We start from the raw sequence: 1,153,433 nt of genomic DNA on the forward strand, positions 1-1,153,433 counted from the left end.
ATGTGAGACTATGGTTTTTACACAAAGAGAGGTTCTTCAAAAGTGCTTCCTGGCCAGCAGTATCCTAGCATCACCATCTGGGAATTTGTTACAAATTCAAATTCTCAGATCCACTCCAGACTAAGAGAATTTGAAAACCACTTATAATATTTTCCTATTGTGGCAGTAAAAGTTTACCATAAATTTGGCATCTTTAATCAACACAGATTTAGTGTCTCAGTCTCTGACGGTCAGAAACACAGGTAGAGGGGCTGGGGATGTGGCTCAAGCAGTAGCGCGCTCACCTGGCATGTGTGCGGCCCGGGTTCGATCCTCAGCACCACATACAAACAAAGATGTTGTGTCCGCCAAAAACTAAAAAATAAACATAAATATTTAAAAAAAAAAAAAGAAAGAAACACAGGTAGACTTGACTGGATCCTCTTCTTAACATCTCACAAGGCTGAAATCAAGGTGTTGATACATGTTCATGTTTCCTTATGAAGGCTCCACTTCCATTCTTATTCATGATGTTTACCAACTGTGGTTCCTGGTGGTTGTAAGACTGAGATCCCCTTTCCTTGCTGGCTTTCAGCCAGAATACACTCAGCTCTCAGAGGCTGCTGCTTTCCTTTTCATGCTTTCTCTGTCACCCCTTTACCAGCTGCCTTCCAATTCCAATCTCTCTGCCTTCCCCTTCTGCCTCACATGTCTGGCATCCAATTCTGCTTTATCTCTATTATTCCCTATTCTTCCCATAGCCAAGAAAATATTATGCTTTTTAAAGTCTCAGTTTGATTATGTTGGGTCCACCAAGACAGTACAGGGTAATTTCCCTGTTTAAGATCTGCAGTGTGCCATTTACCATAGTAATGTAACGTATTCATAAGTATAACAGAAGGAGTCAAGGTCATGGGGTGGGCAAAATTTTGTCTACATGACATAACTCATCACAGGGTCTTGTCTTGATTTTGTCAAAGCCCTGTCTTGCACTAGCTGGTTTAGCCTTACAGCCAATATCCCATGCTTACCACACAGGACCAAAGGTGGCTTGGGGAAACGGAACACAAGACCTGCCCTTTCTCAACCAGGAAGTAGGGCCACATTTCCCATGAGCTCCGTGTATATTAGGCACTTGCTGATGATATGCCCCTCTTCTAATCTAACATTCCTTTATATTTATCCCTTCCTCTCCACTTCCCTGAAGAAGGGACTGGCTCCTAGGCTTTTTTTTTAATTTCTGTCTATATCTCTATCTCTTTCTCATGATTCAGAGTTCCCAAGCTATAATTTGAATAAGCCTAAGGGTCAGGATTCTCTCTAGAAGTAGTAGACCATATCATAAGAGCATACACTCTGAAGTCAAGACAATTTAGGTTCAAATTGTATGATCCTGAGCAACTTTCTTAACTCTTTTATGCTTGTTTCCCCATTTGTATATGTGAGGTAATCATATGAAAACCTCATTAACTAGCATTTCATTACTTAGAGAAGGAGCAATATGGTTCACATTTTCCAGGCTTGAGTCTTGAATGCTAAACAAATTTAGAAATTGTTCTTCCTCTCCTTTTCACAATAAATCTGTTTTCAGGCATCTTGTTATGCAAAATCTTCAGCAGCACCCCAGCCTGATACATGTCTTATGACTAGGATGATAATTGTGTAGACAACATTGCAATGAAGAAAATCCATCACTTCTACAATTATCCATTGATTTTTCAGAACAAATCCATTAATAATATAAGGTTATTGCCCTCCTTGTTTTACAAGTGATGAAACTGAAGCTCAAGTCACTTAGTCAACCTTGAAAGTGAGGAGATGGGTGAATCCCCTCCACACCTGTCTGATAATGACAGGTGTTATTAGTTATCAATGTTTTCTGAAATGAGCCTTTCATATAATAAAGCCTCATGGAATTCACTGACAGTGGTGCTCAGTGTTGGTGACGAGCGAGATTCACGAAGAGGTTCTGAAGCCGAAGCCTTTAGAGAGAAAGAGGGTCGTGCAGCCCTCCTCAGCAACTAGGAAGCACCCCTGACAACTGGTTACAAACGAGCAACAGGAGGAAGAGCGGTAACTCAGGAGGTATTATGGTTTAGATATGAGGTATCCCCTAAGAGCTCACAGTGTGAGACAATGCAAGGTCTGGGAAGAAAAATGATTGTGTTATAGCCTTAAACTATTCAGTAAATTAATCCCTGATGGGATGAACTTAGGGTATAACTGGAGGCAGGTGGGGTATGGCTGAAGGAAGGAGTTCATTTGGGGCATGGCTATGGGGGGGTCTATATTTTGAATCAGGTGCTTTCAGTCTCTCCCTCTGCTTTCTTATCATCATGTGAGCTGCTTCCCTGTGCCACACTTTTCCACCACACTTTTCCACACTTTTAGCCTCACCTTGAGCCTAGAGGATTCTAACTGCCATTCTATGGATAACACCTCAGACACCGAAGAGCCCTCAAATAAACTTTTCCTCCTCTACAGCTGTTCTGCTCAAGTCCTTTAGTCACAGTAGCAAACAAAAAAGCTGTCAGGAGGGCAGACAGAGGACTCCAAAGACATTTTCCAGGAGGTTTGAAAGTGGAATGTCTTCAGGGAATGATACATGGCATTACCACATGTGGCATTTGGGAGCGTTCTTTGGGGTACTTGACCTCAGCAGCTTTTACTTGTCAGGACACTGTCCAAGAAAAGAAGGCACTTGGATCGTGGTTGCTAATAGGGGAGCTCATTTCACTCTGACTTGTCCTTTTGAATGTTTTATCTTTGTTATTATAGGAGACTGGCATCCTGGCTACCCCTCTTCCTTATCACCAGACAGTGAGTCTGAAATTATCAAAAACATTACCAAGTGGGCTGTGTTATCACCTTTTATGGATTCACAATTTGATACTTTCCAAGAAGAAAGTCTTCTGAAAGATTGAATGAATTCTAAGAGTTTTCTCTTGTGCTTGTAGAACTGTGATGTATGGGAGAAAGCAACTGTGTTGAGTTTTGTTATCCACAATCCTTGTTTTTTGCTCTTTCATTTTGCTAAGTCTATATTCTAAGTCTCCCTCTGCAGTAAAATAGGATTTTTTTTTCAATCCAAACCAATAAGAAAAAAAGTTACCTGCTTTCTGCAGATTTTGTGTGTGTGTGTGTGTGTGTGTGTGTGTGTACAAAACAGACTGCATTCATTGTATAGATGTGTAGTATGAAATTGAGACTATGTATCATTCCCTTCTTAGAAAGATGAGGGCTGGCATTACTGCACACTTGATTTATTCTCTTGCCTTCCTGGTTGAATAAATTTGTCCCACATACAGGAGTGTAAAGCTGGGCCTAATTGGTGCTTTGCTGTTTCCCCTAGACATAGAGTCAAATATACTTAAATTTTGGAAAATAGTAATATTAATAAAAATAACTGACATTTTTCAGAAACACTGGAATGCTTTCTATCTACTAAATTAAGTAAGACTCATAAAAACCCCATAAAATATGTATCATCCTGATTTTTTCACAAGGAATCTTGGATTTAGGGCAAGTAATTTGGACAATATGATAGACCTGAAAAACTATAGGGCTTAAGTTCATACAAAAATAATATTTCATGTTACTGTGTTAGCTAGCTGTTGCTGAGTAACAGTTCATAGCAAAATCTTGGTAGTATACACCATGTGCAACAACTAGCATTAATTGCTTGATCTTGCATCAATGGTTTGATTGGGGGTTGACTGAACAGCTAGGTTTGGGTCCAACTGTATCTTAGATTCTGGTTTGCTCCATGTCTTTCTTTCTTTTTGAGCCAGTAATTATAAATGATTCTCATGACAGAAAGTAGTAGCATAGAGCGCAAGCCCAGCTAAGTAAGCACGTTCCCAGTGTCTACTCACATCATATTTTCTTGTGTTCCATTGTTCAATGTCAATGGCTCAGAGAATTATTCTTTTCTTATGGAAGTTAGGATAGGAAAGGAATGACTATTTACTGGGAAAAAAATCACCCAATCTATCTTAAAAACCTATAGATTTTCTTTGCCCTTTATACAATTAACAAATATTGAATGTACAACAGGATGACAGTCTCAGGAAATCAGCTTCATTGCATGTACTTATCATGGGGGCCACGTGCCCAATTGTCAGTTCTATGTACTAAGTATAGTTGCCTCTTTTCTTTGCTCTAGAGAATGCCTGACCTTTCTTTTTTCTACTCTTTTGTTCTTATTAGAACTCTGGAAGCAAAGATCAATAGGTGAATCTGGAAGACTATGGCTATGATTGCTAACCTGGAATAGAATAATTTTTTTTCCATTTTTATGTAATTTTAACTAGCCCAGGGCTTTGATGAGGAAATGTTTCTAATACAAAGTCTAGTACATATGGCAGAAAGCAATCAAGTATACTCAAAATAGCAGGACAGACACATTCCTTCTAGAAACAGCAGATTGTGAGGATTATACCAGCTCATGCACTGCAGCCAGGGAAGCTACTTATCTTTCTCTGCTCAATAGCTTAACATAGAGTTAAAGCTAAGATGCTCCTCAGAGGCTCTTCAATGGGAATCTTTGATATCAATATCCTGTGATTAGCAGTAGAGATTTTGTGGCCCACTTCTGCTCCTACTTTGGCTTTTGTTAATGTGGGAGTAACACAAATGGTGAAAAGATTATGGGGTAGAGACAGAGGAACTGGTTTTAGTCCCAACTATATTAAAGAAAGCATGACTAGGGAAAGTAGCACTCAAAGTTCTATGACTAAGTCTTCACCTTTGACAAATTCATCCTGTGTAAATTTTCATGCTTTTTTTGCTATTGAATGTTACCTGTGCCTTAAGAAATGACTAAGAAGATTTGTCCCCAAGGGAACAAATTAAGTTGAGTGATTTGTTCTTATTCTTTCAATTTTATATTTATAGGACCTCTGTAACCTTTAGGACTCAAGCTATGACTAATGCTGCTCCTTAGGCTCATAGACGGCTTGAAGGTTTTTGTTGTTGTTGTTGTTTGGGAATATTGCTCATTTTTGCTTGAATTATGCTAGCTTAGTGTTTCTGTTGCAGTTATGCCAGCGTTTTTGGTTCTCATTCCAGGATTTTCTGAGTATCAGTTTTGCGAAGTTATGTATCTGGAAATCTCTAAAAGACTTGGTATCTTCCTTGACCCACCATGTTGTGTATACTAGTATGCCCATGTTAATGGACATTCTCTATACAACCCCACCATGTCCTTTCCACCCTCATGTTAAAATGATGACTGGTTACTCAACTTTCCCAAGGATCTCCTTGTTCATTGTCACTATTATGCCACCCATTATTCCATCAGAGTTTGAAGAAGATTCTTAGGGAACTTCCCTAGAAACTTGTGATAACCCTCATAAATACTGGGCCCAAATCACTGAGATAGGGTCTGACCTGAGTGGGGATGAAAATACATGCCAGTGTGTGCAGGAAGCACCTGGCATCTTTATCCTGCCACAGCATGAGAAGGTGTGCTGCCCAGCAGCAGAATTCTGTGCCTGTTAGAGCTGCTCTGTGGAAGCTGTTAGTGTGAATGGGAAATGTGTAAAGTGTTTTTAGGTTTTTGGAGGATAGGCAGTATGTTAGTGCCAACTATTGTTGTTGTAAAGGAAACCAAATCTAAATCAGTCTGAAAAGTTGGATTGCTGTGCTTAGTTTATTTAAAACGTGGCATTTCAAAGAGTTAAAATACCAGCACACTGTGTCTTCACCTTCTTCTTTTTTTTCCTTCCCCCTAAAGCAATTCGGTTGGGTATTTTTGCCTAAAGATTTAGCTATAGGAGGGCCAGTGAAGAAGGATTTGGCTATTAGTGCTTATTGAGATAGACCTTCTTTGTGGTGCTAACTCTAGTAGAAATAATCATCTACACTGATTTATAAAAATGGAATTGAACAGAGACATTGATTTAAAGGAATAGAGGGCTGGGGATGTGGCTCAAGCGGTAGCGTGCTCTCCTGGCATGTGTGCGGCCCGGGTTCGATCCTCAGCACCACATACAAACAAAGATGTTGTGTCCGCTGAAAACTAAAATAAATAAATAAATAAATATTTTTTTTAAAAAAAGGAATAGAATAACCATGAACAGTTTGATTTATGGGGGAATTAAGGCAAATGATTTAGATCCAGTTTTGGGAATCTAAGATTGCCTGACCAGTGGTTACATTTCAAAATACATCCAGCAATTTCTTGACAAGAAAGAGACCCCTGATAGAATGAATACTTTATTATACAGTATGGCCAGGGCCACATTTAGTGCTTGATATGTGAGAGCCTGCTGCGTGCCTGTCAGTGAAACTTGGGCACTTGAGAGTGAAATAAATAACCTTATCAGATACTAATTTTATGGGACAAGAATGTAAATGCAGTGACTAATCAGAAAATATGTAAATAGCTACAAGCTCATTTTCAGAGTCCTTTGCAATGAATTTGCAAGATATCTTTGCTGTTTAAGAGAATGAAACCCTGTTGTCCCAAGCAGTTGATAACCTCAGTAGTCACTTATGAAGAAAACATTCAGTCTTTGTTAATGACATGGGGTCCTGCAATTTGGTGATAATAATGGATTTACTTTGCTTCACGGTAGTCTTGGTTGGTCCCCTCCAGACTGACTTCACTGTCCCTTCTTCATTTCTCACACTCAGGATTCATTGATCATAATGTGTATCATGCTGAGGCTTCATTGCTCCCTGGTTTGACTCTCTACCTTAACACCATAAGTTATATAATGGGAAGATCTAAGACTTTCCCAGAAAGCAGATAGGACTGTGGACTAAACGCTGGGTAAATGAAACAGTCCAGTGACAATTGGGTCCCTAAAGTTGGTCTAATGTGCACAGATGCTCAAGACACTTCCATTTTTCAATCTGATTCCAACATTCCACCTCCTACCACACTGGTTCTGGTTTCCTTATCTCTTACTGACAAGACTGGATCAAACACATAATCTTCAAATGTGTTGAAGTTTCAATGATTTGTTCATTTGGAACCCCTGCAGGAATAGTTTAACTTCCAAGACCATTATTTCTAACTGATAATGTGTGTTTCCGTAGGGAGCATGACTTCGGCAACTTCACCTATCATTTTAAAATGGGACCCCAAAAGTTTGGAAATCCGGACACTAACAGTGGAAAGGCTGCTGGAGCCATTGGTTACACAGGTAAGGGATGCTTTTCAATACTCGCTACATGTTTAGGGTTCTATTGTGATTCCATCATAATCATCCAAAGAAGTGAAAAATCCTTAAAAGACAATAAATCATGCTATAATACTGATTACTGAATATATATTATTTCCCGAACCTGTCTCATTACTCTATATATGATTTGAAGTGGCTTTTAAAAGCTATTTGTATGATTTTTGAAATTAAGTTGATGAGATAATTGAAGAGGGAAGGCCTTGGTGAAGGGGGCCCTCATTTGCTGTAATGAATTCAAAGTCTAAATAAACCATCCCTTGCTCAATTTCAAACACCAATGCACAGGTAGGAAAAACGATTGACTATTTAAGAGCAGTATTTATTGAATTACTTTTCTTTCAGTTCACAAGGCACAATTCATCTTGTTGGATGATGCGTTCCATTTTTGTGTTGTCACATTTGTTACATTTCTACAAAATGACTGTCAACAGGGAAAAAAAAATCCTCAGGATTTTAAGTTTTGAAAATTAATTTTTTTGTGTGTCTTGTTTTCTTCTATGTTAAGTCTGAGATTGTTGAAATATGAAAATTTATACTTTTTATGCTACATTTTTAGACAATTATTATAACAAATTAAGTTAGAGGCTATTTCTATTGGTTTTAGCTGTTGTAACAAATTATCATAAAGTTAATGGCTTGAAGCAATGAGAATTTATTGTATGGTGGCCTTAGAGGTCAAAAGTTCTAGAGTCAAGGTTTGGGCAGGGCTGTATTCTTTCTGGAGGTTATAGCAGAAAACCATTTCTTTGCCTTTTACAGTTCCCAGAAACCGGTGGCTTTCTTTGGCCTCTTGCTCCATATTCAAAGAGAGTAATATACAGCATCTTCAAATTTCTTTCTTTCTCTGACCTCTGCTTTTTTTCTCATATCTGCTCTTTGACAGTGACCCTCTGGCCTTCTTCCACACAGGATTCTGTTATTATGCTAGAAAAATCTCCTCATCTCAAGATCCTTAACTTAGTCACTTCTGAAAAGCCCCTTTTGCCATTTAAGGCAACTTGTGTACAGTTTCCAAGGATTAGAACATGGATATTTGAGGGTGACCACTATTTAGCCTGCCACAGTCTGTCTACAGGCCCCCCAAAACTTATATTTCTTCCCATGAGGAAAAAATATTCAGTAGATACCCAAGTCCCCCAAAGTCTCGATCCATTATAGCATCAAGTCCAAAATCTCACCTAATTTCAATATGAAAGTCTTTCTGACCTGAAATTAGCTATAGGTAAGAATCTGTTTGTTATCTATCCTTGATCAAAGTTCCTCTTTGTGCCTGTGAAAGTACAGAGCAAATTATATGCTCCCAAAGTGAAGTGGTGGGACAGATTAAAGATAGCAGTTACCAATGTTTCATTTCAAAAAGGAATAAAGTGCAAGGGAAAAAAGTTATCAGTCTCAAGAAATTTAGAAATCCACCTGGACAGTTTTAAAGGCCTGTGAATAACCCTGTATCCTCAGGAGCTGGGTCTGTAACCTCGGTATCACTTCTTTTTCATAAAGGGCTGCACAGGTTATCACTCATCCCTTACAGGTGGAATTTGGGGAGCCTAACCTTTTTAAATTTGACTCTTTTCCTTTCTATTTCCATCCACATTGACAGTGTTTCTACTGATAATCCCAAGAACTCTGTGATTTTCTCATGTGTATCTGAAATTTGTTCCATGAGAAAATAGTCTGTTTCACAGATCTTTCTTGGATAATTCCATCTCCATTTTTTCCCATTATTGAAATGGCTTAGGGAGTTCTTGAATCACATGCCTGATCTCTTCACAGAAGCCTCTATATGACTGAATGCTCTGAGCTTTTTATCCTTACAAGGCACTAGCAGAACATTATTCAGTCATGCGATTGGCTTTCTTTCCAAGCATGTTTTCCTGAAAGTGAGTCTTCTAATTTTAGTGTCTTCTGCAATCTTTGCAGAGTGAGAATTTTCCCAATCATCAAGTCCTGATTCCTTTGAGCTTAACAATTCTCCCTTCTGTTTACCTCTTTTCTCTTACATTTTGCTTTAAGCAGTAAGAAAAAAGGCCACTCCTTCAACACTTTGCCTAGAAATATCCTCAGCTAAACATCTAAGTTCATCACTTAAAATTCTATTTTCTTGACTTTGGAGGAACCAATTCAGCTGAGCCTTCTGCCACTATTTAATAAAGATTTCCTTTCTTCTAATTTCTGATAACATGTTCCTTATTTCCTTCTGAGTCCTCACCAATGTCTCTTTTAATGTCCATATTTCTACCAATCTGTTTATGATAATTTAAGTATTCTCCAAGATGACAAAGGTTTTCTGTACTGAGCTCCTCACTTTCTTCTAAGCTCTCACAAGCCAAGCATTTAACATCCATGTTTTTTAAAACAATCTGGGGAAATCTAGAATTTTTCTATCATGCTTTTCAAAATTCTTCTAGCCTTTGCCCCTTACTAATACAACAGCTCCCTTCTACTAAAATACCTAAAATAGTATTTATTACCATGAGATTCCCACTTTCTAGCTTCAAAAATATTTTACTTTCTAATTGCTGCTATAACAAGTTATCATTGTTTTATTTAGCAGCTGAAAACAATATAAATTTATTATCTCATAGTTCCAAGAGTGAGAAGTCTCCCCCAATTAAGGCTTTTGTAGGGCTGTATTCCTTAAGGAGGCTCTACAGAATCATCTAGTTTTTGCTGTTTTCTGTGCCTGGAAACCACCTGCATCCTTTTTGCAGCACCTTCCTCCTTCTTCGTCCATCTCCTTCCTCCACAGAGCCAGCTGCACAGCACCCCTAGATGATTCTCTCTCTCTCTCTCTCTCTCTGACTTCAGCTTCTATTGTCAGACTTCCTTCTCTGACTCTTCACTGTCTCTCTCTTATGAAGACCTTGAGATAACATTGGGCCCACCCAGGTATTCCAGTGTACTCTCACTATCTTTACACTTTAATCACTTCTGTAAAGTCCCTTTTGCAGATTAAGGTAATACACTAATAGTTTCAGGGCTTAGATGTGGACATCTTCATATTTTAAATGGTGAAATATTTCATTACATTAATGCATATTTTCCATTTGGTTATGATTCTTGTTAGCTCTATAAAAATTTCTCTAAGGGGTTTGGGGTATTATGTAGCTCAGTGGTAGAATACTTGCCGAGTATGCTGAAGGCCCAGGTTTGATCCCTAGCATTGCAAAAACAAACAAACAAACAAACAAATGCTCCACATAAACAGAAACAATAATTTCTTTAAGAAATACTAATACCAATAGGTTCTTGTTTGGTAATATATTGGCTGCCTACTCTGATTATGGTTTGTTGACCAGGCTAATCCATGGATTCTTTATTAGTGCATAGCACTAAGCATAAGATTGAGGAAAAGCACTTCAAAAATGTTTAACAATCTGACAAAGTAATTTTGTATGTTAAATTTAAAAATAAAATTTTTGAAGTTGGATTTTTTTTCTATTTTACAAAATTTTAAGTATTCCCTTTGTTATATTTCAAAAGCTTTGATTTATAAGATTTTAGAATTATAAGAATACAATCTTTCATCATGGATTGTTTGTGAAAGTCTAGTTTAGGAGATATTTTGGAGTTAGCAACTATCTGATGTGAAATATACTTTCATGAGAACAGCTGAAAACTGAGAGTAGCCTTTTCTTAGTCTCTAAATTTCCCTTTCAGAGTACATGTAAATTTATATCAGAGAGGTTGAAGTAACAAGTGTGTGGCATAAAGCAAATGTTGAGTAAGGGTGGTTTTCATATTTTTCTATTTTAATAGAAGCAACATATGTACTATATATTTAGGCTCATACTAGTCATAAGCCAATACTCGATAAGTATGATACAGTGTTATACTACCATTAATTTCTTAAGTTTTATATATTTATATTTTTCTTTTAAATTTGGCCTATCAAAACAATCACACATATATGATTACAATTAAAATTTGTTGACATTCCCATGTATCTCTTAGTCCAAGTATCTAAAGTTCTTTGGTCAGATAAAAACAGTGTATTATTTTTTTCAAAGTAATAAAAGTACATGAATAATTCATATTTGTTCACTTTTGTTCAATTAATATGGTAGAATGCTTAAAACTGTTGAGTTTTACAGTGAGTTATCTTGGCAACTACTCTTAGCATCCCTTCAGTGTCTCCTAATAGCTATATGTTTTATTGTACCTATTGTTCCTGTCTTGATTTTAAAAAATCTTCCACAAGTGTGATTTTTGTGATGGAAGCTTTACATGGTATTATTTCCCTGTAATATTATGGCTGTGTTATCAAAACAGATCACTCCCTACCCTGGATTGAAATCTTAATGTTAGGACTGATGTGACTTAATTCTTGGAGGACATGACTAAGAAAAAAAAGAGAAAGAGATGTGGAAATATTAGATTTACACTCCATAAATAATATCTAAAGCAAAATGTGGAACTGAAAGAAAAAAAATTATATCAAAGCCATTTGTATCAAACACATTCACTCCACTGTCTGAATTGAAGAACAATTCATAGCAGTATATAGCAACATAGTGTGCCCTTAGCTATCCCAGTTTCTAGTAAGGATGGCTAAGAAATGAAATAAAAAGTGGAAGTGTTCATAGTGAAAGTCATCTGCTGTGATAAGAAAAAAATGGCATAAGGAAATTACTATTATGTATATTTAAAATATTCAACAAAATTTTACCTCACTTCAAAGTGTATGAGGATTACACATTTATCTTTGTATGCTCACATGGCTAAATTCCTTTTGGAGAAATTTTGCATTATTGAATTCATGAAATTGCAAATGAGAAGGAATTCATTCTAGGAAATTTAGTCCTTGAAAAAGATACCCAAACATTTTAATAAATTGAAAAAAATAAGGATTTTTAATGTATCATATTTTTATAATAAGTTGTACTGTGGAACCAGTATTATTAGGTAGCTTCCTGAGAAAATGTTTTTAAAAATTAGAAAATTTAGTAGCCCTCTTAGATAACTCTTAGAACCAAAGGGAAATTACAAATGATATGTAAGTTACTGAAAAGGAGCATTGCTTCTTTACAAAATATACACACCCAGTAAAATCTATGATCAATAGAGTATTTTATCTTTAAATGCCTTTGCTATTAAAAACAGATAGAAGTAAATACTCCTTTTAAGAAATTAGAAGACTAATAGTGGGCCTGGTGCACACCTGTAATCCCAATGGCTGGGGAGGCTGAAGCAGGAGAATGGTCAGTTCAAAGCCAGTCTCAGAAACTTAGTGAGGCCCTAAGAAACTCAGAAAGACCCTATCTCAAAATAAAAACCATTTAAAAAGAGCTGGGGATATGGCTCAGTAGTTATGCATCCCTGGGTTCAATCCCAATACCAAAAATAAACAAATAATTAAATAGTAACCAAAAATAATAGTGAAAGAAATTAGGAAAACAGTAAACAATAAAAACTGGATTCACTATAATATAAAACAAAAGCAAACAGGATTGGATGAATTTTCAAAGTTGATTCTTCTTTAAATGGCCAATGAAAACTTTTCAAAACATGAATTATGGAAAATGTATAGCAAAAGAAGATATAAAATTTTGATGAGAAAGAAGCAATAAGCCCAGGAACAAGAGAGACACAAAGAAACACTGTAGAACGTTACATGTTATCTACATTGATGAAATATGCACACCCAAAGGAAGGAGTGAGTTCTTAAAAAATTAAATTACCCAAAGGTTTACAAGAGCAAATGGGAAACTCAAATAAGGCCATATAAATATTGGTAAGCTGTATAAAGATATGTTGTTTTAAAAAGATTTGGGACAGGTGGACACATAGCTGAATATTATCAGACATTTAAAAGAATGGATAAGTTCAATGTTATTAAAACTGTTTAACCACAGAAAAATATGAAGAACTCACAATACATTTTTTGACAATTACAATTTTAATGTTAAAATTTGAGATACTTTAAAAATCTTTTTCTTTAATGGACAATGATGATTCTATCTCATTTCTAAGTTTAAATGTAAAATAAAGTACATAAAATATTGATAACTAGCTCAGAACAGGATATCAAAGGATCAATATATTTGTAACAAAATAAGATTATAAAAGAATATATTGGTGGCCTATGATATGTCACAATTAAAAATTGTTCAAGATATCAACTGATTATACCATCAGATACTAAAAAAGCCAGCTAATAGAATTTTATAGTAATTTCTAATAAAAAAACTCTTAAGAATATAAATTAATTACAGCAGTGCTTTACCACTGAGTTACATCTACAATTTCTAAAATGTTTTTATTATGAGACATGGTCTCATTACATTGTCAAGGTTGATCTCAAACTTGTGATCCTATTACATCACTCTCGAGAAAGAATCACTGGGATTACAGGCATGTAAAATATAGATAATAATTTATAACTCATAAGATTACTTAAGGGTTAAATGAGACTGAGCTCCAAAAGGCCATAGAAATTCTTAACACCATGCTTACAGTGATCCAGGTTTGCTCTTATTACTAAATTCTTCACTACTTGATAGTAATGGCTTTCTACTTACTAGAACATGGTTCCATGCCTAATATTCATTTTGATATTTTCTTTGGAATAAAAAGTTTAATGGGGATTTATAAAATGAATAATTTACTTATTAGAGTTAATCAAAGACAATGAAAAGCAGAAACCTCTAAAGATATTGAGAATTTAACCTTTATCATTAGTAACCTAATGAAGCACAGGTGAACACAGTGGGACAAAATAGAATTTGCTGGAATTTTCTCCCATATTTCTATATAGAAAGGTGAATCTACCACTAAGAAATAACACTAAGGATCTGCTAAAATAATCTGATTGATATTTAATGAACTGCCCTAAATTGGCCTGATAGGAAAGAAACCTCCTGAGAGGAGGAACTCTCTTTAATCATTTCCAATCTTATTTTGAGTGACGTCTGTGGATGCCCCTGTGAAGTTAGACCCTGGTGAATTCCACAGTTGAACCTTTTAAAATTATACTTAAAAAGTTAATAATGATCTCAAATGCTTAATGAGTAGAAATTTGTGCACTTTCGAATTTTTAAATTTAGTTTTATAATTTAAAAGAGTACTTGATTTTTCCTTTCTTTCTTTACTGATTTGTTATAAAAGGAGTTATCTTTTTGTGACTCCCAATAATACTTAATTCCCTTGGTGTTTTTAAAATCAGGAAAACTGGAGGTTTATATTTAAAATCAGGAGATATAGAACTAAAGAGTGATTCCAGAAATAAGTGAAATGAAATGAAAGAACTTCTAAGATCTGACCAGTTTTCCTTGCCTTTTTGTTAACCCTTTATGATTGACAAAACATAACATTTTAGGTAGAAATTTGCCAAAACAATCAAAGTTTATGATGATTTTTTATTGTTCCCTTTTCCCATCTATCCAGAAAATATTGAGAAGCACCTTAATTCATGGTTTATTCATGAGATTCAATGATTAATACATTTGGGTGGTTTCCATGGTAACACAATAATGTACTGTCCCCCATTTTTATTTACTTAACTATTCATACTAGTTTCCATTTTCATTTTCAGATATTTTTCTTGCTTATAAGAGTTTCATCTTATCTGGGTTTACCCAGGGGCACACATTAAGTTGCTGAGGTTGGCTTTGAATTTAGAATCCTCCTGCCTCAGCCTCCAGAGTCATTGGAATTACAGGCATGTGCCACCACTCCCAGAATCTTATGTGTATTTAAAAGAATTTGGCGGGGAGGGGGTGAATGCACCATCTCAATACCATAAGTCCCTTTAGAACTTCCCTCTTAAATACACACACACACACACACACACACACACACACACACGCACACACATATGTATGCATGTGCTGGGTATGATGATGTATGCCTGTAATCCCAGCAGCAAGACCCGGTCTCAAAAAATAAAAAGGGCTGGAGATGTGGCTCTGTGGTTAAGTGCCCTTAGGTTCAATCAATCCCTAGTACCAATAAATGTGTATATATATATATATATATATATATATATATATATACATACACACACACACACACACACACACACACACACAAATTTTTTTCACACACATATATTAATAATAGGGTTTGAATACAGCTAATTTACCTTAACGCATGTTATTGTTTAATTGAAAAACTTAAATTTTATACTGTTTTACTTATGTTTTTATCTCTTAATATGAACATTTCTTAATTTGCTGTTTTCACAGAAGAGACATATACCTCAAGTAGTTATTATATTAAACATATTTCTTCAAATTGAGGTCATGTGGTAGATCATTTGGCAGTTATTGTTTGCCACTTCTGAAATAGGAGTTTAATCAACTGGTATGTAGTCTGGAGTTAGATTAATTTCTGTTTGGGGATTATGCTCGGTGTTTTAATGTCTGCCACCAGATGGGAGTGATGCTCTGTCTGTTATATGGCCAGCTGTGTTGGCCATGTTTTGAAACTTGATTAATGTACAGAGCCCTTTTAAACAGAAGGAAAAAGAAGTCCCAAATCTCAAAATGGGCTAACGCTAGTGTCAGCGTGGCACTATGTAAAGTACCTATGCTTAGCCATAAATAATTTTACAACATAAGTACAAAAAACAAAAGAGAACTTCAATTTGATGGATGATATGGTTTTGCTGGATGAAATCATTGCATGTGACCTTTGTGGGTGGCGACTGCACAAGTAAAAAGCCTTTCCTGTTTGGCACATGCACACCACTCTGAGCCATGTGACACATCACTTCTCTCCCCACCTTATTTAGGACCAACTACTACAAATCACATCTGTGGAGTACACCGTGGTCCAGGCAACACATGCCTTTCCTCTTTTCTTATTATCCCAGGAAACCAAAGTGGAGGATTTAAGCATTAAGATGGGCTAGGAACTAACTTCCTTTAATAATGACACAACTAACTTCAGTATTTACTTTCAAAACTTCCTAGTTTAAATACACTATTTCATTAGTGCAAATAAAATAAATTCCACTTCTTAGAAGATAAATGTCTCAAGTACTGTGAAATGAGTGTGTTCTGTATATATTTATATTCTGAAAATAATCAACTACTCAGTTTATTATTTTCCTGATTTTAATTTTGGAAAGAGTTTTGAGTTTTCATCTTTACTTTCTTAAGGTCCAGCTCACCTCTTCTACTTTCTCCTATAAGTAACACTGTGGGGATCGCTGAGGGGTTTAGTCCAAGATGTTGCACTGTCTTTCCTACATTGTCTTCGTTGGATTCTTGTCGGTACTTCAAAGTCCTCACTGCTCTTGCCTCCGGAGGGGGAGGAGATCCTCTCCAAGAAAGTGCAGCTGACCTCAAATAATTCAGAACCAAATGAAGAGAAGAGGATGCTGATGCTTCTTGTGTAGCTGCTAAGTGCCTCCTGTCATCCTAGGTACTTCCAGCAGTTTTCAATAACTCCTTGCTTCAATGTAATACTGTCAATATTATTTTCTTAGAGGTGGAAAAAGAGAAATTTAGATCATATAACAAAACTTCTAGGTTGAGTTAGGTGGAGTTTCTCTGAATCTCTTAAGGGAAGCACAGACTGAAAATAATGAAATCTCTAGTACATCCACCACAGAGAATGTGTAGAGTGAAAAGGGAAGAGAGGATGAAATAAATTAACGGTGAGAAGGAAACAACTCACTATATTAAATAGCTAGAGGAAAAAGAAGCAAAAGAGGAAAAGCATGGATTCCTACAGTGAAGGTGTGGTACCTTTTCTTGTTTCTATCACCTAATTCTGGTTCCAACCTGCTGTTTGCTGACACGCATACATGGCTTAAACAAGTTCCACAGTCCAAGGAAAAAAGTTAAGCTAAAGACACATTTTCCTTATTAAATGGCTAATGCATATGTATACTCCAGCTTAGCAATAACTCTTTTATCTGGTTAGCAGAAAAATCAGACCTGAACTGTTTTCCTTCTTGTGTATTTTTCATTTCAGTGAATACTTAGCCACCATTTTCAATAAAAAAATGGAATTTAAAATTAAGTTTATAAATGAAAGTCATGTCAGAGAAGAATAATGGTATTTTTATGTGCTTGAAATAAGATAATTAGTGAAATCTTATGCATACTAATTCAAAAATTTCAAGGAACAAATTGAGGGAGGTTAGGTAGCAAAATTGTTCCTAACAATATTGGACAGTATAGAAATCTTATCTGAACAAGAGACCAAAAAATCCATTATACCAAGCATGAGAATGCCTAGCAAGTGACAGAATTACTTTTACTCAGGAAGCCCTCAACTGGCAAAGTAATTAAAGCTTGTCTGATACCTGAGCTGAAGGATAGGGGCATGTCAACATACCTACCTTCAGTTTCTGTCCTCCCGTAGAAAGAAGAAAAGGTAAGCTTTGTTTCCACATAATTAAGGAGGGAAGGCCAGTGAAAGCAATGGGAAATCTAACCAGAAATTTTTCTTTCATTCTGAAAACAAAACTCTCAGTCATTCCTCTGACATGGATACCATGGCTTGGGCATCACTGTGATGGGGTTTCTTTCATACCCCAGTGTCTAGGCCTTCTGTCTTTGCTTTACCATGTGTCTCTGCATAGGCTTTACATGTTCATGTTGTTCAGTGTTTAGAATTGGTAAATTCTTATTTTCTTTCTGCTGCCTTTTCTCCACCAGTGATTCTACCCATCCTCGTGGCTTTTCATATCATAAGTATGCAGACAACACTGAACTATACATCTTCAGTTCACTGAGATGATTCCTATTCTCACCTCTAAGGATTCTTCTTAGTTCTTATATTCTCAGAGCTGCTTACCTGTCTCCAACTCTGCTGCTGAAGTGCTGGGCCCCAAGCTCTCTCTCATTATGACCAATATAGTCATTTCTCAAATAATCCACCAGTCCTGCTTCTGTTGCCTGCCTGTGTATTCTCTATACAGTAACCTGAATAGTCACTGAATACAATGCATAATTTGGTCATATCATTCCTGTGTATAGGAACCTACAATTGACTGTATTTTTAGGATAGAATGAAATCTCCTGTTTCTTAATTTGCATCCTAACAATTGTCCAATGCTGGTTGGCCTTCAGTCTCCATGTTCAGGCCACAGAGTCCTTTCAAGTTTTTGAGCAGTGCAAATGTTGCTCCCTTTGCATGGGCTAACTCCACTCTTCTGTTGCCTGGACTGACCGACCCCCTTACATTTTTCAGCTTTTATGGATCATTTCCCTGGTTTCACAGAGAATGTTCCTGATAAATAATAAAAAATAAATAAATAAAACAATATAACACATGACTTCTGCTGCAACTCATGTATGCTTTACTATTACTTTCAGAGATCTTACCACCATTTGTAATTCTCTTGTGGTTTTGTGTGTATTTTCTCTGACTTCTACAGTAGATGAGAAGCTCCATGAGGATGAGGAAAGTGTCAGTCTAGTTCATGTATTTATCTCCAGTATCTTACACATGGAATATATTTGTTAATAGTTGTTTAATTATTAAACCCTTTCTTTAAAAAGTTGCAATGTGTGTATTTTCTTTTGCCTGCCTCATTATTCTAAAACTAGTTAGTAGTTAAGAGTAATTATATGTTGCAGTATTTGTTTTATGAAGATGTTGACAATTTTAGCGATTGTTTGTTGTGGGATTTCAAGGACAAAAATATTCATTAGCTTTTAAGAATATATATCAGCGTTTTAATACCCAGTGGCCACACTAAGCAAGTACATTTTGTTTTCATATATTTAAATCTGTAATCTTTTATCTTCATAAAAAAGGCACAGGCAACGATACATGTTGGCGAGGATGTGGTGAGAAAGGTACACTCATACATTGTTGGTGGGACTGCAAATTGGTATGACCACTTTGGAAAGCAGTATATAGATTCCTCAGGAAACTTGGAATGGAGCCACCATTTGAACCAGCTGTCCCACTCCTTGGTTTATACCCAAAGGACTTAAAATCAGCATACTACAGAAATGCAGCCACATCAATGTTGATAGCAGCTTAATGCACAATAGCTAAACTATGGAACCAACCTAGGTGTCCTTCAATAGATAAGTGGATAAAGAAAATGTAGTATATATATTCAATGGGATATTACTCAGTTTTAAAGAAGAATGAAATTATGGCATTTGCCAGTAAATGGATGGAGTTAGAGAATATCATGCTAAGCCAAATAAGCCAATCCCCCAAAACCAAAGGCCTAATGTTTCCTCTAATATATGGGTACTAATTCACAGTAAGGCAGGGGGTGGGGCACTAGAAAGAATAGAGTTATCTTAGATTAGGTAGAAGGAAGTGAAGAGAGGGGATGGGGATAGGAAGAATAGTAGAATGAAACAGATATTATTATTTTATGTATATATGTGACGGCATGACCTGTGTGATTCTACAACATGTACACTCAGAAAAAATGAGAAATTATGTCTCATCTATGTATGATACATCAAAGTGCATAAATACATTCTACTGTTATGTATAACTAATTAGAACAATTTTTTAAAAAAGGCATAGAATGCATATATATTCTATAGATATTCCATACATATATGTGTAACCCATAGAAAAATCAATGTGTTTCACATTCAATACATACATATTCTCTGTGTGTGTTTGTGTGTTGTGTGTATATATTTATGTAGAGAAAATTAATGCATCTTTTCACATTGATTCTAAATAATCTATGTTTTCTTTATGAAAAATAACCTTGCTGACCCTCCTATTTAGTGGAAGCTTCCTTCTCAATGAGTACTAATCAAAGGCATTTATGGGCCTTAAATACAATGTTGGGCAAAATAATCTTTGTCAAAGATTTTTAAAACATTATGAACTTCCTTTTATCCAACCTGGCATCTGAATACAGGTAACAGACATAGCAATTATCACTTCTGTGGCACTTAGTTGTGTATTCAAATAAATCTTCCCCTGACTACTTCTTGGCCCTAGTTGCAATATTTCACAAATTAAAGTTCAATAGTCTCAGGTAAATTTGAATATCAGACAAATAACAAATTATTGTGTATTATAATTGTGTCCCATGCAATATTTGGACCATATTTATACAAAAAAATTATTGTGTCAACTCTGAAAACACAGTTGCTTTTATTGCTAATTTGTAAGTTCTAGATAGTGCTGAATTTTGTGTTTCAAGAGATTTTTTTTATAGCAATGTGAGAAAGAAGACATGGAGATATTGTTAGTCTTGGTTTTTCCAGAATAATTTTTTGAACAATTTAAGTTCAAATTCTTCTACAAGGTCTTTCCTCATTTGTATTTCTTCTTTTCTCTCTCTCTTTTGCCATCTGCCTTTATTCCTACTCTCAATCCTAAAAGTACTTCTCTTAATCTCTGTAACTCTGTGGTGTCTCATTTTACATGTTCTTGGGAATTCTCTGCTCTTCACTTGCCATACGCTGGCTAGCACCTGTGCATCCTTTAGTTCTTAGATGCTGCTTTCTTTAGCTTTTCTGACACCCAGGTAACTGGGCTAGTTTTCCACTTTACTCCCAGGGTGTCCTGCAGTTCCCCTTTCAGGTATCATCCCACATGATTTAATTCTTGGCATTAAGTGCATGCTGTGTGTCTTTAAGTATGTATGCATGTTTATGTTGTATTTCTGACTCATAAGACCACAAATTCCATGCTCTGAATATCCTTCTGTTGGCATGGCAATATAATGACGATTTAATAAATTTCGGTTGAGTGACTTAAATGATGAATATTTTTGCTGACACAATAAGTGCCCTCCTCTGGAGAAATGGGACTCCGTCTTGCTCTCAGTCTTATTGTCTCTCTTCACCAAGGTAGGACTCCAAGCACAGGAGGACTAGCATGCAGTTTTCTGGAACCACTTAATTGCAATTATTTATTAGATTATACTATCTTTGAAAAGTGTATTTTTAAAACAATTATTTTTATCGTTGTAGATGGACAGCATGCCTTTATTTTATTTGTTTTTTTATGTGGTGCTGAGGATCCAACCCAGTGTCTCACACATGCTAGGCAAGTGTTCTGCCACTGAGCTACAGTCACAGTCCTAAAAAGTGTTTTTTTTTTTTTTTTTTTTTTTTTAATTAATGGGACTGGGGAAATATCATTTTTACTGGTCAATTTTTTTACTAGTAATTTTGTGCTTTATGATGCCAACAGTGTTGGTAATTGTTGCCATATTATTTCTTAGGCTTAAAAAAAAGAAAGGGAGAATGGAAAATATGCTTGATTTTTAAAAGATCTCCCGTAGCATGTTAATTAAGTTTAAAAATGAAAAAATGTTTAAATTACTTGAATATGATGTTATTACAAAATATAGCTATTTTTGTAAATGTGCTATGGAGCCCTATGGTAATGGCTGAGATGGTAATTTTGTTCTAAACTGCCGTTTTCAATGGCTTATTTAACACGAATTCCCAATTTACACTGTTGACTGAAACTTCTCAAGCTTGTTTTCATCCCCTAGGGAATTTTGTATAGAGAGGAGACAAAAAATCCTGTTAACTGACTTACTCAAGCATGGAAAAAATGATTTTCCCCCAACTATTAAAAATTTTGGAATATTTTGGTGATTTGCTCAGTTCTAAATGGTTTCCAAAGTTTATTCTTCACATGGGCATCTTTCCCAGGAAGGACAGGCAGTGTGATTTAATAAAGTGTCTAAAAATTTAACATAGGTAAACATTATAAAATATTAAAATATTAATTGAGGAACATTTTTTTAATTCAGCGTGGCTCATGTTGTATCACTTTGGTAGACTGTTATTAAAAGAATGCCAATTTTATTTTCTTTTGAAAACTACTCTTTATCAATAGGTAGACAGTTTGTTAATAGAATTTATGGCTGACTTTATGTCATGGGATTCCCTTTACTATTTTAATTTGCATTATTTGTTCCATTCTATTCATTGTCAGCTTTTCACTATTCTGTCATGTACTCAGAAGCCATGGAATCTGGTTATTGTAGTTTGTATATGCTTCCTGGAATTTTCATGACTGTTCAGAAAGTCATAGATATTCAACCACACTAATCTGGGTAATGCTTGATAATGCTGAGATAGATTTTTCTGATATCACTTTAAATTTTTTACATAGAATCTGAGATAGGTTGCAAGGTGGCTAATTGACGTGTCTGCCAAGATCAGAGTGGAGAGGAGTAACTTCTACAGTAAAAAAATCCAAAGAAGAATAAGGTTAATTTTGTAAAAAGCTTTTTACTGTAGTTTTACCTGGTCTGAATGCTGTGGCAGAAACCAGGGAACTGGTTACATACCCGTTTATTCTTTGTGTTCAGAGCTTCACTACTTTCCCCAACTTTACCTGCACGTAGATGCAGACATTGAGCATGAGAGATGCATATTCCTCCCAGTCCCAGCCCAGGAAAGCCTCTTAAGTGTCCCCATTGGCTTTTGACTTTTTAAGGCTTCACGCAGATGAAGATAGTGCCAAAACCACATGTTGAAGCTGGTAGAGACTAAAGATGAAAGAAGTTTGGAAACCTGAACCCTGAGCTGAGAGTACCCACTTCAGACAGAGGGTCTAAATATGAAACAGGAAGGGACATCAAAGTTTTGATTATGTTCAAAATGCTGTAGGTCCTTAAACCACTGAAATTTTGAGTATACTTGTTGCAGCAGCAACTACCATTGCTCCTCTAACTTCTTTATTATTATAACGTAGATCGGAATAACAGTCTCTTATAGAAGGTCAAAATATATTTTTCACTTATGTAAAAGTCCAAAGTAGATTAACGAGGGGGTAGGTTGCTGCTTTCCTCAAACTAGCTCAGGGGTTCAGGGATCCACTGTGTTGCTTATACATCTTGCCATCAACCATTCTCTGGGATTCATGCTGATCTTTGTGGTTTTTAGTCACTCCTCACCACCATACTCATGTCTCAAATCATCAGAGGTGGAAAAAAAATGCAGGTGTGTCCTTTTCTTCAAAGAGTAAAATCTAGATATTAGACTTATCCTTTCTAATCCCATCTCATTGGCAAGCACAAAGTCACATAGCTAAGCCTTGCTGCAATAAAGGCATCAACGTCATGGTTCTATTACTTAAAAGGAGGAAAGACATAATGGGTATTGTGGGAAGACTAGCCATCTCTGTGGCACACATTATTGAAATGAATTTTTGGTGCATATCTGAGGACCTACCACCTGAGGACCAATGGAATCAAACTTTTCTATTTTGGCCTCTTAAGCATGAGACACCTTCTCTCAGCCAACAGTACCTCACTACCTTGATTTTATGACGCTTCAGTTTAGATCTTTTTCAATGGATTGAGATCATCTTTGAACCAGTTGTGGTTATGCATGGAAAGCCAACGTCACCACAAACTTTGGAACTCTTTCTCAAAGTGCATGTGTGGGGAATGAATTTCCCTGGACATACTTACAACCTATAAAAATGTATTATTCTTATGGTCTCCCTTTATAGGTTTATCTGTCTCCTGAAACTAGCTGAGCCACTTTGACATGACCTGAGGACAGGAATTATTTATTGACAATGAAATCAATGTCACATTTACTTTTTTTTTCTGTGAAGGATATTTGTTAATTTTATGTAATTCCTAATTTTCCCAAATAGAAGAAATACAAAATTGCTATCTCTCAGAATTAAAGCTTTAGTTTTGTCCTTTGACCACCTTATATTTAGACTTCCTAAATTCAAATGACAAAGGAAGGATTCACTTAATTCTTTCCTTCTACAGATGTTTGTAAAGGAACTGAAAGTGATTAAATGATCAGAAATTTAAGGCCAATAGCAAGAAAATGGTACACAGAGGATGGAGGTGGACTTCTGTTTAGGACTTAGATTTAGAGCAGAAAGAGGTTTCAGGGATACCTTTTTTTTAGTGTTCCCTGATACTTTAGTTTAAAATTGAAATTTTAAATATTTTGTCTGAGTAGTGGTAAATTGGAACTATAACTCAATTTTTGGAAAAAGTACCGGTATTAGAGTCTGTGTGATGTCTCTATTCCTACTTCCCATTCATGTTTAGCCAAGTTTGTTCTTCTCCATGTAACCCCCTTTCCTGTCCACAGACACCTCTTATACTCAGTGTATTTCAGGACTTCTTCTGCAGGATTGCATGCTTTACTGCAACTCAGGTCTGGGTGAACAATGATGCTCCAACTTTCCCAAAAGAACAAGCCTCCCTCTTTATAGTCAGTGTTCAGTAAATAACCATGAGAAGATGTGGTAGCATTCAGTGGGTCTGTCTATGGAGATTAATTTCTTCAGAAATGTAGTTGTGTAGACAGGGTGAGGAACTGAGAACAAAGCAAGGCCCATGCATTGGAGATATCCTAAACCAGGGCTTGGAAAGTCCTTGGGAGGTGCTCTACAGAAGAAGCTAAACATAAGAACATTTTGGTCTTAGTTTTGATTCCCTGCTAATAAACAAATGATCTTTAGGAAATTACTCTGGGCTTTTTTTTTTTTTTTTTTAATACTTATTGACTTCCTTGATGAGACAAAACCTGTTCCTTTAAAATGCCTTAGATCTAAGCTTCCATAAATGTGAGCAGCTTTAGAGACTGAGCCAACATATTCTAGAATTTGTGTGGCTTTGTCAGCCCCATGATTAATATCCTACTCCTGAATTCTGGTATTTAAATTTTTGCTTCCGGAATTCTCTGTCTCTTAATTCCAGTTGAGGAAAATCAATGATAAATACTATTACTATCTATTACCAACAGAAGCTGCAAACGTCTGATGCCCCCTTCTCTTGGGTGCCACTAATTCTCTCCTAAAACAGGCAGAGATAGACAAGTTATGTCTTTGTGCAGCCTGATTTGCACTGGAGACATCCGGATGTTCGGTTCTGTGATTCTGACACACAATGAGAATGTGTTAATTCAAACAATGTGATAATTCTTCAGATTTCTAGGAAACAAAAATCAACTAAAAACAACAGAATGTTCAGTAATCAAACTAGAAGTTTCCTTCTGCATTGTGTGGTCAAATCAAAAAGCTGCTGTGATGTGCAGGTTGGGTGATTCACAGAGTAAAACCTATACCACTCATCCTCAGACTTGATTCTCAAGGTCATTATTTCTAATGATGAAGCAACCAAATTGAAAAAGAAAAGAAATTAGACAGCAATTTCAAATGATAGGCCTGTGAGAAGAAGAAATCAAGATTAATGAGATTCTACAAAAGCAGAGTGTCTTAAATTTAAGACTTGTCAGGGGACATCAGAACATATTAGAAAAACAAGACAAAGTTAGCAGTTAGCAAAGAGGAAGTAAAAGAAGTTAATAAAAGTTTTGTGAAGAATTGTAATGTTTGAGAATAGCAATAAATTTCTTATATTTTGCCTTTTCCTGATTTTTTTTTTCCATTAAACATTTATTTGGGGTTCTTTTTGAAAAAAAAAAAATTCCTCCAATATAAACTCATGCATTGGGTGAACCTATAAATGAGGGTAGTTCAGGTTTTTTCTCCTTGGAAATCCGAATGATGATTGTTATAGTAGACTGCATTGTGTTCTTGTCTCCTGTGCTTTTGGATGAGAAAATTGCAGAAAAAAACAGTAAAAGTATAACAAACTCCAAAAAGTATAGCAAACTCCATTAGAAGTGAAAGGAGGGGGCGGGAAAGACACTCTAGAGAGAGAGTGGGTCTTCTCAGAGGACAGAGTGACAATGGTGGGTCTTCTCAGAGGACACAGTGACAATGTGCTTCTTTTTTCCCCAATTTTATTGGGGGGTCTTAGGGAAGTTTCCAGAGTCCTGTCCAGGCATCACTTTTAACCTTTTTTTTTTTTTTTTAGAGAGAGAGAGAGAATTTTTTTTTTAATATTTATCTTTTAGTTTTCGGTGGGGTGGACACAACAACTTTAGTTTGTTATTTTTATGTGGTGCTGAGGATGGAACCCAGCGCCCCAAGCATGCCAGGAGAGCTTGCTACTGCTAGAGCCACATCCCCAGCCCCACCTTTAAACTTTTGATAGAGAGTAGAACTGCCTCAAATTTTCAAGTCCCTGCTGAAACCTGGTCTTACCCACAGGTACCCAAGCAAAACCCATGGTGGGGTGCAGATTTTACTATTATAATAACATGCTAAAGATCTAAAGGCAACTCTAGGCCCTTGGCCTTTGCTTATTTATAATCTGTAGTCCTTGCTTTTACTTATCCTGTCTTCCTGAGTCCTGGAATCTTTGTTCTGTATAAAGCTCTTTAAAGACCCCTTCAGGGTAACTTGTGTTTTTGTCATTAGGGAGGAGTCTTAAATTCCTTTGGTTTGAGAGAATAGCTTAGAGGACAGCAGGTTGTTTGTCAGGAATGTTGATTTACCAAATTGACTTAAGACAGGGTAGGGCCAGAATGGGCATAGATAAATTACTTTTTTTTTTAATAAGAATACACGTAGCTAGTGGGGGGGGGCACTCTGTTCCCTTAATTTCACTTCCTCCTGTGTTAGCTCCTTATCAATGACAACACCCTAAATTAAAATTCAGTCATGAAAAATGAAAAAAAAATCAAAAGCCACTATCTCTTTCTAGCTAAGTAGTTTATGACTCACCCATTTTTGACCCATTGTGTTTTGTGGAGTCTGATTACTACAAAGGAATTCTCTAATGCATGACCTGAAGGATGTCTTGCTAATGAAGAGGGTTTTCTGTGATAACAATTTTATTTTAATTCATTTTATTTAATTCTTAATGTGTAGAGAAGGCTGTATGTGATATTAGGGAATTTGCATTGAGAAGGCCTTACTTTAAGCAAAGTTGCTACAGGAAGTTTGCTTCTCTCTCTCCCTCCCCTCACCTCTCCCCCTTCCCCTTTCCACCCTCCCTCCCTCTCTTTTCTCTCTCCTAACTGGTCATCTTTGGAAGTGTTTATCAATGTAATTGTCTCCTTTAAACTCTATTAAATTCTAATATTGTTTGTGTAGTGCTTTCATCATAATGAAATCACTGTGTCCCCTTAGGTTCAGGTTTGCACAGCAAATTAAGCACAAAATAAGCAAGACCACCTGGATTAGGATTCCAAAGACAGTTTTCCTTGTCATATTATCAAACTCTTTGGCTGAAAGTTGGGAACCCCCAAATGAAAATGCTCTTCTACAGAAACCTGTAGAGATGCAGGAATGGATTGGGACCTTAAATTTGGAGGTTTTATTTTTTTTTTTTTCCCCTTTGATCAGAAAGGATCCTCAAGAAGGAATCTGAGGGAATGAAAAACCAGCCTCTTCCTCAGAGCAGAGCCTGTCCAAGGAAGGGACATGACCTTTGTCCTTGGAAAAACCCACAGAGCACTCCTTGGCACATAAACTGCTGAGTTGTTTATCTACAAATAACAGGAGAGATCTGCTGCGCCAGGTGTCCCTGACTCAGTCAGGCTAGGTGAGGACCCATAGCAGCCCCCTAGCAGCCACCAATCAGCATTAGACAGGGAAATACCTGGGATGCCAGATGACCCCCCAGTAGTTTATGGTGATTGATAACATATTGGGAAACCATGTAGTTCAGCACGTACACCCCTCTTGGCTTAAACCAATCAGTTCAAATGAATACCCCCTTCGTACTGACCAATCACCCCTGCCCAACTTGATCCCTCCAGTGAATGTGCTAATCATGTTTTATTCAAGTTGTTATTTGATTTTCCCGTGGTGTGTGATGATTTGCTAAGAGATGCTATGATGTATGTGAAGTCCCTGCCCTCTCCAAAGAATGTATAAAAATGCTGCAAACCCTGGGTTCCAGGCCTCTCATCATCACCAGTTGCTGTGTGTGTGTGCGCGCGGAGGACTGAGCTAGCTCGCAATAAACACCTCTTTGCTGCTTACATCGATCTTGGGTCTCTGGTGGTCTTTGGGGGTCCTGAATTCGAGCATAACAGGAAGAAGCAAAGACTCCTAAAAACTGAAAAGGTCACTTCCATTTCTTTACTATGCAAACCCTAAAGCAGAGTTTCTTGTTCTTAGTTTTTCCCCATACAAACCACGTAGAAAACAAATAGGTCTAACTTTGTCTAGATTTTGTATGTGGATTTTAAGTTAAAGTAACCGTATTCTATAAATCTGATGATATACACACTGGAGTAGCTCAGAATGTACAAACTCTAGTAGTTCATGACGTAGTCTTTCTTAGGCCTTCACAAATGTTTTGGCTTTTGTGTGCTCCTGGGAGATCATTAAGGCAAGAACATTTGACATTTTCTTTTTTCTTCCCACCCCACCGTGTGTCTTTGTATTCATGTTAAGAGAGTCAGATAGACATGTTATTTCAAATGAATTTCCAATACTTTGCTTTTTCCTGGAGGGTCCCAACCCCCACCTGTCATTGAGCATTTATTTGGAATTCTTTTGAATAAACAGTCCTCCAATTTAAACTCACTGGGAGCCTGTTGAATTATTTGTTCTTAAATAAATGAGAATCTGTAGGTCTTTACATAACGTCATTTGGCAGGAATGGTTTACATCCAAACCTTTATGTTGGGAAGGTATCTAAAAAGTAAATTCTCAGAATGGAATTATAGTTCACCATTCCATGTCCTATTATTCTTTGACATGAAAATGAATTATGCCTTTGTATGTTAATAGTCAGTTATTTTATTGCTAACTGTTCATGTAGAAGTATAATCAATCTTTGCACACTGAGCGGTTCCTGGATATTGTGCTATTTCTAGAAGACATTTATTAATATATTCACGTTTGTACAGCAAATTAGGCACATCCATGAAAACTATAGAAAAGGATGATTAAGCTTTAATGCAAAATTTGTAGTATTTTAATTAACTATATATTATTCTATATACCAACTAAAATCCATAACAGTAAAATCCTGAACATTTTTCTCTTTTCTGTCATTTTGAAAAATCATGGAATCTCCTTTCATGTTTTTGTCTAGCAGGTGGACTTTGGATAGTTTAGTGATTTTAAGATATTTGAACATCAGTGCGTTAGATAATTTGTTTCTTTCACATGTTTTCAAATTGTTAGTTTTCTGAATGTTTACCACCTTTTCTGCTTACACATCTACAACACTGAATAAAAGTATAACATTTCTTATTGTTATTGAAAGCTCCAACCTTGTCCCTAATGCCAATTCAATAACAAGGACATGGTTTTGAGAAAAAGGAAAAAAAGAAGGTTTATTAAGTAAAGAGGAGGCACAGAGAACTTTTGTCCCAGAAGCTATGATTCTGCCCATTAGGGGGATCAGAGGGTTTTTTTTTTTTTTAATGAATTCAAGGCCACATTCCAGGTGTGCCCTGACTTTGGGGGGGGGGTGTCCCAGGGGTGCTCTGATGGGGTGTTGGAATTCACTTGTTATTTTGGGAGATGGTTACTTCCTAGATTTTCTGGTGCCATCTCTTTACTCGGGTGGGTGCATGCTCAAGGACAGATAACTAGGCCTAAGATGGGGGAACAAAGATAAATAACCCTGTCTCCCTAATCCTGTTAGGGAAGGAGAGAAAAAGAAGAAAGGGGGGGAAATGTCCCTTTTAAAATCAGCCTCAGAGCTCTAAGGACTATATTCAAAAGGCGAAGTGCACCACTATTACATTATTAATGTTCAGTATACTTTTGAATCCAGGTTTTTGGGAATGAGGATTTGCTCCTTGAATATTCCTTTCTTCTGTCAACATAATGTCCTACTTAACTTTGCTCATAAAGGAAATGTACCTCTCAGACACTAGTAAGCCAGTATTTATATAATGCTTCCCACAATTTCACCTTCTAGTACAAAAGATAAAGACAAAAAAGATGTCTATTGAAAATGAATGGCACATTATTACCAAGTTAAGTGACAAAAAACTACCTGCTATTTCAGATTATAGATGCATCAACAATCTACAGATTATAGGTTTATTTTTTAATGTACAGCATAGCATTGTAAAAGGTTTTATCAGATCAGTGAAGCTGAAAGTTCCCAGTGAAGTAGAAGAGGGGGTGTGGAAGAGTTAATCATGAGGACTAGATCACAGAATGAGAAAAGGACAGATGCAGAATCTGCAACTTCCACCCTCAAATTGCCAATCCTAGGACACCAAGTGAAAAGGGTGTGTGGTTGTGTGGTACCAGGTATGGTGACCTTGCAGGAAAGACCTTAAGATCTACTGACAGATCCTGATCACATTAGGAGGTTTTGAACTGTTTAACAATTTCAACTTTATTTGGTGTTGCCCTTTTGGGAACTATTTTAAGCATGGGATAATAAGACCAGAACTTACTTTTTTTTTTTTTTAATTCTTAAAAATGCCTTTTTAATTGGCAGATAATATTTGCACATATTTCTGGACTACAGAATGATAAATTAATGCATATGTACAATGTATGATGATCAGATCAGAGAGATTAGTTTTTTCCAAATTCATAAACAATGATCCTTTCTATGCAGTGGGTGAAAGGCGAGTGGAGTGATTCACCTGAGATTCTGTTGGGGGAGGAGGGTGCCCGAAGGGGAAGAAAAGGAGAGGAAGAGAGCAGAAAGGGAGAGGAAGAGAGCAGAAAGAAGAAGAGAGCAGCAGAAGAGAGCAGAGACCATGAGCTTAAGAAGGGTGGATTGGCGACTTGGTGGGTGCTGATTGGCAGGGTGACTTGGGACTAGATCACAGAATGAAGAAAGGACAGATGCAGGATTTGCAAGCAGACACTGTATCCCACAGGGATTGGTGGAGAAAGCTTTTGATTCTGGTGCCCTTTGGAGAGGAGGGGGAGGGGTAAGGGATTACATGATGTTCTTCTTGCCAGGTGAAACTTCAGTGAGGAGAACCTCCCCACCCCCCCATGGGGGAAATAAAACCAAAAGGCAAGGTCTCCCACACACCTAACAGTGGGGACCTTCTAACTTTTTTATTCCAGTTTCATAAAACATAAAATAATTTGTGTTAATTACAGTCAGAATTGATTCTGAATTGATTCCTTCTATCAAACTGTATTTTGGTAGCCATTCTCAGACCTCCCTCTATTCCCCTTCCTGATAACCTTCCTAGCAGCTGGCGATCACTCTCTCCACTAGTGATCACTGTTCTCTCTACTTCTATAAAACCAGCTTTTTTGACTTCCACATGTAGGTGAGAACATGTGGTAACTGTATTCCTAGTTTATTTCACTTAACAAAATGTCCTTTAATTCCACCCATGTTTTTGCAAATGATATGATTTTATTCCTTTTTGTGGCTGAATAATATTCTCTTCGTGTGTGTGTGTGTGTGTGTGTGTGTGTGTGTACTTTTCTTTAATTCATTCATCCATGAATGGGTATCTTGGATGATTCCATTTTTGAGCTACTGTGAATAGGACTGCAATGAATATAGAAGTTCAGGCATGTCTCTCATATACTTACTTAATTTTCTTTTTATGTTTAGCCAGTAATGGGATAGTTGGGTCATATGGACATTCTGTTTTAATTTTTTGAGGATCCCCCATCCTGTTTTCCATGATGGCTACAGTAACTTACATTTCCATCCACAGTACATAAGTGTTTCCCTTTCTGTGTATCCTCAATATCCTTTGTTATCTTTTTCCTTATTGATTATAGCCATGCTAACAGGGCCAAGTGATGTCTTACGGTGGTTTTGATTTACATTACCGTGATGATGAGTGATGGCTAGCACTTGTACTCAGGTACTGGTTGGTCATTTGTATATCTTTTGAAATGTGTATTTAGATCTTTTTTTTTAAATTTTTAAATCAGATTGTAATTTTTCCTGATAAGTATTTTGAGCTGCTTATATATTATGGATATTGATCTCCTGTTGGAGGGATTTTATGAACATTTCTCCTATTTTTTAGGTTGTTTCTTTGTGCTGTTGAATTTTTCATAATGCAAGCTCATTTGTTTAATATTATCCCATTTGCTTTTATTATCTGTTGTTTTGGGGATTTTCCCCCTAAATAATTGTCTATAGTGATATCTTAAAATGTTTCCCTTATGTTTTTTCCTACTATTTATTTATTTATTATTTATTTTATTTTCTAGTAGTTCTTATTTAGATGTCAGCCTATTTTAAACTGATATTTTTGAATTGTTATGCTCGAATTCAGGACCCCCAAAGACCACCAGAGACCCAAGATCGATGTAAGCAGCAAAGAGGTGTTTATTGCGAGCTAGCTCGGTCCTCCGCACGCACACACAGCAACTGGTGATGCTGAGAGGCCCCGAGCCCAGGGTTTGTAGCATTTTTATACATTCTTTGGAGAGGGCAGGGACTTCACATACATCAAAGCAAATCATCACACACCGCGGGAAAATCAAATAACAACTCTAAAACATGATTAGCACATTCACTGGAGGGAACAAGTTGGGTAGGGGTGATTGGTCAGTACAAAAGGGGTATTCATTTGAACTGATTGGTTTAAGCCAAGAGGGGTGTATGTGCTGAACTACATGGTTTCCCAACATGTTATCAATCACCATAAACTACTGGGAGGGTCATCTAGCATCCCAGGTATTTCCCTGTCTCATGCTGATTGGTGGCTGCTAGGGGGCTGCTATGGGTCCCCACCTACCCTGACTGAGTCAGGGACACCTGGAGCAGCAGATTTCTCCTGTAGATAAACAACTTAGCAGGGTGGGAATGTGCCTAGGAGTGCTCTGTGGGTTTTTCCAAGGACAAAGGCCATGTCCCTTCCTTGGACAGCTTTCCTCTGAGATAGAGGCTGGTTTTTCAGAATATAGTGACAAATATGTATGTTTTTGTCACCTTGGTTGAAGATCAATTGAATGCAGATGTGTGGATTTATTTATGAGTTCTCTGTTGCATTCATCTGTGTATCAATTTTTCTATGCCAGTACCATGCAGTTTCAGTCATAATAGCTTAGTAGTATATTTTAAGGTCGAGTATTGCAATGTCTCCTGCTCTGTTCCTTCTGTTCAAGGTTGTTTTAGCTTGGGGGGGGGTCTTTTGTCCATTCCATGTGAATTTTATGATGATTATTTTGTTTCTGTAAAGGATGCCATTGGCATTTTGATGATGATTGCATTGAATATGTACATCTTGTAGGTTTTCTTTTAATTTTTTTAATTTTTTTTAAGTTATTTGAAAAGACCTGTCTTTAGGGACAGAAATTCTTTTATTTGCTTGCTCTAATCTGTAGTTGAAGTGCTAGGTGGGGCACTTTTCACTTTTCAAAGGCTATGTTGGCCTTTGCAGGACCTGGGTGGGTAGAGCTGCTCAGCCCAGCTGATTCCCAGGGCTGGAAGTGGGTGTGTAGGAATGACTGCTTCCAGGGCCAAGGAGGAATGCACTCTCAACATGGCTTTGTGTAGCAGAAGCTTGGGTAAAGGAAGTCACAATGGGGCTAAATGTTTTCTCTGGGATAGTGCAGTAATATGTATTCCCTGGAAACTCTCCAAACTAGGTTCAGGGTATGTGGGCTGCAGGCTTCTGAAGAGCAAACAATTAGATTTCATTGGCATTAGGGGGACTACTGAGGGGCCTGTCTCTTACTCATTTCTGCTGTTAATTCCCTTTGGGTTCAAGTTTGATCTCAAATAGGGAGATGGATGTAAATGCTGTTACTTTAACACCTTTTTCACCCTCAGTACTGATGATTGAGCCCAGAGGCACTGTACCACTGAGTTACGTCCCTACCCCTTTTTATTTTTTATTTATTTTTAATTTTTATTTTTTTCAGGTATGTTTTTATTTTATTTTATTTTTTATTTTTTTTATTGGTTTCTCAAAACATTACAATGATCTTGACATATCATATATCATACATTTGATTCAAATAGGGTATGAATTCTTATTTTTACCACGTGTACAGATTGCAGGATCACATTGGTTATACATCTATGTAAAGTTGCCCATTGTGACCTTTAACAGGTATCCTTCTGCCTCACCCTCCCTAGTAGCTGGAATTACAGTGACTACCACTGTGCCCAGGTTGATCCCTTCTTTATAAGGCCATTCTTGGTCTCTGTTCTTCTGCAAATCCCTACTGCAACTCCTATTGAAGTGTCCATCAAGCAATACAATGAAATCATAGCTATTGCTTCCTTGATTTGGTAGTGGGAAGCATAGGGGAACCTGTAGTCTTTCAGCTAACTGACATCACTCTCATGATAGTAATTGTTAAATGCATTAAATGAAAAATAACTTACGTGTTGGTATATGTATAGGATCAAATATCTGGTAGTTAAAACTATCAAATACAAATAGTTTAAGTTTCTTCTCACTGGTGACTTCTACAGTAAAACATCATTTTGGAAGAAAATAAAACTGATTTTTGAAGTTAGTTTGATCTCTTAATAGATTTAAAAATGCATGAATTAATAAATGAAGCCCTGTTTCAATATTCATGGCTTAATACTTTTGGTGCCTTATGTCTCCCACTTGTGCATTCCATAGTGGATTCTTTCCTGATCTCTATAATCTTAATTTGAAAATACTAATTTTTTTGGCTTAAACTGATACATCAACACAGTGGTTTTGGACAATTTGCATTTAGTTGATTGAAGCTGAGTTTTGTGACTAATTCTTTTGACTTTGGATCACGTATTTAGTTCTGTCTCTGTCATGTTCTGTTTACTTACACTTTGGAGGTTAATTCTGGTTTCAAGATGTTTCATTTTCATTTTTTTGCATTACTTTGTAATTCATATTTCCCTTTCTACCCTCAAAATCAAGACTGTAAACAAGTTTTCTCACATTTTTTGGCCAACATTTTAAGAGTCGTATCAATAGATAAAAAGCTGAAAATTAGAATATATGTAAATGAAATATACTTCTCTGCTCATACCCTGAAGAAGCAAGAACTTCTTTCTGCACAGACTGGGATGGCAAATGCTTGGGTTCAGTGAGCAAATGGAGAAGGTGCTTGCAGAGATGCAGCCTAATGGGTTGTTCTTAGGAAGAGCATGTTGTTTCTGGCCGAGGACCCTTCATCTACTATGTTAAAATGAAATAAGGATGAGGAAGTGAAATGGAGTGAAGGCCCACTGTGGGCCAAGGCTGAATCACAGAACAAGTATTTTTGGCTTGATTTAGTTCAGCATATCTTACATAAATGATAGCACAAAAGCATTCTGTGCCATCAGACAAGCCCCCACATTCATGTTTCTGAGCACTTTCCACCCTTAATACTCTTCCATCCATTTGTAGTCCTAATAATTTTTTTTTAAAGACAAACATTTCTGATCAATAAAGTACATTGTTCAAGTAGATAGATTGGTATGTATGTGTACATATGTATGTAACATGGAGGGAAAAAGAGAACGCAAACTTAGGAAGAATGCAGGAAACCAAGATTAATTTTTTTTAATGACCTTTATCTTTTTTAAAAGGAATGGGTTTTCTACTTCTTAAGTGCCAGAAGAAACACTGAGAACACATGAGATAATGCCTGGAACCTCTTAGTGCTTGGCACATAGTAAATGCTTAATGTATTTTTTGCTACTACTTTGAGAAGAAATGCCATATTATTTCTAGTCTAAACTTGGGATAAATGCAATCTGAAAGCAATATAGGAGTCACTAAGATTTTGCAGTTCTGAGTCTTGGCTTTCTGTCCTACATGCTGAGAGATAGAATCTCACATTGCATGCATATCTCCTGTGCCATAGGGGATTCTGTTATCTGAAGCTAAAATGCTTTCTTTTTGTAGGCAAACTAAGAGAATGTGTACACACAGTGAAAGATAAACAAGCACAAGGCTGGCAAATTAATTCACAACTCAAAAGAGCAAATTCAATTTTCTCCATGTACACATTTAGGAACTAAACAAATACCTGTTTTCTATAATGAAAAGTTCTTTTAAAAAGTATGTTCTGCAAGGTGATGGGCAACCAAAGCCTCTTGGCCAAGCACATGTTCCTTAAAAATTAACAAAATTCCTAGTCCCCAGTTGGGTTCTTGAAAGGCATAATTATTCAACTATCACTAATGCACCCATTAGCCTTAGCACCATGGAAAGTCAATAGGAAACATATTTCTCTAGGAAATAAAAACAGAATTTTAGAAATCACTTACTCATGATCATTAACAATAATCACCAACATTAAAGCAAATATAATCAAGTGAAAAAGAATATGACTTGAAAAGTCGTTATTTTCTTAATTTAAATTTGTTCTAATAAACTTGTTATTTTTAAGGAAATATGGAGAAAAATAAAAATATCCTAATGAAAATTGAACTTTTTAGAAAATATGAAAAGGATATAATTATTCTAGGGGTTGTTTCTTTTTTCTATTTATTTTTTCATCATATAAATAAACATACATTTTAGAAAATCTGAAATATCCAAACAAAAATTCACAAAGCAGACAATAAAATTAAGATGATTACCTGAAATGTTGATTTATTCTAATATTTTCCTATACAAAATTTTACCATGACTGAGATAAAAAATTTAATATGTGCTCATGCCATTAAATATTCTTCCAAGTGAAGTACCATCTTGAATGTTATTGTATTGGATTTCTTTTTGAAGATTTTGCTTAATTTTTCATTGCTTAGATATTTACTGTTTTCCCAGTTTTTCTTTATTGTAGGACTATATTTTACTTATTTGTTTGTTTGTTTGTTTTGGTAGCAGGGATTGAACCTAGGGGCACTTAACCACAGAGCTACATCCCCAGGCCTTTTTAGATTTTATTTTGAGACAGGGTCTCTTAGTTGCTTGGGGTCTTGCTAAATTCCTGAGACCAGACTTGAACTTCCAATCCTCTTGCCTCAGCCTCCTGAACCACTGGGATTATTAGGTTTGTAGCACTGCATCTGGCTAATTATTATACTTGTTAACAACATATTGTATGTGTCGTGTTTGTTTGACTTTCCAATATAAGAATATACCTTATTATTCTTTCTTTGAATCCCTTAAAATAAATTTTTAAATAAAGCGTTTTCATTATCTTTTAAAAAATATAAACATGGATTTTCATGTATTTGAGTTGTTCAAAGTACAAAAGTAGATTTTAGATTTTAGCTCTTTAGGGAGAATCAAGTAAAATGTACTATATTTTTAAGACTATAAAAGGGAATGGGAAACAATGAAGTGTAGTGATTTTGTGCCTTAAAAAAAAGAAAAAAGAAAAATTCACCTTATCTAGAAAGAACTGTTTTGTTTCTTTTCCTCTGTGAATACAAAATAAGAAAACATTTTCTTCAATGACTTCTTTTAGCATCTAAGCACAGCAATACTGTTTGTGTGAATTTGTAAATAAATGAGTGACCATTCATCTTTTATAATAGAACACACTCATTTTTATCTTAATATTAGTTTTTCTTTCTCTTCGTGAATTTGTGTGTTTGTATGTGTGTGTGTGTGTGTGTGTGTGTGTGTGTGTTTGCTTCTGGCATTTCTTCTGAGTATCTAATTCCTTTTATGGTATATTCTTTGTGTGATTATATCCACTTTTATTATAATATATCTACTTTCTTGAAACTGACTTTTCTTGTGTTTTTGTATTTCATTTCCTAATAGTCCACATTTAATCTTTATGATTGTATTTTCCCCTTTTGGAAATATTATTCTATTTTGTGGCCTTAAGTGCTAATTCAGTCACCAACTATTGAACTTCAAACATGCATAGATCAGTTCTTAAATTTTAGTAGTTCCTAAACTTGAAGGAAATAACTCTAGGGGCTCATTTAAATGCAGGTTCAAGGGTATCATTTCCTGAATTTCGTGTTTGGTAAATCTGGGGTGATAATTATCAATTTGTAGTTTTAAAATCACCCATTGTGATCTGATGCATGGGCTTCCTGAATCACATTCAGACAAACTGTATATTCAGATAAATCTGACACCTTTACTTCCACTGTAGTCGGTAAAATGTCAGTGATTTGTATGGGAAGAGCTTCTCAAAGAAGTTATTGAGCTGGGCCTTGTGGGTCAAGTTTGGTTCGTTTGAGAGATGGCAACATTTCACATTAAAGAGAAATACAGGCTGAACTCCAAACCCCTCATCTTCTGTCTTTGTTGTGTGGCGCCCACTCTGCAACTTCCGTTTATGTGTGTCATGTTGACTCCTCTGTCTATTGTTGCCTAGTCCATGAATGCACCACTTTTTGAAGAACTCATAGGACAGAAAAGAATGGATAAGGCATTTCTAAGTGGCATGACCCTCGAGTCAATCATTGTGTAAATTAGAATCCCATATTGATAAACAGGGAATATTTTTATAAAGTACTGTCTAGTAAAAGCAGTCTCCTGTTTACTTTCAAGGTGGCAGATCAAAGATATAAAAAGGAAATGTCAATAAGAGAAGATTTAGGGTTGCTAATGCCACAAAAATACTTCAGTACATTCAGGTCAGGTTTTTCCTTGACATTTTTTTGTAATTGAGAGTCAAAACTTAAATTCAAGAAATGATCCTAAGGTTCTAAAAATACCTGGTTCTGAGAGTTATGTATGTTATTGTGTGTTTTTCACAGTTTCTGTATGTCATTTGCAGTTGAGTTTGAGTTCCATCTGGAGCATAGATGCATTTATCAACTAACTTTTGCTACTGCTGTTTGGGATAATTCTAGTTGTTGGCAGAATATATTAGCATTGGTTTTCTTATTTTTAAGTATCTGGAAAAGGACAGTACTTGTATATTTAAAAATAACAGCTGGGATATTGTTAGTGAATTCTTTTTAGTTGTATGTATGTGGATTAGTTGAATAATGAGCTCCTTTATGTGATAGAAAACATGAAAAAACAATAAATGTCATGAATTTAAGTATCCAAACTGAACTGATTTATTTACAATTTACTTTTAGCTGAAGAAAAACAAGAGAAATAGTTGTCCCGTGTTCTAACAGAAGGCATTGTCTAATGGAGAGAACTGGAGGTGTGTAATTAGTATTGATTCCAACTGTAAGAAACCAATATCACCTAGTTTTATGGCTAAGGATAATGCATATTTCTTCTTAAAATATTAATGGACTTAGGATTCTGGTTAAGAGAGTGGAGAAACCCTCTAGGTAATGTTAAAATAGGGCACTTGTTCTTCTCTTAAGAAAAGATCTATGCTGACATTGACTGAAAAACTATTTGTGGCTTTGCAATTATGCCATTGCTCTGTAGTTTATAAAAACAAACAAAAAAATACATGGCTTTAACTGACTGCTGATATATATATATATATATAGAGAGAGAGAGAGAGAGAGAGAGAAGAGAGAGAGAGAGAGAGAGAGAGCGAGAGAGAGCGAGAGAGAGAAAGAGAAGAATGCAGTTTTTTTTTTTTTTTAATATCTTTAGTTTGTTTATTCGCCACATGTGAGGTGAATGCTCTACCATTGAGGCACAACCCCAGCCCGAGAATGCAGTTTTAACTGAATAAAATTTTGTCATCAAATTATTTTTAAGCCTTGAATATTTCTTCTTTTTTTACCAAAAATATTCATTTACATTATGAAAAACAAAAATGCTTCTTGGATTTCATTGATAAGGAAACTACATATAAAACAGGAAGCTTGGATAACCTCTGTTTCATCATGCAATCTTTGGGACCTAGAACAAAATTAGCATGTAGTAGCTACTCAATAAAAATTCTTAAATGAATATTTATGATGTTATCTTTATAGGGATATAAAAATGCCAGTGCTTTTTGTGTAACTAAATGTAACTTTTATTTTATCTCCTTATTCTTTTGGGAAGAAAAATACATATTCTTAATGAATTCTAGGTTCACCCTAGATCCCACTGAAGTTCTAAGTAAGTTTTCAGGGGTTTATGTTATGACTAGGTATTGGGTTTGCCAATCTTGCCTTCAAGGTTATTTGTTCATGAGGGCTTCCTAGGACATGCCCATTGACCCAGCTAGTACCCAGCCCTCTGGGCATGCAGGTAGATCTCTGCTTTTTTAGCCTTTTGGCTTTTATTTCTCATTGAGCAGCTGATCAATGAAGCGCCTTTTCCTGCATCAAAATTCTGGAAATGACTAAAAATATATGTTAAATAAATAAATCAGAGAGATATCTAGCTGAGGTTAAAAAATCTTGGAATCTTTTGGTGGGATCAAGAACTGGTGGAAAATCCTCAAAAGATGGTACTGATATGATGAGGGAAACTATAGTTCAGGACCTCTGTGGGCACCTGCAGTGGTAGCTCAGGCCAGGGGCAGCAAGAACCCATTCTCAGGAGCAGGAAACCAATTCATACTCCAATTCTCACACCCCTCCTGGGACCCAGCATGCTCATTGTGGTTTTCTGTCTAGTTGAGAGCAATTATGGGAGCTTAACTTCAGGGGGTCGGGATGGTATCCAGGGTGGTTTTCATGGAGTCCGGTGAGAACACAACACACGCAGGCATATGGTGTGACCCTCTAATCCCAGGTGACTGGCTCTTGAAGTGATCCCCAGCTGCTGCTATTGTTGAATACTCCATCCAGATGATAGCTTGGGTCTTTGCCCAACAAGTGGTGCACACAAACATATATAGCAGACAGTCTAAAAGGGGATCTCAGTTGTAAATATGAATATGTATTCAATAATATACAAACATTTGAGCAAAATCAAACTGTACAGAAAAACAACAAACTCAGAGCTGCCTTGGAATAGAAAGGACTCATCCCGAGATATCAGAAACTCTGAAAAACTTTTTAAATATATCAGCTACTTAGATTTATGTCATCTTGGAGATCTTGCTTGGGTCCCTAGAGCTTTGCTCAAAGAAGAGAGTACAGGTTCCTCTCTGGTTTCTCCTTTATTAACGTACAATCATTTCCTCATCCCCAGAGGTGAAGAGTGTCCCCCCACCAGGTTTTCCAAAGACAGTCTGCATTTATACTTGTTTTCCAGGTGCAGTCATTCTTAGTGTCACTTTTCAATAGTAAATGATATTCTTACTCAAGGATTCTCTGGGAGACAGAGACAAGACCCAGGATCCTTTTTCTTAGGATCTGTGACTCTCCAAAACCCTACCTTCCTCCGGGCTGCAGAATTCTGTTTAGGGGATGGTTACACTTGGGATGGGTTGTCTTCTTCCTTAGACAGTCTGCCAAATCTCTTGTCCGTTCACAGAATCCTTTCCTGGGGCTCTCTTCTGCTTCCTGCTCATCCATCCCTAATCATGAGCAGTAGGTCCAGAAGGGCACAGGTTATCTAATTGGAGAAGAGATAAGTAAAGGAAAGATGGGTAATACGTCACACCACAAACATGAGGGTGCACACACACAATCCCACACTCATGCCTGCATGCACACAGTTTAATTTTCTTTTCTTTCTTTCTTTTTTTTGAATTCAGGGGCACTTAACCACTGAACCCCACCCCCGGCCCTTTGTTTGTATTTTATTTATTTAGAGACAGGATCTTGCTGAGTTACTTAGGGCTTCTCTAAGTTGCTGAGGCTGGCTTTGAACTCATGATCCTCCTGTCTCAGCCTTCCAAGCTGCTGGGATTATAGGCGTGCACCACCATACCCAGCCAGTTTCATATTCTAAACATGACCCCTCTTGGTCACTAATTCATATTGTGGCCTGTAGGAAACCTGCTCTGGGTCTTTGTGTCTTGATTTGAGAAGTATCAGAACTCAGATTTGTACTCTCCTGAGAAAACCTTCGAGGAACTCTGAAGATCAATTGGTTTAGCTTTCTACTATGCGTAGGCTTTCTTTCCAAATACAACTGCCTGGTGATTATCTAGCCACTCTTCCAACATGTTAAGGAGTAGAATAAAGGGAAGAGAGAAGAATAAAAATAATTTCTAAAAAATTAACATACAAGGTGTGTTTGGCAGGCAAGGAATGGATAAGAATCAGCCATCATCGAATGCTGTGAAAAATAAACTGTTGCTGAGTAACCAGATTATCTGGACATGGATAATAGGAGGATCTTATCCTCATGAAAGACAATAAAATGTTTTGTAGTTTATTGAGATGTAGATGAAAATGAAACAAAACAAAAACTTGGCCTAATACTTGACTCATAGTTCACAGTAAACGACTTTTTTTTTTTTTTTTTTAATTTATTGCTATGGTGGTGATTATGGGGCTGGGTGTTGAGGGTCTGGGAAGGAAACTGTCCACAGAAAACAAATTACCTATAGAAACACATAGTTGTTTCCAAAATCCAGTGTGGTATGGCCAGAGCTCTTCCATGGACTGCCATATTGAGGCACTTGGTGATCAGCTCCTGATGGTAACACTCCTATTTCAAGCATCATCATACTCTGTGGTAGAAAGTCTTGTGACTCTCATTTTTTTCCCTCCTTTGGACCCATTTTTATGATATGTCACATGTGACTCCCAGAACCATCAATCTTCCCATTTCCACCTTGCCTAAGCTGAAGATCCTCCTCTGACTGAAGTTCCTGGCTTCCGTTTCCTAGATAGCTTGCATCGTTGGAGACAGAACTGTGGCCTTCATGCTTTAGTGTCCTATTGAATAGCATTTCCAAATCCCTCGGAGAAAAGTAGATTTCTCTTAAGAAGGTCAAGAAGACCTTTAGGTCTTGAAAGTAGCCACTTGCCTTTATTCCCTACTATAAATGCAAAAGCTTTCCTTCCCCCCCAAGGCGAGATATAAACCATAATGGACAGCTCTTTAAAACCTGCAGAGCACCCCTCCTTGCCTGCTTCTGTAGTGCAGAGCTGCTACACTGTCTTCACTGGCCTGCCCTCCACCATGCAGGTTTTTATTTTTACTTTTGGTTCAGCTTTATTTATAGGTAGATACAGATATATAGCAGCCTATAATTGTGTGGCCTACTTTGCAGATAATTAAGACGCAGAAATGCATACATATAAAACAGATAATTTAGGAAGTGATTACTACCATAAAACAGTGTTTTTTGCCTCCCAGAGCATTCATTGTAATTTACTTTTAACAGTAGGTGGGAGGTGTTTTTAAAATATAGTTTAACTCTCGTTAAATGTTTGTTTTTATACCTAGAAAATAATGTATTGAAAAATATAATGAATTTTGTTTTCAGATGGGCCATACCTGGCTAGGAGATAGGACTTATGGTGTGTTTTAAGAAAAAGCCCCCAGGGGAGGGTGAGTTAGCTTCCCTCATTGATCTTTATTCTACCAACTCTCCCCTACCACGGCCCCCAAGTCCTTTGCTTCCCTTGATAGGTCGCATGGGACTCACACAATGACAATCATGAAAGACCTCCAGCTTTGAGATGTCTCTTCTGCCTCTGGTCCCAGCCTCCCTGCCCTTCATTGTGAAGCTACAAACCCGCCCTGCTGGAGCCCCTGTGCCCTCTCTGAGGTCCTCGGCCTGCCTCTCTTGTGGGTTTTATTTCTGCTCTAATACCACCAAGGTGAGTTAGGGTGAATATTTGCTGCACGGATGTCCTCTTATTTTCCTGATGTTTTAGTTCTTTCCATGCCCTACAGCCTGTTCCTCCCACTCCACGGCACAACGACCCACCCTGTTTTGGAGGTGCTTGGAGGAACAAGGCATTGAGAGAAGAGAGAGAGAACAGTGCATGTCCAAATCTTCTCATCCAAGGCAAGCTCCCTGTCAGGTAGTACGCTGTGACAAGAGGTCTGCTGCCTCTTCTCCCGGCCCCTCCTTCGTTACACAACTCCAGGCACCCCCACTCCTAGGCACATTTTACAGCTTTTGCTCCAGATCATTCTCTGTCTACACTAACTGTTAAACCTTGGAGATTTCTCCAGGTATCGTCTCAGGAACCGGAAATGTCTTGTAACAATCGGGAAAGGAGGATGAGCAGGAAGAATAGAAAAAAGTGCAATGCTAAATTCTTCCTTTAGAAATTTTGATTTTCTTCTTATTTTTGGACAGGTCCCATTTCCACTTGGTGGCTGCTCTTGTCATGAGAATTTATGGTTCTGGTGTCGTATTCAACTGCACAGCAATCGAAGGAAACAAAATCTCAGGGATTTAGAGATTTGTCCTCCCTTGGGATCATTTTCCTTCATGAATATTAACTCTATAGATCCAGCTAATTCCTTTACACTGAAGAGATGGGTTATTTGGATTCTATTTTTAGTTGGAGGCCAGTCAGCATGGACACTTGTGACTGCAGATGTTTCTGCTCCACCTGTGGCCCCCAGGAGGGCAGGGAACAATTTCAGTAATATATTGCATCTTATTTCCCACATGGAAAAGTGTTCACAGAAGTGTGTGTGTGTGTGTGTGTGTGTGTGTATGCATACATATATACAAAAAAGATTGGTTTGTGTACATAAGGTGAAGATGTCCTTGAATGCACCATGTGGTGACTCTAAGCTGCTGGGATGGGACCTTCTTTGTGTAGCCTGTGAACGTGATTTTTGGAATACCACTCGGCATCTCAGAGAACCTCACATAAGAATTTCATCAAGTACATTGTTACTGATTCAAAAGAGTACCTGGGCAACTTCATATTAGGACATTCTCGATATAAGTATTTTCTCTAAAAGTGCTTTCAGAAATGTGAAAACTCAACGTAAATGTGAAGTATCATTGCAGCAGCTGCATGGCCAGGGGGTCACTGTGAAACTCTGGGAAGAGGTGAACAGGTTTTTTGATCAGGGGAAATCTTTGCACTTGTTTCACACTCAGGCTTCTATCTGAATGGCTGTTCCAGGGCAGACCTGGGACCTCAGGCCCTGTGGGACTTCAGGGTGGCAACAGGAGACTGTAAGAATTAGAAAAGTTTTTTTTCTGTTGTTGTTGTTGTTTAAAAGCAAGTTTCATTTTCCTATCATCTATCACTGTGAATACTTTTATGTCAGGTTTTTATTTTTATTTTTTTTTTTAGATGTTATGATACTCTCCTGTCCCCTGACTAAAAATACAGTCCTTGGAGGCATTTTTTTTTTTTCTGAAGATTTTTCTACTTTTATGTAGCCTTCATTTCTTTTATTAGAGATACCTCTGGCCAAATCACATCATCAGAGCTGTTAAGAATACAGCTTTTGGTATCACGCTGACATGTCTTCAAATCCCAACTCTGCCACCTCTAAGCCCTGGATTTCTGTGCTAGTTACTAATCTTTCTCTCCTTTCCTGTGACAGGGGAGTGATGGCAGTAGTACAGATGACTTTGGGTTTTACAAGAGTTAAATGAGATAAATGCAAAGAGCAGAGTTTTTGATAAGTGTCCACACTTGTTATCCATGTATTATTAGGCAAAACGAAACGTGGAAACAGATCATTAGGGGCCTGTCAATCTCACATGTGCATCAAAATACTTTGCCTGAAATTTCTCCTGATTTCAGAAGAAATTTTTTCTTAACTTGATTTTTCCACTTAGCTTGATTTATGTACCATTTATATGCAGATGTGTTTTGCATGCCAAGGATCAGGCATACTATGTACAGGTAACATGAAATGTAGAAAGGGAAAATCAATGACTTCAGAGGGAAAAAGGTTTTATGGAGAATCTTATCCAGTATGACTGCATAATCAGTTCACTGGTTAATTGTCTTTCTATTTATTTGGGCTAAATGTTTATAGCTAAGAATTTGCATGAAAAATCTGAATCTAAATTGCTTTGGATTGAAGTAATCTGGTTACATTCTTGTGATGAGACTGAAGACGTAAAGTCCAAACAAAAGGCACTACAGCTTTCACAATTTCAAAAATGCTCACCAACCCCAAAACATAAATAAAACTTTAAAAATGTTCCAATGATCTGGAATTATAAATGAGTCATGATGTATATGGGAGAACATTTATATATGAAACTAGACTTGAACCCGCTTAAGGTTATATCTGAGACCAGTTAAATAGTTTTAAAAGGAGTTTATAAAGTTTCTGCTTTTTGCTTATTTTTGGTATAGGAAAAAATAGACACATATATGTGTGTTGTGATTTTTGACTTTTCATTTACATATTTATAAATTGTCTTAATGAACTTCCTGTGGATATGTATCTCAGTTGTATGTTGCAGAAAAGTAAACTTAGGGTTCACCAGTAAGAAATATTACCTTTCTTACTTGCAAAAATATAAATATTATATTATTCGTTTGTAACTACCACATAGTTTTCATTTCACTGCCTGCCTAGAACCATGCCCATCACTCTCACCTCAAGTAACTCTGGTATTATTGGTCTAGGGACCTCACCTTGAGCTACTACGAAGATTAGATGCACTCATCTCCTTAGATTATTTTTTTAATATTCATTTTTTAGTTTTAGGTGGACAAATATTTTATTTTTATGTGGTGTTGAGGATTGAACCAGTGCTGCCTGCAGGCTGGGCAAGCATTCTGCCACTGAGTCACAATCCCAACCCCTCCTTAGATTCTTTTTGAAAAGGCCATTTGGTTCTGCCCCATCTGGAAAATGTTTTTTTTTTTTTAAGTTATAGTTTTATGACCTAAACATGTAGAGATAATAACAATATACTTTGTCCTGCCTCTGTTTCTTTAAGGCGATTAGTCTTTGGGAGCCAAGACAAAATAATTTGAGATAACAGGTTAACATAAGCACTAAAACATGTACTAGCCTCTTTTGCCTAGCAGTGGTATTTGCATGGAATATAATAGTTCCCTAGTCATCATCACTCAGGAAATGGTATATGATGAGTTTGCATCATTTATAATCCTTAGAGGATCATTGGTACATATTAACCACAAGGATGATTTCTCCCAAGTTGCTAAGTGTCTTCGCTCACTAGAAGCCCTTCCTTTGCCATATCTCAGTTCTGCACATTTACTTCTGTCAATCCCAACCTGGTGGCTGAGCTTTGCAGTTGAAATGTTCTATACCTGGAGAGAGATCATACCATTTGGAGGTGCTATAGGTGCTGAGGAAGCACCTTGATGACACAGGCATGTAGAGGCTGAGCGGACCACTTATGTGGAGTGGTGGATTAAAGGACCAGACTCAGGATGGAAGAAGCGCTTTGAGTCTTTGTGTTGCCTGCACCAAACTTAAAGCCCTCTGTCTATGACAAGTGAAGGAGAAGGTGGCCACAGAGAAATGAAACGCATAGTCACAGAGGTGCATCTATCTTATCACACGTCTCCCTTATCACAAGGCTAACCTTTCCTATTCCAAACCACTCAAAGAGAGTGAGCATTCAGAATCTAGGAAATAACAATGCAGATGGGACTCAAAACAAAAAAGGCTGGAGCGAAGATACTCCCTGCACCTATGACCATGCACCTCAGGATAGGACTACCTCATGATGGTGGGTTTCCAGCATTTTTGGATGAATCTACTTATGGATATATGTAACCCAAATAAAAGCTTAGAAAATATCATTCGTGCATATTCTATACAGTGCTTTCCGATATTCTGTTTGTTCTTCCACCTTGATCTTCTCTAGTATAATTTATGCTATATAATTTTAAAAATAACATCTAATCTGAAATCATTGATTTTGCAACCCACTAATGGATCATAACTTGTAATTTGAAAAACTAGTTTATTTTCAATATACTTTAGTAGTTAAATAGAAATAATATAAATCAACAGTAACAATAGGGGTCTACTGAATTGCTTTTAAAGAAATTTGAGAGGTAATTTAGGTAAAGTGCTTAGAAATAATCTGACACACAATATGAAGTCATTTATTTTTAGATATTATTTTTATACATAAATCAAGACAGTTATTTGTGTAAAGATTTCAATACTGTATCAAGTTATTTGAAAATAAATATAAAATAAAAACATTAATAGAAACAGTTGTGACAAGTAAAATGATTTTTTTTTTTTTTGGATAAACAACCTGAAGGGATTTTGTCCATGATCAATTGGTACACATTTCCTTTTTATTATGTCAGTGACCAAGATTTAGGACTTACAAAAGTGTTGTTTAAAGACTTTGCTTTCCAATCATGAAATTCATATGGAAAAATAAAAGACCCAGAGTAGCAAAAGCAATTCTAAACAGGAAGTGTGAATCAGGCGGTATAGCGATACCAGATTTCAAACTATACTACAGAGCAATAGTAACAAAAACAGCATGGTACTGGTACCAAAACAGGCAGGTGGACCAATGGTACAGAATAGAGGACACAGAGACCAATCCACAAAGTTACAACTATCTTATATTTGATAAAGGGGCTAAAAGCATGCAATGGAGGAAGGATAGCATCTTCAACAAATGGTGTTGGGAAAACTGGAAATCCATATGCAATAAAATGAAACTGAACCCCCTCCTCTCACCATGCACAAAAGTTAACTCAAAGTGGATCAAGGACCTTGATATCAAATCAGAGACTCTGCGTCTGATAGAAGAAAAAGTTGGCTCCGATCTACATATAGTGGGGTCGGGCTCCAAATTCCTTAATAGGACACCCATAGCACAAGAGTTAATAGCAAGAATCAACAAATGGGACTTACTTAAACTAAAAAGTTTTTTCACAGCAAGAGAAACAATAAGAGAGGTAAATAAGGAGCCTACATCCTGGGAACAAATCTTTACTCCTCACACTTCAGATAAAACTCTAATATCCAGAGTATACAAAGAACTCAAAAAATTAGACAATAAGATAACAAATAACCCAATCAACCAATGGGCCAAGGACCTGAACAGACACTTCTCAGAGGAGGACATACAATCAATCAACAAGTACATGAAAAAATGCTCACCATCTCTAGCAGTCAGAGAAATGCAAATCAAAACCACCCTAAGATACCATCTCACTCCAGTAAGATTGGCAGCCATTATGAAGTCAAACAACAAGTGCTGGCGAGGATGTGGGGAAAAGGGTTCTCTTGTACATTGCTGGTGGGACTGCAAATTGGTGAGATTTCCCTGGAGATTCCTGGGAAAGCCGGGAATGGAACCATCATTTGATCCAGCTATTGCCCTTCTCGGACTATTCCCTGAAGACCTTAAAAGAGCATATTACAGGGATACTGCCACATCGATGTTCATAGCAGCACAATTCACAATAGCTAGACTGTGGAACCAACCCAGATGCCCTTCAATGGATGAATGGACTAAAAAAATGTGGCATCTATACACCATGGAGTATTACGCAGCACCAAAAAATGACAAAATCATGGAATTTGCAGGGAAATGGATGGCATTAGAGCAGATTATGCTTAGTGAAGCTAGCCAATCCCTAAAAAACAAATACCAAATGTCTTCTTTGATATAATGAGAGCAACTAAGAATAGAGCAGGGAGGAAGAGCAGGAAGAAAAGATTAACATTAAACAGAGACATGAGGTGGGAGGGAAAGGAAGAGAAAATGGGAATTGCATGGAAACGGAGGGAGACCCTCATTGTTATACTAATTACATATAAGAGGTTGTGAATGGAATAGGAAAATAAACAAGGTGAGAAATGAATTACAGTAGATGGGGTAGAGAGAGAAGGTGGGAGGGGAGTCGGGGGAAAGTAGAGGATAGGAAAGGTAGCAGAATACAACAGTTACTAGTATGGCATTATGTAAAAATGTGGATGTGTAACCGATGTGATTCTGCAATCTGTATTTGGGGTAAAAATGGGAGTTCATAACTCACTTGAAGCTAATGTATGCTAATGTATGAAATATGATATGTCAAGAGCTTTGTAAGGTTTTGAACAACCAATTAAAAAAAATAAATAAATAAAGACTTTGCTTTCCTTTTCCCTACTGAGCTGACTTCTTTCCTACCCTTTCTTCTGGACTCTGTGAACTTAACCTTCCTGACCAGCTCCCAGAACCTGGGGAGTATAAAATTAATGCTGGTGGGGGGAAGAGTGTAGTACTTTTAAAGGGTTTATTTGTCCTCCTTTGTTCAAAGTTTTCAGCCTTATACTGGTTATATTTCTCATATTCCTTGACCAATAGAATAATATTAATAGATATCTTAATATGAAATATTCCTATATTCTGTAATTAAATATACTTATTTCTGCTTATTTGCTATTTAAGGATACTACTTAATTAATTGTGCCAGAATTCCATTTGGAATTTTTAAAATTATATAAAGTAGATGACATATAATTTTAGATTCTTGAATTCATTTATTCTCCTAATAATTTATCTACCATTAAACAAATGTGAATAGAGTTTCTGGACTAATGGTGTAGATGTATCAGTCTCACCATGTAGCTTCTAATTAGCTCTAACCCTCACTGTTACTTGGCCATCAAGAAAATGTATACAGAATCCAGGACAAGTATCTTCATGATGCAGATGAGACATCTTCTCACATCTCCTTTAATTGAAAGGGAGGCTGGAAAATACACTCTGTGTTGGGTCACTAAATAACCACCTCAACTGTGGGTGCTACAATCTAAAAAAAGAAAAAAATGAATAAAGAATGGCAAGGAATTAGTTAAGTGGAGGGCACTGGGAATGAGAAGGCTCTTTAAGACAAGTTGCAGCCCAGAGAGAATACTGAGAAGCAAACAGGTGTTTTGTAAAGCAGTGTTGAAAATGCAAGGAGAGGGCATATACAGAGCACAGACCACCAAAGTATCCATCTGAGGGGGCCTAACCCAAGCTTCAAAAGAAAAGTAAGAGGTTTCCAATCTATGTGGAGATCTAAAGAATGAAGCCAGCCACCATTTGATTGTTGGAGAGCACAGGAAGCAGGAAATTCATAGTATATGGCATGAGAATGAGCATGGAGTGTCTTAAGAATCCTCAAGAATTTTGGTGTGTTAGGTGGACACATTGTGGGGTAAGTCATGACCAAAAAATGCATCTCTGAGCAGTAACCTGGAGGAAGACCATGCTTTACTCAATGCTAAGGAAATGTACTTAATTCAAAAAGAAAGATGTATCTATTCAGGGTTGGGTGAGGAGAGGGTTAAATACTATTCATTATTTTAGATCCATCTTGAGTTTAGCTGCCACACTTAAACCTAGAGCCAAAGGAAAAAAGTTATGATTAAATTAGAACTTCCTGATCAATCCTGTAGAGCTAATGTAAAGGTTTGCCATTCACCTTAATTTGATTTTCATAGAGACGAATTAGCTGCAAAATTATTTAAGTAATGACAATTGAGTTGCTACTCTTGTGTACACTCATTAACTGAACTAGGTACTGCTTATGTGCTGAGAAATAAACAACAAAAAATCATTTTCTGATGCCTATGAAATAATTTCTCAACATTACAGATTGCTCAAGAAATGAGAGAATGAAGTAAGAAACAGAAAAGAAGTATAGTTGCCATTAATCCAACCAACCAACTCAGAAGACTAGAATCTGAAAGTGGTACACGATATAACATCCAAGAATTGCATACAGGAAGATGTCCTCTCTTATTCTTCAGGCTTTTCGTATATCCTGGTTCTCTACAGTGTGTCCTTATGATAAGGGCATCCAAATTTGGAAAATACTGATCATCCCTGGATTCAAACCACAATACCACAAAAATGAAATGCGATTTAAAAAATACTTATCTGTCAATGTCTAGAGTGAGAAAGATCTAACAGATACTTAGAACTCACACTCAATCTAGGTAAACACCTAGAATGCCACTCCATTAATTTAATGTGAGGAACAGAATAGTTACACCCAATGGAAATGTACTTGTCAGCATAATCGGCTTATGTCGCTTTTTAGTCAAACTATAAAAGAAGCCAAATTGTAGTCAAACATCACTTTATTGATTTACTCAGAAAAATCACTGTAACGCAGACTAGAAACAGTTGTGTTAGCATGATCATCACATTCTGTGCTCACAGATTAGTTTATGTAAGAGTAAGGACGTTGCTTGGTCAGCTTGAAATCAAGATCGTTTAGGTGAATGAAATATAAGGACACCCTGCTGAGTGTGGTGCCCCTGGCTTGCTTCAGATCGCCCTGATAGTTTACTGTATTAAATTTTAGTTTAACTTTCAAAAAGTCATACTCATAAAAGTATTCCTTATTTCCAAGTTGTTAGGGGTACTGAAGCCTCTGGGGCTTATAAATATACAAAAGAGAATTTCGGTTGAGTACAAATACACTATTGAAGAATTGAACAGCAGCAAGAAACCGTAAGAAGTAATTTGGAATCACTTTTTTTGCACCTCAAGATAATTTTTCTTACTAGCTTTATTTTTATTTGTACTGGCCAGAGGCTATGCACTGACATTTATGAGGGCTGAATCCACTTTGTTTTGTTTTCTTTGAAATGCATTTTATCACTGGGCATATCACATGAAACTCACATAAATCTGGAATGGCAGTTGCCATCTTTATGGCTAAGAAAAAGGATTCAGAGTTGAGTGAGTAACTCTTATGATGAATATAACTAAAAATGCTGAAGAAATATGAAAGCATTTTTTCAATATATTATGATACAGAAAATAATAAAGGATCTCCAAATGCTGAAATTAAAGTGAAAATGGTCAGCTTGAATGGTAAATGCCGAATATAGATTTCCCCATTAGGGTCTCTGGCATGACCACATACAGCTTTTGTGGAAGAATGCACAACCTGGAGTAGAAAAGATATAAAGTCAAGGTTGTGCTTAGGATGGGGAGGTGAGCAGGAGACTATTCTTACAGACTGTGAGTACCAAGGGACAAGTCAACTAACTATCAGTAATCTCAATCCATAGGAAGTGAGAGCACATTGCCTTTGTCAACCCGAATCCAAGTGGGGGAATATATTTTCTTTGAAAATTTGAGTTGGGCTTCCATAGATTTGCAGCCAGAATTCATACTGTGTGAATAAACTCCAAATGGATAATTTAACATTGTCCCAGGTTGGTAGTGATATAAGCAATTGGCGGAAACAAGTTTTCTAGAAGGATGAGAAGCTTCATGTAAGGCCTTAAATAATTTCCACAGATATTTTTCAGGAAATAGGTGTTTAAGGCAAAAAATATCAATAGATACAGAGAGTGAGTGCTAATAAAACAAAGAGAAATACACAGGAGAACCACATCCATAAAATCTACGGATATTGGAATTATCAGAACAAAATAAAAGATAATTTTGTGCACTAAGTTTTGACAATTAAGAGAAGCTACAAAATGATAGCAATGAAAAGATATTAAAAATTAGGCATAGTTAAAATCAAACCAACTAGAACTTTTAGAATTAAACGAATATAAATGTATAAGATATATGCATATGTAAATCACTATACATCTGTAGTTTTTTAGATTAAAAATTCAACAAAGAAGAGGGAAATCTCCCCAAAAGTGGCATTGAGTTGTTTCTGATGAATTTTCTCAACTGGGAATAAACACTAGAAAAATACTAAGTGAGCAAAATCTTGAGGGGGTCAAGATTCTTGAAAGAAGAGAAATCAGAAGTTTGAATATTTTCCCACTACAAATCAATGACTGAGAAAAAGCTGAGAAAAGCTTTGGCAGGTTTATTGATCCAGGGGGACAAATATGAAGCTCAGGAACAAAAGGCCTGGAAGGCACCTGTTCCAGTTACTATTGCTGCATACAAATCACTCCAAATGCAGTGTTGTGAAACAAGAATTTCATTATATTCAGATATTTCATAGTCTGGGGGTTTAGTGAGGTCATAGCACCTAAGCATATATCAGAGGTGAATTGTCTCTGTTCCATGTGTTGTTAGGCCTCATATAGAAAGAATTAAAGTTTGGGGGTTAATATAATGCCTAAGGACTGGAATCATTTGGAGGAGTATTCATTCAATATATATTTGTCGGAATTGATACGGCTGTAAGTTGGAACTTTTCATCCCAAACAAGAGGTATGGTCTGTTTATTTGGTATCTCTGAATTGTCTTATTTGGGCTTCTTTACAACATGGTGGCTGGGTTTCAAGAGTGAAAATCTAATGGGGAAAAAAATGGTACAAACCATTTTTATGATCTCAAAAGCCACATGTGTGGATTTTCCATACTCTGTTGCTAAAACTGTCAAAGAGGCATGCTCAGGATTAAATAGACATAGATTTTTAGATCTATCTTTAAAAAATACAATCTGTCATGACACTTGGCTTTTACTTTGGATTCTGGAATGGCTGAAGCATGACACTTAGACTTCACAATAACTCAATCCCAGTAAACTCAGCTTATTCCCTGGATATATTCAAATGATTGGCCCCTACTATATTGTTCTTCTCATAGCAAAAATACTTTCTCTCTTGAAGAAACTTTCATTTGTAACATCCTGTATATGAAAAAGTTGCTAAACAATATTTGGGACTGAATAAATAATAATAAGGTAGGGAAGGAAGATTTACTGAAACAAAAATAAAAACATAACAAAAAAGTAGTAGGCATTGGAAGTTGTAGACATTGGAATTGTCAGAGATAGTAAAATACTGTAGGTCATAGGCAATTATGTCTTAATACTGTAGAAATTAAATGACAAGATAGAGAATTTCAGTAGAGACATAAAGCTATAATAAAGAATAAAATAGGGGCTGGAGGTAGATCTCAAAGACACTTGTCTAACATGTGTGAGACCCTGAACTTGATTCCCAGAGCTGCAAGATAAATAAATCAATATGTAAATTTATAAATATTGTAAATTATAAACAAAAAATAAATAAAACAGCAAATAAGATCTAAAAATATAAATAGGGAACTAAAGTTAATTCTGTCTTAATATTCAGAATAAAATAGAGACAAAGGGATTAAAAATACAGAAAAAGTTTGTTAGGATATAATCAAAAAAGTACCTAGGGTCCCTGAAGTAGGAAAGAAACAAAGAGACTAAAATCGATATTATGTTTTGAGGATTTAAAAAAACTGATGAAAGACATTAAGCCTCTGGTCCAAGAATTGCTCTTTCTTCATGTATTTCTTCACTAAAAATATTCAAGATCAAGGTAAAGAAAAAACTTAGCACTGAAAACTAAAGACACGTTGCCCTTTGAGGGATCAACATAGCGGAGATAGAAAAAAAAAATCAGTGACATAAATTAGTCAGAGAATTGAAAGAAAATAACTACTGTTTTATAGTTTTTATACCAGCAAAAATGTTACGCAAAAATAGAGTTAAAATAAAGGCATTTCTCTATAAATAAAACCTTAGTATTTGTCACCCCTAGACCAACACTGAAAGAAGTAACTAAGAATGTTTTTCATGCAGAAGGAAAACAATTTTACATGGATGAAGAGAAATGAAGAGGAGAATGCAGAGCAAAGAATAAATCTGCATATTGGCACAGATTAATTTGTAAAACTATAATAGTTATTTTGACATGAAATGTATAAAGAATCATCATATGTCACAGTAATGGTACACACACACTACACAGACACACACATGCAGCTCAATGGTATAAATAACAGTAAACAGAAGTAAATTATGTAAGATCCTTGTATTGTCCAGAATATGATAAAAGTAGCAACATGTTACTTTTATTCCTTTTTCTTTTTCCCCTTGTCCTGTTTTCTATTGTTTAATTATTTTTAGTCAATTTTCTCTATGTTAGTTTGTTAGTTACACATTCTTTCATTATTCTTTAAGTGAGCTCTTAGATACATTTGCAGTCTACTACATGGAACAAATAGGAAGATGTATATTATTAATGGCATAATAATTTCAACTTAAACTAAACTAAATATTTCAATTAGAAAACAAAATTTTTCAAACTTTATTTAAAAGAAAATATAAAAGCCAGGGCTGTGGTCGTGGCTCAGTGGTACAATGCTCACCTAGCATGCACGAGGCATTGAGTTCGATCCTCAGCACCACATAAATGTAAAAATAAAATATGTGTCCACTTAAAAAAAACTAAAAAAGTATATATATTTTAGTTTATATATATGTGTGTGTGTGTGTGTGTGTGTTTGTTTATGTGTGTGTGTATAGACCTATACATACATATATACATATATAAAAGCCCAGCGTGGTGGTTCACTCCTGTAATCACTGTGGCTCAGGAGGCTGAGGCAGGAGAATTGTGAGTTGAAAGCCAGCCTCAGCAAAAGCAAGGCCCTAAGCAACTCAATGAGACCCAGTCTCTAAATAAAATTCAAAATAGGGCTGGGGATGTGGCTCAAGAGTCTAGTGCCCTGAGTTCAATCCCTAGTACCAAAAAAAGAAAAGGAAAACATAATATGTTATTTATGAGTTGTAACTTCTTTATAAAGACACAAAGTTAGGACGAAGAGTATGAAAAAGACATTTTGTGCCATCCCTGGTATGAACTTGTGATAGTGAAAGTAAAGTCAAAATGTACAGATGCTGCTCTTGGGGAATGATGGGAAACAAAGAAATGGGTGATGCTAGAGGTGAACAGGGTACTTTTTTGTTGTTGGGGAAAATCTACATTAAGATTTTTATAGCATTTTGTTCTGAAGTTTATGGAAAATAGAGAAAATTTTAAAGAAATTGAGAGTGGTTGTCCAGATCCCTATAACTTAGGTTCATTCTATACATGTTGCTGCATTTATTTTTTCATATATCTACTAATTCATGTGTTTGTTATTTCATCAAATTCTTTTTATGAATTTCAAATTAAGTTGCAAAGTCAGTGAACACATTATACTTTGGTACTCACGGGAATAATTCAAAGGAGGAAAAAAATGTTTCATGGGTGTAAGGAAGAAGGGGACAGTTACTACAGTGATGCCCTCGAATAGTCAGGATGGGTTAGAATCATGTGAGAAAGCAAAAGTATTGATTAGCTGTGAGTAAGAGCTCAGACTCCTTTACTACAAGAGCAGTTCCTTGGAGCAAAATCAGACAGAGTACAAGGTTAGGATCAAGGACATGGTGGAGGGCTGTGATGGTGGGGTGAGTTCTCTTCTCATCCCTGCTGTTTCTCCATAAATGTTAAACAAGGTATAAGGAGATTATCAGCTGAGAGTAAAATTGCCAGAAACAAAAGTGGATATCTGATTGAGAATGTATGATGAAACCATTGAGATAAACAAGAACAGTATTTTAGTTTTTCTCCAAAGACTACTTGCAGTTTGTAGTTATGAATATTTTTGGATGGTATCTCAATGTGAATATTTTGGGAAAAACTTGAGGGCAGTGTTATTTTTTAGATATTATATTATTCATATAGTTTTCATATGCATATATGAATGTTTAATAAGTTTAATACTAATAACTTTCAGTGGGCATTATTCAAAAACATCAACGGAAGTCTCCTCTCCCCACACAGCAACCACAAACTTAAATGTTTTTTATAGTGCTGTCAAGTTGCTTAGCTAAATTTAGAAATGTTACACATAAAACTTCAATTTTGAGGGAGACATTAAATGGCTCTGAGTTAGGAAAACTATTTATAGCATTAATTTAAGCTAAATAAAGTTCAAAAGGAAAAACTGTTTGGACTCTCTAAAATGGGAAAAAAAAATGTATTATGAAAGGAAATATTCAACTTTCTGACAGTGGTTGCTTGGGCAGCATTATATTTGCAACTGAATCTCCAGCTCCAGTCTTCTCCAGAAATATTAAAGCAGATGCAATACATTTTAGAATAACTTTTTTAAGATTTTGAGTCAAGACAAGTAATGTTATATATTTTTCTTAGTCAACTCTTTGTCCTTAACTATATTCTATAAAACCCAACAGGTAAGCCTAATTTCTGTTTTTTTTTTTTTTTTAATATTTTTCAGTTGTAGTTGGACACAAAATCTTTATTTTACTTATTTTTATGTGGTGCTGAGGATGGAACCAGTGCCTCACACGTGCCAGGTGATCACTCTACCGCTGAGCCGTAACCCCAGCCCTGGCATTTCTGCTCTTACACACTGAGCAATTACTTCACATGTGCATAGAGAATGTCAGGGAGGTAACAAATGATAAGCCTCAAAGCATATCTTGTGATTCTGTTGGATAACAGGCTGCTTGAGTGCTATCTGTAAGTGATGGCTTTGGGGGGAAGACTGTTTTTCTGCTGTGTTAATTTAAATCAGTTATTGTTCTGAACTCTGTCACGTCCCCATGTAAAGAACCAAAAGGAATTTTATTAGAAAGTAGAGGACAAATGGCTTCTTTAAAACTCAATTTACCTTTAGGAACTTGTGAATTAACAGTGGTAGGGAGGCAAGAAAGAAACACACTCTCATTTACTCTGTAGTGAATTTCTATTGTGATTCATGGCAAACTCAAGAAATAAAGCACAGTGCATCTGTTGTTGTTAAAGGAAAATTACCCACTTTATATCAGCCGGAGGCAGCATCATTTAGCAGCATCTCCAGGGCCATATTAAACCAAGCCTTTCTTATTTCATTAGTAATTTTGGCAGAAAAGGAAACAAAAAGGATTTTACTCTTTTTACATTTTTTTACAATGGGAAAAGTACTAAGCACATTTAGACTTTTAACCACTGCTAATCTCCATTGTTTTATGCTTTGAAGGTTATGGATTCATTTACATTCATTTATAAGTACACTGATTTAGGACAGGGTTGTCATCTAGAACAGGATTTAGTATGCAGCTGCCGACCTGTATAATTTGAAGTAATCCTAGAACCAAATTTAAATCATTTAGAATCACCTTTTGTCAGAAGACTTTCCTTCTATAGTTTAAGTTTGGCAAGTCAATATGGTCTTTGAACTTAAAAGCTAGAGCAGGTTTCAAAAGAGCTTAGATTTCTCTTCAGAAGACACCCAACAGATTTTAATTTCTGTTTCTCTGAAGTTATAGGAGATCATAGATCTAAAAATTATAGAGTGGGATGGATCAAGTCTGAACCCTCATTTTATAAATGAAGAGATTTGTGGACAAACAGAACTGGCTTGCCTTAGGTCACATAGCCAGTTAGTAATCTTGTAATCATTTTTAAAAACAGAGGCATGTATTAGTATGAATCTTAACAAAATAAGTAGATGTGGCAAATTTTATTTGAATCCTAATCTTAAAATTCGGAATCAAAAATGCTAATTTGAGTGTGAAAATTGTTTTCTCACAGTTAACGATGTCACTCCTTGACAAACCTTGTAAAGACTGTCTGAAGTTGATCATTGCTCCTTTAAACTACCGTGCATTAAAAAGAGATTCAGTGATGAGCTCCATTTCTTATGTACTATACTCCCACATGTTCTGGGAACTCTTCTTGCCGTTTTGACACTCTGTCAACACAACCAGTTAAGTTCCTTGCAGTTTCCTGGCTATCAAGCATATGTAACTAGAAATTACATCTTCGAGTTGACTTTTCAAGTGTGTTGCGAAGAATATTCAGGTAATCTTTAGGTGCTTGATCTAAGAGCATGATCTCATTGCCAATCTCTTGGACTGGCCCTGTGGGTGATACCTATTTTGTGGCACGAAGACAAAGGTGCCAGGCATGCCTCATTCTCACACACACCTCTGTTTTTCCCAGAATATGCTCTTTACAAATTAATTCTTCGCATTGTTCTATGAATTTGCAAATTACACAGTACTCTCATGTTATTTTTGTCAAAACTCACCAAATGGATTTTCTGTAGAATCTTTGGCATACCAAGACAATGATATTTGCAATAGAGTATCCCAGATATAAGCAATAAGGGACTATACTCTAGAAAATTTAAGAACAATGACAACATCATTCAAAGTTGGTCTGGTTTTTGTGATTTTCATGTTAACACAACTCTAAACAGTTCTAGTGATAATATGTTGCTGTCTTAGAAATACCCACCCCCTTGCCTTGGAAATTTGAAAGAAATGCTATGGTTGATGTTGAGTTATGATAATACATATGTAAGGCTCTATGTTTTATATGGCAGATGACAGTTGGTTCATAGATAAGTATAAGATCTTAACAGTTTGGAATTGTTCCAGTTCCATTAGGATGAAATGTATGGCTCCTATGATACTCTATATTCCCACATTTAAATAATAAATAGGAAGTGAATAATGATAATATAGGTCCTATGAAGAAGAAGAATAAAATTGGAGTTACTACGATACTTTTATTGTATGTGGGCCTTGAAATTTTACTTGTCTGTAGAATTTAAAATGGCAACATTGTGAATCACAAGATGTAGTATTTTTATTTGGTAGGAGGAAATTTTAAAATGGTCATATATGCAATATAATTGGTACAAATGAGTGACTATTACATGGGTAACATATGGGGTAATTCTCTCCCCAAATATTAGTGAAATTATTTGCTCACTCATTTAACACATACATCTTTAGGAATAAGGTAGGAAATAAGAAATAGAGAGTTGCCAAACTGGCATGATTGCATATTTATGTGAATGTGTGTACATGGTGTGTATGTGGTGTTGAGATAAACATAGCTTATCCTACACTTTGGCCCTGATGAACATAGTCCCAGTAGTGGAGATAAGAAGCTAAGAACAGACTGGCTAAGCAGACTTCCCCAAAGGTATTTATCTGAATGATGTGGTAATGGACAGTTTTCAACTGGTCTGTCACATTTGCTGAGGACACATTTACTGCAGTTTATCAAAAGCTAGTAGAAAGTATCAGATGTATTTGATCTTCCTATGTGACTATATTGAATAGTGAACAGAATTTTTAGTAAACTGATAAATTCTCTGCACTTATTTGCAAAATGGCAAATTGGCTCAGTAATGTAAATAAGTTTGTACTAGAAAATATTCTATTGTCCAAAAAAAATAAAGAAAGTTACCTTTCCAATATGCCTGTAGGAAATAGGGCTGAGGTACTTCCTATAAGTTTTCCTCATGAAAATCACAATCAATAATGAATACAGTTATAAATCAAAGGGGATACTTTATATACTCATGAGCAGTGATGATCAAAAGTTAGGTTCTTCCGGTAGTTCTTCAAGGACCTTAGGTGACTTAGACTACTTTTCTGGTGAGAATATAAGAATATGAGATTATTAAAAATGAATATGTTGCTTTTGCTCTAGGGAATAGATTTTACACATCTATGATTTATAGGTATGGTAGTGTGGTGTAAGGGTATAGCAAATATCAACTTATAATTTTAAACAATATTATATTTACATCTATTTTAATTCAGAGCCAAAGGTCTGTATACAAAGATTTATGAAAAGATCCATAGACTATTTGGAATAAGACAGTATTTCCATATTGAACCAACTTTACAAAGTTATTTTTTAAATTTACTTATCAAAAGATTTTAATTTAGAAGACATCTCTAAAACAAAACAGAAACAACAACAACAACAAAACAAAACCGAAAAAAATTCCATATAAGACAATAGACAGATTCCCCAACAATACTCTTTGCCTTTTTTTTTTTTATTTGTGGGGGGAAGTCTTTCAAATTTTTATTTTTCCTTTTAAGTAGGCTAAAACAGTTTGATGCCTAAAAGACATGAAATATCTCCCAATCTAACTTTTGCACGTGTGCACACACACAATCCTAGAAACAAAGGAGGAAGAGGAAGATGCTGCCAACAGTTCACAAAATATTTAGTTTTCTCTTTATGCTGAAAAAGAAGGAAAGCTCGTTATACTTCCACAGGAGGAAAGCTTGGCTGAACCCAGGGACATGTTGTATTATTCAAATGTAATCAGTAACCAATTTACATCTATTTGCAATGGTAGCAATTAACTAATCTTGCTAGTAAGAAATTCAGTATAGCTAGTTATGAATGTAACATATCTGTCTATAAAGTAATTATCATAGTATTATAAGGTGGTATTAAACTCATCATAAATTTATTTTGAACTTTTAATAATAAAAATCTCATTTTTTTCCCCCATGACCTAAGGAAGGTTTAACCTCATATCATTTCTATGGCTGTTCTGTTCATCCATAACCATAGCCTAAGAGGGAAGGAGAGTTGGGTTGTGTAGACAATGGGGCTGCTGTAAGAGCTGGGGTTCACTATTCAGTTATATGAAACTGACCATTTCCATTCTTCTGGCCCAGTGTCAGGGGTGGGGGCTGCCCCCTGCTAAGTATGTAGGCACCCAGGCTGTTTGGCTGCCTTCCTTAGAATGGAAAATAAGGGTAGAGGAATTGGGATGTTGGGGACATGAAAAAGGTAGCAGGGTCTGTGAGATACCCAGATAGGATGCCAAGAATGTATTCATCTGAATGCCCCATGTTTGTTATAACCTTTATCTGGTGCCACTGTCCAGAGGACTGAGGGAAGAGAGGTGGTAGAGAGGGTTTCTGGCTTTGATTTAGGGAAGGCAGCCTCCCTTATCTCTGTTTGGTAGGCTGTCCCACTAATTGATTAGCTCTGCACCCTCAATCAGGTAGGATATTTTGCTGTCATATGAGAAATCTGATAGTACACAAGGAATATATACATACCTAGAAAATACTAGATGTACTTGTAGAGTTGTTAACTTTAGCTCTGCAGATAAATCTGTTTTCTATACTTTTTTCTAACTTTCCTAATCACATCAGTTTTTACTGGGACAAACTGCAGAGTGAATCAATAAATTTATTGAAGAAAAATAAAGGATAAGTTTCCATTTTTAGTCTTGAGTTCATGTCCTGATTGATATTAGTATTAATGATAACTGTGATTTACTGAGCTTGTTGTGTATTAATCAATTCATGTCACTAGTGAGAACACATTTGGTATGAAATAATGAGATGAGATGAGAAAATTTTGTGGTATAGTGCACTTAGGTCCCTGTCCAGGGTCACAAAAATAACAGATGTTGGCTCCAGGTCTCAGGTAGATCTGATACCAGGACTTCCTGTCCATACCACTGTGCTATATTGCTGTATCTGGATAACTATGTTCATTCATCCAAAGTTATCCTTACCGAAAGTCTCCCTGCACCCCAATGGGTAGTCTAACCTTCTTGCCAGTGTAGCTAGGTCATCTTATCACTGCAATATTTTTCATAGCCTATCTTTAGTCATTTATTAAATAATATATACTGAGCATCAGCATATGCCTATGCACAGGAGATATATTGGACAATCCCAACCCAGTCTATTTTGTGTCAAGGGCTGAGTGCAATATCACTATTCCTGTAATGGTAACAATCTGGATAGAACATATAGAAGGGGATGAAATCTAGATATGAGGAAATCAGGAAGGCATCTCAGAGAAGCCAATGACTTCTGAAAGATGAGCAAATATTTATTATTTAGTTCAGAGATATGTGGAAATAGTATAGTAAGTATAAGGTCTCTGGTGCCAAAATTGGAAGGGCATGTATCAGCCTGTTTAGTGCTGCTGTAACAGAAACCACAGACTGGGTACCTTATAAAGGCAAACTTATGATTCTGGAATTGGGAAGTCCAAGGGCATGATGCCAGCACCTGGTAAGGGCCTCTATGCTGCTCATAATATGGTGGAAGAGAATACAAGCACTCTGGTGGCAGAGAGCTTACTTTTATAATAAAGCCAAGCACAATAATGACATTCACTTGTTCACTAGGGTGGTATCTCATAAATTGGTCAACTCTAATAAATTATTCCATTTCCCAATACCATTACAGTGGCAATTAAATTTCTACATGAGTTTTGGAGCAGACTTTCAAACCATAGCAATAGGTAAGGAATACTGAAAAGTATTTTATTCTGCATAAGAGGCATGCCTATGGGAGCTGGGGCTATAGAACACAGCTCTGTTATTATTCCCTGTGGAACAAATTTGGATCCTACTCTCTTTTCCCAGGGCCTGCCTGTTTTCACATTTAAAATTATTAAAAAAATAAAAACATAAACTATATTCCTTGATGTAAAAATATATGAACTTCAGATATCAATGTTCTTAAGTAAAGGTTCATTAGAACACAGCCATACCCTTTTTTTCCTCCTATTTCTTTAAGGTTTCCTTTATGCTACACCAGGAAAGTTAAGTGGTTATAACAGGGATCATATCTAGTTGGTCTAGAAATTCTAAAACGTTTGATATCTGGCCTTTTACAGAAAAGGTTTGCTGGAAGCTTTTATTCTGAAAGGCAGAGGGGAAATTAAAAGAGTTTTAAGTCTCAAATTTCTTCACTTGGCTCTTCTTTAATTTTCCTCCTTTCACGTTTTCTCATCTGAACCATTGAGATGAAGAACCCAAAGAAGAACCATTTTTACCTATAATCATTTTGTTGTATCTTATTGCTTCTGGAATTTTGTAAGTAAGCGTTTATGACATTGTGGACCAGCCCTTTTTTAATGTAGAATTTGTCTAAAATGAGTGCTTTCCTGTTTGAGAGTGGGGATAGGAATCACAATTATCTGTATGTCCATTGTAGACCCTCATGTCCCCTGTACTTCTGAGTATAAACTGTGATATGAATTGTGAGGTTTACTGGTAAGTCTTGAAGTTGTGGTATCATTGTCTTTCCTCTCTCCAACTCCTTGGGCACACACATGGTGACAACACCACACTCACACACACACACACACACACACACACACACACACAGTCAGTCAGTCACAGAAAGCAGAGGTCGATGGGTGTCACTGGTCAAGGACATCTGTAGCTACCTTTAGAGAAGGCCCTCCATTCAGAGGAGGTAACAGTGAAACAAAAGCCGGGAAACAGATTGAGGACTATTGTGTCCAGACGCCTAGATTCTGAAACACTGAGGAAAATTCCAGAGAGCTTGTCAGAGCTCTACAGGGATAACTAGTCATCCTGCAATTTAGCAGAGAGGCTATTTTCTGCAGCAGTTGACAGGTGGATGAGTTCTAATCTGCATGTCTATTTTGAAACATTGCTTACCCAAGAAGTAAACATCTGGCTGGAAACACAGACAGGCAGTGGTTCAGAATCTATTGCTTGATATCAGTAGTTAAAAGATTATAGCTGATTATTAGCTGGTTTCAAACCTGAAGTAAGCCAGCTCTCATTAGTTAAAGAGATGGGTCATTCAGTTTCCTCCTATGTGTGTGTTAATACTTCTGAATATTGTCTCATTTTGCTTAACCCTTGGAAAATGAAATCCTCCCTATAAAATCCACTTATCAGCTTCTTGGTCTCAGTAAAACAGAAACTTAAGATGGGTGCCAGTGTTGATAGTTCCTGTAGTTTTTTACTGTTAGAATTTTAAATTAAGCTATTCTTCCAGAATTTTTTATCTGATGACTACAGATTAGATACATCTGCCAATCCTGCTGTGTTATGCTAATTTCAATTCTTATTCTTCAGAATTATTAAGCATGGAGTAATATTGAACTGAATATTTTATTGATATGAATGTGGACTAAATTTCTATTTAGAGTGAAGTTTTAGGTGTTCACAAACAATTTTTAAGGAGTTTGCATTAAAATCTCTCACATTCTGGTGACACAGGGAAGAATCCATGATTAATACTTTTATTAATATTCTGATGAATTAAAGAATACATGTAGGTACTTAATAATGATTTTATTCTACATTTATATGCATTTTAAAATTCATAAGTGATAGATTTTAGGTATTAGTATATTGATAATATTATTAATAATTAAAGTTATTAATATACTTTTGGCATGCACTTGGTAAAAGAAGATTTTTGTTTTAGATATATGTGTGCATGCCGGTATATACATAGGGACATATATATGTTAAATACACACATAAATACTGTATCCTTAGTGCTAAGCAACTAGAATATAATAGGCATTATATTAATCCAATATTTGTTGTATGAGTAAAAAACAGTTTTTGTTAAAATGTTAAGAACATTTTTTTTAATGCCAGAGACATTTCATTGTGTTATTTTTTTTAACTTTATGTGACTGTAGTGAAATTTCCCCTTTTATGGATTAAAAAAAATCATTTTGACTTTACCATCTACCACTGTGTGACTGATGACAAACTTTGGTGCATATTTTTAACTTGATCTTTCCAAATCTCAATGTTGAACACAGTAAATATCTTAGAGATGCTGGAAAATGGATATCTTGCACATGCTTTGGCTGTATTCACTTATGCTACTTTTAAAATCAGAGAATCATAGAAAGTAGAGTACTTTCTGTAGTGTTACCTCTACCCCTTGCAAGCTGGGCCCTGTACATTGTCTGTGTTTATACAGAGGTTGATGCAGCGTTATAAAAAGGGATTTTGATGCTCACAAATATTGAAAACTTCTCAATGAGGGGCAATCCTACATACCTCTGCCCTGGGATGTTTGTCAATGTATAGAGACATATTTGACTATCACCTCTGGATGAATACTATTGTCATCCAGAGCTTAGATATACTGCTACATATCCTGCAATGCTCTGGATAGTTCACCTCACTCCTCCCCTCAGACAGAATTATCTGGCTGATGATGTCAGTAGTGCTGAGGTTGAGAATACCTTGTTGAAGACCAGTGCCTGATTTTGCCAGTGGGGAAGATGTGTATAGTAAGAATATGGGAGATTTGTTTAAATCAAACAGTTTATTTCATGCCTGAGTAAAAGTCTTGAATTTCCTTACTTTACACTTTTTGTCCTTTAATTGAGGATCTATGTGAAATACCATTTTGGAAAGAAAAATAACATTAGCAAAGTATACATGTAAAAGAATAACATAGTGCTTTGGATATGCTTCATTTCAATACATATTTTTCATTATCCAGCATACTATCTGTAACAAAGATTAAGAAGATACTATCCTTGTTTGCCAAGAGCTATCCAGCTGGGAAGATTGAGAGATAAATAAATATGAATCAATAAGTAATGTCCTAAAATAGTCAAAGTGCTATATGAATGCCTACAAGGGAGGATATGATTAAATTTGGAGGGGGTCTGGGAGTAGTGTAAACTAAAGATAACATACATGAGACCCTGAAGGTGAAACAGGAGTTTGCCTGTTTACACAGACTAAAAGGAGAGAGCTTTTTTGGTTGAGGTAACATTATACCAAAAGGCACGGAAAGGTCAAAATTCTTAGTACATCCTCATAAAATTTTAGCATGAACAGGAGCTTGCTATCTTATGGTCCATTAATCCTACTACTGGATGTAGCTCCAAAGGAAATAGAATCAGTATATCAAAGAGATACCTGCACACACGTTTATTAAAGCACTATATACATAGTAACCAAGAAGTGGAATCAACCCAGGTGCCCATCAATAGATGGATAAAGAAACTGTGTTATATATATATATACACATATATATGCATTTGTGTGTGTGTGTATATATATATATATATATATATATATATATATATATATATATATATATATAAACTGTGTGTATACACACATACATGTGCACATGTGGAATATTATTCATCTGTTAAAAAAAATGAAATCCTGACATTTGCAGCAACATGAACGGAAGAGGAGCTTGTTATGTTAAGTGAAAAGCCAGGCACAGAAAGATAACTACCACCTGCTCTCACTTATGTATGCAAGCTAAAAAAAGTTGCTCACAGAAGAGAGTAGAATAGTGATCACTAGAGGATAGGAAGAGTAGGAGGTGAGAGATGGAGGGCATTGGATACCCAGCACTGAAATACTGTTAGACTGGAGGAATAGGTTCTAGTGTCCTGTTGCACAGTAGGGTAACTACTGTATATAGCAATTCATTACATATTCCATTGACAACTATAACGGCCGTGCATACAAAGAAATGATCAAGGGTGTAAGGAGCTAGAAATATACATTTTAAACATGTTTACACATTGTATACATGATTCTAATTATCACAGTGTACCTCATAGATATGTACAATTATTACATGTCAATTAAAAACTTAGTATAATCATATAAGCAGTTTGCTAATTAGAGATTATTTGAGGGCAAAAGATGAGATGAAAGATAAAAAATCTTTCACCACAGATTCCCACTCCTGTGCCATAGTGCTGGAGATTTCACTCTAGGAAATGAGTTCCATTTGGCTTAAAAATTGCCCTTTCTCTGCCATCCTCTCTAGAGAGAAACCATGTGTCCAGATACATTATGTCTCCAAAGGACCTTCAGGGTACAAAGCATGTCCAACTGCTTTTCTTTATGAGAATAAAACTGACTCACATGGTGATAGGGCAGAGTGGTACCAGCAGGGATATAAAAGAATAAGAGAATTCAGGACAGTGGGTAGGCTGTCAGGTCATGGCATGCCAATTCCTAGTTTGACATGGACTTTAAGTAATCACACTTGTGATATTTTTATGGCCAAACCTTTTGTAATATTAGAATTGTTTATTCTTATCTTATTTCTTTCAAGTTAGTTGACTATAAAGGATTAAGCACCTTTTATAACATGGTCCCTCAGCCACAAAATTTGGCTGCACAGAGCTTAACAGTCAAGGGCCACTTGGCTGAAATAGATCTTGAACATATGACCTTGGAGGAATTCATAATTTGAATCTTATAAAACAGGAATCAGAGCCATCATAAAAGGCCTTTTTGTGGATCAGACAAAGGTTCCCACTGGTCCACCATTTGGAAAAATATTGCTTTCTTCCTCTTGTAGAAACCCCAAAGCCAGGGCTACTGGCCATAGCTACTGGCTTGGTGAATGGTGGTGGACTGGATTTCAGACCCACTTGCACCCCTTCTACCAGCTGCCTTGGTGTAGACCACACACTGTATCATTGTACACATGGACCCTGAAAAGGGCACTCAAAGTGGCAAAATTCACGTTGTTGGTCAGTGATATGATCTTACAGTAATCACACACAGTGAGAGGAGGAGAATGGATATTTGTGTTTGTGTAGGTCTGTAAAGCTGTGCCCACTGTTATCTGTCACTTCACCTTACAACCAAGGTGGAAAACACCTGCAGAGTTGTAGTTCTAGTAAATTCCTCAGCCCTGGTCTGCACGACCATAGTCGCACACTATGTTGCCTTCAGGCTTAAGCATGGCCTTTACTGCTACCCAGAGGAATTCCTGTGTCTGCCATAAATATTCTATGTGTACTATCTGTATCTAATGCATTTCTAGCTTTAGCCACAGCACTTAAATGGGCACTCTTCTCTTCCCTCAGCTCTGTCTTTAAGGAGCACATGCCTTCTCTACACATATTCTCACCTGACATTTGTCTGTGTGGTTCTTTAGCACTGTCCTCCTCTTTACCACACCCATCCCCTCAGCTCATGGGAATGATATCTTGAATCCAGCTCTGCCTTTTGGTAGTTTATGGAGACTTGGGGCTCTGAGTATAGTTCTTTGCTTTGTCTCTGTGACATAGAATTCTAGAGACCTCACCCTGAACTTGATCCTGATCTTCTGTGAGTGTTCTTTCTTAAGGCATTTTGGGGTTTACTCTGTATATTAACATCCAACAAGGATTTAAGAGCACTCTATGGGCCAAGGCCTGGGCTGCTGTCCCTAAGATTAAACTCCCCTTCATATCTTGTGTAGTGCCTCAGAGCGAAGGAAGTAAGACGTTACATTAAAACTGAAGAAATCACATCACCAGGTTTGCTTTGATTTACTTAAATAAAAAAGTAACAATTAAATTATGAATTTTTCTCTGTGCCATTTTATAACAAATCTTTAGAAAATCAAACCACTAAGTATAATAGTAGCAGCCACTGTTTGTTGTTAGATCAAGTCATTCCCTAAGGAGTTAGATTATGCCCTTCTATCTCTTACAGCATTCTTATACAATGCATTATGCTCATTTCAACATTTCACTCTTGCCCCTGTGATTTGTATTGCTTTTATAAAAGCTGTAATAATATTTCCTACGTTGGACTGTACTTCCTTGAACCTGTCATATTGATTAGTCACACCCAGTAGGAAAGCAAAGACTTCAGTGTGACTGTTTTCCTCTTTAACAGGTTCATCATATTCATTGTTCTTTTTCTTTAATATTATGGCATATGCCTGAAATTCCAGGAGTCCAGGAGGCTAACGCAGAAGGATCATGAGTTCAAAGCCAGCCTCAGCAACTCAGGAAACTCCTAAGCAACTTGGCAAGACCCTGTCTCAAAATAACAAATAAAAAGGGCTGAGAATGTGGCTCAGTGGTTAAGTGCACCTAGGTTCAATCCCCAGGACCAAAAAAAGAAAAAAAAAAAGAAAAAAAGTAGAGCCATATTTTGTTTGTATTTCATTTGATTTCTCCTTTAATATTTTTGTATGTATTCTGGTTTCTCAGTTTTAATATCTTGTTCATCCATCTTAAATGTCTTAAACTTTCATTGTTTGCTTATATAAACAAACATTCAGCATGATTAAAAATTAAATAATATAAAATGCTTTAAGAGGTAAACAGTTCATAAAATTTTATAGACCTTCATACAGTACAATGAATTCAAAGTGTTATTTAAATTGAACCTTTGCATATTATAAATATTATAAGGTTAATTTTGGATAATTTTACAAAGAATAAGAACTCTTTATAAAATCATATTGCCTTTGTAAACACTTGTGATTGTGACCCACCTGTCATTTCAATGGCAACTACTGTAAATTAGTATTTATTGAATATGTCTTGATCAAAATATTTTTACTTCTAAAAACTGCTATTTGAGATCAGTTTTAATAAAAAGGGGGCTGGACAGGTTTAGAAATGATGGTGGTCTCCAGGCCAGAGGTAATAGTGTACTACTTAACATTGTACAAAATGATATTTCCCTTTTCCAAATTGAGTGAAGAGCTGCAGAGAGTCCTTGATATTCTTGACCTATTATAGTTTTAAATGTTCAGTCTGAGGATTTCCATTTCAATCAGGCAGCTAGAGTGGAATAAAATTGAAAAGTAAAATGAATTACATTTCCTTCATTGGTGGTCATATTTCAGAGCAGGAGCCTTTAATTAGCATATAGTCCAGTGAAGTGCCCTCGGTATCTTGAATCAAGAGGGCTTTCACCTTAGGGAAGGTGATGGCTCTTGCATTTAAATCTTGCTCAGGAGAGTTCTAATAGTTAATCAAGGGTCATTTTATCTGAAGATGATGAATGTAACAAAGGAACAAATTATAATCTGCCTCAAAGTTATTATGTAAAGAGACAGAAAAGGAAAAAAGGAAACAAATACTTGTTTAACAAATGCATAAGGAATATTGAGTACCTAAAATATTTATGCCAGGGACTAAGGGCAATGGGGGAGGTCATTGCACTTTACTGAAGCACATTATTCCTGTCAATAAAATGGGGATACCATGCCAGTCTTACAGCATTACTGTAGAGATTAATGTTAACATAATGAAGAAGTTGGCACTCAAAAAGGAAAAGATAGCTTTGGCTATTATTACAATTAATAATGATGAATAAAGGCTAAGGAGATTACATCTGTTTTGGTTAGGTAAAGATCTGTTGAAGGTTTTGGGTAGGTAAGATGACTACACTATTACAAAGGAAGCAAATGTGAGAATTGCTTACATAGGTAGAAATAGAAGCTGTTTGCAGTATTCCTAATAAGATATGATAATTGAAACTTGAATTAGGTTGGAAGTGGGGTGGTTTCAGAGTTGGATTGAATCAAGGAAGAAGAGAGATATTAAGGTCAGAGAATTCAAAGTTTTGTATCTATTTTTGTAGGACATAATAAGTTGGAAGGTCAGTAATGGCATCCATCAGCTGCTTACATTAGACTGGCCATTTCCCCCCAGGTTAGAGCTTGATGAAGAAGCAATTTTCTGTATTTTTTTTCTCTTGAATTCAGAAAAATCTGTGCATATCAAGAGAGATGATGCTTTCTGAGTCACCCCGAAGAACTGTTGGGAAGATAGTAGGAAGATGGTAGCCTGAAAGCTGCTGCCTGACTAATTCTAAGAAGTTTCTTCTAAAGCATTCGCTGACAGTCACCTTATCCTAGGAAGAAACAAAATATGACCTTCCTTAATAGCACTGTTGCTTTCTCCCCTGCTGTTATAGTCATTGCTTATCTTGCTTTATGTCTTAGAATGCTGTAATTCTAATATGCTTATACTAAATTACTGGCTCAAGCCATTTTGAGAAAATGCCAAGAACCTATTTTGGGGAATCTTGTTAGGGACATATATGAAGGACAGATTATTCTGTATTTTGGGAAACAATGTTATGCTGACTAATTTTGAGAGAAGCATTATGAATGGATGTGTTTTTCAGTAGAGGGTGTTTTGAATGGTGGGAGATACATTGTATTTGGTATGAACATTTTAGATTAAAAACTCTATTTAATTATCTCAATTTCTTTTAATAAGAGAAATATTTGCCCCCGAGAAATTTTGCACTGCCTATAAATTAACTTGAGCTACAACCCAGTCAGTTTTCAAATATGACAGCCTGCCCTTTGTGTATGTTTGTTTTTGTAGGTGGGTCTGTCTGTATGGGTATGCATATTATCACTTAGTAATGAACACATCTTTTGCTTTCTGAGAAATGTCTTAGGAATTTAAAAACCCACATCACTAGTTCCATTATTTTTTGTTTCATTTTTTTAGTTTAAGCTATTGTTTATTCATATTCTTTATAGGCTGAGTGTACCTTGAGGCATTTTTAGGAAAGGAATTGCCATTTTACATGAAACACAATCATATACACAGCTTGTAGCTAAATAGGAGGGAAAACAGATCTTGGGTTATTAGTAAAATGCTCTCATTCTCTCCTTTATATTTTATGAGCTCGACATAATTTCTAAAAGTTTGAAGTTTAAACAAAATAGACATTTAAGATAATTTGGGGGCTGGGTTTGTGGCTCAGGGGTAGAGTGCTTGCCTACCTAGCACATGTGAGTACTGGGTTAGATCCTCAGCACCACATAAAAATAAATAAATAAAATAAAGGTATTATGTCCATCTACAACTAAAGAATTAAAAAAGATACTTTTGACTGTGTGTAGCTGTAAAGTGAAGTGATAACTCTAGCTGACTTTTATCTCTGTTTGAAATGAGAAAATCTATGGGAATCTCTAAGTTGATGTTATTGATTTATTTCTTATTTCTTTGTCTGGTGGGCAATGAGAATAGACTGGAGACAAAGTGGCTCAAAGACTGCTGTTGATACTGCATTCACCTGCACAGTGTTGCCTCATCTCTTTTTGCAGTTTCTTTACTTGGATTTCAGGTACGCTGAAGGAGGAAAGAGTGTCAGGATCTTGTGCTATCCTCGGATTAAGAGAGCTCAAACTTCATTGGCCTAATTTCTCTTCTCTTCCACCCTTGAGGCAGAAGGAAAGAGGAATTGAGATAAAATAGATAAATACATAAGCAAAGGTACATAGATTTTCACAATTTTGCCTAATAATAGCAAAATGATTTCTCTTTCCTTTGTCATCTTTTCCCCTTATTTTCTTACAAATAAGAGGTAAAATGTATTATATGAAATACAGCAGAAATGAGAACAGGTTACCATAGAATTAACTTGATGGTTACAAACAGTGACTGGAAAACCTTTTCTGTAAAGGACCAGATCACAAATTAAACCACATAGTTTCTATTGCAACTGCTTAACTCTACTCTGATGTGGAAATAGCCATAGACAAAACAGGGGGGGGGGGGGAGAATGTGACCGTGTTCACACAAGATTAATTTATGGACTTCTGAATTTCAGGTAATTTTTCATGTGTAATGAGTTATTATTGATTTGATTTTTTAACCAAGTATTTCAATACGTTTCTTAACTCACATGCCATAAGAGTAAAGGATGAGCTGGATTTGACTCATGAGCTTTGTGACCCGCGGAATAAAAACAAGAACATGATTCTGTTCATGAAGCATTGATAATGACAGTAGCTATTATCATTTACTATACATAAGGCACTATGTCAGATGCTTTATCATCTGATTTAATGTGTATAACAATTCTACATTAGACATTATTAGCTTAATCATAATAGAACTAACTAAAGTTCTAGGGAGTTAAGGTACTTTTCCAGTATCACACTATTGGTAAGTCAAAGACTTGGGTTCAGCTGCTGTGAGGCACCAAAACCCTAGAAATACCTCATTGCTTTTGATTTCCATCTGTCATCTATAAAATGAAAATGCTATTCTTGGTGTCATTGGCATGCAGATTCAGTGAGGCCCATGTAATTCTGAAAGTTCTTCAGAGCTATGCAACTTTAGAAGATAGAGTACTATTAAGATGATTGATTTAGTGTATTTATTTCCCTCTAGCTTTAGCATCACAGACCCATTACTATTTTTATCTAATTTGGAGAGGAAAATAATCCTAACACACTGTGAGACTAGTTGTCAGGTGATAAATCAACATATCATAGAATATAGTTTAAGTTGATTATGTATTGGTAACAGGAGATATAACAAAGGAGAGTATAGATGGGCATGAATCAGGAAAAAGGTTTTGTCAAGAGAGGTACAAGCTAGCTTTTAAAGAATAAGATGGACTGGAGTTGGCTAAGGGCATTAACATGTATGTAAGAATCATAAATTTTTATCAATGAATTTCTACCATCAATACAAATAATTGAATTCATTTTCTTTCTGAAATTTAAATGAATTTGTATGCATGATCTCAAAGCTAATGTTTAAGACATACTGGATTAATTAAATATAGAACCAGAACTTAAGTTTTACCATATTTTTTTACAAGATGAAAATACACTGATTCTACTCAGGTTGATGATTCTATTTGAAATGCCTGGCAGTGTTCATCAACCAATCTGTAAGCAATAAGCATGTGAGTTCTTAGGAAAAAAATGAAGATAAGCAAAACAAAACAAAAACACTAATATCTAGCCTGCATTAAAAGGTCTCATTAGAGAAAAAAAAGAAAGAGATCTAAGAAATTAAACACATGAAATCCAAAATTTAAAAGTTAATAAAAGTTCGAAATATAACATCAAGAAAAGCTCTCAAAAAGTAAGAAAAAGAGAGAGAAAATAATAGAGAATTCAGGTAATCAGTGTAAGTACTAGAAATGCAAAGGAAGTATAATATTTTAGAGAAATAAGGATTTATATCTAAGAATGAGCACAGTACTCTTATCAGATATAATGTGATAAGAAAAAAATGAGAAAAAAAGAGAGCATGACATTTTCAAATCTGATACCACATTTAAAAAAGCAAATAGTTGATAAGATACATTCAGTATATATAAAAAAAAGCAAATTTGGAAACTGGGGAAAAAATTATGAGAATCAAACCAGAAGCTCCAGAATTCCCCTTATATGAATTCCAGAAATGGAAAAACATTAGGGAGAAACTGTTCAAAATAGTAGGAAAAGAAGTTGTATAGTAAAGAAGAACATGATTCATCTTGTTGAAATAAGTCACCGAGGAGAGAGAAGATGGCGGAAGGAAGCTAGGCCAGTGAGTCTGATCTCCTCACAACACAGAAAAGAGGCAGCAAGAAAAAGCAGAATTGAGAGATGGGTAATGAAATAAATGCCCTAGGACTCGATGTTACATAGTCTGAGATCCAGAGGCACTGAAAGATAGTTACCAGAGTATAAAACAAGCTCATGGTGCCTTCACTCTGAACCCGAACCAGTGGATGAGAAAGGGGGAGGGCACCAAAGAAGGAAAAGGGAGGGAGTGGACATTTTCTTAAGTCAACCCACTTAAAAACTCATGGAACTAACAGACAAAATTTAAAGCAAGAAGGTAAGAGAAGGTTCTTTAAAATAGTGCAAGTAGTTTAAGATCAAATCAGGAAAAGAAAGCTGAGCTGGAGGTCTAGAGCCAATTTATAGAGCCCTGAGCTGAGCAAATTAGCTTGGCATCTTCCCACACCCAGACAGCAGCAAATTAAAACAGAGGGAAGCCCCCTGCAGTAGGACCTTTTTAAGAATTTGGCCAGAAAAAAAATTTCTGGAAGCACCACATCCAGCTGAAAATCACTGAAACTGCTCCCAACGCCCCCCAAACAAGGAGAATGAACACGTTGGAGGGGATGTGTGCCAGAGAACTGCACATCTCGTCCTGCTCAGCCTCTGTGACCCAGGTGTCCACTTGCTTGCTCAACTCAGAAACAACAATGGAGTAGCTTTGGACCCAAAAAAAGGAAAAAAAAAAAAAAAAAGCAGATTCACCAGGCCCCAACCACTGATACTGGTGAGAGGCACCATAGGAAGCCTGGGGACAGTCCTCAGAATCAGGATCACTGTACCTGGATCACGGGGCTATACCAGAGGGAAGTTGCCTCATACTCAGTGCCACAGAGAAAAAGGGGAAATTGCCAGAGGCTACACAGCAGAAATTCTAATACCAGTCTTAATTGGTGGACAGCCTGAACCTTGATCACAACTGACAAGTGACAGGGCATTGTTTGGTTACTGGTGGGACCTTGCATCAGACTTCTTCGTAAGCAGAGGGAATGAATGCTTACCATTAATAACCGGGGGCATTGGAAACTAGAGTCCAGGTGAACCCCTGGAAACCCTTCACTATAGTACCTTTAGAGAGCAGTACCAGCAGGGAGAATACTTCTACACCATAGGACACCCATGGTAAACGCGTACATAAAGTTCCTATGCTCACAGACAGCCACCAAGATCTTCACTACTGTGAAAAGGGGAGCAGGTACCTGGTGACCAACAGCAATCACAGGGGCACTTTATAGCCTGCACTTGGTAGAAAAAGCCAACCCATGCACTCCATCCTCTGAGCAGTCAGGTAGGTGCAGGCCCCTGAGCTGACAAAGCAGAAGATGCTGGAAGGAGGCTCATAGCAACTAGAGGAATGTGCTCCTATGCCCCTGCAGCTCTGGAGAGGTCCAGACAAAGACTGATGGATATTTGCCAAATCTCCAAACCTCAGCGAAATCCAAATCAACATGTAACAAGAATTTTCTTCACCTGGACATGGCATACTATAAACAACTCTGATGAAAACTTTGATTGTATAAATAACTTGAACAATAATTGTGAACCCAAAAGCCACTTTAATGTTGTTCATCTAGTGGTATAAAGCATTAATTGGAATCAATCTGCCTATCTTTGTTTCACTAGCTTTAGTTTATACCTGCTTCTCTTACCCCTGTTTATCCCCTTGCATGATCTGCTACTACCACAAATAAAATCCATTCATCTATTCCTCATTTCTACGTTGGTATAAATTACCCTTTATAGCAGCACCCCACCTCATCTTTCTTTCTCTCTTTTTCCTTCTCCTATTTGCCCAATCTTTCCTCTTCCCTCCCTTTAGCCCAAACATAAGATTATAATAAGTGTACTAAAGGAATTTACTAAAGTTAATAACAACTTTTTTGACGTGTTCCAGAACTTTATTATAGCTTTTTACCTGAATTTGAGGAACTGCACAGAACAAATGCCACAAGTTTTTGTTCTTCTAGGGTTGAACAGAATGAGGTTTGACTCAGAAGCGATTATGGTGAATAGGGCTTAGTGGCATATCTTAAAGTGATGTTGATGTTGGGATCATCAAAGAACATACACTGAATTAAAATATCATCATCTGGGTATTCACCCAATCCAGGGCTCTTAAAAAGTTCACAAGGTAGTCCTTCAATTAGAAAAAGAAGTCAGAACCATACTAAAAAATGTGGAGCAGGTACATGGTGACCAACAGCATGGTAGATCTGCAAACAATATGAAAACGCTAGAGAAGAAACCACCTTAAACAGCCCATAATGCTTCAACAACAGATTTCATTGAAACCAAAGTGGAGGAAATGTCAGAAAAGGAATTTAGAACATTCATAGTTAAACAGTTCTATGAGCTAAAAGATGGTATAAGGAGTGAAATCAGAGAGAAAGTATAGGAAGTGAAAGGTCACTTCAATAAAAGGATAGAGATTCTGAAAAAATCAGTGGAGGGCTGGGGCTGTAGATTAGTGGCAGAACACTTGCCTAGCATGTGTGAGGTACTGTGTTCTGTCCTCATAACCATATAAAAATAAACAAATAAGATAAAAAAAATTTCAGTCCATCTACAATTACAGAATTTTTTTTTAAAAAAAGAATTAATGGAAATACTTGAAGTCAACAAATTGAATAAAAAAATCAAATTAAAAATTCAATGGAAAGCATCACCACTACAATAGACTTCTTTGAAGATAGATTTTTAGGACGTGAAGACAAAATATAAATCTTGAACATAAAGTTGACCAGACAAAAGGTATTAAGAGACAATGAACAGAATATTCAGGAAATATGTGATAACATGAAAAGGCTAAATTTAAGATTCATTGGTATAGATTAAAGCTCTGAAATATAAACTAAAGGAATGCATAATCTTTATGATGAAATATATCAGAAAATTTTCCAAGCCTCATGAATGAAATAGAAATTCAAAGGAGACATAGAGGTTTCCAAATATAAAAAATCACAACAGATCCAAGATACATTATTATAAAAATGTATAACACAGAGAATGACATTAGAATTTTAAAAACTACTTGAGAAAAATGACTGGGTCACACTTAGAAGTAAATTAATCTGGATCTCAATAGAATTTTCAACACAGATTGTAAAAGTGAGGAAGGCTTGGAATAATATATACCTAGCTCTGAAAGAAAGTGGATGCCAACCAAGAATACTATATCCAGCAAAATTAAGTTTCAGATTAGAAGATGAAATAAAAACCTTTCATGATAAACAAAAGCTAAGTGAATTCATAACTAGAAAGCATGCACTACTATACATACTCAATAAAATATTTCATAAAGAGGAATGAAAAAAATGAAAATCAGCAGAGGGAGGAGCTACATGAGAAGAATAGTCAATCAAAGGAGAATCAGATTCAATTTAAACACTAGAAGTAAATCAGAATAGCAGGGAATAAAAGTCATCTCTCAATAACAAAATTGAATATAAATAGTCTAAACTCTGATCAAAACACATAGGTTGACAGATTGGATTAAAAAACAAGACCCAACAATATGTTGTTTCCAAGAGACTTGCTTCATAGGCAAAGACAACCACAGCCTGAAGGTGAGAGGATGGATTTTGTAAACAAGTAGAAGCTACTTCTCTCATATCAGATAAAGTGTATTTCAAGCCAAAATTAATCAGAAGAGCATTTCATAATATTCATTATGAAAAGAAGGTCATTTCCTAATGTTAAGGGAATCATACAACAAGAAATAACAATCACAAATATTTATGCCCCAAACAATGAGGCATCTATGTACATCAAACAAACCCTTGTCAATTTTAAGAATCAAATAGACCACAACATAATAATACTGGATGACTTTAACATGTCTCTCTCCTGACTGGATAGATCATCCAAACAAAAACTAAGTAAAGATGCTACAGAACAAAAAATATAAATAATCATTTAGACTTAACAAACATATATAGAATATTTCAGAATAAAATGATACCAAATAAAAAATCTAGTTTTACATCTCAAGAACCTAGTAAAGAAGAATAAGCCAACACCAAAATCAGTAGAAGGTTGGAAATAATTGAGTCAGAGCTCAAATCAATGAAATTGCAATAAAAACAATTCAATTGTTCAACAAAACCAAAAGTTGTTATTTTGAAAGAATAAACAAAACTTATAAACCCCCAGCCAAGATAACCCAAAGAAAGAGGGGGGAAAACTCAAGCTATTAAAATCTGTGATGAAATAGGAATTATTGCCATAGACACTACTGAAATCCAAAAGATTATGAAACTATTTTGAAAATTTATATTTCAATAAGCTAGGAAATCTTGAAGAAATCAGCAACTTCTTAGAGACATATTACGTACCCAAATTGAACCAAGAGAATATAGAAACCTTAAACAGATCAGTTTCAAGTATTGAAATTAAAGAACCTATCAGAAGCATAACAACAAAGAAAAGCTGAGGACTAGATGGATTCTCAGCTCAGTTCTACCAGACCTTAAAAGAACTATGGCTGGGATTGTGACTCAGTAGTAGAGCACTTGCCTAGAGTGTGTGTGGCACTAGGTTTGATCCTCAGCATCACATAAAAATAAAGAAAGAAATAAAATAACCATATAAAAAAGAATAACTAATGCCAATCCTCTTCAAATTATTCCATTAAAGAGAAAAGGAGGGAACTCTTCTATACACATACTATGCAGCTAGTATTACTCAGATACCAAAACCAGACAAAGATGCATCAAAGAAAGAAAACTTCAGACCAATATCACTGAAGAATAAATATGCAAAAATTCTTAATAAAATGCTGGTACCGAAGCATGTATGGAGACCAATGGAATAGAATAGACAACAGAGATAAACCCATCTAAATACAGTTATTTCATACTAGACAAAGGCAACAAAAACGTATGTTGGAGAAAAGATAGCCTCTTCAACAAACAGTTCTGGGAAAACTGGAAATCCATATGTACTAGAATGAAATTTAATCCCTATCTCTCACCCTGCACAAAGCTCAAAGTGGATCAAAGACCTAGGAATTAGACCAGAAACCCTGATACTGCTAAAAGAAAACTGTAGGCCCAACATTCATAGTCTAGCTATTGTGAATTGTGCCTTTCCACAAAAGAACGGACAATGAAATTGTCCTGGATACATGTGTGTATCCCTGATAATAACTTGCTCTCCCAGGACTGAATTGTCAGATATATATATATAACTGTATACTATATATAAATATGTATTTTATATATATATATATATATATATATATATATATATATATATATATATATATATATCACATTATATATACATGTATATGTATACACAAACACACATAAAATGGAGTATTAGTTAGCTGTAAAGAGTGACTTTATAGCATCTGCTGCTAAATGGATGGGATTGGAGACTATCATGCTAAGTAAAATAAGTCAGTCTCAAAAATCAAAGGTCAAGAGTTTTCTCTGATATGTGGAAGCTAATCCAAACCAAGGTGGGAGCCATAAAAAAAAAAAATAGAAGACTAGTGGAGTAGACAAATGGGAAATGAAGAGAAGGGAGGAGGGATGAGATAGGGAAAGACAGAGGAATGAATCTGACATAACGTTTCTATGTACATATATGCATATACCACGGGGGAATCTCACCATCATGTACATCCATAAGACAGTAATGAAAACAAAATTCTAAGTAAATAGTGGAAAGATCAATAGAGTAGAGAAAGGGAATAGGAAATAGGAGGAAGGGAGGGGAAGGGAAAGAACTGGGGACTGAATTAGAACAAATTATATTCCATACTTTTATAATTATGTCAGAATGAATTCTATTGTCATGTATAACTAAAAAGAACAAATAAAAATAAATAAATTTTAAAAATTCACCATAAAGTAATAATAAGTGGAGATAGATATGTTTAATGAATTTAAACATTATTTAATATATTCATTATCAAAACATCCCATTATACCATCAGCATATACAATATTTATTGTTTTTTATACCAGTTAAAATAAATATAATTTATTTTAAAAAAGAAAAAAAATGAACTTGGTGAATATTCCACTAAATGAACTATCCACATTAATATCTGCTAGCATAGATACGTTTATGTGTATCATATCAGGAATATATAGAAGACCCTAGAGAGGGACCAGGTTACCTAGAAAGGTTCCAAAGTGAGAATTGCATTTGATGCTTTAATGCCAAAGATCTTGAATAATGATTTCAAAAATAAATTTAAACAGAATCCTATATTGAACCAGTTAACCAACACTGAAGATTAAAAAGAACAAGGACATTTTCAGGCAAATAAGACCCTTTGCCAGGAAGCTACCAGGGGATCAGCTCTGCCTGAATGAGGAAGTAAAAAAAAAAAAGAAAGAAAAGAAGGAAGGATAATGATCGCACATGGGAGGGGAAGATAGGACAAGAAGGGATTCCAAGGTTCAAGCAAAAGGGATCCTTAGGCTGAAGGCACCTGGCAGCCTTAGAGAGCTGCAGTTCCAAGTGAACCAGAGACCTGGAGCTCCCTGGATCCTGCTGGCACAGAGCATGGACTTGTTTAGATTATTTAACCAGTTGGTATGAAAATTGTGGTTTTTATCTGGGAATTTTACAGAGCTCTTGAAAGGTGTAGGAAGACTTAGCCAACACTTCAAAGAAAAGTAATCAAATTTTAAAACAGTGAAACAAGGAACTTCAGGGAAAAATAGGTGTACATGAAACATAAAAGCAAGCTACTTACATCAGAAAACATTAGGGTGGAGATGCAGCTCAGTAGAAGACTATTTGACTAGCATCAGGAAGATCTTGGTTCAGTCCTCATTGCTGAAGGAAAAAAAAAACATGAAGATAACATTGATGAAGACATGAGATGCTGAGTATGGATGTAGTAATAACTGCTGTAATATTGGAAGGAAGAAGACTGGGAATGAGAAAAGATCTATTATAATAGGAAGTGACATGGAACATCTAGAATTGAATAATTAAGTGACATATATATGCATATATAAGTATATATAGTATATATTATATAACATGGCAATGTGGATAGGAGTACCAGAAGAACAATGTTTTAGAAACTAGAGTCATTTCTATTTCTATGTGTATATGAATCCTGCAGAAGGAAAGGGAGAATCATACAAGAGATGAGGATTATTTTTGGTATAGCTTTTTGGCACTATTTAAATTTTAACTATGCAAGTATTTTGTTTTGATAACAGTATTATTAATTGGGAGATGAAACTATAGCAGCTGCCTTGGAAATAAGTCAACTTCCTGCTTATAACTCAAGCAGAGAATTTCTCTCAAGTCTTTTCCTGAGTTTTATTAGGTTTCTTTCAACTTTTGTCAGTGTACAGAGACAGTGAAAAGCTTGGCACTTCTTTTGCTGTCTTCTCCAGCCAACTTGTGGCACTGTGACCTCTGCATAGGTTTTCCTAGAGAAATGTGGTTTAGGCCATGTGGACAGGGTCTGGCTCTGCTAAGGGACACTCCTGGAAGGATTCCCAGGTGTCTACCACTTGACCAGATAATTGAAAGATTGTATTATTCTGGACTATCTAAGTAGTGTGGCATCTCTTATTCTATCATGGCTCTGACTCTAGGAATGAACCAACCACCATGGGTCAGTCACATGGTAGGAGAAAATTAGGAGTGGATGTTACTGAAGTATAACCCCAAAAAGACAGCCACAAAGCTAGTTCGAGTGTCCAAATTAGTGGGAAGGTAGGTATATAGGGCTGGCTGGCCAGGAAATAGGGCAACTTCAGAGGTTGTATGGGTCCTAGCAGCAGCAAAGCATGGAAAGTGAATATTTCTTCATGGCCTTAAATTAGAACCTGTTTTTCATTCAGAAATAGGTGCACTGTGAACTTCATGCAGAAGACGTCTATTATCTGACCTGGGACCAAAGTCCTCAAGATCTGAATCATGAAGTTCTGGATACATGTGTGTCTCCCTGATAGTAACTTTGCTCTCCCAGGACTGAATTATCAGGAATCTCACTTAGCTTAGTTTGATGCTTGTGGAGTACGTGTATTCACATGATTATTTTTTTCTTTTTTGTTAAAGAAAAGGCAGCAGATGTGAGGTCTGCCTGTAGTAAGTAATAGTATCTCTCTTACAGGTAACTGTGTGGTCTGTTTTATTTCCTAACACAATGTGTATTGCTTCTCAGATGAAATTAACAAGCATATTTATCAATGTATTTGACCTAGCTTCACTATGAAATGTTATCTTTTTTCTTGACAATAAAACCCAGTAGAGATTGGAGTGATTTTTTTCAGCACACTGTGTGAGAGACACAACATGCTCATCGTGAAATTTTAAACTATTAATAAATTAAATATTCATGAAATTAGTTCATTAATTATAAAAATATTAAATTTCTCCTGGGTCAGGTAACTGACAAGAATAAAAATATGACCAGGCAACACATTTTTCTATTTAGAATTCTTGTTCTGTTTATTCATTAATGTGATATAGAAAGAGAGCTCATATAATTCAGGCTGTGGCTTAAAGATTAGGCATCCAGCAATGAATGATAATAAATATTAGGCCCCACTACTAGAGGAAACATATCGCTTTCCCTATATAAAGTATTTTTGTTGGCTCTTCTTTGATTTATAAAATATAAAAAAGCAAGGTAATAGATACATATCTAAAGAATGACTATCAGTATTTTCAGTGGTTATATCAATGTTTGGCAAGGATTTTTGTCTGAAATTCTTGATGCATTGAGTATGAAAACTCAAAATGAACAGGAAATATTTACAATTTTCTCCTTCTTTGTTTTAAACTGTACATGAACTAAGCAAGGAAAGGCCAAATAGAATACCTGCATGTATTTTTATGAATGGATCATATTTCAATTCATATGGGATCCAAGAGGCTAATTTGTAATTTAATTTCGTATTGGCTGAGAAAAGTAGGGGAACACTATGTCAGGCATTAAGTTCAATATATGAAGTTTTCTGTCTGGTATTTTCTCTGGTTTTTGACTGAATACTTCTGCTCCACATGTCATGCCTGCTTTGCCTTACTTAATACATTACTTGCAAATAGAAATGATATAAGCTATAGTGAAATGCACATACTGATTTACTCCATATATTTTCCAGTAATATTACTTTAAAATAGGAACTAAATAATTTTGAGTGCTGCCATAACGTATCAAAACCTTATAAAATAGTAGATCTTTTATTCAATATTTTCAAATTTGGTGTTTATATCATAAAAGCCCTTATTATTATATGCTTTTATTGTTGTACTTTCTAGTTATGAAATTAATATCTTTGAACAAGGATATAAAGCAGTACCAGATTTGTTTTGGAGGTATTATGCAATGTAATGGGAGAATATTTTCTGTTTTTACTATAACACTATAAATACAGAGAAGATGAGCCCAGTTTTAACTAAATCAGACCAAAAAAATCAGGAATGAATGGAAAAGTGCTTATAATATTTTTTATTATTTCTTTATTTTTCAAATGAGTTTGCTGCAGCAGGTTTTTACATTTGAGTTACATTCAACTTTCTACAAAGTAAATTGCATATATATTTAGTAAGAATACATATTGCCATTTATTCATTCATTCAACTCATATTTTTAGAATATTCACTGTGGACCAATCTCTGAAAGGCATTTGGGCCTGTTATAATGAGCAAGGTAGTCACAGGCACATCATCAATAAGAAGGCAGAATGTATTTAATGAGCTTATTAATACTGAAATGATCAGCCAGAAGTGAAGGGGTGGGAGAGGCTGAATTCTATTGCCTGATGTGGAAGCCTTCATGGGAATTGTTTTGTTGAAGGGTGGGAGTGTGAAACAGAGATGATCAGACTCTCAAAATCGTGCATGGTGGTGGTACTCCACTGTAATCCAAGTGGCTCAGGAGGCTGAGGCAGGAGAATCACAAGTTCAAAGCCAGTCTCATCAATGGAGAGCCACTAAGCAACTCCTGAGACCCTGCCTCTAAATAACATGCAAAATAGGAGTGGAAATGTGACTGAGTGGTGCGGTGCCCCTGAGTTCAATCCCCAGTACTCCCCCTGCAAATAAATAAATAATTGAATGAATGAATGAATAAATAAATAAATAAATAAAAATTGTGCATGGAGTTAACATGAACAAGTGATTGGCTCAAGTGTTGACCTGGGGTCTAAAGTATTTAGTATTACATTAGAGTAAGGAAGCTTCTTCCCCCAGTTATCTCAACCAGCTGTATCAGCCTCCAGTAAAACTCATTGATCTCACAGGACCTCCAGTCTCAGAGACCTAACTCTTGCAAGTTTTGCTGTCCTCCCCTCTAAAGAGGCCTCTTTTCTTTCATTCTGTCTCAGAGAACACTGTACATTTCCTTCATCATGCTGATTAAGATTGATATTACAAGTTTATTGTGTTTTTTTTTGATACCTGTCTCCACCACTAATAAACTCCAATGTCATGAATAAGAGACAATGTCTGTTGTGTTTACCTGATATATTCATTGTCCTGCATACTGATTGTTCAGAGACATGGCAGTTTTCAGTGAACTCTTGTTACATTTTTGTTTGTTTTGAGGTCTCACACGTGCTAGGCAAGTCCTCTACAACTAAGATAAGCCCTCAACCTCTATTAAATAGTTGGTGATGACTAAAAAGTTAGTTGCTAAATATAACTAGACATCTTGTGACAGATAGTGATTATGTAGAGAGTTATGTTATTTTTGAATTATTATGTAATATTCCCCTTCAGGAACTTTAACATTTCTACAAAAGGAGAATTGCCTTTTATTTTTATTTTGAGAAAGAAAATGATATATTACTATAGCTGACCTTCAGTTTCCCAGAAGAATTGGCTCCAGAACCAATTGGTTCCAGTGGATGTGCAAATCCCTTCTATCAAATGTCATAGTATTTGTTCATAACATATGTATTTTCTCCTAGGATACTTTGAATCATTTCTATATTGCTTAAAACATCAAATACAATGTAAATGTTATGTAAATAGTTGTTATATTGTATTGTTTAGGGAATAGTGAGAAGAAAAATTAGTCTATATATTTTTCCACTGAGATGTAGTTTTCAAAGTATTATCAATCCTAGTTGGTGGAATTTGTATGTGCAGTACTTGTGGATACTGAGGATTGATTGTATAAGGGAGGTGAAGGTAATTTGATATGACAAAATGAGACAGCCAAAAGTCAAAATAGACAAATAGGATATTGTTATATTTCTAAAGGACCTTTCTTATTTTTTTTTTAATTTTGTTTTTCTATTTCCACCAGAAAACTTTTTTACCAAAGAAATAAGCAGTTATATAAGTGTCCTTCCTGCTCCCTGTAGACCTGCACAGGTCTCACTTTGTCTTTAACAAGTCCTATTGGTCTTAGAAAGATTAGATTGCTTTAAAAATGAAAATGAAAAAGATTCAGAGTAGGGGTCTCTTGAAACACTTTCTTCCTTCTTGTGGAGTTTTTCAGTTGCATTGTTTATCAAAAGCATTTGTAAACATAGACGACTTTCTTCCCATTGGCACCAGTGTAGTTGCAGAGATTTAAGGCATGAATTGATACCATGTTACTATTTTATTCTTGGTTTGAATGACAGATATATGTGAATGCTGTTAGTTTCCAGCATCAGCTTAAGTAGATGTTGTGCATGACTGCCACTACACTGAGGTGTCATTCAGTAAGGGCTAATTCTTCATGAGCTATCCCTGGTGTAACTCTGGTTTTATGCAGAAGTAGAGCCTGTTTATAACAGGTGATACTTGCACTGCTTATAAGGGGGATCAGTGCAGTTTCCAAGTCAATCATAATGGCAGCAACAAATGTTCATGAAACATGTTCCCTTTTATGGGTTGTGAAACTGAGTCATGTTGCTCATAGAGCACTTTGTGTGCAGGAGGTGAATACATATGAAGTCTAGCACTTCCAAGTGTCACACTTCCAAGAGTCACTGTCACAGGCTTGATATTTAGGACTAATCTTTTGACTCAGTTCTCCTGCCGCTTTTCTCCTGGTGCCCTCCTTTGTACTAAAGTTGAGGTGCAGGGCCATGAATGCTTGTTGAGGTCCTGCACAGCATGTCTTTTGCTGGCTGACTTTAGGAGGCCTGAATCCTATCTCCAGATCCCTCAGCTACTGCCCAGGTCTTGCTTCTAATGGAATGCTTGCTCTCATACATTATGTCATCAGCACACCTCCTAACCTGGAGCACCATTGGCAGCCTGGAATTCCTAAACCACCATTCCTAGCCTAGATTGCCCCTCTGAAGATTACTGATGTTGAAACCTGTGAAGTTCCAGCATGGAGCATCATGGTCATTCATGGTATGTGGCAGTGCCAACCTCATTCTCCATATGGCTTCTCGAGCCTCTTGTCTATTCTTTTATCAGTTAGTGCAAGGCTTTGTCTAGTGTGCCTGTTTATATTGTGACAAGCTTACCTGTTAGGGGAAAAACTATAAGAAAGGGAGCCTAGGGATCTAAAGTTTGTGTCATGGTTTGGTGCTCCAAACCATGTGTTCTTTGCTTCTTTGTATCAGTTGGCTGACTGGAGAATCCTCATGAAGATATAGGGACCATCTGCTTTTCTCTAGCTTTAAGGGGATGAAGTAGACTTACCCACAGTTACTGAGCATGTCTGGGTTCAATGCTATCCCTACTTTAAAGAGTGAGCCATGAGTAATTGGCTTAACTGTATACCACACCCTCTCAGCAGCACCCACTCTTTGGCCATTGTGTGACCCCTGGCTTTCTTCTGCTACATGACACACCATTATAGCACATCAGAGCTGGAAAGAGCTATGGAAAACCTTAGTCCAATGCTCTCATTGCATACGGTTTACCTTTTATAGAATTTAGGCTCAGAGAATTAGCTATATAATTTTGCATTGTAGCTAGAATTTGTGATTCCAGTTCCATGACGTTATATGTCGTTGGAATTTAGCATGCTGTAATGAATGCTCACGTTACATTACTTTTTTATAAGTTTATATCATGAAACAAAACATCTCTAAATTGTCAATCTATCTTGCTGTTCAGACATAAAGAATGACCATGCTAGGACTATGAAGCAGAAAGAATCAGATCTGGCTACGAGCCCTGGCTAATACTACTAACTTCTCTATGACTTTAAATAAGAATCTATCTGAGGTTACTTCCTTTGGCATAGGCTTTATTTCATTATTTAGGGTAGCTGTGTGGATTAATTGAGAGAAAACATAGTAAGTAACTGGAAAAAGAGCTGGTAGAAAGCAGGTGTTCCAAGAATGTACTTTCCAAGGGACAAGTGGTGAATATTCATTAACATTTTTCTAATATTCTAAATGAATAGTAAACATGTAAGAGTTGGCACTGGGTAGAGTCTGAGACAGCTTTTCTTTGGATCTAATAACTATACTTATTCATGAAACTAAAAAGTCTTTCCCAGATCTATCTATTGTCATCTCTTGTGCTTCCCCCCTACCCTAATATATCTTCACTGTTTTGTTCTTTTCTTAAATTGTCAGTGCGCTATTCTGAAATGCCTCCTCCTACCCACCTTAATGTCTTGAAGATGCTCTCCAGTTCTTTTCTACAAAATCTCTGTTGACCACAGATTTACTGTAGATCCTTTATTCACTTTTTTTCTTGTGCTACCTGGGAGATAGTCTATCACTCCAGGAGGAAGTAGTTAAACCACAGTTAGTGAATGAGGGGAGGTCATTGGTGTTGCTAGGGAAGTGTATGTGAATCCTGCTCTCTAGGCACCTGTCCATCATCCAGGGGACCTTGGACTCTGGGGCTCTCTAAGTACAGGAGTGTAAATTGTGCTGATTTGGACTAAGGTACAGAAACCATATAAAATTTAGCCATCAGTTTGCATTTCTCCAGGTAGAGACCTTTTCTAAAGCTGTATACATTCATAGAAGGCAAAGTTTTATTTTTTGGCTCTAGATTGTTATAACCTGTTTATTGGAAAATGTTTAGGTGAACTTTTGTTGAATTTCATGTTCAATTCTACACTACATGTTCTGTCTCTATGTATATACACATAGAGAATTTTAATGAATATATAGAGATAGATAATTTTAGATATGCATTTATATATTATATGTAAATGAAATGTACCAAATTATACAATGACTACTTACTTAAGTATACCTTAATGAATCATATATATAAATATAAATATATATATATATATATATACATATATATATATATATAATTGTATACATATATAATTGTAATACACTAATTAAAATAGAAATACTAATTTTAGAAGGGGGGTCAGTAGAGCAAGTGAATGCTGAGGAGGAGGAGGGGAGGGAAAGGAAAGGTATTAGGGAATGAGATTGATCAAATCATGCTATATGAATGTATGAAAATAGCATAATGAATCCCACTGCTATGTATAATTATAATATACCAAGGGAAAAAAATAAGAAAAGGTAAACAATGTTTATCTCTTTAAAGAGAAACTGATAAATAGAATGGTGGTTAGAACAAGAAGAAAAATGTAAGACTCCATGCCACATGTTATACTTTGAGTTTATAACTGTGGGTTAAAAAAAAAAATTCTTTGGCTATAAAAAGTGAGTCGGTTTTAAATAGTCTAATTAGGCAATCAGTTGTGTTGCTTATCTGCATTCACAAAGAGCAAATGGAAAACCGGAAGTGACTCCATGTTGCTTAATTAGTCCAATTAAACACCTGCCTAAGGCTTCCTGGCTTAGCAAAGCCCCCACTTCTTGAAATCACTAGTACATTGCTAAAAATATAACTTCAACATGAAAATTTTAATTTGAAAAGTTGTGAAACTATTTTCCACATTCTGTATGAAAAATTTAAAGGAAAAACTTTTGAATTTTGTTGCTTGCAGCAAAGAGATTAGTCTTTGCAATTAAGCTCATTTAATGGTACCGTAAGATATTCACTTTTGAAGCTAATAAAAATATGGTAGAAATTAGGTGGATATCTAAGGAAAATTTTGATCTGTGTTGAGAAATATCATAGAATAACTGAGTAAAATTATGAGCATTCCTGGATTCAACAGGATTCCTCATGAGTCCCAGAGTAGCTTCAGCTAAGCAATCTGAATTTCCTAGAAAGATCACAAATGGAGATTTCTAATATTCCTTTTTTTAACCTCTCTAAATTTTGACATGATAAAATTAATTGTTCAATTAATGTGGTCAGACTAATTTTAGTCTCTCTCAGTGGATAAATTTTAGATATTTGTGTATAAAATTCATGAACCAGAAGTCAAGAATTTTATTTAATTTGTGTATAAAATATGAGTTTGAAGTAACTTAGAAATAGTTTTTAAATTATACCTGAAAAAGATAATGCAGAATAAGTGACTTCGATAGTACACTGCTAACAATTGGCTAGTTTGGGGCTCAAGTTCAAATATTCTGACCCCATGTCCAGGACCTTTTCCCTGTCATGGTTATGGTTTTGTATTCAGTGTTGTTTTGGAGGGTATCCCTTTAGTTTCAAAGCTTAAGTGCTTTAAGTAAACTCTTATATGTAAACCCCACCACGTCCCTATGGGGTGTATATTATCAGTCCTCATTTTTCAAAATGGAATCTAAATCCCATATTTAGTTATTTCTAACACAGATGAGAAATTGTAGGCTCCAAAGCCTTTATTCTTTCCCCAATCCCAAACTACTTCCTTTTACTGACATTTCACTTTGCAGTATTGAAAACTTCAGTACAGCTCATCCAGGACCCATTCTACAATTTCAAAAAATGCTAATACCAGTTTTAAAGAGTAATAATATCCCGAATTAGAAAATGAGCTGCTTTCCTTTCTGTGAATTGTCCAAATAAAGATTCACAAGAAGAATCTTGACAAGCATAATTACAACCTGCTCATTCTCCCCTTTATTTCATCAACAATTCCCTAGAAGCTTCTGAGACATAATGCTTAAGGAACGCAGCTTGACAGTGTGGCTGTGCATTCAGGTGGAAAGCGGGTGTTCTCTCTGTAAAGATGACCCAGCGGTAAAATGTCAATGTGATCTTTTCTCAAGTCATTGGCATTTTACCAGCAGTTTGTAGTTTAATGGGAGAACAATAATGTACACTTACATATAAAAATAAGAAAATGTCAGTAGATGATGTAATTATTTCTTTGAAAAACAAGAGAGTCTTTTAAAACAGGGTATGTCATGCATAGTCTAATGAAATTTTGCAGCCACATCAGTTTTCCTGCCATAAAAACCCTTGCTTTGGTTTTAGAAATTTGTATGGGAATATGTACAAAGCACATAGGCGTTGACCATTATTATAAGGTAAATTATTTCAAGGTGATATGCTACATGTGTCAAATGAATTAAAGCCAGAATTATTGTTCTTTGATAGGGCTTTTTGACTTCTGACAGGCAAATTTCTCACTGCTTTCATGACTGAGAAATAGGGATAATACTTTCATTTTCTCATTCTCAAATACATACATGTAATTAGGCTTTTCTGAAAGTACTTAGTATTTAGAATTCTATTAAGGGAAGAGCACGGTGTCAATGTTAATCATGATTTATTTTGATTCTAAAGTAGAAACCAACAACAGAAACAACGAGATTTTAGTGGGATCTTCTGCCTTTTTGGAAGAGAATATATATATTTGTAAGATCTTAGTAGTGTGTGTGTGTGTGTGTGTGTGTGTATATATATATATATATATATGTATATATATATATATTATATTATATGTTAATATATCCTACATATATATATGTATATATATACACACACACACACATACACACACACACACACATATTGGTAGATTTTAGTAGTATTTTTATTAAATGTACCCACCTGTGTTTTCCAAACGTCATTTACTCTATATGAGATAGTAATGTGAGCACTATTCCAAAAAATTCTAAAGGATTACATATGACTTTTCATTTTAATATTAGTTCCAGATATATTTTCTTTTTTTCTGTTCCTTAAGAATCGAATCATCGTTAACAGAATTTCCAAAAGGTAGCTTGAAATTTGCTTTTTTATGTATTTATTTATTTATTTTTCTGTACTGGGAATTGAACTCGGGGCCCTGTATCATGAGGTGTTCTACCAGGGGTGCTTTAATACCAAGCTACACCCCTGACCTCTTCTATTTTTTTTTAATTGAGGCAGGATCTCCCTAAGATGCTGAGGCTGACCTTGAACCCATGATTCTCTTGCATCAGCCTCCTGAGTTGCTAAGATTATAGGCACATGCAACCATATCTGGCAAATTTTATATGTTAGTATACCCTACAAGATTTGAGGAAAAATGTCTTAGAAATATATGTCAGATGACGAAACATAAAACTCAAACTTAAGTTAGCATAGGTCATACACACACACACACACACACACACACACACAAGGAAATTAAAACATAGGATATATAGAAAGAAAGAGATAGGATAAATTTAATTCCTACCACAAAAAGTGAGAAAACAAATCACTTATGTTAGATTAGATAGGGTTTATATGTATGCTTTTTCTGGTAAAGAGTTTCTGTCAATAAATTTAAGACATTATATAAGAATAAGATGAATTAGTGGGGCACGGTGGCACACACACCTAGTCCTAGCAATTTGGGAGGTGGAGGCAGGAGGATTGTAAGTTCAAAACCAGCTTCAGCAAGTTAGCAAGGCCCAAAGCAACTTGGTGAGACCCTGTCTCCAAATAAAATAAAATAAAAGAAGTCTGGGAATATGGCATAGTGGTTAAGCACTTCTGGGTTCTATTCCTGATACCAGAAAAAAAAAAGTTTGTTATTTTCTATTTTGTTGTTATCTTAAGATTATCATGATTTAGGATAAAATTTTCTAGTCCATATTACAATTTGTTTTGTTTTTAAGGTTGTTGTTAGGTTTCTTTGTTTTGAACTTACTACTTTTTAAATTTGCCTCTACCCCAAACTCCACAAGATCAAACTATTGACCTTGGCAAAACAAATAAGAATAGACAGGGCCTGGAGATGAAGCAAATGAATTACTCACACTGCAACAAGTAAATTTCGTTGGTGCTTTAGGCTTGTTTATTAGAAATGTCATCCCTAGGACTCTGTATCACGTGCCATCTCTAGTTTTAAAAATATTGTCCATCTGTTTCTAAATAACTTTTCTGATTCTTCAAATTGATTAGTGCGTTTTTCTTTACTCAGTACTGAAATTGATTGACAACCTTACAAAGTTCCGTAGTGCAAGTCTAAGAGATAATGAAAGGTGTAGAAGCTTATGACCAACTGCTGACCTCTTTCTGCTAAAGGGTGGCTGTTCACTTACACCTGGGATTTTAACTTATCAATTGGGCCCAAAGAAAGTAAAATGTAAGATTCTTGTGACTCAAGAGAAATAGAAGATGCATGGTTGGCAGGGGGTTTTGTAAGGGTTTTAGTAGGGGGAAGTCTGGCTGATAATGAGATACATCTGGGCTGGAGGTACTAAGTGAAATATTCTGATATTGGGGATATCAAAGTATTTAGAAACAGGTCTTTTAGGTGTTCTTAAATTGAAAAATAAAGGAGGAAAAATAGTTATCCAATGAATTTACACTAACCCTGTTTGTTACCAAATGTGGTTTACTCTTTAAGACTTAAAGATTCAGATAAAATTCTCCCAGTCAGCAGAAATCAAACATACTCCCTTCTTAAATCATATAAGAAAGAATAGAACATGAATATCCACAAAGAAAACTTAAAATGCATCTTTATATACATAGTGGATTATATAGATAATGGTTATATTTACTTATATTTGTAGACTTACTGTATAATATCTATTTAATGTCACAGTTTACTAAGAGTATTGTATTAGCTTTCTGTTACTGGAATAAAATAAATCATAAGGAGAAAAGGTTTACTTTTGCTCCTATGTTTTGACGCAAAACAGTCCATGGTTGATTGGCCCCATTGCTTCTGGGCCTGTGGGGATGGAGCACTTCAAGGAGGGGAGCATGTGTTGGAGAAAGGTTGCTCACCTCCTGGCCAGCATGCAAAAGAGCTAAAGAGGAAGAGGGACAAAGTAAAGGGCCAGGTTCTGAGGATTTCTTTCAAAGTCCCCTAATGCCCCTAATGACCTCCCAGTAGGATCCACTTTTCCAACTTTATACCACCTCCCAATAATGTCATTCTAGGGTTGGAGTCTCCAACATATGGACCTTGGAGAACATTCAGGATTTAAACTATAGGAGGCATGCTGGTTCCTTGAAATTTAATATTTAATAATTCTTACATTCAGTATTTGGATATTTACCTTAAGAAAAAGAACTGCATTTTGACTTAAATAAATTTGTGATCTTTGTCTTTATATTGTAGAAAAGGAAAACGATTTTTTCTTTAAGAGAATTATTAAGTGACAATCAAGTTATTCTTAGGATGTTGAAGAGAATGGTGTCCCCAGAAGATATAAGAACAAGGGCTTGACTTTTAAAATTTTCCTTAGAAGGAAAGTGGAAACACACACCCATCAATTCATCTGGGGGAAAAAAAAATCTGTGCAAAAATTACTTATCAAGTGTTAAAATGGTACCCAGAACTCTACCTACAAAGTGTTTTAATAGAAATATTATAATAATAATCTGAAACAATAAAAAACAAAAAAGTTTGTACATGTTATACACACACAGGCACACACACATACATAAATGGAACGTGTTATTTTCCAAATGAGCACACATTCTTGAACCAATAATATACTACATACCTTATACAATATACATAAAATAGATGTTTAAAAAGAATTACATAAACTTTTAAAAACAATATCAGTTTATTACCTGTAAGCAATATACCCATGACTTAATATTTTCCTGCTATAATGGATCAGTCTCAAAATCTCAGAGTCTTAACAAAATAGAAGTTTTCTTCTTAGTACCTAATATCCAGATTGGTCTTTTATATTCATGGCTCATATTCCTCCAATAGAAAATTTAGGAACTAAGACCTGTTAGTCATTTTTTCATCATTGTAACCAAAAGACTGACCAGAACCACTTAGAGGAGAAAAAGGTTTTTTTTTGGTTCTGAGTTTCAGAGATTGATTCTATGGTCAGTAGGCTCCATTGCTCTGGACTAATTTGGTTATGGTAGCATATCACAGTGTGGAAGGGTCTGGTGGAGGAAATCTGCTCAGTTCATGGCAACTGGAAAAGAGAGAGAGAGAGAGAGAGAGAGAGAGAGAGAGAGAGAGAGAGAGAGAGAGATATCAAAGACAAAATATATATAATTTTCAAGGTCATGCCCCCAGTGGCCTACTTCTTCCAGCCATGTGGCACTTGCCTAGATTTACCGTCCAGTAATCCATTCAGATTATTAACCCATTAAATGAGCGAATACACTGATTAGGAAACATTTCTCATAATTTAATCATGGCACCTCTGAACAATCCTACATTGTTGCATGAGCTTTTGGGGGGATACTTCATAACCAAACCATTATAAGCCCCATCTAATCTGTGGCTTCATCCTCTTCCAGACCTGGCTTATAAGATTGCCAGCTTAAGGACAAAACATGGAGGATGGTCTTAATGGAACAATTTGAGAGGAGCACACATTCCTGATGCTCACATTCCATTGGCTAGAATTCATCTGTTGTCTAAATTAACTCCAAATAAGACTGGAAAATAAATCTTAACGTGGTACACAGAGGAAAAAAAAAATGGCTTTACTAGCACTCAGTAGTCTTCTCTGCTAACAATAATAGAAATAATAAAAAATCTTACTACTCACATTAAATAGATAGATAAATAAATAAATAAATGAAAATTTCTGGATTCTTACCTTTTTAAAGTTTTGCAGATCACATTTCTTTTATATTATCATTAGCAAATACATCTGTGAAACTGTCATGAGATCCTCTGTTAGTAATAATGGAACTAAATATAAATTTCAACTTCCAGCTATTATTAGTTTTTTTTTCTTTATATTTGACAAAGAATTTGAGTAGGGGGAGTGTCAGCTATGTATTTTCTTATGGTTAATATGTGCATGTTTTTAGTACTGTTTGCAAGTTTCGATTTCTTTGCAGGAGTCTTTTAACATTCCTCTTCTGTTTTGTGAAGGTGTGTGTATGTGTGTGTGTGTGTGTGTGTGTGTGTGTGTGTATGTATGTGAAAGAGAATGTATAAACCAGAACCAGATATTATAATCCTTAAACCCACTTCATCAGGTAATACATTAAAGTATACAGTCACCAATGCCAATTTTTAATTTTGGGGTCCTTACCCCTTCTTTCAACTTACCTTATCATATGGGATATTTGACCATCTGATGTTTTGATGGTGTGATGGTACTGGCGTAAGTCCTCATATGACTTATATAGTCATTTCTCTTTCTTATATTTTGATACAAAAACCACTCTAGAGCCCCTATGGTTTTCTCGCATTCCACTGATTGCCTTATAACTTCCCAAAGAGTACATGCTCCAGGCCTTGCAGTTCACAGACGGTAAAGAAGGAAAATATTGAACCCCTGCCCTTGCCAATCAAAGGCTGAAGTCAAAAGATGGTGAGTTTTAGGGCAATGGGAGTTTAGGTTCACTAAATTCATTAACTAACATAGTATTGATTAAAGAGTATTTACTGTTGAGTCTGGTTTCAGATGTGTTTCTACTTTTTCTTAGAAGAGCCTTAGTTTATTTTGTTTCATTTTATTAAATATAAAGTAGTGAATTTTTTTTTAATCAGTTTGAATCTTTTGTGGTGATTCTGCTGTAAACACACCTGTTTATTTAGATATGTTTAGGTACACAAATACAACGTTTTTTTTACAGTTGCTACAGTAATTTGTATAGAAACATGTACAGTTTGTAGCCTCGAAGCAATGGACTATAACATACAGACTAACAGGGACCACAGCTTTGGGTTGAGCTGTTTTGAAGTCAGTGCAAAACAGATACATCTTTATAATATCAAGTCTTCCTGTCCAAGAATGGGATGGTGTGTGTCTCCATTGCTCAGGTCATCCTTTATGTTTTTCACCAAGATATTGTCATTGTCCCCATACAACATTGGATTGTTGTGTTATGGTCATCTCTAGTAATATCAGCTCTTGGTTATTGTGTGTAACGTATTTAAAACTACATTTCTATAGTTAGTCACTGCTCCTCTATTAGATTTTGACTGTTTATCTAGTATTTAGCCTTCTTGTCCTTTGCTCTTAGAGTAATTCTAATTGTCTTTTAATCTTTTTTGTTTTCACATGTTCTTAGGAACCTTTTTTTAATTTTCCCTTCAGTTTCAGGGATTGTACACAGTGGCAATTTACCATTGAGCTACATCTCCAGCCCTTTCTAAAAAATTTTTATTTTGACATAGAGTGTTGCTAAATTGCTGAGGCTGGCCTTGAACTTGTGATCCTCTTGCCTCAGCCTCTCAAGTAACTGGGATTACAGGTGAGCACTACTGTGCCCGTTGAAAATCTTATTTTCTATGAGATATAATGTAATTTAATGTCAACTTTTCTAATAATTTGTATCTCTTCTTTTTTTTTTTCTTTTTCTTTTCTAACATATTGATTTTGTCTCCCAATAAAACACTGAAAAGCAGTGTGGAGTGTTGGCAATTATTTCCTTGTTCTAAACCCATGAAGGCATTAACCTTTTGGAGCCCTATCACCTTCTTTCCTTTCTTTTCTCTCTTCTCCCTTCATGCTCTTTCACCCATAAGTAATTAAGTTCTTTCACTCAAAGAAGTTTGAGTTGATTTTCTGTTTTAGAAGTAATCACGTTTTTCTTAGGAACTTCCTGGAGATGTTCCATGTTTATTTTCCCTCACATAACAGATACTTTACAGCGGCTTGTTATTAAGAAAATTACTTATACTATGCTTGATATAGAAATGCCACACAAGATAACAGAATAATTGAAGTGTGTTTGGCCCTACAGAAGAGAAGCCTGTGATATAGTCATTTGACTATTTTGGTAGCTTTGTTATCAGATTCTACTACTTTAAATTGTCAGTATGCCTGGAATTAACAGCTTCCTCCTCCCTCAAAAATATTTTTTCTAATTTGAGAAGTCAAAAAAATGATCCCCAAACTCAGAATTATGTATACCATGAGAATAAATCAGATATAACTAAAAATAGAGAGTATTTTCCTCTGATATAAAGTGTATAGCCTAAGTTGGGAGTTTAGATGACAGCTGCATTTGCATGGAGGGCTCATACACTTCTTTCCAGGTACGGGGGAGATGTGGGTCCTGGAACAGTAGCATGTTAATGTGTTAGACTAAATCCTCATTAAGGCGCACTCTCAGAAAAGCAACCTCTGAGACAAGCTTTGCCTTATAATGAACGATTGCTTCTCGTGGGTGGAACTGAATATACTACAGTGTGTTCCTCATTGCATACATATTTTACAGAAAAAAACCCCACATTATCTGACATTTTTATTTTAATGATTCTAGCTTTATTTATTGTTTTTTTCTAGTGCGTGTACTTAAATGTCCTTATAGAGTATTTATTTAATTCCATATATTTAGTTACTTAATAATCAAAAGAGAGCTGAATATGACGGCTCCCCAAACTGCAACAACCACTCCTTAAGTACTGGTTCTACCTGTATGCATCGCCTGAGTGTATATTTATTGAATGCTTTAGTTTTCTTTTGGTGTTATCTCTTTCCCTTTGAACTGACTGGACATTAATTGTGACTTTGACTAATGGCTTTGCTTGCTCTGGGCTTTGGAGTAAACATCAGAAGCTACAGCATTGGGAACTTTTCTGTGGACTGCCTTTCTTGATAACCTCCAAAAAAATCTTTACTCTGCTAACCAGGATAAATGTCAATGAAAATAAACCACAGAACCCACATTCTTTTGAGGCCGATTTAAAAAAAAATACAGCAGTAAACAAGACTGGCAACTTTTGCTGATCAGAAAATGGAGCAGATGTGTTCATTTTCTTTCCAAACTTCTCCCTGGTAAGGAATTAAAAGTTCAGAAATATATATATGTAAATATATATAAAAGGAGATAACAAGTTGTTTGAAAGATGCTAAAAGCTTTGTAAGCAAATTAAGTAGCTCTAGATTTAGTGCTAAAAGAAGTTTGGCAGTTGAGATGTGTGTTCAAATTATGATACTTGGAAAAAGAAGTGATAATAAATGCAAATCTAATTTGGATTCTGGAAACTTTAGCTGATTAACTAAAGATTGAGCCGAAATCATTTAATCCCCTCACATTAAATTTACCATTTTATTTTTATAAATTGAAATCAGAGATAGATACTCAAACTCAAAAGTCCTAGGGAAAAAATATATAAGCACTGGCCATTGACCCCTGATCATTTATGAATTGCTCATTCACCTCTTCCCAGAATTACATGGCTCAGGACAGGAGATTGCTTTTTCTTCCTTGGTGCTCGGAGATAGTTCCACGTGCGCTTTTGATTTCTTGCCTGCTTGAGGCTGGTTACTCCAAGAACCAGCATACTTGTCCATCTGTGGAAATGCAACCTTGAGACAACTAGAGATTTTGAGTTACTGGCCAGTTTCCACTTTCTACTTACTCACCTACTTTTAGTTTCTACGGGAAACAAATAAGGGCTACTTAATCTATATGCTAATCCATACAGTCCTACACTTTTGCTGATGAGGTTATGTGATGAGGCTATCTGATGTGCACTCATAGTTTAATAACTAAATCCCGTGATCTCGTAAACATGGAATATTAAGAAATTAGAAGATAATAGCACATGTTTCTCGACAGTTTTTTGCAGAGTAGTTTTACAGTTTCCCTTTTATATTTAAGGTGACGACACTTGTCAACACAAGCAACAAAGGCCCATCTGGTAAAAAGAAAGGGAGGTCAAAGAAAGCCCATGTACTGGCCGCATCTGTAGAGCAAGCTACTCAGAACTTCCTGGAAAAGGGTGAACAGATCGCTAAGGAGAGTCAAGATCTCAAAGAAGAGTTGGTGGCTGCTGTAGAGGATGTGCGCAAACAAGGTAGGCAGAATCTCGGTGATAAGAGGGATCATGTGGATTTTTTTCTTTGGGAACTGTGAATACACAAGAGCATAGTTTTATCTTTTCCCTCCATGTGTACACTTTCTATTTTCAATGTTGGCTGGAATTAGATGTGTACACAAAGACATTATGTTGTTGTTGTTGGTATAGTTTAGCACAGCTACAAATAGTCCCTGTCTGCTGTTTCTTCAGAATATTTTAATTGTTCTTCGTTGGTAGATGAACACAAACTCATTGTGAAATTCAGACTTTAAGGAGGAGGGTTAAAAGGCCTTATACTTGTAGAGTCACTAAAAAACCAGAATTTTAAGGATAATGAGTGAGAAGAATGTAGAGTGATATAAGATTATCGTTTTTCTGTATGATTTACGAATTTATACTTTCAGTTTACAGCTTTTCTCACACATCTAGTTAGTTATCATATTATATATTCAGCTTTTTAAATTTTTTATTTGTAGTAAAATAAACATAGTGTAAAATTTATCATCTTAACTATTTTTAAGTTTACAGTTCAATATGTTATATATATTCACATCTTGGAGAAACTAATCTCCAGAAGTTTTTCATCTTGCAAAACTGAAACTCGGTGTATATTAAAAAAGTTCCCATATCCCCTTTCCCCAAATTCCTGGAAACCAACACTCCACTTTTTTTTTTAATTCTATAAATTTGACTACTTCTGGTACCTCATAGAATTGGAATCCTACAGTGTAAATCTTTTTGTGTCTGGATTATTTCATTAGTGTAATATCTTTGAGGTCAATAGATGATGTGGAGTATGTCAGGATTGTCTTCCTTTTTATGGATGAATAATATTGCATTATATGTATGAACCACAATTTTTTTTTACCCACTTGTACATACATGGACCTTTGGGTTTGTTCAACTCTTTTGCTATGAACCTGAATATATAAATTTCTTTGATTCTCTTCTTTTAGTTTTCTTGAATATGTGCCCACAAGTGGTAGTGTTGGATCATATGGTAATTACATTTTAAGTCTGAAGAACCTTCATGCTCTTTTTCAAAATGGCTACACCACTGTATACTCCCATTAATAGCATAGAAGACCTCTGATTTCTGCCTTGTCTTTGCCAGCATTTGTTTTTCTTTTTATTTCTTTCTTTTTTTTTAATAGTCACCATCATAATTGGTGGGAAGTCATATTCCATTATGGATTTTATTTATATTTCCCTAACTATTAATCATGTTGAACATTTTTTTCATATGGTTGTGAACCATGTATTTTCTTAGGAGAAATGTCTCTTCAACAACTTTGCCTGTTTCTTAGGTTATTTGGTTTTGCTGTTATTATTCTTGTGTTATAGCAATTCCTTGTGGATTCTGGGTATTAACACCTTATCAGATATGGATTTACTCATATTTTCTTTATTCCATAGGTTGCCTTTTCAATCTACTTTATCACTTGAAATAGTTTTTAAATTTCTATACAGTCCTACATGGCATTGTTAGCTGAAAGTTCTAAGAACCCTGAAATCAGAATGGACACCTAATCTCCAGCTTGGCTTCCCTCTGCCTTTCTTATCTCCATGGACTCCATGCATATCTATCCAGTTGCATATTGCAGAAGTCTTGGTGTCATTCTTGTTGATTCCCTTTCCTTTCACAGATGGTCTATTATAAATTATCGTGCATTTCAACTCCCAAATATGTGTTTTTTAGACTACTTCATATCTTGTTTATTCAAAAATGCCATGTTTTACCTGTCGCAAGGACTTTCTGTGTGCTGTCTTCTTTCAAACAGTTAAGGATGAATCATTGTGCACAGTTCAAAGAGAACCTTCCCAGGCAAGTTTCCTCTGACAACCCTGTCATACTTTTCCATGAATCTTTTCATTGTTTTTGTCTTTTCAAAAGGTAATTAATCTCTTGTAAGATGACCTTGTTCCGTGCCACACTATAAATTAATAAAGAGACTCTTTCCCTTTTGCTGTTTGTTGATTTATAATGCTTAGCTCTCCTAAGATTTCATTAAATACTTGTTGAATGAATGAATAGATGGGAGGATGGCTGTTTTATTCCCATTCTTCTTGCAACCCTACTACTTTTTAAATTCACAACTGGATGTTTAGTACCCAGTATAACAATCTCTCTTCCACACCAACATCACCTGTTCTTCATGTTGTCATTTTCTTCCCCATTTTCTTCTTCTCCACAAAAGTTAATTTCATAAATTTAAATAGTTATTTTAATTTGAAATGTTAAATGTTCCATATTTCATCTACTGTGAACAGAATACATTTGTATATGTGTTTTGGCAATGTGAAAACTTCTAAGTTTTCAAGTGCATTTGAAAATTAGTATTCCTTATGAACTGCAGATGGGCAGCTGTTCATTTTCATGCATGTGGAACCCTGGATAGATATTTTGTTGTCCTTTTCTTTTGTTATTTTTTTATGTTGACTGACACAATAAAGTACACATACTTAAAATATATACTTTGTTGAGTCTTGACAACTGTATATACCTGTGAAATCATTACTGCAATCAGGATAGTGAACATATTCATAGCTGGGAGAGGGTGTTTGACTTTTCTCTCGCCTTGTTCTTAAAGCATTTTCTTTTTTGGTGATAAGTTTCCCCAGGTAGTTTTCTCAGGACCCTTGTAGGTTTTTCTTCTTTCTCTTCCAAGTTAATTTTCACACATTCTTCAGAAATTAACATTTTAGTTTTCTTGAAGCTTATATGAAATGGTGTTTTGTGGCTATAATAACCAAATAGTTCTCAACCAGACTAGAGTTATTAGAGTAAGGAATTTGTACAAATGCTAATTTGAGCAGCTTATAATTGTTGCTTTCCTAGAGAATTCTTCTCTGTATTATCCATTTCTTGCCACAGACAAATGAGGCTTCTGAAATGATGATTTTATATAACCCGTAGAAAGCTCAATTGCCATATATTCTCTTCTCTGAATAATGTCAAATTCAAGTATGCAAAATAGCAACTCTATTTTTGCCATCAGCCTTTAGAACTCTCTTTTCCTGTTTCTCTCACTCTCCGGAATCTCCTGTATACCTCAGGTGCTTATTTAAGGGGAGACCTGTCTCTTTTTCCTGATAGAAGGTCCTCAGTTTCCTGTTCAGTTCTGTGCACACATAGTCTCTCATTTCTTTATTTGCCTTCTCTTGTAATCTCCTTGGCCTCTCTGCCTACCTTTGCTCAGTCTTCCTGTTTGCCCGTTATGCATGTTACTCACATGTGAGAGCCTGAGCATGTTTTCAGAAGAGACTTAGGAAGGAAGGAACTTGAGGGGAGAGATGTGGACTAGGGCTGGGTATTTAGTTATCAGAAATGTTAGAACCTATTATCTTTCCTTCTACTCTAGAAATCTGTTTGCTAATATGGAAGATGATATTCAGAAATTATGGAAACATTTACATTTGGAAACATTAGCCTCCTTTAACCGTGCCTTCCTCAACATCCATTTATTTAATAAATAAATCATATTAGCTTGGAAGTTCAATCTATTAGTTTCATTTTAACTTTCCCATAATTTATGGGTTTTTTTTTTTTTTTGGTCATGTTGGGGATTGATTCCAGGGCCTCAAGCATGCTAGTCAGGTACACCACCCCCACCCAGCCTTGTTTATGCTTTTTTAAATGATCAATGAGTATTATTATTTTTTTAAAGTTTTAGCATGAGTAAATGCCAGAAGTTTAAATACTATATATGCCCATTTGCAGATGTTAAATATAGTGCCACTATTTTTGTTCTTTTGACATTTCACAACTCTCATGGTAATGCTTACAGTTTATCTAGCAACATTATATACAAAATTATCTACTAAACTTCATTATTAACGTACCTCACATGGTTAAATTCAATGTTGTATATCATTTAAAAAATACATAATCTCTCTTCAACGTAGGTGAGTGCCACATTCTTAAAAAGTGCCCAGTAGGAGTGGTGGATATGTTTTTATCCTCGAATATTCCAGAGGAAGATTTCCCGTGCTTTCAAGTTATATCTTTAAAATAGTCTTTTAGGAAGCCCATGCTAACATTTGCATTAAAAACTTTTAGCAAAATAGTTTTTTTTTCCAAAAGAAATATCATCGGATTCAAAGCTAGAACTCAGGAGGACATGGTGTATCTGTGTGCTTGCTTTATAATAAATAAAATAGTTGATATGTGTACACTAGCTTCCTGTTAAGTTTAGACTCCATCAGGATAGGAACAACAAGGTATGTGCACGTCTTTCCACAAGATCCTGTCACGGTGCTCTAGGACATGGCAGGAGATAGGAAGGAGACTTTATGGCCAAATCAAAAGAGTCTTGCAAACTCAGTTAATGTTCCATATCCTAATCTTACTTTGGTAAATAACTAGATGTTTAAGCTAAATCACTTAGCCACCTTCAGCTTCAGTTTCTCCATTTTTCAAATATAGATGGTTGCTATATAATCCCAGGATTATTTTTTACTGGTTCTTCTTAATTATACATACATTAGAATTCATTTTGACTGAATTAGAAAAGTGTGGAATATAATTTGTTCTAATTCAGTCCCCAATATTTCCCCCTTCCCTCTGTTCCTCCTTCACCCGATTCCTCTCTCTCTACTATTTTCTGCTATTTAGTTAGTAGTTAGTGTCTTGTGGATATGTATAATGGGGGAATTCACTATACAGTACACTGTTTTAGTCAGCTATTTCACTACTATGACTAAAAGGACCAGACCAGAAGAACTGTAGAAGAGGAAATGTTTATTTAGTGGCTCATGGTTTCAGAGGTCTTAGTCTATAGAAGGCTGGTTCCATTCACTGGGGCACAAGGTGAGGCAGAATATCATACCCTGAAGAGTGTGGCAGAGGGAAGCAGCTCACATGGTGATCAGAAGGCAGAGAGAGGGAGACCCCCCTCACCAGATACAAATCTATACCCCAAGCCACACCCCAACTCCCACCTCCTCCCACTTCAGTTACCACTCAGTTAATCCCTATCAGGGGATTAATTTACTGTTTGGGATAAGATTCTTATAATTCAATCACTTCTCCTCTGAATCTTCTTTCATTGTCTCATATGTGAGCTTTTGGGGGAAACCTCACATCCAAACCACAACACACACGATGTTTATATATGTACATATGAAAGTTATGTCAGGTTCATTCTACTGTTCTTCCCTTATTCTGTCCTTCCTCCTTCCCTCCCAATCTTCATCATCTAGTCTACTGATCTTTCTTTTATTTTGATGGAATCTCCTCTTTTCCTTTCTCTCTCTCTAGTTTTTTTAATACCTTATTTTGGACTAGCTTCTGCATATCACAGAAACGTTTGATCTTACTTTTGGGAACTGGCTTATTTCACTTAGTTTGATAATCACCAGTTCCATTCATTTACCATCAACTGCTCTAATTTCATTCTTATTTATGGCTGAGTAATATTACATTGTGTGGGGGAGGGGGAAGAGAAAGGGAGAGATTGATTTTCTTTATTCATTCATCTATTTGAAGGTCACCTAGGTTGATTTCATAAGTATGCTGATTTTAAATCTTTGGGGTATATATTGAGGAGTGGGATAGCTGGGTCCATATGGTCGTTCCATTCATAGTTTCTTGAGGAATCTCCATACTGCTTTTCAGAGTGATGCACTAATTTGCAGTCCTACCAACAATGTATGAGTGGATCTTTTCCCCCCACCTCCTCACCAACGCATATTATTACTTGTGTTCTTGATGATTGCCATTCTGACTGGAGTGAGATGAAATGTAGTTTAATTTGCATACCCCTAATTGCTAGAGATGCTGAATATTTTTTGATGTTGTCCAGTTGCATTACTTCTTTTGAGAAGTGTCTGTTTAGTTTTTTTGCTCATTTATTAATTGGGTAATTTTATTTTTTGATGTTAAGATTTTTGAATTATTTGAATATCCTGGATATTAATGCCCTACCTGAGGAATAAGTGACAAAGATATTTTCACATTCATAGGCTCTTTCTTCACACTCTTGTTTCCTTTGCTGTGATGTTTTTAATTTGATACCATCACACTTACTGACTTTTGGTTTTATTTCTTGTGCTTCAAGAGTCTTGTTAAAGAAGTCAATTTCTGTGCCTGTATGTTGGATTCTTGAGTCTATATTTTCTTCTAGCAGTTGCAGAATTTCTGGTATAATTCCTAAGTCTTTGATCCATTTGAGCTGAGTTTTGTGCAGGACGAGAGATAAGGTTTAATTTTGTTCTAGCACATATGGATTTCTAGTTTTCCCAGCAACATTTGATGAGAAGGCTATCTTATCTCCCACATATGTTTTTGGCACCTTTATCTAACATGAGATAACTATTTTATGAGTTTGTCTCTGGGTCTTCTATTCCATTGATCTTCATGCCTGTTTTGGTGCCAGTACCATGCTGTTTTTGTTATTATAGCTCTAGATTATTTAACTGATGGTACAAGGATTTTTAAAAACTGAAGCATGAGATATGTGCTATGTTACATTTATTAGTTATAATTTGTTGACTTAATCTACTATACCTCTCACAATAGCTTTCCCTCCTAATAGGGAGCTTTCCTGGTACATTCCAAGTAGGATTCTGACTGCATGTCTCAATGTGGCTTAGAGATTGTGGGCATTTTATGTAGTCTCAACACACTACGAGTGGATGGTTGTGTAACTATGGACCATGTATAGAAGAATATCCTGAAAATAAGGAATGCAAAAGATTTTTTGTGAAAACATCCTTTTCTATTGAACCTCTTGGCCAAAGGAAGCTTGGGACGGAGATACCAAATATTTTTGTGTTCACCATCAAGACTTTCCTGGACTAAAAACTCTTTATCTGCATTATGTACCAATCTAGGGGTTAGTGGATATTAGAATCACCTGAGAAATATTTAAAATCTTGGTGACCAGGCTTCATTCATCCTTATCAGTCACATCAGATTATCTGGTAGGACACAGGCAACAAGGTTTATGGCTCCTCTCATGATACCATTGCACAAACAATTTGAGAATAGACTTTTCTTCTGCATCCGATTCCCTATGGATGATTCATTGTCCTTGTTAGTCAGCAAGTGTTTCATAGTAGGCAGCAGATTACAGTCAATCATCCTATAAGGTGTCTGAGCTTATGTTTTAATTAAAGGGAAGTATATAAGAATTATATAGGAGAAGAAATCTGATATTCTATATTAAATATCACAGGTATATTCTATGATAAATAATATGATACTGAGACTGATGTTCTATAGGTGCTCAGGGATTATGAAAATCTATATTAGGCAGTCATATCTTTAGGACAGTTCAATATTTGAAGATTTCTGTTAAAAGAAAGATATATAGCTGAAGTTAATAAGAAGGAGGTGATATTTAAGCTGAGCACTGATTAAAAATTTGTGGAGATAAGCATTTCAAGTGATCTTCCAAGGAAAAGATGTAAGAATAATACTGAGATTTAAGAATGGGCAGAAAACCCCGATTTGATGGGAAGTTTTATATTCAAGTCCATTTTTTAAAAAAAAATAGGGTAAGATGATGGGAAGGGAGCAGATTGATTAAGTTCAGGTATAGACAACATGAGAGAAGGAACAATGGAAGAGAGGGAGAGAGAATGGAGTGGAGAAATAAGCTATATAACTAGTTGGTTGCTACCTATGTAAGTGATATTTTTAGAAAGATTAATATGGCACTTTCTGAAAAGCTGACTGAATCAGAGAAGGACTGGAATCAGACAGGTTACTCAGGTGTGATTACAACAGAAGTTGAAACAAAACAAAGCACACTAGTTTGATGATCCTGAATTGGGGTGGTGGTAATGGGAAGAAAAACTAACTAACTAATATTACAGTATTGCCAAATAAATAAATAAGAGATTTTCCAATTTATTGAAGGGAAGGCACATAAGTCAACATTTCTGTTTTTAGCCAAAGGCAACATGTTTGGGAAGCCTTAAGGGGTGACAGGAACAGAGGAGAGAGGACCGGTTTGATTTTAAACATTGATGAACGAGGAGGTCTGCCTAGCAGATGGTAATACTATCAGAATGGAACTTTGGTGACAGAGAAATTTGGAAGTCTTTGAAGTTGATAAATGCAGCTCTCAGAGGCAGAAATTCCTTTGAATATGTGCCAATAGATAAACAATAGAGAGATATAGGTGTAGTTTTGGAAGAAAGGCCAACAAATGATTAGAAAATTAAATTGAAATGAAATAGAAAGGGAAGTGTGCCCTACATGTGCCCAGAGAGCAAAGACAATACAGAATCCTGAAATCTTAGGGAACAGGATATTTTCTACAGGAAAATGGTGATCAATCTAAACTCGAGAATGTTGTAATTAAGCCAGATTCTTCTGAGGCCTTGGAAGATGAATAACGCAGAAGCACCTTGGATTTTGCTAGAAAGGTGTCATCAGTTACATTTAAAAGTATACTTTTAAGAGTGCAATAGTTAAAAAGAAGGAAGAGCTGCCAAGAGAACACACCAGATGGTGAAGGAATTGATGTAGGCAGGAAAGCTAACTAGTTCTTCCTTTGGTCATTTGTGCTACTTACTGCACATGCTTCTTTTTGCTCTTGTAGAGAGCCTGATACTCAAATGAGGGTCTCTGTGATGTTAGTTTGTGTACTTCTGAGCCTGGCACAACGTCTGCACATAGTGAATATCTGATACATGCTTTGGAAGATTGTTGAATAATGGAAGGAGAAAAATGGAAGAGTGATGGAGGGATATTAAGAGCAAACCAAGAGTATAACTGATTGCTTTTTTTTTCTATCTTAAATCAAAAATATTGACATGTCTGAAGAAACAGAGCCACAATTGTAGATACAAAGGGGATGTGCTCAGGACTGTTGCTTAAAATGGTAGCAAAGAGATGCTTCGTGATCTAGAAAACAAGCAGGGAGGAAAGATATCCCTAGCAAATGTTTTATAGAAAAGATGAGGGACAACGTAGATTGGATGAAACATCCTTGATTATTTTGAAAAAGACGGAGGTGATTTGGATGGACCATGGATATCTGCTCTTTGACCACTGTTGAAGATATTGTGTAATAGTTTTTGCCTTTTAATGGCATCTGTGTGAGTTTTTCATTTTTTTTTTTTGGTGGGGGTAGTAGGATTAAACTCAGGAGTGCTTTACCACTGAGCTATATTTCTAGTCCTTTTTGTTCTTTATTTTTAGCAACAGAGTCTTGCTAAGGTGCTGAGGCTAGCCTCAAACTTAGGATCTTCTTGCTTCAGCCTTCCAAGTTGGTGGAATTATAGGTGTGTGCTACCATGCCTGGCTTGCCATTTTATCATTGTATTTCTACCCCCTCTGAAGTCATGGACAAGTTGACTGTATTTTCTATTTTCATCTGACAGTTTGGCATTCTCTGATTGCCCATTCTCTGTCTAGGCATTGAAAAATCAAAACAATTAAGGTGTGGTCCTGACACTGAGACCTATCAGTCTAAGGTATAGACTGAGATTTATATGACCTTAAGCCAACCTAATTAGAATCTCATTGAGCAAAGTTACAAAGATGTGCATGTCTAAGAGGTGGTTTCTTCTCTGAGCTATTTTCTAAATCTGAGGGATGGCTAAGCCATACATTACTTACACAGTCTTTTCTTTGCCTGGTTTCACTAACCTCCAAGGTGAAGTCATAGAGTGATGTCAAATAGTTTTGTTATTTTTCCTCAATGTTTATTGAAATGCTGGTGACCATAGTTGAGTCAGAGAAGGAAACACTGAGAGTAATAGAGGAGGAGAGAAAGTGGTCTATCACATCTCTAAGAAGATGTAAACCTTGTCTCTTGATGACCTGGTGAATGTCTCCTGTTTCATTCCTGTTGGATCCAACAGAAACTTCAGTTGGTGACCAGTGTATGTACTCCTGAGCTGAGAGCCGGCCAAGGGCTATTAATCTGACCTGGAGGGTCCCACTGTCACAGCTACCCCTCCTCCTCCAGCTGCCTTCTAATTATTTAAAGCAACATCTTGAGGGAAGGGTTGGAATAGTGTCCCATCTCCCTCAGCACTTTCCATGAAGATCCGCATCTCAGAAGAGGCGAGGGGTATTTTCAGGATGCTGCTATTCCACTGTGTGTCCTTTTTGCTCAAATACACCTTGTTTTCTGCCTTTACTCTTTATACACTGAACATTTGTTTTTCCAATAGACAATAGGCTTCCATTTCTATGCTCTGTGCTGTCTCTTCTGAGTTAAATGGATGAATACTCTTGAATGGATGGTGCATTAACATATTCTGGTGGGCGCTACGATTGGTTGTGTTGAGATGGCACTTCCTTTATGACCAGAGGTACAGGTCTCCACTGAAAGCAAATCCTAGGGGAAGAAAAAAGTACTCAATTCTCTATGGGTCTTACTTCTTTGAGCCTGAACTTCATTGCGTATAGATCCACTAGTACTGAAAATGGTATTATTTAATCGCAGTTGTCTCTGGGTACCTTCAGGGAATTGGTTCCAGGACCCTTACAAAACTCCTTGGATGCACAAGTTCTGTATATAAAATGGCATAATATTGCATATAAAGACACATGTCTTCTTTCATTCTCTAAGTAATTTCTAGATGGCTTAGAATACCTAATAGGACATAAATGTTATGCAAATATTTATTGTACTGTATTGTTTAGTGAATAAGGACCAGACAAAAATGTCTGCATATGTTCTGTAAAGATGCATTTTTTTTCAAAGCTGAGGATACCTAATGCAGGAAAAGGTGTGGAAGTATAGGAACTAACCACGGTTAGTTGAATCTTCAGATACATAAACCACAAATACGGAGGGCCAATGCTAATATAATAAAATACACATGTAGAAGGTCCAAAAAGGACACACCTTGAGTTTAGAATAGTGGATGTCTCTTCAGTCCAGCAGTGCAACTGAGCTGGGTTATTGTGATGACACCTTCTCTTCTACTATAGAAGTAGTGCCTTTTATAAATGTTTCTCAGAGTACAGTTCACAGACCACCTAGTTCAGAGTCCTTGGAAAGAGAATGGGATATGTCTATAAAAATTCAAATTTGTGGGCGTAACCGTAAACCTAGATTCTGTACATCTTGAGTGACACTGGGATCTTTACTTTGAAATAGGACCTCAAGTGAATTTTATGCTTGCAAAGTTTGAGCATCACTAATAGCCTAAGTTTAATACATCTTTATGAATATAATCTTCAATTAGTTTCTTTTATTTTCTATCAAAAAAGATGCTATCAAGGCTGGGGGTGTGGCTCAGTGGTAGAGTGCAGGCTTCGCATTCACACAGGTTTCAGTTCAATGCCCAGAAGCTCCCCCCACCAATGCTGTGACATCAGAAGTTTAAAAAATGGATAATACAAAAGAACCAAGGAGTTAATATAATGACTATAAGATAAAAAGAGGTTTGATATGAAAATATCATGAAGATGCATAAATGTGAAAAAGCCATACACCTTAGGATTCATCTTAATACAAATTTTAACATTTACAGTAGCTTTAACTGTTGCACATGTTGTTAAGTAAAACATATTTGTATGCCAGTGTTTGCATTAGCTGAGGACCCAGGAGAATCTCAGTCAATGCAAAGCTCTGGTTTCCAGTGATTGGGAGATAACTGCACATTGTTCTTTCCCTTGACCCCTCTTTCTGGAACTCTTGGCTTTAGAAAATGCTATAATCTTTCAACAAGAATAATGGCAATGCTTTCTCCTGTTTATTGATTGCAACCACAGTTATAATACATTTGGCATATTTTGTCTCAAAATCATTGTTAGTCATTTGTAGTATTATTATCCATATTTCACATGATACTCATGCTGAAAGATCTCTATATCCAAAAATTGACCAAATAATTCAACCAATATTTTTTGAGTATTCGCTATGCATGGGTGCTATTTTCGGTGCTAAGAATGTAGAATAAATAAAAAAGACATTCCCTGCCTAGAGAAATATTACATGCTGCGATGAGGCAAACAAATAAGTTAAAAAAAAATTGTATGAGCTGATGATTTGGTCTATAGAAGTAGTTTGAAAATGAAACAAAAGATAAAATTGATAAGTTGAACTTAAAAACTTCTATTATGTGAAAGAAAATGCTGAGAAAATGAAGAGAAGCCATACACTGGGGGAAAAAATATCTGTCAGTTACAACACTGATGAAGTACTTGTACCCATAATGCAAAAAGTACTCTTAAAATTCAGCAATAAGAAAACAAACAATCCAATTTTAAGAAAATGGATGAACAACCTGAATAGACACCTTATCAAAGAGTACGTACAGATGGCACATAAGCATAGGAAACAATGTCATTATCTTTTGTGAGTGGGGAAATGCAAAATGAAACAGCAATGAGATTTCACTAGACATCTACCAGAATCACCAAAATATCTAAAGCTGTGGAAGTACGGGAACTCTTACTCATCTGAATGCAAGGTGATACAGCCACTTTGGAAGATAGAGTGTCAGGTTTTTCATAAAACTGAGCATGAAATTACTTTCTAACCCTGTAATTATAATGCTAGGTATTTACCTCATGATTTGAAAACCTTTTATTACCATGACTTACCTAACTCTGTTCCACTTTCTAAGTAAACATTTTTTATTTTACACTAATCTCTGATTTACACAAAATTTGGAAAGATAGTACAGAAAGTTCCCATATCCCTATGTCCACTTTTCCTGATTATTAGCAACTGCACTTTTTGATACATTTGTCATCATGAATGAGCCAGTTCTGCTAAGTTATTGAGATGAGTACTGTTGTAAGAAGAAAACACAATAACAAAACTTTAATATGCTAATATGCTTAGTAAAACTGGCAAGTGCAGTATAAATACCAAAGATTCTATTTCTTAAGCTGTCTGGTAATGAACAATATATCTGTATGAATAAAAATCAGAAATCTTGTTTCTAGGACTGTTTCTTTTCATACCCTTTATTGAGACCTAAACTTGTCAGTCTAAGGAAAGTTGCTATTGCCTTTCATGGAAAAAAAAATTAAATCGGTTTATAAGGATATATAAAACACAGGGAGAAAATTCATGAACAAGATAAAAGAAAATCAGGGTCAGAAACAAGGGAAGCTGAGAAAGTGACTGATTGATGTGCAGGCTCATTAGAACCCAGCTATCTGTGCTAACATGTCCATCCTGGGGGCACATCCACAGAGGAATATTATGGGGGCTGGAAGATGAGGCTTTGGCTTTGCAGTGGACTTAGGTTCAAATTTAAACCCTGTGATTTTCCTGGGGCCTGTGCAGTGTGACTTGGCAAATTACCCTCTCTGTGCCAGTGTTTTTGTGAGTTCAGTGGTTCAGAGGGCCCACTCATATATACATGCTCAGGATCTGAAGGTCTGATGACGGGATATGAGTAAGTGCTCAGTTAACAGACTTAGCATACTGCAATCTGGAGAAACCTGGTGGCCCTTGCCTTTCTCGTTATCATTATTGTCATATAATCATATTCTTGCTACAACTGAGCAACTAGGTTGGGCTCTCATGTAACAGATCACTCCTAACGTTTATGATAATAGGCTATTTTTAATTATAAAATAATATTTCAGGGAGATCACTAAGTCAATTCTGTTTCATTTCTAATTTCCTTAAAATATCTGATCTTAATCATGCATAAATAAAACATTCTGCACTACCATATAGAGATAAAGAAACTTGGTTTTCAAGCATTTCTCTCTAAGAGCTAAAGCTAAGTCTGTAATTCAATCAAAAATGCATTTGACAACAACATCTTGAATAACAACAGGATAAGATTTATAAGATGAAGCTAACACACTGATGCATCCCTAATTATGATGTATGTTGGTGCCTTGATGCAAACTAGGCAGTCTTCATTAGCTTTGGATCCCTCTGAAAGTGAGACTCAATGAGCATGCCTCTAAGTTGGACTCTGCTTTTAACAAGAAAATAAATGGGGCAAGGCAAAAAGCTCCTAAAATCATGCTGAATTTTGTTAAGTGCATGCTAATAAAAGGTCCCAAAGGACCAGCTCTTGGAAATGACATACAGGCAATATGGAAAAATAAGACTTTACAATAAATTATGTAGATGCCATCCCAGCATTGCAAGGCTAAGCAAAGATGACTTGAGTAGCTAATAATGGGCTTACTGGTGAAATAGAGAAGAAATAGGAAGATAGGATAGGTACAGAGCAAATTCCCTCTTTTAAAAAAAAATCCAGAAGCAGAATGTTGGACAATATGTGCCTATTTTTATGTTCTTTCAATTCAAGAGAAGTAAGAGCCACTTCTTCCAAAAGCTAATTTCTGCACTGGAGCCTTTGAATCCTTCCCTACCACCATTTGGAGGACTCTTTTTGAGTGCTCATCTTAGTCCTGAATTTTCAGTTTCTTCCTTACTACTGTAACAGTGCAAATGGCCTACAAACATGTTGTATGTGAAAACAAACAGAAAACCTTACCTAATAACAACCTTCCTCCAATTACCTCATTTTCTGCCTCTTTTAGACAAAACTTCTGAGGGAATAATCTATGTTTATTCAATTTTCTCCCCTATAGTCACTTAGTTTCTTTTCATTGTGCAATATTTTTTTTTTTTTTGCAAAACATGAGGAGTAACAAGAATAGCAATATCCAGACCCCTCTGCTTAAGAAATGAAATATCACGCATGCAGTAGAAGCTTCACTGCTTATCTACTGATGTCTATGTGCCTTTCCCTCCCCATTCCCACTGCCCAAACATGGTTAGGGAACAACAGCTCTGAATCTGTGTCTGCATTTACCCCATAATTTTATGTTAGAACTGTTCAAACATGTAACAGAGTTGAAAGAATTTTAGAGGTAATACCTGTTCCACCATCTAAATCTGCCATTAACATTGTGCTACACTTGCTATATCCCAAATCTATTTTCCATGAATATTTAAGAGAAATTTGCAACTTATGAATGGTCACTTTCTTACTGGTGAAATAGAGAAGAAATAGGAAGACAGGATAGGTCTTACTGTTCTGGACCTCAGATTCATTGCTCCATGGAACCTGCCCTGGTCTGAGTCATTGGGTTCAGCTGTTGGTCCTACCTGGACATTCTCTCTCTACATCTTTACACAGTCTTTCAAAAGCAGCAATGCAGTTGCTCTTCATCCTGTCCCCACTCCCTAGGATATCTCCTTTTCTTACCTTTTTAGGCTTCTACAATACCTCCTTTTCTTCCTCTCCTTTTCTGGTACCACATCTTATTGGAATTCTCAATATTGGAAAGTCCCAAGACTCTGTCCTGGGATTTCTTTTATTCTTTGCAACTCATCTCACTCTATACACCAAACATTGTAAAAATTTGAGATAAAATATTGCTCAAATATACCCTTCCTCTCCCCGCCCACCCCCCCAACTTCTGAAATGGGACTAATAAGCCACTTGTTTAAGGCAATAGCACTATACTCCATTTTCCCTTTTATTTTTCCCATCCAAAGTCATAAATTAATTTTATCAGCTCAATTCAAGATATATCTTAAGTCAATCCATTTTATGGCAGTATAGCATAGCCATTAAGAACATAGGTTAAGAAACTAAGGGGCCAGCTGGGCATGGTGGTGCATGTCTGTAATCAAGAGGCTGAGACAGGAGGATTGCAAGTTCAAAGCCAGCCTCAGCAATTTAGTGAGGCCCTAAGCAACTTCGTGAGACCCTGTCTCTAAATTAAAAAGTTAAATGAAAAGGACTGGGATGTGGCTCAGAGGTTAAGTACCCCTGAGTTCAATCCCCCAGTACCAAAAAAAAAAAAAAAAAAAAGAAAGAAAGAAAAGAAACTAAGTAGACTATATTTCTAAGTGGACTCCAAGTGGACTCTATCATTTACCAAATCAGTAGTATTGGACAAGTCATTTTATCTCCCACTGGCCTTTAATCTTATCTAACACAGGAATAGTAGTACCTATATTCCTATATTATAGAGTGGTGTTTATGCAGGCAAGCCACTTAAATCAGTGACTGAGACACAGGTTTAATGTATTTCCCCAAGTTTGTATGTTGGAAACTTCATCCCCAATGCAACAATGTTGACAGATGGAGCCTAATAAGAAGCGATTAATGCATGTACTGAGGGGTGGGGATAGTTACCTGGAGAGTGGACTTCTTCTAAAAGCAGGTTTGCCCCCACTGCTTTTCTGCCCTTTTATCTTTTGCCACAGGAAAATGCAGCTTCTAAGGAGACCCTAGGTAGGTTTGGCACTTTCCATAATGAATTTACTAGCTTCCAGAACTGTGAGAAATTTATTTACTTATGAATTACTCTATGATATTCTGTTATAGTGACTCAAAACAAATTAAGATGCAGTAAATATCATAATAATGCAAATTAAAGACACTTTCTTAGAAAGCCTTTTCTAGTCCCTCTACCCCCATAAAGAACAGGATGGGAACTGAGGGTGTAGTGTAGTGGTATAGCACTTGCCAGGTAGGCCCTGGTCTCAATCCCTAGCATGGCAGCAACAAGAGCAAAGATATAGGTACCTATTTAGGTATGCAGTCAGAGTTTTCTAGAAAAATACAACCAAAGGGTATGTATATGTATATATTAAAAGATTTAAGGAATTGATTCATATGATTTGGGGGACTGACAAATCCTAAATCTGTGGGGACGCTGGCAGCTGAAGAATCGTGTAGGAGTTAGTACTGCAATCGTTAATGTCTTCTTCACTGGCAAATTTCAGTCTTTTCTCTTGAGATTTTTCAACCGATTGGATGAGGCCCACTCACATTATCAAAGATAATCTCTTCTACTTAGTGTTAACTGTAGCTACAAAAAAACCTCGAGAGCAATAATAATTAGTGTTGATTAAATAACTGGGTGCTATTGTCTGGGTAAGTTGACACATTAAACATCATAATGGGTTATAGTTGTGAATCTTTGCAAATTAGGAATAATTATACATAACTAAGAGAACAGTTATTTCTCTTTTCTAAACCTCCACAGCACAATGAGCTGTTTGTTGCTCAGAACACTGCATTTAGAAATAGGTGCTTCTTGGTGCAAAATTCCTGTTGGAAAACGTTGACCTACAAAATATAGGATGTGGTGAGTAGATGCCAAGGAGGAAGGGGCTCCATACTTTCCGTGTGTGCTTCATGGCTGCAGGTGATACATTTTGCAAAAAGATACATATGTGACATGTGTAAGCCAGGTATTATGTGTTAGAACTCCTTTCTGTCAAGTAATAATGACAATCCTATCTCATCAATAAGGTTTTAAGAGTTAGATAAATGCCAGAATGAATTTGAGACAGCATAAAGCATTTTCAAACTGAGTATATGAAAACTCAATTGCTTGTAAAAGCAAAAACCTTTCTTTATGAAACTGGGAGTTAAACTGAAAAGCTACATAATTTAAATATATATTTAGAAAAATTTTTAATCAAACCTATGCTGTAGGTTCACTTTTTATCATTTTAATGTGATTATAAGGATTTAAAGAATTCTTGGCATGATTTATTTGAAGTTGTATGTTTAAAAGTATTTCTAGTTTCTCTTTCAGAGGACTTGTCACTGATGTACAGAAATGCCTTTGATTTATGGGTATTGATTTTATATCCTATTACTTTGCTGAATTTATTTATTATTTATAGAAGTTTTCTGATGGAAAATTTTGGATCCTCTAGGTATAGAATCATGTCGTCAGCAAATAGTGATGGTTTGAGTTCTTCTTTTTCTATCCATATCCCTTTAATGTCTTTCATCTGTCTGATTGCTCTGGCTAGAGTTTCAAGAACTATGTATGTTAAATAGAAGTGGTGAAAGAGGGCAACCCTGTCTTGTTCCAGTTTTTAGAGGGAATGCTTTCAATTTTTGTCCATTTAGAATGATGTTGGCCTTCGGGCTTAGCATAGATAGCTTTTACAATGTTGATATATGTTCCTGTTATCCATAGTTTTTCTAGTGTTTTGAACATGAAGGGGTGCTGTATTTTTTCCAATGCTTTTTCTGCATGTAGCGAGATGATCATATGATTCTTATCTTTAAGTCTATTGATGTGATGAATTACACTTATTGATTTCTGTATGTTGAACCAACCTTGCATCCCTGGGATGAACACACTTGATTGTGGCACACTGTCTTTTTGATATGTTTTTGTATTCAATTTTCCAGAATTTTATTGAGAATTTTTGGATCTGTGTTTGTTAGAGATATTGGTCTGAATTTTTCTTTTTTTGATGTGTCTTTGCCTGGTTTGGAATCAGAGTGATAGTGGCCTCATAGAATGAGTTTGGAAGTGTTTCCTCTTTTTCTATTTCACGAAATAGTTTGAGGAGTATTGGTATTAGTTCTTCTTTAAATGTCTTGTAGAATTCAGCTGTGTATCCATCTGGTCCTGAGCTTTTCTTGGTTGGTTTCTGATGGCATCTTCTATTTCATTGCTTTAAAATGATCTGCTTAACTTGTGTATATCATCCTGATTCAGTTTGGGCAAATAATATGATTCTAGAAATTTTTTAATGCCTTTGATACTTCCTATTTTATTGGAGTATAAATTTTCAAAAAAACTTCTAATTATCTTCTGTATTTCTATAGTGTCCATTGTGATATTTCCTTTTTATCATGGATGTTAGTAATTTGAGTTTTCTCTCTCCTCTTCATTAGCATCACTAAGGGTTTATTAATTTTATGTATTTTTTCAAGGAGCCAATTTTTTTGTTTTGTCAATTTTTTCAGTTGTTGCTTTTGTTTTAGATTCATTGATTTTAGCTCTGATTTTAATCATTTCCTGTCTTCTACTGCTTTTGGTGTTTATATATTCTTCTTTTCTAGGGCTTTGAGATGTAATATTAGGTCATTTATTAGTTGACTTTTTCTTCTTTTAAGGAATGAACTCCATGCAATGAACTTTCCTCTTAGTACTGCCTTCTTAGTGTCCCAGAGATTTTGATATTTTATTATCAGTATTCTCATTTACCTCTAAGAATTTTTTTAAATGCTTAGTTGTAGATTGACACAATACCTTTATTTTATGTATTTATATGGTGCTGAGGATGAACCCAGTGCCCCACGCATGCAAGGCAAGCACTCTACTGTACAACCCAGCCCTCTAAGAATTTTTTAATCTCCTCTTTTATGTCTTTTGCAACCCATTTTTCATTCAATAACATGTTATTTAGTCTCCAGGTATTGAATTAGCTTCTATTTTTTTATCTTATCATTGATTTCTAATTTCATTCCATTATGATCTGATAGAATGCAGGGTAGTATCTCTGCTTTTTTGTATTTGCTAAGAATTGCTTTGTGGCATAATGTGGTCTATTTTAGAAGAGAATTCACTCATTGATGGATGAAATATTCTATATATGTCTGTTAAGTCTAAATTATTGATTGTACTATTGAGCTGTATAGTTTCTTTGTTTAGCTTTTGTTTGAAAGATCTATCCAATGGTGAAAGAGATGTATTAAAGTCACCCAAAATTATTGTGTTGTGGTCTATTTGACCCTTGAACTTCTGAAAGAGAAACTAGGAAAACTATTCTATTTACAATAGCCTCAAAAAAAATTTAAATACGTGGGAATCAACTTAATGAAAGAGGTGAAAGACCTCTACAATGAAAAATACAGAATGCTAAAGAAAGAAAGTAAAGAGCACCTTAGAAGATGGCAAGATCTGCCTTGTTCTTGGATAGGCAGAAGTAATATTGTCAAAATGACCATACTATTAAAAGCACTATACAGATTTAATGCAATTACAATCAAAATCCTAATGACATTCCTCATAAAAATAGAAAAAGCAGTCATGAAATTCATCTGGAAAAATAAGAAACCCAGAATACGAAAGCAATCCTTAGCAGGAAGAGTGAAGCAGGTGGCATCACTATACTAGACCTTAAAGTATACTACAGAGCAATGGTAACAAAAATGGCATGGTATTGGTACCAAAACAGACTTGTGAACGAGTGGTATGAAACAGAAATAGAGGACGCAGAGACAGACCCTCATAAGTACAGTTGTCTCATATTAGACAAAGGTGCCAAAAATATATATTTGAGAAAAGATAGCCTCTTCAACAAATGGTTCCTGGAAAACTGGAAATCCTATGTAGCAAAATGAAATTAAATCTCTATCTTTCACCATGCACAAAACTCAACTCAAAGTGGATCAAGGACCTAGGAATTAGACCAGAGACCCTATGCCCAACAGAAGAAAAAGAAGTCCTAAATCTTCATCATGTTGGATTTGGCCCTGACTTCCTTAACAAGACTCCTAAAGAATAAGAAATAAAATCAAGAATCAATAAATGGGATGTATTCAAACTAAAAAGCTTCTTCTCAGCAAAAGAAACAATCAGTGAGGTGAATAGAGAGCCTCCAGAATGGGAGCAAATGTTTACCACATGCACATCAGATAGAGCACTATTCTCTAGGATAGATAAAGAACTCAAAAATCTTAACACCAAAAAAAACAAATAACCCAGTCAATAAATGGGCCAAGGAGCAGAACAGACACTTCTCAGAAGATGATATAAAATCAATCAATAAAAATATGAAAAAATGTTCCACATGTCTAGCAATTAGAGAAATGCAAATCAAACTACTCTAAGATTTCATCTCACTCCTGTCAGAATGGCAGTTATTATGAAGACAAACAACAATAAGTGTTGGCGAGGATGTGGGGAAAAAGGTATACTCATACATTGCTGGTGGGACTGCAAATTGGTGCAACCAATTTGGAAAGCAGTATGGAGATTTCTTGGAAAATTTGGAATGGAACCATCATTTGACCCAGCTATCTCTCTCTCCTCAATTTATACCCAAAGAACTTAAAAACAGCATACTACCGTGATCAGCCACATCAATGTTTATAGCAGCAGAATTCACAATAGCTAAATTGTGGAACCAACCTAGATGCCCTTCAGTGGATGAATGGATAAAGAAAATATAGTACACACACACACACACACACACACACACACACACACACACACAATGGAATATTACTCAGCAATCAAAGAGAATAAAATCATGGCATTTGCAGGTAAATGGATGGAGTTGGAGTGTATTACACTAAGCGATGTAAGCCGATCCCAAAAAAACCAAATGCTGAATATTTTCTCTGATATGTGGATGCTGATCCATAAAGGGGATGGATGTGGGGACCATGGGAGGAATGAAGGAACTTTAGATGGGGCAAAGGGGAGGGAGGGGAAGGGAGGGGCCATGGGGGTAGGAAAAAGGGTGGAATGTAATGGACAACATTACCCTAAGTACATGTATGGAGACACGAATGGTGTAATTCTACTTTGTGTACAACAAGAGACATGAAAAACTGTACTCTATATGTGTACTATGAATTATAATATATGGTACTGTCATGTATATAAAATTAGAATAAATAAATAAATTTTACAAAAAGGAAAAAAATGTTTCTGAAAACCCAATGATAGTTCAAATGTGATGCTACTATTAAGCCAATCTGGCATTCTGTTTTGAATTTCTAAAAATAATGCTAGTAGGTAAATACATAGTCAAAACAGTATTTTTCAGTGTTTTTGCCATTTCTATTCGTATTGTTATGCTGTTATGGATCCAATGAAATTTTATTGTAGTTTTTAAGCATAAAAGTATTTCATAGCATTGCCTTTTTTAAATCCCTTAAAGTGTGCACTATATGAGAATTGGCTGCAGTTTGCTGCTCCGTATTATAATTATATCATAGTTCTCTGATGCACATTCATAGGGGAGTATTTAAAGGGATAAAAGGTCAGAAGTATTAAATATTTACATTTATTAGAACCTAATCTTTTGGTATAGGCAGAAAGGAAAGAAGCTAATTGGTTTACTTCCAGTTGCAGGCTTTATGAACTTACTGCTTTGGTAATTTCTTAAATGTCACAATTAAAAATATTGACCTATTTCTCTATGGGCTTTCATTGAAATGGTAGCAGTCATCTATAATATTACCTAATAAATTTAAAATATGGTCTTTAAATAGAAATGTGGCTATTATAACTAATATTTCTCCTCTTAATGCCAAAAGCTCTAAATAACAAGTGATTACTCTTCTTGGTATGATAATCTCCTGAGCAGTCCAAAGTGCTTTGTTTTCCTTAACAGATGCAAAACAGGATGGCCTCACCATTAATTAAGCTGTGTTTATCTGAACAATCCTACTTTTATTTTTGGTTTTAATTTCTTATCCAAGAAACAAAACCTTCAAGTGTGATATATTCTAATATCTCTTTAAATTATATATTTTTGTCTTTTTTTTTTTAAAAAAAAAAGGAAGATGAAGGACAGTAGGGCTGTCCACATTAGGGATTATGCCTGGGGACCTGATGGAATCTTTAAGAGCTCTACTTTAGTGGAACAATCTCCATCTTCAGTTATTGGTTTAAAGAGATTAGTAAAATTCAGATTGCTACGTTAAGAAACTTACAAAGTGGGTGGTCGCCCAGAGTGTATCTCCATGAAATCAGAAGGATGAAGTATATCAAGCAGTTGGTAGTTTCCTGGAATTAGTAAATATTGGAAAACAAAACCTCCATAATAGCCCAGAATACCACATCCTCACTATTTACTGAGTGAATTGGGCTCTGGTCCACAGATGAAAATGGTGAATATTTATGGGCATCTGGATGTGCAGCTTGCAGCCTTTGAAAATGACTGGGAAAGTGAGTCCCTCACCTCCATGGAATGAGATGGCAAGATGCATGGGAGAAGTTCAACTGATGATTAAGGGACCAGTGACTGGATAGATGAACACTCTAGAGCTGTATAGGAAATTGGAAAAAAAAAATCAGGAGGTTTCTATCAGTGTCCAGTACTACCTTGAAGGATGGAGAAGGCTGGCTCCAAAGATGTGGATGAACTGATTTTTGCTCAGAAAGAACATTCTTTAAACATGTGCCCTGCAATTACAGCTCTGATGACTTTTAACTAGTAAAGAAGAAGGCTTGCATCACATTTGATTTCAGGAGCATTTGCTACCTTTTCATTGAAGTGAAATGTGGCAAAACCCTGGTGGCTTGCTGCAGGACACTATAACTTACCTCAGTATGTTGATGAGTATGTTGATAGACAAGGAGGAAGTTCTCATTCCTGGCATTAATGTGACCGTAGTCTTTGTGGCCCAGGAGGAGCAGGAGTTCTCTGACAACCTGGACTTTGATGTGGAGGAATTTGCCAGGGCTTAGGGATGGAGACCATCCTGTTCCACTCCAGGAATTTGTGATGGGCAAAAAACAGTGCCTGTGCCTCACTCCATGACGCTGAAAGCACGTTCTCTGTGTTGGCAGCCAAGAATGTGATTCTCAGGTAGTTCTTCATCAGTCTCCTGCAGAACATCACCCATGAATTTGTCAGCAAGTGGGTCACAGGCTACTTAAGTAATAATTTTGCTGGAATGCACATCCCAACAAGTTCCAGGTGTAGATGAGCCATGGTAGTAATCCCTGGGTATTGAACTTTGAGTACCCTGATTAGTGATGGGAAAAACATCATATAGGTTTTGGTGTTGAACTAGAATTGACCAGGAAAAGCAGCAATACCTCTGGGATTTTCATCTTTCAGAAAGCCAGGATAAGGAAGTCATGCTGTTGCCCATGGGTCAGCAGATTACTTCACATACTTCTAGAATGGAAAGTTCAACAGGCATAATTATGTAGAAAAATTCTGTTAATTTATAAAAAAAAAAAAAATCAGGGATTCTGCAAAGAATAATGATCTCTATAGATGATATCTATTTGGGAATAACAGGGCATTTCAATAAGAGTACGTGTGTCTTGGTAAACTACAAAGAGTTTTTGTGGATAGACAAAGTTTTCAAAGATAAAAACAAGAAAGGTTACATCAGGTATGTTGAAACAGTAATCATTGGTCTCAATGGTTAATTAGAAGAATGGTGTCAGTCTGCCAGGCATGGTGGGACATGCTTGTAATCCCAGTGGCTTGGGAGACTGGAGCCAGAGGATTGCAAAAGTCAAACTGGGCAACTTAGTGAGGCCCTAAGCAATTTAGCAAGACCTGCCTCTGAATAAAATGTGAAAAATGTCTGTCGCTCAGTGGTTGAGCACCCTTGGTTTCAATCCCTGGTAACCAAAAAAAAATAATAATAATAATAATAATAATAATAATAATGTCAGTGTGAAGATGAATATATAGTAGTTGAGGTTTAAGATTGCAGTGTCCTCTGTACAAAGTTAGAATCTGAAAGATTCTTTCGTGATTGTTCTCATTAGGCAATTGTGTAAGAACCTTTATTACCTGCCAACATTATTTTATTTTTATTATTATTATTTGATTAGGGTTGACACAGGTGATTCCATTTTGATTTGGATAGCTTTCATGTTTGTTTGACAAACCAAATTCCTGACTGCATACCTGTATGAGGCACCTCATCTGAAAACTATGAGGCCCAATTATCCTTGGAGCACTGTGTCGGAGCAGAAGAAACCATGCCCTCTTTCAACTTTGTTGGGAAATTGGAAAGTCGTCTCTCACCTTTTCCCTTTTGTTAGGTCATACACAGAGAACCAAGAACCAACAGCATGCTAGCCACCTTGTGGATGCAGTTTGAATGCTTAGTCCTGGAGCTTATGCGTGATCCTGAATGACAGCTGAATCAGCCCCTATTAGGTTCTCAGTCATGGTTACCTGCAGAACACAGCCAAAACCCAAAGTTCTGAAGAAGGTTCTGGATGTCACTGAATTGGAATAAACAGAGGAATTGATGCTTTCTGCTTCCCAATTCTGCCTTCTGTTTCAGGGCGAAACATACTTGGAATATTTATAAAGGGAATGAAGATAAAAATCAGGGGCTTCCTGTGCTATGAGTATACTACCTTTTCTGATCTCTTACTCTTCTCTGAGTTCTTTCCTTTTTTCAAGACCTTAGGCATGGCTGGTATTTCTCATCTTCTCTTTAGTATGATTCCTCAAAACATATCATAACTGGAATTGCTTTGTCTTCATATATGTTGCTAAGTAAAAAAGAATAATGAACCTGTTCAAAAGAAGAAGACAGACTGAATATGCTCAGCCCTGTGTTAGGTTTTGATTAATTAACTAGGACAGTTTGGCCCCTGAAAAAAACTTCTGTTCCCCTTGCAGAAACAAGATGAGCATTTTCAAGAAAAACACAGCTACATTTAAAGAGTTCTCTCTGGCTGTTTAATTTTAGCTTTGGGAAACCAATCATTACATTGTTCAGGAGTTATCATCTGAGGACAATGAGTAGATGTCATGATTTTTATGAGTTTTGTTTTCAGTTATGAGTCAAATATCCTTTGTACACAGTGTTCTGGAGATTAAACAACAAAGATAAAAGAAGTAATAAAAACAGTTTGAAGACAATTTATGCGCTTCTTCCAGTTTTTAGTCAGGACAGAGTCAATGCATCCTTTAATAATTTATATTTATATTTGTTTTATAATGTTCTTGATTAAAATAAATATAAGAACTAAACTAATTGAGAATCTTTCTTTTCTACACTTTTATATCTTTATGTCCAGCTTTTAAGAAAAGGATATAGGGGTAGGAAAGATGGTGGAAGGAATGGTCATCATTACCCTAGATACAAGTTTGAAGATACTAATGCTGTGTCTCTACTTTGTGCACAATCAGAGAGATGAAAAATTGTGTTCCGTTTGTGTTCTATGAATAGAAATGCATTCTGCTGTCATGTGTATCAAATTAGAACAAATAAATAAATTTTTAAAAAGAAAAAGATATATTCTTAAAGTGCAAGTATATGAGCTTAATACTGATGATCTTCAATCTAGTTCTAAGAAAGTTTAATTTTCTTTATCTCATGAGTTGATACCATTTTATGTTGCTTTTTAAATTCTGAAGCCAACATGTTTTAGAGGTACTATCAGGGATTGGAACAAACTTTGTTGAGATTAGTCATGAGTTAACTAGAACCTATCCCTGTAATTTGGGGTCTTACTCTGTTTTATATATACTTCAAATGTTTAGAAACCTGCTCTTCGACAGTTTTGTAATTAGCAGTGGGGATAATGATTCTATTCTCCTTTTTCTGCTTTCCTTCTTTATCAAACCTCTGCTCTAAGATTTTTAGTCTGTTTTTCTTCCTAATCTTCAATTTGCATTTCTCCATGGGAAAATGGAGTTATGAATTCCACCGTTATTCCAGGTGTAGAAGAAGAACAATGTTGCTATGTGTCTTTATTGTTTTGTTGGATAATTCAGCCTTATATTCATCTTGCACAGACCCTGGTATTTTTCTTTCATGCAGGAGCAATTGGTTTGAATTTATTATACACTTTGATCCCCAGCTTCTTTCTGTGTAGCTTTTTTTCCACCGCCTTTTCCATCTAGAAAATAACTGTTTTTGTGTTTATGAGTTGTATGTTTTTTTCACCTTGACTATCAATACTGTCTGTTTATATCCTATCTTTCTCTTTTTATTTCAAAGGGCATTGCAAGGTAAAAGGGTATGCATTAGAAGTACTAAACTATTTATTATTTTTATATAGTTTTCTAACATCTCTGCATAGCAACATCATTTTTCCATCTCTGTGGTACTCATCATCAAACTGAATATGATCTAATAATATCATCTATCAGTTTTATAATAAAGTCACAGCCACAGAATCATTACAATTTTTGATCTGAAGAGAAACTTGAAGGTCGCATTGTTTGATGACATTCTAATGATGAGGAATCTGACTCCTAGAAATTGCCTGTTAGATTCCACAACTCATTAGAGGAAGGGCAGGGTTAGAGCATGGGTTTTTAAGGATGGTAGTCTTTCTTTTCTATTGTTTAATATGAAGTAGTCAAATCAATATGAGTCAGGTTTTAAGTCTTTGCCTGCTGTGTAGTGTGTGGGATGCTTCAGGGGCAGGTATTAAGGCAGCAAACCACTCCATCCACTCCTCTCCCCTGGTGAGGAACAGAATAGGGAAATCCATCAAGGATGAGGTGGACTGAGGGCATCCTCCGGGGTACACATTCACACTGTTAGGTGACTATCTTCATGAGTCCACAGATAAGGGACAGAAGACCCTGTAACCTAATACTACTAATTCCTACTGTCCAGTGGGGAAATAAAAACTCAAATTTAATTAAAAATTGGCAGCAGAATTAATTAAACAGCTTAGAGTAAATTTTGGTTAGCAATATCTGTGAATTGCCTTTTATTTAATAATCAGGTTTTCATATTAAATAATATTATCTTCTAAATTTGAAGATAAAACTCAGTAATTTTATTTTACTTATTTTAGCAGTATTTTTTCCTATTATTTCAGTGACAGAGTTGCAGGTAATATACCATCAATCACATGTCATTCAACAATAAAATATATTGTATATACGTGGAAAGAATGACGACAACATATACATACACATAGGTTGAGATCCAGTAATGCAAAAATCTGGCCAAAATACTATGGAAAAACTGTGTATCACTAGCATTATTCAAACAACTCTCTACAGAATAAGCAGATAATGAGGCAGATAAAGAAATAGTGGTTTATGATTAAAATGCATCATAGGAGCTACTGATGATGTGTGGCAGGCCCTGCTCTGTAAAAAAAATAAATAAATAAAAAATAAAAAAAAAAATTCTCCCTCTGGGCATAGAAGTAAGCCACATTTTTCCCCTTCCTCTGCAGATGAGTGAGGCCACAAACATGATATACCATTTTCAACCTCAGCCTCCCAAACACTTCTACTTTCTCTCTTCCCTGTGAATGATGAAGAGAGTCTTGTGCAAGACAATGAGGCCCTAGGAGGGAGCCATTGAATGAAAAGAGCCAGAGAGGTTATGCAACCAGGGATCCTCATCCTCACACTTGTCCCTCATTACATTGTGCCAAAAGAGGGAAAGACACTTTCATTGTGTTAAGTTACTGAGGTTTGTGGGCTGGGATTGTGGCTCAGCCGTAGAGCGCTCGCCTAGCACGGGCGGGACCAGAGTTCTGTCCTCAGCACCACATAAAAATAAAGGCATTGTGTTGTGTCCATCTACACCTAAAAAATAAATAAGTAAGTAAAGTTACTGAGGTTTGGGGGAGTTTTTTCAACATATACCTGATGCACATTAAAATGAATGTTCATAAACTTACAGCTATGAGACACAAAGGCAGGGTCTGCATTCCTTCATGAGTTTGAGTCTTACCAGGAAAAAGCCTCCAGAGACCACTGGAATAGTCTTTGAAATGCAAAGTGGTACAGAAAGAGGAGGAAGAAGTTATTGGATAGGACAGCTCTTCCCTAGAACTTTAGGGAGTGACTCTAAATGTGTGTGTTCTGCTCTATTTGGTGTTTTGTTACTTGCATTTCTTACCTTTACTCTCCTCGCATTCCTCACATTGTAATTACTCTGACAATGGTGTTACTTGTGAACATTTAAATACACACACACACACACACACACACACACACACACACACTGCATGTAATAGGAACTTACGTTTTAAAACAAATGCATTTGGTACCTTATCCAGCCTTCCTGTCTTAAAAGTGCATTTCTTAAACTTCCTCTTCCCCCATGTAGGCTAAAACCAGAGAGTGCAAGCCTGAGCTGACCACTCAGTCTAAGGTAAAGGTATAAGAAACAGGTGTACAAAGCTTCACCAAGCCAGGAAGAGAGGTGGACCACAACCTGAGACAGTAACTGTGTAAGATTGTTTGGGATATAGTAGGCATATGTATTAGAGTAAAAAAAAAAAAAAAAAAAAAAAAAAAAAGTAGAAGTTCTGATAGTTCTCAGGAAAAATAATTGTAAAGTAAGGGACACAGGTATTTCATTACACTTCTACAAGATTTAGCAAATTTTTATCCTCAAAAATATTTGTGCACAAATTGGTTAAGCAGAAGTGAGGTAATATATGTTACCTTGTTTAATGCTCATTTCTTTTTTTTTTTAAGAGACAGAGAGAATTTTAATATTTATTTTTTAGTTTTTGGCGGACACAACATCTTTGTTTTGTATGTGGTGCTGAGGATCGAAGCCAGGTGAGCGCGCTACCGCTTGAGCCACATCCCCAGCCCTAATGCTCATTTCAATAAACATTTGTTGATCCTAGTCAACATGATCTATATGTACTTTTTTAATTGAAGAGAAAAAAAAACTGTTTCCTGTGCTTCACAGACATTTTCAGAGATAATGTCCCATATTCTTTTCTTTTTTTCCTGAAACAACCAAATTAGGCGTGTGCTCTGACTTCATGTTTTCAAATATTTCTTTGTTTAAGTGGTCTTTTAACTTTATTATACAGCAAAATTGCCTGGGAAGCTTGTTAAATATGAATTCTATATGACATTGAGTGAGATCTTTGTGTGTGTGTGTGTGTGTGTGTGTGTGTGTGTGAGAGAGAGAGAGAGAGAGAGAGAGAGAGAGAGAGAGAGAGAAAGGGAAAAAGGAAAGAAGGAAGGAAGACAGGGAGGGAGGGAGGGAGGAAGGAAGGAAGGAAGGAAGTAGTCAGGAGAGACAGATGCTTAAAGCTATTTAATGACTCCTAGACTGCTGTTCAGCAAGATCTCTTCGTACTCCCCAGAATGTCCAAGCTTTTCAAAATACATGCCCATCTCCCCTGCACTAAAGGTTGGTTTTAGCTGGGAATCATGTTTCTTTCTATAGGATTGTGGCAAAATCATTACAATATAGTTTTAAAGGCACCACCAGAAAGGAGAATTTCTACAGTGAGAGGTGACCTTTCCCTTTTCATAAGACCTCAACCCTATCTGACTCTAATCGTGTGTGTTCTGCTGTTTGGGTGTTTTGTTACTTACATTTTCTCACCTTTGCCCTCCTCGAATTCCTCAGATTGTAATTACTCTGAGAATGGTGTTACTTGTGAACATTTAAATATGTGTTCACGTGCGTGTGCACGTGTGCGAGCACGCACACACACACACACATTCACATACACATTGCATATAATAGGAACTTATGTTTTAAAACACATCCATTTGCGACCTTATCCAGCCTTCCTGTCTTAAAACAGGCCACAAGAGATATTCAATAACTACTTCCAGAATCAATGAGTCTTAATAGCATCTCATGACCAGAGCTGTCAATTAGAAAAAGAAGATATCGTTTCTTTATTTTGGGGATCAAAGTTTAGGAGAGAATGTCTCTTCGTAGTATTTACAGGAGTTATCCTCTGACACACAACATGCACACAGGCTCTCTCACATCACATAGCCAGTTAGAGCCCAACGCAGGCCTTTGAGAAAGGGTTGAGTGTTCTTAAAGTGTCTTTCTCAGAATACCTTTTTAATTTCCCCCACTGAAAAATATCCAAAACTTTCGCCTTAGGTTTGTCATGATCTTCTTGATTGTTACTGTGGTTTCACGTTGATACGGCACCATGTGGAAGGCACGTTTGATCTTGAAAAAAGGGAGGTTGTTTCACCCATAAACTTTCCTTGGGCCACCTGGCTAAGGACTGACATGTTCAATGCTGGACAGCTCTGCAGGCCACTGCTGCTTTTGTTGGCATTAAACGTTCCCTAAAATCCTTGGTATTTTTATCTTGTTTTAATATCAAAGGTCTTCACCCAGATCAAGTATTCAGACGCCCCTAGATTATGTTGCTATTTAAGATTCTTTTTAACAGTCCTTCCTAATTTAGCTATTCATAGAGATTAACTAGCGCCCAGCCTGCTCTTTGTGGCTTTGCAGTCATTACAGGTGACACTTGTTTTGCACTTATCCTTAAGCACTAGTTACATTTTGAACCACAGGTCTTGCAACATAAGCCTTTTAGAAGTTCTTTTTTAAAGGGTGAGTTGAGGAGTCTTTTTGAAGGAATTAAAGTGAACTGATCTTCTGGGTAATTAGTTGACTCACCAGGGAGGAGATCCATCCTTTGGTCCTATCCTTTGATCTGAAGTGGCTCTGTTCAACACAACTTTCTGCAATAGTGGAATGTTCGATACTGTGACATCTAGTATGTTATCCACAGATACATGTGCCAAACTTTTCTTGTGCTGAAGACCGTCTTTCGCTTTTTTTTTTCACTAGACGGGTACTAAAACTTTCTGAGTTTCAACCAGAGAGAACCAGAATGGGTTCACTACTTTGTTTTAGTTGAGTAGAATCTGCACTGCTGCAAGATTCTGAGCATCTTGGGTAGTGCACCAAGCTTTCCAAAGACTTCTGCCACAGCTTCTCCAGTGCTCCTTTGCAGTGTGGCTTGGCTGTTCCTTTCATCAAGAGGTGCAGTCTGTTTCTTCACTCCCTGATCTGGGCCTGCCTGAAGGCTTGCTTTGACCAACATTGTGGCAGAAGTGATACAGAGTGAGTTTTGCAAATAAGGCTTAATCAGCTTTGTAGCTTTTGCTGCTGCCCCGTAGTAATGCTGAACAGAGAGAACCAAGGCATGAGGATGCAACTTGAAAGACAAAATAGAAAGAAGAGTGTAGTCATCTTTATTGATTACAGCCTCCAGTTGACAGTAGTGTCAGTTGCTAAATGTGAGCAAGGCCCTGAGGACCTTCTTCACTTTCCAGATGAATGAGTCTGTATGGTAAGTTCAGAGTAACCATGACCTGTTCTCTTGGGGAAATAATGAATCCTTCTTGTTTTAAAGCAACTAAATTTGGGGTGGTGAGTTTTAGTTTGTTTGCTTGCTTGTTTTTGGTTTTAATGCAGCAAGAATTAATTATTTGACCCTTTTTCTAGTCATTGTGGATTGGGGTGGGGTCACATAGGAACATGACACTTCCTAGGTGATCATGTATGAATAGTATTGGTTAAGGCTTTGGGAAATGGTATTGAAAAGAAGGCCTGATTATGAGTAAACTAGACAATAAGACTGAACAGCAAACCCTATTTAATTTTTTGAATATCGATAACACAGGATTATTTGATTACTTTTTAAATGAGCCCCCAAAAGAATATTTAATTTGCATGAACTTTCTTGACCAATGTTGAGGAATTTCTGTGCCTTATTTTCTTCATTTTCACTCTAATTACCAGCAAAGGAATAGATTCCTAAGCTTTTGTTGTATGGGGAAATATTTCTTCTTAACTTGGACATTTGCAACTTTAGATTATGAATTATTCCTGTATTTCAAGTTGCATCAATGATGTCAGAAGTTGTGTGCATCAGCAGTGAGTATTTTAAAGCCATCCATTTATGATTGGACTGTGTCTTGAATGCTGTTGAACTCATCCAGTTGGAATACTGTCTGGAAAGCAGGCGATATAAGTAACAATGGTAACAGCTGCTGACAAATGGTAAGTGTGGGTTTTTCCTCAGTTGGAATAGTTGACAAGTCATGAATGAAGGTTGGAAAGAAACTCTGATGGAAAAGACTAAAACCCTGGATATTTTTGTTTTCTGTTTTAAAGATTCTACAGGTTTATGGTATTTAGGTTATATAGTACACACAACTGGTAGCAGTATTTATCAAGAGACTATGGTTAAGAGTGGACAAATAAAAAGAATCAAATAGTATTGGAACATACAAGGGGAATTTAAATAAATTCTAGCATTTAAAAAAATGAACACTGGGAGCCATTGAGATTCAGTAACTTTATGTTATTTTTTTTCATGTTTTGAAAAAAAAGAATTGACATTTGCTATTGTTCTTGTCTTTGTCCTCACCCTAAATCACTTGCCTGGTTGTTATATAGCACCTGGCTTCCACACCATCACCTCACCATCGGCTAAATGCCACTGTAGAATAGTACTAAGCCCTTTATTTCTTGTTGTGATTTTTATATTTGCTAGAGAAATTTTGCAAGTTCTCTTTTTAACTGTGAAGATTAAGAAGAACATGAATATTTGTCTCAAAATACTCTCACAGACTGAAAAGAAAATGAGCAAATTCATGTACCTGTCCACCTTGCTATTTACTCATTAACTATCACTTGGCTAAAGCCCTACAATTATAGTTTTCTCTTAGGAGCTGCAAATTTCAGAAACTAGTCCAAAAAAGTTTATTTGTAATGTAAAGAAAGGTATTCTGGCTAATGAAGACCAATAAACTTTCATGTACCTAGGATTTTAAAATATGGAATTCTCAAATAACTAATATTCATTGAGTTGTCTCCCACCACTGATATCTAATGGATAGATTACGTTACCCTGTCTCCTATTGACTGACTTGGAAGAACAGTCCTTGCTATCCTGTAGTCTCTTAAAAGGGTACAGACACTTTGTTCACACCAATTCGTGTCTTCTTACATATACTTTGGATAATGATGTCTATCACATTCCACTATCCTATACTTTATATACAACCAGAGATATGAAAAACTGTGCTGTATAAGTGTAATAAGAATTATAATGCATTCTGCTGTCATTTATTTTTTAAATCAATAAAAAATAAATAAAAATAAAAAACCTTCAAAAAAAGACACTTTGTTTATATATTTTTGAACTGAGTGACTAAAAAATTTTGCCAACTCATGAAGTTTTGATAATTAAAAAAATGAGTAGCTGGATTACAAAAGTAGAAAGGGATAAATATAGTTATTCTTGGCATGATGGTGTCTGGGCAGCACCAAAACAATTTCCATGGTAACTGGTACAACATATCTTTATGATAATGATGAAATTTTCCAAACTATATTGTTTTAGAAGCTATATGGAAATTCTAAGATAAATCAAACACATAATAGTCAGGGAAAACCCACTATATAAATCAAAATATGTAACTCAGACAATTAAGAGCCAGCAGAAGCATCAACAATTTAATTGGGAAAGAATCATTGCCAAATGAATCTGTGCATCCAAGAATTCAAATCTACATATCATAAAATAATTCTGAAATTCCTGCTGAATGCCTTATCTTTTACTGGTTTGTTAATCATATTTAAAAAAAAAGGGAAAACAAATTACATCATATTTCATAATGATATTATATATATAGTTTTAATTGGGGACAGATGGCTGTTCTTATATTCCTCAGATAATATATTTCCTGATTATGCATCCTAGGAGATAAAAGAATTAACTTAATTTTCAACCCTTTTAGTTATTTGAGCCAAAGCCACATGGAGTTTGTTAAAGAGCCTAGTCATGTTGGTGCAATTTTTAATTGTTTCTTTCTGAGGAGAGGAGAACATTTTCTGTGATTAGCCCTCTACAAATCATGAAACTGCTCCCTTGGAATTAACTCACTCCGTGATTTATGGAGGTTGGCCTGACTTGTGTACATGAGACCTACTTGAGCTCCAGCAGGGGTTAAGCATGTCTGTGCAGCCAGTGTCTCTGCTCTCTGTTCTCAGCTCTGTTTCTATTGCTGCTGCAGAGAATCCAGCCACATAGAAACCAGCTGAGGGGCAGAGTCCTCTTGGTTTAGAGTAGAGTACATGGAAATATAAAAGCAGAAGCTGTTTTCTAAAGAGCTGGGCCTCATGGGCCCCTAGCTGCAAAATGATATTAAGTGAAAGCAATCTGTCAACTACACAATGATTTCCCTTCTAGAAGACTAACCAATGTTTACTGAGCTTTAGCCTGTGCTAAGCACGTGTGTGTGTGTGTGTGTGTGTGTGTGTGGTGTCATTTGTATTCTCTGTTACATTATGAGTAAGATACTACCATTGTCTTTGATTTATAAAAGAGAAGCCTGGTACTTAGAGGAACAGTGGCTTACCAGGTCATAGGGTAATAATTACTAGGACAGGGATTCAGAGGCAGACCATGTGTGTGCTTCCCTCTCAGCCACTGCACTTTGTGTTCAGCTGTCACATTGCCCTTTCTCTTATCTCTGCAGAGCACTTGATGGGTGATCATAACATGTAGAATAAGACTCACATTCCTAAAACAAAATAAAAGAATCAGATCTTATTTTATTAGATGAATTCTAGGAGGCCAAACTGATTTTTCCCATTTAAGGGAGATAAAATATTATGCCCTCATTTGTAACCCAAACTACTTCTCCACATGAGTTGGTGGCAAGACAACAAAGACGTGGTTGATAGCTGTTTGCAAAGATGAAAAGTCCAAGTAGCTGAAGTTCACCATTTCAAATTATTTGCTTTTCGTGCATGTTTTTAGAGACAGGAATAGAAGGAAATGAATTCTATAAAAAATCAGGTAAACCAAATGACATGTGATTGCCTGGCCTGTCTGAATCAATCACCTGTCATCCTTCCTACTGTGTTCCTTTCCATCGCTTTCGCATTCCATTGTATCCTTAGGTGCTTTTTCTGCATGACTTCTATTTAATCTCCTCTTACAGCTTCTCATTTAATCTCTTAATGCAGCCATTACATTCCTAAATATTCTGATGTTGAAAGCTTTTTGAAATCTTGAGGAAAATACCCTACTTGGTCATGATGACTACATATTTATTTAAGGCTTCAGTACATTTTTCTTGTTATTATTTTATTTAAATGTATCCATGTTGATATGTTCCTTGCATCTCTCTTCCTTCCTTCCTTCTTCCCCGCCCCCTCTCTATCTATATATCTCTATTTCTATCTCTATCTCTCCCCTACATCAGAAGTAGGACGATTGTTTTTCTGCAAGGAGATAGAAGTAATTTAAAGTTTGCAAGCCAGCAGGGAAAATCAAGGTTATTATTTAGGTTCTTATAACACAATCATGTAAAAAGGTAAGAAATATTCTAGGCTTTCAGGCACTATAAACACAAGGGGACAACCAGGATTTGGCCCATGGGCCATAGTTTTCCAATCCCTGTCTTTTTTATTTTTGGGGTTTTTTTAAATTTGTTTTAATTAGTTACACATGACAGTACAATGACGTTGACATATCATACATTTGTCTTTTTTAAAAGAGAAAACTAACAGAAATGTCCTAGGTACTATACCCAAAAGACCTAAAAACAGCATACTACAGGGACACAGCCACATCAATGTTTATAGCAGCACAATTCACAATTAGCTAGACTGTGGAGCCAACCTAGATGCCCTTCTATGAATGAATGGATAAAAAAAAAGTGGCATTTATACACAATGGAATATTATTCAGCACTAAAAAATAACAAGATCATGGCATTTGCAGGGAAATGGATGGCATTAGAGCAGATTATGCTAAGTGAAGTTAGCCAATCCCCCCCCCCAAAAAAAAAACAAATGCTGAATGTCTTTTCTGATACAAGGGAGGTGACTCAAAATGGGGTAGGGAGGAAGAGCATGAGAAGAAAATTACCTCTAGATAGGGAAGAGAGGTGGGAGGGAAAGGAAGGGAGAATGGGAATTGCATGGAAGAGGGAAGGAGACCCCCTTCGTTTTACAGAATTCAGGTGTGACGATGTGAGGGAAAAAAGAAGTGGGTCACATTAGATTGGGTAGAGAGAAGTGATGGGAGGGGAGGGGAGGGGAAGGGGGGAATGGAAGGACAGCAGAATAAAATAGACATTATTATGGCTGTATGTATATAGGTGACTGTATGACCAATGTGATTCTGCAACCTGTACAATCAGAAAAATGATAAATTATGTCCCATCTGATTCAAATGTATGATATATCAAGATGGTTGTACTCTCATGTGTAACTAATTAAAACAAATAAAAAAAGAATAATGCAACTTTTCAAATATCTAAAAGGTTATTATTTGTAAAATAGAATTATTAAAATAGCATTTTCAAAATGGGTTGCATGCAATGTGAAATGCTATATTAGTATGAGTAAAAATAAATAAATAAATGGACATGCAATCAGAAATGTCCTAGGATCATTAGTGTATATCTCATTTACCAAAAGTAGCGTAAGACACGATTTTATGTATTTTACGTATGTGTCATATACATGTATTAATTATCATTAATAGTTTTTAAAACATAATTAATTTTTATTTTCATCATTTGGGAGATCAAAAAGTATCTAATCTAATAGCTGATTTATTTAAAAGCATCTGAACGAGAACTAAACAAACAATAAAAGGTAAAAATAAAAGCTTTCCACAGAAATCAAATTTAAGGAAACTCTTAAATTTGCAGATGTGTGCATAACTGACTATAATTTAAAAGATAATTATTTGTATGGAATATATAATTATATTGTTTTAAATATGTAACATAAATATGCATATATTATAATCCATGCATGTATGTATGTGTATGTATATAATAACAATTCTGAAATGGCTTCATTTCAGGGAGAAACAGCTATATAGTCTAAAATATACATCTCCAAACATACCTGACCCAGAGGAATCAGAAAGCCCAAATTAAAACAACTCAAACTCTGCATAAAAATCATAAAATGTTTTATTTGCTTTATTGTTTGTTCCACAATATTTCAATGGGAATCTAAAAATAATCAGAACTCTACCACCATTTTTTTTTTAACCTCCTCTATTTAGTTTTAATGGAAGAGACTTAGATTTCACATTTGTACATGGATTTTATGGTGCTAGAAATGAACTAATAAATTATTTATTGGTTTAGTAGTTTCACTGCTTGCCAAATTTCTAAATTTTCTCAGGATTTATTTACAACAATTCCCTATGTTTAACTGTCTATGTAAAATAAAGACTTACAAGCTACCTTTGAAAGAGGTTAGTCAAAGTTAAAATTCTACTGCCCTCCTTCCTGCAAGTATTCGCTCAACTCCAAGATTTTATTTACTTGTTTCACTTTGCAGAAGAGGACTTTTCTTCTCTGCCCCCACAATGCAGCTTGCTATAAGGCTGTCTTCCTTCTTGGGCATGGTGCCTAAATACTTAATTGTTCAATCTCTACATAGAAGTCGTTTTTGCCCAACAATGAAATGAAACTGCCTCCAGGGTAACAGGCAGCAGCTGTTGAAGGCATAAGCTCTACTACCCTGCAGTCTGGTGCTTGGCAAGAAAAATGACGCACATCCATTTCCAAGAAAGGGAAGTAATTGGTGGTCTCCAGCCAAGAGAATTTTTGATTTCTATAAACTTGGCATTTCCCCCACAATATTCTCACTTTGTCCCCATCACCTTTTCATAACATCCGTGTATTTTCTTCCCCCCTGATCTTGACTGGCTCTGTGTTTTTTGTCTTCTGCCTCCATCCTCCGTAGTTAATTCCCCTGATTGTCTGCCATTGTGCTCAGTAATTTTCAATTTGAAGTCAGCTGTCAACTAGAGTTTTCTCTTTAATATTAGAATTGATCTTGACATTTTCCGTCCCTCTGTGCACCCTGATGGAAGTTCTTCAGCATACTGAGAGAGAAATAGGAGCTCAGAGAAACTGGGGGTGGGGGCACTCTGGGCTGGAAACCCTCTGCCAAAGGGTAGCCAGGGACAGAGTCAGAGGCTCACAGAGCTTTCTAGTTAATTAGATCTGGTCACATGACCCTCATGACTCTGCCAATTGCAAGAAATAATTAGCCACACATTCCCAGGCTGGTGGCCTTCTGCTGGCATGTCCAGTTAACAGAGTGATGAAAACTGGGATCTCAATAGCAGGGCACCTTATAAGCTGTATCCTTTGCAGAAATCACTGTGAAACTTTCTCAATGTAAAATTCTCTCTCTTTGCTTTGCAGGGCTCTGGACTTCCTTTATTTTTTATTTTTTTGGAAAGAAAGAAAAATAAAATTGTCTTTATTCACAGATGACATGATCAAGTATTTATTTATTTGTTTGTTTGTTTTAATTAGTTACACATGACAGTACAATTGGTCTTGACATATCATACATTTGAATCAAATGGGGTATAATTTCTCATTTTTCTTAGGGTACAGGTTGCAGAATCTTTATAGGTGGCAACTCCTTACACACAATCACATGGCTTCCCTTCTATTAACCCAGGCAGGAGATCCTGACTGTGTAGAGTGTCTTGCCCTCTTCTCTCCTAAGCTTCGCTTCTGTCATAATTCTTATTTACACTTATTATATTTTGGTACCAGGGATTGAACCCAGGGGTGCTTAACTACTGGGCCAAGTCCCCAGTCCTTTTTATTTTTTTATTTTGAGACAGGGACTCAGTTGCTTAGACCTCATTAAGTTGCTGAGGCTTTAAACCTGTGACCCTTCTGCCTCAGCCTCAGAGCCGAAGGATTGCAAGTTTAGGACTAGCCTCAACAACTTAGGGAGACTCCATCTCAAAATAAAAAGGGTTAGGGATGTAACTCAGTGGTATAGTGCCCCTGGGTTCAATCCCCAGAAAAAAGAAAAAAAAATCCACTGTCCCTACAGTGCCTGTCTCCAGAACTTAATTCTCTAGACGTCCATCCCTCAATTCTTTCCCTTCCTTTCTTCCCTTGCCAACCAAGAACACATATTTATTATTATTTTTTTAAAAAGCTAGGTGACTTCGAACAACCACTAAAGGAAAATATAAAGATACAGCTATAAGAAAGAAAATAGAAGGACTGTGTTTTTAAAATCTGAGGAGATTGTGCAGTGAGCTTGAAAGAAAGAAAGAAGGGAGGGAGGGAGGGAAGGAAGGAAGGAAGGAAGGAAGGAAAGAAGGAAGGAAGGAAGGAAGGAAGGAAGGAAGGAAGGAAGGAAGGAAGGAAGGAAGGAAGGTCCTCACCTGCTCAGCTCATTACCTCTCTAGTTCCCTTGCCCACGTTCTTTCTTTCTTATTTTTTGAACTGTAGATAGAGATATACAGCACATCATAGTTGTGCCTTTGTTATAATGATCTGTCCTATGGGCAACACAGGAGAGAATGTTCTCTACCATGTAGTTTCTCTGTAATTTAACACGTTGCTATTTTATAGTTCTGGGCCCAAAAAACACCGACCACTTTCCAAGGTAAGAACCTGCATCTTGGCTTTCAGGCACACACACATGCAGACATGTACACACAAACACACAAACTGTTTATCTTAATACCTTTAGTGGAATTGACTCATTCTCTTAACTAGACTGTAAGGCTGGTTTCTTTCTTTCTTTTTATTTTATTACCTTCCTTATTACACATATAGAACACTATTTTTCGTATCTCTTTACATACAGTATGTTCATGCCAACTTATGCCATTATACATGTTCTCTTTTTTTTGCATTACAATTCTTAATACACATATACACCACCATTTTTCATATTTCTATTTGTATATAAGGTATGTTGGCCCCAAATTCAGATCTTAATACATGCTGGTTTCTTAACATGCATAGATCTATCACACTGAAATGCATATAGTTGTAACTAAATACTCTTGAAGTGTATACGGCATAATCCTTTCAACACTTGTTGGGCCTTCCTTTTGCCTTTAACAGCAACTTTTTGTCAAAAAGAAACATACCTATTTGGAAGTTAAAATAATGTTAAGCAACTGCATTTTCATTTCATGATTAAAGTGCAGATTCAGTTTTTCTTTTCTTCATATAGAAATAAGTGAATGTAATAGATGAGGATTCCCATGGACAGGAATGTCACTTAGCAATCAGCCTGCCTGCTGATGACAACAGCTTTGCATTTTACCTATCTCCTCCTCCCTTCTAGCAGTCATTTCTGAGGAAAAGACACTTTCCCCATGAAATTGGCTTTATGCAGGTAAATCTTTATGCTGGTGTTCCCCAGAATTGTCCCTGGTTGAACACTTACATATTCGAATGCCTCTCAGTTAAAGTTCATGTATCCTCTCTACCCCAAAGCTGTAGTGTCCCTGGGCACAGTTGTGACCATAGGAATTTTCTAGTGAAACTCATCTCCAGCTAATTAATCTAATCTCATAGTTTTAAGTGCCAGCTCTACCCTTGTGACTATTACATTTATATATTTTGCCTATTTTTCTCCCTAGAACTCTAGATTCACATATTCAACTATATATCAGGTAGTGCTGTTGACATGTCTATTAAACATCTCCAATTCCCAGATTTCTATTTTAACTCTCAAAACCTACTTCTGCTCATTTTCTGTAAATTCATTCTAATTTCTTAGGTCATATTTGAAATCATAGTCTACTCCCCGAATATTCCACATCCCCATTGTCTTCAAAATCTGGTGGCTTTATTTTCAAACATGTCCAGAGAGTATATATATCCTGTGATATGTATACAGTCTTCACATACTGGCACATTATGTAGCAATGAGAATGAACTATATATCTCTAAGGTAATAATATAGATGAATCTCACAAACATAATTTTGAAAGAAAGACATGACATATAATTAAATATTTCATGTATGGTTTTATTTATACAAAGTACAAAAACAGGCAAGACTAAACTGTGCTAGTAAAATTGAGTTTGCCCTTGGAGGTTAGTAACTAGAAGATATTATGGAAGAAATAGAAGGATATTTTATAGGTAAAAGCCATTTAAGTTATGTATGTATGATGTGCGCTGTTTTCTGAATATAATACCTCTATAAAAATAATATGGATATGCCCTGTTACCTGTCTGACCCAAAGGGCATCTTCTCTTGACCAGATCTTGGTAGCATCCTCCAACCTGGCTCCCTTCTGCCACCACTCCCCAATCCATGTGCAGCCAGAGTGATCTTTTCAGTATATAGCTCCCTTTATGCCACTTGTGTTCAGAAGCTTCCAATATTCCCCATCTTGTGAGAGTAAAATTTGAAGGTCTTGTGTGGCTCTGCTTGATCTGTGCTTTGGTCTTAATGTTTGGGTGTAATTTCTGTCCCCACTTTGCCACTGGACAAGAGCCACATTGCTGTGCTGTGCCTTGACACGGGCAACCTTTCAGTCTTCAGACATCCTTGTCCTGCTGTGACAAGCCTGGAATACTCTTTCCCTGTACCCACACAGGCTTTTTTCCCCAGAGTTGTTTTCCAGGCCAGGTCTTCCATGGCTGTTCTGTGCACCACCCCTGCATCCCCCAAAGGCTCCCTCCCCCACAGTAATAGTACCATATGACAAACCATATTTCTATTGTGTTTTATTATTATTGCATCTTTTCTAGAGAGCTTGATTCAGAAGGGCAGGAGTTTGGAGTGTTTGTTCACATGGTGCTGTCCTGTCTATGTTCTCAGTGTTCACAGTGATGCCTGGCACATAGTAGGACCTCAATAGGTATTTGTTTAATAAACAAAAGCTGTTGTGGAATAGGTACTCAATTTGGCCAGAACAGTACTTACTGGATCTTTTTATCTGATATTTCTAGCTTTAAATATATCTCAAAGAAAACACATTTAAAAATAGTTACTTTCATAGTAGTGTATATCTGGTCTTTTCAGTTGTCATATATGAATGAATACTTAACAGAAATGAGAACTCAGCTAAATGGTCCCAGTTAAATAGTGGAGAGATAGGTGATAAGAGGGATGCTTTCCATTCCACATTAGGAGTGTTTCCTCACATATTATACCAGGAACCACATCCCTACTGATTGGGCAATGTTGTATCCCTTTCTATTGAAATATGGCAGTGTTTGAAACAGTAGCAAGAGTTTCTGTAGGATTTATTACAGGTAAAACACAGATCAGCGTGCTAACATGAAATGATATTTAAACATAATATCAGAACAAAGAAAAATAGTTAAATACAGATTGCAATATTTTAAGTTATTAAAATTAACGAGGAAAGGGATATCCCTATAAGGATATAAGCTTTATTTCTGAACCTTGATACAGAGTCTCAGTTGACTTATTTTTTATCCAGAAGAAGAACTCTTTCAGAAAATTTTACACATATAATATAAAATGTAAGGTTAAGGGTTAAACCCACCCTACTTTAAGATTTACTACTTAAATATACTATTTACTTTAAGCAAATTAAATAAAAAAAGAATTGGGAGGGAGGGGCCATAAATGGACCAGACATTCCTAAGAGAAGCATAGGCAGAGGTGACATAAGGACCACACTTTAATTATAACAGTAATAGACTCTGCTCAGCTTCCTTGGAATATATTGAAAAATTCAGCTGAGATTTAACTGCTTACACGGGACTAGAATTTTCTAGAAGACTACCATCCTCTAGATGTTTAATCGTAGTGCTGATTAATGTGTCATTCAGTAACAATTTCTTATAACTACTCTTCAACCTGCCATTTTTTGCTTCTCCTCCCATTATCAAACACATTTGATTTCTCAGTATTCAATCCTACAACCTATGTTCAACAAATAAATTTAGTTTATTACTGCTTCTGGTCTATATCCACGTGGGAGTGTTGCTTTCTTCCTTTCTCATCCTTAAGTGCCCTTTTCACTCTTTTAAGACCTTGAATCACCTGCCATACCAACTCTTCAACATACTTGCCTCCCAGAGAAAACAGTTTCTCTGTTTATTGAAATCTCAGTTTGATTCTTTTATTTAAAAAGTATCCAATACTAGTCAGATGACCTACTTGAAACATACCTGAAATCATCTCATTTCAAAACAATCGCTTCCTTACTTATACATTCACTTGAATTTTATAATAAGTTATATTATTTCACAATGTGTTTTCATTTTCTTTTGTTTTATCAAAAGACAAAAGTACAGCAAATTAGGTCATAGTCCGAACTGACTTCTGTTTGCATTTCTTAAATCAGAGCAGCCTCCATTCCAGAAGATAGAATGAAAGCCCCCAAGAGGAGAGAACTGTGGGCTCAGTAGAGAAAAAGGAAACCAAACAGTAGGAACAATGAGATTTGTTAGCATTAAGAATTCAACAGGGTAGGGGGATCCAACATGGCGGCCGGCGAGGAAGCTGCACTTTCAATATCTCCACATTAACGGGATCAGAAACACCAATTAAAACAGCTACATTCTACCTACTGAGGATCTTCTAGCAAAATTCCGTTGAAAGGAGACCTGCCGAGAATTAGTAAGTTTATTAGACGTGACAGTTTGCCCCAGACAAGTGAAACTTGACTGGCAGCGCGGGCTCAGAGTCCAATCCCGCGGCCACCCGCCGCTTCTGCAAGCGGCAGGCGGCCCAGAGCAGCGCGGCAGAAGGGTCCCCGCCCAGCCAGCAGACAGCGCCCGCCATCCCGACTACCCTGGCGGCCCTGCTTTCGCTCGGCGAACAGCCACCCCACCCGGCTGGTTCTTAGCCACGCCGCTGCAGCCACCCGGCTTTACAAGCACCCCCGGCGGCCCTGCTCGGCGAGAAGGGTCCCCGCCCTGCCGGCAGACAGCTCCCGCCATTCCGCTCTTGTTCTGCAAGCAGCCACCCCGCCCGCTTGGTTCTTAGCCACGAGGCTGCAGCCGCCCGGCTTTACAAGCGCCCCCGGCGACCCTGCTCGGCGAGAAGGGTCCCCGCCCTGCCGGCAGACAGCTCCCGCCATTCCGCTCTTGTTCTGCAAGCAGCCACCCCGCCCGCTTGGTTCTTAGCCACGAGGCTGCAGCCGCCCGGCTTTACAAGCGCCCCCGGCGACCCTGCTCGGCAGAAGGGTCCCCGCCCTGCCGGCAGACAGCTCCCGCCATTCCGCTCTTGTTCTGCAAGCAGCCACCCCGCCCGCTTGGTTCTTAGCCACGAGGCTGCAGCCGCCCGGCTTTACAAGCGCCCCCGGCGACCCTGCTCGGCGAGAAGGGTCCCCGCCCTGCCGGCAGACAGCTCCCGCCATTCCGCTCTTGTTCTGCAAACAGCCACCCCGCCTGCTTGGTTCTTAGCCACGAGGCTGCAGCCGCCCGGCTTTACAAGCGCCCCTGGCGACCCTGCTCGGCGAGAAGGGTCCCTGCCCGGCCAACAGACAGTTTCCGCCATCCCGGCTACCCTGCCGGTCCCGCTCTTGCCCTGCAAACAGCCACCCCGCCCGCCTGGGTCTTAGACACGCGGCGGCAGCCGCCCGGCTTTACAAGCGCCCCCAGCGGCCCTGCTCATCGAGAAGGGTCCCTGCCCGGCCGGCAGACAGCTCCCACCATCCCGGCACTCCTGGCGGCCCGCCCGCTCTGCGAAGGGTTACCCCACCCGGCTCTTAGCCACGCGGGCGCCATCTGCTTGGCGCTGAGGGAGCCCCCGGCGGCCCAGCGCAGCCAGAAGGGTCCCCGCCTGGCCCGACAGAAGGCACGTGCCCTTCCGGCTCTGCTAACGGCCCTGCCCACCCAGGAAAGGGCTCCCCACCTTGAGAGGATGGGAAGGAAATCTAACCAAGCCTCTATGAATTAGCGAACTGGGATCTAAAACCAGAGATTATATCAGACCAGAGACAAGCCAGTTCCACCTCTCCCTTCGGTCACTCCTGCAAGGAGCCAGGGGCCCGCCATAGCAGAGAGGGGAAGTCACCAAAGATCGGCCAAAGAGATTCCTTCCCAGCGGACTCTAAATTAGCAGGAGCGGCGAGGGAGCCGGACGGAGCTGGCGGGAACCGTGGCAGCGGCACGGGAACCGGCGGGAGCTGAGGCGGCGCTGACGCAGGAGCCGGCGGGAGCCGCGCGGCGCGGGTCTCCCAGCTACAGCCCCCACCAGTGCTGACAACTGAGGTCTCTTGCACCAGATACGGGGGCGTGGCTACCAGAAGAAAGAAACGCGATCAGTATGAAAAGACAAGGAAAGAAAGGACCACAAGCAATGCAGGTCAACTCAACTTTAGAAGAGGTAATATCTGCAGCAGATGGAATGTCAGATAAAGAATTCAGGATATACATGCTTCAGATGATCTGGAGTCTCAAGGAAGACATTAGACAGCAAAATCAGACAATGAAAGACCACTTCGACCACTTCGACAATAAATTACACAAACAAATCCAAGAAGCAAAAGATCAATTATACAGGGAGATAGAGGTTATAAAAAACAAACAAACAGAAATCCTGGAAATGCAGGAAACAATAAACCAACTTAAAAACTCAATTGAGAATACTACCAGCAGAGTAGAACACTTAGAAGATAGAACATCAGACAATGAAGACAAAGTATTTCAACTGGAGAAGAACATAGACAGCTCAGCAAAGCTGTTAAGAAACCATGAGCAGAACATTCAAGAAATATGGGATAACATAAAGAGACCCAACTTAAGGGTCATGGGGATACAGGAAGGTATTGAGGTCCAAACCAAAGGAATGACCAATCTATTCAACGAAATAATACGAGAAAACTTCCCAGACTTGAAGAATGAGACAGAATCCCAAATCCTAGAAGCCTACAGGACGCCGAATGTGCAAAATCATAAGAGAGCCACACCTAGACACATTATAATGAAGATGCCCAACATACAGAATAAGGAGAGAATTTTAAAAGCTACAAGAGAAAGGAAGCAGATTACATTTAGGGGTAAACCAATCAGGATAACAGCAGATCTTTCAACACAGACTCTGAAAGCTAGAAGATCCTGGAATAACATATTTCAAACGTTGAAAGAAAAGGGGTTCCAACCAAGAATTGTGTATCCCGCGAAATTAAGCTTCAGGATGGAAGATGAAATTAAAACCTTCCATGATAAACAAAAGTTAAAAGAATTTGCAGCTAGAAAACCAGCTCTTCAAAACATCCTCGGCAAAATATTACAGGAAGAGGAAATGGAAAATATCAATGAAAACCAACAGCGGGAGGTAGTACAGTAAAGGTGGGGGGGAATAATCAAAGAGGAAAACAAACCATGTTTAGTAACATAAATAAACAAATATGGCTGGAAGAACAAACCATATCTCAATAATAACTCTAAATGTTAATGGCTTAAACTCACCAATTAAGAGACACAGGCTAGCAGAATGGATCACTAAACAAGACCCAACAATATGCTGCCTTCAGGAGACACATCTGATAGGAAAAGACATACATAGACTGAAGGTGAAAGGTTGGGAAAAATCATATCACTCATATGGACTTCGCAAACAAGCAGGAGTGTCCATACTCATTTCAAATAAAATAGATTTCAAGCCAAAGTTAATCAAAAGGGATGAAGAGGGACACTACATACTTCTCAAGGGAACCATACACCAACAAGACATAACAATCATAAATATATATGCCCCAAACAATGGTGCAGCTATGTTCATCAAACAAACTCTTCTCAAGTTCAAGAGTCTAATAGACCACCATACAATAATCATGGGAGACTTCAACACACCTCTCTCACCACTGGACAGATCTTCCAAACAAAAGTTGAATAAGGAAACTATAGAGCTCAATAACACAATTAATAACCTAGACTTAATTGACATATATAGAATATACCACCCAACATCAAGCAGTTACACTTTTTTCTCAGCAGCACATGGATCCTTCTCAAAAATAGATCATATATTATGTCACAGGGCAACTATTAGACAATATAAAGGAGTAGAGATAATACCATGCATATTATCTGATCATAATGGAATGAAATTGAAAATCAACAATAAAAGAAGTAAGGAAAAATCATGCATCACTTGGAGAATGAACAATAGGTTACTGAATGATCAATGGGTTATAGAAGACATCAAGGAGGAAATTAAAAAATTCTTAGAGATAAATGAAAACACAGACACAACATATCGGAATCTATGGGACACATTGAAAGCAGTTCTAAGAGGAAAATTTATTGCTTGGAGTTCATTCCTTAAAAAAAGAAAAAACCAACAAATAAATGATCTAATACTTCAACTCAAAATCCTAGAAAAAGAAGAGCAAAACAACAGCAAAAGAAGTAGAAGACAAGAAATAATTAAAATCAGAGCTGAAATTAATGAAATCGAAACGAAAGAAACAATTGAAAAAATTGACAAAACTAAAAGTTGGTTCTTTGAAAAAATAAATAAATTCGACAGACCCTTAGCCACGCTAACAAAGAGAAGAAGAGAGAGAACTCAAATTACCAGCATACGGGATGAAAAAGGCAATATCACAACAGACACTTCAGAAATACAGAAGATTATCAGAAATTATTTTGAATCCTTATACTCCAATAAAATAGAAGATAGTGAAGGCATCGATAAATTTCTTAAGTCATATGATTTGCCCAGATTGAGCCAGGAGGATATTGACAACCTAAACAGACCAATATCAATTGAGGAAATAGAAGATACCATCAAAAGACTACCAACTAAGAAAAGCCCAGGACCGGATGGGTATACAGCAGAGTTTTTCAAAACCTTTAAAGAGGAATTAACACCAATACTTTTCAAGCTATTTAAGGAAATAGAAAAAGAGGGAGAACTTCCAAATTCATTCTATGAGGCCAACATCACCCTGATTCCTAAACCAGACAAAGACACTTCAAAGAAAGAAAACTACAGACCAATATCTCTAATGAACCTAGATGCAAAAATCCTCAATAAACTTCTGGCGAACCGGATACAAAAACATATCAAAAAAATTGTGCACCATGATCAGGTAGGATTTATCCCTGGGATGCAAGGTTGGTTCAATATACGGAAATCAATAAATGTTATTCACCACATCAACAGGCTTAAAAATAAGAACCATATGGTCATCTCGATAGATGCGGAAAAAGCATTCGACAAAGTACAGCATCCCTTTATGTTCAAAACTCTAGAAAAACTAGGGATAACAGGAACATACCTCAACATTGTAAAAGCAATCTATGCTAAGCCTCAGGCTAGCATCATTCTGAATGGAGAAAAACTGAAGGCGTTCCCTCTAAAATCTGGAACAAGACAGGGATGCCCTCTCTCACCACTTCTGTTCAACATAGTTCTCGAATCACTGGCCAGAGCAATTAGACAGACGAAAGAAATTAAAGGCATAAAAATAGGAAAAGAAGAACTCAAATTATCACTATTTGCAGATGACATGATTCTATACCTAGCAGACCCAAAAGGGTCTACAAAGAAACTATTAGAGCTAATAAATGAATTCAGCAAAGTGGCAGGCTATAAGATCAACACGCATAAATCAAAGGCATTCCTGTATATCAGCAACAAATCCTCTGAAATGGAAATGAGGACAACCACCCCATTCACAATATCCTCAAAGAAAATAAAATACTTGGGAATCAACCTAACAAAAGAGGTGAAAGACTTATACAATGAAAACTACAGAACCCTAAAGAGAGAAATAGAAGAAGATCTTAGAAGATGGAAAAATATACCCTGTTCATGGATAGGTAGAAGTAACATCATCAAAATGGCGATATTACCAAAAGTTCTCTATAGGTTTAATGCAATGCCAATCAAAATCCCAACGGCATTTCTTGTAGAAATAGAGAAAGCAATCATGAAATTCATATGGAAAAATAAAAGACCCAGAATAGCAAAAACAATTCTAAGCAGGAAATGTGAATCAGGCGGTATAGCTATACCAGACTTCAAACTATACTACAGAGCAATAGTAACAAAAACAGCATGGTACTGGTACCAAAACAGGCAGGTGGACCAATGGTACAGAATAGAGGACACAGAAACCAATCCACAAAACTACAACTATCTTATATTTGATAAAGGGGCTAAAAGCATGAAATGGAAGAAGGATAGCATCTTCAACAAATGGTGTTGGGAAAACTGGAAATCCATATGCAACAAAATGAAACTGAATCCCTTTCTCTCGCCATGCACAAAAGTTAACTCAAAGTGGATCAAGGAACTTAATATCAAATCAGAGACATGGCGTCTGATAGAAGAAAAAGTTGGCTATGATCTACATACTGTGGGGTCGGGCTCCAAATTCCTCAATAGGACACCCATAGCACAACAGTTAATAACTAGAATCAACAAATGGGACTTACTAAAACTAAAAAGTTTTTTCTCAGCAAAAGAAACAATAAGAGAGGTGAATAGGGAGCCTACGTCCTGGGAACAAATCTTTACTCCTCACACTTCAGACAGAGCCCTAATATCCAGAATATACAAAGAACTAAAAAAATTAGACAATGAGATAACGAATAACCCAATCAACAAATGGGCCAAGGACCTGAACAGAAATTTCTCAGAGGAGGACATACAATCAATCAACAAGTATATGAAAAAATGCTCACCATCTCTAGCAGTCAGAGAAATGCAAATCAAAACCACCCTAAGATACCATCTCACTCCAGTAAGATTGGCAGCCATTAGGAAGTCAAACAGCAACAAGTGCTGGCGAGGATGTGGAGAAAAGGGTACTCTTGTACATTGCTGGTGGGACTGCAAATTGGTGCGGCCAATTTGGAAAGCAGTATGGAGATTTCTTGGAAAGCTCGGAATGGAACCACCATTTGATCCAGCTATTCCACTACTCGGTCTATTTCCTAAAGAACTAAAAAGAGCACACTATAGGGACACTGCTACATCCATGTTCATAGCAGCACAATTCACAATAGCAAGACTGTGGAACCAACCTAGATGCCCTTCAATAGACGAATGGATAAAAAAAATGTGGCATTTATACACAATGGAGTATTACTCTGCATTAAGAAACGACAAAATCATAGAATTTGGAGGGAAATGGATGGCATTAGAGCAGATTATGCTAAGTGAAGCTAGCCAATCCCTTAAAAACAAATGCCAAATGTCTTCTTTGATATAAGGAGAGTTACTAAGAACAGAGTAGGGAAGAAGAGCATGAGAAGAAGATTAACATTAAACAGGGATGAGAGGTGGGAGGGAAAGGGAGAGAGAAGGGAAATTGCATGTAAATGGAAGGAGACCCTCAGGGGTATACAAAATTACATACAAGAGGAAGTGAGGGGAAAGGAAGGAAAATATAAGGGGGAGAAATGAATTACAGTAGAGGGGGTAGAGAGAGAAGAGGGGAGGGGAGGGGGGAGGGGGGATAGCGGAGGATGGGAAAGGCAGCAGAATACAACAGACTCCAGAATGGCAATATGTAAATCAATGTGCAACTGATGTGATTCTGCAATCTGTATATGGGGTAAAAATGGGAGTTCATATCCCACTTGAATCAAAGTGTGAATTATGATATATCAAAAACTATGTAATGTTTTGAACAACCTACAATAAAAATTAATTAAAAAAAAAAAAAAAAAAAAAAAAAAGAATTCAACAGACACCATTATGGCAATATGCAAATCAGTGGATGTGTAACCGATATGATTCTGCAATCTGTATACGGGGTAAAAATGGGAGTTCATAACCCACTTGAATCAAAGTGTGAAATAGGATATGTCAAGAACTATGTAATGTTTTGAACAACCAACAATAAAAATTAAAAAAAAAAAAAAAAAAGAATTAAAGGGAGAGAGTTCCCTTGCCATGCTGATTAGGGTAGACTTGGAAACTCCAGTTTTTAGGAAAAACTGGTGTGTTTGGGGATCTGCTTCTTTAACGTTTCAGTTTGATTATGTGGAAGTTGTCTGGTCTATGCAGAATGAGTGCGGGGGCTTAGTCCAAAACAATGTCCTATAATTTTAACAGTTTTTATTATTTTTAAACTTTATCCAACTCACTATTTATCAGCTTATTGAAAAATAGGCAGTTTCTCTGATTCTTACATCACCAAGTAAACAGAGCCCTGTGAGTTAGGATGATTTTGTACATTCATGGGGAGAAGTGATAAAGAAAAATTTAAGTAGGTTGTTGTTTTATTCATAAAAGACAAAGAAAACAACTTGGCTAATTTAATTTATTTTTTGTGTTTAGTTTTTTTAGTTTTTATGGGCTCAAACCTGGGGCTTCACACATGCTAGGCAAATATTCTACCCCTGTGCTATATCCCTAGCCCAGTTGATTTTTTAAAACTATATTATTTATGTATTAAGTTTCCTGTTGCTGCTGCAACATATTACCACTAATTTAATGACTTAAACCTTGTAAATTTATAATTGTTCAATTTTGGAAGTTAGAAGTGCAAAATCAACCTCACATTGTATTGTCAAAATGTCAGCAGGCTGGTTCTTCATGGAGACTCTAGGAGAGAATTTGTTTCCTTTCCTTTTTCTGCTCTGGAAGCCACTGCATTTCTTGACTCCTGTCTCTTTATAATTGCATCTCTTCCATCTCTGCTGTGATCATCACATCTTCATTTTCTCTTTCTGATCTTCTTGCCTTTGTCTGAAAAGACTCTCATGATTACCTTAGGTCTGTCTGTGTAATACTGAAGTGTTTTCCTTGAGGAATCATAGTTTGACCATACCTTTGCTGTATAAAGTAACTTATTCACTGTTTCGGGGGATGAGGGTATGGACATCTTAGGGGGCCATGGTTTTGATTGTCCCACTCCCTACCAGTGCCAGTCCCACTCACTTGAAAAAATGTGCAAGAAGTTGCCCTGAGTATGTGCAGTGGAGACTTCTGGTCTGTGGATTTCATCTCTCATGTATATTACTACAGATGAGATCTGAGTACTTTGTTTTGTAACAAGGAGCTTGGGAGCTTTATCTTTTAGGCAATGGTGAACTATCAATGTGTTTGAGCTGTTGAAGAACTTGTTCAGTTCTATATTTAAATCAAAAAAGTAAATAACAGGTGGATGAGTGGAGGCTGGTTAAAGGTGAAACTTGAGAACTGAAAAGTCTAAATCAGAAAAGAGCAGCAATGGGATTATTGTAGTAAGAAAGACCTGTAAGAGACTTGTTTGTGGGGGCGTAAAAATATTGAGGATGCCTCTGAATTTTTTAGCTTAGGCAACAGTATAAGAAATGACAACATTAATGAATTTAAATATATTCAGCTACAGATACCAATGAAACATGTCTGTAACAGCCTGAAAATCAGAGGCTCACAGTCATCTTATAGAAAACACATTGCACTGAGATTTGCAAATATGTATTTTGGGCTTAATTGGAAAGTTGGAGGGATACCTCCTTCAGTGAGAGAACACCAAATAGAGGTTGCATACACAGGTACACGCACACACTTATGCACACATATGCACACATATACATATACACAACTTTCCAACCTTAGTACCAGGGGAAAATAGCATAAATAAAACGTCCAGGTTTTGCTGCTTTTTAAATACACACGTTGCTTACATTATAGTCCATGCATGGTCAAACTCATTGTATCACCTTGCTTCGCACACATGTTATGCTTGGTTTTAAAGAAAACACAACCTATAAGAAACACAAAGCCGTTGGGGGAAAATGAGTCTTCACAATACAAAGCAGAAGATAGCATTCTTGCTTTCAGAGAGTTTAAGGTCGAATGATGAGACAAACACGTAATGATGATAAAACATATCAGTTGTTAAAAATAGTAATAGTTAACATTTATTAAGGCTGTATCTTATGATTACAGCACTCTAGAGTCTTTTAATGTGCTAAATGGTTACTCCCACAGTCATCAATATGAGGCACATATCATATGTCAAGTGCATAACAGAGGAAAGGTTGACGGCTCATTTCTAGTTGAGAGTTGAATTGGAGTGAGTCACGGAAATGTTCATAGAGGAGCTAACCCTGGAAATGAGACTTCATGGATGGAGTTTTACAGGTCTATAAATGTGAAAGATATTTTAAGGAAAAACAACATTTGAAAAAGCTGAGAGATTGGAGAAGGCATAAAGTGTCATGGAATGATGAGTGTGCCAAATTTTAAAGTGCCAGAGGGAGAAGGACAACAGATGAGTCTTGTGAGGAACATGAAGGTCAAATCACAAAGGACATTGTAGCCATAGTGTAAGGAGTTTACTTCCTATCCTGTGGCTTAAGGGAAGACCTGGATAATTTTCAGCAGCACTATAAACTGACTATCTTTGCAAGTTAGCAGAACCTTAATTGGGCAGAGTGAAGGATGCATCCTGGAGTGGGAGACTTGGAGGGAATTTAGGAAGACAAGTTGTGACAGTGAAGGGTCTGTTTCAATAGTGCAGGTAAAACATGATGAGAATTGCATTTATAGGGTATTACTGTTGGTGAAGGAAAACACAAACATGGGGTACATTTTTTTTTTTAGTGGAATTAAGAGCATGATGAGTGGAAATAGGGAATAAGAGATATTTGGAAATAGAGACTGGTATCAGGGGCCACTCAGGGATAAGAGGCAGGTCTTCTGGGAAGACAGCATATTAATATTTGGATATATTGCATTTGTCAGACATCATTGACATCTATGTGGAGATGCAATAGGCAATCGGATATATGAGCCTGATGCTCAAACAATATTTGGATGAGACATGCAGATTTAGCAATCTGTGATGAATATGTAGAAATTGAACTTACTGGAGTAAATCAGTTAGGGAGAGGAAGTCATGTGAGAAGAGTAAAGGTCCAAAAAGAGCACTTGAGGGAATATTTACATTTGGAGAGTATGTCTGGAGAACATAAATGAGAATCATAGTGATTTCATAGTCAGCACTGCATCAGTAATAGCTGATATCATAATCGTAGATGCAATGTTGTAGGTAGAATTCGTAGACAGAACTAAGTAAAAGGTATAAATAGTTCCTTAGGGAACTGGAAAAGAGAAGTCTAAGCTAGGAGCTGTTTAAGTGCTGTCAGGAAAATTAGGAAGCAAAATGATGTCAGACAAACCAATGACGGGGAAAGACCCAAGGGAGGGAGGGGTCAGCAATGTCAAAGGATAAGCAAGATCAAGTGAAATAATGACTAAAAATAGCTCTTTGGCAATTAAGAAAGTAGTTGGTAATCTTTGTGAAAGTGACTTGATCATGGTGGTGAAGGTAAAAACGCCCCCAAAGTAGGTGTAGATCTAAGTGGGATCTGAAAACTGTAGACTAATGAATTCAGGCAAAATGATTGTTGGTTAATCAAATGGCCTTTTGAAACTAACTTTTTGAAACTAACTTCAGTATAATGTTAAAAAAAAATACAATGTGGTTCTGGCTTTTAAATGGAATTATGTAGGAGTCAGATTGTAAGGCTAAATAATTATTATTGGAACCAGAAAAAAAAATATTACTATCAATTGGCTACAAGTTGTATCTGTTTTGAGGCCTCCTATTATTTTTCTACTTCCAATTTTGAGTGAGATTGTCTGTTGTTCCAATCACAGCATGATGTCCTGAAAAGCCCCAGTATTGATCACTACCTAGACTTGTGTATGTATAATAAAACATGTTAACCATTTTAGTTAAGCCATGCATGTTAGAGCTAAATAATTATCTTTAACTGGGTATTCCTAAGAAGTAGAAATTATTAAATATTCTGAAGATCATTGAAAACACGGAGAATGGATTTTATCTAAGAGCCAATTGATTAAGCCTTTTATCTCTTTATTTTCTAAGAGCTTTCAGTCTTACTTTGAATTCACAACAGCCTGCTTCTGGCATACTTGAATTCGTGGTTTACAAAGTATGACCCACTGCACAGAGACAGAGTTAGGCCAACACAATCATTGATAGAATTGAAAAACTATTTAAATAATACTTTTAGCCTCTAACTTAATCTTGGGGTAAAGAAAAGGTCTTCAAAGATACAAAGGTTTTCATTGCATTTTGAGATGTTAACAGAGTAGAAGGTCATAGTTTGAGTTGTGGGGTAAATATGAATCTCATGATATCCCTGGGACCCTACAGCTAAATACACCTTCTTTTTGTCATTCCTCTTCCAAACATGCTTCCACTGATCCTTTTTAAACTCTCCTTTCCTGTTCCCAATTTCCAAATGTTTGTAAAGAAATGGGGCTTTTCTGGAGAACTATGAAGCAATAGTAATGTGGTAAGAGAATGCCTCTTTGATTCTGCTTGCATCTTCTCGTCTCCATTTCCAGAAGATAGGTAGTTCCTCCCGTGTGGTAGCTTCAGGGGGCCTTAACTCATGTTCTATGCAAACAAAGACTCCTTGAAGGAATCATGCTAGAATAAAAAGAAAGAGCACTACTTTTAAGAATGGAGGAAATAAAAAGAAGTGGAGGTAGTCTCTAAGACTGGGAAGCAGATGGAAGACTGTGTGACCCACAAAGACCAAATCTACAGCCATGCTCTAGTAGGATCACTAAAGGAAATGTCCTCTTGCAACACCCAAGAGGGTCCATAGTTCCAGCATTTAGAAAGATTCAAGCCCACATGCAGCAAGGGATCACATGTTACTTGGATAGAGATGTGACTACTCTCAACCTTATATTAGAGGTCATATGTCAGATATGTAATGACACCTACATTATCTGTAACACTGAGGAGGGGGTAGAGTGGCCTACTGAATTGCAAATGACTTTCTCAGAAGTCAGACTTCAATGAAATTACATAACATGACATTTTTATACAGTGCAGTTGTTGATGTAAATTTATACCAACTGTTAAAAAATCTTCCATTAGAAAGCATATATTTTGAGTTCCAATCAGGCCTGCCCTTTCTTAGCCCTGGGAATACAGCCTTTGAGGTGAAGGGCTTGTTTTCTATTGTCAGCTTTTATGCTGGGAGAAAGTTCTCCATGGTTTCTCACATTCCTGCGTGTCTTGTGAGCAGAGTTACTAAATGCCCTTTATGCAAGTTTGACTTTTCAAGGATATTTGTATAATAACAGCAGAGTTCTCCATAAAGGACTTGAGTTTTTGTATGTTCAGATTTCCTTTACTGTGCTATAGACCACTGTGGTAAAAGTATCCATTCATATCCCATCCTGTTGATCCACAAAAATGTTGTAGGCCAATTCTTTGCCTTACAATGTAGCATCTTATGTCCTTTAGAATTCTTGGAAACTTAAATTCTACTGGGAAAAAAATATACAAGTAAATAAGTAAATATAATGCAATATAATGATTATTGTTGTTAATGGCTAAAATACAATAAATTAATTTGCTCAGCATGGATGAATGCTAGCTTGAAAATTAAAAACAACAACAACAACAACATAAAATAGCTAACATATTGAGTGTTGTATATGGATCTATCTAAAATTTTCCTGTCATCTTTCATTACATTAGTATCACAATCGGTGTAGTGGATTTTATCATCATCTCCTAATAACTTGCATGAGGTCATATAGAACATCTCAGGGCCAGAGCCCAAATCCATGCCTGACTCAAGAACTTGTGCTTTTAACACTAGGCTGTGGAAGGATGTGACATCCTTGGCACAAAGCAGTTCTCATCAAGTTCATTCATAAAGGAATTCTCATAGAGTTCATTCAAGTTTATAGTGTTCACTTTTTCAAATAAAATGTGGCATCTCCCAATGCAATGAAGCTTATAATGAGGCCAGGTGGGGGAGGCAGTCATTCCAGGTGTGACGTGCTGAATGTAAAGAAGGCCTGTGCTGGTGTGTTCTTGTTCTGACTTCCCTGCCTGGCACAGATAGTTGCCACTCACTCTTTTCTTTTTTAAATTAAACCTGTGAAGTTTGAAAACAGTGGAAGTGTTCCAGACTGCGGGATAGCAATCATTGTTCAATATGGAACACTTAGTGGTTTTGCAACATTAGAAAATTTATCATTGCGCTCTTCAGATTCCTAGTCAATAACACACAATGATACTCATTACACTGTCGATTGTGAATATTCAAAAAAAATGACATTTGTATGAAAAACCAAAACCTTATCATGGGTAAAATGTGTATGAATATATTTTTGTTGTACCTGTATAGGACAATGTCTCATAATTTTTTTAGTCTTTTATTGCACCTTTGTTGATGACTTCTCTCTTCCTCTATTGCGTAGATTCTTTTGATTAGCAGAAATTAGTGGAACATCTTCTATTTGCTAAGCTGGGTAAATATTTTGTTAACCATAGAGACTTTGGGTAGTATGTGTCTTGAGTGTGGTCACAATCCAGGAAACATGGGCTAAATGGAATTTCTTTGATGAGCAGCATGGTGACATTGAAATGGAACGTCATGAACTCAAAAGAGGGACCTAGTGTGAGGAACTGTGAAGCATAGCAATACTGAACTTCTAGCAACCCAGTGTGTTATTTTACCATAGTTCCAGAGATTCTGATGGATGGCATGAGACTTGGGTTAGAGACAAAGGCCTTTATTGTTCATTGCATAGCCAGCAGTATGAGCCCTGTATTTGTGTAGGATCACCTTGCCTGAGTCACCTGGGTGTGAGACATTGGGGCTCAGGTGGAGTTACACATGCAGCGACACTGCAAACCCTGTTGAGGATCCCTGAGCTAAAAAAACCTGCGTCCTTTATGTTGAAGAGTAAACATGACTTTCTTTGCTTTTGAGAGAGACATTATTTTTATTATATGGAACAAAAAGCAAACCTGCCCTCTACCCTGTCTTCCTATTCATTACACAAACATTTTAGCAAGATAGTCTAAATAAAGAAATTAGTACCTCTGTTCACAGGATATGCAGAAAAGCAAGAAATTTGTACACATCCTCTCCCCACATCTAGATGAAAGGAAGGCATCTTAATGTAAAGTTTATACTCCGTTGAAATTTGGTCTTGGGCCAATATAAACTATAGTGTAGAAATCACAATATGTAATCATATTTTATCATTGCATAAAAGTTCCCTGATTCTTATTTCCAATTCTGTTCAGTAACCCCTATCCACACACACACTAATATACAATGCAATAAGAAATGGGACAGAAGAGGAAAAAAAATAAGACTTCAGAGTAAGGCAAATGAAAAAGTCATATGCAGTCATTTAGAATATTTTAGCATGCCCTTAGTCATCTCAAAGATTGGAATGCTTAACATAAGATTTAAATTCTTGGCAAATTTTAAGTGTACCGTACATTATCATTATGTATAGATAGCTTCTGGATCTCCAGAACTTAGATTGCATAACTGAAATTGAAAATGTACATTTAAGTAAGAATATATCCCATGGATAAGAGTAAGTATTATATGGGACCAAGGCATAATGGGTAGGATAAGTTGACCTTTTTAAAAACTTAAGTCTAGTACATCTCGTTGACTTCACCATTTTTCTTTTGGCGCTGTTTCAGTTGAACACTGTGGGAATGTAGATGTTATATGATGTTGTTTCACCTTTCTCTAATGGAACAGGCTGTGCTCATCCTTCATATTTGTGGAGCCCAGGGTAATGTTAAAACTGGGGAAATTATTTACCATGTGTCTAAATATTTTATGAATCAGGCTAACAAACCATTAATCAAAATATGTTCTACTCTCTATTCTTGACAAGCATGCTTTCATAGTACTGAAAAATATGTGCAATGCTGTACTAATTTTATGACAGAATGTCAGCAAAACTTCAGGGTCATCTAACTTTATGTGTTACTGTCCAGTCTTTTGTTCTGTGGATGCATAAGAAATAAAGTCAATTTATATAAACCATGAAATATTTTAAGGAATATTTATTTTTCTTGTTTTGATTTGAGCAAAATCACTGTTATAGTAAATAGTTTCTCATAATTTGTGTTCTGTTGAGAGTAACTGTATATAAAAATTTTTAAATATAATCATAAAGTACACAACATTTAAAAATGTTTTTTAAAAATTAGAATGAAGGTTGGGGTTACAAATAAGTAGTTGAGTTACATGCTTAGCATATATGAAGTGCTGGGTTTGATCCTTGGCACCCAAAATTATAAAAACAAACAAACAAACAAAAACGCCAACTAGTATACAAAATATAAGGCATTTCACAATTACGTGTTTGCAAAATTACTTTTTCTCTAAAATATTTTAAATTACCCTACAAAGATAAATATAAATATTAAAATTAAAATCGATTATTTATTTGTTTGTTGGGGGGGGGGATGTCAGGGATTGAATTCAAGGGCACCTGTCCACATTTCCAGCCCTATTTTATACTTTTATTCGAGATAGGATCTCACTGAGTTGCTTAGCACTTCACTTTTGCTGAGTCTGGCTTTGAACTCATGATCCTCATGCCTCAGCTTCCTAAACTGTTGGGATTACAGCTGTTGGGATCACTGCACCTGGAAAATCAATTATGTATAAATAAAACTGAAATTTTAATATTTTCATATTAAATTAAAACTCATTAAATTTGTTCATGGAAATAAACTTTTAATAATTATACTATTTGTGGCTTCCTAGTCACTAAAATAAAGAACTATGCTTTGCACAGATTACAGTGGAACATAGATATATACATGTAAACTAGTTTAAGAGTAGTGTGAATTGGTCAATATTATATGTATCTGCCTTTGTTACAATGGATATGAATATCATGATACTTTGTGTGGGACTCAGAAGCATAATCTGAAACAAAAGCAGCAAAAAACATAGATATTTAAAAAGCTGTGAAGAAATGCTTGTTTATACAGAATCTGTTTTGTTCATGCCATTTTAGAGACACATTAATCAGTCCTTTTAGTGCAATAAATGCTTCTCTTCAAGTGTCCTTGCCCCCAAGAGAAATACCTGTTTCTAACAACACAAAAGAGCTTTTAGCCTTGGACATAGTTACCCTTTTTTTGAGGACATAGGATAATATATCTAGAGAAGGTTCCTCCAGAGCCAATAAAGTCTTAGTCATAAGAGCATATATTTTAGATACAAGTTTCATTGTGCAGTGCTGGGGACACTGGATCCCAAAGGACAGAGATGTACATCTGTTCTTTAGTATGTTTATATTTTGCACATTCATGATATTTGGGGTACTTTCAAAGGTCCCTGACTGGGATCCTCTCAGCACTCTAGGGACAGAAGCAGACCTTATAAAACAGGGAGAAACTGAAGTATGTGTTTTTTTTTTTTTTTTTTTGAAACCTAAGAAAGTTTTGACATTATACTTTTTTCAATAATGATGTAAAAGTGATCTAAATTATGCCCTGTTTGGTGATAAATTTCTAGATAAATACCTCCCCCAACCTATAAAAACAATGAATAAATAAGAAAAAAGAAAGAAAGAAAAAAAAAAAACCAATCCTCACACTGAGCCCTAGCTTCCTGCCCCAAGGCAAGTAGACAACCAGATGGCCTTAAAGAGACAGGGAGACAGTGTGGCACCCATCAAAGCAAAATGCAGCCCACTGGAAAGGGGTAGACAGACTTGCTAGATGTGCTGTCCTTGGAAATTGCTGGTCTTTGGCAAGTTTGGGATTTCAAACCAAGTAAGTGAATCAAGCTGGGAAGGAAAAATACATACAACAGCCTCAATTAGATAATGAGAAGGGCTATGGTGGGATCAGAGTGGGTTACTAGGAATGCAAATGCAGAGATCCTCGCTTGATACGCTAGAAGACTATGTTCCTCCCAGGCTTTATTAAGCATTTCTGCCAATGCTTGGAGAACTGAGTGCTCTCTCCAGGAGCAGAGCAGTGGGAGAATGAGATGGATGTGATTCATGAAGCTCACCGTCTAGTTATGCATGTTAAATTGATCACTTTCAATGTGATTCCTGCAACCTTAGAAGAAGGGTCTCCTTCCTCTTCTACAAGTAGTTCTGTAGCCAAAATTTCCATTAGGGTTATTACATTATGACTTTAAAAGATAACCTTTGAAAACACAAACAATGTATCAAAAGTGTAAAGTACTGTCAGTATAAGTTATTAATGCCAGAGTGATATGAAATGATTTTCATTGTTGTTTGTATTGTACAAAATATTAGACAAAGCAGAATGTGAAAGTGCCTGGGAGCCTTCCAGCATAAATACACATGGAGGGTAGGATCTGAAGAAAAGCGTGGACATCAGCAAAAGGCTAATATCCTACGGTCACCATAAAGGAGACAGTACTGGTCTTATTTCTCTTGTTCAAATGGGATGCTTAGGTTTGCTTAGAATAAAGAGTGACTCAATTAGAAAGAAAAATTGCCTCTGTTTTTATTGTGTTCATATATTTATGTTTCTTGATTTATAAAAAGAATTCATGATAGATTAAACATTTTAAAAATTGAGTTAATTATATTCCAATTTCCCTATCTATAAAAATAATGGTTTATTATTAAATATTTTTAGGATTGGATTGTTTTCCCTGGGATTTACTGTATTAAATGAAATAGCTGTAATCATTTGTTCTTCTTTATATTTATGCCAGTTTTTACATGAAGGGTTTCTACATCTCCTCTTATTGATAATGTTTCCCTTCTTTTGATACATGTACTCTCGAATAGAAACATCTTTGCCATCAACTAGTTTGATGGTTCTCCAAGTGTGGTCCCAAGACCTGCAGCATCAGCCTAACCTGGGATCTTGGTAGGAATGCGTGTTCTCCATCCCATCATGGGTCTGGTGATCAGAACTCTGGTGGAAGTCCCAGCAATCTGAAATTAAACTAAACATCCAAGGAATTCTGAATCACTGGTCTAGATCAATTCAAGTCATAAGATTAGGAAATAATTTCAAAACATGATGGTACTAATCCCCTTGTCATTAAATCCATACTTTACTCCCACCCCTAAATATATTCAGCTGCATGTTAAGAACATGATTTTCACTTTCCTGCTGGGTTTCAGAACATTTCTTTACCTTATACATCTTGAAATTGATCATAACCATCCAATAGTATAAAAGTGTACATTTTCTCCTTTTAGTCAATTGGATTTTTTTTAACTTTGATTTAAAAATTTAAAACCTTTAAAATGCAAGATGATACATTGGAGTATAAGAGATTAATAGGATTTTTTTTTAAATGATGGATGGCTAAACTGAGACTTTAAACATGACTTGAAAGAACTCTGTATCACTAAATGAAGAGTGGACACACATTCAAATATCTATGAATGAAAGCCAATTTGGAAGTTTTTCAGGAATTCCTGGAAGATAGGGATTTTGCATTAATTAAGACTTTGAAGCTGTTAATCTAGACCAACAAGGACTTTTATAAAATAGATTCTGGGGGTTGCCCAGCATGTGGGAGACCCTGGGTTCAATCCCTAGTACTGCAAAATAAACAAACAAATATTTAAAGTGATTTCATTTGTTTTCACTCTCAAAGAATAAGAAAAAGAGTAAGCTCTGGCATTCAGTGAATCTCTTTCTAGGTGATGTGTGGAATTTTGGCATGTCAGCGTTAAAAACAGGTGAACAGATTTATTCTTAAAGACAAGAAGATGAGTTCCAGTCAGTTAGACAGTACATTTTCATTCTCTTTTCTTGCCTCCACCTCTGGTCACTTACAGTCCATATTTGCAGTCTAACTATTTCATGCTAGAGGAAGGAATGGACACTTTTCTAGGTGGCTCTTGCCTCTGATTTTGCCAAAGTAAATACAATGCTTTGAGTCTCGCTTTAAGTTACAATTCTTGTGTAAGTTCAAACTTTATTTTTTAACCTTGCCAGATTCACTTCCTCTTGTCTGATATATAGATATGTGTATCTAACTACTATATACATCTATACCTATATGTATATGTATATATATTTAAGTTTGTGTCTAAATACCTTAATCTCTTCATCTATGGGGCATTCCTTTAATCCCAAACACTAAACTTCATCCTGCACTATTGACCCTCTAAGGATTGATCTCCACAGCTGCAGATTAAGAAGAGAACTTACTGGCACAGTTTGAGAGTTTTTCCCCAAAAAGCTGCCCTTGACTTTTTGTCAAGAAAAGCATATAGAAATAACCCCTAACAGAGACATTGAGGAAGACCCTTATTTTGTACAGCCTGTCAAGAATGCTATAGAAATTTAAATCCCCTGCCATTTTGCTGCATATAACAAAGTTTCAGAGGTATAATACTGATACTTTACTGTAGCAAAGATTTGGAGATATTACTTAGGCTGATATATCTTTAGAGCAAATACTGAAGCTTAGAAAGACAATGTGTAAAAGAGCTGAGCTGTCACTGTAACTTTTAATTTTTTTTCTTAAAATTGTTTAGCATCGTTGAACTGAAAAGAGCCTCATATTCACCATCTTAATGTCACATTAGCATGTCCTTTTCAATCTATAAACTAAATTTCTTTCTCCACAGGGTAGTAATCATTATGAAAGTGTATTTTATTTCATATGTCATAAAGAAAGCAACATCTTAGGCATAGATGTAGGTCAGTAGCCATGGTAATGACTTCCTCTATGGAATAGCATAATGATGCCAGATTTTCTTAGAAGGGAAAAGTTCAGGGATGTGGAACTGAGTAATAAAGGAGAAGTAACCACCTGGTCTTAAATACCAAATGACCACTATGGCTTTTCAGATATTACACAGGGTTGTTTCCTATGGAACTTCGCATCCATATATGGGCTAAGCTCTGACTTACGGAAGTTTTCAGATTTTGTCTTTACTTTTTCTAATAAAGAGACGAAGAGAGAAGTCCTTAAGATGACAGGAATGGTGATTATAATCCAAATATGGAAAGTAAATGTACTTTAGTAAAATGATATTTCTAAGTATTTTGGAAATTTAGAGAACTAAAAATTTCCTGGAAACCTTGAATGTTATATTATGAAATAAAAGAGGACTGTGCTTCTTTTGGTGTTGAGTAGGTGCCAGACTTTTGCTAAATTGAAGGATATAATGGTCATTTCTCTTTTGGTGATTATAGTCCAACCAAGGACTTTCCCCACTGATGACCCTGAATCACAGAACTCTGGTCTTTACCTCTTTCCTAAAAACGAGGCAAGTGTCTTCCATTGTATTTAGTTATGTGCCCTCCCACCTCATATTCAATTGTGATGCTTTCTCGGGATGAAAGTTGGCTCCCTCTTTTGAATCTCATTGGCGATGAATTTTACCTGTGCTTGTCAGCATTTCAGTGAAATGTCTGCAGAATTGTTAAATGCATGAAATCATCTCGACCAATGGCTTCTCTCCTGTGGAAGACTGGCTGGTGTCTCTGGAAGTTTAGGGAAAGAGACCATCCTCAGATTACTGGCACTTGCAGAAAGAGACAGCAGCCAAGAAGGATGGGGGGCGGGGTTGGGGGGGAGGTTCTGTCTCTAGGAAGGCATATTGATGGGAGTCCACAAAATGACGCCTGAACTTTAGATGGTAGCAGAAGAGAGTGTTGAATAATCTATGAAGAAAAAGCACTGGGGTGGTATGTGATTACCTGGGGAACTTAGAAGATGAGTGCTAATTATTGTTTGGTAGTAATGTGATGCTGATCATCTGTTCTCTACATCTGGACAAAAAAAAAGTTCAAATCATTTAGGAATCATAGGAAGAGATTATACGGATGTATTTAAATTAACTGACCCTCGGAAATTTGAAAAATGCTTAGATGTTTCTTCCAAACTAATATATCAAAGGAGTTACAAAGATATTTTAATGCAAACATAACTTGAATCTGGCTGTGTGGTTTATTTATTTATTTTTATTTTTTTGTCACCCAAACAGAGGTAATAGTGGACAGCTTACGTACTAATTAAAAGCTCTTTAAAGAAATTAGAATGTACTTGAGAATGGTTTCCTTGAGTTTTAATTTATTAGAGAAAGTGAACTGTTTCAAAAAGGATGGGCAAATGCACTGGTTACTTCTTGTGTCCTACCTCATATTCTTCTGTCATTTTAGTGGCAGCCAGTTTCCCATAGATGTAACCTAATGACACCTGGTTTACCAGCATATAGCTTCTCTTGCTTTAGGCCTGGGACATTGCTGCAATGGATTAAAAAATAATTATTGTCATATAATAATAACGCAGAATAGTTGGTTTTATTGTAATATTTTCATACATGCTCATGACATAATTTGATCAAATTCAATCAACAGTTCCTTCCCTTTCACTCCCCTATCTCCTTCTCTAATTCACTTCTTCTAGACTACTGGTCTCCCTTTTATTTTCATGAAATCTTTTTTTTTTCCTGCTTTTTCTCTCTAGTTTTCACATAATTGAGAGAACATGACTATTGACTTTCTCAATCTGGTATATTTCAACTAACATATGCTCTCCAATTTCATCCATCTTTCTGAAAATTACATAATTTTGTTCTTTTTTAGGCCAAATAAAACTCCATTGTGTGTATGTACCACATTTTTCTTTCTCCATTCATCTGTTGACTGACACCTAGGATGGTTCTCATGATTTGGCTCTTGTGAGTTGTGCTACTATAAACATGGATATGCATGTATCACTATAGTATTCTGACTTTAATTCTTCCAGAGAAATACCAAGGGTTGGTAGAGATGAATCATGGGATAAGCCATCTCCACATTCTAAGTCTTGTGAAACCTTGAGGTCCAGGTTACTGATGTCCCTAACAAAATGCTGCTTCTTTCCTGCATGGCTAGACAATGATGAAGTACATTCTCCATGTTTCTCTACAGGTTCCCAGTAGTTGATACGTCCAAATCCACATTGTAGGAATCAGCTCGTAAACATAACAATGGATTGTTTTCCCTTTCACCACTTTTATTTTTTCTTTTCCTAGTTCTTCACTTTTCCTAGTTCTAAGAGGATTGTTTTCCTACACACAGTTTTTTTTCCTATTGGTATCATAAGTAGCTCTAGAAAGCAAACCCCTAGGGTGAGATTCTGAAATGGTGGCCATGAGATTGCACAAGTGTGTTGGGTCATCAGTGACACACAGCTGGCATCCAGGAGCATCCCATGTACTCTCATTGTCTTACATTGCACCTAGGGACTCACAGCACACTCTTAACATGTACTTGAGTCTTGAGTTTCAATTGGGATGAATACTTTTGGTTTCAAATCAGTGCTCTGACTTGTGGAGTAAAATCCATTTTGATAGGAAAAAAAAAAAAGCCATTGATTTCTCCTTCCAGGACAAGATAAATCAGAACTGTCTCCCAGGAGGAATTACATTAATTAGTGCCACCAGCAGAGATCTAAGGCACACAGGGGTTGTGGTCTGTATCCATCTTACCATTTATTTCATCTGTATCGCTCTTGAAACATCCAGAGATGATCCAACAGGGCCACCAAGTGTGACATTGTTAAGGATGCTGTCTTGGCTTCTTAACGATCCCCAGCAGGAGAACTGCCGGGCAGAACCCTACACTCTAGTGTGTGCCAATGCCTCTGTGGCAGGGACTTCTAGCCAAGACATGGAAATAACTATAGAAATGCAAGAAAACAAAGAAGGAAATGAAATGCAGTGGTAAGGGCTGAAGCACTGAAGACCTGCAATTAGCAAGAAGATCCTCCTCCCAAAACAAAACATTAAAAAAGAATAAAAATTCGAAAACTTTGAAAGCTAAAGAATTAAATCACTCTCAGAATTGTTATAGCTATTGGTAGGGTTTAATAAGATAGTTGATATAAAGTGCCAGAAATATGACTGGCACACAAAAGGGGCTCAATAAATACCAATTTTTATTTAAATCATTTTGATGAGTAATAATTAAATTGATCATCTTTCATAATAAATACCAATAAATATCATAGTGGATTCTGTTCTAAGAAAATCATATTCAGTAGTCAGAATTGTCATACATACATGGAAAATAGTTCACAGATTTCCTTAGGGGTCTATCTTCCAGGTACAAAGCATAAGTTATTGTAGCATCAGCACATTATCACACAAAGTGTTCTTTCCCCATTCATGAAATAGAGCTAGAGGAACTAATTTTGAAGACATAAAATGTTTTTTAAATTACTTTGGTCTGTATTTTTTATTTCCACTTTCTGTTCTTAATGTGCAAAAACAAGAAAAGTGGAATTATGATTTAATACCAGTTAAATGAGATGGAATGAGATAATAGCTTTGAAACATTTTGAGAAGTTAAAAGCTATATGAAAGTAAGTTCTGTATAAATTTAATATTACATATAATAATTGATAAAATGTATGCTTAATTGGTAACTGTGTTACTAGAGTGATATTTATTTGCACTGTTTTTTCATGAATACTTCTGCAGTGTGTATTTTGAATAGAATTTTCAAATAGTTAATCTATTTTGAATTGTCTCCCTAACATGTACTTTATTTTATATTCTTCATTTTTTTTTGCAATCCTGAAGACAGAGATAGAAAGAGAGAAAGAGAGAGAGGTGAAAAAGTGTGCTTAATAAATGGCTTAAACTATGATGTATTTCCATAAAGTTCAGTTTTAACAGCAAGAATAAGCATCAGGCAATTTGAGTAAAGATATATCTCTGTTTTACTACAAATCTGTATTCCAGGGAAAACACAATTAGACTAACTAAGAACTGTTCTTATTAGGAATATTTTACTTTATTATTTTTTAAATAATTTCTTTTTTAACACCTTTATTTTATTTTTTAAATTAATTTTTTATTATATGTGACAGTGGAATGCATTCTAATTCTTATTACACATATAGAACACAATTTTTCATGTCTCTGGTTGTATATGAAGTATATTTACACCAATTCGTGTCTTCATACATGTACTTTGGATAGTAATCGTCATCAGATTCCACCATTATTTTTAACCCCATTCCCCCTCCATTCTCCTCCCACCCCCTGCCCCATCTAGGGTTCATCTATTCCTCCCATGTTCCCTCTCCCTATCCCATTGTGAATCAGGCTCCTTATATCAAAGAAAACATTTGGCATTTGGTTTTTTGGGATTGGCTCACTTCACTTAGCATTATCTTCTCTTACTCCATCCATTTACCTGCAAATCCCTTGATTTTATTCTGTTTTATTGCTGAGTAATATTCCATTGTGTATATATGCCACATTTTCTTCATCCATTCATCTACTGAAGGGTATCTAGGTTGGTTCCACAGTTTAGCTGTTGTGAATTGTGCTGCTATAAACATTGATGTGGCTGTGTCCCTGAAGTATGCTGTTTTTAAGCCTTTGGGTATAGACCAAGGAGAGGGATAGCTGGGTCAAATGGTGGCTCTATTCCAAATTTTCAAAGAAATCTCCATACTGCTTTCCATATTGGCTGCATTAATTTACAGTCTAATCAGCAGTATATGAGTGTACCTTTTTCCCCACATCCTTGCCAACACTTATTGTTGTTTGTCTTAATAATAGCTGCCATTCTGACTGGAGTAAGATGAAATCTTAGAATAGTTTGATTTGCATTTCTCTAAATGCTAGCAATGATGAACATTTTTTTTCATATATTTGTTGATTGATTGTACATCATCTTCTGAGAAGTGTCTGTTCAGGTCGTTGGCCCATTTATTGATTGTGTTATTTTTTTTTCTTTTCAGAGTTTAGCTTTTTGAGTTCTTTATATACCCTAGAGATTAGTGCTCTATCTGATGTGTGAGGGGTAAAGATTTGCTGCCAATATGTAGGCTCTCTATTCACCTCACAGATTGTTTCTTTTGCTGAGAAGAAACTTTTTAGTTTGAACCCATCCCATTTATTGATTCTTGGTTTTAATTCTCGTGCTATAGGAGTCTTATTAGGGAAGTTGGGGCCTAATTCCACATGATGAAGATTAGGGCCTACTTTTTCTTCTATTAGATGTAGGATCTCTAGTTTTATTCCTAAGTCCTTGCTCCATTTTGAATTGAGTTCTGTGCATGGTGAGAGATAGGAGTTTAATTTAATTTTGTTGCATATGGATTTCCAGTTTTCCCAGCACCATTTGTTGAAGAGGCTATCTTTTCTTCAATGCATGTTCTTGGCACCTTTGTCTAATATAAGATAATTATAATTTTGTGGGTTAGTCTCTGTGTTCTCTATTCTGTACCATTGTTCTAACTGTCTGTTTTGGTGTCAATTCCATGCTGCTTTCATTACTATTGCTCTATAGTGTAGTTTAAGGTCTGGTATAGCGATGCCACCTGCTTCACTCTTCCTGCTAAGGATTACTTTAGCTATTCTGGGTCTCTTATTTTTCCAGATGAATTTAATGACTGCTTTTTCTATTTCTATGAAGAATGTCATTGGGATTTTGATCAGAATTGCATTAAATTTTGGTAGTATGGTCATTTTGATAATATTAATTCTGCCTATCCAAGAGCAAGGTAGATCTTTCCATCTTCTAAGATCTTCTTTGACTTCTTTCTTTAGAGTTCTATAATTTTCATTATATAGATCTTTCACTGCTTTCATTAAGTTGATTCCCAAGTATTTCATTTTTTTTTAGGCTATTGTAAATGGGGTAGTTTTCCTCGTTTCCTTTTCTAAGAATTTGTCACTGATATACAGAAATGCCTTTAACTTAGGGGTGGGTTAATTTTATATCCTCCTACTTTGCTGAATTCATTTACTAGTTCTAGAAGTTTTCTGGTGGAAATTTTAGTCTTCTAGGTATAGAATCATATCATCAGCAAATAATGCCAATTTGAGTTCTTCTTTTCCTGTGTGTATCCCCTTAATTTCTTTCATCTGTCTAATTGCTCTGGCCAGTGTTTCAAGAACTACGTTAAACAGAAGTGGTGAAAGAGGGCATCCCTGACTTGTTCCAGTTTTTAGAAGGAATGCCTTCAATTTTTCTCGTTTTAGAATGATGTTGGCCCGGGCTTAGCTTCAATAGTCTTTATGATGTTGAGATAAGTTCCTGTTATTCCTAATTCTTATAGTGTTTTGCGCATAAAGGGGTGTTGTGTTTTGTCAAATGCTTTTTCTGCATATATTGAGATGATTATTATCTTAAAGTCTATTGATATAGTGATTACATTTATTGATTTCCCTATGTTGAACCAATCTTGCATCCCTGGAATGAATCCCACTTGATCATGGTGCACAATCTTTTTGATATGTTTTTGTATTTGATTTGCTAGAATTTTATTGAGAATTTTTGCATCTATGTTCATTAGAGATATTGGTCTGAAGTTTTCTTTTATTCATGTGTCTTTGCCTGGTTTGGAATCAGGGTGATATTTGCCTCATAGAATGAGTTTGGAAGTGCTCCCACTTTTTCTTTTTCCTGAAATAAATTGGAGAGTATTGGTATTAGTTCTTCTTTAAATGTCTTGTAGAGCTTGGCTGTGTATCCACCTGGTCCTGGGCTTTTCTTGGTTGATAGACTTTTGATGGTGTCTTCTATTTTTTCACATGAAATTGATCTGTTTAACTTGTGTTTATCATCCTGATTCAATTTGGGCAAATTATATGACTCTAGATATTTGTTGATGCCTTTGATATTTTCTATTTTATTGGAGTACAGATATTCAAAATAATTTCTAATTATCTTCTTTGTTTCTGTAGTATCTGTTGTGATATTTCCTTTTTCATCACATATGTTAGTAATTCGAGTTTTCTCTGTTCTTCTCTTTGTTAGCATGGCTACAGGTCTGTGAATTTTATTTATTTTTTCAAAGAACAAGTTTTTGTTCTGTCAATGTTTTTGATTGTTTCTTTTGTTTCAATTTCATTGATTTCAGCTCTGATTTTAATTATTTCTTGTCTTCTGCTGCTTTTGGTGTTGATTTGTTCTTCTTTTTCTAGTGCTTTGAGATGTAATGTTAAGCCATTTATTTTTTGACTTTTTCTTCTTTCAAGGAATGAACTCCATGCAATGAACTTTCCTCTTAGAACTGCTTTCATAGTGTTCCAGAGATTTTGCTATATTTTATCTGTGTTCTCATTCACCTCTAAAAACTTTTTAATCTCCTCCTTGATATCTTCTGCAACCCATTGTTCATTTCGTGGCATATTATTTAGTCTCCATTTGTTGGAGTAACTTTTATTTCTTATTTTATCATTGATTTCTAGTTTCATTTCATTATGATCTGATAGAATGCAGGGTAGTATCTCTACTTTTTTTTTATATTTGCTAAGAGTTGCTTTGTGGCATAGTATATGGTCTATTTTAGAGAAGGATCTGGGACTGCTGAGAAGAAAGTGTATTTGCTTGTTGAAGGATGAAATATTCTATATATGTCAGTTAAGTCTAAGTTATTTATTTTATTATTGACTTCTATAGTTTCTTTGTTCAGGTTTTGTTTGGAAGATATATCTAGTGGTGAAAAAGTTGTTTTAAAGCTACCCAAAATTATTGTGTTATGGTCTATTTGACTTTTGAACTTAAGAAGAGTTTGTTTGATGAATGTAGACACTCCATTATTTGGGGCATATATTTTTATAATTGTCAAGTCTTGTTGGTGTATGGTTTCCTTGAGCAGTATGTAGTGTCCTTTTTTGTCCTTTTTGATTGACTTTAGTTTGAAGTCTACTTTATTTGATATGAGGATGGAAACCCCTGTTTGCTTCCGCAGTCCATGTGAGTGGTATGATTTTTCCCAACCTTTCACCTTCAGTCTGTGAATGTCTTTTTCTATGAGATGAGTCTCTTGGAGGCAGCATATTTTTGGGTCTTTTTTTTTTCTTTTGATCCAATCTGCTAGTGTATGCCTTTTGGTTTGTAAGTTTAGGCCATTAACATTCAGGGTTATTATTGAGACATGATTTATATTCCCAGCCATTTTTATTTTTAATTTTTTTGGTATTTAACATGACTTGGTTTGTCCTCTGATTAGATTTTCCTTTAGTGTAATCCCTCCCTCTGCTGATTTTCATCATTGTTTTTCATTTCCTCTTGGAATATTTTGCTGAGGATGTTCTGTAGTCTAGGCTTTCTAGTGTAAATTCTTTTAACTTTTGTTTATCATGGAAGGCTTTTATTTCATCATCAAATCTAAAGCTTAGTTTTGCTGGATATAAGATTCTTGGTTGGAATCCATTTTCTCTCAGAGATTGGTATACGTTGTTCCACAGTCTCCTGGCTTTGAGGCTGTGGGTTGAAAAATCTGCTGAAGATATGAATTGGTGTCCCCCAATATGTGATCTGATTCCTCTCTTTTTCAGTCTTTAAGATTCTATTCTTATTCTGTATGCTAGGCATTTTCATTATAATGTGCCTTGGTGTAGATCTGGGAAGAATGGAAGAAGGTGACCGGGATTCCTCCAACCTCTGCCCTGCCTTCTATCAGTTCCCTCTCTGTCTACAAATGATTTTGCCTTCCCTGAAATCCTGGGCAAACAGAGGGCACCAAGTGCACACTATGTTATCCCTCATCGTTTATGATTGAGGACCGTGTGACCAGCCTCTTGGGCTGCCTCTAGCTTTGCCCCATCTATAAGCTGAGTCCTTAGCTGAAAAATTAGTTGTCTTATGGCTGTTCTCTAATGCCCATCTCTTTACTCTGCTTGAAAGTTATGGAATCTTGGGGATAAAACCCTTGTTGAGCTTAGACCATGTTTTAATTTCTTATTTCCTGTGTGCCAAATATTATAGATGTGAGAAATGAGCTCACCTGCCCAAACCCATAAATTGGACTGGGTGACAGGAGGTGCAGCTGAAAGGACACTTGAAAGCTGATCTTGCAAGATCAGGTGTCTGGTGAACGGGTTCACCCAGAGCGGTTACAATCAGTATTTTATCCTCTAGTGCTCAAGGCCCTCCCCTGGTTCTTCATTGACTGAGTACTATGAGGTGCACAATTTTTCCGGATGCCACCTAGGTTTAACTGTCTCCTATTGGAGAAATGCCCTTTAGTTGTCTCCACCTCCCTTTTTGTTCTGTTGGGGTGGGAAGGCCTTCCTGGGGTGAGTGCAATTGGATACCTACACGGTTCTTACTATTTCTTAACAGAGATATTTTTATCTCTTTTGGTCAAGGGGCTGTTGAGGTGCATGAACTTTGAATCTGCGTCTCTGCAGGCTATTGTGCTGTGGTGGGCTTTAACTGTTGGCAATCACTCAGCTCTATTTCCCCTCTGGCTGTTTGTCTTTCATCCCTAGTAATTTTACATTTAAAGCTAAATGCTGTACTCTGAAAGTGGACCACCAGACATTCTATTTCTCACAGTAGATACTCCATAAAGGTCTGAATCAAACCAAATGCCAAGTCTTTTACTCATCTGTATCCTCCCCTGAGCATCTCAGAAACTCAGACATCCATTTTCTTAAAACAAAGCTCCTTTCCTGAGTTCTGCTTCTCTCCAAATCCCTCTGCTCCTGCCTACTGCCTTCTTGGTGTGGCTTGCTCCCCCCATCAACTCCCTGCCACCTCCCACCACCTCAACTCAACTCCCCAGGCCACATTCCTTTACTATTATTCAAATGAAAATTTCTCTCACTTCTATCCTGTAACAGCACATTTTTACACGAATATTTCTAGGTTCCCACATCCATTCTGCAAGACTTGAAATTCTTCCTTTCCTTGGGTTCCTTCTTTTTTCTTCTCTGCAGATCCATGATTTTATCCTCCGAGCTTCTTATCTATCCCTTTCCCACAAAGACTACTCACGGAACCCCTCTTTCATCATTCTCCGGCTTTTAGTTTTTTTAATGTTCAAAAGTGGTGTTCACACAGGGTTAAAATCAAGCATATGATATTTTTAGATTGTTTGCTAAATTAGCCTTTTGTCACACTCTGCGTTGTTGTGTAATAAAAAAATCATCAGACCTAATTTTAAGCATTTGTTTTCTGCTTCAGAATAATTTAGATTGTTCTGAGTAACTGAAAACATGCTCTATTAAACTTCATTTGACTTAATGCACCGTTAATTCTTCCCGGCTTACTGAATTTTTGATATTTTTCTCAGTGTTCAAACAATATATTAGTTCCTTGAAAGTTATTAAAGTTTCTTTTCAAAAAATGAATTAGAGTGCTTACGTTGAGTGAATAGTGATTACATTATACATTCAAAGAAGAAAAGTGCTGATGTATTTAAAATCTTTTATTGAAGTTACAGCTGTCCCATTTGGCTTTAAAAAGCACAATGCTATTATGTGAATGGTAAATACTAAGAGATTGTTCTGAGAAAGAGAAAGCTAAAAACGTTAGTAGAAAGTTATACTTTCCTAGTATTATAACTGAATTTCCTGTTCTTCTATGTCTGTAAAACATTACTTTCATATCAAAAGATTATAAATGGATAACCCAAACTTGCAAAATAACACCACTTTCAAATTTTTCAAGCAGCTGTTTGCTACCATCATCTCCATTATGGATTCACCATGGACTATGATATCAAGTTTGCCTTTGCAAAAATTACTTCATTTTCATGACACTTAACTTGTAAAACATAGTGTTTATAATTGCAGTGCAGATGGACGTGATTTAAAGTATTTCAGAACACTTACCCTATAGGGAATATGTCTACAAATTCTTTCTATGGCTTATAATGTCCTATATTACCAGATTTAGGTATTAGTTTCTAGCAGCTTTCTTCCAGATTATTTGGGATTTTCTACATTGGCTCCTAAATATGGCTTTCAGTATAGATAGTTTTTTATGCCTTCTCATTCTATATGTTTTTCCTTGCTTTATTGCACTGGCTAGGATTTCCTTGTTGATGGTGAACAGTATTGATGGGTAAAGTCATCCTGGCCTTGTTCCCAATGTTAGGAGAAAACCATTCAGTCTCTTTCCTTTAAGTAAGATGTTAGCTATAGTTTTTCTATAAGATCCTTATCAAGGATAGGAAATTCCCTTCTGTTGCCTATTTGCTGAGTCACTATAGCATGAAAATACTTTTTTTTTTTTTTGCATTTACTGCAATGATCACAGAACAAAGGAGGAAAAAAATGGTTTCATAAGAATTTCATGGTCAAGGTTATATTCTTTACACTAATAAATAAGAACCTCCCTACATGTACCTTCAGTTTTTTGGGAACAAGAAATTTCTTACATTTCTCCATATATATCATGCCCATATTTAGCAATGGTATCTAGAGAGAACGCTGTGGTAAGCCACCTTGATTTCCTATGAGGCTCCTACCTGGTTCATGTAGGAGCTTCTGAGACATTGTGACTGGGGTGACCAACAGTACCAGTTTGCCCACATCCAAGCGTTTTCCCAGAACACAATACATTTGGTTCTAAAAGTGGGAAAGTCCTGGACCAATCAAGATGACTTGGTCTTCCTAATCTTTAGAGCCCAACTCTTCTCTATCCAAAATCCCTTTTTACTTCTTTCTGCCACAGGTCCTGTTCCTGAGTGTACTTCTGCTTAGATTTCATGTCCTAATTTCTGCCCTGGCATCGGACTGAATTTATGGGTGCAAGGAGGGCAAAGGAGTATATAGGAAGTCAGTGAGAGAAGCAGCTGCATTCCTCCAGGGGGGATATGAGGGTGACAGGCCTAGGGCAGAAGAAGCCAGAAGGGCAGAGAAATAGACACAATCAGGATATACTTTAGAGATGAAGCTCATGCGTTTTACTGATGAATCACGTTGGTCGTGGGGGTCTGCTCAGTGTTGGGTTGAATAGCCGAGTGTCATCATTGACTGAAACAGGGATGGTAATGATGATCCACTGTGTCCTCAATTCCATATGGGAAGCATGGGTGGGGATTTCAAGTAGACATGAAGTTCTGGAACTCAGGAAAGATCTGTGTTGGTGGTAAGATTTGGGAGATGGCCATATGTAGGGTATGCTGAAGTCATAGGAGTAGATGAGTCCCGGGAACAGTTGTTCTGGAACTTGCTAGGGTTTTGAATTCTTCTGAGAATCCAATGAAAGTTAGGAACCTTCTTTTGTGATGAAAGCCCAGTCTGGTAGTATTTCTATCCTTATTTCCTAGGCTTACCAAAGTACTACAGCTTGGGTAGTTCTAAACAACAGAAATGTATTATTTCATGTTTCTGAAGGCTAGAAGTCTGCAGTCAGGGAGTCAGTGAGGGCTCCCCCTGAAACCTATACTGGGAGTCCCTCCTTGTCTCTCCCATCTTCTGCTGGAGCCTGACAGTCTTCACATTCCCTGGGTCAGAGCTGTAACGCTTCATTATTTATTTGCCTTTTTACTCTGTGCCTCTGTCCTCATCTGAAAAAGATGCCAGCCATATTTGACTTAGTGCCTGTGCTACTTTGATATGAACTTAACTAATTATATATGCAATACCTCTAATTTTAATAAGGTCACATTCTGAGCTACTAAGGGTTAAGATTTCAACATGACTTTTCTGAAACATAGTTAAACTCATAACAGTTTCATCCCTTTTTAAGGATGCAAAAACCCCTTAACATCCGACCTCCAAGGTTGTAACACTGGACTCAACAACAGTTGAAGGATGAGTGCAAGAAGAAATGATGGCAAAGAGGATGAGAAGAAATAGGAAAAGCAGAAGGATGTTTCTCCATTCAAGGAAGCCAAAGAAAAGTGTTCAAAGATGCGGGGAGAGCATGCAAGTGAAGCCCTGGCTAGAGCCACAGCATTGCTAATGAGACCAGCAAAGGCTCATCATTTTGGTCTTTACACATGCTGGGCAGTATTCTAAGGACTTTTTGTGTATTACGTTTTTAAATCCTCACAACAACTCTATTATCATCCCTGCTTTATCAACAAGGAAACTAGAGAGAAAAGTAGCTTTCTTATAATGAAAGATACAGTAGGCAAAAAGGTGTCACAAACCTAGCATATAACTTTTTAAATCACAATTTTCAGCTTCTCTCTTTTAACTTTGCCTCCCCATTCTTCCTCAAATCACTGACTTTTTTTTTTTTTTTTTTAACCAAATCACCTCATCTCTTTACCTCATTTCCCTGATTAATGAATTCGTTTTCTTGGTTACCCAAATCAGAAAATGTGGAGTGATGTCTTTCTCTTGCCCCTCCCTGCCTTTTTCCAAGGTGATCAGTGACCAGTGTCAATCTCCGTAAAATCTGTGATTGGTTCTGCATTGCTCATAGAATGAGAAGGCTGTCACCAGGCTCCTGCCTGCATTTCCAGCCTCATCTGTCAAACGTGCTCCTGGATGTACCATCCCCCTACAGGGATGCTATGACCATGTCAAGCTATGTGCTGTACCACACCCTTTCCCTTTGCTCTGTCTGCGGTGGGTTTTCCTTTTGGTGCCTGGTGACCTCTTCATATTTCACTACCCAACTAATGGGCACTTTCTCTCGTGAGATCTTTTATGAGGTCTGTGTGAATCACCAAAGGCAAAACCAAAATGGAGCAGATATGCTCTTTGCCTTCAATAGGTATTTGATTTTTATCAAGGTCAAGAGATGTGAAAGGAATAGGAGACAAAAGATAATTTAAATGAAGGGTAGAATGATAATGACAGAATATTCCTGGCCGCCCCCCCCCCCCCCCCGAAAAAAAAAATTGTTGAGTTTTAAAAATGAAAAACAAACCTTGCAGCTGGAGGGCCTCTTCATCCCCATTATATTACATCATCAGTGCAATTAACCCCCTCTCTCCAACAGGGAGCTTTGTCAAGGGAAGAGATAAAGAACTTCATGCTGCTCTGCTAAGATCCCACTTACCCTCTTGCATACTTGGCTTCAACTCTTAATTTACTCTTTTAAATAGCCTCATTAGCCTCAAGGTTATTTACATAGCTTTTAAACTGCTCCTAGGTATTTGTTTTTCTGAGTACCCTTTAGCTTAAAAATAATGGCTACAATAAAGCAGACTACAACAGAGAGTGAACTTTCTGTTTACTTTCATATTATTCATTTTTCATAATTTTGTAAACTGAATTATTCCATAATTTAGTATTACTGAACATAACATCTAAATATCAAAATTTGCATATCTGTTGTTTTTCAAGGATGGATGTTGTGGGCCAGGCCCTGTGGTGCATGCCTGTAATCCCAGTGGTTTGGGAGGCTGAAACAGAAGAAGCATGAGTTCAAAGCCAGCCTCAGCAAAAGTGAGGCGCCAAGCAACTCAGTGAAATCCTGTCTCTAAATAAAATACAAAACAGGGCTGGGGATGTGGCTCAGTGATTGAGTGCCCCTGAGTTCAATCCCCGGTACCAAACAAACAAACAAAAAGGATATTGTGAATGCTCCATAAAAGACAATATATATATATATATATATATATATATATATATATATATATATATACAGCAGAATGTATTACAACTCTTTATCACATATATAGAACTCAAATTTTCATGTCTCTGGTTGTATACATAGTATATTAACACCAATTTGTGTCCTCATACAATATACTTTGGATAATAATGATCCTCACATTTCATCATCATTTATAACCGCATGCCCCCTCCCTTTCCCTCCCACCCCTCATCCCCATCTAGAGGTCATCTAATTCTCCTATGTTCCCTCTCCCTATCCCACTGTGAACCAGCCTCCTTATTTCAGAGAAAACATTCAGCATTTGGTTTGGGGGGATTGGCTAACTTCACTTAGCATTATCTTCTCCAGTGCCATCCATTTACCTGAAAATATCATGCTTTTATTCTGTTTTATTGCTGAGTAAAATTCCATTGTGTATATATGGCACATGTTCTTTGTCCATTCATCTACTGAAGGGCATCTAGGTTGGTTCCACAGTTTAGCTATTGTGAATTATGTTGCTATAAACATTGGATGTGGCCCTATAGTATGCTGTTTTTAAGTCCTTTGGGTATAGACCGAGGAGAGGGATTACTAGGTCAAATGGTGGTTCCATTCCCAGTTTTCTAAGAAATCTCCATACTGCTTTCCATATTGGCTGCACCAATTTGCAGTCCCACCAGCAGTGTATGAATAAAAGACAGTGTTCTTTAAGTGATACTAAGGACTACTGAACACTGTAATATTGAAATTTTAGTTCCATTAGTGCTTTTAGCCAAATTATATTAAGAACTTTTTTGATTGTTTAATTTTTAGGTTCTGTTTATAATTTTGATGCATACTTTATGTCATATACGCAAACATTTATAATGTAATATATACATACACACATATATAGAAAGCGACAGATACATATATATGTATATGTATATGTATATATATATATATACACATATATATATGCATGTATATATATAATGTGAAGTAAACACAATAAATAACTAACTGCAAGTAAAGAGTACTATTTTTCTCTATCTATATTTATTCTCTACTCTCAGAACTGTACAGAACTTTCTATTGCTTCCTGAATGACATATACACTCTATTATGATTTATTGATTTATTTCCTTGTCTCTTCTACTCTTTGATGAACTTCTAGGCTATAGAACACCACTTGCATTTTTGCATATCTTTAGCACAGTGTTTGGTGAAGATATGCACTTGAAAAGCATAGATATTGGTATCTAGAGGTTGATCTGTGTTGTGAGTCTTGAAGATTATAGAGTAATAATGACAGTTTCCATTGAAGCTTGAAGATAATTTCCAATGGAAGAAAAAGCATTTCAAAAGTAAAGTGAAATGATTAAAATGCCACACAAAATTTTATGAGTCATTTATTATTGACAATAATGAAAGCTGGTATGATTAGTGGATTACTGTTTTATTATATTCTTTCTTTTATACGTATTGCCAATGTTAGCAAGTCTTTTCTTACTTCACTGGAAGATGTGTCTCATGTATTATTGCGTATGTTTTTCCTTTTACCTTTTCTCAGCGTATCTGAAATATTCATCCCAATGGACTCAAAGCACTCAAAGCAAAGTTTATTTCCAAAATGGACGTTCAGTTGCCAGGAAACACTATGATAATAATAAGTACTGGGACAGTAAGTGTCAGATGGAAGCTGCAGGTTTCCCACCTGAATGATGACATCTTGATCTGTGGAATATCTCCCACTTTAATCCCAATGGTTGAAGAAGTAGGGAATCCTCATTCCTGGCTTCCCTGGTTCAAAGTGAGGTGTCTATTTCTAATGTGTGTATGTATCAAGCTGCTCATATCGTGTCCACGAGGCCAAGAGAAAGACTGGATGGTCCAGAGTCTTAAAATCCCTTTCGGGGTCATGCCCCTATGACCCCAGGACCTCCCTAAAGGTCCTACTTCATAAAGGTTCCATCACCTTTAAATGAACCCACCTGGAGTCCAAGCCTTAGCATGGGTACCTTTGGGAGATACATATCCAAACTACATCAGTACTTTATGAACTCAAAAACTTAATCATAGCAATGGTTAAGTGAATTCTCAAAATAGTGATTTATTTTACTATTTTCACTAATTATTTCAGTTATAATTTATTCCACATAAAAGTGTATGTTCATTTTGCTGTGATCGCCATTCAGATGTTATACTTTGAAACAAAGTTTTTCCTGTCCTTTATTTCTAAAAGTTCCAGTCATACTAATGATAATTCTTTGTCAATTACCCTGGGGTTGATACTTGTTTCCAGGGTTTCTTCTTGATCAGTAATTAATTAAAGAAAATGTAGTTCAAGGGTCTAATATTATTACATTATTTCCTTGCATGTACTAGTATTTATGTTTATAAATACTATAGTCTTTATGTATTTATGTTTATAAATACTCTCTATGTCTGTGTTCCTCATAAAGCTATTGTGAATGAGCTCACTATGTGTCATTTTGTCAATTGGCTTCAGTGGACAATTTTTACTTGTTCAAATAAGCCTAAGGAAGAACTTCATTCCTGTGAGCAAATATGAATGTGTAGCTGTAGTATAAAAACCTTATAGTACAGTGCTGTGTCTTCATACTATTCCCTGAACCTTCTTTATCTATGACTTAAAGGGAAGTCATGTTAAATGGGTCAAGGGTCCAACAACTCGGGAGCCATTCTCTGAACCTTCTTCTCCCTCTCTCCTGATTTCCAGTCTGTCCCAGATCTGGTTCATTTTGCCTCAGAAACATCCCTCAAATCATTCTGCTTGTGTGCCCCTTCAGCACCTCCGTGTCTAAATGAGGTTGCTCTCTAGACCTGGGCAGTGGAACCCTCACTGGCTACCTACAGCCACTCTCACCCCTGTGCTCTTCTCCCTGTAGCAGAGGGCTGTTTCCATGGTACACCCTTCATTACCTAGCCTCCAGACGTAAAGCATGACAGGAGTCTCTCTGTCCTCCTAGAACAATAATAAAAACCTCTTGAGTGTGACCTATAAGACCATGTATGACCTTGTCTCCTGCTGGTCCCTTAAGCCACTTTCCAGCACCCTTTCCAGCATCATTCCCATTTGGATTATGATTACAGAAATCTCCCATGGTGGGTTCTCTCTAGCCAGGCGCCAGCCTTTTGCCACATCCAGTTTCATCCTCCTCATCATTTAGAGTGAGTAAAATGTGAGGACAACCACACCTGGGTCAGCCCCTCCTACCCTACCATCCTAGCAGTGCCCCTCTTGTCTCTGTTGCTACTGGTCTAATTTGCTCCAGCTCATGTGCTTATTGTCTGTATTCCTCAGTAGACGGTAAGGTCCAGGAGGGATTAAGTCACTTCTGTTCTTATTTATGATTTTATTATCTGGATGTAGAACACAGTTCAGAGAATAATAGGCAGTTGGTAAATATCTATTAAATCTTTGAATAATAACAAAAATGCTTTATATCTTTAAAATATTATGATCGTGAACCATATAAGAGACAGAATCGACCTGTCTTCATGGAGTATATGTAGATTATAACTCTTAGGCAACCAGAGAAACAGGTACAAACTTAACAGTTCATATTCATATTAAGTGGTCTAACTGCTGTTCTCTAGGATCAAATGTGACTCCGGAGAATTCCATCTTATAACTTTACATTCATTGTGTCTTCATTGCGATAGATATTGCCATGCCTCTGGGAATATTACCAGTTATAGAAAATGGTTTGAAAGAATTGAATGCCGTTTTCCCATGGCCTCACCCACCCACCTCGTTTCCAAAAGGCCACCAATTGCTCTGGGCAGATAACAACCCTACTACTTGGCTTTATATTTAGACTGACTTGTGGAGATTGGAGAAGTTTGTTTACCCCTAAGGATTAAATATAAAGACTTTCCAAGAAGCCAAAATAGTGCTAAATTCAGGAAGCTGGGTCTATTTAGGAAAGAAGACAGAAATCACACTTAAAAGAGGGAAAGGAAATGAGATAAGATCATGAAAGCATGTAGAGAGAAATGAAAGCAGGCACAGCCCAGTGTTTATCTTTCCCAGCAATCTACTGTGCTTCAACTTTCCAACATCTGAGAACCCAAATAATGGTGTCTATATCAGATCTCCCCTGGAGTCTGTTTTTGATGCTGATAAATGTTGTTTTCACAACCTGCCGCTGCCAGATATGGTTTCTCAGAATTACCCAGAGGCCAGGCACCATCCTCCTTTCTTCTTTTTTCCAATTTATTTTGCGGTTATCATGCCTCAAGCGTGGGTCACCCACTATAGTTGGAGATAACTTTTAGTAGCTACATAAATGAGTGCATTCATGGGCTGCCTTGGAGTCGTATGGTGATTTTCAAGAGCATCAACAATCAGTCTTAAGATGAGACAGCAGTTTGGGAACAATGAGAACACTGTTTTATATTTCCAGATTCCCTTTCTAGGAGTAAGCTCACTTATGCTTATGAGTCTGAAAACTACTGAAATTATTAATGTCCCCATTTTATTAGAATCTTGTTCACATAGCTGATATTGTCTTTTCAACTTATGTAAAAGTAAAAGTGGAAAGGATATTATGCAAGATATTTATTAAATATAGGATATTCCATAGAGTCAATTGAGATTGCACCTATATATCCCACATTTATAGCTACTATGGGTGTCAATAATCATTATGAAGCCTTGCAATGCCTTGGGACCCTGATTTACCTTCTAAATCATTAAAAACAGTTCACTCTACTTTTTTTTTAATACTATTTTTAGTTGTTGTTAGACACAACACAACCTTTATTTTATTAATTTATATGTCGTGCTGAGGATCGAACCCAGGGCCTTTCATGTGATAGGTGAACGCTTTACCACTGAGCCACAACCCCAGCCCTCGCTTTACTTTTTATAAGAAAAATAATTTATTTTCCAAATACCATGGTGTATGTTAATCCTTGAATTTTGTTTTATATTTTCTTGTTCTTGTATTTCTTGACCTTTGATATCACTGCCCAGCTACTTCTGGCTTTATGACTTGGCTACTTGCTTCACTTTTCTGTCCTTGATTTTCTTCCTTTATAAAGTGGAGATAATAATAATAGCTCTTTACATGAGTTAATCACTCAAAACCCTTAGAAGAGTGTTTTTTCCCCTTAATGAGAGTTAATATGTAGATATTATAATAATTACCATCATCACCACACTCATTTCTGTAGCACATATTAATGCATCCTATCTGGTGCACATTTACCTGGCAATGGGTGACATAGATGAACCTAACATAAATAGTTCTACTCTACAGGAGCTTGAAGCCTGGTGTCAGAGGCCCTGTATGAATTATGGGTTTGTTTGAGCCATCACTAGGCAGGATGGTTGCTTTTCTGGGAACTCCTGGGTGAAGTTCCCAGCTTGGAGAATACCCAGATGATGCTGACACCCTGCCTTAGTTCACAGGCCTAGATTCAAACACAGCTGTCCTAGAGGTGGGCGTAACCTGCTAAGCCCCAACTTATTTTCTCCATTTTCATCCTGTTCCTGAAGAAGCTCCCCACTGAATCCCATTGGGTTTTCCACCCATTGAAATAAAGCCTGCAGACTCCATTTTGGGGAATTAGACCCAGTCTCCATCAGAGCTGGTCTCCAGATCTCACATGTGCTATGCTAGTACTCAATAGATCCCACTTTTGCTTATTTTCATGTCTTATTTCTTAAATTTCTCATAATATTTCTAATCTGACTCCCCGCCCTCGCTTGGGGAAACTGAGTAAACGTCCCCCAGGTCATGACAGCCTAGTAAGCAAAAGCAGCTGATGAGCAAATAAAAAGTAAAGTGATAACTTAGGTAAATTGAATGAGTGGAATACCATCATTTTGAAAAACAAGAGAGGACTATTTCAGAGAGGGTGACCAAGGACCCCAAGCCTGAGATGGATTTGATAGATCATCTCAAGACCGAAAGAGAACTGATTATGACAAGAACAGACTGAGCAGAAGGATTCTTCACATAGAGAAAACGGGCTGAGCAAGAAGGTTCAAGGAGGAAAGCACTGACTGTGCTCTGGTGGACAGAATGAGGGTGTTGTGGATGGATAAGAGAGGGAGGGAGCACAAGGCAGAGTCAGATAAGTGATGTGGGGGAGGCAGTCACTCAGCATGTGAGTGATGAGGCTTGAAGTCCTAGATTACTCTGCCATGGTTAAACTTTTATTTTATGTATTGTTTGGTGCTGGGGGTGGAACCCCAGTTCTCACACGTGCTATGCTAGTACTCAAACACTGAACTACATCACCCACCCTTTTTATTTTAATTTTAGTTTTTTTTTTTTATTTTTTGGGGGGTGGGTAAATATTATTTTGAAACTGGGTCTTACTAAGTTGCACAGGCTGGCCTCCATCTTGCAATCCTCCTACCTCTGCCTCAGTGTAGCTGGGATAACAGGTTTGGGTCACTGTGCCAGATTTGTGGAAAGGTTCATTGGAGAAGAAATGGTAGTTCAGCAGCTGGGACTTTTTTTTAACAGTTTAAGTGAGAAACACAATGGCCCTCAATGGCGGCAGTGGTGTTCAAGGGAAATGAGAAAGAAAGGGAAAATAAAAGATGACTCTTAATTATCTGACCTGAACAACTGCAGGGATAATGGTGCTGTTATACTAAAAGGGAGAAGACAAGGTACGGAATGAGTTCGACATTTGTGCAAGGATGGAGAGGAGAATTCTGTTTGAGATTAAGATTATGCTGGCTCTATGGTATCTTTTAGTGGTGATACAGAAAACAGTTGGAAATATGAATATGGAATTTGGAGACAAGGTAGGAACTGTAGATGTAAATGTAGGAGATGTTGTACAGATAATATTTAAAGACATGGGGAAGACAGAGTTGATTTAGGAAAGCAATGTAGAAAGAAAGAAAAATGAACATGCTTAGAACCAGGCCCTGAGGATCTTTGACATTTAGAGGAAGACACAGGTACTCAAGTTTTCATTACTCAGGGTAAATGGGTATAATTTTATACATATCAGTATATCACCATATAGTATATTAATCCTATATAGTAGGCACTACCATCTACAAGGGATCTACAAGGGATAAGTTCTAAGACCCACAGTGGATTCTTGAAACTACAGAATTATACTCAACTCTATTTATATCAATTTTTTTTCTGTACATACATATCTATGATAAAGTTTAATTTATATTAGTCACAGTAAGAGATTAAAAACAATAATATAAAATAGAACTCTATAGCAATTTACTATAATAAAATTGCCAGCATCACTTCTCTCATACATCAGAACCATTGTTAGTCAAATAATGGTCACTTAAACATGAGCACTGCAGTGCCACCAGAGTTGATCTGTTGATCACAGTCACTACTAAGTGACTAATGGGCAAAGTAGCATATATTTTGTGGACACTCTGGGAAAAGGATGACTCACATTCCAGGTGGGAAAGCATGAGATTGAGATTTCATCACATTATTCGGAACAACATGCAATTTAAAACTTATGAATTATTTATTTATGAATTTTTCCAATTAATATTATTGGAATATAATTGACTGTGGGTAATCGATATCGCAGAAATAAAAATGTAGATAAGGGTGTGTATGATATGACATTATTATATGTTGTACTAGAAGAACTACAAATATTATTGGCCCTCTTTGCATTTTTGGAGAATGGTCTCTTGAACTCACTCCTCTAAAGTAAGAACCAACCTAGGTGCCTTCCAACAGATGAACGGATTAAGAAAATGTGGTATATATGCACAATGGAATACTACTCAAACATAAAGAAGAATGAAATTATGGCATTTGCTGGTAAATGGATGCAACTGGAGACTATCATGTCCCACAAACCAAAGGCCAAATGTTTTCTCTGATATGTGGATGCTGACAGACAATAAAGGGGATGGGGAATAGAAGTTCATTGGATTAGACAAAGGCGATGGAAGAGGTGGTTGGGGGGATGGGAATAGGAAAGACAGTAGAATGAATTGGAGATAACTTTCTATGTGCATATATGAATACATGACTAGTGAAACTCCTCATCATGTACAACTGTAAAAAGGTGATTCTAATTAGAATAAATTATACTCCATGTCAGAATACACTCTACTGACATGTATATCTAAAAAGAACAAATAAAAAGTAGAAAAGAAATAAACTTATTAAATATATTTGAGACATAAATCAGAGTATGTGTTAGCAAGTGAGAATAATTAAATAGTAAATATGCTGGTTCATACATTATATGAATATTTTGAATAATCAATACAAAGAAAAAAGAAAGGAAACACTAGTTTAACTCTTCAGATTCTATAGGTAACCAACTACATGATATATTTCTTCTTTTTTTTTAAGAGAGAGAGAGAATTTTTAAATATTTATTTTTTAGTTTTCGGTGGACACAACATCTTTATTTTATTTTTATGTGGTGCTGAGGATCGAACCCAGCACCCCGCGCATGCCAGGCGAGCGTGCCACCACTTGAGCCACATCCCCAGCCCAATATTTCTTCTTTTATGAGGACTATTTTGAAAGAGAAACTGATGAAAACTAAGGGGCACTTATGTCCCTAAGGAAACTTAATAATGATCGTATCAAATTATCTGGATTCAAAAAGTGAACTATGTATTGGCTCAGAGACAAGTTATGTTCTGGTAACTTGAGCGGGTGGCAGTGAAAGGGATCCGAGCAAATGAGGTTTGTCTTCAAGGAAAACAACAAAGTACTCATGGTCTAGCTATGACCTGGCTATGACAGCTATGACCACTACCGTCTTCATACCTCAGTGTCTTCTGGGATCCAGCACAGAATGGAGCTCAGAGTGTCACAACTCAGAACACCAAGGAACAGGAAAATATATGTCTGTGTATATTTAAGCATGTGCTTATCTGCGAGGAATATTAGACAAATGTCAGCTTCTTTCACTGCTTTCTGGCCTCCTTCATTATTTTCAACTAGAGCTCAGTCTACCGGCTCCTTTCTGAGTCCACAAGTATGATCACCTCTGAACACAATCATCAAGGAAAAAGAAAGGGTGTTTATTGGGGAAGATTTCCAATTTGGTTTGAAGAGTAGCATAATTCAATGAAAGGAGGTAATTAAGTTGCATCCAGACTCAGGCAGGCAATGAGGAGTCATTGAATTAGCATTACAGACCTTGTTCACTTTATTAAAATGTCCATGACCATGGCATAAGGCTACATGACAGTTTTCAAAGAAATGATATCTTTTTTGAGCATAGAAGAATGTCTGAAGTTTAGAATGCTGTAGTGTCTTTAAAATACTTAATGAAAACACAATTACTTACATAATAATTAGGTTGGAATTTATGTATATTTATATCTTGGGTGTGAATATATGAATTTTAAGTCTTATGCTTGAACAAGAGAAATAATACTTTACAAAAGCAAAGGAATAAAAAAACAAAAAGGATTTGTAAATGAGTGACATTGATCATCACACTGATACCACTGGTAATCCATTCTGCTTCCTCACATGTTGAAGTTTGAACATTAGAGAAGCATACCGCGAGGCAAGCATATGAGGCAGGATTTATTTAAAAGTAGTAATATAGACTTTTCCCGGGAGGGAGAAGGAGGCTACAGCTGGTATCCCAAAAAGTGATTTATAAATCCTAGACTTCTTTGTTCTCCTGCCTTCTTTCCCCTAATCTCTCTCCTTCCTAAGTAGATGACTAGACCCAGGTGGGATGGCCAAAAGATGAGAAGCAGATGGGCAAGGGAAAGGGCCAAATGGAATGATCCAGGCAGGCAGTAGCCCAGGAAGCATTAATTAACAACTTCTTAAACTCCCTGTGGGGAGGGACAATTACTGGGACAGGTTACCCAAGCAACAGGTTGGAGCAGGGGTGTATTATCTTGATAAGGGTAGAGGAAGGGCTCTGGAGACATTAACATTTCAATTTCTCAGGGGTGGTTTCCAAATTCCATGACCCAAATTGGCCTCTACTTTTGGATCCTACCTGGTTGCCTATCTACACTGACTGCCTGTCTTTAATTATTGCTTCAACACTATCACAGAGTCCTACCCAAATGAGTTATATGATAAATACTAAGAATGCTTTGCCAGATAGCCATAATTAGAGTTGCATCAAAGCAAGTTTATATCAATCTATTGCTTTATTTTCTGAAAACCAAACTGTATTTTTGTAATTTTTATCTAGTCCAACTAAAATTAGTTGGTTTTGTTTTTTAATCTTGAAAAAAAATCCCTTTTTAGTGGGGTCAAGGAGGGGTGTATGCCTGTAATCCCAGTGGCTCAGGAGGCTGAGGCAGGAGGATTGTGAATTCAAAGCCAGCCTCAGCAACTTATTGAGGCCCTAAGAAACTCAGTGAGACCCTGTCTCTAAATAAAATTTTTAAAAGGGCTGTAAATAAACCTCAAAAGGGCCAGGCCCAGTGGCACATGCCTATAATCCCAATCCCAGAGGCTAGGGAGGCTGAGGCAGAAGGATCAAGTGTTCAAAGCCAGCCTCATCCAAAGCAAGGCATTAAACAATTCAGTGAGAACCTGTCTCTAAATAAAATACAAAATAGAGCTGGGAATGTGGCCCAGTGGTCGAGTGTCCCTGAATCCAATCCCAAGTACCTGCTCTACCCCGAAAAAAGCCTTTTTGCATGCTTTTATTTCTTTGTTGCTCTCTTCCTAAATAATTGCTTTCTAATTGCATTATATAAATATATATAATAATAATAACTTATATGTGAAATTAAAATAAAGATATTAAAAGGCAATAACCTTTTGCATTAGTCTTTTTTATCAAAGATCATTGCATTGAATCATTTTTCTTTTCAAGTTGTATTAAGATAACCCAGTGTTCTCTTATTTTTAGTTTCTCATTTCTATATAGAAAACAATACTTTCAACATATTGCCAAATGCTATGTTTGCCAACTAAATGTAAAATGCAACATTTTGAAACATAACCATTAGGAATGTTATGGTATTTTATTTTTGCCCATTTATAAGCTACAGCAGTACAAAATAATGCAAATACAACTCAGAGTGGAGACCACATCTGTCATATTTACTGCTTGGCAGAAAATTACCTTTGTTGTTGAATGAATGTACAGAATTTACTTTTACTATACAAAGTGATATCTTAAAAGAGAAGGGGAGTTTAGCAGGCAAGAAAGAATACTGGAAAAACTATATTAAAGATCAGTTGTAAAGTAATGGAACTGCCTTTTAGGCAGCCAATAAAACAAAAAGGGAGGAATATCCTGAGAAGAAGGTGTGTGCTGTTGAAATATTTACTCAAGGAAATGCAAATGAGTCCATTGACAGAGCTTTTGGATGAAGAATATAATAATTGTCAACAGTTCTTTCAAAGCATGCTTCCTTTGCTAACAGCATCAGCATTTCCTGAGAACTCAGAACTTAGAAATGCAGATTCTCTGCCCCATTGCAGACCCACTGAAAGAGAAATCTGTTTTCACAAACCCTCCATGTGATTGCAACACTGGTTGGAACTGTCCAGATGAACTGCTCACACTGAATAGATTGAAGAATGATCAAAACCCTCCATCCGAATTGAGATTTTCCTTGGTGGACATACTGATGCACTTAAATGAAATGTGTAGGATCCCCCACCTACCTTTATAAATTCTTTAATAGATGTCAGTTTCTACTTAGGGACAAGAGTATCGAGATCTGATGACTTGGAAAGTAACACATATCCTTACTTCAATTTATCGCATCTGATAAGTGTAGGAGGAACATAGAGGGAAACTGTTTATTCCTTATGCCTGTTCCTATAACAAATCCTAGTGTTATCAGAGAACAGTCTGCTTCAAAACTGAGCACAGAGACCCCCACTTTGAACTCTGATTCTTACAGTCATGCCAGAAAGCTTGGTCAGACTTGTTCCTCAGAGTAACAGGGATGAGTTTATTTGAAGGGATAGGAAACAGGAAAAGAGGACACTCTCAAAGGAGAGAGTGAGTCCTCTCAGACAGAAGAAGGACAGTATGCCCCCTCTGCCCTCCAGTTTTATTGGGGGGTCAAAGGCAAGTTTGCAGAGCCCCATCCAGGTCTAGGACTTTTGGCTGACAGTAAAGGAACTGCGTGGAGTACCTCCAAGAAAGGACGGTGTGGTGCTCAGAGTTGGAGATGTTAAGAAAATTGAGTCCCCTCATTTTGCCTCAACTTCCTACCCCCTTAATCAGTTTATTACCCTTGAAATAGCCCTCAGTGAGCTTTCCTTGTGAGGGTCTTAAAGTTTTAGTTGTCCAGGGAGGGGTTCATTACAGTTTCAGTGGTAAGACAGGGTCCAGGACACCTAGTAGTGCTTGACAGGATCTTCATACAATATATATGTATTTTTCTTAAGAGGATGTCATTATGGCTGGGGGAGGTTTTAAAGTACCAAGTCCCCATCTTCCAGGAGCTTGTCTGTCAGAAAAGTTCTCCTGTAGTTTTCAATCGCCCTTCATTGTCTTTGCTCAGCCATTCATGGCTGATTAGTTACCTAATGTCCTGTTCACTTGCTCACTCACGTCTGTTTTTAAAAAGGGCACTTTATATTCCCTTTAGGGACGTTGGTAAACCTGTTGATCTAAGTGCATGTTGTGGTATAAGGGATTTAATTCCATTATTTAATGATCCCAGATTTTCATTAGGGTGTCTCCTTTAGTGCCTCTAGAAGGCAACATTTGACAAAAGGATTCCAGTGCAAGTAGTTTATTTAGGATATGATCCCAGGAAACACTGAAGGGTATCTGGAGAGGGCAGGGTATGAGCAATAGGTTGTGGGTGTGACTGGGAACCTGAGGGATGAAGTGTAAATAAAACGTGACTCAGAGTTATCCTGTGAGGGTCCAAGTGGTAGATGGGGTATTTAATCTCTGGTGTCAACTCTTTTCTGTCATTGATGATGGGCTGGTAGAAGGTGTAGATTTGGCATTGTTTCATTGCTACTTACGCTCTGAAATCCAGAAAAATCGCTGCACACGCAGAGCAAAGGGAAGTTCTGAGGGGGTATGGGTTAGTCTTGAGCAGCACCTGCTCCACAGTGAAAGTGGTGGAAAGCAAGTAGGTGGCAGGGAATTATAGGAAAACCAAAGTCAAAACAAATAAGAATCCTGGGGCTCCCAAAGGGAAACTTTGTCTGCTTGACAGTGTTACTCAGGTGTGATCCTGGCACTCATCATCCATGAGCATTTATTTAATGTTCACCTGCACTTGACATTGTGATCTACCCCAGGAAGATAATGAAAGCAACATGGCTCCTCGCCCGAGGTGTCTGACAAGCTGGTCTAGAAGCAGGAAGCAGAAAACCAAAGCTCCCAGCTTCCATTCAAAATGACAAATGCAGGTTGTAAAAAGAATGGCCCTGGTGTTTATGGAGGCTACAAATTAAATGCAACCTGCCTGGGTTTGATCCAATGCCCATTCTTATTACTCTGTTCTGACACTTCCTAGTGACTTACCCTGTGAATCTCCAAAGATATTTTATCATTCCGCACCTGCCAGATATCAAACCTGGAATAACAGACCTGGAAAAATCAACAAAGGATGTGTTATGAAATATTGAAATTATTAATTTGTAATAATTAAATAAAAGATTCTAGTAGGAGCTGGCTGGTCTTTGAATGCTTTTAATTACAAATGTGGCATATTGCCACTCCTCACCCTCACCCTTACCCTCTTTTATTCTATTCTCAATGCACGATTTCAGAAACCATAAATCACTGTATTTTTGATCCATATGAACTTAACAGGGCAAATTGCTATACTTGGCTTAATCACTTAATTTTAGAAAGAAAATCTAATTTTATTTCTCCTTATAAACAAAGCATGTCACCATAAATTAAGGTATTTTTTTAAGAGCTATTAAATTTGGGGGTTAGTTCTAAAACTGAAAAATATTGAAATCAATTTGGAAATAAGGATGATGTTTTCTTTTCCCCTTGAGGTATTTTGTGGTTATTTTTAAATTGATTTTCATGTGTCCTTCCCTTAAACTGACTCCAGTGTGGTCCTGTTTGCAGTCCTTTCATTTTAATGCTTTGCATCATTCAGCCTCTTATCTTGAACAGCCCCACATATCTTTTCAGACCCATCCATTTTCTTAATGTTTTTAGATAAACAAGGTATTTTTCTGTCTGAATTGCATTGCATAGCTTAAGAATAAACAAGTCCTTCCCACAACTTTGCCTTAATACAATTTGACTCCAAAATCACATCAGGAAATAGAATAACTCATTTGGGTAGTCTTCCAACTTTTCCTTAGAAGGGGTTGTTGCAAGGTAATTGGTAATTCAGCTATTTTCTCATGCCTCATCTCCAATTCCCACTGTCATTTCACTAGATGGATTCTTTTGTCCTCGGTGTTTATTCACTGAGAGTACACTTTTTTTGAAAATTATTTCCAGAGCAATTTCATGCATCTACTGTTCAATTAAAAAAAAAGTTTACATACCAATATTTCTTTTTATTTCTTCTTAACTAATTTTTGCCCTGTAATACATTGCAAATACTCCAATAAATTTCAAGTAGTTGATTAGAAATTTCTGCATTTCTCTAAGTTTTCTGTTTTGTTTGGTGAACATTTCCAGATTTCTTTGAGTAATCTTCTCAGGCATATGAAACCAAATTGTAGTTCACTTATTCCTTAAAAGATTTGTCTTTTTCTTAAGGTTTTGGCCCTAAAAGAAATGCCTGTAGTCAATTTCCTGCTAAGCTTTTCAGCTGGGTCATGGTACACAGAGCTCTGTGGTACATCCCCAACTTCAGTCTCACCAATTTGGCACTCTTCTAAAATGGACGGACTGCCTTGTCCATGTCCAAGTTCAGAGTGGAACAGACGTGGAAAGGAAGCATTCTCTGTTACCTAGAGGAAGTTGAAAGTGTTCCACAGCTATTATCTGAAATGACACATGATTAATTCCCCATGGTGAGTGTTCTGATTCAAGACTAAATTTGATGATTTTTTATAGACCATTGACTAATCTAGTACTGTTTATTTCCTGGCAGATATATCAAATTAACAAAGAGCTGTCTGTCTGAGCTTTTTTCCTCAAAGTCCACCTGAGCAAGTTATTTCCGTACAGTAGTTGAATTACAAATATGCTTCTACTCATAAATATTAGGCCATTTACATTTACATTGGCCTGGATTTTATCTTCCCTTCCTTTCCATCGCTTGACTGTTTTCTGGTGTGCAGTTTCTGGCCATTATCTTGATACAAATTGTTCAGTCATTGGTTGTGTCATGCTTTTTTTTGCTGGAAGAGACCTTGGGAGAGATGGAGCATCAGCCCTTTGTCTTCATGGGCATCCAAACAAAAGCGGGCCTGTCCCTGACTTCGTTTCAGCATTCAGTCACAGTACAGGCATTCCTGAAGCAATGAATATTAAGTGGGATGAGCATTTGTTGAAGGCTTCCTGTGTGGTACACAAGGCCTCATGGTGGTTATTCAAGAGTGCCAGTACCAGATGTGACCCTGTTGACAGTACATCCAGCCATCTCTCCATCGGCCGCTGTCTTCTTACTGTTCTTGTGTATTTTAAATCTTATTTGTCTTCTGTTGCTACTTATTAGAGTTATCTCTTTCTCTCCCTTTTATTTATTTTTACTTGTCTTGTTCTCAGGAAATGAAACTGATTTAAACGTTAGTTAACATTTCTGAGCCACAGAAAAGGTACATTTGTAAACATATTAATAGACATACAAACTAGAAAGCTCACCAAATACTAAGAGAAAGTACTGAGGGCATGTGTACATTTTCTTTCAGCATTCTATTTTGAGAATCTATTCAAAACTTTGATATTCCAGTCACCTGGAATCTGTTTAATCTGGTGCTATATTGGAAATATCATTTACTAAGTTGCAGTTTTCAAAACTTTTTGGAATCCAGTTCCATGGATCTCATGATAATTTTTATTGTGGCTGAAAATGAGGTTATATAAAAAATGTAGGCTGAATGTAGGCAGAATGGTCAAGCAAAAGTTTGTTCTCTAGGGCCATTTCTTTCACCTTCACCTTAGTCTACTGTTCCTCTTGCAAAATAGCCTAGGAAATCAATGCCTCTTTTTTTTTTTTTCCATTTTGCTATAGAAGAATCCCTACCTATGTCAGACTCCGCCTGATCAAAATTAATGCTGTCAGCACCCTTCTATTTTTTTCCTAGAGTGAATTTTAGTGGAAATGGCCATTAAAGAACTAATTTCAGTAATCATTACCTTTTCACACACTCTTCAGATACTTAAAAAGTGAGGGGTAAGAGAGGAAATTGCAACTTTCCCAGTAGATAGGTGGAGAAAATACTTCTAATAAGTGAGATTTGATTTTTTTGTTCTTTACGGCATGCACCCAGAAAAGCCAGTGTACTCATATTGGTGTGCACTATATCATGTTTTAATTTCCAAACAGAAACCAATAAAACAGCACAAACAGATAGATATTCCTTAAAAGAGCTCCATCTGTTTCTCTTTGTTAAACCGTACCATAGATCAGTCTTGCCATTAAGAATTTGTTTTTATTTCCTTTTACCATATATGGATCCATTCATAAATAATGCATATTAGAATTTCTTTAATGTTTTTATTAGTGGTATTATATTGGAAATATCATGTGCCAAGTTAATTACATGAATGAAGCTTGTTTATTTTTTTGTGACTACTTCTTATCAACTACATGAACCTCAATTATATGAAGCTTGTTCATTTTTTATGACTACTTTGTATTTTTCCAATGAATGCACAAATGAGTTATTTTCTTATTGTTGGACTTAAAAATGTTTCCAACATTTGCCAGAAACTCACAGCTGCAATCAACAATTCTTTGTGCACAACTCTTGTGGGCAAGTGTAAAAGTGTCTTGTGGATGTAAACCTAAAAAATAGAAATGTTAAATAACCTAATCATAAATAGGTGTAAATATTGAAAGCAATTATGAAACTCACTTTCCTAGGAAGGTGAGGGCAGGTTGTTCTTATTTTTTTTTTTTAATCTTAAAGCCTGAATAAAAATAAAGAAATATGGATTTGTTTTCTCATTTCATTAAGGAAACATTCTAACATGATTTTATACATATTTGCAATAGCAATGCAATTTGTAGTTAGAATCAGTCAGATAACATAGGCAGGGAAATAACCAAGTGTATCAGTCATTGTTCACTTAGCTTTGGAGTGACTATGAGAGTTCCCCAGCACCCTAAACTACCAGATAGTTGAAATTTCTTAGCTTAGCTTGCTTATGTGGGGTTTTAACAGCTCTCAAGCAGTAAATCCCTGCATGTCTACCTCCAACTGCTACAGAGCTGACTTAGGTCTTCCATGTCCAATTAGACGTAAGACCCTAAGGACCCTTGATGCTTTCTGTATTGCAGATCTGCCTGTCTTCATCTTTGATTCTCTTTTTTTGTCATTGACCGACATACTCCAGTGGACAGCAGTGAAACACTAACAATATAGAGGACTTGGCCCAGTATTATCAGAATAAACATTCATAATCAACCATATTAATAAACATCTTAGAATATCATTTTACCTAGTATTATTACCTATTGCTGAACTGGATATTTTTTAAAGTAATAAACCCTATATGAGAATTACAAATGTCTGAACAATAAAAGCAATGTCTCCTGCTTACCGCCCAGCATCACTTCTAATTGCTGCCATTGCTGATCTGCAGCTTTTCTAATTCTTGTCCCTTCTGCCTCCTGCCACTTCTGGCTCACTTCCTTGCCTTGCATGGCAAGAATGACTTTATCACACAGTTCCTGACAATCAGAGCATGACAGCCATTCAAGGCCCATTGGGTTTAGTCTTTGGAGCATCAGATCCTCTTGGCAGTATGTCCTTCTCCCTTGGCCCTCAGGGAGGGTACTTTTAATTTTTCTCATTAAGTTGGTTATATTTTAATCCTGACAATTTTGAGATCAGCAGTCACTGGAGAAGCATGAGATTCTGGAAGGCTGTTCCCTGGAAGACTAAAATTTTACTAAGAGTGAATTTTAGTTGGTACCTGTTCAAGCTCTTGTAGGGCCTCTTGGTTGAGTAGTTTTTCAGTGATCTAACAATCAATGTGGACATGCATAATACATAAAAAGATTCTGGGCCTGTAAGATCAAAAATCCAGGTGTTGGCAGGACCATGACCTTCTAAAACCTGTAGAGGAGAATTCTTCTTTCACATCTTCCCAGCTTCTGTTGATTTTTTTGGTGTTGCTGGACTTTCAGCTTCAGAACTTCACTCTGCCTCTGTGATCAAATAATGCACTTTGTCTGTCTGTCTGTACTCTTCTTCTCCTATAAGTCATACTGGTTCAGGGCTTATGACCTTATCTCAATTTCCTTACACATGCAAAGACACTTTTGAAGTAAAATCCTGCTCATACGTGTTGGAGAGTAGGACATTGATATATATTTAAGGGAGACACAGTTCGACTGATTTGAATTCAACCCACTGAATACTACTATTTGTCAATAGACTCCCAAGTAATAATGATGGAAAAGGGATATACATGAAAAAGAACTATGCGATTTTTTTTGGAGCAGGGGACACGGGCAGGGTAGCATGGTTGCCAGAGAAAACTTTCTTTTTTCTCTTTGGTCTTGAGCATCATATCTTACTTCCCAGTATCTGGCATATACTCTCACTTCATAATTTATTGTTAGAAAGGAGAAAGTTGTTTAAAAAAAATCAATGGTTGGAAATATAGTTTATAAATAGTTTTAGTCTACAGGGAAATAATGCAGCTTTCCAAAAGATATATACTTTTATTGATCAGACATTTGTAATTCCCATATAGGGTTTATTACTTTAAAAAAAATATCCAGTTCAGCAATAGGTAATAATACTATGTAAGATGATATTCTAACATGTTTATTAATATGGTTGATTATGAATGTTTATTTTGATAATACTGGGCCAAGTCCTCTATATTGTTGGTATTTCACTGCTGTCCACACCATTGAAAACAATGAAACAGAGATTGATTCCATTTAATAGTTATACTATAATCAGTAAGTGAATCACTACTATCAAAGATTTTAAATAAAAGAATTCATTAATATTAAAATTAAACTCATTGAACGGTTTGATATTTTATTGAGGATTTAAGGAAAGTTGCGGATTTAACAAAAGGGTTTCATGACTAACGAAACAATAACAAAAAGATTTCATAATATGGAATGACTAGAGTTGTGTGGGCTTGTTTTCCACATCTCCAGTGGAGAAACATTTTAGGTCAGAGGAGAGTTTGTTGATAACACGGAAGGAAGATTGTAGAGGGATGGTCGGTAGAGAAAGCAGAGCAGGAGCTTGGGGAGAGTGTTGTGAAAACTAGGTTTTTTGTTTTGTTTTGTGTTGTTTAATATAAGCTAAAACTTAACAGGCTTTGAGTAAATGATGAAGGAAGTGATAATTGCTCTTTACAGATCTTCATTCTCATGATTTGACTAACTTGGTGATTTTGATCCTGAACATAGAATGAATAGAAAGTAGAAAATAGAAAATAGACAAAAAAAAAAAAAAGAAAAAAAGAAAGAATGAAAGAAAAGAAGAACTCTTGGGTAAGGTCTTGAGTGAAATATTAATAGTTTTGATTATGATAGTGACTCTGGGATCAGATCAAATTAGTACACGAATCCCATTTGTATGAGAACACATAGTGAGACAGATCCTATGTATGTTGATAGGATAGGTTATGATTGATATTATGTGTAAGATTAGAATAAAGAGTAAAATATATTGATATTATCTGTAAGAATAAAGAGCAAATATATTAGCAAAAAACTACAAGTGTACTACTACTTTTGTTTTGTTGTCACCACTATTATATTTACTACTTAATACCATCTATTACTGTTTACTATGTGCTAGTCCCAGATGGGGCTGCCTTATGCATGCATATTACATCATTAATCTTTAAAAATTCTTTCTATTCTGAATACCAGTCCTTCTTTATGAAATATAAATTTTAATGGTTCCTTTAATAAATGTGTTTGGCATTAGCTATCTCATTTTTCTAGAATTGTCTTTATTTTGCTTTCATTTAAACTAAATTTTAGCTATGTGTAAAATTATGCTTTGCCAGATATTTTTACTCTCCATTAAGATATTCTCCCACTATCTTTTTGCTCCCATTTTGCCTTTGAGAAAGATGAGTCAGTATAGTGTGTCATTATGCTAAGTTAGTTTGTCTTTTCTTTTACCAAAGCTAAGATCCTTTTTTTGTTTGTTTTGGAATTCTTCAGTTTTTCTATAATGTCACCAGGTGTGGACTTCTTTTAATTTATTTGATTGGCATGTGTTGGGCTTCCTGAATGAGATTACTTATGCATTATTTTAAATAAGGGAAACTCACAGCAATTATCTAAAAAAAATGCCAGCTCTTTCCCATTCTATTTATCTTTTTTTTTTTTAAAAAAAAACGACAATTAGACTTATGTAAGAAAGCTTCTCTATATTCACTATATATGTCTTTTTCTTATTTTTTATTTTTGACTATTTTTATTCATTTTGGGTTAATTTCTTAAGCTGTCTTCTACCTCATAAATTTTCTTCTGAGTTGTATTCAATTTGTTCTCTTTTCCTTTCTTCAAGATTCAATTTCTATTATTTTAAAAGAAATTCTGTTTCATTCAGAGTATCATGCCAAAAGTTCATCTTGTCAAATTGTTTTCTAGTTCTAACAGTGCTTTTAAATATTCAGTTTATTTTTCTGTCCTATACTCCTATTATCTGAGGTTCTTCATTTAAAAAAAAAATTTAGTTGTAGATGGACATAATATCTTTGCTTTTTTTTTTTTTACTTATTTTTTATATGGTGTTGAGGATTGAACCCAGCGCCTCATACATGCTAGGCAAGCGCTTTACTACCAAGCTACAGCCCCAGTCCTGTTGGATGTTCTTCTGTTATTAAATCTGCCACTTCGTACATCTATAGAATTCTCTCTAATTCTAAACAGTAGTCTAATTTCTTATGAAGTTTGAGAGAGTCCCATTATTTCTTCCAGAATTTCTCTGCTCTGGATGCCCCATATTATTTAGGTAGCATGAAATTCTACAAACACATGAAGATGAAGATAGTCCTATATGATAAAGCCAAGTTGTATTATCAGTTTTAAGTGAAACAATGCAATAGTTCCTGTGGGCTGTCTCCCTTCCCCCCAGGATGAGGCAAGTTTCTTTACTATTTCCAAAGAACATTTTTTTTTCCCAGTTAATATTTTAGATGGCATAGCATGTCAAGAACTTAAATTTTATTTGGGGTGGGTAATGTTACAGTTATTTAATAGGATGATGACATTCTCCTGTCCCCTCTGTATCATTAAAACCCCAGCTAAGTTACTGGGATGGCTAATAACTCCAATGCTTCAGAATCACAGAATCTGCTTGCATTCTGATTTCAAGCTTGAAATTTCTCTTTCTTCACTTCTCCTCTCCCCTCCCCTCCCCACCCCTCCCCCCCTTCCTTTTCTCCCCTTCTTTCCTTACTTCCTTTCTTCCATCCATCCATCCATCCATCCATCCATATTAAGGATTTCCTTTTCATTTATAAGGATGTTTTCTGTGCTTCTCATGTATTTCCCGGTATTTTTAAATTTTTTTCTTGGTATTTAATCTCTCACATTCTTCCATTTAACCTTTAAAATAAATCTATGACAAGATGTAAGTTGTATTCATTTTACTGATGAGGCTTAGAAAGGTCAAATAACTTATGCCAGGTCAAACAAGGAAAAAATGTCAAAACTGAGACTTAGAAACTCAAGAAGTCAGAGCAGTACTTCTCCATTGATATTTTCTCAGAAGCAAAACACAATTATTTTAAAAGAATGTCTTACTAATAATTTTGTTTGCTTAATATTTTGGTAGTTGATTGTTAAATGCTACTAGAATTTTAACTTTTATCCTTAGTTTCCACATGTGAAAATTAATAAGCCTAAGAGTCAGAGTAAGCCACATTTTGAATAGAAAAGATCTATTAATGAAACTCAATTGTATGTTTAAAGAGGTGTGAATTTAAGATGATTAGTGAAAATCTGTCATATGATGAAATATTAGTTCTTTTTATCTGCTTCTTTTGGTTTATAATTAGTAGACATAACTATGCAAAATCCATGCAAACTAATCTATACAGATGATTATCTATTTCTCATTCTACTATAAGGTATGCTTACCTCTGAAGAACAGCATTTGATCTTTGCTTGAAGAATCAGCAGGTTTTTAAACATGTCTTCAGTCTTAATGAGGACATGTTAACTGGGACATCACAATAGAAATCATTACCCTTTATAGGCTAAAAGCAAAGTCACATGTTTTTGCTTGCTCTTGGACTACTGGCTTAGGAACATTCTAAAGTTCTCCTCAATTATGGGAAAGCAAAGGAGTTGAAATTGGTCACAATTTGATACTCACAGTATTATTAGTTGACCAGCTATGAGTCAAGACAAGTGTTTATGTGTCTGATTTTAGAGTAAAGAAACAGTTTTTTTCCTCTTTATTTTCTACTTTTTATAACACCTTACAATTTTATTTCAATAATGTTCAATTCCTTAAAATTATAGTTCAATAAGAACATCATTTTAGTATCTAGATTTTATTAAATATAGAAGTACACATTTCTGATTGTTGTTGTAACTGTATTTTTTGTTATTGTTTTTTATTATTTCAGTTGACATTTAACCATTTATTATTTTAGAAATGGTTTAAAGCACAAAGTCTGAAGCCAGGCTTTCTAGATTAAAATTATCATTTCTTTACCTAAAGTTTTTTAGCCTTTGACAAATTCATTAGCCTTTCAGTGACTAAGTCCCCTTATCTATAAAGTGGGAATAGTAAATACCAGCTAGAGTTTCTACAAAGATTAAATTAGTTGATGTAGTTCTTAGAACATTATCTGGAATAGGGCAAGTACTGTGTCAGAATTTGCTATTATGATTAGTATCATCACCACATCACCACCACTGGCATGTTATCATCATCATCATCATCATCATCATCATCATTATCATTCCATGAGTTCTAGGTATTTCTGACAGTATAACTTTAGCTCAGAGATCTTCCTTGTAGCAAAGGTACAAAAATGACAGACTTTTGATTGCTATCTTAGATCCGAATCCCAGGACTGAAGCTGACTAGCCGCTTCACCTTGGACGTATTAATGACATTTTATCAGCAAAGTCATATTTTCTTATTTTATCTTTAAAATGAAGCTAAATACTTTCTACTTTATTGTGAGATCATTTATGTAAATTACTTAACATTGTAACCATTGTTTTTGTTGTTATTATTATTATTATTATTACTACTTATAGAATTGGAAGGGGTCCTTGAGCTCATTATTCATTTGTTCTTTATGTTTGGAGAAGAAGGGAGATGTGCTAAAAATAACTATAAGTGATGAGATAGTATTGATTAAAATGGAAGAGATCCATACAAAGTAGGGTACAGATTTTGCATTGCTGCCATTTTGGGAGATTATCTCTAGCTACATGTGTTTAATCAAAATACTGGGTTTGGTGATTACCAAATTTAATTATAATGTGTAGTATATGAAGTTTGCTTAGCCTAAGACTAAATACTGAAATGTTTTTTAATCTATCAAAGCCTTAACTGAAGCATTTAAATAAGGTGCAGTTTGGTGGAAAGTTATACGTTTATACCTGAAAAGATTCTTCAACTTGGATTGTGTGTATGTAACCTGATCTCTTTTTGTATCTTAGTAAATCTTGGACTGGTGTGATAGAACGAGGGCCTCTCTTAAGAGTTTGAACTGGACCATGGTAGGCTGCCATTGTCCAGGTCAAGTGTGTTGTCCTGATTCTGAGTTCATGGCCCTGAACACTGAATAAAATTGGCTTAGAATTTTGCTTGTTAAACCCAGGTATCCCTCAGAAACATTTCAGTTCACTGTCTCTACAATATAAGTTCCCTACATCATCTCTAGCAATCAGAGAAATGCAAATCAAAAATAAGATATTATCTCACTCCAGTCAGAATGGCAGCTATTATGAAGACAAACAACAATAAGTATTAGAAAGGATGTGGGGGAAAAGGTACACTCATACATTGCTGGTGAGACTGCAAATTGGTGCAGCCAATTTGGAAAACAGTATGGAGATTCCTTGGAAATCTGGGAATGGAACCACCATTTGACTCAGCTATTCCTCTCCTCGAACTATACACAAAGGACTTAAAAACAGCATACTACAGGGACACAGCCATATCAATGTTTATAGCAGCACAATTCACAATAGCTAAACTGTGGAGCCAACCTAGATGTCCTTTGGTGGATGAATGGATAAAAAAAAAAAAATGTGGCATATATACACAATGGAATTTTACTCAGCATTAAAAACGAACAAAATCATGGCATTTGCAGGTAAATGGATGGCATTGGAGAAGATAATGCTAAGTGAAGTTAGCCAATCCCCAAAAAACAAAATGCCAAATGTTTTCTCTGATATAAGGAGGCTGACTCATAGTGGGGTAGGGAGGGGGAAGCATGGGAGGATTAGATTAATTCTAGATAGGGAAGAGGGGTGGGAGGGAAAGGGAGGAGGCAGGGGTTTAGCAAGGATGGTGGAATGTGATGGACATTATTATACAAAGTTCATGTATGAAGACTTGAATTGGGTGTCAGCGTACTTTATATATAAAAAGAGATATGAAAAACCGTGGTATATATGTGTATTAAGAATTGTAATGCAAAAAAAAAAAGTACATGTATAAAGGCATAAATTGGTGTGAACATACTTTTATATACAGAGATATGAAAAATTGTGCTCTATATGTATAATAAGAATTGTAAGGCATTCCATTGTTGTCGTGTACTTAAAAAGTAATAATAATAAAATCAATAAAGAAAAAGGAAAAAGAAGGTTTATTGCTTTGCTAGCAAAGGAGAAACACAGGGGACTCTTGCTCTGGAGGCTGTCATTCTGTCCATCAGGGAAAACAGAGGGCTTTTAAAGAAGCTATTCAAAAGCTACATTTTATGTGTGTCCTGGCAGGGCATCCCTGGTGCACCCTGATGGCATATTGAAGTTCTCTTGTTAATTTGGGAGATAGTCACTTCCTCCTTCTTCAGTTGACATCTCCTTCCTGTGGAAAACAGATAAATCAAGGTATTATCTTGTTCTCTGCCCCCAGGTTAGGGAGGGGGAGAGCATCTACAGGTTCTTTGGCTTCTCTTTTCCTTACTTAAACATACCTTAAACTTATTTTGGTGCAAGAAGCCACTTGTGCAGAGTACAAGTTTAAAACGAAATCCCCTTCCTTGTTCTACACAGTTTTCATACTTAGCAAAATCAGACAACTACCAGGAGTGCCCCAAGATAGTTGCTGCTAAGTCTTTTCAACTCAGTAATATAGAAGTTATCTGAGAATTAAAGAACCATGTGCATGTGGTGGAAGAATCCATGTTAACTTTTTAGTCCTCTTTATCGCATCATACATAATGGAACACTAACATCAGCATAACCAAAATATTATCTTCCTATGGACAGACCTACATGGGAAAGCAAATTATACTGCCAGTGTGAGCTTCTTAATTTGTAGTAACCAATTTATTTACCTAGAATCTGTGTACCTACATTCACTGGCAGTTGTATACAGTACAGTGTTCAAGTCCTTTATCACAGTTTTCTCACTGTAGGAGACACGGTTACCTTTTACTTAGCGGGTAGAAATGCTGTGAGACTGGCCAAGTAATGAGAACAGATCCTGTTGTTAATATACCAAAGAGTGTCCAAAGAGTCTGGGAGTACAGAGAAAATTTGTTCTACCTTTTTTTCAGTTTAATAATTGGACTTGCTTTAAATTTTGATGTACTTCATGAGAATAAAAGAAATCTGATAAAGACATTGAACATATTATTTGAAAATGAGCAGCATACTTTGAAAAACAATTGTGTTCTATGTTTCCTGACACTCTGGATACCTTATGTTATTTTGACTGAAGTAGAGGGTCACTTTTCACTAGGAGAGAAAAGCCTAAAATTCATTTGGCTTTTTGTAAACTTCTTGTTTTGATCCATCTTTCCATACTTTCCTCCAATTTCATGCAATTGGAAATTTTAGTCAAAAAACAAATAGGGCCCAGCCATGAGGAATCTTGGGCCCCTCAAGCCCACTTTTTATTTAAGTTTGATGTTGGAATTTCGAGGGGACTTGTATTCTCACTGCTGACTTAGACCAGCTCAATTGGGACTGAAGAATTAATTAACGATGAACATATTTTCCCTGGATATTCTCATGTATGCCTTTGTCCTTTGGCAGTCTCCCTGAGAATAGGGAGTGGGGAGTGGGCAGAGTGAAACTGATCCTGTCTCAGAGTCATGGCTAAGAGCTACCACTGGAGGGAAAAAGAATGAGAAAATTCTTAACTCTCTCTTTCTGCCTCTCATTTCCTTATATACCCATGTTTTGGTCACTCTTACCTATTATTATAGCTGACTATGCACCATACCCAACTTCCTAAGTACAGTTGTTCCTGACTTTTTCTTGAATTTTCAAATGTCTGCTCACTGGATATTTCTCTATAGATTTTCTGCATATGCTCCTTGTTCATCTTACAGAACCCATTAATTTGAAAGTAGAGAAGAACGATAACAGTATCTTGAATATCTAGGACTTAGCAAGAGCCTGATACCTAGGATGTGCTTAATAAATGCTTATGGAATGATTAAACAGATAAATGAAATGATATATGACTCTTTATATACTTTGCACACGAACACAAATATATAGAGATGATCACACCATCAGTCCTGCAAACTAAGGTGGCGTTTACAAGGCTACCAATTCCTTGTCCCTCGTCTCATAAATTTTCCTTACCTTTACACCACATGACACCCTGATGGGTCATTTTTACCCTTCAAGTTTGATTTTCATTCTTACTGTATATCACTCATTTTTAAAATGTACTTCTGAGTGGGAAGGAGAGAAACTTTTCTGGGATCTATCATTACCTTAGTGACAAGTTACTGATTGCAGGATTGAAAAAGCATTGATTAGCACATTTTAACTGTTTATCTTTATGGATTTAGGGTTTTGAATTACCATAAATCAATATTGTTCATTATGTGTTGCCAGGTCTGACATTCATTCATTATATATATATATATTATAAATGGTATAGTAATGTGAATGTAGATATTGTATCTTCTTTCAAACTTCTTTATATAAAAACAAGAATAGCAGTGACAGGGTCATCTCTTATCTATTTAGTTAAGAGGACTTGTGGTTATAATCCCATATGAAAAAACTGACATTTCATGGATGAATGGAAAATCAGTGGTAGGTCAGAAATTAAAGTGAAGACCATGCCACTTCAATCCTAGAATCTGTTAAGTCTAATTTTTTTCACCTACAAATCAATGAAGAAAAACAGTTTTCTCTATGTAGCATTTTAAAATATAGCTTAATTGAGCTGCAATTTTACAGCATGGTTGACCGTGTTCATTATACCAATTACTTGGAATTTTTTTGGTTTGTTTCTAATTTTGAAATTTGTGGTAGAATTTTCTCTCTTTAATCAACTTTTCTCATTATGGGAATTGTTCCTGTGTTTTGTTTAGCCAGCGTCTACTTTAGAAAAAGTTAGGTTGCCTTGTTATTTCACTGTATAGCGAATTCAAGGCTAGTTTATTTAGCTGAAGTTTGTAAAATGCAAATTATATGAGGTACTTTTTTGGTCCTCTCCGTGCACTTTTCTTTGCCTTTATATTTTAGTTGAGATGAAGTCAATGATGCATGGACTATTTAGTTTTACTAAAGCAAACTTTGAGCTTCCATAGTAACTTACAAATACATCCACATAAGCATAATACCAAGACATCCAAACTGATATAAAAAGTCTTCAATTATAGGAGGAAGTTCGCCACAGTTATGAATTTGTGGAACTCCATTAAAAACAAAATGTTTCCCCAAAAGTGAGGTAAACTTTAATAAATACAAAGCTCAGAGAAGAGACCCAGCTCTAGGAGTGACTTGTGATTATTTTAATTGTTTTCAAATGTGTTTGGAATCAGCTTTGTCCCTTCTAAAGAACTTTTAGAAGTTCTAAGGTGAAATTCTCAGGTGGAGAACTTTTATACTTACACTATTAGTTTTCAAAGATAGAGTAATAGCAAACCGATCACACTGATTGGAATGATGAGTCGGTAGGTATGTAGCATCTGGAAAACTAGGGGAAGTTTTCGTTCTTTTCTCTGTGTCATTGTGTCATTGTCCCTTTCATAATAAAAAAGCAGCAAATGTTCCCATAAAATAACTGATGAAAGTTCATTTTGACCTTTCCCTTCTCACTAAAGGACATTAAAAAAAAAAAAAAGTCAACGTCTACTCTATTGAAAAGGAGATTACATTTTTTTCTATGTGGTTCAGAAGATCATGTGAAAGACCAAATAGTTGAAGGAAAAAATTAACATTTTAAACTATCTCAAATTAGAAGGGTTTCCTGGGAAGATAGAAGGTTTTCTTTTTCAAAGGTCATGCCTGGATTTTGCAATTTGCTAGAGTTTGGGCTGCATAATGTCCTCCATTTTATTCTTAAATTTTGGAATTTGGGCATTAAATTTACCCCTTTCACTCTGCATTTCTTTGCACAGTATCTTAGTCAGTATGAGGAAATCAAGGTATCCTCTACATTTACATGTTGCCTGCCTCTGTCATTCAGTATTCGAAGCTAGCATTTTTAATGATTATATTTGCTTCTTTCATGTTGATGCAAGTTGTGGTATTGCATTTTGTTTTCCTTATCACATTATAAGGTTTTTGAAGTCACACTTCAACTACCAAGCACTATATCAGGCTACTGACATTTCAGTAAGTTTTGATTTGTGTCGTGGTTGTAGAATAGAGATACTGATCAATAGAAACCTTTATTGACTTAAGAATATAAATAAGTGCTTGCTTTTTATAGAGAGACTTGTCTTGATATATGGGATCATTGAAACTTTGGATCAATGTCAAAGTTAGATTACTGGATACTTATTTGCTTTACCAACTAATTTACAATAGGCTTTTAACAGATATTTGGTGTAGTGCATTGTACAGAAATACATTTATTGTATAATGAAATGTACATGCCCAGTGCCTTCTTTTCTCTTTATTTGACAATAATGTTAAGTGGAATTTTTTTCACTATTGGTCATCTATACTTCTTTTTCTCTTAACAGTTAGAACAACACTAATAAATGTTTCTGAGTTTATGGTCTTCTGTTGCATTTGAGCCCAAGACAGTAATCAACTTTTTATGGAATGTGGCTGTGGCTACATTTAACAGATCCTGGCAAAGGTCTCATGTGTGAAGTGTGCCATATTGCTGCTTGATTTTTTTTTTCCTGGTTACAACAATGTAAAATTATCCTGTACCCTCTCCTCCCAACCCAGAAAAAGGCTACAGCTGAAATAATTAAAATCCATACGCTTAATGATCTGTGCCTTCTGCAAGGTGGCACATTACTGTTTCTAATGATGTTTAATAGCTCATAACGTTCAATACACTTAATCATCACTTACTGACATTTGTTGTACTTTTGCATAGTGAACATATCTTGATAGGGGGAAAAATTGCACTGGAACAGATTCAATTATCAATCCTTGGTAAAGAACACTGGGCCTGACCAAATGAGAACACACATTTTATCTTTAGAGCTGCTCAAGCCACTGAAGCAGGGCTATAACAAGGCCATGTGGCTGTATCGGGATTTTGTTAGGTGAAGCAGTTTTGATTGACTGGTGTCACATTGTGCTTTACTGGTCTTATATCCACTACCAGATTGTGACCAGAGTCCCTGATTGGGATGTCAAGAGTCTGGGATGCTGGCTCCCATAGGCCACCTAACTCCTCCTATATGTTGTTGTCCACCAGAACTTCTGTGTCTTTATAGTTAAAAGAAGACTCAGTAGGTCTCATAGGGATCTGAAATTCTTTACTCTCAGGATCATTCCTGAGACAGACTTCTGAGATTCTGCACCTCAAAGAGTTCCTTGAAAAAAGGAAAAGGATAAAGAGAGGATAGAGCCTTCTACCCTTGATTGAATGACAACAGAACAGAAAACAGCTTTCTAATTTTATAGTATTTGCATGGTTTTCATGCAGTTTGTCTGATAGTTAACTAAGCAGAGAAATCATTCTTCTGAATACTGCACAGTTAGGCCAAATATTGTCTTCCTTTTTGGTGGCAAGACCTAAACTGTGCCTGGCACTACTATAGATGTTCAGGGCATGAAGTATCCACAGGAAGCCTCTTTTTTTAACACAAATTTTGTTTGAGAAAATACAGGGTTTTATTATCCCTGAGCCTCAGAGGAAAATTTTGATTGTGGATTGTTGACCTTTTCTTCAGTCATGGATTTCACCCCGGGGTGAAATGCATATGTGTGCCTACATTTTTATTGTTTCCAGAAAAAACAAACAAATAAACAAACAAAATCAATGTTTATAGTAGCACAATTCACAATAGCTAAACTGTGGAACCAACCTAGGTGCCCTTCAGTAGATGAATGAATAAAGAAAATGTAGAATGGAATATTACTCAATTATCAAAGAGAATAAAATCATGGCATTTTCAGGTAAATGGATGGAGTTGGAGAATATAATGCTAAGTAAAGTTAACGAATCCCCCCCAAATCAAATACCTTATGTTTTCTCTGATATAAGGATGCTGATTCATAGTGGTGTTGGGAGGGGGAGCATGGGAAGATTAGACGAACTCTAGATAGGGTAGAGGGTTGGAAGGGAAGGGACGGGGCATGGGGATAAAAAAGATGGTGGAATGAGATGGATATCATTACTCTAAGTACGTATATGAAGACATGAATGGTGTGAATATACTTTATATACAACCAGAGATATGAAAAATGGTGTTCTATATGTGTAATATGAATTGTAATGCATTTTGCTGTCATATATAGCAAATTAGAATAAAAATAAATAAATAATTTAAAAATATATTTAAAAAAACGTATGCTTAGGTATTATAACTCACTAATCTTGTTTTCTTCTCCAAAAACACATTTCAGTTTCTGCATTGCTGTTAAGATTCCATTTTTCAGAATCTTTTAAGATTTGTAGCTCAAGAAAAATATAGGTGGAAAAGCTTGTGAGTCAGACAAAGGTTATCACAAGAAGGGAAGAAACATAGCCAAGAGGATAGCAACTTTGGTCCTTTCACTTTCTTTAAGAATTCTGTAATAGGGAAAGAAACATCAAGTACATAAGCTGTCAGTACATGCTAGATGAGTAATGTAATTAAACAAAGAAGAAATGTTATTAGACAAATGAGACTTTACAAAATTGGACAAAGAAGATATGCAGTTGTAGATGTTGTAGGTTTAAAAAACAAATGCTGGTTAAAAATATAGGCCCAGAGAACTCTGCTGAAGATAGCTCATCAGATGTTCCTTGATGTTGTCCTTGCTTATAAGAACAGTAGGTGCTCTTTAAATTTTTAATTGTTTGTGTTTTTTAATCCTCATAAGAAACACATATTTATTTTATAATGATAATCCTGACAATGTGTACCACCAACCAAGGTGTGGGAGTTACATTCAAATTTCTCCCTTTCCTTGGCTTTCTGTGTTGTACTCTGCTTTTATTCTTTCTTTTTCACAACATTTTGTCTGTGGTTTCATCTTTCTTCTCTTTCATTTGATCATCTGGTTCCAAAGGACAAGTCCTCTGCCCGCCATTGCTAAAGGAGCGCAAAGAAAAGACAAGTTAAACCCTCCTCTGCATTTGGAACTATCAAACAACTCTGAGTTTCCTGTTTCTTCACCCTATTAGAACCCAGACATTCACCATCCCCTCTTTGTTCCTTCTCATAGTTTTCCAGGAATTCAATGGTCATGTATTTAAAGAGTGCTTATCCCTCTTGCAGGCTAATTCTTTAATGGGTGAACCAAATGGTGTAGATGCCATTTTGGTTTATGGTTTGCTCCCTACATGATTAGCCTGCTTCTCGGACTCTGTTCTCTGTAAACTACCCTTATTGTGTTGGGGAAGATAAAGGTGATAGAGGTTATAGTGGTATTAATAATACCTAAGCCTCCATTATGGGGAAGGCCTTGTGTTTAGTGCTTTGAATGCATCATCTTTAATTTCCTCTCAAATAGCAGTCTGTGAGACCATTTTTTGGACCCCCATTTTAGAGTTGAGGGACTGAAAAAAAAAAGGTTGAAAGGCACCAAGGTCACTTATTAAAAATAGATGGAATGGAGTCAGGGTCTGAACCCAGGTCTTTGTGACTTAAATTTATTGATTTCTTTCTAATTCATGAGTTAAAATATGTCAAGTGTTTAGAGCAACACTTATATAATAATCCTGTAATAAGTACGTACACGTCGACTATTGATTTTCCCCTCGGTCTCTTATTTGGTTGTGTTAGTTAGTTTTTCTTTCCCATGGTGTTGGTGGCTTGAGGAGAGCACAGGCTTTACCGTCCAGACAATTCTGAGTTAGGTCTATAATCAAGTCCTTGAGACTGAATATTAGGACACACAGAGAGGCAGATCTCTGTTACAGTTTCTTAACTGCTCCATTCCCACTCCTACAGGGTTATGCTAGTTCTCAGCTAAATAGTTCAGTATTATAGAAAAAGCAGTACTCTGGAAAGATAGTTCATTTCACCCTGATATATTTGCTTAACATTTGATAATATAGATTTCTGTTTTAATTCAGTAATTCTAAAACTATAAGGATATAAGGTACATTAAAGTCATAGCTGGTTTCAGATTGCCTTTCCTTTGGAATCTTTAAGGATATTCATTTGTATCTGCTTGAAATGAGCTTTTAGTTTTAATTTAAACTGAAAGAAATTACCTCCTATTTATCTTACAATAATATCAGACATTAACCTGCGTTTTCCACTTGCAGACTCCCATTTTATAATGTGGCTCTCTCTTGCACTCTCTCTCTCTCTTATGGACATCTACTGGACTGTTTGCAGGGGTGCTTGCTAAGGGCTCCAGGTTAGCTCCACCTAAGAGCTCTGTATTGACAGCCTATCAACTATTCACTTTGATGCAGTATTGCTAACCAAATGTTAGTTATGGTCAGCATCAGTATGAAGTGCCATTATATGATCCACTGTATGTAAATCTGAACTAGAAAATCCATTCAACTGGGCTTGGTTCCTCAAGTAATGCTAGCATCTTCACTTGCCATGAGGGAATGGGGCTGGTCTTTCCCATTGGAGAGCTACATTCTAGGAGGAGCTATCCCTACTTGAGTGGTCTACTATAGACTTTGGGGTCAACCATGTAGCTCCTTAGGTTCCTGTGCACAGTGCATCTCCTCTTCTCTTGAATAAGTAGATCTATTCTATTCCAATAGCATCTGACTTGCCCATTAATACTTTACACATGTTGGTATCGCTTAACCTGTGGGTATCCTCTTGGTGTCTCATTGGATTTGCCTTGGTGTGTAATGTTCTCTCAAGCTACACTGAGGAGCTTTATGTAAACCCATGAGAAAGGTAGGACAATTGGACTGAAAATACGTATCTCCTTAACATCAATCTCGACCTTAAGCTTTGGGTACACCACTAGGGCCATATGTCTTGAAAATCCACCATTTGGGCCAGTGTAAGAATTAAGTTTAAAGTTTTTCTGAAACTGCTATTGTGTATCAAGCTTTTTATTTCTTCCTGTGCATGAAGACTAAGCTGGATAGCAATATGATCATTGTAGATGATAGCCTGTTGGGAAAATCCTACAGTACAATATATTCTCTTATATGCCCACATACCTCAAGTATAAAAAGAATCACTGTAAGGGTTTAAATAACTGTGACACTAAGAGAATTGCATTATATTCTAACATGACTGTAAAGTGATTATTTTTTTTAATTTCCCCTTGTGTCTGAGGACACATTATAGGATGCACAGATTCTCAATGCTATCATTAGCTTTATTTAAATAAGCTAAGTTTTACTTAATAGGTGAGGTATAACATTTCAACTAAAATATTGAATATATTGTTTTACCCTAAATTAGATAGTGTCATATTAACTCTGTTCTTGAAGTTTATTGACACTTTTATATCCCTTTGTATATTTTGCTGTATGAAGCTTCATTTACATTTTCTTCCAGTCCTTCTTCCCCGGGTGGATATTTGCCCACTGATATAGTATCAGTCTCATCCCTAGTTAATTTATTGTCCTATTTCTTTTTCATTTCTGGGGTTTCTTTGTACCAATATCTATTTGACTCCTGTATTGTTATTATTCCTCATTAACTCCACCTTACCTTTTGGGTCCACATCAAATTGGTCCCCAAATTTATTGTTTATGTCACCAAGATCTCATTAACACCTCCTTCTTCCCCTTTGTGTCATGTTTCTATTTTCTGGTCCAGACCTTCATCGCTGCTGTCTCATACTATAGCCGCTTTTGCCCTGTTAACTGGATTCTCTGTGCTAGTCATGTTCTATCCAGTTTATTTTATGTAATATAACTAAAATAATCTTCCAAAAATGAAAGTCTATGAACATCACTTCCCTCTCGGCAGAAGACACTCCAAACCTTTTATGTGGTATTCCAGGCTCTATAACCTCACCCCCCCCCCAATTGCCTTCCTTATATTAGCTTCCACAGAGATGTGGTTCCCTAGTCAGTCTGGGGCCCCAAGTTTCAAAGCCTAGTGCATTGTTCATTTGCCTAGGATGCCCTTTTCACCTTTATGTTCCTAGTGAACACCTCTTTGATTGTTTTTTATATATATATATAATATATATATATGTATTTAGTTGTTGATGGACCTTTATTTTATTCATTTATTTATATGCAGTGCTGAGAATTGAACTCAGTGCCTCATACAAGTGAAACAAGTGCTCTACCACAGAGCCACAACTCCAGTTTTTGTAGATCATGAAATCCAACAGCTTCCTCCTCCCATTCTCATATTGAATAAATCAATCACTCATTCCTCCCTATTACCTACATTCTGAATTATGTCTGCTATGACAAACAATAATGGTATTCTGATTATGTGTTTGCAAATCTGTTTTCTCATGAGACTGTGAACTCTTGGAGACTTGGATGCTCCTAGCCATCTTTCAATCCCAGAGCAGAGTACAAAATATGACACTTGTTGATTTGGTTAAGTTCTCTCTAAATGTTCTCTATATTAAAGGACAAGTTTCCAGAAGATGGTTAGAAGTCTGGATCTTGGATTTCTATGTACTCTGTTCTTGTCTTATTATCTCAACTAAGACTACAGTCTTAAGGAAGGCAATATTTTAAGTCCTCTGTGGAGCAGTTGGCTAACCTCAACTAGTTTGCCTAAAAATTGCCAATGGTTTCAAGGGAAATTGAGAGAGTGGATGGGTAAGCTCAGGGCAATTTCATCTCTGCTATTAGAGAAATTGAATTAAATATCTGATTCTTAAAGTTTTACATTTCAGTATGAAATATACACCTTTTTTGTTGTAGTTGATAGTAGCTATCCATGTGTAACGATGGGCTTGACATAAAAGGGTCTCTGTTGTGTTGGAGGTAGCAGGAAGACCACCTGGTCATCAGAGTTTTGTAGTAAGAACAATAATAGTCTGTCCACAACCTTTAAGATTACCAGCCTTGAGGCCTCGTATATACCCACTCTCCTGTTCATGTTTGTCTTCCAGGTGAGACGATGCGGATCGCCTCCTCTGAGTTTGCTGATGACCCATGTTCATCGGTGAAGCGTGGCACAATGGTGAGGGCAGCAAGGGCTTTGCTATCAGCTGTAACACGCTTACTCATCCTGGCGGACATGGCGGATGTCATGAGACTTTTATCTCATCTGAAAATTGTACGTATATAGAGCTTAACAATTTCCTTTACGTGGGTGACCCTCTTGACCATGTGTGTTATAGCAATGAACTATGTTGGGCATAGATCCCTTGGTTCCTCATTCACATGGTATATCACCTCATTTTTCTAACAACAAAATTAAATTGAATAATATATCTAAGGCTTACTTAGATTGTTTTCTTTCTCTAAGAACAAACAAACAAAAATCCCCCCAAAACCAGAGTTTAAATTTCTGCTTGCTTCTTGGAGTATGTAAGGGTATATTCTTAGGTTATAGATCTTGGACTCAGTGCATCTGCTTTTATTCCGTCTCAGGATTCAGAATAGTGTTGGTCCATGTGGAAATGAGGCTATGGCCAGCTCTTCTGTGTAGCTGGCCAAATGATCACCTATGCCCACCTTAGAAAGGTCATGTGTTGAATATATTATTATCTATCCCAACTAGGTTCTTCTGAATATACATGGAATTTGAGACCTTTACGGTGTGGTAATATGTGCACCCCATCCACATGTGCTTGGCTTATAATGGCTCCTTTTAATTCTTTTAATTTGCTAATGGAAGGGGAATCCTGCCCTGGTCACAGGCTTTACTGGAACTAAGGCAATCTCCCCAGACCTTGACAGCTGGGCCTTTGTGTTCTCCTAGTTACTGAAAACAGTTTAATTGCAACCACGAAGATTTAACCCTTTGAACAAACTTGCTGAGCACAGTTGCTCTGCCAAGAGATGCCCTTTTCCATGTCCTAAGTGGATTTGGTTCCTGGACAGTTGGCACCAACCTTGGATTTATGAGATGGGTCTTTAGATGATGGGATGGGAAATGCAGGATCTTTTTTTATTTTATTTTTTTTTTAAATATTTTTATGGTTCAAAGGGGAACTAGTCATTGGCTGGCTTAGTCTCCCAGCCCTGGGATTACAGATTTTTCATGTTCCCTTTCAGCACATCTAAGTTTTATTGTCTTTGTCAATGAAGTGAAGCAGGTTATAAGGAGGAGATGAATGAGCTAGGAAGAGAATAATGAAGCCTGTTTTCCCCTCACCTTTCTCAAATCTGTTCAGGAGAAGGGAGCAAGAAATATCTTAAGTGTTAAATTAAATCATAAGTGTTGTCTGTCAAAAAATCTTGGGCAAGGTCTTTACTGGAATTTGCACTAATAAAAAGGCCAAGATTTTCAAGTCATGCATAAACTCCTCAGTATTTTGAAAAAATCTTAAACCCAAGACCTACAGCCCGATCTCCATAGTCAAAAACCATAAAGTGAACTATATGGTCTTTGTGGTTTTCCTGCAGGTTCCTGATGAGCAAGGGAATACCAAGCAGAACCTGTTTTGCATTCTCTTTCTTAGATTCTTCTCAGAGATTAGACCTTCAAAAGCCACAGATGGCTCTTACAAACTGGATGAGGTGAATGATTTGAGGAGACACTTTACCTACTTCAGAAGATATTGAGAGGCAGTTAAGCACTATGATTAGCAACATGACCACTGAAGTCAGACTAAGTGGTCTTCATTTTGATGTGGGTCCACTTTCCAGCTGTGTTGTGACCACCACATAACCTTTTTACTTCTCAAATACCTCATCTGGTAAATGGGGCTAATGGTGGTGTAACCTTCAGATCATTAAGAGATTTAGATGGGGGAAATTCCTAGGAAGCAGTTATCACAGAGTCTGGTACAAAACGAGTATTTGGGAAGTGGTGGCTCTGCATGGATTATAAGATCACTGGAACCACTTATAGTGCTGGCTGTCATTCTTCCAGCCCCACCTCTGATACATGCATCTGTTAGGTTACAAATAATTTTATTTTCAAGTGTGTGGGAGAAAAGGTTTTGTTTTCACCTTATAGCCTATTCAGTCTTTAAAGTCCATTTTCCCAGAAAGGTACTATTCAGTTATCCTAGGGACAGAGTAGGATTAAACCCAAAGAAGTTAATATTGCGTCCCATGTGTCATTGTTGGATATTCTGTGGAAGGTCCTTTTCAACAACCATTAGGGTGATAAAGGGCTAAATATTCTCCCTGATCTGTCCCCACAAGGAAAGTGCTTCTTAAATCTGAGCCTGTGATACCATGTGTGCACCAGTTGCTGCCTGCAGTCCTGCTCTACCCACCAGTTTGACCAGTGCTGACTGCTGATAATATCACAGCAACATGTAATATAGAGTCAATTGCATTCTCCTCTCCACACAGCAGATTAAGGGTAGCTTTTAAAAAAAAAAGGATTTAGCACAAAATCATGCAAAGGTCAACCCAGCAATATTAAGTAGTACTGTCAGACTGTCAGTAGTAAAATTAAAAATGATTGTAGACTAAATAATACATTTGTTCTACTTAGATTGCAGCCTCTGTAGCAAACAGCAGTGGTGGAATATTGCTATCTTGTGGAGCAAGCGAGGAACTACAGTTTCTGTTGCCATCTCTGCATTATGCAGGTTGTGGCCTCTGTCACTCTTTGGTATTCAGATCAGCCTGGGCTTCATCTCATGGAGCTATCATCCCACCTCCTAAAGATATTCTGTCAACAAAATCATTATAAAGGAACATAGTGCACAGTTCTGCTTAGTATCATACTGTTCTTTTCTGTAGAATCATACCCTCTCATTAAATATTAGAAGCCTCTATTTGTTTTTTTGACTTAGAATAAAGAACATATCATGTATCTTTACATGTTTTGATGAAGCAAATTAGTAACTGTCATATGAACCTTTATTAAGGTTTTTCCAGTGAACAGTAATTTCCTTTACCTTGTGAATGGTAAAATGTAGATGATGGGGACAAAGGGTCATGACTTTGATTTTCTGTTAGTTCAGATTGAGAAATGTCCTAAAAGTCATAAAACTTCCTGCCACATCAATTGGTATGTAACTATTTTACCTTTAACCATTACACATAGTATTTCATTTTTATATTCTAGGCCATATGCCAAATTTTTATTAGTGCTCTTTCTAGATATTAATTATTCACATATCTGAGTAACTTACAGGAACATATGTGAAATTTCTTTCTTATCATAAATGTACATCTATGTTTATCCATCAACAATTCACCAAGCAGATGGAGAATCATCAATTTATTTTTCTGTAACACTAATCTTCACCCTCGGACCTGCACCCCAACATGACATCATTGGCGCATTGAGTAGTCACTGGCATATGTCATTCAGCCTCTAAAAATGAGAAAGGTATTAGAGGTTCTACTCAAGTTACTTGGTTTTACAGTTTATAGGTCTTTACATTCTGCCCTCTTAGAGTTATATTTGGAAACCCAAATTCATGTGGCTGCTGAGGCTTTCTTCTCCCTTAACACAGAGAGATGTTAGTTGTCTCTATGATGTTCTTGTTCTATCATACAAGCATTTTTGGGGGCTTTAATATTGAATACTTTTTTAGGGTGTTAAACTAGCGCTTCATATGACTTCAAAAAGTTTTTGCTGCAGCTTTTGTTGTTTCAAATCCAGAAGGAGAGTGATGAAACAGTGGGTGACATATAGCTCCAAAGCCACACAGGGCTTTGACATGTAGCTTGACATATAGTTACTGTTTCGGTCATCTTTTGAGTCACTGTGACCAAAATACCTGACAAGAACAACTTGAAGAGTAAAGGTTTATTTTGGCTTACAGTTTGAGAGATTCAGTCCATGGTCAACTGACTCTATAGCTCAAGGTGAGATAGAATATCCTGGTGGAAGGGCTTGGAGGAAGAAAGCAGCTCAGGACATGGCAGCCAAGAAGGAAAGGGAGAGCTGTGCCCACCAAGGATAAAATATAAACCCAAAAGGCATACCTCCAATGACGAATTTCATCCAGTCACACCAGATCTGCACAGAGTCACTGCCCAGTTAATCCATGTCATTGGATTAATCCACCAATTAGATTACACCTCTCATAATCGAACTTTCTTTCATTGCATCACTTGTGGGGAATAACACATATGTAAACCCCAATTGCAGTTCCCCCACCCAGAAAGCCTCATATAATCTTTTGTCTATCAGACACTATTAAAATACTGAATTATAATCACTTTCATTGCTGAAGTTCCTGGTGAGTGATTCCCTAGCCCAACACCTGGTATATCCCACAATCAGTTGGCATTGTTAGTGTGTTGGGGTGATATGTGGCCCTTCACAATTTTAATGAAATTCTGCATTTCAATCAGTGATCATGAAGAGGGATATTTATTTGCCCTAGACACTGAATTAATGTAATCATATTATTTTGTCAGTTATTAGTATGAGTGATAGCATTACATATGAACACATCAAGACATGTATATGCCAGAGAAAATAGTCACCTTTTTTTCTGTCCTCAGGCCCTGGAATAATGTCATTCTTTAATATCACAGAATTTCTCTCTAGAAAATAGAATAACAAAATATAATACCATAACCACTTAGTCAATGTCTTGAAAGAGTCAGAATTGATTAGTGGCTATCAGAGGCCAAATCAAATTCTGTTTAGGGTCATTGATGATACAGGCCAATCTTACGATCACCAGTGCTTTTTATGATGTTAACATCAAATAGTCCTGCATAAAGCCCCAGTAACTTATTATTTCTCACTAGTCTTCCATTTATTCCTAAAGCTAGAATGTAGCTTGCCTGAAGAACAATTTGTATAAAATAGCCTTGTCTCTAATTATAAGTGTAAAAAATTACGACCCTACCTGGGGCTGTGGCTCAGTGGCAGAGCACTTGCCTAGTATGTGTGATGCATTGGGTTCAATCCTCAGCACCCTATTAAAAAAAAAAAGTAAAAAATTACGACCCTAGTTTCTTAGCATATTGTTTCTGTCAGCTCTACCATGGCATTAACTTCATACGCTAAACTGTTCACAATTCACTCAGTTTTTTTCAAGAAATACGTATTGGGTACTTGGTGTATGTGAAACATTGTGATATATGTGTAAAGATGACTTGGCAAGAGCTTTATATGGTAGTGGAAGAGACATTAAGAAAGTGCTATAGGAAAGACAGTAGAGTGTATCAGACATAACTTTCTTATGTTCATATATGAATATATGACCACTAACTCCAAATAATGTACAACTATCAAATGGGAAGTTATACTCCATGTATATATGATATTTCCAAATACATTCTATGGTCATGTGTAACTAAAAAGATCACATAAATTTTTTTTTTAAATGGGAAAAAAATGTAGCGTAATGTGTGTTGGAGATGTGTGAACATTGTGTGAACATTCTTACTCAGAAGACAAATATAGTTAGGATGCTTTCTTTTGTAAATAATTAAAAAAACCTAACTCAATCTGATTTTTTTAAAAGGGCATATATTTGCTCACCAAACTAAGAGTCCAGAGGCAATAGTTTCTGGTGAGTCTTGAATAAGATTTAAAGATGTGATAGAAAACCTGGGCACTGTGGCACATCCTTGAAATCCCAATAGTTTGGGAGGCTGAGGCAGGAGGATCACAAGTTTAAAGCCAGCCTCAGAACTTAGCAAGGGCCTAAGCAACTCAGCAAGACTCTGTCTCAAAATAAAATCATAATCCTAATCATAATAGTGATAGTAATAATAATAGGGCTGGAGATGTCGCTCAGTGGTTAAGCACTGCTGGGTTCAATCCCCAGTACCCTCCTTCCCCCGCCAAAAAAAAAAAAAAAAAAAAAATGTGGCAAAGACCAGTTTTCTATCTCCTTTTCCTTGCTGAAGGTGCTATTCTTGGTAGACCCTATTCATATGATCTAAAGCAGGTTGCCAACCATTCCGAAAGCTATTTGCTCCTAGACTAAGGATAATACGAAAGGGGAGATTTTCTTTCTTTTTAACTCAAACAAAAGTTCCACAGTGTTGTTAACCTTAATTGGCTTCTGAGTCATGTGAGTATCCAGATTATTTATTTAGAGAGAAAATGGCATATGCTGACTTTTTACCTTAGAACTTAGCTTCCCCAGGAACCCCAACCTGGAAATGTCAGCTCCATCAAATTGTATTGTTGGGCAATTCAGGAGGTATGATGTGGCTGGAAGAGAAAGACTGGGTCTCACTGAACTCAGTGAAATCTGCCTTTCACTGTGCAGACTCCTAAGTCTAAGTCTCAAACTGGAGCCTGATAATTAGAGGTGTCTGGAAAGAGTTGGCCCCATCAAGAGTTGGGGATGTATGATCCTGTCCAAAAATGAGAGTGAAGCCACACAGTAATTTGAACAGGGAACTTCAACATAAGTATTCTTAACCCTAATAGTAGAATGGAATAACAAGAGATCAGCTGTTAAAAAGTAGAGTCCTCTATGAGATGTCCTCTATCAGATAGGAGGACCAGCACTAGCCCTAGGGTTTAGATAGAGCACTCTTGAGAGTACCCACACCTACCAGGCTGAGAGTCAGATGTTGGAAGGCATGGCTGTGGGTCACTGGATGATGCAGAAGTCACTAGGCCTGCACACAGTCAAGTAGAACTTTTGTAAAGACGGATACTGCAGACCACCTGGAGCCTGGGAAGCTGCCCCTGCTATAGGAGCATTGAAACACAGAGGAAATGAGAGGAGACGCAACAAGATTGGACGGAGAGATCCGGCTTGTGGAGGGCCTTGGGATTGTGCTCTGTGTATTAAGGGCAGGCACTGAGTGGTGCTAAGCTTAAGAATCAGATTGTGATTTAGAAAAATTTTTGTTATCAGTGAGGAAAAGGAATTGAAGAGATATGATCCCAGGTTAAGATACTGTTGAAATTATCCTGTTTAGTTAATGATGAAAGGCTGAAGGAATGGTGATGTATGTCGTGACAAAGAGGCCAGTTTTAGAGATGGTAAGAAATAGTGAGGAAAATGTGGAGGCTGATTAGATAGGGCAAAGTTCTTAGTGAGTCTTCATCATTAGCAAATCTGTATAATCCTTTCCTAAAGTTCATCAGCTTTCTAAACCCAGCCTCTCTGGGGAATTGATGCAGCACAGGCCAGGAGGTAAAAGTAGGAGCTCTAGAGCAAACTACCTGAACTTCAAGCCAAGTGCCTGCACTTGTTGGCTGTGAGGTCTCTGGCAGTTTGAATCAGTCATGGTCCCATCTCTGTATTTGCACTGTGAAGTGGGACTGAGGGAATCATCAAAGAGCTGCTTTGAGAGACTGAATTAGATTTATGTAAACCACTTAGAACAATGTCTGGTACAGCCTAAGCACTTGATGACTCTGGCTGTTGTCATTTTTCTTGTACAAACTGAAAATAACTTTGGAAGTATATCACAAACTATATTATGGTTATGTGCTTTAAGAATAATGAAACTAGCATTTAATCAGTCTTGTTTTCTGATGACATTGTTTTACTCTTCATTTGTTAACAAGGAAAGAGAAAATTTAATCAAGAAGACTAACATCTTTAGGAGACAAAAAGATAAAGTGTGATAATGCTGAAGTATTAATGATCATATTACAGCATAGGACTAAATAAGCACCACAGTTACCTGTAAGGTCTTAAGTTCATGCTTCACTTGGCCAATTTCTATATCCAAGATAGATATTTTTAAAATTTATTTGTTTTACCAGACCCTAACAAGAAAATTATTTGTGACTTATTAAATAGTTTCACCATTGTCACTTAAAATTCAGTCCACTGCATATCAACAGGGGGACTCCGGAATGTGGTCAGTTTGTGTCAATAGAAATGATGATCATCGCAGCCATGATGTGAAGCTTGGGTGTGGGCACTGACTGTCCACTGAGGAATAGAGACTCACACAATGCAGGAGGGGTGGGATCTGACTTCTTAGCTCAACACTGTCCCCATGCCCATATGTCTGCCTGCCTTTGGAGAGGTGCTTCATGTAATTAATGAAAAATGAATTATCAGACTACTTTCTTTTATGTTAAATAAATAAGTGTAGTTTCAATGAGGAAAATTAAAGACTGATTTCCAAGATTCCATCTCAGGAAATCTGACACAGCTTTAGATCAAATAATAGTGGCATTGGGGCAGGCTTGCTTCAAATTGGAGATGGGGGTTCTTTTTTTTTTTTTTTAACAAACCACTGAGAAGACATTTAGGAATTTGAAGTGATGAGCTCTGAAAATAATATATAAACACAATAATCAAACAACCCACTTAATGTCTTTTCTAGAACTTTCAGTCTTTTCAGCTTTGTTTATGCACTGGCTGCAAATATGAAGGACAGGAACACCTAGTTCGACAGAGCTCTCACTTCAGTGTTCATCATCTGGACCACCTTGTGGGACAAGAATGGTTTCTGTAATGCCCAAGATCATCAGGGTACTTTGAATGGGGTGATATAACACAGCTGTTCCTCAGGTGTAACTTAACGTCTGCTTGCTGGAAACTGTTCCCCAACCCAAAACTAAGTGCCTCCTTTTCAAAGGACTTTGCCACTGACACTGTCATGCTTCCCGGAGCTAGTGTGACAGCCTGCCACCCGTGTCCTGTCTGCATGCCTGCAGCTTTCCTTTCACTTCTTCTGAGTCCCCCGCCATCTGAAAATATTCCAGGATACAAGAAAGCCTTGTGCTTGTCCCCATGACCAAAATACATGACAAGAACAACTTAGAGGAGGAAAAGTTTATTTAGGGTTTGTGGTTTTAGAGGTCTCAGTCTGAGGTCTGCTGACTTCATTGTTCTGGGCCTGAGGTGAGGCAGAACATCATGAATATCATGGTGGAAGGGCATGCAGAGGAAACTGCTCAGCTCAGGGCAGCTGGGAAGCAGAGAGAGAGAGAGAGAGAGAGAGAGAGAGAGAGAGAGAGAGAATATGAATGAGAATGTATATGCTCAAGAAGAGCCAGGGGGACAAGATGTAATCTCAAGGGCACACCCTCTCATCATCTACTTACTTTAACCACACCTTACCTACCTGCATTTACCAACTCGTATTCCATTCAAATTATTGATACATCAAATGAATTAATCCACTGATTATGTTATGGCTCTCAAAATCTAATCACCTCTGAACATTCCTGCATTATCGTTCATGTGAGCTTACTGAGCTTATCACCTTACATCCAAACCATCATTAGCTCCCTTCAGAATCTGAGTCTAAATCCAGACTGATGTGACCCCACAACCCTCTTCACAGAAATAGACTTGTAGTCTTCATGCTGGGACATAGACATGTATGTTTTGGATAAAATGTCTGTGTATTTTCTTCTGTAAGAGAACTACTCTTTGATCAACTGGCACCCTGAACTCCTGAACATCCAGTAAATATTTGAGAGCAACAGCCATCCAGAAAGAACCAAAGATCTTTGCCTGCATTCAAAAATTAAAACTTGATTTCTATATTAATTTTGAGTTGTTAAAAGTTCTTTTTCCCCCTCTCTCCCTCTCTCCACCATCCATTTTTATTTCTCATCTATCTATTAGTGGTTAGGGTATCCATAATCCAGACTTCGGTCTCATTTCTTGCATTTCTATAAAACCTTTTACATATTCTGACCATGATTCTCTATAAGAACTTTTGACGAGGTGAGCTCTCAAAAACTTCTAAATCCAAAAGACTATGAATACTTTTCCACAGGTAGATCCCATTGATGTTTTTTTTTTTCAAAAGCATTTCACTGAACTATAAATTTTATAATTATTATAAATGCACAATGGAATCTGTTCTTCGGGAAAAGCCAATGAGAAAATAAATTGCGTGTAACACAGCAACATAAATATTCAAAATTGGTCTGATTAGCAAATGGTAAAAAGCATATATACTTGTGCACACACACAAATCCAGGATTTAGCTCCCTCTGAGATAATTATTTTGCTCTTCTCTGGAACCATTTTTATGTCCTGAGAAAAGATTTACATCTCAAATAAGCAGCAGGAACAAGTTAACTGCCAAGAAACTGCTCTCAGTGATGCTGTTGATGGCCAAGTTAAGATGATTATAAATCTATTAGGAAGTAGGTTAACATTGATATGTTGTTCTCAAGATTTGAAGAATGAGATTCTTATTAAGTTATGAAAATGTTTTAAATGGGCCATATAGGCCATTTTGTACCATAAAATATAATTTGATATGCAAAACTAAAAAAATAACTCTTAACACACAATAGTCCTTTTCTGAGCTGTACTTCTTTATATTCCTTGAGCGTTATTAGGACTTGGAAATGACTAAAACTGAGGAGTTACACTATCATTTCATATTTTTATTGTTAGTAAGAAAATAAGGTAGAATTTTTAAAATAATGTAAAATGAGAATGTAAGTTTAATATTAGGTGTAGTTTAGACTCACCTCACCACCACTATTATTCTGAAGAACTTTCCTTTCTTCCTGCAACTCTTTTCTAGGTAACATATGGTACCTATTTGGCAAATTGAATGGTATTATCACATCTATGGGATAAAAAGACTTGCTGATATTCATTTTCACTCATTTATAGACACTCTTCCTTCACATAAGGACATCTGATAAGGAAGGTGGATAAGCCACTTTTGTGATTGTGTCAAGCCTAAACAAAGCAGCGACTCCAAAGTGAAGGCTTAAGTTTATTTATGACTTTTTTCAGTCATTTTAGTACTCATCTGTATTTCAAAATTGTCAAAGGATGATCTGTTTAGGCTGTTTTTTGATTTGCCCGAAACTATAGGAGCCGGTGTGAATTCTGCCCGGATACTCCCTGCATTCTCATTAATCTTTCCAAGCCGCTGTCTCTCCTTTTCCCTAACTGTCTCAGGAGCCTGCATGAGTTGGTGCCTCTCTACTGGTTCCCCTTCATGTTGAAGACCATTGTATTTTGCAAAAAAACATCTGTCTTGTGCTTTGTTTATTCAGGATTGTGTTCTCAGCTGTTTCCCCTGATAAAATTATTTCTACCACAATGCTACCTGACTGACAATAACCTTAGTAGATTAATTTACCACAGTGTCTTAATTTTCATTCTAATTGAGTTCATTGGTATTAAACAACCAGGGGGTTATGAATTATGGAAAATTTCATACCATATCAAAATTAAGATCATTTTGGAGGGCACAACACTTGAGTACCTCTCAAATACTCAAATCATTTACAGAAGGATTTTGGTGGAATTCGTAATTCAGGTCCATTACCACTCGTGAATGTTCAGTGACACAGTTTGGAGGAATTTGGAAGCACAGCACCTCATTAGTGCTGTGTGCTTGCTGTCATTCTGTCCATTCCCTGTCCACTCCGGTTGTTGGCGCCTTCAGGTGGCAACTGAACTTCAAATTTACTTGTTTCCATGGTGTGGTATTTCCCCTTTCTATCCCATGGCAGGGAGTAGACTCAGTTTAAAATTACAGTCCCTTTTGTCCGGGATTTATAAGTGTTGCCAGGATTGGTTGCAGATTTCATCTGTCCCAAATTTTCAGCAGCCCTGGGATTTATTACAGCTTTGTGGAACCATTTCCTACTGCGATCATTTCAAAATTTGTTTCAACATCCATATTTTTTCTTAAATATATTTTCCTTTTTATGCTATTTAAGATCAGAAGTCTTTATTTCTTATTAAAATTATTATTTAATAAAATACAATAAATTTAGGATTTTTGTTTGCTTTAAAGTTTCAAGAATTATTGTCCTTTGCGCTTTACATATCAAATATTCCATAAATCTCAAGTTTCTAATCAGTATAAGTGATCGTTAGAGGTACTTTCTCCTATTATTTTATTTAGAAGTTAATACCTATTCTTTTTTTTTCAAATTACCATTTATAATATGTTTAATATCGTTTGAATACTATACACTTATAAAATACTTTGTCTTTTATCACTTTAGGTGGAGGACGCTCTGGAAGCTGTCAAAAATGCTACAAATGAACAAGACCTTGCAAACCGCTTTAAAGAATTTGGGAAAGAAATGGTGAAACTAAACTATGTAGCAGCAAGAAGACAACAGGTGGGAAAGATTTTGGAAATGCTAGGGGAGAAAATGGGTGAGTTCTCATAACCTTGTAGTTTTATAGGCCTGAAAATGGATCAGTTACAACTGCTTGAAATCAAAGGCTCTAAGTACCTGGAATCACAAAGACTGCTTCTAGCTGGGGCATGTGTGAAATCACCTTGCCCTGCCCCCTAGATTCTCTGGCCCCTGTCTGTAAGTTTCCATTGAGGAGAACCATTTTGCCAGCCTCCCCCACTACTCTAACCTTCTGTCTTCATTTTCACATATTTATAATAATACTGTGCATACAAATATGCATATTGTATTCTGTTTTTTTTTCCACTTATTTATTGCCAATTTGTCCTGATAATTCTGAATATGAAATAAAATGTACTTACTTAAGGGTTATTTTGGCCCATAAAAGAGAACATGTAATTCCTGTAAGGTCATCTATCAGATGAGCAAATAGGAAGAGAACGCTAGGGATTCAGATACCCTTTACTTATGTTTTAAAGTTGGAAAAACATTTTCCCAGGGATACTCAACTGGCAGTCCTATGTGGCTTTCACCTTAACATTTCCCCAAATGATGCACTTTCTTGACAGTACTCTATAAAGATGAAAGTAAAGTGACTCCCCATTGTTATTGTTTTAACACCCAAAACGAAGAAAATAAATTTACTTTGGCTTATTATTTTCTATTGTCTAAACTCAATAATTGAGCTGCTGTTAGAGGTGGTTAAAAAAAACAGAGCCTTGTTCTGTTCTGAAAATGATAATGAAGCCACATTAAACCATTAACCAAAAATCAGAAGACTGGTTTCCATGTTTATAATTATAATTGAATATAAAGCAGCCAGAATCTGAGAAGACTGAAGTTCAGCTTTTCCATCTGCTGATAACTGTGGTCCATTCAATCTGCTTACCCCATCAGTGGCCCAGTTTTTGCAGTCTTTCAGCAAGATTTATTGAATACCTCTTATGGGGCCAGATACTATGCAAATGACTACAGAGCCAGTGAACAAGATAGACACAGGGCTGTCATTGGAGATTCAGTATAGGAAGAAACGGGCTTAAATAAGTCAGTATGTTAAAATGTAATGAGTGTTAATGATGAGAAAGATATAAGACTTTGTGGAAGCCAACAGAAGTGGACATAGCTTAGTGAGTTGGTAGGAGAGGTCAGTTTTTGGAGGACATACCAGATAAGTAGAGCCATGTCACAAGGAGGAGAAGGTGTTTCTTTTTTTAAAATTCAGTGGGGTTTTCTGTGAATCCAAGTTCTGTCGTGTATACTACCATGCAAACTTCATGCAAGATTCATGTTTTGCCCACACAGGAACTGAAGGACCCTCACTGTAGAGATGAGATGGCAGCTGCCCGTGGAGCTCTGAAGAAGAATGCCACAATGCTGTACACAGCCTCCCAAGCCTTTCTCCGCCACCCAGATGTTGCTGCCACAAGAGCCAACCGAGATTATGTCTTCAAACAAGTCCAGGAGGCCATTGCTGGCATCTCCAATGCTGCTCAAGCTACCTCGCCCACTGATGAAGCCAAAGGCCACACGGGTATCGGCGAGCTGGCTGCAGCTCTGAATGAGTTTGATGTAAGCATCTGGGTTGGATAATGTGCACAGAAGATGTGCATTTACACTGAAACACAAAATGTACTGGAGGTGAATGGGCACTACAATAGTGTATGTTTATTTTCCTCTCTTATAAACTTTTGACATGATAAACTACACAATGTATTCCTGTTATTAGGAACCTAAACTATTGTAGAGCCTAATTCACTTGTCTTTACAGAAACTAACAGCTATAACGATGTTTAAGAGGGCCTGATCCCTTTTAGGTAAAAGGGATACCCATCCGGCAATCATTCAGGTGATGATCTTTATTATTAAAGGGACACATGTTATAGGTAGCCTAAGTGTAGATGGTTTCTGCCTTGTGTTGGTGAAAACTGCCCTCACCACTGGGCATGATGGAGCATGTCTGTAATCCCAGCAGGTTAGGAGGCTGAGGCAGAAGGATTGCAAGTTCAAAGCCAGCCTCAGAAACTTAGTGAGGTCCTAAGCAATTTAGCAAGACCCTATCTCAAAATAAAAATATGTAAAACAGGCTGGGCACGTGGCTCAGTGGTTAAGCCCTCCTGGGTTCACTCTCTGGTACAAAAACAAAACAAAACAAAGAACCTGCCCTCACTTTCTTCACTTGAAACCAGTGACAAACTCACATGGATCCTACAGAGGAACCTGGTTTTCCTCAGAAGGGCCTGTGCCAATCTACAGAAGGCCCACCTTCTCTACCTTCTACTTTTGGTGGTATTCCCCCGGGGTAACCCATCGTAGGAGGGAAGCTCACTGGGCCATCTTCACGGCATGTGAGTGAGGTTGCACATCCTCAGCAACCAGAATGATAGCCCTTACCTGCCCAGGTCTAGGCATGTACCCATCTGTGAATTCATTTATCCTCGGTTCACTACGAATCTACATGAGTTGGGAAAGCTGCACAGATTTATAAATAATAATCAGTATCTACTTTCAAGGGTATATTTTTCTGCTGGGGAGATGAGGGAAGTAAAATGCATTGAACACCATTTAAGTGATGAAACAGAATTCATAGAATGAAAAATAGGTTTCTTAATGGCTATAGAGAAAGTTGATGAGCTTGCTTTTGGATAGGCTGACATAAATTTTTGGCAGTAAGTGACTAGTTGGCTGCTAAAAAAGAGGATCCAGAGCAGGCAAAACAATGATTGCTCACGGCCTGGAGATGGATGATATAATTGAGGAATAATTGTTTTACACTATATTCAGACAGTTCTCTGCGGTTTTCATAGAGATCTCTTCTTTCTCTTATTTGGTCAGAGTGTGTGTGTGTTTGTCTGTCTGTCTCAGACCATACACTATTTTTATAAGGCTTTTTGTAAGGATTAAATACAACAAATTTAAAGCATTTATTACACAAATCAGGAATTAATGTTAGGTAATTACCCTCACAACATTTCAACAGACAATTGTCAATCCATGAAAAACAGTAAGAAATTTAATATATTGGGGCTGGGGATGTGGCTCAAGCGGTAATGCACTCGCCTGGCATACGTGCAGCCCGGGTTCGATCCTCAGCACCACATACAAACAAAGATGTTGTGTCTGCTGAAAACTAAAAAATAAATATTAAAAAATTAAAAAAAAAAGAAATTTAATATAATGTTTATTTTTATATAGAATAAAAAACAAAAGATGGTAGATTTCTATAATGTAAAACAGAATGAGAAAAAAGATCTAGTCACAAAATGAATACTAAAAATTCTCTGTTGGCTTTATTATTTATTTAAATTTCCTTATTTATATTAGAAATAATTTTAATATTAGATAGGAAGTATCTAAAAAAGAAAAGCATAATACTTTCCTGATGGGTAGGTTTTACTCTTTGTTAAATAATATTGTGATCCAGGATAAGAAAACTGTTGTCCTTATCAATTTTTATAATGTTCAAGCAATTTTTTTTTAAAGAAGAGCATTTTCTACTTGATAAAATAATGATAAAATATTTTTTGGAGTGAAAAATGCATGGTTTTATATTTTCAAGAATAAACAATAAGGTCACGCACTCAGATATTAAAACATAATACTCACATATTCATGTTTTACTGTATTATTTTAAAAGTATGCATTAGAACAAAAAAAAAGACTTATCTGTCAAATGATATGAAATCACAATCTCAAATGCAAAAGTATTGTAAAAAATAAATTCTTTTAAAAATTAATTTAAGGATGAATAAAATATTTAGTTGTATTTTAGCACAATTGCATTATTATTGCCATAGTTTATTTTTTAATTGAATTATAAACAATAAAGCCTACAGGGGAGATAGTCACAGAATGGAAGGACAGCCAGACCTTACACTGCTGCCACCTTCTGTCCAAGAGGGTGATGACTTCAGCTCCCGTTTTCTGTCTGATTCCAGACCATTTTCATTAATCGTATTTTATCCCCAGTGAATTAAAAACTATAGTATTGCAAAGGCTTTAGAATCACAAAATCGAATTTGAAAATATCTGGGGAAAATCTTCTAGCCAAGTATGTTGACATATTGAACTTTCAACAGTTTTTATTTCTTATATATTTTTTTACTACAATGATATCTTTTCATTTTGGACAAAGAAGACTTCAGGAAGTTAGCACATGAATGTAACTATTAAAGGTGTAGTAATGACCCACTAATTAATTTTATTTTATTTTATGTTCTATATTAACTAATTTCATTATTATAGCATTAATAATATATACTAAGGTGCAGTTATATATTATTTTTTAAATTTTTTTTTACTGTAGATGGACACAGTATCTCCATTTTATTTATTTATTTTTATGTGGTGCTGAGGATCAAACCCAGTGTGTCACACATGAGAGGCAAGCATTCCACCACTGAGCCATATCCCTAGTCTCTGCAGTTATATATTATTTAAGTATATTAATTAATACCTTATTATCAAATATATATCGGTTCTCCAGCTATGTAAATTATAAAAAGCATTTCCTAATATTTAAACTAATTTTTCAAATATTAACAAAAATCAGTATGTGGCCCTGTCTCAATTTCAATTCAGAGACAATAATTCCATTTGATATTATTTTTCTAACAATTATCATTTAGCAAATGCAATATGGTTTCAGTATTTACTCAAAATATTATTGGATTTATAAAATACACAGTAATTAACCAGTAATTTATAAAATACCCAGCAATTCTGAGGTATGCAAACCTGGATTCCTTAATGTTTGAAAATCTCTCACTAAAAATAATATATCGCTTCTCTTTACTTTATGTAAAAACTACAAATTTCTTTTCTACAATTGCATGATGAATATTTTGGCTTTTTAAACTTCTCAGGATTGCTAACTTGAAATTGATTTAGAATTCACAGGCATCTGTCTTCAGTCCTTAATGCTATTTTCAGATTGTTTTAGTCAAGCCTTCTATTACTGTAACAAAACACCTGATATAATTGTCTTCAAAAGAGGGAAAGTTTATTTTAGCTTACAGTGTTGGAGGTTTCAGTCCATGGTCAGTGGGTCCTGTTGTTTTGGGGCCTGTGGTAAGGCAATATATCAGGGCAGGAGCACACAGTAGAGCAAGCTGGTCACCTTATGGTCACCAAGGGGTGAAAAAGAGGGAGAGGACGGTCTCAATATCCCCCTTCAACTACATGCTCCATATGACCAGAAGGCTTCCATCTGGGCCCCATCTCTCCAGAGTTTCACTGCACTGCAGTAGCACCTTTAGCACTGGGGACACTTATCCAGACCATACACAGGTATTAAAACCAATTGATATTCTACTGAGTAAAAACCTCCCACTTCCAGGGACTCACTCTTTCTGTCCATAACCCTTATGGGTATTTGGCTTATCAGTTTCTCAATGGGGTGACAATTGTCTAGGTACAATATATTTGAGATGCTAAAGTGAAAGTAACTTTAGAAGCATTAAATGTGTTTTCATAGTCCGCATCACTGGCATACCCTAAAGTTGAATTTCATATTATTAGCTGGGAAATGTGTCAGATCAAGTTGTATGGAGTGTTGAATTTTGTGGATGTGACTTAAAGTTTTATATTTGATTAGATCAAGGTAAGAATTAGTGTTTTACATTCACTTGTCTAAAACCATGGGGTTGATTTCTAACTGGGTAGTTACAATTTGGGCTCAATGCTCGGTGACTTTTCTTCTGGCACTGTTACCATACCGACATGAATAGTCAATATGGTGATTAATGCAGCAAGAGGATGAGGGGGGATAATGAGTGTTTTAACAATTTGAAATTGTCAAGACAGTCTCTAATGATACAACAGAAAAAAAAAGTAGAGTGATTGCTAATCAATGGAAAAATCATCCTCTTTGAAATCTGGCAACTTGAGGTAGTTAATTTTATCTCTGAAAGTATCTACTAAAGAATGCTGCACAGATTATTAAAAAAAAAGTAATGACTTCTCTGAAGTAAATCATATATATTATAATGTCAATTTTGACTGCCAGGAAACTTTCAAGATTGGGAGAGGGGAATATTAAAAGCAAGTCTTAGAGGATTTTCTTTTATTCAACAAAGGAGAATATTCTGTATCATATTTTGGAAACCTTTTTGTAGATAGATAAAGATTCTCTGGAAAAAAAATAAACATCAGCCATGGCCCTCTTTCTAAGCAATAACTGTAAACATAGAAATTGATTTCATGAAGCCTTTTTATAATCTAAAACTTTTCCCCTTTTTAAATTTATAGTTTTCTTTTAAATCAGACAATGAGCAATATCTCTCATTTCTCTAATAACTTTCTTCTTATGATTTTGCTTTTTGAATCTCCCACTAGCCCTGAGAATTTGATTGGGAATTTTCCTTTTCTTGCATTGTATGCCTATAGAAAAATGTTTTTCTAGAACCCAAAAAGAAAAGAAAGCATTGTTACTTTATTTACCATATTCTCACATTTTTACTTTTTCCCCTCCCTAACAGAGTTCTTTTTTAAAAATTTGTTCTTTTTACATATATATGACAGTAGAGTGTATGTTGATATATTATACATATGTGGAATATAACCTATTCTAATTAGGATCTCATTCTTGCAGTTGTACCTTATGTGGAGTTTCACTGGTCATGTATTCATACTTGAACACAGGAAAGTTATGTCTGATTCATTCTACTATCTTTTCTTTTCCAATTCCCCTCCCTACTCTTTATTCCTCTTTTTCTAATCCACTGAACTTGTATTCTTTACCCACCCCCACCCATTGTATGTCAACATCCACATATCATACAGAGCATTCGACCTTTGGTGTTTGGGATGGCTTATTTCACTTAGCATGATAGTCTCCAGATCTATCCATTTACCAGCAAATGCCATAATTTCATTCTTCTTTATGGCTGATTAATATTCCATTGTGTATTTATACCACATTTTCTTTATCCATTCATCTATTGAAGGAAACCTAGGTTGGTTACATAGTCTAGCTGTTGTCAGTTGAGCTGCTATAAACATTGATGTGGCTGCATTACTGCAGTATGCTGATTTTAAGTCCTTTGGGTATATGCCAATGAGTGGGATAATTGGGTCAAATGGTATTTCCATTCCAAGTTTCCTGGGGAATCTCCTTACTGCTTTCTAGAGTGTTCACACCAATTTGCATGCTACCAATAATGTATGAGTGAGTCTTTCTCCCCACATCCTCACCAACATTCATTGTCACTTGTATTCTTAATAATTGCCATTCTGGGGCTGAGGTTGTGGCTTAGCGGTAGAGCGCTCGCCTAGCATGTGTGAGGCCCTGGGTTTGATCCTCAGCACCATATAAAAATAAATAAAGATATTAAGTCCAACTACAACTAAAAAGTAAATATTAAATAATAATAATAATGATAATAATTGCTATTCTGAATGGAGTGGGATGGATTTTCAGTGTAGTTTAAATTTGCATTTCTCTAATTGTTAAGAGATGTTGAACATTTTTTCGCATATTTGGTGGCCATCTGTATTTCTTCTTCTGTGGAATACTTGATGCTATGAGGTAGATTCTATCCTTTGCTTCCATTTCTTGGCTGCCCACAGCCTCAGCACCTAAACTGCTCTGATACCCATACCCTGTGACACTGCTCAGTGATCTCTGAGGAACCCTGCTCAAGAAATGTGTGCCTTTCTTTCTTAGTTTTTAAATGCTCAACCTGGGGGATAGTATACTATTGTATAGACCATGGCCCCTCTTACTTTATGTCACTACTGATATCATCTGAAAGGTTTAAATATCTGCACTGGCTGTTCTCAAGTCACAAAGAGCTGAAATGTCACCTTGACATCCCAAGTTCACATAATTTGTCCTTTCTTTTTCTAATTTTTCCCACCTTCTTAGATTTTTCTTTCTGTTTTCTTTAAACTTTCTTTTCTGCTCCTGACTGAACTGTAATTCTCAGTGATGTGTCATTCACCAGGTGAAAGAGCTCAGATGGGAGCTTAAGCAGTGACGGGATCTGCATCACGGACTGTTAGAGACAAATACAAGCTGTGGCCGGCAAGGATCAGGGCCCTGAGCTGACTGAAATGATGAAAGGACCATCCTCTGAGGAGCTGTGACATGCTACGATAGTCACTGCCCAAAGGTTATCCCATCTGGGGGCTTCTCTCAGTGGACACAGACATTCACAGTCAAATTGAGAGACAGGCTTCGTGACGGCTCACTTTGCAGTAGCCCATTAGGGGATGTGCCCCTTAAAAGGACCTGGAGTACAGGTTCTGGACTCTGAGAGTATTCATAACACCAAGCTAGGGTTTAGAGATCTGGGATCAGAAGACTGCTTCAGTAGAGAATTGGAATACTGTATAAGTGAGTTAGGACAGAGACCCTCAGAGTGTGACCTCAGAGATATTTGCCAAAGGATTCTGAAGAAGGTATGGTTTTGCAAATAGTGAAATAGGCATTTCTTCTGTTGTTGCAGGACCAAAAGGATGCTCTCATGGAAGCTCTGGCCCCTCAAGGAATTCTGAACCAGAGTTCAGGGTGGCTCAGAGATTCTTAAAATGTTTTGTTTACTCCCGATCTCTGAAAAACAGGGAAGGGTGAATGCCTGTTTGGAAAAGGAGATTTCCACTACGCATTTTATTTAGTCCTTTTCCCAGCCCACCCCCCTTTGTCTTATTTTTTTTTCCTTTCATTTGCTAGGATAACAAACAGTTATTTATCAGGAGGCTCACCCAGGATTGTCTCTTTTGATATTCCATGAAGTCATTCTGCCAAGAGACATCTGAGATTCCCCATGTTAGGTTATGAAGATAACAAGTTTCATTTTAATTAAGTTATATTACATTAGAGTGAAGGTGGAGAAAGGACAGGAGAAGTCCTTATAAAGCAATATAAAACATATATTGATGGGAACAGGTAAGACGGAACTAAAGTATTTTAAAGCATTTGGTAAAATAGAGCACAGATGCATAAAATCAAAAGCCAGTAAGCAAATCCAGAGAACTATTTCTCAAACAAAGCGATTTTACATTCCTAGTTCAGGCACTAAAATACTTGAGCAGGCAGACTTTGGAATTTTCTGCCTGAGTTCATGCCACTATTAACTATTAACTTGTGTATAATTGTTATAAATGTCTGTATGACTTTAATGCTTCTATTAATAACCCATTGGTAATTACTGTGCTATATATTCATGAAAGGGTTCTCTTTGAATGGCCAGTAGAAGTATCCCAGGACACTGGGAAGAGTTCAGGACTTGAATTCAGGTGCCTAGCTATTACTGAGACCTCTCAAATATCCATGTGTGACAAGGGTTTGTTAAGATAATATCTCTAGGGCTTAAATTTTAGTATAAGGATTAGCCACAGGTTAGCTAAAACCATCCATTGAGAGTGTACATAGCACCAGATGAGATATAACAATGAAGGTATGCAAAGTATAAAGTTAGAAATGCTTAGCAAGCAGCTCTAGTTACTGCAATAACTAATGGCAGTTGTTCCAACTTACAATTGGCTGCTCTTGATTAAAAGGGTAAAATCAACAGGCTTTGAGGATTGAGCTTTTTATTTTCATATATTGCACCAGTAAACTTTAATTAATAAGACCAAACATTTTTAGATTTCTATTATGAAATTTTGAGAACTTATTTTGTTTTGTGGGAAATTTTTTATTTTATTTTTTGCATGATATATCTTGCTTGCATTGGTGGGTTTATTCCCTCTTATTTCATTTACATACCCAGCAGAATTATGAAATGCCTAGATATTTATGCAGATATCATTTAGTTTGAAAATTCCTTAACGAAGTTCTGCATGTAAAAATTTTCAAATTAACTTAATTAAGCTCCTGTTATATACAGAACATGTTCATTTTACTTCTTTAAAATTTTTTTAGATTCACATTTTTAAAAAGTGAAGAGAGAAGATTTCATCTGATAGAGCAGAGTATCAATAACTAGGGGTTAATGGGACCCAAGCAAATCTCAGCTGTTCGCCATATCTTTCCCCAGTGCAGTAGCTTCTGAATCTACCTGTTCTTTCTCACTCTGACCAATTGAACTCATTTTAATTATCTTTTTTAGTCCTATGTAGCTAGAAACAAGCAATGGTGTTATAGTATTCTTTATCATACACTGACATCTGGTGGCCAAATAGAACACTGAGAAACACTCCACTGGATTCCTCTATACTTTCAACACAGCGTGATTTTATATAAAAGTATACTTTGGGGCCCAAACCCCAAAGATATAAATAAAGATATCATGCAGCCATCCTTCAGGAAATGTTTAATCTTCTTATTTCAACTATGACAATGTTATGCAATGCAAGTCCTATTCCTTCTTATTTAAAAACGTTTTTAGGCCAGGACTGTTGCAAAGATAGGTGCAGATGCAGGTGAATTTGTAGGAAGAGAAGCACAAGGTAGGGTGGAGAGTTCAGGATGTTTCTGCTGGGTAGCAGTTGGGCCAAGTGCAGTAGTTTCTGAATCATTTACATTTCTATCCAGTTTTTAAATAATTGCTTCAAGGAAATAATCCCAGGACAATTTTATTTTCTCTCACACATTTCAATTGGCAAGTAAGGAGCTATGAAATCTGTTCATCAAATAACAGAATGAGACTTTAAACAGTGTTTTTTTATAATTGCAATTCAAATCCTTATTTGTTTACTTCCCTAATCAATGTTAAATCCAAATTATCACATTTTCAGCCTTATATTTTTGTAAGAGAGAAAATTAAGAATCTATATTTTCCCAGTATGATGAATTTTCTATTTTGAGAATATTGACAGATATTTTCAAATCTGAGTTCACATTTATTTAAAATAATTGACATTAAATAGTACCTTGAATATGGATATAGTTGATTATCATGTTCAAAATTGGCAATATGAGATGATCAGTAGAATTTTGATTGTCATTATTTTATTATCTGTACTTTAAAATTTGGGAATAAAATGAATTATTTTGTCAAATGAACTATTTACAGACAAACATATAATTTATTTTAATCTGTTTAGGTTTGTAGATTTACTTTCCTTTGTGATTTTTTTTTTAATGTTAGTAATGCCTATTTTTATTTAGCTCTCCAGGGTTATACCTTCTTCTTACTTGATTCCTATGTCACATTACTATGGATAAGATAAGTAGTTATTTAAATATTCAAAGATTTAGTTTGATTCAGTAGAGAAGTAAACACACACACACACACACACACATCCCTCCTGCCTTTCTCTCTAAAAATGCTCATTTAAATTTTTCTACAACTAAACTCTTTAACATACTCCCTGAACTTCTTTTTCAGCATCATATTATGACAGCATTCTGACAGCCTATTGAGTCTCTCTTCCATTTCTTGAAATGTTCTCTGATACTCTACTTCTTTCTGATTGTATAAGTTGAAGTTAGACAGTAGAGAAATCATCCCGGACAGGTGCATGAGTGTGATTGGCAGGAACCCGACATGACTGACAATATAATTACCTCCTGCGGGCTTTCCTGATTACTGTGGTCATCCTCGTGGACAGTGGAAGGGCACAGTGTAGGACCAAGAACAAGCTTGTGTTTGAATCTTACCATGTAATTCATCCTCTCTGGGCTTCTGTTTCTTTTATAAAATAGAGTAATAACATCGATTCCTTAGGATCATGATAAATTAATGGGATGGGCATTCATATGTGTCTAAGTTGTAGCTGCCCCTCATAAATTCTAGCTGTCTTTCTCTCTGGCTCCTTCTAATAGGTGTCAGCCAGACGTCTTTCATCCAAATTCAGTGTTGAAACTATTCCCTAGGAAAGGCTCAGGGAGCAGTTCCTGATTGAAACGGTAACCACTTTTACCCCGTTTGCTGGGTCATTTTTGTTCCTTTTGTCTCTGAACTAACATACTCCGCTTCTTAGTTATCTTAAATGGGTAAAATCAACATTCCGTTACAGATACACACCCATGTCTTGAAGTGTTCTTAAGCCCCAGGAGTGTGTGTTGATTCTCAATTAGATTTGAGAATTCTCACTGATTCACCAGCTTTCAATGAAGTGAAAGTAACCTTTAATTTCATGTTAAATGTCAAATTTCCTCTGGTTGGTGGCTCTGAAGATGGCTCAGGGTTTACATGGAAGAAGGAGGAATGACAGAAAGAGTCATAGGTAAAGGATGAAATGGTAATGTAGGTTGGTGTTCTTGTTGAATTCAGGAACCACGATGTAAAGAAATTTATTACTTTTAAACACAGTTCATTAGCAAGAGTGTTAATTAACACTTGTTTTAATGAGTTTAGGACAAAATTATAAGAAAAAAGAAGCCATTGTGAAAATGCAGTGTTAAATCCTACATTTGATCAATTCTCAGCTTTTCTAATTTAATCATCTGGAAAACTTCCAGGGTTAAGCTTCTCAATTATGATGTGGAACAAAGTTTCCTATTTCAGATTGAAGACAGATCTGCATTCGCTAGACTAGAACACACACATGTAAGTCAGAGGAAATTTTTGCCATCAGAATCATAGGTCACTAACCAAAGAATCACAGGCCACTAACACTAAAAAGCCCTGGTTATTATCTATTGCACATAACCCAGTTTGTGAATGTAGAAAGCAACTTTTAGAGAGGCACTTGGTTCAAGATCATAGAAGTAATTATTTTCAGAACCAACATAAGACTACAAGTTTTACCATTTCGGTAGCATTGTCAAAGAATGATGTGAAGGGTGCCATCTCCTCTTAGTCTCTATCAGCTGCCTAAAGACGCTCCCATATATGCCAGCTCAATAAAATGATGTGCTCACTATACAAAGGCAGCTTCAAGATGGGTGGTGAGCTGGATGAGGTGGACACAGTAATCCCTGTCACTCAGGACATTGAGACAGGAGGATCTCAAGTTCAAGACCAGATTGGCAAGTTAGCAAGACCTGTTTAAAATAAATAAATAAATAAAAGAGGGCTGGGAGTGTAGCTTGGTGGTAGAGTGCCCTTTCTCAGAAAAACAGGACAGGTAAGTGCTATCTCATTCCCCATAGTATTCTCTCCCAAGGCCATCCTGTGAAGGAGTTCAAGACCTAATGCTGTTTCTTTGCCAAGTTTGGCAGTTTCCCTATTTTATTAGATCCAGGAAAGACATTACTGGTGCATTCAAATGTTTAAAAATGCCTTGCTTTTATTATCTATGAACTTAATAAAGCTTCTTTTTAATTTTTTATTTAATTAGCTATACATGACTGTAAAATGCATTTATGCACTTTGATACATCACACGTAGATGGGGTATAATTTCTCATTTTTCTGATGGTACATATTGTAGAATTATATCCATCATGCAGTCATATATGTACATAACATAATAATGTCTGTTTCATTGTACTATCCTTCCTATCCCCATATCCCCTCCCATCCCTTCATTCTTCTCTACCTAATCTAAGGTGCCTCTATTCTTCCTTAGTGCCCCGCTGTTGTGAATTAGCATCTCCATATCAGATGAAACATTCTGCCTTTGGTTTTTTGGGATTGGCTTATTTTGCTTAGCATGATAGTCTCCAGCTTCATCCATTTACCAGCAAATGCCATAATTTCATTCTTCTTTAAAGCTGATTAATATTCCATTATGTATATGTACCACATTTTCTTTATCCATTCATCTATTGAAGGACACCTAGTTTGGTTCCATAGTTTAACTATTGTGAATTGAGCTGCTATAAACATTGATGTGGCCACGTCACTGTGGTATGCTGATTTTAAGTCCTTTGGGTATAAACTGAGGAGTGGGATACTGGGTCAAAGGGTGGTTTATTCCTAGTTTTCTGAGGAATCTCCATACTGGTTGAGATAGTGGTTGCACCAATTTGCAGTCCCACCAGCAGTGTATGAGTATACCCTTTTCTTCACATCTTTGCCAACATTTGTTTGTTGCCTGTATTCTTGATAATTGCCATTCTGACTAGCATGAGATGAAATCTTATTTTTAATTGCACTTCTCTAATTGCTAGAGATGTTGAACATTTTTTCATATAGTTTCATATTTGAAGATTATTAGTGCTTCTTAAGCTTGTTGTGGATACTTCAGGCTACCCTGGTGGTCATCTTGATGTTCTATACTTATCTTCTCTCGACATCTGTTTAAAAAGTTTTAAAATAAGCATTCACAATTCTGTAATATATTGTCTTAGCCCATTTGGACTGCTACCTAAGACTGGGTAATTTATAAGCAACAGAAATTTATTGTTCACAGTTCTGGTGGGTGAGGAGTTCACAATCAAGGTGCTGGCAGATTCATATCTCCTTTCAAGATGACACCTTCTTGACATATCAAAATATGACACGATGGGCAAAGGTGTTTCCTCAACCCTCTTTTTAAAGGCACTAATTTCATTCATGAGGTTGGAGGCCTCCTAACTTAATCACTTCCCAAAGGATATGCCCATTAATACTATTGTACCAGTCAGTTTTTTGACATGATGACAAAATGCTTGGGACAACTACCTTAGAAAGATAAAAGGTTCCCATTTAGTTAACAGTTTGGAAGTTCAAATTCCACATGATATTGCATGGCTCAGCAAGGGCTTCCTATTGATTTTTGTCACCTCCTGGCATAGATTGCAGTGGAAAGAGTGCATATGACAACAAGTTAGTAATTACATCCTGAACCAGGAGTAGAGAAGAAGAGGACAGGCAAGGCCAGGCTTGCTCCTTTTATAACAGCCTATTTATGAAAACTTGAAAGTATGGCTTGTGAACTGCCAAGGGGTCACATGCAAATTACCCTACACCCCTAATGATTTAAGGACCTCCTACTAGGCCCCTGTGCTAAAGCTATACAGTACCTTCTAACAGCACTAACCTGGAGACCAAGCCTTCAATGACAGTGGGGCTTTGAGGGACATAATTAAACAATTAAACTATATCCAAACCATAGCAACGCTAGCATTGGTTATTAGGTTCTAACATGAATTTTGAGTGACACAGACATTCACAGCATACATTAATTAATTAATTAATTTTTTTTACTATCAAAATAGGAAGTATAGGAGTTGGGGCTATAGCTCAGTGGCAGAGAGCTTGCCTAGCATGTGTGAGGGACTGGGTTTGATGCTTAGTGCCACATAAAAATAAAATAAAGGCATTCTGTCCACCTACAACTACAAATTTTTTTTTAAAAAAATAGAAAATATAGATCATTTCTTCCAAGAGAGGCTCATGCATGTTATTCAAGGGTCAAAACTAATTCTCAACTGGGGAACTTGAACCACAAAGATCCCTAAGCTACTTTCATGCCTGGCAAAGCAGATTTGAAAGGAAAATTAGAATCTTCTCTACCTCTATATTCAGTCTTCTATGTGATGTACTTGAGAACTATATCACTATAGAGATTTTATGCATCAATTAATTTAAATGATACCAAGGTGGTTTTTTTCCTCCAAATCCTACATTTTCCACAAAATATTCTGTGTTTGGCACAGTAGTTAAGTTGAGAAACATGACTGACAAGATATGTTTTCCACAGAACATTTTTTTTCCCCAAAGGCCTGTCAAAGATTTAAAGAAAGATGACATTTGTAAAGATCTGAAAGAGAGGAAGAACTCTTAGGGAAGAAAAGACAATGTACTTGATCTGCCACCAAACCCCAGAGAGTGACAGCCCTGTGGTTGGTGAATGCATACTGTTTTTTGCTTCCACAACCCCTCAAGTCTCTGTATCAGAATTACTTTTGAAATATGGAACAATAAATAATCCTAAAGTGATGCTAGGCAAAGGCAGACTTAATAAAATTCCTGGCATTTTAGAAAATTGTTTGTCCTGCAGTTAAGTAGATACAAAAAAAACACATTTGCAAAGAAATTGTCAGCCAACCTGCAAAGAAACACACTCACACACACACACACACACACACACACACACAAAATGTGTATGTACATCAAAGTATTTATGGTTTTTCTTTGGGTTGTGGTGACTGAGTATTTTCCTCTATTGTTTTACAGACTTTCATTAATAAATAAAAATAAAATAAATAATAAATAAAATTGATACCCTAGTACAGATATAAAAATTGCATGAATAATGTTTATATGTCCTTTATGTAGATTCACCTTTCATTAATATTTTATCTCAAATATTATGCTGTGTCACTTATGTTCTCTTTCTCAACCAACATTCATATATGCACTCTGCTTCATATGTGTGTGTGTGTGTGTGTGTGTGTGTGTGTATAGCATTTTAAAGACAGTGCACTATTTTATCCCCAGAAAAGAGGGAGAGAGTAGAGAGATCTTCGTATTCAATTCATTTATGAAGCTAATTTACTACTAAACCAATTTTCTGCTTCATATGTGTGTGTGTGTGTGTGTGTATATAATATTAGTCAATTACATATATATATATATATATATATATATATATATATATAGAGAGAGAGAGAGAGAGAGAGAGAGAGAGAGTTATATTGACTAACCCCTCAAAATGAACTCTGTGGTTTTAGATTTTTACAAAAAAAAATTAATAGTGTTCTGCAGATGGATTACAAACACTTGAAAAAATAAAAACTAGGTTAACTGCTTGTTATTTATTGTCCTGTTAAGTCGATTCCACTTTTTATTTATTGTTATATAATTTACAGTTTATATATAGACACCACTGTGTATAGATTAATTTTATGAGAATATTTGCCACATATTATGAAATAGTCACCCCTTAGTGACCACATTAAAGGTTCCATGAAGGGAATAAAGTAAAATCAGAACTCAGAGGGATGTCTTTGTGCTACAATGGGCTGGAGGAAAAGTAGCAGGATCCTTTGTAATTCCTTAGCAGTTTTCTATCTCTATAACATATTTAATCAAGCCCTGCACAATCTTGTTAATTATAGTAAGGAAAGACTAATTTTGTCCTTAGTTAACTGCTGTCAGGCTGAAGGAGAACACTAGCAAATAAACAGCTATCCAAAACCATATACATTGTTACTAGTTTACACTCCTGCAATTCAGACTGGCTGCCATGTTGCAGAACAGAAGTTAAGTGGTTGGGTTTTGAGCTGATCCTTCCTATACTGAATGGAGTGTTGAAGAGGATGGAAGGATTGTGGGTCGGGGGAAACAGGATAGAGCCAGAATAATTATTAGTGGTATAAAGAACATAGAAATATAGACAAAGTGAAGAGCCAAAAGGAAGAGAAACCAAGAGGAGCATACTAACAATTTATACTACAAACCTAGCAAAATAGCATTCATGTAGTCAGGAAAGCCTGCAGAACTGCTCTTTCTTAAATGACAGGTTACTCAAAAGTAAGAAGATTTTTATATTTTAACCATGATTGAACCATGATTTTCCAAAAGATGTCATGAGCAGTAAAAAGGAGCAGATAACCCATGTTTTTCTTTCTTTCTTTCTTTCTTTCTTTCTTTCTTTCTTTCTTTCTTTCTTTCTTTCTTTCTTTCTTTCCTTCCTTCCTTCCTTCCTTCCTTCCTTCCTTCCTTCCTTCCTTCTTTCTCTTTCTTTCTTTCTCTCTCTCTCTCTCTCTCTCTCTCTCTCTCTCTCTCTCTCTGTCTCTTTCTTTCTTTGTGTGTTTAAATCATAACTTTAGAAATGCTTCCCATTGAAAAAACACTGTGTTGCAATTTCATTTCTGGTGCCTAATTGTGCTTGGCACATATCAAAGTCTCAATAAAGACTGACACAATGAAGGCATAGGTAACATCATCCCTTGGATAACAGAGGAGGTAAAGGGAGTCAATTAGCACAGTCAGAGGGATTACTGACAAAATATTTATAGTTAGGGACCGAAAATGTATCAATAGTGTAAAACTGATGGTAGTAAGAATTACAAATATAAAATGTTTGATTTTATCAGGTGCTTTAGCTCTACTGTCTTAAACAATGTACCCTTTTTCCTGGATTTTGGAGAACTTAAAGAAAGGTCTTGAAGCTGCCTGCCTTAGAGATCTGCCACATGTGTAGGCTTAACTTTGCAGTTAACTTCAGGCTAAGGTATCTCTTTTGGTAAGCTGCTTCTTCACTCAAGGCCACACACGCCCTTGACTTCATGAACAACTCTCTTTTGCTTTATTTTCCGTCTGCCTGTTTGGCTATTACAGTTCCATCTCCTTTGTGTACTCCTAAATTTGGGGTTTCCTTAGAATTCTGTCTTTTACTCTATGTGCTTCTCACTAAAGGGCCTCTTTTGTTAGAATTCCTGTCTCCTCAACTGCACATCTGTGTACAGCTGTGTCTTTGATATCTTTGGTATGTGGATAGTTTCTAAGTATCTGAACAGTTCTATTAATTACGCTGATATCTTTCCACTGCCCAGCATAACCTTTCTTCTTGTAGTTTGTTAGATAACAGAATTGTCTTTTGTTGACAGAAAGAAAAACAGAATTGCCTTTTTTGATGTAGCCAGTTAATCTAGGAAATTCAGTCTCAACCACTTTCCTTACCAGTTGGTCTCAAAATCCTGTGAATTCAGTTGCCTTTTCAACTCTTGTCTGTGAAACTTCCCATCTTCATCTTTTTAACTTTTTATTCAGAGGCATATTTTTTACCTGGATCATTGCACCTAATTGGTTGCCCTGCCCTTGACCCCACCACCTTCTGTTCTCTGCAGTGAATCATGCTGGCTAGTCCCAGAAAGCTTGGACTTTGGCATAAACTTTGAAATTCAGCATGGTATCAAATCATGCCACTTGGTCCACACATATGTCTCTCATATCCTCCATCTCCAGAGCATTTTGTCTGTATTCTACCATAATTAATTGTTTATCATTCTTTATTTGTACATTTGCTGTTTAATTCACACTTGTCACTTTATCGTTCTTCTGCCTGAATACCCTTCCCTTCTTTTATGTCTAAGTTTATATTCAACCTTACATATGAAGTTTATCTTTTGGAACCTCCCCCATGTCCTCAAATTATTATACCACTATGCCTTTTAACTTACCTTTGTACTTTATGTATATTAGTATTAATATATTTTATGTAAGTTAGTATTAAACAGGTTATTCTGCTCCAAATTTCTATCTAAATATGAGCACCAATAGGACAAATCTGATCTACTTTATTTTTTTATTTGCTGAGTGAACGTTAAAATGAGAATATTAACTATTTTCTCTTAGTAGGTTTCTAGTTTGCCCATCCTAATTTCTTCTAGCCTCTCTGAATTGTTGCCAGGTACCATGTTATCTTCTTTACTATTGACACTGCGTGCCTCATGAACATTTTATTATGTTCCAATGGGCTTTCATTATCTTCTTGGTGGGTTAACTCTCTCTGAGGTCTGTTTTTTTCCAGTATTGCACAAAGAATCTATATTGTTTAAACTGTCATCAGCAGATGTGCATCAGAATCCAGAGTTCAAAAGAGAACTTAACATTCACATGAAGCAAAAAGAATATTTTTCAGTCTCTGCTATGCTTCTTGATAAGCAATTAACACATTGCACATTATTCCTGTGAGATGCAAACTGTTTCTTTCGCATCTTAATTTGCCTGCTTAAAAATAGAAAAAAGATGGATGAGTTTATACTCAAGGTGTATGCATTTCCCTTGTGACCAATGAACTAATTTCTCTTTCATATTTGTGGAATATTGATATAATTATTCTTTCATCAGACATGAAATTTGAGTGTATAACCAGTTTGTGGAAATCACCTAGTAATTTATTAGGTTGATAACAGCAATTAAGTCACAATTGCTTCTGAGAAATATAAATTGACTTTCCATTTTAAATGGATAATTTAACATTCTAAACCACAGGCATAGAGTGTAACTAATTTCTAGCATAAGAGGTTTGTTTCTTCTAGTATTAAACTTTAAAAATTCTACCATTGATAATCAACTAACTAATTATTAAATTGTTGGATTATTCAGTTTGTGACCTTTTTTTCATTTTTTTCTTCTTGGCCTCCTACATTTTTGACTACTTATGGATACAAACAGGGAGATGATTTTAGATAGAAATAAGCAGATACATATTTTTTTTCTTTTTTTTTTCCTGCCTACTTAAAAGCGGAAAACTCATTCTCAGCTTATAGACCACACGAAAACAGACCATTGTGTGCTGATTCTGGTTTAACCAAACTTTCAGAGGAGAATTTGGCTCTATGATTACTGCTAACAATGACATCCACCTCTCCATGTGTGATTCTCTATACTCATGTACACACAGTTGCAAAATAACTATTGGTTTATCTTATAATGGAGATTTAAAAGAGTAAATTTTTAAGATGAATCAGGATCAAAGACTTGATAGTGGAGGCTTACCAATCAGAGAGAGTAAGCTGACTCCCTCAGCTAGTCTCCCTCTCACTGAGAGTAGAACTAACCTTAGTCAAGATATATTATATGTCCCCACGCCAGCAACGCTGAAATTCAAGCTCACTGAGCCACATCTAATACCAAGGCAGACCAATGTGTGCATATAACTAAAGGGCCATGCACATGTATTCATCTGCAAATACTAGGTTTCCTATTGTGTTCTCAAAGTCCTTTGATGAAAATTGGAAAAAATATATGTTTTATCACAAAACTTAAATCAATAAATATTTATCGTCTGCTTATATGTGAAGCATTGAGCTGCAATAGAAGATAAGGAAAGCATCCTATTTGTTCATCTCTCTTGTACACACAGAACACACACACTTGCATATGCACACAGTTAATAATGCATGGTAATGTTGGGAGAGTCTAAACAAGTGATGAGGAATTCAACAAGGGGTGTTATTAAATGACATCATCTTACATACAAGGTAGTTGAAGGTGGTCTTCTGAGTAAGGTCAACGAGTGCTTGAGCAGAGCATCAGGAAGGGACTGAAATATGCAGTTGAGTAGAATTAATAACAGTAACCTGTGAAGGACATGGGGAGGAGTAGTGCAGTCAGAGTCCATTGGAGTTCATAAGGAAAGTCCTGAAAGATGAAGTTTGAAAGGCAGAAACTGGCTCAGATTTGTAAGAATCTTGAAGATCAAGAATCTTAAGCATGAAGTAGAAATAGTTCTTTCGCAATTCTTGCTGAAAACAGTATCTCACTTCTGAAGGTTGAAGGAAAAATGCTCTGTTCCATCGTGAGTTTAGACATAACTCACAAAAGGAAATGTGGTACAAATGGGTCTGGATACCCACCAGGTACAATTCTAGTCTCTGTATAAACTGTTGTAGGTGATCTACTATTACAGGCCATGCAGGAACTGGGTTCGGGGGTGGGGTAGTGTGGTTAAAGTAGAATTTTAAAAATGGTGTGTTAGGAAAAATTAGTTGTACAAGTAAGAAGACTGATTTGGTCTTGACAAAGTAAATGGGAGGTGATAATGACAAGTGACCATACATAATTTATGGAGTGACATAAAGTATCACATAGAAAACTATTACAAATGACTTGATGGTTAGTATTCATTTTTGTCATATTGTTCCAAGTTCTTCTGATGTATTATTTCATTTTCTTACAGTATAGGCACTAATACTCTTGTTTGTCAAATAAGGAAACTGAGGCACTCAACATTAAGCAACCGGCTCAGCCAGAGGTAGTTGGAGATGAGATTTGAATTAAATCCTTCTCTCTTCGTTCATTTGCTTCACTGTAACAAAATACTAAAGACTGGATAATTAAATCACATGAATTTATTTTTCTCATTGTTACAAAGGCTGGGGAGTATAAGAGCAAGATGCTAGTATGTATGCTTGTGGATTGAGGCCTGCTCTCTGCTTCCAAGATGGCGCTTTATTGCTTCATCCTCTGGAGAGCAAGAGCCCTGTGACCTCGAACTGTGGCTGGCAGAAGGGCAAGCTAGCCCAATGCTATATGAAGCCTCTCTTATATGGGTCTTCATCCTATTTACGTTAGAACAACCCACATGGTCTAATTCCCTTTTGTGGGTGTGTTGCTGGGGATTGAATCCAGGGGTGCTTTGCCAGTAAACTACATTCTCAGCTTTTTTGTTTTTCCACTTTGAGACAAGGTCTCACTAAGTTACTGAGGGTCTTGCTGAATAGCTGACACTGGCCTTAAACTTGAGATCCTCCTGCCTCGGCCTCTGGAGTCACTGAGATTACAGACCTGAGCCACGTCCCCTTGCCTAACCACCTGGCCTAATCAGCCCACTGGATAATACTATCTCATTAGCTACACCTAGATTTTGGAGGTGACATAGTCAAGCCACAGCACCATGGAATGCTAAACACCTGTAACTCTTTATACCCTGGGCTTGGGTTATATTGATGTTTGAGTCTTTTAAACAAAAGTGCCTGAGAGAACAAATGCATGGTCTTCCAAATCAGAAAGACATCTCGAGGTTTTTCACCATGCAGCCTTCTGCAAATCACCTAATCTCAACAACACTTTTCTCCTTTGTAAATTGAGACTTTCTCGTTAGTTCTAATTTCTCATTAGTGCACTAGGAAAATGAAGTGAGATTACAGGTTCTCATTTCCTTCCTGGTGTTTTTCTTCCTTCCACAGAAATACATGTGTTAGATTTTAGAGAAAAACAAAAAGTACTTTCTGATACATGTTACTCTTGAAGTGATGGTAGATTGCCCAGATGTTTATGTGCAGTGCAGGTATAGAGAAGAGCCTGTCTCCAGAAAGTGGGGAATGAACATAGAACTTTCTCTTTCACTAGCAGGTGATGGCTAATGCATGGGAGTAGTTTGAACTCAGAGTATTGAAGGATACTTCTGAGGACACGGAGCAGGAGTTGAGGGATATCAATTTAATGAGGCTGATCATGGAAGAACTGGCTTCTGTGTTGAGAGACGGAGGGCAGGAGGAGAACCACAAAAATATGGTTTTGTAAAGCATAGGGGAGGCTTAATTTGGGTAGGGGGTGGCATGCCGTTCTAAGAATGCTCAGAGGGTGAAGAAGACAGAGACTGAACAAGAAAGATGGTCAGTAAAGTAAGAGTTCAAGAATGAAACAGTATTGTGACTTTTTGTTGTTGTTGTTAAATTTCTAAAGGCTTGATTTGATTAAATGCATTTGGATACTTGCTAACAATTAAATGCATTTTGGACACACTTGCTAATCATTCTGTAATGTAAAGCTAAGCATTATTAACATGGCCCTGCTTCACTGTGATTACTTGTAAACAAGTATCCCTGTCAGAGCTTGAGAACATACTCATGAAATGCCACGGTAATTACTCAGCACCACACACAGGATGGAGTTAGACAAAATGAAATGGCTTCCCTTACATTTTACAATCCAGTAGCCACAGCCCAGAGCCAAACTCCTTCACCTAGTTTATTCATGACCTTTGATAAATAACTTTGTCTTTCTAAATATCAGTTCCTTCTCTAAAATGAAATTAATGTGGACTTAGGTCGATTTCTCTTTTTAAAAAATTAAATATCTTAGGAGGAAAAACACTCTTTAATTATCAAGTCATTATCTTTGTCATTTATTTCCAATTAAACCGAACTATTTAATTATAAATAATATCTTAAACAGGTAAGGGGCATCATTAGTTTATTTTTAAGTAGATTTCTGAGAAGAAAAAGTAAATTATCAATAAAAATAATTTACAATTTAAAAACTAAGGCAAATCTGAAATGGTGGTTAGAGTTGCACTGCAACTTAATCAAAAATAGATGACTAAAACTCAACTGAGTGTCTTCCATTTATAATGTTATCCCAATTAGGTCAAGAGAAACTTTTCACGTAAAGACAGACAGATTCACGCTGGGAGAGGTTGGCATAAAATGAGAAAGATGAAACTGTATCTGTGTTAATTATTGATACAGTACAGGGAGAGTGAGTGTTTAGAACTGAACAAATAATATGCTTTTGATTTAGACACCTTGGTTAACTTATTAAAACAAGTCTTGATTTGTGCTTTTATCTCAGATTTCAGTCTTTAAAAGAAGTATTTAAAGAATACAGAGCCAGAATTATCATCATGCCTCATTGTTGATAGGTGTCTTTCATTCTTAATTGTCAGTAGGTGTCTTTCATTCTCAATTTTCAGTGCTTTTAAATTCCTTTTTTTTTTCACCCTCTGTCTTTAGGCATTTTAATAAAAACTGGATGAGGCTTCCTGAAGGGTTAGTGGTGAAGTTGTATTTTGTTTTGTTTTGATACTGGGGATTGAACTCAGGGGCATTCTACCACTGAGTCACATCACCAGGCCTATTTTTGTGCTTTTTTTAGAGACAGGGTCTCACTGAATTGCCTAGCACCTTGCTTTTTGCTGAGGCTGGCTTTGAACTAGCAATCCTCCTGCCTCAGCCTCTTGACCAGCTGGGATTACAGGCATTCACCACCATGCCGGGCAGTAGTAAAGTATTTTAAAATGAATAACAGACACTTGTTTTGATGAACTTTACAGTGAACAACTAATTAGTAGACATTGTTAGTTTTGTTGTGGATTCTTTCATTGCAGCAAAACAACACAATAAATGAAATAAAATGCCTAAAGAAACCATGGTCTCATCTGGGTGGTCAGTGACCTTCTTAGGCCATTTCTAATTTCTGAGTGATTTCTAAAAGGCCAGTGCAGCATGAAGTCAAAGAGAACCATAGCTTAGGTTTCTGTGGCTGTGCTGGTCACCATCAAATTCCACTGAGGCTCAGGTACCATTACTTCTTGATCATGTGGCTTTGTACTACCTTCTTCATGTAACAAGGAAGGGAACACTTGAATTTTATACTTAGGAGAAAGGGAAAGGAAGATCTCTAGTATCAGTGATAGATAAAACTCCCCTATCACACCCTCAAGACAAGGCAAAGTATAAAGTTTAAATATTCAGTGGTAAGTAGAATCAGGGATTGTGAAAAAGGTAATTTAAAAAAAAAAGAAAGAAAAAAGTGAAAAAAATGCATATAGTGTTGCATTTTTTTGAAAAAAATCTCAGAAGAATTAGAGAAGAAGTATTTTCTCACTGAGAAACATGCATTGTTATTTAGATTTTCTGGTTTTCATTGTTTAATGACTCTATCCCAATGAAACATTGTTTTAGAAGAATGAGTTTGAGTAATGTTGAATTCCTCTTTTAAATTTTTGTTTCTGAGATCTTTAAAAATGAAAGTGAAAGATTTCATAAGGGCATGTTGGCATTTATTATTATTTTTCTGCTTATCTGATTTGAAGTAGTTACATAGAACAACAGGTGGTAAGGGTCTGGTGTTTATGAGGGAGAACAGCATGATTTATTATTTTCCTTGGTTACTACCTTGAACTATGAAAGTAGTAAAAATCCAGAACACATTTATTTTACAAGGTTATCACAAACAACAACAACAAAACCCCCACAGGACTTTTTCAGACCTCTAGCATTGTTTTTTGGTTTTTTTTTTTTCATGCTTGTAAAATTAGATTTGAAGAAACAAATTATTAAATTGGTCCATAATTTACATTACCAAATTGTTTCCTTTATTGTCTTTTTTGACATTTTGAAAATTCGGTGTAAACTTGCGATGCCTAAGTTGTTCTCTAAATGGTTTAAATAGTGTTAAAAGCCAGGAGATCCAAAGATGATAGAATGTTTGTCCTTCTCTTTAACAAGCAATGTCTTGGCTACCAAAGAAGAAAACATCACCTTCCTCTGCTGTGCAGGACAGGTCTTGGAAACTTGAGCTATAGGTAAAACAGACCACCCAGTGGTGCTGTCTGAATGCTGGCTGCCTTTCTACTGTCTTCCCTAAAGTAACTAAAAATGTTACTTTTACACATCAAAGCTAACCAGACTTGCCAGCTTTTCTCAATTACTGCTTAGTACAGCTCAGTTTTAACATGATTAATTCCTAGCCACACAGAGAGTAAGCTATATTTGTGGGGTTTTTTTTCTGGCAGAAAAAAAAATAATGTATTATAATACATGCTGACCAGTTTGAAACAAAGGTGAGAGATCAAAAGTGGAATAAAGTATCATCTTAGATCTCTCCTTCCTGGTGTTTCATTGTCTTTAATACTTTCCTGGAGTGTGGAAGAATCTCATCCTCTTGCTGTTCTAGTTTGTGAGATAGGGAAGGACTAACACATTAATTCCCTCATGAGGAAAATGATGTAGTACATTGGCTAAAAGGATTGACTCTGGAGACAGAGGGTCTGCATCCCAATCCAACTCTGCCCCTGTGCTGATGGGCATCTATCTGGACAATTACTCATCTTCCTGGGCCAATTCCTTTCTGCATCTAACTGACATGTAGGTGGATTTTCTTGAACATTTTCTGTTGTGATTGTTATTGTATGTGCTTCCAATTAAACATTCCTTGTATATGTGAAAGAAATTGATTTTTACATATCAATACTGGTACATATAGCCCTACCTGATGTCCATATACTTATTATCAACTATATACCAGAGCTCACCACTTCAATCATTGACACTTCACTTACTTTTCTTCATCTGTTATTCATATAATTGTTCAAGGGTCAGCAAATCTTTTCTTAAAAACATCAAGAATAAATATTTCAAACACTGTGGGCCAATTGTTTAACTATTCAATTCTGTCATTGTTCCAGAAAAATAGTCATAGACAATGAAAAGACAAATGAGCCTGCTTTCTAATAAAACTTTATTTACAAAATAGGAGGCTGACTCCTAGGACATAGTTTGCTTATGCCTGCATTTTTGATGTTGCTCTTGTTGGAATGTAGGTTTTATGTTTGAGTCCTTCTTCCTCATTCTCCTAGTCTATATATGCTTCCAAATCTTCCCTGACTGACTTCTACAGTGTTTCCCAAGTCTAAGCCCTTCGCTTTGCTCATACAAACACAGTTCTGAGTTTTGCTCTCCTGAGCTCTTCTATGGGCCCTTAAGACTGGGTAATTGCCCCACTGCCTTCTACTTCTGGTCCTGCCAAAGCTAACTTTCCCTAAGGTCATAGGAAAGTTTCAAAACCAAACAGGATTGTTCAGGATCAATCCTGTATTTTTAAGATCACTGATGATTCTTCCTTGCCTAATGGGATGTACACAAATGGAAAACTTCTTAATGAGACTTAGAACTGTCGTCAGGACCTGGCTGTCCTCCCCTCCAACTCTTTCTTCTCTTGCTATTATTATCAAGCAACTTAGGTAATTTGGTACTTAGGTACATCTTGGGTACTTAAAGAATCAGATACCAAGAGAGTTGGGATTAGATGTGTAGAGAAGAATTGTCTGTGAAGGATAAAATGGGAAATAACAGAAATAGGTGAAGAGAGTTCTTAGACTCAGATGCAAGTCAAACACTTGGAGAAGGAGATTAGGAAAGCAAGAGAACTGGGTGGGGAGAGCCTCAGCACAGTTCCGAGAGAGTCCTGGTCAGGCAGGTGGGAGTCCAAATCAGTCATAGTGTAGCGTGTTGGAGGAGTACACACTGGGGAGGAGCGGGAGGACTGTGGTCAGTGATTGACGGCAGCTGCCTCTGACCAGGTCAGCCCTTCCTGTCAAACTACAGTGACTCTCCAGGTGTAACAGGTACACACATTCAGTTGATCGTTCTCCTGAATCAGTTTCTTTTTAAGGACAGAGGCTTGAGGCACCTCCGTGGTGTTAGACCTATTCAGTGAACCTCTTGTAGTATTCTTTCACATTCTGTGATATCTCTTGCCTCCCAGTCTGTCTGCTGTACTCCCTCCTGCTTCTAGCTTTTCTTGCCCACTGCTTTTCACTCCTTAGGTCTCTTCCTCTAGCAAGACTTCAGTAACTACCTCCCAGTTGTGCAAATTTGCCCTCAGTCATTGCCTGACACCATTGGTATACTTCCCAAGTTAGAATCGATTGCATTTGGGTTTGTTTTTGTCTTTAGTAGACAATTTCTTGAAAAGGGGGATTGTTCAGGATGTACCCTAAGATGCCTCAAGTGACAGGCACCCATTTGTTGAATGAAAAGCAAACTCTCAATTATCCAATGGAAGAGTGGGGTGACTCTAGTGATGTAAATGTGAACAATATGACAGATGGTACTTACACTGTTATTTTTGTGTTAGGAGAATTTCGTAGTTTTTAAAAAGTAGTATGTATTTTTATAGTTATGATTTCTTAAACTCATCTCAATGGAATGTGGGCATTCTGTACAGAGAAACACTGGGTTTGAAGCCAAAAGGCCTGGATTCTAATCCTTTTCTTTTTGTTTACTAGATGACTGACTATGGGAAAACATCTCCAGCAACATTTTTCTTTTCAGTGAGGTGGAGATAGTAATCCTAAGGACCCATGACACCACATGGAATGCCTTCAACTGCTGGCTCTGTCTGACATCTCTCTCCTTTCTCCCATTGTGTTGGAGCCTGTGTCAAGCTAGCTCAGTGCCCTGTGATTGCAACAAAATTTTAGATCATGCAACTCCTGTACAGAGAATGAGCGATAGTAGCAATTTAAAAGCAGTTCTCTTTTAACAATCGTATGTGCAGTGAGTGCAGGCAAATGTATTATTCAGAGAAGTAGTTTTGAACTACATGGTCTCCTGAATTATTTTAGATTAAAATTTTTACAGAGTTCAACATCAGAGAAAATGGGAGATCAATTATGTGGGGCTGTAGGACTGGCTACAGCACCAACTTGGTGCAGAATAGGACCACCCAAGCCATCTCTGCTGGGTGTGAATTATTGTGACTAGATCTTTATGTTCCAATTGCCAATCATTAAACTATAAGAATGGAAACTCTAATTTTTATTTATTTTTTAAATTTATTTTTATTTTTATTTGTTTTAATTAGTAACACTGATTTTTAAATTAAACACTAATGCTAATTTAAAATAAGTTACAACAACAACAACAACCATACAACACAAAATAATATGCAAGCCAAATAAGCAGAGTAGAATAGGAAGGATTAGAAGAAATTAAACTAGATTTAGAAATTTAAAAAAAAATGTAGGCTTATAATTTAAAATCAAACTAAAATTATGATGTAAGATAAAATTAAAAGGTGAGAAAGATAGAAAAATGTAAATGAGTTTAAGAAAGCATATACGAGGGTTGGGGTTGTAGCTCAGTGGTGGAAGCTTGGCTCGAATGCATGAAGCCCTTTGTTCTATTCCCCAGTACCACATAAAGGAGAATGAAAATAGAAAAAGTCAACATTTAAAAAGTAAAGTCTTAGTGACTTGAGATAAGTCAGTGCAGTTGAAACACCATGAAATCAATCCCCTTGCAGGAACACTTTTGCCTTAAAGGAAGCGGCCAGGAGCCTTGGACTTGCCACTTGAAATATTCTCTCAGGAATAGGAAGGAGCTGTGGCCTTGTGCACATTCCCACCAGTAGAGGGCAGCTGCACAGAAAATCGAGACCTGCTGAGCTCAACTGGAGAAGTGAGAAGGCAGGGGATGGGCGCTCAGAGATTGTTTGCTGATCTGAAAAGACACCGAAGTGTCTTAGGAAAGAGGTGTTTTTTTGTTTTTTTTTCTTTCTCTTTACTCATTTCCAAATACTGCAGCATCACACGACACGTTCCCTCACTACAGTTTGGCTTTCGTTTTCTGGGTATTTCTTGATCAGATTCAGTTCCAATGATTTGCTTTTCCCTATTTTTAGCAACTGGAGACAGATTCTTTTACTTTAGCTATTGAACTTCTGGCCTCATTTGTCCCCCCAGCCCCCATTTACTAAAGTCTGAAATCTTTCCAGTTCTCTAAACACACACACACACACACACACACACACACACACCCCTACCTAAGTTCCTCCACCCCTGTATACAACCTGTATCCACCCACTCATAGACTCAGGGATATACACATAGACACACACCCCATGTGTCCTCCCATACACATACATGTGCATGCATATACTTACACATGCATGCATAGCCTCTTCTACTCAGCCTTACCCCTACTCCGCCTCCACTTATAGACTCGTAGGCACACAAGGAGAATCTAACCCCATCCTGTACACTCATGCCTGTGCGCACACACACATACGGAGGCAGGCCCAGGTGCATGGTCCTTTACCTTTCCACTTTCTCTCCTCTGGGTGACTTCTGCCCACTAGCCTTTCACATCCATCATTGCAGTACTTCCCATCTGCACCACAGATATAGATTAGCATGTTGTAAATTTATTGTTTCTTTTCCAGGGAGATTGTTCAAAAAGCTTTTCCCTTGTGCTCTATAAATAATGAATAATTCCATTAGAAATGTGATGGATGCTGTAACTTTTATGCAGAGTTTGTCAAGCTCCATGTTTCACGCATTTGCTTTCATGACAGCCCCAAGCCATGGCAGGTAGGGAGCTTAGTGGCCTGACACGGCCAAATATCCCTTGCCACATTTCCCAAAGTGTGTTCCTAAGCTCTCAGAGATAATGCATGCATTTTAAAGAGTGAACTGACTCCTTTAATGCAGAACTCTCCAAAGCATTTCATATGATAATTTGCTCAGGACAATGCAGTATTTCAAAACACATTTGGCTAGGAAACCTTATTTTTTCACTGAAACATTATATCTCTAAGTTCAGTGTTCCATAGAAAATAATTTAGGAAATAGTACTCTGATGATAGTAGTACATTCTCCTCTGCAATGCAGAGAAACTGTTTAACAATTGCCCTTATTGAAAAGTTCAAATTGACCTCAGCATATTTCCGTCAAATTGGCACTTCTTTATATTTTTAGTAAAAAAAAAAAAAGTATAATGAAAATGTATCTTGAAAGCCAATATGTGATTCTAAAGTCTCTTGAAACGTTAAAGCCAAACCATATTTTTTATGTTTTATATTAATATGGTTTTCTGTAATATAGGTCTTTGAAAATCAGTAATCTTTATAAAATAGGAAGTCTATAATTATATTTTCACGATAATTAGAATGTCAGTTCTCAATGCATGATTAAGAAAATGTAGTGTGTGTGTGTGTGTGTGGTGTGTGTCTGTGTGTGCACGTGTGTGTCTGTGTGTGTGCACATGTGTGTCTGTGTGTGTGTGTGGTATGTCTGTAGTGTGTACACATGTGTGTGTGTGTGTGTGTGTGTGTGTGTGTGGTGTGTCTGTGTGTGTGTGTTTTTTTATCAACAGAAAAGCAGGATAAATAAATGAATCCCCCTGGGAAGAGTCGTTGCAGACCCAGTGCTAGTGCAGATGGTGGGTGTAGCAGGAACACCTGTGTCCCCCTCTTGGATTTCCTTTGGAGCTTTCACCTGTAATGATGGTCCCCAAATATCCATACACTGCACTAAGTGTTCCATGTGATTTATTTTTTATGTTCTTCTTAGTTACACATGACAGTAGAGTCTATTTCAATATTTTTATGTGAATGGTGAATATACCTTATTTTCATTAAGTTTCCAGTCTTATGGATATACTCAATGCTGAGAGTCACTGAGTCATATTCATATATCAACACAGCAAAATTATTTCAGATTCATACCACTGTCTTTTCTATTCCTGTCCTCCCTCCCTTTCCTTCATTCCCCTATGTTGAATCCACTGAACTTCTACTTCTCCCCCCGCCCCGCCCCATTGTTGTGGGTTAGTATCCACATATCATAGAGAACATTTGAACTTTGTTGAGATTAGCTTATTTCACTTAACATTGTAGTGTTTCATTATCATAGTCTCCAGATCCATCCATTTATTGGCAAATATTATAAAGTCATTCTTCTTCGTGGCTGAGTAATAGTCCATTGTGTATATAAACCACATTTTCTTTTCCCTTTCATCTGTTGAGGGGCATCTAGATTGGTTCCATAACTTAGCTCTTATGAATTGTGCTTCTATAAAACATTGATGTGGCTGTGTTACTTTATTATGCTGATTTAAAATCCTTTGGTTATATACCAAAGAGTGGGATAACTGGGTCAAATGGTGATTCCATTCCTAGTTTTTTAGGGAATCTCCTTACTGATTTTCAGAGTGGTTGCACCAATTCTCAGTCCCACCAGCAGTATATAAGTGTGCCTTTTTCCTCACATCCTTGCCAACACTTATTATTGCTTGTGTTCTTGATAATTGCTATTATGATTGGAGAGAGGAGAAATCTCAGTGCATCATCATTGCTGCTCTGCTGTGCACCTCCTACAAGCATGAGCACCCCATCTCTCCTGTAGCAGGTCATTCCACTTCATTTAACATGTTGGTCTTGAGCAGGATCCCCAAAGGAATCCAGCCTTCAGGCAGTACTAGCTCTTCTTCTGTGTCACACAGTTTATTTTCATTCAGTGTCCAGCTCTATAGACTAGCTGTGAATTCTCCAGGTCCTATGCCAACAGTTATGACTGCACTTTCCATCTTCTTTTTGATTCTCGTCTCTCTGTATACCCTTTGAAACTAATATAAACTGGGTGTTCTTTAGTCTGCTCTTCTTACTTGATTGACTTCACAGGTGAGACATTCCTTATCTTGTGTCCGGATACCCTAACACTGCCTGAATCCTGGGTGCATATTTCCAACCTTCTGTGAACACCTCTGCCTACAAGTTTCCAGGCTCCTCAGACTTGGCAGAGGCAAAACTGAGCTCACACTTTTGTGTGACTCCTTCCTTTTAGGAACCATCACTATTATCCCCCTTACCTAGGCTCCTTCAGAAAATGGGAGTCCCTCTATCATGATGCTGTCAGTCAATTGCAATAAATCTAATGCATGTGGACTTAGATACACATCATGAATCATTTTCTATAAGACTAATTTTCACACAAAAAAAGTATTTTAGTTCCTAGTGAGGAATTAACCTGCATTGAATATGCCTGTTGGGTGCTATTTGTCTGAGTTTCCAAAGACATCCTTCCATGAGGTTGTCTGCTTTTCCTGAGGAGGATGTAATGTATACAACAAGTCATGGCTAATGCATACTGACATTACTGATCACCTATCACGTCGGAGCTCTAAAATCTTTCTATAATCCCTCTCAACTGAAACGGTTTTTTTTTTTTCCCTTGAAATTCCTGCACTTAAAAAAAAATAAAAATGTCAAGCCAGTGTCACCGTCTCACATGAAAATGGCTCTGTTCAGATAGCCTTTGCCAAGAACATATTCTTCAAACAAGATGTGTCTTCAACCAGAAGAGTACATTTGGTGCAAAAACATCTCACAAAAGTTAACACTTTGTCAAGGCCATTTGAGAATTTGCCTCAGTAACCAGTTTTCTCCTCCACAAGGGTTGTCTTATCCTGGGCTTCAGATATTAATGGTTTAGAAAACAGTAAAAAAAAAAAAAAAAAAAAAAGGCAGCCATCCCCCTTCGCTGCTCATTTCTTTGTTGCCATCTTTCAGAATAAGATCATCCTGGACCCCATGACGTTCAGCGAGGCCAGGTTCCGGCCGTCCCTGGAGGAGAGGCTGGAGAGCATTATCAGCGGCGCCGCGCTCATGGCTGACTCCTCCTGCACCCGGGACGACAGGCGCGAGCGCATCGTGGCCGAGTGCAACGCCGTGAGGCAGGCGCTCCAGGACCTGCTCAGCGAGTACATGAATAATGTAAGTCCCCGGGCTCTCTGGGTCCTCGCGGCTCCGTGGATTCCCTTCTGCGACCTCTTGGCTGTTAGGAAAGCATGTGGCGCACCACCCAAAGAGGACAGGTGTTCCCGGAAGAGTGTCAGGTGACACCAACCAGAGGTCCTCTTTGGGGGAGAGATAGCCTGTGTCCTGATTTCGTTTCAGAAGGCATGTTTAACATTGACAAGCTTGGTGTGGAGGCTGGTATTTTGGGAAAACTCAGCTCTTTTTTACATGAGTGAGGACTTCTTGGTCATGTTAGTGGCTGCAGTTTGCTTTTGGTTGCATTCCAGTTGGTAAAGGTAAAATGATTGGTGGAGACAATGGAGATGGAGAGTTCTCTTTCACTACTAAGCACACTGTGAAAGCTAAGGATACCTGTAGATGCAAATCATAGATCCTAAGTGGGTTTTTAAATGATTATATGGGATTGGTTAAGGTGGAGAAATTCCAACTGCAGTAAAATTTAGAGAAGTTTTATTGCTTCATTATACAAGGAGGAATTCTCATAAGAGTTGAGTTTTTAAGTTTTAAAATCAGTATGAGTAGCATCAGTTGTACAGAGGAACAGGCAATAACCACCCTCTCCTCTAGTTATAAAATGCGACCGTTTTGTGGACCTTAAACTGCAAGATGGAGATAAAATTTATATATATATATGTTTGCTTTGAAAGTCACTATATTACAGTTGTGTTGATTTGCTACATTTATCTAATTCAGGTAATTCCCAGTGCTTTCAATAGTAAATGATCCAGGGCTGGGGCTGTGGCTCAGTGGTAAAGCGCTTGGGTTCAATGCTCAGCACTGCATATAAATAAATGAATAAAATAAAGATCCATCAACAACTAAAAAAATATTTTAAAAAATAGTAAATGATCTAGAGTCATGTCCTGGACTCTTTGGATTGTGAGAATTCAGTATAAATTGAAAAAAATGTAAATCATGTCATATCTGGATGTTATATGTTGAATGAATGTCCTCTGTAGTGGTCAGGTAGGTAAGACATTGAAAATCTGCTCACAGCTTGTGAAATCCTGGCTGGTATTGTTAGAATACCCCGAGGCAGTGCTGAAACAAAGCAGCCCTTCAGCACCTTTAATAGTCCCAAGTAAACATGTACAGCTGATGGGTCATACAAGGAGTGAGCATTGGCAGCGACAGTGCTGCTCCTGCCAGACTCTCCAGAGGACTTTATTCAGAAAGCAAAAGGCTATTTAATGAGAACACCCTACAAAGTAAAAATCAAAATCTGTTTTCTTCAGATTCTTTGATTTTGGAAGACTTGCCCATTTTCAGCACACAAAGAATAAAGTGTGGATGCATCCTGTGGTACCCAGCTGCTCATGAGGACTTCTCTCTAGGACCCTGGATGGCCAGCACTTTCTATGATTTTGGTCTATGGGTGTGATGTAGGGTTCTGTCAGAAATGTTGATAGCCAATGTCTCCGGCCCTGAGCAAGTCTTCTGAATAGCAGATTTGTCAAAAAAAAAAAAAAAAAGATTGTTTATAAAATCTGTGATTCTGTTTCTTGTTGTTTTTAGCAGAAAAGCAAAGGGCTGATTACTTGTCTGTGGAATTTGGTTTTGTGTTACGGCATGCTGGTATTTCTATCAGTGAATGATTATTGACCAAGAAGGAAACAGAGAAAACTACAGAGAGGGTGATGGTTAAAATCTCAGTATAAATAATTCAGGGAAAAAGTTTGTTCCTGTGAATGGAAATCACTGACTGTGATTAAAGAAGAGTCGATCAAGATGTGACATGTAATTTTCAGTTTGGTGTCCAGAATACTACCGTCAAGTGGAAGTTTTTTTCTTTCAGTGTGAACTCATACAGATCAGTAGAGCTGATAGATTTTTTTGTCTTTTATTGACTCCAGGCTCTCATTTTTGTTCAGAAACTTGTGATACAGGAATCTTTTGTCCTTTTATTAAAATTTGGTTTCCATTTTTACATGGTTGTATAGAATACATAGAATACATGAAGTGCCTGTATTTTAAAGCATATAAATTTTATTCATATTGAACTATCAGAATCAAAGCCTGAAACAAAAAAAACCCCACCTATTTGACTTTTATATTAACCACATAAAATTTAGTTGGACACAAGACTATTTTGGTGATTTCAAGATAGAAATGGATACAGCTAGACTGCCCTGTCCAGTGCACTTATTCTACCACATAAAATCAATTTATATTTATTTTATTGAAGCATGTATTAATTTTTAAAAATGTACACACATGTATGCCTTGACTGAAAAGTTTCTTGCAATTAACAGCAGCCGGTAAACTACTCAAACATTCCTGGGTATTATATTTCTTTTTCAATTTTGTAAGCTTTGAGGGATGAAGATATTATCAAATTATCACCCCACAGATTTGCATCCTGATGTGCTAGGCAATATTATTAAGATAAAGAAATCATTAAACCAAAAATATTTTAAAATTGGCATAATTGACATTTCTGTCTTCTAAAATTCTCTTTTTCTGTCTATGATGAAAATTTAATTTATAGTACTCCTTTGTAGCCAAAGCTGCTTTAAAACCCTGTACATGCCCAGTGGCAGGGACAGAAGAGAGAGAGAGACTGCAAATAGCTGTGTATGCTAAGGAGAAAGCAATCTTCCTGAAGCCTGGGCTATGTGGTCTGGCCCATGGTGACTCTGAGCTTAGTAGGATTTCAGCTCCTTGTTAGATATTTCCACAAATGTATATTCAAATGAATGAATGCTTGTGTTTATGAATTGAGGAGGTAACAAAAATTGTATACTTAAAAGAAACAGCAGTATGAGACAAAAGCCTGGGGAAATAGACACATATGGCAAAAATTGTTGTAGGAATAATTTTAGAAAAGCCCCGAGTGGCTTTAAGTTCTGTCATTTTCAGGTGTAACCCAAAGTGAAAAAGTTCTTAGAAATAGTCTGCCTTTAAATAGACCATCACTATTGTACACATGTGGAGATGGATGGATATAGACTATTTTCAAAATGACAAGTGGCCTATAAATGTAAATTTGGATTAGCGCCATCAGTGTGGTTGTTGGAGTATTATGCTGAGTAGTATAAATAGTTCCTAATTATAATGATCACATAAACTTTCCTCTGGAGCTTATAATTTTTACATAGATTTGTCTCATTAAAAAAAAAAAAAAGATCTTAGAAGCAACCCCATGATAGGATGCAAGTGAGCATGGTATTTTATTGATAAAAAATTTGTGATAGATTGAAATTTAGAATATTTTATTCATTCAACAAATGTGCATTAGCTCCTTTGTGGCAGACATTGTTCCCAGGCTTCTGGGGATACAGACATGAGCAAAGCAAAGTTGTTGGCTTTCATGAAGCTAATACTCTTCAAGGAGGAGACAGATGATAAATGCGTAAGTAATCTGAGTAAGCATTATTTCAGTTGGTGTCAAGTGTAAAAGGGAAATAGAGATCCTGGGAGGTAGGAAGCTTGTGGGGCTGCTGTCAGGAGGGACTGACTGGGAAAATGAGAAGATGACACATCAATGGCGAGGGGACAGAGAGCACTTGAGGTGGCAGAAGCTTGGGGGAAGGACTAGGGCCTTTTTCTGAGGACCCAGGGGAGCCAGAATGGCTGTGTGAGTGAGGAGGGGTCAGTAGGAGATAAAGTTTGTGAGTCAATGAGGTGTCAGTCTGTGCAGGGCTGCATGCACTATTATATGGAACTTGGCTTTCATTCTAATGGAATGGGAGACCTTTGGAGAGCATTGGCAGAAAATGCCATGATTCAGGTGTGAAGATCAGGCTGCAAAAGTGCCAGGGTGGAAAGCAAGAGATCAGGCAGTTTTATCTGGAAATAAGGAGGGCAGGTGAGGAGTCCCTAGGCCTTGGAATACTTCATGAGACAATGGTCTCCTGTGCCAAGCGGTAGCATGGAAATGGAATGTCTGAATTCTGACTATATTTGTAATAAAAATGTGCTTATAAAGTAACCAGTGGAAAGAATGTGTGAGTATATGGATATAAAGTAGACACTGGGCATGGTGAATGACAGTTGCAGAGCGGTCAGCTGTAGATAATATGATATCTTCACTTGGTTTTAGTAGCACAGAAAATTCAGATTTACTCAGATATAGTAACAATTTATAAATAGCTTACTTGGCAATGGCTGCATACTCTTATGCAGATTGTATTTGAAAGGGTATTTAAGTAGAAAAAATTTGTTCCAAAGTTCTATTACCAAAAGTGTCTAAGTACAGTTCACATTCTTATAAATAAACAGACTGGGCAATATAATGCTTATTCCAAATACTAAACTATAATACAGAACTATAAAATGAACAATTAATACTTATTCTAGGTACTAAAACTGTAAATTCAGGGCACTAAGAAGCACTAAGCCATTACTTTTTTTATGCATAGTTCACTCTTTGGCCTTGATGAGAATGTGATGAGCAGATGTGCCTGGACCTTGTTGTGTGCGTGGGTGCTATACAACCTGGTTCAATTTTAGATGTCTGGATTCTCTGTGTAGCTCTAAATGTTTTTAAATAATTAATGGAGAACTATAGTTTTTTTCAAAAATCAGACAATTAGAGTTCAACTGTTTGTACAGTAATGGCAGAGATCCTGTTGACATAAGGTAACAACTTGCTGATCCTTACTAGATTAAAATATAGCAAGTTGCGTTTCTACTCATATTTTTAAAAAAATAATTAAAATTGCATATTTTATAAAAATGTTTGGATCCAACTTTTTCAAACTTCTTGAAGCATCTAATGTATCCCCTAACTTGTAAACCACTAATGTACAGGTAGTAAAAGCACACAAAGACACACGTATGTGTGGACATATACCCACATTATAAGTGCCTGAGGCATTATTATCATAGCCTTAGCTTTGGAGAGCAACTTAAGGTCCAGGCAGCTCCTGATGGCGCCCTAGGACTGGTGAGCTCTATAAAGTCATCTGTAGCCCAGTTTCCAGGCTCCCAGAGCAGCTGTGCTCTGACATATCGATCCTCAATGTGGTGAGTCATAGGTGAAGTGCTACTCAGGGCCCCTGAGCCTCAGAAACCCATGGCTTTTACACTGTGTTTTATTTTTTATAGTAAACAAGAAATATATGTTCACTGTAATGGAATAAAAATTAAAGAAAGGAGAAAACATGATTTATACTCTCAGCCCATGTAAAAAAGCACCGCTAAATATTTGGTATAGGTCTTCCAATGTTTTTGAATGTTTACAAGTGCTTTATTACACACATATGCATACACATACATAATGTCATGCCTTGATTTTTTTAACAAAAAAATGGACTCATTGTAAATGGTGTTTTATAATCTATTTTCTTTACTCAACATATTGTGAATATGTTACCATATCAATAAACATTCTCTAACCGTATATTTATTGTCTGCATAGCATTTTATTGTATGAGTATGTAATAATTGATTTAAAAGCAATGCATTTTAAGTGTACTTATGGAAAAGATGTTGATAAACGTTAAGTGAGGAAGACTTTTCACACTGTCAGCATAGTGTCCTGATTTATATCCAAAGCATGACAAAGAAACAAAATAGGAAAGGACTGAGGACAGGCCTTTATAGTTTATATAGTTTAGGGAGCTCCTGGACAGTTTTATGAACTTTTGCACATAGAGAAAACTTAAATGCCCATGAAATTCTATTCAAAATTATCTGTGTGTATTTTTCTGTATTTTATCGATTTTTGGTTTAAATTTAATTTTTATTTATCAGAGTTTCTGAATCAACTATATTCTGTAGCACTACTCTTATGGCCCAGAACAACTAGTGGGCATGTTCAATACCTGAGTTTGATTGTGGCGTCCCAGAGAAGGATCGAAACCTGAAGGAGGGGTCATCAGAGGGATGAATTTGGCATAAGAATTGTCACCCTGCCATATTTCTCCAGGATGAGAAGTCAGGAAACCTAAGATTCAATTATTTAGTTGTTATTACTTAAGAATAAGGCTAATTGTTGGCGCAACAAAATTTTGTTACCAGTATAATCTAGGCCGCCTCTTTTCTCTCCTTCCCATTATTATGCAGAATAGGGTATGAAATCCACAAAAGTCAGTTTGGTCAGTTATGTTAATGTGGGGAGAGTGTAGGTGGGGGGGGAGTCAAACTCCTAATGTTGAGGGTTTTATGCTTTTTCCCATATGTGAAAGCTATGGAGGAAAAAGAAAAAGAGGGAGGGTGAAGGTTGGAATCCATGAAAGATGGGAGGGAGATAGTGAATTAATTATAGGTTGTTCTATTGGAAGGTTTGACTTAAAACAGAATAGAGGAGCTGGGAGTGCAGCTCAGTGGTAGAGTGCTTGCCTCGCATGAGCTGAAGCCTGGGTTCCATCCTGAGTGCCGCAGGAGGTGGGGTGATAAAAACAGAAAAGACAGTGATGTTTAAAATGCTTGTGAGCCATATGTGACCTGATGTTGCCATTCCTCCCAGAACTAGCCCTTCATTCTAATGAGAAATTACGAGTTGCCTTAAAGGGATTGATATCTTTATTCAGTGGAAAGATTCTTAAAATCTCATACCTGGTACCTACAGGGAGAAGATTTTTATCCTTGCCTTTTCCGTATTCATATCTTTTCTCCTCCCCTTTTTGGTTATCTGTCTTCAGGTACATTTAATGCCTTCGCCTCTATTAGTTTTAAACTCTAAATTCATCTGTGCAATTATGTTTCCCATATGAAACTTTTACTTCTATAAATAAACAGTCCTTTACACATTTTTACTTAATATGTTGTGATCAGACATTTCAAAATAGAAACAGGTTACCAACCCTTTGTTCAAAGAGTAAAGCTGTCCTTCATATCGGCTCTTCCAAAGAAATACGGTTAATATGGGAGTCTTTGGACTTTTGCTCTTGAGTCATGGCACTTACAATCCATCCTCCTGCATTTCCAGGTGGCTTTCAGGGCATCTCCCAGAAGTGCCCTGGAATTAGAATAGGGAAATAGAGACTTTTAAATGTTTTCTTACCATCCTTCTTCATCTATTATTGTTTTCCTTTCCTAATGATATTCAACTGGATTTATTGTAACGGGATCTCAGCCGTAGGGCATGTAAGGTGGCACTGACTAGACACAGGTGGTGAGAGAACATTCACCATGCTGTCAGGACAATTCCCTGGGGAGAATAATGAGGGTGAGAGTGGAAGAGAGATTTGCCAGGTTCTGGAGTTCCACAAAGCACATGCTCACTGACTCTGAGAGGCTCCAGGAGGAGAGCCAGACTGGCCACTGCTTGGCTGGCCTTAAGGTGATCTGTGTACAGCATCCAGTGTGGCTATGGAGCACTCAGAACCATACAAAGCAAATCCAGTTTCAAAAAATAAAAACAGAACCCACCCCCCAAAAAACTTCTAATTTTTGCCCTCCAACTCTGATTCTAGGACATAAAACCCATGTAATCACATCTTAGAGCTATAGAATAGTATCCTGTCACATCTGAACAATAAAGGTCTGAACTTCAGTGGCTCCCTGTTAACTTCTTTACAATGGAAAAAAGAGCTTTGAGCAGGCACTATTTGGATCTTCTTCCTCTACCCCTGCACTTAGCATTCTCTCTCTCTTTTCTTCCCTTCCTCCCTCTCTTTCTCCCTTGTACCGACTGTGCCTGGTAAAATTCTTGAACATTCCTTTGTATGCATAGATAAACTTACAGAAATGTAATAGAATTGCTAAGTGACAAAAAATGATAAAGTAGCATACTAGAGATGGGCCTGTGGATTTCTTATGGTCTAGATTTAGGCTTTAAGTGGGGCATATGTACAAAGAAAATACACAAGTCTGGAGACCCAGCTGGATGACCAGTCAGATTAGACCTTGGTAGAAAGTCTGAATTCCTAGATGGTTCCAGCAATTGAGCATGATCTAAGAAATTAAAGCTTTCCTTCAGAGAGAAAAATGGGAGTGTGTGCTGTTCTGGGGAAAAGTGCTCCCTCCTCCAGGACTTTCTAACCAGAAGCCAACAACCATTCCTTATCAGGACCAGAAAGTGCATCTCAGCATGCATCTACTTCTATCCATGGCTGGACACTGGGTTTTCAGATACTTTGTAGAAGCAAATACCAATCCCCTCCAGAGGAACACACTGTAGACCCAGATCTCACAAACTTTCCAAAGATGAAGTCACAAAGAACAGAAGATGGCATTCCAGAATCACCTAAGGCAAAATTAGGCAAGCTAACAATAAGAATTGGTATAAATAACAACTATAGGTCAGCCTTAGAAGGTTTACAATTATTAAGGACAGATTATAAAATAACTTTAAAGAAACTGAAGAGTGTGTTGGAAATGATGTAAGAGCAAGAGACTCAGAATTGACGGGTCATACTTGGAGGACAGGATTGGGAGGTGTGGTGGTGGAAGGAGATGGTATTATTTGAAAGGGGTAGGAGGAAGCCTGAACTAATGAGGAAGACTTGGTAGTTGAGGGTTGCATTAGTTATCTTTTTGTCACTGTGACCAAAATGCCTTTCAGGAACAACTTAGAGGAGGATAAGTTTATTTTGGCTCATGGTTTCAGAGGTTCTGTCCATGGTTGGCCAATTCCATTGCTCCGGGCCCAGGGTAAGGCAGAACTTCATGGCAGAAGAGTGTGGAGGAAGAAAGCAGCTTAGGACATAGCATCCAGGATGTAGAGACAGGAGCCAGGATGACAAGATACAATCATCCAGAGCACTCCCTCAGGGATCCACCTCCTCTATCCATGTCCCGCCTTCCCACAGTTACCACTCAATCAAGTTAAGATGGAGCCACTAGGCTATAGTTCCTATAATCTAATCATTTCACCTCTGATTATTAATGCAGGAGCTTTTGGGGACATCTCATATCCAAATCATAACATGTGTCCAGCCTTTTGCTGTTCAGAATGATGTGGTTCACACACTCATGATCTAGTGTTGGTGGTCATCTCTTAGCAAGAAGATGAAAATAAAAACCTTTCCCAGCTGAAAGTTCTTAAGTTCTAAGAATTCTAACCAGTTTCTTTCTTTATCAGATAAACCCTTCACGACATCCTTGAAATCTTTTATTGAATTATGTGAGGTCAATCCATATGAGGAGGAAGAAAAAGTACCATCCTGAGGTAGTAAGGGGATGTCCTTAACTTAGAGAACAGGGCTTGTTGACGGCATCATCAGATTTGTCTGTTGTAGTCAAGGCAGCCGGGACATCACCATCCATCAATTGATCTTGGAAGAAGCTTTCCAGTTTCTCAAGGAAGACCTCACAAAACTGTCACAAAACTGCTAATGAGCGTGCTTTCTTCAAACAAATGAGTCTGGAGAAAAACCTTTCATTTCAGTTTTCAAATTATATAGGACACCACAAACTCTGGATTTCTTTCTCCATAATGGATTGTTTCAAAGATAAGCTTCAAAGAGCCTCCTTGGTTGGGTCTAATGATGCCTTGTACCCATCCTGAGAAATATTTCTCTTGATTCTTTTAGGATATTAATCACATTTTTAAAATCACACATTTGTCACTGGTGGAGATATCTTTCCACATCTCTGACACACCAAAGTTCTTCCATATCTTAGCTTTGCACCCAAGACCTCTCTGATTGCAATATTTTTCTCAAACTTTGCATAGATGACTTCTCAAAGTTTTAGCTCAGCTGTGTTCACTTGATTGCATTGGTACATTTGATTTTGCAATTGCACCTGCTGCTCTCCAAAATTATATCATTTCTTTGAGTTGTTATTATCTGTTCCCCTACTGAAGTTTAACACTCATGAGCAGGAATAGTATAATATTCACAATCCTACAGTAGCTAGTGTATCTAGCATGGCACATAGGATGCTGTAAATAAATATTTTATAAATGAATGAATAAATTACCTTTCATTTCCCTCTAATAATAGTAATAGTGATAATAAGGAAGAGGAGGAGGAAGAAGAGGAGAACAAAAGAAGAAGGAGAAGGGGAAGAAGGGAGAAGAAAGGAGTAGTAGAAGCTGTAGTGGCAGCAGCAGCATAACCAATATATTTTGAGGCCACTGAGTTCTATGTCTTAGAATAATAAATAAATAAAGTAAATAAATTAGCTCAGGTCAACTCTACTTGGTTTCCTCAGACCTCATTTTGCAGTGCCTAGACCTTTTTTCTGCAGTGAAAGCTTTATTTAAATCCCTAGCAGAAGCCCATATCAAATGTTTTCTAGAAAGACCTGAAATGATGCCAGTACTAGCAAAGAGAAAATGATACAGAGCATGTCATTTTCTTGCTCTTCAGTTCAGAGAGCTCTACCAAGCCACTCCCTTTTATTTCTGTCATTTCTGGTTGATCTGTTTTGGCAGTCCCTCAGGATATACCTGAGGGGCAGGAGGTGGATCATTTTTGAGTTCCTATAACTTTCTACAGGTGGGATGAGAACTTCAGAAATGACTTAGCCCATTACTTCCTGAAAGACACAAAAGTGTTTCTCTCTGGACCTAAAGAGAGAAACACTTTAAACCCAGTGTGGAGGCCACATACCTGTAATCCCAGTCCAGAAGGATTCCCAAGTTCAAAGCTAGCCTCAGCAACTTAGTGAGTCCCTAAACAACTTTGAGACCCTGTCTCAAAACAAAACATAAAAGAGGTTGTGGATGTGGCTCAGCTGGCTAAGTGTCCCTGGGTTCAATCACTGGTACAACCAAAACAACAACAACAAAGATAAGTCAGTGATCAAATCAAGCTTAATACCACACAGGTATCAAATGGTTTTTCTTTTAGTGAGTGGAAATAAATACTGTTGTAAGAAATGATCAGGTAAAATATCTCTTGGGAATTCTTTCTTGAGCTGTGCATTACTCAGCCTGAACATGTAAGATATCAGAGAAGACTCTTAAGCTGGATGGTTAATCTCTTCTTTGAATTTATTAGACACAGACAAGCAGATCATCCTGTGAGCTGCTAATTGAAGGGTAACTTTTTTTTTTTAATTCAAACTTCTATCCTCACCACCTTCAAACACTCTTCTTCCTACATATCTACTCCCCCATCTGTAAAAAGACAATTTATCATCCTTGGAAGGACTGTGCTCTCAATAAGTGCCAGAACTAAAATATCCAGTCTCACTTATTATTCAGAAATCCTCTTTCTTTAATAACTTAATTGCTGACTTCAGTTTTACTAACTCTGCCAGTTTGGCTGCAGCTGGGAAATTTACATGAACCCAGAGCCATGCTTTTGCCAGTTTATCTCTTGAATTGAGCTTTTGCTCTAGATCCTTTCAATGCCTCTTCTAGGGCACAATTTCCAAGAAGAAGCAACACTTTGCTTGACTGCTCTAGGAACTCCTAAATCAGTATGTGGAACCCACATATGAAAATCTTGAAAGACATATATATCAGTTCTAAAACAGTTCTAAAACAACTGAACCTACAGGGATGCAGCTTGGGAAGCTAGATTTGAGTGAGTTTCCCAAGGGATTCTTCTGCTTCCAGTTTTGGATCCACCTTGGACTAGGCTAGCATAAAGAACTAACACGATTCAACACCATTAGATTTAGGAATAGGTATCATCATTTCCTTTCCTGTTCCCTCAAAATTATTCCTCTCCACTCCCTGCTGAGGAACCACTGGAGGCCTTTGTAGGCCAACATTTCCTTCCCTCACTCCCCACCGGCCCCACCACTAAAGTAACCCAAGGGACAACATTAGCATATTCAGTGAATTTCACCTTGATATATTACAAAAGAGAAAATGTTGGCCTTTGTAATTGTTTGTTCTGCACACTCGCATGTTAGAAGAAATTAGTTAAGAGGCCTTTAGTCTAGTAGCTAATTATATACTTTCAAATTCTTTGGGAAAGCTGTTTTTCTCCATGAAACTTAAAAGGTAAAAGGATTCTCTGAAATTCATCTTATTTATCACTGACATTGCCTGATTTTATGTGCCTTACCCCTTCTGTTTGTATTCTTTCCATCTTCTAGTTTATCTGTCTCCAATAGTAAAACTCATTAAATTACATTTTTTTTCCTTAATTTTCTTTCAGTTTTTCTAGGATTCTTGAAGGATTATAAGCCATTTTCATAAAGACCCTGCATTTTGATTTGAGAACCGTTAGACAAAAATTAGCAACCGGCTCACTTGAAGGGACGGTGGAGATAAGTTGTTAAGGAACTGCCCAAGGTCACAGGGCTGCACATAAATAAAATCCCAAGGAACTCAGGTCTTCTGGTCTCTCTATTGCCACTCTTGGATTTTTTTTAATTGGTTCTTGTTGTTCATATTAATGGATCTAGACATAACATTGGATTTTTTTTGCATTCTCCTTTCTCCATTTAAAGCCCTGCAGTTTGTATTGCCCATCTTTTCTCTAGTAATGTTTAGTTCTCTCAGAGTTAGAATCCAGAAAAATCTTTCCACAAGCATCTATAGAATCCAAAAGAACTCTGTAAGAACTCCAAGTAAAAAGACATCCATCAGATTCGGGATATCATCAGAATTCATTACAGAGGAGCAAAGAAGAGCTTTTGTTGAGAGGAGTAGGGTATAAATGGGATTAGATGATTCTGTTCTTTTTTTTTTTTCTCTTTTTTCAAGAGTACAGACTCTCATAACTTCAGTCTCTAGGTAAAGACTGTCAGCTTTGTAGGAGACAAGGGAAGACACCATAACCATAATAGCTAGCATTCTGATGTCCCAATTTCTAGTTCCCCAGGTACTCAGTTTTGTGGCTGTGTGCTCAACAAACCATGTCTGTTCAAAGACTTAACTTTTACCATTTACTTAAAAAAACAAAACAAAACAAAAAACAAACAACAAAACCTCTAGTTGCTTGCAGCTTCAAGTAAGAGAGATCTGGTAGTTTGCTTTAAAAAATAAACAAACAAACAAAGGAATAAAATATGCACTTTTTCTTTATTTAATGGACAGATAGAGGTCCAGTTGCTTTTTCAATAGTTTCAACAGATCATCCTTTAAAAACAATTTCATCTTTCTCTTCCTTTTCTTTAGAAAAAGCTTCTGTCTCAAATCTCTGCATCTTTAATGGTTTTGCATGTAAATCACATTGTTCTGAGTTTGTGCATTGCTAGCTGAGGATTCAGCTCTCTTGGCCCTGCTAAATGAGCTATCACACATCCCTCTGATATTTGGTTGTTCCTTCTTCTTATTTTTGTTCTTAAAGATTGATGCCCTTAAAAGAAAATTGCTTTATTGTTATTTTAACGGGGTTTCAGAAAATAGCAGTAATAAATTTGTGTGTTAAATTGGTCTTCTGCCACACCCTACTTTTGTTAAAAGCAAGATGATAGGTTCCGTGCATCTCTATGTCCACAGTTCATGTTGTTTTGTACCCTAACTTGAGCAAGTAGATGAACTAAGGTAAAATGATCAAAGCTTGTTTACAGAGTGAGTTGAGAGTTTTGGATAAAAGTAGAGAGGTAAGACACATCGCACTGGAGTAAAGCTTAGATGTGGGAGTCCATTTGATCTTAGTGCTCTTGCATTTGGATGTTCACACCATTCTTAGTGAAAGCATTAAAATGTTTCCAACTTAGACCTTGAAGGAATTGGGGTTGGGAATACTTTGTAGTTAAGTAGGGTAACTATAGAAACAGAATTTATCACTTGATGATAAATAATTCTTAAGAAATTTTGTTTCAGAGTCCATGGCTGCCCTATTCTGCTTAGGAGGTGACAGATAACGGTTGCACAAATGATAACAAAATGTGACCTTTAGTACTATGTTCAGAAAGAATTGAATCTAGTGTTATTAGCGCAACCATTTTATTAGAAATAAACAATTTAAAGTATCTTTCCCAACATATTTGGAGCTACAGTATCCTTGTCGATGGACCATTCCTTTACCTTTCCTTGTTATCTAAAAGTTACTTTGAATCAAATAAGATGATCTTTTCATCCTGTGTTATTATTTTATATGTGACTCTGACTCGGTTTTATATTCTTAAAACTCAATCAGGCATGTGAACTAATTATTTGATTTATGAACAGTTATATTTATTTTTATAATTATGATTAGTTGATTTCTAAACAGGCACATTGATATACTTATTATCAATTCAGTGTGGATTATATGAAATTTTCATGTGGCTGCTGAAAACAGTGGTAAGAAACAAGACAGAATAGTTAACGGTGAGGGCAGTCATTAGGGAAGTTCTTGTGATGTATTCCTAATATGCTGTGATTATTAGCATTACACCTTATTATTTTTTCCCTGCAAAATTAATATATCCACCAAATTATTCTCACTGAACCAAAGATTATTTACTAACCAATCACATATAGTTTGGCATCTGTCTGTATGTGTAAGGGTTAATAAAAATTGTGTGTTTGTTTTATTAGCTTTTGACACTGTATTTTCTGGGGCCTTACTTGTTTCACAGTTCCTAGGAGTGAGTAAGCAAGACAGGGATGAATGTGGCTTCTGGTTCCCTCTGCTCCAATATCTCTCTGAGCAGTCCCAATACTAATTGAACTAAATATTTGGTTTTCATGCAAAATTTCCTGGGGGATGGGGAAGATTATTTGATAAGATATGTTTGAAAAATAACGAGGTGCTTGATTCATGCCCCCAGACTTTTATCTGAAATAGACAGATAATTGACAGAAATTTAATTATGAGGTGTAACTTGTTTAGGTATTGGTGAATATGTTCCTGGATGATAAATAAATAAATAAATAAATAAATCAGAGAAGCCAAGCTCTTTGCCAGTAGGCAGGCCTATCCTGAAATGTCCAGATGACTCTGAGCCTCCTTCCCTGTTCTGGCTGTCCATTGACACCAGCTGTAGGAAGTCTCCCCAAGCAAGCAAGGGTAGGTCTGCCCACCTCTCTGTCTCCACCCAGTGTCTTCAGCAGCCTCTGGCCAGATCTGTCACTCCCTCGACACTCCTCTTTGATTCTGCCTTGCCCTCCTGGCCAGGAATTACACTCTGACTGCGAAGTACGATATTAGACAGGTTGGCAGCTTCATTTTCATCATTTTTTTTAGAAATTTATTTAGAAATTGTTGTTTTCTAGGAAATAACATGCACATGATATCTGGCAACAGAAATAAGTTTTAATGATCTAAAACATCTCCATACAACTCTTTATTATTGGGTAGCATTCTCATCCCTGATAGGTACAGATGAATTGGAGGCTTTATCTTACCTTCTAATGAAAAATTGATTTGTACCAATTCAGTTTAGCAAAAGTAATGTTTATTTACTTGTTGGGTATATTGATCTGTTTATTTTCTATAACTCACAAAAGATGATAATTAATAAACTTTAAAATAATATTTTTAAGTATTTCAGAAATGACATATTCTATGTGGCTACTGTCTGGCAAAGGTAAGGTAATTTTCAGTTTTATAAATAAAATGTGTAATTGAGCATATTTTAGTTTGTTCAGTACAAGGTTAATATATATGAAAACATTATTAAAAATGTATTGAGGGGGTTGAGATGTAGCTTAGTGGTAGAGCACTTGTCTAGCATGTGTGAGGCCCTAGCACCACACCCCACCAAAAAGAAAGAAAGAAAATAATGTAATATATTGAGTGTTATGTATCACTTTATGATACAATAATATTGTATCATTTTATACTACAATAATATTGTATCATTTTATACTACAATAATATTGAATGTTGCACAATCAATGAGTGGCTTGTTTTGCAGATCTTTGAGTTCCTTCCAATTATAAATGAAAAGTAAGTAGCAAGATAGAAATAAGTATATGTGAATCAGATTTGCAAAGAGTAGGGATGAAATACCAAAGATGACACTTGAACTATTTGAAAGGTGTGAATGAATAAGAGAATAAAATCAAGAACAAAAAAATCCTATTTAAAAATTGACTAATTATCTGAATAGACATTTCTGGAGAGTAGAATAGTGGTTATCAGAGGCTGGGGAATATAGTGGGCAGTGAAGATGGAGAGAGTTTGGTCAGTGGGTACAATAGTACCAGTTAGAAGGAAGAAGTTCTGTTGTTCTTTGATACAGTTAAGCTAATGTAATTAGTACTGCATTGAATATCTCAAAATAGTTTGAAGAAAGGATTTTGAATATACTTACCATAAGAAATAATAAAATTTAAGGTTTTTCTTCTTTTTATTCTTTAAAATAATTTTTTAGTTATACATGGCAGTAGAATATATTCTGACATATCATACATACATGGAGTATAACTTCCCATTCTTGTTGTTGTACATGATGTGGAGTTTTGCAGATTGTATGTTCATATATGAACATAGAAAAATTATGTCCAATTCATTATACTGTCTTTCCCATTCCCATCCCTCCTCTCTTTCTCCAAATAATACATTTTAAAGTGATAGGTATGCTCATTACTCTGAGTTGATCTCTATCCAATATATACAAGAAGCAGAACTTCATATCACACCTCATAAATGTGTATAAATGCTATATTTCAATCAAAAATGAAATTAGAAAATTAATGGAAATTATACTTTGGGCAATAGGAATGATATAAGGTAAAAGTTTTTGTGGAAATGTGAATGATACCCACTGAGCATGGTGGCACACTAGCTTTATTAAATTAAATAACTAAACAGAAAAAAATGAAAGTAAGTTTGCAAAGGAAGATTAAGTTTAGATTACAGAGACTTAGCATTCCAGATTAAGAAATGCAAACTTTGATTTGATATGCAGTTGTTTACTGATTTTTTTTTTTTTTTTTGGCTTGAACATGGGAGTAGAAACAGGGAACCTGTGCAGAATGTCTGCCTAAAATGGGGAGTGGCTTCTCAGAGTGTCCACTGGAGACAAGAGATCACAGAGACAGTAGTGACTCTTGAGAAGAGCACATACAGAAAATGAGGGGTTAGACAGTGGAAATGAAAAGAGAAAGATTAAGGAGAAGGAAGAGTAGTAACTTGATGACTTATGTTTTTCTTCTCCTAGAAGATAAAAGGAGAATGGAACCAAAAATGTCACTTTTATATTCTTATGAGACACATTTATTACTTATTCATTGAGTTAATATATCTCTAAGTTGGGGACGATCAAATACATTGACAGCAATATTTTTCAAAACAAAAACCATTTAACAGTGTTTAAAATCTGCTCTATATTGGTTTTGATCATAGCTTGTTACTGTGTAAATATTTTTCTTCATCTGCTGCTTATCATATTCACATGGTAGAATGTTTTCATTTTTGATTCAATATTTACAGCTGCCAAAAATTCCTGGCACGAAGCATTGTGTAGTCCTGCTGAGCCTGTGTTTATGTCTTACACATCCCAGGGTCCATTTAAAGGCTAGGTCCCTTCACTGATGACTTGCTCTGTAAGCAAACCAGCATTTGCTTCTCTGGTGGTCTTTATAAGCTCACTGTATGGGGCATAATAAATTCCACGAAGTAATTTTAGCCAGGTGTGGTTGTACATTATCTATAATCCCAGTGACTTGGGAGGTTCAGGCAGTAGGACTGAAAGTTTGAGGACAGCTTTACCAACTCAGTGAGACTTTCATCAGCTTAGCAAGATCCTCTCTCAAAATAAAAAATGAAAAGGACTGGTGATATAGCCCCGTAGTATAGCACCCCTGGGTTCAATCCCCAGTATCAGGGGAAAAAAATTACAAATGAAAGACATTGTGTGTGTGTGTGTGTGTGTGTGTGAGAGAGAGAGAGAGAGAGAGAGAGAGAGAGAGAGAGAGAGAGGGAGAGAGAGAGACTTAATAGAAGATTGAATTTGAAGGGGTTATTTAACTTTCTTCAGTATATTTTAATTGTTATCTCTTAAATTGAGTGCTAGCCAGAATTATGAGCATGAGATTCCAGAGATCATAGGAAACACCCCAAAAGAAGCTCAAGGATCTGCATGAAAGGTGATCTATGGCCTGAAATCCTTATTCAGATAGTTCTATGTCCTGTGGCAGCTATTAGCCATGGTTTTAATTGCCATATTGATTAGTTAACAGTGCTAACATTATTTGGTATCCATTCTATACAAAACACCATTCTAGACACTATGGGGAATATAAAGCTGAATACATTAGCCACTCTCTATATCTTCAAGGAACTTAGACCTGTAGTATCTAGAAATAAACTACCCTATTCCTTTTCTGTAATTTCAAATAGCTACATTTTGATCATTGTGGTTATTCATGGCATGATGGGGAAGAATGTATTTGTTGATGAAGATTAATCGGATTCAGATGAAATCTGATACATTATTATCGAAGAAGGGAATTATTACCTACCACAGAACAACTGACAAGTTTCCCCCATTTCCAATCAGCCTGAGCCTACTTGCATTAAACGTAGATGGTAAAGGCATAAATGGTGAATCCTGTGGCAGCCTCAGATATGTGCAGAAGCCTTGGAATGAGTCAAACCCTGGCAGTCTGGTATGAAAGCTCACTAGGAAGTGCCCTTCTGCCCTTGATACATTGCTAGGTGGTTAATCAGTGTTGATAATAATGTGGCAGTTGCTACCATATCCCTGAGTTATATATTACTTCTTGGGTAATATATAACTTGGGTTACATATTATATATTGTATTATATATTACTTCTTTCATAATGAAGCAGGAAAATTATAGAACATAGTATTAAATATGACTTGAAGTTCTCAGATTTTTTTTAAAAAAATCTATAATCACTGAAACTCTATATGTGTTTATTCAATATAAGTCATGTAAGGGTAACCTCATTTCTTCTTTGTGAGGGAGATGGAACAGGTTTCATCAAAACCTTTACATAGTTTTAATGCTTTTCTGGAGAGTTCTAGAGGCATTCTGGTGGATTGGTAACCAATTAAATTATTCAATTCAAAATGGGCAATAAATTGATTCTGGAGGAAGATTTATGATCATAGTCTTTAAAAAGTAACAAGGATGATGCTCAAAACAACAGGACTCAGGGAACTGGAGATGTTTTGATTAGGAATGACAGTTAAGAAGAAGACAGCTGTCTTCAATATTAAAGAATCCTTTGCAAAAGAAAAAAGAGACTTATTCAACATGATTACCAAAGTGTATGTAAGACCATAAAAATATATATTTAGGCTCCATAGGAGGCAAACAGGTTTGTGGAGCCAGAGCTCTCCAACATATTATACCAACAGAAACAACTTGAGGTGCCTCAGAATCTGGTGAGTTGTGGCACCAAATCTTTGTTGCACAAGAACTGTGACCATTTAGCAAGGGATGCTGTCCCAAGAAATTAAGAGCGTGGGACTGACTTTAAGCTTTCCTCTAACTCTGACATTGTCACCTCTGTAAATTTATAGAAATGCATCTGTAGGACTTTGATTGGCCCTGTCATCATCAAGAAAAACGATCTGTCCTCTGAATGTCAGTTGTCTAGTTTTTCTTTAGTTCACTTTATACATGAGGCTAGTTAAAAAATTAAAGGGAACTTTGGGCTCTGAGATGATTAGAATGGAATTTATACTCCTTTCCACATTCCTTATACTCTAGTTCTTGACAGAGTAATTTTGTAGTTTGCCTCCTATCTGGGGTGTTAGGAAGGAAACTAGCTACAAATGATCAAAGATGAGGGAGAAATTCTCCTTTCTTAAAAGCGATACTATGGGTTCTAGCCCCCTTCTTCACAGGGGAAGACTCTTGAGGTTGGCCTTTGCAACACAACCTTGCAACTTTGTTTTTGGAGAAGGTAAAGACTGATAGGCTTTGAAGCAACTGGTGAAGCACAGATTTCTGTTTTGGATTTCTGCTGTGTCCTTTGAGCCAGGCTACCACTGTAGACTTCCTAGAGGCCAGGACCATTTGGCTGTTAATTAATGCTAATGATCCTGGGCAAATTTCCTCTAATGGTTACATTGGCAGTTGCATATTTTCTGAGGTTGCCACCAGAAAATCAGTTCTATTCTACAGAGACATTCCTTACATGTGAAGAGAAACTCTACTATGACTTTTAAAGTATTAGATTAATAGTTTTTTTTTTTTTTAATTCAAGTATATTCCTATGAAGGAAGCACTAGGCAGGGTGTGTGTGTGTGTGTGTGTGTGTGTGTGTGTGTATGGGGATTGAACTCAGAGGCACTCAACCACTGAGCCACATCTCTAGCCCTACTTTGTATTTTATTTAGAGACCAGGGTCTTGCTGAGTTGCTTAGTCCCTCACCATTGCTGAGACTGGCTTTGAAATTACTATCCTCCTGTCTTAGCCTCCTGAGCCTCTGGGATTACAGGCATGTGCCACTGCACCCGGCGAGGCAAGTTTTTGAAGCATCCTTGACCTGTTAAGAACCCCACAGAAATAAATACCACTAAACAGTATAAAGCAAATCTGAGCTTCTGCTTTCTGACAGAGCAAGTAAACTTGAAATTTGCCTCTTTATTCAACCTTCATGTGGTTTGATTCGTTAACTGCAAAAATAATATGTGATTTTTTTTAATCTGGTAATTTTGATTACCTAACTTTAAATTATGAAATGCAATAGATAATTTTAATATGCTGCACAATGCAACTCTACAGGGTATACATAGGTTTAGTAGTGGTTAGTAAACCTTGCATATGACCGACTCTTAAATAAGTTGCAGTTTTTTTATCATTTAAGTTCATTTGACTTTTTAATACTTGCATTTATTTCTTAGGAATAAAGGATACTTTTTAAAATTCAAAATTTAATTATAAGAATAAGTTTTTAAATATTTTTCTTTTTTTATCTTACCAATCCCCAACCCCCACACCCAGTCCCTGGTAAATGACATTCTGTTACCCTGCATCTATGACTTTTTAGTTTCCAGAAACACATGTGATCATGCAGAAGGATATATTTCTTTGCCGTTTTTTAATTTGTCTTTCTTAGATATACATGACAGTAAAATGTATTTTGACATATTATACACACATGAAATGTAAATTATTCTAATTATGACCCCATGCTTGTGGTTTTAGGGGATGTGGAGTTACACTGGTCATGTAAGAATGTATTTCTTAATTGATTTTTACTACTCAGTGCCATCTGAGGACAAGTGCTAGTCCATGTATTAAGAGTTCACAAGAGAAACACAATAATCCTTAGCATTTAGAAACTCTGGTAGTAATTTTACATCACCACAACAATTTCATAGAATTTTACAAGTTAACCAGTCCACCAAGGATTTGGAAATTTATTTTTAAAGTACTTTTTATTTCAGTTTGAGAAATATTATTTATACCGTTTCTATGGTGTCACCCCAAAAGGAAAGAGGGACAGACAAGCAGAAAGGACCAACAGAAGTTCCTAAAGGAAATACAGGCCAGCAAGTACAGTTTAGTGGCCTACAAGATCCCTGATCCAAACACATGGATGTAGGAATTTGAGGGTCTGTCCCCTAGATTCTATCTCTAAATAAAATATAAAGTAGTCTACCGCCATACCACCCTGAACGCGCCCGATCTCGTCTAAAATACAAAGTAGGGCTGGGGTTGTGGCCCCGTTGTTGAGTGCCTCTGAGTTCAGTCCCCATCCCCCCACACACACACAAGCGCACACACCTGTCTAGCGCTTCCTTCATAGGAATATACTTGAATTAAAAATAAAAACCTATTAATATAATGCTTTAAAAATCATAGTAGAGTTTCTCTCCACACACAAGTTTCTCTTCACCTTATCACAGCTGCCCCCAAATCCCCAACACTTACCTTTCAGGTAAAATACAGGTACCTCTAGCGGGAGCTGTATTGAATTGCCCATTTTACTTCCTTCTTTTGTTCTGGTAATTTGATGAGATTAACTGACAGAATTGAGGACCTGCTTGCCTTTTGGGATCCAAGAGGTCCCTGTGGTGAGGAGCCCCATCTGCTTCTGGAGATGAGGATGGTTTACTCCTGCAAATCTGGATTGTAAAGCATCAGCCGCAGAGGCTGCCTGGGCCCAGCCTTCCTCTCAGCTCTCTGCATCCAATATCCTTCCTTGCTCTGAAAAGTCCTGCCTTAGAGTTTTACTGTGACATGAAAGGAAATGATGGAAAAAGAGAACTGGCAACAGGGAATCAGGGATGGAAGGGTGGAATCTAGCTGGGTGATGGAGAAGGAACTAGTAAACTTGGTATTTGTGAAACCAAAGCTTAAAACCTTTATGCTTCTGTCTTCTATCCTTTGACACCTCTCACCTGCCTATGATGAAGTATTAGAGTGTGAGATTCTTTATTTTTCTTGTTTTCTTACTTCTAGAGCAATCAAATTCAATCTTTAGTTTTGGTTTTCATTTTTAAAGTATTGTTCCAGCTTGAATTTCTTGTGTAAATGGGCCGCTTATTGAAGGATGTTCCATCCATGTATACTATGGATGCACCACTTATAATATTAAAAATATCCTCATTATTAGGTGTAAAAAAAACCCCTGGTATTTGTTTTTCCTGTAATTATTTTAAATACTCAAGGAGTTTGGAATAGACCTATTTTCAAAACAATAGCTGAAAACTGGATTCTCAAACTTTACATGAGATAAATTGAGTTACACACTTGGTAAGCTAATGCATTTTCTTCCTGTCATTCTTACCATCTCACTTTATATCTAATGCTGTGAGCATGAGAGGCCCGTCTTGCAGCTTAAGGGAGTCTTGATTGTTTCCACTATAATAGTGCACGTTTATCCTCTGAGATGAAGTATGTGTTTCAAGGATCATTAAGTTGTTACTTTTTATGTACATATGTCATTTCAAGTTAGCCCCCTGCTATCAAATATTTCATGCATATATATTGGTTAACTCTGATTGGAGCTTTTCGCTCATGGGTGTCTTGAATAATCATAGCTATTGGTTTTTCCTTTACAGGACTTTTAGTTTATATGTTAGCACCACCATCACCATCACCATCACCACAGTATTTACTGAGCAAGCTCCATGCAGATGGGTAGACCCTACCCCATACAGCATAGATTTATGGATTTGAAATTAAGAGATGAAGGAGGAAACTAACATTTATTGCATATTTATTATGTACCAAGAATGTTATATATGTTATCACAGTGAACCTTCCTAACACTGTTAGGAGATTTTTATCTGCTTTATCTAAATGAGAAAATTGAATGTCCTAGAGCTTAAACCACTGATCCAGAGTTAAACAATGAAATTCGAATCCAACACTTTGGGCTTCTGGTACCCCTATGTGTGATAGGTCCTTACCACCTATGTTCTTTAAAGCATATTTAAAATATTCTGTTAATCTGCCTTAATGATTTGTGTGGTTTCAGTTCTTTAATGTTTCATGAATAAGTATTACATCATGATCTTATCTCTAGATAATATTGTACATAAAATATTTGTAGATAAGTATTAAATATAAAATGTACTATTTTATAATGTGTAATATCACATATGATAATAGAAACCACCTCACAATGAATAAAGAAGAGTTCTGGATTTTAGGTTTAGGTCTATGATAAGCTGTGACCCTAAGTTTTAACAAATACTTTATTTATTTAGTCTATAATATGAGAAAGCAGGGCTACATAATTTCTACCAACTAGTTTTAAAAAACATGTGTCTGTATGGAAAACATTAAAAAACATTCTTGAGTCATTTTACCTTTCCCTATTATCAAAAAACATTTTTAAAACAAATTCTATTTTTTCTGATTTTGTGTGAGTTTGTTAGGTTGAAAATAAACCTAGTCTGATTATGGTAGACATTATGGTAATAATAGCAAAACACTAATAATAATAATAATAATAATAATAATAATAATAATAATAATAACATGCCTATTTTCAAAATTTCATATTGTCTATATGCAATCCTATAAAATTCTTGTGTTGTAGTCCCCATTTTATAGGTAAGGAAATTGAGCTCAAATAAGTTAATTCACTTGCAGCACATGCAGTATACTGTTTATATTATGTCATATCATATCAGATGGGACTTGAGTTTAAACCTAGGTTTCCCTGCTTTCTAAACCGATTTTCCTTGCATCATTCCAAAAGGAAACCTCACCTCACCAGTGTTTGAGCTTCCAAATAGGAAGGGCACTGACTAAGTGCTGGCAGCTACCTCACTTCCCTTGTGAAAGCTGTGTCCTGTCCCTGAAGCTCAGGGCAAGACACCAGCAGGCATGATACAGCAGAGGGGAGGAAGGAGAGCTATTCCTTGTTCCAAGGAAAGACCTGGGGGATCCCTTGGTGGAATGGAAGAGCCCAGCCTAATGGAGTAAGTTCAATCCTGTATTCTAAATGTAAGTACCATTACTAAAAAGAGATAGAATAAATGCAGTAAGGTTTCACATGAAAGGATGAGCAGAAGGTGTAGAGTCATTTTTCCCAGAGTTATTTTAGTATGGACGTATAGACAGGCCTCAAAAGTTACTGGTTGAGATAACAGATTGTGCAGATCCTTAACAAGTTATGAATCGACACTTGGCATATTTGCTTTAATGGGTTTCCAGAGATGGGGAGCAGAGTCAGCACATTTCCTTGACGGAAGCCAGTCTTCCTCTCCAACTAATAATAATGATAATGAAAAGTGCAGCTACATTATTGGCAGGGTTCTTTCTGCTATCCACAGTGTTAGGTGCTTTGTGCTTGCTCCTTTTGATTTTCCTGACAGCCATACTAGCCAAGACTTTTAACGTCTCTGTTTTACAGATGAGAAAACAGAGACGCAGAAAAGTTAAACACTGTGGTCCAGGTCACACTGAGACAGGAGCACATTTTATCCCATAGTCTCTGCTTTTTAAAAAATTTTCATTTGGAAATGATTCCAAATTTTCCAAAAATGGTGAGAAAAAGAAAAAAATCAGCATAAAAGACATAATATATCTACTTCCTTAGATTTGCCTGTTAATATTTTAGCCTTTTTCACGCCCTTCTGTTATGTGCTCCCTCAGAAAGAAGAGAGTCAGTCCATCATTTATTTTTAGAATGCTGGATTTAGTTATGATCAGTGCGGTGTGAATCACCTTGTTCAATGTCCTAGAGAAATTCTGAAGTTTAAATACTTTGCAATAGAAGACTCTATGTCACACTGTGTTATATAAAGATTATGAATGAGGCTACTGCGTAAATCTAGCTGGAGTGAGAAATCCCACCTTTTGCAAATGCCTCTTCTAAAATGTTTTTGATTTTGCTGATTATTTCCAAAGAATATTGACAGAAGCTTGGCAGTGACTTTAAAAATGCATCCTGAGTTCTTTTTCCTTACAAAAATTCCCTTTGTGAGTTGTATTTCCTTTTCCTTTTCGGGCTTGTTTATTTACTGTATTGTTGGGATCAAAATTAAATGCAAGTTAGTTCCTTGGACTTTCAAACAATATGTCCAGAAGGGGGCAGACTTGCACGCTGTAGGACCCCTTCCTCCTTAGGCGATCTGCTTGCTGATCTGTACCGTGGCAACCAAGAGCACTTTAATAATGAATGAAAACGGAAGTCTTATATTTGTTTGGTACAGGATTTCTAATAAGACATCAGACTTAAAAGGTTTACAAGAACAATATACTCTATTCATTGTAGCCTAATTATGCTATAAATATATATTTGTTTGAATCCATTTTTCTTTCTGTGGCAGTGCTAATTTCTTCATATTTCCAAAGTTTTTAGTTTTCTTTCCATGATGGATAGCTCTTTTTTTTTCCCCTGTTGGATAGTCACCAAGAGGCTTTTCACTGGTGAATGCATTTGAAGACAGGGGACTTCGTAAGGGTGAAAAAGTTTTTCTACATTTGAGAGTATTATTTTATTTGCGCAGCTGCTCATGGGAGAAATATTGCAAATCTGCTAATTATAAAACATGGACACAATATCCTTATTTCGTTTATTTATTTTTATGTGGTGCTGAGGCTCGAACCCAGGGTCTCTCACGTGCGAGGGAAGCACTCTACCACTGAGCCACAACCCCAGCCCCTATAAACCCACTTCTTGAGTGGGCCACCTGGCACGGAGTCGTATTCAACCCGCCCCCTTGATTCCGCCTCCCATCAACCTTCCCCACCCTGTGCCCACGTCTAATGACACCACCTAGTGGCCACCTTCTGGAATTCCAAGAGTCCCTTACTAACATCTTGGTTGGGTCCCGTGTTCAATTAAGGCTGTCCAAGGAAACTCTTCTTTTCCCTAGGGGATAATCATTTTCTTACATCTACCCTGCATGCTAGAGAAGTTTCACAGTCTTTCCAGGCGTGGAAGTCGAAATTTTATACCATTTTGTGGGCTTTGTTATTTAAAAAAAATATAATATATATATATATATATATATATATATATATATATGTGTGTGTGTGTGTGTGTGTGTGTGTGTGTGTGTGTGTGTGTGTAAAATGAACATAAGGTCATCAGGTAGTGGGTCTGTTCTGGTGAAGAGCGCTGAAGCCTAATGACTTTCAGCTTTTATTTTCATTGCATCCACCAATCCTTCCTTCCTTCTCTTGTGCAGTTTTTGTTCTTGTGTGAGCTTAAAAAGAAAAAAAAAATTTAAAAAACTCACTCAAAAGCCTCTCTGGTTATCCTCTTTGGTAAGTATTGACCTGAAGGTACTCACTATCATTTTGAGATGAAATTAGACACAGAGAATTTGCCATTGAGCTCCAGGGGTATTTTCATAATCTCCTCCTGCCTGCCTCTCCTTAAACAGACTCCTACCTCAAAAAGAAACATTCATAGGTTAGGTACAAGGAGGTTTCTAATTCAGTATGTTGTCAGTTCTACTCAATTATTGGTGTTATAATAGTATTAGGTAGCTGTTGATTTTTAAAACATTAATTTTTGCTTGAAATATGAGCCAGTTCACCTGTGATCCTAAGTTAGGGCTTCTCAGCCTGGCTAGATAAACTAACAGCCACATATATCACCTTTATAAAGGAAACTACTATCAGTGTTCCAAATAACAAGCTTAGAAATGAAATTTGAGAAAACAACCTGGTTGTAAGCCAGGGCCAGTCTACATGACCTGGAAGACAATCTGCCGTTTCACTTGGTATTCTGTGTGGAGCATCACCGTCTTCAGACTTCACCTCTGCGATTTCTTGCCGTATCTGCACACATCTCCTATCACTTGATAGTTCTCTAAATTTCCTCACTTTGAAAATCGTATGTATTTGCAAGGTTGATGGTATGTTACTGTGCCTTCAAAGGAACGTCAGTATCATTTGTCATCGAGTAGAAGATAACCACAAAAATAAATGCAAGGACATAAAACTGAAATTAAATACTAAGCAGATACTGAGCCTGCCTGAGGCCTGCTCCTTCTATTAAAAAGGGAGATTAGAAAATGCTGGAGAGGCTTGAAGTAAAAGTGAGAAGCATCGACTTTATTCTAGACTTAACAAAGTTTTGAAAGATAATTAAAAGAGGACTGCATTTTTCTCAAAGCAAACCCATGCTACTTGATATTGCATTCAGGTTATAAGACTGTCTTTTGGGAAACAGAGAATGGCCTGGTCTTTCCTTTGGTAGATATTCTGTGTGCCTTCAAGATTCTTTCCATTAGACTATTGCAGTGTGGAATGGATAAGCCATGAAATACTGTGGCAGACTTTGTTCTCCTTTTACTCTGCATTGCTCAGATTATATGGGTATGATCCTGACTATGGCTATTGTGTTATGATCGACATATGGGGGAATGCCTGAAGTCGTTGGCCCTCAGAATATCAGCGCCCTCTATTTTATTCCCTTCTCAAAACCAAAGAGGAGCTGAGAAGTAAATGAGAAGTAAGGACCAGCTCACTGAAATCTCTTACATGATTTAAAGGCAAATGAGCCCTTTGTTTGTATAGTGATGTAATGATATGACTAAGCAAATGCATCTTAAAGCTTAATTTATAGAACTGAATCAGTATCAACATTATATGATTTTTTTCAGTCTCAGAAAATAAAGAATCAGAAACACAGTAGTGGGGATATATTTGGGCCAGCATTCTAAATAATCATATTTCTTATGCATATAAATACATTCACAATTTAGAAATTTGAAAATGCTTTTGTGTGTGCATGTATGTGTGCGTGTTGGAAGGTCTGTAGCTGTCAGAAAATTTTATTATCTGACATTTTAAGAAAATGAATCAAAATCTAAGGCAAGCAAGTGATCTATTCACATTTATGCATATAAATTATGATTAAAATCACAGGTATAAAATCATAGTATGCACTTTTTGCATAAGGACAAAGCATCTGTTCTTCAGATGAGATGGGGATGGCTCCACAGAGAGTGCTGTAGCTTTAAATGGCACTTGCCAACTTTTAAAAGTATTGTCTAGAACACCTTAAGGCACAATGTGTAATAATGTCGTTACTACAAGGCTGTTAGATTCATTGCCAAATAGTGTTCAGAATCCAGGCATCAGATAAATTAGATTTTAATTGGGTTTTAAAGCTGAGCAAAATAAGTAGATAAGGTAGACTTGGTAAAAAAAAACATATTAATGTAATAAAACCTTTGGTTCTCTCAGGCTCTTGCATGAAAGACCAGGCAGCTCTCATTAGAGGGAGGTTTCCTGGAGCAGCCCAGAAGGATTGGTATTCATACCTGGTGTGAGCCTAGGAGCCAACTGAGTCGCATTACCTGGAGCAGTGGAGAAACAGACCCCGCTCAAACTCTTGAGTTACAGAGTTTCAAAGACAACATAAAGTGAGTTTACCAAGCTGATAGAACACTCAAGCATAGAATTTATTTTATTTTGCTAGAGCTTTCATAAAAACAAAGATCTGAGAGGCAGCACCTAGTTGTGTACGTCCTGAATGTGTTGCATACCTGATATGTGGCCACAGATCATTGAAATTGATCATTGGAAGCTACTGTCGAACCTGGACTCATGAGTGTCCTTTTCAGTCTGTCTCTTGCCTACCTCCTTACATTGGAATAAATAGATTCAAATGGTTGTTTAAAGCACATTGACTGTTCCCTCCTCCCCCCCCAATCCTGTTTGATTTGAGACTTTTTAAATTTTATTTTTATTTTTGTTTATTTGTTTTGCTTATTTGTAATATCCTAATTTTTCACTTTACAATTAGGCATTTGTCAATAAACTGTTAGAAAACTATTAGAACTAAAACTTCAGTAATGAATCTAGACATAGGTTGATATTAGTTCATGATTTTATAAGTCAGCAATGATCTGATATTAAAAAAATAAAGAAAATGCCTATTTTCAGAATTCTAAAGCCATAATTTTCTTATAAACACATGTACCCTACTGATTGGTCTGACATATTTTAACGAAGATTCTTTTTTTTATATCATTTATTTACTTTCTATAAATTAGAGTTAGAAATTGCATTATGTTGTTTTAGTACTGAGGAGCATGCAATTATAAAGTCTAATTAGTAAATTTATATGTAAACAAAAATGAAAAGGAAAATAAACCTGTCCTAGAACTATCCTACAAATTTTCAGGAACTTTCTGACAAGAGACTTTTGTATTTAAAGATAAATTACAAAATGCCTATTACAAATGTAAAGATGCAGTTAAGTACTTGGTTGATCATTTGGCATTAGTTTTTCTGTGGTAATATTTGTAACTCCTGCTGTCAGTTCCTTTACCGGTTATTGCTTTTTCTACCCAAGCTCTTCCTTTGCCTGACAATGTGAAGAACGGAGCCTTCTCTCAGGCCGTGGTGAAGGTCGCAGTGCAAACTGTGCTTCCATGGCCTGTGAGAGGCTGCCAGGATCCCTCCCTCTGGGATGCCATACTTCCTTTTTCTGTCTGGGGCAATTCCGGGGCCCAGGGGTGTATATAGCAAGTGCATTTCATTAGAACAACAGTGAGTTAGGCCACGATCCCAGGGTTGATTCCAGTTTGGCTCAGTGACAAGCTCTAGTCTGTGGCCTCATGGATAAAACAAGAGAGACCATCTCCATTTCTGAAGAAATGTGCAAACAATTGTCATGTCCTGTTCTAGGCCAGCCAACTGTTATATGATCCGCCTCAGAGAAGATGATTTTTGTTTCCAACTCAGGATTATATGCAGTCTTTTTTTAAATTATTTTTTCATTTATATATGACAGCGGAATGCATTACAATTCTTATTACACATATAGAGCACAATTTTTCATATCTCTGGTTATATAGGAAGTATATTCACACCAATTCATGTCTTTATACATGTACTTTGGATAAATGTCCATCACATTCCACCATCATTTTTAACCCCATACACCCTCCCTTCCCCTCCCACCTCTCTGCCCTATCTAGAGTTCATCTATTCCTCCCATGTCCCTTTCCCTACCCCACTATGAATCCACCTCCTTATATCCGAGAAAACATTCAGCATTTGGTTTTTGGGGATTGGCTAACTTCACTTAGCATTAGCTTCTCCAATGCCATCCATTTACCTGCAAATGTCGTGATTTTATTCTCTTTTACTAATGAGTAATATTTCATTGTGTATATAAGCCACATTTTTTTTATCCACTCATCTATTGAAGGTTATCTATGTTGGTTCCACAGTTTAGTTATTGTGAATTGGGCTGCTATAAACATTGATGTGGCTGTGTCCCTGTAGTATGCTGTTTTTAAGTTTTTTGGGTATAGACTGAGGAGAGGGATAGTTGGGTCAAATGATGGTTCCATTGAAAATTTTCCAAGAAATCTCCATATTGCTTTCCATATTGGCTGCACCAATTTGCAGCCCCACCAGCAGTGTATGAGTGTATTATTTGCAGTCTTGATATGGAAGATTCATTGTCAAACATGAGCCATTTCTGCATGCAAGAATATTTCCCCCATGCATGTGCTAATACTTGCCTTCCTTTTCACTTTAGCAACATGATACTTGTTAAATCTGAGCACCCAGACCCAAAATGCATAGTCTCTTTCATTTGTGCAAGAACATATACACTGATAAGAGACCCTGTGGGTCTCCAGACAACCTGCAAGAAAGGCCCATCGGGGCCCAGTTGTGTCTCATATGTGAGGATTATATGTTTGCTAATGCACCACTAAGCCACAGAGATAACCCTGAACTAGTCTAAAACTATCACTGAAGCTGATCTCTAGGTGAATTGCTTAACAAAATAAATAAATGAAAAAATAGATAAATAAATAAATAAATGCATCAACTGGCTAAGTTTACAGGAAACATTTATTAGAGCTGATCTTTCAAACGATTATGCTACCTTTGCAAATCTTAAAACTCAGGTATATGTACTTTTTGTAAAGGGTGAAACCTCAGTTCTGACTGCACAGATTTCTTAATAAGAACATTTGTCTTCTAACCATGTAATGTTCTTGAGCTACCGACAATTTCGTGTTCAAAATACAAGTTTTTTCACATTGGCAATGAGAATTTTCAATGATCTAATCCCCAACTGCTCACAGTTTCCATGTAACCATTTGTATAGCTACGAAAAGTTGGTTCCCTAGACAACATTAAGAATAATTAAAATGAAGTAATACTAGGTCATCTATGAAGAGTCTGATGTATACAAAATGCAGATTACTTGGGAAATGCAAATCAAAACTATATTGAGATTTTATCTCACCCCAGTGAGTATGACAATCATCAAAAGTACAGATAACCCTCATGGCTGACAAGGACATGGGGCAAAGGTATACTCATACATTGTTGGTGGGACTACAAATTAGTCCAACCCCTTTGGAAAGCAGTAAAAAGACTAAAAATGGAACCACCATGAGACCCTGCTATCCTAATCCTCCTTGATATTTATACTGAAAAACTAAAATCAGCATACTACAGTGATGCATGTGTAACAACGTTTATAGCACAGTTCACCGTAGCTAAATTATAGACTGAGCCTAGGTGTCTGTCAGACAGACAAATGAATAATGAAAATGTGACACACACACACACACACACACACACACACACACACACACACAAAATGGACCAAAGAAAGATGACATTATATATCATTTGCTGGTAAATAGATGGAACTGAAGAATGTCATGCTAAGTGAAATAAGCCAGACTCAGAAAATCAAGGTTTGAATATTCTTATTCACATTCAGAAACCAGAGAGAAATAAGGAATAAAAAGAAGGGGAAAAATATATGAAAATAAGAGAGCGGTGGAGTAGAAGAAGGGGTAAAAGGGAATAGAGGGGGGATAGGCAAAGAAGGAAAGACGACTTTAACTTGACGAAATTATGCTAAGCGAACATATGAATCTATCACAGTAAATTCCAATTTTATGTGTAACTATAATGTTATCGATTATAAATAAATAAATAAATAAATAAATAGAAGAAATACCAGTAGAATAGAGGAAGTAGATCATGGGGAGGAAGGAGGGATGGGAAAGGGAAAGCACAGATGATTGAAATTGATTCAATTATGTTATATGCATTTATGAATATGTCAAAATGAACTCCACTATTATGTGTAGCTGTAATACCCCATGAATACATGCAGGCTGATACAAGAAAATTGATGGGCCAGGAACCAAGAGCCAGGAAGGCAATGACTGGCTCATAACCACACAATCCAGAGGATAGCAGAGATGATCCAGTCCCCTGCTCTGTACTCCATGCCCCTTTCATGGCTGACCCTTCTGCCTCTCCCAGTGATATTCTAGATTCTGTTTTGCTAAACCGTTTTTCTCGGTTTTCATTTATAACAGACACAAAGAAACTCAAAGAGAAAACATTATTGTAGTTGGGAGTTTGACTTTGCCAGGCCAAGTACCATTTGATAGGAGCAGAGAGCCAAAGGAAGGAATCTTGACCATAATACACCTGATAATGGTTGCCATTTATTGTTCTCATCCATTGAGGAACAACTTGCCTGAGTCACCAAACCAGAGGCAGTTATTATATCCCCAGAAAGCCCAAGAGTGAGGATAAATTAGGATGCCTATCAGTCTGGCTACAAGTCTCACTTGTGTTTTACTTTCTATCCTTGCATGCAGGAAAATTGTGTGAGACACAGTGTAGAAATGAACAGGGAATGGTCCATTTGATACACTGAGATCAACAAGTTCCATTTATAGACATAAGGCTTCATTGAATCCTGGCTTAAGAGAAGTCCTTCAGAATATATAGCTCATAAAACAACTGTTCAGCTGAAAAAAAAAAAAAAAAAGCCCAGATTCTCCAGCAAATTCATAGCAAAGAGCAATCAGGAGTTGCATTCATCTGTTAATAAGATAAACCCAAATAACAATGGCTCAAAAAAAAAATGGGTATGTTTATATCTCATGCAAGGAAAGAAGTCCAGAAATAGTCATGGTCTTGTGCTAACTCTATCCTCAGGCTAGGTAGGAAAAGGAGGAAAGCCTTTGGTGTCTCAGCACCTGCCCTTTAAAGTTTTTCAAACCATCATTTAATGATCTGTCAATTCATTGGTAATCCCTTTTTTTTATAAAGAAAGCTGAAAATATAGAGGTACTTGTATATTTTTTTTTCATTTGAGCACACTGCTTAAACAATATAAGGACTCAGTGTTGGCTAAGCTACTTGCTGTGCTACAGGATATGTTGAAATTCTAAAAGTTGTCCAAAATAAATAAATAAATAAAAGTAACCCAAAATGCGTAATTCTGACACAATCAATATATGCTTAAAAATATAGGTGATAAATATGTAGACTATATTATATTAACTTTGATATAATTAATAATATGCTTCCTTAAGCATAGAGATTTTTTAAGAGAGAGAGAGAGAGAGAGAGAGAGAGAGAGAGAGAGAAAATTTTAATATTTATTTTTTAGTTTTCAGCGGACACAACATCTTTGTTTGTATGGGGTGCTGAGGATCAAACCCGGGCCACACGCATGCCAGGCCAGCGCACTACCATTTGAGCCAAGTCCCCAGCCCAGGATATTAGAGATTTTTGAGAATAGTCCCACCTATTAACTAACATGCTGATTATTTGTTCCTAAATAAGAATGCTATACCCTGAAATTGGTTAAAATAGAATGTCACATACAGTGATATTGATAAAGATGGATTTTGAAATTCTCCCATACACAATTAGTGTATGTTGAAAGCCTCTCAGTGGCAGGCGCTTGGTTAGGTCTGGGGAGGGGGTGTGGAGGAAGAAGGGAAAAAGATGAACAAAGACCTTATCCCTCAAATCTGTAAAATGCTATCACTTACTTCAAAATCTTTATCCTAACATTTTGAACAACCTGCTATATACAGCCAGTGTTTTTGAATGGAAAGCTTTATTTCATTTAAGTTTCAAAAATAGGGAACTCTGTACTTTATTCATTCAGTTAACACATCATATAAGTGCCTAGCTTTAAAGTGATGACTCAGATATTCAGAGAAGAGTTTGGGTTTCCAGTAGTGTTTGCAAACAAGGTGTCTGTCTTTCCACCTATACTTTTTTTTTTTTTTTTTTTTTTTTTTTTTTGGTACCAGGGATTCAGCTTAGGAGCACTTGACCAGTGAGCAACATCCCCAACCATATTTGGTATTTTATTTAGAGACAGGGTCTCACTGAGTTGCTTAGCACCTTGCTTTTGCTGAGATTGACTTTGAATTCAAGATGCTCCTGCCTCAGCCTCCAGAGATTATAAGCATGCTCCACTGCACCCGGATCCTCCTGTACTTTTGATAGTGGACTGGTTATGTAGGACGCTGTGGACTGGTTATGTAGTCACCAGTATAGTTACGTATCTACTGATATTGGGTTGGGGTACAGAAATGAGAGGCCATGAAGTACAGAGGTGGTGATAGGGTACCTGGATATCTAAGCTTGGATGTGATTGCAAGGAAAGGCTAAACTTAAGGATATCCATGAAGGCATATTTTAAATACACCAACATCTTAAGAATGTGAAGAAAATCCTAGAGAAGGGTGAAACATTTCAAATTGTGTGCATTAGTAACTGTCATATTCAATAAACAGAAGAGAAAAGGGGCTCGAATAGTGCCTTCCAATTGTTTTGCATGTTCAGTTAAGCATTTGTTAAAGAACTCAATTTTTTTCAAGTTCACTGTGCTTCATATATCAACATTTGCCTGTAGGTATGTACATTGCCATTCTTGAAGGTCAAAGTTCAGATAATATTACTTAATATCTTTCATCTTTTCTCAAAAATAAGTTTATTCATTTGAATCTTAAAAGTGATAATGTTTCCTGCATTGGCGTGTATTAAGTTAAACAACATAGACAAAATACTACATATTATCTCATCACCCAAACATGGCTTCTTTTAACATTTGATATAAATATTTCCATTATTATTCTATATAAATGTCTTGATTTTTTCTGCCTAGTTCACATCATGTGTGTTTAATGTTCTGTGGGTCAGTCCTATCTCTGTGTCTTTTTTAATACACATAATAATTTAGCTAACCACTCGGAATTAGTAAAACACTAGATTATTTTTATTGCTTATTAAATTATATTAATTTAGTTATTTGAGTAATGATTATATGCCAGGTACTATGCTGTGAATAGCCAAACAAATCATAAACCCTACCGTCTTGAGAAATTAATGTATTCAAACAATATCAACGGGTATCCATTACATCCCTCGAGTAGGACACCAGGAATTGAGTGGCCAAGAAGGTCTATTTGGGGCGAATCATAAGTGATCTAGAGAAGACGATTGTGTTCCATTGTGGCAGAGCTTCACACAGGGTGCTATGACAGCAGAAATATAGGGTGATTAAATTACACGTAGGGAATTAGGAGTGCAATTATTCAGGGATAAGGTGATGTTTGGGCTGATTTTTGAAGGAAACTAGGGGAAAATGTAGAAAGGGATATTCTAGGCAGAGGGAAATCCAGTAAAAAGAGTTAAAACATCATACATTTTTAGAATGGTCAGCACCCTTGCATAATCTGGTCTTATGTCTAACCCTCCCAGGTGAGGGAAATTCATGTTCCCAAATCATGTGACAAATGAGAGCCTAAATGGGAACTAGAACCATGTCTCTCCACTCCACCCTAGCAGAGTGGGGGCTGTTGCCAGGAATAAAAGCTATATTAAGCCTCCCCACTCCTTTTCATATGTAACACAAAATGAGAAGAATGATCAACACTTCACAATAATAGAAATATTTCGAAATCCTTTGACTCACTGTATCAATGCATTAAAAAAGGAACTGAGAGTCAATTACTCTGAACTAAACACTGAGTCTATTAATTTTGCTGATAATGGAGTTTGTTTTTCAGAAGGTATTTTTTAAAACATACATATCAAAATATATATATCTAAATGGTACCACGATAATGCCTAGTATAGTCCAATATCAAATACTGCAAATCTTCAATTAGCCAGAACCCCACAGCCCTCCATTATAATTTAATCTTGGTTTTCCTTTCAGAGAGGAAATTATAAAATAGAGGCGTGCTATCCGACAGCAAGCTGATAACATGCCAGACACTATGTTCAGAGCTCCCACGGTGGGCTCCCCGCTGCGTTAAGAACTCTTAGTTGTTCTCAGTAAGAACAGTGCCTGTTGGGAGCTCAGACTTGGAGTGAATCAAGAGATTTATTTTAGAAAGTCACTTCCGCAGTCAGCAGACAAGGAACCAAACCTTGTATTGTTCTATAGAGATACCAGAAACTGATATTGACAGTACCGGCCCTCAGCCCTGGAAGGTACCAATCTGTAAAGACAGATATAGTTAGGCTGATCCAGGGGGAAAAAGGGACTCATTTTGATATAAGTAAACCAATACCCACAAGCCAATACCCTAAAAATCCTGATGTATCAAGTTTCTTGCATGTATATATTATATTTTTGCCATGATTATATTATCTCAGGGCTTATATTACTACCATGGTGCACTTTAAATCTGACACAAGCAGAGGTCACTTTCAGAATTCTGGGATGATATTTAGTATGTTAAATTAGATTGATTCATGAAAATATTTATCATCAATTAATCAATTCTAATGGAGAATCTGAGGTTTTGTTTGTTTGTTTGTTTGTTTTTCAGAATTAGGGATCAAACCTAAGGTCTTGAGATATGCTAGGCAAGAGAATCTGACTCGTCAATGATCAGTTTCTTTCTCTCTTTTTTTTTTTTTCCACTGATGCCCTTCATTGATATCGATGAAAGAGGTTTATTTTACACATAGGTGGGTAACATTTCCTACTTAGGTTTTAATAGAGTATGTATTCCATTGGGTCTAGAAGATTTATTTTATTGGAATTGGAAGTTGGGAGTTCTTGCTTCCCTTTTTAAGGCTTTAAAAACAAACCCATACATTATAATGTTGCAAAGTGCTGATATAACACATAATGTTATAAAGCCATAGCCTCTAGAAATGTTATAAAGCAATAGACTGAGAAACAAAACAAGAAATTTAGGATCTCTATTGCCAAGGAATTTCTATGTCATTAAACTGGTTCTAAGTGTATGTGAGTTTCTTTTAACCAAAATCATCATTTATTACATTAAGTATTTGTCAGCTGCTTGGTATTTGTGGCACTCTTCTCATAATATTTCCTGAGTACTGGGTGCTGGGAGATGGGGCTGTGTGAAGGTTTTGTAGGCTACAGGCAGGGACTGTCATCCATGCCTAGAGGGTGAGTAACAGAATCCATGTCATAATTGATATAATGTCCCCAAGAGAGGAGTGAAGAGAGGAGAAGGGGACTAGGAGAACACTATGTGACTAGTAGAAGTTGCTTTAAAGAAGAAGCTTTGATAAGGCAGTAACAGATGAAGGCGTGCTTGGGAAAACAACTTAAAAGAAGGCAGCAGCCCAAGGAACTAGGTGGGAGGGCTCTACCCATTGCCCGAATGATAGAGCCATCCAGTGTTCCTAACCCTAACCCACACCTACAGGGAAGCCCCATGGAATATCTGGGGATATTCCAGATGCTACTGCCCCTTCCTCCAGTAAAGCTCTGGAGTCAGGAGTTGGTGAAGGAAAGTGAGTTTACTCAAAGTTGGACCAGAGAAAGAAACCTTCTTTGATTCAAATTCCCAACTTCAGAGGCCTCAAGTGTGCCAAACAGTGTTTATAAAAGAAGAGGGAAGACAGTGAGGGAGAAGGCAGGAAACAGACGTGTGTAGCTTCAGCTGCACGGTGCTGGCCGGAGAACAGCCACAGTTCCCTGTTACTCCCCTCTTGCTTGTGCCTCCTGGACTTTGGATGAAGGTTCTTGGCTTAAAGTGAGAAGGAGGAAACAACCAGGAAAAGAAAAAAAACAAAACATTTTAGGGCTTTTTAATTTCAAAGGGGCTCTGTTACAGGGATCCCTGTGCACATAGCAGAATGTCTTTTAAATAGTAGAGATTGGAAAGAAGAGAAGTTTAAAATCGTAACCATTTATTTAGAAAGTTGTTTATGAGATCCCTGTGGAGAGCAGTCTGGTGGCCTGCCCTGTATTTCATTCATCCTCCCTAGTGTATTCCATCAGGTTTACATAAATGACAAAATCAAAATATTGGCTTCTCTTGCACCAAAGTGTGAATAAGAGGAATGTCATGTCAGTAAGATGACAGAATGGCCTAATGGCCAGCAATAGGCTGTGTGACTTAGTTTATTCACCTGATAAATAAGGATAATGATAGTACCTACTTTGTAGCTGTGAGAATGTAAAAATTTATACACTGAGAGTGCTCCAAAGAGTACAGGGCATAGTGCTACTTCTTGTTTTGCTAAAGAGGATGATATTGATGGAGAATCTGAGGTCTGGCAACTATTTAGAAAAAAAAAGAGACAATGTATTCAAGTGAAAGCTAATATGTCTCTTACAGGAAGGTACTGGACTACCAGCATATTTAATTTTATCTGTCAATCCGATAATTTCTACCAAAGTGTTTATAAATATGAGTTCAAGAAGTTGGGGGTGGTTCTCTGAATAAGAAAGGTATCATATAAACTTTAAAATGCAGAATGTTGGAAAGAAAATAGTATACACAATTAAAGAATCTTTGCTTTGCATTTCAAGTCTCAGTAGGATACCATTTATTTTTCATATTGTAAGCTGAAAGTATATTATGACCCCCAAGGCCTTGTTTAGATTTGATGAGGGAATAACTTGGGTGGGTTTATTGTTTCTATAATTGTGTAAACTTCTTTCATATTTGAAAATACTTCAAATGAAATAGGAAAGTTCTAGACTGATTGCTTTATGTGGAAAATGTTAATTTGTGAATGCATTTTATGGAAGACCATTTTAACTTTCAGAACTGGTATTCAGATCAGTTCAGATTTCAGGATAATGGGGTTCATTATAAAAGAATGAGGAGACCTATTAACTTCTACAATACCTGATAATGCTAAAAAGTTTGGGACTTCAAATTGCAAATGTTGACTTTTCAATTCTTTTCCACATTTCCAATGGTTATTTGAATATTATGAGCTGGATATGTTTAAATGTATTAAATATAATTGTAGAAGGATTGTTTTTTTTTTCTAAATTTCTACAGAAATAATTTCAGACAGCAGATTCCTAGGTGTCTCTTCAAGCAATACAGGCATATGACTGAAAATGTAAATAGAAAAGCAGATCTGTGCTGTATAATTACTTCATAAAGAAAAATTTAATTTCAACTAAAATATAACTTGGCATTACGTACTAGCATTAGCATTATTACTTAAGATCAATAAAGATATTTGAAAGAAAACATGATTTAGACCTTGTATTAAGGAAAATGTAGCAACATCAGGAGAAGGCAGCCTATGCGAGAGGAAATCATATTCATTATGAATAAAAACCACACCTGCAAATATTTGTCCCTTTCTGTAAATTTCATATTGAAACTCAGGGGAATTCAATAGTGTGGTAAATGTAATTTGTAGTTCTTTACAATTATGGTCTAAATAGATGAAGTCTAAAGGGAGTTTGCTATTTGATTTTCAAATTTGCATCACTTAAAATCCAATCAGGCCAACTGTTCAGATTTTTATTAGATATGAAATACATGAATGGGTTCAACGCCGGCACTGTGTATTGAAAGAACATATCTGATTTTACAGCAGGCCTTGGCTAAAGGGTTCAGTTAGCTTGTGGCTCAACCCCAGCCCTGTAAAGATTGTTTACTGACTGCTTGAATTGCTAACATATTATACCCTTCGATTTTCAGTAATCGGTGTTTTATAAGCCAGCAGATTGCCTTTGATTTTTGAGAATTTGCGGTAACATATTGAGCTTAACAGATTTATGCAGGAATGTAAAATAAAAATAGTGTAGCAGGCGTTCAGGATTTTAGAACACAGAGGGGATTAGGTTTGCAGATGGCTGGTACAGATAATGGCATTGAGTAATTTAGCCATGTAAGGTAATCTGTTGTTGACAGAATACATTAACATTTACCCGACATATACAGGTGTTTGGGTTGTGTGGAACCTGCTACCCAGAGGAAACAGTGTCATTTGTAGTAAGAACCTAAAGTTTGAAATCTCTAAAACATGCTTGAGTTTAAGGATTTACTTTAGAGAGAGAGATTCTAAGATCTTGCCAAAATGTACTATATAATTTATGCAGCCCCACTACCTTTAGAATCATCATGTTTGTTTGCCATTCCATAAAGTCCAAATCATCAGAGAATTTTTAAGAAATCCCAATTTAATTATAGAAAAAGGGGCAGAACACTGACTCTAACTATAATTTCACAAATATAAAGTGCAATAATAGTATTTTTTATTATATCTGTATTTTAGAATCATCTGCAGGACGTCTTCTGCAAAATACAGATACTAGGATAGCACACACCCTCAAAGATAAAAGGATTTCAGTTGATTCCAGTGTAAAGTCAGGGTCAGTAATCTCTAATAGTTGTGTATATTTCTGCACTTAAAATCAGTATGACAGAACTTCTCTGTTTCTAGGTTTTTCCATCCAAACTATCCTAACCCACACCTATCAGTTATCTAGAAACAGTCTTTGATTTAAGTCTTTCACTTTCTCAGGTCCCTCCAATGATCCCAATTCCAATTATTACTAGAAACTGAGATCCTTCAGGTTCTTCAGCTTCTGGGCCACTTTCTCTGGGTAGTCATTCTAGCAGTTCTGGAACACCCTAATTAGAGCCGTGCTCTCCATCTTTGCTTATAGCTCTACCTTCTCCACTTCTTACTCTTCCTGCACGACATCCTTCCAAAATAAGTTGTCTCTCAAGTCCTTAGGACCCCCACTTCACCCTTTTTTAAACTAAATTTTCATTATATGTGTGGTCTTCACATCACCTGACTTAGCATTCCTGTAACTTCAGATGCGTCATTTCTTATATTTCTCTCATTACTCACTTGACAAACCCTGTACTATATAATTTATGCAGCCTCACTACCTTTAAAATCATCATGTTTGTGTGCCATTCCATAAAGTCCAAATAATTAGAGAATTTTTAAGAAATTCCAATTTAATTCTAGAAAAAGAGGCAGAAACCTGAACTGAGCATTAGTCGGCACAATTCCATACTAGGGAGTCATAAAGATGACTATGACAGGCTTTGTGCTCTTGATTTCATAGCCCTGTCCTCCCAAGACAGCAGTTAACTATCTTTGACTCCTTCACTTACCCGCTTCTCCCCAAATTACCTGTAGCTGATTTCTGCCACCACTTGCTACCTCCTGTGTCAACAAGGAAAGCGCACCTGGAGATGTTTCCAAAATTCACCTGTGCACCCACAAGCACTTCTCTAGGTCAAGTGGAAGTGTAAACTACATGCGAGGCAGAGTCAGTGACTGGATAGTAGTGTGGATCTGGCCATTTGGTAATTGCTTCTGAATTATGACTCCATCTTCTTGTGTGTGAAATTAGCCTCATGTTCTGTATCTGTAAAATGGGGGGAAAATAGAAATCATTTATTTGGGTTTTCATGAAAATTGAAAGGAATGATATTTGGTACATAGTTGTCATGTATGCAGTTGTTAAAAAAAAGTCACCCACTATTATTAGCTCAATGCTTGCTCATTAACTTCTGGTTTATTCTTCCAGAACATTATAAAATGGTAGAATATGTTCCAGTTTACAATTGGAACAGAATAAGACATGACTTACTCTATTCCCATGATCGAAAATAAATAAATATAGCCTCCCTATTTTGGACTGTGGATCCCAAGTCCAATCTTTTCTTGAATCACTACTGACATCCTTCTCTTTCATTCCTGCATACCACGGATATTGTTGCCACATAAATTATTTGTAAAGCCATTGACATCACTTTATTATTACTTGGAATTTTCTGCTACATGAATTACCTAAACTCTTCAAGGAGCATAATTAGACTCAACAAACTATAAACCTCTGTATGTTCTTCCAATAAAAGTTTCAAGATAGAATCCAAATGGAACAAAAAGAAAACCTTTGGGTCAACTACATTGTTCATACTTGTCCCATAAATCCTGAGTCACAGTTTTTATGAATAAAGATCTATGATGATCATGCAAAAATGCAAAGTATACACCAAATTTTCAACCATCTTATTTTGATTGAACCTGTTGATTTTCTCCAGTCACTATCATTGTTATTCATGGAACATAAATGATTTATGAGGCAGACAAAAGAGTTAATACTTTTGATATATTTAACTTGGATTCTGCTATTTCAGAGTTTGTTGAGAGCAGTTATTCACATTGACTTCAGAAGAAATGCCCTTCTTTTTGAACAAACCAAAATTAAAGTGATATCCAGTTGTTCCTGTGAATAGTTACTCAAACCTTTGTGAGTTTTAATTTTTTAAGATTTATTTTTATTAGTTCTAATCAGTTATACATGACAGCAGAAAGCTTTTCAATGCATTGTACACAAATAGAGCACAGCTTTTCATTTCTCTGGTTGTACGTGGCATAGAGTCACACCACATGTGCAGTCATACATGTACCTAGGGTAATGATGTTCATCTCATTCCACCATTTTTCCTACCCCTATGCCCCATCCTGTTCTCTCCCTCCCCTTGGCCCAATCAAAGTTCCTCCATTCTCCCCTGCTCCTGCCCTAATATGGATCAGCATCTACTTGTCATAGAGAACATTCACCCTTTGTTTTTTTGGGATTGCCTTAGAATGATATTCTCCAAGTCCATCCATTTACTTTCAAATGCCATGATTTTACTCTTTTAATGCTGAGTAATATTCCATTATGTATATATACGACAGTTTCTTCATTCATCTATTGAAGGGCATCTAGGTTGGGAATCAACTTAACGAAAGAGGTGAAAGACCTCTACGATGGAAACTACAGAACACTAAAGAAAGAAATTAAATACCTTAGAAGAAAATGAAAAGTGCTTCAATGCTCTTGGATAGGCAGAATTAATATTGTCAAAATGTCCATAATACCCAAAGCACTATACAGATTTAATGTGATTCCAATTAAAACCCCGGCGTTACTCCTCATAGAAACAGAAAAAGCTATCATGAAATTTATTTGGAAAAATAAGAGACCCAGAATAGCCAAATCAATATTTAGCAAAAAGAGTGAAGCAGGAGGCATCATAATACCAGACCTTAAACTATACTACAAAGCTATAGAAACAAAAATGGCATGGTATTGGCACCAAAATAGGCATGTAGACCAATGACACAGAATAGAAGACACCGAGACAAACCCACATAAATATAGTTATCTCATACTAGACAGAGTTGCCAAAACCATATATTGGAGAAAAGGTAGCCTCTTCAACAAATGCTCTGGGAAAACTGAAAATCCACATGCAGCAAAATGAAACTAAACCCCTATCTCCCACCATGCACAAAATTCAACTCAAAAGTAGATTAAGGACCTAGGAATTAGACCAGAGACTCTGCACCTAATAGAGTCTTAATTTCTTGGATATCATTTTAATCCAAATCAAAAGTTTCCCTCAATCTTAGCATATCAGTTTAAAGCATGTATTTTTATGTAAACACACACACACACACACACACACACACACACACACATACACACACACACACACACACACACACACACACACTGGTGATTGAACCCAATGGTGCTTTACCACTGAACTACACACCAGCCATTTTTTATCTTTTATTTTGAGTCAGATTCTTGCTCAGTTTCTTAGAGCCTCACTAAGTTGCTGAGCCTGGAATAGAACTTGAGATCCTCTTGCCTCAGCCTCCTGAGTTGCTTGGATTATAGGTGTGCACCATGCTCCCAGCTCATATAAATATTTGAGAGGTTTTACTGTGGCATAATTTGCAAAGCATGGAGGAATATTAAATACTTATATCACCCCATGTTTATATGTGATCTCCCTGGTGAGAACCCTTTACTCTAACTCTACTGACTTTCCTCCATTGTGAGTCATGATCTCCCTTCCCTTAATATAGTTTAAAATGTTGAATTTTAGAAGCTCTGAGAACATAGAACAACCAAGGAGAGTTTCAAACTATACTTTTGTGGTGTGCTGAGAGGGACCTAGAAAGAGTGGGAGACATGATTTCTCTCTCTCTCTTTTTTTTTTTTTTTTACTTGAGTCCACTGTACACTGTGATACCTGGGTTCTACCAATCAGAGAGTAGGGAAGGCCACAGTAATAGAAACAACTGAAACACAGCTGATTCTGGCCCTCGCCTGCTCTGTCAGGATTTTAACTCCCTATAATAGACTTAGAAGCATTTGCATGTGTCTCCAGGAATTAGCTCCTGAGCTCACACGCAAGCCTGCTCCCATAGGAATCACGTGCTTTCTACTAGGAGCCAGTGAGTACACTAACCATCTATCCTCTCCTGCCAGAGTAGATCTAGGTCTCTGGATGATGCCTAGATAACAAAGTTCTGATGGGAAGTAAAAGAGGCTGCCTCTCTCTGTTCACTAGTCAGGATAACAGAATATATGCAATTCCTGTTTACACCTAAACTACTTCATAGATTTAGGCTAAGGACTGAATATAACAACTAGACATAATGGTTTCAACAGCAACACAGAGAAGCCTCAGGGGCTGTGAAGTGGCTGGTGAAAAGTTGAAGGGGTGCCTTCCTTCTGTCCCTGCAGATCCAGAGCAACTCATATTTTATCTGTTTTATGCAGTGAGACCTCAGACACTTTTGCTGGAAGTATTGCTCTGCCCTAATCAGTTAGTTTACATCGATAATTTGTGACTTTCATTTTAGTCTCTCACTAACTCTTTCTCTCTTCAAGGGAATGCATAGGATTTCATGCTGTTACACAAGTGATTTTATGAGCTGGGTGTGATGGTGGCACATACCTATAATCCCAGGGGCTCCAGGGGCTGAGGCAGGAGGATAGTGAGTTCAAAGCCAGCCTCAGCAAAAAACAAGGCACTAATCAACTCAGTGAGATCCTGTCTCTAAAAATACAAAATAGGGTTAGAGATGTGGCTCATGGCCGAGTGACCCTGAGTTCAACTGCCAGTAACCACTCTCCCCTTCCCCAAAATGATCTTATGATATCTTGGGACAACATTTGTGTTTAAAGATAATTATATTTTGAAAGCTGATGGGAAAAGATGGGAAAATGAGCCTTGAGAAGGGAGAGTATTTTCATGCAATTTTAAAGAGCCATACCTTTATGTATATAAAGTACTCCTTTATTTGAAGGTTTGGGTAAAAGAGACAAGGAAGACCATTTCCTAATCATTGTCAATTTCCAGAGATTGAATAACGGGAAATGCAAAATTTATTGACGTTAAGTTTTAGCAATGAGAGAGCATTTGTCAGAACCATTTTTCTGAACTATCAAAGGTATGTTGGAAGTCTCTGATCATCTAGTTTTAATGTCTACCTCAGAATATCCCCTGAACACTTTCATGGATGGAAGGGCGGTCAGATAAAGATGGCTATGCCAAAGCAGAAAGTAATGTGATGTCTTATCCAGAGACTCCACAGAATCTTGAATAGTTTTCATTTACTGTAAGTACTTTTTTTTTTTTTTTTTTTTTTTGCAGTGTTTGAAGCTATTTAAGGCAGTTAGGTTTGAAAGGAAATGGAAATATCCGGTAGGTCTAGTGAAGGACGAAGAGTGGAAAACCACAGAATCAGAATTCCAGACAGAAAAGTGGCACAGTCTCATGCAAAGCTCCATTACGAATGTGAACCCCTTTTTTGGCATCCCTAGATCCTCCTCCGTAACTTTCAATGATAGGATGCTCCAGAGAGACAGGCCATGCATTGCCGTGTGATATGCTGAGCAATTGGTGCTTCTAAGGCCTGGCTCTGAATTCGGGCCCTGCAGCATGCCTTATACTGGGAGACCTTGAGGAAGGTATTCAGCCTTTCTTGGTCCTTACGTTGGCACTTTTAAAATAGATATAGCCAATGCTGGGCTGGTTGCTATTCAGCTTCCCCAATATCCATTCATTCTTTTCCTACTCTGGACCTCAGGAGGCTGACCCCCACAGAAAGCTTCTTCCTTGTCCACTTGTCTACCAGTGTCCTGTTGGGACAGGCCAGTGGAAGTTACCACCAGGAAATGAAGCAGGGTATAAGAAGAGAGGGCAAGGTCTCCTTCCCTCTCTGACTCACAGCTCAGGGCTGTGTGTTCTGGCTCTATGCTTCCCTGTTGATCTCAGTGTTAGTTGTTTATCACAGGCTCTCCCCAGGCCCCTCTCCATGTTCCCCCTTACCTCTGCAGGATGAGGAGTAATAGGGCTTCCCCCTTCTCTCAGATTTGTTGAGAAGTTCAAATGCAATAAAATATTGAAAACATTTTTTGAATTATAAATGAGACAAATGTCAGTTTACCAAGTACCTTTACCTTTACTGCCCCAAACTACCCATTCCTTTTTTCATTCTGCTCCTAGTGATATTATCTTTAGCTTACACTTTCTTCTTGCTTACTTCAACTTAAGATGATTTCTCCCACCATGTAAGGGAGTAAAAATGACCCTCAGTAGCTCTTCAGGTCCTTGGAGACAGTGTCACATGCATCAGGCCATCTCTTCTTGAAACTTATCCATTTAAATTGCTTCAAACATTATTCATATGACTGGTTGGAAGTTTCCGTTCCATTCTCATAAGTCTCTTGAACACATTCCTGTTTTAAGGACATTTCCTTTTTACCATAATGTTCAGAAATGAACTAAATATTCCAGGTATCATCTCACCAGACAGGAGGTAACTTTTTCTTTTCTTTTTTTCCCCCTTTTTTCCACTAATCCTTTCTTGGCAGGTTTGTTTGTTTGTTTGTTTGTTTGTTTTGTGGTACTAGGGATTAAATCTGGGCCCTGCAAATGCTAAGCAAGTTACTCTAGCACTGATCTACATCTACAGCCCTTTTTGTGTTACTTTGAATGAGGCCTCACTAAGTTGCTGAGGCTGGCCTTGACCTTGTGACCCTCCTCAGCCTCCTGAGTAGCTGGGTTTAGAGGGGTGTGCCACTGCACCCTGTTTTCGTTTTGTTTTTTTATAAACTTGTGTGTTCGAAGAGAGTCCTTTCCTTGTGTGTTAGAACAGTATCCCTTCTACCCCACAAAGAAGTTCGTATTCTAATCCCTAAAACCTGGGAACGTATTTCTGTAATACATAACCTTATATGGTTAAAGAGACTTTGCAGATGTGATTCAATTATGGCCCTTGAGTTGGGAAGATTGTTCTGTGCTATCCAGACAGGCCAATGTAATCGTTTAAGATCCCTAAAGGTGAAATGAGAGAAGCAGAAGAGCGAACCCTTGCAAGGAGGAATTCTGACCTTTTGACATCTTGGTATTAGTTTAGTGAGATGTGTCTTATAGGCCTAGAAAATGTAAGGAAAAATTTAATTTTAGCTACTTCGTTTGTGCTAAATTTGTTTCAGTGCAAGAGGAAATGATTATACTATGTATGGGATATTGATTTCATTTTTTCACGACCTCTGTCCATTCTTCCCAGGGTGTTGAGGGTCTAGTCAAACATGTTTTGATTACTTAATGTGTTATCTTTCTGTGGAAGATTCTTCCACTCAGAAATTTCTTCAAATGGTAGTAACTGCTACTAATGCAGATAATGGCTCCATCAGGACTTTTCATACAAGTCCAAAGATTTGGCACTCTGTATTTTCTTCCCAGTAAACAATGACATATTAATTGATCCCACTTGCAACCTTCCCCAACTGTGTCATCACCTAGCTGCTCATCATCTCCCTTATCAGCTAGACAATCAGCACAGATTTGTTAAATAATCTTTTTATTCTAAATGAGAAGCATTTGCTCCCCACCCATCAATAACTCCAGTAATTGTAACACAAATTGGTAACAAAACAGGCTAATGAGAAATTTAGAACACAACTGGGAAAGTTTTAAAGTTAAAATCCCGGGCTCCTCATACAACCATGCTATGGCTTGATAATCCACATAAAGAAGAGAGAGAAAGATTGCATGAATTAATTATGTTGTGTATCTCCTGCTGCAATGACTGAAGGGGATTTGTCTCAAGATGCACTTCATGCCTTGCCTCTGTATGGGAACCACAAGGCTCCTGAAAGGGACAATCCTTTGAGAGCTTGAAGAAACAACTTCATTTATTAGCGGTGATCAAGTACACAATTAGCCACCTTGTTAATCATGTAATGAGGATAACCCCTGACTTTATTGTGTCTTTGCTTTGGACATTAGGAGTCGTCTGGCCTCTTCTAAACCATTGACTTGACACAAGCAGGAGCGATGAGATTTGCCCTTTTCACTGGATCATATTTTCTCTTCACAGAGAAAGCCATGCATTTTTTTTTCTTTTTGCTAGGCACTGGGTTGGAATGGAATCCATATTAATTTGTCTCCACTGCTGAATGGTACTTACTATGTTATATGGTGAGCTATAAAGTTCTGTTCATGATAAATTGGTGAACTGCTTTCCCAAACCTGTTTCTTATTTAATTTAATTTAATGTAGGATATTTAAACTGGCTACATGATGCTAATTCCTATTGAAAGAGTCTTGAGATTGGATTACCAATCCTTGGAGCATGCTGGGCCCAAGAAATTTATGAGAAAAGGTATATTTATCATTTAGACGAGAAGGAGAACTTAATTTCAGTTTTATTCTAATATTTAGAATCTTCATAGCACTTTTTAAAATCCACTAGAGAAAATCTACTCAGGTCATATTTCTCAGATCACGACAGAAGAAAAAGTCATTCTCTTGAAGGTTCGGGGGAACGACTGCCTCACAGTTTTGCTGACTCGGCTGTAAACTTAGGAGCAGTAGTACATCTCATGCACTTGAGAAGGGGCCAGTAGTAAAAAATGGGATGTTTGAAATGCTTAATTTACATGCATTCACAATTTTAAGGAAACGGCATGGTTTAGAAAAGCCAGTAATTTTTTGAAGTCCCGACCTTCATTGGATAACAACTGATTACCATGTGCTAACTAGGAGAAAACAGCCACCAGCAAAACAATATCCTCATCCTGCAATTGATTCTACTCTAACTGTGCTTGTTCAGGTAGCAAGACCATTAACCACTTCTTGATAGTTTTTATGACCAAACTTAGCACCAAGTATTGAGCATGCACTGAAGAACGCATCTTCCTTTAAAAGGTTGATTTATTCGTTTATATGTAAAAGAACACTGGAGGTTATAAAGGTAACAAAGACCTTAAACATTATATTGATTTTTTTTTCCCAGAGCTTTTTTTCTTCTTGTTGTATTGTAGGGTAATAAAATTTCACTAGACCCACTGGATCCATAAAATCTGAAGTACAACCACCAACTGATAGAAATGAAATTGTTTGACTGGAGCGATAAGCAAGGACTTGGCTTTGAACTCCGAGCAGTATAAGTCGTTTCTCTAGCCCACAAGGGTGAATTACAGCCTGCCGTGTGCTAAAGGACAAGCTTGTATTTGTAGGAGCTCCCAATTCAGTAATCACTGGGTGATGCAGTGACCTTTACCTGGCCACTGTGGTCCCCAAAAGGTGGTTCTTTAGAAGTGCAAAATCAACACCATGCTTTAGATTTTTTTTCTTTGTATGAATTCAAATTGTGGATATATTTGATTATGAAGTAAAAACCAGAATAGGAAAATAAGTTTTGTTTGCAAATCTCAGGATATATCATCTTTAAGATAAGGAGCTGCTTTCGCCCCCACCTTTTTTTTTTTTAATTTTAAAAGTGAGCTGCAGGCTCTTTGTAGTGGAGTGCCAGAGCACAACTTTCTGAGCTTCCACCATGTGGTAAGAACCAACCCAAGCAAACTGTTGGAATGTAAACCATCATCTCCACTTACCTTTGTCTCCCAGGTACCCCAGCCCTCCCCTTGAGGCTCCTAGCACTGTCACCCAGAGCTGAGGCTTTCCTGATAAACCAAGCATAATCCAGAGCCACCATGGAAAAAGAGCTTCATAATCCACTTTGGCAAAGTGAGATTCTGATTTGAATGACCAGAGCTTGAGAAAAATCTGCAAATCAGAGACTATGCGGATAAGGTCTACCTTAAAGTTGGCCCTATTGCTATTTTTATGGGTGGGTATTGAAAGGATTAGAATGGGAGGTACCCTGGCCAATTAGTAAAATTTTTTAATGAGTTTGGATAAATGACCTGAGGCCTTATAGAGTATGACTTAAGGGGGTTAGAGAGGAAGTAAACTCACGGTAAGTCACTCTTACTACCATGAAAAGTGACTCTAAAACCAGTGAGTCCTTATATCAATGCCATAGCCTAGACAAGCAGCTTCCTTTCAGAGGTGCTGTATGAGTCCATCTGAGCTATTCTAGCAAAATACCATGCATTAGGTAGCTTGTGAGTATTGCACTTTTTCCCTACCACAGTCCTAGAGGCTAAGAAATCTGAGATCAAGACACTGCAGATTCAGTGTCTGGTCAGGGTCCATTTCTCATTGTGGTTCCCTCTGACTTTATCTCCATACTCTGGGGCCTTTTTCAGAAGCTCATCTCTAATTCTATTATTCATGACATAAGATCCTCCTAAGGATACCACCTCTAATATTATCACACTTGAGGTTAAAGTTTCCATGTGAATTTTGGGAGAACCTATGCATTCAATCGCAGGTGCATAAACCTTCATCTCTTACATTTTGAAATCTAAATTCAAACTGTTTATATTTTTGTCATTTTGTCATTTTTTCCTGCTTGTCAATAAGCAAGGTACATTAATTTGTCATTATTTTTATTGTGTTTTAAAGTATTCCATGTTGTATGTAAAATGCCATATCAACCTGTGACCCAGAGGAGGACCAACTGTGCCCACAAGGAGAGGAAGACAGGGTAGCTGAGTTCTGACTGGTGGGACCCTCTTGCAGTCTGGTAGATGTGATTATAGCTCATGCTGATGCCAGTTACCAAAGTTCAACTGCTTCTGCTGTGAATTTATGTTGCATAGGTTATGTATTTCACATAGTACCTAAAAGGTTATGTCCTAGACGATTAGCTGACAGTGTCCAATTTACATTTAGCAACAAAATACTCTGAAGTTTCTCCTAAGAATATATGACTGCCATTGTGTGACATGGGTGCATCTTGGCATATAGGATACAAGTATCAGACAATTCTCATATTGGGCCATGATGGTCCTGGTGGAGGACTAATTCAAGGGCCACAGACTAGCTCAGCCTTTGTGTACTAGGATCCCTTTCAAAGATGACAAACGTGATATACTCATGCAGCCATGTTCCATGTTAGGGTCCCTGCCAGACATCATTGCTAGATCACAGGTTGCTTTTTTAAGCCAAAGAATGCACCTCAATACTGCATTCAAGATAGCCACGGTCACTCATTGCTGTCATATGAGTATAAAACCAACACTTACCTCAAAAGATCACTTTAGGGTGCACTTGGCAGAGCTGTCCTTTCTCTCCAGGAGAAATAGTCATGGCAGTTACACGAGTCACAGGGCACTGCCACATCTGCCAACCCAGCCACATCACTCCAGCAAAACAATGGACTAAATGATTACTTTGCCCCAAAAAGCCCATTTTCTTCATGATTGAGTGAATGCTCAATACACATTACTTAGGCTCACACAAAAAAATTGACCTAAATGATATTACAAAGCACAGCCAAACCCCCTGCTAGGTGGATCTTTAGAAATTGGATCCACAAGCAAGTAGTGCTTATCTTCCTGACTGATGTCTAGCCATGTTTCTATTTCTGTGTCTGTCTAGAGCTCTGCCTTGCTAATCCTTTGTTATTGCTGCCCATTCCAGGAAGGTGGGGATTGCCTTTGAATGGAGGAGAATTTAACATCAAACCAGTAAAAAAAATCCCTTGGTGGTTCCAGGGACAATCAGAGAGAAAATCACCTGCCCTGTAGATTGAACTTGACTGGAATATCTGCGAGGCAGCTGATTCAGCTCAGAAATCCCTCCTCTTAATTTCTCTTCTGTTCTTTTCACTTATATTAGGTTGATCTAATTGGGCCGGAGGAATTAACAGTGTGTCCTAACCCTGTGTCATGTGTCAGCGTCTTCATGCTTATTTCATTTAACCCTTACAATTCCACTGAGATAACGGACATTATTATCTCATTTTTCATGTGAGCAGCTCGGGCTCAGGTACTGACCAATGTTCTTCACATTATTGCTTAAATGTAGTATTAACAGATCCAACTTTCAAATCAAGGTCTAAAAAGTTAATGCCTTATCTAAGGAAAGATATTACTTTTCCCCTTTTACCAACTTATGAGAAAAATAAACTCATTAACATTTTTTTTTCTTTGAGCATGTTGGCAAAAACTTCTCTTTCCTCTAACAATCCAAACCTTTGTGGATTCTGGCTTGTGAAAGAAGATAGGAATTATTCCATAACTTCCTTCTGAGGTGCAATTATTCCCAGCATTCAACAGATCAACTATAAAGTTACAGGGCAAAACTGCTGGTGATAATAAATAGCGTTTCTACATACACACAGATCTGGTACAAGACCATGATGTTCATATGTTACTTAGGCTCCTCTTTCACCTCCACCTACCTCTTCTTTCCTCTTCATTGTACCTGAATCTGTACCTGAATCTAGGGGAGACCTAGATTTGTGAAACCCACAAGATGCCTAAGGATCCCCTTCTCCTAGTCTTATTAATCTAAAATAAGTGATGCAGCCTAGCTCATCCAATACATGGCTAAAATGCCAACATTTGACATCAGCAACTCAAACTAAGTGGCAGGGAATACCTGAATGTAAATAAAACTCCATTAAAATATGACTTTTTAAAAACGGATACAATCAAACCCCTATAGTTGAATGGCATTTTGAAGCATTGTTAATTCCAAGAGTTTTTCTCTCTGTTCAAGTCACTCTTTGAGGAATCATTTTCGTTTGCCTGTCTGTTCATGATTTTATGGCATGTAAATGACAAGGACTCCCTGTAACACATAGTGGGAGGGCACCCACTAAAAGAGAGCTCAAGCTGAATGACATCGGATGTGAAATGCAACCTTTTTACTGCCAGGCTATGTGGTATTTAGCATGCCTTGACATATGCTAAGCTACAAAAATTCAAAAACAGTCAGAAATCTCTTGGGAATGTTACATGGAATATGTGGGTCAGAATTCTTTATGATTAGTTGAAAAGTCTTTTAAAAATCCCACAATTTTTAATCAATAATGTTTCTGAACTCCACCTTATGGATTTGACATATTGAACGTAACCTGATAGTCTTTTAAGTAATGACTGGAGAATCATTTCTGGTTGCTTCTAATGCATGCTGTTTATTCAAACAGACGAATAAGATTTAAAAATCATGATATTAGGGTCTGTAAACATATAAAAATAAAATAACTAGTGGCAATAGATGTGGAAATATACAGTTCTTTTTTCTTGTCCACAAGTTCTAGGGACATTACTACTTGCTATCTTTCATATTCAAAAGAGAGGTTGGTACTGTAATCATTTCTTTATAGTTATTTTTCAACCATTAACTGAAGTGTGGGGCTGTGCTCAGATATAGGCATGTGCTATGCTTCCTCCTTAGATTGGGTGCATATTTACATCACCAGCACTTGGCGGATGTGTTCTCCTTGCTTGCACCTTGCATACATGCTATAACTGGAATCTTTACACCAATGTCATTAACCTTAATAGCCCTCGGGAAAATAACAAAACTGATTCATAAAAGAAGGAATAAAGCAGGGAAGGAAAGGAAGGTAAAAATCAAAATGATTTTAATTCTTGCAGCTCCGTAGAAATTACTCTTTTCAACGTGTTGTTGACCTCTATTATGCCATATCCAAATATCATGTCAAACAAGTGATTCATTACATTTTTCTTGAAACTTATTTTCTTCTTTCCTCCTGCTCCCTCTATCCACTTTTACCACCCATCCTCCTTTTCTTTCTCTTTCTTCCTTCTCTCCTTTGCCACTACCTCCTTCCTCCTCCTTCTGAGACACCAACCGTATTCTCCTGTTTTCCTCCAACCATACCAGCCATTCCTTCCAGAGTCTCTTTCTTGGAGCTTTCTTTGCTCCAGACTTCTATGTTCTGCAGCACCTCATTATGCTCCTTCTGCACATTCCTTAACATGTTCCATCTATTGGTTCCCAAGGGTTTAAATGCTTCCTATTCACTCCCGTTCATAATGTCAGCCCTGATTCCTCCTCTGAGCTCAAGACTGTTGTATGTGAGTGTGTCTGTGTCAAGTACATCTGTGTGCTTGAGATCTCTAGGGGATTGTCTAATGGGGGACTCAAGCTTGATGAGACAGCACTATTGTTTTCACTGTGCAAGCCAGCTTCCTCTCCAACCCCATCTCCTTGGCACGTACCATCAATCACCTCAGCATTCAGGCACCAAACCTTTGAGTTACGCTTGTCACACTTTTTCTCGTACCTTACATTTGGTACAACTGCAGGTCCTGTAGTCTTCTCCTTCAGAATATCCCAATCTGACCATGCTCACCACTAGCACCAGTGTCACAACCTACACTACTCTAAGGGCACCTAACGAGTGGATTTCTTCTTTTGATTCATAATGATCAGTTCTCCAAATAGCAGCTAGAAGACTTTTCAGAAATACAGATAAAAGCATGGCATTTTCTCTTCAGATTTTTCAGAATAAAATCTCAATGCTTCATCATAATGGCTCCATTAAGATGAACTAGTCTATCCTACCAACTAGCAATAAAACTCAGAGGCCTTAAACAATTTATACATAGAATTACTGTACGACATAGCTGTTCTACTCATAGGGAATACACCAAACAGAAGTGAAAACGGGTACTCAGACAAATGCATGGTCACACAAGTTTATGGCAATATTTTTCTCAATATCCAAACAGTGGAGATACTGAAATGTCCTTACACAGAATAACAGAAAAAATAAACATAAAAACTATGGTATAGCCATATAGTCAGCTTTCACATCAACTATGGCCAAAATACACAACAAGAACAAAATACCTATTAAGAGCAACTCAAAGTTTACTTGAGGATCATGGTTTCAGAGGTCTCAATCCATAGATGGCCAGCTTCATTGCTCTGGGCCCAAGGTGGTAGAGCCATCATGGGGGAAGGGCCAAGCTGAGGAAAAGTGTTCTTCTCATCTCATGGCCCAATCATATGGTAGGGAGTGAGGAACAGACTGGTAGAGATGTTGCCTACTTCCAAGGCATACCCTAGTGACCAGAATGAACTGATTAGCTTACAGCTTTCATAATCTAATCACTTTATATCTAAATATTGCCACAGAAGCTTTTGGGGGATACCTCATATATAAAGTGCAACACCATACTATATAATATATAGTCATAAAAAAACTAATACATACTACAAGATGGACAAACTCAAGAACATGGTATACGAAGAAGCCAAACACAAAAGGTCATACATTAAATGATTCCTTTTATATAAAATACCCAGAATAGTTAAAGCTACAGAAATAGGATGCTGGTTGATAGACAAAAGGGATGGGAGAAAGGGGGTTATAAGGAGCATCATTTTAACAGATTCCTTTTGAGATGAAGTATTTTAGAACTAGGTAGAAATGGGGTTATCCCATGTTGTCAGTGTACTAAATGCTACTGAATTGTTCACTTCAAAATGGTGAATTTTATGTTATTTGACTATCATCCCAATTAAAACAAAGCAGAATTTATTCATATCGTGTGCCCATGTAGAGTCAGCTGGAACTTCTCCACTGGGATTGTTCTAAGAATCCAGACTGACAGGGCAGCCAGTGTTTAGGACATTCTGGTACTGCACAAGATTCATGAGGACAGGAAATTTGTTCCTTTCTATATTCCCAGGACTCAGAATGTTGCCAGGTTCATTGAAATAGCGAGTAGATGTGTGGGAAACAAGTATATAATAATGAATAAAATAGCTTTAGGTAAAATTAACAAAAAATAAAGATATACACAAAGAGTTGAAGTGCAGAAACTTCCATTTCATCTGGTGATTTGATATCTGTTCCATTCGTCCTTTATCTTTGCTGTTTTTAGGGAGTTGAAGTTCCAGTGTTTACATGGCAATGTTCATTCTTCCTTATGACTTGGAACCTCTCCCTCATCCCAGTCCTATTCCAGGTAGCATATGTAATCTTCCAGCTACCCCCTGTCCTTGGGAACCCTGGACTTATGTGGCTAGGATTTTGGCGATAACATCTGGCTGCCCTGACCCAGAGGACCAAAGACATTAGAAGATGATGGAACTCTAAGCTTTAGTTGAACAGCAGCTCCCCAAATTGCATCCCAGTTGGGCTTGGAATATATGGAAAGAGATTCGTTTTGAGTGTTGAACTTCAAACTACCTAGCCCCCCAGATCCTGAATTTTTTCAGGTGACAAAGTTTTTCCCCCGAACACAGAGGTCTTGGCAGCCTTGTTTCCTATCAATTTTCCTGAGGCAGCTGGACCTACATTAGGACTAGGACTTGTTACTGCCCTGGTCTCCTAAAGGGACTCAGTTCTCATACTCCTGTTCATCCCTTAGCTTTTTTTCTTTTTCTCCCCCCCCCCCACTTTGGTACCAGGGATTGAACCCAGCAGTGCTTAAACACTGATCCACATCCTCTTTATTTAGAGGTAGGGTCTTACTAAGTTGCTTAGGGCCTCACTAAGTTGCTGAGGCTGACTTTGAATTCACGATCCACCTGTTTCAGCCCCGCTCCTATTCCTTAGCTTTTACCTTCCCACAATATTGATTTCCAGACAGATTGGAATTCCATGTTCTCTTCCTGCCTGGGATTTATCTACAATGCATTCCTCCTTTTCCCCCGAAAAGTTAGAGGTCTATTTTTTAGTGTCCTATTTAGAGTCTTTATTAAAATCTCTGTTACTCCCAAAGACCTGCCTGCTCTTGCCTGGCAGCCTGGTCTATGCAGTTATGCTGGTATAGAACCTTTCCTGGGGAACATGTTTTGGCTACTGTTCTAAGTTACTAAGAGCCAGATGGGTATGCTGGCACATGCCTGTAATCCCAGAGGCTGAGGCAGGAGGACTGTGAGTTCAAAGCTAGCCTCTGCAATTAACAAGGTCCTAAGGCAACTGAACAAGACCCTGACTCTAAACAAAATATTAAAAAGTGCTGGGGATGTGGCTCACTGGCTAAGCACCAGGGTTCAATCCCTGGTACCCGCCCAAAAAAGTTACTAAGAGCCATGATCTTTAATCTTTAATGTATGTGTGTGTGTGTGTGTGTGTGTGTGTGTGTATAATCTTACTTATAGGCAAAGTAACTTTCTTCTTTTGTCTTCCTGAAACACATTCCTTATTAAACAACAGGAGGTAACTTAAAAAAAAAAAACTTTTGAGATTAAAAAAAGAACTCCTTCTGAAAAAAGGAAATTCTTTGATCTTACATTTGTTGATGTTTTATATAGTAAGAACTAAAATCCTTTGAGTCCTTTTGTTAGAGAAAAGGTGGAGCATAATCCAATTTATACCCCCAGTAGCACTAAGAGGTAGGTACTATGTTCAACTGGGTTCCGCTATTGATGAAGTGTCCAAGGCCAGGCTGTCTATTCAGTAACCTTGCTAACTGAGGAGTGAACACCTTTGACTTCAGGGACTAAGTCTAGTGGCTATATTGTACAGACTTTCGTAAACATTAAGTTCTGTTGAAGTATTCCATTAACAAAAACAAAATTCTGATGTGAACAAGAAGGGCACATATTTATTAGGCACCTGACCAGGGTTGGAGCTCAATATTTGGGGGGAACAAATGAAGCCAAACTGTCCCTCATTCCTATTTTGTGAGCCCCATGCTCTAAAGATGGCTCTTTTGAAATTCAAGAACAGCAAATTATATGCATTTGTTCCTGATTAAACTAATTCACTAAGTACTTTGCATAAGAAAGTGGCTAAAGAGAGGATTGTCCTTCCATTCACTGGATTTCAATAAATCTGTCAAAAGAAAGGGTCAAAAATAAAGAAATTACAGGTTTCTTTCATCCCTTTTTAAGTTCTTATTTCAGACATAAAAAAATGCTTCAAAATAAATGGAGAGAGAAGACCAAAAGTAAGTCACCTGGAGACCGAAAATTATAAAGACCACAGAGAGACAAAGACAAGTAGGTTGATTCTCCAACTTAGAACCTCAACACTCAGATACTGGACACACTGGGCTCCCAGGGAACCACCTCTGCTACTTTCTCTTATCTTCTTTGCCTTCCTGTGGGTGCTGTGTGTGTATGTGTGTGTGTGTGGGGGGGTATTCAGGGCAATGCAAGGCAAGTAGTTTGTCACTGAACCCTTTGGTAAAAAATAATTTATACCTATGTATGATTAACTAAAATGGAACAGCTTTTCAAGTACTACAATTTAGTGCTGGGTATTGTCTGTATTTGTGGTTTCTAAGATTATAATTATACACCATGCCAAAAATGTGGTTTTATTGACAAATGAGTGCATTTATCTGGCATGAGCAAGATTTGGCTTCAGAGCAGATGGATTATGTGGAAATAACTTGGTTGATGGTATGATTTGAATGGCTCCAAAGCAGAGTTCCACCACATGGGAAAGTGGCTGATATTTTATTACTTCATCTGGAGTTGTGAAAAGTTTGGGTTTTTACAGAAAACAGGTGAATATTCCTAGGGTGAAAATTATAATTTGGATCTGAAATGTATCCCAAAGACTCATAGGTTGAAGGCTTGGTCCCTCGGGCAGCAATGTTTAGAGGTTGGCTTTTGGGAAATGATTGAATCATGAGGGTTCTGACCTCAGTGAATCAATCCATTTGATAGTTCAATCTACTGCTGGGAGATGGTACAAACTGCAGGTGGTTATGTGTGGTTAAAAGAAATAGGTCACTGGGAACATGCCTTTGAAGGCTATTTCTTGTCTCCAATTTCTTCTTCTCTCTCTGTGCCTGCCTCTCCTTCTTTCTTTTCCTTCTCTTTCTCCTCCCCCTTCCTCTTATTCTTCTTTGCTTTCTGGCTCCCATGAGGTGAGCAACTTACCTTCACAACACCCTTCTGCCATGATGTTCTACTTCACCTCAGGCCCAGAGCCATGGACCCTGCCAACCATGAACAAAAATGAATCTTTCTTTCCTTAAGTTGTTTGGTCATAGCAATGAAAAACTGACTATCCTAGGGAACAGGAGATGATGGCCTCATGAACTAATACCTTCTCTGGGACATAGTGAATTAATACCTTTTGAGAATACCTTCATGGAGAAAGAATTCCAATGGGACTCTTGGTTGCAAGCAATAGGAATAAGTCAGTGATGGAGAGAGGAGGAGGAGGATAAGCTAGCTCTGAATCAACCGGCTTTACAGTCCTGCCAACTTTAGCTGTATCTCCTTCCCTGATATTTGACTACTTAAGACACCCTCCACCCCCACTTTTCCTTCTTCTCCTCTCTTTCTGTCTTGCTCTCTTGAAAAAATGCCTTGGGGGAAGAAATATCTATGCTTATTTATTCAAGAGCCTAGTTTTCTTTTGGAACATAGTTCTAAGTATCCCTGGTCTGCTAGGATACCTATTGTCACTTGGTCAATTAATTCTTAGCACTTTTTGTTGGCCAGGAGGGCCCTTGCTGCCACCTACTAGCCTGTGTGTTTTGCCTTATATGGAGAAAAGGAAAACTCTTTCTATGCTGATTCCATGAATTCCAAGCATCTATGTTAAGTATATTAACACCTTCTATTTACAACTGGGAGGGTATCTCTAAGAATTCTGGTCTGTCAGGTATTAGATACAATAATAATAGGTGGCAGGCCATACCAGAGCATTGAGGGCACCAGTAAATTACTGTGAGGAAAGCAATTTGACATCCTTTCATCCTTTGATGAAAGCTAAATGTGAAATCTAGGTGTAAATGTCTAAAAAAATTGAAAGTCACACTTGGAGGGGGAGACCTGGGAGTGTGCAGAAATCACTCCTCAGAGAGGGTAAAGACTCAAGGTAGTACTATGATTTGACAACATTATTTCTTTTCAAGATTAATGCATCGGTGGGATTTATTGGCCTTATTCCTGGATCCTATCAATTCAGCAAGGACATTTACACAAATGGCTTCTGTAATCCAGCTGATACTGAGGCCAGAAACACTCGCCCGAGAATTCAGTTTCTCCTGTTTGGAAAGATGCTTAACACTGGGGACTTAGGCAGCCCCACTGGATTTATTAACCTGTTATCAGCCTTTTGTTTCAGGCTAATAAAGACAATGAATATTACTCCTCCATGCCATGGTTCAGCTTTTTTTTTTTTTTTTTTTTTGCATAGTCAGATATCTTCTTCCCTCACCTTCATTCAAAAACAGGCTTTCTTGGGCTGGGGTTAACGCTCAGTGGTAGAGCGCTTGCCTTGGCATTGGGTTCAATCCTTAGCACCACATAAAAATAATTAAATAAAATAAAGGTATTGTGTTCATCTACAACTAAAAAAAAAATAAAAATTAAAAACAGGCTTTCTTTGGATTGATTTCTCTTCCTTCGGACACACACATAAAACAGTACTGTCACTATTATCATTTCATTTCCATATATTATTTGATTGTTTTACACTTATATGTTATTTCCCAGTGTTTTTCTTGAGGGTGAATCTGTATCTCCATAATGCCTTAAAAAACAGTAGCAATAAGGGCTAGTGTTGATGCCTGCTTATCCTGTGGTTGGCCCTGTGTTACAATGTTAAGCACTTAATGATGGCCTCATTCACCCTCTTCAACCTCAGTACATTTAGTTATTATCATTGTGCCTTCCCTGCCCTCCTGCACCTCCCCACCCCACCCCCTTCACCCCAACACCTCTCCTCCCCCCACTCCCCTTCACAAGTGGGAAGTGGCCTTTCATATATTTCCCTAAAATTATTTGATTGTTTTACACTTATATGTAAATATCAGCTCATCTATGGGTCACCTGGTGCTACTGTCCTGGGACTGGAGGTCCCCTCAGAGGTGACCTTGTACCTTAGGTCTCCTTGTAGGTTCCATTCTCAGCTGAGATTCTTGGTCAGGGACCTCACTGCTCCTCCGCACGTCCTCTCTTCATGACTAGGGTGGGCTTCCTGCAGCTCCAAGGCAGGGCATATCAGTACTTCTTAAGGCTTAGACCCCAAGCAGCAAATCACTTCCAAAGCATTCTGTAGTCAAATCATGTCACAGGGCTGGCCAAACTTAAGGGGAGTAGAGGGCACAGATACTTATGGGTATGGTTCTCAAAGTTAATAGTCTACCACACATGAAGGTAATGTTGCTCATTGTTATCATCAAAGAGTCCAGGAAATAAGGATTTTTATTTTATGACCATCTACCCAGCATGGTAATCTGGATAGACCACATGCAACCTGTGCTCTGTTGATGCCCTGGAGTGGTACCAATACCCTAGAAGGTCAAGCAGAAACCCAAACCAAAGCCACAACAGTCAGACCTAAGAAGTCAGAGCAGTGAGTATATACATACCACACATTGGGAAATATGGAATTTTCGTTCTGGAGGTCTTGCTAAGAGCAACAATGCCCAAAGTGCACCTCATTCTAATTTCTGGACAATGTGCCCCTTTATTTCAGGCAGTTCACTTGCATAATCTTCACAGTATAACACAGTACTGTCATAATCTTCACACATAAAACAGTACTGCCAGCACCAAACACGTACACATCCTTACCTCTAGGTGCAAATGAAAGAGTAAACATTGGGGATGCTGGAGTCGAGTTATAAGAGGAGAAAGAGCAGGGGGTGTCTAGATCAATGTGGTATTTTATTCTAAGAATGGCAATAAAGAGCCATGTAGCTTTGTATTACAGCAGGGCATCCATTTAGGGAAGTGGATCTTCAGGTTTTGTTTCCAAAATAGATCACATATTTTCTGTGTTCACTGAAAGAAACAAGGGAGAATGGGTGAGAGGGGGCCATGGCAATCCTTGTTATTTATAGTTTGGTGAGTGTTCACCCCATGGAGGACTGAATCACAGCTAAGCCCGTAATTTCCATATCTTTGGAAAGCTTTTAGCTCCTCACTGCCTGTTGGCATGGTAACATGATAAGAGTTATGATGTCAAAACCATATGAACTCATGATTGATCTAAAATTATTTGGGATACTTTCCTATTTCAAGTTTCCATTGAGAGTAGACAGAGTGAGAGGGGCCACGTGGCAGCTTCATTCAATTGCCCTGAAATGAATTCTATTTTCTTTTTCACATAATGCTACAAAGATTAGTGCCTTTCTGATGTCTTTGGCATTTTCGTTTGTATTCAGATTTTTAAAATTCCCTTTCTCTCTGTTAATTTCCCCTCTTATGCTACTTAAAACTATTGGTTGGACTTAGCTTTTTCTTAACTTTTCAGGCTGTAAATATAGGCAGGACAAGCATGGAGGTCAACAGATGGCCTTTGGAATTTTCAGGTCTCTGCTGAAGTGAGAGTGACCTTGAGGGAATGTTGAATGTTAGGAGAGAGGTCAGGAGATACTGAGAGCAATCTTCATCTCTTGCAAGTCATGGGTATTACTGTCATTTTCACATTGAGAAGCAAATCAAAGGGTCACAAAGAATGAGATACATAAATTACTTGAAGCGAAAAGTGCTAGAACAGAGATTTGGGGTAGGGGTGGACAAGAACATTAACAGGATGAATAGAATTTGCCCAGGTGAAAAACATACTCGTAAGGTGTATCACTTTGGGAAATGTATTTAAACTGGCTTCTTTTTTAGCCTCAAATCTGTAAAATGGGGTTAATGTAAATCTGCTGCAAATATACTGAAGCAAGAGTCCAATGCCTGGCGTGAAAAAGATAAACAAGGGCTCATTCCAAATCTTAGTGAAAAGGATCAACACATTTCTTGTTTTGAGCCCCACTTTCTGTGGGACAAAAGGCTTAGAACTTGAACATAATGCTGGAGCTTCACGTTATCTTTTTGTGCTACCAAAATAATTTTCTGTATCCAGCCAGATCTCAAATAAACTGCGTTTGAGTAAAATACTTGTAGCCTTCACTATGATCCCTCAACAGAATTCATAGTGAGACTGAAGTTAGAGGAAGTTGTCTGTGTTCCTAGTTAGTGTTATTAGATTGACATTCATATATATTTTTGGAGCAGATAGTAGGTGTGGTCCTATATGTCAGATATTCTTCCTGACAAAAGCTGTTCAAATGGACAAAAGTCCTTGTAACTGGTGAGCTTGTATTTTAGTGTGGGAGGCAGATAAAAAAATGTAAGCAAATAAAACAAATGCAGTGGTCAATAGTGAACATGCTAAGAAGAAGAAACTAAGCTGGGAAGGAGTCAGATTAGGAATTTGAGAGGTCAGGATGGAGACTCAGATTGTGGATCACGTGTTCCAAATGATGTCACTGGTGTGACTGTCCATGCAGATGTCTGGAGAAAGCAAAATCATGCCAGGTGGTGGGGACAGCATTTGCAAAGACACTGAGGCCTGGAGTATTCTAGAGGCCAGTGAATTTGCCACAGAGTGAATTAGGAAGAGCATTGTAGGAAATGTCTTACTTTCTGTCCTCAGAACACCCTCCGTGTGTTACAGAGCACATGTATCAATCATCTGAAATAAATGAATAAGAAGTGACTTGACTGAAGTAACGAAATGAGTTCGTTTGAGTTTGAGCTGGACTTTGGATTCCATCCATAATATGATTCCGCTGCAGCTTGTTCTTCACCTGCTCTTCACAACTGAGCTGCTTTAGATTCCCTAAACCATTTTTCATGCTTTAGATCTGTGAGAAGTTTAAAGGTATAGGAAAAGACAAACTAAACTCAGTTTCTCCTACTATTCTCACATAACATCATCAACACAGAACACTTCTGTGATCTCAAAAAATGTGTAGAAGTTTCTTCCCACACACCAGGAAATTACCTGCAGCAGATTCTCAGAAGACACTAACTAGGCATCCTCTAGTTCATTTCAATGCTGGCATTTCTCCCTGATGATAATGTCAGATCCCACAGGGAGAGGCTGTGGTCACAAAAGCTTACCTCCATTTCCAGCTGCCAGTGGCAAGCACAGAACTGTGCTTCTGACTGGTCAGCTATAAATGGGGCTTTTGCTACCCTCTCTTTAGGTTCAATTAATTTGCTAGAGCAGCTCACAGAAGTCAGGGTACCATTTTACTTGCATGTGCAAGTTTATATAGAGGGTGTTACAAAGGATACAGGATGGAAGAGAGGCATCGGGGAACGAGTCCAAGAAGGGTTATGGAGTTTCCATGCCCTCTTGAGGCACACCACACTCCAGGGACCTCCACATGTTTAGCCGTCCAGGAGCTTTTCCAAATGAACCCTGTCCTTTTGAGTTTTTATGGAGACCCTGTTATGTAAGCATCGTTGACTTAATCATTGGCCCATGGGGAGCCCCTCAAACTTGAGCCCTCTTGCCCTCCCCAGAGATTGGAGAGTATAACTGAAAGCCTCAATTCTCTAATAATGCCTTTTTTTTTTCTGCAATCAATTCCCATCCTGAAGCTATTTATGCATTACCAGTCACATCATTAGTATAATATACACTCTTGCCACACTAGATTCCATTGGTTTTAGGAACAGTATTGTCAGGAAATGACCAAATATTTCAGAAGATCATAAGGGGAAGACATTGTAAGCCTTCCTCATCTGTAGGGGTGCTTCTGTAATAATAATTTCATATAAATATAATTAATGCCTGACTCTAAGTATACCAAGGATTTTTTATATGCTACTCTGCACATAGCTATGAGGAGAGATTCAGGCAATAGAACAGGAAATGGATGGTGACTGAGCAAGAATTAAACCACAGACATCCATAACCTGCAGGTGAATCACAAGGGGCTGCTGTCAGCTCCCCTTCCTCCTTGTTCAGCTTCAAGTATACAGTGTCTCTCCACTCATGAGAGCCTTTGCTTTCTCTAGATGGCAGAGAAAGTGCCTCCTTCAAGCCTTTCCATCTATACAAGTTCAAGAATTCCTATTCCATTGATGAAGACTCTTACTTGTCCATTTGTCATTGCGTGCACTTACAATTTTAAGAGCACTTATGAAGTGCTTTTGTATAAAACACTGTTCCAACTGTTACTATATTTTAACCTCTCAATGACCATGACACGCATATTCTCCCATTTCACAGATCGTGTTATGGTTTAGATATGAGGTGTCTCCCCAAAGCTCATGTGTGAGACAAGGTAAGAGAGTTTAGAGGTAAAATGATTGGGTTATGAGAGCCTTAATCTAATCAGTACATTAAGCCCCTGATAGAGATTCATTGAGTGGTGACTGTTAGGCAGGTAGGGTGTGGCTGGAGGAAGTGGGTCATTGAGGAGGGGTTATTTTTTGTTCTGGTGAGAAGAACTCTCTCTGCTTCCTGGTGCCATGTTCTCAGTTGCTTTCCTCCCCCACAGCCTTAGAACACCATGATGTTCTACTTCAAACTCAAGCTCCATGAAATGGAGTCAGCCATCTATGGAGTAAGACCTCTAAAACCCTGAGCCCCCAAATGGACTTTTCCTTTAAAATTGTTCTTGTTGGGTCTTTGGACATGGCAGCCAAAAAGCTGATTAAAACATTAAGGTTTTAAAACGTTTAGGAAATTAATCCACAAGGTATAGAGAAAAGCTGTGTTTCCTTAGTGTGGTGAAGGTGTTTGCTTGTGGGTGTAGAGTGTTGGAACAGCTCATCTACCTCTCAGGGGCAGCCCTCACCATACAGAGAAGAGCAGCTATACTTATCCTCTCAAAGAAAAATGCCAAAATCTTAAAGCTCTGCAGTACGCTTGCTTATGTACACCATGAATTCCTGCCTTTCACTGTGAACAAACTGTTTCTTAAATGTGAGACTTGTTCTCATGGTCAAACATTGAGTCCTACTGTTTCTACTGAATGGCAACTGTAGAGTTGCTTTTTTACCCCCCCCCCCCAATGCCACCACCCTTTCTGCCTGTGGTTTAGACTTTCTAATCAACAAAGTGAGGATTTGGGACTTAAATGCTTTACATGCATTTAAAACAATGATTCTCAGAATTTTATTACTAGGAGGTTCTTACTAAATAATTGGGGAACTTAATCCCTAATTTGTGCAAAACACTCATAATTACATGAATCATGCATACACACATACATTCTCTCTCTTTTTCTCTCTCACTCCACTTCTCACTCTTTTGACATGAGAGATGTAATTATCCTTTAGACCTAGGAGCAATTTTGTACCCTAAGGGACATTTGGCAATATCTGTAAGCACTTTAAAGTATCAAAACTAGGTGGAAGGTGTTTCAGATAGCTAGTATGGAAAAGGCATAGATGCTGCTAAATGTTCTAAAATACGCATGATAACCCCCCAACAAGAATTATCCAGCCACAAGCAGCAATAATTCCCATCTAGACTTGTCTATTTTTACCATAACATATTAACTAGAAGCTTGAATTTGGAATCATTCTATCCTTTAAGCAAATGTTTTTGTTTTAATATAAAACATGCTTTTAAAATTTTTTCCTAAGAATCCTCCTCCTCCTCCAAACTTACTGTGGCAGTCAGCTTTTTATCACTGGGACCAAAATGCTGGACAAAAAAAAAATTAGAGGAAGAAAAGTTTATTTTGGCTCATGGTTTCAGAGTTTAAGTTCATGATCATTTGACTCCATTGCTCTGGGCCCGAAGAAAAGCAGAGCATCATGATGGAAGGGTGTGATGAAAGAAAGCTACTCATCTCATGGCAGCCAGGAAGTAGAGAGAGATAGGGAGGAAAGTGCCAGGGATAGATATATTCCCCCAAGTCACATCCCCAGTGACCTACTTCTAGATAGATATATTCCCCAAACCCTGACCCATAACCATAAACCATGACCTACCTGCCTACAGTTACCACCCATAACCCATTCACATATCCATGGATTAATCCAACAAATAGATTAACCTACTAATGAGGGCAAAGCCCTAATCATTGCTTAAAAGCTCCACCTTTGAACCTACATTGGTGAACTGCATTTTCAACATAAGTTTTTGAAGGACATTCTAGATCCAAATCATACTAACACCCATTGGTGAAAAATGTAGATTTTTCTCTGTTAGAAACTAAAAATATTATCCTCTGTAAAAAAAAAAAAAATCTTAAAACTACTTGTGTTTTCTGATAATTTTCCTTTTGGCCCACCCCCACCTACTTCTTTCTTTTTTTAATTTCCTGAGCTTTCAAACGCAATAAGCTTTGTCATTCTGACAAGTTAAAGATTATCTATCTGCTCTGACCAGGGGGCATTTTAGCCTCCCCAACTCTGATTCAATTTATCTGCAAGCCTTTAGTGAGGATCTGTTGGGTGCTCAAGCTTGGGTGGTTTGGAGAAGGGAGTGAAATAGGAGTCACCAGCTGAAATAACGTACAGTCTATGACTCTGGCCCCAAACTGAAGAATGCACAGTGCCCTGTGATTCCTGGTTCCATATGAACAAATCTTAAGTTTTTGTAGAGTAAGGTTTATACAGTTGAGACTTGTTATGGGTTAGATACGAGGAATCCCCCCAAATCCCTGTGTTCTCGAGAATGTAAGAAACTTTAGAGGTGAAATGATTGGATTTTGAGAGCCTTAACCCAATCAGTGCACTAATCCCCTAATAGGGGTGGTAACTGCGGCTAGAAGAGGTGGGTCATTGGGGGCATATGTTTGGGGTGTATATTTTGTCCCTGAAGAGTGAAGCACTCTCTCTTCTTGGTGGCCTTGTCCTGACTGCTTTCCTCTACCACACTTTTCTGCTATGATGTTCTGTCTCACCTCAGGCCCTAAGGAATGGAGAATGCTGTCAGCTGACTTAGACCTCTGAAATTATGAGCCCCAAATAAACTTTTCTTCCTCTAAAATTGTTCTTGACAGGTCTTTTGTTTGCATCAGTGAAGAAGTTGACTAAAACCAGTCTCTCTCTCTCTCTCTCTCTCTCTCTCTCTCTGTGTGTGTGTGTGTGTGTGTGTGTGTGTGTGTGTTTGTGTGTGTGTATGTGTCATCCCTTATGGAAGAGAAGGTTCCTTTTTGTTACAGGGAATTTAATTGTATTCAGTTCTTAATGAGAATGTCAAGGCATCCAGTACACACAGGGTGGCCATATATTTGTCTTGCATGAATTTTTTTGCTGCAAAGTTAGCGGGAGGGGACACTGACAGTTATTTTTAGGATGATCCTAGCTTTTGGACATCTATGGCCCTTCTCATTTCCTTTGTTTGGGATTTGTGCTGCATCAGTCATCTGTTGTCTGTCACCTCCAACAGTCAGAACTTTGCATCTGACCCGTACGTGGAGGACTGAATTGTTCTCTGGCCATGGGTCCTATGTAAGTATCATCAAGGGATACTGCTCCCTCTTTTTCTATCAGCAGTTCTGAAGCTCAAGGCATCCAAAGCCTTAAAATCTAGATGCCTTTGCCTTCATCTTCCAGTCCAACAGCAATAGATGACTTGCACCTGTCTAGTAAGGCAAAATGAGATGTTAGGAGAGAAAATAATTAGTGTCAAGTCCGGGCATTTGTTTTCAAGTCTTGCCTGTACTGATGATCACAAGTGATAGAAGAGCTAGCAACCACAGTTGGAGAAATGCCCCAAGGTTTTTTAACATAAAAAAAAAAAAGTAATATCAATTCAGTAGTCACTCATTCTTCATTTTTTTGTTTTAAAGAGAGAGAGAGAGAATTTTAGTTTTCAGTGGACACAATATCTTTTATTTTATTTTTATGTAGTGCTGAGGATTGAACCCAGTGCCCTGTGCATGCCAGGCAAGCGTGCTACCGCTTGAGCCACATCCCCAGCCCCAATTCTTCATGTTTTTTATGGTGCTTCATAATCTTCTACCAAGAGTAAGAGTTAACTTTTATTGAGCAGTGCCAGGCTAAATATTTGGTGTATTACTTATCATTTAAACATTAGGTAGAAATACTCCATTTTTACATTATCCCCCTTTGACACACAAAGAATCTAAGGCTCAAAGAGGCTAAGTCAGAGGCAGGCACAGTAATGCTCACCTGTAATCCCAGCACCTCAGTAGCCTGAGGAAGGAGGATTTTGAGTTCAAGCCAGACTCAGCAATGGTGAGATGCTGAGCAACTCAGTGAGATCCTATCTTTAAATAAAATACAAAATAAGGGTGGGTATGTAGCTCAGTGGTCAGGTGCCCCTGAGTTCAATCCCCAGAACTAAAAGTAAATAAACAAACAAACAAACAAACAAATAAATAAAGGATAAGTTAGTTGTCCAAGGTCAAGGCTTTTATAAATGGCTGAGCTCATCAGATTGTAACTCAAGGAATCTGGTTCTCAATTCTGCTCAACTACCACCAACTGGACAATAATACATCACTGAGGGGCTTGCTCTTTTAGAAGACAGCAGTGTCCAGGGTCTCTAGGGAAATGGGAAAAAACAAAACAAGATAAAACAAACAAAAATCAACACTACTGTATTTATAAATGCATATCAGAAAAGATAGATGAGGTTGTGCTGCAATAACAACACAAAATCTTGGTGAATTAATTAGAGAAGTTTATTTCTTCTTCACGAAATTGTTTCTGTAGATCCTGGAGGCTCTTTGAGTGCCTCTTCTATAAACTGATCCAATCTGGTGACTCCATCATCTCAAACCTAAGTCTCTGAGGACCTGGCAGCTATAAAAGAGCTTTGTCCTGCCTGTGTCCTCAAGTGACATCATCATGGTTGTTTATATCTCATATACCAAAATTCACAACATGGCCTTTCTACTTTTTTTATTTGAATGACCAAAAAGAAATAGGAATATGATATTGTCAATCTCATTGATCTTAATATTTTTAACCCCAGTTACCTCTAATAGCACAAACTAGGTTCCTAGCAACGCATTCCTTAAAATAAAAATATTAAAAGGCTACTACTGAGATTTATGGTTGTTTTGATCAATTTTATAATTGAACTTAAAAGCCATTATTTATAATGTCTATATCATATTTATATGTCTCATTATAATTATATAAACATCCTTAAAAGTTATCTTTAAGATTTATTTCACAAAATAAACTGTTAAGGGCTTAAGATAGCCTGAATTTGTCTCATATATATTATATAATATAAATGTTTTAGTAATTTATATAGACTTAGATTTTTACACACTGCCTGTTTTAGGAAAAAAATAAGAAATTAGAGATTAATGTAAGAATAATCATTGTTTTATAGTGGTGATTTGGTAAATAAGTGATTAACTGAAAGCTTTAAGTTGCAGCACGATTCATTTTCCATATTGCTGGCTTTTTACAAATCAACAAATAATCAATCATTTTCTTTTTTTTTAACCATCGAACATTTTGTGCTGTCTACTTTGCTGTATTCTGAATGGGCTCACTTGTTTCCACTAGTCTTTACCTGGTATTAGAATTTGTGGTTGACGTGGCTCATTTATCAGCCAAGTGTGGAGAGATTCTGAAAGATGTTTTGTCATTTTCCACTGTCAAAATGATGCATTTGCTTATGTCCTGGTTTCTTTGAAAGAGCTTGAGTTGTGCTTCTTTTGCAGGTAAAGCATGGGAATAAATGATATAAAACTAAATAAACAGAAAAGGGGGGAAAATAAAAAGGAAGGCTCAGAAAAACCACAATCTAGAGGGCTTCATTTTCAAATACGTATTTTTAGAGTGAGAAGAAATCAGATGAGCTGTCCATCTTTACATTTTGGGGTTCATTCATCACCTGCTTGTACTCTGTTACCATTACCGTGGATTCTACAATTCCTCTGGACACAGAGACAGAAAAAGAAGTTATTTCCTTTCTTTTCATTGATCCACTTAGACCCCCTCTGTAAAAGGGCAGCATGCCAGGAATGGTCAGGGCTTGGTACATGTTAAACTTTAGGCTGCAACCATGGAAGCAGATAAGATACAGTCTTTGATCTTTTATTTTTCCCTGCTTTAAATTCTGTACATGTAATTCTTTATTTGTTCACTTGACATGCAAATAGGAAGAGAGAGAAAGGTGGTACCTATAAATTGGTAGCAGAATCTGCTTATTACAAACCCACCAATTTTAGCAACTATTATAGAAGACATACAGGAAACACAGCATCAGAATAAAATAGATTTATATTATAATTAAAATCATACTTATATACCATAGGGTAGATGGTTAATATTGTAATTTTAAAGTAATTTTGTTAAACAAACATTTACTGTTTTTAGAAAATATACAAACCTGACCATTATTTGTTTTGCGTATTTCAATGTTCATATTTATGAGTATAAACATCTAACTCATAAATGCCCTAAACACCTAACTAATATATGCCCTTTCTAAAGAAATGTCAAAGTAAAATAATACTTAGTAAACTGTGATTCAAATTTGGGTCCATATCTCAGAACTATGTTTTCCTGATTAAACTATTTATTGTTTAAATTACAGTGTCCTCATTAAGAAAAATAAAAATAATATAATCTGAGCTTCAAAATATTGTTTAAAGGGTTAAATACAAAAACATTTAGCCAAGATACTGGCTCATGGTAGACTTTCAATAGTTTCTTTTCTTTTTTCTCATTTGGTTGTTCCTACTTAAGGTAAAATGCACTTTGAACATAACTGTGCACTGTCAGTTGCGCCCCCTGTAGGCCTATGACAGTATTTTGTCTGCCATTGCCCATGGACCACATTTTCCTCTGGGAGATTTTGCTTCCACCCATTGATTTCCTCCATTGATCTCCCCCATTCTTATGCCCTTGACAGATATGCAGTTAGTTGAGTCAACATTCTTACATTCTTCTCTTTTTAAAATTATAATTATTATGGGTACGGATAGAGTGAGTTTTTTTTTTTTTTTTTGACAGGGATTTTGCTCTGTTGCTTAGCCTGTGCTAGAACTCATGATCCTCCTGTCTCTGACTTACAAGAGCCTGGGATAAAATGTTTTTAATTCACTTTCTTCCACCTCTCTTTTAAATTTGATCCAGAGATCTAAGGAAAGATTCTATTGCTCTAAACTCCATAGATCATTCCACTTATGAGGAACCAAGTTACTTAGTATTTGTCTGTAAACATTAAGAAAAATGGTTAATTTCCTGGATCTCTTTATGAAATAACTGATATGATAGATACTGGTTTTGAAATTAAATTAGAGAAAATAAAGAAATCATGCTCCTAAAGTGCACCCATTATATAGGAAGGCAGCCACATAACAATTTAAAAACAATTAATTGAATATTTATAGGTTGTAAGTTGAACACAACAAAGTCTCAGCTCACATGGAACTTATATATGAATGGATGAGACAATAAATAAGTCAATAAAGTAAGAAATAAATAATAAAATTTTTCATAAAAATCTATGAAAAAATTGACCCAGTGTGACATGGAATAAGGGGTTCTCTTCAGTATGCATAGGGGGTGCCTCTTTAATCAATCTTGATAACGAGAAAGATTTAGACATTTAAGAATTCCTTGGAAGTGTTTCCTGACTCTTGGAACAACAACCGCTATGACCCTGTAACAAGAACAAGCATGGCATCTTCAGAGAAGAGTGTGAAAGCCAGGTTGTCTCAGATTTAGTGAACAAGGCAGGAAGAGAGGGCTATAACTTAGGATCTCAAAAGGAAACCTCAGTCTGTATTTTATTTCCTTAAATTCCCTGTTTTTAGAAATTTAGAAAAAATGATTCCTATCTTAATTGTGTTTGCTTGGCTTAATTACTAGTACTGCAAAGTCATTACTTCCTGCTGTTTTTCCTGTCATTTTCCTTTTGGTGTAAGTCAGCTTCGAAGGGCTAGTTTGGGAATTAACCCACATTTATACCGTGTTTCTGAGAAACAAATATAATTCAAATAGCACCAAGGACTTTGGAGCATAGTTCTTTTCAAGATGGAGATAACTTGCATGGGAAAGTCTTTTAAAGTACAAGTCCTCATTTATCATGAAACCTCATTATTCCAAAATCTTGGCTTCTATTCAGGCTCTGCTGAAGATTACCTTTGTCCCAGTATGATGGTTTGCTTCACAATGCCTCATAATAGTAGATGTAGAGTTGGCACCTTCAATTTAATCCTGCTGACGAAACTTCAACACATTAATGCAGATGGATTTTGTTAATCACCCACAGAATTTTTATCTGTTCCTAAAACTGAGACTGGAAGGCTTCTGTTTGGAAGCCCTCTTCAGAAAGATGGCCAAGGAAGGTTTTTATTGTTTGTTTGTTTCTGTCTCCACATTTAGCAAATTAGTGATGTTCTGAGAAGAGAGGAAAGATCTGGTCAAAGATGAGGGCAGTGATCCAAGTTCTTCTTCCCCCTTCAATAGTAAACGATGAAAGAGTTGATTGTGTTCGTTTTTCGTGCTGATTCCTGTTTTACCTTAATCAAACCCTGATTTTCCACAAGTCACCCTTTTCATCTTTTACATCCTGTCAAATTTGCAAGTTTCCTTTATGGTGACTTATACTTAAGAGATGTCTTTGTCAACCTGTGCTTTAGGGAATTCAACTAGGTCAAGGGTGATGCCTTAGCTTGTAGACTGGGTGTAGAACATGGGATGCATTGATGTGCTGAGATGAGAGAGGCACTGTATAGATGACGTGTACCGGAGGATCAGACTCCTAAAGGCATCTATCAAAAATACAGAGGACTGCCATCATTGCTTCCTGATGAATTCTTCTGCCACTCGTCTTCTTCTCCCCCAGGTATATCCTCTAATTTATGCTCCTGTGACCTCTCTAATACACTCGCTGCATCAGGTCATAATCACCATGATTAAAAATTTCCTGGCATTTCTAAGCAAACTATAGCAATAGGCCACATCCATCAGATTGCCTGTTTTATCAATAAAATTTTCTTGAAACTTATCTACGCCCATTTGTTTCCATCTCTTTATGACTGCTTTTGTCCTATGAAGGCAAAGATGAGTTGCAGCAGAGACGTGTGTCAAAAATTTACTTTATATTTATATGACTGTTTGCAGTAAATGTTGACTGCCTTCTAGACTGCATGATCAAATTCAAACCCCAAGTGGGGATTTTCCCATGTTGCCTCCAGTCCACGTTGCAGGCTCGTCAGCTCCTCCAGTGAACCCTGCATACTCTAAGTCACTGTGAATAGCTCATTATTCCTACAAGTGCTACACACTCGCTGTATAAGTCTTCTGGCTGTACTTCCTCAACCTCAGTGTTTCTAGGCACCCTCCTTCATATGGACTCCCTGGTCCAGTCCTTCTAGTTCAGTTCTGTGGCACAGCCTTTTGTCACTGCTCAGGATAGATTCTTTCAGACACCCCTTGTCTCTTTCTTAGCTGTTGCAGTCTCTACCTCTTCAGTAGAAATTAGAGCCTCTGATTGTCCTCTATACCTTCCCCAGAGCCTGGTTCAGCCCTACATCACACAGTAGGTAGTCATGAAGTAGGTGTTTAACTGATACTAAAGAAGTGAGGTGACCATCCTGCCTTTAAACTGAACAGAGGACATCCTGGAGTAAAGCAAGTGCTGTCACATCATCACATTAATCAATGTATTAATGTTGCTCGTTAAGCAAACTAATATACTGTATGTGTTCACTTCATTGGAGACAGATAGTAGAAACAGAAGCAGCAAACAGGGGGCTCAGCCACAGGGAAGTCTGGATCTGGCCTGGCCTGCCCTGAGTGCCAAAAGCCAGCATCCAGCCTCCTGGGCCTCTCCCAGAAGGCTTGGAACCAGGCAAGTGGGAACGACTGCCAGATGGCATTCCAGGGCAGGTGCAAGCAAATTACCTGAGTTCCAGGTAATCATTATAAAGCAAATATCTACCCTTATTCTCTCTTGGTTATCACTTGCCTACACCCCAGGAAAAAAACAGGGGCAGACTGATTTGCTTTCTCACTGTGCCTGAATTCCAGGAGACAAAACTAGGTGGATGAGATGGAGTGGTGGTTTCATAGCATCCCATCTCTGCTTGCAAGTAAGAAAAAAATAAAAAAGAGCTTCTTTCAGAAGCTGCCTCCGGGTTTTATGTATGCACATGATCACTCAGATTGGTTTGCCGGAATATGGCAGGCACTCTAGTCTGCCATGACTTCTCAGAGGTGAGTGAAAAACAGAGCAAAACAAAAACTGTAACACAGCATTGGTCTTGCTGCCTCAAAGTGGAAATTGCTGATGGTCAGGTGGACCTGTGGACACTTTTCTAGCCTGTCAACCCCAGGCCCAGATTGTAATGTTTGGTGTGTCCCCGTGTCACTTCCTTCTTCACTGTCCATTCTCCCCTCTTCTGAAAGTCTGTCCTTTGTCAGGAAAGTCAAATCCAGCACTATTCCTTACTTCTAGTCTCAGTGTTTTCTCCTTTTCCTCAGTGTGAGCAGTTGTCATGAAGTAAAATGGTTTGAAACCTGCAGGTCCATATATGAAAATCAAACTTCCTATTTTTTATTAAAATCCACATTTGCCTCAAGTTTACTTGTTCTTCCTTGTTTTCTAGCATCTCATTAAAACAGCTTGATGTGACAGGACAGTGTGAAGATTTTGCATCCAGAGGGAATGTGTTCAAGTCCCAACTGTACCGCCTTATAAGCTTTGTGACCTTAGGCAGTTCAATGTCCATCAGACTCAGTTTCTTTCATCAATAAAAGAAAAGATAATACTATTTAACTCATAGAATGTTAGTGACTTAGACACTTCATAGGATCTTAATAAATGAAAGCTGCAGATCACAGAATAGGAAGTGTCACTAATTTGTCTGATTTTAAACCACTAATGATACAAATAAAGAAAGAAACTTTTTATGTCCTTCTCCCTCTCCATAACAGTAGTTACAAAGTACATGTTTAAATATTCACTCTTTTTAATATTTTTTGAAAATGATACTTCTACCATAGCTATGTCAAAAAGGTTGAAAGCAGTAGGGACCCACTTGAAACCACTTTGAGATAAGTGGTGTAAATGGAAAATGCAGAGAATGTGGTTATTCCAGAAATTCTTAAGTTGTTTTCAATATTAGCTCAGATTTAGCTTCAACAAATAATGTCTGTTTGCCTCGAATGCACTATATCCCATTAGATGGAGCACACACAATTATCAGTTGTCAAACCCACCTCTGTGTGGGCTGAAGGCAGTCAAGTCCAACTTCCTGACTGGGGCTCACCACTTCATGACACCTGGGGGTTGACAAAAAAGACAGGCTTCCTTAGTTTTTGTCCCTGTAGATGAGAGATTCTATCACCCCAAAAACTGGACTATTGGCAGGTCAGGATAGGTATTTCCCTTTGGGAAGGTTAAGAATACAGACTTTGGAGTTGGGATGCAGGGGTTCCAATCCTGGCTGCTCTGGTATACCTACTAATGACAACAGCAAGTTATTTGAACACTCAATGCTGCAGTTTTCTTATTTATAAGATAGCATTAATCTTGTTACTTCTCTTATATAGTACAGGTAAGAGTTTAGAATGGGTCTAGATTCAGTATTGTCATCATGGCAGCCCAAATGCCTCTGTGATGTGTCGGTTAAGTGCATAACACTTAACTTTTAAGCTCCATGTACCCAGTGACCTAGAGCACAGATCAGTAAGTAGTCACATCAGGAAAAAAATAGTGCATTCAGTTTTGTGTTACTGCTCTGTATGAAGCATAAGTGTGTGTGTGTGTGTGTGTGTGTGTGTGTGTTAGCTTCCACTTGGAGAGTCACACTGTATGCTCAGCACTGTGCTAAGAAATCTGAATCTGTATCTAACCCTAAGTAATTCTGAAAGTATATGGGGGTCCTTTCAGTAGCTGATTTTATAACTGAGAAATCTCAAGTTCGTTGAAGAAAATTAATTTTCTACAATTGTCAGAGTTGAGATTCTAAGATTTTTTTTTAAAGACCTGTGTAATTGGTCTGAATATCTCCTTAAGTCAAAGGAATGAAATATCAATTCATGAGCATAGACCTATAATAAAGCGATATGTAGAAACTTTCTTTGTATAAAATTTTTGCATATCTGAGGCTCATGAATCAAGATGAGAAAATAAAACCCTAAACACTCATATTAGAGAAATGTCCATTCTACGTTATACCTGGCTGAACGTTAAAGTTCTTCAACTGCATAGCTCCTGTTAAGGATTAAGTTACAGCAATACTTTTGCCTAGACCGTTCTTTGATGAATGTCTAATGGACTGACATTTTCCCAGCATGTTGGACAAATAATATCTCAAGGATTTTCTTAGTACATTAGGCCAAAGAAGACAGAATGTGAGAAGTGTTTGTGATACATGATACCTGTGAATTAAAATGTGTACCGATGGAGAAGGATTCTTCAAAGAAACCCTCGAAAAGTTAAGAGTTTTATAGTTCAAATAGAACCAAACTGTAAATGTTTGAAAGGGAACAATAATGTCATATCTATTCCTAGTGCCTGTTTCTAGCCTCTTGTCCTCTCTTGGCTTTGAGATGGAGGCACTGCTCCCTCTTCCATGGAAAACACTTCAAACTGGAGAGGTAGTGACTCAGACATGCCTGCATTTGAGAGACTTTGTCTAACCCCTCTGTACCTGTCTCTTATTATATTTTTGGTTTATCTTAGTTTTCTATAATAATTGGAGTCAAGCCAAAGTTCTATCCTGGGCACCAAGGGTGTCCAAAGGATGTGTCAGTGACAGGGTTTTATTACACTGGACCTGTTGGGAATTCAGTAGCTAAGTGAGTTGGATGGAAGCAGAGACCTGTCTGCCTTTGCTGAAATATTAATGAAGGCAGGACGGTTTTGCATCATGTCTTCTTGTCCATATGCCCAGCAAGTGACAAAAATTTGAACTTGGATCTCAAATTCATGATGGGTAGCCACTGAGAATAAGACTCTTCTACATTTGGAAAGAAGCAGAGATAGATCAGATTTAGATGTGTCCCTGAGAAGGGGGCTGTATGAACTTATTGCATCCAGACTGAAAATTAGGAAATAGGATAAGAGAAGGATCTCAGGTAAACTTGAATACTGTTACCTCACACTTGAGGGAGAACTTGAAACAGCACAACCCTGGGAACAGTGGATGTAGATAATGCCTCAAGGTGGGCATGAGGCAGCCCCTCACAACTGCCTGTGTGTATCAATGACACAAGAATATAATGACTTTTGTGCTCTATAGATTAATGTGGAGGTGACAAACGGTCCCAAATAGATGTATCACAGATTTCCTGCAGTCCCATTCGTCCAAGGAAGAATAAGGGACATTAGGGACAGTGGATCAAGGAGGCATCACTGAAATATGGCGGCTAAGAAAAACAGATTTCAGAGCCAAACTAGATAGATTCAAAATCCCCACTCCTCCATTTACTGTTTATTTGCCATTGGAAAAATAACTTCTCTACACTTCAGTTTCTTTCTGTATAAAATGGAGAGGATAATAGTGAAGTGTTTAGAGCCTGGCATAAGATAAAAGCTTTATAACTATTTGCTGTTATTTTTACTACTCAGTTTTAAAAAAGAAGGAAAAGTCTATTTTTCACGCACCTGAATTTGGAGATTAGGACTCGTTTTTAGAGTCTCTTGATATCCAAACTTGAAGAAGGGAAAGGAGTTATAATGACTGGAAGTGACATATTCAGCTAAATTCCATTACATTTTTATACTCCACCTTTTCTGCCCCCACAAGTCTTTCTTTATTTACAAGCCCAAACAATTTATTCTGACACACAGACGATTTTCATGACCTTGGGCAGGTCACTTAGTTCTTCTAGATCTTTTTTATTTTCCCATCTGTGAAATGAGCAGCATAGCAAACTCAGAGGGTTGTTATGAATTCCAAACACGTATCTGTGAGATGCAGATGCAGGAGTAACAGTGTCCAGCATGGAATCAGTGCTCAAGAGACTATATAGGTTTGCCTTATTGTTTGGAATCATCCTAATCCCTATTGTGTCACTAGGGGGTGGGGGAAACGCTAATATTAGGAAGTCTAAATCTAGAATAGAGGAAATTGCTGTCACTGCTCTTGACCAGCCAAATGCATTGATGGCCGCCATACTTGTTCATCAGCTCTGGCTTCAACATGGCTCCAGCCTCCAGTGTGTGTGAAAATCACTGCCTGTGCTATGCCAGTGCGGAGATGATTTGAGGAGTGCTGTAGTCTGCTTGTTGATGATGACTGTGTTCTTGCCAACTTTTATGTAATTAAATCCATCCGAGGCCTCAGGTATGTTTTTAGCCAGATCTGATTTATTTAGAAGTTTTGCTATGAAATGAATGCCAAGGTAAAATGTGTTTTGTTTCTTTTGCTCCACAAATGCCTTAAAAATCCAATCTCAATGTCAGTGACAGGTATTGATATACTTTGTCAAACAAGAAATATTTTCAGCTTCTCAAAGTAAAAATTCAATGATTTTTCAGCAGACTTTCCTAAGATAATAATGTAATTTATCTTTCAGAGCATATTAAAGGCAAACCTTGAAGGTGAGGGCAAAAAGCCCATTTGTGCCTCAATTTAGAAAGATAATTTAGAGAGAACAGCATTTATATTCATTTGAATTTAACAACCTGGAATGGCAAAGTTCACATTAGTGATCATTTCTACCCAAGATTTTCATTGAAAAAAAGAAATGATTATGTTTTCTGCTTTGAAAATTAGACAAACTTCATGTTGACTGTGGTGAAATGGAGATGGTAAACAACTCTCCCCAACTCTGCAAAAAAAAAAGGTGTGAGTAATGAGGTATTCTGATTAATTAAATTTTATGTCTATTGTATTTAAGCAAATGATATATATTTAAAACAATGATATGTAAACAAAAACAAGAACTCTGGTAAAATGCCTGACTTTAACTTCTTGCCTTAACTTGACAAGATCTGCTGGGGCCATCATCTGAGTTGCATCTTAGACTTAATCCAAGATATGGAAAAGTTTTGAGGCTGAGTAAGGACAATGTTAGGAATCCTTTTTTCTTTTCTTTTCTTTTCTTTTCTTTTCTTTTCTTTTCTTTTCTTTTCTTTTCTTTTCACTCTTCCCTCTCTTCCCATCTTTCTCCCTTCCTTCTGTTTCTTTCCTTCTTTATACCCAGTGCTAGGCATGGATGAATGGAACCCAGGGTCTAGGTTATGCTAGACAAGCAGTCTACCACTGAGCTACACCCAGCCCTAGAAATCTTCTTTATTTACTTTTATTTTTTTATGATATCTTCCTTGCCCTGGTAGTGGTGGTAGTGGTTGTTCACATTATACTTTATTTTGTGTTATTTTACTCATAGCTTCTATGATTATGATTTGCTTCTTCCTCAAATTCATGAAGGAATATATAAAACTAGGAGAGTGGAATTGTAAATTAGTTTGAATTCTTAAAGATGTCCTTTGCATTTGAACATCTTGAAGAGGGAAAGTAGAAACAGAACTAAACTATATATTGGCCTCTCCTCTCCAAGACGATCTGGTAAAATGTAGAATATGGTAAAACTGTAACACTGGCAAAATTTTCACTTATTACTAGTTCTCTTCTTTGAACCTCTCTTTCTCAGTTCTTTAGTTATTCCTTCTTCCCAGGAGCCACCAATAGATGCCTAAGCCTTTCCTGCAGTCCACTTGGGGGAAAAACAGAAACAAGTATTAAATCCACTTACTATCACAGAGAGATTACCTCCTAACTTCTGCTTCTTCAGCTTTATTTTCAGAAGCTTTGTTCATTTCCTCTAAGAAGTCTGTTTTAAATTAATCCCCTACCCACAGGAACCATACATTAGTATTGTGGATGAATTGTCTCTAAACCTGCCCTGGAAATCCAGCAACTTTCCCTGGTGCAGCTTGCACTGAAATTACTTTGTTGCCAACTGACCTCTTCTCTAATTTCCTTCCATTCCTTGGGATCCCCCATGGGCTCCAGAGTAAGCCACAGGTCTTGGCTCTTTTTCAGACTTCACTTGGTCTATTTCCAAGAACAGAAACCTGGCCAGGGGTTTTCAATTAGCTGCCCTCAGGCATCTTAAGATCTCATCAGAAATGCACTATACAGTTGCATAAGGAAGTGGAATAACAACAACAAAGGCAGTAAATTATTAAGTGACAAAAGGACAAATGTTTCAGGAAACCAGAGCTGGAAGATAGTGCAAAGGCAGGAAGTGGGGTACTTGAGTAGAGGTCTATAGTCTGGGTAATAAGTGCCGAAAAGAAGGAGAAGAGAAGAAAAGGGCATTTCAGTTCACAGGGACAGGCTGAGCAAAGACAGGTCTGAGGGTGGAAATGCTCAGGAATTTCAGAGACAGATGGGCACGGTGAGAGTAATAAGAAGTGACTGTGGGAAATAAGGCAGGCTTGGTGTGAGGACTGCCAGTGCCAAGCTTCTACAGCAGACGGAGAGATAAGAAAGCAAAAGAAGAGAGTTTATCATGGTTTAAAATCACTCAGTGTCCCCTTAAAACTTTACCTCCTCAAGACCCATCTTGGGGAGCAATTAGTTAAGTAGCCTTACTACTAAACACGGCAACAGATAGAGTGACATTCAAATAAAACTTCCTAGATTTACCTGCTGGACTTTGTCACCCCTTTGCTCTTGTCCCTCAGCCCACAGACAGCCATGTGCACACTGTCACCTTTAGAGAGCACCTTTACGAAATGACCTTACACACACTGCGTGGACAGTGGGTTCCTTTTTCACCTGAACAACCCTTGGATCCTAACATGGTGGCAACCTTGCTGAAGGCAGGCACTACTCTGTTCCTTTCTGTTTTATTGAAAAAATATTTGAAGGCCTAAGGGGAATGGGAAACCGAATAAGATTAATGAATTGAGAAAAGAGGAAATTAATTTTTAATTTTCATAAATGCAAAATACTCTAAAGGAAAACGGAAAAAATAATGTTTGGGTATATTTTTAAAGCATATCTTTATTTTTATTTAGCACTTGTCAGTTTTGTGTTTAAGATCTGTTTTCAAATGTTTTCATGATGTAGCTCTTAAATCTTAGGAAGGACAGAGTCCTGCCCTTTACTCTGACACTGCCCACTCCCACCCAAGCCTCGAAGAACCAAGGCTGTACCATGAAGTGCCCAATGAATGCAGGCTATTGATAAGAAAGAACTTACTGATTTTAGCACTAAGTCTCAGAAGATGTAATCAGGGCAGGTGTGATATAGTTTGTGGTATCCATTGGGCACCTCAAAACATGGGGAGAACTGACTTTGTCTGACTTTGTGCATACCTTTTTGCTATCATTATACCACATAACAAAGTTTGAGAAGACAAACCTCAGAGCCTTAAATGGCATCTGGAGGCTGAGTCAGTTCCACATGGCAATGCAATTATCTCAGCTTGTTTCAGTATGCTGAGAGGTAGCAATAATATTTCAACAGTGTTCCATTGCATTAAAATGTTTTGATACCTGTTGGAATAGCATTGCCTTAATGTTAATAAATCCATAATGGTCACACAGGCAGGGGTGGCGTATGAATCACTCTGGAAGGGATATCCATTAATCAGCTCCTTGGGGCTGATTTCTTTATTCATTCCCTCCTAGGGTTTAGCATCTGTGAAGAAGGAGACTAGTTTTTTTTATAGCCATCTAGTATCTAAATTTTAAAATCTTTCCCCCGCTATGATGGTCAAATCCAGGTTATCAACACAGACAAATGAGATCTAACACATGGACAATCCAAAGTGATTCATACTTTTTTAAAAAGTCTTTTTGTTTTGCAATGTGTTTTACATTCAAATGTGGATATAGAACTAGGCCAGTGTTTGATTTGATGACTTGACTTAAAAAAAAAAAAAGAAAAAAAAAAAGTGTTTAAACTTCTAGTGAAAACTTGATTGGTCTAGGAAGCTGCCTAATTTTGTTACTTACTTCTGATGCTCAACCCCTTTGGACCCAACTCACAAATTTCTCTTCTTCAGACTCATTCTGGAGTAGATATATGTAGTAAAGTCAAAAGGTCTCTCAGAAGTGAACTAAATACCTAAGATGCTAGTGATGCCAATGTCCAGTTATAGTTCTAAGAAGCCTAACAGTGCCATCTGTCTAAGTTAGAAGAGTATGCTGTATGGCTAGCTTGTTTATGTGTGGCTGCCACATAAAATCACTTTTGCAAATGTGTCCTTTAAACAAGAGACAGATCATGTTACTCAAATATACAACAAAAAGAGCATCCTAGTGAGTTTGTCCTTTATGCAAATTGATGTTTGACATTTGGCCTCTTCCCTATGAAAGAATTACCTTGATGATTGACTAAATGGTAAATTTTTTTTTATATTTAAGATCTGCAAGAAGTTTGTTATACCTTCCTGGTGTTCTGATGATGGGACAGAAAAAGAAGATTCACATTGTCATCAACAGATTCTCAGCTCTCTTTTAAAATGTCAAATCAAATGGAGAAGATTCTTTGTTTGTTTCAAGGTTCGTTGACCTTTATCAGAAAGTAAATCTGGAAAGGAAATTATCCTTTTTGGAGCCATTATAAAGCTCTTATACAAAGGAGAGATTTTATCTTCTTAGACAGGACTTGGACCCTTATAGAGAATCCTTGCAGTTGGATAGGAGATAACTTTCAATGTTCCATAGCACAGTATAGTGAGTACAGAGGATTTTGAATGTTCTCATCTCAAACAAAAATGTTCAAGGTTATAGACATACTAATTACCTTGATTTAGTCATTAGACATTGTATATATATATTAAAATGTTGCACTGTACCCCATGCATATGTATGGCTTTCATGTCAATTGGTTTTTTAAGTGAAATCCTTGAAGATGACCATTGTAATCCACTTCCACTGTTCATATTATGAACACTTGCCTGGCACCCACAGTGCAGTGTGCACCAAGCACTGGAACATGGTTATCACAGACATGGCAGAGAACTCACTGCCCTGGGGAACTGACACCAATTTGACACCTGCCTATAAACCATCCAAAGCACAGTGGAATGGTCACCATGAGCTTGTGCTAGCCAATATCTGCTTCATGGCAAGAGCCCTGGTCAGCTGGGTGGTTCTGAGATGACTGTGCAAAAAACAGATGATTTGGATAAGGAAGAAGAACCCGTGTGGCATGGTAGGAATCAGAATGAAAACCAACTCACAGTGCAGCCAGCAATTTCTATCTCCTTTCTCCTTACCCTTCCATTATGACTGCTCAGTTCAACACCAATTCTTCCATCACAGGCCTCTTGCAAGGTTCTCCTTTTTTGTATATCACCACTAATACCCTTTCCAAGACCTCAATACCACCTAATCAAGCAGCTTCAAAATCAACAGCATTTGTTTCTTCCAGTTGTACTATTTAGCACCTAACCATATTTCTCAAAATACCTTTCCATCATGTTTATTTTTACTTATAAAGCGAAGCCAAATCAAACACACCAAGCAAGACTTTCCTGTTCCTGGTGAGTCTACCACAAATTCTTGTGCCTGGCATGTCTTTAGGGACCCTCAGCAGTGGGTCCTTTCTTACAACAGATTTATTTTTCCTCAACTTTTTTATATTCTATTTTTCAGTCTCAGGAAATAGAATTCTTTCATCCTCACCAAAAGGTCTTGAGTAATTCTGGCAAAATCTGTCCAGACCTCACTACCTCTCAGAACTTTTCTTGGGTTTGCTGGACTCTTCCTGTGTTCTGGTTATAAATCAGTGACTCTTAGTGTCACTTCATTTGTGCCTTCTGGATACCACTTGAGGACCCTCTTGGTCATGGTGAGTTGATCACTTTAGTACAGTAACTAATCCATACCTGGGACTGGATTAGGCACCTGCCTGGTAGACTTTGGTGTCTAACATGGAGAACTAGCCACACCTCCTGCCAAGAAAGGGAAAGTGCTTGCAAAACACAAGCCTGAAAGAGATGAATGGTTAACTGAGACTTTTGTGAACACTAAAATTCTGCTTATAGTGGCAGAAAAGGGTTCTTACAGTTCTTTTGTCTGATTACATCACTTGCTACATTAAGTTCATTAGGGATGTTAGGCAGTGAATAAAGGCCAAAGGAAATGAACCGTTTTTAATGAATGAAGAATAGTATGGAGGCCATTTACTAGCCAAGATGAATAGTAGCAATAAACTATGGATTCATTTCCTTGACACTCTGTTTAAATGCATGTCTATTGCCTGTTCTACTAAGAATCATGAACTTGAGGAATGAGCGTTACTGTTTTTTGGAACTACTTTGGGAATGAATACTACCTATTTGTTAACCTTAAAATTCTTGAATTATAGTTCATGAATGTTTTGAGAGCTTCTTATCCAGTTGGGATGAGGAGAATGTTTCATGCATCTTTCTGTCTCATTTAGATAATCAAGAAGCTTCTTCATAAATGGAAGCGTACCTATTCCTATTCTTTCCCTTTAGGAAACATGCATAAAGCCTTTCTCATTGCACTGACTTGGAGCTTGGGTTTCTTGTACCAAAGGCTTTTGCATAGATTTGTGACCGTGGAAGATAAACCATTCCCAAGTTTAAAATTATGCACTGTTTTCAAAGAGGTAGCCATTGCACTTTTGTAGGAATTTTAATTTAACAGAGAAATGAAAGGAAAACAGTCACATCTTTCCATCATTGCCTAACACCTTTAAAAGTATATATTAAAATTCATACTACTTGGATATTCATGCCTATGGCCTTCAAAACTTTTTCTTCTATCAACTCCGCTTGCCAAACTCCAGGAGAAACCACAGTGCCGATAGTAATTAAGAGACTGCTGGTTTCTCCCACAGAATGGGCTTTATATTTGAAAAATTGCCTTTTCATACTCCTTCCTTGTAAAAAACTCTGCTCCATGCCATTGCTGCCTTCTCCATGTGATGCATGCTCACTAGGACATTAGTGTTTAAATAGAAGCTGACTATGCTAGGATTTGTTTTTTCTAGTTTCTGGCTATCAGAAGTCAAATTAATTTTATTTCTGTATTAAACACACACACACACTAGGGCTGGGGATATAACTCAGTTTAGAGTGCTTGCCTTGCATGCACAAGGCCCTGGGTTCAATCCATATCACCATAAAAAAAATAAAAATAATTAAAAATCATAAAGGACTCCTGAGTTTTGGCCTTGGGCAGAGTTTTAAAGGTTGAAGAAGCTTTCTTTGTCATATCTCACCTCCCCAGCAAGCCTACCACTTCTGCCTTGGAAATCTCTCTCTAACTTATCCTTTCTTCTCCACACCACCTGATACCGGCCCAGATAATCTTTATTATGGTCCTGCTGAAAGACCCCTCTCTGTCCATCTGACATCTGCAGGCTACCTCCTGCATTCCATCTCACCATCATAGTTGCTTCCTAACAAAACTGCCAGGGATGATATCTCTCCTAAAGACTGGAAGTTGAGTATCTGCTTCCTGCATACATTAGCAGGTATGCATTGAACAGTTTAGAAATATGATCCACCCATGGTTTGACCCTGACCTTCTGTTGTTGATAAAGAGGTATTAAATGGTACAAGGAGTATAGTAGAGAAAATAGGAAAGTGAGGACATTTAATAAACCTGGATTCCATAGTTGGCCCTTTGATATGTGCTAAGCATTTAATGCTATAAACAGTCATTTGCAGGGGCATTATTCATCTACCCAACCATCCTTCATCCATTCATTCATCCAACCATTCAACCATTCATACATTTTTGATTCACTTATTCATTCAACGGATATTTTTTGTGCCTATTATGTGCTAGCACAGTTCAGAATCAAGGCTGCTGTTCTCATGTAGTTCACATTTTTAGAGAGATAGGCATTAGGCAATATTATCTGAAGATTATCATTCAAATGTCACAGTGAATAAGGGTCATAGGACATTTTTCGTCATGCACTAATGCACTCAAAATTGTGCTTAGGAAATTTGCACTCCATGGAATATATAGAATAGAAGGAGATGGGAAGAGTGGAGGCACCTGTTGAGAGGAACTTGTAATGATTCAGGCAAAGACTAATGTGGATCCATGGAAATTATGAGGAAGGACAGATATTAGAATGTTTATGATGAAGAATCCTTGACTTCTGGCCACTGAATGGATAGAGAGAGAGAAAAGTTGGAGGAGACTCAAAAATGACTGCCGTTTTAGGTTTAGAGAATTGGGTGCGTGGAGTTCCCTTTACGAACATGTTTTGAGAATTGAGGGAGATGGAAAAGAATGATTTCTGTACTGTCATATTGACTTACAAACATCACATAATTAGAGACACACAGCTATAGCACTGTGCACTGGTCTATAGCATTGTTTGTAGGCATGAAATGAGTATTTGCCATTTCTCACAGTGCAAAGTGAGCCTTTGAAGCAAAGGCAAATTAATTTATGCTGGGGGAGGGGGAGATGATGAAAAACAAATAAGCAAACAAAACAGCAATCACTGCAGAAATCTGTGATTAAGGGAGCTCACTCTTTTCATATTTAGGGACTCTTTTTTTTTTCTTTTTAAAGTCTCTTTCTGCCATTTCTGGTCATTTGGCCTTGTTTTTGTGTTTGGCTTTCACTGTTAGTCACTTTGACCCAATTAACCTTCCTTCCTAATCAATAAATGAGATTGTGCTTCCTGCAGAGGGGTTGAACAAAAGAGATCCAGCTTTCCATTTCCCCAAAGCCCTCAGGTCACTTCTGTGGGGGAGGGTGGTATCCTGGCTACCCTGAATTCTCTGAGCAAGGATGGAGGAGGTGCTGTTTCTCTGTGCATTCCTTAGCCAAGAGGGCTCCTGCTGTGCTGCTGTTCCTGCCCAGGGATTGATCACAAATTTTTAAAAGGGATCCTGGACTGAGGTTGAAAGAAAAAGGCCAACAGAGGGGAAATGGTAAGTCAGCACCAATCTTAACATACTGATGTAGATTTCTTCAGTACTTACCCCAAATGCCCCATCCAGGTGTGAACAGGCTTCCAACCACTGTGGGTGCAGCAGTTTTGGAAGACACCCACAGGAAGATGTTCTGGAGACTGTATTCAAGACGGTACTGTTACACCTGGCTCAATTTCCTCCTTTTGGTTTGGTTGATTGACTGATTTCCTTTTACACTTCTTTTGTGTGTGTGAAACATGGAGGCTAGCAGTGACCAATTCTCAGTTCTCAGTTCTTCCTCCCCCAGAGTCTGTATTGCCAAGAGAACTCTTCCCTAGACCCTGAACCCACCTGGGGAGCAGGTTCTAGGGAAGAGTTCTATTGGCAATATAGGGGAGTTTTCTCGTAGGGATCAGACTAGTAACTGGCTGAGACAGGAATGAAGGGCAGGGGTGTATTGCTCAGCTCAGTTTACTGTGTAGTCAGAGGTGAGCTAGTTCAGCAGTTTGCACTCGGGCCGATGTATTAAAGGAGGCTGTGAGGATGAAGGAAGAGCCTGCAGGGCACAGCCTAGAGCTGCTCATCACCATTGCCACCAGGGCAACTTGGCTTTCATCTGTCTTCCAATTGTGACTCTATGTACCATTTCATTTGGAAAAAATAAAATGTGATATTCTAGCTTTTTAAAAGTTTAAAAACCACCACAGTGAATAAGGGTCATAGGACTTTTGGTTACTTTCTATAGCTGTATCAGATTCTGCTTTATTACCTAACTCTGAATTTGTCAATGTCCATGTCTTTGATTCTAAGCTATTGACCCTACACTGAAAACGGTTAAGGTTTTAAAGTATGTGTTTTAAAAGTGCTTAGTGATGACCATGAAATATTCCAAGTGTCATGATTCAGACAAACTTTGTAAAGTGCTTGAAGAAGTATGGTAGTTGACACATTGCATTTGAGATTTCCAAATGTGAGTTCGCTTTCATAGCTCAGAGGTGGCTTTTCCCAGGAATGCTCATCAGGGAAACCTTTTTTGGCTGGGGATTAAACCCAGGGACACTTAACCACTGAGCTACATCCCTGGCTCATTCTATTTATTTATTTTGAAACAAGGTCTCCCTAAGTTGCTTAGGGCCACACAAAGTTGCTGAGGCTGGTTTTGAACTTGTAATCCCCCTGCCTCAGCCTCCAGAGTTTCTGGGATTATAGGTGTGCACCATCATATCCAGCAGGAAACCTTTCAATGTGAGGCATTGGATTAGGGACAGAATCACAAAACTGCCACATGGAGCAGTATACTATACTAAAAGGAAAATTGAGACAGCAGTAGAAGTAGTTTTGATTTTATGAAAAGAATGGCCCCAGCCAAGAGAGACTTTGGCTCAGTCAAGTCTGAGGGAAGTACAAGTAAAATGAGTTTGACCAAGTGGAAAATGGATGCTCTGAATCATTGTCTACCCTGTTTCCCTGACCACTAGATCAAACATGTACATTACTATGCTCTGTGGGATCCTGGGAGGTAATTTAACAGAGGTACTTAATTCTGACCCTCAGGCTGTGCAATACAATGAGAACAAGGGAACAAGAAATGGAAAGATGAAAGAGAGTACTCTGTCATAGACTCTGCAGGCTGTGATGGGGAGAACCCTACTCTGGATACTGGGAAAACTGGTTCCTGCCTCTCTAGCCTTGCAGTATCCATCTGAGAACAGCTCTGCTCTCTGCTCCCTGATGGATCAAGTGTGTTCTCCTGGCCATCAGACTCTGCAGGACTTCCTTCCCTTCCTGTGCCTCCAGGAGGGCATCAGGCCTATCACACCAGTGTCTAAGCCACCTGGTTAGCACCCTCCACCCAACTCTCACATCCAGCACACAGACGTAGCTGCCCCTCCTACATGGTATTCTGTGCACGCCAGAACATCTAGCCGCATGTGGCAGTATGTTTCAGCTCAAATACCTCCACATTCATAAAATGCTCTTTGCTCACTTGGGCTACTTGTTCAAAGGCATTTAAAAAGCTTCACATGAGTATTTAGGATGATCAGAGTGATGGTGCTGCTAGCAGCTGCCGTGCGTGGAAACAAAGACCCACCATCACCATTGCTGCCTTGCCCCTGTACGACTAGGTCGGATGTTCATCTCGAAAATTCTGGTATTGAGATTTCCACTGAGTTCTTCCTTCTTGGATTTTCAGAAGGATTCTTTGTGTCCAATTCATTTTACCCCACCCTCTCTAAACTGAGTTTTTGTTTTTGCCTGTCTTCAATTCTGTTCCCGATTTTAAATCTGAGACTGATCTTTGTTAGGTGTCAAGGCCAAACGGATGTACCTGCCAACACTAGCCCTGGGAGGTGGAACTGATGCTGCTCCTGCAGCCTCCAATTCAAAGCTATATAAATAATGCATCTTCCCCGCAGCATGCTCGGGCCTAGATAGTGAGTGTCCTGCTTGGAAATCCAGGACCTTAATCAGAACACCATTTCTACCAGCAGAGAGAAGAATGACGTGTTGATTCCTTTTTGTATCTTTTCTCACTTTACTTGTCCAGTAGTACACGGAAGTGTGTAGAATTCTATGTTTATTGTACATTTAATGAAAAGGAGCACTGCATTTAGAATCAAATCTGTGATTTTTGTCCATATTGCAATGTCAACCTATGGTCATTCATTCAGTCCTAAACATTCTAACTCAGTTTTTTAATCTGTAAAACAAATGCAATAATATTCCCCTTGCCTTCTGGGTGTCACACGAGGGAATCTATGTTGATTGTTACTAACTGCATTCATTAGATTTCTGCAGTATCATGGAAATCTCTGGAAAGCAAATTTGGAGGGAGTGGACAGATGAGGCAGTGAGGTTTGCTTGAGCATCACCCTTTCTTTCCCAAGAATTCAGAAGCTCTGGATTCATGGCACAATTTCCAGACTCTAATCTGAAACACCTTAGTTCTTGATAGGTTTTCTATTAAGGCAGGATTTTTTTTTTTTTTAATATGCATTGCATTGTAGTTGGACACAATACCTTTATTTTATTTATTTTAATGTGGTGCTGAGGATCAAACCCAGGGCCTCACACTTGGTAGGCAAGCGCTCTATTGCTGAGCTACAGCCACAGTCCTAAGCCAGGATTCTTTATGCAAACTGATGGGAAAATAGAAGTGAAAGGTTTGGAAAAAAAAAGATTTCTTTACTACACTACTTTTCAGAGCCTTTATTTATGCTTTAGTATTTGTAGATTTCCAAGAGGAGGGAGACAATGCCCAGTTGTATTAATCAGTTTGGGGTTAACAAAATACTTGAGGCAGATAACTTTATAAAGAGAAAAAGGTTATTTAGCTCACAGGGTAGGAGGTTCAAAGGCATGACACCTGCATTTGCCCTTTCCTAGTGAGGACTGCATCACACCATGGCAGTCAGCAATGGTGGGAGCAGGTGTGGAAACGTGATCAGATTTTGAAAAGGAACAGAGAGAAAGAAGATGGACGGTCCCAGCTAGCTCCTTTCATTACAGTCCTCTTGCAAGACTCAAGGGGTCACATAAGAACTCAAAAGATTGCACATGAACTACCCTATGCCTCTAGTGACCTTAGAACCTCATGCCAGGCCCCACCTCCCAAAGGTTTCACCACCTCTCAATAGCATAACCCTCCAGACCAAACTGCCAATCATAATGGGTCCTTGATGGACAAATGCTGTACTTAAACCCTAGCAACAGTCCTCCCAGATTTATTGGGATACAATAACCTTTTCTGAGGAATACTTTAGGTGACTAATATCCTTGCAGATTTTCAATTTTTTTTTTTAGTTGTAGATGGACACAATATCTTATTATCTCTCTATCATCTATCTATCTATCTATCTGTCTGTCTATCTATCTATCTATCTATCTATCTATCTATCTATCTATCTAATGTGGTGCTGAGGATTGAACCCAGTGCCTCACCTGTACAAGGCAAGAGCTCTACCACTGAGCCACAACCCCAGCCCCCTTGCAGATTTTGTTGTTAGAACATACTAAAGACAGGACATAACTCAGTGCTAACTGTATGGTATGCATACTCTAAGTAATCAGAAAGTAAAGAATATGGCCCAGAATAGAGTTTGTGGAGAAAGAGATTGGTCCTGAAAGGACCAAGGGAATTTTTACATGTAGAGAAGAGAGGCTATGAACAATGTTGACTCATTTCTTCTTCTTCTTTTTTTTTAATATTTTTTTAGTTGTATATGGCACAGCACCTTTATTTTATTTCTGTGTGGTGCTGAGAATCAAACCCAGTGCCCTCCACATGCAAAGCAAGCACTCTACCCCTGAGCTACAATCCCAGCCGCTCAGTTTTTCTTCTTGACCTAAAAGAATTCTACTATCTCCATTTTACACAGGAGAAGAAGACAGGTTAAATAATCTGCTCAGAATCACAAAGCTATCAAGAAGTAGAGGGGGTGTTTAACTCCAGAATCTCTGCTGTTTCTTACAAGGTGATGCCATGGAGGTAGCCCCAGGACCTAACTGGCAGCCATGAGTAGTGCCTGTCAGAGTGATGCTGGGAAGAATGAAAAGTACTGGGTTGCAGAGGATCTTGGGAATCCGCCTTGAAGCTTCAATGTTTAGGACACTACACAGAATGTGCATGCACACACTTGTGTTGCTGTACAATGTAGAAGACATCCAGTGGAGGGGCCAAGTAGGGGCACATCAACCTAGAAAGAGGTGCATATTAAAAATTTTGCATAAAACGCCATACAGTTAGTAGTGGCTCTGATTTTTTTTTTGTTTATTTATTTTATTTTATTTTGTTTTGTTTTAGATGCACACAATACCTTTATTTTTATTTTTATGTGCTGCTGAGGATTGAACCCAGTGCCTTTCACGTGCGAGGTGAACGCTCTACCACTGAGCTACAACCCCAGCCCCGTGGCTCTGATTCATTGAAGAAAAGAGAAACTTTTAAATTCTTCATGCACCCTTTTTTTCCAGCAAACTCATAGCACAGGAATTTGTCATGATGAGCTTAAAAGAGACATACTTAAGAAGAAAACATTTAGAGTACTTACTGGCAACGATCATTGTCTGTGCTTCATTTGTTTCACTCATTTGTGGTGGAAATCATGGTTTTGGCACTTAATGGTTTAGAGTACACCAGCCTGCATCTACCAAGAAGTGGGACGTAGGAAAAGGAAATGTTAGCTAGCCTGTACTCATAGATCAGTTGTGAAGAAAAGAATTTATTTATTTTTGTTTAAATTAATAGATCAACTGTTTGCTTGATTTATTTGTGAATATTACTTATTTAAAATAACCAAAGAACTCAAGTTTGTCAATATGTTTGTTTTACTTTACAAGGACAGGTAAAGAATGAGGCATTTTTTAGATCAGTGGCTTTCAAACAGTTCAGGAGGTGGGAATTCAATTGGATGTAGTAAGTACCTAATTATTTAGGGAAGAGGGTGGCTAAAAATAATTCTAACAATATTCATTTGTTATTTGGAGGAGACCAACTATGTTTTAGCAATGGGACTTGTGTGTTTCACCTATACACACTTTTAAGAATCACTAGATACACATATTTGCAAGCAGTAGTTCAAATTCATCCAGTCACTAATACTGATAATATTTGTTTAGTGTTTCAGATGTGTTACATTCTACATCTCATTTCAGAATCATCATAACATCCATGTAAGTACAAGTAAGGAAACTGAGATATGGAGAGATGGAATAACTTGTCTTGGACTCCTCAGCTAATCTATAGAACAACCACTCTTCAAATCACACCTCAGAGATCACACTCATATGAAACCATGGCACACTTGGGTTCAACTTCATCACCAGTAACCCATACAAGTTTCCATTGCACTCCTTAAGTGGTGCTGGAATTTGCAGAATGGAAGTGCATGCTGAAGCTTCATAACTAGATATCTTGTATCTCACCTATTATGTTATATTACCAAAATGAGTAAACTTTTAGGGCACTTTTTTAATTTGCTTTGAAATTTATTTTAATTTATATTTCTATTAATTTATTTTTCTCTTTAGGTGCCATCTTGTCTTCTTTTTATGCCCTATGCTATTCTCATTGGTGCTCCAATAAAGACCCATCTCCCTTAGCATGACTGCACAGTTTACCTTTTTTTACCCTCTTTACTAGCCTATGAAATCTCACTATTCAAGGGGCCCATCTCTTCAACCTCACACTAAATCTTTGCTAATGTATTTGTAGCCAGTAATGTTTCAATATTACCCTTTTCAGTGGTAGCTTTGGAGACACCAGCTTTCTGTACTCCTAAACATATGCCATGTAGGTGGGTGTCCATTATGCCTGCCCTTCTTTGATTGGAATTTTCTAAGTGGTAACTTCCAGAGCTATTTCAACCTGAAACAGTATAGCCATAGATAACCCTGAACTCATATGTCACATCCACATCAGATTTGAACTTCTTCACCTTTCTGAGACTCATTTTGCTTCTCTGTACAATGAGAGTAGTGACCTCTCACCTGTGGGATTATTGAGATTTAAGAATATGATGTATACACAGCCCAGCATAATGAATTCTTTTTTTTTAAATTAATTTTTATTGTTGGTTGTTCAAAACATTACATAGTTCTTGATATATCATATTTCACACTTTGATTCAAGTGGGATATGAACTCCCATTTTTACCCCGTATACAGATTGCAGAACATAATGAATTCTTATAACTGAGATTATATGTTAATTGCAAATGAACAGGAGTTTACTCAGGTTTTTCCTTTTAATATTGTACCAAAGCTTTATCAGCCACCTTAACTGGAAAGCTATCCCGAATTTATCATTAAGAAGAACCAGGATAACCATGTAGCCAGTTTATGTGCTTTGTCTTAAATCTGATTTAGCAGAAACAGAAGAAAACCAAGATTTCCTGAATATTAATTATTTCAGTGGTAGCTTTGGAGACACCAGCTTTCTGTACTCCTAAACATACTCCATGTAGGTGGGTGTCCAGTATTGTCTGCTCCACATGTGTTGTGGAGTAATGCTGGATAGGAGGAGATAAGATGCTCCTTCTTCTACCCAAGCCATTAGGAATGATGCCTTTGAAATTCTTATGAATCAGGGCAACATTCCCTTTCTATTACAATGCTTGGATGTATATCAGCCTTCTTAAAGATTTGTATCAGCTTTCATTAAAGATCAGATTTCAGGGGTGTTCTTTTTATTCTGTAGGAATGGAAGAAGCAAGGGAGGGATAGTTATTGATAGAATCTAGAGGGTAATGCAGCAAGGCTTTCCACCAGTACTGAAGGAGGTGGGGAGGCTGAATGGACACCCACCTACATGGCATATGTAGAGGCCCATGGGCTCCTGTCATGTGTATCCTGGGAGACTCTTAAAGTTTCTCAACCTGTCCTCAGTTTATTACCCTGTGACACTGAGAGTTTTGTGCCCACTTCACTGGCTCACAAGTTCCAAAGGGGCATGAGAATATCCTCTTGAAAATGGTTTATGCACTGTGGAACTCTATAGAACTGTAAGAGATGGCTGTGATCCTGGGGCTCTATGCCCCAGATCCACAGCTTTAGGTCAAGTCCCTGAGTTTCTTCATGCTGTTCCAGGAACAGATGGAAAATCAAAGTCCTTCTGACTTCTAATTTTGACATCCTGTATGGTTTGAAAACAAAGCTTATACACTTTTGCAGATACCCCTCAGAAGGAAGGGAGGGGGGTGTTGCAGACCAGGCTGTTTAGAAAGCACAGTTGTTATTTATGTTTCCCTGTCTCTTCTGCAGTCACCCCACTGTGCTTTTAAGGAGGATCTGGGAGGAAGAACTGAACCCCTGCAGTGAGGAGTAATGAGTTTCCCTAGCTTTTTTGTGAACCAGCTCTTTGGAAAGCTAACCTTCTCCCCAGGCACTCACTACTAATTAAGAGGAGGGGTGGCCCTGTTGGTAGATAGCTACTGAAGCAGTTCTCCAATTCTTTTCATCACTTGCACATCAACTTCTCTTTTTCTTCTTAACTCTCTGTGAGTAGTCATGCTTGGGAGGAGCTGACTGTGGTCTCAGATACAGGGACAAGACAGTGTAGCTATAGGACTCAGATTCCCTGCATGGTCGGGTGCAGAGTCTGCAATCTGACTGCCTGGGTTTGAATCCCAGTCCTGCCACTGTCCCTGCATCTTTGGGTATATTACTTGGGTAATATGCAAACTCAGCTTTACCACCTGTAGAACAGAAAAAGCATTACCGCCTTCAATGGACTATTTTGAGAACCAGGTGAAATTACTTATGTAAACTGCATAATGCTCAGTGCACAACTGGCTCTCAGTAACTGGCCTTTGTGGATATTTTAATCAGTCCTTTATTTAGCAAATGATTATTGCCCATCAGCTTAGTGCAGGATGAGGTGTTAGTGTGGAGGATGTTACAGAAAACATGCCATATTTTCAGGGACCCTAAATTACCAGAGGGATAGATCTCTGTTAAAAACAGAAGACATGTATATGAGCCATGTCATTGGAGAAGACATCTTCTATGGATGACAAAGTGTTTTTCTACCATCTTTCATAGTGGTGCAGTTCAGAGAACTGAATGGAGAAGGAGGCAAGGAAAATTGCACAATCAGAAGTTGATCTCAGTACATGGTCAAGACACTCTTGTGACTGCAATTTCCTGCAGTTTCTCCAGTCAATTTGATAAACAGGAAAAGAGATCTCAAGCTCCTCCAGCATACTGCTGGCTCTGTACCTGGGCCCTGCGTGATTATTTCAGACTGAGAACTGCAGCCTTCTGGTTTTCTCTCCCACAACATCATTTTAAAGCATAGCCTTCCAAATGCCATTCCTCTTCTGAAGCCAATATATTTTTTACAGTTGGAGTTAGCTGCAATGTCTTTCACAGCTCGCAAGTCATTGGGAAGATTTGATGTTCATTCTGCTAAAATATTGCTGCCTGAAGACTCAACTGTGAAATGCAGCTGTCTTGTGTGCTGGCGCTGAGCAGCATTCCCGCCACACACACAGCCATACACACATGTGTAAATGCACATGTACTCATATACATAGGGTAGACTTTTTTCTTTTTTAATGAATGCTATATTTATTATGTGAGGAGATTCTACTCAATTATAGGTATCATTTTTACCTACTTTGAGGATACGGTAGCCAAAAAGAATCAAAGTCCTACACATATAGTGTGTGTCTTTTGTGTGTGAGAGAGGGACAGACAGACATAAGCCAACAGAGATACGGAGTACACTTTCATTTAGAAGATTATTTGCCATATGTTTAAATTCTTAAGCCATGACCTCCCCCACCAGATAGTTGAAACTCTTTGAAATGAGATATTATTTATGGGAGACAGACTTCCGAAAAAGACAACCCTAGGTTCATATGCTGGTTGTGTCACTTTATAAGTTCTATGAACCTGGAAAAATTGCTTATACTTATCAAGTTATTCTCCCACATTTGTAAAAGTGCCTCTTACCTCCTATGATTTTTGTTAGAATCAAAGGCACCCATATAAGTAAAAATGTTCTTTGTTGCAATGTCTGACAGACATTGAGAAATAATAGTTCCCAGCTCTTCTCTATAGACATTCCTTTGGTCTCTAGGATTTATATGAGTAGGGTGATGAAAACCTTCTTGCCTATTCCTGCTTAGAAAGCCATGGAATTTCCTGATTTGGCTCTGACTTGCAACTCCTGGACCCCCTTTTATGAGACAGAGATAAACTCAAGGCTCTCTTTCAAGCTGCCCCCACTTGTTGGTGTGGAAGTTCATTGCATGAGGTGATTTTTAGCAAATGCAGTATTTCCCAAAGTTTTTGAAATGTTCTGGATGTTCTTATAAAGCAATCTAATGAAAATTCTTTACTCTTAGTTTTAGACATCCCGTTTTGGAAAACAGTAGCAGCAACACATTTTTAAAAACTATTTCAAGAATCTTTGCTCTTACCCCAAATTCATACAGAAATTGAAGACTATCAAAATCTCTATAAGATTGAAGCTCTCCATGTATAAAATTTTCAAGTGTAAAATCAATGGCCTCATTGAGGTGATGGCTTAAATGGAACGATACCACTTTCATCCTTGCTATAAATCAGATTTGTCAAACTGAGAGTATGGAATTCATTGCCTGTTATAAGGGGAACCTCGTCATCCCGAGCAGAAGCAGCAAACCTCCTACAGGATCATCTCTACCTACCTCGAGAAGAAAGAGTTCATGCTTATGAATATTTTTAAAACCTAGAATCCTTGTTAAATTTAGTGGATTTCAGAAACCATGACATCATAGCTAATACTGAGAAAATTTAATTCATATTTTCAACCATTGGGAGCATGTTGTAATGTATAGTTTCAAACTCATTGGATGTGTTATCTTTTCTCACACAAAGTCGTGGGCAGAACCCATAACATGTAGAGAGATAACAGTTAACAAAGAGTTCTTTTGTGGGAGTGGGAGATGTGGGTACCCACCTGCTTGGCCTTTTTTCATGTTGCCTGTACTTCCTGCCTTTCTCCATGACTTTATCCAAGTCACCACCACCTCAGAATGGAAGGCTGCACAGTAGACAGTAGGAAACTGCTGGTGCAGTAGAAAGAGCAATAGATAAAGAAACCCACCAGGTAGTTTAAGTTTCCAGTAAGGGAATAAAACAAATGATCTCCATGGTTGTCCTCTTCTGATATTCTATTGTTTTGTGTTAAATGATTGATTTCCAATGAATGCTTATCTTGTCTGTATGTTAGCAATTAAATTCTTTAGCATCTTTTTTTTTTTTTTTTTTAATCCAGGTATGTCCTCAACGAACATTGATTTAGCTCTTATTATGTTCCAGTGCCTTCATTAGGTGCTAAAATAATTACTTTTAACTTCATTCATTGCTTTCATGTTAGAGTGTTTTAAAGTGTGATCAGCATTATCTTTACCTATTTCATACAGATAGGCCATGTTTGAGTAAGACTGGGCATGGTGTTGGTCAAAGCCACGAGGCGTTTAGTCCAACTGAAATGGTCGTTCCCCACTATGGAGACAATAAATGAACACTAAGAAACAGTCTAGAGCAGGCACACCTTGGTCAGGCCTCTGTTAGTGTAACTACTGCACTGCATTCCAAGTACTTGGCCCTGTCTTCCTTCCTTTATGAGTTCTCTAAAGTCAGGCCATGTCTTATTGCTCTCTGGGTGCTCATTGCCTGGCATGATGCCAGGCAGAGAGGAGGTGCTTCGTTCATGTTTGATGAACACGTGAGGGTTCCATGGTGATAGTGGGAGAAAACCTCACAGATCGAGAGTTTCCAATTCAAAAGTTCCTTGTGATTGCCAGATGTGTTGTCTTATTTGAAATGCATTCTGTTGAGATAATGGTCCACAAGAGGCTGAAGAAGAAAGACTATGCCAATTCTTGAGGCAAATCTTATTAAGCAGTGTCTTGTTTCCTCGGGAAAGAAGTGGCTCCCTTTCCTGAGCTCTGAGTCAGGCTGTCAAAAGGTATTTCCCCACCAAAGTATCTTCCTATCCCAAAGTCAAAAAGCATTTTCTGTAAAGGACCAGATAATAAACATTTTAGGTTTTATGGGCCATATGGTCTTTGTCGCATTTACTCAATTCCCTTTTCATTAGCGTGAAAGCAGCCGTAGTAGATACTGTGGAAATGAATAAGCATGGCTATGTGCCAATAAAACTTTATTTTCAACATTAGATGACAGGCTGGGTTTGGCCTATGGGTTGTAGTTTGCTGTTTCCTGTCCTAGTTTATAATTCAGAAGTCTTACAAAGTACTCTTAAATCTCGACTTGGTGTGTCCTTATTTGCCATTGATGAGAATGGATGAAATAAATTATCACTGGATATTTCTTGGCCTTTTAAGATCAGATATTTGTCTTGTTCCATGCTCCTTAGAAGTCCAAAACACTGTGATTGTGAAAAACCCTGTTAGTTTACATTCTCAAGGTTATCTCTGTCCTGCGAGTTTAGATCTAGATTTGAGTTTTAACCCTTTCATGATTTTCATAAGTAAACAAACGTGCTAACAACCAAACCTATCCAAAACACAAGTATAACACTCATTACTGAATATTTTTTGGGAAAGCTATAAGATAGAGCTTATTGCAAAAATGCAGGTATCTTCTGATAGAACATTAAGCATTAGTATTTTAAATCCCTTTGAGGTATCCCAAGATTAGCAGCTATCTATTGACTATTTCCCCCACTAGCCCTAAACTTATATCAACTTACTTTTTCGATATTCCTGATTCAAATTTAAAGCCAAAACCTTTCCTGGAGCTCCTGCAGGGCAGTTTTGGTTGCTTTGGCTCTCGGATCTTGGCACATCCATGCTACCCTATCTCCTCCATGTTAATTTTCCAGGCACTTCACCAAGGAAAAATACTTCTTCCCTAATTAGAATATAGGAGTGATGGGTCAAGCATATTCTGTCATATATTATTTACAGTCTTATAGCTACACACTGCTGTGCAGCATCCCATTTGCTCATGAAAGTCAAAGCCCAAAGCAAATAGCAATTTCAGTTCTAAGGCTTGCCTCTTTTCTGGTGCCTCGGAAAGTGGTATATTGGATTCATATCTCTCAGCACACTGGGTCTAGTAGGGCTTCAAGGCACTTATCCAGTGTAATCTCTTTGTTTCCAGAAGGAAAAAAATAAATGACCCTAGAGTTTAATGAGAAAGAATTGACACGATTAGGATTTAAGATATTGGTCTAGAACCCCAATCTAGAAGTCTTTACCACCAAAGGAAATAATATCTATCAGGTTTTGTATCTGCAAAATCACTAAGTATCATTATTATTTACTTTTAAAGACAGTCCACTGCTCATTGATTGGTACTTCACTGTATGTATTATTTCTGTGAATATTTAATTCTTTCAGTGATAATTTATGTTATAGTTCTTAAAGTGGGATATGAAAGGTAGCACAAGGAGAAGCTATAGGAGGATGGGAGCTAGGCCAATGCTTCTCTTCCTGGCATAGTGAAGGGCCTGGTTCCAGAGGGTGATGTGGATGAGCAAAGACAAGAGGTCTCATGGAAAAGTGTTTCCTTCTTTGATCTTTTCTTCTGTTTTTAAAGTTTTCCACAACTCTTGAGACATACATTTCCTACAAGAAAGCCTTGTGCTTATGTAACTTTTTGTTTTTCAAAGTGCTGTCATATATTATAATATACTTTGATCCTTGAAAAAGAAAACCTTGACCACAGTGAACAGTCAGGCTGAATGTCACCTTATCCTGCTCCAGGCCAGTTGGACTGTTTACCTTCTCTAGTGACACCCCGAATAGTCCTGCACATTCTTTCCAACATCAACAAAACTCTGAGCAAAGATACAAGCTGGCTCTCTCTTTCTTTGTGTATTCTGCCTTTTCCTTCTTATTCTCTCTCATAAATATTGGCTAATAGTTATGGAAAACAGGAATTTGCAGACTCTACCCCTCTACATAGTGTTCCTGTTTAAAAACTGTTACACCAAATGAGAAAATAGCCTTGGAACTATCCTATACAAAACATTAGTTATTCAACCAATATGTGCATTCTCTCTCTTTTTTTTTTTTTTTTGAGAGAGAGAGAGAATTTTTTTTAATATTTATTTTTTAGTTATTGGCGGACACAACATCTTTAACATCTTTGTTTGTACGTGGTGCTGAGGATCGAACCTGGGCCGCATGCATGCCAGGCGAGCGCGCTACCGCTTGAGCCACATCCCCAGGCCCTGTGCATTCTCTTTATCCCCAAATCTCTGTCCTTTAAGACAGGAAGGGATGCATGCAGAGGAGGCTCAATTGTGTGGGGTAGTCAAAAGTATTTCTTACAAAGAAGTTCTTTTTTTTTGTTGTTGTTGATTTGTTTTATTTTGGTTTATACCACCCTCAACCAAACTACCATTGGACCAAAAATTATTTAGGAAATCAACTATCCCTTCACAGGGGGCATCTATTTAATTTTTGCAAGCAATTGCATAGTGGGCAGCCCTAATGGCAAGGTTTCTGGCTGGTTTATAACACATAACACTTTTGTTTTCTCATTCTTACATCTTTTTAACAACTGGATTTCCTTCCATATGTGTTCTGGGAGAAGGTTTATTTAGTGCTGCCCTGATAATCACATAATATTCTCTTTTTTCCTTTTGGCCTGCTTGTATACCTGTCCTCTTTGCATTTGAAATTAAACCAGCCAAATGCTATAATTGAAAGAGAAAGAGCTCTGGCTTTAATTACTTCCAGTAATAGATATGACAATAAGCAAGGCTCATTCACAGCCATTAGATCAAGCAATGAAGCCATCAGATCACTGATCCCGACACCGTGAAAGCTGCTACCCTGAAGCTGTCTCTGGTGGAGTGCTTTCTGTCTCCAATTACAGCTGCTTCTCCTCTGCCCAGAGTTGAGAGGAGGAGCCAGGGAGAAGAGTTTGCCTCCTTGGGGTCCTCAGTACATGGTATAGTCACAAGAATAGAGGATGCGGAACTAGGAGACTTGGCTTGGCTTACTAGCTCTCTGCTGGCTAGGAGATTTGAGGCTATAGCTTTGTCATTTTAAATATTCTTACCTATAAAACAGATGACAATCCACATCTGTCCAAATGCACAGTTTTTACAAACATTCAAGTACCATAGGATTGAACATTGCTAGGCTTCTCTATTTGGTCATTCAAGCTGCTTCCTTAGCTGAGTGGAAGTAGACATTCAATTTGGATTCCATCTCATTTTCATGCTTAATTCCATGAAACAACCAGAAGGGAAAATGTAAGGAGGAAAGAGAAAAGAAAAAGAAAAATCTATAAACTTGATAAACAGCATGAAGAGCATCCATATTTGCTTCAGTGAACAGCCTCTACAGTAAGAAAATCCAAGGTGGTTTCTCATGACGATTCAAGAAGAATTGGAAACCTCTGCAATAGTTATCAAACTGGGAATTATCAAATTACCACCCCTCTCCTTTTTTCTTTTTCCTAATAAAAATAAGAGTCTTTGCTAGCTTAATAAAAAGGTACATCTGAGATTGTAGTGACTGAGGAAATTTTCTGTAATCTAAGAATACATTTTGTGTTAAACTTTAAATAAATCATTTATTCACTGACTTTTATGGGAGAAGCAAGTAAATACTATGTGCTCCATCTGATCCTGTAGCACCCAGGTTCTTTTGCCATCCTATGGAATCTGGTCAAAGTTAGCTTCTGATGGCAGAGGAATAGTGCTATAGCCTGAGTCTACATAAAGTGTCCTGCTGCTTCAAGGTAAGGAGGGTGAGTCATGGACCCGTGGCTGTGCTGAATAAGAACATTCTAAGCATTTCAAATGAGTCACTGAGTCAGTGGAATAATGTGGGGCAAAGAGTCAGGGAATGAGACTGCTTTCCTCCATGCAGCTATTATTTAATTAATGACACTTTAAGGGATATTAACTACTAGAGCAAATTAGCCCTGAGAAGAGTTTGCTTCCTGACCATGAGGAGTAAATACAGATTTATTACAGTTGTGAGGTCATCTTTCCAAGGGGTTGACTTAGGGGGCCAGCAAAGAATTAGGAAAGCCTATGTCTCTTGGTAGACACAAACTTGAAATAATAACTAACTCCTATTATGCATTTACCAGGAACTTTTTTGTTGTTTGGTTGGTTTGTTTTTTATTGATCGGTGCTTACTAAAAGTTCCAGTGAGACATTTGTAGCTAAATTTGTTAGTAGCCACTTCCAATTAAAGTATGTTTGTAATGAAGATAAATGATAATCTGAGTTAATAGGAAAGCAGTATTCACTGTTACCTTAAAAATGATTTATGCAGAACAATTTAGGAGCCTTTCTAGTGCGTAAATTAAGGTACATCCATGATTAAACCTCAAACTACCAAAGCCCCTCACTTAATTTGATATGCAGGGTGAAATATCATTATAAGGAACAGGATCCTGATCCTATTTGTAAGCGATTTTTTCTTAAAGTCTCTAAGGCACTGACCTTGGGCTAAGCAGGAGGGAACCAAGGATTGGCTACTGGAGTTTATATTTTTCATTACACTCAATGTTTGTTACAATCCCAGCCCTCAAAATGCATGGTTAGCTTTCCTCATGTGCAAACCCTTTTCTAGAGGGTGAGCTCATTTGTGGGTGTCCAGCTGACCATATTGCAATCTCAGCATCCAAAATAGTTCCTGGCACTGTTGGTACTAGTGTGTACACAACTAATATTAGCTATATGTCTAGAAGAATAGGTGAGTATGTGAGCATGTGAAATGATTGAAAGAATGAGTGGTTTGTTCTATGTGTATTAATTTATATCTGGAAGTCAACTAGAATAGTTAAAAAAAAAATTACTAGTGTCTGGGTCCCATGCCAAGACATTCTAATAGTTAATTAGCCTTGGGATTGACCCAGGGGTTAAGATTTATAAATTTTTCCAGGTTGTTCTAGTGTACAGGGGTTTAGACACAGCGGACATGGCCACTCTGTTGAAGTCATCCTGGAACCACTGTTTGTTTTCAGTTTCATGACAGACTGCTGTGTCACTGGGCCCTGACACTAATGGTTCTAATAAAAAATACGAGTTCTGGTTTAACTTTTTATTCCTCTTTTGTCACCATAGGCTAAGAAGTCATTTCATCCATATTGTGACATAGTGCTGCCTACCATGAAATCTCCTTCAATTCACTTACATTATTTGAACCTTAGAATTTGGACCTGAAAAAAAAGAATTTCTTTCACCTCATTGTGAAGTTCGATTAAGATTATAGATGCAAAAAATGTCTCAAAAATTATAAATTATTAAAAATAAGCCATTTTCCATAATAGAACATCATACATCTTTTGCTAATTTGTTTGTAGTTTTAAGGGCAGAGAGTTTGAAAATACCTGAGAATGTTGTGGAATTTGGTTTCCTAAAGTAAGGGCCATGTCCAAACTCTGTGTTCTGCTATTTATAGTGGAAATAATGACTTAAACTCTTTGAATTTCAGAAACAGCTCAGGTATCAAAACAAAACAAGAAAAAAACTGTGAGGATTGGGTGAGCACAGGTGTGAGAAAAGTACTTTGTAAAACACCATATAAAAGTTTGTTTTTTGTTGTAATTATTTCTCCTGCTCATGGTGTGTTAGAGCTGGCTTGCATTAGCTCAGGGCAATTGGTTTTGTGCATTTCTTCCTGACTTTTAATTCAATCACTTGACATTGGCCAGGGTAGGAGTATTTATACCTGGGAAATCAGCAAGTGATAAAAATCAGGGATTTTTTTTTTTCCTTTGAGATACAGTTTTCCAGCATACTACTGCCAACATCTGAAGACATCTATCCTTCTGAGTCTGAAAAAATAGGCACTTGATTCATACTGAATGATTTGAGTAACTTGAGTGGAGACATGGTTGGAACCACTAACACAGCTATAATTAAGAAATAACATGCAGTAGCAAGTATCTGTTGATTAAGAAGAAATTATATATATTTAACTTATATCAAAAATAATCAGCAAGCCACACCCGTCTTTCTCTCCATTCTACTCACTCTGGCCTGTTCAGTTCACAAAAACATTTGCCAGCCATAAAACTGAGAGCACCTAGCTAGTGAGTTCATAGAAATCAACTGTCCATTTGAAAATTTAAAGTCAAAATGAGATTTACTTGCTTTTTTTTTTCTTTTAAAATCTCTTCCACCCTAAGAAAGTTGTTATTTTCTTGGCAGGCCATTTATTTTTGTTTGTAGCTAGCTGATTGCAATCTTTGACAACCATCACCCTGATGACAATTGGGCATCTTCAGGGCCAGCCCAGAGATTCCTAATGTAGTGCCCTTCTCATCAACACAGTCGGGCGGCACATATGGAAGAAGTCCATGAATCAAAGGCTGTACTGTGCTCTGTTCTCTTATTCTGATCTAACCAAGGGATGTATCTAATTATGTCCAAACTTACCGAGTTTTATGGACTAACTATAGTCTCTGTAAGATCAGACATTTAGCCCCCTGTAGTTCTGTGCCTTTTTATCCTCGAAAGCATTCGCTCTTTCCTGAAAGTTGAGTTGTTGCAAGTACATCATTTGTTCCTGGGTCATATACTGTTACAAAAGGAAGTTAAAAAAAGAGAGAGGCCCTGCTCTCCATGCTAGAAATTAGCCAGGTGCACCATTATGTAAAGAACTCAAACTCGAAACCACAGTAATTAAAATAACAATGAAACAATAGCTTATGCAACACTCTGCAAATATGATATTTTCATTTGTGGTATTGTACAAAACAAGCACATCAAGCAGCAATGATAAGTGACTTGCGAAAGGGCCAAGGGAAAGTAAACGAGGACACCAGAGTGGAGTCTGCCTCCTGCTATGCCAATCAAAGGTCTATTGTGCTTGAGGGATGTTGTTGTCTTTGGGGGTATCTGGGTGACTTATGCCTCCCAGGATGTTATAGGTGAGCAGTATTCGCATTGTGGGATCCAGGTAGGGAAAAGAGAGAGAAAAATTCAGCATGGAGAGCTAAAAAATCAAGTTTTCGTTTGCAAGTCTCAAAATATTTTTTTTTTTTTAAACTACACACAGAGATGATCTGATGTGAAGAACCAGCATCATGATTACCAAGCTCATGGGAGACTTATTTTTAAAATGATTGTTGTTAAAGCTATGGATAGGTGGTGTCCCCTAGTAGCTGCTGTGTTAATGCAGGCACGTATGGAGGAGAAATGATTGGACTGTGACAGCTGTAACCTAATCAGTTTATCCCAGTTTGAATGTACTTGATGGTAACTGTCAAAAAATAAACTTCCCCTCCTCTAAGTGGTTCTCATTGGGTATTTTGGTCACAGTGAGGAAAAGCTGATGAACATAATTGCCAATATAATATGTAAGTAATGAACAACAAGGTGAAATACACCATTCGGGTATTTGGATAAAAAACATTTCTAAGTAAAAGATTTCTTATATCTCTATTTTTTAAAAAAAGTCTTCATTTCAACTTGCCCATTTTCACTCTGATTTATGTGGACAATTATTTTTCTAGGAAAAAAATTGTGCTGGGAAAAGTTTTTGGAGGAAAATTAATTTGAAAACAAGCAACAGAGATTGCATTAGTCTCTGAGTTTCATTTTCAGTTTGTATTTTTCTTGGTATCCTGCAGATGAGCCAATGTGTTACAGCCTCCCCTATGTCACCCAAGGAAGTCCTCACTAAAATGTACTTCCCTTGTGTCAAAAGTTTCAGAATGACTCTTTTCTTGTCTGAAAGCATGTATTCATGATACAAAAGCTTTTATAGTGGTGCTAGAATAATTTGCTCAGTCATTTCTGACTATAATACCTATCAATGCTTGATAGGATGGTAAAAAGTATACAGAGGAATTCAGTCTGAGGACTAGGCATGTATTAAAACTCCCCCCCTCCAAGGCTAAATCCCACACTCTAATGGCCACCCAAGAAAATATTAAGTTATGGTCTCATAACTTATTTTACTTTTAGTCAACAAAAACTTTATGTATTTATAATATTCAATGTGATGGCTTGAAATATGTGTATACCATGAAATAGTTAAATTATTTTGACTTAACATTTCCATTATTATACATGCTTATCATTTCTTTGTCTAAGAACATTTAAAATCTACTTGCTTACTAATAATTTTCAAGTATATAATATGCTGTATGTTTCAAGTATATAACATGTTGGTATTATCATAGTCACTATGTTATACTATAGAGCTTCTGAATTTATTCCTCCTAACTGAAATTTTGCTTTCTTTGAATAATTGCATGTTCCAAATATAATTCTAAATTATAGAATCTGTGCCATACATCCCCCCAGAATTATATACTTTACATTAAAACAGTAAATTAATTATTAAAATTTGAGGGCATTACTATAGAGTTCACAGTATTGAAAAAATACCCCTCACTGTTACTCTCAGAAGACAGTCTACAATCTTTCCCTTCAGCTCTGCCTCCTATATGTTTTATTTCATGAAATTAAGGTTAACCAAACAACTGGATAAAGTGTGGATTTCTAAGTATCAAGAAACCTACAACTTCATTGTAAAAACCACTGGTCATGTGGGTTTATATGGCAGTAATGACCAGGTATAGGTGCCCACTGCTTTTTTTTTATTCAGAATCAGTTAATGTATTGAGCATTTAGTATGTGGCTGGCATCTAGTTAGGCCTTAGAGATCAAAGTCTGAATCGAATAGATACGATTCTTTCCAAATGGCTCGTATTGTCGAGTGAGGAAAGCCATCCACATACAAATTGTAATGATAACAAGTATTGTGAAGGAAATTATATTTTTTTAAGCACTTGGAAAAGTAGAGAGAATTTAATCTGAGATACAGAGAACAAATAAGAATTAACTAGCTGAAGGGAATAGGGAAAGTGAGTGGAAGGAAGAAATCCTAGGTGAGGGGACAGCATGAGAGTAAGTTCTTAAGGAAACTAAAAAATAGCTGTTAAAACATAAGAGATAGGCAAGACCCAGATATTACTCACATTGGCAACCCTTGGTGTTTATCCTAATCAGAAAGACTTGAAAGGGCATCAAGCAGATTTGGGACCCCTGAGTTTTCTAAGATGTCCCAAAATCCCCAGAAATGAAAAGACAATTTCAGAATCTTGCCATTGATTGACCCAGTGACCACTAGATTGGTCAACATCTGTTGGTAGCTATCAAAGACAATCACAGGCATTAGTTTACCGTGTAACTAACTGTATTCTAGAAAATGTGACACGCACTAGCATCTGAGTAGCCAAAGTGGTACACTACTTTGGATCCTCAAAAAGGGGTTCATAACTCAGAAAAAAATTACAGGCATGAATGGATAAATGCTTTCAAATGTAATCTGACATTTTGTACCTCCTATCTCTTCTTTTTCTCCTTTTTTTTAATATTTACAATAAAAAGTTACTATTTCTAATACTTTAAATGAGCAGTAACTTACTAATTGCTTTACTTAAACATTATTAGTGGTTGTTACTAGAGTTAATGAATTTATTAAGTATCCAAAATGTTCTGTGAATTTTATTCCATAAAATGTGTGTATGTGTGACTATTATTTCTGTAATTACTTCTTAATTAAACTTCCTACCGGCTGAGGGGCAGGCAGTTATGTCCTTGGACTGTGGATTCAGATTCTATTTCTTTTGAGAGCTTCCTACAACAGTTTGTTCCTTTCTGTTCTGTGAACCACAAAACTGCCCCCAGTTTTTATGTTGAAATTTCATTCCTGTTTAATTCTATACCACAGGCACAATGATCATTGAGGTGCTGTCCCCTCAAAGGCCATTTTCTAAATTGTGCCATTTATAGGCACCCCTAGAACTGAAAGATAGTGATTAGGATGGTTCATTCTCTCCCTCCCTCCCCTGCCTCTCTCTTCTTCCCTCCCTTGATGTCTCTCCCTCTCTCTCTGGGAGCATGTTAGGAACTGGGAGAAGTCTGCGGAGGTGGACAAGAAGATCCACCTGGATCCACCTGGAATGCCCCTTCTCAAACACCTGTGATTAGTTCCACTAGCAAAAGATTTCAATTTGGGGTTAATGTAATGAGATATAAGTAGTGACAGCTCCTGCTCTCAGTCGACCTGGCGTGTATAGAGAGGCAGAGATACAACATTACCAGGAAATCAAAGCAGCATGCACTTGCCTCCTTTCAATAGCAGCTGATTGATCTCCTGAACTGTGCCAGCCTCTGTTCAAGGTACTGGAGATGCAGCAATGAATGAAGGAGACAAACAAAAGTCTAGATTTTCTGGATCTTGCATCTGAGACAATGAGAGGCTAAGTAAGTAAGTGTGCAATGTAAGAAGCAATAAGTACACAAGACAAAACAGCAGAGAGGGGGTGGAGAGTGAGTTGGGGCTATGCCTGTCATTGTTAGAAGGTGGCAACATTGAGTGAGGACACCAGAGAGGTGATGGAGCAGGCTGCAGAAGGACATTTCAGACAGAAAAGAAAAAGCAAGTGCAAACTGTCCAGTGAGGAGCATTTTTTTTTTACTGTGTGTGCAGAATAACAGGGAGCCTGAACTTAAAAGAACAATGACATGGGATGGATTCAGTGGCAAGCAAATGAAATGAATAACACAGGTTCATTGATCCAAGGTATTCACCTACCTAAGTATTTGTAGATGGAAAGCAGGGCAAGGAGCAGAGAGAAATAAAATCTTCCTCTGTTCTATGAAGCTCTGACTTAACCTTCTGGTCTTGTGAAAATATTTTATTATTCATAATGCTGGACAGTTTTGCTTGGCTGCTACTTGCGGTGGAGAGAGTTTTGGTAAACAAAAATATCTGTACCTAAGGAGTTAAGAGATACTTTCCACTATGGATGAATCAGATAGAGATGAGTCATTTTTTAAATTACAGGGGTGGACACCACTTTATTTAGTAACTGTCCTTTTGAAAATTAGCTTTAATCTTTTGGATTTGAGTCATAATCATGGAACTGTAATTTACCAGGAAGGGCCTTATTTGTCATCTAATCCAACTCTCTCATTTATAGTTGAGGAAACTGAGGCACAATGCGTAAACAAATACTGTTATAAATGTATCTGCTTACTATTTCAGTCGCTAATCCTATGAACATTCTTTTGTAAGATAAATACACCCTGTCCATTTAAATCTCCAAGAAGTACTTGTTCAGAAATATTTATGAAGTCATTACTATGTATCTGACACTGTTGTGGTACCTGGGGCTATAGCCAGATGCTGTAAGGGATTTGATTCCTTCTCAATTAAAATTTACATTGGGCTTGTGGGGCAAGGTGGGAGAACTAGGAGTGAATAAATTGGCAAAGTGGGCTGGGTATAGCTTAGTGGTGAAGTATTTGCCTAGCATGTATGAGGCCCTGGGTTCAATTCCCAGCATTGAAAAAACTATAAAAATATGAAAAAAATAAATGGTCAATTTCAGATAGAGTTAAGCGATGTTGTTTTAGTCAGCCTTTTCATCACTGTGACCAAAAACCCCAACAAAAACAAATTAAAGGAGGAAAAGTTTGTTTCGGCTCAGTTTCAGAGGTTCAGTCTATGGTTGGCTGACTCCATAGGTCTGGTCCACAGAACATGGTGGCAGCAGGGCGTGGTAGAGGAAAGCAGCACAGGGCACAGCAATCCAGAGCAGAGAGAGCGCTCTAGGAACAAAATATAAACCCCAAATGCATGCTTCCAGTGATCTACTTCTTCCAGCCACATCCTACCTGCCTATAGTTACCAGCCATTTAATCCACAGCAGTAGACTAATGAACTAATTAAGTTAAGGCTCTCATAATTCCATCATTTCACCTCTAAACTTTCTTGCATAATCTCACACGTGAGCTTTTGGGGGACATCTCACATCTCAACCATAATAAGTGTAAAAGTAATAAAAGCATAATGTTGAGTTAGAAATATCAAAGGTGTGGACAGGAACTTCTTTAGAGTCAGTAGTAAGGCCGCTGCTCTGAAGTGACCATTGATCTGAGAATGGGGATTAGGCATGTGGAGATGAGGGTAGTGATAGGGGCAGGGGTATAGCCAGTACATTGGCTTAAACTTGGTGTTTTTAATGAACAGACATAAAACCATATGGTTGGAACATAGTGACTGTGGGAGAGTGTTAAATGGAGGTGGAAGGGTCATGGAGCAGCTCAGATGGGTCTTCCTGAGAGAGTCTGTCCATTTTTACTCATTGATAAAATGTCAGATTTTAATAAGGGAATGACAGGATTGGGCATGATTTTTTAGATCATTTGCCTCTGTGTGGAGAATAATACTGTGCTGGGACAAGAGAAGAAGTGAGGAGACCAGATATGAGGCTGTTTTACCAGGTCCAGAAAGAGAGAATGAGACCTGGGGATCTTTGGAAGTGGAAAGATGAGAAGATTGGATTATCACCTACCAGTTTTGAGTGCCATTGACTTATAAATCAGTGGAAAAAAAATTAAGAATGTACATTTTGTTTTGTTTTTAGACACTTTCATAAGAGAAAATGAGACTCAGAGGTGATGAACGTCTCTTTTAAACACAATATATCATGTACTACAGATTCTAGGCTTCCATATTAGATATTGAAAGAAGCCTGGGATGGCAATACTCTTGCTGATTACACTTAGGTATCATGCTTCTGCCTTCATATATAAAGCTGGTCTTTTACTTTTTCTTCCTCATCTGTATGCCTTCTTCTCAACTGGTCTACACCTTTGATTATCTCGAAGGTTTGCTTTATCAGCAAGCCTGGAGACCAAGCAGAACTTAGTAGCCCCTGGTTCCATGATTCCTTGTGGCATTTTTTGTTTGTTTTTAGGTCATCATTTGGGGAAATCATGGCAGCACTAATTAAAACATGGAAACTGTTTGGAGCACTTAGAGATCTGCAGCTCAAGAGATCTTCAGCTAAACTTTCATACTCTCCATCCTTGATGAATGTCTTATTTTTTTACGACCTATTTTCAGGAGCAGTGCTGGCTATGGGAGAAAGTAAGCAAAGAGGATCCCACATCTTAATAGGTGGAGTCTATGAATATATTAGGTTTGGGTCAAAGAAAAACTAATTGTGGATAGAATTAGGGTTGGTAATCAATTGACTGTTAAAGAAGGGAATTGTCTTGGATTATTGAGATGGGCTGAATGTAATCACAAGGATTTTGTAAATGTGCAAGAGGGAAGTAAGCACAACAGAAAGATGTGAAGAGCTGGCTTTGGAGATGGAAGAAGGTGATCCAGTGCCAAGGAAAGCAGGTGGCCACTAGGGCTACAGAACAAAGGGAAACAGACTATTCTTAAAGTTCCAGAAGGACAGCAGCCTTACCAACACCTTGATGTTAACCTATTGAGACCCACTTTGGAATTCTGCCCTGTAGAACTGTAAAATAATATACTTATTTTGTTTGAAGCCATCAATTTTTTTAATATGTTATTTATAGCAGCAGTAGAAAACTTGCATTTTATTTTATTTTTTTTGTTCTCTAAGAAAGTAAGCTTTAAACTGAGGCCAGATAAATATTTTTATTGGAAAAAACTTATCTAGACTCCTCAGTTTTTTGAAGTCTATTATGATGGATATGATGAGTAGTTTTTTTTTTTTTTTGAGAGAGAGAGAGAGAGAAAGAGAATTTTTTAATATTTATTTTTTAGTTTTTCGGTGGACACAACATCTTTATTTTATTTTTATGTGGTGCTGAGAATCGAACCCAGCGCCCCCACATGCCAGGTGAGCGCGATACCGCTTGAGCCACATCCTCAGCCTATGATGAGTACTTCTATTATGATTCCTACTGCTGCACTTGAGCATTTACTAAGTGTCTTGCCCTGTTTTAAACACCAGAATTCCCCTGCCTCCCTTATTTTACAAAATTGGAAACTGAGGTCTAATAAACATCTTGGTTATGATTTTGGCCAGGAAGTGTGATGCCAGCTTTCAAATGTACAGCTTATTCTTCTTCTATTATGGTCTCACTTGCCAGCACCTTGCAGGTGAAGGGACATGGAAAGAAGGCTTGAAGTAGTGTGTTTGCATGAGTTCAGTACCCTCAATTATAAATTCACATCTCTGGAGACCTCACCCTGACTCCTATCTCAGGGGTCTCCTAGTTCCATGACAGACAGAGAACCTTAGGGCATTCCTGCAGAGTTAGGAAAAGTTAATTAACATTCAGTACCAAAGGTCTAGTTTAGGTGCACATTTCTTGATGAGGAGCTTACTGAGTTGCAAAAGTTAATGAGAGGCAGGAAGGTAGGCAGAAAGATCTTGGAACAGGACAGCCCAGCATTTTTTTTTTTTCTTTTTTAACAACTCATAAGTTAAAACTTGTTAAGTTTCTGCTAAGCATCTTACCTCACCTACATCTGTCAGCAAAGAATGGGGAATTCTCAATTCATATGTGGCTTATCATCTCTGCTTTGTTTGTAGAATAGTTACCCAAGATGAAACTTAAAATACTGTAAAGTACACAACACATACTAAAATACAGACAATTGATAACAATATAGAATATCAAGAATATAGATTTCTCCAAACATAAAGACATGGGCCAGAAGCTCACTAAGGCACAAAGGAAAGGAGTTAATGAGCCACATGTTGTCCCCATAATGTAAGTGGCCACATCAGTGTTAGCCTTGTCCAGTGGGAAGAGCATAATATGGGAAATAATTGAGCCAACTCCCCAAGGCATGCATGGAGAAATTGCCTGGGTTTTGGAAAATAAGTTTAGAAAGCAAAAATTTGAGACAGCATGTTTTTTTTGTTTTGTTTGTTTTGCAAAGGGGCTTGTAAATTCAATAGAGAAAGGCACAGATGTGGTAAACAGGAGCAAAAAAAAAAAAAAAAAAACTAGGAATGGACTAAAATTGAATTTGTTTAACATCTTCGATTAATAATCTGCACACTCTTTCCCATCTCAAAGTATATATTTCTTTGTGATGCTAATTATTGTAAAAAGCATTAAAAAGAAACAGAAAGACCAGCATCTTACAGAGTGTCCCAGTTCTAGCTCCTTTTCCTCTAATTATCCTTAGTTTTGGACAATGAAAGTTTGCAATCATCATGACTCTACACAATCTTTAGTTAGCATAGGAAGTCTCAAATTCAATAACTATACTGGGTGGAGAAAACATCATGACTGCTACCTGTAAGTACTTCTGGGTAACCCATGCTCTCACTGCCTTGGAAATGCAGGGAATGGAAACTTTGTTCGTTGTTCTCATTCTTCAAAGCCCAAGAGGCAAGGCTAGTTGCAGACAATTTTTTTTTTTGGTTTTGTTTCGTTTTTGTTTTTTTGTCCGAAGCATTTACTAGATATAGTAAAAGTATTTGGTTCTTTTTATTAAGCAGTAATAGAATTAATAAGGAAGATGCCAAAAGATAAAATGTAAAACTTCAATAAGAGTGAAACTTTCAGTATCATAAATTTAAGGTAGAAAACCAGGTGATAGACTGGGAGAAATTATTCACAGTATATGTAACAGACAAATGATTAATTTCCACTATAGGTAAAAAATGAGTACACATCAGTTAAAATTTGAAAAATAGACAACAGATTTAAAAGGAAATCTAGAGAAGAGATGTAAATGGTCAATGACGTGAAAAGAAAATATGTTCAGCTTTAGTAGTAATAGAAGTGTAAATTAAAATGAAAATAATAAAAAATGAACAATTTATAATACACATGATGCAAAAAGGATGGGGGAAAACAGCTAATTCCATGATAGGCAGGTTAAATATTATAGGTTCTCTGCTGGTCAGTGACTAATTGCTAAAACATTTTGACTGTGTATACTTTTGATAACTTCATTCCTAGGCATATTTCACACAAATATTCAGATATGCATAATAATATATGCATAAAGATATGCAGTGGATCCCATGTCTGTCATAAAGTCATACACAATACACATGTGTATGAATAGGTACAGATGAGGGGAGTCTCCAAAAACATACAGCTTATTTTAATTGTGTTGATCCTCAATGGGAGAGTAAGGGAACAGGGGAGATTTTCACTTATTATTTTATAGATTTCTGTGTTGTACAGTATTTTACAGTGAAAACATATTCATGTTTCCCATAGTTCAACAACAATAGCCATGCATATACTTTTTAAAAATCTGTTTAGGAAAATTGTTAGAATAATACTGATTCATATGGTTGCATTTACCTGTAGCTGTTGGCAACTAAGGAAATTCTAGAACACAAGGGATTAAATAAAGAGGAAAGCAACAGTGATGATTCCACACATAATTGTGCTAATGGAACATGAAAACATGACCACATTTGTTCTAAATGTAGAAGTAAACCTTGAGAATATCTGTTTTGAAGGTGATTGGATGACAGTATTTTCTTTCTCTCTTAGAAATCCTACAGACATAAAAAGGACAAAGAAAAACATGTTAACTCCTTTTCTTTGACACTTCATAAGCATGCTCAGGAAAGGCCAAAGCTAAGATGATCCAAAGTTGCCTGGCAGGCAGAGAGGACAGGAGGCATATTGTGAAGAGCTTGTGTGGCCACAGGTCTCAGAGAGCAACAGCAGAGATACAACTTGTACCCTGTGTGGACTATAATCTCACTTATGGGTACTAATGAAAAAATCCTACATAAAATATAATTAAACAGAAAGCAGCCATTTATTTTTTAAAAAATAAACTTTTTTTGGAAGTAGGATTTATTGGAACAATGCAAGGGAATATATTAATATAATTCATTATACTAATTTATAAAAGTAGACAATCGTTGGATCAATTGTCACCTTAGATACTCAACTGAATATTTGGCAAAATTCAATGATCATTCTTGATTTAAAAAAATAGCACATACATATGTAAATAATAATGCATAGATACTTTTTAAATATGATGAAATATATCAGTCTTGGCCCCAAACTTAATGCCTGAACAAATTGCTACAAACAGAAAAATTCAGTGAAGTAGCAGTATATAAAATTAATGTGCAAAACATGATACTTTCTATGAAATTATTGATCAAAAGTATAATCATCTACTGTCATATACAACTAATGGGAATAGATTTTGAAAAGTATAATGGTAGAAAAATTTCAGTTCAAAAGAATAAGAAACAAATATTAAAATACCTACAAATAAACACGTACTGACCCCTGTGAAGACACATTCTATCACCCCTAAAAACCATAACGGAAGTGTGTAATTAATGACAGGATATACCAGTGTTTCAGCAAGACAATACAATCACATCGAGATGTTAGGTGTCACAAATAAATTTATGTCTGTGACACGATGTCAAGGAAAATATCCCCAAATTTGTAGGATCGGACAAATTAATTCTAAATTTCATATGTAAAAATTAAAAAGTTACAAAATGTATGAGCACCATATAAGATTAATAAGGGAGAGTGTGGTCTTAAGAACTACAAATGCAATGCAGACATATGAATCATTCATCAGATCTCTGGAAAATCCAGACAGTACACCCTGAATGCATGTAGAAATGTAGCATATAAAAGGCACCATCTCATATAATTGGGGGAATAAGAAGTCATTCAGTAAACAAATTAGCAGTTTAACACAACACAAATACGTAAAATCACAATTGGGTTGATATTTCAAGCCACAAGGCAATATAAAATTATGGACAAGTCAATGCTTATAATGTGAAAAATGAAACAAAAGCAGTAGTAAAAGAAAACATGGATAAATTCTTTCATAGAAGGAATTGAACGATAGAGGCTTTTAAAACCATGACTAGAAATTCATTAAAGAAAAGGATAAATCTAACCCTATGGAAACAACAACCTGTGTATGGCCAGGGAAGGGCAAAAGACAACTGATAAACTGAGAGAAGCTTCTGGAACTCAAAGCAGGTCTAATTTTCCCATTATTTAAAAAGTATCTGAAAAGTGTGGAGAATAAGGCTTTTGTGCATGTGTGTGCTCCTGAGGACTGAATGCAGGGCCTACTATATGGTGGACAAGCACTCTGCCCCTGAGCTACATCCCCAGCCTGAAGACTTTTCTGACTCACTAGACAAAAAAAAAAAAAAAAAAAAAAAAAAAAAAAAAATTGATAATGAATATAAATAAATAATCATTGACAAGGAAATACAAAGACTTCTTAAACATGAAAAATGACCAACTTCATCCTTAATAAAAGCATGTACAGGACTTTGGGTCACTTCCCCCCAACTTTGCCCTTTCTCAGCAGAAAGCAGCTTGGAGATATTGTCACCCATCTTTGCATGGAATGTAGAAATCAACAGTGGGAAAATGTAACCATGATCCACTTCATGTTTTGAATATTGCCCTTGCTTCTCTGCCACTGTGATTTATTTTTGAAGTGGATATGCTTCTTTCTCTTCCTCTTCCCCTCCTTAATCCTCCCTTCCCTAATCTCAGGGAAACAGGATTACCTTTCTTCCTGGTCCTAGGCACACATTCTCCATAGGAACAGGAATTCAGACTTTGGAGATGGCACCAGAAGATCTAAGAAATGACTGTCTCTCAAATTAACAAGTGAATCACAACTCTGGACAGATAGCATCTGGAATATAGCCTTTGAATCACCTTTTAAAAATCCCCTGTGTTTTTCCTTTGCTAGCAAAGCAATAAAACTTCATTTTTCTTTTTCCAAAAAAAAAAAAAAAAAAAAAGAAGAAGAAGGAGAAGAAGAAAGAAAGAAAGAATACCTTAAGATACTGGGATACTGTTATCCCTGCCCCCTCACCTGCCAAGTTGTTAGTGTGGTAAAATTTGATATGATACTCTATTGGTGAGAACGCATGCATATGGGCATTCTCATACAGTGCTGGAGGAAAGAGGAGGCCACACTTTTTCCACAATGCAAGTCTATTTGGAAATAACTACAAAATTTACAAGATTTTGAATTCATACCTACTCTGAGAATGTAGAGAAATTGCATCTTCAGATTATATCCTTGGGAAATGATATGCCAAGTTTATTATGACTCCTCCCACTCCAAATAGAGAAAACTTGAGAAAAAACTGAATGTAAATCATTAGGGCACTGGTTAAATAATGCATGGTTCATCCATAAAAATGAACATTATGCAACAGAAAGAATGTGGACACTCTGTGCATTTGGATAGATTCCCCAAAAGAAACCACTCAGAGAAGCCTCAACATAAAGTGTGTGTGTGTAGTAGGCTTCATTTGGTGTTAAAATGGAGAAATGGGTACATAGGGGACATGTGCAGATTTTCAGTGCTGTCTCCTCCACTTTGATCTGGGTGGATTTTGGAAATCCATACCCAGAAACAAGTTACTCTTGATTATGGGTATGAAGGTATCAACTATAAATGGAGATAATCACTATCACCCAATAAGGCATTAGCAGATTAAATGAGAGAAAATAATCATATAGGACTTTACAAGCCTTTTGGTTCATAAGAATTATAAACCAAGTAGTTACTGATATTTGAAGAGGCTCTGCCTTTATCTTACATACTTTAATAAATGATCTGAGAGCCTGGCCCTTATAAATATTTCCTGTTTTTTTTTTTTTTTTGGTAGCTTACCCAGTGTATTTGTGCATTAAAATTTTTTTTTTTAAAAAAAAATCTCATTAACTGAGGCCCAGAGCACCTGCAAATTGGAAAGGGGGTAACATTATAACTCAAACATTAAGAGATATAGAACATTAAGGCTCCATCTGAAATCAAGTATCTCTAAAAAAGCAAGAAGGAAGTGAAATCCAATTTGTATGAAATTTGATTTGCACAAGTTCTCAGAGAAACAGCCACAGGATAAGTGAATTCAGCCTGTATCAAATCATCAGTCACCTTCAGTGCCTAGGAAGACACCAAAACAGCATCTGGCAATCAATTTTCCATCTCTCAGTGGTGCCTGAGGAACAGGGTAGCAACCAGCATGGTATTGTAAAGAGAAAATCATGTGGGCCAATTCAATTTCCTCCTATGACAGAATGACAGGTCACAGAGATAGGAGAAAAGCAATAGATGTAATCTGCATGAGCCACAGCAAGTCTTTTGGTTTGGTCCCACATGACAGTGTTATTGTGAAGATTGGGTCTAAATCAGGGTCTGAGGAACTGGGGGCCCCTCCCACCTCCACCTGAGACACCCAGCCCTGGTAGGGTGCTACCCAGAAGCAGTCCAGTAATCTAAGGGTAGAGGGGAGTTGAAACTGAAGCAGACCCAGGGACAGAGTGAGAGACAGAGATAGAGAAAATGCATGTGAAATTTCTAAAATTAGAGGACTAGGTAAAAGCCCTCAAGGAGAGAAGCATGAGCTGGGAGATCAGAGTTGATGCCAGGAGCTTCCCCTGGTCGCCCCCTGCTGGAAGAGGAAGCCAACTTCCATGTTGTCTTGGATGCAAAGAAAGCTGTGAACAAAGGAGAAAGCCATTCACAGCCATGAACTCATCCCCCTGTGTGTGTTTGTGTGTGTATGTGTGTGTGTGTGTGTGTGTGGTGTGTGTGTTGTGTGTGTTGTGTGTGTGTGTGTGTGTGTGTGTGTGAGAGAGAGAGAGAGAGAGAGAGAGAGAGAGAGAGAGAGAGAAAGGATGAAAGGGAGAAAGGGAGAAATTGAGACAGACGGTAAAATCTCACTTGGACTTTGGGTGAGAAACCATTGGGTTAGGAAGACGGCAAAGACACAGCACAATCTGGGGTCTGTTTCCAGAACATATGGACATGAGAAAGCTCTATTTCAGACATGGATGGAACACGTCCAATGAATACTGTGGAACCAGGAAGGAGGAAATGCATGTTACTCTGAAGCCAGGAATTTGAATATGAGGGCAGAAGCTGGATGGAGTGGTTTCTCCTTTGATAGCTTCCCTAGCTCTGATCCTACAGTTGTTAAAGGAACGTTAAGGACAGGGGAATCCGAGTCACCCACAGCTTGAACTTCAGTTTTGAACCTGTTCTGGTATTCCTGTCTGAGAGCCTTCCAGTATGAAGGTGATGATGGCATTATCCCTTCCCAAGGAAATCATGATCTTGTTCCCAGCACAATACATTTTCTCATTAGAAAGTTCTTCATTTGCAATGTTGGTTACCATGTCCTCTTAATGATGGTGTTGTCAGTTCACTGCTACAAAAAAAAAAAAAAAAAAAAAAAAATGATCCTCCAGTCTCAGCTCCTTCTTGGTTAGCGCCTCATCATAATAGCTTAGTAATTTTGTTCCTACTCCAAGGCAAGCGATCCTTCTTTTGTTGACTGCTGAGGAGGAAATTGTTAATGACGTTAGGATGTTAATGGGGCACAGAACTCTGGGTAATGCCTAGTCTCCGTGTGGTTTATCTAGAGAATCAAGTACAGTTGCTGGGAAGAAACAAAGAGAATCCTGATTTTATGGGATGCCTTGATATCCACATCTACAAGTTTGCTGTAGGATTAAATAACGCGTAGACAAGGGAAGGCCGTTGTGTAGCAATGGCTCGGTGAATATTAGGTTTTTTTTTTTTTTAATTCAAGTTAAATATCCGCTTATTCTTTTCTTTATATATTGTCGTTGGTGACAAAAGTAATGATTTTTTATGAAACGCTGGGCAGGAAGGATGAACTTGGTCAATTTATTCTTAATACTAATGATGTGAGAATCAGTTAATAAAAAAAACCATTCATTTTAACAGAATAATCCTTTATGATGACATAAAATGAGCTTAGAACAGTGTCTGGAAAACTCATTGGTTTTCATTAAATTCTTGTTACCATTATTATTATTATTATTAGAAGAAATGAGGATAGCATAATTCCAGAGATGGCATGAATAAGCTTGTCATTTAACATTGACTCTTAATTCATTTATACTGATTTTGAAAATCCCAAAACAAAGTGGCTTCTGATCTTGCTCAGACACTTTAACAATTGTATTTTTGGACCCAAGTGAATTGAGGATGGGGAAGGGGGCTGTCAATAGCCTTTAGAGTCTAAGGATCCTGCTACTAAGAAGGTAGCATATAATGTCTGTACTTTCAGAACAAATGCTTTGCCTTCAATGCATCTTCCTGTCAGAAAGAGAATAAAAATGGGAGAGGGATACTTTCTATAATTGGGAAAAAAAAATTTTTTTAAAGACTTGTTTCATTTTTAGCCCTAGGCTTCCTGTGGCTCTGAGGATTCCGGTACCATAGGAATTTCTGTAGAATCACAGCTCTCCAGCTGATGAGGCATTTTTAAGTTAAATCAAAAGTGCATAAAATGTTAAATTTTTATCACTTCACCAACACATGGAAGGCAAAGTTTCTGTACTATAAAGATAAAGAGATAGCCTCAGGGCTAGGAGGTACGGGGAGAAACAGGCTAGGAGGAAAGGATCAATGCTGAGAAAGAAAGGGAATAAGAAGCTCAAAGAGAAAGTGTCTAGGTCTGTAGGGTTGGGGCTTCAGTTAGTGATAAAGCCCTAGCCTACAAGTGCAAAGCTCCAGGTTCCATCTCTAGTACTGCAAAAAAAAAAAAAAAAAAAAAAATGTTGGGGGTAGATCTAGGGCTGGACAAGCACCAGGAATAATGGATGGTACTGGGGGAAGAAAGTGCATGGTGATTTCCTAGCTGTTTTGGTTTTGTTAGAACTCCATGAAATAGATTTTACAGGTGTCACTTTTAAACTGTAAAGTTAATTATAATTTCATCAGCCCAGAGTAGATGGGGAGTAAGCAGAGATAATGCACATCCATTGCTCAGGCAGGCAGGCAGGCAGGGTGCCCGACCTCCCCTATGTGCTGCTCTTGTTCAGAAGGGAATGGGTACCCCAAGCACTGGGTGACTGATGCAGCAAACCCATGACTAGTTATAGTCCAGACTGCCGTGGCTTCCCATTGGCTAAGATCTGACTTCAGTGGCTTCCCATTGGCTAAGATCTGACTGCAGTGGCTTCCCATTGGCTAAGATCAAATGTTTTCTATCAGAATTTGTTTTTATCATGTCTTTCTACATGGATCTTTGGAAAGCCATAGTCACTCAGAAGAAGGATGAAATCTCTGTCAGTCTGTCTCCTGCCTTCAACACTGAACATGATATAAGGAGAAGACTTTGACTAAAAGAAGTGGGGACCCTGCAGGAATGGCTGTCTCGCCAGACGTGGTGTGGTGTATGGACAGGAGTGGGAGTGGAGCTAAGATATTGGTCCTAAACTCTGAGACCCATGATATGACGTCTAAAGGGATTCCCAAGAGATGGCCTGATCTTCCCTTTGGTTTTTACTTCCATTCTCATTTGACTTCTGTTGCTTCTCTCCTGAGAAGGAATATCTTTCTCTGCCTCATAGCTTGAGGTTAACCGCAGAAGGCCACAAGAAATATAGAAATTTATTTTCATCTGAAGTTAGGAAAATGTGGTAGTGTAGTTCTTTGTATGACATGTTTAGAAAACAAAGAGTATATTTGTATGGTAATTTCATGGGTCTATCTTAAATGAAAAAAAATAATAAGTGAGATTCACTTTAATCTTGGATCAAATGCTGAATTGCAAAATAAAGTACTGGGTGATGAAAACTTGATATGAACAATAAAACTAAGAAACAGTAAATCATATAAAAATTAACTGGATGTGGATTGCTTCTCATTCTTTTTACTAAAGCTTCTCTGTTTATTTGACCAACCATTGATAGGCCTGAACTCTAATGGCATGTTTTTGGGTCTTTGTGCCAAATTTCAGAATTCTAGCACATCAACTGATTCCAAACTGTCACACGTTGTATAATTTTATACATATTTATCTGCTAAGTTTAATATTATTTGTAGGAAATAACACCCTTCCTGAAAGAATGACTGTTGAATCTCAAAGTTGTTTTATATTTTTTAAAGCATTTTCTAACTTTTTAAATCTTTAATACTCTCAAAAACAGTACGGGAAGATTTTACTCATATTTTACAAATGAGATAACTAAGGCACAGAGAGGTTTTCTGAGGGTCACAGACCATGTTTATGATAGAGACTCAGCTCTCAGATCTGACCAGTTTTTCTTGGTATTCTATAATTTGACTATCCAATATTTTTATGGGTACTCCTGTGAACCACATTTCTACCTTCACCATTTGTTTAACTCACATGTTATTTACAGTGTTAGGTTCAGGTTGGTGGTCCCTCTGTTTTAAACCCACAGAGACAAAAACCAAATTGTTTAGTATCATGTGGTTGCATACCTTAGCCAGCAGTAACATCCCTGCAATCCAGTAGAGGGTCCAAAATCATTTCTAGGTTTTTGGGAATGACTTCGTGCCTTTTCCTGTGGGACTAGGGTTTTATGGCATTAATAGTTTTGTATTGTGCAATCCAATTAAAGGTCTTAAAATTTAATGTGCATACTCTTTTACCCAGCAGTTTGACTTTTAGGAATTTACCTTTAAAAAATACAGATAATGAGATAAAGATGCATGCATCCAAAATGCTTTTACAAGGATATTTATGGTGATATACACTTGAAAATTAGTTGAAATTCCAGTCACAAGGAATTGTTTGAATGAATTATGATCAGTCTATACAATAGAATATTGCAAAGTTCTTTAAAATGACTTTGTAGAGCTTGATGTATCAATAGGGAAAAAATTCAATAATAGTTTATGGAGATAAAAATGCCATTAAAATATGCATTTAGGATACACAAAGTTTACAAGGTTATATACCAGTATATTAGTGATACTGTGGCTGAATGATTATAAGTGCATTTTAAGTAATTTTTGAACCTTTTATATTGTTTATCATACACTTTTAGTTTCCTTATGATTGTGTAGGAGGGTGAGAAAGGAAAAGCAGAAGTTTTATTTTGTTCTAATGTTTGAACAGCTTCATGATATACTTCCAAAGTTAAAATTCTGTTAATTTAAGTAGTATGAAAAAAAACTGTTATTCTTAAGTTGTTTAAGAAGAAAGCTATTTATCAGACTCTAATATAAATCAGGCCTATTTGCTTTGCTGCATTTATTAGACCTGGGATGGGGGGAACACACCTGTTGAGTGGAGATCACCCAATCTCACTGCCAGTTATGATAACGCAGCTGCTGTATAAAAACATTACCTTGCAAATTTTTTGAAATGACTTTTACCCTGACATGACTAATGCTATTGCTGTTAATTAAGTGGCTTGTTTGGAAGAATAGAATAATTATGAAATATTTTTAGTACATTCTTGTCTTTGAAGAGGAATGAGTTCCCATAGTAATAGTGCATATTTATAGAGCAGATAGTACATAAAACAATTTAGAGGGTGAAACACTATACTCAAAACACTATGTTCATCTTTAATAATACAGTCTCAGCCCCTGAAAAACACTTATAACTGAAGCTTTGCTTTTAGAAATGTTGATTTCAGAGATTAGCACCAACATGGTCCCTGGGACAGATGACAAACAGCCACAGAGGCTTGGGGAAAGCTTTTCAGGGGTTGAATATAATAGCACTGAGTTGTCGGATAATCCAGCATGTTAATTTCCTAAAAGCCATATTCAATGATCTAGTTTCGGAATGGAGAATGGCCTCCAGGCTTGAACTACTAGTTCTCTGAATGCTATTGACAAGCAGGTTTGATAATATTTTTATATTTATTTTGTTGACAATGTTAGCCAAAAGAAACAGCTAAGATGAAGGTGAATTGTACTGAGCCAAGCCTTTCTGACCTCTTTTAACTGGTAACTTCTATATGAGGGACAGGAAGACTTTCTTTAAAGGATTATCTCTAACCAGTTAAGCATAAACATCTTTACCACTGAGTAGTAGTCCCACCCGTTTTTCTATCCTTCTCTTCGCTCTATTTATTTAAAAGAAGCATGTGTGTTCTCCCCTTCTCACTTTTTCGTACATTCTCTCTCTCTCTCTCTCTCTCTCTCTCTCTGTCTCACACACACACACACACACACACACACACACACACACACTCCCCACATTCAAACTGGCATGTTAAATTCTTCTCAGCACATCACAAAGGGCTTTGATGCTGAGAGTCATGTGACAGAATAAAGTCCCACTGCCCTGCATACACTGGGGATATCTGGTTTGCCTGTGTCAGCAAGGTGTATGCTTACTTCTGGGGTGAATGATTGACAAGATGGGATGGAATCCTATTCAATTTTCTGGGCCTCCATTTTTCTATTAATTTATCAGGAATATCTCTCAACCATCTAAGATGTCATGGGAGTTAGCTGAGAAAACAGTTCCGTTGTCCACCAAAGTTCTGCATTCAGAGTCCACCGGAGAGACACCTTGGGAGAAAGTGACTACAGAATGAGACTCTTGGTCTTCCATGGGACAAGTCTCAAGTTCTAAAATCTATAGCCCAGTCCCCTGCTGACTCTAGTTATGCACAGCTATGTTTCACATTTCCTATAGTTTTAGCTTTCATTGGAGGGAAGTGTTATAAATTGAACCAATTAAACAATATGTTGAGAAAGATCCTGAGGCAGACCTCATGAGAAAGTGGGAGCATGAATTATCTTTGAAGTTTGTCATAGATAGGAATGGAGGGCAACAGTATATATCCAGCACATTTGCCGAATTTACTTCAGATGGAAGTATATTTATTTTCTGAATAATGCCGGTATAGAGTCAGAGAGATTTGTGTAATGTTGTTATGATATTGTGATTTTTACAGGCGCAAACTACTTGAAATATGCATGCATTGGATATATCTTCCTCACTTTCTCTTAAAAGGAACAGGATTCCTGATTCTATTCAAACCCTGCTAATAGGATACTTAGTAGTAGTAGTAGTAGCAATTTTTGAAAGGTAGGAAAAGACACACTGATATATTAGTAGATAATTTGAGTCACTTTGGGGAAAATTGCAATATTTTTCATAAGATACATAACCATATGCCTTTCATACACTAAGGTAATCAAAAATTGTTTTTATTTTTGGTTTGTCCTTTGAATTGTATGCTTTTGCTGTATGATTCAAAGAGCATCATTTTGAAGAAAAAATGTTTGCATTTATGAGAATGCAAATGCAGTTTTTGCAAAGAAAATTAAATGCTAAATGCATGCAAAATGCTGATTAGTTCAGATATTCTCATGGATTTATAAAGCAAATAGTCATCCAAAATACACACTATTATAAAAAAATACAGATGTTAAAACTATTTTATTTTCGATTGATTACAAAATACAGCTGGCATGAGCACAAGAGCAACAATTAACAAACACTGAGTCTTTCTTTTCTTCCTCTGGAGTTCCCCACTGCCCTGCATATTGAGGTGCCACCATTCTGCTCTCCCCTGACTCCACACATTCTTCTGTTCTGGAGCTTCCAGCACTGGGCCAGAACATTCTCTGATTCCACATTCTCCACCAGACTTGGAGCTCTTTGAGTATATACACTGTTAATTTCTTGTCTTTTCTTCTTGTCTTTTCTTCAATTTTTCAGGAAAAATTGAAAAGTACTTATACTAGATACACAATCAGTGTTTGTCATATAAGTTGAAGAGATCAAGGGTCTTTATTCTATTTAAGAGTTTCAGATGGTCCTGAGCTTAGCCTGATCTAGATATGAACAAAGAATTTCTTATGAATGCTAATATCACACATTCAGGCTACTAAAAAAGCATCCTTTTGTTGTTAGGTCAGCTGGGTTAGCAGTCCAGGGGATGATAGCTACAGGAGAGTCTAACAAACTGTATATCCCCATCACTCAATTGTATCTACCATTTAATCTGGATATTTGGAAGCTTTAACTGACCTCTGAACCTTGGCTACCTTTGAAGTTATAACACATTTAGAATTTAGTGCCTGGTTATAAGCAACTCTTGATGAGCTCCTGGTGCTGGCTTTAGCATTTATTTTACTGTACATCCTCTAAGTTCCTTAGCATTTGGAAATATTCTTCCTGAGCTTCTGTTGAGACTGAAAATTTGTGTCCTCCCAAATTCATAGGATGAAATCCTAATTTCTAATGAAATAGTACTTGAACATGGGACCTTTGGGAAGTCATTAGGTTTGGAGGGTGAAGTGCTTATGATTGGATAAGTGATCTCGTAAGAAGAGGAAAAAACACCAGAGTTCTCTTCCACATGTGCACATCGAGGAAAGATCATGTGGGTGTACAGTGAGATTGCAGCCTGCCAGTCAGGACGAAGGCCCTCACCAGAGTCAGGCCTTGCTGGCACCCAGATCTGACTTCCAGCATCTGGAACTGAAAAAAAAACAAAAAACAAAAAACAAAACAGAAGTGGCTTAAGCCTCCCAGTCTGTGGTATTTGTGTTAGATTAGCCAAAAGAGACAGGACTGCTTCCTAAAGTAGTTATAACCATTTAGGGAAAACCCAGTCCCTGTTGTTGGAAGAATTTTGTGTATTCTAGTCCTACTGTGGCTTGACAGATCACCCTCAAACTTAGGGGTATAAAACTAAAGCTATTTTCTTTTGCTCACTGTTTAGGGGTAAGGAATTTGGAAATGCTTAGTGGGAAGTTCTCATTTAGGTTTTTTTCTGCAATTACAAGCAGATGCCAGCTAGTGCTGCAATCATCTGAAGGTTCAACGGATCTAGGTACCCAAGACAGCTCATTTCCATGGTTGGCAGTTTCTCTGACTGGTACCTTGAGGCTCAGTCAACCAAAGAATCTACATGGCTATTCCAGCTGGATGATCTCAGGGCAATTGGATTGCATGAATGGTATACAGCTTCCCCCAGAATCTTAGAAGTTGGGCAGTGTCCATTTTGCTTTATCTATTGGCCCAAGCAGTAAGTGCACCCAAGGGGAGGGAACAGATGCTTCACCTGTTCATTCTAGCACTTAAAAGAATGGGACTGTATTTTTAAGTTACTACCACCTTCTTTTCTCAAAATCAATTATTTTTGTTTGCTTTTCTAAAAATATTTTAATAGCTTAATAGTATTTTGATGGTTACCCTATATCTTTTTAAAGCTGCCCCAAGGTATCAAAAGGGGTAATTCTTTCAATGGGTTGTTCAACAGATACATTTTAAGGTTCCACTACATACCAAAAGAATTTACAAGAATTCCATCATACTAATTAAATAGAGTGAATGCACAAGTTACTCTTAAATCATCACTATCTAAATCAAGAGTGTATTTCTCAGGTTGGGGATATAGCTTAGTTGGTTGAATGCTTGCCTCACATGTATAAGGCCCTGGGTTCAATTCCTAGCACTCCAGGAAAAAAGTCTTTTTGCCCCCCACATCATAAAGTTTTCAATCCAGAATGATTTTCACCTTTTGAATTTCTAATGCCATTTTTCTGACTTTGTCCTGAACTGTAGAGTCATGCTTTTCAATAGCAACACAAGAAGCAACATTCAAATTTTACTCTGAGTTGCACCATCTGGATTGGGGGCTTAGAAACATATCCAAGTGAAATTTTGTGAAAATGGGCCATTGAAAAAAAATGTGTATTGTTAATCTTTGGGGAAACAATAGAATGAAAATAAAGATGGCATATTTTTCCAGTGTAATGAACCTCGACAGTTTCCATTGTGGCTGCCGGAGTGGGTTTGATTGCCAGTTGTTAAATGAGCCTGCAGCCCGAAAAGTGGGAACGGATCACTCAGAAGTGCAGCAGACAAGTGATGTTTGTTTTAAAAGAGAGATTAAACCATTGCAAATGCCTTTAAGGACAGTTTCACAAAGGCCAGTGCCCTGCTGCTTTCCCCCTAGGCAGCAGGTAGAACCCTCCCTTGCCTCCGCTTTCTTTTTTCTGAGACTTTCGCAGATTCAAGTGAGTCCCAAAGTAGTCTTTCACCCATAAATGTAAAGACAATGATGACACATGTCGCATTTGGGAGCCATTGGAGAAGTTGCTGAAAAGTCATGCCCTGCCTCCCCAGATTCCAGGTTGGCTTTGACTCTCAGCTTTTTTTTCTGAAATGTTCTGCAGTCACCAGCCCAAGTGAGGTTAAATACCCCAAACTACCTTCATCAAGCTCCTCAAACTCTCAAGGTATGTATGTGTCCACCCACAGGAGAAAGAAGGCACACAAACTATTTATAGGTTCTCTATAGAGGAAACCTAGTAAGTAATATAATTGCTAGGGGCAATCAAAGATAAGTGTCCCTCCAAATAGCTCTTTTCCTTCTGCCTGGGTCCAGTTTCCTATATTAGAATCATGGATGGCTTAGAGGTGAGGTGTTGAAACTTTTTCCGGAACTCTATTTTCACAAAGAATCTTAATTGGGAGCCTTTATATATAAAGCAGCTAAAAATGGAGTTGACCTGGCAGAGGATGGGGACCATTCAGACCCACTCAACTCCAGGCAGCCAACAGTATCTCAGCAGCCAAAGGTCTAGGATTTGTCCTCTGTGGCCCAACTTTACTGAATGCACATTTTCTGCCAGACCCCTTGCTTAATTTCCAATCCCATAACCAACCTGCCCTATAGACATCATTAAAGCCATTTTATACGGAAATCATAGCAAGGATTCAAAACTATATCTTCCTGTCCTTGAAGTCTGCATCCCTGATCCTCTAAGGAGAAATGTCAGAAAGCATGTCAATCATGCAACTGTACTAAAAGCACAGGTAAATTAATCAGATAAATTTACCCCAAGTTCTGACTCCCTGGTTGCCAGCTGTGTGAGGGTAGGTCACCCCATTGCTTTTTTTTTGTTTTTATTTTTTTTATATTTAATTCACATCTTTGATAAAAATAAAATTGTGTACATTTCAAATACAACTACATTTTTAGCTAATCAAGGTGTGAGTCACCTATCATAAAATTCACCCTTTTAAAATGTATGATTCAGTGTTTCTCAGTATATTCATCGTTGTGTAACCATGACCACTGTTTCATTTCCATCACCCGGTAACACACTCCATAGCTGTCAGTAGACACTCCCTTTTCTCCTTTCCTATCAGACCGTGGCAACTGTCTGAGATTCATTCATTTATTTATTCTGGGTGTTTTATATAATGAAATCATCTCACATGTAGCCTTTTGTGTCTGGCTGCTTTCACCTTTAACCCCTTAAAACCTCTGATTCTCATCTAAAAGGTGGGTATAAAGACAAGTACTGAAGGATTGCTATAGATAATTCACAGAGCATTTAGCATAGCAATCAGGACATAAGAAGTCTAAGAAACAAAAACTCATTAATTACTATGACAATTATTATTGGATTTAATAAATAATAAGGATCACGGGAGAGGATTGTGAAAAATCAGAAGTTTAAGGGAATGGAGGACCTGGGGTGAAGCTGGGGATGGGCTAAGCTTTGTGCCTGTGCCATTTCATTTACATTTGTGCCCAAATGAGAGTTTCTCAACATTGGCACCTTTGCCATTTTGAGGTGGATAATTATTTTTTTGTAGGAAGCTGTTTTATGCATATATGTAGGATATTTAGCAGCATTCTCTGGCTACCAGATGCCAGCAGTACCACTACCCCAATTGTGACAAGTGAAAATGTCTCAGACAATTTCAGATGTCTCCTGGAGACAAAATCAGCCCTGGTTAAGAAAGCTGGCTTAGAGTTTGCCCCAAACTGTAGGAGCTCTTCCTCTCTCTCTCAAATAAAATATCTTCCACTCTCATTGAAAATATAATTCTACAGGAAAGCCTGCATCAACTGGTGCAATAGCCTCTAGCTTGGTGTAACTATTTAAATTTAAATCAATTAAAATTATATAAAATTTGACTATGCACCCCTTGGTCAGTAGCCACGTATCTATGTGTTCTTCATAGCTCTATGTGTCTGTGGACTGTCATATTGGACAGCACAGAATAGAATGTTTCCCTCATCACAGCAAGTTCTATAGGTGAGCATTGCTATAGCCCCTGCTGACAGGTGAATTTGAGAAATGAGAAATGCATCCCTTGTGATTCTGTAGGGATCAGGAGAGAGGGCAGTGCCTGAATACTCAACTTGTTCACAATGTAGGCAAGTGGAGATGAGCCACTGGCCCAGTGCCTGCCCTATGGCTTTTTGAATGCAGCGGATGAGACTCCTCACAAGAAAACTCAGACTTATCCATGTCCCATCAGGGATAAACAGATTTGCTACCCATAAAAGAAGCTTTGAAGGTAGGAAATCCTGGACCTAGGTAGAACTAGGGGTAGAGCCTGAAAGGCAGTTGAAAAGATACAGAAACATTGATAAGACAGTACCCCAGGTCAATCTAAAAGGTAAGAGGCAGCCAGATGTGGGGACACAGACAATCCCACAGTCACTTCAGGTTATTATTTTCCTTCCATTCATCTTGTCCAGTCAATGTACCGGAAGCTACTGAGGATTTTGGGGACTGCGTACTTGTTTTACATGTTCTTCTTGTGAAACAAAGACACTCCATGAAGAATGTTCCATTTTATGATTGGATAGGAAGCTTCAATGTGTCACTTGTAAAAAAAAAAACCTCATCTAAAGAGAATTGTAAAGATGAGAGTGTTGCAAGAGTAAGCAAATTTAAAACAGAAACTAAGAGTACCCAGTTAAATTTTGAACTTTATATCATATAAACAACAAATGATTTTTACTGAAAATATGTCCCATGCATTATTTGGAAAATAGTTACACAAAATATTTACTTAGTGTGAAATTTAATTAGATGATATGTATTTTACCTGGCAACATTAAAAGATAGTGGAAGACTTGATGGTAGGGACTGTACATCTTGAGGCAGTGGGGGGGTGAAGGGTCAGTAGGGATAGAAAAGAAGGTAAACTTAATTTAATTGATGTAAGTGAACTTTAATTGAGTGACGGGAGGTCTGAAAATATAAGAGGAAGCTTGCTTTTTGCTTATTCTTCCTCAGAGCAGAGAAGAATGAGGGGGTAAAGATAATTTTCAAGTATACTTGTTTATAACCAAAGCCAGGAGATTCAATTTCATGAATTTATTGAGTGACTCTTGTATGTCAGATATATGATGTCATAAAATGGGATGACATCATTTTGATTAAGAAGACAAGATTGTCACGCTTAAGTTATTATAGTTAGAAGGAGTAAGTTCTGCTGTTTAATTCTACAACAAGTATGGTTAACAATAGTGTATTAAATACTTAAAAGTTGTTAAAAAAAGAGGAATTTGAAGTTCTTACCACAAATAAATGATAAATGTATGAGGGTATGCATACCTTGATTTGATTATTATATGTTTATATACATGTATCAAATATCACCCCGTATCCCGTGAATATGTATAACTATTGTGTGTCATCTAAAAATTAAATAAAAAATTCAGAAGCTAAAAAAAAAGTTCATGACCCAGAATAACTTGCTATCTTGTGGAAGAATCACATGTGAAAATTGGTATTTGAAATAAAACTTAGTAAGCAAAATCTAAAGTTATGTGCAACAAAATATGGAGGAGGGAGCTATTAGTTCTGTAGTGGGGGCTCCAGAAAGACAGCCATCTGTGAAGTCATGCTAAAACTAGGCTTTGGAGAACACAAACAGGAGGTGAATGGCTAAAGAAAATGTGATTTATATACAAAAAAGAATGATACTATGACACCCGCAGGTAATGGAGACTATTATGCTATGTGAAATAAGCAAGTCCCCCCCAAACCAAACGTCAAATGTTCTCTATGATATGTGGATGCTAACCCACAACATGTTGGGGGAGAGAGGAATAAAGAAGTTTTGTGGATTGGACAAAAGGGGAATGAAGGGAAGCGGGAGATAGAAATAGGAATGACAGTGGAATGATTCTGACATAACTTTCCTATGTATATGTAAGAATATACCATAGTGAATCTGAATATGGTATACATCCACAAGACTGGGATCGTAATTTAAATAAGTTATACTCTATGTATGTATAATATGTCAATATGGACTCTACTGTCGTGTATAAATAAACAACAGCAAAAAATAACAAACAAAAGTTTTAAAAAGAAGATACAGAGAATAAAATCAAAGTGTAAATACAAAAAAATATAAAATAAAATAAAAAAGGAAAGTAACAGAATCTTAAGTGGCAGTATTTAAAGTACTTCTGAAATCAAATTATCTTGGTAGTTGAATGTCTTCTTGGTTTCTCTTTTAAATCATCTCAATTCTGGATAATGTATGTGTCATTCATAGTGGGGACAATAGGGAACAACAGTTAAGATCATGAACCTGGGGTAAATGATGATAGAAGGGAATCCCAGCTCTCCAACCCTGAAATCACCCACTTAACATACATGGTGAGAACAAGAATGCACACCTTATAGGCATGTATGAATTTTAAATAGGTGATATACATGTAAAATACTTAGAATTGAATGCACAAAATAATGCTCAACAAATAAAAATGGCTATAAATTTTGATGGAAATACTTTATTTATTTTCATATATTTACCTATAACTTTTGCACCCAACTGCTAATGTCATACCTCTAACTCAATAATTCCAGACTCAGCTATTTCTAGGAGCTGAGGGCCTCTCTACTCATGTTCATATCCTTTTTCCCTGTGCTAGACACCACCATTTGCCAGGCACCAGATTGTACAACCTCTTTCTTTCTGTTATCAGAATTTCTGCTCTCTTAGGTGTGGGAGGCTTCCTGGCATACAAAGTGGCACTACTACAGTCTTGGCTTAGGGCTCCAGATCTGTATTACTGTCCTTGTTGCTTGTTCTTCTGCTCCAAGTGTGTTACAGAGTCTAATGAAATTGCTCTTTTTATTATTTCTTTATTTTTAAACCCCGCCTCCACTTTCTGCTTTCTGTATGTCTTAGACATGCATCCATTAGCATCTTGGTAAAAAAACATCAAGATGTCTTCAGAACTGTCTCTTTCCTCCATAGACTAAAGAACTAAAACATTTAAGCTAATCATCTCAATGTGTCCTGTGTCTGTCCCAAGAGGCTCCTCAGCACCTGACAGAGGAGCTAGTTCCTGCTGTGACTCCCTTCTCTGCCTGCTGGTCCACACCCTGCTGTGGTATAGGGGTTGTGAAGAGAGCAGGACTTCCCTGTGCAAGTAGGTGCTGCCTATTTGAACTGATATATTGACAAGGTGCTTGTCCCTAAGAACTTTGTCAGAGTGCTGCCGCTGAGGGCAGGTGCACATTCAAATAAAGTTTTTAAGGTCTTATGGAAAACCTCCATGCCACCCTCCCAAACCACAAAACCATGAAACACTCATGGCAAAATAAGGAGACACCAAGCCCAGTGTGAGCAACCTTTCTCTCTGTTGTCTATTCAGCATGTTCCTTCCTTTTTCCTTGAAGTAAAGAACCAACAGACTGTGTCTTACTTCCAGCTGACTGGTAAATCACAGACATATGTAGCTAATCATTTTTCTCTCGCAGCGTATTTACAGAGTCACCAGCCACATGTCCTTTGTATTGTGCTCCGTGCTCTCTTGACTTTATGTGCCATCTGCTGAGCTGTCACGCCATTGCTTCACAGTTCTGGACATATGAAAAGTTAGCAGATAGAGGCTGGCCACCTGCACAAGAACAAACAGCCCCTGGAGGGACAGGCCAGAAGGTTCACAGGTCACAGAAGAACTGTCGTGAGTATAGACCGTAGACCCACATGCTTACTAAATAGAATATTTGATAGACGCTTCATGATAAAAAAATCTTAACTCATTACTAATTATTTCCTTGACATATTGAAATATTGTCCAGAATTATTTTAGTACCAAAGGGGTTTTATAAAAAGTGTCACCCAGCAAGATTTGATGACTTCATGAAACTCTTCAGTAACTCATAGAATTGTCACTGATGGGCTGGGGATGTGGCTCAAGCGGTAACAGGCTCACCTGGCATGCGCGGGGTGCTGGGTTTGATCCTCAGCACCACATAAAAATTAAAAAAAAAAGATGTTGTGTCCACCGAAAACTGAAAAATAAATATTAAAAAATTCTCTCTCTCTCTCTAAAAAAAAAAAAAAGAATTGTCATTGATAAGCATTTCTTTCTCAAGAGAGCATGTCTATTTTCAGGCAAATGTGTTATTCTATCTTTGTTGGATGGGAAACCTTAGCCATGGGCCAGGAGAAGTAATCTAGTTCTGTTTCCTGAATTCTGCTGCACTGTGTGTAATCTCAAGGGAAACAGTATGGTTAGGACATGTTTTCAATGGTTTCTAAACACACGTAGATTCAAGCAAATAATAACAACAGTGATTTAGGTAAATTCTGCTTCGCCTAAAAGATCATTTGTATTTTAAGTGTGAAAGCTTGCTGTTTGTTCCTCAGAAAAAGGGACAATATTTTTGTTGCAGATGCTACACTTGCACATTTATCTATAAATTTATAGTTTTAGAGGTTAGCAAATTTGCAGAGGAATAACAGAATAGCTTCCCAAATCAATGTGAAGAACGGCAATAATGAAAAATAGGAACTACCTTAGGTAATGAAGCAGCAAAGGGGGTAGATGGAAAGAAAAAAAACAAAAACTCCTTTTCCACAGAGATCATTGCTTAATCCATGTCTCTCTGAAGAACTCCTGAGGAAAATACAAAGGCCAGGGCAGTGTCTCATTGAAAGTCAGGCCAGGGTGCACTGGACCTTGAAATAGAGATGTGCAGAGAAGTCACCTTGCTCAGGAGTATTGCCACATCTTCAAATCCCACCCCTCACCCCCTGCTCAAACATGGAAGGACACTCTTGCCATTTTCTTTAGAAAATTGTATTTTGTTGCAGTGTGTTTCCTCCAAATAAATCAGTATTCAGCTAACTCTATAACTAAGAAGAGAAGGTATTTTAAGTAAGTTTGTGTAGGGCAACAAGAGTGCAAAAAAGATCCAATTAGAATATGACCTTTAAAAGAATAGAATCATAAAATGTTTGACTTACTTAGGACTTTAAATATCATCTCAAGTATTAACATTTTGAATGATGAAACTAAGGTTGAGATAGTTGAGGTGATTTGTCTAAAACTCTTTAACCTGACTATGAAACACCAGTAATGGACCAGGTACTAAGCACTACTACATACATTGACCCATGCATCCTCCAACATATACCAGTCAATTAGTCATTGTTCAACTGACTAATTGTTTTTCTCTTGTAGTGCATTTAATTAGTACAGAGAGGCCACAATCTGCATAAAAACAAATAGACCCTTGGATGGAGAGGCCAACAGGTACATAATTTGGCATGATATAATGGTCGGGCATGATAGGTGATATACCCTGCCCCCACCACATGCATATGTGCCTGATATAGGTATTATATGCCTCACATGTCATCTAGGTATTAATTCAAGTAAGTCATGTTGCATTCTTGTATCAAAAAAGGCACCCTGTCTCCTGCACTGTATATGACTGGCTGCAACTAATCTGTCAGTTTTGAAGAGTTCATTTGGTTTGAGTTCATTTGCCCCTGGAAATTATAGATTGTGAAATATTTATTTGAAAAACTGTTATATGAAATTGGATTGAAGGGTGTGTTGGTGAATCTTTCCCTACTTCAAATACAGTAAAACTTTAGTATTTGTTTTTAAAAAAATTCTTAAATTCAGGTGCATTTGATAATTTCATTTTAACTGAGAATGAGCCACAGTGGAAGTCATTGTTGACTCATTGTGTGGGGATGATTTGAAATGGTAGTAGCGTAGTAGCAGTTTGCATAAAACAAATTAACAGTTTGTTCTGACCATTTAAGAACAGATTCCTTTCTCGTAATTTGTGCTCAGAAAAACAATTTCATGGATGTACCTATAGATGGGAGAGAGAGATCACATAGTGTTTGGTTCTGGGTACCTAACAGAGCTGAACTAAGTAATTATAGGCAAACTTTGGCTATATTTTTCTTCTTGTCCTTATTTTTATTTGTCTTTTATCTGGGGGCTTGTATAGGGTGATAAATTAATATTTTAGGAGTATACCTATCAAAGTTTATTTTTTCATTTTTTTTTTCAGTATTTACTTTGCTCTGTAATATTTTACATTCAGGATTTTGCTCTAGACTTTGACAGAATTGGGATTTCTTTTTATGGCCTATCTTTATACTTAGAAGCAAATCATTTGTCACTTACACTTCTGTCCTTTGTTCCAGTCAACACTCCTAAGATATCTTCAAGGTGATTTCCATCAGAGTGAGATATATATATATATATATATATATATATATATATATATATATATATATATATATATTTTTTTTTTTTTTCTTCAAGAAGTTGTCCAAAGATGTGTGTGCACATGTCTGTGAATACAGGTGGAGAATATTAAGATCATCTTATAGTTAAACAATCCTTTCCAGTTTACTAAGTAAATAAGTAGCTCAATCCTTTAAGATGTGTTGTTATTCCCATTTAACAGATGATGAAAACTGAGAAATCAAGTATCCCTGTTAAATGGTATAATTAAGACAAATCAAGTTGTTCTCTCTCCAATTGTTCTCAGACAGGGACCATGTATCCAACAATAGCACCTATGGTTATCTCTGGAATGCAGCTTTTCCAACTGTAATCAGTGCATGGAAATGTCCTTCAGACTTTATTAAAAAGCAGTTTCTAATTCTGACTTATTCTGGGCTTCTGCACTTTAGCAAACACTTGGACCCTGGTGCCTGTGAGTCCATACTTCTTATAAGCTCCCTCAGTGCTGGTCCACTGCACACACTTGGGGTAGTGAGGGCTTTAGCCATCTTCTGTTCACACAGTGGGTAACATGACACATTTGCTGGAATCCTATTACATTTTCCAATGTTTATTTTTTGACAGTATTTCCTCAGCAAATATATGTGTAGGTATGAACATATGTATCTTCATATATGCATTTTAAAAGCTTTAAAGCTTAAAGATTGTATCTTAGATTGAAATGGATATCAATAAACAGAAATCATTCTGTTTGCACATATTCATTTTAGAAAGTAACACAGCAGGAATATGTTTAGTTAAGTGGACCATACACTGGCAAACAGTGCTTTGCAAAGCTTTGCAGCCCATGTGACTACAATCCAGAGACATCAGGAAAATAAAAAGTGCCTATTCACCCTTAACACTGTGTGCTGTTGCTCAGTTTATGAAACCAAATTGGAATTTGATTGGTTCTGAGGGCCCCAACCTAGATGGCTTCCTCTTAAGTGGTTGGATCTTAAGCTCTAAGCCTCTAGGGAGCCTTTTATTTAACTGGAATAAAAACTCCAACTGGGTTTGCATTAGCATTTGCTTTTGTCACAATTTGAGAGGGACCCTCATCCAGGAGGTCAAAACTATTTAGAAGTAGTTCTGAGAATGATTTCAGCACATGGTGGTTACAGAGAGAATTTTACCTAGAGTAAAAATTCCAGAAACGCTGTGATTCCTTAACCCTGAAGCCAGGCTGAGCTTTGCCTGCTGTGTGCTAATGCCTTTGGCATTTTTTCTTGGCAGGAAGGATCTGGGGTGGCGAGGTTAATTGCAGAAGTGGAGTGTTATGTGCCAGGCAGGAGTAGGATGGCTGCTGTGGCTTCTGGCAGACAGCCTAGTCTGTAGTCCCACATCTGCATTCCCTAGGGGTATGACTAGTGGGCAGGTGTAATTAACATCATGAGGAGGTGTTGGAAGTGGGGACCTTGCCACCCTTTGAAATGAGTAAAGGGTCTTTCCAAAAGTGGGGGCCCTGGACCTCTGATCTGTAGACTTCTGTTACCAGGTGGGTGTGCTGGGGCAGAAGACAGGACATGCTATCTGGCAGTGGTGCCTCTATGTACCAGCAGGTGACATGGGTAGGGTGGGGTAAATCTCCCCTCCAGATGGTGCACCTGAGCTATCTTAGTTTTCAGTTACCATCTACATTGGCAGTGAAGAGCATGACGGTGGAGGGGATGGATGCTATTTTTACAAAATCCAGAGTTGAATAAAATTTCAGTTTTATTTCATATTTTTACAAGCCTGGTTTTGAGTGCTTCTGACATTTCTATCACATTTCTAACAGTGTAAACTTTCTCCACACTAGTGACTTTTTGTGTGTGTGTGTTGGAAACATGTGCATTTGGACTCTTCAATTTATAGCTAACCACCCCTCCCCCATGCCCACAACTATAAATTGTGACCATCTGGCCAGTGGACCAAATTTTAACTAAAACCACATTTTATCAGGTCCACAGATTTTATTATTGTTACCTCTGTTGCTAAATTTTAAACCTGAGCAATGTCATATGTAAAATCTAGATTTCCAGTGAGTCACAAAAGCTGAAGGACTTGTCCTCATGGGTCCTGCATTGCTGCAAGGCTAGGATCCAGTGGCTGGGACTGAGAAGCCCACCTTCTTTAGGCTGGGAATACACTCCCCAGTTTGTTAAAATCCCAAATACATGGACCCAGTCCTCTACCCTCACTGATATTCCCTGCCCAGCAGCTTCACTTGAGTTTGTCGCCCCCGATGCAGAATAGCTTTTGCAAGGACATGAGACCATGAAAACATGTGTTTCCACTTGCAGTCCAATGCAACTGGCTAATCTCAAGAGTGCAAGTGCATTCCAGGTGGGTCCAAACCCAATGCATGTGTATAACTGTTTCTGATTTCTGATCTCAACCATCTAAGCTAGAAAGTTACAGGTATAAATCCTGAATATCCCTGGAAGGAAGAGCTTAGTAGAAAGACTGTGTTCAGCTATGGGTGACTGAAAATCTAAAACAATATTTGTTTAAGCAGAGATATGCAGGTTTGACTGTCGTAGAAGTCTGGATTGGTACTTCACAGCTGGCGTGAATAACAACCATCAGAGACTCCAAATCCTCAACATGGGCTTCTGCTTTAGGAACTGAAGTGGTTGTTTCATCTCTAGCCTTCATCTTCATACTCTCTCTGTCAGGAAAGAGAAAAAGCAAGGGAAAGTCATGCATCTCCTTCAAAAGAGGCTGGCAGAAGTCTCATATAACATGTCTGGCTATATCCCATTGGTCAGAACTTAGTCACATGGGATATTTAACTACAGAGAAAGGTAGAAAGAAGTCTTTATACTGGATGATTGTGTCCCAAGTAAAAATCATTAAAGAGAGAATGTATATTAGGGTGTCAATGTCAGTCTTCACAGGATTGTGCTTTGTGGTTTTCAGATTTTGCAGGGTATTGAAGATTGTGGGCTAAAAGACTTACTGGAGGACGCCCCTTGTATTCTTTAAATGCATATTGGCTTTAAAAAGTTCCTATAATCCTTTTTATGAAATGAATCCATATGATGAAGAAGAAGCATACAAACTCCCTTTTATGGAATACTTAAACCAAACTCTACCAAGATCAGATCTCACTCTGCTCCTCACCTAATAGTTCCCCTATTCCAACTATAGAAAATATCCCTGGTTATTTCCCAGTCTGTGAGAGATGGAACAACTATCTTGTTGAAGAATAAAGATTTCATAATTTTCCATGAATTAACTTTCTGAGACATACCATTCAGATGTAGTGTGAATGCTCTGGTCTTTGAATAGCAAAGACATTTTGGGACCCTAAATGCTAACTAAAAGACCTCTAAGCTTCTGGGGAGCAGATACAAGGAGAGTGGGCTGGAATCTGTAGGTAATCCCGAGTTTAGTGAGGACAAGGGTTCACTTCCACTTTGCATCAACACCCTGTGTGGCCAGCCCTCTTTTTACCTTTGAGCTAACATTCACTAGGAGCTCTTTGACGTCTGTTTTAGGGAGCACTGAAGAAGTTGGGAGGCAATTGGTGCAGCCTATGTGCTGAGCCCTACTTTTTGTTTGTCTCTCTTGATCCTTTAACTCCCCTCAGCATCTCCCAGGAGCAAATACAGGAAGGGACCTAGACTTGGAACTACACATAAACTTAAGAAAATGATATTTTGATACACCCCCCCCCAAAAAAAAAAAGGAAGAAGAAACCTGTGGATTTGTTTTATGTGTTTTTTTAAAATTATGTTTTAGTTATAGTTGGACACAATATTTTATTTATTTTTATGTGGTGCTGATCGAACCCAGGGCCTTGCTCGTGCTAGGCAATCGCTCTACTGCTGAGCCACAGAATTTGGATTGGCTACAATATTTTTATATCACAAGACCAAAATGGGGAAAAACAAGAAGATATTTTTTCTTTTCTTCCTTCCTTCCTTCCTTCCTTCCTTCCTTCCTTCCTTCCTTCCTTCCTTCCTTCCTTCCTTCCTTTTTTAATTACTTAGCATCACCTTACTACGAGAGCCTTGGTTTTAAAGAAACAAATAAAAATAACAATACTAAAAATGTGGAGGGGCTACCTAAAAAAAATTGAATCCCCTTAGTTGCTCCTAGATAGACCTTGATTCATCCACTTGCCAGAAGAAAACAACCCACATGATCATGATTAAGGATTAAGTATGTACAGTGAGTTGTCTCTAGAAGCAGTTATTTATGTTTTCGCCCAGTTTCCCAGCACCTGTAAGTGTACCCTTGCCATTTCTAATGTCTGTTCTGTGGATTCTCTTGAGACTTTAATAGAATACCAGATCTTCTTGTCATCCTGATTTAAAGCTTGTTATTTTGCTTGGATGGGAGTGTAGCTCAGTGGTAGAATGCTAACCTAGTATATGCGAGGTGCTGGGTTTGATCTCCAGCACCACCCCTGCTTCCCCAACAAAAATGTTATTTTGAGGGAAGAAGACTGAGGGTATTCCATTTTGGAATATACATTTTTGGAATATATGTGTTAGCTCTTTTATAGTTTCCAGGGTTTTAAAATCCCAGGCAGTTTTCATAGATCTCATTTGTGGAAGAGAAAGTTGAGTGCTACAAAGTGGGCAGCTGGTGACTGGACAGAGCGCCTCCTCTCTGATTCTGGGCTTTCCCCAGAAAAATCCTGCTGTATTGTTTTGATTTTTCCCAGTTATTTTGTCTGCTACAGTGAGGTGGGAAGGAGAAACAGCTAAAATTATTTTTGTTCTGAAAGAGTCTATATGACTGCCAACTCAGCAAGACATGTACTTCCAGGGATAAAAGCAATCTTACCTTTTAAACACATACTAATGACCACCCAGCTGCTTTGTGAGGGAATTAGATTCTTGGGAGCTGTTTTGACAGAAGATGCTACTTTAAGTGCTACAGATCCTTAGACTTTTACAACTGGAAGTGGTGATCTTCCAGCTTAACACCTTCATTGCATGAATGAAGAAACAACTATGGGGGAACAGTGACTCACCCAGACCCCACTTCTAAGCACTACACAAAGCCTAGTACTTGGGTTCTCTTTCTGCTTCATTCTAACTCACCCACATAATGAAGGTAAGCAGCTGTCCAAGAAATGCATCCAGTCATCTTTTCTTTTTTAAATTAGAATCATTAATGTTTTATAGTTATACAATGGATGGGGTCGACTGAGCACTTCCATACGTGCATATGCTGTTCTTTATCATATCAACCTCCTCTATCACCCTTCCTTGTCCTCCCCTTTCTCTCCCTCCCTCTACCCTGTCCCTTCTCTTTCCCTCATAGTCCTTCTTCAACTTTCAGGTCTCTTGGTTTGTTTGTTTTTTTAGTTTCCATATATAAGATAATACTTGTCCTTCTGTATCTGCAGCTGACCAAGAAATGTATCAAAGGCAACTTCTCTGGCCCTTCTCACTTTATGTAATACCTACAAAGCATTTTTAGTTTTAGCATCTAGTCCGTTCTCTAATTGGCTTTGCTCCTAACAGGTAGTTCTTGTCTTCTCTTTCTACTATTTACTCTTTTCCTTTAAAGTGATTCTAAATTATGGAAAATAGGGTATTTTTAAAGTATGTGCTAAGAACAATGACACTGCATTTGTGCATTTACAGGACAGACTCTTGCATTTAGGAATGCAAGAGTCCAATTAGCCCCCTGTATTTATATTTAAGCAGGACTTTGGTTCACCCTCTATTTCCCATGATTTGTGGCACATAGTCCAGGTGCCCTTACCAGGTTCATGATATATTGCAGCAAGACTCTTATGACAGGCAGATTCTATGTGCTCACCTTTCTCACCTGGAATAACAGGTAGAAACAAGTACTTAGAACATCTCAGGCCTTAGAACATCATCTGGCCCTTGTAGCCCAAACATATTGTGAATAAATAAACAAACGTCACAACTACACCTTCACAAGGTTTTTCAATCTCTTAATTTGAGCAAACCGCCTCTCAGCCTCCTCTGTAAGTCACCAGCACCTTGCTTCCTTCAAAAGTGTCAGGTTTTTAGGAGTCTCCTGGATTTTCTAGGCATGTCAAGGAATATTTTTGTTGCTTAGATACCAACATGCCGTTAGGATGGTGGGTCCAAATCACTGATTCCATAATGATTCTGAGAGATTCAGAGCTGTTTCTTCCCATCACATATGAGCCTATCTCTAAATAAACTTCCTAGAATCAAGACGATCGTGGCACCCACGCAAGTTGCATCTATTCTTGTAACCATGGCAACACACTCGCTCTTCTTGCCCACCCCACCCTGCTCTCAACCACCACAGAGCTGCTGGCTTAATAAAGACTGACAAACTTACACTGCGGGGATTTCTTGAATTAAGGCCAAGAACTTTATTTTTATTATTATTTTTTTTCAAATGGCCTTTATTTATTTTTTAATTACATAGTGGCTGTCATCCCAACAAACAGCCAAGATCTTTATTAATTCGTGGTGATCAGAACTTAGTCTCACCACTGAGCTGGCCCTGCTTGGCTTTCAGGAAAAAAAAAAAAATTCCCATGATCAATTTCTGCTACCTCTTCTCAGCTTACCTCGTCCCTTTTTAAACATCAGCCAATCAATCAATTGATCATTGGGGAGAAGGGATTAAACTTTGGATGGGAAAACTACTACTTTATCTGTCTAGACCAGGATTTCTCAGCCTTGGCCAGCCCACATGGGAGATGAGCCAGAAGTCACATCTGGGGGAAGGGTATTGTGATGTCTGACTTGCAGTTGGAGCAAGTTGTATATTTGCTTTTGGGTGGTGGCCTCTTGTTCTTGACTTCCCTACATAGATTCCCTAACAGGCTCACTGAATTTAGTTGTACCTCTGTAGGGGCTACCCTTTTGGGACAGTGGGACAAGACATGGATCAGGACTTTGGCTCCTGCATTAGACTGGGCACTTGTCATAGTTGTCTAAAGGCAGGCATAAATAGAGAGTCTCCTGCCAATTGTGGTTGAAGTGCCAGAGGATTTGGTACCAATTTTGCTAATTTTAGGTTCCCAGCCCAGTGCTGAGAGAATTTTAGACCCCTAAGATAATCATCTGGTGCATATAGGGCAAATCATTCAGCCAGGCGCGGTGTTTTGCACCTGCCAACCCAGCTATTCAGGGTGTTGAGGCAGGGGGGTTGTATGATAGAGGTCAGCCTGGGCCCTGTCTCAAAATAAAAATAAAAGGACATATGGATATTGGTCAGTGGAAAATCACTTCCCTGGAATGTGTGAGACCCTGGGTTCAGTCTCCAGTGCTGCAAAAAATAAAAATAAAATTTAGTGTCTCCTATTTCTGGCTCCTCCCATTCCTACCTCTCCTAGTCAGCTCTTATCACTCTCTGCTTTTAATCCTGTGCCCTACCATGAGAAATTATATGATCTTTTCTATTTCTTATCCTTACATTGTTGCTCTTACTCTCCAGATCTTGTTGATGTGCAATGATCTCCCTCTTTCTCTTCCTTATTATCCTTCAAATCATACCCTAAATGTTTAAAAATAGGACAGAGGATACGTGACATATGCCATGTATTAGATGCTGTGGTGTGCCACCCAGTTCTCCCCCCCAGGACCAAGACACTTGTACCCTCCATCTCTCTAGGGACCTTTCACAGCTAAGCCCCTCTGCTCTAATAGTCTTGAGTTGAAAGAAGCTGCCTTGTCCAAGGTTACATCAACCTATGTCCAATGACCAGTTTGTGCAAGGGTACAGAAGCTTGACCCCTTTGCTGCTGTTGGGGATAATTCTGAAGGGCTTTCAGAGCTGAGAACATTCCATAAAATTGCCTGAGTCCTCCTTTGCCATCCACATCTCAAGCTCTCTCTCTGTCCAACCCTCCCCTCTGTCTTCCTAATAAGCAGCAATCAGAATCCTCCCCAGCAGCGCTCAGGTATGCAAAGCTGTCTCAGAATCTGTTTTCCAGGTGCCACTAAGACATGGCAGATATGGAATGTATTTGTTAAATTATGTATTAGAGAATGTTTAATGACATAGGAATGTGCTCTAATTAATAAAGTAGATACAAATATAAGAGACAAAATTATGTATGAATTTTGTTCCTGATTATGGAATAAAACACACGGCGAAAGAAAAAAATGAGAGTAAAAGAGAAAGAAATGTATCTTTTTGGGTAGAACTCCTAAAATAGAACTGTGTCTAAAATTTTGTTTGTTTTCAGCATTTTACAATGAGCAAACAATTATTAGAAAATCTCATGCCTTTCAGAGTAAAATGAGATAATGTTATTCGTCAATACCCCTAGAATACAAAAATGCAAAAAGATAAGTCTAGTTAACTCACCCATTGAAGGACAAAGGAAGAGCCTTAGCTTCCATGGTTCTTCTTTGTGCTGTGTTCTTGGTCATCCTGGCCCCTGCCCAAGCCCATGGACTTGAATACTTCCTTTTTCTGTACAACTCTGTCCTTCTGTGTATGTATTTGTCACTGTACTGAACCAAATGGTACTGTACATATTTAATTTTTTTCTCTTGTTTTACACTGAGAGTTCCATGAGGGTGGAAGATTATGTCCCCAGGCCTTGGACATGGCCTCTAGGCTGTAAACCCTCTTTAAATTTTACTGAATGAAGGAATAAGTGGATGAATGAATGCATCAGTGAAGTAGCATTTGGAAGGCAGGCTTGAAATTTCAAGAATTGGTTGGCATAGGGATAAACTATTTACAGTAAGAAGTGGAATGTAGGGAGAAGCTGCAATGAAATCCCAATTAACGTTTTTCTGTTTTCTGAAATGAGCATATAAATAATATGAGAGGCACTCAGTTGGCCTGCACTTCACTGCTGTGTGGTTTTCAAAGAAACTCTGGAAGAGGCTGACATAGTCACTGTGGTTTTAAGGCTTTCAAGATAAGCATCAGTTTGGTTTCAGAAGAAATGAACGATGATGAATGTTGTCTTCAACTTCACAATGCTCCTTTTCATTCTTCTCATTCTCAAAAAAAAAAAAAAAAAAAAAGAAGAAGAAGAAGAAAAAGAAAAAAAAACCTCTGTTCCTTCTGGAATATTTTATTTTCAAATTTTCCAAGTCAAACCTTATTTGGAGTAGAAAATAACCTTATTTTCTACTCCTTCTGTTTTCTCCTGTAATTACTAAAACAAAACAAAACAAAAAAACAACTCTTCTATTTTAGTGAAATAAAATTCAATTGCCAAAAAAATTACCGCTTTAACCATTTTAAAGTGTTAAATTCAGTTAGTGTTACCTCTTTGCCCTTGTTGGGCTCTCTGTTGCAGTGACAATTAGCCAGTTTTTGCAAAGGTTTTAACAGTTTCTGTCCGGCTGACATTGCAACAATGCTCCTGGGTAACACATTTATTTTTATCAAGAACATTGATACTTTAACTTAAAGACCTAACTCCCCTTTTTCCATATTTTATGTCACTTAGGGGACATGGAATCACATAAAAATCTTCTTAGATGCACTCCTGCTTATTCAGTTTTTTTGTTATGTCCTCTCCCCTTAAGCACCATGAGTTCAAGACATTCTCAAATATTTGTACTTCTTCATGTGAGCCACATTCTTTCACACCTTTGTGTTGCTTCCTTTCTCTGAGTGGAAGATACCTACACATCCTTCCTTAGTACAAGGTCCAGCCTTTATGATGACCGGGAAACTGGCTCTTTTCCTCTCCTCCCATCCCCTTCCCTTCCTTTACCCTGCCTTCCCTTCCTCTACTCTTTTCCCTTCCTCCTTATTTCTTTTTTTCTACCTTCTTAAGGCAGTCCATATGCCCCCAATTCCACATGTTCCATACTGACCTTCATTTCTTCATCAGATTGTGAATGCTTTGAGCTTATATTTATGTTCTCTGCATTGTTCAACATCCTGAAATGCAACAGAGGCACAAAAATAATTGTTGAAAGGAAAAAAAAACGTCTTATAATATTTTATAATATTTAGGAATCTCTGGCAGATTGGGAATGGAGAAATTTTTAAATTATTATTATTATTTTGTATGGAGCTTACCTTTGGGCACCCTTAAAATAATTATCTACAATTAGAACTGTACCTGATGTACAGTATTTTCCTTGAAGATATCAGAGGACTAGGAAGATGGAATGCATACTCTGAAAATATTCTGAAGGTCCTTCGAAAAATATATAGACTATTAATTAGATACATATTATGGCATTGTGTATCTTGCAGGATTGATAAATCTGAACATTTATTCTAACCTGCCTTACATTTATTTCTCTTGAGCTTCAATACTGAATTTATATTTGTAACACCTGCTATTTCCATCCCAGGATGATAGACTATTTAGTATTTTATCTTTTCAAAAGTATAGGGATTCACAGTCTCCCTTCCTCTAGTTATTCGATATGGATCTCTTCTGAGGGCTCCCCCCTCATCCCACTGGGATCATTCTGTAGTCTAGGCTACACTATCAAGGCTGTGGGCTATCAAAACAGCAAAAAATGGCAAATAAAATAAGGAGAAAGATATTCTGATTATTGGAAAGCAAGAGTAATAATGTAAAATATGGGGTTAGGGGAAGAAGAAGTAGGAAGAGAGGGAAAACCTAACAAAATGTAATTTTCTTAATACACAAATCTCTTTTGCCCCATTCTAAGTGGACACATGCTCTTTGAACCCAGTAAAACATGAAGGCTGGGTTATCAAATGTTCCCATGCAGCATATTCATCTGGGAACTTGTTTAAAAGGATGAATTCTTGTCCATTACTGCAGTTTTGGTGATTCAGTTTCCCTCAGGGTTGATCCTAGAAATTTGCCACTTAACAAGACCCCAGATAATTCTATTAGAGGTGGTCTGAAAATGGATCACACTTTGAGAAACACCACAGAACCATCTTTTAGCCCTTGTTAATTAGTGTTTTTGGCTAAAACAGTGATCGGATATTAGCTCATGTTCTGCTGTGGTTGTCAGTTGTGCTGTACTCAGCTGGTTGGTCATCATGAAGCTCACAGCTGGTGACGCAGCTGGGACTGGATGCTAAGAGTTGACTTAGTCACATGACTACAGTTGGCAGGCTGTCAAAGACACCATATTTGTCTACCTCGAGTTTCCCGTAACAGGATAGCTTGGACTTTTTCATAGAAGCAGAAAATAGAATGGTACTTGCCTGGGCTGAGTCAGAGGTAAGGTCTATAGAGGTGTTGACCAAAGGACACAATTATACAGGAGAATAATAAGAGGTCTATGCTACAATATGGAGACTAGAGTTAATAACAATGTACCACAGTCTTTAAATTTGCTAAGAGAGTAGATTTTTAACTGTTGTCACCACAAAAATTGTGAAGTTACACTTATGTAAATTAGTCTAAATTAGCCATTCCAGCGCGTATGCATATTTCAAAACATCATGTTATACCCCATAAATATATGCCATTTTGTTTGTCAATTAAACATAATGATGCGAAAATAATCTTGAAATTATCCTAGTTTCATTTGCTTTATCTTTCTTAAAACTTCTATATGAAATTTCAACTGTAGAAACACAATATTGTTCTTTAAGAAGAAACAATTTTTGCCTCCTTATTTCTAATTCAATTCCTGGTAGATTAATTCTTCACTGCTAAATTTGTCCATGTAAATAGTTGTCAGAATTAAAAAAAGAATTAAATAAAACGTATGGTAAAGAAAAAAAAAATACATGGAATATGATGTAGGAGGCTAGTCAGAAAAGAGATTGTATCTTTCACCTAACTCTCTAGGGTCACTGCTCTGGGGAAGGGCTGCTGCCATGTCTGTAAGCTAGTTAAGCCTGCGGAGGCTTCCATGCTTCTAGAACCCAAGGCCTCTTGTGAACAGTGGGTATGAACATTCCACTCGCGTAAGCCAATCATCTTGGAAGTGGAGATTGTCAGGCCTTGAGATGAAGGTAGTCCTTGAGATGAAGGCAGTCCTACCTGGCATCTGCACTGCATGTTCACGAGAGACCCTAAGCCACAGCTGCTCAGCAAGGTTGCTCCTTGATTCTGATCCACAGAAACTGGGAGAGAGAGATATTTGTGGTTGCTCCAAGCAGGGTGATTCCTTATGCAGTGGGAGATAACAGATACACCTGTTTTCATATGAAGAATGAGAGAAAGCATAGATGCACTGGCAGATGGAAGGAGAGAGGCAGAAGATGGACCCTGCAGGTAGAGGCTGAGGATTATCAAAGAGCAACCTTACTGCATTGCTTGTAGCCACAGTCCTGCAGGCCATTTTCCAGAAGAGAAGCAGCAGAATTGAGAGTGCCAAGTGCTTTGAAGTCCCTAAAGAGCCTGCAGGGAGTAGCACTAGGTAACCAGGAGGTCGCGATTTTCCTCTTTATCATCTTGGCCATTAACTAGAACGAAGCTCTTTGTGGGAAACATGCAAATTGCTGAAAATGGAGTTGAACTTCCTCCATCTCTCTTTAACTGGAAATATAATTGCAGCTCCTTGCACATTGCTATGATTTTTTTTAATCCTGTCACGCTTTGTTGGCTCACTGCTTTTCATCTTACTGTTTATTAAAATAGTCCAAGTTCTCTTTGATGCTGAAAACCCAAGTATGTGATTGGAGGCCATTGCCAAATTACAATGCATTTTTTTTTTTTGATACTGAGGTTTTTGACTATTCATTTTTAACTTTTTTTTTTTTTTTTTTTTTTTTTGGCAGTTGGGGAGTGGGATTAGAGGAAAGAAAAGAAGTATTAGCCAATTGGAATTGTTTCATGGACTCAGGAACCTAGCAGTTAATTTTTTCTTTCTTTCTTTCTTTCTTTTTTTTTTTTTTTCAGTACTGGGGATTGAACCCAGGGGCAACCACTGAGCTACATCATCAGCTCTTCTTTATTTTGAAACAGGGTGTTGCTAAGTCTCACAGTTATTCTTATAGTACCACCACAAACATTTCTTACATTCTTCTATAATATTTAATCCCTATACCCTGGACTAGATGCAAGTAGAATGAGCTCTGATCTATGGACCATATATGAATATATATGTTATATATTCCAGAGGTGGGTGGAGAGAGAGAGATTTATTATGGGAATTGGGAATTGGTTCACACAACTATGCAGGCTGAAGAGTTCCATGTTAGACCTGAGAACAGACGTGGGAAGGGGACCAGAGCTGGAGGGTAGGGGAAAAAACCCCAGGAGCTAGAATAGAAGCTGTGATGTCCAAGGGCAGGAAAAGATGCGTGTCCTAGCTCTAACAGAGAGAAAGAGGGAGGGATGGGGTGGGGATATGAATGTGTGCTCTCTCCTTTCATCACACTTTTGGTTTTTTGGGATCCTGAATAGATTGGATGCTTTCCTCATGCCTGCCCACGTTGGTGAGGGCAGATCTTCTTTACTCAGTCTACTCATTCAAATGCTAATCTGTTTCCACAAACACTCTCACAGACACATCCAGAAATAATGTTTTGTCAGTTATCTGGGGATCTTTTCACCCATTCAAATTGACACACAAACTTAACCATCAAAAGTTCACTTCTTGTCACCTTGGCATGCATATGCATCTATCTCCTTAAAGCGTGTTTCAGCCAGGAGTGATGCCTTATGCCTGTAATCCCAGTGGCTCCGGAGGCTGAGGCAGAAGAATCAACAGTTCAAAGCCAGCCTCAGCAAAAGTGAGGCACTAAGCAACTCAGTGAGACCCTGTCTCTGAATAAAATACAAAACAGGGCTGGGGATGTGGCTCAGTGATGGAGTACCCCTGAGTTCAATTCCCCATATCTAAATAAATAAATAAATAAATAAAAATGCTTGATCTCCACATAAAACAATAGAATGTCATTACTCTACCTAGCATGACGCAGTCATCCTGTAGACAGCCAAAATGCCCTAATCCCTTCTCCAAAAGAGGATGTAAAGTCAGTGAGTGATGTTTACCCTTGTCCTGATATCATATGACTTAAATACTATGATGTAAAATAACAATATTTAAATACTGATATGAAGTGTTTTATATATCTGTATGTTACATTTCATATTATGTTACATGATAAAGGAATAAAAAATAAAACAGATATCTGATTAATACATGTATGCTTATACACACACACACACACACACACACACACACAGAGACAACAATTCATATTGAAATAAGGGAGAAAAACTCATGACAGTAGCCATCCTCATTTCTGTAGGTGGTCACACTTGTATTTATTCATCCCTGTTCCTTCAGCAAGCATCTCAGCTGTTCATAGTTTTTTTTTGTTGTTTTTTTTTGACTTGGTTGGGGACCTAAGCTTATTCCTATGGGGTCTGGACCATTTGTAGCCCTGTCTGGATTTGATTGTTGTGGTTTCCCAAGGATTTTAGTTACAAGGGATGGCAATACCAAGAGATGCCCTCAGGGATCTCCTGTCTTCCAGACATATTCTTCCTTACTCATTTTTGGTGTAGTTGTCCAATATCCTCTTGGTAGTCCCAATAAGTCACTCAGCCAATATCATAAATCTCTTCTTTCCCTGTAAGTTCATAGACATGTTTAACCCTTTGGAGCAGTGGAAGAGATGATTCTGATTTGATCTGACATTGCAATGAGACAGATTGCTGTTGCACTCTTCCTTGAAAGGTAATTTTGCATTTGAATCTACTCTGCAACCAGTGGGATGATGATCAGCCAGAAAATTTCCCTGGATAATTTTGATAAATGTCCTATACAATGTTCATAGAGTCTATTAGCTCGTTAGTGACTGCTATAACAAATTACCAAATTCCCACAAACTTGGTTGAGTAAAACAACATAAACTTATCACTTCACATTTTCAGACTCCAGAAGTCCAATATCAGTTCAATGGACCAAAATGGAAGATGTGATCAGGTCTGTGCACCCTCTAAAATCTCTAGGAGAAAAATCTATGCTTTGCTTCTTGTAGCTTCTGATGGCTACTTGCATTCATAGGCCATATGACTCCACCTCTATGTTTATGGCTACATTGCCTTCTTTTTTTTCCGTTTGTGTGAAATATTCCTCTTTCTTTTCTTTGATAAAAATACACATGATTACATTTCGGGCCCTACCAGATAATCCAAGATAAGCTCCCTTATCTCAAGAATCATGTCTGCAAAGACCCTTTACCAGATCAGGTGAAATTTAAATATTGCAGGGAGTAGGATCATGGTTGGCAGCCATTATCCAGCCTACTCCAAGAAAATTCACATCACTTTAATATAGACCCTGAGTCTTTCTCTATAACACTTTTATATTTTCCTCACTGGTACTATATTCTACTTGTGAGTGGATCATAGGAAAGAAAAATGACCCCCATCTTCTCTGAAAAGCTAGTGGACAAAACACATTATCTAGAGAATTGTAGCAAGGAAGGAAGGAGAGATGGCAAATAAAGTTCTGAGAAAACATACCCCCCCCCCCACATTCGGTGCCGTGAATTGTAGAATTCCGTTCTGTTGAATGCTTTCCTTTGAAAGCTTCTCTAAGTTTTTACTTTGAAATATGGATTTAGTTACACATTTAGAAATTGCCATCTCACATGTTGCAATCAAGACCTTGTCTGTCATCATTGCCCACTACAAAGTTTTATTAACCCTGGAGTGAATTTACTGCTCCACTCCTGCTGTGGGCTCTCTGACATGGAGTGCGGAGCTGAGATGAAAACCATTTGATGTATTGTTGGAGGGTAATAGACTTCTCTCACCCAGACTGATAAGTTATCACAGGCCCTTACATTCCATAAATCTGAGCAGGGCCCCAGCTCACACTTGATGTGGGGGAGGGGAGAGCTGGAGTGTTAGGAAGATGGATTGTTTTCTGAAATGCTATTCAGTCTTGTAGGTACTATTGGTAATAGATGGTAACGTGGTCAGGAGGGAGTGGGGGGTGGTTGCTGAAGTGATGGCAAACTTGGTCTCAAAGAGTGGGTGGTCTCTGCTGCAGAGATAACAGAGAAGTGTTCTTGGATTTGGGGAAAACTTGCAAATGAAAATAGTGATTTTTAACTCCTGAAGAGCTATTGAGAGACAGAGGGAGAGAGAGACAGACAGAGAGAGACAGAAAAATAAGATAGATAGATACATAGAAGTATAGATAAACACACACACACACACACACACACACACAAAGATTAAGGAGAGAGAGAGAATTCTAAGTGCTCTGGCAAGGATATCTTACACACTAGTGGATGCATTTATTTATTTTTGCTTCTCTATGGACACAATACCTTTATTTTATTTATTTATTTTTATGTGGTGCTGAGGATCCAACCCAGTGCTTCACGCAAGCACTCTACCACTGAGCCACAACTGCAGTCCCCACATTAGCAGATTTTAACCCTTTTCAGAGTCATGCAAAGCATCATAACTGGAGTCTGTGGATAGACATTGAGAGCTTCACATACTCTCAATTAGGGAAGCTCTGGGTTAAAAACCACTATATTACCTTAGCCTCGTATCTCAGGGTCTACCTAATCTAGTGCCATTTGCTTCTCTTAGCCTTTTTATTCCTTTTGCTGTTTTTCCAGTCAAATTGGGTTACTCAAATTCCGTAAGAATTCCTCCATTTGTTCCTTTGCACAGATCACATTCCTCCTCTAAAATGTGCCTCCCCCCCAACACCCATCCCATACCTTCAACGTGGCCCTCCCCAGGAATTCCTGGTCCTGCTTGAGCTCTACCACTTTCCTGGGCAGCCCAGCCCAGGTGTTTATTCTCCCCCATGATCCTATAGTAATTTCATCTTTGAAAGTCTCTTCCTGAATATGATATATCAAGAACTATGTAATGTTTTGAACAACCAACAATAAAAATTAATAAAAAAAAAGAATATGAAAAAAAAAAAAGAAAGAAAGTCTCTTCCTGGATGCCCAACTGCTTTGGATTGCTTACGCTTTTCATATTTTGCACAAGATTATTTGACTTTACAATTTCATGTCCTTTTCTCCTATCATGTCTGTCAAAAACTACATACTTATTATAAATAAGTAATAACTATCCCTCTTTCCCTCTTTGGAAGTTGGTAAATCCACCATGAAGATGGTCTTGTTGGGCACTTGTTCTCTTTTCATCCTCCATTCTGATACCAATGTTGATCCCACCTCTTCCAACTAAGACTGCACAATGCATGGGATCAAAGAATCATTGTGGGCATGAAAGTGAGGTGAAGCAGACAAGAGATAGTGAAAAGAGGTAATCTATCAGAAAACAGTAAGGGTAAAGGCCAGTGAGGAACCTCTGAAAGTCAGAAAAAGACTTCCAAGAACAACACATGATTTCAGTTGAATATTAGTATTTACACTGCTGAAACTAACCACGTTTCAACTATGCTTCACACATTCAGTTTAGTATATTTCATACATATTGTAGGAGTATAGTTTTATATGGAAATTGAGGAAAGGAACTGATTTTTATTTTTATGTCAATTAAAGTGAAGCATAATGGGGTCTTCCATAGGGATAGAGCCTTGGCTTCTACAAAGGTAAAAATGAAGTAAAAACATTGAAGATATTTGGAGAAATGTGGCTTTGTGGTGTGAGAGTGTAGCCAAACTTCTCTCGACCTCTTGAGGAAAGGAAATCCTGTGGCATTGTAAGGAGTTGAAAGGATTTGAGAGCTAAAGCGAAGAAAAAGATATGACCACAAGGTGGCAGTAGCAGCCACAAGCCTTCCTGGGCACTTGGACAGGTTTGCATGGGGAGTGGGGGGTGTCCTATCAGCAGGGTCTACCTAGAGGTAAAGGTGGTCATTGCACTTGGAAAGGAGAATATGGCAAGGAACCTATGAGGCAGGCAGAGATTGGAGCTTATTTATGCTTAGGTGATGTCGTGGAGTGGTGAAGTGGAGGTCTCTAGCTCAGACCTCTCAGAGGACCGGAAATGGCTTGGGGTTTTATTGGCTCAGGGTTTATCTATGGCTACAGGCACTGGTTGCAGATTGGTGAGGTGTGAAAAGCATGCACTCTCTAAATGGCAAAACATGTATGTATTTAGACTATGTTTAAAACAATTGGATCTGTAAAATTTGAGTTGAGTGCCAGCAGACTTTTGAGCTAATGAGTCTCAGCTTGCAGGGAAGAAGTGTAAAACCTTGGGGCTAATGCACAGAGGCTATCTCTGGTTTATTTATATAACAGAAATCTCATACACACATGCACATGCACATGCACATGCACACAGAATTTGTGTCACGGAGTGTATATTGTTTTGTATTGCATTAATATCTTGAACATTTAAAAATATTATTAAATATCCTTCTGCAACATTATTTTGAGTGACAGTATATCGTTTCGCTATGAGGTTTCCCCATGATTTACTCAACCTCTATTTTTAAGTTTCCTTAAAGATGGTCTCATGGTTCCAGTATTGACCTGCAGATATATAGCAAGGGGTTCAGGGCTTTTGCCTCTAATTCTATGTTTGATTCGTGGCACTACTGAGCCAATTGTTTGGCTGGGGAATTAGCAAGTGATTTTTTTAAAATAATGTTAGAAAAAACAAGATTTAATTCAGATTTTAAATATTTATTTACACATTTATTTATTTAGCGATATGATTAATGGCCTAAGCTAGCAGATATTCTTTACTTGAAAACCAACTGTGCTCATCCTGCAAACACATTATGCAAAGAATACTCTATCATATTGAGTCCCTGAAGAATCCTAGTTTTGAGGTAAAGAATAGTGCCCATCTGGTCACATGTTTCCTAACTGCAACAAATCATCATGACATAAAACGTTTAGACAGATAGTAGTTTTATTAGGGATGATTTTTCCCATTTTGAAAGATGTAAATAAAAAATGCTGTCTAAAATCTGGATGTTTGTTTGCAAAAGAGAGTGGATATGCTAGAGAAGGTGGCAAAATGACAGTGTGACTCCTGCTCTGTGCATGTGTGGGATGGGGCAGATGAGCCTGTGAATGTCAAGATGTGCTATAAGAACAAAGTCAGGCCAAATAGCCTAATAGTCTTGATGCAATTGTAGTTTCAAGACAGTTTTCTCAGGTCTCCCATCCCTCTATCACTTTTTGTATGTTAGATGCTGCTTAATTTGCAGGGAAATGGATGGCATTAGAACAGATTATGCTAAGTGATGTTAGCCAATCCCTAAAAAAACAAATGCTGAATGTCTTCTTTGACATAAGGAGGGCGACTCAAAACAGAGCAGGGAGGAAGAGCATGAGAAGAAGATCACCATTAAGCAGGGACGAGAGGTGGGAGGGAATGGGAGAGAGAAGGGGAATTGCATGGAAGATGGAAGGAGACCCTCATTGTTATACAAAATTACATATAAGAGGATGTGAGGGGAAAGGGGGAAAATAAAAAAAAGAGAGAAATGAATTACAGTAGATGGGGTAGAGAGAGAAGATGGGAGGGGAGGGGAGGGGAGGCGGGTAGGAAGGGGATAGGAAAGGCAGCAGAATACAACAGACACTAGTATGGCAGTATGTAAAAACGTGGATGTGTAACCAAAGTGATCCTGCAATCTGTACACGTGGTAAAAATAAGAATTCATACCCCACTTGAGTCAAATGTATGAAATATGATATGTCAAGATCATTGTAATGTTTTGAGCAACCAATAAAAAAAACAGAAGGGGGAAGAATAAAAGGAAATGTGATGACGTGTATCAAGTATTCTCTGATAGATAAGTTACAAAACACGCATCTCTACATAATTTAATGAAATCCCCAGAATAGTTCTGCAAATCATGCATCTCCTTATTCAGATGAGGCTGGGGAGGTACATTTAACAGGGATAATCAGTGGAGGTGAGGTTTTGAGCCCTGGGAGGAAGAGCGAGTTTAGATGCTCCCGGTAGAGGGGAGAGCAGAAAAGTGGACATGGTTCAGGTGTAGAAAGACTTTGGATTTGTCCTAATTTCTGTTTAGTTTAATGGAAGGTAGTAAAGCAGGAGAGTGGCATGAATCAATTGTGCTTCACAACAGCCTTGCCACATCAGGATGGTGTATGGACTGCAGAGTTCAAGAAGGAGCAGAGAGACCAGTTAGGGACCCACTGGAGTCATCCTTGGTGGCAGTAGGAGTGACAGGGTGGGGCATTAGGCCTGGCCTCCTCTGACTCTGTAAAATCTAACAAGCATCTTCCAGATCAACCTGGTGCTGCTTTTCTTCTTTGTTTTGTTTTTGCTTTGTGTGTGTATTTGTTCCATTTTTGCCAAGGGCATTTGGTGCTCAGCCCTTATCCCCCATGCTTTGAGGAGCACGTCTGGTTCTCCTCACTCCTTCCTTTTATGTCCTCCTAAAGATAGGCTGGGGGAATGACATGGTTTCTTTTTAGGTTTTATAGGAAGCATGAGTCTTATTTGATTTCTTCTCTGAAAGGCCTGCTGCCATGGGCCATTTCCTCATTGATGCAAAGGAACTAGACTGTCTTTGAGAGCATTCACAATAGTGTATCTGCGTAGTCTTTCAATTGGCTGATATTACTGAGTGCCTGCAACTCTGCGAGATGCTGGGAGTTTACTAGCTGGCTTGATGGATCCTCCTGTATTCCCTGCTCCTCACCCCCTGCCAGACAATTATTGTTCTCCTGGGCAAAGTCCTGTGGGGATTCTTTGAAATAAAAAAAATGGAAGTCTCTGTCCTTACCTGACATAATCTTTAAGGGAAGGAAACATGGCTATCTGGTAGGGTAACGTGGAAAGGTGGTATAAAAGAGGTAGGATGAGGCAGGTGAATTGTTGTATGTGAAGGAGTGAGCTCACCCGGGGGACAGTGTGTGCACAAGTATGACTATTTCATGTAGAGAAAAATTGCCCTAAATACTACATGATCACCTTTTATGGGAGGGAAACTGGTCTGTTCTGGGACTAGCAAGATGAGAGAGAACACACCCTGCCTCTCAGCACTCCAAGAGGCAGGTTAGTCTATACAATGGGGTCAGCCTTTTCAATTTCAGTTTTTATTGCTTTATTCTCTAGTCTTTGAGAAGATCATCTATTTTGTAGCATCAGGATTCGATTAAGATAGTACCGATTTTAGAAAAACTCTGCTTATTAATGGGACTCAAAAAAAGTTCAAGAAGCCCCCTGTTCCAGGTTAGCTTAAAGAATCAGGTGTGGACGACTGTTCATCCAACTTCCCTCCAGGCCTGTGTGTGAGGTCTAGAAACATCTTTAAAGGGTGGCTGAAACAAACTGAACTGAAACCTTATTTTGAGAAGGAAAGGACAAAACCATTAAGACAATCTTGAAAGAGGAAGATGAAGTTGGAGGACTGACTCTACCTGACTTTAAGACTGACAGTGAAGTTGGAGTATTCAAGACAGTGTGGAATGGGTAAAAGGAGAGACAAACAGATCGGTGTGGAAGATTAGAGAGCCAAGAAACAGACCCATGTATATGTGGTCAATTTTCGACCAGGATGCTATCACTGTTCAATATGGAAACAACCTTGACCAGTACCTTACACCATGTACAAAAAAAATCAATTCCTGATGGGTTACACACCTGCAGCTAGAACTACAGAGTTAGGAGAAGAAAAAAAAAAATGGGAGAACAGCTTAGTAGAAGAAAAATAGGAGAACAGCTTTGTGACTGTGGGGTAGGCAAAGATTTCTTACTGATAACCCAGAACTGTAAGGGGTGTTTGAGGTTTCTCCATTTGGAAAGAACTTGCATTGAAAGCCTGCAGATGCATCTTTCATTTGGATTCCTTGGTTCACCCTGGATCTTTCCTGTGCATAACAAATTAAACTCATGTGCATAGCCCCGAGTGAACTTTGTTTTAAAAGCAAGAACTAACTTTCAACATTAAAGACAAACCAGACACAAAGCTCCATGTATTTCTAAAGTCTAGTCTCTTAGTTTATATCAAGCTGCATTATAATTAAAATCTCTAAAATCAGGACATTGCAGTCTAGCTGTGATATAAACTGTCAGAAAGAAACCACTCACAGTCACACACACCCTCCCACTATAGGAAAAGAAAGAAATGCCTGCCGTGTTGCAGATACATGGGGCATATTTTATATGTGTGGGACCAGTTATAGCAATGCTGTTAGAGGAGGGAGGCAATAAAAACAGTACATTAATATTTTAAATGTTGGTAAAAAAGCGTGGCCGGGTGAGAAGCAAATGCTTAAGGAACTTCCCCTTAATAAAAATGACATTCTCGGTTATATGACCCACAGCAAATCGGCTTCAGCTGCCGTTTTTATTTAGCAATTTGTGTTTGGTGTTTTCGCTTGGAGATGCTCCCCTATTCCATTTTATGGCATTCTTTACATAAATTTTGAGGAGGATTGGGGTGTAAAACTGTCAATTCCCAGCAGCTCATAAACTAATGAATTTAAAATTTAAATGGGGAATTTTAAAACATGTGGGGGCTGTTTTCATTATCTGATGGTATGTATCTCCAACAGTGAGTGGCAATCCATTAACACTGGGGATGGCTCCCTTCAGAATCGTGTGATTTAAAAAAAAAAAAAAAAAAAAAGCCCCTCTCTCCCGCTCATGCCCCCTCCCTTCCTGTCTCTTGATCTTTCCCTTTTCTGTAAAGTCTCAAATTCCACTGAATTTCACCTTTGCAAAAGGCTCCATATAAATTGGTTTAAATATTGATTTAAGCCAGAGAAACTTTATTCACCCTCCTAAATCTCTCTCACTTTCCTTTATTCTTTTATGTCACTTAGTTCTACTTTCTTTTCTCCATTCAAGCTACTATTCTCCTAAATAGTCGGTCTCTGTCTGTCTGTCTTACTCTCTGTCTCTCATCTTTGAAAAGCAGCAACATAGTCAAGTAACCAGTACAGCGACATCTCCACCAGCTAGGGAAATGAATAACATCAAGTATACATTTGAAGATTAGTTAAGCCCTTGCTGGACTCAAAGTCAACCAGTCTTAGAGATAATGACTAAGGAGGAGGGGGGACCCAAACCACCAACCCATCAAAAGCTGTCAATATGATGGTCAGAGAAATACATTGCCCCTTTTTTTTTTCTGTCTCTTGTACTACCTGCTTTCATATTCCTATTCTTGTTGCAAAAACTCAGGGATTGCAACAGGATGTAAGAGACAGACCTCTGTGTCTGCATTTTCTTTGGAGCTGGGTGATTGTATTGACATGGTGGTCTCTGAAAGACCTGAGTGTAGAAATTCAGGAATTTCTCTTCAGGGTTCCAATAGATGGTTGGTCTGAAGATTTGGCATCCATATAAAATCAAATGGAATTGCTCTTTGAGTCATATTTCATAAGCCAATGCAGATTTATTCTAGCTCTATAATTTTACAGAATTAATGGGGTTTCATATTGTTTCAAATAGTTCACAAAGTTTTTGGAGATCTTTAAATTTTTTTTCTTGTTTTTCATTCTTTTTAAAAGTCTCCTAAGCAGATATTAAGGAGAGTCAGTCTTGGCCTCTCTTACTTTATATCCCTGGTTACCTAGCAGAGTGGTGGCCAAGCTGATAATACGTACTTCATTATGTTTTGTTGGGGGAAATGCAAACAATTTGACAAAGAGATTTTTAACTATCTATTTTTATGGCCTGGTGGCCATAGCTTCATACTCTCAGACTCTTTGGGAAACTCTGAGAAGTTTAGTTAACTGAGCATGTATCTGGTTACTGGACAGATAAGATAGTAGTCTATTTAGATTAAGTTTGAGAGTATTTAAAAATTCAAAATTAGTAGATGTATATCACTTTCTTAAATGATATTTTCTATTCCTAAACAGGAAGAAAGAATTTAAGATTAAAAATGCCCTTCTTAGTTGACCAGAATATGATCTGTCCACCAGGGTCAAATTGGTCTCTTGACTTCTCTGTATACTATAGTTTTAAATGAATTTTAAGCAGTGAGGTTTCCACTGTGTCACCTGTGAGATGACTAGATGGCCTAATCAATAGCCTAGTTAGGTCATTTTTAGCATAGAATGTGGAACACTCCAACAGACAGAGCACCATGATTTCATGCTCTCAGAAGCTAATATCCCATGTTCTACAACTCATTGCATTATAATTATTATTGGGTTATTTCTACCTTACAGAAAAGAGGGGGATGGTAGTAACTTCTCTAGTTTGGAAAGTGTTGGAACTGTTCCATCACTGAAGACATTTCAAGTATTTAGTCATGATTCTCCTTCTGATCTCATGTAGAAAACACACTTGGAGCATGGCCTTTCAAAACACAGTTTGCCTTGATTTGCTGTGCTTCATTAGTATTCATGAGCCAAAACTGTAAAGGAATTGATGGCATTTTATTCAACAGGTACCCTAAGGTTCTATCTATATCAAACTGTGTTGTCTTGCATATTTATTTGCCTTTAGGAATTTCAAGATTATTTGCCTCCACACCAGTTTTGAAATTTCCTTATGAGAATGGATATGGACCAAGACACTGGTTAATGGAGCATTCCTTTAACCTTCAAAATGCTATTAACTATTTGGCAGGCTGTTTGGTTGTCACACTCGCATACTGAGAACAGGCCATCCAGACTCTGGGTCATGGGTATGTATAGAAGAGACACCACCATTGAAGTTTTCATAGTTACCTGCAGGGGTCAGGACCAGACAGAAGATGAGAAGCATCCATACTTAGTTAAAACAGATTGTCTAGATATCTGAAGGGCCCTTGGGTTGGGGGTACAAGGAAGGAAAAAGGGTCCTTGTACTTTTCCAATGAAGATGTTCTAGAGGAGTCATTTTTGGAAACCCGGAGTCACCAGGCTTGCTACAGTATTCTTACTTCCACATATGTATAATTCAATGCAGTATCATTAGTGTCATTAAGGGATCTTGCTGCTTCTCACTTCCTATGTATTACCGGGCCTCTTAACCAAAATCTGAACTGTATATTTTCACTGTGGGCAAAAGGCAATATGTATATGAATTTTTAATATTCCTGTCAAGATCTTACAAGAAGAAATAACTTTGCGAGGTATGTAGGGGTGCTAGCAGTAGGTTGGAAAGTGGATCATAATCTCAAAATAGTAAATGCTAGCTCAGTGGCTTTCCCACAGAGAGGCAATGTGTCTTAGTGAGGCAAGAGAGCATTTGTAGAAGAGGATTTATTTGCAGCTCTCCACTGGTTCCCATCCTTTGCACCAACCTAATCTCCTGGGCTTTCCTTGAATCACGTTCTGTAAACACCTCCTCAGGTAGATCCACATTACCAAGGGCAAGATGAAGGCCTCCTCCTTTGTCCTTAATATATGATTTGTAATGGGTTTTAGGAGCAAGCAAGAGGGGATGTCAGGAAATATCAAGAGGTAGATACCAGAAAATAGGGAAAATAAAATCACAGAAGCAGAACCTAGGTGTTCTAGTAATCATGTGTTAGAAATACCTGCCATGCTAGAACTGTTTCTGTGAAATCTCTGATAGACGTGTCTTCTTTTGGTTGTTTCCACTGACTTGGGGTACACAATACATACTTCTATAGGAAAGGCATTCCTTTGTTGGGAAGTATTAACTTTTACAGAGTCCCCCACTTTTTTTAAATATTTAATTGATCCAAATCTGTGTTTTATGGTTGTCTGACTTTTCGCCCTGGCTTGTTAGATGTTGGTGACAAGACTAAGATCTACAACATACAATTGCAACACATATTGGATGTGTCAATGATAAATTGAGAAATTTTGAGTAGTTAAACAAAGCTTAGTGAGCTAATTAATGGCAGCAGAAGTTCTAGTGAAATTATGCCTTCACACACTTCCAAGATGATATAGCACAAGACTTCATGGAGTTCATTAACTGCTTAGGGAATTTCTTACCTGATTATCGTTCATAGTGTATACCCTCTGATTCACAGAGGCACTTATATACATAAAATAATTGAGAAGGTCAGGAGTATTTCTTACACTTAGAGTACAAGAAGAAACTATGAAGGAAAACATGGCTCCCAAGCCATGCTACTCAGGTACATGGTCAACAAAAGGAGCGTTTACAGATGAAGTTTTGATAAGATTTGGATCCCTTGAAGAAACAGATGATGATATCTGAGTACTTATTTTGAAAAAGAAAATGAGAAGTAAATCAAGGTTGAATTTACAGAAGTCTTCAACACCAGAAGGGGAATTCAGATAACTCTTTATGATCATGAAAAGCCATGGATCATTCTATATATGTCAGCAAAGTTAGGCCAAGTTCATCCGAGATAACCAACATCTCCCAAATCTCAAAGTCTTGATGTAACAAAAGTTTTCTTCTCCTTCATCTTCCATGACCTATGTGGGCTGGCAGGTACTGTGCTCATCAGGGTTACTCAGGGACCCGAGATGATCTAGGACACATATATCCTGCAACCAGTGGGAGAAGGGACTATGGAAAATACTGTACTTACTCCTAAACTTCTTCCAGGATGTGTCAAACTTCTCTTCAATTCACATTTCATTAACCAAAGCTTGTCACCTTGCTGTGCCAAGCTTATTGGGAACAGGCACATCCAACTTTACCTTGTTGCAAAAAAATATGGAATATGTCTGAATGTTCCAGTCATCTCCACTGTAGAGCACAAGAGAAAAAAATGATGGGAAAAAAAAATGAGGCCAGTTGTGCAGCATGGTTATGTCCACATACCTGTATTCCTGAGTCATATATCACAGTTGAGTTCTAAAGGCTGGATGATTTTTACAAGGCATAATTTGTTTGAAATTTTAGAGACTCACTCACGCGACCCATTATTTTATCCTATTTCTTGTGCCTCGTTTGTTTGTGGATCCTTTCTAGGTCCCCAGGTTTCACCTGTATTGATGAATTACTTTGCAGTGATATGGAATGGGGCCTCTCATGAATAGTCACAGGGCTCCCTCTGTGTCATTTTTGTTCAATATTTTTTTTTTTTATTAATGACTTGGATTAAAGAGAGAAAGATACAAGAGTTGGAGAATGTGGTGATGCTGATTGAACGTACATAATGCAAAGAGCTAGCTGAGATGGTGAACTTAATAGAACACAGAATTCAAAATGATCTCAAGGGAGCATATGGGCCTATGGTTAACCTTAATAGGGAAACACAGCTCTGTGTTTAGATAATTTTTATATCACCTAAATATGCAGAGATTTGGGGATATCTGACTTGAAATCGATGATTCTAAATCCTTCCCAGGGCTCTTAGCTCATCACAAGTGATATAAGCCAATAGGTTATCTGTCAATCTGAAAAAAGCAATACTCTCACTTGATAAATGTATTTGACTAAGATGTCACAGATTCTTCCATTAGTGGTTGCTCATGAACATCTGTCAAACCCATGAATAAAGGAAAGATAAGTGTTTGTAGGTTTCCAAAAGTGACACATCTGCACATATACACATGTACACATACCCACAAGGGCAATTAAAATTCCCTCCCTCTGAAAGAAGAACTTAGATTTGTTCTAAATAATCCAATGCCTCAGACAACATATTTCTATTTACACTGATTTCAACTGTTTAAAAAAGTGCAGTGTTCAGGGATGATAAGCAGGTTAATGAGAAGGTGAACTGGGGGTTATGTAACACCTATTTATTCAACCTCAAGGATTTCAGGCCGAGACTTGACTATTCAGACATTCCCTTGGTATATGCATGACCATCATTTGGGATGTAGCCACACAGCATGGACAGAAGGACTCTGACTTAATTAAAATCAAGTAAATGAGCCTTCATCTAGCTCTAGCATTAATTCACTTTAGGACCCTAGGAAGCCATCTAAACGCTCTAACTTAAGTTACTAACCTAACACAGCTAAGTTAGGTGAAGGCAGATAAGTTAGGTTAAGTTCCTTCATCTGTAGGGCAAGGTGGGAATGTGTAAACTGGGGTGAAGCCCTGATAACCTTTCAGAGTGGTAGTGAATGCCAAGTGAGACACTGTACGTGAAAACATTGGGAAAATTGCAAAGTAACTCTAAAAAGACAGGAAACATGAAAAGGACATTTTCCAACTGACCTCAAGAAACAGATGTGGTTGTACAACAAATATACTACTGAGAAGCCAGGATTACTAGCCTTACTATCAGAGACTTTTCAATATAAATGCAGTGACTCAAATGTGTTTCGAGACAATGCTTTGAGGATTACTAACAGAGCAGCTATTACAAAGCAGTCAGACCCACAGGCCCATGCCCTAATCCTATTATAAGGCAGAACAGACACCACTTATTTTGCTACATCAACCCTCCTTTGGCTGATACCAACAACTGTCAGTACTGTTATAAAAGGCACTTGGAACATTTGGGAAGGTCATTTTATGGTGAGACAGCTACCCCGACCCTGAAAAATTATAATTATCTTTATCTGCAGGGTGTAGACAATTAAGTAGTGCTTTACTATGTGTATACTGAATTGTGTGAAATAAAAATGAAATCCTAAATGATAAAAGGATATCACATGATATAATGATATAACAAGTTAGAGCCACTAGATGACTTGCTCAAGGATACAGGGGTGCAGGACATCACTGGAAAACACCCATTAAAATGATTATTGTTTATTGAGAAAATAGGTAGAAGAAGCACGGAGTGCAATGTTTATCTATTTCCAGTAGGAAACCAAGGTCCATCTAGTTACAGGGAGCAGGTCAGATCAGAAAGTGCAATTGTGTGGTAAACAGGCAGGTCTGCATGACTGCTCAGTAGATGTCCCCATGGAGGCAGAACTGAGTCTGTTTTCCCTTCTGGCTGAAAGCAGCCTTCCTGGTGTGGGTAAGTTCTGTAGCATGGATGGGCTCCTCTCTGGAATAGCTGCACTGGCAACTGCAGGGCAAATGGAGGTGCTCTAAGGTAGCGCAGATCAAAGATTAATGTGCATGAGAATCATCTATCTTATGAAAATGCAGACTTTACTGGTAGGTCTGGACCTACACTGATATCTGTATTTGTACCCAGCTCCTAGATGATGTCCATGTAGCTGGTTCACACTCTTCCCTTAGAGTAGAAAGGGAGCACCTATAGTTCTAGTCTTGGCACAGAGGTTTGAGGTAGCCTTTCTCTGTGTGTCTCTGTCCTTCTTTTTGTCTCTGTATCTCTTTGTCTCAGTGTTGGTCTCTGTCTCTATCTCTTGCCATAGCCATTTAGGTTCAACAGAAATTTGTTAAGAAGAACTATGAATGGGCTCAAGTGTATATTAATCACTACTGTCTTCTGCTGGCTGCCCGGTTCCTAGGCACAGGGAGCTAGCGACTTTCTTGCTCATGCAAAAATGGTTCTGCTATTCCAACAATGCAGACAATTTTAATCTCAGAAAGTACCACCAAGTTCCATGAAGCTCATTATCTAGGATGTAAATATCCTAATATCACTTTCTTAAAAGAGGATTAAATTCCTCTGAAGGTAGAAATTATATGCTAACCTCATAATAATGCTTGTCATTTTTTGAGGACTCATTGTATGGTACGCGTTTTACTGGAATCATCATATTGAATCATATTGAAGTGACACATCTGTGACTCCTACAAGGTAAACACTATATAATTGTCTCTGTGTCACAAACAAAGAATCTGAGTTGCATTATTAACTTCCTTTCCAGTGTTGACCAGACTACCTCTCAGTTGTTTGTCTCTTATTGTTATTCGCATGATGAAACACTAAGGGTTTAGCATACATTTGTGGAACTATTGGGAATATACAGGTTCATTCCATAAGTCTGTACAGTATCTTTAAAACTTTTTGAGATTTTTGTAGTTAGAAAAAATATATTATAGTTTTCGCTTTGTTTTTAAAGATGAATGTCTGCTGACCTTGAGAAATTACTTGCTTCTTTTGGTTTTCTGCTAAATCAGGAGCAAGATTATTTGCACCTTGCTACTGAGTTGGTGTTTGTTCAATTACAGAAGAAAAGGAAGAGAGAAAGATTGAAAAGTGGATTTGTTGAGCAAAGAAAGAGCTTTCTCTTGAGGTCACTTATCTTTAGAAGACAAAAATTAAGTATGTTTGAAGGATCCTAAGCCTTTGCCTGTCTTAAATCACTGGTCACTAAGACCTGCAGTTCTTCTATTAGTGTCTTTTCCCTTTGGGGCAGTTTGTGTGGATATAAGGTCCCTCTCCCTGCTTGAAGATTTATAATAGACATCTGCAGATTGGAGACTATAAGAAGTAGAACAGCAAAGAAAACCATTTCTGTTTATTTATCACAACTTTCCCCATGATGATTTAACAACAGAAACCAATCCTGTATGGAAAACTTATTTCCCCCTCCAAGAGGCCATGAAAAGTTCTTTGGAACAGACTTTTATAGACTCAGTATTTTCCTTCCGTTAGCTGGTTTTTGCAAACTTGATTCTCCTAGTGGAGGAGTATCTCCTAGTGCAGGGCCAGTATTTTAATTTTCTCTCCTAGAATTTTGGAAACAAAACCAGGACAACTGTGATAGAAAAGAGCTAGACTCCAAAGACAATCTATCTCTCACTTGCAAAGATGGCTTCTCTTGATTCCAAGGACAGGAGACCCCAGCATAGTAAAAACTTAGGCAAAGGCCTTTGGGACCTTGGTGTCTCTGCCTCCAATTTAGTGTTCTCCCCTGGCCCCAGAACCCCTCTTTCCATGTCTCGGAGTTCTTTAGGTAGAATGCTAAACTTGGCCCCCTAAGCTCCCTCTTTCTTGCTCTACTAAGGTACCCACATAGGTACTTTCATTTCAAGAATTTAATCTCTTCTTCCATGGTAAAATAGAAGAAATAATAAAAATACAGAAAGGGCAGGGGGTGGTTGAAGTACAGTGGGACATTCTTCTAGCTGTGAGCTGTAACCTGTAGTTCCTGGTCCATCTTGTAGTGAACACACCTCCTGTTCTCCCCCCACCCCTTTCTTCTTGAATATTGCCAGCAACCAAAGACTAGACTCTTCTTTTCCTTCATCAGGTCTTGATTTAGGAAAGAGCCAAGGGACACTTTTTCCATAATCCTCATTTGCCAGGCAGAAGCTGCGGATTTTAACAGATGGACCTTTGTGTCAGGTGAGGTGAGGATCTCTGAGATCCTCCAAACTGCAAGGCTTTTTATTCCCTGGCTTTCAGAACGATGCCCTCAGGTGTTCCCTGTCATCCAGTCAAGGTGTGAATACGTTAGTGGGCTGTAAAACATGGCTTATCTGTAGAGATGAGAGGTGTGTGGAACTGAAACTTAGAGACTAAAGAAAGCATAGAGATGACCGCCTCCTTGATGGATAAAGAAAGGGATTCTCTGTGTGAGTATCAGTGTATTTTGGTCATGGAGACACTAATTCTTTGCACCTGTGTGTATTTACAGGGGTTCAGTGAGTGAGGCAGGTCAATGTGACCAAGGAGAGAGCAATGAGCTAGACAATAAAATAAGGAACAGATCACCCACTTCCTGTTGCTATCACTACCATCCAAGGAACATTGTACAGTGATCAGAGGGGTGCATTGGACTGAACCCCTCTGGGAAACAATACCTTTGGGGTCCTTTGGAAAGAACTCATGAGTTAGCTGTTGTGTATTTGTTCTTAGATCCAGAGCATGACAGCCCTTGTGAAATACACAGCAAATGGTTCATATGGCATTTCTGCAAATTGAATTAAGCTATGTGTACAGTTCTTGAACCTTATCCTATCTAACATACATTTGTGTGTGAATATAAGCTCAAAATTGTTATAAAACAGGTTTATGTAAGAATAGGCTTCCTTATTGTCAGAGCTAGGCAAAGACAAAATTGAGAGCATGGTGAGGCTGAAAATATTCATGTGTAGGCTGGATAATTCCTTGACATGAATATAGTAGAGGTAATCCAAACATCAGATAATAAATTGACCTTGTACATTCTTTGTAGATTCTCTCTTTTATTTGTAACTCTCTTCTTAAGGTGTTTTTTCTCAATTCTTTTACACTGGATTCTCAGGAGAAGATGAATAGGATGTCAGTTATGGTGGGAGGAAGAATTATCTGCAGAGAGTTTTTTTAAACCAAAAGTACAGTATTGTCTTGTTTTAAATGTTTGGTCTATTTCATGTCTTCACAGAAATCTGCAATGGCATTAACATGTGAGTGGCAAAGACTTACAATCTAATCTGAATGTAAGCATTAAACCAAGTAGCTTCCAAGGTTTGATTAAACATACTTATAATAATTACATTTCAAAATTTTAGAATTCCAGCAGTTTTTTGAAGAATTCAGCATCTAATGAAGTAAAATAAATTACAAGGCTTTTTGGTCAGTGAATAAGCACTTTTGCAGCTTAGAACTACTATTTATCAATAGGACTCACTACTGTTAGACTTGTTTTCTAGTTTTCTTTGAAGGTTTAAGGGCTGTTGTCCACCCACATATGAGATGTAGTCACAGACTATTATGAAAGGAAATAATTATTTTTCCAAGGTCTGCAGGACCAGATTCAATTTTGGAAAATGAACTGGTATAATGGTTTGTGCCTGACTCTATCAGTCAAAAACACTAAGATGTGTGGGGCAGGAGATTGCAAAAGTAATCAGAGGATTCTCATGATGGCTGTAGGGGTTTGAGCTAGTGGAGTCAGCATGCTACTGCCTGCCAACAGTCTGGGGTAAACCAGGCCCAAACTTGACACCTGAGCTAAAGCCAGGACAGAGTCCTGGGGACCAAGATGAATTTGAGGGGCAAGGAGACATGTCAGATACATTGAAGAATGTTTACAGGAATTGTATGGTCTCATCTCAGCTGGGAAGAGATAGGGTAAGAGCAGGTCAGGATGTGGGGTAAGAGCAGGTCAGAAGGGCTATTGTCCACCCACATATGATTGACGGAGAACAAAATAGTTTGAGGTGTAGACTTGAAGACATGCCTGATGGACAACATGAAGTTCATGCCCTAAGGAGCAGAAGCAATCAGTTGGATTTAAGAAGAAAGATTGGAGTGTATCCTAATCAATTCAAGCAAAATCTCTGTGAAATAAGATCTTCTGGCCACATTGTTTTGAGTTGATTTTTTATTATAAAGAAAATCCCCAATATTTCTTAAATTTATTTATTTCCTTTTTTATTATTATTAGCCATGCTAGTTTTTTATGTCTAATTCATTTTTTCTGTTTCTCTAGAAATACTATCAATCCTCATTGGCAATAGGTCATGGGGGAGAAAGGTGAGGCTGGGGAGAGTATATAGGTGCGTAAATTATAGCTTATTTTAATTGGTTTGGATTGCCCCTCCTGTTGCCTGGAGTCCCATTTATGAGTTCCTCCAAACTTTCTCCTTTGGACTTTTGGTCACTAGAGACAAGTAGGCAATTTCCTTTCAAAACCAGCAAGTTCAGCATTCACAGCTCTGTACAGGTGTAAATAAATAGTTGCATAGCAGATGTTTGTCAAAGGAATGAATTTCACATTCCTCATCAGCAGTTGTGGGAGAGAACTGCCTCTGTAGCAAATAGTGAAGGGAAACAATGTCCACAATTCAGTAGAAGAAAAGGCATATGCCCTTCATCCCAATCTCCTCCTCCCCTGTATCCTGAAGACTCCCCATGTACACCTGAGTGTATACTTTAGGATTCCAGGTAGATTGTCTTTAGAGGCTAAATAAAATATTTAGGGCAATAAACTGATAAGGTACATTGCCTATTCCTGTTCAGTGGCATGAGAAAAGAACTATTAAGAGCTCTGCTTTATTTTAACATTTCCTTTTTGAACCATAGAGGGCTGCCCACCCCACCCCACTAACCTTTCCTGGAAGACAAGATCATTGCCATGGTTACAAATTGCTTAATCAATAGTCTAGGAAACAATTAGAGCCACTCCTTCCTGAACTAGCTGTTGTCAAAGTCTCATTGAAGAAGCTACATCTATCTCATCCAGAGATTCCCTTGAAGGGGACAAGATTAATTTAAATGGTTTAAAGGGCTGGCATCAAGGTTAAAGAAGCCATTTTTAAACTTCAATCTTAGTTGAATTATATGCATTCATATTTTTGCAGACACCAGTTCAAGATGCTAACATACAGACAAGAATATATGCATGTTATATATTATTCTTGAAGGAATTGTTTCAATTTGTATGGTAGTCAGAAACCACAGACTCACTTTAACTCTACCACTTACTGGATTTGGACCTCAGGGATAGCTACTGACATGTTGGAATATTAACAAAAACAAGATAGGCAGAACAAGGGAGGAGATAGTTTTGCAACTGCCTAGGTACAGCAACCTTGCATGTTGTATTCACATATGAGTATGTCTACTGAAGGGAGATATGGATGAACTGGTAGATACCAGAAGACAGCGAGCAGAGGAGTGAAATAGTTAGAAATCATCCCTTTTGAGAAATCATTAAAGCAATTCCATTCATTCTTGGAGATGAGTTAACTTAGAAGATCTATTAAATATCATGTGGTTAAGGAATTGCGTGTTTCTTATGATCTCAGAGGGTGCAAAAAGCTCCAGTGTGGTAGGCAGTACTAAAGTGCTGAATGCAGATCAATTTAAAGAACTATTATCAAAATTATTCAAACTTCATGTATTTGGTGCCTTTCTTTCAGTAACATTTGCCAAGTTTGACTTCAGTATTCACTCTCTTTTTCAAACTTTTGCTTCCTCAACTGTGATCTGGGAAACATCTGCTACAGAATCATGGTAGAGGAAGGGGACATTGAGAAGAGGGAAATTAGAGAGAAAAAGTAAAACACAGATATTCAGATTCCTGGGTCAGCCCTAGCTCTTCTGAATCAAAGTCTTTGGATTTGTGACCCTTGAATGCACATTTTGAGCAGAATTTGTGGATGCCCACTCACATTTGTGGACACTATAGCTAACACTTCCTACATTCTAACAAACAAATCTTTCTTCAAATACTGCTTTAACTCCTGGTTTGACAATTCACCTGCTTTCCAAAGTCTGAATTCCTCACCAGTAGTTTCAAAGCCCTTGATCATCTTGCTTCATCTCACCTGTCTTTCCTTAAGGTGTTTTCTCAAATCACTATCTTGCCTGGCTTCAAGTACCAGTATATTCATAGAGATTCTTCTACCACATTCAAGCTACCACTATTGTTGCTTTTTCTTATCCCAACTCCCTCCCGTCAACATCATGGGACTGTGCTGTTCACCTCATGTATTTCACTGTGTCTTGGGAGACGTGGATCATCTCTCCCCAGTGGGACAGAAGGATTTGCGAAGCACCTGGCATGATGCCCAGCCCAAAGTATTCCAGGCTCTGGGCACTTGAAAGGACCATTTATGCCATTTAGGTCAATTTGCCATCTGAGGTTTGAATCTCTTATATCAAGTGGTTCATCAAAATCCAGCATTCTCACCATCATTGATGGAAACCTGGAATGTTCTGAGCACATTTGGACCCCAGATATTTCATGATTTTGAGTGGAAATTACTTTTATTCTTTTTGTAGCTTTCATTGTCAGCCCAGAATTTTCCTTGAGTTTTCATAGAACAGACTCTATAAACACATACATTTGCCCATCCCCTTGTTTCTCATTAAAAATGCTTTCCTGTTGTATTTTCTTGCTGTAGTAAGTCTGATTAGAGAATAGCATTTGGTAGGCAATAAAATATCCAAGAGAAAGGTTTGGGGTTTTTATTTTGGGGATGGGGGATTGAATGGGTATCTCAGAGGACTCTAACTAGCTCTGATATTCTCCCCTTAGCAGTTTATTAACCACCACAATAGAAAGATTTTGGAAATGTCCATTTTGATGTATTTCCCTTTAAGCCTATATTCACAGTGAATCTTCAAAAGTGCTTTGTGATTGCCAGATGACAGCCCCATACTGTCAAAATAAGTTCTGTTAGAGCCAAATTGATAACATTGAAACAGTTGACACTGTACATTATGATTTTAATCTGCCAAGCCATCTTACTCTGACTCATAAAATTAAAAATAAATATCACGCCTATGGCAGTTTTCACCTGAACCTATCATTTCTTTTTTTTAATATTATCTTCTTCTGAAACTTCCTTTCAGAAATGAATACATTTAGTTAACAATGTCAGTGTCTGATAGCCTAATCCCAATTCCACTCCCGACTGCAAACGGAAGCATCATCAAAGCAAAAAGGCATCGGGTGGTAATTCAGGTGCCTTCTTTGATGCACAGAGATGTGTTATCAGTAGGCTGCTTGCTCGACATCTGTCATCTGCAGCGGGGGTGGATTGTGGCAAAGCATCTGTGTCTCCTTTCTGGTTCCCCCTGTGACCAATGGTGTATTAAGAGATAGCTAACTGGATTAAGAATACACAAGAGAATGGAATCCACTTTGTTCTTGGAGAATTTCAAGAGCACAGAATCCTGAGGCTTCTGTGCTGTGGGTATAGGGAGATGTTTCCTCATTTCCCCTTTATCTTGTCAGTAAGGGAGGGAGTCTTACCCTTAGGATTCTGGAGACAACTTAACTTCTTAGACTAGCTGCAGTCAGCTATTTCAAGATCTTATAGGACCATGCAATACGCACACATAAAATTATGTATGTAGTTATTTGATTTGTCTCCCCTAGTCCGGTTGCTAACACAGGTACTGTGTGTGTGTGTTTTTGCCTTCTTAAGATGCTGTATCTCTGACAGTGTCTAGTTCCTGATACGAGGTTGGCAGTCCCTGAATGTTTGTTGAATCAGTGAAGGTGCATCTTAGAATTGATGCTTAATTCACAATTTTCCCTTCTTCCTCTTTCCAGGTCATTGTCTGGTCCAACTTCTGAGCATGTTCTATTGTGTTTTGGTGATAGCCTTTGGAAGGTCGTGAGGCTGAGATTCCTTCTGCCACTGCCCTCTCCCGTTCGCCGCTGCTGCCACACTTATCTTCCCCAAAATGCTTCCATCATGTCACTCCCTAGAGAATCTGGCCAGTCCTTCACCCTTTGTTTTTGCTTTGACTCATGCTGCAGGGACAGGCCTACCCATTTCCTCAGACGTGCAAGCCTCAGTCCACTGAAGAGATCAGAGAGCACCTAACTGTGAATCAGAGACAGTGTTTGGGTAAAAAGGTGAGTGAGACACTATTTGGGTAAAAGAGTGAGTGAGGTACAAGCCCTTCCACAGATAAGGTCATAGACAAGGGAAGGACAGTCAGGCCTAGAAAAATAGGATAAAATGCCATATGAGTTCTAGTCCAGACTTGTCACCAGGGCTGACAGAACCAGGTGAGAGAGGTGGAAACCCCCAGCTTTAGTAGTTCCTTGCTTATAAATGGAGGCTGCATTGTGGCTGTCCCACCCTGGCATTGACATACAGTATCAGGGACTGAATTTCCTATTCTTGATTTTCAACATCTCTGTATTACTCATCTCAGGCTGCCATAACAAACCAATACAGACTGAATGGCTTAAACAACAGAGATTTATTTTCTCATCATTCATAGGCAGAGATGTATAAGATCAGGGTGGCAGAAAATTTGGGTGCTGGTGAGGGCTTTCTTCTTGGCTTGCAAATAGCCATTTTCTTGCTGTGTCCTCATTTGGCCTTTCTTCTCTGTGGAAGCACATAGAAATAGACAGCTGTGGTCTCTTACTCTTCCTCGAAGGGCATGACACCAGTCAAATCAGATTAAGTCCTTGCACTTGTGAACTCATTTAAGCTTTAATACTTCGTTATTAGCTCTATCTTCAAAGGCAGTTCCACTGAGGGCGACAACTTCAATATATGAATGGGGAGCCATAATTCATCTGTAACCATCTCAATAGGTGATACCTGCCATATATATCTGTTCCACCCTCCTGCAAGTTTGTACCCACATCTGACCACCCTACAAGTCGTTGGCTATGTGCATCTGCTGCAAATTTCGATGTGCCACTATATTCACAGATTATGCGTACACCTGAGGGAGAAATAATCATGATCACAGTGTTGACTCTGACCCTGAAATACCTAACTTACCTTCTAAACCTCACTTTTCTCACAGTGACACTAGCTTGCTGTGAGAGACCTGTTGGGAGGATCAACTGTGATAACATGCAGTAACGTACTCAAAACACTTGAACTTGTTCAAGCATATACTCGTATCTGGTCCAAAGTTGGTTTCCCCATTCAAACCTCACCTGAGCTAAATTTAGTTATATTTTAGAGGATGAAAATTATGCCTTCACCTCCCCTCCAGCTCACCCATAAAGACTTCAGTCCCTAAGTCTGATAGATGGAATGCCTGACTCAAAGCAAAGTGGGAAAATGAGGGAGAAAGATCAAGTCAAAAGAGCAAAAAGGAATAGGCTGCTGGCAACCTCCTTATTTCCAAAGAAGGCTGTAGAGAGTCTGGATTTGATATTTGCAGCCAGTAGTACTGGAAAAACTTAACTGAGAATAAACCATTCCCACTGGCAGAATACAATTTTGTTTGTTGCTACACTAGTCATTCTTGAGGAATATCTTTACTTTGTTCTGGGTCATTTACCTTGAGTCAGAAAGATGCAAAATGAATTAGCCTGGAGGACAGGAGTTGGGGGATAAGATTTGTATTAATATATATATTTTTTTGAAATATGATGTTGGTATGCACGGAAATAACTAACACATTGAAAAGTTAATTCAGCAGGAGTAATTCTGAGAAGTAATGCAACTTATTTGTCACTAAGGAGGACTGCATAGCCAAGTGATTTCTTTATGCATTTTAAAGTGTTTTTAAACCCTTGGGTAGCTATAGTTAATTTTTAAACATGTTTCCTCATTAATTTTCAATTTGTAAATGTACATTGTACAGGAGTGTTTTAATCATCTGGGGAGGCTGCTTCACAGATGGCTCTTGTGTGACCTAAAATTTCAATGATTATAATGAATCAGAATAGATGATGGTAAACTTGCTTGGAGATTTGCTGATTGTCAACAGTTTTATAGCTTTGCTGCTGTTCTGGAGAGTTTAGTGCTTCTTAAAAATGAAAGAAAGGCAACTGTAATGGGACCATCGGAGCCAGGAGTTGCCTAAATGAAATAATTTCAATTGCCTCCTTGCTATTCTCCATGGAATTCTCCCTAGTGAAAACACACCAATGGAATTATTGATCATTTTGAATCAAACATACATACAGACTATGAGTCATCAACTCCTCAGGCCTAAACATGGCAAGCCATTTCATGCCTCTCTGTTGCACTATAAGTTAAAGTTTCGATTAATATATTTAAAAGTCTAAAACAAAATACCATGGGGAACTATTTGTGCCTAGTTTGTCCTTTGGTACTAGAATTACATATTTCCAGGGCAGGGAATTTAGTAGATTGTGAAATTTTACCTATGACTTAATAGTCTGTGTTTAACGAGATGGAACTTAAGATGCATCTAGACACCTGGCATGATAATCAACAAATCAACTTATTAGACCCCTATTTCTGATTCTCTACTAGAATCATTAGCATATTATACTCCAAGCCTACTGTGCAGTTTGTATGTAATATACTGCATGGAAAAGGGAAGGTCTTGGCTGTTAGATTCACATGTGTTCTCACTTTCCTGTGGCCTTGAACAAGTTAGTTAACCTTTTTGAATTTTGGTTTTGTGAAATAGGGCATAGTTTTATCTGTGCCAGTACAGAGGTTGAGTGAGTGAATTAGTACATGCAATCCAGGACATGCTCTAAAAAATCTAGCTCTTCCTTGGTCTCTTACTTCCCTCTTTGTTTGTAAGGCTGGATGTATGGACTGCACATGCCTGGGCCCTGTGCTTTCCAGGGGCCTCCAAATTTAATCCCTATTTTCTTTGCCTAACATTTCTTAGGAAAGTCTGAGACCTACCTTTAGCTGGCAGGTGATTGCAACTTCAGGTTCCTAATGATGCTGAGGGTCTCAGGAGAGCTCCAGGAGAGAAGCCAGGAATAAAATGAGACCAGAATATTTGTTGCGAGGTAGTCAGAGGCATCCCAGTAGGACTCTAAGTACTGACGTGAGACACATAAAACTTGTCCTGTGGGATCGTGGTAGGGAAAAGTCACTTCCCATCCCATAGTTTGAACCTATGTTGGTGCGGGAGCTGTACTAAGCACCAGTCTGCAGGACTGACTCGTTTTCAGCTAAACTAGGCATCATCACTGTTTATTATTTCTGACTATGTATCATTCTCAATAGTGCCTGCTCACCTAACTTCCCAATGCCTTGCCTGGACCCTCAGCAAATCCTGGTAGAAAGAAAAAAAGTGATATTTGGTGAGCTTTATGTGAGTGATTGAATGTTTTACTCTTCCTAGAAACTTTTCATTTTAATGAGGACTAAGCAGAATGAAAATCCAGAGGAAAGAAACATCTACTGGTGGAATGCCAAATAATAAGACCTCAGAGCAGAACAGCAATTAGGTAGCCTTGACTTCTGAACCCTAAGGAAGATGGTCTCCACTAAACAAGCTGGGGAGGCTGTCACAAGGGAACCAGATTTGTTCTTTAAGCAGCCAATATATGAGTACAGTGTGATGAACCCATATTAACTAGAACATCTAGTGAAGTTGTCTCTCTGTCCCCTACCTGGTTCTCTTAGTAGACTGAAGATCCCTTTTCAGTGGTAGGGATGGCAAGTAGTTGTACTGCCACACTCCCCTCTGCTAGGCCTAGCTGATATCCCTCCTGCATCTCAGGTGACTTTCCTGTTGAGCTCTCACATGGGCTCCTTCTAGTCACTGAGATTCTGCATCCTAAGCAGCTAGTATTGTTCATCGGATTTCACCAGTGCGATGAAATCTGTTCTCCTTCCTCAGACCATGATTTGCAGACTCTAAATAGTCTGAGAAAACTGTATTATCTTCTATTTTGCTGATGAGAATAAAAATTACTTTAAAGAAGTCAAGCAGCATTCCTAGGGTTAATCAGATCCCTTGTTACAGAAGAAGAGCTCAGAATGAGATTTGATCCTTCCAAATCCTGCACTCTTCTACTAAAATGGCACATTTCACCCGTGTAAGCACATTTTAACACAAAAGTACTACTTCTCAGGGTGTAGATTTCCACAAAACAGACCAACACACACACACACACACAGACACACCCCCAACACACATTCTTTACTTAGTAGAGGGTCTGAACTTAGAGTTAATGTGTGACCCCATCAAAAGTAGGAGTTATGTGAAACATCTCATCACATCCTTCCCTTTGAGAAACAGCGTTCCGCTCACTTGGGACTCTAGTCAGTGAAATAAACATACATGTTTCTATGATGGTGGGATCCAAGTGAGCCCCATTTTAGAAACATTCTGTGAACAAGATATTTCATGTTCCATGCCATAGTTAAGAGGATTTATGGCCAGATTCACTGCTTTCCTTTGTCACACAGAGACTCTGGTCCTAAGGCCATCCCTATGGAGTGGGGGTTATGCATCCAAAATATGTCATATTCCAAATTCCAGGAAGTCACCAAGTACTACATCACATTCTCTCTTTCTCCAAAACATTCTGTTTGGACACAGAAGTACATATTCTGATCTGAATGTCAAGGTAGCCTGTGTGTAGCTCTTCAACCAAATAACCTGATGTGGGAGTATTCATGGCAAGTTTTTCCAAGAACTGAGTTGGTATTCAATGCCTGGCCAACTCCCCAGGGCTATCCTGGCTACCTGCCCATGGTACTAGCTAAATGCTCTCTTTAATTCCTTTATAACAGCTCTAGTTCTCATCATATGAAAATCTAGTTAATCGGTGTTTGTCTCTGTGACTGTCATTAACTTACCCCTTCTCTGAGTTAATATGGTATGCATTTTGCTAGAGCTGCTTCTTAGGGTTGGGTATGTGTATATTGCATTAGTCTAGTGGTACCATCTACATTATCACTGTAGATTTTTGTAGTTATTGCTACATTTTTTTCCTGCATGCAACAGCAAAGTGCCTTGAAGCAGGAGCACTTTTTGATTAATTCACACAAAGGTGCCATCTTGAATTGCCAATCTGTTCCAATTTTCCTGTCAGACACTAATAGTTTTCTTTTTGTCCACTACAGAATATATCCTTGAAGTCAAGAAGGAAAAATAATAGACTGCTGCTTCTCTGTCAGGTTGTTGGAAACTGAGCTGGGCACTATGCTTTCTCACTTCACTCACATTATGATCACAAATCTTGGGGATTTTCTCATTTAAAAAAAATATTTATTTTTTAGTTGCAGTTGGACACAATACCTTTATTTCACTTATTTATTTTTATATGTGCTGATGATCAAACCCAGGGTCTCGCACACGTGAGGCGTGCACTCTACAGCTGATCTACAACCCCAGCCCCCCCCCCCCCAGGAGATTTTCTCATTTTTAAGATTAAAATCTAAGTGATTTTTTTTCAAGGTCATGTAGTTGATCATGACAGATCAGTAATTTGAAATCGGATCTACCTGATTTCAAAGTCCAGTTCTCTCTGTTCCATGAGTCCTCAGTATATACAACTCAGAGAAGAACCTTTTGAGGGTTCTTAATCAATGCCATGAGAATTAATTTGTTAGTAAAATAGCAGAGAATAGCTTGTGCAGTTGCTCTGGTTTTTATTGTCTGAGAAGAGTAGCTAGCTGCTCTTCCGCATGGTCTAGCAGAAAAAGAAAGCACTTACCATGGACTGCTTGGGGGATCAGTGTCAAGCCTTGGCTTTCATCTTTTCATCTTGGAATTTCCCAGCGTGCCTTATTGTGGAAGAGGCTCCACCATAAGAACATGGAGGTTGATAGGAGCAGGGTGGATATTGACTGTGCCACCTTAGAAACTCCCTGGAATTCAGTGTCCATTGAGATAAAACTTTGGTCGAAACTACTTGGATCAAGGGAAGTAATATAAAACTCTTCTCAACTCCATTTTGATATTTAACATCTCATACTTTAAATGTCTGAATGGTATGGTCCTGTGAACAAAACACAACCTTCTTGGGCAGTGGTGACGCATGGCCCCTATTCTTAAAGAACTTGTATTTGAATGAGGTTGAGTGCAATATAAACAAGGAATAAGTATGGTATAATTTCACACAATGATAGGTAATAAAGGATGATATGATAGAGTAGGGATCATCAAACTTATGGCCCGTGAGACCACATCTGGCTAGATACCTGTTTAATACACCTTAGCACTAAGATTGGTTGTATACGTTTAAATGAATAAAATTAGGAAAACAACAACAAAAAGAAGACTATTTCATGATACATAAAATTATGTTAAATTAAATTTTGGTGACTATAATAAAGGTTTATTAGGACAGCCATGTCCATTCAGTGGCAGAATCAAAGAGCTGCCACAGAGATCATAAAAATAATTACTGTTTGGCCCTGTATTTACAGCAAAAGTTTGCTGATCCCTGTGATGGACAGTGATGGGAGATAATTTCACTTGGATGGACAGAGAAAGACTTCACATATTTTCATCACCGCCACAATTGTTGTCGTCGTCATCATCACTAACATCATTATTTTATATATTCTAGTTGAGTCAGCACTGATAACCTATTAAACTCATCATTGTCTTATTTGAACCTGATAAACCTTAGAGGTCATTTCTACTTGATTTTGTGACTTTTTGAATGACATAGAGTCAAGTTTCTGCCTGTCAGAAATTTTATTTGTTCCAGTGTCTATAGCAAAATTTTTTAGCCTCCCTTGCTTCTCTTTGCCACCTACCTGTGTTTTTACACACCTTATTCTGTTGTCAGATGTTGTCTGCCGACAAATTGTATCAGTCTAAGGAAAACATAATTATGAGGGTAAAACTGATGCAAAATAAGGTCATTTGCTGAGCCAAATATAAATTATATTTGGATCACCTATTGTTTGGGAATTTTCTGCCTCAATGCTCCCTCGATTAGAGAGCTAATCAGGAGCTGGCTGTGCTGGGGACTGTAGCAGTATCTAAAAGGTGGGGTTTGCAAAAGCTGCCTGGTTAGTCAGGTGCCATCTATGGGAGTCTCTCCTATGCAACTGCCATTTTTCCAGTATTGGGGCACATCCACCAGTGTTTGAGCCTCTTCAGACAGATTCCTGGCATGAGAAATATACTACATTTTTTTTCCAAGAGGAAAGGTTTTTAAAAGCCGGAGAGCAGTTTAAAAATTTCAGGAAGTATATGAATTGTATGTGAAAATCTGGAGATGTAGCTCTCAGCCTTTTGGGGTATCAATATGATTCGGTCATGTCAAAAATTCAGTAGATCCTCATGGGAAAAACTGTGTACTTAATTTTTAATGACTGATAACCAGTGGCAAACAAAAGTATTTTTAAATATTTCAATCACAAAAATATTGATATTCATTTGGAACAGAGCAAAATGGACATGCCCAAGTTGTTTTTATTCATCAAACTGTCCTTGGAGTGCATGATTTAATATTCTTTTCTATAAATTGCAGATCCCCCATGAGTATGTAGCCCCTAGATTGGGAGTCATCCTTCTGGATCAGGAGTCAACAAACTACAGCTTGCAGGCCAAATCTAGCCCACCACCTGCTTTGGTAAATAAAGTTTTATTGGAATGCAGCCGTGATCATTTGTTTGCTTATTGTCAATGGCTGCTTTTGCACTATAATGTCAGAGTTGAGTGGTTGTGACAGAAGCCATCTGGCATGCAATTCAAAACTATTTGCTATCTGGCCCTTTACAGAGAAAATGTATGGACCCCTGCATTTGGATACTGTTTTCTCATGCATAAGGAAGGGTTTTTGAGATGTTTAAACACCCAGGTATCATGGTCATTTTAGTACTATCTGGTGAGGTGGAAGAAAATATGACAGAAATATCCAGGGGATTCAGGGATATCAATTCTGGATAAGGTGTAAAATCCCATTACAAAAGAGCTACAGAATATTTTGTTACTTATATAGGTGCTTTTAAGACCATCTATTTATTCCAAACTACTTAAGAAGAATTTTTTTTCAGTGCATACTCTTCAAGTGTTTATCACTGTTTCACCATCTGCATCATCTGATGCTTTTGAGTGCCCTTTTCTGATAGGCCCTGGGAGAGAATCCAAGAGCTTAATAATTTGAACATAGAGACTGTCCTCTAAACAACTGAAATTGTTCTTCTATCCCCTGGGTATATCTGTCTCTTCCTTCTCAGTCCTCAGAGAAGATGGAAAATATTTGGTAACTTGTGTTGTATGAGAACTACTTCAAATACACCTACCCTCTTTTATGGAACAGGAATTACTTAGGTTCTTTGAAAAAAAAAAAACAGTGGTGTTTTCCAGAATTTCATCCAAATACATAAAAAACAACTTGGGACACATTTTGTGTGTGTGCGTGCGTGTGTGTGTGTGTGTGTGTGTGTAGCAAACAGTCATTTTCTAAACATGAAAATGCAGTATCAAACATATGGGTTTTATTTGAACATAGTAGGTTTTCTTTATTTATTCAAGGATTTTACCTTAGAACTTATGTTCCAACCGCCTGATCTTGCCCAATGTACCGTATCCTCCATACAGCTGCCTATTTGGTACCAAAAGACTTCTCATATTTGGAGAATAAACTGAAAATACAGAGGAGCTGCCAACATCATTAGGACAGCATCCAGTAGGATGAACATTTCTTCTGAGGGTAGTGGGCACTCACCCAGATGTTCCGGAGTCCTGAAGGAGAATACATTCACAAAGCCATGCTTTCTTTCCCTCAGGGAGGCCATATTCTAACCTGTCCTCTCAACAGGTGGCTGAGATTTTGGAACAGGGCCAAACACTACTTTGCTGTGACTTAGGCCTGGCAAAGAAGATGAAGATATCCTCACACACAGTCTAATTTTTTGCTTCATGATTTCTATCAAAAAGTGTTAGCCCAGGGACATGGGATGGCTCCGTGGTAGTGTGGTTGCCTAGCATGCCTCAGGCCCTGGGTTCAATACCCCACATCACAAAAATCTAAACTAAACTAAACTAAAATTTGTTAATCCATATCTTCATGTCACTAAGAGAAACCTTGACAAGGAAATGTGTATCTGAACTTTGTGATCCACCTCATATTTCTGAGAGCAGATTGACCTTGTAACTTTGCCATTATCAGAAGTTATGTTTACACCTTGGGAAAGGGTCTGCTTCTTTCAGAGCAGCCTGCAGAAGTAAAGGCAATAAGCAGCTAATGTAATAGGATCAGCATTCAAGGTAGCAGTGGGCATCTGGGGGCCTGTGATACTTGCACACATGATTTGTTGGTAAAAGCTAAGACCTGACTCAAGCTTCATATTTTAGTTCTGTTTCTTTTTCCACACAGAAGACCTTCCCTTGCTGTGTGGGCCACCCCTTGCTACCCCAAGAATCGTTCATTCATTCACTGATTCACTTAGCAAATGAGTACCTGCATTTGTGAGGTATGATTCTGTGGGCTGTGAGAGATGATTTTACCAGATGTGATGTGTACTTAAGATAATTAGTTGAGAGGGTGGAATCTAACCACAGAAGAACACATTACTTACATGACACTTGAAGAAATGGAGGTAGACAATGCACTCCATCTTGTAAAGATTGAGCTGTCAAGAAACTAAGAGTTTAAAAGATTTTAGGATCATTGTCTTCACTCCCTAAAGGCTGAAAACAGAAAATACCAAAATTAATTGAACCAGTGAAAGCCAGATGACAATATTAAAGATCATGGTAATCTCACACACACACACACACACACACACACACACACACACTGAGAGAGAGGGAAAGAGAAGACCGACTGCTCATGAATAACATGGTATACACCAAACATTTAGGATGGATGGAGGGGAATATATATTGTTTGCTGGATTGTGTGTCCTGGGGAAGGAATTGGGTGAGAACTGTATGTACAGAGCACATTCAAAGGAATGGGAAGTTTCTCAGCATGGAAAAGAGTTCAAGACTGCTGGGGGAAGTGAACAAACTGAGGCTTATTTCTGTTAATGCCTTGATTTCTCCAGCCATTGCGATATGCAAGAGGATACCAATCTTCCTGAAACAGTGACAGTCACATATTAAGGGACCAGTTGATGTTTATGATGATGAACATAACAAATTGTAAAGAATGACTTATGGGGCTGGGGGTGTGGCTCAAGCGGTAGTGCGCTCGCCTGGCATGTGTGCGGCCTGGGTCCGATCCTCAGCACCACATACAAACAAAGATGTTGTGTCTGCTGAAAACTAAAAATAAATAAATAAATATTAAAAAAAGAATGACTTATGGTGTAGAACATAGGGCTACATGATAAATATCTTAGGTTGTGGGCTACCAAAAGTGTCTGGTGATACTACTCAACACTGCCAGATAGCACAAAACCAAATGCAATAATACGTAACTGTGGTCCCATAAAACCTTATTTACAAAAATAAGGTTGCAGGGTCATTTCGGCCTATGAGCCATAGATTACTGACCCCTATTTTTAGAATACGGCCTTTTTCTCTGTCTCTGTGTATTCATGTGTGTTGCATGTTGGGGATAGGGGATTCATTAATAGTTCCTACAGTGACAGATTCTAAGTAACTAAAAAACAAGGACACAATTAGATTTTATAATTTAGAAAGAAGATTCCCTAAACAGAGTGGAGGAGTTACCAAAATGTGTTATTTCTGTGTGTGTGTGTGTGTGTGTGTGTGTGTGTACACTAGTGTTGGCAGAAGTGAGATGAATCTATAGGCCACTGAGATACTCTAGAAATTGTGAGAACTTGAGATAGAAGAGGGCATAAGAAATAGAGAACACAATTGGGAGACGATGTGCTTAGATATTGGATGACAGTTAGGTTTTCCCTTAGATAACTGAGAAAATAACTACTGAAGAAGGTAGCTCAGAGAAAGTGCTGCATTCATACGAGAACAGGGACTGCCTGTGGTGGGCGGTGGTGGTTTGGGTATGAAGTGTTCCCCAAAAGTTCCTGTGTTAATGCAGAAGTGTCTTGAGGTGAAATGGTTAGGTTATGAGAGTTGTGACCTAATCAGTCCATCCTTATTTGAATGGACTAACTGGGTGTTAATGGTAAGCAGGTGTGACATCGCTGAAAAAGGTGGGTCACTTGGGGAATTACCTGGAAGGGTTCATCTTCCCTGCAGCCTCTGAGCTCTTACTCTCTCTCTCTCTCTAGCTCTCTCTGTCCTTTCTGGCTACCATGAAGGGAGCAGTGTTCCTAAGTGTTCCTTCTGCTTTAATGTTTTACCTTACCTTGAGCCCAGAGTAATGGAGCCACTCAAACATGAACTTAACTTCTGAAACTATATGCCCCAATAAACTTCTTCCTTTAAGTTGTTCTTGTTGGGTATTTTGGTCACAGAAACAGCAACAACAAAAACCTACCATAGAAATTGGCACTGAGAAGTGGGGTCATTTATGTGACTGACCTGACCTTGTGATTCAGAGCACTTGGAACTGGTTTTAAGTAGGAATTCAGAAAAGTTTGGAGATGCAGGCTGGAGAAGCCTTAGGATATTGTAGCAGAGTTTAATGAGCAGTCCTGGTGAGAGCTCAGAAGACCAGAATGCTGATAGGAAGGCAGACAGTAAAAATTGAGCTTATGAGGTCCCAGAGGGGAATAAGAATTGTATTGGAAATTGAACTAGAGGCCATTCATGTTATATTCTGGTGAAGAACTTGTCTGCATTTTGCCAGTGTCCTGTAATTTCATGTGAAGTCAAATTTAAGGGTGATGAAAGAAACTAAACTGGAAAAGGTAATTTCAAGGGAGCACAACATTCAGTGTCATAGATATTGTTATGGGTTTTTTTTTTTTTTTAGAGAGAGAGAGAGAGAGAGAGAGAAACAGACAGAGAGAATTTTTAATATTCATTTTTTAGTTTTTGGCTGACACAACATCTCTGTTTTTTGTATGTGGTGCTAAGGATTGAACCTGGGCCGCACACATGCCAGGCGAGCGCGCTACCACTTGAGCCACATCCCCAGCCCCCGTGATGGGGTTTTAACCAGGCTTGCTGTGAGAATCAAAAGTAGAAAGCAAAGCAGAAGAATTTTAAGAACTTGTAGTTTAGCCAGAAAAGTGCATGTAAAACTGAGGCCAGGGAAGATATGGTTGTTGGAGAGATTACAACTACTAAAAAGATGCAAAATACTTTGACCAGAGACACTGGGAGAGATGCCTTGAAGGCATCTCGTGAAACAGCAATACCACACTCATCATGTGTTCAGGAATGTATAAAATTCTTGTAAGAGACATGGTGGAGGTGTGCATCTTATTGCTTAGGGGGGCCTAGAAAGCTGTTTCCTCAGTATTTGCTTTATTGTGCTCAACCACTCAGGCACTCAGAGGCTACTGAAGCCATGGTCCCAGGGGGACCAGCTGCTGCTCAAGCTGGTGGCAGACCTTTTGCATCATCCATGCAGTGCTGGTTCTATAGGAATGCAGGTTGCTAAAGTTAGGAGGTCAGGGAAGCTTCCACCAAGATGTCAGAGGAAGACCTTGGAGGCCAGGAAAAGTATAGCAGGGTTGGAATCCCTGTGGGCTTCCTCTGAGACAGAGATGCATGAAGCTGTAAAGATGAAGCAGAAGCTGGAATGGAGTCCTCCTGAATTAAAAGATGCCAGTAATGTGGACTTCTGCCAAGAAAACTGCAGAGAAAGAGCCAGAATAAGAGAGAGGCCATGAGCATTGCAACTAGCAAAGTCACAAATGTGGAGCTATAGTACTTGTTGGCCTAGCTGGGTTTTGGTCATTTTTTTTTCCTGGACCTTCTTTCTATCCCCCTGTTTCTTACTTTTTGAATGGGAATGTTCACTCTGTGCCATTATATATTGAACATATGTAATTTGATTTTTATTTGTACAGGAGCTCATAGCCAAGAGTTCATTTTGAGTCTTAGAGTAGACTTTGAACTTGGACTTTTGGGCAATGCTGAAGCTGTTAAGACTGTGGAGATTCTTGGGAATAGATTAAATGCATTTGGCATTGTGAGATGGACCTGAGCTTTTTGGTCCAGGGGCAGAATGTTATGGTTTGGATATGAGATGCCCTTCCAAATCTACTGTGTTCATACAATCATGTTTAGAGTTGAAATGATTAGATTATGAGAGTTGTAATATGATCAGTCCATCCTGGTTTGAATGGACTAAACTGGTAGTAAATGTAGGCTGGTGGGGCATTTTCGGAGGAAGTACATCACTATGGGCATGCTCTTTTTTCTCTGTCCCCTTGCCCCTCTCCCTCCCCATTTCCTGGCTGCCATGAGTGGTAAAGTGCTCTTTTGCTATGACCTTCCACTGTGATGTGCTACCTCACTTTGGGCCCAGTACAATGGAATTGACCAACCAAGGACTGAACCTATGAAACTGTGAGCCAAAATAAGGTTTTCTTCCTGTGTTGTTTTCGTTAAGAATTTTAGTCATGGCAATGAAAAGCCAACTAACACATGGATCTATCAAATATGCTTTATTGTGGCCAACCTGAGGTACAGAAGATACAAGATCTGTAAAGGCAATGTGGAAATCACTAATAAATGACTGATTCTGTCCCAAAGGGAAAATTAAAAAAAAAATGTGGGGCTGGGGATGTGGCTCAAGTGGTAGCGCGCTCGCCTGGCATGCGTGCGGCCCGGGTTCGATCCTCAGCACCACATACAGACAAAGATGTTGTGTCCGCCAAATACTAAAAAAAATAAATATTAAAAAATTCTCTCTCTCTCTCCCAATCTCTCACTCTTTCTAAAAAAAAAAAAAAAAAAAAAAAATGTGTGTGTGCTAATGCACCTGGGCTAGCTTTTTAATCTATTAACATAATGCTGAAGTACATGGACACATTGGTCAATTCTGGAGATTGAGAAAAGAGAAAATTTAAAATATTGATTCAAACCTAGTAGCATCAAAAACTATTTAACAATCTTTTATAAATTTAAATGTGCATTTCTGCTCTGAAGATGTCACCTTTAGCATTGTTCGCAAGCTGTTTAGTCTCTGATCTTGAAGAGTTTGTAGAAGCTAAAGTTTGCCAAGGAAGTAGCTTTGTGTTGGACCCTTAGGCCAGATAGAAGGACCTGCTTTGTAGTGAAAAGAAAATAGAAAACAATGTTTATCGTGTTTAGGATATTTCTTTCCTCTAGAGAACGAGTTCTGTAAAATCTCTGTTTGACTTAGAGGGTACATATTTTGTGTAAGTACCATATAAATAGATGTAAATGGTCCCACTGGCCCACCCACCCAGAGTTTCCTTTGGCTTTTTATGAATTCTCATTTATTTATTTAATCCAGTATGGATGGTGTGTGATGTGTGTGTGTGTGTGTGTGTGTGTGCGCGCGCGTGCACGCGCAGTGTCTCCCTAGCAACTGATTCCAAAAACGACTTGCTGAAATGCACAATTCTGACTGAGCTGGCATTGATTTTTGATGTGGGTGGATTTCTGCTGATTTGTGGAAAGCTTCATGTCCCAACCCCCTGTGAGGTCACAGCTGGTTTTTACAGGCCAGTTCGCTGGAGGTGAGAGTGCCATCTGGGACCTTGAAAAGAAGTTAGACTAACAACTGTACTGAAGGAATTGATTAGGCAACGTTGATTATGCTGGTAGCAACCTCCAGGCAGTCTCACTGTCCCATTAACTCCGCAGAAACCCAGTGCTCCAAATGAGACTTGAGCTCACTGTTCTATAGTTCATGTGTTATATCAGTGCTTCACTATTATCTTACCTCTGACCCTGAAAACAGAAGCTGGTCATATGATCATAATTGCATACACCGCCCCCCGCCCCCCGACACACACACACACACACATTTAGAAAAAGAGAGGTAGAAAGAGTCTGTTTCGAGCAATCATCTTAAGAGGTGGCTATCATTTTTATGTGTTCCCATTTTTGAGTTAGGGTGGCATTTAGAAAGTTCATACATAGGTAGAACACAGGTCCAAACTAAGAGCCCAAATTCTTAACCAATAAGACAGACTCCTTCTCTCTCTCTCTCTTTTTTTTTTTTAAATAAAATTGTAGTTGTAGATGGATAGCATACCTTTATTTTATTTGTTTATTTTTATGTGGTGCTGAGGATCAAACCCAGTGATTCATACATGCTGGGCAAGCGCTCTGCCACTGAGCTACAGCCCCGAACCCAGACTCCTCTTAACATTCACATATCCTACAAAGGTTGGTTTGTTTTCAGTGCTCCTTATTTTGAGGGGAAAAAAAAAAAAAAAGGTATTTTAAAATTGATATTCTTTTGCAAATCAAATCCTAAATTCAGGAATTTCCTTTTACGTGAAAATAAACTTTTTTCCCCCCTAAAACATCCACTCTCTTCCAATTGTAGCACTTTAAAATAAATGTTTAATAGTGATTTGGGAAGACTGAAGCCTTCTGAGGCAAATCATTATTGAAATGGAGGAAATCTAGACTTTATATTAACTTCAAAAGGAAGTTTTCTTTCCGTAGCTCTGTCTATACTCTGTCTTTCCAAATAGCAGAAATTAGAACCTTTATGAAATCGGCCTTATGTTTAAGCTTCCTTAACTTTCATGAAAGCATGATTTGTTTAGTTTAATAAGGCCTTGATTGCAGGTATCAGCACACAAACGTTGACTGAAACTGGGTTCCTTTTGGTAAAATGCAAGCTGTGTGAAATTCATGGAAAATGCAATTACGTTCTAATTTGCTCAATGCCACTGGCTTTAATTAAAGTAGATCATATTTCAATGAAGCAAATTCACGATCCTTTTAAACAAAGGAAGTCTAAAAATACAAGAAGGAAATTTGCTGTTTTTCTTTTGAATATTAACTGAGAGTATAGTTAATCTTTAGTTGCAGTTTGAGAATATCAAGCCACAGAGCTGCATCTTCAAGCAGCAAAGCCTGTAGCTCCTGCCATGGTAGCTTGTCCGTTGCAGTGGAGAGCACCCAGGCCTGCTGCCATGGTCCAATGAAGATAATCCTATACTTTTTTTTTATTTCCAGTTCTTCACCATTCAGCTATCTCTTTTGCTTTATATTGTCTATGTCTATTAAAGGTAAAGACTAAGTGACATGTGGACACAATATATTACCTCCATTTTTATTGAATCGGATGTTTCATGTTACAAGCAATAGAAAACTAACCAACCAGAAGCCTTCTAGTAGGCAGGTCCAGGGTTGGTTTTACGCTGACATAGAAGGCCCACACTTTTGCCAACCTCAGTTTGTAGGCTTGATCCTTTGGTTGAAAATCTTATGGTAGCAAGATGGCTATTATAGTTGTAGGCATCTTATGGAGGCCAAGGTTTGGCAAGGAGAAGGGGCCCTTGGCATGCATCTATCAGAAATCACTTTCCAGATCATCTGCCCCACATATCTCATTAACCTGGATTGGGTCCAAGCCTATGACATTGGAGGAGGAATGCAGAGGGATGCCTGGGAGAGACAAATTGCTGGTGGGTCTTTCAGCAAGGAAAGTAATTGCAGGAGAAAGATGAGATGATACAGAATGGTTGTGGGATAGTGTACGTCACACCACTCAAAGTCCATCATTAGGTTCGATACGTTCATGTAAGTATGAAACCTATTCAGAAAATTAAGTTGTAGGTCACAATCATTGATCTTGCTTGTTTTGAATTGTATTTGTCAGGTGGCATTCATGAATAAGGCCACATGAAGTTCATGGGGGATAATTATGTTTTATATTTTAGTATTATATTTTCTGAATACTTTGTAAAATGACTCATAATTAAAAATAATATTAATAATTCCAGTACTTGGGATTGAACCTGGGGCCTCATGCATGCTAGACAAGCAACTTACCACTGAATTACATCCTTATATTTTAAAAATAATCAGAGACAGTGTAATAAGGATGTCCTCAGTGGTCCTCAATGGTTGAGCATATGCCTACCATGTACAAGACCCTGGGTTCAATCCCCAGTACTGAAAGAAGAAAGAAAGAAAGAAAGAAGGGGGGAGAGGCAGAAAGGAGGGTTGGATGGGTAGGAGAGAAGAGGAGTAAAGAAATAAAGGAAGGAAGGATTACAATACACAGATATTGTAATCATCTATAACTAAAACTTGATATGTTATGTTGTAAGGAAGGGGAGGAAGGATGAAAGTTTGGTCATGGAAGTACTGTAACGACAATTCTTAATGATATTTCCATTGGACCATGTAAGACAATGAATTTAAAGAGCAAAATTTATGCTAACTTGGGTTAAAATGTGGCAAAGACTGAGTATGTTTTAATGTGCTATAAGGAAATTAAAAGCCTCCGGCACTCCATAAAACTCTAGCCTTTGGTTTTGACTGAAGTGCTCATTACCAGCAAAGGGTTTAGTCAATCAACTGTGCTGATAACACAATGGGTAATTGCTAAGAAACACTGTTTTGCTGAGGAAGAACTATTTTTAATACCACTCTCTTTCTTGAGAAATCAAAGTTTCACAGTGCTTTTTCAATAGTCATTTTAATTTGTCTGATAATTTTTTATTTCCTTTCACAAGTAAATTGACTGATTACAGTCGATAGACTTTCATTCATTAAGAGCTTAATAACTTAGTGTAAGGCTGTTTAGCTAAACATTTATACATCATTTTCATTATTAATTATATGAGTATGTGGGTGCAATTCCACTGTTTTATTTCTGTTTGGGGGTTATTGCCTTCTGGAGAGGGATACATAGATATTGCTGACATACTGTGGAAAACTCCTTTGGGATACCCTTTGGATTTAAGAGGATCTAGAAACATAGAAAGTAAAGGTAACTTAATATTCGTAGGATCCTACTTTTTCTTTTGAGAGCCTGTGAAGTTGAGACTAATCTAGAATTCCCCCCACCCCAATGTTTAGTGTTGCCTAAAGATTAGGTGGATACCTTTTAACCAGCTTCTTCTGTTGCCTTTCCTGCTTGGCCTGGAGCTATGGACATGACAGTTACCTGATAAATAGTTGCTCTTTGAATGAATGAACTATGTGAAGGATTTTGAGGAATTTGTTGCAATGACTTAGGGTCATGTTAGTCACGAGTCATGATGGTCAGGAGGACAATACAACTTCTCACCAATACCCCTGTATTTCATAAGAGCCTATATATATAAATTCATCTATTTAATCTGGTTGTTGGCAATTGATTGGTAGAATGATTGGTTCAGAAAGGAACCCCTGACATTTGGTTTAATTGCCTTGGAATGGTTATGTCCCAGGTGCCACAATGATGGGCATCTTGGATAAAACTAATAAATAAGTTGACTATGCATTTCAAATCAAATGCCAGCTCTGGATTTTTTTACCACATGGTCCAATACAGCTAATAAAAGTATTTACTCTCTGGGGCATCTGAAGATCTAAAAGGTGTAGCTTGGACTTATAGAGAATTCTGAGGCAAGCATTTCACAATTCTGATTTAGTTTCAAAGGTAGACTGCTTCAAATACTACTCTAAGGAAATGTTCATCTATTAAGCCAAAATACGAGTTCTTGAAAGACAGACCATTGAATACTGCAGCAAGAGGCAAAAGACTCTTGGATTGGAATTTCAACTCCAGTATGTATTTGTTACATCACCTTGAACAAGTTACAAACCTGTGTGTGTCTCAGTTTATTAACACATGTAGTAGAAACAATCATTATTATTTCTGCTTTGCATAGTTTTTGAGGAGTAGTGCAACACATGTGAATTTCAGGAAAAAATATAGTACTATGTAAATCTGTGAGGTTATTATTAGTATCCAGCAGAAGCATGAAGTAATAAAAAAAGAAATGATTATATTGGGAATCAGTTTTTCATAGTAGTTAACTTAGAATCATTAAAAGCATTGACAGAATTCTAAGAAAAAACTTTAATAGCTACCTCATCTTGAAAACGAAGGAACTGATGTTTAGCAGACTTTCATGAGCCTCAAGGGTCTCAGGGGAAGTGGCAAAACTAAAAATCAGGCCTTCAACATTTCATAATATGTTTCTTCTTGACCACCAAGTTACGTTTATTGAAGAGATCCTTTAATGGAGGTGAGTGGTCTAATTCCAAAATGAAAAAATCACCTGGATGGATCAAAATTATAGAGAGTTACTGAATATTTATTTTATGGCTGACCTATTCCACTGGAAAACAAAAGGACTTGGGTGCTACCCTGGAGGAGCATTAGGAAGATCAGACATGGCCCTGGAAAGCTGAATGATGACAACAATGAAGTATGAGAATTACAAAAAATAAAGGTAATAAAAAGTATTAGAACAGGTCCCTTGGGCTCAGCCACAACTCAGAATCTTGGAAAATTGACTTAATGCTCTAGTCTAAGAGATAAAAAATCACCTATGACACTTGATATATCCCCATATTGCCATATTTCTTTCCTCCATGGAATTAAATGGCTCTAGGTTGGACTGAGGATTTCTTTTCTTTTTGATTTCCCCAACAAGACGTCTAAGTAATTCATACTTTCAGGCAAGTTTAAGAAACACTGATTTAAATGATATCATCTATCTAGGTCTATTTTTTCCCCTGAAAATTGGAGGGTTGAAGGAGGCAGCAGTGATTTTCAAGCTGTTTCCAGAGCTGATCTGTTTTACATCTTGGCTTTCCACATATACCTTCTGTGCAGAAGTGGTCCATGATTCTGCCCTCCACAGTTGACATAGGACTGCATTCATATTTAATAAATGTTTATTTTTTGAGTAAGTGAATTATAGGTAATTATATAGATTTAATCATATCATCTTTCTATAATTAAAGTTATAGATATCCATACAAAATGTGTGGGCACATATGTGCATGAGAAGACAACATGGTCCCTGCCTTGGGTGGCTTACAACACAGAGAAGCAAAGACTCACATACCAGGAGTGGTTGAATAATATTTCTGTTGCTTTCCTGAGTCAATTCCATAATCCAGGAAGGCAAAGCTCTGCACGGTGCTTATGAAAACTAAATGAAAGTTAATCACCTTCCAAAGGCAGAGTCTTAATCCTGTCATCTCTGAGTGTGATGTGGTGGTGTGTGTTTCTACGTTCTTCTGCAGATGAGCTCTGCATGCTCTCTTTCAGTATCTAGTCAACTTCCCTTGCAAAAAAAACACAGTGAAGTTTGAGCCACAACTGCTCCTCCTTTCTGCTTAGTCACTGGCTATAATTTCATCTCATTACTATAGGAGCCCACCATTGGGCTTTGCCTCATCCCGGGACATTGCTTTCTTTTCTTCCTATAGTCTGCAGATTATGGAGGAACTAGCTTGTGCCCTATAGGCCTCCTTAGAGAAAATAGTACAATAGAATAGATAAGTAATAAATGAAATGGAGAAAGATACTTTGCAGGTTCCAAAATGATCATAATGTGCCACAGAAGTAATGAAAGGGAGTATACCTCAAGCTTACCCTTGAAGTGGAGGGGAGGTAGCTTATGAATTATTAGAGGCATAGAAAAAATACTCCAAGAAGGGCTTGAAAGGTGGTATAATGATGTTTAGAAAGCATGATATTCAATAGGAATTTTCTGGAAACTGGTCTAGGCATAAGACTCTGAAAGTCTATAGAATGCTAGTGAACAGTGGTTTCTCAAATCTGACTTTTTCATTTCTTGTTCAGTACATATTGGCCTTGCTCTGCTTCTTTTCCTATTTTTATGACAAAAGTACTCAAAAGAGGCCTTGAAAAGAGCTTTGAAGCCTGACAGTGAAACAAGCACTTGTGAAATAACCACCCAGAGAAGGCAGAATTGGATTTCACAAGGAGGTTATTGCATCCCTCTTTCATTACTCATTTCATAGGTCCCACAGCAACAGGGGACATGAGATGGTGCACAGTTCATCACCACTCCAGTTACAAAAGAAGTCAAGGAAGGGAAAAACAGATAGGGTACAGAATCATAGTAAGCTAATCAGCTGAATTCAGGACTTAAAACAGGCAAAAGTGGGGCCCAAATTTGCCACATTCATTTACATTTGGGTCCTGACCAAGCACCTAGCCCAGCCTAATGCAGTAGTAATTCTGATTCTCCTTACACTCTAAGACGGGTGATTTCAAATCAGGCTGGGAGGGCAAGGAAGCAGTCTTGGTGCTTTTCACAAGCTCCCCTGTCCTTTTAAGTGTAGGCTTCGAATCACCCACAGCATGAGAATAGTCATTCCTCTTGGAAGAAAACACATCATTGAGAGAAGTTGTGGCAAATGGTCATATTACAGACATAGAAACAATTTGATGCCATAATGAAATAAACCATTTCATATAATTATGAGTTATAATTATTACAGTTTTTAAAAAGTGATGTTCCTTTTTGAACTGTATGTCTCAGATCTTTGTCTCCACATTCCTCAGTATTTGCCCTCCATTTCTGAAGTTCTCCAGAATGCCATTTTTGGATCATAGTCATATTCTAGGAACTGGACTTGGTGTCTATATACTTGTCTCACTGAATCCTCATCACAATCCAAAGATATTTTTGTTCCCATTTTACTAGTGAAGACATTGAATAGAAGAGGTCTTAGTGGAATTTTTCCAAATGCATGCATCAAAAATGAAGTCTTGGGTCATACAAAAATCAAATTTGATGTTTTTGATAACATTTCATCTGCATTAAAGCACCTTCCCATTTTTTTCCATATATACTGTGTTAAATATTTTCACATTCTAATATAGAGGATGAGGTTGTCTGAAGACATTGGTGTTTGCTTCCTTACCCAAGTTCTTGAGAGTCAAATTATATTATGTCTAAGTGATCTGGCCAAATTGTGACTATTCAAGATCAATATATAAATGCACAGCAATTACTTGTCCCTGAGGTTGACTGAGGTTCCCCACTTTTCTTCCTCTGAACTCATGCAGTTTTTGAGGAATTCTCAAAGACCCCTTCAAGCTTTGGATATCAGCAAGGCAGGTTTAGGAGTATGTCCTGGTCACTGGTAGCTTTGTGGAAGAAGTTGAATAGGAGAATGAACAGTCGCAGAAAGTAAATAGAGGCACTAATAGATGAGAAGTGGCCAAGGCAGAGGTGAAAATTAGCATGTCCTATTCAAGGGACAATTGCTGCTGATTTGCTAGCTCTGAAGAGAATACCAGTACTATTTCATACATTTAACAGAATGTTTTTGGAAAGAGCATCACTGAACCAGTTTGGATGAGAATCAAATTTAGGATTTGTCAGAGATGATTGAAGTACAGCAAATCTGGGACATCAAAATTTTAGAAATTTAGATCTGGTGTCATTTGGCCCAAATGACATTTTCCAGCAGAGGAAGCTGAAGTGTCATAAGTGAAATGAGTTAGCGGGTGTCATTCAGGGTGACCCATCTAGGCTGAATCCGAGGCTTCAGTTCTCCATCCTCTGCTAGCTTCACTATTCCACTGACCCTTCTCCAAAAGGAATCTAAATGGCATTGATAATGTCGTTGGTCTGGGACCCACAAAGATGACAGCGACAAGGACTATATCTGACATAAAGATATATATGAGGCAATTGAGGGCTCTTAGATTTGGGTGGATCAGTTTCACCACATCATTTCTCAGTCTGCAAGGGTATTGATAACATTCAGTACATTCCGGGGAAGGAACTCAAAAGCACATGTAGTGTCTGCCATTCTGTGCATGGAGCACAAGTCAGTATCCAGACATCACAGTTTCCCTGCTCTGTTCCTGGATGCTGACAGAATTCTTCTCATCAGAGCTCTTCAGGAAGTTGGCTTCAATCCCTTGGATTTGGCATGCAAGACAAAACCCATTTGCCATTTTTGCTGTGCTTCCTGGTGCTGAAATTGGAGATATCTTCCTGATTTTCTTCAGATCAGTTCTTAATGTTGTGTTGCATCATCCCTGATCCCTGCAAAATGCTACAAGGGAAGTCTTTGGGTATGGCAAAATGAGATACAAGCATGGGTCCATAATACCTCACATAAACAAAAGCCCCAAAACAGTTATCACATACCTGCATTATGGGATACTAAAGCATCTGCCTCACTTTTGTAAGGAATAGAAGCAACAAAGATTGAAAAATGCTTACTTAGTACCATAATTGTCCTCAGGGAGCCTTTGTAACATGTGAGCTTGCTCTTCTCTTTTCTAATACAGAAATTTTCTTATGCACCTATTTAGACTTTTGCCCTGCAGAGAGCTGTGCAGATTCTGCTACTGCCTAGTTATCCACATATTTACCTTTCTTCTCTGTTCTTTTCTGATCTTTCTTTCTTTTTTTTTTTTTTTTTTTTTTTTTTTTTTTTTACATTGTATCTTTTTTTTTTTTTTTTTTTTTTTTTTTTATTGTAGGTTGTTCAAAACATTACATAGTTTTTGATATATCATAATTCACACTTTGATTCAAGTGGGATATGAACTCCCATTTTTACCCCATATACAGATTGCAGAATCACATCAGTTGCACATTGATTTACATATTGCCATTCTGGAGTCTGTTGTATTCTGCTGCCTTTCCCATCCTCCGCTATCCCCCCTCCCCCCTCCCCTCCCCTCTTCTCTCTCTACCCCCTCTACTGTAATTCATTTCTCCCCCTTATATTTTCCCTCCTTTCCCCTCACTTCCTCTTGTATGTAATTTTGTATACCCCTGAGGGTCTCCTTCCATTTACATGCAATTTCCCTTCTCTCTCCCTTTCCCTCCCACCTCTCATCCCTGTTTAATGTTAATCTTCTTCTCATGCTCTTCTTCCCTACTCTGTTCTTAGTAACTCTCCTTATATCAAAGAAGACATTTGGCATTTGTTTTTAAGGGATTGGCTAGCTTCACTTAGCATAATCTGCTCTAATGCCATCCATTTCCCTCCAAATTCTATGATTTTGTCATTTCTTAATGCAGAGTAATACTCCATTGTGTATAAATGCCACATTTTTTTTATCCATTCATCTATTGAAGGGCATCTAGGTTGGTTCCACAGTCTTGCTATTGTGAATTGTGCTGCTATGAACATGGATGTAGCAGTGTCCCTATAGTGTGCTCTTTTTAGGTCTTTAGGGAATAGACCGAGTAGTGGAATAGCTGGATCAAATGGTGGTTCCATTCCGAGCTTTCCAAGAAATCTCCATACTGCTTTCCAAATTGGCCGCACCAATTTGCAGTCCCACCAGCAATGTACAAGAGTACCCTTTTCTCCACATCCTCGCCAGCACTTGTTGCTGTTTGACTTCCTAATGGCTGCCAATCTTACTGGAGTGAGATGGTATCTTAGGGTGGTTTTGATTTGCATTTCTCTGACTGCTAGAGATGGTGAGCATTTTTTCATATACTTGTTGATTGATTGTATGTCCTCCTCTGAGAAATTTCTGTTCAGGTCCTTGGCCCATTTGTTGATTGGGTTATTCGTTATCTCATTGTCTAATTTTTTTAGTTCTTTGTATATTCTGGATATTAGGGCTCTGTCTGAAGTGTGAGGAGTAAAGATTTGTTCCCAGGACGTAGGCTCCCTATTCACCTCTCTTATTGTTTCTTTTGCTGAGAAAAAACTTTTTAGTTTCAGTAAGTCCCATTTGTTGATTCTAGTTATTAACTGTTGTGCTATGGGTGTCCTATTGAGGAATTTGGAGCCCGACCCCACAGTATGTAGATCATAGCCAACTTTTTCTTCTATCAGACGCCATGTCTCTGATTTGATATCAAGTTCCTTGATCCACTTTGAGTTAACTTTTGTGCATGGCGAGAGAAAGGGATTCAGTTTCATTTTGTTGCATATGGATTTCCAGTTTTCCCAACACCATTTGTTGAAGATGCTATCCTTCTTCCATTTCATGCTTTTAGCCCCTTTATCAAATATAAGATAGTTGTAGTTTTGTGGATTGGTTTCTGTGTCCTCTATTCTGTACCATTGGTCCACCTGCCTGTTTTGGTACCAGTACCATGCTGTTTTTGTTACTATTGCTCTGTAGTATAGTTTGAAGTCTGGTATAGCTATGCCGCCTGATTCACATTTCCTGCTTAGAATTGTTTTTGCTATTCTGGGTCTTTTATTTTTCCATATGAATTTCATGATTGCTTTCTCTATTTCTACAAGAAATGCCGTTGGGATTTTGATTGGCATTGCATTAAACCTATAGAGAACTTTTGGTAATATCGCCATTTTGATGATGTTACTTCTACCTATCCATGAACAGGGTATATTTTTCCATCTTCTAAGATCTTCTTCTATTTCTCTCTTTAGGGTTCTGTAGTTTTCATTGTATAAGTCTTTCACCTCTTTTGTTAGGTTGATTCCCAAGTATTTTATTTTCTTTGAGGATATTGTGAATGGGGTGGTTGTCCTCATTTCCATTTCAGAGGATTTGTTGCTGATATACAGGAATGCCTTTGATTTATGCGTGTTGATCTTATAGCCTGCCACTTTGCTGAATTCATTTATTAGCTCTAATAGTTTCTTTGTAGACCCTTTTGGGTCTGCTAGGTATAGAATCATGTCATCTGCAAATAGTGATAATTTGAGTTCTTCTTTTCCTATTTTTATGCCTTTAATTTCTTTCGTCTGTCTAATTGCTCTGGCCAGTGATTCGAGAACTATGTTGAACAGAAGTGGTGAGAGAGGGCATCCCTGTCTTGTTCCAGATTTTAGAGGGAACGCCTTCAGTTTTTCTCCATTCAGAATGATGCTAGCCTGAGGCTTAGCATAGATTGCTTTTACAATGTTGAGGTATGTTCCTGTTATCCCTAGTTTTTCTAGAGTTTTGAACATAAAGGGATGCTGTACTTTGTCGAATGCTTTTTCCGCATCTATCGAGATGACCATATGGTTCTTATTTTTAAGCCTGTTGATGTGGTGAATAACATTTATTGATTTCCGTATATTGAACCAACCTTGCATCCCAGGGATAAATCCTACCTGATCATGGTGCACAATTTTTTTGATATGTTTTTGTATCCGGTTCGCAAGAAGTTTATTGAGGATTTTTGCATCTAGGTTCATTAGAGATATTGGTCTGTAGTTTTCTTTCTTTGAAGTGTCTTTGTCTGGTTTAGGAATCAGGGTGATGTTGGCCTCATAGAATGAATTTGGAAGTTCTCCCTCTTTTTCTATTTCCTTAAATAGCTTGAAAAGTATTGGTGTTAATTCCTCTTTAAAGGTTTTGAAAAACTCTGCTGTATACCCATCCGGTCCTGGGCTTTTCTTAGTTGGTAGTCTTTTGATGGTATCTTCTATTTCCTCAATTGATATTGGTCTGTTTAGGTTGTCAATATCCTCTTGGCTCAATCTGGGCAAATCATATGACTTAAGAAATTTATCGATGCCTTCACTATCTTCTATTTTATTGGAGTATAAGGATTCAAAATAATTTCTGATAATCTTCTGTATTTCTGAAGTGTCTGTTGTGATATTGCCTTTTTCATCCCGTATGCTGGTAATTTGAGTTCTCTCTCTTCTTCTCTTTGTTAGCGTGGCTAAGGGTCTGTCGATTTTATTTATTTTTTCAAAGAACCAACTTTTAGTTTTGTCAATTTTTTCAATTGTTTCTTTCGTTTCGATTTCATTAATTTCAGCTCTGATTTTAATTATTTCTTGTCTTCTACTTCTTTTGCTGTTTTTTTGCTCTTCTTTTTCTAGGATTTTGAGTTGAAGTATTAGATCATTTATTTGTTGGTTTTTTCTTTTTTTAAGGAATGAACTCCAAGCAATAAATTTTCCTCTTAGAACTGCTTTCAATGTGTCCCATAGATTCCGATATGTTGTGTCTGTGTTTTCATTTATCTCTAAGAATTTTTTAATTTCCTCCTTGATGTCTTCTATAACCCATTGATCATTCAGTAACCTATTGTTCATTCTCCAAGTGATGCATGATTTTTCCTTACTTCTTTTATTGTTGATTTTCAATTTCATTCCATTATGATCAGATAATATGCATGGTATTATCTCTACTCCTTTATATTGTCTAATAGTTGCCCTGTGACATAATATATGATCTATTTTTGAGAAGGATCCATGTGCTGCTGAGAAAAAAGTGTAACTGCTTGATGTTGGGTGGTATATTCTATATATGTCAATTAAGTCTAGGTTATTAATTGTGTTATTGAGCTCTATAGTTTCCTTATTCAACTTTTGTTTGGAAGATCTGTCCAGTGGTGAGAGAGGTGTGTTGAAGTCTCCCATGATTATTGTATGGTGGTCTATTAGACTCTTGAACTTGAGAAGAGTTTGTTTGATGAACATAGCTGCACCATTGTTTGGGGCATATATATTTATAATTGTTATGTCTTGTTGGTGTATGGTTCCCTTGAGAAGTATGTAGTGTCCCTCTTCATCCCTTTTGATTAACTTTGGCTTGAAATCTATTTTATTTGAAATGAGTATGGACACTCCTGCTTGTTTGCGAAGTCCATATGAGTGATATGATTTTTCCCAACCTTTCACCTTCAGTCTATGTATGTCTTTTCCTATCAGATGTGTCTCCTGAAGGCAGCATATTGTTGGGTCTTGTTTAGTGATCCATTCTGCTAGCCTGTGTCTCTTAATTGGTGAGTTTAAGCCATTAACATTTAGAGTTATTATTGAGATATGGTTTGTTCTTCCAGCCATATTTGTTTATTTATGTTACTAAACATGGTTTGTTTTCCTCTTTGATTATTCCCCCCCACCTTTACTGTACTACCTCCCGCTGTTGGTTTTCATTGATATTTTCCATTTCCTCTTCCTGTAATATTTTGCCGAGGATGTTTTGAAGAGCTGGTTTTCTAGCTGCAAATTCTTTTAACTTTTGTTTATCATGGAAGGTTTTAATTTCATCTTCCATCCTGAAGCTTAATTTCGCGGGATACACAATTCTTGGTTGGAACCCCTTTTCTTTCAACGTTTGAAATATGTTATTCCAGGATCTTCTAGCTTTCAGAGTCTGTGTTGAAAGATCAGCTGTTATCCTGATTGGTTTACCCCTAAATGTAATCTGCTTCCTTTCTCTTGTAGCTTTTAAAATTCTCTCCTTATTCTGTATGTTGGGCATCTTCATTATAATGTGTCTAGGTGTGGCTCTCTTATGATTTTGCACATTCGGCGTCCTGTAGGCTTCTAGGATTTGGGATTCTGTCTCATTCTTCAAGTCTGGGAAGTTTTCTCGTATTATTTCGTTGAATAGATTGGTCATTCCTTTGGTTTGGACCTCAATACCTTCCTGTATCCCCATGACCCTTAAGTTGGGTCTCTTTATGTTATCCCATATTTCTTGAATGTTCTGCTCATGGTTTCTTAACAGCTTTGCTGAGCTGTCTATGTTCTTCTCCAGTTGAAATACTTTGTCTTCATTGTCTGATGTTCTATCTTCTAAGTGTTCTACTCTGCTGGTAGTATTCTCAATTGAGTTTTTAAGTTGGTTTATTGTTTCCTGCATTTCCAGGATTTCTGTTTGTTTGTTTTTTATAACCTCTATTTCCCTGTATAATTGATCTTTTGCTTCTTGGATTTGTTTGTGTAATTTATTGTCGAAGTGGTCGAAGTGGTCTTTCATTGTCTGATTTTGCTGTCTAATGTCTTCCTTGAGACTCCAGATCATCTGAAGCATGTATATCCTGAATTCTTTATCTGACATTCCATCTGCTGCAGATATTACCTCTTCTAAAGTTGAGTTGACCTGCATTGCTTGTGGTCCTTTCTTTCCTTGTCTTTTCATACTGATCGCGTTTCGTTCTTCTGGTAGCCACGCCCCCGTATCTGGTGCAAGAGACCTCAGTTGTCAGCACTGGTGGGGGCTGTAGCTGGGAGACCCGCGCCGCGCGGCTCCCGCCGGCTCCTGCGTCAGCGCCGCCTCAGCTCCCGCCGGTTCCCGTGCCGCTGCCGCGGTTCCCGCCAGCTCCGTCCGGCTCCCTCGCCGCTCCTGCTAATTTAGAGTCCGCTGGGAAGGAATCTCTTTGGCCGATCTTTGGTGACTTCCCCTCTCTGCTATGGCGGGCCCCTGGCTCCTTGCAGGAGTGACCGAAGGGAGAGGTGGAACTGGCTTGTCTCTGGTCTGATATAATCTCTGGTTTTAGATCCCAGTTCGCTAATTCATAGAGGCTTGGTTAGATTTCCTTCCCATCCTCTCAAGGTGGGGAGCCCTTTCCTGGGTGGGCAGGGCCGTTAGCAGAGCCGGAAGGGCACGTGCCTTCTGTCGGGCCAGGCGGGGACCCTTCTGGCTGCGCTGGGCCGCCGGGGGCTCCCTCAGCGCCAGGCAGATGGCGCCCGCGTGGCTAAGAGCCGGGTGGGGTAACCCTTCGCAGAGCGGGCGGGCCGCCAGGAGTGCCGGGATGGTGGGAGCTGTCTGCCGGCCGGGCAGGGACCCTTCTCGACGAGCAGGGCCGCTGGGGGTGCTTGTAAAGCCGGGCGGCTGCCGCCGCGTGTCTAAGACCCAGGCGGGCGGGGTGGCTGTTTGCAGGGCAAGAGCGGGACCGGCAGGGTAGCCGGGATGGCGGAAACTGTCTGTTGGCCGGGCAGGGACCCTTCTCGCCAAGCAGGGTTGCCGGGGGCGCTTGTAAAGCCGGGCGGCTGCAGCCTCCTGGCTAAGAACCAAGCGGGCGGGGTGGCTGTTTGCAGAACAAGAGCGGAATGGCGGGAGCTGTCTGCCAGCAGGGCGGGGACCCTTCTCGCCGAGGAGGGTCGCCGGGGGCGCTTGTAAAGCCGGGCGGCTGCAGCCTCGTGGCTAAGAACCAAGCGGGCGGGCTAGCTGTTTGCAGAACAAGAGCGGAATGGCGGGAGCTGTCTGCCGGCAGGGCGGGGACCCTTCTCGCCGAGCAGGGTCGCCGGGGGCGCTTATAAAGCCGGGCGGCTGCAGCCTCGTGGCTAAGAACCAAGCGGGCGGGGTGGCTGCTTGCAGAACAAGAGCGGAATGGCGGGAGCTGTCTGCCGGCAGGGCGGGGACCCTTCTCGCCGAGCAGGGTCGCCGGGGGCGCTTGTAAAGCCGGGCGGCTGCAGCCTCGTGGCTAAGAACCAAGCGGGCGGGGTGGCTGCTTGCAGAACAAGAGCGGAATGGCGGGAGCTGTCTGCCGGCAGGGTGGGGACCCTTCTCGCCGAGCAGGGTCGCCGGGGGCGCTTGTAAAGCCGGGCGGCTGCAGCCTCGTGGCTAAGAACCAAGCGGGCGGGGTAGCTGCTTGCAGAACAAGAGCGGAATAGCGGGAGCTGTCTGCCGGCAGGGCGGGGACCCTTCTCGCCGAGCAGGGCCGCCGGGGGTGCTTGTAAAGCCGGGTGTCTGCAGCGGCGTGGCTAAGAACCAGCCGGGTGGGGTGGCTGTTCGCCGGGCGAAAGCAGGGCCGCCAGGGTAGCCGGGATGGCGGGCGCTGTCTGCTGGCTGGGCGGGGACCCTTCTGCCGCGCTGCTCTGGGCCGCCTGCCGCTTGCAGAAGCGGCGGGTGGCCGCGGGATTGGACTCTGAGCCCGCGCTGCCAGTCAAGTTTCACTTGTTTGGGGCAAACTGTCACGTCTAATAAACTTACTAATTCTCGGCAGGTCTCCTTTCAACGGAATTTTGCTAGAAGATCCTCAGTAGGTAGAATGTAGCTGTTTTAATTGGTGTTTCTGATCCCGTTAATGTGGAGATATTGAAAGTGCAGCTTCCTCGCCGGCCGCCATGTTGGATCCCCCTCTTTCTTTCTTTTTGTGAAAAGAAAAATGAGTAAAGGAATTACAAAATTTGCAAAAGCTCAAATCTAAACTGAAGTCTAAATCACAGTGCCCAGTTAATAATATGAGGTCAGCATTTCATGAATGTTTAAATGAGTGCATGGTCATGTGGATAAGTTTTAGAAAGAACTGTTTCAGGACAGTATTGTGGTTTGACTCCCTCCTAGCCCTATGATCCTTCTCAAATATGTGACTGAAGATAAAGTTAAGGAGGATAATTGAGGTGAAAATTTCCCCTTTTGTAGCCCGGCTTCCTGCTTCTCTGGGCTCCTAATCTCATAGGTCTTAATCCTGCCTCTCTGTCCCACCTGTTTTCCCAATCCTCCTGGTTCCTTCTTCAGTTCTCTTCTCTCCTCCCACTCTCCATTGTCCTCCCTGCCCTTCTCTTTCTTTCCTTCTTCCCCAACTCAGCTCTGCCCTACCTTCTCCCTATTTCTCTCAGCGCTTGATTTGATCAGGACATAAATTTGCCTATTGATCCATGCTTTTTTTTTTTAATATTCCAACAGCCAAATCTAAACATAAAGAGAGAGAGAGAGAGAGAGAGAGAGAGAGAGAGAGAGAGAGAGAGAGACTTGGAGAAAGAATGGATTGAATGAAGCAGCCAACAGAGCTCAAGAAAATAGTGGGGCTGGAGGGGCAGATAGCAGCAGTAGCTCTACTCTGTGTCTTCTTCAGCTCTTTCCTTTAAATGGGGCTCCTGGTCACCAGTGTGGGCTGTTGGAGTGATTCGTCAGTGTTCTTTGTGGCCCCTTCTTATAAAAACCAGGAAAAATTTTTAGAGATGGAAAGGAGGACTGGATTATGTTCTTTGAGGCTGATCTTGTAAGCAAGCTAACCAGATAAACAGATGTTTACATTGTAATTAGGGAGCTTTCAACAGGGGTATTTAGATCCAAATTCAACTTCATGGTCTGTCTTTAAGTATCAGTGTTATTTCTTTAAATCGAAAAGCTAGTCTTTGGTCTTCATAGAGAGCTACTAATAACAGACTTAAATCTTAGTGTGTATGTGTTTGTTAGTAGCTAAACTCCTTGGCTCTCTATCAATAAATAGAGGGGGCTAGCTGTGCTTTGGGGAGCAGATAAGTCATCATCAGCAATCAATACATAAGCTGATATCAAAGTGGCTCATCTATGGACTGACATTAATTTCAAATGATTGTGTTTAACCTCCAACTAGCCAGCAGAACAGACAGGTAAACCTGTAAAGCCAGGTGTGACCTCAAAAGTTGGGTCATAACTAAGCTCTTGGACATGAATAATTATGTGGAAGAGATTCAACAAAGAATATCCAAATCTTGGATTCTATCTCCCACCCACTTCCGCCTGCCCCTAAAGAACAAGAATAGATAATAAAGCTGAGGTCTGAGGCTGTAAATTAGCAGTTGTGATGGTTATCTTGCTGGGATGATTTTAAAAGGAGATTGTACTTGAGGGAGACAGAGTCAAGACAGTATCGCCAAATGTGTCATTTTGACCGTTTACTGAAATAAAACACTTTGGAACTCTGGGCTATAAATTAGTGGAGGATCTGCAAGGATCATTAGGCTAAGAGAGGGACGTTTTTATTGGGAGTAGATGGGGCAGCTATTCTTGGCTTAGTATGATCTCTGTGGGAGAATTCTTCTTGGTTACAAATCTCTAAAGTTGTTGGTTTCCCAAAATATCAATTATGTTCAATGATATGTTTTGCAAACTTTTAGAATCAGACAATTGTCATGGCTGTCTCTGCTCAGTGGTTTTGATAAAATATGATGATGAAAATAGCCAAATTTTTCTCAGTGGCAGTGATTGTGAAGATAAGTTTTCCAGGGAAGGAAGAAATTTAGAAAGTTACTGAATAAATAAATAAATAAATAAGTAGACCTCAAGGCATCAGCCACTGGCAAACATCATTGCTGGGTTTGAAATGTATTCAGTAATACTCATGGCAGAGCCAGGCAGGCTGTGAAAACAGAAGCCTGGTACTCTAATGAGGAAAGGGATTTAATTGCAATTACTCCAAATGTGTGTTTGCTTATTTGAGTGACCAGTGTTAGAGAAGTCTCATCTTGCTACAACGAAAGGCACTCAGTGCTGGGAGTCTGGAAGGCCCAGCACTGCAAGAAGATTGTTGGATCCAGTCTTTATGAGCTCAGTCTAGTCCCTCTCTTCTCTGGACCCTGGCTCCCCAAGAAACAAAATCAGAATACCAATATTCACTCTGCCTCACAGGGATATTTTGAAAGCAGTGAAAATGAAGAGATGGGGAAATAATGGGCCAAATTTAAAGTTCTATGCATGGTTTATAGAGCTTCTAGCAAATGCTGAATGCCAACGATATCGCATGAAATGGTGCCAACACAACCCACAAAGATCAGAAGTCCAAGTAATAGAAAGAGTGTTCAAGAGTATACAAATGGCTTCCCACTCATATGTTTTTCTATAAGCTCAGGAAGCCTTGAGGCTGTCCTTTGGCATTATTTCTGCTCCATCTATGTGGCCCCAGGAGAGATTCCCAGAACAATTGACCCATGGGTAAGTAAGACTTAGGTGCAGAAACCAGGCTTGGGGGTTGTCACCAGGCCATTTCCAAATAGAAAAGAACAATCTCTCAAAGGCCACTCATGTGCTACCTCACCACTGGAATTTACTGCAACAGGAAACAGAGGCACCAACTTCTTCCTTAATAAAATCCATGAATGGGAAAAAGGCACAATGAACGTCGTGTTACCAGTACCTCAAAGAAAGTATGAAGTTTATTTTAGGTGTCATCAGTTCATGGCAAGATGATTTGGGGAGACATATCTGTAAGTGATAAAGGTGGGAAGCAGGTGAAGTTTGGGAGGGCCTCAGTTCCATGATAAAAATCTTACATCTATAGATAGAAAGAAAGAAGGAGGATCATATTGGAAGAGCCCTTGAAAAACAAAACAGTACTGATAGAGTCTTAGGCTGAAGAACAGGCCCTGAACAAAGACTGTTAAAGAAGCCCTTTATTAAGTGGGAATGGCAAGTTTCTAGTATCCCTACTATACTCAGTCGCATCTATAAATGCCTGAAGACTTCAAAGGAGTGGCAGCTTAACCCTGCCATTCACCTGTGTTCCTCATAGGAGGTTATCTGAACAGGACACACACATGGCCACCACGGTTATTATTGACATCTTCCATCCCGTACTTCACGGAATCATGTTGACACCTCCACACACCTCTTGGACCAGCCGCCCTTGGTATATGCCCAGGTACCTACATGAACTCAGCATCAAATTCTTTATGGACCAGTAACTACTGTGATTGCACTTTTGCCGGCATGCCATGCTCGGTGCAACAGCTACACAGGTAACATCATTTCATCCTTACCACAACCCTCTGATGAAACAACCCTCTGGTGAAAACCCCCATTTTGTAGATGACGTTTTCAACACCAGAAACTTGTCCAAAGTCATGTGGTTGGTGAGTGGCAGAGTTCCCATTTGAACCTGGATCATCCTGGTCCCTTGACAACTGCACTTCGGTTCACCCAGTGCACATCTTCTCAAGTCCCCTAGTAGCCTGGACACTGCTCCCTACTGGGGATTCTGTGATTATAAGATGAGGCATTGCTTTTGAAGAACTCATTTTTGATGTAGAACTCTGCTCTAGATTAAAAAAAAAAAATTATGGCCAAGTTTAGTGTGGGTAGTGCCCAGAGCACTAAGATAAACTGGAGTTCAGTCTTGAAGGATGAGAGGAACAGTAATGTGATCACAGGGAGGAGAGAACTTGAGACAGACCAAAGGGCATTTGCCAAATAACAGTGGTGCCAGAGAGCACGGTGGCCTTTCACTTTCTCAGACCTTTTTTTTGGTTCAGTGGTCTAGTTAAGCTCTGCTGATTTTTAAGTTCTGGTTGCCTGAAAGCTTACATTTATTAAAACAGTCACTTAAAAACTTTATGTTGCATGGAGATCAGCTAAAAGGTGTAGTTCAAGTAATTACTACAAATAATTAACACCCTGAAGTTTCTGAAGACTTTTTCGTTTTTATAAGTTGGAGCATATTCAAGATAATTCTCATTCTAGAACAGTCTGTCACATATTCCCAACTATTTTTTTGGAGTGGGAGAAAAAGAAAGTTGTAACTATTGTTCCTGGAGTTGCCATTGGGGGTGTTTCCCACTCTTTTACTTGAATATCACCTGTCATGTGTGTATAGGGGAGGAAATGGTTGAACATCACCACAGAAAAGAGATGTAAGCTGGTTGCGGTGGCACATGCCTGTAATCCCAGTGGCTCAGGAGGCTGAGACAGGAGGATCTTGAGTTCAAAGCCAGCCTCAACAACTTAGTGAGGCCCTTAAGCAACTCAGGGACCCTGTCTCTAAATAAAAATACAAAATAGGTCTGGGGATGTGGCTCAGTGGTAAAGTGCCCCTGAGTTCAATTCCTGGCACCAAAAAAAAAAAAAAAAAGATAAAGATAATATGTACATACTATATGCATGCAAAAATAAAAAAAAGGGGGGCTAAATGGCAGAGAGCATCATCAACCTAGGATAGTAGCATCCTTAAAAGAAGGATAGGGGGATGAGGACCCTAGAAGGGGAATAAAGGGCTTTAAATAAGTGTGGCTCTCCTTCAGTATCCATCCTTCCATATTCAAGACTCCCTGAGGATACCAGAATCTTCAGTTGCCCAAATCTTTTATTGAAAAAAAAGAGTTAGTATTTGCATATATTTTATACATATACAAATATATAGTATTTGCAAATAACCTATGTATATCCTCCGGTATACTTTATTATTATTATTATTATTATTATTATTATTATTATTATTATTGTTTTTTGAGTGGTGCTGGGGATTGAACCCAGGGCCTTATGCATGCCAGACAAGCACTCTACAACTGAGCTATATCCCCACCTCCCACATATTTTTAATCATCTCTAGATTACTTATAATGCCTAATATAGTATAAATGTTATGTACACAGTTGTGATATTGTGTTATGGGAGAAATAACAAGAAAAAAAGGCTCGTCAGTAGAGACACATGATTTTCCCAAGTATTTTCAATCATTGGTGGTTGAATTCATAAGTGCAGAATCCATGGATACAGAATGTCCATTGGATATTAATAAACAGCAAGTCTGATTTGGAATCCATGTTTGTTATGAGTTTTTTTTCTATAATTCAGTGTTTTAAATTTTTTCCTATGTAAAATTGTTTTTTAGTATGTTAATAGAGAAAGAAGAAAAATTGTGAAGCCCAGATGAATATGGAATAGACACAAAAATGAGAACCCTAAGATTGGAACAACTCTGGAAAATGGACCAATTTACCTTGTGGTTTAAAAAATAATAATGATGATTAATCTATTCAGAAGATAAAATTTTATAGATCTGTACAAAAAACATGCATGCAAGTAAAATTTTGTGAAGTTTGGAAAAGGTGTTAGTTTATTTTATTCTACTAATGTCAGTTTCCTGGTTTTGATAATTTACTAGGTCATAAATGATGTTATTTTTGAGAGAAGCTAGTGGAGATTATTCAGGAACTCAATGTACTGTTTTTGAAAGTTCTTATGTGTCTAAAATTATTTCTAACTAAAATACTTAAAAAGGATAATTATGAAATAAAATGCTGTTTCCAAGATACCCCCATTCTCAGAAGACTTTTGTTATCAGAACATCTTTGTAAAGAGCTTTGTGCTACAACAGTTATAAGTCAGGCATGGGGTAGGATCTTTCATGACAGCTCACAGATCAAGCTACATGGATTTTATTCACTTACCTCTAATTTAGTCCTCATAGTGTTCCAGTGCACACACATTGCTCCTCACTTATTCTTAAACATGCTTAAATTCCCAACAGTTGTCTTTCCAACAGATATCTTGTGCAGCTCGTGAAAAAAGAAATCTTATGCAGTTTAATTTTCTGCTTGACTGATATATTTCGGTCATGATGTTTGGGGAAGAGAAGGCTCAGCACTGGCTGTTAGCTGGAACAGCTTGGAAGAGAGGAATGGCTATACCAGTACTGAAGCTTCCTGTTGGCAGCCTACCTGAGAACACAGAGTCCCTGCACATAGGTGGAGAGAGATGTCTTTCCCAAGCTGGGCTTTGAGGAGTAGAGACCTGTTTCAAGTCACCTTTTATGGGTCTTCTGTCTGGGATAAACTCAGTTAAAATAGAGATGGTATCTAAGGAGAAAAAAAGCACTAATTCACCAGTCTGTATTTTTTATATACTAATCAAGAGCAAAGTCTGGAAGCAGTACACTCCCCTCCTGGTGTGGGTGATATTGCATTCATTCTTTAAATCTATTTCAAGTTACAAGCAACTAACTGGAATGGGAGGAAAATGAGGATTAAGATCAGAACCCCTATACATCCAGGTTTCAGTGGGAGCAAAGATTAAATTAGCAGAATATTGATAAGTATTGGGATTGAATGAAAGGCACATGGAAATTCATTGTACTATTATGCCCTTTATTTTGTTTCTAAGTAGTTGACATTATCTACAGAAGGAAAAAGTTAACAAAGGAAAAAATAAGCAGTATTGTCAGTGGTTTATTAGTGCTATAATAATTTTCAAAAAATGTAAACCCATGACTCATGCAGATAAGATAATGAATACATGTTGTTATGGATTCAGTTATGTCTCCATGGCCCCCCAAAAGTCCTAACCCCCAGAACCTATGAATGTGACCTGGTTGGGAAGCAGCATCTTTGCAGAATTAATCAAGTGAAGAGGAGTTCATAAGATGGGCCATAGTCTAATATAAGAAAAGGGAATTTTGGACAATGATACATAGGGAGAATGCTATGTGGAAACGCAATACATAGACCCAGATAAATGAATATGGAACCAAAGGCGGGAGTTATGCTGTTGTAAGTCAGGTATCACCCAGGAATGCCAGCATTGGAAAAGGCAGGGTGCGATCCTCTCCTAGAGAGTTCTCAGAGCGCAGCACCTTGGTTCTGACTCAAGAACTTTGAGAGGGTAAATTTCTGTTGTTTGAAGACACTCATTAGGGCACTTTGCTATAGCAGCCTGCAAATTAATACATGTCAAAGGTTTTACTTAACTCCTCAGTGAGGAAACAGTCAAGGTATTACAACCAATTCAAAGGAGAATGAAAAAAAAAAAAAAAAAAAGCCGGGCTCAATGGCACATGCCTGTAATCACAGCGGCTTGGGAGGCTAAGGCAGGAAGATTACAAGTTCAAAGCCAGCCTCAGCAAAAGTGAGGCGCTAAGCAACTCAGTGAGACCCTGTTTCTAAATAAAATACAAAATAGGGCTGGGGATGTGGCTCAGTGGTCCAGTGCCTCTGAGTTCAATTCCTAGTACCACCACCACCACCACCACCAACAACAACAACAACAAAATAAGCAAACTAACATGGAGCAAAGAAATATAGACAAAAATTATTTGCATTGTGCTTAATTCATCTGTAATTTACAGAGTTGGAAATTAGCTCCTTTTACATAAGAATCAGATAACCTTGAGGGGTTGAGGAATGTGTTATACACCAAGGTTGTTTTCCACAGAACCATAAAAGTCTACCTGTAAGTCCAAGCAAAAAAAGTGTAATACCTTGCATAGGAATGATCATTAAAAAGAAAAAAAAGTCCAGGCATGGTATTACACGTCTTTTTTGTTCTGTGCATCTGAATAATAACTTGGCAGGCTGAGGTAGAAGGATCATAAGTTTCAGGCCAGCCTAGGAAATTCAGTGAGACCCTATCTCAAAACAAGAAATAAAAAGAGCTGGGTTATAACTCAGTGGTAGAGTGACCCTGGGTTTAATCCCAGCACCTGAAAAAGGAGGAGAAGGAGAAGGAGAGGGAAAAGGAGAAAAGAATAGAAAATTAGGCTTCAAGCAATAGAAAATAAGACACATTATACTTGCCGAATGAATACATGTTGTTATGGATTCAGTTATGTCTCCATGGCCCCCCAAAATGTGTGATATTTAACAAAGCCAATCAATCCAATCTGGACCCCTCTTTCCACTTTGGTAAGATGGAATAATACTGATAATACCTCCCTGTTTGGTCACAGTGAGGTATCAATGAGGTAGTGCATGCAAAGTACTTGACAATGGTGGTCTCACAGTGTTCAATAAATAATTGTGATTATTGCTCTTATAACTTTAGATCATATTGGGAGAACTAACTGAATCAATAGAAGCTTTGTAAACATTATCAAATATTAGGTAGCTGCAACTTAACCCCACAAAAACTTCAATATGGGACTTTTTTAAAGATGAGAATAAAGAGGAGAATTTTTAGGCTAGAGGAAGACTTTTGCCTATGAAAGGCAGGAGGGCTAGGATTGAAGAGAACCGGAATGAGTGAAAACAGGGGCTTGGGTGGAGGAGCAGGGGACAAGAGATGGAAGCAAGCCTGATTGATGGTGGCTGAGCAACCCTGTTAAATGCTGACCCTCCTCCAAACCCTTGCCTGGTGTACTGACTGCCCTGATAGATGTGAAACCCACTAATGACCCAGCTTTTAAACCTCTCGAAGGGTTTAAGTCCCTTAATCAACTCCAACTCCATTCTACCCTGAGACCTCACTTCTGAGGGCAGGCAGAAAAGCAAGAGGGTTATTATTCAGATGCACAGAACAAATGGAATGAAGGCACACTCATGACTGGTGCCTGTGCCATCCCATTTAGGAGGCCAGCCTGCTGTCTACATTATCTCATTCAAAAGAGCACTTCTGCCAAAAAAGGCAACCACCAAGGCTTTGCCTCTCCGGTTGCGCGTCGAAGCTGTGTTTGTGTGTTTGTTTGTTCTGGACCTGAAATCATTCCTCAGATTTCCTCCCTGAAGGAGTTTACAGACATTATACAAAGAAATTAATTAAGCAGATTTTCCATTTGCACAGTTTTAATGAATAAATGATGTTCCTATTTGTTTATGTGCTTTCTAATTATAACACAATTCAAAACATCTTGGTTTCGTGCATTCCGGCAATGTTATTGTTATGGTGGTGTTACTGCTGTTCTCACAGTGCAGGTAATATTATTTTTTTTTAGATAGATGCCAGGTGCAGCATTCCGTATTTATTAAAGTGTGATCTGCATATTTCTCTCTTTTCATGTACTGCTTATCTGTACAAGTGCAGAAAGTTAAATATAATGCTCTGCTTTGAAAAGCCTGGAAGGGCTTCACAGACAGCTTTAAGGATTTGTAGTTTGCTTTTGGGATCAGCTGGGTGATGCAGTTCATTGCCCACAGGGGGAGGTCAGGACCAGGAACTCAACCAGCAGCACCAAACCTCACGACGTGTAGTCAGGGGGCCGTTGAACTCCAGCAAGGGGCTGACGAATGGAGATTTGGACAGGAGACAGAAGTCAGAGGCTCAAAGGCCAGTAGGTCAGAAACAGGCAGAGATGCACAGGAGCAAAGGAAGGAGCACTCTGCACAAGAGATATTGTCTCTTGTTTCTCTGCCTGTGAATTCTTCAAGTAGACAGCCCCCCAATGTTCTTTTGTAGCCAGAGTTCAGAGCTCTGCAGAGGAACCCTGCTCTGACAGAGCTGCGGGCAGAGGAGCCAGATGTCTTCTCTGCCCTCTTAGGGCAAGTGGTAGCATCACTGTGCATTTTTGCCCTTGGCCAAGGATGATTCGTCTGTAAATTCATCTTGACCTCAGGTTCTCAGATTTGAGAACCATCTAGTTTAATGACTGATTGTTGGCCTCTTTTGATGTGTCACTAATGGGACCAGGTGCTGGGAAGACACTCTTGTATGCCAGGGATTTACAGTCTAGACTTGGGAAATGTCATTGGATGCTAGGGATATTGATCAAAAAAATCTTAAAAACATAGTCCTTTTCTTTTGTGCTTTCCTCATATTTCCAGGGGTAGGAGGTGGTGGTGTAGAAGATACTCACTGTTCATCTGCATTTTTAGGCAGTGCAACTTAGACTAAAAGGCAGCGTGGTATAGAGGAAGGAGGGTATTGAGGTACAGCAATCCAGAATAGGAATTCAATATTTTCCTTTTCTTGTTGAGGGATACTGGGCAGGTGACTCCACCTCCCTGGACACTCTATCCTACTGTATGAAATGGAGAGATATTCCTTGGTTTTTCATATGATAGTTGTAACATTTATGTGAGATAACAGTTATGAAGTTCCTGGACAGTGTGTGGAGCTTAATGAATGGCAGTTCTTGGAACCTAGATTTAAGAAGCAGGCAAGAGCATTGGTCAGGTTTGGGAGAACTTCAACAAAGCTTGGCTCTGTGACCTGGATCTGAGGTCAGCATCTCATTTGTAGAATGACAGTTTATACTTAAAGACTTCAAGGACTTGTCTTAGTTCAGTTGTGCTATGTAACAAAATACCTGAGACTGAGTAATTTATAAAGAACAGAGATTTATTTCTCAGAGTGTAAGAAGCTGGGAAGTTCTAGATCGAGGCACCAACAGTTCAGGTTTCTGGTCAGGGCTACTCTCTGATTCCAAAATGGTGCCCTGTGCTGCATTCTCTGGAGGGGAGGAATGCTAGGTCCTCACAGGACTGAAGAGACAGAACACCAAAAAGGGACAAACTCCCACTCTCAAGCCAGTTTATAAAGACTCCTAATCCCATTCTTAAGGACAGAGCCCTTGTGATCAATTATCTGTTGAAAGCCACACCTCTTAATTATGTTTTATTGAGGATTAAGTTGCAACATGAATTTTAGAGGGGGGAAAAGAACATTCAAATCACAGATGACCCTTTCACAGGAAGAATCTGTGAGTCCTTAATCGCATAGCTCAAGTATTGCCAAAGCTAACTTTGTTGCCTTTCTCCTGTGAATAGCCAATGTCCCCTGCTTTGAAATCTTCCTTCTTGCCATTCCCAAACCAGAGGCCTTGTAGAGTTTTCCCCAGTGCCCTAGTTATCCTTTACCCTCACAACTAAATCTCCTTTGTGTTGGCTTCTGATCCCAGTGTTTTTCTTCTGAGGGATTTTGCTACTGTGGACATTTCATCCTTTTTATTTCCTGTTCCTTTCTTTGATAGCTTATTTTTGTCTATACTTCTTGGCCATTTGCAAAAAGTGTTCTCTATACCCTTCCTATTTCATTTCCCCTCACTCTGTAAGTTCAATTTTACTTTGGCTACATACAATGTTTATTAATGAAGCCACTATTTAAGTGGCAATAAAGTCTAGTATAATTGTCTTTCTTCTCAACCTCCTCACTAGACATCAAACAGACAGGCACACATTTATCTCTTTAAAATGGTAACAAATCATTTCTCTTGCATGGGGATAGCTTCCCCACGGCTTCCCTCCCTCAGACCAGGTGTATTTTCTCTTTACTTAAGCACATGTTCTTTTGTGGAAGGCCACCGATGATGAGCTCCAAGCACAAGAAATATGGCGAGCCCGTGGTAGCCAGGAATGGTGCCAACTGCTGGAGTTTCAGGAAAATAAACAATAAACCTTGCCCTTGAGAAGTTTATAGTTTACTCAGAGATTCCAAAAGGCAAGCAGAGAGAGATATGTAATCTGATCTCATCCACTGAATACAAGTGTTTTGTAAATCCTACTCCAGTCCAAGGGTGTAAGGGAGGGCCTCTGTCCCTCTATGCTGAGTCTAATTGAGAGGAGTTTGGAGTTGCTGAAAGAGAAGTTATAGGCGACTGAAGTTTGACTTAATATAAAGATGTACTTTAAAACTGTCAGAGTTCCTCAAAAAATAGACAAGGATGTTTCATGAAGTGATGAGTTTCCTGTCAAAGGAAGTAGTAGTAAAATATCTGATGAGAACCATTTTGGTAGGTTTTGTGAACTAAAAGTGAAAATTTGCAAAGTGATCTTTAAAATCTCCTCTAAGTGGCTGGGGTATGGCTCAGTGTAGAGCACCTGCCTCACTTATGTAAGCCCTGGGTTTGCTCTCTAGACTACAAAATAATAATAATAATAATAATAATAATAATAATAATAATAAATGTCCTCTAGTTCCTGATAGATTGAGACTCCTTGGAATAGCACACAATTGGAACTTGAGGTCTCATTAACCAATAATGATGTTCATTAAGCAGAGAGCAGTGGGAAGGAAGGAGCTCGTGGCAATTGGATAGTAGTTAGAAGCCAAGACTCTGAGACTCTGATATCAAGCAACACACATAGGAATCCATAGGATGGATTTGGAATAGGTACTTCTCCTACCTGACCTTTTCTAAGTTATCTAGCCATTCAGATAACTAAGATATTTTTTGTTAGAACTTATGTTTATTTTCTGACACTTGAACATTCCAATACTGGAATACTGGACAACAAAGTGTTGTAAATACAGTGACCTTGAATCCAATGTCTTACATAATTTTTTATGGAGAATACATGTTCCATCCCAGCATGGCTTGGTAGAGAAGAAGTTTTGCATAACTAGCTGTTAGAGCTACAAGCAACACTGGTGGCATCTGAGCAGGTTCAAAGCCAGTTTCATGTCAGCCTCATAGAGTCTAGAGGACTAGGCATGGGAATTACAAAAAAAAAAAAAAAAAATCATGAGATTCCACCTAACATCCTGGAAGTGTGACAGACCTTCAGTCCTTTGAACACTATTAAAATGCATGCACATTCACACCTGTATGAACACAACAGCCTTAGAAAAATCTGAATCTGATATGACTTCTTTGCTTAAAATCCTTCAGTTTTCCATGATCACTTCCAATATGAATGTCAAACTCTTTAGCATGAATGATAAGACAGTTGATGATTAGCTTCTTAGACTTTGAGTCCTGTAGCTTGGGAAAGAATACTGATTTTGAACCAGTTACTTAGCATCTCCATGCCTCAGTTTTCTTATCTGCTAAATTTGCTGTCCTCATCCAACTGTTATGAGGATTCCATGTGTTCTTATACATCAAGCACATAGATGGGTGCCTGGCATGCAAAATTATTGCTTCAGAATTTGTCCCCTCTATTCACTGTGAATTTCTTAGGAAGAGGGATCATGTACTTTATGTGGGCATCCTCTCAGGGGCACATCCATGACAGGCCTATCACTTTCTTTGCACGAGGGTTAAGAGTTCAGGCTCTGGAGTTAACTGCTTGTGCTTATATTCTGGTTCCACCATGGGGCCATCTGCACAGTATTAACCTTCCCAGTCCTTGACTCTTTCATCTCATCTTTCAAATGAGAGTGAAATGACATATTTAAAGGAATTCATTGACCACAGAGCCTGGCAATAAAATTGTTAACTAATATTATTATTAGAGATAAGTATATGCTGGTAGAATATAAACATTCAAAATTCTGGTGCAAAATCCAGGATGAGTCTGTCTCCTTTGCGCCTCTGTTGTTCCCTTGATACCATGGTGGCCAATCAATTCTGTGAACCTTAATTTCCATGTTGCATATCTGGGGATAATTCAACCAAATGCTTATTTCCCAGGAGGACTGAGAAGATGGATGCTAGTGTTTATAAAGTTGCTCTGAGCAACCTGAGGAAAATTGCAAGTGAAAAGTATTGCTCTCATCATGATTATTAATTGATCTCCTAACCACTCATCAGTTGGAATATGACTGATCCACAGGCTCTGGAGGAAGATTTATCATTTGCCTTCCCATACCTATGGATGTGCCTTTCATTAAATGCAATTATCTCCCAGTGAATGCACACATCTCAAGTCCACTGCCTCTTACTCACTGAAATCATTAAACCTCTTTACAGCAAGGAGCCATCAAAGCCACCTGATGAAAAATAAGCATAGATTAGTATTGGGTTTAATTGTACAATATCTGCTCTGGGAGTTTCAAGGATGTTGTTCTGTTATCTCTGCGCCTCTGTTTTGTGTTTCTATTTTTCTTGGACCATGCCCTCACCTGTTACTATTTTAGAAGATATATACAAGGATATGGGTTTTTCTATACCTCTTAGGACTGCTCCATAGGCAGAAGCCTGCCTCTATTAAGAATGGGCATATTTGAGAAGTTAGAGGTAGCACTTTTCTTTCTGGAGTTCCTACCAAGAGACAGAGCTCCCTAAATTGTTGGTCTTTTTTTTCCCAGTGGTCAATTTAATAGATCACTCAATTCCCTTGAAGGGATAATCAGAGCTCTCTTCCTGTAGCCAGAAACAAGCTTAGCAAATAGAGAGTGAGGTTTAAGGTCAGTAAGATTCAAAGGAAGGTGAAAGGCTAAGTAATATAGACCAGACAGTGGGGAAGCCTTGGGGCTCTATGTGAGAGAAAGAGAAGCATTAAAGGGAGGAAGTAAGCCCTTCATAGATAAATGTGCCCCTCCCAAGCTATGCCCCTGGTCAGCCTTAGCACAGTTGGCTGGAAGAAAATCACAAAGAGATGACCATGGGTAGCAACAGGCAATATAAACATTTTTTTGGGGGGGAGGGCATGGGGTATCAGGGATTAAATATCAGGGGCACTGGACCACTGAGTCACGTCCTCAGCCCTATTTTGTATTTTATTTAGAGACAGGGTCTCACTGAGTTGCACAGCATCTCGCCATTGCTGAGGCTGGCTTTGAACTCATAATCCTTCTGCCTCAGCCTCCAGAGCCACAGGGATTCCAGGTGTGCACCAGGCTAATATAAACATTTCTATGAACTGTGTTGTACTAGCAAGAGAATATTTAAGGATGCCTTGGGAGCCCCATGAATGGAACAATTAGCACATAAGAAAGTATAAAATGGAGGTAAAGGGAAAAAGAAGAAATGAAAGGGGCTATTTGGAGTGAAGTGATGGAGCTCTTAGCTCTCTAGTTCTAAGTCCCTGGAATCACCCATGTTTATCTGAAATATTTTCCTTCACTTTCACAGTGCACTGAGGCCAGTGCACAAAAAAGTGCCATTGCATAACCCCTCAGGAGCCTGTCAAGATTAGCCACAGTTAACAAAGCCTCATTCCCCAGTGGCTCACACCTTTAAGTATGTGGGCCTCTGCTGAATGTCTGGGTGGGAAAGCTCCCTGTTCACTTTGGCTTAAAGTGTGAGCATCTGTCTTCAATGAACACCTTCCAGAGCTTTCCTCTTGTATTCAGTCACAAGTAAAATGAACATTAGCTAAGGGCAGCAGAAGAATTTCTTCTTAACTAATTTGGGGTAGATGATAGATTTCATGATATAATGTAAAATGTGTTCTTGTATTACTCTTTCAAAAGGAAGCAGACAATAGAAAAGAGAAGTTAGAATCATCAAAGTGAAAGCAGTCCTCAGTGTAATTGGAAGCTGTGTGGGAAAATGCAGCGGGGAGGGTCATATAATTACAGTGAGAAGTTCTATTTTGCCAAATACTTGAGTGGAAAAATCCGTTTCAAAGACCCAGGCACTTCCTTGTCAAAACATTGCTTTCCATTTTGCTTGAGGGAGAGAATTGAGATTTTTAAAGTCTATTGGCAGGGAACTTAAGGCAGTCGCATCTCTGGCTTAGTTCAGTTGTGATTAGCCATCAAATCAAGTACATAGAGCTAGGGATCTTACTGCAAGTGAGGCAAGTGAGGTCAAGGGTTGGCAACTGAGGTCAAAGGTTGTTCTTTGCATTTCATCAAATGTGGCTTCTTTAAGGTTCTGTTGTTTATGTATCATGTAGATTTTGGGGGGCTCTAACTCGAGTTTTTCATATTTGTACAAATACTATGGATGTATGTGAACAAAATGTGGTAGTTAGTGATTTGATCTCAGCAGATTAGGATTATATCCAAAAAGCAAATAATGCAAATTTGAGAAATTGGCAACATGCACTGGTAAGAGGTAACAGATGTCTAATTGGGCTCCTTGGGAAGGCATCACAGGGGTCTTATCAACTCTCCCAGTTAAGGTGCAGTCTCCTCCTGCACGATTCCAAGAAGGATCCACAGAACTGTAAGTCTGTGAAAATTTAAAAAGATTGGTCACAATCTAAACCTGCATCACAAAATGAATTTTGTGTGTTACTAATAACTAACTTAAATACAAGAATGCAGCAACTTACCAATAATACAGTTTCATAACAGTGCAATTCTGACTCCTTCCTAAGTCCTCACTGGAGAACTTACAGAGCAGTATTGTCCATCTTATTCCTGTCTCAGGCCTTGCCAATATCTTACTCTTAAATTGTCTTGATCCAAGTTATTTGGCTTTCATTGTCATTAGCTTCTCCAGGTCATTGTGTTTTGTCTATTTGCAGTTGATTGATGATCCTGAGATATTTTGCCTTAACCACATTGTTTTCATTAACTATATTATTGTCAGTTTTCATTTGTTTCTTCTTTATTCCTTCACTCATCCTGAAAATATTTATAGTATGTCCAGGTTTTCTTCCCTCTGCATTGTTGATACGACTGGCTGAATAATTCTTCCTTGCAGGAGACTGTCCTAGGCAGTGTTGGATATGTAACAGCATCACTTATCTTACCCACTAGATGCCAGTAGTGCCACTCACTCCAGCTATGAAAACCAAAAATGTTGCTAGACATTGTAAAATATCTCTTGAATGGAGAGAGCAAAATCACCCCTGGCTGAAAACTACCATTCTATGTCAATAATTTTTCTATAAGTTGTAGATATAGGAATGAAGAAAACCTTGAAATTGTATAAATACATTCCATATAAAATTTTGACATAATAAAATCTCTTAATTACTAACCTACATGTCCTGTTTGAGATGAATAATCTACACAAAATCTACTCTAGGATTGAGGAAGAAGGAGGATGAATGGGTAAAGGGAAGAATAGTGGAATGAATCTGATCAAATTTCCCTATGTGCATACACAGTGAATTTCCCCATTATGTATATCCATAATGTATTAATTAAAAAAAACTAAAAATAAATAGAAGAAAGATGGGCAGAGGAAAATGAATAGGGGAGGGAGAAGGGGAAGAAAAAGGGAAGTATTAGGAAGTTTATTGGCGCAAATTATATGCCATGCTTGTATAGTTCTGTCAACATGAACCCCAGTATTATGTGTATTTATAATGAACACTAATAAATACAGAAAAAAACCAAATGAAGAAGATGCATTAGATTAAAAAAAAAAGAGTCTCTAATAGTCTTCCACCTTTCAACTTCAATGAAAATTTTAACTGAACTTGTCATGTTAACAATAAATTTGTTAGGCTGTTAAAAAATCTACTTGGTGCTAGAAGGATATTTATAGAACCACAAAGCTCTCTCGGGAGGCACAAAAGGAATTTTCTGGGTTGAGTTCTCCCTACAAGGTCCTTCCCATCTATACTCAAAGCACTTTTTCCTCATTCATCCATTTATCCAATAAATATTTTATTGAGTTGCTGGTTATCCGTCATGTTATTATGGCTGTCTCCTCTTTTCAGTTGGATCAGCTTTTCTCATCATCTTCATCACCAACCACTAGAAAGTTTTTAAAGCTTTCCTTTGCAATGCCGTGTTGCCTCCCCATAGCATTTCCATTTAATTGCCGTGTGCCTACTCCATATGGAACACACAGGAGGTCTAGAAATTCATGATTCAATTAACAAGAATTTAATTAGTGTCTACTCTTTGTGAGATAGACAAAAGAGCACAATGAGATGTGTCCTTCACTTGACCATGAGCTCTTTTGGAAGTTGGTATATCTTATTTCAGAAACACCGAGAGCCTTTTTCCCCTAGTAGATTAAGATCTACAAGAGGGCACTCTTCAAGGTGGTTGCCACAGGATTTGTAGTGTCCATGGTTGTAGATGTAAGATGTAAATGACCTTACAGAAGGAGTTTCTTTTTTTCCCCAAACAACTCTGCATTTGCAGCTCTCACACTTTGAATTCTGACTTGGTTCCTGTGGTACGTTAAAGATGTCTGCATGTTGGTGTTCTTTATCACTTCTCCCAGTGATAGGTGGAGTCTCCCCTTAAATCTCTTGAATTTGAACAATAGAATGTGGGAGAAGCAGGTTATGTAACTTCCAAGGCCAGACTTTAAGAGATCTGCAGGATACTTCTCAGTATCCAGCTGCCATCCTGTGAAAACCTTTAGTCATGCAGCAAGCTGAGTTTCTCTGATTGACAACCCTAGCTGGATCTTCAAACAACAGTGAGCCTCAACTAGCACCTTGTGAGTCCATTGTGGGTGTTCTAGCTGCCCTGGAACCCCAGACAACATCACATGGAACACAGATGAGCTGTCTCAGCTAAGCTCTGCCCAAATTGCAGAAATGTAAGAAAGTAAATGGGGAGTTTTGTTTTAAGCTATGTGTTTACAGGTTGGGTTTTTACTAATCTCTGGATTCAATAGATAACCAAGATAGTTACTCCTGAAAATTTCTTTCCTCTCAATCCCCCAGCTTTGTGCAGATTGTAGAATCAAAACCCTATTGGCCCAGTTGACTGACAAAAATATGGAGTTTAGATTCAGTTCATCTGAGTTTTCCTTTATCCTTGATAGATTTTCTTGTGTTTGGGAGAGAAATCAATCAGATCTCAATACTGTGTAGCTCACTTTTGCTCTCACTTGAGTTTGGATTTGGACTACCAAACCCCCATGTCAATTGGCTAACTGAAAATATTGACTTTTATAGAATATTGACTATTATAGAATCAATTTCTAATAATTTTTAATGAGGGAAGACCCTTGTCTTTAATCATAGAGATGCTATCAGAGTAGGGTAAAATCTTAAGTTATAAAACGGTGAACTGCTGGGAACTGTGGTCCTAGCAAGGGTGCATCAAAATCAGGGAAAACAATTCATCAGCCACAGTGAACTCCTGTTGGACTCCCCATCAGATTTTATAACAAAATCCCCCTTGTAAATCATTTTTAGGGGCTTTGAATCCCTAGCTTTCAGCAAAGTCCTGTTGAGATGCTGTGTATGCTTTTCTTGTATGAAATATTTAATGGTCAACTTGAGCTCCTTAGCAGGCTAATGCATTTCCTCCCCTGTTTTATTGGCAGTGCTTTGTGTTAAAATCATTTATACCATATGGTGGACTTCTCAGCCCCTACCTCCTTCCACCCACCCACCCAATCCTGTTATGATGTTCATTTGTCACAAGTGGTACTGTGGTTCTGTAGAGAAACACAATTGATAGGCCATCAAATTGCTCCTGACAGAGTAGTTTTAAAAGCTTTTAGAGAGGATGTACAGGGGAAAGTTTTGCCTTCGTGGAGTCACTGTGGCTCATCTGTCTGTATTAAATGTCTAACAGTTACACTGAACAAGAATGACATTTTAAATAAGAGTAAGTACTGCTTAACTTTTTAATGTCATTCTTCAGAGCCAAAGACTTGCCTTTTTTTTTTTGTTGGGGGCGCGGTTAATGTACACAGCTCAATTTATAATATAGACTTTTTTTTTTTTCTTTTCTTCTTCTATTGCTAATGTCTAAGTGTCTCTATTTGCAGTTTGGTTGAAGGAATCTCTTTCTCTTGAGATGTCTAGAGGTTTTTTTTAAGAGCATTGGCAGATTTCTCTCTGTCCAGGCTTAAAGGAGGCCAGTATTTTTGGAGACAGAGCTACATATGGGGCAGCAGCAACAAAAAACTGCTGAGTCAAGAGATATTGGGAAGGGATCAACATGTGAAACGTAGGAACTGGATATTAACACATCAATAGTAAGTGGGCAGGATAATCCCAAAGAACACAAATTCCAGATGATTCCAAGCCACATGGAATTTCCAGCCCTTTCAAAGAATCAGCCACCAGAAGGCAGCTAGGGATGGATGGATAAGATGAGGGACTTGTTCCCACAGCAAAAGAACAGTCCAAGGATGGACTGTTTATTTGGTAAATTGTGTTCTGGATGATCAAGCTTTCCCCAAGCACTTTGCCAAATTTAAGTTCTGTTTCTCTGGGGCTTTGAAAGTTTGAAAAGGTATGCCATATACAGATTGTAGTTTTTCTTGGACAATGGAACGTTCATCTTCAGAGTAGGAAGGAGAACTGACATGGTAGCCTCCACTGTTTCCTGAGCTGACTTCCCCCCTGCAGAATTTCTTATCTTTTGGTGCCTCAGGAAAACCTCAACATTTTGAATTAAAGAACACAGGTTTTTATCCTGTAGATTGCTAAGAGACATGCTGCCTCGAGAGAATGTACAAGTTAAGTTCTAAGACATTTCTCTATAGATGATCATGGGCACATACATCATATCCATTCAATAAGGTTCAACTTCAAGGTCACCTTCCCTGTTCTATACAGTCAATTATAGTTCCTCCTTTCTGTGTGTCAGGACATTTCTATATTCCCAGACCCTATTGTATTCCATGCATTAGTAATAAGAATGTCCTCTTTGTAGGTGCCCTCTGTGTGATATACCTGTGGAACCACAGGCCTGGCAGCACTAAATAAGGAAAGATCCTCTCTAGGCACCAGCATTTCAAGCAGCTAATTCCTATCCCAGTCATGTTGGTTAGCTTTGCCTAAAGAAGATCTTCAGCTCTGGATTCAGGGAATAATCAATTAAATTGAGTAAGCAGAATTAAATAGACACCCACACATACATGCACAGGCGCGCGCGCACACACACACACGCACGCACACACACACGGATGTGTTCCCTTTCTTACAGTTTTATTAGGCAGTGAACCAAAATGTAAATGACCAGTTGCAATTTCAAGGCACAATCATTTCAAGGCACAATCAGGACCTTGTTTAAATACAAACATGTATGCATGAAAGAGGAATCGTGAACATCAGTGGCCTCACCTGGCCTGTTCATCATCTTCTGTGCCCTTGCCTGTCCTGTTGGCCTCTTGGGTCTTGTGCTGGTCATCCCCAGGCTCCAGAGGTCATCAGTACATGCACTTAGGGTTGGATTAGCATGGGAATTTCTAATTACACCATGAAAAACTTTCTGAGACAGCCACATCTATTGACAGTTGCCACCAGTGGTATTGCTGTGGCGTGCCTTCATTTGGCTTCTACATGGGGCACAGGATGATCACATAGGCTGAGGTCACTGGTGCTCGTTCTCTCTCTCTCTCTCTCTCTCTCTCTCTCTCTCTCTCTCCTCATCTCCTCTCAAGGCTACTCTTTTTGACCTCTTAAGTTTTATCGCAAACTCTGTGTCCTCTCAGGGATTCTGACTTTGGCTCTCTAGTCACAGGGTAACAATCTCATCAGCCCCTCTCTCTTCAACTGGGGGGCCTTGCAGGTTGCCCAGTTGATAGATACATGATGGTCTCACACATTCCCGCTTGGGAGCTATGGAAAATGAAGCTTCTGGGGCAGATCACTGGAATCAGACTGGAAAGGCCTGAAATATCACACCAAGGAATCTTGGCTCCTCTAGGCAAATGTAGATCCTCTGTTATTCACGTTTTCAATTCCTAGCTACAACTTTGAGAATTTCCATGTGATTGGGCGTCGGGCTTACAATCTCTCAAGGGACCACTTGGGGAGAAAAACCGCAAGGTATGATCATTGCATTTAAATGAACACTGGTGTTGGTTCAGAACACTATACCCTGTAATTGCCTGCTTTAAGCAGAATGCCACGCTGGAACAAAAACTTCACCTGTTTTCCCTGTAAAGCTTCTGAGAACGGATATTTACACTGACACAGTGCATTTTTATTCTACTTGGAAAAATATGCCACCCTTTCATTTGCATGCAGATCACGGAACCATTTACTCTTTAATGTTAGGTATGATAGCAGGCAGGGAGTCTGCCTGATGTGCAGAGGGAGCCAGTCTCCCATTACTTTCTCCTCTTCTAGGCAAAGCTGAAAACTTAGCCTGTTTCTCGTGGTTAGCTGCCTGGAAGGCACAGAGGGTCATCCCCAGGCAGAAGTAAAGGAGTGAAAGAGGGCATTTGTCTGTGGGCCCTCTTTAGTCTCACATTCTCTATCGTTCCTCCTCTATGTCTCATTGCTGGGCAGTTTCTTCCCAGGTTCTGGGCCTTCAAGCTGCTTAAGGAAGTGCATCTATCTTTCTAGTGGATCTATGTATATTTTCCTTCCAAACCAACATGCTGCCCCTCTTTCCTTGTAATTGTGATAGTGAGAGTCCCCCCACCCTATTTTATTTATCTGGGTTAGAGTTTACACCAAACTTAGATACATCTAGAAAAGAAATTCTCCTGAATGTATGGGTCTGATTTTGTTTGGGGCACAGCCTGGTGTGAAGTGTTGAGTCAATAGCTTTGGACCAGGAATTCGGGTATTAATGATCTACCTGTCACTTCTCTTTGAGGTTTGGTTTCCATCACTATGAGATCATTGTGAAATGTATAGCACAAAATACAAAGTAGAGTGTCTCTACAGCCATACCACTCTTCAAGACTCTAATGGTGTCCCGGGAATTCCTTCCCAGGGAGCACTAAGCATTCCCCAGTGTTTCTTACACAGATTGTAGAAAATACTCATCTTTGGAACACAAAATCTCTGCTACTGTCTTACTTCCTCTTTCTCCTTATCACTGTGATCCCGGCTAATACCCATGTGGCTTCTCAACCACTAACACCGTGGCCTGCACCACCACTCTTGGCTGAGCTTCACCAAAGTCCCCATGGTTCTTGATGGTCCCAATTTTCGTGTAATGGTAGCAGTACCTGATGCTTTGGCCAGGGTCACCACTTCTGATGTCTGAGGTCCAATCGCTGCTGCCAGTGCTTCCTCAGTTGCCAACTACACTCCTTTCGTTCACCTGCTGTTTCTACAACATTGCTGTTGCCGCCACCAAATTAGTGGACGCTGCTGGCACTGCAGTGATGCTTCTCTTGCTCCTTCTTTTATTGCCGCACTGCCCCGGTCATCAGGCAGATGCCCAGGGGTCTAGGCCAGATGGCAATCTCCCTTCCTGGGCATTGCAGGCTACCAATAATGGGGAGAGGAGTTCAAGGCAGAACAGTATAAACGACAATGACAGATGGTCAAAAGAATCCAGCGATATCATCTCTTGCCTTTCTAGACTGGTTTTGTTAGACCAAAGAAGACTATTTCATTCCAAGATGCCTTCACAACTTCATAGTCTATGTGTCTTTCTTTCTTTCCTTCCTTCCTTCCTTCCTTCCTTCCTTCCTTCCTTCCTTCCTTCCTTCAGATAGAACCCAGGTCCTTGTGCATGCAAGGCAAGCACTCTACCAACTGAGCTATATCACCAGGCCTCTGAGTCTTTTTAATGGAAACCCAGGACCACTGAGTGAAGGTCAAAAGGCAGATGGCATAAGCTTGTGGCAGATCCTAGAGGAGAATCAAGGCTGGCTGAGGTTCTGTTCCCTGGAAATGCACATGGGAAGCTGTGAACACAGCGCCCCACATGCATGCGGGTTCCTGTGCATGTGAGTATGCATTTCCAGTATCTAATGTTACTGCTGCAAGTTATTCAGAGCAGAGGCTAGTTCTCATTACAATTACATGAGCCCCCGAGCATGTACTCTGATGCCAAGCTGTGGGGTTCCATAAATGTTTGATGAAGAAAATTTTTGTAAAGTTTTCCATTCAGAGCACTTTTCATTATTAAAAGCTCCAAATCATTAGGAACAAAGTGCTTAATATTCCGCAGCAATCTACCCAGTGAGAACATCAAAAGTTACCAAAAAGGGACAAGGGAAATCAAAGAAATGCAAATGAATACAATGTCCCCACCTTGCTTTTATTGTGCTTTTTTTTTTTTTTAAAAAAAAAAGATACAGAAAAATTTTCCCACTAATACAAATGTGATTTTATGTTCTTCAATATTGATGGGGTGGGAAATTTATATCTATGCAACCCCAGCTCAGACTTTCACTACTTTTTTTTTTCTTTCTTTCTAGAGTTCAGGAGTCTTTAAGCATGGCTGTTGGGAATTATGTAAAGATAAACCAAAGTAATTGGATTTACCTTGCCTTTCCTGCACCTTCCTTTTAAGAACTCCAGCCCCTCATGTTCTTTCCAGATAGCTTTAGAAGTCCCTAGAGGATTTCAGCTGTTTCTAAAACCAGCATTTTGAGGACTCTTTGGGTCTCTGACCTTTCCCTCCTGCTCTCTCAGGTCACGATGGTGGAATTTCCAGCAAGATCCAGTGACGAATTTAGCAGCCAGGTCACTGGAGCTCACTGAAGCATTGCCTTTGATGCCTGTAGCTAGGAAAGACACCACTCCTGTGTTTCATTACAAAGTGCTGAGGCCCAAAGCTGGGGTGCCATTCCCCAGCCTGCCAGCATCCCGAGTATCATGAAGGGGGTCTCTCTCCTTCCAAGGATCAGCCTGTGCTCTTGTTCTTTATCCATGATGGTCTTCCAGCCTTGCCTGAGTGCCATTTCTTCAGGGCTAAGATAAAAGGTGATCAGTGGTTTTAATTAAATAAAGCCAGTCCCTCCCAGAATGGTACCCTTCCAGGCAACGTGATGCTCATACTAAGGAAAATGTACCCAGTGGTCCTTAAAAAGTGGTGGTGGTTGCGCCAGGTGCTGGCCTACTTTGGAAGGAGGGATCTGCCCTTTCTGGAAATAGCAACTGCTTGTTCTTCCGTGCATCAGCCCATCTTTCTCTTTACTTTCCTCTTCCTCCTCACTGCTTCCTCTTTTCCCAACCTCCATTCCTGAGGACTAGCTGATAGGTACAACATGTGCGTCGTGAATGAAGCTCCATGTCAGGGTAAAAGGAGCAGAGGAAGTTGGCAATAAGGAAAGGGATATAGTTAATTTTTAAAAAAAGCAGCAGCAGTCACGGCCCATCTGCTTCTAGAGAGTACACTGAATCTTTTTGTGGAATCAACCCAGACTTAGAGAAACGGGCATTGCAGGAACAAGCAGTGGTAGTATTACATTGAAATCGCACTGTTCTCCCTGAAATATGAGAGTGAATTCAGTGTAATATGAAGAACACAAAGTCATATCCTGACTCACCACTTCCCAGCTCTGTAACATTGAATAAGTGACTTACCCTCTCTGAGCTTTGGTTTCTCTTCTGCTCTGTGGAGAAGATACTAGTGTCTCTCTCATAGGTTGTTAGAAAATTTTAAAAGAAGAAAGGCTTAGACCTGTGCCTGGAATAATATTAGTGCCCAGTAACTATTAGTTATGGCTTGGAAATTTGCTATTATAAATGTTATTATTTAGTCCCTGCCACACACATATAATTTTGCAGTTTATTTGGTTTGATGAATTTTCCCCCTAGAGATAGTACATGTCTTTTTGGCTATTGAGTTTTTTTTTTTTTTTCCTTGTTGGTATTTCAGAAGGATATAAAATGGCATCTCAGAAGAGCCTCTAGCTACTGGAAAGGTGAATCGCCAGTTGTTTTAATTAGAAAAGATATTTCCAGGTGATGCCCTGAAGAAGACATGTTTCCAAAAGAGCTACTGCTAATGTGGGGCTATCTTATCACACACAGCATGGTTTTCTACAATGCCCGGAGCCACATTTCAGGAAGAAGCTGAGCTAGGAAATATATTCTAATCATTGAATATGAGTACGAGGGAAAAGGAACTTGGAAATGTGTGACATTAAAGTAATTTTCTTAGGGAAGGAAAGTCATATTCTATTAAGCTCCTTTGATCACATGAATTGTTTAGGTCTCTATCTGGTCTATGGGATAGGGTGGATTGTGTTGAGAAACTAATATCCAATCCTGTGGTTTAACACCACAGAGAGTTATTTCTCACTCCTGAATCCTGCTGAGTGGAGCAAAAAGGGATAGATCCTGGGGCATCTTCTCAGTGTATTAGCACAGACCTTCCGTCTGAGGGAGTCTTCACCTTTAAGAGCCATTCTCAAACTTTTTAATTTCCTGGAGTCTTTCCGATTCTTATGAAATACATAGAAGACGACTGAAAAAAATTGTTATTCTGTGGGTCCTACCTATAGATAGTGAGTGCCGTGTACATTAAAACAGACTAAAAATGGACACCATTTCATTTAAAAGAATAGACCCATTACATGTTAATATAAACAGCACTCTGTGGAAAATGACTAGATTTTTCCAAAATATATAGTGAGAACAGTGGCTTTAGTTTACATTTCTATGAGTCGATTTAATGCATAGCTTTAATAAAGATAAGCTGAAGTCTCATTTCTTCTGAATTTAATCCACTATAACTTGCTGATTTTCTCCAAGCTGATTACCATATGGACCACCAGCCCAAACAAAGAACAGAGATCACCAGCTTTGAAACAAGGCTTAGGAGGAGAGAAAAATGGTCGCTTGATCTGGCACTCACACATCATGTCCCCTTTTAATTTTGAGGCAAGTGGGCTGGAGGAATTGAGAAACAGTAGAGTCTCCTAACTTGAAATGGTGGAGTTTCACTCTTTGGATTTGCAATAACTACTAATCAAACCAATATTTAGACAAAGCACAGAGAGATGTTTGGTGTCACATGCACTGCTGCTGAGGAACAGATCTGTGAAGATCTGTCTAGTGGTTGTGATCCCTTTGGTCATATCTATAGTTGATGGCACCCATCTTAACTCTCAAATTAGACTAGTATTGAGAACACTGAAGCCCCCAAATTCACCTTCTCAAGTCTTTGAATTCATGAAAAATCTGATGTTCCTGTATTTCTGAACGAGGAACTCAACAGAAGGGAGAGGAGGATTTATACTTTGTTCCTTCCCATCATGTCCCTAAATCTGGTTTTCTGATTTATCCACTGAATTAGAGTATACAGACCAAAAAAGGATGGAATGTGTTATGGTTTGGATATGTGGTGTCCCCCAAATGCTCATAAAAGAGACAATGCAAGAAAGTTCAGAGGTGAAATGACTTAGAGAGTTACAGCCAATTGGTGGATTAATCCACTGATATGTATTAAGTGAGTGGTAACTGAAGGGTATGGATAGAGAGATAGGCCACTGGGGGTATGACTTTGGGGTTTATATTTTGTTCCTGGTGAGCAGAACTCTTTCTCTGCTTTCTGATGGCCATGATGGCCCTGAGTTGCTTTGCTATGCCCTTCTGCCATGATGTTCTGCATTACCTTGGGCCTCCCAAGCAATGGAGTCAGCCAGCCATGGACTGAACCCCTGAGCCCAAATGAACTTTCCTCCTCTAAGTTGTTGTCAGTTCTTTTGGTCACAGTGACATAAAACCTGACTGAAACAGAATGTGAACTTTCCTTTTCCTTGTTTCAAATTCTATTCATCTTTACTCTTGGTTTCTGGGTGGGAAAACATGTTCTTCCATTCTCCATCAGAGGGGGCTGAGCTATGCAAACAGCTGCTTTTAATGAAGGCTACAGTGTCCCAAAATGCCCCTATCTTTCTCACCACTTAGTTTTACTGAACAAGAAGGCAGAAGCATGGCTGGGGTGAGGGATAGTTCTTTGGCAATTCTCAGTAAGCCTACTATCCTACTAGTCCCATAGGACCTTGAACTTCAAGCATGGAGAACTTAGTTCCTTTCTTCTCAGCACTGGACCTTAAACACAGCTGTAGGACAACTGGAAAAATCCCAGTTGACTGCCTGTTAAATATGTCTGTGTGTTCATCAGATGTGATCATCAGTTGAGTGAAGTTTTTGACCATTTTTGTTTGTTCCATAACAAGCAGGGCTTGGGCAAATGAAATGGTTTCTGTTTTTTTATTTTTTTTTTCCTCAGCTGTTGTAGTGCTGGGTATACTGTAGGAATTAATCCAAGAGAAGGTAGTTACTCTAATTTGCTAACACCTGCTGTGTCTGATAATGTTTGATAAAACCAAAGGGGAAAATAGACACATTTTTTAGAAAGGCATGGTGTGTCTGTGACATTTACTCTTACTTAACACATTTGTGTTCACAGTTGCAGACTCCTGGTGCCCCGCACACCAGTTCTGCAGCTGCCCCAGGTTGTGTGTGGTTGAGCCAGGAGGCTGTACTTGCCTCAGCCAGAGATAGGCATGGAGCCCGGCAGAAAGATTGACAATTCTCTTTCACGTCCATCAGCATTTAAACTCTCATATCATCAAACTTCTTTTCTTTCTGTACCATGTAGCTCACTGAGCCTTCCATGAAATTGTAAATATAAAATTAACCCATCAGTTAGATAAAAAGCACCTTAATTTTTTTTCCTTTTAAAGTTTAACCTCTTCACTAGTCAGTCCTTCAGTTGCAACATTCTAGAATACAAATGTCAGAAATGGCCCCTTCCACTTGGTGAATTGTGAACTAAAGCAATCATCAGAAAACAGGGGCTGCCCCAGGGTCTATGTGCCTCCTGCTTCTGTCCAACATTCTTCTGGATCAGTGGTCTTTAAACATTTTGACTTAGGCACAGCCCCAACAGAATTTTGAAATATCACATACTATATTATATATTAACTTTATTTTGATATAATTGTCAACTCACATGCATTTAATATGTAAAAAGTGACACAAAGAGATCTGTGTATTCTTTTCCCACAGTGGTGACATCTGGTAAAACTATCGTACAATGTCCCAACAAGAATGTTGTCCCTGATAAAGTCAAAATACAGAACATTTCCATCAGTCAAGCGTGATTTATGTTGCTCTTGCTTCCCTCCCTCTTGCGTGGATCAAGGTCCTGGCTTCCTCGTTGGCCTCCTCTGATGCCACCCTGGTGTAGGTGTTGGGACACCTCATTATAGCCTTACAGGGTAGAAGTCTCCCACTCAGCTTTTGCTGGCCTATGTGAGGATGGGGGCACAATTTTTCTAAAGTTATTTGCCTATACTAAAACTGTAGTGCTTATTATCTTTAAAAAAATCTGTATTAATAGACTTCGCCTTTTCTGGTTCTTTGACTAAATAAAGAAAGCTTTGATTTTGTGGAATTATGATATCATAAGAAATATATATATTATATAATATTTATTTCTAGTTTCTGTCTTCTAAAATCATTGGAATTTACCGAGTGATCAGAGTAAGAGAAGCATCCTGGGTTATTCATCATAGCCCCTTTCAACCACTAGTGGGGTGTCTCTTGGTCTATGAGAAGCTGTTTACCAGAGAAACCAGCCTTGTTATTAGAGGGTTGAAACTTCCAGTTCCCTTCACATATAGACACCTCAGGAAGGGGAGAGGGACTGAAGATTGGCCTAATCATCATGGTCAGTAATTTGATCAACCATGTCTATGCTGTGAATCCTCCATAATGATCCTAAGGGATGGGGTTCAGAAAACTCTGGATAGGTGAACATATGGAGGTGTTAGGGTGATGTGTCAGGAGAGGACCTGAAGGCTCCATGCCATATCCCTGCCCCAAATCACCCTGTTCATGCTTGCCATCTGTCTGTTCTTGAGTTATATCCTTTATAATAAGCAAGAAAACTTTGGTGAATGCCACTCTAGTCCCATGAGTTGTTCTAGGTAATGAGCCTGGAGAGAGGGACTTGGTTTGTAGGCAGCTCACTAGAAGCACAAACCACAGCATGGAACTTGTAGTTGGTGTCTGCTGTGGAGACTGATCCCTTTATGTGCGGGTCTGAACTCATTCTGGATAGCTAGTGTTGTAATTGAGTTGTGGAACACCCAGTTGGTCCCTGGAAAGCTGTAGAACTATCTACGTTTGGTCTCAGAGTAGGGAAGCAGTCTCTTTTTCTTTTAAATTGGCACTTTTTGTGTCTGTGCCTTTGGTGATTCTCAGTTACCAGTCGTCTGAGATAGGTGACAAAAATAAAACCCAGGAAACTCACCCCCATCTTTATTCAGATCCTATAGTCCCTGACTATCCTGATTTCTCTCTATTTCCAGAGTCTTCTTACATTTGTTTCATATATAAATAATGTCCACAAATTTTACTAGTAACTAGAGGAAAAGGGAAAAATCTCACTGGAAGTGGAATCCGTATCTTGTACAATTTTAAGTTTAAATATTTTAATCCCAGTTTGGATAAATATAATATATAAAAGGATCAAAAACATGAAACATCTAGAGAATGAAATAAGAGGGATTGTGATTGAAATAAATATATAATGTCATTGTTTGATTAGTAGGTTTTAAACCACATTATTAACTGTAGTCCACCAAATCATGTAAATTGTTTTATCTTTAGGTTTCTTCCAATGTGGTAAAATATGAATCCTGCAAAAGATTCGTTGCATTTAAAAATATACTCATAACCTTAATTGCTTTAGCATTTCTGATTTCTGAATATCTCAAAAATATCCTTTTATGATGTTAGGCTACACTATTCAAGGAAATATGTAGAAATCATAAAAGGAATGTACCTTAATTAGTTATTAATGAAAGTTCTGGAGGCTTTTCTGGAAAACAATATTGAGATTTTTCCCTTTAGTGCCTACAGGTATTTTTATTCTCAGGTAGTAATGATATTTATGTTAGCTAAAAAGTTTGTCTTTCTTCATAAGATGGGTAGAATATTGGGAATAAATATGTTAGACTTCTTGGGCAATTTGAGAGACAGTAAATAGAGATAAAAATATGGAACTTAGAACCAGGCACGATGGTGCATGCCTGTAATCCCAGCAGCTTGGGAGGCTGAGACAGAAGGATCATGAATACAAAGCCTCAGCAACTGTGAGGCGCTAAACAACTCAGTGAGACCCTGTTTCTAAATAAAATACAAAATAGGGCTGGGGATGTGGCTCAGTGGTAGAGTGCCCCAAGTTAAATTCCTGGTATCCACCCCCCCGCCAAATATGGAATTTGTTTTCTTTTTAATGGTTCTTGAATGTAGATCAGAGAAGTTTACATTCCCAAGTCTAATGATATTTACTCAAAACAAAGTTTGCATAACACAGTATCTGCTTAAACCTTCAGCCTGAACAATAACTAGAGGCAGATCTATTTCTCTGCTCATATTTAGAATTTTTCTTGACTGGTGAGCAGGAATGAGTAATGCATGTAATTTGTTTCATTATTTTATTAATGCATTTAGCTTGGGTTTTGCATTCAGCTATTAGAAGAGAAAAAAATGCCTGAAAATAAAATAGGTAATGAGTGGTTCTAACTAGAAATTTCCAGTAAAGCCTTAGGGAAGTTGTGCTTTATAACACTGATAGAAATAAAGCAGGGGTCTGAGGTTGCTTGTGAAGAAAGCATTTAATCAGTGTGTATTTGTGTGCTTGCATTAATGAAATACTTTTTTCCCCACTTTTTACTCTTTGCAAATAACTAGTCTAACCCTGATAATGTAAAATCAGTGCATTGGGGAAGAAGGAGGGTATGTGTGCGTGTGTGTTGTTTATTCCATAAATTGGATAGCATCAGAGTGGTGAGACCAGGGGAGGGGTATGGATGGGCCAGTGCAAGAGGAGGGGAGTGGAGGTGTCCTTTCTCAGCACTCTTTTCCTCTCCCGCTCAGCCCCTCAGCTCTCAAGAAAGGGAAAGTCAAAGACAGGATGATCCTCAAAGAGTCTGTGGCTCAAAGTAGGAACAAGAGTTTTATCAAAGCCAATAGTTTGAAACAGGTAACAGACATTGAGGTGCATGCATGTGGGAAGAATTTGAAAGAAAGAAAACATACATGAAAACCAAATAACTGAATACAGTACCCAACCTGCCCAAAGAAATCACATCTCATTATTCCTGGAGAGAAGTTTAATATGTGGTGAATGACACAGTCTTAATCCAGTATCTCTTTTCCTTCCCCTCCTCTCCATCTTCCTATCATCCTCACCCTCATTTCTTAGTGATTGTCAAAGTTTTGCATGCACATACCTGGCTGGGGCAGAATGAGTTGTTTCCTGGCTGCTTAAAGCACATTCTTTTATGTAATTAATAGTAGTTTGGAATCATGATTGCTCATTATTGTCCCTTGGGCAGCTTTGTAGAATTTCCAATGGCTAGGCCTCTCTCTCCATATCAGTTAAATCAGATTCTTGCAAGGTGGGAACAGATATATGTATATTTTTAGACTTTCTGAGGTGATTTGAACATACAATGGAAATGAGAACTGCTGATGAACTATAACATTTCCATTAAAGTTGATTACCACAAACCAAATTTTCTCCTCCCCTTGAAAAACAAGTATGTGACTTCAATAGTATTGACTCTAGAACTGGGCAAGAGGGACCCTCATCCTATGCCTAGTGGTTTAGAGACCTCCACTCCAGCCCTCCTGTGACTGTATTTCAATCCATGGCATAAGGAATCCATGGACCTACAGGGACCCATCTCCCCATCCTACACCATGCTCTAGGTACCAAGACACTGGAATTGACTGCCCTAATGAGTATGAACCTGCTTCTGGAATTTGTGGAGCTTCTGTCTAGGGACAGAAAAGAGCAATGCTGTGTCCCTCCAGGGCTTCCCACAAGGGAGTTGTTTATAGGGGAAGATAAGAGAATAGAGTTTTGACTTGAGAACTGATATCCATGAACATGAGCACAAAGCCCCTCATGATGTGATGCACTCTGGATCTGGGAGTAGGCAGAGAAGGAGGCTGGACTTGGGATAGTTATGGAGGGGTGAGGTCATAGGTTAAGTCTCTATGGACTGCCAAGGATGGCACTTTGAAAGGTTGAAGAAATCCAAATCAGAACCTGGCTTTCCTTGTTGTTGTTTAAAGGTACACTCGTTTAAAAAGGAGGATGGAAAGTATTTAATAGTTTGATTGATACATAATATTTAAATATTTTGAATATGATATCAGGTTCCCCATATTCACTCTTTGCTGATGTCCAAAACTGTTAAGGTCCAGTCTATTGCTGCCCTACTCTAGCCATGTGCCTGGGGGTCCATTTCTGTGGGCCTGTGTTGAGCAGCAGAAGGAAATGGCCTAATGAATGGCTCCCACTCTCTAGTACCGCCCACCTGTCACCCACAGCTTCCTGCCCAGCAGGGGCCCAGCCTCTGTATTGGCTCATTAGCCTCCTGTCCCAGTATCTGTAATTTCTGCTCTTTCATAGACTCATATTAAAGGGCAATACACATGGTTTTTGGTGACAGATAGACATAATGTCTGGACCTGGCTCTGCTGTGTGCCACTTGTGTGATTTTAGGTGATATTCTTGACTTTTCAAGTCCTCAGCATCTTTATCTGTAAGTCAGGGTTAGTGATTCCTACCTGAAACAGTGTTAGAAGTAAATAAGAAAACATGTGAAGGCCCCTGGCATCATGCCTAGAGGTAGCAAGAACTCAGTAAATAATTGCTTTCCTTTCTCAAGTGAGGCCAATTCATTTAAAAATAACAGTTCTGTTTTAACCCTCCCCCGTTTATATTTTCTAGATGAAAAAACTGAATGGCTTCCATTTTTCTTCTTGTGATACAGTTTCTTACTCTGCCCAGTTCTATGTGTGTGTGTGTGTGTGTGTGTGTGTGTGTGTGTGTGTGTGTGTAAAGAGTATATCCTTCATATATCAAAATAACAATTAGCCTGCCATCAGGAGACCCAGCTCTTTGAGTTTTTATGAAGAGAGACCATTTATATCTTTTTCCCTTTGCCAATATTTCTGCTTTTCTATCCACTAGTGGTCTAGTTTTCCTGCAGTGAAAACGGTAGAACTGATTTATGAATGGAAGTTAGGTATCAGAATTTAGTGTTCTTAGTGGCACTAGGTATGTGTTTGGTATATCCATTAACAGACCCATGTAATTGTTGATTCCATGAACAAACCAAATGAAGAAATGAAATGAAGGGCCAGGTGTGGTGGTACATGCCTATAATCCCAGCGGCTTGGAAGGCTGAGGCAGGAGAATTGCAAGTTCAAAGCCAGCTTCAGCAACTGTGAGACATTAAGCAACTCAGTGAGACCCTATCTCTAAATAAAATACAGAATAGGGCTGGAGATGTGGCTCATTGGTTGAGTACCCCTGAGTTCAATCCCCTGTACTCCCCCCACCACACAAAAAAAGAAGAAGAAATGAAATGACAGATATCTACTGGGAGGATGGAGTGCTATCCTAAGGCTGCTTCTGTATCTAATTGTTCTATACACTAAATGCATCCAGATTTTCAGTCTATCAGTTTTCCTGTCCATTAAATTGTCTCATGGTATCTGCTCAAAGAGGGGAAAATGTTTAATAAAGCTAGCTGTCCAAGTTAAGTGTTGTGAATTCTTAGGAATTACTCTCAATATAATTAATTGATTAACAAAAGAATTGGCTCTGCATATAGATATTCTGTGACTTATGATGGGGTTGCAACCTGATAAAAACCACTGTAAATTAAAAATGCACTTAGAACACCTAGCCCACTGAACATCATCATTTAGCAACAACACACAGTTAAGTCTCAGTTTTATACAATCAGGATCTTGTGGCGACTGGGAGCTTCATCTCCCTGTCACTGTTCCACATTGCTAGTATCTTACTGTATATTTCTAGCCTGGGAAAAGATCAAAATTCAAAGTATGGTTTCTACTGAATGCATATCACTTGCATACCTAAAGTAAAAAAAAAAAATGTAAGTTGAGCCAGTGTTAAGTTGTGGGATGTTTATTAATTCTTAAAAGGGAAAGATTTTAAAATTATTATTATTTCCAATTCTCCTTAGTACTTCAGCACCTGTGTTTCCTTTCATGCAGGGCTAATCCCTGTTTTGGTGTTTCAGTCTGTGAATGAATGGAATAATTGCAGTAATTGCAGCTCTGAATGAAGACATGGCCATCTCAGTTCAGGCATTACTGTGCTTGATGACAAATGAGGTCCCCGGGACTGATGTGATAGCTGGAAGCTGCTCTATAGCCCCAACTAAATATGAAGCTGTTGAGCTTCTAGTTTGCATGGATATATATGTTAGACACTCATCACTCCTAAGGCTTGTGAAGCTCAAATAAATGAGAAAGGATCTGTCAGGCCAAGGTTGAGGATTGGAAATGGATAGCTGGGTCCTTAAAGAGGAAAGCATCTGTAGAAAGATACTTGGAGAGTGTATTAGGCAGGATACATGTCAAGATACTGAAACAAAGAAACTTTAAAATGTGTGACAATCCAAAAGTAAGTACATAATCTAGGGCAGGGAGACATCTGTATTCAAGGGACTTCTGCTAGGGGGCCATACACCTTCCTCCATGCAGTTTCTATTTGTGAGTCACACAGCTGCTACTTTTAATGCCAATTCTTTCATTGTGATACTCAGGTGGATGGTAGGATGCCCAGGACAAACTTTGCCTCCAAGGACAGGATGCTGAAATCATACACATCACCTCAATGTGCATTCCATTGTGTCAGACTGGTTCTCATGGTCACACCTAGCTGAGAGACATAATCTGCACCGAGGACACCAGCTGCCCTGGCAAAATGTATACAAAGGAAAAAGGAAAATCAGGCTAGCAGGAGACAATCTGTAAGCTCAGCTAGAGGGAATCCATAGCAGGGGACAAGTGTTCAATTTTACTAGAGTTCTTTCTGTATTGTAATAGCACTCTTTGGTCACAAATAATGAGGGCAATAAAAGAGGAGATGTGAGGAGGGTACATGTAAAACAGCAGAGGAAGAACCGTAAAAGTTTAAAAGGTTGGCAAAGCAGAATCAGACCCCACAGAGATCATAATGGGAGGCATTTCCAGGTCTGAGGCTTCTCAGAGGCCCCTGAAGTTGGAGATTCTTTCACTTCGTGCACTAAATTGTGTCAACTACACCTACACATATGTTGTTTCATTCCAACTGGCTTTCTGTGTTTATTTCTTTTAATTTATATTTATAGATGAACCACAGCGGGACTCAACCTTGCTTCTGATAACAGGTGAGGTCTTCCTCCACTGCCAACTAGAAAGCCATTTCTTTGTTTTGAGTCAGGTCGTATAGGTTCTGGGTCATTGGCTGGACTTTGGAGTTAGTTCTTTAGCAGGCCCAACAGAAGGCATAGGGTGGAACGTGTTGTGGCATCTCTTATGTCCTGGCTCCTTGCTCCTCAAAGTAGGATCCGAAGACCAGCAACAGCAGCACCTGAGGCTTGATAGAAATTGAGAATCTCAGGCTGCACTCATGGTATGAGTTTCAAAGTACCACAAGCTGAGAAATTTATTGTCCCATGGTTCTAGAGGCTAGACATCAGGGTTCAAGGTGGTGGGTAGGTTGTTTTCTTCTGCTGTCGGTTGGACTGGAGCAGAGGCCCTGAGCCAGCTAGGGGAATGTGCACATTATTGGGTCCCCTCATGCTGCACCACTGATGACCCTCCAGAAGGAAGGGTTTTAAGGAAGAGAAAATGGAAGCATGCCAGGACACCAAAAGTGTCCCTCCATCACCTTCTAGTGATGTCATTTAGCAGCATGCCTATTGCAAAAAAGAACTACTGAAGCCTAAGGCCCCTTATTGCATGGAAAATAACGAAGGGTGGATTTTTGTGGCTGAGAGGCAATAGGTTGATAAAAATTAGCACATGTACTATGCAAATATAAAGATTTTTTTCTCAATACTAATATTGAATATGGCTTCAGAGAACAAGAGAAATCAAAAAAGTGTGGAATTCTTAATACCTTACCAATTATATAAAGAAATAAATCTCTCAGGCTTGCTCTAATTCCCACACACACTCTTCTTTTCCCAGCCTTACTACTTCATGATATTTTTGAGAGAGGGAGATGAATACTGATAAAAGACGTTGTTGATAAAAAGGTGAATTGGAAAAAGCTTGCTGAGGGTGCTCACCTATCCAGGCACTATCAGTGTGATGCACACAGCTTCTCCTAGGCACTCACACTGTTCCTCCCAACCACCACTTATCTAAGACCTTCCTGTGGGTCCACATCCCTCGGGCTGTTCCTTCAGGACTCCAAGCTCATCTATACAATCCTAGGCCATTTCATCCTTGCCCACAGCTTTAATTACACAATGAGTACATTTCTCTGGCCAGGTTGCTATTCTGAGCTCCCAGTAATAGCCTGCTTGATGCTGATCTGGAATGTCTCAAAGGCATCCCAAACTCTACATGTCCAATTTAAGTTCATTTATGTCACTACATGGATCCCCAGTCTGCCGCTCTCTCCCTAAGACTGGCAACATGTGTTTACAACACTGTTCTCTTCTACCTTGCCTTCTATATTCCTTCCCCTTCAAAGTTTCTGGATTGGGGTCCCCTAAAGATCTCTTAAATATGTTAACTTCTCTCCATCTACATGAGCACCAACTGAAACCAAGTTATATCACATATGACCAACTCAACTGTCAGTAACCCCTCTGGCCTCTTTCCTAATAGAAATCTGATTATATCACCACACTTTCACTTAAATCCTCTTCCTAAAATTCTCCAGTGGTTCTTCACTGTTCTTAGGATAAAGACAAATCTCCTCCGCAGGACTGTCAAAGTTCTATGTAATCTAGCTCCTCTATCTTTCAAGCCTGACTTTATCTCTAGCTTTCCCTTGCCCTCTTTGCATCAGCTACATTTGCTTTTCTCCAAATCTCAACCCACTGCTTCGGATTACAGAGTCTTTGCACATGCTCTCCCCAGTGCCTGGGATGCTCTTTCATTCTCATTGCCATCATTTCTTGATCACTATAGCTCAAATGCCCTTCCCCTCTTTTCAGTTCCCTAATACAGCCTATTTTTTAGAGTTGATTTTATATTTGTTGATTTAATTATTTGCTCAATGTCTAATATCTCCTTAGTCATGACACACATTAGTATTTTCTTACAATTGTATTCTTAGTTCCTAGCCCAATGCCTTTCATTTAGGCAAAATATTGAATCTAAATATTAGAATCCCCATGCTAAAATTTCTTACTAAAATTCACTTGTTCTCTCACTTCTTGAACATATATGTATTGAGCACCTACATGTGTTTCACTCTATAGTTGGAACTGTACTTCCAGAAGTGAACAGTATAGGCAAGATGGCTGTTGTCACCCCATGTTCATTTCCATGGGAAAAGATGGAAACAACTTATAAATACATGCCTAAGAAAAATTTCAGATTAGGGCTTTGCAGAAAAATTGGAGTATGGCTTTGGAGAAGAGTTGGGTTAAGCTATCAGGTCTCTCTGACTAGGTGATTTTGAGCTGGACATTTATGGTGAGGTACAGGATGATGTACCTCATAGTGGCGAAGATAAGGGCAGAGGGTCCCAGGCAGAAGAAGCAGCAAGCAAATGACTCCAAATTGGGAAGGAACTTTCTGCACTGGAAAAAATGTGAAAATACATACTTATATACATACATGTATAAACATGTTACCATTCCGAGGATTAAGAAGGCAAGGTTTTGGCCCAAAGGCATTTTGTCTTAAAACCATTGAATATGAGACTGGAAGGTGCCTTAGGAAATCATATTTTGCAAAGGGGGCAACATTAGCACTTTGGTTAGGATAGTTTGTTATCAAACTGTAATGTGTGTATCTTTGCTTGTTTCACCATCTTTGCCCCTCATCATCCAGTGTGCCTTTTGTATACAGAATGCATGTTGGACAGTACACCTGGGAAGGTGCAAGCAGAGATCCTGCCTGTCTCCCACCCAATAGATTCCCTCAAACGTTGATCATCCAGAAATGCCAACCTCTCCCTGCCTTTCCTCCTCCTACCATATTCTTTTTCACCTATCAATATGGGGTGGTATTGATCTTGATTAGCATGGCTATAGCTGTCTTACTTTATACATGTGGAAACTAAGGAGTAGTAAAGAGAAGTGAATAAATGGCAGAACTCAGGACTTCTCTTCTGACACCATGCTCAGTGTTCTTTTTACCATAGCAGATCTGTCACTCATCATTTTCCTCCCAGTCATGGTTTTTAGGCAAACACAAAGCTAGCAAACCAAAACCATAAAAATGCTGTGTTATTTATTTATTTATTTATTTTTATATCTTCCCCTAAGTTTCCTTTTTGATAAATTCAGATTTGTATGGATGACATTTTCTTTTAATGGTCCTTATCTGTGCTTTGAGGGAAGGTAAACTTGAAAGCTCACCTTCTGTTCAATGCTGCTTCAGACAAGTAAGTTTAATTTAATGCAATAAACATTCAGCTGTTGCTCACTGCAACCGAATGCTGTTGGCAATATTTAATCTGCCCAAACTCATTGTGCATTATCATTCAGATGCAAATAATTTATGGCTCTAACTCCCTATGCATTTACATGAGTAAATCACTTGATATTTATAAGAAGATATGATTGTTGTTTAATTTTTTGCTTTGCTTAACTTCTAACATCAATAAGCTTCAATTCATATCTGTTTAGATTGACTTTTTAATTAAAAAAATAAAAGATAGGAATCTGTGCTAATGGGTGTGTACATGTTTGGGTGTGTGTACATGTTTGGGTGTGTCCATATTGCATGGGGCAACTTTGGTGAGTTCTTAAATCATAGCAAATCAACTAGTGAATTTGTGCCTTATCTTTTGAATAACTAAAAGTCATTCAAAACAAATTGTGTTCAATGGTGAGATGGATAACAAAATTGGATCTCAGCACCAGAGAGTATAACAACAACAACAAGAATACCCATAATTTTTTTTTTCCATTTCCTCCAAATAGGCTGCTGAGCAAGTCAGAGGACAAGAGAGGGAATGATAACAAGATGGAGATAATAGTCTTTCTTGACCTCATCTCAGAAGTGAAACACCATCACCATGCCATTATAAGTAGAAGAAACTAAACAAACATTAGGTCCAAATCAGACTGGGGGAAGGTATGACCTAAGGTCCTGAAGACCAGGAGGTGGGGATCACTGAAAGACCTTTCAGAAACTATCACAGGCAGGAATGTTAGGAGAGTTTGATGATCAAAAACGATAAGAAATATGAGGGGCTGGGGAAGTAGCCCAGTGGCAGTATGCTTGCCTAATATGTGCAAGGGTCAGGGTTCAATCCCAAACACACCAGAAACAAATAAATATGAAATATGAGATTTAGTTCAAGTTTACCATGGGGACTTACAGGCTTTTGAGCATGCTAATTGTGTCATGAATTCTGAGTATAGAGGGAATATGAAACGTAGTGCTTCTTAATCCTGTTGGTCCAGTGAATCCTTCTTGTTGAAAATTGATAGATTCAAAGCATTTTTTTTTTCAAAATGTTTAGAGAAATTGCTGCCCAATATCTCCATCTGAAACACAGTTACTGTGATCCGGGTCTGCCTCTTTGTAGTACTTATGAGTAAAATTAAATCCATTTTTATGCATATTTATGTGTGTTTTGTTCCCACACTTCCATATTTCTTTCTTGTGCATGCAATCTCATTGGATATTCTTTCAGCAAAAGTCAACAGGGAAAGAGCATGTCTCTTAGACCAAGTCTCCAGAAATCTGGAGAAGCTATTCTTCCTATTGAAATATTGTCTTAGTACCTAATCCATGGGTGGATGAAGAATCTAGAACCTACACTGGATGTGATGTCAAGAGCGGTGGTAAATTATGTGTGTTTGCTGCTTTTCAAAATTCTTCATTCATTAATGACTTTTGAAGGTGAGCAGATGTTTCCACTTGCTCATTTTGGTCCATGGCCCGTTCAGCAATTGGTATTGTCGTCCACATATTTCTATGTAATATATATCGCATATGGTCCAATACATTAGGAAAAGAGAGAAACTTATAATAAAAACATCGGATCCCTGGCAGCAAACAGTATGCCTGGAGCTCGTGGTGACTTCAGCATTATCAGAATGTTGATAGCATTACATCTGTTGTGTCTGAGAAGTGCTAGGAAATGGTGCTAATTTATAATGCAAGGAGGAGGGAGGTGAGGAAAGATATGGCGATGAAAAACAGTACACAGGAGGAGATAGTCGGCTCTGTAGTAATTTGTTAAGTTTGATTCACACCATGTAACAAAGTGCTGTCACTGGTTTCTGATGTGGTTTATAAATCAATTATGTATGTTGCTCATCTATACTTCATGGGAAAGCAAAGAACTGCTCTAAATAGACCTTTCTTTTTTATAGAAAACATTTATATATATATATATATCTATCTGAGGGTTATGTGGTACAGAAAGAGTGCCGTGGCGGAATAACACAACACCTCTGGCTATCACTGAACTTTACAAGGCAAAGGGCAGGCGGCAGAAGGCAGGAAAGCAGAGGGAAACGGGAAGCAAAGGCATCCATAGAGGAAGAACCAAGAAAAAGAGGGGCAGATGGTAGGGATCCATAGAGAATGGTGCTTGTAGTTATAACAGATGCCTCTCAATTTTTAAAACCTTGAATGCTTACATCTCTGAGAATTTAAACAACAAAAAAATGCCTATGCCTTTTCCTTCACCTCATTTTTATTCCTTTACCCCCTACCATATTACCAATATGTACTTTTCACCCCTAAGTTTTTATTGGCCATATATAGTACAGGATTAATACCACTAGGTTGGACAGAGTATGCTTCCAAGACAGCAAAACAGTAAGTTTACATGATTCCATACATGGCCTTAAGAACAAAGTTTGCACCACTTTATGGAATACATAGCAGGTATGAACATGGTATACCTGAGGGATTCGTTCCTGGACCCCCTACAGATACCATCATCTGTGGATACTAAAGCCTCCCCTGTTAAATGGTGTAGTACATTCATACAACCCATGTGCATCCTATCATCTCTAGGTTACCTATAATGCCTAATGCAATATAAAGTATATGTAAAAAGTTGTTATACTATATATTCTTTAGGGAAAAATGACACAAAAAAGTTCTATACATGGTGCATATAGACACAGTCTTTTAAAAACATTTTTTGCTTTGCAGTTGGTCAATCACAAATGCAGAACCTAAGAATCTAGAGGGCTTACAAAATGTTGGGATGGTCCCCTCCCCTCACCTGGTCTTCTTTCTTTCCTGGTTGCTCTTTAAAAATTAAGTTTTGGAAGTTCATGTCTTATTTCAAAGATCATGGTAATGTCTTAGGTCCTTTACTGAGACTGAGCTTTGCTAAGTAGAATATGCTGATGTGAAGATTCTTGAACTTATGAAGTCTTTTTTTGACCTACAGAATATCTTTGCTCAGGGCTTGATGGTGTTTTAACATGAGACCTTGGGACCTTTCAGATGATGGCACTGTTTTAGTTTCCTTGTTCTCTGCTGCTGCGAAAGTCTCTCCACTTCTCTGGACCTGTTAGTCCTAAAAAGGATTTTACCTAAACAGAAAGGCAACCTCTCCATCCCAAGATCTTTAACCTAATCTTACCTGCAATAAGGTAACATATTTCTAGATTTCAGAGATTAGACTTGGATCTCTATGGCAGAGTGCCTTCCACAGGCACTGACTAGAATGAATTTCTAATGTGCCCTATGCTGATGGTCACTATCAAGCCTGGTCAGTGATTTCTGTCAAAGTCAACTGCTGTTTCTCTTCTGTGATCAACTGCAATCGGTTGCCGTGTCAACCTCCACCTCCAAATTCTAGCTGAATCAGCCATGAGAGAAATATGAGTCACACCTTTATATTCCTTCTGGGTGCTGATGAAATCTTGTACCCCACCCCTGCAGTCACCAGAAGAGCCTCAGATTTTGCCTGTCATTACCAATGCTTGCCCTCCAGAGGACAGCAGCACTGAGTCCTAAGAGAATTTCAGCAGCAAATTGTCCAAGTCCCTCCTTTTTGTAAAAGAGCAAACCAGGAGTCAGAGAAGGAAAATAAATCAGCGAAGGTTGTGCAGAATGTAGATCTAAATTTAGCCTGCCAGGTCCGAACCTGGGTCCAAGTAGTATAGTTCCACCATAAAATACCAGACTAGAGAGGACTGGATGCCAGAGGAGATAGGAGACAGCTGATCTCCATACGTGAAATGCAGATTGTCCCAGCTCCTCTGTGCACAGTGGTCTCAAAACTTCTGCTGGTGAAACATTCTCTTTCATTGTCATAGTTGACTCTGTTCAAAAGTTTAATCAGCATTTTCCTAGACTATTTTGCCAAGAGATGAGCATTCTTTGGTTTTCCCTGCCAGAGAGAGTTTGTACATTGCCAACATTTTTAAAAGAGAAAACACAGCCATGATAGAGAAAGATAGGAGATGAACAACTAGCTTAGGGAAAACTAAACTTTGGTAAGATTAAATTCACATATCTTATCAATAATCCAGCAAATCCCTGTACAAGTTAGATTCTCTCCCCTTTTGGCTAATTTGTCTAGATTTAGTAGCTCTTATTCCCCAAGAGGCATTTATTCAGTTCTTATTATGTGCCAGAATTGGTACTAAGGACAGGTGAAACATGGTCCCTGCAAGTCCTATTAAGAGACTGAGTTCAGTTTGGATGAGGAAGTGAGTCTCGAATCTTCCAATTCAGTTGCCCTTCTTCTAACCCTCCTTCACCCTCTCCTTCACTCCTCATTGGTTTCAAATAGGAAAATAAGTAATACCAGTATATTCTCAACTTCAGACATATTCTCTTGATTCATGGAAGAGTTGAGACTGAGACACCGAGTGCTATTTGGAAAAACTTGAAAATATAAAGCGTAACAAAAATATTTTTGAGAAATAAAACTGTTTTACTAATAAATATATCTGTATGGAGGAGGAGGAGTTATTATCTCTTTCTACAATCCATTGCACAATATGGGGACAATATAGACTCTTTTAAGTCTATATTACTCTTTAAGTAAACCAAACTGTACCCAGTTTGTTTTACTTAAAGGAAAATCAGAGATTTGGAGTCTATTCAATATAATCCAACATGGACATTTTTTACTTCTCTAAGACCAGAAATAAGGTTAAGAAACATGGGAAAAACTAATCAATTGCTACCTAAGAACCCTTTCTAAGAACCAAAGATATAGCTCAGGGGTAGAGCACGTGCCTAGCATACTCAAGGCCCAAGTTTGATCCCCAGCACCATAGGGGCAGAAAAGACCCCCTTCTAGAAAGTAGAAGTATTTAGAGCATCAGAACCCTATGAATGTTCTATCATGATTCACAGTGGTTAGTGAATATCCCTAAATTTACACATTGAAAACATGGAATTTCTCTTCTTCAGTAGGAATTTATCTCTGGGATATGCAGTTGGGAATATTCATGCAATCAGGGAATTTGGAAAGTTACTTTGCAAGTAATCTGAAATAACCGTCTCATTTCACACAAATGAGGACATTTTCCCCATTTTTATAGATAAGAATTAGAAAATTTAAATTCCTATCAAAAGTCATCCAACTACATATTGTCAAGACTGGAGTCAGAAATCAGAACTCCTTCCAATTCAAGTTTCTTTTCTTCTCTGCCACAGCCTCATGCTAGCCACTAACTGAGGTCACCTAATTTTTGTCTACAAAGGAATCCCGTTGCCTGATGACCTTCATGATTTAACTCCCTCCTGTTGACCTTTTTTTTTCTTATTTTCCTGTTTTCCCCTTTGTTTCTTATTCTTTTTCTGTCTCATTCATGAGAACAAGTTAAAAATTTACTAATGTAACCCAACTTTTCCAAGAGCCGTACTTCTTAGTTGCTTCTCTTAGAAGAATTATACATTTCAAATACACCAGGGAGTTCAGCCATGCCTCTGCTCAGGGAAAGAGTAAAGTACTCGGGTGCATGTGGAGTGATATTTGTCCACGATCCTGAGTGTGCAGACTGTGTGTGTGATTAAAAGTCATTGATGAGGACAAAATTCATCCTGAAATTACTATCTGTTCTTCAATTCTCAGTGGTTAATCTTTACCTTTGCCTTTTGTTTTAGCCACCTGTCCTTCTCCCTGAAATGCTGGACATGGAACCCAGGATCTTGAACATGCTAAGCATGTGCTATGCCATTGATCCACACGCCCACCCATCAGCTTTGTTGGCTGGAATATTTTCATATTCATAAAGCACATTGTGTGTGTGTAACTAGGGTTGAACTCTGAGGGTGCTCTACCACTGAGGTACATCCCTGATACCTTTTATTTTTTATTTTGAGGGTCTCACAGAATTGTCCAGGCTGGTCTCTAACTTGGGATCTTCCTGCTTCAGCCTTCCCAGTTGCTGGGATTACAAGCATGCACCATCACACCTGGCCTTATTGTTTAAAATAAAATAGATTATTAAAAAAAAAACCTTGGCAAAGTCTTGATGATTTTGTTAGTAATAGTTTTTTAGCAAAGTGAGTTTTCATTCATAGCAGTCAATAAGTAATACTAGTTCCTAGTGATTTCTTGTGGCCTTCACCCCTTTCCCTCGCATGGACACCAAGAATCTGGTGTGGTTGATAAAGCCGTAGTCTCAGGGCTGATGAGGTTGTAACAGAAGCAAATGAGCTGAAAGTCTGGACATTTGTTTCCAGTCCTAGGAAGTCACCAACAATAAACGACATCTTTTATTGAGCACTTGTGTAAATCAGGCATGTGTGTATTCTAACTGACCTATGAGGTCAGAGTTATTTCCATCTTCATTTTACAGAAGCAAAAATTAAGCCTCACAGATAGTAAGAGGCCTGTCATGGAATTAAAAGTAAAAGAGATAAAATTCATAGATTTTTCAGACCCCCCTAGGCATTGCTGCCTTCTTGCTCTGTGTTCTTGGGAAAATAACTTGGCTTCTCTGGGCCTTAGGTTTCCTCACTAATCAAATGGTGGGATTGAGTTCTGATCATTCCTAAATTTCCTTTTAGCTCCAGAGGTTGGAGAAGGGCATTTCTCTTTTCCTTCCCCAGCCCTTTGACATTTACTTTTTTCCATAGCCAGCTGTTAATCATTAAAAATGAAGATGGTACTCAAAGTAATGTCTGGCTGTGAGGACACAATCTGAATGCTTTCATTCTGACCTCTAAATCAGTCTGCACATCTTGCCTGGAGAGCAAAATTGAAGGGGGCCGGGGGAGGGACCAGGCACTTTAATTATATTTTTAAACAATGGATTTCCATTAAAATTGTATTTTTCTACACCTCTGGAAAATTACATTGTAGATGAGATAAATGCAGCCTCGCATTTAAATTAAGGTTATCTTTAGGCTGGTAATCTCATTTGCTGTTTAGCAATTTTAATTCAAGTCAAGGCAGTGTAATTAGTGCCCTCAGCCAATTGCCATTCCTCACTGCTTTGTAGCTGTATTTACTGCTGTTAAGACAAGACTACTCGTGTGGAAAGTATAAGTCAACATACTAAATTATTAAAGGTGGCATCCATCAACAGATACTCCCCATGCATGCTGAGGCTTCAGTTGAGGATGCTGTGTGTGCACTTGTTGTGCCCAGCCAACATTGTTACAGCCATGGCCAATGTGGGGTATCACTACTTTAAAATAGTGAGAAATTAAGTTGAGATTTTTATTCTTATAGCACATACACTCATTTGGGCAAGGCTTTAAGATATTTTTAATTTGAGACAAATCTCAAATCAACTTCAAAAACATTTTGTATGTGTGAAAGATTTCTTTTCCATACTAAGATACACAGGTGTGTGTGTTTGTGGGGGTGACGAGTGGGCATGTTCTGAAATGTCTATGTGCATTTATATCACAGTTTAAAACCACACTGAAAGTATCCGTTAATAATAAACAAATTAAGAAATTCATGAGTTGAAGTTCTATCTATACTCTTGAGATGACAGGTAATTTTTTATTTATTTGAAAGAAAAACATGCATCAATATAGACTTATAATCAATATTAATAATATAAATTCATAGTATTTGTATATACTTGTAATTGACAAATCAGGCTGTGTCTTTCTTCTCTCTGTGTGTATTTTATGATATTTTAGATTTCATTTTAGCATCCTGTTTTGAAATGCAAACTGTTTTCAGAATTCAAATTCAAACATAAATTCAAGTACATTAATGTTTTCTGGTGCTTACTAATGGCTTTAATGAAGAAAATCTGTAATTTTGTTTGCTTTGTAAATTTTCAGTTCCTGGAGAACAAGGGCTTGATCTTGTTTCATTCCACGCAGCCACTAGCAGACCCTTCCTTGAAGCCTCTTAGTATGTGTTTGCTGAATTTAGTTATGTAAAGGAGCAGTTGACAATATCTTTCTAATATATTAATGTTCTCCTAGTTTTATGGTCCATATGATGAATTCAGTATGTCTGCTTTTCAATAGGACTATAAGCATATTTACAGACAAATCAGTTTCCTATTTGAAGAAAAGCATACCACTCAAAACACTTCTGGAGAAATATTAGCATTGTAAATTTGACTTTCATGTCTCAGGGGGAAAAAAATCAAACAGCACATAGAACATTCATGTGATATTTTGGTTTGTGAATCTTGATCTAACAAATTTTAAAAGTAAACTAAACGATTCCATTTGAGCAGGGATGGAATTTGTTTATTCTGAAATATCAAGTCAAAGCTTAGTCCCTCTGATTGGACCTTACCAATGACTAGAGATAATTAAATATAATGGACCATCCAAGCCCATTTTGGAAAATCAAAACATCTCTTAGAATCAAAGCAATATGTTTTAGAAGATTAAAAAAAATGCAGAACATATCAGAAAGAAGTTCTTTGCTTTTGTAAAGAAAGTGGGAGATAAAGAATAAAGAAATAAAGAATAGTTTATTCCTCTGCTCTTAACATGATGACATTAAAGTCATTGCTCAGTGTTTTGATAGCAGTTTAGAAGTATGTTGTATTGGGAATCGCAGGTCACAAACCAAACTGTGTTGAATTCAAGGTCTACCCTCTCTAATACCAATAGCTCTTTATTATCTCAAGAACATATATTCATGTTATAAAACTGAATACAAAAACACATTGAATACTAATAAAGAAGTTATTTTTTTCATATAAGTCAGGATGCTAAAATCATATCTTTGAGTGTGTCATTTTATCTCTTTTTAAAAAGAATGTAATCGCAGATTTTCCTAATTGGGAAACTGTTAAAAACACACACTTGGATTAGGTTAATAAAGCATAATAACCTCCCTTTGTCCCTAGCTGGGTTCTCATTTGGTGAGGTTGGGGGTCTCAAATCTGTTGGCTCACCTATTCCAGATGCCTGAGACTAGTTCTGTTCCCAGTTACAGGGTTTTAAAGGACTTGCAAGCCTTCACTGTAGATTGTTCTTCAGACGAAAGCCAACCATGCTATTTCCTCTCAACTTGTTCCTCCAGTAATGACCAGCGATCATGCTCTACCTTACAGACAGTCACAGAAATTTTTGCATTTCACAGAAAAGACCCTATTTCAATCTCTTAGTACAACCCACATTTTGTAAAAAAATGGATCCCTATTTTGCTCTTGCCCATACCAACTTGGTGGTGGCCCCTTTCCCAATTTTCCAGCAACTCTAATGCCTGCTGTCTGCTACTTTGATTTTCTTTCTTTGTGGTCTAATTTTGAGTTTCCTGTTGGAAAGTTGCCCCCGGCTGTTGAAATAGCCCATGTTCACTCATTCCTGGACTTGTCAGAAGCCACCTGTTACCACCTCGGGCCAAGTCGCCACCATCTCTCTTTGAACTACTACAATGATCTCTCCCTGCTTCCTCTTTTGGCACCAGTCCCAATACATTTTCCAGCTTCCAGAAAGATCCCTTAAAAAGCTAACTTGGATCATGTGGCATCTCTACTCCTAAGCCCTCCAGCGGCTTCCCGGTGTAAAGAGTTCTTCCGCCTGATTCTTGAAGGTGCTACATAGTCTCACAGCTACAGTTTCTGATGCTCCCAGGTCACCCTCATTCACTGTTTTGAGCCCTCAGATCCACAGTCCTTATTCACACTGTGGATCCAGTGTCTATCATACTTTCTTTCTCTGACAACCTCCTCTTTCTAAGCTCTTAATGGTAATTCCTATTCAACTTTCAGGTCTCTGTGAATATGTTGTTTCTTTGGTACACCCTGTCATTTTCTCACTGAGATCTCCATCCAGAGCACTTATCATAATCTGTAATTAATTATTTTGGTGCGTTTTTCTTGCTTAATGGCTGCTCAGATTATAGGGTCAGTGAAGGCAGGGCCCTTACCCACTTTCTTCACCACTGGATACTCAAATCTTAGCAAATCACCTCACCTGTTGAGTCGTTTTAGTTGGTAGAGCCTGTATTTAAATGATTAGATGAATAGATCATTTGCTTGGATTGTAATGTATTGCTTCTTTCTCAGTTCTCCCAATAATTATTCTTTATTTCAGTCAAGTCTTGTGTTCCAAGTGATTCATTTGCGTTATCTTGAATCCTCACAGTCCCGATATAAGGAAGATATGATGATTTTTCATCCTAGAAAGTGAGAATGGAGACTATAAACATTTAGTGATCTGTTCCATGCCACAAAGCTAGTCCTGATGAAGCCAGGATTCTATTCTGGGTCTGTTTCCAAAACTGTGCTTTCTCCACCACATTGGTCACTCCCAGAAGATTCTTCTTCTATTGCCAAACTCCTCCATCCTCTAAAGACATGTTTGCTGTTGAGGCCTCAGTGTGAGGCAGTAGGTCAACTGTGAATGGGTGAGTGGGAACGGACAATGAAGGTTGAATAAAAATCACACTGAGACTTGACTGACAAGCAAAGTTGGGTTTCTGGAATGTTAAAACTTACTGCAGCCATTAGGTATATTTCATCAAGGAAAACTGTTGTTTCAAGATCTAAGCACACCGTACCAGGTGGCTGGACTCTCCATTATTACCCTGGCAACTAAAAGATCAAGACCCTCACAAAGAAAGCTTGCTGAGGGTTATTCGAAGAGTGATAAACTGACTCAGTGGACAAGAAATTAAGGCAAAAGTAGGGGACACAATTTCCTTAAAATATCCAACTCTGAGTACCACAGCATCCTCTCTTCCAGTAGGTCCATGAAATTCCTATGCTGCCTGTTAAAAGTCAAAAGGGGGACCTGGGCAGGACTCCCTGGAAACTTCTGTAGGACTCCTGTTAAAACTGCAGGGCAGGGAAAGCACTCCATCTTTCTCTCTAAGAGGACTGGGCTCTCTTCCTTGAGAGTGTCCCTTTTTCCCCTTCCTCCCTTTCTTATCCCTTCTAGTAAACTCACACCTGTTACTCTGAGCAATGTGTCTGAAATCCTTCTAGCATGATCACAGGAATCAGGGTGAAGAGAGATCCCCTCAGTTTCGTAGCAGGCTTCATGCCCTGCAACACCATAAAGTACCAGCCTAACTCCTGATGCGTACATCAGCCCTTCTAGGTCCAGTTTGCTTTACCTCCAATCTGACACACTGACATGAAATTATCTTATAGCAGAGAAAGTCTCAGTAGTCTCAGAGGATAAGCTGGTACATGTGCTTCCTTTTGTACTCTAGGAATATGAGGATATTAGTTTAGGTAGGAAGAGCTCAGGCCTCCCGTAATGGGGAGATGGACACTACCTAAATTATTGAGCAGAGGGCCCAAGGGAAAATATATTCCCAACCTATAATATGAATGGGCTCATGGCCCATTCATCCATTGAACACTGATGACCGTGGTGACAGTCACTCTGAAATACTGGCAGGATTCACAATATGAGAAAATATTCACAGTATGAGAAAATATAAAGAGTGGATACTTTGTAACACTAAGTTGTGTTTCTAATGATTTCTGTACCCACTTCCACCAGATTCTCTGCTCTCTTGTCACTGTTCATGCACCTGGATGAAGCAGGGTAGAAATGGCAAACTCCAGTGGAGGAGGAGCTAGGGAGAGTCTACAATAGACTCACCATTGTTAAAATTCAAGTAGGACACCAGAGCCTGTACAGCAGCACAGGAAGTGAGCTCGCCAGTTACCTCATGGCCGGCTTCTGCTCATACCCTTGCTTGAGGTCTTTGTTCTTTCAGATTTATAGGAACAGGGAGACTTCAGAAAGGGGAGGGCTTTCAAACTGATTAAATTCCAGACTATGAAGTCCACGAGAAGGTGAAAGAAATTAGTATCAAGGAGGCTAAATTAGGGGAATGAGTGAAACTGAGCTCTGATAAAAATATAAAGCATTATTATCCAGAGAATGTGTCTTTGTTGGGAAGATCTAAACTATGTTTAATAAACCGTGCTATTCACTTCTCTTCACTTTATGAGATTGCCTCTTACTCTGAATTTTTTTTAACATTGCACATTTCAATTTTCAATGTGCAAGACTGTTTTTTAACCAATCAAATTAGAATCAAATTTGCAAGTGAAATGCCACAATATAGAGCAGTATATTCTCTCCTGAAGTTGAAATATGAAACATCCTTCATTGCTGAATTCACTAATTTTATGACTCTATCCCAAAGTGCTTGGAAGAGGATTTATGGTGACTCTATCCATGAGGCTTATTGCCCATGATGTCATTGCTCATTATTGTGTTTACTGATTTATTTCTTACATACCCAACATCAGTTTGGTTTTGTTTCCACTGATGAGTGGATCTGTCCTTACAACTACATAGTTCACAGGAAGAGTACTAAACCCTTTAATCTAGAAAAGTGCGGGCAATCCCTGCTATGCTTTTTGTCTATTGTCAGCTCTAGCTATCACTAGCAACTTGAAAAGGTGATCTTTGAATTAAGGAGAGTTAGGACTAAGAGAATTTTAAGGGGTTTCATGATATTCTGTGCCATGACCAATCCTTGTTGATAATGGAAATTTCACCACCATTTTTAAGATCATGTTCATCTTAAGCATTTTGGCTAAAAGAAACACAAATAGTGACCTGTTAATAAGTCTGCAACTGCAAACAGTCTGTCGTTATTAATGTTATCAGCAGTAACATCACTCGGGATAAGAACCCCAGAATAAAGGCATGGAAAGTCATTTAAAAGAAGAAAAGCAAATGAAAAGATCTGAAGAATGCAAGGTATCTGGGATCATCTCCTGGCAAATGATAAGTATCATGATTAATTCTGCAGAAAACTCAGTTTGAAATTTTCCTTAGCACTGACCCCTTTCTGGAACAATGTGCAGCTGGTAAAGTTAGTACAGAAGATTGAATATGGTCAGATATGGTCCCACTAGATAGGTATAACATGAGAAGGAGGAAGGGCTATTGCTTCTGACCTACTTAGAAACAGTGTAACCAAAGTAAGACCAGGAAATATGAGAGGTCTGAGCAGGTCCTCTTCCCTATCTCTGGAAGTTCCTCCAGGACCTGACCCAAAGTCTCTCCCAGGCACCTATGGAACTAAGATTTAGTGTTTTGAGGTTTCCCTTGGATGCATGTAGAAATCTAATCCACTAACTAGATTACACCTCTCATAATCCAAACATTTCACTTCTGAAATATCTTGCACTGTCTCACACATGATTTAGCTGGGGGGGAGGAACACCTCATTTCTAACCCGTAACAGATGGGGAGCCATGACACTTAAAAAAACAACTAGGATTATAGTCTGAAAGAAGAAAAAGAAGGAAAGCATTTCAGTCCAGAACATGGATTTATCAGCCTTTACATTGAGGAATATTTGGTCTTGTTTTACCAGATCCACAAGATTTCTTCTTCTAAACATGGAAAAGTATTCAGCAAACATGCCAAGTTCCTTAACATCCCAATGTGCAGCACCAATCTTGCGAGTTAATGTATATTCCTTCTCCTCCTGAGCTTCTTTTCAGGAGATGTTTTTGCCGAGTCGTTATTATTTTTCTAATTGTCCAATTTTCTTTTCTCTGTTAAGCACTAATTAAAAAATGAGGCCAAGACTGCCACCTTTTTGGAGACAACATTAATTTCTTGCCCTCTCTACATTTTAATGGGCCTAACTTATCCCTATTATCTACTTCCTTCACCACCGCAACCCAGGGAGGGAAAATATTCCCATACCCTGCATGTTCTCATCACTTTTCTGTCTTCGGGCACCCCGTTCTCCCTGCTGACTCCTAGGGATCCTCACAGCCTGGCTTCTGTTTACTTTTTCACCGACAGCAGGATATGTATATTACCGGGTCCTGTCCTCTTTCTTCTTCCTTCTTTCCTTCTCTGCTTGCTCTGTATTGCTTCCTATTGTCACTAATCCCCTACATGTCTGTGACCAATGGATGGATGGACTGATTAATCACCCAGAAAGACACCTGATGGTAAGGCATCAACTTTGGCTTTCCAAAACCAGCAGTCTGAGGAGAGAGAGCCAAAATAAAGACAGTTTCAATCAAATGTACACACAACCATCCAGATTTTAAGAGGACGTTGCAGAAACACAGAGGAGGAACTCTCATTTCAGCCTGTGGGAGCAGGGATGGCTTCCTGGAGTGGCCTACGTTTGCTAAGATCTTGGATCTGTTAGACAAATGGATTGAATCCCAGAGTTCATTTGCATCAATAGCAAACTTGATAATCAATCAGTAATATTGACTTTTCTTTCTACAATTTTGTAATATTTTCATTTAAGAAAACATTACAAGACCCTTTGAAATGTCCTTATGAATAGTAAATTAATTAAAATAGAGCAAAGTCCAACTCATTCATCCAGCCATAAACTCTGAGCAAAGAACTTGGCTTCTAAGGAATTAAATAAAGAGCTGCCTATAAGACCTGAGCTGATGGTATTGGTTTTTAAGACTTATTAAAGTCTCTCCTAAAAGAATCACACCCAATAATGATATCCTTGGCTTTATGACATCCTGCACAACTACTAGATTAGAAATAAACAAACCTAAAGGGTTTTAGTGTTCTCAGAAGAAGCAAATCTCCACTCCAGGGAAGAAGTGGCTCCCTAACACCTGAATAATGAAAATAATGAAAATGAAAACATACAAATCTAAACTATAAAACAAGTTAACAAATAATATGTATGAAAACCAATAGATCCATGGAATTAAAAAAGAAGAAGAAGAAGAAAAACAACAACAACAAAAAAAAAAAACAAAAAAACAGAAGATACTTAGCTATCTCAATAACTCCACTGTTGTTCCTACACACTAAAAGCCTGGTAATTGGTGTCAACAGGGACACACCAGAGTCAGCAGAAAAATGTTTCCTTAGATTAAAGCAGCTTTATTTCACAAGTTGGAAGTGGGGTGACTCATGGTGGAAATTTTTCTATAAAAATGAATTTAAGGAAATGTAATCATCTTCTTAGGAGGAATAACTTTCAATCAGTAAATGACTGCATGATTTTAATGTAAGATTATTATTATTATTATTATTATTTAAATATTTTTAGTAGTTATTGATGAATCTTTATTTATTTATTTGCTTTTATGTGGTGCTGAGACTCAAACCCAGTGCCTCACACATGCTAGGCAAGTGCTCTACCACTGAGCCACAACCCCAGCCCCTATTATCATCATCATCATCATCATCATCATCATCATCATCATTATTTTGGCGAACTTAGTATCTTTTGCAGTTTCACAGAATGATGAAACATCATTATTGAGACCCCCTTCTGGATTTCTTAAGGTACTCCTCAAATAGAAGGTAGCCCTGATGGTTTTAAAAGGGAAAATAGTTTTTTTTTGTGTGTGTATCAGCAGTATTTTCTTAAGATTAGAGCTCTTTTGGTAATTTTCTAAGAAAGGAGAAATGCTTCTTTAAAAATCCAAAGTTCTGACACCTTAATATGAATAATAATAGGCACTGGGAGGATTTTTTAATTGATTCCCAGCATGCATTTAAAACATATTTATAAAGTACTTTATATAGATCATCAAGTGGTTTTAGATACAACCTTTCAGGTTACAATGAATTATGTTTTGTTCCCCTTTCTTGTCATGGTAATCCATTTTAAGTGTTTCCTTTTCATACTTACCATAATAATCTGACTCACCATTGCTTTTTCCCATAATTATCAGCATACTCTTCTTAATCATACTGAAATCATTATTCTTATGTTCATAGCATTACAGAATATAGACTTCCAACCATATCATTACAGGTGAAGATATGGATTCTTCAGAATGTGATGTGTATTTTTAGAAAGTGATTGTGTTCCCAGCCCTGATCCTGAGCATCACTGTTCTATGGACCCCCAGTGCATCTTTGATTCTATGTGTAGCCTAACTGGGAGAGATATTTACACACTGGGATTTAGAATAATTTGAAACCGGTGCATTACTTTGAGCTAAACAGAATGCATGACCATCAAACATATGGGGTATATTTTGGAACATGTTATCCCATCACATTTAATGTTGTTTTATAAAACATAATCAATTTTGAAGTTCAAATGACTGATAAACTTCCACGGAGGGGCAACAAAAGGATAAAGTTGTACATTGTAAAAAGAGAGGTGTCTCTCCAGGTGAGGGGCTGGGAGAAATGAGAGCCTGTTAGGTATGTCTTAGACCCATTCTGATCTTAGCTGTTTCTGCCTCCCCTCTACCTCCCTCACCTCCATCTCCCACCCAGGTGATGTTTCAAATGCTCTTTTAGGTCTGTTACATTTACTTGATATGATTTCTGCTGAAAACATTAGAATTGCTAGGCTAGTTAGTTTTCTATCAATCACTAATGATTTGAACACGGTAGATTACCTCTAAATGCAGAGTTTCTTTTTTTTTTCTTTGCCATCTGATTCAGAAGCTGGCCTAGGGGGAAGCCGAGGCTTCCTCCCTAAGTGGATTCCTAGCAGCAAAGAATAAGCAATCAAAAGAGGCAGCATCAGCATTTGAAAGCTCCTGTGTTCTAGGTGGGGGAATCTTAAGATCTGATTCATGCTCCATCATATATATATATTTCTGGCAAGGTGACTTTGTTAAACTACTTAAAGTTTCTGAGGTTCAGTTTCATCACATGTTAAGTGAACTAAAGTGGCCATAAAAATGAATGGAGACATATTTTACTAGATATTTATATTTTAAATCCACTAAAATAAATTTTGTCATTCATTCATTGAACAAAAATTCAAAGGGTGAGGAAGAAAAGAATCACGTGTTCAAGGCCAGCTGCCTAGGCAACTTAGCTCAAGCCCGTCTCAAAGTAAAGTAAGTAAGTAAATAAATAAAAAGGGCTGGAGATGCATCTCAGTGGTAGAGAGTTGGCTTAGCATGCACAAGACACCGGGGTCAATCCTTAGTAATATAAAAGTTTTTAAAAGGAGGGGAAGTAGGGTAGGGGAGGAATTCCAGACAGAGAAATCCAGTTGAAGATATCTGTAGAAAGGATAGCAGTGATGTTGACTCCGTTGCCTAGAAGTTCAAAATTTTTGCTGAAGGCCATGGGTAGATAAGGTTTTACATGTTTTAAAAATTTAACTGACACAGTGTAGAGAATGGAGAGAGGTGAAACAAAGGCACAGAGGTAAGGGAGACCCCTTAATAATCATCCAGGGACAAGATGGCGAGTATTTCCACCAGGGCTGGTACGTTAGGGATGTGGAAGCCTGGAGCTGTATGGGGAATAGCTAACGGGTAGACCTCACATGGCTCACAAACTAACTGATGTGGGCAGGAAACAAATTGGGAGAAGATGCAAAGTTCAGTCTGGGACCAGTTGAGTTGGAGGGCATGGCGGACTGTTTTATGTAAGTGTGTGGAATGTAGGAGAGAGCTTGGAATTTGCATAGTAAATATTAGAAATAGCTTTTCATTGTTGAAATCGGGTGTCTTATTAATTAGCTTTATGTGTAATTATCATGATGGACAATATCTCCAGATCTGGGACACAAAAGCATACCATATTTAAATAAGGTTCTTTGGGCACCTAAACTGATGAGATTTCCCATGGAGAGATAGTAAGAGGGAAGAGAATAGACATATGGGGAGCTGCAGGAGTTAGGGGAGCAACTAGGAAAAGAAACCAAAAAAGGAAACTAAGAAATAATAGTGAGGCAGCTGAGAGAAGAGAAAGAAGGGTGGAGTCACAAGAAAAAAGGAATCATCAGCAAGAGTGCATGAAGAGAGATCAGACAAAATAAGAACCCAAATCATCCAGTGGTTTTGATTTGGATGAGTAGATGGGAGAGAAGTCACAAGTGCCTCTTGCTTACATAAGGCGTACCCTGTGCCAGGGTCCTCTGCCAATGCTTCTGAATTGCCCTTATTTACAGAAAGATTCCACCTCTGCAGACACACACAGGTCAACCAATCCATCCTTTTCTTTGCCCAAATCACTGTGACTTCTATTCATATCTGCTTTAAGAAAAAAATAGGAATGTTGAAAATTGACCTGACGTGGCCTTTTGGTCATGGACGATTATTAAGTACAGATACACACGGATGGATGGATAAATAGATAAAGTGTAGCTACCAAATGTTTGAGGTGGGAGAGCTTTAGCTGTTTCCCATACTATACTGCTAACAACTATAATAAGAGCAATTTTCAGAACAAAGGTACTGATGGATCCTCAATTTCCTGTGTGATTTGCTGCCCTGCACAACACCTTGCATGAAAGGTTCACTTCAAGCACACCTGTCAGTTTTTGGGAGGCAGCATTGTTGCCTTTAAGGAATGATAGGCAAGTGAAAACTCTTCATCCCAGTCTCTGGGCCCAGTAGCATTTGAGGCTCAAGCCTGAGGTGTCATCCCCAAGCATTCAGATCTCTGCCCAAGTACATGCTTTCTCACTCATACAACTGTGGGAAATGTCTGTACAATATGTTATCCAGTCCACAATGCTGAATAAGGATATTGTCCATCATGATAATTACACATAAAGCTAATGAATAAGACATCCAATTTCAACAATGAAAACCCATTTCTAATAATCACTATGCAAAGTTCCTGATGTTCATTGAAATATGTCTACAAGCACTCACAGTGTGACTTTTGGGGGTAAATAATTTTGACCACCTGTGTCCATTGGTGTCCTTCACTGGAACTTAAACTAAAGAACACACTTAATATCACACTCTTTAAAAAAAATCTTTTTTTTAGTTGTAGATGGACAAAATATTTTTATTTATTTATTTTTATATGGTTCTGGGGATCGAACCCAGTGCCTCATCCATGCGAGGCAAGCGCTCTACCACTGAGCCCCAGCCCCAGCCCTAGCCCTATCCCAATACCACACTCTTTGTTGATGGGAATGTTAAAGTATATCACACACATCACAGCAAGGAGGAAGGAAGCCTGAGAAATCATCAGGAGATATCAACAACATCAATGTGATGAATGAAGATGTCATTTGGAAAAAAAATGTCTGTTTAACTAAAAAAAAAAAATGCTTTTTAAGGTATTTTGATTATCCTGCAAATTTTTTAAGCCTCTGCATAGTCAATATTCAGATTTTTATTTTCATCGGAATCTTTCTATCATAGTCCAATCATACTCACACAAATACACACACACCTGCATACATACCACAAAAATAGCATGATTGTTAAATGGCCTATGGTATACCATCAAAATAATTCACATCCTTGGTTTTAAGAAGACATCCATGGTTGTTCTGAGGCTCTGCTCTGCAAATTATTTCAATCAGTGATTTTCTTCAGCTAACAATTGAGGTAAAGTAACACAAGATTAGAAATGACACTGAAAAGCTGAATGCTAGCATAGACATTTAATATTTATGTATTTATTGTTTTTCTGATTATAAAAATACTGGTGTACATAGTGCCTAAAATTTGTAAAAATATATTACAGAAAAATATAGCCCAGAAAATGAATATCTCCAGTAATTCTATCTCCAGAGAGAATGACTGTCAATTGCTTGGTGTGGTTTATGGAAGAACTTTTCCCATGCAAGCATAAACATAGGTGAACACAAGTTTTGTAACAGGATCCTAACTATATATGCTGTTTTACAATTTTTTTAAAAATAATTCATCCCAAACACATCTTCTCAGTATGCACAAATTGCTTTTTAAGTAACTATAATTTTTCATTTCTAATATTGAGTTCAAACCATTCACTTTAGCACTGTTCTGAACAAATTCTTTGCGGTATAAAAGCTTAAATACTAGGGAAAATAATGTAATAATAATAATAATGCATTGAACTGAATGTTTAATCACCCCCAAATTCATGTTTAAAACTCTAATTTCAATATAATAGTATTATGAAGTAAAGCCTCTTTAAATTTTTTTTAATTTATTTTATTTTTAATGTCTTATACATAATAGCAGGGTTCATTTTGACATATTCACAAATTCACATAACAGTTTTCTCCAATTCCATTCCCAGTACTAACCCCCATTCCCTCTCCAATTCCCTCCTCCTAATCTCCTTCCTCTGTTGTTCTTCCTTCAATTTAGTCATGTATTTTTTAAAAAATACTTTTTCTAGTAAAAGGACATAATGCCTTCATTTCATTTTTATGTGGTGCTGAGGATGGAACCCAGTGCCTCACATGTGCCAGGCAAGTGCTCTGCCAACTGAACCACAACCCCAGCCCTAATCATGCATTTTTAATTGATGCTTTATAAGCTATGTATAAAATTGGTATGCACTGCAATACATCCAAACATGCACTTAGTATAATTTGGTCAATTTCTCTCTCCAGTTCTTCTCCTTTCTGTCCCCTCCTCCTTCTCCTCCTTGGACCCCTACTTTTACTTTACTGATCCCCCTTCTATTTTCTTCAGAGGCCCTTCTGAAATGAAACCTGTAAGAGTACTTAGATCATGAGACTGGAGCCCTCGGAATAAGATTAGTACTCTTGTAAGAAGAGGCCATAGAGCTAGCTGCTCTCCCTCTGCCACTTGAGTTCACAAGGAGCAGTTGACAGTCTGCAGCCCAGAAGAGGGCTTCAGAATACACCATGGTGCCTCTAACATTAGTCTTCCAGTTTCCAGAATTTTCTGTTGTTTATAAGCCACCCAGTTTATGATATTTTTTCATAGTAGCTAGAAACGAGGCAAATATATATATATAGTTTCTTTTTTAAAAATAATTTTTTTGTACTTATAGATGGACAACATGCCTTATTATATATATATATTTTTAATGCCATACTAAGGATCAAACCCAGTGCCTCACTCATGCTAGGCAAACACTCTGCCACTGAATCACAACCTCAGACCCTAGATAAATAGTTTCTTTAGCAGACACAACACCACTGGGGAGATATATAATTTTTTTAAGCAGTAAAGCTTAGATTAATGCCCTCAGGTATCAAATCCATATTAGTTTCCAATGCTGTAATTCCATCCTCATCTTCAGGAACTCAGTATGTTAGGGGCCAGGGACATCTCAGGTTGAATGCTAGCTCTACCACTTATCACCCATACAATTCTGTACAAATCATTTATCCTCTCTAACCCACAGGTTGGTCACCTATAAAATGAACTCATCAGGCTTTACAGAGGATTTTAAAAACTTACTAAAAATAAAAATAAAATTGCCTGACCTGTTCACTGGCACTGGAAGTCAGTGGCTTTCAAGAAGTGCTACTTGCTAATTTCCAAATCCAAACCTGCTCTGAGGGAGAGTCAACTGACTTTTATTATTGTAGGCACTACAGTGGATCTTGCTGAGTGTATATTTCACAGTCCCTCCACTAAACTTGTGATTTCCGCTTTGTTTGACTATCCGTTTCCCCTAAATTGCAGGCAGGATCCGGGCCAGCAGCTGATAGAGGCACAGCTTCTGTGGTTGACATAAGGAAGGAGGCAGGAGCTGGTCCTCTTGTCCTCCTGCCACCTGCAGCCTAACCCCTGCAGAGCACAAGAGCCTAGGATGACAGTTTGTGCACAGGCTACCACATACAGGAACTGTTACAACAGGGTCTCTGGTATAAATGAGGCCACGTAAGGGGTTGATTACTCATTGTAATTTATCCTCCCAGAGTATTTACATTTTCCCTGTGATTTCGTGAATAATACAATGTTTCTAAATGTGAATATTCCAGAATAACACCAATCATCTAGAGATCATTTTCCCCCTCATTTTGGGAAGGAATTGGAAGGGTGGGGAAGTTGAGGCGGTGAGCACTTCTCAATACCTCTTTTTCTCCATCTGTTGTAAATTCTCTCTTGTGCATACCCACCAATTAGGCTCTACCCACAGAAAATTGAACTACTTTGGGCACTAGAGTGACAGAAGAAAAGACTGTGGGTCTCTGCTGTGCCCATCTAATGGGAAGAGGTTAAGGGGACAGAGACATTTGCTCAATCAAGGTGACGGAGGTCTTAGAGTGCCTGGAGGTGGGCGGGCCTTCCAGACATCCAGCAGTGGGGGGGATTAATGAACAGACCAGATATCCTGTGCTTAAAGGGATTGCCCTGAGGCAGACATCCAATTAGGGATCAGAGTGTTAAAAAGTGAGTAGAAAGACAAGACGGCAAAGTAGTTGAAAATAAAGGCTCTGGAATCAGAAGAGATTGGAATTCAAATTTGTTCTGTTTAGCTCTGTGACCTTGAGCATATTCCTTACCCTCTATTCAACTCAGTTCTCTCAACTGTAAAATGAGAATAGTGGTGTTATTTACTCACAGGGTTGTTGTGAGATTTAAAAGACATAATGCATGTAAAATCCTTTGCCCAGTGCCTGACATATAAGTAAGAACTCAATAAATACAGCCATTAGTATTCATGTTGGTTTTCTTATGCACTCCACTTTCTCTTCATTTGACAAGGTGAAAATATATTTAAGAGTACTTAGTGTCATTGAAGTGATACTATAATTTCTTTAATGCTTGGAATCATCTGAGGTATAGGATAATACTTATTAGGAGAAATATTTAATTGTATCATTTAGTAATGGATGATTACACACATTAAAACCTCAATTTAATATTATGTAGAATCATATGCTAAGAATCCACACCAGAAACATAATCAACTGGGTATACTACACTTGGGTTACGTGGCTATGGTGCTAATTAATAGTGGAAAAGGTAAAACCAGTTTTCATCTAAAAAAAATAAAAATATAAAACAAGATTAAACCTTGACTGACTTATAAAACTTGTAAGACCTTGTCTTCTGTTACAATGTAATTCTGAGGCTTTTACAGTGCTGTCTTTGATAGCAATAATACTGTATAATAAACAATGTTCAATGCCCTACTGTATCCCCAGAATTCTTCACAGGGACGAAGGATTTAGCTATATCAACTAAATTCAACCAAATTATGGAGAACCCACTGGGTTTGAGGCAATGTTAGAAGTCTTATCATCTTAATGTAAAACTATGGCATTTAATAATCTTAAGGAATTGCTTATTTATATATTTTTTATTTCTTTGAAACTTACTGAATCCCTAGGAGTTTGATAGGCAAGGATCAAAGTTTTTATTTTGTGTTATACATACCATCTAATGTGAGGGCCAAGATACTAGTGTGAGTCAAAGCTATTCACCAATTCACCTACCCACCCATCTTCTGGTTATATCTATTACGTTGAAAACTTAGTGTCTGTATTTCATTCTCCTTCAACCATTTTATATACTTAATAATTAAGTTTAGAAGTTTGATTAACAAAAAAAATCTATACACAATGAAAACATTAAATGGATGACAAAACCCCAGTTTAAGTGTCCATTATTCTTGTTCTTATTTATAGCCCTCTTGTTTCTTAGCTATCATTGCTTTTATTAAACCCCTTCATTTTCTCTCAATTTAACTTAAAAATACCAAGATAGGTTTATCTATACAACTTTATTTTTAATTATCCCATATTTGATAGCAACTGCTTACACTGTAATGGATACATGTTTATTCCTTATAGTGCATTAAATTGAAACAAACAAACAAACAAAATCCAACCTGGGGCTGGGGTTGTAGCTCAATGGTAGAGCACTTGCCTGGCATGTGTAAGGCACTGGGTTCGATCCTCAGCACCACATAAAAAATAAATAAATAAAAGTATTGTGTTCATTTACAACTAAAAACATTAAGAAAATAAAAATCCAACCTGCCAGATTGTATCTATTTAATATCTTGCCTTTGTTTCAACTGCTGTATGCTGAGGGTGTGTTCTATAGTCCTTCTTGTAAAAGCATCTGAAAAAAAGTGACCATTTTTAAATGAATTTCTTTGCCCTCTTCTTGGCATCAAGACACTAAGCTATCAGTCCATGCCTGATATCTGGAAAGAAAATTCCAAATGTTCCTGCCTCCTCGGTCTCCTGAAATCACATCAGATATTTTTGACATATTCAAGAGGATTATCTTGCACATAGGCTTGCAAAAAAAAAAATATGGCTCATCAATATTCACATAGCACTCCATTTTTTTTCTTTTTGCCCTTGGGCAATTCCTTTTTCTATAGGTTGTCAGATCTTTGCATTTTATCAGTTTCCTTCTTTGTGGTGTCTCCTGGGTTCTACCATGTTACTGCATGTGTTGGGCTTCTTGTTACTGATTATGCATGCTGAAACTCACCTGTATTCTCTATCATCAATAGTTGGGAGTATATTTCTCTATTCTTAGAGCCTCTTTTTGTTTTTACAAAGGCCTACCAGTGTCTTGTCAGTGTGAATTAAGATCACAATATCTAGAAGTCATTAAATGGGTTAGTCAACTTTTTTGTTACTATGACCAAAGTATCTGACAGGAGCAACTTCGAGGAGGAAATGTTTATTTGGGCTCTTAGTTTTGGAGATTCAGTTCATGGTTAGCCAATTCCATTGCTCTAGGCTCAAGGTAAGGCAGAACATTAGGATGGAGAGGTGAGGTGGAGGAAAGCTGTTTAGCTCAGGGCAGCCAGGAAGCAGAGAGAGTGAAAAAGGAGCCAAGGATAAGATACAGTCCATAGTCACACCCTAGTGACTTGCTTCCTCCAGTCATACCTCAGCTGCCTACAGTTACCACCCAGTAGTCTATTTAAATTATTAATTTAACAAATGGATTAATCCACTGATGAGGTTACAGCTCTCACAATCTAATAATTTTACCTGTGAAGGTTTCTACATTACCTAACACGAGCTGCTTTTTTTATTGAAGAGCCAAACCATAACACTAAATATTGAATTATTGCTCTCTTTCAGGGACAAGTTAACTCCTTCCCTCAGTTCGGATATTCTCTGAGGAATCTCTCTCCAGTTCCTTTTGCAAAGAGAATGTTGTAGGACCTTATTCAATCATCCGATCAGAAATGTTCAGATATGAATGAGTTCTGCCAACTTTGACCTAGGCTCACAGGACTTCCCCACATGAAAAAGTAAAATTTTAAAAATATTCTTTCTCTCAGGTTATCAGAGTATACTACGATAAATAGCAGTGACCTAAACAATGCACAAGTAAGTGATTTAAAACCCACGATAGACAACAAATGCTAAAAGAGAGTTGGAACGTCATTTCTCTTGAATTCAAAGATGGCAGATGATAGCCATCTTATTAGATCAAGGGAATTGTCCTTGAGAAGTGACATGCAAGATGGACTTTAAAAATTGGATTAGATTTAGGTATTTGTAAATACGAACAGGTGAGCATCCTTGTTAAAGAGAATAGTATTAGCAAAAAGTTTTATTTGAATGATGTCCTGGGTCCTGAAATAAGAAAGCTCAGAGAAAGGTTGATGACTTGGATTGGGGTGGGGGTCCATCCCGATAGACCCTCAGTGTCTGGCTAGGGAGTTTGAGATTTGTTTTCCAGGTCTCTATTTTCTTTTGAATTTTTAAAAACCTCTCTCCCTTTTGTTAAAATGAAATAAATAAAATAAAAACAACCATATACTTCTGTTTTTAATATAATGTAAATTTAATGTCATGATCAATTTAATTGTGAGGTTGAGCCTTCTCTTGGAAGGAGTTTTAGAATGACGTGACAACATTTCTAGATTCAAACTCCCATCCATTATGTCTCTCAGCGTCTTAACAGAAGGAATTCTGAGGAAGGTAAACACTCCAGGATACTTCAACAACCCCAAACAAATGTAATTTAAGTAGCACTAGTGGTTTTGCTATGCCAATGCAGTTTCAGGACAAGTCTGCTAATCTGAACCACTCTTCCCATAAAGATCTTCAATGAAAAATCTAAATTAAAACTGTGAGTTTTCTATGCAAACTCTATTTCAGGACAAATTACTTGGAATGCCCTTTCAGATCCCTACAATTTGGTTCCTATAACACCTATAAGGGAAAATCTGGAACCTCCCAAGCTTAAAAAAAAAAAAAAAGATCTTTGATAATCTAAAAAATAGAATTGTACTATGATTCATCCAATCTAAGAGAGAAGGAGTTGTAAGATGCTCCATTATTTTATCATTACTAAGAAAGACAAAAATATTATTTATTATTATTATAAGACACTGATGGTTATATAGTAATTTTCCTCTTTGCTCTCTTCCTCTCCCTCCATTTTGTCTTCCTTCTGCCTGAATGTTCATTTTTAGTGCATCCTTATCTTTAGGTACCATATGGTCTTAGATGGCCAATGAGAACTCTGGTTTACCGTGGAGACTTCCGCATCATTATAAGAAGAGCTGGTTGACTTTTTGACTGTTTGGCCCCAGATCTCTTCAGGAAAAGGGTGTGTAATCAAGCTAGATTTGGCATGGTGAACTCAGGCCATCTTGCAAGTTGGAAAGGAATCCTATTTCTCACAATGGCCCTCACCTTCAAGCTGAGGTTCTAATTCGTCTTATCCTGTGGGCACACTATATTCTAGAACTGGCTAAGTGAAAGATGACTGGTTCCCATTCCAATGACTATATGTGAAAATCCAGACTGTGTGTCAGTGTCTTCTTTCATAAAGTCACTCATTCCTGCTACAACTAGTTTCCTGGCATTCAGGTTCCTTTTTTCCATCTGTACCTGTTCTCCTGAATCATTGAAAAATATCAGGGAGAAAAGGGATAAATGGATCAGACAGTTCCACTATCCTGGATTGATTCTCCTTGTCCTGGATATCTTATAAGCTATCTGAGCAATTGGAAAGATGGAGAAAAGGGTGAAGTGATATTGGATAGCTAAAGAGCACCCAGATTAATGGTCAAAATGTGGGCAAAACAGATCCTTTTGCTAGAATGCTTTTTATACATTTTTTAATTTCTGAAATTTAATCATGTAGGATTAATCATCTCCAGTTATATGGTTTTTAAGTTGAGGGAGGTTTGCTTTTGTCCAAATTGCCTTATTGCCTTTTGATGAAACCACTGCTTTTGAGAATGCTTACTTCCTGTAGGGCTCAGACTCCTGGGAGGCTTTGTCACCTGCCACCATTGCCACCCAGCCTACCTCTGACACTTAAGGTCAGGGAAACTAGCATCATTCCCACTGCCCAAGCCCAAACACAAGGGACGTCCGCTATGTGGACAACACATGGTGACACAGGAGGCAGGAAAAAGACATTGATGACTAGACCCAGTCTAGAAAATCAGACACAGCTAGAGGCCTCTAGTGTCCCCAATTCTACTTATATGCAAAGTAAATCTTACTTCCACAACAAATCCTCCACATAGTGGCTTTACCCTATTTTATTTCAGATTATGTCTTTACCATTCATCAGTCACTTGTGTTTTCCTCTCTAGAAATATACCAAGTTTCCCTGTTTATTATTTAAATACCGAATTTATTGTTTGTTGTGTCATATTTGAAAATCTTATATCTAGATGTAAAGACAAGGTCATGACTTGGGTCTTACTTCTACAGAATAAGATCCTAAAAATTTGGAGGAAGCCTGATAAGCCCAAAGGAAATGCAGTTGGCGATTGCAGCCAGTAGCAGAGAGAACTAGAAGTCAGGTCTTCCAAAGCCCAGGCCCAAGCTCTTTCTGCTGTCATAGTGAATTATTTAGCCAGAGGGTAAACCCCAGGAAGCTAGCTGGATTGAAAGTGTACAAGAAAATGCAGTGTGTTTGTCACCTCAGTACAGAAAGTTCACATCCTCTATAAAGTTGAAAATTTTGTCAGTCAGAGACCATCTGTATTACAATATAATACCTCAGTGGTTTTGTTATTATTATTATAATTTAGTAAGTTAAAATGCATTTAAATTTGAAAGAAGACAATGAAATTGTGCTTATTTGGTGGTTTTATTTAGACTGACTCTGGAATCTGAAGCCTAATGAATATTTGTTTTGGGAGGGGGGCTCTTGGTCAATACAGGGGATAAAGAAAAACATCAAATAGGAGAAAGGAAAGGGAGGGAGAGAAACCATTGACAAGATCACTTTCTACATGTTTCTTGCAATACACACTTTTGCCATTCTCCTTAAATAGCCATGTTATGGAACATGCAGAATGAACCAAAACTCTTCAGTGTGTTTTGTCAGAGGACAAAATTATAACAAATTAATTTAAAGATGTCAGTTGGCTCTATTTGTGATTCAGGAATTGGGTAACCTTTCATTACATATGATGGAGTGAATGTTCCATTGAGCTGAGCAGAAAAGTTTGGTTTTATAGATAGAAGAGGTCTGAATAAAGCAGAAACAAGGAACAAAGAACAGATTTGTCATTTCAAAGTTAAATTCCTTCTAAGGCAGAAACAGGGAGACAGAACAATAGAAAAATAATTGTTAACATCAGTACTTTGGCTTACTTTTTTTTTTTTTTTTTTTTTTGCAAAGTTTAAAGCAAAAGGAACTTCATTGTCAAGCCATTGAAACCAGCCTGTTTGGAAAACTAGACGGTTGTGTTCTGTACTCTGATTTCCCAGAAGGTCAGATAACAACCTAGTTTTAGTTTGGTGATGTGGAACTTTCTCATTTGCAACTTTATTGTGAATTTTAGTTTGGTCCTTGTGAATTTTAGTTTGATCTTTTGGCCTAGGTACAAGAGCTTAGTCCCAAACAATGGCCTTTTATAATTTTTACTTAGCAGTTATTTTGTTGGAAGGAAAGTGTGAACCACTCACTCAGAATATGTCCTAAAAGCAACTCTGCATCCCACAGAATGAACTGGGCCTACATCTGGTTTGGAGAATTTGATCCTGTTGTAAGGATTTAAGGCTAAGAATCAACGCCCATTTTTGCAGACTCAGATGTGACTGATAATCTTAGAAAGAGACATTATCCCAACTTTCTTGGCACTGTGGTTTTCCTGTAATCATATTATTAAGATATTATGCCTGGGCATTGGCACTACCACATGAGAAAGTGGACATAAAGGAACTGCATAAGAATTCTACCAGGGCCAGTTTCTACCCTACCATAATCACCTAGGGCTTTCAAAGGGTGCTGTGATTGCCCCAGCCACCAAACCAGAGGACCAACCTTCCTATCCCATGACTTGTCTTAGCTCTCTTTCTATAACACCTTTCTTATATTCCTAGATCTTAGGATTCTGCCTATATCTTAAAAAATACAGAAGGCAGCACAGACTCAACCCCTTGTCTCTGCAGAAACCCCCTTCATCATCCCTCAGCTTACACACACCACATCATCTGCATTGCAGACACTGTTTTCTGTCTTCCATAACTAACAGAGCGTATTTCTTTTTTCCTAGACAAGACTTTCTATTGAAGTCCAGGTGAGGAATGGCATTTACACACTCACAGCTTGTATCTCTTTGCTGGATATGTACTCCTAGCTGAACTTGCTGGATTCAGTGCACTGCATCTGCTCTGCTAATGCTACTAGTGCTGGTCTATACTTGCTAAACTATTAGACCCTCTTCAGTCAATTGTTCACAATTCTCACAACCTGAATTGAAAAACTCTTTTCTCCATAACTCAGTGTCTGCTACAGATTAAGTCTGATTCTTCTTCTGTGTGGGAGTTGTTGAAATAGAAAGATCATTTTCATCTCAACCATCTCAACCCTCTGTCTAAATCCTATGCAGGGCAAATAACCAAAATAACCATTTCACTTATTCCTCTTCATCCTTGTCACTATCACATGGACTCTGTTCTGATGTGTCAGTGTCTTTCTGAAAGGGAGCCATACAATAAAGTTCAGGTTGGTTCTGTAAGTGGCCTGACAGATTCCCTGGAGAGCCGGGCTAACTGTCTCTTCAGAATGTGTGTCAATGTGCTCAGATGAGGTCTTTCAGGAGACCCACGCTCCAGGTTCCACACTGGTATGGTCTACCAGAGTGGCAGAAAGTTAGAACATGTTCCTAAATGGCAGAAAAGGAGAAGATGTTTTTCTCATCTTTGTTCCTTTTAATCAAAGCTGCAAACACAGTCACACTTTTCAGGGAGAAATCTCATTTGTGTCTCTGGGCACTGCTTTGGGATTCAGAATTTAGGTTCTCGAGATTTATAACTGACTGATGCTGTGATATCAGTTGTTTCTGGCTGCAAATCATGAAATCAGCACCGAGTTGGCCATAAAAAATGAAGGTTTTATGGTAAGTGGTTTAAGAAAAATGCAGAATATGAGTCCTTTGTGATGTATATGTTTTATAGCAGCAATTCCCTATTTTTAATTTTTTTTTGGAAAAAAACATTCTCCATTGCTATAGTAGGAAAACATCTTGAAGTAACTGCAATGAAAACATCCATGTATATAGAATAACATATAATGACTCTGTCAGACTTATTCTCCTACAAACTGAGTCATAAATTTAGGATGATGATGCTTTTTTTTCCTCTGCAGAATTAGATTTTATTAAAATAGTTACTTGGTATCCCACTCAGCCTAGAGTCAAAGCGATGGGATTCTACATAAATGAAATTTGTTGATCTAGTGCATGCTAGGACAAAAATCAATTTCAATTTCCTTTAGATGTACTATTAGTGTTTATCTGATGGTGGATTCGTGTTGTTTTAAGTGATAGCTATAACAACAACAAAAAAATACTGATTAGATGCTAAGAATCAGTCTTGATCTCAGTACAAAAAGAGTATAGCTTTATCCTTATCCTATACAATGAATTTTTTTATACCCATGGTTTTTAACTGATCATTCTCAATGTCAGTTCCCTCAAAAAGCTTAATATTTTTTTAATCAGTGAGATCATTATCAGATGAAGAACAAGACATTCATCTTTATGGTGGCCTTTAGAAACTTTGGCTAATGAGACTCCATGTTTTGTGGATTTGCCTAGATTGCCAGGGTTAAAGACAAGTAGCTCATTTGTGTAATTACAGTTGGTCTCTCTGGATGGGTCTGTGATTTCAATCTATGTCTAATTAGACAAATACATAACTATGGCTTCATGAAAAAGGGATAAGGGCATGGTTAGAAATGAACTCCCTTACAGGGTTACAGGCTCTTCCCTTATGGTGCCTAGATCCTGAGCACATTTATCAGAAATTCAAGATAACACAGCAGCCCTGAAGATCGGGAGACTGGCGGTTTAGATGTGTTTGTTAGTGGCAGGCATCCTGTGGGCACAGGTGATCTAGAGTGTCACTGACGGTCTACAGGGACTCTACCTGTGTTTCTGCACATTTCACTGGACCCACTGAAGTGGGTACCTGCACTGTACACATGCACTCTACTTGGAGTGGTCTCCCTGGCATGATGCAGGGGATGGTCCCCTTATCTAAGCATAAAACCACACATTTCTCTTTGTTTTCCCATGTCTATTCTACTCGACTTTCTTCCTTGGAGTTGCAGGAAGGTGCTTTATGATACTGGTGGATAAAGTGACTTGAAATTCATAGAAGTGAAAAAATGTATGTATTAGATATAAAACCATATGCATCTCTCTCACATGCCAACCCAGTCCTCCGTCCTGGACCCACCTTCTCCCAGTCACTCTTCAGGATATTCATCTTCCTGCTCTGCCTCAAGCATCATCTCACTTGACCTTTATTTCACTTTTATAAAATCAACTCTGGAATCTCTCTGCTTATGGAAGCAGGTCATGTTATCACAGGCACTAAACTGAGTAAACGGTGGCTTTAGGATATTTTATATATATAAAAAAAAATGTATTCCCAGGATCACATGGGCAAGGCTGTTGTCAAAGTTCCCCCCCTTTTTAGGATGAAACAAAATATTTGTATTTGTATATAGGACTAAACTATTCCAAACCTCCTCCTAGGGTTCCCTTTATTATGTCTTGCTACTCAAATGATACAAATTTATTTAATTTCACAACTAGAGATAAAACTTTATGGACCTGTGTTACCAAGAAGAGACACAACTTTAGGCGTTATTTCATCCAACAATAATAAACAACACTGATGTTTTGAATGCTTTATTAGATTTCAGATGTTGAACAATGATTCTCTGATATGTCTTCTGAATTATTTTTCCCCACACCATACTGTAAAGGGGATCATATTATCTTACATTTTACAGATAGAGCACCGGAAACTTGCCCAAGTTTGTTATGACTTCTGAGTTTATGATGCTTTGTCTCATGCTGCGAATCTCCCTTCCCCCAAAGTGACATTTCCAACACTCAGTCATGCTATTAGCTGATTATCCTTCTCAGGGGAAGCACACACAGGAGCTGATTCCTGACTTTGCTGATGGTCTTTCTGTCCACAGACACGAGCCCAGGTTGTGCCTTTAGTGCTGCTTATCCAAGAGTACCGCCTGGGTACTTGTCATGCACACAGGGTGGCCTCCCTTGCTTTCTAGCTGTCCCTCAGGGGTTCTGCCTCACTGGACTTCAGATGTGGACAGGATTGAGAGATGAAAAAACAGAGTGAAGATGACGTTTATGACTTCTCTGAGAGATCGAGGAGAAGGTTGGATGTCTGGCAGTTTACTGGCATATAAAGAAATAGCATCCATTACAGAACCCCCACGGAGAATAACCACAGGCTTTATAAAGTTATTGTGTGCCCTGAACATTGGGAAGTATGGACAAATTTGAGAAAAGGAAGTTTTCCAGGGAGATTTTTATTACAAAATATTCTCTTTGATACACTGCTGGTGGGTCCAGTAGTTAGCATACACAGTGTCCTACATTTGAATCCCAGTGGAACTAGCTACTTTCCTGCTTATCAAACTTGGACAATCTTTCCACAAATACACATGGCTAGGACCATTGGTTAGGAAAATTATGTTTTCAGTAACGTTGCCCATTGCCTTAGTATGTGTGGACTGCTTTAATAAAATACCTTAGACTGGTTAATTTATAAACAACAGAAATATAATCTCACAGTTCTGGAGATCATGAAGTCTAGGACCGAGGTACCAGCAGATTGAGTGTTTGATGAAGGCTCCCATTCTGCCTCATGTGCCCTTGAAGGGTGGAATGGGTGAATGTGACCCTTTGGGCTTCTTTTCTAAGGGGTACAAATCCCATTCATGAAACCTCTGCCCTTATCACCTGATCATCTGCCAAAGGCCTCACCTTTCAACAGGACAGTATCACTGGGGATTAGGTTTTAACCCTGGAATTGGGAGGAGGGGGAACAAACATTCAGAGCCTAGCAACCATCAGATCCTTCAATTCCTGGCCCAGTAGATCTGCCCCATTCCCTCTTAGCCCTTTAACTTGCCTTTGAGATGCTTCCTCATTTTGGTGTCCCCAGAAAACGATCCTCAAGTCTGTCGAGTAGGACTCATTCATTGTAAGAGACTCTGAGATCACTGTCTGAGTCTGAAATGTCGTTGTCTTTGTTCACTACCCTTTGAGGACTGTTGGGGAAAAGGCGACAGACACATAGTGGAAATACAGGGTAAGCTGGCTGCGGTCAGAGCAGTACTGATGACAAGGGCTAGATAGCCCAAATAATATCACCATTTAGGGTTGTGTACTGCTTCGTCCCTTGTGATTGGACCCGGCTTCAGTATAGTACTTGGTCCTTCTTCCTATGTTCTTTCTCTTCTGTAACAGCAAACAAACTCTAAACTTTATGTTACCTTTCATACCAAGCTCATACACACTTTAAATGCAAATGCCCAACTCTCTTTTCTGAGAGTACGTGCACATTTCAGATGCTGTGACAAAAGAATTCCAAACATACAATCGATGGGGAAGAATTTTTTTTTTTTAAGTTGGCTCTTTTCTTTCCTAAAAGACTGATTGTTCTACATTATATTCACAAGAGGAGTCAGATGGTTGAGTGTGTATAATTGAAAGGAAAACTCCTTTTTTTTTTTCTCTCTCTACTACTCTCATAGCAACATCAAACTGAGTCTTTCACATCTGATAAGTTGTGTGGTGATCTGTTCCACACCAGGCAGTTCTCCAATTCTCTGTGGGTATCCTAAAATTCAATTCAGTCTGACACTGTCTACCTGAAGATAGCATCAGATCCCATAGACTAAGGGCTCAGTCCCAAAAGACAACCCCCACTTCAGATGCCAATTCCAGGTGCAGGCTATTACCCCTCCTCTGATTGATCCACTGTAAATTAGAAGTTCCCGTGATCCTTTTCTTATGCTCAACAGTTTGCTAGAATGGCTCACAGAGCTGAGGAAATAAGTTTACTTATTAGATTACTGGTTGGTTATAAAAGGATACAACTCTGGAACAACCAAATAGAAGAGATGCACCACCTTCCCAGCACCTTCAAGTGTTAGGCAACCTAGAATTTCCCCAGACTCCACCCATTTGATTCTTTTTAGTGGAGGCTTCATTACTAGGCATGATTAATTAAATCCTTGACTATTATTGGTGGGACAAGGGACTGAAAGTTCCCTCCCGCTAATCACATGTAAACAAATGATTGCCTCCACCCTTGGGATTTCCAAAGATAAGTCCATTAACAAATTCAGGTAGTGATGGAAGGGGCTCGGTATGAATAAGGAAGGACTCTCTTTTCACTTTTATTGCCCTTATTATTGTATTGCTCCAAGACAGTGATAGTATTATCACTTCATTAAAGTGTTTTATTATCACTTTATAGGCAGCCCACCCTGTCGAATCTTGGCTCTTCTACTTTGAAAGGTGAATTCCCTTCCCCAGCCTCTTCCCTCCTCTCCATCTGCCATACCCAATCCTGGGCAAGGAGCAAGTGACTGATTTAGAAGTAAATTGGGTTGAACAATCACATTATCTCTCCGTGAACCTGATATAGACATTTTTGGGTTGTGAGAGAGCACATTAATTGGAAAGTTGGATGGACTGCAAGTTGGGAGTAGCCATTTTTTCTGGCCATGTGCGTACTAAAGCAAACAAAGCTGGTCAGCAGAAGCAAAGTGGGAAATAAGGAGAGAGACAGGCAGTTTTAGTCAGTTTGGTTTTTCTTGTTTTGTACCAAGGATTGAACCCAGGGGCACTTAACCACTGAGCCACATCCTCAGCCCTTTTTTTTTTTTTTTTTTTTTGTATTTTATTTAGAGACAGGGTCTTGCTAAATTATTTTAGGGCCTCACTAAGTTGCTGAGGCTGGCTTTGAACTTGCAATCCTCCTGACTCCGTCCCTCAGGCTGCTGGGATTGTAGGCATGCACTGCTGCACGCAGCTTGTCAGCTTTTTCACTGCTGGGACCAAAGGCCTGACAAGAACAGTTTTAAGGAGAAAAAGTTTTTCTGGGGGCTCATTGTTTTAGGGGTCTCAGTCCATACATGATTGGTCCAGCTCCATTGCTTTGTGCCTGAAGTGAGGCAGAATATTCCTGGCAGAAGAGTGTGGTAGAGGAAAGTGGCTCAGGACATCATACCAGGAAGCAAAGAGAAAAACAGGGAGCCCCTTACCATGGACAAAATATAAACCCCAAAGACACTCTCCCAGTGACCTACCTCCTTTAGTATACCCTGCCAGCCTAGGGACCAGCCAATTAACCCCTATTAGGGGATTAATGAACTGATTAGGTTCAGGCAGGTTGTCATAATCCAATCATGTGATCTCTGAACCCTCTTGCATTGTCTCACACAATGAGCTTTTGGGGGACACCTCACGTCCGAACCACAGCATAGGCCTTGGATCATCTTTCACTCACCATATGGGAAAAGGTCCTCTTTTCCTGCCCTGGAGTTCTAAATTCACTTCTTCCTTAGCTTTACCATGCTTCTGTTTCCTGTGATCAAAGAACCTTGGCTGCCACAACAATGGGTAGTTTGCAGCAGCTGGATTTATAGATGATGCAACCAAACATGAGACAGGTTAAACAAAGCTGATTTGTAGCAAGCTGGGAGTCAGCCTAGTTTTTCTAACTTTATAACCTTTGTGTTTTTCCATTTCACTTGCTGGTTAAATGACCAAGAAAGATCAATTTATCTACTTTATTCCTAAAATATTCTGGGACCGTTGCCAATCATATATCAGAGAGAAGAGAGAATTACTCGTCAGCTGCTCCGTAACGTCCTTGATGAAAATTGAATGGATTACAAACGGCCAGGTTGAAAATTCAATAGCAAACTGGGCAACAATCACTGTAAGTCTTTGTACTTGAATATTGATACACAGAGTGTCTACCTTAAATTGTTGAGGACTTGCTGGCCTTGGCAGTGTTATGAAAATGATCAATTGTCATTAAATAAAATATCTATTGCTATGCATGCTAGGGCAGTCCCACATAGAGTTGCCCAGGTGAAAAGCAACCCCACTGCAAGTCAGCAGCTGCCCCTGGGAGCATCAGAGACTCATTTGAAGCCACTGCCTGTTTTGTCTCTCTTACGGCATTTTAATACTCGTTTCCTGTCTCTGCTGTCCAAGACTCTTCTAAACCTTCAATCTTACTTCCATGGCACCTGCCATAGAGAATAACTGCGCTTTTTTTTTCCTTTTGCAGTGACCCCCACAACATTGATCCCCAAGATTAATTTAACATATGACACATAATCTCTAAATTTAATGAAAATCTACTCAGCCATTATTCGTGATGTGACAGACAGACTGCAACTTAATTATATTGACATGGATGTGAGTTAATGCTATGATATTTTGCTGGAAAAGACATCTCTTTACAAGTGATTACAATTAGCACTCAGAGCTGAGAAACATAGCCATGGTGAAATATCTGCACACACAAATGCCAGCAATACCTGTAGGAAACCCACCTTGTCAGGGATTGAGGGCTGTTTTCATCCATCCAGGTAATCACACCCAGACCTTGGATTAACAGCCTCGAAGAAGTGTTTCATTGCGTGTCAGAACAAGAAAGACTTCTGATAACAACAAGTGTTATCCTTGTGGGAGGCTGTACCTACTTCTCTTGGTCTTTAAAGTTTCTATAGAAGTGATAAATAAAACATTTGTTGCATAGTATCTTTATCTTGAGTAAGTGGATTTTTTTTAATCTTCTTTCACTGCCATGACAGAGGAAGCATAAATATCAGAAGATAATAACTTTCTGTGCTATCTTTCTCTTCATCTCAATCCCTCTCATTCTCTCCCCCCACTTTTTTTTAATTTTTTTTTTTTTTTTTTTTTGGTGGAGGAGTTCTAGGATAAATGCTACCGTCAAGATTTTACTAAATTATCTTTCATCATAGTCCCTAAGTCTTTTATGGGATGAGGGTCCTTTCTTTTGCTTATGAATGCTCCAAGTTAAAGCAGAGATCCTGTTGTTTTGGAACTTGATTGACGGGGCTGGGGCTGTAGTTCAGGGGTCCAGAGTTTGCCTGGTATGTGTGAGGCCCTGGGTTGGATCCCCAGCATCCCACACACCCTCTTTAAAAAAAAGACCTCAGGGAAACTTGATTGATGCAGTTGAGAGCCATTTAACTGATGGGATCTTATAAAGGAGATTACTATAGGCAAAAGCCCAGTCAAGAGGGCAAAGAATGAATGATGGGAGCATTGGAGGCTACTGTTGTGAGCTAGAAGAACAGAACTAAGCATCTGGAACAGAGTGGAAATAACAGGAATGAAAGAAGGAGGTCATAAAGTAATATGATAAAAACAGGGAAAGTGGTTCATATAATGCAGGGACCGGGAGATTTTTTCTGTGCAGAGACAAATATTAAATATCTTTAGCGTTTTGAGCTAGTTTCTTTCACAACTATTCAACTCCACTATAAACTATTCATAGGCGCATAAATATGCCTGTGTTCTAATAGAACTTATTTAAAAAGGTGGTGACTGATTTAGCCCAAAATCTATCTAACCACTTCTTTACAAAATCTGCTGTTAAAAATAATAGCTGGGTGTTGTGTAGCACATGCTGTAATTTCAGCAGCTTGTGAGGCTGAGACAGGAGGAGCACAGGTTTGAGGCTAGCCTCAGCAACTGAATGAGGACCTAAACAATTTAGTGAGACCCTTTCTCAAAATTAAAAAAAGTAAAAATGGGCTGGGGATGATTAAACACCCCTGGGTTCAACCCCTGGTACCAAAAATTAATTAATAAATAAGTACTGTATTATCTGGCACGTGGTGTGTCTGGTTTCAAGCCTGAATCCTAGATTTATTAAAATTTAAAATGAGCCAGGCATGGCGGTACACGCTTGAAATCCCAGCAGTTTGGGAGGTTAAGGCAGGAGGATCTCGAGTTCAAAGCCAGACTCAACAACATTGAGGAACTAAGTAGCTCAATGATACCCTGTCTCTAAATAAAATGCAAAAATGAATTTAAAAAGGTGGGTCTGGGGATGTGGCTCAGTGGTTGAGTGCCCCTCAATCTGTGCAGTCCTTGTACTCCCCGCTCCCACCAAAAGAAAGTTAAAATGAACTGGGTTTATGAAGACTATTAACTCCTTTTTTGAAGTTTAAGAATTTCTTCATATTTCTTCATTTTTATTTTAATAATATTTGAAATGCCCAAGTCTGCCCATGTGAAAGCAAATATGCTCAGTGCATAGAGTTAAACTTAACCCTGGGAGTCATAAACCCTGATAACAACAATGCGATTCCATGCATGAGGGGGGAGCCTGACCCTGTACCATCCCCTCTGGGAAATCTCACAAAGTATTGTGAGATTCTACTGTGTCACACTGGTAACACAGTAGAAGCCAGTCAAGGTCAAGTGTGGGGCCATGTGGCTGCTGAGTAGGGCAGACACCATTGAGGAAAAAAGAGAGCACAGTCCCCTGAGAAATCAGGACAAGCAGGGTGGCAGCTCTTCTCATCACTTGTCCTCCCTCTGAGTTGCACCAGTAATGTGCATGGACAGCTTCCTGTGCTTCTACTTCTGCTCTCTTGTTAATTAACAAAGTCACTTTCTGTAGCTTGTATTCAGATTCTGAAGGGAGTTGATGCTATTGGTCAAAACAGTGGTAGAGTGGTCTCTTTTACCCTGTCATATTGCTACCCAACCATTTTTTTTTAAATTTGATTTAACTTTTTTTTGTTTTGTTTTAATTAGGTACAATGACAGTAACTAATGACAGTACAATGATCTTGACATATCATACATTTGAATCAGATGGGGTATAATTTCTCATTTTTCTGAGTGTACAAGTTACAGAATTACATTGGTCATGCAGTCACGTATATACATCCAGCAATAATAATGTCTATTTTATTCTGCTGTCCTTCCTTTCCCCCCTTCCCTTCCCCTCCCATCACTTCTCTCTACCCAATCTAATATGACCCACTTCTTTTTTTTCCCTCACATCGTCATACATGTATTCTGTATAACGATGAGGGTCTCCTTCCATCTTCCATGAAATTCCCCTTCTCCCTCCCATTCCCTCTCACCTCTCTTCCCTATTTAGTGGTAACCTTCTTCTCATGCTCTTCCTCCCTACTCCAGTTTGAGTCACCCCCCCCCACACTATATCAGAGAAGACATTTGGCATTTGTTTTTTAGGGATTGGATAACTTCACTTAGCATAATCTGCTCTAATGCCATCCATTTCCCTGCAAATGCCATGATCTTGTTATTTTTTAAGTGCTGAGTAATATTCCATTGTGTTCTCCGACTATACCCAAAAGACCTAAAAACAGCATACTACAAGGACACAGCTACATCAATGTTTATAGAAGCCCAATTCACAATAGCTAGACCTAGATGCCCTTCAATGGAAGAATGGATTTTAAAAAAATGTGGCTTTTTTTTTTTCTATCTGTGTCTTCTCTTTCATTCTTTAGTGTCTTGTGGTCTTTTCTGCCCTACTCTCAAATAGAACTCAGTCAGAACCTTCTTACAAGGGATACTGTGAAATTTATTAGAAGGGAAATGGGGCAGGTGAACATCTAGACTGTCTCTAAAACACAGTAAAGTGGTCTTATAGATTATTACCTCGATTTATACCACTGCCCCTGAACTTGCTTCTGTTTTGTTTATCAAGGAGCCACAAATGGTAAAATCACTAGGAGAAACAAAATAGAATTTTCAGGGACTCATTCCGAAAAGAGAATAAATTGTGGCTAATCAAAAACAGAGAATCCAAAGTGGATCCATACTAAATAACCTGTTCCCTGGATCAGAAAGTATGGCCACAAAGACCTTAATTCTGAGTAAGTGCCTTTTAAGTCCTCAAGGCAGGTACTACTCTATGTGGTTGAGTCAAGCACATGGACATTCTGGACCCAGCCCTGCTGTCATCCAGCTTGGTGACCTTGAGTATGTTACTTCATGTCTGTTCTTTTGCTGAAAAATCGAATATATATAATGTCAAGGAAAATACAGAATTATATAAACTATATATAATTTTACAGAAAATTAGAGACTGATAGTTGTGTTTTCTTATTGTTGTTAACTCCAAAATGGCCCTGGGTTTTCCAATGGAAGTTTTTTACATGCAAAATGAGATGGGGTGGACTTCACAGAGACAGCACCTGTGGCATGGGCACCCTATAATCATGTCCTGGACAATAAGCCTTTGAACACTACCCCTGACCGTGAGGTTCTGAAGGTCTGTTAACTTTTCATAGGGTTGAGTTTTCAGAATGTTGTCCTGAATATAGAATGGAGGCTGTAAATTGAATTAGGAAAAGGAAGTGATCAGCTTGGTGAAGATTCTACACCCTGGGCAAAACGGTGGTAGGTCTGGTGGGTCTTTGACCTCACCTCCACTCTGGGCTGTCCTGCCTTTTTTCCTCAGGTGCTTGCTGTGGATATGCAGTTGATGACCACTGTTCTGGGATTCATCACTTTCTCTCTAAATTGACACTTCTGTTTTCCTGCTTCCCTCTTGGCTACTCCCTTCACCTGTTTCCTAAACCAACCTCTAGATGTCTGTGCCTTCCAAGAATATGTTCTATGGAATGCACAGATCCCCTCCAGGAAAAGAAAATAGTGGACTCTCTAGCCTCGCTACACCATTGTTCTCGAGTATAATAGTGCATTCTTCTAAGAAACAATTGGAAACAAGGCTCCATTCTTATCTGAAGTGACCTCAGAGAGTGACTTTACTCAAGATCATTGGATGACCCAGAGCAAGGGAGAATGGCCCCCATGATAGTCGAGGAGGAGGCTGGCATAGGTTTGTACAGTCACGATCCCAGAGCTACTTCTGCATATAAAGCTTTTGCTCTGCAGTTGCAAAGAGCTGGGCCTGACAGGGAGTTGCTGCTTCCCCAGGACTTAATTGATACAAGAAATAGCATTACATGGGCTTAATTAGATGCTCTTGAATCTTGACAAGCATTTGTTATAGGGCGCTGTTTTTTTTTTTTTTTTTTTCATTATGAAGCTGGGGAAGGGGATGTAGAGGAGAATCGTGGAGGACATTTAACAGGCAGATGTGAAAGAAAATTTCCAGACAGCATGTGGAGAGAGGCCCCTGTGAAATGATGGCTCATTCAGGGACAATTCAGAGCCTCCCATGAGTCCCAAGCTCTTGGAGAAGTAAGACAGTTCCTGACAAGACACTTGGCTTAGCTTTAAGAAAGTGAGTCCCTTGATTTATGAAACATGTCCTGGGACTGGCGTGCGGGTTAAGAAGCACTTTGCTCTGAAAGAGAAATAGAGAGATGGAATGTGGGGGAAGGAACACAGCTATCAGCATGAGTAAAACTGGTTTCTGAGGCCAGGAGACATTAAAGAGAGAAAAACACCCAGTATCATCTATAACAGTCACTCTCTTAGAGTTCAACCCTGAAGGATGAATCAGAGCAGTTATTACTGTCCCCCTAGTGGCAGCTTGTGGAACAGCATGCCGATGTGAGGGCCCTGTGTTACCAAGAGTCTCAACAAAGTTCTCATTCAGCATAGAAGCTGATTATATAAAACTGCATAACAGAAGGCTTAAGTCTTATCATGATAACAATGTAATTTTTCACTTAAAAATTCATCCAGATCAGGATTAGATAATCTTGATTATAAGGATAATTCAATAAATAACCCCTTCTCCATCATCAATCAATATATGTATTTGGAGATTACAACTGTTATGTTGTTTAAAATGCCTGACCTGAATACAGTGCTTCCATGAAACTCTATTTTTAATATAATTTTTAAAATGCTGGGAGAATTATCAGGTGATGAAAATAATTTGGGGCCAGGAGTTGAGACTTGAATCTCAACTCCTTAGTTTTACAAAGATTAGGTGATTATCAGAAAATCATTCACTTATTGTGCAGGGAGGTTTGTGCATGTATGCTTAGGTTTAGTGTATGGGTATATGCATAAATATTCTCTTAATTTTCCCTTATTTATAATGAAGGTCACAACTCAGAAAACGCCATTTGGAAGAGATGCATAGGCCAAGCAGTGGAGGTGTAGTATGGAACTTCCTATCACCAGACAGAAAGTGCTGTAAATATATTTCTTAAATTGAAGTAATTATGGGAATTTCTACATACCTCTCAGGAGGTTTCAAGTATTTATTCAAAACCCAGTATTTATTCTGGGTTCCCCTGAAACATTCTCCGTGAACTGCTTTCTGGTCCATCCCAATGAAGGATATTGGAGAAGAATGAGCAAAGTCACTATCCAATATAAATGGGAAATCTAACACACACAGGAGATAATAACTGATATAAGCCTTGATCAAATGGCTGGATCAAAGCTTTGACTTTGGGATATTTTTGAGAATACACCAAATGATGTGAAGTTAAACCTGATTTGAGAACTGGTATGGTGTCAATGACAATACTTTTCATTTCCCAGCAGTAGTCTCTCTTTGATTTTTCCACTCAAACACCTTTCAGTTCTTACACTTACAGATCTGTACATCGTAATTCAGCTCCTCCTTAGCACATTACTGGCTCAACTTATCTCTAAGTAAAGTCCTATATGACCCGCCCAATCTCTTTGGTTCACAACACTTATCATGCATTCTTCCTTACCTCATATCCAAATCCTTATTCCTCTTTCCTCCCACAAAGCTTAATATCCCAGAAGAAATTTTGTTTTCTTCCCCCTATGATTTTATTTGTTTGAACAAATTATATCAAATTACATCATAGTGTAATTTGTAGATATTATGACCAGAAAAGCTTACGTGCCAAAGTGAGATATATCAAAAGCTTGATAGTGAGCCAAAATTTCACTTGGGCCTTTAGAAAGAGGTGGGTTTGACTGTCTTGGAGGATCAGTTTGTAATATAAGATTGGAGGATCAGTTTGTAATATAAGACATGGAAGTATTGGGTGCATTTTTTGAAATAGCATGAGGGTGTGTATTCAAGGATCTGCCTTTTTTTTTCCAAATGTCATTATAGATCCAACTCTGAAACTGAGGGGCATTTTATAAGCTAATGAGTCTGAATATCCTCCCCACAACCCTACAGTCCCCCTAGTTTAAGTGACAAGCTTGAAAAACCAAGGAAGACAGCAATAGACATCAGGCAGGTGAAGGAGTTTTGATTTGGTCTCTCCAAAGGTAAATGTGCTAAGGGGAAGCCAGGTGATACCAGGTGCTCCTGGGGAACCCTTTTCTTTATCTCAATACCAACATTCAACTCAAGAGTAGGCTAAAACCAACCCTCAAGGACACACATCTGTGTCATCCAGTCTGCCTCCATATGTAAAGGCCTGTTATAAGATTATCCCATCTTCAAAAAATTAATGTTCAGCAAACTTGAAATTATTTTTGCTGCAAATATGATTGACTTTATTGAGTTCTCCTTTTAATGGGAGTACTTGTAATGCATTCAGTGTTTGTTTACTCAATGAGCAGGAAAATTGAGGAATATAGGTTAAATTAAAACTTCATTGGAGTTTTTTTGAAAGTTCCTTGGTGAATTGTAAACAGAGTCAGTTGAGGGAGGAGGAATATCTGCTAGGTGCATAGTAATTCTATTAATTTAAAGCATTTTATAGATATTCTTATTTTATAAGATAAAATTCATCTACATAGTCTTAGAGATAACATTTGAATATGTTATGAACTGGAGAGATCATAAATACCTTCCTTACTGCCTATTTATACATATTATGTATTTATGTGTGTATCTGTGTTATATCTAGACATATATGTAATATCTATTTTATAAGGCAATAGTCTTCTGACTAGAGTAACTCTGAGTTAATTAAATTATGAGATTATCTGATTATTTGGCAACTGGAACTAGAAGTCAGTCCCAAGCGTGGAGCCAAAGGATAAGGTAAACTTTCCTGTAAATTAATGCTAATCACTCAAGAGTCAAAACTACTTTAGTGTGATCTGTTGGTAATAGTTAAATATTGGCCAGGCATGGTGGTACACACCTATAATCCCAGAGACTTGGGAGGCTGAGGTAGGAGGATCGCGAGTTCAAAGCCAGCCTCAGCAACCCATGAGGCACTAAGCAACTCAGCGAGACTCTGTCTCTAAATAAAATATAAAATAGGTCTGGGGATATGGTTCAGTGGCTGAGTGCCTCTGAGTTCAATCCCCAGTACCCACCTCAAAAGATAGTAAATATTTTACTAATCAAGTCCCATTAGATTCAGATCGAAAACTCTTTTGTTCCAAGAGAGGTTGCTGATCTCGTGTCTGTCAGCCAAAGAAGTTAATTGACAGCTAAAACCCACAGCAACTAAAACCATCATGCATCTTAAACTTTCAGAAAAAAAGTGAGAATGTTGTAATGATGAAGAAAAAAATGACAGATGAAAGAAGTTGAAAGCAACATCACCTTGAAACTTCAGCCAGCTTGTTAGAGTCTATGAATTCCATATGAGAGAGAAATAATACCAAGTACAATTGAGACAGGGGAGGATTTTATGGTAGACATCTCTCAGACTCCTTTATTTTGGGAAAATAATTTTGAACCTTGAGAATTGAGTGTTTTCTCTCACGGACATTGGATTTAAAGGCTATTGTATCCAAGGATGTTCACTGTGGCATAACTCTTGCTGTTTGCACAACCTGCAAATGATCCAGAGCCCAGAGTTATAATTAAGGACCTTGTTACACCATAAAAGATTTTCAAATTTTAATCTATGACAACCCACACAGCACTCAGGGCTTAAATACTTTATTGACCAGGCTGGCAGGCTCACTCCTCTGTCGGAGCTGGGAGAGCCCTGCTTCAATTTATCTCTCCCACACTACATATTTGTAGTCATAAATCTTTTGCGAGGCTCTTTGAACATTAAAAATAGCCCAGCATTGCTGGCTTTGCTTGTGGTGCTGTGAGAGCCAAATCAAAGGTGCCAGGCCTCGTGTGGCCTTTTCATGTTGCTCTGCCGCAGAAATCGCTCACATCTGTCCCAGCTCTCACTCTCCTAGTGTCAAGTCCAACAATGACATTTCCCACTCAGAGTTCAGCTGCATCTCCCCAGACACCTCCCCTATCCGGATATGGGAGATGATCCTGGGCCAGGCTGCATCCGGTTCCCTTCTCTTAAAAATGACTCAGGGCAGGTGAGTGGTCTTCATTCTTCGCGGATCCCACTAGATGGAGCAGAATAGCTACGCTGCCAGCAAAGCCCTGCCTCTGGATTTTCACTGGGTCAACAGGCAGAGACAGGCAGAGGATGCAGCAAAGGCCAGGGATTGGTTTCTGAAGGCTCCAAAAAGAAGTATATTTTTTTTACAGTCCCAATTACAGACCAGAACGAGCCTCAGGAATTAGTGACCCCACGATTATCAGCCAGGTTGTTTGGAGAAAAGAGAAAAGAGCCATGGATTCAGTTGGACTGTTCCTTCTTCAATCATGAGAATGTTATTTGTTTGGATTTGTTTGGATTTTCTTCCAGTGGTGTGGAAAAAGAAATTTTGTTTGGTCCATCTCCTCTGGGAATTTGTATTTAATTTCTTGTACACAATTTCTAACTTATGAGGGAATTTGTGTTTCTTCTTCCTTAGCTCTTTTCCTATTCTCTCATAAACTCAACCATAGTGAGGTATAATTGGCAGCTAAGAAACTGTCCATGTTTAATGCGTATGAATAATAAGTTTTTCTTTCTATGATTTCCATGGAAGCACCACCACACCAATAAAATTAATGAATGTATCCATTACCCTTTAAATTTTCTTAGTCCCTTTGGACTCTCCTTCCTGCCCCTTCCTGTTCACTCCCATCTCCAGGCAACTGCTGATCTTTTCCCCACTACCATAAATTAGTTTGTCTTTGCTAGACTTTTATATAAATAGCATCAAAAATTATGTGTTCTTTTTGTTTAGCCTCTTTCCCTCAGCAAAGTTTGAGATTCATCTATATTATGTTATTATACCCTGTATCAACAGTTCAGTCTTTTTTTTTTTTTTAATATCAGGGATTGAACTCAACGGCACTCAGCCTCTAAGCCACATCCTCAGCCTTATTTTGTATTTTATTTAGAGACAGGGTCTCCCTGAGTTGCTTCGGGCCTCACCATTGCTGAAGTCTGGCTTTAATCTTGTGATCCTCCTGCCTCAGCCTCCCCCAACCACTAGGATTATGGGTGTGCGTCACTGTGCCCAGCAATAGTTCAGTCTTTTATTGCTGAATACCATTCTGTATCCTATAGTTTGTTATGTTCACCTGATAACAATCATTTGAGTAGTTCTGCTTTGGAGCTTTCACTTCTCCAGGTTAAATACATAGACGTAGAATAGCTACTCTTGAGGCATAGAATAAGGTCATGGGACTTATGTTGAACTTTTTAAGAAACTTCCAAACTCTTTTCCAAAAAAAGGTTGTACCATTTTATGTTCTCATTGACAGAGGCCCAGTGCCTCCACATCCTGACTAGCTTTGTGTTATTTTTCCCTACATACATTTATGTCCAGTGTGGCATCTTATATCTGACCACACATCAAAGAATTTAGTTTTGGGCTGGACAAAGAAAGAAAACATTAGACTGAAAGCTATAAATGACCATACATAAATAGGGCCTATTTTTTGAGAGTTCAGAAAATTAAAGGATGTTTTACAGAATGGCATTTGTCAGAATTATGGGGTAATAAATAATGTGAATTAAAATTCAAGGCCATTATTCTGTAGGATAAAAGGAAAGTAGATGTATTTTATCTTTTTATCTTACAGAATTCAGTAAATGTTGCTTATAGATTGACTAAAAAGTGCTGAGAAATAGAAACATGTTCTTTAGACTGTTCTTTGCTAAGAGAAACATGGTTCTGAGTGTGCCCATTTAGCCTAAATTCCTGGAGCAGAAGATCCTTCTAAATCCTCTCAGAATAGACCAAAAGATCACCAGCTCAGTACCTCCTAGGGAATCCTCTCTCTGCTAAGAGCTTTGCTCATGGAGCAGATTCTTATCTAAATAGTAACTACTTCCTTGGATGCATGAAGTGACTCAGAATCAGTCTACATAGCACTGTGCAATTAGAGCAGATTGACAGTATAAGCTGTATAAGACAATAACATTTCTACTTTTCTCATTTGTATATCTTAGAATTGTGAGGCTAGGTAGCATCTTAGAGATCACCCTCAAACTGTGTTCCTGGTTGCCAACTTGGGAAACGGAAAGAAGAGTTAAAGGAGTTCTTTGTTCATATGCTTTACATGAACTTTTACCTAAGATTTCTGTAAAATAAGTCTCTCATTTAAAAAGAGAGAGAGAGAGAGAGAGAATAAAGGCAGGCAGGAGGAATACTATTAGTATGGTCTAATTCTCATTTATCTGATAAAGATCCTGATCTTAAGATATTTATCCATTATATAACTTGTTAGGTAATATCAGCATTAAAATTGTGTCTTTTAAAATTAATTTATTATTATTATTATTATTATTATTATTATTATTATTACTTGTGGTAGTGTTGGGAATTAATCCCAGGGCCTCAGGCATTCTAGGCAGGCTCTCTTCCACTGAGAATTACCCGCAACCCTGTCTTTTTAAAGTTAAAAAATAAAGTTCAGATGAAAGACATACAGTGTCATTTTAAATAAACATCTCCAGGGAAAGGCAAATGGGGAATAAATATGGGAAAGACAGTAGGATGAATCAGATATAACTTTCATATTTTCATATGAATGAAAATATGAATACACAACCAGTGTAACTCCACATCATGTACAACCACAAAAACGGGAAGTTATACTCCATGTGTGTACAGTATGTCAAAATACCTTCTTCTCTCATGTATGACTGAAAAAGACAAATCAACAATTGAAAAAAAATTTGTTGTGAGACAATCTACCAGATAAAATTATTTTATAATTCATCTCATTTAATTTACTCTTCAGTTCTCTGACGTATGTATGACTAGCTTCTCTCAGCAGGCAGAATAAATAACTTTCCCAAGGTCACAAACCTAGGTTAAGATTTTAACTTGGTCCCTCTAATATCAAGGCTCATGCTCTTTCCAGTACCCGTGCAACAATTTTAGGTATTTGGTATTAATTGTTTGGGAAACGATGACAAAGAGAAGTCAAAGTTGCATCTATAAAACACTAATTCTGACTCTTTGGTGAGTTTCTTTACAACAAACCCTCCCTAAGACTGATGTCACAGAGCTTTAGAGTTGGACCAGATGAAATGTTCAGGAGATGGAAAGAGGGTTGAGTCCAAGAAGATTCTAGGGGCGATTGGGGTCTCAGCTCTGTGGCTTACTTATACCAGAAAATGAAAACCAACATTACTCAGCATGACGCTCACAAAGAAATATTGTGGAGTTCCTGTTGTCATTTCCATACTCCATCACACATCTCAGCAGAGGAAGGGGGGAAATTCACATGGAGAAACTAGCACGCCTACAAGTGGGAGCCAGGAGGGAGACTCTCCACCTGCCCCTGAAACTGGCTTGTGTGTGTGTGACAAAGCAGGAGATTTTACTGTGCAGAGACTAAAACAAACAGAAAATTATAAAGTGCACAAAAGGATTTTCCACACTGCTGAGCCTTGCAAAATGTTCACACTTGAATTCCCCTTTTTGAATTCATTATCTCAAGACAGCGTTTGGTTTGGAAAGCCAAGGCAGCTGAGCTGAAAATGTGTGTTGTTATTACTTGATGTTTCTGGAAGTAAGCTGCAGAGGCGGCAGTGTTCAGAAGCAGCCTTGCTCTTTGCGAATTCTTTGTCAATGAACCCTGCCTCTTGTTCTAATCATTGGCAAATGTGAGACCCTATGTAAAATATTAATTTGGGGCACATCTCTAACCATTTGTTTGGATAACATGCATTTCTGAAAGCTAACTTTATCTGAAATACTTCATAATCCACTTAAGATTCCTTTAACTTGTACCAGTTGCGTTTTCAGAACTCTTTCATTCAAAATATTTTAATTAGGGAGCTGAAAATCTAGATCACATCCACATGGAGTCCTTATATGACCACCATTCTATTACACTATCTTCATGTCACATTCAATTCTGTGTGCTGTGCCTTTCCTTGCATATTCTTTCTTTTTTTTCCCATCTCCTTCCTCCTCACTCCCTATGATAGTTATTTTCTGTTCAAGTAATTTGACAGCTAAGCAGGTGGCCCTTCATGATATCTACTGTTAATCTTGAATAACAATTTAAAGTTATTGTTTTTTTAAACAATAATAATCCAAAGAACATATATCCTTTGGATCCAAGGATATGTGTTCTTGCATTTAGTACATACTGTAGCACCAAATGCTTGACTTTCTATAAATGGACTTCATAAGAAGGTTTTGTTGGGTGGTTGAAAAATTCATCAATAATAGTATGCTATTGAATCATCAACTATTAAGGGAGAAAAGACACTTGAACTAATTTCTTCCCTCTCTTTAGAGACTAACTCACAACTGGCTAAATGAAAGGGGAGCATAAGAGCTCAGGTCAAGCTGCAGTCCAGGCATGGTCTCACAAGAGTATGTTCAATGAGTCTGGGAAGTGGGGAGTTACTAAAAGAAAGAAGAAAAAAAATTTCCTGTTAACTGCTACTGCTTGCAATTTGCTACTGGAAGTAGTAAGGTAACTTTCACTGCACGTATATAATACAATTGTATTGATTGGACTGCCTTTTTCAAAGTTATTAGTACAATTAAATTGACCTTTTGCTACTATAGAAATAACTTGTTTAATGAAAATCGAACAAAGGAATTGTCCGTAACCTGAATATAGCAACTTAAAGAGTATGGGATATAAGACCCTGATAAATTCACTACAAAGTATGGGCCTATTAGGTAGTTTTTTGACCACATAGATACATATTGCTTCATATCTCAAAAGCAGAAGCTAGGAGGAGGCAGTGTCATAATAACAAAGGACATGTCACGAATATGATGATGTGCTCTGCCGCTTAACAAGCATTGAGTAACCCATGTTGTTACACTGGACTTTATGCTAGATCCAGAATCACATTGTAAACAGTGAGCACTATGTAAGAGAAAGGGTTGTTCACATACCACTTCTGGGCATTGGTATGTTTACCTTGGCCTCAGCACCAGTGAACAACATTAACTGGTTAATTACAGAATCTCGAGATACCACATCATCTAAGATAGGAACCAAGGCTGTTCTCTGAAACACAATTTCACTTATTTCTGCCCATGATCTTACATTACAGATGGGACATACCTTCCTGGATACCTCATATCCTTTGAGGAGTATCTCTTCTTCTAGAGAATATCGCTTAGTTCTGCACTGGGCATAGCACAATACCAAGAGGAACAATGAAACATGAGACAGTGCCATTATCATGGCATTCACACTGTATATGACAGCTTCCAATATATGTTCAGTTCAAATATGTAAATCCTTCCAAATCTGAATCTCTTGGAAGTACAGATTAAAATACAAGCACTTGAGGGATCATCAAAATCTCTGGAGATGGGAAGGTTGGAGATCAGGAAAATGCATTTTAATGAGGAATCTGAGTCTTCCAAAATTCAAGCGTGAGAATTACCCTAATAAGAGTTAGAGGTTTTACACATGACAGCAAAGACCACAAAATATATAAAATGGCACTTGTCTACAGATGTGTGAATCTGTATGGAGTTGGGAGTCACCACAAAGCAAAGACATTAGAAAACAAAGTTTGGTAGGCCAGACAACACCCTCACACTTGAGAAGCAGGTATAGGAGGAAGAGACAATGAACTTAAATTGTCAGAGTTAGGAAAAGAAACAAGATTTTTTTTTTTTTTTTTTTGGCAAGGGGCATATTACAAGGAAAGGATGAAGAAAACTTTAAAATCTTGATGGAGTTCAAAATCTCTTTCAAATTGGAGTCAGTTTGTGTACATGTAGTGTGGATATGATGCCTGGTGTTGTCCAGTAGGGACAAGAACATGAATTGTGAAATTTTGAAAGCCTTGTTGCCAGTAGCAGTCACAATCACCACATTTGCTATATCACTTTGATCAATATATTTGAATTTCATGTGCCTAATCTATTAAATGAGGAGGCTATAATTCTTGATTTCTGAGACATCATCAAGCCTTACAATTATCTCTAGTCAATTAGCCCAGATTCTCATGTGAGAATCTTCCCCTTTGACTGATATGGAGGTGTCTATCACATCCAAACCTTAGACGATGTCAGATGACCCAGCATCACATCTTGAACAAATCTATCCCTTTGGGACTGAGATGATAGCTCAAAGTGTCTTTTATTTACCTCTTTTTTTATTTCTCCTAATCAGAATCTGCTGCCTCCTCAAGCCTTACTGATCCATTCTTCGTTTTTTGAATTCTCTGTGCTCTTTCCTGAGTTGTTTGTGTCCAGCTTTCTGATCCCTTCTAAATGAATTTTCTTTGGCATGTACAAAACACTCACCCATAGGCTGGTGTAACTTAGATGATGTAGGGGAATACCTAAGATTTAATAAGGAATGAAGTCTGGAGGAAAATAAAATTAGAGAAAGTAAATTGATTCTTATATTGGTTAGATACCAGAAACCCAGAATAAATATCCCTAGTGGTCCTACTTTGCAGTTTATTGAAATCTAGAATTTCTCACTGAAGCAATCTAAATGTTAAAGTGTGAAAAACCCTTTAAAGTTGACAAGGTGTGAATTTTTTTTGTCTTTCTTCTTCTTCTATTTATTTATTTATTGGTGAGATTTGATTTTTCTGCACTTTGTTTTTTTAATGTAATGTTTAAATTTACATATGACAGCAGAATGCATTACAATTCTCATTACATATATAGAGCACAAGTTTTTATATCTCTGGTTGTATACATAGCATATTCACACCAATTCATGTCTTCATACCTGTACCTTGAATAGTAATGATCATCATGTTCCAACATCATTTCTAACACCACGCCCCGTCCCTTCCCTTCCTACCCCTCTGCCCTATCTAGAGTTCCTCTATTCCTCCCATGCTCCCCGTCCCTATCCTACTATGAATCAGCCTCCTTATATCAAAGAAAACATTTGGCATTTGGTTTTTTAGGATTGGCTAACTTCACTTAGCATCATCTTCTCTAACTCCATCTATTTACCTGCAAATGCTATGAGTTTATTCTCTTTTATTGCTCAGTATTCCTCTTACTAGGAACTGTGACCTCTTCATCTCTTAGTGGTATGGTCTCTCTCTCTCTCTTTCTGCTTTTATAATTTTTGACAGTTTCTCTTACAATTCCAGCTATGCCCAGCCTACTGAGCAGAGGTTCATCCTTCAGTTGGTTAGTAAGTTCCTGTCAAGATAGATGCAATTTTAGACTTATTCTGAAGTGCAGCCTCTCTCTCCATCTGCTTTGGAAACAGCTCACAAATTCTTCTTGTTGTTTCAGATGTGATCATCAATCTCCTGCCAGAGCAAATTAAGAACTGTTATTCGTTTGTTGAGCAGGAGAGGTTCCAGAGTTTTGACCCCTAATTTGTCCCCTATACTTTGTGCTTTTCTTATAGCATCTGACTAAGGATTTGTAGAATCTCCTTGCTCCCCCCACTCAACTTTTTGAGATTCACTGCATAAAAAAGTTTTAAGCCATTACTGTCCCATTGGGCTATATTTATTAAAAAGAAACAGCCACTTGGAAGCCTGATTGTGTCTGTCATCTTCCAACCCCTGTTGCCTCCTGGAAGCATGTGTCTCTCACCAGGTTCTGCTTGATATTCCTTGGGGGCTTGACCCAGAAGAGGTTTCATTGCTCCCAGTGGAGTTAGATATCATCGACTAGTTCCTTTCCCACTTTGGGTGGTGGTGAATGCACCATTGGCCCCCAGAATGAGGGATGACGTGTCTTGTGTCTTAAACCTTTGTTAGTCCAAATTCAACACTGAGGCATGAACTTTTCCTCAATTAATTTTTTAAAAATATTTTAAAGTTATACATGAACACAATAACTTTATTTTGTTTATTTATTTTTATGTGGTGCTGAGGATCGAACACAGGGTCTCACACGTGCATGGCGAGAGCGCTCTACCACTGAGCCACAACCCCAGTCCTCCTTAATTAATTTTAAAAAATTATTCAATAACTAAAATGTCTGAACGTCAGATCTTACAATGGTACTGATGAAAACTAATAAAAATGGAAATCCATATAATTCACATGTTGAACATTGTGGTCACACTGTCAGGGGACAGAGCCAGAAGTTTTTTTTTTTTCTGATTTGATCCTTTAGCACCTTTTTCTCCTCCATCATTGGCAGGTTCCTCTGGCACAAAAGGCGAGGATTTGGTGTCATTTCCATAGTATGTTCGTGTTTCTACACAGAGTAACCTGGCAGGCAAAGCAGAGCTAAACACAGAGAGAATTATTCACAGTTTATGTCTGGCACTGTGACTCTCTCTTATTTATCTTTCCTCTGGCCACGGAGATGTTTTATTTATTTGTAAAAATAAAATTTACATTGATATATAAAATCATATGTATTTACTATGTAGAACAGGATATTTTAAAACATATATACATTTTCCATATTTTTAATGTGGAATGATCTAATTTGGCTAATTAATATACACATTATTTCACATAGTTATCATTTTTATGAGAACATGTTCCATCCACTCTCAGCAGTTTTTGAGAATATAGTACACTATTAACCATAGATACCATGTTGTAATATAGACCTTTTGTACTCTTCTTGTCTTTAACCAACATGTCCCCACCCTCCACCCTCAATCACCCTAGTCCTTGCTAAATATCATTCTACACTCTACTTTTGTGAGATCAGTGATTTTAGATTCCATACATGAGTGCGAATATATGGTATTTGTCTTTCTGTACCTGACTTAAATAATATCCATGAAGTCATGAATAACAGGATATCACTCTTTTTGACCTGAGTATTATTCCATTTTGTATATGTATTTTCTTTATCCATTCATTCTCTGATGGATACTTAGGTTAATTCCATACCTTGGCTGTTATAAATAATGCTGCAATCAACATGAGGGTACAGATATTACTTTGACATGCTGATTTTTATTTCCTTTAAACAGAAACTCAGGAGGAGATTACTGGACCCTATGGATCCTATGGTAGTTCTTTTTTTTTTTTTTTTTTTTTGAAATACCAGAGAGTAAACTCAGGGGCACTGTACCACTGAGCTATACCCTCCAGCACTTTTTATTTATTTGTTTTTTATTTTGAGATGGGGCCTTGCTAAGTTGCTGAGGCTGGCCTTGAACTTGTAATCTTCCTGCCTCAGTCTCCCCAGGTATTGTGGGAGAGTACCACCATGTCTGGCTCTATTTTTAATTTTTTGGGGAACCCCCACACTGCTTTCCATAATGGCTGTACTAAGGTACATTCCCATCAACAGTGTGCAGGGGTTCCTTTTACTCCACAGGCTTGCCAGCATATGTTATCTTTTGTCTTTCTGATATCAGTCATTCTTACTGGAGTAAGGTGGTATCTCATCATAGTATTTTCATTTCATTTCCCTGATGTTGGACATTTTTTCATATACCTTGTGACTATCTGTATGACTTCTTTGAGAAATGGCTATTCAACTCATTTGCTTGTTTTTAATTTAGGTTATTTTTTTTTTCCTATTGAGTTGTTTGAGTTTCTTAGGTATTTTGAATACGCCTTATAAAAGGTATAGTTTGCAAATATTTTACCCCATTGTGTAGGCTATCTCTTCATTTTATTCATTGTTTTCTTTGCGGTCAAGATTTTTTTTATTTGCTGAATCCCATTTGTGTATCTTTGGCTTTTCTTACTATTACTGTGGGCTCATATCCAAAAAGTCATTGCTCCGGCCAATAGCATGTAATGTTTGCCCTGTGTTTTCTTCTGGTAGTTTCACAGTTATTAGCTTCTATGTAAAAAATCAGTTGACTCTAGAAGTGTGGAATTATTTGTAGGCTCTATTCTATTGCATTGGTCTATGTATTTTCTGCTTTTATGCCAATACTATGCTGTCTTTATAGTATATTTTGATGCTGGGCAATGTGAGGCTTCCAGCTTGGTACATTTTGATTAAGATTGTTTTTATTATTCAGGGTGTTTTGTAGTTCCACATGAATTTTAGGATGATTTTTTCCTCTTTCTATGAGAAATATCATTGATATTTTGAAAGAAATTGAGTTAAAGCTGTAGAAAACTTTGAGTATTATGGGCATTTTGATAATATTAATTCTTCCGTTCCATGAACACAGAATATGTTTCCATTCATTTATGTCTTTCTAATTTCTTTCAGTAATGTTTGATAGTTTTCAGTGTAGAGATCTTTTATTTCCTTGGTTAAATTTGTACCTAAGTATTTCTTTTTTCTTTTGTGTTTTTGTAAATGTGATTGTTTTCTTGATTTCTTTTTGAGATAGTTGGGTAGAAGTATCTAGCAGTGCTTCTGCTTTTATTTGTTAATTTTGCATCCTAAAATTGTATTGAATGTATTTATTACTTTTAATTATTTGTTGGAATCTTTAAGGTTTTGTATATGTACATTATCTGCAAACAGTAAGATTTTTAACTTTTTAGTTTGCAATTTGGATGTCTTTTCTTTCTCTCTTTCTGTTTCCCAATTACTCTGGTGAGGACTTCTGGTACTGTGTTGACTAGAAGTGGTGAGAATGGGTGTGCTTATCTTGTTCTGGAACATAGGGAAAAACTTTAAACATTGTTCCAGTAAGTATGATGTTGGCTGGGGGTTTTGTCATATAAGGTCTTTGTTTTGTTACGACATATTCTTTCTGTATCTAGTTTGTTGAGTGTATCATGAAAGGAGGTGGAATTTTGTAAAATGCTTTTTCCACAACCACTGAAATTAATTGTGGTTTTTATACTTCAACCTCCCCATAGAGCTTATCAAATTTGTTGTCTCAACTATGTTGAATCATCCTTACATCTCTGGTATGAATCAAACTTGATCATGGTGAATTATCTTTTTAACAGGCTGTTGGATCCAGTTGCTTAGAATTTGTTGAGGAGTTTTGGATCTATATACATCAGAGTTAATGGGCTGTATACTTCTTTATTTATATTGTCTTTATATGCCTTTGTATCAAGGTGGTACTGGCTTCTTAAAATGAGTTTAAAAGTGTTCCTTCCTCTTCAGTTTTTTCGGAAGATTTTGGGAAGAATTGGTATTTACTCTGAGTGTTTGATAGAACTCCACAGTGAAGTCACCAGGCTGCAGACTTTTCTTTGATGGGAGACTTATTACTAATACCATGTTTTTACTCTTTCTGGGTCTATTCAGATTTTCTGTTTTTTCATTACTCAATCTTGCTGGAGCATATGCATCAAGGAGTACATCCAGTGCTAGGTTATTCAATCTGTTGGCATGGAATTGTTCATGATAATCTCTATGAATCTTTGTATTTCTGTTGTGTTAGTTGTAATGCCTCCATTTTCATTTCTGATTTTATTTATTTGAAACTTCTTTCTTTTTCTTTATCGTAGCTAAACATTTGCCAATTTTGTTTTCCTTTTCAATAAGAAACAACTCTTACTTCTGTTTGTGTTTTCTGGTATTTATCTAACCTAAATACCTTTTGTTTATTCTCTGATATTTATTGTTTTTTTTCCCAAGTACTAATTTGGGGCTTCAGTATTTTTTCTTGTGTTTCTAGTTCCTTGAGGTGTGGTATTAATTTTTTAATTTGCACTATTTCTTCTTTTTTTTGATGTAGATATATTGTTTATAAACATCCCTCTTTAGAACTGCTTTTGCCATATCCCAAAGATTTTGATATGTTGTGTTTCTATTATTGTTTATCCCAAGAAGTTATTAAAGTTTCCCTTTATTTTTTTTTTAATTAACTCATTGGTTTATCAGGAGCATGTTCAATTTCCATGTGTTTGTGAATGTTTTGAAGTCTTTCCTCTTGTTGATTTCTGAGCTTTGTGCTCAAAAAAGATATTTAGAATGGTTTCTCTCCCTCAAATTGGTTAAGACTTGTTTTGTGGCATAATGTATGATCTGTCCTAGAGAACGTTCCACGTGTGCTTGTATTCTGTGTATTCTACAACAGTTGGATGGAATGTTCTGAAAGTCTATGAGACTGATCTAATCTATAATATAGTTGAAGTCCAGTGTTTCCCTATTGGTTTTCTGTCTGGATGATCTGCTCAAGTCTCCTGCTACTATTGGATTATAGTCTACCTTTCCTTTCATATTATTGGTGTTTGCTTTATATATTTGGGTTCTCGAATATTGGATGTATACATCTTTTACAGTGGTCACATCCTCTTGCTGGATTGACCCCTTTATCATTATATAAAGACCTTCTAATCTCTTTTTGTTTCTTACTTAAAATCTGTTGTATTTGTTTCAGGTATAGCTACTCCTGTTCTCTTTAATTTCCATTAATATGCAATATTGTTTTCCATACCTTCACTTGCAGTCCATATACATCCTTACAGGCGAAGTGAATTTCATGTAGGTCAAATTGTAGAATTTTAAAGAGCCGACATGAGCTTTGAGAACAGCTCCTCTATGGAGTTTTTGAATGGATTACTCAAGATCACAGACCTAATTATTGACAGATCCACACCCAGAATTCAGTCCTTCAAGCCTCCCATCCATGTTCACTCCTCCATATTGCTAAGCAGAGGGACATTGTGTAATGAGACACAGGCATTAGGATACTATTTACAAGGAGTTAGCAGTGTAATCATTGCTCCCCTTATTCAGTGCAGACTTTGTTTTGGAGAATTTTCTAAAGCTTGAAGATAGCTTAATTTCATCATCACCAAAAAATTTTTATCATTATTGTTCTTTTTCTTAAAAAAAAAGGAAATTAAAATATAGTAAGCTTGATAACCAGCTGAAGCTCTCACATTTGGTAACTTATAGCCTGAAATTCCAGTCTAGATAAGTGAGATTCTAAGATACGCATTACTAAATCCTACACTCAGCTCAATGTCCTCACATGCTAGACATGTGCATGATCCTTCTGTGTGCAATTTTGTAGCCTGCTATTTTCACTAAACAGCTCATGTGTTATGAAAAACTACAGCATACGTCGTTATTAATTTTTTCTTAATCACCATTTTTGTGGCTTCGTAATCTTACTTATGTCATCTTGATTTGTGTTGCTTATTTCTTTATATTCCTGTGATGTTTTCTTTCTGTTCTTCTTCCTCTTTGTATTCTGTTGCCTTTCTATTATTTTTTGAAGTAATTTGCAACTTGCATGGAACTAATTATCAGTGACAGGATTGGAACCATGTCCTTGATCCTATGTATAAGATGGTAGTTTACTTCATTGTTTCTTTTCCCCACCCCCTTTCTTATTCTCTGTGTCTTTAACTTGAGGCTCAAAAACTTTACGAGTATAGAATTTCTGTCAAAGGATACATACATATAAGCCAATTTGTAGATGGGCGCATGAATGGAGAGAGAAAAACAGACAGAGAGACCAACAGAAAATATACATGTCTTGTAAGAAGTTGGTGACATGTTAAAATTGAATGACTATAGGGAATCTATATGGAAATCCCCAGGAGGCCAGCAACTCAGAATTAAGTTTGGCTTATAGATATCCCTTTGAAGAGTTACTAGCACATAACCCACAGTGGAAGGTAGCAGAGAGTTTCCAGGAAATCTTTATTAAACATTAATATTTTATAACCCAGTGACAGAGAATTAGTAAGAATAGTCAGAGAAGTTGGATGAATATTAAGAGCAAAGAGCCATACCATTCAACAGAGAAGAAAACTCCAGGAAGGTGAAATACTTTAGAAGACATGGTTAGAAAATGTCCCCTGGATCTGACATTATGGGTCAAGGGGACTTCTGTCCCTTCCATTGGGATTAGTTAGCATGCAGAATTGTGACTGAATGAAAAATAAAATATTCAGCGGTAACAAGATCCTTCTCTCTGTATCTGGGCTTCTAGTTGAGACTCGAGCACTAACCACTTAGTGACGATAATTTTGTCTTATACTTTGCAGCCATACACTCTCTTTCCTAGCCCTGTTTTCTGAGCTGTACAAGTTAATGAGTAGATGACATGTGTGAAGTACACTCCGATTCTAACACTCTGCTTACTATAATTTTAGTAGAAGTTAAGTTCTTCTCAACCACCAAGGGCAAATTTTTTAAGGGGAAACATTAACCCTATTGTGTTTCTGAAATTATGGGACAAATCTTTCTTAATCTAATATCTGGCCTCCTATATATTACTGTTAATATACTGACAACTTTTACAATTTAATTTTAGTCATGACCTATAAGTATATAGTATAAGATGTAGCTTTTTAATATCTCATTATTGATGTTTCTTCCCATACATTCATGGACAATCTTTTTTTTTTTTTTTTAGTACCAGGGATTTAGCCCATGGGAACTGAACCACTGAGCCACATCCCCAGCCCTTTTCTATATTTTATTTAGAGATAAGGTCTCTCTGAGTTGCTAAGTGCCTCGATAATCTGCTGAGGCTGGCTTTGAATTTTTGATCCTCCTGCCTCAGCCTCCTGAGTTTCTGGGATTATAGGCGTGAGCCACCACTTTCTGCTCATGGACAATTTTATGCAAGTCCTTAGGAACATTAATTCAAGGATTATTTGAACCTGTATTTTAGTATCCATATGTGTGTTTATGAATCAACTCTTCATGGCACCCTTAGTTACTTCATCTTCCAAATGCAATTTTTAAAATAATAATGATTTTTACAGCAATCCAATTGTCGTCATAGAGGGAGTTTGCTCAAAGAGTTCAAAGACCTAACGTTCATTCCTGTTTGGTCATCAACAGTTCCAGTCACTACCCTCTCTACAGATCTCCAACTTCCTGTCTGAAAAATGAAAATCTATGCTAAGAGAGGAACCTCAACTGAACCCTACACAACTGTGGTAGGGGAGACTCAAGAAGGTTCCTGTAGAACCAGTTGGTCTTCCTCCCAATATAGAGAAAGCTAGGGCTGGGGTTGTAGCTCAGTGGTAGAGTACCTGCCTCGCACATATGAGGCAGTGGGTTTGATCCTCAGCACCACATAAAAATACATAAATAAAAATAAAAGGTGTTGTGTCTGTCTACAACTGAAAATATTTTTTTATTAAAAAAGGAAGCTAACCAAACCAAGATTCTAACTTCCTGAAGAGACACTTTCCCTCAGAATTAACCAAGCTCTATCTTCTGATTCAGGTGGCTCCAACTCTCTTGTGTACTGAATGATTTTTCATTTTTGTATTCTTGATAGGCTTTAAAAAAAAATAAGGAAAGGTCAGAGAGTAAAACCTTGTCTGGGTCCTGCATCAATCTAGTTAGCTGAGAATGCCCACAATACCTGGAAACACTAAAGAGTTATTCAAGCTAACAGTTATTCAAGCTAACAGCATTTTCTCTTTCTGGTGGAGAATAGTCAACATTCATAAGAAAATTGCCTTCACATTTTTAAAGCCCTTTTCTATTAATAACTTATAGATAAAGTGTCAACATTTTAAATGGCTGCAGTTTTAGTCCCTTTAATTAATTTTCAGTCAAAAGAAGTTGATTTAATCCACATGGTTGCTTCCAATTCCCCCCCCCCACACACACACACCTGTTGAGATCAAACTTTAAAAAGTCTCTTGAATCAATTCCTCTGGGCAGCTTCAGCATGATACTTTGACCTCTATTATAATACTTAAAACATCTTACTGTACATTCCACTGTGTGGGTAACTCTTAAAGGGAAACTACTAATTCTGTTGTCCTCCCCTCTAACACTACCCCCCCCCCCCGCACTGAATATCTAGAAAGAACCTTGTGTGTAGGAGCTGCCGAATAAATATTTTCTGGATTACTAAACTCCAAGGAGGGGTTAGTATTAAGATTTTTTAAATAGTTGCCCACTTGGCTATATGCCTAATTCTTTATGTCTTTATTTGTCTGTTCAGTGACACCATTTTCCTCTTGCTTTGTGGGTTGCTGCTAAAATCTTTGCTGTATAATGCTTAGTTCTTTAGAAATTCAAAGTTCTTGGCTCAGCCTCTTGGGTTGTCCTGCCTTTTATAGGTGCAGTAAATTTGATCACCATCAAGGGCTGTTAAACAACATACAGTGATAAAAATAGTTCCCTTTGCTGACATTAGGTGTTTTCTAAAATAGCTCGATAAATTCTGGTCAACAGAAACTCTTTGTGATTTCAAAAGTCAGAAAGTGAACTGTTGACATGGATCTGGGCAGACAGAAAATAAATGACCCTGTAGTTGTTCAGAAATATATCCTACGTGCATTTTAACATGACTAGTGGTTGACTGTTCCTTCACTCTGTGATATTATAATAGAAGTTATGCAAGCTCAGGAGGTTACCAGAGGGCTTGTAGGAGGTAACTTGTTTGCAAGGTGATGTACCTGCAGGAGGCATAATGGGTAGGGTGGGTGGGAACCTCGAGTTGGTGACTTTTGAAAAAAAAAAAAAAAAGAAAACTGGTTTTAAGTTTCACTTATCAGATTCTTAGGAACAGGGATAGTGATGATACTGGCAACTACAACAAAAAAAGCCCTGGTCATGAACTAAGACCTAGAAGCAGCAGTCACCCATTCATTTCTATTCTTACACTTCCTTTCTCTTTTAATCCTTCCTGCATAGAGTTACAAGCTTCCCTTCCTCAAATTGTACTTTACATCATCCTTCTCTCTATTGCCTATTATGTTAAACCCAACCCAACCGAAAGGAAGTGGATAAATACACCAACCTGAAAGTTCAGAAGCCATGTGTTAGTTATCTCTCTTTGTTGACAGCCAGGTAACTTTGAGCAAGCTGTCCAATGTTGGTGACATCATTGTCTCTCCTTGAAAAGCATGAATTTTCACTCCATGATCTCTAAGTAAATATACTTAATTCATTTACAGGTCCTGCTGTTCCTCCCTGTTTTTCCAGCCTGGTTTCCAAGACCATTAATTCCAAAATGGACTAAGTACAGGCTCATCATTTAGTACCCTGCATGGTATTTTTTAAACTAACTTTGGGATCTTTTAGTGAGAGCTTGGTCTTTCCAGTTTTATCCTCTCTCACCTTACATACCCTTTCAGGCCCTAAGAAGGGTTGAATCTGCTTGCTCATCCACCAGTTGTTCTTCTGCACTGTCTTGATTTAATGTGTACGTCTGTCTCCATCTCTCCATGCTCGTCTAGTCTCTCTCCTGAGCCTCTTTTCTTTGCAAATCTCCTCGATCAGTATCTTCTCTTTCAATATTGGATTCATTATTATCCTTTTTAGTGAGCTATAGTAGTGTGATGGATCCTGGAAGCACCATTATGCATTAAGGTCTTAAAAGACAACTTCACTGAGAATTAAGAGTTGTGGCATCCTAGTCCCAGATCTGCCACCATCATAAGATTATTAGCCTCTTTGGGCCTCATCATTCTTATTTTACAAAATAACTTTGAGACAGGGGTGAGCATAAAAGTACATCCAAGGACATATAATATTTGCTGAAATATTTTCATGGGAAGGCAAAATGGCCAAATGAGTGAAACAGGTCTGTGGCATAGAGTACTAAAGACTGAGGTTAATAGCACAGGCTTTCAATTAATTATGTACTTGTTTATTTATTTGTTAGAAGTAAGCATGCCTAACCAAATAGGCTTGCCAGTTAGGTTCAAATGCTAGGCGACTTATACCAGACTGTGAATTTTGTCACCTTTATGGTGTCATTCAATTCTGAGTCCAGCTTTGAATATCTCTTCTTCAACTCTGACTATGTCTTTGCTAGAATGAATTATTGTATGTTTCTTTGTAAATTTTTCCTTAAATGTCTTCATCTGTCTTGACTCCTGACTCATATATTATGTGCATGCTTTATTCATTTTATAAGCCCCAATAACACCTACCACATACTTCTGCCCACATTGCTTCTCGGAAAAAGCTTGCTGAAATTTGCATTGAAGATGACTAGAAGATAAGAGTGGAAAAGACTGCAGAAAAAAATAAGAAGTTAAGGATGGAGGGAAAGTATTTGAAACAGAACAAGAAGCCATAATGAAAGAAGCAAAAGCCCAAGAGAGCTGATACCAGGTCCACTGCATTGGTCTGGCCCTTTGATCAGGATAGAACACAGGTTTGCAGAGCTAAACTTCAGTAACAATTACCAGAGTCTCCCAAATGCCCAGGAGACAGGCAGAAGATCATCTGTTCACTGTCATAGGTGGGCATTTTAATGTGTTGGGAAAGTTGCTGTGTATTTTGATGTATGTTAAAAAAATACTCAGGTTCTATGTGCAAAAATAATGGATTTTTCTTAGGAAATTTGGAAAAGTATTAGTCAAATAAGAGAATAGTGTATGGATTTAGCAAAAAAAAAATAAAATATGAAAGTAGTATTCCTAGTACTAAATATGGGAAAATTTCTTTGGTTTCCAAAGGAAGAAGTTGACTTGACCAAGATCACATAGCCCTTGGCAGAACTGGGCCAAATCTCAGATGTAATAGATGCTTGGGCAATGGATGCTGTTACTCTTCATGTGAGCTGAATAGGTTTTGCATTCTTTCTATTACTCTGAAGTCATGTGGTACTGGACATTACTGGACATAATGAGTCCAAATTTTCAGGGTTGTCTTGAACATGACAGGGGGCATGAAGTGGTCCTGACATATAATGGGAGTCCCATAAATACGTCTCCTTCTTCCCATGCCTCCCACCAGTTTTCCTGTACCACAGATTGGTTATGTTTCCACTGGTCTGTGAGCACACTGACTTCCCAATAATTTCATGGTGAGCAGAATAGATACATCTCACATTGCTGTTGCCTTTCCAAATATTTTCACCTATGGCATCAATTTGAATCCTCACATGAACTCAGGGGGTTGAGAGCAGAAAGCATTACTATCCCTATTTTCTAGAAGAAAGTGAATGCATGGTCTAGGCAGTGATCAATAAAGCTGTGGCTTCTTTCTTACAGCTGACTGCTGTTTTCTTTTTCCCTCTAAGACTAAACACACAAAGACACACACATACACGCTCAGACTGATCCAAATGAGGCATAATTGCTGGGCTTCCCTCCTACATTTATATTTTATAATGCTGATTCCTTTCAAGTTGATTTCTGAGCTTTGTCTGTATAAAAAGTCTCAGGAGATAAATGATGAACTTGTTTCAAAAAGAAAACTTGTCCGTCAAACTTCTTGTGGCTTTTCTTAAAATTCAATGCTTTTCAGTCCCCCCAATTTTTTTTGTCATGTTTGAATAGAATATCCCACATTTCCCTAAGATAAAAATAATGCTTTTAAAAGAATGCTACTTTGGCAGTCTAAGAGGTTCCCATGGTTCCAAGAAAGGTTGAAAGTGTGAATCTGTTTAGCTAAAGCATGTATGTATACAGACACACACAAGTCTGTACAGACAGCAAATAAATAGGCACAAGTGCTGTTTCATGTTTGTGTTCTTCATTGGCTTTAGCAGGAAAAGTATACCACTGCCATTGTCTTTTAGGATCCAAGAGAATGCTGGCTCTGGGTTTTACTTAGAAAGTACAAATCCACTTAGGACCACACCTTTCTGACACCCCTCTTCCAAGAAGGTGGAATGTTCCCAAGAGCTTTAGACTCCTGCTTCTGCTCACTTTTTAATACATTTGTGTCAGCAGTAATACTGCTTTATTAAATGAAGCTGTTTCAGTGCGGATATGGGGATGTATTAAATGTAGCAAGCTTTGTAATCACAGTGAGCCAGCGCAGCCCTGCTATCTGTAGCTGGGTACCAGCCACTCTCCCTTTATTAATGTGCTTCCTTTGCCAAGGGATGGAATGCAACATTTTCAAAAACCCATTAAAAGGCTCAGCCTATTGTTGCTGCCCTCAGCCATACAGTGTGAATTCAGTTTTCATCCTCTATGTCAGGGGAAATTCCTCTTGAGAATGGATGCGTGGGCTCTATCTAGCCAGCAGCACTCCCTCATACACTGTTTTTTCAAGTCTTGCATCCGGGTCCATTTGCTGATGGATGTTGTAGTGGCTCTTCTATGCTGCTTTCGTCTCCCTGTAAGTTGAGACAGCTATGGCACATCTGAATAGAAAAGCATTGAAAACTAAGTGAACATGGCAAGAAAATAACCTCCTTCTTTCCCAGAAGCATTCAGGATTCTTCTAGAAACTCATTGGAATTTTGTGGCTAAAACATCTGTCATGTCATCTAGAAGAAACTCCTACTTGTAGAGGAAAACATAACTACCTATTCAGGTTTCCTCCACTTGGGGGAGTGACTCACACCATCCCTACTTTCCACTTGAACAACTTCCGAAAAGCAGAATCATGCAGATCCTGAGGGGAGGTTGGTCCATCTCTGGAGAGCTCCAGAGTGTTAAAACCAAGTTACCCTAATTAAGCAGAAACTTCAGAAATCTGCTGACGCCAGACACAGAAGAGGCTTCTGCAAAACTATGGATGAATGGGTGTCCCATGAATTGCCAACACCAAGTGCATGAAGCAGACCCCTGAACTAATAACACCATCGGTTGCTGTCTCCTGGGCTCTGAGTGGAAGCTGCTCTATCTGTCTAGAATGCCCGGTTAGTTCAAGGGAGGTTCAGTTGATTCATTTCAAGGAATATTACAGCTACAACTGTGGCTGCTTCTTTTTTCTTTTCTTTTCTTTCACAATTCTGGGGATGGAACCCAGGCCCGGTATGTGGTAGTCATGTGCTCTACCACTGAGCTGCACTCCAGCCTTGAGACCTTTTTATTATCTAGGTTGGCCTTACTGTAACTATGCCTATGAATATGACCCAGTATTTCTTCTTCAGATAAAATCAACATATCATGTTCAAAGATATTCTCTTTAGACTAGAAAATTCTGAGGAGTTGGACATTTTGTTAAAAATACATTTATTTTAGCAGTCATTGTACCCCATTTCTTCTTACCTACCCTTTCTACTTCTTCATAATTCTGAGATGTGTGGATATCATTGAAAAATATATAAAGTATATGTATATCCATAAATACATAAGCATATATGAATATTAATATATAATAATTCAGAGTCAGGCATTTTAACTTCTAAACCTAAAGCCTTTGCTGTGTTATTCTCAACTGTTCTTTAAAGTGAGTATAATAATGACACCTACCTAAGAGCATTGTCAAGGGAGCAAGTTTTGAGATGATACATGTGGTAAAAGGACTTTTTAAAATATAAAGAGCCTTATGAATGTTAATGATTATCTCTCCGCTGTGAGAAAGGGCAGAGGAAAAAATGGACTTATCATCACTCTCTGTGGCCTCGGTGCAGCCCCCATGATGAACGCAGTGCAGGGAGAGACTGGAAGGTAGATCTTCACAGAGCCCCTCTGAAGGTGCGATTCATCAGTCCCTGAACAGTGAGTTACTGTGCACAGTGCAGCTCAGGCTGAGACTATTCATATGGTTTTGTCTTCTCCTCCAGCTTCAGACTCTCAGCTGCATTACAACTCCGTCTTTGGCACTCTGTCAGGGAGAAGCAGTCGTTGATTAAGGAAGCCAGAGGTTGGTGTCCACAAATACAGAGATACTCATGATAACAATCATCAGTGCTACTTGCATTCTAAATTTTATTTTATTTGTAGCCTGAAGTCAAGGTGAACCTTCTAAGAGTCAATAGTCCTATCTGTGGCTAAATTCAACGTTGTCACATACAGTTCTGGAGCTGTACACTGCACAGAGTTGAGATGTATTGTGCAAATTGCAGATATTTTAGAGTTGTACAGTTTTTATGAGAACTTTCGTAAAGTGTCTTGTTTTAACAATATGCCATTTTATGTTTCTAACAGATGGATGTAACGTAAGGTGCTGTATGGGCTAGCTAAAAGATAAATTTCTCTTGCTTTAAGGCTTTTACTATTCTTTATGTAAGCTCTTCCTCCCTTGGGCAGAATGACAGACAATTCCTCTGAGAATGAAAGGAGCAAACCTTCCTTTAAAAAAAATCTCCCAATAATAAGAATCTTTGTTATTTTTTTATACTTAGGAAGCTTGCAGCTGTTTCTAAATAAAAGTAAATTTTTAAAAGTCAACTTAATTTGTTCAACATGTGTCTATGAGAACTATTCTAAGGGGAGAACAAAACTTCTGGTTGTACAACAGTGTGAGGTGAAGCAGCAACAGGTTCAATTGGTGTTGCTTATAAATATGTAAGCATAGGGCTGGGGATGTGGCTCAAGCGGTAGCGCGCTCGCCTGGCATGCGTGCGGCCCGGGTTCGGTCCTCAGCACCACATACAAGCAAAGATGTTGTGCCTGCCAATAACTAAAAAATAAATATTAAAAAAAATTCTCTCTCTCTCTACCTCTCTATACCTCTCTCTCTCTTTAAAAAAATAAATAAATAAATATGTAAGCATATATGAATATTCAATATATAATAATTTAGAGTCAGGCATTTTAACTTTTAAACCTAAAGCCTTTGCTGTGTTATCCTCAACTGTTCTTTAAAGTGAGTATAATAATGACACCCACCTAAGAGCATAGTAGGTGACGTGGTGGATCCACAGTTGGCAGTGAGGTGAGGGAATATGCACAGGAGGAGTTGAGGGAAGGGTGGTCAAACAAGCGGAAGTCCTACTAAACCATCTATGATAAACAGACTATCTTCTGGTTTCCAGAGGGAAGGAGAACTTGAAGCTCTTTCACATGCAATTCTTCACTTTTGAGGATGGCTTCTACAGAAGCATCTTCCGAGGAAGATGCTTCAAGATCCATGAAGGCTGTAACCTACAGAAAAGGCAGAGAAACCCCATTGTTAGCCACAACCCTGAGGGGTGGGACACTTGCTCGGTTGAGCCTGGATTCCTCTACCAGGCGCATACATGTTGACTTGGACAGGACTGGAAAGACCTTTGGTAGAAAGGACTCTGCTGTCATCTCCTCATTATTCAGAGACAGTGGTGCCTATCAGAAAGGTTACTAACATTATAATTAAATCTACTTCTTCAGAGAAGGAGGCCCCCATTTAAGGATCAGAAATGCTTTGACTAATGTCTAGTTAGCAGCATTATCAGTGTTAGGGCCAGAACAGGGTAGAATTCAGGACTTCTGAAACCTGGTTCCAGGCTTTGTGTTGCTCTGATGTATTCCATATATTAGTTCCAGGTGTGCTTGGCTTGTGGCCATAATTAGACCCTCTCCATTCAGGCAGAAACCTCAACTCCTGGTTGCTTTTTTTTTTTTTTTTTTTTTGTCCAATAGTGTCTGGTTGCTGGGTGGTAGCTATGAGTAGCATTATGTAGATTGGACAGGCCCATTTTGGAACAATACCCAGCTCAGAGACCATTACGAACATTGACCCCATTTATTCCACTGCTCACTGAACGTCAGGGTTTTGAGAAGATATGAGCACAGCACCAGGGTGAGAGAGAAATGGAACCACACTGTGTAACCAGGGCTTCTGCCATCTGCAAAGTCAAACTTCCTGCAATACATTTTATCTGCTTTGGATGCCTGCCAAGCCCCTGTTACTCTAAGTTCTGAGGGCAGTCTCAGGAGCCCCTGAGTGGTGTCAGGTAATGACCACCATGCATCCCTCTTTACAATGGCCTTCCATCCTGGCACTGTGCCTTTCCCAGTGGCTCTGGTCCATTGAAAGTCTGTAGTGACAGGTCTTCCCTTTGTCCAGAAAGCTCAATCTATACAATACATTCTCTGAGCATCGCACAAGGTATATTTGGGACATATTGAAATACAGATTTCTCCTTTGCTACAATTTTGTCTTAATCAAGACAATCTGATTTTTGAGCTGTCATTCTTTTCATCCTCAGGTGGAAAAAGAGAAATTCAGCTCTGATCCAGAAGATATGGGTTCCAGGTCTCATTTCCTCATTCTTCAGTGAAGTCCCTTATAGAATAAAAGCCAAAGGACTTAGTTTCTTTCTCCTTATTAATATTTCCCCTGTCTAAATTGCAGAACTGATAACAGCATTAAATGAGATCATGGCTGTGCAAATTAAAATTATAAAGCCTCGGTTTTTTTTAACTTGAAAATTAAAAGCCATGCTTTATAATCTTGGATCCTAATAGCAGTATGTGGCCAAAAACACCAACTTAGGAGCCATTACTATGTTCCAGGTACACTTTTGAGTACTTTTCACACTTTCTTTCTTTTTACCATCACAACATTCCAGTGAGATTGGTATCAATGTGATCCTCACATCATTTTCCAACATCATTATGGAGACCTGCAACAGTTAAAATTTTGCCTAATCTTCCAATTATCTGAATAATCCAGTGTTCGAATTGTAGCTCACATCTCACATTTAACTGTCACACTAGACTACTCCTTAGTAGTATAGCAATTAACAATATTAAACATTCATCTGAAAGACTGATCTTCTTCTATTAATCTGATAGGGAGGAGAGATGGTGTAAGGTCAACTTGTCAGTGTGTATTTTGTATAAATTGTTCATGGCATGGCACTGTTTCTGAAGACTTAGTGTCCAAATATGTCTCATTTACTATTGTCTAGGCCTCTGTTTTCACCTGAGGTCTTGGGAACGGATTAACTGACATAGTAAGAGATTTTCTAATCCTGTGATTTCTAGTCTTGTATAAAGTAGGGGCTACATCTATTTATGTCCACAAATTGGAGGAACCTCACTTCTTTGCGTATTTTTTTTTTTTTAAGTACATGTAGGAACACCGAGACCCATGAATGGGCCAGAGGTTGAGAGATCATTACCAGGTTCTCAGAACAGGGAAAAGAGGGTGCAGGACAGTGAAGAGCAGAGGCAACCTACATCACACTTTGCTCCTTTTGGTCTATGTAATAGAGATAGATACAAAGGATTAAAAATGAAGTCCTCATTGGTAACTGGTAATAAAGGACATAGAGCTCACCTTTTCAGCTGTGCCTTTTTGATGAACACCAAGACATTCCTTCCAAAATATTTTGGTAACATTGCCTGTGAAGCCCAGAACATATGCTGGGAACCAACTGTTCCAGGATGGATATAAGATCTGCCCTCTCTGTGCTGTCAGTCTAGTGGCCTACTCAAGTATCTGTGCACCACAGCTTGTCAGATTACTCACAGTTCTAAACATTCACAAGGCTGGCTTTTTGAACCTTGCTTGAATGGCTCGACTTCATGTTAATTGTTCAAAGCAGGATGCAATTTTGCTTCCCAATTCATACATAAGTATGGCTCTTCTCAGATGACACATAAGCTTATGGATTTAGCAGAAAATTTAAGTGCCCATTTGCCAACTTTATTTTTCTTGTGCAGCAAATGTCAGTTCAGGTTTTGCTGGTCAAACACACCTTATAATGGGCTTTGGTAATTTAGCTCCTAGGAATGGCTTGGTTACAGAACCCCATAAAAGTTTATTGACTTCTGCTTGCTGGCTTAGGTGGTAGGTTAGAATGTACCTCAGAAATTAGCTTCATCCAGTTTAATGACTTCATTACAGAGCAGTTTGCGTGCTCTCAAGCACTTCCTAATATATTTTTTAACGCCAGTTTGTAGCTATCTTGTGCTATTTCTGTGTAGTAGGAGACACAGATTTAGTTTGTTTAAATGGCGAGGATTTTGAAAAAATCTTGCAATGGTACTCTGTATAGTGTTCAGGTGGTTGGGGACCTTTACTACTAATATTGTCTTAGGGGATCATTTGAATATTCAGTGGACAATTCCAATGTTATAAAGAGGTCACTGTATTCACTATGGCTTTTTCTAAGGGCAAATAGAGATTTGAAAATTATATTTATGGTTTACATAAAACCAAAGGCAATAGATGTTGATGAATATTTACACCCATTTATTAGTATATATTCATCCTTAAATAAACTTGAGTTTCTTCCTATGTCTGAATAGGGTATTCTAGGAAGACTATTAACCCTTTCTTGGTACCCTGTGACATTTTATTACACACAACTAATGGAATTTCCTGTGTACTATCTAGAAATATGGTGACATCTGCTAATCTGACTACTTACTATTCCATTAGTTCACTGGAGTCTTTGACTTCTTAAAAATATATTTTTGATAAGATTAATATTTTTTTAGAAAATTGTAAATATATGGTAATCATAAAAGAAACTAAAATAAATATTTAAGAGTATTAACTTACTCTACCATTGGAGAGAAAAAATATTAATATTATGGTTTATTTAGGTATATACTGATCCTAATATATCAAAATATTAACATTTATGTACTCGTTTATAAATATAAACACACGTGTATGTGTGTTTTATATATTTATTTATGTTCTCTAATATTTATTTATTTATTCTCCTTATTAAATATTTGGAGATCCTGAATCTATAAAGCTGAATATCATATTCCTCATATCATATTCTCTTATTTTATACTATGAAGTAAATTTTGAAAGTACTTTTCATTTTTCTATTTTTCTTGCTTTGCTTGACTACAGAGTGTTCTGCTCTATAGCCTAGTTCCCTATTGTTAGGCATATGGGTGGTTTCCAGGATTTATTATTTTAAAAATGTACATATATGAACAACTTAGTGTATAGACATTTTTGTACAGTTTTGAGGTTATTTCCCAATGGCAATTTTTTAACAATGAATCTTCTAAGTTAAAGTGTGTCTCTGATGCTTCTCCTTTCAATCCTGCCCTTCTCTGAGGATTTCCCATCTGGCTGTACTGTACTGTGGGGGGGCCGCTTTGTCACACAGACCTCTCTACCTTTTTCTCCATGCATCTGCACAAACTCATCCCACACTCTTGGACTGCTACCTTCTCTGTGAGGGAAAGCTCTGAAATAAATAGAGAAGTGTTTGTAGTATGTTAATCAACCAAATAAAATTATCATCGTACCTGCTATCTTATGAGTTAGTTTATATGTTATCCCTATTAATTACTCACATGTCCTCAGCTTGAGCCTCCAGTAGTTTCTTGAGAACTGAAAATCAGGGCTATCTACAATTTTCTCAGATTTTATGATAAAAACTGCCTAGTCTGTCTTCTTCATTTATAAAAATACCCAAAACAACAATAATAATAGCTAACCCGAATCCCAATGTGCCAGACTTGAGTTATTTAACTTGATTCTTAGAAATGAAATTTCCTTAGACTAATTTTATAACATTCTTTTAACTGGGTGTAAGTGGAGTTGGGGTGAGAGATGGTACATAATTGCTTAATCAGTTTCTTAGTCTCAGTAAGATGTCCTTACTGATTTTCAATTGTTTTCTGTTTCACTTGGTAGATTTGTGGGGGGAAGAAGAACAATTCAAAATCTGCGCATCCACAGAATGTTAAGTACTATTTTGTTTAAACTGTTTTATTCATGAAAAACAATAAGGACCACAAAGGTTAAAAGGCTTTTGTATTTCACATACAAAGCTTGGTTTTCAATATGGTAGCCACCAGCCATGAGCAACTATGTTTAAATGTATAATTTAAATTTAATAAAATTTAAAATTAAGTTTCTTAGTCATTCTAGCTATGTAAGTATTTGATAGCCACATATGGCAATGATTACCATACTGGATGGTACACATAGAGTTCATTTTTATTATTGCAGAAATCTCTGTTGAACAACTCTTTTTAAAAAAACCTCTGGTCTAATGCTGGTTTCACTTTTCCACTGTAGATTCCACTGAAACACTTTTTACGACTACTAAGTATTTTCCAGAGCAACCATTTATTGTGTTTCACGTGCAGACCTTTTGAAAATAATGCACTATTGCATTCCAAAGCCACACCTAGGCTTATTAAAGTATATTGTAATGTCATTGTATTTAAATTATTCACACTGGATTTATAATTACCACTTAAGGTCTTTTAATACACAAGACCCCTAATTTTGCATTTTTCTTAAACATATCAATTTGCATTTAACTATAAATAATAGAGTACTTAGCTCATACATATCAATGAGAATTCCCCTTTAGAAGTAAATGATTGCTTGCTTAATACCAAGGAATTTTAGAGAACATCAAATCCCTTGACAGATGCATGATGCCACAAGGATTTATTTTCTCCTGCTCTTAGCTAAAATAGCATCAGTTGCATTTTGCCATTTAACGATATTGGAGGAGAAAGTTATAGCAAAATGATTTACAAATAGTAATTGCATTTCCCAACTTACCTATTTCTATAAATGAGTTCAAAATTTTAATCTGGACTTGAATACTGGGCCCAATATTATCATATCAATATTTGTCTCTTAACCAATCATACAAAATGATGTTTGTCTTTGATCCAGGCATAAATATATCAGAAATTATTTCATGCCTGAACATTCATAACTTCCTCCATTCTTTACCCATTGGCAAAAGAAACACAGATGTCAATGTCTTGGATGCCCACCAATATCCTCCTCTTTTCTGATAAGCCTGGAATCCCTTATTAAAAGTTCTATTTCCTTATCCTATTTTTCTTTTTTGCGGGGGAGTGCTTGGGACTGAACCCAGGATCTCCTGCATGCTGAGCAACACAATAGCACTGAGCTATACCCCCAGCCCCTCCTTATTCTTTCTTAAAACAAACAAACAAACAATTTTCAACTGAGTTGAAGAATATGTCTTGTCTAAGTGCAAGGTGGGAAACAGAAATTTCATATGAAGAAAATATGTAAAAAATAACAATACCTTTGGGGCACAACAGATTTGTCTTTGTGTGTGGAGCTCATGGTATGGAGAACAGCATTGAAAATGGAGCTAAAGGGATAACCAAAAACCAGGTTAGGAAGGGCCCTAAAAGCATTCATGAGACTTTTTGAAATTAGTTTATAAATAGGGAGGGGTATGGCAAAGATTTGGACAGGGGAGCACTAGGATGACTTTGTACCTGTGACTAGTTTCTCCACCAGCAATCTGTAGAACAGGCTGGAGAAGGGTGGTACTCAAGGAGGGAAGGAATACCTGTTAGGAAGGTGATGGTAAAACCAATGGAAGGTATTTTAAATGTTGGAAGGAACACGGTAGCAGGGGCTTTGGGAAAGAAAAAGTGCATGGAGGTTCCAGAGACATTTAGAAATTACCCAGCCTTCTCTTCTTCATCTATTTCAAATAAAAATTATTCAGAGTCCAGTCCTTGAGACCTTTCCCAAGCCTGAACAGTAACATAGAACACCTCTTGTCCGCTTCACATACTTATATCTGCTACAGTTCCTGCATTCCTTATTTATCTCAGTCCTTCCTTATTACTCTGTTGTTACCTACCTTCTTCCCTGTCATGTCTAATATTCTCAGATGATATATGATCTTCTAGAAGCTAGAGACATTGGTTGCCTTCCGGTTGCCTCTGCTAGGGATACAAATAACAACCAAGACGAGAGGAAACTGGGATAGGTTTTCCAAATCTGATTGATCACCTGGGACCTTCTGAGAGATGATGATTCTTTGATCCCAACGATAGACCTTCTGATTAAGTAGAAAGGTTTCCAGGAATGTATATTTTTAGTTTCAGCAGATTCTGACGGTCACTCACGTGAGTGAAACTGTGGGTGGAGTTTCTAATTCTGACTTTGTCTCTTATTTTGACTCTGTGGACTTATCAAGAAACTTACATTTTAGGGTCCCAATTTCTGCAGTTAATAACTTACAGTATTGAAGTCACCAGTTTCTGAGGTCATATGAGTCAGGAACTTGCCTAGATAAATGTGCTTCCTCTAACCATAACTAATTTCTCCTCTTAAGAGTAGAGTCTGCATTATTATTTTTTTCTTGAATGTGTTAGCTTGCAATTTCTCACACTAACATTTCCTATAACTCTCTCTGGAGGGGGTCTCCTTGCTAGGAAATTTCTGTGTAGGGAGTATGAGTGGGCACACAGTCAGAGAGCGCTCATGTCCAACGCCACCACCCACGAGAAAGTGTAGTCGAGTTCTGTAGAACAACAGATGGTGGTAGGTGGCTAAGGGTGTGTGGGGGGCTTTCTTCAGAAGCTTGTGGGCCAGCGTCAGCTGTGCCCCTGCCTCTTGCCAGTTTTTCGCCTACGGCTCCTCCTTGGTGCCTTAGCCACGCCTCAGGTGTGCTGCAAGCTCGGTGATTCATTACACAACGTGGCAGTGAGCGCTTCTTTCACGAGGAGGAGGCAGGGATTTTCCTGTGCTACGCTGACAGCAAGCTCCTCCTCACTTAACCTCCATGGATGAAGATTAATTGATGCTCAATATTAAAAAAAAAAAAAAAAAAAAAAAAAAAAAGGTTGGATATGGTTTTTGGCCTCCTGAGAAGTCACTTGTGGAGCTATCAGTATTGAAATGGCCTGGAAAGCAAAGCAAGGAAATGAGCCACTAACCCAGAAAGAAGGGGAGAGTGGAATGAGAGGAGGCTTAATGGTTTAATTTCCTGATTAGTGCCAGGCTGAGGTGGGAGTGAAAGGGAGTGCATGTCCTAACATGAGCAGGAACAGTTGTCTCTGTAAGCCCCTCTGAATGCCTCTGAGGAACAAGAAGCCACGGTTCTTTGCTTTCTAGTCCCCTGAGACTAGATACTGTTCCCCCAGGGCTAAGGTTACACTGTCACTCATGCTCACGGACAGCTCCTGGTGGCAGCTCCTTCTCCCTCCCCTCACAGTTCCCTCCCCTCATCTTCTCACTCGTTCTCAGAGGACATACAACATGGAGAGGGGAAAAGTTTAACATATATGCTAAGTCTGTGAGCAGCCTTCAGAGATGAAGATAGCCATAGCGTAGTGCAGGGTGAAACGAGGGAAGGAAAATGAATAGAAAAGACTGAGAAAAAGAGAATAAGACTGGGGCCTTCGTCTATTCTGTGCTGCCATAACAGAATACCACAGACCGGGGTGATTTTTTTGCTGGGGTGGAGGATACTGAGGATTGACTTGTGGGGGACTTGGCCACTGAGCTACATCCCCAACCCTTCTTTGTATTTTATTTAGAGACAGGGTCTCACCGAGTTGCTTAGCTTCGATTTGACGGAGGCTGACTTTGAACTTATGATCCTCCCGCTTCAGCCTCACCAGCCACTGGGATTATAGGCGTGTGCCACTGCACCCAGCCAGACTGGGTAACTTACAAGGAACAAAAATTTATTCTCATAGTCTGGAGGCTGGGAAGTCTAAAATCAGTCACAGGCATTGGGTGTAGGGAGGGCTTTGTTGCTGTGTCCACATATGGCAGAAAGACAGACGAATGCTGAGTGAAGTCCCTTTAATGAAACCTTTGATTCCATTTTGCAAGAAAAGAAGCCCTTATGGCCTCATCACCTCTGAAAAGCCCTGTGCCTTAATATCACCACTTGGCATCACCTGGACTTTGGAGGGGACACAGTCAAACCATAGTAACTGCCTTATGCCAACAGAGAACAAAATTTTGGACCCAACACCTGACATGCTTTTGAACTGATGGTCTAACTGGATTTTGACTAGGAAGATTCTCCTATCAGATGCACTGCTTGGGTCCAGGGCTTGTCCCTACAGACCTCACAATCTAGGAGGGAAACAGACTGAAGCAGCTTGCCACCCAGATGCAAAACTACCACTGACAATATATGCTAGGAAGGAGAGTACAGGTATGAGAGCATGAAACAGGAGGACCTGACATTCTGGAGAACCTTGAAAAGTCTTCCTTGGGGAAGCACATTTGAGGAGAGAGCTGAAAGATGATGGAAAGATGCATTCTGGACAGTAAGGGTCAAAGGGTGAGTTGAAAGTGTTCCTGGCTGAACACAAAGGAGGCTGAGTCAGTGGATCTTCCAAGGAGGATGAGTCTAAGGGGTACAAGAGAGGGCAGGATCACTTGTTCTTATGTTTCCCTCTGTGACCTAAAGGGATTTGCCAGAAACACTTTCTCAGTACCAAAGAGGCCTTCCATTCTGTGTCTCAGCTACTGAATAAGAGCCTTTCTCACAAAACCTAGGTAAATGTGAACTGAGTCTCTGCTTTGAAGTGGCTGCAATCGGCCACGGTAAACAGGCAATTGTCTGGGTCTGGGTGGGGGCTTGTAAGCCCACCAAGTTCAGCTCTTGCTTTTCTGAAAAGTTCTACTGGACTGAGAGCTAGAGTGGCAGCTGCTGCCCTCCAGGTTATGCTCACGCCAGACATAGCTGTGCTCAGATTCCTGAACCCCAGATGCAGGCACAGATTGGCATGATTTTAATGCGGAATTACACCCTGAATAGAATAGAAAGGGATTGAGCACTGGATGGATGGGTGTAGAATGCTATCAGACCCAAAGAGCCCTAAGTAGGTCTCTGTTTCCCTTTGTGTTGTTTTAAAATTTTGCAAACCTGTCCTATATCTAATTTGTTTCATTTGATATCCACATATTATCTTAATTGTACAGGTGGCAAAGCCAGGTTACAGAAACATGAAATGACGAGTCAAAGGTCAAAGACGATATTCTCTCCACTTTTCCTTATGGATTCTCACTCAGGAGTGCACCTCTAATTAGAATCCAGGTCTTCCATTTAGAGACAAATGACAAGACTAAAATCAGAAACTCTAGAAAGATAAATCTCAGAAAAGATTTAGTCTAATTTCTTACATGTACTCTACCGTCTCAATTCCTATATAATGAAAATTTATATTCCCGGGAATAATCCCATGCTGCCTTGTAAATCATAGAAGAAAGATTTAATTTAGTTCAGGCCCATTAGGTGTATTTATTGTACTCTGAATCACTGGTATGGGATACATACGACAACTCCCAGGATGCCAGAATATCATAATCAAAGGAAAATCCATTTTTTCATCTTATTTATAATAACAGGTGACCACTGTGCTCGTCCAAGGCCAGAAACAGATAAACATACACAAAAGCAGTTCAGATGTTAGAAATGTGGAAGCTTCTTGGCTAGCCGTCAACCCTTTACTGAAGATTAGGACTTCTCAAGAAAGCAGCAAAGTGTACACAAGTGAGGGGAGAGCATTCAGTGAAGTGAAGTAGTGAATGTCACAGTTGTCATCTCCATGCAGTGCTACAGTTTAGATCTTGAATGTCCCCAAAGGACCATGCGTTATAGAGCCGGTCTGCGTTATAGAGTTGATACTACTAGGAGGTATGGCCTAGTGGAAGGAAGTTAAGTCACTAGGGGTGTGCCCTTGAAGGGGCTATTGTGAGCCTGGCCCCTCCTCTTCCTCTAGTTCACACTCAGCCACATAATGAATGGCATCCTCCACCATGTTCTCCTGCCTTGATGTACTCAACCCCCACAGGCCCAAGGCAGTGGGTTAATTGGTCATGAATGGAAATCTTCAAAACTATGAGCCAAATGTTTCCTCTTTTTAAGTTTATTACCACAGGTTTTTTTTAAATTTTTTTTATAATAGTAGAAAGCTGACTGGCACAGGTCTTCATGAGCACACCATAAAGACTTAAGAAAGAAATTGCACCTGGATTTTTATACTAAAACAATACTGGATTTTAATTTTATCAACACTCCTACAATTTAGATATTCCTCATGAAAGTTTCATTGTTCCATATCATTTAGACAAAGTAATATTATTTATTTCCTTCAGTCCTAAGCCCACTATGTTTAACTATGAAATTTCTACTTTTATTGCTAACGGAAATATGACTATGCATAAGAACCATACAATCTGAATGCTCTTAAATGGTCTTTCTGCTTACAACTGAATTCTGAGCATTCTTTTCCATCAGAAAATATGGCACATGATAGTAGTTTTCTGCTCATTCTTAATCATATTATTTTATTATAATTAAACGCTTTTTAGAAACTAACAGCATTCTTTATGAATTATTATGAATTCTCTTTATAACTTGAAATAAAAACTCTCCTAATATATTTTTTTAGAGTTACATGAGCTGCGTTTGAGATAAAATTGCCAGCAACTACAGCAGTTTTGACTAACTTAGCAATAATCCTTACCTAATAAACCTAAGGTTATAAACAAGAGGCTTTAATCAGACCCATAAACCTAGGGCTGTAAAACTGACCGTGAACAGGCCAGATCTGGGGGTGTTTATTTGGCTAACGTAATTTGTACTTAAATATGAAATTGAATTCCTTGATACGGGAAATAATATCCCTTTTCCACAGGCCCCACTATTCTCTGTTGAACTCAACTTAACTCTTTTCACTTCACTCTTTTCACTCATTTATACTTTCTGCTTAGACCCTGTGGACTCCTGAGTTTGTGATTCCTCCTAACCTTTTCTTTCTTTATTCCAAGTGATACTTAACCTTCTAGGTTTTGGTTTGTTTGTTTTTGTCTTCAGTTATTTTCCAATATCGTGCAACTTTAAAACTACTTAGGAAGATGGAAGAGACTTGGTAGTATCTTCCAGTACTACAAGGCTTTCTTCGCCTCTGGCACGTGGGCAACGAAATCATCGTTTATTAATCATCTCTCATATTCAATCAGGGAACTGATTGCCTTACATGTTCTAGGTCATGTGCTTGCAGCATGTAAAGTAAGTGATTCAAACCCAAACCACAGTCTTCATTTGGTGAGGGAAAAAATTCAAGACAGAATTCAATAAAAGTTTAGTTGATATTTTCATAGAGCCCTTGATGATTTGCTCTGACTTATGTGACAGTCTCTCCAAATCACTGTTTTTGAGTCTGACGAGAATTGGCATACCAGAGGTAGAACTATAATTTTTTGGAGTAATATATTTTTCAACTCAAATAATTCCAGTTTTAGACAATTCAGTTGTCTAAGATAAATGGGTTAGAGGCTTCAGGGGTGCTTCCTTAAGGACCTACAATGTATGATAAATTGAACAATCAGATAAAGTTTGAAGAGAATATTCATGATAACAGTTACTTCTACTTGCCACAGGATTTAGTAATTAAATGCTAGCCTCCTGGTATGTTCAGATGATTGTGGGACTTTGACAGTTTGAGAATCAGAGTGAGTGGGTAAGCAGAGAACAAAGAAATAAACTTGCGAGCCATTGCCAAGATAAGTTATATTTGAAAATATGAAATCTTCTCCCCCTAGGAAACAAAAGATCATATGTACATGAAATTTCCCAATCCCAGTCTACCCTGCGATGTGGAATGCCCTGGAGTACATACAGACTGTTTTTGCTATTTGTGGATTGACGGAATTTTTTGATGTGAGAGACAAAGTTTGGAAAATGAGTTGTACCTAACAGCAAGAAAGAGTCTATCCTGGCTCATAAAAAACTGAGAAGTATAAAGTATATGATGATGATGGTGGCTGGGATATATATATTTACATTGCAATAGGGAAACATCACCACTTGGTTAGCTACAAAAACAGAGTGGATGACAAGGATTTTTCAGCCACAAGGTAGACCACATTGCACAAGCTTCTTTATTCTCATCTCACTTTCCTTTTTATATAATAGGGATATGAGGAATAACTGCCTCAGAGGGTTGCTTTGAGTGGTAAATAACTCAGGTGTGTATACAAAAAAGTGTGAATATATATCTGGGAGAAAATTTCATGTAAGGATTAGATTAAAACAAGAAAATTTAAAGCTTCTGAGGGTCCCATCAGGCTGATGGTTTATATCATACTGATCTATAAGAGAGCTCTTTAGTGAATGTTCTCTGCCTTGTAGATGGAAGACCATCCCTCTTAGATTAGATTCCACGGGAGGATGAATCACATCAGACCACTGGGGAAAAGACGTTTTGAAATGGAGCTAGTTAAATCTTATCAGCAAGTACTATGTTGATGTATAATTACTTATCATTACTGCAATACATCATTTTAAAGAGTATTTCCCAACTGCTTCTCTCCCCCTTATAAATGTATTATTCATATCTATATAAATAACAGTTCACTGAATTCATTTAAAGAAATCCATTGATTCTAGTAAATTATTAGACACATGTAACTGTCACTCAGGCAATAATCTAGAAACGCCCTGCTCAGGATTTTTGGAAATTTGCTCTGAGGATGAAAGATGAACAAAAATACCATTCCATCTGTTAGCCAAACTGACTGCACCAAATAATTTGGAACTTAATTACAGAGTTGGCTACATTTTCAAAATGCAATTTCCAAAGGCTGAGCATTTTATTTAAATCTTTCTCTGTTTATTTCCTCCAAGGACCATCAGTGGTGTTTGCAAATTTCAGTTTTAGAACCTGGTAAGTTTTGGCTATTAAGGACCCAAGGGTTAGGAGTCAGGCCCAGGGATAAGAGGGAAGTGGAGAGAAAACTGCGTTCTTCTTCTCTCCTCCTTTTCTTTACACCTTCTTCAAACTGGGCCTAGATATGCACAACTCCATGTATGTTCACCTACAAAGAGAGCTGTTAATTTCAGATAAATGATAATTATTTCTGAGTATTGAGTGTATCTCATGAAACATTTGAGCAATACTATGTCAAGAGCTATGTAATGTTTTGAACAACCAATAAAATATATTTTTATGGAAAGTGTTCCATAAAAATTTGTTGAATGAGTGAAACATTTATAGTTTTTAACAAATTGCTTTATGAATTAGATATGTAACTGAAATATATATATATTATTGGTTATAGATAGACACAGTGCCTTTATTTTTTTTTTTTTAGAGAGAGGGAGAGAGAGACAGAGAATTTTAATATTTATTTTTTTTAGTTCTCGGCGGACACAACATCTGTGTTTGTATGTGGTGCTGAGGATCGAACCCGGGCCGCACGCATGCCAGGCGAGCGCACTACTGCTTGAGCCACATCCCCAGCCCCAGTGCCTTTATATTTTATTTATTTTTATATAGTGTTGAGAATCGAACCCAGTGCCTCACCCATGCTAGCCAAGTGCTCTACCACTGAGCCACAACCCCAGCCCTTGGGCAATACTTTTACTAACAATAATTTATTTTCTGAAACCTAGGTTTACCTGGGGAGTCTGTATTTATATTTACTAATTCTAGCAGCCCAAGGTAAAAGACCATTATATGACTCAGATATTTATTTGAAAAATAGGATCAAAGTTTCTCTCTCCAAATATCTAATTGCTTTAAATTGGAAAGTCCTAAATACCATAAAACAATGATAAATTGGTGAAGTGATGGTGTTAATAAGCACAATTGAATCTTTCTATATTATCTACATACATCAAAACATCACATTGTATCCCATAAATCTATTTTGTGAAAATGCTTACCATTTATTTTCATCAGATAAAAATAAAATTTAAAAATTAAAAATGATCAAACCCTTTAAGATCCAAAATAAATATATCTCTATTGGTGAGGAATTTGGGGCATGCTTGAAAGGTTGTTTATAATGATGGGTTGATGGGTTTTTTTTTTTTTTTTTTGGTTGGGAAAACCTTTCTGTTTCACCTAAATTTAGAACATATAAATAGCATTTTTTCCTGATACTTACAAGCCTTGAAGAAGGAAAATGGAAGAAAGGAGTTAGGATTAAGATGTAGTAAGTATTTTATTAATTTATTTATTTTAATTTGTCCATAAATCTTAACTTGAATAAGTAAAGAGGGGAAAAGAATGTTAACTTGTCAACTTTAATCTAAATCTTAGAATTTAGATTTTACATTTTAAAAGCTGCAATTATTTTATTGATGCATTATTGTTGTACCTAATGATGGGATTTATCGTTATGTATTAGTGTGTGCACACAATGTAACAATACAATTGGAACAACATCCCTCCCCAGGATTCCCCTTACCTTCCCTCCTCCAAACCCAGGTCCCTTTCCTCTTTTCTGCTGATCTTCCTTTGCTTTGCATGGGATCACCCCTACTGCTCTTTTCCTTTTCCTCTTTAACTTCCACATATGAGACAAAACATATGACCCTTGACCACCTTACTCTGGCTTATTTCACTTAACATAATGTTATTGAGTTTCATCCATTTCCTGAAAATTACATAATTTCATTTTTCTTTTTGGCTGAATAAAACTCTATTGTGTATATATACCACGTTCTCTTTATCCATTCCTCCATTGATAGACACCTAGGCTGGTCCACAGTTTTGCTATTGTGAATTGTGCTGCTATAAACATGGGAATGCATGTATCACTGCAGTATAATGACTTTAATTATTTAGGATAAATACCAGAGAGTGGTATACCTGGGTCATATGGTGGTTCCATGCCTAGTCTTTTGAGGAACCTCCACACTGACATGGAATCATTGTTCGTGTCTCTATTTCCCTCACATTCCAAATCCAATCCAGTAATAAATATTGTCAACCTTCAAAGTATTAGCAGAATCTGTCCACTTCCTGCCATGTCGTCTGCTAATGCCATGGTCAACACACTGTCAGTTTTCACCTGAATTATTCCTATATCTTTCTGTCTTAGTCTCTCTGCTTCCACCATCACCCTTTTTAGTTTACTCCCCACATAGCATCTTGATTGTTCTTGTTGAAATCTAACTCTGAAATGTCACTTAAACCGCTTCTATGATCTTCATCTCACTCAGATCAAGTCCTAACATTGGTCTTGAAGGACAGCCAACCTCCCTGTCCCTTCCACCCTGCCCCCTCACATGAATACGTGTGTGTGCACACACACACACACTCACACACACACTGTAGTTCTGAGACCTCAACTCCCTTGATGACTCTCCATCACTCTTTCTCTCCCACACTGAACTCTTAGCCAATCCTCTGCTGTATGTGACACGCCTCTGCCTCAGCAGCTTTGCAACGGTATTGTCTGCCTGCATCAGGTATCTTTCTGACTTGCTCCTTTCTGTCCTTCAAAGTTGCATTCACATGTCTCATTCACAGTAATTGCAAACCTCCTTTTCCCCCATGTTCATATTTTACTTTTCTTCTACACAGTATATATTTCTGTCTACACCCTATCTTTTCCTGGTTTATCTTGTAATTGCCTGTCTCTTCTACTACAATAGGAGCTCTGCAAAGACCCTATGCTTTGTGCTATTTGCTCTTGTTTATTTTTATAGTCCTGTATCCCTGTGCTTACTGCTCAGCCCCTGGAAAGTGTTCCATAAAAATTTGTTGAATGAGTGAAACATTTATAGTTTTTAACAAGTTGCTTTATGAATTAGATATGTAACTGAAAATAGCAGAGTCTTGAAGGCCTGATGTATCATATGTTAGCTGTCACAGTGGGGTAACATTTGGCAAAAGATCCAGGGCACAGTGGCAGGTGATGTAAGAGGCCAAGAAGATAGGGTACAACTGTATAGACAAAGACAATATGAGACCTTTGGATGCCAGAGGAAGAATTAGCAGGACTTTACAATTTGGCGAAGGACTGACCTTTTATAAAGGTACATTCCGGAAGTACTCATTGTGTGTCACTATGAAATTTATACCCACAATTCAATAGTCTTCACTCTGGGGCTCCCATGTGATCATGTGGATCTTTTAGAAGAAGTTAAGATAATTAAAAGTCCAACTTGCCCTGAACTCTGGGGATCACATAATATTGTACGATGGCAAACAGTCTTTCTGCCACCCTTATTTCCTTTCTTCTCCAGTCTCAATCCCTGGGTTCCTTACTACATTGCTTCAGAAAGAACTTTCTAAGAAACTAATCAAACCATGTCATGGTCCGTCTTTTAAATAGCTGGTTGTCTTATTGAGGATAAACTCCACCTGTCCCTGCTCCTGCATCCTTATTTCCCTTCTCTTCAATTCTTCCTTGGACTAATAACATTGAGCTTCTGCATATGTTTTCAGGTCCCTGCCCCTTCTTCACCCCCACCTCTAGAATGACCTCTGTTAACCTGGCAAACTTCCTTGGGCAACAAAACTCAACTCAAATGTCAACTCACTTGTGACTTTTTCTAATTTCTCTTTCAGTCATTTATTGGTCCCTAGGATTTCATAGCACTTCTCATATATCCTCGTTGCCATACTTAACCTATCATATTGTCCTGATTTGTTGGCATATTTGTCTCCCTCAGAAGACTGAGAAAGCTAGATGTCCAAATATTTTAACTCTCCCACCAAATATAGCATATGTAAGGTAAATAATAAGTGCATATTACATAAAAGAAAGTTCAAGAAGCCTATTGTTGCTCCTGGACATATACTTCTCTGTAGATATTGGCTTTGATTTTCTTGATTCTTTATAAGAACGTCACCCAAGTCAAACCTTATAATGTCTTACTGATGTGTTCTTGAACCTTGTCTCAAAGACAGAAGAAATAAAAATGTTTTTCTGACACTAGCTCTTTCATTGGTGATACCCAAAGGCAAGGTAATCATCAACCTGCTTACTCTCAGGATTTGCCATATTGGTCAAACCATGTCATTACATGTTGTCAGGCTTGGAGAGAATGCGTCCTTCATTTTAATTCTTTGCATGATTAAAGGCATTCAATTACCATTCAATTTAATTAAATGGATTTTATGATTTAATTTTAGTGAGGGGAAAAATGATCAGTCATTAAAATGATGATTGAATGATGATTTTTTTTTATTATTGCAGTAGATAACAGGAAAGAGCCTTTGAGATAAGTTTTGTAATAAAAAATCCTTCTGGTAGTCAGTAAAACATGTTATCAGTAATGAAAAAGGAGTTGTTGATATTGTTAATTAATAAGTGATGAATTAGTATGGAACCTGACACTTCATTTACCCCAGTAACACTACTCTGGGAAATTATAGAGAAGATGAGTCTGTCACTCATTACGGGAATGTTTTAGGAAGGGAGGGGAGAGAGACAAATGGGAGAGACAAGAAACTGGGAGGGTAAAGGAATGAAGGAGAAAAAAAGAGGCCAAGATGAAGAGTGGGGGAGGTTCAGAGAATAAAGATGTGTAAACTTCTAAGGGAAAAAATCTAAATTGTACTTTAGCAGTGAAGCAAAACTAATTGCTTTAAAGAAAAATACATGGTCTGCATTATGGCATGTTGTAGAAATATAAAAATTTATTTAATAGTACATATTTTTCTTTCCTTTTAAAATCAATAATTGATACTTTGTGTGTCATAATATTTTCCTTGTTGTGAATTTCATTAGGAGATTTTTTCCATTCCCTTCAGCGACATCCTTTGGGATGCTAAATACTAACCTCATAACAGAGGGGAAAAATTTAGGCAATTAGTGCTGGAAATATTTTTTTTATAAAAGCTATTATCCGTTTGTATATTTTTCATACAGCTTGTTGATTTTTTTTTCCTGATCCCGGAACAAATAGTCCTCAAATCATGTGCACTTCTGCCCGCTAGCTACAGATTTCAAAATACTCCATCTCCTTCTCAACAGGACAGACTGAAATCCAATTCTGCCACTACCTAGAGTTAGCCCAGATCTCACAGGTTAAGGACAAAATCCATTATAATACCACCTAGCATCAGATATCAGCTGGGGGCCAGAGAGCCACTCCTGCATCTAACAAAATTGTTAACTAAGAAATCATGAGGTCAAAATAAAAGCAAAGCTCATTTTTATTCAGGTACAGAATTAGAATTGCAAATCAAGAGACAGAGGTTCAGAGTTAGAAACAAGTGTTTTGTGGAGGAAGAAGAGGACTGGACTATTGGGGGGGAAATACAAAAACAATAAAAGGAACAAGGTAAAGTAACTTATTTTGAACAACTTTCAAGTGCCTTGTTAGTCATACACATTGCTTTGAGTGAGTTTAGATTGGTGCTGAGGTTCTGTTCATACATTAATCTATACATGCTACTTAGTTATTATTAGCTGGTTATAAGTAAGAAATAGTCTTTTTAAATGGAAGTCATCAGAAATCACAGCACATTCTTTCCAAACAGCATTTCTTTATCAGGAAGTAAAAGACTGAGGAACTTATATCTGTGAGATAAACTGTGTCCTATCAGATGCGGTTCTCTGAAGCCCACAGAGAAGCCTTGCTCTCACTTGACTAAACTGTAGCCATTTTAAATTTTATTTCCATGCAAACTGGCTAAAAACATGGGAGATCTCACAATGACTTCAATCCAAAAATCTACCAGAACAACTCACAAAATTTACTAAAGAATGCTATATTTAAGAATTACAATTTTATTAAGAAAGGATACACCTGGAAAATAATCAAAGGATGGAAATGCATAAGACAAGGCTGGAAAGGGGTAGAGATTCCAGGACTTCTTTGTCATTTCTTATGGAATCCAAGCATATCTGGTTGGATTCTGTAAGGAATGACTGGTTCAGTATATTAATGTTTGCACCAACCAGGAAGGCCTATGGAACCTTGGTGTCCAAAATTTTTATTGAGGTTTCATTACACAGGCACAACTGATTAAATTATTGGTCACAGGATTGAGTTCAATCTCTAGTCCCCTTTCACTCTCAAGGTTAAGCAGGCTCAGAATTCAGATTCCCTGATACTTGATTAGACTTTCTATTGACCAGCCCCTGTCTGGAAGCTATCTAGTAGTCTCAACCTGAATCACACAATCAGCATAACAAAGACACTCTTAACACTCAAAAATCTCAAGAGTTTTTAAAGTTCTTTGCCAGTGTCCAGAACAAATATCACATATTTCTTTTTCTTTAATTATCTCCCAGAATAGTTTTGTAGAAATGTCTTGGACTTGGCTTTTTGAGTGTTTATTTCGTCAATTCAATTAATATATTCTAGAGGTCTTATATGTGCTTTTCCTCAGTCTTGGGAGGGATTGGTTCAGGGAAGTATAAGGCATAGTCTTTGTTAAATAATCTATTTCTGGAGATAAGATCAACATGGGAAACAGAATAATACTAAGAGCCACCCACACTAGACCCTTTGCATATATGTTCTCATTATATGCTCATAACAGCTTCAAACAGGAGTTCAGAGAACTAAGTAAAAACACATTATTAGATCCAAATGCCTTTGTCAAATACCAAAATTATTTTTCCTCTAGTCCACACCATGATGTAGACTTGTTGACAGGTACAGGGAACTGGTATTGTCAGTAGACAGCAAGAGAGAGAGTTGAGTGGGGCAGTGGAGAGGCAGGGAGAGCTCTGCGGAGGGCACTAGACTTCAACCAGGCCTGGAAGTGTGAGTAAAAACTCAATCCAAAGAGGACTAACAGGGACCTTCTTGGTGAGAGGAACAAAATCAGAAATATGAGATATAAATAGATTTGTGGGGGTGTTCATGGATGGTCTAAACCTCATTGCTTTAATATCTCTGGTTTGGGGGAGCTCGTTGTCCCTTAAGTGTGCTTCTTCTGTTCATCATCACTTCTCTTCCAAAGGGTTCTTCCTTGACACCAGCCAAGTCAACCTTCTGGTAACATCTTCTTAGAGCTCTGTCTGCTCTCCATAAGAGCTTCACCAGAGATGGGGAAAGTTCCTGTCACAGTCCCTAAGTGTCTGTTTCCCACAAATTGAACCAACCCAATTCTTGCCCTCTGCCTTCAGATTCTGAGCTCCCCAGCCACTGATGGTGTCTTTCTGTATTGGGTGGAGACTAGGGAGTCTTTTATATTTAGCAAGATTGAGGATGGATATGTGCTGTTGACTAGGTGCACACATTAATTAATTTCTTTGAACCTGTTTCCTCTTCTTTGAAGTAGAAATATCAGTAAATACCTCATAGGACATAGTAAAAAAAATGAATATTTGAAAATATAGGAATTTAAACAAAATAAGACAGTGCCCAAATAGTAAAATATTAATGTACACAATAGATGATTAAGGTACTATGTCTATAAGCTTTAACTGTAAAAAAAATACATAAATAAAATTTTGAAAACTAGAGAAAGCTTAAATTTAATATCTTAAAATAAAAACACCTTATTAACTCATGTTTCTGTGTGTTGGCACCTGGGCTGGGCTCAGCTTGTGAGTTCTGATGATCTTGGGAAGGCTCACATGTGTTTGCACCTGGTGGTTAAAGTTCTTGCTTATGTGTCTCATGTGTCTCTGGACGTATTCTTGGTTTCTGAACAGGTACTCTCATTGTCCATCAGCCTGGGCTTGGTTATATATAGGGATCCCAAGGTTCCCAGGAGCAATCAAGGGTATATTCAGTGCATTTGCTTTCCAAATGTCTACTTTGGACATGTTTGCTAGTGGAAGTCATGTTTGCCATTGGCTCAAAGAAAGAACACCACCAGGGTTCATGGATGGAGAAGGGGAGATTGGCATTTATCTTGCAATCTTCCCTAAACTAAACTCCCTTTTTAGAAAAGTTTTTTAAAGGTAACAGGGAGATGGATCACTGTGTTGGAGACTGAAACTGTTTATCTCTGAGCATACTTGTGTGTGTGTGTGTGTGTGTGTGTGTGTGAGAGAGAGAGAGAGAGAGAGAGAGAGAGAGAGAGAGAGAGTATGTGTGTGCATGAATGTGTGTATGAGAGAGACAGACAGACAGAGAGATGTTGGGCTGGGAACTAGAGGAAAGGGGGAAGGAAATGGAAAGTTGAGAATCAACTAGGATAAAAGCTCCCTGAGGCAAGAGACTTTGGTCACTTCATGTCCACCTATGCAAGACGACCAGAAGAGAGTCCTCAGCTCAGGTCTATTCCCGTCTTCAGGACTCCATGCCTTACTGATATAATAGGGAGGAAGGGCACTAGACTTGTTCTTGGAAACTTGCTTCTTCTACATGTGCCTTCTTGCTGCACATACATGTTGAGTGCTGTCCCCAGGCCAGTACTGATCTGGATGCAGTGACTCTACTCTTTCTCCCAGTGGTCATAGACAAACAATTTTGGTTTTTCTTCTGTACTGTGAAATTATGCAGTTTAATAATACTATGATATTTCTTTGTTTTTCCTTTTTAAAACTTAACTTACATCCTGGCTCTGTAGCTCCCAGCTTTTTGCTTTGATGGCATCCAACAGTGAGTGGAATGGAGTACTGATAAGAAGAAATGCATACATAGAGTTGATTTCTGTGAGCAAGGGTCTTCTCATAGTTCATTACATTCCATCACTAGGGGGTCTTGAACTTTTTCTTGCCCAGGTAAAATACAATGCTCAATGTATTGAGAGTTCTATATCATGGCCCAGATGCCTGGGAGATTTGCCTGATGAAAACAGATTATCCTACATTAAGGTTGGGATCCTGTGTTCTTCTTACTTGCACCTGTTTTCAAACAGAAAGGTTTATTAGAATGGCATTAGCAATGGAGTGTTATACCTTTGCTTACTCTTTGTGAGTTTGTTTTCTCATCAGTTCAACAACACTTACCTAACTGCATTCTTGTAAGGAGCAAATGATATAAGTTTCTATACCTGCCAAGGCTAGGGCCAGTCTCCTTCTATGACTTTAAATATTTGTTTTATTTTCCTGCCTTCAGTCTTTGGTTGAGCTAATCAAATGGGATCATGTGTGCTGGCTGCAGCACTTCAAAATTACACAGTACAAAACTAATACTAAAATATTATTACTGACACCAGCCCATGCTATAGGAGCTTAGAAATTTCAGGAGATTCTCATGACTCAGGTGTCTCCAGCTGTGTTAGAGACAGCACTGGGGTAGGACTCAGGAGTTTCCAGTTTAGAGGTTTGCAAACTGCTCTCTTGTCCATTCACTGGAAAATCAACATATAAGTGGAGCTGCATAAATCAAATGAATTTCTGAAGCCTTAGGTAATGCAACAAAAATATACACAGAGACCCTCATTTGAGAAGGCTACATTGAGATCATATCTTTTAGTCCAACTCTATTTAGCATATTGGTGAGGTCCTAGCCTTGGGCTTGGCATGATCTTTTGCTGACCTTTCCCCCTCTTTTATTTTCCACTTCTGGAAACAGCAAATTTTGATTGGTAAAGGACTCTCAGATAACTCTGAAAAGCATTCTGTGAATACAAAGTTTTGTTTATTTTCTCCCTTTTGTTTCTCTCTTTTGTTTGATTTCTCCCCTTGAACCATTTCTTTTTGAAATGCTTCAGGGAAATGTTATCATTTCTTTCTATTTCTCAAGAGAGTCATAAAATACTAATACATAAAAAGGCTATTTCCTGAAATGTCTCCTCTTGTCTCCTCTGATCTGAAGAGATCTGGGATCCTCGGGTGACCAGAAATTAATCCTCCACAAATGGTATTCCCTGGGTGCTCACTCAGGACCCGTGTTTTTAAGTTGGTACATTATCAAGGCCCAGGACGGGATTATGAGCTCATCAGAAATGGAAAGACTGATTTTATACAGCCTATGGTGCTCAGGCGTGATTCACTTCTGGAGGTGAAGTCTTTGGAGTTCATAAAAAGGACAATTTCTGATCAGTGGGAATCAAGCCTATTGGACCCTCCAAATCAGTCTTTGGGGTTCCCAAGGATGAGTGTTCGATGAGATTGAGTGTCTTACAAATGAGTTTATACTGAAATTCACATGTTAGCTTCAAGGGGAGGGGGGAGAATTTGAGAGTGTGGGCTTTAATCACTGAAAAAGATCAGTAAATGTTTCAAGAAGTTACTTTCTAAACAGTGCAATCTATATTTATGGGTGAGAAGAATCAAAGGGTAAGTAATAAGGTAGACTTGGCATGTGAGACCTACCTGCATAGGGACCTCATAAATGCAACCCTAGATGTAGAACGTGTAACATGTTTGAGGTGAATTTTGAATAAATCTTGTTTGATAAGCTAGGAAAGAACCCACTTAATGGAATAACTGAAATGGAAAAATGTCACATGAGGTCTAACAGATGATACAGTTTGTATGTGTCTCCCAAACACCTTCATTGCAGCTGAAGGCAGCTGGGAAGAATGTCTTCGTGCCATCCTAAAGATGGAGGGACAGCTTTCCTCACAGGGAGGACAGTTCCCCAGCCATTGCAAATGCTGTAATAGGAAGGATAGAAGAGGAAACAGAACGTGAAAGGGAATATTTGCTTTTTATTACTGTAATGAAATACCTGAGGCAAGCTACTTTATAGATGAAACATGTTTTTTGTTTGTTTTTCTCATGGTTTGGGAAGCTGAAAATCCAAACAGCATGTCACAGACCCTGGCATTGTCCCTTCTGCCCCTGGCTGCATCACACCGTGGCAGGAATGTGTATATATCTCTCTTTGTGTTCTCTCCTTTTCTTCTTAGGAAACCACCAGGATTCAATCATCTGGCCTCCACTATGATAATCTAAAGGCCTAAGTTAATCACTCCCCAGAGGTCCCACCTCTAAGCAACATAATCAGATTAAGTTTCCACCTCTAATGTCATTAACATAAAATGTTGGGGATGAAACTCCTGTATGATTTTGAAGGGGACAAACAATATTCAAACCACAGCAAAGGGTAAATAAAAGAAGAGGTTATGGTGGGGGGCAGGGGAAAGGATGAAAAGGGGCTAGAAAGAAATCAACCAGCCACTAATAATCTGAATGGTTAATTATCATGTCAAGTATTTGCAGTCATGTTATCTCAGTTTCCATGAGAAAGCAAATTTGTGTGAGTGAAATAATTCCATTCAGGGAAACACAAGGGAAGGAATTCTGTCTTCCTGCTTCAACAGCAGTTATAGCAAGGAGCATTATAAATTCACTGGGACCACCCAAGTTCTTAAGGAATTATTTTCATATCTTAACCAAGGATTCTATTTTTTTTTAAGATGAAGATGTGGAATTAACAATAGAAGGGAAATGCCAGAGAATTGGGGAGTTGTAAAGGCCTAAGCCTGGGTGGTACTGTACTGCTAGTTCTCATCTACTCCAAAAGCAGAAAAGGCCTCAACATCCTCTGGCCACCTGTTCTAAAGTGGACGGTCAAGGGATAAGATTAACCACTGCAAAGGCATTGAGGAGAGGTTTCAGCTCTGAGCCCTGTCTTGAGTACTTCCTTCAGTCCTTCCTTTCCTGTGACTGAGCTTGGGAGCAGAAACTATGGACTGACCTCTCTCAGTTCTGCTCTCAGTGGCCCTAACCAGCCTCCTCTTCATTTCCTCTTCAATGGAGTCTTCCCATCATTGATTGCCCTTCCCTCTGTTGTGAAACCATCAATACCCCCCCTCCCCTGTCATCCCCACTACTGTCACTACTGACCTTAAACCCCCCTTTTTCCATCGAGAATCCCTCAAAATTCTCTCAGGGGCAGAGGAAGATTCAACCCTGTTCCTTGAGAGATGATGTTTCCATTGGCATCTTGAGATACTGACTTTGTGCTTTTAGCTTTCTAACGGAACTGGCCCTACCTGACTCCATTTAGAATTTTGATAACTTTTTTCCCCCCATATTACTGAGAATTTCCATCAAGGTCACCTGTCCACCTGGTCAGTCATGAGCTGGCTTTAGGATGCTGACAAACTGAGACTATATCATTTTTAGCCTTTATCCTGGTGGTAGACTCTACCGTGAGGGACAGAGAAGATGGGGAATGACAATATCAATAGCACTTACCACACTGATGTCTTTCTTATTACAAGTTTCATTTGCCAGCATAGTACTGAGAAAGTGTCCATCCCTAATGACCACTACATCCCAACCTATACCTCAAGACCAGGACAGGGTATCTCGGTGGTATTCTTACCTTGGAATGATTTCTCTTTTATTCCAGGGCATTCATGGAGAGGTTGATGGTCACCTTTGCTTCTAGTTTTTCATTCTGCAGACCCAGTCATCAGTCCCCATATGTCCCTTTGTTTGGTCTCAATGGCCCCACTGGGTACTCATGAGAACTGATAAAACGCATAGAAGCCATGACTCTTGTAAATAAAAGTTAACATCCCCTTGAATGTTCACCAGCCACTCAGATTTGATGGAGAATTAGATTGCCTACTGACTGATGAGTCTTCAAAATGAACCTGTAACAAATACTGGTAACGTTTCAACTATGACTATTTGCATGTTATTATATAGGGCAGGGTTGTGTGGTAACAGCCAATGGAATCGGTATAAAATTCATTTTACAATAAGGGTAAAAATATTTCACTTGCTCAGTTTTTCTCTTTCAAAATTGACTTTTAATCACTACAAGATTCTCTTACCATCCCAATCTCTTGATTACGCAGTGGCCCTGGAGGTCAAATATTGGTCCAGAACTTTCAGGGATGGTGTTCTGATTTTTGGGCCACCTAACTCCCATTTACCTTGTTTATTGTCTTGTGCCCTCATGTTCCCCCAAAGGCAGGCAGAACTGCTCCTTCCTGCCATGTTTGAGCACTAGGGTGTCTTCAGATAAGTGAAACACTGGTCCCTATGACCCCACCTTCTTAAGAGCCCCTAGTAACCATTTCCTACAGAGTCCTGTCACTTCCCACTAGATGCAACCACATTATCCTCCAATTTCAGATATTTTTTTCTAAGTCTTTTGTTGCTCTAGATTCTCCATCAACCCCCTTCAAGCACTTCCTTCTATTTCTTTCCCTGTGAGACAATTCTCCCCTCAGGAGCCTGCAGAAACACTGCTCTGGATTCTGTTCCTCTTTAGCAGAGAGTGTGGAGGAAGGATCCTAGAGTGATTAGCTGTTTTCTCACTTACTCATCCTGTTGTAGATAGGATACATTCTTTACCGAAATGGAACAAAATTAGATTCTAGATTGTCCTGCTGATTAAGTGTCTACTTATGAAAAATCATATCATCACATGCTGTTGAGTACCTCACCAGTATGGCCAGCTGACACTTCTTGCTCGCTCGCCTGCATTCATGCTGCTGCATATCATGGACTGTTCTCCTTGAAAGCTCTTTTCTCTCATTCTGCCTGTCCAATCCCTCCCTCCTGGGCCCAGTACAGAGTCCATCTTTTTTTTAATCAAACTCTGTTCAACTTCCGACCCATTTTCTGAATTGATAAACTCCTCTCCTTTGTCTGTATCCTCAGCGGGACTTGCTATACCTGAAGTACAGTGTGCATCTTCTTCAGCCTTAGTTTTATCATCACATGTGTGGACATTGTGCCTATTTCATTGGTTTGTAAACACTTTGAGAGTAGAACCATGTCTTGCTTTCTTTTGTGTCACCCCATGGTGCCTAGAAACTAACTGAACTGAATTGATGCAAATAAGTTGTCCCCTAACCGTGACTAGTGTATAATATGACACAAAATAGATATGCATGGTACAGAAAGTGGATGAATAATACAATTGAAAGAAATCTCACGGGGCAGCCCAGATGGTTAAGATGAGTGCTATGAGCAATGACTGTTCTTACAACTTCTGGTGGTAAAAGACAAAGCCCAGAGCAAGCTGAGGGCATTGGAGAAGGCTGCATAGGTGTGTGTGCACCTTCAAATGCATGTTGCTTCATCATGAAACTTTGAATGAGTGTAAAGGAAAGGAGATAACAGAGCAGGTATGAGCATAGGGAAGGTTATGAAAATAACTGGCACCTGGGGGTTGATTTGGATAGACGAAAAAGACCCCCTAGTGGTTTCTTATGTTTTCATCAAACCTTACACTTATAAAATGCTATCACATATATTATTTTGTGTGATACCATCTACTGAGGTCTATAGGCTGAATTACACTGTATTGCAAATAGCATTATAAAGGAGATTCACTGTGTACAGCCAAAAATACATTTAACTGGTAATAGTTATGTTTGGTACCAAATGTGAAGATGATGATAATGATACTGCTGATGCTAATGATACTTATTGAATGCTTACTGTGCACCCACCATGTGTAAAATGCTTTGCATACATTAATACTAATCTTCGCAACACCTTCAAAGTAGAAATTCCAAACCATTCTGAGAGTAATAGAGATGAAGTTGTTTCTCCATATCATACAGCTGGTGTACTACAGAGCTGGGACTCATATTAGGTGTATTGCATTCCAAACTTTAGTCATTTTTTTTCATTTCTTGAGACTCAAAGGCCAAGGTCCAAGCAAACACAACAAAGAGGAGAGCACAAATTTTATCTCATGATAAGTACTTAATTTGCACTTCTGGTAGAGTATAAATGTATGTATTAGCCAGCTTAAAGGTCACTGCAATGTAAAGCCATTACATTTACTTAGTGCTTCATCCCATTGGAGAGTGCAGATCTGTGGGCTTAGGCAATTATTTTCTTAGTTAATGATTTAATTACCATCCCAAGATTTAATCTTGATGCTCAAATCATCTCCCCCTGCTAACTCTGTTTATGTTAGAAATGCAAAAACACACTTCCAGGCCTTGACCTTTAGTGGCTGCTCAGGGTTCCCCTGTGAGAGTGTCCCAAATATGGGACATTCACCTGAAGGTGAGACAAACAGTGGAAACCCCATGACCTCCTTAGCACAGGGATTGAAAAACCTCTTAGCGATCTCCACAAATTTATGTTTGCTGTTGGAAAATTGCTTTGGGAAATGATGTGGATCACAGAAGTAAATTTCCTGTCAAGATAAACTTTTGTAGTGAGCAAAGCCGAATTTGGGGGGGAAAAAGAGATCCCTAGGTGTTTTATCTCATTTTTATTAACATTCTTTAATATTTACCGCAGTCGTACTTTGTGAGCCAAGCTGTTAGTGGAAAAGCATTGAACTACAGAGAAGATTCCGAAATTTCTCTGGAGACGATAGCTTCAGTCTCATTTTACAAATAGAAGCCGTTGGTGACAGATGTGCTTCAAAGACCTGGCAGTAGTTAAAAGAATTAAGGTGAAAAATACAATCCTTAAAACCCCACCACACAGATACCAGGATTCATTGCCTCTGGACTGGCCCAGATTCTGCAGCCAGTTTCCAGAAATTGCTGTTATGCAGTCTGCACAGACGGTGGAGTGCTTGGACAAGGAAGGGAGGGGAGGAAGCTTGGCAGCACCAGCTTGGAGCACGAATCTTCTTTTCTTTTTCTTTTTTTTTTTTTTTTTCCCCAAAGAGCTGGGCCTGGTAGAAAATGAAAACAAAGACAGGTGCCTTCCCTGTCTTACATCTGCTGCATCCTTTGGGTTGGACCCTGGGAGACACAGGTGGAGCCCAGCAGTCTGCTTGATGCTCCATGTGTGGCTGAATTGTACTGGAGTTCAGGGCTGCTTGGCTGTGGGATCCAAGAATGTTGTCTCACAGGCTGACAGATACAGGACCATAGGGGAAGAGAGAGCTTGAAGGCTCAGAAAAGTGAATGGTGCACTTTCAGTGGCAAGGATATGGTGCATGGGTGATTCTCAATGAACCAAGCTGGACTTCTGCTTCCACTTTCTTCCCGGAGTCTCTGTTTAAGTTCTCAGAAGATGGAGCAGGTATATGCTGCTGGGGAGAGGTATACTCAGAAAAAGAAGACCGGGGTATTGAATCTGTTGATAAAAATGGGAAGAATCATTATATTAAAAGAAAAAAAAAAAACAAGCAGAAGAGGAGAAGAATACAGTCATCTGAGGCAGGTCTTAGAACATCTGCTAGGGAAGGCCCTGCATGAGGGTATCTTTGTCACTAATGCTACTTGACCCCCTTCTTTACTAATGCTATCTGACCCCAAGGACAGAGAGTGGTTCTCTCCCCTTCATTCCAATTACTGTACTAATTATTCTGCACTGATACTTCTGCTACTAAGCACCAGTCCTGCTCTTTCCTCTGTAGAGATTATTCTGGTATGACAGATCTAGTGTTCTCCTTCATTGAACCTCTTAAATTCCAGGCTTGGTACACATGTTTGTCTTCCCACTGACTTGGGAGGCTGAGGCAAGAGGATCCCAACTTCAAGGCCAGCCTTAACAACTTAGGGAGACCCTAAGACAAAAAAAAATAATAATAATAAATAAAAACAGACCAACGATGTAGCTCAATGGGTACAGCCACCCTGGGTTCCATACCCAGAAATAGATAAATAAATATATAAAAATTAATGTATTCCCCTCTTAAAGCCTCTGTTTAGTTTACACTTCTAGAAATCAATAGCTCTTCATGCCATCACTTTTCCCAGGCTTTATTTTCATAAATACAACATGTGAACATGTTGGTGAAAGAATGAGGCCAGGATGATTGCTGGTTGAGAATTTATTATTGGGCAACATTTTGGTAGACTTGATATGCATAACCCGATAATCAGCTAATCTTCCTAAAATCCTGCAAGGCGTATGTGTATGACCATTCTAGAGGTGGAGACAGTGGGTTCACAAAGCTGATGTGATCACCTGCCCTCAGGCATTTGGACCTCTTGTGTCAGACTCTGTTCCATGGGGTGGAAGGGAGTCAAGGGTAAGATGTCCTGTTACAGAGCTAGGGGCCTTCTTTCAGTTTCATGGCCTCCCTGCCACATATGTGCACAACAAAGGAGTCATGGGGGACTTTATTCAGAATAATGACTAACGGCAGGAATTAAATAAGAGCTTAGAACACATGGCCCTAGGAAGCCATACTGTGCAGGTAGCCAATTACACAGCTCTTGTCACCACTACCCTAGGAGTTCACAAACTAAGAGTTTGCCTTAAATCCTTGCATAGGACCTCATAGCTTTGGAGAGTCTGTCACTCATATTATCTCATCTGATCCTAACCAGATTCTTCGGAAATAGACTGAGCAGGGATTATTTTCTGAATTTTATAGTTGAGGGAATTGAGGTCCAAAAGGTGATGATTTATCTAAGCCAGTAAATGGCATAGACAGTACCAGGGCTCTGTCTATTAATTCCATGCCCAATAGTTGTTTCTTTTGTTTTGTTTTTTGTTTTTAATGCGCCACGAAGCCTGTAAATAAAGACAATTCTGGAATGTGCTGAGTACGGGAGGGGTTGAGAAGATCAAGTCCCTTAAATGAAACTGTAGCTGTCCAAAAAGTCTCTGAATCCTAGTTTTTATTATCAAAGTGCCTTCTTAAAGCCTCGATTGGTGACCTATGCTTTTACTGTTTGCTCGTCTCTTCCCCTTGTCAATCAACATCCTGTTCAGTGTTTCCCAGCCCTTTTCTCATTATTACCTCCCCAAAATCAGATGTTTTCCTAGTTACTCCCACACCCTAAATTTTAATCCCACACATACATTATATATTTTATGCACTATAGGTGTATCTGTGCATTATATATACAAACCAGTAAGGGTTTTTATTTTTCCACCCACAAGAAAAAACTTTTGCTCCTCAGTGCAATATTGTCCCCATTGAGAATGTATGATAAAGCTCATTAACTATGAATTGAGTCAAAAAATAAATAAATAAAAGACAGACTGGTGGTTGGAAGGTAAGAAGGGAGGGATAAAACAAATAACAACAAAACACACCAGCAAAGACACAAGTAAAACACTAAAGAGAAGACAGTTCTCAGTTCCCTGACATTTAATGCTTTCTCTGGAAATATAGATTCATGTATTGAGGTTTCACTGTAGGCAAAGCATTCCCAATATTCCCGTCTCCAGCTGGAGCAGAGCACACACTAATCATTCTATGGATGAATCACAAGAAGAGTGTGCTTTAGAACAGAACCAATTTTGCATATCTATGTACAAAATAAAATGCTCCCTCTGACCACACAGTTTCTATTTGTGAGGTTGAGGAGATCTCTAAGGGAACTGGAGCCTACCCTTGGTGGAAGATTGATAACTTCACCACTTTGCCTATTGATAGGTGACAGCAAAGAAGAAATGTGTTGGAAATGACCCTTACTTTCCTTCACCTTTTCAACTCCATACCCTGACTACCAAATCAGAGAACTAAAATCCACTAAAAACAGACACTACAGACCCTACACTACCTAAGAAAGAGACACTGCATCATAGACATAAGAAAGAAAGACCTGCACAAGTGAAATTGATTTGCCCAAGGGTCAGGAACAAATTGGCGCAATGAGAATGTAGATTCTACCTCTTGATACAAGACTTCCTCTCCCAAAAGAGGGTCAACCTCAGATATGAACTTCTTCCTTTGTATTATTTTCTCGAATAGCATCATGACTCTTGTACACAAAGGAAAATCTTCTCAAATGCCAACCAATCTGTTACAATGGGAGATATATACTTAGTGTCCTGGGGGCCTGTATGATTTAATATTGCCAATATTAAATAAGAGTTTGGGAGTTTGATAACAATTGTGAGCTTTGTAGTGGCTTTCCTCCTTCAAGAATTGACTGCTGACAGCAAATAGCTCAGGGGGGAAATGAGTTTTGCTGTCTCACCAAAGACCCACACACATGGACCGTGCTCCCATCAGCTGGTCACTAGCCTTCAGTTCTTGTGAAAGTGAGTGCCAAACCCACATGTCTAACCAGATGTGTGTGCAGATTCGCATACATATTGCAGTGATGGTGTAGATTTGTCAGGGATGCCTGATCAGAGTGGGAAAGTCCAGCCAGTTAAGAACCAAAACAAAAGTTAGTGAGTATGTTATCTGGGCTAGCTGGAAAGCTATGAAGGAAGATGCATGTCCCTCTTGTACCTCCAGACCTCACTCTCTTTCTCCTTTGTCCTCTCCTTTCTGGCTCAGTGCTTTCAAGAACTCAGATTTTGGGGTATCATCTTATTACAGAAAAAAAAATGTAGGGAACATGGCTTTGGAGAGCAACATCTCAGGTACTTCCAGGCTTAGCCCCTCCCTTGCTGCAAGATTTTATTATACTTGCGATTTGTTTTTTAAATGACACTTATGTATCCTCTTCCATGTGCCACTCAATGTTCTAAGTACTTTACAAAGAATGGCTCATTTAAATCTGATTTAGTTCTTGCACCAACCCCTTCTCCAGTCAGAAAGGTGAAGAAGCTTGCCAAAGTCACTCAGCCAGAATTTGAACCCAAGCTCTGTCTCCTTTAACATATATCACCATAGTAATTGACTTTGGGCAGGTGAGGTACATTTTTAATACGAAGATGCTAATACTCTGAACAAGAAAGAATGAAGGTTGATCACAAGGCTCAAATGAGAAAATGTTAAGGATTTAGGAGGTTGCCGAGATCTTAGTAAGTGAAATATAATAAACACTCCTGTGGATGGGGGAATTGCCTTTCATAAATGCACCAGAAAGAAATAGAGGCATCTTCTGTAAACTGTCATGGTGAATCTGGCAGAACTCTGATGGCACAGTCCTCTAGCTGGTACCCCTCTCCTTCACAGGTAAAGTGTTCTGTCGATCACTCAGTGACTATTTGCTTAATCCCTAGAAAAGAAATGGTGTGCTACTTTGATTAAATGAGTTGAGCAATATCAGTAGAACTTGAAAAGTTTTCTATAGGTACATTTCAGTTACGATGCAGTATCTCCTCTTCTTCCCTATGATGTTTGTTCTTGTCTGTTTGTGTTTTTGAAATAGTTTGCAAAATAAATAAATAAATAAATAAATAAATATGAGAGACTCAGATAAACATGGCCTGAACAGCAAGTAAAGGAGGGAGGCCGAATTCTAAGAAGGACCACAATTTTTAGAGTAAAAAAAAAAATTTAAAAACCTACAGATTGCATGGCAATATAGATTTCACTGAAAATGCAATCACCATGGAGTAGACAGTGACACAAAATCAGAGTGTGTGGTTGTTCTACAGCTGAGGGACAAAGGATCGGACTGCCCTGGCCAACTGAAGACAGATTGTGTATTATTCTATTAATTGTGTGTAACTTGGCTTTTCCAGACCTTTCTATAGCAGACTAATCCAGCTCTTGAATGCTGCTGTGCTTTCTCCCTTTTATTCAAGGCTGCCTACAATATCTTTGAGTTAGAGGTCCCTGACACAGTGTCTGCAATATTGAAGGTTCTGAGTTGACAATAAACACACTAATGGTAAACACCTAAAAATGCATAATTTTTTAAAAAGGACATTGGTTTAAGGAGGTAAAATATGCTGGAAGATCCAGTGGCTTTATTTTAAGCCCCATAAACTGTTGGTGGATCTGTTCTAGGACATGAGCATTTGCGTCTGTTGTTTCATTTAAGGGGAACAAGACAGGATCTCCTGTCCAAATATTCATCACCCAGCTGTTTTAGTGCATGAACTTCTAGCATTAGAGTGATTTCCTTAAGGCGTTCCCCTAAAGACCCTTATTTAAGCAGCAAAAAATCTCTTATCACAACTCATCAATCAACATCCTACTAGGATTTAGTTTTCACACTCTTGGAAGAGCTTGTGGGAAAGCTGCTGATGGCAGTGGGCTGAATGGAAAGGGAACATTTATTATGTGTTGGTGATATTCAGAAAGAATTGATATCTTTTTGGATGTCTCGTGAGCATCCTGGAGGCTTCTGTGGAAAAGAAATGTGCATCAGGCATGGGGTGGGTATGGGGGGTAGTCACAAAAAGGGACAGAGGAAAGACTGTGGTGACAGACTTAAGAATTTCTAGACTCCAGTTGGAGGAAAAGACATAGAAATGCGTGCACTGTGTTTTCCAGGGCTCCTGGAAGAGTTATTGATTTGGATATTTTGAGCAGGGTCAGCTCTATCTGATAATGACATGACCAATCTGAGAAGGAAAAATAATTGGTAGAGAAGGAAGGACACAGAATTTAGAAGAAGAAGTTCCAAGTGCCCCGTGTAGCAGTAGCAATGACCTTGGGTAAGAAGCTACATGACATCTTCAGATCTGAGTTTTCTGGTCTTAAAAACAAAACAGATTTATGTCTATCTTGTAGACTGTTGGGATAAATGAAATGAATAAAGTAATAATTATAAATTGGAAAATCATCAAGTGCTCAGAAACCAGTTCGAAGCATATGTATGCTTACAAATCTTTCTCCTATCCATGCCACCAGGTGGAGCTGATGGGGAGAAGTTAAGATCTTCACTTAACCCTCAGTGGCCAACCCGCCGTGTATGTTTAAAGACCGGCAGTCAGATACCTAGATGTTATTACTGAGCAGCACACGCTGTGATTCCTGAGACCCTCTCGCTCGGTGCTTCTCCGTGTTACTGATCTTTGGAATCACCTAGGAAGTTTAAAAAACAATCTCCTTACCAAGGCCACTCCCCAGAGCTATTAAATCAGATCTTCTTGTGGTGAGATCCAGACATCAGTATTTATTAAAGTTCCCAAGTAGTGCCAGTGTGCACTACTTGGGAACTTTAGTGTGCCAGGGTTGAGAATCATCTTTCCAGCTAAGCAAAAGAGAAAGAGGATGCAGCTGGAGAATGAATTATTTTTTTTTCTCATAATGCAGTTGGGGAAAAAAATGGCTTTCCAACATTACATTGAGAGGAAGTAAATAGCCAACCTGGTAGAGCAGAATAAAGAAAAAAATGACTAAAAAGCTTTGAGGAGCCAGCTATTTATGATGATTACTTCATCAATATAAAACACAAATCATGAAACTCTACTTGCTCTGGGTTTTTTTTTTTTTTTTTTTTTTTATCTTTCTCTTCCTCTCCTCCCTGTATCATTTCTCCCTTCCTCTCTATCTTTCCTTTTCTCTCCATCTCTCTCTCCCTCTTTCCCCACCCCCTCTTTTTCTGTTCCCCCTTCCTCTTCCTTCTTCCTTTCCTGCACTCATTTTACTAAAGATCTCTCAACTCCTAATATTGGTTGTTGTCACTTATAGGAAATTGTTTTACGCATCCTGAACAAATCTTTTACTGCACTGTCCCTCCCCCCCCACACACACACACATACCCCAGAAACAGTTCTAGGCATTTTGTACATATCTTAGGTCTCACTTGTGTGCGAGTGTATATCCTCCCTAGGACTTCTTTTCAACTCTTCCTGAACATTCTAAAAGCCCTATTTTCCCACCCACATGTGGCTAAGCTTTCTCATTTGTTTTTCAGCCTCTTTATCTACCTCTCTGAAGCTCCTGTCTCCCAGTGATATATATTTTTTTAACATATCTTTTCTTATTCACATGCAGGCAAGTTTGATGAATCCGAATGTCTAGGGAATGGGAACTCAGGGAGATTTTAATTTTCTGGTTAAATGACACTAGCATGAAAAATACTTTTATTTCAAATTTTATTTTTTGTGGGGGGAGGGGAATGATAAAATAGAATCTAGAACTGGAAGCATCCTCAGGGAATACCTTGATGAGTCTTCCTAACAACAGAGGGACAGAGGTTTACCAAAGTATAATGGTTCCTGATCTTCCCAAGTCATGTGAATAATAGTACCAGGTCAAAGACCCAACTCCTGATTTCCAGGCCCTATTTCTTCCATAGCGCTTAGTGTCCCGGTTAAACAGGACCCAGTTTAATCTGATGCACATTCTTTGACATGAACTTGCTAGTTCTTTATGGTGCCACCTTCCCATGAACTTTATCCATTTACATTGTCTTCCCACCCTCAAATGCATTTATTCGTGATGTCTGCATCTCTAGCCATCCTGCTTCTAAGGTTTGAGATGATGTCTTTCATAAACATGTCCATCCTACTCACTAGAATAAACACATTGATTATTTTTTTAAATGGGAGTTCATTCTCACCTATCTTCCTGTCTTGGTTGGGGATTGAGAAATTATGGACAGGTGAGATGAATTTGTTCAGTCTCCAGAACATCTCCTAGAAGGAATATCAAGTTTCTTATTTTCCCGTTGATTAATAAATCTTCACTGTTAACTTGATGCTTTCCCCTCTATTTCCTAAGTAATATATTGCTAAGGAAAAAGTGGGTCAATGGAGAATTCTGACTAGTTTTGTCCTAGTTAATTTAAGTTCTGCCATATGTTCTTTGAGATGCATGTGCTAACTACAGGTCTTTTGCTGATTAGCAAACAACCTGAGGGTTTTTACTTTAGACTTCCAGTTCCTTGGCAAGAGAGAGGAAGATAGAAAGGGAACAGAGCTAGGTGAACTTAAAACTAATTCAGACCACTCTATGCAGAGCTGGGCACAGCATGTTTAGTCACATATTAATTTCCACCATGATGCAGGGTTAGAATCAAGCTCAGTACTCTTGAAGTTCTGGGTCAAAAAACTGTTGAATGTTGATGATGTCCTATGCATCATAGGATGTTTATCAGTATACATGACTTCTACCCACTAGACACCAGTAGCACCCCATCACCATCCACATACAAAATTTAAAAAAATGTATCCTGACATTACCAAATGAATGTCCACTGGGTGACAAATTTGCTCCTGGTTGAGAATTTCTGACGTAGACACATGGTCCATGTGAATCACCAAGAAAGAAATGTGAATAAATCCCTGATAGTTAAATAATGGATGTCTTTGCCAGTCTGATTCCAAAATCCTCTAGTAAGAGATAGGACTAGATGATCACTGGCAATTTCTTCTCCTGGAAGCTGAAGAGAGGCCCCCTATGTTGATAGAGTTCTACATTGCCCACTTATTTGAGCATTGCACCCATATCATTCAACAAGCTTGTGCTAAATATGTCCCTGTGTCCAGTCTAGGCTCTTTTGTTGGGCATGGGACTGGAGGGGACAATCATTCAAGGGATAAACTGAACAGTGAAAAGTCCAGGAAACTGAAAACCAGCACTCTGAATCATTAGCTGATAATAACTTATTCTCCCAAAACAGATATAAACAAGTACCTGACCTCTAAGGTTGCTGATATCCATCCCATAGTGAGATCAAGGTAAAGACACCCATTTCAAACAAACACTCAGGCAATTTTATTTATCCATCTCTTCTACATCTCTGTCTAAACCATAAGGATATAACAGCCAACCCTTTCACTTTCAGCAAAAATCCAGAACTTTGACAAATTGTGTCCATTGGAGGAAAGTCAGGAGGTGGTTCCCTGTCAGAGTAAGAATTTTGCCTCCTGGATCCCAAGAAAAATTATCAAGGGTAGAGCATTTTTAAGTGGAAAAAAATATTTTTCTTACCACTGAGGTGCAAAGTATTCTTGAGAGTGCATTTCCATTTGCTGGTTCTCACCATTAGACAACAGGTGTGTATACTCTGCCATGGCACAAGGAGTGCAGAGGATCCCCAGCCTGCAAAGCCAGTACCAACTTATAACTAATGCCTGAAAATGCTGTCAGCCATAACAGTCCTTTATATCTCTATCAGATTGGTTTTATCACATCTTTTCTTAAGTAGAGTTGATCACAGGAGTAGGAAAGAAGTTCTGGGTAGTTATGTAATGTGGCGGTGCCTATCTATGTGTGTGTTCTTATATGTATGGATATTTATCAATAAGTATGTATGTACATGTTTACTTTTGTATACAAAAATATATGTGTGCATGTGTGTGGGTGGTTATATTTGTGAAGATGGTTAGATAAATGTGTATATGTATCCCTAATAGTTTAATAGTTTCATTCTAACTAAATACATGTTATTGGCAAACTCAGATTAAGTATAACAATCCATCTAATTGACATTTATCTTGACTTCCCTGAAACATTATAATAACTTATTCTCCAAAAACAGATATAAATTCTGGTGCTTGGATAATTTTCTCTGTGAGGGAATGTCTGATGACTTTCATTTCATCAGAATATGGATCCACTGGTGGCCACTGCTATTTGGCCATGCCAGAATAGAACAGGTGTCAGACTTGCTGACAAGTTGATTAATACAAATTAGAAACACAGGTGGCCCCTAATCCTGCCAGTGATCTGTGTGATCTGTGTGCAGTTGCTTAGGAAACTTGGGAGGAATAACACGTGGTGTTTGCCCCTTTAATTACTTACACATACTCATAAATGTGTTGTTGATGCTAAGTCATACCAAATGTCTGCCTTCCTGAAAGCTGGGGGGAAAAAAAGGTAAGGTACTCTTGTGCTTTGAAGAGCTTGGGAAAATGTGAAAAGTGATTTTTTAAAAAAAATTTTTCCTTGTACTGAAATAATCTTTTCTGTATGATGGCAACTTTATAGCATATGGTATATGTTGTGGGACAGGTGGTCCCAACTATCTCTGGCTGTGTCTTATGTCAAGGGCTTCCTTTCCTTTGAGAACTGTTAAAAGATTGGTTTCATTTAACCTTCTCCTCTGGTACAACCTAAGAAACTACCAGAGCTAAGCCTGATGTGAGAGCATCATTTGTCATTGGAAAATACTTTTTTCTATATAAATACTTGAAAAACCTCAATACCATTGCTGAACTTTAATCAGCTGGGAAGTAACTGCAAATGGGGGGTTAATCCATCACAATGCCCAGGATGAGACGTGAATTGTGGCCTTAAATTCTTTTCAGATAGTACAGGATAATGAGATTAGCACCCTCTGTGGAAGAAAAAAAAAAGTGCTATACCTTTAAAAATTAGATCCCCTTTTAAATGTTCAGTAGTTTGCTTAGAGGGGTCAGAGCAAGTTTCTTGAAGCTTAAAGATTAATTAATTTGAGAAAGGAAAAAAAGTGTCACAAAACCTTAGTTAAAACTACCATTCTCCCTTATTCTTGGCTTCTCCCTGCCCTGCCCTTCTCAAAGTAAGAGGCACAGGACCATGAAAGGATGTGTGAGCTAAATTTCTCTGTTTATTTAGAAAACATATTTGCTTGCCTGCAAATACATACCATTACAGAAACATGCAGACACACACACACACACACACACACACACACACACACACACAAATTAAGAACACAGCTTTCTATGGCTATCATTTGCTCCCAAAGTCCCAGATTGTAGATTCCTTTTTCCAAAGATCTTTCATTAGATTTCCATGGATTTAAGGTCTTCCCAATACATGATATTTTAGTCATGGAATAGGGAAAAAGAAGAAAACAAAGCATGATTATCCTCTTTTTCTCCTGACTACATTTTTTAAAAGTATAAAATAAAATTGGGATCAGGAAATAAATTAATTTCCAATGTCCTTTCTTTCTAGAGGATTTGGGGGAACCTGTAGTTCTGATGTTTGCCAGAAAATCTTTGCTCCTGGAAGCTTTCCCTATAAGCACACCAACACAACCCTTCCATGCGCCAAGCAAGAGCAGCTTTTGGCAATGCATTCCTGTAACCTTCCCATGAGGAGGTTAAGTTAACAGAATCTTCCTTCAGTGGCCACAATTTGGGAATGGCTTTCTTTTAAAAAAGCCAAAATTAAAAAAAAAAAAAAATGGTATGCACTCTTTTGGAGGAGGTCTTTTTATTGCAGTTTAATTATAGATAGGAGGCACATCCTTGTTCCTATTACTCCTGCCCTCCAAGTGATATGCTATTTAGAGTGGCAATTCCAAAGGATTATGCTTTGACTAAATCCAAAACCCATCCTCAAAGTTTTTGAAGCCCTTCTCTCCTAGAACATTAACAGTCTGAATGGGTGTTTATGTACATGGAATGTGTCATAAAGTCGTATCTCAATTATAAAGAAAGCAAGATGAAGTTTGCTGGTCAGAAAGAATGAGTGGGGGAGGGGAGAAGGGGGGAGAGGGAGAGAGAGAGAGAGAAATAGATAAAATAGATAGATATGAGGGGGAAGAGAGAGAGAGACGCTGTCTTCCATGTCTCTCAAGGCTTAACATCTTAAAAGATCTTTGAAAAATATTTCTCTTGCAAGAGCCTCATAGAAGCCATAGTTTTAGGCATATTGGTTTCTCTATAGGCAGAAGAAAAATCTACAATTAATCTTCAGCTTAAGTAAATCATATAGTGATACTGTTCTGCATTTCAAAAAGCTGATTTTGCCTCTTTAGGTTGGTGACTAGAGGCATTTGCATTTTGGGGGATGGTGTTGTGTTTGTTCCTCATCCCACTTCCTGCTATTTGGACTTATCTCTTAAAATGTGTGTGTGGGGGGGAGTAGAAATAGAAAGAGATGCCAGTCTTTAGTATCATTTAGAAGGGTGAGAAAAATACTTCTGGACATGGACTGATTGGTTCAGTATTCACCATCTGCCACCCATGATACTTTATTTCAATCATACATCTGATTAAATTGTTAGCTGGTGAAAGACCCTTCCATCCAATGCATACACACCTCCCCTTGCCCTTCCCAAAACCCACTAACTACCACCACCACTGCCTCCTCACTCTTAATTGAGTTTAATAAAAAGCTAACATTGCAATGATGAACCTGAAAACCTATGAGGGTGGGAAGGAGCAGCCAATAATCCCAACAAAGAACAAAAGTGAAAAACAGGGAAAGCAAGCATTACACAAAAGGGCCATCTGAGAAGAGGCAGCTTTTTCTGCCCCGAGTTAACAAATTATTCCCAGATTATCTCAGTAATATGCAAACACAGAATCAAATGATGATCTTCTCTCACCCCACCCCCATCCCTGCTGTATCAAGTCTGTCCCTAAATTCTCTTGCTACAAGTCATTACCCTGCAGGCATTCATCCTGAGTCAGGAATTCCTCTTTCCCCACAGTAACTAGGAGTGTGCTGTCATTGCTCAGGAGCTTAAGCTTACTGCAGTCTTAGCAATGTGCTCCAGAAACACAGCTTTCAGTCCTGAACATTGGGATTCTGCTTCCTTCTCAGTGAAACCACAGAGAGCAGGAGCTGAGGGACTCTCTTTAATATCGGAGGGTATGAAAAAGGGCACCAATGCTATGAGTTCTACTGAATCAAAGGCAGAGAAGAATTACGAACAAGTAGTTAAAATTCTGAGATGATTTGAAAGATGGTTACATTAAGTGCAAAAATGTTTCTTGCTCATAGGACAAACTGTCTGGCATTGCCTTTTAAAAGCCATTTACAAAGATCTTTGCCTCAAAAGCTGAGTAATAATGACCAGTCCTCAGTCCACCTTTCACTTGCTTTATGATGGTCAGATTACACTGCCCACTCTCCGATAATATAAAAGATCTTGCTTTTTTCAGTCTTTACTCATGTGGGGTAAATTAATCTGTATTATTACACTGATAAGCTTTGTTTGCCCTTTTTAACATTTAAATAGACTCTGCCTACTTTGCTTCTTGATTTCTTGATTCTCCCACTGGCAGTATCCTCCCTCCCCCTCCCCCATCCAAAGGAAATTGTAACTGTTGCTTCTCTTGTAACACAGGTAACAATTCATTTAGGTTACACCAGTCTGTAAAAACTGTAAATGCTATTTTATTTTAAACGTTTTAGTTTACAAAAAAAAAAAAAATCAATGATTGGTACCTTTTTACACTCTCAGATTCCTGAATATGGACAGATCTTCAAAGGGAGGAAGGAGTTTTCATATGAAATTTAAGATAGACTGTCCAGAAGGTTGTGGGGTGGGGTTTTGTTGTGTTTTATTTCGTTTTTGTTTTTAAGACACAATAAAGCTAAAATGTCAAGTCTCTGGGAGAGATCCCCTTACAGTTTCAGTCAAGGAGCAAATCAGAGCACAGACAAGGAGACCCCAGCCTGGTGCCCGCCGGCCCGACCGGCTGCCCAGGCGTTTTTGGTAGCGCATGGGTTGAGAGCCACTGGGAGGATCACACCTCGCATTCCCTCGCGGGCTGCTGGTGGCAGGTACAAGAGCCATACTCGTTGATGATCACCAGGGCTCCCTCAATGTGGTTAGGTTTGTAATCAACGTAGTATTCCTGGGCAGACATGGCAGCCATCTGATGCATGGTCTGTTTCTGCTTTTGCTTCCTGCGCTGCGTGACAAAGCACTGTCTGAGCTGCCTGAGGCTGGCTGGGAAACACTTCCAGGACACGTAGAGCACCAAGACCACGATGAGGAAGGAGAAGATGAGGGCCATGGTGCCGGTGACCACTTTGTGGATCTGCACGGCATTCTCAGCGTGCTCGCCGGGGAGAGCCACGGTGGCTGGCTCAGGCGTGCCATCGCGCTGCCCCTCCCCGTCGTCCACGAGCGTGGTGGCCGAGCTGTCAGGGAGTCCCAGGTCACTGCGATTGGTGACTGCCGAGAGGAGGTGACCGCTGGTGGGCTCGGCCCCATCCTCGCACAGGTGGAAGGCGTACACGGCATCTAGGACATCCTCGCCCTGTGCGTACTCCGGGCTGGCGCACTGTAAGTTGCCATCGTAGCGCCCCTGGAAGTTGCTCAGCCAGGAAGCCAGGGCACAGACGTTGCGCCCGCAGTCCCACAGGTTCCCCGCCAGGGTAATGCTTGTAAGTGACTTCCAGGAGTTGAGAATACGGGGCTCGATGTAAGTGAGGCGGTTGGAGTCCAGCTGCAGGGACTGCAGGTGCGGTACTGTCTCGAACACATGGGGCTCCATGTACTCGATCTCATTGCCAGACAGGTCCATTTTTTCCAGGTTCCAAACCCAGTCCAGCGAGCTGACCACAATGGCCACCTTGTTCCTCCTCAGGCAGAGCGAGTTCAGAGAGATGAGGCGCGGGAAGTGGGCGAAGTTCACCTTGACCAAATCATTGTGCTCCAGGTGCAGCTCCGTGAGCTTGAACAAGCCGGCAAAAGAGTTGCGCGCCAGACTCTTAAGCTGATTGTATCCTATGTCGAGAAACTTGAGGCTGCGGCAGTCCTGGAAGATGCGCACGGGCACGAACTGGATGGCATTGGCCCGCATGTGCAGCGTAGTGAGCTTCCGCAGCCCGTGGAAGAGGTCGGGCGCGAGTGCCTGCAGTTTGTTGTACGAGAGGTCCACGCTGCGCAGGTTGGGCATGGGCCGGAAGGTGGTGTTGGCCAGTTGGGTGATCTGGTTGGAACTCAGCGTGAGTTCCTTAACTCGGCGCAGTTTCTGAAAGGCGTCCCCCTGCACCGAGCAGATGTGATTGTGATCCAGATAGAGCCACGTGAGCTGCATTAACCCCGTGAACTGGCCGGCGCGCAGCTCCGAGAGGCTGTTGTAACGCAGGGACAAGCCCAGCAGGCCGGACAGGTTGTGGGGCGCCTCGGTGAGGTTGAGCGCCTCGCAGTACAGCAGCCGCCCCTCACACCGGCACAGCTGCGGGCACCCGCTGGGGGCGGCGGGCAGCATCTGAAAGCAGGCCCCCAGCAGACACAAGACCACCCCCGAGGGCCTCCTCAGCAGCCAGTATAGACAGAGACCGAGCAGCAGGAAATCCATTAGCGAGAATCTTTCCAGAGAGACTGGAGAATGTCCATTGGAAGCGCTCGGTCAGAAATCTACATCATATTTTATTCCGAGGGAGGGGGAGCGGGAGGGGGAGGGGGAGAAAAGGGCAAAAATCAAATAAATATATAGAAATAAAGAAGGACCCCCCTCCCCAAAAACCACACGTTCACCTCTAAGCATGCAGAAAGCTGGGCGGCATAGAAAGTTCACAGCCACGGAAAGATCAAAGAGATGGTGATTTGGTCCATGTTAGATGCTGCAGCAAAGAAAAGGGAGGAAAAAAAAAAATCTTCGGGAAAGAATTTAATTAAAAAGTGTCTTACCCACCCTTTTCCAGAGAGTGACAACCTCCATTCAGCTGCTCCCTTTGTGTGCAGGCTAATTATATGCAGGGCGAGAGAAGACCCCTCTGTGTTTCCGAGGCAGCCCGGGTCCGCGGCCGGCGGATCTGGCAGGCGCACAATGTCTCACTTTGCTGCTCGGCTCGGGGCTGCAAGGGCGGCCGGCGAGGCGGGGAGGCGACTTCTAGGACCTGCAAGTTTCCCAACTACGTGCCGGAGCCCGGGCTTCGCCTTCCTGCCGCCGTCCTTTTCCTCTGCAGTTCGGACTGTGACGTTGTGGAGGGGGAAAAAAAAAACTCCAAACTCGGGGCTCGCGACTCCCCAGGATTTGACAGTCTGGTTAATGTCCGTCATTGGAAACGACCACTGACCGGCGCCACCTTTTACTCCGCGGAGACCGCCTGCCATTCGCGCCCTGGGCAGCTGCGGAGAGCAGGCTCGCTCATGCTTTGCGGGCGGCGGGGTGGTGCGGGCGGCGGGCGGCGCGGGCGGTGGCGTGGGGAGCGGCGAGCGGCGCCCGGGCTCCTTCCCTCCGCCAGGCAGTGTGCGGCGCGAGCTTGCACAGGCACCTACTGCTCACTGAGTGTCGTAAGCTGCTCACGATTGTGCGTCTTCCCGGAGCACCTCAGACATGGGCAGATTGAAAAGGGGTGGGCATAAAACCAACATTTTACCGAACCACTAAAGTAATATATGTTCTTTGATGAAATGGAAAACACTTTCAGCTTTTTTGGTCCATATTTCCAAAAAAAAAAAAAAAAAAAAAGAGGAAGGGGAGGGGATAGAGGTAGCCTTATCAATGACAAGATATTTCCAAGTGGGAAATTGAAATATTCTGTGCTCTCCCCTGTCCCTTTTGGAAAAATATTTTTTCCCCCTTCAAAGCTGTCTACGTGTAAAAGGTACGTAGGAATCTGTAGCAAAATCCACATTTGGCCCTTTGCTTTACAAAAGCAACTTGAGAGAAGACACAGGAAGGCAATAATTTGGGGCTTGGCTATGATTTTTTTTTCTTCTCCCTTTGCGGGCGCTGGAGTTCTGCAGTGAGCCAGCCCTTTTTGGTGGTGATTGGGGAATGCTTTCCAAACCCATCGGGTTTGGGACGCCATCCCAGTCCCAGTGATGTGAGATCCAGTATGGCAAAACATATCTGTGTACAAGGAGGCTTGCATGAGATCCTGCTGGGGTTTCATCAGACTACATAGGTATTTGTGGGGCACACAGTAGACGAATAAAGATTCTGCTGTATGACATGGAGAAGACTAACTCTGACACGTGCTGTTCATGATGATTGCACAGCCCTGCAATATGCCTCACCCCAGGAGAATGTCCTAGAGAATGGGTAGGAAAGAGGTAGTTTAAACCATAATGAATTCCCCTCTTCCATGATGAAGATTCCTGATTAAGCTTTGAGAGTGTACTAAATTGTGCTGTTTCTCTCCTAATTATAAAGAGAAGCCCTGGTCTGTTTATTCCACTCCTAATTGTATGTAGGAGTCTTTACAATGAATAAACTCTCCCTGTCTTCTATTTAGTCTGCCTGAGCTGTTGATCATCTTAAAAAAAAAAAAAAAAAATCCTCAGGATGGCTGAGTAAGCAGGTGGGAAGTGAATGTGGGTAAGCCTACCTTCTTGACCATCATGATCATAAAAGGTAGTAGGATGTGAATCTCCAGCTCCTCTCTTTGAATTCCCACCATTTCTGCCTCTAGGAACTTAAAGTGTGGGCACATCTATCATGTTCATTTTGATAGGATGGAAGGTGGATTACCAGTTTCCAGGTTCCACTTGCAGATTGGTCAAGCAATTTGAGTGTCCTTTAACAGCCAAGATGGAGAGACCAACCAATGGAATTAAAGTCACTAAAGACTGGTGGGACTTTTCAGGAAAAGTCATATGAATAGGGGCATGAATCATTCCATTTTGTATTCAACTATGCTCTGCCCTGGTCATTTATCTTTGAGATGGATCATTTAATTGAAAAGAACACAAATTTGAAATGTCCTAGACATCACATGCTGTCTTAGGAGCTAGAAGAGACATTAGAAAATCAACCCCCTTCATTTTGCACATGACGAAACTGAGGCCAAGAGACATCAGGGGATTATTCAAGGTCATACTGCTTATTACTGGCACAGATGTTTTCTTTTGTTGTCCCTCCTCAAGTGTTGTTCTTCCTATGCTATTCCTGATGGTTGTCTCTTCTCACTCTTGCTTCTAACTCTGGACTGGGCATTTGCAGATTTTGTCCTGGCACTTCTAAGGTGCTGCAGAACACTTTAACAGACAGACAAACAATTTCACCATCAAAGTAGTTTCACCTCTTGCCAAAACAATTATTCCTGACAGCAGGCTGGCTGATTAAGCCATAAAGTCTAAAGGGTTGGGGAAGGGAGGGTTGTTCAGGCACAGGCTGGGGTAAACAGCAGCCAGCCACTCAGCAAATACAGTGCATACAAGCCACCCAATCCCTATGGCTGCTAGGAAGAAAATCGTCCTAATGCATGCAGTTTGGCAAAGTGGTGACAGAGGCTGCCAAATGGGCAAGAAGAGGTCCCACTTTGGATGTCACTTGATTTGTAGAGCTGGTACAGAAAGGCAAAAAAGAGTTGAGTGTTGGCAAGAAAGAAAGAGAATAAAATTAAATTCCCTGCATTTATATGTGAATTTTCTTCTAAGTGTGCTACTCAAAACTTAGAAGATGCTTCTAGGCTATAATTAAGATATATATGGCTTTTCACCTTATTATCACACAAATCATCTCATCTGTATAGTGTCTTTAAACCTTTCTCACCTCTAATGTGGCAAGTTGCATCTTTTCTACAGTTTTAAACCCCTTGGCAGAACTGTATACATTAACAGATTGAAATGAGCTTTATTGAAATTTAGCTATTCCAAGTCATCTAAGTTGCAGAATCCCAATTTATTATGTATTTAAAGCATACCAGCACTGATTAAATCAATGCAAATTAGGTTAAATAAGAACAACATGAATCAAGTGTTTCAGCAAAGTTGAGTGGAGAAACGACAACTTTTGAGTCACCACAGCAAGTTGATAAAGCTTGAGTTTAAATTCCATGCTTCTAAATTTCATGAGTTTAAATTCCATGCTTCTAAATGTCCAACATGCTAAGAGAGAGAGTGAGAGACTCACCTAGAGTTTTTTCCCCTCCTGTTTGTTTCTCATGTCTCTTTACCTATCTTGTGAGAATGTCTGATTTACTGGGTGATCTATGTGGCTAATATCTGTACTTGATCAATCTCTTTTTCCTGTTAACAGATTTCTGTCAGCAATTCTTCTCCTTTCATGTTGAATATCAGATGAGACATGCTTGCCATACTTTGGAAATACCCTTGACATTTTCCATTTTTATATGGGGAAGGATCTTAAGCCCACCTTGTTGAACTGCTATAGCAGCACTTGTAAATGTTATGCATTGGGAATATATCCTCAGAACATCCTGCCAACTTGTGATTGGGAACTGAGGACAGCCCCCAAACTGGGGTTTGGCAACTGGGAAGGATGGCTGGGGTGCTTAAGGTGTAAAGCTAATTGCTAAACACAACCTGGAACTAAGGGGGAAATAGAAGAGAGAAACTTGGACAGCAAGGTTCGTGCAGTTGGAGAAGCTAGAAATGCAGCTTGGAGGAGGGAGAGTTGATTAGTTCTTTCTCTCCTCAACTTTATCAACTAATATTTGCCTAATAAGCTCTTGGATTTTTTTGGTACTCCATGTTGTGGTGAGGGGTTCATGTGGAGGAAGCCACATACAATTATTATTATTATGATGATGATGATGTTGTTGTTGTTGTTATTGTTAGTAGTAGCAGCAGCAGCAGTATGTTATTACCTTTCCTAATTCATCTCAGGTGAAGGCCACCTCATTTCTTCATTTTAGTCAAAATAATTTGTGATACAAGTGTAATAATGTCTGAAATGAACTTGCATTCCAGATTGGCTTTCCATTAGTAGTCTTTGTCAATATTCAAGAGGGGAGAAATTCAAGTAGTGATTTTAATGTTCTGCCTTAGCTAGCGCCAGCCTGGACCTTGATCTTTATTCTGTTGTCTTTAATTTTCAGTAGCAGTGAACCATGGCTTTTATTTAAAAGGAAACACTTAGAGAAATTGGGGGAGGGTGGGAGTCACAATTTTGAAAGAAGAGAATTACCCTTGTTGTTCCTGTGGTCATGTACCACACAGCTGGCATTTTATAGAGTGCCTCCACAGATGGGTGTGAGCCCATGGGTGAGAGGCCTAAGGCTTCTCTCAAAGGGTCTACTTAGGAGAAACGAATTAGAAAGGGGAAGCCATTCCTATCAAATTGTATGCTCCTCTTAAAACAAGGTAGTGTTATGGATAACAATAAGAAAGTACCTGACTACAGGATTGAAGACACAGAGTCAAACCCACTCAGATACAGTCATCTGATCTTTGACAAAGGTGCCAAAATATACATTAGAGAAAAGACAGCCTCTTTAACAAATGGTGCTGGGCCACATGTAGAAGAATGAAACTAAATTCTTATCTCTGATCCTGCATAAAAGTCAACTCAAAATTGATCAAAGATCTCAGAATTAGATCAGAAACTGTGCGACTTCTAGAAGAAAATATAGGGTCAACACTCCAGCTTTTGGCACGGGCAATGGCATTCTCAATAGGATCCCTAAAGCACAGCGAATAAATTAAGAGTTAATAATGGGACAGCATCAAATTAAAAAGCTTCTGCATAGCAAAGGAAATGACTAAGAGAACCCACGAGATGGCAGAAAAATCTTTGCTAGCTATACTTGTGACAGAGGATTAATATCTAGAGTATATAAAGAGCTCAACAATCTTTACACCAAAAAAATCAAATAATCCAATTAATAAATGGACAAATGAATTGAGCAGATACCTCTCAAAAGAAGAAATACAAGTGGCCAACAAATACATGAAAAAAAAATGCTCAACATTATTAGCAATTAGGGAAATGCAAATCAACATTACACTGAAATTTCATCTCACACCAGTCAGAAAGGCAGTCATCAAGGATGCAAACAATAATAAATACTGGAGAGGATATGGAGAAAAAGGAGCACTTTTACACTTGGTGGGACTGTAAATTAGTACAACCACTGTGGAAATCAGCATGGAAGTTGCTCAAAAGACTAGGAATGGAACCACCATATGAATCAGCTATACCACTTCTAGTGTTTTCCCTGAAGAATTAAAGGCTTCTTACTACTGTGATGCATGCATACCCATGTTCATAGCAACGCAATTCACAAGAGCCAAACTATGGAACAGCCTAGGTGTCCATCAATGGATGAATAGATAAGAAAATGTGGTATATATATATATATATATATATATATATATATATATATATATACATACACAACGGAGGTTTATTCTATTCAGCCATAAATAAAACTGAAATTATGGCATTTGAAGGTAAATAGATGGAAATAAAGATCATCATGTTAAGCAAAATAAGTGAAGCTTAGAAAGTTAAGGGTTGTTGTTTCTCTCATCTGCAGAAGCTAGACAGGATAAAGGAAAACAAAGGTGGGGGTATATCTTCTAAAAATCCAAGGGAGATCAGCAGAGGAAAGAGAACAAGAGGTGGGAGGCAGGGAGGGAGCAGGGAAGCGCTGGGAAGCGATATTGGCCAAATTATATTGTTATACTGTGTGTATGTAGGAATGAATATGCAACAACAAATCCCATCATTATGTACAACTATAATGCACCAATGAAAAATGTGGGAAAAAATAAATACCTGCTGTGTTCAATGAATGATGTGAGCAATAGAGATGAACCAAAGAAATACCAGCTCAGGGGGCCTCCTGTCATGTTACCCTGGGCCCCTCTTCGCAGGTCTTTTTGATCGTGGCATGGTAGGCTTAACTGTTGTTGTATCCTTGGTTCATCTTTGCTTACTTTATTTTTTTTCTTCAAGGTTGATGTCAATTCTCTATGATTCCTTAACCAACTTAACTCCAGCACCCTTCCCATTGGGAAGTTATCCCTTATTCTTCTCCATGCTATTAACAGCTTATCTTTACCCATTTATGCCCTGTTTATTTTATATGAGTATGACAATAATTTATAAATAGAACATTCTCAAACAGAAAGGGACATTGTACATCTTGAGATCAAGGAGATAAATCACCTCGGTTGGGATTTCTGCTTTGCTACTTTTTATCAAGATGACACTAAGCAAGTCACTCCCTGCTTAGTGAAGTCAGTGGAATGGGGTTAAGTATGGCTATCTTAAAGGACACTTGGGGCAATTAAATGAGATCATGTATTTTAGAGTCTTGAGACTCACAAGTATAGGCCAGAGACCAGCAACCTCAGAGCTTGTTAGAAATACATACTCTGAGGCCTCTCCCCAGACTCAAGTAAATCTGCATCTAACCATTAGCCCTACATAATTTGATAAGTTTTGAGAATCATTCTACTGGAGCCCTGACAAATTCTAACCTGAAACAGAAATCCAGGTCTCATTGATTCCCTAGTTTTGTAACAGAAATTGAAGGGAGAGGAAGGTTAAGTGATTGCCCACCCTTGGTGGTGGAATTAGGTCAAAAAGTTAAAAAAAAAAAAAAAAGAAAGGAAGGAAACTTTCAGAATCATGTCTTCTCTCTCCCATTAGGTTTTAAACACATAGAATGCAAGCTTTGTGTCTATCACGGTCTGTAGCACTTGGCAGGGTTCTCAATAATTAAGTTTGGTTTAATAATCAGTGTGTCAGGAACTGTAGAAGCCTCATAGGTGCTAACTCTGGGCATCTTCTGGCTGGCTTCATTCCCTATTATCTTTAAGAGATAATAGTGTTCAGACATCTGGCATAAGACTTTGATTTCATGTTCCCAAGACAGGCAGCAGTAGCATGGTGATTGATCTGACAGGGCAGCCCAGCATGTTGCTCCCTCACACTCAGAACTGTGAAGGGTCAGGAATACATGAGGGAAAGTGCTTTGGAGGTGCATGAAAGCTGATTTCCCAGAAAAAAATCTATGACATTACCAAAGTTTGCTTACTTCTTAGTTTTTTTTTTTTTTTTTTATCATTGCCAATCTGCCACTATGGCATAAGTGTGTTTCTCATGGATGCTTTCATTATAGGAAAAAAAAAAAAAAAAAAAAAACGAAAAAAAGGAGAAAAAGCAAAATGAAAAATTAAATTCTAAATAAAGATTAAATCAGTTAAAATCCAAATACCCAGAAATAAACAGTTAAGTTTTGAATAGAGAGTCTGTTCCTTAGAAATTTGCCCCTCTTTTTTGGTAATTTGAATGTTACCGTTTTTTAGCCATTATAGGATACACAGTGATGAATAGCCTCATACATATACCTTTGCATATTTGGGCAACTGTGCCCTATATTTTAATTCTAGACGTGGAATTCATGTTCAGAGGGTGAACTTTAAAAAGATTTTGAATACATAATGCAAATTGTCCTCCTGAGACTATTACACATGCTTCACCCTCAATGGCAATTTTGCTGCTTTCTCAAGAAACCTTGGAATGCCACACATTAAAACACTACTTGGTCCCTTCTCTTTCACCTGCTGGGAACAGACTGAGATGAGTGCCTGCGTCTGTTCTTGATACCATGGAGCCATCCTTCTTTCTGACACCCATTTTCTCCTCAATTCTGCAGAGGCTATTCCCAGTTAAGGAGAGTGTTGGATTTGGGACCTTCATGGTTCTTTCTAGTTTCTCATGAGCATTCAATTCCTGCTTCTTATCAAGTAGCTGGCCAGACCAGTTATTTTCACAAAGTGTTAATATCTTAAAATAGTTTAATCAAGTGTTACTTAAAGAATTCGGTGGTGGCAAGAGTATTCAAACATATTTATGAAATGCATGAGATGGTTCCATTCTTTGAGATTTATAACATACTATTCATTTACATCACAAACCTTATTTTTCATGTATTCAACCATTCACTTGGGTTGTGTATTAACACTATTAAAATAAACCAATGTGCTAGTACAGTTTTGAGAACATTTATTTGATTGCAGTCCTTAAGTACATTTGACTTTAAATTGGCTACCACCATATGTGTCAGTCACCTTTTCATTACTATAACAAATGCCTCAGGTAAATCAACTTAAGAAAAAAAATGGTTTATTTTGGCACACAGTTTTGGATGTTTTGGTCCATAACTGATTCTCCTTTAGCTTTTGGGTCTGTGAGAGGGGAGCACATCATGGCGGGGTATGTGTGGAAGAGCAAAAACAATTTGCCTCATGTCCAGAAATTGAATGAAGAGAAAGAGACTGGGGTCCCACAACCTCCTTTAAGGGAATGCCCCCTATGATCAGAGAACTCCCATTAGGCACCACCTCTTAAAAGTTTCTACCACCTCCCAATAGTCACATTGGGGAACAAACCTTTAACACATGGACCTTTGAGAGCTCCTCAGTATCCAAACCAAGAAGTGTTTCTAAGGTTCACGTTTTACGCAATATAGAAGACTTCTGGTGCAGAAACCTGGGTCATGTTTGATCACAAGCAATTAGGGGGATAGCCAGACAGCTACAGTTGTTCTACTTGATATTAGTACATCTCACCTCCTCATCCTAGCCACAAACAGTGGAGCCAATTTAATTATGTAGTAAATTCTGTCTCTGGTACATTTTGGCACCTAATTATCTTGTTTTGTGGAATTTGCCAGATGTTGCTAATTTTGTCCTCACAAAGCCCTAGAGACAGTCCTATTATTTTCTTACTTTGAGACCCTCTAATATCTACCTCTACAGGTGGGAGATAAACATGAGAGGTCTATTGGAGTGGCCACACAGCACTGGTAAACATACCCTCTTTTTTTTTTAGTGCAGTCTGGCTCAGACATGGATGCACAGAGACTCTTGTGGAATTGAGCTTATTAAGTGGTTTGAATGCTTGCGTAATCAAAAGTCTTTAGAATCTGAACTAAATGTGAAAGACTCTGTATTACATTGACATAGAGGCACAAAATATTAACCCTAGAAGGTAAAAACTTACAGAGTTGAATTTACACAGATTGATGCCTTCTCTGTGTGGCCACCTTGAGTACATCTATTTTGTAGAGGAAATCACTCACCATTCAGGAGCAACGAGTCTTCTGTGGGAAATCAGTTGAATGCATTTAACTCTTCCTTCAAACTGTCTTCCATTCTCAGGACCCACTTTGTCATCTCCCACAGGCACCCAGAGAATGCCTTTCAATGATTTTCCATACATGTTTGTTGCTATACTTCTTTGTTTGGGTTAGCTTATGTTAAGTCAAGTTGGGGATTCAGCTGGTGATGCATAGTTAGATAAAATGTGGTCCCTGCTTTCCTGTTCTCAGATGTGGAGTGGAGAAGATGAGTAACAGACCAAAGTGATTCATGCTGTGGCAGAAATATAAACAAGGGCAATGGCTGGAGAGATTGCTCAAGCTCATTGAGCAAGGCCAGGGAGAGGGGATTGGAGAAAAGGAAGAGGAACCTGCCAGATGGGCAGATAAAGAAAGCCACTCCTCAGTAAGCAAAGTCTGTTGAAAAACTGTGGGATCTTCTGAGATGCATTGGCTGTGTAGAGCATAGGTGGGAGAGAGAAGGATGAGGAGATATGAGATCAGAGTGTCAGTTTAGAGCCAGATTTTTTGCAACCTGGAATGTGTGAGTTCCAATATGTGAATGCAAGGAATATAATGCTGTTAATGGCCTTGAACAAAAGGGGAGGAAAGGGACACTGGAAGCAAGAAAGGCATTTGGGAGGCTACCCCATTTATTCAAATGAGATATTGTGTGCAGCTGAATAGATTGACATTACAGCTGGACAGGGCAGGCCAGGTGTAATGATAGTTCTGCAGGGGAATGGACAGTCATTTTAAATGGGGATTTTCTGAGAAATACTTTAAGGTTATTACCATAAAGTGAGTTGCTTATGGGTAAAAGAAAGGCATGGAAGATATAGAAATAAGATGTAGAAGTAAGTTCCAATAGTTGTAAGTAGTTGAAGATCTGGACATATGTCACAGGTACACAATGAGAGATTCCCTAGAATGTGCTTGGTGGTTATGGTGGCTGTAGTAGATGCAGATTCCCCTACTCCCCAAATAAAGATTAGAGTATGGCTGATGAACAATCAGAAATTTTCACCATTAAATAAGGTGATATGGATATGGAAAGCAACCGGATGATAGGAATTGGAAGCAGTTTGTTTGTATGTTATATACAAATTGCATGTTTTGGCTAAAGGCATTCTAATTTTAAATGACCCCTATTTGACTAGTAAGCAAGCAATACTCCAGGATGTATTTAATTTGTGGGTTGACACAAGCAACTGTAAAGCTTTTTTGAAAGTGATATTTTCAACACAGAAAAATCCTAGGGCACAGAAAAGGTAGACTGCCACAATAGGAGGGATAGTTTAATAAAATTGAGAAACATTATTCGACCATATGGAGGGGCATTAATGTATGGTCCTGAGACTGCTGCCTTTAATATGCATTTCATATTGCTGTGAAAACCAAAAAAAAAAAAAAAACCTTTGAGATTAATAGGCTTTGAGAGCACTCCCAGACTGTCAAGGATTACCAACACTGGGGAGGATCCTGACAGTGAGCAAGTCAGCAAAGAAAGTATGCAGAAATGGCACTGTCTGCTGAAGGGCTCTGTGTCCACAACCGGCTGACGTTGAGCATATCCTTCCCCAAGAGGGTTTGTCATTGGCATCTCATATCAGCATAAGATTATTCCTTCATGGATAGACCTTATGTTACCTTCTCAGATATGAAACAAGGTGATGGTTGGAGTTTGTGTCCTTCAGAAGGCAATTCTATTTTTATATTTTAGAAGATGAATCAGAAACACCTGATAACTTAGTGAAAAGGATTTTTGAAATTTCTGCATCTATGGTAAAGAGGAAAATGTCCTGCCATTTTAAGCTGTGTGACTTGGACAAATGATTTAACCTTCTAAGCAGAAGTTTCCAACACAGTAAAAACTAAAATTAAACTTAATCATAAAATTAGAAATGGTTCAGATGCTATTGAAATAGCTACTTATATAGATTTCTATTATGTAAGAGCACAATTACACAATATAGCTTAAAGATAAGAAGGAAAACAAATCAGAAGCACAAAGATCAAGTACTACTAACTCACTCTAACTTGATCTACTTTCAATACTGCATAAAAGTAACACAAACACCCAAATATGTGGTCATTAAAATGACAATGTTTTGTTTAGCTTGAATATCTGTATGTTGTCTGAAGGTATTTTCCGAGTGAAGCAGGTTGATTGAGATCCTCTCTGCTCACTCAAGTGTTGTCTGTCAGCTGGAGAATGAGCTGGAGACTAGATAATCCAAGAAGGTTTGACTCACAGGGATGGCAACTGGCAGGCTATTAGCTGGGATTCACTAGACTGTAGGCTAAGATACCTTGGTTCTCTCCCACAGGAGATCTCATCCTTTAGCATGCCAGTAGTGATCCTGTAGTGATTGCAGGGTTCTAGGAATAGCAAGAGAGAAGAAGTCTCAGTGTATGTGCACTTTTCAAGACTCATAACCTAACAAGTTTCTATTGTCTATTGACCGAAGCTAGTCATGTGACTTAAGGTAAACTTGACTTAAGGGATGTAGAAATATGCTCCAACTCTTGAAGAAAGGGGAAGAATTTTGTGGTTGCTTTTGCAGAATAAATATAGCAGTAGTGGCTTAATGTCACTACAACTGTATATATTAAATGCTGTCAAGTGATTTTTATTTCTCAAGCCTTCAACAGTATCATCTATAAACACCAAGATCTGGCAGCAAACGTATCACCTACGGCTTGTTAGAAATGCAGAATCTTAGGCCCTTCTCAAGATATACTCAATCAGAATCTACATTTTACAAGATCTCCAGGTGATTCATAAACCCGCTAAGATTTTAGAAGCACTCTAGCTTTTTTTACTATTCTCTTTCCTAGGGTTGCTATGTTCTCCTGTTGAGTGATAGATCTTTGATTTTTAAAGGTGCCAAAACTGTTTCCTTCTGCACAATTGAAACAGAACAAACACAGGTTTAAACAGTAAAACAGGTTGCTTCACAGCATGAATAGCTGGAGAGAGAGGCTATAACATTTTTCTGCTCAATTGTCCTTTGCCTGTAAAAATAGAAATTTAAAATTAAAATACCAGTGCATAAATATTCAAAAAATATTGTATTTGACTAGGAAGCATCATTTAGATGTTAGAGTAATCTGAAGAAGTAAAAATGGGAAGCACATACTTAAACTGACCTTTTGTGATGCTCAACAATTGCTTAACCACCTTGGTTTTCTGAAGGTCCAAAGATCAACACCCCAATCTTTATCCCACGATTTAATTATCTTTAGAACATATGCAAGTCCCTTGGGTATTCTTTTGAATTTTTTTACAAGTAATAGGACCAGCAGAATGTATGAAGCATCTAGATGTGCAGGTCATACGTCTAAGAAATACAAATATCCTGAAGTTTGGTGGATTCTCTTCATTTCATATTGTCAAAATAAGGGGAAGAAAGTAGGAAGGGGAAGCAAAGTTTCTGACAATACAAGTTTATTTCACTAGGCTGAATATAAGTAAGTGCCATCTAAAAGACTGTAACTTTTCTCAACTTTTGACTTTCATTTAAGTGAAAGAAACTGATTATGATTTCCAAAGCCCTCCCCTAGTTTGCCTTTTGCCTGGGGGCTGACCAGAACAGAAAAAAAAAGAAAGAAAGAAAGAAAGTTTGCATTAAAGCCTAACGCTGTTCTTTACTGCGAAGTTTGCTTGGTATGTTCTCTCCTTAGAATGTGACACACCTCCATTGACTAATGCTACTCTAATTGTATACGCTTTGGGGTCCTAGTCTTGCCATTAACCAGCCAGCCAATCAATGGTTAGCATATTTCTTTACCAGTTACTCTATGCGGTATTCTAGGTTGGAAACCCTAGGAAAGGGAATAACCGTAAGCAGACCAAGTAAACAAGCAAACAGCTCAGTTAATTATAGGTACCGATAAAACTAGGGAAAAGTAACATAGAACCATGTGGAAGAGGGAAATGAAGGCATAGGATCTGTCTTGTGTAAGGTAAGGCAAGACTTCCTAGAGGTGTCCTTTGAATTGAAAGCTGAATGATTTGTAAGAGCCATCTAAAGCTCAATTGGATGTACATTCCAAGTAGAAAGAAAAACCTGGGTCCAGGCCCTGAGGTCAAAGCAAGCCTGTGTTGAACAGCCTAAATGAGATGGGATTTAAGAGATGGGAAGGAGGATTTTGAACATAAGATATGCTTCCTGAAAGAATCAGCACACCTTTATGTAGAACATCATAAATACTTGCCAGCAACCTCATCACTAGAGATTATCTCAGGCTTTAAATTGGAGTTGAATAGATTAATTCTACTTATTCCTCACAATTCTATGAGATCCTACTATTTTATCTGTATACATAAGGAAATCAAGGCACATACAATGAAGACACATGCCTTAAGACAGATGGCACTAATGTCATGTGTTTCCTACATTTCCTAGATCCTAATGGGACAACTAAGAAAACTAGATACCAATCAGCCTTTTGACCCTGAAAAGGCCAAACCTGGCTCTTTTACAATCATCCTTTTCTGTGGAGATTCATCTAGAGTAAAAGCAGGAGAAGGGATGGGGCAATTCATACTCTCCTCCTAAATTCCCACTCCTCTCGGCCCCCTTCTGCCATCTGTTGCTGTTTGTGCAGAAAAAGAACAGAACAGAATAGAACGACCACACACATTCAGAAATCTCATTTTGTATGTGGGAGTCTGGATTCATTAACAAGTTCCTTAAACTCTCCCTGCACTTACAACACCAATCTAAACATAACCCAGTGAAGTCATGGGGAGAGGTGATGATCAGCTTTGTGATGCCGAATGTCAGCATCCAAATTCATCATCTGCTACTTCCTAGTAAGTGTCTTCTGCTTCATGCAGGTGGTTTTTCTCAACAGCTACTAAATAAATAATGCTTATTTCAATATTCTCTAGACTCTACATTGACCTGTAATTATAACTCCTACTTAATTCCATTTCCTTCATCAGTTCTTCCATTCTTACACTGACCCTGCACCCATCCACCCACAAACCTATGTATCCATGGATGCACAGGTTCATTCAACAATCACATGGAAGGTGCTTATTCTGTATCATTAACTATGATAAGTGCTAAGGGATACAAGATTTGGGGGATAGCATTTTTCTCTTTGAAACATTTACTCCTTAGAATGGTAATCACAACCTCAAATGGCTAAATTAATCCCTCCCTCCTTTGCATATTATTCATCTAAAAATTAAGTGATCTATTAAATACTGTTTTAAACTACTCTCCAGATATTTCTGTATACCATCATCCACTTCCTTTTTTTTAATGTCTCCTAGGTTGAAATTTTTCAAGTGTGGACTCTAAATCATATTTCTGATAATAGTGAACATGGAATACAATTTATATAAGTTCTAGTCTAACTACTTATTAGTATTTGTTTTGGTTTTGTTGGGGGAGTAAACTCCCTTTTTATATAAAGAATAGAAGTTAGATTGGAGAATATCTAAGATCCCTTTCAGTTCTGACATTCATGAGTCTTGTGACCCCTTAAATACTGAACAGTGGTTGCAAAATGAAGGGAAACATCGATACAAAGATGTGGATGGCTTGTTACAAAGGCCACATTTATGCAGTGGGAGGTTTACTAACTGTAATGTAACTGCCATGGGCTTAGAGGCTGGAACAAGTAGATTTAAAAACAAACCACCAAAAACTCAGAATGGACCTTTCTTGTGAAGCTGGGCCTTTAAAGAGGGACTTGGGATAGGCAGGAATTATTCCCTAGCCCACAGAGCAATGAAGACAGGAGATATAACTAAGCCAACTCTCTCTCCATTTCTTTCTTGGGGTGCTGCATTTTGACACTAGTTATTAAACACAGACAATATCTGAATGACCCTAAAAGTGAACAATTAACTCATGATGACTAAAGAAAGGTAGATGATCAGGGTTTCATCTCTATGCATAAGGAACTGCTGACAAAGGAAAAATCTCATCCTCTACCTACCAAACCCTATTGCAGATGGGAGCCTGGCTTGATTGAAGCCCTACCCTATTCAAATGGTCATCTTGAATTCCTTTGTACAGGTTAACTATCTTTAGATAGTGATAGCCCTATATGGGTAAGTACTCACTGTAGAAACAAGTATCTAAAAGATTCATCTATTGTACGTAATTTCAACATACTTGATGTTTCAAAGGCATCTACTCATTTGAATGTCACCTAGTAGGAATCAACTCCTTCCTTTCAAAATAATTGTTCAGGAATGGCTGATGGATACTAAACAGTTTTTAAATTGTTGTTTTCGGTTTTGTTGCAAATAACTAAAGAATCATTTGATGAAATGAGACTGGCATATTGGAAAACTGGTCAAATCTCTTCAGAGTCAAACAGGCTTTGTGTCTTTATATAACATATAAGGGATAGTACATCTTGCCTATCCTCATTGTGAGCATTGCAAAAGCTTTAGAACTCTTTTTGAGATCCCAATATACCACAAAGAATTTTATTCAACCAGGGTGGAGATCAACATATTGTTCGCTTTGATGATTTTGCCCTTTCAAAATCCCAAATATGTGAAAAAGAAAAGCAGTACCATGTGAGTTTAGTGATTTAGACATAGGAAGACTGTTCTGGGGTCTCTAATTCTGGAATTTACTTTTCACTCTGTATTGCCACCTAGCACACTATCCCAGCTGCCATAAAAATTACAAAGTAAACTAGTTGGCATTTACCACCTACCTAACTGCAGCAGTGTCAAGAGGGTTAAAATGAGACATATTCAAAAGTTCTCCAGAAGTATTTGATGTTCTGTGTAAAGGCATTAACAACTCATGAACTGGGTCCTTCTGCGGGAGTGAGTGTCTCTTCCTGTAGCCTGCTGGTAGGAAATGAGGCAAGGTTTTTCATCCAACTATTTTGGGAATAGATAAGAGAGGAATTGCATGTTATAAAGTAATAACCGGAATGTCAGAGAATAATTTTGTTCTGATTCTGACATTTAGCGACTGCTTTAATCTTGGACATTATTTTTCATCCATTTAATATTTTTAAGGAACCAAAGTGTCTTCATCGATAAAATGGGATTAACGTTCTTGCCTTATAGCACAACTTTGAAGAAAATAAACATAAAGGTATATATATGCCATTGATTTTAAAGTTTCATCTACAGTTGTGAAATGTTTTTATTGTTTTTTGTCATTTTGGTAAGACTGCTGCTTAAATAGTAGACATGTATTTAACATTGCCATTTCCCCCCTTTTATTGGCCAGGTCACTTCATTCTTCAACAAAGTGGAGATCTGTATTCAAAGAAATGCTTAAAGTTCTTCCCACATCCATGTTTCTTTTGCAATTCCAGCAGCTCTTCAACCTAAGACCAGGATTGAACCATGGCTTCCCTTCTCTGAAAGATGATACATACAGTCAGCTCTTGCCTCACAAAGTGGCTGCATGAGGAACAGACAGAGCATTTGAAATCACTTAAAGATGATGATCATGTGGAGGAATAGCTCTCAATTTCATTTCTTATTCAATATCAAGTGTGTCATGAAAGACTTGACTTTATTAATATCATTCTTCTTTTACATCATCGCTTTTGAATGTTTTAAAGTAAATCACAAATCTCATAATGTTTTACTCCTAATATTTTATATATTTCTTCTTCTTCTTCTTCTTTTTTTTTTTTTTTTTTTTTTTTGCAGTTCTGGAGACTGAACTCAGGGCATTGTGCATATTAGGAAAATGTTATACCACTGGGCCCCATCTCTCTTTAAAAATATAAAAGACTTAAAAAAAACACTAACCATAATGCAATGTACCTTGGGGAATTAATGATCATGCCTTAATAATATCTAATACATGGTTCATATTCAGATGTTTCAGATTATTCTTCAAATATGTTTTCTTTTAAAGTAGATTTATTTGAGTCTGGATCCAATCCATATCTCCAAAATTTATTTCTTTGGGGAGACAATGTCTTTGAGAGAAACAGAGAGGAAGAATAGCCCTAGAAATTCCCCTAAGCAGAATGTACTAATATTCATTCACTCATTTGTGCAAATATTTATTGAGGTTTTTAAAAATGTGCTAGATGTCATATATATATAAATATATGTATATATATATATATATGTATGTGTATATATATAAATTTGGCATGATAGGTTCTCTGGCATGCTCACAATTAAAAATGACTAAAAGAAACAAGATAAGCAAAAAGTTTATAACAGACATAACATGGAAAATCTTGACAAACTAGCAAGTAAAGATTTATAGTATATAGTGTAGGGAGCTCTCTTGGGAAACAAAGGAAGCTTAAGAGGGCTTGGCGATTTAATTGGGAGGTGTTTTAGTCATAGTGATTTTCATCACTATGACCAATGTACTTGACAGGAACACAGAGGAAGAAAAGTTTATTTTGGCTTATGATTTTGGAGGTCTTAGTCTATAAACAGCCTACTCCGTTGCTCTGGCCCAAGGTGCGGCAGTACATCATGGCAGAAGGATGTGGAGGAGGAAAGCAGCTCTGAACATGGCAAACAAGAAGCAAAGAGAACAAACTCTGCCTACTAGGGACAAAATACAAGCCCCAAAGTCATGTCCTCAGTGACCTACTTCTTCCCACTGCACCCTACCTGTCTACAGTTACCACCCCATTAATTCATATCAGTGGATTAATGCACTGATTAGATTAAGGCCCTCATAACCCAATAATTTTACCTCTGAATTGTATTTTCTCAGGCATGAGCTTTTAGGGGACACCTCATATCTAAACCATAACAGGGAGACAACTCTAGGAAAAAGGAAACAAGATGGTTCTCCAGGCATGACAGGTGGACAGGGGCTCCTGGTACAAACCCGACTGGTAGTAACAAAATATTCTCAGGGCAGTATTTACTGAGCAAAGTACAGATGATGGGGGAAGTACAAACAGAGATGACGTCAAAGAAGTATGTTAGATTAGTGATTTGTCTTGAGAGACATGATTCCTTTATTAAACAGCATGTTTTAAAAGATTTTGTGATCTATAGTGAATGTTTAGAATGTATGCAAATGAACTACAACCAGGGATAATTATGGAATTTATCCTTTTTCAAGGCTATAATGATGGGCTTTAAAAAAAATTAGATGTTTTCTAATATGTCAGATGGCTATACATTCTAAGCCCAGTTAATTGTGGCAAGGTTTCATTTTTGTGAATGTGTTTATGTACATGCACTCATGGACTCTCATGAATGATAAAATGCTATATCACAAGAAGTGAGAAATATTAATGTCAGGTTAGTCTTTACTGTGACTATATTTAATCAATACCTTATTTCTGCTAACATGTTTTGCAAGGCTAGCTCTGACATGGAAGATAATCTATACTTTCAGAAAAGCTATAGACCTTCTGAAGGTGCTTTGTATTTTATTTATTTTTTTTTATTATTATTATTTTAAGTGTATGGGCTTCAGAGAAGTAGGGTTATTCCTCTTGCTGAGGAAACCAACAGCACAACAAAACATGATTTTAAATGTGGGTGCGTTTTAGAGATGAGGCTGAAGATATTCCTGGTATGTGCACAATTCCACAGAGCCACTTTATCATTTTGTTTTTCTTTCTAGAAAGCAAATTAATTACCATCTGATAAGCATGCTTAATTTTTTTTTTTTTTTTTTTGTAGTCTGTGACTAGGCTTTTATTAGTTGCATCCACTAAATCAAACTCAGTATAGGTCAATGTCAATAAAATGACCAGTGATGAAAACTAAGTAATACAGTGGCTTTTCTGAGCCCCTCATTTCTGGTGGTCTGAAAACACACCCATGAATGGATGAGCGCGTGTGTTCTGGAACTGGAGGGCTGGTGCCCTGGGCAGCTCACGCTCTGCATGGTGCTACTTCCCCCGAATAAACCAATGAGCCTATTTACCATTGTCATAGTAACACGCAATTCTGGCCACAGAGACTTAATCCTTGATAGGCGATTGTTCCCTTGCTTGGGCGGCCGTGCCCCCTGTGGGGCTGACTGCCACCCCTGGGCTCCCGCAGCTCCCGGACGGACGGCTAGCTGCGGCTGGAAGCGGTCCTACGCGTCACTGGTCCAGATGCAGCCGAGCTGCCCCGCGCCCCGCCACGGCTGCGTGTGTTGCCATGACGATCGGAAATGCTCCTCAGGGGAGATGGGTGCCAGGGTTGCCTTGTCCGATTTCCAAAATCAAGGCACTTTTGTAAGTTCGTCGGCTTGTGAGAAAGATCCTCTTACCACTGGGTGCCAATCAGATGCCAAACTCCAAACCGATCAAAGCCATTTTGCAATCCAAGAGAGTGCGGTGGGTCAGGCCAACCCATACCCTGTCCTGTGCCACTGGCAAAGGTAAAACACTTCCTCCTAATGTAGTTCCCGTTTTAATCCACCCCACACCATTCTAGGAGCCACTGAAGGGCATGATTGTGGGTACTGGAAATAGGGATATGATTTTCAACAGGAGAACTGTGGGTTCTTGAAAATGGGCCATCTTTTTGAAGAGAAATGGGTGGCCTGTAGTATTACCTCAGGTTCCTCACTTGAGGAAAGTTTGGAGTCCTTGCTGGCACCAGCCCTTCTTTGCCCCACTGGTTATATCTTTCCTCTATAAGGTAGCTCAGTAGTTCCCAATTCATACTATCACTTAGGAAGAGCTTTATTTTTGACTTGCATTAGACAGGCTACCAGCCCATCACATCCCAAGCTTTTGAGATAATAGAGCTACAGAAGAACCTGGGAATCTGGATTTTGAAGCAGAACTTCCAGGTGATTCTGAATATGCATTCAGATGTGGAAATTATTACGTAGATCTCCTTTCTTCCCCTTCATCTCAAGATTTTCCTCTTATCGCTCTGTCGTTTTTTGTTTTTTGGTTTTTTTTTTTTTTTGGCCTGCTATCAATCAAATTTAACTCCCCTTTCCCTCCTCTTCCTTCTGCCCCTCCATCTGTATGTATTGCTTAGCACCACAGATATCCAGAAAGATCCAGGCATTGGCTGGGTTTCCAAGACACAAGCTCCTCCTGTCATATCTTACAGGACCCCCCTACACTACTAGAAGTGACACAGAAGGAGAAAGATGATTTCCCCCCTGACTCTTTGCTAATGTCATGAGACTTGCCTTTTCTATAGCTTAAGATGAAAACTAATGCAGGTTCCTCTCAGCTGACATTAAAGACATTCCAGTTTTTGCGTTTAACATCCTCTTTTGTGTATTATCTTCTCTTAAAGCTGCAATTAAAGATTGCCCTCCAATTAAAAAAAAGCATGTAAAAATTGAACTTGCACAAAGAGAGAAAATACTAAATAACCTCTGTGAATCAACCCCCTTCCCATTATTCAGGCTGCTGTTTTACACAAAGATACTATTTTGAGCAGGAACAACATGAATTTTTCCAAATTTATCTAAAGTTTCAAGTAAAGCCCTATGACATCTTATTACAAAGATCATGAGAACCTCTCTAAGAAGTTAGGTGAATTCACTTTGCTTTGAAGAAGTCCTCAAAGACTTTCCCTAGGTCCCTCATAGGCTGTTCCTTACAGCTCAGGAATTGTGGCACACAGTTATAGGTAGTGTCTGAGGGCAGCTGCCTCCACACTGAGCTCATTTCCTCAGCCTTCATGTGGATTTGAGGTCAAGATCTGCAATCAAGAAGCCACCTCTGACTGTCCCAGCGTTAAGTCCCTACTTGAAATATTAAGCTAACTTACAGATTTTATATGCTACCAGTCAGCAGTTGTTTACTGGGGTTGTGGCTCAGTGGTACAGTGCTCACCTAGCATGTGTGAGGCACTGGGTTCAATCCTCAGCACCACATAAAAATAAAACAAAATAAAGATACTGTGTCTACCTATAACTAAAAAATAAATATAAAAAATTGTTAAGAAAAAAAGTCTTACATGCACAGAGATGTGGGTGACTTCGGAGCTGTGAGGACTTAAAAAAAAAAAAAAGAGAGATGGCAGATATGGATACAGATTTACATGAAAAGAGAAGTAATTCTTAAAGTGGTTTCCCAGCATGCTTGGAATAAACTCCTTTCTCAGTGTGACCTTGAAAATCCACACCATCTGAATCTTGCCCAGTTCCCTCCTCTCATCTTGCCATTACTCTCTTACTGAATTCCTTCCAGCTCCATCCCTTCCTTGATCTTCTCTTAATATCAATCTGTTTTCCAAATACCCTTCCCCTTATCTCTGCAAAGCCATCTCTTTCATTATTCCTTCCAACTTTGAAGTCACTTTCCCTGATTCTTCAACCCAGAGAAAGCCTCAGAGCCTCAGACCACCTCTTTGTTTGTTTATTTGTTTGTTTGTTTATTCTGGCACAGCACGTATCACTACTGGATATATTCTCCAGGGTATATATGTTTCTTCCTCTCCCTCACTAAAATATTAGCATCATGAAAACAGAGATTTTTTTAAATGGTATATATTAATTATTTTGGGTACTGGTGATTGGACCCAGGGGCAACTTAACTACTGAGCCACATTTCCAGCACTTTTTATTTTCTGTTTTGAGACAGGGTCTTGCTAATTTGCTTAGGGCCTTGCTAAATTGCTGAGGCTGGCTTTGAACTTGCAATCCTCGTGCCTCAGCCTCCTGAGTCAGTGGGATTACAAGCATGCACCACCACCATGCTCAACAGAGAACACGGATCTTGCAAGACATTGAAAGTATGTTCATTGAATATTTGTTGAATGAATAAATGAATGAAAGGTGATACCAGTTGTCAAGTAAGCTTATCTGACATTAAACTCAAGTGGTTCTAGAGGGCAGAGATTCACTCTAGGCTGAAGGGGACCAGAGTTGATTAAAGAGGAAGGGATGCTTGACTTGGACACTGTAGATATGTAGGATTTAGAGCTAGCTACAGAAAGAAGATGGGTTTGTTTCTGATAAAGAAGAACTTGCCAATTAAATGATCTCATCCATGTGGGCACCATACCAGTTATTCAAGTATAGGTGAATTCCTTAACCTCAGTTCTGGTGTTAAAGGTTATTAACGGTTATAACAGTGTGATTCTTAAAGCAATTTCATATTTTTCCTGATCAGGGAGCATTGGTATGTCAGTTTTACTACAACAGAAACCGTATCAGAGAAATCAGGTTTAAACAACTGGTTCTTTCTCTCCAATATGAGAAGGGGGAAAACATTTTTCCCTTCATTGGCGAAGAAGATGGTTATGGCTGATTAATCAGGCCATTAGGTACAGTTTTGCTGCATTCAGTAGAAGCAATGATGAGAATTTAGCTTGAATATTCATGTTATAAGTGCTTCATGAGTTTGGAATGCTTATAGAGTCACAGAATTCGAGAGCTAAAAAGGACCTTAGAGATCATTTAGACTCTGCAGCCCATCCTCCATAGCATTTATAATTGTGCAGCTTAAAATACCAAGTCAAAGTAATAAAGTGATCAGCCTATGGTTGCAATGCTAGCTGACAGACAAACTGAGGTTATCCATCAAACTTCTCTGACTCTTAGTCCAGTGCTTTTTATACTGAGCTTCATGTACTCGGTCATGTTACATAAGCAGAAAGAAAATCTGGAAGCAGTGACTAGGCATACTCAGAAGAAACCCCATCATCATTTTCAAAGTCGCAGTGGCGAAAGTGAGAAATACATGTTGAAGGAACAAGCTGGCATTTGAAAGGGTATGAAGCAATATCCTTCATCCTTTCTGAGAGTAAAGGGGGGTGCAAATTAGGCAGAGAGGATGCTATTATTTTACTCCCCCTTTGGATTTTCTACCTTACACCAAAAGGGCCATGCTGAAATCATAACACACCTTTGCAGTTTTTCATTCTTTAACTGACAGTGGAGATTTATTGACCAATGAGTTTAGCTTTTCTCTTGCAAATAGTGTCAAATGTCATTCTTGCCATCCTCCAGCAGATGGCAACTCTAGTCTTCTTGTCATTTTATCTATTTCTACACTCAGAAGATTTTGTCCTCCTCCACCCCCGCCCCCAGCCTCCCCTTCAAAAATCCGTCTGTCTTACTACTAAGGGTTACTCAAAACTGTGACTCTATCCTTTGCCTGTGGAATCAGTAACTTTAGCATCTGATTCTACAGATCAACCTAAACATGCCCAGGAATAACAAAAACACAAATTAGCCAACAGTTCTAATTAAAAAGGGGGGGATGGGGAGGGAGAAGACAAAGTTAGAGATTCTAAAATAAGATGTACCACTGAATCTTTCCATTTAGGGAAACTTAAAATATCTTCTTCAAAAGAAAAAAAAGAAAGTCAGTTTCTTCAGGTCTCACTTTAAGGGAGGATAGGTTTAGTTAGATACTCTTAAGATACTGGTTTAAAAAAAAATGTCATAAATATTTCCAAAAATAATAACCAAGAGTGATATTGTGTGGAATTTCCTATGACTGAGTTTTTGGTCTTCCCTCAGTGTCTTCCATTCCTCCCTAAACCATATTTATACTCTTTTTTAAAATATTCAAAGCGACTGTATCTGGCCCCCTTATTTCCTCACTATGTGAAAACCGGGTTTCTCTCTCTCCAGGTATGTTTCCAAAGCATCACTGAAGTTTCTCTTCTCCCTATCTTTGTCTTTACCCCCTCCCCGCCCCCACTTACCCTGCCACTTATCAAGACCCTGACAACTGTTACAGGATTATGGAAGTTAAAACGCATGCTACTCTCAGAGTGTAAGTCAAAAGAAAAGAATAGCTGCAACTATTTTTTTTTAAGGCAGAAACGAATGGTCACAGGCATAGTGAGTTGATCCTCATCACAAGGTTATGTGTAGATTCCAGTTCTCTTGCCCTTGTGTTTGCTCAAATTAGGAATGCCTGAGGGGGGAACAGGATTTGATGGTCTACCAGTGTGCATGGAGGGCACTTTTTTGTCTCATTCTCTTCCAGCAAACCTAGCTGTGTGTTTTCTTTGAAGTTGAAGAAGCATTGTTAACTTGACAGGCCAAAAACCATACAGAGGCTAACGTCTGGAGCAAGGAAATAGTAATAGTAAAATACTTCTTGTTAAAGAAAATAAAAGACATTTTTGTTTAAGTATGTGTTTCTTGACTATTACTATTGTCAGGTGAAAATATGAGCTGATGCTGCAAATATGGTCCTTGGAAACAGCAGTTACTTATGGAAATCCAAAAATATTGTCTTTTACTGACAGCCACTAATGAAGACAGGGGAGCTTACTTCAAACTAACAAATAATTAGCACTGACAACAGAAATAAAAAAAGAAACCATAATTAATGCTCTAATTGTTCCATCCTGCTTTATCATTTGTACCCCTGTTTCAGCTTTAATTCTAACATATGCCCAAGACTAGTTTCTTTCAACTTTGTTATAATCACTTAGCCATTTGCTTGGGACAGCCATCTGCACTAGAAATCCCTCCTCTCCTTTTATATGAATATATGATCTTATTCTTTTGTTATTCCCTCTGTTGCCCACAATTCTGAAATGTTTACTTGTTGATATGGGCAGCTAATCTGGCATTTGCTGTTGGATGCATTTCACAGTTAATAGGAAACTGAAAATGATCAGTTGATAATTCAGGAGTAATCAGGAAAACTCTCTGGACTTTCCATTTCACTCTTTGTAATAACAAACTCTTAGCAGCCCCTGTCTCCTGGCTCACCCTCATTCTAATCCCAGCAATCAGAAAACAGATGGATTGCTTTTTTTTTTTTTTTCCTGGTTTTTGTCATTTATCTGTCTTTCTCGAGGAAGGACGATCAGTTCTTCTTGAAAGTGCCAATGACAGTTCCTTCTTTTCTCTGTCCTAAATGAGGAGGAGGTATTGGGAGTCTATTTCACGTTGTGTGAGGTTACAGGGAGACATAGGCGGTGTAGGTGTTGCAGGGAGCGTGGCTATGGATGGCACAATGGCTGTGCTGTGGGACCAGAATGAAAGACCAAAGGAGCAAGAGGGACAGGGTAAATAGGATGGAGTGGGCAACTGGAGAATAGGTAGCCCAGAATCAGCTCTAGCGGCTGGAGTGGACCAGCCCTGATCCTCCTACAGAGGCTGTAAGCCCTTTCCCAAGCTGTTTTGCAGGTATGGGTAGCACTGAGTCACAAGAGTTGATTATAGTCAAAAGTTAGACCAGAGACTATTGAGGACTACTGTCAGTGAGAGTGAGCAGGTTGAGATATCCTCTAATGGTACGTGTGTGTGTGTGTGTGTGTGTGTGTGCGCGTGCATGTATGTGCAATGCTTTTGATATTCCTTCCCTTCTGATTTCCTTGAGTGTGATAGTTACTAAAAATGTTTGAGGAAGGTTCCTGAGGGGCAAACGCTATTTGCCCTTCCCTGTCCATACAGTGCAAAAGTGGTATGTGTTGACTTCTTTTTACTCTTTTTTGTTTTTTAATAAGTATTTATTGGTTAATATGGGGCGGGTAGCCTAGTGTTCAACCCATGGAGGAGATGTACCAAGGAGAAGTTTAAAGAAGTAATGTTTTGTTTGGTGAACAAAATATAAATGTTATTAACAATTAGAGACTATCTTCCCTTTACAGAAGCACATGAAAGGGTATGGCAAAGACAGAGAAGATAGAGAATAGTCCCATTGCATGTGAGTGAACTCATTTTCTCTTTTTCTTCTCTCACTCAATGAATGGAGAAGATGTATAAATGACTTCAGACTTAAAGAATATGTAAAAATTAGATAGCAGAGATGAGGGAGAACACACACACACACACACACACAAGGCAGAAGAGAATAGGGAAGTCATCATATGGTCATGGAGAATGTCAGGGACAGTTCAGCCAGACAGAAATGGAAGGCCATTAGGATGCAGTGGGCACATTCTCTAGGCACATTTGTCCATTGCTCCTAATGACTGATATGCACAGTCTCTAGAAATATGTTTTAGTTTGTTTTTATTCTGCTTTGTTATACGTGATGGCAGAATGCAATTCATTTCATATTATACACATAGAGCACAATTTTTCAAGACACTGAAAAATTGTGTCATTTCATTTCACATCATCCATGTCTTGTACTTAGAGTAATGATGTCTAACTCATTCCATTATCATTCCTACCTTCTTACCCCCTCCTTTCCCTCCCTCTCTTTTGCCTTATCTAAAGTTCCTCCATTCCTCCCATGCTTCCCCCACAATCACCATTATGTATCTGTGTCCTCATATCAAAGAAAACATTCAGTTTTTGTTTTGGGGGGATTGGTTTCCTTTACTTAGCATTATATTCTCCAACTTCATCCATTTACCTGCAGATGCCATGATTTTATTCTCTTTTAATGCTGAGTAATGTTCAATTGTGTGTATATACCAAAGTTTCCCTATCCATTCATCTACTGAAGGGCATCTGGGTTGGTTTCATAATTTAGCTATTGTGAATTGTGCTGCTATAAACATTGATATGGCTGTGTCCTGTAGGTATGCTGTTTTTAGGTTCTTTGGGTATAAACTGAGGAGTGGGATAGCTGGGTCAAATGGTGGTTCCATTCTGAGTTTTCCAATGAATCTCCATATTGCTTTCCAGATTGGCTGTACCCATCTGCAGTCCCACCAGCAGTGAATGAGTGTGCCCTTTACCCCACATTTTTGACAACATTTATTGTTGTTTATATTCTTAATATCTGCCATTCTGACTGGAGTGAGATGAAATCTTAGAGTACTTTTCATTTGCATTTCTCTAATTGCTAGAGATATTGAACATTTTTTTTATGTTTGTTGATTGATTGCATATCCTCTTCCAAGAAGTATCTGTTCAGTTCCTTGGCCCATTTATTGATTGGATTATTTATTTTTTTGTTACTGAGGTTTTTGAGTGCTTTATCTATCCTAGAGATTAGTGCTGTATCTGATGTGCTTGTAGTAAAGATTTGCTCCCATTCTGTAGGCTCTCTATGCACATCACTGATTATTTCTTTTGCTGAGAAGAAGATTTTTAGTTTGAATCCATCCCATTTATTGATTCTTGGTTTTAATTCCTGTGCTACAGGAGTTTTATTAAGAAAGATGGGGCCTAAACTGACATGATGGAGATTTGGGCCTACTTTTTCTTCCAATAGGTGCAAGGTCTCTGGCTTAATTCCTAGGTTCTTGATTACTTTGAATTGAGTTTTGTGCATGATGAGAGAGGTTTAATTTCATTTTGTTACATGTGGATTTCCAGTTTTCTCAGCACCATTTGTTGAAGAGGCTATGTTTTCTCCAATGTACATTTTTGGTGACTTTGTCTAATATAAGATAACTGAAGTTATGTGAGTTAGACTCTGTGTCCTCTATTCTGTATGATTGGCCTACATGTCTATTTTGGCGCCAATACCATGTTGTTTTAGTCACTATTGCTCGGTAATATAGTTTTAGGTCTGGAATAGTAATGCCACCAGCTTCATTCTTCTTGCTAAGGATGGCTTTGGCTATTCTGTGTCTCTTATTTTTCCAGATGAATTTCATGGTTGCTTTCTTTATTTCTATAAGGAATGCCACTGGGATTTGGATTGGGATTGCATTGGATATGTATAATGCTTTAGTTTTTTGTTTTTTGTTTTTTTTGTTTTATTTAACTGTACCTGTCCAAATACATTGCGGAAATCCAAGAAAACTTCATATCTGGTTGTTAAAACTGAGAGCTAATTAGAAAGCATGGTTCCCTAACGATTGAAGCTCGTTTCTGGCTCTTCTTAAACACCTCTTTGCATTTTTAAGGTATGTTGCCATATTCTCCATGTAATCCTTCCACATGTAATGCTATCCATAGGAGCTATCAGATTCCTTCAGTTTGACTCAGTTTTTCATTCTAAGCCCCTTTTGTGGCCTTTCCATCAGGAACTTTGTACAAGCAGTTATCTATTCTGAATTTGCTGTAGAACTACCTTGTGTCAAGAAACATGCTAAAGGTTTTAAAGGTATTGGCCCTTTCAATCTTCCTAGTGGTTTTTGAAAGAAGATCAATGTTATATCTATTTATTGAGTATCTGTTACATGGCAAGGCATTTGGGGATATAGCAGGAAACAGAAAAGACAAGGACTCTGCACATACATAGCTTAGGTTTAGCTAATGGTATACTTCTAGTGGAACAGATTGAGCCTTAAGAAGGCAATACAATTTGTCCTGGACCTTAAATTTAAGTCTAGGTCTTTCTGCCTGGAAAGTCATCATTATCTCTAATTCCCCTATTGCACCTGCCTGTTTCTTCTTTTTTTATATTTTAAATCAAAATTAACTTATAAGAAATTATTTTCAGCAATTGTTCACTTAAAGGCAAGCTGACAATTAGGCTGTTTAAACCAGTGTGTGTCTTACATTACAAATTATTGCATAAACGATTGAAATCTTTCTTGGATGTTGTGCTGTGTTCTATATGAAGTATTAAGCCCTTCAGAAGTTGCCTTCCTGGGTGTCCACAGGTCCAGGGGTCCATTGCTACCAAGTGGCTTGTTGCTCATTATTGCATTTAGTACTATAGCAACGGTTCCACCAGTGTCTTTATTAAAACTTGCTCTAGGCTAGCATTTTCCCCCGGGTCAGTAATGAGTTTAGAGCAATGGATGTGGAAATGAGATTTGTTCTCACCAGTAGAGTGAATTATGTCTTGTTGGGGCCCCCAGGCTAATATTTCAAATTTGCCACAAGGTACTTCATCAAAAATTCTATTTTAGTTCCAAAAGGACCATGCATGCCTATTAGCAAATTCAGAGTATGCCTTTAAACTGTATTTTTTCCCTTCCCTTGGCTCCGTCCACTGAAGGCTTTCAGAATTAGCAGTTTGTGAAAATGGTTCATTTCCACGGGCCAGTGAATGGCACACGGAAGAAGTGCAACCCTTTTATCTAACAAGGCTGAGTCTGTGACAACCGAGGTGAATCAAATGCAGAGAAGCCCAAATGCATCAGCACATTAGGAATGCATTGTCATACTGGGCAAGCAGCCCCACACCAGACACCCTCACGTGTCAGGATTTGTGTTTGCTGTCTTTTAAATCTTCATGCGTCAGTTTAGTTGTCAGGGCTCATTTTACTGCCATTGAGGTTGATGGATTTTAAATACTCTCCAATTGGGCTTGGGATATTGGACATCTACTTTACTGTACTACAATGTTCTAAAGAAACCAATTACAGAGATAGGTCAACTGGGAAACAGGGCTACACACTGAAGCATAAGTTTTCCAATAGTAGAAATATTCAGAGGTTCCAGATTGCTGAACAAGACCACACTGCTTCTCTGTACAGGTGTTCCGTGTGGCAGGAAAGAGGGAAAAGGCATCTCTTGCATGATAACTACTGGGTTCCTGTCCCCTTTCCACCCGCTTCCCTCTTCAGTAGCATCCCAGATAAAGGGCTGCATACTAAAACAACAGTGACCAACAAGGTTTTGTTGCCAAAACCCCAAAAGACAGGGGCATTCTCACCCCATAGCAGATTGAATATGCTTTGGCTTGAAAATAAACAAAGGTCCCAACTTTCCTTCCCCATCCTTGTTACATTCATAGCATTAAAAACTGTTCCCCTCCAAAATATTTCCCAATTGTTGCTGGGAGTTGCATCAAGCCTAGATTTGAGGGTGGAAGGGAATGGTTCCATTGATGCATGTTGAGTTCTTCCTGTTCTTTTACATGTCAAGTTAAACTTGCGTTTTTTAAAAGCTGTGCATTTGTGCAGATGCTGTCCTTGATTTGAGGTGTTATTCCCATGCAGGGGTAGATTTCTACTGGATACAAATTCTGTGGCAGGGACATATTTAATGAAATGCATTTTAGTGAGGACCTAAGCCTTGATCTAATCATTCTGCAATGAAACAAGCAGCAATGATAGTTACCGTTCTTTTCACTGGTTTGTCTCATTTTAGTTTCATAAATGACTGTGCATATAGTACAGTATTTATCTTTAAACAAACAGTATATGGCCAGTGTAGAGTTTCAGATGCCATTGGATGGGTACTAATATGTAAAGTCCTGTGCTCATCAGCAGCACTTTGAGTTGGTCTCCTACCTCCCATGAAGCTGGCAGCCTCAGGATCTTTGGGTTGTCTGTTTTTACTGACTGTTAATTGTTAATAGATTTCCAGGTGTGGGTCATGCTGTGTAAGCATCAATCCTTCATTTAGAAAGGTCTAAGGCTGTCCATGATTGTGAACAGGCAAGTGATAAACAAAAACTGGAGAAATCTCAGCATCCTCACTAAAAATGTCAAACCCAGTAATGCTTCTGGTAGTAAAAATGAAATTTATTAGTGAGAGAACAAACTTGCACAATAAAAAAAAAAGGAGAGTTAAACTGGGAAGGCGGAGAGGGAAAGAAGGCCCCAGCAGAAGTTTGAAGAAAGAGAAAACATTTAAGAAATCAAAGCCATTTTAAAAAGATGACTTGGAGATCAGGCATGGTATGATTTTAAATGTTTTTCTTGTTCTTGAGACAAGGAGAAATGGAAGGCATTTCGGGTGAGCTTTTTAATAATTCTACTTGAGAAAATGTACGATAAGAAGCTTTGCTATCCTCTGTGTTGAAGGAATGGATATATTAGTCCTGAGTTCTGCAAAATACAGACCTAAAGCCAAATTCAGCCCCTGCCTATTTTCATGGGGCCTGAAAGCTAAGAACAGTTTCATATTTTTAAGCAGTTGGAAAAAAATCAAAGGAATAATGATATTTCTTGACATGTGAAAACTAAATGGAATTCACATTTCAGTATGCATATAGTTTCAATGGGACATAGGCACACGCATTTGTTTATGTATTGTTTATGGCTGCTTATTAAAATGGCAGAGGAAATTAGTTGCAACAAGGGTGATATGCTACAGAATCTAAAATATTTATTATTGTTCTTTTACAGCAAAGGGTCATGAATGTCTGTCAGTCTATTTAATAGGATTAACTAGCAGTTGGTTAATCATTTATAGTTTTTTCACCATTTTATTTTTTCTACATCTAGTCTTCTCTTTGTAGAAGCTGGCTTCCTTTCCTGCTTCCTTGTTTATTCACCCAGCTCCAAGTTTTACAGAATTTAGCTCATGACAGATTCCTGCTCAGCTCTGTGAGTAATAGGAGAGATGAGTCTGACCTGGTCACCATTCCTGAGTACTTAAGTTTGATGAAGTCACCTGGACAAAGCAAGATAAAATGTGCCCATAAATAAGAGACATGCATGAACAAATAAATAGTAAAGTGACACACCTTATAAAAGAATTTCAGGAATAATGGTTTGGATTCTGTTTCCCTTTTCCCTAATTACATCGTCCAGCCAGTTGCTTATACCAGGAAACTGGCCACCATCTTTGATTTCTCCTTTCCTGCCGCCTGTACTTGTATGGTGGTGAAGCCTGGGTGGTGTTCCATGTGTAAGGAACCCTCCAGGATGGAGCTCAACCCAAGTTGCTGATTGTAGAAACTCTGCCTCTCCAACTCCCTTGACCTTTTAGCCATCAGAGAGAATTCTCTCATTTCTTCCTTCTTAATATCTTTCAGATTGTCAACTTTGCTCCATTTCTGATGCTTTGACCCTAATCCATCCATTCTATCTCTGGCCTGGATTGTGGCAAAAGCTCTGCTAAAAAGTTCTCTCATATTTACTTTTGCATCTGATCTATTTAAAATTCACATATAATAATGTAACTTCTCTGTGTATGACTCATCTCAGTTTTCTTATATTTCTTATGAAAATATTCCCAACTTTTACTATATTCCTCAAGACCTTGAACAACCAGTTTTAAAACATTCCAACAGCCTCCTATGCATGAATCTCTTTTTCAGTGCCTTTATTATATACCAGGATACCTTATAGTTTCCCTAGAATGAATATATAATTCGTTTTCTAAACCAAAACGTGTTTGAGAGTAATTAATAATTGTGTCAGAACACTGGGCTGTAGCCAGGGACGTCTCAGACAAACCATGACATAAGGTCATCCTACAGTTTCAGATATGTCACATTCTTTCTCACCTAGGATTTTTTGAATATGAGTTTTTCTTTATCTGAAATTCCATGATCAGTTTCTTCCTTACATCTCAGTTCTCTGAGTTCAGAAGTTAAGGATAGTGTTTTGGTTTTACACAGAGAAACTTCGAAATCCTTCAAACAACTATAATTGCATTACAACTCATGTCATTGTTTATGCATGTAACTAGGGTTCCCAACCCTCTTAATCTGATCAGGTCTGAGGGGGTTTCCCAAGACATGGGACTTTCAATGCAAACCGAGGAAAACCCCACATAAGAATGTGATTCCCTCAATGGCAGAGACCACACATGTATCATTCCCCATTGTATCTCCTCAACCTAGAGTAGTTCTTAGTAAGTTACAGCTGCTCAAAAATCTTTACTTGACTGAATTAAGGAAGAATGAAATAAAATGAAAGCAAGGTAACTTTCAGATGGGTTCATCAAATATGTTTTGTATTTGAGATTTCATTTCAGCCTACTGGGAGAGTTATGATTGTGATATGAGGTTAGAAGAGTATTGCAGCTAAGGAGAACATTCTCCTAATAGCCCTTCCTCTCTTTCCCCTATTAATTGATGAAAAGGATTTGAAGGTCCTTAACAGTGTGGTGTTTAGATGACTGCTATAGTTGAGTTGGGTTACCCACTCCAGAGTAGTTTTTAATAAGAAAGTGAACTGTCAATGATTAACACACAGTTGGAGATAATTCACCTGGAATATGGTTTGGAGGTAAGAAAGGAGAGAGGGAGGTCAGACTGGTCCCAAATCCCCTTAGGTGACTGCCTATTCTGCTTAGGTGTCAGACTTCTGGGCCATGGAATCTGAAAGGGCAGTAAGGTACACAATCACATCAAAATAGTTTGGGTAGAGCCCCGTAGGACAGCAGTCTAAATGTTTTCTCTCAAATCATCCAGGCCAATCTTTACCAGTCCCTGATTTGGAGAGGTTATTCTCGCCCACTGTGTTTCTGGCAACAGTGCTTGGCACCAGATGAGAAGTTTGCACTGGGAGAGATGAGACCATCAGCAAGGAACATCAGAGCTTTCCAATTGGTAAAATGTTGGATAACAGGATTTTGAATGTTTCCTTTGGACTACATAAATTCAATAAATGAGAGCTCAACATTCCTGTGCATTGAACGCTTCTGATCATTTGATCCATTCTTGTTACTGAAAATAATAGATTATTAGGTATACACACACACACACACACACACACTCATTTCAGTTTCTCATATTGTAGATAGGAAAACACAGTGAAGTTCAGGCCTAGTTCATATTTTATAGCCTAATTGTGCCACAGTGGGACAAGGATTCAAACCTCCTAATTACAAATGCTGTGTCTCCTTTCTCCCACACCTCCATTTGATGGTAAAAAGTCTTTGAACCTATAGAAGAGTTGAAGAAATTCTGTGGTCATGATCTATATACTTACGTTTTCTTTCAGTTGAGATGCTATAACAAAATACCTCAGGCTGAGTCCTTATAAACAAGTTTCTTTCTCATAGTTCTCTGAAGGCTGGGTAGGTCCAAGATCAAAGATCAAAGGCTGAGGCCAAGATCAAAGCAGCAGCTGACTCAGTGTCAGGCACTGCATCCTCATGAAGCGGAAAGGTGACTCTCTGGGTGCCTAATAAAAGGATGTTAACTCACCAGGCAGAGTGGTACACTCCTGTAATTCCAATGGCTCAGGAAGCTGAGCAGGAGGATCACAATTCAAGGCCGGTCTCAGCAACATAGGAAGACCCTTTCTCAAATTAAAAATAAAAGGGACTTCGGATGTTGCTTAGGGGTAAAACATCCCGGGATTCAATCCCTAATACCAAAAGGACATTAATTTCATTCATGAGGCCTTTGCTCTTATGACCTAATCACTTCCCAAAGGCTCCACCTCCAAACACTCTCCCACTGAGTTTAGATTGCAACATATAAATTTAAAGGGACACAAACATTCAGACAGTAGCAACCTCCCACCTCAATTTCATAATTACCATTTTTTTCTGTATTTTATCAGATAATCTAGCCTTCCTATTTTTGAAACCTTACAAGGGGAGTTTCAAACATCAATATACTTTCCTCCCTGAATACTTAAGCTTACAGATTACTATCTGTTCAATGTTTGTTTAGCTGTTTTTAAGGTAAAGTATATACCCAGAGAAATAAACATAAGTTTTGACAAATACATGCATCTATGTATCTCAAACCCATAGTACTTTGCTTTTTCCATTTCAGAGGTTTCAAAACATGCTACATTTTACTGAATCATCTTAAAAATCATTTGCTGTAGAAAATGTACATGCTCCTTTAGAAAGCATTTTCACAGTAAACAAATTTGTGTAGCATTAAGCCATAGTTTTTAAAAGCAGGTTTTTATAAAGTGTTGTGCTCAAGTAGTTATGAAGAAGTCACTGCAAGTTTTAATTCATGATAGATGAAGACTCAAAATCAGAGGAATGCATTCATGTGGGACAGGAGTGGAGATATTCAAAGGGAATATGTACAGAACTTATGGAAAATTTAGCATTGCTCCCAGCTCAGTGGAGGCTGGTACCTCCCCAGTGACCCATCTCCACATCCTGCATTTCCAAAAGGCAAATTACCTGGAAATGTCCAAGTAGGTGGGTTGTAGGCATAAAGAAAAGGAACCCAAAAGAGTCACAGGTTCTTTTGCTTCTGCAGTTGGAATGCTCTGTTTGACTACATTTTTTCTCTCCTTTTTTTTTTTTTTTTTTTTTTGGCTTCTATGGAAACAAATCAGAAAAGCTAGAGCAGTTTGAGAGACAGATGCTGGAGAATGATACTCCACACTTCATTCTCCAGCTCCCTTCCTACACATCTTGTACACATACACACACACACACACACATGCACACACATACACATACATCTCTCTTCGTTGCACCAAAGAAGCAAGAAGGAACAAGTGGGAAACTTGGGGTGTCTGAAGCTGTGGAAAGCTAATGGTTCAATACAGACTTCAGGCAAGATGTACTCTTCAACTCCACAACTGGGAGAAACTTGACTATAACTGCCAAAGCCTCCTGTCGAAAGGTAGAGAGAAATCATAGGAGGACCTGATCCAGTCCCTTCCAGTAACTAAGCTGGCCCCACCACCAAAGGTCTGCTGGTCAGAACAGAGGTCAAAAGCAAGCCCAAAGCTGCCAGAGGCTTGCTTCCTAGCTGAATTCATGAGCCAGAATTTAAGGGCAGCAGTAAAATTGAAAAGGCTATAACCCGATTTTAAAGCAGAGAAGGGGAAGAGAGAAAGAATAGGAAAAAGGGAGTATTCTGGAAGTATTTCTGTAGGAGCTCTAGAAAACCATTTTAGAGAAAATAGAACATTTGAGAAGCAGCTGGGCCTTCAGCCAAAGCAGATGGTCCAAAATGAGAAATGGGAGAGCAGTACAAATAGTACGAAGTCACTGGCTATGGAGCTGCCATAGGAACATGCAAGAGGTGGGTTCAGTGGAAGTCCTTCAGTGCTGACCCTTCATCTCAAAAGCACATATTTGGGCCTTTCTTCTTGGCATCTGTGGCTGGTCACTCCGAAGAACTGCATCCACTACTGACTAATATAGAAGCTAGCTTTTTATTTTATTTTTTTCCAAAGCAAGTCCAAATGCCCTATTGAAAACCTCTAAGTGATTAACGTACAGAAGAAAGTTAGTGGTGCCAACTCACTGCAGTCCTGATAGTTTGCCTAATGATTTGAGAGAACTAATCTTGTGGTTAGAATTTAAATCACCAGCCAGGATAAGGAGGTTCTGTGGTTTTTGGATAAGCCAGAATCAAAAGGCCTAAGAACAACAAAGGAAAAAAAAATTAAAAATGAAACAGAACATTAAGATGAACAGAAGTGTACATTCTCTATCCCTGATTACAATCAGAGCTGGCTATTTTTAGTGTATTTCTGATGAGTACTTCATTGTACTTCATACCAGAATGGCACATTGAGTGGTATTTTCTTTCTATTGGCCAGTTGCAGAAAAAAAAAAAAATGAATCTTCATGGAAGGGTGCACAGGGAGTGCTGAGGCTGGCATATGGTAGATATTTTCACATTTACAAAAAGCAAACCATTTTCACTAATAATGTGTGGATGTATATCATACCTATGAACTGAGTTTCAATAATCAACTCTGGGGCTAGGGATGTAGCACAGTGGTAGAGTGTTTGCCTAACATGTGTGAGACCTTGGGTTCAATCTCCAGTGCCAAAAAGAAAAGAAAAAAAAATAAAAATCTTTTCTAAGGAATAAAATACTTTATGACTCTAAACGGTGATTTAGAAACTCAAGAGTGCAACTAGGAGGGTTATGGCAGAGAGTTAGAGTGAATATTAATGAGACCTGTGCCACAGGTTTCAGCAGATAGAATATTTGATTTTTACTGGAGATGGTTTAGGCAAGGGTGGGGAATTTCTTTATGGACTCAATCATAGAAGAAAAGAAATAGGATATCACAATCCAGCTCTGCAGCTGTGTTCTACATTAAAGTGATATGAGTGCCTTGGCAAATCTTATCTCCACTCTACAAGAGAGAACCAGATCCAATATGGATTTATAAGTTGTGGTTTCCTTCAAAATTAATTTTCCTCTTTCCCTTTAATCCTGATAAAGTTATGGGCGAGTTAGATTTTAATCTGCTTCTTGAACTAGTTGTTTCCTACTGATGGAGTGCTACCATGGGCCAGGTACTTCTAGAAATACAAAAGAAGAGAAGGCAAGACCTCAGCTTCAAGGAGCTTACCATCTGATTAAAGACATGGGAAGGAAATGTAAGAAACAAACCTTTCATTAGCAACTGGGACCAGGTGTAACCAAGGGACTCAGATGAGGTATGAATCTGAGCTAGGGGAGATTATTAGGTTGGAGTCCATCAAAGATGATCAGTCTGGATGGTATCTATAAGCATGATCTTCAGTAGCTCCTTTGTGTCCTCAGGGGGATGATTTCCAAGACATTATTAATTAACAATGATACCTTTACATCGGGCCTCACCAAGTTATTAATGAAGCTTCTTGACAATGTCGGCCATTGTGCTTACAAAATGTGGGATGCTTTTTCATCAGACATACAAGTAATCGAAGAGAAAATGAAGTAGATATTCTCTTCTTTTGATGGACAAGGCTTAATCTGTTCCATTCAAGCTTTATCATTTAAGTCAGCTTACTCCTGTCAGCACTTGCTGGATTCTTTATGGATGTGGATAATAACTATAATCCACCGAGCAGTCCTGCGGTGAGGTCAGTACAGCCAACCGTTCCCACGCCCTTTTCTGCATCAGTGTCTCCTAAGGAAGGAACATCGGACTTGTCTTCTGTCTGCCCCTTTTAAGAAAGATCAGCCACGTGGTAACTGTCGGTGAGGTTTCCTGTGGCCTTTTGCCTCTGGCAAATTATGGTTTTAAGAGAGGCCATTGGTAAAATTTTGAACATTTTCAATATCTTCTGATAATGGTTCGCTTTTCAAAAAGTTTTTATACTCATACTTTCTTTAATGTTCATTATTCCTCACTGGAGTTTCGGTGTGTGTGGGGGGGATGGCTGGGGGAGTGAGTCTCTTAGCAGTTTACCTCTGGAAAAGAAGAAACAACAAGGTTCCTTGAATGTCCTAAGGTGACTTAAAGCCCTGTAGCAATGCAATGCTGATCATATCCCAGGCTCCTGACCTCAGACGTAGGGTCACATTCTATGTCTTGTATGGGACATAGAATGAGCTTATTCAATTGATCCTGTTAACCACAGGATAAAGAATTTGGGAACCAAGTTATCGATATTTGTCTTTGGATTTAGGAATGAATTAGAAGCTAAATGGAGTATTTGAAAAATAATCAGTAGAATCCCCTCCTCAAACCCTACACAAAATTGACTCAAAATTGAGTTAAAATTGTAAAAAAAAAAAAAATCATGCAAAGACATGAGGAATCCTTCTTATTTTGGGTTAAGAAATAGTTTCTTAGATAGGATACCCAAAATACATGTGATAAAAGAAAAATATGTAAATCAGACTTCATCAATATTAAAAACTTTTCAGTTGAAATAATCCCACTAGGAAATGAAGAGAACCATGCCCTGGGAGAAACATTTGCATATGATATATCATAAAATGCTTGTATCGAACATATAAAAATCTCTTATAGAGCTACAGAACTATGTGTGGTGGTGCATGCCTGTAATTCCAGCTGCTCTGGAGGCTGAGGCAGGAGGATTACAACTTTGAGGTCAGGCTTGGCAACTTAGTGAGAACTTGTCTCAAAATAAAATGAAATGAGGTAGCAATGTAGTTCAGTGGTAGAGTGTTTGCCTAGCAGGCATGAAGCCCTCGATTCAATCTCCCGTTTAAAGGAAAAAAAAAAAAAAAAAAGAATTCTTACAAACTCAATCATGAAAAGACAAAACCCCAATTATAAAATGAGCAAAGATTTTGGGGAGCATTTTTCAACACCAACAGCCAGTACTCTGACTCTCTGGGGTTCAATTTTTTAATTAAATTCTGATACTGTCTACCTAGAGTTAATATCAGATTCACAAATTAGAGGGCTCAGTACCAGAATACTGTCCCTGCTTAGACTTAAACACATACTTCTAACCAATGGATTATAAATTGGGGATTCCTACAACCACCTCTCAGATTCTATAATTTAATCGTCACAGAATTTAGGAAGGCACTTTATTGATGTTTGCCAATTTATTATAAAGGATGCATGAACAAACAGATGAAGAGGTACAGAAGAAAGGACTAGAAGGATTCTGAATGCAGAAGCTTCTGTTCCTGTGACTTTGGGGTGCTCTACCCACTCAGCATATGAATGTGTTCAGAAGGACCACTCGGAAACCTCTCAAGTGGGGTTATTTGTGGAGGTTTTATTAGATATGTTTGATTGATTAAATCTTTGGCAACTTAACCCCTAACTCTTGTAGAGTTCAGAGTTGGGTCTGAATTTCCAGCTTTCTAGTCATGGCTTGGTATTTTTGTTGAGCAGCCTCCATGCTAAAGTTATCTAGGGAATGTCCCCCCACCCCCACCATACACACACCGGTCATTTCATTAACCTACAAAAGACATTCTTATCACTCCAGAGATTCCAAGTGTTTTAGGAACTGTGGGTCAGGAATAGGGTAGAAAGACCAAATACTTATTTTTTATTATACCACAGATTTGAATAGACATTAGTCCAAGAAAATATCTAAATGGCCAGGAAGCACATGAAAATATGTTCATCATCATTTGTCAATGGGGGAATGCAAATCAATATCATAACACACCACTTCTTACCCACTAGGATAGCTATAATTTAACAACAGACCCATAACAAGTGCTGGAAAGGAAATGGAGAAATCAGAACTCTCATTCATTGCTGAGGGGAATGTACTATGGCACAGTGACTTTGGAATATAATTTTGTGATTTCTCAAATTGTTAACTATAGAGGTACCATATGCCCCAGCAATGTAACTTCTAGGTGTAATGTTAGAAAAATTAAACATGTCCACACAAAGACTTGTACATGAATGTTCATAGAAATGTTATTCACAATTGCCAAAGATTATAAGAAACACAAATGTCCATCAATTGATGAGCAAATAACATAATAAATATATACATATACACATATATACAATATATACACACACATATCCATGCTATGGAATATTATTCAGCAATAAAAATGGAGTACTGGAACATGCTATAACATGGATAAACATTAAATTCATCTTAAAAAATGGAAGAAGGTAATCACAAAGACCACATATTGTATGATTCTAGAAGAAGCAAATCTAGAGACAGAAAGTAGATTAGTGATTGCCTGTGACTGAGGGAAAAGAGGAAATAAGGAATGATTGCTAATGAGTGAAAGATTTCTTTTTTTGGAGTAATGAAGACATTCTAAACTTAGATTGTGCTGATGGTTGCACAACACTGTGAACTCATTGAATTGTACACGTTGAGTGAGCTTATGGGATATGAATTACATTTCAATGAAGATGTCAAAAAAAATCTCAACAAATAGTACCCCTGGAATTGGGCTGTCCACACAGAAGATAGGTATATCTAAAATTAAGTTCCAGACCCTGTGATTCTTTTGCTCTCTGATGAATTTGGTAATGGGAAACTTGAAGTCAGTTCTCCTTGTAAAAAAAAAAAAAAAAATAAGGCTGCTGTCATAGAGCTAATTGATAGCATGGTCAAGTTAGGGAGCAAGTTGTCATGGTCATTCTGAAATTAACAGACAACATACAATGACAAATTGTATTTGAAGAGGTTTCCCACTCCCCCAGTAAATATATAATAATTTACTTTCAGGCAAATAAATTGTGTAAGTAAGGCACCTGAAATAATTACCTAAACTAAATTTCATCTAAAGTTCCCTTAATTCCACATTTCATACAAGATTTCAAATTATGAAAAAAGAAAAATGCAGACCTAATCTTTACTTTGTATGTGTTTTGTACCTTATCTCTCTCTCTCTCTCTCTCTCTCTCTCTCTCTCTCTCTCTCTGTTTTCTTGTTTAATGTCTTCAGAAACACATATAATAAATCCTGTGTATTAAATTTACTAATTGTGTTAGTTTTCTAGGAGTGTATAAGAAAGTGCCACAAAGTAGGTGGCTTGCAAAATAAAACTTTATTTTATCCTACTTCACAGCTATCAATAGTCCAAGATCAAGATTTCTCAGGTTTGGTTCCTGCTGTTTTGTTTGTTTGTTTTGTTGTATTATGTTACTGGAGATTGAATCAAGGACATTGCATGCTAGGAAAGTGCTCTGTTGCTGAGCTATATCCCCAGTCCTTTTTCCCTTTGAGACACAATCTTGCTAGGTCATCCAGGTGGTTGTCAAATTTGCAATCCCACTGTCTACCCTCCCAGGTATCTGAGATGACCGGATGCACAACCATTCCCTGCAGGGTTGGTTCCTTCTGAGAGCTGTGAGGGAGATTCTGTACCATTCTTCTCTCCTAGTTTCTGGTAGCCTCATGTTCCTTGGCTTGAACTGTAGATGTTGGTCTCTCCGTCTTCACTTATTCTTCCCTGTATGCATGTCTGTCTCTATGCCCAAATTTCCTCTTCTCATAAGGACATAATTATGGTAAATTGGGACCTACCTCTTGACCCCAAGTTGATCATCTGCAAGCACCCCATTTCCAATGAAGTCACTTTCATGGATACCAGGGGGTCAGGACTCCAACGTCCTTTGGAGGAACACAGTTTAATCTATAATACTAAGTTATGTTCTGGGATTTAAAATTTTTTAAATTTTCTTTCAACTTAGCTAAATTTATAATTTTCATTAAAGGTATCCATTGGAATGGGGCAAAAATGGATGTTAAGATAATCCATATTGATTGAAGATTGTATTAATCAGTACGTCTTTGATTGATTTTACCATTTTTACATTAGGTAGCATTTGATGAAGGACAACATGAAAATGTTCCCAATGTTTTAAAGTTGCAGAGAAAAGATAGAAAAATATTTGAATTGGGACGTTTGATCATCCCTAGTTTTGTGTCACTTGCCTCCAGAATGTTCTTTTTTATGGATTGCCAAGAAATTTTGTATGCTACTAGTTCTTAGATCATCTTGGACTGTGAATTGAGGATAAAGAGCAAAGGGTAAAATAAATTTACTGCACTCACAAAATTATTTATGAGAAAAATTTCTAGAGTGACTGCTAATTATATCTTTTGAACCAATGAAATGAATTATAGTCATCCTTTGGTATCAGAGGGTATCCAGGACCTCCATGGATACAAAAATCTGTAGATGCTTAAGTTTCCTCTAAAAATGCCATAGTATTTGCATATGACCTAAGTACAGCCATTGCATCTCCAGATTACTAGTTATATCTGATACAATAGAAATGCTCTGTAAATAGTTATTATAATAAATTGTTTAGGGAATAATGACAAGTAAAAAAAAAGGACATGCTTACTACAGAAACATTTTTTTTTTTTTTTTTTGGTACAGAGGACTGAACTCAGGGGCACTTGGTCACTGAGTCACATCGTTTGTATTTTATTTAGAGACAGGGTGTCACTGAATTGCTTAGTGCTCTTAGCTTTTGCTGAGGCTGGATTTGAACTTGCAATCCTCCTGCCTCAGCCTCACGAGCCACTGGGATTACAGGCATGCGTCACCACGCAATATTCTTTTTCTGAATATTTTTTTCACTGTGAGGTTGGTTGAATCCATGGATGTGGAACCCGTGGATATAGAGGGCCTGTTGTATGAATGAAAGGAGTAATGACTTTTCTTTAGCAATTGATACTTTAGTTAAAAATAAATCAATTAAAAACAAGAAGGAAAAGGAAAATAGGTAAGTTCTGTTAAGAAACCTAAATAATATTCCATGAGATCATTCCTACCAGCGCATATTATGTAAAAAAAATATATATATATAGTAATAATATTCATATATGAGACATATATGAATATATATATATATATATATTCATATATAGGTTTAATCACAATTTTAAATAGTTCACAGATCTATAAACTAAGAAAAGGGTAAGAACTATTCTAAGATTAATTTACTCTCACATCCATCCAAGGATACTTTTCATTTCCGAGAACTCCTGGTTAGTCATCTCTGGCCTAAAAGAAGGGGGAAATGTAAAAACAGTGCTACTATTGTCTGTTTGATGCTTGCTACTCCTACTATAGGATTAAGCTCTGCTTATTTTGTTTTGGGGGCCTTGATTTGCCAGTACAGTTTTAGAAAGATGAGAGTTATTTTTTGAGAACCCTTTGTAGCTTTCTACCATAATTCTCAGTTCATTCACCTTCCTCCTTCTCTTCTCAAAGCATTTCTCTAAATTCCACAAACTGTAAATAGGGAGTGACTGCCAGAGCATGTTTGGGAGGAAGTGTACAAAAGGGCCAGGAATGAAATCATTTGAGTTCCTGCCTTTCCCATTTAAAGTTCTGCATTCATCCCGTAAGTAGGCACCCCGTGGGTTGAACAAAATGGCACATTGGTTGCTGAGAAGTTCTGAGATAGCAGAATTTTTGCCCTCAGCACTTCCTAAGGAAAATGGTCTTTGAAAATTAAGGATTTATAGGTGACCATGTTCCCATTAGCCGAGTTTAGAGATGGGGACTTACATGCTGGGATCCCAGCTTGATTAAAAGCTGCAGAGAAGCTGATACAGTAAATAGTCTTTGCTATCGGTGGATTCATATTTCCTGCTAGAGATAAACCAGTGTTGTGCTATAAAGCAATCAGTGAGCACCGCAGTGGCTGATTCAGCACTCTGCCCTCTACTGTGCTGGCACCGTCCATTGAAAATGGCCTCAAAGCCATAAATGTTCACTTTGAAGGTTCCGGGCATGGACAAGTTGAATCTAAGTGGGATTAGTTTCTTCATGTAAACACTTGGTCACTTTCCCCACATTACACTATAAAACAAACTTCTTGTCTTTTACCCTTAGAGTCCCTACTGATATCATTTATCTGGAAATCCAGCTAGTGTCTCCTAGAGAAGCATGCAGACTTCTCAGAAAATTTGCCTTGGGCAGCTCTAGCAGTAATGCTTGTGTCCAACAAATGTCAGCAACAAGGAGGGGCAGTCCCATGAGTAACCCAGCCAAATGCACTTATATTTAACTTTGAAATGTATGGTGTGCCTCTGATTCTTACTAATTTTTCAAGGGTGATGGGAAGGATAACAGTAATAATTGTGCACTCCTCGGGCTTACATCGCACGATGGAAATAGGCCACAAACTGTGTCTGACAATTCATGTGGACACTGAGCTGTGGATACTGAATTTAGAACTTGCTAACCTGAAATGGAGTCCTAGAGCAGCAGCAGCATTTCCAAGAAGCTTTTTGGTAGATATGGAGTCCCTCCCCCATGCCTATTGAATCAGACTCTACATTTTAATATCATTCCCATGTGACTCATTTGCACATTAATGTGTTTTTCAGAAGGGTTGGTTAAAGCCCTGGTTCTCAAGCATGGCTGTACATTGGAATTACCTGGGGGGCGGTTAAAAATGCTGATTGACATCTGGGTCCTATGGTCAGAGAGCCTGGTTTATTGTTATGGGGTTCATTGAGGGAGTGGTGGTTTTCAGAGCTCCCCAGGTGGTTGTAATGTGCAGAGATCCTCTGGTTAAAGCAGACCCAGAACATCCCTCAGGTACAAGTAGATAATTAAGGGTTGATGATGTTTAAAACAGACTTTCAGTTAGTTACCTGGCATTCTACCAACCACAAATTTCCATTTATGTTTTATCTATTTTTATATTAGCTGTCTTCTGAATCACCAAAGAAAAGCAAGTTATGATCTAGTTTACTGCTTTTTCTACTTTATCTGCTTATTTCAAAATTGACAAATTAGCTCTGGCTTATGTGGTTATTCTAGAGGAGTTAAGAAGATTTGCTTAATTGAATCTCATTTTCTAATATGCTTTTAAAGAGAAGGATATGGTCTAAAGATTGTCATTTAAGACTACCACTGATGCTGTGTAGTAGTTTTTTTCTGTCTCTCTTAAAGAAGCAAGAGCCGAGATTCCAAAATGTTAAATAGCTTCCTAAATTCCACAGCTGGCCACTGGAAAGACCAAGTTTGAATTTGGCATTTGAATAGGTTTTGTCTGATTCATAAAGCCCCTACTTTTCTGTTCCACCATGCTGTTTCCCAGAAAACTTAGCTGTATATGATGAATAGCAAGTTTAAAAAAAAAAAAAAAAAAGCAGTTGGATTTATTTTACTTATTTTTAGCCTCGTACATTGGATATATAGAAATGTATAGCTTTTCAAAATTTCATGGAAGCCATTCCAGTAACAAAGATTGAGTAAAGATAGTGTGTGCCCTGAAGTTCTAATTTAAAATAATAACAGATAAATTTTTTAAAAAACGAAGTTAGGGGAATTTGCCAGGGTTTTGAGATGTTTTATGGTGTCCTGAATAGAGTCCTTAGGAAGAATCTGCAAGAGGCAAATGCTTCAGTAATTGGGGCTGCCCATGTCAGAGGGAGAAAAGGGGCAGAGGAAAGAAAAGCTCCAAAGAGAAGACTGGCAAGGGGGCAGCTGTCAGAAATACTGAAAGGTTCTCTCAGATTATATACAGCAGCAGGTGGCTCAGTGGAAAGGACAAATAGATTAACTTGCTGGGACTTTTGGTGTCCACTTCATGGCCATCCATAAAAGGCACCGGATCAATTGGAAAAGCAAGCAGCAACTTTGTTAAATGAAAGCTTCCAGAACATGCCATCTGTGGTCCCTGTCTGTTCTCGTTGCCTGATGGAAACTGGAATTGCCTTGTCTAAAAAAGCAGATTCTTTTATCAGGTTGTTTGTCTTGTTCCTTTGAATTCTCTTCGGAGATTGAATTAGTGTGTATCCGAGAGGGACCTGGCTTGAAAGCATATTTGCTCCCAGTGGTTTCATATGCCTCCACAGCGTCAGGAGCCAACAGGCAACTTTGGTGGTTTGTGGATTCATTTCTTTATTGGGGGATGGGTGTGTTCAAGCATCATATAGCATCTAAACTTCATACTGAAACCCTAGGAAAGAGAGAAAAGAGATGCTGGTGAGTTCTTGCCCAGATTCTGATGACCACATTCCCCCACAATCACCATGGTTACCAAAAATCTATAGAAGCACAGATCTTCCCACTTTCCTGCTTCCTCCTTCTTCCACACCCCCCCCCCTTCAGTTTTCCTTCCTTTCTCTGCCTTCCACTGATTCCCACATGATCTTCATTGATCACCTCAATTTAATCTTAGATTTCACTCTCACTGTGGAATCTCATTTGACCCCCGTGGAATTCCCACTCTTCTCCATTATCTTACTTGATTAAAAAAAATTTTTTTTCAATTTTATTTATTTGCAATTGTGATGGCTAGTCCAGGGGATAAATTGAGTTTATTTTTATACTGTCTATCTTTATGAAAGATTTTCTAAAATGCTTAATTAACAGCCACAATAGATTCCAGGAGAATATTTAAAGTACAATGGAGTATGAATAGATCTTCAATTCTGTAGAAGCATCTTTTAGATATAAATGTAACTGCAAAGTAAGAGTATATTTGTTAAACTGGCAATGCTTTGGGAGTAGGGCATTTGTACCTTTGGGCATTTTTAATATGCAGGACTCCTGGGATTTTGCAGAAAGTTTAGAATCCATGCCCCTGCCCACTAAATGTTAATAGTGCCAATGGAGTCATTTGGCAATCAAGGACATCTCACACAGATTTGCAGTGAAATGATAAAGTATATCGTAGCACTCATCCATTACATTACAACTAAGAAAAAATTGTGCCATCACTGAGGTAAGGGCTCCCTTATTATTCATTCAGTGTTCTTAGGGTTACTGTAAAATAATTGTGCACATATCCAAGCATGTCAGTTTTGAAGGCTGTGATCAATACGTCTTGATCATATAAATGTTATCTTTCCATTCCTTTGTCGAATCCCTCCCAGTAGCCTAAAATTCATACCCTGCTTTAACTTATAATGTAACATAGAGTTTTTGTGAGGGTTAAACAAGTGTATGTGTAAGAACAGTTGGACGCAATTTGAACAAACTGGAATTGTCTTAAAGATGTCTAGACAGTAACTGTCCACCAGTGCCTCAGAGACCACAGGTCAATGACTATATTCATGAATTTAGGAATTTGAGACCCTCTGTAACTGTTAACATCTGCCTCAAGCATGACCAAGGACTTCTAGATGTCTGAATGTAACATTTGTGCATTTCAAAGCAGGGGATATAAATTTACTCCAAACCCACATTATGAGGATGCTTCTGGAAACAACCCTAAGTAAGGCAAAATGTGGGATATAAACTTACACTTCCAAAGACCTTAAACCTACACTGAAGGAAAAAAAAAAAAAGTGGGTCTCTCATTATTATCTTTGCTTGTGATCATGTCCAAGAGTTATTTATAAACATTCTGTCAGAACACTTACACAATCATTAAGAACAGAATCAGAGAGTAAACGGAAATTGGTTCCTTCTATAACACATGGGATTCAGGTTAAAAAATAAGACAAATCTGGTGAAAATTGAGATCCAAAAGTGACCTCTTTCCCCACCTAGGTTAGAATGGCTCTGGAACTGGGAGATCCACAAAGCAGAAGGATGTGGCTTACTTAAAGATAGAGGAAGGGACTCTGCTCCACGGGGTCAATTTATTTTTCCCTGCTGTGTCTGAGTTGCAGCTGGGGATAAAATCCCTCACTTCCATGAGATGAGTCAACCTATAGTCCCACAGTGGCCACATTCCTGGGAAAAGCACTTGTCAGGAGAAATGATTAAAGAAGACCATGTTTGACTTCAATGCTGCCCGATTGGTGAATTATATTTTTAGAGCAATCAGTTTAAATCCTACAGATTGAAATTGTGCTGCTCACTAACTGCCTGGGTGATTTGGCATGAAATTTAATTTGCTTTCACATGCATGGGGGGTAAGCAGAGGGGCGTTAATTTCACATCTGAGAGTTGCTGAATTACTTTGAAAATAACTAAATCTTGATGTAAGACTTTGCTTTCATTTTCCTCCTTCAAAATAGGCACCAGGCTCTGGCCAGATTCAGTACTGGAACCTAACAGTCTGGGATAATTTTATCTTTATGATTCTCATTCTTTGTCACTTTGATGTTAATATTAAGTGAGTACTTACCATGTATTAGGCACTTACTTAATTGATCATTTAATTAACACTCAACACCTTTAGCCTCCAATTTTATGAACAAGGAAAGTTGATAATGCCTGACCTTTATTATATTTGCAGGTAGTTTTTTTTTTTTTTTTTTTTTTTCATGTCTACCTTTGTTGATTAGATCCCTGATCCACCTTGAATGTACCCAGTTGCAAAGGAGAATTTTGGCATTGAAGGCTTTTTTTTTTTTTTTTCTTTTCTCTTTCTATGATATGAGCTAATCTGAAAACTTACAGACTAATTATAATAATAGTATAAATACTGATAATTAAAGTAACAAAGATAATAAAGTAGCACCAGTGAATCCACGTTTTGAAACTATGTAGAGAGCTGAGGTCTATGAATGAGCAATTTTATATTCCTGGAGCTAGTAAAATGTAACAATATGCCTTAGCCAGAGGTCGGCTCTGCCATGTAATCTGTACGTGTCCAGTTGATTTTCCACTGGTGAGGATTTACACTTCAATGTGAACTGGAATGCTGATGGGTGGCATCCATAGATTCCTGTAGTGCATTTGATATTTGGTAATTCCTGGATTCTGTAAACTTGAATTGAATCCTAATTGTGCTTTAAGGTAAATGGTTCAATGGCCCCTCCTTCAGCAATAAGTATTTCTTCACTGGGATTTTTTCATATACACTCTTCTTTTAATAATTGCAAAGGGATATCTGCTTGGTCCCCAAAAGATCCCCTCTTAGTTTATCATTTTACATGTTTTGTGGAGGTTGGCATGATATATTATTTAATAAATTATGGAAATATGTCATTTCTTGAAATGATAGTCAATAAGTAGTATAAAAGATCTAAAGTAAACTATGTGCCTCAACTAATTAAGCTGTTTATTTGACTTTATTATAAGACAAATGTATCTTCATTTAAGGTTATTCCAATGAGAATATGAGGCAATGAGACTATTTTTAACTTCTTCTTGACCTCTTATTATATGCCCCCACTATAATTTCCCACAAATTATATCAGATATAGAGATGCCTTTTTGATTTTTATTTTTTAAGATTCCTACAAATGTGTTCCCTTTGGGGAAGTAGGTCCATTGCTCTGTTAGGACAGTATATGTGTCTGTGCTTGGAAGGTTAAATGTACTCTGTGTTCAAGAGGTTTGAACATGAGCACATCTCCCCCAAAGGAATCCAGTTAATCTTTTTTCAAACAAAATGCACAGATCCCAGAACATCACGGCCAAGATCATTTTACTCATCAATCAGTAGCATCTCCCTTTCGTCTCCATTTAGAGTATCAAGTTCCTGATAAATAGTAAAGTAAGTATTTTAGGGGGGTAATTTTCAAGCAATGGGGGACAAATTGAACGATGACAACATAGGATTGGGGAAAATACTCTGGCAACTGCCACTATTTTCTATCTTAAGAGACTTACGTGATGGTCTGGCACAGGTGCTATGAAAGTATAGTTGTCCTCTTTTGTCAAAGACTAGGCATACATACCACCCAGGTCAGGATCTTATGAACTATTTTCTCCTTCTTGGTATAGCCCATAATATTCTGGGCTGTATTCAATGCCACTCTCTCTCCAGTAGCATTGAATACATTTAAATTTTTTTAAAAAATGTCTATAAGACAAAGATCACAAATGTCCCTTAATTGAAGCTCTTTATTTCTTCATGCCGCAGTGGGAAGAATTCTAAATAAATAGAAGACAGATGTTCCAGAACCACCTCTGCTTCACACATATTTACCACATGAGCTCATCCCAGGGGCATCCATATCATTACAAAACAATGATTATGCACCAGTTCTACCTTCTGCACTGAGCCGTTGCCAAGATTGAATGAGATAACCTAGGTGAAAGTGCTTTATAAACTCTAATGGCATTGTGCTGTGAAAATGTGACATTATTTAGTGCCCTGGAGCAGCACGGTACTAAATAATATCTCAGTGGCTTGAATTAATACAGTTGCCAAAAGAGCCTAATTTCGGAAATTGCTTAAACTTGAAAGAACATCATTCCAAGTTCAGTTGCTCCGTACTCCAGGTTTCAGGAGTTGCCTTAATTCCAAGAATGGAGAGAGGTGGCTGTCATGGTAAATAGGGGGTATGAAAGGGAACCAGAGTTCCTGCTGTGGAGAGCAGCCCCCGCAAGCTTGAGCGGAACATTTAACCACTCATGTCTGAACCCCTTTCAGAGCCTCCTCCTCTTAACCTTCAACTAATGGGTTCTGCATGCATCTTCAGTTGTGGCCACTCAGCCTCAGGAGTATTTGTCCCAGGGTTAGAACCCAGGGATGCTTAACTATTAAGCCATATCCCCTCCCGCCACCCCTGGCCCTTTTTATTTTTTTTTAAATTAAATTAATTTTTTTTTTTTTTTTTTTTTACTTAGAGACAGAGTCTCACTAAGTTGCTTAGGGCCTTGCTTAGTTGCTGAGGCTGACTTTGAACTTCTAATCCCCCTGCCTCAGCCTCCCAAGACACTGGGATTACAGGCACGTGCCACCCAAATACTTTTTTTTGAAAGAAGCAAACACATAGAAATAAAGATACTATGATTGGAGGGTACCAGAGGATGGGATTCTAGAAGAGAATGTATATATAGGAAGGAGGACTGGGTGAAAGGGGGAGTACATCATAGAGGAGTAGGGAGGATGTATGGTGCCTGATCTGAAAAGCCTTATTTTTTTTGCCCAATGTCATCACAACCAAGCCACTCATGCTTTGGGAGCATAACTAGAAAACACCATGAGTCACAGGGTTCCCTGTTCCCTGTGGCAAACAGAGCACACCTGCAGAGTCATGCAGATTTCTGGAGACAGAATTTTAAGAGGACAAAATTACAAGAAGACATAATCGCCATCACTTGTGAAGATTGTGAAAGCAAAAGGGAGAAGGAGGATTTAGGGAGTTTTAGAAGTTTTCTGGAAAGTAGCATTTCTAATCCAAATATTTGAACACACCTTGAGCTTAGAGAGAATTACAAGAAAATATATTTCCAAAGCAATATGTGCAAAGTATTTTCAATAAATAAAGCTGTTCTCCGCAAGTAGTAACATCCAGATTGCCGTTTCTCAAACTCAGGTGCTGCTGGTGTGGAACCATACTCTGAGCAGTGAAGGGTCTAGATAGGCCATGGTACTTCCTGGGGGATTTCAGTTACATCCAGGAGAATCCGCCGCCAGGGTGCTGAGTTAGAGAGTGCTCTACTGGATGGGAAGGTGAGCTGAGAAGTTCAGGTGTTTCTTTCAATCTGAAATCTTTCAGTCTGTCATCTTGTGCCTCAGTGGTTACTGCTTTGATGGCCATTCTACGTTATCTGAATCCTCAGCAGGTCTTACCTGCTGGTGGTAATCCTGCTCTTTACTCAAGACACAGGGAACACACTTAGCAGTAGAATTGATGTTTCTTTGTCTCCTAATGCCAGGGCACTAATATGGAGCTGGTAAAGCCTCATTTAACACATGAGAAAGGCCATGGGCTACTTGGTTTGGGACCTTCCAGTTTCAATAGAGGTGAGGAACCATTTGGCAACGAGCCTTCCTAATTGTAGCAGCCACTCCTATATACTTCCTAAGGTACAAATCTGTTTTATCTTCACTACACTGTCCAGATCAACCCTAATGATCAAACAAAAAACAAAAAACATTGACTCTGCAGACCTGTTTTCTCCTGGGCCACAGGACATAGTTCTGGCCCATGAGACCTACTCAGAAGGCTTTTGGGAGAGTGTTTTTCTGATAAGTCAGGATGTGCTTGGTGCCCTTCTCTTCACCCCATCTTGTCTGGAACATGGTATTATAGCTGGAGGTTCAGCACTTCCCTCCTTCCCTCTTGAAGATGAGGAGCAGAACTCCATCCTGAGGATAGCAGTGGCTGACTTCTGTGTATGACCTCTGAGCTGACTTCTGTGTATGACCTCTGAGCTGTCTTCTGAACAGGTTCTTGCCTTGCTGTGAGATGAAAATGAACTTCTCTTTTGTTGTGTTCCAGCTACATGCTGCCAAAACACAGTCTTGACTGATGTTCTAGTGATGCTCGTGCTGCAGTCAAGTAATCTATGTGACTCTGCATCCTCAATTGTCATCACCAAAGATGTTCTTTCATACGTGGTGGGATTCTTTTCATTTTTACATTGGACGTATTTTACTTCCTTTCTGTTTTGAACTCATGATTAAAAAAAATTTTTTCCCCATGAACATGAAACTGGTATTTCTAATTAGGAAGAGTAATTTTTTACTGTCTGGAGGTTAAAATAAATGACACTCAAGAGAAATGTGTGTCTGCCTTCCATGGTCCAGAATGCTGGGTAAATAGTACAGTCACGTTGTTCAACTTTTATTCCAAAAAAGATTCCGTGTCTTAGACCATCCATTTCACTCTTCAAAATAATCACCGTCCTCCACCAGAGTCCTCTTTATCCTGAGTACCTCTGTTATGCCAATTATATAATAGTTGGGCCCCTTTTTTGGCTTTTGTTTCATGTTGCCTCTTTTCTTTCTCTGCAAAGCAACCTGCAGAGCAATAAGATAGGGAACATGCCTGCTGGACCTGTTTTTCTTCTCTAAAATAGCCTTGGCTACTGGTTAGTGATAAAAGGAGTTGGCTGACTATAGAAGCCAAAAGCCAGGTAAGTGAATTTAATGTCACATTGGTACAAAGATGACCCCTGGACTGAGAATGGAAACTGAATTTGGTATGAACAGGAAAAGAGGGCAGCAATACATGGCGAAAACATCACTCACTATACCTGGAATCAGGTCACCAGAGATTCCAGCTTGTTGATTCCAACTGCTAATCCTGCAGATGGCATGGTCCTGGGCCAATCTCTTAGCCCGTCTGGATTTCAGTCATAAAATAAGTGGTCTCCAAGATTCCCTCCAAGCTCAAATATTATAAACCATTTGCATTCAATAAATGTTCATTTTACACTCACGATGGGTCAAGCACAGTCTTGGTGATGAAGATGTAGGGACAAATTGTGCAGAGGGAAAAAAGACACCATGGTTGTGAGAGTCCAGAGGATGGGAGAGAACAGAAGGCAGACTGGCATGGGAGAAAAGGATGAGAAGAGCGGTGAAATGGGAATGCTAATTAAGCTGTGCCTTGCTAGATCCCACCTCTTTAGTGGAAAAACTTCTTGGACCACTGCACCTGTCACTGATCTTACCATCCAGGGAATCACAAAGCGTTTCTGTTGGCACCATTTATTTGGCCTGAGTCGTCACCTGCATTAGGAAATCTCTTTTAGGCATTTTTCCAGTTTCCCCACCTAGCCTGAGAAGATTCAGAAGCAAAGTGCTTCTGTGTAGTAATTTTGAGTGCAAGTGTTAAATAAACCAGGCATGTGCTTTGGATGACCTCAAAAGGCTAGAAGCATAGGAAGAAGTCACCAGAGGTATTTCATATTTATGGACTGAATTCAGATCATTGATCATTGGAAGGTAGGAGTGATGAAAGTGTTTATTTTGCACTCATGGGAGTGTACAGCTGGGAGTGTTAACTCAAGGAGGCTGACCAGTTGACTACCTGTGACCTCGCACCCCAGGAGTGCTCAAATTATGGAGTAGCAAAAGGTCAGTTAATGGTTGTGCTAGAATATAGTTTTTTTTTAACTTAATTCATGTTATCTATGCATCATTACAGATCACTGAAGGTTCACCTTAAAGTTGCCTTGCAAAAATGAGCTTGAAATAGCTCATTTTGGGCAAGAAAGGAGGGAAATTACTAATCAAGGGGAAAGAAAAGATGGAAGAAGGTAGTATGGTGTTCTGCAGATACATGTCAGTAATCTCACTGTTTGTATTTGGTATTTATCTTCCTATTACTCCCTTTCTTTGTGCATTCCCGGAGGTAGAAAGTTTAGTTATATCCTTCCCTCTCACAGCATCCATCCTAGAGTTGGGCATAGGTCAGGTCTCTCTGTAAACAGGATGAAATTGATGGATGAATGGAACTTAAAACCTTGGACAAATTCATAACTGATTTGATTCATACAGGTGATGCCATCAAACACTTAACTTTCATGGATTGTCAATGGTTGCTGGCTGACCCAGGACTCTGCAAGGAGATGCCTTTTCTAAAGTTTATTTATTTATTTTTTTATCAACATTGATAATACAGAGGACTCTTAGGATATAGGTGCAGAAGTGAAACATGACATCCAAAGAGAAAGATGAATGGGGCTGTCTAAATTCTAGTCTTCATAAATATAGATTTGGTGGGAGAAGACACTGTGTCCTTGCTCACTCCTTAGTTTTGTGAACTCGGGCAACATCCTTAAACTTTTTGTGCCTTAGTTTCATCATCCATGAAGTGGGGATAGTGTGAGTAACTGTTTCATAGGGATGACATGGGAAAGAATTTTGTCAGTGCTTATAAAGTGCCTAGAACAGTGTGTGGAACACAATAAAGGTCAATAATCATTAATGATTTCTTGCTGTTATTTTAGCCTTACATGAATCTATGCATGAGGACTATAAAAATAGTCCTCAACTATTTGTATATCATGTGAATCTTTTAGAAGATTTTTGAAAAATTATGTATTTAATTGAATGACTTTAGTATCCAAAATATTTTATCCTAAGTGTAATCAGTTGCAAAGAATCAATTACTAACATATCGCATATGTTTACCTTGTAAAATACAATTCACATACCACTCTTTCAAAATAAATCACCATCATCCATTGAAAAAAGTATGAATAGGTGTTTTTGTAACATCTTCAAACACTGACTTGTTCCTTTCCCTCTTTGCATCAGGATTCCCAATTCTATACAATCAGAGAAATTGATAATAGAGCAATGTATTTTTAGACATGAGAAATTATTGATTTTTGTTTAAAAATCATTAGTTCCTTTAAGATCACATGTTGGAAAGATTTTTTGTATTCAATAGCATTGAAGTTATTATTAAAAATGAAGTGACCAGATGTGTGTATGCCAGTTTCTGGACTTGATTCTATTGACCTTTTTGTCTATATTTATAGCAATAAAACAGTATCTTAATTACTAGAGTTTTATAGTAAATTATGAAATCTGGTAGAGTATGCTTTCCATCAATTATTCTTCAAGATAATCTTAACCCTTATATTTTCTTGTATTTCCATATAAACTTATAGTCAGATTGTTAATTTCTACAAATCAATTGCTGTAATTTTGATTGAGATTGCATTCAAACTATGGATTAAAATGGGAAGAACTGACATTGTAATGAGATTGAATCTTCTCATCTGTGGGTATCATATCTCTCTCCAATTATTTACATCCTTAAGTTCTCTTAGCAAAGTTTCACAGTTTTTAACGCAGTAATTGTTCATTAAATTTATTCCTAGGTATTTGATGTATTAAAGTTATTTAAAAAGATAATGAACAAAATATTGCAATTAATACTTAAATTTTTTTTCTGATGAACCATTAAGGTTATGCAGAATAAAGAGCTCATCCTGGATTGAGCTATTATTACACTAATTAATATGTAATTGTTCAATATAACACATTGATGAATAATTATAAAGCAAAGTATACTTCTTGTAAATATATATTATAGAAGATGGAGATGACAATGACTCTTGGATTAACATAATAATCTAATTGTCCCTTATAATAGCACCCAGAGTTTTTTTTTTTTTACATTTTAGAACAACCTAGTGAGATTCAGAAAGGGTTAGAACCATGACTTTCTTTTGCAAAATGGGAGAATGGTTAAGAGAGAAAGTGAAAGAGAAGAAGAATTTCAGGGGCTGAGGTTGTAGCTCAGCAGTAGAGTGCTCGCCTAGCAAGTACGAGGCCCTGTGTTTAAACCACAGCACCACATAAAAATAAATAAATAGAATAAAGGTATTATATCTAACTACAACTAAAAAATATCTATATTTTTTTTTTAAAAGAAGAACTTCAGCCACAGGAGCATGTCAGACTAATTGTATGTCACAATATTCAGGGAATTCGAGGATACGGAAACTTGGAAACTGTCCTAGCTCCTTGACACTGTCCTAGCAGTGTATCCCATGATCGTTCTCTGCATCAGAACACATTTATGTTCCCGCTTGAAAACTATTCCTCCTAAGGGAATTAAATGGGTGATGTTTGCAAATGTTTCACTTTTAAAAATGGAAGTTAAGTGTTCATCTATAATAATGCTTTCTCACTTTTTGATGTAATTTCTTACATCATTAGATCTGATCGTAACCTGGAGTCTGATTCACTAATTTGAATATCCTACTAGCATTTGTTAATATTTTATTGATACTTGTTATTGCTTATTACTAATTATTATGTATTATTAGTTATGAAATATTGAACTTATTGTAGTGATTTTTATAGATGATTTGTCAGCCATTTATTATGCTCTGAGAATGGATGGTGCACTTAGATATCATATGAATACCCTCACCTTCTGTGTCCCAGCTGTTCTTCATTGCATCAAAACTCATTATTTAGAACTGTGGAATACTAATTTGTGTAGCCTCCAAATTGATTTTCCAGCATATGGAACATCAACCTGAAGAGGTAATGAGCCTCAACTGCCCTAAGTGGTATAAATATCCAGTCTTTTTCAATAAAACATGAGAATTATCTGAGAGTCCCTGTGAAGAACTATGAACATATTCATTACTAGTAACGAGTGTTTAAAATACAATAATGAAAATCATAGCTCTACATGTTCCTAGTTGGGCTGCTCCATTCTCTAGTATCTTAGCAGGGGTACTCAAGGGACAGTGGATCTCTGGGCTTAGTATGTACCTGCGGATGATTTTATTCTTACTTCATAATATGAAAGTGAACCTAAGGAGCATGATGGAAACAAATGTTCATAAGCCAGAGGCAATTTCTGAAATGGTTTCTTCCTATTTCTAAGACTGCACATCAATAATTAGACTTCAATTTGGTGACACAATAGTGCCATTTTTAAAGTAATGACATGGCACAACTAAAAAGATATGCCAGCATTAGTAACTGTGATATGTAGCAAAGTGCAACAGATGGACCAACCTCAATCTCATTTCTATTATTATATATGTCACCTGTCGGAGAAGTATAATTAAAAACAAAATCTCCTCCAAACCCCCCAAATCTCTTCACAAACAGAAAAAAAGAAAATAGTTTTATTATTGAATGAGCATTAAATTAGAATGTGATATGTATTATAGACAATGCACTAAGAGATTATAAAGGCAAAAAAGAGATTTTGCTGAGCGTGGTGGGTCATGCCTATCATCCCAGCAACTTGGGAGACTGAGGCCACACAAGTTTTGGACCAACCTCAGAAATTTAGCTAGGCTCTGAGCAACATAGTGAGACACTGTCCTGAAATTTTAAAAAATTGAAATAAAAAATTAAAAGGGCTGGGGATGTTGTTCAGTAGTAAAGTACTCCCGGGTTCAATCCCCACCCCAATACCCAAACAAAAAACAACAACCAACAAACAACAACAACACACATATGCACGCATACCCTCACCTTTTTGAGATCCAGAAGGTGCTGGGGATTGAGTCCAAACCTTCTATATACTAAATGTATCTTTTTATACAGTCAAGCAGATACAGCCCATTCCATACATGTTCCCAAGATAAATAACAGCTAGTCCTCAAATAATATGACTTAGCAGCACCATTTGCCACCCATAGTTCATCTTAAATTTATTTGGTAATTGGGATGACCGAATGTGTCAGCTAATTGGCTTTATCTCAAGGAAAAATGAACTTTCATTATAATAGGAGGTAGTTTAGTAACTTGGAGAGAGGAACTACCCAGGTAGATTCCCACTGGACCACAGAACCCTGAGTAAAGACATTCTCTTCCTAGATGGTTGCATTTCCCAGAGCTGGTTTCCGTGCTCAGTGAAGAAGATGGTCCTAGGGTAGAAAGTTGGCAAGAGGCTTATTTAGCATTAAAAAAAAAAAAAAAAAAAGATTTATATACATTACAAAGAGATGGAAAAAGAATCTCCAATGACAAGTTTTCTAAAGTAAATACTTTAAGAAAAAGGGTGGGAGTGGGGAGAGGAATCTCTTCTTTATAACAGAGATTAACTTTTTCTCTTTTTCCCCACTGTGGCACTGTGAATTAAACCTAGGGTTGCTCTCCAACTGAGCTACATCCCCAGTCCTTCTTTTTAATGTTTTATTTGGAGACAGGGTCTCACTAAATAGTCAAGGCTGACCTCAAACCTGTCATCCTTCTGCCTCATTCTCCCTAGTTGCTGGGATTACCCGTGTATGCCAACATGCCTGGCTGTCTCTCTTTTTATTTATTTTTTTACCCTGCACACCTTAAGAAAATTCACTCAACTTCCCTGAATCCATTTCCTCACCTGTAAAAAGGAAGTAATAAAACTAATAACAATTATATTACTTCAGACAGGGCTTAAATATAGAAACTGAATAAAATTTATCGCTTTAGATGCCAAAATAACTAAAAATTACATATCTTAACTGGTTAATACATGCAAGCAGTTAATCTGACATATAAATGGAAACTTCGGTTTTTAAAAGAGTCTTTCTTTATAAGGCCAAGAATTCTTTTGCAACAAAAATACATCAGCTTCACATTTATCTGTTGGAATTGAGCATTTAATCTCTCTCCTCGTGTCTTACCCATAAACATCATTTTTTTTTTATAAATTTTGTTCACCAGTTCCTTTGTTATCAGTGTGTTCTAGTTCCATTTTATTGTTAAAATAAACTTCACAGTAAATTCAAAGCTGGCTTAAGCCATATTAAGTAAATCAGCAAGATACATGTATTTTTCAGAAACTCTATTTTTTTCAAAGATATATCCAAAATAATTATTTTGGTTTAAAAAGATACAGCAAGATTTGCTTCAACTCAAAAATATCACTCTAAGTACAGGAAAAAAAAAGTTTAGCTATGATTAAAAACAAAGAGCTATTTTATTTCTTGCTAAAAACTTTTTAAAAATATCTGCTGGGCACAGTGCTGAATGCCTGTAATCCCAAGTGACTTCGGAGGCTGAGGCAAGAGGATCAAGACCAGCCTCAGCAATTTAGGGAGGCCCTAAGCAACTTAGCCAGATGCAGACTCAAAGTAAAAAATAAAAAAGGGCTGAGGATGTGGCTCAGTGGTTAAGTGCCCCTGGGTTCATTCTCTGATATCAGCCCCCTCCCCCAAATATACATATATATTTATTAAAAAGACAAAAAAAAAACCAGATGCCATTGCTTGAATCCCAAGCTACTTTGGTTTGATATATTTGTGGAATAAAATATGAGTAAGGCAAAAATAACTAAATTAGCACAAAGATAATGCCAAGCTTTTAATTGGGTAGTCAAAGAATCTGAAGAATCTCAAGCGTGCTGAAGACTTTTACCAGCTCTTTCAAGAAAAACGAGGCTCAGTGAAGTCTCAGATGACTGAAACAGAACACTGAGATGGGGCTTGGTTCTGTAGACACCAAATTCATCACCTTGTCATGGAATCACTGGGGAGACCCCGATTATGTAGGCAATATGCCAAATCAAAGTTGTCTCCCGCACTTTACATGAGGGTCTGTCCTTAGAATTGAGTCCTGCCACATTTTTATGATGGTACATGCAGATATGTAGTAGGTACACATGCGGGTAAATTACATGGCTGGTATGATTCTGGAAATTACAATCCAAGTTAGAAATTATTCAGAATGGAGTAAAATATTTAAAAAACACTGTTATAAATCTTAGCCAGGAAATAAATTTTCATGAGACCAGTGATTAACCCAATAACAAAATGGAATTTATATCAACCATTCATTAATCCCATTTCCCTTCTCCCAACACCATTAATTAAGTGTCTGCTCAATTCCCATTCCTGTGCTACACTTCTGTCTCGTACCCAATTAGGGCTAATTTTCTTGCGTGCAGCCGGAGTGGAAACAGCCTCTAACAGTTGTTGAAATGCGGTTCCTAGCGTTTACTGTGGTGTGTCATCCTTAAATATTCCATAAAATGTTTTCTAGTTCTGTTACTAAAATCGAGTTTGTGTGGGGAGGATCGGAGCTGAATGCAGTGAGTGGGTGGTTTCCTTCCTTTCAGGTCCTCTGAGACCCTTATCTGATTTAAGTTTTGCCTCAGGAGAGGGCTGTACCACTAAGACTGCCAAAAATAACTATTCTTCTGTCTTGCTGTTTTACCTACGACTCTCTGGAAGAAATGGCTTTGGAAAATAATCTTCTGATGGTGTGTTTTATAAATTGTATCTACCTGATGACTTCAGATTTCCATATGAAGGGTCATTTTTTAATTAAAGCTTCTGTGACATCAAACTCTCCTCTCTCTTTCTCTCTCTCTCTCTCTCTCTCTCTCTCTCTCTCTCTCTCTCTTTCAAATCAGTTTATGAAAAAAAAAAGAGATGTTGAAGTCTGAAAATACTAAAACACAAACTCTTTATTTCAGTTTTTCCTAAAAAATATGGGCATAAACTCAACTTTTGTGCTCTAAAATTAAGATACCCATGGATTTCTATATTAATATTTGAGAGAAAAGATACAAATAGTTTGTTATCGAATTGATCCTGTTTGTGGGGTGGCTCCTCATCATTTACTTGGTTAAAGTACCTTCCCTCAGACAGGCTCCACCCTCCCCTCCAAGCCGCACATAATTGATGATCTGTAAGTAAACACTTTAAGTCATTAGAGGAGCTCACTGTTCAAAATAAACCTGCAGAGAATCCTTTTGCTAAACAAGTAAGTCTTCCATAATCACCTCTGCTTCCGATTTGGGTCTATCAGCCTTTTACTTCTTTTCTGAACAAATGAAACTTTACCTTGATGGACCCAGATGAGCTTTGGATGTGGGAGAGGAGTGGGAACTGGGGTGATGGGTGAGGTAACACCTCCTTTTAGCAGCCTGGCTTGAACAAGCCCTCACACTGTCATCCAGTGGACTCAGCTTCCTCACACGTGGCATCCTTGACAGGTGACTTCCATATTGGTTTGTCATTGGCATCTTGATCATTTCTATTCAAAAGATTACCACTCTGTTCTGTTTTACACACATGAAATAGAAGAAAATCTATGCAATTCCAATTTGCTCATTTGTTTGGAACATGAAGTTCAACAATGTACTTCAAAGCCACTATGGGCAGTAGCTTTCTTGCTCTCAATGAATGGAATGTTCATATGCTGTCACACCACCCCGAATAAAACAGAACCCTGGCCCACTTAGATCTTATATTTTAGTGGCTGCAAAATAATATTGTTTTGCCAAAGTTGGTAGTTTTTTTTTTAAATTAGTTTTTACATGATTTTAAAATGTGCTTTTCAGAATGATTGAGCCAGTACTCATAAGCTCATTATATTTTCACATTTGAGCAAAAACATTTTATTGTATCTTTTGTCTCTATCATGAGTGTGAGTTTAAAAAAAAAAAAACTATTGTCTCCTTCACAGTGTTTTTAATTTCTCAATTTTTAGCCTGTAGATACTTTTAGAAGAGATGCTTCCTAAATAAAAGGAAGGATTGTATAACTGTTTTCATAAGTGAATAACTTACACTCACCATTGTAATCTGAAAGGAAATAATGGCTTAATTAGTTTTTAGATGAAAAGATTTCTGCAATCAGACTGTGTTTGTAATGGCATTTATAAAACAGTTTCCCCTTACAGTAGCATTGTAATTAAGACTTTGAATGAAATTGTCAAGAGGACTGGAGTACACTTCCCCCTAGGTGGCTGCTGTGCTGTCCCCTCAGGGCCAACTCCCTGGTTTTTCTGCACTAGGGGCTTACACTTAATGCCCCATAGTCATGTTTCCCTTCCTCTAATGAAGCTGGCAGGGAACTTGAAATTTATGTCACTTGCCTTATTGACCTGAAAGGTGACAGGATTTGAATGTTATCCCAAATAGTCCCTTACCAGGAAGACTGATCACTGCAAGAAAATCCCAAATCCTCTTGGGCAATGGTCCTCCTGAATTCGAGTTTACAGAGGTTGTTGTGAGGGCTCCCAGCATATTCCTCTGAACATCAATTACTAGAGACCGTAATGGTTATCATGGGGTTGGGAGGTGGGGGTTCCTGCCACCCAGTAAAAGTTGCGAAAGCAGCGTTAGATCAACTTAAGGTACCTCCTTTATCTGGGACTGTCACTGTCTTCATACATGCCTTGCAAATTTCTGAAGAAAGTGATATAGTGGCGGGGTGGTAATGGTGTTTGTTTGTGATGTGATATATTTCACAAAAGTGTTTTGAGAATTTGTAGAGTCACTCTTAAGGCCTGTTGTACTACACCTCCTCTTTTGAGACTTGTAGATCTAGCCAATGAAGACTGCATTCTGTTTTTTGTTTGTTTGTTTGTTTGTTTGTTTTTTTAATTTTATTTTTTAGCAATAGGACTGTAGAGCTAGGGCTAGTTATAGAGGATCCACTTGATGTGGATCAGTCATCCTAGCAGATCTCTTCAAGTCTCTTGTATGATCCCTGGTTCCACTTCTGCTGGAGAAGGTCAAATTCCTCAGGTGTGTTACATGGAAAATCAAAAAAGATGGAGAGCCCCTTCCTTGTCACATCCCTTCCCTCTCATCCTGTGCACTGCCTTACTAAAGCACCCAGGGTCGGGTACTAGGGGGCTCACAAGCTCACCTGGGATGACTTCTTCAAGCTGACTAATCTTGTGAATGTTGGGAAAAATTTTTTAAGATCTCTAAAGCTCTATTTATGCATTGAAGTACCTCGGTTCAGGTTGATTGTGGAGGTGGGAGATAACCTATGTATGTCACCTGGACCGTAACAGACACTCATTTAATGGTAGCAGTTGTTATTATCTTAAGATTTTAAAAACTTTATTAGATTTTCTTTGCCAGCAACTACACTATGACCAACATCAAGATGCAAATTGAAAAGCTGGTTGAGCGTTCAGCTGTTTACAAATAGCTTTATGCTTGATAAGAATCAGCATTATGATTAACTGGATTTTTAAAACTTTCATATCCCACTTGGAATAGTGTGAAAAAAACATTTTAGGATATTGGAATGATAGTTTTTTTTTCTTCAGGGAAAGTTAAAAATATTCAACACCAGTCAGCTCCTTTCTACAAATAAGAATCATATTTATTTTTCCTTGTGAATTTTTTCATTATTCAACTTAATGGAATATAGAAATAGTAGATCCTGCTCTATTGAGCTTCTTAGAAACTTAATCTGAGATAGTTTTGGTGATTTTAGCAGTAAATTCCATGATATTTATCAATTTGCATAGATTGTTATCATCATAACTTGGAAATTTACGTCACCAAATAAATACATTTGAAATCTTGGCATATTCATAGAAAGTCATATTTCTGTGGCAGATATCACACAATATCACTTTAGAGTTTTATTTGATCTCAGAAGCCATGCCAATGTCACAGATTGTTTTGGAACATATTTGAGTTTGAGTTATAAATCTTCTCAATCCCATCTATGTGATCTTTACCCTTCTGGACTTTTAGCATCTGCAAATAGAGATTATAAAATGCTATGCAAGGTACAGTTTGTTCTAAGGATTAAAATGAATAAGGCATTACAAATTACTTCATAGTCTGTGAAATGTTATATACATTTTAGTTGGTTGGATTTTAAATTATTATTAGTAATAGGGTGCACATAGAGGACAGGAATTGTTTCACACAATAAAGCTAATCCCCAGCATATAATCTTCTTTCTATAAATTTTCATATGAATGTGTGAAGTTTGGAGAATATACAGATATATACAGATCCTGTTTTTTTAAAAATCTGTTTTTTTGTTTCGATTTAGAAAGCAGGCCAGTGTGGGTACAAAAAGCAAACTTAAACAATAGACCTTTGGAAAGTATCCTGTTAGCCTGATTGGTCTATTTCATGCACAGATTTGTTCTTAAGACTTTTATATAATACACATACATATGGAAGATGTGAAATTTTCCTTTTGTGACACAAGACTCCAAACTTAGGGGCATATTCTAATATCCCTAACCATCTTTAGTAATGTGTGTGTATTGTTGGTGGGTGGGGGGACAGCAGGTTCTTGGGACTCACACATGCTAGACAAGTGCTTTATCACGGAGCTTCATCCCCAGCACTAGTAACATGTTTTAAATTGGGACTGGCTGATAGACTTGACTGATTTAGCAGAATAAATCAATAAAAGAGAAAATAGTTATATATACTTGTGACCCCAGATAGTAAGGAGGAGGGGTGATGGTAGGAGAACAGGTAAAACTTGAGGGTTACCATGGTCAGCTGGGTGACCCATACTCTTGGGAACTGTAGTATCATTTTTTGAACTTGGGTCTGCAGTTATAGATTCATCTAGCTCAGTGTATTGCAATACACTGAAGAACAGGTTCATAACATTTATTTTCTACTGTGTAAAGTATTTTATTTTTCCTATAATTCCCTTTATTGAACTCCCCAAAAGGGGTAAAAGGGCCTTGTTAAATAATCCCAGTATATTTTATTCTTTCATAACTGCACAAACTACAGTTGAACTTTGACTTTTAACCATTCTATATTATTTCACTCAAATGTGTTCCTCCTCCATCATTTTCTAATATTCATGAATTTCGGAGAGATATTTGAGATGTCAGGGACTTCTTAAAGAGAGCAGTTTCTCAATATTTTTCAAAATTAAGGAAAACACATATAATAATTGACTTGTAGGAATCTCTTCTCTGTACATGCTCACCTGAGTGTGTAAGAACACAATACAAAGATATGCAGTGCCTTCTTACTTGTAAAACTGCTATCCTGAAGCTTCTGGGCAGAAAAGTAGCTTCTAAAACACTCATGTCCTAACCCCTGCAACCTATGAATACTACCTTCCTTGGCGAAGGGAACTTTACAGATGCTGCTAAAGTTAGAGACCTTGAGACAGAAAGATTATTTGGATTACCCAGGGAAACCCAACATAACCACATGAGTTCTTCAAAGTGGAGAGCCTTCCCGCTGGCTACAGTTGGAATGGCAGCCACAGATTCAGGGTCAGAGAGAAGCTAACTTGCTAGCCTTGAAAACCCTGGAAGGGGTGTGAGCCAAGGAAGTGGACAACTTCTAGAAGCAGAAGAAGCAAGGAAGAAGATTCTCCTTCAGAGCCTCAGAAAGGCGTGCAGCCCTGGCAGGCCTGTGAGACCCACGTTAGGCTTCTGACCTACAGAACTGTAAGATACTGAATTCATATTGCCTTAAACCACTAGGTCTGTAGTCCTTTGTTACAACAAATAGAAAATTAAGTTGGCAGCACCAATACCAGAATATAGGGAAACATCTAAATAAATGATGATTCACGAAAAATGGGGAAATATCACGAAATCACAGAAAAGGCCAGGGTATTCATGTTGCACTGTCATGACACAGGAAGAAATACTGGGGCTCTCCTCAGGGGTAGAAGAAGCAGCGAGTCTGAGAACACAGTGCAGAAAATATATCCCATTTCACTAAAAAGAAAAAAATATAAATATGAATGTTTGAGCTTCTGTCATTTGTGTGTATAGAAAGAGATTTGAATGGCTACCTAGAAAAATATTGCAGTGATATTCCAATAATTGCAGTGCGGCAAGGAACTGAGTGAGGTTGTGGGGAGGAGTTTCACTTTTTAATTTATTCACATATGAGTAATTGCTCAAAATACTTAACTCATGTATTATTTTGTAATTTTAAGTTCTTTAATATTTAAGAAAATAATACAGCCACAAAAAGGCCAAGTCACTACTGATTCAGTCACAACTAGCTAGAGATTTTGGTATGTTACCTTGACTGTGGATGACTTAGAACTGTGGGGAAGAACCTGGAAATTATCTAGTCCTGACACCTTGCTTTAGAGATAAAGGAGTCAGGATCTAATAGAGTTCAACGACTTCTCTGACCTCACAGAAACACAAAAAGCAAAGTGGGAAATACTTGCAGATATTCCGACTTCAGAGTATACCAGAGAGCCCCTTACTTGTGTGTGTTACTGGAAGGAAAAAGAAATTTCTCTCCTTACCTGTCATTACACTAGGTTCTTGGCTGAGGTCACCTGTAACCAAAGACAGAATAACAAGAGAGAAACATAATTTATGTAATGCATTTTTTAAAATTGTTTTTGAGTGTGTGTTTGTGACACAATCTTCACAAGGAAACAAAGACCCAAATGAAACAGGTACACCTGTGTGTTTTTAATGCGAGGTTTGAGGAGGAAGTGGATACTTGTAGAGAAGTGTGATTGGACAAAGGGCTGTGGTGATAAACTGGGGGAACTTAGAAGGGCTGTGGCTTCAGAGTCTTCTCTGTATTCCTGGGTCTTCAGAGGTAAGGATGCCTTTTCCTCTCTCATGAGGGTCTTATGACTTACTTCCAGGAAGAAGGACAAAGGGAAGTTGAGAGTGACCTTCCTGCTTCTGCTGTTTTCCAAGATGCCCAGGTGCATATTATGGGATAGCATGTCCTGAACTGCAGAGCAAAAGTGATATGCCTACCACATGGTAGGCACTCTGTAAATTTCTATTGATTGTCCAAAATGAGGCCCAATTCTGAATTGCGTGTGTGTGTGTTACTGGAGATTGAACCCAAGGCCTCACACATGGTAAGCAAGAAATCTACCACTGAGCTATATCGCCAGCCCTTTTAAAAATGTTTAGTTTGAGACAATTTCTAACTAAGTCACCCAAGCTGACCTTACACTTGCGATCCTCTTACTTCAGCCTCCCAAGTAGATGGGATTGCATGCCTAGCCCAATTCTGATTTTTAATAGTCAACCATAGTATAATCAATCAGCCAATATTTATCAAATGTCAAGTAGGTATCAGGTATTGAAGGCATAAATGATAGAAAGATCATAATATCATCGTTGTAGAAATATGAATAACATGACCACCAATTGTAGGATGAGAAGAATGATGATAGAAGATGGAGTGTAATACATACATAAACACACACACACACACACACACACACAAACAACTAATGTCTGGGAAAATCAAGGATCCTTTACACAGAAGATGACATTTGAAGAGATCTTCAGAAAGCCAGTGAGGAGTAAACAGGAGGACATTGCCCATCCTAACACAGTGTCAATGCTGTTGAACAGAATGTTGAGGGAATATAGACAGTGAGAATACTCAAGAACCTACAGGCTGGAAAACAAGCTCTGTTTGAGGAAGGGGAGAGAGAGATGGGCTGAAGACCCAAATGTGATCAAATTTGCCATGACCTCTTTGGACATTATGTTGTGGATGATAGATAGGCTGACATTCAAGGAGTTCACTCAGGCAAGTGAAGAAACATATGTATATTAGTGATGATGATTAAATAATGGATTGGATTTTCACAGGGTGAATCTGATGACACAAAACGACATAAATAGCTGGTCTAATAATTTTCAGCTCAGGATTTAATTGAACTAATAATAAGGTGATCATAAAACTTGTCATCCAAACTGGGGAAAATTTGAGAGTGAAAAGCATTCTTATTAATTAAGTGAGACAATGGAAGCAGATTAGAAGGAATTATCATTCTACCTATGAAATGAACCCTTGCTAATGTGGGATGATTTGATCTGTGGGTGGTAGGTAGGTAGTTGGCAGGCAGATATTTGAGGTCTCTTGACCATCAGGGCAATTCATGGTATATTAGGGACAGAGCTAATAAGATACACACACACACACACACACACACACACACACACACACACACCACACACCACACACACACACACACTGTTTTTAACCTCCTTCTGGAATGTTTGCACTATATATAAAATATATATATTGAGAAAGAGAGAGAAGAGGGGATTAGGGACTTATTAGGGAAATTTGTTCATGTGATTAAGGAGACTGAGAAATCCCATGATAGGCCATCTGCTAGTTGGAGCTCCTGGGACACTGGTAGGATGGGTCAATTTGATTTCAAAGTCCTCCCAACCAGTGAAGTGAATAGTACAACTCTTAATCTAAGATCAAAGGCCTCAGAGACCTGGTGAGGGGCCCTGACTTGAGTCCTGGAATCCAAAAGCTGGAGAGCTTTAAGTTGTGATGTCCTAGAATAGAAGTAGAGTGTATCTACAGCTCTAGGAGAGGCAGCAGGGATGAGAAGAAAATGGCTTTTTGCTCAATTTGGGCTCCCAGCTGATTGGATGGTGCCCACCCATCCTGGGGGCCAGTCTCCCGACTCATTCCACTGACTCACACTCCAGTCTCATTTGACACCACCCTCTCAGACACCCAGGAGTAACACCTTACCTGTGTTCTAGGTGTTCTTTAAGCCATCAAGTTGACACCCCACATTAACCATCACAAGTGGACAGATGCTAGAGAACCCAGAGCTCCTTCAGTAGAGCCTGTATTTCTTGCTTCAAAACAGTCTCCAAATTTAATCCTGTCAATGATACATTTATTTAGTGTAAATTCCTCTATAATCCCATATTTACAGAAATTTTTTTGTTGTTATTTTGTTTTTGTACCAGGGATTGAACCTAAGAGCATTCTACCTTTGAGGTACACCCCAAGCCCTTGTTTATTTTATTTACTTTTTAAAATTTTGAGAAAGTGTCAGATCTCTCTAATTTTGCCAGAAATGTTTTCTTTAAAGCTGAAAACTTCTGTCTCTTTTTTTTTTGTGCCAGGAATTGAACTCAGGCACAAGTAGCCATGGAGCTATATCCCCAGCTCTTTTTTTTTTTTTTTTTTTTTTTTTTTTTGGTATTTTATTTAGAGATAGAGTCTCACTGAGTTGCTTAGTGCCTGGCTTTTGCTGAGGCTGACTTTGAACTTTTGATCCAAAGGTATTTCTCCATCAACCCTAAAGAATTAGCTAGACTTGAGCTTAGAATTCCAGTTAGATCCTGAGTTCATCACTCTTGGAACCTTGAGCAAATGTATTTGTGTCTGTGAGCTCTGTAAAGTATTCAGTGTGAGTATTTTGTCAGGATTAAATAAGAAATCAAAGTCAGGTTTGTGATACACCCTATTCACCTATCAACTAGCTGTTGTTTGTCTTTATTTCATATCCTCATTGGGGAGTTTTTAAAATTATTAATTTATTTATTGTACTACCACTACTCCTCACTTAATATGTGTCATATCTATATCATAGCACATTTTACTGATTCTAATCCCTTTTAAAATTATTTGTCTTACTCATTAGACCTGTGATTCTCAAGTGGGGGCGACCTTGCCTCCATTTCCTGCAGGACACTTAGCAACGCTAGCGATATTTTTGACTGTTATTACTGGAAGATGGATGCTACTTCCATCTAGTTGATAGAGTTGGGGATGCTGCTAAATATCCTCCAATGTGTAAAGTAGTTTTCGACAACAATTATCTGCTCCAAAATGTCTATAGTGCTAAGGTTTGAAAACCGTACTCTTAGACTATGCCTCTGAGCAGGTTAGGATTGTGACTGTCTTGCTGTGTTCCCAGCACCTAGTACAGTGATCATCACCTGATCCTTCACCTTGATTAGTGGATCCAGGATCCAGTTTTGCATGTATTTCTTCACTTTCAAGCAACAAAGTAGCTGTTTTCATGGTTTCTCAAACACACACCTATCAGCTGCCATGTCAAGTACCAGGTAGGTCAAACCAGAACTCCTAAAAAGACACCATTAAAATAAGTTACCAATAAGAGTACAGGTATCACCTGGCTACCCCAAATATCTCAGCTTGAATTCTTAATCAAAAACACCTGCAAGCTTCCACATCCTGTATACAGAAGTCACATTTTTACCTGAATTAAATTGTGAGAGAACATGAGGTAAAATTAGTCTTTGTTTTGCTGAGATGAGAAATGTGTGAGGGCCAATTAGGAACATGGCTTTAAATAGGTTTTATTTATTTACTTATTTTGTATCCAGTAGCTTCCAGTAGAGCAGAGGGATTGTTTAAGGAGCTTGAGAAAGACTGAGGAAGCCAGCTGACCTTCAGAGCAGGAAATCTGCTCTAAGACTTGAGAAATCCATTTTTCCAATTGTCCAAGGTCATGGGCTTCTTCCTTTAAGACCCCCTGATTGATATAGGCTTTGTGCTATGAAAGGCTGAAGAGTTTTCTGAGAAATCAGTTTGGGTTTCTGAAGGCAGTCACACCCCCCTGCCTGCCCTCACCTCCACGCTCTTCAACTCCTACTTCACCTGAGCTCTTAATGTATCTGAACAGGAAGTGAAACCTCAACACATCATGGCTTCGGCACCTTGTTGTACCCAGTTTGCTAGGGCTTCCATAACCACGTGGCACAGATTGGCAGGTTTCAACAACAGTTTTGGAAGACTAGAAGTTTGAGATGAGGTTGTTAGCAGGGTTGGTTTTATCTGAGGCCTCTTTCCAGGGCTTGGAGATGGCCGCCAGAATTCCCTCTTGGTTCTCACAATGTCTTTTTTCTCTGTGTATCACTGTGTCCTGTTCTCTTCTTCAAGGATTTGAGTCCTACTGAATTAGGGCTCACCTTATTGACCTCGTTTTGACTTAATCACCTCTTGAAAGGCTCCATCTCCACCTGTAGTCACATTCTGAGATACTTGGGGTTCAGACTTCAACATATTACATTATCAGGAAAAGATGGTGCCGTTTAGCCCATATCGCATTGCTGTACAGCTCAATATCATTTAGGTCCTCGATAGATTATTACTAGATGGAGTGATCTGTTGCTTGAAGCACAGTGTCATGGCACAGGGCACATATAAGTCATCATGACCAGCATTATTTGTAGCCTGCAGATTCTGCCCTGACCAAGGCTACCACCGATTGCCAGTACTTGATGGCCTTACACGAAAACCCACAAAGTTCTTAGACTGGATATAATGTTCATTTGTTTGGATTTTGTTTTCCATTTTGTGGACTTTGATTAATCACAAGGGAAAGGAGAGAGTTGGGTTTATCTGTGGAAAAGGGGCTCGGGTGGGAGGGGCAGCTAGGTTGGAAAGGGCCCTCCCAGCGGGTGAGGATTCCTGTGGCTCTCTCTGGTTGGGGAGGAAGGCCAGGGAAGGGCAGTGCCTCACGGGTGGTCTAAAAGCTCGGCCTTGTGCTGTGGATGCGTAGGTGGAGAAGAGAGGTGTGGATTGCCAGGCAACACTGAGTTCTGTGCCAGCCTGCCTTCTGCACAGGGAATGAAAGGACTTGAAATGGAACACAATGATCCATTTTCAAATTAAACTTATAGCTGATTTCACTCCGGAGTTGACCTCCCTTCTGGATTCCTATTTTCTGACTTCTTTCTGGACTACCTATCAGTACCTTCTATTTCCGTAATAGTAACTGGATCTCTTTTCTGTTATCCTGTTCCCTTGTTGTGTTTTAGATGTACGTTGAGTCCCCAAGTCCCAAGATAAGGTTTCAACTCTCCTTTGCCTCAAACTATATTAAATATATCTTGATTTTTCTTTTGTTTTCTGCCTCTCCCATCTCTCTACCATTATTTATCCTCCCCTTTTTTGTTTAATGTCATGGATTTTTCTAATTTCTAAAGCCTAAATTCCTTAATGAACAAATTTCCTGTGGCTCCAGAGTTTGTTTTTTAACTCTCTGAATTTCCTTCTCCCACCTCTCAGGCCGAGTTTTTCAATCCTACCTTTCTGCTCTACCCATTTAGGGCACAACTTTCTGTTTCCCAAAAGTGACAAGATTTCATGTCACTCCTTCACATGCCAGCTACTGGACTTGACAACGCACACCTGAAAGGAAGCAAATGAAGTCACTAATCCCGTGAAGTTTACAGACTAGCAGTAGAAACGGATGAAAACCAGGAAGCAAATTATCTACCTACAGTCTTTCTCGATTTTGTTAGTATTTTAGCAGGGAACTTCTAGATTCATTGCAAATTGCAATCATTCCCTAATGATAGATCTCTCAGTGTCGCAAGGTTGTGGAGCCCTTCTTTGGTGGCTTCTCCTTACTGAGATATGTGTAAGTAACAGCTGCCTGTAGGACTCCTCATCAGCCTTGGCAGGCCTGCTGCATCTGGCTTCCTGATTTCAGCAAAGCCATCCCTTCCTCGACATGCCAAGTGAGGGGGGACCGAAATAGAATCCACTCGAGCTGCTTGGGGGACTCCTTCTTCCCAGCAGCTACAGGTGCTCAGCTTGATTAAAATCATCAGTGAGGTGTGTTCACTACTGATTTCATTACCCATGCACAGGGCTGAGAAGGAGGGATTGGTCCCCAGCATTTGCTCCCCTTTCTTCCTTAGTGTAAGAATCCACAGTTGTCAGAGTTGAACTCCCTCCCTTCACTTGTGAAACATCAGGGTCCGTGTCTGGTTCCCCATTTTCATTTGCCTCATATTCGAATTGTGTCATGAATGGACTTTAACTTGGTGAAAATTTCATGAGTGTTAAATATCACTCAGATGCTCAAGAATTTCTAAATGGCAAGCCTTGGCAAAACTCAGATCCAGCTTATAAAACAATTTATTTTCTCTAGACATTCAATCCATTTATTTTCCATCTACCCGTGGTTCGTATCCTGGACACTGCCGCTCCGTAATTAGCTTACTATCAAGATAGGGAAAAGATCAGGGAAAGAAATTTGTTAACTGGGTATCATTTTCATGGCCGACTAAGGGATAAACATTTTGCCTATACATTATCTCATTTAGTTTTTAACCATGATCTTGGGTCGGGCAGCATTTTTAGTCTTCAGATGAAGTGGAAGATTTAGTGACTTTAGGGAAATGGCCCAACATCACACAGAAAGGGGACAAGGTATAACTTCAGTCTGTGTGTGCTTCAAAAATTCTTTGAAGGGGGCTAGAGGCATAGCTCAGTGATAGCATCCCTACTAGTACCAAGCCTGTGTGAAGCTGAGTTTGATCCTCAGTACTCCTCTGGAAAAAAAAGAAAGAAAGAAAGAAAATCTTTGAAATAAGGGAAGACATGGGAGAGGGCATGAAGGTAAGGCAGAACATGTAGGGGATGCAGTGGAAGTTGTGATGGCCTTGTCATTCGATATGAGAGCATAGAATGGAATAATTTTAAATTCTTTATCAAAGCATTCAACTCCTTCTGTCCTAAGTCTCAGTGACAGAAGCCCTCTGGGAAACAAAGATGAGTCTTGGAGATTGCACTATAGCTTTTTCATGGCTGTTCATCACCAGGTAGATAGCTATGAATGCAAACAAGCAGGATAATATTAAATTCTGGAGGAACTGCGATTTGGGGATTCACCTTCCTCAGTGGCCTGTGGTCTCATCTCAGCCTGGGAAGTTGGGCAGTAACCTTATTTTGACTCCCACATTGGTCGTATCCCTAACCACAAAACTTTGAGTACTGTTAAATAAAAATTATATGATGCCATTCTTTGGACCTTATAAACTCTTGCACTATGCTCCAACAGACTACACTAAATATTAAAATAGAGCCACTTATGCTAAAGCTCCACAGCACCAAGCTGAAACTAAACTGTTTATCTGACCTCCTGATTCACCAGGATTAGAGAGTCAGATAACAGCCAAATTTCACAAACAAGCCAATTTCAATTAGCATGATAATGAAGTTCCCTCTGCATTAATTCTTACAAAAAAAAAAAAAAAAAAGGTAACCAGAAGTAACTTGCTAACTTATCAGTGATTTTCCTATTATTCTTCCCCCCATCCTTACCTCCTACAGGAAATAACTTTGAAATAACCAATCCACTGTCCTTTTGTTTTGTTTTTGCTTTCTTCAAGACTTTTTCTGTCTATAAATCAACCACTTCTGCTCAGCTTATCAGAGGATTCATTCCATTTTATGGAACGAAGTATTGCCAATTCTAGAAATGCAAAATAAAGCCAGTTATGATGTTGAAGCTAAGTTGTTTTAATTTTGTCCTTTGACGGTACAAAAGAAAATCCTTTTGAAAAGATAAATGTGGTCTATTCCTCACAGTTTATATTCTATCCACTGGAGAAGAGAGTACCCATATGTAAGCAGTAATACCAGATGAATTTTTCATTTTCTCTCTGTCTCATATACACATACATTCAAATGCAAAACATGATTACAACATTTTCATTTTACTTTTACAGTGTCACATATGCAATCGACATATGCATTATCAAACGATTTAAGAGTTACTGCCAACCTGTTCCAATAGGCTCTTTTCCCTTACAATTAGTATTAAAAAAATCCACTTTTCTGTAGGTCTGATGACATAATTGGAAGCAACCATAGTTCATTCAGCTCAGCTTATTCTTAGTGAACAGAGAAACTTCAAGTAGAAACCGTTGGTCCTACTCCTTCCTTTTTTCATCAGGACTTGGAAGACAGGGAACAGCTACAGGTAGACATCTAACTATGATGGATGTGGGATGAGACCTTCTGCCTTCTTGCGCAGAGACAACTCTTTGGAGATTTGTCTGAAGGGAATGGCATCCCCTGACATCAGAAAAGACTCAGCTCTGCTGTGGCAGAGAGAAGGGAGACTTCTGTGCAGCTGCTGGTGGATTCAGAGAGGGACAGAGCTTGATCTGAGCTGGAGAAGATGCTTCAGAAAGAGGAAAAAAAGGGCAGAGTAGGCATCTAGGAGATTATTATGGGGTGCTCAGGGAAGCTTTTCTCTTAAGAGGACTGGGACATAATTAGAAGGGAGCAGAGAGGTTGGCACCATGGAAAGAGGAACTTAGAAGTAAATTTTCAGAAAAATGCAGAGTACTGACTTACGGTTACCCACAGAAACTCTGAAACACTGCCTGGATCCAGCCCCTGATGTTGTTATGTTTTTATTTTTGTAATCTAGAAAATTTCTCTTAAGCTCTCTATGCATTGGTAAGACCAGCAATCTCTTAATTTTTTTTTTTTTTTTTGTCTATCACTCCCAGCTGTCCTTATTTCATGTCTGTGTATAGATATGACAGGTGACAGGCAAGGAATTTGGGGAAGCTGGTGTAACTTTTTTTTTTCCTTTGTGCAGGGACTTTTTTGAAATGTTCCATCAGGGTATGTTTGTTTATTCTGTACTGTTTTAATTTCTCAGAGAATTGAAGGATGCAGGCAGTGTTTCAGACCTGCTTCTTCTTCTTCTTCTTTTATAACTAAGTAGTTTGGTTTAGACCCTCATGTTTTTGAGACAGAGTGACTAATTCATTAGGAATTAAGTAGAATTACCTTAACTGAATTCTGAGTCCCATTTCAGGCTGATTACCAACAATTGATTACAAAGTTCCCAATTAAGTTGATCAAAAGAATTTCATGAAATTTAAAAAATGCAGATCCCAGGGCCATAATTGGAGAAGTTTTCATGAATCAAATTGGAGAAGTCAAGTTGGAACTCAGTGAACTATCTCCTTTTCAGAATTTGTCTGTAATTTTAAAAATGCTTCTTAAAAAAACAAAATTTGCTCAGTAGTAGAGTGCTTGCTTAGTATGTTTGAGGCTGTGCACTGAAAAAAAAAGTGAAAAAAAAAAAAAGAAAAATTCTAGACCCCACTCTAGAGCTACTGAAATGTAATCTCTCAGGAGAGGGACCAGAAATCTACATTTGTGACAACTATTATGTTTCCAGCCTAAGGATTTTTGAGCTTTAGATTCTTCTATCTACTTATTTTTAGCCACCATTTACTGTCTTCTAACCAGCAATACCCTTTGGATTTAATTCACCTAAAAATTTACATTAGCAGCATGTTACTAAAGCCCTGTGTTGTCAGAGATGTGTGTGTGTGTGTGTGTGTGTGTGTGTGTGTATGGGTGTGTGTATGTGTGGGGGGTGGGTGTGTGTATGTGGGTGTGTGTGTGTGAATGAGATGTTTCTCCTCTGGTTCTGTGAGTAGATGGAGATGAACAACTGAGAAATATTCTCAGCCTCTGCTCAAGGAGTCTAAAGAGGCCCTGGAGGTCAGGAACCAGCAGTGGAGAAGTAAATACCCTCTCCCAAGAAGCTCCCCCAATTATGGCTGTTCTGACACTTTGACTTAAAACTAAAGTTTTCATTATTGTCATGAGAATCCAGAAAAGTGGGAGATGTGCACACAAGTTTGAAAGTGCATCAGATGCTAGGATTACAACCTAGCCACGGATTTCACCCTGTAAGTTTTGTTTCATCATTTGTTTCTCCCCTTGCCCCACACAGCTGGACTGCATAAATTATGACACACTTCTTAAGATTCCACGCAGACCTAGCAAACTTTCAGTAAGAACCCAGCATAGGAAGGAAAAGGATCTCAGTGTCTGACGGGCTGTGGTGTGCATTCTCAATCTCCCCCTTCATAGACACAGTGTACGCTACGGAGAGCAAAGTGTAATTTTAAGAACCTTGTAATTCTTTACAAATTAACACAGCAGATGGTGTTTATGGGAGTCACATAGTGAGGAATATTTGGGACGATGTGAGACATGTGTTCCAGGGTTTCGGCCTGCTTTCCACTTAGTTTAGTTTTTAACTGTTATGCTGCAAAAATGCTATTTGCTTCATAAAGTTTTCATTGGTTCCCAGGGTGAGAAAGTGCCCCCAGAGATGGTTCTATCGTGGTGCAGACTCCAAATGTTCTCATCGAAGCTTCGGTCTACCAAAGCTCAAGGAGCGCTCAGTGTTTACTCTTGTTCAGGTGATAGCTGCCTGTTGGGCATCAGCATGAGAGATGGGGAGCAGCTGCCTTTAGTTATTTTAACTATCCATAAAATTTAAAAAAAAAAAAGTATTGTACTGTTAGTTCTCTTACAGTGATAATGCCATGTGATTAGTGATCAGCAATTGTGCAGTCACTTTCCAGACAATGTTGGCCTTTTTGAGGGGAACAGAAGAAGGAGAGGTAGTGGGGCCAGAGAGAAAAGAAAGAGATGGGTCTTGTAGGCTCTGGCAAAGACGAGACAGGTTGGAGTTGATTTGGGCAGTCAAAATGGCTGTGACTCTGGCATGTGAGTGGAGATATCTTTGGAGTTCCCTGGCAGGCAGAAAGTAACAGGTACTCCCAATCCTGGTATTGCTTCTACCCACTGTCATCCACACCCCTTTCTTACTTTCCTTTGCTTGGGGCTGACACACAGAAAGGCCCAGGTGTTCTTTAGCATATTCTACTTCCTTATCCCATTCAGTGTTCTTCCCATCCCTCAGAAGCATCACCTCTATTTGTTTGATACCTAGTGTCCTCAAGCTTATCTACTCCCTCTTTTGATACAAGTCAGCTTTTCTTTGCATTTTTTCTTCCAAATGTATATACATCTTAACTCCATGCATGCAATTGAGTCTGTATCTTCTTCAGTATAGGAGAGATCTTTCAGCAGGCAAGGAAGGGAGTTAGTGTAAGAAAGGAAGAAAATGAGTTTAGGAAGTGTTGTTGGGGAATGAATGGAGGCATCAATATTGCTTCACCATTGGAGAAGACACATCTAGGCTTCAATCCCACCTCTGCACAAATCGAACAGCTAGAATGCTGATTATTTCACTTATATCCAATTTATGATGTGGACCTATCTGTACATATTTCTAATTTTCTTAACGCTGATTTTATGAAAGACATTGTGCAGATTTTCAGAGTTTTAAGGAAATGTAATTGGCTGACACTCTCCTGTCATTGAGCTCTTGGGTCTCTAATTGGGAAAAAAAGGACATAAACTCTTGACCAGTTTCAAAACAACACAGGATCATAATGATGCATCATATGTATTTGTATATGGTGTGACACCTGAAACTCAACATTACAGAGCTTTATACAACACATGATTATTGCCTAAACGGAGACTGTTTATGACCAACAAATAAATAGTGGAGGTACCTATAAGGTGCTCAGAGGGGGATGAGTTTCAGGGAACTGGCAGGAAAGGGGTGATGCAGGAGTTATGATATTAACTGACTCTTGATATATGTGTAAATGAGGCACAGGGAGGCTAAGTCTCAAGAACCCCACATAAACACACCTTCCATAAATTAAGACGAGACTCTGCCTGTGTCATTGAGTCATTTTTAAAATTTCTGTGAGCTCTCAGCAATGTGGACCCAGTCATTGACCTCCTTTTGAGATGGAGGAAACTTGCTAGACTCCAGGGATTCTATAGATACCCATGGCTTTAACTGTAGCTGAATGATTTGAGGAATCAGCACTTAAAAATGAAATGTGACTTTAAATTTCATTGAAATATGAATAATTTTTTCAGTGTGTATGTGTGTTGTGTGTGTGTGTGTGTGTGTGTGTGTGCGCGCGCGCATGTACGTGTGAATAAAAATCAATGGGAATTTGGACTTCACATTGACTACTTTCATCTCAACTCTGAAGATGAAATGGCATGTTTTTAGCAGTTTGCTCAGCTCATGGTCTCTTACAGGCTTGGAAGGAATATGTGGTGAATTAATCCCAGCTTTAGCAATCATCCAAGGTTGGGAGGGTAGCACTATGAAAAATATCTTCTATGCAGGGTTGCCTGGCAATTAATCACTGAGGACTACACCTGTGTTGATAAAATAAATCAAGGAGCAAGAATTGTAACACTGCACAGGTGCCTACCAACCAGTTCCTATGGCTTTGATCGGCAAATTTGTGAAGTAGGTAAAATTTATTTTTAGGACCTCATATTTTCCAAACCATCTATTTCTTTCTTACCTACTTCCTATCCCCAGATGCCTACTTGAACCATCCATCTTTCTATCTATACACAAGTATTTCCTAAGCACTTCTCATGAGTTTCATACTGGGTGATTCTCTGGAAGAAAACCAGGCATTCTTGACTATAAAATGCTTAGATTTTATTTGGCAACCACATGAAAACTTGGCAAATAATGCGGGATAGCATATTGTTAACACCTGTATTGTTTGGTGTAATAACTAATGAAAGGATTCAGAGGAGAATACCTTCAGGGGCTAGATAGGTCTCTGGAGACTCCCTAGGGAAAAGTTTTGAGCTGTTCCTTAAAGAATGGATTGAACACCACTCACTAAGTGAGTGGTTGGTAGAAGGGAGAATTACCCCTTCTAGCTAGGCACAATGGGCCAAAACAAAGGAAGAAAGGTTGTGAGTTGTTGAAACTAAAGATGTGGCTTTTATGAGAGGGAGATCAGAAGCTGAAGTCTTAAATATAGGCCAAAGAATTCAGTAGAAAACAGGGCTCCAATAATAACTAAGTAAGAATCAAGGACTGTTGAGAAATAGCAGCTCAGTCTTAGGCAGCCATGGTGAGGATGAAGAGCAAGGAAATCACCAAAGGATCCTATGGATGGAGGTCTACACTGGGGTGGCTGGGTTCCATGGACAGAGAGATTGAAGGAATAGTGTGAATACTGAAGACTTATTTATGGGAAAATTATCAAAGTTCATGATGAACTGGATTAAGGGGAGCAATAAGTGACATGGCATTAGGATTTAGAGTATGGGTAATGATTCGTGCTGGGGAAAATCTGTAAATGAACTTGGATGCCCTGCCCAGGCTTGACTCCTCAGACATGTGTTCCAGGCTGTGTCTATAGGGAATGTTGTCTGAGGTCTTCACCTTCCAACCCCATCACACTTTCAAATGATCTTTGCCCTGGTATTTTAACACCTCTGATTTAGCAAGGCCTTTTGGGATGCGAGCAACAGAAATCCAACATTAACAAACACAGGGGGCTGGGGTTCTAGGTCAGTGGTAGAGCACCTACCTGCCTGACATGTACAAAGCCCTGGGTTAGATAACCTGTACCATGAAAACAAAAACAAGCATTGGAGGAGGGTTTATTAGTTTATGTTACGAGGTAATCCACTAAAATATACTATACTTTAGTTACAACTGGATTCAGGAGGCTAAATGTTTCATTCATTGATTTAGTAGAATTTATTGAATGCCTATTATATTCTGGGTATTCATAACTGTAAGCTCTATAGATATAATGATAAAACAGTTATTTTACAAGTTGGTATATACTATGGATGGAATGTTTTTATTTTCCCAAATTTGAAATGTTGAAAGGTAATTCACAATGTGATGGTATTTGAAGGTGGGCTCCTTTGAGAAGTGAGTAGGTCGTGAGGGTACAACTATCATGAATGGGATTAGTGCCCTTATAGAAAACACCCTCGGGTGCTCGCTTCCCCTTTTAGCCATTTGAACAAACAGCAAGAAGAGAGCTCTCTATGAACCAGGAAGTAGGACCTCACAAGACACCTAGATTGCTGGTGATTGTATCTGAAACTTTCCAGCCTCCATAATTTGGAGATATAAATTTTGGTTGTGATAAACCACCCAATCTCTGGTACTTTGTTATAGCAGCTGGAATCGACTATTAGAATATATGCACCACTTTTATTTGACTCCAGAACCTCCCTTCTCCCCTCCCTTCTGTCTTATTTCCTTTCCCCAACTGTTCATTCCTTTCCTGCCCCAGGTTCTCTCTCAACCTCTCTTTTTTTCCTATCTCCCTCCCTTTTCCTCTTTCCTCTCTCTCCCTCTCATCTATGCTTCTCTTTTTGTAAGGTATATTTTTCAGAGATTCCCTAACTAGCTCAAGGTTTATTTGCTACCTGTTAATAAATCTGAGTAAGAAAAAAAATATATCTGGTTCCTAATAGTTCCATCTATAATCTTAAAAACCCATGGCTGACTAGCCCTGGTTTGGATGTGATCACAAGTCTGTTCCTTGGCCAGAGAGCCTTGGGGAAGAGTCAAAAGGAAAAACAGCCTCGACTGAAAGGACTTGGAGAGACTGATGGGAAGATGGAAGAAATAGTGATCTTCCTTCATCTCCCTGAGCCAGTTCTTTGCACATTGCTCATGTGTGTAGGTACCCTTGTGATTATAGAGATAATATCCAGATCAAGATGGCTCTCGACTAATGACTTTTCAACATTATCATGGCATGAGACATACACATTCTGTAGAAACTATGCTTTGAATTTTGATCTTTTATCGGCAGTATGCACAATACCTGGTATGATGCTCTGCAGTGGCCTAGACCATAGCTCCTAACCAACCATTCAGTCATGAGGATAACCCAGCGATAGTGTCACTGCACTGTGTTTCTAAGCTCTAATGTAGGTAGGTTAGACGTATTGAATGCATTTTCTACTTTCAATGGTTGTATCAGGATATAACCCCATCATAAGTCAAGAAGCATATATGCTAATGGAAGTCTCACCAATACCACTCTGTTATTTTTAGGTCACATATTGATGGCTCCTTGAGCATTGATGCAGTCTGGAAAAGGAAGTCTAAGATATATTATCTTTTTTCTCTCACCACCCTTTTCTCTCTCCCCACTACCATCCCAGGGTCCAGGAAAAGTGGGTTCTGATGTCATTAGAGTGTACCCATCATGGATTTACTTTATGGTCACTGTTCCACTTCTATCCACTCTAAAGAGATATTGCTGCTTTCTTTTTCAAGAAAAATATCCTGAGCTAGTGAAAGGGAAATATTTAGAAAGGTGCACATGCTCTGACTATGATTTACACATCATACAATGGTATTATGGAACATTCAGTGTTTTATAAATAATGATGCTATTTGTAATGAGGATATGATTTCTATATGTGAGGTTTGACGGTAGGCAGGCAACCTTCCAAATATGATACGGTGACTGCTGGATCAATAGATAATTTTTTCCTCCTCCCTCCTATTGTCTAAATCATGGGTTTAAATGACAGCAAAATGTGTTGGAGATAGAGTGCACGGCACATTATTGCTTTCTGCCATTCTGGTGATTTTGATTTCCACTTCTTTCAAATGACAACAATTTGAAGACTGGGCATTTGATTAGCCCCTCACGCATCCAATATACTGGAGTCACAGCTACACAGTATTTTGAAGATTCCTCATACATTCAAGGTACTTTCAAGGGAAAGGAAAAGAGTGATAGACATCTGCCTTCTTAACAACCATGTCTCACATGTTAACATCAGGTGCTGGAACAGTGTTGATGTGCATCTGTGGGTCTGGTGGAAGGGCTGGATGGTAGATCAATAACCCTAGGGTCTGCATGAATGACCACCTTTTAGGGATGATGGGTTTGGGGTGGGGTGAGGGGCTGGAATGGAAACAGGCTTTTAAGAAGCATTCATTTTCAGCTGGGCATGGTGACAAATGCCTATGATTCCTGTGACTTAGGGGCTTGAGGCAGGAAGATCACAATTTCAAGGACAGCCTGGGTGATTTAGGGAGACCCTGTCTCAAAATATGTTCTGGGGATGTAGCTCAGTGGTAGAGCGCCCCTGGGTTCAATCCTCAGTACTGGGGGTGGGGGCGGGGCGGAAAGTGCTCATTTTCAGAGATTTAAAAGTTGATTTTTCTTACTATTTTGTTTTATAAATTAGGGATTTGGTATCATAGTATAGTATTCAGTATATAAACTTTAATACCTTGTGTACATTGTATTCATCTTCTGTAAGTCATATGGAAGTTGCTATGGAGAGGCAGTGTGAGAAAGAGAGAAGGAAGATCTTTGTCCAAGTAGATGAGTCTTTATTTTCCAAAGGAGCAAAAGGTTACTATAAAAAAAAAATGTTGAAATAAAATATTATGTTTTTCCTGAATACTAGCTAATTATAAAAAGCAAAATTTTAGTTAATGGCTCAATTCTTTTATGTAGAGCTCACCTGTAAATATGAAGGTCTTCAGGACAACACCTGATACTTTGGCAGACGAAACTTGAGTTTAAAGCCAGAAGATGGGGGAATAAAGCCTTTCTTACAAAAATCCAGATCAAGAAGTGTATTCTCTTTCCCCTCATCCATCCAAGCCATGGATCCATCCTGAATGTGTTTTGTAAAATAACGCTCAAAGACTAAAACAAATAAAGTTTAGTAAACAGGCACCTCCCTAGCACAACAGATGGTAACTAGGAAAGGCGCCCACAGCAATGTGAGAGAGGACTCCTGCCTGTCTTCTTCTTCTTCTTTTTTTAATAACAGTATTTATTAAATGGCTATCTCTATTGCAGCCTCATTCACCGCAGGCAAAGATAAAGAGGATGAGTGGGGAAAAGGTCCAAGAAAATAACGCAAGATCTGTGGACAAAAAGTGACAGAGGACATATACCTCAAACTTGAGATTTTACAGATAGCCTTTAAAGAGAAGAACATGAAACACTAGATCACCATCAGACTCCAGGGACTTTAGAGATGGGGGATGGTTTCAATATGGAATGGAAAAATACCTGGACTGAGAAACTGCAAGAGACTGTCAGATACCAATGAACCAGGTGATCAGAATCAGTCACTTTATCTCTGGACCTTGCTGTCCTCCTGTTTGAGGGGAATGAAGAGGTGGGAAAGGAGAGACAGCCACCTTTGACTGAGTTAACTGCTGCTCAGGGGCTGTGCTGAACAGAGTTACAGATCTTATCTCTTTAATGTCAACCATAATCCCACACAGCAAGCACTTATCCACGATGGAGAGATGAGAAAACCTGACTGACTGCCAAATCCCAGCCTTTTCTGGAGAACCATTGAGGTTTCTCTGCAAGAGGGGGAGTGGTTATATGTTCTCCAGGGTTTCTCTGCCCCCCCCCCCCAGATTCCACAATTCTGGAACTAGTCCCTGGCCCCTCCATTCTATGAGATGAGTCTGGACACTGAAGAAGCTGTGGGTTCCTCTGGGGGGAAGTGGCAGAGAGTGGTTACAACTGGCTTTTGTTTCCTTCTTGTTCAGCAAAAAGCAGGGAGCAAGAGATGACAGATTTTACACACTTTTGTTTATTATTATGTCATGACCTCAGTTTGAGGCTGGAGGGTTGGAATGGGGATGAGGGAGTCCTGAGGGAGACTTCTGGGTGACTCCCGGGGGCACCAGAATTTGCTCAAGATGATGGTCAAATCCTTAGTTATTTAACAAATCTATGCAAGAACACACTATGTAAAAGACCAAACTGGAGTTTCTGCCCTTTATTTAACTTCTTAAAAATATCCCAGACTGGTTGTCTATTTAAAATGAATTGCCCAAAATATTCTTTCCTTAAAGAGAAATAACTTTTCCTTTTTGGAGTCTCATTTTTGGCAAGGTTTGCATATGTTATCTGCCTGAATGGAGAAAGCAGAAGCACAGGTGATCCGAAAATAGTTTCAGTGTAGTTTCTAAATCAGTTCTTTCATTTTCCCATAGCAAAAATACTTTCCTAATTACCCTGAATACTGTTAATGCCTTTTATTGTTTCCAGCACACTGACATCATGATTGATGGTCCTGCTAACCTTGTGAAGAAGACAGAGCATGTATTATGCTATCCATGGTGCTTAAGAGAAAACTCAGACATTAAAAAAAAAAAGTGGGGTAAATCATTAGTCCAAGATCACAGAGCCTAATCATAGGGGGGCTGACACTAGGAGGCTAGTCTGTCTATCTGTCTCTCTCTGAGTGATTAGCTTCCTGTCCAATTTGGGCTGATGATTTAAAATTATTTTCAAATGCAGACATAACAGAGCAGAGCCAAGAATGGCCTGATGATTTGCAAGTCCCCATATGAGGTGCAAACCTGAGCGTTGTGGGACTGCTACTGTTATCCCTATGTACATAACTTTATTTAAAGAAATTAGAGCTAACAAAGGGTGAATGAATTGACTATTCTGGACAATGGCTCAAATTCTCTAAACTCTAGTCCTTGCTAAAAAATTCCTGTCCTCCCTAAACAGTGACAACAAACATGGCACCCAAGTCAACCGCATTTCTGAGCTGACTTCAGCCAAACACTTGGAGGTTGGAGAAATTTCAGACTGCACAAACAGAACCCTGACAATGGTGGCATGGAATCTACTGTCACCAGAGATTCCTTGGCTTTCAGAATAAAATACAGTGAGTGGTAATCACACTGTGAAGAATCACCTGTTAGTATTACCTTGGAAACACATCATACTGATCCTTTTGCATCACAAAAAAGAGTGTCCCACTTCACACCCGTTCTCCTGGAACCCGTTTTGTCACTTCCTGTCTTGATGCCTTTTGGGTTTTGGTGACTCAGAATGACTCCTGGTTCTGAGCCAGGGTAAAGGTCAGCTAAATTTCCCAACCCCCTCTGTAATATGGCTTGGCTGCCCAAATGTGCTGCTTCCTCCATCATCTGAGGTGCTCAGCCCTGTAAAGTGCTAGTCCCCCTGCACAGTCATTAGTGGTGCTGGCCCCATGCTCTAGTCGACTCATTTGCAGTAGGAGCACCCCAGAAGTGAAGCCCAGCATTTTCACTGTTTGTGTGTTTCCCACAGTGATCCTACCTCACAAAGTAGGGACATCTGTTTGAGAGTCTCAGCCAATTGATGCCACATGTGGTATAGAATCCCCACATTTGCCTCTGCTTACAGAATCCTCCCACGTGTCAATAATAACCCAAGTTACAATCCTGAGAATTACTGTTCTCTCTGGTGGTAGGGTTGCCACATTTAGTGCAAAAAATGCAGAATGCCAGGTTAAATATGAATGTCAGATAACTCTGTTCTTAGTATTAATATATCCCCCTGATTTTTAATTATTTTTTTTTTTTTGGTACTGAGTATTGAACAAAGGGGCACTTTACCACTGGGCTACTTTCCCAGTCCTATTTTTAATTTTCCTTCCTTCCTTCCTTCCTTCCTTCCTTCCTTCCTTCCTTCCTTCCTTCCTTCCTTCCTTCCTTCCTTCCTTCTTTCCTTCCTTCCTTTCTTTCTTTTAAATGTGAGACAAGGTCTTGCTAAATTGCTGAAGGTCTTGCTAAGTTGCTGAGGCTGGCTTCCAACTTGAAACTCTAATGCTTCAGTCTCCAGAGTTACTGGGACTATAGGCTTATGTCATTGCACCTGACCATCCTCCAATTTTTTGAAGTTTGATAGATATAAATATCATCTGATGCTGGACTTGCACACTCATCTCAATAGATCCACCTTATTCTTACCCTTTCAGGTCTTAACCTTATTTAAAACTTTGATATTTTGTTCAACATGGATGTTTTGTATTAATATTAATATTTTAAAATATTCCATTAAAATATTATTTATCATAATTATTGAACTCCTTGGTGCCCCTTAAATTTTAAACTTAAGGCAAATGCTTTACTCCTCTCACCCCAGTCCTAGGCTTGCTCCCAATCTCATTTTTCTCAGTTGCAAATTGGGTATGAAGATTCACCACTGGCAGAATGAAGCTAGCCCAATGCCTGGCACTAATATTCCCTTCCCTCAGTAGTTATTGTGTGTATCAACCAATCTTGATTTCTTTTCTTTTTCTATAATGGTGTGGTCTCCTTTCACAGCACTTTTAAAACCAACTCATAACTCTAATTATCATTATTTTATTATTATATTATTTTGGTACTAAGGATTGAACCCAGGATGCTTTCCTACTGAACTACAACCCCAGACCTTTTTATTTTTTATTCAGAGATAGGATCTTACTACGTTGCTGAGGCTGACCTCAAACTTGTGATTCAACGCCCCCCTCCCCCAGCCTCAGTCTTCCCAGTTGCTGGGGTTACAGGTATACACTAACATACCTGCTTAAGTTTTTAGAGTAAATTTTTATTACTCTGATAAATGGAAAGGTTATAAGAATTTCATGTTTCTCAAAAAGTTTGCAATCTCAAAGTGCCTTGTATTTTGATGGCAGATATTCTGTTTGCCCAAAGAAATCCGTAGAAAGAAGGAGTAGCGTTTGGCTGGTGAACTTGGGGCACACGTGAATATGGAAAGACAGGACATGGAGAGCTCTTGCTGTGAAGCCACATTCCCCTGAGGGACAAAGGAATGCATTCATCTTCTCCATATACTTTTGTTTTCTTGGAGCTATTTGTAGGCTGATATTTCAAAGTTGTAAAATGTTAGCCACTTTATTTTAAGCTCTTCCTACTTACAAACCTCAGTGTATATATCTGAAGGAGTTAGTGTTTGAGTTTAGAGAGTGGGAAGGATGATGGGGATTTGTAAGGTTTTATATGACTAAAAATATGCACACATATGCCCTGGTTTTGACTTTTCAATGAAAACCCTATAGGGCTCTGCATCAGACATTTGTTATTAAAAAAAAAAAAAAAAGAAAGAAAGAAAAGTTAATTAAAGAAGTTGCAGAGAAGAGTGGCTGCTTTAAACCCAGCTATGTGAATCTAATCTGAATTATGAGTTTTATGTGTCCAGGGTTTTGTCATTGAAGGTGAACAATTCAGTAACTTGCTGGATGGTAATTTCTTTGGATGCCAAAACATATTGTCCCATTAGTTAAAACTTATGACCTAGGATTCATTTCATCATGTACTCAAGTTGCTAGAGACCTGGCATGATTTTATAGAGACTGAGTATGAAATCAGAATTGCCCTACCTCTAGGACCATAAATAAATAAACCTGTAGAGTGTTTTACTAAGGTTTAGATAATTTAATAGATTTGGCAACACTTTTGAAAATAATTTTCTCTTAAGGGGAAGATAATGCCATCCAAAATGCTTGTAGAACTTGCATCCATGGGAATCTTGATGCCATTTTAAAAAGACAGTGGAGATTCTGCTTTTGTTTTACTGTAGCCACACATACACACCCACACACAGAAAAAAACAACAAAGAAAGAAAAAAAAAGGAAGGAAGGAAAGAAGAAAGAAAAAAGGAGAAAAACAAGAAACTAGTGAACTTTTAAGTGAATAATTTGCTAAAGAAGACTTTTTTTTTTCTATATATACCTGTTGTAGTCATAAGAGAGTTTTTTTTCATGTCCTCAAGCTTTGGATTATTCATGGGCATTTTTAAAGTATTCCAATACATGACTGAACAGAGATTAGAAATACTACATTTTCTAGTAAAATGCCTATTTTGTTTTGGTACAGAAGTTGCAATGTTATCTGTAAAATATGGGTAATAATTCTGAATTCTAGCATTTTGCTTTCTTGTTATGTTATCATCTCAATTATCTTCTATTTGGAAGTGTGCTTACATAGTTGAGAAACACAAAACATTTCTATTTAGAAACAAAAGTAAAACATCCTTGGGTTATTTTATTAATCTGTAAATGAAGGAGAAGGGAAGAAAACATATTTGCATGGCAATAATCTTGAGAATGTATTTCTACCTTATATCTTTACTTTTTACCTTATATTTTAAGGGGAAAAAAAGATTTGAGAGATTCAATTGTGTAGTTGTGTACTGAAAAGAATCATTTATAAAAACTTCATTTGACTCTACAACTTTGTTTTCCCAGATTATTTTTAGCTTTCATTGTCTCTAATGTTGAATTTTCTAAACTAGAAATTATTTTTATTTTCTTAATAGACTGGAAGGAAAGAAAAAGGAGACCCTCTAAACATTGCAATTGACAAGATGACCAAGAAAACAAGAGATCTAAGGAGACAGGTAATGTTTTGTTTTCTGTTTTGAGAGCATGGTGCTTAGTGGTTTTTAATAATGTTCTTTCTTAGGATTTTTTTTAGACCTTATTTTCAGTATGCTGTTCTTTATTTAACCTATATATACATAAAAAAAGCTTATGTTCAGGATGCTGTTCTTTATTTCACCTGTATATACATAGAAATATTTCATTAGCAAGGTAGAAATTGCTGAGCAGAGAGATGGGCTACCTCCAAGGCTAATGATGTGGATAGCCCCTGAGGGGCAGCCTCTCAATACCCAGACATACTCTTCTCAGGTGGAGATTTGAATTCAGTGCCTTCTACGTCTGCTTTTCAGTTTTCCAAATCCAGTGATGCTCAGGGCCTGTCTGGGATCTATGGTGGTTCTTACTTATTAAACTCCCTAAAGCACTAAATGATAAACTAGAAAGCTAATGGTTAATGAGAAATGCAACTCTTAATTTGATGGGCTAATTAAGGTCTATGACCCAGTGTATTCCGTTGGGTACATAAATCTAGAATGTTTGCTCATCAGATGGTTGTTCGGGAAGCAGGGAACCAAAGCAAGGAGAGTTTGTTGTATGATTTCAATGGCTAATGGCATCATTAGTCTGAAATGACAATTTTTCTTGGTGGGAAAATTATCTTTGTTGGGAGCCCCGTTTTACCTGAAAATATTTTTTTTGGGGGGGTACCGGAGATTGGACTCAGAGACATTCAACCACTGAGCCACATCTTCAGCTCTATTTTGTCTTTTATTAGAGACAGAGTCTCCCTGAGTTGCTTAGCACCTCGACATTGCTGAGGCTGGCTTTGAACTCGCCATCTTCCTTTCTCATCCTCCCGAGCCACTGGAATTACAGGCATGTGCCACTGTGCTGGCTTGGAAAGTATTATACGAATACTGGTAAATGTTGTGGAGAAACCCTGATTTTATAGGTTTCCATGGTGAACTCCGCTTTATTTGGTAGTGATCTTTCTCTAAAAGAAAGTACAACATGCATCAAGTTGTAATAAAATCCCCTCTTCTTGATTTCTGCTTGACAAGTATCCTATCTCTGATTGCTAGCTTTCGCATATGTCCATCTTGGTTACTAAGTGTTGATGGGGTAAGTCAACTAGAAGAAACCACTGCCCAAGGCTGTACTTTCTGTACTTTCTGCAGCTTGAAAAGCTGGATTTGCACAGATGCATCCAGCATTCTCTTCTGCAGCACATCAAGTACAGGCAAAATAGACAAAATTCGAGAGGTGCTTAGACAAGAATGGCCGAGGAGCATCTTAGAGATGATTGAAAGGAAAGGAACATATCGCTTCTGATTACTGCTTGTGAGCTCTGGGCTCTTTTCAGGATATTGCCTGAAGGTGTGGACACACCTGAGCTGATAATATCATCCAGAAGAGATCACAGTTAGTTTTGGAATATCAAGACTCTAGTCTGGCTACCCAGATAGATAGCCTTTTGGGGGAAAGCACTTCCTTTTTATTTGACCTTGAAATAAACTATAATAAAATATTGTTTCACTAATCATTAATAGGTCATTCCAAATGGTTAACCGGTCAGGTCTACTTCTCCTTGCCCTGTTTAGTCTATCTCTCCAAATCCTGTCTAATATGAAATGAATGGGAAGTAGGAACAGAGAGAAAGTTAATGGAAAATATGAAATTAGGAATCTGGGTCCTAGGTTTTAGTCCTTGCCGTGTCACTAAAAAGGCGGTGTGAGTGTGCATCCTTCATCTCTTGATCTCCTTTTCTTCCTGGATGTATAAAAACAAGGAGCCACACGTGATCTGTTAGCAATCTTTTGAGCTAAGTAACATTGTATGAGTCCAAGGAAAATCCTAATTTCCTATGTCAAAGGTCCCAAGGCAGGTTAATCAGATTTTAAAAGTGAGTGGAAGACATCTCCAGGATTAGCCTTTAGCCAGATTGCCAAAGAGGCCAGATACATGAACTGGGTCCTCTGCATCCTTAGTTTCTTAGTTTTATTAGGGATTAAGCTTTCACATCCAGGAGCCAGCACCCTTACCTCTCTCCTCTTATGAACCTGTCGTAACAAGATTTTTTGTTTTGTCTTATTTTAAGGAAGGAGTGGATCAGGTAATGTTTACTCTCATAATTCCCAGGAAAGGGTTGATTTTTTTTTTTTTTAAACCGAGGACAGTAGTGAAAACTGAAGGTGAAATTTATAGTGAACTTTCAAATGATTAGAATACAGACTCCTCAGAGAGCTTCTTTTAGGGTGTCAGTGGAAGGACTATGTCCTCCCCCAAAATTATTCCACCATTCCACCGATGTGATTTTTTTTTTTTTCTTACTCTCCCAAGGATACAGAGGCATCAGGATAATAGGAAAATTGTTTGGTGGTATTAAGACCCAATAGTTATGGCATAATTCACTCCACATCCTTGGATTTGGTTCAAACACCTTTCTCTTCCCTAATCTGCCTTTCTAGGACTAAAATGGTTCCCATCTGTCATTTCCATCCCTACCCATATGTTGGGATATTTTTGTCTTTCTTCTTATCTCTTCAGTCTCTCCATGTACACCTGTAGTGGTACAAAAGCTATTCTGATCCAAATTGAAGCTACCTAGCATTTGTGCAGATGGAACATGCACAGACTAATTTGCTTGGCTCAGGTAGGCCATCAGCTTAGATTTGGGTAGCTAGTTAATTGGAGAGACAAGGTTTTCGCTGGGTATGCCACAGTGGCCCTGGATGCTAGTGGCTCCATGTGTGTTTCCCTCCTGCTGAGATATTTCCTGTGCTTTCAATTACAGATGAATCCTCATGAGAGCAGATTCTAAAATGAGAACTCTCAATGATCTAGGTCCACACATACATATTCCTTTGTATGTATTTAAAGAAATCAAATTTAATAGAGGAAAAAAGGTAAAAATCAAAGATCGTGCTTAAAAAAGATTTCTAGTGACTTTCATAATGTCCCACTCTCCTGTAATCTCCTGCCTCTTCCTCATATCCCTTGTTTTGGAAGTGCTCTTCAGGAGGGTGACCCTGGAACCTTGCAAAGTTCCACTCACCACATTTAAAAGAAGTAGTCAATCATGAGCGTTATCTTAGACTTCCCTAATGAAAGAAAGCTTAGTTACACTTGTAGACACTTAAAAAACCAAGAGTTATACAAAAAGGATCAAAAAGGATCACTGTTCAAGTGGAATTTTTCAAACAAGTTAAACCCCTCACTGAGGCAGCACATCCCAAGGATGTCATAAATTGTGAAAAAGGTCACAAGAATGCAAGGGTATGATTTAAAACTAATTGGCGTGAATCCATCTTGCCAATTAAACCCATGACAATGGCCAGTGGTAGAGCAGAATCCTCTTGGGAGTACTTTGTTTAGAATTAAAAATGGATTTATGGGAATATAACTGCCAGCTTTAAGCATTATGTTCTAATTTTAGAACTGTGGACACAGTAGGCTCCATGTCTGAGCTACTGTCACTGCTGTGATTCTGGATCCAAACCATTGCAAAAGCAAAAGCTTTTGGCTGACACCCTATCTAGAGGACCAGGGTCCTCCACGGTCCATCCATCACTCAGAGAGGACCTAGCCAGTGTCTGCCAGCAGCACCTGCCTGCTCTCCTACATACCTCCCTCTCTCTTCTTGTACATACAAGGAGGCTGATTTCTTCTTGTTAAAGTTTTGATCCTTTCCTTAAGCTTTTTTATCCTAAGTTGATAAGCAAATTAGGGCCCAAACCTTACTCTATGAGAAGCTAATAAATAATAACCACAACATCATGGTGTTGCCAAACAGCCACTTCACTTCCAAAACCAATTCAGGGCCTAATTCCTATCCATTCACCCTTATTAACCATGACAATGATTCCCACATTGAGATTCAGTGAGTGCCAACTCGACAAAAAGTTCTAAATTGCTATTACAATAAAAATATTTTCAACAACAAAAAATTGTGAATAGAATTATTCATGATTTTTTTTTTACATTGAGATGAGTATGTAGTAGAATGGTAATATAACAAGAGATTAAAAACCAAAAAGCAAAACATGTCACTTGGAGGTATATTTATCAAGACCCTGCCTGCAAGATGGTGGAGTGATATGGACATCATTACCCTAGGTACATGTATGACTGCACATATGGTGTGACACTCTATCGGGTACAATCATAGGAATGTAAAGTGTGCTGCAGTTGTGTACAATGAATCAAAATACATTCTGCTGTCATATATGCCTAATTAAAATTAAATTAATTTTTAAAAAGACTGCCTCCAGAGAGGATGACAGAAAAATTTTCTAAGATTGATAAGAAATTACATTTAAAGAATTTCCTAGATGCCCCTTTCAGACCTAATTCCTTACATAAGTAAGAACTGTGGCTGAAGGTGGACCATCATTAGTGAGAGTTTTGAAAAATGCTCACAAAGTAAATCTTAAATTGTAGCTGATATATGTCAATCCTTACAGTGTGCCTAGACTGATTCTAAGTTTTCTCTACGTATTGACCACATTAAATCCTCCTGCTAATTCTGTGAGATGGATAAGGTTGTCACCATGCCCATTTTACAGATGAGGATATATTAATGAACTAATGCATCCATGGATGCACACAGGGTGTTGATGTGCAGGTTTCAGCCCAGACAGTCTGGCTGCTGGTTCTTTGCTCACAATCTTTACTCCATCCTGCCTCTCCATAGAACCAGCATATACAAGTGGTCACCTGTATACAGATCTACCCTGGCTGATGTGTGTGGGAGGGAAGATTCACATAACTACATAAAATTGATTTTTGGTTTCCAATAGTACCTCCATCACTCTAGAATTTGGGGTGACAGGTATGCCCTGTAGACAGGAAAAAAAATCTATGGTGAATGTCAAAAATATGGTTCTTGTTTGATATTATCTCTTGGGTCTCCAGCTGTTATGGTTCACTGGATCCTCTTTTGAAAAAGTGCTTGTTGTGCTTAGGTATTCGGCTTCTCAATGTGCGAATTACAGACTTTCCAAAACATTTACAGAAAAAAAGAAACATTAAGGCATTCAATTCTTTTTCTCACATCTGCCTGTGATAGGGCCAATTATTTTTAGATTCATTGTAAGAAAACATTTTAAACTCATTTATTTCTGTATTTGAGTCTGTTTTTCTTCATAAGGATATGAAGCTATCTCTATGTCTACAACAACAGCCACAACAAAAATGATAGAATAATGATTTTCTCCAAATATTAAAGTTTATGTTCTTCACACAGAAACATTATGTCAGAGCTAATAATCCCTGGGGTTTGGTCCTTGGGTCAGATCCCACACTACAGTGGGAGAATGGAGATCAGAAAATGATCATACAGCAAGGAGGATTTGAAATATAAAAATAAGCAGTGCAGAGACAGCTAAACACCAAAACTCAGGATAACAAAGTCCAGGAAGAGCAAGGCAGAGCTGGTAGGAGAGGGTTCGAAGACAAGGTGAACAGCCATTATTTGTACATGCCCTTTGATTAAGGCTTATATATTCAGATCACCTCTGTTCTAGAAAAATTCTAATAAAACAGCCCTGAACATAAGACCATCATTTACTTATTTATCTCCTGGAAAACTCATTAGGCCATGTCCAGGGTGTATGATTTCATAAATCAGAAATGGTTTTTTAAATATCACCATGGGCAAGATCTTTCTTTGTCAAGGTGCTGTTTGATTCATGAAATTCAATTTTTTTTTCTATGAGCCTGCCTTTTCCTGATATTCTCACATTAACTCAAGTTTGGGGAGATCACCAGGTTTTTCTTCTCTCCCATTCAAGTCTGCATCACAGGAAGAGCCTAGTACCTGGACCAACATTGGCTAATCAAATGCCATACTGTGCTAAGTAGAGGGATCAACAGTGTATGGGTGAACAAGAAGATGCTCAATTAAGTGGGCACTTCAACTCCTGATCTGCCCCCTTCTGCTAATTTCTCCAGCCCTTAGCAGCCAAAGAGAAGTAGGAATAAGAAGATGTAAATAGCAATAACTGAGTCCAAAATAAATGTCATTATGCCATTTTCAGGAAAATGGATGAAACTGGGGAGTATTGTATTAAGAGAAATAAGCCAGAGGCAGAAAGTCAAGGGTCATATTTTTTAATCTCATGTGGAAGTTATAAAAAGGGAGAGAAAAATAAAGGAAGCTCACGAAAATAAAAGCGAGAGCAGTAGGGAAGAGGAAGGAGATGCGGAGAGGGAGGATGGTTGAGAAGGAGAGAGACCAAGGAATGAAATCAATCAAGTTAGGTTCTGTACATATGGGTACTATGTTACAATGAATCCAAGGATACATATAATTATTGTGTACCAATAAAAATGCAAAAGACCCCCACATATTAGAGAATGTCCCAACCTTCACCACCTACTTTTGTTTTGGTGACTGAGAATGCCATTAAGAATACTGATTCTGAGAATAGAAGATCCACTGTAGGATTACTTTTAAAAAATATGAAATATAATATGTTTTCTGGGATGAAATTTCTAAGCAAGAAAGTTTGGAATATTTCCGAAAAATGATGATTTAAACCACAAAGATTTTTTTTTTTTTTGGTAGAATGTCCTTTCTATATACCAGAATGTACATTCAGAACACCTATCCTGATTAGGTCAGGTTGGCCCATATTTATTGTTGGAGGCTCTGTGGGAGCTGAGGATTCTTATCCAAGCCTGTCATTCAAAAGGAGATAATTCTAAAGTGTGTTATGCACCCACATCTATGGCCTGAATAAAGATGTTGCTAAAGCTAGCAGCCTTGATCTGACCAAATGTACTTAGAGAATCACTGCAGTCAGCTTGTTACCAAATACATCTGTTACTTCTGACTCCTCCTTGCTGAGGTTACCTTTTATTACCTGAAATGGCTTCTGGCATCAGTTTTCCCAGGGGAAATTTCCATCAAGTCTGACAATGTATATATATATATATATTTTATCTTCCTATTTCCCAAGAAGGCTGGTTAGATCTGAAATTTAGAAAATGACTCATTTTTTTGCAGGTTCTGCTTCACCTGCTGTTGCCACCAGCCCTGGTAGGAACCCACTTTCTGTAACATCTCATTGCTTTGTGCCTTTTCAGCTTCCTTGGATGTCACTGCTAATGGCTGGGGGGATCCAAGATTGCCTTTTTGCTTGGCTAGAAAGTTCTGAAGAAGGTGATGTTAGTTACTACATTTCTCAATTTATGCTACCTTTTCCCTGACTAATTTTGGTCCTTTGTTCTTTGATGAATGAAATTTGTAGGATGGCTTAAAGCCATACTCTTCCCCACCTTGGCCATGCACAGTTGTGTGCTTTCACTCTGATGGTCCTTTCAAGAGAGTTACAGACCCATGCAGCTCCTCCTATTACCAGTCCTCAAATCCCCACCAGTTATTCAGTCCAATTTATACTACCCCATGAATGCGGCTTAGTCCTGTCCTTTCTGTCCACTCTCATTGGCTCTGCTTAACTTCTTTAAAAAAAATAATAATAATGACCACAGCTTCATAACCAGTCTCCATGACCCCCGTCTTCTTGAGGTCAACTCACAGTAGCCCTAGCAGTCCGGGAAACTGGTGTTTATACATCTTTATGGATTTATCTTGTCATTGTCTCTGCCTGGAATCATCCATTCAACACCCCCCCCCCTTTTTTTCTTAGAGAGACAGAGAGAGAGTTTTTTAATATTTATTCTTTAGTTTTCGGCGGACACAACATCTTTATTTGTATGTGGTGCTTGAGGATCGAACCCAGCGCCGCATGCATGCCAGGCGAGCGCGCTACCGCTTGAGCCACATCCCCAGCCTAACCCCTTTTTTTACTTATAGGAAAATTCAGTTTTTCCTAAAAGGATTAGCCTCAATATCACCTTATTATTATTGAGACTTTCTTCCATTTCTGTAAACAAGATTTATAGAAGTAGACTCCTCAATCATTTAAAAATATTTCTATCACAACACATTGTAATGGGTTTAAGTTTTTAACTTGTATCTTTGTTTGAAGTGTGCTCATGTCCTATGACTCTTTTTTTCTTTAGGCCAGGTACTAGTGCCTCAAATAAACTAAGTTTGCATCAACACAGGTCCTGAAAGAATGAGGATCCCCCATAGCAGACTCTCCACACAGAAAATACTCCAGCCATTGACCTCCCCCCATTCTAAACTTCCATGTTCGTGGTCCCATTGTTTCATGGGCTAGATTCACTAGCCTAAAAAGTCTATTTATACTGTAATAATAATTTTCATTTTAAGAGAGGACACTCTACCGAACCCAGTAGTTTCCTGTTGCTGGGCTGGCTTCAGTGAATACTTCATTTGGGGAGATTCTGATTTCACATACCTTTGTTGGCACCTTAAAATCTGTGTCATAGCACATTTCAGGCAACTTTTGATGTTTTCACAGGTTTGAATCCTACTGCCTTTGTTTCTCATAGTCCCTTAGGGGATGCATCTGAGGATATGTGAGGCCTTCCAACTTTTCTCCTCTATCTGATCTCTCCACTTCACAGAGACCATACTTGTTTCATGGGATGTCCATGCTTGAGGCTTGCAAGAGATAGGATAAAAAAATAAAAAAAAAAAAAAACAAACTCCAAGTTTTCCCTACTTTCACACATTCACCATAGGACATTTACCTCTGGTCATCAGAATGCATATGAAGTTTTTCCTACAGTGAACAGTTCTCCTACACAATTTTGTGTCTTCTAGTTCAATTCAATTCAGGTAGAAGACACTTTGTATGTGAAGATAGCATCCCATCCCGCAGTTTAAGGGCCAAGTTCCTCAAGACTTCCCCACTTCTGATGCCAGTTGCAAGTAGTAGGTTTTCATCTATAATTCTGAAATTATCTATAAATTATCTATAAATCAGTGTTCCCATGTCCCCTAATGCAGGTGTGATTAACTTGCCAAAGCAGCTCTCAGAACTCAGGGAAACACTAATTTGCATTCACTGGTTTATTATAAAGGGCATTGTGAAGGATACAGATGAAAAGATACACAGAGTCAGGCATGTGGGAAGGGAGCACAGCTTCCATGTCCTCCAGGCACACCATCCTCCCTGCACCTCTGCATGTTTAGCTACTGGGAAGCTTTCTGAACACTGTCCTTCTGGATTTTTGTAATGGCTTTATTACACAGCATAATTGATTAAACCATTGCCATCGATGATCCATTCAACCTTCAGTCTCTCTCACCTCCCCAGAGCTCAGAGGTATGTGGGGAGAGCCAAAAGTTCTTACCCTTAATCATATGGATGGTTCCTCTGGCAACCAGCTCTCATCCTGAGGTTATCCAGGAGACCACCAAATGTCACCTCAATAGAACAAAAGATGCTCCTATCCATCAGGAAATTCCAAAAGGTATAGGAACTCTGTCAGATGTTATCAGTCAGAAAATTACAAGGTTCTTAGGAGTGTGTGTCAGGAATTAGGGTCAAAGACTAAATATTAGAACAAAAGACTTCATTAGTATCCATCTCTACAAGATCTCCAAGGATTTTAGGAGCTCTATGTCAGGAACCAGGGAAAGAAGTAAAAAAAAAAAATTTCTGAATCAATATTTTCAATATCCATCAACACATACTCAACATAATCACTATTTAGCTTTTAAATTAAGTTTAAAGAGATTGAATATTTGTTTCTAAAGTTAAGAATAGGTATGACATTTTCCCCTCTCATTGGGGGACATTCTTTGTCAAGATGATTAAATTTCTTAGAATTTTTTTTTCATGTATCCCAAGGTTCCTCTCCCCAGGGGCTGAGATTAGACATGAGCAGACCAATTGCTCACTGTCTCCTTGTTGTAGGGCTTGGTAAAATCAATCTGTGTTTTCTGGAGCAGGGCCAAGACTGGAGTAAAACAAGTGAGGCACTAGCCCCAGGCACCTAGTTTTGTGGGGTACCCAATAAACTAAGTAGTCAAGATAAGTAATATTTTCAGCACTATTCTAGAAAATCAGAAGTCATGCAAAATCCACTCTGATCAAAATATCAACATTGTAGATAAAATAGGACAACTGTAAATAAGACAGTGCCTCTCTGAGATGTATTGAAACTTAATGTAAAAGGGAAAATCTGCAATACTGAGCCTGTCTTTATTTACAGTGTAGCTGTTTTGTTCAACATGGATGAACCTCTCCTTGGTCCTGGCTCTGCTCCAAAGCCCCTGTCTACTAAAGTCTTTACTGCACTTGTTGTATGAGAAAGTTCCACCCCAATGTCTCAATGTCAGATGGTTTTCCTTTCCCTCCCACATTAGTGGCAAAAGGGCTGGCTTTTAAATTTTATGAGATGACACCTTGGACTCTGGATTCAAAGACCTATTTGAATTGTGGTGTCTTTTAGGTTGTCTTGCTCCAAGTGCATCTCTTCTCGATGTTTATCGCAATGACACGGGCTTTTTATGGCACTCTGAAGTGCTTCAGAGAAAATGGAGAGCATTTTAATACTGCTGATTTACTCTTTCAGGTCTACAGTAATTTCCTTACTGCCTAATTATAAGGCTTGGTTTAATTTACTCTACACATAATGTTTACTGATGCACATATGGTGCCACATTTCAGGAAACTATACCCAGAACAGGTATTTTTATCATGCTGGAGCATGGAAAATTTTCTTCATATACAGAAAAAAAAATTGCTAAGAAATTTAAACATCTCAACAAAGAATGTCCCCCAAACAGAGGGGAAAAAGTCATAGCTATCAAGTTTAGAAAGAAGGACAATCTCTTTAAACTTAACAGCTGAATGGTGATTAAGTGGATATACGTGTTCAACGATTTTAAGTTACCCATATTTTAGTCAAGTTTTTTTTTATTGCTGGGACCAAAGACCTGACAAGAACAACATGGTGGATGAAAAGTTCATTTTGACACATGGTTTCAGGGGTTCAGTCCATGGTCAGCTGTTTCCATAGCTATGAGCAGAAAATCATGGTGGAAGGGTGAGATAGAGCAGGAAGCAGAGAGAGCTTCACTCTGTAAAACCCAAAGGCATGCCCCTAGTGACCTACTTTCTCCAGCTGTGCCTTATCTGTCTACAGTAACCACACAGTTGATCTGTATCAGTGGATTAATGCACTGATTAAGTTAAGACTCTCATAACCCAATCATAACCCAGTCATTTCACTCTGAACTTTCTTGCAATGCCTCACACATGAGCTTTGGTGGACACCACACGTCTAAATCATAAAACCCCATCCCAAATGAGTCGGAGATGGGGAAGAGGAGGAAGAGGAAGGGAAAACAGTGGTGTCCTCCTAAGCTTCACTCTCAACTATCTTTGGATGAGAAGATATTGATTCACAAATCATGGACTGTTAGAGGAAGAAAACCCAGGGTCTTCCAAGGACAGGAAGTCTTTCTTCAGTCTTTTCTTTCTGGTGCCTCCTCTGTCAGCCTTTTCTTTGGAGATGGTGCTCGTCCCAATTCTCAGCAGTTGGCTCCATTATTGGGGTCATTTTAGTTGTTAGAAAATTGAGATAATTGAGGTAAGATCAATAATCTTGTAATTTTCAAGCACTGGTGTTAGTTTTGTGCTGCAAAAACTGAATTCTTTTCCAAAGTTGAAGGTTCAGACAAAGTTTCAGTGAAGAACTCTATCTGTAGATCCAAAGAACTTCAAATAGTGACTGTTATTACACCTGAAGTCATAGCTTCTCATTGAGTTCTTTTCCATATCCTTGAGTGTTAAGATTGGTCAGGTTCAGTGTCTGAAAAGTGATGCTCTCTTGTCATTGAAACAACTGAAATAATCATTTCTTTTCCCCTTGTGATCCATTTCTCCCACTTGCATGTGGTTATTTGTGAAGATCAGAAAAGCAAACCTGTCCACACAAATTGTTTGACACTTGTTTAGTGTCCATTCTTATCAATGACCCCTATAACAATTCTTCAGAGTAGTATTTTTAACAAGTAGTATTATTAACAAAGAGGCTTTTTTTTTTCCCTTAAAGAGAGTCAAGTATTGAAGTTCCAATAGTAGATCAAATTTATTACCAATGCAAAGCTCCTAAGTTAGGGAACCCAAGTGGCCTGACTCTGAACCCTGTCCTTATAATGACAGTAAGTCTTTGAAGTTAGTACACTCTTGTCTTAGTTTATAACTTTTATTAAAATTCCCTTAATGGGAAGAGTATAAGGTAAATATCAATTAATAATGGGCTCTGGGTTTCTCTATAATAATCATTATAATAAGCTTCATGTTTAATATAATCATCATTATTTTCTTCCTTAAGCCATCCATATCTGTGTCCAGGCCCATTCAAGAAACTGCACTATGAATGCAATTTGGTAATTATTTTTCTAATTAATCATAGGAGGGAAATGTAAAGGACTTTTATCTTAGCTGGGGGATATCTGATTAAATACACATCAGGATACCAGCAGACTTGCCTGGTATATTTAGTAAAACAATGGTTGAACACATTGTGCCAAGCACTCCAGGATGAAAGGAGAACCTTTCCTGAGGAATTTGGGGATCAGGGGAAATTTTTCTCCTTCTCATCCAACCATAAGAGCATGTCAGAAGTTTGGATGATCAACTGATTCCCCCACCCCATCCTCTCTTGTTCCATAGTTGCTTAGTTTTTTATGAGTATATCAATCCTGCTTAATGTTAAGGGCAGGATTTCTATATTTTTATTTGATTCTTTCAATTTCAAAGAGGATAAAGCTGCCTTAAATAGCTACAGTCTAAATTGCAACCGTATAAAGGGCTACAAAGCACCTTTGGGCAAGGCAAGCTGGGAGGTCTGAGACCAGAAAAATGGAAGAGGGAGGATGCAGAGTTGCAAAATCAGGAAGAAGTCAGTACTAATGAACCATGCCTGACTGAGCAGATCCCTCAGACCCTCCTTTTAAATCCACAGGCTTAGATCAATGTGGCCTTAGGCTGTATTTATAGATGCCCAAATAACTAGCTGAAAGGGGATAACTTGTGGCTGATCAACTAGTCATTGTGTCTGTGTATTACCATAGCAACCAGCTTGCCTGCTGCTCTTTGGGTGCATTTTCTGTGTGTTTGGGGAGTGTGCACACGCCCTCAGTAGTGCTGCGTATTTATGGGGAAATAACAGAATTTGCGGTTTAGCCTAAGTCAGAGCTCCTATAGCAAACAAGTCAGGCAACGTAACCAGAAACCTTCCTAATCCAACATTTTTTAAGGAAAAGTTAACAGCTTTACTTTACAATTCTTTGCCTTTTCTTTCTTTGCCTCAAAACTTCTGCTGGAGAAGGAATTGCTTAGGGACCACGGGAATAACCTATGTGTTCTAGCAGAGTGAGAGGAAAAGAAATAGCAAATGTCAGCTTGGTCAAATAAGACCAAACCGACCACTTTGGGGGCTCTTAGACTCTCTTTGGTTCTTTTCATAAACAGGTAGTTGCTGGCACAGCAGATGCTTAGTTGTCAGTAAGAAGTGGGAGATTGGAGCTTGAAATAGCTTGGGACTTGCAGTAGCAACTGATGGACAGAGTGAGAGGGATATATCCACTGATGAAAGTGTCTAGACCAGGCATTGGCAAACTGTTACTGTTTTGTCAATTCTAGTCCTCTGTCTGCTTATGTGAAGTTCTAATGACTGCATTTGTTCTACCTCTGCAGAATTGAGTAGTAGTGGCACAGACCAACTGGCCCAAGAAGGCCAAATATAACTACAGGGCTCTTTATAGGAAAAGTCTGCCAATTTCTGCTCTGGGAGTAAATCTAACTTGAGATAAAACAAATAGTGGTCTAGGAGCCCACAGTCCTAAAAAGCTAAAGAACCTTGAATCTGATTCTGTCTCCCGCCTCTCCCTTAATAGCGGCATGACGATCATTTTATAGGATTTCTGTAACTCAGGAATGTGGAGCCATGATTGGGCTTCTATCTGAAATAAAGGCCCTTCAGGGAAAAATCCAGCAGCTGTTGGAAATGCAACACTGTGCAATAGTTAAAGACAGGAAGTGAAAAAGTGTAGCATGCCACCAGCAGAACTCTGGAGAGAAAAGTAGCTTAGAGGCACACAGTTATACATAATTGGAGTAAAGCAGGAGAGGGTGGTGAATGGTTCTCTGTTTCAGAAAGCATGATAGGCTTTTTAATAATCACAAACAGCCAGAAGCTTCAGAGGTACATTTAACAGTGACACTTGTACCAAGGAGCAAGCACCCATTCATTCCCTTACCCAACAGTGTCTTAGTCCAAGTTACCCATCCTTCTCAAGTGAACCAAGTTATCACTCATCTGACACTTGCAGTGAACCTTGCAAGTTTGGACTGAGTTCCAGGGATCCTTATATTTATAATAAGGATTCTTCTAAGCCCCAAAGGACATGTGCTGTAACATGAACTGGCAGGATTTATGGACCTATGGGGCCAGATGACTATTTAGTGCAAAGTCTACCAGACTTTCTCAGGTGTATAGGATTGACCCCATCAGAAAGAAATATGGTTTTAGAGGGTTCTTCTCTGTATCTTGCTTCAAACTCTTTACCTGCACACTTTTTAAGACTGCTATGAAATCCACCCCTTCAGTGATTATCTTTCTCAATTGCCAATGCAATTGTGGGAGGATTAAGTCACTTTTTGAATAGCATATTACAAGATTCCTAAGGGGGTCTTGCTGGAAGTGAATTTATGTCATGACTGACTCAGGTAATTTTGACTCTCTCACTGGAGTCAAGCAGCTGTGCCTACTGAATACCATTTAATCAAAGGCAGGCATTAGATACTCAGACTGAAACATACGGGCATCTGTTCTTAGATCCCCTTTGTGGTAAGCAATGCTGGGAAGAGGTTGGAGGACTGGATGTGGGAGTGAAGAGTGGAAAGAAAGGTGATCTTTGTATTGTTAGGATTTGTGAACTTGAACCACCAGGTCCAAAAAGACAGAGACCTCAAATAAAATAGCACTCTTCTTAGAACCAGCAGGTCTGACTATGGCATTTACTATATTTAACCAGTGGATCCCCTGCTTCTTCATCTAATCAGCACAGAGAATGATGCTTTTCTTGCAAACTGCACCCCCACCGTGACATGTAAGGAAGGTCAAATGAAATAATGTCTAGGAAAGATCTTCATAAGCCATAAAAACGGAGCATGCATAGGATTATTATTACAGGAAACAAATACCCAGGCACGGAGTAGACCTTCCAAATATGCAGAATTCCAATCATGCTTTTTGGTTTGAATCAAGGAACCTGAGCAAAGCAGTTATCATAAAATATATTTTCCCCTTTCATCTGTGCCATCTAAAATTCCACCCTTGTGGAATTATTGTATTCTAAACTAACTTAGGAATCAGGCAATCAAAAGAAAGTCTGCCCTGATAGAAGGGTGGAGAAATCCTGAGAGAATTTTATATGAGGAAAATCTTAAGCAATATGATGTGAAGAAAATGCAAACATTTGGATTTCTTTACAGTGTTCCTTAAACCAACTTCCAATATATTTATCCGCAGGAATTCACACTCGCCTCTAAGTCATTTATGAGTCAGTTATGAGGCCAGTCAAGCATGTGTGAGGTCAAGTTGATCACTATAGCTTTGTTAGTAATTGGGAATTGAGACACTGGAGGAGTTTTTGGCAGTAAGTGAGAATAGATGGCTTATCTCATTTTTCTCTATATCCCTGGTCAAACACAGTGCTTAGTACACCAAGAGCTCTTCAAATGCTAGTAAAAGGAATAAATGAATGAACACCAATCTCTATGTAGAGTGGATTAAGGAGACGAAGTGTATTTCCTCTCCAAGGACTTCTTATTTCTCTTATAATAAGATTTATGCCTCTTTAGAACTAATTGCATTAGTATTACACGATAATATATTTTTGTGCATTTGCTCTCATTTCTTTTCTTTGGCAAAAAAACTTAAGCATTCTTAATAAAAGCATGACATTTGTGTAGATTTTTCTCCATGGATCCATTCTCCCCACCCTTGAGATCAGAAAAGAAATTTCAAAATGCACAGTTGAAGGCAAATAATTAACGGACCTTTTTCAGTCTTTCAAGCATGAATGTCTATCCATTAAAAAGAATTGCAGAGGTGTTTTTCATTGGGTAGATTAAAATAAAACACACAGTCTTCAAAGTCTCATGCAAGTTTAAGCTTAGCTATTCTAGTTGGCTGGGGAGAGCCATTTTTTCTTGTCTTTTGCAGGGAACTGTTTCATATTCATCAAACAGTGTAGGTTTTTTAGACTTTCTACAAGAACGCTTTTGTAATATCTATTTGAATGTAGCTTGAGATACATCATACACTGCTCATGTCCCACCCCAAAGGAAACTTTTGGTCATTTTTGAGAATCTTTATTTTTCTTCTCGAGCTTGTGAGTAAAATCATCATCTCTGCTGTCATTATTCTGCCCTCCCATGAAATAAGGAAGTGGATTGTTCGAATAGGTATGATCCATGGACTGCATTCTTTTTGGTTTGTTGAAGAAAATGCAATTATTTACATTGATGAATAGCCCTAATTGGGTAAAATAGACTGGTAGTGCTGAGCTAATACTGCTAAATGTCTTGTCTTATGCAATTAATATTCCCTTGTCACACATACATTTAAAGAGTTGGAAGAGAGCCTTGTGTTCTTGACTCCTGTCAGACTTAACGAACGATTTTGTCAAGTCATTCCTTTCTGCCCTCATTGATTGATAGCTAAATTTTGGTCCTCTAGCTTATGTAAAAAGTGTTAACTATGCCTTTCAGCTTGTAGGCAAGGACATTTAAACCATTCTAATAGTCAATTTACAGAGGAATTACATTGCCTGTTTACTGGAGGGGTCAAAAAATGTGCCCCTATTCATCAGGGACACAAATCACAGGGCCCATGAGCTAATGAAGGCAGTATTTATGAATCCCTGCACTTTCTGGATGACACTAAGTTTAAGGTGTCCCTAGTCCTGGCTACTGAGGACTCCAGCTCTCGCTTTTGGGTATATACTTGTGCTTATGGACTAAGTAACAAATATTTAGGATGAATGTGCTTTTATCCAAATTTTCATAAGAAGAAGAATAAAAACTAGACTGCTAGATTGTCCCAGTATACTAACCTGCATCTGCAGCTCTCTATAGTTAGGCAGAACCCTGTTCACCTCTGCCACCATCTGGCTAATGGATCCCCATACATATTGTAATTATCATATCAAATCTTGGAAAGTGGATCCCAATCTGGGAGGGGACTCATGTCCCTTGGATTTAACCTAGGCAGAATCCTAAGAAACACACTTTCTTATGCTTCCCATTCCTTCAAATTATTAAATTCAAATTCCTTAAAATTATTAAAACACTTTGAGTTATAAGATGATTGCATAAGAACAAGTACAAATGACCTTAGATATCCATGAGGTTGTTTCCAAGACCCACCCCTAACTGTTGATACCAAAATCTACAGATGCTCAATTCTCTTATAAACTGGCTTATTAGATTATCTACTCACATCAGATTATCTACTCACATCCTCCCTTTCCACTTTAAATAACTCTAGATTATTTATAATATTCATGACAATGTAAATGCTATATAAACAGTTGTTACCTACTTAGGGAATAATGATTTTTAAAAGTCTGTATGTGTTCTGTACAGATGCAATTTTGTGAACTAATTCATTCATTAATTTGCTGTGATACTGGAAATGAAACCAAGGGGTGCTCTATTACTGAGCACTATCCCCCATCCTTTCCATTTTATTTTGAGACAGGATCTCCCAAACTTGCTGAGACTGGCCTTTAGCTTGCAATCCTCCTGACTCAGCCTCTTGGAGTAACTGGGTTTACAGGTGTTTACTACCACCCTTGGTTCTGGCGCAGTTATTATTATTTTTTTTTTCAAAAAATATTTTTTAATCTGAGGTTTGTTGACTCCTTAGATGCAGAACCTGTGAATGCAGAGGGCCATTTATATAATTTATCAAGGCATTTTCATAATAAACATGTCTTAAACTGTGAGTCCCCTTTTCTTTTCCAGACTACAAGTCCCCTGCACACACTGAGTTTCATGGTGTTTCATTAGGACCCATTCTGTCCCTGGTGGGATCTCTGTTCCACCTTGTGGTGTCCTTCTGCCACTGGGTCTGTTCCTCCATCCTGTTTCCCAGGAGTTCTCTTCTTTTTGGTGTTACTATCTCAGGGCCTGGTAGAAAGGAAGCTTCCAGAATCCTCTATGCACGTCATTATCACCCAGGAATTGCATTTGTTCCTGGGACTTTCTCCACCACCATCATATAAAACACTGATTTTGGTCAGTAATGTATGCTGAGGTGGCACAGAGAAGTGTGTGTATGTATGAACACTGCAGATCATGAGCTCTGGGCCCAGAGGTCCTCAGTTCAAATCCTGCCTCTGCCACTTACTGTGTGAATATAGGCTTCAGTCTGTTGCTTCCATCCCTCCTCCCCACCATGAAATGGAGAAAAATAGTAGCCAGCTCTTCTGAGAGAAATAAAAAGTTATTCCAAGTGTTTAGAACAGCGGCACAATAATACGTGTTCAGTGAAGATTGTTAACACAAAATATCAGTTTTCCCCAATCCTTTTCTTTCCTGTCCTCACCACCTTTCTTTCCTCCATGCCCACTGCTGCAATTGGCTTCTGCCTTCTTCATATGTCTCCCAAACCACCGGTCTCTCCTTTGCTTCCCTTTATTGCACTCAGCAATTACAGGCTCCATTTTCTGCTTGCATTTTTACCAGCACCAAATCAAGCTGCTTCACCTGCTGGATAGAGGCCATCTGGAGCTCCTCCATGGTCCCAGCCCTCCCCTGGACCCCGAGGCAACCTTTCATTGCCTCTTCTCATGAAAGCAGTCGCCCTTGCCTATCATGTAGGGAAAAGAGGACTTTGACACAGACCTGTGTGTGCTGGGGCAGAAAATGAAATCGACAGAAGGAGCTAAGCACCTGCTACTGTCCTTCAGGATGAGTTTCCACAAGCCCTTCCCTGTCCTAATCCCTGTGATGTCTGTTGGAACAACTTTTAAGTCAAATGTGTTTTGAATCTACAAAAAATAGAAATTACAACTGTAAAATTGTAAAATTACTTTTTTTTTTTGACACCAGGCAATGAACCCAGGGAGACATATCCCTAATTCTTTTATTCTTTTATTTTGAGATAGAGTCTACTATGTTGCATAGGTCCTCGCTAAGCTGCTGAGGCTGGCTTTGAACCTGCAATCCTCCTGCCTCTTCCTCCCAAGTCACTGGGGATTGCAGGCGTGTGCCACTACATTCAGCCAACTGTGATATTTTAAAATATGGCTCATGGCTTCATTTATAATGAATCATGCGAAGCAGACTACTTTGGTGCTTTAAGCAATAAAACAGAATTGAAATGATACCAAACGAGTTAATGATTTGATCAGAAAGTTCTTTTCAAGATATGTCTCCCACCTCCCCAAGAAAATGATTCAGTGACCACAAAAACTTATTCTAGTAATATCTATCTATCTCTCTATCTATCTATATGATCAGTCATCTGTTGTCACAGTCCTGTATTGTAGTAGCCTCTCAGGGGCAAACAAGAGCATTTGTTGCTCAATATTTTGGGGTGGTCCCTTTGGCTCAGCCCACTCATGGGTCTGGTCTCCAATGCTCTTCTCTGATCTAGAATCAGGTCTTTTCTACATATCTGTCCCCCTTCTCCTAGGTCAATCAGTCTCGTTTGAGCATGTCCTTCTCATGAGGATAGTGAGAATGAGACCCAGAAACCCCAATGGGAAAGGGGCCTTGCAAACCCTTGCATACATCATGCTCAGTTGACCTAGGCCTGCCACGTGGTCAAGCCCAGTGTTAGAGAGGGCAGGCACTGCAGAGTTACTCGGAGGAGACATGTGTGGGTTCATTAATGCCACAAAATCACTGCCATCATCTAAGTTTGCCTCAGTGTTTCTTATTTTATTAGAGAAACGTGTCCCGAACATTTACTCTTTCTTAGCACTCCTAGAGAAAAAAAAAATTAAAGGGCAGAGGGGCTGCTGATCTGGTTAAACTCAACCGTCAAGTGTTTGCACATAGGTGTTGCTAATAATGACAGTTGGGCTTTAATTGATCCAGCAGAGCCTGAATTTGGTGGGGAATGTTTGGTATAGGTGGAGAAAAACACAAGGCTTGATATAGGCTAGTCATCTTCTTTTTTTAAAAAGAGGTAATTGGTTCCATTAAGGAAAGATGCTTTTGTATCCCAATTAAAATGATTTTGCTTTATGGAAGATAGTTGGTACCATCAAGATAATGACCAAAGAATGTTGTGTTTCCTCTTAAAAAGAAAAGAAAAAATGAAGCAAAACTGGTGATGATTCTGTAAATGCTCTTCCTCAGGCTTCCCAGATGTGCCCCCTCTACCTGCCCCACTCCAGCCTCTACAGTGAATAGTGCCTTCATTGTCAGTGGATTATGTGCACTGGGGGCACCTTAGCCTTATTAAAGTGGCTTTAGGTGGATTACTGCATTGACTGATTACCCTAATTGACCTTCAGACTGGCTAAAATTTGCTTGACTTAATGAGGCTCAATTCCTGTCAGACCCCCTAGGCGGAATGGCTGCTGGCCTAGTCACTTTGTTGCTTTGATTTTTCATTTTTAATAATAATTATACCATAAAGCTTAGGGAAATATGGTTAAAATATGTCAGTAATCATGAAAGGCCTGGAGCAGCTATACTCATGGAAAAGATTTAAGGCTTCAGATTTTTGTGCCAGTTTGAAATCACCCCAAATGTGACCTTGTTGGGTGTATTTTATATCATAGTAGTGAGAAAGTTCACTTGATTATTTTTAACAGGATTTTTTTCTAAGCATCAAGTGACAGGGTAGATGTTAAAACGGTCAGACCTTTGTTAAATATCATTAGCCCAGTCTAGAATTGTGTATTCACTTTCACTTCCGAAAGTTAAGATGGTACTAGATTTCTTAGACACATAGCCAGTTCTGCCTAAAAGATTGGCATGCAGAAAGCTTCCATCGCAGGAAGGTTCAGCAAAGAAAGACAGCTTTCATCCTTCAGGAGAAGTAGGGTTGATTAGTACTAGCTGCCTGGAGCACTGTGCTGAGAAGGGTTATGAAGTAGTATTTGAGCTCAGCATAAAAGAATGCTGTAATTGATTAATCATATCTAGTGTGGCATAGAAAGGAAAAATTGTAGCATGCTTGACATTCCTGTCCTTGTTCCTAGTTTCTGATCTTGTTCCTTATGAAGAATCCCTCACCAATTTAGTAATGTTTTAAAATTTATTTTATTTTGGTAATGGGGATTGAACCCAGGGGCACTTTACCACTGAGCTACATCCCTGGTCCTTTTTTATTTTCACACTAGGTCTTGCTAAGTTGCCAAGAGTCTCACAAAGTTGCATCCTCCTGCTTTAGTAGCTGGGATTATAGGCATGTGCCACTACATCCAGATAGTATTTTTTTTTTAAATGTATCTTTTTACTTTTTCCAATCCATGCTTGAATCATTGAATTAGTGATCTGCTAGACTACTGGGTTTGTTCTTGTTGTTTTCTTGACAGAATCTCACTGTGTTTAAAACACCCAGGTTATCCTCACACTTGTGATCCTCGTGCTTCAACCTCCTGAGTAGCTGGGGCTACAGGTGTGTGCTGCAATGCTCATCTAAATTTATTCTTTATTTATTGTTTGCTTGTTTTGCTGTTATATGTATTTGGGGAAATTCCTCATTTCATGAGTCTTTGTATAAGAAGATAAAATGGGCAGAACATTTGCTTTCACAAAAATGCTTTTCTCCCAGTACCTCCTTCCTACACCTTTGCTACTTGCTGTAAACATGTGACCCAGAGTCTGTCTCAATATTTCATCTGCCTAAGACTTTGAATCAGGAGTTGTTGACTCAAAGAAACAGGGTGTCTTACAATTTTAGAATTCTGTTGATTATGTGAAGAACTAAAGGGACCGTTTTTTTTTTTTTCTGCTTCTATTAGCCAAAATTTATTTCTACTGCATGAGACTGTGAACTTGATAGGTAGAATAGGGCTTCTAAGGAAGTGTTCCTCAAACTTTATTGAGCAGAGGAATCAACTAGGTATCTTATTTGGGTGGGATCTTGGGTTAGCATTTTAATAAGCTCCCAGGAAATAGCAGTGAGGCTAACCTGTGACCTACACTTTAAGTAGAAAGGATCTAGAGAAAGAAAGGCAGGTTGAAAGGCAGAATTGGCAGGGAAAGGAACACAACCAACCACCACCAACAGCAAAACTCTGTTTCAGGGATTCTAGTTAAAATCAGGTAAGCCAAGTCCTATAATAAAACCAACATGTTCAAAGGCTCTGACAAAATAAAATTGCATTTCTTATTCATGTAACAATTCTGGGCAGTAACAGGATATTGGGTAGTTCTCCTTCATGCATTCTGGAGCCCAGGTTGATTGTGGACAGATCTCAAGTCACCTTGGGGACCATCTGCATTCCACCCAGACAGAAATGGGAAAGAATAAGGAGACATATACATGAGACATGTTTACTTAAAAAAATTATTAGAAAATAAAACATACAGAAAATAGAAACCCAATAATGTATAGCTTATTGAATTAGTATTATACAAATGTTCTTGTAATCCAAGAAATAGAATTCTGCCAACTTCTCTAGAAGCTCACCTCTCTACCACTAGACACAGACACAGCCCCTATGTCCCTCAAAAAGTAAAGTATCCTGGCTTTTAGAATAATCACTTAATTATATTTCTTAGTTTTCTCATCCAAATGCATATCTTTAAATGATACAATTTAACCTGCATTGTGGGATATTTCTCTTAGTCTCTTAGAATCTCTTGTATGCCCTTCCATTCCTTTCTTTGGCTAATGATCCATATGCCATGGAGCCTAGGTTGTTTTCAAGTTTTCTGATTTGGGTTTTTCCAATTGGATGTGCAATTCTGTACGCTATTCCGTCCTCTGTATTTTCTGCATATCGCCAAAAGCATCCAGGTTTCAAATTTCATCCCTTTGACAAGATCATATTGGGGATTATGCCATTTTTGTAGAAGGCATATTCTGATCATCCCATTTTTGTGAAGTTTTCAACCACTAATATCCATTGCCTAGATTTATTATATCATTGGGGTTTGCAAAATCGTGATTTTCTAATTTTATCTTTTTTCTCACATATTGGAAAGAATAAGTTCATAAACAAATCTTTTCCTCATTATCCAGAATTCCCATGTAGACAGGAAAGGCAGGACATGTTCTTGATGCTTTCAAGATAAATGACATGAATTTTTGTCACTTGTCATCTTCTGAAGGTGACCAATTAATTTTTCTCTCTTTTTCTTCTTTAGTCATTATAAACTCATGAATTAAATCATATTTGGTGAGTTTTAATCCACTGAAAATTTAACCTTTTGTAAAGCTCCTCTTTGGCTTGTGGGAGTCGCTTGGTTGTTTTCACAAGACCCTAGAATTCTGATAGCTCTTTGCTATTTGATATGACAAGCTAGTTCAGGGTTTCTAGTGTATTCCCAGCCTCCGAGTACCTGGAATCAGACATTTCTCCAGGAAGCTCTGGTTTCTCAGTGTGTAAAATTGTACTTTGAAATGTTCATCACTACTAGGCTGGCCACTGTTGGCAGGCTGTTTCATTGGACAAAACTGAGAAAGAGTCTGCAAGTGTTTTCAATTTTAAAATCCCATGTATTCAAATGTTGGCAAGATGTGGAGAGAAAGAAAGCCTTCAACACTCTTGGTGGGAATGTAAATTGGTAGAGTCATTATAGAACACAATATGGAGGTTCCTCAAAAAATTAAGAATAGAACTACTATTTAATTCAGCAATCCCACTTCTAGGTATATATCTGGAAGAAATTAAATCAGTATCTTAGATATCTTCACTCCCTGGTTCACTGCAGCATATTCTTTTATATTCCATTCTCTTTCTCCTCCCATTTTTACAGTATTGTAATGTCTTCATTACATCATCACAGTGTACAGACATTCCATACTGAACTCTTGAATTTAGCCATTATTTATTCTTAGTTCTTTAAATAAGTATCTATCTAATTATTACTGCCAATTCTTGTGTTGAAATTTTTCTAGTTATTTTGAATCTTAAAATTCATTCTCTAATGCATTCCCTCAGAAAGGCTCATGGGAACAAAATCCTCTGGGTTCTTGCATGTTATTATTTTTTTTTTCTGTGCCTTATGTCCTTTAAAAGCAGTTTTGCCAGCTATAAAATTCTTAGCTCTCATTTTCTTTCCTTGAGTATCTTAAATACAGTACTCTATTTGCTTTTGACATAAAGCAATTGCTGGGCCAAAAAATATGATGTTATTTACTTCTCCTTTATAAAACATAGTCTCTATTCACTAAACTTCATAAGGATTATTCTGCCCCCTCCCCATTTTCTTTAGAATCCAGTAGCTTTATGGGAATATATCTTGGCTGATAGTTATGAGTCATTCTTCTTGAGTACATATGTTATTTCAGAATGTAATATTTTCACTGTGTGTAGTGGCACATGCCTGTAAGAGCAGCAACTCCAAAGCTGATGCGGGAGGATCACAAGTTTGAGGTCAGCCTGAACAATTTAGTGAGACCCTTTCTCAAAATAAAAAGGGCTGGGGATTTGGATCCATGGTAAAATATACCTAGGTTCAATTCCCAGTACTGCAAGAAAAAAAAAAAAAGAATGTAATATTTAAATGCTTTTAAATTTAAAAGATATCATTTTATTTGAGAAATAATTATGTCATGTCTTTCAAGTATAATGTAATTTTATAGAAGTGCAATATATTTGAAGTGATTAAATCAAGCTAATTATTATCTCCACTATCTTACATACTGAGTTTTTCTGTTTCTATGGTAAGAATATTGAAAATCTACTGTTTTTGCAGTTTTGTAGTATATGAAACATTATTAAAATGTGGTTTTCAATGTATACATGTGCTCATGAAAGTTTTCATTGGTTGTAATTGTTAGTTTGTTCCGATTTTTTGTTTTTATTTTCTTCTTCAGGGACTCCTGATAGCCATATATTGAATTTTCTTTGCCTGTCTTTAAGATTTGTCAACCTTTCTGTTCTTAGTTTGTTTGTTTTTCATTTCTTTTGGATTTATTTATATTTACTCCTTTATTTATCTTAAGCCAATTGTGGCTGTTTATTTGTTTTTGCTCAATCTTTTTAAAAATGATTATTCATTCATTCATATTTCTTCCTTGAGTTTTAAGACCTATTCTCAGTGTTTCTTTCTGTGATTTATGTTGTTCATTTGTACATCTTTTCATTACAGTTCTTTAATTAAAAGGTTAGTCTGGACAATTTAGTGAGACCCTTTCTTAAAATAAAAAGGGCTGGGGATATGGCTCCATGGTAAAACATACGTGGGTCCAATTCTTTAATTAATTTGAATAGTTACAGTTTTTAGCCTATTTTATAGGCATTTTAATAGATTATTTCATTTTGTAGGTATGCTTTCAATGTGTATTGGGAAATGATATTTCTTATTCTCATTTTTCTTATAACTTTGTATGAAATTTAACCTTGGTTTTTAATTTGCTTACATTTGTGAACATAATCTTTTTGAAAGTTTAAGATGTACTAAGCTTTATGTACTTGCTGTTCTAGTATCACAAAGCTCTCACTTCTATTATTTTTGTATGGAGAATAAAAAATAAGGTGGCTTGATTGGGGAGATAACTTGGCTGTGCTCATACCCCCACTTGATAAATTTTTTTTCTCTGTTTTCTCTGCCAAGTTAGTTTCATATAATATATTATATAAAATTATATATATGGCTGTTGATGGACCTTTATTTTATTCACTTATTTATATACAGTGCTGAGACTTGAACCCAGTGCCTCATATATGCTAGGCAAGCGCTCTACCACGGAGCCACTGAGCCACAACTCCAATCCCCAAGTTCATTTCTGATTCCACTTCCAATATGAGTCCTGCCCCAGAAGACAGCCAGGACAGCTTAGTTTCAATTGTTTGGGTCTCTGTCTCTTTCAAGACTTCTTCCTGTAGGTTGTCCCTTGTTACTGATGATTGTAGGTAGGCAAGTTTTCTAACTTTGCCTAAGTACCAGCTCGTTTATTTGACAAACTGCTTAAGAATATTCCCTATCTCATAGTGTTAGTGTAGGAGTCAATGATATGATCTGTAGTGCTCTTAACTGAGTGTTTGGCATAGCACATATACCCTAAAAAAATATGAGCTCACCAATAACAAACATTATCCCCAGGCAGTAGTGTAATACATTTTGCCAAAGGAGTAACTATGTAAGATGAACTCTACATAGGCTTTATTATATGTTATATGATGAATTGTCACATTTAGTTCAGAGTTAAACTAAACCATCTTATGCACAAACATATCTATACCTGATGATAATTAATATAAAAGGAATTTAAGTTTATTCATAGTTCTCCTTCTGACCAATAACGTGTATATATATATATATATATATATATATATATATATCCTTATCAAAGATTTACCTGCATATACCTGAATAGGTATATTTGTTTGGAAAACATACATATTGTTTACCATTTTCTCTTTGCTTCTTTTTAATTGTATTTCATATACATTCAGATATTTATGAGTGAAATAGCATCAAGATGATTGTTTAGGACAGTTTTATTTTATTTTCATGCAGCTGCCCTGCTTCTTATTTTAACAATGTGGGAATGATGTATAATTATGCATTGTTGGAAGATTTGGGTTTGTTTATACTTATTACCTTGAAGAACTATTGTAGGTTTTTCTTTCTGGAGCATAGCAACTATATCACCATAGCATCTGGGCAGAAACACTTTTTGGGACTGCTAGATGTTTCCTGTTTCCACTCCTGTGAAGCATAAAAGCTGGGTCTAGAAAGGGCAGGAGACTGCATCGTGGTAAAGGATTAGGAGTGGCTTCAAGGTTCAGTTCTTCATCCAAATTTCTTCCCACTGGCTGGTTGATGGCTACCTTGCTCCTTTTCTAAGAAGTCTGAGTTCTTGAACTATATGTGTTATGATTTAAGACTTTATTGGGTCAGTTCACACATGGACATCCATTCACCATCATTGTATTTTTCTTTGATGCCATAAGCACTGGGAAAATTAAAAAGAAAGAGTTGGAACATTATTTGTTTTATTTGTTTATTTTTATGTCATGCTAAGGATCGAACCCAGTGCCTCACATGTGCTAGGCTAGCACTCTGCCACACAGCAACATTCCCAGCCCTGGAACATTATTTACATAGTAATGAGATGGACAATAGTTTAGAAAAAAAATCAAAATTCTGTCCCTTAATTGTATATCTTTTGTTTTTGTTTTAAATGTAGCTTCGGAAAGCAGTGATGGATCACATATCTGATTCTTTCTTGGAAACCAATGTCCCTTTGTTGGTTCTCATTGAAGCTGCAAAGAGTGGGAATGAAAAGGAAGTGAAGGAATATGCCCAGGTTTTCCGTGAACATGCCAACAAGCTGGTGGAGGTAAGTCTGGAGAGCTCGAGGACTGGAGTTGATTGACATGTGGTACATATGATATAAAGTTGATCTCTACATGTGCCTTGGGGATTTTCAAAAGACAGATCTTCTACAGTTTTCTTATAAAAATAACATACCAAAAACTTGGTTTCCTTTACCTTCTGATTACTATACCCCTTTCCAAGGACATAGGCTATTAGTAATCTCACCTCTTGTAGCTCGTACGTAACTCTAATCTTGCTGTGAAACATATGTGACAATTTTCCTGAACAATAGGCAGAGGTGGAAACTGAAGGTGGAAGGACTCTCCCAAATGCTGAATGCCTGGTTTGATTTGAAGGAGAATTCAAACTGCCAAATGGAGGCAGAGCATGCTGTTCCTATTTCTTACTCCTTATTTCCCTCTCCACGCGGAGAAGTGAAGCCGATTAGCTGGCCTCTACTGTGACTATGTGGGAAAAACAAAGAAACAAACAAACCCCAAACCCACTTCTCTCAAATAGATGTTTGGATTCTTGGCAAAAGATCTTGGGGCAGTACTAGTGCTAGTTCCGAGTCAGAAGTATATTTTATGTGTTCGGGAAATCTGTGGGAGTTGCTTCTTAAAAGCAAAATTGTACTGTGTCAAAGAGTCAAAAGAATATCATACAAGGGAAATGATAACTAGGCTGCTTGTATTTAGAAGCTGAATGCCAAGAGCTTGGTACAGGTGGGATTAGTGATGTGAGGCTAAATAGAAAATTGAGATGTTAAACAGCAAATGTGTATGTGACCAAAAAAAGAGCCAAGGAGGGGTGGGGAACCTGACAAATCTAGGGAATGATTTTAAGACCAGGTTAAAACTTTTACAGGTTCTGTGTACTTGGCACTATCACTATCTCTGTGGTGAATCTCACTTTGATTCATAATAAAATAAAATCGCTCAAAATGATAATTTGCATTCAAGCTGAAATGAAAATAAATTTCTCTTGTTTTCTTTGGGTAGCAAAGTTCAGTTCTTAATAATGCATTTCATTAAATTAAAAATCCTCTCTGTTTTTCTTGGAATGGGTTATTAGGGTGGGTGCTCTATTTAGTTGTACCCCAAACACCTGCTGAATTTGCTCTAGCTAATCTAGCACTGCTGGTGCTGGTGAGGCTAAAGACACCAGGCCAACAGGAAGGCTTACATCAAACCCAGAGTCCTACACCAAGTCCCTTGGTCCCTAGGACCAGGTTGACTCGTCCCAGGTGACATCAGTGGGAATTTCTATGTGCCAATTTTACTCCACAGTAATGGAGCCCCCTGAATTTCCTACCATAACCCAATATCTCAGGACAACATGCCTAGAGCTTAAAATAGGTGTATACTTATAATATCAAGAGTCTTTCTGGCTCTTTCTCCATCCATAAGGCAAGCATTCCATCACATTTCACATTCTGCCAACATGACTCAGACATTCACTTATCATTGGAAAACCCAGAGCCTTTCCCAAGGATGACCTTGAAAGCTTTGACCACTTCCATGTTTTGAGAAGAAGAAGGTACGGAAAGAGCATGTTGGGGGTCAGGGGAGAGAGGAGGAGAAGGAAAAAAAAGTAATGCCAAATGACAAAGTAATAATTATTCACATGTAATAAAATAATATTAGCTGATCAATATACCATATACCATCTCATCTATAGAATTACCTTTTTATAAAACAATTGCAGAAATTATAGAAGTGCTAATAAGTGGTGTGCTATAGGCACTGTGGAAAAGAAAACGGACAAAGAACTTTCAATTTTGTGATAAACATCTACTTTCATTATCATCAGTGAATTTCTGAAACTCTCTGGGTAGCCTTAGTCACATATTTGAAATTCTAACTTGACTCTGCACAAAAAATACAAGGCCAGGGTCAAAGAGCCACCTCTTGTTCTCATTCTCCCTCTCCTGCAGTAGACCCTGGTCACATCCACTGTTTTCCCTATTCCATTTCTAGGCCCTACTAGTAGTAAGTGAATCCAGCCACTGGGGGTGATCTTGGATTCTCACCTTGTGGCAGAAGCAGAAATCTCAGGTCAGCCAGAGCCCACGTTCCAGAAAACTGTCCCTTTCAGTTCTTTGTTTCATTGCATCATTTTGGAATGTCCCCATGTCCAAGGAAAGGCAGGAACTAGTGTGTGAACTGGGTTCTGTTTGGCCCAAGAGTTTATGTTCTTCAAATAGGTTCTGCATTGCTGGTGCAATATATGCCAAAAACTTTGAAATTCTGGGACAAGTGTGTTACCCTTTTTCTACTTTTGAAAAGTGTTTTTGTGGACTTGGGTACCATTCTGAGTTTTTTTTTTTTTTTTTTGATAGTTTCTGTGTCTATAATATGAAAAATGTGCATGCTGTATTGACTTTATATCCATTGACCTTGTTTCATTTACTTATTAATTCTAAAAGCTTGCCCTTTAAATAGTCTTTTCAGATTTTCAAATTATGAAAGCATCATTTCTCCTTTGTAAATCCTTATATCTTGCTTTTGCCTTTCTTTTCTTTTTTTTTTTAAAGAGAGATTGGGAGAGACAGAGAGAGACAGAGAGAGAGAGAGAGAGAGAGAGAGAGAGAGAATTTTTTTTAATATTTATTTTTTAGTTCTTGGCGGACACAACATCTTTGTTTTTGTATGTGGTGCTGAGGATCGAACCCGGGCCGCACGCACACCAGGCGAGCGCGCTACCGCTTGAGCCACATCCCCAGCCATTGCCTTTCTTTATTGTACTGGCTAAGGCCTCCAGTACAATATTGTGTAAATAGAAATTTTTATTTCCAGATCTTAGTGAGAAAATTTCACTATTTTACCATTAATTATATGATTTTCTCCAGATTTATTGCAGACAAGTTAGTTCTATTACTCATTGGCTAAGAGGGTTTTTTTGTTTGTTTGTTTTTGTTTTTAAGTTTTGAGTAAATGTAGAATTATGTCAACATCTTTCTGTATTTTTGAAGACAAAAAGTTTTCTTAATTCTTCACAGTTATTAGTATCAAAGTTATGTTTTTCCTCAAAAAATAATTTGGAATTATTCCTTCTTTCTATTTTGTGCAAGTGAATGTGTTAATCTGGAATTATTATTATTTTTTTTTAAATATCTGGAGGTCTTCACTAATAAAGCAAAGTGAGCCTGGAGATTTATTTGAAGAAAGGTGTAAAAACATAAGACTATTTAAATCTTTTATTTCTCTGGGGGTCAACTTTGTTTTATACCAGGAATTTTTCATTTTTATTTAATTTTCTAATGTAAGTCAGAAAATTGTCTGTACTAACCTTATAATTTTTATTTAATGTGTAGAGATCTGTGTTTCCATTTCTTTCTTTTACTTTTCACATTGCTAAATGGTGTCTTTTATCTTTTCTTGATTAGTTTTTCAAGTGGTTTATAAATTTATTCATATTATCTAAAAAATGAGCTTTCATTTTTTGCAGATTTTATCTTCTATTTTATTTATTTCGGTTCTTATCTTTACATTTCTTTTTTCTGCTTTGTCCCAGTATAACTTGCTGTTCATTTTCTAAATTATTGAAATGGATGATCACATCATTGATTTTTATTTTGCCTTCTTTATTTAGTAATAAATGCATTTAAGTCTATCAATTTCATACTTAAGTCTGGTTATTTTTTACTGACCTAACTTTTAGCTCACTCATCCATCTGTGTTCAATATAGTTGAAACCTATCTATTGAGTTCTGCTTTTTTTTTTTTCCCAAGAATTTCTAGTTGGTCTTTCTCCTCATCCTTCTGAAATAACTCCAGTTCTCTAGCAGAATTCATTATCAATTGTCTCCTTTAAATATATTAATCACATTTATTTAAAAATAATTAATTTTCCCTCATCTCCAGCGTCCTGCTAACTCAGATAAACACCCTCAGCCTGAACCTGTACATATGACCTCTTCTTTAAAACAAGAACTTCAGGGTCCCCTAAGTCCCTAACCACCCCACATGTGACATCCATTTCCTGCTTATTCAAAGCAAAATCCAGAGAAAATGAAGCAGTAAAGAATGGCCTTCTGGCTTTTCGTCCTCTTCTATGGCCACAGGACCCTGTCTCAGAGGGTTTCCCCACCTTCGCCAAAGAACTCCAATATTTGGATAAAAAGTGTTTCTGTTTTGTGGTGGCCACAAGAGAGGGCAGAGCCCACGTCCCCAGAGTTGCCCTGGATATTGGTGGTAAGAATGCATCACATCCACCAAGAGGGCATTAACACATTTATTACTCCTATCAGGGGACTTTTAGGGGCAGCAGACAGCTAGCATCCACTCTAGTGCTTGATGGTTTGATCAAAGAGAATGAGTACCTTTGATTTTTGTCATGTTAGGGTGTGAGACTGTGGTTTGGATTTCCACGTGGGGACTAGGATATAAATAGTTTGAATTTCCCGAGTGTCAACCCCTACCCGATGTGGACTTTGCTATGTTCTTGTCCATTTGGAGGTCAAGAGGGGAAAAAAATGGAAAGGTGGCACTTAAAAACTGTCAGCAAACATTCAAAGTGGAGTAAGACAGTTACTTAATAATACCTGTCATATTTCACTGATGACTGAAATGTGCCATGATGTATATGACTGAATTTGTGCTTGTTTAAGTAAACTATTGTGGGACTCTATGAGGCTTTCAAAATGGAGATAGACTTTATTACACTGTCTGAGTTTATTATTTGATTTCTCATGATTGTGTTATTTATTTTTTAAATTTTTAATTTGTTTTAATTCTATATGACAGTAGAATGCAGTTATGCACTTTGATATATCATACATAGATAGGTTATAACTTCTCATTTTTCTGAGTGTACATGTTGTAGAATCATATTGGTCATGCAGTCACATATATACATAAAGTAATAATGTCTGTTTCATTCTATTATCCTTCTTCTCTGCACATCCCCTCCCTTCACTTCCCTCTGCCTAATCTAAGATAACGCTATTCTTCTCTAGTGCCCCCCACTTTATTTTGAATTAGCATCTGCAAATTAGAGAAAACATTTGGCCTTTGGTTTTTCTGTATTCACTTATTTTGCTTAGCATGATATTCTTCAATTCATCCATTTACTGGCAAATGGCATAATTTAATTCTTCTTTAAAGCTGAGTAATAATCTATTGAATATATGTACCACATTTTCTTTATCCATTCATTTACTGACTTACACCTAGGTTGGTTCCACAGTTTAGCTATTGTTGCCTGTAATCTTTTTTTTCCCAAGTTATTTGTGTGATTGTAACAGCATAATATTTATTAACAACCTTTCTTTATTGGAATCTCCAAAATTAATCTTGTATTTTCCATCTTCACCCAAATCCTGGCTCACACCATGGTAATACTGTGTGTCAGAAGATAAATTGGTATAGATTTTGTGTTTAACTTTCAGATGACAGGACTAGGGAAGAATAGACCAGATTTTCTAAAAGCATGGGCTATGGTGCCAGGTTCCCTGACTTAGGGTCTGGATCTATTAAATATTATCTGTTTGAACATGGACAACTTTGTGCCTTTAAATGATGTATCATAATAAGGCTTATTTTGAGAACAGAATGGGTCAGTACAGCAAAATGAAGGTCTGATATTGCCTGTATTCTTGATGATTGCTTTTCTGACAGGAGTGACATGAAATCTTAGTGTAGTTTGATTTGCATTTCTCTAATTGCTAGAGTGTTATTTATTTTTAATATACCAGCAATATTTAATAATTTAATTTTTAATGGATACATAATAATTCTACATGATTATGAGGTCCAGCATCATGTTTCAATACATGAATGCATTGTGTAATGATCAAATGAAGGTAATTAGCATATCCATCACATCAAACATGTATCTTTGCGTGTGAGGAGGGGAGAATTCAAAATCTTCATCTCTCTGTTTTGAAATGCATATATGTTTTAGTCAGGTTTTTCGATGCTGTGACTAAAGGATCTGACCAGAACAACTATATAGGAGGCAAAGTTTGAGGACTCATGGTTTCAGAAGTCTTAGTCCATAGAAGGCTGGCTCCATTTCTCAGGGCTCGAGGTGAGGCTGAACATCATAGTGGAGTGTGTGGCAGAGGGAAGCAGCTCACATCACGGTGATCAAGAAGCAGAGGGAGAGACTCCATCATTCTCCAGGTACAAATATGCACCCAAAGCCATGACCCGATTCCCACCTCCTCCAGCCACACCTTCCCACTTCAGTTAAACCCATCCAGGATTAACTCGCTGATTAGGCTAAAACTATAACCCAATCATTTCTCCTCCAGATTTTCTTGCATTGTCCCACATGTGAGCTTTCAGGGGACACCTCACATCCAAACCACAACACTATGTCACCCTACTGTGCAACAGAGCACTAGAACTTTTTTTTTTTTTAACTATATCTATGTACCCATGGAAGCTTCCCCAATCTTTGGAATGGATGGCAAATATTTGTAGGGAAGAATACAGAAGGTCTGGATGTTTTTCTCTCAAAAAGGATTCACCTTATCCTGTGTAGGATAACAGAGAGGCAGACCATTTCAATCCAATCAATTAAATACTGAAGTGAGTTTGTAGGTTTTTTTAATGTATAGTTTATCTTTCTTTTACCACAGTCCTACAGAATAATCTTTTAGGGTTGCCAATTTATCTTTTGGATAGTATCAGAGATATTATACCTCATTTATAAATCAGGAATTCCAGACTTAGGAGATTGCTGAAAACTCTTAACAGCTACCTTTCTTCTGATTTCTTGGTTTCTCATTACTTTTTCCCTTCCTTTCTTTTCTTTTCCTGCTTTCTCTTTGTTTATTTATTTTGAAGTACTGAGCATTGAACTTAGGGTACTCCACCACTGAGTTCCAATCCATGTTCTTTTTATTTTTATTTTGAGACAGTGTCATGCTTCATTGCTGAGGGTCTTGATAAGTTGCCCAGGCTGGCCTTGAATCTGAGATCCTCCTGCCTCAGCCTCCTGAGTAGCTGTGATTACAGATGTGTACCACTATGCCCAGCTTCGTTCTCTTTAAACACTAAAAATGAACACATCCTTGGAGGATGAGTGGAGTGACATATGGAACACTAGTTTCCTCTCAAGGAGCATCGCTTATGAATGTAGTCTAAAGTTTTGACTTCTGGCAGCTCTCTGGTGCTTTCCAGAAAGTTATTTTTACTGTGTATTTGTAGTTCTCAGCAGAAGAGGGTGTCTCTTGTTGACTACTCCATTATGTCTAGAAGTGGAAATCCCTGAGAGAGCTGATTGAAATGTTTGTATGGTTTCTTTCTTTTTTTTTCTTTTAAATGTTTTTGTTAATATTTATAGTCAGAGATCCATTTATTTATTGCAAATATCAGGCTTCTGTACCTGAAATGAATACCTAAGTCAATAAAAACAGTTATGACTCAACTGTTTATGAGCGTGAAGCCCTTTCTACTTCCTGCAGCTCCTTCTATAGGGTCTCTTTTCCTCATGGGATACAATCTCACCCCCTACCAGGACACACCTGCTTGAGAACCCCCAATGAACCCCTCAATTTCCATTAATGTAAATTGTATAAGAGTCATTTGGAAAATTTTGAATGAAGACTACATGAATACATGAAATAATATATAAATTAATGATATATAAATTAATATAAATAATATATAAATTAATAATATATAAATTAATTTTAGTCCCTCAGCATTTATTTTCTTTGCGGGGGGGCAAGGGATTGAATTCAGAGGCACTCAACCACTGAACCCATCCCCAGTTGTTTTTTTCTATCTTATTTAGAGACAGGGTCTCACTGAATTGGTAGTGCCTTGCTGTTGCTGCGACTGTCTTTGAACTTGAGATCCTCCTGTCTCAACCTCCTGAGCAGCTGGGATTACAGGTGTGCACCTCTGCACCCAGCTTCTCCAGCATGTCTTGACTGTTGTGTTTAATCATAGTATGTTCAATTTTCCATCTTTTTTTTTTTGGCAGTATTGGGTTTGAACTCAGGGCCACTCTACTACTGAACAATATTCCCAGTCCTTTTTGTTTTTTAATTTTGAGACAACATCTCATTGACTTGCCAAGAGCCTCACAAAGTTGCTGAGGCTGTGCCTCAAACTTGGCGATTGTCCTGTCTCAGCCTCCCAAGTTGCATGGACTAAAGGTATGTACCATTGCACCTGGCCTCAAGTCATTTTTATAGTTTTTCTTAGTTTTGTGTGACATTTCCCCCCATTTTGGTGTATGGCAGACCATGAAATTGATGCTGTGAAGTGAATGTGGGTTGTCAAAGCCTATTACACAATACGTTGATCTTTAGAAAATTCTCAACAAGGATAGTCTCAGTGCAAATAAAATATTAGTAAAATATGAGTAAGAAGAGATGATTTGGTTTTTCATAATCGCCTTCATGAGGGACATTCAGGGAGTTTTTGCTTGCTTGCTTTTCTCCACAGTATAAGTAACATTTTACAAAGATTAGGTGAACTTGCACAAGGGCCTGTTGATTAGGAGAATTCATCAGGTCTGATATGATACTTTCTGACCTTTAATGTAAGAAACATAGAAGTTTTATGTCTCCCATAGGACAGAGTAAAATGTTAGTAATTTCCCTTCATCTCCAGAATCCAATCCCTTGGAGGGTTACCTAAGGACTTCAGGATGGGGCCAAATGCAGGGTGTGCTCAGCTGATCAGAGGACACCTGTTGCACCTCATTTCCAAGCAAATTGAATGGAATTTTGGAGAAATGAAATGCAAATTATGGCAACTTAGTACCGAAATAATGTGGTCTGGGTGGGAGTAGAGTGGATGTAAATCGGGGGCAAAATATGCATCACAGCAATGACAATAAAAGCTCATCTTGGGAATGAGATGCGAAACCAATACAGCTGTTCTGAGTCTCCAGACTTGTTTATTTTCCTTCCATTGCTCAACTGCTCTATCAACCTGCCTGCTCCTCCTTCTCCCTGTCCCTGTTGCCCTACAACAACCACAGAGGCTCCCAACAGGCTTCTCTGCTTTGTTGGGTCTCCTTCAGCCCCTTCTGCACCCAGCCATGCATGAACTGACTTGTAAAACTGAGACACACACCATGCCAGAAACCATTCAGAAACTTCCTGTGTTTCTCAGGTAGAAACCAACATTGTAAAGAAAACTTCATGGCTTCCCTGATTTAGCCCTCTCTTCAATCTTCACACTCACCCTTCCATCCTTTTCCAGGCTCAATGACACATAGCACCTTTGGTTTGTTGAATGTCCCCTGTTCCCTCCCACCCTAGGCCTGAGCTTGTATTGTCCCTTCCTGGTGTACTCCCCACTCTACCCATTTTCATTCATCCTTCTACTTTTAGCCTGAACATGTTCCCAAGCAGGATCAGGTCCCTTCATTTTTCACTGTCACTCCATTCCATTTTCTTTAGAATTGTATGCACGGAGCTCTACAGCTATGTGCTATGACTCCTGCTAGCTGACCAATTCCTTTAGGGGAAAAAACATATCTAATTGATTCCTAACTACAACTCCAGCACTAGCTGGGTGCCTATAGATAGCAGATATTCAATAACTAGATGGTACCTAAAGAATAAATAAGGTAATAAATGCAGCCAGCAAGGTTGCTAGCTTTTTGGCCCCTGAGGTAATATATTTTAATAGTATGGCTGCAGGATGCTAAGGGTCACCTTAGGGATCAGCAATAAAGAGGCATTGTGCCTGTTTAATTCACTAATTTACTACCAAGGAGGAATTTCAAGTCTCAGAGGAACTAATGTGCAGTACTCCCATCTCCACTGAGTAGAAGAGACTCCTGAGAAATTTAAGTAACTCTCTCAGGCTGCTCCAGTGGTAATGCTCCCAACTCCATCCCGCTTTCTTCCTTGCCCTCTGTCTGATAAGCATGCTTTTGTTCTCAGCCTTGGTTACAGTTAATGTGAGAGAGTGTGCTGGTTCTGCCACAGTGAGGTCCAGAATCAAGGCTGTGGCCATAATGCATTAGGAGATCTCAGTCCCCTGCTTTATCCTCTTAACTCCATACTCCTGGTAGCTGCTTTCTATCAAAGATGAGAAGTTATACCTGTTAGAGATCCACAACTTGAAAACAAGAGACAAACCCTAATATTCAGAATCACTTCTATCATCAGTTAAGCACTAGGAGTGCATTCATTCCAGCCTTGGGTAAACTGCTGAACTTGGTGAGTCCCTTCCCTGGTTCTCCATTGCATTCAGCAACAATGACTGACAGGTTCCCTTGTGCTGCTGCTATCCTCATTGCCGGTAATGTAACCATGAACAGAACTGGAACCTCTTGCCTCTATGGGGCATACATTCTGCTGAGAAAGATAAAGAAAGAGGTAAAAGGTGGAACTATGTGCTGTAAAGTAACGCAGAGTAAGATGAGGAAGAATGATGCAGGAGAGCATTGTCTTATCAGATGGCCATTAATCAGAGATTTCAAGGAAATGAAAGAACATTCCATATTGTAGGAAAAGGAAGGGCAAAGACCCCAAGACAACAACATGAGCATAAAGAGACGAACATGACAGTGAAAGGTAAACTAAATATGAAATGGAGGGCTGGATGTAAAGGTTTTGTATTCTATTTAGATATTTAAATCCATTGGAACCACCATATGACCCAGCTATCCTACTCTTTGGCATTTATACAAAAGAACTAAAATCAGCATATTGCAGTTATACATACATACCACTGTTTAGAGCAGCACAATTCACAATAGCCAAGTTATGGAACCAGCCTAGGAATCCATAGACATGTGAATGTATAAAGAAAATGTGGCATATATGGACAATGGAATTTTACTGCCATAAAGAAGAATGAAATTATGTCATTTGCTTGTAAATAGATGCAAGTGGAGAACATCATGCTAAGTAAAATAAGCTAGACTCTGAAAGTTAAGGATAGAATGTTTTCTTAAATACATGGATGCCGTGAGGCAGGGGAGAAAGAAAAGGAAAAGATGGAGGAGGAGGAAGAGGAGGAGGAGGAGGAGGGGGAAGAAAGAGAATGAAAAAGAGATCTCCTAGAAACCTGTGTTAGTTAGCTTTTTGTTGCTGTCACCAAAATACCTGAAAAGAACAACTTGGAGAGGGAGAAAGTTCCTTTGGGCTCATAGTTTCAAATATTTTATCCATAGCTTTGTCTGACTCCATTGCTCTGGGCCCCAGATAAGGCAATGTATTTAAATATCATGGTAGAAAGGTATGGTGGAGTGAAGCTGCTCTGCTCATGGTGGCCAGGAAGCACAAGAGAGGGGAAGGGGCTGCAGGGAAATGCACCCTCCAGGGCACCTGCCCAGTGACCTACCTCTTCTAGCCACACCCCACTTGCCTACAGTTACCACCCTGTTAGTCCTTTCAAACTGGGATGGACTAATTAGGTTACAGCTTTTGCAATTTAATCATTTCACATTAGAACAAAGGAACTTTTGGGGGATACCTCGTGTCCAAACTATAGCAGAGACCCAGAGAGTAGAAGGAAGGGGATCAAGAGGGAGGAAGGAGGAGAGAGCATAGGAATGTGTTGGGGAACAAATTCTACAAAATTATGCTATGCCCCTGTATGAATACATCACAATTAATCCCAGTTATATGTAATTATAATGCACTAATTAAAATAATACAGATGATAATATTAATAATAATAGAAGGGAGATTGATCAAATCATGTGTGCACGTACAACTATAGTATAATGAATCCCACCCCTAGGTATAATTAATAATGCACCAATAAAAGAGAATTTTTAAAAATCCACTGGAGAGTTTTAAACAAAGACATGACATGATCCAACTTCCATTTTTGAAGAGTCATTCTGCTTTTATATGGGGAATATATTGTAGAGGACGAAACAGGAAAATAAAGAACATATAAAACAATATTTTACAATAGTCTAGCAATGGGATTACTATAATGCTTGGAATACAGGCAGGGGAGGTGTGAAGAAATGGGTGGATTTTGGTTATAGTTTTAAGGTTGTGCCAATATATTGGTTGTGAGGATGTGAGCCAGGGAAACGTCTGGGATGACTCCAAGTTTTGACATTCTGTGATAATGAAATCAGTTGGAACTTTAAAAAAAAAAAAACATAACCTTATACTTTCAGACTGTTTCTCAATTGTCTCTGGCTGCAGCTGTTAGATAGGTGTGATCCTGAGAACCCCACACAAATGCCTTAGGTTTAAATAAATGCAATAGAGCTTTGGAAATTCCAGGGTCTTGATTCAAACCATAAGCCAAAAAGAAAATGAAGAAAAGCTGAGCTAAATTATGTGATGTGAATGCGCCAATATGACACAAATGAACCCCACTATTATGTATAATTATTATGAATCAACAAAAAACTTTAAAAACCCCTACATTGATGGAACTGGATCTCCATGCATTTTTGTGAAGTAGAAACTCCACATTCTCATCTCTCTTTTTTTTAGAAGAGCCCCCCCATCCAGTTCACATATTTCAACTAAAACTGAGTTATTGCAGTTTCTCAAATAATTGAATCTAACAAATTCATAAACAATCATATTCTATGAGGAAGTATTTGGTTTGTCTAAAGCCTGTGTTAAACTTTCAGTAAAGTTTTTTCTGCCATTAAGAAGTATAGAGTCCAATACCACTTTCTTCTCAAATCCCTAACTCCTAAATCCTACTGTATTTTGTAATTTTTCTTATACCATATGAAAAAGCACTACAGAAAAGTTTAAGAATCCACCTTAGGCTTCTAAATAATTTTTTAAAACATAAAACTAGGGTTCTTTATAAACTCTTCATTACTTTATTTAGTGCTTTAGGCAACTTTATGAAGTAGCCACTGTTTTTTACTCTACTTACAAATAAGAAAACTGAGGTTTCAAGAAATAATGTAACTAGTCCAATATCTCACAGTTTGAAGGAGGCAGAATTCACTCACAAGTTCAAGTATGCCAGACTCCAGAGATTACAACCATTGAGAAATACTACCCCCAGGCTTTTGACCAAGGATTCCATATAGCCTACAGTTAAGTTTGTGTAAGTTTTTAGTAAAGTATTTGGCCCCAAAGTAGTTGCTCGAAATATTAGCTATCACTGTTATTATACAATGAGTATCCTAAGTCTCGAATCATATTTCAGAGAAGAGTTGTAGTTTATGGCACACATTTCTGGATGTAATGCACCCTATTGCAAAATAATTCTTATTTGTCCTGGTGGAGTTGATCATGCACGGTGCTTTTAGGAACTGATGTGGGTAGTAAGCTAAGCTCACACATTAGCTTCATGCAGCTTCACCTGCACAGTCCTTCTGGTTCATATCTGTTTAAATTACTAAATGCCACAGGGTTTCACAGTTGTTTGCAAATGGTGGAATCCAAGGAGGTTAAGTATTATCAAACTATTGCAGTGATTGAATTAACTGTACACACAATATAAATTATTCCAAGTTACATTTAAATCTTTATAATATAGTCAAAATGCAAAGTGCAGGGCCACAATTATGAAATCATTTTTATTTGTTTAGATGTAAAAAGAACCAACTATTAGTTTCCTTGAAAATTTGGTTCACTGGCATTTAGATAAAAACTAACCCCACCTCAACCAGCCTCCTAAATTATATCTCAAAAGGTTAATTGAGAAGAAATGTCCTATAAAGAGAGGACAATTGATTATGTTGTCCGTATCTAAAGAAAAAGGAATAGAAAATCAACACTTAGCTCATGTTCTATGCTAGACATCATAGTAATTTTCACGCATGATCTCTTAATCCTCTTAAGTAAGAGCTCTAGTCATCAATACTAGAGAATGCTGAGACAGGAAACCTGAGGTTCAAGGAAATAAAAAGTAGTCTGACCCAAGTCACTAACTGATGGGTGAGTCACAAAGCTCAGGGTGTTCTTTCTGCAATTGCACATACTTTAGCTTTGTCCGCATATACACATATTTATATCTATTAGCCTTGTACATTCCTGATCAGTTTACAATAAAATCACAAATCAGTACAATGTCAATATTCTTTTAGTCTATCCTCCAAAGCAAAGAAAGTGTAGTATGACATACTCAAAAGATCTTGTGGAAACTGGGGCTTTGGCTTTAATAATGGCAGTGCTGGATTAAGCATTAGAAGGTTCTATTCAGTGTGGCTAACAACAAAAGATTCATATTTGACCTTTTGTTGTACAATTAATTAATTTTACTGTGGCATTATCTAGGAAGTGTATGTTCTTTCTAGGTATATGTATGCTTTCTCTTGAGTATTGTGTTTTCAACTGCTAAAAAGTATGTATATTTAGAAAACCACCCCATTGTATATAAATATCTCATTAAGATCATAACCCCTCAAAGTAAAATAAAAAAAGCATACCCCATTAAACATGATGTGGTTTAAGAGCAAGAAATGTGTTAATTGCCCAGGAAAAAATTCTGAAACACTTGTGTTTAATTTTGGGTAGATATAAGGGATTTTTATATCACAAAGCCCGGTAGCCAGCCTGAAGCCACAGTTGAAAGGGATTGTGTGTTGATGCATTGCTTTTTTGAACTAGAAGCAAGATTTCAGATTATCTCAACTGCATTAACTTTAGAAGGCAGTAGAGTTCAACACCATAAGGCCCTGTGGCCAGCCTGAGGCTCAGTGGTGACTTTCTACCCTTACCTTAAAACACAACACTGGAAGCTGGTGCTGAAGCAACATGCCTGTAATTCCAACAACTTGGGAGGCTGAGGCAGGAGCATCCCAAGTTTGAAGACAATCCTAGTAACTGAGCAAAGCCCTAAGCAACTTAGCAAGACCCTATCTCAAAACAAAAAGCAAACAAATACAACACTGAGTCTTGGGGTCCTTGGGATCTCATGACCTAGGGTTTCTTTTATGGTGTAATGATCTGACCCTGGCTACATGAATGAACCCTTAACTTTCATCCCCTGACCCTCAAAATTTGCCTCTGACATATCATTGTTTAGGTCCTGCCCATCTTGGTCACTGTAATTTATAGATGTTTCCCAATCAGAGTCTCTAAAAAAAAAAAGGAAGATCCAAATGATTATCTTATTTTAGAATACATTTGTGCTTAAATTTGAAATTTGGAGGTTACTAGAAGAACATGTCACTATTCATTTCCCAGTATCCTCATGCCTCTTGTGGACATGAAACCACCTTGGGGCAGAGCTGGTAGCTGAGTTGTTCTAAACCATAAAGCTACCAACAATATGGAACCCATCACTCCTTATTGTATTCCCATGACTTTGACCTAAGGCTGAACCAATATCAGGCCTTAATCTACTTGGCCATTATGTACGAGGAAGCCCATGAGAGAATAGAGGTGAATGCCTATTACAGACAAAAATCTAGATACTAGATCAATAATGTTGTTGTTTGATCATTTGCTTATATGAATTAAAAACTTCCCGTTTTTTTTTCTTTTCTTTTCTGCAAGCTCATTAGTGCTTGTGGGTGAAAGCCAATAGTTGTGAATGGCAACAGTGCCAGGGGGTGGCAGGTGGTGTGGCATGCTTTAGCACACACCAATCTCCAAAACACATTCTCAGTCCCTCAGAGCAACTCTGTTATGTGTGTGGGTGTGTGTATTAGACACATGCATTATTTGATCTAAAGAATAGATATTTTCTCAATCATATGTAAAATACAACGTACGTATCTTTAGGGAAAAAATAATGTTCTAGTAATATAAAATCTAAGTAAAACTGTTTGTGTCAGAAATGCACCTTCAGAAATTCCCCCAGTACCACCTCCAACCAGATTGCTGCCCTTGGCTGCTCCTATTTAGACATTCTGGAACGGAATGTCACACATCCAAGGTGCCTGGGAATTGAGTCAATATTTTCACATAATGCCAGTTGCCACCAAAATGTAGTTACTTACACAGACTGACAAGTTATTATTTTTCATGCTAAAACAATAGGAGCCTTATGACTTATCTTTTCCAAATGTTTTCTTGGAAGACTGAAAGAACAAACATGCTTTGCCAAATCTGTAAATTATCCCAAGAGACTGATTTCCTTATGAAGTTTAAAATGGGGAATCTGAGACCCATCAGATCTACCACCTTCCCTCACCCCACATAGCTTTTTTAAAAAAAAATATTATTTAAAATTTTTGAAAAGGTTGGTTTCTAACTTAATTTTAAAACACTAGATGCTCTGATCATGAGGCCTGTAATGTATGGGCAAAAATGCATTTCAGGCTCCCTCTGCAAGAAGAGGTGCTGCAGATTTGCTGTGAAATGTCATGACAATTTCTTCAGGGAGGCTGAAGACTTGGAGGATATTGATGACAGCAGGGAAATAGTTTCCTATGGATCAGAAGTTCTGCTAACTAAAAATAGGCAGTGATTTGACCTATCCCCACACAACACTTAGCTAAAGAGGCTGTTTTGATCCCCACAATCAAGTCTCTCAAAAAGTCAAGTCTTTTCAAGTAGATGCATTCAAGTATCTCACTTACACAGAGTTTTTTTTTTTTATTGCAATTTACATTCAAATTGGTACACTTTTCATGTGCTTATTCTGTAAACATGACACCAGGCATATGCCTGTCCCCATCAGAGGATGACCAACATATTATTTTCACATTCATCTGGGGAAGAGACTCATGTGCCCCTCTGCCCCCTCCATGTCCCTATGGAGGGTGCCTCATCTTGGACTAAGTATATAGTTCAGAGTTGAGAAAAAACAAATGCTCAAAAGAATGGGGGCCGGCAGAGATCAAGGGCAGGCTGCATTCTTGCAGAGGAAATACAGCCAGTGTAGGAGATGAGGCAGGAAAGGGAAGACTAGAGAGTTCATCTGTTGGAGCAAGTTGGGAGGAAGGAGGAGTGACTTAGGGAGAGCAGGGAATCGGGTTCCCTCTGCTAACAACTCTGTCCAGTGAAGCTCTAGTTCCCGGTTTAAACTCTTGCTGTTTTTCTATCCTTGAATTTTGCCTTGAGGTCCACTGTCCCCTCTCATGGACTTGACAGTGTCTATCTCCCCTCTGTTGTTCCTGTGGTCACCAGAAACCTTTCAAACGGGCATTCAATATGTTTACAAGTTTCTGTGCCTTGTATCTCTATAAACACTGGCCATATTATATTGTCCATTATGTCTCCTGTTTGTTTTGAGGGGAAAAAAAAAGTCTAATATCTAATGTATCCCTTTGTCTGCTTTTTTGCCTGGGATCTTGAGGGTAACAGTTGCTTTTCTCAAAATGAAAACAATTCAACCTTTGTCCCAGTCGATTAACTAGAGTTTTGGAGGAAGGGTTTTTGCTCAAATATCATTTATAAATGACTGCCTCAAAATTCTGAAGAGTTTCTCACGGTCAAAAACTACTAATGACATTTGTTCAAGTGATTTTCTTGCCCAGAAAAGTCCAAGAATAAACCCATAAAGAAAGTATTGAAGCCAGGATTTCTTCAGTCTCTCTTGAAGAGCTACAGTGTGAAGTGACAATTTCCATTACAAGCTTCCCCAGAAGGTGGAAGGGAGTTAAGTGAGGCTTGCGTTTTCACATAGTTGCTTGTGATTTCCTCCTCATCTCTTCCACGGTGACTTTCAAAGGAATGAACGCTTTGTTTTGACCAAAGAATTTACAGTTTTGAAGAAACTTAGTGTACCAGCAGCTGTTGTGGTGGTGTAGCTTAGTGGCATTGTGCTTGCTTATAATTCTGGAACAACATGACTGCTCATCACAATTTCCAAAGCGGTCTTTTTCATTTTCAATGAAATTTTTCACATGGGTAGAGATTGTCGAGATCAAAATAGTTGATGAAGAAATTGTGATTCGTCTACAAAAGGGTTTTTCAACCCCCTCCCTATTGATAGTAACTGGATAATTTAAAAATAAAATTTTAAAGTTTGTTTTATTTATTTATTCATTTATTTTTGTGGTGGGAGTCAACCTACGCATTGTAGGATGTTAAGTACCATTTCTGGCCTCTAGTCCCTAGATCCTTCCCCCAACTTAAGGCAAGCAAAAATGATCCAGAAATTGCCAAAGAGTTCCTGGGAGACCAAATGGTCCCTGACTGAAAACACTTTTCTACTACCTTTAAATTATATATATCTCATAAAATTCAAATTATGTACAGTGGGTGCCCCATACTTACATCAGTTCATTTTTAACACACATTATTTGACCTGAATAAAGTAACCAGACAGTACTAGAAACAGGTAAAGGTTTGTTTCTTAATTTGTGTCTATGATATTCTGTTACTCAAAAGTCTCACCAGTTTCTGTGAAATTTAGTGAAAACTTCTTATTGAAAAATAATTTCTCTATGATTTTTTTTCTTGGTATCAGGGATTGAACCCAGGGGCATTTAACCACTGAGCCACATCCCTAACCCATTATTTGTGATTTATTCTGAGAAAGGGTCTCATTAAGTTGCTTAGGGCCTCACTAAATTGCTGAGGCTGGCTATGAACTTGTGATGCTCCTGCCTCAGCCTCCCAAGCCGCTGGAATTACAGGTGTGTGCCACCATGCCAATTCCCCATGATCTTTAATGCTGCTTCTATTGCCGTGGTTAAATATCTTAGTGTTCTGAAACTACATTCAGGAGGGCACACTTTACTGTTGTTCAGATAGCAATACCTATACCTATGATAGGGTCATTTCATTGATTTCTTTTGAATTAAGGCTGCTCACTGAAAATAAGCCTCTACTGAAAGAGCACAGGAACAGATAAGTAGATACTAGTATGCTGCATAGGATGAGCTCAGTGAAGAGACTGGGAGATGACAAAGCCCAACCATTCACATCACTTACGAAATTCAGGACCAGTTATTAAATGATCCTAAGGGTAACTACCACATGCTCAATGCTGATTAGTTGAGAATTAAGTTCTGGCTGGAATTCTCTGGTTTGGCATAGGCTCTTTCTACTTTTGAAGTTTTGACTCTCTGTTAATTTCTTAGAAGAAAGAAGGAAACACTAATATGCAGTTAACTGCTATCCCCTGAGCCTTAACTTGTATCTTTCACTGAACCAGAAATTTCTTTCTGTATGTCTTCCTCGTGATCTCCTGCTTTACTCTTCAGTGGAAAAGGCAGTAAAAGCAAAGAATATTTGCAAGCAGTTAAGTAGAAATATGTGTTTTGAATCTAGTAAATCATTCTTATCCAAGGTGAGGACAATACTCAAAGAACAGAGACCATGTTCATTCTTAGGATCCTGGTCACGGAACTTAGTTTCTTTGCTTTCTGCTGAGAAGCTGGGAGAGTATTTGCAGTGAGTGTGCCCAAGTATTACCAAGGGATATACCCTACTCCCTGAGCATGAGGAGACTAGTTATAGGGAACACAGGGCCCGACTGATCAAAGGGTGGCCCCTGGACCAGCAGCATCATCTTTACCTGGGAGCTGGTTAAAAATCCAGAATCTCAGGCCTCCTCCCTCAGCTCAATCTGCATTTTAATAAGAATCCCATGTGATTCCCATCACACTTAAATTTGTGAAGCACTGGCATAAGAAATGTTTTCTATAATTTAACCCCATGAGATGTCCTGGAGTGTGGGATTACAGAAGCAAATATGTATGAGATTTCCTCACACCATGTGTATTTTTTGGAGAACCCCAATGTGCATGAACACTGGAAAATGTACTTTGAGAAATCTCCAATTACATCAGGCATTGAATTCCAGACATGCTATAATTAAGATCTGGTTATAAAGACTAAGAGCTTAAATGACAAAACTAATATTTTGGATGATTACTTTGGATCAACCTTATTATTTTTAAGGCTAATATATGGATGATTTTTCGAATATCATGGTAGTCAGCCTGTTAAATGCCCTTTAGTCTCTAAATCATCCTGTCAAAGGCAGTCAAGAAATGCATAATTACTATAAATCAATGCTTATTTACCAAGTCTAATTATTTATTTAGATGTTATTAGCTTTTTTTTCCCCTCTAGTATTTGTTCTAAATCTATTTAATAAAAATGTAGAAAATTCTCAAGGTAGTGTTTTCATTTGCTAGAGCTGCATAGCACAAATATAACACACTGGTGGTCCGAACCACAGAAATGTATTTTCTCAATGTTTCAAAATCCGAGATCAGTTGGATTGATTTCTCTTGAGGCTTCTCTTGGTTTATAGATGGTACCTTCTTGCTGTGTTGAGACATGTCTTTATACTTTATGCAAATACCCCCGGGATTCTCGTTTTGTACCCTAATTTTTTCCTATAAGAACACCATATTGGATTTGGACCCATATCTCCAAACATAGTCACATCCTGCAGTTTTGGGGATTAGAGTTTCAACATGTGAATTCTGAGGAGACACAACTCAACCCTTAACAAATGCCACCTGGCAGAGACATTTCTATGTTGAGAATTTTCACCAGTTGTTTATGACAATGATTGCATACTTCAGAGATGAATTTTATGGTAGTCCAGGACACTACTAATTCCTTTTTCTCTGTCAGAGATCCTTACACATAAAAAAATATTAATAAAAATCCTCAGTCATTCCAAGTGTGGTACTGAGAGCAAATCTGATTGTGTCAGAGAGTTGTTCACACCCCAAAGTCTAGTGCTGGCTGGAGTAGACTGCCATGATCCAGCATGGTCATTCTATCCACTTCCTCCCGCAATGGAAGCAGAGTCTATAAGAGTTTCCCTCCTGCTATAATTTATTCATCAAAGTCTGTGCATTTCCCCTCCAGGATTCATTACTAAGTCCTTTCTCCTGAAGTCATGTATTTTGTTTCATTTGTTTTTGTTGTTGTTGTTGTTGTTTGTTTCCCATCACTCATTTCTTACTCCTCCATTTTGAACATCCTCCTTGCAAACAGAAAGTGCGCTCTCTACAGCTGAAAACCCACAGAGGACCCTCTTCACCAAAGGTCTCAGAAAGGGCTGGGGGATGTGTCCCCCTGTCTACTTCTTCCCCTCTCTATCTGGAAATACGGCTTCCTACCCGGAGCAACGGCTGTTCCTTGTTTCCACCTGGTACCACCACTGCGGAGAGCATACATATTCTTAAAATCTCTTTTTCTTTTTGGTAGTAAAATATTCACAGAAAATTATATGAGTAAATATAATACAGTCGGGGTAGGAAGTGAGAACAATAACGATATTGAATATATCACGTAATTATGAGCTAGATGCTCCCAAGTTTAAATGATTTCTTGAGTACTTTTGGGTCCTTTGCCAGCTGCTCCTGCAGCCAGGGTATCTTATTGTACACAGTGATTTGCCCTGTCAACAGAGACAGGGGAAAATCATCCTCAATTTATTTTTCGCTTCTACCGCCTCATTTTAATGTTCAGTTATTTGCAAAAAAAGGTGGAGGCTGTATGAATAAATGAAGCATTGCATGCAGCTGTAGGTGTCTGACAACAACATGCAGTGTTTGCATGGCATTTTAAAAATATTTTTGTTTTTATGTTATTCAAAACTACTTTCATCAATATATGCTTGGTCCTTGGAATAGGTTAGTGAGCAAAGAAAATTGCTTTCCTAAGAATGTTGTGCAGTAATGTCGTTAACAGATATGATTCTAGAGTCCAAATTTTCATCCTTTAACTTCAGCCAGCATTAATTGAGCAGCTACTCTGTGGCAGACACTGTTCGGAACATGTGAGATGTGTCAGAGAGCAAAACAGATCTGCACCCTCAAGGGGCTCCTTTCTACTTCTACATGTAAAATTAGAATTGTAATTAATTCTTAATTCTATTTGTAGAAGACAGACAATAAAAAATAGACTAAATATGTAACTTATTTAATAGTAGAGGGAAAATGTTATAGAAAATGAAAAAGTAGAGTAATTGCAATTTTAATTAGGGTGGTTAGAAGAGGCTATACTGTGAAAGTGTCATTTAAGCACAGTCTAGAAATAAAAGGGATGCTGATGTTTAGTAATTTATCCATTGTGTCTCCCTGGCACATTTCATTGGTTACAGAACAATTATGCAAATGGCCTATAAATATGATTTTTTAGAAACTTTAATTATGGGGTATTTAGGAAGAATAAAGGACCTTGACCTGGACTTCTAAAAACTGACACTGCGAACTAGGAGAAGTCAAACTTTTTTCTCCCAGAGTCCTGGAAAGCAGGAAATTATAATGCCTTTTGAGAACATTTTTTTATTTTAAAAATCTATTTTCAAAGAAAGACTGTTTTAAAAGAAAGACTCAGAATTTAACGAATAAAATGGTTTCTGTCCGTGCTGAATCTGTGGCCATCATGAGCTGGCTGGAATTCTTTCTAGGATGCCCACATGCCTCTTTGGCCACGAGATGACTCACACATTGACACAAAGTTAGTACTTCTGTTTATCCCTAAAAATGTCCCTTTAGAGGCTTTGTTATAGGTCACTGCAGACCTGGCTCTTTCCCGTTGAGGAAAGATGGAGAAAGGAAGATAGAACTCAACAAGGGGAATCATGTCCAATTGAGCAGCAAAAAAAAAAGAAGCCTTGGGGAATTTGTGACCTAAATGTTATAAAAGCATATCTGACATCCCTTAATGGGGCCCTTTATCCTGCTACATCAGATTCTATCCTGTAACCTCAAATTGCTCCAAGCAGGCGGGAGGAGCAGAGCAGACAGGGTTTTCTGGCAGTCATAGACAACCCTCAATTTCAGAAACTTAAAATAGTACGGATCCTATCTTTCTTCATAACTTTCCATTGAGAGCTTTAGGGTTATTTAGGGACCCTTGTTTCTCCTCCTCATCCTCACGGTAGAAATTGGACTTGTAGAGTGGCCACTCTCTGGAAACACACCCCTATTTGTGGCTGAAAGGAAAGTGAGATCAAGCATGAATTAGCTTCAAAAACTTCCATGTGGAAATGACACACACCTGCCCTAAGATTCCATAGACTAAAGAAAGCTTGTCTGGACAGAAGGATGTCCAAGCACTTGTAGAAGTAAATCCTATCTAGTGGCTGGAGAGAGAAAGATTCAGAATATTTGTGTATTTTTATGAATTACAATATCCAGTGTAATTTTAAAGTTTCTGTCTTTCATAAGACTTTTAAATTTTTATTAGAGAAATTGCCTTTTGCTGTTTGATATCTCCTGTCCAGTCTGATTTCTCTTATGGAGTTCTTCATTTTTTTTTTCTTTTCAGGCAGAAGGGGAGAACTAGTTTATGCAAAGATTTGACATCAAAGAGAAAAAGTTTAAGGTCAACAAGATGAAAAATATTTGTCTTGTTGATGGTACACTCAGTATGCTTTAATGATGATGTGGTTTTTCTCAGAAGCTCATGTTGTATAAGAAAAAGAGGAAGGATAAGAAAGAAAGGAAAAGGAATATGCTGGGGATATAGCTCAGTTGGTAGAGTGCTTGCCTCCCATGCATAAGGCCCCAGGTTCAATCCCCAGCACTGCAAAAAAAAAAAAAAAAAAAAAGGAACAGAGAAGGAAGGAGCAACTAGTTTTATCATCAAAGATGAAACTAAAAAAAAAAAAAAAAATAGGGCTCTTTTACCATAGACAATAATCCAACTTCTGTTATGCAACTTCAATAGATTAGGATCTATGACTTATAATAAGGGATCATGATGGCATAAAGGTCTGACAAATATTGCACATTAGACAAGCAAATGGTTTAGTAAAAACAATACAGATAAAGTTGGAGAAGCCAAATGGGTGTCAAAGGGCACACAAGAAATAAGTTCAGCCAGGCCTGTAATCTCAGCGGCTTGGGAGGCTGAGACAGGAGGATCAAGAGTTCAAAGCTAGCCTCCACAAAAGCGAGGCACTAAGCAACTTGTTGTGACCCTGTCTCTAAATAAAATGCAAAATAGGGCTGGGGTTGTGGCTCAGTGGTCCCGTGCCCCTGAGTTCAATCCCTGCTACCAAAAAATAAATAAATAAAAGAAAGAAGTTGAGCTCAAGAATCGGGTAAGAGAGGTCAAGCAGGTCTCAAAGTCCTGATTCACAAGAAGTAGGAGATGGGGAACTCAGTTATCAACACTGAGGAGCAAGAGATGCTGAAGTGAGCTATTTTACTAAGGCAGAAACTGAAGACCAGAAGAGAACTTGCAGGTTGCAGGTGGTGCATCAGGCAGACATGAGCCTAACTAGGGTATCATTTCAATAAGACTGCTTGCCTGATTTCGGTCCCAGTAGGGTATGGAAGAACCTAGATACCTGTATTCAAGCTCAGGACTTCAGGGAAGTTCCAACAATGTGTGTGTGTATGTGCACACGCATACATGTGTTTTGGGCATAATTGTTTCTTCATTCTGCAAAGACAATCAGAGGTAACTTATATTTAAATTTGTAATCCAAATGCAAGTCAACTTTCTTGGCTCTAAGACAAGTCTGTAGGTAGGGTGACATATTCCAAAAGAAGCATAGTTCTGGTTCAAAAAGCCTTGAAAAATCTTCAGTGCAGTTTTGACTGAAGGTATATAGAGAAAAAGGTGTGTAATTCAGCAAAATTTTTCTTAAAAAGTTAACTTTAGTAAATTTTTCCTTTCTGCAAATGTTCTTCATTGTGCCACCTCTCTGATCTCTTCTGATATGACAAAGTGGCTAGTGGCAGACTTGGATTCCAACTGACTGGCTTGAATCTTATTTCTACCTGTTGGTAGCTGGGCTGACCTTATGTTACTTAAACTTCTGTAAATCAGTTTCCTCATCTGGAGTGGTTGGAAGGGTGAGATAACTTATTGTTACAAACCTAGAACAGGACTGGGCACCTTGCAAATTCTCTCTACTTCTCCTTCCTTCTCTCATCTGACCTTCTGGATCTTTCTCTTCCTCTGATCCTTATCTATGACTTCTTCATTTCTAATGACTTTTGTTCATCACACCATTTCCATATGAAAGAAACTTGCCTCCTGAGAAGAATGTGGGAGAAGGGAAGGTAGAAAGGTCTTACACACTTTGTGTGTTACTTTGTCTTGGTCCCAACAAGCCAACTTCTGTTATGCAACTTCAGTAGTTCAATATGCACTCTGTATGGCAGTCTAAATGATAAATCCTTGTTTATTGACATCATTGCTAACTTGGAGGAGAATGTATAAAGTTACGAGACTGGTTATCCAAGAGTTTGATAAGCCCAGGGAAATCTCCCTCTAGCCACTTTTAGGTCCTAAAGTTCTTAACTTTTCCATCAGGTTCCAATGACTAATTGCTGAAAACTTGTAATTGAAACTTTTGGGTTTGATCAAGAGCTTATCATCTTATTGGATATAAAGTTGGGTCCCTTCCAATCTGAGACTAATGACAATAATTGCAGTCAATTATTGAGTGCTGACTACACAGTAGATCTTTTTAATACATTATTGCATTAATCTTTGTGATGAAACCTATAAAATTGGTAGTAGTTTCCTGGGAATAGGGAAATTGAGACCTCGTGAGGTCAGCTATCTCACTGAAAGTGGTGGAGTCAGATTTTGAAACCTGGCCAGCCTGAATCAGAGCCAATTCTAGCACGTCTCTCCTTTGCATGGTGAGAAAAATGATTGTATTACTCTGCATCTTGAACCTCTAACCCTAGATTTCCCTGACAGCTACAATGAGGTTAGGTCACTATTCTCTGCATGCTAATGTGATGGAGAGGGACTTCATCTCTTCTTGATGGGCAAACTCTGTTTTGGGGGAGAGTTGAAACTAATACACATTTCCCTAGAAAGCAGACATGTGGGCACATGTTATTTTTTGTGCCATCCCATTTCAAATATTAAAGCTATTGATTGCTGGTTGTGTGACTTTCAACAGCTATTTCACATTTTTTTTTTTTTAGCTTCAAGTTCCTGACCTGTAATATACGAATAATAATAGTAGTGGTTTTACAGGGTTTTTTGAGGAATAATTGGAGAATAATCATGAACATTCTTAGAACCATTTCTGGCACATAGCAAGTGTTCTATGATGAACTTCATCATCATCATCGTTATCATTGCAGTTATTACATTTTCTTATATTCTCCTTATTGTTGTTATTCTAGAAGCTGTAGCTCAGGGTTACATTTCTCATAATTATAGCTCCATCCAGAGAAGGAGCCAGGACCAGTTGAGAATAAATACTGTTGCTGATTAAGGACAAAGAAATACCAGTCTTGCAGGCAGGCTTCCAGGCGAGAGATGCCATTATTTCTCTCTTGCACTTTCCGCTTGAAGAGTTCAGAGGACTTTCTGAAGAAGGCTAGTTACCTGCAAAAGTTTATAGATCCTTGTTATGAGACCCCATAGATAACAGTAATCACACTTATTTCCACTTAAAGCAAATAGACAAGCAGGTCTTTCTGTGGTCCACCCTTGCACTTCTCTCCTTCTGAGCCTATAATCCCAAGCCCCAGCCTTTCCAGTGGATACCCTTTAGGGCTCCCTTTTGGGACACTTTGGGGCTTTGACTGTGCACATTCATGAGGCCACCCCAATTAATGATGTGTGCTTCTCAGGATAGGTGAGAGGGCAGGGGCAATAGATTTTAGTGGCTTGTTTGTTTTATTACCCAGTGATATGGACAAAACAGGGCCTCTGTCAAGATTGCAGAACGATGACATAAATGCTAAATACTCCGAACCAGCTGAGAGCAACATAGAAAATTCTTTCATCTCACACCCTCACTCTCAGTGGAGTCCCCAACTCCATCTTGCTTTTGCTTCTTATGTTTGACCTGCTTCTGTTTCCAAGGAGCAAAGGTCATCAGTTGGGTGATGAAATTTCAGGCCATGGATCCATTTTCTTTTTCTTTTCTTTTCTGTTACCTGTTGTTAAATGGAGATCCTAATGCATTCCCCTCTTCTGTAAGACAAGAAAAGAATTTAATAAGTAAGTTCTTAAGCCTGTCCCTGGGCCAAACTCAGCTGTTGAGTGGCTTCAGAGAAAGGCCAAAACAATGGCTTTTATCATCTTTGCTATCATTAAAATCTTCTTTTCTCCTACTAGTCTCCAGATATATCACAATCATAGAATGGAGGGAGGAGAAGCAAGAGGTTCCACTTCTGTCTCTCCTGAGTACCCTCAGCAGGCTGGGAGAAAGGGAGACTGCCTTGAAGAACTGAAGCTCAGACTTTTTCCTTTCACTTTTTTTAGGTCTTCCTTTAGGATATGTGATGGATGGAAAGTGAATTTGTAGTCCCCAAGTATTAGTAACCAAGTAGAATAAAGACCGTCCTGTGAATCCAAAGTTTACTTAACTATGCCTTGGGTTTAATGCGAACACAACTAATGTTGACTCAGAGAGATATCACCTGCTCTTCTGAGATTGCAAGACAATAATGGAGGCTGAAATAGCCTTCTTTACTCCCATTGGGTGGGCTGGCTTTAGAATGGAGAACAAGGTGTAATTTTCCACCAATAATAGGATTAGTTCAACCTAAAAAAAAAAAGAAAGAAAGAAAGGAAATTAATTTTCAGGTTGCCATTCATTTTTTTATCAGTCAACAAACATTTGTCGATCACTGACTACAAGCTCAGCATGAAAGTGAAAACAATAAGCACAAGAAGTGACCTTTGCTTTTACCATTTACTTGGGGAAGACAAAGTTGACATCCTTTGTCTGATAGAAACAACACTTCACTTGGAATCAGGAGATCTGTGGTCTGGCCACCTTTGGTTGGGTAGTATAATGTGTGGGTAAGTGAACGTGCCCTGGAATTGGGCTTCCAGAGCGATAAAATCCGGCACTGTCCTTAATAAGCTGTGGACATATGGGAAAACCCAACATTTCACAACAATTTTCTCATCTGTGAATATGAAGTTAACAATAATGCCCACCTGGAATGGTTGTTGAGAGCTTAAAGTCAGGACTTATCTGGCATTATGTTCAGGACACATTAGGTATGAGATATTATTAGTTTGATATTTCAGGAAAGCCTTTGAAAGTCCCTGGGAAAGAAAAGAGGCCCGACATGTGTGGTATGCTTCCTGTACCCGATGCCAAATGGAGCACATGACATGGGCATTTTTTATATATTCTCAAAAATGCCTTGTAAAATGGGTTAGGGAGACATGAAAAGGTTGAAGTTGCTTTGTCAGGTTTTTTAGCTGGTGAAAGACAAAATTTGGTTGTAGTCACTGTTCTGTTTGAATACAAATCCTATACTTTCTAGTACCCAAATGCCCTCTGAGCCTCAGTTGCCCTTGTTAGAGATGGATGGATGTTAGATCCATCCTTGGATGGATCAGATGGACTCTTATTTCGGCTCTAAGTTTCATTACTCCAATGCATCCAATATTCTGGTGAAACTGGATTTTAGTTTGAGAGAGATTGAGGTAGAAGCATTGACAGACAAAATTTTGGAAGTATGAATTAGTCTTGAAGTACCAGTAGAATTCGGTTATATTAAAAGAAAAAAAATGGATTTTCATATTTATAAATACTGGAACAGTTATAGGAATGATAGGTAGAAAAAAAATTGCCTCTACTAAAAGGAGAGTGCTATTTTGAGGATATACAAGAAGCAGGGCTATGTTCTTTCTCTATGTCTTAAACCAATGTTTCTCAACATCAGCATTGTTGAAGACAGAGGCCAAGTAATTCTTTATTTTGAAGACTTTCCTATGAATTTGAGGATGTTGCTATGGCCTAACTCCCAATTGAATGCTATTTGGAGATGGAGGCTTTGGGAGATAATGTGGTTTAGATTAATTTATGAGAACAAGGCTTTTCTCATGGGTACCTTAATATAGAGACACCAGAGAATTTTCTTCTTTGCATTTTGAGAACATAGCAAGAAGGTGGCTATAGAATCCAGGAAGAACACCCTCATCAGACCCAACCAGATATCCTGATCCAATTTCCACCCTTCAGAACTGTGAGAAAATAAATTTTTGTTGCTTAAACCAGTTAAGGCTATGATAATCTGTTTTGGAAGCCCAAGCAGACTAAGACAGATGTTGAGTAGAGCCCTGGCCAGATGCAAGTAGTATCCCCCAAAATGACAATCAAAAATATATGTGGACATTGCCTAACACCCCTGGGTGTCATGCCCCCTCTATCTCAGAACCATTGTCTTAGCCTTGTCCTAATCCTCATTTAAGTCATAATCTAAGGGTGGGGAAAATGAACTTCATCATCTCCAAGTTCAATCTTGCTGCCTCAGGTATGTGAGTGTTTTTTGAACTATGTTATATATATGAGTCTCCTGAGGGAACAAGGTAAAATATAGATTCTTGGTTTTTCCATCCACTGACAACTTGGAGCACTGAAAACTTAGATTAGAAGCCAGAAATCTGATTCTAACAAGTTCCCAGCTCAGCTGATTCTCACACAGCCCAAAGACTCCGTTTTGAAAAGCACTGGAACAGTTGCTATTTTCAGGGTCAACATTGACCTTGTTTGCATAAAAGAAAAAAAATGGCAGCTTTAAGGACCAGTCATTGTGGATTTAAGCCTTTATTTCTTTATTTAATTGAGATCACACAGGAAACTAGTTGATCGAGTAGCCTCTCCAGCCAGGTGCCCTGGGTTCAAAGCCTGGGGCTATCACCCACAGGCTGAGTAGCACTGTGTAGAGCACTTAGCTTTCTGTGCCTGGACTTCCACACCTGGAACGTGGGGAAAACTGTCAGCACTACCTCATAAATGGCATTGTGTCAGATTGGATATGTGACAAAGCTCTCATAATTGTTTCTGCACAAAATGTTCAATAAATGTTTAGGGGTAGTGGCAAAGGTTAATTAAAAATAAAAAGCATGGACTGTTGCCATAGCAGCATTGTAAGACTATTCCTGACCTTTTAAGAAAGCCTGGTGTTTCCTCTGACTTTTTTTTTCTTACCATTCACCTGAGGAGTTTACAAAGTGTATGTTTTCAGGGCCCTGCTCCCAGGCAGACTAATTCATCATGTCTCAAGTGAGATGTCAGAATCTGCATTTTTATAAAGCTATGCAGGTGAGTATGATGCAACCTATTCAAAGATACGTGTAGAAACACAGCCTTGAAGAAAAAGCTTCTGTAGTGTACAAACTCACCAGCTTCTTGCATTGATCTGCTCAGAGTGATAGACCACATCCTGGGATGTGGTCTTTAAGTGGTTCTCCAGTGAGTATAGAGTCATGATTGCAAAATGTTGCATGAAGTTCTTGCCTTTATATTTGATACTTATCAAGCATCTTCTTTAGCTTCTAATTTTCTTTGATTTACTTAGATGTTTTTCAAATTGTGGTATGAAAAAAATATGTAAGTTATGTAAGGCTTTTTTTTTTTTTTTTTGGTACTAGGAATTGAACAAAGGGGTGCTTAACCACTGAGTCACATCCCCAGTCCTTTTTATTTTTTATTTTTATTTTGAGATAGGGTCTCTTTAAATTGCTGAAGCTGTCTTTGGACTTTCGCTCCTTCTGCTTAAGCTTCCTGAGCCACTGGGATTACAGGTGTGCACTACCACACCCTGCTTGGAAGGCTTTTTAAAAAGGGAAGTAGACAACTCATTGGAAAGGATGTCACCTAGACATAAAACCCCTTTCAGCTGACATTTCAACAAGTTGGGCTGTGAAATTGAAAAATTTACTTTTTAGAAATTGTACAAGCAACACAGATTCCTAACAAGCAAAGATCCAGTCATATGGAATTTTAAACACCTGTCAGAATACATTTTCATTTCATCTTTATTCCTATTCTTTGGTGAAAGTAAAACTTTTTGAATGGAAAAAAAAATTGGGGGCTGGGGCTATGGCTCAGCAGTCACGCACTTGCCTGGCATGTGTGAGGCACCAGGTTTGATTCTCAGCACCCAATATAAATAAATAAAATAAAGATTTATCAACAACACGTGTGTGTGTGTGTGTGTGTGTGTGTGTGTGTGTATGTATGTATATATTTTTTTCCTCATTGTGCTTCCAACCTGGAAGGGAAATAAGGATTTTGCTTGTTAAAAAGAGGCAAATGTATTCTGATCACACCAACTCTTCTTAACATGCTCTCAAAATTCTCCAGCATTTAGCCCCCATAAATCTGATGAGAATCATGGCCATTGTGAGTATGTTCACTATCAAAATCAGAGACATTGTTGAAGTCTATGATGAGGTGTTCTTCCAGTTAAATAGTTGATCCTATCTCTGTGCTTGGTATCATTTTTATTTGTAACCAAGTGGAATATTTTAGGAAGAAATGATTGACAGTCCAAATTTTCTTCTGCAACAACCAAGCCACCCTCTGATATAGCTTTTTTTTTCAATAGTCCATTGAAAAATGGACTATTGAAATATTTTAGGAAGAAATGATTGACAGTCCAAATTTTCTTCTGCAACAACCAAGCCACCCTCTGATATAGCTTTTTTTTTTTCAATAGTCCATTTTCTTAAATGAACTGAATTCCTTCAGTCTATTAATTTTACTATGTACAATGGGTATGCATCTGGTTCCTGAAATTCATAATCAGGACTATTACCATTTTATTTTCCTAAGGCAAGTTAATGTAGCTGGCCCATTTCCAAGAGTCCTGGGATCTTAGAAAAGTCTAAAAGCAAGTTTCTCAGTGTAGCATTGTTGCTCCACTACTTGCCTTTCTCCAGATCTGGACAGGAGTATCCCACAGGCTCCAACAGAATTCCATTTATGTTCAGATGCCCTAACACCTGTTGGTGTATTAGGAAGTGTTTATTAGTTCTAGTGAAGGAAAACCAGCAGAAGAAGGACTAGTGGTCCCATTTTTCCTTTTTTTCTTCAACTGTTGGGAATTCCAACTGTTCTCCATTCAAGTCCTCCCTTTTCCCCCTCCCACTGTAGAGTAACTGCAGCTGAATAATCCCTTGATGGGTATTATTATGGTTTACATATGAGGTGTCCCCAAAAAACTCATGTATGAGAGATTGCAAGAAAGTTCCAGAGTGGAATGATTGGGTTGTGAGAGCCTTAACCTAATCAGAGCATTAAACACCTGATAGGGATTAACTGCATTGTGACTATAGGTAGGTAGGATGTGGCTGGAGGGCAGGGGTCAGTGAGGGTGTGTCTGTGGGGTTTACATTCTGTCTTTGGTGAGAGGAAAACTCTCTCTCTCTACCCCCTCCACTTCCTCCTTCCCCCTCTCCCTCCTTCTCCTCCCCTTTCCCCCTCCGCCCCTCTCTCTCTCTCTCTCTCTCTCTCTCTCTCTCTCTCTCTGCTTCCTGGGACAATGTTTTGAGTAGCTTTTCTCTGATATACTCTTCTGCCATGAAGTTCTGCCACACCTCTGGCACAGAGCAATAAAATTGGCTGTCTATGGACTGAGACCTCTGAAACCATGAGCTCCCAAATAAACTTTTCCTTCTCTAAAATTATTTTTGTTAGGTCTTTTGGTGACAGCAATAAAAAAAAAAAAAAAAAAAAAAAAAAAAAAAAACTGACTAAAACAGGTTCCTCACCTTTCCAACAAATGTGTGGGTGGGAATTTTATTTAACTCAGCCTGAGAACCTCAAAGGTGCTGTTAATTTGTGTGAAAGGTGGGGATGAAGGTTAGCTAGAGAGGGGTTAGAGATGGGGCATGACTGAGAGGGAACACAAAAGTTTGCCTGCTCTTCCAAGAAGAGAGGGGCAGGGAAAAATTATCTTTTTTTTTTCCCTCTTATGTTTTTGAAAGCAGAACAAGACAGATATGAATATGTCAATAGATTTTCCTGTTAAGTATTCATAATAAAGTCTCAGATAACTAAATGCAACTAAACAGAACAGTAACACTGCAATTAATCTAGAAAAGAGTCAAATTACAGCAGAACAAACTGGTATCAGATGCTCAGTTTTAACAACAACGTTTCAGGAAGCCCCACAGCTCTTTCCTGATTTGGCTCAGTTAAAGATACCTTTTCTATTTTTGCCCTCAGACCCTTTGTGAAGATCCCAGGCTGCATAAGGGAGTTTCTCCTACTCAGAAGGCTACCATTTCATTCACCAGCTTGCATTTGCTAGGCAAGGGAAAGTGGGCATTTTAGGATGATGTTAAGCAATAAGTGTAAATTCACTACATTCTCCATTTCACTCTCAGGTATAACCTGAAAACCTTCAAATAGCCCAGGAAATTAAACTGCTCTTCTCTCTGAGGAGCACTCAGCAAAACTGAAAAGCTACTAGGATTTGCTTTTAATACCTTTATTGCACTTTGCCTGTGTGCTCCTGAGTCCAGACTGCACATTAGCATCACCTGGGAAACTAACTCCCTAGTTGGGGCCCTGTCCCTGCAGATTGTAATTCAGTGGTTTGGTATGGGACCTGAGTGTAAAGAGGTTGACTTTCCCCAGGTGATGTGAATATGCAACTGGGGCTAAGAATCCCAGTTGAACTATTTGCACACACCTCCTTTTTTTGTTAGCTTTTTTTTTTTCTTCTTTCTTTCCACCCTGCCTATCGTGGGGCTGACTTTTCACAGGGTCATGTTCTTACTATGCAAGGAGTTCATAAAAATATAATTAGTCCCAGAGTCTTCTGTATTTAGCAGGGTCTCTAGAATCCCTGGAGTCTAAATCATTCTGCTGAAATGGTAGATTAACAAAGCAGCAGTTTCCCATCCTTCTTCCTTCCCTCCTTTCTTACTCATAATCTTTCCTGATTTCAAAAGGCGATGCATAAGACATTGCCACTAAAATTCCTGCCATGTATTTGATCACCTACCTGTAAGTGATCACTAGCCTCTGTGCCTACTTAAATCCTGCTCCTTCTTATCCCAAATATTACTTATTATGGTTTACACATTTATTCTGTAATGTTTGATTAGCTACCCACATATGAGGGCTTTCAAATCAATAGAAGCCTGCTTAAGGTCTCAGAAGACTTAAAAGCAAAATTAAAGCTCTTGTTGTTCAGTTTTGTTATTGTAGGAGAAATATCCTTTCATTGCAAAAACATTAGAAAACGTAGATAAGTAAAAAAAGAACAAAGCAGAAATTACCTGTAATCCTTCCACATGGCTCTGTACTTTTGAATTTTCTCTGCCTTTCTTTCTGTCCCTGTTCCCTGTTTTCAAATAACTTCCTATACTTAAAATGCTTTATTCTGGGTCCTCCTCTTAGAACATTTTAAAATAGAGCCTCTGACTATATACTCTGTAAAGCAGGAGTATTTAAGATTTTAAACTAACTTTGTACCTTTGAATTCAAAACTCACAGTTAGAACTTCAGACATTAGAATGACTATGGAATTCGCTTAAGGATAAATAATGATACCAAGTCTCTGAGAGATTAAGGAGATCAACATAGAACTAACTAGTCAGTGATAGATCTAATCATAATTCAGATCTGAATTCTAGGAGCCATGTGCTCTTCCCACCGAGCACAGTGTTGTTCAGTAAAGTGAAGAACAACAGTGTCAATTTTATCCAGTTCTAGCAGTGGTAAATGATACTTCCAAGTGTTTACAGTTATGTCTACACAAGCTAAGAGAAATGAGAGTTGACTATAATCTTGGCATATGTTGGGTGGTGGGGCTCAGGCCCAGGAAACAAGTTCTGAAGCTCAGCAGGTGGAAGAAGATGCAAGACACAGCAGAATAGAGTTTCATTCAGAGGGGGTAACAGCCTCCAGCCTCCAGCATTAGCTTTAGCCACCAGATAGTTACATTTTAGGGCTCCTGTTAGCCCCGGAGTCTCTTCCATAGGCCCTTTTTAAAGAAGGCCAAACAGAATGCAAATTACCAACAGGTTACATAAGAGGGTGCATGCTCAGAAGTTGATATTTATGACCTTGAGTACGTATGCTGAATTTTTCGCCTTGACTAACTATAATATAGCTGGCTTATATATATATATATATATATATATATATATATATATATATATCCCACCAGAATTCTCGATGAGGGGCCTAACTATAGCCATTTTGGGCCTGCCACAACAGCATGATTTTTTTAAAAAATGGTGCTGTGGTTGAATTTCCTGGATAGTTTGGAGGAAAAATACATTATTCAGGGTATGCATCATGATATGTGGTTCATCTTCTCTTAGTGTAAATCTCTCATGTGAGGAAAGTCCAAAGGCGGTCACAGAAACAGTAGTATTTAACCAAATGTCATAAATCTTGATTTGCAGAGTATTACTTCTGAAGACATAAACAGATATTCCATAGAAGTCTCTGGATTAAGCCAAATTAAACAAACATATTTCATAATTATAGGAGTGATGTAGGTTTTAAATAATCTTGTAGGTATTGTAAATCTTTACATGAGACAGAGAATGCAAATTTCCTAGTTGTATCAAGAAAAGTCATTTGTTTGAAAATGTAAAGGGACATCTATTAACATCTTGAAAAATTAGTATTGTGGCACATAGTTTAGAACATGGTGGTTTAATCTAGTTAGACTTTGTGTGTTGGGGACTTAGTCCTACTACAGGACTAACTAAGATGTGCTGAGACTACATTGTTAATCTATAGTAATTTAGCCCAGGGAACAAAAGTGGAGTTCTCCTTTCTTCTTAAGGATTATTCTGCGGTAATTACCCTTTTCAAGAGTTACCCTAACCATCCAGCTCTATCCTTCTTCTCTTCCTAGTGCCGTTTCTCAAAGTCCTAACGTTATCAAGGCAGAGTATTATGCTTACCTTTTGTAAAACCAGCAGAAGGAGTATTTTTTCAGTTGTTTCCTTGCATCTCCAGGTTTCCAGGCTAGACAGTCTTAAAAGATTTTCAGAGGTATTCAAAGTAATCAAAGTCTTCTCTTAAGGACACTTGTTGGTGGCAGGTCTGCATTGGTCTATGGTTTATGGTGATTAAAATTTGAGATAGTGCAGTCAAATCAATAGAATCCAGGGCTGGATGGTAATTTGAAGCAATGGAACTTGAGAGGAATATTTCTATTTCTGTTTTATAGTTCCTTTGTCTATTTGTTTTACCCAAGTCTTCATTAATAGTCTCCAGACCATTAAGTGTGTGTGTGTGTGTGTGTGTGTGTGCGTGTGTGTGTGTGTGTGTGTGTATGTGTATTTTTATTCCCATTTTAGAAGAAATATATGCATGACACTTCACTCTCCCTGAGAATATTTGGAGCCCTGCCCTTCATGTGGCCTTCTCACCCTACCATGCTCTTCTCTGCTACTGTGAGCAGGTGTGTAACAGGTTTTACACTAATTCCTGGTCTCACACCCATACACCATAGTAGTTGCTCTCATGTTCTTATTTAATTAGATCTAGCTCCATATCAAGAGACAGCATCAGAGAATCATTGCACCAGGACTTTATTGTGTAAATGGTCTGACTTCTTTAGTTTAGAACTCCTTCCCTTTCTTAGATAATACCTAAGAAAGGTACCTCTAATATGGTTTATATTAAATATCTGATATGCTTTTAGAGAGCTGGGAAAATATATGGGACCTTATTTGTAAATTGTGGAAAATCTAGCCCAAATTAGAAGCTTTTCAAATCCAAATTTAAGAATTATATATTCCTTCATGCTGATGTGTAGGATCTTATTTCTCATTAAAGAAATAATCAGTGACATCAGTTGGGTCAGTTTCTGAATCCAAAATTTATTTTTAAATGGGAAAAAAAGATTTTCATGTAAATTGAAATCAACATACACTAGATTATAGATAATATAAGTTTAAAGATACTGGCAAAAAAATAGAATCTGGACATAGACAGAATCCCAAGATCCATAATATGAGTGTAATTACGTATCAGAGCATGTTCAGTATATGGCTAATTATAACAACATTAAACTGTATTTCGTACTTATTATGTTCTTGGCACAAAGCCAAGAATATAGCAACCATACTATCAGCTATTATAAATACTAATATTTTTATTCTACAGGTAGGAAAAGTGAACGTCGGTAACATTTATTGCCCATAGTCATATAGCTAGTCCATAATGGAATCAGGATTCACATCAAGGTTTCTTTATCTCCAGAGCCTGCTGATAGCCATTGTGATGCATGGTGGACCTCAATTCATCCATTCCTTTATTCAGTCAACAAATATTCATTGTATCTCCTATTTGGCAGGCATTATGCTAGGTGTTGTAAACCTTGATGAGTAAAACAGACATGATTCCTGTTTTTAATGCACTTAGAGACATATGGTTGTATTCCAGTCGGCTCTATGCCCAATGACTTTAAACCCAATGGTTCGTGTAATTCCATCTGTCTCCCAAATCAGTCAGGTCTCACAGGGCTGATTGCCAAAATGGGTGAGGTCCTCCGGGCAGCTCTCATCATTCTAATAATTCAAGTAAAACTGACCCAGAGTGTGAGTCATACGTCCCACTACTGATTCTGGCTAACATTCTCACAAAAGCGTGGAGTGCCTAGAGGAGAAGGCGTGATTGCTAGAAATGCTGGGTGCCCCTTGCAGGGTAGGTTGGGGAAAACAAACTTATACAAAAAATTCTAGGAAAAGTGTCAAGTGTTCAAACCATCAAGTATGACCAAATTTGATGTGTCATTCAAACAATTTATCTGTGGATGCTGGAATTAATGAACCTTGGTTACCTGGTATGTTTGAGGCATGATAAGAACTTGTCTTCTACTGCAGTGAGATTTATTCTTGAGATAGAGCAATTTCTTAGAAAGATGTCAGATGAAATGAGGCAGGAACATCAGAGTTGTTTGGGAGAGGATGTCCTGATAGGGTGGAATAGTCTCAAAGATAGGTAGAGTTGGAATTGAAACTATGAGTGTGGCACCTATGTGAAAGACAAGGAGGAAGACTCGCCATATTCAATGGGCATTTGTTGGGAGGATGATGTCAAATTTTTCCATGAGTATTTGGAGAGCCAAATTCATAGGAGAGAACAAGTATGAGAGCATCAGATGGATTTTCCTTTCCAATTCCGATGAAGCTAACTCTCCTACCAGACCACTTGTCTAGCCTTTTCTAACTCAGTGTTCTTGTGCAATTGAGAAGCAGAGCACAAATCATTGCTAGTCATGATTAGGTATGACCAAGGCTGGTAGTGACCCACCCCAACCCCTGGGGGGAACCTATGGAGGACTGATGTTCAAGTATGTCAGTTTGAGAGCATTAGGTCTCTTTGGTGTGTTGGTACAGGTTTTCACTGTGGATACAGGGAGTGGAGGAACTCTAATATGGCACATCCCAAGCCAGCCTTCTCTCTGGCTTTAGCTCTGGCTTCATGAAAGATTAGTGAGTTTCCCATATGTGTTCCGTGCTCCATGAATTCTTTTTAGGTACACAGAGTCGGTTTAAAGGAAGTAAAATAAAACCAAACAGAAAAGCAAGACAGAAAAGAGAAAGCATCACAGGGCTAGCAACTTGCTTAAAATAGGAAACATCACAGAATGTATCTCTGTCGGGAGGGATCACAAGGTCTCACAAAACCAAAGTCGTGTAGGAGAATGTGAGGGTAAAGAAGGCCACATAACATAATGCGGTTCTATCAGCATGATTTGGTTCTCTGACCTTAATGTAAATCAAAAGAGGTATTTCTGTTCCCCACCCCCATGTTTTTCTTTGGTGGTGATTTCCATTGAATGTCAAGCTTTTGTGTTATGAATAAATACCCATTCTGGGGGTATGGCTACCAGCTCTCGCAGCCCCTGTAAGAACTCTCCTTGACTGGAATAATAAAACATTATTTCAATCATTTAGAAATTAGTTGCACCATTGTCAAAGCTCTGGCTTACATTAGCATGCTGCTAGAGAGAAATGAAAGGGCAAAGAGGGAGAGTGAAAAACATATCGAGCCCCATTCTGATTAGCAAGGGAGACTGTTTTGAGAACAAAGGCGAAGCCACACAGTTTACTGTTATCTGGTCTAGTTGTTCTTTATCTTAAAATATTACCATTGATTTGATTGAGTGTCTTTATCCATGTCTGAGATGATCAAATAAGAGACAGGGGGACTGAGGGCACTGTTATAAGAAGATGGATTTCGTCTCAGGGTACGGGGAGGCTTTCTTTAGAGGGAGAACAGGCTGTCCTTCAAGGTGCTGAGAGGCAGCACAGTGCAGAGTTTCGGTCAGTGAGTGGGAGTCAGACTGTTGGGGCAGGATTCAGCATGTCCTAAACGACTCTGCACCTTCCACATGTGTAGGATGGAGAAATCATAAACTCTCCGCAAGGCATTGTTTTGTAGTTCAAAAGACAATATGTGCCTGGCACTTGATAATGATCGGTCAATGACTTTTATTCAAGGATTCCTATCATTGGAAATTTCAAATGTTAGGGGTTTTTTCATCTTTTTTTTTTTTTTTTTAGTCTATGCAACTGTGAGATTGGAATCTTCAGATTTTCAGTTTTGCCAGGGGGTGAGGAGACGGATGGACCAAGCTCAGTGAGGCTGAGTGGGGGCAATCACCCTGGGCACTGGGGCTTGCTTATTAGTTCTGCAGGGCAGCTTGCAGCCCACTTGGTCTCTCAGGTCCCCATCTGCAGTGTGCTGAGCTGACATATGGCATAGGGCCAGCTCTGGGCATTTGATCATCGTCAGCCTTTGGACAGAGTCTTTGCCCAAGCCCAGATCTGCAGGCAGGCAGTCAGTGCCTCCCTCTCTGATGACAGACCGGCCCTAGAAAGGCCTGGAGCCAAGGGTCAGAAGGAGAACAAGGAAGCTGTGAAATCAAATCATAGGGTCAGAGCTTACCCCCTTCTTTTCACAGATGAGGAGCCCGAGGCTGAGAAAATGGAGATGATCTGTGGAGGCTGCATCCCTTGTGAACAGCAGAGCTTAGACCAAAAAGACACGTCCCCTTCTCCCAGATTAGCGACTGCTGTTTCAGCTCACTGGCTTTCAGGCCTGGCAGATGAATGACAGACTGGTTGGGTGGGGAGGCAAGGTAGCAGAGGTTTATGAAGCAGCCTTCTTGTACCTATAAATGAAATCAGGGAAGTTTGATGGTGTAGTCAATATTGCCTATGTCAAAAAGGAGAATTCCTCACATAAATCTAGAGTGAGCCACTGGGCAGAGGCAGTAAGAAAGACATAAAGAGAAACTATTACCCAGTTAGTAATTGCCAGGTGGCATGAGCTTGTGCAAGGGTCATCTCAGTCAGAATGTTTGGGAAGGATTTTGTGCAACCAATGTGGGAAGAAAGGAAAGCAGATACAGAAAAGCTTTTGTGTGGAAGGCGAAGGATTTGAGACCAACATCAGGAGCTTTACAGGATGACACCTCTGCAGACTTTCAAGTTAGTGGATATCTGTGTTTCATGCCTGTAGACCACCTGACATTTTGTAGCTTTTTGTTTCTTTTCCAAGTCTTTTTGGGGAGAAGTATACTCTTGCAGATCCTCTCTTCATTTAAGTGATAGAAACAATATCAGAAATGAATTTACACAGAGGTGTTGGTAACTAATACATACTATGTTGATCTTTGACTTTCAGGAGTTTGAAGGAACAGGCCAGAGCTTACCATCAGAGCAAGGAATCTCTAATAGTAGAATTTCAGGAGAGAAGAGGAGGAATGTTGTGGCTAGATGCATACTATGTACCACATTTTGTTCAAAGTGTACTGATGCATTTAATTAACAAAAGCAAACCTATGTTCTTTGAGGCACAGAGTTATTGTGTAACATGAGGAAGGTCACTAGGCTAGGAAGAGAAATTTGGAACTGAACTCAGTCACTCTGGCTCAAGAGGTTCTTACTGCCCCTTTTATTCTGCAATACTTCTGAAATGAGCAGTAATTTTTTTTCCTTATTTATAACTTAATTTACTGAGGGTCCAGGAGGATTTTGAATGGGAGAGATAGTTCCTAAGGTCTGAAGTCAGATGAGGCAATGACTATATGAGTTTCTAGTCTTTACCACTCCTGTAGAACCAAACACCTGAGCCACCTAGATGGAACATCTAGGCTGTAGACTGATGCTCCTGTGTGTACTGAGGTACTTGTTTTTCTTGGAAGCCTCTTTTCAATTGGGCCACTTTTGAATCTCCTGGACTTTGGATTCTTCAGTATTACTGTGGGTCTCATGCATTCCTACTGTCATGCTGGAAATTGCCAGCAAAGTTCCAACCTGTGTAGCCTCAGTACATGTAGGGTGAGGTAGGGTTGCTGTGGGGACATAGAAAGAACAGACTGGGATAGGTAGCCTCAGAGCAAGGCCACTTTGCTTGACACTCAACTAGAGTACAGAGTGCATGGTTTATCAAAGTTGATTATGTCACCACCAGAAAACTGTGTTTTGGTTTCTCAGTGTTTTAAAAACAGTTAAATGCAGTAAATGTTGAAGAGCTCCAAGTTTAGCGTAGGTTAGATATATTTTTGAAAACATAGCCAATGAATTCTCGCTGGATGGCTTTGGACAGGTACTTAAATACTGAGCCCCAGTTTCCTGGGTGCCTGAGGGGATTCATTGAGAAAATGTCTGTGCCAAGGTTTTTTTTTTTTAGCCCTTGGCTGGCACATAATAAGCACATATACAATACTCTGTATTCATTATTAATATTACTTATGCAGGTAAAAAATGAAGACTCCCTTACTTGACTTCATAAAACCCATCATAATTGCCCCTAGAATTCCCTTTCCAAACTCATCTCTGCATCTCCTCCAAGGCCCAAAACATAGTCGATTAAGAGTAAACACTAGATTGATGGATGGACCCTATTTCTCTTCATTTTCTTTTCTCTGGAGTATAAACCTTCATGTAATGATGCTCTAAATCTCATTTTATTTTTTCAGAGCATTTAATACTTGGTCCCCCTCCTTCTCTCCTTTGATTACTCTTTCTCCTAAAATATTGTTTCATGTCTTCTGTTTAAAAGGCAGACATCTTCCAAACTCCCGTGTCTCCTGCTGAGGAAATCTAAAGGGGTGATCCACATTTGAAAATGTGACAATGCCTTCCTGGACTTTTAGTGCACTGGAGACAACCATCCTCTGGTGCCTGGCCTCATCCTTGCTACTTCCTGCTAGGGCTAAAGTTAGGTACAGATGAGGAGAGAAAGAAGGAATATTTGTCTTTCAATCCCTGTTCCCAGGGACTTACTAATAGTAGCTACAGAAACAAGCTGTACATTTTGTCTAACTTCATTCTAAGTTTTTGCAGAAATAAATGACCTTTTTTTTTTCCTCAGAAATATTTACAGTAATTCTATCCAGGCCAGTTGATAAGCTACTTATGGTAGAACTGAGCGACTAACTGAAAAACTTGGAGGTTTCACTTATTCATTCAGTAATATGTTTTGTAGTTAATATGACTTGGTGTCTATTACTTGGATGTGGACAATGAAAGTCTAATTTACTCAGTAAATGGAATTAAAGTTTAAAAAGAAGTAGATTGTGTTTCTATGTGTCAGATGATAGAGTATTACCCTTAAGAACAAGAAATAAACTTTCTAGAAAATACAACAAATTAAGATTCCCTAAAATATCTACATTATTGATTATTCAAAGTTTTTTTTTTTTTTTGGTCATTGTGACCTAAGGACCTGGCAAGAACAATGGAGAGGAGGATTTATTTTCGCTCTGAATTTCTGAGGTTCAGTCTATTGTCCACTGGCTCGATAGCTCTCTGCCTGAGGAGTGGCAGAAAATATCATAATGTAAGAGTTTGGTAGAGGAAAGCACCTCAGTACAGGGCAACCAGGAAAGAAAGAGAGAGAGAGAGAGAGAGAGAGAGAGAGAGAGAGAGAGAGAGAGAGAGGAGGGGAGAGGGGAGAGAGGAGAGAGAGAGCGCTGCTCACCAAAACAAATTTTATACCCCAAAGGTATATTCCCATTGACTTACCTTCTCTAACCACACCCTCCCTGCCTACAGTTACCAACCAATTAATCCATATCAGTGGATTAGTCCGCTGATTGTGTTATACCTCTCATAATCTAATCATTTCACCTCTGAAAATTCTTCTATTAACTCACACATGAGCTTTTGGGGAACACCTCATATCTAAACCATAACATTGACATAACTTCAAAATACATATTTAAATTTGCTTTGAAATTTAAAATTTGTTGGTTGATTTGAATTGCCTAGACAGTGAACTCAATTTTTTGATTCATTTTGCATGTCCTTCTCTTTAACCTTGAAAAATTCCTTCCTGTGTTATTTGTAAAAAAAAAAAAAAAAAAAAAAAAAAAAAAAAAAAAATCATTTCTGTAGCAGACTGCCTTCTGCAAATCTCTGACCCTGCTTCTGTTTGGAAAAGACCTTGAAGTTCACCTCATTCGACTGCACACCAGCAGTCCTAATCTTTCCTATAGCAACTTAGATGACAGCTAGTTCAGTGGTCGTCTATGGTGGGTTTATATCAGAATCTTCTGGAAACTTAAATTACAAATTTCCAACCCATTCCCCCTCCGGACACCTTTGATGTAATTAGTCTAGGTAGCATTTGACATTGACATTGCAAAGCCCCACCCCCACCCCCGCCAGGTCCTTTTAACATGGCTCCAGGCTTAGAACCAGGGCATAAGCTCATCTGCTGATGAAAACCAGAGAGACCACAACCCCTCTGACATTTGATTAAGTCGAAAGATATACACGAGATGTTCCAATCTGAGATATTAAAGGAACTGTGTAGAGTTCTGAATTCAGTAAGAAAGGGGCAGTTTCCTTTTCTTGCTTATCTTATGGGGGAATCTCACAGAATATGTGGGGCTAGGCATGAGCCAGGGAAGATGTGCCTTGCCAGAAATGGAGGAGTGAAGACATTTGTTCCATGTGTCAGCCTCCCTTCTTTGCTTGCTTGGTGCTTCAGTTCCTGACACATACCCAGTCTGTTTCAGAACACCCCATCCTTCTGATATCATTTTTCCCCCCTGATTTTCTATGGTTCTAACAGTGACTTTCTGTTCCCATCAATAGAGTCTGTCTTAGGGATGATGCCTTGACTTCCCTTTGTCCCCTTGTATTGAATCCCATAAGGGAGATCATTCAATCTTCCTATGCCAGAGCACTAAGGTCTTTGAAGCTGGGCAGAATTTATGGGCCAGTATGTGAGAGCTTTTGCTGGGCAGGTCATAGTGCCACAATGTCCTGTCAGGTTGGACAAGCCCCTGTGGTACAAGAGGACGTAAAAGGATTTCTTTTGCCTCAATTCTATTCAGAAAATTCCCTATTTTCCAATACATATAAAAATGTCAATGTTCTAAAAGTAAGTCCCTCTGCCTCTTTCCAGTTTAATCTGGTACCTCTATACCAGTCAGATATGACCTTTTTAAGGAGGATAGTTTACTTCTGTATATTTTGTCCATAGAAGCAAAATTTCCTTAGTACATGGGTCCTTCTGGCAAACTGCTGTCAATCTGCCTCCTTCCTTTGGTTGGAAATGTGGAAACTGACATATGTTGTCCCTAATCTTGAGTGACAGCCATTTAGCTAGCAGACATTTTCATGGTCTTTGGAGAATTATAACACATATTAAGTATGCCTCTATCCTGTTCATTTCTGATGCACACACTGGAAGTGCTTTTAATCTTAACACAAGACATCCTGAAGAAAAAAGAACTGTAACACTCACAGAAAGATAAAGGATTCAAAATGAATGTGACATCAGCTTGAAGCTACAGTAGGAGAGAAGCAGTTAGTAAACTTGGCCATCTATATGCTCTACACAAAATGTGTTTCTCTCTCCCCATCCCCCACCTTATCAACCCTTCTTCAGTTATCCTCACCCCAGGTGTCATCAATTGTGTTCATTTTAAGAACCTTGGAAAATAACTTGATCATATATTTTATTCTACACAGACACACACACACGCACACACACACTTACACACCTACTTCAACTATAAATGTTCCTTTCTGGTTTGTAGCTTGCTCTTCTTACTCAACTTATCTTGAACATTTCCATTCTAGATAGATGGAGGTCATCCCCCTTAGTCTGCGGTTCTCAAACCTAATATTTAAATAATCACCTGGAAGACATTAAAACACAAGATAAGTGGATCTCACCCCCCAGAGTTTCTGATTCTGTAGATCTGAGGGTGGGGCAGGAATTTGCATTTCTAATAAATTCCCAGGCAATATTGATGCTGCTGTTACAATTCCACACTTTGAGAAAGACTTTTTTTTTTTTTTTAGCTCATCCTTTTTGCTAGCTACAAATAGTAGAGTTATATAGTATGAATTGCTATAGTCATTCCATGTTGATATTGACAGAGTTCTTTCTTGAACAAACTTTAGTCAGGCTCCTGCACCTTCTCCTGAGGCCCATCTATAAAACATTGTAAAATATTGCACTTGTAAAATATTGTTTTAACAAAGAACCCTGATAAGTTAGTTTTGTAAGATACCCCCTCACTATCTTATCATCATCTGTATCTGATGAGATTCCTCACCCACCTTCTCCAGGAGATGTTTGATCACCCTAGCCTGTCCTCAGAAGAATCCCGCTAGCTTAGCATGCTCCTTATTCCTAAAGTTCCCTCTATAATGTTTCACCCACTGTCACCTTCCTTGGCTATAAATTCCCACTTGTTCACACTGAATTTGGAGTTGAGCTCAATCTCTCTGTCCACTCAAAATTCCATTGCCCCATTTCACCTGTCCCTAATGTAATAATCCGGAATAAAATTTGCCTTTGTTGTGCTTTGCCATTAACTATTTCCTTCCTGTAATAGCACAAATACAGTTATTTTTGCCTCTACATTTAGTGTTTAACAAATGTCCTTAGAGTGTTGTCTTCATGTGCTAGTGCTTTTATTTTGAAAGGATCCATTTTTTTTTTTTTTAATGTCTCCTGAACTAGATTATGAGTCACCAGGAGAAAATCAGTCTTACTGCCTCATGGTCACACTTGAGCTCTATCTCATTGCCAGGCTTGAATCCATATGATGCTGACTTTTTCCAGAAGTCAAGCTCCCCTCAGAAGAATGCTATTTTTCACTTTTATAGATAATCAGAGGAATGTGCCCAAGTTCCTACAGCAGTTCCACAAGAGGAGTTCCAGCTGTGAGCGCGGTCAGTTGAGTGGGGTTTGGAGCTGGCCATGGATCTTCTTTGCAAGAGCATCCATTTACTGTACAATAAAGGTTTGGTGACTTAAAAAAAAAAAAGTTGTTTAAAAGTCAGTTATCTTATTTTGGGTTAATAACTCACATAGTGTATCTTGGGACAAACTTTGATATCTGGGGAAAGAACACTGTTAATTGAGCTCAGGCTACATGCTAGACACTTTCAAAGGAAGCATTCCAGCAAACAAACCTAAGAGGTGGGGAACTTTACAACTTCCTGTTTTCTTGTTTTTGAGAAAAAAATGAGTCTTAGGCTAGAAAAATTACTCTCCTGAGCCTGTATATGCTGTTATGTGGCCAAACTGAGATTTGAACTCTGGAAATTTATTTATTTATTTCCCGAAGCATTATACTTCATATTAGGAGAGTTGAAAGTTGCAAATGGCTGCTCCATTTAAGGCTAGAATGATTGAGTTTGAGGTTGGATAGATATAGATACATTTTGAATTCCTTTTTTAAACCTCTGTTTCTTGAGTCATGTTTATTATGGGAAACCTCATTTGTTCTTTGAATTTTGGTGAATAATTCAATTTATACTGATTTTTATCTAGGTGCGTTTGTCTCTCTGTCTCATTTCTCTCATTTTTCTCTCCATTTGTCGTCGTCTTTTTTTCTTCTAAATAAAGAGCTGCTAGGTCCATCAATTTTTAGTCTAAAAAGTCACTATTAATCTTTGAGAACAGTTTTGCTGGTTGAATAGAATTTTGGATTTTATTCTCCATAGTGTCTCTTCTTTTAATTTCTTTTTAAAAATTATTTACTTATTTTTTTCCCAATGCTAGGAATGAAACCCAGGGCTTCATGCACATGAACCACTAGTGAGCTACCCACCCCCACCCCCCAGCAGTTGTTCCCTTTTTTGCAGTGGAGGCCCACTTGTACCTTTCTATGAATTCTCTCTCTGCCTTAGCTTCCCTTTAATCCTTTACAGCTTATTTTCTGGTGGAGTGTTTGACCTCTGTTCTGAATGTGTCCTTCTATTTTTTTTTCTTCCCACTGGCCACTAATTATTCCAAATGCTATGGCACCTGTTCCAGATCCTTTTTCATCTTTCCTAAGGTCCTCTATAAGTAACACAGTGAGGTGATGCTCATTTGGCTATGCCACCATCTCTGACCCGCTTCAATACCTTTACATGCTGCTGCTGGCTAAGCATCCTCTTATGAGTCTACTGCTTAATTTATCATCTCTCTAATTATACCTAATGATGCTCCTTTGAAGTTCATGTTTTCTTCCCTTCTTCATTCAATAACATAGATGTTTGAGAGGCAGAAAACAAAGCAACATCTTAATACTCTCCAGCACCAGGTCTAACTTCCCTTTGTTTATCATTGTAGTCCTTTGAACTTCTTGAGGTGCTGGTGATTTTGCAAACAATTTAAAAGCCTACTTTATTCAAATTGGGGGTTATAGAGTACAGGTAGCAAGCCATCCCTTTAAACTTATATCTCTTTTTCTTCCTCCTCTATGGAGTTATCAGGACTGGTGTTCTTAGAACTTTCAGGGTCTTATCATGTTCAGGTGGCTTTCAGAATCCACAGGTAGATAGATACTCAGGACTTGGGATAACAAGAATAATGAGCTCTGATTCCACTCTATTAAGTTTGAGATGGAGCTTTTTCTAACATGTTAATAGTTCTTTGAAATAGATCTTCATATTTGTATTTTATAGTCAGTGAACGAAGATCAAAAATAAGAAAGAAAGCAAACTTTTATTCATTATATATTTTCTAGGCACTGTGCCTGAAGGGTAAACAATTTCCCCTGAGACACTTCGTTGTAAGTGGAAGGGCTAGAATTCCTTTTTTATCTCACAGTCTCCAGGGGACAATAGTCATTGAGTCATACTTTTAGGGATCTGCAGCTCATACACTGGTGGACAAGGCAGGGGCAGGAAAAGAGCCCTACTCTCCCATTGTCACTTCTGCCTCTTCATTCCTCTCCCACCTTTCCCTTTTATGATCTGGGAATCTTATACATAATTTCCCATCTTCCTGGACCAGAAAGCTTGCTCTTTCTGCTCTGTTCCTTGACCCTGCCTCAGGGCAGGATATGTGCACTTTATGGTGGAGGGCTATGATTTTAATGCATATATACCCTCAAATGAGTCCCTGAATTATGAATTATAATAATACTTATTCCACTGTGTTTATTAGCATAATTCCCTCTTGCCATTTTAGTAGTCATAGAACTACTGAACAGGAGACCAGATGACAAAGGCATAAATTACCCTAGACTGAAGAAATTTGGCACATGTTGCCAGGAGCAGGTATCTGGGTACCTTGGACTTGAAGAAGATTGACAGAGAGGATCTTTGACCTCCTCCAATCACTGCCCCAAAGCTTTCGGATTAGTTGATGCATTTGGAAGTCTGTCAAAGAGGCCTGTCAAGGAGGCCAGTGCTGGGCAGGAAAAGCAAAAATGAAGTCATTTTCCCTTCCCTCAAGGCCTCCCTCCCTTCCTTTCTAACTTCTCTGTTTCTTTTAAATAGGGGAGTAGAAAAGATGTTAAACCAAAGAATTTAATTTTTATAATTTAATTTTCATTTTATGATGCAGCTAGAATGAGCTCTTCATTTATTTGTTTAATAAGCCCAAACCTTCACTAATGTTTTTCTGAATTTTATATTCTGTTCCAATATGGTATTTTTTTAATCTAAAAATAAAGCAAGCATCTTTCTAATACAAAATAATAATGTGTTTCATGTGGTTGGTTATTTACTGATAGGTTTTAATTTTCTACATGTGGGGTTACAGGTTATCCAGAATTTTTCTGCTTGTGTGTGTGTGTGTGTGTGTGTGTGTGTGTGAGAGAGAGAGAGAGAGAGAGAGAGAGAGAGAGAGAGAGAGAGAGAGAAAGAGAGAGAGAGAGAGAGAGAGAGAGAGAGAGAAAGAGAGAGAATTTTCCTTTGTATCTCTTACTTGCCCCTTTCCTCCAAAAATAGAATAAGAAAGAGACTTCTTATGTGTTCTTCCTCTGCACCTCATATTGTAATTGCCACATTTCTGTTGTAATATTGATTTGGAAAACTCATTGGCATTCCAGTGTATAAAGTAATGGAAATCTGAATCCTGCTGGAAGGAGTTATTTAGTCTTTATTGAGGTGATTTACAGAGAGCTTTCTACCCAAATAAAATGCTCAGAGAAAAAGGGAGATGTACTCAAACAAAAGCATGCCTGTCTCTCAAGCAATGTGAAGAATACAGAGATTCTCTCACCCCAGTCTTTATTTCTGTCTTCATTTTATGAATGAATTACATTAATGTGATACTAAATGTATACAATATATGTGTTTCCGGAAAATTATGGATGACTTCTCAGGTGTAAACTGGGAAAGTCTATCTCTTTAACATAACAAATAATTTTTAGAATACCAGGGGAACCTCTTAGTTTAAAAAAATGATACGTGAAAAAATTAGTTTTTATTTTATTTAAATTTTTTTTTTTTTTGCAAAAGAAACCATTTTCAGGGGCTGGGATTGTGGCTTAGTGGTAGAGTGCTTGCCTACACGTGTGAGGTACTGGGTTCAATCCTTAGCACCACATATTAATAATTAAAATAAAGGTATTGTGTCCATCTACAACTAAAAATACTTTAAAAAGAAACCATTTTCAAAGTGAACATTTATTTTTTATTTGCTTTTTCCCATTTTTTTTTATTAACTCTTGCTTTGACTTGCAATGTTCAGATACAGATGGAGAAGGTGCATTTGATTGATACATGAAAAGTGCTGTGAGTTCCCATAGCATTTGTCTGTGAGTTTAGGCAGGATGTCATTTCTATTTGATGCTATCTTGCTTAGGTCCCAGCAGGATTTCCCTCAAAAAAAAACTCAATGAAAATAAATTATATATTTGGGGTTCCCCAAGGAAGAGCATATTTTAGATAAGAAGGAAATGCCTGCTTTTGGCATAATGGATACATTGCATTATTCTCCTCTCAATAAATCATCAGCTGATGGATGTTAAGGAAGCAATGTTCAGGGGCTGCACCTGCTATGTGTATCATATCCTCTAAGCCAATGGATAGGAAAGACTAAATGTCATATGATGGGTCAGTTTAGCTCAGAGCCTTTAACTTTGAGCAGACATATCACGCTCGCTCATTACCTCCTTAATGCCTTTCAAGTACCCAAATATAGAGAAGCATTTGACAGGGAAAGACTAAAAGTCTCAAAGAGGTTATAAGTCCCATGTTAAGAAAGGGTCAGAGTTGCAGTTCAAACTTAGACCACTCTAAAACTACCTCCATGTACTATATACAACATTCTTTTTTTTTTTCTTTTATAAATGAGGGTGGTGAAGAGGAAAAGGAAAGAGTGGAGGACAAAACTAGTGAAAATTAATTCACCTCTAGGCTAGTCAGTTACATTTATCACCTCTGATGATCTGCTTGTTTCAATAATGTACTTAGTGTTCAGAAATGAGCTACTACTAAAGGAAGCTGAATAAGGGTGCATAGGCTTCTCTGTATGATCTTTTGCAACTTTTGTGAGTCTTTACTTTGTTCAAAATATAAGTTCTAAAAACAAGCAAATAAATAAAAAGGACTTCCTTTTCCAGGCACAGTGGTGCACACCTGTAAGCCCAAAAGCTGCGGCAGGAGAATTACAAGTTAAAGGTAACTTAGTGAGACCCTGTCTCAAAATAAAAACCAAATAAAAAGGATTGAGAATGTAGCTCAGTGATAAGGCACCCCTGGGTTCAATCCCAATTACCAGGGGGAAAAAAAATGACCTTCCTCTTAATAACCTAGGGCACTCAGATCCATTGTTTCTAAGAAATCAGTTTTTGGACACCTGTAAGTTAAAAACTACAAAACAATGCTGACGGTCTTTTCTTTCTTTCTTTTTCTTTTCATTTTTTTAAGTGAACTTTGTGAATGTTTGCATACCCCCAAATTCTTATATTTAAACCTAATTCCCAATACAATGGAATTAGAGGCAGGGCCAGTTGGAGGAGATTAAGTCTTGAGAGAAGACCCTTCCAGAATGGGATTAGTGCTCTGATGAAAGAGGTTCTAGGGAGCTCCTTTGCCCCTTGGTCCAAGTGAAGCTACATCAAAAGGGTACCTTCTGTGAAGCAGAGAGTGACCTTCATCATGTACTGGATCTTCTAGGAGTTTATCTTGGACTTCCCAATCTCTAGAATTGTTTGCAAATTCAAAGTCTGCAGTACTTTGTTATAGCAGCTCCAGTGAATGGAGAAACCAGTGTGTTAGAATATATTTATCAAAACCAGTATTGGCTTCCCCATGGAATTTGCTCTTCTCCTCAGCACTGTTCTGTTGCCTTGGAGCTTCTTATGAGGAGTTGGTGGAGGAGCCTGTGGCCTATTCTGTTGAATAGTCTCTGTCAATTTAGATTCATACTTTGAAGATGGGTTTGGTGTTTAGAAAAGCCAAGTGTCATCTGAGGCAAAATCTTACACCTAAGGTGGAGAAAGCCCAGTGGAATTTAGTATTCATACAGCACGAAAACTTGGGTCCTGTTTGAAAACAAATCAACATGGACAAAACCCGTGTTAAATGCAGTGCTACTCACATTTGTAAACATGGAGATTGTCACATGTAACTGAGTCTTGAACACGAGCTACAAAGATGGATTGTACTTTGTCATGAGCTTTTTTATGACTGGAACCTATCTCTGTAGACCCAGAGTTCAACATCACATTGAGATGGTGAGTATCAAATGCTTAGCACTGGACCTGATTGACAGTAAGTGATCAGTTAAAAATTAGCAGCTTTAATTGTGATGAGGAATAACGATGATTATGATGATGAATTCTGCCTTCCTATCTGTGAGCCTTTTTTTATCACCCAAAAAAATATGGGATTGAACAAAATGAGAGCTAAATTTTCCAGCCCTGACATTCAGTGACTCAGAGATTCGCATTCTCAAACAGGTGCCTGGAGGCAGGACGAAGGTGTTGAGGGTGCGGGAGAGATCAGGCAGCTTTGTCATCCCTGTGGCAGCGTGATGACTGAAGGGACTACTATTGTGGTACAGGGTTTTGGTTTTCCCTCTCAACCTACCCTAGAGTGAGTCTTTACCCCTTTCTCTCCTGGGTCCTTGATCATTTTGCTAACATTTTTTTTTTTGTACCAGGAAATGAACTCAGGGGTGCTTAACCACTGAGCCACATCCCCAGCCACCCCCCGCCCTTTTTTTTTGGTATTTTTATTTAGAGACAGGGTCTCACTGAGTTGCTTAGCGCCTCACGACTGCTGAGGCTGACTTTGAACTCATGATTCTCCTGACTCAGTCTCTGGAGCCGCTGGGATTATAGGCGTGTGCCACCGCACCCCTACTCAATTTGCTAACATCTTAAAACTTCACTGACATACATTTTATCTTACAAACATCACAGGAGAAATATCCAGAGTTCATTATGTGCCTAAATAGCCAGAACCACCAAATAAGTGATAATTGTTTGATAAAGAGACTTGCATCTCCAAGTGGGACTGGTGCAAAGTCAGAGGCTGCTGATTATCAGTTGCTTGAAAGGTAGACAGACTTCTCCAGCTTGGGGAAAAAAAAAAAGTCAGCACAGATATTAGAGAGTTCAGTGCGTTTGGTCGGAAATATCTGACACTAATCCGCCACTTGAAAAATATCATCTGGAAAGAGCGGCTCCTGGAATGTCAACACTAGTAGTTTTCTGGATGAACACTGAAAGATTGACAAGTCCCAAACAAATATGGATTTGGCTTCACGTGCCTCTCAGATTGGCTCAAAAGAGCAGGACCTGGATTTCTAGAGGAGTTCAGTGTATCTGTGTTTTGGATTTGGAACATGGGCAGAGACATGCTGGTACTTTATGACTCTAAGTCTAGGCCCAGGGGCTGCAGAGGGAGTGAGGAGGCAGGAGATAGGCAGGGGGGCCTATGACGTTGGTTGGACAGCATTCTTTTGCTTACTCTTCTATGTATCTCAGGGCCTTATTTTTGGCTTCAAAATATCCTTTCATCAAATTTTTGGCAATGCCCATGTAAACATACCTTAAGAAGGTACTGCTTAAAAAAAAAAAAGGTGGGGGAATAGTAACACCACCCTTACACATGGGCAAGAGCAGCCTCTCCCCTGGGTTCTGTGATTGAGCAGACTATCTGGCCCTCCTCCAGCCATCTCCTACCACTGGGAGAGAAGTCAATGAGCCAGAGGATTACACTCATGAAAGCCCGTACTCACTACCCTGAACCCCCTGCCAAATGTCCCAAATCTAGGCACCACGTGGATCTCTTCCCAGTTGAGCCTCCCTCCCCCGCTGCCCACCCCAGGACAAATTGAGCTACAAATGTGCACAACTTTAGGCAAAGGGCTGGTGAACGAACAACTGTTGGGAAGAATTTTGAGTTTCTTACTTGATGGAAGAGGCTGGTCTGGAGAAGAGAAGAGGGCAGGACCAGGGTTTGAGAGCCACAGGCCAACTGCCCTCTACCTTCATAATGCAGCACAGAACTCCAAGGAGGTTCAGAGGTTCAGATTAAAATTCTGAATTTGAAGACTTGCTCCAGGTACAAAAAATGTTACATGAGTATGGGCTGGGGTTGTGGCTCAGAGGTGGAGCACTCGCCTGGCATGCGGGGGGCACTGGGTTCGATTCTCAGTACCACATAAAATAAAATGAAGATGCTGTGTCCACATGTAACTAAAAAATAAATATTAAAAAAATGTTATGACTAGACCTAAGGAAACCTAGGGAAACAGTGTCTCTACTCCCATCTCCCTTTCTGCCCAGCATGCCACTGCATGTCCCAATGAGGCAAACATTCACTGACCAGCTCCATGATAGGTTCTGTGAAGATATTGTCTGAGATTGATGTGCTTCCTACCTCAAGAAACCTGGTGGTGGAGAAAACATACATGAAATAGAAGTAAGGAGACAAATTAATAACTGCTTTCCAGATGTAGCAAAATCATGAAACAAAACAAAACAAAACAAAAAAACTAGGAGCAGAGACAGAGAAGAAAGTGATAGAGGAACTCGTTGCTCCTCAGTTTCTCCTGGAAATTGGTTCCAAACTCTGAAGGATTGGATGCTCAAGTCTCTTATATAATAAAAGTGGTGTCTTATTTGCATATAATCTGCATACATCCTTTCATGTACTTTAAGTCATCTCTAGATCATTTATAACATCTAATACAATGTAAATACTTTGCAAGTAGCTGTCATATTGTATGTTTAGGAACCAAGAAGGACAAAAATGTCTCTACAGGAACAGTTCAGATCAACTTTTCTTCAAACATTTCAACCTGTGGTTGACTGAATCTATGAGTGTAGAGTCCTTGAATATGGGATTCCAAATGTAATTTAAGATGAGCAATTCAGGACAGATCTGTCTGAGCAAATGACATTTAAGCAAAACCCTGACTGGAGAGAAGGAGTCAGCCATACCAGATTGGAGCTTGAAGGAGGATTCCAGTCAGGAGACAGCATGTGGGGAGGCTGAGAGGTAGGAATGAACTGGGATGTTATGATAAAGGACCTTGTGAGCAGTCCATGATGCTGGAATGTCTGGAAGAATACAGGCAGGAAGATGACTGAGGAGAAGTGGCTGGTAAAAATTCAGGCAAGAGATGATGTTTATCTATGAGAAATGCAGGGCCCACACCAAGATATCTTACTTTCCAAAAGTTAGATTTCGCTAAAACTTACTTTACCTCTGTTTGCAAGAGAGAGCTCTATTCACTTATTGCACCTTTTATCCATTAATTCAGCATGTGACTGTTAAGCATGTTGCCTATTTCAAGGCTCACTTTAGGAACTGGGAATTTAGAAGTGAAGGAGACAGATTTCCTACCTTTAGAATATCTGGAGAGAGCCACTGTTAAGAGTGAGGGGTGGGATGGGGAGGGAACCAAGAAGGGGGCAGTTATCACTCAGGATATTGGTATCAAAGCAAAGGTTGACCCATTGTCCAGTTTAACTCATGGATATGATCATGCAGTTTGGCCTCACGATAGCCAGCAGCTGTATTGTTAAATTATACAGTATTTTAAAAATGTTAGTTATTCACTTACTTAGATGTCCTAGAATGAATGGTAAAGTAAGTGAGTGAGAGTATTTTTAAAGGATACTTTTCTTCCCCAAGTTTATTTAAAAAGGCACAAATATGTTTACGAAATATCCTGTACTTGAAAGCTGAAATACCCATAAATAAGGGTGGTATTTGAGGAGAAGCAAAGCAAAGGGAAATAGTGAACATGAGAGGCTGGGGAAGGGATCACAATGATTGTGGCAGCTGCAGTAGCATCAAAATGACCACACTTCATGGCCTGCACATTTCTTGCCATGTCTGATGGGAGAATGGGGATCTCTTGTAGTCAGAGTGGAGATGACTTGGAGGGGGGATCATGGAGAGGGATATCACTGTACCCTCTCTGAGTTCCTCAGCACATTCCTCTGGAAGCAATTCTAGTGGGAAGAGGAGTTCTCTGTATTCATAGGCAGGAGTTAGGGAAGAAACTTTTACTGTGTTCTATGAACACTCAGTACTAAATCCCCTAGGGAAAAAAATAATGAAAGAAGAGGAAAGGCTTTCTGCTTTAGATTCTGACTCAATAAAATAAAGCTTGGGCCTATTGGGTACCAGATTTTCATGTAGATTCCCACACCTCTTGGTAGGGAAACGAGCTGTGTCATGGGCTAGCATGCCTAACAGAAGGCAAATTGTGTTTCTTTTCTTTTCTTTTCTTTTTTAATAATCTCAGATGGGGAGGGATGGTAGGCAGGGCTAGTCAAAAATAAGCCAGAATGTCACAAGGATTGTGGGCCAAGTAGAAAGGGGATTGGCTAACACATTCTGCTGCTGGAATAGTCACAATATCTTTGATCCATTTTTGATGAACAAGCCTCCAGTTATTGGTGTAATGAACATAGAATCAGGCTAGGAAAGAATGAGGCCTGACATATCCCATTTTGTCTTCTCGTCCAGTATTTCAGTAAAATGAACTAAATACGTAGTGAACGCCTGTTCCTCTGATGGACCCATTTAAAGGCATGGCACAGTCAGCAATAAATCAGTATGTGCAGCTTCTGCTTATAGTTTAAGTAGATAGGATTTAAGTACTTATTATGTTTGAAAACAAATAAAGACAAAGCACCAAGTCCTTATCTGAATACTAGAGGTGGCCAGTTCTGCTGAGCGTGGAAGCACTCAGGGTGGACTGCCATTAATGACACTAGACTTCTCAGGCCTCAGGCTCTTCAGCTACAAAGCTGTAAGCCAGATAGATCATCGTAAGTGAAGAGAACAGAGGAGCAAAACCTAGAGCTCAGGTAGGGTGCCCCCAGCCACTGGCACATTGCTAGGAAAGTTGCAAAACCATACATGGTACAAGCTAATATTTGTAAGACAGCAAATCCAGATGGGAGGGCTGTTCTTAAGTTGTTGACTGTTTGGGGGTGCTTAGATTATGGATGACCCTAGGTTTTTCTTTATCCTTACCTGTATGTTCTAATTTTTTTTTTCTAAAATGAAGATAAAAGACCAGTGAAATACATTTCACAAAATATGAGCACTTAATTCATGTTGAGATGAAGGTCAGTATATTTCGAAGAAGTTATAAATACTGCGGTTAACCAGAGCCCGGCCACCAGTGAAAGGCTTCCTAGATTTAGGTTATAAAGGATATCACTCTATAAGGATGAACGACTATATTTTGTGGTGAGTGTGTGTGGGGAGGGAGGTGTCATTTCTCCACATTCAGAAGATGAAATCAATTAGAAAAAAAAAATCAAAAAGATAATGTCAGGACTATAGAGGTTTGGGTATGTTAAAAAAAAAATGTGTTTGCTGGCCATTTCTGAGAGCCAATGTCAAACTTGGCTTGCTCAAGGTTGCTCAGCAGTCATCTGACATATTCAGTAACCTCCCTAGTCTTTATTTTTGATCTTCAACAACAGAAAAGCATTCGGGGTCATGATCACACACGCTTGCAAATCCTAAGTGATTAAAAAAAACATTTCTATATAACAGGTCAGGTGCTAACCAAAGGACCTTTAGTATTTCCAGCCTGAAGGTCCCTGACTGGTTGCTCTGAGATGTGAGTTTAAGTTGTTACTGGTTCTTGTGATCAGTTCTCCATTTCTCCATTGTCTCTACCATCCCTCTTGCTTCCTGATGCTGAGGACAAGGGCAGCTGCCATTTGCCACATTCGTTGTTATTGTTTAATGGCATAGAATTATTTTTCTTTATTAAAAGTAAAAGATAAAAAAGGTACATCAGAAAAGCCATATATATATATTTTTTTTAATGAGAAAGCATATTTCTGTGTGAAGACTGAAAACATTCAGAGAGCCTTTAAACCACTCAGGAACCCCCCAGGAATCCTTTGTTGGAATCCGTGGTTTTGACTCTTGCCCCAAGACTTAAGACCTTCTTAGGAAACCAGAGCTCTGGCAAAGAGGATCTTAGGGGGAGGATGGGGGTAGGTGTTTCAGACCCCATGCAAACTTCTTTATTTGAAGATTCAGTTCCAGTACCACATTCCATCCCATCCTCATCACATTATCACCATCTCAGCAACAACCACACCAACAGTTAAACCATATTTGGGTAGTTCCTTGCTTAGAATGCAAGAGGCAAAATTTGGGGTGGTCCACTCACTCTGACCGAGCTTATATTATACCTGCCTTTTCTACCACCAATTGAACCATTTCCTTCCAATGTTCATTATTAAACAGGAAAATTGCAAAATCCTCAAATTATCTAGGCAGTGAACAAATGACTACACAAAGGGCTTTCTGTGGTGCTCTTTATTGAAAGTTCCCATGCATCCATGAATTCCCTGTTATCAGAGTAAATACCAATAGAAGACAGACTGGTTAGCTAGCTATTTGCAAGTGTTGACAGGAAATTAAATTTGCCAAACAGAAGTAAAACCTTGATAGAATTTTTTGTATATAGCAACAAAAACAAGGAAATTGAATATTGAGATTTTTTTTGTATCATTTTTCCCTGGTGATGGAGAATTGAAGAGCACACAGTTTGCCATTTATCAGAAGGTCAAACCTTGTATCTGACTTAGCAAGATATTCATTCCTAAGAGCAAAGAATTACCTCACAGGCTCAGCTTTCAGAGATACAAAAGCCTAGAAATGAGGTATCTCTGAGTTAGATGTTTTTCACTCAACATGTTCATTTTTTTTCTTTTTGTTTGCTTATATGCCATTTTTAGAGATGATGCTGTACAGCTCTTTCTGGTGTGAAGTCACTATAGCATATTGGCACCCTTATTCATGCAAATATGATAAATGTTTCCTCAAATAAATTAACAATCTTAATCACGAGTTCTTTGGTATTAATAACAAATATATATATACCAATGAGGAGAATGACCAACCGTACTCCTTCACCAAAAGGTGTAAATTCTATCATTGCATTTTGAGCTACCAAGAATTTAAGGCTGGCCCGGCAAGGTGGTGCATGCCTGTCATTCCAGTGTCTCAGGAGGCTGAAGCACGAGGTTTGCTGGTTCAAGGCCAGCCTTAGCAACTATGGGAGAACTTGTCTCAAAATAAAAACAAAAAGGGCAGGAGGGTGTACATTAGTGGTTAAAAACAAACAAACAAACAAAAAGCCCAGGATCAATCTCTAGTAACAATAACAACAAAGAATTTAAGGCTATTAGAATTTTTTTTTTTTGGAACTTTTCATTCGTTTTAAGGGTAATATCTATAGATCCATGTAATACATATGTGCTGGCAGCTGCAGATTTAATGAAGTGGAGAGGCTGGACAGAAAGAGGAGAGAGTTTATTCAGGCATTCTAAATTTATTAATACAAGTAACAGTCACACACTTATCTATTTACTTATTTTTTCATAAGAAAAAGACTGGAGCTCTTAGTGACAGATTCAAAGCAAAGTGATAGCATGTAAAGACCGCTTGTGTCAGGACCCTGAAAATATGCTGCTGTGCCACCAAACACCTCTGAAAGCTTGTAAAGGGAGGGTGGGAGTCATTTCAGGTTCTCTGCTTCTCTGGCAGGATCACTTTGAGCACACATGGGTTTGCAAAGCTGCCTAAAGCATAAGATAATAAACTAATTTACTAACAGTCAAACCTCCCCAGAGAAATCTCAAACTACCAGGCCATTGAGCAATTGTGTATAGTGCACAGGACACTGTCCCATACACTGTAAGGGGCAGGGCGGGCTTGTTGCAAATAGTAAAACATTTAGAAGATTCTAAAAGAGGTGATATATATTGTGCTTATGTTAAAAAATAAAAATAAAAAATCAGCTACGGAGATCGAGGGTCATGGTCTCATGGACCAGAGTAATAGCATCAAGGCAGAAATGCAGCCTCTCCCAGCTGTGGTACAATTCTCAAGGTCACCCATTCCTCCCTGTACAGAGAGGCCCTGTCAGTACCAGGGATCGAACTCAGAGGCACTCCACCACTGAGCCACATCCGAAGCCCTATTTTGTATTTTATTTAGTGACAAGGTCTCACTGAATTGCTAAGCCTCTCGTGATCCTCCTGGCTCAGCCTCCCAAACAGCTGGGATTACAGGTGATCACCACCATGCCCAGACGGTTGTCACTTTTTTCTGCATTTACTTATGCTACCTGCCTGGAGAGAACTGAGCCAAATGCCATTTATGAGAATGGCACCTATCACCTATGTTCTTTAATTAGCTCAGCCCGTGACCCCAGACATCTTGTTCACCTGGGAGGCAGCAACAATGTGTTGTGATGGCTGGGAGATGGGGCTGAAGCATCTTGGCACTCCAGAACACTCTCTCCTGCTCATGTCACTTGGAATAATTCTTGTCATAAACTCGTTCCTCACACTCCTTAAGATCCAGATGTGGCGTGGGATTTGTGTGATGAACAATTTCTTTTCTTCCTCTACTTACTACTCTAGGTACAGAGGTGGAATAATAACGATGCCATGCACTAGTTATAGGAAATGGCGCTTTTGAGTCAGGGTTTGAAACTAGTCAATTCCAAGAAAACAAAAGGTCAAAGAAGTAATTTGGCATCAAAAAGTAAAAAGACCATTTCTTTGGGGCAGTTGTTTTACATCTAAATCACTTACATGTATTGAGGGATTTAAGAATTATTAAATGTATTTTTCTCCCTTGGCTCAGTCCTTTCCATTGCTCACATTTGTAAGAAGTGAAACCCAGTTAGAGGCCCAGAAGGGCAGGCTGACCCGCAGGCAGGTTTATTGACTGCACTGCAATGCTTGCTTCTTCCTCTTTATTTCTAGCCTCAAAACCAGAGCCTCTTTAGAAATGATGGGTACCATGGAATGAAAAGGAAAAAATGTGCCCTCTAAAGATGAAATTCAACTAATTCTATTTTATTCACCTGCTCGGCGTTAGAGGGTATACTTTTGACTGATGCTTGTTAAGAAAGAAAATTTCTCCGTAGCCCTGGACATACTATCAAGATTCATGAGTGTGGGAGTAGAAAGGTCTTTCACTAGTAGGAAAGAAACAAAACCAAGACAAAATGAAACAAAAGCCCAGAAGGAGGTGCATGCATTTGTGTCACATGCAAACACAAAAAGTTCCTTGTTTTGATGAGGTGACTATCACTCAGAGAGTACCAGGTTCCACTTGTGAAATGCCTAGGTTGGAGATTATATATCCTTCTCAGTCAGGAGAATTCAGGAAAGTAATGGTAATGATGAGGAATACGATCTATGTAGCATCCTGGGTAGGAGGAAAACAAGCTTTGAAAAGTCAATACTTTTACAAAATTTTGATTAAGTGGTTTTAGTAGTAGTAGTAAATAAAAATTGATCGCTATCTAGTCTGTCCTTGGTAACTAGACATTAGTTTTAATTTAGGAAATATTTTCTCATTTGTTAACAGGTTTTCTTTTCTGACTATTATTAAGATTCATTTTCTTGTACTCACGGAATACCTTAGAACAGTGTTTCTTATTCAGATTTTAACACTCCAGGGGAAATTTGGCTATGTCCTGAGACATGTTTAGTTGTTGCTACTGGTGTTGGGAGGGAAGATCTGCTATGCAAGTCCACAGAGTAGAAAACAAGGACACTGCTGAGCATCCTGGGATTCATAGTACAGCCTCCCACAACAAAGAAATTACCTGGCATAAAATGTCAATGATTCCAACGTGGACAAACCCTGAGGAATTCATTAAGAAAATGATGTTTAGCATGATGAAGAGAAAACAAAGGAAGGAACTCATGGCTGCTTCAAGTTTCTGGAGGACTTTTTCTGTGTAAGAAGGCATGGAATTACTCTGATTATTTCTTGCAGAGCACTTGGACCAATAGTTGGAAACTATGAAGAAGTAGATATAGAAGAAAGCATTTTAACAGTTATCTACAAAGCTGGAATACACTGTGGGTGAATATCTTGTCTATAGAGAGCTAAAATGGAGCTTGGACTCTCAGTAGTAAGGAGTGTCTATTATCTAACTATTATGCAAAATTGGTTTTATTGAAAGTAATTTTATTCCCGACAATGTGCTGGGAAATCAGAGTCTAGGTTGCAGACCCTATTCAAATAAAATAAGCCATTCCTTACAGATGCAAAAGTTGAACAATTCTATCCTTCTTGCTAATGTTGAAGAAAGCTTGGCTCCATATACAACATTGTAAAACATGTGGGGAGCATTTAGGGAAGGTATATGGAACTATTTTAACAAGACTACTTCTGTAAGATTTTAGAAATAGTAGTAACATTTTCACATGCCTTACTTAACAGAATTTCCTACATTGGCAGCCTCCAGAATAAATTGATCATATAACCAATCACTAAACAATTTTTTTGTTTATTTAGGTTTTTACGTGGTGCTGGGGATCAAACCTGGTGTCTCATGCATGCTAGGCAAGCACTCTACCACTGAGCCACAACCCCAGTCCAACAAATATTTTTTTTAATCTTTAGCCATTATTTGCATATTTATGTAGTTTAGAATTTATTTTCTCACAAATAGAAATTTTGAAAAATGTTACAAATTAAATATTTATTTGTGTTATTTATTTTCCTACATGGAATTAACTGAACAGCTCTAAGTGGATGTGTCTCACCAACCAGATGTTAATGACTAGTATTTTATCTTTTAAATTAAACAATATAAACAATATAGAGCAACCCAGGATCGCTTGCCTCGTATGTGTGAGGCACTGGGTTCCATTCTCAGTACCACATATAAATAAATAAAGGTTCATTGACAACTAAAAAAAAATTAAGAAAATAAACAATATATTGACTTTTAATCTATTTTAACTCCAAATGAATATGACTTTTAAAAAGACCAACAAAATAAAAGCCTCAATTTTTAAAATTAGATTTAACAAACCAAATTAATTTTTCAGATTCCTATAAGAGTTTCTAAATCCTTACTCTCACTTTCTGTGTTGATTTCATCCTGATAACAGCAGACTGGCCAAATCTTTAGGTGGCATTTTGCATTTTTTAATATGACCATGAGAAGTCAATATTATTGTCCATGAGAAAACTGGACTTGATCCTATTTGTGTAAAAGCTCATAATTTTCCTTTGGTATCTTGAATGTTCATTTCAGGGCTTATGTGTGATGTATTTAATAATTCAGAAGTTTCCCTATGGAAACATGGATGCTTAATTGGGAAGAAGTCTGAGGTACCGTTTGCTAGGTTTTACCTTGATTCTCATAGGACAGCAACTACGTTGACTAACCCTTTCCTTCTCTCGTTTTCCTGTCTGTCTAGTGGGCATAAAAGGATTCTCTGTCTATTCCTAGAGAAATCATATGTAGGAAAACACTTTGATAAGATAGATATGATAAATACAGGGGTCCCAGGAATTCCACGCCCAGGAATTTATTTATGTTCAAGCAGATGGATGACACACAGCATTTCTTAGCTCTGAATGTGAATATCTTTTGTGCCACTTGTAAATTTTTCAGGCAAAAAATGCAATGTCCATCCAAGCCACTAATGAGTTCAAAACTGAGCTGCATTGGATTACCTTGATGTTCCTTTTCATTACTAATTTAACTGGATTTAGGTAAAATGCCAAATCATATTCTAACAGCCTGCAAAAATGAAAATAACTCTGTAGCTAAATTAGTCCAAGTTAGAAGTGGAGATGGTGAACATAATCTCTGTTCCTTTATGCTTCTTTATAGTCTAATCATGTTTAAGTGTCTACTGGAAGAGAAGCCAGGGGACAAATATGTGACTTTATATTTCTTTGGGTTATTATGTGCTTTTACTTAACATTGTGTTTCCAAGTTCCTCATTGGTAAAATGGAGATAATAATCGTACCTGCTACATAGGGTGGTTGTTGAGGAAGAAATTAAATGCTTCTGTTAGGAACTTAAAAGTGTTTGGCACCTGATAAAGTCCCAGTAAGTAATAGGCATTATTATAAAGAGTGTTCATTTTAACAGAAGTGCCTAATCATTCCAATTATAGTACTTCACACTAAGTGGTGTAATTGGCTGGTAAAGATGCCCTGGACAGGAGCTAGAAGGATGTTAAGTTTGACCTTCCTGTTATCCCCAATGAACCTAAGGTCCTCAGAGATTTCCCCCTTTTTCTACTTCCTGGTGGAGAGAGAGCATACTATTTCAAATAGACACAACAAGGAGCCCATTATTAATGATGGCAAAGTAATTGAGCTTCTGCTTCATAGCTTCTGTGAATCAAGGGCTATAATTATGGATCTAGGTTTAAAAGCCCTCCTGTTTAGCCCGCAGGTTGTATGACAAAATAAAAACTAAATAAGAAAAAGAAAAATAGTTCTATACAAGGACTTCTTGCCTTTTGCAGATCCAGGTGGTAGACAAGTATCTATTTGTTTCGAGGGAAAAAAATTAAAAAAAAAAAAAAACTAATTTCTGAAGCATATGTCTGATAGAAAACAAAGTTTGGATAGCTGTATTGAGGATATTATTCCCAATATGTAGCTTTTATTTGCTATGATAACAACATATAAAAATATCAAGACTTAGACTTCCCAAGATCTTTTCTTAATTTAATTCATTCAAATAATATTCTTTAGAAATAAAAAGCAATAGACTTCCCTTATTTTGATCAATCAGCTCTTACTTCTTTTTTCCCCCCTTTTTGGTGGTGCTGGGAATTGAACCCAGGGCTTAGTGCATACAAGGCAAGCACTCTACCAACTGAGCTATATCCCCAGCCCCTAAAGATTTTTTTTTTTTTTTTACAAGTATAGTAGATGTCAGTCTGAGTCAGAATTTTCACCCAGGAGCACCTTGAAACTTAGGTGGCTGTGTGTGGGCTCCTTGTAACCCTTTCAGTGAGGAAGCCCTAATTCAGAAATTCTCTTTTGCCATACATGGTAATTACAGGACTACAGTTCCTGGCACTGTTAGGTGGTGACTGGAAAAGAAATATTTATAGCGGGAGTCAGCTAACTTTCTGCAAAGGGCCTATTGTAAATATTTTAGGCATTGTGGACAAGACAGTCTCTGTCACAACCACTTAACTTTGTCAATGTAATACAGAAGCAGCTATAGACAATACATAAATGAATGGGAATGGCTGTGTTCCAAGAAAAATGTGCTTTTTTTAAAAAAAAAGAGGGCTGGCTTTACTTCAAAGGCTGTTGTGTGTTGACCCTTCCCCAGGAGGGGTGATTACTGGTCCAACTGGCAGCCAGTGGCTACCTTCACCTAGAAGGGTTATTTATTTATTTATTTTTGACTCCACAATGTTGGTCTGCATGAGGCTTTTTGTTTTTATTTCCTACATTTAGTTGCCAACATTTAAAAACAAGGAGGGTTTTTTTAAACATATAAATATGGAACCTGACAGCTGAAAAACACACAAAGACCTGGTGACAGCCATCTGTCTTCCTCCACGTCAACCACTTGTTGCCAAGTGGTGTCCACTTCAGAGTAGGCACCTGTTGTTCGGCTTGATCTCCACCTTACTCACTCATTGCTGTTGGCTCTCCAAGATTTAAGCCCATTTCTTTCATTTACATTATCCGTCCTGTCCTTGAACTTGATTTTGTGATTTTACTATAGTAGATCCTCTTTTTCTCCTATTATTCCTGAAATATTTCTGATTTTATTTCTCTGAGGCTGAGGTATATGGCAATGAATGTGTCATTAGGGTCTCAGAGAGGACTAGAACTGAGCTCTAGATATAATGAAACTGTTCTTTCCTACATCCATCCTAAAATGACATCTCAGGAATCGAGTCTCTCATCTGCTACCTTATTTCTTCTATTCTCAAACAACAGATCAGAAAATACATTTTTATTCATACCCTTCAGTATTTTATATATTTTAATCATGTTATTATAAGCCTCCTTTTTTCCGTCCAAAGAGTTGTGTGAGTTGTTTTCTTTGTGTATTTGTGTGTAAAATAAAAAAAGTTTTAATAAAACATTTTCATAATATTACTAAAAGTAGCTTATTTGAGGTAGATAGACAGTAAACAACATTTAGTTCCTGTTATGATTTGGATGTGAAGTGTCCCCCAAAAGCTCATATGCAAAAAGACTTAGAGGACAAATGATTGGGTTATGAGAGCCTTAACCCAATCAATGAATGAATCCCCTGGTGGGATTAACTGAGTGGTATCTGAAGGCTTGTAGAGAGTGGCTGGAGGAAATAGGTCCCTGGGGGTGTGCCTTTGGGGTATATATTTTGTTTCTGGTGAGTGAAGTTTCTTTCTGTTTTCTGATCATCATGTGAGCTGCTTCCCTCCAACACACTCTCCTGCCATGATGTTCTGCCTCATTGAGCCCCAAGGAATGGAGCTGGCCTTCTGTGGACTAAGACCTCTGAAACTGTGAGCCTCTAAATAAACTAATCCTACCCTAAAATTATTCTTGTCAGGTGTTTTAGTCACAGCAGCAAAGAAGCATAGGTCCATACTGGAGGTGATATTTTTTTAATTGCATGATTCAATTTATTTAATTCAATACACTTAATTTCTACTGTGTATCTAGCATGATGTTGGGCATTGAAATGTAGTCAGAGTTCCTGTCCCGGAGGCAGGAGGCAATGAAGCACAAGATTTTCAAATGGATAATCTCATCTACAGAGATTTTTGCATTTATAATTAAGTGTATAAATTAACTAAGGAGACCAGTAAAAAACCACAACCATTAATCAAAAAGTTATTTTAAATGAATGGTAAGTTATTGTAGTTTAGAAGACAAAGTATTGGGATAAATGGGTGATCCCATGATAGCCATGTGAGCACACAGTGCTCTAGAGCTCATCACCTCTTTTTAGGCCCCAACTCCCAAAACTGTTCCATCAGGCATTAAGTTTTCCACCCATGAACTTTGTCGTATTTGTTTGGTCCACGGGAGATGTAGGAGGAAAGAAATGAACTTCATTGTGGGTAAATGCAAAGTAGCTGCTTGAAGAAAAAAATAATACAGACTGTTTTGAGATGGTGTTCTCTGGGCTGTCAATAATACAGTGTAAAAGGAGCCATTGGAGAATGTTCAGTAATGAAATTATCCCATGTTATGACTGTAAATAAAATATCACCAAAGTGTGAGGAACCACCTGGAAATATATAGAAAAGCAAAGGTTTGTTTTTTAGTTTTTTTTCCTCTTTTTTTCTTATTTTTGAATTCTTTTAAGTTATACACAGCATCAGGATACACCCTGATATAATCACAAAAGCATAGAACACATCCTGCTACAAGTCAGTCCCCAGGACATCCCCGCCCTTGGAAACCCTCCCCTTCCTCCACTCCACCAATCCCTCTTCAAGCCATTCACAGTTTATTTATTTATTTAATTTAACTAGTGTTCTGTGAAGGCACCTAATGCAGGGACCCACTATGCCACATCCATTCATGCACCTACAGAGTTTGGTCAGATTCATTCTTCCTCCTCCTCAGTCTTCCTCATCTACTATGTTGATCTTTCCTCTATTTTGATGAAATTCCTTCTTGCTTCTTTCCCTTTATCTCCCCTCACTCCTTATTTTGGATTACCTTTCACACATCAGAGAAAACACTTGAGCTTTGGGTAAACTGGCTTATTCCAGTCAGCATGATAGTCTCCAGTTCCATAAACTTACTGGCAAAGGCCATATAACTTCATTCTTCATTATGGCTGAGTAATATTCCATTGTGTAAACATACCACATTTTCTTTATCCACTCATCTGTTGAAGGGCATCTAGGTTGGCTATTGTGAGTTGTGCTGCTTGCTATAAACATTGATGTGGCTGTATCACTGCAGTATGTAGACTTTAAATCTTTTGGACGTAACATGCTCCCTCAAGTCTGGAATTCTGAATGCACTTGTGGTCAATATACCTCAAGCAAGATTTGTGATCCAGTTTTATAACTATCAGTTATAGTGCAGACACGGAGCAGATACTCCATAAAAGAACAGTAGATCAGTGCGAGTAGCACAGGACTTGCTGCAAGGTAGGTGTGGCTCAGAGAGCTGGCAAATAGTGAATATGTGCAGAATGTAAATGAAAGCAGAGCAGAGGAAGAACAAAGAGAAGCATTACTAGTTCCCTGACAATAGTAATAATAGATGATTCTTAGCACAGTTAGACTGAAAAGCAACATGCTTGAACCCCTGATGCATCAAGGGTCAGGAAACACCTTTTGATTTATCTAGTCCATTGCACAGGAATGGGAGGAAGTGGGGGAGGTGGGTAGGAGTAGAACAGAAACCCGGGAAATCACTTCAGGAAAGATAAAGGGAAATACCATTTTGATACCAGATCATAAGCATGGAACACATTGTTCTGTGATAATGTACATATGTGCAATACAAAGGCAGAAAATTTTCAGAATCCCAGATCCATTTTTTTTCAGAACATTTTATGGCTACCTATGTGGATATCTGTGTGTATTTTTTCCAAGTTCTTAGGACAGGAAATCTGTATATAAATTCTGTTCTCATTTTCATCTACTTTCAAATTAGCTTTTGTGAAATCCCCCAGGAATATTTTATCAGAATATTTGTTTTGGGTAAGTAAACGACATCATTTATCCTCTTGACCCAACTATAATCAGTATCCTTTGCCAGGAAATAAAAAAAAGTACCCTTTGTCCTGCCTAGACCCTTTTAAGAATTACCCATCTGATATTCCATGGGAATTTCTCTGAACCTCTCGTTTCGTTTGCATTCCTAATGATTGGAGACTCCATTTAGGGGTCCAGTTTTATTCACCCGGGAGCCTGGAACCAGGACTTCCCGCCTGATTCAACATCTTGTGAATGGGAATAATGAATGAAAAGGTCAGATGGTCCATTTAAGTAATAACATTTTTCAGATTTCAAGATGCCACAGTATTGTGCAATAATCCATATGTGTTTCCGGAGAGTCAGAAATAAAGCAAGGTTTTAACCTTTAGTTTTAATAAATATTTTCCAATAAAAAAATTTGAGACATATTGGTGCCTTAGCCAATGAACTGAAAACAACTAAAACCAACTAAACAAAACATAGCCAGGACATTTTCTACATTCACAGAATTAGATAAAAGCAATTTAAACATACAGCAACCCATGTATGCTCAATCATTATCTATTATTTAGAGTCGTGGTTTTGGATGTTTTAATGGTGTTTTGTCTTGCGCTTCATGATGGTCTTTTTCAAAGCAAGTTAAGCTTTAGAAGTTTGTCTGTTCATTTTACTATTTTTTTTTGTATGTCTGTGTGGCATTATTCATGTTGAATTCAGTTCCATTCTTTTTCTAGCTCCTAATTATACCCTCAGACTCTGTAAAGATGCATTTGTTCCTAAGTGCAATCAAGAAGCATATTAGAAATCAGCTGTACATAGTTAGACTCTTATAAATGGAAAGTCCATTACATTTGTGTTAGAAACAGAATTCATACTGGAATTCAATTGCAGTTGATAGACACGTATCGATTGCTTAGGACACGCTAAGTGCTGCATCAGACATTGTGGGGAACACTGCCATAAATAAAATACCATCCTTGACACATGGAGCTTAGGGTCTAGAAGACAGTATCCTGTATTGGCTAAGAGTTCTGACTATGCAATTAGGGCTAATGTTCAAATCTTGTTTTGTTTCACTACTTAAAAGCCCTGTGAGGGCTGGGGATGTGGCTCAAGCGGTAGCGCACTCGCTTGCCATGCGTGCGGCCCGGGTTCAATCCTCAGCACCACATACAAACAGAGATCTTGTGTCCGCCGAATACTAAAAAATAAATATTAAAATTCTCTCTCTCTCTCCCTCTCTCACTCTCTCTTTAAATAAAAAAAAATTTAAAAAAAAGCCCTGTGACTTCTCTAAGATACAGAGTTTTCTACTAGATAGGAATAATAAAAATAGTGAAGAAATTCTAATTTTCCTTCCTCCAGTTATTTTTTAATAGAAGCATTAAATCTATCTCGTACATTTACCAAAACTACAAAGTTAACATTGGTGTCATGAGCAACCTATGCCATTAACATAGACCAAACATGATTGTGTCTCTCCACAATGTCAGCATTAATTGAAAAGCAATAAATTCACAAGCTGCATCAATTTTATTGACTTTAGTTCACCAGGTACTCATGGTTCATTTAGTAGCTGTGAGCAGGACAATCACAAGTTTTTTTATTCCATTCTGGTCTCAATTAATAATATCTATACACTCAAGTAGCACAATGCACTTCACACCATGATGTATATTGGGTGCAGAAAGAGAAAGAAAGTTTAAGACAGCCACAGGGTTTCAAGTGGCCTTACCAAAAGCAAAGGCAGAGAGCAGATGCAATTGCAAATGAGTCAACATAAGATGTCAGAGAAGTGGGCTGTGTGTGGTCACTTGCAAGAGAAGCCATCGGAGCTGAAGCCTGGGGAAGTTGTCCTCTGTAAAGTTCTGGTAGCATGGTCAGGTAATGGGCCAATGAGCTGCCATATTCAGTCTTACGTGCTCCTCCTTTTATGGGTCCTAGATGATGTAATCAGGTGAGAATGGTAAACTTGTGTGTCTGGTGTTTCTGATATGATTTGACATGCCCAAGTGTCCATGTGTTCCTGACTTAATTTGATAACTTAATTTTTTATTGGCTCAAATAAATTATTTATCAATTTGTACCTTATGGTGGTTCTGGGCAGATGGTGGTTGTTTACTTGTACAAACAATATGTAAAGTCATTCTACCTTGGCACTTACATTAAAAATGGAGTAACTCATGACAAAATACTGCTTTATAAAACAGAGTAACTCAGAGTAGGGCATACCTGTTCCCCACAGTTAGCACTTTACTATTACATAATTTCCATAATTTTCTTTATTTCCCCAGGTTTTCCATTAATGTTTCTTCTCTAATCTAAGATCTAATCCAGAATTCCATATTCTATTAACTGCTGGTTTGTTTTTCTCTAACAAAGCATTTTGAAAATCTCATATCCGCACAGATAGTTCTTATACTTTTAAAAAGTCCAAAAGTTTATTAAGTCAAGTCTATGGAGTATAATTTATTTAACCCTCTATTGGATATTGATGTTTTTCTTATGAATCTTAAGCTAGCATGTGTCAAGACTTTCATGCATTGTATGGGATGAGCTTCCCAACAACGTCGTTCTCTTGAATGGCAAACTAAGGTCTTTTATATATCTGTCAGAGTTTCCTGTAAAACTGATACCACTTGTTATTTTTGAAATATTTTTACTCTGGCTGTTGATCTTTTCAAACTTTAGTTGTGCTAATTTTTATTACATAGACATTCTTACTCTTTTAACAACCAAATTTTTATTTGTGATGACTTTAATTGCCTGAAAGCTCAGGAAAATATTTGAATGACTCAGTTTCAATGGAGAAGGCAATTCTATTCTTTATTGATGTTTTTTCCAGTTACTGCATTAAAAATAGCAGCAATCCTCTACTGATGAACGAATTAGATTTTGGACAATAGTCAAAAACTGAGTTATCAAGAGATAGCTTTACCTTCCATGGATACAGCACAGGGTGATAAATTGGGGCTCTCTTCCTTGAAGCCTATTTTATTCCATTAATACATACATTTACCAAAACAGATTTCCTCCACCCCCAGTTCCAACTGCCTGATAATAGGGTGTGTCTGATGCTTAGCACCTGTATTTGAGTAGGGAAGATACCCTAAGTACCTTATTTATTAGTTTTGTTGAAGTTACTTCCAGGGCAGGTGCTCTCAATTTAGTGGGATAGATTAGAGTTCTAAAAGAAAAGGAAATGTTCCCATCTTAGCTGTGACTGTATATGTAAGGTTCACCGTGAAGTTGAGGCTAGGCAAAGAGTTAAAATCAGTGCTGGTTTCCACTTGGCCGAGCAAAATGAGCAGGAGGCTCAGATAGCCACCTCTGAGCTCAACTTATTATTATTCAACTTCTATTTGAATGCAGTTTCTTTCCTGCTCAATATCAGTTTATAAAAGCATGTTACATGTCCACTGACCCCAGATAACTAAATAAATCCCAGTTTGTAGTCAGAGAACTAAGTTCCAGTTTGAATCCGTACAAATGCCTGCCGAAGATGGATAGAAGGAATTTAAAATAAATCAACCATTAAATCCACGTATCTTAGTGGAATAAAGTAGGAGTGAGGAGGCGCCATTACTCCTATACACACACACACACACACACACACACACACACACACTCACACATACACACACTTGCATGGCTCATTATTCATTTTCTTTGCCAGATGCATATTTTGGTTTTGTTTGTTTTTCTTTGGGGGACATTTTTGCAGAGTTGGTTATAGGGTTTGGAATCCAGGACACCAGAGAACTGCATTAATTTCTGTCTTTACATGTGCCTTTGTGACTCGTACTTAATAATTTTATGCTGGTCAGATTTCCCATTTGAATGAGGTGGCAACATTCTGCAAGTTGTATGCCCTTGAGGTGGATGCTTCTATAGTTCGTTTCCATAAGTTTCCTGTAGAAATCTTTTAAATCGTGTTCATAATGAAGCTCAAAATTACTGCTTTCTCAAGAACAGGGGATATAATCCAGGGGGTTTATAAGCCACATTTGATGGAAATCTTTGGAGAAAATAAAAATCAGTTCATTTTAATGATAGGCAATCAGAAATGATAAACCATCATTAAACTCTAAGATTTGATGTATTAAGCCTGAAAAAAAAGAAATACATAAACTACCTTCTAGATGCACAGTTGATAATGTATTCTAGTTCTTTCCTTTGCAGCCAGTCATACTGAACATATTAGCCTCTGGTTGCTGGAAATCAAAATAATGGCATGGTGATTGTTCAGAGACCATGTTATGTAAGGACGTTCTCATATTTAAATGAATACTTCTTGTTTCTGAAAAGTGAACATTGGTAGGTTGGTTTTGAATGTGCTTTGAATATTTTAATAGAACTGGGTTCTCTCTAGGAGGAAGTAAAAGCATCCTGGTAGGCTTTAGAGCTCCACTTCTTGGTGGTAAACCTACTTTCTAGTAGCATTGGTTCAAAACATGTTCCCATTGAAATACATTTAATTTTGAAGTTCTGATGTGGAAAGAGAGTTTAAGAATTCAGCCTCAGGATTCAGCTTGGCAGAGAAGGAAAGGTATTCTGTTTTCTTTTTCTTTCTTTCTTATCCTTCTTCTTTTTTTTTTCCTTTATCTGTTTGAGAAGACAAATTATTACTAATTGGGTATAGGGTATCAGAGGAGACCAAATGTGAGATCATATAGGTCCTGAAGTCCTCTTGAAAGTGACTCATAACTCACTCCAAGTGACAGGAACAGGTTCATGGAGGACTAGAGAGGGGGGCATAAATAAGGCCTGAGATGAAGTTACTAAGCAAAAAAAAAAAAAAAAAAAAAAAAAAAAAGAAAGAAAAAGAAAAAAATACTACTGAGCAAAATGGTTGTGTAAATGAGAGTACAGCATATAAAATGTTCCTGACTTAAGTAAACCATCTGCTCTCAGACCCTTGCATGGTAGCCACTTCTGGAGATGCAAATTAGAATGTCAATTACAAATCATTCCAAAATTTTCATCAACCACACATTGGAGGAACTATGTAAATCACTTGATGTGAAGCTTTAGGTTTGGTGTTGGCATTTTTTTTTTTCTGTAAAATATCAGATAGTATATATTTTAGACTTTGTGAGCCACATGGTCTCTGGTCTCTGTCACAAGTGTTCAATTCCATTGTCAGTGCAAAAGCAGTCACAGATGATATGTAAAATCAATGAGCCTGGCTGTGCTCAAATAACTTTTTATTTGAGGACCAAATTACATGTAATTTTCACTATCACAAAACAGTATTCTTCTTTAAAATTTTCCCCCAACTATTTAAAAATGTAAAATCAATCTTAGTTTGTGGGATCATACAAAAACAGGCAGTGGGCTGGATTTGACAAGCAGGCTATGCTTTGCCAACCCCTGCTTTAGATAATTTAAAATAATCACTCATTCAAGCTGTTTTCCACATTGGCGTAAAGATTTACCTATAGTTCTTTGTAAAACAATTTCTAAGGAAAACATGTGATTTTCTTTTAAGAGACAGCATGTTATCATCCAAAAAAAAAATAATAATAATAATTGACTGCCAATAATTGTTTTTTTTTTCTTGCAGCCAACCTGATTTATCAGGAAATAGGTGTTATTTCTTTGTACTGTGTTCTCTTCCAAAATTCCAATACTGGAAATACATTTATTCTATTTCATGTTAAAATGCAATACCATCTTTTCCAATGAACTATCATTAAAGCGAGTGGAGAAAGAAGGAATATTCTGGGAGTCTAGGGGCTTAGCCTCAAGCTTCCAACTTGGTAAATTGCTTCTACGATCTAGTGTTTTATCTTAAAATATTATGTTAACGCTTCCTTCAGTACCATCATGTGTCTACATTTATTTCTATGTACACAGACTATTTCACATTACTGAATAATTTACTTCTCCTCTCTATACTATACCTTTAAATAATCGTGAGCACCCTGTGACTTGCCATCTATCAGCATATCCCAAAGGGCTGGGCACTTCAGGTTAAAAAAAGCAACATGGAGGGGAACTGGTTGTACCTCAGTTCAGGCTCTAAGTGGTGAAGAGAGAAGTGCATGTGAGTATCCTGGTGGTCTTACATAGTGACCCAAATGGCCCCTGTCCCTGGAACCCATGGTTTTTACTTGCAGATCTGACTCCAGCCCAAAGGAGGATGGCATGTCTTGTCTTTGAAGACAGACAGACACGGGTTTGAATTTCTTCGGTTCCATATATAGTTGGACTAGACATAAGCAGATAGCTTCTGGCTCCACGTTTACAAGTCAGATTCTGGACAACATAATTCAAAAGGGCAATGTCAGAAAGCTTCTGGAAGTTGCACAGACAAAACACGAAAACACCCAGTTGAAGGAAGACAACTCAGAGAAAGCACAGGCATTCAGCTTTCCAGGACATGCCACTGTGATGAAGAAGCCATCCTTCTCAACTTGCCTGGGAGAGAGGGCACTGGGTGTAGTCATGCAGGCCTAATCCTACAAAACTCCCCTTTCACCTTTAAGAGTGTCTCTGCTTCTAAATTACATTGTCAACTTCAAAGGGTCAGACATTTAATATTAGTATTAATTAATAATATTTAAGGTTAATATTGCCAATTGGTTATTCTCTTCCTTATGCTTAAAGGAGGTGGTCTGTTCACTAGGTCCAGAGCTGAGCTTCATACTCCAGTATCAATTCTATATTGTTCCAGAGTTTCAACTGTCCACAGACAGTAAGAAAGACAAACCAGGTCTCAGGTGCTTATGCTCTGGCATGTCTGAGAAGGGGATTAGAGTAGATAGTTCTGTTGTGCTTTAAAACTTGTCACTATGCTGCCTGTCAGGCTTTGGCACTACTTGGTGTCTCGTAAGGTCTGACCTCCATGCTGTTGCTGGAGATGGATTTCTGAAACGCCATCTCTCTAAATCCCTTTCTGACTCCCCACTCACTTAGCTTAGCATACAAAGCCCTCAGTGGCCTAGCTCCAGTGCTTATCTTTGTCTCCCCTCATCCCCCAACACATTCTCTGTGCTGTGGATTGCACTAACATCCAGCTACTCGAGTCCCTGTTGTGCCATTCTCTTGCCCTTCTGTGGCTGGGCACAGGCTGTTCCCTCCTCCTGGAATGCTCTGACCTACCTGTGGTGAGTCTTCCTTTCTGAATCAGAGCACCGACTGGCTCCCTTCTGGCCCTTCTTTCTCTTCTATTTTTATTTATTCCTTCATTCTTCTCTGATTCTTTAGACAGACTTCAGTACTAAAATCTGTGACCCTAAATTCTGTTTGAGAGTTTCCTTATTGTTCTCTCTCAAGAGGGTATTCATTTCTTGGAAACACAGACCAGAACTCGCACCTCTACAAATAACAGAACAGTACATTGCAGCTGAACCCAAAGTGGATGAGTGGATAAGTAGTCCACAGGAGAAGGGAGTGTTATTTCTGGGATAAGAAACATAAATATGCAGACAGTGGTGATGAGGGTTTTAGTAAGATACAGAGAACTATGGAGAAGACATTCTAATTTTATAGAGGACTAAATCGCTGGGAATCTTTGTGTCCCAGTGACAAGGTCTGTTCTGCCTCATGAGGAGGAAGCATTTTTTTGTGGCGTCCAGACAAGCTTGAAACTTTGTCATCATCAACGAACATTTCTCATGTTCAGAATTCAGATGTTATTACATTTGTTGGAGTCTCTGGTTTTTCTAATTTTCTAAGTCCAGGAATACCAGGTACTGAGAAAAGGTATAGAATATATATTAGTGATCTTTGCATAATTATGGAAGGTATGTACAGTCCTGAAAGACTGAACAAGATTACTTGGATTTAAGAAATGGAAATAAGGTAAGTTCTCAGTTCATAGGTTTGGTAACATTTTGCTAACTGGCAAAATTCAAAAAAGATTTATGTAGTGGATTATTTGTGAGGTTGTAGAGGATTCATTCATTTTTATATTTAATAAGAGTCAGCTGGGTACTAGAAATGTAACCCAGGGGTAGGGAACTTCCCTGGCATGTTGCAAGGCCCCGGATTCCATCCCTCGCATCTCCAAAGAAGAGTCAAGTGGTCCTAACAAGTCTATTTGCAACCTAATCTCTCCACAGAAAGCACTGTAATTTATTTGTTTATCTGTCTCCTACACTAGACAAATGATTTTAATTTCATATGTACTTCATTCTTTATTTTTAAGATAAATCCTGGCACAGGGTAGTTGCTAAACAAGTAGGTCAATGATCATGATGAATGTGTAGATGTTTTGATATACCAGAAAAGTCAAATTGATTCAAAATATAAAACAGTCAGTCAAAACATTACCTGATCTGATGCCGTTCAGAGAAATTAAGTCTACATTGAAGGTATTATGCTTTTCTGCTCTGCTCTGTAGAACCAGAACAGGAGGGCTGTATTGAATTCATAATAAAAGGGACATTGGAAAATGGAAAATTGTTTGAATAATATTTGAGAGAGTGACAGTTTTGGAAAACATAAGAATTACAGTTGAGAAAACTAGCACAGTAATAAAAAAATGACATCTATGGAGAGCTCAACTTAATCTGTTTGCAATGATATCAATTGAAAAGAGAAAGGAAAGTGACTGTGGGCTTAGTAGGGCACACCTGTAATCCCAGCTACTCTGGGAGGAGGATCACAGTTCCAGGCCAGCCCGGGCAACTTAGGAAGACCCTGTCTCAAAATAAAATTTTAAAAAAGGGCTGGGAATGTGGCTCAGTGGTAGAGTGCTTCCCAGCATGGGCACAGCCTTTGTTAAATCCCCAGCACCAAAAACCAAAAGAAAAATGAAAGAACATTATACTAATAATTAAAAAAAGAAAACCCTGGAGATCCATAAAATCAGAATAAAAGTCTAAAAACAAAAGGAAAAAAAAAAGGTAAAGAGACTGGAGCCTGGGACACACAGTTTCTATCAGAAAAGGTGTGAAGATTGTGAACTGCAGAGCAAAGAAATAGAAAGGGAAAACTGAATAAATTCAACAAGGCTGTCCCTGATGATAGTTCATGTTTTAAAAAATTGTTTGATAATGATGTAGTAGTAGATACCTGGCAGAGAGAACTATGTAACTATGTACACACACACACACACACACACACACACACACCACATGCATGTGCACACACACTTTTTCTTAATTAAAAACAACACATCAGGTGTAGTGGTGCACACCTGTAATTCCAGTAGCTCTGGAGGCTGAGGCAGGAGGATTGCAAGTTCAAATCCAACCTCAGCAACTTAGCAAGGCTGTAAGCAACTTAGCAAGATAGTGTGTCCGGAAAAAAAAAAAAAAAAAAATTAAAGGGACTAGGGATGCGGCTCAGTGGTTAAATATTCCTGAGTTCAATCCCTGGTACCAAACAAACCAAAAAACCTCAGAATTCTTGCATGGAGAAAACTCAGGTGGGGGCAGAAGAAGAGTTAGGAGAGCCATTTTCTAACATTTACTGGGTCATCATATAGAAAAGGAATTATTTTGTGTGGTTTGCCTATTACTGCTTATGGAAAAGCTAAAGGAAAGTACACTGTAACTCAAAGGAGGTGTGTTTTATGGCTTTGAAGTGTTAAAAGCAATTTCTAATAAAAGAACATTTATGACGTTCATAGAATAAAAGTGAATATGTGTTAAAATTTTTACTTAACTCATTAATGAGTGAACAGGTGAGGTGTTACAGCAGTTCAAAGGCAAACCAAAGAACAAACCATCTAGATTTGTAAAATATCTCCAATGGAATAGGGATCAGGTAATGGCAGAGTTTTCCATTGAGTCACAGATTCCCTTAGAGTCTTCCTTTTTGATAAAAAAAAAAAAATGTTGAAGAAAGTTTATTCTTGATTAACAGCAAGGAACTATGGTGCTTTCTGATCTGTGTGTTGTTTATCACCAGGAACGAGGCAGAAGAAGACAATGTGTTTCTTGGGGATACTGCAGACAAAGTTTATTGATGGGACAGCTGGTTTGCCTGGGTGACTTTAAAGATAGCTTAACAACTTTAAACTTCTAAGATCCTGCCTTACCATTGGAGGAGCCAGATCCTAAGCCTAAATCAGTGTAACTGGGTCCTTTTACACATTCAAGTTCTTGGTAATACAACCCCACACCCTGCTCCAGCTGATGAGGTCTTCCTGTTTCCTCCTGTGTCTTCAGCCTGTCTGGATTTGGATTCCAGGCCTCTCTTTTTTTCTTTTGGTCTGACTTCACCAACTAAAATGATAGAGATTCTTGACTCTTAAAAGTGAAGTTTGACTTGGAAAAAGAAACAGGCAACCCTATGTGGGCTCTTGTAGACTGAATTGTGTCCCTCCCCTGAAAGAAATGTGGAAGTTTTAACACCCAGTAATCTGTTTGGAAATAAGGTTATTGCAGATGGAATTAGTTAAGCTAAGATGAGGTCATATTGGAGTAGGGCAACCCCTTGTCCATTCTGACCAGTGTCCCTCCGAGAAAGAGGGCCATGGGAAGACAAGACAAAGGGAGAGGGCCTCGAGATGACGCAGGCAGACTAGAGCCATGCAGCCATAATCTAGGAACGCCAAAGGACCCTGGTAAACAACACAGGGAAAGGGAAAGCATGCCTACGGGTTTCACAGAGAGTACATTACTGGAGCCCTAGGCCAGAGGCCTGACTCTGGGAATCCAACAGATCACACCTGGCCACTCACCCCAAACATCAAATACGAAAGGTAACACTGAAAAACGTGAAAAGAACATATTCAGCCTAGTTACACTGGGAAGACAAGACAGGCGAGACTCAGCCCTGACATCAGGGTCTGACAATGACCTTGAGGTTTTATAGAAAGGGGAATGAGGGCAACAGTGAGGGGTCTGCATAACCATAGGCATTGCACCCTGCCAAAATTAGGAGACCTAGGTCAGGGGAGAATGGATAGGAAGAAAAATCAGAGAGGCAAGAAGATATCAAAGTGGAGTTAGGTCAACAACTAGGCCTTCTGTAAGTCCTTGTTCCAAGCAGGGACCTGTTGACACCATGAATTTGGATTTCTTCCCTCCAGAACTATGAGACAATAAAATTCTGTTGTTTTTAGCCACCCAGTGTGTGCTGCTTTGTTAAAACAGACTCAGGAGAGCTGGGTTCAATGGCATGTGCCTATAGTCCCAATGAATCAGGGGGCTGAGGCAGGAGGATCACCAACTTGGAGGTCAGCCTCATCAACTTAGTGAGAACCTGCCTCAATAAATAAATAGGCTGGAGACGTGACTCAGGGGTACAATGCCATTGGGTATAAAACAGCCTCAGGATGCTAATATAGAGACATAGATCACCTTTTCTTTCTTGGGCTGGCTCTGTACCTCATTGTAAATGCAAAGAACTCAGTGTGTTCTAATTCCCATGTTATAATTCATGTGTTATATGCATGACAAATGAAAGCTACTCAATAAATATCAGTCTGCCTCATCATCTTTTTTTTTTTAAATAAACTTAAAACCTTAAATTCATGAACAATGTAAGTGTGATACCCACATGGAAGGCACAGGATTTGGAATTACATCTGAGTTTCAATCTCCACCTCTATCACTAGCTGACCAGCCATATGAGGTAGGGTAGTTTTTCTCTCTGGATGCAACCATCTATCTGGTCAGGATAGAGATGCAGAAGGATGGCTGCAGATCATTTGGTACATGGTAAACACACGAGACTCAGTGACTATTATCATGTTGTTATTCTTGTGTGATTACTCTTATTATGTTAGCTCTCCTTGACTGGACTTGCCGCTAGAGAGTTTTTCATCGTTATATTTGCCTAGACAATTGAATTTATAATCATTGCGTGAGTAAAGAGAAGTTTGACTGCTTTAAAAAAATTCTCTTTATATCCTGGACATTTTAAGACTTGAAAAATTAGTGCTTTTCACTTTTATTTTTGAACTGCTACTAATTTTAAGACTATTAATCCCCCATGTTTATGACTCACCAATTCATCATCAACATAATGCCTTCGACAGCTATATGTGACTCAGGAGAAGCATGAACCAAGTGCCTTAGAGCCTTTGAGGGTGAGGAGATGGTTGTGTTGAGGATGGAAGAGGAGCACAGGGGTTTATTTTTCCTCTGGAAAGGGAAAGCAGTAAAGTTTTTCTGAAGATAAAGATATTTGAGCATGTGTTTGAGTTTGATTCATTAATGTTCACGGGATTTAGACTCGATTTTTCAAGCCTTTCTTCTTTTACTATTATAGAATCTGACAGCAGACATGCCAAATAGCAGCGTCACTGCCTTATTTGTTTTTGATTTTTAGTTTTTCTCTCTACAACCTCCAACATTTTCTAAACAATCAATTCTAAATATGTATCAATAAAAACAAGTGAAAGGAGTCAGTGAGAATTAAGTTGGACAGAACTTGAACTATCAGAGTAGTACAGATGAATCCAGGGACTTCGAGTCAGTAATAGGTGCTAAAAAAAAAAAAGAAAAAAAAAAGGTATAAAGAAGTTAGCAAGAAAATGATACAATGTATTTACTCTGTAAAAGAAGGGAATAGAATGTAAAATGCACTTCACACATTATTTTAATATTTTTTTTTCTTTTTAAAATATGAATACCTAAAATAGTTGATTTTAATTATCGGAAATGTTTATCCAAGTGAGATACATATTCCCCGTGCCCAACACTACAGAATTTATGCTACCCAGGAAATAGGGAAGATTGCTTTGAAGGTCCTCGCCTCCCTCCTTTCCATCCCCTTTTAGCTATGGGCCGACTCTTGGTCCACAGTCTTGGCATCCTTTAGAGCTGGGCCAGACCGGGAATTTGGGCTGAGGGGCCAGTACTGAAGGACTGGGATTAGCTGGCAGCAGACCATAAACAGAAGCTCACTACAGAACTACTACGTGCACAGGAGCAACACAAACCAGATCCTCAGGAGGTTGTGGTTACGTGTATGGACATACTCGGGTGTTCTTTCATGCTTGTATGTACTTGTGTTATACTAGGGAAGAACCAGCATTCAGTAGGCACTTAATGGGTAGCTAAATTCTGTGAGGCATACGGGAGTTGAGGACACCTTGGACTTCCCCCTTTAAAACTAACTTTCTGAAATACCAGAGACCACATTTCTGAGTGACTGGTATAAGGGAGAGACAGCTACTTATGACTATTGCTAGAAAAATAAGAAGATCTATCCTTCCTAGCTCCAGAACTCTCAGTCTTTCCTGTGGTCCAACAGACTTGGAGAAGTTGCTATTCCCCCTTTCTTAAGTCCTACCCTGTATGCTGGTTGTGCTGATTGAAATAGTTATGTACAGTCCCCTATGGTAGGACACAAATAGCTTCTGTTTACTCTAATAGGCTGACACTGCGGGTGATAAGCAGAATTCTAAGAGGGACCCTAAGATGTCTGTGCCCTGGTACACATGGCCCGTACAAAGCCTTCTCACTATTATGAGCAGGACTAATGAATATGATGGGAAATCACTCCCTTGATTATGCTTCATTATACTAAACTCCATCTTAATAGACATAGAGAAACTCCCCTGCTGGCCTTAACACAGCGAACTGCCATATGTAAAAAGGGCCACAGATTTGGAAACAATGGGAGACCTCTAAATGCTGAAAATGGCCCCCAATTGAGCCGACAAGAAAGTGGGACCCTTAGTCCTGAAACCGCAAGAAACTGAATTTTGCCAAGAGCCAGTGAGCTTGGAAAAAAGCCTCAGATAAGGTCAGACCCCAGCTGAGGCCCTGCTTTCATCCTGGTAAAATGCTGAACACAAAGCCCACCCACTCTGTGCTCAACTCCTGATCTTTGAGACTGTGAGAAAAAAAAAAAAATGTGTGTTGTTTTAAGACACTGTGTTTTTGGTAATTTGTCATAAAGCAAAGGAAAACAAATGCAATCGTGATTTCCAGGATGAGGCTATCAAGTCTCTGATGGATAAGGAGGAAAAATGCTATGCACAACCGCACCCTACGTCGTATTTGTCACATAATTCACAAAATAGTCCTCTCTTTCCCCTTGGGGTAGACTTTCACAAACTGACAGAAGCTCCTAAGTAGTTTGGACATTGCTGTGGTCCGCATGACATTACAGATGAGCCCAGCTGAACTTTTGCTGACTTAGCAGAGCCACGATTTTGTATAATAACTTGTGACTGACTGAGTATCTGTTGTTTCACAATTTTGTTTATTTTTATAATGGGTTTTAATAAGGCAAATTGCAACCTCATGTTTACTTCCCCCCAAAGAGTCCCTTAATCTACAAACTTCCTTTTTTCCTATCTTCCAAAGGTTTTTTTTTTTTTTTTTTTTTTTTTTAGCACATTGCTTATTTAAAACAAACATATGAAAATTCCATTTTGTAGGCTTGGGGGAAGAAGAGAAGATCATCCAGTAAAAATTTCCTATTGATTTCTCATCCAAGTGGATCTTGCTCAGCTAGATGGACATTGCTGAGGACACTCTGGCAACCCTGCCAACATTTCAATATTCCATGCCTCATTTCTCTCTTAAATGGGAAAACATTCTCACTGAATTGTTGGTGTGTCTGAATTAATGTTTTCCACACCATCCTTGTTAAGTTGGCTGTGTTTGTGGGTGGTGACTCTGAGTATATTAACACTTTCCTTGCTAAATAGCAGGTTTTCGTGAGTTGATTTCTGATTTTATGAGACTATTTGACAGCTTGGTGAGATACACAAACTCACAACTTAAAACAACACCTTCATCTTTCAGGGCTGCTCAGTTTGCATTCACATGTAAGCCAAATGTACTTTTAAAAAGGTATCTTCAAGCAGTAAGTAATGTGATTTCTCAATTGCCTTTTTCTATAAATTGGGATAGGTCTATGTGGGGCCATTTTTCAAGACTTCTAGAGAGAACTTTTCTACTCATCTGTCCCTTTAATGATGGCTAATATCCCATTTTTATGGAATGAATCCTCTTTTCCTTATAAAAATGGAAATATCTTGGACCAATACAACCTTATGTTTCTGAAACTCTAAACCAAGTCACCATATTTGACAACTCCAAGGGACACAGTTCTCGGCTTAGTTTATGTGGATGGAGTCCTCTGGAGCCCTGCCACAGAGGAACCTGATGCATATACCATCAAGGTCCTGCAATCTTCTTCTTTAAAATAGTTTTTCTACATTAACCACAGTAAACAAAAAGTGTGACTCGATCGTTATGCTTTCATTGAAATGAGTTTATCAGTTCTTGAAAGCATGGTGGATGAGAAAGGAGTGCAGAGATCTAAAAGAAAATATCTGGGAATGGATGCCACAAAAAGACACAGGAGGAAAAGTGTACTGTCTTCCCCTCTTTTTAGGAACTCTCTCTCTCTCTCCTGCTACTTCATTTAATATATCTACACCATAATCCACCATCTATTCATCTACCTATCCATCCACTCATTCTTCTATGCATTCACCCACCCACCTACCATCCACCCAATCATTCATCCACTACCAACTCACCTACCCATCTATCCATTTATTCATTCACTCATCCCTTCAGCCACATATTTATCAATCTATTGGATTGAATGGGCACTCATTGAGAACTTGCCATTCTGTCACTTGCCAAGCTCTAATGAATGACCCAATACCCAGCGTGAATTTCTTTACCTAATACCTCAATGGTGCAGAGAGAAAGGGATCTTTGGAAAATTAACTGTCATTCAGAGATTGGAGAACAGTGTGTAGCTGAATATATCTAAACCTTTAAAAATAGCTCTCTCCCCTTCTCCCTCTTCCCTCACCCCTCACCATTCCTCTTTTACTCACTCCCTCTCACATAATACACAAAGGGTCCCTGATCCAGTGTTTCTGGGTACAGGTGCACAGGCTATAGCCTCAAGATTTGCAATTGGCAGCTCTACTGATTTCTTGAAATTTGTATTTCAATATACATTTTGTTTGTTTCATTTCTGTCAACTATTGTCCATTAAAGCTTAAAGGTTATTTTCTCTGCTTCAGAAGGCTCATTTTCTAACCAGGTTAGATAGTTTGTTTGTTTATCTGTTTGTTTACAGAGAAGAGGAGCAAATGTGTCTATAGTCAGATTCATTTTGATTCTTTTTTTTCTAAGATGAATTCAAATGTAATGAATCTCTTAAGCTAGCCAGAGATTCTTGTTAAATATCACATCCTTCTATTTCAGTTTAGTCTTCTACTTAATGGAAAACTGAATGGGTTCAAAGATTGCAATTTCTGCTTTATTTGGAGTAATGCCGATACAAGGATCAATTACATCTTGATTATTATGTCCCTTATACACTTGATTGCTTAGGCCAGTATCAGTCCCATTATTTGAAGTAATCAGAATGCTTTCACCATCTCAGGAAGAGAATAACTTGGTTCTGCACAATCAAAAATATGTCATTGTAACTCTTCCCTTCTGAAAAATAGAGCCATATTCTTTTGACCAGATAACTGAAATGAGAAAAGCTGATTTTGTATTATTAACCAATCCTCTAGACATTTGCTATATGATTAAGTGTGACACATTGAAAGACACAGTTAGAGAGCTGTTTCAGTCCTCTACCCATTCAAGAACATAAGCAATGTGAACTGGGATTGGCAACTCTCTAAAGAAAGGAGGGAGGAGAAATTCATTAAATCAGTTAAAATGTGGGGAGGGGACCACAGCACCATTCTTATAAAAGGCTCAAATGATGTCTCTCAGTGTCTCCATAGAGCATCTCTGAGTCGAAGATTTCCAAGGAAGAGGTGTATTATGAAAACGCTAGGAGGTATATTATAAAAGGATAAGACAAAAAGCCGAGCACAGGTATGCCTTTTATCCAAACTCAGCTCTATCTCAAATGGGTCTCGAGAGCACAGGCACCAAACCATCCTCAGAGGGCTGCAGGGAGCAAATATGCAGGAGGCAGGCGATGAACATGCTAAGCTTGGAAAGGAGTCTACAGAAGTTTGAATGGGACACCAGCAGTGTCTGCTGAATTCAAGACTGACAGCTTGGTTGGAGGTTGGTTCCTATGGATTCCTCCAAATTTGTCATGACTCATTCTTTTCTGGGGCTCTCTGAAATAGTACTATATAAGACAACATGACTGTGGATTCAGAGTCTTAGAATTGATTTCTAATCCTGCTCTTCTACTACCAAATAGAAATGCCTGGCCTAGATTATATAATCTCCTTCTTTAAAATGAACACTCACCCACATCAGCTTCCTGTAAAGTTTGATGTTTGGAACCTTGCACTGTATGTCATTTAAACAGGAGTATTTGGGCTTCTCTGTTCCAGAAGCATTTGAATTTTCAAGCTTATTTCGCTTTGCGACACAATGGGATTTAACCTAATTTCAAAAGGTTCCAGTATCAGAAAAAATGGTTAGGAGATGCCTATCTGTGGATATAAAGGCCTTCATCTTCTGAGTCCTCTCTGCAGATACACCTGCCCACTCAGCCTGTCCTCTTTTCATCTGCTCTCGGAAGAAAACTCTCCAAAGAAGTCTAAACTCAAAGACAAATTATGAGAAGGTTCTATAATTATTTTCATCTTTTTTTTCCCAACTTAAGCTCCTGACCTACAATTTTTATTTTGTTTTCTTTCTTCCTCTTACAAAGCTGGTTTTAGTTTTTCTACTGCATTCCTTCGCCCTAGGGTATTTGGCAGTTGGAGGTCAGTAGGCCCTGGAAGGCAGGTCACCATTCGGGGCAGGCTCCAGTCTGTTCCTGAATCTTTCTGCCACAGCCCTCTCTGTGTAACTTCAGAGGGGTGGCAAAGGACCTGCCTGGGACACAGGTAGACAGAATAAAGAATGTGATCTTTCTTGAACTTGGATGGAAGGAGATCCCCTTCTTCGCGAACCAGTTATTAGCTCAGGCTTCTTGCAGATAAAGAAATGCTGCCAAAGGTAAGAGGTTAGGCTTAAAAATCATTAATCTCAGGATGTTATAGCTGGAATGGGCTTTAGAGATCATCTTAAGTTCAGAGAAGAATGGGCTGAGTTCAGTCCACTCAGTTCAGAGGAGAATTGGCTCAAGTCGACAGAGCTTAAATGTTTCCCTCACAATCGCATAGTAATCAGTGCTAACGTGACTCTTCTAGGACACCACTCGTTACCAACCTTTTAATAACTGATGACATTATATATACCCTTTGTTGGAGCAAAACCTTGTTATTTATCTGGATATCTGGAGTTAATCTGTAGAAAGTAGGCAGTGGTCAACTGGGACCCTGTCTTCATCCTTATCTCCTTTTTGGTAGCTTTGTGCCCCATGACCCCCTGAACAAACAAAAAAATCTTTGATGACTGGAGGGATCTTATTTAGTTCAGAGCTTTGGATATCTTCATAGTATTGTTTAGAAATATTGGAATGACCCTTAAAAAAGGAAGCCCTGGTCACATAGGTCAGGGCCACACCTGGATTCAGAGTCCAGAGAGAGGCTAAGGGAAACTGGAGAAATAACCAGGCCTTACTGCATTGCCAAAGTGAGCCCTGGTCATCTAAGCCTGGAAATGATAGCCTAGGAAATGGCCAGCAAAGCCAAGCAGAGGGGCAGAGCTGAAAAGAGGTACTAACACAGGGGCCAGAAACTGGGTCAGAACTGGATGGAAGGAAAGATGGAGGATGCTAGTAGTTTTCCATTACATTTTTTTTTCTTCTTTTTTTCCCCCTCAAATTACTACAATTGCCTTAGTGGCTTAAAACAGCACCAGTTCACTATCTCAAAGTTTTTACAGGTCAAAAGTCTGAACCTGATTTAGTTAGTTATGTTCTCTGCTCAAGACATTTCTGGGATCAAAATGAGCTGTTGGCTCTGCTGCGTTCCTTTCTGGAGATTACGTGGTTACTGGTAGAACTGAGCATCTTGGGGTTATAGAAGTGATGTTTCCACTTTCTTACTGGCCTTCATCCAGAGGCTGCTCTCAACTCCCAGAGGTCACATGGAGTTCCTTGCCATTGGGCCCTCCCTGTAGCATGGAAGTGTTCTTCTTTCTCAAGTTCATCGGGAGTGTGTGTCTTTGACACTTTATCTTCTCCGAAAGGACTCAGCTGATGAGGAGTGGCCCACCGATGAATGACCTAAACAGAGAAAAGACAAACCCATAATGTTAACAAAGCACACCCATCCTCCAGGGGAGGGGATTATACAGGGTATGTGTACCAAGGGTGGGTTAGGGTTAGACTTTTGCTTACAACACAAATAAAGCCAAGGAGAGTAAAAACGGATGACTTGTCTTCAAATCTAGGCTCTATCACTCAGAACCTATTAGATTTGGTTGGGGATTATCTAGGTCTCCTTTATTTCTTGCCAATAAGGTGGGCTAGTAATCATACTGAGCTCTGGGGATCGTAATGCAGATTCAATGGAATTATGTGTCCAACAAGTGTTCGGGTCCATGCCTGGCTTGTGTCAGTTCTACAAATACCAGCTTGTTAAACACATCGCTTTGGATCACCTTCCGAGAGTCATCAGAGGTGTGGTGGATACAAGGGCTTAAGAGTCCAGGGTCAGAAAGTTATGCTCCCTTTTAAGAAATATGAGGGCATATATGAAGCAGCTAAGGATTGATTGAGAGGAGGTGACTGCTGATGGACACTGCCAGAGGCCCGTCACACCTGCAAAGGACACACTGGGTCTTTGTCTGATGGCTTGCTGCTCTGAGTGCAATGCCTAATGGAGGTTAGGGGCTGAACACAAAATTAAGTCTAAGCCGCAGGTTCCAAAAGGGAATTTCAGAGTTGGCACAAGTTTCCTGATGACAGGTAGTTTGAGTTGGGACCTGATGGCAGGTAGGATTTGGATTGTCATAGTTAGGAAGATAATTTATATAAAGCCCCCCAGCAGAGGAACTGGCCTATTTCATGAATTGAATAATGGCTTTTCTCTTCTCCCTACCTGGGGACCAAGTAACATACATTGTGTCAATATCTTATTTAATTAAAAAAAAAAATTAGGCCTGGGGTTGTGTCTCAGTGGTAGAGCCCTTGTCTAGCATGCATGAGGCACTGGGTTCGATTCTTAGCACTGCATATAAATAAGTAAATAAAATAAAGGTCCATGAACAACTAATAAAAATATTTTTTAAAAAAATAATTAAAATGTAATTATCTAATTTAAATATCCTTTAAGTGCACCAGTGGTCTCTGAGGTATGTATACTATTAGTAACAAAGTATAAAAGGAGAACCAGAAAATCAACAATTGTCTCCTGGCTCAAAACTGAAAAAAATTCAATACATTTCTTGTGCTGATGAAAAACCGTGGGTTAATCCAGGGGTAGGGGGGGGATGAAAGGAAACACCAAGAGGGGTGACCTCTGAAGTCACTTACACTGGGCATATATGTAGTTCAAATGTGGCAGAGGACAATTGAAGTGGTCACCAAGGTTCAACCAGCCCCACTTACATTTCTATTTTGCTGCATACCATGCAGCGGCTCGACTTTTCAGATTCCCTGTTAACTCACTTCCTTCCCCACCCGTGTACCTGAGTTTCCAGGTGCTTTCTTTCTGTAGCTATTCTTGCTGCTCAAGTTAGTTAAAAAGTTAACTATAAGTGCTGTACCTTTTTTGAGAATGCTACAGCTGTGTGAACCAGTTATAGAGGATCTCTGAAGCAGCCTCAAGGGATATATGGAGGATTTTCATCAGCCAGGCAATTTATAGTTCTGTTTGGTTCCCACTACATGTCACGTATTCCCAAAAAAGTTACAACGGCATCAGCTTCAGCTTTATTATTAGTGTACACCTGAAAACACAGTGGAAACAAAGAGCCATCAAAAGTCTTCCAGTGCGATTTTGTAAGTCCAGAGCTTGAGTCACTTGCTGAGAAAGAATTAGCGTGAAATCATCTGGGGTCCCAAATGAGGCTTCATGATCACCTGAATGACCAAAGGAGTCAGACACCTGTCGGTATCAATTACTATTTAGAGGAGTTAGGGAGGCTTCCTGGAGGAGGCCACATTTCAGCTGAATCCTGAAAGAATGGGTAGGAACCAGATCAAGTGAACATAGTCCTGAGGAAATTCAGTCCACACAGGAATACTTGTGTGAAAACAAGCCAAGGCAGGGAAAAAAAATAGCATTCCTGGGAACTTTAAGCAGTTCAGAGCTGTTGGAGGCTGACCAGTGAGAAAGAAAGAAAAGGTGTGTAGTGAGGTGAGGCCCAGAGGAGAAAGGACCAGATACATCATGAGAGGTCTAAGTGGGTGATTTGAATGATTTGGGACATTTTCTGTGGGCAGTGGTGAGTGGCTGAAGGGCAGTGTTAGAAGTAGGACTGCTTTTAAGGTGGGCTTTGAGTAGCATCTATATCCAATATACTGTGGAGGAACAGGTTTAAGAGGGGCAAGTAGGAGGCTAAAGAGGAGGCTATTAGCATAGTTCAGGCTGGAGATGAGGAAGATCAGAGGCTGCCTAGTGTGGGAGGGATGGAGGAGCTTTGAGGCCTGGCTTCTGCACTGATTCTCTTTCACAGAAAGAACTAGAGCATGCCAGTTACAAGAAGGGGTGCAGAAGCTAGACTGCCCAGTGTGAGAGCTTTACAAGCCACCCGGGTGACTGTGCAGACTTAGTGTCCTTGTTTCCTTCTGTAAAGGGGGGCTGAGAGCACCAAGATAATGAAGACTGCACCTATTATTCATTAAAACACTTAGGAGAGTTAGGAGAGTGTCTGGTACACCCCAGGTGTTCAGTATGCTAGTGATGATTGTTATGAAAGAGGTTAGACTAGAAACCTGCAGTTCCCCCTCAAACTCAGGAGTCGGAATCCTGGATCAGATACTTGTTAAGTTATCCTAGCAATTAAACCGTCCCATGCTTGGAGGTGACATTCGTTATCCACCTCACTGGGTGGCAATAAAGGTTAAATTGTGAAAATATGCATAAGGCACTGAGCAAGGGCCTTGCATGAAACAAATGCTCTTTGTCATCATTGTCACCATCATCCTGGTCATCGTCATCATCATCATCGTCGCCATCATCGCCCTCATTTAGACAACTCTTTCATCTTTTTTCTTTTCTTTATTTTTTTTTAAACTTTTCCAGTGACAAGGAGATTGAGAATTGACAGTTATCAGCTATAAGTAAAATGAAATAATCCTCACATATTTAAATACTCCCCATATTTAAGAGTTCTCATAATTATCTCTGCCTGCTAAATCAGCCTTAATGTTTCAAGAAAAAAAAAACATCTATCACACATTTACTAATCTGATAATTTTATATTTGTGGAGCACCTTTGACTCATAAGAGAGGAAGGGAAATGTGGAAGGGCTAATGTTTTCTTTATTGTGGCTGAAACTTTATTGGAAAGTACCACTTGGCTCTGATATTCACATAACCTATTTTAAACAAAATGACATGACTGTCCTCCACTAGGGTTGCTTACTGCCAGGAATTAAGGAGCAGAACTAGAAATTGACACTTGGGCTGAGTCCTCAAATTTCAGCTGAAAGTACTCTATTTTTACTCACACCTACTTCTTAGGCGGTATGAAGCACTTACTGGGTTTCCAGCTCTGGGCTAAGTGCTGTGAAGGAGGGAGTGAATTTGAGTGACAGGGCTTGCTATCGAGGTGGGGAGACCCACCCTGCATGGTGGCTGATGAATGAGCACTCCGTCCTGTGTAGCAGTGTGCAGACACTCTGTGCTCAAAGCTGGGGAGACAAGCAGCCACTCACTGCACCCCAGAGAGGTTCAGGCCTGGAATCATTCATAACAATGAAGGCATATTTGTCCCTTTAGAAAAGACTTTTTGTTTTCCTATCCGATGGCCTCAGTTTCATTTTCAGGAAAATGGGGGTGATACTAGATGGTAGCTCAGTTAACTCCCAACTTTCACACTTGCTCATTATATGTGAGCTGGGTATTTCTAGAAACTGTCTAAAGAAATGAGATTTGTACTGCAATGTAGTTCAGTAACAGAGAGCTTGTCTAACATGTAATCATTCCAGAGTTTAATCTCCAGCAACTCTCCCCATTAAAAAAAAGGGGGGGACTTATGGGTATGAGAGGGATTTTTTCTTGTTTTTATTTAGAGTCTTGGTGAACTGTAGCCTTACCCCTATGAAATATGAACTCTGTCTATGCTGTTTTTTATCTCTCTGGATCTGATCTCTGATCTACTCCAATCAAACCATGTTTGTTAGGGCTTTTGTGGAATAGATTGCCTTGAATTGAACTACAGAGATTGTGCTGAGAAATTCCACATAGCATTTATTGTAGTATGTGGTACAGGAAATCATTGACCTCACACAGAGTTCCCTCGATGAAGCATGTTTCCCCTGAGGGACTGATATTATTCTTTCCCACTGTCAATGGCAAGCACAAATCTGACATGCTTCCCCTTGACTTTGCACACTTGGAAGCTCAGGCCAGGCTAGTGACTCAATTTGCACATGGATGATATATCCCCATTTTCAGGTTCCTCTATTCATTTCCATTTCTCTGATCTTTATCTTAATCTTTTGTTATTTTTCCACATTATTGCATATATCCATCTAATCCATTTGTACGTATCTATGGATCAAACCAAGCAACCATGTGTGATAAACAGAAGGATTAGGTGTCAAAAGCAGAATCTGTGCTCAGGAGGTTGTTCACGCTTTTGGGATAAAAATAACCCCTCACATGGGGGAAATACTCTTCAAATGAATTTTACCTTGTAAAGTATATGGAGAAGAACTCTATTTTCCTCATTCTTTAAATGCATAAACTGAGTCTCAGGGATGTCAAATGATTTGCTGCATGTTGCTTGCGGTAGCAAGAATGTGGAGGTCTGGGCTGGGTGTAGTGGTGCACACCTGTAATCCCAGTATCTGGGGAGGCTGAGGCAGGCAGATTGCAAGTTCGAGGCCAGACTCAGTAAAATTAGTGAGGCTCTAAGCAACTTAGTGAGACTCTATCTCAAAACAAAACAAAACACAACAAAAAAAGTCTGGGGATTAGCTCAGTGGTAAAAACAACCCTGGGTTCAATCCCTAATACTCTCCAAAAAGAATGTGGGGGTCTGGGTTTAAATGAGGAAATTTACTAGTCAAGGATCAGAAAGAAAGGTTTATGGTTTTCGATCTCCTCATTATCCCTCAGAGAGGTGCTCTGAGGCAGGACAATGCTGAGACACTGTGAAGTTAAATCCTAGGGATTTGAAACTGTCCATCAGATGCACATTCTTCTTCCTAGGGGATAAGCATGCAAGTGGCCATCTAGGGAAGTCAACCTATTAAACGCAGTAAAAGCAAGAGTGAATCTGGATGTCATTTGTTTAAGGAGTTGCTAGGAAATACTAGTCCCTAGGCAGCTAGAAAACCTTGGAGGCTCCAGGTTCTTGGGAAGCCAAGTTGAACACAACACCTACAACAAAAGAAGAAGGAAAACAGCTATTGGAATGATGTGGTCTCTCCTCCTAGAAAAATGGAGGTCACCATTGCTAGATAAGTCATTGGGAGATAACCCACAGGACACGCTGACCCAATTATCGGTAGTCCTTGTCTTCATACATAAGTAGTAGGGTGATGCCCCTGGACTGGAACCAAGGACATCTGACCTCAGATCTGCCTTTCCTCTACTTTTTTTTGGGGGGGGGGGTGAGGTGGGGGGGCTATTCATTACTTTGGTTATAGGGCCAGAGATACACAGGTCTAAGAACACAATATCTCCTTGGGCATTCTCAAGACAAAAACAACATCTTGGTCTTCCAGTGCATCTACCTCTTTATTAGGTTTGCGACTCACGTATACTTCATCTCCACCCCCCGCCCTCCGCCACTGCATCCCTTCTGTTAGTCTCCACAGAGGAATATGTATGTTCTATTAACTTTACTAGCCTACAGTAGCTGTTAGTTTAGGGCACACAATAGAAACTTGATGAAAAAATATTTAGTTTATAAATTCAGTATCTCTCTGTTGACTTTATTTAATGAATTCCTTCATATACTTAAAATTTTTCAATGTGTTTAGTCATTCATTGATTTTTATCACCAAACCTCTAAAAATGCTAAACTGGATAAATCTGGTTGTTCATGACCTGTTCAGATGTCTTTCCAATTATTGCATGAAGCTACTCCCTTCTTTATCTACTTTTTTTGCTTTAGATCTCATCATGTTTAATTTGGAATAGTCTACTATTATCTGAAGTTTCCTGATCTGCTACCTGCTACCTATCCTAATTGGTCATATCTTTTGTCTGATATCCCATCTTTATGACCATTCAGAACCTGCATTCATCTGAGATGTTCTTATTAACTCTTCCAAGACCCAACTCAATAATCATGGTAACTTGGCCTTGATGTAGCAGACATGCCAATGGTTTCCTAGAGCATCTCTCAGCAAGAAGGTATGGGCCCTACTTTTTGCTTCTGGATGTCTTCTGGAAGATTTGTCATCTCCTCTGTAGTGGATCAGTGTTAATAATGGTTTTTGAGTCATTAAAATAGATTGACTTTCAGGTAAAAAAAAAACCTAACACGGCATAACTTTTAGGGTCCAGGACAAGAATATTTGGTTATTCTTATGTTCTTATATTGGTCATGAAAGTTGTAAGTTAAAACAGGAGAATCTATCCTTCTATAATATACTTACTTCTGCTAAATATTTCTTTCCACACCCGCCAGCTCCCCACTACTCTCTGTATCTAAGCAGAGGATTCTAGCTGATGTGTTCTTTATCAAATTCACTCACAGAAATGTTTTTCCTCTTGGTTATTTATATCCTTGTTAGCAAGGGGTCTCTATGATGTCTTTCCCAGGGCTACTGTGTTGTAGTCTCATACCTCATCATGGAAGAAAAGGCCTTGGTGACTCCTCAAAATATAATTGCAGGGATTCATTGAGCAATTATGAAGTGCCAGAGTGTTTGTCTGGGTATCCAGTCATTCACTAGGAAGTAAACTAATAAACCCAATATTCATCCTTCCTACACCCACTGAGCTGTATGTGAATCTTCAGTGTATGTCTAGTTGGGCTAATTTCAGGCAAGAAATAAAATGTACAAGCATAGTTTTAGAGATGTAAAAGCACTAGAGATCTTTCTTTCACAATAAGTTTTACATTGTCTACTAACATCAGTTTTGTGAGTTTAAAACCTTTTGTCCTGATTTTGAAGCTATCTGTAGACCCTGTGAATAAGAATTGGGCTGTGGACATTGTCTGCCATGGTCATGGATGAGTTCAAAACGTACCTGTTGTATCTCCTACAGGTCTTTCCCAGTGCAGGAGCACCACTTTGCACAGATGGAATTCTTACTGCTTATTAGCATATCCATTGGCCAAGACACTCTATTTCATAACATGAAATTGCGGAATTTTATATCAACAACATGTCTATGTAATTGTCAAAATCCTTGAGTGTGGAGATAGAGGGCGTCCTTGATGAAATCTAAACAAGGATTAAAAGTGGGTTTGACATTAGTTGTCTATCGTTCACACAGTTGGTAGCATGGTAGTCCACTAATACATACAGAATTGTGGCCAAGGTCAAATTTAATAGGGATAGAATATTTCAACTTCTTTTTATCCAGATGTTTTGGAAGCATCTAATACAATCTAGAACAATTTTAGAAAACAAATAGGAAGCCATCATGGTGACTTTTGCTCTGGATTTAATTCTCATTTGTGAGATGATGTAGAAATTAAAAAAAAAATATATATATATATATATATATATATATATATATATATATATATATATAAATTAAAAACCTTGGGAAAATGTGTCTATAACCTCTTGGAATTCATAAAAAGGGAAGGAAAGGAATATAGGACATAGAACCTTATGTACTAGAAAATTCACAAAAGCAAGTTTAAAAATAAAATTCAAAGAATAAATGGCAATAATTCCATGGTCGAGTCTCTGGCTTTTGTAGGTCTCAAATATAAATCTTCAGACTACATTGCTATTGTTTGAATAAGGGACAACAGGATGGGCATTCTCTGATGAGCTACTAGGAGACTCAGAAGATGAAAGAAGGGACTCATGGATCTTCTCTACCAAGACTCAGGGATGACTTTTTAAGTTGTCTTTAATTTAAGACATCATTTTAGAGTGACCTGGTTTACAGTATATATATGTTATGCTTTGGCATATATATGTGGATATAAATATCTATCTTGATAATTTTACATTTGTTTCCCCCCCTAGAAAATTCACAATATTTGTTCATCTCTGTCAGTGTTCTTAGTTTTTCTTTTTTTCATTATTATTCTCTTAGCACTCTTTAAATTTTTTTTTCAACTTTAATCGCTTCATAGATGCAATGTTAAGATCCTAGATATACTGTATATCTGCTTACGTACTGTGGCCTTTTGGTGGAGCATTATAACATCTGAGAATTTTTTTTTAATCATGTCCCCAAGAATGTATCTGTGCCTCCATAACAATGGATGATCTGTGACACAACTGGTTTCCTCTATAGACAATAAGTAGACTTGAGCTATTTTCATCGCATTTCTCTTTCTCTTAACATTTTGTTGTGTGACTCCCTTGCTATCACAAGGCAGCACACCCACAGGTGCTCTCTTTTTGTTCTGCTAAAGGTGCATCATCTTGCACTGCAAGACCCTGTGGTCCTGATAAGTAAACCCAACTCCTGCACATTACTAATGTGCATAACTATTAGCATACACCTAAGTTCTCTTTCAGGAACATAAATGAGAGGTAGAAAGAAAAAACAATACTACCTGGCTTCTTCTCTTTCCTCAGTTTTCTTCTCAAACCTTAAGTCTAAGGCATGTGACCCAAGTTTCCTTCTTTATTTTTCTGTAGATGATGGTTGTTCAGCTGCACGCCAGAAAATGTGAATGTGCACATTCTTAGCAGATTCTCTGCATCACCTCAGGTATATACTCTCAGACAAACTCTCTTTATGGATACAATATCAATGATGCATACTGTTTAAATTTCTTCAAGAGATAATCTTTGACTATATCATAGCTATGTATTTCTTTACTGAATATGTGGTTGCATTAACAGTCAAGATAAGTAAGGTTAAATCTTAAGGTGACCACTTCTATCTTACTGGTCAGATACCAGAGGGAAAATAAGATCTAGAGGGTATCAAATTTAGTACAGAAGTATCACTTAAAATTTCCATTTAAGACTCAGAACTAGATGCAAGGGTTCATCCTACCACAAGAGAGAAAGAAATGCAATTCTACCATGATTTGAAAGAAGGGGGCAGTTAGATCTCGGTTCACAGAACTAATGGTACCTGTTATAGGTTGGATCTGAAATGTTCCCCAAAGGCGTAATTGTTAAAGGCTTGGTCCCCAATGCAGCACTGTTCAGAGGTGGGACTCTTGGGAAATGAGTGGATCATGAGGGCTCTGACCTCATCAGTGGATTAACCCATGGATGGATTTATAATTTTATGGCATTACTGGGAGATGATAGAATTGTAGGAGATAGGGTCTAGTTGTACAAAGAAGGTCATTGGGATGTGCTCTGGAAGGGTACATCTTGACCCTGGCCTGCCCCTCCCCCCCCCCCCTCTCTCTCTCTCTCTCTTCTCTCTCTCTCTTCTCTCTCTCTCTCTCTCTCTCTCTCTCTCTCTCTTTCTCTCTCTCTCTCTCTCTCTCTCTCTCTCTCTCTCTCTCTCTCTCTCTTCTGCCATGGTGTTTCTGCCTTGAAGCCAGGTGAACAGGAACTCAAACTGTGAACCAAAATAAAATCTTTCCTTCTTTAACTTGATTTTCTCAGGCTTCTGTGACAGTGACAAAACACTGTGTTACACGATGCTGTAGGGTGGTACTAGAATCTCAATTTTCCCCTGTATATTATAGAGGAATATTTCTTCACTAATTTTTAGACTACATTTGAAATTCTTCTACCCTACAAAACCTTTTGTCCCTGTCTCTTCTGAAGTATATTTTCCCCCTCACTGACCACTTACCACTTGGATCACTTTTCTCTCTACTTCTTCTTAACCTTTATTCTTGGTTTGTTTTTGTGGGTGATGGTGTATTTGTGTTGGTGTGGGCACTCTCTGTGTTAGACAAGCCAATTTTTTGGAGAGGAGTGCCTCAAATCCTTTGATTTCTCCCTTTGCAGGGTGGATTATAGTGTACAATTTGGGGGAAACTAAAAACTTTCAAGTATATTAAACGGATCTCAGGGCACCCGAGGTTGCCAGGGGAATTGCCAGGATTCCTTTGGCTTTTCTGCCTTGGAACTGCTCATTTTTAGGCCCATTCTTAGGACTTTCACTTAGTATTTCTCCCCTGAAATTGAATGTCACCAGCACCTAGGGAGTGCCTGTGTTCTTCTCTGATGGAAATTTCTCTTCCTATGTCTCAGGGCTTCCAATATGAGAGAGATAAGATGATAAATTAATTGCTAATAGGAGAGAACAAAAGGAAGGTTTTGACAGTTTCCTCTTTTATTCCCTGGAATAAGTCAGAAAAACATAATAGTACTTCTGACTCAGAAGCTAAAATTGAGACTCAAAAAGGAGTACCTGGGCCTTGGATGACTTTTTGACACTTCAATGATATTATTGCCTCTTTATTTCTCTAGAAATTGATTATTTCAATTGCCAAGGGCTGACACAGGAATCTTTCTTCTCTTGAGCTGCATTAGGAGGAGAGGGCATTTGTTCCTCTCTAATGCTTAAAAGAAACTTTTGTTATGTGTTCTTTAAATTTGAAATGTGTTTTCCATTATTCACCACATGAGCCTCAGATTTGTAAAGAAACACAGAAACCCAAGACCTAATTTACTCTTTGTTCTGCTTTGTGGAAAACAAAGCCAAAGAGGATAATAGCCAAGGTCTGGTGGCTTCAGCTGAAATCAATTCAGACTTCGGAATCCATATGAATGGCAAAAGCCTGGGTGTCGCTGAGATGCAGCTGTGTTTCATCCTTACAGCTAGGCACAAAAACATTCCCAAGTCCAGATCAGAGGAACCAGGCTTGACTCCCCACCCCTCCAAGGTCTATTTTCTTCTTACCCTCCCCTCTGTCCCCTTTTCTTTCCTGTTTCTTCTCTCTGTCTCTCTTCCTTACTTTATTTCTTGGAGATCAGGTGTTGGATGACCTCCCTCCCATCAGAGACAACCAGTGGAATTCATTATGCAGAGCACATCTCCCAGAGGCAGAGTGTGCTGAGCCACCCAAGTGGAACATCTCAGGGGCAGAAGGGGCCCTCCCTCTCTTCCCCTGACACATGGATATGCTCAGGAAAGCATTTGTTTCCAAACTGAGCTGATTGGCTAATATGCATCTCCCCTTTGGCCACTTTATGCTGTGAATATCTAAGCAGCGTTAGTGGGTTTTTTTTGTGTGTGTGTGTGTGTGTGTTTTTTTTTGTGTGTGTGTGTGTTTTCCCTGAGAGAAGGAACAGAGTGGAAGATAACAAGATGATCCTTCATGTAGAATGTTATCTAGGTAAAAGAAGTAGGAGCTTGGTCATCACACAAAGACTTGGTTTCCTTGACCATATTGAATTGCTCAGCTGGGCCACTGGGGTGAGGCTGTGGGGCAGTGAACTTCCTACTTGCCTCACCCTGTGCTGTTCTGCATCTTTGCTTTAGAGCTCCCCATCTGGTCCTAACAGCTTCTCAAATAAGTCTACCATTAACTGTGGCTGACAGGAGGAGGTCATTTTTCACACGCGGCTGAGCAAGTGTCAGGCACCAAATGAATATCAGCTTTCCTTCTCGGGGACATGGGGGTGTTGTTAGCATTAAGGAAAAGCAGAAATATAGTTATCTTTAAAGAACAGTTGAAACACTGAGAAACTGTGATTAACCATTTGTAGTCTTGATGTCTGTGTTTAGTTCTCTCCTCACTCTCTGGAAGCTACTAGGTACCAGCCAAGGACAGAATGTGGTCTCAAGTGAGCAAGAAATACAGACAAATTAAGTGCCAGATTCCACTTGTCTAAAAACAGTAAATTAATAGCCCTTACCTAATGGTGTTCTTTTTACTTGAGTTAAGGCATTACTGAAATTTTCTCTTCCGTGTAAAATCAGAAGAGATTTTTATTTCTTTGCTTCATTCCTCTCGTGAGGGGTGTGCTAAGTTTGGTTTTGAATAGAGAACTCCTAAGTTCCCATTGATCTTTCTCATATCCCATCCCCTCCCTGCCAAACAATCCTTCCTATGGTCTGAAATTAAAAAAGAAAACAACCTGGTGCTGCTCAGAAAGCTAAAGGGAGATGGATGGGAACATTTATTTCTGACCTTCAGCAAAAGAATTCTGTTAGTTAGGCACTATAAATTTGTTTTCTGCGAATGGGAGAGTATAAATGTGCTCCATCAGGATTGAGAAAGCATTTGCACCCGAAACGTGGAACACAGAAAATAAATCGATCAAATTAATTTCTGGCTGTCAGCCCTGGAGGCTCATTTCCCATCAGCCGCATCAGGAGGCAAAGGAGCAGTTAACTTGTAATGATTGGGAAAGGTGAGGACCACCAATGGATTGGCTCAGGGGAACTCGAAAGGGCGCCTTGCTTTCACTTTCCTTATTAAAAATGTGCTTCATCTGAAGTAGACACAGTCGTCTGCCACTGCTGTGCAGAAAGTGAGCAGTAAGATGCCCCCAGGGCCAGCTGCGTCCCAGCCTGCCAGCCCCGCCCTTGCCAATACCTGTAGGAGTTACTCCTTTGAGCCGAAGGATGCCTGAACTACTGACTGCCACCTATTAATCCTCTGGCTGCTCAGTCAGCAGGCCAGGGAAGGACTCCTGGGGAATGGAGATGTCAAGGAAGCTTTCGTTGAGAGTACCACGCAGAGAATACCAAGACCTGGGGGTATCTGGGAAATCCTGCCACAAGAGGGAACTCAGGGAAAATCGACCACATACTCCCCAAATTATTAGTAGCAGTGGAAGTCCTGTGTATCATATTAGTACTTTCTGGATAATATTTCTTTTACTCTTTGCTGCCTAAACTCTGTCTAGGTGTCAAATTTACTGAACCAGACAACTGAATTATTTTATAAAAGTGCATTACAAAATTTTGCTTGTCAATATGGATGATGCTAACCAGAGATCTGCCAAAATTCACTGCTCTAAAGGATATTATTTTTAGGGATTAGAGGTAGAATGCCTTCAGTTAAGGTTGCAGGTAGGATGCCTTCAGGTGACAGGGAGCAAAGGCATAAATTAGTTCCGCGGTACAAGAAGAGTGAAAGGTTTAGACTGTGGATAACTAAAATTGCTAACCTCACGTAGAGACATTCATATCGAAAGGTTGAATCTGGTCTGTGGTTTGATGGTTTGAAACCCCAACAGGTTATTGCATCTACTCTTAAATATCTTGTATATTCAGTTAAGTAAATGATGAAATATCATGTAGTTAAAAGCAGAGTGAGCGGGTGATCTCTTGGTAGGGGTGGAATGTTCTGATAGAATAATTGGATCTATCTGGTCTTTGGGTTTTGGAACATCGTTTCCCCAATCTGTCAACTTCTCCTCCCCTTCCTCCACCTACAGAAGCACAGATTTTGGTTATGACACTGGGAAGTCTCCAACTGTCCAAGAACATTCCATGTGCTACTTGTCATTAGGGCTGGAGGATGATCCCTCTTGCCCCAACACATATACCATGAAGATGGTACATGTCAGACTATACTGATGTTTTTCTCCATTGAGTTTCTGCCTAAACCTTGAACTTACTTGGCTCTGCTTCCTGATTGTATCTAATAACTCAGTCTTTGGATGATCACTGTGTCTGTTCTTCTGTTATCAGCAATAATTTTTATTTGAATACAAAGTTTTTATCTTTCACAGAACCACAATGAAGTTTTTCTATTAGATTACTGAATATCCTTGCTTTGACTATTCATGTGAGCAATTGCTATTTAATTTCAGGAAAAGTTTGACTTCTGAATTTGAATCTATAAGCTTCTTTTTGTCAATAATTATAATTTTATATTATATAATTATATTTAATTTTATAAATAATTATTTTAAAAACCCACTATGAACCTAATATTTGCCTTTTTGCCTTATCTCTTAAGAAAGTAAATCCTTCATCTTTCTAGTATCCAGTTATAGACTCATCTGTGCATTTATCCTGGCTTTTGTTCATTTATGTCCCTGGATAATTGAGAGGGTGAGAAAATTTACTTATTAGCATGTAAATAAGAATGGGAATTTTTGCCAGGCTTGGTGGTACACTCCTGTAATCCCAGCAACTTGGGAGGCTGATGTTTTTCTCCATTGAGTTTCTGCCTAAACCTTGAACTTACTTGGCTTTGCTTCCTGATTGTATTCTAATACTCAGTCTTTGGATGATCACTGTGTCAGTTCTTTTGTTATCAGCAACTTAGCAAGGCCCTAAGTAACTTAGTAAAACACTCCCTCAAAATAAAAAAATAAAATAAAATAAAAAGGGCTGGGGATTTGGTTCAGTGGTAAAGCACTTCTTCGTTCAATCCCCCTTATTAAAACCCAAACCAAAGAATGGGTATTTTCTTTCTGGAATCCATAGGCTTCCTCTGCTGTTGCTTAGAAGAGAGAAGGAAATCCTCAGTTGGTAAGTTTTGATGGAGCAGTGGAAAATACAAAACTGCCTGGAGCTTGATTTCGTGAAGTAATGCACAGACTAGAAACAGCAGTGTGTGGTGTGTGTGTGTGATTTACATCATAAAATCAAGAAGCATTTGAGACGGAAAGGAAGATGTGGCTGAGAAGGCAAAATGGAAAATGCTGAAGGAAAGCACATGAGCGTTGTGAAGTCCTAGAAGCAGTTTTGGAATACTACCATGCTCTGTGCTTATGTGCTGATCAAACAATAAAACAGAAAAGTCCATTGCTAAATCCAGACAGAAAACAAGATAATTAGACTGGCAGTTAGGGGGCTGTTTTCGAGTGCTGGTTTGGTCACAAATTAACAGACAGCACATCTGAAAAATTCAAACTCCAGGTCTCCACTTAGATGTTCTGGTCCCCTTCTAGTTTTTACATCATAAGTCATTTTAAAAAATGCCCCATATGGCACAAGTATTGGGAACATCATTGTCACTCCTCAGCATGTGGTCTGACCACAGCTCTGAGCTTCTGATAATAATAGGTTGGAATTAATTCTTTGACCTGGTCTGTTCTGACCTCCCCTGGACTCTGTGTCCCAGAAAGTTTCATAATTATTCAAAGGGTGACTTATCCATTTGGTAATATTTCCTTTCGAGTGTAAGTAACAACTAAATGCTACTATCTTCCTTTTTCCTGCTGGAATAGCTCATAGCTCAGTAGTCTGGGAATAAATATTATAGATTTATTGAATTAACTAAGTCTCAAGGGGCCAGCAGCTCATAAGATGCAGACCTAAAATGGAAATGTGTACTCACTTCAAGGAAATGACACCCATGAGACCATCCTCTGAAACAACTTGTACTGGATCACACCAGAGACTGGTCATGCCTGTCACTTCCTGACCACAAGTACTATTGTCCTTCTCTTTCTAGGCCAGCGTCTCATCATTCATCTGATACACTAGCTTAGCAGTCTTTTCCTTCCACCCCCTATGTGGGACTGTTCCTTGTGATTCCCTGTTTCCCTCATCTCAACTCCTCCAGGAGCACTGTTAAAATAGAAATTAAGCTGATTCACTCTCCAAAAAAGAGGTGTGAGCTGGTTAATGAACTCTTAATGCCCTCTCCCACACCGGAGGCATAAAGGGATCAATACATATATACTACAGGAACTTATGTTTGGAGAAGGCTGTTGGTGTGCTGTGGCAGTCACTTATCTTTAGAAAAGGGAAATGGGCTTTGCTAGATAGAAGCATGGGGAGAGAATTGGAAAAGTCCCCCATATGCCAATGGAGAACAGAGAAGAATGGAATCTCATTCAAACCGAAAGGCTTAGTCTCTTCAGGCTGGAGATTGGAAGCCCCAAATCATAGTGCAAGTGGCATGGTCAGGTTCAGGTGAAGGTATTTTTCTGAGTTTTCAAATGGCCAACTTTTTGCTGTACCCTTACATGGAGGAAGGAAGGCTAGCTAGCTCTCTGTTCTCTTCTTGTAAGAGCACTATTCCCATTCATGAGGGCCCCATGCTCACGACCCAGTCACTTCCTGAAGGTCTCACCTCCTAACACCATCACATTGGGATTAGGGTTCTAAAATGTGAATTGGGATCGGGGAGATATTGCACTGGGAAAATACAAAGAATGAGAAGCAGGCTTCAACTGCTTCCACAGTGCAGTGAAAGCTGGTTATTTGGGGATTGTCTACACCACCAGCCTTTGTCAGTAAAAGTGACTTTTATTTCCTGTGGGTTGAGAGAGTTGGTGTGGAGTGAGCCAAAATCCCATTCAAGATGGTTGCTCAGTGGATGAACCTCGGCAGAACAACTAGAGGTATCACTAGATTCTTGTGGGCTTAGGCAGTGGTAAACAGCTAGCAGTGATAGGATGTCCCGGCCCTCAGGAAGGAAAGGAGAAATACTGAGGGATGATATTGGCCAAATTATATTGTTATGTTGGGTGCATGTGTAAATATATGACCATAAATACCACCATTAGTATAATTACAATGCATCAATACAAAATATTAAAAAAAATAGATTTGAAAAAAATAAAAGTGATATCCTGACTCTCAACAAGGTAGACCACTGGTGAGACAGCCAGCTGTATACACCTGCCCTGCCCAGAGAGGACTTGTGTTAGTTAGGGCAGCATCACTGTGTAGAGCGAGAATGTTCCTTTCTCCTTTTTCTCTTCTCCCATCCCCTGCCTCAACCTAAAGACAATGGAAACACCTGCTGGCAAGTCCAGGGAGCTGAAGTCAAAGCTCCTAAGGGTGAGGACAAAAGAAGAGCTAAGCAAGTACCTTCTTAGACTTGTTAGACCTGTAAAGGCCCAAAGAAGGAAAAGAGGGGAAGCCTTACTTTAAAACAAGATTCAAGTTTTAACCCTAACATAAGACTTTCTATAGATTAATGTTCCCCAAAAGATACCCATGTCCTAATTCCTAGAAGCAAAGAGAAATTGAGGTTGCAGGGGGAATTGAGGTGGTTAATTTGCTGAGTTTAAGATGATTAACTAGGATTCATCCAGGTGAGACCAATGTAATCACAGACATCCTCATAAGAGAAAGAGAGGCAGGAGAGTTTCTGTCGGAGTAATGCAGAAAGAGCCACTGCGGGACAGGACAGGAAGGAGCTATCAGCCAAGGAATATAAGCAGCCTCCAGAAACTGGAGAAGTCAATAGTGGAATCTCATCTAGAGCCTCCAGAGAAGATCACAACCCTTCTCAAACCTCCATTAGCCTCTGACCTTCAAAAATGTGAGATAATAATTTTTTTATATATATTTTAAGCTCCTAATCTTATTATGGCAGCAATAGGAAACTAATATACTAAATAACTAAAGTAAGACTATTACTTTAGAACAACCAGAAAAGGCAAGAGAAAAGAAAGAAGTAGACCCTGTCCCTAAGTTAGATGAAGAGAAGGAGACCAAAGAATACAGTTACTTTAATAGCTGTATATTTGTTATGTATACATATATACAGCCCCATGTGATTGATCATCTAACATCTACCTAAGTTTTATTACCTGGTTACTTTTCTTTCTGGAAGCTCCCCTCCATGCAGGCCTGGATGCTATGTTTCTTCAAGTAGGTCATGAATTCTCTGTTTTGGAATGGAGGTTATGTCAGAATTTAAATCTAGAGACACTCACTTTTCACTGTGACTTGCTCAGCTGCAGAGAGCCAGCTCCATCAGCTGTTTGGTTGTAGATGTGAGCCTTAGTTCTTCTCGAGGATCCTCGAATCAGAAGACTGAAAGACAGACCTTAACAAATGCTGTGGCAAGAGGAGGGTGGCTGTGAAGGGATGGAGTGAGGGGTGAATCTGGAGGTCCAGGATGGGGCCAGTGGGAGACACAGGTCCTATATGAAGTAGGTTGTGTTTTACCCCAAGAATCAGAGCGAAAGCCAATAAAGATTTAAATGAAGACATGACACAGGGATTAGGGAGGAAGGCATTGGGGATGCCTTACAGTTAATGGTGACATGACATGTCTAAAAACTGGATGACAATCTTGGGTTTGAATTCTGGGTAACCAAGAAACTGGGTATGTCATCAGGTTGTAACTAAACTGAGCAGGAGAAAATGAGAGGGCATCTTTTTTGGTGAAAAGGTATTTTTTTGAGGTGATTGTCTACAGATCATTTTAACCTTTCCAACCAACTCAGAAAATTATATTAAGGGTGTGAGGACATCCTGGCACAGTGGCTCATGCCTATAATCCCAGAGACTCAGGAGGCTGAAGCAGGAGGATCACAAGTTTGACACTAGCTTAAACAACTTAATGAGGGCCTAAGCAACTTAGCTAGACTCTGTCTCAAAATAAAAATAAGTAAAAGGACCAGGGATGTGGTTCCATGATTAAGTGCACCTGAATTTGAAATGCAGTACCAAAAAAAAAAAAAAAAAGAAAAAGAATACATTAAAAAAAAAGTGTGAGGAAGAGGGCAAGATTGGGATAGCAATTGGGTACTGTGGTCACAGTGGTGAATGAGATTTTCTGTCATGGGTGTGTGGGGAAATCCACCAGACCTGTGCTATAGAAAGTGTTTTTTTAATGAAAAAACATATTAAGGTAACCTTGAACATCTCAAGGGTGAAAGAGTAGTGTTCCAGTGGGTGAGAGAGGGGAAAGCTAAGGTGTAAATGTGACAGGGGGTAAGATAGGTGTGGTCCTAGTGAGCAGAGAGGTGACAGAGTAAAAAAAAAAAAAAAATATATATATATATATATATATATATATAAAAAGCTGCAAACTGAAGGGAGACAGTGTGAGTGACTGCAGCCCGGGAAAGAGAAGGAGGGAAATGTTAGTGATTTGGTGGTAATGGCAGGCCTGAGTGTAAAAGAAAGTTATAAGGTACAAAATGGAAAGGGGAAGGTGGTAATGTCAAACCCAATTGCTGAAATTAGATTTAAATGACAGCATCTAGGCCTCAGTGGATCTTTTCTATTTTACTTCCTATAGAAAGAGACTGGCCCCTGAGGTGTGAGGGTGTGAGCGGTTTGTAGAAAAGCAGTCAGCAGTTGTCAGGCAGACTTTGGCCTCTGTTTCTTTCTCAGCTTCATACTTCATGCTAAGGTTAGTGTGGGAGAGGAGCTGATAATTGGGCAAGGTCCTCGCAAGGACCGGAGTTTTAATATAACCAACCTTGAGACAAATTCTGAACAGTGATATTATAAGATGTCAGAGTACAGGGCCCATCATGCTGACCTATGTGGGGGTCCGTTGGGAGGAGGCTTCCTGAATTATGTGTGGCTTGAACTTGACCTTTGGATAAGCAGAGAGAGGTAGGAGGGAGAATTATATAAGCAAAGGCAAAGAATAGGTTGTTTTGTCCTTGGGTCTCAGAGTAGTGGTCCCTGCCCATAGCAGGGGGAGGATTTCAGGTCTTTAGGAGGAGAAGGCCTACAGGGAAAGAGCTGAGGAGATGGGTTGTGGCAGAGTGGAAGAAGCATGGGTTCAGGAGACAGACCACTGCTTAGTCCTAGCTCTGAACCTGATCATCTAGATGATCACAGGAGATGTACTTAGGCTTTCTGAGTCTCAATAGGCTCCTCTGTAAATTAGGGGTCAGAAGAGACACTTCATAAAGTTTTATGTGTGTACCATTGGCCATGGTGCACAATGGTGGATATTATGCCTTGTTCTCTTTCTTTGCATATAGTAGGTGTGCATTTTCATTTCCTAAAGACTCTTCCAAAACGTCTTTCAAACAGGGGCCCACCTGTTTACAGCTCTCCTGTGGCCTAAAGGTGAAAGTCAAAGCTCTATCATCCTGGATGCGTACTTCCACCTTCAGCCTGGTCACTCTGCCCTGTACTCAGTCACATGGTACTACTTACTGCACATACAGCAGGCTCTCTGTCCCTGGCTCTCCCTGTATTTGTGTTCCCATACCAGCCAACATAGACTTCTACAGCAGTATTTCATATTTGTTTGCATTTGTTTGGTCATGGCCTGGTTCATCCAATGAAATCTGAGATGCAAAGATCATGTCTCCTGTATTTTGCTTGCCTTCCAAAGCCCAGCATGGAGATCAATTGTATTCAGGAAGTAAATAGATGAAGCAGAAAACAAATGATGTTTTCTTATAAACTCTGCTCCTGCTGGGCTAGGGTCTGAGGTTGGACTGGGGCCAGGACTGAGCAGCAGATTTGTATTTTTGTTTGTTTGTAGCTGCTTTCTTTCTCTTTACCCAGAGTAGCAAAGGGCAGGACACTTAGACACACTAAGTTGTTTGTTTTTTCTTTTGGTACTAGGAATTGAACCCAGGTGAGTTTTACCACTGAGCCACATCCCCAGCCCTTTTTATTTTTTATTTTGAGACCGGGTCTCAATAAATTGCTTAGGGCCTCACTAAGTTGCTGAGACTGGACTTGAATTTGGGATCCTCCTGCCTCAGTCTCATGAGTTGCTGGGATTACAGGTGTATGCCACCACATCTGGCCCCAGACTAGTTTTTATGCTTTCCAATTTTACTTTAGAATCACCTAGCTACTTCCCTGTACCACCCCCTCCCCCACCCACTCAGGAGCCCTCTCCAGCCTAGGGTAGATGAATTCTTTGTGCCCATGGTAATATCTTGGCCTATGAGCTAGAGTCTGGTAAGACAGGTCCCTGAAGGCTTTTTTTGATGTCTGAATTGGTCAATGCTTCTTTGAATCTGAAGGAGTTGGATTCTTGTAAACTTCTCTACCCTGTATAGGTCACCCTCTGCCCCATGGCTGTGAAACAAGGGGAAATAACTTGACACCACAGTTAAGTTCAGTGACTGAATCCGACTTTCACCACACCTGGGTAACCTTCAGCAGCAGAACTGACCTCAGGCCCCAGAATGAAGTCAATCAGGCCTGACATTCTAATCTCCCCCACCCACTTTATTTTCCCCCATTATATAGTTTGTCTTTACTTTTTTAATGGTATCATTTGCAGCACCAAAAGTTTTAATTTTGATGTAATCTAGTCTAATCTATTTTCAGTTACTTACAGGTTTTTGTATCAACCTTACTTTTTCTCCAATTTTTTAATTGTGGCAGAATCCACATGATAAGATTTTTCATCTTAACTATTTTGAAGTATACAGTTCAAAGGTATTAAATAAATCAATCGTAAGATCATGCAACCATCACCATCATCTATCCCCCATAAATCTTTGCCTCTTGTATTGAAACTCTATACCCATTAAGCAATAACCCCCCATTCTCTTCCCCCCCAACCCCTGATGACCACTGTGCTATTACTTTCTGATTCCATGATTTTTGTCTGCCACAGTCTGGCTGGGCACAAAATAACCGAGCCACCACAAAAACTTGTAGATTCCAACAGCAACTCTTTATTCCCAAATTCTCACCAGCCGTCTATACACACTTCCTGGGAACACACTGCCTCCATCAGGCTCTGCGCGCCAAATCTCTCAGAATCCCGCGAGAACTCCACGGGAACTTCAGGAGCTGGCTCCTGAGGCAGCAGGATACGCCCTATTCCCAGCAGGATCCACCCTAAACCTGGAACTGCCCTATTCCCAGCAGGATCCACCCTACCCCCCTAAACCCGGAGCCACCCTAAACCCCGGAGCCACCCTAATCCAGCAGGGTCACCTTTCAAAGCAAAATGCCATGCGTCATTCCTACTTGGCTTTGGCTATCAGCATTTGTCTACTTTAAGTATCTCATACAAGTGATAAGTGGTACAGGGGTGCTTACCTGTTTAGCAACATCCTTTTTATATTTTGAGACAGGGTCTCACTAAGTTGCTTAGGGCCTTGCTAAGTTGCTGAGCCTAGTCTTGAACTTGCAATCCTCCTCCCTGAGTCTCCTGAGCCACTGGGATTACAGGTGTGTGCCACCATGCCTGGTCAGTATTTGTCTTTTGGGACTTGGCTTATAGCACTAATTATAATGTCCTCCAATTTCATTCTTCTCCTGTCTACCTTTAGTATCAAAGTTTTGCCTTTGTTTCCTCTCCTTTTGTAGTCTGGCCTTTGGAAAGTATATTTTATTCCAGAAGGTCTTATTCTGAGGAGCCTTAACTACCATAATTGTGTCAACTTTTCCTACATTTTTCTTAAGAGAGTGGCTCTAACTTCACCTTGGATGGTGCCTCATTGGCATCTCTAAGCATGTTGATCAACTTGCCCACTGGCAGGATTGTACAAGATGCAATACTCATGTGTAGGACTTGAAACAGACTCCAGATTAAAATACTGGCTCTGCCAGTTGCTAGCTGTATGGTCTGGGAAATTTCCTTAGCCTCTTAGTTTCTGGTTCATCATCTGTGAAATGGGGGTGCAGAGAGTTATTTTTGAGGTTTATAGTAAGCAATAAACGAACATCAGATAAGGATGTACGGAATGTGCCTTGGAGTTAGGGTGTGGGAGTCCCAGCCTGACTTTTCTGGCTTACTCTGGTCTGACCTGTGTCTCAATATCCTCAACTAAAAAAATGATAACTATAATAATTGTACTCACCCCAGAAGGTTTTATGAAGATACAAAGCTTCTAAAAACGTACTTGATTCTCAGGTAACCCTTATACATTGCAACTTGAATTTGTGCAGGTGTTGTAAGAATGCAATAAATAGTAACTTTGAAAGTTTCTTTAGCATTATACTGGTATCCAGAATTCCCTTGAATGCCAACTTTTCTAAGATCCTGGAAGTAAAGAACTGCATGGATCTTTTATCCTTATCATATTTTTAACATTTTTTTGAACTTTTGGAAGGGGTGGTAAAAGATGGTCATTGTGTGTGCCATGTCTGCATTTCAGGGGAAGAAGCTGAAAGCAATATGACCCAGATGATTTTGTCGCTGAGGGAGGTCAGAGGAGTTCCTGGAGAGGGAAACCTCAACTCAGGAGGAGTGGGTTCTTGACAAATGTTGCAGAAATGAATTGAAAGATGCAATAGTTCAAGGCACAAAGAGACACACTTAGGAAAGCAGAGACACATTCAAGGGAGAATGCGGGCTATTTTGATAGTGACAATAAATCCCTTAGTCTGGGAAGGATAGGGGGATAATAGCTAGAGGCTGGAGTAAAGGTGAAGTGCGGATGGAGTTAGGCAGAGCATAGTTCCCAGAGCTTTCGATTGCCCTCCATCATGCTACTTTCTGTGGGCAAGGACATGGACTGGTTGCTAGGGAGTTGCTTATTTTGCAATTCAATGGTCCATGAGCATGTTCCTGCATTCCAATGATTTATAAGTGCTCCTCTTTTGAGACTCAGTATGTCTTATTTGTCTGGACCCCCAAATTCCTATCTCAATTTTACCACCCTGGGTGCTCAGAAAAATGTGCTTTTGGTGTATAATCACAGGGTCTCACTCTTACCCAGAATATTCATGAATGATGATAGTAATTAGATCTCTCTAATTAAAAGTGTTGGAAAAACTCTCAAAGTACTTATCATAGACTTGTGAAAAGTGATGATATGAGGATAATTTTCAAAGAAGAAAGCAAAACAGGTGTCGTATAGGGAAAATTCCAGTAGTCCTGATGACAGGGAACTATTTGTTTAGTGAAGAGTCTGTGGTAGATCTATAGGGCTCACACACTCACACTGGGCATTTGTCACAGCAGAGGGATGGGTTTGGGCTCCACCCCTGGAGTTTCTGATTCAGAACTTCTCTGGTGGTCCAAGAATTTGCATTTCTAAGAAGTTCCCAAATGGTGCTGATGTTGCTGGTCCTGGGTTAGATGCTTTTTTTTTTCCCCCTGAAATTTGCCTTATAAGCATCTCTTAAGGAGTGTTCCAGAAATGCCTTGTCAGGAGCATTGCACACCCCCAGAATCAGAATCTGCTGGTGAAAAGGAAGTTTAAACACACCAGCTAATTCTTATGGTGGGGCAAACTTTGGAAAGTACTGAGAGAGAGAGAGAGAGAAATCGCTTCCAAGCCCTCTCCCTGGTTGGCTCCATTAAATAGAGTAAGTAAAGCTGACGGGTGCAACTAAAGCCCAAGGGTGGGGGGAACACCCATTTATTTGGCAGTGCTTTAATTGAATTTGGAGCAAATTTAGATTAAATTTAGAATGGGAAGACTGTTCTCTACCAGGCTGTATGTTAGGATTAGCTTGGGAGCTTTAAAATCCTTAAGAACAAGTACATCAGAACCTGAGACTGGATCCCAGACATCCATATTTTTTAATGCTTCTCTGGAGTTTTCAATGTGCATCCAAGCTTATCAATGACAGAAATGGAGAAACTTGGATTCTGGTCTCTATTTTATAGCAAATTAGCTGCATAACTGAGGAAATGTTTCCTAATGTCTTTAGAATAAATGTATTTTTTAATAATTTTTTTTTTCTTTTGGTAAGTGGAGGCGTGGGGCACATGACAAAGAGGAAGAAAAGGGGAAGGAGGGTAGGTCTGGATTAAATCTACAGTTCTCAGTCTTAACTGTGCATTTGAATTATTCAAGGAAAAATAAAAAATAAAAACGAATGAATAAGGTCCACTTCAGAATGTATAGGGCTAAGACTTGGGAACTGATATTTTTAATTCCCCAAGTGATTGCAATGTGCAGCTAGGACAAGAACCACTGGATTAGAGGATTTCTAAAACCCCTTATATGTCATGCATTATGTATTTCTATATAAGTTGGCTATTGACTTCCTATAACCAGTGTCAAAGCATTTGCTAAGAAGAACATAGACTGGATTTTTAAGTGCCAAGTAAACATCCTAAGCCAAGTGACTTTCGTCACCATGCTATGCACTTGTACTTACTGCAGTGTAGTGGCTCATTGAATTGTGTAACGGGAGCAATTCTTTCATGGAACACTCACTATTTACTTGATATCTTACAAATATCCTCATCAGAAAGTTGAACATTATTACATCAGTTTTATAGAAGAGGACATGATTACTCAAATAATGAACTTTCCCATAAGGCAGAACTATCCAGTTTCACCTCTCATGCTGGTTACATTAGGCAGATACTTTTCAAATTATGATGTACATGGTTAATTGCCTGTAGAACCTGTTAACTATGAAGTCTGATTCAGTAGGTATGGGACAGACCCATGATTGTGGGTTTCTAACAACCTCATAGGTATTGCCTTTAGGACTAGTTTATGGACAATACTTTGAGAAGCAAAACTCTACACCACCTCTTACCCTCCTTCTCCACTTTTCAGGCATTACTATGGTCCTGAAGGGTCTAAGAACATGCACAGGATAAACTCTCTCCAACTCCCAAAATATGCATCCCAAAGAGTGCTTTTGTTAGACCATTTCTGTGTTTTTGCCCATATTCCAGAGACACTGCCTATGATGTGTTTTGCACTGATTCTTTGTGAATTCCTGTAAAAATTTCTGACATCTTCTTTGGAACATTTTCACACTTCATAGCTTTTTAAAGAAAATTTTTTTAAAGTTGTAGATGGACACAATACCTTTATTTATTTTTATGTGGTGCTGAGGATCACACCCAATGCCTCACATGTGCTAAGCAAGTGCTCTACCACTCGCCACAACCCCAGCCCACAATTTATACTTTTTTTAAAAAAACACAGTATTTTTTAGGTGTAGAAGGACACAACACAATGCCTTTATTTTTATGTAGTGCTGAGGATCCAACCCGGGTCCCGCCCATGCTAGGCGAGCGCTCTACCGCTGAGCCACAATCCCAGCCCCACAATTTATAGCTTTTTAATCCCTGAAGACATTAGATTTTTGGATAAGATTTATCTGGTGAAATAATGGATAGTGGTATAGGGTTTGGGTGGATGTAAATAAACGTATAAATATAAAGAAGTGAAGAATGAAGAGATTCTTGCCTTTGATGAAAATTTCCAGAGAACAGCCTATGAGTGCATATAGCTCCATCAGAGGCAAAGACTACTGGGACTGTAGCATTTGGGGCAACTCATGCTCTGATCTATGCATGGACACCAGAGTAGTCTTCGTATTTATAATGGTACCATCATCCTTCAGGGATCAGCAAACTTTTATTGCTATGAGTAGTAACTATTCTAGGCTTTATAGGCCAAATGGAGTTTCATATATTTTTCTGTATGTGTTTTAACTATTCTTGATAAGTGTAAAACCATACTTAGCTTAAAGGCCATACAAAGACAAGTCACTGCTACATTTGGCCCACAGGTATATGTCATTACGCATATTTCATCACTAAATAACACTAGTGGAAAACAATGTACATTGTGTGTGCATGATAGATTTTGTTGGAAATAAATAGATAAGTCCTTTAAAAATATTTCCCCAGGCTTTAGAGAATGTTGAAATAGTATTTGCAATTTTTGCTTAACTAAGCACTTACGCTGAGAAAGTCGCTCAAATATCTTTCTAGCCCCGCTCCCCTTTACTTGTTTTCTCTATGAATGCACACAAAATATTATTGGTGGCACCACAATGTGTATGCTTCTCAAACCTGGATCCTACAACAAAACTACAGAGACATTTGAGGCAAAAGTCCAGGGTTAAATAAACAAACAGCCTGCCTGGAGAACACCAAGCTAAATAGAAGCAAGATGCATAGAATTTCCTCACTATTTGCTCCTCACTGGGAATATTAGCCGGATCGCCATCTTTAGCTTTATTTCGCATAGCAAATTGAAAGGTCAGGCTGACTGGCCATTCACCTAGATGACTGATTCAGCTAGCAGAGACAAAATGACCTCCTGAGGACAAAGCAAAATAGTTCACTTGTAGAAAGTTGCTAGGCTGAGTCACATTTAAAGGGTATTGTGGGGCTAGGCCTGCTCCTGTAGGCATTGTTTACAAAATAACCTTGGCTGGGAGTTCATGCATACTTTTGCAAGTACAGCTGCTCCTTCCATCTAGACCTGGACATGGTCTCCTGAGGGTGTGAAGATGAAACCAGGATGCATCTGTGCTCCAGGGCCTGGTCATGACTCTGGACTGTGATGGCTACATCTGCTGCCCAGCGAGGCACAGGTGCTATTGGAAGGTCACTTTGGAAGACAAGAAACTCCATGTGCCAGGGCCCTTTCTGAGAGGATACCCAGCTTACATGGAATAATCCTGCTGCCTAGCCTCTGGCACTGCTCTGCTCCTCTCTTTGGGCATCATGGAAACATTCTTCTTTCAATGCTAAACAGGATACTGGCATATCTGTGGCCCAGAGAGGGAAGGGAGTTCAGGCACTCAAGGGATTTTTTTCCCTCCTGAAAGAGACTTTTGAAAGTGTTAGGTATCAATGAAACTAGGAGGCCTTGTCTAATTGCATGGGGGTCTTGCAGGACAGAGGCAGCTAGAAGCTGAAAAACCAGAGTAGGTTATGATGAAAATGGGAGAGAGAGCACACCTGCTGGGTAATGATGTTAGATAGCCAGGAAAGAGCTCTCACAGGTATTGTTAAGCAAAGGAGAACTTGAAGCTGGTTTCAGGAACCAGAGTATGAAGGCAAATAATGAGAACAGAATTGGAAAGAATGTGAATGCATGGGATCAGGGGCGGGGGGGGGGGCGTGTAAAATATCAGAGATGGCTCTGTGACACTTGGATAGTTTTGTTTGTCCTGCACAATGAACCTGAGATAGAACAGACAAGGAGGGCTCTCACATGACTGATCTGAGAATGGGTAGCTTGCCCCTAGGGGAAAGACATAAAATAGGGAGCTCTGCGAAACCAGTCACGGACAAGGATGTGTTTTAATAAAACTTTACTTATAAAAACAGATGAAGGGGGTGGTGGGAAGAATTTTTAGATAAAATTGAAGCAAGAAATCTCCTTGTTCTTACATTCTTTCCCAAAGGCTTGTCTTGACAGCCTAAAGTTATCTACAATGCACATTTCCCCTCAAACCTCTTGAGGACTCAAGAACGTCTTAATTAAGATGCTCTATTACCTAAGAGAAGAAAATGTGACCTTCGTGAATTATTACTTTGGTTAATCAATTAGCAAAGGATGCTAAGAAAACCATCAGTGATAAGGAGAGAAATGTGGGAGCTAAAAGAAAATGGAGACGGGAAAAGAGAAATCAATCCAGGACAGCAAGGCTGCCTCAGAGCGACATCTATACTTGCTGGGTGCAAGGTCTCATATAGAGAGTCACGGAAGCCACAAGTATGAATGCAAGTTGATCGATATCCTCAAAAAGGTTGAAGTTTAATTAAAGATCTTTGGTATCTGTGTGTATCTGTATCTATATATCTATTTTTAAGTATTTATCCACCCATGTACACATATCACAGTGCAAAAAAAATAGTAGTGATCTGTGGTACAGTCAGTAAGGATGATGGAGTTTAGGAGAGAGAGCTGTTCCTATAAGTCCATGTGAATGGAGTGTCTTCAGTGATATGTAGACCTGGGATTAAACCTTGCAGGCTGCTAGGAGTTTAATTGTAGCGGGACTACCTCCCCCTACAAGATAGCCTGGGACACATAAATGTGGTCTCATCACCAACTCCCTCATTAAGTTGGAGTTTTGTACAAAAGGGGCTGAAGTCATGGATATAATATTGGTTAGGATAGTTAGACTCACTAAGCATGGCAGATATGATCTTGGCTCCACTCTTCACTCATTGTCTTGGAATGTATTAAAACCAGGCTTTAGAGAAGAGCTGCACTCATTAATTCATCTGGATCTTCTTTTTGCAAATGTTCCTTGGCTCCTGCTAAATGCCAAGCACTGGATGGTTCATTGCAGCTCTTCCCCATTGCTGGAGACAGAATATGGAGTGTCCATCCTACTAATACACAGCCCACATTTAGGAAGATCAACATGTGTTATTCACTGGAAATAAGCAAAGATTGTATTTACTTACCTAGGAATCTGATAAACAAAATAAGAGTGGAGAATAATAACATTTCATTTCTTTGATGTACAGATGGAGGGGAAAAAACTCCCAGGAGCCCCATTAGTAATTAAAAGGGTATTATATTCATTGCATAATTTTAGATAACACATGATAAGCCTCCCCCATCCTTTTCATATAACCACACATTATTGATGAAGCAGCATCAAGAAGGCATTAGGTGATGCTTTATTGCATTATTTTAAGCCACTGAGGTTTTTATACATGAAGGGTATAGATTTATGCTGAGTGATTCAGCTATGAAGCAGGCACATCAATTTGTTCATGAATGTGAGCTGGTGATTACCTCCATTAAAGTCACCAGGGCAGACTGATCACTTTAATTTAGGCAGAGGCATGCAAATAGCATTTGCTAGTGGTGTGTGTATCCCTAAGAACACACACAAAAGAACTGTTTTGCATCCTAGAGGAGCCCTAGGAATTCAGATTTGTGTTGACACAGGTGTATAACTACAGGCAAGGGTGCAAGGTCTGGTGGGACCATGAAGGAATTTCATTGCAGCTCCATGTGGCAGGATATTGCATACATTTTGTTTGATTTTAGCTGCTGAATTCTAATTTGATGCTGCATTGCAACAAGGATGGTACAGGGAGCATACAGTTATAGCCATTTCTAGATCATAGAACTCGGGGCCCTCTTAGGTATGATAAAGTTGTGTCAGGTTGAGTGGTTCTCTCCTTTCTCCAACATGAAGGTAACTGAGAGCATTTAGTAAATTCAGAAAAACTGGAATTGAGCACCTGTGATCTCACGTATCTATCCATCCATGTACACATATCAAAAACAGTGCATAAAAAAATTAGTATGTAACAGATAGTGATCTGTGGTACAGTCAGTAAGCGTGATGGAGTTTAGAAGAAGAGAGAGCTATTCCTATTGGTCAGTGTGAGTGGAGCACCTTCAGTGGTTTGTGAACCTGTATTGGGTGGATACGTGGTGGTGTATTGGGAGCTTCTGCACTGTAAGACTCCACAGTATGTCTGGGGTAATGTTGAGCTACTTCTTAGGCAATCCTCATGTCCATTTGTGATTGATGGAGTGAATAGTAGGAAGAACATTCTGATGAAGCCATGGCAGAGAAGTCAAGGAGAAATGGGATAAAGGCTATTAGGGATTTGGCAATTTGCTCATTGCTGGGGAGCTTTCACAAGTACTATGTCTTTATGTAAATAAGTACCGTAACAGTCTTTCTCGTGTAGAAATTCCACTTTTGACAGGATACCTACAGTTGTATGTTACTTTGTTCTGGTAACATCAAACATTGCAGAATCCCCTAAATATGTAGTCAACGGGGGATTGATTTACCAAGTAGTGAGGCAATAACATTAGGGAATAAGTTACTAAAAAATAATGTTTAAAAATATACAGAAAAATATGGGTGGTAATAGTGTTGCATGCCTATAATCCCAGCTATTGATTGAGGAGGCTGATGCAAGAGGATCAGAAATTCTAGACCAGCCTGGGCAACTTAGTGAGACCTGTCTCAAAATAAAAAAATATAAAGGACTGAGGATGCGGCTCAGTGGTAACACACCCTGGATTGAGTCTCCAGTACCCAACACACACTAAAATAAAATAAATACTGCATAGAAAATATTTGAGATATAATAAGAGATAAAATAAGCAGAGACAAAAATATGATATATACTGAGGTTGCAATTTTATGCAGACTTGATAATTTCAGACTAAACTCTACAAATTATCATATGGCAAGAACAACTACTCATCACAATATGAGCTTTTAAAACACATTACAGTTGGCCCTTTATATCCACAGGTTCCAAGTCTGCAAATTCAATTAACTGCAGATAGAAAATACTTGGAAAATAATTGCATCTGAACTAAATACACATAGACTTTTTACTTGCCTTTATTTCCTAAACAATACAGTATAACAACTATCTACATAGCATTTACATTGTAATAGGTATTACAAGTAATCTAGAGATGATTTAAAGTATATGGGAATACATAGTTAATATGCAAATACTATACCATTTTATATAAGCGTCTCAGAACCAATACCAAGAGATGACTGCACCTGTTCAAGTTGTCTCTTCCCACCAAAATATAAGCCCTTCTAAGGCATACATATTATTTAATTTGTATCTTCAATGTCTTCCATATATAGATACTTTAGTATTCACTGGATGACTAAATGAATCAGTGATTAGATATTGTTATTAAAATATATGTTGTGCTTTTATAATGACCTTTCAATAAAATGTTTAATATGAAAATAATACTCAATATCTTTACTGGGTGGTGGGTTAACTTCTATATCCATTTCCCATTTCAACCCTGTAACAACTTTATAAGGCAGATGCTGTTACTATTTTATATTTTATTATTGAGGAAATTTAGGCTCAGAGATGCAAAGCATCTTGCTCGACTGACAAGAAGAACAGAACAGCCTCTTAGCAATTATATGATTAAGATATTTAAGTTTATAGAGTGATGAAGAGTATCAGATGCTTCAGAGAGGCCACTTGAAACAGAAGCAAGAACAAAAGGGGTTTCTCTTTCCCCCCTATCCCCCAAATGTCCTCATTGTGTGCTCAGTTGCAAATATAATACTGAGCCATCATTCTCTGGTCAAGTAATCCTTTGCGTAGAAGTCTCCTCCATCTTTCAGAACCTCTGTTACTAGCAGTTAAGCTGATAAACTCATGCCAGTGTGAGGCAGCTCCTTTTAAAAAGGATTCCTTAATACCTTGACAAAAGGGGACACTTTCCTAGGACAGTCTCCATAGCAACCAGACATGCCTCTCCTCAAAGCAAGTTTCAGAGGTGGCACTTAGTATGCTCTTATGTCCAAGTTATGGAAGCCCATCCCTCTTAAAGCCAGTTCCCATGTCTAACATGGAATGTTTCTGTCTTGTCTCCCAGATGTTTCAGGAAGGTGTATTATCCATATCTTACTGAGTCGTCAAGCTCCATCTATAATGCGGGAGCCATGTTCTGAAAGAACCTTGAGTTCTAGACACAGTAGGCAGGTATTTGTTAATTCCTTCCTGGGTGCAGATTGTGTTAGTCCAGGTAAGAGAATAAAGCTTCAGATTGCAACCTAACTCTTCGCAGTTATAGAGAATAGCAGCTGGCATGGGATTTGTACCATCTTCCTTTTTCTCTGTGGTTTTATGCAGCTACGTGACTGGTGGCTGTAAATTCAAGTAATTCCCTTTTAATAGTAAATAAGCTCATTTTATCTTCAAATTTATGATGATGATGAAATATTAACACAAGGAGCAAGTACTTTATGGACCTCCGAATTGCTATTCTCTTTTATTTCAATAGTGTGTTCTTCTTAAAATACCAATATGATACCTGAAGTTGTAAAAATTAATGAAATGATACAGCATTTGGGGGTTGAATGCACTGAATATGTTCTGTGTTTGGAATTGAACAGAATGACGAATATTAAGAAATGAAATTTGATTTCCAGGGCCAGAAAAGGAGAAAATGTTCTCATCTTTCTGATGTACCTCATATCACTTTGCAGCTACAAGCCTAAATACTTTATTACCAGAGGTTTTTTAATGTCTAATTAAAGCTCAATCTTCTAAGCATTTTGACTTTTCTTGTAAGTGTTCAAATAAGACTGGGTGGTATTTTTGAGATGGAATTGATTTCCGTGGCAGTGTCCACACACAACTGAGTGGCACAGTCATAATGCATACTTCATCTGGAACTGTGAGCTATGCGGGGTGTTTTCGTGAATAAAAAGCATCTTGTGTGGGCTGGGGTTATAACTCAATTTGCTTAGCATGAGGTCCTAGGTTCATTCCCCAGCACACACACACACACACACACACACATACACACACACCCACACACACACACACACACACACACCAAAAAAAAAAAAGATTAAAAAAGAAATCTTGCATTTTTATATGGTCACAGTGTATATTTTATGAAAGCTTCACATTTTTTATTTTGATTTTTGTCAACTTCACTGTCTCATCAGTCTCCCAAGAATATTGCCACTCTGATTTTGGTCAACTAAGGTGCTCATTAAAGGGGTAGGGAGTGGATGCCAACTGCAATACAAATTCAGTTCATGAGGAGCAAGCTGTTTTCTTACAAGAATCAGCATCAGCTGTCCTTGCTGATTTATTTTCTGACTAATTCTGCTAATATTATTATTTGCTTCACTCTTCGCTTTCTTACACACTGTGCCCCAGAAGAGGAGGAAAAAAAAAAAAAAAAACATAATCATTGAGCAGCCAGAAAGTTGTTACTCAGGCAATCAGAAAAGAAATACTATGAGATGGACATTTTACCTGTCTGTGATATGGGTAATGATTCCCACCCAGGAGCACTGATCTCTTCTTTTTTAAAACTCTTAAAGTTCTTGATGTAGGCAGCACACAATTTAGTGATGGCGTCTAAGCTCCCTCCTTTTCCCCAAGATAATTTGTTCTTAAGGCACTATGTCAGAGATAGAAGACTGGCCTAGTCCTTTTGCCTTTTACTTCCCCAGATCCATTATGCTCTCAAAAGTTATGGAGGAGCGCCTCCTTTCATAGTTAGATTGCTGAGGGCAGGGGGTGGTTAATACAATAGGCCACCTATACTCATGGCCTATTCAACTTTCAGGAACCCCAAATCAATTTAAATAGACCAAAATTTAATACCTGATGATAGACTTTATTGTTTTCTAAGCTTCCAGGAAGGCAAATAACTCTTGTTGTCTCAGTGAAGTTGCAAATAATTCAAGACTGGAGAAAGTAAAGGCCAGAGCCAGCTGGACGTGTATGTCCCATAAATGTTGGTTGACTTGAGCCAGTTCCAAAATTCTAACAGATTCAATCACATTGCTCAGTGTCTTGGATCGTAACCTATTAGTGGCCTATGGTCTTCTTTTTTATTCCTATTGATCGCTTCAAATGTTTATGATTCTAGCCCACAATTTCCTCCCTTCCCTCCCCCCACCACCTCCTTCACCATATTGAACGGGTATTAGAGTAGAAAATTCTGTGCTTTGGCCTGGCGCCATAGTGGTGCATGCCTGTAATCCCGGCCTTACAGGAGGTTGAGACAGGAGGATCCTGAGTTCAAATCCAGCTTCAGCAATGATGAGGTGCTGATCAACTCAGTGACACCCTGTCTCTAAATAAAAAATTAAAAAATAGGGCTGGGGATGTGGATCTGTGGTTGAGTGCCCCTGAGTTTAATCACTGGTACCCATCATCCCTGCCAAAAAAGAAGAAAGAGAAGAAAAAACTGTGCTTTGAAAAATAGGATACTTTACCAAAGAGTTTCTGATATCATAATATTAGAGCTGTAATTAAACAATAGATAATTGAAGCTGGGCAAAGTGGTGCATGCCTGTAATCCCTCTCAGGAGGCTGAGACAGGAGAATTGCAAGTTCAAAGCCAGCCTCAGCAAAACTGAAGCACTAAGCAACTCAATGAGACACTGTCTCTAAATAAAAAATTACAAAATAGGACTGGGGATGTGGCTCAGTAATTGAATGCCCCTGAGTTCAGTCCCTGGTACCAAAAAAGAAAAAAAAAAAAAAAGATAATTGACAGAACTGTGGGAATCAAAATACCTAGACCCATGTTCAGAGTTACCAAGATGCCAGTAGTTTCAGTGAGGAGAGAAAAGCAAGCCAAAAGAAAATCAGGAAGGTGGGGATCTGGATCGAGTCCATGACCAATTTAAAATAAGCAAGACTGCCTTCGGAGATACTGAAATCTTTAACATCACATTGAAAATATTTTCAGAATATTTCAGAACACAATGCAACGTAAATGAAATTCTGATTTTAAGTGGAATTAAACAGTAGGAATACATTGCACAGTGAAGGTTGCCAGACTGTAGGATTTGTGGAGCAGAAAAATTAAATAGAATAAATAATTGGAGGATTATTCAGAGTTGCCAGCTCCTTACTTTTGCCACAGCCTGCTACCTCTGTCCTCCCTACTAAGATTCTATGGGTAATGAGGTTCCCATGTTAGACCTGAGCCAGAAAACGGTTTGTTTAAGCAAAGGATGAGAAAACATTTCAAAAGACACACAAAGAAAAGTTTGTTGTCGCCATGTGGATATTACTGGTTGACTTTCTCATGTATAAGATTCCAGCTCTTCTCAGCCCTAGGTCCCCTGGGTTGACCTCCACCAAGTGACCCAGAGCGAGCATGGATGTGAAGCTATGTTCTGGACTGCTACCTCCAGAGCCATTATTTCCTTGACAGTGTTAGTTTATTCTTGCTTTTCTTACAGGGATGCAAGAAAATATTAACCCATGATCTGGTTCCTGGGACATTTTATGTTTTCATGTTGTTGTGCCACATTCTTTTTAAATTGTCTTCTACTTTCAAAAGTGTGATCTCAAGTCTCTCTCACACCAAGCAACGATGGTAAAGGGCAAACAAAGCCTTCATCTAAAATCATCATTTCACGGAATGAAAAAGGTTGTTCAAGAGCAGATGTAGGAAGAATTTAATTGAATATTAAAAGACCGAACTTGACATTAGAAAGATATAACTTTATGAAAATTTTTCTACATTATTCTGATTTTATTTTATTTTTTTCCTGCCATCATAGACAGGGGGATATTGCATTCTGGACTCACGAAGGACAAGAATGTAGAAACCATGGTTGAACACTATAGCATTGGTAAACATTTGCTAGAAGATAAATTGAAAAATTTTCTAGTCAGATTAAGGTGCAGCTCCACTTTATTTTTTGAGCATCTATGGTGCATGCCAAATCACCACATGAAGTTCTACTCAATAAGTTATTCTTTCATTCATTCAGTGAACATTTATATACTACTTATTCTTTGTCATGTACTGAATCGGGCACTTGGAATGTAAAATTATGTAAATATAGAATACAAATATAACAAAGGTTAATCAAAATGCAGAATGGAGAAAATCTGAGGTAGCAAAAGAAAATGGAAGTTAAAGAGCTATGTGTTATTGTCCCTGCTGGGCTTTTAGAAAGTTTTATGCCCATGGGCATTTAGTATCCTTTCCTGTGAATGAGTACGACAAGGCATATTTGTCTTTTCTTGTATTTGTTTTGAAAAGTATAATAGTGAAATTTATCTGAAGATCAAAGGTACACCACATATTGTAAGAAATGACATGATAATGTTTGTAACTCATTTAAACTGTGATTTCTCCTACTACCTATTTTCACGGTAATAGACATAATGTGTCCTTCATCTTTCTTAAAACCTTCAGAAAGGGATTCTTACACTAGTGACTTATTGAAGTAACCTTTGAAAGTATTCCTGGTATCACTGTCCACACTTTTTGCTACTGATGAGCAAACTGAATACAAAGTAATTACATAGCTGCTTGGTGGTAGAACCTGGATTGCTAGTTCTGAGATCCCCCACTTCTCCGCACTGGGCACCTGTGGTTTATTTCACATTAGGAATTATGCACATGTGTAGCACATTTTCATCTCTAAGGGCATCAAGGCAGCTCTCAGCAGCCTGGTTCTGGAGGATAGAGGTGAATAAGATACCAAGGACAGATGGCTCAGAGGCTCCAGCGGATTCTGTCTCTTCTAATCACTTGTTTTATTTGCCCTACTGACCATAGCCCTCGATGACCTTCTCTCCTTTGACCTTTCTAATCCTCAATCTCCTATCCTCTTGACACCATCCTGATGGGACTGATAAGTGCTCTGATGGCAGTTTTGCCTGCTGTTGACCTTGACCTATCAATCTGACCTTGTAATAACAATGCTCCACCCTTGATAAGAAGGAATAATATAAATTGAACTGCCTGACCTGAGAACTTTGAATTTAGTTCTGCTGTTTTGGCTTGTGTAGTATTTTGGAAAAATCAAAATTTTAATGCCTTGATTGTAGACTTGCACGTTCTAATTTGCCATGTACTCCACCATTGCCTACTGAGTCACACCAGCCTTTTCTATACATCTCTCTCGTCTTGTCCCTGAAGGCATTTGAGTGGCTGCTGATAGCCTAGCATCTTCAGGCAGGTCTGGGTTCCTGTGGGCAGAGCACTCAAATTTTCAGCTTACAATGATTCTCAAAATCCGAAGTATTGCCTGTAGCATTTCTCTTACTGGTCAGAGTAAAGTACTGATGTGGCCTGGATCATAGGATTCTGTATTTCATGATGAATCTTAGGAGATCCATGAAAGTATAGGCAGATCAGGGCAGTCCATAGGAAAAAAAAAATCAAAACAGTTCAAACAAACTCATTTAAAATATATCATTGTGTTGCGCTTGCAAATCTTGAAGCAAAAATTTGTTTTTAAGTGCCTGGGTTTGGGGGGGCAGAAATGCCTAAACTAGCATATGAGGAAATAATATTTGGATAAACACAGAAGGGTTCCTTTATCATATTGGTTATAGGATTCTCCCAAGAATGACCTTTTCCCAGAGAAGGTGAAAGGTTATACAACAGTATGCTTTCTGTTTGCCCAATGTGAATTTTCACTTGAGTCTTCTTCAATGCAGGTTGCCAATTTGGCCTGTTCCATCTCCAACAACGAGGAAGGGGTGAAATTAGTCCGAATGGCAGCCACACAGATTGATAGCCTGTGTCCTCAGGTAAGCCTCCAATATTTTATTTTGTAAGTCAGTCAACGACATGATACTCAGGACCCCCTGTACTCAAACCCTCATATCCCTTCTGTCCTTGCCTAAATTTCTTCCAACTGGATTATGTTACCCATCAATCACGGGCTCTTTAAAGTTCTGCCTTTCTTAAAAAGAACTTCTCACTATTCCATGTATTATTGTGGCAATTATTGTCTTTTCTACTCATATTGACTTATTCTGTTTGTTTTGGCTCGTAATTTAAATGCTCACTATCTATTTACCTTGTCTCAACAAGTAAATTATAAGCTTGCACAGGCAAAAAGGAAGAGTTATATTTCCTACATATCTGCATTAAATAAATAGGAACTTGTCCAGTAAATTCCTCTTGAAACCTGAGGCTAATTACTGTATCTTAAAAAGAAGAAGCAAACAAAAACGAATGGTAGTTGATAACCTACTGTATCTTTCGTGGTTTGCATTGTCCTGAACATTGACAACCCATGTATCTGTAGAATATGCAGGGTGCAGTGTTTCAATATGGTCTTTCACCTGCTTGCTCCCCTCTTGGAGGAATGTGGTCATCATGTCCCTGGATTGTTCCTAACAAATAGGTCATCAATGCTGCTCTCACACTGGCTGCCCGGCCACAGAGCAAAGTTGCTCAGGATAACATGGACGTCTTCAAAGACCAGTGGGAGAAGCAGGTGCGAGTGCTAACTGAGGCTGTGGATGACATCACCTCGGTGGATGACTTCCTGTCTGTCTCAGGTAATCACAGGCCCCTTACCAGGCAGCTGGAAGAGGGAACAGGATGAGGTAAGAAATATCTCACAGATGTCATAGGTCTTGTGATTCAAGTGCTCTCCTTGGCCCTTTGAGCAATGGATCATCTCTGCAAATGTGATTATAACACCCTCTTGAAAATTTTTATTTCTAGATACTGAGTCAAGTCATCAGAGGGGGAAAAATACAACTTTCTGATGAAGATGTCAGAGCCTGAACATATTATTTAAAGAGGTTTAGATTCCCTTTTGGTTTTTAAGCAGGAGGGATTTTGGGGTACATCTGAATCATCATGTTAAAAAAGGTTACAGAGTATCAGATTGGCCTATGTGGTCTGTGTCTTAAACACGGGCAATCAGTTATTCCAATTTGGCTATCTTAAGTGGGTCATTTTTCCAATAAGGGAAAGTCTGTGACGAGTCAGGTAGAAATATCAGGAACAGAATTAAGCCACTAGAAGGCACAGGAAAGCCGTCAAGGCTCTGAGCATTTGACTGTTAGGTTGCATAAGGAAATGAGGAAAAGGAAAGGGAACTAGTCATCACTGTAATTGTAACTTCCTTCTTTGCACATGAAGCCAGACTGGAGGGTGCTAGCAGATCTGAATAACTATGAAGTCAATTTGACTTTTAATGGGACTCATCTTGCTGTTCAAGATTAGGTTACCAACAAGCAAAGGGGCCTTTTTTGCAAACACCAGTTCACTGTGGGGAGGAGGTGACTAGAAACAGAAGTTTTCATGAGGCATTAAAAGAACCAGGTGACCCTTGAAAATTCAAATTGGCCAGGTGTTGGTTCTGCTGACAGGTTTATAGAGCTCACTCCTACCTAGCCCCTCAGCACAAGACACATCACTGCTGGTAGGAGCCAGGCATAAGGGACCTCTGACTACAGCCATGCAGAAAGATTTCTGGAGGGAGGCTGCCATGTATGGGTATTTTTCCTGTTTGCCATCTTTCCTTTTCATGAAGAAACAGACAATGAATTATATTAGACACTTGTTTTGTGGGCTTGTCTGAGAACAGTGTAGTTGAATCTATAGATGTGATTATCCAAAAGCCAAGTTTTCACTGATGGAGAACAAGATGAGAAAAAAAAAAAAATGAGCTACCACGTGCATAGGGTCTGTAATTTGTTGTATGCTTTAATTCTCACCAAAATTCTAATATAGATATTAGTATACTAAGTCTTCATTTGAAAAAACGAAGCCAGTGAAAGGGGAAGTAACTTGGCAGAGATGGTATTGAATCTTGATCACTTTTTTTCAGAAACTACACGGTTCTCTATAAGTTAAGATTAGAAGGGAAATTTCTTTCCCTTGGTGCTTTCTACTTTCTAATTTTCTACTTTCACTTCAGATCCCTTCTCCTATTCTCATTCCGATTTCTAATCTTGTTCAGAAACCTGTCTTGTTTTTTCTTCCCAAGGTGCTTGGTTTTTGATGACTTGTCAAAGCAGCTCTTCATTTAAATATCCCCCTATCTAGGGGTTGACTGATTAAAAAAAAAAGAACTCAATATGTTACCATTCCTTGAGTTTTTGCTTTGCCAATGGCTGAGCCCTCATACTGTAAAAACTGCCCCCAAAATACTTTTCTCGTTAGGTGCTTAGAAATTGTTTAGATAGATATGCTGGAGGATTCAGGTGCTAGGGAATAGAAAGCTACCGATACTAAGTCTTCTTCTAGTGTCTATTCATTATTTATGAAGGTGACTGCAGGGTCCTCAGTTAGTGGCTGTCGGACTCCCCACCCAACTTCAAACCTCACATAGCCAGCCTGATAGCCCCTGGAAATCTTCCTCTGAGTCCCCTTCAAAGTACAAATACATAGATAATATCCATATATTACCTTTTATTCAGAGAGGGATCATTTGGAAACTTAAAACTTTCCCAACTTCTCTTTTTCTTCAAATACATGTACAAAAATTTCTTGCGGGGTAAGGAGAAGCAATGTGAGCAGGCCTTATCTCAGACTTTTTGAATAGTGCAAAGATTTTCTTAATTTCCTTCCCCCAAGCCCTGCCTCTGTCACCTTTTTCCCTGGCGTTCCTTTGTGCATCTCATTATTACCAGCAACAAGAACAGCTTTGGCTCTGGCAGATAACACCCTTGCGGTCCAACCCTAGTTGTACAAATGCCATGGCAGGCCATGAACAGATGCTGTCAGGGAGCCAGGTTGGCAGGGCCTGCTGGGGCATGCCTTCGGAGCTGACAATCAGGCAGTGGGCACCTTTCTACAGATACGGCCTGGCAAAAAAAATGGCACAACCCACTCTTTCTGTTGCTAGGCTGTAAACACAGCCAAATAGTTGGGAAAGTGTGTTTCCTCTGATCTTTGAGGTAGAACCAAACATTTTGCATCAGTATATTGCAAGTTTGGCCTAGGAGATGGTATTTTGGAACAACATGAATGGAATTGTATGTATCAGTTTCTTCTTGGGGACTATCTATTCCAGCCTGAAACTCTATTTTAAAAAATACGAAAAAAAATTTTTTTAAAAGACTATAGTTGTTTTTTCTTTTCTTCTTTCTTAAGGCTACCTGAACTTGTATATCTGAGTGTTTAATTTGTTCAGCTGAAATGCAACAAGTTTGGGAGCAATGATGCTAGCTATTAACATTACAAGAGCAGAGCCAATTTTCAGTGTGGCCTGGGCTCATAAAAATGTGAAATAGCTGCATTAGAACATTTAAACCTTTCCTACTGGGCAAAAGCTACATTTTTTAATAGTGCTTTAAAATGAGCACCTTGGCATTAGCCATGTGACAGTTTAATTCTTGGGTTTGGCTCACAAAATTATAGAAATCTAAGATTTGAAAAAACCCTTAACTCAATCCCATAATATCCAAGATTTGTTTTGTTTTGTTCTGTTTTTCCATTTCTTTTTTTCTTTTTCTTTAGGATCTTGAATTTGTTTTCTTTAAAAAATTCACACAGTGACTTTAGTTTAGAATTTAGAAATGGGAGCTTTGTGCTTTGTAAAATCAGGTAGTTTGGTCATCATTGATTAATTAAAATTTTTTTTAAAATTACATATTTTTAAAGAGGTTGCAAAAATCCAAGGACATTTATTACAAAATATGTTACAGCCAAATATTTTATGACATGTTTATGTCCCTTGCTTGATATTAGAATGCACCATCGCATGTGCCTGGCAGTTTTTTCCTAGCAACGTAATCTCTAGAATTATATTGAGTTTATTACTACCTTCACTTTTTTTCTTTTCTTTTTGGAATAGCATTCCTCTATCTCCTTACTTTAGGAGGAATTATTCTTCTTCAAAATACCTTAGAATAAAATGTGAAATGGATTGCTCCTCCCTCCTGCCCCAGAGAAGCTTAACCACTAAGCCACATTACCAGCCATTTCTATTTTATTTGAGACAGGGTCTTTCTAGGTTCCTTAGGGACCTCCATAAGTTGCTGAGGTTTGCTTGAACTTGCAGTCCTCCTGGTTTAGTCTTCCAAATTACTGTGTTACAGGTGTGCACCACAATGCCTGCTGGATTGCTCCTTTTTTTTTTTCTTTTAAGGGAGGGAGGGAGGGAGGGAGGGAGAGAGAGAGAGAGAGAGAGAGAGAGAGAGAGAGAGAGAGAGAAAATGAGAATTTTTTAATATTTATTTTTTAGTTTGTTTTTTTTTCCCCCGGCGGACACAACATCTTTGTTTGTATGTGGTGCTGAGGATCGAACCTGGCCCGCACGCATGCCAGGCGAGAGCGCTACCACTTGAGCCACATCCCCAGCCCCAATTGCTCCTTTTTAATGGACATGTTTATCCAATATCTTTTCCTTTATTATCTGCTATCTGAACAATGCTTCAAGGAATGAAAATATGAATAAAGAATAGATTTTTGCCTTCAAATAATTCATTGCCCTTCTTGATTAAAAAAAAAAAATATATATATATATATACCTATATACCCAGTCCTGTTTGGAAACACACTGACTTGAGGGTGCAGAAGTTATCTCATACACTCTAAGAGTCCATATATACACTAAGCCTAGTCTTCTGACCAAAGATTTCATGACTATATGAACAGTTGTGGCTATTTTTCAAATACATTGTTAATGCTTTGATGAACAAAATGCAATTTATTTTAAAGTATTCTCGACCCTATTGGCTTTTACATGTATGTCATTCATTAGTATAACAACTCTCATTAGAGAACTATTACTTGTTTTTCAATAAAAGGGGACCTGTAATTGGGGAAGCTTGGGAAATTCTAACTATACTATCCTAATATTTCAAAAAAATAAATTGATTTGAAAAATTAGTCAATATATGTTTTTGGCATTTTTGTCTAGTATGAGATAATTGTATTTACTCTGTGTCTTCTATTCTATTTCATTGGTCTTCATGTCTATTTTGGTGCCAATACTTTGTTTTTGTTACTATAGCTCTGTAGTATAATTTGAGATCTGGTATTGGGAAGCCTCCTGCTTTGCTTTGCTCGCTAAGGATTGCTTTGACTATTCTGGGTCTCTTTATTTTTCAAAATGAATCTTATAACTGCTTTTTCTCCTTCTATGAATGTCATTGGGATTTTGATGGGAATTGCATTGTATCTGTATAGTGCTTTTGGTAGTATGGTCACTTTGACAATATTAATTCTGCCTATCCAAGAACATGGGAGGTATTTTTATCTTCTAAGGTCTTCTTTAATTTCTTTAGTGTTGTATAGTCTTCACATCTTTTGTTAAACGACTGATTCCCAAGTTTGGTTTTTTGTGTTTTTTTTTTTTTTTTTTGAGGTTATTGTGAACGGGATAGCTTTCCTAATTTCATTCTCAGCAGATTCATCATTGGAGATTAGGAACACAATTGATTGATGGGTGATGATCTTGTGTCCTGCTATTTTCCTGAATTCATTTATGAGTTCTAAAAGTTTTCTGGGGGAGTTTTTTGGGTCTTCAAAATATAGGATCATGTTGTCAGCAAACAGGGATAATTTGGGCTCTTTTCCTGTTTATCTCCCTTTAATTTCCTTCCCTTGCCTGGTTGCTCTGGCTAGAGTTTCAAGGACTGTATTGGATAGGAGTGGTGAAAGTGGGCATCCTTGTCCTGTTCCTGTTTTTAAAGGAAATGCTTTCAGTTTTTCTCCATTCAGAATAATGTTCACCTTGGGTTTATCATCTATACCCTTTACAGTGTTGGTTCAGGAACTTACTTTCTTAATTAGACTCCTAAAATACAAGAAGTAAAATAAAAAAAAAATCAATGAGTATGGTGGCATCAAATTAAAAAGCTTCTTCACAGCAAAGGAAACAATTGAGTGTGAAGAGAAAAGCCAAAATCCTTACCCCCTGCCATCTCAAATAGGGCATTAATATATAAGACATACAAAGAACTCAAAAAATATACAAAAACAATAAAAACCTAATCAATAAATTGGCCAAGTAACTGAACAGACACTTCTCAAAAAGAAGAAATACAAATTATCAACAAATATATGAAAGATGTTCAATATCTCTAGCAATTAGAGAAATATAAATTAAAACTACATTGAAATTTCATCTCACTCCAGTAAAAATGGAAATTATCAAGAATACAAGCAACAATAAATGTTAGCAAGGATGTAGGGGAAGAGGTACACTCATGCATTGCTGGTGGGACTGCAAATTGGTGCAACCACTGTGGAAAGCAGTATGGATATTCCTCAGAAAACTTGGAATGAAACTACCATATAACCCAGCTATCCCATCCTTGGGAATATATCCAAAGGACTTAAAATCAACAAACTACAGGGATTCAACCACAACAATTCACAATAGCCAAGATATATAGCCAACCTTGGTGCCTTTCAATAGGTAAAGCAAATGTATTGTATATACACAATGGAGTTATTACTTGGCCATAAATAAAAATGACTTTATGGCATTAGTTGATAGATGGATAGAACTGGAGACTATCCAGACTATGGCATTAGCTGATAGATGGATAGAACTGGAGACTATCACGTAAAGTGAAATAATCCAGTCCCCAAAAGTTAAAGGTCAAAAGTTTTCTCTGCTATGCAGAAAATAATCCAAAATAAGAGGCGGGGGGGGGAGGATAAATAGAAAGGAATATAAGATCAGTGGAGTAGACAAATTGGAATAAAGGGAAAGGAGGAGGGAAGGACTAGAGAAAGACACTGGCATAAATCTGACCTAACATTCCTATGTATATATATGAATGTACCGTAGTGAATCTCACCACTATGCATCCACAGACACTAATTAAAAAAAAAACTACAAAGAAATATCACTAAAATAGAGGGAAGAGAACAGGGAGAGGAAGGAGTGAAGGGAAAGGAGAAGTGCTGGGGACTGAATTTGAAAATCATATTCCATGCTTTTAAATTATGTCAAAACGAACCCCTATTGTCATGCATATTTAAAAGAACCAACAAAAATTATTCAGTTAGTAAACAGTAAAGTTAATAAGGTTTACATTTTATTCACAAGAAATCACTAACTTGTCTAACCACTTAACAAATTAGTTGATTGGGCTGATTAAAAAATGTTTTTGTTACCATGGACTTTCGGACCTATGCTGGGTTTTTCTCCAAATAAAAGCTCATTTTTTTTTCTTGTCTTTTAATTAAATTAGATGTATATTTCCATTTTGAGGAATAGTTGTTGTTTTCAAGCCCTACCAATTAGTTTTAATATAGTGGGACCTGAGTGTGCTTCTTCAAATTTTTAGAATTATTATTAAGTCCAGAGAGATTAATAACTGATATAATTAACAGAGTCCTCACTGTTTTACATTTGATTCCAAAATACTATCTTTAAAAAAAAAATGAGATGATATGCCATGAGCTTTGTAATGTTTTGAACAACCAATAAAAAAAATATTTTAAAAAAAATGCACAGAAAAGCAGTGGCTATGTCTATTCTTAGAGGAAGGTGTTATTCAGAGAAGATGCACCCAGGTGAGGTTTAGGCAGGAAGCCCTTTCCGGCTGCTCCCTTCCAGGGGCCAGGGCACAGTATAATTGTCTCAAGGAATCCAGCAGGGCAGTAGAAGAGGCTTATTTCAATCAATTTTTTTGTATGTAAAATCCTTTGCCACGTTTTATTTGAGTGAACATTTTCCTCAGGTTTCCTTTTGAGGTGAGTTCATCTGTTCTAATCCAAAATCTCATGAAAGGATAATTTTTAGAAGTTCCTTAATAAAAGTAAAAACTTCTTAAATCTATATTTTCACAACTGTGTGTGTGTGTGTGTGTGTGTGTGGTTGTTTTTTGTTGTTGTTGTTTGTTTGTTTGTTGTTTGTTTTGTCTTGTTTTTGTTTGTTTTTTTGGTTTATTTGACTCAGAAAATTATCAGTCTTTTGAAAGTATCACTTTTTTGAGTTTAAGAAAGCTGGATACTTGAATTTAAATACTTTGTTGTTTTTCTAATTTAATTTATATTTGAAATTAAAGAACTAGAGAATATAGAAGTGAGAAAATCAAATTGTATAAGGTTACAATGGAATACTTATGAAAAGCAAATTGTACCTTCCAATTCTCTACCCAATTTCCAAATGAACAAATATTCCCTCTGAGTGCTGGATTTAATGAAAGTGGGAGGGATTCCCTGGGGTTTGCTAGATCCCTTTTTCAATTCTCCTTCTTTGAGAACTTTAAACTCAGAACTAGTCCTGGAAACTTCTTAGATATATAATAATGTAATAATTCATTTAATTCTCTAACTATTCATTGAATCTGGCAATTATAATTGTTAAAGATTAACCTATTACTGAGGACCATTGGTAAACTTGTTCTGTTTAGCTACTTAAAGCATGTGTGTATGTGTCTAAGTCTATTCATATGGCTATAAAAATATCATAAATGAGGTTGCTTATAAACAACAAAATGTACTTCTCACAATTCTGAAGGCTGAAAATCCAAGATGGAGGTGTCCTGTGAAACCCTGCTTCCTTACAGACTTTTCACTAACCTTATGTGACTTGAAGGGGTGAAGGAGGTCTCTACGGTCTCTTTTATAAAGACACTAATCCTATTCATGAGAGTTCTGTCTTCATAATCTCATCTGCCAAAGTCCTTACCTATTAGTACCAGATCTCATAGAGTATGAATTCATCACTCAGACCATTATACATCTCTGAATTCTCTAGTTCTTTAATTTCAAACATAAATTAGAAGAGGAAAAGAATAAAATATTTAAATTTGTATTTAGAATTTCAACATTAATTTGGGGGATGGGTGTGTGTGTGTGTGTGTGTGTGTGTGTGTGTTCAGCTTAAAGTGGTTTTTTTTTTTTGTTTTTTTTTTACATAGAATACCAAACTTTTTCTTTCTTCTTCTTCTTTTTTTTTTTTTTTTTTTTGTTTCATTTCAGTGGTACTGGGGATTGAACCCAGAGGCCCTCTATCACTTAACCACACCCAGTCCTTTTGATTTTTATATTTTATTTGAGACATGGTCTCACTAATTTACTGAGAACGTACAATCTTCCTTCTTGCCTCTGGAATTGCTGGAACTATAAGCATGCACCACCACACCCAGCAGAATACTAGGCCTTTTAAACATTTTTTTAGAATTGTGCTGTTCAAAGGACATAATTACATACATGGTAGATAAAACTTTGTTCCCTTGTTAAACTGTGAGATCAGGTGTTTCCTCTATGCCAGTAGAGAATGAAACTGCTCCTTCTCCTACATGTTATCTTCCTTGGGCAGTGACAGGAGATGAGAGAGATGCTTGCCTTGACTGAAATCTGATGCAATCAGCCACAAGATTGGATTGGATTTTAATTGTGAGGGAACTCTGTGATCTTCACCTCATGAATTTTTCCATTGCATATACCTGCTATATGACAGGACGTTAAAATACTGGGTGATATTTATTCTGTCCCATCCCTTAAATCTTTCTGTAATACACACACAAACACACACACAGTGAAACAAACATGTAATCAAAGCTTCACTCGGTTCAACTTTAGAAAGGATTCTACTAGGTCAGATTACTTGATGTTGGCTACCACAACAACTCCTAAAAGACCCTCTGGGCAAAAAGTCTCAATCTTTGAAACAAGAAAGGGCTAGTTATTCTTTATATCAGTGGCAAAAAAGTCTCATCCCCAAAGTAGCAGCATTAACATCACTGGGAACTTCACAGAAACTCTGTCTTGGGCCCCACATCAGAGCTACTGAATCAGATATCCCACAAGTAGCACAGAGCAATCTGTGTGATGCTGCAAGCCTTCTGGCTGATGCTCAGGTTTTACAACTACTATTGTAATTATAAAGTATGCCCTTTAAGTACCATTTCAGTGTTATTAGGCATGCACTGATATATGCAAGGTGAGGACTCATGATGGTTGTTGAGTTAATTTTAGATTGGCTATTAAGTTCTGAGTGATATAAAGCCATATAAATGTGTATATATGCTCCCCACAGAAAATCACATCTTGGAGGATGTGAACAAATGTGTGATAGCCCTCCAAGAGGGGGATGTGGATACCCTGGATCGGACTGCGGGAGCCATCCGGGGACGGGCAGCTCGGGTGATACACATCATCAATGCTGAGATGGAGAACTATGAAGCTGGGGTTTATACTGAGAAGGTGCTGGAAGCTACAAAATTACTTTCTGAGACAGGTAAGCCTGGATATTATATCTGTTCAAAATGTTAATGCCATGATTAATTTCCATATCTGAATAAATCTGTTGCATTATTCTTAGAGGCCTTTTTGTTTTTAAGTTTTGGACATGTCGTTGTAATCCTTTCTGAACTTGAATAGAGTGGAAGCTTTGTTTACATGTTTGTTTGATTGTATGTTTTTTTATTACAGAAAAAAATATAATTATTTTATTGCATTATTTTCACTGTGCAATATAAGAGAGTACTCGAATGTTCTTGTTTCTTGAATTTGAATAACTTAAACCAATAGCAGTTTTATTACTTTTTATGTGAGTATCATTTTATAGTGTTCATATGTCATCTCATTTGATTCTCACAAGGACTTTATGAAGTAGGCAGAGAAACTTTGATTATTCCCAGTTACCAATAAGCAAATGAAGGTTCAAATTCGCTAAGAGACTGAAGTGAGATGACAAGGCTAGAAAATAGTTCCAATGTGATTGGAAGTTGTCATCTGAAACTTGAAAACCATTTTTCCATCTCTTGCTTCAGAGGACAAAAGTCTTAAGGGGAAACGCTGGACAGTGGGTGGGAAGTAGCATAGATTGTGCATGACTAGGACATGCTCCCCAAAAAAGGAGGTGGTGGCTGCTGAAGAAGGCTGGACTGTCAGCACACTCTTTCACATGTCTTCCCCAAGGGCGTGTGCATACTGGGGACTCACTGCTGCAGTAAGGAATAGTTACTCAGGGGAGCCCGTTGGAGTGCTCAGGTGCATTGGGATGGGAAAACAACTCATTTCCACTGAGTTGGCAAAGCAATCTACAACTTGAAGACTGTCAAAAGACTGGTCATCTTTCCTTTTATTAATTTAGTTTTTGCTCTTGACTACAGTCTCTTGGCTTCAGAAGTCCCTTCTGCCTTGCATCTTTGCTTATGTTTGTAGGGTGAGGGATGAGAACAGAGAGAATATTCCAAGAACAGGAAACTAGAGGATAGAAAAGGAGAACTTAAATTTATGTTGTATGGGGTTGTGAGCGAGTCATGATTGGGTTGTAAGTATGTACAGAAAGGCCTCTGCCCTCATGCACCAAGGGGAGCCCTCTTGGATTTGTACATGGACTTTGGACATCACTATGCTTTTTAAACGTAGATGTCTCTGAAAGGTCACATAGAGCAGTGTTCCAAGTTCTGCATGAGAAGACATATTAGTGGAGATATGTTTCTTTCTATATGGATTTATCATTTAAAGATTTGTTTAGATATTTATTAGCCTAGAAATAGCAAGGTAAAAATCAACTCATTTTCTCTGAAATATAAGACAATAGGGTATATTATCATAACAATGAGCACATGTATAAATTGTTGCCATTGAGAATTCTAGCAGACTTAGAATTTAAAATAATAATGATAATAATAAGATATCTCTTCAGTTTATAGACTTATTTTTAACCCTTGAAAGGAGATTCTGTCAAGTTTTTGTGATTCTTACCTGCTAGCTTGTCAGCTCTCTTCTCTTACAAAGTCTCAGCCTGGTGTGGTCTATCTAAAAATATAGTATTACTTGCTCGAGGCTGATCCTAAATAAAGAGTATCAGAGAAAAATAGAAGACATGGAAACATAAGTCTTGCTTACACATGACTGATAGGAAGAAATTGTAGTAAATGAAAAATATAGAGCAAATTGCCAATTTATATGTGATTTGGTGCCCACAAAGAATTCAGGCACCATTCAGAAGACACATTTTTGTGTTTTCTCTTATTGTATCTTGGGTTACTTTAGTAAAAGGAGTGGTGTTTATGAGGTCAAAACCTACTGAAAGGAAAGGTAATTGCTTAATTGATTGAACTTTTAACATGATTTTCACCCAAACTCTAGGAGTGTAAATAATTTTCTAGTTGATTTTATATATAAAAAAAATCCTCAGTGAAATAACCAATTCTTTCTGGATTGTGTTGTCACTAACCAAGACTTAACCTCTTGTTCATTGTCAAATCATTTAACATTCTCATCCCAACTCTTCCTCGAAATGGTTGAGCATTCTGGAAACTTTTCTAAGGAATTCTCCTTACAGTGATATCTGCATTCCATTCCTAGGAGAATAGAGTGAATGAGTGAGAAATTTAGAATCTACTTTTCAGAATCTTTTGAAGGTAGCTTGGAAAGTAACCAGATAGAAGAGATTGAAATAGTGTTTATACAAAACTGTTAGAAATGATAAAAATAGGTGTTAAAGAAAAGTAGATGATATTGGGCTAAGAACTTACAAAGACATGTCAATTATTTGGCCTCTTTCTCTAATTATTCTTTATTTCATAAACCAGAATATATTGCTTCTTTATAACTAAGTAGAGAGATTGCCACAGAAATGGAAACAAACTACTAGCTGTTAACTAATTGCTAGTTAGAATTGCTGGTGAATAAGCTTGCGCAGATCAAGGGCATGAACTTTGAGGAAGACCACAGAATCAATCAATTACAGTAATATAAGGATAGTTCTAATGTGTGAATGTCTATGCTAAGGAGATATATAGCCTCAAAATCAAAACTCCTGTGCATATGCCAAATCCTGTACTGATGCCAAATTTCTGCCTTTGGGTTAATATTTTATTTGAATTGATCACTTTTCTTATAAACTTAGCTAATGTCATGAGAGTACATTTGATTTTGGGGAGAGAACAAAGGGTTGGTAGGCAAGAAGGAGAAGACAAGGAGAAAGATGAGAAAAAAGAAAACAAATAAATTGTTATATGTTTTTTTTTCCCTCCTTAAAATTTGAGTTGTTTGATTTCAGACCCTGAGCTGTGCTACTGACCCTTTGGTCTGAGCAATTCTTTCTTGGGGGTTAGAGGCCTGTGCTTCCTGTGCATTGCAGAATGCTTAGATTCTGCCTCTACCCACTAGATGCTTGTAGCATCTGTTGCCTTTCCCACAATAAATTCTAATAACAAAAATCATCTCTAGACATTGCCAGATTCCTGTGTTGGGGGTGACAACACCCACTGTGAATCACTAGCCTATGGTAAAGAAATACCCCAAATAGAGAAAAGTTTGAGTAGGGCAAAATGGAGCCTGTGCACTAAAGACACAGAGTCGCGAAGGGCGTGGTGTGGGAGTGTGTTGCAGAGAAGTATTTATAAAAGGGCAGGGTGCTTAGCTAAACCAGATATTGCTGCAGAAGGTGATCACCAACACTGCCTAGCCCCGGTTTATGCACATGAGTGACTGCCGGGTGGGTCCACTAAAGGAGGACTCCTACTCTGTGATATGATGGCCTTCCGTGAGTGGCTAGGAAGAGTGACAAAACCATCTGTGGTTTATTTTCCATGAATTATTTTCCTTCCTCGGTAAAGACAGTATCTGACATAAGAAGGCTTTTTGTGTTGATATGAATGCTAAGTAAAATGTAAAAAAATAATTTCATGGATTACTAGTCTGCTAAAATTATAGGACAGCATCATGTAAAAATTTACCTATTTATTTCTTAGGAAACCAACATAGCAGTAAAATGGATCTACAGCAGACCCAATAGATACTTACATAGCGTTTTTGATGGGGTCTTCAATAAAACCTGAATTTATAACAGATTGCCAACGGCTTGGTAGTTAGTACACGCTTGTCCAGACTCATCTTCAGAGATCTCATTTGCAAAGTCAGGTTGCTGCAGAAGGCTGAGGAGGGTAAAAATATATTAGTGACATCATATTTAGATATCCATAGAGTTGTTCATTCTTTGCTGAATGGATTATATTCAAATGTCGTTTTTGTAAATTTGATAGCTGTTGCAGATTTGTGACCATGTGACCATTATTGGGTTGAGATTGCTCTGAGACTCTGCCAGACATTTCTTCTTTAGAGGACCAAAAAAGGAGATATTTAAGATGAAAATATTTTTAAATGAGTGTTCTGTTATTGATCATTCTGGATGAAGAGGTTAAAATTCCATTATTTTGAAGAACACCTGGGCCAAACCAGTGGTACGATTTTTACTTCCAAGGTCTAGAACCTGAAGTTTAATAAGAGGGAAAGGAGATTGTTGACCTCCTTTCTGTATTGTTTACATAGGAAATGTAAGAGGAGCAGCAAATAGGAAGCACTCAGCTGGAAATAATTTTGAAGGGTCCTTTTAGCTCAGTTCAATGCAATAGAGTGAACCTATGGTAGCCTGCCAACTAACTTTCATCTTAAACAAATTAGTTGATCCCTCTGGGATACAGTTTGGTGTATTGCTTGATGTTTGATCACTCAAGGATGGCCAATATTATTAATCTTAGAATATGTATGCACATCTCTGTTCCTGGCCTCCTGGTGACCACTCTCCATAGGAACTCATAGGGCCTGTGAATCCTGTGTATAAACCCACTGCTCCATCTGGATAGGTGTTTCATTGTTCTGTCAGAACACATCTACACAGCTCCCACTATCCTCCCTATAATGTTCTTCATTTCCTCCTCCTATTCCTTCTCAACATCTGTTTATTGAACTTATTCTTTAATGCTAACTCAGATCTCAGTTGGAAATGGAGAACTCTCAGTCTTTTGACGTATTTCCTCTTCAGTGTAAAAGGCTGCACGCATAAGCAGGTTCAGTTCCTAGAGGCAGGTGCTTCTGTGTGAACCCACAGCTTAGAAGGCTTTTATCATACAATTAGCATTTAATATATATGCATTGATTAAATGAACACAAACCATTGGGATATTGCACATTTTATTTTTAGTAGAGAATATGTTCATTGGCAACCTCAGGCTCACAGCCCAAGATTCCTAAATAAGTGGAGAGAATTTTTCCCTTCCATTTTCTACATTTCAAAGGGGAGCAATCTGATTGACTTTTGGGGCATCCTTCCTGCATTTGGACTCACAGTAGGGTAGCATTTTACAATTGTACGGATTTGGGCCATCTGCCTTATCCTTGTGGCTGGATTGGGGGAAGGGATGCCCGGAGGGAAATAATATCAATGTTAGAACAAGGTGGTAGGGGCAACTTATTGGGAAGACAAAAAAGTTAGGTATTATAGATTAGGAAGGACTGTTCCAGTCTAAGTCACTTTTCCATGACTGACCTTGAAATTAGATTATGGAAGTAATGAACTTCTACAGAAGCTGTAATGACTGAGCTTGCTCAGCCTAGACCTTTTAATATATTTTAAATGTGCTTTAATATAATCCTTACTATTGGTGTAAAGTATTTTATTTCTTTCTGAAAGGTCAAAATGATAGTGATATGGAGGAAATGATGTGACTGTTGGTGGCTTTGATGTTCATGGTGGTGGGAAGTCAGAAATATAGAAAGAATGAGAAGGAAATTTCAATCACTTAATATCCCTTAAAAAGGCAACGTGTAGTTTGTCTCAATGCCTTTTCTATATGACTGAATCCTATACAGTCTACGTTATCCCAGACAGCTGATGGATAAGGATTTTAAATATCTTTATTTATTTGCTTTGTTCTAAAAACACACGTGAAGTTTTCTGGCTCAGAGCATAAACTTGTTGACAGCATCAGTTCCCCACATTCCATTTTCCCTGTCAGGACAGTGTGATGATGGGTTCCGTGTATGCAGAGGAGTCTGCACTACAGGAAAAGAAACATAAAATTATGGACCTGGAAGTTACATAGCAATTGGCTGCCCCTTCCCTTCTGAGGGCAGGAGAAAAGTATTTGCCTCTTGTTATAACCATATTCCTTCCAGAAAAGGCCCTACTTAGATTGGCACAACTCTTGGGAGAGAAGTATATTGTTCCTGGTTTTATCCCCCCTTGAAATGTAAGCAAACATCTTGGAGGAAATAAAACTGTGAACCTCCCTCCAAGTTATTTTTTTTTTTAGGGCTTCTGTTGAGTTGTCCTTTGGATCAGGTCACCAGTCATTTTTGCTTAGACAACCCTAACCATACAGAAACCTGAAACTTGATTTTTCTACATGGTTTTGTTTGTAAATGATGTGTTCTGTGACAATTCAGACATGTGCAGCTCATGCAGCACGGGGCCTGAAGAATCACCCCAGAAAATAAAACATATGAAGAGAAAGTAAGATGCACAATTTTAACCTATTAATAAAATACACAACACGGAGTACAGATGGGCTAGGGTGGACATAGGATGGCTCACCATCACATATTTATGTGTTATAAATTTGGGGACACAGAACAAAGAGTGTCCATTAGCAAAGAAAATACAAAAGGAAAGATATAAATATGCATACCTGCAATGTATCATAGCATGGCTTCAGAGTCCTGGGAACTGCACATATGTGGTGTTTCTTTGTCCCTTCAAGGGAACCAGTACTAGCATCCATGTTGCTGGTAGTAGAGAAGAAGTGGATCCTGTATGTCATGTTCAGCAGGGTGAGGGCTGGTGCCTACTGGCAGTAGAGGCCAGGATGCTCTGTGCACAAACTGAAGTAGTATGTAGCCCCATCACCAAGCTTCTCACAGAGGGGAATATGCCATATCAATGATGGGTGCTTCAGTTCAAGAGGTGAAGAATATACTGACAGGCACTTGTTTGAAAGCACATGTAGTATGTCACTGGAGTACTCCAGAAATTGTTTTGATAATGGAAGATGAAAACTTCTAAATGTAGCTGGATAACCAGAAATAACTGATGGACATAAGAACCAGAGAGGTTCTATTTATCATGGTCAAAGTGACCCTAAGATCCCATCCTTCCCAGGTTTGTCTTCTAATATTAGCCAATTTCTTCCTTATCAGTGAAGTCCTCTAACTGTCCCATAAAACCTGCATCTTAACAAATTCCAATCCCATTCCTTACACCCATTACCTTTATTATCTGTGACATTCATTTGGTTCCAATATATGGCCTCATATTTCAAACTCTGCATTTGTCCATTTGTTTATTTATTGCCTGTTTTTTGTTTGTTTGTTTGTTTTGGCTTAAACAACTATAATTTATTTTCTTATCATTCTTGTGGCTAAAGGCTCAAGATAAAGGTATTTATAGGATAGATTTCCTGAGCTCTCTTCTTAAAAAATTTTTAAACTTTGATTTGTTAGATATGACAACAGAATGCATTATAATTCGTACATATAGAGCACAATTTTTCATCTCTCTGGTTGTACACAAAGTAGAGTGCCGCAGTCCGGCTGCAGCAAAATAACCGGGGGGTGACGAATGACTTGTGTACCTTGATACAGCAGGAGTGGAAGCCGTTTATTGTAGGACAGGAGTGGTATTTATACATTTTACACAGCTTATCTAATTAGCATAAAATAGATACAGCAGTCAACCAATAAGGAATCTCCACACTTAAAGGCTCGCTTTTGTTACTTCACAAACCACTCCCTCTGGCATTTTGCCAGGCACCATGCAGACTTCTTTACAGACTCTAACTTTTCTCGGGCAAAATACCAGGTGCCATCCTGACTTGTTTACAGACCTTAACAGTAGAGTACATCCTTCTTCTTACATGTACTTGTCGACTTACATGTAGTGATGAGCATCACATTCCACCATCTTTCCTACCCCTTCCCTTCTCTTTTCCCCTTTGCCCTATCTAGAGTTCATTTAATCCTCCTATCTCCAACACCCTGCATATTATGGATCAACATCCTTAATCAGAGAGATCATTCGGTATTTGGTCTTTTGCTGAGCCTTCTTTTTTTGAGCTTAAAAATGACCTCCTTCTTGCTGTCTCTTCACATGCTCATCTCTGTCTGATTTTGTGTTCTTGGGGTCTCTCTGTGTTCAAATTTCCTCTTCTTAGAAGGATATCAATCAGATTGGATGAAGATAATCCATAATGGGCCTCACTTTAACTTAAACATCTCTTTAAATACCTTATAACCAAATACACTCATACTGTGAAGCACAAAGCATATTGCCTATTTTAATGCATATGTTTGTTTTCCTGTAGTCAATCAGTTTCAGGACTGGGGACCTCTGGGAAAATGAGGCAGCATGAAGAACCCTACCCCCCGCCGCTTCAAACCCCATTTTTTGCAATCAAGTCAGAAAGATTTCAGACACGTTGCTCTGAGTAACAGGCATGAGTTTATTAGAAGGGATAGGAAACGGGAAAAAGGACACTCTTAAGGGAGAGAGTGTGTCCCCTCAGAGAGAAGAGGGGACAGCATGGCTCTCCTGTACTTCAGTTTTGTAGGGATCCCAGAGAAGTTTCCAGACAGTCCCACCCAGGTCCACCTCTCCACTTTTGACTGACAGCAGGGTAACAACAGACTTTCCAGTCCCCACTGCCATAACAACTCTGGGTCACCTTGGCCCATGCTGAACAGTTCTAATTGGAGGATTCACCATAAATCCTTCAGATTTTATGGTTAGAAGGAGTTATCCTTATCTCCCTGAGTTTTGAGATCTGGTTTGTGAAAAGGGTCACAAAAGTCTCCCTCTTCAGAGTAACTTGGGCTCCTCCTATCAACATTATTTCATGTCTGTATTTCTCCTGTAGATAACAGGTAGTTTGCTGAGGAATGTGACATATCCTGTCTTCTTAAGCCAGCAGGGCTGCAGGTAAATTGTGGAGGGTCAGCACAGCGGCCCCATTTTTTGTAGAATTATTCCCTTAGCCTCGTGTTCCTACTGTTCACATTTGTCTGTCCCCTAACAAGTCTATTGTGAATAAAGAATTGAGTGTGATGCCTTATTTAGCTTACAGTGTTTATCAGAACCTTGCTTGATAAATACAGTTTAATTTGGCATATATCTTACGACCTGTGTCATATGTATTGATTTTTTAATTAAATTTTAACCCCTTTAGATCTAAATCTGCCTCTTCATTTCTTCTAGCCTTGATTGGAGTTGAAGGCCAAATATGTTTATTAATATAAGTGAAAAATAATGACAAATTGCTTTATTTTAAGGGCGTTTTTTTTTAACCCTTTTAAAATTATATACTTAATAATCAAAATCAGAATCTTTAACATCACATGTAAGGAATTCTTAGCAAGTGTTTTACTACATCTTAACGCCATCTAAGTATTTAAACCCCACTGATGCCAAATTAAACTGTATTTATCAAGCAAGGTTCTGATAAACACTGTAAGCTAAATAAGGCATCACACTCAATTCTTTATTCATTCCTCAAGTTTCAGAATTAAATGTGCCATCTTTCCTCTTAAGTTATAAACCGTTTGTGATTATTTTTGAGATGCTTATTTTAAACTATAAGAAAACCTTCCAAGCCAGCAGTTTCTTTCCTTGGGGAAAGGAGTTTGTGTCTAGACAAGAGCAGATGGATGCTCCCTGATTCTCTTAGGGTGGTTATCGTGAATGGAATTTAGAGTTGCTGTTTTTTTTTTTTTTTCTTCTTCTCCTTTTTCTAAGCCATCCTTTTCATCTTTTATCAAACAATTCAGCTCATGGGTTATGTATGGCCTTCTGGAACTTGAATTTGATTTTGATGTTGGAAATGTACATTATAATTTTCCAAACATGAATTTATGAAAATAGTAGCCTTTTGGAACTCCCACAGAGAGATGACTGACGAGGAAAGAATACCCAAGGATGCACACAGGATGGAAGAGCTAGGACTGTCCAGCATGGTCATGGTGGTTTTTCTGAAGAGGGAAAAGTAGTTGACGGATTGTCACAAGGGAATAAGGAGCAGACTGAGTTGGGCTATTTTGCCTTTGCTTCTGGATTCCACTGTTCAACATCTTCCAACCTGAAGAAGCCGTATCAAGAGGGAACAAAGCCAGTGTATCTTTGGTCTAGACAGAGGAAGATTTAAATATAGACAGAGTGCTTAAGTTTTATTTCTACATTGTCTCTGCCACATGTTTAAAAAGTATTTGAGGATACTTTACTCAAGATTTAAAATCAATCAGCTAGCATAAATTAAATAATTAAAGTGGTGTAAGTGTGAGATAGAAGGAAAATAGCCTCACAAGAATATATTAGCTTAAGCTAGGAGGTTTATTAAAAAGAGTATTTTATTTGACAAACTGGATTTGAAATCTTTCTTTTCTTTCTTTTTTTTTTTTTGTGTGTGTATCCAATATCTCACACATGATAGGCAAGTGTTCTACAACTGAACTGTATCCCTAGCCCAAGTTTTAGCTTAATTAAAATTCTTTTCCCTATGGACCTAATAAATTTGTAATGAAACAATATCTATTATGGCCTTTTTGACAATCAAGACATAAAGAAAATTTCTAGAAGTGAGTTCATATAATTTTGTATTGAAGATAGATTTCATAGTAAATTCCTTATAAACCATGCAGCACTGTCACAAGGGTGATGTGGCCCTGCTGAGGAGAAAGAAGGGCATAAAACTGAGGGAGCTCAATTTGCAAGACAAATTGTAACAACTTATTAGTTTTCAGATTTACCATTCATTGGGTACTGTTTTCAGTTTATTTCATGATGTCCCATAAGACCTGTTTTTTGGTAGTGAATCAATATGGTTGTACTCCCAATTCCTTTTCAAAGAATAATGGGTGAATTGGCCTACTGTAAACAGAGGGAAAGGATGGAATGATGGGCAGAAAAAGGGAGAAAATGTGAAATGTGACACTCATCACTTTATCCCTGAAAAACTTGATGACAAAAGAATTCTTTCCTTCATCCCATCATCTTTCTCTTCCAGTGGTAAGATTCTCTGTGACAAAAGGATAACAAAGACTTAAGATGTAAAGGAAGAAGAAGTTGTGGGCTCTGCCTAAAAGTGACTCATATGCAAAATAGTCGACATACTGAAATGCCAGCCAACTTTAATGTACTAAGTACTGTAATTGTGTGTGTGTGTGTGTGTGTGTGCGCGCGCGTGCGCGAGCACGAGCGACTGCATGCATGCATGTAATTAGGGTGTTATAAAATTGTGGAAAACTGTACGCTTTGGGATATGTAAGAATTGAAGATGGCAATTAATTCTAAACTGAAGACTGAAAGTTGAGGAGGTGTTCATCTGACCAAAGAGAAATGTGTTTCAACATAAGAGAATAAATTATTTATGGGCATGTTGGTTTGGCATGTTTTGTCTTTATGTCATATTTGAGACACAGGCATAATTCAATCTAATGGGAACACTTGAGTATATGTAGGAATAGGAGGTAAAACAAGCAGGAGAGAGATGAACTATAGATGCCAGATGCTTGTATGTGTCTGTAACTCATGAAAGATTTTAGAGTACATTGGAATGTTTAGAGTCGGAGCAAGGGCTTTTTAGACAGTTTCTCAGAGACAATGGGATTGGCTGGTGGTTCATCTCCACTACCTCTAGTTAACCTTGGATTTTTCCCTGTCAGCAGTCCTACTTGCACTTTAGCACAACTTCTCATTCATTTGACTAACTCACCCTGTGCTCTGAAACTTCACCTCTGAAGTCTCTCAAGAGGATTCATTTTAGAACCTCCTTACCTATGGTTTAGGATCTCCATCAACACTGGAATGATGTGACCTTGATTTTTATATGCACATTTAATTCTGATTTCATTACTCCTGGAATGCCATCATTTTGTGACCTAGTGTGCAGTCTGCATACAAAAGTATAGCTAGAATTTAGAAGTTTATTTCTAACTTTGATCACCTTTTCAGGATAAAAGCTATTAAGAGCAATTCAGTATTTTTGATCAACAATAACAAAGTTTTGCCCACATTTTTGGATGCACGTCAGAAAGTAGAAATAAAATTCTATTTATATAAACCTATATCAGAAACTCTTAATATATAACTCTTAATATATAATTCCATCTCAGAATTATTTGGGGGGCATGTAATTTTTCAGACACTACCAATGTGGTACAAGAATTCATAGTTAAATTAATACATAGGTTTCTACCAAGATGGATCATTGTTCTATAAACTCTTGTTTTTCTGACTTATCACTCTCAAAAGCAAAACAGAATAAAATTAAACTAGGAGTAAGAGGAACAAAATGGAAAAGCTATACAGGCTAAGAGCAGTAGTAATGTCCTAAATAGTAAGGTTCTAAATAAATAAACTTTGAATGTACTTAGGACTAGACCATAGAGAAAGATCTTCTTCCCCTTCTGTCTTTTTTTTCCATGAAAAATTGATGATATTTCTGTTCTAGTACCTTCATAAAATGGCTTATTTCTACCTGCTCTGACAGTGCCAGGTCACTGACACCATAGTTGTTACCTGCGCCCTAGCATGTCACCGAGAGGTGCTGGGCTCCATGCCGATGAAATAGAATGTGCCCTGCTCCAGACCTGGCATTTCAGAGCTTCTTGTGAAAAGGGTCCCTCTAGATATTATCTTCCCTGTCCCTTGTCACCTACTGTTTTTCTGCCTCCCATTTCTTCTTCAGAGTGACCTTGCACAAGGAAAACAGAAGTAGCAAACCCCGCTGTTGCCCCTTCAGACTCCAGAAAGATCGCCATGTGGATAGAAATATGTTCATGGGGGTCAGGGTCTGGGCAGTGGGGGCTACCTGACTCAACTTCTAGATGACATTTATGAAGGTAGAATACTAAACACTTTACCACAGTTCCAATTTCTAAGGGACTTCCCTACTTAGTGCTCTTCTATAATGTTTTGACCGTAGAAAGGACTTTGTTTTTTAGAGCCTTTCTTCTAAAAGGAAACGTACAACTTTGAGAATAACTTATTTCATTTAAAATATTTGAATTATAAAAAAGATTCAAAGATACAAGAACAGACACTAAAATGATGACCTTCATTTCCCTCTCAAAGGTGAACGCTATATGTAAGGTGGCATAGTCTTTCAAGACATGTGAGAACATGTACAAATGCTTAAATGTTTAAAATATGCACAAGACTCTTTTGTGTATTTTTAAATTTTCCACAAATAATCATCTCTGTTCAGTTTGCTGACCTTAGGACTTACTTTAATATACTGGCTGACCCCCAATTTGCATGCCTTGGTTCATTTTTGTCCCAGACATTATTGCTCATGCATCTGGAGTGAACATCTCACAACAGTTCCCCCTCAGTTTGGAGGATTCAGAATAAGACTGGGTTGTAGCCTGTTGACAGGACTCTGAAAAGCAATTATTACCATTCTGAAATTTTATATAATTTTCTTCTTTGTAACCCTAGAATATATAACCTAACAAGGAATAAGTGTAACCAAGAGACATAAAGACATTCTTGTGACTCCAGCCTAGGGTTGCTCAGTGTGATTAATCAGCATCTCTGTAGAAGTTAATATTCGGCAATGCCCTAGATAATGTCCTCATTCACCATCTGGGAGTGGAAAGCTTCATTTTACTAGATTTTGTTAAAAGTGTTCACCAAAATGTGCAGTTGAATTAGGTCCCATTTATAATTTGTTTGCCTGAACCAATATGTATGAAAAACTCATTTTCAATGTTACTATATTTGTATTTATTAGTGAAGAAAAATATCTTATTGTACACATATTAGTATACAGTATATCAGTATATGGACTCTTTTCTATGAATTGAGGGTTGCCTTTGTCAACTTTTTTTTTTCTTTATTGATTTGAAAGTATATCTATCCTGTGTACATATAAGAGTACTAATCCTTATTAGCTATATAATAGAGGCAAACAGTTTTATGCTTCTAAGTGTTACCTGACAGTATAGCAATTTAAAAAATCGTTGATGGTCATTATTAAAGCAGCTTAACCATCAAATAGAATGGAATTCATGTAACTCAGAATTTTCAGTTTAAGAAAGAAAAAGAATCTGCAGATTTATTTATGAAAAATATTCACTCCTACATGCCAAATACATTTTTTAAAAAATCTATTTTGTGGTCAAAGAGGTGAAATTCATTTATCTGTATTTTTCATACATGTAGAAAAAGTTTATTCACAACATAAAGGAATAATTAAAATAGTTGAGCTTAATGCATTGGTTTCAGAAATATAGTTTTCAAATATTTTAATTTAATTTTAATTGGAATAATAATTGGACATATTTATGAGGCCCAGTGTGATGTTTTGATATGTGTATAAATTGTATAGTGATCAAATTAGCATAATTGGAATATCAATCACCTCAATTTTATGTGATTAATATTTGCATCAGTATAGTTCCATATTCTCCAAATTTTTTCCATCTAAAGATAGTTTAAAAGCCCAAGTAAAAAAAAATTCATATAGTATAGAGAACTCGTCATAATAATTCACACAGAGAAGGAAATTTACTCCATACATGCTTTTGGTTTTGATAGTGTTTATTAAAAGAGTGGTTACTGTTTTCCTATAACCCTCTCTCTCTGTTTTTATTTTATTTTTTTACATTTGACTTTTTTTGGTAGAAACACACTTTTCTTAGGATGTTTTATCTTGAACACTCTTCCCCTAAAGAGTAGAGTAACTTAGCAGAATTTCTCAGTATTAAATGGATGCATAAAGTTTCTGCAGAGCATGAAAATGAGTGTCAAGAGGGAATGAAGCCTGAAGATTCAGAAACAGGAATAGATGGATGATGTTTCTGTTTTATTGTCCTTGTAAATAAAATGAATTGTACTTTTGGCTTTTGTTTCCTAATTGCTTGTCACAAGGTAACAGCTGAGAAAATAGAATTACAATTTTCAAGAGTCAGTGAATCAGCAGCAATTTTTAAGTCGTCAGTGGAAGTATTACAGACTTTCCACTAAGTTTATTTTCTGCAAATCTCCAGGGGGAGTTGAAGGTGTCCCTGTGAGAAGAAAGAGGTGTCATCATTCTAAAAACTCATATGCAAATTTTATTTCACATTAAAATGATCCTGGCAAAATGGGAAAAATTTCCTTTAAGTCCATTGGTTTTCTCTCAATGGGTCTTTCTGCTGGTCTGTGCTGTCTTTTTCCTCTTTCTTCTTATGAGTCCTTCACAGCCTCCGTTCAATCCCATCTCCCACCACCATGTCTCAATTTCTGCATTTCCAACAAAAAAAAAAATGAAATGTATTGGGTCATTTCATTTGCATGCTGTTGTGAAGCCATGTGGGTTAAGACCAGCTGTTTACCATATTAATTAAATTTTTGTTGATACTTCTTATAGGCTAGATTCCATCCAGCTTTTGTATGCACTATCCCCCACTGAATCCAGGCACAAGATATTACTACATTTTATAGAAAAGCAGGTTGAGAAGGGCTAAGGAAACTTGGCCAAGGTTTCACAGTTGGTAACCTGCAGAAGTGGAATTCTGCTCAGGTTAGCATAACATGTACTTTATACTCCTGTGCTACACCACACTACCTTGGATGGGTTATAAAAGTTTTCATTTTTGCAAACATCACCATGCATGGTGTACATTTTATTTGCCACACAGAGGTAAGTGCCACAAAGATGACTAAATTGGACCAACCCCATCTGGCTGGAAGGGTCTACCCCCTTGCCCAAGGGCTGCAATGAGAGAAGATGGCCTCATCTACTGCTTTTCTCTCTGTTTATCCCAGTGATGCCACGCTTTGCTGAACAAGTCGAGGTTGCCATTGAAGCCCTGAGTGCCAACGTCCCTCAGCCATTTGAGGAGAATGAATTCATCGATGCCTCTCGCCTGGTGTATGACGGTGTTCGGGACATCAGAAAGGCTGTGCTGATGATCCGGGTATGTGAGGCCTCTGTAACACAGAGCTGATCTCAGTTTCTAGTAGGGATCCCAAGTGTCGTCTTCGCTTTTTAATTACTCACTGCAACCTGGTAAATTGCTTGGCTCCTTACTTAGACCAGGTGGACCCTTTACTTAAAAAGGAATAAGTGATTCCAGCAAGCCTAGATAGGCACTGAATATCTTGCAGCCTTATGCCCCGACTGCTTCTTGCATGCATTTTCTAAATTTAATACCAACTGAGGAGTATCCCAGGTACTTTTCAATTGCCCCTTACTAACACTCTCTTCCTACAAGGCTCATGGACTATAAAGAAGTAAAGATTACTCAGCGTATTAGTGTTAGTATAGTAGCATTATTCTCATAGATAACTACATTTTCCTTATAAAAAAAATAATGCAAGCATTATAAATTGCTTCACATCAATTCTCCACCAGCACACAACTAACTGCCCACCGAAAACTTGTATTGTCAGATGTGTCTTCCAAATCATAACTGAAGTAAATATACATAGACATAGAACTAGAAAAAACATATAAAATATATATTACATGACATGTATTAATATATAATATATATTAAATAATTGACTTTTAAGCTCTTAACAAAGTTTGCTTTGTTCACCTAAAATATGCCTTAATCTAAGACACAGTTTACCTCATTCCATTTAACCTCTGCATAATATTGCATTGAAAGATTTTTCCCCCCCGAAAACTAAAAAATAAATATTAAAATTCTCTCTCTCTTTAAAAAAAAAGATTGTATTAACCAGCAATATGTATACAACAATAACATAATAAATAAATATGGTACAAACAAATAAATATAAATTAATAAATGTTATATGATTTATTTTATAATAATATTGGTAAAATATACCCAGAGGTGAAAATAAACATTTAAATAATGATACATGTACATGTCCATTTTTATTAAGGTATAGTGAAATATATCTATTTTTGTAAAATACTTTTGTTCATGAAAGCATCATAAATATTATTATCAAATATTATTGTAGCTGCACAAAATTAAAAATCCAAATTGCACATATATCAGTATATAAATGGCTTTTAGTGAAAAAAAAAAGAAAGAAAGATTTTTTCCTCCTTACCTTATTTTTTTCCCTTCCTTATTTTTTTCTCCTTACTTTACCTTAGATTTAGTATAATCAAACAAAAATTTTATTAGCCATAGGACCCTTTCTTCAAAGTACATATGCAGAAGCTTCAATGACAGATACTTTTATGACTACTATCATTTACATGGGAAGGGGACTTCTGCTGTCCTGACTCCAAGAACATGATGTCTGACCGAAATATAACAGGACCCACATTTAAAAAAAATTTAATTTTAATTTTTTAGTTGTTGATCGACCTTTATTTATTTCTTATTTATATATGGTGCTAAGAATTGAACCCAGTGTCTCACACATGCTAGGCAAGTACGCTACCACTGAGCCACATCCACAGCCCCTGGGACCCACATTTTTTAATTGAAAATTTCCTAATATACACATTTAGAAAAGAGTAACAAGTGTCACTAATTATAACTTTAATCACATATTTTATTTAGCCCAGCATTTCAACATGTTGCCGTGGTCACATTTAAAGCGCTCTCTAGCTCCAGGTAGTAGTGTCTGACACTGCATGAGGCAGTTCTTGACTCTGTCCTCACCCTCAACCTCCTGTTGTCTCTGTGACTGATCACTGAAACCACCAGGTATCTGTCCAGCACACTTAGGAATCATTCAGCATCTAAGTCAACACCCCCTTTTCAAAACCAAACAGAAAACCCTACTTGTACTACAACAGCCACCTAGGTCATTGCATGTAGCCCCTCAGGTATTTCGAGAACAATCTATGAAATATTGTCCCTTCTGGGCAACATAACCCAAGTTCTTTGAGGATTTCATATGTGGTGCTGATTCTTCTCCAATCCCTGATGTCCTTGAACTCATTAGGCACAGTTCCCTTGGACTATGGCATCTACAGCATTTCCGAAGCAATCCCAGCAGCCTGGAGCAGAGCAGGCTAGAAAGATCTAGAATTAGACCTTTATTGACCTCCATGCTCCTGCTGAAGCATCACCAGCTCTGCCACTTCAGATCCCAAATGCCTTCTTCTCCTCTCACCTTTAGATCAGTATACCTGCTTTCATATTAAATAGCAGTCTCTTTCAGAAGAATTTCAGATCCATCCCCAAAGCTCCCAGTAGATAAACTGTATCAGGCAGTATTCATTATACTAAAACACATGGAATTCAAATTTGGAATTTGGGGGCCTGTGGTTTTCACTTGCCCTTCTTATACCTGTGAAGCTCTTATCATCTTTCAAGGCCTGGTTTGAATGCCCTCTCTCCACATTTTACCCTTCACAATAATTACCCTATCTTTTAACGACCTATACCTATTTCTGCCTGTGATAGTATTTATTATACCATTTCCTTTTATGTCTATTACTTTCTCTAGACTGTGAAATTTGGGAAAGGAACAGCTGTCTTTTCTCTCTCTCTCTCTCTCTCTCTCTTTCTTTTCATTATGTTGCTTTGTTTGGCACAGGGCCTAATACTGTGTGTGTGTGTGTGTGTGTGTGTGTGTGTGTGTGTGTGTTCAAGTGGGGAGAGATGTTTTGGAAGATAGGAAGGTGTCAGGGAAAAAAAAGATGTAAGAATTGGAGCCTTTTAAGCCCCTAACAAATTAGATCATTTTCCCTATTACCTACTAACTTGTGAAATAAGGTAATAGACCATGAGAGTTATGTTTTGAAAGCATTCGGCACTAAACCCCACTACAATCCTCAAGACATATTCCCTCTTTTGCCATTTTTCTGCTTTGTTAGCCTTCAGATTTTTGTGACAACCATTTATCTGAGAAGCTGAGAAATTTATAGACATCATTCATTTATTCATTCATGAGCTGTAAAAAAAAAACACAATTTGAGATAAAATGCCATATCGTTGTCCCATGAAGTGTCATTCCTCCATCTCAACATTTCAAGTGAGTTGATCAGAAGGATTTCACACCACTTAAAATTTAGGAAGAGAGAAATATACTGTATGTACAAATTGTTATTTTAAAAATTGCTATCCATTCAACACTTGAACGGTTTCATTTTGTACTTAAATAATTTCTTGGTTTCTTCTTTGAATATAATTATTAAGTGTACAGTACTTAAAAAAAATCCCAATGTATAAAGTTAGAAGAGAAACACAGTGAGATGAGTAGGAGCTGTTTCTTGCTCAGCAAACCTGACTGTGCCCCTTTCCCAAGTCTTGATTACACTTTTAAAAAGAAAGAAATCTTTTTAAAAAAACAAAGGCAGATGCAGAAAGGACCTTGAAGGGTCAAACTCCCCATCACCTTGCCTCTCAGCAATCAATACATATTTAATGGTGATGTTGGTATCTGAGTGCTCCAAGCCAGCTCCAGGCAACCCTCGACAGTAGGCAGTGCTTGCCCTTCCAGTGTTCAGCCTCACCTTTCAGGACCCTACATCTCCCCTGGAGCAGGTCTACTCTTCTACCTCTTGATTCTATTTTTTTGTTTGTGCCTTGATGAGATTTACCTTCTGTGATCTGTGAGATGCATGGGAATTTTCTGATGATCCTCATAAGGTAGTGGAAAAATGAGTAGGCAATTCTGGCAGAATAATATACAGTCAATTCCCATCATCTGCAGTAGTTAAGTTCTGTAAATTCACCAAACACTGAATTAATGAATACTAAACTATTGCTCCTAGGGGAAATACAGAGTTAGGCTCCTATAAGCCTCTGGTCACATTTTCACCACATGTGTTGACATGGCCTTGTTTCAGGTATACTTTGGTTTAAAGACAACTTCTTTATATATTGCTGATGCATAAATATTGAACCAGGGTCACTATCACTGACTCTCTCTCTCTGTCTCTCTTTATCTCTCTCTTTTTTTTTTTTTTTTTTGGTACTGGGCATTGAACCCAGGGGTACTTTACTCCTGAGCTAGATCCCCAGTTCTTTTTTTATTTTTTATTTTGAGATAGAGTCGTGCTAAATATCTGAGAATGGCTTTAAACTTGCAGTATTTCTGCCTGAACCTCCCAAGTTGCTAAGATTACAGGCATGTGCCACAAGGCCCTGCACTAACTCATATTTGAATGACACAGGGGGTTTCTCTGTGACGCACATCACAGTCTCCTTACACGTGGGGACACTAGACAATAACTCAGCATTACTTTTAGGGACCATTTGTCACATAGAAGTCAAAAGCACAAAAAGTGTGGCCCTAAATAGATCATGAAAGCAATACTTAGTCACAGCAAGGGAGCTTAGCTAAGAAGGCAGAGCACTGTGTTGTTTGGCTTTAGCTGGGAACATACACATTAGGTGAGTTATTTTTGTTATTTTTATTTTTTCACTTTCTCTCGCATGTCTGGGATAACTACAAAAGCACCATGAACATTGATTTTGTGTATTACAAATTAATTGTAGTGAGGAGGCAAATCCACCAATAGGGAATCTTCAAGTAATGAGGACCACATATATATTTAAAAGACAGAGTTAAACATTTAACTTTGGAAACTAAGGTGAATAGGTGGGGTAGAAGGTGGTAATGTCCTAAGTATCAGAAAAATCTGTATTCTACAAAGTAGGAGTTGCTCCTTGACCCAGGAAAGTCTACAATGGTGTCTCTTCACTACACTTTCATCAATGGAATCCATTAATTTAGTTATATATGATATTTTCAAAGGCAGGCCAAAGAAATGATAGGGCCTGGGACAGTGTTCCGAGAAAAAGACTGTAGTTCAATTTTACATCTCCCAAACTGTGTACCAATCAATGTCCCCTGGAGTGCTGCAAGTCTATTTAGAGTTGTGAGTATAATATACAGATGCCTCTTAGAATCTGTGCAAAATGTTGGCTGGAAGTAGTTTATGATTCAGGCATTAGGTGGTACATAGCTTTTTATGGTGTGTTGGGTTTGTGAAACTGGGTATATGGTGACCACTGTGTTTAAAATCAATCCCAAGAATCAGCTGGTGTCCATTTGATTTCTCTGGTTTGAAAAGTATCCAGCGTTAGTTGATAGGTTACAAAGATGGGTAAATTTCTTGTACTAAACTGCTTAATTAAAAGAACTATTCAGGATTTTCATTTTTTTTTTTTTTTTTTTTTTTTTAGAATTAACACAGTATAAAAACATTACTGAGACCATGAGGATACCATGAAATAGTAAAGTTTGAAATTTATGGCTTAACTAATTTTGGGTCATCAGCTTACTAATTGCCTTCTCTGTAGTTTAGTTTCCTTAGCTGCCAATGAACACAAATACACTGAGCTAATAAAGAACTACCACAGATATAACACTTAGTAGGTTCCAAGAAGCAAGTCTTTTCCTCATCCTTCAGGGAGGAAGCTTATGTAATGATCCAACTAAACAGAATTTGTTCAGTAAGTCCACAATATTATCAAAATTGGAGCCAGAGTATTTGTCATAAGTTGAAAATAAAAGGTTGAAAAGATTTTAGAAACTTTCACTTATGTGAAAAAATCTTACTTAGTGTAAAATGTTATAACCTAGCTAATCAACATGGTCTCATAAGGTTCCTAGTTTTGTTTTCTTAATTAATTAGAACTAATTTAAAATGATGTTTTTTTAAAGTGGCAATTCAGTCTTGATCATTCATTTATGAAGTTTTTGTCGAATGCTTACTGGATGTCCCACACTGTTAGAGCTGCCTTATATACAGAGGCAAACAAAGTAGACAAAAATCCCAATCTTCATGGAATTTAGAAATTTAGATTCCTTTGGTAGGAGTCAGAGAATTAAAAAAAAACATATTTAATGCCAAATATTGTGCCACAGTGAAAACCAGGGTGGTAAAAAGCAGACAGAGCATAGGTAGGCATGGATTTTATGGAGGATGGTAAGTGATGGTAAGTGATTTTATGGAGGATGGTAAGTGATTGACGTTTGAGAAGAGACCTGGAGGAGAAGGGAAGGAGACACAAGGTATCTGGGGGGGGGCGGGGGCGTGCATATTTCAGGAAGATGGAATGGCAAGTGCAAAGTCTGGAGTTAGAAGCTGGCTAGAGGCCTGAGGACCACACTGAAGGAGATGGGAGCCATGGGAGGCTCTGAGTGGTAAATAACATGATCTAATTCAGTTCTTAAAAGGAGTGTTCTGGCTATTCTGGTTAGGGTCAAAGCAGGGAGAGCGGTTAGGAGGTTTCCAGAGTAATCTAAGTTCCAGATGCTGTTGGCCAATTGACTGAGGAAAGTTTCACATATTTTCTTTAGATCTCTAATTTTAGTTTTTCGTTCGCATCCCATTTTAGTGGTGTAGAGTTCTGTTGGAAAATCTTGTGTATCACCTCAAATCACCTGCCAACTGTATTTTCTATATGTCTTTCCATGAAACTCTCATATACATGTGAGCTTTTCTTCAATGGTCCTTATTACATTTTACTCACATGTTCAGGTGAAAGGATTCTGAATCTTTCAGCATGCTCTTGTTTTGCTTCTGAAGAGAGGTGTTATAGAGATGGAGCACCAGAGGCTGTGAACTGATGATGTGATTAAATCCCATCATCCCCTTGGGCCTCGGTAATGGGCACAAGTTAATCTTATTGATTTAGACAGGAGATAATTTGGGGGCTGAATGCTTTGTGCTACTTTACAGATGAGACCCACTTTCACAGCTGAACCGTTAGATGGTAGTAGCACCAGGGAACCAGGAGTAGACCCCCAAGTCATATTTGTTTGCTGTGAAAGGCTCCCCTGGAAGCACCAGAGTGTAGAACTGACCTTGGCCCTTAGTCTCTAGCCTCTATTCCTGTGTGCTACACCTCTTGTTGACTTTTTTACTTTATCAGTCTGTCTAATAATATAAATGTGATCTCTTTGAGCCCCCTTTCTAATTTACTGTCCCCTTTAATTTATGGAAGTCCTTGACCAACTGAAAAATAACACTTATACTTTTAAAATCCAACAATTTGAAAAACAAAAGCATGACTAGGACACACATTAATACTTAGTTCACAAGCGACATGCGCACAGGACCATTTGTATGAATGACCTGGATGGATTTGCTGCATGATTAAGACACATGAAAATCTTTTAAACTTTTCTGTTTACCTGATGGTATTTGTGATGGAACCCTCAGCTTGTTCCTCATTTATGCCTCTTGATGTGTGACACCTTGGAAATTTTGCTTAAAGACCCTGAGCCTGTTCATTCATTTGGCAAATGGGGATTAAGCCGGATGTAGTCCCAGCTACTTGGGAGTCTGAGGCAGGAGGATTATAAATTCAAGGCCAGATAGGGCAATTTACTAAGGCCCTGTCTCAAAATAAAATTTTAAAAAAGGGATGAGGATATATCTCATTGATAGGACACTTGCCTAGCAAGTGTAAGGCTCTGGGCTCCATTCCTAGCACCAAATACAAAACACACACACACACACACACACACACACACACACACACAGACACACACACACACATACACACACCATTACTACCACCACCACCAACAAAAAGGGTTTAAATTTATTCATTAAATCATTGTAAGGATTAAAACCTGTAGCTGAAAATCTGTCCCATAGTGGGTGGTAAACAATTGCTATTATTATTATTGCTGTGGTTATTATGTGTTGTTTTATTAAGCATACTAATGATCACCATCATTTGTAAATTTAGTTTAGTTTTATAGTTTGGAAAGCATTTTCATATACATCTGAGTTTAGGAGTCCCGTGGGGTAGGCAAAGCAATAACAATTGTAATTTCCATTTTATGTAAGACTCAGAAGCAGCAAAACTAAGTGACTTGGCAAAGACTTACAGCTTATGAGTGGCAAAGTTAGGCCCAAATCACTCAGGCCCCCTGGGTCCACATCCAGGTTATTATTTTTTTCATTTAAGAATGTTTCTTTATTTTGGTTCTTGGGCCGTGGTCACTTGAATCAGAGCTTATCATTATTAGCCTTCTACTGCCAGGTTGTGTTTGTCATTGACTTGTCTCGTAAAATGCACAGCTCACTGAAATGTTTGGACTCAGTACTATCACATTCTCAGCACTGTCACAGTCTGCAGGGTTTTTTTTTTTTTTTTTGATTGAGGTTTTCCTTTTTACTTTTCTCCTCCTTTTAAGAACTAATGATGAAAAGTGCTTGTAATCCTGTCATGTCATCTGTCAGTAGAATTTACCAACTTGCTGTAATTGTTTCACGGTACATTCCAGAAGAATGAGGAATGATCCCAGGATACTCGGTCCACAATAAAAATACAACCAGTTATTTGGTTCTGCTTACCCCACCCCCGATTGTATTAATGGAATATTAATAGAATAGAACAGAACCTCTTTCTCCTCCCATTCTCTTAATATTCCTATGAAAGAAAATGGAACACGTGTAGATGACTGACTGAATGTTAATAAGGTTGATAGAGAAAAGGAAAAATAAAAGTGATAATGACAAAACATGGAAAAATTTCTAGGCATAATGTGATATTGGCACCCAGGACCCCATTTTACGCCTGTCTGACCAATCTTGAGGCTTCATCAATAACCACATCTGATTAATTACACTGAGGTAGCCAAAGAAATCAACAGAATAAAAAAAATGTGGCCTTTTGGATGAGGAATGGGAAACTGCATCATCAGTACAACTTGTGGTCTGTTCTGTTCTTTTCAAGGACAGAGCCCTGGAAGGTGGCCCTGCTCCAGTCAACTGGAAGTTCATGGGTGACAGCGGACTTGAGAATCTCACGCTGGTGTCCTCTCTTTTTGTGCTCCATCTTTATCATGTTCTGAGCTTTTCCTAATAGAGTCAACACGGCATTAGGGTGGATGCCTCAAATCCACTCACTTAGAAGTCTTTGTACATGTCATAACCTCTTCTGCCTCAGTTTCCCTGCCTATGAAATGGAGAAAACCATGTCTACTTCATAGGAGTGTTCAGGAAACTTCATGAGTTAGTGTGAATAAAGCACTTAGAGAAAACAGTGACAGTCATATGGTACTGTTTAATGCAGTATAATTAGTATTACTTCCATTAAAGATGGGGAGGATTTTTTTGTTTTTGTTTTTGTTTGGTTTTGGGGCTTGGTTTGTGGATTCTTCCATATCTTTCTCCTCAACACAGACTATGTGATTGGAAAGGCTCTCTTCTCCTTTTATGCCATTTTATAGCTCCAGTTCTTGCCTAAGTTGTAGTGTATAAAAACAACAACTACTACAAAAATTAATAAAGAAGAGTGTGTTTGAAGTTAGACACACTTGACTATTTAGAGCTAAATGCTGGTTCTGTTAACTACTTTAGGGACATGGGACCCATTGCTGAAACTACTTCAAACATTGTTCTTCTCATCTCTAAATACAGAATGATCCCTATTACACTGTGCTGATCTGATTGAAATTGACATTATATGTGAGTTTTTTAATCCTTAGTGAATGTGTAGAAACTGCTAGCTTCACTTTAAAAATATTTGTTGGATGAATTTATTTTGAATTCCTAAGTAATAATGATACCAAGGATTTTTTTTTAAAAAATGTCTACTATATGCCAGATACTCTATAGAGAATACATCATTTATCTTCACTACAGTCATAGAAGTGGCCACTATTAACATGCATTTACAGAGGAGGGAGCTGAGTGATGTGAGAGAGTGTGCTCATGGTCACGTGGCACTCAGGCAACATTGTCCTGATTGAAGACTATACTTGAACCTCTGCTTCTGATGGCTTAGTGAGCAATCCAGATGTTTCACCAGGTCAAGCCATTGGCCTGGAGGTGGTTGATCCTTTTTCCCATTGAGAGCTGAAGAGATGGGATGGACCAAATAGGGCATTGTAGAAGAAGTATAGTTGTAACTTTTTCTATTGGTTCTCATTTTCTATCTTATCATAGATTTGGATGGGTAGAATTAATACAAAAATAAAACTCTTCTCAAAATTAGAAATCACGTCATGTGAAGAGTCAAACTTAGACTTGCTACACCTGCAGGAGGAAATAATAAAGAAAATAAACTTTTTAAAGCAAGTGAATTAGGGCAGCATGATTTTTTTTCTGACTCTGTTCCAGCTGATAGCCACCCACAGGGATGTACTATATGTAAGAAGCTGTAAGTTGCTTCCTGGAGGCTAGTTTAGCTTTTGCAATGAAAAAGTTTGTGGATGTGGGTGAAGTTTATAGATTTTAAATTCAAATTTTTGTAACATTTTTTCTTCTTAATATTTAGACCCCAGAAGAACTAGAAGATGATTCTGACTTTGAGCAGGAAGATTACGACGTGCGTAGCCGGACAAGCGTTCAGACGGAGGATGACCAGCTCATTGCAGGGCAGAGTGCACGGGTGAGTGGACATTCAGGACCTTGAACACAGCACAGGATTGTGTTCGCCAAAATGGTTTGAGGATATTTCTAAATTTAAGGAATTGGGACCCCAGAGATTCCCAGCTCAGAAATCTGTGCTCTTGTCTAGGGTGGTCTGTAGCAATTCATATTCAATACAGTGAAAACAACCCCCATGGCTCTTGATTCATTCTTATCCTCCTCTTTCTCTACCCCTTAAAATATGGCTCTTGTAGCAAAGCAAATTATAATGTGTATAATGGATTTAACTGGGGATGAGGGCCATAATTAGATAGTTAAAAGACACCCCTGTCTTTTAATGTATACGAGCACTGTAATGCTCATATTTTGTCTTGCACAGTCACCATTTTCCTGAGTGATATTGCCAAGTTTATTAAAAACACAAGTAGTAGTGGCAGCAGGTCAATCAGGTACCACTCTGTTATTGGCCAGGACATTGCTTCATATTGTGGCTGAAGTTCTATGTTATTCAAGACCACATTGGTTTAAGGCCATCAAGTAGAGAAAGAAATTTAATTTTTAATACCTACCTGTTGCCAGGGTAGATCCTTTGCCATGTGATAGAAAAAGAAATTCCACAGACTTAGTAGAAACATGCCAATGTAAGGCATAGAGCAGGAAGCAACAGACATTTGAGTGTTCCAGGTTATGGTCTCCCATCACGAAGGTCCAAAGAGCATCCTAGAGTTGGATCAGTCAGATTACCTGTATCTTTTGCAGAGTAGAAATAAGTAATCTAGGCAGGTAATGAGTGATAAAATCCCTAGGCATTGTGTAAAAGAGTGATAGTTCCCTCTCTTTAAGGTCTCAGTTTCCATTGAGTAAAAATAAACAAACTATAGTATAACTGAGAATTAGATACTCTAATTATCTGTGTTAAGTTTTACTTATTGAAGAGGAAGCATGAGATTGAGAAAGAGATGGGTAAGAGATTTGGAAACCCTAGAAAGCTCATTCTACTTTGGGAATTGTCTACTAAGCAAAATAGTTAACAATCGATCAGAGATTAAAATGAAGAGGACTCAAAGGAGATGCTGAATCAAGAAAGACTTTGTACCTAACACTCCATTTCATATATGTGCTTTATGATCTGATAGTCTCACCCAGCCATCAAATGGCCCAGAAAATATGGACACATATTGATAGGACAAATGTGAATATAAAAGTCAGAACATCAAAGACACAGTGATTTTAATAGATTTGAACTTGGATTATGAAACATATAATTAGGACCATGCTCAGAGTTACACATTGCTTTAATTCATGGAGTTTGAGACCCATCCTCTATAAAATGTGATTAAAAGACCTATGTGATAGGATTCCTTTGAGTATGAAATAAATAGGCACAATATTTGCCATGTAGTAAGTGCTCAGTAAAAGACACTCTGATACTTCTTAATCTTCAGAAAAGAAATCCCTCTGATCACATGGGATGGCAGCAATAGAAAGTTCATAAAAGGGCCCAGAGCCTCCTACTTTGAAAATTCCTTGCAGAAAATTCCTATTCAGACTTCTCTAGAATGTTAAAAATCGGGAAGGTCATTAAGTAGGAATCTTTTGAGGCTATGTTGGCACAACATCAAGCTAATTAATCAGTCAAAGAAACTCATCTTCAAAATTAAGTAAAAACAGCATTTTTATCTCAATGACAAAAGGCGAGTTTGAGTAATTCATCCAAACATTAATCAATTCAAAGTTAATTTCATTGACTGATTGCAAGTTGGTATGGACACTTGCCTGGTTCCACAAATAAGTTTTCTCAAAGATCAAGATACAGTGCACATTTCTTATGTATATTTTTTAATCACCATCTGGTCAAAATGGAAAGATCATTTCACTTTTTACAAGGAAGAAAAGAATTTCAGTATACCTCTCTTTCATGCATACTATTTACATTAGACATAGTCAATGATCATGGTTGGGAACAAAATTTAGATGCCCCCTGTCTTTATCATTTCTTCACACCATCCTCTTATTTTGAAAGTTTTTGCAGCATGAATTATGAACATGGCCCAAGATAGTAAGAACAAAGTACTTGTATAATGTAGTACTTGCAAATTTGTCTTTGAGATCCGTCACGTGGTCCATGTGATTAACTTGCAGCAGACAGCATTACTTATTGAGTCAGCCTACTTTAGCCTGTAATTATATGATGACAAATCGGAGAAGTAGAATTATGGCTCTTAAGTTGGAAATAAGAGGGTGCATTGAATTGCTGAGATGATAGATGGTCGAACTTTTGACCAGCAAAGTGTGATAAGCTGTTCAAAATTGTGAAGGAGGCAAACTTTGTCTTTGAAAAGAGTCATTAGCTCTTCTCAGCAGCCATTCCTCCATGTTAATGGTCCTATTTTGTGTTCTCATTCAGAGAAATTCTTCCTTTTTGTAAATGATAAATTAATCTAAAAGGAGGTTAAAGTGGGAAATACATTTTTTTATACCCTCCTTCAACATTGCTGTCAAATTCTGGAATTAGAGTATTTCTTATTTCCCTTGTATGTCCTTGTCTATTGTTCATCTACATTTTTAAAAAATCATTTCTCTTATCGGTGCATAATTCTACATGATAGTGGGAATCCTTATGCCTTATTTGTACATGCACATAACTTATTTTGATCAATTCATTCCCCTGTGCCTCGCCTTTCCCTTCCCTCCTCCCTTCCCTGATCTACTTGTTCTACTATGTGTGCCCCCCTTCCATTATTATTATTATCATTATTTTAATTAATGCATGATAATTATATGTAAAATCTGTATTCACCGTGCTATAGTCGTACATGGTTGTAGCAAAATTTGATTGATTTTGTTCCCTAGTCCTTCTCCATGCCCTTGGTTCTTCACCCCCTCTCAATCCCCTTTCTCTACTTTATTGGTCTCCCTTCTATTTTCACGAGATCCCCTTTTTATTCCTTTTCCCCCCATTTCTCTCCATTTTCCACGTTTGAGAGAAAACATTTGCCCCTTGACTTTCTGAGTCTGGCTTATTTCACTTAGCTAATGTTTTCCAGTTCCATCCATTTACCAGCAAATGACATAATTTCATTCTTCTTTATGGTTGAGTAAAACTCCATTGTGTATATATACCATATTTTCTTCATTTATTTTTCAGTGGACTGGCACCTAGCAAATTCCATAACTTGGCTAATTTGAATTGTGCTGCTACAAACATTGTTATGCATATATCACTGTAGTGTGCTGATTTCAGTTTATTTCTATAAATACCAAAGAATGGGATAGCTGGGGCACATGGTATCTGAAATATCTCCATTTTAAGGGGGTTCAGGAGAAGAAATGGGAATAGGTAATGATGACAGCAATCTGATAATTCATGAAGGTTATCTTGCCCTCTGATCCTAGATGTGCCATCTTTTTTGCGGGGAGAGTGGGTACCAGGGACTGAACTCAGGGGTACTTGTCCACTGAGTCACATACCCAGCCCTATTTTGTATTTTATTTAGATACAGGTTCTCACAGAGTTGCTTAGCACCTCCCGTTGCTTAGGCTGGCTTTTGAACTCACGATCCTCCCAAGCTGCTGGGATTATAGGTGTGAGCCACTGAGCCCGGCTTATATGTGACATAAACCTTTTCTTCACAGGTGGAGTAGTTAAAACTGGTCAGTGACACTGTGGGACACTTAACTTTGGCAACAGAATGTATTATCTGGAGTCATATAGATCTGATTTAAAAATATGTGCTTGGTAAATTTGTGCAATTTTGAGGTCACTCTCTGAACCTCTCTATGCCTCAGCTCCTTGCATATAGAGGGATGATGCACAGCTTTCTGCCTTCAAATGCCATTAGGAGAACCACATTATATAATGAACCACAAATGGTGTGTCATATAACTGTGCTGATATTATTAAGCTGGTGATGATGACGCTTCTAGCTTGAGATAGTCATTCATTAGAAGGCTGGCAAGTAATTTTGCCTAAAAAAAGTTGGATAATTCAGGCAATCATGGGGGTTTTATTTGAGTTAGTGGGAAAGTTACCTCAATTTTCTAATTCACTTCATTTCCTAGCCTGACACTAGCACCAGTCAAATGACCCACTTTTTGACTACTTATATTTGTTTTCATGCTTTAAAACTAAGTAAAAGTGGGCTCATTGTGGTTTTAGCCCCTTTAATCATTTTTTTTTATAAAAAATTCTTGTACTTGAAGGCTTAATATTAGACTCTTTACTCTGTGTTTAAGAAGGGAAGCCTAGCCAGTTTGGAACCCATACACTTCAAAAGTTATTTTTCTCCCAGAGATTGGAAAAATAGCTGTATCAAATGCCCCTAGAGATTTAGGTTCAATGGGAGATTTAGATCTATTTGAATGGTTGCTGGCTTGTATCAGTGATTTCTTCTTTCATTTTAACAGATAGAGTTTATTACATTAATCAAAACAGATGGTTGACTGTTCAGAGGAAAGCCTGGGAGCCTGGGGTGAAGGGTAGAAGTGCATGTGGATTTGAATCTCTGATGCCCCCAATTAGAGCCCCAGCTCAGCCAGATCAACAATCTGGAGAATAAGGCTGGAGTGGATGGAAGCAGCAGAATCTCTCAGACTACCCCGGTGATCACATCACACAAACAGAAAAGCTGATTTGTCTCCTTTCCCCTTAGCTATGAAAATAATTTCTCTCATGTTCCCTTAGTTTGAGGAAATGAACAATTGCATGTTATATATTTTGTATTGAATTTGATTTTAATGTAGCCAGCCTGTATTTTTTTTTTCACATTAGAACGGCTTTAATGTGTTAACATTTCAAACTGCTGAGTTACATTGATAAGACCTAATTAAAACTCATGTGTTGAATTTTAATTTGATTAACTTGCAAATTTTGCAGTTTGTGATCTACTGTTTATAGATAACCTTTTTTTAAATTCCAGTTTCAGAAAAGGTCAATTATGAATTTTTAAAAGCCAAGAGCATTTTAAGAATATTTAGGAAAATACTCCAGATCATTGATAGCTACATAAGCAGAAACAAATGTAATGACACTTGTACCCAAGTCACACACCATTAAGTGCATTATGCGGGTCGAGTACCCCTAGAGTCAAAATAACATCTTCGTGTCCAACTCTGCTTTGAAGGGGCCAGTTTTCCTTCAGAATTGTGTCCTTAGAAAACGCTTGTCAGTTCTGGCAATTCCTCTTGAATTATGTTGATGCAGTGAGTTGGAAAATGTTTAAGCAGTCAATCAAAAGGTATTTATTGGGTTTCCGGGCCGAGCAGGATATGAAGGACTGTACCTTAAGAAAGGAGAGAGAAGCCAGGAGCAGGGCTTTACTAGAAATTAATGAGAGAGCAAGGCAAGGCAGATAATATCCAAGCGCTAAATTGTGCATTGGAAATTCAAGTGCTGTAGTTGACAGAAAAATGTACACCCTTCTATGCACAAATTAACCTTTTGGGATAATGAAAGGTACATTGTTTTCCATCTGGGGACTGAATGTTGAGTGTTGAGTCTGCCACTAGTCTGTTGTGTTTTTTTGTTTGTTTGTTTGTTTAAGGACCTGTGCCATCTAAATAAAATGATTAGCTCTTTTATATATGGAGGACAAATGAGTCTAGGAGAGTTTTAGGACATCAGATAGGGATGCTTCAAAGGAAAAAAAAAAGTGTACATTTAACTTCTTCATATTTAAGCCTATTGAAATCCAATGGAATGACTGCCTTGTTATTAATGTTGTACCAAAAATATGAGCTTATGAGAAACTCTTTTGTATATTATACATCTTTTTAAAGCTTACAAAAAAGACCTTAAATATTTTTCAAAATTCAGTATTTTAAATATCTTAGCTAGACTGTTTATACCATTCTTCCTTTTTAATATAAGAGTTATAATTTGCACACATGCACACACTGATACTTAATAGTCGCCAACAAGGATGCATGGAAGTTAGTAGACCTGGCTGTTTGTTAATAAGAAGATGCAGCAGCTGGGTAGCTGCTTATCCAAAGAAACATGCCAATCATATGAAGACATATTTTCTAATGGATATATGAAACCCAGCACCAGGATACACAGCCTGGCGTGCAGTGTTTTTTTTTTTATTTCAGTGAGTCTTGCTGACTGCACCAGGGATCCTCGTGGAGCATGTAAGCTACATGTACTCGTATGGTGAGCTGGTTGTGCACAAGGTGTTAACTGGGTTTGAGTTAAATTTCTACAGTTTATAAATTGTGTGTAATATTAGGAATTAAATTAATTTCTCTGGGCCAAGATATCATCCTTATTAAAATGGAGATAATAATGATATTACAATAATTAAAAGTAGATTGTTATTATATATACACAGACTATCACAGCTCCAGTGTACATGTAAGTACACAAGCAATGAGGCCAATCTTCAATTTACAACTAATCACATGGACTCTGGGATCGTCCCTTTTCTTGTTGACAACTGAGTAATAAGCTAAGGAGAGGTGGAAGGGAAAACTAGAGGCAACAAAAATTATCCTGTAATGGGAACAATAATACCACACGAGTTGGCTTTCATTTTTTTGGTGAACAAAGCATTTGCTGCCCATTATAAGATTTTGAGATAATTATTTATTGCTACTATCTTGTGTCTGAAAAAATCAAGGATATGATTCACGCAACAATTAGGTCTTAACCCAACTTAGTGACATCCCCAGTTTTCATGAGTTCATGTCCACTAATATTTCTGTAATACCTCAGCTGTCTTTCTTCCACCTAATTCACTTGTGTTGGGTGGAGCTTTACCATTTAGATAGCAGTTCCCTTGAGTAATTTTACTTGTTCATTGAAAAAACTATTGATCCCCCAAATCATGCCCTTTTGTCTCTCTCCTGGAAATTACCTATGTTCCAGAAGTAGAGGAAGTACTGAACAAGTAGCCACAGGCTTCTATCTGCAAACCAGGTTGCATGTGGTCTGGGAGGGTTTAATGAGGTGATGTCCAACATTTCATTCTGGGCCTGCTACAGAGGTAGTGTTAAACCAATACCATCATTTCTTGTTATTTCTGGTAATTATGTTCTATAAAGTAGCTAGAAATGCTTAATGAGCAAATACATAATCATTGTTCCTAGGGCATATGTAGGGATAGATTCCTGAGATGGCAATTCAAAATCTTTTCTCCATCCAATTAATGCATGACCATGTTTAATGGTTGTTAGTTTACATTCTTGATTCATAAACATTGAACTCAAGACCGATGGCACTGACACGTGCCTCAATGGAACTTATCTATCTCATGATTTTTTCTCTGTAAGGCACCTCACAGCATGTTGGCACTACCCTTGGGAGCCATTTTACACAGCAAAATCACCAGCAAAATATACAAAGATTTTAAAAGTATGGCACTAAATAGACCATAAAAAAGATACTTATTTACAGTATGAGACCTGAAAATGGGAAGGCAGAGAATTGCCTTGTTCAACCTCATCCGGGAATGTGCACATGGGTGACTCAAACTTTTTGCTGCTTTTCCTATCCTTTGCAAGTGATTATGAAAGTGCGGCACATATTGATCTTGAGAATACAAATATATTTTAGAGAGTAGGCAAATTTGCAAATGAAGAGTCTGTGAATAATGAGAAGGAAGCCTACAGTTCTTTCTCTTCTATATTCCCTTACCCAGCAAGTATTGAAAACTGACCTTTGTTTCCTAATTCTATACAATGTTGAGCATCATTAATCTCAAGATACAAAATCTGAAATGCTCTGAAATTCAAAAGCTGGTGAATGACGATAAGTCAAAAAAATTCAGATTTTGGAACATTTTGGGTTTGTTGGATTAGGATGCTCAGCCAGTACAGTCTATGCAAATACTCAAAAAAAAAAAAAAACCCACATCAAATCTGAAACACTGCTACACTACTTGTCTCAAAACATTTCAGATAAGGGATATTTAATCTGACTTTCTCCCATTGTGACCCCTCTGTGTACATACTCAAAAGCTCTATAGTGAGCCATGGTCATCCTGGATTTCTAGAGAGGAGGTAGGAAATGCTGAGATTAGGCATGCCGCCCTGAAATGCCCTAAGTAGGTTTGTTTGGCATTTCTCTGTAGATGCCTTCATTTACACTTATGAAAAGTCTCCCCATCCCACCCAACTTGGATGCTCAGATATTGTTTAAAATTCTTCTCCTTCCCAGCAACAGAAGGCCTTTTTTCTTTTTTTTTTTTTCCCATCTCTGAACAGATTTCAGTGTTGAAAGAGGTGCATTCTTTCATCTGGTAAAAGTTTCCTGAGACCAAATATAAAAATTGTCAAGAATAGATTCTTTTGAACAAACATATGTCATCAAAGAGACAGAGAAGTTCTGTTACTGTCAATGTGCGTGTACTTTGGATGTCTCTGTGTTTTATATATATATATATGGGAGTAGGGCATGGGGAATTGGGGGCCCTCATCAACCTGTGCTCCTGGCCTCCCTGGGATGGAGGAGACATACTTTCCAGAATGGCAGAGCATCCCATAGACCATGTCAGGGACTGGCTCTGCCATCCACAGGAGGCAGAGTCCAACGACAGCCTGCACTTCCCTTGTCTCACCATTAGTCACACTTTGTTCCGTAACCCACACAGGCCATCATGGCGCAACTACCACAAGAGGAGAAGGCAAAAATAGCTGAGCAGGTGGAGATATTCCACCAAGAGAAAAGCAAGCTGGACGCTGAAGTGGCCAAGTGGGATGACAGCGGCAATGACATCATTGTTCTGGCCAAGCAGATGTGTATGATCATGATGGAAATGACAGACTTCACAAGGTGAGGCCCAGACACAGCAGATGAAGGTTTTTTTTTTTTTCATTAAACCCAGACCTATTGGCCTCTGGCCAATATGTACTTGAGAGGACATGTAAAAACCTGCTGAAAAATTAAAATACTGTATCAAAGCAAGGTGCTGTGGTTTCCTAGGGGTTTCATATAAATTTACGTGGATAAGTGAAAAGGGTCTGGTCGTAATTCCTGGCATAATAGGTCCTTTTGGTCAAAGAGAACAGATTCATTTTTGAATTTATTATTACTTTAATTATCCTAAGTCATAAAATAGAATCCCAGAGGATGGGCAATTCATCTTTGGTTGGTGCTATTTTGGAATGTGTTTCAATATCACTTTGAAGATTTGTTAATATTCCTTTGGACAATAATATTCTTTTGGAAAAATTCTGTGTGGATAATATTCTTTTGGAAAAATTCTGTGTGTGTGTATGCATGCGCGTGTGCACATGTACATATTGCAATTTCAGCTCATGATCTAGTATTAATTTCTACTCAAATTTACCCTTACCTACAAAAATTGGGTACAACAATCTAAAATCCTAGAAGTTTGTCAGGGAAGTTAAAAATCTGTATGATTGTTATTCCCTTTGGCTCTGATCACTACTTTTGATAAATCAAGGGACCACTCAGGAATTTGTCAGGAGCCTTTTCTTCACCAGGGGTTATTGCTTGTTCCGCCACTGCACTTTGATCTCTTCTTTAAAAGCAGTGACAACTCTTCCTGCTCTTCCTACCGCACAGAGAGCAAGCAAGGGGAGAACATTCCTAAATTTTGAGTTAGGCTATCCGGGGATTTGGGGCAAGTATCTTACTGTCATTATTTCTTTGCAAAATAGTGAAATAATACTTGTCTATTAATTTCACAGGAAAAAAAAAATTTTAATTCAAAGAGGTAATTCAAGTATAAATTATTCTGCCAAACTAATGTAAGCTATCATTTTTCTGTTTTTTTTTTAAATACAGAGACACATACACAAGATGGTTTTTTTCTCTTTTTTTTTTTTTTTCGTAAGATGTTTTAGTGATTCAACATGGTTTTTGTTATTAAAACTATGTAAGATATATGGCAGTATCAAGGCATCACCTTTTGGGTGACCAAGTTTTTAATGGTTGTTGAATGCTTCTAATAAGAAAAGGCCAGAATTGATCATAGGTTATAATAAAACATGGAATATCTCTGCGTCATCCCCTTTACCCTTTGCCTCTGGCCAATATGTACTTGAGGACATTGCTTGGCTCTTTTTCCAAATATTTTAAAATTGTTTTTGACTTCAGCGAAATAACTTTAGTGTTATGAGGGTGACCTTCGAGACTTTAAATGTCATCCTATTCATTAGAAGTTCAAATTTGTACATTTGGTTGGTCTGTGTCGACTTCACCTATTTATTTCATAAAAAGTAATATTAGGGAAAAAATGTCTGAGCTGTTATTTAAGTCTGAATTTCCTACAAATCAGACTGTCATGGCAGCCTCAGTCATTGCTTCTCAAGGCCTGTGATGACTTAATTTGTTCACTTTCTACATTTTATTAGTATTTTATCTGATGGATATTATGCAATCCATTAATCACATCACCCGAACAAATAATCTCATTAGTTTAAAGTGAATAATGAATCTAGTCATGTTGCCGGTTTAGATCAGGAGAACATTTTATAGTTCTTGAAATTAAATATAACTGTGGTCAAGGGAGAGACATGTATTTGAGGAATCTTATTAAGTGATGTTAAATAAGACAGACTTTTTATTAGTGAAAGTATAGTTTTGAAAGTGAAAAGAAGGCTGCTGCGCTTTCCTAGGGATTTCATATAATCATTTTTGTGTCGATTTGAGTAATGAAATGTCCAGGATGCTACTGCTTATCATTTTTCCAGCTACATGATAAGTAATTTTGTGAGGGAAAGGGAGGAGTCTGGTAATTAATGACTGGAAAACCAGAGGAGGGTGTGAATTGGAAATGCTACAGGGGGAGAGCAGAAGCTTCTCTGCTTGCCTTCATCTGCAGAACCTTTACAAAGAGACAGATGATTGGTGCCTTTTTTGGTGGCTTCTCACCTAAGTTCACTCCACTTGATTTTGTGCATTATTGTAATTGCCCTTGCATCTTCCTCTTCAAGAAAGAATAATATCAGCTTCATAGATCTAGATATCCCTATGTACTATTTTTAATGATTTAGAGGAAAGGGTGTAGCTGATTAGAAATTTTAGTTTTCCTATTCTTCTCAATTCATATATTTAGCGGGCATGTGGGAACAAAAAAACAAAAAACACCCTTGCATTCATTATCTTGTTGTTTTATTCTTATCACCAACTAATTCATTAATTTGATTCAGTAATCTCAATGATAGCCACTCCATTATTATTAAAATTAGAGAGGTTCTGCCTCATTATTCATGTAATAACTTCTTCATGGAGGATAAACCTGATTATGCCCATGTCTTTTTTCCTTCTCAGTTCTTGACTGTCATCTCATGGACACTGGCAGAAGCACTGTCCTGCACAAGGGTGAATTCATGTTTTCATGTCATTTTTTGAGAAAGAAATAGCATGGGCCAGTCTTATGCCCCAATCACGAGAGTTGTGCGGACGGCACAGTGCTGTCTAAGAAGTGAGAACAGAGAACAGAATGGAAACTAAGGGCAAAATAAATTTGAGGATGAGGATGTAATCAACTGTAAAATACTGAGCACTAAACTAAAAAAAAAAAAAAAAAAAAAATCATGCAATCACTCCATACTTCCCCAAAATGAAGTTTTTGTTCAAGTGTTTAGTCCATCAGCCCAGGCAGCACTCAACTCTCAGTTCCAGTTCTCTACTCATCAATTCAGGCCACATGTGAGCCTTAAAGAACAACTTTTCAGCCATCTTTGTATGGAAACTTTCAAAGCTTCCCCTTTACGCAGAACAGAAAACTTGGTGATTGCCCTTCGATGCCTACTGTATCTGTCTCTCTGTTGTATGAATTTAAAATTTTGACCTCAGTGCCATAATCTAAATGGTATCCTGATAGAGAGCAATTCATGGCTCTGCAATCCCACCTAACTTCTCAGAATTCTCCGGAATAATTCAAATGCTTGGCTGTGCATCTCCATACTGCTTCAGCTGATTGGAACTATTTCCCAAGCATATTTTATGAAGCCCTCCTACAGAAAAGAGACTTCTATGGTTCAATACATTTGCAAATACCTTCCTTATATGCTGCATTTCATTACTAGAGAGTTACATTTGATATAAATAATTAGACTTATTGAAAAGGCTATAGAAAGGAAACCTTTGTAACTTGGATTAATCCAGAATTTGAGTCCTGAGAACATGAATTCAATGTACTGACACATTGATTTTTCAGATTAAGACATATTAATGTTTTAAAAAAATAAATGTGAATTAGTTGGCAAGTGGGAGATAGAAGTACTATAGTAATGGTTTTCCTTGACTTTTTTGGAGTGAATATTTCATGGGAAAGACTCCAAATATTGACCGACCTTTGTATAGGAATCAGCTCTTATCAAATGAGAGAAGTTAGAAGAATCTGTAGAGATAATTCGACTACTTGATTCTCTAAGAAAACCAAAACTGTGTTCCAGATGCGACAATAAGATGACTCCTCTCATTAAGAACTCCTATCCCTAAAGCACCTTTTAAAACTCCCCCAAATAATCTAGTCTAGGGTTGGGAAACACAAGTGGTGGACCGTTGTTTTCAGACTGGGAGCTGTGGCAAATGGGCCAGTCTCCTCATCAATACTTCCAAATAGGTAGAATAGGAAGACTCACCCATCCAAGGCTTCCAACCCTCCTGGGCCTGATTCTCTAATTTGCTTCAGTGGGCACTTTATCAATATTCAGATAAATAATCTCTCTCCTCCTCCTCCTCCTCCTCTTCCTCCTCTTCCTCCTCCTTCTCCTCTTCCTCTTCCTCCTCTTCCTCCTCTTCCTCCTCTTCATCCTCTTCCTTCTCCTTCTCATTTAGACTTGTACAGTTCACTAGCTATATGGGACTAAGTTTATTGTAAACTATATCATAAAGTTTACCATTAGGAGCAATTTATTAACATACATTTCTATGACATTAAGCACATTGTTGTGCACCTATCACCACCATCTGCCTGCAGAACAATTTCATCTTCCTTAAACAGACACTCTGTACTCCCTTGTATACTAGGTCCCCATTACCCTCTCACCACAGCCCATGGAAACCACCATTCTGCTTTGTCTCTATGATTTTGCCATATAAGTGGAATCGTCCATTTCATGTTTATTTCATTTGGAAAAATGGTTTTGAGGCTCACTTATGTTGTAGCATGTGCCAGAATGTCCTCCTTTTATAAGGACAAATAGTATTCCATTCTATGGATTTATCACTATTTGTTTATATATCCATCTGTTAATGGGTTCCATCCATCTTTTGGCTATTGTGAATAATGCTGCTCTGAACAAAGGTGTGCAAATATCTGGTCAAGTCCCTGCTTTCATCTCTTTTGGGATATACCCAGAGGAGATATTGTGAGATCATATAGTGATTCTATTTCTAATTTTTAGAGTTACCAACACCATTTTCTATGGTGCCTGTCCCATTTTATATTCCCACCAACAATTTCTCCATATTCTTGCTAATGCTTATTATTTCCTTCCCTCTTCCTTCTTTCCCTCCCTCCCTCTCTCCCTTTCTTTCTTTCATAATAATCATCCATGGTTATGGAGTAGTATCTCATTGTGGTTTTGGTTTTCATTACCCTAATGATTAGCAGTGTTGAACATTTTTTCTCTTGTACTTTTTTGACCATTGTATATTTTCCTTGGAGAAATGTTGGTTCAAGCCTTTACACATTCTCTAGTGCAGTTTTGTTATTGTTTCTGAGTTTAAGAATCCTTTATATTTTATGGATCCTTACTTTTTTTTTACCAGATAATACAATTTACAAATATTTCTTCCCATTTTGTAGATTGTCTTTTCACTTTCTATTGGTAGTATCCTCTGATGCACAAAAGTTTTTAACTTTGAAGTCCAGCTTATCTATTTTTTCATTTGCTGCCCGTGTTTTGGTGTTATGTATGACCAAGAAACCATTGCCTAATCCAATGTAATGAAGTTTTCTCCTACAGCTTTTATAATTTAGCTCTTTTGTCTTTGATCCATCTTGAGTTAATTTTTGTATATACTGTAGTTTAAGAGACCTATTTCATTTTTTGCATGTAGATATTCAGTATTCCCAGCACCAATTAATTTTCATTCTTTCATGGGCAAAAATAAAGTAAAATAAGATTTTAATAGGGATTGCAGTGAATCTTCAGATATCTCTGGGTAGTACTGACATCTTAATGGTATTAAATCTTTCAATTCATGTATATGGGATAATTTTCCATATATTTGTGCTATCTCTAATTTTTTTCAGCAATATTTTATAGTTTTCAATATAGAATTCTTTTGCCTCCTTGGTAAAATTTATATTCTATTCTTTTTCAGACTATTATAAGTGGAGTTCTTATCTCATGCTAGGTACCACTTTAACACAGAGCCCAGTTCAGCTCAGCCCAGCCCAGCCCAGCCCAAGTTATTTTCTTATTTCCTTTTAGGGTTTTTTAATTATTATTATTAGTGTGTAGAAACACAACTGACTTTTGCATTTTGATTTTGTGCCCTATAACTTTTGTGAATTCATTTGTTAGTTCTAACAGATTTTAAAAAATAGAGCATTATAGTTATACATAGTAGTTAGATTCATCCCAACAAAGTCATACATGCATGGAATTCAGTTTCAGGGCATCTCCACCCTCATCCCTGTTCTCCTTCCTATACTCTACTGGTCTCCCTTTCACATCTATAGATTTATTTTTGACTAGTTCTTTCTCCTTATACATAAAAATGAAATTCCCTATGGTATATTTATATATGCACATAGCATGCTTTGTTTTTTCTTAAAAGAATTCATTCTGCATTTCTTCTGCTTTACAATCCATTCTCTGTCTTTCCCTCTTAGTCTCCTTCTTCTACTCTACTCACTTTCCCTATATTTTTATTACATCTGTTCCTTCCCTTCTTTTTCTTTATTTTACTCTATTTTTCACAGATAAAATATTTGACCTTTGAGTTTCTGAGTCTGGCTTATTTCATTAGCATGATAATTCTCCATGTCCATCCACATATTAGCAAATGCCAAAGTTTCATTCTTCTTCATGACTGAGTAAAATCCATTTGTGTATATTTCACAATTTTTTTTTTATACATTCACCTGGTCACCAGCATCTGGGTTGATTCCAAAATTTTACTGTAGTGAATTGTGCTGCTAGAAATGTTTATGTGGCCACATCGCTGTAGTATGCTGATTTTAAGTCCTTTGGGACTTATATAAAGAGAAGTGGGATAACTGGGTCAAATGGTGGTTCCATTCAAAGTTTTCTGAGGAATCTTCATACTGCTTTCCAGAGTGGATGTACTAGTTTGCAGTCAAATCAACAATGTGCAAGTGTACCTTTCCCCCTACATCCTCACCAGAATTTGTTATTTGCATTCTTACTATTTTTTTTTTAGAGAGAAAGAGGGAGAGAGAGAATTTTTTAACATTTATGTTTTAGTTTTCGGTGGACACAACATGTTTATTTTACTTTTATGTGGTGCTGAGGATCGAACCCAGCGCCCCTCGCATACCAAGCAAGCGAGCTACCACTTGAACCACATCCCCAGCCCATGCATACTTAATAATTACTATTCTGACTAGAGTGAGGGTGAATCTTAATGTAGTTTTGAATGTCATTTCCCTGATTGCTGGAGATGTTGAACATTTTTTTCCAAATATTTGCTGTTCATTTGTATGTTTCTATTTCTTGTGTTTCATATTTTATGAGCCATTATTCTTTTCTCATAATTCCAATTGTTTCTTCTTATTTCTTTCTAAATTCTTAAGCCAGACAATAGGTTTTGTTTTTATTTCATATATATATATATATATATATATATATATATATATATATATATTTTTTTTTTTATTGAGCTCAATACAATAGCCTTTCACATAAGAGAAACACATTTAGCAAAAAGTACACAACTGTCATTCAGAACCCATAAGTTCCATCCTGTTTCTCTGTGTAGAGTATCTTTTGAGCATGTCACTTCATCTTCCTTCTTGGATTCTAGTCTTCAACTAGAAAATGAGGCAATATCTGATCTTAAAACTTTTATTAGGCTCTCTAAATTTGATTAAACAGTACTCAGGCTGGATCTCTATCAAGCTTGTGATTCTAAGAAATTGAATTGAGTCTCCAAAGTCAACTTGGAAGTTCTCAAACATTTTTTTTCCTAACAATATTCTGGTGAGTCCATGAACTATAGTCTCCAATAGAATAAAAAGGACATGCTTCTTTTCACAATTAGGCTAAAAGAAGGGGGCCTGACCCTCATGCAAATATAAAATCTTGATAGGCATTCTTTACCAACTTAGCACATACCATGAGGATCAATCAGTTGTTGAAGATATCTTGTAAGTTTCACAAGGAAGCATTTTCTTAGATTCTTTGAAATTCTTGAAATAAACACACATTTCCTTAGCAATGAAAAATCAAGCAGAGTGCAGCTCTTAATGACTAAGTTAAGATAAAGGCAAAAAGTAACAAGTAGTATGTCTGAGTGAAACTGCAGAAGGGATATTCTAAGCTCTGCAAGTTACAGAGAAATACATAGTAATGAGAATGTTATTAAGCACTGACACATTCTGCATCTAAGCTTTAATTTGTTAAAGAGAGGAACAAAATAAAAAGAAGGAAGCTTATTTAGAGATAATTAAAAAATTATGTTAGGGAATAGGAAACAGATTGCCACAGAATCTTTAATTCATCCATATCATCCATATTACATAAAATTTACATGGAAAATCTCAGTTCATATTTTAAAATCTTAATGGCAACTGAAAACTCAGTGTACTTTGTGGAAGAGTTAATGTGACTATGGTAAAATGAAATATCTTAAATTTATAATCTTCCAATGTGTGTGTTTAAACATTAATATGAACCTCATATATTTTGCTTGTAGCTACTAATGTAGAAAAATGCCATAAGGAAAATTGGGAGAGAAATGGAACAAAATGCCCTTCATTTACATTTATTTACTGAAAGTTATCTGAAGTCTTCCATATTATGCAATGTTGTTATGTAAGGATAGTGATAACTACTTGCTTGGAAGAATCCAGTCCACTTTAAATAAGTCACTTCTGAGTAGTTGTCCTCTACCTATCACCATATTTCTGACAATGGAATGTAATCATGTCACCTTAAAAATGCATTGATTTTTTTTAGAAGCACATAAGGAGATCAGGGTAAGTAACAATGCTAAAAAATAAGGCTAAACCTATTTAATCTAGTTTTTATTTTCCTTTAAAGAGAACAAAAAAGTGATATTACATGCTACATTTTGTTTAAAGGTTCACGATGCAGCAAAATTCCCTTTTCCCTCAAAACAAATATTTAAAATTAAAGTTCACCTAATTAGGTAATCTAATCTTAAGCAGCTTACCTAAAAGAAAACCTTATGTTGGGGCAATGATTTAGAAGCATAAAAATATTGATAATCATAGTGTTTTGTGCGTTCCTTCACAAATTATTACCAGAAAGATAAAATATATGAGATTGTGGAATTCTTAAATTGCCAATATTCTAGCCAAAGAGTCCCCTATTACCTGCAAGGGATAATTGCTTTTCAAGGTGCCTTACTAGATTTAAAAATAAAATAATATTAGATAAAGATGGTGGGTGGTAGGTGTGGTATGGAACACAAAGCATGTGCATTTTTTTTTTGGTAGTGGGGGATTGAACCTAGGGCGGCTTAACCACTGGGCCACATCCCTAGCCATTTTTAAAATATTTTATTTACAGACAGAGTCTCGCTAAGTCACTTAGGTCCTCCTAATTTGCTGAGGCTGGCTTTGAACTGGTGATCCTCCTGCCTCAGCCTGCAGAACCACTGGGATTACAGGCATGAGTGTGTGCTTTTTATTTTGGCTAGACTCTGCTTAAATTTTAGAATTTCTCAGTCGTGACCTGTGTCAGCTTGGATGAGGCCATTGATCATTCTGGGCCCATTTTATCCTTCTATAAATTGGAAACAATGATCGCTACTTACTAGTGTTATAAGGCACAGTGGAGCAGTGTGTGCGACAGCCTCAGGTGCATGCTGCCTTTACACAGCACTGGAGATAATCATCTTCACTAATTGACTATGGTTTGAAATATAGAAATTAATGAATCATTTAAATGTGCACATGCATATCAAAATATGGGAAAAGGCATGGAAATGAAGTGAGCTATTAACATGGAAATTGAATCAAGAAAACATTCAAAATTCCACTGACAGGCCAGCACCAAATCAAATACAAAGCCAGAGCTCTGGACAAAGGATATGGTGGGTTTGTCTGTTTCCTATCATTAAGTACATCTCTAATTATGTTGTATATATTGCTTCAGAGGCAAAGGCCCTTTGAAAAATACATCTGATGTCATTAACGCCGCCAAGAAGATTGCCGAAGCAGGTTCCCGAATGGACAAATTAGCTCGAGCTGTGGCTGATCAGGTAATCTGAGAGGGAAGAGCGGGCACATGTTCAGAGGAATCATTCTTTAGCACCTGGGTTCTGTAATCAGTTTTATACACACTATTAAATGCTCTGAGGAATGAATGGCAATCAATCACGAATATTTTGCAAACTAGACTCGGCTGAGACCAAGTTGATGACAAAGGTGATTCAGCTCAGGTAAGACTCCTTAGTTTATGAATGAAATCTTTGTTTTCTTTTTTTTTTTTCTTTTTCTTGGACTAGAGATCGAACCTAGGAGTCTCTACTGCTGAGCCACATCTCTAGCTCTTTTATTATATTTTGAGACGGGACTCACTATATTGCCCAGGCTGGCCTCCAATTTAGGATCCTTCTGCCTCAGCCTCTGGGGTAACTGGGATTACAGGCATACACCACCACCCCTGGTTCATGACCAAAATTTAATATCAACTACTGGGTTAGGAGATGTAGTGCATGAAGAGTCACAGATTACCCCAGCTGTCCCCTTTCAGAATGATAATTTATTCTTCATAATGGGCACAAAAACAGAAAAAAACAAAATTTTATTTTTTTTACTCTTGGCCTCTTGACTTAAATCTCATCTTTTTCAGAGATTGCCGACTTAATCCTTTGGTTTTGCTTTCATAATACTTAACGCATTTTAAAAGATTTTTTTATTACTGTTTGGGTTGCACATCTTTGTTGACAAACTTCATGAATGAGTAGGTGAGAAAAAAGAGCAACCTTCCTTGTGGGCAGGGAGCTAGATTAGCAGAAACTTTGAGGCATGGTGGATCATGATTTGATGGTTTGTGGAAGAAGCAGAAGGCAACGACCCCACGTGGTTCGAATGTGAACTGGGAGATGGACAGCAAGGGGCACATGGAGATGAAAGGGTAGGAACAGAAATTGGAGAATTTGGCAGAACATCATGGTTTTACATGTAGTGGTAAGGAAGCAAAACTTTACAATTTATTATTTAATATTTTTCTTATTGGAACACTCTTCAGGATTCAGTTAATTTATGCCCTAGTGTAAACGGGTTAATCCACACAATCAAGAATCCCTACATTTTAGCTATATTTTATCTCAGATTTAAAGACATCAGGAAAAAAAAATGAAATTCTCTAGTATCTCATATCCTTTCAGACCAAACTAGGATACATATTAAAATAGTCCTCAATCTCACCTGAAATATTTATTTTCCCACTTTTCATATTATTTGGCTTAAATTGGAACTGTAAATATTTTGTTGTAAATATTTTGTTGTGATAATGTTCCATTTCTTGTAAGGGTACTTGAGGCAGTATACTTCTGTGAGTGACTAGTGATTATTCCTTTAACCAACTGTTCAGAAGAATTGACATTTTGAACCATTTCAACTGGAAGGTGTCTTAGGCTATAAAATAAACTTCTGAAGTAAAAATATTCCATGTACTGTTCTTGAAAGATGTATAAGGGTGATTTCTTCTCCACAGATGCCTCTAAGTCTCCTGTTTTTTGAGGGTTTTTTTCCTTATAATAGTTTTTCTCCCTCAAATCTTAATACTAGAGTCATTCCTCTACTTGTTCAATGTTTCAGTCTACTTAAACTCAACACCAAAATTTTACTCACAAAGGCTAAAAGAATCTCTGCATGGTTTAACTATTACTATTTCATTTAAGATAAGAGCCAACAAATTTTGATTTTAATTGTATTTATATATAGGATGGCTAATCTAAGGGAATGTTTTTTACTTACTTTTGAATTTCTGGAAAACCAACGAGTTAAGGTAACTCATTAAGTATTGCCACAATTTCATAATAGACTACAATTTGTAGGCATTGAGAACCAAACCCTTCACTATTGCTGATTTCAAGGTAATATCAAATTTTAGGCTTCACAGTGGAAGTTGAACTTTTTTCTATAAAGTCCCATATATATTCTATAAAGTTCATGTAAAAGAGAAGTCAGACAATGAACAGAAATTGAAAGTATGCAAATCAAAAATTCACCAACCAGGAAAGAAGACAACTTATTTTTTCTTTTCTTTTTTGGTACTGGGGATTGATAACAGGGGCACTCAACCACTGAGCCACATCCCCAACTTTATTTTGTATTTTTATTTAGAGACAAGTTCTCATGAGTTGCTTAGCACTTTGCTTTTGCTGAGGCTGGCTTTGAACTCTCAATCCTCCCGCCTCAGCCCACTGAGGAAAGGTAGCCACAGTTGTGTTTATAAATGTTGAGGGAAGTTGGGAATTGTGGGATAACCAGAGACTTATGATTATAGAAGTCTTGTTAGGAAGGACTTCCTGGGAGTTTAAGTTGCTTTTTTTTTTTTTTTTTTAACTGAATCTCAATGGTTGAAAGCTGCTCAATATATTTAGGCTCCTACTGTCAAAAGTTTAAGTTGCAAAAATTGCTTCTGTTTTTACATATTTTGGACTTTTATTTTTAACAATGCAACATGAAGCATAGCTCCAAACAGTTTGGATATGTGGCATGCACAACACCAACACACACACACACACACACACACACACACCCAGGACTTTAGATTTATTTTGAGATTAAGTTACAAAATATTTGAATGATAATAAAAATTATTTTTAAAATAAATAGATGAAGTTTAAACCTAACATAATTTTGAATAGTCTTACTTGTTGTTAGCTATGAGGCACCTTGAATTTTCATTAATGTTTTTTCTAATTAGGACTTTTCTTTCTCAAATTCTCTACCTCTTTCCATGACACAGGAGCCATTTTTCTTGGTCTATCATGCCCCTTTTAATATGTGTTTTAAGTACTTCCATTTAAATAAAAGAGAATAAGCATTACCAAAGAATTACCTTTATTTTTCCTGAAAATATTTTTATGAAGATTGAGATATGCATGCAATATAAAGTTTTTACGGACTGTTGCATTTTTAATTACTGCTCCATTGAGATAGAACTCTCAATTTAATTTGCTGCAAGGTATTTGTATCGAAAGCCTTGTCAGCCCTCCGGGGAGATATCATTTTAAAGTTAATTCCTTCTACTCTATGGGTCTCTGGAGTAGGATAAATATTACAGTATTAAATACTTGTAGGAAGCTAAAAACAGTCTCTGTGGGATTCTTTCTTGATAAATGCAGTTAGTGGAAAATACGCCACAATGGTAAGTGTTATATATAAAAGAAACCCATTTATTGTTTATTCAATAAATGGTTTTGTCAAACTACTTGTTTTCAGTGTGGATGTGAGAACTCCCTCCCTTGAGCTTGAAGGAAACTTAGAGTCCTTCTCCCTTACTCTTGTTCTAAATAAGACACTGCAATTTTAGCTGCAGGTATTTATTTCATATAGCATTTTATCAAGGAACTTAGGATTACATGTCCTTTTACAAGTGCCAAATTGAACCAGAGCAATTAAAAGGCCTGGAAGTGATTCAAGCTTAAACGTTCGATAGCAATAGAAATATATTTCTATTATTCAGTAGCTTATGGCATTAAAGCCTCAGTGTTGATTTAGGGAGTTATGTAACTATCTAAAGTGTTCAGCAAAACTCAATGTGTACTTGATGGACATCTACCCACTTCAGTCACAAGGAAAATTCATACTCCCAGCACGACGTGACCTTGGTGCAGCCATTGAAAGAGTTCTGTTGTTTCTCTTATGAGTTTATTTTAACTGGCTTCACACTTATTATATCAACTTTATTTCTCTTACAATGGTCATGAACCATTTCAGAATCTCTCCTGTATACTGAGTTTATTATGTTGCTAAAATTTTGATAAATACAGAAATCCAAAAAGCATAAGCTTCTTTTAGTGAATGAGGCATTTCTTACAAGAAATCAATACTTTTTTAAATTAACCATTGTGAAATTCTCCTATGCTGTGTAGAGACATTATCACATAGCTCAATTTACTTCCGGCATCCAATTTACTTCCTCCGCATTCAAATAACTTTCCAAGTAGCAAGAGTTGAAGAAAACTGGGAAAAAAAACCGCAACTCTGTAGAGTGCTTAGTTTTCTTAAGAGTTTTAGAAAATAATGGTAAATGTATATATTAATAAATATATATATGCACTTATACATATTTACAGAAATTCAAATAGAACTTTCTAGAAAATCCTGAGTAGTCTCTATAAAATCTTACCAAGTAGAGCTAGCCAGTCTAAACTACTGACCAAGGCCTTTCTCAGTCTTTATGAAAATGTCAAGTGAGTGTAATTTAGGTACATGACACTTGAAACTTTTTCATCCTGCAGCTTTTATATAGTAAATGTTAGGAACTGAAGGATACTTACTAATTGAGTTCGCTTTTTTGTTGTTGTTATTGTTTTATAGTGTCCTGATTCAGCATGTAAGCAGGATTTATTAGCCTACCTTCAACGAATTGCCTTGTATTGCCATCAGCTCAATATCTGCAGCAAAGTGAAGGCTGAAGTACAGAATCTAGGAGGAGAGCTCATTGTGTCAGGGGTAAGCTGGGACCTGGGCTTCACAATGTAAAGTCCCCACTGTTGTGTTTCTAAGGCAAGCCTTCTTGGCAACAGTACTGCTAAAAACACCAAACTACAGTGATTCACAGGGAGTTTCTTTTTTTAAAAAAAAAATAAATAAATGTTATCACCATTATTCCAGACCTTACAATAACTCACAAAGAGCAATTTGATTTTCCAATTACCCTGTGTTTATACTAGCCTTGTAAAATCTCCATTCTTCACAAGAAAACTAATTTCATAGTCTGGAAACTCATTGCCAAGCTGTGACTATTATAATTATTTGGGGCTTTTGTATATTTACTCATTGTGAGTCTACTTCCCTTTGTTAGTCCTAGTAATTTTCCTTCTATGTTCAGGAGCCAGCCTCTCTATTTGTGGACTGTGTTCACGTTAGAGATGATGAAAATAATAGGAATCCATTGATCAGGTTCCAATGCATACTAGGTTATCAGTAACCCTTGAAAGTTAAAGTATGTTTAAATTTAATATAGTTTGATGTGCTGTTGCCAAAATCCAACATAATTGTCAAACACTAACAATTATATATTCTTTGCTAAGTCTTTACAGTGTTTCCCTTCTCATGAAAATATAATTACACTAAACCATTTCCATCAAATACATGGAAATAAGAAGCCATCAAATGCATAGGAACAAGAAGTTCGATGAATATTTAGAAGAATCATGATTTCTTGGCAAGATTTCCAAATGTATGTGTTGAGGTTCTTCACCTTGGCTTCTTCTCCCTCATCCCCTTTCTCTCAACACAGGATGCCATTTATTATAAATTATTTGCAAGTTCAGAAGTGTGGCTCTGCCACCTGAGTTCTTTTCCCAGTGAACCATGATGTTGCCATTTTAAGTATAGAATTGCCAGGAAAGAAAACATTATAGACACCATGAATGTGAACATCAGACAAGTCACAAAACTCAATTCTTCCTGAAACTATTTTTAGAAATTCAGCAATTTGATCATTTGATTAAAATCTGTGGGGGAAAAAAATCATAAAATCATTCTTGGATCCAAATGTTTCAATTCCTATGTTGTTTAGCTTGTGGAAATCATAGCTGGGAAAAGAGCTGATCTGGCTTGCATGGCGAGTCCATCTGGAAAGCCTGATCCATGCAGTCCTACCTTACAGCTCAATACATTGGCTATTTTGTGCCTCTTCCCAAAGCACAGTCACCTCTTTGCATTTCCAAAATGATCCTGCTTCAACATTCTTCCACAACCAAGAGCAATCTGTCTTGCAATGTGTCCTTCCTGCCAAGCTGGTTAGTTATCAATATTCTCTCACCAAGAAGTGATCAAAACATTGCATCTCCCTTGCTTCCTTTCTTATCTTCAGCCTTGATGGTAGAGTTTCCCATACCACTCTGCTTTCATGTCCATCTGTATACAGCACCTGTGGAACCAAGTGCTTTTTGTTCAGCTTGCCTCGTGTGCTTTCATTTGTTACTTTCCAAATCTTTATTATTTACATGGATGCACAAAGCATCTTTGTGGATCTTAGACTCCACGAACTCATCTGGGCAATATTTTACTGGCAGAGCTGCTCTCCATCATCCTCTCAGTACCCATTGTTCGTCACTGCCTTCAGAGCTTTCATTTCCATTGTCTTTTTCTCATGTAGTCTGAACCATCGCTGGCTTTCGTCACTTGCACTGTTGGCATTTGCAGAGGTGTTTGACATTGAGAACGCCATCAAGAAGCCTGTGTCTTTCTCTGAGTCTCATTGGCAAAGTCCATAAATCCTTGCATGGGACAAGGCTTCTTTTGGAGGAATGTCATACTTTATAATGATTCTGAGTCAAATGCATTGTCAGAGTTTGCTGTTATATGGCTCAGTTACAGGCCTGCTCTCGGCCTCCTCATGATTTTGTTTTGTTTTGTTTCTGTTTTTTCCTGAGCTTGATTGCTGTGTGGTGCCACACCCGCATCTGTAGATTGCTATCTTCGCCACTTCTGCTTCCATCTTATTCTTCATCTTCCTTCACTAATGGCCAATGGAGAAAAAAAAAAAAATCAACATGCTTACTGTGCAAAATAGCCACAAATGACTGCCTTCAAAGCCCTAAAAAAGTCAAGAATGTGAGACCCCATACACACAGATTTTCAATGATTTTGCCAAGAAAAATTGCACCCACGTTTGGCCCCCATTTGTTTTGTTGTCTGTTGTGACAGTCGGTCACTATATTTTTCAGGAGAAGCCAGTGTAGTTTCATGTGTAATCAAGAAAAGAAGATGATTCAAGAATCTTCTTTCCTTTTTGGTGTGTTTATGTCTGTGGGATTCAACACCGTGGCTTCTTGTCTGAAATATATGAAAACCCCAGGAAAGTTTTATTCGTTACAAGTCAAAATCTCCACCCAAAGAGTAGAGATTTGAACAGATTATTTACATTTGCCAAGAAAAATGATTTGAATTTCAAAACAGAGAGCCACATGTTTTTATGGTCTTATGCTGGCACAATGGACGTATGTTAAGCAATTATGTGCCATGTCAGCTTATTTATGTTTCATGTGATTCTACATGTGCAGCCTGGGGAAGACCTATGGTGCTGTGTCTGCTTTGGTTTGAGAGGCAGGGAAGGAAAACTACTCAACATGGGAGAGAACGGGTGCAAAAGCTCTATGAGTCATGATGGGAAATTAGAGTAATTAGATAAATAAAGTACTCCGAGATGTATGTCTGTGTATGCTCATTCACAAATCGGCTCTCTGTAAAGCACTATTAACTTTCTGGCTGGCAACCAATTTTTTTAAGCCATTGGTTTAGACATTTCTCAACGGCCTAAAGGGGCCATCCTTACCGAATTTAAAGGTAGAAGGTGTATTTGTGAGCAAATTAATTCAACTTGGTTATAAAAGAAATGATTGGTTGTAAAAGAAAAAAAACTTTTTAGATTATTGGAATGATGGATCTATTAGAACAAATGTAGAAGAAACTGTTTCAGAAGATGAAATAGCCAGTTAGTCTATAAACTAGCTTTGTTTGCTTAGGTTCATGTTCATTTATTTCAAAGTATTAAGCCAGTTGACGTGTATTTTAGAAAGATGAATAAAAAAGGAAGAAAGGATGAAAGGAAGAAGGAAAGAAAGAGTAGGAGGTAGGGTAGGAGTGAAGAGGAGTGAAGAAAAAAGAAAAGGAGAGAGAAAAGGAAGGGAAACTTAAGCATGGTATATCAAAAATTAGTTTTCTGTATGTAAATGTTCACGAAATGTGACAGCTTTATATCATCATGGGAGAAAATTTGAGCCAGATATTTTAAGTATATAAATACTATTATGAATATAAACAAATGTCAATGTCATGATATGGAAATTACCTATGTATTTAATTATCATACTTTGAAATCTAATTTTTATTCATTGATTTCAGAGAATTTAATGGGTACTTTTAAAGTTAATTTAAAAAATGTAGACCTGGATCTCAAGAAATAAAAATCATCTCATGACTTTCGATGATTTTTATCTGCCAAAAATGTATATGTTGTGTGTTATTCTGAATGAAATTGGAAACACTACTGTATTGTTTTCATGAACCTCAAGTATTCTGAAAAACGTGAAAAGATTCCCCTAAGCATTTGTAAAAGGCTCTAATACATTAGGAGTACCATTATAGCAATTAAGCCAGAACAAAAGAGCAGGAAAGAAATTTGATATTTTAGTGAGAGATGGAAGGACTAGGATTTAACTTATAGCTGACTATACACAGAAAGCATATTAATTTTAACTGATTTTATTACATATACATTTTTTTCTCCATATGAACCAAATGTATGAACAGAGATCAGAGATAAGGTATGTTAGTCGCCTAAGTCTTCAGGCTTTGTGAGGAGACCCCTGACCCATTCTTAATTCCAAGGGATGGTGAGACTTACCCTAATACACATTTTAGTTCTTTGCCATTTAAACCTCTATCAAATCTGAATCCTTCTCAATTGGATATTGGGGTACAGTTTGATAAACTGAGCAAATATAATTTATGACACTTGTAGGATCTGTTGGTAAAGAGAAAAATTGAGGAATAAGGGATCAATTGCAGGTCAGACTGTACATATTATTTAAAAAAAATTGGCTCAATTAAAATCATGAGTGGGGATAGGAATAGGAAAGAGAGTGGAATGAATTTGACCTAACTTTCCTATGTATATATATGAATACATGTGAATCTCCACATCATGTGCAACCACAAGACTGGGATCCCAATTAGAATATGATGTGTTCCATGTTTATATAAATATGTCGAAATATACTCTACTGTCCTATATAACTAAAAAGAACTAATAAAAAATAATTTAAAAATTGCCGTGATGTTCATGGTGATGAGCAAGAAATATTCCTAAAATATTGGAAACTAATGATTTCCAAGTCAGTCTTTTCTGATGTTGGCATGTAATCAAAGATGCTCATCTATGTTCATCTATACACAAAACAAACACACTCAATGTGACATTTCCTGTCTTACTCTTTCAATGTGCAATAGTAAAATGACTTTTATGTCTGATCTAATGCAGTTTAGGAGAAATAAAATGAGGAGATAAATTTGTACAGTGCAGTGTGTGTGTGTGTGTGTGTGTGTGTGTGTGTGTGGATAGATAGGTAGATAAATAGATACACAAATACTTTCTCATCATATATATGATATATATGATGAGAAATGCATTAGGACAGTTCTATATTCCCAGTATACCAAAAAACAAGTGCCAGTATTTTGAAAAAGAATGAAATAGTCATGGAAACAAGCATTACATCTAATTGTGCAGACCTGTAGTTGAAGGAACCCTTTTTGTGGAGTATTTTTATATCTTCTGATTCTGTCTGTAGTCAATTCTTGATTCTCTCCACTGATCAAAGTGTAGCAGTAATGGAAAAAAAAATAAATTGCTAGCTATTTCAATTTGGGCTTGGAATGCATTTCTGTGCTTCATTTGAAAGGATATGTGTTCAAGAAATTCACAGCAGTTCAGAAGAATTTTATCCAGACCTTTCAGAGAGTGGATCATTCATTAAGTATTCAGACTGAAAGGACCTTTCCTGATCTAGGAAGAATCGGAATGTCCAGATCTAGAAAGAGTACAATAAAACCAATTTCAGATTGTAAATCTGGATGGAGGGATAGTGTAGGAACTTAGTGACAGATAGAAAATAAAATGGGTATTTATCATTTTTCAGAATGGCAGCAGCTCTTTGCACACATTTTGTTAATGAGGTGGGTTGTTGCATGATTCGATCTTACTCCCAAAAGCCTTCCCCCCGTCAAATCTGTTATGATAGTAAAACTATAACTACTTACGTCTGATTTCTGCACTGAATCTTGCTTAGTTGCATTCAAATCTGTGGATGTGGTCACTGATTTTTGCACAGACCCTCCCAGGGAATTCATTCTACCAGGATTATAAAAGTAACATTTAGCCAATTCAAAACTATTAATTTTGGGAAAAGTAAAAAATTAATAGGGATTTTAATAAGAAAAGCAAACATCTCCTTGGAAGGCAGTCATCATAGGAAGCTTGGTATCAGGTTCCCCACAACTGTGTCTGCTGTCTGAATCTAGGCAGTGCAGGTCTAAGAAGGATGGGACACTGATCCATTTATGAAGAAGTGAATCTATTATTGTTATGCATGCTGTGATGGTGATCCTAAACTTACCAATATGATCAAGTCTGTTCATAAAAAAATTAGTTATTCACTAATGAAGTGAAACTAGTGTGTGGTCCTCCTGACCTGATTTTATGCAGAGGAAAAGACTGTGTTCCAGTGTTCTTGTTTTAAAAGAAGAAAACAGACTTAGCTGGGGCAAAGCTAGGACATGAACCAAACAAATCACTCCCTTTACTTAAAATGGACACATGGATTGACCTAACTTTAAACTACTCAGTACACTGATTTGGTTGTGTCACCTGAACTTGGGGTCTGAGGAGTTATTTCTATTTTAGTTTGAAGACATTATTGCTTGTAAGAGTAGACAGGCTTAGTGGTTTTTAACTGAGTGGCTCTACCCCAGAAATATCAGTATCATAACTTGTCATTCAATCAATGAGCTTTCGTTCCTTTGGGTCTTAGAAGTTTTTCAAGTTTTGAGAGTCTGTTATTAAAAGAAGGAAGGAAAATAATTGATATCTTAATCTGTTATCAATTAATGCCTCAGATTTCAGTTAATATTGTGAGGATTATATGGCATCCAATTAACAGTAATATTTTACGGAAACTTGGAAATTATACACCTGGGATGTACCCAGATGAGAGAAGATAATTTCAATTATCTTGGGATATCCATGAAACCTAGACAGATCTATGGAATAAGTACTGGTTTATGAAGTATCCACATAAGATATATTCTAATCTTACTTATCCATATGTGGTAATTATCTGATTTTATTTTTAATTGTTCTCAATTTAAAGAATTCTTTAAAAAATTAAAAATATTATTTAAAATAATACTCAGAGAAGTGTTTTAGGAAGCTTCCACCCCCATCCTACCCCCACCCAATTTTTAGTGAGTTTTGGATATGTCAGAGCAAATGCAGACATACCTGCTCCGTAAACTTGAACCAAATTATCATAAGGCCAATACGTTGAGTGAATACCTTTATTTGGAAATAGTATCTTTATATTTAGTCCCTGACTTCTGATTTTCCTGTGCATACTAGGATTTGTCATTTTAGTCAAGAATAGATTATTTGTGATATTTTTCTTATTCCTACTTGGACCTGCCTCAAGAATTTCTGGGTTAAAGGGTATTGAAGAAAAAAGTGAAAATGTGAAAAGTTGATATAAATATTAAATAGGTTAAAAAGGAGAAGATGGATATTAACCAATATGCTTATTATAAGATTTTCTAAGGATTTTATTATTATTTTTGTACGTCTTTTCATTGCCTAAGATGGTCAAGAAGAATAAAGAAGGGCTGGGGATATAGCTCAGTTGGTAGAGTGCTTTCCTCACATGCACAAGGCCCTGGGTTCAATCCTTAGCACCAAAACAAAACAAAACAAAACAAAAAGAATAAAGGAAATAAAAAGTCCCATAGCAAAACTGGATGTTTCTTCAGTGTTTGATGTGATAAAATTTTGACATCAATATTTTTCTATGAAAGATCAGTGTTTCCACAAGTTGTCAAGATATACAGTGGAAAGTTCTACTGCAGAGACTTCTCATTTTACAGCAAAGCCTTCTCAGATTGTGAAGGTTATTAATACTGCTATTAGTGAAATGAATGAAGCCCATAGATGAGACAGTATTTCATACTGAATATGTATCAAGATAATTCCAGTTTCCGATGACTAACAATCAGGACTTCAAAGAGTTGCATTTATTTCTTGTTCACATAATTTTTTTTCCTAATTCACTGAACTCAATAGTTCTTATGGCATCCCTACTATGTAAAAGGCATAATGACAAATATTCATTGAATCAGGGCATTCAAAATTTTTCATATCTCTAATACCAAATAATTTCCATGTAAAGGATAAACATTTTGTTCCTTATGCTTTTATTAGACTGTGTATTCAGTGTTTTTCTTTTTTTTTTTTCATTTAGTTTCTCAGCTTACTGAAATACTCAGCATTCTTTGCAGGAATAGAAAATATCTGTTGATGGCTATCTCTGTGTATTCACTGTTTTCTTGGTTTACTACATTCTAGAAATAAGAGTGTGTTTAACTTACTGTTGTCTACATTCTGTCTCTACAGATTATTTTGTCGAGTGCTTTCTCTAGCTTAATTTAAATGATTTATAAAATATGGCTTTGATCACAGCCCTTAGAAGAGAAATATGTGCCACATTATGGTCCATGTATCTTATAAATAGGAAAGGCTTTTGGATGGGCAATGTGGAGTTTCCTTAGTTCAGATTTCTTTTATTACTTTAGAACACATCATCTTACAACAGCCATTTTCCTTCTAGGCAATACATATATTTCAAATACTTCATTCTAATCTTATTTTCTTGAAGGCAAGCTTTCTTAATTTGGACTTTTAATCTTTCCTTTCATCAACAAAACGATATCTTGTTTTATTACTTTTCTCTGAATACCCTCATCTGTGCTGATGCATTGCTGATAATGAACTTGACTGGAACTCTGGCTAGATGTTTTGTCAAATCTTTACAACCTGTCCCTTGACCTCTTTCATCCATCTTCTTTGGCAAATCTGTTTTGAGACTGAGAGAGATCCTGGAGAGATTCTAGTCCACATCATCTTCTAAGAACCTCTTATTCCGTTCGACCAAATTTCTATATGTGAGACACCATGGTCAAATAAAAATCAAAACATGATCTCTTTATCTGGAAACTCCGGTTTCAAGTCTGCTGCTATAAACATTTATTAGAGTCTGTCTTACTGAGGTATTTCTCTTCAAGAGTAATAATGTGGGTCAAGTTGGATGACAGTTGCCTTATCAGTCCTTCCATGATGAATTACTTCTTAAATGCATCTGCAAATTATTCTTTTGGAACCTACAAATTATTCCACTTCTTTCTTCTTCATCCTCTGTACTAAAGAAGTTAAATTGACTTTATTATCCCAAACAAAAATTTTAAACCAGACTTACATCTACTAAAATTATAATTGTGACTAATTATGGGGATTCTTATAATATTCTGAAATATTACAAACACTTCATCTTTCATCTTGAAGAACAACTCATTGATTATGTGGTATCATGGGAATTCTGCATTAAATCCTCAGTTTTGGTAAGACTTAGGTTTTTGAACAATGTCAACAAGTTAGATCCAAAGAGAACTGAAAATTATCTTATCCTGGCATTGCATCCTGTGTCAGAGCAAGTTATCTCATCTTAAGTAATATTCATTACCAAAGGCATTATCACAGTCAATCATACTAAATTCGCTTAAAAGGTCAGCACAGTTTACAACTCTGCATCCTTTTGATGCAGCCTAGTTTTGCATTGGGTTCCTGAAGTCATGCTACATTTCCAGACAATAATTAATAAGAAATACTAGTAGTTTGTTACCTAAGTTTAGATTGTTCTATTTCAATATTTAAACAGTGTTTGATCCCATTTTTATTTTAATATCTTAATGTTGGGAGAAGTATAACTCTTTTAGAGTATAGTAAAAATCTTAAAATATTTGTTGGAAGAATGGATAATTGCACCATTCATCTTGTCTTTGAAAGTTTTTATAAGATGTGAGATGAGTGAAGTAAGTATAATAATCCTTTTTGATACTGATAAATAAAGGTTAATGATTAGCATATTCCTTACAATAGGAAATGCCCTATTTTCTAAAATTAAATAGGACTATTATAAATTATAAAAGATCAAGGATAAGCCAACTAGTCAATGATCCAATATGTAAAATTTGAGAGAAAATAAAACTTCACAGGGCCATTAATTACAAAATCTATAAATATATGCTTTTATATGTAGAATTTTAATTTAGACTTAGAATTGTAGAAATGGACAGAGAATAATAGAGTGATCAAAATATGTGCATAGAGTAGCTTTTCTTTCTCTAATAAGTACAGAAAAAAATCAACTACAAAAAATATCCTTTTTATACAGTTAATATTTTTTATTTTGCATTATCTTTATTTCTTTAAAGACATTCTTTAAATGTCTTTTTAACATTTATTTGAAGCATAAGATGGGAGTGTTGTTGCTGAATCCAAAATCAGTTTGAATTTAGTAACTTCTGTCTTTCAAACTGCTCCTAATCTGTCAATTTTGCTTAATTTTAAATTATGATTATTATAGCACACTTATGTATTTAATAAGGATGACAGGATTAGAAATACGACAAATTGGCTCAAAAAATAAAAAATCCCCAAATTTGGAATTATCTGCATATGGAAACAGGCTTTGGGATTTACCCACTTGTGATGCCACAAATTGTAAGCTATAATTTTGCATATTTGCTTTTGTTAAAATACTGTGGGAAGAGATGATTTCACTTTTCCTATATTCCACTAGGCAGATGAAGGTCTGGCTCCTATGTGAATTGTTTCAGGACCTGCCTGTTCTTCAGCATCACCCATTACTTAGGTTTTGCCATAATGCCCTCTTGACAACTTTTTAGTATTTTCTATTTTTAAATTTCTAAATCGACATTTAAATATATATATCCAAGTATCTATATATCATTCTCATATCTTGTCTGATTCCCCAGAAGACTTGGACTCAGACATTAAACAAGGCTATGACTGTAGGACTATAACAGAAATGCTTATGCAAAACACATTTGGCCAGTTAGCATCATGGGTCACATGAGCTCTGCCTCTGAGAGTGAAGGAGCAGGGAATCTGATGACTGTAGAAATCTTGCCATTTGATTTTTTTTTAAGGGTTTTGAAGGTGGGCTTGGACTACCCTTTTTAGATATAAAGTCTATTTGGTACTCACAGGAAAACTTTCAAGGTTGTTAGTAACACTTTATATCGAGGAAGCTCTAAGAAAGGATTCTAAAGGTAGAAACAGGCATTGGTTATTGGCTTATCTTTTAAATTATACACTTCATGCAACCCCTTCTGAGGGGCATAAAGGAAATTAGAAAGAGTTGCAGTTCTAACAACAATGAATGCATCCCATTGAAAGTGGTAAGTATCCCTTTAGTACCACGTTACTGGCTGGACATGCCAAGGCTGGGAGCTTGACGAAGGTCACATAGCAGGGCCATGGAACCTTCAAGAAAGGCATCTGGGATTCCCCCACTTACTGTTCCAGGCTTTAAGAGCTGAAGCCCTTGCTTTCTCTCTTGGTGATGATGCTGGATGCTTTAAATAGGGGATTCATCCCCACCCCCGGAGGAGCCCCATTATAATTTTCCCTGACAAGGCAGGGTGCTTCTTCATCCTCCTCCTAGATGGTCCCTTTTGATTCGTTCAAGAACCAAAGAGGAATCCAAATGACCGTGCTGCCTGATGTCATGAAGGCCCGCACATTTCTCTTTCAGCACCTAATTCTTTCATATGCCTCTTTCTCCCAAGTAGTTACCATTCCCTCTTCCACCGCCCTAATCCCTTCCCAAGTAGGGTACGTTTTTTTTTTTGTTTTGTTTTTCTTTTGCTCTCTCTCTCACTCTCTCTTTTCTGTATCTCTCGGAAATCAGACAGGAGTTCAGAGCACTTTCACTACCTTTTATGAGGTAGATTGTGATGTCATAGATGGGGGCAGGGCTAGTCAACTTTCTACCCACCTCCCAACCTGTGCTGAGGGAGCTCCGATCGGGAGTGGAAGCAGTGATTCTTCCATGGTGAGTAACTTTGCTTTCTAATCTAATGTCTCTGTACTCATTATTTCTGAAGGAAGTGGGCGGGGGGGGGGGACAGGTTTCAGGGAAGTGACCATGTGTCCACTTAAGCCCTCTTTACTTACCATTAATCAACTTGGGCAAAGGGCTGATTTATCTATTCTTTACATGGGTTAGGAATTCCACAACACAGACTCACTCTTCAATCATGATCTAAACTTGAGAAGCGAAAATTACATTTCCAATTCCTTTATTTCTCAGTCTTTCTTCCAATTGGGAGGGAAAGCCATTGCATATGTGGAATGAATCTACTCTGCAGTCCCTTTGTGAGCTTCTCTACAGAGAGCCAGTCAGGAGGATGTACACTCTTCTTCATTTGGAAGATTTCAGGGTCATAGAATAGCCTTTTTTATTGATGTTTGTTGAGAAATATTAAGCTCTTCTCAAATTCTAGGGGTTAAAAATCTGAGGAAACTGATACATGAGGATTATCAACAAACAGTTTTTAAAAAATGAAAGCTTTCTCATGCCATGACTAAAATGTTCATTACAATAAAATCATTTGTCCTACAAGTTAAAAGCACAGTCATTTCAGGGTGTCACAACCAAATTTGCTACCATTTTGTTGTTTTTGTTGCATGCCATAATACTGATGCTGTTTTGTAGTCTCTTGCTAGTTAAGAGGTGTGAAAAGCTGCTGTTCTTTGTTCTCATTTGGGTTTCTATTACTGATTAGTCCTTTTATATGCCTTCGTGTTTAGAAAGAAAAGATCAACTGGAGTGAGCATTTTTCTCTGCTTCTTTGCTTGTTCTCTCACGGGTACCTATTAAAACTTTGCAAGATGTAAGGTTTGTGTGAAAGGGCAAAGGGATTCTTGGAAGTGGTTAAATCTTTAATGGATATGCAAGCAACAGGGCGAATGTTTTTAAAAAGGATTTGACCATCAGAATGTTAAGCCCTGTTACTTATCGTGGATCATGGGTATTTTGAAATATATAAAAAGAGGATTATTCATGTTTCTCAAGCATGCGTCCCTAGTCAAGTAGCCATGTGTAAACACTGGCACTGGAGAACTGGGGGACAGTTGGAAGGGAGGGTTTCTCTCAAGTTTCTCTATTATGTGTAGATCATGTTCCCTTCACCCTCAAAGTTATGCACTTTTATACTAAAAACATGGGAACAGATACTGCCCTTTCTGGTACCCTGAATTTGGGAGTAGGGAGGGCTTCAGAGATTATTTTCCCTCCTGAGCTTCCTAATGTGAGAAAGTAACTATAATTATAGAGATTTCTGGCCTGATAAGGAAAGGGAGGGCCCTAACTGGCCAATAGGAAGATTTGGGTTATAATTGCCAGCGGTCAACCTAATGTTACAACATGGGTGAAGGTGATGTATGTTAGGTTATCCCTCTCAAGTCTCTGATCTACTCTTTTATTAAAAGTACTATACTCCTGAAACCCAGGTAGAAGCAACCCTTCAGTGCTAGAATAATCTGATGTCTAATCATAGCTCAAGTTTCCAATGTCTTTTATCAACCCCTCATACAGCTGCCAGGTAAGAAATGCTCCTATTTTATAAACTCTTGGAACACAATCATCTTTAAACTTCGTGAGTGAAGAGCGGTTGTGTTGTGCGCTTGTGCAAATTTGGAGCGTCTATCATGGAATGCCTTGTGCATGCACTTGTTTATCTTCATGTGCATGTGTCATTATTAGTGGTGTTCAGTGTTTTTTTATTCATTTTGTATGTATTAAAATTATAATTTAAAAATACATACATACATACATATATTGTGCTGTAAAGGAGTCAGTGAAGTGTAACAGAAGCTGCTTAAATAGGGTCTAAGTACTGGTATTTTGGTCCTCTCTCCATCATCGATGATTAAGTAACTCAGAGTAAATTGCTTAGATCTTTCAGGTGTCAGTTTTTCTCATCTGTAAAATGATGATAAATGATCTGAAAGATATAGCCCAAAATATCTCCATTCTAAAATTCTGTGGGTTTATGATATATTTTTTAGGAAATTATTTGTGGGAAAAGATAGTTTTTTATATTGGACATATAATTATTCAATCCAGAGAAAAATATTTCAGCCCCTACTAGGTTTTAAAACTTACCCTCTCTCTGATGTAGTGTTATTTGGTTAATGATATATATGAGTAGCTCAGTGTTCTTTTAAATGCACAATGTCATTTGACCAACTTGCTCAATATAAGCCATCACTACAGATAAATATCTGCAGAGATGTAGAATCCATGGTAGGTAGCTATGTGTTGACTTAGAACACGAATTTCCTTTTTAACTCTATACCTTTATGTTTTTCTACTTATTTGGGATTAAAAATTAGTCCTTATCTACAAGGCAACGGATCTGGCTCATTGGGAACTTCAGAATTCAAAATGACTTAGACGATATTGCAGTAGTGCCCATGTGGTATTGGAAAGGAGTGGTGAATAGAGAACTGGGGTACTGAACTATGTATTATGGTATATATGTACAGCCTGGCTCCTGATCCTTAGGAATGTACAGCCTCTTTGGGGAGTGCAGACAAGTGTCAAGTGTCAACTTAAAAGTAAAGACGGGAAGAGTTCAAATAACTAAGAAATGTGCCATGGTATATAGGTGGCTGGACTACACTGGGATGACTGTGAGAAGCTGAGGTGAGGCATTTTACTGACTTTAAAGGGTGACTGAGATTTGTGTTATACAGAAGGAGGTTATCATGGAAGCATTTCAGGTTTGCAAAACCACAGGAGTTGAGGATGATTTTTGGTTGAGACATACCATATATCAAAATCACTGTAAAGTTCATCTCCTTACTTCTTCAGATTATTATTATAATTATTAAAGCATATTAATTGTACACAGTATTGGGTTTCTATGAGACATTTGAGTTTCACATCCTTGTTGAACACTTTTCCCCTGAGCATGTGCTGATTTTACCATAAAAGAAATATTTGTTTAGAAGAGATGAAGAGGCTGCTAGTAAATGAACTGCAATTTATTAAGTTTATTAAAATAAAATCAGGCTGCTATTTTCTTAGGCAAAGAGAGAGAGAGAAAGAGAGAAAGAGAGAAAGAAAGAAAAAACAAAGAAAGAAAGAAAGAGAGAGAGAAAGAGAGAAAGAAAGAAAGATAGATCACATATACTCATAGCCCCAGCTCTGGAAGAGAAATAAATAAAAGGAAAGGGTGAGGGAAGGAAAGAGAACTAACTCTGAGACAGTCTAGTTTTCTGATGAAAGTGAAAAGAGATCCTCTTTGGGAGATATTTCCTAAACCTGAAGAAAGGTTTAGAAAGTTATACAGTGTTGGAAATGTGCATAAGCTAATGAGAACCCATGTAATGAAGATGGTGTCACTCTTCTGTGTATTGAACAAGACTCATGTTAGATTCCGCCCCTGAACAGATGCTGTAGATGAGGTTAAGCACTGAGTGAAACATCACATGATTAAGCGAGTCTCTTTTTTGAACACTTGGGAAAAGGAGGTTATTGATTTGGATATGATTTACCCACATTGATGAACAAGAGTGCTTGCATTCAAAAGCCTCTTTGTTGCTTTCACAGATGATTTGCAGTGTATACTTGGCATCACATAGAGGGAACTATGCATTTGTATATCGTGCCATCCAAATTCTTTCCAAGTTATTACTTTGACCTTTCTAACAGACTGGAGTTTCACAAATAAAAGTTTTGTTTCCCCTAACTCCTTTCCCAGATTCTAACCATCTTAGGACTTCATAAATAAATAAGGGCTTGGTTTAGATCACTCCGTGAAATGTCTCTTAATTTCTTAATGTGACATAAAAATTAGCTTTGTAGAATTTATTATCTCAGGAAATCACTTTCAAAGGCTAAACTTGTCTATCTGGGAACAACGAAATAATATGATCAAAGGCAGTTTTACAAAGCCAAGAATGCTCTTTTAGAACTAATTTTTTTAAAAAAAAGTTCAAAAAAATAAGAGTTAAATAAAATTCTGTGAAACAGATTCATTATAGATTATTACAAGAAAGTAGGACTGTTTGTCTTGACAGAACAATGATAAGGATGGCAATTGTTCCCCTTCTCTACCCTCAAGTGTTCCTGGAGATCATTTTTAAAATAAAGGATCAGGTAGACCTGCAGTCAACAAACATTGCGTATATAACATGTGATAGCCACTGTCCCATGGGACAGTGAAATCATGGAATCCAGACAGATGTACAAGTAACTACAATACATTATAATAACCTCTCTGAAAGAATATACACAAGGTGATTTGAGCATTCTTATAGAAAAGGGGAAGCTTCATAAAGGATATATGCATGTGTGTATTGAAATATATTCTGGACTGACATTATCTGAAAATGCCAGAGATGGGTGAAAAGATAAAGAAAAGTAAAAGATGAAATTTGAATGGTAGGTTGGACAGACATTTGTATGACCCCGTGCTGATTTTATATCAGTGGTTTTCAAAATGATCAGAATTATCTGCATGCCAAACTCAGCAAAGGGGTGGGAGGAGCCTATGAAAAGGCAGAGGCTACTCTGTAGACCACTTGCATCAGCATACTTGGTAGTAGGTTCTTGGAATCTGTAATGAACTACCCACTTGCTAACACACACCAGGTGGTTCGTTTTCACACCAAAGTTTCAGAATCTCTACGAGGCAACAAAACTGACTCATGTGTCTATGTTCTTTGAAGAAGTTTCAGAAAAAAAAAATTAGTAATAAAAGATTTGGGACAAATAGGAACTGGAGGTAATGTAAGAATATCTTCAGAAAATTGGTTTAAACATTGGTTAGACATGAGAACAAAACTTCCTAATAATGATGGTTATTATGTATAAAGAATGACTAAATAATGCTATTAAATCTCAAAGGAGGGGTGTGAGACTATAAACATTCAAGAGGCTGTCTTTCATCTTTCTTTTGTTTTGTTCGCATACAAAGAGTCAATGAAGATCCAAAGTAATTTGTAAAACATCTCCCAAGTGGTGTGGAGATGAGAGAGAGGAAATAGTTCAGAGAAACTGTTTCTGAATGGTATTCTTTGGAAGAGCTATTTGACTACTTTATTTCAATTAAGTAAATGTCATTTAAGAAAAAATACTAGCATTCTTGTCATGGCTGAAAAGCATCATGCTCATGCCAACATAGTATGTGACCTATTTGGTCTATGTTGAAAATTATTAAAACATAACTATATATTTGAATCAATAATCAATTAGAAATTGTAAATTTGTTCTGTTTTTCCTTAATGGACAGCATCTATTACTGTACAACCACCAGTCCATGTACAAAGTTAAGAAGTGCTCAAAGATGTAGAGAGAAGGGACATTTGAGAGATATTTCACATTTTACTGAGACATTATAATGAGCCCTGGTCTGTAAGAAGGCAGACCGACCTCTCTTCACAACATCAAAAACCAGTTCTGGAATTAACCTCCTCATTGCTTTGCATACAGCTGATTGATTACAGGATGCCAGAATTTTATATTTGAGAATGCTTTTGGAAATCAGGAAAGGATGGAGAATCCTGTTTTGTTGTTGTTGTTGTTTTTTGTGATACAGTGCATTTCTTTATTTTTTTTTAATTTTTATTTTTTCTCCTTTTTTATTACACATGACTATACAATGATCTTGATAATTCATACATTTTAATCAAATGGGGTATAAATGGGGTATAATTTCTCATTTTTCTGATTGTACAGGTTGCAGAATCACATTGGTCATGTAGTCACCTATAAATGTACAGTGGAATCCTGTTTTTATCTGGGTTTTTGTTGTTGTTGCTAGGTTTTTTTTGAGTCAATGACAGTGTTTTGTCTTGGCAGAGCTGGAGATACTGCTGTCACCTTCTAGAAGCAACTGCTAAGATGCCAAATTAGTTTTGGCATACTAAGTTAATGATGTTAAAAAAAAGCGATTCTAGCAGATATTTCTTACCAACGATGTATAGCTCTGTCAAGGTAAATACAACTTCAGGTGCTTCTAAGAAGATGCACCAAGCGAAATTATTTACTTCAAGGCCCATTTTACCTAAATAAAAGCTGAATAGACAATAGTAACAATCATATGGTTTTGTTGTTAGAGATCTGAAAAAGTCACATAAAGAAGACAATAATTTCTTAAATAATGTTAAAATGGTAAGCTGGATATTGCTATTCACTGAGAATTTGAAAACTATTTCATATCATCTGGCTGGTATTGGACAACACTAACATTCTCTCTGAGCTTTTTTTTTTATATAAAACTTGTAATTGTAATGTCAGTAATATCTATGTAGAAGGACAATCTCATGTTGCAAATACCAACAATTATTCTTTCTAGTTAAGATACATGGAAGATTTCATAGGTGCCAAGCACTGTGCTAAAGCTTCTTAAATACACTATGGAGTTCAGTTTTGATAATGGTCTTGTGGAGGATACAGTGTCAGCTCCATCAGAAATATTAGGAAAAGAAGATTAGAGAATTTTCCTGTTTCCAGGAGCTCAAAGTTAGCAGCTGTGTTCTCCACAGCGTGGTGTGCTTCTGTCTTTCCTTGTCTGACACATCAGTGTGATTATTTAATTATTTTTCTCCATGAAGTTGTAAGCTAGTTAAGAATGTGTTTGTCAACTGGATCCTTGAACGATGAGCACATAGCACAAGCCTAATACATTAGCACACTTTACGAAGCCTTCTCCCATAGTAATAATGTTTTGCACTGGAAATTCCTAAAAACTGATTCTGAAGTTTATCATTCCTTCATTCTTTCCTTTATTTATTTATTTTTAAAATCTTCTTTTAGTTGTAGTTGGACACTATACTTTTATTTTATTTATTTATTTTTATGTGTTGCTGAGGATAGAACCTAGGGCCCTGCACATTCTAGGCGAGTGCTCTACCACTGATCCACAATCCCAGCTCCTTTATTTATTTTTACATGAAATGCTAGACTTCAAAGCACATTGCTTTTTAGCATTTGGAGCCACCAATTAAGTAATCAAATTTTTTTTCGAGCTAACTGAATTTCTTTATAATTTATTTTGTTAATTTTTTTGTTTTATTATACATAAGATTTTAAGATTATAGCATGGATATATATAGAATTTCTTCCCAAGAGAGCTAAATTAATCATACTGGTTCTTTTGAAAGGAGTTGGAAAGTAACATGGTTACTTTCATTTGCCCTCCTACCTGAACATTATGACACGTGAAAATGTTAAATAATTACATTTAAATATGAAATATTGATTTATACCTAAGCATTCTAAAGCATTAATGTCCCCTAATAGTCTTTACAATTTGTAATAGATCTTCACGTTTTAATAGATTTAGATCCAACCACATATGATAAATCTGTAAATTCAGAGTTGTTTCTCTCACAACTCATATATATTTATATGTAGTCCAGGGAGACTACACGGAGTCCTCCAGGACCCCAGACTCTAAATTTATGGTCTGTTACATTTAGTATGTAACTTCACTTCTGAAGCTTGTCTTTTGGCTCAAGACACCTTCTAGTGTTTCATCTTTCCATTTTCTATGCAGGAAGAAGTGAGAAGATAAAATTATACACTTACTTGCTATGCTAGCAACCCTTAAGGAGGTTTCCCAGAATACCTGCCCTTCACCCCCTGCAATTTCTGCTTTCATCACCATGGCTACCTTTAGATGTAAGAGAGACTAGGAAATAAAGTGTTTTATTTAGGCCAGTTGCTGCCCTGATTAAAAAGGGGAGGCCATGACAGGGGCTCATGGAATATTGGGTGGTCATCCAAGACAGGATTCCAAAAACAAAGATGAAATTATCCCCATAAAATAAGATTAGAAACTGACAAGAATTCAGGAAGGAGAAAACAAAACCTATTCTTATACTAGCCAGGATACCTTGGCAGACCTATTCTTTGCAGGTTTTTGAAACTCAAATTTAGGTGTTATGCAAATAGTCTAATGTGCTTTCTTGTCTTCTACATTTTTGAGAGAATTAAGACAGGTAATTTGCTGCCTACATTCCAGACAATAGGATGCCAGATTTTATGTGAGGAGGAAGGCTTTGTTTCCCAGAAGCCTTCTTTTGTAGAGTCAGTCAGATGGAGGCTGACAATGAATTATCTGAGTATCCCAGTGATCCCCATCTTATGAGAGATCTGGAAACAAACAAACAGATAAAATAATAATAATAATAACAACAACAAAAAAGGTGAGTTAGGCTAGGGTGGTAGCCCTTGCCAGAGAATGCAAGAACTGAATTCGGGCTTTGGAGCAAGTTGATCCTCCTCTTAGAAGCTTCATTTTTCTCAGGTATAAAATAAAAGTGAGATGTCTATCTACCAGGTTATTCGTATCAAAATGTGTTGATTAATGCCACACACTTAGCACAGGGATCTTAATGTGGTAGTGGTAAATACATGGGCACCAATATTGGTTATTTTGTCTTGTCCAAGAGAATGTATATATAGTTTGGTGATGTAGTTGCCCTCCTACTCTCTTTCATCATGTCCACCCTCAATTAACTGCTGGATACACAGCACTGAATAACCACCAAGGGTCTCTACCCTTACAGAGATTCCATTCTTCTGTCATTAGAAGTTCCAGAGGGATCACTTAGAGAGGTAATGTTTAAAAATAGGGAAGGGAATGGCCTCAAAAAGAAAGTATTGATTTTCACAATTCTGTCTGTAAAAGAATCACAAGAGTAGCCATTAGAAGTGGAAATTCCAAGATTCTGCTTCCACACTTTAGAAAATAAGGTTTGAGAAAGACTAGGGGGCTCATTTTGGTTAGCCATTGTAGGATGCTTTGCAACATCTTTGAACTTTCCTCACTGATGTCAGTAGCACCCCCTTCCTCCCCAGTTGTGATATTCAAATGTCTTCAGATATTATCAAACGTGCCCTAGTTTGGGGAACAAAATTGCCTTTGAATGAGAACCATAGGGCTGGTTGCAATCCTGACCTTTCATCCACCATTTAAAATGCATCCTCTTAGGTCATCCCTCTAGGTGGGAGCAGATGACAGGCACCATAGTTCCAGATTCACCTCCAAACTGACTCTTAGCAAGGGCATGGAGGTGCACTTTCCTACAAGCAAGACTCCAGAGAACCTGTCACAGTTGTCCTTTGATGATCACTTTCTTACCCTTTTTGAAGATCTGCATCCACCTCCCTTCCTGTTTACTAGACATGTTTGCATTTCTACTCCCAGAGACAATTAAGGCTTTCAATGAGAATGTTTAGAAAAAAGTTTGAAAAAGGTAGAATTTGACTTCAGTTTCTTGCTTTTTTGCAAACAAAGGTAGTAAAGTTAAAAATTCTCAACTTTGTAGCACTTTTAAAAAAACTTTCCATGTATCATTTCCTACTACTTTATCATTGCATAGTACTTTCAGCATGTATTTTAATCTCTATGTGGTGAGGAAGCCAGTAAGTATATCTTAAAATGTAAGCAAAAAGGGAAGTAATAGGTAGTTTATGTTCTTCCTAAATTTTTTTAAAATAATAATATGAAGTACATTAGTCTACTATTCTCCTTGAGAGTCAAATTACTCATTTTTTTAAAGATAGTACTTATGAAGAGTAATTCTGCAATGTGGAAATGAGTGGCAGGTGAGCCCTGAAACAGGAAGCTGTAGGTAGGAACTGAATATTTTTCATGGCTTAGCATTTTTTTTTTCTTAAAGCGATTTGGAGAGCTGTGACAGGTGGCATCCCCAGATACAGCAGACATCACTCTCTTAAAGATGCACCTAGAATGCATTTGAAGAATTTACCTTGCATTTTTCACTGGGTAGGGTAAAGAAATAATGAGGTGGCCTTTATATCTTGTAATAAATATGAAGGTGACTTAACTTTGTCAGCGGCCTGATTCATAGGGACTTCAAGATAGGGATTGTGCCGTGAGGAAAACTTTCATCTTAATACTAAACATAGTTTTTAGTAGGGGCAAGATACTGTATCACACCATCTCCAACCCTTTCATGTTCCTCTGTGTTCCCCGGTTAAAAATTATCATCTTCTTGAAATTAAGGAAGTACTTTTCCTCCTACCCCAGAAGAAGTTTTCAAATTTCAGTGGTTTGAGGTTTTCTTTCAAAAGAACCACTAATATTTTTTTCCATAATATTTTTTGGCAATACTGTTATGCATTTTCAGCCTTTTGAGGATTCTCTTTCCTTTAATCTGTAATTTTGAAAGTCTCTTGTATAGCTTGGCCTCTTTTGCAAGGGAACAGATAATATGTTGTCCATCCATAGAGGTTCTTTGTTGGACCAAAGACATAATATTTCCAGTTTTAGATCGAAGGGAACCCTCAGGTGCTTTTGCTGCATCTTCCCTAAAGTACATTCACTCCAGGAGAGATAGAATAGAAGGTTCCAAACTAGGCCATGCCCTGGCAGGCACCTGTATGGGGAAGTATCCTGGCTTCTAAGGAGAAGAGAACCACTTTAAATGTCCTTTATTTCTTCTTTTATTTAAAATCAGTTGGAGCTGTGGTGTACCATTAAACACACTATTCCCAAGGACAGAGGTCATGAGCTTGAATTGCTGGTAATTGTTTATTAGCTAGCAAGTTTCTTCTCCCTAAGCCTCAGTGCCTGTTTAAAGAATGGTGTAGATAAAGTTGGTGTATTGCTTTCGTTTTTAAAATGAATGTTAAGTGATAGTAACATATAAGAAAGATCTAACTGGGGTATTTCAATATGTATTGAATCTACAAAATCTAAAATTTTCTCTTTAGAGAAATACTCAAACAATTTTTATTTTTCAGTAGTCTCATCTTACACTCAATTTAAGGGACAGCCTAAGCCAAGAATCTATCACTGCGCTAATCAAACACTAAACCCAATATGTCCGCCTAACCCCAATATGATTTCTGTGTTGCTAGCCTTTTTGGGGAGAGTATACTAGAAAAGGGCAAGGAGGAATGTGTTTGCAAAGAGCCAGACGTCTAACTATGTATGAGACAAGACCAATACATAAACAAAGCTTTGGAGGACAAAATTGTTTTGAGTAGCCAATGATTTGATTCTAGCAAGAAAGGCAGCCAGAATTGAGATGGAATCATGAAATACAGATTCATAAAACTGTCATTTTTGTAGGTATGGTCTCCCTTCATTTCTTTGTTGAATTTATCTCTTTGGGGGACACACTCCATAGCCAGTGTTAACTCCCCAACAGTGCGGTTTCTGTGACTTATTTCCTTTGAAAAATCATATTTTCAGACTATTCTCTATAAATTGAAAAATTAGGATTGTAAGTAGGGCCACTCCATTGATATTTCATCATCACTGTCAGGGAGAAGAAAACTCACCACCTTTTGGTAGTACTTGGTTCTCGCCTTGCTGGGGCTGATGATGCCTGCATGCTACTCCAGTCATCTATAGATACCTGCTCCAATACAGGGTTCCTTGAGTCTGAAGCATTCGGGTGTTGTAGTAAATTAAGATGAAGATCCCCAAGAGACTCAGAGGTTATATGCTAATCTTTTATATTCTCTTATGTCTTTAAAATTTAAAAACTATTCAAAGTTTATCTTCTCACATGGATTTCAGAATAACTTGTAAAATACATTGTTATTATTAACCCCATTTTATAACTTGAAGAAACTGAAATTCAGAGAGATTATTATCCCCACCTTTTACAGGCAGTAACTGGCACAGCCAAGACTCAGATCCAGTTTCTCTTATGTGTAGTCTTGTGTTTTGTGCAAGGTAAGAATGGTACTCTTTGTGCTCCCTAGACTATAAGTCAAACAAGAAACACACGTCATAGTATGTGTCAGATGCTGTCGTGATGATAACAGCTGATGTATTTGGGTTCTTACACATTGTACCTGTTGGTCTAACATTATATCATGGTGTCCACTGTGTGATAAATTAAATGACTATGTTGTAGAAATGTAGAATAATTTTTCTTAATTTCTTTGATAAATAGGAAATGATATATATGATATCTAGTTCTAATAGGAGAACTGGAAGATGTATTTAATCAAAATTTCTTTGAATATTCATAGATTTGTTTTGTTTTGTTTTTAGTTGCTGGCAAGAAAATCAGAAATGAGATAATGATGTTTTTGCCACTTGCTTAGTTCAGATCTAATGTAAATCAAGATTGCAAGATTGGAAGTTTGTGTGACTTTTGTCTCCTTTGTGGCTTAAGAAAATCCACCCTCATTACTGCTTGGTCATGTGACTAACATTTATAAGCCATTAAAGCATATACTTACCACTAGATCAATGCCACCAGGTACCCAGAATGAAGATAATCAGGCAGGAAAACTCTGTGGTAGATTATAGATTAGTCTGGTTGAGATGGCATGGTATCTCAACCTACTTCTATTAGATATGAATATTATGAACCAGGTTCACAGAAAAGTTAACTTCTCTATTTCAGTTTCCTCATGTACAAAGAAGGAATGATGACATTTACATTATACTATTTTGAGGGTTAATAATTTGTTTGAGCACCAACATTATACTGAACAAACAGCTCAGTGCCTTGCAGATGCTGGTACTACTAATAGGGGAGATGGATTGTTTTTTTAAAACCTAAGTCTTTTGTAATAGAAAGCAATAATTAAGTATAAAGACTTTAAGTGTGGCTCATTTCTGAGCAAAGGCTGATCTTCAAACTCCACTCAGGGTACAGTAGGAGGAAGAACTTGTATCAGAGTTGGCTACTGTTTCCTTTCTCCAGAATATCCCTTCTACTCTCCTGATAATCTTATGCCATTGGGTGTAGTGGAAGAAAGAACAGGTAGAAGGAATGAGTTATCGGACTAGCCAGTGTACTTTAGCTTTGTGTCTTTGGTCAAGCATTCTCATTTCTTATTTCCCCATTCATAATGTTTATTAGTAACAATATTTAATGAATAGTTATAGCAGGCTCAATTGCCAGGTACTGTTTTAGGTGTTTGGAACATAGCATGTGAGTGGGAAACAACAAACAAAAGAAGAAAATGCATATTGGATGGTGATAATTGTAGGAAAAATACAGAAATAGGGGGAGAGGGCAACAAATTGAAACATGGAAGGGATAGAATTGCAATTTGAAATGTATGGTTAAGGACAGTTTTCCCTAAGATGCTGATATTTGAATCAAGATTGGAAGTGAGAGAGCAGTCCTTATAGATATTTAGAGAAAGAGTGTTCTAGGCAGAGAAGACACTAAATGCTAAGGCCTTGCATCCTAACATGACTGGTTTGAGCAATAGCCAAAAGATCAACATTTAGAGGTTGAGTGAACAAGGGAAAAATCAGAAATATTAAGGACCACTGGCTATCCAACCAGATTTTGCCCTGAATTTTACTCAGACTGAGTCAAGGACCCCCGCCCCCCCCCCCAGAGGATGATGGTAACAGAATAACATCATTTTTGTTTATTTAACAGAACATTCAGGCTGTTATCTAATAATGAAGATGGAAGGAAGCAAGGAGAGTAGTTTGGGGCAATTACGATAACAATCTAGCAGATGAGTTGGTCAAGGTGGTTAAGAGTGGAGAAGGTGAGACAAGGTCAAATACTGAATGTTTTGAAGATGTTACTGATGGAATTTGATGACAGATTAGATATTAAGTCAGAGAGAACAAGGTGTAGCCTAAAACTCTGGGCAGCCTATCTAAATAGTAAGAAGAATGGTAGGAATTCTCCCTCCCCCTGAGAGAGAGAAGACAGTGGAAGAAGTAGATCTGGGGGAGGAGTGAATGGAGTGCAGAGCTCTTGTTGTCTCTGAAAGATTGAGAGGAGTCAATAAGAAAATATATGCAGAAATTGAATTGTTCTCCAAATGCTAAGAAGTCATCTTTATGAAGATAACTCTTTCAAGCACCTGAAATAGAATCTATATGGAAATTAACTAAAAGAATTAATGGTTACATCTCATTGAGTTATAGGAAAACTGTACCTGAATCTGTGATTGTACACAGTGATCACTTGAAAATGATTTGAATGTGTGTTAACATTGGCAGTGGGTTTATAGCATACAATGGAAAAAGCAGTGACCAGGAAGAAAAAAAAAATGATTCAGAGGGTATTATTCTGTGTCTACTCAAAAAATGTTTCAAAGTAGACCAAAAAATGTGTTTAATTATAAAAGCCATGGATCAACTGCTCAAATTTAAAACTAATTTAATTAAAATTACTGGATTTTAAACATGCATTATATTGAAGACCTCTTATGAGCACTTGAATAATGATACCATTTCTTCTTGTCTCAATTCTCATTTCTATAATGAAAGAAGAGTTGAAATTTTGGGGTTAATGTAGTGAATTATTTTATATAGCTATGTATGTGTCTAACATTTCACTTTAGTTTTCTGCATTATATTTAAGAGATAATTAGTCTTTAATTGTGTAAGAAAATTATGATATTGGAGGAAAAAGCAATATTAATGTACTATAGCTGCCCCCCTTTAAACATAGTGTTACATTCCAAGACCCCCAGTGGATCCTGAAACAACAGACCACATGGAACCCTGTGTATTATACTGAGAACCCTTGGCTACTAAAGTGTCTGATGTGTAGTTAGACTGGAAAATGGTTTGACTCTTGTCCTGGGTAAGACAAGAGAAGATTTCAGCATGCTGTTCAGAACAGTGTGCAGTTTAAAACTTAAGTATTATTTATTTTTTGAATTTTCTGTGTAATATTTTCAGACTAAGATTGAATATGGGTAATTGAACCTATGAAAAACAAAACAATGTTTATAGCAGCTCAATTCACAATAGCTAAACTATGGAACCAACCCAGATGTCCTTCAGTAGATGAATGGGTAAATAAATGTATGTATATTCAATATATATATTCAGTTTTTAGAGAAGAATGAAATGGCATTTGCTGGTAAATGGATGGAGTTGGAGAATCTCATGCTATGCAAAATAAACCAATCCTAAAAAACCAGAGGCTAAATGTTTTCTCTGATATGTAGATGACAATTCACAATAGAGGGGCACTAAGGAAGAATAGAGTTACCTTAGATTAGGTAGAGGGGAGTGATGGGAGGGGAGAGGAGAGGATATGGGCATAGGAAAGATAATAGAATGAAACAGACATTATTACCTTATGTACATATACCACTGCATGACTGATATGATTCTACAACATATACAGTCAGAAAAATGAGAAATTATACCCCATCTATGTATATCAAAGTGCATAAATGCATTCTATGGTAATGTATAACTAATTAAAGCAAATATTTTTTTAAAAAGAAGCAAAACCATGAATAAGGAGAGCTACTTATTTTTAATCAAAGTTTTCTGTGCAGTCCTCCATGTATACTTGGAAGGGCCATTGAGAGTATGGTAAATGGTTTCGTCTTAATTGCTGACTCTCCTCGATTGCTAGTGTTTGATTGGGCTGTATGTTGAGTGAATTCTGAGACCATGTCCAGGACCAGTAGAAAAGAAGACTGTGATTGATCAGGCAGGTCTGATAAGGGTTCCAATGAAGTGGCAGTGAGTGTGACACCCATTAATCACCTTTGCTTCACTGGCTCTGGAAGGGGCTTAGATCATTGATGAGTACTGGTTGTCTTATGGATGCCCATTGCTTTTTGTGATGCCTATCCTACTGGCTATTTCCCGACTTTTACAAGCCTGAGCACCGGCAATGTCCTTCCTTTGGTTTTTACTTTTAATCATCTTGGATTTAAAAAATGTTTGAAAGGCATATTCTTAAAACCTGCCCCTTGCTACGTTGTTATTTGGTTAATAAATGTGTGCACATTAGGAAAAGGGTCAGCAAGAGTAGTTTGTCTTATGTTCTGAGAGGGGGCTTACGTTTGATGAGATATTCAAGTAATGCTAAAGAATCCATAAGCTTCAACAACTGAGATATTCTATTGGTGGGTTCAGAGGATAATATGAGATCAGTCTTAGCTGGAGATGGAAGGTACTAGATGGAAGTGTTTCCAGTTTGAATGAAAGATCAAAAATTTTATGAAATTTTCACCTATTTGGTAACAAGTAGATTTAAGGGTTAGAAAAGCAAGACTAGGGAACCCCATTTTGTGAACCAACAAAACAAAATTTAAAAGACACAAATGGTGATTTGAGGAAAGATAGAACACAGTAATACTAAAAGCCAAGATTCATTAAGGGGACTTACTTATACCATGGGGAAGGCACTCAGCTTTAAGGACATTATCTCATTTAGCATTTGATCCTAGGAAGGGCTATTTTCATTTTAATGATAAATTGGAGGCTGAACAAGGTTGAGGAGCTTATTCAAGATCAAGTTGTTAGTGATCAGTCCAATCGGAACTTGAACTCAGGCTTGGAGTGATAGTCTAGGCTTTCATTGCTAGGAGAGAAGAAAGGACAGAAAGCGAGGGGCAGCAGAAGGCAGGAAGTATAGCATGATTATAAGAATTGTATTTCCTGAGGAGACATGAGCACATGCAGAAAGAAGACACTGAGGTCCTGAGAGGCTGCACTCACTCACTGGGGATGGATCTCTTCCACCCTTCCTTACTCTCTTCACCCAAGACCTGGTAGCAGCAGAAGCTTTGGCTACCTTTTTCATATACCTGATGAAGAGTGGGGCCTGGCAAGGATGGCAATTTACTTTCCTTACATATAAATAGTGCCATATTATGACACAATTCCTAGTGGTTGTATATGAAAAGAAGTGAAAAGATGAAGAATACTTCCAGATCAAATCAAGATCACTTTTGTGAGGCATAGTCCTCTGCTAACCAGTCACAAACTCTGATTGTCCTGGATTCCTGTAGTCTATACTCCTCTGAGTCATATGCTTTGCATGCCAGAGCCTGGGAACCATTTTGCAAATTGTTAAATAGCCTTCAGCACTTATCAGCAGACACTATGTTCATACAAAGTTAGGCACTTCTGATAGTGAGGGGGTCCATAAATCTTCGATCCATTTTGTCAAGACTTAGTTTCTCTTTGTTTTTAGACCAAGGGTTCCTCTTACGTTGGCTCCTGGTCATGATGCTGCTAACTGGGGAGACAGAATGGTGGGAATAAAAGGATCAATAGTAGTGATGCTCTGTAGGGACGGATGTCAAAAAGGAGCCTTAGCTCCTTGAAGAGTTGTTATAAGATGTAAATGTTGTAATGACACATAATGGGCCATGATCAGAGATGACATGATCAATTAATGCATGGTGTACTGATGTGACATAGAAGCCCAGCAAGATCTATTTATAGTGGGTATCTGCAAATCAATTGGCATTTCTTCCTCTGATGAATTTATTTCCTCATGGTTCTTTTGTTATATGTAAGAAAAAAATTTAGAGAAGATCGCTAGTCCAGTAGATCCCGAAGTGTGGGAAAATAAAGGAACCTGAAAGAAAGGAAGAAATCCAGAAAAAAAAAAAAAGGAGGTGAAGGATTTCCTAGATGACCAGGCATTCCTGTTCAACACTTTCCAAGAGCCAACCTACCTCAATACTCCTACATCTCTTTGAGATCCCAAGTTTAGCAAAAAATGTCTAGTTTGGGGTTCAGCAAAAACTATTTAGCTTTTAATAGTAGGGAAACATGGCTCTCAGCCATATTTAGGAAATTTGTTGACTGTAATTAAGCCTTCATGGGAATCCCCAAGGTTTACTTACTTATAATTGAAAAAATGCAAATGAAGATAGTTAATCAGTGGACTGGCCGACTATGAAGTGCTGCTATCTACCTAAATGAATTGAAAAGGAAGACACAAATATGTCCAGTTGAGAAAGTTACCTGAGAACCAATTGGTAAATTTCTCAGCAAGACCCTGGGGATTTTTTTCTTAGCCTGAGATTGCAGTGCCTTTCTGCTAAAGGTCTTTGCCAATTTAATCTTGAGCCATTACGTACAGATTTCCAACAATTGGCCTTCCACCAGCTGCCTCTCTGGCACCACTCAAAGAAGCCCTGCAGAAAAATAACAGACCTCTCCTTTATATCATGATCTACTCCTTAAAACTGTAAAATACTTAATTTTCAAGACCCAAGAAATCAAATAGGAATGCCCTTAGGATTCAGTAACTTTTCAGATACATTAGATATCAGATCAGTTAGATATCGGTATGTTAGATATCACAGTATATGTTGTGATATTAATTGTTTTAATGTGTTTTTCTAATAATAAGTATATCAAAGCTGTGATGGTCATTTTTACCTCAGATATTATACTTGTTAATGTATGCAGTTAATTTTTAATGCCCAATTTTAGATCATCCATTAAAATGCTTTGCACTTTTCTTAATGCTTAGGTCCTCTCACTAATGATTTCATTAGTTGCCAACATATTATATGGTCAATACAAAAATGCACAATCTAGCCCACAAAATTAGTTGTGAGAGCAAAAGAGTTAATGCAGTGTTGTTTAGCTAGAAATATTTGTCCAATTATTTATTTCATTACATAAATAGTGTAATGAAAACAAAAATTTAATAACAAATGGTATTTAACAATGTAAACATAGAGTGCAATGGATGATGTATCTGTGCTATAAACTATATATGGAGTTTAAATTTGACAATTCTGTCAAAATGTAACCTCTTGGAGGAGGGAGGTAAGTATGTTTCCTTTCCTGTGTCACTTAGCAGATTCTAAGAGAGCCAAGTGCCATGATTGATTAATAGTGTCTGTCATGGATACTATAAGGGTGAATGGTAAATTGCTGCCCTGTGTTTGCCACTGTCCCTGTCTTAAGAGGAAGGAAGCAAGCTTTGCTAGCTTACTTCATTGTTGATATTTGAAGAGGAAGAATGACTGGAGCAGAGCTCTGAAATGAGGGTTTGCTATAAAAGAAATGTCTTTTTTTTTTTTTTGCGAGTGTATAAACATCCTGAGACGACTTAAGTGGAGAAATATACGATTAGGCTAGACCTTTTCACCATGTCTTTGTTTGCTTGAGTTATTTATTGCCCGGGACATGGTAGAGTTTTTAAAAAGTGTTATTGATATAGACTCTGGAAAAGAGTAGGCAGATATTTCAAGGTATTTCAAATGTATCACAGTTTCTAAGGAGATCAAATACCTCTTCAAAGTCTCATGGATTTTTTAAACATGAAATGTTCCTCTTGGCGGATAATAGGCTCCAGTGCTCTAGGTTTCTAGCCTTCCATTCATTAACAGCAAAGCTGACTTGTAGCAAAATCTGCCCCCCTCCCACAAGCAATTTGTGACTGCTTTGGGGGAAATGATAGTTTAAATATAAATAAATGGCCAGCTCCATTGGAAAGAATCCAGTTTTCTCATGGTGTTTGCTTTCAGTTTATTGTCAATTCTTTCATCACAACTTCCTTCCCTGAAATGTGTAAGATAGCCCCATTAAAATACTTCTTGTTCTTAATATATTAAAACCATTGTCATTCCCATTAAAGATGTTGCAAAGTGGCTAATAGGGAGTTTACCCATATTGGGGGAACTGTTTTAGCATTCTCATATACAGTGCTACAAGCAGTGACTTGAGATAATGAAAACAAAAATCCCTGACCCAGGAATTGCTATGCATTTTGAAGTGATCAAGGCATATTTCCTTAGTATTTATATTCCACAAACACCTTTCATTTGGATTTGGCTTATTCTGTTTAATTTAGCCTGTAGTGCCATGACATTTACATTATTTTAAATCTAGTAATAGATTGATTTTACTTTGGATTTCCATGAACTGCCATTTATGTTTCATTAATTTTTGGAAGCAAACAATCAGTTTCATTTTTTTTTTTGGAGAAGATATACAATCTGAAAATGGACCCGTCTCTACATGTGTACATAAATAGATAAATACAGAATGCACAGTGCAGTTCTAACTCTCTTCTGAAATGGTGAGCCTGGCCTTTACAAACTAACATCTTAAAACATTTACTGTGTTAGATTCAGTTAATTCAGTGTGTGCTCTACCCTTTCACATTAGTTTTGCATTTTTTGACCTTGCTAGTTTGTTTTGGCTATTGTGCTTTAAAAAAAAAATGAATCAAATCAGTTGCTGATTTGCCCAGGAAGTGTTCCCCATTATCATAAAGGATAAAGAATTCTTAATTGCTTAGCTACTCCATAGATAGTCAAGGCTACTTTCTTTTAAAATAAGTTATTTCTTGATGTTGTCAAGTCTTAGATTATTAAAGGGATATTGATTTTTATCTTGAAAGTCTTATATAATAATAGTTTCAGTAAATTTATTTTTTAGATTTTTACCTAGGGAGGGAAACTGGACTTAATATTTCTTTAAAATTTTATTAGCTCTCTCTTCCGCCCCCCCCCCAAAAAAAAGCAAAGGTCAATGTTCTCTCTGACAAGTCGATATCTCTCTTTATAAAAACAGAGTCTAGATAGCATGCCCACTATGAAGCTTATTTCCCCTGTCCTATCCCTACCTGAATCAGAATAGATTTACTGTATCTTTTGCTCCTTGGACACCTCACATCGTATTACAAAACTTATTGCAGAGTGTTATACTTTTTAGTTTACATGACTTGTTTTGTCTTTGCACTGTGAGCTCTTATAGTTCTGCACCTGTATGGATTTGTGTGTGTATTACGAGCAGTGGATAGCACAAAATAGAGATTCAGTAGGTGTCTGAAGAAATACTTGGAGATGGAGAAATGTTGAGGTAGAAAGACAAAGGGGTAGGCTGGATGAAAAGGGGCTAATGAGAATTCAGCGTTTCAAGAGATGTGTTTGCACTTCTGAAAGATTATGATTAAGCTATTCACTCATATTCTGTTTCTGTTGCAACTGAATTGGTGTTACAATGTAAGTCCACCTTTAAGGAAATAGCATGTAACCTATGACATGAGTTTTCAGGAATATCCAGATGATTATGCAAGTGTCAAGACAGTTATTTCAAACACATTTGGTGGTCTTCAGCTTTGAAGTGATAAAGGAATTAGGCAACATAAGTATTGATTAAATGACAAGAAAAGCCAGAGTTCAGAAAGTTCTTCCTTCTAGTCTTTCCATTTATTAAAAAAAAAGAAAAAAGAAAGAAAGAATGATGTGGAAAAGAGAAATCAGACTTTGTATTAGAAGTTGAATGGGGTTAAGAAGAATGAGAATAGAGGTAAGAAAAAAAAAAAAAACAGAAAATGCCTTATAGAAACAGCTCTCTCACCCTTATTTGCTTTGCACGGACTGTAATAGAACAAGATGTGAGGAAACATCTGTTGCCTTTTTAAAAATAGTACTTTGATATTTTAAAAGAATAGTGACAGAATTAGGAGAATTCTAATTTCTATGGCTAGGGACAGCAGACACCTATGGGATGGAAAAGGCACAGTTAGGCTAGCACAGCACAAAAAGATGTTTGGATAGAGGATTCTTCTTCAAAGCATGCTTTTTGGAAGCTGTATGATGTAATTGTTAGAGCATGGGTTCTGGATAGGCTTTCTGAATTTAAATGTTGGCTTTATCACTTATTATAGTGTGACCTTGAGCAAACCATGAGTCCTCTAAGTCCGAACTGGGATCATACTATTACCAATCCCAAGGGTGTTTCTTTTTTCTTTTTTTTTTTTTGTGGTGCTGGGGATTGAACCCAGGGCCTTGTGCATATGAGGCAAGCACTCTACCAACTGAGCTATATCCCCAGCCTCCCAGGGGTATTTTCTGAGGTTGAATGAAGGAAAGAAAACTTGAGGAGTTGGTTCACAGACAAGTACATGAACTCATTTGCTAATTGTAGGCTCTTTTTTAAAATGAGCTGAAAATGAACAGTTTCTTTTAGACTAGATATAGGAACTTAATGCAATCATCAAAGAAATTGAAATATCCTCCTGAACAGGAAAAGATTGACAGGTCTTTTCAGCAAAAACAGACATCTATGTAATGTAGGCTGGCTTGGGGAAGAACTGAGCTGTGGTTGCCTTTGGAGGCCATTTTAAAGCTAGCAAGGCAAGCCCAGAATATAGGCTTAGAGCATTAATTAGAGTAGCAAAGCCCAGCCTAACAGAACAGATGGTTAGAGCTGGGTAATAAATATGCTTCTCAGAAACTGGGCAAGTATAAAAGAAATTAGTAGAGGTCAAAATTTGGGCTCCATTGTCCTGAGGATGCCAAGAGGGACTAGGAAGGATTAAATACTGGGTTGGGACAAACCCAAGACCAGAGGTCTAGGCAAAGAGTATTTAGGATCTGAATAATGGGATTGAAAAATTTAAACCAGGTGAGATAGAGATACTCATGAAATTAAGTCATGAGGTTAACAGGATGTTGATAGGTTTAAGGACCGTTTTCCAGGTGGGCAGGGTAAATAGAAGAAGGTTTGTTTTGAATTATAGATAGTAACTGAAAAATAACAGCCCAGAAATTAAATAATATTTTGAAGGAGTAATGCTATATAGTAGGTTCAGATGCTGAGCTTTGGAGAGAGGTGTGTTTTTATCCTTAATCCCAACTATATATTACTAAAGGAGCAAGTTAACATTACAGAAGCTTCAATTTCTTCACCTATAAAATGAGGGTAATAATACCTACTTTAAGGATTTAGAAAATTTAATTGCAAAATTTAATTCAAAGAATTAAGGTACCTAGTAGGTGCTCAATTTTTGTTATTATTAAAACTTCATTTGCATATCTTGTTTGAAAATGCCACTGTTATAGTACAAATTACCAGATACAATGCAATTATAATAAACAGGGGTTCCTAAACCTTGTATGAAAATTTTTTGCCATATAACTTTGCTCTTTCTAATGTCCCATTTGGAAAGTGAAGTTTAGTGAAAACTAAACTAAACTAATTGAAAACCAGGTCTTGGTACCATTTTGAACAAACATAAAGAAAACCATTTTAAAAATAAAATAACTCATTATGCTTTAAAGTTACCTAAATTACAAAAGTGAGTATAGTAGCAAAGGGTAAAGTTTATGTTTTAGGAATTCACCATTTTAAAATGTCACATTTTGTATTAATAATCTTAGACTGATCATATTGTCTGTGTAATTGTGTTCTAGTTGGCTGGGTTCCCTCGCCTCCTCATTTTACCTTTCCCCAAACTCAAGATCTGCATTAGCAGGTAGCTTGAATGAAGTCACTGGCTTTATAGTGGAGAGCTATCTCACTCTCAACCCATGTATTAGGTTTATTCACAGGATTCCTGCATCAGGCTGGGAGAGCCAATGGGTTCTGGAGAAGAGACAGGCTCTCATTTTTTTGCTGCAGAATTAGACACCATCTATCTGAAAATGGAATCTGTGGTAAAAATCTCCAGATTACTTGTATCCTTCTCTTTGGATCTGCTCAGTTCTCCCAAGACTCACTCTCCAGAATCATTTAATAATATAATAGACATATCTTGTCCTATTCTATTCCTACTAATTCAATTACCACAAAATAAATCAAACTATCTCTGACATATCATTTTACCCTCTTTACCCATAGCACAGAATAGATTGGACTAACTTTATGAATGAATGTTACTCCTTTTTGAAACCTGACAGACTTTCAGGAAACTATCATTTGGACCCGAGAGGTATCGGGGTGGGGTAGAGTGGGGTTCTCTTGTTGCTTCTACCACATTCATGACTGATGTGCTCCTGATTGTCCCAACATTTTGCTGTCTCATCTTTGCCCTTCATTATTTATACTTCTACCTGGGGGTTGAATGAGAAAGATGAAACAGTGAAATTCAGTCAGATAACTAGCTCTGATGTTACAAGCTAGTAAATAAATGGTGGAAATCCTAAAATCATTGAATAAAATAAGCCTTCAGATTGTCTTTGGGTTTCATTAATCCAGTGGTTTTCAAACTTTGGCATGTATCAGAATCCCCTGGATGGCTAGTTAAAACAAAGATGTAAGTCTTTGATTCAGCAAGCTTTGGATTGGGCCTGAAAAATTCTACCAGTTCCCAGGCGATACTGATGCTGCTGGCTTAGTGCTCTCCCTTGAGAACCACTGCACTAAATCCATGTTTGGCCTCTCCTGTTAACATGAATAATCTAGGATTTTCTTTTTAAGCTAACTCTAGAAAATTGGGCTGTATAAATGAAACATCATGGGTTAAAAAGTTATTTGGGTACATGTGCACCTTGTACAATGGTCTGTAAGCATTTGGTTAAGGGAGTCAATTATATATCAGTGAATTGTAGTTCTGGAAGTATGTTTGCTTCTCTATGTTATGTAGGGTCGATATAGTACTGACCTTTAATTTTTTTTAATCATAAAGCATTCCTTCTTTGGTGTAGTACAAGGGGTTCATATGTACAAAGCATCTTCCATTATTTTCCCAGTGATCAGACTCTATGAACATTTTTGGTGCTGGAAGAATTGAGCTCATTTGATTACCATAATATTTTTAACCCAGTTCAACTTTTTTTTTCTTAAAAAAGCTTTAATAAAGAAAATGGAACAAAGAAAAGCCAGAGTGGTGTTGGATTCAACTTCTTTTGACCCCAGTCACTGCATGGAACACATTTTTTCTCACAAGAAATGATAGGAAGTTAAAGTGAATGTCAGTCACATCAGTGGGGGAGCCACAGGGTTTAGTGCCTCTCAGCTTAAACACTACTAATCACCCAGCCCTTAGAAGGTTCTGTGCCTCATTTTCCCATTCTTGAATGCACTTATAGCCCATGACTTACGGGTTATATAGCAAGCATGTTTTTTTTTTTTTTTTTACTCTAAAGGACACCTTTCCTTATTTGATATTACAAGAAGTTTGATGAATATCAAATGAGGTTGGAGTAAGACTTTTCTTTCACTAGATCCTGGAAGAAAGGGAGTTTGAAAAATGTCTGGTTCAGGCAGTGAGACTGAAAGAAGCATCAGACAGACACTGAATGGCCTGATACACACTAGTAGCACTCTAACTAGTAAAGTGCAGGAAAGAAGGAATCTAAACATCCCTGGTATGGTGTTGGGTCTCTAAATTTATTTGCAAATTGGGACTTGTCATCGCTTGCTTGCTTCTTTATTTATTTATTTATTTATTATGGGAACTGAACCCAGGGGTGGTTGACCACTGAGCTACATCCCCAGACTTCTTAATTTTTATTTTGAGACAGGGTCTTGCTAAGTTGCTTAGGGCCTTGCTAAGTTGCTGAGGCTGGCTTTGAATTTGCATTCCCCCCTGTCTTAGCCTCCCAAGTCTCTGGGATTAAAGGCGTGTGCCATCAAGCCTGGCTGTCATAGAATTTTAAAAATCTCTCCAACCCAGTGTAGTGGCAGCGTGGACTAGTAGTATAGTCTTCAAGTACTTTGCTACTTAAGCTATGTAAACTTCTGCAAGTTACTGGACAATCTCTCATTGAAAAAAAAAAGCAATGATAATAATACCTCCTTCTTCATAGAGTTGTTGTGAAAGTTAAATAGGGAAATACTTGAAAAATTCTGAGAACAGTGTTTGGCACGTATTAACGTGGGGATATGGGGATCTTGCTGAATGCTGGCTAAACCTATAAGATTCTGACATGATTATTGATATTATTATAGGAGATATTTTCATGACCTAGAAATAGTTAAATGGATACCACAAGCTCAATTTTAAAAAAGCCAAACCACTTTGGGATTCTTCCTGTGCTTTAGCTCCTTCCATCCTCACCAAACCCAAGCTCAGGATGTAGAAATAGTCATAGCTAGGTAGGAAGATACAGAAGTAGGTCATATCATTGAAATGTAACCCTTTGTGACTTTATTCCTCAATGCCTACCAAATGCTTTTCAAATATTGGGTAACTGTCACTATTACTAATGAGCCTAATATAATATATCGCTCTTTGGAACAACTTATGTTACTTTGGAATTTGTATATGCTAAAAAGAAGGGTTTGTCTTTAGCGGTATTGAGATTTTAGAAAGTTAGGTATCATAGAGAAACTTTTTATGTTTGTTTACTTTGAGATCAGATATAGGAGAAGTCAGGTGGCTGATTTATAGTCTGTTCACTTGTAAGAATTTGCTTATTTTCGGCAATACCCTTTGCTTGAACAAGCAAAACATTGTTTTGTGAAACTGCACCACCTTCTTGTGAATTGGGAGCCTCGATTAACCGAGGTATGTCTTATTCTTTTCCTACTCTAGCTGGACAGTGCTACGTCGCTTATCCAGGCAGCTAAAAATCTGATGAATGCTGTTGTCCTCACGGTCAAAGCATCCTATGTGGCCTCAACCAAATACCAGAAGGTCTATGGGACAGCAGCTGTCAACTCACCAGTTGTATCTTGGAAGATGAAGGCTCCAGAGAAGAAGCCCCTTGTGAAGAGAGAAAAGCCTGAAGAATTTCAGACCCGGGTTAGGAGAGGTTCTCAAAAGAAACATATTTCACCTGTGCAGGCTTTAAGTGAATTCAAAGCAATGGATTCCTTCTAGGACGATTGGCTTTAACAAGAAAGATTTTCTTTTCTTTTTAGTTTTCTTTTTCCTTTCTTTTTCATTTTAATTCCATTTTTGTATGCATACCTGCCAACTCGTATGCCTCTGGCATGGGGAAATTAAGAGAGCAGTGTCTGTTTGCATGTAAGATGAGATGTGATCAATACTACTGATCCATCTGTAGCCTGGGGAGGAGGGGACAGGGGGATTCCTGTCCTGAGGTGGCACAGAGCTGTCCTTTGTAACATTCTCTTAAAAGTTGGGCAAAGAGTTCGCATTGCAATGTTTACGGGAGTGGGAGGGATGGGGAAAAAATAAACTTAACTCTACAAAAGCAAACTCTAATGCATGCAAGAATCATTAGGTTGGCAGGTATATTCATAAGTGAAAAACCTGGAAGTGTAATGGTAGAACATAAAACTTGTATTGCTTCTGTTTCAGTGCAAACATGTACTAGCCAATACGCTTAAGTGTGTGGCCCACAAAATTGAACAATTGAACTTTGATGTCATTCCCATGATCTTATGTGGATTTTTTTTAACTGAGGAGAAACTAGTCCAGCCTAAAATGCTTCTTTTAATCTATATTCTGTTCTTTCTCTTCTGATAGTGCCATTACTAGTGCTCATGTTATCATTTTTTCCCCTTTACTAAAAATGATAAACATTTATTTGAGATAATTAAAATCCTTCTGGGGGCACTGGAAGCACAATATGGTGACTGATCTTTCTTTCTTTCTTTCTTTTTTAAAATACGAACTATGATTTTGCTAGAAATAGAAGGCCCAGTGGTGGAATGTTAGAGGAATAAAAACTGACAGTGTGTGAAGGTTTAGAGGCAAATACATAGGTGTAGCTTGGAGTGCTGGTATCTAATATACCATTGTATTCACTAACTCAAAATAAACACATTTAATCTTGATATCCGAAGAATGTCTTCTTCTTTTTTTTTTTTTAAATGTGTACTTAATAAAAGATTTAGAGAATCCTTAAAAAATGGATTTTAAATGCTTTTTTGTTTTTGGTTTGCTTTTACATACTAGGGGTAAAATAGGTGAAATATAAATCATTCGGTCATTTTTAAAATCTAAAAATTTCTTTTGTTTTACTTTGTGCTTTGTTTTCCCATTTGTTTTTCATTCAATTTCAAATGGAATCTAAAATAAGAAATTCTTATATTAAGACTTTTCTGGGCCATGCTTGGCCCTGGGCTAAAATTGAGAAACTTAATATGTTCTCAGAGAGAATGATAATCCAGTTTTTAAAAAAGAGAAGCCCGTTAATTTCAAAACTTTATTCACTTAGAATTTTTTTTTTTCTCTCAATTGGGAAAACAGAGCCTCTGTCCTGTAACTAAGAAGGCATGTGTTATTTTTCAGCTACAAACTGAAAAGTGGAGGAAAGCACCCAATTATTCTCTTGAGTAACTGGAACTCCTCATCAGAATGAGTCCTACAAGTTATCCAATATTATATTGGATATAATATAACCTTCTGTCTCCAGAAGGTTTCTGGTAAAACACACATGCATTTCTTAGCAATGTGATCACACATGGGGAAATCAAGGACGCCTAACCTTACGTTAGCCTGTGTGCAAGATCTCACAGAGAAGGAGCAGGTTAGTTATGGAAAGGAGGGAGGAGCTTGGGGCTGGGACTGTAGCTCAGTGGTAGAGTGCTTTAGCACGTGTGGGGTACTGGGTTTCATCCTCAGCACCACATAAAAATAAAGATATTATGTTCATCTACAACTAAAAAAATATTTTTAAAAAGGAAAAAAAGAAAGGGAAGAGCTTAGTCCAAAATCTCCTTTGGAAATGATCTGTTTAAACTACTGCTGCAACCTATATTAAGATGGGGAGGTGGTTTTTATGGAGGAGCCACCTGACTTTGAGTATAGAATCATTTTTTTGGGGGGGGAGGGCAAAATATATTTTATTAACATACTTCTTTTGAATCACAACATAATGTAGGAAAATAACTAGAAGTTGAAGAAGAAAGGTGTGTCCCCCAAGGCCCTGTTTATGACAGTGTATAGGTTTATAGACACTGGGCCATTGTCCTGGGCCAGGTATTCTGTCTTCTCTGTCTTCAAGTTCCTACTCCATCATGTGCTTTTTAATAGTACATACTATGAGTTTTAAAGTACATATGAGTAAATTTTCATAAGATGTTTATCTTAATCATTGCCTGGCACAGAGTAAACACTGGAAGTCCATTGTTCTGTTATATCTCAATTAACACAAATGTTATCACTATTGGATAAATTTCTTTCAGTTTTTAAGGTCTTAAGCATTATTTTTCTTTTTTAAAAATTTTTAATTGATTTTTAAAAATATAAATGACAGCGGAATGCATTACAATTCTTTTTTTTCTTTTTTTATTGATTTTATTTTTTTAAATACATGATAGTGGAACGTATTATAATTCTTATTATTCATATAGAGCACAGTTTTTCATATCTTTGTATATAAAGCATGTTCAAGCCAATTCATGTCTTTATACACGTACTTTGGGGTTTTTTTTTTTGTATTTGAATTCTTATTACACATATATACCACAGTTTTTCATATCTCTGGTTGTATATAAAGAAGGTTGACACCAATTCGTGTCTTCATACATATACTTTGGATAATGATGTCCATCACATTCCACCATCCTTGCTAACCCCCTATCCTCTCCCTTCCCCTCTGGTTTAATTGTCACCCCTCTGTCCTATCTAGAATTCTTCTCTTCCTCCCATGCTCCACCTCCCGGCCCCACGATGAATCAGCCTCCTTATATTAAAAAAAAATGGGCATTTGGTTTTGGGGAGATTGGCTAACTTCACTTAGCATTATCTTCTCCAATGCCATCAATTTACCCACAAATGCCACGATTTTATTCTTTTTTATTTTGGAGTAATATTCCATTGTGTATATCTCTCACCATGCACAAAACTCAATTCAAAGGTGGATCAAGGTCCTAGGAATTAAACCAGAGACTCTCCGTCTAATAGAAGAAAAAGTTGACCCTAATCTTCATCGTGTGGGATTAGACCCCAACTTCCATAATAAGACTCCTATAGTGCAAGAATTAAAACCAAGAATCAATAAATGGGATGGAATCAAACTAAAAAGTTTCTTCTCAGCAAAAGTAACAATCTGTGAGGTGAATAGAGGGCCTACATCCTGGGAGCAAATTTTTACCCCTCACACGTCAGATACAGCACTTAATCTCTAGGGTATATAAAGAACTCAAAAAGCTAAGCACCAAAAACAAAACAAAACAAAACAAAACAAAAACCTAACTAGTAACCCAATTAACAAATGGGCCAAGGAGCTGAACAGACACTTCTTAGAAGAGGATACACAATCAATCAACAAATATATGAAAAAATATTCATCATCTCTAGCAATTAGAGAAATGCAAATCAAAACTACACTAAGATATCATCTCACTCCAGTCAGAATGGCAGCTAGTATGAAGACAAACAATAATAAGTATTGGCGAGGATGTAGGGGAAAAGGTACACTCATAAATTGCTGGTGGGACTGAAAATTGGTGCAGCCAATATGGAAAGCAGTATGGAGATTCCTTGGAAAACTGGAAATGGAACCACCATTAGACCCAGCTATCCCTCTCTTTGGTCTATACTCAAAGAACTTAAAAACAGCATACTGCAGGGACGCAGCCACATCAATGTTTATAGCAGCACAATTCACAATAGTTAAACTGTGGAACCAACCTAGATGCCCTTCAGTAGATGAATGGATTTTAAAAAATGAGTATAGAATCATTAGATAACTGATAACTAGTCTGCTCCCTTGCATAAGCTTTCAGAATGCTAACAGAGGCACTCATTCACTAGTAAATATTTAAGGAATGTCTTCTTTGAGCCTGGTGCTGGGCTGAGCACACTACCTAGTAAACTTATCTTGGAGGGATGGGGGAAGGCTTCCTTACTAGTTTGCACATAGTAAGGCATAGTAGCAACTAACATGCCACTTTCATGCCATTGGCCAGAACAACAAAGTGTATTCTTAGTAGTGTATTGTCAATTCTTTGGAAACCGGGGAAATCTCTTTTTCACCTTTGTCTACAGGATTGAAGCCAGTAAAGAGTGCAAATAATATCAATATAGTGATGATGATTGTGTGGAAAAAGTAAACAACTATTTATAGGTCCCCAAAGAAATGTAATTAGCACAATTAACTCTTCTGGGTTCAAATATTATTCTGTTTTTTAATGGGCCAAAGGAAGTAACTGTTCTTCAGACTAACCAAAAAAAACTTAAAATTTAAAAGTTTATTGGCAAATCCTGAGAAAAAGCCAGCAGGTATCAGAAGAACATGTAGAGAATGCCCTTGAACTTTGGCTCATAAAATTTTATGTAGATATTTAAATGCATTTTTATGAACAATGTTTATGTGTACGTTTCTGGAAATGAATCTCAATTTTGCTTAGTCCTTGGTTTCAGTTCTTACTATTGCCCAAAGCCTAGGTCCTTATCCCTGATGCCAATACAATAATGAGGACACAGTTTTGAGATAAAGGGAAAAGAAGGTCTATTGCTTTGCCAGCAAAGGAGAAACACAGGGGCCTCCTATCCCAAAGGCTGAGATTCTGCCTATCAGTAGGAACAGGGCTTTTATAGAGGTGGCTCAAAGGCTACCTTCCATGGGTTCTCTGTCTGGAGTGGCAATTCACTTGTTGATTTGGGAGATGGTCATTTCTGAGTTCTTCTGGTACCAACCCCAAAGTCTGGATTACTTTGTTCCTATGGTGGGTGTATACTCAGGGACAGATTAATCTGCCTAAAATTAGAAAGGTACTCCTATTTCCCCTGAGATTAGGGAGGGGGAGAGATTAGAGAAGAGCAAAGAGAGAGAAAGAGAAAGAAACATGTTCATTTTAAAAATAACTTGCAGTGGCAGAGCAGCAAAAGCTTTATTCAAGGAATAAAGTAGATGACTATTCCATTACCAAGCCAACATCACTATTCTTCCCACCATTGCTCTTCTAATCAAGGAGCACAAAAATGTACAAAGAAATTTAGAAGGCAAGTTTTCAACACTACAGCAATAAAACAGTTGGTGAATTTCCTGTTCTTGAGAAACATAGTCCAGCTGGGAAGATATTATATAGATAGAAAAAAAAAAGAAATAAATAGAAATAATAGAAGCAAATAAACCAAGAAATTATACTCAAAGTGCCAAATGAATAAAACAGGGAAATAACACTGAGTGGAACTATAGAAATAAGAACTTACTGGAAACTACAGTATTTGGAGATTCATTAAAGGAAGAGGTAATATTTAGAAATGAGTAAATAATAAACATGTTCTCAAAGAATAGAATGAATGGATTTTGTAGGAGGGATGACTGAGATGAGAATTGAAGGGGAAAAACAGAACAGCATACTCTCAGGTGCAAACACAGAGAATGTAAAAGTCCTGAAGAGGATCAGTGGGAATAGGGGATGTGAAATCGTAGAACGGGCTAAACTAGGAGGTCATGAAGAAGTGTGACCATCATCTCACAGGTAATATGGAGCTTTCAAGTGAGATGGCAACACAAATACGTTCTGATACTGGTCAGAAGAGCATCTCTGATAGAAATTTATAAGGACAAACAGTAGATAATAGGGCAAGAGAATAATTAGAGGATATTATTTTCTTTGGTGAGATCAGAGAGAAATCTGAAGAATATCTAAACCGTTCCACATTAAGAAAGGTAGATAGTATGTATGAGGAGACACAGAATAAGTAACTAATCCCAAGCAAAATGGAGTATTTCCTAAAGAGGCAGTGATTTTGGATGCAAGATGATGCATATATGATGGGAGAAAACTGAAAAAAACAAAAAACAAAAAACAAAAAACTCAGTTTCTTGTACTTCACTCTTCTAGAAAAAAATCTTTATATTCTTTTAAGGGCCTGGAGTATTCAGGGAAAGGTAGTTTATTATCTACAGAAGATCTGCAGTTTCGCTCCCTTAAGGGTAGAAGAACATGATGTCACCATTAATTTTAGAAGTCAACTCTGTAACCAGTTGGTCATGATTTAACCCATGGGAAAATAGACTGTGTAAGTATCATCATGACGGTGATCAGTTTTTGAGCATCACTTATATGTAGAGTTTGAGCCACAAAAGTCTATCAAGTGTGTGTAAAACAGTGTTTCTAAGCAAAAGAATTCATTAAAAAATATTGATTTGATTTGATGAATTACAGTCCCTAAATTAACTGCTAATAGGTCCACATTCTTTTGATTTCTATTTCTGTGTATTCATCCAAATTAGAGAGGTCAGTGCTTACTCTTCACTTGAATATTGTGGAGCCTGTCAGAAGTAATGACAGGGAGTGAATTAACTACAGAAAGCTGTTAATAAATACTGGGGTGACGTCAGAAAAAACAGTGGACTTTGTAGAAAGCTCCAGGTCCTTGTTCCCTGGTGGAAACACAAGGTAAACAAAAACATATTGATCATAGTACCTCTGTGGAAACTTTAGAAACATTTAAGGGTTTGCAGCAACCTAGAGAATGCCCAACCAAGGGATAAAAACACAATATGACAGGAACATGTGGGGCATATTTGTTTGACTTGCTCCAGCCCTTCCCTTGCACAGTAAGGGAAGAGGGAAGCCACCCAAATCCCGCTACTTCTACCAGGGAAGGAAAATCATGGAACTTGTTTCTAATGTTCTGTTTGGTGGCTACTCGGAGGAACAGTCTCTGACCGACCTAAATTGAAGAACAAATGGGAATGGTGTCATAGTTTGAATTCAGCTAGGAGGCCACTCAAAACAATGTCAGGCATCATAGAGATAACAAGCCACAGAAAACTCTAACCCCATGGGCACCTGGAGGCAAGAGATTATATGCAGAGAAATACAATAGAATATTTAAGACTCTGAGAAGAGCTTGCAGGGTGAGATTCTTAGAGAATACAAGACTTTCAAAAGCAGCTGTACACATAGGGACTTGGGAGGAAAAGAAAACAGAGGCCCAGGGAAGAGATGTGTTTAGAGATGGGATGAAAATTAAGCCTTCACTCAAGGCTTATCAGTGAAGGTCAATCCTGCATAATTCAATCTGCAAAAAAAATAATTAGTGGCTATTTCTTCAAATACCAAAATATCTGTTATGTAAATAGACTACCTAAGAGCATTAAATTCAAAGTAAAAATACATAACATGAAAATAATAACCAGAAGAGAACAGGGTTAACTATCCTAATGTCTGACCAAAAACAGACTTTTAAATCAAGACTGTTAAAAAAAGAAAAAGGATGCTATATATAATGATGAACAAAATCAAGAAGATATAAACAGAAACTTCATCTAATATTAGAGACACTAAAAAATTAATCACAATTAACAGAATTAAAGGGAAAATATGTAACTTTTTAATAATAGTAGGAGACTTTAAAGAAGACCATTATGGAAGTTCTCAAGAAAGTGACTGAATATCAATAAAGAAACAGAGGACTTGAGTACTACTATATATCCATTGAACCTAGCAGACATGCTTAACCATCCCAACAGCAGCAGAACACATATTTTTCTCAAATCACATGGAGTATTCTGCTTGTTAGACCATAAGTTATGATATACAGTCAATAAAATTTTAAGATGTCAAAATTATACCAAGTATCTTTTTTGATCACAATAGAATGAAATTAAAACTCAATAGCAGAAGGAACACTGAAAAATCCACAAATATGTGAAATTAAATAGCATACCCTTAACCAATGGCAAACATGGTCCTCCTCAAACATATCCAATACATTGGGGGCCCAAATAGAACTAAAAGGCAGAGAGCCATTTTCTCCTGACCTTGGATATCCATGTTCTCCAATTCTCCAGTTCTTGGCCTTCAGACTTAAACCAGAGTTTGTACAGTGGGCCAATTGTTCTCAGGCCTTTGAATATAAGCTAGAACAGTACTACTGGCTATCCTGAGTCCCCAGCTAACAGTGTCTCCATAATCATATAAGCCATTTCCTTATAATAAATTTCTTTATTTCCACCTACCTATCTAATTACCTTTCTCTAAAGAACCCTAACTACACAGGAGGATAAAATATAGATTAGATCAGAGATAAACAAAATAGAAACTACAGGAAAAATAAACAAACAATTGGTTTTTTGGAAATATTAAAAAAAATTTACAAACTTTTAGCTAGATTAACCACAGGAGAACAAAAGAGGGTGGAGATGACTGAAATAACCAAAATCATAAATAAAAGATTCCTCTTGTTTTCATAAAAACAAAAAAGTTTATAAAAGAAAAGCATAGCAACTATATGCCAACAAATTGAATAACCTAGATGTAATTAGTAAATTTTTAAAAAGGAAAAGAAAAACAAGAGCAACATTGAATCATGAACAAATCCTAAAAGGCCTATAACTGGTAACAAAATTGCTTAAATTAGTAATCAAAAAAGTTTCCAATAAAGAAAAGCCAAGAACCAGAAGACTTTACTGGTGAACTCTGAAAATTATTTCACAAAGAATTATCAAAATCTCACCAAACTCTTGGCAGGGGAAATGAAAGTAAGAAAATTCCAACACATTATGGGGCTATCAAAGCCAGACAGAGGACAAAAAAGTTATACATCAATGTCTCGAATGTTAATTAAAAGGATGATATTGTTTGAAATGGTTTGTCCCCTCTGAAACTCAAGTTGAAATTTAATATCAATGACAAGATATTAAGACATGGAGCCAGATGGACATTTTAGAAGTGATCAGACCTTAGTATTTATCCTGAATAATTAAAGTCATTATGTTATAGCAATACACGCATACCCATGCTTATAGCAGCACAATTCACAATAGCCAAACTGTGGAATCAGGCTTGGTGTTCATCAATGGATGAATGCATAAAGAAAATATGCTATAGATACACAATGGAGATTCAGACAAAAAGAAAAATGAAATTATGTAATTTGTTCCTACAAATGGATGAAACTAGAGACTATCATGTGAAGTGAAATAAATTGAACTCAGAAGGTCAGGGTCATGTTTTCTCTCACGTGGAAGCTAGAGAGGAAAATGGAATAGAAACATGGGGATAGATCTCATGAAAATCGAAGGGAGATCAGTAGAGAAAAGGGACAAAGGGATGCAAGGTAGTGATGGAGGGAGAAAATGCTGGGAAGTTATACTGAACTAATTATATTTTTATATTGTGTATTTTGTGCATGTACAAATATATACCAACAAATCACATCATTATGTACAACTATAAGGCATCAATTAAAAATGTGGGGGAAAATAAAAAAAAATTTAAAAAGAAGTTATTAGAGATCTGCCTTTACAAATTTGTTAATCCATTTATGCAACTAATGGATTAATTGATTAATGATCTAATTGCTTGTTTTGATAGTGGCTCTGCTCTAGAAACCAGTTTGGCTCAGTCTCTTATGCATACACTCTCTTGCCATATGGTGCCTTGTGCCATCTTGAGACTGCCACAAAGAAATCATTATCTTGGATCTGAAGCATGAGGCAAAATAACCTTCTTTTATAACTTGCAAGTCTGTGATACTTTGTTATTAAAAACAGGAAAAATGCATATGACAAGAATGATGACACCATGACCACATTAGATTTATTATTGGAATGAAAAAAATGGTTCAAAATAAAAAAAATCAATAAGTGTAATATACTACCTTAACAATTAAAATTAAAATTAGCCCTTTTATGATCAGAGACACACAACAAACCAAAAACATGGAACTTCTAAAAGTAAAAAATGCCATATATGAAAATACCACAGCTCCTGTTATATCCAGTCGTTGAAGACGCTTCTCCTCCAATGTCAGAAACAAGATAGGAGAATCACTCTTATCACTTCTCTATAATTAGTCATCCTAAACCAGGCACTTAGTAAATAAAAAGATATTAAACACATCCTAATTGAAAAGGAAGAAGTGGGGCTGGGGTTGTGGCTCAATGGTAGAGCACTTGCCTCACACATGTGAGGCACTGGGTTCGATCCTCAGCACCACATAAAAATAAACAAACAAAATAAAGGTATTGTGTCCATCTACAACTAATAAAAAAATTAAAAAAGAAAAGGAAGAAGTAAAATTAACTCTACTTGCAGATGACATGATCTAGTATGTACAAAATTCTGTACACTATGAATAAACTTAAAAAAATTAAAAACCCACAAATTGCATGATATAAAAGCAACATGCAAAAACTAGTTGTAGTTCTACACACCAGAAATGAACAAACTAAATCAGAAATTAGGAAAATAATTCCATGTGTAATAGCCTTAAAAAGAGTAAATAAGACTTGTACACTAAAATTTACAAAAATATTGCAAAAATAAATTAAATAGAAGTAAATGAAAAGATATCCCTATACATGGATTAATGAATTAATATTGTTCAGATCTCAACACTACCCCAAATGACCCCCAGATTTAAACAATCCATTTCTAAACCCCAGCAATACTTTTTAATTCAATGGAATCTCATGATACCTCAAATAGCCAAAAAATCTGGAAAAGAACAAAGCTTGAGGCACTTTACTTCCTGAATTCAAAATTTACTACTGTAATAATAATTTAAAAAGCATATTAGACATAAAGACAGTCAGACAGACCAATGGAATTGAATAGAAAGCCCCAAAATGGACATTTCTACGTGTACAGTGTTGTGTGGTTTGGATGTGAGTGTCCCCCAAAAGCTCACATGTGAGACAATTCAAGAAGATCCAGAGGAGAAATGATTGAGTTATCGCCTTAACCTAATCAGTAAATTAATCTCTAATAGGATTAACTGAGTGGTAACTGGAGGCAGGTGGGTGTGGCTGGAGGAAGTGGTTCATTGGGGGTGTGGCTATGGGGTATATATCTTGTATCTCAAGAGTGGAGACTCTCTACTTCTCCATCACCTTGATGTGAGCAGCTCCCCTCTGCCACACACTCCACCATGTTGATTCGAATCTTGAGCCCCGAGAAATGGAGCCTGCCTTCTATGGACTAAGACCTCTGAAACCGTGAGACCTCAAAATAAACCTTTTCTTCTGTATAGTGTTTTGGGCCAGATCCATTTAGTCACAGCAGTGAAAAAGCTGATTAAACACATAGTCAAGTTATTTTTGACACAAGGGTGTCAAGAGTATTCAATGGGGGAAAGGAGAGACTTTTCAACAAATTGACCCGGAACACCTGGATATCCAGGTGCAAAATAATGAATGTGGGCCCTTACTGAACACCATATACTAAAATTAATTCAAAATGGATCAAAGAACTGAATGTAAGGTCTAAAACTATAAAGCCTTTAAAAGAAAACTTAGGCGAAAGCTTTACCATATTGATTTTGCGATGATTTCTTGGATACACCACCAAGAGCGCAAGCAGCAAAAGAAAAACAGAGTGGACTACATCAATATTCTGAAGACTGTCTCACAATGGCTAACAAGTATATGAAAAGGTGCTCAATATTATTAGCCATCAGGGAAATACAAACTAAAAGTACACTGAGATATCCTCTCACCCCAATTAGAATGTCTGTTGCAATAAAGACAGAAAATAAATACTGGTGAAAATATAGAGAAACTCATTGGTGGTATAAATTAGTACAGCCATTATGGAGAACAGTAGAAAGGCAAGGGAGTTGAACAAGTAATTTTTCAAAAAGGTTATACAAATAGTTAATAAGTATTTGATGTACATTTCATTAAGGAGGTACCTTAAGGAAATGTACATCAAAACAATAATAACATGTTATTTTCTACACGAGAATAGCTACTATAAAAACAAAGGAGAGCCAAAAAAGAAAATGATACATGTTGTCATGCATTTGGAGAAACTGGAACCCTTGTATATTGTTGGTGAGAATGTATAGTGGTACAGGTGCTATGGAAAACAGTATAGCAATTCCTTTAAAAATATTAAATAAAAAATTGCCACATGTAATCCAGCTATTATACTTTTTTTCTAATATTCACAAAATAATTGAAAGTAGGGTCTCAAGGTGATATTTTTACACCCATGTTCATAATAGCATTCCTTGCAATAGGCTTAAGTGTGGAACAATCCAAGTGTGCATGGATGGATGAGTGGAGAAACAAAATGTTGTATACCCATACAATGGAATATTATCCAGCCTTAAAAAGAAATGAAATATGACACATGCTATGGTGTGGATAAACCTTGAGAAAATTATGGTAAGTCATAAAAGGACAAACATGATTCTTTTTATATGTGGTTCCTAGAGATGGGGTGGTTGTCAGGAGATGGGGAAGGAGGGCATAGGAAGTCATTGTTTATTGTTTAATGGACACCAACTTTCAGTTTTGCAACATGGGAAAATTTCTGGAAATCAATAGTAGTGATGATTGCACAACAATGTGAATAAAATTAATACCACTAAGTTATACATTTAAAAATCATTAAGATGGTTAAGTTTATTTGTATTTTACTACAATTGAAAAATAAACATAGTAGTGCTATTGATGGTCTTTGGAGTTCCAGATGTTTGAAGTCTTATACCCTTTCTTGCAAAAGCCTTTTTCCATCTCTGCTTTGGATTCACACCTAAAAACTTAGGTTAGTAATGTGTGTAACATTAGAAGACTTAAATCTGTCATTTTAAAATTGTTCACAATTTTTCACTGAGGTAACTGGCAAAATTAATTATGTTAGTACTTAGGGAAGGATGCATTTCAAAAAAGTACTGACCTCAGTAGAAGCTCATAAATTTAGGAAGGGTTTAGGAAATGAAGGTCATTCCACAGTAATTAAATATATCTCTTTAGAAATGAAAATAGTAAAAGAGAACATTCAAATCTAAATTGAGTTCAGGAGCTCACAATCATTTGACTGAGTTTGGAGATGAAGAAGGTTCTGGTAAACATCCTAACTCCCCTCATCACATACACAATGTTCTCTGTCATGAAGAATGGTGTGAAGGGTGAAGTTTGGGGCCTGGAGGCAGGAGGAAGGTAACCTCATCTAGCTTCCTCTATTCTTGATTAAAAATTTATATGTGTTCCTTAGAGTCAGTTACAATTCTTGGAGGAAAAATTAAATAACTCTTAATTAAATAAGCCACATATCAACTCTTTATTTAAAACAAACACGTAGACACTGCAGATAAAATTCAAGCTCCCCTCTCATTTACTCCAGATGTGGCCTGTAACACGTAGACACTGCAGATAAAATTCAAGCTCCCCTCTCATTTACTCCAGATGTGGCCTGTATCTTCTGCTTTCCTTCTCAAACCTATTTATGTGAGTATATAATAAATAATGTATTTTTATTTACATGTACACACATTTATGAGCCCATAGCAGGCATAGTAATACAAAGCATTTTTATTTATTTTTATCTTTGCAGTACTGACAATTGAATCCAAGGTCTCACACATGCTAGGCAAGCAATCTACCACTGAGCTCCATTCGCAGCCTTTTAATTTTTTTTTTTAAATTTTGATATATCATCTTGATAAATTGCAGAGGCCTGCTTCAAACTTGTGATTCTGCTGCCTCAGTCTCCAAAGTAGCTGAAATTATAGGCATGCATGAATATGCCCCACCTGTTATGCATTTTTATTATCATCTTTTCTAAAGACCTCTTGTAGGACTCCTAGCAAGAAATAGGGCAGACCATGCCTCCTCTTTTATAGAAGTGATAATGTCAGAGTGCCAGGAAATTGGATTACAGGCAAAGACAATAAGCCTGAAAAAAACTAATAGTCTGAGGTACTTGTAAAAGGGACATTAAATGTGTGCTCATGTAATAGATGGTGGGGAAATATCAGGTCCATCCTTGAGTTAGTACTTTGTGTGTTTGATATTTGAGAATGCAGAGTGTCATAAATCAATCCAGTATTAGTGTTGCATTGAGAATGTTCATTTGTGGGATGTAAAGGAGGGTCTGCTTTATCCCACAAATGAACAGAAAGGGCAAAATCCCTAACAACTTGAGAAGAAAAGGCATCTGAATCCTACCATTCCTTCATGTTCCTGTATTGAGTAGAGATAGAACCAGTGTTTGTAGCATTGTGTGATGTGAAGAAGAGACAGTATATACATACAAAGAACAAGCCATGGTAGGAACATGTATGGGAGTGAGTGAGAGACTGTCTGTCACCATTTTAACATTTATTACCAAAACAGAAAAATGAGATATAACAGGATATTATTATACCTTGAGCCTGAGTCACTTACTCACATCAGTCAAGAATATATTGCTTCTCAATTTATCAACAGTAGTTAGAAACTTTTGTTCTTCCTGAGCTACTCATTTGAAATCTTGTGTTCCAACAAGTGTTTTTAATGCAGCTTCTGCAATTATATTCTGTAGAGACCTCAAAGGGGAACGTAGGGATTTTTAATACCTTGTAAGAGCTAAAATGTGAAAAAAAGTAGTTTGCATGATCTCAAGAAGGGATTTGGCAAACGTTTTTTGTAAAAGGCCAGGTAGTAAATATTTTCAGCTTTGGTGGTTGTACCAACAGATGGCCAAATTGCAGCTATTCAACTTGGCCACTACTGTGCAAGAACAGCCTCAGACAATGAGTAAATAAGTACAGCTGTGTTCCAACAAAACTTTATTCACAAAAGCAATTGCCAGGCTGGATTTGGTGCACAAGCCATACTTTTTCTAATCTGTGTTTCTTTGATCTCCCACAAATTTTCCTAATATCTAATATCCATACATATTCATTTTATTCTTTCAATTTGACAGCTTTTCCTCTTCTGATGTCCCTTCAAAAATGTAAAGTAAACCATAAAAGAAAACAATATGTGCTGACATCACTAAACTCATCACTAGGAATTCATTAAACAACTATTTATTGAATGCCACAAGTGTGCCACGTACTATGCAATGTGATTTGCAGTTGAAATTTGAAGGTGATGCTGAGTGCCAACTTACATTGAATCTTGTTTTCCTGCACCACTGCCTGGCCTTCAGGATTCCACCCTCCCATAGTTAGTAAAGAGGTACCCAGAAGAAGAGTGAGCCAGGTAGCAACTGACAATTATTAAACATGCCAGACACCTGATATTGTCAAAGGAACTCCTCCACAAATCTGAGTTTCTAATAACTCCATTTTGCAGAAGATAAAGTCTAGTCTTAGAGGATAAACAACTCAGCTAATAACTGTATGCCACAATTCAAATTTAGGTTTGTGGAGTTTTAGAGTCCTAGCTTCTTCCCGTGTGTCTTTAATCTCCCTCAGATTCATAACACCCAGAGACATATATTTTGTTCAGAGTCAGATCATTAACACAAGAAAAATAAAGTAATAAAAGTAGCTAAGTAACAATGAAAAGATGATATACATACACATATATATATCTAAGTATGAACAAACATTATTCAAAATATGAAGGCTATGATTTCAGTGGATTATAGAAAAACATAATGAGAAAGGGTGGGTTTAATGTGATTAGTAAAAAAAAATGGGTGTTTGTGTGTGGGTGAGACAGTGGGGGAGAGAGATAGAAAAAAAATATATATATATATATTTTTTTCTATCATTATGGTTTTACCGTGTCTTAAATATAAGGTTTAACAGATTGGAATTTATTTTGTAGATTATTTGGCAAACCTGAGTGGGATTCGAAGATTTTATACAAACAGGAAACATATTCTTTTTTAGACAAATGTGGCTTTTGATCCTGACCACTTTATCAATTAACTATGGGGCCTATACTTTTCTTTTTTCAATTTTTTTTTATTATTAGTTGTTCAAAACATAACAAAGATCTTGACATATCATATTTCATACATTTGATTCAAGCAGATTACGAACTCCCATTTTTACCCCGTATGCATATTGCAGATTCACATCAGTTACACATCCACTTTTTTACATACTGCCATACTAGTGTATGTTGTATTCTGCTGCCTTTCCTATCCTCTACTATCCCCCGTCCCCTTCCCTCCCCTCCCCTCCTATCTTCTCTCTCTACCCCATCTACTGTAATTCATTTTTCTCTCTTGTTTTTTTCCCCTTTTCCCTCACTTCCTCTTATATGTACTTTTGTATAACAATGAGGATCTCCTTCCTTTATCATGCAATTTCCCTTCTTCTCTCTTTCCCTCCCCGCTCTTGTCCCTGTTTAATGGTGATCTTCTTCTCATGCTCTTCCTTCATATTCTGTTCTTAGTTGCTCTCCTTATATCAAAGATGACATTTGGTATTTGTTTTTTAGGGATTGGCTAGCTTCACTTAGCATAATCTGCTCTAGTGCAATACATTTCCCTGCAAATTCCATGATTTTGTCATTTTTAAGTGCTGCGTAATACTCCATTGTGTATAAATTCCACATTTTTTTTTTTATCCATTCATCTATTGAAGGGCATCTGGGTTGGTTCCACAGTCTAGCTATTGTGAATTGTGCTGCTATGAACATCATTGTAGCAGTATCCCTATAATATGCTCTCTTAAGGTCTTTAGGGAATAGTCCGAGAAGGGCAATAGCTGGGTCAAATGGTGGTTCCATTCCCAGCTTTCCCAGGAATCTCCATACTGCTTTCCAAATTGGCCGCACCAATTTGCAGTCCCACCAGCAGTGTACAAGTGTACCCTTTTCCCCACATCCTCGCCAGCACTTGTTGTTGTTTAACTTCATAATGGCTGCCAATCTTACTGGAGTGAGATGGTATCTTAGGGTGGTTTTGATTTGCAATTCTCTGACTGTTAGAGATGGTGAGCATTTTTTCATGTATTTGTTGATTGATTGTATGTCCTCCTTGGAGAAGTGTCTGTTCAGGTCCTTGGCCCATTTGTTGATTGGGTTATTTGTTATCTTATTGTTTAATTTTTTGAGTTCTTTGTATACTCTGGATATTAGGGCTCTATCTGAAGTGTGAGGAGTAAAAATTTGTTCCCAGGAATTAGGCTCCCTCTTTATCTCTCTTAGTGTTCCTCTTGCTGAGAAAAAAACTTTTTAGTTTAAGTAAGTCCCATTTGTTGATTCTAGTTATTAACTCTTGTGCTATGGGTGTCCTATTAAGGAATTTGGAGCCCGACCCCACAATATGTAGATTGGAGCCAACTTTTTCTTCTATCAGATATCTTAATTGATATCTTAATTTGATATCAAGCTCCTTGATCCATTTTGAGTTAAATTTTGTGCATGGCAAGAGAAGGGGATTCAGTTTCATTTTGTTGCATATGGATTTCTAGTTTTCCCAGCACCATTTGTTGAAGATGCTATCCTTCCTCCATTGCATGCTTTTAGCCACTTTATCAAATATAAGATAGTTGTAACTTTGTGGATTAGTCTCTGTGTCCTCTATTCTGTACCATTGGTCCACCCGCCCATTTTGGTACCAGTACCATGCTGTTTTTATTACTATTGCTCTGTAGTATAGTTTGAAATCTGGTATCGCTATACCGCCTGATTCACACTTCCTGCTTAGAGATTCTTTTGCTATTCTGGGTCTTTTATTTTTCCATATGAATTTCACGATTGCTTTATCTATTTCTACAAGAAATGCCATTGGGATATTGATTGGCATTGCATTAAACCTATTGAGAACTTTTGGTAATATTGCCATTTTGATGATGTTAGTTCTGCCTATGCATGAACAGGATATATTTTTCCATCTTCTAAGATCTTCTTCTATTTCTCTCTTTAGGGTTCTATAGTTTTCATTGTATAAATCTTTCAATTCTTTTGTTAGGTTGATTACCAAGTATTTTATTTTATTTTATTTTTTTAGGATATTATGAATGGAGTGTTTTTCCTCATTTCCATTTCAGAAGTTTTGTCGCTGATATACAGGAATGCCTTTGATTTATGCGTGTTGATTTTATATCCTGCCACTTTGCTGAATTCATTTATTAGTTCTAGTAGTTTCTTTGTAGACCCTTTTAGGTCTTCTAGCTATAGAATCATGTCGTCTGCAAGTAGTGGTAATTTAAGTTCTTCTTTTCCTATTTTTATGCCTTTAATTTCTTTCATCTAATTGCTCTGGCTAGTATTTCGAGAACTATATTGAATAGAAGTGGTGATAGAGGGCATCCCTGTCTTGCTCCAGATTTTAGAGGGAATGCCTTCAATTTTTCTCCATTCAGAATGATGCTAGCCTGAGGCTTAGCATAGATAGCTTTTACAATGTTGAGGTAAGTTCCTGTTATCCCTAGTTTTTCTAGTGTTTTGAACATAAAGGGATGCTGTACTTTTTCGAATGCTTTTTCTGCATCTATCGAGATGATCATATGGTTCTTATCTTTAAGTCTATTGATGTGGTGAATAACATTTATTGATTTCCGTATATTGAACCATCCTTGCATCCCAGGAATGAATCCTACTTGATCATGGTGCACAATTGTTTTGATATGCTTTTGTATCCGATTCGCCAGAATTTTATTGAGGATTTTTGCATCTAGGTTCATTAGAGATATTAGTCTGTAATTTTCTTTCTTTGAGGTGTCTTTGTCTCCTTTTGGAATCAGGGTGATGTTGGCCGCATAGAATGAATTTGGAAGAGCTCCCTCTTTTTCTATTTCCTGAAATAACTTGAAAAGTATTGGTATTAATTTTTCTTTAAAGGTTTTGTAAAACTCCGCTGTATACCCATCCGGTCCTGGGCTTTTCTTGGTTGGTTGTCTTTTGATTGCTTCTTCTATTTCATCCATTGATATTGGTCTGTTCAAATTGTGTGTATCCTCCTGAATCAGTCTGGGCAAATCATATGACTTAAGAAATTTATCGATGTCTTCACTATCTTCTATTTTATTGGAATATAGGGTTTCAAAATAATTTCTAATTGTCTTCTGTATTTCTGTAGCATCTGTTGTGATATTGCCTTTTTCATCCCGTATGTTAGTAATTTGAGTTCTCTCTCTTCTTCTCTTCATTAGCATGGGTAAGGGTTTGTCGATCTTATTTATTTTTTTGAAGAACCAACTTTTAGTTTTGTCATTTTTCTCAATGTTTCTTTTGTTTTAATTTCGTTGATTTCCACTCTGATTTTAATTATTTCTTGCCTTCTGTTACATTTGCTGTTGTTTTTCTCTTCCTTTTCTAGGGTTTTTAGATGAAGTGTGAGCTCATTTATTTGCTGGTTTTTTCTTTTTTTGAGAAATGACCTCCAGGCAATAAATTTCCCTCTTAAAACTGCTCTCATTGTGTCCCATAGATTCCAATATGTTGTGTCTGTATTTTCATTTATCTCTAAGAATTTTTTGATTTCCTCCTTTATGTATTCAGTAACCCATTGATCATTCAGTAACTTATTGTTCATTTTCCATGTGATGCAGGATTTTTCCTTCCTTCTTTTATCATTGATTTCCAGTTTCATTCCATTATGATCATATAAAATGCATGGTATTATCTCCACCCCTTTATATTTACTGAGGGTTGCCCTATGGCATAATATAGGGTCTATTTTTGAGAAGGATTCATGTGCTACTGAGAAAAAAAGTATATCCACTTGATGATGGTGGATATATGTCAGTTAAGTCAAGGTTATTGATTGTGATATTGAGTTCTATGGTTTCTTTATTCAACTTTTGTTTGGAGGATCTGTCCAATGGTGAGAGAGGTGTGTTGAAGTCATCCATAATTATTGTGTTGTAGTCTATTTGATTCTTGAACTTGAGGAGAGTTTGTTTTATGAACGTCGCAGCACCATTATTTGGTGCATAAATATTGATAATTGTTATGTCTTGTTGGTGAATGGTTCCTTTTAACAGTATATAATGTACTTCCTTATCCCTTTTGATTAACTTAGTCTTGATGTCGATTTTATTTGATATGAGGATGGCCACCCCTGCTTGCTTATGAGGACTGTGTGCGTGGTATGTTTTTTCCCAACCTTTCACTTTCTGCCTGTGTATGTCTTTTCCAATCAGATGTGTCTCCTGGAGGCAGCATATTGTTGGATTTGTTTTTTTAATCATGTTACTAGCCTATGTCGCTTTATTGGTGAGTTTAAGCCATTAACATTTAGAGTTACTATTGACATATGTTTTGTATTCCCATCCATGTTTGATTATTTACTTTTTTTTAAATTTTATTTTAGTTTGGTTTGTTTCTCCATGATTAGCTTTCCCCCGCCCTCTTGCTTTACTGAGGTACTTCCTACTGTTGGTTTTGTTTATTGTTTTTCATTTCTTCCTCATGTAGTGTTTTGCTCAAGATTCTTTGCAATGCTGGTTTTCTGGCTGCAAATTCTTTTAACTTTTTTTATCATGAAAGATTTTTATTTTGTTGTAGTACATGAAGCTTAATTTTGCTGGATACAGAATTCTAGGTTGGCATCCATTGTCTTTCAGTGTTTGAAATACGTTGTTCCAGGATCTTCTCGCTTTCAGCGTCTATGATGAAAAATCCGTTGTTAACCTTATGGTTTACCCCTGAATGTAATCTGCCTCTTTTCTCTTGTAGCTTTTAATATTTTGTATTTGTTCTGTATATTGGATATCTTCATAACAATGTGTCTTGGCATTGGTCTACTGTGATTTTGTGTGCTCGGTGTTCTGTATGCATCTACAATTTGTACATCCATTTCCTTTTTTATATCTGGAAAGTTTTCTATAATTATTTCATTCAACAGGATGCTCATTCCCTTGGTTTGAACCTCTATACCGTCCTCTATCCTGATGACTCTTAAGTTTGTTTTTTTTATGTTATCCCATATCTCTTGGATGTTTTTCTCGTGATTTTTTACCAGCCTTTCTGAGTTTGCTAGACTTTTTTCAAGATGATATATTTTGTCTTCATTATCTGACGTTCTGGCTTCTACTTGCTCCACTCTGTTAGTGATACTCTCATTTGAGTTTTTAATTTGGTTTACAGTTTACTTTATTTCTAGAATTATTGATTGATTTTTTTATAATGTCTATCTCCTGATAAAGATGCTTATTTTCTTCTTTTATCTGTTTATGTAATTCATTTTCAATGTGTTCTTTCATTGTTTGAATTTGCTATCTCATATCCTCTTTAAGATTCCATTCCATCTGTCTAAGGTATTCCTTGAGTTCTTTATTTGACCATTTTTCTAATGCCTCAAGGTCCTCCTGTATATTTAGGCTGTCCTGCATTGTTTGTACTCCTTTTCTTCCTTGCTTTTTCATGCTGCTCATTTTACTTCTTAATCTGTTTGACTGCTGAGTTACTGTTTACTCCTATAAATTTATTAGTTTTGTGTGTCTCTGGGGTCTCTCTTTTGATGGGAGACTATGACTAGTGATGATGTGTTTTGTTGTACTTTAATGCAGATTCATTCATTTTCTAAACTGTGTACGGATTCTGATGGCATATAGTGGTCTGCGGTTTGGTCTTGGGACTTATATTTAGTTCGAATGATGTGATGGTATTGAGGTTGGTATCTCTTGGCAACCTTTGAAGGTTGCTCTACTGACGAGGGATATTAACAGGAGAATGGTCTAGAGTATTTGGGGGTAGCTAGGGACTTGGTAGCACTATATAGTGCCTCGGAACATTTACCTATACATATTTAGTAAATTACACATAAACAGCGTCGTGATGCTTGGGAGGAAAGGTATTAGAAGGGAAGGGAAGAAGTCACTAAAGAGAATGAGAGTAAACAGGTAGAATTCAAGGAAAGGGCAATAAGGAAATTGAAAAGAAATGAAAAGACAGAAGAAAAAAATAGAAAACAAAAAAAGAAAAAAATTTTTAAAAATAATCAAAAGAATAAAAATAAAAAATAAATAAAAATTAAAAAAAACAAAAAAAAATTTAATAAATGCAGTCTTAGAGTTAGATTAACTTCTCTTCCAGTAGGTGGAGCTGTGCCCACCGGGCCAAGCTTCTCCCCTCAATATGTGGGAACCAATCCCTGTGCAGCAACTCCTCCTCCCTGACTGGGCGGGTCTCCAATCCTGAGTGCCTAGGGCCTTCTCTTGTGTCTAGTCACTTCCCCACTTTTCCTCCAGCCAGGCCCCGCTCATTGGTGACGCTCACCACAATACTGGCTATAGCAGCCAGGTCTGCTCCCCGGAGCCCTATTTTCTTGAAGGACTGGGCACACTCTCCCTGCTTGTCATTTCCTCAGACCCTAAGGTTGTGGAGCTTGGGGCTGAGAACCCTCGGTGTATTTTGCTTTCCCTCCGGTAGCCATGACCCCGGGAGCTGGTGCAAAAAACCTCAGTTGTCAGCACTGGGGGAGCGGTAGCCGGGGGTCCTGCGCTCTCCTGATTCCCTCGGTCTGAGTATCGTGCTCAAGGGAGAGCTGGGAGGGGCCCTTGAGGTTTCCCGCTGTGTGGAGGGAAGGCTAGGGGGTTACACACCTGCCACCACCGGTTTCAATGAAGTTATCTCCTCCGCCACATTCTGGTGACGTCAGTTCTCTGCCATGGTGGTATCCCATGCAAATGGCGTTAGTTTGTTTCCTTTGCCTGGTGACCGATACAATGGGAGGGTCCTGACCGGCTCTCCCAAGCCCTGTCTCAATCCTGTGGCCACTGCCTATGGAGGCTCAGTTGGTATTAACCTCCGCAGGATCAGGAAAAGCCGACAAGTTGTTTCAGCGGGATCCTTTAGCGCTGAGTCACAGCAGTTTTTCTGCGATACGCAGGCGAACGGGAGCCTGAATTCAGCCGCTTCAGCTCGATGTGTTCTGAGAGGCACAGACTGTTCGCCCCAGATCCTCGTCAGCTCAGCATTACCTAGTGATCCTGAGCAAACAGCATTTCGACGGTTTAAGACTCCCTATGCCCACGCAGCTGAAGAGGTCAGAGACTTGATCTCTCCGCGCCCGCCTCCATGTTCGGGCCTATACTTTTTGAATCTTAGTTTCCATCTTTGCAAAACTAATGTCATTATAGAATCAATTAATAGCTCAAAATGACTATCCCCCAGATCAAAAAAGCAAGTGAGGAGTATATAATAGGAATCACCAACCTGTTATTTTTCACGTTTTTAATGATGATAGTGTACTGTCTGTGATTTTCCTAGGGCTGTGTCAATACTATACCATTCCAGAAGTTTCTAGGGTTCCCAGATATTTTGTTTGTGCCCACATTCATGGATCAGTGAGCCTCTGTGGGAATTCATTTAGTTTCAAGGCATGCTTTAATAAATAAGAGGGGAAAAAAATCACAGGGTGGGTCTGCAGAACCCTGTTCCCACTGAAAGATAGTTTTAGGCTGATCTTCACTTTCCACCAGACCTTCATCAGCCTCTGTCTTACCAGAGGAACCTAGTACAGTTTTAGATGCCCAGAAATAATATCAATCAACCAAGATGTAGCATCCAGTAATTTCTGAAATATTTGGTGATTTTGCTTTGGTCAGTGCACAGATATCATACCTATGATATAAGTACCTCTGGAGAGTAGGTGGAGGAAGATTTATAGTGTGTAATTGTGTCAGGGTCCCTTCCTCAAGTGTACCATGTTTTCATCCTTTCTGAGGGGGATGCAGGAAGAGTCTGAAATAATTTAGTTCTGAGTTACATCCCGTGAACTTGTTTTTACTCACCAATTCTTAAGTTTTCCACTTGATACATCAAGTAGGATGCCAAATGATTTTTAAGTGATGTCATGATAAGTTAGCCCAGGGAACAGCTCTTTTAAGGCAGTGATTATTCAGGCCCTATTCTTCCTTATAGTAATTGCACTTTCCTTATATCTGACTATTAAGAAGGGGCACTGGCTGCCTGTGATTCTGAGATTTCGTTTTCTGCACCAAAATCAGGAAGCCCATATCAATAGCACCATCTCCTACTATCATGCAGATGTTAGAGCAGGTAGATAGATAGGTAGACATGAACAGTGTCTCCTGTGAGTGATGAAAAAAAATCACCTCTTCTCCAGTAACCCAGGACCCAGCTCACACATCACATACTTCATGACCAGTTACAGAAACCTGAGTTTTGAGGTGAAACTTGATTCACTGCTTCTGCTGCCATGTGGGGGTGCATAAGCTGTAGGCCTCTACAGCTGAGAAGCATTGCCGCTTTGGTGAACCCTCCAGTGTGCAGCAGACCATACATTTCTTCTCTGTTTAGGGTTCTTCTCCTTTTATGGTTGTTGTCTGCTGAATGAAATCCAAGACCAGGATCAGTGAATGTAAGAAGTAGGATTTATTGAGTAGATATGAGCAGAACTCTCACAGTACAGGAGGGGACCTACCGCTCTCAGAGTGTGCTTGGTTAGGGGTTTACACAGCCCTTGGGTCACCGCTATTGGTATAATTTATAATAATGCCATTAGTTCAAACTTATGCTAATTAGGGTCTGGAAGTGTACTAATGCTATTGGTCAGTCCTCGAGTACTGACTTGCATTCAGGCCTGCCTCACTTCTATTTTCTCATCTCAGGTCAGGAAGTAGAAGGTTGAAGTCATCTATGGGGTTGGGTGCTATGGAGCAGGCTTCTGCACAAGGCATCCCACCATGCCCAGGCCTGGTCTCCTGAGGATGACAGTGAGCAATGCCCTGGCTCACCTTGGCTCACTTCAGCACTGGCTCCCCCTGCTTCAGGCCCACAGTGCCTGTATGGTGGACCCCACTGGCCGCGGTGCTTTTTGGCTGTGCTCCAACCTACCCGGATTGCCACTCTGCCATTCCAGGGCTCCACTGCTGTTTCTTGGCAGGGACCAGTAGGCCAAGCCAGAGGAACGAGTCAACACTACCTTCTTAAAATTAAAAAGAACGGGGTATAGCCAGCTTAAGGGACTTTCCTAATTTGGAACATGCTCAGAACAATGAAGCACTGTTCTTTGGGTTACCCAGGTACATTGTGATATCACTCATATTATGATTTTTACACTCCCAGCCATGAGTTTCACTTAGATGGGGATGGCAAATCTTCCAACATGGGATACCAATGCAAGCACACTAAACCATAATTACCACCCAAGTACATAGTACAAGGGCAGGGAGGTCTCCCCACCAAATTAAAACCCTACAGGAAAGCCACTGGCTGCCATCTCTCCTGGGACTGACCTGACTCCCATTCTCTGGAGTACATACTTTAATTTTGGTAGGAAAACACTTTGTACTTACTTAATCTGTGCCTCCTGACTGATATTGTTCTTTCTTTGGGGAAAACAAGAACAGAGGAAACCACTGGCTTGGTTTCAGGCAAACAGACAAAAGACACTAGTGTGCTTTCCTCATTCATGCACTTTTAGATTTCTTAGGAAATGAAAACCATTTTGGTCTACCAGGAGACATATCAGATAAGGGGAGAGAGGTTGGAAAACTTGCTCCAATAAAAATTAACTCCAGTATTTCTGTTTCTGTAAACTTTGGGATTTCTTCCTTTCACTAGAGAAGTGTAGGCAAATAAATTTCATTGACTGCAGGATTCTACCAAATTAAAAAAAAAAACTGTTAGAACTACCTGCAACTATTCAAGCTAATGAAGTGAACCCATAGTCTCCTATAAGTGCATACATCCTTATCAACATTGTGGCTCCAATACAACATTATTTTTATCCTCCTTGGCCTATTGTTCTTAGAATTAATTTCTGCACATATACCACACATTTTTCTTCATACAACTTGGCAAATCCCTGAAATTATCTATATGTGGGAATCATCTTCTCTTGCATCAGACTGTGCCCTTTTTCTCACTGGAATGTAACTCTGGTATTCATTTTAAAGATGTAAGGAACAGTTTTGAAAGATTCAGTCATCCCCTTCATACAGTGTTTCTTCAGATGAGGTAATTAAAGGCTTTTAAACAGGGAAGGGAATCTCAGACAAATTAGGAATGAATTCCTCTGGAGAAAGAAGTTTAAGGAGACTTGGGGATTCAAGTAACCTGTTCATCTAAGCACAACTAAACATCTCTACCTTAAGCACTGGTCCTATTCCTTGTCATCAGTGCTATATATGTAAGACGCTTGACAAAGATCAGTTCAATTTACACTGTAACAACAACTTTGGTACTTCATTTTTAATTATATCATTCATTCATTAACTCATTCATTTTGGTGCTGGGGATTAGACCCAGGGCCTTGTGCATGCGAGCAAGCATTCTCCAACTGAGCTATATCCCCAGCCTCAATCCTTTATTTATGAAATAAAAAGTATTATTTTGAAAACATCTTAGAATCTATTTAGTTCTGTCTCTTGAACTGAGAGTTTAGGGCCCTCAATCTGTCATTTTTTTTCTGTATTCCCTCCAATGCAGTAAGAAATGGCCAGGCAATTGCATAGTTCTTATTGTAATTGTCATTACTATAGTGGTTAAGTGTATTAGCATTTGGTTTCCCAAGGCCTTATCTTTATTTTTTTATTATTACTATTGTTTTTATGTGTTTGTGGTGTTGATGTTTGAAATCAGGGTCTTGCAAGTGTTAGGCAAGTGTTCTATCACTTGAACTGCATACCTGGCCCTCATGCCTTACCCCCAAACTACCACTGATGGTAATTGTACTTAGAAAGTCACTATGTTCTGTGTATAATGGTTTGTATGTGGAATGTCCCCCAAAGGCTTGTGTGTTAAAGGATTAGTCTCCATCTTGGCTCTGTTGGAAGATGGTGGAAAACTTTCAGAGGTAGAGTATACGTGAAGGTTTCAGGACATTATGCTCCTGAAAGGAGTAGTGTGATGTCAGTTTCTTTCTCTCTCCTTTGTACCTTGTCATGAGGTAAATAGCCTCCTCCAACACATGCTCCTACCATGAAGTAACACTACCTTGTTATAGGCCCCAAAACAACTGGGCCAACTGACCATGGACTGAAACCTTTAAAACTCTTTTTAAGTTGATCATCTTGGGTGATTTGTTACAGTGGTAGAAAGTTATGATTAGCCCACCATGAATTATCAAAATCCCATTTACCAATGTCAACAAAGTCACATTTGCTTGAAAGTTGAATCAAATCTCCAATCCCATTTTCCAAAATTTAAGATTCAGTTGACTAGTACCATCCTGGTTTCAATTTGAAACCAACCAGGAAAATATATCCATGTTGGATAGTACAAAGAGAGTATCTCGTATGTTAACAATTTGTTGTAATGTCTGGAGGATCAAAGTGAGAAGGGGGTGTTGGAAGAGGAGAAATTAAAACTTTCTATGACTGTCACTCTTAGATCAAGTGGTAAATTCCCTGGGTTATAAGCCTGTCTTTTCTTCATTTATGGAGGTGTTATTATTCCTGAACTTGGAAAAGTTACTGAAGAGTTTTCTGATGAGCTCAGGGTTTCTGAAATTTACAGTTTTCTTGACTTTCCTGATATGAAAGAGTAGGTAGAACTGCTTAGGAGCCAGAAGCAGATACTTCTGCCTTCCTCCTGATTCCTAATCTCCTTCCAGTTCTTCCCCACTGGTCAAACCAAACAAGAAGCTAAAAATTAAAGTAGCCTGAGAAATGTAGTTTTCACTACTTTAGTCCCAGAAATTCAGAGTCGAATGCAGAAGGGGTGAGGAGATGAGAATGAACAATGATCATTGAATATTAATGGCTCTCAAATGAATAATTTAACATATAAAATTTCATTTTTAAGGTTCATATAGAAGCCTATGATTGTAGTTTATATTTCACAGACCGATTAAGGATATCAGCTCTCAGCCAGTGCTTCAAATTCCAACTAGCTTATATGTCAAACATGGTGACTTCCAACTGCATATTTTCGTTTTGAGAAGCAAAACAAAATAGGTTTTCTATCTGTAAAATGAAGGATGCTCTCCTTATTAAATGCTGTCAACAGCGGTGGCACTTAAGTACCCCCGACAATGACGATGTTGTTGAAGGTAAGGCTCTCTGCAGAGTGATGAAGATGAGAACTATCACTGATGACTTTTTTCTATAGTGAATTAATTCATGGTTTTGCTCAGATTTTGAAAGGGACCCAAGACTTTCCAAATGTTAATAATTGCTGCTGAAGATAATGAGGGTTTTTAGAAGGAAAGTGACATAATGCTGTATTGGTCCTAGAATTCTGGAGGGAGGGTGACCAGTGGGTGAAGAGAATGGTACCAGCAAATCAGCATCATTTATGACAATGTTTGGTGAGGTGTTAAGATTTAGGTAGGAGATGATCCCTGAAAGCTCATGTATGAGGCAATTAAAGGAAGTTTAGAGGGGAAATGATTCACTTTTGAGAACCTTAAGCTAATTGGTGCATTAATCCACTGACAGGGATTAGCTGAGTGGTAACTATGGCTTGTGGAGTATGACTGGAGGAGGTGAGTCTCTGAGGATGTGCCTTTGGGGTATATATTTTGTCCCTGGTGAGTGAGAGCTCTCTCTGCTTCCTGATGACCATGTCCTGAGCTGCTTTCCTCCACTACATACTTTCACCGTGATGTCCTGGCTCACCCTGGGCCCCCAGAGCAATGGAGCTGGCAATCTGTGAACTGAGACTTCTGAAACTATGAGCCCCCAAATAAACTTTTCCTCTTCTAAAATTATTCTTGTCAGTTCTTTTGGTTATAGCAATGAAAAAGCTAACTAAAACACTAGAAATGGAATGAGTTACAGTATTTATTAAGAAATTTGTAATCTAAGATATTCTCTGATCCAAAGAAACTTACTATTTAATTAGGATGTGATTGAAATTATTCCTCTGATGAGAAGATTGCTGAAATACAAGTAAAACAACTTGATTCCTTGGTGTGAAGATTGAGGCAGAGTAGATATTAAGGACATTCTTTAACAGAAATAGAAAACTCCGGAGGAAATACCCAACTGAAGAGAGATGAAGGCATTCATTTTTCTTTATTTTCCTTTTTTCCTTCTTTGAAAAGGAAGAGTTAAAAATATATTTATAATATTAGGGAATTCCTTCTTCTTTTTATTTTTCTATTGAAAAATAGGAAAATCCCACCTACTTTTTCAAATTTTATAAAATATTAAAGTGTACCCTCCTCTACTTTCACTCTTTCCATTATACAGATTTTTAATTTCCTAGACAGTCCATCTGCCAGTGAAATTTGGTCTCATACTAAAGAATGTACTCAACTTATAATCAGTACCACTATTGTCAAAATTAAAACTGGAATTGGTGCTTAAGAGCCACATTGGCTGTGCCCAAGCTGTGAAATTTTGAGCAGTGTCAAACAAACAACAACAGAAAAAAACCCACTATATTATTTGATCCTTTTGCCTTGACCAACTGAAGAATTCAGCCTCAACTGAAATCATTTATATAGAACAAAAATAGAAACAAAACTATATACTACAGTTACATGCACACATAATTACACAAAACACAAGGTAGACAAATATATACATACTTAATTTCTAATTATCTTGACAATAAAGCAAGTCATTGTGGCTACATAAACCATACATGTATTATAACATTCTACCTTAAAAATGGACATTCTACCTTAAAAAGTGTGGGTATATGTGTGTGTGGAACTACTTATAGTCCAACTTCTTAGAATTAAAAATCTAAAAACCCTTGAGCACATTGTTAATTCTTGTATTTATGATTTTTTGAATTGGATCTCTCTTGCTTTCTTTTAAGCAAAAGTAATGTTCATCACAGCCTTCCTGGCTTACAGATGATTAAATAGAAGGATATGTAAGGCATTACATCAATTTCCTAAAATAAAATGAAATAAAACTTGTCTCATATTATAGTAGGCTTGAATTCTGGGGCATAAACTACCATAATTATTCCCACTCCCACCTTTGTACAACTGTCAAGTCATGAAAATACTTCATGGCTTCTCTATCTAAGGAAAAAAAATTTCAAGAAATTGAAACTTAGAGAGCTCTGACACTTCTGGGAAGAAAGTATTAAAGAAAAAATTTAACAGAATTATACACTGAGCAAGATGTGGACCTGGATGAGTAGATTCGGCACTGGAGTATGTTTGGAAACATATTGTGCATGATGATCTGCTGTTTAATTTTTATAAGATGAGCCTATATGGCCAGCATTATTGGATTAGGCTCTACTAATATATTGATGAGGCTAAGAACTCAAGTGGATTCTTGGGCTGGGTGAAAGAAAGTGAAGACAGGAAGTAGTATGCTAGTAAATGCTTGACAAGTAACTGCCTAGAAAAAACAAAGCAAAAAAAATTTATATAGCATTTGCCCATTTTCCTGTCACCATACACCTATCATGGCTAATTTCAAGTATCCACATGACATCACTGTGGATATGCAGTACTGAGAGAAGCAGTACACAGTCAGTCCTGTGAGTCAGGAAGAGCTGCCTTAGCACACCACTGACACCTGATCAGAAAGTGACTGAGTTATGTTGAACATCATAATTTGAAAGATGAAGAATCTTTTTATGTTATCTCTGCCCAACTCTTCAACAGAGAGCTAAAGACAATTTTCTCTTAGCATAGTGTTTTTTCTTGCTCTGGTTGACAAGATACCATTCATTTTTTGTGTGTGTCTTTAGCACTTAGCCAAGCATCAATCTGATGTGTAAGATAGAGAGAGAGGCAGCACAATAATAGGTGATGTCCAGAGACCAGAAAAATGTGAATTCAGGTAAACACTAGAGTTTCCCTATGCTGCCTGCTTAAATTAATATAAATATAATTACTTACGGGATGTGGGACTTTGTGTTAATGCAAATGGAGAATAAAACTGGAAAGAGACTAGGTGAGAACTTGTTCATAAACGTTTTATGAAAGCTCCATTCTCTAAATAGAATTTGGACAGGGTGTTGCCTGCCTGTCATGGTGCTGTTCTCTATACAACATAAGGACAACAAAGGTTTTGAGGGAAATCATGTCTATCTACTTTCAGGATAACTAAAATGACACATCTACTAAAAAATGTTTCCTGGCACTTATAACAATTTCTCTTGGGACTATGATATTTGTTCATAAGAGCTGCTTGGCAAGACAAATTAGCCAGGTTTTTCTCTTTCTTTTCCCCCAAAACTCGTCCTACTCAAAGTATGATCTATGAACCAGCAATATTCACTTTACCTCGGAGCTTGCTAGAAAACAGAATCTTAATTCCCAATCCATAACAAATGAGTCTATTTAAACAATATCTATTGTGTGGACATTAAAGTTTGAGAGACATTTATGCCTAAATCAGTGTTTAAAAGGTCTTCTTCAGTGGTATGGGGTTTTCCTTCTCATTAAAATCTAAGAATGTTGAGTCTTTATAATTAGACTACAGCTGGTGACTAAACACATTACCCATATTAATCTAAGTAATGATCAATTCTATATGCATGCTAGGGGTTTGCTTTTGTCTTTAGGACACAGAATTGAATATACTCTATGCTCACAATTTTGTAACATGTATCCAAATAAAAATTTCTGGAAGGAAATGTATCAAAATGCTAATAATGTTTGTGTCAGGGTAGTGGAATTGAAGGTATTTCTTTTTTTAAAAATAACTTTCAAATGTTCTACCAAAAGGTGTCATGATAAAAATTTTAAAAAGAAAAACAACACAGAAATCTTCTGTGAGTTTCTCTAATGTGTAATCAATAGGTAGTTACTTAAGATGTATGCTTATATGGCTGCATAGCAATGTTATATAATTAATTATTATAAATACTTGTTTAGCATCTCTTTTTACCACTGAATGCCATCTATATAAAACAAGAAATATTTCTATCATGGTATCTGGGAATAAATACTTGTGCAATAAGTATCTATTGAATGAGGGAAAATCAAGGAGGGGGAATAAATATCATTTGGGGGTGGCTTCATGAAGAACAGTTATAAATTGTAAGATTAGAGAAGTAAGATTTTACTTACCTCAATCCTGTTTCAGAATCTTTTATTTCCCCACACCTCCTCCACTTATTGCCCTATTTTGGGTTTCAAACTCTCCACATATTCATATCCAACTCCCACCCCCAATGAAGCTGAGATACATAGTATAAGACAATTCAAAATCCTCAGTTTGTGACAGACTCATGTCATGGTTTCACACCTGTAATCTGTTCTTTTATCTTTTCCTTCCTACTGGTTTGTTTTCAATACTATACTTCACACTGTGAGCCTATCATTCAATCTAACAGAATCAGTGACAATGATTAAACATACCAATGGGCTTCCTATTTGTTCTCCTCTATAACTACCATGCTGACTTGAGGGACATTCTACACACATCTAAAATAATGCTATCATATATTTATACCCAAGTTAAATAATATTCTGTTTAATTTTCTTATTCTTGAACTTCATGAAGAGGCACCATGCCTCCTGGAGTTACTAGAACTTACTTTGTGTCACATAAAAATTTATAATAAGACTTCATCTATGACACTGCATACAGATGCACTTCATTCATTTCATTGAAGCATATCTCAGATGAGTTTCCACCAGTGTTTTCAAAACTAGACAAAGGAGTTCTGGTAAGCCTAATAGTTGACTTTGTTTTTATTTTTTCCCCAAAAATATATGTGTTCTGAAAGATTTGATCCACTAACTATGAATTTCTATACTTATCTGCTAAACAATATTTTTCTTAACATAAAAAATGAGGGAAATTATTTTTATAATTAGATGTTCTTAATAATGCCTTCAGTAATTCTTTATATTAGACAACCAGAAATGATGGACTAGTTTAGGAGAAATATTTCTGATTTTAATGTTATTCTGTATCATATATGAAACAGTTGTTGAAGGAGATGAGATCTTAACAGGATTCCAACTGTAAGTAAGTTTTTCTTAAAATAGCTTGGTGTGAAAAAATTGTAAATCTTTCTTTCTAACTCCTAAACTTTTCTCTCTCTTTCTCACTTAAATTCATGAATTAAATTTGGGTGGTTTTGCATGTCTTTAATACCAGTGACTCTACTTGGGAGACTGAGGCAGGAGGATAGCAAGTTTGAGGTCAGCCTCAGCAACTTAGCAAGACTCACTCTAAAATTAATTAATTAATTACAAATTCTGGGAATGTAATTTGGTTGTAGAGTACCCTTGGGTTCAATTTTCAGTACTGCAAAATATAAATAAATATAAATAAATAAATTTAGTTAGCTAAAGGAGTCTTTTATTATAATTTCAGAATATTGGAAAATTCCTACAAGACCATATGAAAGGGATAGCCTTGAGATGAAATAAGTATGGCACAAATCCATGAGCTATAGTATAGTAGACCCACGTGTGACAGAAACTTTTTGCTTGGATAAAATAGCAATAACTAGAAATCCTAAGAGAATGGCTCTGCTTTCCATACCCCCTTGCTATCCTTCTAGGAAATAAAAAAGAGACAGAGATCATGGATTTTGACTAGAAACAAAGTTTATTGATATGTACCTTGTTCACATTAAACTTTTTCTAGAAAGCGTAGCACATATACTCTGGGCTTCACTTTCCTTCCTTGGAGCAGTTTTGAATCCCTTCTAGACATTCATATATGGTGATTGGATGCACTCTTTTCTCTCGTCAGTCATGGGATGAGAGACAAATCTCACGCAGCTGATGGCTCACTTTCATGGAGCTACAGACCTTAAAGGGCCCCAGACATTGCTAGACTGCTATAAAACCCAGGTACAAAAACTTTTAGAATTATCTTCACAAATGCCTTTGGTTTGTCTTTTTCTACATTTCTCCAAGGACAGACTAATTAGTTTTGTTTTTATGAAAATAAATCTCTGATGTGAGGTCTTCAAGTAGGGTAGAGCAGAAAAAATAACATTCAATTTGTAGTGCATTGAGATAGTGTGGGCTGAATTCTTGGTTCAACCACAGCACTGTGATTACAGGTGATTTAAGGCAAGGGATTTTTACCATCAAATGTCTTTTCTCCTCAGAAATGGGAAAAACGATAAGTAGCTAAGAGTATTGTGATAATTAACTTATTCAATGCCTGTGAAAAATTCTAGTATTGTAGGCACTTAATGAAGGCACATGGACGAGGTGGACCAGAGGGGGAGATGACATGGAAAGCTGCTAAGTATAATCTCCCAAGAACAGTAAGTGGCTTCATTTCACAGACTGGCACAGTCAAGAAAGACACTTTGTTCAAGGGAACAATGTGCATTGATATACATTTTAGAAATCTATTTAAATATAAGAAAATGTGAACATAGAAGGAAAAGAATTTATGAGATTTAAACAAATGGGCAAAGAGTATAGTGGGCTTTGTGGAACATCATTTTGTTATGAAGGTGAGTACTTGCTGTTCAGTCTACCTTCTTCCTTTTACCTTCTCTTGTGATTTAGTTAAAATCTCTGTGGTAGTCTTTTTCGGTTTTTTGTTTCATTTTGTTTTCAGGTTAAGAGTCTGGGGCCAGACGTTTGCATTGATCTCTACTGAGGTTAAGGATCGTTCAGTGAAGAAGGGGAGCCATCGTCATGTCTTCTAAGGTGTTCTAGCTTCATAGCGCCTCCTAAAAGAGCATAACCCTCAAGATAAATGTTATGCGGATTCTGAGGTGAGCCCATGGGGGAGATATGTGCAGAACCTATCTAAGAGGGCTCCTACCTTTATGGTAGCCACTTAATCCATGCAGGGTTTGGTTATTCGGCCTATATTTAAATCTTCAGGAACACAAGTCCCTCCAAATTCTTCACTAAGTCTCTTAGAGCCATCTTTACTGCCTCCTAGAATGTAGTCTTTAAAAAAAGTACCAGCTGCACACACCTGTAATCCCAGCTATTTGGAAGACTGATGTGGGAGGATAGATAACAAGTTCAAGGCCAGCCTTAGCAACATAGTGAGACCCTTCCCCAGGATAAACCCAGTGGTGTAGAGCACTTGCTTTGCATGTGTGAGGCCCCGGGTTTGCTCCCCAGAAACACACACACACACACACACACACACACACACACACGTATACCAATGAACCAAATAACGCCCCCCAAACCATACCACCACCAAACTCAAAACCTCCTCCCCATCTGGTTATATAGATAGAAGGGCAAACTATCTTATTGACCAGGAACTTTGAAACTCATCTGATCTAGCTTCCTTTCTGACACAAAAGTTCCCCTTTAAACTGTGGTTTTGGGGACCTAAGCTTGTAGGCCTTTCTCAGAGATGATCTGGAGAGCTGAACGTGCTCATCCTTTATTTGTTAATTCAGCAAAACATTTGTTAATTCAGGATATGTTTCAGTCAGGGAAAAACAAAGATACAACAGGGGCACGGAGAAATAAAGTCTCAGCCCTTAAAAGAGTATATGGTTATATTTAAGATTTTGGGGGGAAATTATTAAGATTATTTTTGGTAACATTATCAGGGAATCCAAGTTTTTGTATTCTCAAGAGACACCTTGTATCAGGTCCCTTTCTCCAAAAATTCATAGGCTATGTAGTTTCAATATTTTCTACTTTTCCCATAATAAGATATGGCATTTGGGTGGAATCTGACTCACTCAGGGGTGCTCAGTGTAGTTACTTTCTTTGGCAACTGGAAGTCTGACTGAGGCTATAATGAAAATATGATCTTCTGGTGCCAGGGACCTATTTAAGAGGTTCTTTTTACTTGCATAAGGTGGTAGAGTAGAAAATGACTTAAATTTTAACTGATTTGACCCTACTCCACCATTTACCACTGTAAGGCAATGAGCAGGTTGTTAATCCACAGTAAGCCTCAGTTCCCCCATTTGTAAAAAACGGGTGATAATAGTACCTTGTTCACAAGGATGTGGTGTTAAATGGGAAAAATATTTACAATTGGTATAGAATCAGGCCCAATGTATTAAATAAGCGTAGCCATTAGAAAAGATCTACTAATTAAGTAAGGGTTATTATTATTATTTGTATGTTATATTTATTCTCCCAGCTCTCTAGGTTGTCTGTTGACCATTTACACTCTCTGAGCAGATGGAGGACTGCATTCTCTCACCCATGCTGTGAGAGCCCATACAGCACAAGCCCGGGGATCCTGCAAGAAGAAGTAAGGCATAAATTCAAGACATTGTAAGAGGATCTTGCTGAACTGAGCCTGGAATTACATGAAAAGAAATCTTTTAACAGTTATTTTCTATTCAAAAAGGACTTGCTGCATTATTAAATTCCACCATACTGGGAGCTTTGCTCCTTCACATTCGAACTTTCAAATCTTACTTATTACTGCTCCAGCCTAGATGGGGTGGAGGAAGCTGAGAAAGAAATGCTGGCCGGTAGATCATAAAGGAGATATTCGTAGGGATGAGAATAGCAGGAGCTTTCCACCTACATTTGCCAGTTGCTTTAAACTTTTCAAAACACTCATTCCTGCCTTCTCTGTTGGGGTTGGTAGCAAGCAGCTTGGTTCATGGTGAAGCCAGGACCCCTACATATAAAACTCCTGGATAATAAAGCATCTATGCCCTGCCTGCTCATCCCACCTCCTAAAGGTATTCAGAATCATGAGGACATTGTAGCTATTTATATAAGTACATTTACTTACTCAATATCCATCATTTGTAATATATGCTGAATATCTTATATACATTATCTATGTAATTTTAAAACAATTCTTTGAAATAACTGGAGTTTTTTTTTCATATCACTTATTCAAAGTCCTATGTTAATAAGTAACAGAACTTGAATTTCAACATAGAAATTTTTTTAAAAAAATTGTGGTTTGAGAACTCTACTGAAATGTTGGAAGACTTGGTCCTGTGCTTGGAAGTTAATAAGAGACTCAACAATTGGCGGAAGCTTCTCTCCTCAGCTGTAAAAACAGATGCGACTCTTAGGAGGAGAATAACATTGCACTCTGGGTTTATTTAAATGGATTAAGTCAACTCTGAGAGACAAAGAGAAGGAGTAGTTCTAAAGAAACTTGAAGAGAGGAAATAAATACATCCACACACATGAAGACTGTATCATTCAGAGAGCTGACCAGTTTGTAGTCAAGGAGTTGTTGCATAAAAGAAACAATGGTGGAATGAGATGAACATCATTACCCTGGGTGCATGTATGATTGCACGAATGGTGTGCTCTACTTCATATATAACCAGAGAAATGAAAAGTTGTGCTCCATTTGTGTACATTGAATCAAAATGCATTGTCATGTATAACAAATTAGAATAAATTAAAAAAAGAGAAAGGAGCCTTAATAAAGTGTAATCTGTAACCTGTTTTCTTAAATACAGAATTTACTAAGTTAAATGGATCTTGGCCTCTGCCAGCTGGTGCCTATATAGGGAAAAATATAAACAGAGAAATAACCCTTAATGAGTCAGTTCTGAATTTGTGGTGCTCCTTAGCCTGAAGAGATTTCAGAATAGTGAACTGGGGAACGAATAAGAGATGCATTTTAGAAGTAATGAATAGTCATTAATAAATGTTAATTGAATAATTGAGCTTATCTAGAACATTTGTTTTTGTCCTATTGGTTCTAGAATCAAACAAAAAAAATAAGTTCTCTAAATCAAAAATTTCTCATTTTTAACCAATTGATTCTTTTGCCCAGCAGGCAATGTGAATCCTTTGAGAAAAATGGGGGAGGCATGGTAATGATATGGCTTTTCCTTTCTGGGTCATGGAGGACTCACCATTAACCTTTCCTTAACCACTTCCTGCTGTTTCTGTGCTGAGAAAAGTGATGTTAACTTCCCTCTTTTCACCTGGGTCTTATGTCTTTTTTATTGTTTGCCTCTTCTTAAATTATACCTATCCACCAGGTTGCACTCTAATCTCATCTACCCCATAGGACCTTAGCCAGCCTCTGTGAACTCTGCTCAGCCTGTCCAAAAATGTTCAGCCCTGCCATGATCTCCCAAGATCTTTCACTCCTTGGAGTGTAAGAACTGAGGTCTGTCTTCTCTTACACTCCCCAACAGCATTCTGAGGGTGTGATTAATAAACTTTCACTGAGTAACTACAACATTGATCATTTTATCAACCACAAATTATTAGAAAACTTAAGAAGTGCACCCAAATACAGAACTCCTTGGCCTAACATATACCTTTGGTTTCCTACTCAGATATGTTTCAATTCCACAGAAAAGAACCCAGCTTCAATCAGATCACTTGCTGGATTGGGCGAGATTATAGTTATTGTCAAGATTTGGCTATCCTTGTACCAACTCACCCAATGGCATAGAGCCATCGGCAGCTAAATTCATGAGGGAGCATTCTCCTGATTCAAACCCCCATCCCCATATTGTTGGAATTCCAATTTTCTATATAAATTCTTCTTATTCCTAACAGATGAGATAGAAATGGAATGTTTTCTTTGAAGCATACTGAAAGATACAGCAGATTCTCATTGTTCATGTAGTTATTGTCAGTTATTTTCTATAAAGTTGTCACTAATATCGAATAAGTGAAAGTTGAATCATGCTCCAAATGGCAAACTCAGGATGAGGTTTTTTTTTTTTTTTTTTTTTTTTAAAGAGAGAGAGAGAAATTTTAAATATTTATGTATTTATTTTTTATTTTTTGGTGGACACAACATCTTTATTTTATTTTTATGTGGTGCTGAGGATCGAACCCACATACCAGGAGAGCTTGAGCCACATCCCCAGCCCAGGGTAAGGTTTATGAGAGCTGCTAGATGTTTTTCTCAACCAACTGACAACTAACTTTGTTTGATGGGTATTTCTGTTTATACATCTTAGTTTATATTTTTGATTCATTAAAATCAAACTCATAGCTGGGTGTGGTTGTGCACATCTGTAATCCCAGTGACTCAGAAGTCTGAGGCAGGAGGATCATAAGTTTGAGAACAGCCTGGGTAACTTAGCAAGACCATATCTGAAAAAAAAGGGGGGGTGGGCTGGGAATGTAGTCTAGTGGTAAAGTAGCCTTGTGTTAAATCCCCACCAGAGCCACAAACAAACAAATCAAACTCATAACCAACTCTGTAACTGATGCCAGAATGCAGTTTCTTTAATTTTCTCTTCAAAGTACATCAAAACCTTCTTTTGTTTGTTATCATTAGACTTCACTTCAGCACTATACTGGGGCCCATTTTAAATGGTGACATCACCAACAGAAGATGGAAAAATGTAAGAATCACAGCAAAATATACACTGTAAAAATACTTGTCTGAAGTATTAAAAACTGAAACAGGAAGACAGGGCAATGCTCTTTTGAACCCAGCTGGGAATGTGCACTTTGGTAACTCAAATATTTTATCACTCTGTGCAGATATGTGACGATCAATAACCACAAAAGTGTTCAAGTATTGATTTGGGGGCTAAATTTCAGCATGAAGACAAATTGGCAAATACAAAATGAGTGGATAATGAGGACTGATGGTACCTTGAAATCGTATCTACTATTGGCATTTGCATCCTGTCTTGGAATTGGGGACTCTCCATTTATCCACTCCAGTAAAATGACCCATGTTCCTTTATAAGGCAAGGAAAATCCATACATTAACTAAATTGAAGGGATTTCAAGCCGTTAGAGCCATCTTAACATGTTCAATTATGCTTTGCCACTTGAGAAGTTCTTAGGGCTTTACAGAAATTGGAGCTCAGAAGAACAGAGGTTTTGCTATCATAGTGTTCTAAATTTAAAACCAGCCAATGCTACTGATTAGCTGAGGATGTTCAGGAAAGTTACCAACCTTATGCACACAAGCTGCCTTATTTCTAAAACCAAAAATACAATACTTCCTTTGCAGAGTTTGAAACAACTATGTGGAAAATGTCATCTATGAGGACATATTGAGTTCAGTGTTCTCTTTCCCCCTGCAATCCAGTTGAAATGACATTTAGAGGTGGGGCCTTTGCTGGGTGATTAGGTTGTGAGGATGGACCCCTCATGAAAAGGATTAGTGCTCTTATATAAAGACTTGAGAGGATTTAATTGCACGTCCACCATGTGGGGACACAGCCAATAGGCATTATTGCTGACAGTATGTTCTCACCAGACACTAAAACTGCTAGCACTTTGATCTTGGACTTTCTAGCCCCCAGAACTATAAGAAAAAAAAATAACGTAGCTTAGGTAATTTGTTGTAGCATCCTAAATGGACTAAGATACACTTCTCCCCAAATTTTTGTCATAGAAAATTGACTATCCTCAGAATCTCTGACTGCTTCGAATTTATAAGATTTTTTTTAGATGAAATAATTTTAAAAGCAATCTCTCTACTCCAGCAATAGAATTTAAAAGTTCATCAGCTCAGGTAACACAGAGGTTATGCCTACAAACATAACTTTCAGGAAATCATCTTTTTTTTCTATCCCACTAGTAGTTGGTTCATAGAAAGTTACATAGTTGTGATGAGTATGATTTATGGGATTACTTAGTCAAATATAGGATGCCTAGACATGTGGCCAAACATTATTCTGTGTATGAGAGTTTTTTGTGAATGAGATTAACATATGAGTTGGTGGAATGAATAAAGCAGATTGCCCTCCCTAAGGTGCATGGTCCTCATTAATCACTTGAACACCTGAATAGAATTAAACATTTGAATAAGAGGAAACTCAAACTTTTCTAGACTTTGGATTTAGACTACAACATCTGCTCTTCTTGGTTCCTGAGCTTTCAGTCTGCTGTTTCAGATTGGAATTTACATCATTGGCTCTCCTAATTCTCAGAACTTTTGATTCTATTCGTATTAGAACTACACAATGGTTCTCCTGCACAGGCAGTTTGCTACTGCAAATCTTGGAACTTCTGAATGTTCATAATCATGTGAGCAAATTCTTTAAAATATATCTCTATACTCATAGAGACACTACTAAAAAAATGTGTACTCATGTACTTCCATCCATATATACACAATCACGTACATACACAAATACCCTATCGGTTCTGTTTCTCTGGAGAACTGTGACTAATATAATAGTAGACTACAGTGGACCAAGTGAATAGTTTGGGGGGATTTTACTGTTTCCCATGGTGTTATGGTAGTTGCTATGATATACTTCCCAGATTGCCTTCAGGAATAATGACATTGATACCTACTTCAGTAAGTAAGAGTTCTACTACAGACAATTTTCAGTTGTCAGTCCATTCAGGGATTATTTTCCTGGGTCATGCCCTCTTCCTGAGATGGTCTATGTTCCATTAGAGGATAATGGTTGACACAGAGTATAACGTATAACTTTCTCACATCAAGTTGAAAGACTTCTCAAGGTCCATCTTGGCTATAGCACAAACTATGGGTTGAACCTCAGATTCTCTCTCTCTCTTCAATCTTCTTTACCTTATACCCTGAGTTGTTAATTCCTCTCTGTTACAGTGTTAATTCTCTATTACAGTGTAGGCTTCCAGGCATTCCAAACTCCAGCAGAATCCAGTTTAAGTCCTGCTTCTATTGAGATGCCTTCTTGACACTTCCAGTTCATACTTCACTAGCAGTGGTTAGCATATTACTTAGTGTGTTTTTAAAAATGCACATCCACAGACTTCAGGTGCATCTGTCCCTCAAATTTGTTTTAATTGGCTCAAACATTAAGACATCTAGTTATAAATGAATTAGGTGTGGTATGGTATGTATTTCTTTTTTTAAATTTTTTAAATTCATTTTATTTTATTTTTTTATTATTAGTTGTTCAAAACATTACAAAGTTCTTGACATATCATATTTCATACATTTGATTCAAGTGGGTTATAAACTCCCAATTTTCCCCTGTATATAGATTGCAGAATCACATCGGTTACACATCCACGTTTTTACATACTGCCATACTAGTGTCTGTTGTATTCTGCTGCCTTTCCTATCCTCTACTATCCTGCCCTCCCCTCCCCTCCCCTCCCATCTTCTCTCTATATATGGTATGTATTTCACAGTGAATGATAAATTCCACTACTCCACCTTATCTTCTGCATACCAGTTTTACAATTTTTTAAAATTACTCAGAACACTCTGAAGATGCTTCAGAACTCTCATAATTACTCTGTACCATCTTATATTTTGTGGTTTTATTTGGGGTGTTTACAGGTGTGACATAAATTCCTAGAAAGCATGTGCCTTTTAATTATCTTTTGTTAAAATATGTGGTGCTCTCCCATCATGCACATGATCCATTTTTCTATGCATAGGAAGATGTGGTTTCTATGAGACCACTGATATTTGGCATCCCTTTTCTGTTATACATGATTAGATATTGGTTGTAACTTAAAAAAGATATATGCATGTGTTAGTCATTTTTTCTTCAATGTAACTAAAATACCTGACAAGAACAACTTAGAGAGGAAAATTTATTTTCATTGCCAACTCCATTGCCTTGGACCTGAGTTAAGGCAGAACATCATGATGAAGGAAAACCACCCAGTATGACAGCCAGGAAACAGAAAGAGCCAGAAGCCAGGGACAAAATATAATTGCCAAGGGCATGCCCCCAGTGATTTACTTCCTTCAATCATACCCCATCTACCTACAGTTAACACTTAGTAACCCATTCAAATTATTAATCCATCAAATGAACTAATATACTGATCAGGTTACAGCTCTCATAATCTAATCAGTTCAACTCTGAATATTTCTGTATTGTCACATGAACATTTTTGTGGACACCTCATATCCAAATCATAACAATATTCAAATCAAGAATTCAATTCAAATACATCAAATATAGCACAATAGTTTCATGTTATGCTTAGAGGAATTAATTTAAAAATTTTGGCTAAAACACTTGAATCAGTAATAAATAAAAATTATATGTTTAATATTTATTAAATATTATATTTAGTATTCATATTAAATATATATGCACCTAACTGTAATACCTATACTTCTACAATACAAATGATATTCATTAATAGTTTTAAATTGTAGCCTTTAAAGCAATAATTGGTTGTAATCCAGAACTAAGAAGCAGGAGGTTCCAATATGAAAATGTAAAGACGGGGTAAATCAAATTCTGCTTTAAAATCTGTTAATATTTCCAGGTTGTATTAAATTTCCTCATTTTTTTTTTGCAGGGGCGGGTTTCAGGGATTGAACTCAGAGGCACTCAACCCCTGAGCCACATCCCCAGCCCTATTTTATATTCTATTTAGAGACAGGGTCTCACTGAGTTGCTTAGTGCCTTGCTTTTTGCTGAGGCTGGTTTTGAAATTGCGATCCTCCTGCCTCAGCCTCCCAAGCCTCTGGAATTATAAGCATGTGCCACTGTGCCAGGCAATTTCCTCATTCTTAAATGAAGGTAGGCCTACTGGATAGTAGTAGTAATACTGTTATACCTCAGTGTACCAGGCAGGGTGAAGGTACGTAATGCAATTCCAGCTCTAAGAAAGCTTGTTTTATCTAAAGAGATTTTTGTGTAGTGTGTATGTTTGTGTGTGTGTGTGTGCGTGCACATGTGTATTTTAACCAAGCTCCTCTTCCCTTGTAGTGTTATATTAAACAAGAAAACAAAGATAATGAGTGGATATATAAATGTTTAGAAAAAAAATTAATGAAGCACAAAATGTCCACTTCTGTCTGTTATGCACAGTAGGGAAAAAACAGTTAAGTAATCAAAACTCCCAAACAAGAATGATAAATTATAATATATCAACCCCATAGAACTTTATGCAGCCATTAAACTACCTAGAACAATACAAAAAATATGTCTAGGAAATAACAACAAAATACAGTAAGCAAAATGGTGTGCTAGAATTACAACTATAAAAAATAGGTATACATTTGGACAAAGTCTGCATGAAAATATGTGAAAATCAAAACAGTTGTTTCAAAGTGATAGAATTATAGATCATTTTTTCCCTTAAAACGTTCTTAAATGTTACATATTTCTTTCACAACACAAACACTGTGTGTATAAAAAGAATTATAATGAATAAAGCAATCAGAGATTGTCTTGAAGCAAAGCAGTAACATGAAATCAAGACAATGTAGATGGAAGTTATATCGCACTTTTAAAAATCTGCTTCAAGCAGAGAGCATTTTCCAGAAACTTAAGATGGTGGCTCAAAAATCGGCGTTGACACCTCCATAGTATATGAGGGGTGGAAGAGGGGTGTGGAGTGACGGGCCTACTGTCCACTCTTCAAGACGTTTTCTCCTTCCCTTCCTCTGACTTCAGCATTGGTTCCTGTTATTTTGCACATTATTAGCAACTTCATTTCCACCATCTTCTCTGCTCCTTACAGCAAATTAATAGGCAACTTCCCAAAAACTCCCTAAGAACACTCATATATTGGGGAGGAATGCCAGCAAGGAGGTCCTTTTTCATGTTTCAGAGTTTCACATTGTGATGCATCAAAGTACATGGAGAGCTGCCAGTAGGAAAGAAAGAGATGGCGAGAGAATCTCTGCAGTTGGTTCTATAGCTATTATAGTATAAGTTATTTATACTATTTTAAATATGCCTTTTTAAAAATTGTGGTTGAATCTATTGGGGGGAGCATGAATTATTTTTAAATTATAAAATATTGAAAATGGTGGGTCTTTATCCTATGTTATAATATGTTACTGACTTAAATTCTACTCCCAAGTCTATATTTAATTGAATTATAGTATAAGTTATTTATACTATTTTAAATATGCCTTTTTAAAAATTGTGGTTGAATCTATTGGGGGGAGCATGAATTATTTTTAAATTATAAAATATTGAAAATGGTGGGTCTTTATCCTATGTTATAATATGTTACTGACTTAAATTCTACTCCCAAGTCTATATTTAATTGAAAATGATTTAAAATACAGGCTCATGGCTATAAATAGTATATAATCTATTGTTATTATACTGTATTAGTTACAAATTAAATTAAGCTTTTTTAAACCGATACCAGCTTATGCATTTATTCTGCCAGGTAGTACTTTACCCTAAAGTTGTCATATGTATATTTTTCCAAGTTCTAGAGGATAAAGTATAACCATTTATAGTTTCATGCATTCATGCTGTTATTTGAGTTTCACAAGACTGCCTGTAGCTGGCCTGCACATTTCAAAATAAATATTCACTAAAAGTTTGTATTAGAACCTATGTTTGAGTCAGAATATAATGGTACAAAGTTCTCAATATTTGGTGCCCAGAAAAATGGACTATTAGAATTGCTAATGCTCTTCAAAAAATATGTGTGGCTGTTTCCCTTATAGTCACATGCAACAATTATACATCTGGGTGCCCTTTTGTATTATTGTGGCCATGAGATTTCTTTGGCCAATGAAATATGTACAGAACTAACATATATCACCTATAAGAGTGAAACTGATATTTTCCTTTCTTCCCTTTTCCTCTACTTTACTGATTCAAATTCACTTTACAAGATTAAGCCTTGGTCGGTTTGGAAATGTAAAAAACTGAGATGAGCAGAGCTGCCACCTGTCTATGGTGAACATACAGCATGAGGAGAAGAAGCATCTGCTTTGCTAAACCACTGGGATTTTTGGAGTTGTTTGTTACCACAGTGTTATAGAGCTGTCTTGACCGAATAGCAATGAGTAAGCATCTGAGAAGTTATCCAGCCTTTAGAAAATATATATTATTTAGCATTTGACACAAAGGAAATATATATGAATAGTACATGTAACTTACTAAGCATAAAAATAAACTCCCATGAACTCATCACCCAATTTAAGTCATACATTGTTTGAAACTTTTCTTATGATTCCCCTATATACCTTTGCACCTCCCTGGATATAACTACTATCTTACAACAATTATACATCTGTGTACATCACTGTCTTGATTCTTTATTGATACATATGAGTAAGGAAAAAACCCCACAGGATGTAGGTGACTATGCAGATAATGATACTTTTGTAAAATACTCATAGTTTCAATCACATTCTTTTGTATAAGGAATACTATTGTACTATTAGTAGTTAATACTTAGTGACATTATTAGCAACTTTTGTTTTAATAGCTTTAGATGTGTTAATTCTTTTCTATGAGTTAGGAATTATGCTTACTGACCGTTTTCAAAAGATGAAGTAGATAAGGTGAGAAACTAAATGCCTTATTCAGTCCGACATATTAAAAACAACAGATCATTTGTCTCTGGTGTTATTGTGGCTATAACAAATTATCACCAATATGAAAACACAATTTAACAAATTTATTCTCTTGCATTCTGGATTTCCGAACTACAAAATGGGTCTTACTGGTGTTGGCATGGCTGACTTCTTTCCAGAGGCTTTAGGGAATAATCCATCTCCTTTTCCTGCCAGGCACGATACATAATCCATACACATTCCTTAGCTTGTGAACCCTTCCTCTCTCTTCAAAGCTAGCACCCAGAATTTGTACCTATGCCTCATTCTTTAAATTTTAAGGGTCTTTATTAGATTGGGCTCACCTAGCTCATCTAAAATTATCTCTCCAACTCAAGACTCTTAATTCAATCTCATCTGTAAGTCCCCTTTATTATGTTAATTAGCACATTTATAGGTTCCTTACTCTGCCTACCACAAGTCCAAAGTATGTCATATTAGTAACCATGGTATACTGCCTTATGTGTCATTTTAATTTTTTTAAAAATTTTTATTGTTGGTTGTTCAAAACATTACATAGTTCTTGATATATCATATTTCACACTTTGATTCAAGTGGGATATGAACTCCCATTTTTACCCCGTATACAGATTTCAGAATCACATCAGTTACACATCCATTGATTTACATATTGCCATACTAGTGTCTGTTGTATTCTGCTGCCTTTCCTATCCTCTACTATCCCCCTCCCCCCTCTTCTCTCTCTACCCCCTCTATTGTAATTCATTTCTCCCCCTTATATTTTTTCCCTTTCCCCTCACTTCCTCTTGTATGTAATTTTGTATACCCCTGAGGGTCTCCTCCATTTCCATGCAATTTCCCTTCTCTCTCCCTTTCCCTCCCACCTCTCATCCTTGTTTAATGTTAATCTTCTTCTCATGCTCTTCGTCCCTACTCTGTTCTTAGTTACTCTCCTTATATCAAAGAAGACATTTGGCATTTGTTTTTAAGGGATTGGCTAGCTTCACTTAGCATAATCTGCTCTAATGCCATCCATTTCCCTGCAAATTCTATGATTTTGTCATTTTTTAATGCAGAGTAATACTCCATTGTGTATAAATGCCACATTTTTTAATCCATTCTATTGAAGGGCATCTAGGTTGGTTCCACAGACTTGCTATTGTGAATTGTGCTGCTATGAACATGGATGTAGCAGTGTCCCTGTAGTATGCTCTCTTTAGGTCTTTAGGGAATAGACCGAGAAGGGGAATAGCTGGGTCAAATGGTGGTTCCATTCCTAGCTTTCCAAGAAATCTCCATACTGCTTTCCAAATTGGCCGCACCAATTTGCAGTCCCACCAGCAATGTACAAGTGAACACTTTTCCCCACATCCTCGCCAGCACTTGTTGTTGTTTGACTTCCTAATGGCTGCCAATCTTACTGGAGTGAGATGGTATCTTAGGGTGGTTTTGATTTGCATTTCTCTGACTGTTAGAGATGGTGAGCATTTTTTCATGTACTTATTGATTGATTGTATGTCCTCCTCTGAGAACTGTCTGTTCAGGTCCTTGGCCCATTTGTTGATTGGGTATTTGTTATCTTATTGTCTAATTTTTTGAGTTCTTTGTATATTCTGGATATTATGGCTCTCTCTGAAGTGTGAGGAGTAAAGATTTGTTCCCAGGACGTAGGCTCCCTATTTACCTCTCTTATTGTTTCTTTTGCTGAGAAAAAACTTTTTGGTTTGAGTAAGTCCCATTTGTTGATTCTAGTTATTAACTCTTGTGCTATCTGTGTCCTATTGAGGAATTTGGAGCCCGACCCCACAGTATGTAGATCATAGCCAACTTTTTCTTCTATCAGACGCCGTGTCTGTGATTTGATATCAACTTCCTTGATCCACATTGAGTTAATTTTTGTGCATGGCGAGAGAAAGGGATTCAGTTTCATTTTGTTGCATATGAATTTCCAGTTTTCCCAGCACCATTTGTTGAAGATGCTATCCTTCCTCCATTGCATGCTTTTAGCCCCTTTATCAAATATAAGATAGTTGTAGTTTTGTGGATTGGTTTCTGTGTCCTCTATTCTGTACCATTGGTCCACCCGCCTATTTTGGTACCAGTACCATGCTGTTTTTGTTACTATTGCTCTGTAGTATAGTTTGAAGTCTGGTATCGCTATACCGTCTGATTCACACTTCCTGCTTAGCATTGTTTTTGCTATTCTGGGTCTTTTATTTTTCCACATGAATTTCATGATTGCTTTCTCTATTTCTACAAGAAATGTCGTTGGGATTTTGATTGGCATTGAATTAAACCTATAGAGAACTTTTGGTAATATCGCCATTTTGATGATGTTAGTTCTACCTATCCAATGAACAGGGTATATTTTTCCATCTTCTAAGATCTTCTATTTCTCTCTTTAGGGTTCTGTAGTTTTCATTGTATAAGTCTTTCACCTCTTTTGTTAGGTTGATTCCCAAGTATTTTTTTTTTTTTTTGAGGATATTGTGAATGGAGTGGTTGTCCTCATTTCCATTTCAGAGGATTTGTCGCTGATATACAGGAATGCCTTTGATTTATGCGTGTTGATTTTATATCCTGCCACTTTGCTGAATTCACTTATTAGCTTTAATAGTTTCTTTGTAGACCCTTTTGGGTCTGCTAGGTATAGAATCATGTCATCTGCAAATAGTGATAATTTGAGTTCTTCTTTTCCTATTTTTATGCCTTTAATTTCTTTCGTCTGTCTAATTGCTCTGGCCAGTGATTCGAAAACTATGTTGAACAGAAGTGGTGAGAGAGGGCATCCCTGTCTTGTTCCAGATTTTAGAGGGAATGCCTTCAGTTTTTCTCCATTCAGAATGATGCTAGCCTGAGGCTTAGCATAGATTGCTTTTACAATATTGAGGTATGTTCCTGTTATCCCTAGTTTTTCTAGAGTTTTGAACATAAAGGGATGCTGTATTTTGTCGAATGCTTTTTCTGCATCTATTGAGATGATCATATGGTTCTTATTTTTAAGCCTATTGATGTGGTGAATAACATTTATTGACTTCCATATATTGAACCAGCCTTGCATCCCAGGGATAAATCCTACCTGATCATGGTGCACAATTTTTTGGATATGTTTTTGTATCCGATTCGCCAGAATTTTATTGAGGATTTTTGCATCTAGGTTCATTAAAGATATTGGTCTGTAGTTTTCTTTCTTTGAAGTGTCTTTGTCTGGTTTAGAAATCAGGGTGATGTTGGCCTCGTAGAATGAATTTGGAAGTTCTCCCTCTTTTTCTATTTCCTGAAATAGTTTGAAAAGTATTGGTATTAGTTCCTCTTTAAAGGTTTTGTAAAACTCTGCTGTATACCCATCCGGTCCTGGGCTTTTCTTAGTTGATAGTCTTTTGATGGTTTCTTCTATTTCCTCAATTGATATTGGTCTGTTTAGGTTGTCAATATCCTCCTGACTCAATCTGGGCAGATCATATGACTTAAGAAATTTATCTTTATGCCTTCACTATCTTCTATTTTATTGGAGTATAAGGATTCAAAATAATTTCTGATTATCTTCTGTATTTCTGAAGTGTCTGTTGTGATATTGCCTTTTTCATCCCATATGATAGTAATTCGAGTTCTCTCTTTTCTTCTCTTCGTTAGCATGGCTAAGGGTCTGTCGATTTTATTTATTTTTTCAAAGAACCAACTTTTAGTTTTGTCAATTTTTTCAATTGTTTCTTTTGTTTTGATTTCATTAATTTCAGCTCTGATTTTAATTATTTCTTGCCTTCTACTTCTTTTGCTGTTGTTTTGCTCTTCTTTTTCTAGGATTTTGAGATGAAGTATTAGATCATTTATTTGTTGGTTTTTTTCTTTTTTTAAGGAATGAACTCCAAGCAATGAATTTTCCTCTTAGAATTGCTTTCAATGTGTCCCATACATTCCCATATGTTGTGTCTGTGTTTTCATTTATCTCTAAGAATCTTTTAATTTCCTCCTTGATGTCTTCTATAACCCATTGATCATTCAGTAACCTATTGTTCATTCTCCAAGTGATGCATGATTTTTCCTTACTTCTATTATCATTGATTTTCAGTTTCATTCCATTATGATCAGATAAGATGCATGGTATTATCTCTACTCCTTTATATTGTCTAAGAGTTGCCCTGTGACATAATTTATGATCTATTTTTGAGAAGGATCCATGTGCTGCTGAGAAAAAAGTGTAACTGCTTGATGTTGGGTGGTATATTCTATATATGTCAATTAAGTCTAGGTTATTAATTATGTTATTGAGTTCTATAGTTTCCTTATTCAACTTTATGTGTCATTTTAAAATCAGTACCATCAATAGCCTCAACAAAACACATATTCTAAAACTAACCATTAGTATACAAAAATCATCCATTCACTAAGAATTCTCATCTTCTACTTTGGATCTAATCTATCTATTCTTCAATCAGCTTTATAATAGGGAGACTTATACACTGGTAGAGGTGTAGAGTCCTATCCCTGCTACTTACTAGGTATTATTATCAGTATTTTATAAATAAACTACAGGAAGAAGTTTAAGTAACTTGCTTGATAAAAACATAGCAAATAAATGGTGGGTTATTTTCATATGGCATGTTATATCTCATGACACAAATTTTGCAAAATAAGTATAATTGTGAGTTTGAGAGGAGGTCCATCTTGGTGGGTGTTGTGAGTTTGAGAAGAGATAAATCACAGTGCATTTGAGTGTATGGGAAACTATTTATTGTGGAGACTGAGTTGTGTCTGAAGAATATGAACACATATAGTTGTAGAATTAAAATAAATCCAAATATTAACTTTATTAACCCATACTGATTCCTTACTCTGGGATAGGGAATAATTAGATATTTTGAAAAAAATTATTAAAACTATCAAATGGTGCAACAACTAAAACCTCAGTCATTACAAATAAACTTCTATATTTCCTTTTTGTGTCTAAGAAGACAATGAAAGATAGAGCAAAGAGGCAGTTTGGCTTGGGAACTTGGGACCTAAGAAACAACTTGGTGTTGAGTTCCTTGTGTTTCCATTTTTCCTCTTATATCCCAAACGGAAGCTGAAGAAACTGGGAACACAGAGATGCTAATGGGAGTGGTAGGGAGCCCAAAAGAGCTTGCTCCAGGAAAGGGATAGCCTCACAATTACAAAACTGTAAGACAATAATAACTGCTACAACCAGAAAGAGAAAACTATGTTCCTACCCACACTCATACCAGGAAAGGCAGAGTGGAAAGTCATGACTTCTCCCTTCGGAGACACGGAGACCCTGGAGAGAAGGTTGAATGGGGATCCAGGAGTTTTATCACCACCAGTGATGTCAGTTCAGACCACATGGTGGGTCTGTATTTCTACCCCAAAACAGTAATGAGGCAACACATATTAATTCCTCTGATGTCCTGTTGGAGGTTCAGATATGACCCAGTATGGAGTCAAGAATTTCACCACTGCAGGTAGTGACCAAGCAGACTTTTCCCCCATGACATCAGAGAAGGCCCAGAGAAGAACAGTGAAGAGGTAAGACTATCCAGTATGACCAGGGAGATGGGAGTGGAAGCCAAAACCCCCATGCAATTGAAAGGAATAAAGACCATCTTCCTTCAGTATCAGTGGATGTTATAGGTCACATACTGTGTGACTCCATTTACAAAATTTTCTTGAAAGGCCAAAATTAGAGAAACAGAGAACAGGTTAGTAATTAGGAAGGATTAGAGAGTAAAGAGTAAAGGAGAAATATTTTTGTAGTAATAGAATTATCTTGAGTGTATCAATGATTATATTCCATTTAATTTTCAAGATGCTGTCACCTAGGGGAATATCTTTAAAGTGAATACCAGACCTTTCTGTATTTTTTTTTTTACAATTTCTGAATCCATATTTATCTAAAGCATTTTTTTAATTAAGAAGAAAGTCATGAAAAGGCAATATCTGTTATACTTTGAAAACCATGATATTGATGTGATATGCTGTATTATGACTAGGAGATTATGGTATTGGTTTGTTTGTAAGAGGAGTAGATTTAGCTTCTTTGAATTTTTAGTTCACCCAGAAGTGATGATTCTCTGTGGTTTTTTTCATGGTAACCAAAATCAAAAAGTCAACAGAATTAGTTTGAAATCCAAATCATGAAATTACTACATGAAATAAAACTGCCCCACAACCTACATTATTCAAGATCACTTATCAGTGCCACCATTCTGAAAAAAATGTTCTATAACTAAAACAAAATTATAATAAAAACTTTTGTGTAGTGAATACACAACCAGAGTTTTGTAGGATGGTTGTCAAATGACTTTGGCTCCAACAGTTTGATGCCCATACGATATTGAGGGTGTTCCCTTTAGGGTTTTTGGAAAATCCATTAACTGTTTTCTCCTTTCTGTTATTTTTTTTTTAAATTTCTATTACACATTCTGTTGACATATTAACACCAATCCACTGGTGATGTCTTAAAGCTGTCATACTTTCCCAGGGCTATTGTATAGAAGGGTGAGAGAGTGGACTACCATTTTTGAACATCAAGTGATTCAGGTGCTATGAGAAACCAAATCACAGAAGCTGCACAAAAATCATCCAGTATGTATACATTTTTTTGTTCTTATCTCTATGATCATGTTAAATTACTAATATTTCAGAATAGTGTATCACAATCAAAAGGTAGTTTTTGTAAGCATCATGGTAACCACAAATCAAAAATCTATGATAGAAAAATAAAAAATAATAATAATAATTAGAAAGAAATCAAAATATACTACAGAATAAATTATGACTATGAAGGTAGAATATAGGTGAGAAAAAAATAACTACAATAAAATGAGAAGACAAACTACAAAATGGCTGGTAATAAGACATTACCTTTCTATATGTTCCTTGAATGTAAAATGGATCAAATTCTCCAATTAAAAGGCATTGAATGACTGAATGTCTTTTTTTTTTTTTTTTAAAATAAAGACCCAACCATATGTTGCTTACAAGAAATTCACTTCACCTCTAAGGATACTCATAGACTGAAAGTGAAGGAATGGAATAAGACATAGACAAATGGACCCAATAAAAATAAACAACCAAACAAACAGAAAAGCAGGAGCAGCCATAGTCTCATCAGATAAAATAGACTTTAAATCAAAAGTGTTGTGGTTTGGATCTGGACTGTTCTCAGAATCTCCTGTGTTAGGCAATGCAGCAAGGTTCAGGGATATAAACATTAGATTGTGAAGGCTCTATCAGATCAGTGGATTAATCTATTTCATGGATTAATAATTTGAATGGATTTACTGGGAGGTGGTGAAAACAAAGTCAGGTGGGACATGGTTGGAGGAAGTAGGTCAATGGGGACTCGGCCTCAGGGTCTATATCTGTCCTTGATATTTTGATGACAGTGATGAAATGCTAACACAAAAAGCAATAAAAAGAGATAGGAAGGTCATTATAAAAATGATAAAAGGGTCAATTCAGCAAGAGGAAATAACTTTAAATGTATGTTTACTATCTTTTTATATATATGTGTGTATATATATATATGTGTGTGTGTGTGTGTGTGTCTATATCTATATATACACACATATATGTGTACATCATTATGCACTTGAATATATAAAGCAAATATTAAAAGACTTTAAGGAGAGATGACTCAGTACAAGAATAGTTGGAACTTTAATACCCCACTTTCAGCAATGAACATTTTTCTCCTTATCACATGGAACATCATCCAGGAGAGAACATATCATAGGACACAAAACAAGTCTTAACAAACTTAAAAACATTTGAAATTATATTCAATATCTTTTCCAACTATAATACAATAAAATTATAAATCAATAACAAGAAAAAACTTTGGAAGCTTGTACCAACCACATATAAATTAGCTGAATTTGGAATAAGCAACGGATTAAGAAAACTATAAAGAAAGAAATTCATAAAATTTCTTTAAATATGTGATAATGGAAGCACAACCTGTCCAAACCTTTGTGATACAACAAAAGCAGTACTAAGAGGGATGTTTGTAGCAATTAATGCATACATTTAAAAAAGCACAAAGATCTCAGATAAAGAACCTATCACTTTTTCTCCATGAAGTAGAAAAACAAGAACAACTATATACAAAATTTGTTAAAGAAAAGAACTTATAAAAATTAAAGCAGAAATAAATTAAATGAAAAAGAAAAAATGATGTAATGATATTTTACATAAGAGTTTATGAAATATTTAGTGTATTCCTCACAATTTATCAATTAATTATTATTTGATTTTGGCTTTTATATTTTCTTGTTAAATTCTCAGAGAGTAAGTTCATCTCTAACCTCTGAGGTGGGAGGGTCCTGTTTTTATCATCATGAAATGACCACATTAATACCATTATACAATATAAGTTAAGAAACTAAAATCGAAATAGATTATATCTGATTGTTCACAATTAAATTCCAGTTATTGACAGAACTACCAATTCTACCACTCTCCTCTGAGGATTTCCACAATTTGAGAAAGTGAACACAAATATATCAGTATAATTTTTTTTCTATTATCACCTAGCACTTTGGAAATGTTCATAGAAATACATGGCATTTGCAGGTAAATGGATGGTGTTGAAGAAGATAATGCTAAGTGAAGTTAGCCAATCCCCCAAAAACAATTCCGAATGAATGTTTTCTCTGATATAAGGAGGCTGACTTATCACAGTGGGGTAGGGAGGGGGAACATGGGACAAATAGATGAATTCTAGATAGGGAAGAGGGGAGGGAGGGTAAGGGAGGAGGGAAAGGATTAGCAAGGATGGTGGAATGTGATGGACATCATTATCCAAAGTACATATATGAAGACACGAATTGGGTGTCAACCTACTTTATAACAAACGGAGATATGAAAAATTGTGGTATATGTGTGTAATAAGAATTGTAATGCAAAAAAAACAAGTACAAGTATAAAGACATGAATTGACGTGAACATACTTTATACAAAGATATGAAAAATTGTGCTCTATATGTGTAATAAGGATTGTAATACATTCTGCTGTTGTGTATTAAAAAATAAAATCAATTAAAAAATTTAAAAAAGAAAGAAATACAATGGGCTAGCCTTCTCATACAAAATGTTTGACTATTTTAAAAAATTTCCCTACAAATATTCCATGTTTTGCTGTGTCTATATTCTGAACAAATGAACTACTGTTGTTCTGAAGACTCCATGGAGGATTGGTTGAGAACTGTACCAGAATCTGTAGATGCTCAAGGCCCTTATGTAGAATGATACAGTATTTGCCTATAATGTACTGTTCCCTTTAATTCATTTCTGGATTGCTTATAACACTTAATGCAATATAAAGACTATATAAATACTTGTAAAACTACATTAATTAGGGAATATTGATAAGGTAAAAAATCTGTATATGCTCAGTATAGACACAATGTTTTAGAAAATATTTTTGATCCATGCTTGGTTGAATCTGTGTATGCAGAATACACAAACATGGAAGGCCAACTGTACTTACCTTGCTTGCAGAAAAAGAGAAATGAGAGATGATTGGAATCAAGTGATTTTTGTCCTGGCCTAAAACAAATAGGAAAAATGTAAGTTGCAATCTAATCAAGAAGTTTTTTCTTTGGTAAGTTGTTTTCTATAATGTATCCAAACCCAGAGAGCCTGCTATCCTGCTTGTGGCCTATAAAAATATAAAGAATTAGGACAATCGTTCTGTTCAGTTGAGACCTCCACTGTTCTCCCTATGGGAACTTCCTAATTGATACATGTTCAAATCAGACTGAAATTGAGAAAGAGAAAGCACCAGCTATTTTGAAATAATGAGAATCTTTCCCAGGTTTTATACACTAACTGGAACTTGTGCTACTACCTTGAGTATTCTAATTCCCTCATGAACAAAATTGGCCTAAATAATTATCCAATGCTTGGAGCAACACAAGAGTTCTTGGACTTCTACATTTTCAATAAATGGAAAATGTGCAGGGAAGAGAGGAAAAGTAAAATTTATTTAATAGTTATCAATTAAAGAAAAATAGTAAATTAATACTCAGTTTCACCATTTAGCAAAATCACGAGGTTGTTAAAGCTTCTTAAACTCTTTAACTCAATTTAACTCTCTTTTTCACATCCTGATGCCCAGTAGATGCCTCTTCTTGACCCTGAAATTTAGAGTGTTTGCATTCATAGGGTTGTAAACTAAAGTATTAGCTGTCAATTAATGCATTATCCAATTAAAGTTAGTACCACTTCAAAAGTATTTGCATATAATCTGGGGGCTTTTGAAAGCTTTAAATATTTAAGTGAGGTCTCTGTCCTGGTACATGCTCAGTCCTGAGCTTTTCTACTTAGTTGGGTGTCTCAGTGACAGGCATTCAAAGGGGACTTGACATTCATGACTAACCTTAGGTAAAACTATCAGGACTGAATTATGAATTTTCCACCTGCTTTAATAAGGAATTATTTTATTTTATTTCTTTGTATTTGCTGATTTAGAAAGAACACAAATATTTGTTCCCTGTTTTTGACATTGTTTTGAAGATAAGGCATCTATATATATCATGGAGAAAAGTTACCTCTCATTCATTTTGCAAGTATTTTGGGAGACTTTCCATGTTTCAGGAGCACTGATACATTCTGGTGATACAAAGGCAGGTGAAGTGCTGTTCCTGCTATTTTCTATTTGATGATTATCTGAATGCTGCATTTAGTACTCCACCAAAACATGTTGTTAAATAAAAAAAAAAAAGAATTATGTTTGGAAATTTGGGGAGAAGAAAGCAAATGAAAGGAGAAAGAAGGGTAAGAACCTAAAGGCTAGGGAAACAAGTTGGTAGGATCACAAGATGGGGTCTAGAAAACAGAGTGATGGATAGTGTGAGTCCTATATGGGGGAATCCATTCCTCTGTTGGAGAGAGATGAGTGGATCTGTAGGAGGTCATGTAAAGGACAATTTTTAAACATTTCCAAGCCAATTCTCTGCCAGTTGTTTGGGCAACTTTTACCCAAAGGAGAACTTCTGATGTGTAGTAGATGGTTGACACCAGAGGATACTCTTCTCAATGCAGATGAGAACTTGCCTCCATTGAACTAGCGTCTTACCTGTTATCTATCACATGATATTTCAGGGCTCCATTTGAACATAGTATGTATTTCATATAAAGATATGCATTAATACACAGGAGGAAAACTCTTCAGGTTCTAGCTAAAGGGTGGCATATCAGACCAGTTACCTCTCATTCATTTAGCAAGTATTTTGGGAGAGTTTCCATGTTTCAGGAGCACTGATACATTCTGGTGATACAAAGGCAGGTGAAGTGCTGTTCCTGATGTAAGTAAGCACGGTTTCCACAAAGAGGAATAATTACAGCTTATACGTTCAGTGCCAAAATAGAAATTAGAGCAAAGGGCTATGGAAGATTTCCCTGGAACACAGCAGAGGGGAAGGATTCATTCTTTCTAAGAAGACATAAAGGGGAAATTGCAGATCACAACATTTTTGAACTAGCCTTGGAAAGATAAAATAGTGAATTAGGCAGAAAGGGGGCAAGAGTAATGCAAGACATGGTGGGCAGTATTTTCAAATGTCAGTGGAATGAGCATGCTTAGCAAAGCTGAAATAGTCTAGCTGAACACAGGATGTGGAAGAAGAAAGAAAAAAAGGTAAGGGTGTAAGCTTCTCAGGGTTGGACCAAGAATGGTTTCCATTTGAAATTTATACTGTGAACTAAAATGGTCAATCCAGTCATTTTAGGAGGTAAAATGCCATGACAAGGACTTTGTTTTATTAGGATAAACCCTGTAGATAACTTAGTGGACACATCAAATCAAGAAGCACAGCATATGAATCTCCTGGGAGAGCCAGTAAAGGACATACAGGTATGTGGACTGAAAATAAAAGCAAGCTAAGTGCATTATTAGTTTTTTTGTTTTTTTTCACTGTGACCAAAATATCTGACAAGATAACTCAGAGGAGGAAATGTTTATTTTGACTCACAGTTTCAGAGGTTTCAATCCATGATCAGCTGGTTCCATTGCTTTGGGCCTAAAAGTGAGGCATAAATCATAATAGAAGGGTGCAGCAGAGGAAAGATTCAGCTCACAGCAGTCAGGAGAGAAAGGGAGAGGGAGAAGGAGAGAGAAAGAGAAAGAAAGGAGAAGGGACGGGGATAAGATACAGTACCCTGCCTCAGCCCGGCTGGCTGGGCAAAATAACTGGGGGGTGACGAACAACTTGTCTACCTTGATACAGCAGGAGTGAGAGCCGTTTATTGTAGTACAGGAATGGTATTTATACATTCCACACAGCTTATCTAATTAACATAAAATAGATACAGCAGTCAACCAATAAGGAATCTCCACACTTAATGGCTCGCTGGTGTTACTTCACAAACCACTCCCTCTGGCATTTTGCCAGGCGCCATCCTGACTTGTTTACAGACTCTAACAGTACCCAAGAGCATGCCTCCAGTGACCTTCTTCCTCCAACCATCCCTTATCTGTCCACAGTTTCCACTACCTTCCAATAGACCATTCAAGTTATTAATACATCACATGGACTAACCCACTAATGGTTAGAGCTATCATGATTCAATTGCTTTCCAAAACCCCCACCTCTGGACATTGTTGGATAGAGATCCAGGTCTTCAGCACATGAGCTTTTGGGGAATATTCCAGATTCAAACCATAATGCCAAGGGCCAAGGTTCAGAAAAAGATCAGGAGTGAGTACTGTCATTAGATCCCTGTGAAAGAGGAAAATAGACAAAGTGACTTATAAATGAAAGAAGACCATTTGGTGAGAAAATTAGGGAGGAGTTGATTATATATATATATATATATATATATTTTTTTTTTTTTTTGGATGGACCTCTTTATTCATTTATTTATATGCAGTGCTGAGAATCAAATCAGTGCCTCACACATACTAGGCAAGTGCTCTACAGTTGAGCACCAGTCCCAGACCAAGAAGTGATGCCTTTTTGGGATATGAACTCAATGCAATCTTGAGGTAGAATATGCCTGGCGTCTTTCCTCCCCAGCCTGTTTAATTTGTCTTTTGCCAAAAAAGATGATCTGTAGTATGTCATCAATATGTTTCCTGAATGCCTGGCTTCTATTGGGTTTGTACAAAAGGGAACATCAATGAAACAATGGTAGGAGGGAAGAGACAGAGGTCAGGGGTTCCCAGTTTCCTTACTGTTAGGGCACTTTGGGTTGGTATGGTCATGAAATGATCACTCTTCTGAGGTGGTCTCTCTATGACTCTCCTTCTGGGATGCCATGAAGTCCTCCTTCCTCTCATCCTTTTGGTAGCTCCTCAGGGCTCCCAGAGCACTAACTCCAGATTACTGCACCATCTCTTGTAAATTTCTTCTCTGTAAATAAAATTTCCTTAAATTATCATAACTTTAGATATGTCTCTTTCTCACTGGGACTCATGCATATTTAGAGCAGGAAGGAAATTAAGAAGTGCATTGGACTTAAAGACTGGAGGCAGTAAATACAGGACACTCATTCAAGATGTTTAGCTGTGAAAGGTAACTGAGGAACAGGGTTGTGAATTGAAGTGGGGCCAGAATGGAAAGAAAATATTTTGGATGGAAAGATGTGATCTTTTTTTATCTATTGAGCCTAGGATACATCCTGTCCTTTATGTATTAATTAGAATAAAAGAAGCATCTGTCTAGTGGGCTTTTCACACACCCTAGAGTTTGGCAAATTCTCATTTCTCACTCTATCTTCCTTTAATTGCCACATATGGGAAAAAAGAAAGTGGGAGTCACAACTCTTTTTGAACTCAGTACCTGAGTCCAGCATTTCCAGTTCTAATCGCTAAACTAAATAATAAAAAGTATTATTTTTAGTCAGAATCTCTGCAAAACCATAAATAGACAATGAAGAAACTTCCATGTAATAAATCCTTGCAGGTACAGACAGGGCTGGAGTTATTGCTAGCCAGAAGATGAGTCACACAGGGGAAGGAATAAGAGAAGGAGACATAAGTGGGCATAATGGGGGACAGTAATTACACTATCATCTAGTAGTTTATGGAAAAATTTTGGCATCACCTTGTAACACTCTCATCATGGTAGACACTGGCAGTGGAAAATACACATTGTATTTTGTGTTCCCAAATTTAGTTTTCTGATTTAGGTACTTGCCTGTTTTCACCGAATTGACTCCTGGAAGAGAAGCAATTCAAGACAGTTAGAAGGGTTTTTTTTCACCTAATGGAAAATGCATGCGATAGGCACACTATAGTTCAGATAGGGGGAAGAGATGACTGAAAAAAACAGACATTTACAGGTCATTTATCTATAGATGCAAATCCACTGGACAATCCATTTGAGTTTGAGAAGGAGTTCATGTCCTAACTTGGATATAAAATTCCTTAAGGCCTTGTGATCTCTCTTGGTTTCAAGGTTCTCACAGCTTGCAATACAGACTCTGAAAACTTCCAACAGTTTTTTTTTTTAATCAGATAACCCCATCAATTACCCAAAAGTGCTAGGTGCTGAGCATGATATGAGGTAAAATACAGTTGGCTTTGAAGGTCTATGGTGTTTTTATTTCACTGATATTTCTAAAGTGTTTCAAATGACTGTAATACACAGAGAAATGACCATGGACTTGAGTTAGGTATTAACAGAATAATGGCAAAATACATGGCTTGGTATAATGTAGGTGAATTTACAGCCAATCACCTCAAGAAAAGAAAAGAAACAGTGTAACAGATCATTGGAGAATTATGACACATTAGTTGGCACTACTCAGTTGTTGATGACACACCTGAATTCAGGTATTATTAGAGAAGCCAGGACAGAAAGTCTGTAATAGAAGGAAAGTAAAACTAAATGGAAGGATAGATATTTCTCCAGACTTCAGCGTATTCAGTACACTCACATCTCCTATTTTTTTCAAATAAATGGCTCCATCTTCCACCTGTTCAGTATAAGCATTCCATTGTCTCCATCCTTTTCTGCTTAATTTTCTCAGAGTCTTAGGAAACTTTTCTGTCTAAAGGTGTTTCAGCAGCACTGAGTCCAGTTGCCACCGTTTCTCACTGCTATAGTGGGTAATTTACACTCTGATGGGTCCTATCAGCCTATTGTTCCATTGGTGTGAATGCTTATTTAGATTTCTGTGGAGGCCTCTGGAGTTTTTGTGGGAGTATTCCTAGTTCTCTAGTGCAAGCATCTTCTTTCTTTGGGTTCTCAGTATCACTGCTCTTAAAATTCAGTTATTTCAGAAAGCACTGAGTCAGGAATCATACCCTTATTTGTTCCCTCCAACTTTTAAAAAAATCATCTGCTTTTTCTGTTAGTGACCACCTCTCCCAAGGATATGATAGGTTTTTTTTTTAATTTTACAAATCAAAGGTTCTTTTCATTTCTTCTTTTATGAACAATTAGGTTAGAGTCTTCTAAAACAAACAAACAAACCTCAAAACCCTACTACCATTTAAGGAAGACCACTCTTGATAATTCCAAACAATATTATATTTTAGATTATAATACAAAAATATGACATCTCTCTAGCATGAGAAGAAGAAAGTAACAAAATTTAAATTTATACCTTTGCAATGTACGCTCTGGCAGGACACCTAGCCTTATAACTTTTCATTATTCCTACAACTGTACCAAGGGCTTTAAAAATGTTATCTAACACAGGAGTTCCCACTTTATAGGGAACAAAATTTCAAATCAGAGAGGTAGATATTGCTACAGTTTGTATCTAGAATGTTCCCCAAATGGCCTACTGTTAATGGTTTGGTCCCTTGATTGGTGCTATTAGAAAGTGGTGGAACCTTTAAGAAGTGGAACCTAGTGGCAGGTCATTGTAGGCATGTCCTCAAAGAGGACTATGGGACGCCCATGTTCCTCTTTCTATTTCAATTTCTGGCAATGAGGAGAACAGGTCTCCTCTACCATATGCACCCACCATGATGTACTGTGCCAACATACCCAAACCAACAGGGATGATTGGTCATGAACTAAAACAATGAGCTAAAATAACACTTCTTTTTACTTTCTTTTTTTTTTTCAAATCTTGGACATTTTGTTATAGTACCAAAAAGCTGACTAACATAATACTTATCAAGATGACATCTCTACCAAAACAGGTGAGTCAGAACTTAAACTTAGATGTCCAAAGTCATAGCTATACTTCGCCTATGAAGTTGCTGAATATAAACTCAGTAGTGCTATGAGGCATACGAGAAGTCCAATCCATAGCTTTAAAGTTGTTTGCATTAATGGGAAAGGGGAAAATTGCCAGACTCAAATATGTAAAAAATACGGATACTAATGTAAGTAGCACATAAGATAATAATAAATTAAATTTAACCAAAGTCTAGAAGTAATAGAAGGACTTCTTAGAGGCTTTCCATTCAACAGAATACTTAAAATTCATATGACAATGGTTGACAGATTTCTGCCACCAAAAACCCTTTAAAATGCAAAGTCCTTTACTTATACTGTGCAAATTGGCTCACTCAACGCCAGCTCCAACTCCCATTTCATGTGTTTTTCTGCCCTTAAGAGGTTGGAAAGCTAAAATTTTTTAGCATGGGTTCTTTGTGTGACCTAAATTCCACTAATCAAGTGCACCATCTAATAGTTGGAAGAGGAAGCAGGCAATGTGAAAGAGAGTCCACAAGCAGGAAATGACCTCTTCTGAGGCAAGTAGGTAGCACAGATGTCATTGTAGAGCAGAAGCAAACTGGTTAAAATCGTTTCGTTTTCTAGAAGCTTTTTCTCTTGATTATCTAATATGTAGACTACTACAAAGATTTTCTAACAAACCCTTCTGCCTAATAAACCTATGTATAGGAGATTGTAACATCTGCAACTCAGAACCTTGAAAAGTATAACGACTGTTTTTAAGAATGTATGAAAGGTAGGATGATATAGTTGGCAACAGGGACTGGAACACCGTTCATCTATGACACATTGTAGTGAAAGAGTTATTAGGATATCATCTTTGGTCACTGGGGAAGATTACCTATAAAAGGCAAAGACAAATTTGAGTAGGTCATATTGAAAGTTAAAGAATATAATGACAGTAGAATGGGCTGTTTCTACTAGATAAACTTCAGGGTATAAAGCAAGAAAATGTAATCAAGTTCAAAAATCTTGGTTAAAGTCCTGGCCGAAGAACCAGAGTTTCTATAACTGTTCTCAAGAATTTTCTACAGATGTTTGCTGACTTATGATAGTGCAACTTAATGTGTTTTTCAATTTATTTTGTTGTTGTTTCTACTTGGATTTATAATAGTGTGGGAACAATAGACATTGAGTATAAATTGTGCTTTAAAGTTTGAATGTTGATCATTTCCTGGGCTAATAATATGCAGTATGATACTCTTGTGATCCTCAGCAGCAGCAGAGAGCCTCAGCTCACCGTCAGCCACAGGATCACAAGTGTCAACAACTGATACTGTATAGTGGACTATGTTGTTAAGTTGTGATGCTTGGTAGGTTAGTGTACTCAAAGCATTTTTACTTACAATATTCTCAACTCTCAATGGGCTTATTAGACATACCTCCATCCCAAGTGGAGAAGCATTTGTGAAACTTTATTGAGTTTTACAGATAGTTCTAGAAGCTACTCCCCACCCACCAGGTCAAGGAGGCACTTCTTGTCTTACTTAAAATCTTTTAATCAATTATTTTGCAATAGAATATCTACTTTCTCCATATCCACCCTATCCTCTGTATTACTATGGACATTTCCCATATTGACCTAAAAGAACAAAAGAAATTCAATTCCAGAAGGACAAACTGATTGCTAATTTATATTGGCAAATGCCTGGGATTAGGTTTACTGAAAAGTAAACATAGAGTAGCTTATGTTAAGTGAAACTGAAATGTCTATAATTCTTTAGTTTTGTCGAAGTATAAATGCAAAGGCATATAGAGGTTAAAAAGATGAAATGGACATATCAAGTGTTGATGGCTTTTCTATGTCCAAAAAGATAATGATGAGATTAAGAAATGTCAGTGTACATATATGCATGTATGTAGGTATATACAAATAGCCCTGCTTCTCTGGTTGACCTCTGACTGATATAATGGGTCAACAAGTCACCATATATGCTATCTGAGATGCTGCCACAAACTGGAATGCTACAAAGTTGAGCATGCTCAGCATGACACCGTCCCTATAGGAAATAAGATATGTAAGATTGAGCCTAAGCATGTCTCAAAGATCAAAGAATGTTGCATGGTCATATGACTAAAATTTTCAATGCTATTCCTGCAGCTGCACTGTCACTTCTAAACAAACTATATCCTCAAAATGAATACCTCTCTTGTCAATTCATTTGGGGGGAGCTTTATTTATAGATAATTCGGCCTAATATATGGACATCAGCCAAAGGTTTATTGTTTCTCTCAATGATGCTTGTCAAGGATAAACCTGAACAATATAAGAGATTTTAATTCTGGGCAAAAAGTACTTGCTAAACATGATTATCATCTTTCTTTGAAAGAAGACACTGTATCAAATGGAGATACATTAATATCATAGAAAAGAACAGAAAATGGTTTACAAAGATGTTTTTAAACTTAGAATTAAAGGAAATATTGAGGGACTGTGGTTATGGCTCAGCAGGAGAGCACTTGCCTAGCATATGCAAGGCACTGGGTTTGATCCTCAGTACCACATAAAATAAATGAATAAAATGAAGAGATTTTTTAAAATGAAATATTGAATAATTATTGAAAAAGGGATTTTGGTGGAGATTAATGGATCTAAATTGATCCCCAAATGCTTATGTGTTGAAGGCTTGGTCTGAGCTGGTAGTGCTATTGGAAATGGTGGAAACATTAGAAGGTGGGGACTACTTAGACAAGTTGGGTTAATGGTGGTGGCATGTCCTTGTAGGGTGTATCTCGTCCATGACCCCTTCCTATCTCTCTCTATTACCTGGCTGCCATGAGGTGAGGTGAGCAGCTTTGCTTTTTCACATGCTTCCCCATGATATATTGCCTCATCACAAGCTCAGAAAAAATGGAGCCAGCTGACCATGGACTGAAATCTCTGAAACCATGAGCCAAAATAAATCTTTTCTCCTTTAAGTTGTTTTTCCCAGGTATTTTGTCACAGAGATAAAAAGCTAACAACTGCATTTCCTAAAATTGTCCACAAAGTAAGGATATGTGTGCTCAAGTGGACGCTGCCAATGATTATCATGAGTCTTGGTAATCACCTGAACAAGATAGCTGTTGGTATAAATTTGTCTATATGCCTTGCCACCCTACATTTGCATAAATAAAGGAATAAAGGTGATTGTGGTCACGGTGAGGAAATCTAAGCATAGACTCAAAAACATGAATTTCTCACTAGGCTGAACAGGTAAGTGCCACTGCAGAGTACTCCATCTGCCAGCAATAGAAATTAATGTTACATCACAATACAGTCTCAAACCCCAGGGCACTAACTGGCAACTCATGGCAGGTCAATTGCATAGATCCCCCTTTTCCCCACAGAAATGAGAGTGATTTATTCTCACTGGAAAAGATATTAATGTTTAGACTCTGCAGGAATATGGATTTGCCTTCCCTGCATGCTCTATGTATTCATCCCCCCTGTGAATTTAACAGATGCCCTGTTCCCTGTCACAGTATGCCCTACAACACTGCTTCTGACCAACTAACCATTTTACAACTTACCAGGGATATTAGGATCTGCTCTTACTGGGACCTGGAGAGAATAGACTTGGAGATGGATGAGTCAAAAAAAAAAAATAAGAAGAAGAAAGAATAGGAAAAAGTTGGGGGAGATGGTATGGTGGAAAAAGCTTGTGGCTCAGAGCCCAAAATGTTTGTGTCTGATTTCTACAACTTCCTCAGTCTTTGGCCACTGGCAGATTACGTAACCTTTATGCCCATTGGATTATTGTCATATCAGATTTTAACAATCAACACTTTAAAAGCTTAGGGTCTTATTTCTACCCACTAAACCCAAGTTTATATTTGAGTTATTGGGAGAGGAAATCTCAGACACTGGGATAGAGGGGAAGCTGATCACAGGTCACAGGTATTCCCCTGAGACATCCAAGTTTGTCCCTGGTTTTTGGTTAACCATCTATGAAGATGTTGTATGTGTTCTCTTGTTCCTAACCTTGAAAACTGCTTTGTTGTTTTCTTCTATGTTCGGGTGAAATATTTAGCTGATGATCAAATCTGAGCCTTAAAGAACTTGCTAATATTTCAAACCCTACTTGTCATGGTATTTTCTATCTTCCCAGTTTAGAACCAGGATGTAAGGAGAGAGGATTATCTACAAAGTTTTCTAATAACTGGAGTTCTGTTTAACATGTTCCCTTTGTTCTGACTTACCCTCCCCTACATAGGTCTTCTAATATCCTCTCTGGCTGTACACAGGGCTTAAGGACCTTTCACAAGACATCCCAGTGTCCCCTTTCTTTACTCTGACTGACTTTTCTCTCCTCTTTTGTTGTTTCCTTTCCTACCATGAAGTCTCCAGTCCCAGAATCAGGTGGGCTGGCTCCCGTTCTTTTCATCCCCTAATTATTTTATAAATAAGCTCTAGTCTTTCGGGAGACTATTCAAACTCCAAAACAGTGTGGACATATCAACTCAAATACTTCTCTTTTTTGCTAGTTTCAAATAAATGGGGAAAAAGACAAAAGATTAAGAAAAGTAGAAAGAGAATATACACACAGAGGCATTTATAAAATCTCTATTATGTCCCACTGTAAGGAGAGATGGGGGAGATATCAAAACACGGAAACATAAATAGAAATATATATTCATATATACTAGGTAAGGATTTGCAGTGAGGTAATTAGAGATAGCCTTCAAGAAGACTAAATTGAAAAGTTTCCAACAGTGTCTATAGATAAAGAAAACAAGTTGCCTTGAAATAAACCTCTTTTGTTTTGTTTAGAAATAGCCATCAGAGTAGCTATCTTGTCACTGAAATACAAGACAAATATCTTATTCATTGTTCATGGTGAAGACTCACTGTGTGGACTGATGCCAACCGGAATCTTTCAAACTGAAATGTTAACTATTCTTTTTATAAATATAAAAACTCCTCAATGATGAAAGCTGAACTGTGTGTGGGGAGGCTGTTTGATGCTCTTCGTGGGAGTTAGAGAGCAGGACTTTCATCTTTCCTTTGGAGGTGATCTGACGGCAGAGCAGATGCCTCAATGTGAAAGTGAAGGTTCGTGAACTGCTATTAACTGGGGAGAAACCTTGCAGTAACCCAGGTGAGGAAGGCCACTCTTTGTATTAGCCAAATCATGAGAACATGAACAATATATAGGAGACTTCGAGAAAAACAGCAGTTGAGACAAGAGTCAGATGCTGGAGGTGACAAAGGGCTGGTGCAGCATGTAAGCCCTCCTTGGTTGAGTGTTGGAGAAAGTAGGGGAGGTTCAGGCCTCTCACATTTTTCTGTTTGTTTAAGACTTTCCTGGTTTTAGCTCTTAAGAGTTCTGTATCCCTGTTCCTGAAAGGTGAATGCCGCAGTCTGGCTGGGCACAATTCAGGAGCCACTTGTCAAAAGAAACTAACTTTATTTTTAGAACCACACACGCCAAACAAAATAGCTCCTCAGGAAAAAACCCTCAGAGCCCAACTGCCACCACCGGCTTCCCACAAGCCACACTCCCCAACCACCAGCCTCCACACCTCCCACAATCCTCTTGCTCTTGAGGCCGATTGGCTGGGTCACATGGGCGGAGCCAAAAAGTCCCCCAATGAGCAGCTCTGTGGTCTGAAAGGGCGGGGAAACAGCCCAATGAGCTTCACCACAGAGGAGCCAATCAGCTAGATGTTGCTGGGGCCGCTGTGAGCCAATCATCAGCTGGCAGTCTGAAAGTTTGCTGGGGCCCCTTCGGCTGTGGCTCTCAACAGTGAGTGATGGCTGGTGCCCCCAGCTTCTGCATGTGTTATGAGGTACTAGTCCTGGGCTGGAGAAGCCAGAGGTGAGGACCCCCCAATATGCTGGAGATAAGGCTGATGAGTGGTCTTCAGGCTGGATTGTGGAGGCACTTGAGATTCAGGTGAAAAGATTCATTGTTCTATGAACCCTCAGTGCTATAGTAGATCAATAGGTTATCATATGTTCAACCCCAAGGATAATGGATTAGAGAGAAGGTGGAAGAAAGAGGGTCCATTAAAGAGTCAGGCAGATGAACTCAGCCTAGATAAGGGTGATGATAGGAATGTGAATGTCTTCTAAAGGGAACACTTTGATCAAACAGCTTGTATGAAGAGTAGGAGATTTAATATGGATTCTTTTCTCTCTTTTTTTTAATTAAAAAAAGAAAGGGGACTTGAAGCAGATAGTCATCCTCATATAATGTTCTTGAGCTTTAGTTATATGACGTGAGCCCCTCTCAGAGATGTAGAGGAAGATGTCCATGAACTTGCATGGCCTGACCCTGCACGTGATGCCATTAAAGTGTGCAAACCAGCATTCCCCTCTCATGACTCTCTGTTGCCAGCAATCTCTTGGAAAGCAAAGATTTGCTTTGCATGTTTACATTGGTGGTAATTGGCAGATTAGAATATTTGAAAAAAAAAATGATGCCCGGCTGTGTAGAGAAAATGAAACAGAAGCATATTCATGCTGTATTTTCTAAGCCAAAAAATACACTCACATATTTAGAAACATGCAGTCAGAGTTCAGGGCTCACACACAGTGTTGCATAGTCACATATGCTCTGACGCATGTATACAGTCATGCACATGTCCACACATATACACATACTTCTGTGCTTTTTTTTTTTTTAAAGTCAGTTCAGCAGTAAGGAAAGAAGATTTTTAAGGAAAATAGATGGATCAAAGAAAAAGTCACCTTTGTTTTGTTGAATTTATAAGAAGCTCTTTTGCAAAGAGTATTGATTTATCATCAGGTAAATAGTTTCATCTCCCATGAAATCCTATAAGCCCTACAGCAGTTACTGAGAATGCTCTTAGTTAAAGGTCCCTTGGAAATGGCAGGTAGCAAGATATCAACTTCCAAGATCAAAAGAGGACTCCTAAACATTTAATAGCTAATCACCTTGTGAGACAACTGATTCTTGAGTCCTCCACAAAAAGACAGTGGTCAGTTTAAGCCCTGGACAGACTGTCCTGCCTGTAAGGAAGGGACCAAAGGTTGGGAGGAGAAAAAAGAAAAGATATTTGACTAAATACACCCTACTATGAATGATTCCGATCTAAATTAAAAAAATAAAATAGGGTAATGCAGAAGACATTTTAAATATAAATGAACACATATATGATACATAAAGGCATAGATAGATGGGAATACAGATACAAATATAGATGTAGATATGTTAAGAATAGAAGTAGAAAAAGAAGTAAAATAAAGTGGAGAAGATCTAAGGCAGTTTATCTGTGTTCTGTGGTCTATGGTCTTTTGGTGGGGAATTTTGAGATGATGAAACTGACAGTGATTTCAGAGAGTCTTGTGTGACAGAATCAGTCCGTTCCCTTAGAGATGTCGAGTGGTCACACACTACCGCTAGTGGTCTACCACTAGATCCAGGAATCTTTCATAATAACTTGTCTACTCAAGAAACAGAAGGTCGCCCACAGAGTGAGCCCTAAAGCCTGATGCCATAATCCCACTGTGACTTAGAAGTATATAGGGGTCTGGGCTAAAAAAAAAGGAGGAGGATATTTTTTTCTTCATCTACAGTCAATTTGGGGTGAGGGGAGAGTGAAGACTCAAGGACCTACTTAGGCCCATTAGGGTATCCCATCTGAGTCAGTGGTGGGGTTGCCATTCTGTCCCTGTCCTTCCCCTAGTGGAGTCAAGTGACAATTCCAGAATGTCTAGAGGTCTTACTTCCTCATTGTTACCACTGGTGTTTATTACTCCCCGACTTCTCATCAGAGAGACATGTGTATCTACACTTGATATGAATTGCTGTGACTTCTCTTTTCCTGGAATTTGGCTCAGGGCTGGATCTTGGATCTTTTGTTGTTAAAATCAATATAAATTAGAGGATTCTGGGAAAGTCACAGGTCTGAGCAGGGGACAGTGGCAGAGGACTGTGGTTCATCTTTTTTTTTTTTTGTCTTCTTTTCATGGTTCTTCTCCCCTCCAATTTCTAAGTGATTACGAATCCAAATCCTTGAGGCCTACCCTCCAAGTGTCCCTCTCTCTTTTGAAAAATAACTGTTTGGTCCTTGGCTTTGTTCCTCTCAGCATTCTCCTGTGTTCACCTAAGTCCTCCTGGCTGGGACAGTTTTGCAACACTCTCCTTGTACCCTAGCCCCGTTATTTCTAAATCAGTGTTTTATATTTGTAACCTCGAAGAAGAATTAGTAACTAGACTGCTCAGAACACAAGTGAATCATAATTGTACTATTAGATAGAAAAGGATATTCTGTCCCACTTTAGAAACTGGTTCACATGGCATCTGTATACTACCAGGAAACTTGCATGCCACCTTATTAAGCTAAAGGATTGACTCTCTAAGGGTGGAATTGTATGCAGCATGCAATTATGGTTAAGAAGATGCTTCCAAGTAAGAGGACCCTGTAACTCATGACAATCTTGATGATGTGCATAGTGTTTATTTACATTTCCTCATGAGTTACACTATCCCCACCTGCCCTCATGCCTACTGCTAATAGGTCATAAGGGTAGCATTGCTACTGGTGTACCTTAAGAACTTTCCACAAAACAAAGGAGTGTGCTCTTTGCACTGTTGTGCCTCTTGTGTTTCATCTGTCCTTTTCCAACTCCTTAAGACACTGCCTGAGGAAAGGAGCAACCAGTACTTGAAGGACTCCTCAGGAGAAGAGAATAAGCAGGAGAAAGGAGTGTGACCACTGTTTATTTACTGCTATTATAAGATGAAAGAATGACTTGTTGGTGGTCATATAGTATAAGAAGAGGCAGCCTGAGGCTAAGGATGTGTGGCAACTCCCTGTTTAGCCTCAGCAATATCCCCGAGGCTGTTGGACTGCTGTGGCACTGCCTTAGTTCTTGTGTGGCAGGAGAAACAGAAGACCTGGTCTTTGTCGCAGATGAGAGGTGATTTGGACTTGATTAGATAGGAAAGGATGTTCTGTCCCACTTTAGTCCTTTTAGAAACTGGTTCACATGCCTTGAAATTGCAGTCAACAGTGCCATTGCAATAAGTCCTGGACACACGGGTGAGAGAGAGAGAAACCCAGGTGGATTTTCCCAAGCGGTTCTCACAGTGGTAATAATGATAATTCTCATGTATTAAATAGTTTACATATTTGCATATCGTTGCATATAAACACACACACACACACACACACACACACACACACACACACGCATAGAATTTGAATACTTACAAAAACCTGGAGCAGTGAGTTCTATTATTTTCATTTGACAAAGACCCTGAGGATTAACAATCTGTTCAGAGTCACACCAAGAATGTTAGACCTCGCATTTAGAACACAGGTTTGTTCATTTCCAAGCCCACTCCTCATCTTTTTTAGCATTCCCTCTCAAATAGATTTTGTTTCACAGGCTGATCCCAAATAGCACTGCTGCTGATGTTAAAGAGGCCTCTGCTCAGAGAGGATGACTTCTATGGCAGACACCACACCAGGGGCTCTTGCATATGCTATTTAATCATCACAGCAGCTCAGTCGGAGATTTATTGTCATTATGTCCCTTTTATAAGATGAAGGAGCAGAAGTTCAAAGAGACTCCAAGCTAATTTAGCTGGAAAGAAGAGTAGAGATGATAGCAAATATTTATGAAGGCTTACTATGTGCTGGGCTCAGTGCTAACTTGTTCATATTTCCAAACCAGTGGGAGGGCTGAGCTCTGATCCAACTCCAGGAGGTTAAAGCATTGCTCTCTGAAAGCCCACAATAAGACGCAAATATTTTATTTATGAAGAAAAAAAAAAAAAATCCTTGCTAACACAGTAGCAGCGATCAGTTCACCAAAGTGCTACCAGAGATGAGTCTCCCCTGGACAGAGATATTTAATTGAGTAAGAAGTAAGGGGACACATAATTATTCCAAGATGAAGAAGAAAATAATACTGTAAGAGTAACTGGTATGCATATTCATTTAAATACTTATTTTTTAAGTAAGCTATGAATATTCAATCAGTTGTTCAGTGTTTGTGTCTAGAGAAGGCCAGTTATGGGTGAATGAAAACTATATAGTGCCCAAAATGTTCTTTGCTTTGAGTGCTTCCTCAGGGAGATTGTTTCCCTGGGGCTTTAAGTGGCACAATTTCTTTCTATGGTCTCACCTCATGATGATGTCAGTGCATATCTCATGATACTGGAGTTTCTGACCATATTCATCAAGGCAGGTATTCAGTGGTCCAATAGACCCTGGGCAGACTTATCAGAAATGCACGCGTGCACACACACACACGCACACACACACACACATAAACTAAAAAACATGAGTAAGGAAGTTTGGCAAACATTGCATTTTAGTCTCCCTCTTTTATAAAGTCTATCAGTTTGCTGAAGTTTTGGGGAAGCCGTGTGGTAAAGAAACAAGTATCCCTAAAAGTATTCCACATTTATTATACCTTAGGTCACTTCAGGTTGTCTCCTTGGAATAACTTTCCTAGTTACTGCCCTGAAGTCAAAGGATGATTCCAAGCTTATTTATCTACTTAAGAAGTGACTGCTTTTAGCCAGCATGGTGGTGCACTCCTGGAATCCCAGCAGCTGGGGAGGCTGAGGCAGGAGGATTGCAAGTTCAAAGTCAGCCTCAGAAACTTAGTGATGCTGTAAGCATCTTAGGGAGATCCCATCTCAAAATAAAAAGGAAGGAAGCAAGGAAGGAAGGAAGGAAGGAAGGAAGGAAGGAAGGAAGGAAGGAAGGAAGGAAGGGCTGGGGATGTGGCTCTATGATAAAGCACCTCTGGGTTCAATTCCTGGTACAACAACAACAACAACAACCCAACAATACAAAACAAACAAACAAAACAAAAGAAACTACTGCTTTCCCCTCAAGCATCTGAGAGCTAACTGTTCCTACAGGATGGATCTTGGCTGGAAAGTTTAGCCCTATACCTGACCAATAACCTATACTTGATTATCTTAGTTTTAACAAAAGTATATAACATCAGTCAATAAGATGGCTTTATGAATTTCATATTATGAAGTGGGTTCTATATTCATGACTTTTTCTATGATATATTTTTCTTATTCTCTCATTTAGTGTCTTCTTTAGACTTATTATTTGCCTTTCTGAACTTATTTTTCTGCTTTTATTGTTTCAAGTAACAGAAACAATGTCTATTATTTTAGTGCATAGTTTGACAGTTTTGATGTGTACAAATAATTTTAAGGAGACTGAATTTAATATCACCTCTTTTGGCCTGAACTCTGAAAGAAACTTGGGTTATATTCTAATAATCTCCTTTCTGTCACATGAACTACTGTATAGACAATCGTTGTTTCTTTTTGTTTCTTGTATTTTAGCCCTTCTTTCAGTGTTTAATTTCGTTTTCAAAATACTGTTTTTATAAGTTACACACTAGTGAGAACTAGTGGATGAAAACTCTTCCTTTTTCCCTAATAAATTTATTCTGACAGTTATTTTCTCTCGATATTTTGAAATATTATTTCCTTGTCTTATAGTTTCTGTCCATGGTTGCTATAGAGATCCTTTCTCTCAATATAAATGCAATTCCATTCCAAAGACATCTCTATATGGTAGAATTCTAAGATGGCTTCCAAGTTTCCAACCCTTTTGTACTCGTTCTATAATATCCCCTCCACCTGAGAAAGATGGGATAACACACCCATGGTTACAGTATTTTATTTGGCAAAGCTAAAGTGATTTTGCACAAGTAATTAAGGTGTCACAAGAGTTGATTTAAAGGAAAGCCAAAGGGAGATTCTGCTGCATGAGGCTTACTTAATGAGAAAATCCTTTAGGGATGGACTGAGACCTTCCTGAAGACCGAGATACTCCTTTGTTTACTGTTAGGGTCATAAACAAGTCAAGATGGCGCCTGGCACTTTGCCAGAGGGAGTGGTTTGAGAAGTAATGCCAGGGAGCCATTAAGATAATGGAGATTCCTTAATGACTGACTGCTGTGTCTAGATTATGTCATTTAGTTAAGCTGTGTGTAATCATTAAGATGATGATTCCTTATTGGTTGACTGCTCTATCTAGTTTATGTTAATTAAGATAAGCTGTGTGTAATTAGTTATGTATATATACCCCTACTGTCCTACAATAAAGGCTCCCACTCCTGCTGTATCAATCTTCACAAGTGAAGCAACTGGTTTGTCTTTGTTGTTTATGCTTCTTCTTATGTAAATCCTCAACACGGTGGGCCCTGAATCACTCACTTGCCCAGTTTAGGTTAGGACTGAACTTTTCTCTTCTTCAGGAAAAAATGCCTTTATTTTGTTTTCCCTATTTCTTTATATTGTCCTTGTATTTTTCATTCTGTACACCAAGGATTCTGTTTTCCTATCAGGACTTCACTTCTTTCTCCCCTTTCCACATGAACCATTATTTCCAGTCTTTTTGATGCCATTTAAACTGGAACCTCTGTGGTAGTGAGATGGGTTTATACTCACAGAGCAGGCAGAACCTTACTTTGACCACTCCAGCTTCAATTCTTCTTTAAATTCCGTTTCTTGGAAATTTCCTGAACTTTTGTATTTCCTCAGATCTATATTTTAAAGTATGCTACTTACACTTCTTCACGTTTCATAGTTTACTTTAAAACAAAGTTTTTTTTCTTCATTAGCTATTGGGTTATATTGTTGTAAACATTTTAGAAATGACTTAGAGTTCATGTAGACTAATGTATTACCCAGTTTTACCTCTAATAATGCCACCATTTATGGAAAATTGATGTGCGCCAGGCTGATTTCTAAGTGCTTTTATGCATTATTTAACTTATCTTGCAAAAATTCTCATATTTAAGAAAATTATTTGCAATATTAAAAAAAAAGAAAAATAAGGCCGTGAGAGATAAAATACTTGTGTATATTCACATGCCCAAAAGTAATTACAAAGTAAGAATGAAAATCAAGTTTTGTTTGTTTGTTTTTGGTTTTTGTCATTGTTATTCCATGGCCCAGTTGTTCCTACTGCATATTATTCCCCTGTATACCTTTGGTACTAAATAATTACTTATCCCTTTCTCAATTGGTAATAATAATGTCAAACTTTGTGTTTTTGAAATAAATAACTCCATGTGAATTACAATTAATCATTATTGATTATCATTAAATTATGGTTAATCTTTTTTTTGCTGTTTTGTTTTTTTTTATTAATTTTTATTGTTGGTTGTTCAAAACATTACATAGTTCTTGATATATCATATTTCACACTTTGATTCAAGTGGGATATGAACTCCCATTTTTACCCCATATACAGATTGCAGAATCACATCGGTTACACATCCATTGATTTACATATTGCCATACTAGTGTCTGTTGTATTCTGCTGCCTTTCCTATCCTCTACTATCCCCCCTCCCCCCTCCCCTCCCCTCTTCTTTCTCTACCCCCTATACTGTAATTCATTTATGGTTAATCTTTTAGTGAGTTAAAATTCATCTTTAGATATTCATTTTAATTTAAGTTTTGATATCACATTATGTTGATGCTTTAATACTTTTGTTCCCTAAATCTTTCATTTTTTTTTTCTAGTTCATTTTCACCCTTTTTGGTTATTTTCTGGATGAGCCCATTAGTTTGATATTGTTAAAGAAAAAAAAAAAAGTTTCGTCCATCAAGTACCGACTATGATTTCCCAAGTGCAAAATGAAGAGTAATATGTATACTTGTCTGGTATTTCTAGTATCTGAATTCCTTTAGTCACCATGTGGTAGGACTCTCAGAAAATTATATTTGGAATTCTTTTTTTCCATTTTGGTACCTATCTCTGCTTTTTATTTTTATTTTCTCTTTTTCATTGAAGCCAGCTTATATTTCAGAGTTCATCAATAAGATACATGACTTATAGCTAAAGAATCTTATCTCTGTCTTTTTGAGACATTTTAATGTCTTTGATAGATTTCTGGCAAGACAAACTTTGCATGAATGTATGTGATGCAGAGCTAAGGCTTAGTCTGTCATTCAATTATCTTGGTGCAGAGGAAGAACTTCTTTTGAGACAAAGCTTGGCTGTGAGTTATGATAAAGATGGAGAGGTCAGGAGGGACTCTGCCTGTTCTTGCTGTTCAGTGGGTGGGGGTGGTGATGGTGGGGCTCAGTTTCACTACTTGTGAAATACTTCACATACTTGTGGAATGTCTGGGTTGAGATCATCAACAAATAGATGTGTATGTAATCCCAGAGTTCAGGAGAGGCATGGATTTATGAACTGGAAGTTTCTAGTATGTAGGGAGATATTGATCTTTTATTGTCACTGTAACACATCACTAGAAATAGCATCTTAAAATAACATATACTTATTATCTTATAGTTCTGGAAATCAGAAGTTTAAATTAGCTTCACTGGGCTAACATCAAGGTGTTGGCAGTCCTGAATTCCTACCAGAAGATCTAGAGGAGAAATCATTTGCCTTGCATCTTCGAACATCTAAAGGAAACCTGCATTTCTTACTTGAGCCCCCCTTTTCCATCTTTAATGCCAGCAACTCAGCGTCTGTTCTTATTGCTGTTCTCTCATTCTATTCTTTTTTTTTATTATTGGTTGTTCAAAACATTACAAAGCTCTTGACATATCATATTTCATACATTAGATTCAAGTGGGGGGGAGGGGAGGCGGGATAGTAGAGGATAGGAAAGGCAGCAGAATACAACAGTCACTAATAGGGCATCATGTAAAAATGTGGATGTGTAACCGATGTGATTCTGCAATCTGTATTTGGGGTAAAAATGGGAGTTCATTCTATTCTTTTAGTGTCATTTTCCTTGACCTTTCTGCTTTCTATGAAGCCCATATAATTAGAGTGGGCTCATACAAATAACCCAAAATAATCTCCCTATTTTAAAATCTTTTACCCAGTCATATCTGAAAATTCCCTTTTCTTTTGTAAGGTTACATATTGACAGGTTTGGGATATTAGAATACGGGCATTTTTGTGTGTGAGGGAGGACATTTTCATCCTACCACTGGGGAGTGGGGTTAGGGGGGTAGGGGAGGATTGAAATTGAAACTATGATCTCACAGAAAAAGAATGTGCAGACTAATAAGAGTAGAAGCTTATTTAGGAGATACCGGTCTTTAAGGAGCAATAAAAGTAAAAGGCTGTAATAAAAGATAATAAAAATTGCAATAAGGAAGGATGGGGGATTGATGAGATCTGGGGGTGACCAATACCAGTGGAGGGCAGATTTTCATGAAGAAAAATTAGTCAAGAGTGTTGAGTTCTTCAAAGATGTCAAGGAAAAGGAAGGGTGACTATTTTTTTGACACATTTGGCCAATAAGAGGTTCCAGAAAGTTCATGAAGCAGAGAGGTTATATGTTCAAAATTCTATGGATAAAGTCATAAATAGCATATTTTCAAAAAACTCCATAGTAACAAATAAAAGGACAAAAAAAAATTAAAAAAAACACAACCCCTGTAAACACTCACAAAGACTTCAGTTATCAATGGCCAGAAGACATTAGCAGACATTTCTCAAAAGACATACAAATGACTCAAAGTACTCAACATCACAAATCATCAGAAATTTGAATACAAACCTCACTCTTATTTGATTGGCTATTATCAAAAAGACAAAAGAGATGGAGAAATGGAAACACTTATACACTGTTGGTAGAAATGTAAATTTGTACACCCATTATGAAAGACAGTTTTGAATTTCAGCAAGAAATTAAAAATAGAATTATCATATGAAATAACAGCCTCAGTACTTGGTATTATTTATCAAAAGAAAATGAAATCAGTATGTCAAAGAGATACCTACACTCCCATAATCATTGCATGATTATTCCCAATAACCCAAACTATGTAATTAACCTATGTGTGCATCAGTAGATGAATGGATAAAGAAAATCTGTACACGTGGAAAAATGAGAATTCATACCCTATTGGATTCAAATGTATGATATGTCAAGATCATTGTATTGTCTTGAGCAACTAATAAAAAAATAAGGAAAATTAAAAAAATAAACTGTAGTACACAATCAAAAAGAAAGAAAGAAAGAAAGAAAGAAAGAAAGAAAGAAAGAAAATGTCACACACACACAAAATATGGATAATTATGCAACCATAAAAATGGTGAAACCCTGTTACTTCTGGCAGTATGGATGAACCTGAAAAACATTATGTTAAGTGAAATAAGTCAGGCACAGAAAGTTAAAATCACATGATGTCACTTATTTGTGGAATATAAAAAAGCTAATCTCATAGAAGTTCTGGGTAGAATGTTATGGTGAGGTTGCAATAAATCACTCAGTCAATCTTAAGGCAGGAGACAAAACCATCTTTATTCACCAGCTGGCATGCCAAGGGGTGGGTTGCAAGTCTACACTCTTTGACCCCCTCCAATAATCCAAAATCACATTAATCATAAGTGGCTGTTGTTATGATTCAAACTCATAAACTAACATCATGAGATCTAAAATCATAAGCAGAAGGGAAAGTGGGTCAAAATGATCCTAATTGAGTAGTTAAAGAATGATTACTAACACCTAAACAATCATTCTCTGACAGGGTACATTGTCCAAAAAACATGGGAACCAACAAGAGAACAATTTTATATTGTATAAGAAGAACAGAAGCATTTGTGTTTCTAAGCAGGATGTGCTAAACAGGATCAGGATGGCAGAAATGGAGTTTTCTTATGGAAGTAGCATTTCTTAAATGATATGGATCTCAGGGTAAAATGGAATGTTTGATCATTGCTCACATAGCCTGGCCCATAACAAGAATGAATATTGGTTACCAGAATCTAGGGAGAATAGAAGGGAAAGTGAGTTGGGGAGAAGATGGACAACTGATACAACATTGTAGCCATATGGGAAGAATAAGTTCTGATTTTCTATTGCACAGCAGAATCGTTATAATGAAGGATATTATATTGCATATTTCAAAGTATCTGGAAGAAAGGATTTCAAGTATTCTTACCATAAGGAAATGATAAACGTTTGAGGTGACAGATATGTTAAATAGCCTGATTTAATCAGTACATGATGTGTCCATGTGTGGAGACATACTACACCCCAAATATGTATACTTATGTCAATAAAAAATCAAATAAAACTTTAAAAATACAATAAAATTATACCTATTGTTACTAATAATTAAAAGCCTTAAAATACTCTTAGAAGCATTATAGGCTCATAAGGTAGAAACCTGAATGTTGAGTACTCAGTACTGCTGAGTCCCTCAAGCAGCTAGTTGTAATTGACAGTCTGGTGTCACAGGCACTCTTGTTTAAATTGTAGCTCCATCACGTACTAGCTTTGTGACTTGAGGCAACATACTTAAACTTTCTCATTATTTCCTTAATTTTATCCCCTGTAAATTAGGATATTTAATTTTCTGGATAATTGTTAGTATAAAACATGAACAATATAAAGTACCTGGCTCATAGTAGCTTTTCAATAAAGCCTACTTAATATTATGGCTCTCACTATGGAAATTCTTTCTTAAAAAATATGCAAGTCACTGCACCTATGATAGTTTTTCAAGTTTTTCTGGGTTTCAAATTAAAGGTGGGATCAATAAAAATATGCACATGACCCCGATAGGCTTTAATTAAAGCCAATATTTGGCATTTCAAGTAGTAAACTTTCTATTTGGGAGTAGAACATAAATGAAATGATGGTTTTGTTTTGTCTTACACTAACAATACCTTTGGTAGGATTTAGACTGGCAAATGTACAGTGTTATTTTGCCTAATATTCAAGTCCCTGATAAGCATGTCTACCCCTGTGTCCTCATCCTCATCCTGCCCAAATATATCAGTCTGAGATCCATCCTTGAAGTTTCATTCTTCACTCCTCCCTCAATGAGTGATATTCTGGTCACCATGGAAGAATTCCTGAATATGCCATATCCTTTTATGCCTCTGAGCCTTTCTTCCCCCATCAGGAACCACTACCTCCTCTGTGTCATTGCAATTGCATTCAGCTTCATGGATCAGCTCCAAGGGTCTTCTCAGAGGCTGCCTTTGACCTTGGTTGTAAGCTGGTGTATAAATATGTCTCTATAATATTTATGATTTCTTTCTGGTCAGAAACTACCTTTTTCAATAGAACATCCTTCCCCAAGCCTGGCAGAAGGAGAGCTATGTCGCAGGAATACAGTGGTGGTCTATTTCTTGATATTTGTTTCCTAAGAGATGCTTGTTAATATAGTTACTTTTATAATTAATGAAAAGAGTTGATTGGAGTGGGAGAAGATGCAACACATGCTTTTTTGAGCTGTAGGAAGAGGCAGCTTAGTAGCACACAGGGTTAATTCATCAGGAGGATAATCAGAATGGTTTTTATACACAGATGCATTTTGCAAAAGGCAGAAATAGATCTGTCGTTTCACTCTGTTTTCTCCAAGACTCCAGTGGCATTGAGGAAAGCAGGTGAAACTAATTTAATGTTCTATTTAAATCTTTCAGGTATTTTTATTTGCCCAAAGCAAAATATCTCATTCAATAAAGGCACATCAAGCTCTAGAACAGATGATAGCCAGGTGAAAAGTTTGCCTGAACTGATAATAAGGCTGAAAGTCCTGAGTTTTCTGCTGTAGATTAGTACTTGATTCCAAACCAGTGGGGGAGAAAGGACCAGGCTTAGAATCAATATTGACATTCAGTTCTTCCCTTGCCCTGACACCTCTGGGACACAGAGATCCTTGCAAATGAGTTGCACATTACAGGTTTTTGTTTGTTTGTATGTATGTTTGTTAGTATGTTCGAATCTGAATGAGTTAAAATCAAGGTCTGAGCAAAGACCTAGTGTCAATGAGACTGATTCTAGAATATGCAATTTTTTAAATAGATCCAATAGATTGGCAAGTGAAATGTGAAATGTTCTCTAGTCTTATTCCAAAGGGGATTTTCATCAAATATTGTGCTCACTTACATGGGATGCAGAAATCTTTTCAGTTCAGCAAAATATTTTGGTTTGTCAACTTCAGTTTACCTAAAAACATTTTTTTAAAATTATGGGAGGTATAGAGAAAATAGAGTCGGGTGCACCTTCCATGTACATAGGGGTTAACAATGCGTTGTCTAATGGCCTAATAGGTTGCACCTGAGTACATCAGTTCATGGACAATGCTCGAGGGGAAGTGTTACATTTCCACAAGACCAAAGGCAAGAATAGAAATGAGAAATCAAGAGTTTTAAAAACTAAGATACTTGGTAAATATGGTACAATGTAGAATAGCTAAATAATTCAGGATGGCCAGGTGTGGTGACACATACCTGTAATCCCAGTGACTTGGGAGGACTGAGGAAGGAGAATGGCAAGTTCAAAGCCAGCCTCAGGAACTTATTGAGACCCTGTCTCAAAATAAAAATAAATAAATAAAAGGACTGGATGTATAAACTGGGGTGTAAAACCCCAGTGGTAAAGTGTCCCTGGGTTCAATCCCCAGTATCTCCCCTGAGATAATAATGATAAGAATAGATAATAATTTGGGGCATAATTCAATTTGCAAAACTAAGATGCTTTACATTCATTCACACTGGGCACTGGCCATTCTATATACAGACTGTTTAATGGATTTTAAAGCAGAAAACCAGGTTAGGAATTGAAAGAAACAGGAAAAGTTAAGGCTCTACAAGTTTCTTGTCCAAAATTGAGAGGCTGCCCTTCCATCTGCCCTTGCAAGTTTGTTTAGCACTCCTGGCCTTCATGTGCTTCAATCTCCAGCCACAATAGGAGACCTTTATCTCGGTGCCTGTCACACAGGTTCACACCTCCTTATGCCTCAAATACTGCCCCTGTAGAGTTACAAGTTTTCTGAATAGGGTTTCAATCTGTCTTCCAATTCTTCACCTTGGTGTAGAGGTAGGCAAGAAACAGTTGGAACTATGAATGTGAAGCTACATCAAAAGATTTGGACTGAAGACACAGACCTGGACAATCAATATGAGTCAGAGTTGAAGCAATACAAAGGGGACTTTATCTGAGAAAGGAATTTAGGGATACAGAGAGAGTACTGGGTCTCAGAGTGAAAAGCCCATAAACGGTTGGAACGCAGAATCACTGGTGAGCCACGTCCTTGGGCTTGTGCCCTTGCCCACAGCTTGCTGATTGAGTGATGAAGAAAAAGACCCAAAAAATCACAAGATAGGCGGAGGCATCTGGAGTAACTACTTCTTTAGAGGTTTTGGTGACTGAGACATGACCCTAGTCTTCTTATAACAGTCTGAAGTACCCTCATGGGTAGAGATGTAAGATGCTAGTGAAACCCAAACTGTAGAAATAGCATGATCAGAATATGTGAAGGTAATTCAAGGCACAAGAAAAACTGGTGCAGAAATGTATAATCCTGCTCTGACTCCATCTTTAGTTTTTGCTCACTCTCTATTCTTTCTCTAGGAATGTTAAAACCCCACAACAAGATGAAGTGAGTCACTCTCAAAACTCTGAGATGGCCTATGCTCCTAATTCTTGCTCTGCTGCTTATACATGACACACCCATAATTTTTTTTTTTCTGTGACAAAATTAAGAACCTGGAAGGTGGGATTGTAATGCACCTTGCTCTCTGGGACTTCCCGACTCCTGGTTTGGTGACATATCCTGGAGGACATTATCAGAAAGGAAGAAAAGCCATCAGTAGCATCTGCCTAGTCTTCAGTGGAAACAGAAATTAAGACAGAAAGAAAAATCATAAAGAGAAAGAAGATACAGGGGGAAAACTTAAAAGAGTGGCTGATCCTTAGTGTAAATGGAAATAGAAAAATCAAGGAAAATTGAGGCTGAGTCATGCTGGACTGGAAAAGAATGGAAGCTATTATTTTGTACCAGTGGTATCTTTTTTTTAAGCTGTGGTGAGGATAGGATGAGATTGGTTTAAAGTGAGGAAATGAGAAGGAGGCAAGGGAGGCTGTTGAGTAGAGACAACTATTTTGAGAATTTTATTATTTGAAGAAGGGAGACAGATGGGACGGTAGCTTGAGGGTTGAGCTGGAATTAAAAAATGCACATCTTTGGTAAAACTTCCCAATAGCACATTCATCATGAAAGATTTCCCTTTCCAACTAAGCCATCCTAAAGGCTATATCTACCCTACGTGTGGTTGAGTCGTACAGAAAGATCTGGAGTCTGGGCATGTAATAAAAGCTTGGCAGCCTCCATATCCTTACTCTGAAAATAGTAACACTAATTATTGCTTTTAAAATGTATGGTTATGGAAATTCCAGGAAACAAAAATAATTTTTAAATTATAAACCTATATAAAATATGGTATTACTATCATTTTCATCAGCTATGTAACTTTTTAAAAGTCTCATATAGAAGATTTCAAAAGATTCATATTTCAAGGCATTTTAATAGCAAGTAGCTTTATGAATAACAATTTGAAATTAAATTAAGAGAATGACCGTTTGTATTCACACTGTATGCCAGGCATAGAAATAGATATTTAAATGAATTCTCTTTATCTTCTTTAAGGCATGATAAGTATAGTTTTGTTCATTTTATAGATGTGGAAAATATTTTTGAGATATAGCTAATACTCTCAAATTCACTTAACCAGCTAGAGAAAAGTCAAGAGTTCAGAATTCAAACCTGCGGATAAGCCTGCAAACTAAAGTTGCTGAACCAAATCTAAATATTTGTTTCTCAAAGTTTTCTTTCATTATACATAGAAACAGGAAATTTAGGTGTTTCTATGTGTAAAAATAAAATAGGTATTTGATTTGGCTGGACATGTTAGTTAAAAAGACTATTTGTATAATTATGAACTAAATTCAGATATGAAGACAAAAATTAAAAGGTTCCCAAGGGTTTTGTGTATGATTCTCTTTAGATTTTTCTCTGTTAGTAGATGGGAATATCAAAAGTCCTAAATGAAAAGTATTAGTACAAATCTGACTGGAAACCTATTTTAATATCTAAATCCCAACTGTTTCTCATTAAAATGTTCTAGTTTTCTTCCCTAGCTCTCCAGGGTGGGGTGAGCTGAGGTCTGGCATATGGTAATCAGTTAATGGGGTCCTATTCCCAAATCAAATACTCCCAGTTATACAGACAGATGTAATTAGTAAGCAAACATTCATGTACTTGGAGTATCATGTAAAGGCAATTTATCACTATCCTTACTATTTTATAATTAAATTTCTAATCTTTCTGGGGACAGGGAAGATAAAAAGCAAGGATACAAAGCTAATGCAGAAGAATGTAAGAAAAACAATTTATTTCACACAAAATCTATTATTTCCTTGAGTGGAGAGAGATAGAATAATACAGCAGTTAAGAGTTGTTTAATCTGAATTTTGTGATTTAATAGCAATGTATTTGGGGGCAGTATATTTACCTGCTCTTCATCTTAGTTTCCTTATCTATACAATAAGATTTATGATTATTAAATATAAAATAATTATAAGAATACCTAGCCCATAGAAAACCCTCTGTGTTATTTATCATTAATATTTACAGTTATTCTGATAGTCCTTCTCTTGAATTTTGCATGAAAAGTCAAAGCAAATAGCTGTCCAAAAATATTAGATTTTTCAAATTTAACACTAAAATAAGGTTGCTTGAGATAAGAATAAATTAAAGGAAAACTTTTCATTCATTTATTTATTGACATTAATTCAACATTTATTGAGTGCCTATTATGTACTTATTGTCCTATAAATAGGAGATGACAGCCTTCGATTTCCTCTCTACCATATGTGCATATTATTCTTCATATCAAGAGCTGAAATCTATTTATTGTTTCTTAAATCTGTTTAGACTTGCTTTCACAAATAAAATCTAGCAGAAGTTGTGTATCAGTTTCTTCCCAGTTTTTAAGAGTCAGCTTCCACTTCCTCTTCCTTGTTAAGTCAGGTTCACATCTGAGTCTCATGAAGACAGGTCCAGATACTCAAATTTGTCAATATATCAGAGATTAATAGTTAACATTAACCAGAATGCCAATTAGCATATGTATTATGCCAATGATCTGGAATATATCCTAGTCAGCATCTTCACTCTCTGTTCCACAAGCTACATGAATGGCCATTTTATCATCGACACATTGTATGATGGGCATGGAATCCAACAGGAAGATTTACCCTATACTCCTGTGTATGTATGCGTGTGTGTGTGTGTGTGTGTGTGTGTGTGTACACACACACATGCATGTGCATGCTAGTTGGGATTGAACCTACAATCTTGTCCATGATAGGGTAACTCTATTCTATTGAGCCACATCCAAAGCCCTTTTTATTTTGAGATAGGGTCTTGATAAGTTTTCCAGTCTGACCTTGAACCCATGGTCCCCCTACCAAGTGACTTGGATTACAGTCATATGCTATCATGCCTGGGTTAGCCTCATGCTCTCAATGGCAGAAATCACAAAATTAGGATAAACTTAGGCATGTAAATTGGACAAACTAGATCAGGAGGGAAAATATACATCAAAGTTCCTCTGAAAATCCTCTTTGGCCAGAGCAGTGCTGGACATGCATGAAAAAATTCAAGCCATCTTTCTTAAGGCTTCATTCCACCCACTCATTTAGTTACCATAGTCATCTTCCAGACAAGGTGCATAATAACTGATTGTGACTGCATTAGATAGACTCACATATATTCTTTTGCAACAAAAAACCAGGAACACTTTGATGGCACTGGATGCCCCTCAAGTTCCTCAGCTTCTGACTTCTGCTTAGTCCTTAAGATGATATTTCTACATTTTTGCTAAGAATATTTATGCTCTCCATTTGCTTATCTACTAGATTTCCTTGCCTACATGTTCTGGAAAAATTTATGCAGATTCCAGTCCTCTGTCTCTCATTTGTGCTAGGAAGTCGGAAATGTGGCCTTCAGCCTGGATAGACAACTACTCTGACAATCCACATGTTTCTTATATCACTTTCCTATTTTTTTTCCCATGATGACTTCACTTTTTCTCAAATATCACCATTCCCTCAGATTCTGTTCTTAGCCCTCATTTTGTCTCTTTTTATGTGCCATCTTCTAAAATGGTACCCACAACAACTTCTATGAAAATAACTTCTATGTAGAAGATATTCTTTTCTGTTGGTACATTCCCCATATTTCTCCAGGTTCAGTCCTATTGGATGACTTTTTGAAAGTTTCACCTACATCTTGTATCAACATGGCAAGTATGGGTTTCCATAGTTATGCATTCATCTCCATAAATTCATTCCTCCTTTGATCTCTTAGTTTTCTATTTAATAAAACAGCTTTTTTTTTTAAAAAAAAAAATAGCATTCTAGGCTTCAATATAAAGTGATGTTTAGTATTCTTTCTCTATTAACATGCAAATTATAATCTAAGTCTTCTAGGTTTGGTCTCTGTCTGTGCTCAAATTGATCTCTTTTCTATCTTCAAGAACATCCTAGATAGGGCTTGTATACATCTCTCCTAGACATGCTGTAGTAGACTTTTAACTTTCCTCCATGTCTTTTGCTTGTTCAAACTTGGCTGAATCTTCTAGGCTACTCTTCTTAGCCACTCTCCATAGCCACTGGCTAAAATCCACCTGGGATCTTCTTAGTTTAGCAAATTAAACTCACTTGTTTCCATTTGACTTTCCAGACACTCCACAAACATTGAATCACATCACTCTCATGTTTATATCATATATTATGAGCCAAGTGGAATCTTGTGTTGTTTACTAAACATCACGTATTTTTCTTTTAGCTTGGTGTTTATACTCTACTCTGCACCTACAAGACCCTTTGCCTCCTCAATTTTACTACCTAGTATATACCTTTGCAGTGTACAGCAAGTATAGATGCTTTCTTAAAAAGTGCCATAATTTCCCTTACTCTTTCCTTTTTTAATGTTTGCCATGATTTATTTTTATTTCTTATAGTGCTACTAGTAACTCCAGTCCTTTATGCACCATAGCTATCCATTTTTCTATTTGTTATTTTTAGTTATACATGACAGTAGAATGTATTTTGACATATCATACATACATGGAGTGTAATTTCCCATTCTTGTAGTTGTACATGATGTGGAGTTATGCATATTCACATATGAACATAGGAAAGTTACTACGTCTGATTCATTCTACTGTCTTTCCCATTCCCACTCCCCTTAGTTTTCCCCGATTCCTCCATCCAATCCGGTGTACCTATCCATTCTTTTCCACTAGGCTCAAGACTCTAGGATCCTTGAAGAAAACCCCTGCACTTTATTCAATAGTCTTAATGACTTGCACAGTGCTTGGCACATTGTAGAAACTTCATAGTGTTTGTTAACTTGGAATGAAATAGAATTAAGAGGCCCACATGGGGATCGAATCCATGACCTTAGTCTCATTACCACTGAAGCCTTGCTATGAAAAAAGTATGAAAAGTGGAAAACATTCTTGTTTTATTTAAGCTTTAATTAAAGTACATTTAATTCGCAAGACAAGTTCCAGTTTAGTGACCCTGAAGAAGAATAGAATGTCCTCTATTCATTAACTGAGCAGGGATAAATGCAAGTTCCTCTAGGAATTTCCATTTTAAAACAGCCAACATTGCCCCAGACAAACTGACAACAGAAATAAGGGCTTATAGATAGATATAGACACAGACATGAGACTCATGAAGTTTTTGGAAAACAAATGCGTTTGGTAAACCAGCAAGGCTGTTACTTCCTGCATTCTTAGTCTTCCTGTAAGTACAGGGAAGGATTTTGATTTTTTTTTTTAAAGCAAAACATAAGATTACTGTTCCCCAAATAAGTGCTTCTCTTCATTTATTTTATGTGTGTGTAACTTTTACTGTTGACATACGATAATTTATAATCTGTTTGCCTGCTTATATTTCAGAACTTGCTCATATTTGCCTCTCTGTCACAAAATTTCTATTCCTTAAAACCTGGAGTATCCTTCAATTCCCTCTATAGAAATCAAGATAAGGAATCAGCAAAATTTTTTCTTTCTTTTTCTCCCCCGCCTCCACCCAAGAACTACATAATAAATACTCTAATCTTTGAGGCCCAGGAAGCCACATAGGTCTCTGACCACTACTCAACTCTGCAATTGCAGTGGGAAAGCAGCTATAGTCAATACATAAACAGACAGGATGGGCTGTGTTCAGGGCAAAACACAGCAGGCTAGATTTGGCCCCACAGGCTGAAGCTTGATTTTCTAGATTATTTGTAGCCTACAAAGCATTTCCTATCCAAAAGCCCTTCTATATTTGGCTCCATCTAACTTGAATTTCTCATTGACTTTTTTTTTGTTGTTGGTTTGGCAGAGGTGTAAATTTCTTTGATATTAAAACTGGAAGAGGCAGAGGAGAGGGATTGGAAACTAAAAATGATATAGGAAATGAGATGGTTGGTCCAGGGCATTATGGCAAGAGAATTAGATTACTGAGGAAGGGGACTGCATCTGCTGAATTGAAATCTCCCTCCAATTCTTCTTTGGGAGCCAGAAAGAGTTGGTTCAAACCCAAGTGCTTCCTAACACAATGAAACTTTCTAATTTCTTCTGGATAAAACAACCACTGGCATAATCAAGAAATGAGTAACAGAGCCAACTCAACACCCCCTGAATCTTCAGTACAGAGAGAAAAGTAAAATCATCTGAACATGAAAAAGGAAGCCAGCTAAGGAAAAATTCATGATGTGTCACTTCCTTCTGATTTTTGCAAACATGCTGTTCTGAGTTGGCGTGATCCTTTAGGGCACTGATATTGTGGGAGAAGGAGTCCAAGAGGCCGACTTCAGGGACTGCTCCAAACCAGGAGACAAAAGCCTTTGAGGTCAGTATTCATGCTATAGGGAATTATCTCTCAATAACTATGCAGAGTAGACCATGCACAACAGGGTGGATATGCTGCTATGTTTCGCATCACTGAATATTCACTGTGATTAAAGTCAGCAGTACCAAACATTCTCTGAAGCACTTGATACTCATTTACTCAATCTCTAATAAGCCCTAAACCTTGAGATTTTATTTTCCTCATAAGGACATGACTTTTTTTTTTTCATTTGTGAAATAAACTCCTCCTTTGAATAGAAATAAATTCTTTCTATTCATGATTCCTCCCAGATAGAACTAATTAGGTAACATTAGAGCTTATCACTAATTAATTTTTACTTAACATTTGAGACTATTACTACTACTACTACTACTACTACTACTACTACTACTACTACTACTATTATTTTATTATACCTGGGATTGAACCCCAGAGGCACTTACTTACTGAACCACATCTTCAGCTCTTTTAATTTTAATTTTTTTATTTTGGACAGGGTTCTGCTAGTTTGCTTAGGGCCTTGTTAAGTTGCTAAGGCTGGCTTTGACCAAGCAATCCTCCTGCCTCAGCCTCCCAAACCACTGGGATTACAGGTGTACACCACTGCATTCAGCTTTATGTGTGGATTTTTAAAGAAAATGTTAACATTATACATTGAAGCATGGAATGAGACCTTCAATTCTAGGTGATCAGACTCCTGGGTTCTCTGTTAACTCTTTTCATTGAAAGGACGCATGTCATTTTGAGTTCTGCTTATTGTCTACCACTATTTTGTTTCTCCTTCCACAAGGACTTTCTCTGAAAGTCCTGATTAAAAAGGAGAGTTTCTCCTAAGTTACTAATTTAAATACCTAGTGTCCACGTAAACCATATTCCTCTGGTGATCAGTATTTACCTCTTGTGGCACAAGTTGTTAACTGTTAGTCACGCATGTTTCCTTTTCTTTCTGAGCAGAGGGCTAAATGGGTATTTCCTAGCCTCTTTGTGTAATTATGACATACAACTAAGGTGATTGAAATGTGGGGGAAAGATGAGTGTTCCTTTGAGAACTGGTGTATGAAGCCTTCCAGATCTCCCTTATTCTTTTCAGCACAATGGCAAGAAATGGAGCCAGGCATCCTAAGAGATGGTGGGACTGTGAGACAGAAGAGATGAGGCCCCTCAGTATGTGTTATGACTATTGGGTTGCCCACTGGGTCCATTAGGTTGCTAGCAGGGCATTAATTTTTATTGTGTTGAACCACTAAGATTTCTGGGGATTCGTCTGTGACAGCAGCTAGCACACTGCCCTACGCTGCAGGATGCTTTCTGAGACTTCCTTGTTCCCTGCTTTATAATCCTCTTTGAAATCAGAGCCACTTGGCCTCAAATGAGGGAGATTTTGAAATGTAAAGCAGTAAAGTATCATAACCACTTTCATTCCATGCAATTTTGACAATCCATCTGAAATTCAGTTGTTATTCCACAGATGAAGGCAAGGCGTGAAGGCGAGAGTCAAGCCGTTTTTCAAAGTCACAAAACTAATGGACTGAAAGGCTAGTATTCAAATACAGTTTGGTCTACTGCCAAAGCTCAGGGTTCTCACATTATGTCACCTCTCCTATTGCGCCCAAGGAACCTCTGAAGAGCCTTTAATATTATCACAACTCCAACAATCTCTTTCTCAGCCTACAATGACTACTAAGCTGCTGGGGAACCATTTGTGCTCCACGATGTTAGCCAGGCATTTAAGAATTAAAGTGATAGGAGGGTCAAGAAAAATGTTTTTCTAAACTTTAATTTCCTCAGACAAAGGCCAGGATATCTGGTTATGTTGCATTCTGCACTCCGGAGGGCTTGTTGAGATTCTACCATGACAACTAGTCCAATGAGAACATTATAAAAATTCTAAACCTGTTATTTAGGAATTAGAACAAAAATCCCATTGATCTAAAAATAAGTTGTTAATTATTCTTCCTGAATGTGAGAACTTCATAAATCACGAGTTCCATGGGGGTGAAGTGACGCTTGATACTGTGACCCACATCATCTTTATAATTGTAGATAGGACAGGGTGACGTATTTCCTATTTTCAGAGCACCACCTGTATGCCCTAGGTAGCACCTTCCTTGCAAGTCTCATTATTGCTCTCACCTTCCATGTGTCTGGTGAAGCCTGGTGAGGAAGTGGGTGTTACCCCCCATAACATGAAGAAGAAGAAGAAATCATCACATCTAAGCTGAACACAGTGGTACAGCCAATGGACACATGAAGAATTCCAGGATTTAGACATCTGATGAGTTCTAGGTGCCGGTGATGAATTTGATAAACATTATTTCCTTTAATCTTGACCTTTATTTAAATGCTTTCTGATCTCTGTTTAATCAGCATCATTCTTCATGCATGCTGCTATGTAGTATTAAACCAGAATAGAGCCAATACTTGCTTCGAGAGTGCTTATACCAACACCTTGAAAAAAAATCGCATTCATTTTATACTACAGATCATAACTGAGGCTTATACCAGTTAAATAACTTATCCAAGATCACAGTTGAATTTACAGAAGATAGAATTCAAACTCATGACTATTTTATTTAGGGACAGAGAACAGCCTATTATTTAAGACCTGGCTAAATAAAATGGCAGTTCTCTTAATGGTATGCTAATAATCATTTAAAAGGATAGATGTGGTCAAAATTCACACTATTTCCATAGGTGTTGTTGACACAGGATCTGAAACAAGCTAGATGATCATCAATAGGGGAATGGCTGCACATTGTACCAGCATACTATGGAACATCAAGAGGCAGTTAAAAAGGATGAGTTAAACAGATGTCTTTTTGATTAAAGCATCAAGACAACACTTCTACAAAAGAGAAAGGGATGGGTGAATTGTATCAACATTAACAATTATAAATATGGTATTTCTCTATTATTTCTTAAAACTGTGAGTCTGCATGTATCTCAAAATGTAAGAGTTTGATTTTTAAAATGAGGACAATACTCACATATTTAGAAAATCAAGAATAGTTTAACCAAGAGTATAGTTTAGAGGATAAAAAAAAACATTAACTGGCCAAATGATAAATGCTTTAGTAATTTTTGTGATGAAATTTAAGGAAAGGCTCTCATGGAGAATTCCATTGTTCTTGACATAGAATATATCCACATGGAGGCCAAGAGAGAGACATTTATACAGCAGCGATAAAGATGCATGGTGGAAAACAAGGAAAAGGAGAGAGATGTATAGCTGGATCTTGAGACGCACAAATAGAGGGGCAGATTTAGTAAAACAAGTTTAGTGGTGTGGGTGGGGCCTATGAGGAAATGCCTTTAAAACCAGGGAAATGAGTTCCATTTTTACTTTATTCATTTATGTATATGAAGTGCTGAGAATTGAGCCCAGTGCCTCTCACATGCTAGGCAAGTGCTCTGCCCCTGAGCCACAACCCTAGCCCATGTGTTCCATTTTTAAATAGTGTGTTGGTGATGATTCAAAAGTAAAGTATAAAACAGGTCTTTAGAATCTACCCAAGTTTCATAGAGTCCCTTTCTTAGGCCTCTTTCTTAAAACAGATTGTAATTCCCTTTACGTAAATATTTTAAATCCAAGGAAAAACTATATTGAGTTTCCTTAGGTGCCTGATCAGACCAATATGAATGGTATTTTGATACCATGTGTTTCTCTAGTTAGTTGTTTTTAAGAATTCAAAATATTCTCAATAATATTTACATTATATTCTGTTCTGCTTGTAGCTGATTTGTTTTTCTTTAACATCTTTATACTATCTCCGAAATATCATCCTATCATAGTTTGGATATATGGTGTTCCTCAAAACTCATGTGTGAGACAATACAGGAATATTCAGAGTCAAATGATTGGGTTATGAGATCCTTAATCTAACTGAACTAATCCACTGATGGATGAACTGGGTGGTAAGTGTAGGTAGGTAGGGTGTGGCAGGGAGAGACGTGGATCACTGGGGCCCTGCCTTTGTGTTATATATTTTGTTCCTGATGAAGGAAGCATTCTCTCTCTGCTTCCTGGTGGCCATGTTCTAAGCTCTTACCCTCCACCACACTCTTCCATCCTGATGTTCTGCCTCACTTTGGGCCCCAGAGCAATCGAGTCCACTGTCTATGGACTGAGACCTCTGGAACCATGAAAGTCAAATAAACTTTTTCTCCTTTAGTTGATCTTGTTAGGTCTTTCAGTCACAGCATGAAAAAGCTGACTAAAATACCTCTCAAGACAAACAGCAGCATGCTAAATTTAAAATAAAAGGGGGATGACTCTAAAATTAAATCAGAAAGATAACAGTAAATTTCAGTATTTAAGTCAGTCTAGTAAGTTACATAAATTAAATAGGAAGTTCACATTGTAAGTTAAATAAATGTAGCTACAGTTCCTATTTAAGAGGATATTTTCTGGTTACAGGAGTTCCATTAGGTACCACCACCACATGACATATTTAAGAAATCGGTAGTTAGGAATATAAACTTTAAATTCAGAACATCTGAATTCGCATCTTGACTTTGTTATATGCTGTGTGATCTTGGGCATATTTAGTTCTTCAAGCTTCTGATTATTCATCTGTAAACTGACAGTTAAAATTGAAGTTACTTTATAGAATTGCTGTGAGGTTTAAATTTTCTAAATTCATGTGAAGAACTTAACAGTGCTTTGCATATAGTAAGCTCTCAATAAATGTTAGCTATTATTATCACAAATACTAATGAAATCAAAGTCATTTTTTAAAATTTTAATTTATGAATAACTTAAAGCTCTTGAGGCTTTTGACTGCCTGCCTGTTTCAGTATAATGACTCTTTTCCTCTGCCTTAGGCTCAGAGGCACTATCCCACTCATTTGAAGGGATCCTAGGATAGCATTATGACTCTTTTTACATTGTTTTCTTTGCATTGTTTTCTTAATTCTTGGATTTTGCCTTGTTTACAATATCCCAGGTATTCCTCAGAATCCCAGTCATGTAACTGAGTAGAATAATTTGACCTATTTATTCATAAGCTTAAGAGGACTTGGACCTGTCTCTAAATCTAGCCCTCCTGACTGGATCTGTGGATTCTTAGCATGGGATCTGTCTGAAAGCATCCTCTCCATGGCTTAGCCCTGGAGTGGAACTCCTCCACAATTCTTGCTTCCCTTCCTATCAGTCGCCTGAAGCATCACTTGGCTTACTCTTTCCTCGAGGCCAGGGGGTTCTCTAGTTTCTTCTGAACAGGGCTGGATAAGTATTTTGGTCTGTGACAGCCATATGGTCTCTGCCACAACTCTTCAACTCTGCCATTGTAGAATAAGGGCAACCACAAAGAACACATAAATAAGTGGGCATAACTGAGTTCTAATAAAACCCCATTTTTTAAGAATAAGGGGTCTGCAGGGTTTATTGGGGGGCTTAGTTCTAAATTCTGTTCTAGGCTACTGGTAGCTTATTTTATTCTTATGGCATGCCCACGCTCTCAGGGCTAATGCATGTAGGGCCACTGACTATGCCAAAGGTGTAGCATGAGCCACAAATTGAACAACAGATTTTTTTTTTTTTTGATTTCCCCCTTATAACCTTTTTTTTTTTGTTGTAGTTCAAAAATATGAATCTCACAAATGACACTTAGAGTAGTATCTCCATCATTTGTTTTTCCATTCTCCACTGGTAATTAACTCAAACTCCTGGAATTAGGATTTGTAAGCAATGTAGCCAGAGCTGTCACTGGTAGTTAGGGGTACCCTGGAGTGACTGTGCTGCATACTTTCAGGGTTATCTAAAGTTTTTCTTCTGATCTGGCAGCAGGTGGAGTTTCAGCCTTCTCATCATTGAAAATATAATGTAATCCCCATCTCAGATTGTAAAAGGCTCCCAGGAATAAACCTCTAATGTGCTGCTGGTATTTCATGAAGAAAGAAGCAGGTCTCCACTGAGGAAATGGAATTATTGACCTCCAAGGCTTTTCTTAAAAGTTAATGAGAGTCAAGATCTGCCCCCTCCCCCAACTGAGCTCCAGTCCTTACATTCTGTTTGGATCCCATGAGTGTTTGTGTGCTCAGGAACCCATACCCTAGCGATGGCTTAAACCCTTCTCTTATGCAACCACTTCCTCTCAGCTGAGTTGTTAGTTTTAAAGATTCTTAAATCCCCTGCCCACAATTAGTACAAAAATAAAAGTAGACAAACCTCACATCTCTCCTGCTTCACCATCTTTTATCTTCCCTTCACTGTTGAATTTCTTGTCTCCATTTCCGGCCACTTACCCCTTAGCCCTTCTAATCTGTTTTCTGTCTTCAGCTTTCCACTAAATCAGCTCTTGTTAAAGTCGCCAATAACATCCAGGTTGTTAAAGTCCGTGATCATTTTTCTCTTCTCAATTCACTCGATTCGGAACAACATTTGCTATAGGTGACCTCTGCCTCTTTCTTAAAACGGTTTGCTTCCTGGGTTTCCTGTGACAAAACTCTTTCTGCATTTCCTTTCCCTCTCCCTGCCTCTCTCTGGCCTCTTGTACTGCTTTCTTGGTTCCTGCATCTCCTCATCTTTACAATCTGAGTGTCATAAAGTTCTTATTTCATTGCTAATCACTAAGCAAATATTGGAATGTATCAGTTATAAAAGAAATGCTATAATTTTGATGTGCTAAGGAAGTGGTATGTGGTGGTCTCCAGTCCCTTCTTCCTTTTTTCATTATACTTTTTAAAAACAATAGTCTTAAAATTCTGAGTTTATAATCTTTTTTCCATGATAGCAAATACTGATTTCAGTGGAGCCCAAAGAGATCTTTACAGATAATCTTTAAATGGCTCTTCCACACCTAAAGCTTAAATTCCACTCTTATCTACCCATCTGGTATTTGACACATGTACAGACCAATTCTAAATTATGTAATTTCTACCCCTATATCTTAAGGTATGATACATAAGCATCCAAAATAGTTTTAAATCAAAAGCCTTTTATAATAGGAAATCATATTGATGATGCTAATGGGTTCAGGCACCCAGAGTAAAGGCTTTCAGGAAAAAAAAAAAGAACTCTAATTAAACCATTAATATTGGAAGAAAATAGGACCAAGCTCTAAAGCATAGGCTGGTGGAAAAGGTGTTATGGCAGGGAGCAGGTGAGTTCAGATTCACCAGCACAATGAAACTTGGAAATATGGTATGAAACGAGGCTTAACTTAATTGAATTATTTCTCAGAAACTTAGAAGTGGATTTAAGATATGAAATATTTTTACTTAACTATGTTTATGTCTACCTTACCATCTTTGCCTAAGGCTATTCTTAGATCATGTCCTGATAGCCATCATTTAATTTTAACCTTGAAAATACTTACCAATTTTCTCCAGTAAGACAATTGTGGCCTTGAGGATAATTGATTGTCTGATAATTTCATGTCTTTGGGTCTCTGCTGGATTGTTTGGAAATCATCCCAGGGATCAAGAGTTATGAAATAGAAAAGACAAACAACTAGACATTCTCAATGAAACCCATAACAATGTCCCAACCACACAGTGGCATTTAAGATAGATAGCAAATACCAATTTTGAGACACTTCTGTAAGATTTTGTGTTTCCCATTAGAGAAATAATGAAGCTTCCATCTAATTTGCAAGTTTAAAATTGCAAATCCAAGTCTTGGGAGAAAATTGGGTAAATCACAAGTGACTATTGCTTAAGTTTCACATGAGTAAATATATTGGCTGTGTTGGTATTATTCAAAACTCAGAGCCACAAAATACATTTTAATATCATTTTATTTGTAGAAGAATGACACAATTATTTTCAGAATAATTAACTCCTCAGTTTAGTGACAATTATGTTCCATTATAATAATTAAAAGCACACCCTGCTATTTGGATGAACTCAATAGAATAATGATTTCTTGGGGGAAGATTTAATCGGATCATTATTTCTTCTCCAGCATTAAAAATATCTATAAATTATTTCAACCCATGCTATTGCTTAATTTTGAATCTGCTCACTGTGATAGTTAATTTGAGGTGTCAACTTGATTGGATTAAGGGCTATCTAGAGGAAGCATCATTTGTGAGTGTGTCTGTGAATGTGTTTCTAGGAGAGATTAGCACGTGAGTTTGACTAGAGGGAAGATCTATCTTCAGTGTGAGCAAGCTCTGTCTGTCCAATTGATTGGGGTCTTAGAAGAAAAGTAGAGGTAAGGACAATGTGACTATATTTCCTGTAGCTGGGATACACTCTTTTTACTTTAAACATAAGGACTTGACCTGTGCACTGCAGCACTTACACAAATGGCTCCCTTGCTTTTCAGACCTTCAGCCTCAGACTGAGAATTACACCATCAGTTCTGAGGCCTTTGTACTTGGACAGCCATGTTACTGGCATCACAGGGTTTCCAGATTGCAGACAACCTGCCATGAGGCAGTTCAGTCTTTGTAATCATGTGAACCAACTCCTCTAAAAAAATCTCCTCTCATCTATCTACATCCTACTGGTTCTGTCTCTCTGGATAACCCTGACGGATACACTTACTGTCTTGTAGAAAGAAATATCTCATACAAGATGGCAGTCTCAGGCCACCCTTGAACCATCTGTGCATGGATAATCGTTACTGGAGGCATCTGGGGTTTGGCAAAATGCAGAACTGATGGCTTAGAAAAGCAGCAGGGCCACAGACTGTAGAAGTGCCTGAAATCAGGTGGGCAGGAGCAGGTAGTATGCAAAATGGTGGTACCTCAGGGTAATGGTCCATTGGAAGGAGAACATTATTAAGTGAATATGAAAATGTGAGAAAAAGTTCAACAACTCTCCTAGAGATGATCTTGGCTCCAGAAAAATGGACTGGAGTTTAGGAAGGCACTTCTGCTTTAAGGAGGAACTATGTTCGGGCAGATGTGCTAGATCAATGAGGGTGGGGGAAGAGCTGCCCCCCTGTGGACATTGTGATATTCTACTTTATACCAAAGTATATCAGATGCTGAACTGATAGTAGTGAGAATAGCAACCCTACTTAGGCAGACAGTATATTGGTAGGTATGCAACAGCCACGTGCTATGTTTTAATTGAATTATCTAATAAATGGGATGAGAAAGGTGAGGAATGACTACAGAGATTCACTGAGGCTTAGGCTGGGGTTCAAGGGAAATGCCTAAGTCTGGGATTCCAGGAGAGAGAAAGAGAGTGAGAGGTGAAGACCCCAGACATGTACTTACTTGCTCTTTAGATAAGGGTAGACTTCTCTGTGGCCCCTTGTGTATGCCTTTCTGTAATGAGCATGCTAGGCCATTAACATAGACCCAACACCTTTGTGTCTTTCCGAATGTCAGAGTTTATTGAATAAAAATAATTTCACAGGTGACACCACTTTCATTTTTTGGCAGTTCACTGAATACTTGTGGGTCACCTGATAGTCATAAGCTGGCAACAAAAGTTCTTTTCTTCCAGTCTTCACTTCTAATATATGCGACACTCAAGTCACACATCCTTCACACAATGATATATAAATAGGTCACAGAAAGACTAAGAAAGGGTTAAAGCAACTGCGGAGTTACAGGATGCTGTATCCAGAGTACAGGCTGAGAGAGAGAGATGAATGCAGAGTCAAAGAGTCACAGTCAGATAAGAACTTTAATGAATCAGTTTCGCAGAGTTGTCAAAGCAGGGGATCCAGACAGACAGCATTTTCAGTTTCAGAATGTCAACGTGAGGGGTCAGCGTGGATTGGCCCTGTGTGGTCATCACAGGCAAGAGAAACCTCATTTTGCTAAAGCCCCATAAGGACAGGAATCATAGATTCATCCCCATGGTGATTTTCCTGGGCAAGGTCCATGAGGAGTGACAAGGTGACAGGGTCATGGTGCTGCTATTTCCAGTCCTGGGGTGCTCTTCCTTTTATGGGTATTGAGTAAGCGGTTTTCATCAGGTGAGACTGGTAAGTTCCCATGTCTGGGTTCCTGATATGGTTGGGGATGTGCATGTGTCTAGGCACTCCTTGATTTAGTTTGAAAAGTTGGCAGATATAGGTTATTTGTCAATTTGTACCTTATGGTGATGCCAGGCTGATGGTGCTTGTTTACTTGCACAAACGAGTCATTTCACCTTGGCACTTGTATTCAAAATGGAGCAGCTCATGGCAAATTACTGCTTACGGAATGGAGTAACTCAGGTTTAGGCACAGTCTGGAAATTGCTGTTATATACAAGAGTAATTCAGGCACTGCATGCTCTCTACACCTCTGAACATGAATGACTGGGACTGAGAGGCAGAGTGTAAACCAGATGGTCAGAGCCACTAGACTGAAAGGGCCAAAGAAGCAGGAACCAAGCACTCCATGAGGTCCACCCCATAACAGAGGGCTTGATACCTATTTGTTGAATGAATGGGTTAATGAATCAGAGGATGGCAAATGAGTTCTGTCACTAGCAGAGTTCCCAAACTTTCCAGACATGACTGAAGGGTTAGAAATCATGGTACATAAAGCGGTTCTTTATCAATTCCTGATTCTTTTTCTAACCACTTTCATTCTGTGATCATGCCTGTATAACCCACAAAATGCAAACTTTCTAGGCCCCTGGGAAGGCAGGGAGTGACTCTGAATTCTGGGAGAGAACGGCTGCTCCAAAGATGTTAGAGTCTGTAAACAAGTCAGGATGGCGCCTGGCAAATGTTAGTCTGTAAACAAGTCTGGATGGCGCCTGGCATTTTGCCAGAGGGAGTGGTTTGTGAAGTAACGCCAGCGAGCCATTAAGTGTGGAGATTCCTTATTGGTTGACTGCTGTATCTAGTTTATGTTAATTAAGATAAGCTGTGTGGAATGTATAAATATCGCTCCGGTCCTACAATAAACGGCTCCCACTCCTGCTGTATCAATCTACACAAGTTGTTCCTCACCCCCGGTTATTTTGCTGCAGCCGGACTGCAGCACAAAGACAATACAGGAACAGAATGATCCAAACCCTTTAAAAAGGACTCGAGCTTACTGGGGGTGAGACAGGAGTCGATGTAACAATTTCAGATTACATTAAATCAGAAAAGAACTAAAGACTTGAATTGGGTGTCAACATACTTTATATATAAACAGATACGAAAAATTGTAGTACATATGTGTAATAAGAATTGTAATGCAAAAATGTAAAGGCATGAATTTGTGTGAACAAAGTCTATATACAAAGACATGAAAAATTGTACTCTATATGTGTAATACGAACTGTAATGCATTCCACTGTCATGTGTTTAAAAGCAATCAATAAAACTAAAAAAAAGAAAGGAATCCATAAATAATGATTAAGATTTTAGGTAATAATAAAAATTTTAAGATAAAAAAAAAAAGAACCGAAGACATGCACTTGTCTTAAGGAGACCCAGGTGCCTTGGACCTGATCCCTCCTTTTTGCCCGCTTGATACAACTGACCTGTCTTCTAACCAAAGGACTTGTCCTAAGCAAAAAAGGAGATTCCTGTTCTCTAGTTCTAAAGGAGAGACAATAGAACCTGCCAGAGGATCAGTGCTGGGATGAGGTGGCCAACATTGTTTTTTTTTTTTTTTAATTTGTTCTTTTCAGATATATGTAAAAGTAGTGTGTATTTTTACATATTATACATACATGGAATATAATTTATTCTAATTAGGATTCTTGAGGTTGTGATTGGAGTTATACTAATCATATATTCATTTATGAACATAGTAAAATTATGTCTCATTCATTCTACTATCTTTCCTATTCCCATTCCTCTTTCCTTCCCTTCCTTTCCATTTGTCTAATCCAATGAACTTCTATTCTCCTCCTCCTTCTATTGTTTGTTAGCATCTGCAAAACAAAGAGAACATTCTGGCCAAGGGTTTGGTTTGCTTTTGATTTTGACAAGGTAGAAGAGTGAAGATTAAAAATGAATGGTTAACAAGGTAGAAGCCTGAGGATTAAAAATGAATGGAGTGTCATCTCATTGTTAGAAGAAAATTGCAGTCTACAAAAAAGATGGTTCCTATAGCAGGGACCAGAATCTCGCACAGTGGAGTCAAGTCTCAGTGATGTGGAGCTGGTACTTGGGACTTAGAGGCAAGTCCTCTGCCCATTCTTCAAAATTAGCATTTCATTCTATCCCCCCAAACCTCAGTATGGTTAGCAAACATTTCTTTTTGTTATGCATCTCATGTGATCTTTTTCTCTAACTCAACTTCTTTAATTCCTTCCTAACACTGACCCAAATATTTATTTTTGTGTGAAGATCTTTTTATTAATGGTTTCTTGGCTTAACTCACCTTTTGGGTTCTGTCATCCTGTAGTAATGCTAACATTCTTTCCCACAATCATTGTAATGACATTGTAAAACTTGCTCTGGAATTATATTTTTTTCATTGCATAGCATTTTACAGAGTGACAGTACATTTCACTATAAGCTTGAGGTTATGAAATATGCCTTCACTTCATTTCTAGTCCCTGGCACTTAGGTTGGAAGTCAGTATATATTGATTGAATGAGTGAGTAAGTTCATATCGTCCTCATATTCTGAGGTCTGAGAGTTGATTTAAAAAGTTCTCTTTGGGGCTAGAGATATAGCTCAGTTGGTAGAGTGCTTGCCTCGCATGCACAAGGCCTTGGGTTCAATCCCTAGCACCACAGGGAAACAAAAAAAGTTATCTTTGTAAGATGAAAGCTAGGATAGTCTTTGAAAGGTTCTTTGCATCATAATGTTTGTTGGAACTGTGAACTCTTTTTTATGCCCTTGACTATCTCCCAGTCTAGCAGGGAAACCAGATACATAAATAGAATTCACGAGGGGTCCAGGATAAGGTATATACACGTTGCTGTGGGAAGGCAGGGGAACAACTATGCAATCTTTCAGTATTAAGAAAGAAGATACTGTACTCCGTGAGAGTTATAAATATAATAAAGTAGATGAAAAAGTATGGGGAATGGTCTCTCTGGGAAGATTGGGTGGGAAAGATATGGATAAAGAAAGATATCTGCCTTGCTACCAGAGGGGTCATTACAAATAAAGGCAAGATGTCTGATATGGAACACTTACCTGCATGTCAACATTACTGGGGCAGAAAGTTTCAGGCAGACAAAGGACCTCAATGAGGTTGGATGCATAAAAGGGACCAGATCACAGTGGACTTTAACACTGTGACATACATCTGAAGTGTTCTGCTGTGGGAAGTGGGAAATAATAAGGATAATTTTCAATTTAGAATTCTCTGGCAGATGTGCAAAGGAATAATTTGAGGTGGGAAAAATATCTCAAGAAAAGGAAACCAGTTAGAAAAATAGAGCAGCAGTATGGAGGAGAAAAAAAAAAAAACACATGAGAACCTGAACAAGGCAAAAATAGATGACAAAATAAAGTATCTAAACTCGGCGCCTGAATGGCAAGGGGTCTGAAAGTTCTACGGGAATCAAGAATAATTCCCAGGTTACTAATTAGGCTCAATAGTTGGAGGGTGGTGACACTAACTGAAATAGAGACTGCAAGAAGAGAAAGCGAGAAATCCTGCTCTGAGAAGTTTGTCTGCAGAACATCCTCATGAGTGTGCTAGCTTGGCAATGGACTGTAAGAAACTGATGTTGGAGGAAAAGGACTGACACTGTCAATTTAGAAATCATTAGCATATAGGCCATTAAAACCTTGAGAAAGCAGGAGGAGCTCAGGGAGAGTGTCAGGAGAAGAGCACAGAACCCAGCACTGACTTAGAGTGAATAATTCTGTTGGAGTAAGATGCAGAGAGAGAAGAGCAGATAAATTTAACCAGTACATATCAAACTTGCCTTAGGGGACAATATATTTCCCTATGTACTATTTCCTACCACCCTCTTCTTTGCAGTGTGGCTTCTGCTTCCCTATACCCTTCTTTTTCTTTTTTTTTTTTAATTAAATTATTTATTTATTCTAATTTGTTTTACATGATGGCAGAATGCAATTCATTTCATATTACACGTATAGAGCACAATTTTTCAAGTCACTCGTTGTACACAACTATTTTCACACCATTCGTGTGTCTTAATCATGTACTTAGGGTAATGATGTCTAATTCATTCCACCACCATTCCTACACCCTTGCCCCCTCCCTTCTCCTCCCTCACTTTTGCCTTATCTAAAATTCCTCCATTCCTCCCATGCTCCCCCTCCCCCATCACCTTTATGAGTCAGCATCCTCATATCAAAGAAAACATTTGGCCTTTGGTTTTTTTGGGATTGGCTTACTTCACTTAGCATTATATTCTCCAATTCAATCCATTTATCTGCAAATGCCACAATTTTATTCTCTTTTAATGCTGAGTAATGTTCCTTTGCATATATATATATATATATATATATATATATATATATATATATACACACAGAAATTTCCCTATCCATTCAACTGATAAAGGGCATCTGGGTTGGTTTCACAGTTTAGCTATTGTGAATTGTGCTGCTTTAAACATTGATATGACTGTGTCACTGTAGTATGCTGTTTTTAAGTCCTTTGGGTATAAACTGAGGAGCGGGATAGCTGGGTCAAATGGTGGTTCCATTCCAAGTTTCCCGTCTCCATACTGCTTTCCATATTGGCTGCACCAATTTGCAGTCCCACAAGCAATGTATGAGTATGCCTTTTCCCCCACATCCTCACCAACACTTATTGTTTGTATTCTTAATAGCTGCCATTCTGACTGGAGTGAGATGAAATCTTAGAGTGGTTATGATTTGCATTTCTCTAATTGCTAGAGATTTTGAGCATTTTTTCATATGTTTGTTAATTGATTGTATATTCTCTTCTGATAAGTGTCTGTTCAGTTCCTTGGCCCATTTATTGATTGGTTTATTTGGCTTTTTTTTTTTGGTGTGAAGGTTTTTGAGTGCTTTATATATCCTAGAGATTAGTGCTCTATCTGATGTGTGTGTGGTAAAAGTTTGCTCCCAAGATATAGGCTCTCTATTCATCTCACTGATTGTTTCTTTTGCTGAGAAGAATCTTTTATTTTTAATTTTAATTGATTTTTTTAAAAAAATAAATGACAGTAGAATGCATTATAATTCTTATTACACATATACAGCACATTTTTTCGTATCTCTAGTTGTATATAAAGTATGTTGACACCAACTCATGTCTTCTTACTTTGGATAGTGATGTTCATCACATTTCACCATCCTTGCTAATCCCATGCCCCCTCCCTTTCCCCTCCACTCCTCTGCCCTATCTAAAATTCATCTATTCCTCCCATGACCTCCCTACCCCACTATGAAACAGCCTCCTTATATCAGAGAAAACATTCGGCATTTGGTTTTTTGAGATTGGCTAACTTCACTTAGGCCATTCATTTACCTGCAAATGCCAGAATTTTCTTCTCTTTTATTGTTGAGTAACTATGGAATCAACGTAGATCCCCTTCAGTAGATGAATTGAAAAAAAATGTGGCATATATACACAATGGAATATCACTCATCAGTAAAAGAGAAAAATCTTCTTAATTTGAATCTATTTCATTTATCGATTCTTCGTTTTAATTCTTGTGCTATAGGAGACGTATTAAGGAAGTTGGTGCCTTATTAGACAACCATATATTATGCTACAAAGAAAAACTTAGTAAATACAAAAAAGTAGACATACTACCCTACATTCTATCAGACCACAAAATGGAATGAAATTAGAAATCAATGATAAAATAAAAAATAAAAGCTACTCCAACACCTGGAGACTAAATAATATGCTATTGAATGAACAATGGGTGGCAAAAGATATCAAGGAGGAGATTAAAAAATTCTTATAGGTAAATGACAACACAGATACAACATATGGGAATCTCTAGGACACTAGGAAGGCAGTTCTAAGAGGAAAGTTCATTGCATGGAGTTAATTTCTTCAAAGAAGAAAAAGTCAACGAATAAATGACCTAACATTACATCTCAAAGCCCTAGAAAAAGAACAAAGCAACCCCAAAAGCAGTAGAAGACATGAAATAATTAAAATCAGAGCTGAAATCAATGAAATTGAAACAAAAGAAAAATTGAAAAAATTAACAAAACAAAAAGTTGGTGTTTGGAAAAAATAAATAAAATTGACAAACTATTAACCAAGCTAACAAGCGGAAAGAGAGAGAAAACTCTCAAATTACTAGCATTCATGATGAAAAAGAAATATTACAATGGACACTAAAGAAACACAGAAGATAATTAGAAATTATTTTGAAAATTTGTACTCCAATAAAATAGAAAATATCGAAGGCATGGACAAATGTCTAGAGGCATATGATATGTCCAAACTAAATCAGGATGATATACACAATTTAAACAGATCAATTTCAAGCAAGGAAATACACGACACCATCAAAAGCCTACCAACCAAGAAAGCCCCAGGACCAAATGGATACACAGTTGAGTTCTACAGAACTTTAAAGAAGAACTAACGCCAATACTTCTCAAACTTTTTCATGAAATAGAAAAAGAGAGAACACTTCCAAACTTATTCTATGAGGCCAATATCACCTTGATTCCAAAACCAGACAAAGACACATCAGAGAAAACTTCAGACCAATATCTCTAATGAATATAGATGCAAAAATTCTCAATAAAATTCTGGCAAATTGAATAGAAAAACATATTAAAAAGATAGTGCACCATGATCAAGTAGGGTTCATCCCAGGCATGTAAGGTTGTTCAACATATGGAAATCAACAAATGCAATTCTTCACATCAATAGACTCAAAGATAAAAATCGTATGATCATCTCAATAGATGCACAGAAAACATTTGATAATACACAGGATCCCATCATGTTCAAAATGTTAGAAAAACTAGGGATATCAGGAACATACCTCAACATTGTAAAGGCTATCTATGCTAAGCCCCAGGCCAACATCATTCTAAATGGAGAAAAATTTAAAGCATTCCCTCTAAAAACTGGAACAAGACAGGATGCCCTCTGTCACCATTTCTATTTAACATAGTTCTGGAAATTCTAGCCAGAGCAATCAGACAGATGAAAAAAATTAAAGGGATATGGGTAGGAAAAGAAGAATTCAAATTATCACTATTTTCAGACAATATGATTCTATAACTAGAAGACCCAAAACATTCCACCTAAAATCTCCTATAACTAATAAATGAATTCAGTGAAGTAGCTGGATATAAATCAATACCCATAAATCAAAGGCATTTCTGTACATCAATGACAAATCCACTGAAAGAGAAACTAGGAAAATCACCCCCTTAACAATAGCCTCCAAAAAAAAAAATTCTTGGAAATAAACTGAATGAAAGAGGTGAAATACCACTATGAATGAAAACAACAACATGATAAAGAAATAAATTAAAGAAGACCTTAGAAGATAAAAAGATCTACCTTGTTCTTAGATAGGCAGAATTAATATTGTCAAAATGAGTATAATACCAAAAGCACTATACAGATTCAATGCAATCTCAATCAAAATCCCAATGATATTCCTCATAGAAATAGAAAAAGCATCATGAAATGCTGCAGTCTGGCTGGGTGAAATAACATAACGGTGGCGGGGGAGGGGAACAAGTGACAAGGAACTTGTGAAGGTTGACAGCAGGATGGGAGCCGCTTTATTACGGGACAGAGAGGTATATATACATAACTGAATACACAGCTTAACTTAATTAACATAAACTAGATACAACAGTCAACCAATAAGAAATCCTCATCATCTTAATCATTACACACAGCTTAACTTAATTGACATAATCTAGATGCAGCAGTCAGTCATTAAGGAATCTCTATCATCTTAATGGCTCGCTGGCATTACTTCACAAACCACTCCATCTGGCAAAATGCCAGGCACCATCTTGACTTGTTTACGACCCTAACAATGAAATTAATCTGGAAAAATAAGAGACCCAGAATAGCCAAAACAATCCTTAGCAAGAAGAGTGAAGCTGGTGGCATTACAATTCCAGACCTTAAACTATACTATAGAGCAGTAGTAACAAAAAAAAAAAAAAAAGCATGGTATTGGCACCAAAATAGACCTGTAGACCAATGGTAGAGGACACAGAGTCTAACCCACATAACTACAGTTATCTTATATTACACAAAGGCACCTAAAATGTACATTGGAGAAAAGATAGCCTCTTCAACAAATGGTGCTGGGAAAACTGGAAATTCATGTATAACAAAATAAAATTAAACCTCTATCTCTCACCATACACAAAAATCAACTCAAAGTGGATCAAGGTGCCATAGTCCAGCTGGGCAAAATAGCCGAGAAGTGACAAGCAACTTGAAGGTTGAAGCAGGAACTACTTTATTGCGAGTGAACTCAGTAGGAACTGAGAACTCAAAGTAGTGGGCACCCAAAGTTACAGGAGCCGCTTCTCTGCTGGACTGCAGAGGTACATATACCCAACCAATTACACACAGCTTAACTTAATTGACATCATCTAGACACAGCAGTCAGTCATTAAGGAATCCTCATCATCTTAATGGCTCACTGGTGTTGGCTCACAAACCACTCCTCCTAGCATACTGCCAGGCACCATCTTAACTTGGTTGTGGCCCTCATTATCAAGGACCTTGGAATTAAACCAGAGACCTTGCAAAAAAGAAAAGATAAGTCAAAATCCCCTTTACACCTCTTTTAAAAATTTTTATGTCTTATTTAGAGAAAATTGCATATTCAAATGCAGTTTGTGAGATGATATAAAGACATTCATGTATTTTTTAACCAAGTTTAAGGGTATCATATTACAAACTATATCACCACCCTATATTGACACTGGCATAGTCAAGATCAGGACATTTCCTTTACCATCAAATTCTTCAATTTGTGGTGTCACTTTTTAAGTCAAACCAGTTTTCCTTCCACCCTCAACTTTTCTTTAACCCCAGGTGAACTCCAATATGCTTTCTGTTGCTATATTTTTTGTCATTTCATTGGTGTTATATATAAATATATTCATACAGTGTATATCATTTTGGAATTGGCTTATTTTATAAAACAATTTCTGGAGATTCATGAAGCTTATTGAAGGTATCAGTCCTATACTTCTGCTTGTTGTTAAGTGGTATTCCACAGAATGGATATTACAGTTCATTTTGTCATTCACCTGTTAAGAGGCTTCATCCCCTGCATCCCATTTCCCACCCTGCTATTAGTAATAAAGCTTTTATAAATGTTTGTGTAAGGCTTTTTTGGCAATGTAGATTTTCAATTCTTTGGTTTAAATGATCAGGAGTATACAATTGTTGGATTTTATACGAGTTACATATTTGTGTTTTTTTAAGAGATGACCAGAATGTTTTTGAAAACTACTGTGTAATTCTACATTTGTCTTGGCAATGTGGTTTTCATTCACATTTTCCTAGTGAATAATGATGATTAACATATTTCCATGAGTTTATTTGCCATCTGTATGTCCTGTCGGATGGGATGTATCTTCATGTTTTTTTGTTCAGTTCTCTTAATATATTGTTTTTGTTGTTGAGATTTGAATTATAATAGTCTAGATGTTCCTTCTTTGTACTTACGTGATCTGTAAAAATTTTCTTCCACTTTTCAGATTTTCTTTCCAACTCTTAACAGAATCTCTCTCACATTAAAAGATTCACATAAAAATTTAATGAAGTTCATTTGAACAATTTTTCTTTTTATAGAGCATGACTTTATGTCATATCTGTGAACTCTTTACCTAATATTTTATCTCAAAAGATTTGTAGCTTTATTACTTAAGTCCATGGTTCATTTTTACTTATTTTTTGTGGAATTAGATGAAATTGTATCATTTCTGGGGGTAGGACATAGCTGTCCAATTGCTGTAGTACTATTTGATTAAAAAGCCGTCCTTCCTCCAGGGAATTGGTTTTGTGTCTTTGTGGAACATCGGTTGGGCATATTTGTGTGGTTCTATTTCTGAGCTTTCTATTGGGCTTCATTGATCCATGTGTTATATCTTCTAATTACCCATGTGTTTGATATGGCAGTGGTAGAGTACTGGATGGATTGATTCTTCCCATCTTAATCTTTTTCTCAATTATTCTATCTACATTTGTTGTGTGTTCTTTCCATATAAAATTTTAGGATAATCTGTTCTATGTTTAAAAAAAAAGGTAAGCTAACTGGGGCTATCACCCAATGGTAGGGTTATGCATAGCATAGATGAGACCCTGGAATCAGTCCCCAGAACATCCATAACAACAACAAAAAACAATTGCTGAGATTTTGATAGGAATTGTTTTAAGCTAATATATCAGTTTAGTAGAAGTGATGTATTTGTTGTGTTGATTCTTCCAACCCATGAACATAGTGTATCTCTCCATTTATTTATATCTTATTTGATTTCTCTAGCAATATTGTACAGTTTTTAGCATATAAGTTTTATACAATTTCTATTAGAGTTCCTCCAAAAAATTTTACTTTTTGAGCTATTATAAATGACTCATTTTGAATGTCATTGTCTGTGTGTTTCTTGCTAATGAGCAGAAATGCAATTGTTTGTTTTATGTTTATCTTTTATTCTGCAACTTTACTGAGCTCTAGAAGTATTTTGGTAGATTGCTTGCGATTTTCCAGGCAGACGTGTGCTTTCTGCCAGCAGGGACAGTATTATTTTTTCTTTCTGATCTGAATGTCTTTTTGTTTTATTTTGTTTTTTCTCTTTTCTTGCTTATTGCACTTAATAAAACTCTCAGCATTATGTTTGGTAATAGTAGTAAGAAAAGAAAACTTCTCTTACTCTTCTATGTTTTATTCACAGTTTTAGAGGAAAGTATTCAGTCTTTCATCCTTATGTACAATGTTACCTATAAGTAACATAGTGTAACACTTTTTAAGCTATTCTTTATTAAATTCAGCTTCTATTTATATTTTTCTGTGTTTTTATTCTGAATGAAAGCTGAATTGTATTAAATGTTTTTTTCTGTATCAGTTGATAGTATTATATGATATTTCTTTTGAAGATGGTGATGTTAAGATGGTGGTTTGTACAATGGATTTTTAAAAATATTTAGCCAGGTGTGCATAATAAAATAAATACCATCTGATCTAGTTTGACATTATTTTTACTTATTATTGAATTTTATTTGTTAATATGTTGATAAGAGTTTTTGTCTGTATAATAACCTTGTTTCTTAGTAATTTTGGGGGGAACTTTTTATGTTTTGGTATTATAATATGAATTGGGAAGGATTCTCTTTGGCTTTCTGAAAGAGATTTTCTAAGATTAGTATTAATTTTTTAAGCATTTAGTGGATATTTTCAGTAATTCCATCTAGGTTTGATTTTTTTCTTTTTCACAGGGAAATGGGGGAGAGTTTTGAAGTTATTCATCCTTAATGGGGATGGGGATATGTAATGATCTATTTCATATTGAGCCAGTATAAGACTTTGTATTTTTTTTCATAAAGTGGTAAATTCCATTCAAGTTTCAAATATATTTGGGAAGAATATTTCATAGCATTCCCTAACATTCCCTTATCATGCTAGTTGTACCTAGGTAGCATATCCTGGAGTAGTAGGGAGGAAAGCCAGACAATAGTGCATCAAAGCATAAATAGGAGGGGGCTCAACAGAGAAAATAAGCTCTGAGACATTTGAATAAACCCACAGAACGTAATATTTGAAGAAAGTTGCAATGCCTTTCCTGACTGGATAAAATAAATTATTTTTAAACTAAAAGCATCTAATTTTTCCAACTGTTTTTCACAAAGTATACTTTCTTGTGTAAAAGATTAGCACAAATTAGCAAATAGCACAAATATCACCAGGTTTCTAGAAATCTTATTTATAGTACTGTTAACCTATAAGAGACATTGGAAAGATACCAAATGTGTAATGAGATAGGGAAACAATGGTTTACTAGATTTTCTTCCTATGGTAGTAGTTTATCCAATGAATGGAATGTGTTGATAAGTTATTTATGGTGCAATATGGAAGCAGTGTGAGACATTCTCCCAAGACTAAACATTGGGAAAAAGTAAGATGTTCCTTTTGTCTAACAGATATGGGTCTAGTTATTCACATGCCTCTCTTCAGCTGAACGATCTATGCAAATTGGGGGCCAGTGCTTTTTGCTTGGCAAAATGTAATACTGGTTGAGAACTGTCACAAGATTCCTTACCTTTCTTCCTCATGATCAGTGAATACTGTGAATTAAGTTAAATGAACATATAATAAAATTCTCTGCAAAGCGCTAGAAAATTTTCACCTAGCAGGAGAGTCTAGCTAGAGTGAAGTAGTCTAGCACAGATCAAAAGACAGGAGTTTTAGACTGTTTAACCTCCTGATCTCTCTCACTTGAAAATTTGTTCCCTATTAAAGAGAAGGTACCAACAATGAAATACAATTATGTGAATATGGTCTTGACAGTAAAGAATGGGAATATATTTTAGGTACTTTATCAATGGATCCAGTTACTGATTACATTAGGGTGTTAGATGATGCTATTCAGACTTAACCCATACCTAGTTTGCTATGAAATCTATTCTTCAACAACTCTAACATAGGTCCCTGCATAGAGCTTCACTTTTACCCACTTTATACTTAGGTAATTTGTTTTGAAATTCCAGGATGAGATATTTTAAATAAAATGCCACAGGCAAACCCGTTTAAAAAGCATAAAACAGAGTTGAACTTTATATAGAAGTACACAACTTCAGCATGTGCTGGAAAATAAGCTGTATAACCCACTTGACACAATAGATTTCTATTTTGGTATGCCTTGTTTGTCACAAGTTCTGCATCTGAGGGTCTCTGCATAAACAGATGACACAATGATATATTGTTTTCCTGGCTGTTGTATTTGTTATGCCCCTTGTGTAAGTCCTATTGGTCAAGCAAATCAATAAGCGTAGAATTCATTAATTACTGTACAAGGAATATGACTTTTATAGCTATATATGCAAGATCACTGAAACTTCTCACCTCACCTACTCACTCTTCCTCACCAGGAAAAAAAAAATCTCACCAGGTTTCTAGAAATCTTATTTATAGTACTGTTTTGCAAAAGTAATTTTTGCACTGATATAATTAAATATTAATGTCATAAAACAGAAAGATTGTAGTATTTGGAAATAAATTTTGAAAATAATATATGTGGAAATTTCCACTTCTGGCTATGATATAGAAGCCATTATAGAACTTTTCTACCTATTGAAAAATGAGTAAAAAACTAGATAATACTAGTGAACCGGCTGAAACAACATTGGGCAGTAGGTGGTTCAGGACTATGAGAATTGATAAAAGGTAAAAAAAAATAAAAGATGAGCTCTGGCCTTGGGGCCTGGATTTTGGTATAGAAAGTGGTGATTCTTAGGAACAGCTGTCTTGTTGAACCAAGGAGACAAAGATGCAAGTTTGTGGGAAGAGTGATGTAGCTGGACTTCATAAAGAGATTTCTGGAGGTCTGCTAACTAATATAAAAAAAAAATGAGAAAATTTGTCATCAGTAGCCCTGGACCACAAGAATGTTTAATCCCCTCACACCCATAGTTTCAAGGCACGTTGAGAAAAAAAAATATTAGAAGTGGTGTAGATATTAGAAGTAGTGTAAATTCTATGTAAATAGAGTTTTTGTTTTTTCTATCATTTCTATCATAAGGAATTTATAATATATAGAGAAATATATACACTATTATAACAAGATAGTAGCATGAGATAAATGAAAATATAATTAACAGGCTTCTTAGACTATATGGTAAATAGCATAATATTAAAGATAGATTATGATAGGTGAAAGGTTTATTTTGTAGACCTAGAGAAGCAACTAAAAATATTGAAAAGAGTATAGGCAATAGGTTTGGAGAGGAGATATAACAGAATATTAAGAATGCTGAATGAATTAAAAAAGGCAAGAGGCTATAAAACAGAATATTAGACAAATAGAACACTAATATAGAATATGAATAATTGTAGGCTAAAATTGTTAGATTGGAGAACAAAAGGAATATACAACTAAATCTATTTTAAATATAAAGCTGCAGATAGGGAAAGATAAAAAGGATTTTAAAAATGCATGATAACACTAATAAAAATAAAGTTGGTGTGACCATATTAATATTTTTTTTAAAAAGCAGATTCCAGAATAAAGTATATTATGAGGGATAACAAAGAGCAACTAGTACTACAAAAAGATTAATTCCTTAAGAAAAAAAAGATACTAAATATATGTGTCTTTAAATCCCAGGTTTTAAAAACTTACCACTTCAAAACATCCTTGAGGGTTGGGATTGTGACTCAGCGGCAGAGTGCTCGCCTAGCACCGGCGGGACCCGGTTCAATCCTTAGCACCACATAAAAATAAAGGCATTGTGTTGTGTCCATCTACACCTAAAAAAAAATATTAAAAAAAATCATTGAACAGCTGGGCACACCTGTAATCCCATTTGAGGCAGGAAGATTATGTTGGGGGGAGGGTGGGCTGGGGATGTAGCTTAATGGTAATTTACCCCTGGGTTCAGTCCCAACTACCTCCCCTCTTCCCCCAAAGAGGAAGGAATGAAGTATGCTTTAGAATAAATAAAATATCACACTCAGATCATGTCTTAGGAAGAACATATTAGTACTTAGTGTGCTCTCTCTCTCTCTCTCTCTCTCTCTCTCTCTCTCTCTCTATATATATATATATATATATATTTGCATTTTATAAAACTATGTAATATAATAAATATATATTGAATTATATAATTAAAATTGCATCAGTGGTTTCTAGGAAGGCCCCTTGATAAATTTATTTGAGAAAAAATAAAACAACAGCAGGCATAAGAATACCCAAGTTACAGGTCCCTCTTGAGTAACTTATATACCAGGTCTACAAAAGCTTGTATAAAATAGTTCATTCAAACTCAGGAGATGAGAACCACATGAAACACAGGAGGGGGAGAAACAAAATTTTTATGGTGTGAGAATACTCTACAACACTGTCCATTCAAAAGAGGTCTAAACTAAGCCACAAAAATAATTTGAAATATTCTTATAGGAACATCATAGAGTTAAGAAAGGTAGAAGTAGTTAGTATTATTAATTCATTTTACTTAGTGAATATATCCAAAATGTAAATTTAACATGTATTTAGCATTAAAAAAATCAAGGTGATATTTATTATTATTTTTAAAACAGGTCTTTGCAATCTTATATCTTTAAAAATAAGTGCAGTAATTTTACCTGTCAACTTGGAAAGGACTCATGGATGAGGTAAATATTTATGTCAGTCAACATTGGGTAAAGCAGTTTGTCTTCCACAATGTGGGTGAGCCTTATTCATTTAGTGGATGACCTGAATAGAACCACGAACTGCCCCAAGCAGGATGGAATTCTCCAGAAGACTATATTTAGGCCTCATTGGCACTGTTGGCTTTCCTGGATCTCTAGGCTGCCAGCCTTCAGACTGGAACTGCCTCAGCTCTTCTGGGTCTCCAGCCTGCCTTCCCACACTATAGATTTGGCCTTGCCAGACTCCATAAACATGGGCACCAATTCCTTATCATCAATCTGTCTCTGTTTCTCACTTGCTTTCTCTCCTCACATAGGGTGTGTGCATGTGTGTGCATTAACATACCTCCTGTTTGTTCTGCTTCTCTGGAGAACACTGTCACAGTAAATTTTATACTTTAAGCACATCTCAATTCTATTAATACTTCAGTTCCTCATTCATACCAACCATTTTAAATGCTTAATGCTCACAAGTGACTACTGGCTACCATAATAGTCTGGAGCAAATGTTGGGAAACTTTCTCTCTCTCTCTCTCTCTCTCTCTCTCTCTCATCTTTTTGGTACCAGGGATTGAAAGAAGGGACACTTAACCACTGAGCCCCATCTCCAGACCATTTTATTTTTATTTTGAGACAGAATCTCACTGAGTTGCTTAGTCTCACTCTCCTCAAGTTATAGGGGCTGGCCTTGAACTTGCAATCCTACTGCCTCAGCCTCCACATTTGCTAGGAACACAGTCATGCATACTGTACTGGGCTGGCACACTTTTCTATAGAGAAACAGATAGTAAGTTTTTATGCTTTGTAGGTCGTTTGATTTCTGCTGCAGCTACTCATTCCACTGTTATAGCTCAAAAGCAGCTATAGAAATAGTAAATTAATGGGCGTGTCTATGATTCAATCAAACTTTGTTTACAAAATCAGGCAGCAAAATGGATTTGTCTCAAAAGCTGTACTCTGCTAGCCCTGTTCTAAAGGAATTGAGAAAAATTTCTGTCTTTAATACCTATGATCTAAAGTTGGCTTTTGCATTTAATCAAAAGAGCTATTTGTCCTGAAAAGCATCCTTTCAACTACCAAGGCAATTTTATCAGCTTTACCTCTTTATTCTTAAATATCAAATAAACCAAACATTTATATGGGATAGAAGAATCCTAGATTCATTAATAAATGGCTTTAATTTGAAAGACCAGAGCAGCACACAAGAGTTACGGTAGTTTTTTTTTTTTTTTTTTTTTTGTACTGGAGATTGAACTCAGGGGCTCTGGAGCACTGAGCCACATCCCCAGCCCTACTTTGTATTTATTTAGAGACAGGAGCTCACTGAATTGCTTCTCAATCCTCCTGCCTCAGCCTCCGGAGCCTCTGGGATTACAAGGCGTGCGCCACCACACCTGACAAGTTACACTAGATTTTGAAATCCGTATATAATCTGACTGCATTTGTTTGCACATGTTCTGGGGTGAAGACAGACTATGACATTTTTGTTGTGTCTGCAGTGGAGACGTGGGTGGGCACATGTGTGCAATTGCAGTTGAATTGAGATGCCCTCAGTTCCTGTGCTGGAAGATTAGTACCTGGAAAGTTCTCAATGTTGTTAAGTTCCACCCAACTTTGGAAACTTTGGCCGGGAATTGCACCCAATGTCAAGTGAACAAGGAGGTGCCAGCTGAGAAAAGTCTAACCGATTCTCTTATCTTCAGAGCCACTGTGAATTCTCTGAACACTGCCCTGGGAATTTGCTCTGGGATGATTTCTAAACGTTGACCTTGACAAAATCAGGCAGTGTCTAGACAGAACTGTCACCATGATTATTTTGTCTGAATGGATGGTTAGGTCAAGTAATTAACTAATTAATTAGACATTAAATCAATCTTTAAATGATATAATTAATTAATTTGATACTTACACTGTGAGACTCTGATGCTTCTCAGGGTTAGGCATGTTCAGAAAATGTTATTTGCTGACCTCTAAGAGCTTCCTCTTGCTACCTGTTTTGTTTTGTTTTGTTTTTCTTTGCTTCCCTCCTTTCCTTCCTTCCTATTTGATTCAAAATGAAATTAAGGTTCACACGTTGTCTTTGGTTGTTATATAAAGGAGCCAAGATTTTGGATCAAGAACTTTAAACTTAGGCCCTGTGCCTTCTGGAAAGAGTTCTCGAGATTTTTTTTTCCCTTCAGATCTGAGGCACTTTTCACATTCTTTAGTTTTCTTGCCCTTGGCAATGTAAATATTTTGACCCTACTTTTCATTTTTTTTCAGAAACTTGTATGAAATATTTGGCAATGATTCTATCTTTCCCCATGTTAGTCTTACTGCAGATTATCCAAGAAGTGTCTTTTCAAAGACTTATTACAATTTGTGGTATACCTAATTCTCGGTCTCTGTGAATAGGATAATTCTAGCTGATAACTAGGAATGGCTAAGCCATTATTTTCACTGAGACATTCGGCTTCATTTTTAACAGACACTTAAACTTTAGTCATTAAAGAGTGTTATACCCTGAACTTTTTCCTGGTGGGAAGTTAAGCAAGCTGAGGAGGATATATAGATGGTTTCCAGATTCCACAGCTGAAATACTTGTAAATCTCACCATCCTTCTGCAACTATATTTATATTATCTTCCTTTGATTAATTTCTTTGTGAATATCTTTTCTGTGGTATTGCTGTGTTTTGTGTTTACAAAAAAAAATCATGTATCCTATAGCAGAAAATACTGATACCTCATGTCCCCCTCTGAATTCAGGTGAGGTGACACTGCATGATCACATGACCAGCCTCCTTTTTCACACCTGGTTCTCTTTGAGGACAAGGTTCCTATGCTCTGAGCAATGGCCAGCCATCTGGGCTGCCAAGAATGGTGGGGATGAAACGCCTCCAGGGATATTTTTCAACACATATGGGATTGGAATCAGTGGGTCAATGCATCAGCTGCCCATCCCCCCTGTGAAAACACAGAAACACATTTATGGACACCTGGGAAAGGCCAGCAGGAGTGAGCCCTAGTTACCCTTAGTGGTATCTACGCAATGAGATTCCTTCCCTGATTTTCCTCTCTTCCTTGGTTCATTTTCCCTTCTCCCTTACCTGTGTTTCTCAGGATCACATTTCATTTGACTTCCCAGAACAGGCTTGGGGGGGGTTTTCCACTTAAGAACGGTTCTGCAGTGTGACAGTGTGGAGCTGGCACCCATTCCACTTTGCGGACTCTGACAATGAAGGACTGAGTGAGTCATTGAGGAGGGCTTTGGGCTTTGGCTCAGAGTTTTTCTTACATTTCTTACCATACAGGACATTCAGGCATGACACCCAGAGGGATTCCAGTTTTCTAGGAAAGTTTGGAAACTGCCTAATGGTTTGTGGACTTTTACATTAAGCAAATTACATGCATATGCATTTCTTCACAACACTTCAAAAGGTCAGCATGTGTAACCCGATTTACAGATGGAAATATTGAGGCTTGGATTAAGAATTATGACAAGGACTATAAAAATCAGGAGTTCTGACCCAAGAAACAGATTTGGGTGATCGATCAGCAGGTGGAAGAAGATGCAAGATGCAGTTTGGATAACAGGTGTTCTTTATTCAGTAGTCACCACAGCCATGCCAATCCTAAGCCTCAGCTTCTGCCCACAGCCAGTTCCATTTTAGCCCCTCCCTCTACCCATTTCCTCAGGCTTTTTTTAATATTTAGGCTAAACAAAGAAGGCACATTGCCAACAGGTTGCATAATGGGGTTGTGTGAGTGTGTGTGTGTGTGCGCGCACACATGCTCACAAGTTAACTTTTATGACTTGAGTCTATATGCTGAATTAGAGTGTTTCTGGCCTTAACTGACTATTACCAGTCCTGGCTACACACTAAAAACATAACATATACCATCTGAAGTCTTGGTAAGGAAGCTTAACCAATTTTGGTCCTGCATGTCAGTAAGAAAATAGTCCTTCCGAAGATGGCAGTGAATAGAGTGCATCACCCCCATGTACCGAGTCACTGCACAGATGAATAACGAGTTAGAATGACCAAAAGCTATCTTGTTAGGAATTTCCAGCAAAATTAGGGTGCACCGAAACCTAGAGGAAGGATTTCCATCACCGAGGACAGGTTACTGGGTCTCAACTGCGAGTGAACTGTGCGACCAGAGATCCAGGCTGATTGATCCATGGCCCTCCCCGAGACTACAGATGGCAGGGTGCCGAGAAGTGGCCAACATCGCAGAGAGAAAAGGCGCTGTGGATTCTGTGGAGTCCTGCCAGCTGTGCACTCACTGATCTCCGGGCTGAGTTCGGGGTTTGAGACGGGGAAGGAAGCGGTCCAGTTCTATCCCCCACCCCGGACAGTCCACCAAGGAAGCCAGTGGCCACCATCTTGAAGAACTGACGTCACCATCGCCAGTTTCTGACAGATCACAGCAATCGAACAGGTGTGTGTTATTCAGCCCATCTCCCAAACAGCGGGGAATTCGCATAAAATCTCTCCCCGGCTTTCTGGGGGAGGGATTATCAGAGTGAGCGTGAATAGAGGCATGGGAAAAGGTAAAGGCACCTGACCTCCAACTCCCCCTCCCATCAGCGGCAAAAACGAAACCTGTCTTGCCAGCTCTCGGGGAGTGGCAAGCGGAAGGAATCAAACAATAAGGTGCCGGTTACCAATAGCCACGCTTCGCACCCAGCAAACTGCAGGCCCAGAGTATAGTTTGAATGGGGAGGGGATGGGGAGGGGGAGGGCGGGGAAGGAGGGTGCGACCTCACACGGATTGTATCCTACAGCCAGAGGGCAAAATCTTGGCCCAGAAGGCACAGCACCACCTACTGGAAGCGAAGAAAATTGAAGCCTAACAGTGCCGTTTTTTTTTCTTTTCTCATTTTTTAAAATTCTTTAATTTTTTAATTTTAAACATTTTTAAATTATTTTTTTCAATTGTAATTTTTTTCTTTCAATTGTAATTTTTATTTTACTGCATTTTATTATTATTTTTTATATCATTTCTTTTCTTTTCTATTCTTTTCTCTTTCTTTCTTCTCTCCCTCTCTCTTTCTTGGTTTGCGTCCTTACCTTTTCCCCATCTTTCCTCTTAAACATGAACACCCAGATTACATATAACTTACTAAATGCAAATAGATGAATACTACAAATAGGTCTATAGTCCGCCAAAGCCCTTAACTACCCCTAAGTACACCTGTCTATACTCTTGTTAATATCCGCCTGCATTTGAGCAACACCCCAAAGAAGCTAACATATACTAACCTCCATACCATGAAATTGCCCGACCTTAACATAAAATCCTAAGTCCAAACCTCAATTCTCTATATGCCATCAAAATCTGAAGGCCTTTAATGAAACTAATGAATTTACCTTAAATCACAATTAAATCCAACATCTCTAAATATTGTCTCCTAACACAAAGGAGAGATAGTGGAACTATAAAAACCAAAACAAATTTAAAGGAGAAAACAGAAACACAGCAGTCAAACAGAGTTGGAAAGTAACTTGAGGATCATGAAAAAACAAGGGAAAAAAGGATTACAAACAATGCAGGACAACTTAAATACACAGGAGAACGTAGAGGCATCAGAAAAATGGACAGAGAAAGAACTCAAGGCATACCTAACTCAGATGGAACGGAATCTTAGAGAAGACATTAGACAGCAAGTCCAAACAATGAAAGTATATTTTGAAAACGAATTAAATAAGCAAATTCAAATGGCAAAGAATGAGCTCTACCAGGAGATAGAGATTAAAAAAAAAATCAAACAGTAATCCTAGAAATGCAGGAAACCATAAACCAAATTAAAAACTCAAACAAGAATATTACAAATAGACTAGATCAAGTAGAAGCCAGAACATCAGATAATGAGGACAAAGTTTATCAACTTGAAAAGAATATAGTCAACACAGAAAGGATGCTTAAAATTCACGAGCAATCTATACAAGAGATATGGGATGTCATAAAAAAACCAAACTTGAGAGTCATTAGGATAGAAGAAGGCATAGAGGTTCAAACCAAAGGAATGAACAATCTACTGAATGAAATAATCCTAGAAAACTTCCCAGATATGAAAGATGGAATTGATTGCCAAATCCTGGAAGCCTACAGGACCCCAAACATTCAAAACCATAATAGACCAACTCCAAGACACATAATTATGAAGATATTCAACATACAGAACAAGGAGAGAATATTAAAAGCTACGAGAGAAAGAAGGTAGATTACATTCAGGGGTAAACCAATTAGGTTTACAGTTGATTTTTCATCACAGACGTTGAAAGCGAGAAGATCCTGGAACAACGTATTTCAAACACTGAAAAATAATGGATTCCAACCAAGAATACTGTATCCAGCAAAATTAAGCTTCAGATTTGACAATGAAATTAAAATATTTCATGATAAACAAAAGTAAAAAGAATTCGCAGCCAGAAAACCAGCACTGCAAGGCATTTTGAGCAAAACACTACAAGAAGAGGAATTGAAAAATAGTGCCAAAAACTAACAGCGGGAGGTAATTCAGTAAAGGGAAGGAAAAAAAATAACAAAAAGGAAAAACTAGCCATATTAAAATAAATAAATAAACAAGCATGAAGGGAAGTACAAACCATATATCAATAGTAACCTTAAACGTTAATGGCTTAAATTCACCAATCAAGAGACATAGGCTAGTAACCTGGATTTAAAAAAACAAATCCAACAATATGCTGCCTTCAGGAGACTCATATGATAGGAAAACACATACACAGGCTGAAGGTGAAAGGTTGGGAAAAATCGTACCACTCACATGGTCCTCAGAAGCAAGTAGGAGTGGCCATACTCATATTGAATAAAATCAACTTCAGACCTAAGTTAATCAAAAGGGATAAAGAAGGACACTATATACTGATAAAAGGAACCACCCACCAATAAGACATAACAATTATCAATATGTATGCACCAAACAATGGTGCTGCAACGTTCATAAAACAAACTCTCCTCAAGTTAAAAAGTTGAATAGACCACAACACAATAATTATGGGTGACTTCAACACACTGCTCTCTCCATCGGATAGATCCTCCAGACAAAAGCTGAATAAAGAAACTATAGAACTCAATAACACAATCAATAACCTAGACTTAACCGACATAGATAGAATACATCAACCATCATCAAGTGGATACACGTTCTTCTCATTAGCACATGGATCCTTCTCAACGATAGACCATATATTATGCCATAGGGCAACTCTTAGTAAATATAAAGGTGTGGAGATAATACCATGCATCTTATCTGATCATAATGGAATGAAACTGGAAATCAATGATAAAAGAAGGAAGGAAAAATCCTGCATCACCTGGAAAATGAAGAATATGTTACTGAATGATCAATGGGGTACAGAAGACATAAAGGAGGAAATCAAAAAATTCATGGAGATAAATGAAAATAAGACACAATATATAGGAATCTATAGGACACAATGAAAGCAGTTTTAAGAGGGAAATTCATTTCCTGGAGTTCATTTCTCAAAAAAAGAAAAAACCAACAAATAAATGAACTCACACTTCATCTCAAAACCCTAGAAAAGGAAGAGCAAAACAACATCAAATGTAGTAGAAGGCAAGAAATAATTAAAATCAGAGCGGAAATCAACGAAATTGAAACAAAAAAAACCATTGAAAAAATTGATAAAACTAAAAGTTGTTTCTTTGAAAAAATAAATAAGATCAACAGCCATGCTAACGAAGAGAAGAAGAGAGAGAACTCAAATTACTAACATACGGGATGAAAAGGGCAATATCACAATGGACACTACAGAAATACAGAAGATAATTAGAAATTATTTTGAAACCCTATATTCCAATAAAATAGAAGATAGCAAAGATAGCGATAAATTTCTTAAGTCATATGATTTGCCCAGATTGAGTCAGGAAGATACACACAATTTAAACAGACCAATAACAAAGGAGGAAATAGAAGAAGCCATCAAAAGACTGCCAACCAAGAAAAGCCCTGGACCGGAAGGATATACAGCAGAGTCTTACAAAACCTTCAAAGAAGAATTATTACCAATACTTTTCAAGTTATTTTAAGAAATAGAAAAAGAAGGAGCTCTTCCAAATTCATTCTATGAGGCCAATATCATCCTGATCCCGAAACCAGACAAAGACACTTCAAAGAAAGAAAACTACAGACCAATATCTCTAATGAACTTAGATGCAAATATCCTCAATAAAATCCTGGCGAATCGAATACAAAAGCATATCAAAAAAATTGTGCACCATGATCAAGTAGGATTCATCCCTGGGATGCAAGGCTGGTTCAATATACGGAAATCAATAAATGTTATTCACCACATCAATAGACTTAATGATAAGAACCACATGATCATCTCGATAGATACAGAAAAAGCATTTGACAAAGTTCAGTGTCCCTTTATGTTCAAAACACTAGAAAAACTAGGGATAACAGGAACTTACCTCAACATTGTAAAACCTATCTATGCTAAGCCTCAGGCTAGCATCATTCTGAATGGAGAAAAACTGAAGGCATTCCCTCTAAAATCTGGAACAAGACAGGGATGCCCTCTCTCACCACTTCTATTCAATTTAGTTCTTGAAATACTAGCCAGAGCAATTAGACAGACAAAAGAAATTAAAGGCATAAAAATAGGAAAAGAAAAACTTAAATTATCACTATTTGCGGGTCATGTGATACTATATCTAACAGACCCAAAAGGGTCTACAAAGAAACTACTAGAGCTAATAAGTGAATTCAGCAAAGTGGCAGGACATAAAATCAACACGCATAAATCAAAGGCATTCCTGTATATCAGTGAAAATCTTCTGAAATGGAAATGAGCACAACCACCCCATTCACAATAACCTCAAAAAAATAAAATACTTGGGAATCAACCTAACAAAAGAGGTGAAAGATTTATACAATGAAAACTATAGAACCCTAAAGAGAGAAATAGAAGAAGACCTTAGAAGATGGAAAAATATATCCTGTTCATGGATAGGAAGAACTAACATCATCAAAATGGCGATATTACCCAAAGTTCTCTATAGGTTTAATGCAATGCCAATCAAAATCCCAATGGCATTTCTTGTAGAAATAGATAAAGCAATCATGAAATTCATATGGAAAAACAAAAGACCCAGAATAGCAAAAACAACTCTAAGCAGGAAGTGTGAATCTGGAGGTATAGCGATACCAGATCTCAAACTGTACTACAGAGCAATCGTAACAAAAACAGCATGGTACTGGTACCAAAACAGGCGGGTGCACCAATGGTACAGAATAGAGGACACAAAGACCAATCCACAAAATTACAACTTTCTTATATTTGATAAAGGGGCTAAAAGCATGCAATGGAGAAAGGGTAGCATCTTCAACAAATGGTGCTGGGAAAACTGGAAATCCATATGCAACAAAATGAAACTGAATCCCTTTCTCTCGCCATGCACGAAAGTTAACTCAAAATGGATCAAAGAGCTTGATATCAAATCAGAGACTCTGCGCCTGATAGAAGAAAAAGCTGGCTCTGATCTACATATTGTGGGGTCGGGCTCCAAATTTCTTAATAGGACACCCATAGCACAAGAGTTAATAACTAGAATCAACAAATGGGACTTACTCAAACTAAAAAGTTTTTTCTCAGCAAGAGAAATATTAAGAGAGGTAAATAGGGAGCCTACATCCTGGGAACAAATCTTTACTCCACACTTCAGATAGAGCCCTAATATCCAGAGTATACAAAGAACCCAAAAAATTAAACAATAAGATAACAACCCAATCAACAAATGGGCCAAAGACCTGAACAGACACTTCTCAGAGGAGGACATACAATCAATCAACAAGCACATGAAAAAATGCTCACCATCTCTAGCAGTCAGAGAAATGCAAATCAAAACCACCCTAAGATACCATCTCACTCCAGTAAGATTAGCAGCCATTATAAAGTCAAACAACAAGAAGTGCTGGAGAGGATGTGGAGAAAAGAGTACTCTTATACACTGCTGGTGGGACTGCAAATTGGTGCGGCCAATTTGGAAAGCAGTATGGAGATTCCTGGGAAAGTTGGGAATGGAACTACCATTTGATCCAGCTATTGCCCTTCTTGGACTATTCCCTGAAGACCTTAAAAGAGCGTACTACAGAGATGCTGCCACATTGATGTTCATAGCAGCACAATTCACAATAGCTAGACTGTGGAACCAACCCCGATGCCCCTCAATAGATGAATGGATAAAAAAATGTGGCATTTATACACAATGGAGTATTAAGCAGCACTAAAAATGACAAAATCATGGAATTTGCAGGGAAATGGATGGCATTAAAGCAGATTATGCTAAGTGAAGCTAGCCAATCCCTCAAAAACAAATGCCAAATGTCTTCTTTGATATAAGGAGAGCAACTAAGAACAGAGCAGGGAGGAAGAGCAGGAGGAAAAGATCAACATTTAACAGAGACATGAGGTGGGAGGGAAAGGGAGAGAAAATGGAAATTGCATGGAAATGGAAGGAGACCTTCATTGTTATACAAAATTACATATAAGAGGTTGTGAGGAGGAAGGGAAAAAAACACAAGGGAAAGAATTAAATTACAACAGATGGGGTAGAGAAGATGGGAGGGGAGGGGAGGGGAGGAGGGATCGTAGAGCATAGGAAATGTAGCAGAATACAACAGTTACTAATATGGTATTATGTAAAAATGTGGATGTGTAATTGATGTGATTCTGCAATCTGTATTTGGGGTAAAAATGGGAGTTCATAACCCACTTGAATCGAATGTATGAAATATGATATGTCAAGAGTTTTGTAATATTTTGAATAACCAATAAAAAAAATAGTCCTTCCAAAGCCAAGATCAGTAGATATTACTAGAAACTACTCACGATGTAAGAGACCACCTAGGAAACTGAAAATCCTAGAGTGCACCTTAATTTCATAAGTAAGATCACTCTTATGCCATCCTGGCATTAAAAAAAAAATAATTCCCAAGTTCAGTGGCGTGGAAATTACACAATCTTTCGTCTCCTCAATGTTAAAAAGCACGGTGGTAGGGCCGGGACAAGGACCTGAATGTAGTTCTAATTTGTCATGCAAATTAGAGTGTACTCTTCTCCAACTATAAACAGTTATTCTCCCATAAGATTGCTACTGTCCTCAAGATATTTTATTATTCTTTGCCTCATGCATCAGACCTTAACTTCTTTCCCTGGCCCTTGAAGTTATCCTAAATATATTCCCTCCTACCTGCTAGAAATTAGTGCATTTCTGTTTGGTCTCAACAAACACATTTTCCTTGTGTCACAACTGTTTTATTATTATTATTATTATTATTATTATTATTATTATTATCAAAACAAAATGTCTACTTTCTCAAACTCACATCTACCTCTCTCCATTCAGATACTACCCATACTTTTTGGTTCAACTGATTCATATTTCCTCTGCTGTGCTCAGAAAGATTCCTGATATTGTCATGCACTGAACAACACCTTAATATTCATATATTGAAGTCCCAACTTCAATACAATGAACTAGGAAGAGGGGTTTTGGGGAAGTAGATAAGTTTAGACGTGGCTCTGAGGATGTGATTATTGCCTCCATAAGAAGAGACAGGAGGCTGTGGCAGGAAGATGTCAATTTCAAAGACAGCCTCAGCAAAAGCAACTAAGCCTCAAGCAACTCAGTGAGACCCTGTATCTAAATAAAATACCAAATAAGCCTGGGAATGTGGCTCAGGAGTCAAATGCTCCTGCATCAATCACTGGTAGTCCCCCACCCGCCCCCAACCTCTCCCACACACAAAAGAAGAGACAGGGGAGTTTGCTTTCACTCTCTGCTTTCTGTCATCTGAGGTTACAAGAGAAGATGACCATATGCAAACAGGTCAGATACTTATCATCATTGGTCCCACAAGGAGACCAATATATAATAGTGGTCTTATAATGTTATAATGATGCAAAAAATTTCCCATTGCCTAGTGGTATTGTAGCTGTCATAATACGCTGCAATGTGTTGCTCCTAAGTGTGTGGCGATGCTGGGATAAAACAATCAATTGTGCTTCACTTGTATAAAATTAGAGCACATCCTATTATGTAGAGTACCTAACATTTGATAATAAGAATAATAAATAACTCACTGATGTGTTTACTGTATACTATACTTTTCTTCATCATTTTAGATTGTACTTCTTCTACTTGTAATAAAGAAAAGGTTACTGTAAAACACTAAGCCCTATTATGACCACAGCACACTCAGACATTTCATGTTTATTATGTCTTTGGATTGCATCAAGAAGCCACATGGAGCGATTGAGCTGTACCAGCTAGGTTTGTGTAAGTATACTTTATGAAGTTTGGACCATGGCAAAAGAGCTTTATGATGCACTACTTAGAACATATCCTTGTAGTTACGTGACACATGACTGTGGTTCCATCCTCAGAGTTGTCTTCCTTTCCTCAGATGGTTCCTGTTATGGCTTAGGTAAGAGGTGTCTCCCAAAAGCTCATGTGTGAGACAATATAAGAAAGTTTAGGGTGAAATGATTGTGTTATGGGAGTCTTAACCTAATCAGCGTATTAGTCCCCCTACAGGGCTTAACTGAGTGGTAACTATAAGCAGAGAGGGAGTGGATAGAGGAGATGGGTCATTGAGAGTGTGCCTCTTGGGTATATATTTTGTTCTCTGTGAGTGGAGCTCTCTTTTTGCTCTCTATTGTAATATCCTGAGCTGCCTTTCTTCACCACACTCTTCTGCCATGATGTTCTGCCTTACCTAGAGCCCTGAGGAATAGAGTCAGCTATCTATGTACTGAGACCTCTGAAACCATGAGCCTGCAATACACTTTTCCTCCTCTAAAGTTGTTCTTGTCTGGTCTTTTGGTTACAGAGATAAAAAAAGATAACGAAAACAGTTTCCATGTGCTATGGTCTGAATGTTTATGCCCTATGCCCCAAATTTCTATTTTGAAACCCTGTCCCCAAGATAATGATATTAGAAAACAAGTCTTTCAGGAAGTAGTTAAGTTTAGATGAGTCATGAGGATGGGGCCCTCCTGATGTGATTAGTGCCTTTATAAAAAGAGACAGGAGAGCTTGCTTTCTCTCTGCTTTCTATCATGTGAGGATTCAAGAGAAGGTGATCATACATAATCCAGGAAATGGACCCTTGCAGACATTGGATCTGCTGGCACCTGGATCTTGGACTTAACTCCCAGAACTTTGGAAAACCAATTTCTGTTTTTTAAGCCACCAATCTATGAAAATTTCTTGTAGCTTCCTGAACCAAAAAAAGCCTTGTTGTTCATTCAGTTTAGGGAAAGAAATACGCCATGCTGTTCTCCTATTTTCCAAGTCATTTTAGCATGCTAAACACAATGGAATTACACAAAACACATCAGTTATTTGCAGGCAAAGCAATGGGGACCTAAAAAGTAGAAGGACAGTTAGTTTTGGGGTGTTATCTCTTCTTCCAAGATATCATTATCCCACTTTGTTTATTGCTCTGGACCTTAACTGAAAGCAAGTGCTGTGCTAAAATTCCTTAAAGGACCACATTTCAAATATATACCACATTTTTCTTACGAGAAAGAAAGCATGCAAACTCATCTTCTAAGTACTTAATACTTGTGGTTCGCCTACAGGGTAAGAGAGTCACCTGTATATTTCTAGGAGTGGGCTTTACATTTGTCACTCAAGTGGATTCTATGGAAGGCCTCTTGAAGTTTTATAGGAAAAGAGTATTGCGAGTGTCTTGCAGACATTTGGGGCTTGTGAAGGAATGAGTGAGCATTTTATGTGTTTGGCGTGTAAATAAGGGAAATTTCCCTGGAGCTGTTTAGGACGTGGATCTGGTCCGATTTTAAGACAGCTCCTGTTCTGCTCTTCAGCCTCTCCGGGGAGCTGATCTAGGAAGCCCTCTTGAAATAACTTAGAAGTAGCTTGGAGTTTGGGTCAGCTCTGTAGGGAGAGCAGGCAGAGAAATAGCTGTTGAGCTGAAAGGATTATTGAACTAGGTATCCAAACAGAGAGGCCCAGGAGAGAGGACTCAAGTCAGAGAAGGGGTTACTCCTTAAAAGCGGGTGCCGAGAACATGCAGCAGGGCTAAAGATGCTCCTTCTCCCAGGGCTTCTGGATAACTGCCGGCTTCTTTGCCGTGTTCTTTGCTTATAGAGTAATGTAGCTGCTGATGTTGTCCCTAGCATTTCCAATAAAACTACAAACGATGGCGCTTCCCACAGCTCAAGGAGGGATTAACAGAGAGGTCCAGCTAGATGGATGGTAAAGAAAGTGATTAAGCAGGTGAAAGCCAACAACTGTCCACCAAGGGAGCAGCCTAAAACTAACAAAGCAGGGACTCCACTCCGAATGGCAAGATGAAAATAAAACAGCCAGCCCCTCAACAAACTATAATTTGCCATCACTCTGGCCCACGCCCTTTATTAGATACTAGGACTAAGATGGGAAGTCGCTTACATAATGATATTTGCTCTCCAGGGATTCATGTGCAAAGAATATTTGAGCTAGAAAGGATTTAGAAATCACCTACTTTTAAGGCAAAAACTGAGTGCTTAAAGATACGAACTGTTGGTTTCTAAAACCTGACTTTGAGTGCTAAAAGACTTTAGACCAAGAACAAATCCTTCTTGTGTTCTTGAAGCCACTGAATTTTCTGAAATGCTTATCGTGCTCAGAAATCACCTGAATTTCAATTGTTGCAACATCTCCTAGTTTTATAGGTGGGAAAACTGAGAGTGAGTAAGTCTAAGGGATTTGCCTTTTTTTTTTTTTTAACCTGCTAAGACAGGATCAAAGGCAGGACAGAAACCCAAGCATCTTTAATCCTAGTCCAGTGCGCTTCCATCAGGGCTGTTAGTATTCTGTCTATGTAATCAAGTCCATATGACACTCTTGAGTTAATCACAATGTCAGTGTCAAAACAGCACATGACTCCAGTTTATTGCTCTAGTCGGTTGGCTCTCCCTCATTCCTTCTGTTGCAGATTTAGATGGACAGCTCCAAAAGTCAATTACTGTTTCAGCTCCACTTAGAGCCTGCCTGGGGAGTGTCAGTCACTGGTGCCCATTCTTTCTGTCCCCTACCCCAGTACTATATTCCTTACTCTGGCCTCTTCTGCCCTACAAGATCACTTTCTGCTTGCTCTTTAGCCCTTACTACTGAGTATAATTCTCATATGGATTAGAGATTATACTCACCCTTCTTCCCATCACCCAGAAGCTGTGGGCATGTAACGATTTTCAGTTGCTACAGACTGGGATGAGAGTATTGTTTTAATTGCTATCGAATAGCAGTAAATTAAGCAGGGCAACAGAGAAGACAGGAGGAGATGGGGATGGGAATTGTACTTCTCTGTTCAGAGTCATAAATTCAGGACTACTGCAGTTGTACTGTAACTGAAAAGTGAGAATTTATTATTTTTTTATATACTGGGAAAACTTCTAGAGTAGATTGCATTTTCTTTCTAATAGTAGGTTTGGTTTGTTCTCTATAGAAAAATGACAGGGCAATAAAAGAGGTCCTTGCTTTATGACACCAGAATATTTTAGATAAGACTCAGTACTGAGCCTTAATTGATTTTATGCCGGTGGAAAGCAACAGCAAAGCACAGAGAGAGGGAATGGGAAAGATGGTGTTTCAACCCCCAACCAACTTAGTCACAGTTGGAGAAACAAAAAAGGTAGAAAACTAGCATTTTATGTTAGAAAAAATCAACAAGCTTTTCATCCACTGAGTGTCTGTGATGTGCCCATCCTAGGGCTAATGCTTTGGGACATTAAATAAAATTTTAACAGAAAGCTTGGCCCAGTATTGCATGCACTTGTTTGGAGTTACATGCAGAATTTTGTAGATTATTAGTCATTCATTAGTTTTAAATTGCATAAAGTATCATATAAATGTTTGGAAAAGAGAAAAATAAATCAGAATGTGTGGTTTAGCTGAATTACATGATTGTGGAAAATGAGAAAGGCCAGTCTGGGTTAAAGGAATCTAGGGAAGTTTCTTACAGAGAAGACCTGGGCTTATAGAGGGAGACCAGGAAGGGGGAAGGGTTCAGGAAATGGGTGAGATTGGAAAAATGGAAGGAGTCCTACATTCATTCACTGGTCTCCAGCCTCATGTCATAATGCTTGTGGATGGCCACAGGTGCTAGTCCAAAAGGCCTTGATAACTTAATAGCAGAAACATCTTCTTGGCAACAGGAAATAGTGTTTAGTGCTTTGCTGAAGTAGAGACCTTGAGGATGGAATGTCTTCAAAGCACTGTGGAAATACTTGACCTCTGGTCTGTCTTTGACCTAATCTAAGATCACTGACTTGGAGAGAAGCAAAGCAGGAAGAAATAACTCACGAAGGGAAGCCTCTCAAAGTAGAGAAAAGTCAAAGACCACGAGATTCAAACATATGTTTAAATTTTGACTGCTTAATCCACAGTTTCCACGGAGTTGGGCCTAACTCTAAGCTACAGGGTGAAAGTTGACCCAGACTTAGCAAGTGACAGCAATCCATCCCTGTCCACACCAAGGATTTCGATGTGACTTACATGTCATGAGAATCAAATATCTTGTAACGTATGTTCCTCAGTGTATGATGGCAGTCATGTCCTGTTAAACCCACAGTAAATCATCAGCTGCAAATGCATTTATTACACACAACATACCAGACCTCATAGCTAAGCCACACAGCACGCTGAGAATACTGGTTGTTTCCCCTGTTAACTGGCAGACAGCTGGGAGTTACAGCTCACTGCCGCTGCCCAGCATCACAAAAGAGAAACTTACTGCAAACGCTAGCCCAGGAGAAGGAAGCTGGGTCGTTCACTGAAGATTATAGAGCTTGCTTCAATTAATACAGCAAGTAGCTACCGGTACTGGGATCTGATTCCAGGTGGTCTGGCTTTGCAGTTCTTGCCTTCATCAATATACTATACTGCATATTCAAGAGATGTTTCAGATTTTGATCCCTATACTTTTTAGACTATGAGCTAATACATTTCCTTTTTGGCTTAAGGCAGTTGGAGCTAAGATTCTTCCACTGTCATACAAAAGAATGCCTAGTAATTCAGCTTCATACTCAGTGTTCCAAGGCCTCAATCCTAGCTCAGAACTCCTCTGTACCTGCAGAGGGTTTGCCCCAATGCGTATGACTTCCTTCAAAATTCTCCACATTCTGATTTGAATATTATTTCCATTCCTCCTCTACAAAAAAAAAAAAAAAAAAAAAAAAATTCCCAATCTTGCTCATTAACTCTCTAAACCTACAACTGCATAATTAGTACCTTGACAACTCTGATCACATGCTCAATTTTAATACTAGGAAAGAAGTCCAAAGTAGTAAATTGGCAAATTAAAAAAAGAAAAAAAGACCTCTCACTCAATACACTAATTCAATAACTGCAGCAGTCTTAAGAATCTCTTTAACATAATTTAGAATTTAAAAGTAAATTAGAGGCTGGAGTTCTTGGAACTTAACTCCCCCCTTTCCTTATCTTGCTAGGGAGTGGTTGTCTGAAGGTTCCTTTTACTTCCAATACTCCTTGTTAGCATTCAAACTCAGCCTGGTGAAATGATACGGTAAAAGGATGTTTTCTTGCAATCCTTTCTTCCACCTTGGAAATTACATTCCCTCCCTTCCCTTTTGCAAGCCACTCTCACCAATCTGGTTGTTAACACAAGAAAATGGTTTGCATGTGTGTATGTTTCTATGAACTTATAAGAAAGGAAAAACTACATACTAGGTTTGATCATAACATCCACTTTTCCTGGTGATTTTACTGTCTTTTTGAACCTCTTATATATTAATGTTTAGTTGTGCTCTCAGTTCTGTGGTTTGTTTGTGTACCAATCTGTAGTGTAAAAATGAGAAGAATAATTGGTTAATACAAAACTACTATTATTATCTGTGATTGGAATGAAAAAAAAATTTTCAAATTGAAATCTCCATGACAGAGAGAGATTTCTTGAGAATGTTCATGGTGCTCCAGCACTCAATATCTCAGAGGTATTGAGAAAGATCTGTCAGCAGTGGACACTTGAATTGCCTTTGGTAACCTGTATCCTCTAAAATGACCCCAAAATTCTTGAAGTATTTAATGATTTTTTTTTTCTCTCTGGTGCTGGTTACACACCATTAGGTTCTCAAACTTCATTCAGAGTCTTCTCATTTTCTAATGACGCCATTATCTCATCGTTCCATTCAAACATCTGCAAATGCAAGAACTTCAAACTATTTTCAACTTCAAAAGAAGAAAGACACAACACACACACACACAAAACAACAACAACAACAACAGCAAACCCCTAGGAGTTTGCAGCAGAGTGAGTTCTGTTCTCGTCTAGCTCTGCACAACTCTGCTGGGAGCCATCAGCCAAGTAGACTTGGCTGATGGCTCCCAGCACAACTCACCTCCAAAAGAGGAACAGTTGTGATTTCAGGTGATTGAGGAGGATTATTTTGAGTTGTATGTGCTGAAACAGAATTTCTGCACAATATAGTTTCTCTTCAAGATGAGGGATTGTAGAAGTTTTCCTGTATTTGAATAGCAGTGGTGAGAGTCTGTTTGTGAAACTTTATGTTTTTGAAATCCAAATAGAAACACCCCTGAAACTGCCCATCAGTAGTACCCACAAGACTGTAGAAACTCAGTTCAACAGCTTCTGATTATATATACAGCTTTTAAGACCAAGAGTTGCACAGCTCCCAATTCTAGAGCCTATAGAACGGCTTTAAATTTTGGTGGAAAGCTCTAGAGTCAAGAATAGACTTTGTGCTTTCCCTAAACTTACCCTCAAAATAGATAACTAATTTTTTCAATGTTTTTTCCTATAGCTGAGTGAATGCACCTTTATGTGTTTCTGGAACAACCACAGTGGAACTTGGTCTTGGACTTACATTATAGTAACAGAATTAGAACTTTTATATCTTGAAGGTTTTAACTATCTTCAGTAGCGAATCTTTTAAAAAAAAGATATACATAATTCTTTTTTAATTGCAATAATTTTTGTTGAGCTGGTCAATTTCATTCTTTTGATTAAGAGCCTTTTAATCAGATATTTCTAGTGTCCTGGCTCCATCACATAAGAAAAGTAATTTTTGTCCTTTTCAGTTCACTGGGTGAACAAATGCCCAATTACCTTCTGGGGCATTACTGCTTATTGCTATTTTGGAGCTTTTGACTCCAGGCTCCACTCCAGTCTCCTGTCCAGTTACCCTACTCCATTTTCCAGTTGTTTGGCTAAGTGAGGCTTCCAGGACACAGTGCCAACCTCAAGGCACAGTTGTAGGGTAGAAAAATGATGTTTGTATTTATTGCTTCAGTTCACAATATGGAAGTCATATACATCTCTCCTCTTGACTACTGTTTGTTTGACCCATATATATTATTGCTTAGATTCACTTGCTTTTGTATTACTTAATCTTATATTCAATAACAAAGTAGCTTTTTTTTTTCATTTCCAGGGTAGAAAGAATAACAAATATCTATGCCTGAGGATTAGGTATCTACCAAACGCAATACTTCTCACTGGGAATACCTCACCACATTTCTTGGATTTATTTCCACTCCACTCTTCTTGAATTACTCTCTACAATCTAACCTTGTAGGAACTTTGATCGGAAAGAAATAGTGTGATTCCTAGAACATTTTAAGAAGCAGTTTTCAGGGATCTGAAACTAGAGAAATCATATTATTTAATCATGCAAGCTCATCTGTATTAACCCAATTTACCTCATTAGAAGGTAGATAGTAAAGGAGGTGAAAAATTTATCTGGAGAACCAAAGAAAGTATTTGTAATACCATTGAGTTTATGGTATAACCAAAGGCACAAGGATTAGATTTACTTAAGTAAAAAATGTTTTTTAAAATCATCATTTCTAACATTAAATTAGGAACATTAAAAATATAACATATGAGTGAGTGAGCCTTACTTAGCGCTAATTCTTTTTCAGTATTAAGCAGTACTGATAATCTAGAAACCAATCTGTGTCTAAACATGATCGTTTAATATTTTGAATATAATATAATTCTAGGCAATGCCATAAGCAACATTCAATAGTTTGGGAGGCAAATTTCTTTTTCATATTCAATTTCTCACAAAATTATAGAGAATATTTAATAAGATGCACTCTGGAAATTAATTGCCATCAAATTGTGTTTAAGGACTTTTAGCATAATCTGTTTTTTAAAATCAAAGTTTTCAAAGACCTTGTGAATTGAGTTCCTCCTTTTAGCAAAATGTTTTGACCTCATGAGACATGAGGTTTTGCTGACCTTGTTTCAAAAGAATATTTTTCAAATATCTTATCTTCTGGCTCATGAATTCTCTCTTCAGCTGTTTCTAATCTGTAATAAAGCCTGTCCACCGATTTCTTTAATTTACTGTGTTTTTCAATTAAACACAGATTACTGTTTTTCAATTTACCTTCCATTATAGTTTTGTGGGTTCTAATTCTTAGATGAAAGTTTCCATTTTATTCATTTTTAAAGCATGTTAATCACTGTTAAAGTTTACGTCTAATAATAGTGATGTGTAGGTCATCTATTGTTCTATTCTTATTTGTTTTATTACGCTGGTTCTCTTTCTGGCAATAAATTTTAATTGTATGTTGAATGCTTTATGTAAAAAATTAGTGCTTCTGGATGATTTAATTCTTTCGAATCAAGATTATTGCCATTCTGTAGAAGGCAGCAGAGGGAAAAATTACTTCAATCTAGTTAGAGACTATTATGGTCTGGATGTGAGGTATCCTCCAAAAGCTCACATGTAATACACTGCAAGAAAGTTTGGAGGAGAAATGATTGGGTGATAGTATTAACCTAATCAACAAGTTAATCCCTGAAGGGATTAACTGAGTGGTAACTGGAAGCAGGTGGGGTGAGGCTCGAGAGGATGGTTCATTGGAAGCAGTTATGAGGTATATATTTGGTATCTGGAGAGTGGATTCTCTTTCTTCTTCTGCTTCCTAATGATCATGTGAGTTGCTTCCCTCTGCCACACTCTTCTGCCATGATGTTCAACCTCATCTTGAGTCCTGAGGAATGGAGCCTGCTATCTATGGATTGAGACCTTTGAAACCTTGAGTCCTCAAATTAACTTCTTCCTCTACAATTGTTCTGGTCAGATCTTTTAGGCCCAACAGTGAAAAAGCTGACTAAAACAGAGACCAAGCTGACTTGAGGCTGCTTTGCTGTATTTGTAAAACTTATTTTCATACCAATTCAATGGATTAACTTCTCAAAAAAAGTTATACAAATATAAACTAAGAATCAGCATTGCACTCGTATCGTGGACCCTGAGTTCCACTTTTTCTCTCTAGGTCTAAGAGATAATAAGAATGTCTGATCTGTTATTCAGTCATTTTATTCTTAATTTCTTATCCTCTTGCTCTGTACAACTCTATAAGAAAATCGCCTTGAGGGAAAAAAATCCTATGCGTAGGGTCAGTGTTTCTTCTCTCTGAATCCCTCTCCATCTGGGATTTCCATCATTCGACCCCATTTGCTGTGGCAACCTCAGGTTCCAACGTTCATTCCTAATTCCTGTGAGTTTTCTTATAGCTTGAATGATTTCTCTGTATCTCAATAGCTGCTTCCCCCTTGGTTTCTCAGCCTCTTGCCTCATGCCAAGAGTGGGTAAAGGTCTGGAGAAGAGCAAAACCTAGAAGATGAGGCACATTTTGATGGTATTTCCTTGCCTCTGCTTTCCAGTCCCTCAAGTCCTGGCTGCCTCACAAACTCTTAAGGCCTTTGAACAGATTTCTTTTTAAATTTAATCTGGCTTATCTGGTTTATTTGGACTGGATAATTGGCCTGCTGCAAGATTTTCCCATTATAGTCAGAGCAGAAATCCCTTCATGCAATTCGGAAATGCATTTTTCAAAAGGAGTTAAGAAACAAGTACTTATTTCCCAGATGTCCAATTATTTTGACCAAGGCTATGTCTTTCAATTACAGGCTAAAACACCCCAGCCTCTTTAGCATATTCTCAGATCCTTTTTGCATAGTTTTTTTTTTTAGACCTTTAAACAAGACTTTCTCTTGTGCCATTTCTCCTGGGCAAGGAGCGACAGTTTTTGTCTCCTTGTTTCCCAACCTCATATCTACTTCAGGATACATTAGTGACTTCAAGTAATTGTAAGGACAGGCATAAAACCAACTGTTTCCCAGAACTCCAGCATGTTAATGATGATCATATGTAAAATACACTTTGAGTCACAATGAAGTTTATTACCTAAATTTTTCCTACATGTGACACATTTCTTCAGCAGGATTTTGCATAACTTTAATATATAATCTTCCTTTCATATTCACAGATTCTATATTCTCAGGTTCAACCAAGCATGGAGTTAATATTTTTTTAATATTAAATGGATTTAAACATTTTTTAAAAACTGCATATGTACTGAACACGAACATAGTTTTTCTCTTCTTATTACCTAAAGAATATACTATAACAAAAAATTACATATCATTTATGCTCTATTAGGTAACATAAATAATCTAGATATGATTCAAAATATACATAAATACTATGCCATTTTACACAAGGGACTTGAATATCTATGGATTTTGGATATGGAGGGATGATTCTACTACTTTGAATCTCAAAAATGTGCATATATTATACATTTTTCAAGCTTAGGTAACCAGGGAATCCTTTGTCATAAAGAGACTTAAATATGAAGTGTTAAGGAAAAGATATAGGAAATATATTCTTAAGTACTATTATAAGTTTATGGACTAGGTTACCTAAAAAAGTAGCAAGGGCTGAACTATCCCTTAAATACCTAAGGTGGCAATTTGATTGACAAAACTTTGGGAAGAAAGGTGTATTTATTTCCAATAAGTGAAATTTTGAAGTTCATTAATTTTTTGAGACTGAATAACACTTGGGGATATACACCAATGATGCTTTCCAAGTAGTAATTATTCAAAAGCTGTTACTTTACATCAAAATGTCCTCTGAACCATACAATAGCCCCTGTGAAATACATGGCTCATGTAGATTAAGTATGAGCAAATTGAGGCCTAAAAATAGTTAAGTAACTTTTTAAGGTTATGGGAATATTAAGTGGACAAGTTAGAATATTAAATGGCCAAGTTAAAATAAATAAATAAATATTCTGAATTCCACAATATTAGATTAAGAAGTATTGAAAAGAACAAAGGGAAATGGTGACTCAGGTTTGGGAAAGAAATCACTGTGTGTGTCAACAGTTTTGACCCTCAATATAAATTTCTACCTCTTTTCTCAACTATCATTGGTATTCCACGGTAGTAATAGTACATAATAATATATTAGAGGTAACACTTTAATGGTGTTTTTTGTACCATGCACTGTTATAAATGACTTCCAAAAACATACTCATGTACTCCTCACAACCATTATGATGGTGTGAGTCATAATTGCTAATACAGGAACTACTTACAATTATTGAATATTTATTCTGTGATAAGCCATGATTTTTAAATGTGGTACTTCTTTTAGCACTCAGAATAAATGAGGTTCGCGCTTATTATTTTTGCTCTGCTGATACTGAAGCACAGAGTTAAATAAATGTCACAGCATCAGCTGATTAGCGATTCTACTCCAGACTGTCTGAAACAAAACTGGTATTTTTAATCACCATACTACACTTGAGCTAAATCTTGAGGGTTGTGATAATGGGAACAAAAAACTGTGAAACACTCCTTAAATTCTTTTTGTTTTTATGTTTTCTCATTTAAAGTCCCATAAAAGATTGATGACCAGCACCTAAGCAATTATATTGTTTTGTGTTATTGTTATGGTTAAATAATAAATGTTATGGGATCCAGATAGAATTAATCATAATAGTAAAAACATTTCTCAAGAGCAGATTTTGCAGTCTTTTACTCCAGCAACATTGCAACTGAACTCCCCAAAGATAATAAAAGTAATTAATTTCTAACGTCAGTTAGCTTAGGATTCATTTGAAAATCTCAAGTTTGGGAGAGGAAAAGTAAGTTTATAGGTGTAGAAATGCCAGTATTGTGTTCTTTTCATTTTTATTTGAGAGAATTAAGTCAACTATTCCCTCATCACCATACTCCTTCCCTCCAGTCAGGTTAGAAAAGGAGCTGATACTTTGATTAAAAATTTAATCTCTAAGTACCCAGGTCAATGCTTTTTCTATGTGTAGCTAAAAGCAGAAATTAAGAAACTCCACAAATGCACTAACACAAGACAGAGTTGCTTAATATTATTACTTAGAAAAGTTTGTGCCAGAAATTTTTTTTTTGTATTTTTTTTTTTCTTGTCTGCTGTCCTTATGATGAGAGGCGACATATCTCTACCAGTTTGTCATGTCACTTGCAGAGTCACTCTGTGGGAGGAGTACACTTTCCCATCCCAGTGATGTGCATATCTCTGATTTGCTTCCATCCATGGAATGTGACTAGATGTGTTTGTGCTTTAAAGGTTGTTGAACAATTTTTCTATGGGGATCCATGTCATTGGTAAAGCCTACTCCTCCCATCTGGATCTCCGAATAAAGAAGATGCATAAACAAAGAGCACAGAACTGACATGTACAGTGAATAAGAAGTGAGCTCTGTTGTTGTGAATAACTGGAATTGTAATATTGTGACTGTTGCAAAACCTAGCAGAAGCTGATTAAAATTTTCCATCTATATGTCTTTACGAATTCTTTCATTTATAGGGTGTTGTTTTAATTACTCAATTTGAAGCACTAAATATTATTTAACAAACAACAAAACCCTCATCTAAGTCTAATTTAGGATATCTCTAGGGTTTTGTTCAGTGAATTGATTAAAAGGAGGCACAGAGGGCTGGGGATGTGACTCAGTTGTAGAGTGCTTGCTTATCTCATGAATGAGGCCCTGGATTTATCTCCAGTACCACCACCACCAAAAAAAAAAAAAAAAAAAAAAAAAGTAAGAGGAAAAAAGAATTAACACAAACTTGGCAATTATTCCATTATTCCTAAAGATATCAATTCATAATTTCAGATGTTAGATGCCATTCTTAGTTGGTGTTTCATAAAATTTTAAAGATCACTATATACAGCTATATGTGAGGATTGTAAAAATTAAGAAGATAAATCCACAAAATTAATGAGAAAAACAGCAAACACTATATATCATTAAGCAGTTACTTTTCACTGACAACATTTTCAGTGAAAAAATACCAAACTTAAATTTTAAAAAGTGTTGTCTTAGACAACTTAGCAAATAAGGAATATGTTGTATTATGTAAATACATGATAAATGATTAAAAAATTGACTCTAGTGATAACTACACTAATGTTGGAAGCATGTGAAATATTAAAATATTTTATAAAATGTTAGTGAAACTATTTTTAAATTAACATACTATTGCATTTAATGTGTGATTTTAAGTAATTATGAAGAACTAAATTAATAAACTAATATTCCATTAGATATTGGAACATTTTCATTCAAGTTTCTAACTTATGTACTGAAGGTGGTAAAAAAGTAGTTAAAAAAGTGTTTTGAGAATTTTTATTTGGAAAAATGATAGATAAGCTAATTTTGAGGTCATATTTTATCTAAGAGAAAGATTACATGTCTCATTTATTGACAGCCTTTTATTCTCAGCACCTGGGACCTGGGTGATGTTAGTCCTGCATTTCACTGTGCAACTATGAAAGCCCTATGAAAGACTTTCTTTTAGATGAGAAACAAGGGATCTCATTTTCTACCATATGCATTCCTATTTTCTTAGACTGGATCCTCCCAACTCTTATTTATCTCCTGGCTCTTGACTACCTATAAATGTGTCAACTATTACTTTAAATTATAGTAGTTTTGAAAATTAATGGAAATTGATCATCTTCCTGTTGATGGTGGATGTGTGTTTATGTATGTGTGAAGATTTGTGTGCATGAAAGCCTGCCTGAATAATGAGTTTCTTTCTTGACAAATCAGAATTTGTGCATGTGAAAATGCACATTTCAAAATGTCTTGCTCTATGGGAATTACTCTACTGGGATTGTCTTTCTGGAGCTCTTGAGGATTTATCTTAGATTGCATGATTTAGACTGGTAGAAATGTACTTTTAGAAGAGGCTGATGGATCACAGAACAAGATCAACTTTATTGGGAAAGGGATAAATTTTCTGAAAAAAAAAGAATAGAGATGTATGTGTATTTATATGATCTATTTGTAGACCTGAGGAGACAGAAGAAAAATTTTAAACTGTTAAAATTGGGTTAAAGCCATTTTTATACATTTATGAATTGTTCAGCTTATTGGAGATCATAGAAGATTAAAGATAGCCACATAATTTTTGATACTCTTTTCCCTAGGATATGGGACCTGTTGTTTTTCTTCCTAAATCTGAGATTTTATCGATCTGTAGATTATAGCATACATGGTTCTATGTCAATTTCTAGATTCTGAACTTCAGAGAAGAATAATTTCCATTTTGTCCCTAGAAATGACTGCTCTGGAGAAAACCAGGTGCCCTGTAGAAAATTGAACACCTTTAGATTACCACTTAGTAAAAAAGCTCAAGTAAGTCATAGATGCCCGACTAGCCTCTAGCTGTCCCAGCATTTTAGTCCAGATGTTAAACATATGTTAAAGAACATTTCAGGTGGCCTCAATATCATCTACTATCTGACTACAAATGTAAGAAGTACCTGAAGTATGAATATTCCCACTGAGTTTATTGATTCCAGACTTTGGAGAAGAAATAAAATATTATTTAATTTGTTAAACAGTACAAATAATCATCATGTACTTAGCCCAGAAATTTGGAAACCATACTGGATCCATTCCTTACTCTTATTTCCCATATATTTCTTCAGTTCTCAGTGCCTGAACATAATAGGATACATACACAAAAACATCTACATACCTAAAGATGTATTTATATTGTTATAGTTTGAATCTGGCATATCCCCCAAAGTCTCATGGGTTGAAGGGTTGGTCTCCAATACAGCAATGTGTAGAGGAGGGGATTTTAAGAAATAATTGGATCATTAGGTTTCTAACCTCATCAGTGGATTAATTCATTTGATGGGTTAATAATTTGAATGGATTGTTGGGAGACGGTGGAAAATGTAGAAGGTGGGACCTAGTTGGAGAAAGTAGGTCATTGTGGGGTGTACCCTGGAAGAGTATGTTTTGTCCCCAGCCCTGATTCCCCCACCTGACAGCCATGAGCAAAACAGATTTCCTCTGCAACACCATTCTGTATGATATTCAGCCTGGTATTCAGCCCAAAACAAAGAGCCAACCATGAACTGAAACCTCTGAAACCATGAGTCAAAATAAATCTTTCCTCCTCTAAGTTTCTTTTCTCAGATATTTGTTTCTCTCTCTCTCTCTCTCTCTCCCTGTCTTTCACACACACACACACACACACACACACACACACACACATATACATAGTTTTATTATATATATTGAATTAGAGTTCCATACATATGCATATATGTATGTATATATGTATATGATATATATGTGTATATATATGTGTATGTGTATATATATACATATATGTGTGAATATATAATATATATATACTAACATCATACATATGTGATGGAACTTTGAACTAAATCATAAGTACCAGAATGATTATAGCTTCAAAAATTTGGAAGACTTTTATAATGGTGAGATGAAATCGGAAACAGGGTGTATTCCTCAAAGGCTTTTGTTTTTAAAGGACATTCTGAAGTCTGATATTCCACCATTATATATGCTCCTACGAACCAGTAAAACTACAATTTTAAAATTCTTAGATAAATGTAATATTAAGGTCTACAAGTTTAGTTTGTGTTCCCTAATAATAGCCTTGGGCTCAAACCATTTTTTCCAGAAATGCATATGAAATCAAATACATTAAAGATAATAATAGGTTTGGGGGGTAGTTTGTTACACAGAAATAGATGACCTAATCAGGGATTTATTTATTTATTCACTTATTTGTTTATTAATTATTACCTTGACTTATAGCTGAAGTCACAATTAGCATAAAAATTATTTTATAGGAAATTAAGTATGTATATTTTCTCTTCTGTTTCTTTTTTTCTAGTTATCCCCCAAACATTTTGTAATTTCACAGATAAAATTTGTATGGTAGTGTTATTAGGAAAAACAAGGTATGCCATTTTGAAGGCAACAGAACATACTGAAAACTGTAATTTCTGTATTGTATGCTATCACCGGACAACATAGAGTAGACACCAAGGGAAGAATATACTCCCCATAGTAGTTGTGCTTAAGTAAGTGGCTCAGAAACATACACGAAACAAATCTCCTTGCTCAATCATTGTTCTTTCCAAACATATTAGGAAAAAAAAAAGAGAGAGAATAAAAAGTGACCTTGACTTACTGGTACAGGCTATGGTTGTACTCATATAAAAATGAATTTGTACTGATTTCTACAACAGAAGAGATGAGAAATATCTAGCTATCTGAATGTTTCTCACTCAAGTTCAATATGTGTTTTTTTTTTTTTTTAAAGTAGCTTAGACTTAAGGATGTAGTCAAAGACCACAAATTTCAATTGTGGACCTAATAACTATTCATTTAAATAAGGACACAAAAGCTGTAGTATTTACAGAGGTATATGGGATGGTGGAATTACAAGCTTCCAAATATTCTCTAAATAAATAAATGGTTGTTGTATACATGTTATTGTGGCTAATTATTTTGTTTTATGTAAGCGCCTGAATACTTCTGATTTTGTGACACTATATCAAATAGTTTCTTAGAATATAGTCAAAGTTGCTTTTATTCACAATATGTATGTATGTGTGTACACAACATGTTCAGTTACAGAGTGCTGAAGAAGTGTATGTAGGTAATAAGACTGTAGGTAAGCTCAAGTATGCTTTTCAAGCCTGGTTTAAGCAACAGGAAGACTTTGCTATTTGCCAAATTATAAAACACTAGAGGATAGAATATTCTAGAAGTAAGAAAATGTTTAGTTTTGTTTTAACATGATGAATTTAAGATAATTGCTTTGCATCTAAGATAAGTCAAGTAGATAGTTATGTGGATCTGATTCAGATGTCTGGACTGTGTAAATTTGAAAGTGTTTAGTCATGAAAGAATGGATGGTAGTTGAGGCAAGAGAGTGTGCAGCATTATACTTTTAAGATACAGTGTCAATGAGATTGAGTAGAAATGATAAACTGGCCAAGTAGATTAAATATACATGGTGTTATGGTTTGAATTTGAAGTGTCCCTCAAAGACTCATGTGTTGTTGAAAGTTTGGTCCTCAATTCTGCAGTGTTCAGAAGTGGAGCTTCTGGGAAGTGATGGGATCATGAGTGCTCTGACTTTATCACTGGATTAGTCCAGTCATTACTGAATGGACTACTAGAAGGAAGTGAAAACTGTAGGAGGTGGGGCTTGGTTGAAGGGAGTAGGTCACAAGGAGCAAACCCTTGGGGACTGTATCTTGTCTCCAGCCACTTTCCTGCCCTACCCCTGTTTCCTGGCTGTCATGAACTGAGCAGCTTTCTTCCACCATGCCCTTCTGCCATGATGTTCTACCTCACTTCAGGCCCAACGCAATGAAAGTCATTGACCATGGATGGAAATGCTGAAATCATGAATCAAAATAAATATTCTTATAAGTTGTTTATGTCAGCTATGTGGGTCACATTAACAAAAAGTTAACTAATACACATGGTTAGAGGTATGAGGAAAATCAGGAGTGATGAGTATCTGGGAGAATATTTCTATAAGATAATATGGTTGATAGGGAAGGTACCTGAATTTTACTATAGCAAGATCATGAAAATCCATAATATCAGCAGTTTTTATAGAATTCTGGTGTAGAATCTAGGTAATAGCTAACAGAGTAGTTTGTAGATAAAGAAATTAAAGACTACAAATAACTTTCCTAAAAGTAAGCTATGAAAGGATGAAACTCTGGGAGAGGTACCAGGCAGGGTACATAATAGCTTGAAAATCAAAATTTTGTGTTGGTTGGCATGTTCATTTTTTATCCCCTCTTGGGTTATGATTATAAGTTATTGGTTTTATATTATGTGTAAAATGCCAAAAAATCTATTGTGGGCACAATAAAATAATATTTAAAAAACACGATATTGACTGGTTTACTTATTTTGATGAGTATCAGAAGTTAAGTTCATGTTCTTGGGTGTTTTACCCAAAATTCTCACATAGTTCTTGTCATATTCTTCCACCTGCTCATGCTCATTATTACCTCCCCGGCCAGCTTCCACACATATAAAATATCATACAAGATGACTGTTTTCCTTAATATGATGTGAACCTTATTTATGTGATTTTATAACTCACTCTCCTATGTGTTTATTTGGTTTCAGTTTTCCAGAATTGTACCAAATAGAAAGATGGTGTTTTAACATGGATGCCCTGGAAAACCATTCTTAGATGAAGAATTTACTTCTATTCTTTACAATGTCCCTCTAGGAACTGGGGAAGTAGAAAATTGAACCCCCAGAGGTTTTGCTCCCATTAGCTTGAAATTTTGATGTAGAGGAGTGTGGAGTCCACAAAAGTTGTATAAATCTGGCACTGGCTGAGATTTTACTGAAAAATCTGACAGGTCGATGTAACACTAGAAATATGATATGCAACAACCATATCAAAAGCCATATACCTGAAAGTTCAGCTAATTGGAAAGACAAATGTACTTTAAACATGAAGGGTGATCCTGGTCTAGCAGTCTTCCTTCAGATTGGTATTCTTGATTTGCTCACATTTTCATTCCATGGCATGAATTCTTAATGGATATATTCTTAATGGGGTCTGGAATTGTGTCCTCCAAAAAGTTAAGTCCAAGTCCTAACTCCCTGTACATGCTATATAAATTTATCTCAAGTATGATTAAGATTCCTAAGATAAGATCAGCCTTGATTAAATTTGGGTTTTGAAGCCACTGTTTTGTGTTATTAAAGAAGGAGAAGGAGATTTGAGACCGATATACACAGGGAAGAAGATCATGTTACAATGATCTTCTTGGAGTGACAGAAGTCAAGGGATGCCAAAGATTTCTGCCAACCAGAGAAGGAAAAAGAAAGGCATGGAATGAGAGTTTTCTGCAATACCTCAGAAAGATGCAACCCTGCCAATACCTTGATCTCAGATTTATTTAGTCCTTCCATAAATGAGAAAGGATGCAAATTTATTGGTTTAGGCCAAGGACCTTATGGCAATTATTTTTATGGAGTATTGGTAATTTAATAAGATATATCTATATATTTTTAATTGATTTTTTTACATTGTTGATTTCTCTCTTCCAAATGGCAGCTCACAATTTTGTTCTTAATTCATGGAGAGTTTGTTTTTTGGCTTCCAGAAACTATATTTATCCTCTCAAAATCAAGATACAAATCTCTAAGTTCAATTTTTATTCCTCTTTCACATTATCCATGATATGCTAAAGGTGATGAATAGTGATTTTAGGCTTGGAGTACTCAAACTTAAGGGACAAAACATTATATTTTTTAATTTTTAAAATACAAATTAAATGAAAATTAATAGATGTTTTCTTTCCCTGTCCCATCACTTTTTATAGACCTTGAGTCCCTCATACACACAAAGGCAAGGCTTATTTTAAAATTACTAAACTAAAGATTATCTTTTCTATGTATATACAAAATTGAAGCTGTATAATTTAATTCTTCTTAGTGTTATTAATCTAACACAAAAGCAGAAAGGCACTCAATTTATAGAAGCTCATTTTTTCATGGCAAAGTTACAAAAATACCATTCAGCACATTTATTCCTTTGGAGCTTTTATAATCATGGGGTTTTACTCTCCTAGAGAATTATGCTGATTATGTGTCTCCTTTCTTTTGCAAATCTATTGGTCAGATATTTTATTTCTTGGCTGCAATCATTTGATATGAAATTATTTTTTATTGTGTTTATGGCATGCTTATCACATTAGCATTTAAATATTTATCATAGTTTTATGATGCAAAATTGGACCTCTAATGATTTATTACAGCATAATCCTACAAGAAAGTTTCAGCCCTTTCTGGTTATGTAATGAAATGGTCCCAGGAGTAAATGCCTGCAATACAACAATATTCATCAAACTTGGATAGAGAAGGGAATTTTTAACAAATCCTCATAGATACCAATGTTGAATCAAATTATTCATAATAATTTTATTTAAATATGTAATTCCATAAGATATTTCAGTGTGCATGTCCATTACCATAACGTGAAAATAAATGATAAGATTCAAAATAAAACTACAAACCTATTAAAATTTAAATAAATTATTTGACATGATGGGTGATATTATTTTCTTGAAACTAAATTGGCAATCTTTAATTTACTAATAGAAACAAACACATTTGCATATTCTATGTCTCATTTGGAACTTATTTGACAGTTTGGGTTTTGAGCATGGTACACCAGCAACTAAATCATTTTCATCACTATGACTGTTACTTTTTAATTTATCTATTATTACATTTTAGCTATGAATCTATCATTTTAACTCTGAGTCAATTTACTAGCATATACCAAAATATAACAGTATAATAGAATAAAAATTTTAATAGCAATTAATTATTGTTCAAATACTATTAAACATTTTGTGGAAGAAAGTATTTTAATTGAAATGGTCTGTTTTGTCATTTTAGTTTTTATTGAAAAGCAATATAATTAGGTACTTGTTTTAGTCACCTTTTTCACCACTGTGACTAAAGGACCTGATCAGAACAACTACAGAGGACGAAAAGTTTATTTGAGTGCTCACAGTTTTGGAGGTCTTAGTCCATAGAAGGCCACCTTCATTCCTTGGGGCTCAAGGTGAGGCAGAACATCATGGTGGAAGAGTGTGGCAGAAGGAAGCAACTCACATGGTGGTCAGAGAGCAGAGAGAGAGAGAGAGAGAGAGAGAGAGAGAGAGAGAGAGAAAGATGCTACTCTCCAGATATAAAATATATGCTCCAAAACCATGCCCCAGTTTTCCACTTCATCCAGTCACACCCTACTACTTCAGTAATCACTTAGTTAATCCTTACCAGGGGATTAATTCACCGATTGGGTTAAGTCTCATATAAACTCATTTCTCCTCTGAACATTTTGGCATTGTCTCACACATAAGCTTTTGGGCCTCATAGCCAAACCATAACAGTATTTTTTTTTCATTGTTTTCTTATGGTTTTTCTTAGGAATGACTGTTAAATTTACCCAATGCACTTTTAGCATCTATCAACAGATAGATTGTTCAGTGTGAAATCACCTCCACAATCAAGATAAAAACTGTTCTATCATTAGGAAGATTTCAGCCATGCTAACTTTAATATTTGCACCCACTCCCATTCTTGTCCCCGTTGAAATTACTAATCTGCTAATATCTATTATTTTGTCACTTCAAGAATGTTATATAAATGGAATCATTCAGTTGCAATATTTTAAGATGGATTTTTTATTTGTATTTTTTTTCTCAGCAAGATGTACTTGAGCTCAATTTAAATAGTTGCAATATATCAATAGTTTATTTTATGGAGTAGCATTCTGTTATGCAGATTGTCTTCAGTTTAGCAATTCCCCTTGGATTTTTTTTAATCTTTGATGATTTTTAAGTAAAGATTTAAAAATGCCCTGCTACTCTTACAGGATTTTGTGTGACCATAATTTTCCATTATCCTTCCCAATAACGTGATTGCTGAATTATATGGTAAACATGTGAAAATTTCTGTAGCATTTTCTAGAGCAACTATGCCATTTTGTATTCTTGTAATCCCAGCAGCTCAGGAGGCAAAGGCAGGAGGATCGCTAGTTCAAAGTCAGCCTCAGTAATTTAGCGAAGCACTAAGCAACTCAGTGAGACCCTGTCTCTAATAAAATAAGGGCTAGGGATGTAGCTCAGTGACTGAGTGCCCCTGATTTCAATTCCCAGTACTCCCTCCTCCCCCCAAATTGTATTCTATCAAGAATATTTCAAAGATCGTCTTTCTACATCCTTATCAGAACTTACTATTGCCACTATTTTATCTTTGACAGTTTTTATAGTTGTTATGGTTTGGATGTGAGTGTTCCCCAAAAGCTCGTGTGTGAAACAATGCAAGAAGGTTTAGAGGAGAAATGATTGGGTTAAGAGTGCCTTAAACTAGTCAATGCATTAATTCCCTAAGAGCGGTGGTGACTGTAGGCAGGTAGGATGTGGCTGGAGGAAGTGGGCTTCTAGGGGTATGTCTTTGGGATGTATATTTTGTCATTTTTGAATGGTGCTCACTCTGTTTCCTGGTGCTATGGCTTGAGCTGTTTTCCCCTGCCACACACTTCCATCACGACGTTCTGCCTGCCTCACCTTGGGCCTCAAAGAGGGGAGTCAGCTGTCTATGAACTGAGAACTCCGAAATTGTGAGCCCCCAAATAAACTTTTCCTCCTCTAATTATTCTTTTCAGATCTTTTGGTCACAATAGCCCTGAACTAAAACAACAGTTTAGATGAAATGCTTGGATAAGTCCATCTGGTCAATGTGCTTTTATTCCAAGGAGATCTTTCTTGAATTTTCTTCTTTCACCATGGTTTATTAATTTTTTCCACTTTTAGTCTGAACGTTCTTGCTGTGTTCCCATGTACACCCCAATTATTGTCACCAGTACATGTAATACATGTTGCGGGGCAGTGTTCAGTTCATGTTTTCAGGACTGAGGCACCTGCTGCTCATGACTTGCAACTGAGTCCTTTGCAGGCCTTGTCCATACCCATAGGGAACTTCAGTCCAATGAGAGGTCAGTGTTCAGATAAAAAGTGCTGGCTGGCTCCTCTGCCTTAATTCAGGACACATCTGAAGTGTAACCTCAACTCTCGAGCTCCCCTTGGGATCAGCTAACATTTCTGTTGCAGTTGCCACAAACTTCAACTTCTCTCTGACCACTCCTGCTACCCTCACCTGCTTTAGGAGTTGGTCCAGAGAGCATTCCCCAGTAAATCTCTAGCCGGCAATTCTCCATCTCAGAATATGTTTTCTGGAATATCCTACCTAAATCAATAAAATTGACATAATATCAATGCTTAGTTCTTCAAATTGTTGTGCATACAAAATGAAGTTTTAGATAACGCTGTGTTTGTAATATCATTATTTTATAATAGGACATTCATTATATAAAAGGGAACTTCTCTCTATTCAAACTTTTGGCTAAAACCACAAAGCTCAGGACAATAGCAGAGAGATTTTTTTATATATATATATTTTAAAGAAAAGTGCTAGACACATTCATGAAAACTTACAAAATATATCAAAACTGGTCCTGCCTTTCTATATCACCATCGATCCACCTCCAACTTTTGCTGAAGATTTAATTTTAAAGGCGATTGTTTGAAATGAGCTGGTACAAGTATAGATATATACTTGACTTCCCTTTTTGTCTCCCACCCCAATTATATGCGTGAAACTGTGAAGTATGGTGGGAGAATTGGGAAAAACTGCCATGTGTCCCTGGAGTCTCGTGGGCATACCTGAACCAAGAAACCAGCACCCACTTCTCACACACAGAGTAACTGAAAGAAGGAAGCAGGCTGGATCTGCCTGGGATAGTAAGACAAGAAAAGAGCAGATAGTGTTAGGCAAGCATCATTCTACCACTTGTCAGGCAAAAAAGCATTTATTACCAGTGTAAAAGTAACTGCTTCAGTGCACAACTGTGCCCAACCATAACAGTGACTTTTCTATGTGGATGGAGATTTATAGAAAGAGGATGTGGGTGGTGGCACTAATATAGTCAAGACTTGGAGAAGAAGCCTGAAAGGATTTAGCCCCAAATTTGCAAGACTTCTTCAGGGAACTAGGCAGTGGAGAAGGTGGCTTCTGAATAAATTTCCAAAGATAGAACAAATACACCCAATAAAAGTATTTGTTTGCCTCAGGAAGAGTGGATGTCTGCCATTATCAACAGCCAAATTATAATGACTTTCTATTTTGTACAATTCCTTTTTTTCTTTTTCTTTAAATATTTTTTTAGTTGGTAGAACGTTATTTTCATTTATTCATATGTGGTGCTGAGAATCGAACCCAGTGCCTCACACATGCTAGGCAAGCACACCACCACTGAGCTACAACCCCAGCCCCTAATTCCTCCTTTTTTGATCTAGTCTTGGAAGAGATAACAAAAAGAGAATGAGCAAATTGTGGTAGTGTTGACTAACATCTGCAAATTCTTTAACACTTCTCACACCAAAAAGTGACATCTAGCTGGGCATGGTGGAGCATATCTGTCATCCTAGTTACCTGGAAGTCTGAGGCAGGAGGATTGCAAATTCAAGACCAGCCTCAGCCATTTAACAAGGTCCTAAGCAACCTAGTGAGATCCTGTCCCAAAATTTAAAAAATTAAAATCACAAAAACGGCTGGGGATGTGGCTTAGTGATTAAGCATCGCTGAGTTAAATTCCCTGTACTGTCCCCAACCCCAAACAAAAAGAAACCTTAAAAAAAAAAAAAAGTGACATCTAATTTTCCTAGCCATGAAAGGGCCAACCTTATTAAATGTAGTAAATTTTCAAGATCCAGGTTTTGGTTGTGATTCTATTTAACACTATATATGTGTATTATTTTTTAAAAAATTTTTAGTTTAAATCAGTTATTTTTAAAAAGGAAGATTAATCACAAAAGTTTATCATACTGGATTTATTACTCTTCCTTCAGTTATTTTGTTTTCTATTTTCTTCAGTTATTCTTTTTATGTGTGGTTCAAATCAGAAATATTTTTCTTCTAGTAAAACAATATAGGTGATCCTTTTTTCATCCTACATATGATTGTATTCAATTATTTATAAAATATTTAAATCCATATTTTTCAATTTATCAACATTGATTTCATATGATTACATGAAAATTATGAAAATATTAGATATACTTGTTATTTTCTTTTAGCTGTTACATATGAGCTTGCTTTCTACTTCAATTTCTGTATTTTGTATAATGTTGGTTTTTTTTATTATCCTTATTATTACTTAAAGAATTTTATCTGTCCTTAATTTTCTTCTTTAACTATGTCATTTTATTTGATATTATGATGTGTTCTCTTATCTATTTGTCCTTGCTTTGTGTTAGCTGTATTTTAGTTTACTTAAAAATTGCAAATAACTTGATGTCTAAAATGTACTTTAGATACATAAACTCAATCTTTCACAAACATTAATAATTCCCATATCTCTTGCATGCCTTATTGAAATCCTTCTTTTCTTTCATAGAATCCAAAGTTTCAATTATTTTGAATTTTTTTAATAGAAAGTTGGCAGGGACTTTTCATTTTGCTTTCAATTCCTGCAAAAACTTCAAAGCTTCAACAAATAGATAAATACCATCACATTCCCAAAATAATTTATACATATTCTCTGCAGGGCTGGTTCAACTATTTGTCAGACACACCCTAAGGTGACCTTCAATGTGTTATGCCTTATATGTTACATAAGAATATATTCCCCGCCCTTTTAATTTAGGTGGAAACTCTGACAAGCTTTTCACCAATAGAATATGCAAAGGTGATGAGTTGTGTTTTAGAGAGCTTTTTTACCATTCTGATCAAAAGACCTGATAAGAACAATTTTAGAAAAGGAAATTTGAAGGTCACACTTTCAGAGTTCTCAGTCCATAGAAGTCAAACTCCATGGCTCTGGGCATGACATGAGGCATAACAGCATAGCAGAAGTGCACAGCAGAGGAAGGTAGCTCAGGATGTGCCAGTTGGGAAGAGGAAGAGAGCTCTGGTCAGCAGGGACAGAATATAAAGCCCAAAGGCCTACTCTTAGTGACCTATCTCCTCCAGCCACACCCCCCTGCTATACTTACTGTTCAGTTAATCCATATCAGTGGATTAATCTATTGAAAAGTTTAAGGGCCTTATAACTCATTCATTTCACCTCTGAGAATTCTTGCACTAACATATGAGCTTTTGGGGGACACTTTCTATCTAAACATAACATTTTGCCTCTGGCCTTCAAAGGATCATGCCTGTCTTATGATGCAACATACATTTAGTCCATTTCCAAGCGTCCCCATAGCCTTAACAGTTAGAGCAATACCCAAAAGTTTAAGTCCAAAGCCTCCTCTGAGACTCAAGGCAAACTCTCAGTGTGAGGCCTTGTAAAATCAAAAGCAATTTACCTATATACAATAGAAAATTGTACAGAGTAAATGTTTCTACTCCATAATGGGAAAACAGGAGAATAAAAAGAAAGGATGGGACCAAAGCAAGACTGAAATCCAGCTGCGTAAACCAGTCCTGTAGCTCCATGTTCAGGATCTGGGGTACATGGCATTGTAATGTTCTCTCCAAAGGACTTGAGCAGCTCCACCCGTATGGCCTTGCTGGTGGCAGCTCCTATGGCCTCTCTTGGGCATGTTTCTGCTTGATTCCTGCAGCTTTCCTCAGCATACATACCATGTTACTGGCATCTCTTAATCTCAGGGATCACCACTGCAGCTTCAGCTTTCTTCTCACCTCTCTATGCATTTCCCTCTCAGGGGCAGTCTGCAGGGATTTTCATCCTGATATATGTTGCCTGGCCTCCCAAAGTTTCCTTGAAAATCTCAGTGGAAGCCTCCATGACCCCCTAACTCCAACATCCTGCATTCCTGCAGACCCAGCACCATGTGGTTGATTCCAAGATCTGCTACCATCTCAACCAGCAGTAATGCCTCCTGGAAGCAGGCCTGCAGCAACCTCTGAGTCCCAGGGCTACATGGTAAAAAAAAAAAAAATTTCCTAGGTCCCTATGTGCAAGCAGTGTCCCCATAGGTTTTTAAGCTTAAAGGAATTTTTAATTCTATACCCTTTAGCCTGAGATATGTGTGGTCTTGTCCATCCCTGATTGGTCCTTAAACCATTTTTTTTTCCTATTGCCTTTTGGTAAGGTATTTAGCATCTCTTTAGTGACTGTGAGATCTTTAACAACCACTACTTTCTTAACCCCAATTTTACTCTCACTTTTCTGGCCAAATAGCAAATTTTTAAAATATTTCTTCTTTGTTTTCTGCTCCTGATTATCATAGTCAACTTGGAAAAGAGCTGCCAGCAATATCCATGCTACCCCCTGAATGCTGTGCTGCCTTGAATATCCTCCCCCAGATAAATTAGTCCATCATCTTTAAATTCAGCTTCACAGAAATCTCAGGACAAGGGCAGAATGTTGACAATGTCTTTGCCAGAATGTAACATTAATAGCCTCTAGTCCAATTTCTAATAAGATTCCTCCTTGTCCTTTGAAACCTCATGAGCTCTATGTTTACTGCTCATAGTCTATCAGCATTCTGGTCTTCTGAGCTACCACCAGAATCAATCATTTAAGCTCTGCTTACAACAATCTAAAACTTTTCTATTATCTAACACATAAAATTTTGGAGGACACCTCAAGTCTCAACCATAACAGTATGTCACCTTCTTGGTTAGGTTATTTGCCGAGTGACTCAATGTCACTTATATAAATGATATATAGTAGATAAGACTCCATTTCTAAGACTCCACCTTAGCTACCTGCAGCTTCTGACATCTGGAAAAAGGCAAAGAGCCATGCTGAGAATGCCCTATGATGACATGATCGAGAACCTGTAGGTGACTTCTAGAACCTGATGACGGCCTCCCACTTACAACCAGTAAGAAGCTAGGACCTCATGTGACTGCAAGAAAATGAACTCTACCAACTGTCTATATAAACATGGGAACAGATTCTTTTCTAATTGATCCTCCAGATTAGAATAAGACCTGACCAATAAGATCTGATGCCAGTTTCGTGAGAACCAGAATCAGGGGCCCAGCAGGCCATGCCTAGATGATTGACCCACAAGAAATTGAGATGATAAATTCGTTTCATTTTAAGTTACTATGAAACCCTTATCCCACTCAGTTTAGTGAGGCCTTTTTTGCATTTTTTTAATTGATGCATTTTTTAATTCTGTTAATAAAACAGTAGATTAGAGTGGAACATGGTACATTTTCTTTTTTTCTATTAGAACATTATAGTTATACATAGTTATTGGGTTCATTTTTAAAAAGTCATACATGCATGTCTCTATTTCAGTCCCCATGTCCTCCCCCTTTTGTGTTCTTCCTTCATTTCCTCTCTCCTCTACTCTAATGATCTTCCTTTTGTTTCTTTATTTATTTTTAGTTGGTGCTTTTTCACATATAAAGAAAGGTGGAATTCCCTATGGTGTGTGTGTGTGTGTGTGTGTGTGTGTATATATATATATATATATATATATATATATATATATATATATAGCAATATTTCATTAAATTCATTCCTTTTCTTTCCCATTTTACCTCCCTCCCTCTAAACCTCCTCTTCTACTTCACTGATCTTCTGTACATGATATCTGATCCCTCTCCTGGATTTCTTCCCTATTGTTCTCTACTTTCCTCGTATGAGAAAAAACATTCAACTCTATGTCTGGTTTATTTTGCATAGCGTGATGTTTTCTGAGATGATATATTTTCTGTTACCAGTAAAATTATTATTCAGCGTGAGGAAGGTAAAACAGGATCTATGGTTGTAAGCATTCCTAACTAAATAATTTTGTCTCCTATATTTACCCCTATATTTACTAAAAATTATTTTACTAGAAGCAAATTTTTCAATTCTGTCATCCTGTTATCTTCTCTTATTCTCAAGGTACACAGTGCTCATAGTAAACCTTCTTTGTAGAATTTTGCCTACAAGAACTGACTTAGGGGAATGCTGCATTCTTGGGATGATGCCTTGCACCCTTAGGGTTTGAAATTTTCCTACAGTAGAATGCACCAGCCACCTTGTGAAGCTTGTTTGAACAAAACAGGATTCCCCCAAAATTCTTGGCGATGTGGCTGTATGTCATGCAGCAGTTCCGCAGAATTTACACTGGTAATCTGTTCATTGGAAATTGCAAAAATACATCCATTGTAGTCTTTCTGAACCCTGAGCATTTTTCCTCATGCTACTATTCCTTCAAAATAGGAAATTTTCCTTCAGACTTTGCAAGTACTTGCCCAGGCTGAAGGAAAGTACTACTTTATTTGAAGAAAGAGGGACTGGGAATATTTGTTCAGACAAATAAAGATATAGTTCCTTTTATTTTTAAAAGTAACTTGTTTGGTACCATACACAATAGATTCACCTTATTTAGAAGTCAAGTCAAGCTTACTCTGAGCTTTTGGTTATACACCCTAGTCCTTAATTTTGCTGATGCTGTCTCAGAATCTTCCTGATTCTTGTTAGATAAAGGGAATCTGAACAGAGTGAACTAGATCTCACCTTTATTATGTCCTTCAGAGCTTGTCCTTCATCACTGTAATTTCTACAATAGGGTTTTACATATTTAAGGAAACAAATTATAAATTAATCCACTGGCGACTTCTTCCTCAGTTTGTCCCATCTGCTCTACAGCTGAGCAGTAATCCTATTTTATAATATCTAGTTCACTATCATCTAGTTTGATTATCCAAGGGAGTTTATTTATTTATCTTTCCTATTTAAATTATCCACTGACCATTTCAGGAAATTTCTCAGAGTGGTGTTTAGAATTGTGTTTGATGAGAAATTTTCTGTGAATGAGATTGAAATTCTTTTGTATAAGATTAAAAATGTACAACCTGTGCTGCATTTGTGATCTTCCATCACATGGGAAACTTTCCTTGCAGGGCATGTAGGAAAAATATGTTGCACACATGGTATGGTAACCCTTTCCTAAATTTAGGTCCTACCGAGACCTAAAATTTGCCAGTTGAGATCTCTTTTGGGTCAAACATTTCACATGCTAGATCATTTTAAGAGAATACTGATGGAATTTATGTAAGATATTAACTCTATAATCCTCTAATGGGAGTTTATTTAACTCAAGAAAACAAGAGGACTTGAAAGCACTGGGGCTCAAGGGGTGGAAATGGCTGGAGACAAGGAATGGAAGAGACTTGCAAGAAGGCAGCACCCCCTCCAACACACTGCAGTTTATAAGACACATGTCTGAACAAAAGCAACAATATACCCAAGGGCAACGATTGTACTGTATTTAGGTATTACTCTTTCCCTTTTTGTTCTGCTTTTTCTCTGTCCTATTGTTATGAGTGGAAGGTAGCTATTAAATTTTCTTTATTTTATTTCCCTGAGTAGATGTCCAGCTGGTAAGTGCAGTAGCCATTAAAATAGCAGTGGTTGGCTCCTTTGAAGGTCTGGCAAGGGCTATAGGAAGTAGTGAAATTTTACACTAAGGTAAAGTTGTGTCTGAAAAAAAAAAACTTTACCAAAGCTTTCCATCTCCTAAATGACTCAGTTCTAGAGAACTGCTTCAGGGTAATGTAGGACTTCAGCAAAGGAGATGGGCATGGCAGATCTTGGATTCACGGGTGTTTTGGCCAATAATTCTAGCACTCATCCCATTGTGAAAAGCTAACAGGACAATTGCACCAGTAAATACTGAATTTCAAAAAGTCCTTATAGTTCTGAAGTTCTGCCTTTCTTCCAGAGCAAATGGAGGATATAAAAGTTTAAAAAAAAAAGATGAGTGTTTTTCCTTCTGACCTTGCCCTCTAGGTTTTGTATATTTTAATTTTTCTGTGTACGATACAGCAGATACAATGAATATTGTTCATAGCCTTTGGGGATTCTGATGGGACTCTGAGATCCCCTAGTAAAATGGTTTAGAAATAAGAATATCTAGGAAGAAGACCCCAAATTTGTGTTTTTCACAAAATCCTTTGGTGCTTTGATGGTTAGAGTTTGGACACCACTGAATTTGCCTGATTTGCAATTAGACCATAGCCAAGTAGAAGACATAAAATTTGGAATTGAATCTGATCCTGTCTTGCAGGATTCTGCTCCTCTTCTATGATTCTTATTTGAAACTTATAAAATAAATGATAGTTTGAAGTTTTTGTATTAATTTCAACTCCATTCTTGTCTCTGGGCTACAGTCTAGATGGCTCAGAGTCAATTTGTTTTTCTTCTCCTAGGTGTCACCGAGTTAAATTGTTTTCTGCCCATCCAGAAGATTTCTCTCTCTTAATGTTATGGAGGAAGATGAACTACTCATTGAGCTGACAGGAGTAAGAGTGGTGGGATGAGTTTGGTTTCAGAAATGATATATGACTGCCAGGCACAAAATCTACAGAGATTCATATCCTGGAAGACTAGTTAGTCTATCACAGCTGCTGCCATTATTTTTCAGCCTACAAATCTGCAGGCAAAGCGTCAAGGTCAGCTACAACTATTTTTGAAGGGTCTGGTTTTGTTATCAGCAAAATTGATTAGCAATGCCTAACCTGTGTGCTATTTTTAAGGAGAGCAGAGATAATCAAATGGTCAGGTGGAAGTTTTGAAAGAGTCAATAAGTGAGAAGAAAGCCAATCATAAATCAAAATACAACAATGATTATTTTTTTACCTAATTAACCTCTGAGATGCTCTGATGTCAGTTCAAAATATGAAATGGGTAAAAATGTTCTGGATCCCAATGATTTTAACCTTCTATTAATTTTCTTCTGCTTAGCCAACCTTGGAAAACTGTTTTGTTTGTTTGTTTTTTTGTTTTAGCATCTAGTTCTTTATATTAGCCCTCTTTTTTTTCCATTGTAAGAAAAAGTATATCTTATCAATAATATGATAAATAGATGGTGTCAACCAGTTAGTGGAATGCAATATTAAATGAATGTTTTATGTTTATGAATTTCATCTCTGAGCTTATGACATATAGATAATGGAGGACCCTCCTGGTATTTCAAACTTTGAAATTCAGTGAGTTGATGGTAGTTTATCAAAGACTATTTTTCTTAAGTTATTAATAAAATTCAGATAGACAATTTCTTCCTGAGAGTATATGCTTCTTCTAGAATTTCAGTTGATAGTATTAGTCACACAAACATCATGCCTCGAAATTTGATGGTAATCCCCAGTTGAGTAAACCTTTAAATAATCTGAAGTGTTGTCAGTTGGATTCTAAAGTTTCAGACCAGCTATTTGCTAATATGTCTCTTTACTGCTTACAAAGGGTTTTCATGTACCTGATTGTATTTAAAGTTCATCACAGGCCTTGAAAATGAGTTCTAGTCTCCCTATTTTATAGATGAAGTATCTGTGCTCTGAGCTGAGGGCAGTAACACTCTCCAACCCAGCTCTTCTAACTCCCAGTCCATTAATTTCTCTTTCCAAAACAGCTCTAATCACTCTGTTACTATTTGTATTTTTTGTAACACAAAATATACTTAAACATTGCAATTGTTTAGGAACTCAGACATATATTTTATTAGCATTGATGTACATGTGATATTGACAACAGCAACAACAAAAGCTCTAGACTGAAAAAAAAAAACCACAAGAATGTTCAACACTGTCTGGATTCTACCTTTTACTGATTATGTAACTGGAGAGATTGCCTAAATTTCACGGACATTCCCTTTTCTTTAAGAGAGATGTTGAAGATTCCTGGTAGATCACAATTTTAGTTTTCTACTGCTGCATCAAAAATACCCAAGACTTAGAAGAACAATAATTAATCATTTCTTATGATTCTGCTCTTGGGAATTTCAGAAGAGTTGAGCAGGGAGGTTTTTCTACCCCTTGGCATTGGTTGGAGTTCTTATCTTGCCTGCATTTAGCTAGCAGGTAATTGGTTTGGAGGGTCCAGGAAAGTTGCTCTAGCATGTTTACCTAAATATACTCCTCTATGTAGTCTCTTTCTCTGTCTCGTCATTCATTAGTCTTTCTTAGTCTTCTTTACAGTAATCTGATGACTTCCAAGAGAGAGGAAGTAGTCAAATATTTTAAGGTTGGGTCTGAACTGCCACATCTCTTTCTCTACATTCTATTGGCTGAGGCTGAGGCAAATTTAAGAGCCAGCCTTGATTCAGGGAAAGGGAAGATACATTCCATTTCATACTGTGTGCAGAACTAGGTATACACAGGAAAAAAGAGATGAACAGTGTTTACCTTTGGAAATAATATAATAACCTTAGATAGAAATTATGATTATTCAGAAAAAGACTTAAATTTGCATTTCTCAAACACAAATCATTATTAGATGGCTTCTATAAACAAGGACTGTTTTAGGCCATGACAGCATAACTATTAACAAAATAGATGTTGTTTTCTGCCTCCTGGTCATATAGAAGGCAGATATCAACAAAATAAATATACAGCAAGCTTTGAATTAAATATATGAGCTATGAAGTAAAACTTCAGAGTGCTATTACACAACAGCTAACTGATATTAATGGGTCAGGAAAAACATCAGATAAGAGGTATTGTGTTGAGAACTACAATCTGAATTGAAGTTAGCCATGTGAAAAGAAAGGAAAAGAACATTCCAAGTGGATTCCATGGCACGTATGATGACCCAGAGATATGGAATAAGCACTAGGAGTTAATTGTGGCTCAGAATAGGGTTCAGAGTATGAGGACCTCAAAAAGGCAGGCTGGTGCAACCTAGTTGTTACTGGATGAATTTTCCCCATTTTATCCATATCTTTAAAGATAGTTCTGTCAGCCAGTTTTGGTGGCATGTGACTTGGAGGACTGAGACAGGAGGAATCACAAGTTCAAGGATAGCCTAAGCAACTTCACAAGTCCCTGTCACAAAATTTTAAAATAAGTATATTAAATTAAATTTAAAAGACAAGGTGAGAATGTAGCTCAGTGGTAGAGTACCCCTGGGATAAATCTCCAGTACCAAAAAAGAAAAAGTTCTGTCAAAGGCTATACATACAACACCATTATGGGGTGGCTGGGTGTGGCTGGATACATATAAAAACTCAGAGTCTATAGTTTGCTTTCATTTTGTTCAGTATGCTTCCACAGTTGCTGACAGGTGTGTGTGGGCAGGAAGGGGAAGAGAAGAACAAAAATTTTCAAAGAGAGGTTTAGGTACTTATTTTTCTAAAACCAGCTCATTTCCCTGCCTTGAACTTCCATAATTCCTAAGGTTATTACTCTTATGGCTTCAACATCATTAAGTGATTCTACCTGCAAATTAAATCTGCACCAGGCCCACAAACACAGAATCACACAAATTAATATTTTAATTGAGTCGACAAAGTCCTTATGAAAATGACTATCCCTTAAAATTTTAATTATGCATGCAGAACAAAGAATGTGTTCCAAATGTGATTTTTTTTTCTCAAAAAAGCAAAGCCCTAGAGCAAATGATAAATTCAAAGCCAGACAGATAGAACAGGCTCTAAATCATTGCAGATCTTGGATATCTCTGCTTGGTACAAGAAGAATAAACCGAAAAAAGATGCACTGCCTCCTGATAGAGCAAAATAATCTGCTAGATAGTAATTTATACCAATTCACTATTTACTATGTATTTATTGTGTGCCAAGCCCCGTGTATTTATTGAGTACACAGAAAAGTGTATAATGCTGTTGGACTCATAATGTTGCTGATTGTTTAGGCACATTCCAACCAGGATGGGAAGGTGGCAAAATAAAGTACATAAAAGAAAGAAAATTCATTATACTGACAAAAAAAAAAAAAAACCTCTTTGAAATTTAGAAGAGAACCTTTCATGTATAAAGACTAATAAGACTGTTTGAAACTACTTAGGCTTAAAAAGGAGATTATGATGTCATCTTTATTTTTTTTCTCAGCGTTCATTTCTCTCTTCTTCCTTCCATCTGTAGTTACAGGCATAAAACCTAGAACAATGGAATTATGCTTTCTGTCTTCATGGCTCAATGATGAGGTGAGCTGGAACACGAGATTGCAGTGAATCTCACTGTGGTGCTGGAAATGCAGGGATATGTCCTGTCTCCCACTCTGTGTGAACAAGGGTAGGTATAAGCAAGAGCTCCTGACAGTCAGAAGGGGGGACAAAGGGAGACATCTGCCTGAGAAGGGACTCTATACCGAGAAAATGTTTGAAAGATTTGAGATATGGTAAAAGGGTTGCCTGAATCTACATCTGCCTTTGTATTATTTCATTTTATTTTCTGTTGACCTTTGTAGCCCAAGGCAATCTCACTGAGAAGAAGCCTACTACTTCCTCTTCCTGTCCACTTTGTGCTTCTTGGACAAGTCAGATTGGTTAAGCAATACCTGCTTTTAATCACACTCTGCAAGAATGATGATGGAATAACAATTAAGATTATCTTTTATCTTGAAGTTTTATGACACCAATTTCTTACGTATTGACTAATATGGAGAGTTTAGGGCAAAACCCAGCAAGAATGAAAGCAAAAGAAGAAAAAATGAAAGAATAAGAAAGGAATTTCTGACTATGTAAATATGCAATTCCCACCCCTCATATACTTATACAGACCTAAAAGTGAATTTATAATCATAAAAAATCCATGAATTTTGAGCACTCTTCAAAACAAATTTTAATTTTATACTGAATTGTATGCTGTTTAAAGTAGACTTTATATATCATTTCTGACTGTGTATTGGGAAAGCCACCCATGATATCTGAGTTGCTGGTTAAATGATTTTGAAGTTCCTTAATATTTCAAGAATGCGTGTGAATTGGTCACTAATAAAAATATCACAAGGCCAGTAGAGGAAAAGCAGGAAAAAGAAACATGTGATTCTTAAAAATATTTCATATATGTGTGTGTATGTTTGTGTGTGTGTGTTTGCTTATATAATAGGAGATAAAGTGCTAGAACTAAAATTACAGAAGTAAGTTTGGATATTTCCAGGAAGAAATTAGAAATCATTTCATTTGGTATTCAGCAGAGTCCAGAAAAATAGTTTCATGGCTCTCAATATTTTTCATTAACTAGTAATTTTTTATACCTTATTCAGAAGGGAAGTTCATAATACTAAGAGTAATGCACAATGCACCAACAAGATAATCTGCATAAGCTGACAGGGACAGATGCAGTCTGTAATGCAGAGAGTATCAGTTTTCTAATGATTTTTAGAAATGATTTTAGAGCTTCATTTATCATTTGCAATGATAACATTTATTCTTATCTTGGCTGTACCACTTCAGAGTTTACAAAATGGTTTATATACTACTAAGGTCACTATAATAAACCATTTCTATTTAAGACCTGAATACACGCATATGTTCTCTAAGTCAGGGATTAGGAAAATGTATGCTGTTCTAGACAAATAAGTCATTAGCTATGTCCCTCAACTTGGAAGCTAAGAAAATAATTCAGTCAGCTGAAGGTGACACAGAATTGTAATACAATGTTTGATTCACTGAAGATTCTCACTTCACCAAGTTAAGTCATCAATATGCTCAGCTTCCTGTCAGCTCTACTGACAAGCCAAATCTAAGTGGCTAAAAAGATACACTCTCAAACGAATGGTACAGTTATTCCGTAGAAATCAAATAACTAAGTCTAAGCTCAGAATGAGAAAAAAAATCAATAAAATGAAACCATTCCTGTGATTAGGAGATGAGGAACATATCCACGCATAATTAACATGATCTGGATACATATTCAAGGTGGAGGTCTTGGTAACTTAATCCATGTCATTTGTGCCTGCCTTTATTTATTCAAAATTGTATTATTCTTAGTTTTTAAATGGTAGGCATCACAATGTTAGAAGCTGAAGGTAGATAAACATGAGCTACATTCAAGGAATTCACAATGCACCTACAGACACATGTGTGTAAATAAAATAACAATGCTAAGTCATATGTCACATACATAAAAGGGATATGGCACAGAGAAGGCAACAGAAACTCTCTGGAACCAAGGATAGTCAGAAGGACTTACAGGGAAGGTTCTATTTGAACTGGTTCTTCAAGATTGTTACAGGGACCTCTACCTGGAGTCTTGACAAGATGAGCAGGGGTACTGAGAATGCGTACTGATAACGAATTTCTGTACATCACTCCATTTTAACATGATTAGGATAGTTTACATATTGTCTGAGGATATGAGATTGTCAAGCTGAATGCTTCAGAATTGATGATTAGGTAGGAAAAGAACAAATTATCAAAGGTGTCCATAGATGAGTGAGCTAAGATTTGGGTCTGAGAAGTGACTAAGTACACTGAGACATGTGGCACAAGATAAGTTTAAAGGACTATAAAAAAGAAAGTCACCATGGCAAAACTTAAGGATTCATTTAAATCTGAAGGTGCTATTTTTGCACAATGTAAATGAAATGTAGCAGGTGTACTAACCAGAAATACCATTGATTAGGGAACATTCAATATTTTCATATAGAAATATAGATAGTGCTGTGCTGAGAATTGTATAATTTACTGTTGAATTTTATCATAAGTTGAGACTCAGGGATTCTTAGTGAACACAGGTACACAACACGTTAATATTTTTCTGCTTTCAACTTTATTGTATTATAAACTATAGTCTGTAAAGCAAGGTTTGGCATAGTGACTTGAACAATGGTTAGTTCTCTCCAGATGGAAAAAAAAAAATGGAAAGAGGGCTGTTCAGGAAGACAGAATGGCCATGGAAGAATGGGGAGTGAGTAGGAGACCCTGAATTCAATGGAGTACGCACTTTGCCGAAGGGGATTGCTGCTTGGTACTTTGGGATGGTAGGGAAACAATGTGGAGCCAAAGATAGAAACAAGATGTATTGTAAAATTCATGATGGAGAGCAGATGGTACATGAAGAATTGATTCTGGCACCCCCACGAAGGGTTAATTTAGGACCAAAATTGGTTCAAAAGAATCTTAGTCTAGCAAATAGCTCGATGGCTTAGAGCTATTTTTAGTTGAGAGGAATGGATAGATGCTGAGATGCCTAGAGACTAGTCTTTACTGCCATAGGAAGAGTAAAGGGAAGGAAATACAGTTGTTCCACATAGATATGTATGCATCTATGGATTCAACCAATCTCAATTGGAGAAAAAAAATATGTGTGCATGATCATGTCATCTTTTTTATTTTCATTATTCCCTGAACAACATACTGTAACAACTATTTACATACCATTTATTTTGTATTGGGTAAAAATAATAGAGGTGATTTAAAATCCATGGGAGGATGTGTGTGTGGGTTATATAAAAATACTACACCATTTTGGAACTTGACCACATGTGGATTTTAGTTTTTTCAGGGGGACCTAGAACAAATCCTCCATGTATTCTTTCTCTTCCTTTTTTAAAAATGTTTATTTTTTAGATTTTTTTTAGGTGAACACAATATCTTTATTTTATTTTTATGTGGTACTGAGGATCGAACCCAGTGCCTCAAGCATGCCAGGCAAGCACACTACCACTTGAGCCACATCCCAAGCCCCATCCTCCATGTATTCTGAGAGATAATTTTAATAATACAGTATCCCGAGATGGATGAGTCTTGAAGGAGGGCCTTGTATCAGGGGTGGTGGTGGTAGAAGTTGAACTTGGTATCGAAGCCAGCAGATATCATGAATAAAACAGTCAAACATTTCTTGCTTTCTATACCCAGGCTCCTGATGTTGCTGCCCATTGGCTGAATCCAATTTGAAACTGACCTAGTGATTCAGTCCATAGGGACCCAATCACCTGGTGCTCAGAGCAAGTTATATCTCCATGCCTATTTGCATATTTCAGATATTTGTTCTGAAACTTGGGACATATTTAAGAACTCACCAAGATTTGTCCTCTGATTTGTGTTCTTCAGGAGAAGCAAGTCATCACAGTCATAGAAAAAATTCTGGTTGGACTGAATGTAGTGAATTCCTGATTATTTTTTGGAGGAAAGCATTGAAGAAAGACAGGGGAAAATTTTTTTATTATCTATTGTATTTAAAATATTTTCCTTATTTTTTAACATATAGTAATTTTTATAAATATGTATATACTTCAAACTTTTACTTAGGCAGTATTTCCCCACTACATTTGTCTAATTTTATTGAAACAACTGATATGTCTTTTCTTCCACCTGGGAAATAGTGAATTTCAGGTACTTCAAAATCTGTTGTTTGGATTTGGAACTGTTTCTTACCGTGGCACAATATTTTAGTTGAGAAAAGACTTTGGAACCAGGGTATGAGAGAAGAACCTTGGCAGGATGGCTCAACTTCCCCGAGTCTAGGTTTCCTCATCTGCAAGATAGAAACAAACAATTCCCAGTTTCTAGTGTGTCCTTGATATGACCTTTGGCTTTTTGTTTGCTCCTACTCCATCACTGGAGTCACATGCTCAGGCCTTCTTGTACCTAAAAGCTCATTTATGCCCAGGACCATTGTGCTTGCTATTCTCTCTGCCTAGAATAGAACACACTTCCCCAGAGCCTGTTAGATCTGAGTGCTTTTCCTTAGTTCTTGTGGCCAGAAAGTTAGATCCTGTTTTCTCTTCATTCTGATATCCACTGTCTTTTCATTGGACTATTTAATGCATTGTCACTTGAAGCAATTCCTCATAAGGGAGGACTGGCTTCTGTCATTTTGCTATTTGTTCCCTATATGTCTCATAGCTTTTTTTTTTTTTTTTGCCCCTCATTTCCTGCATGATTATCTTCTTTTCTATTTAGTTTATTTTTGCAGTACAAGGCTTTAATTTCCATCTCTTTCATTTAGGGTATATACTATAGCTATTTCTCTGTGGTTCTCACAGAGGGCATCATTTAACATGCAAAAATGATACTAGTCTGATGGGAATTGAGAGCAGCCTAACTTCGGTAACATAAAAGATTCTGCAACAGCTCCAATCCCGTCCCCTCTCAGTTGCTGAGGCCGCAAAGTTACTTATGTGCACATTGGGTTACTTAATGTACACTTATATATACATAAGGTAATCATTGGGGTTTTTGCTAAATTAGTCTCTTGAATCAAAACAGAAGTAGCACTGGCTTTTATGATTGTCATAATTTTGCCTTTCCAGAGATTTTTCTGTCTTTCTCTAGCTCTGCGTTCTGTTGAATGTTCTTCAGTTCCCCTTAAAAGACCCCCCTACACACACACCTTATGCAGGGAATGTCCAGTGGTGGCCTACTCCCTTGACTCTTCCTTATATGGTTCTGTGGTTTTCATATGTGTGTCCCTCCAAAATTCCATTAAAACGTCAACCCCAATGCAAATATAGAGAATTTGGACCTTCAGGAGGTGGTTGGGCCACAACCTAAGACTTCCTGGATGGGATGTGTGCCTTTAGATAACAGCTGTTGTCTGGCATGTACAAGGCCTGGTTCTATCCTCAGCAACATAACACATGCACACACACACACACACACACACACACACACACAATATTATGCTACTTGGGAAGCTGAAGCAAGAGAATCACAAGTTCAAGAAAAACATTGACAACTTAATGAGATCCTGTGTCCGAATGAAATGAAAAGAACTGGGGATATAGCTCAGTGGTCGAGTGCTTGTCTAGCAAACATGATATGCTGGTTTCAGTATCCAACAACAACAAAAAAAAAAAAAGAAAAAGAAAGAAAGAAAGAAGGAGAGACATAATGGAAAGGCCTTGAGGGAGGGATTTCAATCCTTTCTTTTCCTCCCCGCACATTAGGAGATAGCAACAAGGTACCATGTTAGAAGCAGAAAACCAGTCCTCTGTATATACTGAATCTCCTGGCACTTCGATCTTAACTTGTCAGACTCCAGAACTGTGATATATCAATTTCTATTGTTAAAAATTACTCAGCCTAAGGTTTTTTTGATACAACAGCATGAAGGGACTGAAGCGTCTTGGAATGCCTCCATTTCTCTCTCCTGTGGGAAGGACATTTTTGTTGGTCATACGATTCTTGGCTGACAGGTTTATCCTTCACACTTTGAATATACCATCTCCACTGCCTTCTGGGTTCCAGGGTTTCTAAGGACAAATCTGATGAGGCCCTTAAGGGAAAATTATGACAAAAGCTCCCTTCCTCTCAGCCCCATAGAAGTTAATAACATGCTCTGAGGTATCCAGGGGAATACAGAACTTTGTTACAGCATTGTGATGTGAGTGAAGAACTACCATCAGTTTTGACAACAACTTTTCTGAGTTGAAAGGAAAAGGAATTTAATATCCTGAATGTGGGTATGATGAGGCTTATAAAAGCCAAAATTTACTTAGATCTTCAGACTCAAAATGAAAAGATTGCTGAAACATCCTCCATGCCTTAATTTCTAAACAAGAAAGTATAATTCTCTCTAAAACACTGAAGCAAAGAGCTTGTAGAATTCTTCCTAGCATTAAAGTGGAAAAAGTCCTGGAAGTCCAAAACTGAGATAACCACTGTGGGTTATGCCTTGCTCTGACTGGGACATTTGTTGCTCTCACCTCACAAAAAATTCAGTGTGAGGAAATTTCAGATACCATATATGTAAGGCCCAGGCTGTGCTTGTTTTTGTTGTGCATAAGAACAGGGAACTCTCTGTGGTGGCCTGTTGGCCTCAGGTTGATTTGTGTTTCTGGTTTTGATCTTCCTTCCTTCCTTCCTTCCTTCCTTCCTTCCTTCCTTCCTTCCTTCCTTCCTTCCTTCCTTTCTTCCTTCCTTCCTTTTTTTCATCTTTAATTGGTGCATCGCTCAGAAGGTGTAGTGATTATAGTCATAGGAAATAGGTTATGAAAGTATGGCAGGGCCTCTCAGACAGCTCCTCCTCTGAGGTTGTCCTTGCATGCCATTATTAGATTCTGTAGGACATCAGGATTTTCCCAGGTGAAACTGGTCCATCCTATCCTCATGGGAACAGAGATGGGTATGAAAGTCTTGAGAAAGAGAGCAGAACTTTCTTTTTTTTTTTACTGTGGGTAACAGTAAAAGCTGTGGAACAGCTAAACGTAATCCAATTATTTTATATTACTGAAACCATTGAAGACATCTCTCTCATGATGGAGCTTGAAGGTGGTGGGCAGCTACTGAGCCACATCCCAGGCCATTGGCAATAGGAGGAGGTGGCCCAGAAGAACATTCAGGCAGATCGCGTGTGCTGTGCAGTAGTGTAATGAGAAGGGAATCATGCACAGAGATCTGAGGTCACAGCACATTCTGATGGATGCTGTGGGAAACATCAAACTCTGCAGCTTTGGCCTGGGTGGCAAGTTCACAGCTGGACAGAAGCTGACATGATCTTTAGCATTCTACCATGTCCCAGGTCTCTACTGATGGACAGAATATGCAGCCCCATGGTGGATATCTGGAGCCTGGGTGTCCTTCTGTACTTCTTGGTCATGGGGTGCCTCCCATTTAATGAAATCTCCTTTTTGGAGATGAATGTACAGGTCCTGCATGCAGGGATACCATTCCCACTCATATTTCCACCAAATATGAAGCATTACCAGTCAGTTACTGACTGTGGACGCCACAAAGAAGCCTATACCGAATCATGGAGCACCCATGGCTGATCTAGGGTAAGGGATATTCACTGACTCATTTTAGCAATCAACTCCCCAACCACCAAGAACTCTCGGTAGTGATAATTATGATTTATTTGGGTTATGGTCAGTGTGATACCTGGGTATATTTGGTAACCAGAAATGAGGCAATGGCTACATATCTGATGGTCCAGCACTGGACAACCTGGAGAAGCAGACTGTGTTGTCTAAGCTAAGCCTGTGCACCCTGAGGTTGGGTCTTTTCGGTTCCACATAGATCCTTCCAGCTTCACTCTGCCCAAGGAGGAGTGCCCATGACCTGCTCTTTACTTCTTCCCCTTCCTGCCCTGTGATCATCAGCTGCCTGAGGAAGTCAAGCAATCAGGGCAAAATTAAAAGCTAAAGTCTACCAGGGGAAACCCAATTCTGGATTTGATCAAATACACTTGGATATTGGTGCTGCTGAAAATTTAGTTTCAATCAGGTATAATAGTACATGCCTGTAATCCCAGTAACTTGGAAGACTGAGGCAGGAGGATCACAAGTTTAAGGCCAACCTCAGCAACCTAGTGAGGCTCTAAGCAACTTACTGAGACCCTGTCTCTAAATAAAAAATAAAAAAACAAACTGGGAATGTTCCTTAGTGTTTATGAACCCCTGGATTCAATCCTCTACTATTAATAACAATAATAATAATAATACAAATTTTTAAAAATTAGCTCCACAATACTGGGAGCTGAATACTCAGCTGATAAATCTAGAATCAAATGAAAGAGCTGCATTAATTTATTAGTGTTATTTAAAAGAACTGGCAAGGAGAAAGGAGAAGCATTCCAAAGGACAAATACCAGATCTCATGCAGTAATGTGACTTATACAAGAAAAATGTCTGAATGAATATGGCCATAAAAATAATGTTAAAATCAAGGGAATAAAAACCAAGTGACAAACATGCACACAGTATATAAAACTGAAACTAATAAAAGAGAAAAATTTTATTTAGTTGCTTCCCCTAAATGCAGTCTCATCACTGAGTCTGCTATTCATAGGCAGAGATCACGTCCCATGAGGTATGGAGTACATAATTATAGGCCTCTTGTGGGGCAGTTAGAAGAATATTTTTTTATGATTTAAACTCTGTATCACTTAAGAAGGATAACTTCTCAGCAAACAATTATGTGAGTTTACTTGATTCAGTTATTCATTCCCCTACATGTGTTTTAGAGACTGCAACCTTTTTTTTAAACAACTTGATATCATTTTTTTATCATAAGATTTGTGAGAAATAGAAATTTATTAAGAATTGTTTCTGCCATCCAGAAACATGGAAGAAAGTTCAGAGAAATGCAGAGCAGGGGGAAGTGTTCTAGTTAAAACAGTCCCTGATGGGGACTGGGGTTGTGGCTCAGTGGGAACATGCTTGCATAGCATGCATGAGGCACTGGGTTCAATTCTCAGTACCACAAATAAATAAAACAAAGGTCCATCAACAACTAAAAAATATTAAAAAAAATAAAACAACAACAAAAAAAGACAGTCCCTGATGTCTCTTCCAGGTGGAGAAGTCTCCAAATGGCTCCAGGTGCCCTCATTGCATGGAATCTATGTGGAGAAGTATGTGGCAAGTTGCATACCTCCCTCCTACAGCTGTTCCACAAGAGGAAGATCTTGGGTGATCTGCTGTTTGGGTTTTGCCTGTGTTCAGGTTTCCACTTTCATTGAATCTCTAAGTCCAGGGTATGTCTGCCCTCCTTTCATTGGAGCCATTGTGTTTCTGAATACAGGGCCTATCTTTGGGGCTGGCACACAGAAACTCATACACAGAATACATGCAGCAATGCTCCACAAGTCATCCTGTTCAAGGCTTTGCTGTTGTTATGGATATAGGCTCCTATCCTGTCCCACCAGGTGGCTGCTAAATCTTCTACCCTGGGAGAACTTGCCCAATGCACCCCCTGCACCCACTGCTGCTTGTCCAGGGCCTGTGTGATCTGGGGAGCTGCAAGGACACGCTGGGGGACTTTTCTTAGGATGGGATTCCTTGCTTACAATTTGCAGAGTAGAATGGTGGGCACACTTCTCATGCAACTCCCACTCATACAGAGATGAACAGGGCACAGGACTCTTCAGTGTGGTGCAAGACGCCTGGGTTGAATTCCAACACTGGTACCTATGGGGTATAAAACAGGCAAATCCCTGAACACCCTGAACTTCATTTTTTTTTTCTATTTTGTAAAATAGAAGAAATTGTAATCCACCAGAATAAATAATATTAAGGATTTAAGATTATAATTTATCATAGATAGAAGTTTACATATATATGTCATTTTTCTTCATAATTATATGGGATTATAGTTTCCCCTATGAGCATTTGTTATCAGTGCCCACTGCCATTTTGTAGAACATAACTGCAATGAATAAGTCTATAATTAGACTGAATTCAGTCAAAACTCATTAGAGGCCATTTTTCAATGGAAGTCTAGTGTCATCTCAAATCAAAAGAGATGAGAAATCCCCAGAGGAAAAGTAAAATATTTACAAAATGTAATAAGAATTCAATAATGTGACAAGGTTTTTTTTTAAAGCAAAAAACCAATATTCTTCACATATACCAACATGATGATCTAGAACCTTTTCTTCTATTCAACAACTGTTGGAATATTTGGGGAAATGCCAGCAGCCTCCAAACCTTAGAAGTCTATGGAGATAAGACCTTTATTCCCCTGAAACCTGTCCAGCAAGTCTGAAAGAGCTGGATGTTAAAGCCCTTCATAGATTCAGACTTATGTTACTTCCATGGTCAGCTAAGTCAAGAACATAAAAGGGGGTATGTCACTACATTCTTGTACCAGCGTCAGGACAAGGGACAATAGCAACACAAAAGGGGCAGAAGACAATGAAACTGCCTGGGAGTTCATTTTATGCTGCAGCTAGAAGCTAGGGAGAGGGCAAGACCCAAATCCTCAGGGGAGGAGAAGGAAACCCTCTTACAGGTAGCTTCTAGGAGATGGGTAAGAAGTGGAGCACAGTGGCTCCTCAAGACAGTCCAGCTCTCCTGTTCCAGGAGAATTACAGCAAGATCAGCTGTGGCCAAACCTTCCTCAGGCAGCCTATATGGATTCATACAAGGTTGTCAGGACACCAGCCAGCAGATATCCCCATTACCACATAGTATTTAATGATGAATTTAGGATTTAGATCAAGGTCTGATAAGGAAGGCCCAAACAATGACTTTCAAGCATTCCCCGAATGGCCACGTAATTAGTTCTTGACTCTAAAAGCAAGATATACTTTGATCGATATCCAGCAGAAAAGACTCACTCTGAGGTGGGCATGGATTCTGGAGAATGGCAAATCATCTGGGTTCTTCCATGGTCAGTTCCAGCAAATGAATGATGCAAAATGAACAAGATTGTATCTTAAGTGCTCATGTAAGGAGACAAATATACAAGAATGGTGGGGACGCGATGTTAAGAGAATAATTCTATAAAATGGGCCCACTGTGCTGACACCGCCCCCCCCCATACTTTCCTGGTCAAAAAGCAATCTGCCTGCAGCCCCACCTGACCTAGGCAGGGCTGAAGTTCAGGTGGTCAGTGTAGGTAATGAATGATGAGGGTCCAGAGAGGATGATGGCTGGTTATGACTAGTTATCAAATGGAGAGGACAATGGGTTGTTAACCTCTGTGACCATGTTCCTGGGCACTCTGAATTGCTAACAATTAACCTCTGTGTCCCTGCTCTTAGGTACATACATGGAGAAGAAAGGGAAGGCAATGATTAAAAGGGGGATTTGGGGGCGTATAGAAGAGTAAGACACAAGTCCTCCTATGAACACCCAACTCTAGAGTCCCTTCTCTTCAGAGAATTCCGCTGCTATCACTTTCTTTAATAAAACTTTCTTTTGACATTGCCTTGGAATTTCTTGGATATTTAATTATCAACACTGGGGAACAAGGTCCTGTTCTTGATCTCCAAGACCAATATCAGTGCTACCCAGTTTTGTGAAACTGTTGACTTTCCTTGGGATTCTCTCATCTCATTTATGCTAAGAAAGTAGGGTTCTTTCAAAGCTTTTTAGCCTTACCACATAGCTTAAATAGCATCTTTCAAAGCTTTTCAGCCTTATCACATGGCTTAAATACCATTAATCTAAGGAGATGATATAAATTTCTGATATCACTTTTACTATTCAGTAAACTTTCTTGTGTATATTTTGACAGCGATGATATTTGATCAAGTGTGTCTTTGAGTGAATATTTCTGATAAATGTAGTTCAAATGCTAATTAACCACCCTTATGAGAGGGTTTAAAATAACTTATACCAAACCAACACAGGTATGCCGTGTGCACACGCACGTGCGCACACACACACCCAGAGTCAATTACACTGTTTCTACTTGAGTATATGTAAAGGAAATGATCAGACAATCATACAAGAAACAGAAATAGCCAGATAGATTATCTAATGGAAGAAAATACCTTATTTAACAAAACAATTTTTAAAAAAACTGAATAAAGAGACTTCCCAATAACTTATTTGTAAGAAGTAGACAAGTTCTAGATATAGATAAAAATTAAAATTTTACTGAAGGACTTAGAGACTTGAAAATGGAAAAAAATATGTCATGTTCTTGATTAGAAACATTTAATATCATAATAATGTCAATTCCTCCAATTCAATCTATAAAATTAATATGATTTCAATAAAAATACCTAGAGTAATTAAGCAAAGCTTTGTATTTAATTTAATTAATTAACTGATTTTTTTTTTTTTGAGAAAAAGAAAGATGAAGTTTATTGCTTTGCTAGCAAAGAAGAAATACAGGGCACTGCTGTCCCAGAGGCTGTGATTCTGCCCATCAACAGGAATAGGGGGCTTCTAAAGAGGTGATTCAAAGTTTATATTCCATGTGTTCTCTGTTGCAGTTGTAATTCACTCGTTAATTTGAGAGACAGTCATTTCTGAGATGTTCTGGTATCATCCCCAAAGTGTGGATAACTTCATTCCTGAGATAGGTATGTGCTCAAGGACAGTTAAATCCACCTAGGATGGAGAAGAAATTCTGTTTCCCCTGAGATTAGGGAGGAGAAGAGATTAGGGAAGAGCAGGGAGAGAGAAAGAGAAAAGAAAGATCCATTTTAAAAATAAGTTGCAGAGGCAGAGCAGCAAGGCCTATATTCAAAGCATAAAGTGTACCACTGTTATATTTCCCCACAGTCAATTTCTATACTCCATTTGTATGGATAAATGGGCCACAACATCTCCAAACTGCTTCCTGCTGAAAGTGGGTGGAGTTGGAGGAACTAACCTAAAGTCCTTGTTCTCAATTAGGTGGGGCATGGACAGTTAAGAGCATTCTGCATCAGAGCCATCCAGAGGTCCACAGTGACAGATGGTAGATGATTAGACAAGGCACCCATAGGGGAGGGATCATACTAAGCCAGCAATAAATAAGACAGCAAAACATTACTTTTTTGTAAACACTTAGCACAAAAGCATTTAGCATTTGAGCTAGTTTCTGAAAACCATGAGGACAGTAACTCATAATTTTATCAATAAAAGCAGATCAAGTTTATCAATGTAGGAGATTAGGAAGATTTGTAGGTCTATGAGATCAGACTCCAATTAAATTAGGAAAAATTTGTGACTCTAGAGTCCTTTGTGAGGTTCTCACAAGAACCTCTGACTTTACTTACTTTTGGTAGGGTTGACAGAAGTGTACATCTTAAGTTATATTTTAAAAAAATGTTTTTCCTTTTAAATATTCATGTAGAACTTTGCCTAGCCTATACTCTCCTACCAGGTGTTTAAGATCAAGTTGGTCAAAACTGACCTTGTTCCTGTCTACTCTTAAGCTTTATATTTTAAAGAGAGAGAAACAAAGAAACAAACTTTGGACTAAAATAGGGACTAGTTGTAGTAGATTTTAAACAATACATTCTAATGAAAATAGTGGGAAATTAACATATTAACAGATCATTGGAATGGTCCTCAAAGTTTACAAATTAAAATTATATATATATATATATATATATATATATATATATATATATACACACATATATATATGTATACACACACACACACATAAACATATATACATATATATGTGGAGACATGGAGACATGGATTTTACATATAGCAAAGTTTACTTTTGAAATTATAGGTGTAAAAACAGATGATTAGTACATTTAAGAGGGATAATTGGTGAATTAACTGAGAATATTTCTTCACACTTTATACGAAAATAATTTCAGATGCATTAAAGATTTAAATATAAAGAATAAAACTGAAAATACAGGAAGAAAATTTGGTTTTATATCATAATGGGAACATCATTTTTAATTACTGAATAAAACAGGTCATAAAAGAACAAATCATGAATCTGATTATATAATTGTAAACTATCCTACAACACAGCAAATACACTAAAAAGGTCAGAAACAAAACATAATTTTCCAATTTATATAATAGGAAATGGGTTAATTTGCTTACTAGGAAAAATGAGAACAAATAATAACAATCTAAAGTAAAAGGGGCAAAGGTTTAGACAGTTCAGAGAAATGCAAATACAAGTGGCCCAAATGTATAGAAATATGCTTAACTTCAAACTCCTTTAAAAGAAGGTAAATATAACTTAAAAATAGCATAAAGTTTATCAATTAGCAAAATTAAAATGTTTATATCCATTGTGTTGGTGAGGCTACAGAAACAAACACTCTTGCATGTTTTCCTGGGACTATAAAATGGTACTATATTTATGGAGATACTCTGGCAATATCTATGGCAATTTGAAGCAGAAGCAGTAATTCCACTTCAGGGGATTTATTCTATGGTTGTGCTTGCATAAATATTCATTTTAACATTGTTTGTTGTAGCATGTTTTAAAAAGTTCTAAATAATAAGGATGGTTAAAGGAGTCACGTAATATTTACATAATAGAAGAGTTTTCTTTTAATAAAGAATGAGGGAGATCATCATATATGGATATAGGACAATTGTCAGAATGTGTGTTAAATTATAGAAGCCATGTACAGAAAATTGTTGGGATTTATTTGAAAAACAAAAAAGGAAAATAACATACTTCTCTCCTTATCCATACAGAGACTGCCTCTGCACAGACAAGAGAATCTATTAGCCATGGCTTCTGGAGAGGAAAACTCAGGAGTTGGGAGATCTAAATAGGAGGGGAATTTGTTCCTTTTTTTTTTTTTTATCTTCTACTTTTTGCTATTTATCATCTTTGTACTATTTTAAAAATAAGACTTATTTTAAGCATTCCAAAGGATGTGTGCAGATGTATTGGGTAATCTTTCATGGAAGTAAGGTACTATGCGACAGAGCCATATCTGAAGTCCGAGAGAAATGAGGTAGCTACAAGAGGTTACCATCAATCAGTACTGAAACCAGAAAATTGAACACAAAGGAAGTTTAAGAGCTGAATCCAGGAATTCCAACTGTCTGCCTGAGCATCAGCCAGCTTTATTTTAGGCAACATATATGGCTGTCTCTAGACTGTGATTCAGGCTCTCTTGGCAATTTGAAAATTGTTTTTATAATTCCCTTCGACTTTAAGGCACTAAAATCAATAGTGTTTGCTCTAACTGATTAATCCATTCCACTCGCCATATACTAGCACAGATGTTTTCCAACTAATTTTAGCCTCAGACTTTTATTTTTAAATAAAATATGTGCTGTGTCTCAATATCTATATAAATAAGTGGAAGCGCTTCTGCTTGAATGAGGCAGGGAGGTGGGAACCCACCTGTGGATCTGTGTAAACTTCCTGGTCCAAATTTTCTGTTCAGCCGTCTATCACCACAGTCTCACTGACGGCAACTTGAAAACCTTTGTTTTATTGAAGAATACAGAAATAAATACAAAGGTAAATACATGTGTGTTGTTGGAAACATAAGGATTTTTTGACAAGTAGCAAGACAGACTATGGGTAATTCTGGTTTTACTGGCACAGAAATGGTCAGTAGAGACAAGTCTCTACTACTCTGAAGATTTTCATGGAACTGTTTCCATCCTGAGGGGGCTAACATAGCATTTGCAACCATTTAACTTCTGGCTGTGACCTAGGACTATGAAGGCCAGAGGGTTGGACTGTCCATCCCTTCTGGTCGAAGTTCTGCCCATTGTAGGCGAACTTTATTTCCCACCTTATCTGCAGCCTGGGTCTACTTCTCCCGTATCCTCTGTACGCTCTTGTCCTTTAACATCGACAAAATATTTAATTCTGCAAATAAGATCTCTAAGATCTTTCTGTTTACCTTCTTTTTTAATTTCAACTATTTTTAGATGTTGATGGACCTTTATATTTATTCCCTTATTTATATGTGGTGTTAAGAATCTAACCCAGTGCCTCCCACATGCTAGGCAAGTACTCTATCACTGAGCCACAACTCCTGCTCCTCTGTGTGCCTTCTTATTGACTCAATCTATGAGGGAACATATGTGTGCTTATATTTATGTGTGTGTGGGGGGGGCGTGGGGTTGGCAAGAATAATAACTTTTCCTCATCGGTTGCAAGATCTTTGTCTAGGACCACTGTAACAAAGAACAGGTAATAAAGAAAGAAAATCATGAGCAGTTTGTTTAAAGAGTTTTGCATGCTATAGGAATGTTCATAAATGAAGATACGCAGTCTGTGGATTTGTATAGTAGTCATGCAGATTATAATTGTGACTGGAGGACCAAAGAGTATGACCTAATGATGACAAACTGGGGGTGACATAGCAAGTTTAGTTTGTTCATATTCTTATTGGTCATATTTTCCTCTACTCTCCACACATAAAGCAGGACAACTACCAGGAGAGGAGAGAGGGAAAAGTTGAAAGAATGACCTTCCCTCTTCTATAATTTTCTCTGTCTCCTTCATCTCAAAACATTCAGTATGCCAACCTACCACATTTTGGACACCATATTCTAAGCACCAATATATGTAACATATACAGATATATGTATGAATGTAATATAATACAGTATAATATAATATAATATAGAAGTTACTCTTTATATTTTTATACCCATCCCCACACACAAATGACTTCCTGCTTTCTGGTCTTCATAAATAATAGTTCATACTTATAAGCGATATTCCCGTTGGACTTCTAAGTCAAAAGTTCAGTCAATATTAAGTATCATGACCAGTTGCTAGGTTGGAGAAGCACAAAGAATCGGACATTTGCCCAAATCATTCTCTGTTCTGCTGTGAAATTTTGAGCAAGTTATTTAAATTCTACAAGCCACATTCAAAATGGGGAATATAGATGTACTCAATAGTGTTTAGATGAATGTTAACATTAATTGATAGATGCAAAGAGCCTGACATGATGATTGCTCAATAAACTTTTAGTGATCCCTGCATCCCCACCTCCACTAAGCTCTCTCCTGTTGTTCGTTGATAAAGGAATGGCACTCATAATCAGGGAGGATCAAAGTGCTCTGTGTTTTTAGTAGAAGAGAAAATTGCGTATCCTTGTTTTAGCATTAAGTTAACACATACAATGAAGAAGCAGTTACATATATAAAGATGGCAAATATCCAAAATCTATGAGCTCCTTGTGTTTCACAAGAGTCATACATGCGTTTTGCCAGTTTACCTGAAAGTTTATTATAGTGTGAATGTCCATATATATTGTGCACATTATTTTCAAATATATATGACGTTCCAGCCTTGTCACAGCTGAAGACTGCCTTATTTCACATATGACACAGTCAAGTCAAAATGTTCTCTTAACACCATTAGTTTGAGTCTTCCTTGGATTAGACAAGAAGCAGCATTGAAACTTCAACAGTAACATATATCTGAATGGTGTTAACCAATTATTAGTATATTTGGCAATATTCTAGAATAAGAAATTATGTGGGAGTCAGTTACATCTTTAGTTGAGCCCAGAAAATGTCAGCATACCTCCCTTCCCTCTAGTTGATCTTCCTGCTTTTAGTCTCTTAAATCTGTTTTCTCCTTGCTTAAAGTGTCACATTTGTTACCACTCAAGAATAAAGATTGAGTGGCCCAGCCCAAGTGGGGGTCGGGACACATGGGACCTCTGAGTTCACACTGGGGTCTCCAGGGCAGGGGAGAAGCACTGCAATTGGCTCTTCCTCTGGAGAGAGCATTTCTCTCTTGGGGCAGCTCAGCCTCCTTCTCACAGGGTTCTCTGGAAGGTGTGGTGTCCAAAAAAGGCTGAGGGTCAGATAGATCCATCTTTGTTCCTCCTCCAATTTACTGTGTCCAACACAGATAGGTACAGCATCTACCCTCAATCAAGGCACATGTGAGAAATAAATAACATGTGACCAGTAAAACAATAACAACAACAACAACAACAACAAAAGAATAAAGATTAAACAATGTAGAGAGTTGTTTAAGACTATTTCCAATTAAACAGTAAGTATTCTTTGGTGTATGATCGAGAATGTCAGTTAAGCCAGGGTTTGAATTCAGATTCTCTGACTCTATTATCATATACCTTATGAACCACCTCTGCCATAGCATCAGCCCAGCTGACCTCTTTGCTCCAGCCTGGATTTACATGTCCTTTCATACCTGTGAGATCTTGACCAAAGTTTTGTTTCTACCAAGAAACCTATACGTATTTTTGTTTCTACCTATACGTATTCAATGTCTCTTAACTTGTGCTATTTCAAATCCAGCTTTTTCTAAGGCAGTTCGGGGTGGGAGTCATTAATCACTTGCCAACAACTTTACCCTCTTCATTTTTAGAGTTGAAGGAGCTCATTCATTTATTTAATATACAACAATGAACATATTTAGGTCTAACTCTTTTATGAACATTAGTAATATCATGTGAGAATTGTGAAAGGCACTTTTTTGAACCTTCTTACCACAGTTAGGAGGTAAAGACTGGTTAGTCTATATATTTATATTGAATAGATTTGGATTAAATCTACCTAAATGACAGCTTTGGTTCTTTTAACATTTTAAAATGTTTTAAAACTGTTTTTTTTTATCTTTCTGCTCAGATTCTTGCTACTCTACATACAGACATTTAGTCATAAATTTTATGAGGTTTAGTTTAGCAGTTTTCAAATTTAGGTGTACATATGGACTTTCCTGGGACCATTTTCAAAATATAGAAGTCAGTTTCTATTTTCCACAGCATAGTGTAATAGATACTCCGAATGGCCCTCTTGATTAAAACAAACTATAAAAGTTGAAGAAGCACTAAAACAATAATTGCAAATTCATTGCTGAGCCGACAAGGAAATGAGTCATTTGCAGAAGATGAAATGAAGTCCAAGTGAGGACATAGCAGGTGAGTGCCAAAGCTAGCTTTCACGTGTGCCTTAGAGTGTCCACTTTGGTAGTTGCAGGGGAGAGGAGGTCTTGAAGGTAATTAATCATGATGGACATCTTTCAGGAGGCCACTGCAAAAGCTCATCATGTGGTAAGAGATAGCAAAATGACAAATATTAAGTGAAGTACAAGTAAACAAGATTTTCTAGATTTTGAGCTGAGAAAGGGAGAAGGTTGAAATCTCCCTTACATAGGTTCATGGTCTCTATATGTAGAACCAAGATATTTAAAAAAGCTCAAGAAGATATTTACTAAAAGTGATCCCAGGCTTGTGGTGAACCTGGGTAACCAACAGATGCAAGAAAAATTTCTCTCAGAATGAACACAATTCCAATAGAAGCATTGAAATATATCTACAACTTATAAAGAACATGAGCTCAGAATTAACAACAAACAAAAAACCACAAAAAACAATGCCCAAAAAACAAAACCACAACAGAAGGAAATGTGAAAACGTGTGAAAGGTCAAGGGGATGATAAGGATTTGTGCATTTTCACAGAAAGGATACCACTTATTCATTGTAGTTGATGAAGACTCAAAGAAGAATATGTAATATGTATTAAGAAATTGAAAAAAAAATTTTGATGCAAATATTCTATGTCATAAGTTTGGTGGAGACTTATAACTAAACATATTTGTCAAAAACTTGTCAAGTATGTAGCTACAAAGACTAAATATTACTGTTATGAGTCGGACCTCAATAAATCTGACTTAATGAAGAATTACTAACAGAGTGATAATTACAGAGAAATTTACAGCTTTCCATGCCTCTAGCTACAAAGAAGTAAGGCTAAAAAGCGATCTCAAACATGAACACTAGACAACAGGAAATAGAACAACAAAATCCAAAGAGAATAGAAAAAGGGAAACAACAAGTACTTTAATTAATATAATAGGAAACAAACAGTCACAAGTACCAAGGAGCCAAAAGTTGGTTCTTTGGAGATAATAATTATTCACTATCTTTATTAACAAATTATCACCAGAACGCGTTTGCAAACCACTCAATGAATGACAGCTGCTTCACTAACCATGCTTATGAAACCAGCCAACTAGCCAGATGCACCTCATAACCTTAAATCCACAGTTGACCCCAGAAGTCACTGAATACTTGTTCCTCTGTGATTGTGTTAATCCTTGAAATCTGTGCTTGCCACAACCTTATGCAGATGTTCTCTGCTCTTCTCTCAGGCAGAATGTAACCAATACAGCTTTTTTAGATAATTGTAGATTTTTGTTTTATTTTGTTCTACACCACAAAACTTTTGAAAGTTTTCAGCAGGTTTGGGGCTCTTTCCATTTTTCTGTGCAGCATACCACCCTTTCTCTTAGAGGGTACTTACTGCTCAAGGGTAAACTCGTAGCTGAAATCTCTTCTGTTCTGATGTCATAAGTTTGGTGCCTCAATATCTCCTGTGTGCTCTGCCCTCACTTCAGCGAGGCATATGTAAACTGATCTCACCAGAGTTCTACCGAATCATCTTTATTTCCCCTGTATTCTTGATCTCTTAACAACATTGCCATGGGTTGGGGTGGGGGGGTTTCAGACCCAGGAAACAGGTTTGGTACCCTGAAGATGCAAGATGAAGTTAGTATAATAGACATGCTTTATTCAGAGGTGGTATCAGGGCCCAACCTCCAGCTGCAGATTTAGTTCCCCAGCCAGTTCCATTTTAGTTCCCTGTTTTTCCCCTTTATCCCTTGAGTCTTTTCCATATGCCTTTTTTTTTTTTTTTTTTTTTTTTTTATGTAGGCCAAACCAAGAAGGTAAACTGCCAACAGGTTACATAAGTGGACTCATGCTCACAAATTGGTGTTTATAACTTTGAATATATATGGTGAATCAGAGTGTTTCTGGCCCTTACCTAATCATAATATAGCTAGTTTCCAGCCCTGGCTATACACTAAAAATATAACGTAGCCCAGCCTTGGTGAGAGAGCCTAACTAGCCATTATGGGGCCTGCCCCAACAAACTTATACCCAATCTCCTAAACTAGAAATCTGGTTTCATACTTATCACCTGTCTGTATATTCATCAATATCTGTTACTTTTACCTTCTAGTACAGGAGTGCCAACTTAGCTGCACCTGGACAATGTTTAAAAGTACTATCACTTCAGTTGAGTTTGACTGAACTAATCTGAGCAGGATGACTGGACTGCATAACAGGACAATTCAAAACTTCTTACATGTTGTCACATGAAGCCAAAGTGGAGAACCAAGTACTGCTCTCTCTCTTCACTGCCTCATCCCCTAACTTCAGGCCCCCACAATTCCTTGAATAGATTTCTTTTTTTTTTTTTTGGTGGTGCTGAGAATTGAACCCAGGGCCTTGTACATGAGAAGCAAGCAATCTACAGCTGAACTACATCCCCAGCCCCCTCAAATGGATTTTTAAAACCTCTCTTAAGACTAGTTAGGCTCCTAGTTGCCAGGATTATGCAATGCAAGTTCATCCTTTACACAAAAAAGTACCATAGTAGCTATAGAAATATGACTGGTTCTCTCCTTTCTAAAAATTTCCCTCTATCTGCCCATGTATCAAACATAATGTCTAGGCTTTTCTAACAAATTTTTCAGCAAATTCCATCATGTGCCTCCTCTCTGGAAATGCACAACTTTATTTTTTGTCACTAGGCTTTTTGATATAATCTATCATTGTTTTCTATTTCTTCACCTAACCTGTAATCTAGTTAAGCTTCTCTACTCATTCATGAAACAATCCAACACTCCTGTTTCCAGGAAGACTTCTGAGACTGGATGACATTATACTTCTCCATGCCCTGGTAATACTCAAACCTTACCTTCCTCATTTCCCTTCACCTCCCTTGTCACATCCTTTTCATTGCCTCCATTAATAGTCTATAAGTTCCTTGACTCTTCTCATAGAAAACTATCCCATGATCTGATGGAGGCAGGTAGAAAATACAGTCATCAAAAGAACTTAACATTGGTACTCCATTTGCTCATAACTCATACATAAAATAGTAACAGAGTTGGATGGACCCAACAGTATCCATATGAATACAGCACAACAGGACCACAAGAAGGAAGCAATTTACAGAGGCATGGGAGTGGTGAATGATTTTCACAGTTAGAAGTGGCCACTGATTAGCTCAGCCTCCATCTAGAACTGAACTCTTTGCAGCAATTGCCATTCAAATATATCTTTTTTACCAGATCCCTAGCGGTTTTAATGGCAGCTTTTTTATTCTGCATTACAACGTCTTTGTTCTAGTCACTATGTTTTTATAGTACAGGCAAAGAGAGACTGAAAGTTTCCAAGTGGTGACTTATGATAATGATGCCTGACTAACAATGCCTTGCTTATGGTGTAATTGTTCATAATGTATGTCCTTCCTCTGGTTCTAACCTATGTAATAGGCATGGGGCTATGGATAATATTGTTTGACCATGTGGACAACAATGTGTGCACAGAGGGAAGAATAAAATCTTTACAATTTTCATCCTGCTGCCAGGTTGCAAATGTTCTTCAACTTCCCTCTCCATGATATAGTTCTTGCCTCTCAGCAGCCTGGTCTCCAAGCATCTGGATTTTCAAAACTGCATAAACAAGTAAGTCATAAAAGTCAAGGCATTTATAGAATCAAAAGGCTATGTGGGTTTGTACAAGCACACTCCCTTGTTTTTCTTGGGACACTTCTTTTTATTTACATATCCACTACAGAAGTGTTTGCATTCTCAAAATTTTGTCTCTAGGTATTACATACTGGAAATGCAGTGTCCAATACAAAATTCATTATCACAAAATTATAATGCAACTTAATAATTTGATTGGCTATTTACAGTTCATTACCAAGTAATTGTATATAAGTTGTATAAGCAATAAAGATGTCTAAATTTTGCAGACTTAATAAATACTGGTAACATAAATATGACAGATATATGTTATCATGTTATCTGAGAATATTTGCTTAAAATCATCTTCTTTAGAATAATTTAATATGTCATGGTTAGCAGTAAACCTTTCAGGTCAGCAGGGCAATATTCAGCACACCAAAATGCTACTTTGCCTCTAATCTTTTTCCTGATGTGTTTTATTGCTGACCTATGTGTACTTATGTGTTCTTATTTTTGTTAACAGGAACATGAAAATTTTGTAACTTTTGAGCGAGGCACAGTGGCACAAGACTATATTCCCAGCAACTAGGGAGGCTGAGGTGGGAGGATCGTGAATTCAAAGCCAGCCTCAGCAAAAACAAAGTGCTAAGCAACTCAGTGAGAACCTGTCTCTAAATAAAACACAAAATAGGGCTGGGGATGTGGCTGAGTGGTTGTTGGGTGCCCCTGATAAATCCCTGGTACCAAAAAAAAAAAAAAAAGAAAGAAAAAAGAAAAATTTTGTAACTTTTAATTAGCATGAAAATATTCTATGACTTCTACCCCTCTGAAGGAATTTTTTTTCCTTCTTTCAAACCTTTATTTTATTGGTATACAAGAGATCCGACAAAAAGAATTCAAGCCCATTAGAGTCTACAAATGATCAGATGGCACTGTGATTAAATTAAGAAACACAATGTTAATCAAGGACAGGCATTTCTCTTTCCCATATTAAAGGCAATGTCAGAAAAGATATATGCCTGGTTGTTGTTTATGGATGACTTGGGTTGGCACTGATTAAAATCACAGTTGACGAGGGGAACTGCTCCGAAAAAGAGTTTCTAAAGAGTAACTGTCCTGCTTTGCTATGTCAGCTTTTGAAGTCACAGGAGTTGACATGCCCATCCTGATAGAGGGGTGAATGCTAGAGCATTTTAGGAGGCATGAAAATAACACAGGTTCCTTTTCCATCTATTGGCATATTTGCCTCTTCTGCTTTAGCAGTACAACTGAACACAGGGCAGTCTTCTCAAAATTTCTTCTATGGGCACAATGGTTTCTGTTCCTCATTTCTCATATGCTCCTGTGTCTTGGGTCACTTTTACATGCCTGAGATTGTCTGAATTCCAGATGTCAGTTCTCCCTTTCCATAAGAAAGCCAGGGGTTGAGATGGGTGGTATAGGTTTAACTGAATCATCACAGTTCCATAAAAAGAATAAAATAGAATGGAAATTACTTGTTTGTGACTTTGGTGTTTTAGCTTCTACAATAAGAAATTATATATATATATATCACAATTCACCATATGTTATCAGTGTTTCAAGACTCAATAACTAAAAAGTGAAGATTTGATTGAAAGGGTAGGAAAAAATTTAGGAGTTTGTGATTGAGAATTTCATACTTCACAAGGCCTATTCATAGTCCCTAAATGGTTTAAAATTGTTTTTTTTTCCCCCAGTGGTACTGAGTATTGAATCCAAGGGCACTGTGCAACTGAGATCCATCACAGCCCTTTATATTTTTATATCGGAGGAGGTCTAAGTTGCTGACGCTGGCCTTCAATTTGAGACTCTACTGCCTCAGCCTCCTGAGTTACTAGCATTACAAATGGGCATCACTATGCCTATCAATTTAATATAGTTTTTAAAAATTCAGTGTCCTTGGAAACATTTTTCTTCTTTGCCTTTGTTTTCTTAAACTTTATTTGCATTTATTTTATGCCAGTTTATTCCCATGCCATCTTTTTGTTATTGTTGTTGTTCTTCTTTAGTTTCCTCTGGGATACCTTTTTCTTCTGTGTGACCTCCTCTTTGGGTCTAGTAACAATTTTTTCCTTTTCAGTGAGGATCATCTAAATGTGGCAGGGGAAGCTCATGCATGGGTTAATGCAACTGCGAGACCTGTGAGTACTGTGGGGCATTTTGGATGCTTTGTTCCACTGAATATGTTCAGTGACAAGAGCATCTGCCTCTAAACTCTTGAGCTCAGCATTACCTTCTGCACTTTTACACATGTGCAGCAAAAATTCAGCACCGCTTTCTTTGGGGACATTGATCCTGGGTCCAGCCCCACTGTTTTACCTGGGCACACCTACCAACTTGACCATTGTAATGACACAATGCCATATTTCAGTTACTTTGTGGCTTTGGATACACCCTGGTTGGACAGGGCAGTTTCACCAATGTTCTTTTTATTTATTTATTTTTGTTACTTGGGATTGACCTTAGGGGCCTTTGACCACTGAACCACATCCCCAGCCCTATTTTGTATTTTATTTAGAGACAGGGTCACCTCACTTTTTGCTGAGGTTGGCTTTGAACTCGCTAACCTCCTGGCTCAGCCTCCCTAGCTGCTGGGATTATAGGCCTGTGCCACCATGCCTGGCCACCAGTGTTCTTAAAGTGAACCAAAGATTTGAACCTTTGAGTTTTGGACTTGCATAATTTTGTAGGGGTTTCTAGGTCAAGTGAATAGAGAACCATTTTCATAGATTGCCTCAGGCAACTGACAGGAAAAGAAAGAGAAGCATTTTCAATAGGAAGGATTCCTTCATACAGCTCCACCCTGTGAATTTCAGCTACAAATCTTGTGCATTGAAAGACTCCAAAGATCATAATTTGGATATGATGGAGGTACATTGTGAACTCTAATTTTATTCATAAACTCACTTTCTTTTATCTCCCTGATTGCCTCCAATATTAGGTCAAATTTTATGTGGGGGTTTGTAAGTTCCCTCAGGTTAGTAACTGAAGTCCTGAGTTTTTAACCCCAAGTCAAATTTAAGCCCCTCAGAAGGCTTTAATCATGTACCACGTTGATTCAAAAGCAGTGACCTTCTTTAAAAGACATGGAACAATTCAGGCAGAAAGAGAAAAACATGAAAAAGCTTTTGTGATTAAGTTTATAAACGTACTATATTTGAAAGTCATGAAACTCTGCTTCTTTAAATCTAGTGTATTAGAAGGCACAGCTTTGAATACTAGTTCTGTTATTTATCAGTTGTGGAACTTATTATTTAACATCAGACCATCATTTCCTCCTGTGTGAAATTTTGATGAAAGGGATCACCTCATAGAGGGTTCTTATAAAAACTTCAATAATAAAATTCCAATATAATAATATAAAATATATGTAAGGGCAAATATACATATATATGTATATAAATTGTGTATAAAAATTATGTGAAAAATGTGTCTAGGTGGAATATGTATACACTTTTTTCTTGATATTATTACCAAAACAATATAGTATAAAAAGTATTTAAATAGTATTTACATGATATTAGGCGTTACAAATAATTCAGAGTTGATTAAAAGTATATGGGAAGATGTACATAAGTTGTATGCAAATAATACATTTTATATAAGGGACTTGAACATCCATGGATATAGGGCTCTCTTTGGATCTTGGAACAAATTCCCCATAGACACCAAAGGATGACTGCCTATACTTGATGTCCATTAATTGCTTTACTGCTGTTTTTTTAGTACCAGAATATTATGAAGTCCCACTTGAATTTGGAACATGGAAACCTGGCTGCTATGTCTGTATCTCGTTTTAACTGTATAACCTGAGAAATTCTCTGAACCACTCTGGAACTTACTCTCCATGGTCAGGACTATGATTTTCGTTGGTTACTTCCCTGCAAATATCACCACTTTGGAAAACTTAAGGGGCCATAGAGAGGTGGCTGTCCATGTTGGGTAGGATCCTTGTACCTAGAGGAGCAAATAGGACGGAAATGGAGACAGTGTCAGAAGTATAGTCCTGTGGTTTGAGCTCACAGTGATCTCAACAGAACTCTACTTATTACAGATTACAAATTTCTCATGGAAAAGAGGATGACTGTAATTTAGTGAACAATATCCCTAAAGTCATGTCAGGAACTATAGATAATTGGCTAAGGCAGAACAGCTAGTTCTCAGCTAAGCATTCAGAAAGTGTCCTACTCTGATTGCACCCTCAAAAATGCATCAAGTTAAGGACAAGAGAAATATTTATTTGCCTACAAATTTACACTGTAATATTATAAAAAGAGATAAAAGGACTTGGATGACATCATCTATCCCTGAGCATTGCTGTAAGATACAGGGGAAAATGCTACATATGCTATACAATGCAAAATATAATATTGGTTTATATTACATAATTCAACACTTTAAGTGAGAGTGCCTCTTTTACACTGTAAAATAGATTATTCATTGATATTTCATAATCCAACATTTTATCTTGTTGAGATTGCTTTCCTCATCCCATTTTTTAATATTGACAAGTGGATTTATGTTCTTTTCAGATGGTGTCCAAAATGCTATTTGCCCATGTGTAGTGCAACAAAGACCAAAATTATTTATAAGAGATTTAACTGAGCTAATGAGAAGACAACCTGGGGAGTTTATTTGTATTTAGAATTGTTGACTCTGCTGTGTCAGTGGCCAGCACTGCCATTTCTATTCCCTAGAGTTAGGGCTTATCCACTTTTCTCAAATGTCTTTATTTTCCTTTTTTTTTTTTAATTTCAAGTTTTCTGGTGGTGCTAAGGAGAACATAGAATTCTGAAGATAACAAATAATTTCCAAACAGTAATGTATCCATTTGGCACCATCTTCTTCCTAACCCACTTTTTGATCGTAGTTGGCAGGAATTGGAGGGATGGGATAAAAATGCAAATTTTACCAAGTTTCTTTTGTTTTCCTCTTAATAGCATTCTTCAAAAGAAAAGATAAGGGAGAGAAAGAAAGGCAAAAATGAACAGTACATTCATTAAGTATGTGGACTTGAATATTCAAAGTTTTTTTTTGTATATATATTCACACCAACTGTGTATTCATACATGTACTTAGGGTAATGATATCCATCTCATTCCACCATTGCTTTTACCCCCATGTCCCCTCCCTTCCACTCCCATCCTTTGCCCTATCTAGAGTTCGTCTAATCCTCCCATGCTCCTGCTCCAAACCCCACTATGAATCAGCCTCCTTATATCAGAGAAAACATTCGGCCTTTGTTTTTTGGAGATTGGCTAACTTCACTTAGCATTATATTCTCCAACTTCACCCATTTACCTGCAAATGCCATGATTTATTCTCTTTTATTGCTGAGTAATATTCCATTGTATATATATGCCACATCTTTTTTTTTTTTATCCATTCATCTATTGAAGGACATCTAGGTTGGCTCCACAGTTTAGCTAATGTGAATTGTGCTACTATAAACACTGATGTGGCTGTGTCCCTGTAGTATGCTGTTTTTGACTCCTTTGGGTATAGACTGAGGAGTGTGATAGCTGGGTCAAAAGGTGGTTCCATTCCCAGTTTTCCAAAGAATCTTCAAATGGCTTTCCATATTGGCTGCACCAATTTGCAGACCCACTAGCGATGTTTTGATCTGTAAATGTAAATATTATAACAAGTAACATTTGTCACTCACAACTAAAGAGTCTTAATATCTTACATCTTCCAAGTTCAAAGAATTATAGATATAAAAATTTTATATGCTCAAGTTTGAAGTTATGTTAATAATTTAATAAATATTTGATTTTTTATTACTTTTATTTGAGCAAAGAATCTCTCTCTTTTCTACAGGTAAACTTTTTTTTTTTTTTAGATCTGTGGTATTTATTACATTTTATTTTATGGAAACTAGAGGATTCAGATATACCTATACTATTCACCTCAATACCTTTCTTAACGAAAAAGGAGAAAAGAATTCTCAAAATTGTAGACAATCTTGGGTATGTGCATAAGAGTGGGTTAAGTAGCATGTCCTGCATTTGGTCACACTGTGAAAGCTCAAGAGACTAGGCAGCTATTATTATTATTCCATGCCTCCTGAGATCCCTACATCAGAATGGATGTGTCAACTTTCATGACTTCAAATACTAGGGATACAAACCACAACAGTTATCTCTTTGGAACCTTTGTTTTAGGTAGTTGCTCTCATCAGCTACAATTTTCATCAGTGGCAACCCAAACCACTCACAAACAATAACCAAACATATCATCTTCCCTGTCATTGCCTCACACGGTAGGAGAGAGAATTCCTGGATAAATATGTTTCTGAATTTGATCATGGTGTAATCCCCTTGTTCATAGAGTCTAATAATTTGGAAACAGGGGGTTTGGATTTTTATTTTGGGATACTTGGTATCTTACTAGAAAAAGAGGGAGGAAAGAGAGCTTTCCTTTATTGGAGGGGCCTGGGGAGAGGGAAGACATCATGTTGTCAATAGAAAACTCAATCAGTAGACCTGGATTCAGATAAGACCCAGATGTTGGAATTATCAGAGAGGGCGTTTATAAAAACTATGATCAATACTTTTAATAACTTTAGTTGAAAAGGCTGACAATAGGTAGGGACAGCAGCAAGATGAAAACTCTAACTAAAATGAAATAGAAATGCTAGAAATACAAAACAATAGCAAACATGAAAAAAAACCCTACATGATTCACCAGTACCCTTGATAGAGCTAAAGAAGAAATTGATGAACTTGAAGTTAGGTTAATAGAAATTATCCAAATTATCTGATATTCAAAGAGAAAGAGGCATGGGGTGGGGAAAGGACAGATTAGAGTCTCCAATAGCCATGAGACAATATAAAATGACCTAAATTACAAGTAAGTGGAATCCGAGAGAAAGGGAGATGGAGAGGACAGGGAGAGAGAAAGAGAGAGGAAGGGAGGGAGGGAGGGAGGGAGGGAGACAGAGAGAGAGAGAGAGAGAGAGAGAGAGAGAGAGAGAAATAAAAATGTGAGGATATAATAATTGCCAGCTTTTCAAACTAAAGAAAGACTACAAACTCACTGATATAAAATCTGAGAGTAGCAAACACACACACACATACACACACACACACACACACACACCCTTCACAAAAATCTCATACCAGACACATAATATTTGAGTGAGTGAAAACCAAAGAAAGAATTCCATACTTTCAAGAACGGAGGAAAAATATAATAATGAACTATGAATGTTTTCCACCATAGAGATGCATCTCAAATATATTATTATGGATAAGAAAAGAAGGATGAAAATGGGTACAATATTCTGTAATCCTAATATGACATTCTGAAGTATATGTCAAACTATAGAAGCTGACATTGACTAAAGAGTGGTGCTAAGGAACTTTTGTGCCTGATGGAACTTAAATATGTTGGATATTACATGACATTAACATTTGTTAATACTTGAAGAATTATGCAATCAAAAGGGTGAATATTACTGGATGTAAATTATGTATTTAAAAAAAACTATAGGTGCTTGTGGGAAAATTCTAAAGAAATGATGGCTAATGGAGGTGGCAGAGTTTGAATTTAATTTTTAAAGATTGATATAAAATCTTGATTAAAAAAATATGAAAAATATGTGTGAGGGTAGCTTGGAGTTCTTTAGGCAATCATACTGAAATCAAACCTCCTTATTTGTAATTAACCCTGACTCTGGGCAGCCAAGTCATAATCAAGAAACTATAACAAGGGATCATGAAATTCAAATAATTTATTTTACAAATAAAGAAAGTGAGACCTGGAGAGGTGAAATAACTGTCTTTAAACACAATACCCATGGGGTCCTGGAGGTGAGATGGTACCTTGAAATTCCTGACTCCACGGCATTACGTAGTTAAATTTAAAAGCGGGGGATTTAAAATCCTGATGGATTGAAAGAGCCCCAGCACTTCTCTCTTGTCCTGTATTTGCCATCTACCACTTTGGGAATGCTACATTTGCAATTCTAATGCTGAAAGTGTCTAGGAAACCCTCATAGCAAGCAGTACTGCTCTTCATTTTTGAGAGTCATGCTTCCAAAATACTTTTGTGTAATTAGCAATATAAATGCAGATTTTGATAGATTCCTCAGCTAAAATCACTAGAGTTTAGCACACTGCCAGTAGAAAGTAGAGATTTTACCTTATAAAATATGGAACATTCTAGCATAGTAAAATCTAAATCATCCTTTTCATCTGACATAGAAGAAATTGTTGGCCACTTAGATACAGGGAATTGAAAGGAGCCGGAAGGATCCTATCACCATGGAAGGGTCTTCTAAATAGAGATCCATCCTCTGCACTATGCGGAATGAGAGCCATCTGTGGGTAAGGAGTTCTTAGTTACCTTCTTATTGAAGGATAATGCCAATATATTCTGATGTCTCACTTTTGCTCTCTCTCTAGTGTCTCTTGAGTTGCTCTCTGGATATTCATTTTGGTCTTAACTGGCACGTGTTTGGTGTCTCAGAATCTGTATTACTCTTTTAATTTTTAAGGCAGATTCCTAAACCAGATAGACTTTGGCTCTAACTATGCTCTAGCCATGGTAACCCTCACTAAAATTGAAATAGTGTCAAATGAGATAATCATACTGCCCAAAGCTGACTTGGGATTGTACTTAAGTAAGAGTGCCATCGGCTGACACACAGTGTGGCCTCCCAATGCTTTTTTTTTCTCTCCAGCACTGGTCTTAGATCTCTTTGTGTATGAGATAGACCCATCTTTTCATTTATGGTGCTGTGCTTTTTTGTCTTCCGTGTGCCTCTCCAGATCACTCCACAATTCTTCAACCTGCTCTGTGTTCATTGGGTTCTGACCGCGAGGGCTTCACTGTCAGGCTACTTTGCCTTTTCACTACATGCTGGGGTTGGTGCACGGAGGTAGGGGGCATTGATAGGAGACCCCTTCCTTGATGGGTTACAATGAGTAGGTTTGTGTGTTCCCACCAATAGTCTATCAGGAAGCTCTTTGCAGAACTCCATAGTATGGTTCTTCCATGTTTCTGTACCTCCTCCCTCTACTTGCTATTTAGACCCAGAGGTGTTAGCTCTGCTCTAGTGTTAGAATACTGAACTATGTTTTGTTACTGTTCTCATTTTTAATCTTGTCCATATTTATAAAGAACCCCTTTTAGAACTCTCCTCTAAAACACACCATACACAATTAAAATTCTCCTCTAAATACCTATCTCTGACCAACACAGACCCTTCTGTTTCGGCATCATGGTTCCTGAACAACTCAGATATTTTCTAAATGCTCAAATCATCTTTCATCAGGATCAGGTTCAAAAAATATATCCAAGAACTTACAAAAGGAAATCAGAGAAAACAAAAGAGCAGCAGGGTGCTAACTATTGACCAACTTCATCACTTCATCAATCTTCTGTGGAAGAAATGAAAGAAATGTAGATTGGGTAATTAGTGAGACACATTTGCTTTATATACAATAAATTTAGACAAATTATTTCAAGTGGAAAACTATTGTTTTAAAAAGTTAAAAAGCGCATTTGAAGCGTATGAAGATAGGAAGATATCAGTTATTTTGATATGCACCAAAAGATAGGAAATTAACATAGTTATTTCTGAGGTGATTCTCAGGTGGATTTACTAATAAAAAATTTTCACCTACTGTGAAGGAGGATGATGATCCTATATTTCAGGAGAGGAAACTCCTTAAATATAACTGTGAGAATAATATTTCTTAAAATAATGCCAAGAATGGCATGTGATATAGTTTTCCAGAAGAAAATTCACCAACATACCAGGAAAACACATGACATAAATACTTAATGGTGAGCCTTTGGTGATCATTGATGAATTATCAACTGAGGAAAGTAAACTTGCAGACAAGTATCTTTGAAGAGATGATACCAAATTAAATGCATGATAAGAATAAAACAACTTTAAGTTCCCTTTCAATATTATCAATCTGTTTCTGTGAGATTTTTTTATTGTACATCATTTTATTTTTACTGACTGTCTAATTTTGTAGGTAAGATGGTGCCATATCTAAGGTTAAAATGAAAGGCATTGAAACTTATAGTTAGGAATTAATATCTACCCAGACTCAACCTGAAAATAAGATAGATTTGGTATTTAGGAAAGCATCTTAATTTACCATTCTTTCTCAAAAGTTGAGTAAGCAACACATGAGTAGAAATAGCTTTTTTAAATTGTTAAAGTCCCACTTTCAAGTAGGATCGTTTTATTAGTTAGCTTAAAGACTAACATGATAATAAGAGATTTGGGAACAATTCATTAGTTCTAGGAATAGAGAAGTCCATTTCTTGTTCATTTAACAGCTGAGGGTATGTGTCTCAAAGTAGCAAGTATCTCTGTTCCATGAATTAGTATGAGACCCTAATGCAAGCTCTGTCATTTTCAGTATGCGTCTAGCTCAACAGGGTCGCTGTCCCTGAAGTTGTAAACATGACTGTAGCTTTCCCTGTTGAGTGAGGACTTACCACAAAGTCACTGAGAACTGCAAGGGGGCAAGGAAATGCAGCCCAGCCAAAAGACTAGGCAAAAAGGCAACATGAATCTTTGTGACTAACCATTACTTTGAGAAGTCAATACCAGCTGTCCATTTTTATCCCTCACCAAAAGAGAGTTAAACCTTTGTGGAGTATGTGTGGGCTTACAGAGGACTGATGCTAACCAACATGGACCATAATTGATCTCCCCAGAGCTTTAGTGAGAAACTCTAAAGATTCAGGATACACAAAATGAACATATATTAATTTCAAATGGACATATATTAATTTTGTAGTTAAACAGATGTTTATAAAATTTATTTATGTCTCATATGCATCTTATATACATAGCCTAAAGGTAATCCTATATAATATTTTTTTAGTGTAGTTACATTTTGACTAAACATACCACATAAGGTCAGGTATGCAATTTTCTACTTGTGTCACCATGTTAGTACTCAAAAAGTGTTAAATTTTGGAGCATTTTATGTTTTGTGTGTGCATTTTTAAAAGTTTCTGGGAAGCAAACCCAGGGCCTCCTACATGATAGGCCACTGTTCTACCACTGAGCTATACCCCAAGCCTACATTTCAGATTTTGAACTTTTGAATTTTGGACAAGTTGGATACTCAATTTGTAACTCTCACTAACAGAATGAAAGGTGAGAAAGATGTAATTATCTCAACTGTTGAAAAATAGAAGAAAACAAAAACCTCTTTCACGATAAAAACACTCAACAAACTAGAAGATATAACTTACAAATTGGTTCTTCTGGATATCAATATCATGACCACAACAATCTACAAAATATATCTCTAATACTTAGTTCTCAGTTCTACTTCAAGACCAAACTAAATTCCATATGTTAGAAGACCGGCATCTAAGATGGTCAAAAATAGTGATGGTTTTCTCTCTTATTCTTTTGGACCAAAATATTTTAAGTTTACTTTTCCTTTGTCTATGTTTTTAATCTTGCTTTTTCTTCTCATCTCACATCCTTAATGTTTAACACAAACCTTGTTCTACCTTTGGTTCCAGGAAACCACCTCAAAGATCAACGTAGGCTGGCAGACTTCAGATTTTTTCATCTGGATTTTCCCTCCACGGTTAACATTTCATGTGTAACTCTGGGAAATTTATCACTCTTCAGGTTGGATTAGAGTTCTTCTTTTAACTGCTTTTAAATTATCAGTGTCCAAAATAAATTTTTTTAGTTTTCACTGATATATTCCCTTGAAGATGTGAGACTTGAGTTGACCCTTGAAGGATAAGAATTATTTGGGTGGAGGATATAAATGTAATAGAACAGAAGGAACACAGATATTGTATTAAAATAATCTTTTTTTTTTTTGAAAAGTGAGAAAGGAGAGAAAAGAGAGGGCAGTGCCAATTATGCACACCAACAAGTAATCATTGCTATTCACGAAGCAAATGCAATTTGCTATGAGCAAGACCCTTTTACTTGGAATGAAGTAAAGTTGTAAAAAATGTGTGCTCTTGCTAAAGACTTTACATAACATGAGAATTCTTTTTGGTTTCTTCTTACTAGTAAAGAACTTGTATTAATCTGCATACATTCTCTCCTTTTGTCTCTCAAGTAATTAAATCAACATGTCCACACATCAACTGGTCAGGGTTGAGAGGCCCATTCTGGCTGTAAATTTCATGGTGATTATGAAAAATACTCAGAAGCAATCCCTCATCTCTGGGCTATTCCCAGAAATCTCTCTCCACTAAGAAAAAAGCCACAAATTTTTGCTTATGTTCAGGTACATGTACTTCAAGGGGACTACAATGATGTACCAAAACAATATTTAAATTTAAAGGATGAGCATAATTTATTATCTGAAATGTAAAGTCTTCTGAAACATTAATTTTGTTTTGAAGTTAAAATATATATAGTGTTTAAATATACAAATCTTATAAAACAGGAGAGCTCCTAAAAAAAAAAAAATCACCTATTGGCTATTGCATGCTGATCCAAAGGTCTCAGGTTACAAATCAGTCTGTTGCTTTTAGGAAGTCCTCTTTGAAATAATCTTGAGAACCATTTTTTTTTTTTTGGTTAGGCTAAAGACTTTTCAGCTTACATTTGCTCCATCATGTCATTCAAGACCATGTTTAAATATGGTTCCACAGCTGAATGAGTGCAGAAGGATGAAAACATAAAGATTAATCGGCGGTGGGGCAGGGATCATGGACTGAGGGACTCTGTGGATCCCTCTGTTGGGTCACAGACCCTGCATAAGGATACCTACCATTAGCTGTAGCAGTCTGGACAAGTTGCATCAAGGCTGCTCACAACTCAAATTCTAACTAGAACGTGAAGTTCTTTTCTGAGTGACTGTGAATATCTAAAACATCAGCACAAGGGACTCCGAAGTTGTCTCCTGTAGCTCAAGTCTAAGAGAATCAATGTCAGAAATGGAAGCCTGGTTCTCTGGTAATATCAACCTTTACCATTATGTCCATTTCAAGGCCATTTTTATAAGGATTTAATATTATTTTCTGATGATATTCCATTATGTAAATGTTTGGAAACAATTTTCCATCAAATTTGAGATGCTGAGATTAACAGAATAAGGGCATGCTTTTATTCCTTGCCAATTATCTTTCATTATTCAGATGCTTTCTACTCTCAATATCCTGAATTAGAAGAGTGTTTATTTTCTAAGTACAACTTGGTAATTCTGAATGTGCTTCTAGAGACATAGCTGGGTCTTCTTCAGTTCAGGGATACCTCATTTTATTGTACTTTGTTTAACTGGGCTTCTCAGATATTTCAATCTTTTCAAAATGAAAGTTTAAAAAAATCTGCATCAAGCAAATCCATCAGTTTTATTTTTCAAGCAATTCAGATGATTGTTACCATTTTTTTTCTTAGTAAAAGAAGCTGTTTAATTAAGGTACATACTTTTGCAAACATAATGCCTTTGCACACTTAATAGACTACAGTATAGTGTAAACATATTTTTTATGTGCACAGGGAAACCAAAGCAATTGTGTGACTTATTTTATTTTGCTATTCACTTTATTGCACTGGATTGGAACCAAATCTACAATCTTTGAGGTATGCTTATCCTGGGATTGAGTAGGGTCTTCCAGAAACTTTTGCCACAGACAGCAATCAGGAATCACAGCAAGTATACCATTTTCCACTGCCCCTACCTGAAAGACAATCTTTGTGTATAGAGAGCCTAGCTGATAACTGCCCTGGTAACCATAGTCATATTTTAGTTGTTTGGGGAATGAACACTTCTGCACACTACATGTACTACACAGGCCAAGGCTTAAATTCATCCAGCTCCACTTAATGAAAGTGGAACTACTAAAGTAAATCACTGATTCTTCATTTGAAAAATGTGTATAATGATATTATCTGTCTCATACAGTTATTGTGCTCATCAGTTGAGACCATATTCATGTAACATTTGACTATAGTATCAGCATTTGCACTAGTGTTCTATTATCAGATGGACTTGCTTTTGTTATTGTTATTGTTATTTACTTTCTACTTATTGTTTTTTTGCAGGCCTAAATTTTGAAATGTTTATCCTAAAAGTATTCACAATCAGGTTTCAAACCTGCCTAATGTTCTGCATAGGTAGAACCTGTTGCTATCTACTTTGGCTAACCTATTGAGATACTAGACTTTTCTATATCTTCAAGTTTGGTTAGATACTCCAGATTCAGACATCAACTTTATCCCATAATTTGTAACTACGCACTATCCCCCCCTCACGACTTGTTCTTTATTTTGTTCTCCTGCTTGTTTATAGTCCAGATACTTCACTTGTTGTGCAAATTGGCTCCTCCCCTACCCTGTTCTGTGGCTATACTTTACTCAGTGCCAACTTCCAGACTCTGAGATAATTCTCTAGCAATCCAGGGACAACTGGTTTCTTGAGAATAGACTAGTATACCTCAAAAAAAAAAAAAAGTGTCTGACCCCAAATCTTTAACTTTTTGAACTTCACTACCAATTCTCAGGACAAAGATTTACATCTTTATTGCAACATGCATAACTGGTTTTATTCTGTATCTAGATAGGAAACCTTAGATCTTTCTTCTTCTCAAGATGAACTGATTCAATATTGGTGTGTAGCACTCTCCAAGATGAAGTCTAGCTCACCATAGTAGGCCCTTTGTATAGCAAGCCCTCCTAAGAGTTTGTATTGTAGTGACTCTGTCTGGGCTATGGCACACAGACCTCTTGTGGCCATCTTTTCAGCATAAAGTTCTACACTGCCTTCGGGGCAGCCAAATATCTTCTGAACTACCATAGTCAATTCCCAGATCTGCTGCCCCTTCTCACCAAAAAAGTTCGGTGTCCTGCTGACTAAGAGAATGATATCTGTCCTAGTTGGTGTAACTCAGATCTAATTAAACTTTGAAGATGCCACCAGCAACAAACCTCCTCTCCTTGGAAATTTGCACCTTCATCTTCCTGCCACTCACCCAGAAAGAAAAGGCAAGAAGTCTCTTTTCAGTAATTTCTTTGAAAGTTTGGGAAGAGTCCAATCAATATGAGGGCAATCAAAGTGAGGGATAGTTTTTACATGATGAGGAAACAACACACCTGTTCTGCAAGATAGCCCTTGATCATTATTTAAAGTATTTATTAGATGCTTGCTGCTTTCTGAGCTTACTTCAGTATCTAAAGCATTAACAAAGAATGTAAAAGATTAGATGAATGAAGACTCTTTATGGAAATAGCACCCTGGGACAGTGTTAGCAACTGATGATTGAATTTTGTTCCTTTGTGATGTGATTGCAAAAGGAAAGAAAGCCCATTCTAAAATATCCACGACATTCCGCTTTATCTTGTATCTATTATTTAAACATCAGATGCAATTGTTGAAATATAGTTCTGCTGTTGAAGACCTTTTCCCCTTTGAGATGACATATAATACTGAAGAGGGTAGCAGAACACAGCTGGTTATTCTAGTCTGTGAGTGAATTGCTCCTGTGCACTCCAATCCAATAGTGAGTTGCAAGCAGGTAAAGATGGGAGTCAGAGAGAGAAAGCATGAGAGGATTGGGCCATGATATGCCAGGAGAAAGATGAGTATAGCAGAAAGGGATGGGAAGATTGACCATTCAGACTCCCAGTGCCAGGTTAGCTATATCAGAGGAGTAGCACTTTAGTCAGGATCCTGTTAGTAGATAGAAACTGTTTTAGTTAAGAGGATTTTAAACATAATATATATATATATATATATATATATATATATATATATATATATATATATTAGCTAGAAAGATTCCTCTTAATTGGGTAACAAGGGTACATCAAGGTATCAAAGAGGGAGCAGATATAGGAAACAACATTACTAAGATTGCTAAAATCATACAGGGAAGATGCTAGAAACATTAAAACTTAGAAACTTAAGAGTTTCAGCTGAAACTCAGACCACTGAGGAGGGGGGCTGCTGTTCATCTGGTGGTGCTGTTTCTGACCTTGGAGAAGGAGCCTCATAAGGCTGGGACCCAGATCTATGAGGAAGGGAACATTACTTGGCAGCTGCTGGGTCTCTACGTTTTAAGAAGGTTCTTCACTGGGCAGGGACTCAGATCTGTAAGGAGACCCTCGCTTCCAGGTTCTGGTGTCTCTAAAGTGAACACAAAGAAGCTGGTTCTGTGAGTGACAGAAAATCTACAAACAGAATTCATCTAGTTCTAGGGGAGGATCTGCTGCTTTCGGGATTATGAAGCATTGCTGGGTACCACTCACAGGAACAAAGCAAAACAAGCAGACAGGGAGGAGCAAATCCCTTTTTCCACTTTCAGCCTTGAGCCTCCCTCTACCTCCCCCTGCTGGTTTTGCCTCATAGGGAAACAGCTGTCAAAGCCGAGATGTGATTGCAGAGTTCCTTTGAGAGATTACAAAGGTCATCTCTTATCATAATTGACTCACAGAGATCAATTCCAGCTTTTCCAAGCTCAGCTGGCTAGGACCAGATGCAGACACATATCAGGATGTAAAAATGATATGATTCTAATTAAGGCATCGTTCTTTATATTGCTAACATCAGGTTTGCATACTGTTGTTCATTTTCCAAAATAAAATATTATTCACAGAGTCTAACTTAAATTCAAAGCAAACTCAAGAAGTAGCCACCCATCTGTACAAAAGATTAGAATTTGCATAGTTTATAGGAAGTCCTGCAACACTAAAAATTATTTATTAACTATGAGCCATAGTACAAATATTCAGGGATAAATTCCCAGGAGAATATGTGTTGGATTAACACAGTGAACATGACCGTGATAAGGAAGGTTCACTTCAAAGACATTCTGCACAGTAGATTCATTGTTATGCACAATGTTATATTGAATTTCCTGGGCTTTTCGGTATAAACTATTTTGGAGAGAGAAGTAGAGATGAAATGCCTTTTTAGTCTTTCATCAAACTCAGTGATTATTTTCTATACTTTGTGGCAAACCTAGGAAATGCACCCAAACTATCCCTCCTCCTGAATACCTCAAATTATTGTCAAATCTTTGAAAAGCCTGAATCATTTCTTTTTGCTTTTTGGAAACACTGAATCCAGGGACCAAAACAAGGCTTAAAATGGAGAGATGAGCATTAGAGTTTTGTTAACTGGTATGTGAATGGATGGAGGGTGGATGGGCGGATGGGTGATGAAAGAATGGGTTATTATGAAGCAGAGTTCATGATCCTGTGGGAAGCCATAAAATCATTACTGTTTTTCACTTTTAAGTTGATAGATGACATTATAGTTGATTTCATGTGTTCTTTTGAGTGGGCCACAGGGTGCCCAGACATTTGATCAAAGGATATTCTGGATGTTTCTGTGATGATGCTGTGGGTGAAGTTGACATGGAAGTGAGCAGACTTAGTCAAGCTGACTGCCCTCTCCAGATGCAGGTGTGCAACAGCCAGAGAGAAGGATCTGTACAGAGAAATAAGTGATCTTTTCTGTGAATAAGAGAGAATTTTCCCCACCTGTTTTCACACTGGGAAATCAGCTTTTTACCTGCCTTGACTCAAACTGAAACATCTTTCTTCATTGAGTCTTTAGCCTCCCAGCCTTTGGGATGGGAATGATACTGTGGATTCTCCTGGTTCTCAGGACTTTGGGCATGCCCTGAACTATCTAATTGACTCTTTGGGTCTCTAGAAACTACATAGCTTTTATGTTCTCTGATATTTTGTTTGAAGATATGTACTATGTTAGCATTCTATTCTGTAGATTCAGTCTTCATATCTTGGGATTTATCAGCCCCCCCCCCGCCCCAAATCATGTGGGCCAATTCATCATAACAGATCTCTTCATATATAAGGAGATTTATATTTATTTCTATACACAGGTATTAGATTGGTTGTGTTTTCCTTGGAGAATTCTGACTAATACAGATAGTAACTCAAACAAATGAAGGAAGAAAACAAAATCGAGGACCTTCTGGCTTTATAACTTGATCTTGCAATTTTTATGCTTCCTTTCCTCTTTGATGTCACCATTCTAATTACCACGTCTACCAGCTGTCATTTATTGTTCACTATCTGCCAACAGTATACTATCCATTTTACCCATTTTATCTCAGCCATTGCTTTTGAAAACATTTAAAAAAAATTTTTTTAAGAAAACTGAAGCTGAATGAATCATAATTTGCCTAAACTTACATGTAAAATAAGCTTACATGGCTATATCTGAATCCATGGTTCTCTGATTTCAAAATTTGCAATCCTAACCAGTTGTGGCACCAACATTAAACTCATTGAGTTGGCTTAGACAAACGTTTCTTCATTTTCTCTTTTTTACATGCCTTACTTTTATAAAATTGAGCAACTAAATGTGATGCTTTTTCTTATCTCTTCCAGCTCAGACAATCTGTGAATGCATGATCTTCAGTCAGAAGACAGAACCACAAGGCTCCAGCAAAGAATGAAGCCCTGACCAGACAAGCACAATGTCAAGGCCACATTCATCCCTTGTTGAGAAACTCACAGGGGTTTGAGTGACATGGAGCAGTTTAGACATTCTTTGACTACTTAAAAAATTTTGCCTACTAATTCCTGGGTAGTAGTTATTTTCATCTGCTTTGTAGTACTAATCTTGCTAAATACAAAAAAATAAAATAAAATAAAATTGATGTTAGAAATTCTCCCCCCACCCCACCACCATGCCATACTTTGCACTTTCTCTTTCCTCTCTACATATCCCATGGCTTGTGGATATTCTTGTCATGCTCTGGGTTCTCCCTTCCCTACCCTCTTTCTACCCCCAGGACTCCGACTCCCAGATATGGCACCATATGCTTCACTTTTTTTCCTGATCAACATACCCTAAGCACCACTGCTTCTGTATCTACCCATTTGTCATCTCATTTATCATTTCCTCTGAACTCTGAACAAATATGGCAAACTTGACAGTTTCCCAGAGTGTGTTATATTGATTGTTAAATTGGTTGTTATCAAGAAAAATAAAAGGGTTCTGTAGCCAGATAACATTAGGAAAGAACATATCAAAAATGATTACACCAGTTTCTTTTCTTCAGAACTTCTCAGAGCCTTTAATATATGAATATGTTCAACTGATTAATAGTCTGTTTATGAAATAGGTTTCACATTTTACTTTGCTCTGGGGGGCGGGTGCCTCTTTTCTCAGAGCATCATCTAGGACCAAGTTCCACAGAATACATTCTGGAAAATGGTAAATGATTGAGGGTCTTCTGCTCCCCAGAATATGTATTCAGAGAGAAGCAAACTTTCTTGACATCATGGGGATAAGTACTGATAACTCTTCATACAAGACAGCAGTCTGTGTGTTATCCATTTCTACCACAGCAAAGGAGTTCTGAGTATCTGAGTGATCAGATTGTAGGGCACATCACATCAGAGAAATAGAAACCTATGATAGAGAAAAGGAAACCTAACTTGCAGACTGATGCTCACTTCCTGGTCTTGGGGCTCCACATGGCTAAGATGGCGCCTGATGATCAGCCAGAAGGCGTTACAGTGGGTTGTGACGAAAAATCGGACCACCTTTAGGATAGGCTCAGAACCCTTCCGCCCTTGTGGGCAGCTCGTGTCTCCCCTTACTGCCTGGAGAATGGGTGTACACCTTAACTCTCCTTACCCTGCTGACCTTTATCCTGATTGGCTCCTGTGCCTTATATTAGCTGTATGTGCTTCCTCAATAAACGAGATCCAGCCTTGACTTGTCTCCCTGATGCGGGAGGGCTAGGTGCCGGCAGTCAGTCAGCCTCTCCCTCTTCCTTCTTGGATCCTTCTGGCCCGGGTTGTGTTCTCCCTATCTCTCCTGCAGGTCAGAAGGGAACAAGGACTAAAAACCCTACATCAGATGATATAAACACTGAGTAAAAGTTCTGCACTAAGATAAAAGTGTAAAATGTCCAAGCTAAATATTCATTTGTTTATTCTTGAAAAATAAGGCACTCAATATGGAAAGCAGTATGGAGATTCCTTGGAAAACTGGGAATGGAACCACCATTTGAACCAGCTATCCCACTCCTGAGTCTGCACTCAAAGGACTTAAAAACAGCATACTACAGGGACACAGTCACATCAATGTTTATAGCAGCACAATTCACAATAGCTAAACTGTGGAACCAACCTAGATGCCCTTCAGTTGATGATGGATAAAAAAAATGTGGCATATATACACAACGAAATATTACTCAGCAATAAAAGAGAATAAAATCATGGCATTTGCAGGTAAATGGATGGAGTTGGAGATAGGGCAGCGGGGTTGGAGGGCAAGGGAGCAGGTAGGGGGTTGGTAAGGATGGTGGAATGTGATGGCCATCGTTATCCCAAGTACATGTAAGAATACGCAGATTGGTGTAAACATACTTTATATACAACCAGAGATATGAAAAATGTGGTCTATACGTGTACTAAGAATTGTAATGTATTCTGCTGTCATTTATCTTTTAAAAGTTAATTTAAAAATTAAAATAAATAATAAGCATGAATTCCAAAAGGGGGAAATAAAAAGAAAAAAGAAAGCATTTAATTTAGTCTTTTTCAAAATAGGCTTGTAATATTTAGTCACCCAAAGGCTAACATCTATAAATATGTCAAGTCCTTTGGTAACATAAGAAAAGGGTACATAAAATACTCGGGCTCAAATATTATTTTTACATATGTGCTTTCTCTGTACCATATAGCAGATGGCAAAGGGCTGTACTTCAAAGGATATGCAGTTTTATATTTTTTTCATGCATTATAGTTATACATGATAGTAAGGTTCATTTTGACATATTTATAAAGGAATATGACATAGTTTTCTCCATTTCAGTCCCCAGTACTGCACATTTTTAATATTGATACATTGCTGAAATGTTCTACACTCTGTTGGGCCAAGTTATATTCCCACATTCCCATCTCCAATTTGTAAGTGTCTTTTACACCTGTTTGACCATGAATGTTAAAAAGCATTAAAAACTTTGTCAGTGTTATAGGTTAAAAAGCCCTCATGATTCTTTGTTATTAAACTATTGAACATTTTTCATCTATACATTATCTGCTATAACCTGTGTTTGTATGTGTATATATATATATATATATATATATATATATATATATATATTCATATGTATTCACACTTTGATTTTTTTGTTATTTATAGGTTGTTATTTTTGTTCATTAAATTCTAGGACTTATCTAGAATTTACTGTTTGTAAATGTGAGATAACAATCTGTTTTTTCCAGAAGACTACAAGATTATTTCAATGTGATTTAATATTGCTGTTTATAGTATCTTCACTAAAACCCAATATGCTTAAGAACATAATTTTTAGATTGTCTTTTAATGCACCACGACTAATGTTTTAATTACTTCAAATCTGAATTACATTTTGCAATGTTAACTTTCAAATTATATTGACTTATTTTCATATGAACTTCAGGATCACTTTCTAAGTACAAAAAATTGTTTAGTATTTTTGTTCAGATTATAGAATTTTTAAGAATAATTTAGAGATTATTGATGTATTTGCAATGTTGAATATTTTTATCCGAGAACATAGCCTATTGAGTAATCAAATTTTGTGACCTTCTAAGTAGCAATTCATTAAAATATAAACTTTATTTGAACTCTACGTGTCTTTTGCTAATTCACACAAATTACTTGCAACAAACCTGACTTATGGAAATATGATGGAAATATTTGTACTCAAATTGTTATTATTATAATAGGAGCTATTGTTTTAATCATGTTTTTGGAATCTTTGGAATTTTTTTAACCTAAATCTTGTTTACTTATTTTTAAAAAATTTAATAGCCAGCTATTTAACTAATATATTATTTTTCATAAGTAGAAACTTGCTTATATAGATCAACAGATCTTTAATAAAAAGGCTGTTATGAAGAATTTATGTAGACATGGCAAATTTAAATCATTAGCAACAAAACAATTGAGAAATAGTTGATCATAATGGAAATCTGGCTCGTAAAATGTGAATTCCTAAAAACAACACGTTTGAGAATTTATGTTAGAATTTAATGCTTTAATCAATCTTAACTTGATTATTAATAGTATAGAAAGAGAACAGCCAATTCTAAATAAGGATATTATTTATATTATCTGTTTATATCAAATTAGAGTCAGGCTCTAATGTTTGGGAAAGGTTTTATAGGAATATTAAAGTTTCCTAATGTTCTCCAGAGTCCATAGGGTCATTAGCTGATAGGTAAACTGGTTAGAAAACACATAAATCAGGGCTGGGGCTATAGCTCAGTGGTAGAGAGCTTGCCTGATACATAACAGGCACTGAATTTGATCCTCAGCACCACATAAAAATAAATAAAGATTAAAAAAACAAAGAAGAAGAAGAAAATATGTAAATCTTTCTTGCTCATTAGGGTCACAATATACGAAGGGTAACAAAGAAAATGTCTAATTGTTGAGATGTGGGGAGGTGAGATGAAAAAGCACAGGCATGGCATGTCCACCAATGGAACTCAAAAGTAGCCCAGGTTCCATTTTCCTTTCCTCGGTCTGGGTTCTAATCATTATTGGTAACAAAGACTAAAACAGATAAGAGATTAAATAGAAGCTTTATTCTCTAGAAAGGTTTAGGAAGAATCCTTTTAATGTGAACGTTGAATGGGCCACGTATGTGAACAGCAGGAATAGTTAGCTTTACCAAAGACATAGGTGTCCATAGTCCACAGAGGAGCCTTCTGCTACAGACGCAGAAAGAAGCATATTCTCTTAGAGTATCTCACACCCAGGAAGAAGGACTGAGCTGAGCCAAGCATGCCTGGCATATGTGTGAAATTTACCCGTTAGAAATGCATCCACCTCCCCTAATGGCAAAGCAAGTACATGCGTGGAGATATGCCTGGATCCTTCTGGAGACTGGCAGGGAGAAAAAGGTTGTTCTTGACGCTTCCATCCTATTTTTATTTATAAAAATGACCTGATTGGTTCCCAGGATAAAGAGATGTAGGTAGGAGAAATGCCTTAGCTAGAAGAAAATGTCATCCTGTGTGTTGTGTTTTAGTGAAGATAATATAGATATAATTTATTATATCATACTGAGATAATTTGATATACATCTGGAAAAATGGATTACTACTTCACATCTAAAACCAAAATAAATTCTAGATAAACCTTAGAACTTTGTGAACAAAACCAGTGCTTTTTTTTTTCCTTGTTAAGGAAGAACATATTTATTCTTTGATCATCTTAATTCAGAAGGAGATGCTTTCTTTACACGCCTATAATGGTCAAAAAGGCAGCCTCCAAATTCTAGACTTCCCTGGAGCTTAATTTCAACCAATAGCAGACGTTAATCTCATCTTCCTTGCTTTCCAGTAATTAGAACAGTAGTTCTACTACTTGATCAATAAAATAGTCAGATTCCTTTTTCCAGTGACATTCTTCCAATTCTGCATATAGCTGACCTAAACCACGAGACAGAATCACCAGGGAGGGAATATAGATCCAAATATTTTGTTCTTATCAGAGAATCATTTAGGAATAACATAGTTTGCAGTAGATTCTAGGACCATTCTGATGAAGATTCATCTACAAATATAGGGAAA

The 1,153,433-nt window shown here is 37.7% G+C and overlaps 2 protein-coding genes across 5 annotated transcripts; one reads left to right on the forward strand and one right to left on the reverse strand.

Annotated features, from left to right (window-relative positions):
- Window positions 1-7,031: 7,031 nt before the first annotated feature.
- Window positions 7,032-947,403, forward strand: Ctnna2 (catenin alpha 2). 4 transcript variants are annotated; one of them, XM_076833066.2, is made up of 20 exons: window positions 7,032-7,133; window positions 99,430-99,625; window positions 213,022-213,188; window positions 224,883-225,002; window positions 226,326-226,592; window positions 258,091-258,298; window positions 597,283-597,296; window positions 665,569-665,586; window positions 699,820-699,900; window positions 727,121-727,273; window positions 850,960-851,052; window positions 851,655-851,811; window positions 861,219-861,419; window positions 876,717-876,868; window positions 887,081-887,194; window positions 895,767-895,948; window positions 905,410-905,515; window positions 909,813-909,947; window positions 921,041-921,184; window positions 947,116-947,403. In XM_076833066.2, the coding sequence occupies exons 1-20, from the start codon at window positions 7,032-7,034 to the stop codon at window positions 947,401-947,403; spliced, it is 2,898 nt and encodes a 965-aa protein (XP_076689181.1). The 4 variants fall into 4 exon arrangements, with proteins under 4 accessions (XP_076689181.1, XP_076689180.1, XP_076689183.1 ...); XM_076833065.2 differs by lacking the exons at window positions 597,283-597,296; window positions 665,569-665,586 and having other exon boundaries at window positions 258,091-258,294; XM_076833068.2 differs by lacking the exons at window positions 597,283-597,296; window positions 665,569-665,586; window positions 921,041-921,184 and having other exon boundaries at window positions 258,091-258,294.
- On the reverse strand, window positions 610,312-611,877 carry Lrrtm1 (leucine rich repeat transmembrane neuronal 1). Its single transcript, XM_076833901.1, has one exon. It carries the CDS (start codon window positions 611,875-611,877, stop codon window positions 610,312-610,314), a length of 1,566 nt encoding a protein of 521 aa, XP_076690016.1.
- Window positions 947,404-1,153,433: the final 206,030 nt, after the last annotated feature.

This window comes from Callospermophilus lateralis, chromosome 14, assembly GCF_048772815.1.
Source record: "Callospermophilus lateralis isolate mCalLat2 chromosome 14, mCalLat2.hap1, whole genome shotgun sequence".
NCBI classification, from domain to species: Eukaryota; Metazoa; Chordata; class Mammalia; order Rodentia; family Sciuridae; genus Callospermophilus; species Callospermophilus lateralis.

Excerpts from the sequence above, each read along its gene's own strand:
- Ctnna2 (XM_076833066.2), top strand. The coding sequence starts at position 7,032 with ATGACTTCGGCAACTTCACCTATCATTTTAAAATGGGACCCCAAAAGT. Across the intron at positions 225,003-226,325 it reads TAGCAGCAAGAAGACAACAG|GAACTGAAGGACCCTCACTG; the intron begins GTGGGAAAGATT and ends TTGCCCACACAG. Across the intron at positions 861,420-876,716 it reads AAAATTACTTTCTGAGACAG|TGATGCCACGCTTTGCTGAA; the intron begins GTAAGCCTGGAT and ends TGTTTATCCCAG.
- Lrrtm1 (XM_076833901.1), bottom strand. The coding sequence starts at position 611,877 with ATGGATTTCCTGCTGCTCGGTCTCTGTCTATACTGGCTGCTGAGGAGG.